Source organism: Pleurodeles waltl, chromosome 2_2 (assembly GCF_031143425.1).
Source record: "Pleurodeles waltl isolate 20211129_DDA chromosome 2_2, aPleWal1.hap1.20221129, whole genome shotgun sequence".
Taxonomy (NCBI): domain Eukaryota; kingdom Metazoa; phylum Chordata; class Amphibia; order Caudata; family Salamandridae; genus Pleurodeles; species Pleurodeles waltl.
The window spans coordinates 63054025-64207457 of record NC_090439.1 but is presented as its reverse complement, the minus strand read 5'-3'; the positions used below and the strand labels follow the sequence as shown (position 1 = coordinate 64207457).

At 45.2% G+C, this 1153433-nt stretch overlaps 1 protein-coding gene and 1 long non-coding RNA gene across 4 annotated transcripts; both read left to right on the top strand.

Annotated features, from left to right (window-relative positions):
• The first annotated feature begins 463547 nt into the window (after positions 1–463547).
• Positions 463548–488394, top strand: LOC138272971 (uncharacterized). Its single transcript, XR_011200271.1, has 3 exons — positions 463548–463606; positions 466723–466795; positions 488332–488394. It is a non-coding gene; the product is annotated as an uncharacterized lncRNA (long non-coding RNA).
• Positions 488395–621624: 133230 nt separating this feature from the next.
• Positions 621625–1132537, top strand: LPCAT1 (lysophosphatidylcholine acyltransferase 1). Of its 3 annotated transcripts, none has more exons than XM_069219452.1 (14): positions 621625–622444; positions 816218–816360; positions 853748–853962; positions 911655–911767; positions 957187–957247; positions 1035178–1035236; positions 1044814–1044848; positions 1078682–1078736; positions 1085157–1085239; positions 1092198–1092323; positions 1093665–1093818; positions 1101531–1101629; positions 1106022–1106163; positions 1130069–1132537. In XM_069219452.1, exons 1-14 carry the CDS (start codon positions 622319–622321, stop codon positions 1130245–1130247), a joined length of 1590 nt encoding a protein of 529 aa, XP_069075553.1. In that variant the 5' UTR covers positions 621625–622318; the 3' UTR covers positions 1130248–1132537. The 3 variants fall into 3 exon arrangements, with proteins under 3 accessions (XP_069075553.1, XP_069075554.1, XP_069075555.1); XM_069219453.1 differs by lacking the exon at positions 621625–622444 and adding an exon at positions 732305–732393; XM_069219454.1 differs by lacking the exon at positions 621625–622444 and adding an exon at positions 782786–782868.
• The last annotated feature ends 20896 nt before the right edge of the window (positions 1132538–1153433 follow it).

Below are 1153433 nucleotides of genomic sequence, written 5' to 3'. Positions count from 1 at the left end.
TGCTAAACCATGGCAGTTGTTACCCATCTTGTACGGTCGGGATGTGCTATGTGTGATACGACCTTCGTAGGCTGGCCTGCCATGTACTTCCTCGGGGACATTCAATGATCTGTATGATGATATGAGCTGTTACAAGTACAGTAGATTTTTGAAAACTAGAGACCTAGGGGAATCCAAGATGGCGTGACTTGTGGGGCTCTGACCAGGTTCTGTTACCCAGAATCCTTCTCAAACCTCAAAATTTGGCTAAAAGAAAACACATTTTCCTCACATTTCGGTGACAGAAAGTTCTAGGATCTGAGAGGAGCCACAAATTTCCTTCCACCCAGCGTTCCCCCAAGTCTCCCGATACAAATGATACCTCAGTTGTGTGGGTAGTCCTAGCGCCCGCGTCAGGATATGGCCCAAAACACAAAGTGGGCACATCCCATTTTTTGACAGAAAACAGAGCTGTTTTTTGCAAAGTGCCTAGCTGTAGATTTTGGCCTCTAGCTCAGCCGGCACCTAGGGAAACCTACCAAACCTGTGCATTTTTGAAAACTAGAGACCTAGAGGAATCCAAGATGGGGTGACTTGTGGGGCTCTGACCAGGTCCTGTTACCCAAAATCATTTGCAAACCTCTAACTGGCTAAAAAAACATATTTTCCTCACATTTCGGTGACAGAAAGTTCTGGAATCTGAGAGGAGCCACCAATTTCCTTCCACCCAGCATTCCCCCAAGTCTCCCGATAAAAATGGTACCTCACTTGTGTGGGTAGGCCTAGCGCCCGCGACAGGATATGCCCCAAAACACAACGGGGACACATCACAGAAAACAGAGCTATTTTTTGCAAAGTGCCTAGCTGTAGATTTTGGCCTCTAGCTCAGCCGGCACCTAGGGAAACCTACCAAACCTGTGCATTTTTGAAAACTAGAGACCTAGGGGAATCCAAGATGGGGTGATTTGTGGGGCTCTGACCAGGTCCTGTTACCCAAAATCATTTGCAAACCTCTAACTGGCTAAAAAAACATATTTTCCTCACATTTCGGTGACAGAAAGTTCTGGAATCTGAGAGGAGCCACAAATGTCCTTCCACCCAGCGTTCCCCCAAGTCTCCCGATAAAAATGGTACCACACTTGTGTGGGTAGGCCTAATGCCCGCGACAGGATATACCCCAAAACACAACGTGGACACATCACAGAAAACAGAGCTGTTTTTTGCAAAGTGCCTACCTGTAGATTTTGGCCACTAGCTCAGCCGGCACCTAGGGAAACCTACCAAACCTGTGCATTTTTGAAAACTAGAGACCTAGAGGAATCCAAGATGGGGTGACTTGTGGGGCTCTGACCAGGTTCTGTTACCCAGAATCCTTTGCAAACCTCAAAATTTGGCTAAAAAAACACATTTTCCTCACATTTCTGTGACAGAAATATCTGGAATCTGAGAGGAGCCACAAATGTCCTTCCACCCAGCGTTCCCCCAAGTCTCCCGATAAAAATGGCACCTCACTTGTGTGGGTAGGCCTAGCGCCTGCGACAGGATATTCCCCAAAACACAACGTGGACACATCATAGAAAACAGAACTGTTTTTTGCAAAGTGCCTACCTGTAGATTTTGGCCTCTAGCTCAGCAGGCACCTAGGGAAACCTACCAAACCTGTGTATTTTTGAAAACTAGAGACCTAGGGGAATCCAAGATGGGGTGACTTGTGGGGCTCTGACCAGGTCCTGTTACCCAAAATCATTTGCAAACCTCTAACTGGCTAAAAAAACATATTTTCCTCACATTTCGGTGACAGAAAGTTCTGGAATCTGAGAGGAGCCACCAATTTCCTTCCACCCAGCATTCCCCCAAGTCTCCCGATAAAAATGGTACCTCACTTGTGTGGGTAGGCCTAGCGCCCGCGACAGGATATGCCCCAAAACACAACGGGGACACATCACAGAAAACAGAGCTGTTTTTTGCAAAGTGCCTAGCTGTAGATTTTGGCCTCTAGCTCAGCCGGCACCTACGGAAACCTACCAAACCTGTGCATTTTTTAAAACTAGAGACCTAGGGGAATCCAAGATGGGGTGACTTGTGGGGCTCTGACCAGGTTCTGTTACCCAGAATCCTTTGCAAACCTCAAAATTTGGCTAGAAAAACATATTTTCCTCAAATATCAGTGACAGAAAGTTCTGGAATCTGAGAGGAGCCACAAATTTCCTTCCACCCAGCGTTCCCCCAAGTCTCCCGATAAAAATGGTACCCCACTTGTGTGGGTAGGCCTAATGCCCGCGACAGGATATACCCCAAAACACAACGTGGACACATCACAGAAAACAGCTGTTTTTTGCAAAGTGCCTACCTGTAGATTTTGGCCTCTAGCTCAGCCGGCACCTAGGGAAACCTACCAAACCTGTGCATTTTTGAAAACTAGAGACCTAGAGGAATCCAAGATGGGGTGACTTGTGGGGCTCTGACCAGGTTCTGTTACCCAGAATCCTTTGCAAACCTCAAAATTTGGCTAAAAAAACACATTTTCCTCACATTTCTGTGACAGAAATATCTGGAATCTGAGAGGAGCCACAAATTTCCTTCCACCCAGCGTTCCCCCAAGTCTCCCGATAAAAATGGCACCTCACTTGTGTGGGTAGGCCTAGCGCCTGCGACAGGATATGCCCCAAAACACAACGTGGACACATCATAGAAAACAGAACTGTTTTTTGCAAAGTGCCTACCTGTAGATTTTGGCCTCTAGCTCAGCAGGCACCTAGGGAAACCTACCAAATCTGTGTATTTTTGAAAACTAGAGACCTAGGGGAATCCAAGATGGGGTGACTTGTGGGGCTCTGACCAGGTCCTGTTACCCAAAATCATTTGCAAACCTCTAACTGGCTAAAAAAAACATATTTTCCTCACATTTCGGTGACAGAAAGTTCTGGAATCTGAGAGGAGCCACCAATTTCCTTCCACCCAGCATTCCCCCAAGTCTCCCAATAAAAATGGTACCTCACTTGTGTGGGTAGGCCTAGCGCCCGCGACAGGATATGCCCCAAAACACAACGGGGACACATCACAGAAAACAGAGCTGTTTTTTGCAAAGTGCCTAGCTGTAGATTTTGGCCTGTAGCTCAGCCGGCACCTTGGGAAACCTACCAAACCTGTGCATTTTTGAAAACTAGAGTCCTAGGGGAATCCAAGATGGGGTGACTTGTGGGGCTCTGACCAGGTTCTGTTACCCAGAATCCTTTGCAAACCTCAAAATTTGGCTAGAAAAACATATTTTCCTCAAATATCAGTGACAGAAAGTTCTGGAATCTGAGAGGAGCCACAAATTTCCTTCCACCCAGCGTTCCCCCAAGTCTCCCGATAAAAATGGTACCTCACTTGTGTGGGTAGGCCTAATGCCCGCGACAGGATATACCCCAAAACACAACGTGGACACATCACAGAAAACAGAGCTGTTTTTTGCAAAGTGCCTACCTGTAGATTTTGGCCTCTAGCTCAGCCGGCACCTAGGGAAACCTACCAAACCTGTGCATTTTTGAAAACTAGAGACCTAGAGGAATCCAAGATGGTGTGACTTGTGGGGCTCTGACCAGGTTCTGTTACCCAGAATCCTTTGCAAACCTCAAAATTTGGCTAAAAAAACACATTTTCCTCACATTTCTGTGACAGAAAGATCTGGAATCTGAGAGGAGCCACAAATTTCCTACCACCCAGCGTTCCCCCAAGTCTCCCGATAAAAATGGCACCTCACTTGTGTGGGTAGGCCTAGCGCCTGCGACAGGATATGCCCCAAAACACAACGTGGACACATCATAGAAAACAGAACTGTTTTTTGCAAAGTGCCTACCTGTAGATTTTGGCCTCTAGCTCAGCAGGCACCTAGGGAAACCTACCAAACCTGTGTATTTTTGAAAACTAGAGACCTAGGGGAATCCAAGATGGGGTGACTTGTGGGGCTCTGACCAGGTCCTGTTACCCAGAATCATTTGCAAACCTCTAACTGGCTAAAAAAACATATTTTCCTCACATTTCGGTGACAGAAAGTTCTGGAATCTGAGAGGAGCCACCAATTTTCTTCCACCCAGCATTCCCCCAAGTCTCCCGATAAAAATGGTACCTCACTTGTGTGGGTAGGCCTAGGGCCCGCGACAGGATATGCCCCAAAACACAACGGGGACACATCACAGAAAACAGAGCTGTTTTTTGCAAAGTGCCTACCTGTAGATTTTGGCCTCTAGCTGAGCCGGCACCTAGGGAAACATACCAAACCTGTGCATTTTTGAAAACTAGAGACCTAGGGGAATCCAAGATGGGGTGACTTGTGGGGCTCTGATCAGGTTCTGTTACCCAGAATCCTTTGCAAACCTCAAAATTTGGCTAAAAAAACAAATTTTCCTCACATTTCGGTGACAGAACGTTCTGGAATCTGAGAGGAGCCACAAATTTCCTTCCACCCAGCGCTCCCCCAAGTCTCCCGATAAAAATGATACCTCACTTGTGTGGGAAGGCCTAGCGACCGTGACAGGAAATGGCCCAAAACACAACGTGGACACATCACAGAAAACAGAGCTGTTTTTTGCAAAGTGCCTACCTGTAGATTTTGGCCTCTAGCTCAGCCGGCACCTAGGGAAACCTACCAAACCTGTGCATTTTTGAAAACTGGAGACCTAGGGGAATCCAAGATGGGGTGACTTGTGGGGCTCTGACCAGGTTCTGTTACCCAGAATCCTTTGCAAACCTCAAACTTTGGCTAAAAAAACATATTTTCCTCACATTTCGGTGACAGAAAGTTCTGGAATCTGAGAGGAGCCACAAATTTCCTTCCACCCAGCGTTCCCCCAAGTCTCCCGATAAAAATGGTACCTCACTTGTGTGGGTAGGCCTAGCGCCCGCGACAGGATATGCCCCAAAACACAATGTGGACACATCACAGAAAACAGAGCTGTTTTTTGCAAAGTGCCTACCTGTAGATTTTAGCCTCTAGCTCAGCCGGCACCTAGGGGAAACCTACCAAACCTGTGCATTTTTTAAAACTAGAGACCTAGGGGAATCCAAGATGGCGTGACTTGTGGGGCTCTGACCAGGTTCTGTTACCCAGAATCCTTTGCAAACCTCAAAATTTGGCTAAAAAAACATATTTTCCTCACATTTCGGTGACAGAAAGTTCTGGAATCTGAGAGGAGCCACAAATTTCCTTCCACCCAGTGTTCCCCCAAGTCTCCCGATAAAAATGATACCTCACTTGTGTGGGTAGGCCTAGCGACCGTGACAGGAAATGGCCCAAAACACAACGTGGACACATCACATTTTTTCATAGAAAACAATGCCTGCCTGTGGATTTTGGCCTCTAGCTCAGCCGGCACCTGGGGAAACCTAGCAAACCAGCACATTTTTTAAAACTAGAAACCCAGGGGAATCCAAGATGGGGTGACTTGTGGGGCTCTGTCCAGGTTCTGTTACCCAGAATCCTTTGCAAACCTCAAAATTTGGCTAGAAAAACACGTTTTCCTCACATTTTGGTGACAGAAAGTTCTGGAATCTGAGAGGAGCCACAAATTTCCTTCGACCCAGCGTTCCCCCAAGTCTCCTGATAAAAATGATACCTCACTTGTGTGGTTAGGCCTAGCGCCCGCGACAGGAAATGGCCCAAAACACAACGTGGACACATCACATTTTTTCATAGAAAACAGTGCCTACCTGTGGATTTTGGCCTCTATCTCAGCCGGCCCAAAGGGGGATAGAAATGGTCTGAATACAATTTGCCTCCCAGGGGAGCGACCCTTGCCTAATGGGTCGCTCCCCATCTCTAAAATAAAAAAATAAAAAAAAAAAAAAACACAAAAAATCAATTTGCCCTGGCGCCTAGAGGTTTCTGCCCCCCCGGGGGCAGATCGGCCTAATAACAATAGACCGATCTGCCCCCGGGGAGGCAGAAATGGCCTAAAATAAATTCCCCCCACCCCCCAACCCCCCTCCACCCTCCCAACCCGCCCCAGGAGCGACCCTTGCCTACGGGGTCACTCCCCCTGCGTGACATTGCCGCCCCAAAAAAATCCCCGGTGCCTAGTGGTTTCTGCCCCCTTGGGGGCAGATTGACCTAAAATTGGCTAATCGGCCCCCAAGGGGGGCAGAAATGGTCTAAATACAATTTGCCCCCCAGGGGAGCGAACCTTGCCTAATGGGTCGCTCCCCATCTCTAAAAAAAAAAAAAAAAAAACCACAAAATAAAATTCGCCCTGGCACCGAGAGGTTTCTGCCCCCCCTGGGGGCAGATCGGCCTAAAATAAATTTGACCCCCCTGGGGAGCGACCCTTGCCTACAAGGTCGCTCCCCTTGCGTGACGGCGCAAAAAAAAGATCCCTGGTGCCTAGAGGTTTCTGCCCCCCTTGGGGGCACATTGACCTTAAATCGGCCGATCTGCTCCCAAAGCGGACAGAAATGGCCTAAATACAATTTGCCCCTCCAGGGGAGCAACCCTTACCTAAGGGGTCGCTCCCCATCTCTAAAAAAACAAACAAACAAACAAAAAAAACAATTGCCCTGGTGCCTAGAGGTTTCTGCCCCCCCTGGGGGCAGGTCGGCCTAATAACAATAGGCCGATCTGCCCCTAGGGGGGGCAGAAATGGCCTAAAATATATTTGCCCCCCCACCCCCTCTGGGGAGCGACCCTTGCCTACAAGGTCGCTCCCCTTGAGTGACGGCGCAAAAAAAAGATCTCTGGTGCCTAGTGGTTTCTGCCCACCCTGGGGAGCGACCCTTGTCCAAGGGGTCGCTCCCCATCTGTAAAACAAAAAAAACAAAAAATCCCTGGTGCCTAGTGGTATCTCCCCCCCTTGGGGGCAGATCAGCCTAATCAAAATAGGCTGAACTACCCCCCAGGGGGGCAGAAATGGCCTAAAATAATTTCCCCCCCCCCAGGGAGCGACCCTTGCCTAAGGGTTCGCTCCCCTTGCGTGAAATTCACGCAAAACAAAAACATCCCTGGTGTCTAGTGGTTTCTGCCCCCCTTGGGGGCAGATTGGCCTCATCAAAATAGGCCAATCTGCCCCAAGGGGGGCAGAAATGGCCTAAATATAATTTGTCCCCTAGGGGAGCGACCCTTGCCTAAGGGTTTGCTCCCCACCTAAAAAAAAAAGAAAACATAACAAAAAGAAAAGAAAAAAAATGATTCCTGGTGCCTAGAGGTTTCTGCCCCCGGGGGGGGCAGAAAAGGCCTTCGCAAAAAAATGTCCCCCCCTGGGAGCGACCCTTGCCCAAGGGGTCGCTCCCTTTTGTCAGTTTCTGAAAGAAAAAAAAAATCCCTGGTGTCTAGTGGGGTTTCAAAAGCCGGATTGCAAGCAATCCGGCTTTTGAAACCCTGGGAGAGACTTCAAAGGGAAGGAAATACATTTCCTTCCCTTTGAAGCCTCTCCGGGCCTCCCCCATGGGATTGAAAGAGAAATGCAAAGCATTTCTCTTTCAATCGCGCTGAAAGCAGAGCTTCCAGCGCGAAGGGGGAGACCCTGTGACTAATCAGTGCGCGCTCGCGCGCTGACGTCACGGGGGGTTTGGGGGGGTCGGGGGTGGAAGGGCTTCCCCTTCCATCCCTGACTTTGAGGGGGGTGGGGGGAAGCACACAGAGGGAGCGAGAGCGCTCCCTCTGGGCTCTGTGACCAGGACGTAATGGTTACGTCCTGGGCACAGCAGCACTGCGCCTCAGGACGTAACCATTACGTCCTGGGCACAGAACGGGTTAATGTAAGTTGGAGCCACCTTTGTGTCAAGCAGGAACACAAATCAGGAGCCAATTATGTATATATAGGTCACATTTGCCTGTGAGGTATAGATTTTCAAAATCATTACCGACCTTTGTTGACGCAACAGCTAGACTGACTTTCGAAACACTACATGATGCAGAAAATTAGTGCAGGCTTCACGTCAATTGATGATAGCAATGTGGCCCAAACATATGTCTCATGTGTGTCTTATGAGTGTGTAAGGAAAGCGATCACGGAAGTTCTATAAATGTTAGGGATTATTGTGGTCCTTCATCATTTCGGATACATGTCAGATCTGCATTTGGAGACATAAGGAAAAAGTGCAAGGTGCCCTCAGCTAACATCTTACACTGGTATTTGGTGTTTGTTGTTCCACCTTTCGTTTAGGGATGGCTGGACAAAGGTATGCACATGGGTTCATATCTCTATGGTTGGTGCAACTCATCATAGCTGGGCCACATCAAATGAAGAAACTGTAACAACATGAGGGCTTACAACTGTCCCTGCCCCTCTGTGCATTGTACCTATGTGTCATAACTTTGTCATGGCCACAATGGCTGGTTGAATGGTGATGCAATCCTCAAGGAAACTGGCTTGGAATGTCTCTCTTGGATACACATGATGAGACAAATACACTCCATTATTATGTCTGCTCACTAATGAAGGAGCATGTTTGCCACCACATGATAGTTAGGGCCACTGCATGTGTGAAGATATGTGTGTAAAGCTCACTGGAGACCCATGGTATGTACATGTTAGCCGTGCTATATCAGATGCAGTATCATCATGTCTGAGTGGATTTACTTACTTATGTAATCTTACACATAGTATTTGTCTTTGGAATTGTTGGTCAGTGCACAGAATTTGAGCAAATTTCTCCCTTCCATGCCTTACAGGTGGACCCGCACCCTACACTGTGGGCGAGGTGGCTTCATTCGAGGACCCCGACAACTCCAGTAAGTGTTGATATGTCTGTTATGTGTTGTGTTTGCTGGTGACGTGTGATGGACTCCTGTGTGTTGAATAAATAGCAAGGTGTGATGCACTGGCCCATCATTTGTCTTGTTCCATGAGTGGGATTTCATTTTCTCACCATTTTAGAGTTGGCCAATGCTTATCCTATTGTCTTATTTAGGGATTCTAGGTCAGTCCTGTAGGCCCCGCAATGTGAATGGGGATGAGTCATGTGGATTACACTTGTATCAGAAAGAGTCGCACTGGACCTAATCTGTGATTTAGTCAGTCTGTCAGCCCCACATTCTCCCAGAATGGGGCTGCAAAATGCTTACAAACAGACTTCTGCTTCCCTATTCACTAATGTACCAATGAGGCTGTCGGTTGAACTTCCTAGCAGCATGTAGCTCCACATGTAGTGCTACGAGGATGTGGCACTTGAGTGCAATGACCTAGGTGTGCATGCAAATCATGTCCAGGGGTGTTCTTGCATCTCTGTGTTAGTTGTAAGTCATGGCTTACTGGAAGTATATGATGTGAACAAAGGTCTGCATTACCAGACATGTGTGGCGCTGGGATTGGTCAAGGGTTTGCTGTCTCCTATTTGTAGTTACACCTTACCTGTGGCAGAACTCTGATGCTAAACCATGGCAGTTGTTACCCATCTTGTAGGGTCGGGATGTGCTATGTGTGATACGACCTTCGTAGGCTGGCCTGCCATGTACTTCCTCGGGGACATTCAATGATCTGTATGATGATATGAGCTGTTACAAGTACAGTAGATGTAATTTCTGATTTACTTCTTGTGCCATTTCACACAATGCAGTTCCTAATGTAATTTTTTTCATTTGTCTTCACAGCTGCTAATATGACACCCATCCAGGTGCGTGAATTCCAGAGGCGGGCAATGCGGTACTAGCATATACTGCAGGTAGAGTTGGGGTACCGAAGAATTGCCCGCAGATACAGGAACGAACGGGCCTCCGGAGCCTGGAGAGCTTTCCCACAGGGTGGCCCTTCTTTGCCCACCACAGCCACCACCAGCACCACCGCCACTACCACCCAGGTGGCACCACCGTTGTGGCAACAACATCAGGAAGTGCTCCAGGCCGTAGCACTGGACCACCTGCCGGGCAGCCCACAAACATTGACCATACACGGCCCCACACTTCCTCAGCTGGCACACAGACCACCCCAGCTGCAACTATTGACCCTGCTGCTTTTGTGGACATGCAGCGCAAAATGGACCGTGTCCTCAGAAAAATGAGTAGCCTGCGGCAGGATGTTCGCCATATCAACCGGCGGGTACGGTCCATTAAGCAGACCCTCCGGAGGGCCAACCTCTAGACATTTTTGATGGACATGATTACCTCCCCTCCCTCCTCTTTCCTTATTCTTATACTTTGTGAGTTTAGGGGGCTTAGTGTTAGGTTAGTATAGGCTGTTAGTTTAGTTAGTGTTAGTGGGTGGGGGTTCCACATTATTTCAAATGTTTCTTTTTGAGTGTGTGTCTAAGTTGGGGTTCTTGTGTGTTCTGAAAAAAAAAATGTACAAAAAAAATATATTTGTTTAGTATAGGATAGTATTTGTTTAGGTTAGTATTTGTTGTCCTCCATGTGTCCCGTCTCATAAGGAGGGGGGGCTTGATGTTTAGAACATTTAGTTACATGTGATAAGTAAGTTTAGCTTAGGTTAGTTAGGGACAGTTGTGGATAATGAGTGGTTAGGGTAGATTAGGGTAGGTAAGCCTTTTCCCCGAGTTTTCTCTTCTGTTTTTACCGTTTAATAAATATGTAGTAAACCCTTTACAGTATGTGTGAAATGCTTGTAGATCAAGGCCTTGGCATAAGTGTACATGATTTCTTTGGTATTACATTTGTGTCCTATGCTACAAATAAATCCCAACTGAGCTGTAACATTGGCAGCTACCCCAAAGCTACCTTGCAAAGATTTCACCATTCATTACAACCACCAATCACAGTTACTATGGATCCCAATGTGTTTTTTTAAATAAGTATGTTTTCAATGTCACATACTGTTCTTCCATACTTGGTATTGGGGACACTGTGTTATGTCTGACTGCAGTGTGATGTTCAAGGAAACCCTTATTAGCTGAGTGGTATTAAGCACTCTTGTAGTATCGTGTTCATGACTCACATAGATCATTTGTGACACTGTTCAGCCTGATTACTTATTTGGATGTACACTCAGACACCTTCATTCATGCAGTTTGTTGACTGTTTTCTTAGATTTGTGGGCAATGTTATATGTGTTAGTATTGAATGGTGGCAACATTTTGCTGCACTATTTAATGGCTTAGATATCCCTTGAGGAAGCATTATGCTGTCCAACACAGCATAATGGTGTATGGTTTCTCTTTTCATCAGATATTACCCTCAGGAAGGACAGAGTATGGTGCAATCCAGGCCACTGTGCATAGTTAGCAGACTACATTATTTCAGGACAGTTGTATTGACAAGCTATGTAATTTGACAGGAGGCAAAATTCAGTGATCTACTGCACGGTTGATGTGTCACATTACACAGAGACAAAGTGGTTGTGGAAATGTGATTTATTGAAAAGTGCTTTAGTGCTATATGTACATTGTCCATAATTGTGAGTCCATTATAGTTACATCTTCCATTGTGATCCTACACAAGTGCTAAAGGAAAATGCATTTGACATGCTGGGGTGATGTGTCAGACACTACAGAGGGACAGGATTTGCCACTGAGTAAGTGAGAGACAATCACTGGGCAGGCTGACAAGATATACAGTGGTTTGCAGAACAGTCATTGAGTACAGTTGTTGCAAGACTGGCATGTTACAAAGCGCAGGACCTTGGAAATAGGTGGCCATGTGGCAGGGAATAGTGCTTCCGGGTACTACTACGTACTTTTTTACGTACTTTTTTGTGAAGGTGATCTGTTCCATGTCTTCTTCTTCTGATGTGTGTGTTGCCTCCTCTGTCTTTGGTGGTGGTGTTTGTGAAGGGGCAACACACACCTCAGTGTTTGAAGACGTGGAGTCAGACATTCCCATCGCTGCTACCTGTGAAGGTCTTAAGGGCAGTATTGCTGCAAGGAGGATCTGCTGGTTCTTGAGAATAGCAGCCAAATCACGATGGTAGGCATCCAGGTTGGCCCTGAGGGGGTCATGATTGCATACGTGCATGCAGTGGAAGGTTTGGGGTGCGAGGTGTTGTGGCAACTCCCTTACTGCAGTGGTGAATTCCTTTTCAGTTTGTTGTAGTCCTTGCAGGATGGATGTTAGCGCCTGCATGGCTGCTGCCTGATCTGCAGATGACATCATGCACGAACGCACCCCCTCTAGGCTGGCTGCTATAGTTTGCATCCCTACCCGTACCTCCTTGGCCAGCTTCCGCTCTACTCCGACTACAGTTCTCTCAAAGCTGGTGCCTGTGTCATCTGAGTCCTCAGCTGTATTGGAGCTGGCAGGTCTTACAATTGGGGTTGTGGGTGGGTCCTCTGTGATGGCTGCTTGGTCTGTGCTCCTCCTTGTGACTGAAGGTGGGGTCTGGAGGGTTCCAAGGACATCTTGGAGGGTCTGGTGGCTGATGTTTGTCAGCTCATCATCCATGTCATCAGGGTAGTCCTGGACAGGCATATCCACAGGAGATCCATCGTCCTCTGCAATGAAATAGGGTACAATTAGTGTGTCTCTGTGTTGTGGCATTGGTGACGTGACATGCCTGCCTTGTGATGATTTTCACATTGTGATCTTGTTTCCTGTTCATTGCTCCAGTCTTTCAGATGGGCATTCTCCCAGGCCTATGCCCCACCTGCCCGTCACATGTATTGTGGTAAGTTATTAGACTTGTCGGCATCATCTCCTCTAGGTGTTGGTTTAGGCCAAATAGTGATTTTCCACCTTCTTGTCCTACTCAACCCTCTGTCTACATCCATTCTCATGGTGAGACCTTTCACTGGCTGTGGGTGCTCTGATGGCACTAGCAGCACACTTAACAATCTGGACCTGCCCCAGTCTCTGATCTTTCACATCCTCTTATATGTAGTTGAAATGTAGCGTATTCTATACATAGCATTGTTAAGGCACGATATGGATGTTAGCATTGGTAATGTGTACAGCTGATGTTGGGGAATGTGTGGACATTGGATTGCCCTGATAGTTGTAGCAGTGTCCTATTTCCTCCTCTGACTGTGCAGGTGTATTTCAGTGACCAGTTAAATGTGTCCTCCCCCTCAATGCTGTTGCCTGAGCAGTATGACATTTGGGATGTTGCATTGTGACCCAGGCACAGGATGGACCCTGGCATATGCTGCATGGGTGTGACCTTAGTGCTGTGTAGCTCCCACTGTTGATGACATTGGCTGATGTTTGCAGGAACTATGGGCATTCACAATTGACAGGACTGGAACATTTGTCTTGTTTCAGGGGATTGTTAAAGTTGTTATCCTCAACCCACTAATTTAGGTGTGTATGATCCATGGGGACGTTACTGCCATTGGCTACTTGACTAGCACACACAGCGGAGGTGGTAGTGGCAACTGTTGTCACTGTTACATTCCAGTTGTCGGTATGGCTAGAGGTTGTTAATTGGGCCCTAGTTAATGTAGGGGGTATAGTGGCTGACGTGTGACGGGATATCAGTTTGATGTTGTGCCCTTCCCTCCTGGCGTGGCTTTACCTTTGCTACATCATTGGCATGGCAGCATACCCCCATGGAACTGTTGTTGGTGTTGTGTTATGGTGTGCCCCAGCTTTTCTCTGTACATGCCCTGCCCCCATGCCACTCCATGTATATGATGACTTCCATGCATTTTGTGGTCGGTATCCTACCCCCCCGGTTGTAGATGACATTAGTGCATTTTAATTCCCAGTGCGACTTACCCTGCATGTGTGTTGTCTCCTGGTAGTCTGCGCTGTTCTGTCCTTGAATCCCTGTGACAATCTCCTCAGGGATGACGGCTGTGACCATCTCCTCCATGTGGTCCAGGGTCCTGCGCTTGCAGTCATGCCAGCGTTTCTTGCACTTGATGACTGTTCTGTGTACTTCTGCCACACTGTTAATCTTTGAGGTGACAAACAGTGGGTGCTGGTGTTCTGTCACCTCTTTAACCTGGATTTCCTGCTCCTCTCCACTGAAGCGACACTTTCTTTTCTTCTTCAAACTGTCCTGGGTCTTGTGTGGGTCCTCATGGCTGGTTCCTGGTCTGTTGTCATCTTCCTGGGGTCTGTACAGGCATCTGGGATCCATTTTGGCTCTCCTCTGCTGAAATGGCTGTGTTTGCGGGGAATTTTTACGCTATTGCGTCGAAAAACGCTGCATATCTGGTTTGTGGTGTCGTAAATCGACCCACAGTCATTTCCGCCGCATTAACGTAGTTTTGCTTTACGACTTGATGCTGTGGTGTGTGTAAAAAAAACGACTTACACCTGTGGTTTGCGCCGCCAGGCATCAAAGTATACATTTGATGCCTGCACTGTGGACCGGAATGGCGTTAGCCGGCGGTTATATTTTTTATGCAAAACTGCGCCGGTGCAGTTTTGTGTCAAAAAGTATAAATATGGGCCTTAGCACTTAACTGCTTTCACCACCACAGTGGGTATTTTTTAATTTAACAGAATGCTGATTGGATTTTTCTCTGCAACAAGTATTTTTCAGAGACTCATATCCAATGTGTTGTCTGGGGTGAGCAATGTGGCTTTCCTTCAGGATAACATATACATTTTTTGGGACAGTATTGCTACTCATAATGTTACTTTACGAGAAGTAGTGTCTTGATAATCGGAGGCTGGTCTCATCCTGCGGAAAGAGAAATGTAGATTTTTAGTATGAGAGGTTAAATATTTGGGGTGTCTCATTTCTGAGGAGGGTGTGAGGGCCAAAATGAAGCTTGTGAGTGCCATAGTGAATGCTGAGACTCCTGATGATGAGGACACATTGTGTTCCTTCATGAGACTTGTGGCACATTACTCAAAGTTTGTGGGGATCTTTGCTGGTAAATCAGGTCCATTGAGAGAACTATTGAAGAAGGGGAGAAAATCTGAGTGGGGAGTTGTTAAAAAATAGCTTTTGAGCAAATCAAGCATGATACTTCAATTGCTGACATTTTGGTTCCATTTCAATGCAAATTGAAAACTTTACTTACTGTTGATGCCAGTGTTGTCAGCAGTGGGGCTGTTCTTTCCTGGATGTATGGGAAGGTAGAAAGGACCATAGCTTTTGGATCTCCCTCATTGACAGAGACCGAAAGGAAATACTCTGTCATTGTGTGGGAGGCATTGGCTGCAGCATTGATAACCAATCACTTTTGCACCTTCATTTGGGGAATGAAGATAACACTCAGGGCAGATCATAAATCATTGCTTAGGGTGTTGGGCCCTAATGGACAAAGAACTAGGCTGAGAGTCAAAATGCAAGCTTGTGACTGTAGCATTGATTTTCTTCCTGGTTGGAAGAACAAAGTGACAGACTGGTTGTCGAGGTTGCTTGATAAAGTTGCTGATGAAGGTGACCTGGACATGGAGGAGATTGTAGTGGATGTGGAAGATGTGGTGGAAGACATGCATCGAACTGTTTCAATAGAAGAGTGATTGGAAATGATGAATGAGGACGAGGAATTTAAGTCAGTGACAACAATGATTAAAGATGGAGTATAAAGGGAGAGGACTCATTCAGGTGCTATCAAACATATTGTAAGGTGTTTTAGGAATTGTCTTTGAGTTGTGAGGGGTGAAAGGCTTGTACCTCTGGGTGCAGTAAGGAACAAATTGATGTGGTTAGTGCATGAAGGTCACACAGGGCAGACTGCTACCCTTAAGAGATTGAAGGAGAATTGTTGGTGGTCCATGATGAACAGTGATGTCAAGCAATGGATAGAAAGGTGTATAGAGTACAATAATTCTGTGAAAACATTGAAAGTAGGAATGGGCGTCATTGGAGGTCAACAGCATTTGTCAGAAGCAGTTTTTTTGTGGAAAAAGATTAGCCTAGATTTTATAGGGTCTTTTGCATTTTTGCCTGTACAGGAAAGCTTTGCTGCTGTTCTAGTAGATACCAAATTGAGATGGTTAACAAGGTGTTTGTGAAGAATGTGAAGACAAAGTCCACCATTATGGCATTCAGCTCAATTCCTACGAGATGAGGACATTTCTCGAAAGTGTTGATGTGAAGCATTTCTGCACCTCATTATATAACCCTCAAGTAAATTGTCAAGTGGAACTGGCAAACCACTTGATTAAAGGAACTATGGAATAAGCTAGCAAGTCAGAGTACAGTGTGCAGAGTGTGGTAAAGGACATGTTGCAGGCGTATTGTACCACGCCCAATGCTGCCACTGGGAAAATTCCTCATGAGATGATGAGGGGTAGGATATCAGGGACCAAGTTGTTTACTTTATGGTTGCCAGAAGGAAATACTGAAAAGGTGGTAAGAATTGTGGATTCTAGTCAAAATGAAGGCATGATTGGTGTGGGAGATTGGGTGAAGGTCAAGTCTGGAGTAGTGAGTTGGGAAGTGTCGAAGTTTTGTGGTCCTTACAAAGTGAAGGTTGTTGGATGAAACTGGGTGAAGTTGAACAATAATCATACGTGGAGCCTGAGAAGATTAGCTCTGTTCCAGAAATGAGGTGCAAGTCAATAAGAGCCGGACAAAGTATCTGGGTCCTGTTCAGGGTGGATGGTGATGGATGATGGTGACTTTCAAAACAATACAGTTAGCGGGAGAGAGGTTGTCAGGGAAGATCATTTTTCCAGGAGTGGCTGTGATATGGATGATAATTAGTTGGTGGCAAGAGAGAGAAGGTATCATAGTCCACCAGGTTGGGTAGGGGATTTTGTGTGTGGTTAGTGAGGTGTTATTATCATTGTTTGTATTGTGGTGCATTGTTTCCCGTGTGGTTCCTGTGGCTGTTGCATGTGTCTGTAATTGATCCATATGTGTCTGTTCCACGTGTATGAAAGGAAGGGGATGTCTTAAAATTGTGTTACATGGAGTTTAGCCTTGTGTGCACATGCTAACAGCATCTTTCAAGTGGATGGAATGTTACTATGTAAGAGAAGATCCTTGTGATATGGGAATGGTTCTGAGGTGTTTGTAAGGACTGTGAAAGAAGCTGTTGGTGTCTGACTTGTCAGGGACACAATTTTATTTGTAAAAAAACTTGAAGTGTGTTTACTACTGAAGCCTCTAGTCATATTTTGAAGACGTTACACAGCACCTACCTCCTGAATCAGTAAGGTTGGCAAGTATGTGGCTTGCTTCCTTGGCTTCTTGCCTTACTCTAATAAGACTGGGGAGACAGTTCACAGGTTATCCGAGAGGCAGGGTGCAAGGATTCCTCACTTTCATCTCTAGGGTTCCTTAAGACCACCAGTCATACCTTTCATATGCTAATCATGCCTTTCAGGACCTGTTTTAACTTCTCAACAAGACTGCTTGTCATGTGGTAAAAGGAGGTGGAGTTCTAACACCCACCGACATAATTTATATGTAAGGTAAAATATAGAGTTGATAATCCTCTCACTACAGTTTATTAGGAAATCCCACAAGTATCTACATGCTATCTAGTTGTCTTTGAACCACTGGCACAGTTATGCTCCTCAGAAGCACTCTTTTTGAACACTCTGTTGCATAGTCTACATTCACCTGGATGAACCTTCTTCCTGAGATTGTCATGGGGTGCAGTGATCGGATAATGTCAGTCCAACCCCACAAAATAATTCCCTTCCAATGGCAGATGTTCTTTAAAGACTAAGGGGCAGATTTAAAACCCAGTGCAGCACCACTTTCCTTGCGCCCCTTAGCACCCCCTACTGCCACCATGTGTGCGCTGTATTTAAAATACGGCGCACCATGGCATTGGGTAAGGGGCAATAGCATCAGAATTTTTTACGCTACTGATATACTGTTCAGGGTTACCACCAAAATGTTGACGCTAACCCTGAATAGTACATAGGAACCCATTGTAACCAATGGGGTGCCCCTTTTAATGCCTGCTCTGAGCAGGTGTTAAAAATGCTGAAAAAATGGTTAACACCATTTTTTCAGCCCCCCTAATGGGAGAATGCCCCCTTGCATACATTATGCCTGGCGCAGGCATAATGTGGTGCAAGGCATTACAAAGTGGCACAATGCATGCATTGCGCCACTTTGTAAATCTGGCACAGTGATTTTGGCCTCATTAGGTCACATTAGAGTAAAACAAATGAAGCTAATGTGGCGCAAGGAGACACTAGGCCCTCCTAAATCTGGGCCTCAGTCCTTTGTCTAGTCTTGTATACTAAAATCATGTCAGGGAGTGGGACTGAATGTGCACTAGGAAACAATACGCCAAATGCATATGCGCTGTGTTTTTTCCAAAGAAGGAAAGGCTGTCCGTTATCGTAGGATGTTAACACTGCCTGGAGCGAGGCTCTGCATGTGCAACAAACATGCTAGGTGGCAGCTGCTGATTGTGAACTAGCAGGTCATGAACTCTTGTGTATTCTGTAAATCTTCCACAGAGTACGTAGTGATGAAGCTTGAGGTAGGTATTCAAGTTACAAGGAGAATTGTCAACGAATATTTATAAGAAGTACTCATTCTTTGTGTGGTTAGTTTTCAGAAATTGCAAGTGTCACAGCCAAGTATTGATAGTTGGCTATCCATATTGAGAAGATATAGCCATTCACTATTGCATCTAGGCATAGAACCTGCTCTGGCAGTTACTTAGGATATCACTTTGACTTGTAGATATCCACTACATCCTGTAGACATCCATGATCAACTGGAGAGACAAGCCGAAGTGGTGGAGTCTGATGTCCCTATTTTATTACCTTAGGCATGGACGTCATTTAGGCCTCGCAGTTGCGACCTCTGGCTTGGCCCTTGCGACCCTTGGGCTCCGGACAGACTGGCTATGGCTTACATTCAGCACCCGCCCAGGGCTCTTCTTAAAAATATACAGAAAAGCAAGGCCTGCACTTGAAGGGGTTAACTTATTTCAGAATGCATGTGAAGTGTCCTGTGCGAGCAGAAGGAATCAAAGAACAGGGGTCGTGGAGGGTTCATGCACCTTAGTAAAGATCCTTGGCTGTGTCTCTCGCCTCTATTTAGGTAAAGCTTTGGCTGCATTATTTAATATAAATTGATATTTATCTGATTGTGATAATTCCCAGCCGATTCCGCACACCAACTAGGAGTAATTAACAGTCCATCCTCTCTGAAACACCCTGATTTCCCTTGCAGAACACACAGGGCTGCCTTCAATATCGGGCCCTTGCCTGCTGCTTTTCAGAAGAGGCCTTCTTAGACTTCCTCCTGCTACCTCAGTTACAGTAGGGCCCTGCTTTGCTTTCTTTTCAGTTATATGTCCCGATTGTCCCTTTTAAAAAACTCATGTTAGAGCCTCAATAGAACGCAGCCAAAACAGCTGCTAAAGACAAGGGGCACACATTTACATGGCAGACCTAAACCCATGGAGAGCTCAGGTAAAGGGAAGAGTGGGGCTCTGGGTGACCTTAGCTGACAGGGAAAGAAGAGGGACTATATAAATGTACAAACCTCAACTACATAAAAAGCTGCTAGAAGAGTCTCTTTCTTTGTCTTAAGCCAGCTCAGTTGAGAAATGCTCTTGCTGAAGAGAACTGCTTTTTGGTAAATTGTTAAAATAGAAACATTAGTAATTTATCTATATTGTTTACTCCTCATTAGCAGGCACTGAGAAGGTGTTATTGTACACCAAGGAAACACTTCTGGCACTGACAATAATACGGATTATGATTCTTGCCATATTGTGAAAATCCATGCCAGGGAAATATGGTGCCCACACCTGGTTTATTACTACTGACTCGGGTATCACAGTGGCAATGGTTGTAAAACATGGAAAATGGTACTTCTTTTTTGCCAATGCAGAAATGCTGGCATGTGTGCCCCCTGTTCATGGATGTGGGCTACACATATGACTCTGCTTGTTTGCCCGTCCTTTCTTTGAGGTGTCCTGAATTTTGGAATGTGCAATTGTGTATGCTGCCTAAAACCTGTGCTTACAAGTATAGTTAATTACCTATTATAGAATACATTCTGGTATCAAAGCATTGCTGACAATTCACAAAGAAGTATAACAATTCTGTTAAGATGTTCATGTACTTTGCAATATAGCATAGTTGCTAACAAGTGTAGAAACTGTCCTGCTAAATACACTGCCAAAAAGGACTCTTGCTGCCCTTTTAAATAATACCAGCAATGGCATTTGTAGATAGTGACCAATCAAAGTTGCAGGAACATTGTAAGACAAGTCAAGTCTGGGGTATGTCTGTAGAAAATGTAGCATCACTGTAGACAGATGCAAATACTACCCCTTTAGATATCAGCATTGTTGACAGGTGCAGGCAAAGGCCATTGCCTAGAAGCTAGGATACCACATGTTCATTTAAAGCACAGGCTTTAGGAAGCATACCCAACTGTAAGCCCTCAGAAAAGTAAAGCACATAGAAGGCCATATTTACAAGGCCCTAGCACCTTGTGCCACACTAGCGTAATTTGTTTTTACACTAATGTGTCTCATGAAGGCAATTTTCACTGCCCAATATTTACAAAGTGGTTCAATGTATGCATTGTTCCACTTTCTGACCCCTTGCGCCACATTGTGCACCTGTAAGGGGGCGTTCCCACATTAGGAGGCCCACAAAAATGGTGCAGTAAAATCTACAAGATTTCACTGTGCCATTTTTGGCGTAACTTTTGATGCCTACTCAAAGCGAGCGTTAAAGTGAGGCACCCATTTTAATCAATGGGCCTCCCTGCTGTTTGCTACACTAAAGTAATTTTTTATACGCTAGTGAAGCAAAGTGCCACAATAGCATAAAAAATGTTGCTGCTGTTGGCCTAACATGCGCCATGGTGTTGTTAGGTGGGGCAGGGGTGACTCAAGAAAATTGGTGCATCAGCACTGATACACCACTTTATTGTTAATATGCCCGAGTCTGCTAAATCTATATAAACAGCAATTTCTTTAGTCTACTTTTTTAAAATTTTTATTTCATTATAAAGAATTTTATTGATTTTGCAGAAAACAATACATACAATCAACACAATGCCAACGGGCATTGAAAAATGGTCTAACCCCCTCGTCCCCAACACCACAGTTTAAATGACAGTTGTACGCATTTTAGAAGCCTGCTGCGGCTTCCCATTTCCCCCAAATCTTATTGTATTTATTCGGGCATCCTCTAGACTCATATACAAGTTTTTCACGCTGCGCGCACCAGTCCACTCCCCGTCTCCATTTAGTCAGTTTCGGGGCCTCCTTGGCCTTCCAGTCCGCCACTATATCCCTTTTTGCCACCAGACACGCCACCCCCAGGAAAGTTCGATCTGCTCTCCGCAGCCCAGTGTCTCCCATGACTCCCAGGAGGAGGGGCAAAGGCACCCTTTCTATATTCTCCAGTAGGACTCCGGAGACTTCGTGTAAGACGACTTCCCAATAAGTCACCATGGATGGGCAGGCCCATACCATGTGGAAGAAGTCAGCTAGAGGATTCCTACATCGGGGGCATTCCGCTGTGGGGCGGAGGCCCGCTCTGTGTAGCTTGGTGGGTGTGAGAAAGGCTGTATGAAGATAGTAAGTTTGTATTAATCGGAAGCGAGTGGACATTGTAAGGGCTCGAGGGGCCATCAGAGCCTCTGCCCAATCCGTTCCCTCCATGGGTCCTACCCATCCCTCCCATCTTTGGCGGAGCCCCTCCAGGGAGTCAGCGGTGTTGGTAATTAGGGTGCGGTATATCTGGGACACACCCCCCCGCCCAGGTCGCCCATCAATGCCTTTGCTTCCATTGGGCTGTATTCGGGTATGGCATCTCCAGTCTGGACATGCACTTGTAGGGCATGGCGGAGCTGGAGATATCGGTGGAACTGTGTCTTGTGTAATGAAAAGTGTGTCTGAAGGTCTTCAAAGGACCGAATGTGTGACCCACTCCAGACGTCACCCAGCGTGGAAATGCCCATATTATCCCAATTCTGAAAACCCTCCAGGCCCGCCACCTCCACCAAATGCCTCCCGTGCTACAGCGGGGTCTGCTGGGTAAGACGTCCCCACGCCCCCCTTAATCTCTGAGCTGTTCGCCATCCCTGGAAAACTACTTTGGTCACGTATGGGACCTCTCGGGAGATCGGGCTTCCATATAGGGTATCAAAGATTCGTGAGTAGCCCATCGTCTGTAGTTCCAATCGGTATGCGGGGTCTGACCACCCCCCTCCCACCCAGTCATTAATCGCCAGTAAGTGCATCGCTAGGTGGTAGTATTGAATATTGGACATGCCGAAGCCACCTTCGTGTATATCTCTCTGGCAGGTTTTGAGCGCCAGCCGCGAACGGGCGCCGCTCCATAGAAATTGGCGGGCTAAAGAGTCCATCTCTCTGAACCATTTCTTGGGATTGGAAAAGGAAAATTTTGTAATAGATAGAGGAGCCTGGGGAGGATCATCATCTTATAAAGCGCTATTCTACCAAGCAAGTTCAGTGGGAGAGTCTTCCATCGCAGATCAGCCCTAATCCTCCTAGTTAGTGGCGTAATGTTGAGTTCCCATGTCAACTCAGGTAGAAGTGAGATATGTATCCCTAGATATTTAAAGCTGTTTCTTCGTACAGGGATGTTTCGTTGCCAGTCTATGCAGTCTCTGGAGCGATGTAATGGGACCAGCAGAGACTTGGTAGGATTTAGAGTCAGTCCCGAGGCCTCTGCAAAGAGGCCCAGGATTTCTAAAACTCGGGGCCGCTTTTGGCCAGATTGGAAATATATAAGAGGACATAATCCGCGTATAGCGCAACTCGGTCCTCCGAGCTGGAAGGCCAGGACCAGCCCTCGATTAGTGGGTCGCCTCTCAGCAGTATTGCCAAGGGTTCTATTATTAATGCAAAGAGCAGGGGGGATAGTGGGCATGCCTGTCGTGTTCTGAAAGACACATCAAACTAGGAAGGGTCACATAGGAGATAAGCGCTCACAGGAAACTCCACAGAATCAAATGACACACATTGTAGGCACGGTGCTCATGGCAAGAGGATCTTCCTATCTCCTCTGGTGTTTCCTGGGAAACTAATAATATTAAGAACAAAATGTCACGGCACTCGTGTATCGCTTCTCAATATTCAAGTAAGTATTTCATAGTCCATGTAAAGTATTTGATGCCAAAGTAGTATGATGAATTTTTCTGACGGACAGGAATTCGTGAATGAATAGAACACAATTTATTCTTTCAGAAGAGCAGATCATAACAAAATTGAAACGTTCATTGATTCAATATTCATGAATCAACACCAGCCAAACGCCAACACGTGTTTCGTCCAATAAGATAAAATCTCAAAGACTTCATCAGGGCTGAAATAAATGAAACAATAACTGTAACTGTAGTATACACAATCCAATTTCCTATTGATTAACAGACAAATGAGATGACAATTAATTAACAAAAAACGATCTAAGCCCTTCAGCCCGTGACATTTGTGTAAATAAACCCATATACGGTTATTGAATCGAAAGTCAGAACATCAAACAATTATAAATGAAATAGGATAGGAGGTCTCCATGATAAATATATATTAGTTATGCAGGAAAAATCCACTTAAAAGATGCAGTATTATTTCCTCTCCTATACAGAATGTTGTGAAGGCACAAAGGCGCATGTCCACCAAGCCATTAAGCCCATATATCCTAATACGTGCAAACACCCCTAAATAACAGAAACAGGAAGTGCAGAACACCAAACTTAAGCCAATCCAAGACCCACTAGTGAGGTGAGAGAATCAAAGAATTAAAAAACCCTAAACCCATGCAAAAAGAAACAGATCGAAATGCCTACCTTAAACAAAGTAATTATAAAGCTGGTAAGTCCAATCTTTAAGTTATATAGAGAGTCTATAAATAATAACAAAACCCAATAAGTCACCAGCTATCCTTACAAATAATCAGAAAACATAAGCTCATTAAGTGGACCAATAAAAATGGGTGCTAGATGCCCAAACTGACCTCGTTGTATCCAGATGTCATATTTTAACGTATAATGAAGTATTGCACAAGTGACCTGAATAGAAGATAAACACAATGTGCTGTCAAATATAGAAAGAAATCGACACCATATATCAAATGAGAAATGTAGCCCCCAGAGAGATCATCACTATCCGACTATATATAAGCATGCCCATAAGTGCTTCCAGCAACTCACCTATTAGTTAGGGAATAATGAAAACGTAACCCGCGTTCAGATTCTCACACGGAGTTACGTGGTATCAGCAAGTAAGATTAGAAGCCGAGTAACTCGAGGCCGCCATATTTAAAGCGTTGTCCCGACGTACTTGCAATAACAATAGAAAACGGACCCGCCCGTGATGCGGGCGCTATCTTTAAATGGTGAAAGTATGAAGTTACCGAACGATGGAAAAAAAGTGATTATTTCAAACTAACGGCAGCACATAATGGAGAAAATCCAATCGATTGGGATCACTGACTAATTTAGAACATGGCAAATCACTGCCCCGCTCAATCAAACTACTGTTATAGAGACATATGGGCTAGCAAAAAGAGAGAAGAATAAATAAAACGGTGAATGGGTAATCTTATCGATAAAAGAAGGAGGGGGGGCCCAAGCAATTAATTATGGATGTCGGCAGCATCTAATAGAATGTAATTAGTAACCAGTGAAGGTCTATAGCTAAAGTAGAACATGGCACATCTATGCCTTACACAACAATCCGACTATTTACAGAGAACACAAAATGACAAAGGGAGAGAGGAGTATCTTAACAATGTTCTCAATTGTTGAATGACATGTGAAATTTGAATTAGGATCAGAAATAAGCAAATAACAAAACCAAGGTATCGTGAAAATAGAAACATACAAACACATATTTAAATGCGAGTACATAGTATATATTGGAGAATACAGTAATATTGCAGACTAGAAATGTACAAGAAAAATAAACATAACGTGAACAACTAAAACTCTCATGATAAACATAGATGTATAAAACCATAAGTTGACATTGTCACAAGGTTAGCAATGTACACAAATCTAACATCTACGTAGGTCTTCTACCTAACTCCCAAATAATATTCCATCTCAAAGTTAGTATTAAGACCCTCCTCCACCGCTCTAAGTTTCAGAATCCAATAGCATTCCTTTTTTCTAAGGGCCAACTCTCTGTTACCCCCTCTGGGGTCTTTACCTATATGGTCAAATCCAAAAAATTCGAAACCACAAACATGATCTTGTTTAGGACATTGCCTCATGTGACTCACTATAGGGTATCTAATATCCTCCTGTCTTAGTGCTCTAAAGTGTTCACTCACTCTCACCTTAAGTGGCCCGATAGTACTGCCTACATAATATAGGCCACATTTGCAAGTGATCATATAGATAACAAAATTGATATCACATGTAATGTTATGGTTGATGTTAAAGTGTGCTCCGGTAGAGCTCTTAAAAGTAGAAATTCCTGATTTGGCCCATCTACACATACCGCAGTGTCCACATTTAAAGAAACCCTTATTACGAACAGTAAGCCAATTATCCTGGGTCAATTTAGTGCGATAACTGGGGCATAGTATATTCTTGAGGGTTCTGCCCCTTCTAAAGGTAAATATTGGGGTATTCGAAATCATCTTTTTGAGAGTAGAGTCTGCTGTTAATACATGCCAATGTCTCTTCATGCATTTTCACAATAAGATAGCTGTTTTCGTGTAATTAGCTATACAACGAATATTGCTATTACCTTGCCTAGATTTCTGACTGAGTGTGTCTGATCTTTTCAAATGCATAATCCTTTTACGTGCTTTGTTAATCACCTGGGGAGGATACCCCCGTGAGCTGAATCTATTACTCATATCCTCAATACATTTCACAAAATCGTCCTCTAGACTGCAGTTCCTCCTTGCTCGTACCATTTCCCCATATGGTATAGCTTCAATTTGATGTTTAGGATGTGCACTCTGTGCATGTAGAATAGAGTTACATGAAGTACTTTTCCTATATAAACGACTCTCTATTCTGTTGTCCTGAATAAAAAGCTCTACATCAAGGAAGGCAATGTTAGTAGTACTGTATTCAGAGGTGAACTGAATATTGAAGTTATTAGTTTTCAAGTAACAGATGAATTCGCTCAGTTTTTGTAAGTCACCCGTCCAGATCAATAGACAATCATCTATGTAACGGCCCCAAAAAAGTATATCTGAGACCCACGTACCACCCTCTTTGCTCCAAATCTTGTTTTGCTCAAAATACCCCATAAACAGGTTGGCATAGGATGGCGAGAATTTAGACCCCATTGCCACACCTTGTTTTTGGCGGTACCAGTCATTCTTAAATAGGAAAACATTGTTGTTTAAGATCAAGTACACCATTTTCAGTAACATGTTAGTGTGATCGTATAAGTTCGCTGGTTTTCTATGAAGAAAGTAGCGCAAAGCATCCATTCCCTGTTCGTGATTGATGCTAGTGTACAGGGAAGTGACATCCAATGTTACTAGGATCATCCCTGGTTCCCAAGTGATATCAGTCAATATACTTAGAATATGTTTGGTGTCTTTGATATAGGAAGGTAAGTTTCCCACAAAGGGCTGCAAAAACATTTCTTCAAACTCCGAGAGTCTCTCTGTAGGGCCATCGATGCCTGAGACAATCGGTCTGCCCGGCGGGTTTGTGGGGTTTTTGTGTATTTTATGTAATGCATATATACATGGATTCCTAGATCTAAGAACACGCAGATACATATATTCATCTTCTTTAAGAAGTGAGCGGTCTAAGCATTCTTGTAGAAATCTATTGATCTTATTGGCAAGTGCAGGAATGGGATCTACAGGGACCTTCTCATAACAGGTGACATCTCCAAGCTGTCTATAAATTTCACGATCATAATCTGCTGCATCCATAATAACGATGTTACCACCCTTATCCGCCTCCCTGACAACAATGTCCGTCCTAGTGCATAGTTTTCTCAAATTGATCCTCTCCTCATGGCTTAGATTATGGTGCCACGTGTGTAGTTGGGTACTTCTGGTCAATTCTAATCTATTTAAGTCTCGCCAGACTAATTTGAAAAAAGTGTCTTTACAATTACCACTTATCAGAGTTGGTGTCCACTTCGATTTTGTCTTTTAACCACTATAAAGTGTATCTGATGGAATGTCAAGATCCAATAGAATATGTGAAATAGTAGTAGGATCTTGTTCACAGTCCGTGATGGACAGTAAGGTGGTCATGTCCTGAATATCCTTAATGGACAATGGTTGATTATCATTATGACTGTCAGAGAGGATGCTATTGTCCCTATTGTCAATACAATTAGCGAAATGTTTCTTGAGTTTCAAGCGTCTAATGAACTTAAAAAAGTCAATTTTAGTCATCTGAAAGTCCCCAAAGGCTCCAGGACAGAATCCTAGACCTCTACTGAGTAGTGTCAAATCATGAGTTGTGAGTTCCAGATCAGAAAGATTAATCACATTAATGGAACTATTGTTAGGTAGATCTATTTTTTCTTGTTCCATGATCTGGTTTCCATTCCCTTCCTTGCCTCTGTGTTTACCTCCTCTCCTACCGCGTCTTGTTTTCCTGGGTCTACCTTGCGTCGACTTGTCTCCCATTGCCCTTGTCTTATCCTCTGAACCTCCGCTAAAAAAGAGGGAGCACTTTGTTGAATTGTAACGTCCTGTCCAGAAATGTTCGAAACTGTACTTATATCACTGTTACTAGTGGAGACACTAGTCAATGAGGACGAGGAACCCACATCCTGATTCTGGGTATGTTCTACCCTTTTGATCAAATGGTCATATTTACGTGAGAATGTAAAAATTCTGCCATTCTTATAGTCTAATTCGTCACGTCTGAGCTTACGTGTTTTCCTTAATGTGACGTCATTTTGATATTGCTCCATAATCTCACTCAAGATTTTATAGTTCTTTGCAGTTGGTTCCTCTAAATTCATGTCTTTAATCTCTGTTTCTAGTTCAGATATTTGTACCATTAGGCGATTCACCTTTCTCTCCGAATTTTCTATTAGTATATCCATTAGTCTAAAAGAACTCGAAACTAATTCCTGCTCCCAACTATCTAGTAGGTCTGGATCTAGATCATCAAAGGTGGGAAAGATGTGCGATCTTAATCCTCTAGGTATCCTTTTCAATTTTACATATTGTTTTAAAGTGGCTCCATCCCACCACTTGGAAACCTCCTGTTTCTTTAATTTCTCCAGTTTAATAAATTTGTCTCGTAAACCCATTTTGGCATGCTGAGTGCCAGTTATTAAGGATTTTGGTACAGATCCTGTCCGTTCTAAATTGCTAAATAAATCTGCTGCTAATTTCTCCCGGTCCATGTTACACAATGAAATTAGAAAAAAAACGGGAAAAGAAGAAAAGAAAAGAAATATATATCCTGTGAGAGATATAGGGTCTGGAGCAGCCCTCCTATACGCTATACATTATGAAAGACACATCAAACTAGGAAGGGTCACATAGGAGATAAGCACTCACAGGAAACTCCACAGAATCAAATGACACACATTGTAGGCACGGTGCTCATGGCAAGAGGATCTTCCTATCTCCTCTGGTGTTTCCTGGGAAACTAATAATATTAAGAACAAAATGTCACGGCACTCGTGTATCGGTTCTCAATATTCAAGTAAGTATTTCATAGTCCATGTAAAGTATTTGATGCCAAAGTAGTATGATGAATTTTTCTGACGGACAGGAATTCGTGAATGAATAGAACACAATTTATTCTTTCAGAAGAGCAGATCATGACAAAATTGAAACGTTCATTGATTCAATATTCATGAATCAACACCAGCCAAACGCCAACACGTGTTTCGTCCAATAAGATAATAATCTCAAAGACTTCATCAGGGCTGAAATAAATGAAACAATAACTGTAACTGTAGTATACACAATCCAATTTCCTATTGATTAACAGACAAATGAGATGACAATTAATTAACAAAAAACGATCTAAGCCCTTCAGCCCGTGACATTTGTGTAAATAAACCCATATACGGTTATTGAATCGAAAGTCAGAACATCAAACAATTATAAATGAAATAGGATAGGAGGTCTCCATGATAAATATCAATTAGTTATGCAGGAAAAATCCACTTAAAAGATGCAGTATTATTTCCTCTCCTATACAGAATGTTGTGAAGGCACAAAGGCGCATGTCCACCAAGCCATTAAGCCCATATATCCTAATACAAGACTTAAATAGATTAGAATTGACCAGAAGTACCCAACTCACACGTGGCACCATAATCTAAGCCATGAGGAGAGGATCAATTTGAGAAAACTATGCACTAGGACGGACATTGTTGTCAGGGAGGCGGATAAGGGTGGTAACATCGTTATTATGGATGCAGCAGATTATGATCGTGAAATTTATAGACAGCTTGGAGATGTCACCTGTTATGAGAAGGTCCCTGTAGATCCCATTCCTGCACTTGCCAATAAGATCAATAGATTTCTACAAGAATGCTTAGACCGCTCACTTCTTAAAGAAGATGAATATATGTATCTGCGTGTTCTTAGACCTAGGAATCCATGTATATATGCATTACCTAAAATACACAAAAACCCCACAAACCCGCCGGGCAGACCGATTGTCTCAGGCATCGATGGCCCTACAGAGAGACTGTCGGAGTTTGTAGACATTTTTTTGCAGCCCTTTGTGGGAAACTTACCTTCCTATATCAAAGACACCAAACATACCTTTTGGTACCAATTAATTGTCATCTCATCCCTGTCGTGTTCCTCAGGCAATGTGGAACGGATCGGAGACCACACCGTTCACTTGGACTCTGGCAGTCGAGTTGGAATATAGAAGCTTCACTAGACCTTGAAATTTGGGCCCGAGTCCATTCTTTTGCAGAACCTGCTCGAGGTAGGACCAGTCCACCGTGTCAAAAGCTTTCTCAAAGTCGAGTAGGAGAAGCGCCAAAGGTGTGTGTAACAGACTACCGTGGTGCGCCAGGGCCAGGTGTAATCGTCTGATGCAGTGCCTAGTACTACGAGTGGGCATAAAACCACATTGGTCAGGGTGTACCAGCGTGGGCATTACCTCCCTCAATCTAGAAGCAAGGATTGAGGCGAGCACCTTGAGCTCAATATTTAGCAATGAGATGGGCCGGTACGCTGAGCAGTGCCGCGATGGGGGTTGAGTTTTGGGGATCACTACGATTGTCGCCTGGTCGATTTCAGCGGGGAAATGGCCCAGTCTTTCAGCCTCCCCGTACATGTTAAGCAGGTGGGGACCTAGGATATCACTGCATTTGCTATACAGGTCTGCTGGATATCCATCAGGGCCTGGGGTTTTACCCGATGTCAGATTGGATAACGCATCGGTGACCTCTGCAAGGCTAATGGCTTCTTCCAGCCGGTCCCTTACCACTGGAGAAACCCTGGGGAGGGTAATGTCATTCAGGAGGGGGGTCTCTCTCTCGGCAGCGGGCGGGGGTGCATCGCATACAGACAAGAGTAGTAGGAAGCGAAGCTTTGCGCGATTTCTACCGGTGTTTTGGCGAGGGAGCCCGAGTCCTCTAGAATCTCGGGTATAATCCTATTGGCCAGAGGGCGGGTGGCCAACCAATGCAAAAGTTTCCCATTTTTATCCCCCCAGCCATATATTCGGGCTGCTGAAGCTCTCCACATGTGTTTTGCCAAGTCCAGCATTATGTGTCTAATCTCCTCTCTAACTCTAGCCAGTTGCCTCAGGGTAGAGGCCGAAGTAGAGTTCATTTGGTGGCGTTCCAATCCTAAAGCCCTGGTCTCCAACTCGGAGACCCGGGAGTCACGGTCTCTTTCGCGGGAGCGAAGAAGGTGTTTGGCGTGTCCTCTGAGAGTAGCTTTACAGGCGGCCCATATTGTTCCTGGGGACCGCACCGATCCTATATTTAATTCAAAGTATTGAGTGAGGTGGCTTCTCACCTTGTGGGTATATTCTTTATCTTGCAAGTGCCATGCATTCAGGCGCCACACCGGGCGTCTGGCGGGGTCAGACCCACCCAAACGGACACGCACTGGTGCGTGATCAGAGACTCCTCGAGGGAGTATTTCTGCCCCCGTGACGCTCGAGAGGTCCAAGGCGGGCATAAACACTAAGGGGGTCATTCTGACCCCGGCGGTCATGGACCGCCGGGGCCAGGGTTGGAGGGAGCACCGCCAACAGGCTGGCGGTGCTCCACAGGGTATTCTGACCGCGGCGGTTCAGCGTCCTCGTGGGAAGGCTCTTTTGCACTGGGCTGGCGGGCGGCCTTTTGGCGGCCGCCCGCCAGCCCAGTGCAAAAGCCAGAATACCCTCCGCGGTCTCACGACCGCGGAGCGGTATTTTGGAGGGGGGAACTCTGGCGGGCGGCCTCCGCCGCCCGCCAGGGTGAGAATCACCCCCTAAGTCTATTCTGGATTGTGTCTGGTGGGCGGCGTATTTGTGTGTGTATTGGCGTTCCCTGGGGTGCCAGGTGCGCCACACCTCACAGAGACCGAGGCTCTTCGCTCAGTTGCCAAGGGTCGAGGCCCGGTTGGATCTGATGGCAGTAACCCCGCCCGACACGTCCAGTATGGTGTCGAGACAGCATAACAGCATTGAAGTCTCCTCCCAGTAGGGTGGCCCCCTGGGGAAGTCCCGTTACCACTCGGCAGAGCGAGAGTATGAAAGCATCAAGTCCCGACGGAGGAGCATAGGCACACACCAGATTTATCGGTGCCCCATGGAGAATCCCCGTGACTATTACAAATCTACCCTGCAGGTCGGACTGCGTGGTTGTGATCACAATGGGTAGGGACCGGTGAAGTAGGATGGCCACCCCCCTAGAACCCCTGGAAAATCCCGAGTGGTATACTCTGTCATATCCTCCCCGCGCCAGCATTGGGCATCTAGATCCGAGGAGGTGGGTTTCTTGCAAAAGGACCACTGAGGGGGAATATCTACGGAGGGTGCTAAATACTGCTGACCTCTTGATCTTATCTAACAGGCCATTTACATTCCAGGAAAGAACCAGTGTCAGTGAGGGCCAGGCGTGCGTTGTGTAGACACAGTGCATCGTTGAGTGTGTGGTTGCGGATCTAGGGACGACCATTTCAAACATATCAATGAACTATTAAACCAACAAACGAGGTTAACTAACTCGTTGCCTCTTAAAACTGTTACAAACTCCCCCCCCCTCGAACAGCCCCCTCCCCATACTCCCACCCCAGAAGCATCTGTCGCCCATGAACCCAACCAGAACCAGACAGCCAGTAGGTCTGTCTTTGGGGTGGAGTGGTGGACCCCTCCTTTCGTTCGGATCAGCTGCAATTAACGGTCACAACAAGAGCTCTAGGAGCCCTGCGATAGAGCTGCTTGATGTCACCAGCGGTGACCCCTCCCGGGCTCAAGTGTGTAAGTCGGACAGTTTGTGTTCCTCTTGTCTCTCTCGTTGGGCAATGCATTTTGTGTCAAGGAAGCACCGGGGACTGGCTCAGGCGATTGTCTTCCATCGCCTGAGCCGAGGTCCGAGTCCCGAGAGGATCAGTGGAGAATTTCTCTGCTAGCGAGCCGGAATCCCGGGCCGTCCCACTATCCACAGGGGTGTCAGGGTCTTTTTGCCTACCCCTCCGGGACCTGGTACGCCTCCGGCTCCTCCGGGGCCTTCCCGGGGGGGAGGGCCCGGGACGTGGAGTGTCCCCTGCAGGACCCGGGGGACCTCTCCGGGCTCCGACACCCTCTTCTGTTAGCCAGTCCCACGCCTCCTCCGGTGTTTCAAAAAAATACGTTTTCCCGGCCATAATGACTTTAAGCCATGCTGGAAAGAGGAGCATGTATGAAAGTTGCATTGCTCTAAGTTTTTGTTTGACATGTTCGTACGACCGGCGGCGGGACTGGACCTCACGGGTGTAGTCCGGAAAAATTTGAAGTTTATGATTTTCCCATCGAAGGTCTTCCAATCGTCTAGCTTCCTTAAGGATATTGTCTCTGTCTTTGAAGTTAAGAAGGCGTGCAATCATTGGGCGTTTCGGGCCCCCCGGGGGAGGGCGCGGAGCAAGCGCTCTGTGGGCCCGTTGAACCGCAAACCAGGGCAAGAGAGACTGGTCCGGCATCCAGGTTTTGATCCATTTTTCTATAAACTCGGAGGCCCTGTTCTCCTCCACGCCCTCCGGGAATCCGATAAGGCGTAGGTTGTTACGCCTTGACCGGTTTTCAGCATCCTCCGCGCGGCGATGGAGCTCGCTGGTCCGGGTCTGGAGCTGGGCCACCCTGGTTCTGAGGTCAGATATGTCATTTTCATTCTGGGAGACTCGGGATTCGACCTCGGTGATTCGGTTCACTGCATTCCTGAGGTCTTGCCTAATAAGGCCCATGTCCTCCCGCACTTCTCCGATTTTGGTCTCTACAGCCGACTGAGATGATTGAATGGCTTGGAGGATGGCACTCACCCCATCTGGTGCAGGACCCCCACCAGCCGCGTCCTCTCCCCCCCCCCCCTCTCTGGCTCGCCGGCGTCGTGAACTGGTCGATCTTCTGCTGGGAGGGTGGGGGTTGTTTGTTCGCCTTGTCTCTCCCCATCTTAGCCCAGGTGGTGGGGTCCGGACACGTTATTCCCTCTGCGCTTTAGTTCAGACCTAGTTTTCCAGCACACTTTTGTCTATAGTGATTCCAAGGAGGGTACATATCAGTGGAAGTCGCTGCGGCAAGCTAGTCCGGGAGGTCTTGATGCTCTGTTTTAGAAATACACAAAATCAGGGGAAGGCGCCCCTCCACCGGTTTCCCAAGGGGCCCTCCTGCTGGTCTCCCCCCGACAGTCCTCCCCCTACGTTCCTCTCACGGGGAGGAGGAGGCGAGAAGGAGGGAGCGCGCTCCAGTCTGGGGCCCAGCCCCCCTTACCCTCTGGGTCCAGCAGGCTCACGACAGGGCCAGCCCCACCTCAGGCAGATCGCTGATTTCCGCAAGGCGTGGGTTGACAATTACATGGCGACTTCGGGGGATGCTCTCCGGCCGTTGTTGTGTGGTGACTCCTCTCAGGACAGGGCCCGAAGGGGGCGGCGCCAAGCCGTCAGCTCTCTCTTCCTCCGATTAAATATTTTTAGAGTGTTTTCTATTATTTCAAAGAAAAAAGGGGGGGAGGAAGGGGAGCTCCGTCTCCCTTCTCTCCTTCACCCCTCTCCATGGGTTGCCTCTGTGCCCTCTGCGGGGCCGCGTCCGCCCTTCGGACCAGCCCCGGTCCACCGCGCGCCTCCAGCACGCTCTCGGCATCCAACGGGGGCCTCGAGGGGGAAGAAACAAGCGCCCAACTCTCTAGCTCCGTCTGAGGACTTCAGACCCGCCGGGTGGGCCCGTGCCGCAGATCAGGTGGGCACCGCGGCCACCCGGGCCGGCATGCGGCAGCGGACCCGCTGGTTCGGAACTCTTCTCACGGGCTCGGACCAGTCGGGACCCCGGTCACCTCCTCCGCTCGGAGCCACCGCATTTTCAGTCCCAGTCCCAGAGCCGCGGCCGCCATTTTGTCCCTCGGAGCGATCGGGATGGAACGGGGGTACAGGGGCCGGGGATTTTTAGTCTCACCCCGAGGCGGGTTCCGCAAGCATCCAAAGGTCACCAGGATGTTTTGCACAGCTTCCTAGGCTCAGTAGAACCGCAAAAGTTACAGGCGGATGACGGAGGGGTCCAGAGCACTCTCAAAGTGCGACTGCCATCTTGACGCCCGAAGCCACACCCCCTTCTTTAGTCTACTTTTATCCCTTGCCTCAACATTTTCTGCATTTTAACCCACACATAATGCCTGCTGGCATTCATGGTTTCAAGTTGTAAATAAAATGTGTATATAAAAAAAAATATATATAAAAAAATAAAGGGCAGCACTATGATGCCCAAAAGGGCTAGTCACATCTGTGTTCTTGGTACTGAATGTTCTACCTCTAAGGCCAGTCAAGGCTGGAATGGGATCCAAAGGCAGCTCTGGCAAATTATGTCATGCCTGCCCCCATACTGAGCTGAGTGAGCACAGTGGCCTATCCCAACAAGTAGAAGGGGAGCTTAGGAAAAGTTCTCACCAAAGAAACTTGTGAAACAATGCGGAACATGGTGCATTAAAACACACCTGCTACATCATATACTATTATACCCATCTCCTTTTCCAATCTTCCTTCTTTTGCTCTCTCATCCACTTTCTGAATCCTTGCCTCCTTTCCGTAACCACAACACCTCTTTAGTGTCTTCTGTCAATCATTCTTTCTTCTTCTGTCTTCTTCTTGCTATCACGCTCTTGTTTTTACCTCCAACTTCTTTCTTCATTGCTCCCATCACTTTATGTCCTCATTCCTTATGATTTTTAATCCTTTTACCATCATTCCTTCTCTGTCTTGCACACAGCTGCTCTTTGCTATAATTTGCATGAGAGTAATTGTATGGGAAAATGCAAGGGTAAATCTGGAGACAACATAAAATTGATGAGTAAATAATGGCAATCAATAGAGAGGTGACCCATAACACCTGTTGCATTTTATTCTATGGCCTGCAAGCAGAAAAATATAAAACAAGTTCTGCTTTCTAAATGTAAGCAACAACTTGAAACCATAAATGCCAGCAGGCATCATGTGTGGGTTAAAATGCAGAAAATGTTGAGGCAAGGGATAAAAGTAGACTAAAGGAACTGCTGTTTATATAGATTTAGCAGACTCAGGAGCATATTAACAATTAAGTGGTGTATCAGTGCTGATGCACCAGTTTTCTTGAGTCACCCCTGCACCAACTAACAACACCATGGGTGCGCCATTGCGCATGTTAGGCCAACAGCGGCAACATTTTTTATGCTATTGTGGCACTTTGCTGCACTAGCGTAAAAAAATTACTCTAGTGTAGCAAAGTGCAAGGAGGCCCATTGATTAAAATGGGTGCCTCACTTTAACACCCGCTTTGAGTAGGCATTAAAAGTTACGCCAAAAATGGCACAGTGAAATCTTGTAGATTTTGCATCACCATTTTTGCGGGCCTCCTAATGCCGGAACGCCCCCTTACACGGGCCTAATATGGCGCAAGGGGTCAGAAAGTGGCACAATGCATACATTGAACCACTTTGTAAATATGGGGCAGTGAAAATTGCCTTCATGAGACACTTTAGTGTAAAAACAAATTACTCTAGCGTGGCACAAGGCGCTAGGGCCTTGTAAATATGGCCTTCTATGTGCTTTACTTTTCTGAGGGCTTACAGTTGGGTATGCTTCCTAAAGCCTGTGCTTTAAATGAACATGTGGTATCCTAGCTTCTAGGCAATGGCCTTTGCCTGCACCTGTCAACAATGCTGATATCTAAAGGGGTAGTATTTGCATTTGCCTACAGTGATGCTACATTTTCTACAGACATACCTCATACTTGACTTGTCTTACAATGTTCCTGCAACTTTGATTGGTCACTATCTACAAATGCCATTGCTGGTATTATTTAAAAGGGCAGCAAAAATCTCTTTTGGCAGTCTATTTATCAGTAAAGTTTCTACACTTGTTAGCAACTATGGAGTAGTATTCTGCCGGAAAGCCATCGGGGCCCAAGGTTTTCCCGGAGCGAAGATTTGCAATGGCCTCCCCTATTCTTCCAAGGTTATGGGGTCATCAAGGCCTCTGCTAACTGAGGCCGAGTTGGCATGCTTATCTCATTCATTAGCGGCATCTGCTGTTCGACAAGAGTTCTAGGCGCCGCCTTGTATAGTGCAGGATAATAGTGGGCGAAGGTCTCCGCTATGTCCTGCGGAGTCGTGCGTATGTGCCCGGACTCATCCAATATCTCGGGGATCAATCGCCCCTTTAGGGGGACGGTGGCCAACCAATATAGGACCCTACTGTTTTTATCCCCCCAGCCATAGGCTCGGCCTTGTGTCACCCGCCAGATCTGTTTTGCCTCCTCCAGGGAGTGAGCTCAAATTTCTTGACTCACCAGCTCCAGGGCCCACCATCGATCCTCCTCCCTGGGATCCAATGCCTTGCGCTCCAGACAGAGTGCACGAGCTTCGAGGGATGCGATATGGGCTTGTGTCTCTTTCTCCTCACGTCGTAGGAGACTTTTTGCATAACCACGGACTGTGGCCTCACCCGCTACCCAATGAGTGATACAGGATTGGACCGAGCCAGCATTTTCGCTAAAGTAGAGATTAATCTCTTTATGGAGGTCTGTGGAGTAAGTCTCGTCCTGGAGAAACCAGGCATTAAGGCGCCACACAGGTCTCCGGTGTTGCTCCGGATGGCCAATAACCATCAAGATCGGTGCGTGGTCAGAGAGGCCACGCGCATGTATCTGGACCTGGGTGACTGGGGAAAGGTCATTGGCCCTCGTGAGGATCATATCTATACGGGCCTGGGTATGGTGCGCCGTTGAAGTGTGTCTGTACTGTCGGTGTTGAGGGTGCCACATCTGCCGGGTATTTGCCAGTCCCGTGTTCGGCATCCATTGGGTCTGAGCTCGCAAGCGTCTATGATGGACATCAGACAAGGGGCCCATAATGTCCATCGTCGGGTCCCTTACCGCATTCATGTCCCCACCCACGGCTGTGAATCCCATAGGCATTTGTGCGAGGAGAGCGGTAAGAGTGTCAAAGAACCCCTCAAGCCCAGCAGGGGGGCATATATGCTAATTAGGTTGATATTGCGTCCGTCCAGTCTTTCCGTCAGGGCCACCTACCTCCCCTGTGGGTCCTCCCAGTTCCATTGATCAGCCAAGGGGCAGCCCCGGTGGAATAGTATCGCACTCCCGAGCCCCCTGCATGTACCCAGAGTGGTAAGCCCAATCAAAGCCATAGCAGGTCAAGAACGGGCATGTGGACCCCAATAAGTGTGTCTCCTGTAGGAGGAGAACGGAGGGTCGGAGGCGCTGCGCATAGCGCAGCACTGCCGTTCGTTTAACCTTATCTAGGAGACCATTAACGTTCCAGGACAATTCTGTCCTGTGTGCCATGTGATGTTTTGAGACGGGCATCCTCCACTGTCTTTTGGACCACTGAAGGGTCAAAACCCAGAGCCAGGTACTGCGCAGCAGGCAGTGAGTACTGCAGTCGCCCGGTGCCTGTGTGTTCTGTGTGCGTCCCTCATATGCGGCCTCTAAGAGCTGAAAACTAGAAACAAACAACAACACAATAGTACATTCATACAATGATAAGTACCTCCAAACTCCCCCCTCCCCACTCCCTATGCTTCCCCTCCCCAACTGAAGAAGCATCTGTCACTCCAGAAGACCCCAGCACATCAACGAAAAGGTAAGATAACTCCTATAGTGGTGTGGAGTGGTGGACCCCTCCATTGCGTCAGATTTCAGTTACACTCCATTAGTCAGCCATGTCGAGCCAATCATCGCCCCAGGGGCCTCAAATGAGTGGGGTCTGGCTCAGCCTTTCCCCCTCCTCTGGAGCAAGGTGCCCTGGCGTTGTCGATTCCTGGGAGTTCTCTCTTCCCTGAGGCGGTGACAGCGAGGGGGTATCCATGCCACCCATCCGGGAGGCCCTCCGGAAACCTACACCTCCGCCGACAGGAACCAGTCCGCAGGTGCCCCGAGCGGCCAGGACCCCCAGAGACTCCACCAGGCATCGCCTCTCGCACCCCTCAGGATGAGAGGGGGGCCCTCCTGCGTCCCGCTGAAGCAGTCCCTCCTCTGTCACCCACTCCCAGGCCGCATCCAGTGTGTCGAAGAAATGTGCCCTGCCGGCATGTAGAACTTTGAGGCGGGCCGGGAAGAGGAGCATGTACTTCAGATTGAGCACTCGCAGTTTCTGTTGAACCTGTTCATAGGTACGCCGCTTCGCCTGGACCTCTTGGGAGTAGTCTAGGAAGATCAGGATCCTCGCGTTTTGATAGCGCACGCCCTATTGAGCACGTGCCTCTCGGAGCACAGCTTCTCGATCTCTAAAGTTAAGGATGAGGGCGATCTTATTGGTGTCCCCCTCGATCTGGTCAGCCAGGGCAGGAGACCCCGCTTTCACCCGTCCCGGCGAGGTGGTGAACTTGTCAATGCGGGGTTGGGAAGAGGAGGGTTTGGCCTGTCTGTCTTTCCCCATAGCTCCACAGGTCAGACTCACAGACGTGAGACGTTTACTGCACACCAGGAGAGCCCAGGGCCCGTCTGCTCCATCCCTATGAAGTCCAGCCACAAGGTTCAGCGGTCTCCCCGAGTCGGCACCGGTGGCCTGCAATCTAGCCTCTCCGTATTCCCAGGCCAAGAGCCAGCCCGGCCAGATCGGCCCCCTTCAGCATAGGTCGTTCTCTCCTCTGCAGGTCTGGGTATAGCCCCAGGGGTCTCAAAGCCACGGCCGTCCCCAGGCCCCACTGGGTGGCGGTCCTTCAGATTCAGGGCACCCACAGAAGGTGGCAGGCACAGGGGAGGGGGTCTGGCACAATCTCTCCTGTAGCCGGGCAGCCGTGGGGTCTCCAGCGCCGGACCCGCTGCCAGCACGAGCCGCTCACCAGCCCATGGCCCGGCCAGCTCCCAGGGCTGCCGCAGTCAGGGCCCCAGGAGCACCACTGTCCCGGGCGCCGATCCGTGGCCCACCATTATCCCTACAAACAGCCGCTACCAACCAGGCCAGCGCGGGTCCTCTCTCCGGCATGTTTCAGCTTCCCGCATTGGCCACTATCCGGCCACCGGCCCTAAGGCACCCCCGTCCTGCCCCCCGGGACTAGTCTACACTGGGGTCTGCCAAAGCTTCACGTAGTAGCCATGGCCAGCTGGCGCCCCAGCCCCGGGCCACACTGCGGCCCCGGCCTCAGTGGTGAGCCAGCCGCCACGTCAATCGTGTCGAGCACCCGTCTCCTGGGTGCCCCTCTCAGCTGCCTGGGGCTGTTGCAGGGAGGCAGGGGCGCTTCCAGGCCCTCGGTGCACGGCGGCTCTGCACTCGGCATCGGCCAGCCAACGCATCAAGCCCGACTCCGTTCAGCTTAGCGGGTGCCTGCCATCTTGGGCGCTCGTTAACAGGATCCTGGAGGTCCGGAGCCCCGGGTGCCGGCGGTCCGGCAGTCCAGTCTGAATTCCTGGGCTCTCCCCAGCCTTCGCCAGGGACCCAGGGAGACAACTCCGATATGGCGTGGATGGCGGCGGATGACGGAGGGGTCCAGAGCACTCTTAAGGTGCCGCCGACATCTTGTCGCCCCAGGCCACACCCCATTTTGTTTTTATTAAATAAAAATGTAGATTGTGCATGTACTTGTGAGTAAGAGTGTGGCTGTAAGAGCTAAAGCTTGGGTATGTGTGGGCATTTGTGTATGTGTGTGTCATCATGTGTATGTGTGAGCGAGACGCACTGGCAGTGAGTGAGCATGACTGAGATTGAGTGTTAGTAATTGAGTCAGACTAAGAGTAAGAGTGACTGCACGTCAGTGAGAGTGGATGAGTGATAATGTATTAGCAAGAATACATGGGAGGGAGTGCTGCAGATTGTGAGTGAGAATTAGTGAGTGACAGTGAGTGAGTGTAACCACAAGTGAGAATGAGTGAATCCATGAGAGAGAATAAGTGAGAGTGTGTTAGAATGAGGGATTGAGAGTAAATTAGTTTGAGTGTGAGTGTGAATGAATCAGAGTAAGGATGGGTGAGAATGCGTGCAAATGAATGAAAGAGAATGCAAGAAAATGTGAATTAATGAGTTTAAATGGGAGAGAGCAAGTGTCAATGAGGGAGAATTTGAATAAGTGAATGAGAGAGACTGGGAATGTAGTGTTATGCTTTTGTGTCTTGGATTTGCCCAGGCAAACTCAAGTAATCTTTGGCTTAGAGAGGCACCCATGGCAAATACATGTGCTGGTGTACTGAAAACAATTCTCATCGCAGGGAGGAAGTCCCAGGAAAAAAAAGCGGCAAAAGAAGGGGAACGTTAAAAACAAGGGGAAAACGCTAAGGGGAACAAAATAAGGCAGATTCTAAAAGATCTAAGGCCCGTATTTATACTCCGTTTGCGCCGAATTAGCGTCGTTTTTTTCGACGCAAATTCGGCGCAAAACTAACGCCATATTTATACTTTGGCGTTAGACGCGTCTAGCGCCAAAGTTCCCGGAATGTGCGTCATTTTTTAGCGTGAACCCCTTCCTTGCGTTAATGATATGCAAGGGAGCCGTTCCCGTCTTAAAAAATGACTCCCAGGCCTTTACGTGGTATTTATACTCCCGGGCAAAAATGATGCCCGGGAGTGGGCGTGGCCAAAAACGGCGCATTTGCGCCGCTTTTTAACGCCTGGGTCAGGGATGGCGTTAAGGGACAAGTGGGCTCAAAATGAGCCCAGAGTGCCCTCCCCTGCCCCCAGGGACCCCCCCTGCCACCCTTGCCCACCCCAGGAGGACACCCAAGGACGGAGGGACCCATCCCATGGACATTAAGGTAAGTTCAGGTAAGTATTTTTTTTTTTTTTTTTTGTGGCATAGGGGGGCCTGATTTGTGCCCCCCTACATGCCACTATGCCCAATGACCATGCCCAGGGGACAGAAGTCCCCTGGGCATGGCCATTGGGCAAGGGGGCATGACTCCTATCTTTACAATGATAGGAGTCATGTTGATGGGGGATGGGCGTCGAAAATAAATGGCGCAAGTCGGGTTACGATGATTTTTTCGACGCAACCTGACTTGCCCCATTTTAAGACGCCCATGCGCCATTTTCCCCCTACGCCGGCGCTGCCTGGTGTACGTGGTTTTTCTCGCGCACACCAGGCAGCGCCGGTCTGCTTGCGCCGGCTAACGCCATTCAATAAATACGGCGCCCGCATGGCGCTTCAGAATGGCGTTAGCCGGCGCTAATTTTTTTGACGCAAAACTGCGTTAGCGCAGTTTTGCGTCAAAAAGTATAAATACGGCCCTAAATTCTTTGACTGGGCAGACAAAAATTTGCTATCAAAGATCCATGCAACTCTGAAATAAAAATGTTGCCTGTCAAGAGAACGAGGAGCATAGTATACAGATAGAATCCCCAGGAGCAACACCTGACAAGAATGGTGAATTCCTGAACAAAAATCCTGGTTTACTATGTGACAAAGGCTGCACCCTTCACTCCCACATTAACCATGTTCCTACTTGATACAAGAGCAGCCCAGAATCTAAACCTGAGATTTCAACAAGGAAGAGGATGGAATTTGGCCTGCCTATGAATTCAGTGGCTAGTAGGGTAAGTGAGGAACTGTCAAACGGAAAAGGGAATGCAAAACAGAAATTAGAGATGCCAAATCAAACACTATGCTACCCAAGACCTATATCTCTCGAAGATGTGACCAACACTAAAATAGATCATCTAGCCCATGTACACGTTGCCTGCGAAAGGGGGAAGGGCAGCAAATTGAAACAGCAAAAAGTGCTTCCCAGCTTAGAGTGCACATCGCTCTTTAACACTAAAATTAAATTGAGAGAACCAAAATACATTGAATCCGTGGACAGAGAGCCAAGTGCAAAAACAACCTCTTATGGGGGCAATGACGATTCTACATCCATGCCTGCTGCCATAAAAAATGACCACATTGAGGACTTGTTCGATGAACATACCAGCCAGACGGACACAACAACTGACTTGGCCCCAGCCCTACCGGCCTGTCTCCAGACTCAAAGAACCTGCACAGCGACGCATCCGACAGGGACCAGCGACCTCTGAGGACTCTAAGGACTGCCCTGAACCGAAAGACCAAGAAACTCAGAGAACAGCGGCACTGTTCACCTATCGCGTCATTTTTGCAACTTTGAAGCAACTTTTAAAGAATTCACTCTTCCCACCGAAAGTGTGAGACTTCATCCTCTGCACCCGATGCCCCCGGCTCGAGCTCCAGCGAACCAACACTGCAGAGAGGACTCCCAGGTGACTGCGACCTCGTGAGTAACCTGAGACAACCCCCCTGCACCTCCACAGCGACGCCTGCCGAGAGGATCCAGAGGTTCCCCCTGACCTCGACTGCCTGGAAAAAAGAAACCGATGCCTAGATCAAGCACTGCACCCGCAGCCCCTAGGCCCGAAAAGAACCAACCTCCAGTGCAGGAGTGACCATCAGGCGGCCCTCTACCTAGCCCAGTTGGTGGCTGGCCCGAGAAGCCCTGCTGTGCCCTGCCTGCAACGCCTAAGTGACCCCTGGGTCCCTGCATTGCTTTGAATAGCAAACCGGATGCCAACTATGCACACTGCACCCGGTTGCCCCTGTGCCGCTGAGGGTGTGTTTTGTGTGCCTGTTTGTGTCCCCCCAGTGCTCTACAAAACTCCCCTGGTCTGCTCCCTGAGGACGCGGGTACTTACCTGCTAGCAGACCGGAACCGGATCACCCCTGTTCTCTATAGGCTCCCATGTGTTTTGGTCCCTCCTTTGACCTCTGCACCTGACCGTCCCTGTGTTGCTGGTGCGGTGACTTTGGGGTTACCTTGAACCCCCAACGGTGCGCTGCCTATGCCTAGGAAACTGAACTTGTAAGTGCTTTACTTACCTAATAAACTTAACCATACTTACCTCCCCCAGGAACTGTTGATTTTTGCTGTGTCCACTTTTGAAATAGCTTATTGCCATTTTAACCTATACTGTGTGTACCACTGCTTTAATTCAAAGTTCCTTTCTTACCTGTGTGGAGTACCTTGCATTTTATGTATTTACTTCCAATCTTGAATCTTTTGGTTCTAAAATAAATTAAGAAAATATATTTTTCTATATAAAAACTATTGGCCTGGAGTTAAGTCTTTGAGCGTGTGTTCCTCATTTATTGCCTGTGTGTGTACAACAAATGCTTAACACTACCCTCTGATAAGCGTACTGCTCGACCACACTACCACAGAATAGAGCATTAGTATTATCTAATTTTGCCACTATCAGCCTCTAAGGGGAACCCTTGGACTCTGTGCACACTATCTCTCACTTTGAGATAGTATATTCAGAGCTAACTTCCTACAAGATTATAAGTCATTCCATCATGATGAAGACATGGAGAATAACAATATATATCCCACAAAATGAAACATATCCCTCTATATTCCTCAAAAGAACACAAACACAAAACTTGCACTGCAACTACGAAACCAAGGAACCACTTGGTTCAGTACTGCCGGGGGGCAATTAGCTCTATTTGACATCTCCCCCTAAGGCCTGATTTGAGTAAGATGAGGTTTTGTCTACAAGCAACTATGCCAAGAAAGAATTCTCGCCAAACAGCTGAGTCGCAAGTCCAAAATTCACTGGCAGAACAACAGCAGCGTAGTGGGTAGCAAATAATGGACCACATGAAAATGAAAAAAAACACTGTGCTGCTTTACTCTTCAGAATATCAAAACTATGCACTTCAGGATATTTTAAGGCACAATGTAAAGCAATCACTCTCAAACACCTTTGTAAGTAGAATAATCAAGTTTATTTAAGGGGCAAGTTCTCAGCTAGCAAAACTAAACCACACTAATATATATATATATACATCGGGAGAATAACATGAGAATAATGATAAAGATATAAGCACTCTGTGAATAATTGCAAGAGTAAGTGCATATAATACAAGCACACACAATATACCTCAATGCTCAATAGCATGAAAATGACTGCAAGAATAAGTGCATATTACGCGCGCACACACAATATACTTCAATGCTCAATAGCATGAAAATGACTGCAAGAATAAGTACATATTACGCGCGCACACACAATACACTTAATAAATTGAAAAGCTTCACCGAAAAGAGCGTCTGCATCCCTCCGCCGTACACAAAGCTGAGGAACCCAAATCAGCTGGCACAGGGAGCCTCTGTTCGGGACAATCAGTCCTCCTGGCGTTGCGTCCAACCCAGAAGAGAGTTCCTAAACCAGCCCATCCAGGCCCCCAACTTTTATAGTATTTACTAACGCCCAGGAGTCTTTTCTAGAAAAAGACCCCCTCCTTTACAAATTGTGCAATCGACGGTACCTTGTTCACCCTTCGAGACGTCTCCTCAGAACGGGCCAAGTTCCCAGGAGAGGACTCCAAGGTGAAGCTTGCATTCCTCCTTGTGTACAGGCGCATCCCCCTGTTGTTCTAACTGATAGCTCGTGGAATGTAAATAGCGCCCTTCGTACCAGGCAGATGGAGCGAAGTTGAGCAGAAAAACACCCCACCCTTCAGCTTGCCGAAGCTTGTGGAAAAACACAGAACAGTGCCTTACGCACCGAACCAGACTCGACAAAATGGAGTCGTGAACCAAAATGGAAGCGAAGGCCAATGAAAGCAGAGGCCAATGGTCCACACCCTGCACCACTGTTTACCTTGCACGTAGTGCTGCCACATGCACGTAGTGCATGTAGCAATACATTTCCACCCTTGGACCATTTGGCCAACTTATAACTAAGTATATCCTATAAGCTGAAATGGTAATGCTCTTGGGCGAAACTGAGATAGAAGGTTAGGCACACACTGAATACAACAACATAATGAAATTAAAATAACTGTTATGATAATGATTACACCAAAGATATAACGCAGTTGGCCTAAATTAGGCAGCCATCCAAAAGCCCAATCTCACCACCCCTTGTCAACATCCTGCTGCACCCCCTTCACCAACTTATGCAGGGCCTCTATGTGGGAGTTGATTGATATGGAGTGGTCGGATAAATTGAAGCAACATAATCCTTCAAAATCACTGCAGCCATGGTTGTGTTTAAGCAGTAAATAATCAATAGCAGCGCGATTCTGCAAAGCAGCTCTTCTAATTCCCTGTACATCTAATAACAGCTCAGCTAAGGCAGCTGATGTATAGTTAATATTCTTGACTACTAAACATGCAAGTTTATTAATAACTCTGGTATTATATACTGCAAGTCCTGGCACCCCTACGATGGAACCAGCTAAACTAACATATTCTGTTTTGGACAGCAATGAAATTTCAGAATCACAGTCCGTAGGTAATTGAATAGTGTCTCTGGTATAGCGAGGGTGTAGAGCAGTATCCATAGGAAACATGAGAAAGCCTAAGCGTGACCAGGCACAAGGCCCTCCGGTTAGATTGGCTGGAATATAAGTAAAAGAAAGATTACCACAAGAAAAGAGCTAACCTTTAGGCAACTTAACATTTTGAATGTGGCTGGCAGCAGGCACCACATGTTGGCAAAACATCGAATTATTTACATTCAAACAGGTTAGGTCAGTCCGTGAGTGGCACAACGTCCGTTGTGCAGCAGTTAAGTTTTTGTCTCTTTTCTCCAATTTGAGCTGAGCACATTTACCTATTTTCATAGGATCACAGGTCAATGAATAGCACACATCCCCACTTGAGATGTTAAACGTGAGTATAGATGTCATGTTCCTCCACAACCGCCTGCCCACCTCCGGGCAATGACGGCAGTACTCATAGAGTGACAGATGGGAGCGAACGTCACTCACATCCACCATTCCATCCTGGTTTGTATTGTTAAAGATGTGTAATAATACAGCAGCAGGAGTGGGCACTGCCACTAGACAAGTGGTAATCAAATCTTGAACGCTTTGCATGTTACTCATACAGAAGTGAGATATATTCAGCACTTCCTGCGCTAGATGAATCCAAACATTGTTCGGTTGATGCAGCAGCGTTGGCATCTGCGGCTGACGGTTGAATTTTTGGGCTATGAGCCCCTCCCGCTCCCCGGTGGAGTCTCCCGAACGGGCTCCATACACCACACTCATGGCACAGGCACTCCACAGGATGATCTGAAAAGAACAAAGGACAAAACACGTATTATCATTCTCGCAGATAGCATTTGTCAGCGGGAACATGTTCCCATTTGTCTTGACCAGGTCGCATAACTACCAGGACATTGTCTGGTCCAGTGGCGATGACATCAGCGGGTTGAGGAGGGTTATTTGGGGATTCAATCCACACCTTGGCCCCTGGGTTCTTGTCAGTAGATCCGAACCCTCCTTTGCCTCTCACAGTGAGAAGAGCTGGGGCGCTCCCCTTCTTAACAACACCTCCATAAACCGGCATGATGACAATTTGGGCAACGCGATCATCAGGTTGCACCACTAGGTCTGTGTCACCACTGTTCAAGAGAATGACTTTCAACTCGCCTTGGTAGTCTGCATCTATCACGCCTCCTAAAACTTGGATGCCCCTCAAGGCAAGCCCAGATCGAGGGGCGATCAGACCGTAATGCTCAGGGGGAATCTGAATTCCCACCCCAGTTTCAATCAGAGTGTTGTCTCTAGGTTTCAATCGATGCATGTGTAAATCATGTAAGTCAAGTCCTGCAGATTCTGGTGTAGCTCGATATGGGGCCAAAGCTCCTGGAGCTGTTTCCCAATACACAATGGTATTGCTCGTTGTAAACGGATTAATCTGTAAAGCAGGTGTCAGCATTCTCATGAGAGGTGTCTCGGCATTTGTTAGGGGTCGGTTGTTCAAAATTTGCAAAGCATCATACAAATTATCCCTCCACCCCTTCAGTGTCCCATCATTCAGTTTACGCAATTGTTCTTTTAGCAACCCATTCATTCTCTCAATCAGTCCCGCTGCTTGTGGGTAGTAAGGTATGTGAAAAATCCACTCAATATTGCGTTGTGCACAATAGTCCTGCACTAGTCTGCCCTTGAAGTGGCTGGCGTTATCACTTTGAATCTGGAGTGGCACCCCATAGTACAGAATCAACAGATCTAGTGTTTTCAGGGTGCTCTGCTGAGTTGCGCGCTTGCAGGGAAAGGCTATGAGATAACCAGAGTAAGTGTCTACCACAGTGCAGGCATACTGACACCCTCTGCTCACTGGCATTGGTCCAATGTAATCAATCTGCCAAATCTGTCCTGGCAATTTACCTCTACCTAGCTGGCCTCTCACCACCTGTGGGACCGGTCTGTGCTGTGCATGCTGACAAATGGGACATTCAATGATCGCTGTTTTAATCAAATCTAGGGGAAGATGCATCCCTCTAATCTCAGCCCACCTGTGAGTAGCCTTTTCTCCAAGATGTCCGCATTTCTGGTGTGCCCATTTAGCCATTCCCACCAAATCAGAACTCTGCGCCTCCACTTCAGCCTCTTGAATCTTGGCTCGATCGTCTGCAAGACAATTGAACCATCGGTCTAATGAATCAGTTGGACAGTGAGCGTCCACATGATAGACAGTCACGGTGCTTTGAGGTAACATTTCCCAGATCTCCTGCCATAACTCCTTCCCCCATACCTCTTTGTTATGGATTTTGTACTGATGTGCATGCCACGTGGGAAGCCAAGTAGCTAACCCATTGGCGGTAGACCAGGAATCTGTATAAATGTGACATTTTCCGGGTAGCTCCTGTTTTAAAGCCTGATACACGGCATAAAGCTCTGCATACTGGCTACTTTTTCCCTGTCCTGTAGTTGTCAAAAGCTTCTTGGTAACAGGATTATAGGACACTGCCTTCCAGTGCCTTTTCGTCCCAACATATTTTGCTGAACCATCTGTGAACCACACATGTTTTTTGTCATCTGCAGACAAGTCTGCGAACGGCTGGCCCCACCCTACTGGGGATTCACACACTGAAGGTACATCATGCAACATTTCGGAATTCTCCACTGGAGCCTGCGCTACCTGCTCATGCAAAACGGCGGTCCCTTTTGGACCCGCTCGTGCCCTGTACTGGACATACCATTTCCATTTTATAATGCTGGCTTCTTGCGCATGTCCAATTCTATGAGTTTTTGGGGAACTCATCACCCACTGCATGATGGGAATTTCAGGCCTTAAAATCACATTGTGTCCCAGTGTAATTTGCTCAGTATCAACCAGGGCCCAATAGCAGGCCAGCAGCTGCTTCTCAAAGGGAGTATACCGCTCTCCTGCCTCAGGTAACTTCTTTGTCCAAAATCCCAGGGGCACCCTCTTTCTTCCTTGTTTTTGCCATAAACTCCAATTGGCATACTGCCCCTGGACTGTCACATTCAACTCAATGTCTCCCTCTCGAATCGGCCACAAATCCAAAGCATGCTGAATGGCGTCTTTCGCCAATTCAAACGCGCGCTGCTCCTGCTCTCCCCATTCAAACGCATTTTTCTTTCGTGTAACTTTGTACAATGGGGCCAAAATCTGAGACAAATGGGGTATATGTTGTCTCCAATACCCGAATAGTCCAATAAAACTCTGGGCTTCCTTCCGATTTCGCGGTACTGCGAATTCCTTAATCTTTTGTTTCACTTTTGGCAACACTTCTCTGTGTCCCTGATTCCACTGAATGCCCAAAAATTTCACGCTCTGAGACGGTCCCTGCACTTTCTCGGGGTTAATCTCCCACCCTTGATTCTGCAAATGTTCCACCACCCTGTCTAGCTGAATTTGCACCTGTTCTTGCGTCTCTCCCTGCATCATCACGTCATCTATATAGTGAGAAATTTGCACTCCAGGAACCACTGGTACTTCATCCAAATGCTCTGCCACCAGCCGGTGGCAGATAGTGGGGCTATGTAAATACCCCATGGGTAATCTACAGAAGGTGTACTGACGCCCCGCCCACTGGAATGCCAGCTGAGGCTGGCTCTCAGTAGCTATTGGTATCGTAAAGAAGGCATTAGCAATGTCAATGGTCGCATACCAAGTCCCACTGTGTTTCTGTATGTTCTCAATCAAGGTAATGGTGTCTGGGACCGCTGCAGTCAGAGGAGGTGTATGTTTATTCAATTGGCGATAATCAATGCAAATCCTCCAACTGTTATCACTTTTACGAACAGGCCAGAGGGCATTATTCCACGCAGTGGTGATGGGAACTATTACCCCGGCCTCTAGTAAATCATGTATAGTCTGGCTAATCTCCTCATGTCCTCCCGGTATTCTGTACTGTTTCATTTGAATCACCTTAGTAGCTTGGGGAAGTGTTACCGGAGGAATCTTCAACAGCCCCACCCTTGCGGCGGCTATTGATATAAATCTTTTGGAACCAAATTGATAACATCCATCTTCCAAATGTAGGGTCATCCCTTTCAAAATGTCAATTCCAATAATGTATTCGGGAATGGGCACAATCAGGACAGTGTATTCTCTCTTTGGAAGTGCCCCTATTTTCATGGGAACCACTATCTGCACTGCCGGGGTTTCTTTTCCGCCCAATCCCGTAATGGTGAAGTACTGTCCCCTGAATTTTCTTGGATTGCCATGAATCAAAGTGGCCTCCGCTCCGGTGTCAACGAGGGCTCGAACTTTTTGAACATTTCCACGTTTCCAATAAATTTCTACTTTGACATGAGGTCTGTTATCTTTGCGAGCCCATCCCTGCACCGGAGTTTGGCCTGTTTCCTAATCTATTTTCACTCTGCGTACATCAGAGTCTGCCCAAGTCAAATCTGGATACAGTTTGCGGTAATTCTCAGGGAACTACTGTGGGGTTTTCTCCCTCTCTCTCCCTTTTCACCCTCACGCTCCTCCCCTCCTGCCTTTCTCTGGTTCACCACTTTGTTATCCTTCTAGTTCCCTTTCCTGCTCCCCTCCTTTTTATCCAAACCGCGTTTGCGGTACATTTCCCACATGTCCTTGGTGCTTATCCCATCAATTTCATTCCTGGTCACCCCATCTCGCAGCAAGGCCTGAAACATGTCTCGCCTTGTCACCCTGTTGTTATCAGTACGATTCTCAGACCGTGAATTCCTCTCTGGCTTAGCCCATTCTCCTAAATCACTTAACTCACGCACCGCTTCTACCACCTGAGACAATGGGTTACCCGTCTGATTAATTAACAAAGTCATGATGACATGCTTATATGCAGAAGGAGCGGCCCTAATCAGCCGGTTTCGCACAGACACACTTAAAATTCCATTCATCAAATCATGGGCATTACCCATAAAGATAGCTGTTTTCATCCCTTCTTCCTTCAATCTCTGTACTGCATCTCTCAAAGTATACCAAGGTTTATCATTAGGCGGCCAGTCTGACTCTGTCGGATACTTCTGAGCACACCCTTGCGCAGCTAGCTCTAACAAATTGGTCATGGGACCATTCCCTGGATAGGTTCTAAACTCATTTTGAATAACCGGGTCTGTACTTAACATACAAAGCCTCGGGGCGTCGCCGTGATCCAATTGGACCCCCTGGCCCCCCATATCGTGCACCCGCACCAACCACGTAAGCAATGTTTCCCCAGACCTCTGTCGAAATCTGTCTATCACATCACTTAGTTCTTGCTGTGTATAATCCTCCAGGGCATCCAACATCACCCCTCCAGGATTAGCTGGGCTATGCTGTAACTTTCGCCGATATATGGGATGCGCACGGACAACATTCCTGCGCTCTGTCTTCTCCTGTCTAACATCTTGGCAGTCATCGCCCCCGGACCCATCTGAAAAATCAGATGTATCCCAGATGTTTCCATCCCAAAATTCAGGGTCAAAGGCTAATCCTGCCTGAGAGATAGCTAAATGCACCTTCTTTTTATTAACTTTCCCTCTTCGTTTCTTGTGTTTATATTTAGCTACGCTAACAGCCGTTCTCTCTGCAACCAGTTGGTACATTTCCAACTTATCACTTAATAATTTATTTTGACAAGCTAGCATGGTAGAGGAATTTCGGGCTTCTACTAACTCCTTCTCCAGCTGCTCGTGGTCTTTTTGTAACTGTAAACATTTTTCATACAACTTTCGGTACGCAGAAAGCAAGATCCAGCCTCGCCTCCCCAACGCACAAATCTCCCTTCCCTTGTCAATTGAAACTTTCCGTAAACATATAAGAAGATCTTCAGGTTCCACATTCAACATACACGCATTCCAATTTTCACACAAACCAGCACAACGTGACCATTCCTGAGCTAAAAGTTTATACGGGGCAGTTTCCCATCCCGGTATTTCTATGTCTGGATTTGCTACCTGAGAACCTGCTTTTGAGCTCGCTTTGATCTTATTAAGCATTTTCCCTTTTTTTTTTTTCGAATCCTGCAAACGACTATGCCAATTTGTGCTGCTTTACTCTTCAGAATATCAAAACTATGCACTTCAGGATATTTTAAGGCACAATGTAAAGCAATCACTCTCAAACACCTTCGTAAGTAGAATAATCAAGTTTATTTAAGGGGCAACTAAACCACACTAATATATATATATATACATCGGGAGAATAACATGAGAATAATGATAAAGATATAAGCACTCTGTGAATAATTGCAAGAGTAAGTGCATATAATACAAGCACACACAATATACCTCAATGCTCAATAGCATGAAAATGACTGCAAGAATAAGTGCATATTACGCGCGCACACACAATATACTTCAATGCTCAATAGCATGAAAATGACTGCAAGAATAAGTACATATTACGCGCGCACACACAATACACTTAATAAATTGAAAAGCTTCACCGAAAAGAGCGTCTGCATCCCTCCGCCGTACACAAAGCTGGGGAACCCAAATCAGCTGGCACAGGGAGCCTCTGTTCGGGACAATCAGTCCTCCTGGCGTTGCGTCCAACCCAGAAGAGAGTTCCTAAACCAGCCCATCCAGGCCCCCAACTTTTATAGTATTTACTAACGCCCAGGAGTCTTTTCTAGAAAAAGACCCCCTCCTTTACAAATTGTGCAATCGACGGTACCTTGTTCACCCTTCGAGACGTCTCCTCAGAACGGGCCAAGTTCCCAGGAGAGGACTCCAAGGTGAAGCTTGCATTACTCCTTGTGTACAGGCGCATCCCCCTGTTGTTCTAACTGATAGCTCGTGGAATGTAAATAGCGCCCTTCGTACCAGGCAGATGGAGCGAAGTTGAGCAGAAAAACACCCCACCCTTCAGCTTGCCGAAGCTTGTGGAAAAACACAGAACAGTGCCTTACGCACCGAACCAGACTCGACAAAATGGAGTCGTGAACCAAAATGGAAGCGAAGGCCAATGAAAGCAGAGGCCAATGGTCCACACCCTGCACCACTGTTTACCTTGCACGTAGTGCTGCCACATGCACGTAGTGCATGTAGCAATACAAACACAAGACACCCTTTAAAAATGTTGCTTTGGAATATGGTGGGTTTAAAATCTAAGATAGAGGACAAGGATTGGACAGAATTTATTAAACTGCACAACATTAGTTGTTTCCAGGAAACATGGTCTGTAAATGTCATTGACTTAGACGGTTATTGCTCTTACCACACACTGGCTTTGAAACAATATAAAGACAGGCCAGTAGGGGGCCTGACAATTTGGGCTAGAACATCATTACTTGAAAATTTCATAGTAACTCATACCATTTTAAGCAACAACATGCATGTACTATCAATGGAAAAGGAGACATCGTCACTTGAACTTGTGAATGTTTACTTTCCTCCCTCCAGCTGGGCCCAAGTTAAGCCAGAAGTGAAACTATTAAAAGATTATGGCCCTCATTACAACCCTGGCGGTCGGTGTTAAAGCGGCAGTAAGACCGCCAACAGGCCGGCGGTAAAAAAAATGGAATCACGACCATGGCAGAAACCGCCAACATAGACAGCCACTTTAACACTCCGACCGCCACGGCGGTAGCAACAAACACCCCGGCGGTCACCACCAACAGACAGGCGGAAGACAATGTACTGCCCACCCTATCACAACCTGGCAATCCGCCACCTTTTCCGGGGCGGAACCAATGCGAACAAAAACACGGCGGAAACAGGACTTGGAAGGGAAAACACTCACCTCTCCACACCCCACGAGGAACCAGGATGCCATGGAGCCAGAACTCCAGATACTCCCTGCGATGGTCTTCCTGCTCCTCCATCAGGAGCACCAAAGATGGCGGCGACGACCACGGTGAGTACTGCACCTACAACACAGGGGAGGGAGGAGGGAAAAGAGAGTGACACCCACATGCAACATGCAACACCCCCACCCTCACCCACAACAACATACACACAAATACATGCAGCAACATTACATATACACCCCCTCATCCCCTGGAAGAACGCAAGGACAAAAGGAAATGATTGTAACAATTGTAATCAATAAAAATCAGATAGTGCAATTTCAAAAATCAGTATATACAAATATGTACACCAACTACACAAGTCCAGATATTACTCAAAAATCGTCCATGGATCAGTGTCCCAAAATGCATGGGTGAGGCCCACACATGACACCAGACTTCAAACAGAGAGAGCACTGCAGGGGCATCAGATTGAAATGAAACAGGCACCTCAGGGGGAGGGGGGCACCTCAGTCTGATAAATGCACGACGCCACTGCTCCAAGAGGGGGCTCCATGCCCACTGCTGTATCCTGGGGAGTGCAAAGCCACAGTCTCTTATCCTGGGGAGTGCAAAGCCACAGTCTCTCAAGTCTCTCCAGTGGGTGGTTTGCCCACTGCTTTATCCTGAGGAGTGCAAAGCCACAGTCTCTCAAGTCTCTCCAGTGGGTGGGTTGCCTACTGCTTTATCATGGGGAGTGCAAAGCCACAGTCTCTCAAGTCTCTCCAGTGGGTGGGTTGCCCACTGCTTTATTCTGGGGAGTGCAAAGCCACAGTCTCTTAAGTCTCTCCAGTGGGTGGTTTGCCCACTGCTTTATCCTGGGGAGTGCAAATCCACAGTCTCTCCAGTGGGTGGTTTGCCCACTGCTTTATCCTGGGGAGTGCAAAGCCACAGTCTCTCAACTGGATAACAGTCTCCACTGGTTCTGGAGGGGGCTTTGTGCCCAGAGTGCTTCATCCTGCCAAGGACTGAGGTAGTGGATGTGATACACTGGTTCTGGAGGGGGCTTGGTGCCCAGAGTGCTTCATCCTGCCAAGGACTGAGGTAGTGCATGTGATACTCCACTGGTTCTGGAGGGGGCTTTGTGCCCAGAGTGCTTCATCCTGCCAAGGACTGAGGTAGTGCATGTGATACACCACTGGTTCTGGAGGGGGCTTGGTGCCCAGAGTGCTTCATCCTGCCAAGGACTGAGGTAGTGGATGTGATACTCCACTGGTTCTGGAGGGGGCTTTGTGCCCATAGTGCTTCATCCTGCCAAGGACTGAGGTAGTGGATGCCTTTCTCCACTGGCTCTGGAGGGGGCTTTGTGCCCAGAGTGCTTCATCCTGCCAAGGACTGAAGTAGTGCATGTGATACTCCACTGGTGCCCAAAGTGCTTCATCCTGCCAAGGACTGAGGTAGTGGATGCCTTTCTCCACTGAAGTCGTGCATCATGGAAGCTGCCCAGGCTCCTGGAACTGACCAAAAGCCTTGAACGACTGACCACTGGGGATGGCAGCAATATCTGCGGTGGTGCCACTGGCTCAGGATGTCGCGGGGCCACTGGTGGTGCTTAGGGCGGGGTCAGTCGTGGCGGTGCTGGCGGCGGGCTCTGTGGCAGCCGTGCTTGCAGCGGGCTCTGTGGCGGCGGTACTGGTGGTGGGCTCTGTGACTGCAGTGCTGGTGGCGGCCTCAATGACAGCGGTGCCGGTGTCGGTGCAGGTGGCGGTCTTCTCCGCCGTACAGGTTGGCGTCGACGTGAACAGAAGGTGTGACACTGGTCCAATTGTCGGTGCCTACATGCCCTCTCCTGACCTGCCCTTTATTTTCTGGCCCATCCTCCCCTTGGATGGTGGCGCAGCTGTCTTGCCACATCCCCTTTCGTTTTCCCTGAGCCCTTGGTGACAGGTGTTTTCTGCTTCTCCCTCCGGGATGTGGGCAACTTTTTAACTTTTGGAGGTGGTGGAATGTCCTTGCCCTCGCTCCGTGGCACACTGGCAGCCCTGTTGGTTGGCGTACTCCAATAGCCCATAGTTGCTGGCACCACTGTGCCTGGTGATGTGGTGGCTGAGGTGCTGGGTTGGGACCTGGAAAGCCTGGCCCCAGAAGACGGACGGGGGGGTGTAGGGAAGAGGTCAATATTAGGCAGGAAAAGTTTTTTAGACACACTGGGACGGGCAAATGGAGGGGGTTTGGGAGTGGAGGAAGAAGTAGTGATTGTAGGAGGTGTACGTTTGCTGACTTTGGGTGAAGGTGCATGGGCTGGAGGCTGTTGTGAGGTGGATGGCTGTTGGGTGGGTGTGTGCCTGCGTTTGTGTACTTTGGGAGAAGGGCTCACAGACACACTGGGAGAGGACACAGGGGATGTGTGAATGGTAGTAGGGGTGGTGAGTGCTGGTGATGGGCGTGCTGGTGATGGGCGTGCTGGTGATGGAGGTAGTGGCTGAAGATGTGGTGCATGCAGGTGTGAGTGGAGATGAGACTGGGAGGGAGGAGGAGGACGTGGAGGAGGGGGACACAGTGGAGGCAGTGGATGTTGGTATGTCTGCATGGGTATGATGCTTTTGTGAGTGCCTGTGGGATGTGTGGTGCTTATGTTTGCATGAGCCACCCTTGTGTGTTGAGGTGTGTGCATGCTGGTCTGATGGTGTGATTGGGATAGGCTGAGGTACAGGGGATTGGGTCTGGGTGGAGGAAGTTGGAGGGGGGAGGCTGGACACAGGGACAATGGCTGCCTTCAGTGCTGAGGCCAGAGCCTGAAATGCTCTCTGTTGGGCTGCCTGGCCAGAATGAATGCCCTCCAGGTATGCATTTGTTTGTAGCAAATGCCTCTCGACACCCTAGATGGCATTCACAATGGTAGATTGCCCAACAGTGAGGGATCTCAGAAGGTCAATAGCCTCCTCACTGAGGGCTGCAGGGCTGACTGGGACAGGGCCTGAGGTGCCTGGGGCAAAGGAGATGCCCACCTGGGTGAGCGGCAACGGGACACATGCTGAGGGGCTGCTAGGAGGGCAGTGCTGGTAGGGGGGGTGGCAGCTGTACCTGTTGATGTGGGGGGCACAGAGGGGCCCACCACCGCAAGGGAGCTCCCATCAGAGGAGGAGCCGCTGTCGCTGCTGTTACCTCCTGTCCCCGCCGTGGTGCTCCCCTCGCCCTCCGTCCCACTGGTGGCTTCAGACTCCGTTGTCTCACCCTCCAGGGCCAATTGGGATGCAGCTCCCTCCTGCTCCGGTGCCACTGCTCCTCCACCTGATGATGCTGTTGCACACAAGAACAGGGAGACCACAAAAAGGGGGGGGGGACAGAAGAATGACATGTTCAGTGCATGCAATACCATTACCGTTGGCGGACACTACAGACACAGCAGCCCTCTGCACTAAGCCATGCACTTATAGTTCCTAGTTAATTCACAGGGCCATGGGTTACATGGGGGGTTGCTGCACACATGGAAGTCACAGGAGACTGACTAGGTGTAGATGGCTCTTACCACAGGTGGGGTTGGGGTGCCACATAGCCTGCCTCACAAAGGGACCTTGCCTACAAAGCTCGCCCTGGCCTAGGGTAATCCACCCCCCCACCCAGACACCTCGTAATGCACGCAGAGTCAGATGGATGTGAATATACTCACCCCATTGTGGCTGCTGTGATGCCCTCAAGCACCCATCCAACTCCGGATAGGCCACCGCCAGGATCTGGAACATCAAGGGGGTCATGGTGTGACGGGCACCCCTCCCACGTTGGGAGGCCATCCCCAGCTGGGCCTCCGCCGTCTTCTTGCTCCAGCGGCGAATGTCCTCCCATCTTTTCCGGCAGTGGGTTCTCCGTCTGTGGTGGACCCCCAGGGTCCGGACGTCCTTGGCGATGGCACGCCAAATATGCTTCTTTGGTGGGCGCTGACCTACAGTAAAAGTATAGGGGAAAATGAAAAACTTTAACCGTCCGGACCATCACAGTCATTGGCCCACGTTCCCACTCTTGCCCTTACGCACATACATTCACCGTCCACTCATGCAGGCCTCAGCCCCCCCCCCCATGTATCTTCCATCCACACCACTCCAAACAGGCATTGCCCATGCAGCATGCTCACAGTGTACTCAGCTGTTTGTCTGGAGGACCGTAGAGTAGCTTCTACTGGGGGAGGACCCCATCCACTAACTTCTCCAACTCCTCCAAAGTGAAAGCAGGGGCCCTTTCCCCAGACACATGAGCCATTTTTGCTTCCAGGCTGAGGTCACAGCAGCACTTGCAGTGTAGGTCCTCTCCTGTTGAAGCTCAGGTATCAAGTGAGTGTACAGATAGAAAATGGCGGTCACGTCCGCGGCGGTGCATACCGTCACTGCCGGTGTACATCGTCATTGGCTCCTTGGACCCATAGGGTCCAATGTTAACCAATGCAGGATTGCCCGCGGTCTTCAACCGCCTACCGCGACGTTGTAAAATGCCAGCGCAGTTACCTCATATCCCCTTGTCCCACATTACAGGTCAGGCAGCCGCCATTTCAGGGGGCCACATAGCATTAATTATAACTGTGTCACACCTATCTAGGCCTTGCATACACACAGTAATAGGCACATTGCGGATTAACAAATGTGTGCAAATGGCATTTTGTAATACCTCAGAGTTGGTTGACTCTCTGCTCGCTGTTCTCGTCCATAGGGCACGTCCGCTGGGGCAGGTGATGAGATGGCGGCATCCTCCGGTGTACAGACCGCTGGTGGACCTGTCGACAATGGAAGAGAGACACGTAATGGTCACCACCAACTCGATTGTGCAACAATCCATTAACTGTGTGCCCACTTGGAGCCAGACCTGATGTCAGCAATCCACCATCCCACAGGGATACCCCCTCTAGTGCAGGTCCTGTCAGTTCTCTATTTCCTGGCAAGTGGGTCTTTTCAAACTACAATGGCCATTGCATCAGGGATGTCCCAGCCAATGTTCTCAAACGTGTTGTCCAGAGTGTTGTCTGCCCTGCTGAAACACATGCGCAGCTACATCGTTTTCCCTCAGGTGGAGGATTTGCCTACAGTGAAAGGTGACTTCTATGCCCTGGGACATATCCCCAACATCATAGGTGTCATTGATGGGACACATGTGGCCTTGGTACCCCCCGCAGGAGTGAACAGGTGTACAGAAACTGGAAGAGCTACCATTCGATGAATGTGCAGATGGTGTGTTTGGCAGACCAGTACATCTCCCATGTGAATGCCAAGTTTCCTGGCTCAGTGCATGATGCTTACATTCTGAGGAATAGCAGCATCCCTTATGTGATGGGGCAACTCCAGAGGCACCGTGTGTGGCTAATAGGTGAGGACAAGGACCCTGTACCCTGTGAATAGTTGTTGCAGAATCTTCAGCTTCTTCCATCTGGAGGCTGCCATTTTGCATCTTCATCCGGGGTTTAGTGGGCTCCTGCCCCCCCCCCCGGACACTTTCACGACTCTTGGACTTGGTCCCCTTCCTTTGCAGGTCCTCAGGTCCAGGAATCCGTCTTCAGTGCTTTGCAGTCTGGTGTGGTCTTTGCAGAATCCTCTATCACAAGTTTAATGTGTTTCTGGGGAAGTAGTAGCACTTTACTCCTACTTTTCAGGGTCTTGGGGTGGGGTATCTTGGACACCCTTAGCATTTTCTTACACTCCCAGCGACCCTCTACACACTACACTAGCCTAGGGATCCATTTGTGGTTCGCATTCCACTTTCTTAGTATATGGTTTGTGTTGCCCCTAGGCCTATTGCATCCTATTGTATTCTACAGTGCTTGCACTACTTTCTGACAGTTTTACTTACCTGATTTTGGTGTGTGTGTATATTTTGTGTATTTTTCTTACCTCCTAAGGGAGTATATCCTCTGAGATATTTAGGGCACATTGTCACTAAAATAAAGTACCTTTATTTTTAGTAACCCTGAGTATTGTGTTTCTTATGATACAGTACCTATATGATATAGGTGGTATAGTAGGGGCATTGCATGTCTCCTAGTTCAGCCTAAGTTGCTCTGCTATAGCTACCTCTATCAGCCTAAGCTGATAGAACACTACTAATCTACTAATAAGGGATAACTGGACCTGGCACAAGGTGTAAGTACCATCAGGTACCCACTATAAGCCAGGCCAGCCTCCTACAAGGGGTTGTCGGGTAAGCCAGAGTGGATGGAGTTCATGATGTTGAGGGTTTCTTCATCGAAGATGTTGGACCAACAGAGTAGATTGCCGGGGTTCGGAGAGGCTTCAGTGGTGGGGATAACGGTGGCGGGCATGGGGTGGTCCTGAGCCGGTAAGCTGTCCTAGATGTCTGAGATCTTGCGGTGGAAGTAGGTGGAGAGGTTCTTGCAGAATTCTTGGGAGGGAGGATGTCCATGGAGTTCGCGCCAGGGTTGGTCATTTCGCTGATGATCGCGAAGAGCTCTTTGCAGTTGTGTGTGTTGTTATTGATGAGTTCCTGGAAGGCGTTCCTCTTGGTGGTCCTGATGAGTTGGTGGTGGGTGCTTATGGCTTTCTTGAAGGCTTTGTGGTTGGTGGGGGTCCTGTGCCATAACAGTGAAACTAGCACTATGCAATTTCAAAATGACCATGGACAACACTTGTGTGTTAACCTGACCCACATGTACTATGGGTGTGTCTTGGTGCAAAATGGTGTCACAAGGGTATTTACTACCCAGTGCACAAGTTGCTTTGCATTGTATAGATGCCCTTTTCTCAGTGCAAAAACGTATTTGTGCTACTGTGTTACCCTGCGTTAAGGGGGCACAGGGGTGGTTTAGCACAAACACCCATAGTTTTGATACAAATCACAATCTATAAAATAGACTATGGTTTGCGTCAAAAACTAACACCCTCTTGAAGCGGGCATCAACAAAGGAAAATATGTATATTTTTTAAACAAAAAACACACATTTCATGTAGTGCGACATACAGCACACATCTAGGGCCTCATTTACAAGGCCCGTGATGCAGGGTGGTGCAGTAGGTATCTTGCTGCACAGCCCTGTGCCACCAGAAAAGGGCAGAAGTGTGCCATATCCACAAGATACAGTGCATTTCTGTCATCTCCCCCTGCGCTGGGGCACAAATTGCTGTTTAGCGCCAATTCAGGCACTCTTGCACCATAGTGCAAGGGTGGCTGTGTTGTGGGGATGATTGTTGTTGTCACAGGAGGTGTTTTCCTCGGAGTGAAATAAAGATATTTCTCCCCGTTGCGTCATTCTTGCGCCACCCCTGAGGTGGTGTAGGAATCTGATGCATTCCCAGACTTGTAAATCTGGGAATGTGTCAGATTCCTTTTGGCTCCATGAGTGTTGCGTGAGAACATCCCAAGCAACACCCATGGAACGCCCCTTTCACGCTGTGTTATGCATGAAACGGGGTCCATATTTAAAAGGGGATGAAAAGCCACACAAGGTGGCTTTGCGTTGCCTTGTGAATAAGGGCTGGCACACTGCGCCACCGGAGCATCAAAGAAAACATGACCCTCTGGTGGAGCAGTGTGCTGCTGTTGCCTTGTAAATAAGGCTGCTAGTGCGTGGGATTCTGTTATGTTTGTCTGTCCTAGGCTGGATAGTGCATACTGATCTCTGCACCATGTTGTGAGGCTGTGGGTCAGACAGGGCAGCCTGTTTGTGTACCATCACAGAGGATGGCACCAGCAGCAGGTCACTCTTAGTAGATATGACTCTACGCTTTGCCCCTTTGTGCAATGCAACACGGCAAATGTTGATGCTGCCCTCCATTGCATGAAAAATTAGAATATCTGGCCGTCTGTGTACTTAAGCAGAATGGGGATGCTGAAGAAGTTGTGTATGACAGGCAAGGCAAATGAGATTAAATCTCACAAAGGAAGTAACATCAAAGCATATCATTTGTGTTCATAAACAAGGAGGAAACTGGTTGCCCAAATGTTCTCTTTGGCTTATATGCCACTATTATAAGTATGTGCATGTTTGTAATTGTACTGGGCTAAGGGCACAAGTATGTATTTTGCAAGAAACTGGTGTAATGATCAAAACAGACTCTTTGTTTAATTGTTGGGCATTTTCGAGCTGATATTGACAAAAATGAAGTAGATAAACAGGTGAAATTCATCTATAAGTCATAGCTATATATATGTTTTATTTTGACAATATTTTCAAGTGCAACCCAATCCAGGTGAATGAATTCCTATGGAATCTTGCCCATGAGCAAGCTGCCCATGCATATGTTGTCAACAACCTGCACATATTCACTGATTTGCAAACATTTCTGTGAATAACTTGAATGTGTATTTTGAGCAAGAAAATATATGTGAATTAGTAAAAATGTCATGCTGTGCAGAGGCAGAACATTGTGCTTGGCTTATCTTGGCCATGGCAGGTTGACTTTGATGCTTGGAGCTCACTGACAGCCAGTTCTTAATCTGAATCGGTAATGGCAGGTGCTTGGAACCAACACTTAGGGCCTGATTTTAACCGCGGCGGGCGGCGGTCGCCGCCCGCCATGCGGTTACCACCAAATGACCGCACCGCGGTCACAAGACCGCGGCGGCCATTCTGGCTTTCCCGCTGTGCTGGCGGGCGACCGCCAAAAGGCCGCCCGCCAGCACAGCGGGAAAGACCCAGCAACGATGAAGCCGGCTCCGAATGGAGATGACGGAGTTGCTGGAGTGCGACGGGTGCAGTAGCACCCGTCGCGAATTTCAGTGTCTGCTAGGCAGACACTGAAATTCTTTTTGGGGCCCTCTTATGGGGGCCCCTGCAGTGCCCATGCCATTGGCATGGGCACTGCAGGGGCCCCCAGGGGCCCCGCGGCACCCCCTACCGCCATCCTGTTCCTGGCGAGAGACCCGCCAGGAACAGGATGGCGGTAGGGGGTGTCAGAATCCCCATGGCGGCGGAGCGCGCTCCGCCGCCATGGGGGATTCTGCAGGGCAGCGGGAAACCAGCGGGAGAACCGCCGCGGTCAGAATGCCCAGCGGTGCACCGCCAGCCTGTTGGCGGTGCTACCGCGGTCATTCACCCTGGCGGTTTTTACCACCAGGGTTAGAATGACCACCTTAATTCTCAATAACGGCACTTACGAAGGTTTACCGTAGGGTGTCGCGGTTTGTCAGTTTTTAATAATTCAACATACATTACAAATAAAAAATTAATAATACCTGCCACCCAGGCCAATCTTATAATTTTGGGTGGCATGGAGTAGTCTGCATAGTCACAAGTGTAGGAGTGTGATTGTTAGTATTTGTGATGGTACTGGCATTGACAGCATTGGCAGGGGAAACAGGTGGTGCAAGCTGCAGTGTCCTCCTGAGAATTATCCTGGCACCTATGGCCAGATTTATACGTTTTGACGCAAACCTGCGTTAGCGCAGGTTTGCGTAAAAAAGAATAGCACTGGCTAGCACCGATTCAGGACGCCAGCCGGAAACCATATTTAAGCAATGGTGCAAGCCGGAGCTAAGGCCTGGTTATTGTCAAAATACATGACGCTAACCTAGTAGGGGAGGCGTAGGGAGAACTGGAGGTTGTGCGGAAAATAATGGCGCTAGTCAGGTTAGAGTAAAATAAAAGTCTCTAACCTGACTAGAGTAATTTTGTGACGCACAACCCCCCTGGACATGACTCCTGTCATAGTAAAGACAGGAGTCAGCCCCCCCCATGGCACTTTTAAAAATATTTTTTAAATACCTACCTGGACTTACCTGGGATGGGTCCCCCCATTCCTTAGGTGTCCTCCAGGTGTGGGTGGGGCTGTCCCTGGGGGAAGGAAAGGACACCTATGGGCTGTTTCCATGGTCTCTGACCATGGAAATGAGCCCACAAGTCGCATACCACCTGCCCTGACTCAGGCGTTAAATAATGGCGCTAAGCAGGCTTAGGGCCATTATTTAATGCCCTCCTCCTTAAATAAGGAGGATAAATAAGGCACTAGGGCCTTTGAGTCATTTTTTGCCCGGGAACACCTACCTTGCATCTCATTGATGCAAGGTAGTTTTCCGCTGGCAAAAAATTACGTTAACTCAAAAATGTTGGCGCCAGACATGTCTAGCGTCAAAATATAAATATGGAGTTAAGTTTGCGCTGGATTTGCGTAAAAAAAAGACACAAACCCGGCACAAACAGAGTATAAATATGGGTCTTCATTTTTTACATATTAAATACTGCTGACAACATCCTGGGGCGGGCAGGAAAGGACACAAACCACCAATATTGACATGAATGCAAGCACATGTAAGTTATTTTAGGAAGTCTGTCATTTCTACTTCCCAAAATATAATATTTAATCTGCACACAGCAGAAAACAAGCCTACCTGCACACACTATTTCTAATGAAAGATATGCCTCACTCGCTGAGCTTATTCATTTGACGTTATAAAACTTGACTTTAGTTTCTTGTTGCCTTGGAATGCCCCTGGAATCAATGAGAGTTTGCAAGCAGTCCCCTAAAAGTAATTAATTTTGGGATCAGCGCTAAGGACGTGTACACTTCAAGGGGCATATTTATAAACCGTTTGCATAGAATGTGCGTCAAACATTTTGACGCACATTCGGCGCAAACTGTGCACCATATTTAAACTTTGATGCCCGAGCCTGCGGACGTCAAAATCCTACCGTGTGTGTCATTTTCTGGTTGTGGGAAACCACCTTGCGTTAATGGCATGCAAGGTAGGCGTTCCCATCCAAAAAATGACTCAAGCACCCGAGCGACTTATTTATGCTACTGCGCTAAAATCCCGCACACCCGGGAAGCAGAGTCGGATAATTACGCACATCCGATTTGCGTCAAAAATTAACGTCTGGGTCAGGTCAGGCGTTAAAATGGGGCAAACGCACCTGTATTTAATGAAAACACACAGAAGCAACAGCAGAGCTCCAAAAGGAAGACAAAGCAAAAGGTGCTTCAAATCCAGCGTGCACGCAGACGCAGAGCACAGGACCAGCAACAGCAGCTTCCACAACACCAGCAGGGACCCGAAAGGCAACACAGAAGGCAGGAGAGGATATTCAGGACCAGGACAACCCTTCATGGCCTCAGGGAACATGACATCATCCAGAGGTACAGGTGGAACTGGCAAGCCATTCAACAGCTGCTGCGCAACAATGAGCCACAGTTGGCACCCAGCTTGCAGACACCCCGCACCATCCCACCAGAAACCAAGCTGCTAGCTGTACTACACATGTTGGCAAGTGGCTCCTTTCAAACCACTGTCACCCTGGTTGCTGGGATCTCACAGCCATCATTCTCCGCCTTCCTGCCCAAGGTACTGGATGCCATCATCACACTCACACCCCGCCACATCTGCTTCCCCAACACACAGCAGAAGCAGCAGGAGACAAAACAGGGGTTTTACCTCATTAATGGATTCCCACACGTCCTTGGTGCCATTGACTGCACACATGTACGCCTTGTGCCACCTGCTGCAACTGAACATCTATACCGCAACAGGAAGCACACACACTCCATCAATATGCAGGCCATTGTTGATCACCAGGGATTGATCACCAACATCATGGCAAAGTATCCTGGGAGTGTACATGATTCATTCATCTTCCTTCACTGCACCATCAATCAACACTTCCACGATGGACGATATGGAAATGGACTACTTGTTGGTAAGTACAGAAACCTATTTAAATACACACTGCACAGCAACACTCTAGGACAAACAACATATACACCACGACATCGACATGTGGACAGGGACACACTGAGGTTGTGACACCGCTAGGCATGTTTGATATCCTCACCCAATGGGAGACACACCTAGGGACAAAGTACCATTCCAGATAAAAATTGATGCCACTCCACAGACAGAAGGGGAAAATGTAAAACAACACAATGACAAACACATGGCCCAAACTGGCAGTACATCTGCGAAGATTAAACTTCAATAACACATCAATAACACCCAATCAAACACCCTTCAAATCAATACGTACTGTGTAAGGGGTGTGGAATGTTATTTGCTGGAGGTCAAACACCATGACACACATAGCATTATGATGACTACAGTAAAGGTCACATGCAATCATTGAGGCCGTTCCAATATCTCACATCACTCCTGCTCTCACATTGCCCACTACCAAGAGGCAAGTGGACTGTGCGAAGAACACATCTTGATGGGACAATATGGAAGGTGCACATTCCTACACATACACATTGTGACAAATTAACACACACACAAAAGATGTACTGCTTCTGACCTTCTGAAAGTCAAAACGACAACCTCACAATCAAGTTAGCCAGCTGAACTAGACCATGTGCAGTAGTCTAGGTAGACGTTACAACCTGAGTCAACTTGCCAAGGGCAGAGAAATAGGTCTGCAGTGAACTTGTCACATATGTGAAATTAGTGTACAGTCAAATGTTAAGGCGTCAGTGATCACAACTTACAGGGAAGTTTGGCTAATTGTCACCTTGCTAAATGTAAGCGTCTCACTGATGGTTAAATTAATCCATTGCATATGTCAAAATGTATGGGATGTCCAGGGTACATAGATGCAAACATGTTACCACCACTGTTGATTTGATTCTGTGTATGGAACTATCATCTCACCGAAGACACAGGGACACCTGTATCACAAGTCACAATGTAAGGGAGTACACACTGTACTGCAACTCTCAAAATATACTGCTGACATCCGGTCATCAGCCAAACACTCATTCAGCCAAGGAAACAACCAAATACTGATGGTACATCCTAGAAGCCTAGAAATCTACACGATAACGTAAACACAAATGAGTCACAGACAACACAAGAGAACTACTGCCATGCAAGGTGATATTAATGGGGCAAGTTACATCAACATTATCTCAATCATTTTCTCTTTCAGCTGATCAGGGGTATGGGATCCAGCCATGGATTATGACCCCATTTGCCAACCCAAGCACTGCAGCAGAGGGTGTCTATAATGAGGCACATAGGAGGACAAGCACCATAGTCGAGAGGACCTTTGGCATCCTGAAGTCAAGATTTAGGTGCCTCAACATCACTGGAGGCATCCTCCTATACTCACCAGAAATGGTCTGCAAGATAATTTTAACCTGTGCCATCCTGCACAACATTTGCGTATGAAGGAACATTCCCCTGTTAGAACCAGAGCCACAAATGCCTGAAGAGGAGGAAGAGGAGGATGCTGGCCATCAACATGAGGGGGACCAACCAAACACAGCTGCAGGATTGCGTAGGCGCCAACATATTGTCAACAATTTCTTTTGACTCAACTCACCATCACCACTGTTTTAACATATGTAAATAAACACCTATAATAATCACCATATCATGGTCTGGGTAATCATTTTTGCTTACCTTTATCTCTAACTATCAGAATAAGAGTGTAGCCTCATGGAGCATTGCTGATATACCGATCAGGACACAGAAATTTCCAAAGCAATTGTGATGCGTATGAATCAACAGTCACATTGACACACACTGTAAATTACATATATCCTGTACATTTCACCTTTGAAGGGCAATAGCAGAGGACCACACCTTTTTCACACATACATGTTGGCAACATGGTTCATTGCAGCATTTGGCACACAACTAAGACACCATCAGTCAATAATGGAACAAAAAGCATCATACATGAGGCAGTGGATGTGCAATTGCATTAGTAACAGGAATGTATGACCAGACCCTTGACAGCAGTAACTGTTACATCACCTATCTTTGCAAGGACTTTGTGTGACTAGAATTCCATATAAGGAGAAAATAGATAGCACAGTGCCACAGCTATGACAAGCATTGCGCACATGACATTCTATGTACATGTCAGCCCATGTCCTAAGTCCTGACACACCCATGTTCCCGGTCTCACCCCACCCGTCTTAAGAGGTCCCTGGAATGGTAATATGTATACCCAGATAATCCCTCCTCTACACACACCCAGACTCACAATGTTATTCCAGTGTGCTTCACCCTTTAGTATGGTATGCCATAGTCATTGTACTTCTGTCTGCATGGATGTCAGGTTAAATAATGCACTGGCTTGTAGTCTCTAAGCCCTTTTATCATCTGTAGATTGCTTCCCATGTGAAAGGTACTGTTGGCCATTTGAACTTGAATCTCACTTACAGGACTTGTGCGAGACTAATGCAGCACACACCTTGGGTATGGTGTCTCCAGCGGAACCAGCAAGGTCAGACAATGTGCATGAAAAGTCCATACATGTTAGGACCCTGACAGTCCACACACTGATTCACATTGCTCACACCATATTGATGGGCCGTGCATGGTGAATAGCTGCGAGAATAATCAGCACAGAGGCTAAGATGTTCCCAGATGCAGTGGGAATTTTAGAGGCCAACCTATGTACAAATGTTGTGATGACACCTGCCGGTACAAGAATCCTGAGATATTATCTTACTCAGCACACCAAGGTTGCCCTGTTGACAGTCTCATAACACGTCTGCAGTGACAGGGTAGGACCATCCCCATGTGGGTTCTCAAATCCTCATTGGCTTTACTTCCATTGATCTCCGAAGGATACTTAGTAGATACAGGAGTAGCCGCCACAGACTCATGACTAGACCTGGACGTAACTGTGACAACATAGAGCCCCTAAAAATATACAGGCTAAACATTGGCCCACACACATGAACCAGACACCTCTGTACATTTGATCACTGGAAATATGTGGCCACGTGCTGCTTGGTCTGCTGGTCCTCCACTGCCACAGGAGAGTTGTGGCTCAGTTATATGACCTCAACTGTGGCGTGACATTACCAATGTGGTTTATCTTTGGCTCTCCGTGTCACAAACACGGTACCCACTTAGTATGTACATGTGCCTGACTCATGGTGGGTTCACCAACAAGTGCTTTGGAAGCAGTATCCAAATTTCCAGGACATATGATGGCCAAGTTTTGGACCATTGACATGAACAACGTTCTGCTATCTATCCAGTGCATGCTTTGTCATTTGTGGTGTTTATATTACCCAAAAAATAGAAAGTGCACACAGCAGTTGTTGCTACATGTATGACTTACACATGTCCTTTCTCATTTCCCCACTGACTTGCACCTGAGGGTTGGACACATTGACTCCACATGCATACAAGCATATTTTCTATAATGCATCTTGTGATGGTCACACAGTGGGTCAACAACAGTATTAGTAGCCAAAGCACACACATTGACCCATAGGCATTGAGTTATTGTACTTATTTGTGTCACCTTGCTATCCTCTCCTGATGCCAAACATGCCCAATTTGTGTAATACATATATGTAGGCCACACGTTTGGCCATCTATTGCGTCAGTCAAGAGTGAAAATCCTGTACATGAAGTAGCGGATCATGGTCTGCAGTAGTATGATGTGTCACATGTGCCAATACACCTTCATGCCCAAAGTGGGTGCAATCAGCCTATCTCAGTATTGCCACAACTGTAATGTACCATTAAAATGGTAAAATGACCCAAACCCAGTTAATGCCTGAAATTTTGCGGCATATGTGTCAAAAAATGACGCACATGCGTCTAAAAATGGCACTTAGGACCGAACAATGACGCATAATGCCCTGAAAGAACCATTGGCCCTGACGGTATCTTCCACACTGTACCTCCGAAAATTGGTTAAGTTTGAAACAATTTTGAACCATATGGACCCAGGGTTAAATCTACTCCTGTGCGTCAATAAAAAATGCCGCGCAGACTGTATGCATCATAATATTTTGACGCATGACAATAAAAACACACCGCATTTTAGGCAGGAAGTGATGTAATAGGATATCCTGTTTACAGAATAGGTACAATGGGTGTACTTTCACTTTCACTTTGCAGTCTGTGATATTTCCTGACTGTGTGGCTGTGTCTCAATTTGTCTCTTTGCCTTTAGTGAATGTGTCTCCAGTGTGGTCTTTTAATTGTCTTTTTGTGATAAAAAACTGTCTGTGGTATCCTGTCTGAGTGTTTTTATGGTCATTTGTGTTGTAAACAATTGTCTTTGTTTTGTTGGAAGTCTGTTGTGGGTAGTGTTAGTTTGGGTATAGTTGGGCTGTGTTAGTAGATTTTTGAATTTGTCGTGTCCTACTTTCCCCCTATTCTCCTTTGTTCTCCCTTATGCCCTATTTCTATTGTTGTACCATTATGTTGGGTAGGCCTCTTCTTGGCAGGATGGGAGAGGAGGAGCTGGGTGGGTTAATTTGGCTGGTGTGCCATTTCCTACCCCTGATGATTGAGGCAGGTGGGCGTGTGATCCAGGGGTATCACACTGAGGCACGAAGGGTCCGGTGGGCAAAGGTGTTGCATCATCTGTAGAGGATATACAACACACCAAGAAACGACCACCAGCTGAAGCACCGCTGGGCTGACTTTGTCTCCAGGGAGCAAGATCTGCTGGACCACCTGGGGATTGTGATTGGTGGCCCTGTTGGGGAGTACAAATCGTGTTAATGTGCACATTTAAATGCTCTGTAGTGACATTAGCTGATTTTTACAATATCTGCCGGCAATATTGTTGAGCGTGTGGAATGCTAGTGAAACATACAGGGCCATATTTCTACTTTGTTAAGAACCACAATTGCGAGCTGTTTGGAAGCAAGAGCTCCACAGACTTACTGAATACATTTGTATATAGTATGTTAGCGCCGCCTTTGTGTCAAACAGCAACACAAATCAGGTGCAAAATATGTATAGATATAGGCCACAGTTGCCTGTGAGGTATAGAATTTTCCGACACATTACTGTCATTTGTTGACGCAACAGCTAGACTAACTTTATAAACACAACAGGGGCCTGAAAATTAGTGCAGGCTTCACGTCAATTGATGATAGCAATGTGGCACAAACATATGTCTCATGTGTGTTCAGTGAGTGTGTAAGGAAAACGATCATGGAAATCCCAAAAATATTAGGAATTATTGTGCCCCTCCATCATTTCGGATACATGTCTGAGCTGGATTTGGACACATAGGTGACAAGTTCTAGCTGCGCTCAGCTAACATCTTAGACTGGTATTTGGAGTTTCTAGTGCCACATTTACATTAGAGATGGCTTGCAAAAGGTATGCACATGGGTTCATATCTCTATGGTTGGTGCAACTCATCATAGCTGTGCCACATCAAATGAATAAACTGTAACAAATTGAGGGCTAACAACTGTCTCTGGCCCTCTGTACATTGTACCTGTGTGACATAAATTGGTCATTCTCACAATGGCTGGTTGACTGGTAATGAAGTCCTCACGGAAAGTGGCTTTGGATGTCTCTCATGGATACACATGATGAGACAAATACACTCCATGATTTTGTCTGCTCACTAATGAAGGAGCATGTTTGCCACCACATGATAGTTAGGGCCACTGCATGTGTCTCTGGCCCTCTGTACATTGTACCTGTGTGACATAAATTGGTCATTGTCACAATGGCTGGTTGACTGGTAATGCAGTCCTCACGGAAAGTGGCTTTGGATGTCTCTCATGGATACACATGATGAGACAAATACACTCCATGATTTTGTCTGCTCACTAATGAAGGAGCATGTTTGCCACCACATGATAGTTAGGGCCACTGCATGTGTGCAGATATGTGTGTATCACTCACTGAAGTCCCTGGGTCTGTACATGTTTGCTGTGGTATGTAGGAGGCAGTATCATCATGTTTGAGAGGCTTTCCTTTCTGATTTAATCTTACACATAGTATTTGTCTTTGGAATTGTTGTACAGTGCACAGAGATTGAGCACATTTCTCCCTTCCATGCCTTACAGGTGGACCGGCACCCTACACTGTTGGCGAGGTGGCTCGATTTGAGGACCCAGACATCTCCAGTAAGTGTTGATATTTCTGTTATGTGTTGTGTTTGTTGTTGATGTGTGATGGGCTCCTGTGTGTTGGACACATAGCAAGGTGTGATGTGCTGGTCAATCATTTGTTTTGTTCCATGAGTGGAATATGATTTTATCACCATCTTTGAGTTGGCCAATCCTTATCGTATTGTCATATTTTGATATTCTAGGCCAGTCCTCTAGGCACGGCAATGTGAATAGGGATGAGTCATGTGAATAAAACTTGATTCAGAAAAAGTCGCAGTGGACCATATTAGTGAATTAGTCAGCCAGTCAGACCCGAATTCTCCCAGAATAGGGATGCCAAAGTCTTACCCACAGACCTCTGCTTCCCTATTCACTAATGAACATGTTGAACTGTATGTTAAACTTCCTAGCAGCATGTAGCTCCACATGTAGTGCTACAAGTATGTGGCACTTGAGTACAATGACTTAGGTGTGCATGCAACTCATGGCCAGAGGTGTTCTTGCATCTCTCTGTTTGTTGTAAGCCATGGCTTACTGGTAATAAATGATGTGGACAAAGGTCTGCATTTCCAAACATGAGTGTTGATGGGATTGTCCAAGGGTTAGCTGTCTCCTATTTGGAGATCCTCCTTACCTGTGGTGTGTGTACTGGGCCAAACCCATGTCCAGCTTTCCTAAGCTCCCTGGGTGTCCTTGTTGTTAGAAATTATTAGTTGATTGTCCACCCCCCACCTCAGACACAGGAGTAGGGTTGTGAATAGTGTACCTAGGACTGATGATACAAGTTTGGTACACAGACATGTAAATCAGTGAATCACGTGTCTGACCCTTGTATACCCACTCATGATTAGCACATGCGTTCTATACTGGCAAGTCCATTTAAAACTCGCAGATCTTGTGACCCTAGATTGCCATCCCGTACAATGAAAGTTTTTTGCCCTGGCAGTGGTGGAGGATGTGCAGTATGATTTTTAGCTGACAACTGGCAGAACTCTGATGGCAAAATCATGCCAGTTGTTGCCCATCTTGTAGGGTTTGGATATGCTATGTGTGATAGGACCTTTGTAGGCTGGCTTGCCATGTACTTCCTCAGGGACAATCAATGATCTCTATGATGATATGTGCTGTTACAAGTACATTAGATGTATTGTCTGATTTACTTCTTGTGCCATTTCACACAATGCAGTACCTAATGTTTGATTTTCTATTTGTCTTAACAGCTGCAAATATGACTCCCATCCAGGTCAGGGAGTTTCAACGGCAGGCAATGAGATACAGCCACATACTTGATGTCGAGTCTGGGTACCGCAACATGGCCGGAAGATATCGCCATGAACGAGCCTCAGGAGCTTGGAGGGCATTTGCACAAGGCGGCCCTTCTGTGTCTACCACAGCCACCACCAGCAGCACCACCACTACCACTCAGGTGGCACCAACAGCAGCTGGGACCTTTGCGGGACCATCTATGGCAACTGCTCCAGGACCAAGCACAGCACCACCTGCAGGGCAGCGTACAGCCATTGCCACAACACAGGCCCATACTTCCTCGGCTGGCACCCAGACCACCCCTGCTGAAGCCATTGACCCTGCTGCGTTTGCTCAGATGCAAAGGAAATTAGAACCGTGTCCTAAGAAAGATGACCAGACTGCAGCAGGAGGTGGCACAGGTCAACCGGCGGGTGCGTTCCATCAAGAAGACCCTGAGGAGGGCCAACCTGTAGACATCTAGACGGACATGATTTCCTCCCCTCCCGCCTCTTTCCTGGTTCTTATACTTTGTGGGTTTAGGGGGCTTAGTGTTAGGTTAGTATAGGCTATTAGTTTAGTTAGTGTTAGTGGGTGAGGGGTGGGGGGTTTCTGAATATTTCTACTGTTTAGTTTTGTGTGTGTCGGTAATGTTGGGGTTCTTGTGTTTTTAAAAAAGAAATAAAAAAAATTACAAAAAAATATATATATATATATAAATATTTGTTTAGTATAGGATAGTATGTGTTTAGGTTAGTATCTGTGGTCCTCCATGTGTCCCGTCTCATAAGGGGGATGGGGGGTTGATGTTTAGATCGTTTAGTTAAATGTGATAAGTAAGTTTAGCTTAGGTTAGTTAGGGACAGTTGTGGGTAATGAGTAGTTAGAGTAGATTAGGTTAGGTAAGGTCTTTCCCCGAGTTTTCACTTCTGTTTTTACTGTTTCATAAATATCTAGGTAACCCTTTAAAGTATGTGTCAAATGTTTGTAGATCAGGGCCTTGGCATGAGTGAACAGTGTCTCTTTTGTATTAGGTTTTGTGTCCTATGCTTCAAACAAATCCCAACTGAGCTGTAACATTGGCAGCTACCCCAAAGCTACTTAGCTAAAATTAGGCCATTCATTGCAACCACCAATCACGGGTACTAAGGATCCCAAAGTGTGGTTATTTCATGATGTATGTTTTCAATGTCACATACTGTGCTTCCAGATTTAGTATTGGGGACACTGTGTTAAGTCTGACTGCAGTCTGATGTCCAAGGAAATCCTTATAAGGTGAGTGGTATTAAGCTCTCTTGTAGTAAAGTGTACATAAGTCACATAGATAATTTGTTACACTGTTCAGCATGGTTACTTATTTGGATGTAAACTCATACACCTCCATTCATGCAGTTTGGTGTGTGTTAGCTTAAATTTGTGGGAAATGTCACATACGTTAGTTTTGCACTGAAGCAACAATTTGAAGGCACTATTTTCTGGCTTTGACATCCCTTGAGGAAGCGTTATTCTGTCCAACACAGCATTATGGTGTATAGTTTCTATTTTCCTCAGAAGTAACCCTCAGGAAGGGCCGAGTATGGTACAATCCAGGCCACTGTGCGTAGTTATCAGCCCACATTCTTTCAGGACAGTTGTATTGACAATCTATAATAATTGACAGGAGGCAAACTTTATTGATCTACTGCACGGTTGATGTGTCACATTACAGAGAGACAAAGTGGTTGTGTAAGTGCTATTTATTGAAAAGTGCTGTAGTGCTATATGTACATTGTCCATGATTGTGAGTCCATTATAGTGACATCTTCCATTGTGATCCTACACAAGTGCAAAAGGACATGTCATTGGACATGCTGGGGTGAAGTGTCAGACAGTGCAGAGGGAGAGGACTTGCCAATGAGTTAGTGAGAGACAATCACAGGGCAGGATGACAAGATAATCAGTGGGTTGCAGAACAGTGCTTGAGTACAGTTGTTACAAGACTGGCATGTTACAAAGCGCAGGACCTTGGTAATAGGTGGCCATGTGGCAGGGACTAGTGCTACCGGGTACTCTTATGTGTGAAGGTGATCTATTCCTGGTCTTCATTTTCTGATGTGTGTGTTGCCTCCTCTGCCCTTGGTGGTGGTGGTTGTAAAAGGGCAACACACACCTCAGTGTGTGTAGACGTGGAGTCAGACATCCCGATAGCTGCTACCTGTGGGAGTCTTAAGGGTAGTACTGCTGCAAGGAGGATCTGGTGGTTCTTAAGAATAGCAGCCACATCACGGTGGTAGGCAGCCAGGTCGGCCCTGAGGGGTTCAATGTTGCATTCGTGCACGCGTTGACAGGATTGCTGTTGTAGGTGTTGGGTCAACTGTATTACAGCTGTGCTGATTTCCTTCAGCCTTTTTTCTACTTCCTGCAAGATAGTTGTTCGCCCTTGCATAGCTGCTGCCTGTTCTTTATTTGACATCATGCACAAACGCACCCCCTCTAGGCTGGCTGCCATAGTTTGCATCCCAACCCGCACCTCCTTTGCCAGCTCCCGCTGTACTCCGACTACAGTTCTCTCAAAGCTGGTGCCAGTGTCGTCATAGTCCTCAGCTGGGTTAGAGCTGGCAGGTCGTACAATTGAGGTGGTGGGTGGGTCCTCTGTGATGGCCGCTGTATCTGTGCTCCTCCTTGTGACTGAAGGTGGGGTCTGGAGGGTTCCAAGGACCTCTTGGAGGGTCTGCTGGCTGATGTTTGTCAGCTTGTCATCCATGTCATCAGGGTAGCCCTGGACAGGCATATCCGCAGGAGATCCATCGTCCTCTGCAATGAAATACCGTACAATTAGTGTGTTTGTGTTGTGGGCTTTGTAATGTGACATGCCTGCCTTGTGATTATTTTCACATTGTGATCTTGGTTCCTGTTCATTGCTCCTGTCTTTCAGATGGGCATTCTCCCAGGCCTATGCCCCACCTGCATGTCACATGTATTGTGGCCAGTTTGTGGACTTGTCAGCATCATCTCCTCTAGGTGTTTGTTCTGGCCAAATAGTGATTTGCCACCTTCTTGTCCTACTCAACCCTCCGTCTACTTCAAATCTCATGGTGAGGCCTTTCACTGGCTGTGGGTGCTCTGATGGCACTAACACCTCACTTAAAAATCTGGACCTGCCCCAGTCTCTGATCTTTCACATCCACCTATATGTAGTTGAAATGTAGCATATACTATGTATAGCATTGTTATGGCACAATATGGATGTCAGCATTGGTAATGTGTATTGCTGATGTTGGGGAATGTGTGGTACATTGGATTGCCCTGATAGTTGTAGCAGTGCACTATTTCCTCCTCTGAGTGTGCAGGTGTATTTCTGTGACCAGTTACATGTGTCCTCCCCCTCAATGCTGTTGTCTGAGCAGTATGACATTTGGGATGTTGCATTGTGACCCAGGCACAGGATGGACCCTGACATATGCAGCATGGGTATGACATTAGTGCTGTGTACCTCCTGATGTGGATGACATTGGTTGATGTTTGCGACAACTATGGACATTCACATTGGACAGGACTGGAACATTTGTCTTGTTTCAGGGGATTGTTAACGTTGTCATCCTAAACCCTCTAATTTGGGTGTTTTAGATCCATGGGGATGTTACTGCCATTAGCTACTTGACCAGCACACACAGCGGAGGTGGTAGTGGCAACTGTTGTCAATGTTACATTCCAGTTGTCGGTATGGCTAGAGGTTGTTAATTGGGCCCTAGTTAATGTAGGGAGTATAGTGGCTGACGTGTGACGGGATGCCAGTTTGAAGTTGTGCCCTTTCCTCCTGGCCTGGCTTTACCTTTGCAACATCCTTGCCATGGCAGCATACATCCATGGAAAAGTTGTTGGTGTTGTTTGGTGGTGTGCCCCAGGTTTTCTCTGAGCTGGCCATGTCCCGGTGCCGTGCCCCTTTACCCATGCCACTCCCTGAATGTCATGACTTACATGCATTGTGTAGTAGGTATTCCCCCCTCGCTGGCAGTTAACATTTGTGCATTTTAATTCCCCATGCAACTTACCCTGCATGTGCGTTGTCTCCTGGTAGTCTGTGCTGTCCTGTCCTTGAATCACTATAACGATCTCCTCAGTGATGACGGCTGCGACCATCTCCTCCATGTGGTCCAGGGTCTCCTGGTGTGCTGGACTCCCACCTCCAGTCTGCAGTGCTGCCTTCCTGTTCCTGGCCATCTTTTCCTTGGTCCTGCGCTTGCAGTCATGCCAGCGTTTCTTGCACTCGATGACTATTCTGCGTACCTTTGCCACACTGTTAATCTTGTCAACAATTCGTTGCCATATTGCCTCTGTCCTACTGATTGGCAACTTTGAGGTGACAAACAGTTGGTGCTGGTGTTCCGTCACCTCTTCAACCAGAATTTCCTGCTCCTCTGCACTGAAGCGACACTTTCTCTTCTTCTTCTCCCTTTCTTGGGTCGTGTGTGGGTCCTCCTGGCTGGTTCCTGGTCTGTTGTCATCTTCCTGGGGTCTGTGCAAGCATCTGGGATCCATTTTTGCTCACCTCTGCACAAATTGCTGTGTTTGCGGCAAGTTTTGATGCAATTGCGTAAAAAAACGCTGCATATCCGGTTTGTGGTGTCGTAAATCGTCTCACAGTCATTTACGCCACGTTAACATTGTTTTCCTTTACGACATGACGCTGTGGTGTGCGTCAGAGAAAATGACTCACACCTGTGGTTTGCAACGCCATGCGTGTAGGAGGCTGGCCTGGCTTGTAGTGGGTACCAGAGGTACTTTCACCTTGTGCCAGGTCCAGTTATCCCTTATTAGTGTAGAAGAGGTGTTTCTAGCAGCTTAGGCTGATAGAAGGTAGCTATGGCAAAGCAGCTTAGGCTGAACTAGGAGACATGTAAAGCTCCTACTATACCACTGGTGTCATATGCACAATATCAGAAGAAAACACAATGCACAGAAGTACTAAAAATAAAGGTACTTTATTTTTATGACAATATGCCAAAAGTATCTCAGTGAGTACCCTCAGTATGAGGATAAGTTATATACACAAGATATATGTACACAAACCAAAATTATGCAGGTAATGGCAAGAAAAGTAATGCAATCAGTGTAAAGTTACAGTAGATTGCAATAAGAGCACATATATATAGGGGCAACACAAACCATATACTCCAAAAGTGGAATGCGAACCACGAATGGACCCCAAACCTATGTGAGCTTGTAGAGGGTCGCTGGGACTGTAAGAAAACAGTGAGGGTTAGAAAAATAGCCACCCCAAGACCCTGAAAGGTAGGTGTAAAGTGCACCTACTACCCCCAGAGAGCACAGAAGTCGTGATAGGGGGATTCTGCAGGAAGAACAAACACCAGCAATGCAACAACAGTGGATTTCTGGACCTGTAAGACAAGGGGACCAAGTCCAATAGTCGCGATAGTGTCGAGAGTGGGCAGGAGCCCAGGAAATGCCAGCTGAGGGTGCAAGGAAGCTGCCACCAGATGGAAGAAGCTTGGAGTTCTGCAAGAAAGAAGAAGACTAGGAACTTCTCCTTTGGAAGACAGATGTCCCTCGTCGCGATGAAGCTTGCAGAGGTGTTCCCACGCAGAAAGACCGCAAACAAGCCTTGCTAGCTGCAAGGATTGCGGTAGAGGTTTTTGGGTGCTGCTGTGGCCCAGGAGGGACCAGGATGTCGCCACTTGCAGGAGGAGACAGAGGGGGCACCCGGCAAGTCAGGGGGCCCTCACAGAAGCAGGCAGCAACCACAGAAGTACCTGAACAGGCACTTGGAAGAAGAGTGAACCGGAGTCCAAGCGAAGTCACAAAAGGGAGTCCCACGACGCCGAGGACAACTCAGAAGGTTGTGCACTGCAGGTTAGAGTGTCGGGGACCCAGGCTTGGCTGTGCACGAAGGAAATCCTGGAAGAGTGCACAGGAGCCGGAGCAGCTGCAAATCACATTCTACCCAGCAATACAGTCTAGCGTGGGGAGGCAAGCACTTGGACTGAAGAGTCACTAGACTGTGGGAGTCACTTGGACAGAGTGGCTGAGTTCCAGGAACCACGCTCTTTGTGCTGAGAGGGGACCCAGGGGACCAGTGATGCAGTCTTTTGGTGCCTGCGGTTGCAGGGGGAAGATTCCGTCGACCCACAGGAGATTTCTTCAGAGCTCCTGGTGCAGAGAGGAGGCAGGCTACCCACAGAGCATGCACCACCTGGAAAGAGTCGAGAAAGCCGGCAGGATGAAGTGATACAAGGTTGCTAATAGTCATCTTGCTACTTTGTTACGGTTTTGCAGGCGTCCTGAGCAGTCAGCGGTCGATCCTTTGGCAAAAGGTGAAGTGGGAGATGCAGAGGAACTCTGATGAGCTCTTGCATTCGTTATCTGGTGAGATCCCCAAAGCAGAGACCCTAAATAGCCAGAAAAGGAGGTTTGGCTACCTAGGAAGGAGGATTGGCTACAAAGAGAGGTAAGAGCCTATCAGAAGGAGCCTCAGACGTCACCTGCTGGCACTGGCCACTCAGAGCAGTCCAATGTGCCACAGACACCTCTGTTTCCAAGATGGCAGAGGTCTGGGACACACTGGAGGAGCTCTGGGCACCTCCCCTGGGAAGTGCAGGTCAGGGGAGTGGTCACTCCCCTTTCCTTTGTCCAGTTTCACGCCAGAGCAGGGCTGGGGGATCCCTGAACCGGTGTAGACTAGCTTATGCAGAGATGGGCACCATCTGTGCCCATCAAAGCATTTCCAGAGGCTGGGGGAGGATACTCCTCCCCAGCCTTCACACCTATTTCCAAAGGGAGAGGGTGTTACACCCTCTCTCAGAGAAAATCATTTGTTCTGCCTTCCTGGGCCAGGGCTGCCTGGACCCTAGGAGGGCAGAAACCTGTCTGGGGGGTTGGCAGCAGCAGCAGCTGCAGTGGAGACCCCGCAAAGGCAGTTTGGTAGTACCCGGATACTATGCTAGAGACCCGGGGGATCATGGAATTGCCAGAATGGCATTGGGGTGACAATTCCATGATCTTAGATAGGTTACATGGGCATGTTCGGAGTTACCATTGTGACCCTGTACATAGGTAAAGACCTATGTACAGTGCACGTGTGTAATGGTGTCCCCGCACTCACAAAGTCTGGGGAATTTGCCCTGACTGATGTGGGGGCACCTTGGCTAGTGCCAGGGTGCCCACACACTAAGTAACTTTGCACCTAACCATCACCAGGTGAAGGTTAGACATATAGGTTACTTATAAGTTACTTAAGTGCAGTGGTAAATGGCTGTGAAATAACGTGGACGTTATTTCACTCAGGCTGCAATGGCAGGCCTGTGTAAGAATTGTCAGAGCTCCCTATGGGTGGCAAAAGAAATGCTGCACCCCATAGGGATCTCCTGGAACCCCAATACCCTGGGTACCTCAGTACCATATACTAGGGAATTATATGGGTGTACCAGTATGCCAATGTGAATTGCTAAATTTAGTCACTAGCCTGTTAGTGACAAATTTGGAACACTGAGGTTCTGGTTAGCAGAGCCTCAGTGAGACAGTTAGGCATCACACAGGGAACACATACAGGGCACATACTTATGAGCACTGGGGCTCTGCCTGGCAGGGTCCCAGTGACACATAGACTAAAACAACATATATACAGTGAAATGTGGGGGTAACATGCCAGGCAAGATGGTACTTTCCTACACAACCCCCCCCCCCCCAAACGAAGGACAATAAGACTAGCCATGACCTGATGAGTCTTCGGGGCATATTTATACTCCGTTTGCGCCAAATTTGCGTCGTTTTTTTCGACGCAAATTCGGCGCACAACTAACGCCATATTTATACTTTGGCGTTAGACGCGTCTAGCGCCAAAGTAGGAGTAAAGAGCGTCATTTTTTGGCGCGAACGCCTTCCTTGCGTTAATGAGATGCAAGGTAGGCGTTCCCGTCCAAAAAAATGACTGCGACGCAAATGCGTCGTATTTATACTCCCGGGCAAAAATCACGCCCGGGAGTGGGCGGGTCAAAAAAACCCGCATTTGCGCCGCTTTTTAACACCTGGGTCAGGGCAGGCGTTAAGGGACCTGTGGGCTCAAAATGAGCCCACAGCTGCCCTCCCATGCCCCCAGGGACCCCCCCTGCCACCCTTGCCCACCCCAGGAGGACACCCAAGGATGGAGGGACCCACCCCAGGGACATTCAGGTAAGTTCAGGTAAGTATAAATTTTGTATTTTTTATATTTTTTTTTTGGCATAGGGGGGCCTGATTTGTGTCCCCCTACATGCCACAATGCCCAATGACCATGCCCAGGGGACAGAAGTCCCCTGGGCATGGCCATTGGGCAAGGGGGCACGACTCCTGTCTTTACTAAGACAGGAGTCATGTAAATGGCGTCTGGGCGTCGTTAAAAATGGCGCAAATCGGGTGGAGGCGATTTTTTTGCGTCAACCTGACTTGCACCATTTTTAAGACGCCCTAACGCCATTTTTCCCTACGCCGGCGCTGCCTGGTGTACGTGGTTTTTTTCCACGCACACCAGGCAGCGCCGGTCTGCTTGCGCCGGCTAACGCCATTCGATAAATACGGCGCCCGCATGGCGCTTCAGAATGGCGTTAGCCGGCGCAAAATTTTTTGCCGCTAAACTGCGTTAGCGCAGTTTAGCGTCAAAAAGTATAAATACGGGCCCCCATTGTCTAAGTGGAAATATCTGGAGAGTCCTTCTGCATTGGAGAGGGTACTCCCAGGTCTATGTTCCACTGTATAGTCCATTCCCTGTAGAGATATGGACCACCTCAACAATTTAGGGTTTTCACCTTTCATTTGTTTTATCCAAAGTAGAGGTTTGTGGTCTGTCTGAACAATAAAGTGAGTGCCAAACAGGTATGGCCTCAACTTCTTCAGTTCCCAGACCACAGCAAAGGCCTCCCTCTCAATGGCAGACCAACGCTTTTCTCTAGTGGTCAACCTTCTGCTGATATAAGCAACTGGTTGATCCTGGCCCTCAGAATTCAGTTGTGATAAGACTGCCCATACCCCTAATTCAGATGCATCAGTTTGAACAATGAATTTCTTGGAGTAACATGGGCTTTTTAGGACAGGTGCAGAGCAGATGGCCTGTTTGAGCTCCTCAAAAGCTTTCTGACAGCTAGCTGTCCACAATACCTTTTTAGGCATCTTCTTACTAGTGAGATCATTAAGTGGGGCTGCCATGGAGCCATAGTTTTTAATGAATATCCTGGAATACCCAGTGAGGCCTAAGAAGGCTCTCACCTGGGTCTGTGTTGTAGGGGGAACCCAATTCATGATTGTCTGGATTTTCCCCTGCAGTGGTGCAATCTGTTCTCCACCTACCAGGTGTCCCAGATAAACCACCTTTCCCTGCCCTATCTGGCACTTTGAGGTCTTGATAGTGAGGCCTGCCTTTTGCAGGGCCTCCAAAACTTTCCAAAGGTGGACCAGGTGCTCATCCCAGGTGGAGCTAAAGACAGCTATATCATCTAGATATGCTCCACTAAAAGCCTCTAACCCTTGCAGGACTGTGTTCACCAACCTCTGAAAAGTGGCAGATGCATTCTTCAAACCAAAGGGCATCACTGTAAATTGGTAGTGCCCTCCTATAGTTGAAAATGCAGTTTTAGGTTTAGCATCCTCAGCCAATTTGATCTGCCAATACCCTGCAGTCAAATCAAAGGTGTTTAGATACTTGGCAGATGCCAGTGTATTTATGAGCTCATCTGCCCTGGGTATAGGGTGAGCATCAGTTTTTGTTACCTGATTGAGACCTCTGTAGGCTACACAAAACCTCATCTCCCTTTTTCCATCTTTTGAGTGAGGCTTTGGTACAAGCACCACAGGACTCGCCCATGGGCTTTCAGAAGGTTCAACCACTCCTAGATCAAGCATTTTCTGAACCTCTTGTTTTATGCAGTCCCTGACATGGTCAGGCTGCCTATAGATTTTACTTTTGACAGGCATGCTGTGTCCAGTATCAATTATGTGTTCACACCAAGATGTGGTACCTGGCACAGTTGAAAAGAGTTCAGAAAATTGTCCAAGGAGATTTATGAAGTTGTCTTTCTGTTCTGCAGTCAGACAGTCTGCCAAAACTACTCCCTCCATTAAAGCATCCTCTTCAGTGGAGAAGAGATCAGGGAGAGGGTCACTCTCTTCTTCCTGTCCTTCATCTGTTGCCATGAGCAGGGTGAGATCAGCCCTGTCATAGTAGGGTTTTAGGCAGTTGACATGAATCACCCTAAGGGGACTCCTGGCAGTGCCCAGGTCTACCAGATAGGTAACCTCACCCTTTTTCTCAACAATTAGATGGGGTCCACTCCATTTGTCCTTGAGTGCTCTTGGGGCCACAGGCTCCAATACCCACACCTTGTCTTGGTTGGTACTGGATCAGAACAGCCGTCTGGTCAGGCCATTGCTTTTGGAGCTCCTGGCTGGCCTGAAGGTTTTTACTGGCCTTTTTCATGTACTCTGCCATTCTGGATCTTAGGCCAAGTACACAGTCCACTATGTCCATTTTGGGAGCTTTTAAAGGTTGTTCCCAACCCTCCTTCACAAGTGTCAGTGGACCTCTTACAGGGTGTCCAAAGAGGAGTTCAAAGGGGCTGAAGCCCACTCCTTTCTGGGGTATCTCCCTGTAAGCAAAAAGGAGGCAAGGTAACAGGACATCCCATCTCCTCCTGAGTTTTTCAGGGAGTCCCATTATCATACCTTTAAGAGTTTTATTAAACCTCTCTACCAGTCCATTAGTCTGTGGATGATAAGGAGTGGTGAATTTGTATGTTACACCACATTCCTTCCAAATAGCTTTCAAGTATGCAGACATAAAGTTGCTACCCCTGTCTGATACAACCTCTTTTGGGAAACCCACCCTGGAAAATATTCCCAGGAGGGCCTTTGCCACTGCAGGAGCTGTAGTGGTCCTTAGAGGAATTGCTTCAGGATATCTTGTGGCATGGTCCACAACCACCAAGATAAACCTATTGCCTGAAGCAGTAGGAGGGTCAAGGGGGCCAACTATGTCAACTCCTACCCTTTCAAATTGGACCCCAACCACAGGTAGTGGAATAAGGGGAGCCTTTGGTGTGCCACCAGTCTTGCCACTGGCTTGGCAGGTCACACAAGACTTGCAAAAATCTTTAGTGTCCTCGGACATCCTAGGCCAATGAAACAGGGGGACAAGCCTTTCCCATGTTTTGATCTGGCCCAAATGCCCAGCCAAAGGAATGTCATGTGCAAGAGTTAGGAGGAACTCTCTGTACTGCAGGGGAATGACCAATCTCCTGGCTGCTCCAGGTTTTGGGTCCCTTGCCCTGTATACAAGAGGTTGTCCTCCCAGTAAACTCTATGTGAGTCACTGACATCCCCATTTTGCTGCTTGATAGCTTGCTGTCTGAGACCCTCTAATGTGGGACAGGTTTGCTGTGCCACACTCAGCTCTTCCCTGGCAGCCCCCCCCCCACCCAAAAGCTCAGCAGTGTCTGCTGCCAGCTCATCTGGTGAAGGTTCTGCACAGGGAGGAAATTCTTCTTCCTCAGAAGGAGAATCATCTGTAGAGGGAAGGATATTGGGTAGGGATTTACCCTTGCTACCCCTAGCTTTAGGGAGCACTTGGTCCATTGTTCCAGGATCCGAGTTACCCTGTCCTTTTTGCTTTTTGGCCTGAGCCCTTGTCAAAGCAAAAATATGCCCAGGAATGCCCAGCATTGCTGCATGAGCCTCCAACTCCACTTCTGCCCAAGCTGATGTCTCTAAATAGTTCCCTAGTAGACAGTCTACAGGTAAATCTGAGGCAACCACAACTTTCTTTGGACCAGTAACCCCCCCCCCCAGTTGAGATTCACAACAGCCATGGGGTGGCTAAGAGTGTTGTTATGAGCATCTGTCACTTGGTACTGCTGACCAAGTAGGTATTGTTCAGGGTGCACCAGTTTCTCTATCACCATGGTAACACTGGCACCTGTGTCCCTGTAGGCCTGAATCTCAACACCATTTATTAGGGTTCCTATGTACAGTGCACGCGTGTAATAGTGTCCCCGCACTCACAAAGTCCGGGGAATTTGCCCTGAACGGTGTGGGGGCACCTCGGCTAGTGCCAGGGTGCCCACACACTGAGGGCCATATTTATACTTTTCGACGCACAACTGCGCCAACGCAGTTGTGCGTCAAAAAAGTTAACGCCGGCTAACGCCATTCTGAAGCGCCACGCGGGCGCCGTATTTATTCAATGACGTTAGCCGGCGTTAGCCGGCGGAGCTGCCTGGTGTGCGTGAAAAAAAATGACTTACACCAGGCAGCGCCGGCGTAGGGGAAAATGGAGCTTCGGGGTCAAAAAATAGGGCAAGTCAGGCTGAGGCAAAATTTTCGCCTCAACCCGATTTGCGCCATTTTTTTTTACTCCCAACCCCCATTGAAATGACAATTAGCAAAGAAAGGAGTCATGCCCCCTTGCCCAATGGCCATGCCCAGGGGACTTATGTCCCCTGGGCATGGTCATTGGGCATAGTGGCATGTAGGGGGGCACAAATCAGGCCCCCCTATGCCACAAAAAAAAATATATATATACTTACCAGCACTTACCTTAATGTCCCAGGGGTGGGTTCCTCCATCCTTGGGCGTCCTCCTGGGGTGGGCAAGGGTGGCAGGGGGTGTCCCTGGGGGCATGGGAGGGCACCTCTGGGCTCCTTCCGAGCCCACAGGTCCCTTAACGCCTGCCCTGACCAGGCGCTAAAAAAACACGGAAAAGCAGCTGGATGTCATTTTTTGTTGACCCGCCCACTCCCGGGCGTCATTTTTGCCCGGGAGTATAAATTCGGCGCACATGCCTCGGAGTCATTTTTTAGACGGGAACGCCTACCTTGCATATCATTAACGCAAGGAAGGTGTCCACGCTAAAAAATGACGCAAACTCCATGAACTTTGGCGCTAGATGCGTCTAACGCCAAAGTATAAATATGGAGTTAGCTTTGCGTCGAATTTGCGTAAAAAAAAAACGACGCAAATCCGGCGCTAAGTAACTTTGCACCTAACCTTCACTAGGTGAAGGTTAGACACATAGGTGACTTATAAGTTACTTAAGTGCAGTGGTAAATGGCTGTGAAATAATGTGGACGTTATTTCACTCAGGCTGCAGTGGCAGGCTTGTGTAAGAATTGTCAGAGCTCCCTATGGGTGGCAAAAGAAATGCTGCAGCCCATAGGGATCTCCTGGAACCCCAATACCCTGGGGACCTCAGTACCATATGCTAGGGGAATTATATGGGTGTACCAGTATGCCAATGTGAATTGTTAAATTTAGTCACTAGCCTGTTAGTGACAAATTTGGAAAGCAGAGAGAGCATAACCACTGAGGTCCTGGTTAGCAGAGCCTCAGTGAGACAGTTAGGCATCACACAGGGAACACATACAGGGCACCTACTTATGAGCACTGGGGCCCTGCCTGGCAGGGTCCCAGTGGCACATTGAATAAAACAACATATATACAGTGAAATGTGGGGTTAACATGCCAGGCAAGATGGTACTTTCCTACAGTGCGTCAAAGTATAAATTTGACACCTGCACGGTGCAAAGAAATGGCGTTAGCTGGCGGTAATATTTTTGACGCAAAACTGCGTCAGCGCAGTTTTGCCTCAAAAAGTATAAATATGGGCCCAAGTCTAGTGGAATGGAAACTGAAGAAGAAGAAGGGAGGACCGATCACCTCTTGATTAGTCGAGAGAAACAGGCAATGTAGTGAAGAGGAGCTACTCTTACAGATATAAGCAGATCAAGTTCCTGAAACTACCATGATTAATAAATGACTACTCCCCAGAACTACATTACCCGCAATACACCTGCACAGCTGGAACTCCAGATGTCTCACATTGGAAAGTCAACAAACAGGTAAGCTGATACTTTCGTTCAACCAAAATAAAGGAGTAGATTCAGAACGAGTACACACCGGTGCCAGATGCCAAAGCCGAAATGACAACAATATACAATGGGTTCAATGATTTGCCGACATTTAACAATGGGTCATACACCAAGAGACTCCTGATGCCGATGTCTGTCAATTGGTGATTGCTATTTTTTTTCGTACAGGGTGAACCCCTCTGTGTCCCTGTTCTCCTCCCATCCTTTCCCACGGGAATTTCGTCACCTCTAACAACAGTGCTATTTTATTAGGAGCTGCAATGCACACGGTACAATGTGCTTCGGCAAAATGAACCCGGCAGAATGTTCACATTCTTGGATCAACAATGAGAACAGATGAGAAGTATCCCCAGTTAGACTTCCCCAGAGTAGGCGAGGAGAATGCCAACCAGTGTCCAGAACAAACTCTTGAAAAGGCACACGCCAAAGGTAGTGTCTTTTGTGGATGACTCCCTGTTGCTCCTGGGCAGAGCGTACCCTACTCACTGCATATGCCTAATGTGTCCCGGGAAAGTCAGGTGGGGATGCGAAGGGCAGGCTACTGGGAGCCTGTTTGTTTAATGCTTTTTTTGTTCTGTTCCTCATATTGTGGGCTGCTGCCCTGGTGGAACTAGTAAATTGGAGCGAAGGGGCTTCTTGCACGAAACAAGAGCAACACACCACTCCACCAGTGAGCACCCGAGAGGCCTGGCCTGTGGTTGGTGGTCAACCCACTCTTTAGGTCAAGGACCATTGCATTATCTCTCCTTTTAGGGCATTTAATACCTAGTGAAATTGTGGGAGCCCTCCATTTCATGGGATGATGGGCTTGAAAGACACCCAGCAGTTTAAGGAGCATTGACCAAATCATCAGAAAACCATGATCTATCGTCAGGATCGTATCCTTTCCAGTCTAAAAGATATTCAACCCACTTTCCTCTCTTACGAGAATCCACTACATATTGTACTTCATACTCAGGGCCTTCCAGGTTAGTCAGCAAAGGTTGGTTAGGAACATTAGATTTTTGGGTTGCCCTGGCGAGCTTCACAAGTGACCTGTGAAACACAGTGCACATACAATTTCTTTCAGGCAATCTTAATTTTATAGCAATTGGATTTCTGACCTGTTTAATGACAAAGAGTCTTAAATATCAAGGTTTTAGTTCAGCATGCATGACCTGCTTCGGAATATGTTTGATAGATAGTCAGACCTTCTCAATAACTTTGTAGCTTGGACCATCAATGTTTTTGTCGGTATGGGTTTTGTGATGTTGGTTGCCAATCATTAGATAGTCTCATACTTTTTTTTTTATGTGGCTGAGGTTACTAGCCATTTCAGTAGCTGTGTGGTTTTCAATAACATGTCTTCTACAATTACTAAAAAAATCATGGAGTTGGGCTGACAAGGGCTTGGCATTAACGTTGGTGAATTCTTATAATGTAAAAAGAAGACCCTATCATTTCGTCTGCCACTCGTGTAACAACATAAACACTGTTGCAGGGTTTTGCTTGGTGAATTTAATTTGCCATCTACCTGGGTTTGGAATGCAGTGTAGAATATGCCTTGCATATGTAACAACTCGTTCATGCTTTTACGAAATAATGCAGTGAACTGGGGCCCTCTCTCAGCGTTCATAGCTTCTTGTGAGCCATATATTTTGTAGATGTGATGGATGAACAAAATTGCTAGTGAAGAGGTGGAATGTAGTTTTGGAAGTGAAATTAAATTGTAAGTTTTTCTACAGTAACTCAAAGAACAGTTTTCTTTTCAGGCATAGGTAAGTTCATAATAAAAAGCCATAGCGAGAACTTGCCAAGGTTGTACTGGTTTCTCTAATAGCTGCAATCATCCAAACGATGCATATTTTAACATTTGTCTCAACATCTTTTCCCATAGTTGGCCAATAGAACTATCTTTGTAAGCATTAACCTTTGTAATAGTACAAACACTACTCTTTAATTTCTGAAATGCAGCAGCTGCTCCGGTTGACTAACTAAATGATGCTTTTTTCAAAGTGAGATATTCTAAAGGCATGTTAAGATTCGAATACTGTGTTACGATTCATCAGTACTAATTAGCAAAACTAAGAAACGTCTGAAATTCTTTGTGGTGGGGGCCACTCCAGCACTTCTTGGACCTTTTTTAAATTCATGGCTATGTTGTTTAGTGAAAAATGTATCCCAAAAGCTCTACTTGTTTTACATGGAGGAAGCATTCAGGGGCATATTTATACTCTGTTTGCGCCGAATGTGCGTCAAAATTTTTGACGCACAATCGGCGCAAACCCTGCCCCATATTTATACTTTGACGTCCGACCCCACGGGCGTCAAAGTTCCACCATGTGCGTTATTTTTCGGAAGGGGGAACCAGCCTTGCGTTAATTATATGCAAGGTAGGCGTTCCCTTCCAAAAAATGACTTTAAGGCCTGTGCCCCATATTTATACTCTGACGTCATTTTGACGCACAGGAGGGGGCAGGCCTTAAAAAACAGCGCCCAGCCTGATGGGTGCCGTTTTTTAACGCCTGGGTCAGGGCAGGCGTTAAGGGACCTGTGGGCTCAGAAGGAGCCCAGAGGTGCCCTCCCATGCCCCCAGGGACACCCCCTGCCACCCTTGCCCATCCCAGGAGGACACCCAAGGATGGAGGGACCCATCCCAGGGAAGGTGAGGTAAGTCGGGGTAAGTATTTTTTGGCGCAAATCGGGTTGAGGCCTGAATTTTGCCTCAGACCTGACTTGCCCCATTTTTTGACGCCCAACCTCCATTTTCCCCTACGCCGGCGCTGCCTGGTGTGAGTCATTTTTTTTTACGCACACCAGTCCGCAGCGCCGGCTAAATAAATAAGGCGCCCGCATGGCGCTTTTGAATGGCGTTAGCCGGCGGTAAAATTTTTGACGCACAACTGCGTTGGTGCAGTTGTGCGTCAAAAAGTATAAATATGGGCCTCAGTTTCCTTAGCCTAGGAATGTTTAGCACGTGTTGAATATTTTGATCCAAATTTTGAGAACAGATCAATAGGTCATCCAAACAGGCAACCAGAAACTCCAATAATGTATTTGAATATATATATAACTTATTCAGATTTGAAAAGCAGCAGGAGATCACATAGCCCCAGTTCCGTGACAGCGCATTCACAATGACATTTCCTTTAAACAGCATTTTCCATTTATCACCTTTTTGTATTCTGATCAGGTAATCCACAACCTGAGATCTAGCTTGGTCAACATACTGCCATCATGTACTTGGCCTATAAGGCCAGACAGTGATATCATTTATCTTGCAATAGTCATTGCATGGGTGTAGATCACTGGTCTTTTTCTTTATGAAAAACAAAGGAAATCCTGTTGGTCGTACTGATATATGTATGAGTCCTTTGCGGAAGCTGTGTTCAATATAGTCTTTGGGGGCTAGCTTTTCTATAAGGGACATAGAATACATTGTTCCATGAGATATCAGATGACCAGGAACTTGGTCAATGAAGCAGTCATGTGACAATGGGTTGGGTGTGATTCTACCACTACACGACAATATCATCTTGAAAGTCTTGTATTGATTGAAGAATAGACTTTGTTAGATTGTCTGATGCCAAAGTCGTTGATATTTTAGTGATGGAAGATACCAGACCAGAATTTTGAAATTTGGGAGTTCGAGAGTTCTAGCTTGCCAATCAATAGTGGGGTGGTGGAAAGATAATTAGGAAAAGTCCTATTGCGACCCTAGATGCTTTGATGACATCAAAGCATAGAAACTCTTTCTGTTTCTCCATCCACATGCATAGAGCAATTGTTTCCTCACTGATGCTTCCAGATATTAATGAAGACTCATCAGCATAACAGATGATTTCTGGTTTCGAAAGCATAGGTATGGACAGTTACTGCTCGAAGTGTTGATCAATGAAATTACCATTCTGTTTGGATTCAATTAAGGCTTCCACTACTAAGGCTCCAGAGGAGCCTAATAAGGAACATACATTTGTAAAAAATGTTGTACCAATGTAAGAATGTGCAGTGAAATGCATTGATGTCTGGTACGACGTCTGGAAGAGCTCTCCATACATCTGGGCTTCTTTGTTTCCCAATCAGGGTAATGGACATTGTCCCACAATATGTCTTTGTTTCTCGCAATGAAAGCACAATTTGTCCTGGTGATGTTGAATATGTTCTTCACTAGATAATGACCTATGAATACCTCGAAGTTGCATTGGACCTCAGGGGAGATGAAGGATGATCTTGAGACATAAATTGGGTACGCATACTAATTTTGGATTCATTTCTTCCAAAAAACGTCACTGTTTCAGCAGCTGAAATCAAGGCCCTGATTTAAACTTTTTGGTGCAAAACTGCACTAATGCAGTTTTGCACCAAAAGTGTAGTACCGGCTTGCATCATTTCTGTGCACCAGCCGGGCACCATATCAATGGAATGGTGCAAGCCGGTGCAAAGGGAAGGCTAGTGTAAAAAAAAAGAAAATGACGTTAGTCGGGTACGGCTGGCGGTATGGAAGAAGGGGATTTTGCACCAAAAAATGACGTTAGGCAGGTTAGAGTAAAACAATGACTCTAACCTGCCTAGAGTAATTTTCTAGAAAAGACAGAGTGATGCCCATCACCCCAATGGCCAGCACAGGGGACCAGGGTCCCCTGGGCATAACCATTGCACCCTGTGCCATTTATGGGGGTCCATTTCAGGGCCCCCTATGGCACTTAAAAAAATAAAATAAAATACTTCCCTTTACTTACTTGGGATGGGGTCCCACATCCTCCGCAGTCCCTCTCATGCAGGGGGGGGGGGTGTCCCTGGGGCGGGCACCTGTGGGCTTATTCCATGGTGTTCCACCATGGAAATAGTCCCACAGGTCCTCTAATGCCTGCCCTGAACCAAGCATAAAAAAATGGGGCAAAGCAAGCTTTGCCCCATTTTTTGACCCCTTCTCCCTCTCGTGTACCATTTTTGTCCAGGAGTATAAATATGACGTTAAGGCCATAGAGTCACTTTTTGCACAGAAACGCCTACCTTGCATCTCATTAAGGCAAGGTAGGTTTCCACTTCCAAAAATGACTTTAACTCCTTTTGCACCGAATTAGAGTTAAAGAAAAATGACGCCAATTCAGTGCAAACAGAGTATAAATATGCCCCCAAGGCCCTGATTTATACTTTTTGGTGCAAAACTGCACTAACGCAGTTTTTAACCAAAAGGTTTGGCACCGGCTTGCACCATTTCTGTGCACCAGCCGGGCACCATATTTATGGAATGGTGCAAGCTGGTGCAGAGGGTAGGCTAGTGTATAAAACAATAATGTTGGTTGGGTGGGGCTGGTGGTATGGAAGAAGGGGGTTTACACCAAAAAATAATGTTAGGCAAGTTAGAGTAAATAAAAATGACTCTAACCTGCCTAGAGTCATTTTCTGATGCAAAACCATCCATACCACATGACTCCTGTCTTAGGAAAGACAGGAGTCATGCCCACCACCCCATTGGTCAGCACAGGGGACCAGGGTCCCCTGGGCATGGCCATTGCACCCTGTGCCATGTATGGGGGCCCATTTCAGGGCTCCCTATGGCACTATAAAAAATACAATAAAATACTTACCTGTACTTACCTGTACTTACCTGGGATGGGGTCCCCCATCCTCCGCTGTCCCTGTGGTGTGGGTAGGGGGGGGGCGTGGGGCCTTGGGAGGGCACCTTTGGGCTTATTCCATGGTGTTCCTCCACAGAAATAGGTCCACAGGTCCCCTAATGCCTGCCCTGACCCAGGCATTAATAAAATGGGGCAAAGCAAGCTTTGCACCATTTTTTGACCCCTCCTCCCTCCTGTGCAACATTTTTGCACAGGAGTATAAATATGGCGTTAAGGCCATAGAGTCATTTTTGCACAGGTCGCCTACCTTGCATCTCATTAAGGCAAGGTAGGTTTCCACATCCAAAAAAATACTTTAATTCCATAAATTTGGCGCTAGACGGGTCTAGTGCCAAAGAATAAATATGGAGTTAGTTTTGCACCGAATTAGAGTAAAAAAATGATGCTAATTCGGTACTAACAGAGTATAAAAATGCCCCCAATTGTGCTAACAATCTTGTTGATCATCTCTTAGACCACATTCAAATACAGTGATTTGTGTTTTGTTAAAACAGGCACCTAAAATAGTGAAATGGCGAATGCATGATACGTGGTCACACATTCTGTATTTTTAAATGAAGTATTTGCACTTGTTTTGCTTGTTTAGCATACAAAATTAAACATATTTTCCATAACTCAATGTTATTGCTTTTTTAAACAAACGTGGAAACCAGTAAGGTAAACAATTTCCTCACCTTTTGTGCATCAACAACCTGTTCCATCCAACCCCACCAAACAATGATGAATCAGCTGGTATATTTGGCTACAAAGTCCATAGTATTCCCACCACTTTCTCCACACTTCCCATGTTTGTGTGCGTATCCTCTAGCCAGGTATATCATATCTCCTACTTCTGCGCACCATGCTGAGAGCTAACTAAGTGGGGCAGGTGATGTCTCTTTTTGCTAAGATTGTAGCCTGCCCCCCCACTATACGGACAGCTCTTATTACCACCAGGCCGCCCAGGATCCTCAGTAGAGCTATTTTGGGAGTTGGTGTAGGTGATGCGATCAGGAACTGGGAGAGTGTTCTCTATGTGGCCCTCCAGTGTTCACTAATTTTGGGGCATACACATACCATATGGAAGAAGCCTGCGTCCTGGTGAGAACACCAGAAGAAGGCCCAGGTAGTCACCAGACTGGCATGTCATAGTGAGCAGCGGGTGAGGTACTTATTTTATCTAGATAAGGTGTAGATGTGGTGAAATTGCCCCAATATGAGACACTTTACAAGCGTCCCTCCAATCTGCATTATCTAGGGTGTCTATCCATGCCTGCCACCTCTGCCAAAGGGCCTGAATTGTATCTAGAGCGTGGATGATTAAGGATCAGGAGAGTTGGGAGAGCCCTTCTTTTTGAGGCCATCCCATAAACAGTTTATTTCCAGAGGGTTATATTAGGGGACATACCATGTTGTTTGATGGTTCCCTGGCACATTTGGTAATGTGCGGGAATTTATGGAATTGGCTTTTGAAGAGTCTAAAATGAAACAGGAGATCCTGGAATGATCTCATAATTGGCCCTGCCAGACATCTTCTAGATATGTAACCCCAATTCTGTCCCCTTTGTTTAATCCTTCCAGTTGTGCAGTATGCCTCAAAAATGTCCCCTCCCATACCTGAGTTTGCAGTTTGGGATTTGGGTAGTAGCCCATCCCAAAATATGCAGTGATGAGCACCAGATATGGGACACTGTCTTGGTGTGTTCTAGAAGATGTGAGGGGAGTTCCATACAAATGGCCCATTATTCGATAAATAACTATAAGGGATAACTCTGTGCGGTGCTTTGGCTCATTCTATCTACTGCATAACCAGTAATTTAATCCCAGGAGTTGTAATGCCCGCTAATAAAGATGGAGAATTGCCCCAATTGCCTGTGGACATTGCAACACTTTTCTAAGGCCATGCAAGATTAGTCAGCCAGCCCAGAGGAACAAGTGGATCTGAGTGTTTAGCTCATGATACTATGTAGCTGGGATCGCCAGTGGGAAATTTTGGAAGGTGTATAGAAATCATGGTGGATCATCATGTTGAACAAGGCTATTCTGCTGAAGAAATGGAGAGGGAGTTGTGACCAGCGTTGAAGGTCTCACTTTGTTTGTGTTAGGAGAGGGTGATATTAAGGCTCCAGGTCGGGCCTGGTTCCATGGAGATATAAATGTCTCGGTATTAAAAACTGAGCAGTTTTTATTAGGCTAGGCACTTTTTAAGAGATGTTGTTCAAGGGCATAAATTCAACAAAATGCCAGGAGTAGCGGAAGGGACATCACACGCCATTTGACTGTTACTTTGGGTCAAACATACACACACACTCACACACTCTCTCTCACGTAAACACACTCTCACCTTCAGATGCGCATGCAACATAAATTTAATAGCATTTTTACTCACCTTAGCTCCCAGATTCGGTCATATTCCAGCTAATTTTATTCCATTTTTTCTTACACAAATAGTGAATAATGTTATTCATTATTTGTGTGATAAAAACTTTTGCAGAAAATCAGGAAAGTGTTTACAAAGGCAGTGCCAGGGCTCGCAAGCTAGAGGTCGCAGGTGTGACCCCAGGTGACCACTAAATGACGTCTGTGATGTTGTTCTCTCCTTTAAGTGGGATGATAGGGATTTAGAGCAATTAGTTCGGAGTCCAGAAGACTCTTCATGCAAATCAAGGATCCAAAGGATTTGTGGGCTAGATTGTAGGGGATGAAAGAGAAGTAATAGGAGATCTTCAACATAGAGTGCTTTTCTGTCTTCTGCCTCTCCCTCCCAGCACCAGCCACTTAACTGAGCATCACATTGTATCAATCATGCTAGGGGTTCTATGGCTAGGGGAAAGAGCAAGTAAGGTAGGCAACATCCTTGTGTCGTGCCATGCAGTATCAGAAAGGGTTCTGACAGAACTCCCCTTGATTCAGACAAGGGGTGACAGGTAAGGGTAAACAGGTTTGATAACTTTTCCAAATGTAGTTTATGGAATCTAAAGCCTTTTCAAAGTTGATTATCAGAAATGCACCCAGATCTGGGATATAGGGCAGGTGGGCTAAGGCCACCAGCAGTCGGAGGATGCAGTGTCAGGTGATGCGGCCTGGCATAAAGCCACACTGGTCTTGGTGGATCAAGGTAGGCAGAACATGCAGCCTGTATGCCAGGGCTTTCACAAAATGTTGATTTTGGAGTTAATCAATGAAATCGGTTTGTAAGATGAGCGTTGGTCGAAAGGCCGTCCATCTGTTTTTGGATAACCACTATGATGGAAAGGATATTCAGCATATTTGTATGTTCTTGACCTAAATGTATTACCTAAAGGACGATTCTAATATAAGTAACGGTTGGTCACACTAAAGCAACGCTGTTAGACCTGACAGCCTTAGGGTGATCATCTCCCAACTTTTTGTCTGCCTTCCTCCACTTTTCTGACAGTGTTTTTTCTGGTTTTAGGACTCTGCGCACTTTACCACTGCTAACCAGTGCTAAAGTACACATGCTCTCTCCCTTAAACATGGTAACATTGGTCCATCCCCAATTAACATATTTAATTTACTTATAAGTCTCTAGTAAAGTGCACCACGTGTGCCCAGGGCCTGTAAATTAAATGCTACTGGTGGGCCTGCAGCACTGATTGAGCCACCCACATAAGTAGCCTGTCAACCATGTCTCAGGCTTGCCATTGCAAGCCCTGATTGTGCAGTTTCACTGCCACTTCAACTTGGCATTTAAAAGCCTTAAACTCCTCCCTTTCTACATATATTACCCCTGAGAAAGGCTCTAGGAAGCCCATAGGGAAGGGTGCTATTGTAGGACATGTAGAACATGTACATGTGTGTTTTATATGCCCTGGTAGTGAAAAACTCCTAAATTGGTTTTCCCCTACAGTGAGGCCTGCTCCTTTCATAGGCTAGCATTAAGGCTGCCCTCATATACGTTTTGAGTGCTATATTCTGATCTGAAAGGGGAAACCAGGTCATACTTAGGATGGCCAAAATGGTAATAGAAAATCCTGCTTATTGGGGAGGTTGGATTTTATATTACTATTGTAGGAATGCCACTTTAAGAAAGTGAGAATTTCTCTTCACTTACAAAATATCTGTGCCTTACAGCCTGTCTCCAATCAACGTCTGGGCTGGTTGACAGCTCCTTTCTGCATTTCATCCAGACAACCACAAACACAGGACACTTGGTCACATCTGCATGGGCTGGAAAGGTGGAGGGCCTGACACTTACATTTCAAAGGTTAGTGGCCTGCCCTCACATGATGGACTGCCAAACCCCCTACTGGGGCCCTGGCAGACAGGACTGCACTGAAAGGGGGACTTGTGCACTTCAAAACCACTCTTTGAAGTCTCCCGCACTTCAAAGGCATTTTGGGGTATATAAACTGGGTCTCTGACCCCACCAACTCAGATACCGTTGGACCTGCACCTGAACTCTGTCAGAAGACCTACCTGGCTGCCCAAAGGACTCTCTGGACTGCTTTGCTGCAAAGGACTGCTGCCCTGCTATTGCCCTGCTGCACTGCTGGCCTCTAGCTGTGCTGGAAGGACTCTGCCTTCCCCTCAAAGAGCTCTCCAGGGGCTTGGATTGCACTTCCCTCCTGTTCTGGGGTCTCAGGGACAGCAAAGACCTCTTCTGCTAGCTTTTTGCAAGAACACCAACTTCAGCGACTTCGGAACGACTTCAGCGATGCCAGCGATGCCAGCGACGCCGCAACCTGCTCCCGCTCCATGGACCTCCCTGCATGACTCTGGCCTGCAATGCAAGCCTGACGTCGCTGTGCCTCTGCTGACGTCACCCATGGTCATTGCGACGCTGCAAAGTCAACACATCACGCCCTGACAAACCGGAACCAGCAACCCCGCCGGGTCACAAGGAATCTACGCATCCCGGATGACACCCAATAATTTTCCCCTGCAATCAGACAGACCTGATGCCGCACCTCCACCTGCTTCACAGCACGGAACCGACGCCTCTCTCCTCGGATGCCATAAGGGACTCATACTGCACCGACTCCAGGGATGCCTCTTTCCGACTCCGTGTGACATTCTTGTTCTTCGTTTTCCAAAGGTACTGTACCCGGGGGTCCATGTGACTCTGTAACCGGCACTGATGGTGTTGTAGTGCTGGGAACAACTCCGTCTATGACACAGTGATAGCCCCAGTTGGACCCATTGTGTTTTTAGGCGCTTTATTTGGAATTAATCTTTAAAAATTCATAACTTCTGGTTTTGAACATTGGATTTTCATAGTTTCAACAGTATTTTATTCAGATAAATATTCTCTAATTTTCTAAAACTGTGTGGTGTCTTTTTGTGGTGTTTTCACTCTGTTACTGTATGATTTATTGCACAATACACATTGCCTTCTCAGTTAAGCCTGGCTGTTCAGTGCCAAGCTACCAGAGAGTGGGCACAGGATAATTTGGATTGTGTGTGACTTACCCTGACTAGGATTGTGGTCCCTACTTGGGCAAGGATGTATACCTTTGCCAACTAGAGTCCCCATTACTAACAATCACATACCAAATTGACAATTAATAATACCACTTTGGATCGGTCAGCAGTAAAATCAGCAGGTTTTTGTTAAAAATGAAGGTGGTAAGTGGCATTAGATTTAAAAAATTGCAAATGTAGGGAAATCCCCCAAAAATCGTTCAAGGAGTGGAATATTGAGTAAAGCATTACAGAAATGAGATGCTGTATTAGGGCATTTTCCTGACTTTTAGCAGTGAATTTTGCTTATACCTCAGTCAAACTCTGGCACAAATGTTCAATTGAATCCATTGGTTAGGGTGTCAAATGACGTTCTCACACTAACAGGCACAAACCTAGAACTTGACGCATGAACCGATGAGGGAATGCAACCAGCGACAACATATGGTCCCCTTAAAGTAATTAACTCTGGGTTCAGCACCCAGTGCTGCAATTCTTGCTGAATGGAAGTTTAAAGAGAAGACAAAGGGAGGGCGGATCACCCCTTGATCAGGCGAGAGAAGTAGGCATTGAAATGCAAAGGGGGTCCAGCAACAGAAGCATGTGGAACAAGTTGCAGAAACCTGTATGATTAATAAATGACTGTTCCCCAGAACTGCATTACACACAATGCATTTCTACAGCAGAGACTCTGGGTGTCACACATCAGGAAGTCAACAAACATGAAATTTCCTACAGTACCAGTTATGTTAGAAATGGCCCTTTTTGCAGGGTCATCCCCAGTATTTTTGCCTCCTTCCTCCTATTTTTTCTGACCTGTTTTTGTTGGCTTTAGGAGTCTGGGCACTTTACTACTGCTAACCAGTGCTAAAGTGCATATGCTCTCTGTGTAAAGTGTACTGTTGATTGGTGTATCCATGAGTGGCTTATTTGATTTACTGGAAAGTCCCTAATAAAGTGCACTAGAGGTGCCCAGGGCTTGCAAATCAAATGCTACTAGTGGGCCTGCAACACTGGTTGTGCCACCCTCATTAGTAGCCCTATAAATATGTCTCAGACCTGCCACTGCAGTGTCTGTGTGTGCAGTTTTAAACTGCCAGTTCAACTTGGCAAGTGTACCCACTTGCCAGGCCTAAACCTTCCCTTCTACTAAATGTCAGGTACCCCTAAGGTAGGCCCTAGGTAGCCCCAGGGCCAGGGTGCAGTGTATGTTTAAGGTAGGACATATATTAGTGTGTTTTATATGTCCTAACAGTGAAATACTGCCAAATTCGCTTTTCACTGTGCAAGGCCTCCCCCTCTCATAGGTTAACATGGGGACTGCCTTTAAATATCCTTAAAGCGCAGATTCTGTTTGAGAGCGGATACAAATGTGGAGTTTAGGGTCTCTGACCTCACAATTTAAAAATACATCTTTTAGTGAAGTTGGTTTTTAAATTGTCTGTTAGAGACTTTTAGAAAGTAGGCATTTTCTTGCTTAAACCGGTATGTGACTCTGCCTCTTTGTGGATTGTCTGTCTGGGTCAGTTTGACAGTTTTGCACCTCTCTAGACAGTGACACAAAAGGGGGCAGGGGTGTAGCCTGCATATCCTGATGAGCCACCTGAGCTAGAGGGGAGGGATGAGTGGTCGTTCACACATGAAAGGACTGTGCCTGCCTTCACACAATACAGTCTCCGATCCGCTGGTGTGTCTGGGGCCTGGCCTGGACAAGGAAGGATCTTGCTAGCACTTGAGGCTTTGCATTGGAGTTTGCCAACTTCAAAAGGCTGAACTGGGTATAAGAAGAAGACCCAAAACCCCAGACTTTTAGAATATTTCTGGAACCAAGAGGAACCTCTGCCCAGGAGAAGAGCTGAAGAACTGAAGGAGGAGTACTGTCCCTTTGATGTATTGCTTTGCCTGACTGGCCTGCAGTTGCTGCTTCTGCCTGAAAAGAGTGCAAAGGGTGAACTTTGCTGTGTGTCCTGCTTGAGAAAATTCTCCAAGTGCCTGAAGTAGAGCTTGCCTCCTGTTGGAAGTCTCAGGGACACCAAAGACTTCAGTTTCCTCATCCTGCCGCACCAGGAACTGTGTGTTTTGTGCTGTTTAAGTGGATAAACTACTGTGCTGCCGACAACAACGCCGCTGGCCTGCACCGTGACCTTTCGACGCCACATGGAGTCACATTGCCCAGTTTCGCACTGCGACCCTGTACTCCCCGACACCGTCATCGGACAACTTCACCGAGCTGCTGCTCGCACCACAACCTGTGGGCCCCGCACTCCGGCATCGCTTCCTCACACCGCAGCCTGGGCATCCCCGATGACACCGCTCCTGCTGACATCGGCGCTGCTGCCTGCAATGTGGCTTGTGGACACCACTCGTGAGGTACACAGAGCACAGTCCCATCCTGTCCCGCACCGCAGCCCCGGTCCACCGACGTGAGAACCATTGAATCCTGTATTGTCACCAGGCCCCTGCCTGCACCGTGGCCTGTGGACACCGCTCGTGAGGGTCACGAAGCACCGTCCTGTCCCGCACCGCTGGCTTGGGCCTACCGATGACAGTGCTTCAGCAATTACGACGACGCTGCCTGCACCATGACCTGTGGACAACGCACGTCGCACCACCCCACTTCACACCGCAGCTCTGGTCTCACCGACGCCGCTGGAAGCCATCACCGAGCTGCTGCCTGCACCGTGACCTGTGGGCACCACATGTCGCATTGTCCCGCTTTGCACTGCAGCCCGATACCATCCACGCCGGCGCACCTGACTTCATCAGCCGGGAGTTCGATTCGCAACGCTTGTGAACTCAAGGGCCTGACGACTCCTGCACCGACTCCGGGAACCAACACCGCGACATCAGCGACACCGCTCTCTGGAGCTCACCGCAAGGATCACGACGCCCTGCAAATCCAAGGTACTGTTTGCGAGTCTTCCCGTCACCATAGCCGGTCCGCAATGCCGCAGCCGGCCTGAACGGTTGGTTTTTCTGATCACGTCGCTGTGATATCCCCAGGTGGAGCTATCGACTTCAAGGAACTGCATTTTTTAGTACATCTTGCAGAATTCATATTTTTATTTCTGTATGTTGGATTTTTATCATATTTGGTCTTGTTTTATTTAGATAATTATTGGCTATTTTTCTAAAACTGGTGTGGTGTCCTTTTGTAGTATTTTCACTTATTACTGTGTGTTATGTGCACATGCTTTACACATTGCTTCTGAGATAAGCCTGACTGCTCGTGCCAAGCTACCAAGGGGGTGAGCAAGGGTTATCTGAGCGGGTATCTCCCTTATCCTGACTAGAGTGAGGGTCCCTACCTGGACAGGGTGCAAACCGACTGCCAACTAGAGACCCCATTCCTAACAAGTTCTAATTCAAAAGAAAGGGTTTTCCAGTTATAGCAGTTCAACCGCAAACAAGTATTTGCAATGCAAAGGGTCTCGCCTTTGCTTGAGTTAGAGCTGCTGGCATTGTAAATTCATAACTGGACTTTTCTTGCCACATAAATTGGTCAACCCTGCCTCATTATTTGTTTTTTTCCTGCCACATAATTCCAGTGGCCCTGCATATAACTAAATAACCCCCATTTACTTTCTTCCTCTATCTGCATCCAAAAATTAAAATGTTCCAATTTGGTATCCTAATTTAAATCTGCCATGCTAATTCCAATAGAATACCACTTTCACTACTCCACCATCAGAGACTGGCTGGCTATCACAATTCCTAAAAAACACAGATACAAGACAGCCACAGAGTAACAAGAGAAATAAACTAGAAGGGTCACCCAAATATATCAAGAGGGTTCAAAAAGTCATAGTATAATTAGGATGGTAAATTGGCCCCAATCATGGTCATAATGGCAATAAGGAGAGATTAATGAAACATATACAATTGTCATATAAACTCAATAAAAACCTTTAGCAGAAATAAACCTTTGTGCTCACAACAGCTCCTAGAGAACACCACAATGAAAATATAATTTATAAGAGACATGGTAATGTAACCATATAGTTAACCCCGATAGAACGCAACCGCATGAAAACAGAATGACCAAAAGTAATGCAGTATAACCATATATTTATCCCCTAAAGGACATAGGGGGTTATTCTAACTTTGGAGGAGTGTTAATCCGTCCCAAAAGTGACGGTAAAGTGACGGATATACCACCAGCCGTATTACGAGTTCCATAGGATATAATGGACTCGTAATACGGCTGGTGGTAAATCCGTCACTTTTCCGTCACTTTTGGGACGGATTAACACCTCCTCCAAAGTTAGAATAACCCCCATAGTGCATTACACATTTTAAGAACTAGTAGGTCTAGTGCAATGCTAATACAAAGAAAACCCTTAAAACACAAATTACTCTCAGCTGTAAAACAAATGTTATAGCCATGAAAACAGTTGAAAAGATGCTGAATGGTGGGAGGGGTTATTATTGTGGGGTCCCCGCTAACCTAGTGTGGGGACCTAAGGGTGATTTAGACAGAAAGAGCAGGTTGTGGTGAACATTTTGAAGGTGGCCCCATTGTCCTAGGATCACCACAGGCTGCGTTATGAGCAAAAAATGTTTTTGTAAAAGAATGCCCTGCAAAGCATTATAGGACAACCAAGTGCTGCAAATATTGTAGTATGTTGACTATAATGCTCAGAACAGCCTCTAAAAAACACCTCAATAAAAATATAATTTATAAAAAAACATGGTGAAGTAACTATATTGTTAGTCCCTAGAGAACATAACAATGTGAAAGCAAAATAACAGAAAATAATGCATAAATGTATCCCATAGAGAGCATAGTGCGTGATATATTTTCAGGCCTACTGTAATACTAAGCACCTTAGAACACAAACTATTCCAAGCTGTAAAACAAAACTTCCAGCTGTAAGACAACTTAATAAGGAACTTAATGGTGGAAGGGGTTAATATTTTGGGGTCCCCACTGACCTAGTGTGGGGAACAAGAGACAACCTCAACAGAAAGAGTGTGTCACACTGAACGTTTTGGTGGTGGTCCTATTTTTCTACGACCACCACAGGCTGAGTTAGGAGCAAATATGTTGTGAAGAAGAATGCTTACAAAGCATTATGGGTTGAGTTTTCCCGAGTGCAGTGAATATTGTAGTATCGACTCTCCAGTTGTGCTGGGAGAGCCTTTGGCTTTGAGGATTTCTGTTTTACATAAAGCATTTACCAATTTCAAGTGTAATAAGGGGAAAGCCACAAGAAATGACTCTGATTAGGTAAATGAACAATGTGACCATCGCTCCAGTAGCACCGATCAAGTTCACCCTGTTGTGCCTGTTCGTACTGTGAGTGCCATGGAAGCATGAAGGGGAGAGACAAAAGAAAAAAATATTTTGCCCATGCTGAAGTATATCAACAATCGTGCAATAATCTATGTAACAGTAGCAGTCTACAAGGTGTGACAAAAACAGCTTAAAAGCATGACAAACGTAAAGCATTTACCAATTACATCAAGTGATTTTTGAAAGGTAATCCCAGGAACAAATGAAAGTCATGGGCGTGAGGTGGGCATGGTTAAAAGTCCACAATACTTACATCAGGTCAAAGCACTTGCGTGCTCGACCTAAAAAGCAAGAGTTTCATAGACCTGGACACACCAGTACTGGTTGTCAGAATTCACAAAACACCAACAGCCAATTGATAAAAAAATGAGGAACAGACAAGAAATGTCTCTAGTGAAAGTTCCCCTAGAATATTAAGGGGCATATTTATACTCTGTTTGCGCCGAATTTGTGTCGTTTTTTTCGACGCAAATTCGGCGCAAAACTAACGCCATATTTATACTTTGGCGTTAGACGCGTCTAGCGCCAAAGTATGAGGAAAGAGCGTCATTTTTTTGCGTGAACGCCTTCCTTGCGTTAATGAGATGCAAGGTAGGCGTTCCCGTCTAAAAAAATTACTGCGACGCAAATGCGTCGTATTTATACTCCCGGGCAAAAATCACGCCCGGGAGTGGGCGGGGCAAAAAAACCTGCATTTGCGCCGGATTTTAGTGCCTGGGTCAGGGCAGGCGTTAAGGGACCTGTGGGCTCAAAATGAGCCCACAGCTGCCCTCCCATGCCCCCAGGGACCCCCCCTGCCACCCTTGCCCACCCCAGGAGGACACCCAAGGATGGAGGGACCCATCCCAGGGACATTCAGGTAAGTTCAGGTAAGTATAAATATTTTTATTTTTTATTTTATTTTTTGGCATAGGGGGGCCTGATTTGTGCCCCCCTACATGCCTCAATGCCCAATGACCATGCCCAGGGGACATAAGTCCCCTGGGCATGGCCATTGGGCAAGGGGGCATGACTCCTGTCTTTACTAAGACAGGAGTCATGTAAATGGCGTCTGGGCGTCGTAAAAAATGGCGCAAATCGGGTGGAGGCGATTTTTTTGTGTCAACCTGACTTGCACCATTTTTAAGACGCCCTAACGCCATTTTTCCCTACGCCGGCGCTGCCTGGTGTACGTGGTTTTTTTCCACGCACACCAGGCAGCGCCGGTCTGCTAGCGCCGGCTAACGCCATTCAATAAATACGGCGCCCGCATGGCGCTTCAGAATGGTGTTAGCCGGCGCAAAACTTTTTGACGCTAAACTGCGTTAGCGCAGTTTAGCGTCAAAAAGTATAAATACGGGCCTAAGTACCTCCGTTAACCAACTAGAAAGCAAAAGGACTGAATCCACAAAAAGTAGCAAAGTTCTTTGGCGTTAACTCTTCTTTACAAAAAAACGTCAATTGGTGGTCAGAGTAACCTTTTGAAAAGATATTCACTAAAAGGCAGAGCGCTATTTGCAGATGGTTTCAAATCACACTTTTCACTGTGCACGTTCAATGTGTTCCTAGGAAGTAAGGTAACAGGTAAATTGTTCAACACTGTTCTTTGTTTGATGCCTTAACAGCTGCCAAGCATTTTGCTTATGTGTGACATTTCCATATTTTCAAGCTATTTATATATGGTTCTCCAATGCATTATGTGTAATGCTTTGAGTGACACTTTGAGTAACATGCTCACTTAATGACATAAATATTAGAAATTACACCTTTGCCTGTTTTTCTAAGGCAGTTTCAAGATGGCTATAATGTTTCTGAATTGCTTATGTCAGATCACTAACATTCCTTTTTTTTAACATACTCAAGGCACCTGACAACTTCAGGACCAAAATGTTCTGTGTACTGTATACTTCTGACCCTGCTTTAATGAATTATTTCAGACTGGACTGCTAATAACACTCACAGACTGTTCAAACTAAACATACATATCCTCAGCGAATGAATGTGCACCAATCCGCATAGACTTTACAATGACCCGGAGTGTCTGTGTATGGAAATCATTGGTACTGCCACCAGTATGCAAGATATCAGTGACTACATACACTAGAGACCCTCGCCATCACAGTGCAATAAATTAAGGCACAGTCGGGGATTATGTGCTGCAATACAGCACTGCATAGAATGTAGAGCATTAGTAACTTGAGCAGCAACATTTACCAAAATTCTGCACCACACTTAACACATTGATGGGTATGGTTGGAGCAGTCTGGCGCCACATACTTTCATGAGACATTCCATTCATTCCTAGGTGGGTGGGTGCTATATTGGGCTTCCGTGGCATACAGTACATGTTGACATCCAGCCTGCTTGGAACTGAATAAGTCTATCGATGCAAATGAAAGAGGTGAAGGGACCAGCCAAAACCGCAGCCTCACGAGTTCAACAAGTCTTTGGAGGTATCCAAGGGAACTACACCTCTCATGGGCCCTGGTTCTGCTCGTGCCAGTATTAAATATACACTACTCTGAAAGCCTCGAGTTGACTAATCAACTCCAGTGCAAAGATGCGGGAACAAGCACTTAAGTGCGTTAGTTTAACCCCTGATTTGTGGCACTTGGCAGGGCTAGTCCCTTGCAATATGGACTGCCACCCTGTTAGACCTACTCCACAGGAGGGTGGTGACTTCTTGTAGGAAATAAGAAGCACAACACGCCGGCTGGACTAGGAGCACCCAGGGGCATATTTATACTCTGTTTGCGCCGGATTTGCGTCGTTTTTTTTTACGCAAATCCGACGCAAAGCTAACTCCATATTTATACTTTGGCGTTAGACCTGTTTAGCGCCAAAGATCTTGGAGTTTGCGTCATTTTTTAGCGTGGACACCTACCTTGCGTTAATGATATGCAAGGTAGGCGTTCCCTTCTAAAAAATGACTCTAAGGCATGTGTGCCTTATTTAAACTCCCGTGCAAAAATGACGCACGGGAGTGGCCGGGCCTTAACAAATGACGTCCAGCCGCTTTTGCGTCATTTTTTAACGCCTGGTCAGGGCAGGCTTTAAGGGACCTGTGGGCTCTGAAGGAGCCCAGAGGTGCCCTCCCATGTCCCCAGGGACACCCCCTGCCACCCTTGCCCACCCCAGGAGGACGCCCAAGGATGGAGGGACCCATCCCAGGGAACTTAAGGTAAGTTCAGGTAAGTATTTTTTTTTTTGTGGCATAGGGGGGCCTGATTTGTGCCCCCCTACATGCCACTATGCCCAATGACCATGCCCAGGGGACATAAGTCCCCTGGGCATGGCCATTTGGCAAGGGGGCATGACTCCTGTCTGTGCTAAGACAGGAGTCATTTCAATGGGGGTTGGGCGTCAAAAAAAATGGCGCAAATCGGGTTGAGGCCAAAATTTTGCCTCAGACCTGACTTGCCCCATTTTTTGACGCCCAAGCTCCATTTTCCCCTACGCCGGCGCTGCCTGGTGTGAGTCATTTTTTTTACGCACACCAGTCAGCTGCGCCGGCTAACGTCATTCAATAAATAAGGCGCCCGCATGGTGCTTTGGAATGGCGTTAGCCGGCGTTAAAATGTTTGACGCACAACTGCGTTGGCGCAGTTGTGCGTCAAAAAGTATAAATAGGGCCCCCAGTGCTTAATTTGTGCTTGTTGTTTCCGGTGCAGAGCATCGGCCCTTATTTTTTAGGACCGGCGCTTATTTTTCTGCCTCAAGCATTTACTGCGAGCAAAAGACACATATTGGAAGGGCGGAGGAAGAGAAAAACGAAAAAGCGTCACGATGGGAGAAAGTAGAAAGCTGCAAGAGTGAGCTGAAGGAGCAGGGAGTGGCTTCAAATGGATTGAAGAGGCCCGAGATGGCTTCAGAATTACGCTGCCTCAATATTCCGTGTTCGCGCACTGAACTGAAGCAGCCGCGTGTTTAAGAGGAGGGCTTTGAGCACTGGCACCTTTTTATTTACAAATTAAGCACTGGCACCACCCGAGGGGCCAGGGATGAGGATAGGGGTTAACTTGGTTCAATGATACAAGGACTATGACGATTACACCATAGCCATGAGGTTTTACATTTTAACCAGCGGAATAAGGTTACCACAGAAATATATTTGTACACCAACATCTGCAGTTTGGTTTTTTGTGTGATTCCAAGCACGTTTCTCTGGCTAAATTGTGCTTCCTTTCTGGAAGAACATGGAGAAAATGTGAAGGCTATACAGTAACGTCGTCATTCCGTCATGGAATTACTCCCTGGATTTTGAGTGGGACTTTAAACCCTGTCCATTACAGTATATGCGAAACAATGGCATAAAAACTGTGAAAATGCAAAATGATACCAGAAATTCTAGGGTTTGAGCAGGTTTATTGAGTAATTCGTCTGTGTGTGGATCTTGCTATTGTTTGGATTTCGAACAGAAGTAAATAAACACAAAACGCTTGCTTATGTGGTTGGCTCCTTTCTTTTTAAAGCTTTCAGAATGCATCAATTTTTAACGTATGTTCTTTTCTATTAGGAGAAAGCTGCAAATAACAACATTGATTGATTGCACTTACCAGCATATTAATGTTTCTTTCAGCTGCTCTTTCCAACCCGACAAGGCTCAACAAATCAGGTAGCGAATCGTGTTTTCTGCTCCCCTGTCAATCTACTTAATAGCCCTGTAGACAGCTACATCACTGTTTATCATGCTGCATACAGCAGCTCCAGAAGATTGTCAAAATATCATGTTATCCTACTGTGTATTGTAGCCTCGCAATAAGTATTGTGTATTTTATACTTGGTAACACATGTATTGTATTTACTATTTTCAAATGTGCAGAAATCAACCCAGTCTTGCCAATTGGCTTTAACCATGGAATGTATTTATTTTAATTTCATTTTTAGATTTTATTTTATTTATTCACTTTTTATACAGCGCATAAACAGGCCCATCAAAGGGACATCAGTGCCCGGTAAAATTTGGAAAAAAAATAGGGCCTCAACTACAAGGGGGAATATTTACAAGAAAGTGGCACATCAGCTATGATGCACCACTTTTCTTGCACCACCTCCTAAAGTCATCATGGCAGCGCCGTATTTATAATATGGCGCACTATGGCGCATGTTAGCACAATAGCGTCAAAATTGTTGACGTTATGGTGGCTCTTTGGTCGACAAGCTCCAAAAATGACCGAATGATCCAAGTGCAAATTATTACATTTGCTGGATCACGCATGCCCGTCGCTATCCCTTTGGGGCCCATCCTTGAGTTTGAGGAGGGTTCCTGTTTCACTTAACCAATTTAGTTTATTGTAATAGTGAGGATTAGGTAAGATCTTTTTTGGTCCTGATGAATCGCATTTAAATCTTTGCAGACTAACTTAGCGAGAAACATGTTGACTTTCCATTTGAGGCAGCATGGGAATTCCCAACCCTGCTCTCCACATACTATGTCCCTGAATGATATGTTTTTTAAACATAAGACATTACATATGAGTAGGGAAAATAGACATTACTCTTACTTTCCCTCTACCTTTCTTTGTTTTTAATATTGACAGGGGCCAATACCCTTAATAAATATTCCATTACATGGTCCCTCTAGTCAATTTTAACAGTTTACCTCACCAATCCCACATTACTGCATTAACCACCGGCAAGTAAATGATAAGATCTCAGATAAAGAGCCCCCTCGAGGGGCCGTCAGACATTGCAGTGCTGGCCTGACGAGGAGCAAAGCCCGATGATGAAGCATGTCATAGAAAGGTGAGTGAGGGCTCTTGTTCCTGAGTTTGAATACTCCCTGGGACCGGTTGATTTCCCCTAAATTGGGTTGAAATCAATCGCCTTCATTGTGGAACTGTGTATCATTTCTTTTGTGATGTATATGTTGAATGACAGTCCTCACTTCTCCTTAGATCCCAGGGTAGAAATGGATTCTATGGAGAGATCCATCCTTGTTGTGGTTGTGAGGTTCACATGCTTGACTGGTCAGACTTCGTGTGCAAGGAATGGCAGAGTATGGATAATTGTTTGGATTGGTCCTGGTGTAGATGCTACAGTGCCAATTCTTGGACGTTATGTGCTATATGATTGATCACCTGTAATTAGATGCTGCAATATAAGTTGGACTGTTGTTAGCTTTGAGATCTGCGTTGATAATGCTGTTTTATATTTATCTGTTTGTGCCTATTTGGAAGAAGTGTTTTATTGGTTATGTATTTTTTCACTTCAGTGTTTGAGTATTGCAGCTGGAGTTTGTGATATGCTCCTGTCTGACTTGTGAGTTGCTCAGAATAGTCTGGCAGTGAGCTTTATTGGGCCCTGGAATTGCTGGCAGTTTGTTCTCTGGGTAGCAATGACTGGTGTTCACATCCTTCCTTGTTGTATTGAAAGTCACAGCCTCTCACCCCTGCGTTTGGTGGATGTGCTTTGGCTCCCGTTGCTGGATGCATGGTTAGTTGGCAGACCTGCCACTGCAGTGTCTGTGTGTGCAGTCTTGCACTGCCTTTTCGATTGCCAGGCCCAAACCTTCCATTTTAGTACATGTGAGGTACCCATAAGGTAGGCCCTAGGTAGCCCCAAGGGCAGGGTGCAGTGTATGTTAAAGGTGGGACATGTACTGATGTGTTTTACATGTCCTGATAGTGAAATACTGCCAAGTTCGGTTTTCACTATTGTAAGGCCTATCCCTCTCATAGGTTAACATGGGGACTGCCTTTAAATATCTCTTAAAGTGCAGATTCCCTTTGAGAGCAGATAGAGATAAGGAGTTTTGGGTATCTGAACTCACAATTGAAAAATACAACTTGTGGTAAAGTTGTTTTTTGGATTGTCAGTTTGAAAATGCCACATTTAGAAAGTGGGTATTTTCTTGCTTAAACCATTCTGTGCCTCTACCTGCTTGTGTATTCCAAATCTGGGTCAGACTGACAGTTGGGCTGTTGTGAATTCCCTCTAGAATGTGACACAAAGGGAGCTGGGGTGCAGCCTGCATATCCTGATGGGCCATCTGGGCAAGAGTGGAGGGAGGAGTGGTCTCTTACACATGAAAGGGCTGTGCCTGCCCTCACACAATGCAGTCTCTGACCCCCTGGAGTGTTTCTGGGGCCAGGCCTGTGCACGGCAGCATATTGTGAACAACAGAGACTTTCCTTTGAAGTATGCCTACTTCAAAGGCAGAAAGGGGTATAAGTAGTGGACCCAAAACCCCAGACTTTTAGATTCTTTCTGGATCAAGAGGAACCTCTGCCAAGGAGAAGTGCTGAAGTGCTGGAGGAGGAGTATTGTCCCTTTGCTGTGTGTACTTTGCTGGTTTGGCCTGCAGTTGCTGCTTCTGCCTTAAAAGAGAGCAAGAGGTGAACGTTGCTGTGTATCCCGCTTGAGAGAGTTCTCCAAGGGCTTGGAGTAGAGCTTGTCTCCTGTTGGAAGTCTCAGGGAAATCAAAGACTTCAGTTTCATCTGCCTACAGCACTGGGAACTGTATGTTTTGTGCTGTTCAATAAGAAAAACCATTGCGATGCCGCCAATGACGCTGCTGGCCTGCACCATGACCTGCAGACGGCGCACGGAGACGCACCACCCTACGTCACACCACAACCCTGGTCTCACCAACGCCGCCATCTACGCCGCCACTGAGCCCCTGCTTGCACCGTGACTTGTGGGCCCCGCACTCTGTCATTGCCTTGCTCACACCGCAGTCTGGGTATCCCTGACGCCGCTGCTCCTGCTGACACCGGCGCCACTGCCAGCACCGTGGTCTGTGGACACCACTTGTGAGGTACACGAAGCACCATCCCATCCCCCACAGTAGCCCCGGTCCACCGACGCGAGCACCATCAACTCCAGTGATGTCACCAGGTGTCCCAGTTTGAACCATGACCCATGGACGCCGGCTTGGGCCTACATCGTCAGCGCTTCATCAACGACAATGCCGCTGCCTGCACCTTGACCTGGTGACACCTCATGTCGCACCTCCCCACTTCACACCACAGCCCTGGTCTCACCGACGCCGCTGGACCCTGTCACCGAGCCGCTGTTTGCACCACGACCTGCGGGCACTGCACATCGCATTGGCCTGTTTCGCTTCGCACTGCAAACCCGACGCCATCCACGCCAGCGCTCCTGACTTCATCAGCCTGCAGTTCAATCTGCAATGCATGTGACTTCAAGGGCTGACGACCCCCACACCGACCTCCGGAACCGACACTGCAACACCAGCGACGCCACTCTCTGGATCTCATCGCGAGGATCACGACGCCCTGCAATTTCAAAGGTACTGTTTGCAGATCTTCCCGACTCCGTAGCCGGCCTGCGACACCGTGGCTGGCCTGAACTGTTGGTTTTGTTGATCACGACGCCGTGATAGCCCCAGGTGGAGCTACTGACTTCAAGAAACTGTCTTTTTAAGTAATTCCTGCAAAAATTTTATATTATTTATTGTATGTTGGATTTTTATCGTATTTGCTCTTGTTTTATATAGATAAATATTGGCTATTTTTCTAAATCCGATGTGGTGTCCTTTTGTAGTGTTTTCACTTATTACTGTGGGTTATGTGCAAATGCTTTACACATTGCTTCTTACATAAGCCTGACTGCTTGTGCCCAGCTACCAATGGGGTGAGCAGGGGTTAGCTGAGCGGTTATCTCCCTTATCCTGACTAGAGTGAGGGTCCCTACTTGGACAGGGTGCAAACCGACTGCCAACTAGAGACCCCATTTCTAACAGTGTCATTGTATGCAGAAAACCTACTCTTGTACTTGTAAGAACCAGATATGTCATAGACAATTGACCAATTGGTTATTATTTGGGACAAGTTGAAGGCTAGGCCATTTTGATGCCTGATAGGACCATGATAGGCAATCTTAATTTTTAATTGCACTTTTAATAGGGCTGTGAATATCAGGGATATATACAGAGACAAATACTATAATCTGACCTATAATCTGTATAATATTCTAGATGCATTTAAAGCCAAGTTAGAAAAATGGATTAGAGTCTTCATATCATTGGTGGCTAGGATTTCTCTAGGTAAAATGGTTATTCTCCCCCATGTATCTTTAACTTTAGGTCTGTTTTCCAAATTTGCAAGGTATTCTATCAAGAAACCTCTCTGCAAGCTGCAGGACCTCGACAGGGTCACTTATCTGAGCAATCAAATTCCACAGAATATAACTCTTCTGGAACTGTGTAAATACTTCATTGCCTCACAAATGAAATATGTAGATTCTTGGTTTGATTAAGTGAACTCCAAACCAAACATTTTATTGGACTAGGTGTGGGTTCCACTAGCCGGTGCATTGAGGTCCTTTGAGATCATATCTATCTTTTTATGCGCTGAGTTCTCTGCCCCGACTGCTGAATCTCTGCAGTCATAAACCTACTATTAACTCTGTGTTTCAGAATACCAAAACAAATGTAAACTTACACAAAAGTATAAGATTACCTTTGTGAATCAGGCCCTAGTGACAAGCTAGAAAAACTATTGTTAGTAATTATTAAAAACCCAATTCAGTGGTCAAGTTGGATTTTTAATAAATATTGAGGGAAAGTATTTTTTAACAAGTCACCTTTTCCCTGCGAGACGTTCCTGGAAGCTAATTTGCATTAGGCCTCCATCTTCTCCCAGCCTGTGCTCAGCCTTGAATAGGTGTGAACGAGGTGTGAAAAACTTCCCAGAAGTAAACAACAGGCTGACCTGAATGGGTTGAGATGACTCCTCTGAACTCCACAGAATATTCTGAGTGGTGGCTGTGGGCATCCTGTTACACCACACTGTCAAATCCTACTTGGCGAGTCTGCACAATATGTTTCCGTAAAGGGATAGGTATTGTAGAACAATGCCTGAGTGCGTCCCTTTTGATGAATAAATATCTAATGGCCAAAAAAATTATATATATTTAGCTTTCATGGACCTTACATGTGCAAATGACTACGTCAGCCATGCCAAGGTGTGGGTTATAGTGAAGGAAATGGGAGTACAGAAGCCGCTGATCACAATTTTTAAGGCAGTTGTGCACAAATGCAAAGGCAAGAGTACAGCTTGGGAAAAATGGAGAGTATGCAGATTAATTTGAAATACATAGGGTGTAAGACATGGGCGTGTATTAGCACCTTTTCTGTTTACTTTATGCACAATATTCAGAAATCACTTGTCTAAAAAAAAGGAGATTATGTGTAGGTAGGCTTGCGTCCCCTGTCAATCTTGTTCTATACTGATGATTCAGTTCTGATGGCAAGAATAGGAAATGGTCTGCAGTGCCTCTTGGATAATTTTGGGACCTTCATAGACCTTAGACTTAAGTGTTATTTGCAGTAAAGCCTATATTATGATTTTAGGCACAGCCAAAAAGAAAGAGCATTACTGTTTTTAAGGGTCACAAAATAGCAACAACTGACACTTTTTCTTATCTGGGCCCACCTTTCGATTGTTGGAATAATTGGTCCCCCTTGAAGAACACTAGGTTGGTGTATTTGGAGGAAAGTATTGTGGCCATGAAGGGGTTTGCTGCAAAATTGGGGATTAAACCTGTATAAGAGATGATAGATATTTATTTGTCAAAATGTGTATCTGTTTGCCTGCTATACGGTGGGAGTTTGGGGTCACGTAAATATAAGACTTTTACAAATGGTGAAGAATCAATGCCCTAAAAGTTTTCTAGCTGTTCCAGGAAGTTGTTCCTCCACTATCTGCTATCAGGTGTTAGGTGTGTCTTTTTCAGAAGATTGCTTGCCAATAGTGTAGGAGGCTGGCCTGGCTTATAGTGGGTACCTTGTGGTACTTACAACTTGTGCCAGGTCCAGTTATCCTTGATTAGTAAAATAGAGGTGTTTCTAGCAGCTTAGGCTGATAGAGGTAGCTATGGCAAAACAGCTTAGGCTGAACTAGGAGACATGCAAAGCTTCTACTATACCACTTATATCATATAGCACAATATCATAAGAAAACACAATACTCAGAGTTACTAAAAATAAAGGTACTTTATTTTAGTGACAATATGCCAAAAGTATCTCAGAGGATACCCTCACTTAGGAGGTAAGTAATTAACACAAATTATATGTACACAAACCCAAAACAGGTAAGTAACAGTAAGAAAAGTAGTGCAAACAATGTAGAATCACAATAGAATGCAATAGGTAGGCATAGGTTTAGGGGCAACACAAACCATATACTCCAAAAGTGGAATGCAAATCACGAATGGACCCCAGACATATGGGAGGTTGTAGAGGGTCGCTGGGACTGCGAGAAAACAGTAAGGGTGTCCAAGATACCCCACCCCAAGACCCTGAAAAGTAGGAGTAAAGTTACCCTACTACCCCAGAAAGACAGAATAGTAATGATAGGGGATTCTGCAAGAACCACAAGCACCAGCAAAACACTGAAGACGGATTCCTGGACCTGAGGACCTGTAAAGGAAGGGCACCAAGTCCAAGAGTCACGCAAGTGTCCAGGGGGGGAAGTAGCCAACAAAACCCTGGATGAAGGTAAAAAAGGGCTGCCTCTGGGTGGAAGAAGCCAAAGATTCTGCAACAACGGAAGATGCCAGGAACTTCTCCTTAGGTCAGAAGGTGTCTCACGGCGTGCTAGAGGTTACAGAAGTATTTCCATGCAGAAATTTCACAAACAAGCCTTGCTAGCTGCAAGAGTTGCAGTTGAGGATTTTGGGTGCTGCTGGGGACCAGGAAGGACCAGGATGTCGCCCATTGGAGGAGGAGACAGAAGGGGTGCTCAGCAACTAACAGAGCCCCTGCAGAAGCAGACAGCACCTGCAGAAGTACCAGAACAGGTACTTAGAAGATTTGAGGACAGCAGTCAACTCAGAGTCACAAAGGAGGGTCCCACGACATCAGAGTACAACTCAGCAAGTTGGGCAATGCAGGACGGAGTGCTGGGGACCCAGACTAGGCTGTGAACAAAGGAATCCTTGGAAAAGTGCACAGAAGCCAGAGCAGCTGCAGATCACGCAGTACACAGGATTACTGTCTGGCATGGGGAGGCAAGGACTTACCTCCACCAAATTTGGACAGAAGGGCCACTGGACTGCATGAGACACTTGGACCCAGCTCCTGTGTTCCAGGGACCAAGCTCGTCAGGATGAGAGGGGACCCAGAGGTCCGGTGATGCAGAAGTTTGGTGCCTGCGTTGGCAGGGGGAAGATTCCGTCGACCCACAGGAGATTTCTTCTTGGCTTCCAGTGCAGGGTGAAGGCAGACAGCCCTCAGAGCATGCACCACCAGGAAACAGACGAGAAAGCCGGTATGATGAGGCGCTACAATGTTGCTGGTAGTCGTCTTGCTACTTTGTTGCGGTTTTGCAGGCGTCCTGGAGCAGTCAGCGGTCGATCCTTGGCAGAAGTCGAAGAGGGAAGTGCAGAGGAACTCTGGTGAGCTCTTGCATTCATTATCTGAGGAATAGCCCAGAGGAGAGACCCTAAATAGCCAGAAAAGGAGGTTTGGCTACTAAGAAAGGAGGCTTGGCTACTGAAAGAGGTAAGCACCTATCAGGAGGAGTCTCTGACGTCACCTGCTGGCACTGGCCACTCAGAGCAGTCCATTGTGCCCCACCACCTCTGAATCCATGAAGACAGAGGTCTGGGACACACTGGAGGAGCTCTGGGCACCTCCCCTGGGAGGTACATGTCAAGGGAGTGGTCCCTCCCCTTTCCTTTGTCCAGTTTCGCATCAGAGCAGGGCTGGGGGATCCCAGAACCGGTGTAGACTGGCTTATGCAGAGATGGGCACCATATGTGCCCATCAAAGCATTTCAAGAGGCTGGGGGAGGCTACTCCTCCCCAGCCCTTCACACCTATTTCCAAAGGGAGAGGATGTAACGCCCTCTCTCAGAGGAAATCCTATGTTCTGCCTTCCTGGGACTGGGCTGCCCAGACCCTTGTCTGAGGGGTTGGCAGCAGCTGCAGTGGAGTCCCCGGAAAGGCAGTTTGTCAGTACCCGGGTTCTATGCTAGAGACCCTGGGATGCACAGAATTGTCCCCCCAATACCAGAATGGTATTGGGGGTACAATTCCATGATCCTAGACATGTTACATGGCCATGTTCGGAGTTACTATTGTGATGCTACACATAGGTAGTGACCTATGTGTAGTGCACGCGTGTAATGGTGTTCCCGCACTCACAAAGTCCGGGGAATTTGCCCTGAACAATGTGGGGGCACCTTGGCTAGTGCCAGGGTGCCCACACACTAAGTAACTTGGCACCTAACCTTCACCAAGTGAGGGTCAGACATATAGGTGTCTTATAAGTTACTTATGTGCAGTGAAAAATGGCTGTGAAATAATGTTGATGTTATTTCACTCAGGCTGCAGTGGCAGTCCTGTGTAAGAATTGTCTAAGCTCCCTATGGGTGGCAAAAGAAATGCTGCAGCCCATAGGGATCTCCTGGAACCCCAATACCTTGGGCACCTAGGTACCATATACAAGGGAATTATAAGGGTGTTCCAGTGTGCCAATGAGAATTGGTGAAAATAGTCATTAGCCTGCAGTGACAATCGTGAAAAGCAGAGAGAACATAAACACTGAGGTTCTGGTTAGCAGAGCCTCAGTGATACAGTTAGGCACCACACAGGGAACACATACAGGGCATACATTATGAGCACTGGGGTCCTGCCTGGCAGGATCGCAGTGCCACATGGGCAAAAACAAACATACATATAGTGAAAATGGGGGTAACATGCCAGGCAAGATGGTATTTTCCTACAAATATCACCCATAATATTATGGCACTCGATATGGACAAATCCGGCTGCAGGTTTAAAAAGAAACATATCCAACGGCTGATTGAGTCTGGTGATATCCCGTGGTTAGTGTACATCAGCAATACCTGTGAGGAGATGGGAGAGGCTATGTAATTTTACAGCCCAGAAACTATTGCCAGATGGAGTGTAGGAGAAGCAAAGGGGGTGATTATCAGAAATGCTTCCCTACTACCACAGAAAGGCATATATCCATGTATTACCATGGTCACTAACCTGCAGCACAGATTTATCTTAACTAGATTCCGCCTATATACAGTACATTATTTAGTTGTTTTTCCCCTTGAATCTAGCATGAGGGATATCTTACAGCATGTCCTTGTGAGAATCGATCTAAACAATGCACTTTAATTTTATTATTTTTCAATGGCTTTTATGGCACCCCAAGGAAAAAATTGATTATCCTGTTGTTAAAACAGTTGTCTGGTACCCATTGTTTGCCCACCTTGCAGTACCTGCAACAACAGCACAATCATTTTATATGTTTTTCTATAGTAACATTTTTATGACAAGTCAGAAAGATTAGAAGTACTGTCTAAATAACAATGTGTGCTAGAGTTAATTATAAATTATGAAAGTGGGTGGATTTTTATTAATGTTTTGAGTGTGTAGCTGGGTAGACTAGATAAATATTCATGATCATAACTTATTATAACTAACTGGTGAAATTGTATCCTGTGCGATACCATTGCACAAATCGCAGGACACCTTCCTACACAGAAACAATCCTTGGTGGCGTTTTCCTCTTTCTATGTATTCTGCAGAATGCAGCATACATGGAAAGAGGAAAAAACTAAGAGAAATAAAGATACTTCTCCTTGTTACACCTGCCTTGGGGAGGCGTAAGATTTTGGCGCATATCCAGGTTTAGAAGTCCTTGTAAATCTGGGAATGCATCAAAACGCATGGGTGTTGTGTAGGAAAACCTACCGCAATGCCCATCGAACACCCTCCTGATGAAGAGTAAGGCAACACAGCGACTTGAATTCTAATTAAATGTGGGTGTACTTCATTGGGAGAACAGAAGGCGCTCTGGGTAATCAGGTAAGTGGTTATGAAAAGTAATGTCTTTAAATGGTGCACCCTTGAAAGACCCCACCCCTGGGTCATAATAAGTGTTAAACACTCGTAAAGGCAGTTAATGAATTTCAATCTTTTCTTTTCTTCTACAGTAATGTATAAATTTACTCATGATTGAATGATTACGTGTGTATGAGCACTGTTTCATTTGAACCTATAACTATTGTATAAGTACGGAAGATTGTTTTATGTGTGCCTCTTGTAATTAACCAACACAGCGACTTGTGCTGCTTTGCTATACTCCATATAATTATGCGCCATGAAAAGCCACACAAAGTGGCTTTGCGTGACCTTATAGATATGGTTGAGAGACTTTAGCCGCCAGAGTTTCAGAAAAAGTGACGCTCCAGCAGTGTAAGCATCTCATAAATATGTCCTTAATAACTGGTCTATCTACCTTTTCAAAATCAGAAACCTGAGTGACTTTGATAAGTGAAGAGCTCTTAAGCAATTCTGATTCTTAGTAATAGCAGTGCTCTAAGTGAGTCTGCGTTTGTTAAGAAACGAGGTTTCAATGTCTTAGGGTCACAGATATACTATTATTCACTAGTGCAGTGCGGTTCAAAAAGAGTTGTACGAATGTGGAAAAATAGTTCATCACTTTGTTTAGAAAATTTTGTGTGCCAAAAAAGTCAGTGGTTTTAACGTGATGCAAAACATTACACCAGGGCTCACAGAGCAGCCAGTGCTACCTTGAACGAGATCTGTCCTTACGGTACATCCTCCAGTGTAAATTTCAATGCCAGGACCACGGTCCAATTTTAAGGTGCATATAATACATACATGTAGAGATATCACTTGATGCTCTTCTTGCCCTCTTTAGGGTCCAGCGCGCAAGCGCTCTAGCCTGTTGTAATCTCTCTTTGGGCTTTTAACCACACCCACTCTTGCTATTCATTCTTAGTTGAGCTTGTCTTAAATGCTTCATTTTTAGTGGTGCATTTTGTGAAATGTCCCTCCTTTGTGTGCTGAGTCCCCTCCCGAAGCGATTTAACTAAGTGAACATTTCTGTTGGCCATCACACTACATCACTCTTCCTTCTGTTACAGCGTGTGATGGCCCCTCCTCCGGTTTCGATTTGCCTTTTATCCCAGCTGCGATCCCTCCTAGACATTCACGCAGGGAGCCAATAACTCTTGCACTCACGCTCATGGTTGCTTTGAATTGGCTTGCTTCTGTCAATTGTTTTACTTTTCATTTTCAATTTGTGTGGCAAGAAAAGTCCAGTTAGGGATTTACAATGCTAATAGCTCTTACTCCAGCAAACGCGAGACCCATTGCACTGCAAATGCTTGTTTTGCTCCTATTTTCAGTTGGTGCTGGGATTTCAAGCGAATGCGGGTGGAGCTACTTTTATAGATATGACTATGTGTGCAAACCTATAGGTGACAGTCCTGTTCCCATCTTCTTACTCACCTTTGCACAGATAATGGAGCGAGTTTGGCTGTCTGCAATGCAAAGCAATTTTATGCTGCTCTCATGACAACTTTTCAGCACAAGATTTAGGGGCATATTTATACTCCGTTTGCGCCGGAATTGCGTAGTATTTTTTTACGCAATTTCGACGCAAAACTAACTCCATATTTATACTTTGGCGTTAGACACGTCTAGCGCCAAAGTCCATGGAGTTAGCGTCATTTTTTAGCGTGGACACCTACTTTGCGTTAATTATATGCAAGGTAGGCGTTCCCGTCTAAAAAATCGACTCCGAGGCATGTGTGTCGGATTTATACTCCCGGGCAAAATTCACGCCCGGGAGCGGGCGGGTAAAAAAAATGACGTACGGACGCTTTTGCGCCGTTTTTTAGCGCCTGCAAAAGGAAGGCGTTAAGGGACCTGTGGGCTCTGAAGGAGCCCAGAGGTGCCCTCCCATGCCCCCAGGGACACCCCCTGTCACCCTTGCCCACCCCAGGAGGACACCCAAGGCTGGAGGGACCCATCCCAGGGACATTAAGGTAAGTTCAGGTAAGTGTTTTTTTTTTTTTTTGTGGCATAGGGGTGCCTGATTTGTGCCCCCCTACATGCCACTATGCCCAATGACCATGCCCAGGGGACAGAAGTCCCCTGGGCATGGCCATTGGGCAAGGGGGCATGACTCCTGTCTTTGCTAAGACAGGAGTCATTTCTATGGGGGTTGGGAGTGAAACAAAATGGCGCAAATCGGGTTGAGGCGAAAAAATTGCCTCAACCTGACTTGCCCCATTTCTTGACGCCCAAGCCCCATATCCCCCTACGCCGGCGCTGCCTGGTGTACGTCGTTTTTTTTAACGCACACCAGACGGCGCCGGCGGCTAACGCCGGCTAACGTCATTCAATAAATACGGCACCCGCATGGCGCTTCAGAATGGCGTTAGCCGGCGCTAATTTTTTTGACGCAAAACTGCGTTAGCGCAGTTTTGCGTCAAAAAGTATAAATATGGGCCTTAATTTGTACCAGAAAGTTGATTGACCTCGCATCTCAGCATTATTTAATAACAGTAACCCTGGGTCTGTGACTCTGTGTGTGTGTCTGTACCAGAGCTCTTTGTGGCACGAGTTTCGGAAATATCTAATGTAAACCTCTAAGCGATTCTTGGTTTTATCAATCACAAATCTCCGATGAACTTGCGGTAATTTCAATAACATAGTTGGAGTGAGTGTGTATTTCCTAGATAAAAGCTATGAATGAGGAACTCTTGTTAAAAGAATAAAGCATAGTTATGGTATTACAGCAGAAAGGGAGAATAACATATGCTCATAGTGTTGAACTGTACTCTTGTTGACTTTTCCTCTCTGATGACACATACATAAAATGAACATGCAGAAACTAAACATAACTATTTCTATTAAATCAACAAAAAAGGGATATGGAACTTCAATATTATTTCTATTGAGCACTCTTCAGAAATTCTGTAATTCCGATGACAATAATATTTGTGGGAAAGTGCACATCAGAGTTGTCATGCCTCAGGAACTCCTGGAGAATGTAGGTAGAAGTGAATTCATAAGGTCCTTATCACTTCTGTCTTCAAAACTGACCACCTTGAAATACTTGGTTACTCTAAACTGAGATTGAGTGGTTCTTTCTATTCATTTTTGTTAACAGCAGAAAGACAGACCCTCATTCACAAAATGTTGGCAACTAAACATCCTGTAAATATATATGGATGTCCCTACCACCTGTGCTTGGCTCAGTCACCTCATTTAGGTAATGAGGAAACAAAGGGCCAGATTTAATAGGCCCTAGTGCCACTGAAGCATCACTTTATGTGATGCTCCGGTGGCGCTGTGCAGTGCGCCACATTTACAAGGTGGCCACCTTGTAAATATGGGCCCCTTCAATGCAGTTTTCTGCATCAGAGGGGCGAGCAATGGGTGTTGCTGTGGGGGTTCACTGCAACACTCATTGCTTGTGACGCTGCCCCAGATTTACAAGAAGGCATAAATCTGTGGCAGTGCCCAAAACTAACGCCACACTACAGGTGGCATTAGCAAGGCACAACAAGGAGGAATACTTTTATTCCTCCTTGTTTCTGCTTTTTCAATGTGAGCTGCATTCTGCAGCACACATAGAAAGACCAGAAGGTCATGAATGAGGGGCTCATTACGACTTTGGCGGGCGGCCTCCGCCGCCCGGCAAAGTCCCGGTCGAGATGACCTCCTATGCAGCCGTCCCTCAGCGGCCTCTATTACGAGTTTCCCACTGGGCATTCGATTATAAGCCAGCGGCAATGTTGCAGTGCGTTGGGTGCAACAGCACCCATTGTGCTTTTCACTGCCAGTTATTTGGGCAGTGGAAAGCGAGACGGGGCTGTCCATGGGGGTCCCTGCACTGCCCATGTCAAGTTCCTGGGCAGTGCAGGGGCCCCCATTGGTCCTCCAATGCCCCCTTTCTGCCAGCCTTTGCATGGCGGTCCGACCGCCATGCAAAGGCTGGCGGAAAGGGGATTTGTAATCCGGCAAGCAGCGGTGCCCTGGTGGATTAAGACTGTCGATTGGCGGCAACCTGGCCATAATATGGCGGTCGGATTGCTGCTTTTGTGCTGCTTTTGCCCAGGACCGCCAGACTCATAATGAGGCCCTGAATGTTTATGTGCAGGAAGGTGTCTCTTCCTGCAAATAAACAATCATTCAAAAATGACGCCTTGCTACTTCTGTGTGTGCTGCATTCTCCCTCAACGCAGACACCCTTGCACTATGATGCCGGGGGAAACACAGGGGTGCATCGTATTTTAGTAAATACAGCGAATCACTGTGTTTCTAAACTGACGCAGTGTGGCGCTGCTAATTTTGGCGCAGCACCGCGCTGCACCACTTTTTAGTAATTGTGGCACAAAATGTTTTACCTATCTGTCGGAAAAACTGACACTGACAGGCATACACTAGTGTCAGAGACACCGGACTAATTAGGACAGCTATTCAGGTGTCACTCTGATCACTGTTCCTTCTGTCTACTATTGTGTCAAAATTGCGTTTCCAGACAGAAAATGTCCTGAATTGTCCCCGAATCTTGGGGTCGGAATTTCCACCACTTGCGTATATTATTTATGTAATATCTGAAAAAGAAGCTCCATTTTCTAGTCTGTCCCTGTAAATTACATACGTGGCAGTAAATCCACCATGGTGCCTCAGCTTGTTATACCGGGTTTTTTTTTCACCTAAAGTTGCACCCGCTGTGACAGCCCTTTTGGGTGAAAAGTGCCTCTAGGCGGATTGGGAACTGAAAATTTCGCAGGTCACCAAACGGCTGTCCTGGCGGCACTGCAACAAAGCACAGTTTACTTCCGCATTCTATGAATAGTTGCAGAAAATTACTGGCTTCGTAATCCATACTAATATGAGGATGGTAACCACAAGTTCCATCCATCACACACATGCAACCACAAATTTCTTGTTAAAGGTGATGATGCACTCACATGATCTGTAATACCGGATTTTTTCAAAATCTCTAAAACTGATGAGGGGACGCCATTGGCCTGCACACCTGCTCTGTAAAACGGCTGCCAATCCCTGGTCTGTTTGCTCACTGTTTCGGGTATGGACTTTTAGTTGAAAGTACGTTTTGCCCCAGTGTTATTTGAGCATTTTAACATATACCTATATGTCATTGTGTTGTGCTTTTGGACAATACGTGGAAGGGCTTGAAAGAAAAGCGGCCACAAGAACAAGTGCGCCACTCATGCTTAGGATGCCACAGTTGGCGGGGCTTCCAGCAATATTTCCTTGAGAACAGAACCAGCTAAATAAACTTGAAAAGCTACACCTCTTGTGGCTGACAGACATTCCAATGATCTGGTATGTCAGAGCACCTTCATGTCACAGCAACATCCTAGTGCCTAATTGCCAACAAGGGACCTAATTTTACAGACATGCCGCTCCACATCGGGGAAGGGTGTGCTTGTGGTGCGCCTATGAAGAACACAGACGAGCTAAGCATTCCTCTGAGAAATGCTGGTCAGCAGCACAGTAATTCCCACAGGGAGTTGTTTTCGATCTCTTTCAAATTCGTACTGACTTCTTTCAGACGTTTAGGCCGTTACAATATTGTCAGTGTTTCATTTTGGTAATATTGCGTCATATGTCGTCTAGTATTGTATTGTTATTGTACATCCAAATTGGTGGTTCGGGCATGAAAAACTTAGAAAGCTACGCTTTCGGAAGCATTATTTAGATACTAACTGCATGTTCAGGGCTGACATCGATTTGTACGAACACATTTTTCTGTAGGCAAAAAATGAGAAAAACCTTTTGATAGATCATGGCTTAAATTCCGAGCCATGTGCAAACAGGAGTATGGAATTTCAAGGTATGTGAAAACTATCGCACCATTGCAGTTTTTCTCTGATCCCAGCAGGTCAAAGCGACCAAAATGTATTGAGGGAAAAGGTCCTGAAAAAGGCTAAACAATCGGAATATTGTACGCTATTCCACACACCTTGTAGTGAGGGCCTTAGTGTTCATTTTAAAAGCAGTCACCACACTGCAGCGCTCTGCTCACTGTCCTCCGCTCTTCATGTGCACATCAGTTGTGCCTGGATGGGTTTAATCTAAAGAGTCCCATAGACAGGTCCTGACCAGGCATATCTCCGCGGGCTGGAGCCATTGGAGCCTGGTTATTAGGGAAGGGAGCCACATCTGGCGCTTCTGTCGTTTCTGCACCTTCCCTATGAAATTAGCGTTGACAAGTGGGCTTGAGGAAAGAGAGAGAAACAGAAAGAGCGATGTTAGAGAGTGGGGATGAACGGAACATGGTTCGTTTGAACATTTTTGTCAGGGCTGTTTTTCATTCTCACTCCTGCCCTGCTTGTAAACACTATCGCGATGGCTGCAGGCTTTATTAAAAAAAAAACACTGGCCACACTCCGATGTGCCAAATGGCTTTCATAAATGAAATGTCAGTGCTGCATATCTTATTTGCAGTTGGAGAGCACACAGATGCCTGGAACCTTCTCCTTTTCCTTCTGTGGGGGACCAGAGACACCCTTCTTGTGGTCCCCCCAGTATCTCATTGGACACTCTGGTGCTGAGCCAGAGGTCAACATCTCTATCAAGCTTCCTAGGAATAGTGAGCTTAGAGTCTATCAGGTGTTGGAGTAACTCTGTAAAGCAATTACTCAAGACATGTTCCCTCATAATCAAATAATACAGCCCATCATAGTCGTTTTCTTCACTGCCCTTCACACAACCATCCAGTGCGTTACTGGAAAAGTCCACAAAGTCCTTCCAAGACTGGTGTGAATGTTCCTAGACATCACTGAAGTTCAAGCAATACTATTTCGGGGTCAAACCAAGTTTGTGAGTGGGGGCCTCTTTCATGAGGACATATCTAGTCAGCTGTATCTAGGGTGTCCCTCCCACCAATGAGTATGTGCTTCCACTGGCCAATCCCCCCTCTTCTGGGACTCTGAGCATACACAAGATCACATCATAAGCTGCAAACCACTTACAAGTGTCATCCCCCACCACATAACTAATCACCAGGTCTTTGGTGATGTGGACCATATAACTGTCTCCCCTAGCCACGTCTGAATAGAGGCCAGCCATCCTCTCTGGACTCTGATCCTTGCTGACACTGAAGCAACATGGCCTTCCACTCCTTTATGACCATGTTTTTCTCCTCCAGCACACGAGCTACAGCTGCCTTACTATCCTCAGCTGTCAAAACTGCACTATTCTCCTCCAGGGCAAGACATGCCAATTTCAACTTAAGGGCCCTTTAAGCCTGAGTGGCCACCATTTCCAAATAGTGAGTTCCCAGCTCTGAGAAGGTCAGGCTGCAAAATGACACACGTCTTGCCCCAGACGGCACAGGTGGTGGTCCTGGGAAGTCAGTTTCTTCCTGCGCTGGGGTGATATCCTCACACTCCTCTGAGCCAATCTGTGCTTGTGAACTTTCCTGTGCTCCCACTTCCTGGCACTCGGGCTTGCCTTGAGGGTCCCCGCCTTGCAGAGGGCCTTCATCTCGGCCACAGTACAATAAACAATAAAAAATCCTACTCTAATTAAAAAAAACAGAGTACAATGCAATAAACAGAATGACACCAAAACTTTAAAAAATCTAGTAAATGGAAATGCAGATATGACTTTTTTTAGGGTTTAAGTGAAAATAGCACCAACATGTGCTAAGTGCCAAAGATAGTCTACGGTTGCTGTAGACTGAGACCTAGGTGAACTTTGAGGATCACCACAATGGACCCTGAGGTCCTATATACCAAGCAGGATGGCCTAGTCAAGTGTTTTAGCTTCACACATAGCCTGCAAAATGGATTAAGAAGTCTTCCAGTGGAGAAAGGCAGCAGGATATGCCTGGCAAAATCGGTGTGAGGTTCAGTAGCTGTTGGGTGAATTTCCTGTCTGACAATTTGAATTCCTGCCTGCCAGGGTCCAACCGTCATCTGGATACTTTGCTCACTTTTGACTGGTCAAGAGTTTCTCATTTGGACATAATCTATAACTTGGAAGTCCTTTCTGCAAGCAGGATGAACCTGTTTCTTCTTTCAACTGAAGTTGTACCTTTGCACGATTGTCTTTGTTAGTTGGTGCTGATCTTATGGTGGATTGTGATCAGAATTTTTAAAATTTCCAAAACTTTGCCAGGGTAAGTCCCTTTTAAGTCAGTTTTTCACCTAAGGGTTCAAGACTTCAGGGGAGACTCTTAGAATTTTTAACTGGATCCAGCAAGGTCTTGAGCAGGGTCTGGAGCAGGCCCAGTTGTGACTGGGCACCTGGGAATTCAGGAATAAAATGTTTTTTGCAGCTTTTTGGCTCCCTGTAGCCACTTGTTTGTCCTGGTACTAGACCCAGCACTTGATGGATTCTCTCATGTTGCATCAAGTAAAGTTTAATCCTCTTCTGATCTTCCACAGGTCCAGGAAGCGTTCTGAGGAGGGTTCCTGGAGGTGACCCTTTTATGGTTTGCAATAGTCATTGGGTGGGGTGACTCCTGGCACCTCCCAACCAATAAGGCAAATGTTCCAAGTGGTGACCCTATCTAATTTTTCAGCAGTTCCTGCTTGCCCTACTGAAAACATTTCCACTGTGAACCTTACTCCTAAAATCCAAGATGGGAGGACCATTTCCTTTCTTGTGCAGAGCCTTTGGATCCACACAGATGTGTTGCCAGGAAAATGAGCAATCCTTTTGCCTGGGTCCACTCCAAACTGGTTTTGAAGGCAGCTTCTCAACCACTGGGCTTGGAGCCAGCCTGGCCAGTATGGGCCCAGGAAACAAAGGTTTGCCTTAATCTAGGTCTCACTTTACATTTGCTTCTGAAAGGACATGCTTTATCTTGGTCCCTTTCAAGTTAGTGAAGTCCCTAGGCCCATCACAGCTGTTCTTCCTGCAAGAGGAAGGAGAACACCACCCTACACCCCAGCTATTGTCTCTGCTCTGGGAGAAGTTTTCACACCTCCTTGTCAGGGAGACACTTCATGAACTCTGACAAGGACTGGTGGCAGGATAGACAAAATAACCAGAATATTGGGTAAAGAGCTGCCCAAGATCACATAGATAGTCAGAGGAGAAAGCGGTAGCCCTACACAAGGAAACAAGAAAGTCAAGGCTCAGAAAGAACAGACACACAAGTGGCAGTTTGGTATTTAGAAGAGATCTGCAAGGCATATATATATATATATATATATATATATATATATATATATATATATATATATTAGCTACCGATAGCCAGTAGGTAGTTATAGTTAGGACCAACATTTCCCTAGCTCTGCTTGGAAAGTTCTGGGGTGATTCATCAAGCAGGGGCAGAGAAAAGGGGGGTGGGTTCCAAAAAACGTTTTTCCCATTCTGTGTCCGTGGACATTTTTCATTCTTTAGACACTGTACAGACCGAACCGCTGAACGGAATTACATCACATTTGGCAGATCTTGATCTGCAGATTTTGCCTTTTGTGGTTTGGTGTAAATCCATTCAGTAGATTCAGAGTTATTAAAGGCTAAAAAATATAGATATACAGGGACACATCCTCTGATGTATCAGTTGATCCAGGCGAGAAAAGCATGGCCTTGATTGGCTGCCCGCAGCCTGACAGAAAAGTTGCGCCTGCCATTTTGTTTGTTGCATCGGCTGGAGGGTGGGAAAAGAAAAAGAAGAGTGAAAAAACACATAATGGGTCAGGATACAAGCATCCTGACCTCATAGAAGAAGTAGAGGTGTCCCTTGGGGACCCCTCAGGGTAAAAAAAGTGCCAAATTGTTCCTTCATCTGATCAGTGGATCCTCCGCAGGTCTTAATGTGGCGCCACCCTGTGTGAATTCATGGTGGATTCGTGGATCGAGAGAAATTGAAAACAAAATAAAAAACACCCACTGTCTCCAACCCCATGGGGCACTCAGTCGAAGGCACATGCATGTGTGCTAAAAAAACATAACAATTCACAGAAAAAACAAGGGTTACAGGGACGTTATAGTTAGGTTCTGAATTTACCCGCACAAAACCATAGAAATGCAGGAGTTATCATTATGGTTAACTCCAGTAACTACAACTCGTGCCCTAAGGTAATTATAACTTGCACCCTCACCATGCACAGTTAACTACCCCACATACTACATCATTGATTATACCTTCTATGGCTTAATTGATATTATCACTACAACATTTGTAATAAAATCATTGATGAGAAATATGTGCATGGGGGGGGCACGAATTACCTTAGGGCACAGCCCTAGGGACCACCACCTCCCCGGGGAACTTTTCAAATATATTGCAGGGGCTGTGCGGCCCTGGGGCTAATGACTTACACAATTCGGGGAGTGCGCTCGGCCCCCTGCAGCCCCAGGGACCGCCACCTTCTGGGGCTTTAAAGTAATTTGATGGAAGGGCCACATGGCTTCCCCTCAGCCCCAGGGACTACCTCCTCTCGAGCACTAAAGACTTAAACCATGAGGGGGCTGCAGGACTCCCCACCGCTCCAGGGACCACCACCTCCTCGGGGCAAACAAACAAAAGTGAAGGGGGTCTGTTGCAGACCCCCGAGCGCTGGGAACCACCACCTCCCTGGGTTATTTTAGTTCACGGGGACACACGGCCCCCCTCATGGAGCCTAGAATGACCCTGGGGACCGCCACCCCCCAGGGCTGGCTCCTGCTATGTGCTGGTGTGCCTACCCGCTGGACACAGCTGTTTGCTGTGGCTTGGCAGCAGCTTTGACTGCTGCTGCCAAGTCAGAGCAAACACGCTGCTCGCAGTGAGGGAGAGCTGTCAATCAGCTCTCCCTTGCTGTGAGCAGAGGTTTCCTCTGCCTCATGGCATGCAAAGAAGCAGGGAGGGAGACAGAGGAAACATTGCTCTCTGTGACAGCAATGACAGCTCTCACCAGAGGTGGGGGGACAGCGAAGGCCCTTAGGCTCCACCCTGTGGTCCCAAACATTGTCACTAGGTGCCCTGGGTGGCACTCAGGTCCCATGGCCGGGCCCCGGCGGATGATGTCCCAGGGCCAAGATTGGCTCTGGGGAGGATGGCCATGTGGCCCCTCTCCTAAAAAAAAAAACACATTAAGCTGGGACCCCGGGGTCAAGATTGTCTCTCAGGAGGGGATCCATGCGGCCCCTCTCCCCAAAACAAAATACAAAATTAGGCCAGGCCTTGGGTGATGGGGTTGCTAGGGCAGAGACTGGCTAGGTGTTTGGGAGGCCACGTGCCCCCCCCACCCACCCAAAAAAATTAAATGTTTAGGCCGGGAGTGGGGTCCCTGGAGTGAGATCGCATGGCCCCCCTTCCCACCCTAAAAATTGAATGTTTAGGCCAAGCCCTTGGGGGATGGGATCCCTGGGTCCGAGATTGGCATGGAGGGCACACAGCCCCCCCCGCTCTTCCATAAAAATTAAATATTTATGCTGGACCCAGGGGATGGGGTCCCAGCAGCCGATATCAGCCAGAGGAGGGGGGGCATGCGGGGTTGAGTGGTTATAGGGGTTGGCCTCAGGGACTGGCCGTGCACAGTGATGGTTTGATTAACGTATAGTAATGAAAATTACTATACATTAATAAAAACATAGACATTGACTGAAAAAAACAAAGGTTACAGGGACGTTATAGTTCGGACAAAGAATTTTAAAAAACGTAGAATTCGTTAAAAAAACAAAGATTACAGGGATGTTATAGTTAGGCTCCCATGTTAAACGTGCAAAACCATAGAAATTCACCTGTTATAGTTATAGTTATCTCAATTATCTATAATTCATGCCCTCGCCAGGCGCTGCAAATTACCCCACAAATTACAGCACTCATGACATCTTTGATAACATCACTGATAATATCAATTAAATAGTTACAGTAAAAAAAAAATATGAAAAAACTGTGCATGGCGAGGGATCGAGTATAGTTATCTAAGGGTACGTGTTATAGTTATTTGAGATACATCTAACTATAACAGGTGAATTTCAATGGTTTTGTACATTTAAAATGGGTTCCTAAATATAATGCCCCTGTAAACCTTTGTTTTTGTCAGTGGCATATATATATATATACACATAAATAATAAAGACAATGTGGGGTAAAGTGCTCAGGAGCCCAACACGGTAAGACTGACCATCAGTTAGTTCCTCACCCCCAATTGCTGTTACACATGTTTATTGACCATGTATAGTATATACATGCAAAGGGAGGGTCTGTGGAGATGGTACCTATGGTGAGTTTATAAAAGTAACTTAAAGACAATAATCACAGTGGACAAGAAACACCGCCTATGTTGTCTGCTCTGTGCACAAATCCTGGTGATCAAACAGGAACATGCAAGGTGGTAACAGCAAGGGTGTAAAACTAAAATACACAGTCACGATAGGCAAGGAGCTGGCAAAGAAGAGTGCTTAACAGAAAAGAAGAAAAACCAAAGGGCGCACTTGGCAGAAACCAAGTAACAAATAACTCAAGGAAAAAGAAGCTAAGATAATAGGAATAGGAAGGTAGAAAACTAGAAACTGGAACTAAGGTAAACGGGAAGAAGACAGATCCTGGGAAAAGGTAAATACAGAAGGAGTGAAAGATCAAGTCTGTCATAAATAGGCCTGCCTGAGAAATCAAGGAAGCACTGCAGGCAGTGCAAGTTGAAGGAACAAGGAATAACTGAATTTTAGGAACTGAGCAAACAAGGGCTCAGTCAAACAGGAACACTGCTGTGAGGATCAACACTGGATTGCAGGAAACTGGGGTTAAAAATTGTTACTGTAATCACATACTTTAGGTGTCAGCAGGCTAGCACCTTCCAGCCACAGGTGTGCTGAATTCCTCCACATATCCTTGGCCTGTAGGGGTGGAGATGAAGCTGTGCAGAGAATTCTAGGTATTGGGAATTTTAGCAAGACCAGACTGGCTTCCACATAACCTTGCATGGATTAGGAAGAACTGGAATTTTCGGATGGGATCCAAGAGCCTGGAAATCAGAGTATGAATACAATGGAAGATCCGGAAGCAAAGTAGAACACTGTAAAGACCCACAATTAGACCCCATGGTGGTGAGCATGAGAGTGTGGGGAGTGATTCATGACAGGCACTGACAGGCCAGCTGTTCCATGGTAATACTAAATAACCTAACCTGAGCTCAGACAGGAAGGGTGCTACTTTCTGAAAGCTACTTATCCAACATATTTAATCAAATTCTGACCTCACCAAGGAATTGTTTATTCTAATAAATATGAAAAATAGACTTTGAATGACTGTTACAGCTTGCTCTTGTCAAACGTTATGGATTAAAGTTCATAAACTTCTTTTTCCAAGAGCCATATACAGTCTTGCCAGTGAAAATAACGTTTGGGGGTATCCACTGGAGTAACATGCCAATTTTAATAGATTCTGCAGTCCACAGGCAGCATTAAACTTACAGGCTCTGGGTACATTTTCTACTCCATATACTATGGACTGATGTGCAAGATAAATATGTCAATCAGAGGTAAGCCAATTTAACCATGTTTAAAGAAGGTGTAAAGTGCACAACTGTTTATGTCCGATAAAACAGATAGAGCAAGAAATTGGGGTGAACTAATATTTTCTACACATATGATATGATTACAAGCCATATATTATTATATTTATTTATTATGGTGTACATTCATTTGTTATGTGCTTCCCGTTATATTCATATTTTATCTGTTATGTGATGTAGTCATATTTTATACAGTATAGTCATCAGTTATTTGTTAACTGTTATGTTTATATCTTATAATACTGTTATATAGCATTTTAATATGTTGTGTTGTATTTGTAATGTATAGGTTACATTCACGTACCATGTTTATATATTCATATGTTATACATTATAGTTAAATGTTTATAAATCTTATGTTATTTCTCACGTGTTATACTCATGGTATATGTTATAGTCATATGTTATTTGCTATAGCTTATATTCATATGTTATATATTATGTTCATACGTTCTACTTTATATTCATGGTATTTGTTATTTGTTGTATTCATATGTTGCAATTGTATGTTATGTGTGTATTCATATTTTGTATGTTATGTAATATGTTATATTCATATTGTAAAAAATCAGATTAGTAGTTGTGAAGGATTTGACTGCTTCATAAGTAATAAATATGCTATACTGTTTATTGGGAACCAACTCCCAAGATGTAGCATGTGGCATAATGGCTAGAACTGACGACTCCAAATCTGGATGAACCAGGTTTGAGTCTTAGTGTCAGCATCAGCTCAACATCCTGTGATTCTGGGCAAATCACTAAGGGCCTGATTTAATACTTGGCAGTGGGGAAAACTTTGTCACAAACATGCCGGATATCCCGTCCACCATATTATGATTCCTTTATAACCTGTGGGGAGCATAATACGGCGTTGAGTTCTAAATCAGGCCCTTAATCTCCCCGTGCCTACCATTCAGCATCTAGAGACCCTCACAGGTGATTTGCTGTGCTTTACAAATCCTGGATTTACTAACTCTCTCACAGTAGTGGTGCATAGAAGGCAATGGACTACTTGGCGGAGGGGGTATTAACTAGTATTCTAGTCCTTTGGCATGCAACTAACAACACTCAACAAAACATTACCCTGCCCCTGATTTTACTTTTTAAAAGGAAAAGTACTTTATTATGCACACACCACTCATTAATGTGCAGTACTTTTTAAATATATACAAATTAAAGATCTGAAATACCTGTGGTGATACCCTCTAAAGTTTCACACCCCAGCAAGCTCTTAACCCCAAACTTCTAATACTTCCACACATATATTGTATAGAAGATTAAGAAGCACAATCATTCAAAGTCTGTCCTATTGGTGAAGGTGTCAATTTAATTGTAAAAGAATAAATGTCATGATAATCCAATAGAAGATCAATAAAACCATTGACAATGATGTAACTTACAATGAAATATATTATTTCATGTAAGGATTCATTCTTGTTTTCAATAAAGCTTTTTAATAACATTCATTAATACATGTAAAGGTTCACCGTTCACTTTGTCAAGAAAGCATTTTAATATTAAATGAACGTTTTAAATGAGTCTTTTTTCTACTTTTATACATGCTGCAGAGCAGCCCTAATACCTACCAACTAGTGCCCTGCTTGCAAGAGCCTGTACTAAACCTCTCCAGGAGTCATCATTATAATCCCCTGGGGAGTTAGTGTGACTTTTAAAATTAGGAAATAAGCGCTCCTTTGGATGCTGCTGTGATCCTGCCAGCCTCCAAGGCAAAGGTGGAATTGCTGGTGGTGCCCCGTCTTCTCCTGGGACACCAGTCAGAGATATGAGCATTTTCTTAACCCCACCGCTGGGGCTTATTTTATGAGGTGAGCTTCCCGGTAGGCCAGAGGCTTATGGGCGATCCCCTGCCCTAAGACTATCTTTAGCACCCGTAGCATGGACCTTTAGTCATGGGATTGGTCTAGGTGCTTCTGTCCCTCCTACGGACACCTGAAACTTGCCTATTAGAGTGGTTGCACAGGAGCTCTAACCCCATTACCAAGCCACCTGCCCAACACTGACCTGTGGCCCCACTGATACCAGCAGTGTGTTTCTCTCCCGTGGCCAGTGTGGATGGGTTCCTTGTGTGCTGTGCCTCCTTACTCCCCCCAGACACAGGCACGGGCAGTAGAATGTGAAGCAGGCTGTTGCGGCCAATGATGTGGCCCGCCCTGGATGCATTCCTCTGGTGTGTGGTTATGCTTGTTCTTTCTTTGGTACCTGCGGAAATGAGGGCCCCTGGGGACATTTAGGGGGTCATTCTGACCTCGGAGGTGAAAGGCGCTTACCGCCGGTCAGAAGACCGCCATAACACCGCCGCGGCCGCCGTAAACCGCCACGGTCATTCTGACCCGCAACTGGCAAACCGCCAAAAACCCGACATCCACAAAAGTCCGCCACACCAAAGGTCAGTGAAAAAATGGCGATGACCAAACCTCCACCGTCACGCCAACAGAAATACGCCCATACCATTCCGACCCACAAATCCACGCAGCGGTCTTTCAAACGCGGTATTCCATTGGCGGTACACACCGCCGCGCTCAAAATACACACACGCATAGAAAACTCAGCCACATTGGTCAGTTTGAAATACACACACCTGATACACATACTAACACCACTCCCACACACCCAACACAATATAAAACACACACCCACATCATCCACAAGCCCCTACGACCCGAAATCATTGACGAAGGCTAGAGAGAGAGCACAGAATAGACAATCCCACAACACACAGGCACACAACACCATCACCCACACAGAATCCATGCACCAGACACCACACACCACCACAGGCACCACACTCATCACCACAAACGCCACCCCACACCTCAACCACACCACCCCATGGCACCCCAAAGACACCCCAGGTTCAGTGACGCAGAACTCAGGGTCATGGTGGAGGAAATAGTCCGTGTAGAGCCCCAGCTCTTCGGGGCACAGGTGCAGCACACCACAATTGCCAGGAAGATGGAGCTATGGCAAAGGATAGTGGACAGGGTTAGCGCGGTGGGACAGCATCCACGCAATCGGGAGGACATCAGGAAGAGATGGAACGACCTACGGGGGAAGGTGCGTTCCATGGTATCAAGGCACAACATTGTGGTGCAGAAGACTGGCGGCGGACCCCCACCTACTCCCCCCGAATTTACCGCGTGGGAGGAGGAAGTCTTGCACATCCTGCATCCTGAGGGCCTCGCAGGAGTAGGCGGAGGAATGGACTCTGGTAAGGCAAATCTTCACTACTGCTTCCCACCCCCACCCCCACCCCACCTGCATGCCAAATCATACCCCCACCCTCACCCCCTCCCCCATCACACCAACACCTAGCAAAAGGCTCACCATCACAACCCACCCATCCCAACACCAAGCCCTGCATGCGACCACAAAGCATGGACACCCATCACCAAAGCATGCCCACTGCACACACACATCACCCCCACAAGCCACCCTCACAAAAGCCCCCACAAGGAAATGCCTGCACATGGGTACACGGACACCCACCCATCACACGAAATGCCACACACAGAAGCAATAACCATACCTTTATACCCCTGCAGGACCCGAACGCCACCACACCGCCACGGAGGGTCCAGAGATGTCCATCCCACCCCCAGAAGAGGCCCCCAGCGATGACAGCAGCTCTGTCTCCCTGGAGCCAGATGACCAGCCCAGCCCATCGGGGACCTCTGGACAGTCGGTTACCCACAAACAGCCACAGGCTACACCAGACCCAACCCCCTCTGGGAACACCAGCACAGCTCCCACCCAGCGGGCCCATGCCTCTGTCTCCAGGACACGTAAATCAGCGGTGTGTCCACCACTACAGGGCACCCAGGTTGACCCACCACCCCAACAACAACAGGGACCTGGGGGCAGTGGTAGTGGGCACACCGTCCAGGGGACAGAGGCCCAGGAACACAGGGGAACTGGGAGGGCTGCTGTGCGACAGGGGGGGGACAGGCCCGGGGAACCGACTCTCCAAGAGGCCCTCTCCTCCATCATGGGAGCATACCACCGCTCCCAGGAGACAATGGCGACGGTACTGGCCCGGTTCCAGGAGATCCAGGAACTGCAGGAGGAACGGTACATGGGGTTCAGGGAGGAACTGAGGAACATCGGTTCCGCAATGGGGACCATCGTCGTGGCCCTTACCCAGATCGTCACCACATTGCGGGACCATGTGGCACCCCAAAGGGCCCCTGTCACTAGCCCAGGCCAGGAACAGCCTACCCCCTCCGCCGGCGCTAGTGGACAGGAGGCCCCCACACAACGACAGGCCACCAGAACCCCACCTCCTGCAGAAGAAGAACCACCCCGCAAGCGGAACCTGAGATCTCACAAGAAGACAGAGTAGGATTGCAAGACCCCCGCCAGCCTAAGATACCCCCTGATGTCATCCCACTGTCCCACATTGTCACCCTGTCCAACCTTGAACTGCCCCTGCTCCATCCTTCCCCAGGCATATGGACAATGCACCTGTGCGACTGAGAACTGGACTCTGCCATGGACATTACTCCACCCCCACCCATGACCGTTTCCCAATCATGTACCTATATGTAGCACTTAAAATAAATCACTTATTCCACTTAAAAAAACAGGAGTCTGCTCGTATTCTTAACAAATGTATTACACATAACGGTGCAATAATGTCCAGTTACTTTGTGATGACAACATACCAATTTCAATAAGCTTTAGTCCATGGGCAAACAAAGCTGAAGTCAGGCAGTGGGTCATACAGCTCTGAAAAGGGAAGGGAAAGTCACAAATCAGTTAATAGGAACTGGGCGGAAACACAGACAGTGGAGACGCATGAGGCCTTAAGTAAATGTAAAATGGGGTGGCTGATTCTTACCTGTGTGCTACTGAAAATATTGTTGTATGACTGTATCCCTGTTGTCCGTGTCGTCCCCGTCGTCTTCCTCCTCTTCACTCTCCACAGGCTCCACAGCTGCTACAACACCACCATCTGGACCATCCTCCTGCAGAAAAGGCACCTGGCGTCGCAATGCAAGATTGTGAAGCATACAGCAGGCCACGATGATCTGGCACACCTTCTTTGGTGAATACATGAGGGATCCCCCTGTCATATGCAGGCACCTAAACCTGGCCTTCAGGACCCCGAAGGTCCTTTCTATGATCCTCCTAGTTCGCCCATGGGCCTCATTGTACCGTTCCTCTGCCCTGGTCCGGGGATTCCTCACTGGGGTCAGTAGCCACGACAGGTTGAGGTAACCAGAGTCACCAATTAGCCACACACGGTGTCTCTGTAGCTGTTCCATCACATAAGGGATGCTGCTATTTCGCATGACATACGCGTCATGCACTGACCCAGGGAACTTGGCATTTACATGGGAGATGTACTGGTCAGCCAAACAGACCACCTGGACATTCATCGAATGATAACTTTTTCTGTTTCTGTACACCTGCTCACTTTCTTTGGGGGGAACCAAAGCCACATGGGTCCCATCAACGGCACCAATGATGTTGGGGATATGTCCAAGGGCATAGAAATCACCCTTCACTGTAGCCAATTCGCCCACCTCAGGGAAAATAATGTAGCTCCGCATGTATTTCATCAGGGCAGACAACACTCTGGACAAAACCTTAGAAAACATAGGCTGAGACATCCCAGATGATATGGCCACTGTTGTCTGAAAAGACCCACTTGCCAAAAAATGGAGTACTGACAGAACCTGCACCAGAGGGGGAATCCCTGTGGGTTGGCGGATGGGGGACATCAGGTCTGGCTCCAGCTGGGCACATAGTTCATGTATAGTTGCTCTGTCAAGCCTGTATGTAAGTATGATATGTCGTTCTTCCATTGTCGACAGGTCCACCAGCGGTCGGTACACGGGAGGATTCATCCTTCTCCTCGCAAGTCCCAGCGGACGGTGCCTAGGAAGGACAACATGGAGCACAGAGTCAAGCAACCCACAGGTTCGTTCACACAGCTTGCACAGTACACGAATCGCTATGCATTGAACGGCTTGTATGAGTGGCAATGCAAGGCCTAGGCCTGTGTGACGCAGTAGAAATCATGCCATGTGGGCCCTTGAAATGGCGGCTGCCTGACCTGTGAAGTGTGACAGTGGGATGTGAGGTCACTGCGCTGGCGTGGCACACCGTGGCGGTAGGCGGTCGAAGACCGCAGCGCAAAGCAGCATTGGTTAACATTGAACCCTATGGGTCTCAGAAGCCAATGACGATGTGCGCCGGCGGTCGCGGTACGCACCGCTGCGGGCGTGACCGCCATTTTCTATCTGATTAATCACTCAAGACCTGATCATCCACAGGAGAGGACCTATACTGCAAGTGCTGCTGTGACCTCGGTCTGGGAGATACAATGGCTGCTGCGACTGGGGAAAGGGCCCCTGCCTTCACTTCCGAAGAATTGGAGAGACTTGTTGATGGGGTCCTCCCCCAGTATGCGCTACTCTACGGTCCTCCAGACCAACAGGTTAGTACAAAGGGTGCACGTTGATTGGGCTATGCCTGTGTTGAGTGGGGTGTATGTAAGATGGTGGGGAGGGGAGCGAATGAGGAGTGCAACGCACGAAAGATGAGAGCATGTGCCACATGGCAAGGTTGGGGAGGGGGGGGCACTCACATTGACCAGGCAGAAAACTGATGCGATTTCCTTTACCAACCTGTACATGTCACATAGGTCAGTGCCCATCAGAAGATCGACATTTGGCGTGCCATCGCCAAGGACGTCCGGGCCCTGGGGGTCCACAACAGACGGGGCACCCACTGCCGAAAGAGGTGGGAGGACATCCGCCGCGGGACCAGATAGACCGCCGAGTCTCTGCTGGGGATGGACTCCCAACGTAGGAGGGGTGCCAGCCACCAATTGACCCCCCTGATGTCCCGGATCCTGGCGGTGGCCTACCCCGATTTAGATGGGCGCGTGAGGACATCACAGCAGACACAAGGGGGTGAGTATCAGCACATTCTGCTATCTTTGCGCGCAGTGAAGGTGTCTGGGTGGGGGAGGAGGGCTGTGGCTATCTCCAGGCCAGGGCGCATTCTGTAGGCTAGGCCCCTCCGTTAGACACAGCCCTGTGCCCCCGCCCCCCACCTCTGTAGGGTGCAAAGTACAGCTATCCATGGTCCGGCCTCACCCATGTGTGCATTTGTCGTCCATAGACCTGTAGGCCTAGTCACAATAACTGAGTAGTGTACCCCCATTGCGCGGCCTAGTTCAGGGGGCTTCTGTGTCTGTCCTCTCCGACAACGGTGTTGCCAATGCATGCACTCAACCTGTCTTAATTTCTCCCGCCCCCCCCCATTTTCTTTGTCTTCCTGTTCATGTGTGCATTGGCATCATCAGGCGGAGGAGAAGTGGCATCGGCGCACGAGGGAGCTGCATCTCACATGGCCCCGGAGGGCCATACAACAGACTCCGAGTACACCAGTGAGACGGAGGGCGAGTGGAGCTCCACAACGGGGACCCGTGGAGACGTCAGCGACACCGACATGTCCTCGGAAGGGAGCTCCCTAGCGGTGGCGGCAACATCCGTGCCCACCGCCACAACAGGTACAGCCGCCACCCAGCGCACCAGCCCCGCCCTCCCAGCAGCCCCTCAGCCTTCGCTCCGTGCCCGCTCGCCCAGGAAGGCGGGCATCTCCTTCGCCCAAGGCACCTCAGGCCCTGCCCCAGTTACCCCTGCTGCCCTCAGTGAGGAGGTCATTGACCTCCTCAGGACACTCATTGTTGGGCAGTCTACCCTTTTGAATGCCATCCAGGGTGTAGAAAGGGAGGTGCGTCGGAGCAATGCATACCTGGATTGCATTCATTCGGGTCAGGCTGCCCATCACCGATCGTTCAACGCTCTGGCCTCAGCACTGACGGCAGCCATTGTCCCTGTCTCCAGCCTCCCTCTTCTGACTCCCTCCACCCAGTCCCAGTCTCCTGTTCCTCTGCCTATCCCATCCACACCATCAGACCAGCCTGCACACACCTCTACACCCAAGGGCAGCTCATCCAGACATAAGCACCACAGATCCCACAAGCATTCACCCAAGCAACATCCAGATGCAGACATGCCAACAGTCACTACCACCTCTGTGTCCCCCACCTCCTCATCTCCCTCCTCCGTTCCTGTGACGTCTCCACTCACACCTGCATGCACACCACCATCAGCCAGTACTTCCATCACCAGCACACCCTCCATTACAGTCCACACACGTGCAGTCACCACCCCCACTGCCATTTACACGTCCCCTGTGTCCTCTCCCAGTGTGTCTGTCACCCCCTCTTCCAAAGCACACAGACGCAGGCAGCCATCCACCCAACAGCCATCCACCTCACGACAGCCTCCGTCACAAGCACCTGCACCCAAAGACAGCACACTTGACTCTCCTACAACCACATCCTCTTCCTCCACTCCCAAACCCACTACACCTACCCGTCCCTGTCCTTCCAAAGTCCTTTTCCTTTCCAACCTTGAGCTCGTTCCAATCACTGACCCACCCCCTCCATCTGGTAAGAGTAAAAAAAGCACCTCAGCCACCACCAGGCCTGCATCTACTGTGACCATAGTGCCGGGCTATTGGAGTCCACCAGATCCTAGGGCAGGAACATCGGCCAGCAGCAAGGGGACAGCCAGCACACCCCCTGGGAAGAGGACAAAAAAGAAAAAGGCCCGGCGCGACAAGACTGAGACGGCTGCCACCAAGGACAGTAGCCTTGCCCCGTCACCTGCCACATCATCCAAGGGAGGCAAGGGCCACAGAGCTTCAGCGAAGGAGGGCAAGGGCAGCAGGGCGGAGAAGTCAGGCAGCAGGCGAGCTGCCCAGGAGGGCCCCACCAGCCCCATTCCGGGTGTGACGGACGACACCCACGGGCCCAGGACTCCATCACAGGAGGGCGCAGCGACCGCAAGTTCGGATGGCGAATGAGCGGGAAGTCTTGCCCAGGTCTGGCTCCCTAGACACACAGGACAAGCACCGCTGAACAGGGCCCCGCCGGGAGGAGCACCGCAGAACAGGGCCCCGCCGGGAGGAGCACCGCTGAACAGGGCCCCGCCGGGAGGAGCACCGTTGAACAGGGCCCTGCCGGGAGGAGCACCGCTGAACAGGGCCCCCCCGGGAGGAGCACCGCTGAACAGGGCCCCGCCGGGACAAGAACCGCTAAACAGGGCCCCGCCGGGAGTAGCACTGCTGAACAGGGCCCCGCCGGGACAAGAACTGCTGAACAGGGCCCCGCCGGGACAAGAACCGCTGAACAGGGGCCCGCCGGGACAAGAACTGCTGAACAGGGGCCCGCCGGGACAAGAACCGCTGAACAGGGCCCCGCCGGGACAAGCACCGCTGAACAGGGGCCCGCAGTCTCAAGCACCGATCCGCTGGGCCCTTCATCTCAAGCACCGCTCCGCTGGGCCCTTCATCTCAAGCACCGCTCCGCTGGGCCCCGCCGTCTCAAGCACCGCTCCGCTGGGACCTTAATCTCAAGCACCGCTCCGCTGGGCCCTTCATCTCAAGCACCGCTCCGCTGGGCCCCGCCGTCTCAAGCACCGCTCCGCTGGGCCCCGCCGTCTCAAGCACCGCTCCGCTGGGCCCTTCCTGTCAAGCACCGCTCCGCTGGGCCCCGCCGTCTCAAGCACCGCTCCGCTGGGCCCTTCATCTCAAGCACCGCTCCGCTGGGCCCTTCCTGTCAAGCACCGCTGGCCCATTGACAGTGCCGGTTCTGTGTCGAGCAGGGCTTCAGGAAGCACTCTGGGCACCATGCCTCCTCCATTAACAGTGGAGTCGGTAATCCATCTAATGGACTGTGGCTTGGCACTTCCCAGGATGGTCCAGTGGGCAACCCACCCACTGTAGAGACTTGAGAGACTGTGGCTTTGCACTCCCCAGGATGGTACAGTGGGCAACCCACCCACTGTAGGGACTTGTGAGACTGTGGCTTTGCACTCCCCAGGATGGGACAGTGGGCAAGCCACCCACTGTAGGGACTTGTGAGACTGTGGCTTTGCACTCCCCAGGATGGGACAGTGGGCATGGAGGCCCCTCGTGGATCTGGCGTCGTGGACTCATGTGGCTGAGGTGCCCCCCCTTCCCTTCCCCCTGAGGTGCCTGTAGTTTTATCATCTGATGCCCCTGCAGTGTTCTCTCCAATGGTCTCTGGTCTCCTGTGTGGGCTTTGCCCATGTGTTTGTGCACATTGGCCCACGGACTATGGAACTTTGACGGAATGTGCAGGACTTTTTGCCTATGTATATATTGTTGACTATGTTCATTCCTTATTTTTGTATCTTTTATATAGCATATTTCCCATACCTTCAATGGAGCTATTTATACATATATTTTATAGATCATTTTAATTGTGTCTTTGCATTATTCCGGGGGGTTTGGGTGGTGTCACTCTGACTTGTTGCTCGGCATTGGGGTGTAGGTATTTGTGGTGGGGGGGTGGGTGTATGGCGCATGTGTGTGCCCGTAAGCTTTCCTCCTCCCCCCTCGCCTGTGTCGTAGGTGCAGTACTCACCGTTGTCGTCTGCGCCGGCGTTCGTACTCCTGGTAGATGAGCAGGTGGACAATAGCTGGTAGGATGTGTAATTCGGGTTCCATGCTGTCCTCCTTCCTCGTGGAGTGTGTAGAGGTGAGCGTTTTCCCGTTCGTAGTCTGTTTCCGTCATGTTTTTATTGGCGGGGCTCCCGCCCCGGAAAAGGTGGCGGATTGGTGAGTTGTGATATGGTGGGCGGTACATTGTCTGCCGCCTGCCTGTTGGCGGTGACCGCCGCGCTGTTTGTCTGTCCCGCCGTGGCGGTCGGATTGTTAAAGTAGCGGGCTGTGTTGGCGGTTCCCGCCAGGGTCAGAATTCCTTTTTTTTGACCGCCTGCCTGTTGGCGGGTTGGCCGCCGCTTTATCACCGACCGCCAGGGTCAGAATGACCCCCTTAGTCTCAGATAAAGAAGAATGCCATGAACACCACTGGATACTTTTATTTCTTGCCTCACCCACATCAGGCTTGCTATCTCATTGTTTCCCAAGCAAATGGGTACCATCTGAAGATTTGTAAGTAAGATAATGGGGGACGCCATGCTCCAGGATTCACACATGGACTCAAGGACTCAGGGCCATATTTATACTTTTTGACGCAAAACTGCGCTAACGCAGTTTTGCGTAAAAAAAATTAGCGCCGGCTAACGCCATTCTGAAGCGCCATGCGGGCGCCATATTTAATCAATGACGTTAGCCGGCGTTAGCCGCCGGCGCTGCCTGGTGTGCGTGGAAAAAAACGACGTACACCAGGCAGCGCCGGCGTAGGGGGATATGGAGCTTGGGTGCCAAAAAATGGGGCAAGTCATGTTGAGGCAAATGTTTCGCCTCAACCCGATTTGCGCCATTTTTTTCGACTCCCAACCCCCATAGAAATGACTCCTGTCTTAGCAAAGACAGGAGTCATGCCCCCTTGCCCAATGGCCATGCCCAGGGGACTTCTGTCCCCTGGACATGGTCATTGGGCATAGTGGCATGTAGGGGGGCACAAATCAGGCCCCCATATGCCACACAAAAAAAAAAAAAAAATGACTTACCTAAACTTACCTTAATGTCCCTGGGATGGGTCCCTCCAGCCTTGGGTGTCCTCCTGGGGTGGGCAAGGGTGACAGGGGGTGTCCCTGGGGGCATGGGAGGGCACCTCTGGGCTCCTTCCGAGCCCACAGGTCCCTTAACGCCTGCCTTTTCCAGGTGCTAAAAAACGGCGCAAAAGCGGCTGTACGTCATTTTTTTTGACCCGCCCACTCCCGGGCGTGAGTTTTGCCCGGGAGTGTAAATACGGCGCACATGCCTCGGAGTCAATTTTTTAGACGGGAACGCCTACCTTGCATATCATTAACGCAAAGTAGGTGTCCACGCAAAAAAATGACGCAAACTCCATGGACTTTGGCGCTAGGCGCGTCTAACGCCAAAGTATAAATATGGAGTTAGTTTTGCGTCGGAATTGCGTAAAAAAAAACGACGCAATTCCGGCGCAAACGGAGTATAAATATGCCCCTCAATGTCTTCGAACTCGTGCTGGCACCTAGGGACTGAAACTGCTCTCCAGGGGTCAAGTGTTTGACCTGTTTTCCGGCTTCATAGACATAAAAAGCAGAATGATTCCTGATCCCAACAAAGTCCAGCTGACCACTGAGGACTGGGTCCTACATGAGACCTGGTTGAAGAGAAAACTGGTGCCTAGACGTCTGACATGAGAAGCTGGTGGCAGCAGAAGTGATGAGGAGGTACTTTCCCAGAACCTTGAAAAAGTTGGTAATTTTTATTTGACTTTCGAATGACAGGAAACAAATGTTTAAGTGTGCTTGGGTATTTCTCACTCACGGTGGGCGAGAAGTCCAGGTGCATTATACTCAGTGTTTTTCTATGCGTAACTCTGGTTCAGCAGGACCTCACAACAACGGTATTCAGAACCCTGGCTGCCGACAACTTCTAGCCTTCCCTCACTGGAAGACGTTTTCTTCCAAAAAAGAGACTAAGGGCCTAATTTACATTTTTGATGAATGGGTTACTCCGTCACAAACGTGACGAATATCTCATCTGCCATATTACGATTTCATAGGATATTATGGAATCTTAATACGGCAGATGGAATATCCGTAATATCCATCCGTTTGGAGGATGGAGTAACCCCATCCTCCAAACTCTAAATCAGACCCCAAGTCTGAAGGTAAAACTTTCGATCAGTGTGAGGCAGCAAATATATCTGACCCATGAAATGACTTTACCAGGTATACAATCTGATTTTTGATTGGTGCGTTGCTTTTCCGTGGCAGATTTTGCCTTAATACTTTCAAAATGCATGTCCTTGGTACCCCTTGACCGATTTTGATGATCTTGGTGTCTTTTCGTTTAATAAATTTTCCTTTATTGTCTTAAATTTGTTTTGGAATTTTATTGTGTTATGTTCTTTAATTAAAAATTGTTGATCTTATCACACACTTATCTTGGGACTGCCTGCTGCTTGTGCCACAGCTACATGGGATTGAAACAAGATTCCCTCCTAACTATGTTTTGAGTGGGGTTACTGAGTTGATAACAGTACCCTTTCCCAAATTAATAACCATATTTTTGACACATGTGTGTCAAGAGCCTCCTTCGATGTTGTAGATTTTCTTCAATATAAAATCTGTAGCAAGAGGATCTTGTTTTTGTGAAGTACTCCTATGTGCAAGAATGTTGTTCAAACCATAAAGTAATACAGCAGTAAAATGTTATGATATGAATACAGTGGTATTTGTGCACTAGCAGTAATCTTACTGTTTCCTTTATTTGCAGACACTTGTGTTAGCTCATAGACTGCTGCATGAAGGTGGAAAGCAGATGTTAGTTTATCTGTAGTGACTTCTGTCATTACTGTATGAGATTAAAGTCAACAAGAATTTTACACAATGCTCAGCACACTCAAGGATGACCATAGCACACAAGTTGATAGTACAGCAAATGCATCAGAGCCAGAAGGTGAATCCTGCTTTTAGTAATAACTTATGGGGTAATTTAGAGTTTGACAGATTAGATAAACCACCATAATTTGGTAGGTCACCCACCCTTCCAAACATGTAGTTCTATCACCCATTTAGGAGCAAAGGAACCGGGCTTGGCCAAGGAGGAGACCTGGCACGATGTGTCTTCCTGAGCTCCTCATGTGCGGCCCTTACCCACCTGTAATGGCTCGTTTTGGCGGGGGTGTTGTTCTCCCATGATCTCTCGCCCTGTTCCACAGACAAGATGCCAGGTGGGAGACCAGGCATATTCCACCTCAGCTGGAGAGTGCCCTGGAATCGCCGGCCTGGGCGACCAGAGAAGCCACAGCGGACATCTTAGAGCTGTGCCCGACATGCCACAAAGGCTTCGGCTTCCAGCTCAGAGTCAGGAAACAGCCAAAGGCCGCCGTGGCTCCCCAACAGCTGCGTAATGCTCCTGGCAACTGGGCATGCATTTACCAACCTGACACCCCATACTGTAACAGCTGAGGTGGTATGGTGGCTGGATCAGGCCTAGGCCAGGAGCATGACGAAGACCGAGGTGACGGCAGGGGGTGGCCTGAACGAATGGTGGCCCATTGGATGTTTTCACCCTCCCCCCCACCTGGCCAATTATTGACTGCCTGGATTTGGCCTGACACCTGGAGGGACAGGCAGAGGCTGTGAGGTGGTGATTCCCTGAGGACCGTGCCAGGAAGCAGGTTCAGGCCTATGCATTGCTCAGAAACATTGTGAAACCCATAGAAGGCCAGAGGTTAGGCCTGAGGGGTAGGGGATATATTGAGGTACGACAACCTTCTGCATGTCCCGCCCCCACTTCTCCCCTTGAAGAATCCCTGATACCTCAATTGCCCAGAACCCCCCTACTGAAGGTGGTGAGATGGGTGTCAGGATAATACAGTAGCAGTGCCTGGGAGGGGTAGGGCCCTCCGGGAGTGTGATGGCCCCCTCTGCCCTAAATCGCCTGTAGATCCCTCAACAGCGAGACATCCTTGCCAACTCTGACACTTATAACCTAGGCAGCAATTGAGGTGCTGCAGCCCAATGGGGGCCCCACAGATGTATCAGCACCGAAGCCACCAATGAACAAGACAAGTCCACAAATGTTAAAACAGCACGTTTGGGTCCCACTCTACAGATGCTACCCTGTGGACTCTTCCCAGACCGTGCGGATTTGAGTGTGGAGGCCATTAAATGCTTGAGAGTGTGAGGGAGGCAAGTACTGGCAAATCTGGTGTACCTACAGACTGAGAAGCCTTTCTGTGCCAGCCCCTTGGCCCCAAGAACATGGTGACAGTCATCCACCTGGGATATAGCCCGGAAGCGGAGATGCAACTACTTCTTTTCTTCTTTTAGGACAACCTTGCATGCTGGCACACTCACTTTCCTCATTGGCAGCAGTCATTCTCACTTCTGGATGTGCACCGGCCTTCAGTGGCATTCTTTGACCCCTGAAAGGAAAAATATTTGGGCTGGACTGGGGCAGCTCATCGTCATGCTCCCACCTTTGGAGGCGCAAGACTGGCAGTTGGTTGTTGGCAGGACTGTTGAATCTATTTGCTGCACGCCAAGTGTGGTTCGGATTCCCTCTGCAGCTGAACTGCAATGGTAGCAAATAAAACAAAGGTCTCACTCTTTCTCGATCCCCACCGTATTCCACAAGCCTGACCCCCACCATTTAATGGAGAGGGATTCACAGCCTCAGCTTCCCCCCAGATCGTGGGTTCCGGCCAATGCTCCCTCTAATTTATTTCTACTGTGTGCGGCAGTGTAAGGTCTCTGTGCACTGCAGCCAAGGATATGTGAGTCAAAAAATTTACCATTCACGCGAGCGCAGTGCATAACTACCAAGATCTTTGGCATTTGCCTCTCCATAGCTTTGTTTTACCACTAAAGCAAAAAAGGGATATTTTCATAAACACTGATCCATGTAATAAGGCATTAAGGCAGTTTTGTGATCTGGTGGCACACCCCAAGGACATGACCTTTTAAGTACCACCTACACCCCAGTTAGAGAAAACAGAAATCAGGAGACTTAACCATTATGAAACTTTAATGAATACTCTCAGAGGGCCATGCACATCAAATAGAGCAAGTTGTACAATTAGTTAACATTTACAATTTGATGAACACACTACTGATAAATGCCATGATGCCCCTGCCAAGAGACAGGCTGGGAAATGTTCTTACCCAACCCAAAAATGGACTGTAGGTGGAGCTGCATCAGAGTTTAGACAAGTCAGGGTCCAACATTAGATGTGAGACATGTTTGTTTCTCTCGCCTGTCCTTGCCATTCTTCCAATGCTGATAAACTTTGTTCTAAGTCAACTTTCCCATTTGAGAGGTAGGCCTTTGTCCTCATCAGCATATCTAGGTGTCTCTCCTCGAGTCTGTTTCTTAATTTAGACTTGATTGAGTTCATGAGGCTGAATCCTCATTCGCAGTCTGCATTTGAAGCCTGAAAAGTTGCACAGCCATCAACAAGCTGACATACAATATTATACTGTGCAGCATTCCGGTGAGTCAAATTGACCATGTCTTGAAAGGTCCTAAAAAATCAGCTTTTTATATGTTCTGACACATTATCAGGGGTGTCACAATCACCGAGGACCAAGACTTCTTATACTTTTCAACAAGTCTTTGTACATTCTCAGTCCCAAAATCAAAATGTTATTGTATTGTTGAAATCAAAGCTTGTCCATTCCTTCAATTCATCTTCTGGGAACCTTCTTTCCATGTGCTCACAAAGAAGTTTAATGAAGATAAATGAGATGTTATACTCTCAGTCTTCTCAGTACAAATCCATCTGATTTCCTATTGTGTTTCTCCAAAAGACATTGTCACCCAACTACTGTTCCTTGATTTGGCCAATTTTTGCTCTTGTATACTGTACAGCTTCTACAGTGGTCAAAGAGCTTTTCTGAAACAACTTGCATAAAGATGCAAGTTGACTAAGAATGTCATGCAGTGCTGCAAGTGAAATATGGCAGTTTGAATCAGATCGTTTCTTGTAGCAGTACTTAGCAATTGGGTCACTCTCCTCAACCTTTACATGCTCATAGTATTTAAGCACAACCTCATAATTATGCAAGAGTGCCCCAACTGCACAATGCCTGGAAAGCCACCGCACTTCATTCAGTGGCCGAAAGGCAACCGCTTCACATTCGGTGAAGCAATTTCGTCCAGCTTGGAACACAGTGTAGACAGTCCTCAGTAACATCTCCATTTCCCGGATCATCTGCACTTTTTTCCAGACATCATCAACTCCCAAATCTTCTTGGTGAGTAACACAGTGCTGCTCAACTAGTTGGGGAATGGATATTGGCATGTATGCTCCATTCAGCCGTAACTAAGATGCAGGGTTGAAGGTTCAGTGTCAATGCTGAGCCTCAAGACCGGGCAAGCTTTAATGGGGCAGAACAGATTATGGTACTAACTGCCACATCTGCATAAGAGCACACCATTTGATGTATATTCCAGCAAAGGTTAAAATGTTACTCATTCTGCCTTTCAAACATGTCTTTCAATAAGTTGCCTTGGTTTCCATAGTACAAGTGTCTTGCGCTGAAAACAAATGTTGACAGTTTACCGAAGAGCCCAAAAACAAAAATGTGTTTTTCAAATCTCTTAAATGCAGGACACAAGTCCTAAAAAAAAAAAAAAGAGGTGGGGGCACTAACAAAGTGGGGCAGTATACAAGTGACATCATGGTGAATGACATCACAGATTGTTGTTTCTGGTGCTAAAAGGGGTTTTATCACACATTTGTGTTAGCACTGCACTTAGCAAGTGCCAATACATAAGATTAAGGGCATGTTCACCAATAATACATTATGGGGGTCATTACGACCCCGGCGGTCGGTGCAATAGTGGAGCTATTACCACCAACAGGCTGGCAGTACCTACCTCCACTATTATGACATTGGCGGTTTGGCCAAAGCCAAACTGCAAAGTTAAAACACCGACCGCCATGGTGGTCACAACAGTCACACACACCCACACACACGCACACAACACCCCCTCCCATTTCCCCTGTCGGGGATCCCGACTTAACTGCTTGCAGGGGGTCCTCCGGCAGGGGACTGGACACGGCGCTGCTGCCAGCAGCAGCGTCCGCCAGCAAAACACCGCCAGGCAGTGTTTTGCTGGTGCGGCGCTGCTGCTGGCAGCAGCGCCACCTTACTGCCGTCTGCCGCCATGACCGCCGCAGGAATTCCGCCAGCCTTCTGGCAGAATTCGGGCTACGGTCATAATGGCATGGACGGTCGGGAGCCACGGCAACAGTATGTTGGCGGCCGTCACTGTGGTGGTAGGCGGCTTTTGCCGCCAATGTCAAAATGAGGGCCTATGTCTTTTTTCGTGTGCTATTGTGGACTTGTAATTCAAATAAGATACATAACACTGAGAAATAATCTGTCGCAAAGTAAAATGACTGTGCCATTGTTCACTTAAAGCTTTAAAAGGTTAAAGGCCAGAAGTAGTATTGTATTAGTTGCAAGAATTGGCCAAAAATTATACATCAACTTTTTGCGACCAGTATCTGATTTTTTTAACTAACCCCTAACCCCTATTTGTTTAAATTGCAAAAGCACAATTTGCACAGTAGAAGAGCTGCCTAATGCATACTAAGAAGACATGTTGCAATTCGTCATCCTCAGGGACAGCTGGCCACCATCCTGATGTTTGCACTTTCAAATGCATTCCCATAAAGAAAATGGTACTGATTTAAAGAGAAATATTTTACTTGTTGTTTCCCGTACAGAGCACCGACACTTATTTTTGAGGGCCAGTGCTTATTTTTCTTACTCAAGCATTTACTGTGAGTAAAAGACACATAAGGGAAAGACTGAGGAAGAGAAAAACATAAAAGCGTCACAATGGGAGAAAACAGAAAGCTGCAAGAGTGAGCTGAAGGGACAGGGACTGGCTTCAAATGGATTGAAGAGGTCCGAGATGGCTTCAGGATTATGCTGCCTTAGTATTCCGTGTTTGCACTTTTAATTGCAGCAGCCACATGTTTAAGAGGAGGGTTTTGGGCATGGCACTTTTTTTATTTACAAATAGTGTACTGAAGAGAACACAATGCCCTCACCGACAAAATAAACATTTTATCTAGCAAGCGATCACCCCAGCTGTATAAGCCAGCCAGCCCGCTGATAGGCATGATTTATTGCCCTGAATACTGCACGGTGCCCTCCAGCCAGACAAAGCTAAACTCCGTGACCTGCTGTAAATCTGAAGCCCTGAAAAACCACAAACCTTATTCACATGTGTTCTCCTCTGGATGGGCTGCTGCTGCTTGTCCTGCGCTGCTGCAAAGTGAGCATGTTTTTGCGCCACTTGCTTTTTAAATGCAGCACTAATGAACGATTTCACGCTCTCGCGTGATGCAGCCAGTGATCTAGTAGGAAAGTGCACGCTTTGTAAACGTGCCTGCGCGGTGGAAAAAGGCATCATGCACGCATGCACCTTAATTGGTTCAGACTCCCATACCCCCATGACCAAATAGGATAGTCAGCTCCTCCTCACTGAATTTCAGAAAGACCTCACATCACTCTACCAGGATTTTACCAGGGCTATAACCGACCTCAACCAGTTATTACACTAGACTGATGCCCGCCTTGCCATGGTAGATGAAGGTGGCAGACCATGCCCTTGACAAGGTCGACCAGACAGCCCATATTGAGAAGCTGGAGAAGGGGCAACCTGCACTCCACGACAAGATTGACGATCTAGAAAATCGCTCAAGGAGAAATAAAATTACTTTCACTTTACACCTTGAGACAAGAGGATTGTCACCCGCTCCCCTCAGGAAGCCTCAAAGGCGCTCGGTCTAACCCCAGCCACCTAATAAGTTGAGAGACATTGCATTAGTAGATGGAGGGGGCAGCTAGCTGTTCCAAACCTCACAACAGGCAAAGAAAAAGGGATGGAAGCAATAACGACAGGCCGATAAGGCATGCGGATCTGCTTCTTCAGATGACGACACACCACTTTGGCCTTCCCTTCACCATCAGCAGGACTTTGGCCCATATTTATACTTTTTTAGCCCCGCATTTGCACCGCTTTTTGACGCAAAAACGTCGCAAACTTGCAAAATCCAATTGTACTTTGCAAGTTGGCGCAGTTTTTGCGTCAAAAAGGGGCACAAATGCGGCGCTAAAAAAGTATAAATATGGGCCTTTATTGAGTTCTTCCCTTGCTATTTGACTGATTGTGTGGGGAGGGGGGAATTCTCTCTCTCATGCCGATAATTGACTTCTCTTCCTCAACCGAATTGTGAGTATATCAGGTAGGGGGACTCATTGGCTTACCCACTAGCTTGCCCCTTCCTTATTGAGTTACGCTATTGCCTTTAAGAGTATATGTTTCTTCTTTTCTTACTTTTGGCCTTTTTGATTGTTCAAGTACATGGTTTACCTGTTTTTCATGATGGCTGGTGGCCCAACAGCTTTCTAGCTGCCTGGCCCTCTGCCTTTACCATTGATGGTTCTGTTCTTTGTTGATCTTTCATTGTTATTGACACACAAGTGCATTGCATGCTATAACAATGGGTGGGAGCCAACCCCACATCGTTCTGCTCTGGATGTCTTGTGAACCTACACATATACCTACACATAACCACTCCTCACATTGTTTCCTTCAACATACAGGGACTGAAAACCGTGCTCATACGTAGAGCATTAACAAAGTGGTTGCGCCACAAAGAGGTCAAAGTGGCACTCCTACAGGAGACTCATCTCCTCTGAGCGGACACCAAGCACCTCCACTCTTATTGGTACCCCACACAGTTCCACTCTTGCTACACTCACAAGTCCTGGGGAGTAGCTATTCTGCTCCGCCGAGATCTTTCCTGTACCCGAGACAGTACTTATAGGGACCACAAAGGATGACAAATAGGCATACGAGGCATGTTGGGCTACACTCATCTGTCCATAGCCTTGATCTATGGCTCCAATGGAGATAGGGAGGTGTTTTATACCAACCTCTTCCCGATAATTTCCCATTTCCACCGAGGGGCATTGGTTCTAGGTGGTCATTTAATATCCCCCTAGACTTTCGACTTGCCCACTCCAATCCTCGACAAGACAAACCTCACACACCCGCAGCAGTAACCCAGGAAATTTTGGACTTTGCCTTTGTGAACGCCTGACCGTAATACCACCCCCAAGAGTGGGACTATACCTTTTGTTCCAATGTCCATAAGACACATGGCCGATTCAACTACTTCTTGGTCTCCCAGTCTTTGCTGCCCAACCTCATTGATACCAAAATCCACATTAGATCCCTCTGGAATCATGACCCAGTCTGGCTGACATTAAGTCAAGTAGCCCCACAGCACTCATTCCCCAGGTCATGGGTCCTTAACAAAGTAGTGCTTAGAGACCTGGTCCTATGCGACTGCATTAGGGAGCCCATAGAAGGTTACTTCCCTGAAAAGTATACTGAGGAGGTGATTCCAGTGACCCTGTGGGATGCTGAAAAAGCAGTCTTGCGGGGAGAACATATCTCCTACACAGCAACATTCAAAAGAGTGAACAGACTTTGTCAGCAGGAACTGGAGACTCAGACATGGCAGTCAGAAGCACGAACTTCAGAGACTCAAGCCTACTCAGAGGTGGGCTTGAGCATCTCCTAAAGAAAATAGCAACCAAGAAGCTGCTCTATATTAACCAAACATACTACAATAAAGGAGCCAAGGCAGATAGGCTCCTAGCACATAAACTATACATCTGCTCCAGGCACAATCAGATTAGGGAAATAACTGATGACGACGGCTGCCTCCGTCGAGAGATGGACAAAATACTTGAGGTCTTTCAAGACTAATATTCTACCCCATACCGGGCCCAACAACTCAATGCACAGCGTCAAAATGACTACCTGAGAACCTATAATCCTCTGGATAGAACTAAGGAGTTGCACCTCCTTGAGGACAATATCACTCAAATGAACTCCTTCTTGACCTCCGGAGTGGTTGCGGATACCATGCTGGAGTCTCATATCACCCTCCTCCTCATACCAGGCAAATTCTCTTCACAGTGCCCCTGCTAGAGGCCCATAGCACTGCCAAATCGCAATGTGAGGCAATTCTCTTCTATCTTGGTTGCCCCCCTACACCAAGTCTGGCCATCCGTCCCATTCTGGCTTGATTCGCAACCGGCAGGCGAACAACAACACCCAGCTAGCAGGCTCTTATGGAGGGGGCTGAAAGGTGAAAACAACCAATGGCCCTTCTCTCCCTTGATGCCAAGAAGGTATTCAATGGAGTTGAGTGGAGCTTTCTGTCTAGGGTCCTCAATATAATCCATTTAGCCCCAAAATGAAAGCCTTTATTATTGCCAATTTAAGAAACCCACTAATAATCACAAAATTAATAGTTCCTTTTCCTCACCAATTCTGTTCACACTGGCCTCCCAACAGGGATGGTCCTTGTCCCCCTTAGCATTTTCCATTGTGATGGAACCATTGGTATCTAAAATCTAGTCTAACCCATCAAATAAGGTGTAATGGTTGATGGCAGAGAACACAAGTTGACACTATTTGCCTATGCCATCCTCTGTTTAATAACAAACCCTGATACCACAATCCTGGCACTGATGGTGGAGATGCATTCCTTCTCCCAGGTATCAGGTTTTAAAATCAACTTCTCCAAGTCGCTGGGTGTGAGTGTTTCAGACCCCCAGCATAGTCAGGGATCTCACTTGGAGTAGTGGATTTCAATGGGAGCAATCAGCCGTTTCCTACCTGGGGATTCATCTGCCGCCCCACACGAAAGATACATAGGCTCTCATTACAACCCTGGCGGTTGGTGTAAAAGTGGCAGTAATACCGCCAATAGACTGGCGGTAATTACTGCCAAATTATGACTATGGCGGTGAGAACTCAGATAGACAGCCACTTTACCACACCGACCGCCAGGGTGGAAACAACAGCCACCACGACGGTAGCTCCTACAGCCAGGCGGAATTCAATGTCCCGCCCACCATATTACAACCAAGCAATCCGCCACCTTTTCCGGGGCGGTACCAACGATATCAAAAGCCTGGCAGAAACACTGCACAGAAGGAAAAGGACTCACTATTGGAGACACAGGGAACAACCACGCCGCCATGGAGCTCGAGCTGCATGTCTTTCCCATGCTCTTCTACATCCTGCTCCACCACGATGGCGAAGACGACGACGTGAGTACAGCCGCCTAGCACACAGGGGACGGGGGAAGAAAAAGAGAGTGACACACACACTCACCACACACATCCCCACCCCAACACCATAGTAGGTAAAACATTTTTACCCCGTACCTCGGATGAATAATACAAGGACAACAGGAATTTACTAAAGTGAGTGTAATAAGATCAACACAGTATAAATAATAAATAATAAATATGCAATGTAACAGATAAATGCAATTGTACAGTTCAAGGGGCACTGCCCAGTCTTCAGTGATAGTGGGCCACAGGGCCACAGGCAAAAGTCCAAGGCCCCACTTGTCACCTGCATCAACACAGAGAAAACACTGGAGGGACATCAGCTGGAAAATAGGCAGGCACCTCAGGGGGATTGGGATGGAACAAGGCCACTGGTTCTGGAGGGGGCAACATGCCCTGTCCTTGGACCTGGGGAGTGCAAGGGCACAGTCTCTCAAGTGGGTGATTTGCTGTAGGAAAGTACCATCTTGCCTGGCATGTTACCCCCATATTTCACTGTATAAATGTTGTTTTAGTCTATGTGTCACTGGGACCCTGCCAGGCAGGGCCCCAGTGCTCATAAGTATGTGCCCTGTAGGTGTTCCCTGTGTGATGCCTAACTGTCTCACTGAGGCTCTGCTAACCAGAACCTCAGTGGTTATGCTCTCTCTGCTTTCCAAATGTGTCACTAACAGGCTAGTGACTAAATTTACCAATTCACATTGGCATACTGGTGCACCCATATAATTCCCTAGTATATGGTACTGAGGTACCCAGGGTATTGGGGTTCCAGGAGAACCCTATGGGCTGTAGCATTTCTTTTGCCACCCATGGGGAGCTCTGACAATTCTTACACAGGCCTGCCAGTGCAGCCTGAGTGAAATAACGTCCACGTTATTTCACAGCCATTTACCACTGCACTTAAGTAACTTATAAGTCACCTATATGTCTAACCTTCACCTGGTGAAGGTTGGGTGCAAAGTTACTTAGTGTGAGGGCACCCTGGCACTAGCCAAGGTTCCCCCACATCGTTCAGGGCAAATTCCCCACACTTTGTGAGTGCGGGGACACCATTACACACGTGCACTGTACATAGGTCACTACCTATGTACAGCGTCACAATGGTAACTCCGAACATGGCCATGTAACATGTCTAAGATCATGGAATTGTCACCCCAATGCCATTTTGGCATTGGGGGGACAATTCCATGATCCCCCGGGTCTCTAGCACAGAACCCGGGTACTGCCAAACTGCCTTTCCACGGTCTCCACTGCAGCTGCTGCCAACCCCTCAGACAGGTTTCTGCCCTCCTGGGGTCCAGGCAGCCCTGGCCCAGGAATGCAGAACAAAGGACTTCCTCTGAGAGAGGGTGTAACACCCTCTCCCTTTGGAAATAGGTGTGAAGGCTGGGGAGGAGTAGCCTCCCCCAGCCTCTGGAAATGCTTTGATGGGCACAGATGGTGCCCATCTCTGCATAAGTCAGTCTACACCGGTTCAGGGATCCCCCAGCCCTGCTCTGGCGCAAAACTGGACAAAGGAAAGGGGAGTGACCAGTGTGTCCCAGACCTCTGCCATCTGGAAAACAGAGGTTTTTGTGGCACACTGGACTGCTCTGAGTGGCCAGTGCCAGCAGGTGACGTCAGAGGCTCCTTCTGATAGGCTCTTACCTCTCTTGGTAGCCAATCCTCCTTTTTTGGTAGCCAAACCTCCTTTTCTGGCTATTTAGGGTCTCTGCTTTGGGGATCTCAACAGATAATGAATGCAAAAGCTCACCAGAGTTCCTCTGCATCTCTCTCTTCACCTTCTGCCAAAGGATCGACCGCTGACTGCTCAGGACGCCTGCAAAACCGCAACAAAGTAGCAGGACGACTACTAGCAACCTTGTATCGCTTCATCCTGACGGCTTTCTCGACTGTTTCCAGGTGGTGCATGCTCTGGGGGTAGCCTGCCTCCTCTCTGCACCAGGAGCTCTGAAGAAATCTCCTGTGGGTCGAGGTAATTTTCCCCCTGCAACCGCAGGCAACAAAAGACTGCATCACCGGTCCTCTGGGTCCCCTCTCAGCATGACGAGCGTGGTCCCTGGAACTCAGCAACTCTGTCCAAGTGACTCCCACAGTGCAGTGACTCTTCAGTCTAAGTTTGGTAGAGGTAAGTCCTTGCCTCCCCATGCTAGACTGCATTGCTGGGTACCATGTGATTTGCAGATGCTCTGGCTCCTGTGCACTCTTCCAGGAATTCCTTTGTGCACAGCCAAGCCTGGGTCCCCGACACTCTAACCTGCAGTGCACAACCTTCTGAGTTGTCCTCCGGCGTCCTGGGACTCCCTCTTGTGACTTCAGGTGGACTCCGGTTCACTTTTCTTCCAAGTGCCTGTTCATGTACTTCTGCAAGTGCTGCCTGCTTCTGTGAGGGCTCCCTGACTTGCTGGGTGCCCCCTCTGTCTACTCATCCAAGTGGCGACATCCTGGTCCCTCCTGGGCCACAGCAGCATCCAAAAACCCTAACCGTAACCCTTGCAGCTAGCAAGGCTTGTTTGCGGTCTTTCTGCGTGGGAACACCTCTGCAAGCTTCTTCACGACATAGGACATCCGTCATTCAAAGGGGAAGTTCCTAGTCCTCTTCATTCTTGCAGATTGCCAAGCTTCTTCCAACAGGTGGCAGCTTCCTTGCACCCTCAGCTGGCATTTCTTGGGCTCCTGCCCACTCTCTACATTGTCGCGACTCTTGGACTTGGTCCTCATGTCTTACAGGTACTCAGGTCAGGAAATCCACTGTTGTTGGATTGCTGGTGTTTGTTCTTCCTGCAGAATGCCCCTATCACGACTTCTGTGCTCTCTTGGGGTAGTAGGTGCACTTTACACCTACCTTTCAGGGTCTTGGGGTGGGCTATTTTTCTAACCCTCACTGTTTTCTTACAGTCCCAGCGACCCTCTACAAGCTCACATAGGTTTGAGGTCCATTCGTGGTTCGCATTCCACTTTTGGAGTATATGGTTTGTGTTACCCCTATACCTATGTGCTCCTATTGCAATCTACTGTAACTTTACATTGCTTGCATTACTTCCTTTTGCTATTATCTGCATAATTTTGGTTTGTGTACATATTTCTTTTGTATATTTCTAATCCCCATACTGAGGGTACTCACTGAGAAACTTTTGGCATATTGTCATAAAAATAAAGTACCTTTATTTTTAATATATCTGTGTATTGTGTTTTCTTATGATATTGTGGATATGACACCAGTGTTATAGTAGGAGCTTTACATGTCTCCTAGTTCAGCCTAAGCTGCTTTGCCATAGCTACCTTCTATCAGGCTAAGCTGCTAGAAACACCTCTTCTACACTAATAAGGGATAACTGGACCTGGCACAAGGTGTAAGTACCTCTGGTACCCACTACAAGCCAGGCCAACCTCCTACACTTGCCCACATGCTCTGGAGGGGGCAACATGCCCTGTGCTTGGTCCTGGGGAGTGCAAGGCCACATTCTCCCAAGTGGGTGACTTGCCCACACGTTCTGGAGGGGGCAACATGCCCTGTGCTTGGTCCTGGGGAGTGCAAGGCCACAGTCCCCCAAGTGGGTGACTTGCCCATGTGCTCTGGAGGGGACAACATGCCCCTGTGCTTGGTCCTGGGGATGCTAGGTTTGGTGGGTGTCTTACCCACTGGTTCTGGAGGGGGCATCGTGCCCTGTGCTCTTGATCCTGATGAGTGCAAGGTCACAGTCTCTCAGGTGGGTGTCATACCCATTGGATTTGCAGGGGGGGGGCCCTCACACCCATTGGATTTGCAGGGGTCAGGCCACACAGCAGCCCATGGAGGCAGGACTACATACCGTCCGCAGGCGGTGACAGCTGCTCAGTGGTGGTTGTGGTGCTGCTGCTGGTAGGGGGAAGCTCCAGCCCATCCCCTGCAGCCTCGAACGGCTGCCCACTGGTGGTGGTTGTGCTGCTGCTGATGGTGGGGGGAGGCTCCAGCCCATCCCCCACAGCCTTGGATGGCTGCACGACCATGGTTGGTGATGGGGGCTCCGTCATAGTCCCTGCCCAAGGCTCCTTGCCCTTCCTGGCAGCAGCTGGTACTGCCTCCTTGCTCTTCCTGTCAGCAGCTGGTGCTGGCTCCTTGCTCTTCCTGCCAGCAGCTGGGGCAGGCTTCTTGCCCTTCCTGGCAGCAGCTGATTCTGGCTCGTTGCTCTTCCTGCCAGCAGCTGGGGCAGTCTCCTTGCCCTTCCTGGCAGCCGTTTGGGCAGTCTCCTTGGTCTTCTGGGCAGCAGCTAGGGCAGGCTCCTTCACCCTCAGGACATGTGCCCTGGATCCTTTCCTACCAAGTGGGTGTGGTGACTACTGGGCCCGTGGAGTGGGTGGCTCAGGTGCTTGCCTGGGTTTTGCCACCCTGGCCAGATGTGAAGTACGGTGGGAGGGGTAGAGAAGAGGTGAATGGTGGATAGGAAATGTTTTTAGGGACATTGGGGTGGGAAGAGGGAAAAGGTTTGGGAGTGGAGAAAGAGGGAGTGGTTGTAGGAGGTGTCTGTCTGCTGATTTTGGGTGCAGGTGCATGGGCTGGATGCTGTTGGGAGGTGGATGGCTGTTGGATGTCTGAGTGCTTGCATTTGTGTACTTTCGGAGGGGGGACAGACACAGTGGGAGAGGACACGGGAAGTGTGCATGGCTGTTGTAGAGGTGTCTGCCAGAGAGGTGTGTGTTCTGCTTGGTGTGGTGGTGATGCTGGTAGTGGATGAGGATGTAGTGCATGCAGGTGTGAGTGTAGATGGAACTGGGAGGGAGGTGGAGGAGGAGGAGGAGGGGAGACAGTGGAAATTGTGGATGTTGGTATGTCTGCATCTGAATGGTGTTTGTGTGAGTGCCTGTGGGATGATGTGTGGTGCTTGTGTTTGCGTGTGCCACTCTTGTGTGTTGTCTTGTGTGCATGCTCATCTGCCTGTGTGCTTGGGATAGGTTGTGGTTGAGGGGAATGGGATTGGGAAGAGGAAGTTGGAGGGGGAGGGTGGAAACAGGGACAATGGCTGCCATCAGAGTGGAGGCCAGAACCTGGATCGATCTCTGTTGGGCCACCAAGCCAGTGTGAATTCCCTCCAGAAATGCATTTGTCTGTTGCATCTGAGCTGCCAGCCCCTGGTTGGCATTCACAATGGTTGAATGCCTTACAGAGATGGATCTCAGGAGGTCAGTAGCATCCTCACTCAGGGCAGCAGGGCTAACTGGGGCAGGGCATGAGGTGCCTGGAGCGAAGGAGATGCCCACCCTCCTGGGTGAGCGGGCATGGGCAACTCGTTGAGGGGCTGCTGGGAGGGTGGTGCTGGTACAGGGTGGCAGCTGTGGCAGGGCCTGAGGTGCCTGGAGAGAAGGAGATGCCCACCCTCCTGGGTGAGCGGGCATGGGGAACTCGTTGAGGGGCTGCTAGGAGGGTGGTGCTGGTACGGGGTGGCAGCTGTGGCAGGGCCTAAGGTGCCTGGAGCGAAGGAGATGCCCACCCTCCTGGGTGAGCGGGCATGGGCAACTCGCTGAGGGGCTGCTGGGAGGGTGGTGCTGGTACGGGGGTGGCAGCTGTACCTGTAGCTGGGGTGGTCAGCCACCACCAGGGAGCATCCATCGGAGGAGGTATCTGTGTCTAAGCTGTCCCCTCCAGTCTCCACCTTGGTTCTCTCCTCGCCCTCTGTCCCACTGGTCCCCTCACTGTCAGTGGACTCTGCCTCCTGGGTCCTGTGGGATGCAGCTCCCTCCATCGCCGGTGCCTCGGCTCCTTCGCTCTTACGCCAGATGATGCTAATCAACATAAGGACAGGGTGATAAAACAAAAAGGGGGGAAAGAGACAAAAGATACACTTGGTCAATGGCTGCACCAATACCACTGTTGGCGTACACACCACCCTCACACACAGGGAACAACCCTAAACACTATGTAGTGCACTACCAGTTATATTGCTAGCCACCAAGGCATGGGGAGGGGCACACACCGCCAAATGCAGCACACCTGGGAACCATGCAGCCCTGACTAGTTGTGGATGCCTACGAGCTAGGTAGCAGGATTATCCCTTCAGGACCCTTGCCACCAGGGGACCTTCTCTGCAAAGTCAGGCCTGGCCTAGGGGCACCCACTGACACACGTCCCCTACCCGGATACCACCTTACCATGTATAAGTTGTAATGATGGGAACTGTACGCACCCCCTTGTGGCTGCTGTGATGCTCTCAGGCACCCATCAAGCTCAGGATAGGCCACCCCAGTATGCGGGCCATCAGAGGGGGTAAGGATTCGACGGGCACCCCTTCCTTGTTGTGAGGCCATCTCAGCTGGGCCTCCGCTGTCTTCCGTGCCCAGCGTTTCAGGTCTTTCCACCATTTCCAACAGTGGGTGCTCCGCCTGCCGTAGACCCCCAGGGTCCGCACGTCCTTGACAATGGCACGCCATATTCCCTTCTTTTGATGGGTGCTGACCTGCAGAGGAAATACACACAGGAAAATAGTATCAGTCAGATGGTTACACTTTGGCCCACCATACCCCTTCACATCACCATTTACACACACATGGCCCAGCACACAACCAATACACCGCCCAGAGGACATCCACCAACCCCCTACACGAGGCCTTCACACACACCACTCCATGCATTCATGCCACATGCATCATGCCCACAGTGTACTCACCTGTTGGTCTGGAGGCCCATAAAGCAATCCATACTGGGGTAGGATCCCATCCACCAGTCGCTCCAACTCCACTGAGGTGAAGGCAGGGGCCCTTTCCCCAGTCACAGGGGCCATGGTAGGTTCCAGACACAGGTCACAGGAGCACATGCAGGGTAGGTCCTCTCCTGTTGAAGGTCAGGTAGCAAGTGAGTGATCAGATAGAAAATGGCGGTCACATCCGTGGCGGTGCATACCGTCACTGGTGGAGTACATCACCATTGGCCACTGTACCCCATAGGGCCTAATGTTAACCAATGAGGAGTTGCACAGCGGTTCCCGACTACCCCCCGCAACGGTACACAACATTAGCACAATTACCTCACTTCCACCTGTCCCTCCACACAGTACAGGCAGGTGCCATTTTAGGGGGGGCAGGCTCTGGATAACAACTACTTCACTGTTAAAATTTGGACATACAGGACAATTCCTATTGACCCATTACAAATTGATAGCATGCATTGTACTGTTGTAGCCCCATTGTTCAGTGTGTGACCGGCTTCTCACTCTGTTGTCCCTTAGATTGCTACCGCTGCAGATGAATAGGAGATGGAGACATAGCCCCGTGTACAGACCCCTGGTAGACTTGGCAACAATGGAGGACAGGCACATTATCCTCACCTATAGACTTGACAGGGCCACAAGCACAGAGCTGTGTGCCCAATTGGAGCCTGACTTGATATCTGCTATCCGTCACCTGACTGGGATCCCCCCTCTTGTGCAAGTTCTATCAATGCTCTATTTCCTAGCAACAGGTTCTTTCCAAGTGACAGTGGGCTTGGCAGCAGGAATGTCACAGCCAATGTTCTCAATAGTGCTGACCAGAGTGTTGTCTGCCCCGATTAAACACATGTGCAGCTACATTGTTTCCCCAGGTGGAGGATTTGGCCATAGTGAAGGCTGACTTCTATGCAATGGGACATATCCCCAACATAATGGGGGCAATTGATGGAACACATATTGCTTTTGTCCTTCCCCGTCAAAATGAACAGGTGTTCAGAAATCATAAGAGTTTCCACTCCATGAATGTACAGCTGGTGTGCTTGGTGGACCAGTACATCTCCCATGTCAATGCTAAGTATCCTGGGTTGGTGCATGATGCCTTTATCCTGAGAAATAGCAGCATCCCAATTGTGATGGCCCAACTACAGAGGCACAGGGTGTGGCTAATAGGTGAGCCCTGGTCTCCATCCAGTATATGTTGGTGTATGGGTATGGTGTGGGCCATATGGGATAGTGTGTGGCTAAATGTTGTCCCTCGATATTTGCAGGTGACTCTGGTTACCCCAACCTATCATGGCTACTGACCACTGTGAGGAATGCAAGGACAAGGGCAGAAGAACATTACAATGAGGCACATGGGCAAACCAGAAGGATAATAGAAAGAACCTTTGGCCTACTGAAGGCCAGCTTTCGGTGCCCTCCATCTAACAGGTGGATCCCTGTGCTACTCACCCAAGAAGGTCTGCCAGATAATAGTGGCATGATGCATGTTGCACAACTTTGCCCTGAGACGCCATGTGCCTTTTCTGCAGGAGGAGGAAGAGGCTGGAGATGCTCGTGTGGCAGCAGTGGACCCTGTGGACAGTGAGGATGAGGAGACAGAGGATGAGGATAACAGAACAGCAGTGATACGACAATACTTCCAATGACACGCAGGTAACACAGTGTTACTTCACATTTCATTGTCATTATTTTGAATTCTTTGGCACTGGCATGCTGTTATTTCCCACTTCTATGCCCACTTACTGTACCCTTTGGCAATTCATTTTACAGATGTTGATGCCCCACTATAGCTCCTGGTGTGATCACTGCAGCCAACTACAGGTCTTTCCTATGTGCTCATTTACTGTACAGTTGAAGCGCAATGTTTGTACCTGGTAAAATGCATACATTCTTGAAAAATGTGATATACTCCATACTTGTATTTTTTTTTCAAGGGTGTTTATTGAAGTGCTAAGAAAAAGAGGAGCAAGTGCAATGTGATGGGGTGATGATGGAGGAAAGTTCATGGTATTGTTTCAGTCTATTTGTAGAACAGATGCATTGTCCAAGGGGACATAGGAAGGGGAGCAATGGCAGTTCAAGGTGGACAGGGTGACAGACTGGGACACAAGGGTGACAATAAGGAGAGTCTCATTTCCTGGCGGGGGACTTGGCAATAGTCTCTGGCTTCTGTCTGGATTGCAGGGAACGTTTGCAGGGTGGTTCTCCTTCTGCAGGGGGAGGGGCACTGGTTGCCTGTGAGTCCTGTGGCGGGGCCTCCTGACCACTAGCAGCAGTGGAGGTGGAAAGCAGTTCAGATGTCTGGCTAGTGGCTGGGGCCCGCTGTTGTGAGACTGCCTCCCTCATAATGTTGGCCATGTCTGCCCGCACCCCTGTTATGGAGACTAGGATGGTGTTGATGGCCTGCAAGTCCTCCATGAACCCCTGGTACTGTCCCTCCTGCAGCCGCCTGTTCTCCTGCACATTGTCCAGCATCTGGCCCATCGTGTCCTGGGAATGTTGGTAGGCTCCCAGGATCTCAGTGAGTGCCTCCTGGAGAGTCTGTTCCCTGGGCCTGTCCTCCCTCTGGCGCACAGCAGTCCTCCCAGTTTCCCTGTCGTCCTGTGCCTCTTTCCACTGAACCGTGTGCCCACTGCCACTGACCCCAGGTCCCTGATTGTCTTGGGTATGAGGTGTGCCCTGGGGTCCCTGTAGAGATGGACACACTGCTGATTGACGTGTTCTGGGGACAGAGGTATGGGTACGCTGGGTGGGTGCTGTAGTGGTGTTTCCAGATGGGGCAGGCTCTGTGGTGGTTTGTGACTGGGCTTGGGTAACCGACTGTCCAGAGGTCCCTGATGGGCCATGTTGGTCATCCAGATCCAGGTGACCAGAGTTGCTGTCATCACTGTGGGCCTCCTCAGTTGGGGGACTAGATATTGCTGGCACCTCCTCTCCAGTGACATTGGCTGGGATACCTGTGGGGATGTAAATGATGTGTTATTGTTTCTGTGTGTGACATATTATGCATCAGTGGATTGCCCTATTTGGTTGTATATGCCCTGGCAACTTTCACTTGTGTAAGTTAATATGTGGTGGGCTAGCTGTTTCTTTTTAGTGTGCATGCCTTGTTGATAGGTGTCCATGCAGGGCTGTGAGTGATGTCCATGTATTGGTAGTGCATGCAGGGCTTGGAATTGGAATGAGTGGGATGTGATGGTGGGGTGTGTGGGAGGTGGTGGAGTGATGGGAGTGAGGGTGAGAGTGGGGGTATGTGATTGCATGCAGGTAGGAGGGTGATAGTAGTATAGAGTTGACTTAACAGAGTCCAGTCCTCTCCTACTCCGGCCAGGCCCTCAGGATGCATGATTGCCAAGACTTGCTCCTCCCATGTTGTTAGTTGTGGGGGAGAAGGTGGGGGTCCACCGCCAGTCCTCTGTACAGCGAGTTGGTGCCTTGCTGCAATGGAACGCACCTCCCCCATAGGTTATTCCACTTCTTCCTGATATCATCCCTTGTTCTTGGATGCTGTCCCACGGCGTTGACCCTGTCCACAATCCTCCGCCATAGCTCCATCTTCCTAACTATCGATATCTGCTGCACCTTTGCTCCAAATAGCTGTGGCTCTACCCTGATGATTTCCTCCACCATGACCCTTAGCTCCTCCTTTGAGAATCGAGGGTGTCTTTGTGGTGCCATGGGTGTTGTGTGAAGTGTGTAGGTGAGGGTGTGTAGGGTAATGTGTTGGGGTGTGTGATGTGGGGTGCGTGAGTGGTGTATAGGTGTGAGTGGTGTGTGGGTCTGGTTGTGTCAGTGGTCTTGCTGTCTCTCTCTGGTGGCAATTATTTGTAATCGTAAAGGGTTGTGGGTAATGTGGGTGTGTGTTTTATAGTGGTGTGAGTGGGTGGGTGTGGTGTGTGTATGGGTGCCAGGTGTGTGTAGTTTGAATTGCCCAATGTGGTGTTGTTTTGTATGTGTGTGTGTATTTTGAGCGTGGCTGTATGTACCGCCAATGGTTTACTGCTGTTGAATGTCCGCTGTTGTGATTCATGGGTCATAATGTGATGGGCGTTGTTCTGTTGGCGTAATGGTGTGGGTTTTGATACTGCCAGTTTATCACTGACCTTTGGTGTGGCGGAATTGTGTATGTGGCTGAATAGTGATGGATTGGTATGTGTGTGTCATAATATGGTGAACAGATATCCACTGCGGCAGCGCTATGTTGGTGGTAGTCAGCATGGCCGTAAACGGGATTTACTGCCAATGTCATAATGAGGGCCATACTCCTGTAACATTCCCCAGCTCCTTACTTCCCGTTTGAATGACCTCTATCACTTGGGGAAGCTAGAGATTTCATGGTTGGGCATACTCAATAGTTTGATAATTAATTTAATAGTTGGCCCTTATATGAATTTCATACCCTCTCAGTGGCCATCGCTCCCTCAATTTGCATACATATCTGCACCAAAATACCTGCTTTCGTGTGATATGGGCAAGTCCCTGAGAGTGTTGAGAGTGACTCTCAGTAGACCAGTAGAGGTGGCCTAGGGTTACCGGCATCATGACTTATATTTTAGCTACACAGCTTCGCCCCTCCCTCAACTGGAACCATGACCCAGACAGGAAACCTGGGTTCAAGTGGAGCAAGAATTTTCCCCTCCACTCTGTTGGGGCTGCCGAGGCTTCCACCTTCATCTGAGGCAGGAGCTCCTCAATTACTGGCCTAGCATCAACACTAACAGCCTCCTGGAAGGAGGTGCGACAACACAGAACATTCATGACCTACCCCTTTTGACTTAGCCCCTTAACACATAACCCTGACTTTCCCCTAGGCAAGACCAATCCTGACTCCTTCAACTGAGTGCAGGGCTGTTCCCCTAGCCTGGATGATTCTACAATGATGGAGACTTTCAACCACAGAGAGACCTAGGCCCGTATTTATACTTTTTGACGCTAAACTGCGCTAACGCAGTTTAGCGTCAAAAAATTTTGCGCCGGCTAACGCCATTCTGAAGCACCATGCGGGCGCCGTATTTATTGAATGGCGTTAGCCGGCGCAAGCAGACCGGCGCTGCCTGGTGTGCGTGGAAAAAAAACACGTACACCAGGCAGCGCTGGCGTTGGGAAAAATGGCGCTAGGGCGTCTTAAAAATGGTGCAAGTCAGGTTGACGCAAAAAATCACCTCCACCCGATTTGCGCCATTTTTAACGACGCCATTTACATGACTCCTGTCTTAGTAAAGACAGGAGTCATGCCCCCTTGCCCAATGGCCATGCCCAGGGGACTTCTGTCCCCTGGGCATGGTCATTGGGCATTGAGGCATGTAGGGGGGCACAAATCAGGCCCCCCTATGCCAAAAAAATATATAAAAAAAATAAAAATGTATACTTACCTGAACTTACCTGAATGTCCCTGGGATGGGTCCCTCCAGCCTTGGGTGTCCTCCTGGGGTGGGCAAGGGTGGCAGGGGGGGTCCCTGGGGGCATGGGAGGGCAGCTGTGGGCTCATTTTGAGCCCACAGGTCCCTTAACGCCTGCCCTGACCCAGGCGCTAAAATCCGGCGCAAATGCGGGGTTTTTTGGTCCACCCGCTCCCGGGCGTGATTTTTGCCCGGGAGTATAAATACGACGCATTTGCGTCGCAGTCAGTTTTTTGGACGGGAACGCCTACCTTGCATCTCATTAACGCAAGGAAGGCGTTCACGCAAAAAAATGACGCTCTTTACTCATAGTTTGGCGCTAGACGCGTCTAACGCCAAAGTATAAATATGGCGTTAGTTTTGCGCCGAATTTGCGTCGAAAAAAACGACGCAAATTTGGCGCAAACGGAGTATAAATATGCCCCCTAGTTACTAAATTTGCCCTCACTCGATGAGATACTTATAGGTTGAGTCAGGCGATTCACTGGGCAGGCAGACGCTCTGTGCACTTGGCCCTCCAGTGTGACGATAGGCCCATTGAGTCCCTCTATCTCAACAACGATCGCCGCAAGGGATTGTGGATATATCAATACCCCCTACAGCTGACCTCCCTAAGAAACAAACCTATATATTACTCTGCGAAAGACGAACTGGCTATTAAGATTTCTGATGACACATGAGGGGCTATATGGCAGAGAGCATTTAAATCCTCTCTGCATCCACTACAAGGAGAATGCATAGAAAATATTGACCAGCTGGTACCTCACACAGTTAGACTTGCCAAAATGTTTTTGGGTTCAGGTTTGTGCTGGAAGGGGTGTGGTGAGCGAGGCACTATTTTACACACATGGTGGTCTTGCCTACGGATTCAGACATTTTGGGTAGTGATCCAGTGCACAATGCGGACCATCACAAATGTTCTACTGCCAATGGATCCACTTACGATCCTCTTGGGTGACCAAGTGGCGAAAATAATGTTTCCCATAATGACCCCCCGAAGCAGCTTATTCTCCCATCTGCTCCTAGCTGCATGAATGTGTATGGCCCAAATGTAGAAACAACTGCTACCTCCTTCTTTAAATATGTGGTGGGGAAAGGGTTGATCCCTCTACACTATGGAAAAATTGATTGCTAACATTTGCAGTTGATTGGCTAGATTTGACGTCATATGGCACCCCTTTACCGCCCATATAAAGTGACTACAACAGGCAGAAGAGCTCCATAAGACAATGTCCAAAGCACTACATACATCCAACATCCACGTCATGTCCTCCTCTGACCCTGAGTAGGGATCTGCAGGAACAGAACTTTCACTTTGACAATCATGTCAGCTGCTACTGCTTTTCTTTCCTCATTTCGCTTCTCTCTTTTCTCCCCCCATTTTCTCCTTTCGGGATTGTTCAAGGTGATACGGAGGGTTTTTTCTTATCCAGTGTCCTATATGGGTGTGGTCATGCTTCAATGGACTTATTATAACCATAAGTATGTGAGCTGCGCCTCCCATTTTCTATGAGTCATACTTATTGCTTCCAGAGGAACTGTACTGTGTGTCATTTTCATTTGCCTTTTGTTGAAAATGCAAACAAAACCTGTTAAAAAAACAGAAAGTAGTAACAGAACCTGAGAGTTTGCACTGGTAGAGCTTCAGCTGACACTTGACCTAGTGGCCTGTCTGTTACCAGGCTGCCAGGTCACAGCAACAGTCATTGAGCCCTATTAAGAGTAGAATGACCATCACTAAGTTTCCCGTAATTGGGCCACCTCATGAGACAAGGTAGCCATGACCAGGGAAATCAAATAATGAGCCATTGTTTTTTTTTGTTTTAAAAAACAAAATAGTTTTTTATTCTGTCATTGTTCTTTAAAGGAAAATGTTCAGTGGGGGAAATTGAGACAGGCTTGCAGAAGGAAGCCTGACATGGGGCCCTTTCACTGGCTGGTTTATGTACGGCCTAGTGTTCTTATGCACTTACTGTATGCATCAAAGGCTGCTTTACTAGGAGACGACTGTGGGAGCAGGTCTCGATTTCAAGTCGTATCAGAATCTACAATATATGTATGCAATATGGAAGACTGTCCTTTCTCTGGTTTTTCATATTTTTACTCAGCCTCTACTTAACATTATTCACAGATATAGCCAAACCTTTTATGACTCGACACTGATTATATGCAGACAACGCTGAGACTAAAAAGTCCAAAACGTGCATCAGCAGATAGGCTTCAGTGGTGACTAGTGGATGTAGATTGTTGGATGGCAACCAAATACCTTAAACTTAAACCTCTAACAATGAGGTTTATTGTTTGTGGTCAAAATGATTGTCCAATGGATCATGTTAGGTTGTGGAGTTACTGGTCTGTTTCCTTAGAAAAACTGCTAAAAACCGGTCTCCTGGAGGTAAGAGCTACAGGGATGGGGGAGTAGAGAGTAGCCGTAGGAGGGTTCAGGTCGAGGGACTGGAAATCAGAAAGGTGAAGGTGGTAGAGGACAAGGACAGCAGAAACAAGTCTGGGGACTAATAGCCGCAAGTGGGGGACCAAGAACAAGGAACTGCCTCCAAGTTGCAGTAGTCAATACCTGGCCTGCGCAACCGTTTGCCAAACTAGCTCTCTTTTTTACCCTTGCAAGTCTTTTTAAGTCTGAGCACTGTATCAACTTTCTGTACATTCTAATAGGAGAAACTGAAATCGGTTGAATTTGCTACTTTCAATTTCCCCATTGGCTGGGTATCATCAGTTATACTATTAAACACTCATGCTGAATTAACCGATGAGCTTCAACAGAGGAAGAATGTAAATACTGAAAGGGGGTGACAAATGGGATCATTCCTGTAGCACTCTGCACTCAGAATTTCCAACAGAGCAGCAAAAAAGAGGCACGATTCCTGCATGCTCCCAATCCGACAGGAAGGTTTCCAGCCAACGAATCTACACCCTGGAAGCAATTTGAGTGACATTTCTGACCAAAATCCTATGGTTAGTGGGGCCAATGGCACCTGATACATCTAATAGTACCAATGCACTGACGTGGCACAATCAGGCACCTACAAGGAGTAATCCATAATGGTTATCACCACAGTTTCCATCCCACTTACAGAGTGGAAGGAGCCAGATATACTTCGATTCAGCTAAATTCTGTATCTGTGTGTAAGCGTTTATATACCTAAGGAAAATATATCTGACTGCAGTTTACCAAATGCTCCATGTGTGTGTGTCTGCATTTGTGTAACAGTGGTGTAAACAGGGATTTTTAAATTCGACAGAGACCATCCCATCCCTCAATGAGGCAGTTATAATTAGTCTGAGAGCCTCAGCTATGGTTGGATGGAAGACTAGCTGGCAAAGTATGGTGGCTTAGGATAGGTCCACGGGAAATAGGATCTAATGAAAACAAAGCTGGAGCAATGCAGTTTGGGCTGACTTTACTAAGCCAGGAAAATTCTTATTGCAATAAACTATTTTTTTCATCATAAACTGTTTCATTTTCCTCACTTAAAAACTCTTGTAACGTGTTAAACAGTGTTCGGTCAGGGTGTATGATGTTTGCAGTAACAAGGAAATTTCAATTACTTCAAAACTGAGGATAGGGTTGTATTCTGAAGGGTGAAAGAGTTTAATACTTAAAATAACAAGAGGAAAATTTTGAGACATTGCAGATGGGTCTCTAGCCTGCCAGATCAGTGGAGGTTAGGGCCCCCACTCGTCAGGCGGAGGGAGGGCTGTCCACACTATTGAGAGATCCTCAACTGCCTGGTGATGATCTAATTGCCTTCACAACAAGTGCCTCTGATAAACGCAGAAAAGTCTGCTGAGCGGGCGTGATGTTGTTTTGGCCAGCTTTGCAAACATTTTTGTTTTTCAAATACAAAACTCCCAAAATAGTTTAAAAAAATACAGCACTGACACACAGGCAGTTTTCTCCCAGTACCTTAGTGGCATTGTTTAATGTTCCATCCATGACAGCCTAGCCAGGACAGTAACATGTTTTATCAGTGCACCCACATTCCTTGATTTCCCTGTTTTTTTAAAATATCTGTGCAGATATACTGTCTTTAATATCTCAGATCTTAATATACATAGATAACAGTATGTCAAAATTGTCTGACCACTAGTTGAAATAGGACTGTGTGTTGCAGTGCTTCACATAGATTACTTTATCCAGTAAGTACAGAGGTAGGAGTGTCACACTAGGAACAGAAGATGTTGCCTCACTGTCAAATGCCACTGCAAGAAAATTCTGCTTTGCAGAGTATGAAGGCCAGATTTAGGGTTTGGCAGATGGGTACTTTGCCAAAAATATGACAGATATCTTGTCTATTTTAATACAAGTGCACTATCCCACAATGCACTTGTAATAAGGCAGACAGAATATCATCATGTTTGTGGTCTGACTGAATGAAAAAATAATCTTTACAAAAATATTGGAACATAAGAATATTGTGTCAAAAATATCAATAAAACTATTGAGTTTACCTACTTTATTTGTAAATTACCAACATAATAAAAAAAATATTCTGGAACAAATTATCAGCACAAAAAGCTATGTATATTGAAATATACATATATTGCATTTAGACAATCCTTCTAGCTGTCATTTTTCACCACAGAACACAGCTGCACCACATATGCCACACATCTCATCCATTAATGAATCATAATAAATCTGTAAACTCTTTTTATTTACTCATAAACACCATAAAACAACAGGAAGCCTATTCCTTTTAGCAAACTCCATTAGATGGGCCAACCCATTCACTTTCAGCATTGTGTCTTATACAGTCCACTTCCCACTGCAAATGCCAAACCAACTATACCTCTACCACAAAACTTCAATGTCATTCCATCTGCTCCATGAAAGTTGATATTGTTTTCAGATACAGCATTATATGTCATTTATTTAAAATATGAATCTACCAAACAATAATATAATTTAAAATAAATACTTTTAATGAATAATGTCAATTAAACATATATATATATATGTAAAAATATATTTTTTAAATCAAATAGTATATTGAGAGTATTACCAATAGCTAAAAACTAAAATGAACAAGCATATATCTAAAACAAAAGTACATATCAAACTTAATAAAATCATACAAAACCAACAAAAGTAAAGTTTGAATAAACATATTATTTTAAAATACTTAAAATTAAAAAACATCTTAAAATTGTTTAAAAAGCAACAGTAAAGAAAGTGTTGGACTTTGAAGGACTCAGATTTACTATTGTGACCCCAACAAGAGAAAAAGCAGGGAAAGTGTTGGACTTCATAAGTGTTAGGGTTTACTTTTCCCACTCCATTGTCAACTGTAAACAACAGTAGGGAAAGTGTTGGATGTTATAGGGTTAGGATTTAATATTCTCACTCCAGTGTAAGCAAAAGGGGACAAAGTACTGGACTTTGGAGCAGTTATATTTACAATGCCACTTCAATCTAAGCAACAGTAAGGAAAGTGTTAGACTTTGGAGTGGATATATTTGTTATTCCCATGCCAACATATGGAACAGCAGGGAAAATGTTGCACTTTGTATGGGTTATAGTCACTATTCCCACTCCAATGTAACAGAAGGGAAAGTATTGTACATTGGAGGGGTAAAATGTGCCATTCCAATTCCTAAACCATAAAAAATTGTAAAAAAATAACAAAATAATATTTTTTTAATATATTGAAATACATATATTAATTATGGATAAATACAATTAAATGTAGTTGAAAGACATATTTTATATTACGAAATGAACTGAAAAAAAGCAAAATAATAATATTTAAAATAAAATACCCTTTCCACTCTATTACCAAATATGTTACCAACAAATACTTTATAAATACAACAACATTGTAAGTTAAACATTATTAATATTAATCTACATATTCAATAAAACACTTAAAATTAAAACCAAGAACAAATATAAAACTCTTTTTAAAAATGTTATTATTAAATACACTGATCAACAAATTAATTTATCAATTAAATAAAAGATCAACAAATAATTAAAATAACAATTATTCAAATAAATAATTTACATAATAATTCTCAATTGATATTTTAACATAAACAAATTATAATTTTTTTTTAAAAAACAATACTTTAAAATTCAAATAACTTTCCACTCTAATACACTACAAACACAAAACAGCCCCTTACCAAATTACTAATTGAATTGAAAAAAACTATGAATTACATATTGAAAATTACAGACTATACTAAAAGAAATATTATTGTTAGAAAGGGGGGCTCTAGTTGGCAGTGGTTTTCACCCTATCCAAGTAGGGACCCTCACTCTAGTTAGGGTAAGGGAGTAACACAGCTAAAATAACCCAACTCATCCTCTAAGTAGTTTGGCTCAAGCAGTTAGGCGTATCTCAAAGGCAATGTGTAAAGTATTTGTAAACATACACACAGTTACACGGTGAAATTACCACAAAAGTACTCCACACCAGTTGAGACCAATAGCCAATATTTATCTGAATAAAATAAGACCAAAACAACAAAAATCCAACAGACAAAAGTAAAGATATGAATTTTTGAAGAGCAAATGTAGTATAGTGCTTAGAAAGACAATGGCTCCAACTGGGCCTATTAAAAAGGCTTGATGGAGTCGCTTCCAACAGTCCTGAGCCACCGGCAAGGGAGTGCGGTCGGCCACGGAGTTGTGCAGACCCCGGCTACAGTACTTTGGAAAATGATGAGGAGACAAAGATGTTGCACGGAGTTGGAGAAGTCAGGTGTTGCTGGAGCCGGTGAAGCGCTGGTTCCTTACACCAAGGAGGTGAGGTGCTGGTTCTTTACTGCTAGGCAGTGGAGGTGAGCTGTTGGTTCCTCATGGTTGTGGAGGAGGTGAAGCGGTATACTAACACCTAATAATAATAATAATAATAATAATAATAATAATAATATAACTAACATATTAAATAAATTAAAACAATATATTTAATACAATTATATTAAAATAAACAATATTATATGCAATAATAATTAAAAACTCAATATTATTTGCAAAAAAAACAAATTTCCTACTTTTTATTTTCTTCCCTGTTATATTTTTAGTTGGCAATATTTTTGACACAATATTCTGGTAACACAATATTTTTATTCCATATTTTGGCTGAATACCTTATGACAAAATGCCCAGCAGCCAAAATCTAAATTAGGCTGTAAGGCTGTACAGACAGGATAGGAGCACATGAACAACAAGATGTCACACATATTTCTTAATTGTAGTAAAATACAACAGTACCATGTTAGAAGAGAGCCAACGAAAACACAACCTATTCTCACTAGATCCAGAAACCTATCCCTAGCTAAGACATTGTGATTTGGGTCTACACAATGTTTAATATTAACTGAAAGTACAACATTTATACAGAAAGCATACTCTATATCATTGATGATGTCATTTAACATTTCACAAGTGATGTAATATGTAAGGTTATCAGCAGTGCAAGGCGGGGTGCAAGTTATATTTAGCTCAGTAAGCTGTAACTGGTAAATGTCAGTGTTCTTTGCTTTTTAAACATTAGTATTTATCTTAATTGTACAAATAACTATAATGTCACTCTAACATTTGTTTTTTGCAGTGAATGTCTAGTGTTTTTTTAACGTAAGTTAAGATCTTAATACCATACCTAGTAATAATGTCACTTTTACTATTGTTTTTTTAAATAAGTTACTGGGGTTCTTTGATCATATTCAGCACATTCATAACCCACTGTCCACAGCCTTTGACTGTGCGCAATGGTGGTTGGCTGCTGTCTGGCCTTTGGCCGATGCCTTTCACTGGACATTGCCACAGCCAGTCAAAGCCCCATGATCTATCAACCCCATTAGTCACCAACACCCCACTACGTATAACTTTGGCCCTGCGCAGCTGGATTTGGTGGTGTTTGGTTGCTGGGCCTAGCCTGCACCCAGGTCATGTACCCAACCTGCCCTGCAGGCCAACCCCTCACAGGTGGCTAATCCTCTCGCTGCGTATAGCCTATGGCTGTACACATCACATTTGGAGGCCAAGCTCTGCCATTGTCTGGCAACACCCATGGGCACCTAACCCCAACTTAGCCAGCCAACCCTCCACTGGGGATGGTGCAGGGCCTGACATCCAGCCATGCGTAGTGCCCATCCCCCAACAGATGCTCATCCCCCCAACAGACACCCACGTCACATTTTGTTTTTTATGTTTTACTGACACCACAGTCCTCTTAGAGTACCACTGCTCAGGCTTCACCCCCATAGTTCTGTGGTATCATGCAAGCATCCCCTAGTGATGAATGCAGAGTACCGCATTATTACTGAAGCAAAGAATAAATCCAGGCTCTGCAGTATTTTACAGAAGGGCTGTGATGGTTCTGCAACGTTTCCACAGTACCCATTGAATACATTTTTTAAAACACCTTAGCCCCTATTGGGTCCATCTATATCCTTCTCTCCACAACATAAGTGCCAGGTTGTCAAGATGTCCATACCCTGTAATTTTTAAAGCATTTTCAGGACATGGGGACCAAGTCCTGAGTCCTATAATAGTAGCTGCAAAACTTTCTTCTAATTTGCAGCCAGCCAAACAGATTGCTTAGTCACAGTATTGAAATGCAGACAGGAGAAAAATCTCCCTTGGCTAATCAGAGAGACCTATTTTTTAAATGTTTTGGAATTGCAGAATCCCCACAGGTCCAATCAGTCAGATAAAGCTAACTTTTTAACCCCTTCAAGCCCAACCGAGAACATCTTTAAACATGAATTCCTGAAGTACAGTAGAATGGATTTAAACCAAATTACAAAAACACACTTTGTAAGTAAACCTCTAACTTATTGGAAAATGTGGGGTAACTCCATTTGGCCAATTCTTCTGTATCAGACAGCAAAGTTTCCTATGGAATTTAACATGAGAAATTTCACTTTTGGGACAGATTGTCTCAAACGTTTCTACGAAGGAGCTAAAGTGGCCGGACATTTTTTGGAATCTTTTTTTCCAGATACATAGATAGATATGTCGTTCAGAATAGTAATTCTATTCTTACTAACCTTCATGATATTTTGGTAGTCGATATTCTGTCTACAATACTTATGTAGTATGATAGAATTATATTTTGTGCTTAATATTCTAATATACTATTACATTACAATATCTCATTGGATCTTAGCTCATGCAGGTATCCCAGATAGTGTGATCCCTGCATTTAATGCAAGGCACAATGTAACATGAACGCACCACCTGTACATCTACAGCGTAAAAAAACTCTGGTTATAGCAGTTCAATCAGATTTTATGATTTGTGAGAAGAGAAATGCATTTTGTTGTCACTAGATTTAGCTTTCACTTTGGAATACAGAACACTTAAAGCCTGTTGTGAGAAAGTAGCCTCTTTCTAGCCTTGTTACCCCCACTTTTGGCCTGTTTGTGAGTATATGTCAGGTGTTTTCACTGTCTCACTGGGATCCTGCTAGCCAGGGCCCAGTGCTCATAGTGAAAACCCTATGTTTTCAGTATGTTTGTTATGTGTCACTGGGACCCTGCTAGCCAGGACCCCAGTGCTCATAAGTTTGTGACCTATATGTATGTGTTCCCTGTGTGATGCCTAACTGTCTCACTGAGGCTCTGCTAACCAGAACCTCAGTGGTTATGCTCTCTCATTTCTTTCCAAATTGTCACTAACAGGCTAGTGACCAATTTCACCAATTTAAATTGGCATACTGGAACACCCTTATAATTCCCTAGTATATGGTACTGAGGTACCCAGGGTATTGGGGTTCCAGGAGATCCCTATGGGCTGCAGCATTTCTTGTGCCACCCATAGGGAGATCTGACAATTCTTACACAGGCCTGCCAGTGCAGCCTGAGTGAAATAACGTCCACGTTATTTCACAGTCATTTACCACTGCACTTAAGTAACTTATAAGTCACCTATATGTCTAACCTTTACCTGGTAAAGGTTGGGTGCTAAGTTACTTAGTGTGTGGGCACCCTGGCATGAGCCAAGGTGCTCCCACATTGTTCAGGGCAAATTCCCCGGACTTTGTGAGTGCGGGGACACCATTACATGCGTGCACTATACATATGTCACGACATATGTATAGCCTCACAATGGTAACTCCGAACATGGCCATGTAACATGTCTAAGATCATGGAATTGTCACCCCAGTGCCATTCTGGCATTGGGGAGACAATTCCATGATGCCCCGAGTCTCTAGCTCAGACCCGGGTACTGCCAAACTACCTTTCCCGGGGTTTCACTGCAGCTGCTGCTGCTGCCAACCCCTCAGACAGGTTTCTGCCCTCCTGGGGTCCAGCCAGGCTTGGCCCAGGAAGGCAGAACAAAGGACTTCCTCAGAGAGAGGGTGTTACACCCTCTTCCTTTGGAAAAAGGTGTTAAGGCAGGGGAGGAGTAGCTTCCCCCAGCCTCTGGAAATGCTTTCATGGGCACACATGGTGCCCATTTCTGCATAAGTCAGTCTACACCGGTTCAGGGATCCCCCAGCCCTGCTCTGGCGCGAAACTGGACAAAGGAAAGGGGAGTGACCACTCCCCTGACCTGCACCTCCCCTGGGAGGTGCCCAGAGCTCCTCCAGTGTGCTCCAGACCTCTGCCATCTTGGAAACAGAGGTGCTGCTGGCACACTGGACTGCTCTGAGTGGCCAGGGCCAGCAGGTGACGTCAGAGACTCCTTCTGATAGGCTCTTACCTGTGTTGCTAGCCTATCCTCCTTCCTAGGTAGCCAAACCTCCTTTTCTGGCTATTTAGGGTCTCTGCTTTGGGGAATTCTTTAGATAACGAATGCAAGAGCTCATCAGAGTTCCTCTGCATCTCTCTCTTCACCTTCTGCCAAGGAATCGACTGCTGACCGCGCTGGAAGCCTGCAAAACTGCAACAAAGTAGCAAAGACGACTACTGCGACCTTGTAACGCTGATCCTGCCGCCTTCTCAACTGTTTTCCTGGTGGTGCATGCTGTGGGGGTAGTCTGCCTCCTCTCTGCACTAGAAGCTCCGAAGAAATCTCCTGTGGGTCGACGGAATCTTCCCCCTGCAACCGCAGGCACCAAAGAACTGCATCACCGGTCCTCTGGGTCTCCTCTCAGCACGACGAGTGAGGTCCCTTGAACTCAGCAACTCTGTCCAAGTGACTCCCACAGTCCAGTGACTCTTCAGTCCAAGTTTGGTGGAGGTAAGTCCTTGCCTCCCCACGCTAGACTGCATTGCTGGGAACCACGTGTTTTGCAGCTATTCCGGCTCCTGTGCACTCTTCGAGGATTTCCTTTGTGCACAGCCAAGCCTGGGTCCCCGGTACTCTAACCTGCATTGCACGACCTCCTGAGTTGTCCTCCGGCTTCGTGGGACCCTCTTGTGCAACTTCGGGTGAGCTCCGGTTCACTCCACTTCGTAGTGCCTGTTCCGGCACTTCTGCAGGTGTTGCTTGCTTCTGAGTGGGCTCTTTGTCTTGCTGGACGCCCCCTCTGTCTCCTCACACAATTGGCGACATCCTGGTCCCTCCTGGGCCACAGCAGCATCCAAAAACCCTAACCACGACCTTTGCAGCTAGCAAGGCTTGCTGGCGGTCTTTCTGTACGGAAACACTTCTGCACGACTCTTCACGACGTGGGACATCCATCCTCCAAAGGGGAAGTTTCTAGCCCTTGTCGTTCTTGCAGAATCCACAGCTTCTACCATCCGGTGGCAGCTTCTTTGCACCCACAGCTGGCATTTCCTGGGCATCTGCCCACTCCCGACTTGATCGTGACTCTTGGACTTGGTCCCCTTGTTCCACAGGTACTCTCGTCAGGAAATCCATTGTTGTTGCATTGCTGGTGTTGTTGTTTCTTGCAGAATTCCCCTATCACGACTTCTGTGCTCTCTGGGGAACTTAGGTGCACTTTGCACCCACTTTTCAGGGTCTTGGGGTGGGCTATTTTTCTAACCCTCACTGTTTTCTTACAGTCCCAGCGACCCTCTACGAGCTCACATAGGTTTGGGGTCCATTCATGGTTTGCATTCCACTTCTAGAGTATATGGTTTGTGTTGCCCCTATCCCTATGTGCTCCCATTGCATTCTATTGTGACTATTCATTGTTTGCACTGTTTTCTATTGCTATTACTGCATATTTTGGTATTGTATACATATATCTTGTGTATATTTGCTATCCTCACACTGAGATACTTTGGCATATTGTCATAAAAATAAAGTACCTTTATTTTTAGTATATCTGTGTATTGTGTTTTCTTATGATATTGTGCATGTGACACCAGTGGTATAGTAGGAGCTTCACACGTCTCCTAGTTCAGCCTAAGCTGCTCTGCTAAGCTACCTTTTCTATCAGCCTAAGCTGCTAGACACCCCTCTACACTAATAAGGGATACCTGGGCCTGGTGCAAGGTGTAAGTACCCCTTGGTACTCACTACAAGCCAGTCCAGCCTCCTACACCTGTTAAATGTGGCATAAAGATATGGTGACAAAAGTGATCATGACTGTGTTTAGTGCGGAATATATCATGACCAATAGCTAATTGTTGTGGAGGTGTAGTTAGAGGCCGGTGGAGTAGGTCAAGGACTACCTTGTTCCCAGCCCATCCAGGGCCATCCATCTGTGAAATCCCCCAAATTCGCCTCTGAGCACTAAGGGCGTGAAACGCCATCCTTTCTTCTACCCCAGCAGTGCCATTATTGCAGAGACGCAGATTGCACTACCCTAATGGATGACCGGAGCAGCCGGAAGGTGGCCTAAGATGGCAGCATGCCCAGAACATATCAGCGGTGAATAGCCCAGCAGCGCTGGGCGGATGCCCGGACATTCGAGAGAAAGTGTGCTGGCTGAGGAGTGCTTTCACACAAGACCTCTTGAGCGCACAAGGCCACGACAGTGAGTGACAGCGCTGTTGGGAGAAGCGCTGCAGGTGGGGATCGCCCAGTGGCCGCCAGACCTGTGTGGACCATGCAAAGGAGCACCCACCTGCATATGAAAGTGGAGCAGCGGCAAAAATATTGGGGGCCCCCGATCAGATTGACATGCCCCAGAGGTGACTTTAGGGACCCGGAGGGTGGTATACAGGAACATGGACCCACTCAGTGAAAAACGAGAGAGCAAAGTGAGCAAAGGACTCACTGGAGCCAGCGGGACCTTGAGCGGGAGCCAACAACAACTTTCCAGACCCAATTCTAATACCTGCCTACTCCAGCACTGTATCTTTGTAGCAGCATTTCAGGACTAGTAGCCCATCACTGAGTATACAAACAAAGAGATACTCACATTCCCCCTTCTAATTCCTGATGTCAGCAGCTGCCCCGGAGTGATGGTGTCACCTTCTGTGCTCGTGCGAGGGTGGAAAAGCTCCTTGTGCTCAAAGACTGTTCCTCCCTCTTTAAACTGGAAGTGCATGGTGGCCCCTGCAGCCCTTCATGGGTCTCGCCATGCATGATACAAGGAGCAGCATACAGTGATTTAAAGGCACAGAGCCTATATTGAAACACGTACTGCAATGCTAGGGGGTGCACGCCAGCCAAGAATGTTGGAGCAAATTGGAGGTGAGATTGCGTAGTGCCTTGTGTGTGGTAACTGGCTGGGTTTACTTTTTGTCATCCGTGTGATCCATACCTATGACCTACCACTGGAGAGCCAGTTTGGGGGGATCTCAGATGCTGCAGTAACCACTGGGCCTGGGAGGGACTGCAGGAACCTGGTGCTTGAGGGGGTGACTGACAGCACCCACCTCCCTTCCCCCGTGCTAATTGAGCACAACAGGGCAGCACTGCAGGTAAAGCTACTTGGCAACTATTCCTCATGACACTTACCTCTTTGTAGCTATGCACCCCACACTGAAAATGCCCTACTGTGGCACTCCCAAGGCTAAATAAGTGACTAACAATGGGCAAAAACTCAAAAAACAGGGGGACCATGGACACTGGCTCCTCTCTGAACATGCTTGATGCTATAATGGATGACGCTGCTACAGAGCAAATTCTCAACCCATGGGTCAATTGGTAGCCAACCTGGACACCATCTTGCAAGCCATAGCTGCCCGAAGAGAGGCATGTGAACTGAAAATAGGCACATGACTGTAGATATTGGATTATTGCAGGACAACTACTGTCGGTTGGCCAAAAGGTTCACGCCCACTGGGCATACACTTCTGGGTCGCGGCCACCGGGTAGGTTTCTAGGCATGGACATGAGTTGCAGAAATTCTGCAGCTGTCCAATGGTCCGTGTTTCCAGCAGGGACCATTTCCTCATTGTAGGAGGGTCTACCTTGAAATAGGGTTTTCAGACTTAGATATAAGTTTACTTATTTCCTTTTTTCACATTACAGACACATTTAGGGTCTCCATAGTGAGGACTAGGATATTGTTATTGGTCCTGATAAAACACCACCTGATCTGTAGAGACGTTTTTAGGCGTGAAACATGTTGACCTACACACAGGGATAGAATTAATTTTTTCTTCCCTTGACCATCTCATAGTGAGTGAGAGAGCATTATCTGTGGCAACTCTCTGACCCCTATTTTTAACCTTGACATAGCCTCTGTATATTAATAAACTCATAGGGTAGTGTGGTCTATAGTCAATTTTAACCCGTTCTCCAGTTCCTCATTTCTTCCTTCAACCAAAGGGTTTATACACCCTTGCACTTGACTTTACCACAGTGCACAGAAGATCTCCTTCAAAGAGCCCCATTGTGGGGCCGTCGGACATTGCAGAGCTGGTCTGCTGAGGAGCAGGCCCAAGGATGAAGCATGTCACCCAATTGGGTGTGTGAGGGCCCTTGCTTCTACTGACAGAAGTGCTTAGCTAGACCTGAATCCTATCTACGGGCGCTAATTCAATCTCCACCTTTGGAACTGTGTACCTTCATTTGTTACGTATATATTGAGGGAATGTACACTGGACCAAATCAATCCCCCACCCCTCCTTTTTGCGACACACACTGGAGGAGGCCACACCTGAAACGGAGTCAATTATAGAATGGATAGTACACGTGGAGGACAGAGTCAAAACACTGGAAAACAGAGCTGAAGATACTGAAAACAGGACTCGGATGAATAACATTTGCACTACTGGACTGCCCAAGCACATTGAAGGCTCACCAGGTAATATGGTTAACTTCCTGGAGCAATGGCTTTGAAAAAAGGTGCCCCCTGAAGACGGTCCCTATATTATGCACTAGTGCACGCCCATTGAGTCCATGCATGGCCACCGCTACTGGGGGCAGTGCCAAGACCTGTATTAGCCAAATTACTACATTATAGGGATTGCAACCATTTCCTGGGATAGGCCAGAAAAAGAGGAGACATATTGGTGGAAAACTAAAAAGTAATGTTCTTTCCAGACTTCACCAAAGAGGTCCAGAAACAGAAAGCATAATTTCTGGACACCAAGAAATGTCATTGGGAGTTGGGCATAACTTATGTAGTGCAGTTCCCCGCATGATTGCGAGTAGCCTTTGAGAATAGCTACACTTTTTCACCTTTCCTGAGCATCTCTGTGACTGGACTGACCGCTGGGGGGAATTCACCAACTGGAACCCAGAAGGCATCCCACAGACCACCTAGAAATAAAATGAGGAAGAGTATTATAATTGTACCACCCCGCTCCCATGATCTTCAGGAACAAAGAAAAGTTATGGAAGTGGTCGCAGCCATCAGTGGTGATGGTTAGGACCCCTCATCCTTGCTGGGGCAGGATGAACCTGAAGATACAGTTTTTGACCAGGCATTGATTTCCATGAACAGCTCCAGAGACTCGTTACCATTGATTACATCTAGCACTTCAGATGAGATTGTTTGATTATTTCGGGATGGTGGCTGCTACTGGAAGTAGTGAGATTATGGTGAAATACCTGTAAAGTGTGTCTGCACTCTCTCCTTTTGTTGGCTAGCAAATTGTGGTCACAATTGTTCTGTTTATTTCCTGGATGGTGTGATGTGACACCAGGTGGAGACGTGGCTGGCGTACCCTCCGTCTATCTAAACGTATAAGAGATGTTTTCACGCAAGTTGACTGTGCATTTTATAGTTTAGATGGGGAGTCGTTCTCTTTTTATTCTGGGTGCGGGGTGTTGGGTTTATGTTGTACAACTTTTGGGATTCATGTGTCAGCATGCCTCCACCCACCTACTTAACCAAACTTTGTTGCAATCTTGGCCCCCTGAAAACCTTGGAACTTTAGGGTTTTATCCCAACAGATTACTGAGCAACTGCACCATTCCCTCTTACAACTTCATTAGCTGGAATGTCAGGGGCATCAAACACATGGCCAAAAGACACAAGGTACATACACATTTAAAAAGGTGGGGTACATATAGCTCTCCTACAGAAGACTCACCTCACCTCTCCTGAGAGGGAGCCACTACGTTAGAAAGATGGAGGGGTCAGTTGTATACAACATCCTACTGGGCATTTGCTGGAGGGATTCTAATTTGGATGTCTTGGAGTGCCATTCCAATTGTCCTCCAGAGTGGTCGACCCTGATGAAAGATACGTGGTGGTAACAGAACGCTTGGTGTGTCAGGACTTGACAATAGTGGGAGTTTATGCTCCACTTAGACCAAGGGGGATTTCCAGATGATCTATCATGGATTTTGGCCCCATATGCAACACACAATATACTGATGGGAAGAGACTACAACTATGTTGCGGACCCGATTCTTGACAGATCACACTCACCATTGAGGGATTCCCTGGCTTATCAACTAGTACGAGCACTCAAGGAGTGGCAATAAAATTGGGGTTTGCTGGATTCCTGGAGAGGATTGTACTCTGGGGTCAGAGATTACTCCTTCTACTTGGGGATACAAGACCTGCACATACACCTAGATACTTTTCTGTGCACCCCAAGGGTTTATAGGAATGCCCGGCATTTGAATATCTATGTCGTACAATCTCAGATCATAACCTAGCATTGCTTTCTCTCGTTTGGCACAGGGAGTGGCCGTGTATACCTGACTAGCACTTACGGGACGTCAGAGAAGCGACATCAGAGAAGCGACAAACAATTACTTTGTAGATAATGTAGCCACTACTACCTCTTCCTTCATTGAGTGAGGTGCATATAAAGCCTTTATCAGGGGAAGATGTATAGCTGAAGTGGTGAGAGTGCAGCGAACACTGGTGAGAGAGGTAGAAACACATGAGAGGACACTACATGAACTGGAACTCTCTCAACCCTGGCATCCTGAATTGAAACAACAACTTCTAGATGCCAAAGAGCAACTGGCAGTTCACACAGAAAAACTGTGTTGCTTTGACCACCACAAGTATATGGTAAGGGCTCAAGCTGAACTGGACAAGGCAGGGACTCTGCTGGTGTGGTTGACTAACCCTGTATCTAGGGGATCCTTGATTCTTGACATAGAATCAGGGGAACGCCTATATACCCAAGAAGGTATCAATAGCAGATTTGCCAGGTGCTAGGTGGCCCTATATGCTCCTCCATGGGCACAACTTCCCCATTTGATGGGAGACTACATAGACTCAGCGGCCCTCGTGAAACTGACTCGAGAGGAAGCTGAAGGCTTAGAGGGTGCCACCACAATCCAGGAAATACAAGGGGCTATTAAAGTCATGGCATGTGGGAAAATCCCGGGGACCGACAAACTTCCGATTAAATTTCACGTTGCCTACGATGATGAGCTAGCGCCTCGATTGGTAACCCTTTACGAGAAGGCCAGGGATCTGGGACACCTCCCTGCCACTACGAATAAAGAACTGGTAGTTATCTTTTTTTGAAACTGGGATGCCCACACCATGATGTTCAGGCATACTACCCATTATCCATGCTAAACATGGACTATAAAATTCTCAGCCGAATCCTGGCAACCCGTCTCTTTCCCCTTATGCCTCAACTAATAAATGAGGACCAAGCAGAATTTATCCCTAAATGTAGTACAGCAACTAACATTGGTAGACGTCTCTCAATCATTTAGGCAGATATCTGTGACTAGCACAAGGCAGTAGTGATGGCTGTAGACATTGAAAAGCTTTTGATAGTCGTCGGTGGGACTTCTTGTCTCATACAGTGCTAAGAATGGGCATTGGTACAAGGGTGTGTGCAATGGACCAAACTACTATATTCAGCACCCACTGCTTGGGTCAGAACTGACAAATGCATTTCTGAGTCGTATGTTGTGGGAGGGGCAACAGGCAGGGTTGCCCTCTATCCTCGCTGCTATTTGCCATTGCTATTGTGCCGTTTGCCAGCAGGGCCACAACGGGTACTTCCTTTTGGGGGGTTTAAATGAAGGGCAAATTACACCACCTAGCCCTTTACGCTGATGACATGCTACTGTATTTGCGTGAAATAAACAAAGACCTGCTAGAGGCAATAATGCTCTTAAAGTGGGAGAGTATCAGGCCTCTGTATCAATTGGCAAAAATCTCACTTCTACCCATTATGTAAGGAAATACCCTACCCACCAGATCTCCATGGCCTCACCTGGGAAGAGTCGGCTTGAAATACCTAGGGGTCCAAATTTACCATGATCCCAACGCTGTGCTAGAGGGCAATATTGGCGCAGCCATCAGAGGTCTCCACACCAATGTAGACTTCTGAAAAACATTACCATTATCTGAAGCTGGTAGGATATCGATGACTAAGATGGTGGCACTCCCAAGACTGTTATTTTTTTTCCACTTTACCCACTGTTATCACCCAACGGGGTATTCTGGGACTTGAACTCCCTGCTAACTGACTTTTTATGGGGATTGGGTGGGTGCAGAGTAGCACTGACTAAAGTGCAATGATCGACGGTGGACGGGGGCCTTGCAGCACCAAGCTTTGAGGTGTAATATTTTTCAGCACAAGTGCAATGGTTCAACCAGTGGATTGCTTCCAGACTAAGACAGGAGGAGGGAGAGCTGGTCAAAGGAACTCTAAACATGGAGATGTTGCTCCAGATCCTCTTATACCTAAATCAACCTCTTTGGGAAAGCACTTTGGCCATTGCTGGTGGAGCTTTCTTCAATGCACTAGAACCAAAAGACCCTAGTCACCTGATATTCCAGTAAGAGGGCTAGCACTCCTCACAACAGTTCCTGCACTTCGAGGCATATCAGATTGGTCACAATATGGGGTCACACGGTTGGACGACTTCTATCATGAAATGGAACTGTTACCGTCATTTCACAATTTCTCTAAAATATTTGAGATCCCTAGCAGCTAATTTCTGCATAGGGCATACCTCACCCCTGGTAAAAATTATTCACATCTTTTGATTAGCTACTGTAAGATGTCCTAGATATGAAGCGTAGGAAGCTGAACTACTTCACATGTTATGGGATTGTCCAGAATTGACTGATTTCTGGGAAGAAGTGGTTGAATGTGTCAACATGGTTACCCAAAAGTCCATCCTGCACACTTCATTGGCATACCTACTAGGGGGATTCTCGCACTCACACACCTGTTAAAATCACCACCAGATTTGCAGATCTTGCTCAGTGCGAGATAACCGTCCCTTGGAAGGCACCAAGAGGCCCAAGTGTAACCAAATGGAGAAACATCCTCATTAAGTGGGAGGGCAACAAGAGTATGGTTCTATTTCAGGAGGCAAGAAGGGGGAGGGGATAAATGGAGCGGGCCAAGGCATGGAATAATCTGGTGGACTGCCTAAAGGAGCATGACTCAGATACCCTGGGACAATCTCCCCTAACCATAGGTGAACCAGAAACAGAGTAACACAAACCTTTGACTATTACCTTTTGTGCCAATATGCCTGGATGACTGCATACTTAGGGTTTCTGCAGAAGAACAGTTCTCAGGGCAATATCACACAGGGGATCACATGGATGGATGGGGTGGGAGGTATGTGGGCACATGGGGAGGGATGAGTTTGTGTTGAATGTATAAGTCTGTTGCGACCTTCATGTTACATACATAGCTTTGACACTCATTTATAGGCGTGTTGTTGTTACATGATTACTGAAGCATGGAATACGAGTGAAAACTACTGAATATACACATCAGGCGGAGCAAAAGTTGATTGTACTGTTGGAAAATCATTTAAAAAATTGTTTAAAAAAAAGGAGATTCTCTTGACAGGGATATGAGGACAGCAAGTGCTGTGGCTTGCAGGCAGCAGGGCATCAAACCAGGCACACAACCGTGCAACAGTTGTTGAAAATGTGGTGATATGAGAGCAACATCCTGAGGCAATGCCATTTCTGAAGCAAGGCAATTCTAGGAAGCTGTCTAGGGCACCACCAGGAAACAGGGTATAGGGTGATATATTTCACCTAAAGGAACCACATATGGTGTCATTGGGTATACAGTGCTACTTCGCATTGAATACCAGAAATTCCTTTGGTGGCTTGATTAAGAAGCTCCATGACAGACAAATTCATGGCTCTGAATTGACAACCATGCTGGCTACCATATAGGTGATGTGTGCCATGATACACCTTTTGATTTCATATAAAACCATACTGGCTATGCATCCTTTTGCTAGAATTGTCTACATTTAGCATTTACTGCACTATTGTTTATTTTTAGAGCCCTGTACTTTGAAAAACCCATATATATATATATATATATATTTATATATATATATTTATGTGTATATATATATATATATATATATTTTTTAAATAAGCCCATAGCATGGAGACGGCGCCTGCCATAGTATATTCTATATAGTATTTCCCCGGGTGCATCAGGGTAGCCTCTCAGTCTATGTCAAGCAGTTCACCCATCTCACACTCCCATTTCTCCCACAGTCTGCCTAAGGTGTCTGGCATGTTGTTGATTAGAGTTTTTTATGTCAGGGAAATCACGCCCTTACCGAGCCCTACAATCAGCAGCCGACCCTCAAGCGTGCCGGATACCAGGATGCCTTCCCCTGGGGGTCTATCTGCATGCCATGCATTTCGCACCCACATGTATTTTAAGAAATTATTGGTATGTATTTCATAGTTTTGCTGAAGCGACGGGGATGACAATGTCTCCAGCTTCAAAGGGATCCCGTATCTTGGATATGCCCAGTAAATTCCAAGCCTCAAATACCCACAGCTTGCGCATTTCAGGGAGCCATTTTCCTTCCCACAGGGGCGTTTCCCTGGTCGTCTTTCCATACTATCTGATAACTTTCATTACCTTTTCCCAGATGGTCAGCGTGACCTGCGTGGCCGAAACGAGATGGCTGTGCCCTTCCAACCCCATATAGGATGTGTAGACAGGATCTCTTACACCATTTAGCCAATTCTGGCCTGAAGGTAGAGTGGTCTAAGGGGGCAAACAAACAATCGTTGATGGTGATAAGGTGCACGTCCTAATAGTAGGTCTGCCCATCTGGTAGAGCTAGTCCACCATTGCATGGGTTGCGTTTCAGTGTCTTTAAAGCAACTCTAGGATACTCACCCTTCCACAACAGTGACTGCATGTTGCTATCCATCCTTTGGAAAGTCTCGGGAGGGACGGTGTAATAGGTATTTTGTAAGACATATAGGGCCTCATTCTCACCCTGGCGGTAATTACCGCCAGGGCGGAGGCCGGCGGTAGCACCGCCAACAGGCTGGCGGTGCTCCGCCGGGCATTCTGACCGCGGCGGTACAGCCGCGGCCAGAAGCGGAAAGCCGGCGGGCTACCGCCGACTTTCCGCTGCCCGTCTGAATCCTCCATGGCGGCGGAGCACGCTCCGCCGCCATGGGGATTCAGACACCCCCTACCGCCATCCTGTTCATGGCGGCTCTCCCGCCATGAACAGGATGGCGGTAGGGGGTGCTGCGGGGCCCCTGGGGGCCCCTGCCGTGCCCATGCCAATGGCATGGGCACGGCAGGGGCCCCCGTAAGAGGGCCCCAAAAAGTATTTCAGTGTCTGCCCAGCAGACACTGAAATACGTGACGGGTGCAACTGCACCCGTCGCACCTTCCCACTCCGCCGGCTCAATTCTGAGCCGGCATCCTAGTGGGAAGGTTGATTTGCCCTGGGCTGGCGGGCGGCCTTTTGGCGGCCGCCCGCCAGCCCAGGGCAAATGTCAGAATCACCGCCGCGGTCTTTCGACCGCGGTGCGGTGTTCTGACGGCGGTACCTTGGCGGACGGCGGAAGAATGACCGCCATAGTAGTTTAGGTAGATATATCATTTTAAACATTAATGCCCTTCCCGAAAGTGTGACGAGAAACCCCTCCCATATCTCCATCTCCTTGCAACAATGTTTAATCAACCTCCCCAGGTTGCATGTGTGGCAGGTTTCCCGCTCTGCTGTCATGAAAATGCCCAGGTATTTGATCCCAAGAGTGGTGTGCATCAACCGGCGAGGCAATCATTTCAAGTTCCTCCCATGGGAGGAATAAAACAAATTTGTCCCAGTTTATCCAGTAACCGGAGTGACTCCCTTATTCCTCAAATAACTGGAAGGCTGTCGGGAGTGACAAGGAAGGGTGGTTAGATAAAGGAGGATATCATCTGCATATAACAAAATGTCCTCCTCCTTAGCACCGTCTCCGGAGATCTGATAGCCATGGATTCTGGGATGGCCTCAGACTGCACATTCTAGAGTTTCTAAGGTTACGGCGAAGAGGAGAGGGGACAGAGGGTACCCCTGCCTCATGCCTCTGCCAACGGGAACTACAGTGGACCTTATTCCATTTACCCAGACCACTGCTTTTGGAGCTTGATACAATAGCTTGACCCATCCTTTATTGGAGGGCCCAAATCCAAATCTAACCATGGTGCACTACATGAAGGGCCAATGGACCATGTTGAATGCCTTCTCGGCATCGAGTTACAGGAAGTTGTGGGGGGGCTGAGCACTCCCTCACCTCATTCAGCCAGTTATGCGCCCTATGGAGATTTTAGCAGGTAAATCTACCAGGCAAAAATATGGACTGGTCCCTGCAGACTAGCGGTGTGATGACTTGCAACAACCAGGAGGCAAGTATTGTAGCCAGGATCTTGACCTCTATGTTGAGCAAGGCGATTGGGCGGTATAAGCCGCAGCTCTCCCTGGGTCTGCCTTCCTTGGGATGACCACTATGCTCACTTATATTAAAGCCAGGGGGAGAACGCCTTGCTCATCTGCTTCGAGGAGCATGTTGAATTTAAGCTTGGTAATTGCAACTTGAACTTCTACCAGGGTAATCTCAGCATCTAGTGCCTCTCTCGCCTTTGCATCCAGCACTGGTGTGTTTATGGACTGTAGGTACTGATCCATGAGGGGCTGAGGCTGGAGTGGCCATGACCTATACAGATCATTGTAGTAGCTTGCAAAAGCCTTTGCTATAGCTTTGTTAGATACCACTCACACATCCCTGGGGCGCACTAATCCACACACACATCTGAACTCTGCCTCCTTTCTCCCCAGCCAGGCAAGAAGTCTTCCTGCTTTTTCCCCAGCATCATTTAAACAGTGCAAGGATGTCAGCATTTGTTTCTTGATGCCCTCTTGTGCCATCATTTTATATTCCTCCCGTAGAAGGTGTAATTGTTGTAGGGTAACGGGGTCTGGATCCAAGCCTAAATTTTCTTCTACCTCCAACAGTTTGGCCTGTAGCTCTACCAAGGTTCTCTCCGACTTCCTCTTCTTTCAGGCTATAAGATTGAGTGCTGTCCCTAAGGACTGTTTTGTAGGCCTCACACAGTGTTATTTTAGGGGTGAGTGAGTTTTCATTTTATTGAAAGTACAGTTGAAGTCCACCCTCAGACTGACAGCCATTTCCTGGTCTCTCAGCTCCCTTGCATTGAGTTTCCAGTCTATCCTGTCCCTACATTTTTATTTCACCTGCAATAACAAAGGAGAGTGATCGGACAGGTCCCTGGCATATATTCTGCCTGGTTATGGTGCCAGTGTCTCCTGCCAGGCAAAGATATAGTCTAGGTGGGAAAACACTTTGTGTGGCCCTGAGAAGTTAGAGTACTTTTGCTCAGAGGGATGGGTGTGTCGCCATAAGTCAGGGAAGCCCAGGGACGCCGCAAAAAGGGAGAGTGGGGTGAGGTGTGGACCTACGCCCTAGAAGCTTGATCCGTCCATCTCAGGAGTCATTATATTATTAAAGTCACCACCCATAACATACAGAAGCAAATCAGCTTCAATCAATCAATCAATCAGTAATTTCTAAAGCGCGGCTAATCACCCATAGGGTTTCAAGCATGAGCAATGTCTGGGAGGGACACCCTTCATGTAAGGTCCGTCTGGTCCAAGGGTGTCTAACCTTTGTACAATGGTCCATTTGGAGCTGCTGTGTCGGTGATATTATGTCCTCAACGAAAACTAGCAAAATATTCTGAATCTGTACCTGCCCCACCCCCATCCTCACCCCCATGGATCTCTGCAAGTGAATAAACCCATGAGCCAACAACAACAACTACTCAGCAGGGTGAATGAGAGGTCTGTAGCACCCCTCCACCCCATGGGTTCAGTCCGCCTTCTAGTTCCCACTCAATTAAGGCCAACCACACTAAGAGGTGATGACCGCGGGTTTACCATTAAACAACAAATGCGTCTTATGGACGCGGAGTCTCCCACTATTGACAATGATGCAGCCTGTGCCAGGGCCCAGAGTTACATGCCAATGACTAATGCGCTACTGTCAGATCTGAGTCAGTAATGTTTGAGGGAGGCATTCCAGGCTCCTGTTCCAATCGTGCTATGGCCACCACCAGAGGGTGAGGGGTCTTGGAGTCAGAGCCACGATTATCACCAGTGGAGCCAGATCTACCATCTTGCTCTTTTTGAGAATGCCCGTGCCTCCACATTCGGAGTTTGAGGAGACCATCATATTGTGTTCAGGATCCCTGCGCCTTCAGGGTGTGGAGTCCATCTTTCTTTGGGAGGGGCGTGTCTTCCTCTGGGCCCGAGGCTTATCTCTCTGTTGAGCCTTGTTGCTTCTGATGACAGTCTGGTCAGGGCTTCTTTCCCTAGCCTTCTGCAGCCTATGTCCTTCCCCCAGCCACTTCCATGCTTTCTCAGGGCTCTGACAGAACAGTGATTTCCCCTGGTAGATAAACTTTAGTTTGGCAGGAAACAGCAGCATATATTGCAACTGGAGGGTCCACAACTTAGCTTTCGCAGAGTCAAATGTGTGCCGTTGCTGCTGGACCGTATAGTCTGGGACGGTCATAATTTTAGAATTTCCGTAGTGCACCTCCCTCTCCTTGTGCACCTTAACAGGAATCATGTCTCTATCCTGGAAGTTCAAAGAATGGGCAATCACCGGTCTGGGTGAGGCTCTGGCCGGCGGCGGCCTGCAACCCAGGGCCCAGTGCCCCCTTTCAATAATGAAACAGGGAGACAGCTTATCCTGTGGGAGGATGCTGCACAACCATTGATCCAGAAAGTGCTGCATATTGGTGCCCTCGACTCCTTCTCGGAACCATACGGGCCTTAGATTGTTTTTACGGGCCTGATTTTTCACATCATCCAGCCACCACACCCCCTCTTTATTGGCAGCACAGGCTTCCGTCAAGTCTTGTTAGAGAGCTTTGGCTGTATCTTCAAGCTCTGAAATTCTTGTCTGTGCAGTGGTGACTCTTTCTTCTACATTGTGGATATCCTGGCACAGGAGGGAAACCTCTGAGCGTAACTCACCACCTCTCCCCTCCAGAGCCTTTCTGGGCAATTGAAAGGCCAGGAGGGCTGCATTGTCATGTTCTACAGGCGGGCAGCCTCAGTCGCCAAGGTAATTACTTTGGCATATCAGTCCATCTTTCTCTGTCTGGGGGGTTTGGGGACTTTCTCACAGGCCGTGATCTTGGTACTAATACAGCACGTCCTGACCTCTATCCCCGCAGGATCACACCAGGCCCACAGGCAGGAACAAGACAGCTTATGGCCAGAGGAGGTGGTTAAGGGGGAGTCTCGCCCCAGGGCCAGCACCTCTGGGTCAGATAGGTGAGCTTACCTGGCACGTGACTCAGCCAAAATGAGCAGTGTCATGCAAGTTCAGGAGACAGTATAAGGGTATTGTTCAATTTTTCCCAAGCTCCAGTGATAACTGTTCAGGACCATCAGCAGCTCTCCTCGAGTCACCAACACACCTCCAAAGTCATGAAAGTGCTGTCTGGTGTCACCCCCGCCCCACTACCAGGGCTCCTGGGTGAGGGAGCCTGACCACATTTGCCGTCACTAAAGAACCTCGCTATCCCCAAGGCCACTGCTGTTGTGAATACTCTCCTTCCAGCACGGCGGGACACAGGCCCTTTTCCCTGGTTGGTGGTCACACATGGCAGTCTCAAGGTAACTGTGGCTCCACACAGGGAAAGGGTCCAGGGGGCCCCGGCGTGATTCCCACTGGTGAGACTCCTTTGAGCCTCCTCCATGGACCTAGAAGCCCCCCAGACATCTCCCCCATCCAGGTACAATAAGGTGAAAGAGGAGCAGCACGCCAAGCCCCACAAGGACCCAACATCGGAATCGCAGTTCCTCTGCTGCCTTGCCACCTGCCTCTCACTGTATCCGCCTCCCTTTGCTTTCTAGGCTGCAAAGGCCCCGACCAGCCCCCTTACTTCATTATCCAGGGATTTGGAGGGCTCCGGTTGTATGGAAAGGGGGGCACTGGAGCAGTCCCACACTGAGTGAGGGGCTCCTCCGGCCCCCTCCGAATCACATCTCCACTCCGACTTCGGTGCGCCCCCTCTGGCACAGCTGCACTCTGGGGGGAGCCTGTACAGCTCACAGGTATTCTGTTAGTCCGGGCACCCAGCCACTCGGGAGGATCACAGGCTCCAAGCCACCTCGTTTACTTCCGTCAGGGGGTAGGGGAGGAAAGAGAAGTCCGCGCTTAGGACACAGTGTCAGTGCAGGAGCGGCAACTCCCCGTCAGGCTGTGGACCTGCAGGTTCCTTTTGAAAAGCTGCAGGCCTTGGGAGTCAGCTCGATGTCCCTCTCGTTCCAGGTGCTGGGCACAAGCCTGGTGTCTCAGAGGCCGGTGGGGGAGGACTATTCTCCAGTATTTGCAGCCGTCATGGGCAGTGGCAGGATTTTCCCTTGGATTTATGGTGGGTCCAGTGCAGAGCGAGACTAAAGTGCGTTCAACACCAAGGCCATCTTGGCCTCGCTCCCCTCAATAAATATTTTCAAACTAAAAAATCTATTGATCGTAAATGCCCATGTATAGTCCTTTCTTTCTCATTGCCATCATTTACCTCTTTGCTAGATTAAAGAAACATGTGACATGATGTTCTTTCTGTGAAAGGTAAAAGGAATCTGCTTCCCCATTTCTTCATACAAGTTGCAAGTGTATTTAATTACAAACAAAATAAGCTATCAGTGAGAAGATTAAATATTCATATTATGCGCACCTTTTAACAAGAATTTCTTGTAAAGAAATGTGAATGATTCACTTATAGCTTGTGAAAAAAGAGATACTTTGCTTCATAATGACCATTTCTAAATGTGGAGCAAATTCTTCAATTTTTAGGAATTAATATGGAATCTCAGAAGTCCTCTAGTAAAGCTATGACAACAGAGACCTGCCGGGAAGAGTACTGCCCCTCGCATCCAGAGCACATGAAGAGGCCCTGGCAACTGGTAGTATGTCTCCCAGGTCCTCTACACTGAATGCATTGTGGGACTTGTGGGACTTGCAGGCAGAGTGGAGACTGGGAAGTACAAGCACTAGCTCTATCCCAATACCTCATCCATCCCCTCCGCTATATGCCACCCCTAATGCTTAACACAAATCTCTACACTAATGACAATCTATAAACACAAGTATGCTCTCTAACAAATCAATACATTCTCTGTGTCTTCATTTACTCACTCTAGCACATAGGTACTCGCAAACATTTTGCAGGGGCCAAAAAGTTTGGTCTGTGATGTGACCGAGGGCCGCATTGATGCCAGCAGTGGCAGTTGGGGGCGCAAGGAAGAGGTTGGGGGGTAGTTAGGAGTAATGTGGGTGTGGGGCGTATACATCTAGTGGCAGAATTGCACAATGAGATACCATAAAACCTGGTATTAATCCCGGCTTCCCCACTCTACCAAATTGTTTGATCCTAGGCAATTGTTTTGTTTTACTTTCCTTCCTTTTTCTTCATTATTATACATAGGAGCACATCAATAAACACAACTTCAGGATGTACACTGTATGAAACCTTTTCCTGTCTTTGATTTAATAAAGTATAATGTTCTTCATGTATAGTAAAAACCCAGGCCACAGAGAAAGTGCACATAACTGACTTGCCCCTCATTTCTCTACTGTCATTGTTGTTGGGGTGAGGTGGGGGGATTAATATTTCTAAATTCATGTTTGAATACTGTCATTTGAACAAAATTAATTCTCAATGCACTGATATAATTTGATGTACTAAAGTGAAATGGTCCTGTATGTTAATGAAATACACTTTTTGAATTGTGAAGAAGCTTTATCATATTTTTACACTTTAGCTGCAGGATGTCTTGAAAGTGTTCCTAAACTTAAGTGGCATAGGTCTCCCTAGTTACTATGCTTTTTTAACATCAATGAACCTTTAAAAAAATACTTGCCTGTTTATTGATTTTTTTTAAGGTTTAGTGTTGAGTCTAGTAAGGAGCGAATCAGTGCTGCGGTGGACTAGGGGCTGCATATAAAGGTCAGACGGGCCATACTTTGAGTATCAGTGCTCTAGCACAACGCTCTCGTTAACACAGCTCGTATAGGAAACACAATCAAACAGGTATGACCTTGCATTTGGATAACAAATCACACCACCATGTAACAACATCTACCAGGTTATTCATAACAACATAAGCTCTACCCACTCCTATCAAATTCACATAACTCATACTCTCTCTCTTGATCTACTGGAACAGATGAATCCATGTCACAGTACAAAAAAGTTGGAATTATGGGGGTCATTCTGACCCCGGCGGGCGACGGTTGCCGCCCACCTGGAGGGAACCGCCATTTGGCCGCCCCGCGGTCAAAAGACCGCTGGGGCCATTCCAACTTTCCTGCTGGGCCGGCGGGCGCTACCTAAGGTAGCGCCCGCCGGCCCAGCTGGAAAGGGGCCTGCAACACTGAAGCCGGCTCCGAATGGAGCCGGCGGTGTTGCAGGTGTGCGACGGGTGCAGTTGCACCCGTCGCGCTTTTCACTGTCTGCTAGGCAGACAGTGAAAAGCATGCTGGGGCCCTGTTAGGGGGCACCTGCACTGCCCATGCCATTGGCATGGGCAGTGCAGGGGCCCCCAGGGGCCCCAGGACACCCGTTCCCGCCATCCTGTTCCTGGCGGTAAAAACCGCCAGAAACAGGCTGGCGTAAGGGGGTCAGAATGGCGGATTCGCCCAGCCAGGGGAAATCCGGCGGGAAACCGCTGGACCTGGTTTTCTGACCGCGGCTTTACCGCCGCGGTCAGAATGGGCAAGGAAGCACCGCCAGCCTGTTGGCGGTGCTTCCGTCACCCGCGGCCCTGGCGGTCTATGACCGCCAGGGTCGGAATGAGGGCCTATGTGTTTTGAACTTAGCTATCACAGCATTCTCCGAGTTGATTTATATTCTTTTACTTGAACAAACAAACATGATTAAAATGATAAATAAAAGCCAAGGAATGGAGAAGTGAAGTCATTGTGAAGTTGAACCATTTTGTAAATTGAGCAAAACACTTGTTTTGACACACATTATCCTCATACCTAAGATTGTTTATGTTGAGCTGTAAAAAGTACGTGGACTGCTCATTTGTATTCTAAAAACAGAAACACATCCATTGGCTAATGTACATTGAAGTGGAAATAGATTGATGTGTAAAAATAAGACACACAAAAGCACTACAAGGTGACCTGCATCTGCTGACCAAAGGGGATCAGTGGTTTCACTCCGTTGTGGCACAACAAACCTCTGCTAGCAACAGATTGTCAGATGAAAGGACAATATTGCCAGCTGATGCTTAGATATTGTTTGTCAGACTGTAGGAAAAATATTGTCATAGACAGTATATACAAACTGCGGGATAGTGCTGCATGTGGACTGTGTATCTAGCCAATAGACCCAACTCTACAAAAGGGGGTTGCATGAGTTACAGGGAATCAGAAAACCTAGATATCTTTGAATCAAATCTGCTTATTGCTCATCAGACGTTTTGTTGATTTCTTGATTTAGAAATATTACAGTAATGTACTTTCTCATTTAAAAAGCAAAAGGAATGATTGTTAAGCTACATATTTAAATGCATTCTAGCTTGTGTGATGTTATGAGTGTGTAGTATGTTCACACTAACCGCCCTAAGAAGTCTAGGATTTTTCAACAGTACTAATATTGACAGTATTTGAGGAATCCAACTATGCAGTGTTGCCAGCATTGCAAAGGATAATACAATGGATTATAGGACAGTAGAAACAAAACTCCCTAGATTCCATGGCTCACACACAGTAGGTCAGCCCTGCGAACCCCAAACAACTTCACTTCATACTGTCTCAACCTTTCTTACAATAATTATTTGTTATATGATGTAAAGTTCGAATTTGCCCCTCAATTCTATTAGTAGGTTGAAAAAATATATTGATGAGCAGTTTGGCATTATAAACATCAATAAAGGGCACCCATTTAGTGGCAAAAAATATAACATTACTGTTAGACTTTTCAGTCTTAGAGTGGTCTTCCCCCAAACATTTTGCCTGTTTGCTTCACATTTTTGTTGTATCCTTTTGTTGGTCTTAGGACTCTGAGCACTTTACCATTGCTGACCAGTGCTAAATTGCATGTGCCTCTCCCCTAAACATGTTAACATTGGTGTATACACAATTGGCCTATTTAATTTACCTATAAGTTCCTTGTAAGGTTGAATACCATATACCCAAGGCCTCTAAATGAAATGCTACTAGTGGGCCTGCAGCACTGATTGTGCCACCCACTTCAGTAGCCCCTAAACATGTCTCAGGCCTGCCATTGTAGAGCCTGTGTGTGTAGTTTCACTGCCACTTCAACTTCACATTTGAAACCCATTGCCAAACCTTAAACTCCCCTTTTATTACATATAAGGCCATATGTGGTAGGCCCCAGGTAGCCCATATGGAAAGGTGCTATGTAAGTAAAAGGTAGGACATGTACTTTTAAGTTTCACATCTCCTGGTAGTGAAAAATTCCCAAAGTCATTTTTCACTACTAGGAGGCCCACTCCTCTCATAGGCCAGCATTGGGAAGTTCTTAATACACTTTTAAGCGGTACTTCCTGTAAAGAGAAGCTTTGTCATGTTTCATATCTTTGGAATTGTAATGATAAATCCTCTTTAGTGGTAATGTTGGATTTAACATTACTATTTTAGAAATGCCACTTTTAGAAAGTGGGCATTTCTCTACTGCTACTGCTCTGTGCGCATTGCAGCCTGTCTCCAATACATGTCTGAGGTAGGTGGCAGCTACACTTTGTGCATTCTCTCTAGACAGCCACAAACACAGGAAGGATCGTGTGACAGAGAACTCATCTGCAATTATCTGCATTCTGATAGCTCTTCCTGGGCAGAAGAGGGAGCGGGAGCTGACACACTTCAATAGGTAGTGTCCTCTGTTCCACACAAAGGGCTGATTACCCACTACTGGTAGTCCGGAGACAGCGCTTGGATGAAAGGGGGACCTGCCCACTTCAAGGAGCTGTCTTGAAGTCACTCCCACTTCAAAGACACATTTGGGTATAAGTACTGGGGCTCTAACCCTACCAAGACAGATCACTACTGGACCTCTCAAGAACTCTGCCAGGGATAAGGACTGGTGTTCTACAGGGATTGCCATCTGCTTGACTGACTTTTCTGAAGGAACTGCTTTACAGTTTTGCTGAGCTGTCCATGCTGCCTGCACATCACTGCCCTGCTGTGGGTAAGGACTGAACCATCTCACCTGAACCCCAAGTGACTCCAAGGGCTTGCTGGCTTGCCTCCTGTTTCTGAAGTCTCAGGGCCATCAAAGACTGCCACCTGTGAATCCTACCCTTGCTTGAGGTGCCAATCCAGCCTCTGCCTCAGAACTGGGTTCTAAACTGCTCTTCTCCTGGAACCAACGCATCTAGGCCGTTGCCCTGCTCGGGACCGATGCAGTGCTCTTTAACATCAGCACATTGCTGATTCGACAACCATGCGGGACCCGACTGTGAGGTTCGATGATGATGCAGCACCGATCCGAATACATTGCTGTGTGGCTTTATAATGACGCATCTACACGACTGCGTAGATCGGAACCACTGCATCGAGTCTTCAACCCCAATGCTTGCTCCATCCAAGGTACTCTTTCGGAGGACTCTACGTGAGTCCTGTAGCTGGCCTGCTTTCCATCATGGTGAGCCTGAACTCTGGATTTACCCAGGTCTAGCGGGACCTCAAGTGATCTTTTAGCACTATTGACTTCTAAGCACTATTTTTGGTTTATTCTTTAAAAATTAATATCAAGGCTTCTACTCGTTGGATTTTTGTCGTTTTGGTCTGGTTTTACTCAAAGAAATATTCTCTAGTTTTCTAAACCTATGTGCAGTCATTTTGTGGTGTTTTCATTGTGATGCTGTGTGTGTGCGTTGCACAAATACTTTAAATGTTGCCTCTTTAGATAAGACTGACTGCTCTGTGCCAAGCTACCAGAGGGTGAGCACAGGTTATCTCTAAGTGTGTATCTAGCTTACCCTGACTAGAGTGGTGGTTACTACCTGAACAGGCTGTACACTGTGACAACTAGAATTCACATTTCTAACAATGACTTATTAACAAGTATTGTTTTAATTAAAACCATAGGGGCATGTTTACAATGAATTGTCATAGAGCAGTGCCACAAGTCTTTTGTCTGCGCTGCCCTACACCAATTCAAAAGTGCAGGAATGCACTGTATTTACGAGATACAGTGCATTCCTGTTCTTTCAGCCAGCGCTGGTGCACAATTTGGTGCCTAACGCCATGGTGCAAGAGTGTCTGCGTTGTTGGCAGGATAGTTTTTGTGCAGGAAGGGTACAGTGCAGTATGCAGCACACATAGAATCAGGAGAAAGCGAGGAGAAATAAATATATTTCTCCTTGTTACACCCCCCCCCCCCCCCCCGGGGAGGTGTAGTTTCGATGCATTTCCAGGATTACGGATTCTTGTAAATCTGTGAATGTGTCAAAACTCATGGGTGTTGTGTAGTAAAACCCACTGCAATGCCTATGGACTGCCCCTGATGCGGTTTAAGGCAACGCAGTGACTTGCACTGTATGGCCTTGCCTGTGTTGCCTTGCATGCCTTGCCTGTGTTGCCTCGTATTCCATTTCCCAGGCCCATGCTCCAGCTTCTGCACGACCATCACAGACTTCATTGCTCCCGTATCCTTAGACTCCAAGGACTACATCTGCCTCAGCAACCTAAATTTCCACATCGACAACCCCAACGACAACAACACTGCACACCTCCTTGACAGTATGCGCAGTCTCTGAGTGCCTCAGATCACCCACAACCCTAGACTTACCACAGGACACACTGGATCCTATTTTCACCTCCAGCAACTGTGTCAAATACAGCCATGTCACATAACTCACATGAACCAATCATTCCATTGTCCACTTCAGCATCTCCAGCCCCCGCATCTCCACCACCAAGATGACCAGCGCTTGCCACCAGAAGTGGGAAAGAATCTCAGAGACCAGCTGGGTGGGTGCCCTTAACACTTCCAACACCACTGCCGCCACCAACCTCGAACAGGGAGTGAAAAACGTAAACCCTGGATCATCAATTGTGCAGAAAGCATCATCCCCATCAAAAGAAACATCCATAGAAAATCCTCCAAAAAGGCCAGCTGGTACATCCAGGAACTCAGAACAGCAAAATGAGACAGCAAGCAGCTGGAGAAGAGATGGTATGCCAGCAAGGATACCTCCAATAGAGCAGCCTTTAAAGCCTTCCTCAACCTCTATCACCTTCAGCTGAAGGCAACGAAGAATACAACCCTTGACCCATGCATCAAAACCAGCACCAGCAACAACAAGGAACTTTTCAACATTGTTAAGGAATTCTCCAACCCAGATGCCAGCGAAAACAACAACACACCCTCACAGGAGTTGTGCGACAACCTTGCCCCCTTCTTCCATGACAAGATCGCAACCATTTACTGAAACTTCGAACCCCAACCCATCCCTACGGACTTCCTCAACAGATAGTCTGCCACCATAACTGACATCAACCACACACTAACCACCTGGAACATCCTCTCCATCCAGTATGTCACCTCCACCATGAAATCCATCCACTTGGGAGCTCATAGACCCATGCCCACACCACATCTTCAAACTTGGAATCCAAAGGATCGGTAGGAACTAACCACCCTGTTCAACACCTCTATCACTACCGCAACATTTCCTGATGCCTGGAAACATGCTGAATTCAGACTACTACTCAATAAACCCTCCGCCAGCCCCAGCAAACCAAAAAACTAGTAGCCAATCTTCCAGCTCACATTCCCGGTGAAAGTACTGGAAAAGATCATCAACAAGCAACTTATGGTATACCTGGAGCCGAACCAGCTACTCGGAGCCTCCCAATCTGGCTTCCGCAGCAATCACAGCAACGAAACTGCCCTTATCATAGCCACCAATGACAACCAAACCCTGCTCGCCCAAGGAGAAACAGCAGCTTTAATCCTCATCGACCTCTCGACACTGTTTGACACATATCCCACCACATGCTAATCAAAAGACTCCACCACATCTGCATCTAAGGGGACCCACTCAGATGGATTACCTCCTTCTTCACCGGAAGAAACTGGAGGATCCACCTCCCATCTTTCACCTCCGAACCCAAGGAGATCACCTGTGAATCAACTTCCACATATGCGTGACAAGTCTCGCTGACTGGATGAAGAACAACTTCCTGCAGCTAAACACAAACAAGACGGAAGTGCTGATCTTGGCAACAGCAGCAACGCATGGAATGACTCCTGGTGGCCATCAGACCTAGGACCCACACCCACTCTCTCCAACCATGCCAGAAACCTTGGAATCGTCATTGGCAACAAGCTTACCATAAAATCACAGATCAACACCATCTCCTCAGCCTGCTTCCTCACTTTGCACATGCTGTATAAGATCTTCAAGTGGCTACCCCTACACATGAGACGCACCATGACACGGGTCCTCGTCACCAGACAACTCGACTACGGCAATGCCCTCTATGTAGGAATCACCACACACCTCCTACAGAGACTTTAGGCCATACAGAACATCACAGCCAGACTCATCCTCGGCCTTCCATGACGAACCCACATTACACCCCATCTCAGGCATCTCCACTGCCTCCCCGTATAGAAGAAATAGCAATTCAAGCTGCTGACCCATGCACACATGGCTCTACACAACCAAGGACCCACATACATTAACCACTGCATGAACTTCCACCAGCCATTGAGAAGACTACCCTCTGCCTCCCTTTCGCCTGTCCATACTCCCTGCAACTACCAAAGCAGAAGTGGAGGACGCTCCTTTTCTCACATCGCAGCAAAAACCTGATAGAGCGTCCTCACACACCTCCTGGCCATCACCTTACTTCCAGAATTCCAAATGGCCCTCAAGACCTTGCTGTTCAAATGAGCCTCCAGGACCTGCAAGATCCTGGATACCCTATCAGGTAATTAACCATGCTTTATAAATCCTGATTAATTGACTTAAACTATATCTACAAGGCCAAGAAAACCCACACAAAGTGACTTTGTGTGGCCTCATAGATATGGGTCTGCACTCTGCACTTCCGGAACATCATAAAAAGTGACACACCAGCAGTGCAAGGGGCTTGTAAATAAGCTCCGTAGTTTGTTTTTTAATGTGACACAACAAGATTGTATTAATAAATCTCAGTTGTGTTGGCCACTCTGCCTGAGGTAGGATGATCACAAGCCTTCAGTGGTGGCAGCACTCCTACTGATGAGGACGATTTTGAAGACCAGTCTAGCCAATCAGATTTGTGTGGTCAGAACCCTAGGCCCACCTCTCCCTGAAGTCACAAGATCAACAACATCCAGCAGTCTCTTGTCTACATTATCTACGTCAGTGCCCATGTAAGCCCCCTGTGACCTCACCCCACCAAACAACTGAGGCCACCTCTGCCCTGGTTCCTGTGACCATTGCAGCCAGGACACACTATATCTATGGGTATCCAGTGAAGGTTTCAAGGCAGTTTGGGATGTGCTGGGGTTGTGCCTACTGTGGCGAGGATTGTCAGGGCAGTCACCAATGTCAACACCATGTGTAGAGACCTGATAGGTGCAGTTATGCAGCAGAAACATCAGCTGGGCTACATTATTGCACTCCTAAGGGCCCCAAATGATCTCATGAGGCCCAAAATGATACTAAGATAGCCCAGAATGATATCCAATTGGCCCAAAATTAACTCATGGAGCAGCAGCAGAGTATCCTCATTTTACATTCTGGGGTGGTACGGGATGGCTTCAAAACATTAGCTGCAGCAATGCCTGATTTAGCTGCTGCTTTATGTGGTCAAGCATAACCTGCTGTCTGCTCGGTCCCAGAAATGTTGACAGCTGAAACCTCTGTGAAAAGCAGGACACTGTTGACCACGGAGCCACCTTTTACCAGCCCCTGTGTTGACACTCAGACCACTTCAGTGTCGTAAAGGAGTGGATGCTCATCTAGCCTAGTTGAGACCACACCGAAAAGTTGCAAAAAGTGATGTCCTATTATAGGAGTAACAGATATTCTCCTTAAAACTACTTGTCCAAACATTTTCCATCCGCTCATGGACTGTTTGGAAAATGATATTGAGCAATTGTTGGCTCATAGTTAATTTCCCATGCAAAATACAAAATAATTTGTTGTCAGTGAATTTTAAGGTGTGTCAAATTATGTGTACATTGTTTTGCATTATAAATAAATAAAGGATGAAATAAAAATATTAAAAAAAGAAAAACTTAAAATTAGAATTGTTATCAAACCATACATACTTCGCTAACATTTTAATATATTTGCTACTTATCTAGTTTATACAGATAATACACATTTCATCAAAAACAAAATGAGAAGTAATTAAAGTTCAGTATGTACAAAAGCCCAGCAAGGGAGGGCATATCCACAATGAGTACAAATACTTTTTTGAAAATGTCTTTATATCAATCAACTAGAACAATTGTTTAGAAGCTGCATAACCTGTTGTGCTAAAAATGTAATTGCATAGCAGTGCGAACAGTTAAATTTGCCTCTCTCTAATTCACTCGTCCACCCGAGTATAAGAGACATTTTTACAGCATAATAACACAGCAAAAGCCTCCACCCATCATTGGACAATATGATTCGATAAACCTTGGCAGATCATTACATAAGTGCAGGACTGTTAGAACCGGCATCCTTGGCGTGGTTTCCCCTGTCTTCTTGCTTCTTCTTCCAGTATTTTTGACTGTGTGCTGTACTTTACTCTTTCTGGTTTTGGTACTCTGGGCACTTTACCACTGCTGACCAGTGATAAAGTGCAAGTGCTTTCTGTGTAAATTGTAACTCTAATTGGCTTTTCCATGATTGGCATATTTGATTTACTAGTAAGTCCCTCGTAAGGTGCACTGGCAGTGCCCAGGACCTATAAAGCAAATGCTACTATTGGGCCTGTGTAGGAGGCTGACCTGGCTTGTAGTGGGTACCAGAGGTACTTACACCTTGTGCCAGGTCCAGTTATCCCTTATTAGTATAGAAGAGGTGTTTCTAGCAGCTTAGACTGATAGAAGGTAGCTATGGCAAAGCAGCTTAGGCTGAACTAGGAGACATGTAAAGCTCCTACTATACCACTGGTGTCATATGCACAATATCATAAGAAAACACAATACACAGAGTTACTAAAAATAAAGGTACTTTATTTTTATGACAATATGCCAAATGTATCTCAATGAGTACCCTCAGTATGAGGATAACTTATATAGACAAGATATATGTACACAAACCAAACTTAGGTAAGTAATAGCAAAAAAAGTAATGCAAACAGTGTAGAATTACAATAGATTGCAATAGGAGCACATAGGTATAGGGGCAACACAAACCATATACTCCAAAAGTGGAATGCGAATCACGAATGGACCCCAAACCTATGTGAGCTTGTAGAGGGTCACTGGGACTGTAAGAAAACAGTGAGGGTTAGAAAAATAGCCGACCCCAAGACCCTGAAAGGTAGGTGTAAAGTGCACCTACTACCCCAAGAGAGCACAGAAGTCGTGATAGGGGGATTCTGCAGGAAGAACAAACACCAGCAATGCAACAACAGTGGATTTTTGGACCTGAGTACCTGAAAGACAAGGGGACCAAGTCCAATAGTCTCAACAGTGTCGAGAGTGGGCAGGAGCCCAGGAAATGCCAGCTGAGGGTGCAAGGAAGCTGCCACCGGTTGGAAGATGCTTGGAGTTCTGCAAGAAAGAAGAGGACTAGGAACTTTCCCTTTGGAGGATGGATGTCCCATGTCCGGATGAAGCTTGCAGAGGTGTTCCCAAGCAGAAAGACCACAAACAAGCCTTGCTAGCTGCAAGGGTTGTGGTAGAGGTTTTTGGGTGCTGCTGTGGCCCAGAAGGGACCAGGATGTCGCCGCTTGGAGGAGGAGACAGAGGGGGGCACCGAGCAACTCAGGGAGCCCTCACAGAAGCAGGCAGCACACGCAAAAGTACCTGAACAGGCACTTGGAAGGAAAGTGAACTGGAGTCCATGCGAAGTCACAAAAGGGAGTCCCACGACGCCGGAGGACAACTCAGCAGGTTGTGCACTGCAGGATAGAGTGTCAGGGGCCCAGGCTTGGCTGTGCACGAAGGAAATCCTGGAAGAGTGCACAGGAACCGGTGCAGCTGCAAATCACGCGGTACCCAGCAATGCAGTCTAGTGTGGGGAGGCAAGGACTTACCTCCACCAAACTTGGACTGAAGAGTCACTGGACTGTGGGAGTCACTTGGACCAAATTGCTGAGTTCCAGGTACCACGCTCGTCAGGATGAGAGGGGACACAGAGGACCAGTGATGCAGTCTTTTGGTGCCTGCGTTAGCAGGAGGAAGATTCCGTCTACCCACAGGAGATTTCTTCAGAGCTCCTGGTGCAGGGAGGAGGCAGGCTACCCCCAGAGCATGCACCACCTAGAAACAGTCCAGAAAGCCGGCAGGATGAAGCGATACAAGGTTGCTAGTAGTAGTCTTGCTACTTTGTTGCGGTTTTGCTGGCATCCTGAGCAGTCAGCGGTCGATCCTTTGGCAGAAGGTGAAGAGGGAGATGCAGAGGAACTCTGCTGAGCTCTTGCATTCGTTATCTGAAAATAGCCAGAAAAGGAGGTTTGGCTACCTAGGAAGGAGGATTGGCTACCAAGAGAGGTAAGAGCCTATCAGAAGGAGCCTCTGACATCACCTGCTGGCACTGGCCACTCAGAGCAGTCCAGTGTGCCCCCAGCACCTCTAAATCCAAGATGGCAGAGGTCTGGGACACACTGGAGGAGCTCTGGGCACCTCCCCTGAGAGGTGCAGGTGAGGGGAGTGGTCACTCCCCTTTCCTTTGTCCAGTTTCGCGCCAGAGCAGGGCTGGGGATCCTTGAACCGGTGTAGACTGGCTTATGCAGAGATGGGCACCATCTGTGCCCATCAAAGCATTTCCAGAGGCTGGGGGAGGCTACTCCTCCCCAGCCTTCACACCTATTTCCAAAGGGAGAGGGTGTAACACCCTCTCTCAGAGGAAATCCTTTGTTCTGCCTTCCTGGACCCCAGGAGTGCAGAAACCTTTCTGGGGGGTTGGCAGCAGCAGCAGCTGCAGTGGAGACCCCGGAAAGGCAGTTTGGCAGTACCCGGGTACTGTGCTAGAGACCCGGGGGATCATGGAATTGTCCCCCCAATACCAGAACGGTATTGGGGGACAATTCCATGATCTTAGACATGTTACATGGCCATGTTTGGAGTTACCATTGTGACACTACACATAGGTAGTGACCTATGTGTAGTGCACGCGTGTAATGGTGTCCCCGCACTCACAAAGTCCGGGGAATTTGATCTGAACGATGTGGGGGCACCTTGGCTAGTGCCAGGGTGCCCACACACTAAGTAACTTTTCTTCCAACCTTCACCATATAGGTGACTTATAAGTTACTTAAGTGCAGTGGTAAATGGCTGTGAAATAACGTGGACGTTATTTCACTCAGGCTGCACTGGCAGGCCTGTGTAAGAATTGTCAGAGCTCCCTATGGGTGGCAAAAAAAATGCTGCAGCCCATAGGGATCTCCTGGACCCCCAATACCCTGGGTACCTCAGTACCATATTCTAGGGAATTATATGGGTGTACCAGTATGCCAATGTGAATTGGTAAATTTAGTCACTAGCCTGTTAGTGACAAATTTGGAAAGCAGAGAGAGCATAACCACTGAGGTTCTGGTTAGCAGAGCCTCAGTGAGACAGTTAGGCATCACACAGGGAACACATATAGGCCACAAACTTATGAGCACTGGGGTCCTGGCTAGCAGGGTCCCAGTGATACATAACAAACATACTGACAACATAGGGTTTTCACTATGAGCACTGGGCCCTGGCTAGCAGGATCCCAGTGAGATAGTGAAAACATCCTGACATGTACTCACAAACAGGCCAAAAGTGGGGGTAACAAGGCTAGAAAGAGGCTACTTTCTCACAGCCTGCAGCACTGATTGTGCCACCCCATGAGTAGACCCGTAAACATGGCTCAGACCTGCCACTGCAGTGTCTGTGGATGCAGTTTTTAAACTGCCATTTCGACCTGGCAAGTGTACCCACTTGCCAGGCCCAAACCTTCCCTTTTACTACACATAAGGCACCCATACGTTACGCCCTAGGTAGCCCCATCGGCAGGGTGCAGTATATTAAAAAGGTAGGGCTTGTACTGGTGTGTCTTACATGTCCTGGTAGTGAAATATTGCCAAATTGAATTTTTACTATTGCAAGGCCTATCTCTCCCTTAGGTTAACATGGAGACTGCCTTTAAATATATTTTAAGTGCAGTTTCCCATTGGGAGCAGATAGAAATGTGGAGTTTATTGTCTCTGACCTCACAATTTAAAAAGACATCTTTTGGTAAAGTTGTTTTTTAGATTGTCAGTTTGAAAATGCCCCTTTTAGAAAGGGGGCATTTTCTTGCTTAACCATTCTGTGCCTCTGCCTGCTTGTGGAATCCACGTCTGGGTCAGACTGACAGTTGGGCTGTTTGTGAATACCCTCTAGGCAGTGACACAAAGGGTGCTGAGGAGTGGCCTGCATATCCTGATGAGTCTCCTGGGAGGGAGAAGCTTGCACCTGCACCTGAAAGAGCTGTGCCTGTCCTCATACAAGGCAGTCTCCAAACCCCTGGAGTGTGTCTGGGGCTAGGTCTGGGCAAAGTAGGATCTTGTCGACAACAGAGACTTTCCTTTCAAGTTTGCCTACTTCAAAGGCAGAAATGGGTATAAGTAGTAGACCCCAAACTCCAGACTTTTTAGATTACTTCTGGATCAAGAGGAACCTCTGCCATGGAGAAGTGCTGCCCCTTTGCCCGTGAGTGTACTTTGTGGGTTGCCCTGCAGTTGCTGCTTCTACCTTAGAAAGGACAAAGACTGGACTTTGCTGTGTTTTCCTGCTTGTGAAGTGTCTCCAAGAGCTTGGACTGAGCTTGTCCCCTGTTCTGATGTCTCAGGGCCATCAAAGACTTCCTCTGCCAGCACCTGGACTCTCTTGCTGAGACTCCTACCCTTCCAAGTGTGCCCTATACAGTCCCTGGGCCCGTGAAAGGAGAAGCTTGAGGAACCAAGGCTGAAATCAACGCAGCACCTGCCTTGCAGCTGAAAAATTGACGTGCCACCTGCATCGTGGCTGACAATTCAACACAACAGCAGCCGCTTGCAGCTGCTAAAATCAATGCATCCCCCATACAACGCGGCTCTTGGCCATTGTGTGTGAGGATTTTGCATGCTTCATTGCTGGGTATCAAAACCACAGTGAACCTGCACGAACCTGAGACTGCCCATCCAGAAATCACTCTTCTGAGGTAGAGAGAAACAGTGCATCACCTACCCGAAAGGAGAAGAATCGACGCACAGCCTCACTTGTGAGTCAGGAATCGACAAATTGCTTACTTTTCTGACACACTCTCACCTGTGCAGCTTTATTTTTGACGCATACCAGATACTTTGTGTAAAAACAACACATCCATTGATTTCCATGGATTAAGACTCTGTTTAACTTTAAAAACTTTAAAAAAAAATATCTTTGCTTGTGTATGTTGGATTTCTGTTGCTTTGGTCTTGTTTGATTTAGATAAATATTGGCTATTTTTCTAAACTGGTGTTGTGTCCTGTTTGTAGTGTTTTCACTGTATTACTCTGCATGCTGGTACAAATACTTTAGACATTGCCTTTGAGATAAGCCTGGCTGCTTGTGCCAGGCTACCAAAGGGGTAAGCAGGTGTTATCCTAGGTGTGTATCTCTCTTACTTGACTAGAGTGAAGGTCCCTGCTTGGACAGTGTGCAAACTGACCGCCAAGCAGGGACCGCATTTCTAACATTGGTGGCAGCAGTGGGATAGGACTTGTATTTGTACTTGACATACAGTGATTGGTGTACACTACTGTTTCAAAGCAGACCATTTTGTGACCACATACTACTTTTTCTCTCTGAGGATTATTTTTGTTCTTCCTTTTTGTTCTTTTTTCCCTTGGGATCTCACTGCCTTTTTGGAACTCTTGCATCTCTTCTGAACCTCACCCACAAGCATGTCTCAATCTGAAGATGCACCAGCTATTTCTACAAACGTTGTGTTTGAGTTGGAGAAACTGGAGGAGTATATAGTGGCTCAGCTTAAACAAGTTTGCAAAGAACTTTCCTGCCCAATCAAAAGCTCCGCTAGGAAGAAGCAGCAGCAAACTGTGCTGAGGGACTGGTTGGCTGCTAAGGAGACGGGGGCACACAGAGGAGGAGAATGTGGATGAGGAGGTGCATAGCATACATGATGTTGTGTTGAGTAACCCTGACCTGCATGGGGAGAGGGCCTCCAGGGCAGACAGTATTGTTTCTTCCAAAGGTATGTCCCACCTGATGAGCTGCAAGACAGACATTCAGAGAGAATGCACCAATTCATGTAAGAGAAGCTTAAAATGGAAATGAAAGAGAAACAAATAGCCATAGAAGAGAAAAAGATGCTTTTGGCTCATGAGTTAAGTTTAGAGAGCTGTACCAAAGGAGCCAGTCCAGCGGAGATGATGGCAGCAATACCACACTGCAGCCTCAAAGGAGGGTACAAATCCTAAAGGATTTAGTGATTACATATACCTGTGATTTAAGGGGTACAAGCCAGCTCTCCACATGAACATGGTCCCTGAGGTACACTGGGGGCGGGTCTATGGAAGCACTTTGAGGTAGAGGAGAGGGACACCATGACATCCTTAGAGGATCCTTAGGGACTCACCTATTCTATCATGAAGGACACCCTACTCACTAGGTCTGGTCTCACCCCTGAGCAGTGCAAAGAAAAGTTTAGATCCCATAAGAAAAAGGAAGCCCAAACTGAGTTGGAATGTGTGGATTCTTTCTACAGGTCGCTGGCTGGATGAAGGGCAGTAAGGTAACAACTTATGAGAGGCTGTACAATTTGATTGCATGGGAGCACTTGTATAGACTTTGTTTTCCAGAGCTGCGCCAGCACCTAAGGGACAGCAAGCTGACTGACTCCAGGAAGATTGCCCAGGAAGTAGACTGGTGGGAGAGCACCAGGGTCTAAAGAAGGTATGGGGGAGACTCTGACAAGGGTAGGCAGGGCCCCCATCAGAAGAAGTTGGGGGTAAGGGTAAACAGAGGGAGTTCTCTAAAGGGCCCCAACCTAGTTCCCAGGGTAAGGATTCCCAGCCTCCAGGTGAGAAGAAACCATGGGTCTCTACAGGAAAACCTGCAGTGAAGGGTCCCCGTAAGTGTTTTGCATGTGATCAGGTGGGTCACATGAGGGGGGACCCCAAATGTCCCAAGTGGACACCGGCACCCACTGGTGCTCAGTCACAGGGCTTGGCCAGTGTAGTGCTTGGGAAGGAGTAGGTTCCAGGAGAAGGGTGGGAGCCAGCTGAGATGAACCTTGTCTTGCTAGGGGACAGTGAGATGGTCCAGAGTACCATTGTTCTTGAGGACACTAAGAAGTACAGGCAGTGGGTGACCATCAATTGACAGAGAGTAGAGGCTCTGAGAGACACAGGACCCAGTGTGACTACTCTGAGGTGTCATCTGGTGTCTGAAGAGCAAGTAGTTCCCCATGTACTTCACCAAGTAGTTGCAGTAGACAACTCAGAGTGCCCGTATAAGGTGGCGCAGGTTCCCTTTGAGTGGGGGGGGGGGGGTTGTGGTTTGCATGAGATCACTTTGCTGGAAAGCAGTGACAATCACTTTGAGGTCACAGAATTCCAGGCAGTGTCAAGCTTCTGGGGGAGATTTAAATGTGGTTGGTTATGACTGGTTTGCTGCCTGGGAAGGTTGTTTATACATGCTATGAACCTAATAAAGGTTTATGAAGAACTGTTGAAGTGAAAAGTGTATTCTTAACTCTAGTGATGAGGGAGAAACTGCAGCAAAACTCCTAAATGAATCAAACCCCCGCGACCCATATTAAGCATCTTTTGAAGTGATATTGTGTACACCTAAGTGAGAGGGGAGCCACCAAGAGAAAGTGGAACCGCTGTGTATGTTTTTGCTGACCCAAAGTGTGGGTGGAACTTTGGTGACTGGTTGAAGGCAGTGAACCAAGCGGAGGTGTGAGTGGAACCTTGGTGCGTGTGTGACTGGTTAAAGGCACTGAATCGGGAGAGAGGTGTGCTCTTGTTGCTGTCTGCGAGCAAAATGATGACGTCGTGAGCATGTGACGTTCCATCCAATGTGATTGGATAAAGCTGGGGAACGTGAGTACTGGAGAGCAAGCAGTTTTGTTGCAACCACGTTTCTTCTTACGTGTAAGGGAAAACTTGAATGTAAATGCCTATACCCATTTTTTATGAATCCTTCTCACGCGGGTCAATCGGCAACAAGCGGTGATCCACACGCCATTAATATTTAATTATTTATTGACACGTGGATTACTCTGCAACAAGCTGTGATCCGCACACCTTTGAGATTAATCATTGATCTACACACTGTTGATATTAATTAATTGCTGACAATAAATGAGATAGAATTCCATTTTATATATCTCTCTCTCTCTCTATATATATATATATATATATATATATATATATATATATATATATATATGTGTTATTTGCTGGTCTTTGTTTCAGTGATCAGCATACTGTAGTCCTTTTGAACAATGGAAAAGTAGGTTTTTAGCCCAAAGTACTTCTAGTGTTACTAACAATTCAAATATTCAGACATTATGGCAGGTGCTAATATGTCTGAACCGCCTTATTTTCTTTCAGATAAGGGCAATCCTATTTTGCGTGGGAAATATGGAAGCAGATATTTGATTCATACTTACTTGTGATTGATGAAGAAACATTTTCGGCAGTTCACAAACAACCTGTATTATTACATAATTTAGGAATTTGGTGGAAATCATCATTGGTCATAGGGAGGGTGAACCAGACAATGTTTTTGACATGTCTGTAATGATGTTGGCAAACCATTTTGGTGCACAGATTAATGTGGTACTGGAAAGGCACAATTTTTTCACAAGAGTGCTGGGGAAACTGGAGAAAATTGGCACATATGTTGCAGCCTTTAAAACGTTAGCTCGTACATGCGAATTTGAAAAACTGACTGATTCTCTTGTCAGAAACCAGATGGTCAGGTGCACAAACAATGTAAAAGTACAAGAAAAATTATTAGCAAAAAATCCTACTTTGAAAGAGACGATAGCTATAGCTGAAGTTCTGGCGAATACTAGTATGTGGGTGCGTGAAATGCGTGATGAAAAAGAAAAAGGCGACATGCTTGTGCATGAGTCAGTGAATGAAGTAAAGGGAGTTGGTAGAAATGCAGAGAAGGAAGTAGACAAACATTAGAGAATGAATAGCAAGGGGCGACATAAGAAGTTTGAGAAGAAATGTTCTCAAAATGAAACTCTAATTTCAATAAAAAGTGGAGGTGTGAGATGTTTAGATGTGGGAATGAAGGACATCTTTCCAATAGTCTTGGATGTTTCGCAAGGTTAGCAATCTGCAAGAGATGTGGTAAGAAAGGGCACTATGCCAGGTTGTATAGATGGAAGAAACAACAGTTATATTGAAGGAGAAGAAAAATTTGAAGAATAATGTATTTTCAATATAAAGGATGATGGATGTGCGGACACAGCTCCAATAGAAATGCCAGAATGTGAAATTGTGGTGGGAGGAAAAAAACGTTGTTGTACTTGCTGATTTGGGATCACCATACACAATGATTGGTGACAAGAATTGGAACTCAATATTTGTAGAATGGAGAAATTGAATTACTACCACCAGATATAAATCTTGTTGGGTGCGGAGGCAAGAAAATTGATGTTTTGGGTGATTCAGTGATGAGAATTTGATTTGATGAGTGTGAAGCAAATGGGAAAGTGTATGTAGTGAAAAGGACTTTTATGTTGAAGACATCGAAGGGACATTGGGATGAAATTAAATCCAAATTCCAACCAGAAAGTGTGAATAATAATGAATGGTGGGTTCTCCGATGAGATAGTTTCTATGTTTCGTAAAGTATTTGGAGATGATTTAGGGTTACTAAATAATTTTAAAAATAGAATTGTTTCTATTGGTGCAACACCATGATTGTCTAAAGTAAGGAAATTTCCTCATATGATGTTAGCACCACTCGAACAAGAATAAAAAAAGAAAGAGGAGTAATTGAAGAAATTGAGTGCTCAGAGTGGTTGGCCACCATAGTTCATAGACAGAAGTTAATTAACTTGGCTCATGAAGGACATTTAGGGAGAAATTTGACCAAGGCTCGTTGGTGTGAATGGTACTGGTGGCCAAAAATGGATTAAGAGGTTGAAGGGGTGGTAAAGGATTGTTGGCATTGTGCGAACAATGACAAAAAAAAGACAACTCACACAGTACCTCTGTCACCCGTTGAGGTTCCAGTGGAGCAATGGATTAAACTGGGTCTAGATATAGCAGGACCATTTGATCTTCTAGCCAGTGATGAACAAAATGTTGGGCTGCTGGTAGACTATACTGCTAAATGGGTGGTCACAAAGTATGTGGCTACGGTAAACACTAAAATAGTAATCACGTTTTTAAAAGAAGAATTTTCTAGGGAGGATGTTCCGAAAACTCTTATAACTGATAATGGGATACAGTTTGTACCCCAGGAAATGAAAAATGCTCTTAAAAAATTCTCAATAACTAATTTCAAGACAGCCCTCTCTTCACCTCAAGCCAATAGTTTAGCAGAGATTATGAATAAGACAATACAAAAATTGTGCACAGCGTGCGCTCTTGAATAAAACATCCTTAAAAGAAATGTTGAGACAAACCTTGTGGGCACACCATGTCGCTCCAAATAGTGTAACATATATATCTCCATTTGGTCCACTTAAAGGTTGGAAACCATATTGTAAGCTAAATCCCGTGTGGCTAAAAATAGGTGGGGAATAAAATGTGGACTTTCCAAATGGTGAGCTTGTTCTGCATAGGAGGGAACATCAAAATAAATATAAAACTCACTATGATGCTAAGAATTGTGCACAGAAATCAAAATTTCAGGTCGGTGTCAGAGCTTTAGTGAAAAGACCTAGTACAATAAGAAAGGTGCGTTCAAAATTCAAGGGGCCTTTTGTAATAACTTCTCTTGAAAAAAAAGGTTGCAATTTTGGACTCAGGATGTCTGGAGTATATCTAGATTAACAAAAGTAAATGAGGTTGGTTTAGGAACTATGCTAAAAGAGAGCCATGGGGTGGAGGATTTGAATGATGATAAAGAGTTTTTGTTAAGAAGAGAGAGATATAAACCTACTTGGCACAGGGACTATGTAATGGGCAAAGTTACAAACTACAGACTTAATTAAATCATGAATGGAAGAATTTTTATTAAATAAGGGAACCTTCCACTGTCATACATAAAGTGAATGCATGCATATACATATAATATGTTTCATTTTCTTTTTGTACACATATAATTTCCATTATGTAATTTGTTTCATTCTAAGCTTATTATTTTAATATTGGCTTTTAACTTTTGTATTCTGATATGATTTTATAAGCGAGGGGGATGTATTCTGGTTTGCACTAGCTCAATCAATCAAATCAATCAGTATTTGTAAAGCGCAGCCTCTCACCTGTGAGGATCTCAAGGCATTGGGGGGAGGGGAAGGGCCTCACCTGAAGAGCCACATCTTGTGGTTCTTCCTGAAGATGGTGAGCGATGAGATTTGTCTGAGGTGCAGGGGGAGGTTGTTCCAGCTCTTCGCTGCAGTGTAGGTGAAGGATCGTCCTCCAGGGGTGGTTTTGCGGACACGAGGGATTGTGGCCAGGGCCATCTGGGTGGAGCAGAGGGATCTGGTGGGGGGGTGGAAGGAGACACGGTGGTTCAAGTAGGCTGGATCTGCATTGTGTGTGGCCTTGTATGTGTGGGTGAGATACTTGATGGTGATTTGCTTCTCAACGGGTACCCAGTGGAGGGTCCTCGGGTGTTGGGAGATGTGTTCTCTGCGAGGAAGTTTCAGAATGAGTCTGCCAGGGGCATTCTGGATGAGTTGTTGTTTTTTGATGTTCCTGGTTGAGGTGCCAGCATAGAGGGCGTTGCAGTAGTCAAGCTTGCTAGTGACTAAGGTGTAGGTGACTGTCCTGCGACAGTCTGCTGAGATTCATCTGAAGATCTTCTGAAGTATGCAGAGTGTGCGACAGAGTTTACCTGACGGGTCGTGGATAGGGAGGAGTCGAGGATGATTCATAAGTTGCAGGCGTGCTCAATTGGTGTGGGGGGGCTGGGGGATGAGGGCCACCAGAAGCCATCCCAAGCTGAGGTGGCATTTCCGAAGATGATGAGCTCAGTCTTGTCGGAGCTGAGCTTGAGGCAGCTTTCTCTCATCCAGGTGCAACGGCTTCCATTCCAGAATGGAAGATCCTTTTGACCGTGTCCGTGTCTTCGGTGAGGGAAATTATGAGTTGCGTGTCATCGTCACATGACATGATGTATATACAGGGGCTTCTGACGATGGCAGCAAAAGGGGCCATGTATACGTTGAGCAGTGTGGGACTCAGAAAGGATCATTGGAGACTCTGCAGTTGCCTCCTGTGGGTCTGGAAGTGTAGGGTGGGAGTTTGACCCTCTGCATCCTCCCGGAGAGGGAGGATGGATCCATTCCAGAGCCCTTCCACGGATTTCTATGTCGTGAAGTCTGGTGCACAGAGTGCTGTGGGAGACTGTGTCGAATGCTGCTGAGAGGTCGAGGAGTATGAATGATGCGGTGTGGCCACGGCCTAGGAGCAATCTGATTTTGTTGGTGGCTGCCAGGAGGGCTGTCTCCATGCTGTGGTTGCTGCAGAAGCTGGACAGGGAGCTGTCCAGGGAGTTTTGGGCCATAATGAAATTCCGTATTTGTTCGTTGCTGCTTTCTCCAGTATTTTGGGGGGTAGGGTAGCAACGAAATAGGCTGGAAATTCTTTAATTCTGATGGCCGACCGAAGGTTTCTTCAGGAGAGGGTGTATTTCGGCGTGTTTCCGGTCCTTGGGGAAGGTGCCTGTGTTGATACAGCAGTTGCTTGTGTTCCGGAGTTCGGGGACGATGGATACGCTGGCTCTGATGTATATTGGTGAGAGCAGGGGTCTGAGGAGGCTCCGGAGTGGGTGCTGTTCATAAAGTTGACTGTTTCCTCTGTGGGGAGCGTGTCCCACTGTGGATGGCCTAGGTGGGTCCTGGGGGAGTGGGTCGGCCACAGGTTCCGGTGCCATGATTTTCCAGGAGGAAACTGTTGTAGATGTCCTGGATCTTGTGGTGGAAAACGGAGGCAAGTTTGTCGCAGAGGTCCGGTGACGGGAGGATGCTGGTGGCTTCAGAGGGGGCATCTGTGAACTCATTGATGACTGAGAAGAGTTTCTTAGAGTTGTGTGCGGAGGAGTTGATGCGCTGCCAGAGTTTGTCCTTCCAAGCCTTCTTGATTTTTCATCTGTGGGCGGCGGTTGCAGCTCTGAATGAGGCAAGGCCTTCACTCATTTGGCTGTTCCTCCATTTTTTCTCTAAACGTCTGCGTGTATGCTTTGATTCTTGGAGTTTGTGGCGTGCGGCGCCCCACTTGCGGACTGTGGTCAGATCGTCGGTCCATGTCCTGGATGGCCGTTTCTGCCACAGGTCGCGTTTTGAGACGCATTTCGGGGCGCTGCCTATTTTTCGGTCCACAGCACAACCGGTATATCTTTCTTGGGGCGCTGCTTCGCGCTGCACCCACCTTTTGCTCTTCTAAACTCTCTTACCTATTTTTTCTGTCTTTTTTCTTTTTTCTTGTTTTCTCTTTCTTCGTAGTTTCCCTCTTAGCCATCTTTTCTTCTTCCCAGGAGTCTGTGTTTCCTTCCCTGCATTCTTTGCTTCCTCTTTTACACCATGGCATTTTTTCCATTTACTCTAATGTGGCTTTTCCCAATTCAAGATGGTGTCTTCGGAACTTCCTGTGTGTCACTTCCTGTTTGCCAGTATATAAGCTCAGTTGGTCTTCTTTTCCTTGCGTTGCAAACACTTCCGTTCTGGTGGTGTTCTTCGCTCCTGAATCCGGTGATTTTTTAGACTTCTCCTGTTTTTCTTGTCTGCAGTTTTTGTTGTTTCCAGTTTATATTACGCTTCTCTTTTTTCTTACCTCTCTTTTAGGAGTTCCATGCTTCTGAGCTTTTTCCAAGGATTGTGTTTTTTCCTCGGGGACTTCTTCTGTAGGTCAGCGCCTGCCTGGTGTTACTCTATTAGCAGCGCTGTGGCTACTGGAAAGGGTCACCCTTTCCTTGGTTAGTCCAGAACCAGGTGGTGCCTCGAGATTGACCGATAACCGTGGTAAAAAGCATTCCGATCGTGACAGTTTTGTGGTGAACCAGCTGGATTTCTTAGGTACATTTTTGGCCAATGTTAGACGGAGAGGGGCTAGAGTGTCGGCGCATTCAGTGATCCATATGTTGAGACTGCGTGCTGCTGTGTTGGTGTAGGAGGAGGGAGGGATTTGGCGAGCGATGAGGTGAGTTGCTCGTTGGTAATTTCATTCCATTTCCTAGGGGGGGGTCCGGGTGCAGCTGCTGGGTGCAGTGATTGTGAAGAGTATGCAGCGGTGGTCGGTCCAGTCTGGGGTGGAGATGGTCACAATGGTTATCTGGTTGCTTGAGGTGAACGTGGGGTCCAGTATGTGTCCTGTGATGTGTGTGGATGCGGAGACCAGCTGTCTCAGACCGAGGGTGGCAAGGTCGTCATGCAGAGTGTTGGTGATTGGGTCGGTGCCGACCTTGAGGTGGAAATTCAGGTTGCTGAGGAGGAGGTAGTCGACTGATGCCAGGGCCTGGGGGTCTATGACGTCTCCTATGAAAGCTGGGTGGAGGCCAGGTGGCCTGTGCACAGGGTGCCGCAAATGGAGGAGTAGTGGCTGGAGAAGACCAGGAAGTGAAGGTGTACCATGGTGGTGCAGTGCTTCTCTGGGATGCCTTGACACATAGGCTCTCATTACAACACTGGCAGTTTGTGTAAAAGTGCCGGTAATGCTGTTAACAGGCTAGCGGTATTACCACACTGCAGCCAGGGTGGAAACAACAGTCACCACAGCGGTAGCCGCTTACAGTCAGGTGGAAGTCAATGTCTAGCCCACCATATTACAACATCACAATACGCCACCTTTTCCGGGGCGGTACCAACGGCATCAAAAGCCTGGCGGAAACACTGCACAGAAGGGAAAGGACTCACCAATGGAGACACAGGGAACAACCATGCCGCCATGGAGCCTGAGCTGCATGTCTTCCCCGTGTTGCTCCACCACGAACACCAACGACGGCGAAGGCAACAACGGTGAGTACAGCCGCCTAGCACACAGGGGAGGGGGGAGGAAAAAGAGACTGACACACACATGCACCACCCCCACCCCCAACACCATTCACACAATCAGCTGCAGTACTAAAACATATTTACCCCGTACGTCGGATGAATAATGCAAGGACAACAGGAATTTACTAAAGTGAGCGTAATAAGATGAACACAGTATAAATAAGAAACATGCAATGTAACAGATATATACAATTGTACAGTTCAAGGGATACTGCCCAGTCCTCAGTGTGAGTGGGCCACAGGGCCAAAGGCCGTAGGTCAAAGTCCAAGGCCCCACTTGTCACCTGCATCTACACGGAGAGAACACTGCAGGGGCCTCAGTTGGAAAATATCCAGGCACCTCAGGGGGACAGGAGCACCTCAGCTGGGAGATTAAACAAGACCACTGGTTCTGGAGGGGGCAACATGCCCTGTGCTTGGTCCTGGGGAGTGAGAGGCCACAGTTTCTCAAGAGGGTGACTTTCCCACAAGCTCTGGAGGAGGCAACATTCCGATTGCTCGGTCCTGGGGAGTGCAAGGCCACAGTCTCTCAAGTGGGTGACTTGCCCACTGGTTCAGGAGGGGGCAGCATGCCCTGTGCTTGGTCCTGGGGAGGCTGGGGTTGGTGGGTGCCTTACCCACTGGTTCTGGATGGGGCTTTGTGCCCTTTGCTTGATCCTGGAGAGGCTGGGGTTGGTGGGTGTCTTACCCACTGGTTCTCGAGGCAGCATCGTGCCCTGTGCTTTAACTTCAGGAGTAAAAGGTCACAGTCTCTCAGGTCGGTGTCATACCCACTCGATTTGCAATGGACAGGATGCACAACAGTCCATTGACGCAGGATCACTTACCGTCCGCCTGCGGTGATGGCTGCTCAGTGGTGGTAGTGGTGCTGCTGCTGCTGGTGGGGGGAGGGTCCAGCCCATCCTCTGCAGCCTCGGATGGCTGCCCACTGGTGGTGGTTGTGCTGCTGGTGGGGGGAGGCTCCAGCCCAATCCCTGCAGCCTCGGACGGCTGCCCACTGAGGGTGGAGGGGGAAGGCTCCAGCCCATCCCCTGCAGTCTTGGATGGCTAAACAACCATGGTTGGTGGTGGGGGCTCCATCAGAGTCCCTACCCAGGCCCCTTGCCCTTTCTGCCTGATGGTACTGGCTCCTTGTTCTTCCTGCCAGCAGCTGGGGCAGGCTCCTTGCCCTTCCTGGCAGCAGCTGGAGCAGGCTCCTTGCCCTTCCTGGCAGCAGCTGGGGCAGGCTGCTTGTTCTTCCTGGCAGCAGCTGGGGCAGGCTCCTTGCCCTTTCTGGCACCAGCTGGGGCAGGCTCCTTGCCATTCCTAGAAGCAGCTGGGGCAGCCTCCTTGCTCTTCCAGGCAGCAGCTGGGGCAGGCTCCTTACCCTTGAGGCTGCGTGGTGTAGGCTCCTTCACCCTCAGAACATGTGCCCTGGATCCTTTCCCACCACGAGTGGGTGTGGTGACTACTGGGCCCGAGGACTGGGTGGCTGAGGTGCTTGCCTGGGTTTTTGCCACCCTGGCCAGACGTGAAGGGCGGGGGGAAGAGGTAGGGAAGAGGTCAATGGTGAATAGGAAAAGCTTTTTAGGGACATTGGAGCGGGAAGAGTGAAAAGGTTTGGGAGTGGAGGAAGAGGGAGTGGTTGTAGGAGGTGTATGTCTGCTGATTTTGGGTGCAGGTGTATGGGCTGGATGCTGTTGTGAGGTGGATGGCTGTTGAGTGTCTGAGTGCTTGTGTTTGTGTACTTTAGGAGGGGGGACAGACAAAGTGGGAGAGGACACTGGGGACGTGTGCATGGCTGCTGTGGAGGTGTCTGCCAGTGGGGTGTGTTCTACTAGGTGTGGTGGTGATGCTGGTAGTGGATGAGGATGTAGTGCATGCAGGTGTGAGTGTAGATGGAACTGGGAGGGAGGTGAAGGAGGAGGGGTCACTGTAGAAACAGTGGATGTTGGTATGTCTGTATCTGGATGGTGTTTGTGTGAGTGCCTGTGGGATGATGTGTGGTGCTTGTGTTTGCCTGTGACACTCTTGTGTGTTGTCTTGTGTGCATGCTCGTCTGCCTTTGTGCTTGGGATAGGTTGGGGTTGAGGGAATGGGATTGGCAAGAGGAACTTGGAGGGGGGGTGGAAACAGGGACAATGGCTGCCATCAGAGAGGAGGCCAGAGCCTGGATCAATCTCTGTTGGGCCGCCAAGCCAGTGTGAATGCCCTCCAGGAATGCATTAGTCTTATGCATCTGGGCTGCCAGCCCCTGGATGACATTCACAATGGTTGACTGCCTTACAGAGATGGATCTCAGGAGGTCAATAGCCTCCTCGCTCAGGGCAGCAGGGCTCACTGGGGCAGGGCCTGAGGTGCCTGCAGCGAAGGAGATGCCCACCCTCCTTGGTGAGCGGGCACGGGCAACTTGCTGAGTGGCTGCTGGGAGGGCAGTGCTGGTAAGGGGGTGGCGGCTGTACCTGTAGCTGGGGTGGTCAAAGAGGTGTCCACCACCACCATCGGAGGAGGTATCTGTGTCAGAACTGTCCCCACCAGTCTCGGCCGTGGTTCTCCCCTCACCCTCCGTCCCACTGGTGCCCTCAGCATCGCTGGACTCTGCCTCCTGGGTCCTGTGGGATGCAGCTCCCTTTGTCGCCGGTGCCTCTGCTCCTCTGCCAGATGATGCTAATGTACATAAGGACAGAATGACAAAACAAAAAGGGGGGGATAGAGACAAATGATACAGTTGGTCAATGGCTGCACCAACACCACCGTTGGTGTACACAGCACCGTCACACACAGGGAACAGCCCTACGCACTATGCATTGCACTACCAATGATATTGCTAGCCTCCAAGGCATGGGGAGGGCACACACCGCCAAATGCAGCACACCTGGGACCCACGCAGCCCTGGCCAGTATTAGATGCCTACGAGCTAGGTACCAGGATTATCTCTTCAGGACCCTTGCCACCAGGGGACCTACTCTGCAATGTCAGGCCTGGCCTAGGGGCACCCACTAACACACATCCCCCACCCGGATACCACTCTACCATGCGTAAGTTTTAATGATGGGCACTGTACTCACCCCCTTGTGGCTGCTGTGATGCCCTCATGCTCCCATCCAGCTCAGGATAGGCCACCGCCAGTATGCGGGCAATCAGGGGGGTCAGGGTTCAATGGGCACCTCTTCCTCGTTCGGAGGCTATCCCCAGCTGGGCCTGCTCCATCTTCCGTGCCCAGCGTCTCAGGTCCTCCTACTGTTTCCGACAGATGGTGCTCCCCCTGCCATAGACCCCCAGGGTCCGCACGTCCATGGCGATGGCACGCCATATAACCTTCTTTTGATGGGCGCTGACCTGCAGAGGAAATACACACAAGAAAATAGTATCAGTCAGACATTCCTGCCTGTTACACTTTTGGCCCACCATACCCCTTCACATAACCATTTACACACACATGGCCCAGCACACAACCAATACGCTGCCCAGAGGACATCCACCCACCCTCCTACACGAGGCCTTCACACACACCACTCCATGCATTCATGCCACATGCATCGTGCCCACAGTGTACTCACCTGTTGGTCTGGAGGTCTATACAGCTCTCTGTACAGGGGGTAGGACCCCATCCACCAGTATCTCCAACCCCGCCGAGGTGAAGGCAGGGGCCCTTCCCCCAGTCACACGGACCATGGTAGGTTCCAGACACAGGTCACAGCAGCACATGCAGTGTAGGTCTTCTCCTGTTGAAGGTCAGGTAGCAAGTGAGTGATCAGATAGAAAATGGCGGTCACATCTGCGGTGGTGCATACCGTCACCGCCGGCGTACGTCACTATTGGCCACTGTACCCCATAGGGCCCAATGTTAACAAATTAGGAGTTGCACGGCGGTTCCCGACCACCTCCCGCAACAGCCCACAACTTCAGCGGAATTACCTCACTTCCACCTGTCCCTCCACACAGAACAGGAAGACGCCATTTCGGGGGGGAGGCGAGGCCCTGGAAAATAAATGCATCACTGTTAAAATTTGGACATACAGGACAATTCTCACTGACCCATCACAAATTGACAGCATGCATTGTACTGTTGTAGCCCCATTGTTCAGTTCGGCTTCTCACTCTTTTGTCCCTTAGATTGCTTCCACTGCTGATGAATAGGAGATGGAGACATACCCCCGTGTACAGACCCCTGGTGGACTTGGCAACAATGGAGGACAGGCACATCATCCTCACCTATAGACTTGATAGGGCCACAATCACAGAACTATGTGCCCAATTGGAGCCTGACCTGATATCTGCTATCCGATCCCCCCTCTTGTGCAAGTTCTATCAGTGCTCCATTTCCTGGCAACCGGTTCTTTCCAAGTGACAGTGGGCTTGGCAGCAGGAATGTCACATCCAATGTTCTCAATAGTGCTGACAAGAGTGCTGTCTGCCCAGATTAAACACATGTGCAGCTACATTGTTTTCCCCCAGGTGGAGGATTTGTCCACAGTGAAGGCTGACTTCTATGCAATGGGACATATCCCCAACATAATTGGGGCGATTGATGGAATACATATTGCATTTGTCCTGTCCCCCCGTCAGGTGTTCAGAAATCGTAATAGTTTCCACTCAATGAATGTATAGATGGTGTGCTTGGCGGACCAGTACATCTCCCATGTCAATGCTAAGTATCCTGGGTCAGTGCATGATGACTTTATCCCGAGGAATAGCAGCATCCCAAATGTGATGGCCCAACTACAGAGGCACAGGGTGTAGCTAATAGGTGAGCCCTGGTCCCCACCCAGTATATGTTGGTGTATGGGTATGGTGTGGGCCATATGGGATAGTGTGTGGCTAAATGCTGTCCCTCAATATTTGCAGGTGACTCTAGTTACCCCAACCTATCATGGCTACTGACCCCTGTGAGGAATGCCAGAACAAGGGCAGAAGAACGTTATAATGAGGCACATGGGCGAACCAGAAGGATAATAGAAAGAACCTTTGGTCTCCTGAAGGCCAGGTTTCCGTGCCTCCATCTAACAGGTGGATCCCTGTGCTACTCACCTAAGAAGGTCTGCCAGATAATAGTGGCATGCTGCATGTTGCACAACCTTGCCCTCAGACGCCATGTACCTTTTCTGCAGGAGGAGGAGGCTGGAGATGCCCATGTGGCAGCAGTGGACCCTGTGGACAGTGAGGACGAGGAGGCAGAGGATGAGGACAACAGAACAGCAGTGATACGAACGTATTTCCAATGACACATAGGTAAGACAGTGTTACTTCACATTTCATTGTCATTATTTTGAAATACTTTGGCACTGACATGCTGTTATTTCCCACTTCTATGTCCACTTACTGTACCCTTTGGCAGTTTATTTTACAGATGTTGGTGCCCCACTATTGTTCCTGGTGTGATCACTGCAGCCAACTACAGTTCTTTCTTATGTGCTCATTTACTGTACATTTGAATTGCAATGTGTGTACCTGGTTAAACGTATAGATATGTTAAAAATGTGACAAACTCCATACTTGTATTTTTTACAAGGGTTTTGATTGAAGTGCTAAGAAAAAGAGGGGCAAGTGGAATGGGTTGGGGTGATGATGGAGGAAAGTCCAGGGTATTGTTCCAGTCTATTTGTAGCACAGATGCATTGTCCAAGGGGACATTGGAAGGGGAGCAATGGCAGTTCAAGGTGGACAGGGTGACAGAGTGGGACACAAGGGTGACAATAAGGAGAGTCTAATTTCCTGGCAGGGGTCTTGGCAATAGTCTCTGGCTTCTGCCTGGATCGCAGGGAACGTTTGCGGGGTGGTTCTCCTTCTGCAGGGGGAGGGGTGCTGGTGGCTTGTGAGTCCTGTGGCGGGGCCTCCTGTCCACTAGCCGCAGTGGAAGTGGAAGGCAGTTCAGATGTCTGGCTAGTGGCAGAGGCCTGCTGTTGGGAGACTGCCTCCCTCATAATGTTGGCCATGTCTGCCAGCCCCCCTAGCATGGTGTTGATGGCCTGCAAGTCCTCACTGATCCCCTGGTACTGTCCCTCCTGCAGCCACCTGTTCTCCTGCACATTGTCCAGGATCTGGCCCATTGTGTCCTGGGAATGTTGGTATGCTCCCAGGATCTCTGCTAGTTCCTCCTGGAGAGTCGGTTCCCTGGGCCTGTCCTCCCCCAGTGCACAGCAGTCCTCTCAGTTTCCCTGTTGTCCGAAATATTGTTAGAATATGCAGGGCTTGGCATTGGAATGAGTGAGATGTGATGTTGGGGGTGTGTGGGAGGTGGTGGAGTGATGGGAGTGAGGGTGGGGGTATGTTCTGGCATGCAGGCAGGGGGGTGATAGCAGTGTAGAGTTGAATTACCAGAATTCAGTTCTCCCCCTACTCCGGCCAGGCCCTCAGGATGCATGATTGCCAAGACTTGCACCTCCCATGCTATTAGTTGTGGGAGAGGAGGTGGGGGTCTACTGCCAGTCCTCTGTACAACGAGTTGGTGTCTTGCTGCAATGGAATGCACCTTCCCCCGTAGGTCGTTCCACCTCTTCCTGATGCCATCCCTTGTTCTTGGGTGCTGTCCCACGGCGTTGACCCTGTCCACGATCCTCCGCCATGGCTCCATCTTCCTAGTTATCGATATCTGCTACACCTGTGCTCCAAATACCTGTGGCTCTACCCTGATGATTTCCTCCACCATGACCCTTAGCTCCTCCTCTGGGAATCAGGGGTGTCTTTGTTGTGCTTTGGTTGTTGTGTGAGGTGTGTAGGTGAGAGTGTATAGGGTAATGTGCTGGGGTGTGTGATGTGGGGTGCGTGAGTTGTGTATAGGTGTGAGTAGTGTGTGGCTCTGGTTGTGTCTGTGGTCTTGCTGTCTCTCTCTGGTTGCAATTGTTTGAAATGGTAAAGGGTTGTGGGTAATGTGGGAGTGTGTTTTATAGTTGTGTGGGTGTGGTGTATGTATGGGTGTCAGGTGTGTGTAGTCAGAATCTTCCAATGTGGTGTTGTTTTGTATGTGTGTGTGTGTATTTTGAGCGCAGCGGTATGTACCGCCAATGGTTTACCACCGTTTAATGTCCGCTGTGGTGATTCGTGGGTGATAATGTGGTGGGAGTTGTTCTGTTGGCCTAACAGTGTGGGTTTTGATACCACCAGTATATACCTGACCTTTGGTGTGGCGGAATTGTGTATGTGGCTGAATAGTGACAGATTGGTGTGTCTGTGTCATAATATGGTGAACGGATATCCACCACGGTGGTGGTATGTTGGCGGCAGTCAACATGGCGGAAAGTGGGATTTACCGCCAATGTCATAATGAGGGCTATAGTGAGGACTTGTGCACGATGGCGAGTCCTCCGCCCGGACAGGATAGCTGATCCCTCCTTAGGATGCTTTAACCGTCAGGATTGGTAATGGCAATGTCTGGTCCCGAGTTATGGTTGGTCCAGGACTCGTTAAGGAAGGCGATGTCCATTCAGGCGTTGTCAAATCCCAGATTTATGTGTCATGTTTGTGGAGGGAGTGGATGTAGAAGAGCAGGCAGTTGATGGGGTTGTGGAGGTTGTTGGTATCTTTGTGTGCAGAGAGTACCTTCAGCTTGTTGACACTGGAGCTGAAATTGCAGTTCTTTCAGGTAAAAGGTCCTTGGGTGTCCTTGGGGGACATGGTGCAGCAGTTGCTGAGACATTCAGTCTTGAGGCAGAGGAGAGTCTTGGAGTTGTAATGGAGGCAGTCCAGGGAGTAGTTTGACAGAGATCCAGGGTTCCTGGCGCTGGCTGCAGTTCAGGCACAGACAGGCGCAGACGGGCTTGCAGAAGGCACACCAGCCATGCGGCTGCGGCTGGAATGCGGTGACAATCACTTTGAGGTCACAGCATTCCAGAGTGTCAAGCTTCTGGGCGAGATTTGAATGTGGTCAGTTATGATTGGTACGCTGCATGAGGAGGTTGGTTATACATGCTACAAATCTAATGAAGGTTTATGAAGAACTTTTGAAGTGAAAAGCGTGTTCTTAACAGGGGGTCTCAGGTTCCTTGAGGGTAGCTGTGAGTCCAACCATGCCTGTTATTTGTCTGCTAGGCAATGACCTGCAGGATACCTCTTGGAGTGATGTGGAACGCCGGTCACACTTGGAGATGTTGGATCTGCCTGGGTGGGTATGTGTGACCACCCGGTCTATGGCAGCCAGTCAGGGTGACCAGGGGGCCCTGGAGCCTGAAAGAGTGGTCTGGGTGCCTACCAGGAAGAGGAAGGGCAAGGGGCATGGGAAACCCACCCAAAGGGTTCCCATGGTCCAGGAGGAGGCTGAACCTGAAGGGGACACCCCGGAGCCTACAAGGGAACAAGTAGCTGAACTGGGGGAGGTTCCCGTGCTGACCCATTGGCAGCAGGAAGGGGGTCCCACCAGGGAAGAATTCTGTGATTCAGAGAAGTCATGCCCAACTCTTGAGAGTCTGCGGCAACAGGCTGCAGACCAGGCATCTGGCAAGCAGTCTGGATCTCCTGAGAGAATGGCCTCCTGTATAGTGAGCCTAAGGTTACTGAGCCTGGGGCAGCACATGTGCTGGTGGTACCCCAGTGCTTCAGAGCCTTCCTACTGAGTCTGGCACATGATGTGCCTTTAGCAGGATATTTGGGGCAGGACAAGACCTTTGAGAGGCTTGTCACCCAGTTTTACTGGCATCAAATGCCCAGGCACTTTGACGCAGATAACAGGTCTTGCCGAATTTGTCAGGCAAGTGACAAGAGTGGGGGACAGTGCAAGGCCTACATCCAACCTTTTCCTGTTGTAAGCACCCCTTTCGAGCGGGTGGGCATTGACATTATGGGGCTCTGGATCCCAAGACAGTCATGGGCAACAGTTTTAACCTGGTCTTCGTGGACCATGTCACCTGGTATCCAGAGGCCATTCCTTTGAAGTCAATGGCAGCCCCTGTGGTTGGCGGGGCATTGATGGGACTTTTTACCCTCATGGAGTTCCCCAAGGAGGTGATGTCTGACAGGGGTACCAGCTTCATATCTACCTATATGAGGTCTCTGTGGAAGAAGTGTAGGGTAACCTACAAGTTCACCACTCCTTACCAACCCCAAGGAAATGGATTGGTTGAAAGGTTCAACCACGCCCTGAAGGGCATGATTATGGGTCTGTCAGGACAACCTGAGGCTTAAGTGGGATGTCCTCTTGTCATGCCTTCTCTTTGCTTACAGAGAGGTACCGCAGAAGGGACATTGTTTTAGCCCCTTTGAGCTGCTGTATGGCCACCCTGTGAGGGGATCTCTGAGTCTGGTAAAGGAGGGCTTGGAAAAAATCTCCAGTAATCCCCCCCAGGATGTGTTTAGCTATGTACTGGCCTTTAGAAACCAGACTGCATGCTTCAGAAATCATGCTCAGGCGAACCTAGAACACAGCCAGGAGGATATGAAACGGAGGTACAACCAGAATGCCACTCTGGTCGAGTTTGAGCCTGGCCAGAAAGTGTGGGTCATGGCCACAGTGGAGTCTCATGCTCTCCAAGACAAGTGGACTGGGCTTTTTGAGGTGTTAGAGTGCAAGAGCGATGTCACCTATTTGGTAAACTTGCATACTCCCAGGAACCCTTTGAGGGTCCTGCATGTGAACCGCCAGAAACCTCACTTTTAGAAATCTGAACTGACTAAGCTCTTGGCCACATATGATGGGGTGGAAGAGAAGAGTGATCCTCTTCCTGCCCTCATGTCTGCCCAGGAGAAAGATGGGTCTGTGGAGGGTGTGAACCTTTCGCCAACAATGACCCCAGAGGGACTGTCACCAGTTACTGGGACCGTTTGCCTCCTTGTTTTCTTTGATCCCAGGGGTCACTCATCTGTCTACCTATGATGTGGACACCAGGGACAGTCTATGTGTGAAACGTAAGATTTTCAGGGTGACTGACAAGGTCAGAGCCAGCATCAAGGATGAGGTTTCCAAGAAGCTAGTGTGAGGGGTAATTGAGTTCTCCAGCAGTCCTTCAGCCAGTCCAGTGGTCTTGGTCGTAAAGGCTACTATCCCCAGTGACACCCCAGAACTCAGGTTCTGTGTGGACTACTGCTGACTCAATGCCATCAAGCACCCTATCCCCAGAGCTGATGAGCTCATAGATCAGCTAGGAGCTGCCAAGTTCCTCAGCACGTTTGACTTAACGTCTGGGTACTGGCAGTGGGAGTTCTCACAAAATGGGGCAAAGGAGATGTCAGCATTTCCCACCCCAGAGGAGCATTACCAGTTCCAGGTTATGCCCTTTGGGATGAAAAATGCCCATGCCACCTTTCAGTGGTTGGTTAATCAGGTTTTGGCTGGATTGGAGGATTTCAGCGCAGCCTAACTAGATGATATTGAGGGTTCAGCTCCAGCTGGGAGAAACACCTGCACCACCTCTGTGATCTGTTGAAGGCCCTGCAGAAGGCAAGCCTCACTATTAAGTCCAGTAATTGCCAAATAGGGCAGGGATCTGTAGTTTACCTGGGACACCAGGTGGGGAGTGGGTAGGTGGCACCCCTGCAACCAAACACTGACACTATTCTAGCTTGGGAACCCCCCCAATACCCAGACAGAGGTGAGAACCTTCTTAGGTCTCACCTGTTACTACAGGAGATTTGTCAGGGGGTATGGCACCATTGTTGCCCCCTTATCAAAGCTGACCTCCAAAAAGCAGCCCAAGAAAATGAATTGGCTGAGGCACCCATGCTGAAGGCACCCGACTTCTCCAAGGAATTTGTTGTGCAGACTGACACTTTAGAGCATGGGGTGGGGGCAGTTCTAGCACAGCTAAATGGAGAGGGCCTAGACCAGCCTGTAGCCTTCGTTAGTAGGAGGTTACTTCCCCGGGAACAGAGATGGAGCACAATTGATAGAGAAGCTTTTGCTGTGGTCTGGGCACTAAAGAAGCTAAGACCCTACCTGTTTGGGATTCACTTCTGGGTTCAGATAGACCGCAGGCCCCTCAGATGGTTAATGCAGATAAGGGGTGAGAACCCAAAACTGTTGAGGTAGTCCATCTCCCTATAGGGAATGGACTTCATAGTGGAACACCGCCATGGTACAGACCACGCCAATGCTGATGGTCAGTCCAGATTCTTCTGCCTTAGTGATGAGAACTCACAGGAGGTTGGGTAGTTCGCCCCACTTTCAGCTGGGGGTGACACGTGTTAGACCTGGCGTTCTTGGTGTGGTTTTCCATGCCTTTATGCTTCTGCTTACTGTATTTTTGACTGTGTGCTGGACTTTGTTTTTGCTGGTTTTGGTACTCTGGGCACTTTTGCCACTGCTGACCAGTGCTAAAGTGCAAGTTCTCTCTGTGTAAATTGATTGTAACTCTAATGGGCCTTTCCATAATTGGCATATTTGATTTTCTAGTAAGTCCATAGTAAGGTGCACTGGAGGTGCCCACAGCCTGTTAATCAAATGCTACTTTTGGGCCTGCAGCACTGATTGTGCCACCCACATGAGAAGACCTGTGAATATGGCAGATAGAGATATAGGGGGTCATTCCAACCCTGGCGGTCGGTGTTAAAGCGGCGGTCAAACCGCCAACAGGCTGGCGGTAAAAAAAATGCTATTCCGACCCTGGCAGAAACCGCCAACAGAGACCGCCACTTTAACACACCGCCAGCCATGGCGGGACAAACAAACAGCGCGGCGGTCACCGCCAACAGACAGGCGGGAGACAATGTACCGCCCACCCTATCACAACCCAACAATCCGCCACCTTTTCCGGGGCGGTAACCCCGCCGATAAAAACACGGCGGAAACAGACATTTCAAACGGAAAACGCTCACCTCCATACACCCCACGAGGAATCTGGACAGCATGGAACCCGAACTACACATCCTACCAGCCATTGTCTTCCTGCTCCTCTACCAGGAGCACGAACGCCGGTGCAGAAGACAACGGTGAGTACTGCACCTTCGACACAGGGGAGGCAAAAAATTACGGGGACACACATATGCGACACACCCAACCTCACCCACTACAACACACACATCAATGCATAGCAACACATCACAGTTACACCCCCAAACCCCCAGGAAGAATGCAAAGGCAAAAGGAAATTATTATAAATATAGAATTATATTGTAAGACTGAGTATAAAATATATCACACATCTATAACTTAATATACATAAATTGTCCAGTCCGATATGTCCATCAGCCATTGTTCGTGGGCCACTGGGCCAAAAGACATGGGCAAAGCCCACACAGGATACCTGCCTCCTACGGAGAGAACACTGCAGGGGCATCAGATAGGAAAACTACAGGCACCTCAGGGGGAAGGGAAGGGGGGGCACCTCAGCCAGATGAGTCCACGACGCCAGATCCACGAGGGGCCTCCATGGCCACTGTGCCATCCTGGGGAGTGCAAAGCCACAGTCTCTCAAGTCTCTACAGTGGGTGGGGTGCCCACTGTGCCATCCTGGGGCGTGCAAAGCCACAGTCTCTCAAGTCTCTACAGTGGTTGGGGTGCCCACTGTGCCATCCTGGGGAGTGCAAAGCCACAGTCTCTCAAGTCTCTACAGTGGGTGGGGTGCCCACTGTGCCATCCTGGGGAGTGCAAAGCCACAGTCTCTCAAGTGGATAACAGTCTCCACTGGTACTGGAGGGGGACTAGTGCCCAGAGTGCTTTGTGCAGCCCGGCCCGACACAGATGCGGGCCTGCCCCTTCCGCCAATGGGCCAGCGGTGCTTGAGATGAAGGGCCCTGTCCAGCGGTGCTTGAGACGGCGGTGCCCTGTTCAGCGGTGCTTGAGACGGCGGTGCCCTGTTCAGCGGTGCTTGAGATGAAGGGCCCAGTTCAGCGGTTCCTGAGACGGCGGTGCCCAGCGGAGCGGTGCTTGAGATGAAGGGCCCAGTTCAGCGGTTCCTGAGACGGCGGTGCCCAGCGGAGCAGTGCTTGAGATGAAGGGCCCAGCGGAGTGGTGCTTGAGATGAAGGGCCCAGTTCAGCGGTTCCTGAGACGGCGGTGCCCAGCGGAGCGGTGCTTGAGATGAAGGGCCCAGCGCAGCGGTGCTTGAGATGAAGGGCCCAGTTCAGCGGTTCCTGAGACGGCGGTGCCCAGCGGAGCGGTGCTTGAGATGAAGGTCCCAGTTCAGCGGTTCCTGAGACGGCGGTGCCCAGCGGAGCGGTGCTTGAGATGAAGGGCCCAGTTCAGCGGTTCCTGAGACAGCGGTGCCCAGCGGAGCGGTGCTTGAGATGAAGGGCCCAGCAGAGCGGTGCTTGAGATGAAGGGCCCAGTTCAGCAGTTCCCGAGATGGCGGTGCCCAGCGGAGCGGTGCTTGAGATGAAGGGCCCAGCGGAGCGGTGCTTGAGATGAAGGGCCCAGTTCAGCGGTTCCTGAGACGGCGGTGCCCAGCGGAGCGGTGCTTGAGATGAAGGGCCCAGGTCAGTGGTTCCTGAGACGGCGGTGCCCAGCGGAGCGGTGCTTGAGATGAAGGGCCCAGCGGAGCGGTGCTTGAGATGAAGGGCCCAGTTCAGCGGTTCCTGAGACGGCAGTGCCCAGCGGAGCGGTCCTTGAGATGAAGGGCCCAGCAGAGCAGTGCTTGAGATGAAGGGCCCAGTTCAGCGGTGCTTGAGACGGCGGTGCCAGCGGAGCGGTGCTTGAGATGAAGGGCCCAGTTCAGCGGTTCCTGAGACGGCGGTGCCCAGCGGAGCGGTGCTTAAGATGAAGGGCCCAGCGGAGCGGTGCTTGAGATGAAGGGCCCAGTTCAGCGGTGCTTGAGATGTGGTGCCCAGCGGAGCGGTGCTTGAGATGAAGGGCCCAGCAGAGCCGTGCTTGAGATGAAGGGCCCAGTTCAGCGGTGCTTGAGACGGCGCTGCCCAGCGGAGCGGTGCTTGAGATGAAGGGCCCAGTTCAGCGGTTCCTGAGACGGCGGTGCCCAGCGGAGCGGTGCTTGAGATGAAGGGCCCAGCGGAGCGGTGCTTGAGATGAAGGGCCCAGCGGAGCAGTGCTTGAGATGAAGGGCCCAGCGGAGCGGTGCTTGAGATGAAGGGCCCAGCGGAGCGGTGCTTGAGATGAAGGGCCCAGTTCAGCGGTTCCTGAGACGGTGGTGCCCAGCGGAGCGGTGCTTGAGATGAAGGGCCCAGGTCAGCGGTTCCTGAGACGGCGGTGCCCAGCGGAGCGGTGCTTGAGATGAAGGGCCCAATTCAGCGGTTCCTGAGACGGCGGTGCCCAGCGGAGCGGTGCTTGAGATGAAGGGCCCAGCGGAGCGGTGCTTGAGATGAAGGGCCCAGTTCAGCGGTTCCTGAGATGGCGGTGCCCAGCGGAGCGGTGCTTGAGATGAAGGGCCCAGCGGAGCGGTGCTTGAGATGAAGGGCCCAGTTCAGCGGTTCCTGAGACTGCGGTGCCCAGCGGAGCGGTGCTTGAGATGAAGGGCCCAGCGGAGCGGTGCTTGAGATGAAGGGCCCAGTTCAGCGGTGCTTGAGATGAAGGGCCCAGTTCAGCGGTGCTTGAGACGGCGGTGCCCTGTTCAGCGGTGCTTGAGACGGCGGTGCCCTGTTCAGCAGTGCTTGAGACGGCGGTGCCCTGTTCAGCGGTGCTTGAGACGGCGGTGCCCTGTTCAGTGGTGCTTGAGACGGCGGTGCCCTGTTCAGCAGTGCTTGAGACGGCGGTGCCCTGTTCAGCGGTGCTTGAGACGGTGGTGCCCTGTTCAGCGGTACTTGAGATGAGTGTCCTGGTCAGCGGATCCGGCCCAGGCATGGATGTCACTGTCCACCTGACATGTGGCTGGTGGGGCCTTCCTGCCCATCTGTCTGGTGGCTTGCGGGGCCCTCCTGGGCTGCAGTACCGGGCCTGTGTGTGTCCTCCTGCACACCTGGGATGGGGCTGGTGGGGCCCTCCTGGCCAGCTGGCCTGCTGCCGGACTTGTCGGGCGTGCTGCCCTTCCCACCCTTCCCTGCACGCTTGTGGCCCTTTCCCACCTTTGGCGGTGTGCCAGGTGGCACCTGACTTCGTGCCGGAGCCAATGTAGGGATTTTTGTCCCTGGGGTCTTTGGTCGCTCGCGCCGGGCACTGGCAATCTTAGGATGCTTTTCCGGTGGTGGGCTGGACGTGCCTTGGCTCCTAGCTGAACTGGATGCCCTTGAGGGTGGGGGACTCCACAGTCCATGGACAACAGTCTTCACTGGTCCCGGTTTTGTGGTGGCTGAGGTGCTGATTGGAGTCTTATGAGATGGACGGGGTGGGGGAGTTGTAGGAAAGAGGTCAAGTTTGGAAAGGAAAAGCAATTTGGAAAGAGAGGGACGGGTAGGTGTAGTGCGTATGGGAGTGGAGGAAGAAGATGTGGTTGTAGGAGTGTGAAGTCTAGTGTCTTTGGGTGCAGGTGCTTGGGCAGAGGCTGTCGTGAGGTGGATGGCTGTTCGGTGGGTGGCTGCCTGTGTTTGTTTAGTTTGGAGGAGGGGGTGACAGACACACTTGGAGAGGACACAGGGGACGTGTAATTGGTAGTGGGGGTGGTGATTGCACGTGTGCGGAGTGTTCTGGTGGGTGTGCTGGTGATGGACGTAGTGGCTGAAGATGTTGTGCATGCAAGTGTGAGTGGAGACGTCACAGGGAGGGAGGAGGGAGACGAGGAGGAGGGGGACACAGTGGAGGCAGTGGCTGTTGGTATGTCTGCATGTGGATGTTGCTTGTGTGAATGCTTGTGTGATGTGTGGTGCTTATGTCTGGATGAGCTTCCCTTGGGTGTTGAGGTGTGTGCAGGCTGGTCTGTAGGTGTGTCTGGGATAGGCAGAGGTACAGGGGATTGGGTCTGGGTGGAGGAAGTTGGAGGGGGGAGGCTAGAGACAGGGACAATTGCTGCCGTCAGTGCTGAGGCCAGAGCGTTGAACGATCGCTGATGGGCAGCCTGACCCGAATGAATGCCCTCCAGGTATGCATTACTCTGGTGCACCTCTCTTTGTACACCCTGGATGGCATTCAAAAGGGTAGACTGCCCAACAATGATGGTCCTTAGGAGGTCAATGACCTCCTCACTGAGGGCAGCAGGGGCAACAGGGGCAGGGCCTGAGGTGCCTGGGGCGAAGGAGATGCCCACCTTCCTGGGTGAGCGGGCACGGGGCAAACGCTGAGGGGCTGCTGGGAGGGTGGTGCTGGTGCGCTGGGTGGCGGCTGTACCTGTTGTTGCGGGGGGCACGGATGTTGCCGCCACCACAAGGGAGCTCCCTTCAGAGGACGAGTCGCTGTCCCTGACATCAGCACGAGTCCCCGCTGTGGAGCTCCCCTCGCCCTCCGTCTCACTGGTGAAATCCGATTCTGTTGCATGGCCCGCCATGGCCATGTGAGATGCAGCTCCCTCGTGCTCTGATGCCACTTCTCCTCCGCCTGATGATGCTAATGCACACATGAACAGGAAGACCACAAAAAAGGGGGGGAGGAGAAATAAAGACATGTTGAGTGCATGAATTACCGATACCGTTGGCGGACAAGACAGACACAGAAGCCCCCTGCACTACGCCGCGCACTTGGGGTCCACTACGCAATCCGTGGGACATGGCCTACAAGCCTATGGACGACAACTGCACACATAGATGACACAGGGACATGAATATCTGTACTTGGCACCCTACAGAGGTGGGGGGCGGGGGCACAGGGCCATGCCTTACGGAGGGGCCTAGCCTACAGAAATCGCCATGGCCTAGGGATACCCACAGCCCTCCTCCCCCACCCAGACACCTCCACTGCGCGCAAAGTCAGCAGAATGTATTTGTACTCACCCCCTTGTGTCTGCTGTGATGTCCTCACGCGCCCATCCAAATCGGGGTAGGCCACCGCCAGGATCCGGGACATCAGGGGGGTCAAATGACGACTGGCACCCCTCCTACGTTGGGAGGCCATCCCCAGCTGAGCCTCCGCCGTCTTCCTGCTCCAGCGTCGGATGTCCTCCCACCTCTTCTGGCAGTGGGTGCCCCGTCTGTTGTGGACCCCCAGGGTCCAGACGTCCTTGGCGATGGCACGCCAAATCGCGACTTTCTGGTGAGCGCTGACCTATGTGATATGTACAGGGAGAGAAAAATTGTCATCACCTTCCGCATGCTCGATGTGAGTGGCCCCCCATCCCCACCCTTGCCATGTGGCACATGCTCTCATCTGTCGTTTGATGCATGCCTCAATCGCTCCCCTCCCCACCATCTTTCATCCACCCCACTCAACCCAGGCATTGCCCACTAAGCATGGTCCCAGTGTACTTACCTGTTGGTCTGGAGGACCGTAGAGTAGCGCATACTGGGGGAGGACCCCATCCACAAGTTTCTCCAACTCCTCCTCAGTGAAGGCAGGGGCCCTTTCCCCAGTCGCATGAGCCATTGTCTCTTCCAGACCGAGGTCACAGCAGCACCTCCAGTGTAGGTCCTCTCCTGTTGAAGATCAGGTATCGAGTGATTAAGCAGATAGAAAATTGCGGTCACGCCCGCGACCGCCGGCGCACATCATCATTGGCTCCTGAAACCCATAGGGTTCAATGTTAACCAATGCAGCTTAGCGTCGCGGTCTTCGACCGCCTACCGCTGCGGTGTGCCACGCCAGCGCATTGACCTCACATCCCACTGTCGCACTTCACAGGTCAGGCAGCCGCCATTTCAAGGGCCCACATGGCGTAATTGCCAACTGCGTCACACATACCTAGGCCATGCACCAACACTCATACAAGCCATTCAATGCATTGGGAATCGTGTTATGTGCAAGCTGTGGTTACGTACCTGTGGGTTGCTTGACTCTGTGCTCGCTGTTGTCCTTCATAGGCACCGTCCGCTGGGACATGCGAGGAGATGGAGGAATCTTCCCGTGTACAGACCGCTGGTGGACCTGTCGACAATGGAGGAACGACATGTCATACTGACATACAGGCTTGACCGAGCCACTATACAGGAACTGTGTGCCCAGCTGGAGCCAGACCTGATGTTACCCATCCGCCAACCCACAGGGATCCCCCCTCTAGTGCAGGTGCTTTCAGTACTCGATTTCTTAGCTAGTGGGTCATTTCAAACAACAGTGGCCATATCATCAGGGATGTCACAGCCTATGTTTTCCAAGGTGTTGTCCAGAGTGTTGTCTGCCCTGCTGAAACACATGCAGAGCTACATCGTTTTCCCTGAGGTGGGGGATTTGCCTACAGTGAAGGGTGATTTCTATGCCCCTGGACATATCCCCAACATCATAGGTGCCATTGATGGGACACATGTTGCTTTGGTCCCCCCCAGCAGGAGTGAACAGGTGTACAGGAACCGGAAGAGTTATCATTCCATGAATGTACAGATGGTGTGTTTGGCTGACCAGTACATCTCCCATGTTAATGCCAAGTTCCCTGGGTCAGTGCATGACGCCTACATCCTGCGGAATAGCAGCATCCTGTATGTGATGGGTCAACTCCAGAGGCACCGGGTGTGGCTATTAGGGGACTCTGGTTACCCCAACCTGTCATGGCTACTGACCCCAGTGAGGAATCCCAGGACAAGGGCAGAGGAACGGTACAATGAGGCCCATGGGCGGACTAGGAGGGTGATCGAGCGAACCTTTGGCCTCCTGAAGGCCAGGTTCCGGTGCCTCCATATGGCAGGTGGATCCCTAATGTACTCACCAAAGAAGGTGTGCCAGATCATCGTGGCCTGCTGTATGCTTCACAACCTGGCTTTGCGCCGCCAGGTGCCTTTTCTGCAGGAGGATGGTCCAGATGGTGGTGTTGTAGCAGCTGAGGAGCCTGTGGAGAGTGAAGAGGAGGAAGCCGAAGAGGACGACATAGAGAACAGGAACACAGTAATACAGCAGTATTTTCAGTGACACACAGGTAAGAGTAGACACCGGCATATTACATTTACTTAATGACTCCTACCTCTCTACTGTCTGACTTTTTCCCCCAGTGTATGGTAACTGTGTTGTGACTTTCCCTTCCGTTTTCAGAGATGTGGGCCCCACTGCGTGACATCTGCTTTGTTTCCCCATGGACTACAGCTGTGTGACAGCGGTTTGTTGGCATCACAATGTGAATGAACATTTTGGCACGGTCATGTCTAATACATTTGTTCTAAATCACAGCCAGACTCCAGATTGTTTTGTGCAATAAGTGTTTTTATTCAAGTGCTCTAAATTGGATGGGTGGTTGCAAATCGGTGAGGGGTGATGGTGGAGGATTGTCCATGGCAGAGTCCAGACTATCAGTTTCACAGGTGCATTGTCCAAATGCCTGTGGGAAGTGGAGCAGGGGCAGTTTAAGGTTGGACAGGGTGACAATGTGGGACAGTGGGATGACAATCAGGGCGGTATCCTTTGCTGGCGGGGGTCTTGACATCTTACTCTGTCTTCTTCCTGGATCTCAGGGACCGCTTGCGGGGTGGTTCTCCTTCTGCAGGGGGTGGGGTTCTGGTGGCCTGTTGGTCTTGTGTCGGGGCCTCCTGTCCACTAGCGCCGGCGGAGGTGGTAGGCAGTTCTTGGTGCATGCTAGTGTCAGGGGCCCTTTGAGGTGCCACAGTGTCCCGCAATGTCGTGACTACCTCATTCAGGGCCACTACGATGGTACCCATGGCGGAACTGATGTTTCTTAGTTCCTCCCTGAACCCCATATACTGTTGCTCCTGCAGAAGCTGGATCTCCTGAAACCTGGCCAGGACCGTCATCATCATCTCCTGGGAGCGGTGGTATGCTCCCATGATGGAGGAGAGGGCCTCGTGGAGAGTGGATTCCCTGGGCCTGTCCCCCCCCCTGTCGCACAGCAGCCCTCCCAGTTCCCCTGTTTCCCTGGGCCTCTGTCCCCTGGACCGTGTGCCCACTACCACTGCACCCAGGTCCCTGTTGTTGTTGGGGTGGTGGGTTAGCCTGGGTTCCCTGTAGTGGTGGACACACCGCTGATTGACGGGTCCTGGGGAAAGAGGTATGGGCCCGCTGGGTGGGTGCTGTGCTGGTGTTCCCAGAAGGGGGAAGGTCTACTGTGGCCTGTGGCTGTGTGAGGGAAACCGACTGTCCCGAGGTCCCCGATGGACCGGGCTGGTCATCTAGATCCAGGGAGACAGAGCTGCTGTCATCACTGTGGGCCTCTTCTGGGGGTGGAGTGGACATTTGTGGACCCTCCTGCGCGGTGACGTGGCGTTCGGGTCCTGCAGGGGTATAAAAGTATGGTTATTGCTTCTGTGTGTGTCATAGCATGCAATGGGTGGGTGCCCGTGTACCCCAGCGCTGGCATTCCTTTGTGGGGGCTGTTATGACGGTGGTTGGGGGGGGGTTGTATGTGTATGTGCAGTGGGCATGCTTAGGTGATGGGTGTCCATGCTTTGTGGACACATGCAGGGCTAGGTGTTGGGATGGGTGGGTTGTGATGGTGAGACAGTTGCAAGGAGTAGGTGTGATGGGGGTGAGTGTAAGGGTGGGGGTATGAGTTGGCATGCAGGTGGGGTGGGGGGAAGAAGTAGTTAAGATTTGCCTTACCAGAGTGCATTCCTCCGCCTACTCCTGCGAGGCCCTCAGGATGCAGGATGTTCAAGACTTGCTCCTCCCATGTTGTAAATTCTGGGGGAGGAGGTGGGGGTCCTCCGCCAGTCTTCTGCACCGCGATGTTGTGCCTGGATACCATGGAACGCACCTTCCCCCGTAGGTCGTTCCACCTCTTCCTGATGTCGTCCCGATTTCTTGGGTGCTGTCCCACAGCGTTGACCCTGTCCACTATTCTGCTCCATAGCTCCATCTTCCTGGCAATGGTGGTGTGCTGCACCTGTGCCCCGAACAGCTGTGGCTCTACTCGTACAATTTCCTCCACCATGACCCTGAGTTCATCATCAGAGAACCTGGGGTGTCTTTGCGGTGCCATGGGGTGGTGTGAGTGATGTAGAGGGTGGATTGTGTGGTGCTAAGTGTGGTGATGTGTATTGTTGTGTTGCGTGAAGTGCGTGCAAATATTTCTGGGTGACAGTGAATTGGGCGTCTGGGTGCTCGGATGTCTTTTCTCAGTGCGTGTTCACGAATCTCTAGGAGTGGAGGTTTGTGGGTGATGTGGGTGTGTATTTTATATTGTAATGGGTGTGCGGGAGTGGTGTGTGTATGTGTCTCAGGTGTGTGTATTTTGAATTGTCCAATGTGGTTGTATTTTGTAAGTGTGTGTGTATTTTGAGCGCAGCGGTGTGTACCGCCAATGGAATACCGCGGTTGAAAGACCGCCGCGTGGATTCGTGTGTCGTGATAGTGTGGGCGTATTTCTGTTGGCGTGACGGTGGAGGTTTGGTCATCGCCAGTTTCTCGCTGCCCTTTGGTGTGGCGGACTTTTGTGGATGTCTGTATTTTAGGCGGTTTGCCTGTTGTGGGTCAGAATGACCGTGGCGGTTTACCGCGGCCGCGGCAGTGTTATGGCGGTCTTCTGAACGGCGGTAAGCGCCTTTTACCGCCGAGGTTGGAATGACCACCATAATGTTTGGGGTCTCTGAACTCACAATATAAAAATACATCTTTTGGTAAAGTTGTTTTTTAGATTGTCAGTTTGAAAATGCGACTTTTAGAAAGTGGGCATTTTCTTGCTTGTACATTCTGTGCCTCTGCCTGCTTGTGGAATCCACATCTGCGTCAGACCGACTGTTGGGCTGTTTGTGAATTTCCTCTAGACAGTGACACAAAGGGGACAGAGGAGTGGCCTGCATATGCTCATGAGTTTCCTAGACTAGTGTGGGGAGGGAGGAGCTGACACCTGCACCTGAAAGCGTTGTGCCTGTCCTCACACAATGGAGTCTCCAACCCCCTGGTGTGTGTCTATGGCTGGCCTGGGCAAGGCAAGATGTTGTCAACAACAGAGACTTTCTTTTGAGGTTTGCCTACTGCAAAGGCAGGAATGGGTGCTAGTAGTGGATCCAAAACCCCAAACTTTTAAATTACTTCTGGAACAAGAGGAACCTCTGCCAAGGAGAAGAGCTAAAGAGCTGAGAAGGAGTACTGCCCCTTTGCCTGTGAGTGCACTTTGCTGGGTTGGCCTGCAGTTGCTGCTCCTACTTGGGTTTTGTTTTCATGCTTTGAAGTGTCTCCAATGGCTTATACTGAGCTTGCGCCTTGTTTTGAAGTTTCAGATCCATCAAAGACTTCCTCTGCCACCACCTGAACTTTCTTGCTGAGACTCCTGCCCTGCCAAGTGGTGCCCTATCCAGTCTCTGGGCCCTTGAAAGGAGAAGCTGGTGGAACCAAGGCTGAAATTGACGCAGCACCTGCCTTGCGGCTGAAAAATCGATACACCACCTGCATAGCAGGTGGAAAATCAAAGCAACACCAGCTTGCGGCTGCTGAAATTGACGCTTCCCCCGCGCACTGCGGCCCTTGCCATCGTGCATCAGGATTTTGCATGCTTCATCACTTGGTGTCAAAACCACAGTGAATATGCACAGATCCAAGACTGCACCTCTGGAAATTGACGCATCGCTCTTCTGTGGGAGAGAGAATCAACGCATCGCCTATCCAACCGGAGAAGAATCAATGCACGGCCTCTCTTGCGAGTCAGGAATCGACCCATGGCTTATTTTTCCAATGCACGCTCATCCGTGTGGCTTTATTATTTTCGCATACCAAGGGGCATATTTATACTCTGTTTGCGCCGGAATTGCGTCGTTTTTTTTTACGCAATTCAGACGCAAAACTAACTCCATATTTATACTTTGGCGTTAGACGCGTCTAGCGCCAAAGTCCATGGAGTTTGCGTCATTTTTTAGCGTGGACATCTACTTTGCGTTAATGATATGCAAGGTAGGCGTTCCCGTGTAAAAAATTGACTCCGGGGCATGTGCGCCGTATTTACACTCCCGGGCAAAATTCACACCCGGGAGTGGGCGGGTCAAAAAAAATGACGTACGGCCGCTTTTGCACCGTTTTTTAGCGCCTGGTCAGGGCAGGCGTTAAGGGACCTGTGGGCTCGGAAGGAGCCCAGAGGTGCCCTCCCATGCCCCCAGGGACCCCCCCTGTCACCCTTGCCCACCCCAGGAGGATGCCTAAGGATGGAGGGACCCATCCCAGGGACATTAAGGTAAGTTCAGGTAAGTGTTTTTTTTGTTTTTTTTGTGGCATAGGGGGGCCTGATTTGTGCCCCCCTACATGCCACTATGCCCAATGACCATGCCCAGGGGACATAAGTCCCTTGGGCATGGCCATTGGGCAAGGGGGCATGACTCCTGTCTTTGCTAAGACAGGAGTCATTTGTATGGGGATTGGGAGTCGAAAAAAATGGCGCAAATCGGATTGAGGCGAAAAATTTGCCTCAGCCTGACTTGCCCCATTTTTTGGCGCCCAAGCTCCATATCCCCCTACGCCGGCGCTGCCTGGTGTACGTCGTTTTTTTTCACACACACCAGGCAGCGCCAGCGGCTAACGCCGGCTAACGTCATTGAATAAATACGGCGCCCGCATGGCGCTTCAGAATGGCGTTAGCCGGTGCTAATTTTTTTGACGCAAAACTGCGTTAGCGCTGTTTTGCGTCAAAAAGTATAAATATGGCCCCAAGTGCTTTATGTAAAAACAACGCAGCCATTGCTTTCCATTGATTAAGACTCTTTTTAACTTTTAAAATTCACATCTTTCCTTGTGTATGTTGGATTTTTGTCGTTTTGGTCTTGTTTGATTTAGATAAATATTGGCTATTTTTCTAGACTGGTGTTGTATCCCGTTTGTAGTGTTTTCACTGTATTACTGTGTGTGTTGGTACAAATACTTTAAACATTGCCTTTGAGATAAGCCTGGCTGTTTGTGCCAGCTACCAAGGGGGTGAGCAGGAGTTACCCTAGGTGTGTATCTTCCTTACCCTGATTAGAGTGAGGGTCCCTACTTGGACAGAGTGCAAACTGACTGCCAACCAGAGACCCCATTTCTAACAAGGACCATTACATGGGTTCAGTTCAATTCATTCGATATCTGGAGTATGTATGAGATTTTGAGAAAGTAAAAAAGGCAACAGAAGGGGCTGAATGACAGTCGTTATCGGGCATTAGCTCAATCTCAATCAGCTAATTCTGCCTCAGCTTGTTCATCTGATCATGCAGCAGCAGATAATTACACAGCGGTCCCAAATACCTTGAAGCCTAGAGCAAGGAAGCTACAACTGAGCGTATATGGATAATTGTTCATTGCAGTAGATTAGGTCAGACAGCCAGACCTTACATTTCAGCACTCTTCCACGCCCCCAGCAACAGGCGACCCTACACCTAGCCAATAGTAGCTACAGGGCCACATATTTCTGGAAACCCACTTTGATCTCCCTTGTGTGCCCCAAAAGTGCCAAGAAAGGAGTAAGTGTCAAGTGCAGAGTGCCACAGAGACCTCACCCCAGAAAACCTGAATTGGCCCACACACCCATGCAAGAAGGAAAAAATCTGCTCCAGCGATTCCACATTTGGAACATCTTTCATCTGGGCGGAGATGATAGCGATGAATTCTAGTGGGAGTAAAGTAGATTATGTGAAGAAACTTATCATTAATAATATAGACGTGACTACTAGGGGCAATCCTCCCAGTTTGTGCACAGCAGTAGTGCCATTCAGTCATCAGTACTAGTAACCCCTATATCGACTTCCCACTGTGTATGCGCAAGTCCTCAAATACAAGGACCTTCAGTTTGTGCCTTGTGATACTGGAGAGATACTAGGTGACGTGGTGTCTCCATCTGAAGCAAAGTATGTAGGGTATGAAAGGTAGCAGGCTCTTTAGTAAACTCAAAGGTGGCTGACTTAACATTGTAACACAGTCTAATATACAGAAAAATGTCTAATGGAGACATCAGCTCATCATTGAAAAAATCAGTCTGGGATATAAAGGAGCCCTCCCAATATAAATCCCTACACTATTTAAATAGCATTTCTGAAATAATTGTCTGCATCCGCTCTCATGAGTGACTGGTAACAGCAGTTGATAGAGAAGTGGTAGAAGCGGAGAGTACACCAACTCTTTGCATTCCCTATGTGCTAACTGGTGCCAAGCATTTGAGATGCATGTAGGCGTATAAACGGCCACATTGGCCGTTGTAGAAGAGGATCCCAAAAAACAAAGATGCAGGTATAGGGTCCATATATCCCTGCTCCACTGCCAAATGTGGGAGGAATGGTGTGGGTCTATACCAATATATGGCATGATGAGCCCAAGCACACAAATAGTGCAACTCCGTATCCAGTGTTTCAAACCCTCCCTTCGAGAATAGCTTTGTGAGAATGTCCCATTGGATACCGGGTTGCTTGCCTGCCCATGCCTACTTTATCATCTAAGTTTTTAGAGCTTGGAAAAGGATCACTCTAGTGGAGGAGGTATGTTAAGGAATAAGTATAAAAATGTAGGCAATATTACCATTTTCATTAATGCAATGCTGCCCACCAAAGATAGCGGGCATGAGTTCCAGCGACAAATACAATAAGTAAGTGTGGAAAATGCCATGCCATAGTTAGCTGTAATTATCACCTCTCTATCTCTCAAGATCACAACCCCCAGATGCGTAAGCTTGGACTGACACCACTGTAGAGGGAAGGGGGAACATTTTTTTCAGTTAATCTCTACCCCAATAGACCACCAAAGTGGATCAACTCACAGAGAACATTGTTGAGACTAATTTGAGGATCACATAAAAATAATGTTATGCCATCTGCACACAGTGAGATCAATAGATGCCTAGAAGGGTACCAAAGTGCATAGTCTTGATGACATTGGTGTGATTTTGCAGCTTGCGGCTCTAACGCTAGAGCAAAAAGTAATGGTGAGAGCATTCATGTTGCGTGCCTCTGGTGATTGTCATACGGGAGGAGACAGACCTATTAATCCTATCTCTGGTGACCGGTTGTGAATTAAAGAGGGACACCTAGGCTAAAAATTAATTTTGAAGTCCCATCTGGTACAAGACTGTCATTAGAAAATCCCATTCAATTGAGTCAAAGGCTTTGGTGACGTATAAGAAGACTGCCACCGCAGCCAAGTATGGGTCAATGTCCTGAAGTACTGCAAAAAATGTCAGCAGATTATGGGATGTGGAGCATTCGGGGATAAAGCCTGATTGGCCAGGGAGTACTAAAGCATCAAAACAATTGAGAGACAGTTGGGAAGTACTTTAGCCAGAATATTACTATCACAATTAATTAGAGATAACTGTCTATAAAACTTGCAGCAATCAGGCGATTTACCTGGTTTGGGCAAAGCAATGATCATGGTCTCCCACATAGAGTGGGGAATGATACCCTCTTTCTTTGCCTCTTGAAAGACAGAGCTTATCACCGGCAACAGCAGGTCCACATAAGCCTTATAAAAGTTGGATGGCAAGCCATCCGGCCCCAGGGATTCACCAGCCTGTAACTGCATGATCTCCTCCCTGATCTCGCCACCAGTAATATCTTGGGCTAGGACATTCCATTGGGCATCATTCAACCATCCCAGATCTATATCTTCCAAACAGAAATCCACATCAACGGTTGTTGGCCTAAGAGAGTATAGAGAGACCCACAGAAGAAGGAGAAAGTGTGAAGTATATCATGGGTGTGTTTATGGATGTGCCCCAGATAATTTCTCACCTCCAAAATATCTTTGGCAGAGGGTGGTTTTTGAGTCATGGTAGCAAGTGTGTGTCCCAGGCATTTACCCTCCCCATATGCCCGAACCTTTCATTATTTACGTCTGTAGAGGCATTATCTTTGGGCTGTTACCTGAAAGTCAGATAAGGCTGTCCTAATTTGTTGAGTCACATGGGGGTTTTCTACTTCTCCTAACTGTGCCTCATGTTGAGTTCCCCTCAAGTTTTTACAAACTGTTTTGCAGTGTTCACAACATTCCCCCACATTTGGCCAGTTAGACTCTATGGATTGTAATCTTAAATGCCTCACAAACAGTGCTAACCATTGGCACTGAAAAAGAAATCTGAAATCTCTTGTCTTAGCTCTACACGAAATAAAGCATCCAGTAGCAAGCCTGGGAACAGCCTCCAAGTCACACCAGTCGGAGTCCCAGTGGGGAGGTGTGTAAGTAAGACAGGGGCATGATCTGAATATGTTTGTGCAAGGTGGTAGACCTTGTGTACACAAGAACCCAGTCCTTTGGAAAGAAGTCAATAATCCAAGCGTGACCAGCTGTTATGCACTTCAAATAAAAAGATCTTTCTTTTTCGAAGTTTGGAGAGTCCTCCAAGCATCAAGTGAATTGTGCTCCTCCATGATATCCCTGAGATGATGAGCAGCTACACTGCGATAAGTGTATTTGGTATGAGAACGGTCAAATGTTGCATTTAGGTTTATATTAAAATGACCCCCCCACCACCCCAAAACACACACACACACAAAACTAGGGATGGGCTGATATCTGCAACCTGGCCCCAAAGACAGTCAAAGAAACCAGGGTCATCTATATTTGGGTCATAGCAATTAACTATTGTGGCAGCATGAGCGTTTAGTCTACCCCACATAATCGAGTAGAGACTTTGGGGGTCATTCTGAGCTTGGCGGGCGGCGGGAGCCGCCCGCCAAGCGGGAACCGCCAGAATACCGCTGCGCGGTCAAAAGACCGCCACGGTTATTCGGAGTTTCCCGCTGGGCTGGCGGGCGACCGCCAGAAGGCCGCCCGCCAGCCCAGCGGGAAACCCCCTTCCATGAGGATGCCGGCTCCGAATGGAGCCGGCGGAGTGGAAGGGGTGCGACGGATGCAGTTGCACCCGTCACGATTTTCAGTGTCTGCTTGGAAGACACTGAAAATCTTGGTGGGGCCCTGTTAGGGCAGGGGCCCTGTTAGGGGGCCCCTGCAGTGCCCATGCCAGGGGCCCCGCGACACCCGTTACCGCCAGCCAGGTTCTGGCGGTCAAAACTGCCAGAGCCAGGCTGGCGGTAAGGGGGTCGGAATCCCCATGGCGGCGCTGCCTGCAGCGCCGCCATGGAGGATTCCCCAAGGCAGCGGCAAAACTGGCGGGACACCGCCGGTTTTCCGTTTCTGACCGCGGCTGTACCGCCGCGGTCAGAATGCCCATGGATGCACCGCCAGCCTGTTGGCGGTGCATCCGCGGTCGTTGGCCCTGTTGGTAGTCTACCGCCAGGGTCAAAATGACCCCCTTTGTGTGTCATTTAGAAAGCTCTGTGGAATATATGACACTCTCCTGTGAATAAGTGTTACAGTCCCTCTCGCATAAAAGGAGTATGTGGAAAATTGTCTCTGAGAAGCCCACCTGGCCACAAATGTCCTGCCTGTCAAATCAGCCAAATGGGTTTCTTGTAACAGGGCTATGTGAATGCCATGTCGATCAAGAGAGAATAAAACATGTCTACACTTTTGCAGATTCTCAAGGCCTCAGATATTCCAAGTGATGCAATTATATACTATGTTAGTGGAGGTATCATTTTCAATAGGCATACTGGACATATTATGGCGGGTGTGGGAGGACAACACAGTAAGAATTAGTGGGGGATCTGGTAAGTGCAAGATGACAGTACTGTGGTATCATCACCATCATATGACAAAACATAAAATAGTTACAATCCCATCCCCCTCGCACACACACTTACAGCCCATTCCCTTCTGGAATGAATCCCTCATCCATTCAATCCCTCTAGAAAGTGCAAAATTCGAAGCAATCATGGACTACCATATAGCAATAGTTACTCTGAATAAATCTTTGTCAAAAGAGATAGAAACTTAAGGTTAATAATCTTAATCAGGGGTAACCAGTAGAGGCGATCTAGAGAGTCAGCAGCGGTCATCCTTGTTAGAAATGGGGTCTCTAGTTGGCAGTGGTTTGCACACTGTCCAAGTTTACTTTACTCAGGGTAAGGGAGTCACACAGCTAAGATAACCCCTGCTCACTCCCTTGGTAGTTTTGCTTAAGCCGTCAGACTTATCTCAGAGGCAATGTGTAAAGTATTTCTACACACACACAAAGTAACACAGTGAAGACACCACAAAAGTACTCCACACCAGTTTAGAAAAATATTTATCAGAGTAAAACAAGATCAAAACAATAAAAGTCCAACATACACAAGTAAAGGTACTCATTTTTAAAGATTAAGGCCCTCATTACAACCCTGGCGGTTGGTGTTAAAGCAGCGGTAATACCGCCAACAGGCCGGCGGTAAAAAAAATGGAATCACGACCATGGCAGAAACTGCCAACATCGACAGCCACTTTAACACTCCGACCGCCACGGCGGTAGAAACAAACACCGCGGTGGTAACCGCCAACAGACAGGCGGAACACAATGTATCGCCCACTGTATTGCAACAGGCCTATTCCGGGATGGTACCAACGCCATCACAAGCACGGCGGAAACAGGACTTGGAACGGAAACCACTCACCTTTCAACACCCAACGAGGAACCAGGACGCCATGGAGCCCAAGTTACAGGTCCTGCCCATGTTGGTTTATCTCCTCTTGTATCATGACGAGCAAAGACTCCGGCGATGACAACGGTGAGTACTGCACCTAGCACACAGGGGAGGGGAGGAGGGAAAAGAGAGTGACACACACACGTAACACACAACACCCCCACCAACACCATACACACAAATACATGCAGCAACATTACATATACACCCCGTCACCCCCTGGAAGAACGCAAGGACAAAATTAAATGATTTTAACGATTGTAATCATTGAAAAATCTGATAGGCCAAAATTAAAATATCAGTATATACAAATATGTACACCAACTACACAAGTCTGGCTAGTAATGAAATCATTGTCCATGGACCAGTGGTCCCAAAATGCATGGGCGAAGCCCACACATGATACCTGACTCAAAACGGAGAGAACACTGCTGGGGCATCAGATGGAAAATAAACAGGCACCTCAGGGTGAGGGGGAGGCGGGGCACCTCAGCCGGATGAACGGACGATGCCACTGCTCCACGAGGGGGGCTCCATGCCCACTGTTTTATCCTGGGGAGTGCAAAGCCACAGTCTCTCAAGTCTTTCCAGTGGGTGGTTTGCCCACTGCTTTATCCTGGGGAGTGCAAAGCCACAGTCTCTCAAGTCTCTCCAGTGGGTGGTTTACCCGCTGTTTTATCCTGGGGAGGGCAAAGCCACAGTCTCTCAAGTCTCTCCAGTGGGTGGTTTGCCCACTGTTTTATCCTGGGGAGTGCAAAGCCACAGTCTCTCAAGTCTCTCCAGTGGGTGGTTTGTCCACTGCTTTATCCTGGGGAGTGCAAAGCCACAGTCTCTCAAGTGGATAACAGTCTCCACTGGTTCTGGAGGGAGATTTGTGCCCACAGTGCTTCATCCTGCCAAGGACTGGGGTAGTGGATGCTTTTCACCACTGGTTCTGGAGGGGCATTGTGCCCAGAGTGCTTCATCCTGCTAAGGACTGGGGTAGTGGATGCTCTTCTCCACTGGTTCTGGAGGGGGCATTGTGCCCAGAGTGCTTCATCCTGCCAAGGACTGGGGTAGTGGATGCTTTTCTCCATTGGTTCTGGAGGGGGCTTTGTGCCCAGAGTGCTTCACATGCAGTGTGGCAGGTCCCATTTCCTCACCTGGGTGTGTGTGCCAAGAGATTGCCTGGGAACAGGTAGCATGATACTCCACAGAGGCAGAGACACACTCCACCCTGCGGCGACTTCGCCTGCCACCTGCAGGTACAAATAGTGCTGGGTGTCATGCCTCATGCACGCTGTGCAGGTTCCTGGACGTCTCCTGCAGCCTCGGACGGCTGGCCATTGGGGATGATAGCCATGTCAGCTGCGGTGGCACTGTCTGAGCACGTCACGGGGCTGGTGGCGGTGGTTTCGGCGGTGTCTGTGGCGGAGATGCTGGAGGTGGTGAATGTGTCAGCACCTGTGGAGGGACACAGCAGGACGTCTCCTGCAGCCTCGGACGGCTGCCCACTGGGGATGATCCTGGGGACTGTTGCTGAGGCAGCAGACGTGCAGGTGCGGTGCAGGTGGCGGTGTCCACCGCCGTACAGGTTGCTGTTCTGGTTGCCAGAAGGGGTGACTCTGGTCCCTCAGCCGGAGGCTCTGTGCCCTGTCTTGACTTGCCCTTCGCCTTGTGTCCCTTCCCAACCTTTGATATTGCTGCTGGTCCCTTGGCATGGTCCCTTTTTGGCTTGGAGAAGCCCTTGCTGGGTGGTTGGTGCGGCTTCTCCCTCTGGCATGTGGGCACCTTCTTCACTTTGCCAGGTGGCGGAATGAGCTGATCCTTGGCCTCGCTAGTTGGCCCACTGGCAGCCCTAATGGGTGCCGCCCACGACGTGACAAGACTTGCTGAGACCACAGTGCTGGAGGATTTGGTGGCTGAGGTGCTGGGCTAGGACCTGGACAGCTTGGCCCTAAGGGAAGGACGGGGGGAGGTGTAGGGAAGAGGTCAATGTTAGCCAGGAAGAGTTTCTTAGACACACTGGGACGGGAAGATGGAGGGGGTTTGGGAGTGGAGGAAGAGGTAGTGGTTGTAGGAGGTGTACGTCTGCTGAATTTGGGTGAAGGTGCATGGGCCGGAGGCTGTTGTGAGGTGGATGGCTGTTGGGTGGGTGTGTGTTTGCGCTTGTGTAGTTTGGGAGGAGGGCTCACAGACACACTGGGAGAGGACAGAGGGGATGTGTGAATGGTAGTGGGGGTGGTGATTGCACATGAGCAGTGTGTGGTGATGGGTGTGCTGGTGATGGAGGTAGTGGATGAAGATGTAGTGCATGCAGGTGGAGACGAGACAGAGAGGGAGGAGGAGGAAGTGGAGGAGAGGGACACAGTGGAGGCAGTGGATGTTGGTGTGTCTGCATGGGGATGGTGCTTGTGTGAGTGCCTGTGCGATGTGTGGTGCTTATGTTTGCCATGTCCACTCTTGTGTGTTGATAGGTGTGCATGCTGGTCTGATGGTGTGCTTGGGATAGGCTGAGGTACAGGGGATTGGGTATGGGTAGAGGAAGTTGGAGTTGGGAGGCTGGACACAGGGACAATGGCTGCCATCAGTGCTGAGGCCAGAGCCTGAAATGCTCTCTGTTGGGCCGCCACACCAGAATGAATGCCCTCCAGGTGTGCATTTGTTTGCTGCAAATGCCTCTCAACACCCTGGATGGCATTCAAAATGGTTGATTGCCCAACAGTGAGGAATCACAGGAGGTCAATAGCCTCCTCACTGAGGGCAGCAGGGCTGACTGGGGCAGGTCCTGAGGTGCCTGGGGTGAAGGAGATGCCCACCTTCCTGGGTGAGCAGACACGGGAAACTCGATGAGGGGCTGCTGGGAGGGCGGTGCTGGGAGGGGTTGGTGGCTGTACCTGTTGTTGGGGTGGGCACAGAGGTGCCCGCCACCGCAAGGGAGCTCCCATCAGAGGAGGAGTCGCTGTCGCTGGTGTCTGCTCCTGTCCCCGTCGTGGAGCTCCCCTCGCCTTCGGTCCCACTAGTGCCTTCTGACTCTGTTAATTCACCCTCCAGGGCCATGTTGGTTGCAGCTCCCCCCTGCTCCGTTGCCAATGCTCCTCCGCCAGATGATGCTAATGCACACAAGGACAGGGTGACAAAACAAAAAGGGGGGGAAAGACAGAGGAGACACATGGTCAATGCCTGCAACACCACTACCGTTGGCGGACACAACAAACAGGGAGCAGCCCTATGCACTAAGCCATGCACTAACAGTGCAGGGGAAAAGCACATGCCCATGGGGGACTCTGGCCCTCATTCCAAACCAGGCGGGAACCGGCATTTGGCCGCCATGCGGCCAAAATACCGCTTCCCTCATTCCGACATTCCCGCTGGGCCGGCAGGCGCTAACCAAGTTAGCGCCGGACGGCCCAGCGGGAATGGGGGCCGCAACACAGGAGCTGGCTCCGAATGGAGCCGGCGGTGTTGCAGCGGTGCGACGGGTGCAGTTGCACCCGTCGCGCTTTTCACTGTCTGCTAGGCAGACAGTGAAAAGCTTCATGGGGCCCTGTTAGGGGGCCCCTGCACTGCCCATGCCAGTGGCATGGGCAGTACAGGGGCCCCCAGGGGCCCCAGGACACCCCTTACCGCCAGCCTCTTCCTGGCGGTGAAAACCGCCAGAAACAGGCTTGCGGTAAGGGGGTCAGAATCCCCAGGGCAGCGCTGCTTGCAGCGCTGCCCTGGCGGATTCGCCCAGCCGGGGCAAAAACGGCAGGAAACCGCTGGCCCTGGTTTTCTGACCGCGGCTTTACCGCCGCGGTCAGAATGGGCTTGGAAGCACCGCCAGCCTGTTGGCGGTGCTTCCGTCATTCGTGGCCCTGGCGGTCTTGGACCGCCAGGGTCAGAATGACCCCCTCTGTCTAGACCCATTTCATGCACAGCTGGAACCCATAGGAGCCTGACTAGGTGTAGAGGGCAAATACCACCTTTGGGGTTGGAGTGGGACTGAGCCTGCAAATCAATGGATCAACCTTTGCGCGTCTGCCCTGGCCTAGAGGAGCCCACAACCCACCTCCCGCACCCAGACACCTCGTCAATGCCACAGAGTCAGCTGAATGAGAGTGTCCTCACCCCCTTGTGGCTGCTGTGATGCCCTCAAGTGCCCATCCAACTCAGGATATGCCACCGCCAGGATCCAGTACATCAGGGGGGTCATGGTGCACCGGCACCCCTTCCATGTTGGGAGGCCATCCCCAGCTCGCCCTATGCCGTCTTCTTGCTCCAGCGGCGCAGGCCCTCCCATCTTTTCCGGCAGTGGGTGTTCCGTCTATGATAGACCCCCGGGTCCGCACTCCCTTGGCGATGGCACGCCAAATACCCTTCTTCTGGTGGGCGCTGACCCAGAGGAATAGTGAAGTAAAAAAGGATGTTACTCTCCCATACAGTTATTCTCACACATTGGTCACAAACCTCCCACCCTGGCCCAGAAAAACATACACTCACCATCCTCACATGCTGGCCTGTCCCCCCGTCTCTTCCATCTACCACACTCCATACAATCATGGCCCTTATGTGATGGGGCAACTCCAGAGGCACAGTGTGTGGCTAACAGGTGAGCCCAAGGTCCCTACACAGTTTAAATAGGTGTCTGGGTATGGGAGATTCCCTAATGTATGGAGGATGTCTAACAGTTGTCCCTCGATATCTGCAGGTGACTCTGGTTACCCCAACCTGCCATGGCTACTGACCTCAGTGAGGAATCCCAGGCCAAAGGCAGAGGAACGCTACAATGAGGCACATGGGCGAACTAGGAGGCTAATAGAGCGCACCTTCGGCCTCCTGAAGGCCAGATTCTGGTGCCTCCATCTGACAGGTGGATCCCTGTACTACTCACGAAGAAGGTGTGCCAGATCATCGTGGCATGCTGTATGTTGCACAACCTGGCTTGGCGACGCCAGGTGCCTTTTTTGCAGGAGGATGGGCCTGATGCTGGTATTGTGGCAGCTGTGGAGCCTGTGGACAGTGAAGAAGAGGAGGCAGAAAAAGAAGATATAGATAATCGAAACAACATAATCATGCAATACTTACAGTGAGACACGGTTAAGAGGATGGCACTGCTTCACACATCTCATACTACTGTAGGACATAGCATAAATCTGCCTTTTTACATCTGTGTATGAACCCTGACATGTCACTTTGCCTTTCCATTTCACAGATCTGGGTCCCACTTAGTGCCTAGTTTACTGCTGCTCAACAGCTGTGTACCATTGGTATGTGAACATGAACATTGACATTGCTATATTTCTGAGAGGTTGCAATTACACATTTTTAAAAGTACAGACTGACTCCAGATTGATTTGTGATTCAAGGGTGTTTATTTCTGTGCCAATAAATAAAGGCGGGTGTGCAATGGGCTGGTGTGATGGTGGAGGAATGTCCATGGTAGAGTTCAGTCTTTTGGTCCACAGGTGCAATGTCCATGGGGGTGCCTCCTGTCCACTAGGGACGGCGGAAGTGGAGGGCTGTTCATCGTCCAGGCTAGTGTCAGGGGCCCGTTTGTGTGCCACTGTGTCCCTCATGGTGTTGACCAGGTCTGCCAGCACCCCTGCAATGGTGACCAGGGTGATGTTAATGCCCTTCAAGTCCTCCCTGATCCCAAGGTAGTGTTCCTCCTGCAGCTGTTGGGTCTCCTGAAACTTGACCAGTACCGTGCCCATGGTCTCCTGGGAATGGTGATATGCTCCCATGATGTTGGAGAGTGCCTCATGGAGATTGGGTTCCCTGGGCCTGCCCTCCTCCCATCGCACAGCAGTCCTCCCAGCTTCCCTGTTGTTCTGTGCCTCTGTCCCCTGAACAATGTGCCCACTGTCACTGACCCCAGGTCCCTGATTGTCTTGGGTTGGTGGGTTTGCCTGGGGTCGCTGTATTGGTGGACACACTGCTAATTGACTTGTCCAGGGGACAGAGGGATAGGCCCGCTGGGTGGGTACTGTGGTGGTGTTTCCTGAGGGGGGAGGTTTCAGTGGGGATTTGTGACTGTGGCAGGGGAACCGACTGTCCACAGGCCCCTGATGGGCCGGGCTGGTCATCTTGATCCAGGCGTGCAGAGTGCTGTTGTCACTGTGGGCCTCTTCTGTGGGGGGACTGGATATGTCTGCCACCTCCTATCCGGTGACGTTTGGTCCTGTTGGGGTGTAAATACAGAGTTTTAGTATCTGTGTGTGCCATCTAGTGCATTGGGTGAGTTACCCTCTACTCCTGTGCTTGAATTATTGTGTTTGCCCTTGTGTGATTAGTGTTTCAGGGTCTGGGAGGGTATCTGTACTGGACATGCTTTGGTGATGGGGGTCCATGCTTTAGTGTTACATGCAAGGCTTGGTATTGGGATGGCTGGGTTGTGATAGTGGGGCATATGTGGGGTGTTGGAGTGATGGGGGTGAGGGTGGGGGTATGTACTGGCATGCAGGTGGGGGGATATGGTAATTAAGATATGACTTCCCAGGGTCCAGTCCTCTTGTTACTCCTGCGAGGCCCTGAGGATGCAGTATTGCCAAGACTAGCTTCTCCCATGTTGTTAGTTGTGGGGGAGGAGGTGGGGGTCCACCGCCAGTCCTCTGTACAGCAATCTAGTGTCTGGATACCACTGAACTCATCTTCCCCGTAGGTCGTTCCACTTCTTCCTGATGTCATCCTGTGTTCTTGGATGCTGTCTCACTGCGTTGACCCTGTCGACGATTCTCCGCCATAGCTCGATCTTCCTAGCAATGGAAGTGTGCTGCACCTGTGATCCGAATAGCTGTGGCTCTATCCGGATGATTTCATCCACCATGACCCTGAGCTCCTACTCAGAAAACCTGGGGTGTCTTTGAGGTGCCATATTGTGGTGTGGGTGATGTGTTGTGTTAGTGTGTGTTGTTTGAGGTGCGTGGATGTTGTATGAGTGAGGCTGGTGTTGTGTTTGCTATTCTCTCTCTCTCAACTTAATTTTTTTTTGTTGTTCTAAGGGTTTGTAGGTAATGTGGGTGGGTGTTTTATAGTGTTGTAAGTGTGTGGGTGTGGTGTGTGTATGTGTATCAGGTGTGTGCTTTTTGAATTGTCCAATGTAGTTGTGTTTTGTAAGTGTGAGTGTATTTTGAGCGCAGCGGTGTGTACCGCCAATGGATTTCCACGGTTGAAAGACTGCCGCGTTGATTCGTGGGTCGCAATTGTGTGGGCGTATTCTTTATGGCATGAGGGTGTAGGTTTTGGTTTCGCCAGTTTATCACTGACCTTTGGTGTGGCGGACTTGTGTGGGTGTCTGTATTGTGCCGGATTCCGAGATGAGGGTCGTAATATCTGGCGCGGATTTCTGCCGCCGCCGCCACGGTATGTTGGCGGCCTTCAGCACGGCGGTAAGCAGGATTTACTGCCAGGGTTGTAATGAGGGCCTAAATCTTGGTAAAGTGCTTAGAAGCACAATAGCTACAACTGGGGCTATCACAACATCTTGACGGTGTAGTTCCGAACAGTCCGACGCCACTCGCGAGGGAGTGCGGGCCTGTCACAGAGTCTCACGGACCCCAAGTACAGTACCTTGGGAAACGATGAGGAAACAAAGACGTTGCACAGAGTCAGGGAGGTGTGGCGTCGCTGGAGCAGGTGCTGTGTCAGTTCCTTATTGCTACCTGGGATGTGAGGCTTCGGTTCCTTACTGCTAGGCAGGGGAGGTGAGGTGCAGGGGGGGTCATGCTGCATCATTGGCGGGCATTGGTTCCTTATGAAATGGCAGGTTCGATGAATCCAGCAGGTGAAGATGCGAGATGTCGAATTTGAGGTGTCACGATCACGCCACAGGTGCTATGGCGAAGTCAGAGTCTGGTGTCGCGGACATCAGTGACATGGCATTCAGGACTCCTGCTGTGGCAGGACTTCCGAGGCACTGCAGCAATGTCAGGCCTGTGTTGCAGGTCACAGTTATTGCAGTCAGAATGGACCATGACTCTGATGCAGGTGGCGTGGAGTCGGAGAGCAGCGCCGGTTCCAAAGTCGCTTCGTAGTGGATGCACTTGTTTTTACTTTTCTAAACTAGAACTGAACTCAATCCTAAGGGCCCAGGAACTGGCTTTGGTACCACTTGGCAAGGCAGGACTCTCAGCAAGAGAGCCAGGCGCTGGTAGGTGAAGTGTTTGATGTCCCTGAGACTTCCTAACTGGAGGCAAGCTCAGTCCAAGCCCTTGGAGAACCTTGGAAAGCAGGATGTAGTTGCGAAGTCCAGTCCTTTCACTCCCAGGACAGAAGCAGCAAGCAGCAGACCAGCACAAGAAAGCAGCAGACAGAGGGGGTCATTCTGACCCCGGCGTCGGCGGGAGCACCGCCGACAGACCGGCGGTGCCCCACAGGGCATTCTGACCACGGCGGTTCGGACGCGGTCAGATGCGGGAAACCGGCGGTCTCCCGCCGGTTTCCCGCTGCCCTGCAGAATCCTCCATGGCGGCGGAGCGCGCTCCGCCGCCATGGGGATTCTGACACCCCCTACCGTCATCCTGTTCCTGGCGGGTCTCCCGCCAGGAACAGGATGGCGGTAGGGGGTGCTGCGGGGCCCCCGTAAGAGGGCCCCACAAAGTATTTCAGTGTCTGCTATGCAGACACTGAAATACGCGACGGGTGCCACTGCACCCGTCGCACCTTCCCACTACGCCGGCTCAATTCTGAGCCGGCGTCCTCGTGGGAAGGTTGATTTGCCCTGGGCTGGCGGGCGGCCTTTTGGCGGCCGCCCGCCAGCCCAGGGCAAATCCCAAAATACCCTCAGCGGTCTTTCGACCGCGGAGCTGTATTTTGGTGGGGGAACTTTGGCGGGGGGCCTCCGCCGCCCGCCGAAGTTAGAATCACCCCCAGAGTGTCAGTTCCTCCTACAGCATCCCGCTCTTCTGCCTGGAAGTGTTCTAACTTTGTGGTGTTAGAGTTCCAGTACTTATACCTATGTCTGTCTTTGAAGTAGGCAAACATCAAAGAGAGGTCTTTGTAGTGCACAAAACCATAGCTTTCCCTGTCCTGTCCCCAGACACATCCCAGGGTTTTGGAGGCTACTTTGGGTAAGCACAGGCACAGCACTATTCAGGTGCAAGTGTCAGCTCCTTCACCACTCTAACTCAGGAAGGCCCATCAGGATATGCAGGGTACACCTCAGCTCCATTTGTGTGACTGTCTAGAGTGAATGCGCAAACAGCCTAACTGTCGTCCTGACTCAGATGTGTATTCAACAGATAGGCAGAGGCAAAGAATGGTTAAACAAGAAAATGCCCACTTTCTAAAAGTGGCATTTTCAAGCTCACAGTTCATAAACCAACTTCACCAAAATATGTATTTTTAAATTGTGAGTTCAGAGAGGCCAAACTCCAAATCTCTATTTGCTCCCAATAGGAAATTACACTTAAAAGATATTTCAAGGCAATCCCCATGTTACCCTATAAAAGAGATAGGCCTTGCAATAGTGAAAACTGAAATTATCAGTATTTCACTATCAGGACATATAAAAACATACATGTCCTACCTTCTAAATACCCTGTACCCTCCCCGTGGGGCTAACTTGGGGCTTCCTTAGGGGTGACTTACAGTTAATAAGAGGGGAGGTTTGGACCTGGCAAGTGGATGCATTTGCTAGGTTGACATGGTAGTTTAAAACTGCACACAGGCACTGCAATGGCCTGGGGCATGTTTGCAGGGCTTCTCATGTGGGTGACACAATCAGTGCCACAGGCCCACTACTAGCATTTGATTTACATGCCCTAGGCACATATAGTGCACTTTACTATGTACTCACTAGTAAATCAAATATGCCAGTCATGAATAGACCAATCACCAATGCAGTTTAGACAGGGAGCACTTGCACTATAGCACTATACAGCATTGGTAAAGTGCCCAGAGTCCTAAAGCCAGCAAAAACTAAATTAAGCACGGGATCAAAACCAGGTGTTCAGAAGCCAAAAGACAGGGGAAACCACACCAAGAGCTGACAGGTCTAACAATGGCATTAAAATGGGAGTGTGTGTGACTACATTCAACTTTAATATTCTTGTGTTAAAATATAGGCATACATTCAGATATTGGGATTCACATTTAGTCCATGTCATACATTATGTATGCCTACACCTAGGTTAAGTATTGAAAGAAGAGTGGCCAGGGCACACCAATAGCATGAATCCTGATCCTGATAATGTTCAAGAATAAGTAGAAAGTTCGTTCTTGGAAGATGATGTTTAGATATTTATTATAAGTGCAAGTAGAAAGTAGAAATCTTAATCAAAAGACTGCAGCCGAAACAAGTTTGAAGGTGTTCAGTACAGAATTAATTTTATCATTGGCATTACTGTTTCTCCCGGCTGCTACCTCGAATCCCAGGCCCCTTATGTTAAAGTCACCTGTCAGAAGGACCTCCTGTGAGGTATGTTCCAAGAGGAGAGATTCAAAACTGTTGCAGAGGGCTTCAGTCGCATGTTGTTTTGATATTTTCATTATTGTATGCTAGCAGTTGATCAGGAGCACAGGCCTTTTCCTGTGGCCGATGGTCAACCATGTTACTGTTGCCGCTTGCATGGCCAAGGAGCTGGATGCGAGAGGCACAACTTTAATCCAGCCAGATAGGCTTAGTTTTCTTGCTGGTTTAAAGATCTCATAGTAGTCATATCACGTTATTGGGGCTGATGCCCACGTTTCCTAGAGGCAGATGATATCACTTCCTTGCAGGAATGCCACTGCCTATTTGCTATTCAGCACAGTTTTGAGACCTGCCACATTCCATGAGGTTATTATAAACTTAGATATTTCCAGAGGCTTCCAAATTTGTTTGTGAACTGTAATGTGTTAGCTAGGAATGCATCTTGTGAGTTCTCCTGTAGGGGAAACTCTGCTCTTATACAAGTTACCATTCCTTGATTATGAGCAAATTGAACCTCCAAGGAATTTGAGGCTTTTGTAGCACTGGGCAGCCAATCGTGGATGGCACCCCAAGCCCCTTTTAAACATGATGTCTGGGGGCTCGGTTCCACTTGTGGGAGTAGGACATGGGTATATTTGGGTGGCCGGAGCTTTAAAAGTTCAATCCCCCAGTCCTTGAAGGTCCATTCAGTCCAGGGGGGCTGTTCTGGGAGGTGATGGAGCTCCTGGCCGATTAATTCAGGGGCAGATAAGCTTGGCAGGCCATTGATTTCCCAGTTCGGGTGATGGAAATTCCTTGTCTGAGCAGAGGGCCCTTTTAGAGCCACTGGGGTTTGACTGCACTGATGAGGCAGAGTATTGATGCCCATGTCGGCTGTTGGTGCCCTTTGTCCACTTGTACCTAATGGCATGGTCATATACCATTGGTCCGATGGAACCAGAGTCTAGGCCTTGCTAATACCCACTGCAGTGGCTGTGGATGGGGCTGGTTGGACACCTATGTGATGAGCGTTGTCTCGTTCCCATGATCCAACTTGCATCTTTTCAAGGGGTGGTTCACATAAGGTAGTGCCTTCCTGGTGAGCTTATGTTTTCATGCCACAGGTTGAAGCTGCCTTCTGGGAAGCTGTTAGTCCTTCCGTCCAATATAGGGGGTCGTCCTGAGCTCGTTTTCTTATTTGGGATCCCTTGCATTTTAAAGATGGCCTCCAGACTGGAATGTTTGCTGAGTCCCATTGCCTCTTGGTCTATAGGTTCTGGTCCGGTTCTAGAAGCGGGAGCTAATGGTGTCATCCTTGTACATTCCATAGGCCCCTTAGTTGTTTTACTTGATTTGGTAGCAGCGCTAAATATGGGGAAGAGCTTTGAAGGGCCTGCCCCTTCATTTAGAAGTGCAGCAGTCCTGGGGCCTAAGACTATGGACCTCAGTGAGGTGAGATGCTGCTTTTTTGTGTGTTCTCTCGGTCTCTTTTTTGCTCTTCTAGTCAGTTTGGGTGGATTTGATTTATTGGGTGATTCTGTTGAGCCCGATATGTTGATGGTAGTGTCCACGTTCCTTATCCGGAAGGAGTCAGTGTCTCGTTGGTCAGGAGGCATACAAGTGGTCTATTGATGCTATCAGTGGGCCATGCCATCCAATTATTGTGGATCCTGTCTGGGCTGACAAACTTGGTGTGGGTTTTTGGGAGTGTACATTGTATTTATTGTCTGAGCTCTATCAGTACTTGATCTGTCGAGGTCAGCTCTCTGATGCCTATGTACGTTTTTAATACTCTTGAAGAGGGACCATAATATCTCAGACAAAGTGCTTAATTTATCAATCAGAGGCGAGCATGCAGAGGGCTGATTCACCTTGGCCCACCCGGACGCTCTTTTCAGAAAGCTCAGTCTGTTGCGTAGGCTATATTCATAACCTTCAATTGATAACCGGGAAACAAAGAAGTCCGAATATATACATTTTGTGTTGGTCAACAACATTTGTTTATCCCTAGTTGGAGTTATCTTAAAATAATATGATTCAGCATTTTTTTGATGATGCCCAGAAAAATACGTACATTTTTCAAAAAAAGTTATTGAACTCCCTTGAGGGGGAGTTGGGCAGTGTTCCCATTACGTATAATCAAATATCGTTGTTGGACTGCTCGCTTTATGTATGAAGTGGTGCTCATAATAATTATAGCAAAACATGTCACCATAATTGTCCTTAAACTGGTAAACATCCTCATTTTCATAGAAGTATAATATTGCACTTCTGTCATCATTGAGTCAACTGTTTTCGCATCCCAATCATCAGATACAATGCCTGAATGGTATGACTATATCATTCATGGATAACTTTAGCACATACTGTATTTGAATTATTTCAGTGGGACCTTATATATCAAACATTACTTTATCCCACACAATCCCATCTGGAATTGGCACTGCAGAAATTTTCACAAAGGACAAGTCTCTTCGAACCTTATGTGATGAAAAATGTGGTTTCAATACCTCCTCCACCTGTTCAACCGCTGATCTCTCGGGAAGAAAATGCCCATGTATTAACAGAAAAAAGGTAATAACAAACCCAATCCAAAGGGAAAATGCTAGGACAGTCAATACATGCCACAGAAAGTTTCATGGAAAAATAAAATATGTATCTTTAAGCCAATGTATCAGCTTACGTGGACCTGACAGGTCAGCAGTCGAAGAGGCAAACGAGTCCGATAGACCATCGTTGTTGTCGGCAAAGGAACCAGAGGCAGTTTGTGCAAAAGGCGTTGCCATAGCCAATGGTGGAGTTGGTGTTTTCCGTGGTGGTACACTGTAGTCAGCACCATCCGTCACGTTTGTAGTCATGGTGACTTGATCAAATGTTTCTAAGTTGCTCGTTGTTAGTGGAACTAATGCGAGATCATCATCCACCCTCCCCAAGCTCGGAGAGGTAACGGTGTTGGTATAGACAACTTGAAGCGAAACTTCTTCTCCAGTAGTGAGAGGGATTCGGGAACTACTGGACGTTCCTCTTGGTCGGCTGTGTAGAATCGGCCACATGTTGTAACTTGACATTGTCAATGGAAACAAAGCATTTTCTTTGGTACCTGGCAACGGGGGTAGAATAACAGTTCTGGTTCTGTGTATCCCCAACACAGGGACTGGTGCACAATAAGAAGGGCCAAATTCTTTTTTCACTGCAACCTTTTCACGCACAAGATCCCCAACCCTGGCAATCCAGCCGGTAGGTGTTACTGGCACCTCTTTAATTCCTGTGGAGGCAGCACTTTTAGAAGAGTTATGTTCACAAAACTGCTGTAATTCCTGTAAAACAGTGACACAATCATTTATGTCAAAAGGTGTTTCCGCCGCCTCCACACCAGGACCATCAAGATCCAGAACAAACATTTGTGTTCCGAACAGGCACTCATATGAAGTATGACACCCCAGGGACCTTCTAGTCAGGTTATTTAGTGCTCTCTGAACTCCATACAGGTGGGTTAGCCAACTACGACCCGTACCTAAGACTCTGGCTGTTAAGGATTGCTTTAAATCGCAGTTTAATCGCTCCACAACAGAATTTTCCTCGGGATGAAATGGAGACGAGTACTAGAGCTGGACCCCAAATGAAGCTATGGTGTCCCTAAATGCCCTTGAGGCAAAAGCAGGGCCCTGGTCTGAATGGAACACCGCAACTGCATATGTACTGACAAAGACTCACAAATCTTTACTAACAGTCTGAGCGTCACCCGAGCGTTGTGGCCACACCCACACAAATCTGGAGCAAGAATCAACAGCGACTAGTATATATTTGTATGCACTATCCGGTGTTAATGGACCGCAATGATCCAGGTACACACATTGTAATGGTCTGTTTGAGATTAAGAGGGGCGTCTGCGGCGGGCGCTTAGCTGTGGAAACTTTAATTTGTTGACAGATGTCACAACAAAGGACATACTGCTTAGTCTCTTTATAGAGACCAGGCCACCAATAACGGGCCTGCAAGAGTGAAATTGTAGCAGCCACGCCAGAAAGTGCAGATGCCACCCCCTCATGTGCTGCTTTAATCAATTGTGGTCTTGCATCTTTATTGGGGATGTTGCATACGCCTACGCCTGGAATTTTAACTTTAGCGTTCAGCATACTTCCGATCAAGTATTGATATTTATTAGGAAATCCTTTAGGATAAGGCGAACCATCAACCATAGCTTTTATGGCAGCCATAATGTCTGTGTCTGGTTTGGAACTCGAACGAGTCACTGCAGCTACACCGGTGCCCTTGCTTCATGTTTTATGGGATACTGCAGTTGTGGCTGCGGTTCACCCTTAATGGGAATGACATGGTATGGAGAATCCCTGTCCCGCCCTACGTGATTTCTATATAACGCAGGTGCCTGTGCGAGAGCCCATTCAATAGAATAGGACTCTACGAGTTCCTCAGGAACAAGGGGTGAAAAGGAAGGTTTAATAACCTCCTCCCCAGCAGGGCAGGTGCGGACAAAATCAGGCGGCCAATCTTGTTCGGCCAGCAAAATGTCACATATCTTAACTACACGATCCCAGAAGATTGCGTGTATGGTACGTTCAATGTCTCCTTCCAATTGTAGATTTACTCTATACACCCTATCACGTTCGGAGACACGCATGTCTGCTGTTTTTACTTGTATGAAGTCATCAGTTGCTTTCACCTCCAGATGCTCTAGAAGATTCCGGCGAACTATTGTGACCTCTGCCGCGCTGTCTAGCAGTGCTAGAGCCCAGTTCTTGTTCTTCAAGAGAACCCTCTTCCTGAGTGGCATGTCTAACTGAGACTGCTGCCACTTTTTTCTTTTTAAACTATTGTTTTTGTTGTACTGGTTTCCATTCCTTCTTAACAGAAACCTCCGAAGAGCGTTGTGATTCCTGTCTTGGTTTCTGTACTCTGTTCTCCGCTCTGATCGCCCACCTCTCTCATTTCTCTTTTCCGATGAGTCCTGAAAGGAACGAGATTGGCGTGTATCAGTATATTGATATCTATCAGGCGTTTTTATATTCTCTCTATTTCTGAAATTATACCTATTCTGTGGAGTCTCCGTGCGTGGAGATTCTCTCCTTTCTTTTTTAGGTGTTTGTTGTTTTTTCTCCCAGCGCTTCTTATTACCCTCAGGTTGTTGCTTCATATTCTCTTTATTAATTTTACCCTGAAATGTAGGTTTTTGTTGTCTAGCCCCAAGGCTATCTCGACCGATACTGGAATATGTTTCTGCTATTATTTTAGGCAGTTCCCGCTCCTGATCTTGTTGCGGAACGTCATGAAGACACATGCGCACTGCAAGTGCAACTGCTTCCCCTTTAAGATTACTTAGGATAATTGAAGAAACCGTGTCAAAGTTGCCCATCAGTTGCATTCCTAAATCTTAGGCCGGGGCAGCCCCGTATTCATCTTGAATTTGTTTAAGCACTTCCGGTAGGTTGGCTAGTGTCCGTGTACCGTTTGCCGTTGCATAGAGCGCGGCAAATACCGTGCCCCATGTATTACAATGTTCAACTGTAGGAACCATCCCAAAGGGCAAGCACATAGTTAATATTCTATGTTTATCCTGAGGTCCCGTATGGGGAAATACCACCTCCAGCATATTTTTTTTTTTGTGCCAGCCAAAACGGAGTCTCCTCTCATTTTGCTGGGACCTTACCCATAATAGAGTGTACAGTCACCAGATTTATACCTGGTGTTACTGCATGTGGTTGTGCTAGAGCAGCACGCGCTGGGTTTGTATTTAGTGTCTGCATCACAAACTGTACTAATCGTCTATATATTGCTGTTAATTCAGTATATAAGCGTCGAACCTCAGCCACCGCCATGTTCGCAACCGAAGGATGAGGTGTATATGTGGCCAATAAAGGCCAGGTAGGACCTTAATTACTTAGTGGACCTAATCTTACTGGTAATAATGTATGGGGTAGGGCGCCATCAAGCCAATTATTATGTTCTTGATAAGATAGAGGTATCTCTAAGTATGCGTACACCCTGTACTGCCCAGGCGCGTTCGCAACTGTATATGTATGGAATGTATTTGTGTTTCCATCAACTGATGGAACTGTGACCCAAGAATAGAACAGTTCCGTTCTATAAGCTGCGTGAGCGTCCACCACAAATGTGACTGGACCTCCCTGTGCTGTAAGTCCATGTGCTAATAAATGTGTTGTAAGTGGTTGTCTCATATTGAGAGCTATTTGTAGAGCCTGGGGATTAGCCATTATAAAAGCACTAAGGGGGTCATTCCGACCCCGGTGGGCGGCGGGCGCCGCCCGCCGGGCGGAAACCGTCCAAACACCGCCCGCGGTCAAATGACTGCAGGGACCATTCTAACATTCCCACTGGGCCGGCGGGCGATCTTCAAAAGATCGCCCGCCGGCCCAGCGGGAAAGCCCCAGCAAAGATGAAGCCGGCTCCGAATGGAGCCGGCGGATTTGCTGGGGTGCGACGGGTGCAGTTGCACCCGTCGCGATTTTCAGTGTCTGCCAAGCAGACACTGAAAATCTTAATGGGGCCCTGTTAGGGGGCCCATGCACTGCCCATGCCAGTGGAATGGGCAGTGCAGGGGCCCCCAGGGGCCCCACGACACCCGTTCCCGCCAGCCTCTTCCTGGCGGTGTAAACCACCAGGAACAGGCTGGCGGGAAGGGGGTCGGAATCCCCATGGCGGCGCTGCATGCAGCGCCGCCATGGAGGATTCCCCCAGCCGGGGGAAATCCGGCGGGAAACCGCCGGACCCGGCTGGGCGACCGCGGCTTCACAACCGCGGTCGGAATACCTGATGTAGCACCGCCAGCCTGTTGGCAGTGCTACCTCCGGCCTCGCCAGGGTCGTAATGAGGCCCTAAAGGTTCAGAGAAGGCACACCAAGACAGGATCTTTTTTCCTCTTAAGGTTCAAGCTTGAACAGCTACCCGCTGTAAAACAGGGTTACCTATACGGCGGTGGTGGAAATCCTCAGTACCACGGACGTCTCCGTATACGGAACTGAGGGGTCATTATATTATATGAGACCGAGATATACCGGTGGACCTGAAAATTAGAGCCTGACCAAACGTTGGCGGCACCATGTCGCGTAGGCTCTCATTAGCCTAATGAGACTACTGGATTTTGAGCGGCAAGATCGTTCACAGTGTGGGGGACTAAGTCTGACCCACAGTGAAGGACCCTTGTCACTCTAAATCCGGGTTTTGCTCTGGCTAACTAGCAGTGCTTCATCTCTCCCAAAGGAAAGAGACAATTGGGCAGCCGAGCGCATTACATCTTAGCACTTTCCAGGGAAGTCGTGGACACTCAGGTCACAACCGGTTCTCTCATACACAGCACGGTCTCACATAGAAATGACAAAGGCAGTTTAAGTTTTAAAGATTGATTTAATAAAACAACTGCATTTTAGATAGCAAAGCGTGAGCTGCAATAACCAGAACTACACAACACAGTAGGATTAAAATAGTAACAATGAGAGTGAAGCACAAGAATAAAGCTATCATGGTGCCGTTAGATTATGTTCTCTCTAAGTTATATTTCGAGCACAGCATGTGAAGCTCTAAGCCTGCCTTTCAGGTTCCCCCGGGAGGACATCAACCCTCATACCTGAGCAAAGGCCTGTAATCTGCATCAGCATCTGCAACGGGGCAGTCAGCATCTAGGTGTAGGTTCCTGGCCAGAATCTTCCTCTAACGTGTACTAGGACTAGAAAGTGTTTTTATAACTAACACGAAGATGTTCTAAGAAAATGTACCTACGTAAGGATGTGTATTTTCTACGAATACTGGAGAATAAACTTCTACCACGTTTACCGGCAATGTACCAGACTGTAGCCTTGACTGAAGCAGAGGGCGATCAAGAATGCATTATTTGAGAACACAGTGCTGAACTAAGCTAAACAGTGTGATAGAAGGAAATTAAAACAAGACGTAAAACTGGTTATTTGTAAAATAACAGTGCGAAGCTGAATAAAATGTATCTCGGGCAAAGTGCACAGCGGCCTAGTATGTTAAACTAACGTGCATGAAGCTATATTAAAAATGGCTACACTACAAGTCTATGGCCAAGGTCAGCCAGAGTTGGAGCAATGGATTGAATTAGATCGATCTGAAGCTCCACGTTGTATGCTTGCCAAATAAGTGCACTTGCTATTGTGTTTTGCTTTGTACTGATGGAGCCAAGAAAAGCTAGCGAAGCCTGAAAGGAACTTGAAGGTCCGGTTGGGGGGAAATTCATACTCACCTATATGTGCCGAGCTGATAAATCCTCAATTCTGGTCATGCTCAGGGGCAGGGGTGGGTGCCATAGAGGCCTCAAGTTTAGCTTTGATCTGAGTTTCCAGCAATGCTTGATTGAGCAATGTGCTAGGTAGCTGGATCAAGAGCTGATATGCCTTCCCTCCTGGTCCTTATTGTTGGTCTTGGTGAGTGAGCGCAAGCTTGGGACAGACCCCTCCCATCTCTTTGTCTGCTCGCTCTGTTGGTAATCTCCCTTGGGGTGGGAGCTGACATTATGACATGAATTTGTGCCTTTACCTCCAGAGTACGTGCCCACGAAATACTTGAGAGAGTTGCTAATTCTTGGCTCTGGTTGTGAGATGTCTGCTGCTCCCTGGGGGGTTCTGCCTTCAGTACTTTCGTTAACTGGAATATAACCTGTGAATCTGGAGGCAAGTCGGCTGGAGGGTGTAGGAGGCTGGACTGGCTTGTAGTGAATACCAAGGGGTACTGACACCTTACACCAGGCCCAGGTATCCCTTATTAGTGTATAGGGTGTCTAGCAGCTTAGGCTGATAGATATTGGTAGCTTAGCAGAGCAGCTTAGGCTGAACTAGGAGACGAGTGAAGCTCCTACAGTACCACTACTGTCATATGCACAATATCATAAGAAAACACAATACACAGATATACTAAAAATAAAGGTACTTTATTTTTATGACAATATGCCAAAGTATCTCAGTGAGTACCCTCAGTATGAGGATAGCAAATTTACACAAGATATATGTACACAATACCAAAAATATGCAGTATAGTATTAGAAAACAGTGCAAACAATGTATAGTTACAATAGGATGCAATGGGGACACATAGGGATAGGGGCAACACAAACCATATACTCCAAAAGTGGAATGCGAACCACGAATGGACCCCAAACCTATGTGACCTTGTAGAGGGTAGCTGGGACTGTAAGAAAACAGTGAGGGTTAGAAAAATAGCCCACCCCAAGACCCTGAAAAGTGAGTGCAAAGTGCACTAAAGTTCCCCAAAGAGCACAGAAGTCGTGATAGGGGAATTCTGCAGGAAAGACCAAAACCAGCAATGCAACAACAATGGATTTCCAGACGAGGGTACCTGTGGAACAAGGGGACCAAGTCCAAAAGTCACGACCAAGTCGAGAGTGGGCAGATGCCCAGGAAATGCCAGCTGTGGGTGCAAAGAAGCTGCTACTAGGCAGTAGGAGCTGAGGATTCTGCAGGAACGACAAGGGCTAGAAACTTCCCCTTTGGAAGATGGATGTCCCACGCCGTGGAGAGTCGTGCAGAAGTATTTTCCTGAAGAAAGACCGCAAACCAGCCTTGCTAGCTGCAAGTCATGCAGTTAGGGTTTTTGGATGCTGCTGTGGCTCATGAGGGACCAGGATCTCGCCAATTGCGTCAGGGGACAGAAGGCGCGTCCAGCAAGACAAGAAGCCCTCTCAGAAGCAGGCAGCACCCGTAGAAGTGCCAGAAAAGGCACTACAAAGTGGAGTGACATGGTGCTCACCCGAAGTTGCACAAGGGAGTCCCACGCCGCCGGAGGACAACTCAGGAGGTCGTGCAATGCAGGTTAGAGTGCCGTGGACCCAGGCTTGGCTGTGCACAAAGGATTCCCTCGGAAAGTGCACAGGAGCCGGAGTAGCTGCAAAAGACGCAGTTCCCAGCAATGCAGTCTGGCGTGGGGAGGCAAGGACTTACCTCCACCAAACTTGGACTGAAGAGTCACTGGACTGTGGGAGTCACTTGGACAGAGTTGCTGGATTCAAGGGACCTCACTCGTCGTGCTGAGAGGAGACCCAGGGGACCGGTGATGCAGTTCTTTGGTGCCTGCGGTTGCAGGGGGACGATTCCGTCGACCCACAGGAGATTTCTTCGGAGCTTCTAGTGCAGAGAGGAGGCAGACTACCCCCACAGCATGCACCACCAGGAAAGCAGTCGAGAAGGCGGCAGGATCAGCGTTACAGAGTTGCAGTAGTCGTCTTCGCTACTTTGTTGCAGTTTTGCAGGCTTCCAGCGCGGTCAGCAGTCGATTCCTTGGCAGAAGGTGAAGAGAGAGATGCAGAGGAACTCGGATGAGCTCTTGCATTTGTTATCTAAGGAAATCCCCAAAGCAGAGACCCTAAATAGCCAGAAAAGAGGGTTTGGCTACTTAGGAGAGAAGATAGGCTAGCAACACCTGAAGGAGCCTATCAGAAGGAGTCTCTGACGTCACCTGCTGGCCCTGGCCACTCAGAGCAGTCCAGTGTGCCAGCAGCACCTCTGTTTCCAAGATGGCAGAGGTCTGGAGCACACTGGAGGAGCTCTGGGCACCTCCCAGGGGAGGTGCAGGTCAGGGGAGTGGTCACTCCCCTTTCCTTTGTCCAGTTTCGTGCCAGAGCAGGGCTGAGGGGTCCCTGAACCGATGTAGACTGGCTTATGCAGAAATGGGCACCATGTGTGCCATGAAAGCATTTCCAGAGGCTGGGGGAGGCTACTCCTCCCCTGCCTTAACACCATTTTCCAAAGGGAGATGGTGTAACACCCTCTCTCTGAGGAACTCCTTTGTTCTGCCTTCCTGGGCCAAGCCTGGCTGGACCCCAGGAGGGCAGAAACCTGTCTGAGGGGTTGGCAGCAGCTGCAGTGAAACCCCGGGAAAGGCAGTTTGGCAGTACCCGGGTCTGTGCTAGAGACCCGTGGGATCATGGGATTGTGCCAACAATGCCAGGATGGCATAGAGGAGGCAATTCCATGATAATAGACATGTTACATGGCCATATTCGGGGTTACCATTGTGAAGCTACACATAGATAGTGACCTATATGTAGTGCACGCGTGTAATGGTGTCCCCGCACTCACAAAGTCCGGGGAATTGGCCCTGAACAATGTGGGGGCACCTTGGCTAGTGCCAGGGTGCCCACACACTAAGTAACTTAGCACCCAACCTTTACCAGGTAAAGGTTAGACATATAGGTGACTTATAAGTTACTTAAGTGCAGTGTAAAATGGCTGTGAAATAACGTGGACGTTATTTCACTCAGGCTGCAGTGGCAGGCCTGTGTAAGAATTGTCAGAGCTCCCTATGGGTGGCAAAAGAAATGCTGCAGCCCATAGGGATCTCCTGGAACCCCAATACCCTGGGTACCTCAGTACCATATACTAGGGAATTATAAGGGTGTTCCAGTATGCCAATGTAAATTGGTAAAATTGGTCACTAGCCTGTTAGTGACAATTTGAAAGAAATGAGAGAGCATAACCACTGAGGTTCTGATTAGCAGAGCCTCAGTGAGACAGTTAGTCATAACACAGGTCACACATACAGGGCACACTTATGAGCACTGGGGCCCTGGCTGGCAGGGTCCCAGTGACACATACAACTAAAACAACATATATACAGTGAAATATGGGGGTAACATGCCAGGCAAGATGGTACTTTCCTACACAACCCCCCCCCAAACGAAGGACAATAAGACTAGCCATGACCTGATGAGTCTTCATTGTCTAAGTGGAAATATCTGGAGAGTCCATCTGCATTGGAGTGGGTACTCCCAGGTCTATGTTCCACTGTATAGTCCATTCCCTGTAGGGATATAGACCACCTCAACAATTTAGGATTTTCACCTTTCATTTGTTTTAGCCAAAGTAGAGGTTTGTGGTCTGTCTGAAACAATGAAGTGAGTGCCAAACAGGTATGGCCTCAACTTCTTCAGTGCCCAGACCACAGCAAAGGCCTCCCTCTCTATGGCAGACCAACGCTTTTCTCTAGGGGTCAACCTCCTGCTGATCAAAGCAACAGGTTGATCCTGGCCCTCCGAATTAAGTTGTGAAAGGACTGCCCCTACCCCTAATTCAGATGCATCAGTTTGGACAATTAATTTTTTGGAGTAACAGGGGCTTTTCAGGACAGGTGCAGAGCACATGGCCTGCTTCAGCTCCTCAAAAGCTTTCTGACAGCTAGCTGTCCATAATACCTTTTTAGGCATTTTCTTGGAGGTGAGGTCATTTATTAAGAGGGGCTGCAATGGAGCCATAGTTCTTTATGAACCTCCTGTAATACCCAGTGAGGCCTAAGAAGGCTCTCACCTGGGTTTGAGTTGTAGGGGGAACCCAATCTATAATAGTTTGGATTTTCCCCTGAAGTGGTGCAATCTGTTCTCCACCTACCAGGTGTCCCAGATAAACCACCTTCCCCTGCCCTATCTGGCACTTTGAAGCCTTGATAGTGAGGCCTGCCTTTTGCAGGGCCTCCAAAACTTTCCATAGGTGGACCAGGTGATTAGCCCAGCTGGAGCTAAAGACAGCTATATCATCTAGATATGCTGCACTAAAAGCTTCCAGCACTTGCAGGACTGTATTCACCAACCTTTGAAAAGTGGCAGGTGCATTTTTCAATCCAAAAGGCATTACTGTGAATTGGTAATGGCCTCCAATGGTTGAAAATGCAGTTTTTGCTTTTGCATCTTCTGATAATTTGATCTGCCAATACCCTGCAGTCAAGTCAAAAGTGCTTAGATACTTGGCAGATGCCAGTGTATCTATTAGCTCATCTGCCCTGGGTATAGGGTGAGCATCAGTTTTGGTTACTTGGTTGAGACCTCTATAGTCTACACAAAACCGCATTTCCTTCTTTCCATCTTTGGAATGAGGTTTTGGTACAAGCACCACAGGAGAGGCCCATGGACTTTCAGAATGCTCAACCACTCCTAGTTCAAGCATTTTCTGCACTTCTTGTTTTATGCAGTCTCTGACATGGTCAGGCTGCCTATAGATCTTACTTTTGACAGGCAAGCTGTCTCCAGTATCTATAGTGTGCTCACACCAAGAAGTGGTGCCTGGCACAGTAGAGAAGAGTTCAGAAAACTGACCCCGGAGATTTATGCAGTGGTCTTTCTGCTCAGCAGTAAGACAATCTGCCAGTACTACACCTTCCACCAGAGCATCTTGTTCTGTGGAAGAGAAGAGATCAGGGAGAGGGTCACTCTCTTCTTCCTGCCCTCATCTGTTGCCATGAGCAGGGTGAGATCAGCCCTGTCGTAGTAGGGTTTCAGGCGATTGACATGGAGCACCCTAAGGGGACTCCTGGCAGTGCCTAAGTCAACTAAGTAGGTGACTTCACCCTTTTTCTCAACAATTGTGTGGGGTCCACTCCATTTATCTTGGAGTGCTCTTGGGGCCACAGGCTCCAAGACCCACACTTTCTGCCCTGGTTGGTACTGAACCAAAACAGCCTTCTGGTCATGCCATTGCTTTTGGAGCTCTTGGCTGGCCTGAAGGTTTTTACTGGCCTTTTTCATGTACTCAGCCATCCTTGATCTGAGGCCAAGTACATAGTCCACAATGTCTTGCTTTGGAGCTTTTAAAGGTTGTTCCCAACCCTCCTTAACAAGTGTTAGAGGACCTCTCACAGGGTGTCCAAATAGGAGTTCAAAGGGGCTGAAGCCCACTCCTTTTTGGGGTACCTCCCTGTAAACAAAAAGGAGGCAAGGTAAGAGGATATCCCATCTCCTGCGGAGTTTTTCTGGGAGTCCCATAATCAAGCCTTTGAGAGTTTTGTTAAATCTTTCCACCAGTCCATTTGTTTGTGGATGATAGGGTGTGGTGAACTTGTATGTAACACCACACTCCTTCCACATGGTCTTTAAGTAAGCAGACATGAAATTGCTTCCTCTGTCTGATACCACCTCTTTTGAGAAGCCCACCCTGGAAAAGATTCCTAGGAGGGCCTTTGCCACTGCAGGAGCTGTAGTGGTCCTTAGTGGAATTGCTTCAGGATATCTGGTGGCATGGTCCACTACCACCAAGATAAACCTATTGCCTGAAGCAGTAGGGGGGTCAAGGGAGCCAACTATGTCAACCCCTACCCTTTCAAAGGGAACCCCAACCACAGGCAGTGGGATAAGGGGTGCCTTTGGAGTGCCACCTGTCTTGCCACTGGCTTGACAGGTTTCACAGGACTTACAAAATTCCTTTGTGTCCTCTGACATTCTAGGCCAATGAAACAAGGGAACAAGCCTGTCCCAAGTTTTCATTTGCCCTAAATGTCCAGCTAAGGGAATGTCGTGGGCTAGAGTTAGGAGGAACTTTCTGTACTCCTGAGGAATCACCAATCTCCTGGCAGCTCCAGGTTTTGGATCCCTTGCTTCAGTGTACAAGAGGTTGTCCTCCCAGTAAACTCTGTGAGAGTCACTGACATCCCCATTTGCTTGTTTGACAGCTTGCTGCCTTAGACCCGCTAATGTGGGACAGGTTTGCTGTACCACACTCAGCTCCTCCTTAGCAGGCCCCCCTTCACCCAAAAGCTCAGCAGTGTCTGCTTCCAGCTCCTCTGGTGTAGGTTCTGCACAGGGTGGAAATTCTTCTTCCTCAGAAGAAGAATCCACTGTAGAGGGAGTGATAGTAGGTAGTGCTTTACTTCTACTAGCCCTAGCTTTAGGGAGCACTTGGTCCATTCTTCCAGGATCCAAGTCACCCTGTCCTTTTTGCTTTTTGGCCTGAGCCCTTGTCAAAGCAAAAATATGCCCTGGAATGCCCAGCATTGCTGCATGGGCCTCCAACTCCACATCTGACCAAGCTGATGTCTCTAAATCATTTCCAAGTAGACAGTCTACAGGTAAATCTGAGGCAACCACAACTTTCTTTGGACCAGTAACTCCCCCCAGTTGAGATTTACAACAACCATGGGGTGGCTAAGTGTGTTGTTGTGAGCATCGGTTACTTGGTACTGGTGACCAAGTAGGTGTTGTTCAGGGTGGACCAGTTTCTCTATTACCATTGTAACACTGGCACCTGTGGCCCTGTAGGCCTGAACCTCAACACCATTTATTAGGGGTAGTTGCTTGTACTTATCCATGTTAAGGGGACAAGCAACTAAGGTGGCTAAATCAATAGCCCCCTCAGAGACTAACACAGCCTCTGTGGTCTCCCTAACAAGACCAACCCCATCTAAGTTACCAAAAGTGAGCCCAGCTACTCCCTTGGATTGGCTAGTAGTAGGTTTGCTCCCACTGCCACTGCTATTAGTAGGGACACTAGGTGTAGCAGTAGGGGTTGTAGTGGTAGGAGGCTTGGTGCTTTTCTTTGGACAACTGGGATCTGTTGTCCAATGGCCTTTTATTTTACATAAATAGCACCATGGTTTCTTTTCTTTGTTTTGATTTGAAGAGGATTTGGACCCACCACCCCCACCAGAGTGTTTTTGTGGGCCTGATGAAGACTCATTTTTAGATTTTACCCCACCCTTGTCAGAAGACTTACCATCCTTCTTCTTGCCATCTTTGTCACCCCCTGTATGAACTTTTCTGTTCACCCTTGTTCTGACCCATTTGTCTGCCTTCTTTCCCAATTCTTGGGGGGAGGTCATATCAGAGTCAACCAGGCACTGGTGCAACAAATCAGACACACAGTTATTAAGTACCTGCTCTCTCAGGATTAAGTTATACAGGCTTTCATAATCAGTAACTTTACTGCCATGTAACCACCCCTCCAAGGCCTTCACTGAATGGTCAACAAAGTCTACCCAGTCTTGTGAAGACTCCTTTTTGGTTTCTCTGAACTTCATCCTGTACTGTTCAGTGGTTAAGCCATAACCATCTAGGAGTGCATTCTTAAGAACTGCAAAATTATTGGCATCACTTTCTTTCACAGTAAGGAGCCTATCCCTACCCTTTCCACTAAATGATAGCCATAGGATAGCAGCCCACTGCCTTTGAGGGACATCCTGTACAACACAGGCCCTCTCAACTGCAGCAAACCACTTGTTAATGTCATCCCCCTCCTTATAAGGGGGAACTATCTTGTGCAGATTCCTAGAATCATGCTCTTTTGCAGGATGACTATGGGGAATACTGCTGCTGCCACCATGGGTTTCTAAACCCAATTTCTGTCTTTCTCTTTCCACTTCTAAGGACTGTCTATCCAAATCCAGCTGTTGCTTCTTGAGCTTCAGTCTGGTTTGTTCCACTCTCAATCTATTGAGCTCCCTTTCTAACACTCTGTCATCAGGGTGGGTGGGTGGGACATTCCTTGAAACAGAAGTATGGTGAGAATGAACAGAAGGAGACCTGTCCCTAACAGATGGCACCATAACAGCTTGGCTAACAGAAACATCACTTCTACTATGATGAGAAATAATACTCTTACTGTGATGTGAGACAACACTATCAGTATGGTGTGACTCTACATCAGTACCAGCTATGCTAGGTTGTCTGATAATGGGCAGGCTAGGAAGTTTCTTCTCTAAATTTTTTGCTAGGGGTGCCCCAGGGTCAGATTGGGAACCATCAGCTAATTTCTCAACAGAAGTGGCACCTTTGGCCTTGTCCTGTTCAATAAGCATGTTAACCAACAGTTCTCTAGAGGGATTCTTCCTTACACTTAAACCTCTTTCTATGCAGAGACTCCTTGCTCCTTTCCAGCTAAGGTGATCATAAGCAAGTTTGGACAGATCAACAGTTTGGCCTGTGCCATACATTTTAGAAAGTGTTTAAGGGATAGAAAAAGTGAGAAAAAGTTTTTCAGAACTTTTGGAAAGACAGAAAAAAACTTGTAAAACTTTTAAAGAACTTTTTAGAAAGTTTAGAGGTACTTTTCAGCACTTTAGAAAAGAAGTGAGAAAAGAAATGCAAAACTTTTTGGTTAGGTGTACATACACTGAACTTGTTTTGTATATTTTTCTCTTATGAAAAGTACAATGACAAAAGTGGTAAGTAGTTACAAAGTACTTATCCCACCGCTGCACAACCAATGTAGGAGGCTGGACTGGCTTGTAGTGAATACCAAGGGGTACTTACACCTTGCACCAGGCCCAGGTATCCCTTATTAGTGTATAGGGTGTCTAGCAGCTTAGGCTGATAGATAATGGTAGCTTAGCAGAGCAGCTTAGGCTGAACTAGGAGACGAGTGAAGCTCCTACAGTACCACTAGTGTCATATGCACAATATCATAAGAAAACACAATACACAGATATACTAAAAATAAAGGTACTTTATTTTTATGACAATATGCCAAAGTATCTCAGTGAGTACCCTCAGTATGAGGATAGCAAATATACACAAGATATATGTACACAATACCAAAAATATGCAGTATAGTATTAGAAAACAGTGCAAACAATGTATAGTTACAATAGGATGCAATGGGGACACATAGGGATAGGGGCAACACAAACCATATACTCCAAAAGTGGAATGCGAACCACGAATGGACCCCAAACCTATGTGACCTTGTAGAGGGTCGCTGGGACTGTAAGAAAACAGTGAGGGTTAGAAAAATAGCCCACCCCAAGACCCTGAAAAGTGAGTGCAAAGTGCACTAAAGTTCCCCAAAGAGCACAGAAGTCGTGATAGGGGAATTCTGCAGGAAAGACCAAAACCAGCAATGCAACAACGATGGATTTCCAGACGAGGGTACCTGTGGAACAAGGGGACCAAGTCTAAAAGTTACGACCAAGTTGAGAGTGGGCAGATGCCCAGGAAATGCCAGCTGTGGGTGCAAAGAAGCTGCTACTAGGCAGTAGAAGCTGAGAATTTTGCAGGAACGACAAGGGCTAGAAACTTCCCCTTTGGAGGATGGATGTCCCACGCCGTCGAGAGTCGTGCAGAAGTATTTTCCTGAAGAAAGACCGCAAACAAGCCTTGCTAGCTGCAAGTCGTGCAGTTAGGGTTTTTGGATGCTGCTGTGGCCCAGGAGGGACCAGGATGTCGCCAATTGCATCAGGGGACAGAGGGGGCGTCCAGCAAGACAAGGAGCCCTCTCAGAAGCAGGCAGCACCTGTAGAAGTGCCGGAACAGGCACCACGAAGTGCAGTGAAATGGTGCTCACCCGAAGTTGCACAAAGGAGTCCCACGCCGCCGGAGGACAACTCAGGAGGTCGTGCAATGCAGGTTAGAGTGCCGTGGACCCAGGCTTGGCTGTGCACAAAGGATTCCCTCGGGAAGTGCACAGGAGCCGGAGTAGCTGCAAAAGACGCAGTTCCCAGCAATGCAGTCTGGCGTGGGGAGGCAAGGACTTACCTCCACCAAACTTGGACTGAAGAATCACTGGACTGTGGGAGTCACTTGGACAGAGTTGCTGGATTCAAGGGACCTCGCTCGTCGTGCTGAGAGGAGACCCAGGGGACCGGTGATGCAGTTCTTTGGTGCCTGCGGTTGCAGGGGGACGATTCCGTCGACCCACAGGAGATTTCTTCGGAGCTTCTAGTGCAGAGAGGAGGCAGACTACCCCCACAGCATGCACCACCAGGAAAGCAGTCGAGAAGGCGGCAGGATCAGCGTTACAGAGTTGCAGTAGTCGTCTTCGCTACTTTGTTGCAGTTTTGCAGGCTTCCAGCACGGTCAGCAGTCGATTCCTTGGCAGAAGGTGAAGAGAGAGATGCAGAGGAACTCGGATGAGCTCTTGCATTCGTTATCTAAGGAAATTCCCAAAGCAGAGACCCTAAATAGCCAGAAAAGAGGGTTTGGCTACTTAGGAGAGAAGATAGGCTAGCAACACCTGAAGGAGCCTATCAGAAGGAGTCTCTGACGTCACCTGCTGGCCCTGGCCACTCAGAGCAGTCCAGTGTGCCAGCAGCACCTCTGTTTCCAAGATGGCAGAGGTCTGGAGCACACTGGAGGAGCTCTGGGCACCTCCCAGGGGAGGTGCAGGTCAGGGGAGTGGTCACTCCCCTTTCCTTTGTCCAGTTTCGCGCCAGAGCAGGGCTGAGGGGTCCCTGAACCGGTGTAGACTGGCTTATGCAGAAATGGGCACCATGTGTGCCCATGAAAGCATTTCCAGAGGCTGGGGGAGGCTACTCCTCCCCTGCCTTAACACCATTTTCCAAAGGGAGAGGGTGTAACACCCTCTCTCTGAGGAAGTCCTTTGTTCTGCCTTCCTGGGCCAAGCCTGGCTGGACCCCAGGAGGGCAGAAACCTGTCTGAGGGGTTGGCAGCAGCAGCAGCTGCAGTGAAACCCCGGGAAAGGCAGTTTGGCAGTACCCGGGTCTGTGCTAGAGACCTGTGGGATCATGGGATTGTGCCAACAATGCCAGGATGGCATAGAGGGGGCAATTCCATGATCATAGACATGTTACATGGCCATATTCGGGGTTACCATTGTGAAGCTACACATAGGTAGTGACCTATATGTAGTGCACGCGTGTAATGGTGTCCCCCCACTCACAAAGTCCGGGGAATTGGCCCTGAACAATGTGGGGGCACCTTGGCTAGTGCCAGGGTGCCCACACAATAAGTAACTTAGCACCTAACCTTTACCAGGTAAAGGTTAGACATATAGGTGACTTATAAGTTACTTAAGTGCAGTGTAAAATGGCTGTGAAATAATGTGGACATTATTTCACTCAGGCTGCAGTGGCAGGCCTGTGTAAGAATTGTCAGAGCTCCCTATGGGTGGCAAAAGAAATGCTGCAGCCCATAGGGATCTCCTGGAACCCCAATACCCTGGGTACCTCAGTACCATATACTAGGGAATTATAAGGGTGTTCCAGTATGCCAATGTAAATTGGTAAAATTGGTCACTAGCCTGTTAGTGACAATTTGAAAGAAATGAGAGAGCATAACCACTGAGGTTCTGATTAGCAGAGCCTCAGTGAGACAGTTAGTCATAACACAGGTAACACATACAGGGCACACTTATGAGCACTGGGGCCCTGGCTGGCAGGGTCCCAGTGACACATACAACTAAAACAACATATATACAGTGAAATATGGGGGTACCATGCCAGGCAAGATGGTACTTTCCTACAGAGGGGCATCCCCTCAATACTGGTTCTCCCCCAGGGGATGCAAGGGGGGAGTCTGGACTACAAGATTCTGATACCCCAGCCAGATGTTTATTAACTAGACTCATGGTAACCGTGATTTGCTCCTTCGCCTGCCGGGCACCCTTTATATTTGTCAAATGGAACCCATTGACTTGGTTTTTTTGAGGTACCCAAAGATCAGCCCTTGTAACTGATTTGGGCTTAAAGCTCATTGAACCTGTGAGCTGCTTTGCGGGAGTCAGTAATAGCGCAGTCAGATCTAAGCTGCCAGGAGAGCTGCAAGAACCCCCTATTTCAAGATCCTCTGGAGCGGTTGACCCAATGCATGGGGTGGAGTTTCACATTTTTGAATCGTACTCCTGCTCAGATTCTATATCTTGAGCCTTCGTTAGGGCTGGTGATTCCGCAGGTGGCTCCGCAGATTAATCCGCTGCATTATTATTGTCATTCTTCCTAGTGCTAACCTTTCTTTTCGGCATTATCCTGGGTTGTCTTAAACTCCTAATTGGTGGCAGGATTGACCGTTGATGCTGGTGTTTTGTGGTAAACTTGCGGGTGAAGTTGCAGGGTTTATAGATTGGTCGAAAACTGCAGAATTATTACAAACCTAAGAGCCACCTAACCCCACCCAGACCCCTTTACCCCTCGGCCCCTTCTTGAGGCCCTCTAGTCAAAACCTGTCGGGGTTGGTGAAGATGCGCAAGCATGTTGGTATACGTCTGATATCCTGCTTTACTGGAGTGGCGCAGAAGGGGTGCTAAACTGTGTGGATTTAAATGACAGCTGGAAATTGCTGCGGGCAGTAGATTGGACTGACTCTGCAAGAGCACGGGTCGCTTTTATGGTTGAGAATTTACATTTCCTCAGCTGCCCCTTTATTCTGTGGCCTACTTTGATTCTTTGATATTCTGGTCTCATTGAATACTTCATTCTCTTCTTTTGCCTTATTGATGGTAGCTGCCAGGTATTGCTGGATGTTACTGGATATTGATAATGATGTTAGTGATGTCCTTGCTGGGGTGGGGAGCAGGGGCAAGGGAGAGCGCCGTTGTAGGCACTAGCCAGACCAGCCGAATGCTGGCTGCCTCCACATACTGCCTGGCAGCTGCCACAGCCTACAGCTGTCTGCTTCCCCGCAATCTCCCCACGGTCTCCCCATGGTCCCCCCACAGTCTCAGTTGTCTCCACCAGAGGGGGCGAGATGTAGGCACGGCTATGAAGGTGATTGCGGTACCTGCACCATCACCAGTGAGGAGGCGGAGAGGGGAAGCAAATGAGGTGAAGGATGGCAAGCAAGGTGAGCAGTAGTGGGAGCAAGCCAGTGGCGGAAGCACCTCACCTCACTGTCTTCTGCATCCTTAATCTTCTGCGTCCAACTGACGGACACGGAGGAGCTGAGCTAGATGAACACGCTGTCCTGCTCGCAGCCGACAAAACCTTAAAACACGTGTCAGTGTTTTATGTTATAGAGCCGCACGTAAGTGACACTCAAGAACCCTTACCAGCGACCCTACACTGGCGACGAGGATTCCAGAACCGGCCTGCCTCTCCGCTGCCGCAGACGTCCACCCGCTCCCCTGCATGAGTGCCGACTGCTGTCTTCCACCCGGAAGCAGTTTCAGTGGGCGTGGCCTGTAATTTCACTGCCCCGATGGCAGCTACTGCCGGTAAGCGCCCTGACACGCTCCCTCTGCCTGGGTTTTAGTTTGTTTTTGGTGTCCCTCATGGATGAGTGGAGCCCTGCTGCCAGTGAGGAGACCCATAGACTGCTGACTGCAACCTGCACCCCCCCGGCACCATCACAGACTGGCCAAAGAACTAATATGCAACCCTAGTTGCCCTCATCTCCAGAAAGTGCCTGTCTCATAAGGTCCTACCCTCCCCTGCAACAGTACTACAAGAGGCTCTTACAAACTAAGCCCTCAAGGCAGTGCAGTCATGAAAGACATATCGATCCACTGGTTTTGGCCCCTGCACACCTGCAACCGGACATCCCTTCTAGACCTCGCCTCTCGCACTTATACTCTACAACATGGCCACCATACCAGCAATCGAGCCATTCATCATCGAGGGCACACCATCCGCCCAGGCTTCCACGTGGAAGGACTGGGTAGAAAGAGTCCTCCTTTTCTTTGAGGCCACCAAAGTAGACAACGCCCAGAAAAGGGCAATGCTGCTCCATCTTGGTGGGAAAGACATCCACAGAATTTTGAAAACCATTGAGGAAGCCGCCCGAAGACACCACTCACGCTTATTGCCACCCCAAATGTCCACTTTGAGCCAAAGCTAAACACAGACTATGAGCATTTTATATTTTGCCAGGCCCGACAAATGGCGGATGAAACTTAAGACTCATTCCATATGCGTCTGAATGAACTAGCCAACACCTGGCAATTTGTGATTGAAAGAGAGGAAATCCGAGGGTAAATAATACAAGGATGCATGTCCACAAAGCTAAGAGAGCGAATCCTAGAAGAGTCTGGACGATCGCTATCTGACATACTCACTTTGGGGAGAACAAAAGAACTCTCCAAGACTAGAGCATTGCATATGGAAGCAGCTCTACAAGGCCACATGAAAGAAGAATCAGTAAACGCAATCACAACGACCCCAAACAAGCCAAAACATAGACAACGCTACATGCCACATAAGACATGCGGATTCGGCGAAGGACCCTCTCACCGCCCTTAAGACTGCCCGGCCAGAGGGAAGACATGCACAGGATGCAGGAAACTCAATCACTTCCTGAAGGTGTGCAGGTCAATGAAAGGAAAGACATCGAACCCTACGACCAACGCCATTTTCCATCCACAAAGTCAAACTAGCGACATGGACGATGATGACAATGAGGAACATGCTGTTCATTCCATCTTCACGACAGGCTCAGCGTATGGCACGACACAACAACTACCCAGGTGCAGCATACAAGTTGGAGGACACACGACCCCAGCAGTGGTAGACACGGGTGCCTCAATTAACATCATGCCATCCGACAAGTATGAGGAGATAAATCCACCCCGTGTCTGACCCCAACAACCATCAGAGTATTTGCTTATGGTCAGTCCTTCCCACTTGCCATGAGAGGAAAATTCTAAACGACACTAGCCTACGGACCTCATTCAATCGAACGATAACTATATGTGGCAAAAGACGGCCACGGTATGCTGCTAGGATGTAGCGTCGCCTAAGCTCTAGGCATAGTGTCTTTTACTTTTGGAATATACTAGAGTCCATTGCAGACATGTTGAAAGACATTCCCGGCATCTTCGAGGGCATTGGCTGTTTGAAAAGCAAGGAAATCAAGCTCCATATTGACAAGACCATCCAACCAGTAGCCCTTCGCCATCGCTGCATCGCTTTTCACCTACAACCCCAGGTCAAAAAAGAACTAGACAACCTTGAAGCAGCCGGCATAATTGAAAGGGTCACCGGTCCAAGCGATGGATATCCTCGTTCGTGGTTGCCAGGAAGTCCAAGCAGCCTGGGGAGGTGAGGATCTCTGTCGAAATGAGGCTACCCAATGCAGCCATCAAGAGAGAACAACACCTCACCCCAAACATAGATGATCTGATTGGCAAAATCAGCGGAGCCTGTTGGTTCACAAAGCTAGACTTGAGATCTGGATACCACCAACTAGTTCTCACCGAGGAATCCTGCTACATAACAACGTTTTCACCACATGTGGGGCTCCAACGCTATCGACGGCTCAATTTTTGAATCTCTAGTGCTGCTGAGGTATTCTAAAACACCATCCAAGAACTGCTTGCCGACCTCCCTGGGGTTCTCAATGTCAGTGACGACATCCTCGTGCAAGGTCGCACCCTGCCAGAACACCAGAATAGCCTAAGGAAGGTGCTCCAGAGGATCCAGGAATCAGGTTTTACACTCCATCGCAATAAATGTGAGTTCCTCAAGAGAAAATTGAATTTCTTTGGCTATGTTTTTTCGTCTGAAGGCGTTGCTCCTGATCCAGCCAAGGTCTAAGACATCATAGATACACCTCCCCCAATGACAGTGACGGAAATTTGCAGTTTCCTAGGCATGGTAAACTACTGTGGGCGCTTCATAAAAGGACTCACTCTTCTAACGCAACCGCTACGAGGCCTCACCAAATCAGCAACCCCATGGGGGTGGGGACCCATCCAAGATGCGGCATTTCAAAACACCAAGGATGCGCTGTCTGCAGACACCATACTAAGGTACTTCAACCCGTCCAAGCACACCTCCATAGCTGTATATGCGGGCCCAAAAGGAGAAGGTGGAGTGCTCCTGCAAAAAACAAATCAAGAGGACTGGTCTCCAGTGGCCTTCACCAGTCCTGACTGAGCAGAGGTACTCACAAATAGAAAAGGAAGCCATTGCAGTACATTGGGGATGTAGGCACTTCCACCTGTACGTGTACTGACATCCATTCACAGTGCTAACAGACCACAAGCCTTTGCTCCCCCTTTTTCATGGAACAGCATCTAACCCACCTCCGCGAATTGAGAAGTGGTTTCTCCAACTCCAGGAGTTCAACTGTCAAATAGAATTTCGGCAAGGATCCAACCATCCAGTAGATGACCTCTCGCACCACCCCCGATCAGCCACTGAAGAAGAAGAGAGAGAGGTGCATGAAGAAGACGAGTACGTGGCAGAACGATCTCACCCTCGACCTATATCGAATGAAGAGCTCTGTCAAGCTACAGAACAAGACGAGTGCCTCCAGAAGGCGCTGGCCGCAGTCCGGAGTAGCCAGTGGCATGTTCTCAAACAACAGTGGTCCCAACTCACGATGCAGTCTAGGCACATCACGGAGAGCTTACAAAATGTTCGAGAAGAACTTACCGCAGGCCCTGATGGATGCCTCCTCTGTGGCCACCGTCTTGTCGTCCATTCCAGCCTCGTAGATCATGCTGTTCAGTTAGCCCATGAGGGTCAGCAAGGCATGGTAACAACAAAAATCAGATTGAGGGCTAAAGTGTGGTTTCCCATGATGGATGAGAATGTGGAGACCATGATCCGGTTGTGCGATTGGTGCCAAGCAGCAGGGAGTCCCAGTCCTCCAGTCCCCATCACCACGGAATGGGGACCAAGTCGACCGTGGGAGGTAGTGAGTCTTGATTTTGGTAGTTTGCCAGATGGCCGGCACATGTTAGTCTCTATGGGTGACTACTCGAAATATCCCGAGGTGGAGATTCTCCCGTCCTTGACAGCTACTGAGGTAATCCCCAAGATAGAAAAGAATCTAGCCACCCATGGCCTCATCAAGGAAGAGCAAAACAACAATGGACCACCATTCCATGGGAATCGTCCACAAGAAGATAACACCTTGCTGGCCACAAGCCAGCGGCGATGTGGAGATGTTTATGAGAACCCTCAACAAGGTTGTCAGAATTGCCAGGGCGTCTCATCAGTCACCTGAAATGGCTATCTACACGTTCCTTTGAAACTATCGTCTGACACCCCATGCAACAACAAAATGCGTCCCTGCTCATATGTCTATGGAGCGAGTAGTGCAAGATTCCATGCCACACCACCCAGACTGGACACCCAATTCCATCAATGATGACCATACCTTTGAAAGGTGAAGGATCACGAATGATTGAGCGAGCTGTCACCGTGATGACAAAGTGGCAAATCTCCAGGTGGGGGACAGGGTGCTCATGAAGGACAGGAACCCGGGCAGCAAGTTCAGGCTGCCATTTGACCCTCATCCTTGGACAATTGTGCGGCACCAAGGAACCCTAGTGGTCACTCGCAGAGGATCTAAGGAACTCACTCGAAATGTTCAAACAGTTTCATCCCTCAGCTTCGTCGTCTAGGCCAAAGTCAACATTCATCTCACCAGCGGACAGAACCTCAAATTCCTCCACTGATGACAGTATACCCAACACGGCTGGGGATATCAGGGACCAAGTACTTACTCCTCCATCACCCTGCCAGGTCTCTGACCGCCTGATTCCCGAGCTCAAGCCACCAGAGCCCAGAATCCCAGATCGATCATCCATATGAGGTATGGTCTAAGGCGCAGCTCTCTGCCGTCTGTCAAGCTCCAGGACTTTGTAGCTTAATCCATGGGAAGTCAACATCGAGTAAGGAATCGACTGTGGGTGAGACCGAACTGAATATATCCTAAGTTATGTGTTGTTTGATTTTTTGGAGGAATGTAATGTCGCGCCCACTGACGTGAACACCCATTACCAAAGAGATCTGCCAGAGAGGGGTTTCTGTCCTCCTGGCCTGGTCTTCCCTCGTCCCACCGAGGGTAGTGGTTATAACCCTAGGTGACGTAGCGAGGGGGGATAAATAAAGTGGCGCGAGCAGGCAGGGCCAGACACGGAAGCGATGGGCTAGATGAACACGCTGTTATGCTTGCAGCCGACAAAACCTTAAAACATGTGTCCGTGTTTAATGTTATAGCGCTGCGCATAAGCGACACTCGAGAACCCTTACCAGCGACTACACCAGGGGTTCCGGGTGCATCTAAAAACATCCTGCATCTATTAGGAGAGGTGCTATGCCCGACTCCTCACACTGCACCGAGCTGTGCACTGGGCCTCGCCTGGGCGTCCTGGGCATCTTGAATCGGTGCAACACTGATATGGTACTGTGACTCCACGTCAGCCCCTTTGCAAGCCTCCTCGGCTTCCTCACGGGCCTCCTCTAAGGCCTCCTTGCCGGCTGACAGACTGACCTTCTCGCCTCCTCTTCTCTCCGCGTCCTCGTCTGCCTCCCCCTTCCTGCCTCCATCTACCAGCATTGCAGTATGCAAAAAAACACATACCTCTGAGCATGTGGATGTTTTGCTGCTTTTGAAGGCTCTTCTACTAAAAAAAAACAGAGTCCCACATAAAAAACTTTACTTAACAATGCAGGAATTCCACTATACTGCCTGAAACTTGCATAAGTGAAGCCTGCTTTGCATTTTAGGTTGACAAATTGCCTGTTTAATTTCATGTCACACAAGTTAAGATCCCTAGGCACTGTCCTTTGTTTTCCCTGAAGCCCACTCTAGGCGCCCCAACACCCAGAGGGCAAAATATTCACTATGCTTGAAATGACCTATGTATATTTGTGTGTGCAACTGGGACTTGGCTTCTGCTACTACCCCGCTCACTAAGGAAAGTCATATCTATTACCATGCGGTGCATTGTTGTAAGAGCCATAAAGAAATTGCAAAAGTGTTTATTGTGATTTTAAAGTATATGCTAATTGAATCCCTGCCCTGACCTGCCTCACAATACCATAACAGTTTGCTGTTTTCCCCCATTCCCATAAGCAACAGCTAATTTGTCCCTCCTCCTCCAGCCTCTCCATTTTCTTTCTGGTGACTAATTCTCACCAGATGTATTTGACCTGTACTCCGAGGGTATCCAGCTTTGGCCTCCAGTTAAAGGGCAGAGTGGTTAAGGCCATCATCTTCTGAAGTCTTCCATGTTAAGGACATGTAGGCCAGGCACAGCCTTGGGTTAGACCCTCTTCTCTTTTCCCCCTCACATTCTCTCCTTAGATTTCTCCATCCTACTTCCCACTCGCACCTTTTCACAATTTTAAATACAATCATTGTGTAGGTTTGTGGATATCAGTTACACAAGTGGGTTGTTCCCCATCACATTTGATTGGCTCCATAGACCCTCTACCAAAGTGCCTGAAAATGAATGTGAGTGCCATACTTAGCCTGCACTTATTCGCCACACCTGCAACTTAAGCTGTTGCAGTGCTGTCTGAGTTGCCCCTCTCTCTAGTGGGAAAACCTGCATGGTTATGCTCTAGAAACAGAGCCTGCCACCTGTGTGGTGCAACCAAGGAGAACCTCTTAAACCTTACTTGTAGCTGTCCTGAGGTGGCCTTGGAGAGGAGACGACTCCTCAAGCCTCTGTTCAAGAGTAAAACTATCTGCACACGCAGACAGGCTGTTATATCTTGTCTAGAGCCAGACTAAACATTAAAGTTTATAAATACATTTGAACAAAAAGTGCCCAAACGAGCAAATGAGTGCATTGAGGCCCAGTGAAATTGACTATCAAATGGTTGCTGGTCACAGTTTCTAAAATGTGGATCTTTCAGGCAGCCTCCTATTCCTCTGGTGAAAACCGTCTTTTAACATCAAATCTTCCAGGCAATCAGGGCCCCCAAGTGTCTCTGGATACCGAATAACAAAAGTATGATATCTTTTTGGGACAAGCTGCTAACCGGAAACCAAACTTTTACCCTGTGCTATCCTGGCCCTGACATATTGTACTTTTATGCCAATGCTGCTCACCGGTTGATAAAAGCAGTGTGTTGCTCAACCTACTTGAAACAGTCCATTACTATTTTCTTTTGTACATTTATTCTGTATTTTTTAAACCTCGTCCCAGATGGGGATCGTTAGTCAAGTTATGAGCTTGGCTATCATCAGATAACACCTATGCACTTTATACAGCAGCTGCACGTGTGCCCTCTAACTAACATTTTGCCCTCTTTAGTCACCCCTCAACAAGCGGTTACAAGTGGGGTACGGTGTTAGCCGGGTCACCATTGTCAACTATTATCATATCTTTCAGCCATGTGCACCGCATACTAGGCCCCGGGTTGGGGGTTCACCGGACTAGTCATCTTGCAACTATCTGGTAGCAGGTATGCACTTCAGTTGGCAAGCCTGCAATTTTAAGTCATCTTTGGTCATAAACGAAGTAGGGATTAACTGGGGTACAGCTACTAATTATGAACACCAAGGGCTTTGCTGGTAAAAGACACTTGTGCCTCTGTTTTTATTTATTTTATGGTACTGGGTGTTGAAGTTTTTCTTTTAGCTGCTTACCAGCATGCTAAACCAGGTTTAGGGGAAGCCCTTAGGCAAGCCAAGTATCAGCCAATTTTTAGACAGTAAAGTTGTTTTTTGTGTCTTAAGCTAATGTCATAAATGCTCGATGTTTTAGATTATCACTCTTTTATGATTTGTATGGATTTTAAGCATTGTTCATCCTTTGCACAATTTTAATTAATTGAATGTAAACAAGGATTGATTTGATTTAAGTTTCCTGGCAATTCAACCCTCATCACTCCTTTTGAGGCCCCAATATATTCCCCCCGTTAGTGATACGATTTAGAGTCACAGACTGGGGCCCTAATCTTTGCAAAGAGCTGTTTACGTAAACCGGAAAGATGCCGGATATAACCACAATGTCGGCAATGCTAAAATGTTGGCAGGGGCTGCCAGAATGTGATGTGTACTGGGTGAACTAGTATTTTATTCTTGACTGTATCCGATACAAACTCCTGGGGAGGGAAAGTGCATTGCCATTTTTAGTTTTGAGTGGGATTTTCAAATTAGATTGTTCTTATTTTCCTTGGAGGATCAGAACTTTCACTTTATCTGTGCTTGCGGCTGCCATTCGGCTCTCTATGACTGTCAGCCATCTTATTGTAGGCCCCCTTCATGCAAACCTGTTTCTGCTCCTACTCACCTTTGCCTTACCTACAGCTCCCTTCATAGACTACAAGCTGTTTCCCATACTTTTGCACCAACATGGTACCTTCCGGAGTGGGGATTGGCATAGAGTGTGAAGTAAGCGAGGGAGAGCGTGGTCGTAATTAAATATGTTTGTTTATTTTGTAAATCAAGGAACCACGGTCTCCAAATGCGTCCGGGCGTGGCTGCCGACTCTCAACCGTCCAAGCCACGCTCTCTAACCCCTACGCGTCTCCGCCTGGCAACCCTCGAAGCCTGCTCACGAGGCAGCACGCTGAACGCTACTCGCGAACACTAAGTACTACATTGAGTTTTTTTTTTTTTTTTACAGTACCATCACAACCCCCCCAACAAAAAATAGAAAAACAAAATATCTACCAATACCAACATCCACATTTGAAAACTACAAATAACCATTAACATTGACAGTGTTTTCATAGAAGTTACACATTGTCTTATTGACACAGTTTCCAGGGCAATTTTCGTACTCTATTACTCCTGCGCACGACCGGACCCTCACCACCACCGTCATGCAAGTCCGACTGTTTCACCAAACCAGCACCACATTCGTTCGGGTCAGATTGCTGTACCAAATCACACTTGCTCACATCCTGAGGATCCCATCTCCCTTTCAGTTTGACCACCTTGGATTTGTTCCACCACTTATTGCACTGAACCCGTACAGCATTACCCAAAACCAGTTTGACCCTAACCGGTTCAGAAAATTTGGGATTGCCTTTCTTAACAAAAGTAGGCAGTTTTACAGCTACCCAATCACCTTCTGCAATAGGCAACTCTTTAGCCCCTTTCTTGCTGTCAAAGTATCTCTTTTGTGTAAACTGCTTGTTTTCCACATTAGCCTTGATAAAATCAGTACAATCTCCGACCAGCATTTGTTCGAAAAACTCGGACATCCACCCAGGTTTGATTTGCGTATTAGGCTTTCTCCCTTTCAAAGCTTCAAAAGGAGATACCCCCGTGGTGGAATGAGGAGTTGTTCTGTAAAACCAAAGCATTGCTTGAACAGACGCATGCACATCACACCCACTCTTCAACGCCCACCTGATACAATCCCCCAACACACGGTTGAATCTCTCTACCAAACCATTCATTTGGGGTTGATGAAGGGAACATCTCAAATGTTTAACTGCACCTTGCTTCAAAAATGTTTTTAGCTCTTCAGACACAAATTGAACACCATTGTCCGAAATGACTTCCTCCGGAAACCCCTCATTCATAAACACTTCACTCAAGAAAATCACAAGAGTCTTAGCATTCGGCTCCTGAACAAATTTTACATAAGGCCATTTTGAGAAATAGTCAACCACGACGTACGCATATGGAAGCTTGCAATTGGGCGAGTGAAAAGGTCCCACCATATCAACACCCAATTTGCGCCAGGGACCACCAGGACACATAATAGGCATAAGGGGTGGTGTCACCTGTTTCAAACTCTTGTCAGAGTTGGAAAACACAACACAATTCCTTACTAACTGTTCGATTTCATTGTCCATGCGAGGCCACCAAAAGCTGTCTCTTACTCATCTTTTGGTCATAGTGGCTCCCAAATGACCTTCATACGCCTTCTTCAGTAATGAACACCTCAACCCCTCCGGAGGAACGAGTTTATCATTCCTCAAGAGAATGCCATCCTCAATTGTTAACCCATCAGAAACTTTCCAAAATGGGTGAACCGCCATAGTCAAGTCCCTCTCATACGGCCAGCCCTCAACTATAAACCTCATAACTGCGCACAGGTCATTGTCATCAGCTAACTTCTTCTTCCACTCTGATTCAGAACACACACACACCTGTTCAACCTCAACAGCTGCAATCAAACAACATTCATAATCCATAATTTCATCAGACGTCGGGCTACTCTGACTGGGAAATCTCGACAGATAATCAGCTCTTACATTCCTCCCCCTGGGTATATGCATGACATTAAAATCATACTGCATTAACGTTGCTACTAATCTAGCAATTCTGGGTGTTCCTGTTTTGTCGTTAGTCCCCTTCAAGATTGAAACTAACAGCTTATGATCTGTTTTCAACACAAAGTGCCTCCCCCACACGTAACTCCTGAATTTTTCAATGGCCCAAACACAGGAGAGCAGCTCCTTTTCGATGACAGAATAATGCACTTCTGGTGTTCTCAATACTCTAGACGCAAAGTCAACACTGCTCCCAGTCCAATATTGCTGGCATCAACCGTTAGACAGCATTGGAATCTTTGATCATACAGTTTCAGCACTTTGGCTTGCGTCAACTGGATTTTAATATCCTCAAACGCTTTTTCACATTCAGATCCCCACTCAAAACTGGTCTTATCTTTCAATAAATTGGACAAAACTCTCACCCGACTAGCATACTCCGGTACAAACCGAGAGTAAAACTCACACATACCTAAAAACGCTTTAATACCAGCCTTATCTGTGGGCGGAGGAGCTGCTGTGATAGCATCAATCAAACCGGGTTTTGGGCTAACACCCTCCTGACTTATTACATGACCCAAGTACTCAACCGACGACTTCATGAAGTGACACTTTTCTCTTCTAAGAACAATGCCATGAGCCATGAATTTCTGCAACATTTGTCTTAGAATCTTATTATGCACCTGCTGGTCAGGTGCGTGAATTAGTACGTCATCCTGGAAAACCACCACATTGGAAATCCCCTTTAACAATGTACACATGATTCTTTGAAACACCGAGGCTGCAGATGCCAACCCAAACAGCATGCAGCAGAACTGGAAAACACCAAAAGGTGACAAAAAGGCTGTTAAGTACCTGGAATCCAGATCAAGTTCCACCTGATGATACGCTCTAGCCAAATCTAACTTCGGAAAGATCTTTGCACCTTTAATGGTGGACAACATTTCGTTGATATTAGGGAGGGGATGTGAGTCCACCCATATTTCTCTGTTGAGTGCTCTCAAGTCCACGCTAATTCTCAATTCCCCATTCTTTTTTTAGCTACTACTAACGGAGAAAGCCACAAAGAGGATTCAATTGGTTCTATAATCCCTTTGTTCTGTACATTTTCCAGTTCCTTTTCTAAATCTTCTCTCACGCTAAAGGGCACAGACCTAATTTTATGTTTGACAGGAATGGCATTGGCTTTCACTTTTATTTTATGTTTAAACCCATTCAACTTCCCCAATTCACCTGAAAAGACTTTAGGGAAATCATTGAGAAGGCCTTCAATCTCCTCCGTTTCTCTTAGTACTGCAACCTGCTCAGTCGCAACACCATTCAAAACAAGCCCTGATGGAACCAGCCTAAAATGTTCAACCCGCTTGCCGCTACATAGATCTTCCAAAGTATGCGTCTCCCCCTAAACTTGAGAATGTCCTAAAAAAAACCTTGAAGTTCAATCTTCCTCCCTTCATAGGACACTGGAGCCCTGTCTGGTAGCTCAAGGGCACGCTCACCCCAATTCAACTTGAACAAGTCCAGGGTAATCATGGTAATCCTAGCCCCTGAGTCTATCAGCAAACACAATGACTTGTCTCCCACTCTTATGCATACATAGGGAACCACACAATTATTCGGATCACCAGACTTAACCACTCCCTCAACTACAATTAAAACCATGTCTTGAACCTCTCCCATAAGGTGCTCCACCTCTTCATCATTCTCTTCCATCACCGTCATGACAGACTCTCGTTTTCCACCTTTGCAGACTTTGGCAAAATGCCCCACCCTGCCACAGCTCCTACATTGGACATTCAACGCTGGGCAACTCCTAAATCCTTTTTGATGCATCATATTACCACATCTAAAACAAACATTTATCTGTTTGAAAAAAACATTGGAATTGGCAAGCTTATTGTTTTTCTGACCAACTGATTTGACCCCAGTCCTTTTGTCATCCTTGTTGATGACAGCGTTGACTCTGCTAGTTGTCGCCAATTCTATTGCCTTGGAAGACTTGATAGAAGATTCAATGCTCTTTGCAATTCTTATCATCTCCACCAACGTTGGATTGTCCAGCGATAACAACTTCTGTTTGATAGACTTATCTGTCCCTTGACAAATAAATTGGTCTCTGATGAGTTGATCACCCAGCGCTCCAAACTGACATTCCGCAGCTAGAAGGCGCAACGCCGAAATATAAGTGTCCACATCTTCGCCGGAGCGTTGTTCTCTTTTAAAGAACTTGTGCCTAGCCACCACCAAGCTGGGAGGTGCATCAAACCTGTTGCTCATTTTCTTCACCGCAGACTCATACTCATCCATTTCATCATCATCCAATTGTACTTCTGGTAGGTGCTTGAAAATCGCTCTACCTTCAAAGCCGATAGAATGGAGAAGAAGACATTTTTTCCGTTCTGGCCTGTACCGTGATGCTCCTTTCGCCCCTAAATACGTTTCGAAGGCATCATACCATTGTTTACAACATATAGGTGATTCGCCAGGGCTGTCTAAAAATGGCGGTGGGGGCAGAACCGATTGCATGGTGCAACCTCTGTTTATTTTGTAGCTATCAATCTCCTTAGCTTGCGTTGAGGTGATTTTTACAGCTGGTGGGAGTAACTCCGGAGAACAAAACTACTCTTGTGATGGTCTTTTCCCAATGCGCCTGTAAACGTCTGTGGTGGTTTGAGGAGGACGATGTAAGCATTGATTCTGCCTCCAACGAAGTAGACTCTGCAGGGGGTAATCGTATGCAGCCACACCTGTACAGCTGCGTGGGCTCGCTGCATTTGGAGACCACGACATTCGTCACCAAGTGAAGTAAGCGAGGGAAAGCGTGGTCGTAATTAAATATGTTTGTTTATTTTGTAAATCAAGTAACCACGGTCTCCAAATAGACTACAAGCTGTTTCCCATACGTTTGCACCAACATGATACCTTCCACAGTGCGGATTGGCATAGAGTGGCTTGTGATGTGATCCATCCTTTTAGTCATTTGTTGCCTTGCCCTATAGAACCCCTAGTTCCAGGGCATCTAAGTAGAGGAAAGAGGTCCCTGTTTAGGCATGGAAAGGGCCAGGGCCAAGAACGCCCACCCCTGAAAACCACCAATAATCTCTTCCTTTTCCCCCTAATCTACATACATTCCCTCCACATGTCCTTTAAATTCCACTCATACCAGCAGTTGTGTCTCTTCTGCTTCAGGGGAACATATAAAACTCACCAAAGTACTTACATCAACACATACATCTACTACTAGGGTGTCTGCAAAAATTACTTTGGGTTGCAATTCTCTGCTTCTGCATAGGGTTTAGACCCCAAGGACCACTGCTGTGGTTTGTATTTCAGTATTAACTAACCAAAGAAGAGAGTGACTCAACTATGAAGGGGATAGGGTTTCAACAGCTGATCTCCAAACAAATCTCTCCTTTGATAAACACTAATATGACTTCATGTCTCTTACAAGTACCTATTTATTAGTGTATTATCATTATACACACTGCATACCACGAGAAACAATCCTGTAATCTTTCATTAAAACAAAACTTACACTTGTGAGTAATTTACATGTGTAATTTATAGTTACAGTTTTGAGTAACTTTATTACTTAAACAATAAAGAAAAAAAAGCTTATCTCTTAGGAAGACGCATTTGTCTCTCCTCCGTCCTTGTCCTCTTCCTGTTCCCAGGCTCCCAACCAATCACGATGCTTCTGTCACGAGCAACAGCAGTGTTGTGATTGGTCTGAGCGGCCTGCTTCGCCCCTCAGACTCGGAGTGGGAGCCTGGGCATGTACTCCACTTAGCTGTGCAACACAACCAGGTAGAAAAATGAAAAGTGAGCATGTCTGTGTGGCCAGCCCAACATGGCCAGTCAAACAGACATACTCACTTTATAGGGCACATAACCCTCCTCTGGCCCCTTCCCTCCCTCCAGCCCAGACCCACCCCTTCTCCAAGGAAAAATAAAATGATAATAACATAGTGTTATTATCATTTTATTTTTACTTTCCCCACAATCCAGTGGGGCTACGCTCTTCTGCATTAGCGGAAGAGCCACCCCTGTCAAAAGCCAGTGTACCGTTTCTATGTATGTACTATGAGAAACAGCTTTCTCACAGTTCTCTACCTTCCTTGAACATAACAAACAACTCTCAGACAGTGAAACAGGACTCAGAAAGAATGACTGTGTGCTCATTCTTCTTGACATTATCATCATACTTTGACACCTTTGATCATAAACCATTGGCACGAAAACTGAATCATACAGGTGTCCACAATACGGATCTAAACTGGATTTAATCCTAATGGGCCAGCGCTAAGGATAGGTGTCACTTGCTAGGCGTGGGAACACCAAGGCCCTCATTACAACCCTGGTAGTCAGTGGTAAAGTGGCAGTAACACCACCAACAGGCCGGCGGTAAAAGAAATTGAATCATGACCACGGCGGAAACCGCCAACACAGACAGACGGAAGACAATGTACTGCCCACTGCATTACAACACGCCCATCTGCCAGCTTTTCCGGGGCAGTACCAATGCCATCAAAAGTACGGCTGAAACAGAACACAGAAGGAAAACCACTCACCTCTCGACACTCAAGGAAGAACCAGGATGCCATGGAGCCCGAACTGCAGATGTTCCCCATGCTGGGCTATCTTCTCATATACCAGGAACATGAACGCCGGTGATGATGACCATGGTGAATACTGCACCTAGCACACAAGGCAGGGGGGAGGCAAAAGAGAGTGACACACACACGCAACACGTGACACCCCCACCCCCAACACCATACAAACAAACACATGCAACAACATTACATATACACCCCGTAACCCTCTATAACGCAAGGACAAAAGGAATGGAGTAAAATGAGTGTAATATTAGTAATACGTAGAAATACGTTCATAAAGATAAAACAGTATGTACAATATATACAATATATACAAAAGGTGGGACTATGCCTACTCAAAAATTGTCCGTGGCCCACTGGGCCAAACCACATAGTCCAAGGCCACAGTTGGCTCCTGCCTCAATACGGAGAGAACACTGCAGGGGCATCAGGTCGAAAACACACAGACACCTCAGGGGGACGGGGACTAGGGGGCACCTCAGGAGGAAGATGGTATAACGCCACTGCTCCTGGAGGGGTCTCCATACCCATTGCTTGGTCCTGCGGAGTGCAAAGCCACAGTCTCTCAAGTCTCCCAAGTGGGTGGTTTGCCCACTGCTTGGTCTTGGGGAGTGAAAGGCCACAGTCTCTCAATTCTCTAAAGTGGGTGGTTTGCCCACTGCTTGGTCCTTGGGAGTGCAAAGCCACAGTCTGTCAAGTCTCTCAAGTGGGCGGTTTGCCCACTGCTTAGTCCTGGGAGTGGAAGGCCACAGTCTGTCAAGTCTCTCAAGTGGGCGGTTTGCCCACTGCTTAGTCCTGGGGAGTGCAAGGCCACAGTCTCTCAAGTCTCTCAAGTGGGTGGTTTGCCCACTGCTTGGTCCTGGGGAGTGCAAGGCCACAGTCTCTCAAGTGGATGCCTTCTTCCACTGGTTCTGGAGGGGTCCGTGTGCCCAGTGTGCTTCATCCTGGCAAGGATGCAGTGAGTGGATGCCTTCTTCCACTAGTTCTGGAGGGGACCTTGTGCCCAGTGTGCTTCATCCTGACAAGGAGGGGCTGAGTGGATGCCTTCTTCCACTGGGTCTGGAGGGGGCATTGCGCCCTGTGATGCAGATGTTTTGGAGTGCAAGGTCATAGTCTCTCAGCTGGGTGTCACAACAACAGCTTCTGCACGGGCCAGGATGCACTACAGCCCATGTAGTCACCACTACACACTGCTCTCCAGCGGTGACGGGTGCTCAGGGCATGCCAGTTGCGCTGCAGGTGGCGGTGCTGGCAGTTGTGGTGGTAGACTCCAGGCCTTCACATGCAGCCTCGGACGGCTGCCCACTGGGGCTGCTGCTGCTGGCAGTGGTGCTGCTTGCGGCAGGGCAGGGCAGGTGGCAGTGCAGGCCACGGTGCAGGTGGCGGTGCTGGGTGCGGTGCAGGTGGCGGTGTTGGGCGCGGTGCATGTGGCGGTGCTGGCAGTTGCGGTGGTATCCTCCACGCCTTCACCTGCAGCCTCGGTCTGCTGAAGTGCCATGGCTGGTGTTCTGTGCCCCTTCCTACCCTTGGCAGATGGTGGTGCCTCCATGCTTCCGCCAGTGGGAGACTTTGACTTGGGCTTGCTGGCTGGTTGTGCCTCCTTCCCCTTGCTGGCTGCTGTCCCCTTCTTGCCCGTGCCAGGTGGCGGACCCTTCTTAGCCTTGGCAGATGTTGGTGGCACACTGGCTGGGCTGAAGGGTGCCTCCTTGGAGCCTCTCACAGCTGCAGAAACCACAGTGGCTGTGGACTGGGTGGCTAAGGTGCTGGGCTGGGTTCCGAGGTGAAGGACGGGGGAGAGGGAGGGAATAGGTCAATGGTGGCGAGGAAAGGCTTCTTAGGGACACTGGGGTGGGAAGAGGGTAAAGGTTTGGGAGTGGAGGAAGAGGGAGTGGTTGTAGGAGGTGTCAGTCTGCTGTGTTTGGGTGCAGGTGCATGGGTTGGATGCTGTTGTGAGGTGGATGGATGTTGGGTGTCTGAGTGCTTGCGTTTGTGTACTTTGGGAGGAGGGGTCACAGACACAGTGGGAGAGGACACAGGGGACGTGTGCATGTATGTGGGGGTGGTGACTGTCAGTGAGGGGTGTATAGTGATAGGCGTGCTGGTGATGGAGGTAGTGGATGAGGATGTAGTACATGCAGGTATGAGTGGAGATGCTAATGGGAGGGAGGTAGACGAGGAGGAGGAGGGGGACACAGTGGATGCCGTGGATGCCGGTGTTTCTGCATGTGGATGGTGCTTGTGTGGGTGCCTGTGAGATGAAGTGTGGTGCTTGTGTTTGCCTGAGCCACTTCTGAGGGTTGCTTTGGGTGATTGCTGGTCTGAAGGTGTGCTTGGGATAGGCCGGGGTTGAGGGCATTGGGACTGGGTAGAGGAAGTTGGAGGGGGGAGGCTGGAGGCAGGGAAAATGGCTGCCATAATTGCGGCGTCCAGAGCCTGGAATGCTCTCTGTTGGGCCACCACGCCAGAGTGAATGCCCTCCAGGTATGCATTTGTTTGTTGCAAATGCCCTGCTACTCCCTGGATGGCATTCAGTATGGTTGACTGCCCAACTTCGAGGGATCTCAGGAGGTCAATAGCCTCCTCACTGAGGACAGCAGGGCTGACTGGGGCAGGGCCTGAGGTGCCTGGGGCAAAGGAGATGCCTACCCTCCTGGGTGAGCGGGCACTGGAAACAACCTGAGGGGCTGCTGGGAGGGCGGTGCTGGTACAGGGGGTGGCGGCTGTACCTATTGTTGCGGTGGGCACAGAGGTGTCCGCCAGGGAGCTTCCATCGGAGGAGGAGTCGCTGTCGGTAATTTCCCCTCCTGTGTCTGTTGTGGTGCTCCCCTCGCCCTCCCTCCCACTGGTGCCCTCACCATCGGTGGATTCGGCTTCCAGGACTATGTGGGTATGTGGGATGCAGCTCCCTCCGTCGCCAGTGCCTCTGCTCCTCCACCAGATGATGCTAATGCACACAAGGACAGGGTGACAAAACAAAAAGGAGAGACAGAGGATATACTTGGTCAATGCCAGCAACAACACTACCGTTGGCGTACACAACACACAGGGAACAGCCCTATGCACTAAGCCATGCACTACCAGTTACAATGCTAGTCACCAGCCCATATGGTACAATGCCTAACGCCATTAGCTGCACACCTGAAACCCACAGGACCCTGCCCAGTTGTAGATGCCCACTAACACTATTGGTGTTGGAGTGCTTCAGAGCCTGCCCAACATGGGACCAACCCTGCCATGTTCACCCTGGCCTAAGGGCACCAACATCCCCCACCCAGGTAAAACCTTAACGCGCACAAAGTTATGATTCAGAATCTGTACTCACCCCCTTGTGGATGCTGTGATGCCTTCAAGTGCCCATCCAACTCCGGATAGGCCACCGCCAGGATGCGGAACATCATGGGGGTCAGGGTACGACGGGCACCCCTTCCTCGTTGGGAGGCCAGCTCCAGCTGGGCCTCCGCCGTCTTCCTTGACCAGCGGCGCAGGTCCTCCCACCGTTTGCGGCAGTGTGTGCTCCCCCTGTCAAAGACCCCCAGGTTCTGCACCTCCTTGGCGATGGAACACCAAATACCCTCTTTCTGATGGGCACTGACCTGCAGGAAAATATGCATAGAAAAAGGTATGAGTCATACTGTTCGGCCTGTTACACTCATGGCCCACCATATACCTCCCATCCCCTTACTCACAGACATTGACTACCAGACATGCAGCACTCTGCCCAGGACCCCCCAGCCACCCCACCACACGAGGCTTACACACACTAACCCCTACATTCATGGCCCATGCATCATGCTCACAGTGTACTCACCTGTTTGTCTGGAGGACCATAGAGTAAAGTGTACTGGGGCAGGACCCCAACCACCAGTCTCTCCAACTCCTCTGAAGTGAAGGCGGGGGCCCTTTCCCCAGACACTTGAGCCATTGTCACAGCAGCACTTGCAGTGTAGGTCCTCTCTTGTTGAAGGTCAGGTAGCAAGTGAGTGAACAGCTAGAAAATGGCGGTCACGTCCGTGGCGGTGTGTACTGTCACTGCCAGCGTACATCGCTATTGGCTCCTGGAACCCATAGGGCCTAATGATAACCAATGCAAAGTTGCGCATCGGTCGTCGACCGCTGACCACAGCAGCGCACTACGCCAGTGGAATTACCTCATTTCCACTTGTCTCTCCTTACAGGTCAGGCAGCCGCCATTTCAGGGGGGCACAGGCCATGGCACCTAACTGCGTCACAATAGACATTGGCACATCAACTGACTCTCAAGTTCACATACTGTTTCTATAAAGGAAGAAATGCATATATATTTTAAAATATGTGATAATATGACCCTCTGCTCACCGTTTGTCACCCAGAGTTCAACCGCTGAGGTTGAATAGGAGATGGAGACATCCCCCCTTGTACAGACCCCTGGTGGACCTGGCGACAATGGAAGACAGGCACATTATCCTGACCTACAGACTTGAAAGGGCCACAATCCAAAAGCTGTGTGCCCAATTGGAGCCAGACCTGATTTCAGCTATCTGCCACCCCACAGGTATCCACCCTCTAGTACAGGTCCTCTCAGTGCTCCATTTCCTGGCAAGTGGTGCCTTTCAAGCGACAGTGGCCAAGGCATCAGGGATGTTTCAGCCAATGTTCTCAAACGTGCTGACCAGAGTGTTGTCTGCCCTGCTGAAACACATGCGCAGCTACATCGTATTCCCCCAGGTGGAGGATTTGGCCACAGTGAATGCTGACTGTTATGCTCTGGGACATATCCCTAACATCATTGGTGCCATTGATGGTACACATATTGCATTTGTGCCCCCCGGAGAATTGAACAAGAGTTCAGGAAAAGAAAAAGCTTTCACACTCTGAATTTACAGATGGTGTGTTTGGCAGACCAGTACATCTCCCATGTCAATGCCAAGTATCCTGGCTCTGTGCATGATGTCTTTATCTTGAGGAATAGCAGCATCCCATATGTGATGGCTCAACTCCAGAGGCACCGGGTGTGGCTGATAGGTGAGCCCATGGTTCCCACCCAGTTGATGTAGGTATATGGGTGAGGGTTTGGCCCTAAGGGTGAGTGTGTGGCTAACAGGTATCCCTCGGTATTTACAGGTGACTCTGGTTACCCCAACCTCTCATGGCTACTGACCCCAGTGAGGAATGCCAGGACAAGGGCAGAGGAACGTCACAATGAGACACATGGGCAAACAAGGAGGATCATTGAGAGAATGTTTGGTCTCCTGAAGGCCAGATTCCGGTGCCTCCATCTGACAGGTGGATCCCTGTACTACTCAACCAAGAAGGTGTGCCAGATCATCGTTGCATATTGCATGTTGCACAACATGGCCTTGAGACGCCAGGTGCCTTTTCTGCAGGAGGATGAGCCTGGATATGGTCATGTGGCAGCGGTGGAGCCTGTGGACAGTGATGAAGAGGAGGCAGAGGAAGAAGATGTGGACAAACGAAGTACACTCATTCAACAGTACTTCCAGTGACACACAGGTAAGACCCTGTAACTTCACCTTCCATTGCAGTATTGTGTTTGACATTGAAAATGGCAGCCTGATTTCCCTATTCCTATGGCCACTTACTGTACCCTTTGGCATCTCTATTTTCAGATCTCTGTGCCCCACTCTGGCTCCTGGTGTGTTTACTGCTGTCCACAACAGGTCATACCTATGTAAATATTATGGTGCATTTGAATTGCACTGTTTATAGTTTGTTGGAATAATACATATTTAAAATAATTGACAAACTCCATACTTGTAATAGTTCCAAGGGTGTTTATTTCAGTGATGAAAAGTAAATGGGGATGTGCAATGGGCTGGGTTGATGATGGAGGAAAGTCCAGGATAGAGTTCAGTCTATTTGTATCATAGGTGCATTGTCCAAGGGGCCATAGGAAGTGGAGCAATGGCAGGTCAAGGTGGACAGGGTGACAGAGTGGGACATATGGGTGACAATCAGAAGAGTCTTATTTCCTGGTGGGGGCCTTGGCACTGTTCTCTGGCTTCTGCCTCGATCAAAGGGACTGTTTGAGGAGTGGTTCTCCTTCTGCAGGGGGTGGGATGCTGGTGGCCTGTTGTTCCTGTGGGGGGCCTCCTATCCACTAGCACCGGGGGAGGTAGAGGGCTGTTCATCAATGTGGCTAATGTCAGGGGCCCGTTGGTGTGCCACTGCCTCCCTCATGGTGTTGGCCATGTCTGCCAGCACCCCTGCAATGGTGACCAGGGTGGTGTGGATGTCTTTCAGGTCCTCCCTGATCCCCAGGTACTGTCCCTACTACAGCCACTGGGTCTCCTGCAACTTGTACAGTATGTGGCCCATGGTCTCCTGGTAATGGTGGTATGCTCCCAGGATCCCTGCAAATGCCTTGTGGAGAGTGGGTTCCGTGGGCCTGTCCTCCCCCTGTCAAACAGCAGTCCTCCCAGCTTTCCTGTTGTCCTGTGCCTCTGTCCCCTGAACTGTGTGCCCACTGCCACTGACCCCAGGTCCCTGATCGTGCTGTGTTTGTGGGGTTGCCTGGGGTCCCTGTAGTAGTGGGCATACTGCTTGTTAACGTGTCCTGGGGACAGAGATATGGGCCTGCTGGGTGGGTGCTGTGCTGGTGTTTTCTGAGGGGGAGGCTCTGTGCTGCGTTAGAACTGTGGCTAGGTAACCGACTGTCCAGAGGTCCCTGATGGGCCAGGTTGGTCATCGTGATCCAGGCGTGCAGAGCTGCTGTCATCACTGTGGGCCTCTTCTGGGGGGGAACTGGATGTTGCTGGCACCTCCTCACCGGTGACGTGGAGTGGGGGGTCCTGTGGGGACGTAAATGCAGTGTTATTTTATCTGCGTGTGCCATCTTGTGCATGAGTATGTTTCCCCCTATGGTTGTTATTAGGAAGGCAGCTTTGGCTTGTGTGAGTTGTGCTTGGTTTGGCTAACTGATTGTCACTAGTTTGCATGCTGTGGTGATGGGTGTCCATGCAGGTCTGTGATGGGTGTCCATGCATTGGTGTTGCATGCAGGGTTTGCTATTGGGATGGGTGGGTTGTGATGGTGGCGTATATGTGAGATGGTGAAGTGATGGGGGTGAGGGTAGGAGTAGGAGTTTGTGAGGGAATGCAGGAGGGGGGGAGTAGTAAAGATGTGACTTACCAGGGTCCAGTCCTCCTGCTACTCCTGCGAGGCCCTCAGGATGCATGATCGCCAATACTTGCTCCTCCCATGTCGTTAGTTGTGAGGGTCCACCGCCAGTCCTCTGTACAGCTACCTGGTGTCCTGCAACCACGGAACGCACCTTCCCCGTAGGTCGTTCCACCTCTTCCTGATGTCATCCCTTGTTCTTGGGTGCTGTCCCACAGTGTTCCCCCTGTCCACGACTCTCCGCCATAGCTCCATCTTCCTAGCAATGGAAGTCTGCTGCACCTGTGCTCCGAATAGCTGTGGCTCTACCCAGATGATTTCTTCCACCATGGCCCTTAGCTCCTCCTCTGAGACCCTGGGGTGTCTTTGTGGTGCAGTGGGTGTAGTGTGAGTGGTATGTGTGAGAGTGTGTGGGGTGATGTGTTGGGGTGTGTGCTGTGAGGGGCATGGATGATGTATGGGTGATGGTGTTATGTGGCTCAGATTCAGTGGGTGCTCCTGGCTTGTCTCTCTCTCAGTTGGCAATTTTTGTTGTTGTTGTAAGGGGTCGTGGGTATTGTGGGTGTGTGTTTTATATTGGATTGGGTGTGTGGGTGTGGTGTGTGTATGCGTGTCAGGTGTGCGTAGTTTGAATTGTCCAATGTGGTGTAGTTTTGTTAGTGTGTGTGTATTTTGAGCGTGGCGGTGTGTACCGCCAATGGTTTACCGCGGATGAATGATCACCTCGGTGATTCGTGGGTCATGATGCTGTGGGCGTAGTTCTGTTGGTGTAACGGTGTGGGTTTTGGTACTGCCAGTTTATCACTGACCTTTGGGCTGACGGTCTTGTGTGGGTGTCTGTATAGTGGCGGATTTCTCTGTGTGGGTCATAATACCAATAGCGGTATACCGCCAAAGTCATGGTATGTTGGCAGCCGTCAGCACAGCGGAAAGCGGCATTTACCGCCAATGTTGTAATGCGGGCCCAAGGGAGGAACCGTCAATGAGAAGAGAGGTGGCTGCTGTGGGTGAGTCCTGCTCCTCATGGCTCCTTTCCTTTTCCCTTTCGTCTGCATGTGTTCCCATTCATAGTCACCACTGCCAGCTCCAGCGACACTAATGCCCATGGATTCCTGCAGCCCCTAGCCTGGCATTTAATGCTGCCATTCTCGTGGGTGGTTTTCTGCCAGTTCAGGACAATCCAGTGATGAGAAACTGTGGTGGATGGAGCGCAGTAGGACCCCGGGGTCACAGTGCCTCATTTTAGAAGTGAGTCGAGGGTTGAGAGGTGTGGAGTCTGCTTACCTGCTTGTTAGGCAGCTTTAGTAGCCAAAGTAAGTAGCCAAGCAGTCAAGTCTATCTAGTGGCCAAACTCTTCATATAGATGTATGCATCTGCACTTGCGGGTACTGACGCCACTGGAAGTAATAGGAGCTGACTCATCCCACAACACCTGAAATAGTCTAACCTTGTAATCCTTTTTCACCCTACTAACTTCTGCCTTCCCAGCTCTAATCAGTCTTCTGTGCTGCTGGGTATCACTCATCAAAGTAATGGGAAAGTCTCTGCTACATGCTAATATGACAAGTTTCATGTCTGACACAACACTTAAACACACCACTCATAGGCCGCAACTGCAAGTGTCATTTTCCATTGCTGCGTACTCTACCAACCAGAAAGCGCAGTCAAATTTCGTACTCTGTAGGAAAGCACCATTAAAAAAAGTTAAAATGCTAGCAACGCACAAAAGGTCAGTGAATTGGAATGATGGTGTCAATGATGACAATCGTAATGGCTGCCAGCAAAGCAGCAATGGCTGGTGTTAATACTACACTTCCGGGTGAGAAGAAACCGAGTTGCCCTTAACGAGATACTCCTGTTGTAACGGGATTGTGGCCAGCCACTCCACAAATGTAAAAAGACCTAAGGTGATGGAAACATATGGTACAGCAGATATTTATATAAACTAGTAGAGAAAAATGTACGTGGCATGAATTTTTACATCTTAAAATAAAAAGAGAAAGGAAACAGTGACGAATGACAGCTCCACAGACACAGGCTGCTAGTGGCGCTCTTTTTATAGCTAGTGATTAATTAGCTTACTTGAACAGAAGCCTTCTATTTATAGATACCTATGCATACATCTTTCACCTCTTAAACTAATAGCAGAAAAGAAATATGCATTCGGCGCACTATGGTTCCTGAATTTTCTCGGTGTAGTGTAAAATGTTGCTTTTACCTTTTTTTGATTTTGGTTGAATCATGATGTCACTTTACTACCAGAAAGCGTAGTTGCTATAGGGACTAAATTAAATGTGTTAACACGTACTGCATTCATTAAAACTAAAACGTGCTGAAATATTCTGCGTGTTTCACCATTCCCGATCTTTAAACTAAATTCATCCATTTGGTATCCCAGATTTTAAAACTGCATTTTCAACATAGTGAATCATCTAAAGTATTTAGCCATCATGTAAGGTGGTGCCACAGAAGATACTTTTATATTTTCTGGAGAGCAAAGTTACACACAATGTTTGCCCTTAAAACATCTAGTTATTAAGAAGAAGGAACAGGAGTGCAAATCATTCGTTTTTGGACCTAACATCTGACCATAGAAAGAATAATATGAAGCCAGACTTTTGTAGATTTAAGCTAACACTGCTATTGTACGAAAAGAGTCCAAGTGGAAACCAAAATCAGCCCTGACAAAAAACAGGTTCAACCCAGCCCGTCATTGCAAGAGGCCGTTACTACAGTGGGGCCATAGGGACTTTCACAGCAGACAACGCAGTTTTAACGCAGCTCCCTAGCCTGCAAGCCAATGGGAAAACGCCGGAGTGGCAGAATGGCCAGTCAGTTCCTCTGTGTCATCTAGGCCCATATTTATACTTTTTTAGGGCTGCATTTGTTTCATTTTTTGACGCAAAAGCGGCGCAAACTTACAAAATACAACTGTATTTTGTAAGTTTGCGCCGCTTTTGCGCCAAAAAGCGCTGCAAATGCGGCGCTAAAAAAGTATAAATATGGGCCCTAGTGAGCATGCATGTTGCCTTACCGAGGTAGAACCTTTCTGGTAAGCTTTCTCAGAAGTTGTGCCTAATTTGAGCCGGTGGTTGCCGGTGGGGGGCACTGGTACTTATTTCTGGGGACCTGTGCTTATTTCTCCTCATAAGACATTTCCCAAGAAAAACCAAGCGAAAAACAAACTAAACCGAAAGAGTGAGGGAGAGAAATACACAAAATAAGAGGCCAAGGGAGAAAGCATAAACTGTAAGAGTCAGATAACTGGGCAGGGAGTAGTTGACAGCAAATTAAAGAGCTAACAGGAGTATAAGCCTATAATTTGTGGATTACACAGGTTTTCTGTATGCACCAAACTCATTGACCTATATCTAGCTTCACCTAACTGTGAGAATGTTTTTTTTGATTGATGGAGCAAAATTCCTTCTCAACCAACAACCACAGTCCCTGCAAAGTTGAACCACAAAAGTCATCAAATTAGTCATGCTTTACCCTCTGGTAGTTTGGCATGAAAGCAATCAAGCTTAATTTAGAGGCAATGTGTAAAGTATTTATGCATCACACAAACAATAATAAAATGAAAACGTAACATTAGAAAAATCTCACACACACTTAGAAAAATAGAGTAAATTGTAATAAGTACAATGATTCTACAACAACAAAAATCTAATTAGTAGAAGTGGAGCTATGCAATTTCAAAGGTTTAAAGGAGATATAGCACCTAAAAGCACTTGTGGTCATCTGGTAGTGCTTAATGGGGAAAAGAGTCAAGTTCAGGCTGACCGCAATGGAGTATGGGCCAGATAGAGGGACAAGGTTAGCCCCGCTGAAAAAGTTACCTTCTCAAATTCCGGTACAAAGAGTCCAGCTCACCGTGGAGAAGGCTGTGAGGAGCAGGGAGAGCGTCGTAGATGGTCACCACTGTAGAGCGAAAAGCAGGCTGGGCATCGTGGACAGTCATCACTGTAGCACGAAGATACGGACGGGCGTCGAGGATGGTTGTTGCTGGAGCTGTACACCTGCAGTCACCATGGGCTGTTGTTGCTGTGGCGCAAAGTGCAGCTCTCGTATTGCCAGTTGTCACTGGCAGTCATTGTAGTGCCAAGAGTCAGATTCACTGGAGTTTCACATTGCCTGTTATCAAGAGTAGTAGGTCACATTGAGCCCAAAACTTCAGGTTGTCACCTTTCTTTACAGAGAAGTGCACTCTGATGCCAGCCAAGGTTCCAGGACTGGGAAGGCACCTCTTGGTGATCAGGGACTCATCCTAGCAGAGGTCAGCAGAACTCAGGCAGGTCCAGTACAGGTCTGGTGAGCAGAGCAGATGCAGAACAAGTCTCTGGAGATTCTTATGTCCTTATAACTCATACCAGAGGCCAGCCAATAAATCCTTTTACTCTGGTGAAGGCTTCCTTTCTCAGGTAGAAGGGCAACGGGGCAGTCCTTCAAGCAGCAGGATGGCAGGGCAATCTTTCCAGCAGCAAGGCAGCAGGGCAGTCCTTCAAGCAGCAGGGCAGCCCTTCTTCTGAGTCTTCCACAGCTCAAGAAGTGATCTGATCAATCATTCAAGAGGCTTTATATGTATACCTGGTGTCGGCATTTGAAGTTGGGGGACTCCCTATACTACCCAACCTCTGGTTCTGGAAAGCTCTTCTCTTCCCCTGTCAAGATTCCAAGTTGTCTTGGGTGACGCAAGATTGATGTCAAGTTATTTTGTGTGTGAGCTGGAGGCAGCTCTTTGAAATGGAAGTGGGGCAGGGTGAAGCTCCATCCCAACCACCCTGCCAACACCTAATCCCTGTTTGTCTCACTGTCTGGGAGGAATACATAAAGGCCAATTGCCAAGCTATTGACAGTCATGTGACCCAGCACACAAACAACAGGCACCAAATGGTTAGGATAAGACAATAACAACTTTCTAAATGTGGTATTTTCAGAATTGTGACTTAAAATCCAACCTTACTATTAAAGAGGATTTTATATTACAATTCATTTGGCTGTAAACACCACTTTCCTATCTGCTCCCAAACTTACATTATCACTTATAAAATATAATAGGGTAACCTAATGTAATCCACTGAGAGATACGCCTTACAATAGTGAAAAACAAATGTAGGAGTTTCACTTCCACTTAAAAACACATGTCCTATTTTTTTAATGTAATGCACCCTGCCCTATGGGCTACTCAGGTCCTAACATAAGGGCAATATATGTATTAAAAAGGAAGGTTTAGGCACAACGAGTGCTGCAGGCGGATTAGTATACAGGCCCTGGGTACAAAGAGTACTATTTACTAGGGACCTACAAGTAAATTAAATTTGTCAATTAGATGTAGGCCAATTGCACAATGATTAATGGAGAAAGCACAAACACTTTAGCATTGGTTATCCGTGGTAAAGTGCACAGCGTTCTAAAACCAACAAATCCGAATTCAGCAAAAGAGGAGGGTTGAAGACAAAATGTCTGGGGGATTATCATCCATGGTTGTCAGGTTTAACACTATCACTTTCCATGTGACACTCAGAGAGCATATACACAACATGTATACTGCTTTTTAACCACTGGTTCAACAAAGGGCTTGGGGTACATGGATGATGTAGTCAGCATTTGCAAAGTACATTATAAATGAATTCTTCCAGTTAAATAATTATGTGCCATTAATACTATACTATATGCAAAGATACTTATTTTATTGACAGTACAAAGATGAAATACTAAATGGTTCCTCTTGGATTTGAAACTGTAGACCTGCAGGTTTCATAGATGTCAAGTTTCCCATGTCCATGTTTCCCAATCTAGGTTTTTTCTTTTAATTCTGGGACTGCAGTCTATTTTATATTGGACCAAATAAGACTACAAGTCTCAGAATTCAAAGAAAAACATATGCTGGAGGAGTACACCATGCATCACCCGTAGACCTGGAAAACCTGACAAGGATGATGTTGAGGTTCGGTACCATGGATCCTTCTCTGGATCTGCAGAACCGAAATGGCAGACAAGAGTGTAAGTTTTCACAGTCAATCAGAAGCAACTTTTTTCATTTTTTTAAGTTTTGGTGTTCCTGCAGTATCCAAAGGTCCACATACCTCTGACTTTTTCAGAGAATTGACTCCTTTATCACCAAACTGACCTGCTCTTAAATGATATATATTTTTTTTAAAACAGCAAAACCGCATATGCCAAATATCAAAAGCACACTTTATGAGTAAAGTTCTACGTTTGTGCCAAATTTGGTGCAATTAGGTTCAGCTGTTTTTTTTTAATAGGCCATACAAGTCCTTTGAGATGTCATCAGTGATGTTATTAATTATGTCATTTAACATTTCATGAGCAATACGCGAGGTCATATGTAGCGCATGGCAGGGACACAACCTAGTTCACTAAACAGTAGGTTCTGTATTTTAGTTTGTTAAAAGTTTTATTTGTTAGTACACCTATCTATAATGTCATTTTAACCATTGTTTCTTTTTTTTTTTTTTTTCTCTGAATGTATGTTTTTTTGTTTGATATAAGTTAAGATTGTATTACCATACCTAATAATAATGTCACCTCAATCTTTGATTTCTTCAATGAATTTCTGTTTTTCTTTAATTACATTCATAGTTGAGCACACGCCCAACCCCCTCAGGCAAGTTGTGTTGAATGCCCCTAAATGTGGCTGAGGGGTTAGTCGCAGGACCTGGACTTTCAACTTCCCCATGGCGGCCCAGTCCCTGCAAAACATAACCGAAGGCTGTGAGCACCCAAGCCCCAATGGGCGAAAATCCGCCTCACAGCTGCTCAGCCCTCTCTACTCTGCATGGCCTTTCGCTGTGTGCAGTGGGGAGTTGGCCGCAGGATCTGTCTTCTGCTTAGGCCTTGTGTACAACTGTCTGTGGGTGACTAACCCCCTATGCACATGGCCAAATACCATGTGCAGCAGGGGTGTGCCCACATGGCCTGCCTTCTGACTAGGCCCTGCACCCTACTCACTTAGGGCACCTAACTGCCCTTCTGCACATGGCATTGGTCTTGCGCAGGGGGTATGGGACCTAACCTCCCCCATGTCCCAATTGCCCACACATGCCCAACCCCACCTTCCAGGCACTCCCCCCATTGCCCACAGCCTATAGCAGTGTTTGGCAGCAGGTTGGCCATGCACACAGTCCACTAATGATGGCCCACCCCACTTTTTATGACTTTTGAATTTTAAACAAATTACCCTGGTCCTACTATTGCAGCACCACAGGTGTGTCCTCGCTGGGTCCCGCAGAGCTGGGTGCTGGCATTGAGGAACCAGCGACCCCAAGTAATGTATATGTTTTTTAATTGAACTTAAGGAAGGGTCCCTTTGGGACCTTCATTCATGTCCCTGGGGTTCAGGGCATGCCCACCTTGCCCCGTTATCTGGCATTTCAAAATATTGTTAGGATTTGGAGACCAAGTCTCAGAATCCTGTAATGCTGGCCACAACATTGTCTTCGGTTGTGCGGCCATTCAACCACCTCATTGCTGGTACTGCCGTCCCAAAATGACCAATTAAAGAAAAAGCTTCTTCAGCCAATCAGAATGGTTATTTGTTTTGATACATCTGTAGTACAGATGTACCTTTTCTGAGGATTAACCCTTTCATGCCTAGCCCATACCCTTTCATAAAGACTAATTTCATGGCCATGGCAACAGCTGAACAGATTTACACCAAATCACAAAAAGCATGCTTTCTGAGTATAACTATAACTTTTTGCAAAAATTGGGTGTAATTCTTTTATGCTTATTTTGTGTATTAAACAAAAAAGTTTCCTACTTGAATTAACATGGGAAATTGCACTTTTCGGGTCCAGTCTTTTCCTTAGCCCCCACTTGATGTTTTGGCACAAAACTTTCAATTAAGGATCCAAAGTGGATGATCTTTATTTTTTTAATATTTCATGCAGATTTGCCGAATGGTGCAAAAGTTATCGTCAAAACAAAAAATGGCTCTTCTAAGGAAACCATGACTTAGTGGTTGCCATTTTGTAGTTATAGTCAGCGCGGGGAAACTTGTCGCCATTGTAGTGATATAAAAAATACAGAGTAACTTCAACATGGAAGAGAGATGCTTTGTTAACCACTGCCAGCCAAAAGCACCAAGGACTAACTGAACTGGAATGTCAAGGCAATGCATTAAATATTACATATGGGACCTTGGGCCACCACATAAGAGACGATATACACATTTATAGCTACATTACAATAACATACACCTCTTCTAGAAACAACAAGAAAATGTCAAAATAACGGTTTAAAACAAATAAATAATGTGAAAAATACATCAGTTGCCAAAAAAACAAGAACTACAGCAGTGGTTCTGCTAGAGCGCCTGGTCCTTAGTAAGTAAACTTACAAGGGGACGCGTACAGGCCGATGAACCTTTTGGATCGCATGGATTACCCTAGCCATGTTGTGACTAGTGTTATTAATATGCACTATAAGCAATCAATAATCACTAAGAGAAACATTAGTCATTAGACAATTAGATCAACATTCCATGAATGACCCCAAATCAATATACGTTTAACAATTTTTTTATTTCCCTATTAGTTACAATTCTTATGAATCAGTTAATTCAAACTTTTTAAAATCAGTTTAGAATTAATTCATTAGCGACCACCAATAACATAATCTAATCAGAATTTGAGAAAACATATGCTCCAATGCTTCAGCATAAGCTAATGCTGATGAAGAATAGGACAACATCAATAGCAGAATTCAACAATCAGTTCGTCAATCATTTGTCACTGTCAAGTCATCCATAGGAACCCTACCTAACCCAGATTAGCATCAGCATGTGGGTCTTAAACAATTTAGAAACGTGAATTTGGAAAACATCTAGATAGAAGAAAAACTATAGAAACAGCACAGTTGGTACCTAGAAGAAAAGGCATAAAGTTAATCGGTCACATCGTCATAGCTACCTACCCACGAAATGGATCAGCAACAAAGTTAGTGTTCGTCTTCAGGTCATAAATCAATCAGCAACGCATCAGGCTGTCAAGCGCATAAGCCCAATGACAGAATCTCGAATCGCGTCTCCTGACGTCATCAATTCTCCCCTCACATCTGAAGTTTTAGCCCTTTGTCATGACTTTTTATTGGAGTTTATCAGTCCATCCCCCTAATTCCTAATTGGTCAATTAATCACCAGTTATGACTCTATCCAATAATATTAATTTAGCAAATCTATGAATTCTAATATTACGCCGTTCTCAGTTCATTGAATGGTTCACTGTACAATGTCCTCATAATCTGGCTCATCAGGTATCAAAAATGTTGCATCTTCTTCTCCAGTCAGTGTCTCTATTGTCCGAGACCTGGGAAAGTACATCGAGCCTGTCTTACACCAAAATTGTTACATATTTAGTTCCATCATCGCCTGTCCGTCGGTACATTGCAGAAAATTCTAGCTAAGCAGATTTTAGTAACACAAGTGGTCAAGGTTAGTTCAACACGTTTGCTTTTCTCCAGTGCGCTAATAATTCAGCTTCTGCATGAGACCTGGCAACTAGGCCACAACTTCGGCTACGTTAACTCTACAATATAATGCAAAACATAGGTTATATATCTCAATATGGCATATTACTACATTATTATTACATATTTTCATTATTTCATGCATTTTTAATAAATTTTGTAAATTTCGCATAACTGTCCGTGGGCACATTTCAAACAGGCACATTCATTTCTCTACAATAAATTTTCTATGAACTTCCACATAAACATTCAATAATAATTTCAAAATACCGTATCTGCTTCAACAGTTCTTGACCTGTGGTTCATGGATCCTCGAGGGTCCGCAATGCCTACTTGGGGGTCTACGTCCATTAAATGAAATAAAGATTAATAACCTATATATAAAAAAACAAAATGTGCAATTTAACATTTTAAACATTCTGTAAATTTGAGGGAATTTTAATTTGGGGCAAAAAAATAAGTTGATATCCTTACCTTGATTCGTAGAGGCGCGAACAGACATTCGGAGGAGGTGGGGCTGCCCAGGAGCCCTTTAAATTTATTTCTCGCGCTCCTGCTCTACGGGAGGCGCGAACAGACATTCGGAGGAGGTGGGGCTGCCCAGGAGCCCTTTAAATTCATTTCTCGCGCTCCCGCTCTACGGGAGGCGGGAACAGACATTCGGAGGAGGTGGGGCAGCCCAGGAGTCCTTTAAATTAATTTATCGCGCTCCCGATCTACGGGAGGCGCGAACAGACATTCGGAGGAGGTGGGGCTGCCCAGGAGCCCTTTAAATTAATTTCTCGCGCTCGCGCTTGCGGGACGCGCCCGGGCGAAGGGCGGGCCCGTCCTTGCTTGTCATTGCCAGGAAAAGGCAGGGCAGGGCCCCCCCCCGACATCTCTCCTAAGGCCTTTGGATTTTGGTGACATACAGGCACGTGGCCGTCAGGAGGTACTCTCTTGGTGCTTTCTTTTTTCTTTTTTATTGTCTTGCTGCTTACATGACTGAGCCTAACTTTTAGACTATGTAAAGTAAATTAAAAGAGCAGCATTTAGTTACTGTCATTGGGGCAGGCCCAAATCCTTATATACTTGATGTTCTGCTTACATTACAAACGCTGGTTTTTGCTTGCAATTGTTGGAGGTGGGACTAAGTCCCTACAAATTTTATTTTGAGTATCTGAAAGATTGGATTCCGCCCGTGGGTGTTGGGGGTGGGATTTACCTCCCATAAACTCCTTTTGTGCCCCCTTGGCTTTTTCCTCACGCTATCTAACCTGAGGGACTCCAACAACCCATTGGGATGGGGAAAAGGAAAGACAGTGGTAACCCCACTGGGCTGGGAGGGGCGAAAAAAGTACCTCGACATGCTGCTGAAAACTGTACATTGACCCAAATTGATGATCTAATAGAGGAAGTAGAAAGTTTGCTAGCTACTAATCCTTCTAAGCCCCTTAAGAAAGGGATTACTGCTGTCACCAACAACATAAAATCCTTTTTCACCCCTGTGAACAGAGAATTGCCGTTACCTTCACCACAAGGATCTAACTTAGAACTTATTACGCCAGAAGCTTCGACCAATTTAATAGAGAGCCTCAAACTGAGCTTGCCTAGTCAGCAGGGTAGTGTGTTACCCCTTATAAATTGCGCTAATCGTTTTTTACCTCTTGCCTCCTTGGCGCCCTCTGACTTAGAGAGGAGTGTGCCAAGGGAAATTGAGGAGCCACTAATGCACTTAGCTACTCAGGGGGAACACCCTGTCGAGGCACAGTTAGTACAAATAAGAGCTTAAATTCTGAGTCTCAGAAAGTATCTTACATCTTTCAGCCACATGGTATATGAAGAGTTGGACGGCATATCTGCTGTAATTGGGGGTATAAGGAAATCTTGGTCTAAACTTGAGCCTAACTCCTTACCTAGGCAAATCCAACAAGTTGAGACATTCACAGCAGGAACACACAGGGGAAAGAGGGCTGGAGTGGCAACACAAAATTCCCATGGGGAAGAAATTGTCCTTCCTGTTGTGGTCGGCTTAAATAAATGTGACACAAACCTGAACAAAGGGGCTAATCAGGAGGCTCATAGAAATGAATTTTTAGATAAAAGTCTTATAGGTCCTCCACGAAGTGGCCCAATAAGCCAGACCAAGTACAGCCAGTATGATGTATATATGACAAACGTCCCCAAGCTAAACTATGGTCTAAAAGAACAAGGGGATTCCCTTAAGAACAAAGTAACCCACTGGATAAGGGGGGTAAAGAAGTGTAGGTCTATTATAAGGGATGACATAGTTACTGTCCAGAGATATTCAAGAGAATGCTCAGGAACAGACCTTATAGGGCTGAAACTGAGCAGCCAGAGCCTAGTAAAGGGTCTCTTGGCACTCGATCAAAGAGCGAGACCTGGTACTTCATCCCAAGTGTCACTTGTCCAAACAATCCCCCAATCACTTGCTAATCTGTTTTTTAAAGAGAGATATAACATCCCAATGCCCCCCAGCACATGTACTTCAAGAAGGGATCATAGGAGCAGCCCAATTTCAACCATAGATTGACATGAAGCCCCCATAGTGAAGGATGGGAGAGACGGCATACCCAGTAAAATGGCTTTGGACCCCTGTATACTAAGCAATCAGACATTGGGTACGCTGGGGGTAGAGCCAAGAGTACATTGTAGTGACCAAGCAGAGGAGATGGACTGCGGAGTAACGCCTTACTTAAGTGAGAACAGATGGAAGCTGCAAGATATGGGGGATGGAACTGATTCACTAATTAAGCTCCTATCTTGGAATGTGGCTGGTCTGTCTCAAAAAATAGCTAACCCTGATTGGTGCAGCCTCATAGACCAACACCATATTATTTTATTGCAGGAGACATGGGCCTCTTCTGCGATTAATAGAGTAGGTTATTGGACCTTTCAGAAGGCCGCGCTCCCATCACCATCTGGCAGGGCATCAGGGGGTTTGATAACCTGGCTAAAACATGATCTGTTCCCAAAGGTGAAGGAGCTAACAACCCCCACTAGGGACATACTAGCTGTCGAGGTCGAACTTAGCAGTCCAAGGGGGCCCTGTTCGTATAGTATTTGTAAACATATATGTTAGACCTGGCCCCCAAAGGTCTCAGACCGCTTTGATAAGTGCGCTTTTTTTTATGCTAACAGACCTCCTGAACTGTTTACCAGGGGGGCAGGGCTTAATTGTTGCAGGAGATTATAATATGCAACTGAATTATAGAGACGACTACCAGCAAAAAGGAACCCAGTTTGCAGATCCATGGGATAGATCTGGGCCGGTCCAGGCCACAACTAAGAAAGCAGGGGGAGCATTAGATCTATTAGAGGATCTAATAAAAGCAAAGGGGTTAAGAATAGCAAATGGGAACACGAAGTCAGACACCCCGGCGTTGCCTACATACAGGAGAGGTCCATATTCGAGCCATCTAGATTATGACTTAGTAGACGACGCGCTCTGGCAATCCCTTATCGATATGGTCATTCTTCCACGTAATGATAGTGACCACCAAGCTCTAAGTACCCCCTTTTCTACTACCTTATTTAGTTGTAAAACATTGACAAAGTGGGTCAAGGGCAATGCCCTAATTATGACAAATGATTATAAAAATGTGAAATGGGAACTGGTGGAAGATGATGCAAATTTTCAGTTATTAATTTATAAAATAGTCACATCAACGCTTTTACCCTTGAAATATACTGATTTCGTACTGGTGGACCTGATCAATTTGCACAGTATTTTGACCAATCGGCTAAAACCATATTTCCAGGTAGTAAGGAGGGGGGCAGAAATTGGGGCCAGAACATTGAGGTGGTTTTCTAACTCCTGCTGTCAGGCCAAAACACAGTTATTGGGAGCACTGAAGGCAGGGAACTGCCGAGATATAAGAGTATCCAGGGTCGCGTACAAAGCAGTACTAAAAAATGCTAAAGAAAGAGTGGGAAACCAAATATTGGAATGGGTTGGTAGATGCACTTCATGAGAAGGATCTTAAACTGTTTTGGAAATTAGTGACAGGTAAAGGTAGCTCCCAAACTGTGAAGAACTACCCCGTAATCCAGCCAGAAACTTGGTTGTCACATTTTAAAAATGTATATAGAGTGGCTCCAATTAGTAGCATTACTGTCCCTTTATTAAAACCCAATGGGCCCTTTATTTCCTATACACCAACTGTTGTGATAGTTACACTACCTAAATTTGACTTGGATCTCTTTTCTCTAAAAGAAACAACTTTGGCTCTCCAATCAGTACGTAAAGGGAAGGCCCCCGGGCTAGATGGTATCCCAGGTGATTTATACCTGTCTTGACCGACAACTTGGTCTCTATATTTAAATGCGCTCAGTAATGAGATATTGAGGGGTGGAAGACCTCCCCCCACGTGGCAAGGAGCAATTATAGTCCCTATTTTCAAGAAAGGGCCAAGGGAAGAACCAACTAATTATAGGCCAATAAGTCTAATTGATGTCAGCCAAAAAATATTCTGCAAGCAGGTACTGAACAGACTACAGCCATGGATAGAGGATTCTCATATCCTTTCCGACTTCTAGGCAGGATTTAGGAAAGGAGTGAGCACCATAGATCAGGCGTTCAGGTTTAATCTTCTTTGCTGGAAATACCCGTCACTCAACAAGAGCCACTTGTATGTGGCTTTTATCGATCTAAAAGCTGCCTTTGATATGGTTCCACGGGAATTATTGTGGAATGTTCTGGAGAGCTACCAACTTGACAAAGAATTACTAAGATTGATTAGGTACCTACACGAGGGGACTTATGTTCAGGTACGTTGGTCTCAAAGTGGTGATCTAACAGAAGCTATACCTGTTGATAGGGGGGTCAGGCAGGGGTGCGTCCTGGCCCCCACATTGTTCAATCTTTTTATCAATGGTGCGGTGGACCAGCTGTTACACTGTAACCATGATGCTCCAAAGTTAGAAGGAGCCTTTGTCCCCACTTTAATGTTCGCTGATGATACTTTATTAATTTCAAGAACTCCAATGGGCCTACAAAATGAACTGGATGTTTTTTACAATTTTTGCTCCAGTAGAGGACTTGAAAGAAATCCAACCAAATCAAAGTTCATGGCTTTTAATCCACATAAATCATTCAGGGGGACAATGACTATAGCAGGCCATCCGGTAGAGAGAGTTAGTCAATTCGACTATCTGGGGCTTAGGTTAGCAGATGATCAACAGTGGTTGGCGCAGATTGGGAAGAGTTTGTCAGTTCTTAGACAGAGGTCAGCAGTGATAGGGAGGGAAATTGCTAATATTTCAGAAGGGGAGATCTCACCTGCTATTACAGTCTACAAAGTAGCGGCAGTGGCAGCTTCAACTTATGGTGCCGAGCATTGGGGGCACTCTAATTCTAGGTGTTTGACGATGGTAGAAAACCGCTTTATACGTAATTTTTTGCGGCTGCCAATGAGTACCCCCTTATACCTCTTAGATTTGATTTAGCCTTAAACGAGGTTCATAATGAAATTGCTCTAAGACCTCTTATGTATTGGGTCCATCTCTGGACTTCTGAGTATTTGTCCACCTTCCAAACAGCAACAGATGAGTTTCTTGTGGGTGACTGTGCATTAAAAATCCCCTGATTTAGATATATCAGAGACATGTGTAAACTCCTTAAAATGGAGGATGTGTGGAGAGATCCTCATACCTTGACCAAGGAAGTAAAAGTGCGCATAAATAGGTGCTACTGGGAGAATATTCTGGTGCAAATTTGGTCTAAAAAAACTCAAGGTAGCCGGACCCTACAGTTTTTGGACCATAAATGTAGCCCTAAGTTTGAGGCCTATAAGGATAATGTAAATCCTACTTACACCAAAACCCTCTTTATTAAATTCAGATTAGGGATTCTCCCGCTCAAGACATTTACTGCGAGATGGAGCGTGGAGGATTGCAATCTGACCTTCTGTCATTATTGTCAAGAGAAACCAGAGTCACTCCACACTTTATGTTTTTTTGTCCTAGATATCTGGCCCCCAGGAAGAAGTGGATTATCCTGTTATGTAGGTCAATGGGGATAAGAGAATGCAATACATCATTACGTATTTTGACATCTGATACAACTGACAAGGTAGTCTTTTCAGTTGCAAGATACCTGCAAAACGCATGGGCTATAGGAACCAGAGAATTGTTATAATTGTGTATTTTAACAAATTGATTTTAGATTAGAATTATTTAATGTAGCAGCTGATAATTGATTGGAGTTAAGATATAGTGGCCCATTGTATTTAATATCTTAATATTTTAATATTTTAGGATTTTAAGATTTTAAGATCAATGTCTGTTTCGCCTTAATCCACGATTATTACTGGAATTCTGGAGTAGGAAGCAGGGGGTATACTACAGTAAGTGCCCCGTGGGCGCAGCTGGCATTGACGCCCACTTGTACATCCTGGGACATTGGTATTATCAAAATGGTTGCATATGCTAGTGCAGCTCCTTTTATAATACAAAACGGACTGCCGTACATTTTGTGCCACGCGTTCACAAGGGGGCATTCCTTCATTCGTTTCGGGACATGGCTCTATGCAAATTGAGGAAACACTTTACCTTGTGCCTGTACTGTTTTACATACGTGAGTGGAAAAGGTAACAAGCATTTGCAATGCACTAGGGTCTTACATTTGTCGGAGTTACAGCTATTCACAGTTGTAAACTCCCAACTGGATTTTTCTTGCACTAAAAGAAAAAAACAGTGCGATCGCGCTGCTACAGTTCACACGTAATAATACCTATCGGCAAAAGTGCAATTGTTAACGCAACTGGCAAAAGTGCAATTAACTGTGTTAAAAGGTCGATAGTATGCGAAGCGCTCGAATTTTGCCCAGTGAGATCGCACTGCGAAAATAGAGAAAAAGTAGTCCACAACCCCAGCGAGACTCGCATGTTTTCTGTACTTGGTCGCTGCGCTCGAGGAGGGCTAACCACCGGAAAAGGCATGACGTATGCGTGCCTTCCACTAATCAAAGGAAGCGGAGTCTAACAAGCAAGCCAACTTGCCAATGAAAGACACTGACGAGACGTCAACGGGGCTCCGAGACCTTTTCTAATACCTAAAGCGTCTCGCTTAGAAAAACGCATGCGCAAGCGCATGCAACACAGGCTCGACCCTAAAAAGAGCTATCAGGAGGCGCACTGTTATATAAACACAAAAATACAGTGTTTCCTTTGGGTTCACTCTAGATTAAAAAAATATATGTGAATAGGAAAATGAAAGCATAATGCCCAAAGAGAATATGTCAGTAATATGCAAGTCTTAAAACATTGTATTAAAAAAACAGAATGATATAAAATTGGAGAATCAGAACAAGTCAGTTATCACTGCATACACATATTATTCGACTTCATATGGAGAAACAAATTTAACGTGCTACAAAATCATATCACCACAGTAGCTCATGTTTGCCAATATGTGCAATAAACAAAGAAACAAAATAGGCACCTTTATGTGGGGCACGGTCACAAAGGGGCATCATGACACAAGGGTGGCTGCGATGGCTCTAGGCAGCCAAAAGTGCACCTGTGCTACGAAAGGACAGGAATGCTCTATATAATTTTAAATAAAAACAGTGCATTCCTTCCTGTTCCCTTTTCGCGCAGCAAGGGGGCTTGCTGCATTGCCCTGCTTAAAAAAATGATAAATATGAGCCTAAGCGGCTGCGTGTCCACGTCACCCTTCACTCAATTTTGATTCATCACTTGTGTCCACGTATGGCATATTATTATAAATACAAAACACGAATGATTGTTACGTATTTCTTTTGAGTACTGTAAAATAATCATCATACGAAAAACTGAGAAGAGTGAGTCGTCAAAGAAAACTTTATGTGAGCAACTGTCACCAAGTAAAAGTGCCATGTCACCACATCACTTTGTCAGAAACAAAAAAAACCCATAAATAATGTGCTTCATAAAGAACTTCTGCCTTTTTTATATGCTGTAAATAACAGATGTTACTACTGCACAAAGAATGGCGCTTAAGTTACTAACCTTAGAAGAATAAAAGCTTGAGCCTGTCTTGTTGGAGTTCGAACTGCTGACCTTCCGATCACTGCATTTTTTCAGCAGTGAGCATTCAAGTCACTGACCATCCAGCCTTACCTTTGCCTCACAACCCTTTGAGCTAAGCTCTACCTTTGACCATGCACTTCTGAAGTTAAATCTTGTTGAGCTGGCATAACTTTAGTAAGTCAACTACAACGGCCTGTAAAATATCAAATCAAATCAAATCATTAGCATTTATAAAGCGTGCTACTCACCCGTGCGGGTCTCAAGGCGCTAGGGACAAAGGGGGTGGTTATCGCTGCTCGAACAGCCAGGTCTTTAGGAGTCTCCGGGAAAGCGGAGTGGTCCTGGGTGGTCCTGAGGCTGGTGGGGAGGGAGTTCCAGGTCTTGGCCGCCAGGAAGGAGAAAGATCTCCCACCCGCTGTGGAGCATCGGATGCGAGGGACGGCGGCGAGTGCGAGGCCAGAGGAGCGGAGGGGGCGGGTGGGGACGTAGAAGTTGAGGCGTCTGTTGAGGTATTCCGGTCCCTTGTCGTGGAGGGCTTTGTGTGCGTGGGTGAGAAGTCGGAAGGTGATCCTTTTGCTGACTGGGAGCCAATGCAGGTGTCTCAGGTGTGCAGAGATGTGGCTGTTGCGGGGTACGTCGAGGATGAGGCGGGCTGAGGCGTTTTGAATGCGTTGCAGGCGATTTTGGAGTTTGGCGGTGGTCCCAGCGTAGAGGGTGTTGCCGTAGTCCAGGCGGCTCGTGACGAGGGCGTGGGTCACGGTTTTTCTGGTGTCGGCGGGGATCCAGCGGAAGATCTTGCGGAGCATGCGGAGGGTGAGGAAGCAGGCGGAGGACACGGCGTTGACTTGCTTGGTCATGGTGAGAAGGGGGTCCAAGATGAAGCCGAGGTTGCGGGCGTGGTCTGCGGGGGTCGGTGCGGTACCGAGGGCCGTGGGCCACCAGGAGTCGTCCCAGGCGGACGGGGTGTTGCCGAGGATGAGGACTTCAGTTTTTTCAGAGTTCAGCTTTAGGCGGCTGAGCCTCATCCAATCTGCGACGTCCTTCATACCCTCTTGTAGGTTGGTCTTGGCGCTGGCGGGGTCCTTGGTGAGGGAGAGTATAAGTTGGGTGTCGTCGGCGTAGGAGGTGATGATGATGTCGTGCTTGCGTACGATGTTAGCGAGGGGGCTCATGTAGACATTGAAGAGTGTCGGGCTGAGTGATGAGCCTTGAGGTACGCCGCAGATGATCTCAGTGGGTTCTGAGCGAAACGGAGGGAGGTAGACTCTTTGGGAGCGGTTTACGAGGAAGGAGGCGTTCCAGTCCAGGGCCTGGTCTTGGATCCCGGTGGAGCGGAGGCGGGTGATTAGGGTGCGGTGACAGACGGTGTCAAAGGCAGCCGAGAGGTCGAGAAGAATGAGGGCGACTGTTTCACCGTTGTCCATCAGGGTTCTGATGTCGTCTGTGACTGAGATGAGGGCGGTTTCAGTGCTGTGGTTGGTTCGGAATCCGGTCTGTGAGGGGTCGAGCAGGTTGTTGTCTTCCAGGAAGGTGGTCAGCTGTTTGTTGACGGTCTTCTCTATTACTTTGGCTGGGAAAGGCAGAAGGGAGATGGGGCGGAAGTTTTTCAGGTCGCTCGGGTCAGCCGTAGGTTTCTTTAGTAGTGCGTTGACTTCGGCGTGTTTCCAGCATTCGGGGAAGGTAGCAGAAGAAAAAGAAGAGATGATGATGGTCTGGAGGTGCGGGGCGATGATGTTGTCGGCTTTGTTAAAGATGAAGTGCGGGCAGGGGTCCGAAGGGGCGCCGGAGTGGATAGAGTTCATGATGGATTTGGTTTCTTCCGTGCTGATGTGGGTCCAGTTGTTGAGGGTGATGGTCGGGGATGTGGGTTCGGTGGTGTTAGGTTGGGTCTGGTGTCCGAAGCTGTCGTGGAGGTCGCTGATCTTGCGATGGAAGAAAGTGGCGAGGGATTCGCATAGATCCTGTGAGGGCGTGACGGCGTTGGCGCTGGGGTTGGAGAACTCCTTGACGATGCTGAAGAGTTCTCTGCTGTTGTGGCTGTTTTTGTCCAGTCTGTCGGTGAAAAAATTCCTTTTGGCAGTGCGGATCAGGTGGTGGTGTTTGCGGGTAGCGTTCTTGAGGGCGGTCATGTTGTCAGCGGTGCGGTCCTTGCGCCAGGCTTTCTCAAGTGCGCGACAAGTTTTCTTTGATTCTTTGAGGGTGTCAGAGAACCAGAGGGGTTTCTTGGTGTTGTTCTATCGCTGCGAGCGTTTGAGGGGAGCAAGGTTGTCTGCGCAGTTGGAGATCCAGTTTGTGAGGTTGAGGGCTGCGACGTTGGGGTCGGTGGTGAGGGTGGGTTGGTTGGCGGCGAGTGCGGCGAAGAGTTGCTCTTCAGGGATCTTGTTCCACTGTCGGCGAGAGATGGGTTGAGTGCGGAGGTGGCGGGTCTCGCGTCGGAATGTGAAGTGGACGCAGTTGTGGTCGGTCCAATGAAGGGCGGAGGCGTGGCTGAAGAAGACGTGTTTGCTGGCGGAGAAGATAGGGTCGAGTGTGTGTCCGGCGATGTGGGTGGCAGTGTTCACCAGTTGTTTGAGGCCGAGGTTGGCGAGGTTGTCGAGCAGGGTGGTGGTGTTGGGGTCGTTGTTTTGTTCCAGATGGAAGTTGAGGTCGCCTAGGAGGATGTAGTCCGGTGAGGCGAGGGCGTGCGGGGAGATGAAGTCGGCGATGGTGTCGCTGAAAGGGGCGCGAGGTCCGGGAGGACGGTAGACGAGGGATCCTCTGAGGGTGGTCCTCGGGTCGGTGCGAATCTGAAAATGCAGGTGTTCAGCGGCAAGAGGGGAGTCTTCAGTGGAGGTGGTGACGCTGATGGAGTCTTTGAAGACAATGGCGATACCTCCTCCCACTTGGTTGGTGCGGTCTTTCCTGGAGATCTTGTAGCCTTCGGGGATGGCGGTGGCAATGTCTGGAGCAGAGGAGGCGTTCATCCAGGTCTCCGTGATGAAGGCGACGTCCGGTGCTGTGGAGTCTAGGAGGTCCCAGAGTTCAACGGCGTGTTTGTGAACGGAGCGAGCGTTGACTAGGATGCACTTGAGGTGGTTGATGGCGCGTGGGCATGTGGTCGTAGTTGTTGCATGGTGGAAGATGCGTTTGCAGGAGTTGCAGGCGAAGGGTCCATGGGTGCGTTTGGGGTGAGCTTGGAAGCAGGTGTTGGAGCGTCCTGGGTTGAGGGCATGGAGGGTGGTGGGGTAATAGCGGATCATCGGGGCTTGGTAGCGCTGGGGACCAGGGGTCATGGCGCTGGGCGCGGGCCAGGCGCGGACGGGCACAGACGGGCTTGCCTCTGGCGCGCCTCTGGCGCGCCAGCGGCGTAGTCGCGCAGCGGCCGCCATATGAGGTAGGAGGGGGGGAGGGGTCAGCTGGGGGCGAATGGGAGCTGGGGGGCGGGGGCGTGCAGGAGGTCGCGGCGGGAAAGCGCGAGGGAGGGGGGGGGACAGAGAGTGAGAAGAGCTGGGGGAGGGGGGTTTAAGGGTGGAGGGGGGAGAGTGTTAGGAGGTTTAGGAGATTAGGGAGAAAGATAGGTGTAGGGTTGTGAAGATAGGGGAGGGGGGGTTGTAGAGGTGGGTGAGGGTGAGAGGTAGAGTGAGGGGATAGGAAGATAGGTAATAGAGGGGGTGGCGGGAGGGGGGGAGAGATAGAGAAATAGGTAGAGAGAAAAGGTAGATAGAGAAATCGATAGATAGGGAAAAAGATAGAGAGATAGGAAGATAGGTGGAGAGTGAGGGAGTTGGAAAGTGGGATAGAGAGATGGAGAGATAGGTAGATAGGAGGAGTGAGGGAGGTAGAAAGTGAACGGGTTAGATAGGGGAGATAGAGGGGGGGATGCGAGTGGGGGAGGGGGATGAGGCAGGAGCAGGAGGGCAGGCGCGGGGAGAAGAGGACGGAGGAGGCAGAAGAGCCGAAGGCAGAAGACAAGAAGACAAGAAGAAAAGAAGAACAGAAGAAAAGAAGAACAGAAGAGCAGAAGACCGGAAGGACTGAAGACCGGAAGAGCAGAAGAGCAGAAGACCGGAAGACACACAGAAGAACACAGAAGAACACAGAAGAACAGAGAGGAGTACAGAAGAACAGAGAAGAATACAGAAGAACACAGAGGAAGACAGAAGAAGACAGAGGAAGACAGAAGAACAGAGAAGAATACAGAAGAACACAGAGGGAGACAGAAGAACACCGAGGAAGACAGAAAAACACAGAGGAAGACAGAAAAATACAGAGGAAGACAGAGGAAGACAGAAGAAGACAGAAGAAGACAGAAGAACACAGAAGAATACAGAAGAACACAGAGGGAGACAGAAGAACACTGAGGAAGACAGAAAAACACAGAAGAAGACAGAAGAAGACAGAAGAAGACAGAGGAAGACAGAAGAAGACAGAGGAACACAGAAGAACACAGAAGAACACGGAGGGAGATACAAAAAACGAAGAAACAGAGTGCAGAATACCACAGCAGAAGATGAGGAAGAAGAGAAGAGGAGAGAAGACGGGGAGAAGAGGAGTACAGAAGAAGAATACAGACGAGGAGCGAGGAGGAAGAACAGAGAAGAAGGAAAGAGGAAAAGAAGCAGGAGCAGGAGAGAGGGTGAGTAGCGCGGGGCAGAACGAGGGGCTGGGAGGTGGGGGGTACTTACTGTGGGGTGGGTCTCAGGAACTCAGGAACCTGGAGGAGCTGCAGCGGCAGGGGGAGCGACCTACCCTTGGGTCAAGGGTATGTATAGCCAAATATGGCTTGAAGCCAAATATGGCTTCAAGCTTCCATGTGTAACCTGACTGCAGCAGTGAACATCCTGATGTCAGACTTGTCAAAATAGCGATTTCTCAGAGGCGGGAAATCCCTACTGTTAAACATTCTTAAGACACCACTAATCAGGGCCGGCTTAACACTGGAGGCACAAGAATCCACAGTCTTTGTTGGCACACCCATAGACTTCCTTTCTCAAAGGATTTCCCTCACTACCGCCCTCCAACAGTGGCACTCATCTCTCCATAACCCCTGTTTTATAGGTATTTCATTTGTCTCATAGTGTTAACCATACCAGTGTAGGGTGTCACAGCACTATACATCACACTCATTTTACAGAGACAATGAATGATAAATGTGTAAATCAGTGTATAGGAGATGTTATGTAGGAAAATGTGGACTTCAAGGTGTAGGAGTCACCTGCCACCCATACTGATAGGCAGTATATTTTAGGTGTGCTTTGTCGGGGGAAGCATGAACTCAGGATTTTTAATTTAACACAGTGGTTGAGATCGGCTTTACTAATAAGGATGTATTTTAACCCAAACAAACGCTTTTTGGCAACATTATGATAATGAAAGACTGGTGAAAACCACACACTGTTTTAACCTATACATTGCAGCTTGCCTGCAGCTCTATGATGACAGTTCATAGCTCATTGTGTTATATTAGGATTGTAACATATGACCTGAAAGCAATTGAAGGATCTCTCTGACAAAAGGAGTAACCCAATGAGCTATCTACAAACAATATAAGTCTGTGTTTTGCATGGTACATGTCCCTTGAAGGATGCATTTTAACCCTCTGCATTACCTTATGATGAATCAAAACTGCCACTATACAAAACTGGGATCACTCTCCAGCAGGTACATTAATCAAAACTGGGATCACTCTCCAGCAGGTACATTAATCATCAGAGTTATCTTGACATTTTTATGTTTCCCTTAAAATTGCTGGACACACAAGGAACTCTGCAACAGGTGCTTTTAAACCCATAAAATATTTCAAAACACAGCATCCCCCGAGCGCAGCACCCAGTGCGGTAGCACCTGTTGCACCACCTTACAGCTGGTCCTGCTACTAATTGTACCTTGTGGCCCACAAAGCAGGTTGCCTGATATTTTTAAAGTAGAACATGTGTGAATTTAAAGTTGCCATGTTCCTCTAGTGTCTAACCCCCAAAAGCTATTTCCACTGACAGGGCTGTGGCTGGATCCTGGTAAATGGCAAAGTAAATTTTATAAATGTTAATTTGTATTTTTTCACAGCAAATGGCTAGAATAACCATTCAAAGTCTATTCTTTTACTTGAATAAAAACCCAAACAATTGCCCCAGTTAGGCTAATTAGCATTAGCCTGCAACAGCTGTCCTTGATATTCCGCCCTGAAAGTAAGGTGTGAAAACTGCCCCAACAGCAAAGACAGTAGCGTTGATGTGAGATAGTGTTATACTTCCCGTTCCACAAAGATCTTTTGGGGTGGATCAAGGGACTTAATTAGCTTGAAAGCAACCAAAGTGAGGACCGCCCTTTCACAAGCAGATATCAAGTGAAACCTGGAGGAGGGCAGACCTTTATTCCTCACTCTTACATTAGCCAGGCCTGCTCCTTTACCAATTGGAGGGAAACTGCCCCCAAAATATATTTGTAGTGGACATAGGGGATGGGACTGATCATTTACCTGGCCACACACCTGGGTGGACACAAGGGTGGTCATTACAACCCTGACGGTCAGTGTTAAAGTGGCGGTAAAACCACCAACAGGCTGGGGGTAAAAAAAATGGAATTACGACCGTGGCGCAAACCGCCAACATAGACAGCCACTTTAACACTCTGACCGCCACAGCGGTTCAAACAAACACCGCGGCGGTAACCGCCAACAGACAGGCGAAAGACAATGTACTGCCCACAGAATTACAAGCCACCAATCCGCCACCTTTTCCGGGGCGGATTCACCGCGAACAAAAACATGGCGGAAACAGGACTTCGAAGGGAAAACGCTCACCTCTGCACACCCCATGAGGAACCAGGACGCCATGGAACCGGAACTTCAGATACTCCCAGCCTTTATCTTCCTGCTCCTCTACCAGGAGCACGAACACCGGCGGCGAAAACCACAGTGAGTAGTGCACCTATGACACAGGGCAGGGAGAGGGAAAAATAGCGACACACAGACGCAATACGCAACACCCCCACCCTCACCCACGACAACACACACACCAATACATATTGATACATCACAGTTACACCCACCAATCCCCCTGGAAGAATGCAAGGGCAAAATTAAATGAGTCGAATGATTGTAATATATATTAAAATACAGTAATCAAAAATATTTATGTATATACACATTTACACTATGAACAATTATGTACACCAAGAACACAAGTCCAAAGGATTCCACCATCATAGTCCGTGGACCACTGGGCCCAAAAGGCATGGGCGAGGCCCACACTCAATACCCAAACAAGACGGAGAGAACACTGCAGGGGCATCAGATAGAAATAAAACAGGTACCTCAGGGGGAAGGGAGGGAGGGGCATCTCAGCCGGATGAGTGCACGACCCCAGCTCCACGAGGGGGCTCCATGCCCATTGATGTCTCCTGGGGAGTGCAAAGCTACAGTCTCTCAAGTCTCTACACGGGGTGGGTTGCCCACTGTTCAATCCTGGGGAGTGCAAAGCCACAGTCTCTCAAGTCGATAACAGTGGGTGGGTTGTCCACTGTTTAATCCTGGGGAGTGCAAAGCCACAGTCTCTCAAGTCGCTACAGTGGGTGGGTTGCCCACTGTTCAATCCTGGGGAGTGCAAAGCCACAGTCTCTCAAGTCTCTATCCTGGGGAGTGCAAAGCCACAGTCTCTCAAGTCTCTACAGTGGGTGGGTTGCCCACTGTTCAATCCTGGGGAGTGCAAAGCCGCAGTCTCTCAAGTGGATAACAGTCTCCACTGGTTCTGGAGGGGGCTTGGTGCCCAGAGTGCTTCATCCTGCCAAGGACAGAGGTAGTGGATGTAACTCTCCACTGGTTCTGGAGGGGCTTGGTGCCCAGAGTGCTTCATCCTGCCAAGGACAGAGGTAGTGGATGTAACTCTCTACTGGTTCTGGAGGTGGCTTGGTGCCCAGAGTGCTTCATCCTGCCCGTGGCAGCCTCAGTAGCGTAGTAAACATTGGCGCTCACTGTCCTGCGGTGGTGCTGGCGGTCTTGTCCTGGGCAGCGGGGCTGCTGCTGGCGGTCCTGTCTTGGGCAGCGGGGCTGCTGCTGGTGGTCCTGTCTTGGGCAGTGGGGCTGCTGGCGGTCTTGTCCTGGGCAGCGGACCTGCTGGTGGCGGTCCTGTCTTGGGCAGCGGGGCTGCTGGCGGGCTTGTCCTGGGCAGCAGGGCTGCTGCTGGTGGTCCTGTCTTGGGCAGCGGGGCTGCTGGCTGTCTTGTCCTGGGCAGCGGGGCTGCCTCTGACGGTCTTGTCTTGGGCAGCGGGGCTGCTGCTGGCGGTCTTGTCCACTGTGCTGATCTTCCCAGACTTGCCGGTTTTCATGTGCCCCTTCCCCAGCTTGGATGGTGTCGCAGCTGTCTCCACACTCCCAACTGTACCCCTGGGAGCGGCTTTGGTGGCTGATTTCTTTACCCTCTCCCACCGGGCACTGGCCAACTTTTTATGCTTGACAGGTGGGGGACTGTCCGTACTCTGGCTCCTTGCCACACTGGCTGCCCTGCTGCCTGGTGCATTCCATAATCCGGTGGCTACTGGCACCACTGGTCCTGCTGATGTTGTGGCTGAGGTGCTAGGTTGTGACCTGGAGAGTCGGGCCCTAGGAGACTGAAGGGGTGGGGGAGGTGAGGGAGAGAGGTCAAGGTTGGCCAGGAAAAGTTTCTTCGGAACACTGGGACGGGTAGCTGGAGGGGGTTTGGGAGTGGAGGAAGAGGTAGTGGTTGTAGGAGGTGCACGTTTGCTGACTTTGGGTGAAGGTGCATGGGCTGGAGGCTGTCGTGAGGTGGATGGCAGGTGGGTGTGTGGCTGCGTTTCTGTACCTTGGGAGGTGGCCTCACAGACACACTGGGAGAGGACAGAGGGGACGTGTGAATAGTAATAGGGGTGGTGACTGCACGTGAGCGGGTGTGGTGGTGGGTGTGCTGGTGATGGACCTAGTGGCTGAGGATGTAGTGCATGCAGATGTGAGTGGAGACGAGACAGGGAGAAATGAGGGAGACGAGGAGGAGGGAGACACAGTGGAGGCAGTGGATGTTGGTGTGTCTCCATGTGTGTGATGCTTGCGTGAGTGCCTGTGGGATGTGTGGTGCTTATGTTTGCCTGAGCTTCCCTTGTGTGTTGAGGTGTGTGCATGCTGGTCTGATGGTGTGCTTGGGATAGGCTGAGGTACAGGGGTGTGGGTCTGGGTGGAGGAAGTTGGAGGGGAGAGGCTAGAGACAGGGACAATGGCTGCCATCAGTGCTGAGGCCAGAGTCTGAAATGCTCGCTGAAGGGCTGCTTGACCAGAGTGAATGCCCTCCAGGTATGCATTGGTTTGTTGCAACTGCCTCTCTACACCCTGGATGGCATTCAAAATGGTAGACTGCCCAACAGTGAGGGACCTGAGGAGGTCAATGGCCTCCTCACTGAGGGCAGCAGGGGTGACTGGAGCAGGGCCTGAGGTGCCTGGGGCGAAGGTGATGCCCACTCTCCTGGGTGAGCGGGCACGGGGCAAAAGCTGAGGGGCTGCTGGGAGGGCGGTGCTGGTAGGGGCGGTGGCGGCTGTACCTGTAGATGCAGGGGGCACAGATGGGCCTGCCACAGCAAGGGAGCTCCCATCAGAGGAGTAGTCCGTTCTCGCTGGTGTCAGCTCCTGTCCCCGCCGTGGAGCTCCCCTTGCCCTCTGTCCCACTGGTGAATTCAGACTCTGTAGTTTTGCCCTCCAGGGCCATGTGGGTGCAGCTCCCTCCTGCTCCGGTGCCACTGCTCCTCCGCCTGATGATGCTAATGCACACAAGATCAGGGAGACCACAAAAAGGGGGGGGGGGACAGAAGAAAGACATGTTGAGTGCATGCAATACCGCTACCGTTGACGGACACAACAGACACAGAAGCCCCCTGCACTACGCCGCGCACTTGGAGTCCACTATTCAATCCCAGGGACATGGGTTACAAGGCTATGGCTGATTTCTGCACACATGGATGTCACAGGAGCCTGACTTGGTGTAGTTGGCACTGTACACAGGTGGGATGGGGTGCCACAGGGCCTGCCTTAAGTAGGGTCCTTGCCTACTTAAGTCACCCTGGCCTAGGGGAATCCACAGCCCACCTCCCCCACCCAGACACCTACAATGCTCGCTGAATCAGCAGAATGAGAGTGTACTCACCCCCTTGTTGCTGCTGTGATGCCCGCAAGCGCCCATCCAACTCCGGGTACGCCACTGCCATGATCCTGAACATCAGAGGGGGGTAATGGTGCGACGGGCACCTCTCCCACGTTGGGAGGCCATCCCCAGCTGGGCCTCCGCCGTCTTCTTGCTCCAGCGGCAAATGTCCTGCCATCTTTTCCGGCAGTGGGTGCTCCATCTGTGGTAGACCCCAGGGTCTGGGCTTCCTTGGCGATGAGACGCCAAATGTCCTTCTTCTGGTGGGTGCTGACCTACAGGAATAGTACAGGGGAAAAGGAGAAGATATTACCGCCCGCACCGTCACAGTCATTGGCCCCAATCCCTACCCTTGCCATGACGCACATGCACTCACCGTCTTTTCATGTACGCCTCATTCTCACCCCCACTATCTTTCATCCACCCCACTCCACACAGGCATTGCCCATACAGCATGCTCACAGTGTACTTACCTGTTTGTCTGGAGGACCGTAGAGTAGCGTGTACTGGGGGAGGACCCTATCCATGAGTTTCTTCAACTCCTCCGTGCTGAAGGCAGGGGCCCTTTCCCCAGACATTGTCTCTTCCAGACTGAGGTCACAGCAGCACTTGCATTGAAGGTCCTCTCCTGTCGAAGATCAGGTATCAAGTGATTAAACAGAGAGAAAATGGCGGTCACGTCCCCGGCGGTGCGTACTGTCACCGCCGGCGTACATCGTCATTGGCTCCTGGGACCCATAGGGTCCAATGTTAACCAATGCAGGATTGCACCACGGTCTTCGACAGCCTACCGCAGCGGTGTACAACACCAGCGCAGTTACCTCATGTCCCCTTGTCCAACTTTACAGGTCAGGCAGCCACCATTTCATGCGCCCACATGGCATTTTTTTTGACTGCGTCACACATATGTAGGCCTTGCTTAAACACTCATACAGGCTAATTTCGACTTGCTAATATTTTCAGAGTAAGCTGTGTTTACGTACCTCAGATTTGGTTGACTCTCTCCTGGCTGTTCTCCATAGGCACCGTCCGCTGGGGCATGTGAGGAGATGGCGGCATCCTCCGGTGTACAGACCGCTGGAGGACCTTTCGACAATGGAGGAGCGACATGTGATCATCACCTACAGGCTTGATCGTGCCACAATCCATGAACTGTGTGCCCAGTTGGAGTCAGACCTGATGTCAGCTATCCGCCATCCCACAGGAATCCCCCCTCAAGTGCAGGTGCTGTCAGTACTCCATTTCCTAGCAAGTGGGTCTTTTCAAACTACAGTGGCCATAGCATCAGGGATGTCCCAGCCTATGTTTTCCAAAGTGTTGTCCAGAGTGTTGTCTGCCCTACTGAAACACATGCGGAGCTACATTGTTTTCCCTCAGGTGGAGGATTTGCCTACAGTGAAAGGTGATTTCTATTCCCTGGTACATATCCCCAACATCATAGATGCCATTAATGGGACACATGTGGCCTTGGTACCCCCCCGCAGGAGTGAACAGGTGTACAGAAACCGGAAGAGTTACCATTCCATGAATGTGCAGATGGTGTGTTTGGCAGACCAGTAATCTCCCATGTTAATGCCAAATTCCCTGGCTCAGTGCATGACACTTACATCCTGCGGAATAGCAGCCTCCCTTATGTGATGGGGCAACTCCAGAGGCACTGGGTGTGGCTATTAGGTGAGCACATGGACCCAATACAGTGGGAATAGTTGTCTGGGTCTGTGGATGTCCCTATGAGTTTGTGTGTGTCTAACAGTTGTCCCTCGCCATTTGCAGGTGACTCTGGTTACCCCAACCTGTCATGGCTACTGACCCCAGTGAGGAATTCCAGGACAAGGGCAGAGGAACACTACAATGAGGCACATGGGCGTACTAGGAGGATTATAGAGCGGACCTTCGGCCTCCTGAAGGCCAGGTTCCGGTGCCTCCATATGACAGGTGGTTCCCTATTCTACTCACCAAAGAAGGTATGCTAGATCATCGTGGCCTGCTGTATGCTTCACAATTTGGCTTTGCGACAACAGGTGCCTTTTCTGCAGGAGGATGGTCCTGATGGAGGTCTTGTGGCAGCTGTGGACCCTGTGGACAGTGAAGACGAGGGAGCAGAAAAATAGGACATCGACAACAGGAACACGGTGATCCTGCAATACTTCCAGTGAGACACAGGTAAGAAGACAACACTGCCTACTACATCTGATTTAAATGTACTACCTCTCTACTGTCTGTCATTTTCACCACTGTCTGTGTATGGTCACTGAGTTGTCACTTTCTCTTACGATTTCACAGATGTGGGTCCCACTGTGTGACATCTGCTTTGTTTCCTCATGGACTATAGTTGTGTGACATAGGTATGTTGACATTACATTTGAATGAGCATTTTGCCACTGTAATTGCTAATACACTATTTCGAAATCACAGACAGACTCCTGATTGTTTTGTGCTTTAAGGGTGTTTATTTAAGTGCTCAATATTGGAGGGGGTTGTAAAATGGTGAGGGGTGATGGTGGAGGAATGTCCATGGCAGAGTCCAGTCTATTAGTCTCACAGGTGCATTGTCCAAAGGGGCATAGGAAGTGGAGCTGGGGCACTTTAAGGATGGACAGGGTGACAAGGTGGGACAAAAGGATGACAATCAGGGTGGTCTCATTTCTTAGCAGGGGTCTTGGCATCGTTCTCTGTCTTTGTCCTGGATCTCAGGGACCGTTTGTGGGGTGGTTCTCCCTCTGCAGGGGGTGGGGTGCTGGTGTGGTGGGCCTTTGGTGGTGCCTCCTGTCCACTAGCGCCGGCAGAGGTGGTGGGCAGATCATCGTCCAGGCTAGTGCACGGGGCCCCTTGTAGTGCCACAGTGTCCCTCCTGGTGTTGACGAGTTCCTTCAGCACCCCCACAATGGTGCCCAGGGTGGAATTGATGGATTTGAGTTCCTCCCTGAAGCCCAAATACTGTTCCTCCTGCAGCCGCTGGGTCTCCTGAAATATGGCCAGTACCGTTGCCATCGTCTCCTGGGAATGTTGGTAGGCTCCCATGATGTTTGAGAGGGCCTCGTGGAGAGTGGGTTCCCTTGGCCTGTCCTCCCCCTGTTGCACAGCAGCCCTCCCAGTTCCCCTGTGTTCCTGAGCCTCTGTCCCCTGAACTGTGTGCCCACTGCCACTGCCCCCAGGTCCCTGGTGTTGTTGGGGTGGTGGGTTAGCCTGGGTTCCCTGTAGTGGTGGACACACTGCTGCTTAACGTGTCCTGGGGACAGAGGTATGGGCCCGCTGGGTGGGTGCTGTGCTGGTGTTTCCAGAGGGGGGAAGGTCTGTAGTGGCTTGTGCCAGTGTGAGGGGAACCGACTGTCCCGAGGACCCAGATGGGCCGGGCTGGTCATCTAGATCCAGTTGGACAGAGCTGCTGTCATCACTGTGGGCCTCTTCTGTGGGTGGAGTGGACATATCTGGACCCTCCTGTCCGGTGACGTTGGGTAGGGGTCCTGCAGGGGTGTAAAAGCATGATTATTGCATCTGTGTGTGCCATGGTGTGCAATGGGTGGATGACCGTGTGCCCCAGTGCTGGCATTCCTGTGTAGGACCTTGTGTGATAATGGTTTAGGTGGGTGTATGGGTATGTGTAGTGGCCATGCTTTGGTGATGGGTGTCCATGCTTTGGTGTTGCATGCAGGGCTTGGGTTTGGGATGGGTGGTTTGTGATATTGGGACATGTGTGAGGAGTTGGAGTGATGGGGGTGAGTGCGAGGGAGGGGGTATGTGATGCCATGCAGGTAGGGTGGGGGATGAAGTAGTAAAGATTTGTCTTACCAGAGTCCATTCCTCCAACTACTCCTGCGAGACCCTCAGGATGCAGTATAGCCAAGACCTGCTTCTCCCATGTTGCTAGTTGTGGGGGAGGAGGTGGGGGTCAACCGCCAGTCCTCTGTACCGCGATGTGGTGTCTTGAGACCACGGAACGCACCTTCCCCCGTAGGTCGTTCCACCTCTTCCTGATGTCATTTCTAGTTCTTGGGTGCTGTCCCACTGCGTTGACCCTGTCCACGATTCTTCGCCATAGCTCCATCTTCTTAGCTATGGAGGTGTGCTGCACCTGAGATCCGAATAGCTGTGGCTCTACCCGGATGATTTCCTCCACCATGACCCTGAGCTCCTCCTCAGGGAACCTGGGGTGTCTTTGCGGTGCCATGGGGTGGTGTGGGTGATGTGTGGGGTGGTGTGTGTTGTGATGTGTGGGGTGATATTTAGAGGTGTGTTGTGTGAGGTGCGTGGATGTTATGTGGGTGATGGTGTAGAGTGCCTGTGGTTGCAAGTTTGTCGATGGTGGTGTCTCTCTCTGGCCTTCTGTCGCAATTGTGGTCGTAGGGGACTGTGGGTGATGTGGGTGTGTGTTTTATATTGTATTGGGTTTGTGGGAGTGGTGTGTGTATGTGTATCAGGTGTGTGTATTCCGAATTGCCAATGTGGTAGTTTTTTGTAAGTGTGTGTGTATGTTGAGCACGGCGGTGTGTACCGCCAATGAATTACCGCGGTTGAAAGACCGCTGCGTGGATTTGTGGGTCTTGATAGAGTGGGCATATTCCTGTTGGCGTGGCAGTGGAGGTTTTGTTTTCACCAGTTTATCACTGACCTTTGGTGTGGCGGACTTGTGTGGGTGTCTAGATTTTGGCGGATTCCGGGCTTTGGGTCATAATGACCATGGCAGAATTCCGTGTCCGCGGCGGTGTGTTGGCGGTCTTCTGCACGGCGGTAAGCAGCTTTTACCGCCAATGTTGTAATGATGCCCAAAGTCTCTGCACAAGACTAGAAGGCTTCCCTCAGCCTACTTTAAGGAGTAGGGTACACTGTGGAATGGTTCACAGTAGGGAAAACAGAAACTGCTTAAAAAGTGTGAAAGGTTACCCTGGGAACGTTTATCCCATTGGTCAAGGAGGAGTCAAGAGTCACCCCTCCCACTGGCTAGTGCAGCCCATAAATGGGGCACCTCAAGGAACCATCCTCAGAATACTTTCTGGCCCAGTGGAAGATCAGAAGAGTAGTGGACCCTGTTTGCGGGAACCTTAGAGAAGCACTGATGGGCTTGACCTGCTCCATCTTGTAGCCAGGGCAAAGAGGTGGACTCCGAGTCTCAGTGGGCAGACCTCTAGTGTGGCTACTAGGATACAAAAACCTGAAGAACATCTTTTTCCTGGATTCCCAGTCGAGTTGCCCACTCCCAACTTGACCTACAGTGGACCCTTCTTAACTCTGTTGCTGAATCATGCTCTAAAGGCCTAACAGCCTCCCCTAAGGTCTGGGAGGAGTTGAAAGCTGAGAAAAGGACTTACTCCTGTGCAGTTGTGGGACTTGCTGGACCTGGCCCTTCTTTCAGGTTCACCCCCAAAATTATTGCCTCCTACCTCTTATTTTTCCTGACCAGTTTTTGTTGGCTTTAGGACTGTGGGCACTTTACCACTGCTAACCAGTGCTAAAGTGCATATGCTCTTTGTGTAGATTGTATGTGTAATTGGCTTTTACATGATTGGCAGACTTGATTTACTATAAAGTCCCTTGTAAAGTGCACTAGAGGTGCCCAGGGCCTGTAAATCAAAAGGTACTAGTGAGTCTGCAGCACTGGTTGTGCCACCCACATTAGTAGCCCTGTAAACATGCTCTGCCCTGCTACTGCAGTGTCTGCATTTCTAACCTGCCAATTCGACCTGGCAAGTGTACAGGCCAAAACCTTCCTCTTTTATACATGTAATGTACCCCTAAGGTAGGCCCTAGGTAGCCCCATGGGCAGTGTGCAGTGTATGTCAAAGGTGAGACATGTACTGATGTGGTTTACATGTCCTAACAGTGAAATACTGCCAAATTTGTTTTTCATTGTTGCAAGGCCTATCTCTCTCATAGGTTAACATGGGGCTGCCTTTAAATATGTTTTAAGTGCAGTTTCCCTTTGGGAGCAGATGGAAATGTGGAATTTGGGGTCTCTGAACTCACAATTTAAAAATACATCTTTTGGTAAAGTTGTTTTTTAAATTGTCTGACTTTTATGAAGTCGGCATTTTCATGCCTTAACCATTCTGTGACTCTGCCTGCTTGTGTATTCCCTGTCTTGGTTAGACTGACAGTCGGGCTGTTTGTGAATCTCCACTAGACAGTGACACAAAGGGAGCACGGGTGTAGCCAGCATATACTGATGGACCATCTGGGCTAGAGTGGAGGGAGGAGTGGTCACTTACACATGAACGGGCTGTGCCTGCTCTCACACAATGCAGTCTCCAACCCCTTGGTGTGTGTCTGGGGCCAGGTCTGGGCAATGGAGGATCTTGTGAACAACAGAGATTTTCCTTTGAAGTCTGCTACTTCAAATGCAGAAAGAGGTATAAGTAGAGGACCCAAAACCCCAGATTTTCAGATTACTTCTGGAACCAAGAGCAGCCTCTGCCAAGGAGAAGAGCTGGAGGAGGAGTACTGCCCCTTTGCCTGTGACTGTGCTTTGCTGGGCTGGCCTGCAGTTACTGCTTCTGCCTGAAATAGGACAAAGACTGGACTTGTGGTATATTCCTGCTTGTGAAGTGTCTCCAAGGGCTTGGACTGAGCGTGCCTCCTGTTTTGAAGTCTCAGGGCCATCAAAGACTTCCTCTGCCAGCACCTGGACTCTTTGCTGAGACTCCTACCCTGCCAGGTAGTGCCCTATCCAGTCCCTGGGCCCTTGAAAGGTTAAGCTGGTGGAACCAAGGAGAAAATCCACTCACAGGAGCCGTGCGGGGAAAAAGTTTGACGCACCACCTGCAAAGCAGCTGTAAAAACGACATGCCACCCGCCTTGCAGCTGAAATCGACCCACCTTCTGCATCGCAGCTGGGAAATCAATGCATCACCTGCTGCATGGCTGGAGAAATGACGTAGCACCCGCTCGTGGCTGCTGAAGATGATGCAAACCACAGGAAGCGCGGTTTTCCATCACAATGCGGACGGATTTTGCATGCATCATCGCTGGGTGTCAAAATCAACATGAACCTTTGCGGACCCGAGGTGCCCCATCCAGAAATTGATGGATAGCTCCCTTGCAGGAGAGAAAAACAACGCATCGCTGCCTTTTTTGATGCACGCTCGCCCGTGCAGCTTTATTTTTTATGCAAACCAGGTACTTTGTGTGACAACAACGTTTTCATTGTTTTCTATGGAGAAAGAATCTATTATTTTAAAAATCCATAACTTTACTTGTGTATGTTGCATTTTTGTACTTCTGGTCTTGTTTGATTTAGATAAATATTGCCTATTTTTCTAACCTGTGTGGTGTCCATTTTGTAGTGTTTTCACTGTATTACTGTGTGTGTTGGAACAAATACTTTACACATTGCCTTGAAGATAAGCCGGACTGCTTGTGTCAAGCTACCAAGGGGGTGGGCAGGGGTTGTCTTAGGATTGCAACCCTCTGACCCTGACTAGAGTGAGGGTCCCTGCTTAAAACAAACTTCTGACTTCTTGGTTCCGGAAAACCAGGACCAACCATAAGAGCCAAAACAGCAAAGGCACTACTTTGTCAGGGTGAAGAAACAGGTTTGTCTATCTTAGAGTGTCTCTGCAGCAGCAAATCCACCTCAGTCGACCTTCAGGGAGAAAGTAAACGACCTTGTGGAGCCCTCGTCTGATAGAGCATGCTGCCTTGCTCCGCTGGAAGAAAAATTCCCTTCATTTCATAGACTCAAATTCAAATGAGAAAATCTTTACCAGTTGGTGGTGCAAAAAATGTCCAGGCAATGGTTGGACATAGACAGGTAGGAAATTTAAAGTTCTCTCACTCTGAGCTTTTCCAGCCTAACCCCCTGGATACAATGGACCTTGTCCAATGGCTATCCTACTTTACATCGACTTTGCCAGATACAGCCTGCTAACTTGCCAGGTGGAAGAAGTTGCCCTCCATTTTGTAGATGAAGTCAGAAGGTAAAATCCTTCACTGTGCCATCCCACTTGGTATATTCAACCTCAGGATCCATCGGGCCAGCCTAAAAGTGTACATAGGCCGCAGTCTACCCCAACCATAGATCATCATTGGTGCTTAATGCCTTTTGGCGCTAGCTTTACTTAAAATAAAATAAAAAAATTAAAAAAAATCTCTAGCTCCTCTTGCTAGATTTTTATTGTTTTGGGGTCATTTTGTTTATTAAAATGTACTCAATTTCTGTAACTTGGAGTGGACTTTTTATTGTTTGGTGTTTTGACTTTATTACTGTTTTAGTACTGCATAAATAGTTTGCTCATTGTCCTAAGTTAAGCCTGTCTGCTTTATGCCAAAGCTACCAATAAGTTTGAGCTCAGAATAATTTAGTGGCTTTTAGAGTTCACCTAAACAAGATAGGTGGGTGACGGCCTACCCAAAACAAAATTATATTCCACTTTCGTACTCCCCCAATGTGGATCATGACATATGTAAGTTATATTGGGCCTCTTTAAGAGCTTGGTGGCACATGTTCATGAGCAACTGAATATCTGCAGATGTATACCTTTATAGGCACCTGCTTGGAACACCACACACTTTGCATTAGCATCTCTATTCAGGACTTGCTGCGTGATGGCCTATGAAATATTTTTATGGTACACAAGAGTAATTACAACTGGGCTGTTTGCAACATTGAGCATATCTTCGATGTACTCACTAATTGAGGGAAAGACTGTCCAGCATTATGTTCCATTGAATTCACCAGTGCTTGAATATCTTACCATCAAGGTTCAATTTAGGGTGTTGTCTCAGCCTCTACTCGGATTTCACATAGATGTGATGCTAAGCGTCATAAATATATAATAATTTTATATATTCTTATATTAACAATATAATGATATTTAATTGATATTAAACAGTTGAAAGTTTGGCAGGACAATATTTAAAAAATGGATGCAGTGGTAAAGTACCCAGTTAGCCTATTAATGGTAATTTAACATGAAGTATAATGGGAAAATATCACAATAATTTGCTTCTTTTTTTTGTTTTTTTTTAATTTAATTTTTAATTGCAATCACTACTGTATGTGAACTCACATTAAGTAGCAAAGGTAGGAGGACCAAAATAAATGATAATGCACCTTATCCATTTAAAGCCAAAGAAAGAGCAAGATCAACTCTAAGAACACTTTTCAGCCTGTGAGCTACTAAAATGACCAAGAGAGGCTATGAAATGGAAAACACTGAGACAAGCATTAAAGCTTAAAGGTACTCAAAATGACAAAACATCACAAACCTCAAGCCTCACCGATACTACAAGATCAAACCACAGTGGATTCAGATGCGAAATCAAGCAACTGATGATGGCCACCTGCTGCCATATGGTGTGGGTCACATGAGCCAACTTCAGCTCTAGTCTTTTTGACCCCCTCCCGAAATTACTTATCAGGTTCTTGCATGAATAGCAACACATTTCAGTTCCCCCCATTTCAGTAAGGCCCCAAGCAACCTGTCCTCAGCCACCTTAAAAACTAAGATGACACTGCCTTCCCACACACAGGAACTTGGCAACTAACATGAAAACTGTATCTATAGACACTGTTCCAGGGCGCTCAATAGGTCATTGAGTAGAGCAGCCACTATCTCTGCACGGCCATCCGTTCCATGCTGTGAGCCAAAGCCACAAACGCAGGTCAGGGAACCCCTGCGCACATTCTCATTATTTTCTAGCTGCATCTCAATGTTGATCGTGGTAGAGATTTTGTGTTCATGGAACTAATTCAAGTGTCCACTAACGGACACATAATGGTGCAAGAGTGTAAGAAAGTGGGTTATTAGTTTAGAAGGGTGTGGTGTACTTCTCAAGTAACAAGCCTGCAGCCTTCGGTCTATAGGAATCTAAGAATCCTGTCGTATAGCACTTGACTCTCTCAGTGAGCAAGACAGAGAATTACAAGGCCTACTCAGGGAGGTGTTTAGGCAAGTACCATTGGCACACAAAAAATAACACCCAATAAATCATTGTCCAATCATTGCTTTTACTTGCAAAAAGTAATTTTTTATACTCACGCTTCTAAATACTATACATACATTTACAAATATTCATATGATGGAAGGTGGAAAATCATAAAGTGACGTCCTTATAATAGTTCACACCCATTGCGAGCCTTGAACCATTATAACTAATACCCCACATATTCTGGACACTATATAATGGCGCGTAGTTATCAAGATGCAGGCCAATTGCCTTGTCAGAGTGTTCTAATATTAATAAAATCTCAGATATGTCATAAGAAACCAATGCAGCAAAATAAACATCACTAAGGAAAGTATAGACTGGTTTTAGTGAAGTGCGTCGTGCATGAAGGAGAACCAGGCAAACCCATATGAGATGCTCCAGGGTTTCCTTCCTTTCGATGCATAGTCTGCACTGTCCCAGCCCCGAGGATAGTTTCCAGCTTCTGTGTAACTCTTTGATCGGGACGGCCATAAGTCTTGCTATAAAATGTGCTTTAGTGTTGTCTTCCTCAGTGCACCCTTCAAGTAAGGCTGAATGGACTTTTCTCTGTATGAATATAAGATTGCATTAATACTTGATTTGGACTCCTCTATGCTTTTATATCTTATTGCCTGGAGAGGAGCATAGCCTGCTTCTTCAGTACAGTTTTCATTACTGACGGATGGACTGGGCTGATTTCCCAGCTCTCCCAGGCCAGGTTTAGTTTTTCACGGATGGCTGATAGATAGTCTGAATACCTCTTTCAAGTTCTCTTTCATTTTATCAGCAGTAGAGGCACAGACTTTATGGTGGTACCGAACAAAGGCCGCAATGTTCTTCAGAGATTGTTTACATAGGCCGTACTCTAAGCGTACAAGTGAGTTTCAAAGATTTAAGGGTATTCCAAAAATACACTTATGTGCTCAACACTGTGCCCTTCCCATTATTAGTGTTAAGGCCTGAGAAAGGGAAATTGGCAGCAACTAATGGTAGGAAGGATTTTGGCTCGTATTACTCTCTGTATTGCTTCCATGCAAGGCTATGGATATTGAAATAAAGTTTACATGAAGCATAAGTCACTGCCTTTCCTTTCTCTTACATTCACATGGAGTGCGGTTTTGTTTTTCCATTGCTGGAGAACCATACACCTAGGTAATTATAATTTGTGTCACCTTGTATGCTTAAATTGCTTAATGACCACTGAAACTTGTTCTTATTTTGGTATCGCCCAAAAGTCATAACCTTTGTTTTGTACTGTTTGCCAACAGTTTGTTTTTGATGTTATATTTGTTGAGGGCATCCAAGGCTTTTTGCCTATTCCATTTGGTATGGCCCATTAGGACCATGTCAACTGCATCAAAAATAAGCAGGTCTTACCAATTTTGAGTGTTTTGGGTGCACACAATTTAGACGTTTTTAGTGCCTGCCCAAGATCTGATGTATACAGATGACAAAGAATTGGGTTCTAGAACGCACCCTTTCTTTAAACCTATACCAGTATGGACTTTAGGGGTTGCTATGTTGTGTGTTAACCTAATTCTTACCCATGTATGAGAATAAAAGGAGATTATTGCATCCAGCAATTTTTGGGGAATTCCCCAGCTAGACAATTTGTTCCACAGGATTTTCCGATTCATCCCATCAAAAGCAGCAGTATAATCAATGAAGCATTCAACAAGGTTTGTATTTCTTGGTTGGTTTGCCTGATCCTCCAGGAATGCCAGTACCATGAAATTACCAACAGCGAATGTCCCCTCCCTAAAGCCCAACTGCTGGCCTTGCAAAATACCCTCTTCTCTGACCCAGCTTTCAAGGTGCTGCAATACTGCACTGGCGAAGACCTTTGCCTTGATGTCTAACAAGCCAATCGTTCTGTAATTAGGTTGATCTGTGTTGCTGCCTTTTTTGTGGCCATGCTGTAAAATTGATCCGCGTCTGGACTCCGAGATTGTAGCTGTTGTAAAACAATGCAGAAGGGGGCGTGGCCAAGATGGCTACCGGAGAGGACGCCTAAGACTGCGGCTCTGCTCACGGCCTGCCAAGCGCCAAATATCCTGTTCCCTGCCGTGGCCTGAGACGATCGCTGCCGCGCGGGAGGGTTTCTCCCCCGAGTGGCCATACCCGCAAGAAAACCAGCACGCTTGAAGCCCGTTACCTGGAGGGGTTGCCGTGGACGCGGAGACAGCGGAGCGGCCGGAGCCAACGGCTGCTGGATTTAACCGCCTGGCTCGGGGGTCGCGAGGCTCCCGGGCGTCGCCTGCTTGGGCGCCCCGGTCCCTGTCGCAAACCTGTTGACCGGCGCCAGAGGGTGCCCGTGCCTCACTGCGTGGCCGTTGGGGGCTCCCCCGCCGGGCGGGGTGCCTCGTGTGTGCCGCGCCCCGACCTGTCCGCGCCTCGGCTGCTGTGCCCCGGCCGCGGGGCGTGAGCGGAGACGCCGGAGGGCCAAAATCGCAGAGCGGCACCTTGGGCACCCTGGGGGGGCGGCTCCCTTGCTGGGTGTGGTTCGCCTCAACCGGCGCGCTCGGGTTCCGGCCTCCATTACTCGATTGGAGGTTCTGGGCGGAGCCGGCCGAGACTGGTGCCGCGGCTGAGGTGAGGACTCCACGGGCCCTCAAAAGAAGCAGCCACAATAACGAGTAGGAGCACCACAAACAAGAAATAAAAACAGCGGTAAATAAAGAAAAGGAAAAGAGGGAGAAAAAAATAATAAAAATAATCATAATAATAATAATCATAATTTTTTATTTTTTTTAAAGCAGAAAATAAGAAGAAGGCACCAAAAGAAAGAAGACAGGCGGAAAGCAGAAAAAAAGAACAATATAAAGTGTAAAAAGAGGAGTTATGCCGTAAGCAACAACAAAAGGCACTGATTAATTTAAATAATAGACCAAGAGAAACGTGTGCTTGAGGCAGCAGTCCGGCGCAGGCCCCAACCGGAATACAGGCGGAAGTGACTAGAAAAGAGTTTATACACTCAAAATTATATAAAGATCCTGATAAGCTGCACAAGGCCAACAAGTAATAAGGTGAGCCGGGCGAGGTGAGCTGTCGTGTACTGGAGGGGCCATGGGAAAAGTGCCCCAGGAGTGAGATTCCAGCACAGTACGGCTTACGCTGCATCACTCAGCAGAACAAGACCTCCCTCTGTTTATCTTTCTAGTAACTCGTCTGCCCCCTGTCGCCTCTTTGTTGCCCGCCGCCCGGATCCGGGTCCCTCGACCACCCTGTCTGCGACCGTAGCCAACCTAAACCAAGCTAATTCCGGAGCGCTGCCCAGAAGGGAAGACAACTGCGCTACATCATGGTCAAGCCGCAACACCCTAAGCCGGGGACTTATGTGGACGGTACCAGCTCCTCCCCCGCGGGTAACCCAGAATCCCAAGCAACAGCACTTCTTCAACTGAGCAAAACACTGCGCACACACTCATTACAGTTCGACAAAATCATGCAAGCAATAATGGACACCAAATCCTCACTAGACCGCAAACTCACAGACAGAGTACACAACAGTGAATCGACACTGAAAACTGTCGAACCCGAAGTAGCAAGCATGAAGACCAAAATCCTACAAATGGAAACGGAACTGGCGCAATTACAACGCAGAACCGAGGAAGCGGAGGGTCGAGCAAGACGTAACAACATAAGATTCCTCGGTATCCCCGAACGCACAGAATCTCCTAAAGTCGAGGAATTCCTAGAGAACTGGCTGAAGGATATAATGAAAACGCAAGACACCACCAACGCTCTAGTGATAGAGAGAGCCCACAGAATCCCAGGCAGATCCCCCCGCCCTGGGGCTCCACCTCACCCTCTGATAGCGCGGTTCCTAAACTATAGAGACAGAGACGCAGTCCTCCAACACTTCAGAACCTCGGATCCAATCAACATGGACAACAGCAATATAACAGCCTATCCAGATTATACAATGAGGTGCAACGCAAGAGAGCGTCATATTATAAGGTCAAACAACTATTGCATGAACATAATATCACTTACTCCCTCATGTTCCCAGCCCGCCTCCGTATAATACACGACGAAAAAACTCTATTTTTTTTAACACCCGAGGACGCATGGACATGGATACATGCCAAAGGCCTAATTGATTCAACTAATGCAGACGCAACTAGCGAAGAATGGATCACCCCCAGCTCTAGAAAGAAGAAAAAATCAAAAACAACGACACGCCCAACCAAATCACAAATTTCAGCGGACCAAGCACAAACTCTAAAAATGACTAGCTCATTCACTAGATCATCAACAGACACCAAGATCGGTGCGGACCCAGTGGACGCCAGCTCGCCGGGAAGCGTGACCACCCCTCCTACCTCACCCCTTCTGCTGGGCCCCGAGCTCACCCCACGCCTGGCGGACGATCTTTGAGCATCCGGAGCGGAGGCCCCTCTCGAATTCCCGATGGCTACCGCACAGGGGGCAGGGTTCCCTCCCCCCAATGACTGCACCCCCCAGACCTGAAATGCTTGATGACGTGGCTCGCTCAACTGTAACTCCAGAGGTCTTCAGCTCTATGTGGATGAATAGCACGTTTGATCACAGGATCACACAGGGAGTAGAGTCATCCTGTTGGCGGGCCGAGTGGTGGCCACGCCTCAATCTATCCACGCCCCCCTCTACCGGAACGGTACCCGCATGGAACTGATCGAACTGGACTTCACTTTAGGCACTGGTTGTGCCACCCTGTTTAACTCTTTGAACTGCTATTTAGGCACCGGTTGTGCCACCTTGTTTTACAGCGGGCTCTACCCGACATATCCTTTTTTCTTTGTGGTATTGTGTTCTTTTTCTCCCTTTCTATCCCCCTCTTTACACTATCCCCCCACCTCGTGGCTGCGGTGGCTGGGGTGGGGGCGGGCGGGGGATGTGTCGTGGGAGCGAGGGGCAGGTGGTTGGGGATCTGGGGACGTTGTGGGGGCTGGGTTCCCGGGCTCACAGCACTGGCGCGATACAATTTAATACAACATGACGCACAAGGAACCAATATATAATATAATGACCTGGAACGTAAAAGGCATGGCGGGAGCAAAAAAAAGCAATAGAATACACGCTCACTTAAAAAGACACTGTATCCACATAGCCATTCTTCAAGAAACACATATCCCCCTCAGAGGAGATTCCTCGACTAACAAGGAGCTGGGCGGGACAAGTCTACGGCTCTGGTATATCAACTTTCGCTAGGGGGGTCTTGATATGGATAGCCCCGGGGGTCCCATATGTGGTACAACGCAGCATAACCGACAGAGATGGAAGGTACATACAACTGGTGGGTCACTTGGACGGGGAGACATTAGTGATTAATGGTCTATGGCCCGTATTTATACTCCATTTGCGCCGAATTAGCGTCGTTTTTTTCGACGCAAATTCGGCGCAAAACTAACGCCATATTTATACTTTGGCGTTAGACGCGTCTAGCGCCAAAGTATGGGCAAATAGCGTCATTTTTTTGCGTGAACGCCTTCCTTGCGTTAATGAGATGCAAGGAAGGCGTTCCCGTCTAAAAAAATGACGGCGACGCAAATGCGTCGTATTTATACTCCCGGGCAAAAATCACGCCCGGGAGTGGGCGGGGCAAAAAACCCCGCATTTGCACCACTTTTTAACGCCTGGGTCAGGGTAGGCGTTAAGGGGCCTGTGGGCTCAAAATGAGCCCACAGGTGCCCTCCCCTGCCCCCAGGGATCCCCCCTGCCACCCTTGCCCACCCCAGGAGGACACCCAAGGATGGAGGGACCCATCCCAGGGACATTCAGGTAAGTTCAGGTAAGTATAATTTTTTATTTTTTTTAATTTTTTTTGGTGGCATAGGGGGGCCTTATTTGTGCCCCCCTACATGCCACTATGCCCAATGACCATGCCCAGGGGACATAAGTCCCCTGGGCATGGCCATTGGGCAAGGGGGCATGACTCCTGTCTTTACTAAGACAGGAGTCATTTAAATGGCGTCTGGGCGTCGAAAAAAATGGCGCAAATCGGGTTGAGGCGATTTTTTTGCCTCAACCTGACTTGCCCCATTTTAAGACGCCCTAACGCCATTTTCCCCCTACGCCGGCGCTGCCTGGTCTACGTGGTTTTTTTCCACGCACACCAGGCAGCGCCGGTCTGCTAGCGCCGGCTAACGCCATTCCATAAATACGGCACCCGCATGGCGCTTCAGAATGGCGTTAGACGGCGCTAAATTTTTTGACGCTAAACTGCGTTAGCGCAGTTTAGCGTCAAAAAGTATAAATATGGGCCTATATGTCCTGAATGTTGGGCAGGGTGATTTTTTACAAAGAAAGATCTCTCACATGTCAAAAGACTTACCATCAACATGCATCTGGTGCGGGGACATGAACTGTGTACCACAAATCGACTTGGACAGATCACACCCCCCCATGGCTTCCACCCCAGTTACCAAACACTCCCAGATGTTGCAACAATGGATGTCAGACCGCCGACTGACAGACTCTTGGAGACACCTGCATCCACAGGACCGGGAATACTCCTATTACTCTCTGGTACATCTGCTTCATACTCGTATAGATCTTATCCTCACTACACAGGACCTGACACATAGAATCATGAGCGTTGAATACACTACTAGGGTTATCTCTGATCATTCCCCACTTATAGCCCATATCAGATGGGGTAGACCACGTGCATGCATTCCTACCTGGCGCCTGCAAACTCAGTTACTACAGGATCCGCCATTCAGAAAAGAACTAGCCGCACACATCTCCTCTTATTTCACCCAAAATGATGGGTCCTCGAGCTCCAGAGCAAGCGAATGGGATGCACACAAGGCAGTTATAAGGGGAGCATGCATAGCAACAACGGTGGGAGTGCGTCAAACACTAGTGCGCGAGCTTCGCAACCTAGAGAAGGAAGTCCATTCTTCCGAAAATAAATTAGCTGATGGCTCAATCACCCAGGCTGAGCTCACTGGAACACGTGCACAGTGGTACGACACAGACAAGCCACTAAGGCTGTTTGACTACCGTCACCACATGGCCCGGGCGCACGCAGAGGGGGATAGGTTAGGCAAACTGCTGTCATGGCTCACACGTTCCGAACCCCGGAACTCCCCTATAGGTGCCATCCGCCTGGACACAGGTCTAATAGTAAATACCCAAGCAGACATCAACATAGCCTTCAGAGAGTATTATAGCACACTATACAAAGCTCACCCGCCACCCCCCACAGCGTTAATGAACTAGTTTTTCAATGATATCACATTAAACTGCCTGACTACCACGCAAGCAGCGGAGCTGGACAGGCCGATAAATATCGCAGAAATACAGCGGGCTCTACAACAATTATCACAAGGCAAGGCACCCGTCAGTGATGGGCTGCCCTTGGAATACTATAGCACGTTCCCAACTCAAATATTAAAACCATATATCGCGATGCTATCCGAAGCTTTAAAATGTGGTCAACTACCAGACACTTGCCGTGAGGCATTGATAGCGGTACTGCCTAAATCGGGCCGTGATCCATTAGACGTACGATCATACAGACCACTCTCGTTATTAAATACAGATTGTAAATTACTTGGTAAACTATTAGCTAATCGGTTACTCCCATACATGACCGACTTGGTACACCAAGACCAGTCAGGCTTCATACCGGGTCGTAGCACCTTCAATAACATCTGGAACTTGCTGCGCTTGATGGCAAGCTCCCCGGAAAGCGACTACCCCCGGGTAGCTGTGTCTTTAGACATAGAGAAAGCATTTGACACCCTAGGGTTGCCTTTTCTGATGGAAACACTGCACTGAATGGGCTTCGGACGGGCATACATCGAGTGGGTGAAGGTGCTTTACACCAACCCAACCGCGAGGGTAAAAACTGGTGATACGATTTCCCAATCATTCAACATAGAAAGAGGCACTAGACAAGGATGCCCACTGTCCCCTCTTTTGTTCGCTCTCGCCATCGAGCCATTGGCAGCCCGTCTGCATGCGGTCGCCCCTTTATGGGGCATCCGCGACGATCATACGCATCGCATAGTCTCCTTATACGCAGATGACGCTTTAATATTTCTCTGTAATCATAATGAATCTCTGCCTGATTTATTGAAACTACTCAGGGAATTTGGCTCATTGGCTGGATTAAAGGTAAACTGGGCAAAATCTTGTATATTTCCCATGCGCCCTGTCCCTGAGGCGCATAGGAAACTCTCCAACCCGGGCGACCTGAAGTGGTGTTAGACCACTTTTAAATATTTGGGCATAAACATATACCACGACACATGCGATCTAAGAGACGGTAACCTAGGGCAGGCGATCAGATACATCAGAGGATCCCTGCCCTTTTGGTGCTCACTCCCTCTCTTACCCCTGGGCAGAGTGGCCATAGCAAAAAGGATAATTCTTCCTCGTCTGTTATATTTTTTCATGGCCCTTCCATTGACCTTGCCGGCTTGCTTCTTTGGACCACTTAACAGCCTCTTAATAGCTCTAATATGGGCCAACGGTCGCCGGCGCGTTGCACTGGCTAAAATATACCAACCACTAAACATGGGGGGCTAGGTGCTCCCAGATTCGAACTATATTACGCAGCCACCCAAATCCATTGGATAGCTACCTGGCTAGGGTGCCCCGACAATGCGGAATCAAAATTGATCCTGTCAACCCTGAGAAACGGGGAAGTACTACACTACCTTATGAACCGCGAGCACCCCAAGCACCCACGAAACATACTAATGAAAGTCGCGCACTGTATATGGGGCCGATATGTCCTATCCGGAGACCAAAAGAGACAGTACTCCCCCAGGATTCCACTCCTGGCCAACTCAAAACTTGCCAACATTGCTCCCAAAGTGGGACTGGTTGGGTGGTACGATAAGGGCATACGCACAATCGGCGATATATACAATGAAGGTCACCTCATTACATTTGACGCTCTTTCCGACAAACATAACTTGGGGCAAGGTGGCTTCATAGCGTACGGAGCTGTGCGTCAGGTAATACGCTCTTGCTGGAATAGTGGCAACTTAGAACCCAACATTTCACCTACTCTGCACAACATACTAGGTAACATTACAGCCCCACTAAATGTATCTAGCACATACGCGATCCTTACTTCCCACCTTGAACATAGTCAAGAGCAAGCTAAAAACAAATGGGATAGCGTGTTGGCAGCACCCCTGTCACAGCAAACATGGACTCAGGCCATGACTATGACCAAATCAGTGTCACGAAACCCGCGTTTCCGCTTCACCCACTTTAATTATTTGCATCAAACATATCTCTCACCTTACCGCATCACGCGCATGTTCCCTCAATCGCTACAGGCGTGCTCAAGATGCTCAATCCCCGATGCCAACTTTTTCCACATGATCTGGGACTGCCCCCCAATCTGAGCGATATGGAACGACATAATAACACTGCTGACGGAATAGACCGCCATCGCGCTCCCCACTACACCGGAAATGTGCCTACTGGGTATAGGCCCCTGTCCCAAAAACCAGAAGCACACATTCAGATGCATAGCATTGTCACTGGTCATGTACAGACGCCTCATAGCAATGCACTGGAAAGTCCCGGCCCCCCGGGATTGACCTGTGGCGCGCTGAGCTGTTGCGGTGGGCCAAAGCAGAGGCGCAGACACTGCAGCTCCTGATAGACGAGGGGATCCCAGCTAAGGGTTTAACCACTGGGAACTCCTTTGTGAAAACCATAGAAAGCAAAGACGACGCGCGACCACCATGAATATCTCACGTAATGTTAGCCCCCCTGAGCGTAGCTGATAGCAATTGAGTGAACATAGCTAAACACCATTACAAGAACTACAAGGACGCACCCCGACAGACGGGCTCCACCCTTTGGCTCCCTGCTGGCCCGAGCCGACTTGTCGTGCGGAGCGCCCACTGTCCCCGGGGTCGTCCGCTGGGGAGATGACTGGGTCGGATGGCCTGCTTCCCTCCGTACTCCCCCCTGCTTGCCCCTCCCGCTACCCACCTACGCACACTATTTGGGTCCCCGCTCCTCCTTCCCTAGCCCTGGGCCCTCCTAACCCCCCCCTGTTCGTGGATTCTCACTCCTTCAAGGCTGATTAGACTAATTTCCCCCCCCCCGGTCCCTGGCCCTCTGGCTCGGCGTGAGCCCGTGGGAATGCTGCCGCAGTTACACGGGTGGGCAACAGCGACTGTGCCAGCTCGAGGATGTTGGGGTTGACGGGCGGGGGCCGAGCAGAATTTGCCTTTATTCGCATTGTAGTATGATCACCTGTATTTTTTCTTTACGTTTATTTGATGTGCAAGTTAACAATAAAAACATATTTAAAAAAAATGTAAAACAGTGCAGAAATAGTGGAGACAGCAATGATGCCCAAAATCCACAATCTTTTTAAATAGAGATCTTGTAAGCCCATTCGGTCTGGAGCAGCATCTTGTCTAACTCTTTTCAATATTCTGGGGACCCAGTTGTGAGCCACCAGGGTCGAGGATGAGCTATGGCTACTCTTTTGCAGATCACTGACCTTGTGGGATGAATGGATCCAGGATTTCCAGTTGTGCTGCCCAAGCACAAACGTTTGCACTGGGCGAAGGTGTATAGTACAACTTCTTTCTATGATTCACCCAAGAAGCGGCTGATAAATCATTGTGTTTGTCCAAAGAGAGTCCCTTTAAGTTATTGATATACTTCCAGAACTGGCTAATCTCCACCCATGTCTGACCCATAAAGATCCCTTTCTACATCTAAACTTCACCCTTCCTGAATCCTTAAAACACCCACCACCCAAACCCTACCTATCCCTGAACCCTAACACCTCTTACTATGCCTGACCTCTACCATTCTGACCCCTTAAAGCACCCCTCACCCACCCATAAACCAAAAAACCTGTTACTACCCCTAAAATCCATCCACGTTTAAGATATTTTTTTATTTTCCCTCAAAAACATTTTTCCTTAAAATGTTTCCTTTAATTTTCGATGTATTTGTATTTCAATAAAATTGTTTCTCATTAAAATAGGTTTTCAATTAATTGGTTTCCTCCAATGTGATTCCTCAGGTTTTGTTTTTCCATTAATTCACATATATCAGGTAGTTCTACGTTCTGATCGAGAAAAAGCTCCAAATTTACTCTTGAGTACTTTCCATCAGGATGGAATGGAAGCATTTGATGCTACCAATAGAGGCCCCAAGTAGTGTAGTCAATTAATCCAAGACTATGGCATGATCCACACTATTAAAGTCCTGTGAAGAGGTCCAGCATAAGGAGACATGGGGGCCCCCTCATTAATGAATCGCAGCCTGTCATCCCATGAGAAAGATTAAACCTGGACTGAAGAGGAGCAATCATTTTTATCAAGGTATGGCTGCTTAATGAGAAGAGTTAACAGTCCTTCTTTTAGTGACCAGGGAACTAAACAAGCCTTAATGTATAAATGAAAAGAGTGTTGAAGGACTGGAACAAGAGCTTGGGAAAATACTTGGAAAGCCATGCAGGTGAAAGGTGCAAAGTCATGTTTTAAATATGTACGTTTCAAGTTAGTTAGAAAGTTTGAAGTCTCTTCTGAACTAATTGTATTCAGCAGGAAAATGTTGAAGTTAGGTAGCTGGGCAGCTCCAATCTTTGTCTTGAAGATGCCTTAGACTTTTTGTCAGTTGCATGCAGAAAATGAATAAGGTAGTTGTAAAGCATACTGTCACTCAAGTCAGAGCATCCTGGCACTATCTCAGGAACATAATCACTCACCATCAGTGTCACCGCTTTTTAAGAAAGCACAAGGACCTTGGGCAATGGAGGATTAAATCCAACAGCTACACAACTCATCAGGTGCAGAAAAACGCCAGATATTCAAACTTTCTTGAAAGCTTCATTATCCAAAAGTCTCAAAGAGCAGGGGAGCTGATTCCAGTCCTTACATCCTAATGAGGTAAAAGATTTTCCGCCTCTGGTTGTAAGCCTAAAATTAGGACTTCATAACAAGTTGGTTTTAGAAGATCTGAGAATTCTTTGAGCCCTCTAATTGTGAAATGATCTGAAAGGTATTTCGGGCCTGTTAAGTGGAAAGCTCTAAAGACCAGAATCAGAGATTTTGAATGAACCTGATTTAAAAAGTACCTGCTTATGGATGCGGAGACAGTGCAACCACCTGAGCCCCTGGGAGAAAGAGCTTTTGTAAGGAAGCTTAAGAACTAATCTTACGGCCACATTTTGCACCACTTGAAGCTTGTAGAGTAACTGCTTGGTAGTGCCTAAAAAAAAGTCTGTTACAGTAGTCCAGCACTGAGGAAATGAAAGCAAAAGCTAATGTTTTCCTCTCTGCTATTGGGAGAAATTCAAAAACCTTTTTGAGAGATTAAATCATGAAAAAGTATATGCCAGATACTGCTGGAACTTGAAGTAAAAAAGAGAGGGCACCACCAAATGTGACTAATAAATTCGTGACCACCTCCACTGGAGGAGGAAAGTGAGTCAGGTTACTAGACCACTGATACCGCAGAGAAGACAAAATATGTTTCTTGAAACAATTCTTATAATTTTGTTCCAAGCCAAAAGTTATTGTCAAAAGACATCATCGTCAATGTTCTTCCAAGATAATGGGGTTGGGTAGGGAGAGTAAAGAAACAAATGATCTGACCGAATGGACTAATGACAGTAATCAATATCTCAGTATTTTTTTATTGGATGAATTATATTGCCTTTAGAGTGTGTATTGCACTGGATGCTTATAGCTAGTCTCAGATTTGATTGACCCATGATTATTAAATCTGAAAGTGGATCTTTAGGAATGTCCACCCTTGCAGTTTTGGCATGATTGTCCCTGTTGAGGTGTGACCAAGACAAATTTGCAGTCCATTTCTGTAGTGGCACAATGAGCAAAAAATAGAATTGAATTCAATGGAGAGAAAGTACCAATAGCTGAGATTAATTGAAGTATTGAATCTGTTAATCTTCTGTTTCTGTCAATGATAAGATGGCTGACACTTGTTTATATTTCTATTGAGCATGCCCATAAGTATACTGAAAAAGATGGAGCATGCTCAGCAGCCTGGAGCAGTGTACTGTGATGGTTGCCTATTTTGAGCTCTGTGAAAATGGAATGCCTAGCCAATTACAATTGTCTTGTAACATGAAGGCTTTCTTTGCAAATCTAGTACCTCATCGATTCTTGGCACTTGGCACTGTTCAGCTGTTCATAGATGCAACTCTTGTCTTTGGGAGATTCATTTGGAGAAAAAAAGCAAACAGTCAAGAGACATCATAGGCACGTTCATGTGAAATTTCTTTGACGTGCAGCTGTCAAACATCCAAAACTCTCTAATAAAGCTTTGCAGAACATATAGAGCTTCTTGATACAATATTATTACTCTTTGTTCTTATTATTATATCACAAAATGGGGCTTAGAGTGAAATAAAGGAAAGAAGGGCAATAATTATTGCAACCCATAAATACTGAGCCACTCTGTTGGTTTGTATTTTATGCAATAGATATTACATCCAGTACTGGCCAACTAGTAATGAGGGCCTAAGTTTGGTAACTTACTGTCCACTTGTTAATACGCCCCCAATGTCATTAAAAAAAGATCACCCTTCAAAATGATCTAGCATGAAGGCTATGACCAGTAAATAATCTGGTTTATGAGCGGTGTATGCTCTTCAAAAATACAAAAACTTCTGGGTGTTGCCACCATGAGCCTGTTGGATAGTAGTTCCAACAGGCTTTGCTTTTCATTACTGGAGCGCCACCTATATTTGCAGGGAATCAAACTCCCTCTACATTAGAAGAATGGGGAGAGAATCTAAAGTGTATTTTTAAGCATCACTCTGCTTCCTAACGTGACAGGCCCTTTTAAAATAAGGTGGTAAACCACACTCACTCTTTCCCTGGACCCCTTAAGTAAAAATGCGTACAGTGAACTGCTATGCATTTTAATAATCCAAAAACTGGCGCATAATTAAAAACATATTACATGTTCTGCCCAATTATCAAGAATGGCCAACACGTATTATTGCCACAGAAATTCCTGCAATTTCATTAGAAGCAGGGTGCTAGATTCTAAATCACTGTTTTTTCAAGGATAGATGTTAGACCTGACAGCTTTGAGGTGGTCTAACAGCCAACATTTTGCCTACCTCTGAAACTTTTCCGACCTTGTTTTTGCTGGTTTAGGACTCTGTTCACTTTGCCACCAAAGTGCTAAAGGGCTTATGCGCTCTTCCTTAAACTGATAACATTGGCTTATCCCCAATTGGCATATTTGATTTACTTATGAGTCTCTAGTAAAGTGCACTACATTTATCAAATAAATGCTACTTGCGGGACCTCAGCACTGATTGTGCCACCCACTTAAGTACCCCTTTAACCATGTCTCAGACCTGCCATTGCAGAGCCTGTTTGTGCAGTTTTAAACTGCCATGTCCATCTCTTACCAGGCCCAAACCTTCCTTTTATATTCATATGTCACCCATAAAGTAGGTCTGGGACAACCCAGATGGCATGGTGAAATGTACTCAAAAGTCAGGCCATGTACTTTTAAGTTTTATCCGTCCTGTAAAAAACTTCCACAGTCATTTTTCACTACAGCACAGTCTATCGCTCCCATAAATTAACATTGGGATTACCTTATTATCTCTTATAAGTGTAATCACAATCTGGAAGAGATAAACTTTTCAAGTATGGTGTCTCCAGAATCAAAATTTTAAATCACAACTTATGGTGAAATTGGATTTTAAATTGTAATTCTGAAGCTTTTAGAAAGTTGGCATTCTTACTTTAGCCATTTGGTGCTTACAGCCTTTCTCTGATCATTTGTCTGAGATGGGTGATAAATGCCTCACCGCTGTTGCATGGAACAGAACCAGCACATCGCCTTCAGAACTGACACTGCAACACTTTTTCTGGGGCAAGGTCCTTGCATCACTGTCAACAGCAGCCTTGATGACGAATCTCCGCATCGCAGCTCCTGCGCTTATCAAAACCAAACCATTGCCTCAGCTACAACATGCATCCTCACCCCTGGACTTCGCATCACAAGCCCCAGCACCTGGAACCTCAGTGCAACAACTCGCACCCTAACTCTGCCCCATTTTCGATCCACTGAATTGCCGCTGCCGTGTGAAGAAAATCAATGCATCACCTCTACTGCATGGAAAAAATCAGTGCATCACTTCAACTGCATGGTTCGGAGCCGATTCAACGCTTCTACAACCAGGATTTAATGTATTTTGGTTCAGCGGGCCTAAATGGGTCCCTGTAGCCAGCCTGTGCTCCATCGTAGTCACACTGAAATGTTTACTTTTCCTGGTCTGGCGCAACCACATATGCCTAAGAGCTATTTCACAGTTTGTTCTTTAAAAATTAAAAACTCAAGTTCTACTGTGAGAAAGTAGCCTCTTTCTAGCATGGTTACCCCCACTTTTGGCATGTTTGTGAGTGTGTGTCAGTGTGTTTTTACTGTCTCACTGGGATCCTGCTAGCCAGGAACCAATTGCTCATAGTTAAGACCCTATTTATCAGTTTGTTTTGCCTGTCTCACTGGGATCCTGCTAGCCAGGACCCCAGTGCTCATAGTTTGTGGCCTATGTGTGTGTTGTCAGTAGCGCTTAACTGTGTCACCGAAGTTCTGCTAACCAGAACTCCAGTGCTTATGCTTTCTCCACTTCCAAATTAGTCACTAGAGTTTAGTGTCTCCATATTCCAATTCCAATTGGCACATTGGACCCCCTTATAATTCCCTAGTATATGGTACCCAAGGCATTAGGGTTCCAGGAGATCCTTATGGGCTGCAGCATTTCTTTTGCCACCCATGAGGAGCTCAGACAAACCTTTCTTCAGGACTGCCATTGCAGCCTGAGTGAAATAGTGCCCACACTATTTCACAGCCATTTTCACTGCACTTAAGTAACTTATAAGTCACCTATATGTCTAACCTTCATTTACTGAAGGCTAGGTGCAAAGTTACTAAGTGTGAGGGCACCCTCACACTAGCAAAGGTGCCCCACGCTGACCAGGGCCAATTCCCCGGACTTCGTGAGTGCAGGGATACCATTACACGTGTGCACTACAAATAGGCCAATACCTATATGTAGCTTCACAATGGTAACTCTGAATATGGCCATGTGAGGCATCTAAGATCATGGGATTGTGCCCCCATTCCAAACCTGGTATTGGGGGGCCAATCCCATGCACTCTGGGGGCTCCACCATGGACCCTCAGTACTGCCAAACCAGCTCTCTGAGGCTTGCACCGTAGCTACAGCTACAGCTGCTGCCACCTCACAGACAGGTTTCTGCCCTCCTGGGGTCTGAACAGCTCAGTCCTGGGAAGGCAGAACAATGTGTTTCCTTTGGGAGGAGGGTGTTACACCCTCTACCTTTGGAAAAGGTGTTATGGGCTTGGGAGGGTAGCCTCTCAGAGCCTCTGGAAATGCTTTGAAGGGCACAGATGGTGCCCTCCTTGCATAAGCCAGTCTACACTGGTTCAGGCACCCCCAGTCCCTGCTCTGGTGCAAAACTGGAAAAAGGAAAGGGGAGTGACCACTCCCCTGTCCATCACCACCCCAGGGGTGGTGCCCAGAGCTCCTCTACTGTGCCCCTGGCATTAGCCATCTTGTTTTCAAGATATGGGGACACTGGAGATCTCTGAGTGGCCAGTGCCAGCAGGTGAAGTCAGAGACCCCTCCTGATAGGTGCGTACCTGGGTAGGTAGCCAATCCTCCTCTCAGGGCTATTTAGGGTCTCTCCTGTGGGTTCCTCTTCAGATTCAGCTTGCAAGACGCCTCCAGGAATCCTCTGCATCCTAGGATTCAGCTTCTGACCATCGGATCAACCACAGACTGCTCCAGGAATCGCTGAAACTGAAAAAAAGTATCCAGGACAACTCTTGCGACCAGCAACTTCAGCTCCAGCCAGCATTTGCAACAGTTTCCAAGGTGTGCACGCTCTGAGGACTCCCTGTCTTCACCTTGCACCAGAAGAACCGAAGGAATCTCCTGTGGAGGCGCCTTCCAAGATGACGCCCGGTTCTCTGGGACTCCTCTCCTAACGACGAGCGTGCTCCCTGGAACACAGGTGGTGAACCAACACGACCCAGACTGTCCTAAGGTCCAGCTGTCCACGTTTGGTGGAGGTAAGAGCTTTCCTTCCCGGTTTGTGACAGTACCCCTGTGCACTGCATCATCTCCAGCTCCTTGGGCTTCTGTGCACTTCTTCCAAGAATCCTTCGTGCACAGTGTAGCCCAGGTCCCCAGCACTCCATCCTGCGACGCACAACTTGCTGAGTTGTTCTCTGGATGCGTAGGACCTTCTTTTGTTGTGCTGCATCAACTGCATTTTGCATCTTCTTTCTCCCTGTGTCCTTGGACTCCAGTGGGTGCTCCCTGGTCATCTGTGGGCTCTCTCCAGTGTGGGGAGCCCCCTCTGCCTCCTCAGTCAGGTCCAGGCAGCACCATTTTGACACAAACCACAACCTTGCCTGAACCAAGGCTTGTTGGACGAATACAGCGACGTAAACAGCCTGCCTCCAACATGTCGACGTGGGACATCCACCATTTGTTGCATGCAGTCTTGCTTGATTCTTGCAATAACTCTTATCACAACGTAGTGGGTCCTGAGGAAACTTGCAGTACTTTACTCCTACTTTCCTGGGCTCTGGGGTGGGGTATTTTACTTACCTTTGGTGTTTTCTTACACTCCCTTCTACACACTACACTTGCCTAGGGGGGAATTTGTGATTCTCATTCCATTTTCTTAGTATATGGTTTGTGTTGCCCCTAGGCCTATTGCATTCTATAGAATTTTCCACTGTTTGCACTAATCTATGGATATTTACTTACCTGATTTTGGTCTCTTGTGTATATATTGTGTATAATACTTTCCTCCAGAAGGAGTATTGCCTCTAAGATATTTTTGGCTTTGTGTCACTAAAATAAAGTACCTTTATTTTTGGTAACACTGAGTATTGTCTTTTATTGTGTACCAGTACTGTGTATCTATAGTGGTATTGCAGGAGCTTTGCATGTCTCCTAGTTCAGCCTAAGCTGCTCTGCTACAGATACCTCTTGACAGCCTAAGCTGCTAGAACACTGCCTAAATTTCACTAATAAGGGATAACTGGACCTGGTATAAGGTGTAAGTACCTTAGGTACCCACTACAAACCAGGCCAGCCTTCTAAATTGGTGGTGCAGCAGTGGGATAAGTACTTGCAAATGCTTTACCACTTTGTTACCTGTGCTTTTCACAAGAAAAGTGTACTCCAGTACTTCAAGCTATACAGAATTGTACCTAAAAGTCATTTTTCACTTTCTAAAATGTTCTTTAAAACTTTCTAAAAGTTTCAAAAGTTTCTGAAACGTTTTTCTTTTCTATAACAAGTTAGGCCAAATAGGTTGCTAACTTTTTCCCTAACCTCTTTCTTTCACTATGTCTGTTGTAGAGGTTGCCCCCAGAGTTGTAAAGACAACTTATGAAAGTTTGAATTTCAAACGTTTGAGGGGTCTCTGCTTAGAAAGAAGTTTAGGGATTTGGAAGAACCCCAACAAGGAATTTCTCTTAAATCTCCTCCTGCAGGATGACCAGGGACATACCACTGGTCAGGTACAGTCAGAGGGGGAGGTATAGGGAGATTCCACTCAGGTAGATTCAGAAGATCATTCTGAAGATCCATGGGAGGGCCCTCCTACAGATCTTTCCAAGAACAAACCTCCTAGTGTAGCTGGTAGTGGGAAGGGGTCACACACAAGTAGGGCACCTGGAGGTCAGGTAACTCCAGTTAGGGAAAGAACTTCCTCTGCCAACTCTAATGTCACTTCTGTCTCAGATGTGTCACACACATCCAACCCTGAGGACCAGTCCCTAGATAGGGAACTCAGAAAGCTGAGGTTGGAAGAGGCCAGACTGAGGCTACAGCAGCAACAGTTGGCCTTAGACAGGGAATCCCTGGCTATGGAAAGGGAAAGGCAGGGGTTGGGGTTAGTTCCCCATGGTGGCAGCAGCAGTAGTTTCAGGAACTCCAGTGTTAGAGAACATACATTTGATTCCAGAAATCTGCATAAGGTTGTTCCTCCTTACAAGGATGGGGGTAACATTTATAAGTGGTTTGCTGCACTTAAGAGGGCCTGTAAAGTTCACAGGGTCCCTCAAGCACAGTGGGCTGCTATCCAAACCGGCCTCCTACATCTACTTATTGGATTTTTGTCATTTTAGTCTTGTTTTATTTATTATGCAATCGTAATGGGGCTGACGGCATATCCATTACGTCTGTGACAATGTAACCCCATCTGCCAAACTCTAAATCAGGCCCTTGGTGTTGTATCTTATGTGTGTTGTTTTCACTGTGTTACTGTTTAAAGTGTTACACAAATACTTTATATATTGCCTCTAAGTTAGGCCTGCCAAGCTATCATAGGGTTTGCCTGACACTTACCCTGACTGGGATTGTGGTTGCTGCTTGACTAAGGCATACTTTCCAGTCAACCAGCAATCCAATTTCTAACAATAGGCTTGTGCAAGTCTGGTCTCAATGGACCACTATCATACTGGTGCCACAAGACCTGCCTCATGAGACATTGTGCCTGGAGAGAAGACTCTGTGCCAGTTTATTAAAGCCCTACCAGCTTCATCAGAGAGTGGGTACTTTGAGAAGAACTCTTCCACGGTATAGGAGCCTGGCCTGGCTTATAGTGGGTACCTTGTGGTACTTAAACCTTGTGCCAGGTCCAGGTATCACTTATTAGTAGAATAGAGGTGTTCTAGCAGCTTAGGCTGATAGAGGTAGCTATAGCAGAGCAGCTTAGGTTGAACTAGGAGACATGCAAAGCTCCTACTATACCACTTATATCATATAGCACTATACCACAAGAAAACACAATACTCAGAGTTACTAAAAATAAAGGTACTTTATTTTAGTGACAATATGCCAAAAGTATCTCAGAGGATATACTTCCTTAGGAGGTAAGTAATATACACAAATTATATACACACAAACCAAAATCAGGTAACAGTTAGAAACGTAGTGCAAACAATGTAGAATCACAATAGGATGCAATAGGGAGAAATAGGCCTAGGGGCAACACAAACCATATACTTCAAAAGTGGAATGCGAACCACGAATGGACCCCAGACCTAGTGTAGTGTGTAGAGGGTCTCTGGGACTGTTAGAAAACACTAAAGGTGTCCAAGATACCCCACCCCAAGACCCTGAAAAGTAGGAGTAAAGTTACCCTACTACCCCAGAAAGAAAGTAAAGTCGCATTAGGGGATTCTGCAAGGACAACAACTGACTGCAAAACACTGAAGACGGATTCCTGGATCTGAAGACCTGTAAAGGAAGGGGACCAAGTCCAAGAGTCACGCAAGTGTCCGTGGGGGGGCAGGAGCCCACTAAACCCCGGATGAAGGTGCAAAAGGGCTGCCTCTGGGTGGAAGAAGCCAAAGATTCTGCAACAACGGAAGGTGCCAGGAACTTCTCCTCTGGTCAGAAGATGTCCCATGGCGTGCTGTAGGATGCAGAGTTGTTTCCATGCAGAATGACCGCAAACAAGCCTTGCTAGCTGCAAGAGTCACGGTTGAGGATTTTGGGTGCTGCCCCGGGCCCAGGAAGGACTAGGAGGTCGCCCTTGGAGGAGGAGACAGAGGGGGCGCTCAGCAACACAGAGAGCCCACCCAGAAGCAGGCAGCACCCACAGAAGTACCTGAACAGGCACATAGAAGATCTTAGGACAGCACTCGACTCAGAGTCACAAAAGAGGGTCCCACGACATCGGAGTCCAACTCAGCAAGTTCAGCAATGTAGGACGGAGTGCTGGGGACCTGGGCTAGGAAGTGCACAAAGAAAGCCTTGCAAAAGTGCACAGAAGCCCGAGCAGCTGCAGTTTATGCAGTACACAGGATTACTGTCTGGCGTGGGGAGGCAAGGACTTACCTCCACCAAATTTGGATAGAAGGGCCACTGGACTGTCAAAGACACTTGGGCCCATCTCCTGTGTTCCATGGACCACGCTCGTCAGGATGAGAGGGGACCCAGAGGACCGCTGATGCAGAAGTTTGGTGCCTGCATTGGCAGGGGGAAGATTCCGTCGACCCACAGGAGATTTCTTCTTGGCTTCCAGTGCAGGGTGAAGGCAGACAGCCCTCAGAGCATGCACCACCAGGAAACAGACGAGAAAGCCAGCAGGATGAGGCGCTACAATGTTGATGGTAGTCTTCTTGCTACTTTGTTGCGGTTATGCAGGCGTCCTGGAGCAGTCAGCGGTCGATCCTTGGCAGAAGTCGAAGTGGGAAGTGCATAGGAACTCCGGTGAGCTCTTGCATTCGTTACCTGGTGAGATGCCCATAGGAGAGACCCTAAATAGCCCACAGAGGAGGATTGGCTGCTGAGAAAGGTAAGCACCTATCAGGAAGGGTCTCTGACGTCACCTGCTGGCACTGGCCACTCAGAGCTGTCCATTGTGCCCTCACACCTCTTCATCCAAGATGGCAGAGGTCTGGGACACACTGGAGGATCTCTGGGCAACTCCCCTGGGAGGTGCTGGTCAGGGGAGTGGTCACTCCCCTTTCCTTTATCCAGTTTTGTGCCTTAGCAGGGCTGGGGGGATCCCTGAACCGGTGTAGACTGGCTTATGCAGAGAGGCCACCATCTGTGCCCTTCAAAGCATTTCCAGAGGCCAGAAGAGGCTACTCCTCCCAGGCCCTTCACACCTATTTCCAAAAGGAGAGGGTGTAACACCCTCTCTCAGAGGAAATCCTTTGTTCTGCCTTCCTGGGACCAGGGTGCCCAGGCCACAGGGGGGCAGAAACCTGTCTGAGGGGTTGGCACCAGCAGTAGCTGCAGTGAAGACCCCGGAAAGTTAGTTTGGCAGTACCCAGGCTCTATGCTGGAGACCAGGGGATGCATGGAATTGTCCCCCCAATACCAGAATAGTATTGGGGTGACAATTCCATGATCCTAGACATGTTACATGGCCTTGTTCGGAGTTACCATTGTGACGCTACATATAAGTATTGACCTATATGTAGTGCACAAGTGTAATGGTGTCCCCACACTCACAAAGTTTGGGGAATTTGCCCTGAACAATGTGGGGGCACCTTGGCAAGTGCCAGGGTGCCCACATGCTAAGTAACTTTGCACCTAACCTTCACCAAGTGAGGGTTAGACATATAGGTGACTTATAAGTTACTTATGTGCAGTGTAAAATGGCTGTGAAATAACGTGGATGTTATTTCACTCAGGCTGCAGTGGCAGTCCTGTGTAAGAATTGTCTGAGCTCCCTATGGGTCGCAAAAGAAATGCTGCAGCCCATAGGGGTCTCCTGGAACCCCAACACCCTGGGTACCTAGGCACCATATACAAGGGAATTATAAGGGTGTTCCAGTGTGCCAATGAGATTTGGTAAAGTTAGTCAGTAGCCTGCAGTGACAATTTTAAAAGCAGAGAGAGCATAAACACTGAGGCTCTGGTTAGCAGAGCCTCAGTGATACAGTTAGGCACCACACAGGGAACACATATAGGCCACAAACTTATGAGCACTGGGGTCCTGGCTAGCAGGATCCCTGTGACACATATCAAACATTCAGACGACATAGGGTTTTCACTGTGAGCACTGGGGTCCTGGCTAGCAGGATCCCGGTGAGACAGTAAAAACACCCTGACATATACTCAGAAACAGGCCAAAAGTGGGGGTAACAAGGCTAGAAAGAGGCTACCTTCCTACACACTGCTACTACCAACAATATTTTAACAGAAGTTGTAAGAGAACCCTACTCTTTTATTTATAACATATGCTGTGGCTTCTGAAATATCTAAACCCTGCCTTGAGGTGCCAACAGAACCCCCTTTACCCTGCCTTGAAAGTATGTATTGGCCCCTTGCTCCTCCTTCATGCACACTAACATATCCTCTATTCGTTACAGTTGTGCACCCAGCCCAGTAGTCAAGGAATTAGTGCCACATTAGTTTCCACTCTGATTGCGCATTCATCATATCCCTTTGTCCCTCAGCCTGATCTCTCACTGGTATTTCTCCACCATCATCCCATCAGTACCATAAACCGTAAGATCCTCTCTGAATTGCCCTTAAATAGTATCCAAGCAAGCCCCACCTGAGGTGTAGGATAGTTATTTTCACCAGCCACTCAGGAAATTACAGTGAAACCTCTGTTAAAGCCTTTGAGAAGGGGGTACTTTAAGCACAGGGAGAAAAGGTTATTACCTGCAGAATACAAATACCACCAGCATAGCTGCCGGAAATGAGAAAATAAGGGTCCCTTCAACAGTATTTTAACCACTGGCTTTTGTAGCCTGTAGCGATATTCACCAATGGTGGTAATTCACTACCAGACTACTGTATGTAATACAGACAGCAAAGCCACTGAAATACTTACCCCCTGGATTGCTATGATATTAATCTGAGAATTAATAAATTATCCCACTTGGTGTGAATTAATAATTTACCCTAATTGGCATAAATTCTGAAAAAACATCGCAATTCTGCAAAATGCAACATTTCCTGTACCAAATGAACTTCGAAATTGATGCCTTACAGCTTTGCATATTTACATTTCAATGTTTGGGCACTGTAGATGTCTTTCTCACCGACATCCTGTTTATTTATCAAATACATGATTTTAAGACACAATGTTAAAACATAGCCTAGGTTCCCACGACCGCCAGCTACTTTCTGGCAGTTAGAGCGTTTTAATCAGTGGGCTTCTAGAATTGAGCTCTTTAACATCTGAGTTTGGCTTGATTTCAGGTCTCCAGAAGCTCAGGAAATGATTAGAAAGGGGAATATTTGAACAGGCTTGTATGCACGAAATCCCACCCTTCCTTGCACAGGAAATATCATTACAACTTAGATTTTAAGAGATAGTGTGTAAGTGTTCCAAGAAATTGACTAGTTGAGAGACATCAACATCAAGCATGCATGCCAATTTCTAATTCTTGACTAAATGCCCATTGCACTTCACTGTCTTCTTGATGCCTAGAATACCATATGGAGATTAACTGTTTCCCGCCTACCTCTTCAAAACCAAGCCTTAAGCCTTTTGAAGAGGTAAATCAGTGAATCCCAGGGTAGAAACTGACACCTGCTTCAATTCAGGAATAGTCATTTATCAGACTCAGATCTGGCCATCGTATGCGGACTTGATAGCTGCCATTCAAAAGAAGTGAACACTGAATATGTTTAATGAACAGTTTTGAGGAGGCCCTATGAGTACCTAAAGGGAGGGTGTGCTTCTTCGATGTAGAAGTCTAGCTCTATGGCTGATTGGAGGATCTTCATGAAATAAATTTGCAAACTGTGAATGTAAATCGAACTAATTAAGTAGCTAGGGTTATCCTGAAAATGTGGCATTCATTCTGCCTCCTGGAGCTACCATGGACACCCCTGGACTAATGAGAATTTATTGTTGAAATATTGTTATGTTCTTGTCTTCGCACAGTTGGCATTCTGTTATCAATGTTATGAGTATTAGGTGCTGATGTTATTAACTGTATTGTTTGGGTCCCCTGTTCTAGCTCAGAAATGCCACTCAACTAATCCATTCTAAGCCTGGCATTTGGTTTGTGGGCCACAATCAAACTTGCAGAGGACGCTGGCATTTTTTGAGATGGGCCTTGGGAATGTGACTGCAGGTTGTTGGCATCCTTGGGGTAGAAGGAAAGGGGGATGTCTACTTTTTGGGTCTCAGCTATACACAGCTTCAGCTTTCTTTTGGCAGAAATATTGTTTCCAATTCCTAATATATAATTTGGATCTTTGGATTATTCTTTTGTTTAAGAGTGATTGACTTTGTTGTCTTTCTCAGTTTCCTGTTCCTGATTACCTTTTCTTGTTTTGCCCTGCCCAGGAGCATTTCAGTCTCAGTATTCCAAATGGATGAGCTTTATCATTCCACTTCATGTTTGAGAGAACACTTTTTCAACATTCCGTGGGAGTCCGGTTTCTCCTTGCTAACTCTCCCCAGGTGCTTTATTTTATTCCGTAATCTTTTGCCTCTCCTGCTCCCTGACGCTACCTACTGGATCCCCATCCCACTCTCTGTTTTATTATTAGTTTTAATTTACGAGGGCCCAGCAGTCTGCTGTGGGTTAACATCCTTGGTTCTCTGTAGTCAACATTGGTCAACTGATGGACCCTGTGTACTCCTTAGAGAGTACTTATGGCTCGAGGTTAGATGTGAGTGCTGGCTGTAAGAACAGCCTGAGCCTCTTGGAGAAACAGGGGCAGTACCACTCAACAAGGAGGCATTGCCTACAGTAAGTTGGAAGTCCCTGAATGTAACAAGGAAATGTGACCCTTTATGGGCTGATATCATGACTGAGCCTTCAGCTCTATAGGCCTAGGCAAAACACTGCCGACCAACCTTACTGCCCCCTCCCTAATCCCAAAGGGAGCTCCTGCACACCTCTCACCTCTGTCCCATCCTACGCTAGAGGTATGCATCTGACCCGGTCTGGGTCTCTGCATGTGCTGCATGTAGTCAGGGATGACATGGGCCACCTGCCAGGGCCCCTTTTGCCAACAACATTGAATGTGGCACACCTCTTAAGTTGAGCCCAAGTAATATGCCAGCCAAAGCAGCAATGAGGCAACCTTGTGCATGCAGAAGTAGCCCAAATCTTTGATTTATTTCCTGACATGCAGCCTTGCACCCCAGGTTCTTCTCAGCAAAAAGCCTGGCTCATACGCAGATATCACCAGGAGCCCTCCTGCGCACAGAGACACCACCAACAGCAGCTCTAAAAATTCATATTAGAGGCTCTCTTCTGGAGTCCAAGTTTAAAAAGGATATGCGGAAAAATGCAATAACCAGATCTTGAAGGTAAATACACTACTTTTACAAGTGTTGTGTGATTGCTGTAGGGTTTATCTCAGATGCTTGGCATGTTGGAGCTATTTGAGTAAAATAGTAAATACCCCTGCCATCTGATCATCCACTCCTCAGGTGTGGCCCTTCCTTAAGGGCAGAGGGGCCCTGCCCCACCCCCCACATATTTGCCATCAAGAAGAGTGCTTGTCAGACAGAGCAACGTTCAGATACTCTTCACATTCAGGTCAGGCACCAGGTGCTGTACATGTGCCAAATACACTGGCACCTGGCTGCCTGAGCTGAACTATGCCAGGCGGAGGATTTCGCAGCCCTGTGGGAATGACCTCTTCAGCCTGGCAAAGCACTTGCAGGTCCACTCCCTCATGACGAGGATGTGGGTCATTAATACACTCAGACCTTGGCGCTTCAGTTTTAAGCCCTGAATTGCACAGGGCTGAGTTTCATCAGGGATGCTCATCACAGAGGGAGGTGTGGTCAGCAACTGTCCCTGACCCCATTCCACTCTGGGGTGAGACAGAGACTGCTGCCTCCTCTCATTGGCTGACCGAATCCTCTCATCATTTGACTGTAGGTCAGCCAGTGAGAGGAGGCAGCAGTCCCAACTCCGCAGGACCCTTGGAGGCTTTCCTTCCACCACCAAAGATCACCACTGCAGTCGGTAAGTTTTAGGCTTTTTTTAATGCTTGGTGTTTGCATGAGTGCATGTAAGAATGTATCTGTATTAGTGTGTGCGAGCTGCTTATGGTTGTGTGTTTGTGCTTGTGAATAGAGAGTGTATGCGTGCGTGCTTGTGAATGTATAGTTGTGAGTGAGTGTGCATGCAGTTGGGTGAGTGTGAGTATGTATGTGTGTGCATGTGTGGCGCGCCATCCAACTTGCCTGCTCAAATTCCTGACCGCCTCTGCCATTCTCTTAAAACTATACAGAATCAGACCTTGGTGCATCTCATAATTCCCCGTTTGTTGTAGCTTAATTCTGTTTTGTTACTGTTAGTTGCCATGATTTGCTCGGATTTGCCTGACGTCTCCTTACACATCCCAGTGTATACTGCCTTTTTGATACTTTCTATTTCAGTTACATTTGTTATATAGCCTGCTTCCTCTTCCTGGTACCATCAACAGGCACCTGAGGATTTACTTACTGCAATGTTGTCCTACATTCTTTCAATGCAATACTTTCGTGAGACTGTTACATTGCCTATGGTGCTGTTCGTTCATTGCCTTAATCCTCTAGAAAGTATTTTTGACGATCAGTGTAGTGACACATATTGCAAACGCTCCAACCTGTCTTTGAAACTTATGTATGGTCTACCTCTGCAGCTTAGCTAGGCAAAGGCTTCACTTTTCTAACACGATTTGCTTATAAGTGCAACACACAACACACATTTTTAGGACACTGTTACAGACAGCTTTAGTATTTTTCCGATGCACAAAATATTTACTTATAATGGGCGTTAAGGTAACCCCTTGTTCATGACTCGGTGGCCTTTATGTTTACCTCATTTGTCTTCTCCTGAATTCCTCAGTTCTTCTGACTGGATGAGTTGAATCCTTCCACTATATACTTGAGCGGACTCTATCTTATTTTAAGTTCAGCACTCCAGGGGAGTTTCCTTGTTCTCTTTCCTCTACGCACTTTCCTGCAAGGCACAAAATAGGAAGTTGATTCAGCCATCATCACTTACTGTAGTTGCAACTCTGATCGTATCCATATAAACAATTTACATCATGTTGAAAAAAGAACAGTTATGTTACTTTCTAAGGGAAACTGATAGAAAGGTAAAGGATTCCTGTCCTGAATGACAGAATCTCTGCTAGTGTTGTAGGTTGTAGCCTTCATTGTAATCAAATCATAGCACAGGTGAAATTAATTCTGTCCACATTGAACTGGTTCTAGAGTTTGCACGGGCGGTATAATTACTAGTTAATCTAGTTATAGCTTCTATACAGACAGCTCCCACGATGTATACCATAATAATTTGATTAGCTGTTAGACTGATTTTAGTTGTATACCCTAAAGTGATTAGGCAGTCATAGGGGCATATTTACAAAATAAAGGTGGAGACCGGTGCTGCAAGCCATCTTGCAGCGTCAAGCTGCAAAATTAGGAAAGAGCAGGGATGCGTTGTATTTACAGCAATACAATGCATCCCTGTACTTCGAGCAGACCAGGTGACACGACACAGTCAGCCTAGTGAGGATTCCGGCTCTGTCCGCAGAAACAACGTTGATTCTCTTAAAAACTTTCAAATCTGGATCCCCTCTAGACCCTGCTCGTCCTTCGATCTTATTCCAGGGAGCATCTGCCATTGTTCCCATACTGACAGATTTATTAAATCTATCATTGACTTGTAGCTCCCTGCCACCTCAGTGGAAGCATGCAGTTGTAAAGCCGCTGCTCAAAAAGCCCAATTTGGACTCAGCGGTACTGAACAACGATAGGCCGATTTCCATGCTACCTACTGTCGCAAAAATTCTGGAAAAGCATATGAATACCCATCTTTCTAAGTTCCTGGAAGATGACCAGATTCTTCCCCCCTGTCAGATGGGCTTTAGGCCCTCCCACAGTACTGAGTCAGCTCTGTTGGGGATGACAGAAGTCAGGAAACTAATGGATCAGGGTAAGGCCTCCACAGTGGTGCTGCTCGATTTGAGCGCTGCCTTTGATACAGTTGACCATGTTATTTTACTTCACAGATTGAAGGAGATTGGAATCACCGGAAATGCCCTGAAATGGTTTACAGATTTTTTGGATGGAAGATCCTTTCAGGTTCTCGATCGTACTTTTCTTCTAAGACATCTTTAAGAGCCTTTGGGGAGTCCTGCAGGGCTCATCATTGAGCCCCACGCTTTTCAATGTCTATATGAGTCCACTGGCAAGAATAGTAGAACCCTTTGGTCTCTCGTTGGCCTCATATGCTGACGATGCCCAGCTCGTAGTCTCCTTTTTGTCCTTTCACAAGTCTTTTAAATCGCAGCTTGCCCCATGCCTACGAGTGGTCTCAAACTGGATGGCGGAGTGCAAGCTCAAACTTAATGGAGATAAAACAGAGGCCCTGATCATGGGTCATCATTCCCTACCGTCTCAAGTAACACCCATTCTGGACTCACTAGGTGACCTTCCACCCCCTAAGGATCAGGTTAAGAGCCTTGGTGTATGGTTAGACCCTTGGCTCACAATGGACTATCAGGCTAAGAAAATATCTTCCATTGTGTCAGGATTCTCAGACTTCTTAGAAAACTCTTTAAAGCCCTCCCATTTATTGCTAAGAGGATTATTGTACAAGCATTAATTACCTCACAGCTGGACTAAGGCAATGCCCTGTTCCTGGGCTCACCAGTCTATACTAAGAAGAAGCTGCAGGTAATTCAGAACACAGTGGCGCGCCTCCTCTTCAATTTGCCTAGAGATCAGTTGGCTAAACCAGCCCTCATGGCTCTTCACTGGCTTCCCATGGAGCAAAGACTAAAATTCAAGACTCTCTGTTATTTCCACAGAGCTCTTTATGCTAAGGGTCCCCCACTATTACACTCCTTAGCCACTTTTTATGAGCACACTAGATGCCTGAGGTCTTCCTCAGCAGCATTAGCAGTGATACTGACAATAAAGAAAGTTAGATGGGGCGGAAGATCCATGTCTTTTCTTGGTTCTAAGCTTTGGAACTCTCTGCCTCTTTCTCTTCGGCAGATGAGTCATGAATTATCATTCCGTCGTCTACTAAGACTCTCTGCGCCCGATAGGGGGGTCCTTGTCCATCCACAGAATTCCCCCTCTGTGGCATCACCAGCCCAACAGATACTCCCAGAGTTCAGCTGCCCAGCAATGTCCAGCAAGCACGGAGCTAATCTGATATCTGCACCAGGGTGTCCTTCCCTCTCTGCTCCATAGTCTGCTCTCCCCACTGGCGCTGCACAGACAAGGGGCCCCAAAAAAACATTCTGCCACTGGACCCCAAGTGTCCGTTCCACCCTTGCCAGGTGGACCAACTGCACTGCTGTTCCTGTCCTCAAGGCTTCCCCAGGCCCGCGGATCCGCGAACCCTCCATAGGTGAACCAACTCACTGAGAATCTGGGCCCCTCCGTTCCCGACTCTTTCCTAGGGACCTCTCTCACAGCCCACCAGACCCAGGTTGTCCTTCCTCTCTTTGCTCTGCAACCGGCCCACCAACACACCCCTCTTTCCCTCATCTGACAGGGACGTCCCGTGCCTCGTCCTTCCAGGCCCCCTCCTTCACCACTTGATGTAGGCCTCGCGTGCGGCAACCAATGCCTGCTGCCCCAGCCTTCCGTGGCCCGCAGGATAGTACGCTTATCTGGTCAAGTCGCGGAAGGAGGGTTTTCAAGCCCATCTCCTCTGATTCTGAACTGCCGCAGTCACCCGCAGCTTACCACCTTCGCTCGGTGCGCCTCAAGCCCTCCATCCCCATGAATCAGTTGACTATAATCTGCTAATGTACATTGAGTCTAACTAGTTAGTTCTGTCAGATATAAGCCTTTGTGATTACACTGTAACATTAGAGTGGGATCAACAATTATATTACGTGGTTTTTGCTAACTACATAATTCTCAGTTGGCTAGAGTACCTGAGTACTGAGATAAACTGTGTACTTTGCCTTGGGATATCCTTCTTATAATTTCCATAGGTCCTACGTTTCCCACTAAGCATTATTTTTAACTTCATAAGGTGTAAGTGAAACATGTAGCATTGAGCTGCCTCTGTGACTATCATTGTAGCGCGTTTGGGTATATTCATACTGGGTCTGTTGCTCCTTGGGGATCAGCTGTTTCAGGGATCGGGGAGTACACGTCTGCCGGTGGCACAGACTCAGTGGCGGGTGTCACAGGTGTAGTGTCTGTGGGGTCAAGTGCTGTGGTTTGAAAGTTGGAGACTATAACCTCCAAGGCGTTAGCTATGGGGTATTTAGGGAGTCCCAAGATCAGAACATTTTACGCAGATTGCCATTCTCCAAACCTCTGGCAAATTGGTTACACCCCATTTATGTATCATTTAACACGTGAGGATCCTGAAGTAAATAACCCTTTGACACATTGGTTGTCATATTCAGTTTTGTGAAGCCTCATGGCTTTCGAATGACATATTAAAAAGCATTGGCAAAGCCAATATAGCTCTCCTATACAAGAGCTTTTGACTTTGGCAATGTGTTTTTGCCATGTTGTATACTAGTGTCAAAGACTGGAGTTGGTGGAGTAGAGTGTCAGAGAGTGGAGTAGGGGGAGTAGAGTGTCACAGAGTTGAGTGAGGGGGAGTAGAGCTCAGTGGTTCAGCAGCAGAGAGTGTCTTAGAGTGGAGTGTCTTAGAGTGGAAATAGGGTGGAGGGGTGTAGTAGGGTGGAGTGTATTTAGGTAGTGGGGTGTATTGGAGTAAATTGGGGAGGGTTGGATTGAGTGGAGTAGGGTAGATTGGAGTGGGTGAACCGAATGGAGTGGACTGGAATGGGGTGGATTGAATGGAGTGAGAGGGATTGCAGTGGATTTGAGTGGGGTGGATTGGATTGGAGTGATACAATTGTGGTGGGTGGATTGGATTGGGTGGGGTAGATTGGATTAGAGTAGGGTGATTTAGAGTGGGGCAAATTAGAGTCGATTAGGGTGAATTAGACTAGACTGGTGGGGGTGAATTGCACTAGACTGCAAAGGGGTGGTTTGGAGGGGGTGAACTGGAGTAAGGTGGACTGGAACGGAGTGGAGTGTGGTGGACTCGACTGAAGTGGGGTTGATTGGATTGGAGTGGGGTAGACTGGATTGGAGTGGGGTGGGGCGGGTGGAGTGGGGTGGGTGGATTGGAGTAAGGTAGACTGAATGGAGTGAAGTTAATTGAAGTGGGGTGGATTGAAAAGGTGGTGGGGTTGTGTGATTGTTTTGGATTGGAGTGGGGCTGATTGGAGTAGGGAGGATTAGAGTGGGACAGAGTGGAGTGTGGCAGATTGTTTTGGATTGAAGTGGGGCAGATTATTTTGGATTGGAGTGGAGCAAATTGTTTTGAGCTGGAGTGTGGCAGATTGTTTTGGATTAGAATGGGACAGATGGTTGCAGTGGGGCAGACTTGATTGGGATGGATTGGAGTGGGGTAGATTATTGTGGATTGGAGTGTGGCAGACTGAAGTGGGGCGGACTGGAGTGGGCAGATTGTTTTGGATTGGAGTGGGGCAGATTGTTTTGGATTGGAGTGGGCAGAATGTTTTCATTGGAGTGGAGCAGATTGATATGGATTGGAGTGGGGCAGATTGGAGTGGTCCAGATTGTTTTGGATTGGAGTGGGGCAGATTGTTTTGGATCGGAGTGTGGCAAATTGTTTTGGATTGGAGTGGGGCAAATTGTTTTGGGCGGCAGTGAGGCAAATCGGTTTGGACTGGACTGGGGCAGACTGGAATGGGGCAGGTTGTTTTGGATTGGAGTGAACCATACTGGTGTGGGACAGATTGTTTTGGATAGCAGTGGGGCAGATTGTTTAGTATAGGAGTGGGGCAGATTGTTTTGGATTGGAATGTGGTAGATTATTTTGGATTGGAGTGGAGCAAATTGTTTTGAGCTGGAGTGGAGCAGATTGTTTTGGATTAGAATGGGACAGATGGTTTTGGAGTAGGGCAGTTTGTTTTAGATCGGAATGAGGCAGATCGTTTTGGAGTAAGGCAGATTGGTTTGGATTGGAGTGTGGCAGATTGTTTTGGATTGTAGTGGGGTGAACTGGAGTGGTACAGGTTGGAGTTGGGAGGATTGGAGTTTGGTGGATTGGAGAGGGTAGGATTGGAGTGGGGTGGACTGAATTGAATCGGGTGGATTGGTGTGGGGTGAGGTGAGATGGATTGGACAGGGGTGGATTGGGGTGTACTGCACAATTATGTGTTAAAGCATAATTTCGTAAATTATACATATAAGAAAGAAGTAATGGGCCAGATGTATCAAGCTCCCGGTTTGCATTTCTTCAGAAATCGCAATTTAAGAAATGTAAAATAGGATGTATGAAAATTGCGAGTCGGTAATAGCGATTTATTAAAGTTCGCAAACCCAATTTGCGAGTTGCAAATACCGAATCGCAAAAAATAGCGAATCGTATATGTAAATCGCAAATTGTGAAAACGGCAACCTGGAAACCCCTGATGACATCACAACCAGGAAGTGAGTCAGTGCATGCTGTTTCCAGAAGACCCACCCACAGGAGCAGGCAGAAAGACCCAGCCAAGCACCAGGGAGGCAGTCTTGAGAGCCAGCCAGGACCAAACAGGATAATGGCTACTGATGGGAATGTGAAAGAGAAAGGAGATAGGAAGGGCAAACTCAAATTCAGTGAGTAGGAATTGGAGGTGCTCACCGAGTAGGTGGTCAGGAACCACGACAAACTATTTGGAAAACACTCACTACAGGTACCTGAAAGTGAGAAGAGAAAACTGTGGTCAGACATCCAGACCAAGATTTGCGCAGTGGGTGTTGCGCAGCGCTCCGTTGATGAGATACTCAAGCGATGGTACGACTTACGTTCAAGTGCCAAAGAGAGGATAGCAAGCAGGCTGAAGGAGGAAAGGAGCACTGGAGGAGGACCACCCACCCGGACACCATCTACATCAATGGAAGACATGGTGGAGTCCACACTTCTTCCTGAAGCTGTCAGTGGTGTCACTGACATTGACACCTCAGGCACACTAAGCACCAGCAAAGGTAAGGGCAGTAATGATGTCTTTCCCCATATGTGCATGTACAAATCGCCCTTAGAAAATAGCTATGGCACTATGCAGTGTGATAAGTAGTCCTTGCCACATCATACATACAACACAACAATGCATTATCGGAGTGGCAGTTAACACCCCAAAAGTGCAACTACCACATAAATAGCAAGATAGTGTAAAACCAAACACATACACAACACAAAAGACTCTCAGAGATACTATGCCAGGGTAAATTTAATCTTATTACACAACTGTGTGAGTACATATCCAAGAATTATATGCTGCACATTGTTGTTGCAGATGTTCCTGACCATGACGCAGCAGAAGGTGGAAATGTGGGGGATAGTGAAAGTCAGCCACAGTCCGACTCAAACACCAATTTGTCCTTCATACAAGCACCAACTAGACACAGGGCAAGAGTGCTACCCCTCCTTGAGTATAACCTGGACTCTGATGAAATGCCGGATGAAGTACCCACACCAGCCCCAGAGGCTAGAAGCATCGACAGACAGTATTCCCGGCCCCAGCATCAGTCCACTCCCCTCAGGAGGCATCGCAAAGAAGGCAGGCAGTGCACAGAGGAAGGTGCGGGCCCATCACTGTTTGGTGGCCTTGACGCTTCCATGCTGAAAGTGTAACACCTTCAATGTAAACACATGAGGTCAATGCACAGGCAGTTGGTGTCAATCGATCATTACATAGGAGCAATGCACAGGTAGTTTGAGTCTCACAATGACAACATGGGATCAATGCTCAAGCAGTTGAAGTCTCTCAATGAAAACATAGGATCAATACACAAGCAGTTGGAGTCTCTCAATGAAAACATGTGCAAGCTGCATGAGGGACAGCAAACAGCAGCAGAACACGCAAAGGAGGTGACAAATGTCATTAGGGAACTCTGCACTGTGATGCAGCAGAAGCATGTAAGCCACCGTAGGCGCCATCACCAACTGATGGGCAGGTTTCATGGGTTCTGCAGATCTGTCAATCGGCTCACTACCACAACTGCTTTGGTATCATGACGTGCTGTGGGCATGCAAGTGGAGTTGGCACATTGCAGTCCGGAAGTTGCACAAGGATTGGTGCGAATCACCAATGTGTTGGAGACAATGCAGACAGCACGGAGTGCTACAAACAGTGAATTGGGTGGTGGGGATAGAGAGGAGATCTCTAGCCTCAGCAGTCTCACAGCCCCTGTGATGGATCCTAGGCATCACAGTACCAGACACAGTACTGTCTTTGAACCCGCAACAAGAAGTGCCACCGAGATCACTGAGCACTCAAGTGGAGTGCGTGGATGTAGGAAGTAATGCTGAGAGGTACAGGGGACTTGCATATCATGTAGCAATGCAGTGACACTATGATGCTAATAGTGTGACACTGTAACTAGCACCTGTTTGTGTATAGTGCTTACCTATGTCCTAATCACACATATGTTACCTGAAGTCAGGGCAATAAAGATACTACCTACAGCAATACATAAATGTTGACGTGGTGTTGTCATTACTTGCATCAAAAATAGTTGTGCATGATCTCAGCATGTCTTTGCCCTCTGCTGCACTTCTTCTGTCTGCTGGCTGAAGGGGTGGCAAGGGATTGTCATCCTCATCTGAGTCAAGCTCTGTGGGTTCTACTGGTATGCCCCTTGTTGTTGAGATGCTGTGCAACATAGCACATGTAGCCACGATTTTGCAGGTGTTTTCGGTGCTGTATTGCAGTGCACCACCACTCTTGTGCAGGCATCTGAAACAGCTCTTTAGCAGGCCGATGGTCCTCTCTACAATGCTGTGTGTTTTCCTGTGTGCTGCATTATACCTCCTTTCACTTTGCGTGGCAGGGTTCAGATAGGGTGTAAGTATGAACGAACGCACTGCATATGCACTGTCTCCTAGAATGACATGAGAGTAAAATAAGTATTTGTTATTTGTGACATCACATATAAATCAAAGCGTCATTGTCAACTATTACATTACCAAGTAGGTATCCGTCGCCAAACTCCCCAGCAAGTACTCTTGTGTGTATTCCACTGTGCCTGAAGATGTAGGAGTCATGTGTGCTCTCTGGGTATCTGGCCACAAGATCCGTAATAACATTGGAGGCATTGCTTATGACTTGTATGTTCATGGAATGTGTACTCTTTCTGTTCCCAATGAACATACTCTGTGGCCAATGGTGGACAAATAGCTACATGTGTCCCATGGATATAGCCAATGACATGTGGGAATTGGGCAATCTGGTAGAAGTTGTGTTTGGTTTGTAGCAATTCCTGTGTGGTGTTGGGGAATCTTATGTGCTGATGGATTTTGCTAAGCATGCATTGAGGATTGCATTGAAGAAGCGTGAAAGCGCACTCTGTGAGACACCTCTAGATGCTGCTATGACCCCTTGATAACTCCCTGAGGCTATTAGGTGCAGGGAGCATAATACCTGCACATGGGTGGTTATGCTATTGGTCCTGTGTCTGTTTCACTGCAGTAGCGGTTGTAGATCAGCTGTCAGGTCAAGTATCATAGCTGAGTTTAACATGAACTTATCATATATCTCCTCCTCTGTCTGGTCAAAAAGGATAATCTGCACTCTGAAAATGCTCTCCTGTCTCCTTCTCCCTCTCCTCAAACCTGCCAGGATCCTCATCCTCCTCGTCATGAGGTAGAGTGTAGCCATTGTGGAAAAGAGGCTGAGTCATTCTGGGCCTCTTTATTCTTTATATAGGTTGAACCTGTTTACCACCTGATTTAAATTTGTGGTAAATTGCACGTGCAAAAAGGCATTCTGCGAATATTTGCAATTTGCCATTTGTTGATGCATTGCATTGCGATATGGAATTTTCGATTCATATTCTGCGATTTGCAAATTCATGTCGCTATTTGTGAATCGCAGAATGGGAACCGCAAATTCACGTCACAGTTAAAAGGAATCGCTATTTTACCCGCGAATGCCTTTCAAACATCGTGAAAGGCGATTTTGCATTCGCAAACGGTGGAATTTACTGATTCGCACCATTTGCAAATGCAAAATTCTTTGATACATCTGTCCCAATGTCAGTTGCAATATTTAGAACAAGATAATCCTAACCTTTTGAGAATAGCACCCACAGGCAAAAACAAAAGAAAACATGAGGCGAAAGTGAGAAAAGAAGACTTGGCCAAATAAAAGAAAGTTAACTATAGAAAATAAATGTTTACAATTTTGTTTGTCCTGCTGGGCACGTTTGTTTTTAGTTACACGCCTTCTGTTTGCATGCCACTAAAAGTAAAAAAAGCATAATAGTACCTTAATCCCGTAGGGAGCAGCAGACGGGCACTGATTAACTTGAATCAATCAGTGCTTGGACTCTGCTCCACAAAGTGGAACGTAAATGATGCTAGGCCCGCAGTGGCGCGTTACGAGGCTGTAAAGAATAGTGCCAAGCAAGCCAACAACAACAGGCGGTCTCCAAGCCCTTATTGTTAACAACAGTGTCTCACAAGGAACACTCATGCACTAGCGCATGCTCTCACAGGCTCAATATTATACTAAAAGGTACACCTAAAACTAAGGGGCATATTTATACTCTGTTTGCACTGAATTAGCGTCATTTTTTTACTCTAATTAGGTGAAAAACTAACTCCATATTTATACTTTGGAGCTAAAGTCATTTTTTGGAATTGGAAACCTACCTTGCCTTAATGAGATGCAAGGTACGCGTTCCTGTGCAAAAAATAACTCTATGGCCTTAACGCCATATTTATACTCCTGTGCAAAAATGGTGCACGGGAGAGAGGAGGGGTCAAAAAATGGTGCAAAGCTTGCTTTGCCCCATTTTTTAACGCCTGGCCAGGGCAGGCATTAGGGGGCCCGTGGGCCTATTTCCATGGTGGAACACCATGGAATAAGCCCACATGTGCCCTCCCCAGGCCCCAGGGACAGCCCTCCCACACCAGAGGGACTGCGGAGGATGGGGGACCCCATCCCAGGTAAGTACAGGTTAGTATTGCGTTTTATTTTTTTAAGTGCCATAGGGGGCCCAGAAATGGGTCCCCATACATGGCACTGGGTGCAATGGCCATGCCCAGGGGACCCTGGTCCCCTGTGCTGGCCATTGGGCAGGTGGGCATGACTCCTGTCTTTTGTAAGACAGGAGTCATGTGGTATGGATGGTTTTGCATCTGAAAACGACTATAGGCAGATTAGAGTCATTTTATTTTACTCTAACCTGTCTAACGTAATTTTTTGGTGCAAAACCCCATTTTTCCATACCGCCAGTCCCACCCGACTAGCGTCATTTTGTATTACACTAGCCTACCCTTTGCACCGGCTTGCACCATTCCTTGAATATATGGTGCCCTGCTAGTGCACAGGATTGGTGCAAGCCGGTGCTAAACTTTTTGGTGCAAAACTGCGTTAGTGCACTTTTGCCCCAAAAAGTATAAATCAGGGCCTAAATCACTAAACTGGTTAACATGCATCAACATCAACACTGCTGAATTGAATTCAGAGGCAGTGCAGATCAAAACAAGGGGCACTGTTTATTGTAAAAAATATATAATAAAGTAAGAACAGTTTTATTAACTGGGTTGGGAGCTTGCGAATCCTAAAGTAACAACTTCAGTATGTTTGTTTTCAGCACAAATGCACAAACTAGTGTAAACAAGATTGCATTGCATTACAAATCTTCCCTTCACAGCTCCAACACCGTTATCATATGACCAGATATAATATGTGACTCCATCTACCAATCTTGGCATTTTAACCAGTAACATATTGCTGTAGGACACTTGCAGATTCGCTTTTAACACTGGTGGCTATTGGCTCAAAAATCCTAAAATGCATAGTTCTTAGCAAAAAAAATAGGAAGAGTGTGATGGACTGGCTGTTACTTTCAAACACAAAACATCTTTATGCACTTATCTTATTAAACAGTTTATACAAACAGAACCATCACGGTGTGTATTATAAAATGTCACCTCAAAATGCCAACAAGCAGGAGAACACTGTATATGGCCATTCAACTCACTTGAGGCTAGTTTGCCCTCTACAAGACAAACAAAAATAACCGGCAAGAGAAATTGCAGCTTCAAGCTATCCGTATCAAATTCCACAGACCTTCAGTTCCATATTTCTACATAATTTAAACTGACTTCCAGCCAAAGAAGAGACAGAGCAGCTAGTAATGGTGGTGCATGATGAAAGAGCTATAAACGGCGGCCGGTGTTTCAGACATTGGGCCTGATTACGACCCTAGCGGTAAAAACCGCCAGGGCCGTGGTCCGCGGGAGCACCGCCAACAGGCTGGCGGTGCTCCCGCCGCGGCCAGAAACGGAAAGTCGGCGGTGTACCGCCGGCTTTCCGCTGCCCAGGGGAATCCTCGCCATGGGGATTCCGACCCCCATACCGCCATCCTGTTCCTGGCGGTTTCGGCCGCCAGGAACAGGATGGCGGTATGGGGTGTCGTGGGGCCTTGGGGGCCCCTGCAGTGCCCATGCCAATGGCATGGGCACTGCAGGGGCCCCCGTAAGAGGGCCCCACTTAGAATTTCAGTGTCTGCTTAGCAGACACTGAAATTCACGACAGGTGCTACTGCACCCGTCGCACCCCTTCCACTCCGCCGGCTCCATTCGGAGCCGGCTTCCTCGTGGAAGGGTGTTTCCCGCTAGGCTGGCGGGTGGCCTTTTGGCGGTCGCCCGCCAGCCCAGTGGGAAACCCAGAATGACCGCCGCGGTCTTTTGACCGCGGTACGGTCTTCTGGCGGTTCCCGCTTGGCGGGCGGCTCCTGCCGCCCGCCAAGCTTGGAATCACCCCCATTGACCCGTAAGACAATAAGGGGCACATTTATACTCTGTTTGCACCGAATTAGCGTCATTTTTTTCACTCTAATTCGGTGAAAAACGAACTCCATATTTACACTTTGGTGCTAGACCCATCTAGCGCCAAATTTATGTACTTCAAGTCATTTTTTGGAAGTGTAAACCTACCTTGCTTTAATGAGATGCAAGGTGGGAGTTCCTGTGCAAAAAATGACTCTATGGCCTTAACGCCATATTTATACTCCTGTGCAAAAATGGTGCACAGGAGAGAGGAGGGGTCAAAAAATGGGGCAAAGCTTGCTTTGCCCCATTTTTTAATGCCTGGGTCAGGGCAGGCATTAGGGGACCTGTGGGCATATTTCCATGGTGGAACACCATGGAATAAGCCCACAGGTGCCCTCCCCAAGCCCCAAGGACAACCCCACCCACAACAGAGGGACTGCGGAGGATGGGGGATCCCATCCCAGGTAAATACAAGTAAGTATTTTATTTTATTTTTTAAAGTGCCATTGGTGGTCCTGAAATGGCTCGCCTACATGGCACTGGGTGCATTGGGCATGCCCAGGGGACCCTGGTCCCATGTGCTGGCCATTGGGGTGGTGGGCAAAACTGAGTTGGTGCAGTTTTGCATCAAAAAGTATGAATCAGGGCCTAACTGTGCTGCTGATATACACATTTAATACTTTTTTCTTAAAAGCACCACAATATGTTTTCTAAAAAGTGAACTGAAGAAAGTGACTTTAACATTTTACTGTTTTTGCTTGACGTTCCAATTCTTTATTATATGCCATAAAGTTGCATGTTTCTGTGTTTCTTCGTCCCTCCTCCTTGCATGTATTGTTTATGCTCCATCTTCAAGAAAATATTCTCTGCCCCATGACGAACAAGGAGCTCAGCGCCACCATGGCTAATTCTCGGGCACCAGTTACCTTCAGATTGACTTTTGTTTGCCCACAAAAAAAAACAGGCAACACCTCATGATAGTGGGAGAGGTATGAGGCGAGCAGCCACGTGGACACAAGAGGGAACAAGTGACAGCGAGAGGAGGGTGACTGGGTGTGGGACAAGCAAGAGTATGGTGTGGGGGAGAGCTATGGATGGAGCAGTAGGGTGGGAGAGTGGGATCAAGAGTTAGTACTTTAATCACATCAGGAGCAGCGGACAGGTGCAGATTAACTTGAATTAATCTGTGCTTGGTTCCTGCTCGACAGAAAGCATCTGTAGTGAAGTTTTGGCTGCACTTAAACCAATTACGGAGCCAGTAAAGAAGAGTGACATGAAGACAACAAATGGTGAGCAGTGGGTGGGCTCCAAGCCTTTTTCTGTAAACAACAGTGTCTTGCTAGTGTGAAGCATACACTAGCACACGCATGCACTAGCGCATGCACTTGTAGGCTTGACCATAAAAATGTCTATCAATGGGACTAGTGACGATAGAGTTAGGGAGTTACAGTACCAGTTACAGCACCAGATTTATCACGGTTTTGCTTCGCCCTTGGGCCACACAAGGAGGTACAAGGGCAACACAAAACCTAAGTAAGAGCTATCAAGCCACGCAAGGCCACCTTGTGTGGCTCTCCATGGCTTGGTAAATCTAGAGTAACTCAAGGCAGCATAAATCGCTGCCTTGTGGTACTCTGTCCCAGGGAGGTGTGCCATGGGTGGAGCGTGGGTGTTCCCCATGAATTTTGGTGCATTCTTAGATTTACTATTAGTGGTAGACCTGGGAATGCATCAAAATGCTACCCCTCCTCAGGTGAGGTGTAACAAGGAGAAATATCCTTATTTCACCTTGTTGTTTCCTCTTTCTATGTGCACTGCATTCTGTAGCACACATAGAAAGTGGAAAACGCGTCTCAGGATTGCCTTTTTGCAGGAAGGTGTCCCTGTACAAACCTAACCTACAACACAGACACTCTTGCACCATGACACAAGGGTGCTTGCATTCGCGCTAGGCAGCCAAAGTGAACAAGCGCTAGGAAGGGACAGGAATATGCGGTATAATGTTAAATACACCACATTCCTGCCCTTTTTCTTTCACACAGTGAAGCACGGCAAGATGGCTTGCAACGTTGCGCTGTATGAAAAAAGGATCAATAGGGGCCTCAGTATATAGGGTAGTGGATTCTTCACCAATTGGTTCAGGTGAGGATTTGCACACAATAGGACACGAAAGAACTCAAGAAAATGATTGGTCATGCTCCTGGTGAATACTTGTGCACCCCAAAGTAAATTCTGAGGCTAACATTTCCTATACTCATGCCAGGAGCATTACACAAATGTTTATTGGCAGCATTGAGTCATATGATCACATAAATCTGAAAGTATCATCTTCACTGGCATGGGATTCTAATCAATGTTCACTAGTACACCAATTGTGATGGCGATTATTTGGGTATGGTAGCAGAATATTGTAAGTACACAAAAGGAGAGCACTGGGAGTGTTGCTAACCCACACCGCCTCCCAAAAGAAATCTATATAATCACAAAAGGTGTGGGGTAGTAGGAACTGAGGGTAGGACTAGGTCAGTCTTCATTCATTGCCCGGTATTAGTTAGGTCGCTTTAAATCCTAGGGCGGAAAATCATGGTTGGAAAATGTCCAAACAAGGGGGTGCTGTGTTGTCCTACAGGGGGAGGGGGGATTTCCCTTACGGACTAGGTTGTCTCACACACATAATAGTGTCTTGCTTCATCATTTGACCACCTAGCCCCACCCAAGTAAGATGATACTACTTGGGCGGACTCAACCTCTTGGTTAAAAGAACCAGAGGGAGTGCTGAAATTAAACTGACTGGATAGTTACATAGACCCAGAAGGGGTGAATAATAAAATTAAAATTACCAAACATGTCACCAGTAGCTACTGCTAATTTTAATGATGGTGCATGCTGGTAAGACTAAGAACAAGGGGGAGAGGCTTGTTAGAGAATAATGGGCCAGATGCAGGAAACACTTTGCGAGTCGCAAACGGCAAAATCTGCCGTTTGCGACTCGCAAATGCGTGTTTCCAATGCAGAAATGCATTTTGCGAGTCGGGACCGACTCGCAATATGCATTTCAGAATCGCAAATAGGAAGGGGTGTTCCCTTCCTATTTGCGATTCGTAGTGGTATGCAATACCATTTGCGACCGCATATGCGGTCGCAAATGGTGTCGCAGTTACCATCCACTTGAAGTGGATGGTAACCCACTCGCAAATTGGAAGGGGTCCCCATGGGACCCCTTCCCCTTTGTGAATGGACCCAAAACTATTTTTTCAGGGCAGGTAGTGGTCCAAGGGACCGCTACCTGCCCTGAAAAAATACCGAAACTAAAGGTTTCGGTTTGTTTTTTAAGTGCAGCTCGTTTTCCTTTAAGGACAACGGGCTACACTTAAAAAAAAAAAACTGCTTTATTTAAAAGCAGTCACGAACATGAAGGTCTGCTGACTACAGCAGGCCTCCATGTTTGCGAGTGCCTATAGTCGCAATGGGGCCGCAATTTGCGACCCACCTCATTAATATTAATGAGGTGGGTCTCGGCGACCCCATACCGACTCGCAGACGGTGTCTGAGACACCGTTCTGCATTGCAAATTGCGACTTGCAATTTGCGAGTCGGAAGGACTCGCAAATTGCAAGTCGCAATTTGCAATTTTCCTACATCTGGCCCAATGTCTCTTGGAGTCTAAAAAGAAATACGTATGACCAACATGTCTCTGCCCTCACTAGGTGCTGGTAGGTCAGGGGCATTCGTCAGGGTCGGAGCACACCCAGTAAGTGGGGTGCTCACAGTGAATAATGTATGGCCTACCTGAACAAGTAGTTCACGGTGGGGTAGGTCCCGGGGTTGGGGGCGATTTGCCTCTGGTCTGGCTAGTGCCGGGGTGGGGTTTTCCCTTGTAGTCACACTAACTCCAAAGGGAATACCATGGGGGGTACCTACATGCCAGAGCCAGGCATTGTAGTCAAAATATCATCTGAAAGAATACTGGGGGTCATTACGACCCCGGCGGTCGGTGGTAATATGGCAGTAAGTACTGCCAACAGGCTGGCGGTACTTACCGCCATATTATGATATTGCCGGGTTGGCTGCAGCCAACCTGCCAATGTACCATTCTGACCGCAATGGAGGTAACAGCCACCAGCCCGGCGGCCGTCACTGTTCTGCGTGCACGACTAGGACCCCACCTACCGCCATGGTTTTCAAGGCTTTCTTAACGCCACGAAAACCATGGTGGTAGGCACTATTAGTGACAGGGAATTCCTTCCCTGTCACTGATAGGGCTTTCCCCCCTCTCCAGTTAGCCCCCCCACCCCGTCTACCTCTCCAAAGCCCCCCCTACATTCATGTTCCCCTTTCACACACACACAGGCATACACACACCCATTCCCACATGCATCCACGCATGCATAGATCCATTCACACACACATCTGCACACACTTTCAAACATACATGCAGACAGGCATTCACATAACACAACATACAGACACTCACACCTCCATACATGCACACACGCATTCAACACCAACACGCCTGCATCCACGCACACACAAACATTCACACATCCCCCCCACACACACAACACCCCCACCCGCCTCCCCTGTCGGAGACCCAAATTACCTGTGTTCAGGGGGTCCTCTGGCAGGAGACGGGACAGGGTGCTGCTTCCACCAGCAGCGTCCGCCAGCAGAACACTGCTGGGCTGTATTATGGGTCATAATACGGCTGGCAGCTGTCTACTGGCATGGCACTGCTGGTGGTAGCAGCCGGCACCTTACCCCCACCCGCCGGCATGGCCACAGCCGGGTTTCCCCCATTCTTCTGGCAGAAATCCAGCAGTGGTCATAATATGGCGGACGGCTGGTAGCCGCGACGATGGTCTTTTGGTGGCCATCGCCGCGGCAGTAGGTGTTTTTTACTGCCAATCTCCAAATGAGGGCCATTGTGTCTTAAATATTATTTACAAGCATATGGCCCTATTTAACTTAGTATTAGAAAATTTACACCGAATGCAACAATACATTTGTAAACGATATTTAGGACACAGTGTTTATGCCACATGAGATTTTTATCAATGATATTCCAACTTTCAACCAAACTCCTCAAACAGTATTTCAATATGGAGTCATATCTGCCAGACATGTTTTATGATGAGCTTTTCTGCTGGACCGCAGTTAATCAAGTCTTGTCAGCACACCTGGTGTGCCTACTCGAAGCATAAATGTATTTGCTTCTGCAGTGCAATAATGCTCCTGAATACTTTGACAGACCTTGCAGAATTGGATTATCGCAAGACACCCCATTTGAAATTGAAATGGTATTGCTTATAAACCAATGTATTTGGAGAAAAGTATTCTAAAGTGAATACACACCTTTGGCATTATTTTGTTGCAAAATGTCTTGGGAAGACGTTTCCACAACTCCACCTAATGGTAAGGATTTGTTTGCTGTTCATGATTTGTTTGCAGTGTGACTCAAGGGCTGTTGCTGCCCAAATGACTTGGAGGACATTACTCCAGTGAGTCTAGTTAGTATTTCTCCTAGACCCATACCTCAATGCATAATTACAAGAATTTTGGACTGACCTGCCCATGAATGTGGCATCTTGGAAGAGGGTAGTGTGGTATTGTGTTGCAGTGTATGATTGTCGTGCAGTAGTCTTTATGGCATCTTCCTCTTACTGCACTTAAGATTCTGTCCTTCTGGTTCTGAAACGTATATATGCTTCATATCTGGCAGTTGCCGATTGGTGTTCTTGGATATGAAATCAACTTCAGTTGGCTAGAATTAATCTTTACTTGAATTTACCTGGAGTGTCCTGAGTAATCTATATCTAGACAAGGACTTCACAGGCAGATTACTTAGTTGTGCTTCCTCCCCCTATGTGCTAATGGACCATGCTGCTATGATACAACAGAGTGTCTTCTTGCCCACTGCTTGCAAAAGTCCTGCTGGAAACGAGGCATGGGTAGGGCCTGCAAGCACCTTAAATTGTGTAGCACACAGAAAACAAAGACATTTTTTGTAGGGATTTTCAGTGCCCACTAAAAGACCAAGTCACTGGTTTTCCATTGTCTTTTATGAATTGGCCTACGTTAGGGACTGAACCAAAATTCTTCAAAGACACAATGTGTCAGCACAAGAAGGACACCACATGCATGGTATGGAACAAAGAAGTGCTGATAACGACATTTAGCCTTGTCAACTTTGCGGTTTGAAATGTATCATAAATCGGAAAAAGATTTATAATTAACTCAAGATAAGACACCGATTTTGGTTTTTGCTCAGTGAGGATTCACTGCCCCTTTAACTGGCTCAGATACGAGCCCCTGTTTCCCACTATATTTAATCCTGACCTCAAGACATAAATGCCTCGCTGGCAGCATTGACTGTGAAACACTGCAGTAATTCCATAAGTGGGCCCAGAAGAGGGTTGATGTGGGTTTAGCTCACTCCTAAACTTACAAGTTGTGTGTTTTAAAGTCTTTCTGATCCAAGTCAAATATCTTTTCAATCCCAAATTATAGGAGGCGATTCAAGTGTTAAGTACTTCTACACGTTTCACTGAGTAAATAAACTATTTGTTCAAAATGTTATTGACTTCTTTAGCTTTCTGTTTCAATAACCTTGCAAGTAGTCAGAAAATTTAAATATTCCTCTCTTCAGAAGCAGCAAACCCGATCCTCCTTAGGCAAATTCCATTGCCCTTGCATCCTCATTCCATTCATCTATCCACCTGTCTTTCACTTGTCTCTCTAGTCACTATTTTTTCTGTTCATCTTTGCTTTTCCATCCACACAACCCTGCTTTGATGCCTATCATGTATAAATTCATCTTGTAACCCATCCACTCACCAACATGTCCATGTATTCACCTATCCATTCATTCAACTATTGGACATTTCACTTTTCTCCCTATGTCCATTCTTCTTCCCTTCAAATCAGACACGCTTTCTCATAATGAACCTTTTTATTTTTTTCTTTCCTTTCACACTTCCGTCTATCCATCCGTTCACTCTTCCATCTATTCATTCTTTCAAACCTACCATTAGGTTGTTCTACTTTCTTTTATTTCACATTCACATCCCTCATTCCTCTTCTTATTTTATTGCCTGTCATCCATACTTTTTCCTTCTTACCTTTTCTCTCATGTTGACTTTTGTATATGTGCCTCTCTGTGTGTTTTACCTTATTACATAATTTCCTCACTTCTCTTTCCTTGTTTCCGCTGTATCCATATCAGCCCACCTCCCACATCCCTCTGTTATGGTCTCCAGTAACAGTTTTGCGAGTATTTTGTCGGCAGAGTTGCAGACAAAAGAGACCAATAAAAACGAATTCACGTTTTAGTGGAACCCATTTGAGCAGCTGATGGAGCCCGAGCTTAAACTGCGCAAGTGGACGGGTTCACTACGCAGCTAGAAAAGCCATCTTCATCCTCTTGAACGATTCGAGATGAGGGTGTGATGACGCCAGTTTTTTGCCAGGCACATGAGCGCACAGGTAAATAGTTCTCAGACTCAAGGCTCGTACTGGTACGATCTCGAAACTCTAGCCAAAGATTTTGGCCCAGTGTTGAAAATATACTAAGGCCCGTATTTATACTTTTTGACGCTAAACTGCGCTAATGCAGTTTAGCGTCAAAAATGTTTGCGCCGGCTAACGCCATTCTGAAGCACCATGCGGGCGCCGTATTTATTGAATGGCGTTAGCCGGCGCAAGCAGACCGGCGCTGCCTGGTGTGCGTGGAAAAAAACCACGTACACCAGGCAGCGCCGGCGTTGGGAAAAATGGCGCTAGGGCGTCTTAAAAATGGTGCAAGTCAGGTTGACGCAAAAAATCGCCTCCACCCGATTTGCGCCATTTTTAACGACGCCCAGACGCCATTTACATAAGACAGGAGTCATGCCCCCTGGCCCAATGGCCATGCCCAGGGGACTTATGTCCCCTGGGCATGGTCATTGGGCATTGAGGCATGTAGGGGGGCACAAATCAAGCCCCCCTATGCCAAAAAAAAATATTTTAAAAAAATATATATATACTTACCTGAACTTACCTGAATGTCCCTGGGGTGGGTCCCTCCAGCCTTGGGTGTCCTCCTGGGGTGGGCAAGGGTGGCAGGGGTGGTCCCTGAGGGCATGGGAGGGCAGCTGTGGGCTCATTTTGAGCCCACAGGTCCCTTAACGCCTGCCCTGACCCAGGCGCTAAAATCCGGCGCAAATGCGGGGTTTTTTGCCCCGCCCACTCCCGGGCGTCATTTTTGCCCGGGAGTATAAATACGACGCATTTGCGGCGCAGTCATTTTTTTAGACGGGAACGCCTACCTTGCATCTCATTAACGCAAGGAAGGCGTTCACGCAAAAAAATGACGCTCTTTACTCATACTTTGGCGCTAGATGCGTCTAACGCCAAAGTATAAATATGGCGTTAGTTTTGCGACGAATTTGCGTCGAAAAAAACGACGCAAATTTGGCGCAAACGGAGTATAAATATGCCCCTAAATTGTTTCTCACAGAGCAGCATGCTTGCACCATTGGACACACAAATGTTTAGGCCCAACTGCGTGTTTAGCCAAGTACTTCGGGCCCCATTCTTAAAAAACAATACCCTAGACATAAGTCTGTTTCCTAAACTAACATGATTATCAGGATACACAAAATCTCAAAGCGTACATTTTGGAAATATAGCAAATCTAAGAGTTCCATGCCCTTTTTCCGTTTTTACGCACACTCCTGAGATAAGCTCGTGTTTAGGGATATGGGGAATCTCATAATGGGACTTTATTTCCTCATTGTTTGTTGGTCATTGAAATTATTTATCAGGTGGAGAAATCTAACCAGCCTCCCCTCACCCTCCTATTCCACGAAAAAAGTAAACATTTGAAACACTTTTTTTTACCCCATCAAAAAGGAAGATGTAGAAAGCTTAAAAGAATAAGCTTCCGTTTAGGTCAACAGTAGTGAAGCTGCAGAAGCAGCGAAGAAACTACGAGGCTGACAGATCTTGATTACACCAACTGCCAGTCTATTCCACGAACTTACTGTTTCACATTCTACAACTACCTAATAGCGGGTGCACGCATACTCTCGCGTGTTAAACATCACACGGTAAAACAAGAATATGACAAACTTCTTTCTTAAAATTCCAATACACATCACCATTCAATGATCGAGGCGCAAATACTCTAAACACAGTGAGGACCAGGAAAGAAAAGGAAAAGTGTAGACAGACAACAATCTAATCAAAATAATCTTCGTATCTCATAACAAAGTCTTTAAATCATTGAACGGCGCCAACTTGGTTGAGGAAACAAAAAATGCCATTCCAATGGAAATTCTGACTTAACTATAACTAGTCTGAGGCTGTCCATCACCTGGCACTTCGTTTTTTTTTTTTCAAATAAGGCACGGGCTAACATAAAAGTATGGTGATGCGTAATAATGCCCACAATGACTGTTGTTGTCTACTGACATGAAAACGACTGTAGAAATACTGATGCAGTCTCATTTGTATTGCTTCTTCGACGCACCTCTCAGTTAAATTTGACCCAAGACCACTTCCTGAAGATTTAGCTGCAGGACTGAAGTGTAACTGTGATGCTGGTCTGGTACCACCCAATGCTGACAATTATATAAATGACACGGATTCCGGAATGGCCCTATGACGTTCCTGATCCTTGCCACTGACTTTGGAATGGCAAACATTATGATCCAAGAAAGCGTGAAAGAGGAAGCACTACTTTTATTCAGAAGTAATAAAATACAGGAGCTGTGAGGAAAAACTATGGTTAGTAGGTTTGGCTTACACCAACTGCCAGTCCAATACATACGTTCACCATTCGACAACCGGATAACAACATATGCACACATTCACACGCATGCTGAATTTCACTCAGGCGAACTAGAACACCACCTCTTTAACACTCTAAATGATCACTTGCTCCAACTTTTTTATTGGAGTAAGTTCAGGCATGCATTTGTGGCGGAAAATCCCATTTACAAAACTATGAAAGTGCAAAATATTATGACATTTTAGGTATTTCCAACATTTTTAATAGCAGTTCACCTCACCCTCCCCATACGGACAACTGAGGAAAATGTGGACATCTGGTGAATTTTTCACATGAGCTCCATCTGCGTGTGTAAATTTGTTCATATCTTGATTTTGTGCTTCAGGGCTTTCTGGGGGTGGTTCAGATGACACTTTTGGGTGGTTTAAATTGTTTAAATGTCACTTACTATACGTTTTTTAAAGTTGGGATTCTCTTTTCGTACATTAAAATTAGGAAGAGATAGGTCTGTGAACATGAAGGGGCATATTTATACTCCGTTTGCGCAGAATTTGCGTCTTTTTTTTCGACGCAAATTCGGCGCAAAACTAACGCCAGATTTATACTTTGGCATTAGACGCGTCTAGCGCCAAAGTATGAGGAATGAGCGTCATTTTTTTGCGTGAACGCCTTCCTTGCGTTAATGAGATGCAAGGTAGGCGTTCCCGTCTAAAAAAATGACTGCGACGCAAATGCGTCGTATTTATACTCCCGGGCAAAAATCACGCCCGGGAGTGGGCGGGGCAAAAAACCCCGCATTTGCGCCTCTTTTTAACGCCTGGGTCAGGGCAGGCGTTAAGGGACCTGTGGGCTCAAAATGAGCCCACAGCTGCCCTCCCATGCCCCCAGGGACCCCCCCTGCCACCCTTGCCCACCCCAGGAGGACACCCAAGGATGGAGGGACCCATCCCAGGGACATTCAGGTAAGTTCAGGTAAGTATAATTTTGTTTTTTTTAAATATTTGTTTTTGGCATAGGGGGGCCTGATTTGTGCCCCCCTACATGCCACAATGCCCAATGACCATGCCCAGGGGACATAAGTCCCCTGGGCATGGCCATTGGGCAAGGGGGCATGACTCCTGTCTTTACTAAGACAGGAGTCATGTAAATGGCGTCTGGGCGTCGTTAAAAATGGCGCAAATCGGGTGGAGGCGATTTTTTTGCCTCAACCTGACTTGCCCCATTTTAAGACGCCTTAACGCCATTTTCCCCAACGCCGGCGCTGCCTGGTGTACGTGGTTTTTTTCCACGCACACCAGGCAGCGCCGGTCTGCTAGCGCCGGCTAACGCCATTCAATAAATACGGCGCCCGCATGGCGCTTCAGAATGGCGTTAGCCGGCGCTAAACTTTTTGACGCTAAACTGCGTTAGCGCAGTTTAGCGTCAAAAAGTATAAATACGGGCTGAAGTTCCTATTGCCCCCCCAGTCTGCAGTTACTCTGAAGGTGTTAACGCGTTAGACCTTATTAAGTAAACTTACAAGGAAGTCGCAAATAGGCCGATGGACCTTTTGACTGCGCTTCGAGCTATTTCCCACCATGAATCCTATACCAATACAAACCAATAGCAGTAACAATCAATGACATCAATAATCAATAGGACTCAGTAATTTCAACACACCAGGACCTTGCGGCCATGAATGACCACACCTTTGTGTAAAAGTTAGTATGTTTATTTCCCTATATTAACAATGCTAATGTCACGTGACTTAGTCTCAAAATCAAATGATAAACATACAAAAACAACACTGTCTGGCCAAAGCGGCAAAAGAATTGCAATCTAATCAAAGCTTGAGCCACTACACATTCTAAGGTTACAGTAGAAATGAATAGCAAGAATAACTGCGCAAACGTAATAATATACATTTCGATTCAGCAAAAAAAGAAAATTGACTGTTATTTCAGGTAGCAAGCATAATCAGGGAGAACCCTAGCTATCATCAGATAAGAATAGCATGTTGGGACTTCATGCAAAACAATTTAGTCAACACAAATTTGCAAAACATGTAACTATGGCTCTATCAAAAGTAGCGGTTGGTCCCTAGAAACAACAGCAAATAGACATCACAATCAGTAACATAGTCTTATACCTGTCTTCAATATGGTTCAGCAAGCTGTGACAGTCTTCGTCAATAGGACATCAGTACGGTCAGCAAGGCATCAGGATTCAGCATCAAAGCTCAGAAAAAGCAGTCTCTTTAAGCAATAAAGTTAAGCACATCTCTTCTCAGGAAAAATGGGCAAAAATTGTGATTTCCTCTCAGTGCAGTCCAGCTAAGTTAGATTTCCTAAAACGACTTCCTGTGTACCTATTGGTTAAAGAATCTCATGTTTGCATTTAGTCCAATTAAACTAAAACCCAAAATCTACACTTCTACTACCTTATGGTTCACATGTCTATGATTGGCTCCTCTTCTTCTGTTCCCATCATTTGGCTTGTCAGGGATCAATATTGTTGCAGCTTATACTCCAGTCAGTGCATCCATTTTCTTCTCCTGGGAAGGTCAGTCTTACACACATTACAGTATACAAAGTATCCTCGCTAGTACAGCAAGCAGTTCTCATGAGAAAGACTTTTAGCTATGAGAACTTGGTCAGCACAGTGGAAATCACAATTTAATTCTCTAAGCAGACATTTTATAAGTCGATTAAGAAATGCAGCTTGACATGAGGTTGTGCAACTAGGCCAAGACTTCGCTAAGTTAAGGCCTATGATTAATAAAGCCAATACATAATACATAACCTTTAATATGACATCTTACTACATTAATCAAACATAACGTCCACATTTTACATTAATAAGCTATTAATAAGTACACTTAACAAATCCAACACTCAGAATACATGAATAATCACTAATAAATTCAGCATTAACAATCCCTCCTCTGATGACTATGTGTGTCACCGCACTAAATCTACCCACACAAATTTTCTGCTTCAGCTTAAAATTCTGTCATTTCTACCTCTTCAAATTTTTGTTCCTTTTTCAAATTTTGCCTAAACAAATTTTCCCTTTCTATTTCTTCCCTCCTCTGGTTATGTTTTGTTTTCTTCAATTTGATCCTCCTACACAATTTACATACTCCCCATACTCCAATTATGGAAATCACAATAACTAATATCCCCTGTATTATTATCAATAATATCTCTTTCCCAATGTTGCTGAGCCAATGTCCCACTGAAACACATCCTTTGCCAACTTTCTTGCAAACACCTGGTTCTTTCAATTCTTTCAAATCAGCACTTTTATTAGTCAAGTTAGCAAGTAAGCTTCTAATTTCTTTACTATTATCAGGAGGTAATGAGCAGTAATGCCTAGAATTAAACATTTTACAAACTCCGCCATCTTTTGCTGAAAGAATGTCTAATGCAGGCCGGTTTTGAAGAGTCATAGCTCTTTCCACAGCTAATTCTGTATCTACCAGGATCATGGCTCCTGGAAAATTTGTCAGCAGGATATCCACAATAGTAGACACCTTTCGATTCTTTATAGAATTCAGAACAACTCCTACTGAATAAATTATTGCTCCAAATATATCCCCCACTATATTAGAAGGAGACTCTCTCTTTTCTCTAATGTGATGCAATTCTGTCACTTTCAGAAACATTTTCAGGTCATCAAGTTGAAATATCTTTGGGAAAACTATCCCCAAATAGCATGTACGATAACATCCTCTTGGAAGACGGTAATAAGCATTAGGTCCACAAATGTAATATATACCGGGAATCGCTGGATCCTGTTCATTCAACATAAATGTCCATTTACTCTGAAACAAAAACACATCTACATTCACTCATTCCCACAAATAAAGTGTTGAGATTTAGGTCTATATACACAAAGCTTCTCTACGTGTTGCGCATCTAAAGCAAATTTTCTTTGTGTTTTTAAAAGCATAATCATTTCTAAAAGTCCTTTTCTCCAAATTCTTTTCTAGCTTCAATTCAATACCTTTCTCCTGTCATCTGTGTGATCTAAAAAGCTATTTTCTAATGGTGTAAGAAAGCATGTCAAGTTGTTCCTGTGCGCGTAAGCTGTGCCAAAAGTTAATGTAGGCTCATAGAAACCTCTCACTAACACTATGTCATTGTCTTTAGCTACTCTACTCAGGTATCTAATTGAGGGGACAAACGAAAACACCACATCGTGGTTTGAATAGAAATACTGAAATACTCCTGGTTATAGAATCTTGTTAGTAACAGACTACAACTCATCCCATAAGTAAGGAGCAAGCTAAGACAGGTAACTCCTTCTTCGACTGATGAAGGTGTAGTGTAGCTATTTTCAGTATAGCTTCATGCACGTTAGTTTTACATACTAGGCCGCTGTGCACTTTGCCCTAGATATATTTTAATCAGCTTCGCACTGTTATTTTACAATAACCAGTTTTTACGGTCTTGTTTTAATTTTTTCTATCACACTGTTTTAGCTTAGTTCAGCACTGTGTTCTCAAACAATGCATTCTTGATCGCTCTGTGCTTCAGTCAAGGCTACAGTCTGGTACATTGCCGGTAAACGTGGCAGAAGTTTAGTCTGCAGCCTTCGTAGAAAATACACATCCTTACGTAGGGACATTTTCTTAGAACATCTGCGTGTTAGTTATAAAAACACTTTCTAGTCCTAGTACACGTCAAGAGGGAGATTCCAGCCAGGGACCCACAACTGTATACTGAATGCCCTGTTGCAGATCCTGATGCAGATTACAGGCTTTTGCTCATGTATGAGGGTCGATGTCCTCCCGGGGGAACCTGAAAGGCAGGCTTAGAGCTTAAGATGCTGTGCTCGAAAATATAACTTAGAGAGAGAATAATCTAGTGGCACTATGATAGCTTTATTCTTGTGCTTCACTCTCATCGTTACTATTTTAATAATACTGTGTTGTGTAGTTTTGGTTATTGCAGCTCACGGTTTGCTATCTAAAATGCAGTTGTTTTATTAAACCAATCTTTAAAACTTATACTGCTTCTATTGTCATTTATATATGAGACCGCACTGTGTATGAGAGAACCGGTTGTGTCCTGAGTGACCACGACTTCCCGGAGAAGTATTATTATGTCATGCGCTCGGCTGCCCAATTGTCTCTACCATTTGGGAGAGATGAGGCACTGCTAGTTAGCCGGAGCAAAACCCGTATTTAGAGTGACAAGTGTCATCCACCGTGGGTCAGACTTAGTCCCCCACACTGTGAACGATCTTGCTGCTCAAAATCCAGTAGTCTCAATAGGATAATGAGAGCCTACGCGACAAAGGAATCTGCGTACACACAACAATTCTTCGCATCCATCATTTCAACATATTCACTCAATAAGCGATATAAGACATTAGAAGAAAGTTCCCCTTGTGTATTACCTAAGTGCAGATACTTTTCAGCTAACCTAAATGTCTCTATTGCTGTTAATGCAGTAGTTGTCTTGAAAGCTGAAGTATGGTTGGCTTTACTCTTGTCAAGAACAGTCATACCCACAATCAATATCACGCACAATTGCCAAACTAATACTCATGTATTTACAGCGCCTGTTCTCCCTACTCTGCTGGCTAATGTTACTCATGGTCTGTAAAGAATCAGAAAGTAGAAGAGAAAACATTTAGAAACTATGCAGCAAAAATCAAAAACAAAATCTTCTTCCAACAGTTATTTAAAGCTTTCAGTCTCACTTCCAGGATCCTTTCTCAAAAATCGGTTTAGCTGCTTGTCAAAATCAGATTGTCTTGTCAAATTAGGCTTCAAAAGTCTTTTCCGGTTACTTTCAACAGTCTCTTTTCTTTGTACTTTTTCTCAAATTTGTCACAACAGTTCAGTTTATTGATTTCCTTCAAATACCAAAATATTGACCTGGAATGTCTTGATCAAAGACAAAAATTCTCTTTGCCATTCATTTGTTGTTGCATACACCCATTCAGGACTTGCGTACCTTTAACTTGCTATTCTCTTTCTCTTCAACTTTCGATCTCCATTCAGTTCTCCTTCACTCAGATCTTCTCTCCTTGTATCTACTTCTTCTATGATTGTTGTCACAACAACTGCTTCCTTTCTCTTTGCTTGTGACTCTGGCCACTTATCTCCTTTCAGTGGACCTTTGGTCAATGCTCTTTTCAGGGTTGAACTCGAAACTTCTTCTTGCTCTGCAGGATTTTCTCTTGATGGACCTGCAACTGGTTCAGGATGAGTCAGATCACCTTGGCTTTGATCCGCCTCAACTCCTTCCCCCTCAGGGTCTGGCATTTTCTCTATCTGTCTCTCAAAATCGTCTACTTCTGGGAGGGTCCTCCTCTGACTAGACGCTCCTGCTGCCTCAATTGAGATTGGCTCACTCTCAACCTCCTGGAGGTCTTCTCCTTCGTCTCTCACAGGAGTGACTGAACCGTCCTCAACTTGCTCAGATCTGGTCTCAATTCCTCTTTCTTCTCTTTCCAGCTCTGAGGCTTCTCTGGTTGTTGTTGGTACTCTCAACAACTCCTCTTCATTATCCAAAGGACATGCTCTTTTTTCAAGTGGCTGGCGTGTATCCAGCTCAGAACTCCAGCGCCCTTCACAGCTGTGGTAGTGATCAGAACTTCCTGGTACGGGCCTTTCCACTGAGGCTCCAAACACATCTTCCTCACATGTTTCCGGACCACCACCCAGTCAGCCGCTCTCAGGGTGTGTCATTGATCTTGGATCGGTGGCAGTGTGGTGACTTCCACTTGCTGAGAGAAAGAGCTAACCACATCAGCCAGACCTTTGGAGTAGTCCAACACCATATCATCTGTAACGTTCATAAGAGCAATTGCAGGGACCACTGGCAAGCTTATTGCTCTGCCCATGAGGATTTTGTGCCGTGACAATCCTGTCTTCCTGTCAGGTGTGTTTCTCATTGTCATAAAAACTAAAGATAATGCGTCCAGCCATTTCAGATTCGTGGACGCACACATTTTCACCATTCTTGATTTCAAGGTACCATTCATCTATTCCATTAGTCCTGATGCTTCAGGGTGGTAACTACAATGCAACTTCTCCTCAATGTTTAAGGCTGCACATAGTAATTTAATTACTTTATTGCTAAAGTGACTTCCCCAATCTGATTCTAAAGAGATTGGAAAGCCAGAACGTGGGCTCAGGTCCCTAAGCAGTAGTTTTGCCTTCTCTTCCAGTGTGGCTCAATTAATCACTGTCCCTTTTCCGACGTTCATTTGCTGACAAATGACGCAACAATGGTAAACTGCCTCCGCAACTTGTCTAAACCTTGGGTTTAACCAATTGTGCTTGAAAAGACGAATCGTAGCATCCCTCCCAACATGTGCTTGACCATGACAAAACCTAGCCATTTAAGACAACAAACTGTTCGGCAAAACCAATTGACCGGGTTAAGCACTGTACATCTTTTCAATGACACATTAGGTGACACTAATATACTTGTCTCAGAACAGGTCAATCTTGCCAGGTACTGGGTTTTCATTTTTGTAAGTAGGATCTCAATGGCGTGAGGGACCATGATAACCAAAGGATGTCCCATCACAATGCCTTCACACTGTGTGAGGCTCTGTCCAACTTCTGCAACTGCACACAGAGAGCCTGGTAAAGCTGCTGCAATAGGGTCCAAAGTAGCTGAAAAATATGCTACTGGGCGGTTTACACCTCCATGGACCTGCGTTAAGACAGACAAAGAACATGCATCATGCTCATGACAAAACAACATGAAAGACTTTGTGTAGACAGGCATACCCAAAGCCGGAGCTTTGCACGGACTCTCTCTCAAATCAGAAAACGCTTTCATGCAAACCTGGTCTAAAAATAGAGGATGGGTGACCTCCTTGTGTGTCAGCTTCTCCATGGGTTTGGAAATGACTGAAAAATTGGGAATCCATTGGCGACAGTAGCCTACCATCCCTAAAAACATCCTGACATCTCTTTGTGTGGCTGGGGGACTCATCTGCAATATGGCTGTGACCCTTTCTCTGGATATTTTCTTGGATCCCTTCTCAATCTGGTATTTCACTTCCTTCTGACAGAATTGTAATTTAAGTGGTGACACCTTATGACCATTCTTTCCCAAATGGTTCAGTAAGGCAATCGTGTCATACTTGCTCTCTTCCTTCATTTTGGATGCAATCAATAAATCGTCAATGTTTTGTACCAGTGTCGATTGGAAAGGTAATTCAACGACTCCAGAAGCTTTTTCAAGATTTGATTGAATATGAAAGGTGACTCTGAAAGCCCTTGAGGAATTCTATACCAACAATAAACTTGATCTAAAAACAAAAACAAAAGAGAAATTGACTATCCTCATGAAGAGGCACAGAAAAGAAGGCAGTGAACCATTCACATCACATGGAAACATTATGTCAGCTGGATTTGGCACCATGGGCAACATTTGATCACAATGTCATTTATTTTTCTCAAGTCCTGGACAATTCGAACTTTCCCGCAGGGCTTTTTAAATCCCATTATCGGTGAATTACATGGGCTGCTCAACACTTCTTTCAAGGCCCCTTGGTTTACAAACTCTGCAATTATATGAGCAACCTTTATAAGGATAAACTGTGGCATGTGATACTGGGGAATCTGGGGAAAAATTGCATTCGGTTTCACAGGAACTTTATCTGGCTCAACTCCCTTTATCAGACCAATCTCTTCTCCTGTAAAATCCTATACTTTTTCTTCAACTGTTCCCTGTAAATCAGGACGAAGCTCCTTCACTGCGAATACTGGAAATAAATTAATCAGGTGGCACTCCTCATTCATTGTCTCATGCTCTGTCTCTGGAGTCGGGTCATCCTCATCAACCCTATTCATTTGTATCTCAATTCCGTCATTTGAACAAGTAATCGAGCACCTGGCTTTACACAGCAAGTCTCTTCCCAGTAGGGATACCGGACTTAAATCACAGACTATGAATTTGTGCAATCCTTGTAGTTGGCAACTTTAACCTGGACTGGTTCTATAATTGGGTTGGTCAAATACTGATTCACTACTCCTACAATCTGGACTGTGTTTCCTAAAAGGGGCAAATTTGGAACCTCTGCAATTCTTACTGCAGAGCGTGTAGCTCCTGTGTCAACCAAGAATGAAACTCTGTGACTCATGACTTTTCCCTTCACATATGGGCCTTTCTGATCTACTTCTAAGGAAGCTGCAGGCACACATTCCTCTTCATCCGAACTCTCACTCGCCTAATCGTTGTTTATTCCAATCTCACTGTGTAACGGGAATTGGTGTACTGTGTTATTACTTTGGTTAAACTTCTGATCTGTGACCTGCTGAGGAAGCATCACCTGCAGCTGTTCTGTTGGGGCTTGAGGTATTTGAATTTGCTGTCTAGGTACCATTGGAACCTGCTGTTTCATTGGCTGCAACTGTGGCATCTGTACATGTGGCATTTGCACCTGCTGCATAGGTTGAAAGTTTGGCGTTTGATTCACATTGTTATGGAAATTTGGATTATGGCTTCTCATTCTCGGTCCTCTCATGTTTTGGAACGAGTTGATGTTACATGTTTGCTGAACAACACCTTCCTACACCATAATTGGACACTCCTGCTTCCAATGTCCGACCACTCCACAAGCGTGACAAGGCAACAATCTCTTCATTCCCTGCACATCATTCTAAACCACTACACTACCCAAAATGGGACTACGGTTTACATTACCTCTGAGACCTCTGCCTCTCATCTGATTCTGAAATACCACATTTCCCTCCTGTTGCTTTTGCTGTGAAAAATTTCCCTGCATCCCTGTTTGTGCCGCTTCAATCTGCAACATCACTGCCTTCTCTTTCAGCTTTCTCTGCATCAACTCAGTCTCATCACTACAGTACTTTGCATACTACAACACCTCATCAATCGTCTTTGCTTGCCAGCAAATCAAATGACTCTTAATCATCTGGCTAATTTCACGTCTCAATCCTTCCACAAATCTGAACACAAAATGAATCATGTCTTCCGGCTCAATTGTCTCTGTACCAGTGTAATGCTTAAACACCTGCAACAATCTCTCATAGTACACATGTATTGATTCCTTTGCTTCCTGAGCTGTCCTGTCTATTCTCTGCCAGTCAATGTTTATGGGCAAAATTCTCATTTTCCGAAAATCAATCACTTTGTAATAATATTTAATTACCTCAGGAGATGGCGCACCTGTAGTCTGATCTCTCTCTGGTTCTTTTGTCGGCACAATCTATGCTCCGCTTGCACTCCATCCACAAATCAGTTGGAACTACCATCTCTAATAGAGTGTTCAAGTCCTCCCATAGGCATTTTGCAAGTTTCATAAACCTGTCTATCTGCTGGTACCATTCTACTGGTTTCTCTCTCAACCTCGGATAATCATTCGTGAAGGGCAGAATGTCACTTCTGCTCCAAGGGACATGAACAAAATTCCTTCCTGGAATCTCTCTCATTGGTAAAAGTTTCGCTGGATCCTTACTCTGGGGCACATTTGCAGTAAGCTCTGTAGAGTCCCTTTTCCTTTTATCTCTCTTCTTTACTCATCTGCCTTCCCACTTGTCTAATGTTTCCAATGTCTGGACACTTTGGAGTACCTCCCTAAGGTGTGCCTTCATTCCTGCAGATCTCATGTGCTCAATTCTCTAGTGTCAAAATCTAACCTAGAACTCCTTTTCAAATGTTTTGTTTTCTCTATTTCTATGCCGTACTTCTCTGCCAGGTCTGCTAGCCTTTAAAGCACATTGCTCACTTCCCTCATAATTTGCGGGCACAGATATTTCAACTCTGCTTCTGTGTAGGACTCTAATCTGTTCACACCCATAGTTCCTTCAATGAGCTCACCCATTCTATTCCTAGTCTCCTGTAGTTCAAGTAATCCTCTCCTCTAGGAGCACTCTGCAGGGTATTCAGCTTGTCTAGACATTCAGTAAATTTCTGGGCAGTTAAACTTTGCAGTGAAATATTGGTGGCCTGGGCATGTGGTGTCTGTTGCACAACTGTATTTGGAGACTGTGGTATCAGTAACTTCAGGCTCTGACTAACATTCAACCCTATGACAATATCTGGAGGAAATCCAAATGGACTAAGGTATAGTAATGATCTCAATCGTCAAAAGTCTGTCCCATAGGAGAGACTACTCGAGTATTTTCATTAAGTCCTCACCTCATTGCATTCTGACTCAGGACTCCCTGTCCACTTGCACTGTTATTCTCTTGTGCAAACAAAGGTACAATTGGACTAATGGTGACAGGAAGAGATCCAGCATCTGGGCTTGGTCTAACACTCAAGTTCTGTGGATGCATAATTCCCGTATTCTGGCTCGTCAGTGCAGGCATATCTGACTGTGTCCCTATTATCGGAGTGTACTTTGACATTGCTTGTGACTGCACTTGAGGCAGTAAAAGTGGAGTTGGTTCTGTCTGAACCAATATCGGTTTCGGGAAGACTTGTACTGTTGGCACTATGAGGTTTGTGGAAGTTTCCACAATAGGTACATCAGGGTAAATTCTCAGGATATTTGGCTGTGGCACCTGATTTTATGGTACTGGAGTAGTAGGTGCATTAAGACTGCTCTGCACTGGGTTCTGTGTCAGGATAGGATTAACCTGCACTGGACTTGTTGTCATGTTAACCTGTGTCAGAACTGAAGGATTTACACTAGTGCTCGTACCATTCTCTTGTGCTGCATATGGTGGGGGATGATTTCTCAACAACTACAAAATAAACTCATCATTGTTTGACTCTTCCTCCAGTGTCAAAGATCGCCTAGCATCCCCACTCTCGGAAGGGCTTCTGTTTGTTTTTCTAGTAGATTTCCTTCCTTCTCTCTCGCTGTCCTGTGTAATCATTGGAAACAACTTAGGGCCAGATGTAGCAAAGGGTTTTATCCATTCTATGCCTATGGGAAAATGTGTTTGTACATATGGCCCTTAATCCCCTGTAAAGCCTTGGTTCTCCAAAATCTTTGATCACTGTCCCATCTAGCCTCAGCTAGCATCTTTTCTGCCTTTCTCATTCGCCTCTCAAATTTCTGTAGCTGTTGCTGTCTGGCTCCTAACTCCCAGATTGCTAATGCCTCGAACTGTGCTGGTCTCGGAGGGGGTTTCAGATCATACAGCACCTTCCTCAGATTCTCTAAGCTCCTTAAATTAAATGTTCTGTGAGCATGAAACGCTAAACGCCCATCTTTCTCTGTCACTTTGCACCATTGCTTTAGCCAAAGACATGGTGCAGTGCCCTTTTCTTCGATTATAATGTAAGCTAGTGTACATTCTGGTGGTGCAATATCACCTATACTCATTGTAATGTACGTATCGCCCCTCAAAACACTTCAAAGCACTCTTTAAAGATTTGAAAAATTTCATTTTTGCATCCTTTATTTTATTCTAAATCAAATCAGGAACTGACTTTTAATCCCAGAATTCTCTTCACCCACCTTCTCAACCAATTGTGCTTCAGGGTCAGCTTCCAATCCGTGTGTGACCCTTCTCACTAACCAACTTACACTCACACGTACTGTGGCTGACAAAGTTTTGTGGCTTTTCCTCCTAAACTCAGATTCATACAAAACTAATGCAATTTATTGCGAACACTAAACAAAATCAAAACCCAATTTGTCCATTTACTACAGGTGAGGTAACACAATCGCTTCAGAAACTTTACAGATTTTTCACTGACAGCATTTTGCTCTAACAGCTACTCCTTCTTTCTCAGTTTCCTTGATTCGCAAGCAAAATTTTACCTGCAAATTTCCCTCTCAACTGATCAGTAGGTCTGTCATGGTGCACATAGGACTCCCCAGATCTCAGTCTAAAAATTATTTCGCTCACTTTGACTCACACTCTGACCTGTTGACCACCCCGATCAATCTATTAAACCAGGCATATTACAACAATATACTCCAGAGTCTTAGACCACAAAGGGTCCGTATGCCAAAAACCACGTGAACAATTTTTTAGCACAAAGCGCCACACACGTGAAGTTCGACGACTTCCCTACTCTCACACTTCGGAGTACGCACACTCCTTCTACAACTTCATTTGGAGTACCCAAACTCCCTAAGCCCTCACAAACATCACAATTCACCTGGGATTTGCATAAGCTGTGCAACCGCCAAACCTACTTTATTCACACCGTCACTAGAACGCCGAGAACATCCTCAAGCCACCATTGGCAAGCTCCAAGATTCTGGTAAAGTCATTTTAAGTACTTAGGGGCACATTTTCTTTCCACTTTGCATCATTGAATCTGACAAAATCCAAAATGTCACCAATTTCACCCAATCTACAAATTACTTTTCTCTTTGCAGGAGATTAACCCTTATCCCACTACCATCTCTGGGAACACCTGTTATTCCTCGCTTACTGGCTCTGGGACCAGATACTCTACTACCTCTCTCCGGACTGTATGATGGGCTCTTAAGGAGACAAACCATGTACCGGGCCTGCATGATAAGCTCTTAAGGAGACTAACCATATACCGGGCCTTTATGATGGGCTCGTAAGGAGACACACCTTCAATCTCTACTACCATCTCTGTTAGCGTGTCTGACCTTATTAAGTAAACTTAGAAGGGAGACACGAATAGGCCGATGAACCTTTTGACTGCGCTTAATTTTTTTCCCACCATGAACCCCGTACCAATACAAACCAATAGCAGTAACAATCAATGATATCAATAATCAATAGGAGTCAGTAATTTAAAACACACACCATGACCATGTGGCCATGAATGACCACACCTTTATGTAAAAGTCAGAATGTTTATTTCCCTACATTAACAATGCTAATGTCACATAACTTAGTGTAGGAGGCTGGCCTGGTTTGTACTGGGTACCTAAGGTACTTACACCTTATACCAGGTCCAGTTATCCCTTATTAGTGAAATATAGGCTGTGTCTAGCGGCTTAGGCTGTCTACGGGATAGCTGTAACAGAAAAGCCAAGGCTAAACTAGGAGACATGCAAAGCTCTTGCAATACCACTATGGTCACACAGTACTTATACACAATAAAATACAATACTCAGTGTTACCAAAAATAAAGGTACTTTATTTTAGTAACACAAGGCAAAAACTATCTCAGAGTCAATACACCTACTGGAGGTAAGTATTATACACAATATATATACACTAGTAACCAAAATCAGGTGAGTAAACAGTCATATAATAGTGCAAACAGTGAAAAATACAATAGATTGCAATGGGCCTAGGGGCAACACAAACCATATACTAAAATAGTAAAATGCAAATGTCGGATTCCCCCCCTAGGCAAGTGTAGTGTGGAGAGGGGCGCTGGGAGTGTAACAAAACACCAAAGGTAATTAAAGTACCCAACCCCAGAGCCCTGGAAAACAGGACTAAAGTACAGCAAGTTTCCTCAGAACACACTAGAAGTCGTGGTGAAGGATTATGCAAGAACCAAGCAAGACTGCAAGAAACCAACAATGGATTCCTGGACCTGAAGACCTGTGGAGAGAGGAGACCAATTCCAGAAGTTACAGAGGCCAGGAAGAGCAGGAGCCCCGCACACATGGAAGAAGGTGTAAAAGTGGATTCTTTGGTTGGAAGAAAAGTACAGAAATGCACCAAAGAAGATAGCTGCAGGCTCCTGCTTGGTGCAAGAGATGTCCCACCTCGAGTCATTGGATGCAGGCTGGATTCCGCCAATAAGCCTTGGTTCACACAAGAACATGTTTTGCATCAAAGAGGAGCTGCCCGGATCCAGGAGGGACCTGGGGGTCTCAGCTCAGACTGAGGAGACAGAGGGGGCACTCAGCACTTCATAGAGCCCTCAGAAGACCAGGCAGCACCCACAGGAGTCCCATGACATGGGGACAAATGAGTTGCAAACTGCGGTCGTCGCAGCACTACACAGTGGGATCCAACCCGCAGTAGAACAACTCAGGAAGCTGAGCATCGCACAATAGGGTGCTGGGGACCTAGGCTATGCTGTGCATGAAGAACTTTTGGAAGAAGTGCACAGAAGCCCAAGGAGCTGCAGAGGATATGATGCATAGGGGTACTGTCTGGCACAGGGAGGCAAGCCCTTACCTCCCCCAAATTTGGACAGCTGGACCTTTGAACAGTCAGGATCACTTCAGTCCATCACCTGTGTTCCAGGGATCACGCTCGTCGACAGGAGAGGAGTCCCAAAGTACCGGTCGCCATTGCAGAGAGGGGCCTGCTGAAGCAGGGAAGTGACTCCATCACTCCACGGGTGATTCCTTTGGTTCTCCTGGTGCAGGATGAAGACAGGCAGTCCTCAGAGCGTGCACAACCTGGAAACGGTTCCATTTGCTGGCTGGAGATAAAGGTGCAGGTCACAGTAGCCTGCCTGGATACTTTGTTGCAGTTACAATGGTTCCTGGAGCAGTCTGCGGTTGATCCGACGGTCAGAAGCTGAAACAGATGATGCTGAGGAGTCCTGGTGAAGTCTTGCAAACCGAATCTTAAGAAACACCCAAAGCAAAGAGCCTAAATACCCCTGAGATGGGGATTGGCTACTTACCCAGGTATGCACCCATCCACCTATCAGGAGATGTCTCTGAGGTCACCTGCTGGCACTGGCCACTCCGATGCTCCCAGAGGGTCCCCACACCTTGAAATCCAAGATGGCTAATGCCAGGGACACTCTGGAGGAGCTCTGGGCACCACCCCTCGGGTGGTGATGGACAGGGGAGTGGTCACTCCCCTTTCCTTGCTCCAGTTTTGCACCAGAGCAGGGACTGGTTGTCCCTGAACCAATGTAGACTGGATTATGCAAGGAGGGCACTGTTTGTGCCCTTCAAAGCATTTCCATAGACTCTGGGAGGATACCCCTCCCATGCCCCGTAAAACCTATTTCCAATGGTAGAGGGTGTAACACCCCTCTCCTAAAGGAAATGCATTGTTCTGCACTCCTGGGATTGATGCTCAATCCCCAGGAGGGCAGAAACCTGTCTGTGAGGTGGCAGCAGCTGGGGCTGCAGTGGAAACCTCAGAGAGCTGGTTTGGCAGTACTGGAGGTTCTTGGTGGAGACCCCAGGGTGCATGGAATTGGCCCCCCAATACCAGATTTGGATTGGGGGCTCAATTTCACAATCTTAGACACCTCACATGGCCATATTCAGAGTTACCATTGTGTAGCTACATTTATGTATTGACATGCATGTAGTGCACGCTTATAATGGTGTCCCAGCACTCACGAAGTCCGGGAATTTCAGCCTGGACAATGTGGGGGCACCTTTGCTAGTGTAGGTACCATATACTAGGGTCTCATAAGGGGGGCCCAGTGTGCCAATCAGAATTGGAATATGGAGTCACTAAACTATAGTGACAAATTTGGTAAACAGAGAGAGCATAAGCACTGGAGTTCTGGTAGCAGAACTCCAGTGACACAGTCAAGCATACTGACAATATATATAGGCCACAAACTATGAGCACTGGCGCCCTGACTAGCGGTATCCCAGTGAGACAGTAAAAACACACTGACAAACAGGCAGACATTGGGGGCAACTTGCCAAGAAAGATAGTACGTTCCTACACAACTCCTCCAAACAAGGGACAATAAGGCTAACCTTGCCCAGATGAGTCTCCATTGTCTAAGTGAAAATACCTGGAGAGTTCATCTGCATTGGAGTGGTCTATGTTCCACTGTAAAGTCCACCCCTGTAAGGAAATGGACCACCTCAACAATTTAGGGTTTTCTCCTTTCATCTGTTTTAACCATAAGAGAGGTTTGTGGTCTGTCTGAACTATAAAGTGAGTCCCACATAAGTATGGTCTCAACTTCTTCATGACCCAGACCACAGCAAAGGCCTCCCTCTCTATGGCTGACCAACGGTTTTCTCTAGGGTCAACCTCCTAGTGATAAAAGCAACAAGTTGAGCCTGGCCCTCTGAGTTTAGTTGTGAAAGCACTGCCCCAACCCCTAGTTCAGATGCATCTGTCTGGACAATGAATTTTTTAGAGTAATTTGGGCTTTTAGGACAGGTGCAGTACACACAGCTTGCTTAAGCTCCTCAAAAGCTGGCTGTCCATAATACCTTTGTAGGCATCTTTTTAGAGGTTAAGTCATTAAGAGGGACAACAATGGAGCCATAGTTAATGAACCTCCTGCAATACCCAGTGAGACCAAGAAAGGCTCTGACCTGGGTCTGATTAGTAGGGGGAGCCCAGTCTAAAATAGTCTGTATCTTCCCCTGTAGTGGTTCAATCTGTTCTCTACCCACCAGGTGGCCCAGATAAACCACTTTCCCCTGCCCTATCTGGCATTTTGAAGCTTTGATAGCAAGGCCTGCCTTCTACAGGACTTCCAATACTTTCCACAGGTGGACCAGGTGGTCATCCCAGGTAGAGCTAAATACAGCAATATAATCTAGATATGCTGCACTGAATGCTTCCAGACCCTGGAGGACTCTGTTCACCAGCCTCTGGAAAATGGCAGGTGCATTCTTCAGACCAAAGGGCATAAATGTGAATTGATAATGCCCTCCAATAGTTGAAAATGCAGTTTTTGGTTTAGCATCCTCTGATAATTTGATCTGCCCATACCATGCAGTCAAATCAAATGTGCTTAGATACTTGGCAGATGCCAGTGAATCTATGAGCTCGCCTGCCTTAAGTATAGGGTGAGCATCTGTTTTTGTAACTGTATTGAGCCCTCTGTAGTCTACACAAAACCTAATTTCTTTCTTTCCATCTTTACTATGAGGTTTGGGGACAAGCACCGCTGGGCTGAACCAGGGGCTGTCTGAGTGGTCAATAACACATAGGTCCAACATTTTCTGAACCTCAGATTTAATACAGTCTCTGACATGGTCAGGTTGCCCATAAATCTTACTTTTGACAGGCAAACTGTCTCTAGTATCAAGGATATGTTCACACCAAGTATTCTGACCAGGTGTGAGTGAAAAGAGTTCACCCTGCAAAATATTCCCAGGAGGGCCTTTGCCATTGCAGGAGCTGTAGTGGTCCTTAAGGGGATTGCTTCTGGGTATCTTGTGGCATAGTCCACTACCACTAAGATGAGTCTGTTACCAGAAGCAGTTCGAGGGTCAAGGGGGCCAACAATGTCAACCCCAACCCTTCCAAAGGACACCCCAACCAGAGGCAGTGGGATTAAGGGGGCCTTTGGGTTGACACCAGTTTTGACACTGGCTTGGCAAGTAACACAAGAGCGACAGAACTATTTTGTGTCCTCTGGCTTGTGAGACCAGTAAAAGTGAAGGACAAGTCTGTCCCAGGTTTTACTTTGCCCCAGATGTCCATCCAGGGGAATATCATATGTAAGAGTTAGGAGGAATTCCCTATACTGCAAGGGAATGACCAGTCTCCTGGTAGCACCTGGTTTTGGGTCCCTTGCCTCAGTAAAAAGGATATTGTTCTCCCAATAAAGTCTGTGTGAGTCATTGACATCCCCAGCTTGTTGCTTGACAGCTTGCTGTCTTAGACCCTCTAGTGTGGGGCTGGTTTGCTGTGCCACACTCAGTTCCTCCCTGGCAGCCCCCCCTGCACCCAGGAGCTCAAATGGGTCAGCCTGAAGCTCCTCTGGCTTTAGGTTCTGCACATGGAGTTGACGCCTCCTCATCAAAAGGGGAATCTTCTGGAGAGAAAGAGATAGTGGACAAGGGTTTGCCCTTTCTACGTCTAGTTTTGGGGAGCACTTGGTCCATTGTTCCAGGATCCAAGACTCCCTGTCCCCTTTGCTTCTTGGCCTGAGCCCTGGTAAGAGCAAAGATGTGCCCTGGAATGCCCAGCATGGTTGTATGGGCCTCCAACTCCACCTTAGCCTAAGCTGAAGTTTCCCAATCATTGCCCAATAGACACTCTACAGTTAAGTCAGTAGATACCACAACCTTTTTAGGGCCAGTATCTCCCCCCAGTTGAGATTCTCAACAGCCATGGGGTGGCTAACAGTGTTGTTATGGGCGTCAGTAACTTGGTACTGATGACCAAGTAGGTGTTGCTCAAGGGCAACCAGTTTCTCCATCACCATAGTGACACTGGCACCTGTGTCCCTGTAGGCCTCAACCTGAACACCATTTATTAGGGGTAGTTGCTTGTACTGATCCATATTAAGGGGACAAGCAACTAAGGTGGCAAGGTCAATGCCACCATCAGAGACTAAAACAGCGTCAGTGGTCTCCCTAAATAGACCAACCCCCACTATATTACCAAAAGTGAGCCCAGCCCCATCCTTTGTTTTGCTATTTGTAGAGTTTTTCCCACCACCACTGCTATTACTAGGGGCACTAGTGGAAGCAATGGGGGTTGTGGTGGTAGGAGGCTTGGTGTTTCTCTTGGGACAAGTGGGATCACTTGCCCCCAATGGCCTTTGTGATTACATTAATAACACCAAGGCTTCTTCTGATGGTTAGAAGAGGATTTGGGCCAACCACCTCGGAGGATTTTTGTGGGCCCGATAAAGACCTGACTTTTTATCTTTGTCCCCACCCTTGTCATGTGACTTACCATCCTTCTTCTTGCTGTCCTTGTCACCCCCTGTATGAGCTTTTCTTTTTTTAAATTATTTTTATTAAACGACAAAACAGCCATTGCATCATGTAACATACGACCATTGAGAACTCATCATTTGTCAACAACTCGGAGTGGGAGTACAAAACAATGCAATATCAAATTAACATCATAGGCAGACATCCCCCATTTAGTACACAGCAGTTCGTAGAACACCATCTGCACACCTCCTGCCAGTACAGAGCAAGCAGAAGGATCAATCCCTTCCCCTGTAGGCCCCTCACTCATCCAAAATGTTCTTCCATTTCCCCAGGCACCCCCTGCTGTCATAGATTACTTTTTCCGGACTGCGGCACCATTTGAGGTCTGACCTCCACTCCTGAAGACTAGGCGGGGACTCCGTGCCCCACATCCGCGCTATATTACGCTTAGCGACTACAGCTGCTATTGCCAACCATGTTGCCTGCTGCTTCGTCCAGTGTTCCTCTCACACTATATTCAAGAGCAACAGCCAGGGATCTAGCAGGACCACCCTTCCAAGGATCCGAGCCGCCTCCCCTGCCACCCCTTTCCAATAAGTCTGCAGCCTGGGGCATGTCCATAAAATATGATAGAAGGTGCCCTCCAACCCGCATTGCCGCAAGCACTGCACACTCTGAGTCTGACCCATCCTATACATCACTACACTGGAATACTATGCCCTATGAAGAATCCGAAGCTGGATCAGTCTGAACTGTGCCTTGATCACCCCCACCCTGGGATCCTGTCTCGCCTCTCCCCAGTGCTCGTTGGAGAGTGTACCCAAATCCGACTCCCATTTTGCCCGTAGGGCAGTCATCGGATCTGGTGAGTTATTCAGTAGTTTCTTGTAAAGCAAGGATATGGTCTTCAACTCTATGGGCTCCATCAGGAGTCGGTCCTCCAGAGGAGTTGCCTCTGGCAACTGCTTGTGTTTCAGAATATATTGACTCAAAGCATGCCGCAGCTGCAGGTACCTGAACCACTCTGTTCCCGCCATTGCGTATTCCTGCTGCAGGACCTCGTAAGTCACGAGTGCCTGACCCCTCCAGACATCTCCCAGGTGATCAATCCCCACCAGTGACCATTTGCGGGATCCACCCAGGGTTCTCAAATCCTTCAACAAATCACTACACCAGAGGGAGGTCCGCGCTGTCAGGGGGGAGCCCCAGCCCAGATAATGGGTGGTATCATGCCAGGCCTTCACCACCATCGCAGTGTGAGCCGGAAGCAACCGTGAACTCCCACGGGAATAGAGGGTGGGCTCATATCCTCCCCTTAGCATCTGTCTGTCTACCCAAAAGGCCGGGTCCTCCCGTTCCCTGAATGCCCAATCATTAATATTAACCAGCTAAGTTGCCAAATAATATCGAAGGGATCTGGAATGGCCAACCCACCCTCAAAAATGCCAAGCTTCAATTTCAACAGTGCCACACGAGAGCAGCTGCCGTCTCATAATAGTAGCCTCATCTCTCAGTCTAGACTCCAGAACACCTCCGCCAGTATCTCATATGGAGTGTTCTGGAAAACATACAGGAGGAGTGGCAGTGTCATCATTTTGAACAGCGCAGCCCTGCGCATCAGTGAAAGGGGCAATGTCCTCCAGTGGGCCACAGCCCTGTGAAATCTATCAAACTAGGGTTGAAGATTTTTCCTCAAAAAGCACTCCCGATTCCTAGTGACATCAATCCCCAGGTACTTGAAGCCTGCCACACAGATTGGAACACCACAACTCTGGGGCAGGGCGGACAGGGCCTCAGCCAACAGAAAGATCAGTGACTTCTCCCAGTTAATCTGGTAACTGGAGTAGTCCCCAAAGATACCAAAGACTTGCATTATTCTGTCAATGGACCACCTGGGCTGCGTGACATATAGCTGGACATCGTCTGCGTATAGGGAGATACGTTCCTCCCACATTGCACCGAGTCTATGCCCCAGATCAGCGGATCCTGCCGGATCCATGCTGCCAGTGGCTCGAGTGCCAGGCAAACAGGATGGAAGAAAGCGGGCACCCCTGTCGGGTGCCCAGGTGGAGGGAAAAGGGCCTCCACAACACAGCATTGCCAACCCCAAATCTTTTGAGCAAAGCGAAGATATAGGGCCATTCCACACTGTCAAAGGCCATCCAGGCATCTAGGGACAGAAGAGCCGCCTGCTCCCTATTCTGACTTTCCGTCATGTGTAAGACACCGTACAGTCTCCGCAAGTTCAGACGCGTAGACCTGGATGGCATGAAGCCTGATTGGTCTGGATGCACCAGTTTAGTAATGATTACGCTCAGCCTAGTCGCCAAGACTCTTGCCAGGACCTTAACCTCCGTATTTAATAGGGAGATGGGCCTGTAGGAGGAGCATCTCTCTGGGGGTCTACCTTTCTTTGGGACTACCACAACCGATGCAGTTCTCTGATCCAGCAACAGCCGTCCCATGTCCCGCGCCTCCCGGAACATGGCCAACATATGCTTTGTTACTTTACTGCTCATGCACTTAAACAATTCTACTGGGAGTCCGTTGGGCCCCGCTGCCTTGTCCGATTGAAGCCCCCGCAGCGCACCCGCAACCTCCTCCTCTGTAAGCTCAGCTTCAAGGTCCCCTTTCTCCGACTCTGAGAGCACCGGCAACTGGATATCCTGCAGGAGGTCCGAGCAGTCTTCCTCTGTCATCCGAGACACTGAGGCGTAAACCTCCTCGTAATAGGCAGCAAATGCCTCTGCCATGGATTCACTAGATTCACACGTGGCTCCTTCCTCAGTCAGTATCTCCCTGACCTAATAGCGATCCAGGTCGTGCTTATCTAGCCACACCAATAGTCTGTTGGCTTTGTCCCCCACATCATACAGCCGGCGCTGAGACGCCAAAGCATAGGCCCTTCCAGGTTGCTCAGCCAGAGCATGCAGCTCATATCGTTTGAGTCGCAACTGGGGCGAGAGCCCCTCCTCCTCCCCTCCCTGCGCCTGACAGCGGGTTTCTAGGGCTATGATTTCTTGCTCCAATTCTATGACCTACAGATGTTGTTCCTTTCTCTTTTCCCCAATCCTGGTCTGTACCTTACCCCTCAGGACCGTTTTAAAGGCTTCCCACAAAATGGCTGCAGAGTCTACCGAACCCAAATTCTCCTCAAAGTATTGGGCTGCCCCCTCCCTTACCCTGTCAGCAAAGGATTTATCTCTCAGATACCAGGGATCCAGCCGGGGTGGCTGTGAGTATGCCCGTGAGGAGCCCAGCACTGTGACCCCAACAGGGGAATGGTCGGATATCCCTCTCGGATAGTGCATAGCCTCCCAGAACCTATCCACAGGGCCCAGGCCGTGAATAAATGATCCAGCCTCATCGAGTCACCATGGGGGGCCGAGTAGAAGGTGAACTGCCTCTGTCCTGGATTATGTTCCCTCCGCACATCCACCAGACCAAAGGAGTCCAGAAAGGACTTCAGCGTAGTGGAAACATCAGGCGTCCATGCATGTGTGTTTCTATCGAGCCCTGGATCAACCACCAGGTTCATATCCCCTCCCAGAACCAGGAGGCCCATCGGGAAGTCAAGTAACAGCGCAACTAGGTCCGCCAGGGTAGACCCCTGAAGCCGTGGTTGAGCGTAGACGGAGCAAATGTTAAGAGTGTGCCCCTCCCAAACCCCCAAGACTGCAACGTATTATCCCAGCGCATCCCACCAGGTGCATGTTCGGATGAATGGTATTGATTTTTTGGAAGAATACCCAAACCACGGGATCCCACTGTGTAACCCGCATGAGCAATCAATTGGTACTCAAACCTGTAGAACGTCCTGTAGTAATTTCCATTTAGGTGTGTTTCCTGCAATAAAGCAAGATCAGGGCTATGTCTGCGCAGAAACTGGAGGACTATGGTCCGTTTAATGTGACTCCCAAGCCCATTAACATTCCATATCATGGCCCTAATGGAACTTGCTCTCGAACATGACTTTAAGTGTACCTCGATTCTGCAGTCCCGCGTGTGTCCCTTCCACCCCAAACAATGTCCCATAGATTTGCGGTATCATGCAATGGCTTAAGAACAAGGTGCAACCATGAACTGCAAAATAACATTCCCCTAAGAAAACTCCCCCCACCCTGCAGCCCTGCATAGAAGGCTCTAAACTGCCCACCCCCCAACCAGCCTGTGGCCGAAAACATGAAAAACTCTTGTGTGGGTGGACCAGCGCCACCAAGCATGACCTCCACCATACGGTATATAAACAGTCAATTCAAAGCAATCCCCTATCGCACCATACTATGCATCATCTGTTGTGTCTCCTGTCAAATCACGGCAGGCACCAGCCATGTCACCAACCCTTCCATCACTATGGTGCAGGCACGTCTGTCTGTCCCGGTCCCAACTCCTGTGGCCCCATCTGCGAGGCCGTCTTCCTCCTTCCACTGGGCCCTCCTCTCTCTGTCCGAAGATCCGTGTGGCCCGCAGCTTTCGACCCCTCAAGCCACTCCCAGGCCTCCTTTGGCACGCAGAGTGCCAGGTCTTACCATCCACAATGACCCTCAGCCGCACCGGGAAGAGCATCATATACCTAAGTTCACGGTCCCGTAGAGCTTTTTTGACTTCCAAAAAACTTTGGCGCTGCCGTTGGACCTGTAGTGTAAAGTCTGGGAAGAAGCGAACAGCGGCATCCTCATATTGTAGGTCCCCCCTGGAGTGGGCAGCCTGGAGGATAGCATCACTATCCCTAAAATTAAAGATGCATTCAATGATGGTCCTTGGGGGGGACATGGTCGCTGAGGAGGGACTGGGGCCCTGTGCGCCTGCTCAATCGTGAAGAACGAGGCTAGTCTCTTGGGACATAGGTGGTCAGTAATCAAGGTTTCCACAAAAAGCTCAACACTCGGGTCCTCAGCTCCCTCCGGTACCCCTACGACCCTGATATTGTTTCTCCGGGCCCGACCCTCCTGGTCCTCCAGGCGCGCCGCCATGCGCCCAGGTTCTGCCGTGAAAAAACGCACTTGCTCCTCCAGTGTCTTGGATGTAGAATGCAGATGGGCTATGTCTGTTTCCACTGTTGAGACCTTTACGGAGATTTTTTTAAAGTCGGCCAAAAGAAGGCCCACGACCACCGCCACTGCGTCCAGCCGGGGCTCTGGAGATCCCTTCAGGTCATTGATCAATGCCATAATCTCGCTCAGTGAGGGCTCACGCGGGGGGTGTTCCTGCTCCGTCCCCCACCCCCACACCCCGTCGCCTCACGCGACCCCAGGATCTCCCAGCCGGCTTGGCATCGCGTAGTTGTCCATCTTTTTTGTCTGCTGCAGAAGCCGGCCTTTGGTCCTCTCCATACTAGATGTGCCCCCTCCAGCAGGCCGCCCGGGCCCCACCAGGCCACGGGTCCAGCGCGAATCACAGTACAGGCATGGGGCAGCGGGTCACCCCACCCCCACCAAGTGGTCTCTCCGCCGGCACAGTGGGCCACCTCAGACCTGTCCTCCTCCTCCCCTCGGGAGGGGGGACAACCACGCCACAAGACCCCTGTCTCAGGAAGCGGTCCTCCTGCCAGCAGTCTGTCCCATTACACTCGCCGCCACTCGCCTGGCTGGCACCAGCTGCAGGCCCCCGCAGCCACTGCTCGATCCAATAACTGGGGGTCCCGTTCTTTCGGGGGCCAGCAAATCACTGCCACGGCCTCTCCCGGTCCCCGTGGCTGACCAGGCTGACTTCCAGGGGCCCGACCAGCTCCCCCGATCAGCGCCGGGCCTCCCTCGGCCGTGCGCCGCCTCATGGCCTCTGGGTTCTCACAGGCGCACGTTTGAGCGTGCCGCTCACAGCACCACTCGTCCCCTGAAATCGCCTCTTCTCCGTCTCCAGAGCCATCAGGCATCCATTCCGCACAGAGGATTTGGATTAATGGCAGAATATTTTGGGGATTTAGCTCGCTTGGGTGCGGAGCTCTGCTAGATGTCAGCCATCTTAGCCAGGGCTTGGCCACGCCCCCCGTATGAGCTTTTCTGCTCACACTTGCTCTGACCCATTTGTTTGCCTTCTTTCCCAATTCTTGGGGAGAGGTCAGATCTGAGTCCACAAGATACTGGTGTAACAAATCAGACACACAATTATTAAATATATGCTCTCTCAAGATTAGATTATATAAGCTTTCATAGTCAGACACCTTGCTGCCATGCAACCAACCTTCTAAGGCCTTCACTGAACAGTCCACAAAGTCTGTCCAATCTTGTGAAGACTCTTTTCTGGTTTCTCTGAACTTAACCCTATATTGTTCAGTGGTTAAGCCAAATGCATCCAAGAGTGCAGTCTTCAGAACATTGTAATTATCTGAATCATCTTCTCCGACAGTAAGGAGTCTATCTCTCCCCTTGCCAGAGAAGGACAACCACAGAATAGCAGCCCACTGTATCTGAGTACTGAACTTAACAGGCTGTCTCCAGTGCAGCAAACCACTTGTAAATGTCATCCCACTCCTTGTAAATGGGGACAATCTCAAGCAGGTTTCTAGAATCAAATGTGTGCTCTTCAACATTGGAATTTCTAAAACTGCTGCTGCCACCACGCTCGTCGACAGGAGAGGAGTCCCAGAGTACCGGACGTCGTTGCAGAGAGGTGCCTGCTGAAGCAGGGAAGTGACTCCGTCACTCCACAGTAGAGTCCTTCGATTCTTCTGGTGCAGGAGGATGACAGGCAGTCCTCGGATTGTGCATAACCTGGAAACTTGCAGTTGCTGTCTGGAGCCGAAATTGCAGGTTACAGTAGCCTGCCTGGATACTTTGTTGCAGTTACAGTGGTTCCTGGAGCAGTCCGTGGTTCATCTGACGGTCAGAAGCTATAGCAGAGGATGCAGAGGAGTCCTGGTGGAGTCTTGCAAACCGAATCTGAAGAAACACCCAGAGGAGAGACCCTAAATAGCCCTAAGAGGGAGATTGGCTACCTACCCAGGTATGCACCTATCAGGAGGGGTCTCTGACGTCACCTGCTGGCACTGGCCACTCAGATGCTCCCAGAGGGTCCCCACACCTTGGACTCCAAGATGGCTAACGCCAGGGACACTCTAGAGGAGCTCTGAGCACCACCCCTGGGTTGGTGATAGACAGGGGAGTGGTCACTCCACTTTCCTTTGTCCAGTTTCATGCCAGAGCAGGGACTGGAGGTCCCTGAACCAGTGTATACTGGATTATGCAAGGAGGGCACCGTTTGTGCCCTTCAAAGCATTTCCAGAGGCTCTGGGAGGATACACTTTCCATGCCTGTAACACCAATTTCCAATGGGAGAGGGTGTATCACCCCTCTCCTAAAGGAAATGCATTGTTCTGCCTTCCTGGGATTGAGCTGCTCAATCCTCAGGAGGGCAGAAACCTGTCTGTGAGGTGGCAGCAGCTGGGGCTGCAGTTGAAACCTCAGAGAGCTGGTTTGGCAGTACTCGGGGTCCATGGTGGAGCCCATAAGGTGCATGGAATTGGCCCGCCAAAACCAGATTTGGATTGGTGGTTCAATTTCACAATCTTAGACACCTCACATGGCCACATTCGTACTTACCATTGTGAAGCTACAGTTATGTATTAACATATATGCCGTGCACGCTTGTTATGGTGTCTCCGCACTCACGAAGTCTGGGAATTTTGGCCTGGACAACGTGCGGGCAGCTTTGCTAGTGCAAGGGTGCCCTCACACACAGTAACTTTGCACCTAGCCTTCAGTAACTGAAGGTTAGACATATAGGTGACTTATAAGTTACCTGGTGCAGTGAAAATGGCTGTGAAATAGTGTGTGAACTATTTCACTCAGGCTGCAGTGGCAGTCTTGAAGGAGTGTTTGTATGAGCTCCTTATGGGTGGCAAAAGACATGTTGCAGCCCATAAGAATCTCCTGGAACCCCAATGCCCAGGGCACCATATACTAGGGACTTATAAGGGGGGTCCAGTGTGCCCATAAGAATTGGGATATGGAGTCACTAAACTATAGTGACAAATTTGGTAAACAGAGAGAGCATAAGCACTGGAGTTCTGGTTAGCAGAACTCCAGTAACACAGTCAAGCATACTGACAACACATATAGGCCACAAACTATGAGCACTGGGGTCCTGGCTAACTGAATCCCAGTGACACCGTAAAAACACACTGACAAGCAGGCAGAAAGCGGGGGAAACATGCCAAGATAGATGATACTTTCCTACACTTAGGCGGTCATTACAACCCTGGCGGACGGTGTTAAAGCGGCGGTAAGACCGCCAAGAGGCTTGCGGTAAAAAAATTGGAATTACGACCATGGAGGAAACCGCCAACAAAGACAGCCACTTTAACACTCCGACCTCCACGGCGGTACAAACAAACAGCGCGGCGGTCACCGCCAACAGACAGGCGGGAGACAAAGTACCGCCCACTGTATCACAACCTACCATTCCGCCACCTTTTCCGTGGCAGATTCACCGTGGACAAAAACACGGCGGAAACAGGAGTTCGAAGGGAAAATGCTCACCTCTACACACCCCACGAGGAACTCAGACACCATGGAACCAGAGCTGCAGATCCTGCCAGCCTTTATCTTCTTGCTCCTCTACCAGGAGCACGAACGCCGGTGGCGAGGGCAACGGTGAGTACTGCACCTATGACACAGGGGAGGGAAAAAACAGGGACACGCAACACGCAACACCCCCACCCTCGCCCACTACAACACACACACCAATACAGCATGATACATTACAGTTACACCCCCCAACCCCTCGGAAGAATGCAAAGACAAAAGGAAATGAATGTAAACATTGTAATATATTAAAATCAAGTACGCAAATATATATATATATATACACTATAAACAACATATACACCAAGCTTAGTAGTCCAGGCAGTGCTCCAATGAAGTCCGTGGAACACTGGGCCCACACGGTATGGGCGAGGCCAACACAAGATCCCCGACCATGACGGAGAGAACACTGCAGGGGCATCAGAGAGCAAGAAAACAGGCACCTCAGGGGGAGGAAAAGGGGGGGCTCCTCAGCCGGTTGAGTGCACGACGCCAAATCCACGAGAGGGCCACATGCCCACTGTTCCATCCTGGGGAGTGCAAAGCCACAGTCTCTCAAGTCTCTACAGTGGGTGGGTTGCCCACTGTTCCATCCTGGGGAGTTGAAAGCCACAGTATCTCAGTGGATAACAGTCTCCACTGGTTCTGGAGGGGGCATTGTGCCCAGAGTGCTACATCCTGCTAAGGACAGAGGTAATGGATGACAGTCTCCACTGCTTCTGGAGGGGGTATGGTGCCCAGAGTGCTTCATCCTGCTCGTGACGGACTCAGTTGCGTCATTGCCCTTGGCGCTCATGGGCCAGCGGTGCTTGTAGCGGCAGTGCCCTGTTCAGCAGTGCTTGAGGCGGCGTGCCCTGTTCAGCGGTGCTTCTAGTGGCAGTGCCCTGTTCAGCGGTGCTTGTAGCGGCGGTGCCCTGTTCAGCGGTGCTTGTAGCGGCGGGGCCCTGTTCAGCGGTGCTTGAGGCGGCGGTGCCCTTCTTCAGCGGTGCTTGAGGCAGCGGTGCCCTGTTCAGCGGTGCTTGTAGCGGTGGGGCCCTGTTCAGCGGTGCTTGAGGCGGCAGTGTCCTTGGCAGTGGTGCTTGAGGCGGCGGTGCCCTGTTAAGCGGTGCTTGAGGCGGCAGTGCCCTGTTCAGCGGTGCTTGTAGCGGCGGCGCCCTGTTCAGCAGTGCTTGCAGTGGCGGGGCCCTGTTCAACGGTGCTTGAGGTGGCGGTGCCCTTGGCAGTGGTGCTTGAGGTGGCGGTGTCCTTGGCAGCGGTGCTTGAAGCGGCGGTGCCCTGTTCAGCGGTGCTTGTGGCGGCGGGCTACTTTGCAGAGACTCAGCTGCTGGCGGTCCTCTCTAGCCCTGCGGGGCTTGTGCTGCCGGTCCTCTCTAGCCTAGCGGGGCTTGTGCTGGCGGTCCTCTCTAGCCCAGCGGGGCTTGTGTGCTGGCGGTGGCCTCCTGGGCAGCAGGGCAGGGGCTGGCGGTGGCCTCTTGGGCAGCAGGGCAGGTGCTGGCTGTGGCCTCTTGGGCAGCAGGGCAGGTGCTGGCGGTGGCCTCCTGTGCAGGGAGGAAGATGGCGGTCTTCTCCGCCGTGCTGCTCTTCCCAGACTTGCCGGGTTTCTTGTGGCCCTTCCCCACCTTGGAAGGTGTTTCAGCTAAATCCCCCTCCCACCGGGACCCCTGGGAGCGGATTTGGTGGCTTGAGTCTTCCCCCTCTCCCGCCGGGCACTGGCCAACTTTTGATGTTTGACAGGTGGGGGACTGTCTGTGCTGTGGCTCCATGCCACACTGGTTGCCATGGTGGCCGGTGCACTCCAGATTCCGGTGACTACAGGCACCACTGGTCCCGGAGATGTTGTGGCTGAGGTGCTAGGTTGGGACCCAGGAAGTCGGGCCCTAGGAGACGGACGGGGTGGGGGAGGTGTGGGAAAGAGGTCAAGGTTGGACAGGAAAAGTTTTTGGGAGACACTGGGACGGGTAGCTGGAGAGGGTTTGGGAGTGGAGGAAGAGGTTGTGGTTGTAGGAGGTGTTCGTTTGGTGACTTTGGGTGAAGGTGCATGCGCTGGAGGCTGTCGTGAGGTGGATGGCTGTTGGGTGGGTGTGTGCCTGTGTTTGTGTATCTTGGGAGGTGGCGTCACAGACACACTGTGAGAGGACACAGGGGACGTGTGAATGGTAGTGGGGGTGGTAACTGCACGTGAGCGGGGTGTGGTGGTGTGTGTGCTGGTGATGGCAGTAGTGGCTGTAGATGTAGTGCACGCAGGTGTGAGTGGAGACGAGACTGGGAGGGAGGAGGGAGACATGGAGGAGGGGGACAAAGTGAAGGCAGTGGATGTTGGTGTGTCTGCATGTGTGTGATGCTTGCGTGAGTGCCTGTGGGATGTGTGGTGCTTATATTTTCCAGAGCTTCCCTTGTGTGTTGAGGTGTGTGCATGCTGGTCTGATGGTGTGCTTGGGATAGGCTGGGGTACAGGGGATTGGGTCTGGGTGGAGGAAGTTGGAGGGGGGAGGCTAGAGACGGGGACAATGGCTGCCATCAGTGCTGAGGCCATAGTCTGAAAAGCTCGCTGAAGGGCCGCCTGACCAGAATGAATGCCCTCCAGGAATGAATTCGTTTGTTGCAACTGCCTTTCTACACCCTGGATGGCATTCCAAATGGTAGACTGCCCAACAGTGAGGGACCTGAGGAGGTCAATGGCCTCCTCACTGAGGGCAGCAGGGGTGACTGGGGCAGGGGCTGAGGTGCCTGGGGCGAAGGTGATGCCCACCCTCCTGGGTGAGCGGGCACGGGGCAAAGGCTGAGGGGCTGCTGGGAGGGCGGTGCTGGTAGGGGGGGGTGGCGGCTGTACCTGTAGATGCGGGGGGCACCGATGTTGCCGCCAACACAAGGGAGCTTCCATCAGAGAACGAGTCCGTGTCACTGGTCTCAGCTCCTGTCCCCGCCGTGGGGCTAACCCTCGCCCTCCATGAGGAGACGGCAGCATCTTCCGGTGTACAGACCGCTGGTGGACCTGTCGACAATGGAGGAAACAATAACGAAAAGTACACTGTTCCTAACTCTAGGGTGAACAGTTAAAGTTTAGGAGCTAAAACCCTCACACACCCGAAAGGGTGTCATGCTTCATCATCGGGAAGCTCCTCGTCAGACCGGCTGGTGCAATGTCTGACGGGCTCCCCTTTCGGGGGCTCTTTGCCGGAGATCTTTTTGATATGGGGTGGCTGCCGTTGAATTATGAAGGTCAGACACTCTGAATGGCAGGAGAGTGATAAAATTAAGATTGATTAGAAACCCCTGAACATGTTTTAATTTAATATCTATCCAGAGGGGTTACGATCAAGATTAAAAACATAATTAAGTGGGAAATGAGAATGATGCTCAACCACTTTAGAAAGCCTGGAGTACTGGGAAATTGTCACCTGCCCCCTAGGGTCTGGTCAACATGTTTCGCGTAATATTGGTCGTGAAAGATCCTCTAACGCTTCATCAGGACCTATAACAAACTAGACTTCTCCTGGCTGTATACACAAGAAAACACTATCTAATTACATGTATGAGAGGTAAATTGCAGTCACTTACAGCATTTACGTGAACTGTCTCGTCAATAGTCTGAAACAAAAAAAGTTGCCCCGCCCTCTGCGTTTGGGGGGCCCCTTAGGGAGTAGCACGATCCAGCCTATAGCTTTTTTCTATAGGCGTCCTCAATTCGAGACACCTACCCACGGTCGTGCTCGCCCTGTAGATTGTTTGGTCTACAGGGCGAGCACGACCGTGGGTAGGTGTCTCGAATTGAGGACGCCTATAGAAAAAAGCTATAGGCTGGATCGTGCTACTCCCTAAGGGGCCCCCCAAACGCAGAGGGCGGGGCGACCTTTTTTTGTTTCAGACTATTGACGAGACAGTTCACGTAAATGCTGTAAGTGACTGCAATTTACCTCTCATACATGTAATTAGATAGTGTTTTCTTGTGTATACAGCCAGGAGAAGTCTAGTTTGTTATAGGTCCTGATGAAGCGTTAGAGGATCTTTCACGACCAATATTACGCGAAACATGTTGACCAGACCCTAGGGGGCAGGTGACAATTTCCCAGTACTCCAGGCTTTCTAAAGTGGTTGAGCATCATTCTCATTTCCCACTTAATTATGTTTTTAATCTTGATCGTAACCCCTCTGGATAGATATTAAATTAAAACATGTTCAGGGGTTTCTAATCAATCTTAATTTTATCACTCTCCTGCCATTCAGAGTGTCTGACCTTCATAATTCAACGGCAGCCACCCCATATCAAAAAGATCTCCGGCAAAGAGCCCCCGAAAGGGGAGCCCGTCAGACATTGCACCAGCCGGTCTGACGAGGACCTTCCCGATGATGAAGCATGACACCCTTTCGGTGTGTGAGGGTTTTAGCTCCTAAACTTTAACTGTTCACCCTAGAGTTAGGAACAGTGTACTTTTCGTTATTGATTACACGTATTGGGAGTATGTACACTGGACCTTTAATCCTCCCGATCCCTCTTTTTGTTGAGACAATGGAGGATAGACATGTGATCATCACCTACAGGCTTGACCGTGCCACAATCCATGAACTGTGTACCCAGCTGGAGCCAGACCTGATGTCAGCTATCCGCCATCCCACAGGAATCCCCCTCAAGTGCAGGTGCTGTCAGTACTCAATTTCCTGGCAAGCGGGTCATTTCAAACAACAGTGACCATAGCATCAGGGATGTCCCAGCCTATGTTTTCCAACGTGTTGTCCAGAGTGTTGTCTGCCCTGCTGAAACACATGCGGAGCTACATCGTTTTCCCTCAGGTAGAGGATTTGACTACAGTGAAAGGTGACTTCTATGCCCTAGGACATATCCCCAACATCATAGGTGCCATTGATGGGACACATGTGGCTTTGGTCCCCCCCGCAGGAGTGAACAGGTGTACAGAAACCGGAAGAGTTATCATTCCATGAATGAGCAGATGGTATGTTTGGCCGACCAGTACATCTCCCATGTGAATGACAAGTTTCCTGGCTCAGTGCATGACGCCTACATCCTGCGGAATAGCAGCATCCCTTATGTGATGGGTCTACTCCAGAGGCACCGTGTGTGGCTATTAGGTGAGCACCTGGAAGCAAGACAGTGGGAATGGTTGTCTGGGTCTGGGGATATCCCTACAGGTTAGTGTATGTCTAACAGTTGTCCCTCGCCATTTGCAGGTGACTCTGGTTACCCCAACCTGTCATGGCTACTGACCCCAGTGAGGAATCCCAGGAGAAGGGCACATGATCGCTACAATGAGTCCCATGGGCGAACTCGGCGGATTATAGAACGGACCTTCTGCCTCCTGAAGGCCAGGTTCAGGTGCCTCCATATGACAGGTGGATCCCTATTCTACTCACCAAAGAAGATGTGCCAGATCATCGTGGCCTGCTGTATGCTTCACAACTTGGCTTTGCGACGACAGGTGCCTATTCTGCAGGAGGATGGTCCAGATGGCGGTGTTGTTGCAGCTGTGGAACCTGTGGACAGTGAAGACAAGGAAGCAGAAGAAGAGAACATGGACAACAGGAACTCAGTGATCCTGCAATATTTCCAGTGAGACACAGGTAAGAGTACAGACCTGCCTACTACATGTACTTTAACACTACTACCTCTCTACTGTCTATCGTTTTCACCCAGTGTATGGTCACTGAGTTGTCCCTTTCCCTTACGATTTCACAGATGTGGGTCCCACTGTGTGACATCTGCTTTGTTTCCTCAAGGACTAGAGCTGTGTGACATAGGTATGTTGACATTACAATTGAAAGAGAATTTTGTCACTGTAATTGCTAATACACCACTTCAAAATCACAGACTGACTCCAGATTGTTTTGTGGTTCAAGGGTGTTTATTTAGGTGCTCAATATTGGAGGGAGTTGTGAAATGGTGAGGGGTGATGGTGGAGGAATGTCCATGGCAGAGTCCAGTCTATTAGTCACACAGGTGCATTGCCCAAATGGGCATAGGAAGTAGAGCTGGGGCAGTTTGAGGATGGACAGGGTGACAAAGTGGGACAGAAAGATGACATTCAAGGTGGTCTCATTTCTTGGCGGGGGTCTTGGATACGTTCTCTGTCTTTGTCCTGGATCTCAGGGGCCGTTTGCAGGGGGGTTCTTCCTCTGCAGGGGCTGGGGTGCTGGTGTGGTGGTCCTGTGGTGGGGCGTCCTGTCCACTAGCGCCGGCGGAGGTGGTGGACAGTTCATCATCCATGCTAGTGTCAGGGGCCCCTTGTTGTGCCACAGTGTCCCTCCTGGTGTTGAGTACTTCCTTCAGCACCCCTACGATGGCGCCCAGGGTGGAATTGATGGTTCTGAGTTCCACCCAGAATCCCAAATACTGTTCCTCCTGCAGGCGCTGGGTCACCTGAAACTTGGCCAGTACTGTTGCCATCGTCTCCTGGGAGTGGTGGTAGGCTCCCATGATGGAGGTGAGGGCCTCGTGGAGAGTGGGTTCCCTTGGCCTGTCCTCCCCCTGTTGCACAGCAGCCCCCCCAGGTCCCCTGTGTTCCTGGGCCTCCGTCCCCTGGACCGTGTGCCCACTACCACTGCCCCCAGGTCCCTGTTGTTGTTGGGGTGGTGGGTTAGCCTGGATTCCTTGTAGTGGTGGACACACTGCTGCTTGACGTGTCCTGGGGACAGAGGTATGGGCCCGCTGGTTGGGTGCTGTGCTGGTGTTTCCAGAGGGAGGAAGCTATGTATTGGCCTGTGACTGGGTGAGGGGAACCGACTGTCCAGAGGTCCCCGATGGGCCGGGCTGGTCATCTAGATCCAGTTGGACAGAGCAGCTGTCATCACTGTGGGCCTCTTCTGTTGGTGGTGTGGACATGTGTGGACCCTCCTGTCCGGTGACGTTAGGTAGGGGTCCTGCAGGGGTATAAAAGGATGTTTATTACATCTGTGTGTGGCATGGTGTGCAATGGGTGGGTAACCGTGTACCCCAGTGCTTGCATTCCTGTGTGGGACCTTGTGTTATGATGGTTTAGGGGGGTGTATGGGTATGTGCAGTGGGCATGCTTTGGTGATGGGTGTCCATGCTTTTTTGTTGCATGCAGGGCTTGGTGTTGGGATGGGTGGTTTGTGATATTGGGATATTTGTGAGGAGTAGGAGTGATGGGGTTGAGGGTGGGGGTATGTGATGGCATGCAGGTAGGGTGGGGGATGTGATAGTGAAGCTTAGACTTACCAGAGTCCATTCCTCCATCTACTCCAGCGAGGCCCTCAGGATGCAGAATCGCCAAGACCTGCTCCTCCCATGTTGTTAGTTGTGGGGGAGGAGGTGGGATCCGCCACCAGTCCTCTGTACCGCAAGGTGGTTTCTTGAGACCACGGAACGCACCTTCCCCCGTAGGTCGTTCCACCTCTTCCTGATGTCATCCCTATTTCTTGGATGCTGTCCCACTGCGTTGACCCTGTCCACTATTCTTCGCCATAGCTCCATCTTCCTAGCTATGGAAGTGTGCTGCACCTGTGATCCGAATAGCTGTGGCTCTACCCGGATGATTTCCTCCACCATGACCCTGAGCTCCTCCTCCGAGAACCTGGGGTGTCTTTGCCGTGCCATGGGGTGGTGTGGGTGATGTGTGGGGGGGGGTGTGTGGTGATAAGTGTGCTGATATGTAGTGGTGTGTTGTGTGAGGTGCATGGAAGTTCTGTTGGTGATGGTATTTTGTGCCTGTGGATGCTTGGCAGTAGTTTGTGGTGTCTCTCTCTGGCCTTCTCTCGGTAATTGTGGTCGTAGGGGTTTGTGGGTGATGCGGGTGTGTGTTTTATAATGCAGTGGGTGTGTGGGAGTGGTGTGTGTATGTGTATCAGGTGTTTGTATTTGTAATTGTCCAATGTGGATGTGTTTTGTAAGAGTGTGTGTATTTTGAGCGCAGCGGTGTGTAGCGCCAATGACGTGGAGTCGTGTGTCGTGATAGTGTGGGCATATTTCTGTTGGCGTGACGGTTGAGGTTTTGTTTTCACCAGTTTATCACTGACCTTTGGTGTTGCGGACTTCTGTGGATGTCTGAATTTTGGCAGATTCCGTGCTGTGGGTCATAATAGCTGTGGTGGAATTCCGCGGCCGCGGCGGTGTGTTGGCGGTCTTCTGCACGGCGGTAAGCGGCTTTTACCGCCAATGTTGTAATGAGGGCCATAGACTCTTATTTCAGGTAGCAAGCATAATCAGGGAGAACCTTAACTAGCATCAGATTACAATAGCATGTTGTGACTTCATGCAAAACAATTTAGTCAACACAAGTTTGTAAAACATCTAATTATGGCTCTATCAAAAGTAGCATTTGGTACCTAGAAACTAAAGCAAATAGACATTACAATCAGTAACATAGTCCTACTAGCTGTCCTCAATATGGCTCAGCAAGCTGTGACAGTCTTCTTCAATAGGACATCAGTTCAGTCAGCAAGGCATCAGGATTCAGCATCAAAGTTCAGAAAAAGCAAAAGCTCTTTAAGCAGAAAAGTTAAGCACGTATCTTCTCAGGAAAAATGGGCAAAAATTGTGATTTCCCCACAGTGCAGTCCAGCTAAGTTAGATTTCCTAAAACTACTTCCCATGTCCCTATTGGTTAACAAATTGCATGTTTGCATTTAGTTCAATGAAACTAAAACTCCAAATATACACTTCTACTAGCAAATGGTTCACATGTCTACGATTGGCTTCTCTCTCCTGTTCTTATAGTTTGGCTTGTCAGGTATCAATATTATTACAACTTATACTCCAGTCAGTGCATCCATTGTCTTCTCCTGGTAAGGTCAGTTTTACACACATTACAATATACAAAGTATCCTAGCTAGTACATCATCTTCTAGCAAGCAGTTCTTATGAGAAAGACTTTTAGCTACAAACACTTGGTCAGCACAGTGGAAAATCACAATTTGATTCTCTAAGCAGACATTTTATAAGTCAATTAAGGAATGCAGCTTGACATGAGGCAGTGCAACTAGTCTAAGACCTCACTAAGTTAAGGCCTATGATTAATAAACTAATACATAACTTTTAGTATGACATATTACTACATTAATCAAACATAAGCTCAACATTTTACATTATTAAGCTATTAATAAGTACACTTCGTGAACATTGGTGGACACTCAGGTGGACGCACCTTCAAATGAGGGAATTATTTCTCTCTACGTTAATTCATCTTTTATGCAAATCCGCCACTCAGAATACATGAATAATCATTAATAAATTCAGCGTTAACAAAGGTCAGTGGCTGGGCTGTACAGGGGAAAGGTTCAAAGCAAGCCTGATTTGCTACCAAAAGTGTCTCTCTTTGCAGCAGCAAAACACTAACCAAATCTATCCAAGAACAACATCCAGCTATGATTTCAATACATTATTCAAGACACAATTATGTAAGAGATGCAGGAGACTCATTTAAAGAGAATGTATTCCAGTGGAAATAATTTACATATTTTGGTGGTCACTGTGAAAATAGATCTGATCTTCACTGGGAGGAGTGGCTTAACATGCAAGCATGGCTGCGCATCCTAAGTACGCTCCCGGTGGCAAAAATTATTTCCTGTATTATCCTTCGCCACACTGCATTTCTACCATGCGCTAAGTACCCCCCACAGAGCTGCCTCACCTCTGGAGTCCTATGGGAGCTATTTCCAGCTGCCGAGGGGACACTAGGCCGGAGCCTGGGGCGGGCCACCTGGTGCTCCGCTGGACCGCCTGCATAACCAAGTGGTGTGCCTGCCGTTGCTGACCGGGGCCCGAGCAGATCTGCTGAGGAGGTGCTGGGGTCTTGCCGGCCACTTGAGGTACTGGAGGAGCAGTGAGGGGCCACCGCGGCTTGGTTCCATACCCGGTGTTCACCTCGGCCGGGGCTGGCTAGCGGGGGGCACGGCCTGCTGTGGGTCTAATTTTGTTAATGTGGCCAAGTGCAGGCTTATCTGCAGCCTTGCTCGCCATGCTGCAGTAGTGAGGCGTCTTGCCGGATTCACCCTGCCGGAGAGTGGGCCTCCCTGGTCTGGGGCCCTCTAACAGGTTTGGAGGACACTGTCCCTGGACTGGATGTGGGCTGAGGTTGAACTGGGAGAATTCGGGCACTGCAGGCCTCTCTGTCGCCACCCCTACTCAGGAGGTACGGCGTCGCACGCGTGCTGTGAGCCACGTCCCTAGAGGAACGAGCTAGACCCTTGGGCTGGTCTGGGGCCTGGGACTGATCTGAGGCTTAAAGACTACACTGGTTAGCATCCAGGTGGGGCGGGGCATTGATATTGTGTGACCCGGCCTGGGGACCTGCCTCTGGCTTAGTGGTTACTGGTTCTGGCAGGGACCGTGGGTGCTGGATTGGTTCCCTGCTGCCAGGTGCATACCGCCCGGGGTCATAGAGGAGTTCCTCCACCTAGGCCCTGTGCTCCCCTGTGTTAGGATCAGCTAGTGCCCCTGAGGTGGGCTGGAGGAGTTGCATCATTCAAATTGGTCCTGGATAATGCTGGGCCCTGCATGATCCGCTTGGCCCTCGTGTGATTGCTCATGCTGGTCTGGCAGGTCAACTGTGTCATTGTTGGGGCCACCAGTTTGGAACCTCTCATCCTGCCTCCAGCCATCATGTCTAAGGATAAAGTACCCACTGCGGCCAAGCAGAGCACCCTAGATAAATTCACCAAACAGGAAGGCAATGCCTCACAGCCCGCACCAGATAACCCAACAGGGGAGGCGCTGGACAACGCAGCACTCCACGCTGACATCACCCATTTCCAAGATATGCTTGACACCAAGATTGGCACAGTCGGATCGGACATCACTCTACTCCAACGGGATCTCCGGCGAGCGGTTGAGAGGATCAAGAAGACTGAAACCACAATTTCGGGGGAGGAAGATTCTGTCACAGCCTTACAGCAAAAGGTCCCCCATCTGATGGCGGCATCCAAGCAGCTGGTGGCGCGAGTGGAGGATGCCGGAGGCTGCGCATGTCGAAATAACCTGAGATTCAGTAGGTTACTAGAGTGGTGTGAGGGCTCTTGCATGGAAGTATTCTCATCTCAGTGGCTCAAGTAGCTTCTGCGCTCGGCCACTCTTTCAACCCGCTTTGTTGTGGAGTGTGCCAGTGGGGCACTTGTGAGGAACCCCCCCTCGGTATGTGGCCCAGACCAGTGTTTAAAACAAATTCTAAATTACATGGATAGAGACATTCTCCTTAGGTTCGCCAGATCCCAGGATAAACTCTTGTCTTAATCGCACCACATAATGATTTTCCCCCACTATACGTGACTGGTCCAGCAGCAGCGCCAATCCTTTGCGGCAGGTAAACAGTGCCTGAGAGAGCTCAAGCTTCTATATATGCTCCTTTTTCTTGCTCAGCTCCAAGTGGTATTCAACTCCTAAACTAATTTCTTCGACTCCCCTGAGGAAGTGTTTTGCTTGACTGATGAAAAAGTTTCACTCAAACCTCATGCCCCACCTTGACTCTAACTCATCCCAAGGGGAGACATGAGAGTGCCATACTAAGACACCATCAAAGTGAAAACATAGATCAATATCCTCGGAGAGGTCCTCCCGGAAGGATGGGGTGTCTTGAGTTTGGCTGCTGATGGGCCAGTTGCTGGGTCATCCTGACGGCCCCCCTGTTGTTTTTGTTCTTCATCTGTGGGGTGGGGCATATAGATTTGTTCTGTATAGTTATTTGCATAATGTGGTGAGGTCACATAGTATTGCTACGACCTGCCACAGAGTCTATTGGTTTACATTCTGTAGTACCATTTAAATGTTGGGAAGGGTGGCTGTTGGGTGCAGCTTTTGGGGGTCCATGTTCTGAGGTCCTCGACTAGCGCTTACTACAATAGATGCATCATGTTCTTAGAAGTATGGGGTGGGGGAAGTTCCTCGGCTTGTTTGTTCCCAGGTTGCACATGGGCCTATCTTTCACCCACACCAGCCCCAGTCCTAGAGGGTTTCCTTTTTCCCCTGGTATATACCTTAGATTCATGATATGAGACCTGAATCCTTTCTAGATCTTCTCTGTGTTGTATCCTGGAATTTCCGGGGCCTACTTGATAAGATTAAAAGGGGGACCATCCTGAGGCAGGCAAAGAGGGTGGAGCAGATGTGCTGCTACTTCAGGAGACACACCTTCTGGGTACTAAATCACCTACCTGGCTAGATATGGCTATGATCAAGTGTACCAGGGGCTCCATCGGCACATGTATCCTACTGCAGAGGGAGATCCTCTTCAGGCATACCAGAACCTGGGGCGATAGTCTAGGGCGCTAAATGATAGTCTCCGGCTCCCTCTGTAGGGAATCTTCCATCTGCTGCTTTTATGCCCCCCACCGCTGAGTGTGTCATTTGTTTCTCTGGTGTTACATTTATGGGGAGATCTCCCACAGGGCCCTTTTATATTTGGGGGTGACTGGAAGGCCGTTATGGACCCCCAGGTGGATCGGTGGTACAGCACAGATAGGGTCCTAGACTCAGGGAAGTCCAAGCTGTACCCCTTCACAACAGCCCTCGGCCTTACAGATGTGTGGAGAGCCCATCACCCTTCGGAGACTGCATACACAGTTCTGACAGACTCATGGTTCTTTTTCATGCCTGGATTATCTTTTTGTTCACAACTTGTTTGCTCATAGAATGACAAAGGCAGATATCCTAACACTGGGCCTGCCCGAGCACTCCCCTATCGCCCTTCATATTCGAGTAGGCCCCCAGAGGCTGCAAATTCGATGACGCCTTTCCCCATGACACATACAGAATCCAACATAAAGACTGCATATCTCTCGGTCCATAGAAGAGTATTTTACTTTGAATTCGGCCACAGCTTCCTCGGCCACCACTTTCTGAGAGGCCTTTAAAGCCACTCTATGTGGAGTGGATATTAGCTTCTGTGCCGGGGAGCGCCACAGGCGAGAGCATGCCCTTAAGGATTTTGTGCTCCAGATAGGATCCTTGGAGTAGCAGGGTGGGACTCACAAGGGTCACACAGCGGGTGACAACTGGTGTTTGCCCAACAACAATACCAGCACATACTTCTTGATGCAGCCAAACTAACTTGCTGAGTGGCCCAAAGCTACCTATATCAATGGGTGGATAGGTCCAGCAAAATGCTAGACAGACTTTCTTAATCCACCTGTGTGCCCTCCTTAATGCCGGGGATTGAAGATGAGCATGGTCAATGAGGGTATTGAGGGAAATAGGTATAAGCGTGCTCTCCTGTTTCTAGCCCTCACTCTTGCCAAACGCAATATCTCCTAACAATGAAGGCTGCTGCACTGCTCCTGCTCACTGCTTGGAAAAGGGGTTTGGACCTTGAATGAGGCTGGAGGTGGCTGTCTATCAACATTCCAAAATCTGGCAAAGGTTGGCAAATTATCGAGGTATTGTGTTGGAACCAATGCACCCTCTTGACGCGAGGGCTGGGGAAGGTATCTGGAGTCATGGCCAATTAAATGGAGATGGATGCCTGACTACAGATATATAGACACTGGCTGATGTGGGGACATTTTGGGGGGCTGGGTGGGGGTATTTTGGCCTGTGCAAGTTGTTTGTTTTTACTGTTATTTACATACCAATCTTACTATTCACATACATGGTATTATAAATCCACATTGCCCATCATCTCTTTTGGCCTTTTGGCCTTCTAGTTCGTGTATGTGTACTAAATTCAATAAAATGTGTTCTGAAAAAAACTGATCTTGATTTTAATATTCTAATAAGTTGGCAAGCACAAACCTATTTCGCACATCGTGTCACATGAGTGTGCCAACACTGTTGCGGATCTAGCACATTAAGATATTGAAAGGTCTTTTTGATGCACTCTCACAAACCACCCACACTGCCCCTGTTTTCTGATTCACAAATACCCTACAAGCCTGATTGTCGGATCCTTTTTTAAAGTCTTTCGTCACATAAGTACTTGTACACTACCCTCGCGTCTTGTTTACATGATGCACTGTTAATTAATAAAATCAGGGAGCCAGCTCTACTGCAAGACGGAGAAGAGCATGATGCGACCTAATAATGCATAGCTCATTGGTCAGATACGTTTAGAGCTGTCTTCGTACACTTAGAAGCTTTAGAAGTGTTTTTCCACGAGCCGTTTATCATTTTAGGGATATTGAAATAGCATGGCGACACCCAGGAGTGGGTGGCAAAACAAATCAAGGCACATGGAAAATATTTTTTGCTAGCAGTTTATCTCAGAAGTTTTATTGCTGTACATTCTAAATGAATATGAATTGTGCTATCATGAATGCATGATGTGTTAGAGATCATTTGTGGTATGAGGATTTTGTGGTGTACATATTCGCGAAGTGGTTTGTGCGTGGTTACATTCTTTGTATTCAGATACATATTTGCAAAAAAGGGGTTTCGCGAATGCTTGTTTAGGGGGAGCAGAATTGAATCTCATTCTATTAATGAGAACAATGATCGGAATCTGTCTCTATTCTGGCAATCATTATCGAAATAATTAACAAAAGTATTACGATTGAAACATTGAATGTTGTCAAAAGAGGTAGGTTTGTACTCTGGTTGTCAAGACAGCTCTAATCCGCCCCAATGTATGACGGTAAATTTAGACGGAGTCTTTACTCACAGTATGGAAGAGGCCATTTGCTTGTTGAAAATTGTTTGTTCGATGATGTCGAATACATCTTTTGCATTTATATTCTAGACTGACTGGGACGCAAGGGGCATATTTGCCAACATTTAAAAAAAAGATAGGAGAGAGATTTACAATTGGTTGAGTTTCATATCCCCATTGATTTGCATTGAAGTGGAGGACTTTTTTGGGTGAAAGAAATCTAAATTCATTTTTTGGGGTAGAACACAGTCTCCCTCTTAAATTAGTACTGTTGGCATGTATGGTCTAAGGGTATATACTTTTAGGAAATTATATTAGTTTGAAATTTATAAAGGCGAGTAGAGTAGTTCTCTCACAATAGGTTTGTCTTGAGGGGATTCTTTGTTTTTGTGGCTAATTTGGCAGCGGCGTTGGGCTAGGGAGTATTAAACCTCTCAGGCACCATGGTCATATTGTCACTATTAGATTATGATGCAATGGACTGAGGATAGATGGAGAAGAACAAAGGGTCACAATTTATTAGTATGCTGAGTGAAACATTTTCAGTTTTTTGGGGGAAAATCACTCATAAAGTATTTTTGCGAGGTGTAAAGACAGAGAGAGTTTGAACTACAGAATGGTGACCAGAGCACAAAACCCATGGCTGCCTTAACCTTGTCTTGAGAAGCAAAAGGTGTTATGTCTCCTTGGTGCCTAAAATACAAATGGTTTATCAGAAAATACAGGACAAGCTTATCTTTCAAAAACTGAGTGAAGTGCCGTACACTGTGAGATGACAACACAAAGGATCCTAATTTGCACTGCCTGAGTCAGAGGGAGTCAGTGCAGTGTAGGGACAGGACGCAGAAGCATGGGAGTGGCAGGGCACATTTTTGATCCATCACCTAAGTGACAACGCTCTTAAGCAACTGTAGTCTTCTTAGCAAGAACTTTGGTAAGCTTAAACACAGGTCCACGTGGCAGCAATGAATTGTTGTGATTAATAGATGGTGGTATCTCAGAGCATAATGAAGAAAAATGCTTTAAAGTCTGTCACCCTTATGATCTGTCTTGACAGAAAGAGTCTTCTACATTGACAGCCCATTCCCCTCCCTTGCACCTTTATTCGTCAGAACTGTTATCTTCAACAGGTTGGGAGGTAACTTAGGGCCAGATGTAGCAAAAAAACATTTTGTGACTTGCAAAGTGCGAGTCATAGCGACTCGCAAATTGCAACTCCCAAAATGTTATGCAAAAAGGTGTCTCAGACACCTTCTGCGACTCGCTATGGGGTCGCAAAGACCCACCTCATGAATATTAATGAGGTGGGTCGCAGTTTGCGACCCCATAGCGAGTCCATGCACTCACAGGGATGGTGGCCTGCTGGAGACAGCGGACCTCCATGTCTGTGACTGCTTTTTTAATAAAGCAGTTTTTTTTTCTTTTTGCAGCCCGTTTTCCTTAAAGGAAAACAGGTTGCAAAAAGAAAAACTTCCGAAACCATTTGGTTTCAGTTTTTTCAGAGTAGGCAGTGGTCCATAGGACCACTGCCTGCTCTGCAAAAACATTTTTTTCGGCATTCACAAAGGGGAAGGGGTCCCATGGGGACCCCTTCCCTTTTGCGAATGAGTTACCACCCACTTCAAGTGGGTGGTAACTGCTAGTTAGTTTGCGACCACATTCGCGGTCACAAAGCAACTCAGCATGGCGATGCGGTCACAAATAGGAAGGGAACACCCCTTCCTATTTGCGAGTCGCAGCCTCAAATTGCGAGTTGGTACCGATTCGCAATTTGAGGTTGTGCATCACGTTAGGCCTTTTGCACCCCGCAAACTGCGTTTTTCGCAGTTTGCGACGTGCAAAAGGCTTCCTACATCTGGATCTTAGTGAGGAAGCTTCTGCCTCTTCTGTGCCTTTGCTTAGACTTCCCCTCACAGGGATCTCCCAGCCACAACACTACTTCCTGCTACCACTAGAAGACCAAGACAGACTCTGACTGGACTAGTCTTGAAGAGTTAGAAATTGGGTCTCTAGTTGGCAGAGGTATACACCCTTCTACAAGTAGGGTCCACAATCCTAGTGAGGGTAAGGCACAACACAATCCCAATTATCCTGTGCTCACCCTCTGGTAGCTTGGCACAGAGCAGGCAGGCTTAACGTAGAAGGCAATGGGTAAAGTATTTGTGCAATACCTCAAACAGTAACACAATGAAAACATCACAAAAAGTACTCCACACCAGTTTAGAAAAATAGATAATATTTATCTGAATAAAACAAGGTCAAAACAACAAAAATCCAATATGCACAAGTCAAGATATCACTTTTTAAAGGCTTAAAAGAGTCTCAATCCTTAAGAATTATTAGTTGTAGCCTTTTAATACACAGTACCTGGGATGCGTAAAAAATAATGGAGAGGAGGAGATGTGTTGAAAAATAAAGTGGTGTGTCAAATTTTCCAGTGCGGCAGAGACAATGCATTGTTTCTTTCCATGCGGCAAGGTGATGTGTCAATTTCCACGAGCACAGCCTTGGTTCCTCACTGCAATGCAAGGATATTTTGATGCCCAGGTAGGATGCATTGAAAATCCTTGGCAAGCTGGTGAGAAAGAGCTGGCGTTTGTGTTGATCTGGTAGGCGATGCAGCATTTTTTCAGCCACAAGGCAGGCGCTGCGTCAATTTCCACAGTCGTTGCGTCAATATTCCGATGCACAGAGATTTTCTTCTCTTTGGTGAAGTCTTTGTGGCCCTGAGACTTCAGAATAGGAGGCAAGCTCAATCCTAGCCCATGGAAAGCCCTTGTGAGGAAGACCGTGTCCTTCAGTAGAGCAAGGGGCCAGCAGGCAGCAAGGCAACAAGAAGGGCAGCAGTCCTCCTCAGCAAAGATTCCAGATGAGTCCTTTGGGCAGCAAGTCAGTCCCTCTGACAGAGCCCAGTTTGCAGGTCCAGAAGTGTTTGATTTTGTGAGGTCAGAGATCCAGTATATATACCAAAAATGCCTTTGAAGTGGGGGAAATTTCAAAGATTGTTTTTTAAGTGCACAGGTTCCCCTTCCAACCCAGTCCTGTCTGCCAAGATCCCTGTGGAGGTGTATTAGTCCTTTGAGTGAGGGCAGTCCACTGGCCTTTGAAGTGTAAGAGAGAGCCTCACTGACCTTTCTGCCCAGGAAAACCCATTCAGTATGCAGATGAATGCAGATGTGACTGAGTGTCCTGTGTTTATGGCTGTCTGGGTGGAATGCCCAAGGGGAGCTGTCAATCAGCACAAACCAGACATGGATTGGAGACAGGCTGTAAGGTACAGATAGCAGTAACTGCAGAGAAATGTCCACTTTTTAAAAGTGGCATTTCTAAAATAGTAATATTAAATCCAACTTCACCAGTAAGCAGGATGTTCTATTACTATTCTGGCCATACTAAACGTGACATAGCTACTCCTTTCAGATCAGAACCACCACTTAAAAGTATATAATGGCAGTAATAATGCTGGCCTATGAGAGGAGCAGGCCTCACAGTAGTGAGAAACAAACTTGTGAGTTTTTCAGTACCAGGACATGTAAAACACATAGGTACATGTCCTGCCTTTTACTTACTTTGCACCCTGCCCTATGGGTTACCTAGGGCCTACCTTAGGGGTGATGTATACGTATAAAAGGGGACGTTAAATTCTTGGCAAGTGGTTTTAAATGCCAAGTCGAAGTGGCAGTGAACTGCACACACAGGCCGTGCAATGGCAGGCCTGAGACATGGTTAAGGGGCTACTTATGTGGGTGGCACAATCAGTGGTGCAGGTCTACTAGTAGCATTTAACTTACAGACCCTGGGCACCTGTAGTGCACTTTACTAGGGACTTACAAGTAAATTAAATATGCCAATTTGGTATGACCTGATGTCACCATGGTTGTACCAAGAGAGCACATGCACTTTCGCACTGGTTAGCAGTGGTAAAGTGTCCAGAGTCCTAAAGCCAGGAAAAATTAGGTCAGAAAAAACAATAGGTAGAAGGCAAAAAGTTTGGGTTGATCCTTCAGAGAGTCCATTTTCCAACAATGATGGTGGTATACCTCGCCCCTCCCTATAACCCTGACACCAATTGATTTCACTCCTCCAATATCTCCCTTTGCTCACCAACCTTGATAGAACATTCATTATCCTGAGGCTGTGTTACCTACATGACAAATGACACTGACTCAAATCAAAAAGAAGGGCATGAATATCTTATTACTGAAAGTCAATAGCATGCCCAAATTTTTTACATGGAATAAAGTCCTTCATTACCTCCATACCAAGCACACAGACATCGTACTCATTCAAGAAACTTACCCATCAATAAATACATCAGAGAAATTAAAACATGATAGGGTAGGTATAATGATAAGTAGTAGCCACACCTAAGATGGAACACACACTGTTCCTCCCACCCAACTGCTGTTTGTAGAAATATGGAGCAGCAATACTTTACTGAAAGACATAACCCTGCAGAATAATAAAAACTTGAAATGATCCTGATGGGACATGTGTATTTGTACATTTGAAAACCCTTGCTAGGCCAATCATAGTTGGAAGCATCTATTCTCCTAATGATAGCAAACTCAAATTCTCTCTCTTCTGTCCAGGTTGTTTACAGAATTTGGTGAACTACAGATTATGGTGGGATGAGACTGGAAAATAGCACTTGGCCTTCTTTGGACCCAGGGCCGGCTTTAGTGTTGATGACGCTCAGTATGACAATCTTAGTTGATGCTTCTAGGTGACCTCCTTTTCCACAGATTCCCTCACTACCACTATCCCTCATCTCTCCATAGCTCCTTGCTAATATTTATGAATTTCTTTTATAACAATACTCATCCCAATGTAGGGTGTCAGTGTGCTTTATATAACACATCCAAATTATCCAGAGACAATGAACCATATGAGTGTGAATTAATGCATAGTAAATGTTACATGATACAACGAAGATAAGAAGGTGCAGGAGTCTCATGTCATCCATACTGGTAGGCATTATATGTTAAGATTGTTAGGTCTGGAGAATCACAAATCCGGATGGTACTAATTAGACGTTATTATTTACCAAAAGTACTCTCTTTAGCTACCTTAGAGTAAAGAAAGTTTTGGAGAGAAACAACCTATGCCTTGCAACTGGCATGGAGTTCTTATATGTGGCATGGGAGAGTAGGAGCTTTGATCTCTTCTATTTTGGAAGCCATGCCTTTCCACCCTCAGCCTATGCCCCTCCACCCTCAGCCCATGTCCCTCCACACAAAGCCTGTGCCCCTCCACCCTAGGCCTAAGTCCCTCCACCCTCAGCCTATGCCTCTCCACCGTCAGCCCATGCCCCTCCATCCTCATCCAATGCCCCTCCACCCTCAGCTTATGCCACCTTCAGCCTCAGCCTATGCCCCACTGACCAAGCTGACCTTCATCCTCTGTGCCCCAGTTGTCTCCTGGGCTGTGAGCTGACTGTTTCCTCACATAAATTGGTCCATCTTTTTATATTACTCGTATATTAATTACTACAATGTTTTGGTTCTGTAGCATCATCTGGTACTCCTTGTCCCCGTTTAATTCCGCAAGAACGTGCCAAGTTAGTACCATTCTGGAAGAAACACAACTTTATATTTAGCACACCTGTCCATATGTTATTTTACAATATTATCAAAATAGCAAATATCTTTATTGGCACTGAGGAACAGCAACATGGCAGACATGTAGATAAGGCAGGTAGAATTCACAAGTTATTTGTAGGGTGGGGCGATGTCCATTTTCAGCTCTGTTGCGTGGGACAATGTTTTATATAAACACTGTCTGAAATTTAAAATACAATGTAGGTATCAAATTATGAATTTGTCGTGGTTGCAGAAGCTACATAGAAACATCAGTTCTTGTAGAATATCGATGGTCCAAGAAATTCCCTTCCTGTGGAATGCCCAATTAAAGAAAGTGATTCCGTGGGAACTCAAGGTCTAAGGGGTATGGACCATAACCCCTTTTGTAAAGTAATCCAACACAAGTAAAGAGATAAGAACCCACTTTCACCAATTGAGTCAAAATCGTCTTGAATTCGAACTTCATAAAGTACAGGAAGTAAGCCAAGTGACAAAATTGTAGTAAGGTAAATCCAATGAAATCCAAGAGTGTAGAGCAAATTGTATCAGCCGACACGTGTTTCGCCCCTTACGGTAATTCCACATGGGGCTTTTTCAAGGCTGAAAATGAATTCAAAGTAGGTACAGTGAGGTCACTAATAGACCCATGAACTCTAGTTTATTCAGATAATTCGAATCTCAGCATGCAAAATATCATGCAAGTCTGTGACCATTCCAAAATTCCTGTGTGCTCTAATCCAAGGGAAAAGAAAGCAGAAGAAGGTGAAAATTTATGGTGATGAAAAGAGGGGGTATAAAGGGGGCCATTACCCCGATGTATATAAGAGAAAAAGTGTGTTTATTTCTGAAGAAAGGAAGAGTATAATAAAGCCAAACCAGTCCAAAGTGATTGTGACTATTAAGTCCTTCTGTTAAAGAGATTGTTCAATAAGAACATCCATGAGAGGAATACAGTTCTCGAATTCCAGTGATTGTTAGCAGATTACAAGTGCTGAAAAAATTCAGTAGTTACTATATTTAGGGAGTTATACCCAAGATTTAATATAAGTGAGCATATCATAAAGACCACCAAGAAAAAAAACAGATTCATGCCAATGTAGTATTCATGGTCATACATCACTTCAACATAATTATTGGTCTAAATTAGAGTAGAAAACATTTGAAAGCTTGAGAGAAAATATAGCTTAAGAAAATAACTTGTGAAAAGATTCTCCCCAAACTTCAAGATGAAAAATTACATTTGTACAGAATCTTGATAACAATGTAAAAACGCAGTATAAATAGGTCATCAGTACTGCAAATGTTCTAACAATAATAATACTTGTTCTATACACAACAAACTGATAGAATAACAGATGGTCTTTACCATACAGGTTTTTTCTACCTCAGAAGGATGAGAGGTTGAGTTGTTGATGCCGGGATATGAACATATGACCCATTGGTGTGACGGTGGCTCTTTGCTGAAGCATCTGTGTGGACTGGGAAGGTTGCATGCACATGTTCAAACCCAGGACGAGGACTTTAAATGAGCGCCAGTCAAATGTAAAAGCAGTCACTGCTAGTGAAAAAGTATTTTCACTTGTAAATGAGTGCAACATTAAGCCACACAGCTGACACATCAAGTGCTGTACATGGATATAGCATTATTTTTTCTGTAAAATGTATCTAAAGTGACAGTGATATTGGAGGGGCCCGCGGAGAGAGAGACTCGCTCTAGTCTCTCCGCCGGTACTTTCAGGAGAGGGGAAGTGACGGCAGAAGGATGGATTGGTGGCTTGTAGGTGGGGGTGGGACTTGGGGAGGGGGGATAAAAGGGTTGTGGGGGGAAGGACAGGCCTCTTTCCGCCCGCTCATCGCGCGGTTCGGAATTTGGTCAGTCCCTCGGGAGGCATAGGTTTTTTCTAGTGTGCGGAGGCAAGTTTATTTTATCCTAGGCTGTCGGGCATCGGCTTTGTCTTTGCCGAGCGCTCTTACAGTATTTTCTGCCGTCTGCGTCAGCACCATGGTAACGAGCCACAACGCTGAGGCAGTGAGGGCCACGCTTCGCGTCTTAGGTGAAGCCGGCCGAGCTGATCTACTCAGGCCTGGTGTACTCGACGCACAGCGCATTGGGCCGGGTAGTGGCAGTTGTAGCCACATGTGTTTCACCTGAGAGGGCCAACAATCCCCAAAAATTGGCGGGCGCGAGACGCGTCCACCCCCACAAGTCAATTTGAGGAAGGGGAAACTGGTCTGGGGGAGGGAGAGCCAGTTGAAGAAGGGGGGTGGGGGAACAGACAGAGGGTGACCTTGAGGGCATCCACATGCAGCTAGTTGCTGCTAGGCCAGTGCTGATTGACCAAGGGGCCCAGGAGCTACCGGGCCCAGTATAGATGTGGCACCTCTAGATCTTTCCCTACCTAAAGACGACTCTGCCACTGAGAAGACTGCTGTGCCATCATTGAAAAAGAAGGGCAAGAGTGCCACTAAGATGGGGGGTGGCCCAGGCAAGGCCAAGGCAGGTAATGGGCAGGCAAGGAAGGCTGGGGGGGGCTGGGGTGGTACCAGTTGGGTCTGGACTTGGGGGGTCCAGGCAAGGCAGGTTGGATCTGGGTGAGGCATGGGACCTGGAGGCCAGTATACAAGAGCAACACCGTATAGTGGCGGAGACTGAAGAGAGGTGGGCCCAGCTATGCAGGGACAGGGAGGGGGTGGTGGCAAGAGGCAGGCAGCTAAAGAGGGCAGCTGATGATTTGGAGTGTATGGGACCCCCGTCTCAGGCAATAGGTCTAGGTAGTTGGGTTTGGGTACCCCAGGTAGAGAGGGGTAGGAGCCAGGAGGCTTGTGCAGCAGGAGGTTTGGGCGGAGCGATGAGCACCAGTGGCGCAAACGGCCATGATGGGCGTGGATGGGCAATGCCAGTGTTTGAGACTGGCAGAAAGAATGCGATGCCAACGGGGTGCAACACGGCCTCTGCACGTTGGGCTGAAGTACTAGAGGGGTCTTCAGCTGCCTTCTCTACACCGCAGGATCGGGGTCAGCGCAGAGATGGCGTGCGCCATGGGGGCCCAGAGGAAGATTCGTCGAATTATATGCTGATGAGTGGTGATGTTGACAGCAGGTTGGAGATGGATGATGAGGATGTGGTGGAGCTCGATTATGATGAGGAGATGGATGAGTTGGAGGATGGGGACATTTGGGAGGCAGAGGTGAGCAGCAGGAAAGGGAGGAGGAGAGGGCGCAGGAGCGGCGCAACTCCTTCTTCTGCTTCTATTTTACAGGAACGTGTGTCTGGTGGCGAACCACAAGAGGTGCGGCAAGGTAGGTCTGGCACGTGGTAGCGGGTCACAGAAGGTTTCACGACCTTTGGGGGCACAAGGCAGAGGTGAGGGGCAATGGTGGCTTCCATACATGGGTCTGGCCATGCCCTTGGGTTCGCATGTAGCGGATAAAACGAAGGCTAGAATATGGAAGCATGAATATGTAGACGTTTTTAAGCTCTTACATAGGGACATACAAGCTAAGGAGGGCTCAAAGGAAGAGGAGTGGGAGTTAGCTCGTAGACCGAGAGTTCCAATTACAATGGACAATGGGACATCAGCATTTTTGATTTTTGCAAGTATATACTATGAGAAGTTCTCAGACAGGGCTATAATGCTATTTAAATACATTGACATTATAAGGAAAGCCCCGATGCACTTCAGGGGCTTTGCCTGGCTGAGTTATGACGAGGAGTTCAGGGCCAGGGTAAGTGTCAATCCTGATAAGCCATGGGGGGACGTTGATCCGTAAATATGGATGCAGTGGATGGCATTGTCGCAGTCAACGGCATCTACACACACCGCAAGTGGCCTGCCAATGGTTTACAAGCCTTTTCAGGCCTGTCCCACCCAAGGAGGGGTGGGTGTGGGTCAACAAACCTCGGTACCCACAACAGGAGCCTGTTGGAACTTTAATAAAGGTTTCTGTTCCAGACAGCCCTGAAAGTTTAAGCATGACTGCTCCAAGTGCGGGGGCCGACACCCAGTTACAATGTTTTTCCCTCTCCAGCCCAGCTGAGCAATGGAGAGCGTCCAAAGTAAGAGGCATGCAGGGCACTCCTGCGCCAAAGGGCTCCTACGCCAATTAGGCTGGAGGCTCTTCTGCCCTGGCTCCATAACTACCTACATAAGGCCACGGCCTGTAAGTTAGCATGGGGTTTTTGAGAGGGTTTTCGGGTCAGTTACCAGGGTCCACGAATGAGGCGGTGGGCAGACAATTTGCGGTCTGCCAAGGAAATGCCACAAGTGGTAAAGGACAAAGTGGCTAAAGAAGTGGCTAAAGTGGCTAATTCTGGGCAGAATTACAGGGGCTTTCTATGAATGGCCAAGTAAAGATCTTATGATCTCCCCTTTGGGAGTAGTGCGGAAAAAGGCACCAGGTGAATTTTGCCTAATTCATCATTTGTCATGGCCGGAGGGTTTCTCTGTTAATGATTTCATTGCACCAGGAGATACTAGAGTGGTTTATGCATCTGTGGACGATGCCATCAAGTTGGTCAGGGGGTGTGGCAAGGGAGCGGAGTTGGCAAAATGCGACATCCAATCAGCATTCAGGCTGCTGCCCATACACCCGGAAGATTTTGATTTGTTGGGTATGCTATTTGATGGGGCAATTTATGTCGACAAGGTTCTCCCAATGGGTTGCACCATTTCTTGTGCGCATTTTGAAGCATTCAGGCCCATATTTATACTTTTTGACGAAAATCTGCGCCAACGCAGTTTTGCGTAAAAAAAATTAGCGCCGGCTAACGCCATTCTGAAGCGCCATGCGGGCGCCGTATTTTTTGAATGACGTTAGCCGGCGTTAGCCGCCGGCGCTGTTTGGTGTGCGTTAAAAAAAACGACGTACACCAGGCAGCGCCGGCGTAGGGGGAAAATGGCGTATGGGCGTCCAGAAATGGTTCAAGTCAGGCTGAGGCAAAAAAATCGCCCCAACCCGATTTGCGCCATTTTAATACGACACCCATCCCCCATTGAAATGACTCCTGTCTTAGCAAAGACAGGAGTCATGCCCCCTTGCCCAATGGCCATGCCCAGGGGACTTCTGTCCCCTGGGCATGGTCATTGGGCATAGTGGCATGTAGGGGGGCACAAATCAGGCCCCCCTATGCCACAAAAAAATTTAAAAAAAATACTTACCTGGACTTACCTTAATGTCCCTGGGGTGGGTCCCTCCATCCTTGGGTGTCCTCCTGGGGTGGGCAAGGGTGGCAGGGGATGTCCCTGGGGGCAGGGGAGGGCACCTCTGGGCTCATTCTGAGCCCACAGGTCCCTTAACGCCTGCCCTGACCCAGGTGCTAAAATCCCGCGCAAATGCGGGTTTTTTAGTCCCGCCCACTCCCGGGCGTCATTTTTGCCCGGGAGTATAAATACGACGCATATGCATCGCAGTCATTTTTTAAGACGGGAACGCCTACCTTGCATATCATTAACGCAAGGAAGGTGTTCACGGAAAAAAATGACGCTAACTCCATGAACTTTGGCGCTAGACGCGTCTAACGCCAAAGTATAAATATGGAGTTAGTTTTGCGTCTAATTTGCGTCGAAAAAAACGACGCAAATTCAGCGCAAACGGAGTATAAATATGCCCCTCAGTACTTTTCTACAATGGGTTTTTGTCAAAAGGAGTGGGCATCGTACGGTGACTCACTATTTGGATGATTTTCTTTTTGTAGCTAGTTCTAGGGCTAGTGGGAAGGCTCTGTTTGCTTTTCAGGAGCTATCACAACACGTGGGGGTGCCTTTGGCTCCCGAGAAGACAGAGGGGCCACAGTCTGTGTTGACCTTTTTGGGCATTGAATTGGATTCGAATGCCAGATTACCAGCGCCTAAGGTTGGAGAAATGCTGGAATTTTTGGGTAGTGTGCAGGTCTTGCGCAAAATTGATCTGCGCACAGCACAGAAGCTGCTGGGTTACCTTAACTTCGCTTGCAGGGTGGTCCACGGGGGGGTAGGACATTCTATAGGCATTTGGGCTTAGCCATGTCTGGAGCGGTACTACCACACCACAGATTACGTGTGTCGGTAGGTCTGAGAGAAGATGTCAGGGTGTGGGAAACCTTTTTGACACATTTTAATGGAGTCTCCATGTTTTTCTGTGAAGAGGAGACAGTTTGGCAGGTACAGATTTTTTCAGATGCAGCAGGAGCCACAGGTTTTGGGCTTTTTTGGGAGGGTAGGTGGTGCACAAAAGCATGGCCCAAACAATGGTTGCAGCAGGGGAGGAGCATTGCTTTTCTAGAATTCTTTCCACTCCTGGTGGCATTGGCCGTATGGGGGGAATGAGCTAGCTAACAGGACTGTGGTTTTTCGGGCTGCAACATGACATTGGTTGATTTAGTCAAAAGACAGAGAGCGAGGAATCTCAGGGTGTTGCGCTTGTTGCGCCAGTTCATGCTTCGATGCTTGTCTTTAAATGTTATTTTTAAAGCTGCTCACATACTTGGGATATACAACGAGATTGCAGATTCCCTGTCTCTTTCACAGTGACAACGTTTTCGCAGCCTGGCACTAGGAGCAGAGCAGAACAATTCTGCGGTCCCGGCAGACATTTGGGAGTGGGGGGCATGATGATCACTGGGCTGGTGGAGATGTCCTTAGCGGAATCCACTCGCTGAGTTACCGGCTGGCATGGTTGGATTTTCAATCCTTCAAGTTGTTTTTGGGCAACTTTTGATTGCAGAATTTTAAAGAGCTTGAGTTACCCGCTTTGCGTTTTGTGCTTTTCATGATACGGAAAGGTCTGTCACCCGCTATCATTGGTGGCAAATTGGCAGGGGTTTCCTTTTACTGGAAGTTGTTTTTTGGTTATGATCCAGCTAGGGATGATTTGTTGGGGAAGATGCTGAAAGGTTGGGGTAGGGTCAGATCAGTTTCAGGTAGGGTGGCAAGAGAGCCCATTACTTTTGACTTGTTGCTGGAGCTATTGCACGTTTTGCCTGTGTGTTGCAGAGATGATTACGAGTTGGCGCTTTTCCGTTTATGCATGGTGTGGATGTTTTTTGGTGCCTTTCAAGTGTCAGAACTGTTGGGGGTACGGAGACAGGTAGGTGTGCAGGTCAGGGAGATTTGTCCGCATGAGGATCATTTGGGAATTTAGCTCAGGCACCAGGTTCAGGATCAGTTAGGAAAAGGCAAATGGGTATGGCTGGAAAAATGTGGTAATGTCATGGCCTGTCCGGTTTTGGAGTGGCTGAGTTTCAGAAGTGTGCAGGGTGTTTCGAGAGAGACTGGAGTGTTTGTGCATAGGTCTGGTGCTAAGCTTACAAGTTTCCAGTTTCTGCAAGTTTTGAGGACGGCTTTAAGGTGGACAGGTCACCAAGCTCTTGAATTTTGCACACATTCGTTTCAGATTGGGGCGGCTACTGCGGCGGCACACTTGGGTTGGGACTGGGCAAAGATCAGGGCTATAGGAAGATGAAAGTCTAGATGCTGCGAACGTTATGTGAGGCCTTAGAGGGGTTTGTTTGCTTTTGCAACTGTTTAGGTTTGTCAGGGACGTAATTGGGGTTTGTTGAGGTCAGATCAATTTTGAATCCATTATTACAGTTCCTTTTCTTTACAGGAAGTGTGTCCGGTCCACGCAGGGATAAGATGGTCACATAGTTGGTCGGCCATTCCTTTATCCATTGGGCAGCAAAGTTTGCGGAGAAGCAAATTTATGGATGCGCGTAGGGACTCCCCAGTAACCAACACAAAGTTTTTTGGTGGGGCTAAAGCGGCATGAGGTGGGGAAATCTGCTTCCTTTCATAACTTCTAGCTTGCCGAACTGGGGTTGTCCTGATTTGGTACTGATTCATCTGGGTGAAAATGATCTGGTGAAACTGTCAGGGCTCACACTACTGCAACACATGCAGAGAGACTTGGAGCTACTCAAGCAGAGGTTGCACGGAAGTTGGACTGAGTTTGTGCCACGAAGAGCGTGGAGAGGGGCCATAAAACACAGAGCCATGGAGCGGTCTCGCATCAAGCTTAACAGAGCTATGAGGGTTTTCTGTTTGGCCCAAGATATAAACATTTTAAAGCATGAGGACACCACAGAGCAGGGTGAGGCACTTTTCAGGGCAGATGGCGTGCACCTGTCTGATTTGGGGAGCGCATATTACCTGAGGGATCTTAGGTTATTGGTTGAGGATTTGTGGGGGAGAAGATGTGGCTCAGGTTGCAGTAGTGTTTTTTTCTTTGGTGGGGCAGCAAAACGCCAAGTGGGTCCGGCTGGATGGCAGTAGATGGGGGAGGGTGGAGAGTCAGATGCGGGCTTGGCCACCCTTCCAGGGGGAAAAAAAAAGCAGGTGAAGAATCAGTGTGGGGGATGCATGAAGCAAGTACGGCATGAAAGGGAAAGGGGAGTGAGTGGGGAAATGGAAGCGAAAAATGTGGGGTTTGAGTAAAAGGATGAGTGAGGAAATGTTAAAGGCTGGGGTTTATTAAGGTTGTTTTTTTCAGTTGAAAGTTATGGTTATGCATTATTGTTGCAATCCTGTCCTAAATAAATGACCTTTTACACTGAATGGTTGAGTCACTGAAATATGTCCCGACACTAAAAACAAAAAGAAGTAAGACATATTTTCTAAAGCAGTTATTGTTCATACCAAAAGAGGAAAAGAATAACAGGATGGTAGGTACCTTAATTTTTAGGTCGAGTTCTCAAGCGCTTTGATGTGTTACAATCTATCTGTGGCTTTTAACTACGCCCACCGCACGCCCCTCACTTTCACTTGTTCGTGGGCTTGCCTTTCAAAAATCCTTTATTATCATCAGTAAATGCTTTATGTTTGTCCCTCTTGGGGGCGGTTTGGTTATGCCTTGGCCATCAACCCTGTTTCATGGACGATTGCACGACGGCCAATACATTTGACATCGAGCAAACTTTTTTTTCCTTGGTGTCTCTCCTTCGCATTCACGCTCATGGCGGCCATGGCGCTTTGCATCAGCTCAGTTACGTCAGCTGTTTTACTTTTAATTTTCAATTTATATGGCAAGAAAAGTCCAGTTAGGAATTTACAACGCTAAGAGCTCTAACTCGAACAAACGCGAGACCCATTGCACTGAAATGATTGCTTGGTCCACATCAAGAATCCAAGGTATGTTGAATTTCATGTGTGTGTAGTCTCACAAAACTAATAAGCAACCCTTGGATTACTTTACGTGTGTCCAACAGTGTGCATTTATAGTGCTGTGAATACTCAATGGTGGTGCTGTATTTTGTGTCCATCCAACTGGTTCTGTGGGGGGGATGGGGGAGGAGGGTCATTATCAGGGACGAGCTGGCCTATAGGGGAATCATGCAGTGTCTGACAGGCCTGTCTGACAGGACAGTGTATGGTGTTTTTTCAGCTTTGTGGGTCAGCTTTATGGCCTAGTAGGCCGGTTTCTATTGCACAAATGCATACAGTCTTCCATACCTTGAAAAACACCTATACAGCATGTTTTTACAAATTCGAAAGTGACAAGAATAGTAAACGTAGGCATCGTTTTTAGCTATTTGATTCACTAGCGGGGGCCTCTTTTAATCTGGTGCACAAGTCTATTTTCATCCAGCCTGACCCTGACTCAGTGCTGTGGGCTAGCTGTGGGCAGTGTTAGGTCTGTGCAGGGGCAGCTTCACTCTTTCGCCTCCCAATAAGAAGGAGAAGGGCATTGTGTTCCCACAATGCAGTGACCTGAACCCAATGCAGGCCAGGGACATTATAGTTTTCACCGTTACCAGCCATTATCATTCCATACCGCAATCAGCTAAAGGCGCAACCCTCGGAGCTATCTGTCTTCCATTAACATCACCTGCTGCCTGTGGAGACGGACTCCAGGCTGTGTTATGTATGTGTGCTAAAGCACATGCTATGTGCTTGAAGTCTACAAATGTCTCGCCAACCAGCAGGCCACTTACAAATTGTTCTTGTATTTTCCCGTTAGGGCTGCTGGACCCAGAACCATCAGGGTTTAAATCATTTACATGTTTAGTTCCAAAATACCAAACAGAGTTATGGGGAATCAGGGGTATTAATATTTTAAAAAACATGAATCAGAAACCCGCTGAAAGAACTATGGTGGCCCTGCAATGAAAAATTCAGACATGTATGGGGACGTGGGAATGTGCATGACATTATATGAGGTTAATTGTTCTCTGTTACTTAATATCATCCCCGGCGCTGAGGTAAATTATAATGGCCAGGCTGTGGCCCCCGTTGTGGGGGATCGGGAGCACACACTAACGCTAGTCTTTCATACATATAAGAATTAGGGACATCACTTTGATATACTGCTAATTTTCCGAAGTCAAGGCAAGTAGCATGTTGACTAATACAAAATCAAGAACCCTGTGAGATCCTCCGGTATTTTCGACTGAAGCGTGCTGAATCGGTGAAAGCAGGGCCGCCTGATAATGCTGGACGCACGACTTATTTATGAGTACCAACCCTCCTCTTCCTGCAGAGGACTTCTAAGGCTTGTTTTCTTGATAACTGCTGAGAGGGGGTCCAGTTGGGATTCTGTGTTAACATAAATAGGCAAATGACAAAAGTGTTTATTTCGGTCACACTACAAATAGCGCCCCTTGACACTTGGCACAGGGTGCGGAGGCACAGGGAGCACTGCCCAAAAAGCCAGCAATTGGGAAAAGCCAAACCACTTTAGAGGGAAAACCTAGAGTGTAAATTACATCAATGCCTGTAACTGCTGGTATTATGCCCACCACCAGCTGCGGGCACTGCAACTGTGAGAGTTGAGAGTTGTTCCTTGGCACTACACCTATAGAGCCTCCATAAGTTGCTGTTTTTTTCCTCAGGGATACAATATTTACCTACCCATGAAATCCCACCATAATTTCCACAATGTATGGCTGGTCAAGCAACCCAACGAGAGTGGTAAAACGATTGCGATGTCCTGCGCAGTTAACTCCAAATCCTGGCAGAGCTGTTGGTGGAACCATAGGAGTTTCCCCATGAAGTTTGTCCACCATTTGTGGAATTGTAAATACTGATGATGTACCATGAGACAGATGTAGACAGAAAATGCACCGTTTTGAGTAGATTCTCCATCCCCACCCTCCTTTAAATCAGGATGAATATCTTTAACTTCTGTTTTAGATATCATAAAAAAGTCCCATCACACGTCATTTTACAGATATTGCTTTTAACCCATTGAAAGGATGTTGATTGTTTTAGTCCACTATAGCATTTCAACTTTTTTTTTAAACATGGAGAATTGAACACAATATTGTCCCAACGCGTAAGTCAATTGTGAGTAGCAATGGCTACCCATCATAGAGGGACAAAATACAAAGACCACAAGCATATTAACCTGGCTCCCTAATAAGAAAATGAAGAATTACCAGGAGTCTCCGGAATTACTATTCTCCTTGTAATCCCTCATTGTCCTACATCGTTTCACCAAGACATTGTGAGTGTTTTCAGCAGTCAGAGTCTGCAGGTGAAACTTAAAAACATGTAATTTCACTTGGGCCGGTAACTACTGTTACCTTCCCATTGGTAACTCAAATAGGAACTTTATTCGGAATACGTTAGATGCTGATTTAAAAAAAAATCTTCCCACAATATGCAAATTCTGATATTGCTGGTCACCTTGACAGTTCCCTTTTTTTAGTGAAACTGTTTTTATTGACATTTATCATTTAAGAAACATTGAAAATGATACATCCTATCTCACAGATTCTCCGGCAGGATGCCAAATGTGCTCGGCCCCACCTCGCGAAAGGGGAAAGCTTCTCCATACAGATGGGGAACCAAATTACAATGCAATTAAAGCTTTCAAATCCCCCCCGGAGTATACCCCACAACACTAACTGCTGAAGGTACCTTTCAGAAAAAGAGAATATAGATTAGCCAAAACTAAAAGGAAAAAATTGAAACAGCAATAACATAAAACTAACAACAAAACTCTATGTCCAATATTCCTACCATGAATGTTATACAAGCGGGGGTTGGGGTTCAAAAGATAAGGTGTGCAGTGGCCCCAGGGCACATCTCCCCCACTCTTCCCCTGAATTTACCAACCCGGACTGAGCCTTATACATGGAAAAGGTGCAGCGCCCTAAGACGTGGACTACAGGCAGTAAGCAGCACGCACCTAGACAGAAACCTCACTAGGGGATCCCAAGTATATTCAAAGCTCCTTCTAGAGTTATCCAGTTTGTCAGCTAAATGCTCCATAGCAAGCCCACGCCAGAGTCTGGCATACCACAGCGTCATTGGGGGTGGATCTTTTTTCTTCCAGTATGATGCTAGGACAGCCTTAGCTGCCCCCAATGCCAGCCAAAGGATAGAGCGATCACCCTGTGTTTGATGTTGCAATTCAGTAGTGCGCAGACCCAAAAGGACATGTGCCGGTGATGTCGGATTAGGGTTGCCCAGAATCTCTTTTAGATGTGACAGAAATTCATTCCAGTAATGCCTAATAACGGGGCAGTCCCACCAGATGTGCCCAAAATCTCCCAACATCCCAGATCCACGCCAGCACCTATCCGATGTCTGAGGAAAGAGTTTTTTAAGCTTCTCCGGGTAAAGATACCAGTTATAAAGAAGTTTATAATGAGTTGCCGTAGTCCCCATGGAATGGTTGTATTTGACTATATCCTGTATTAGCCGGGACAAAAGTCCCTCCTCCACCGGGCCATCCAATGTCCGTTCCCAAAACTCCAAATGACAAGGAGTATACTGACGTTGTGCTGATAACAATAATTTATATAGCGTGGCAATGCTGCCCGTGCCAGTCCCCCCTGCTGAACAAATCTCTCAATAGGAAGAAGCTCCCTGATGGGCGCCGCTCTCACATGAGGTTGAGTAACCTATTGGAGTAAATGATTATAGTGGAAGCGCTCGGAGCTGGGGCGATGGAAATCCCTACAGCAATTTTCAAAGGTGCACACCTGATCCCCATGGAAAAGATCAGCAATCATTAGACATCCCCCCTCTCTCCACTTATCAAGGGGGCCTGGTGTGGCACCAGGAGTGAAGTCCCTGTTATAATGAATTGGGGTATGTGGAGAGGGGAAGGTCGTGAGTCAGAGGGTAATTGTCACTGTGTCCCACACCTTAAGAGTAGTAGCCGTGGTGGTGCGAAGATATGCATTTTTCGGGCCGTCACCCCTAGGTTTCCACAACACATCCCACAAAGTTCTGCCCATCACTGCCCTATCCATATGCAGCCACAGCTTATCTGATTCTCGGAGAGACCACCCTGCAATAACCCAGAGCTGTGCCACTCTATAATGTAGAAGAAAGTCCTGGAGAGCAAGCCTGCCCTTATCTCTGGGGCGTGTTAGCAATTTATTAGAGAGTCGAGCTCTCGTGTTCTGCCAGATAAACTGAGTACACAACCTGCACAGTTCAGTAAAATAATCTTGGGGATTGTCAATGGGCAGACTTTGGAACAAATATAACAACCACGGGAGAACCGTCATCTTAATGGTATTAATGCCGCCTAGCCAAGAGTGCCAAAGGATGTACCATCTCTTAAAATCAGTTCGCAATGTCTTAAGGAGGGGCGGAAAATTTGCCTCAAAGAGGTCTGTCACCCTAGGAGTGATCTGAACTCCCAGGCATAAGATTTCTTTTTTAGCCAGGGCAAATGGAGAAGCGGAGGCCACCACACTAATTTCTGCAGCAGGAACCGTTAGATTGAGAATATAGGATTTCCCTTTAATCACTTTAAAGCCTGCTGCCTGCTCAAAGAGACTCAACTCCTCCAACACAGACCGAAGAGGTTGGCGTGGATTAGTGATAAAAAGTAGAATATCATCAGCAAAAAGAGGAATCTTGTGCTGATCGGAGCCAAATTGATACCCTGAACACTCGGATCTGCCCTTATCCGGGCCGCTAAAGGTTCCACGCTTAGCGCCAAAAGCAACGGAGAAAGCGGGCATCCCTGCCTGGTTCCCCTAGACAAGTCAAAAAGTTCTGATATCACTCCATTTACACATATCCGTGACTGGGGGCCCGAATAGTTGCTCATACCATAGCTATGAACTGGTCCTCAAACCCAAAGCGCCGAAAAGGGTTGCCACTAAATAGGACCATTCCACCCAGTCGAAAGCTTTCTCCGCATCTAGTGCTAATAACATCGTTGAGACCTACTTCTTCCCCACCTTTTCCATCAGATGGATAACCCTTCTGACATTATCATGGGCTTGCCTACCTTTTTATAAAACCAGACTGGTCCGGATGTACCAAATCCGGCAACACCCTTCCAATCGCCTTGCCAATATTTCAGTGTACAGCTTAGCGTCAAGATTGAGTAGGGCAATGGGCCGATAGGATGCACAAAACAGGAGATCCTTCCACTCTTTGGGAATACGTGGGATCAGGGCTTCCCAGATAGTAGGGGAGAGTGTGTGCTCAGATCATATGAAATTAAACAACGCAGTTAAGTGTGGGACAATCTCAGCCCCAAAGGTCCCGTAGAAATAACTGTGAAACCAACAGGACCCGGCGCCTTATGCAGAGGGAGGGAGTTAATGGCCTTCCATACTTTGTCTAGGGTGAATGGGGCCTCTAAGAGTTTATTAGTGTCCCTGGAGACTTGCGGAAGTTGAACGTGTCGTAAATAGCTCTCCTGGGTGGCAACACTCAGGTTGTCCAAGGTATACAGTACAATCAGATATAAGCTCCTGAACGCCCGCGCTTTCTCCTCTTACGAATGGTACTCCCCTGTGTCATCCCGTACTTGCGCAATATAACCTTTGGATTGCTTAACCTGCAATTGCCTAGCCAATTGGGAACCAATTTTGTTACCCCATCATAATGAGACCTCTGGAGCCTTAGTAGTGCATCTCTGCCCTATTCGTATAATGGACTGCAGTTTACTCTTTATGGAGGTTACCTTCCTCTGATTCTGCCAAGTGGGGGAGAGCTTATGTACCCCCTCAGCTTCCCGCAATGCCTCCTCCAAACCCAATCGCTCTTCAGCCTTTAACCGATACAATGACGTCGCTAAGGAGATACAAGTGCCCCGAATGACAGCTTTGAATGTGCCCCAAGCGGTAGGAAGAGGGGTATCCCCCGGGTAATTATTCTGAAAAAACTCCCTAATAGCTCACCGCAGCACATCACGAGTCGCAGAGTCTCTAGTTAGGACATGTGGGAAATACCAGTGCCCCCTCCTAGCATGAGGAAGAGTCCACTCCAAACTCACCTCCACCGGTGCATGGTCGGAGATGACTATCGCGTGCGTAGTGGCCGCCCGAAGGAGCTGCAGCAGAGGTAAACTTATGAAAATATAATCGATGCGGGAATAGGACCCCGAGAGTCGGAGAAAAAAGTATAATCCTTTGCAGTGAGGTGGTACGCATGCCAAGCTTCAAGAAGCCCCAATCAATGAAATGCCATTTTAACGGATTTGGTAAAGCCACTAGCAGGCAGTCTCTGAGGGTGTGTTGTGTCCTGAGTGGCATCCCAAATCAGATTGAAGTCTCCCATGAGCACTATCTCACCCTCTGTGAAACCCCAGCGCACATCCAAAAAGTGCAAAATAAACTGTGATTGGCCACTATTAGGTGCATAAGGTGTAGCTATCATACAAACCCGTCCACCCAAGGATCCTTTAGCCAACAAATACCTGCCCTCCTAATCTAAATGCGACCCAAGAGTTGAAAATGCATGGATCTATGGAACAGCAAGGCTACCCCACAGTGTTTTGTTATCACGGACGCCGTAAAAATCTGCGGGTAGTATTTATGCTGCAGCCCTATGGCCATCACCTTTCTTGAGATGTATTTCCTGCAATGCCACTGTATCGTACTGGTGATCATCAAAGAATTTCCATAATTGTGATCACTTATTGGGCGAGTTCAACCCCTTAACATTCCAGGTTAAAAGTTGTACCATTATACCAAAGTAGCTTGGAGGTGCCTGCCTATGTGTACTTCTGACCGATCACGTCTTCTTCAAACCCAAGTACCCCCTCTCCCTCCCTCACCCCTCCCTCTCCTCCCTCCCTCCCCCAACCGTTCTGCCAAAAGGAATAGGGACAAAAAACAACAAGCAAACAACAAACTGAAGAACCCAAAACATAACATCAGAAAGACTATAAATCTCTCACATGGCAACAGAAAACTCTGCAAAGTCTTCATGATCTGGAGGGGGTATCCATCCATCTCCCCCCCTACAGTCCCCTGACAGAAGCTCACATAGTGTCTGGTATAAAGATTCCCTTCATCGTCCTAAAAGGAGCAATAAGAGAACTATCTCAAAAATCTTCGGATCGCCAGCCTATCTAGTACCACCACGGTCCCCCTCGGGAGAATAGTCCAAGACGGCCCATCACAAATAGCAGATAACGTCTTCCCCCCGAGCCCCCTGCAAGCGGTTAAGAGGTTCACAAACTACTCCTTAGAAGTCTTCCTCCTCCTTCACGTCAGTCTCCAACCTTCTCCTCCCGGAGACATGACGGATTCTTCCCAACAGCGCGCCTCCTCCTGCCTCGCAATACTATTATCTCCACCTTTCTCTTGGACAACCAATACGACGGCCGCCTCTCCGCATTCCACAAAATGATACTACTTGTTGTTAAGTTCCAAAGCAATACCAAATGGGAATGTCCATCTGTGCCGAATGTTCCGCCTATTCAACTCATCTGTAATCAAATGGAAGCGCTGTTGTCGTAGCAGAGTGGCTGGCGCAATGTCCTGAAACAACCTACATTTTCACCAAAATATCCAGGGGTCTTTTATTCTCAATGGTGGGACGGTTCCCCACCCTATGCACCTTTTCGATATGCACTTCGGGATGATCAGCACCCAAAAGCTGCGAGAAGAGACCCACCACAAACGCCTCCAAGTCTGGGCCCTCACTGCCCTCCTCCAGCCCCCGCACACTAATGTTGTCTCGTCGAGAACGGTTTTCCAAGTCCTCACATTTAAGAATCGAGAGCTGGAGTTGCGATTTAAGCTGTGAAACCTCCTTCTCCAATGGGCTTACTTGCTGTTTTATCTCTTGGAGCTGGGTTTCAAGGTCTAACATGCAGGTCCCCACTGAGTCCACGTCTGCTTGAAGAGAAGTCATGCAGCTAGTAACGTCGGATTGAAGCGCCTCCAGCTCTGACTTTAAATCCACTGTGAGCTCCTCTCATAATTTTGCCTTAAAGGTGCAGAGGGAGGCCAAAAGATCATCCTTAGAGCGCCATGTTGCCAGGTCTCTGCGTCACAGGAGTCTCCACTTTGGCTGGCGTGAAAATATCAGAGACCCTAGTAGATTGTAGTTTCTTCCGAGGCATAAGCGCCCCACAGATCTCACTCCATGTGGTGCTCTTTGTGCCTTCAATAATTACTGGTCCTTCTGTTAGCTCCTAGTTGCTACTCGCTTCGACATATCTCTCACCATAAAAAAAAGCCGGTTGTAAGGAAATGCCTCCTTGGCATGGTTACCCCCTGACTTTTTGCCTTTGCTGATGCTATGTTTTGATTTGAAAGTGTGCTGAGGCCTGCTAACCAGGCCCCAGCACCAGTGTTCTTTCCCTAACCTGTACTTTTGTTTTCACAATTGGCACACCCTGGCATCCAGGTAAGTCCCTTGTAACTGGTACCCCTGGTACCAAGGGCCCTGATGCCAGGGAAGGTCTCTAAGGGCTGCAGCATATCTTATGCCACCCTGGGGACCCCTCACTCAGCACAGACACACTGCTTGCCAGCTTGTGTGTGCTAGTGAGGACAAAACGAGTAAGTCGACATGGCACTCCCCTCAGGGTGCCATGCCAACCTCACACTGCCTATGCAGTATAGATAAGTCACCCCTCTAGCAGACCTTACAGCCCTAAGGCAGGGTGCACTATACCATAGGTGAGGGCACCAGTGCATGAGCACTGTGCCCCTACAGTGTCTAAGCAAAACCTTAGACATTGTAAGTGCAGGGTAGCCATAAGAGTATATGGTCTGGGAGTCTGTCAAACACGAACTCCACAGCACCATAATGGCTACACTGAAAACTGGGAAGTTTGGTATCAAACTTCTCAGCACAATAAATGCACACTGATGCCAGTGTACATTTTATTGTAACATACACCCCAGAGGGCACCTTAGAGGTGCCCCCTGAAACCTTAACCAACTACCCGTGTAAGCTGACTGGTTTTAGCAGCCTGCCACACTCGAGACATGTTGCTGGCCACATGGGGAGAGTGCCTTTGTCACTCTGTGGCTAGTAACAAAGCCTGTACTGGTGGAGATGCTTATCACCTCCCCCTTGCAGGAGCTGTAACACCTGGCGGTGAGCCTCAAAGGCTCACCCCCTTTGTTACAGCACCACAGGGCATTCCAGCTAGTGGAGTTGCCCGCCCCCTCCGGCCACGGCCCCACTTTTTGCGGCAAGGCCGGAGGAGATAATGAGAAAAACAAGGAGTCGTCACTGGGCAGTCAGGACAGCCCCTAAGGCAACCTGAGCTGAAGTGACTATGACTTTTAGGAATCCTCCATCTTGCAGATGGAGGATCCCCCCAATAGGGATAGGAATGTGATCCCCTCCCCTTGGGAGGAGGCACAAAGAGGGTGTAGCCACCCTCAGGGCTAGTAGCCATTGGCTACTGCCCTCCCTGACCTAAACACACCCCTAAATTCTGTATTTAGGGGCTCCCCTGAACCTAGGAACTCAGATTCCTGCAACCTAAGAAGAAGAGGACTGCTGAGCTGAAAAACCCTGCAGAGAAGACGGAGACACCAACTGCTTTGGCCCCAGCTCTACCGGCCTGTCTCCCCACCCTCTGAAGAAACTGCTCCAGCGATGCTTTCCCCAGGACCAGCGACCTCTGAATCCTCAGAGGACTGCCCTGCTCTAGAAGGACCAAGAAACTCCCGAGAACAGCGGCCCTGTTCACCCAAGACTGCAACTTTGTTTCCAAAGGAGCAACTTTAAAACTACTGCGTTTCCCGCCAGAAGCGTGAGACTTGCTACTCTGCACCCGACGCCCCCGGCTCGACTGGTGGAGAAACAACACTTCAGGGAGGACTCCCCGGTGACTCCGAGACTGTGAGTAACCAGAGTTGCCCCACCTGAGCCCCCACAGCGACGCCTGCAGAGGGAATCCCGAGGCTCCCCCTGACCGCGAGTGCCTGACTCCCAGATCCCGACGCCTGGAAAAGACCCTGCACCCGCAGCCCCCAGGACCTGAAGGATCAGAACTCCAGTGCAGGAGTGACCCCCAGGAGGCCCTCTCCCTTGCCCAAGTGGTGGCTACCCCGAGGAGCCCCCCCCTTGCCTGCCTGCATCGCTGAAGAGACCCCTTGGTCTCCCATTGATTCCAATTGAAAACCCGACGTGTGTTTGCACACTGCACCCGGCCGCCCCCGTGCTGCTGAGGGTGTACTTTCTGTGCTAACTTGTGTCCCCCCGGTGCCCTACAAAACCCCCCTGGTCTGCCCTCCGAAGACGCGGGTACTTACCTGCTGGCAGACTGGAACCGGGGCACCCCCTTCTCCATTGAAGCCTATGCCTTTTGGGCACCCCTTTGAACTCTGCACCTGACCGGCCCTGAGCTGCTGGTGTGGTAACTTTGGGGTGGCTCTGAACCCCCAACGGTGGGCTACCTTGGACCCAAACTTGAACCCCGTAGGTGGTTTACTTAACTGCAAGAACTAACAATTACTTACCTCCCCTAGGAACTGTGAAAATTGCACTGTCTAGTTTTAAAATAGCTATATGTGTTTTATTTGAAAAGTATATATGCTATTGTGATTAATCAAAGTTCCTAAAGTACTTACCTGCAATACCTTTCATTCAAAGTATTACATGTAAAATTTGAACCTGTGGTTCTTAAAATAAACTAAGAAAATATATTTTTCTATACAAAAACCTATTGGCCTGGAATTGTCTCTGAGTGTGTGTTCCTCATTTATTGCCTGTGTGTATACAACAAATGCTTAACACTACTCCTTTGATAAGCCTACTGCTCGACCACACTACCACAAAATAGAGCATTAGTATTATCTCTTTTTGCCACTATCTTACCTCTAAGGGGAACCCTTGGACTCTGTGCATACTATTCCTTACTTTGAAATAGTGCATACAGAGTCAACTTCCTACACCGGTGGACATACAAAACCAAAAACCAAATCCCTATGCAGAGACAGGTGAATCCGTCCTCCTACACGTGCTCACGGCTGGCCTGCTTCAGGAAAGTTCCATATAGATTGGCACCAGGTGCCATTTTAGGGTCAGGCATCTAGGACAAGCAGGCCCCAAGAAGAACAAACTTGCCCCAAAAGACGATCTGCAGGGGGCCTACCGCCTCCTCCCCGCCGGGGGTCCATATTTTTCAGCCAGCCCAACAAAGGCCATCTTCGCGGCTCCCGGCCGATGCACTGCACCGGGGCCGCCCAAAGTGCTCCTCAATGGGAATGCGGCCATGTCTCTCCACTCTCACGGCCACTCACATGTGACAAGGGGGCCCCTCCCACCAAGACTCCGCCGTCTCCCGCAGTCACAACACACTTGGGGGGGGGCCCTCACCTCATCCGGGGACTCCCCCGGTACGCGGCCACCAGGTCTTCCGCCCGTGGCTGAGGCTCGATCAAGGGCCGCCAGCGGCAGCAACCGATGTCCAGGGCGCTGTGGTGAGCCCGACCGACTCCCGGGCCTCACAGCATCTTTGGGGAGCCCGTATGGCCTGCGGCTCCCCCCAGACCGCAAAGAAAGGGGGTCTGTAGGTGTGGGTGGTCGCGGACCCTCCGGGCTTCACGACCGGTCGGCCATGTTGGCTGGCCCCGCCTCAACAGTTCCCTTTTTAAGATGGGAGAAGCCATTTTGTTATGCTGCCACCCATAAAGTCCAACAAATGCACTTATTTCCTTTGGAAAACCTGTTATTAACGAATCGTACACAAAGCGCACTATTGGGAACGCACAATTCATTTTTTTCATCACATCCCAGGGTACATACTCCTCTTCTTCTACCTCACCACACGGTACCACATTCGTTTCCATATCTGCATCTGCTTCCCTGGTTACAACCTCTGGCTCTCCTCCTTCCATGACACCTTCCCTGTATATCGTGGTTGATCCTCTCCCATAGCAATTATTCCCCTTTCACAACTACTTTCTCACACATCACCATTTACTTCTATTCTACACCGTGCTTCTATCCATATACATCTTCCTCCTCCTTACACACAGGTGTTTGATGGCTGCCTTTAAAAGAGCCCTGTCAAATACTTTCCCAACCATGATCAAACTCTCTGGCAACACAATTTAGGTGCCATGCCCTACCACCACTCAACTCTCCTGCATTTTGCATTTCCTCCACCACTTCCATTGGATCATAGAAATGGCTCTCGCCCTTTGGAACTGAGCCATATTTTTTCACTCTCATCCATTGCCCAACCTGTATGTTGACCGCCCTAGCAGTATTAAGTGTATCATAGTATAGATTACTTTTGTCATAAGTCTCCTGTATCCTATTACGGACATCCTCCATACTCCATTGTTCCACATCTGCCTTGAATAACCACCCAGGAGTGTACTTAGTTCTCGATCCCTTGCCTTCATAATCACCAAGGGAGACAGTCCTGTGGCTTTGTTACTGGTGACTGCATAAGCCCATACTGATCTAGCCAATTAATTGTAAAGGATATAGTGAGGGGTAAATTGACATACTGAGATTTAGATGGTTGAAGTGCAAGATTAGGAACACGCAAACTCCCAGAAGCTGTAATGGCAAGGATGGGGGCTTTGGTCCTGAGATATCATGAACAAAAGAATTTGCATATACAATTGAACCCAGATAGCAAGTATCAGGTCTTGGTAGTGGATGAAGGATTGACAGTTGGGAACACAAAGTGATGGCGCCCCCAGAAGATTGTTGTAAGGGGTCCATGGTGTCTACCTCATTGATATGCATATATCTTATATTGAATGGGGCACTCTCTTATGGGTTGGGGCCCATCTGCTCTGTGGGCGTTGCGGTGTCTGCATTACGCCCCTGCCTTTTGTAAAGTCTATTGGGCCAGGAACTAGGACAGACATGGAAACTTTTATTGAGCCTGATAGTGGTAATCAGTGTGATATGTTTTATGGACCACACCCTATAGACAATTCAAATAACTGTTCCCTCTGGACAAGGCATCTTGGAACACCATAGGCTTACTAGTAGAAAAAGTAACAGTTCTGTTTGAGAGCGGGAAGCAGAGGACAGTCAAGTGTTCATGGCCATGTCCAGGCCAATCTGACACGCTAGTCTGAAGACAGTGAAGAAAAGTGGTCTGAAAAGAGGGTCACTAGGCTTTGGCCACAGGGAGCAAAATGTCTGTGTAAGGTCAACTGTTAGAAATAGGTATGGTCATAAGGCCATGAGGTAACAGCACTAAGCCAAAAAAGGGGAAAATGTCTAGCTTAGAGTGGGGGATTGATGGTGATGGTAAAAGGAATCAAGCCGTGATTGTGCACTGTCCAGAAAGATACAAGGGCAGACCGGAGAAAACTCCTGGGAAACAGTGAACACCTAAAATGTGAGCCTACAACTTTTGGCCTTCCCCAGTTTAGTTGATGTTGCAGGGAGGCCTAAGTGGGAGCAGCAGCCTCTTTGAATAGATTGTGAATGGTCTTTAGCTTGTTTTGTGTTGTTTTAGTGGATCTGCAGATGTGCTTTGATGAGACAGGTCTGTTTACCATTTTCCTGTCTGTTGCCTAATATGGGGCAAGTCTGAGACCTATCATGACAGCATGGAGAGGTGTTGATGGGGGCAGGGTAGCTATGGTGCCATTGAACCAGCTGGGGGTTATGTGTCTGTGCAAGGGACATTTTGGTGGCAGTAAAGGATGGAAGAAATTGGAAAGACTGAGGGCCAGATTTACAAGAAAGTGATGCATCAGCTGTGATGTGCCACTTTTCTTGAGCCATCCCGTACTGGCACTATTAGAGCTGGCAGCATTTTGGCATGTTTCCCCTGTATTTTTGCCTCCTGGCCTCCTGTTTTTATTGTTTACTGGACTATGTTTCTGCTGGTTTATTGTCTCTGTGCACTTTACCGCTGCTGATCAGTGCTAAAGTGCAAGTGCTCCCTACATAAATTGTACTGTTGATTTATTTATCCATGGTTGGCATATTTGATTTATTGGTAAGTCCTAGTAAAGTGCACTAAAGGTGCCCAGGGCCTATAAATCAAATGCTACTAGTGGGCCTGCAGCACTGATTGTGCCACCCACATAAGTAGCCCTGTAAACAGGTCTAAGACCTGCCACTGCATGGTCTGTGCGTGCAGTTTGAAACTGCCAGTTTGACCTGGCAAGTGTAGCCACTTTCCAGGCCCAAACCTTCCCTTGTACTACATGTAAGGCACCCCTAAGTTAGGCTCTAGGTAGCCCTAAGGGCAGGGGGCAGTGTATGTTAAAGGTGGGACAAGTACTGATGTGTGTTACATGTCCTAAAAGTGAAATACTGCCAAATCCAGTTTTCGCTGTTGGAAGGCCTATCTCTCTCATAGGTTAACATGGGGGTTGCCTTTAAATAACTTTAAAGTGCGGATTCTCTTTGAGAGCAGATAGAAATGTGGGGTTTGGGGTCTCTGAACTCACAATTTAAAAATACATAATTTAGTGAAGTTGGTTTTTAGATTGTTAGTTTGAAAATGCCACTTTTAGAAAACAGGCATTTTCTTGCTTAAACCATTCTGTGACTGTGCCTGTTTGTGGATTACCTGTCTGGGTCAGTTTGACAGTTGGGCTGTTTGCACCTCTCCTCTAGACAGGGACTCAAAGGGAGCTAGGGTGTAACCTGAATATCCTGATGAGCCATCTGAGCTAGAGTGGAGGGGGGAGTGGTCACTGACACCTGAAAGGGTTGGGCCTGCTGTGGCAGGCTTTGGCAGTACAAAAAAGGGCTGAGACTAAATAATTGGGTAGGTAAACCAATGTTTTTAATTTCCTTTCCAATTGTAAATACAGTCCAGTATCCGTTCTATGCTTCTTGTAGTTCTTGGGGTTGTGTTTCAGTCCTTCGTTAAGTGTTGTCCTTTCTTGTTTCCTTTCTCTCTTCTAGGGCGGTTACTTGTCAGGTTCTGGATGCTCCAGCGCGTTTTACCGAAAAAATAAACAGAAAACGCGAAGGTAAGTTGGTGGGTGGTTCTGGGGTTCTCTTAGGTTAATAGGTGGGGAATGATCTCCAAGAGGGAGAGAGTGAGGGTATCCCACTGTGAGTGTGAGGAAAAAGGGGTTTGTGGTGGTCTTTCCATTAGTGCCTGTAATATTTCTTAGTGCTTCCCAATTAGAGGGTGAGAAGTGCTCTTGCTAGTGGGGGATTGCCGCACTCCTTTTCCCCTCTCCCACCTCCCCTGTTCCCTTCCCCTGTGCCCCTTTAGCTGTGGCCTCCCTCGTCCCCAGGAGGGACCGTACCTTGGAAAGCCACGACCCTCCGGGGTCGTGGCAGGTTCCTCGGGTGTTCTGTTCCGGCGTGTCGCTGGAATGGTTGCTGGTCTTCTCGGCTCCTGAGAAGAGTCCTCGCTCGTCCTGTTCTTCCATGTTCGGGTCTTCTTCTTCCGTCCCCTGCTCCGTGGCGTCCTCTCCTCCCTCCTGGGAGTACGTCTTCATTTCAATGCCCCGTAGCTGGAAGTCCGTTTCCGATGCGTCCCATAGCGTTCCCATGCTACCATGGGAACGCGGAACTGACGCAACGGGGTCGGCTGAAGGGTTCCGGTTCACGGAAGGAGGAGACGCGATCTCGGAGACCCGTCTACACACCCCATCCCATGAACGGTCCTGGTCGAGGACCGAAGAGGAGGAGGAGAACCGAGACAGGTAATCGGCGGGGCCCTGCTGAGAACCCGGGACATGGCGCACCTGGAAGGTAAAAGGTTGGAGTTCAAGGAACCACCGTAACACTCTGGAATTGGAGTCCTTGTGGGATGCAAGCCAAGTAAGAGGAGCGTGGTCAGTATACAGTACAAAAGGCCTGCCGAGAAGGTAATATTGCAAGTTCTCTACAGCCCATTTAATGGCCAAACACTCTCTCTCAATGGTGGGGTAATGGCATTCTCGTGGAAGAAGTTTCCTACTGATAAAGACAACCGGGTGGTCAAGTCCTTCCTTATCAGGTTGAGTGAGCACAGCCCCGAGACCGATGTTAGAAGCGTCAGTATAAAGATGGAATGGTCTAGAGAAATCAGGACATTGTAATACTGGGTCTGTGGTAAGGGACGTCCTTAACTGTTCAAAACTACTCCTCTGAGAGTCTGAAAACTGGACTAACGTGTTGGGGCGGTGTTTGGCCAGTAGATCAGTAAGAGGGGCAGCGATAGTGGAGTATCTCGGTATGAATCTACGGTAATAGCCCACCAGTCCTAAAAAGGATCGTAATTCTTTCTTGGTTTTTGGGGGTTGGACTTGCATTATGGCCTCAATTTTATTTTTTTGTGGTTGGAGGGTCCCATTGCCTATCATATAGCCTAGATAGGAGATTTTTGTATTCCCTAATACGCATTTTTTTGGATTAGCCGTCAGCCCGGCTTCCGCAAGGGTAGTGAACACCTGGTTGAGATGCCGGAGGTGATCCTGCCAGGTATCACTATAAATGACAACGTCATCTAAATAGGCAGCTGAGAAGGTTTGAAAGGGTTTTAACTACCTGTCCATCAACCGTTGGAAGGTAGCAGGGGCTTCGTGGAGACCAAAGGGTAGAACTGTGAACTGATATAGGCCGGATTGTGTGGAGAATGCCGTTTTCTCTTTGTCTTCAGGAGCAAGTGGAATCTGCCAGTACCCCTTAGTTAGATCCAATGTGGACAGGTATTTAGCTTTCCCTAATTTTTCTAAGACGTCATCGACACGAGGGATAGGATATGTGTCAATTAGTGATATGTCATTGAGTTTGCGGAAATCAATACAAAACCGGACAGACCCGTCGGGTTTTGGAACCAGAACTACTGGAGAACTCCAAGGACTAACAGAGGGTTCAATTACTCCTAGGGCTATAATTTTCTCTATTTCTTCCTCAATGACATGTTTCCTGGCCTTGGGAATGCGATAAGGTCGAAGCCGGATAGTCTGTCCTGAGGGTGTTTTTATTTTGTGATGGATCAAGGAGGTTCTTCCAGGTATGTCAGAAAAGAAATGTGAGTGTTGTTTTAACAGAGCGGACAGTTGTCCCTTCTCAGTTTCGGTTAGAGAACTATTAATACAGGGATTACTCTCCGGCTGTTGTCTTTCCAAAGGGAAAAGTTCTAGATCTATATCTTTGCATGGTGAGATAAAGCATCCGTTCCCTGTTTGAGTATCTAACCTATCTACGGGTTCCCATTTTTTTAGGAGGTTTACGTGGTAGATTTGGGTTCTTTTGGGGTGGGCACTTAGCTCTATAAGGTACGTGACGGGAGAGACTGCTCTAAGAACTCTATAGGGTCCCTGCCATCGAGCTAATAGTTTTTGCTCAGACGTTGGCCTCATTATAAGGACTTGATCATTCGGGAGAAATGTTCGTAACTTACTTCCCTTGTCGTAATAGACTTTTTGATTGTCTTGGGCCTTCTTGAGATGTCGCCGTACATCTTCCCATAGGTTTTGTAAGTGGGTTTTTAGCTTATGGACATATTCTAGCAATGGTTTCCCCTCCTCTTCCTCCTCTTCCCAGGTTTCAGCTGCCATGTCCAGAAGACAACGTGGTTGTCTTCCAAAGACCAATTCGAATGGGCTATGACCCGTAGAGGACTGTTCGTGTGTTCGGATGGCATAAAGAACTAAGGGTAACTTTTGATCCCAATCCCTTCCAGAGTCGTCTACTATTTTCCTCAACAGTGTCTTTATGGTACAGTTATAGCGTTCCACTAGACCATCCGTTTGGGGGTGATAGACCGACGTTTTTATTTGGGTAATTCCCAATAACCGACATATCTGTTTCATAAGGTTTGACATGAACGGTGTGCCTTCATCAGTATGGATCTCTTGGGGGAAACCTGTCCTAGTGAAGACTGTTATCATGGCTTGTGCCACCGTTTTGGTAGTCATACTTGATAAGGGAAGGGCTTCAGGGTATCTCGTCGCATAGTCTACTATGACCAGAATGTAGGTGTGTCCCCTAGATGATGGAAGTAGTGGGCCGATTAAATCCATACCCACCCTGCTAAAGGGAATGTCAATGATGGGTAGAGGCTGTAAGGGTGCTTTTCTCGGTATTCCTGGCTCTGTGAGTTGACACCTGGGCCATTGTAAGCAGTACCTCCTAATGTGGGAGTAGACCCCCGGCCAATAAAACCTCCGTAGGAGGTATTCCTCAGTTTTTTCCCTACCGAAATGGCCCCCTCCTGGCTGATTATGTGCTAGGAAGAGTACTTGGTTCCTATATAATTCTGGAACCACTAATTGTTGTTTGATTCCTCCTGTGGTAGATGTGGTGATTCTATAAAGAAGGTTTTTCTGAACTAGGAAATAAGGACCCACCTCATTCGTGGCTTCAGTTTTAGCAGTTCTCCAAGCATGAGTGAGTGTGGGGTCTTCTCCCTGGCAGGTTCGAAAGGATACCGGAGCGTTACTAGTCTCTGCTACCACCCTGTTTGGTTTTGTTTCCTCTCGGGCTTCCTGAAATTTCACTTTCTCTTGTCGTTTATCACTTCTGGTGAGCTTTCTGCGGCTTGGGGGGCACTCAATAAAGCTATCGGAAAACGGGGCTTCAGTCCACCACTCTGGGTTCTCTTTCTGGGTTCGGGTTCAGTCTAGTAGATGATGGAACCGGATATAATCAGTCCCGATAATACAGTCTTCAATCAATTGGTCCGTAACTCCTACCGGGAGGAAGTCGTGATATTCACCCCATTCCAGCTCGACTATTGCAAGGGGATACTGTTCTTTATCGCCATGTATACAACAAATAGTGACCCATTGGCTTGAGGTCAAGTCTATGGGGTCTATTAAATTTTTTCGGATTACGGATTGACTACAACCCAAATCAATGAGGGCAGAGAGGAAGCGTCTGTGTATTTTTATGACTTGTTTGAATTTTGAATTCCCCTCTCCCGTACATAATACCCTGCGTCGGGTAACCCCTATTTCCATGGGTTCAGCCCCATCTGATCTTCGGGGACATACCCTTGCTATATGACCCCATTCCCCACAACTAAAACACTGTGGTAAATGCATTGGATGACCCTCCCCCTGTTTATGCGTCCCAGCGTCTTCCAGTGGGTACCTCGGGCGGGTTTTGGTGGTGGTGGTATGGGTTTTATGGCTGGTCTGGGCTGTAGGAGTTTCACGTCTGTAGACCGGTGGTAAGCACAAGCCAGGTCTATAGCAAGCTCCGTATCTACCTTGGGATGTTGCCTTATCCAATTTTTAGTACTGTTGGGTAATGAATCCAAATACTGTTCAAGGATAATTGTTTTTATGACATCTTCCCTGGTGGTTCCTAACGGGCCCAACCATTTTAGTGCTAAATCTTTAACCCGGAAGTAAAAGGTACGCGAATCCTCATTCTGTCCCCATTTCACCTTCCGGAACTTTAATCTATAATACTCTACATCATGACCAACCCTTTCCAATATACTCCTTTTTATGTCCTTGTATGGGGTGGTACCTCCCGGATTAGCAGCTTGGTAGGCCGTCTGTAAAATTCCCGTGAGTAATGGTGCGATGTACTGTCCCCATCGTTCCTCCGGCCATTGAGCGGAGGAAGCCACCCGTTCAAAGTTGGTAAAGAAGGAGTCCGGATCTTCTCCTTCCTGGAATTTTTGTAAAACGGAGCTCGGGACATTGGGGTGTACTTTGCTGGCTGCTATGGTGTCTGTTAATTTCTGCAGCGCAGTCTCATGTACAAGCTGGTTGTTTGCCAAGATAGTGGCTTGGCTTTTTAGGGCCGATTGTAGGGCCTCCCTGTCTTCCCTAGCCTCTCGTTGGTGTGCCTCCCATACTAGTTGTAAATGACGCTGGCCTTCCGCCAGTTGTTTAATCATGTCCTCTAGGGTGGGTTTGTCACTCATTGTATATACCGCCAAATAGTCTTCGGGAAATATGATCCCACTTCTGACACCACTGTGGCAGGCTTTGGCGGTACAAAAAAGGGCGGAGACTAAATAATTGGGTAGGTAAACCAATGTTTTTAATTTCCTTTCCAATTGTAAATACAGTCCAGTATCCGTTCTATGCTTCTTGTAGTTCTTGGGGTTGTGTTTCAGTCCTTCGTTAAGTGTTGTCCTTTCTTGTTTCCTTTCTCTCTTCTAGGGCTGCTACTTGTCAGGTTCTGGATGCTCCAGCGCGTTTTACCGAAAAAATAAACAGAAAATGCGAAGGTAAGTTGGTGGGTGGTTCTGGGGTTCTCTTAGGTTAATAGGTGGGGAAGGATCTCCAAGAGGGAGAGAGTGAGGGTATCCCACTGTGAGTGTGAGGAAAAAGGGGTTTGTGGTGGTCTTTCTATTAGTGCCTGTAATATTTCTTAGTGCTTCCCAATTAGAGGGTGAGAAGTGCTCTTGCTAGTGGGGGGTTGCCGAACTCCTTTTCCCCTCTCCCTCCTCCCCTGGTCCCTTCCCCTGTGCCCCTTTAGCTGTGGCCTCCCTCGTCCCCAGGAGGGACCGTACCTTGGAAAGCCAAGACCCTCCGGGGTCGTGACGGATTCCTCAGGTGTTCTGTTCCGGCGTGTCGCTGGAATGGTTGCTGGTCTTCTCGGCTCCTGAGAAGAGTCCTCGCTCGTCCTGTTCTTCCTTGTTCAGGTCTCCTTCTTCCGTCCTCTGCTCCGTGGCGTCGTCTCCTCCCTCCTGGGAGTCCGCCTTCATTTCAATGCCCCGTAGCCGGAAGTCCGTTTCCGATGCGACGGGGTCGGCTGAAGGGTTCCGGTTTATGGAAGGAGGAGACGCGGTCTTGGAGACCCGTCTACACCTGCCCTCACACAATGCAGTCTCCAACCCGCTGTGTCTGGGGCCTGGCCTGGACAAGGAAGGATCTCACAAACACTTGAGACTTTGCTTTGAAGTTTGCCAACTTCAAAGGCAGAAAGGGGTATAAGTATTGGACCCAAAACCTCACACTTTTAGAACCTTTCTGGAATCAGGAGGAACCTCTGCCAAGGAGAAGAGCTGAAGAGCTGGAGGAGGAGTACTGTCCCTTTGCTGTGTTACTTTGCTGGATGGGCCTGCAGTTGCTGCTTCTGTCTTAAAAGAGAGAAAAGGGTGAACTTTGCTGTGTATCCTGCTTGAGAAAGTTAACCAAGAGCTTGGAATATAGCTTGCCTCCTGTTGGAAGTCTCAGGGACACCAAAGACTTCAGTTCCCTTGACCTGAAGCTCTGGGAACTGTGTGTTTTATGCTGTAAAAGAAGAAAAACTACTGCGACGCCAATCAAAAGGCCGCTGGCCTGCACTGTGACCTGCCGACTCCACACGGAGCCGCACTGCCCCGCTTCGCACTGCGACCCTGGCTCACCGATGCCATCATCGGACCACTTCACTGTGCCGCTGCTCGCACTGCGACCTGTGGGCCCACACTCCGGCCTCGTCTGCTCACACTGCAGCCTGGGCATCCCCGACGACGACGCTCATGCTGACACCAGCTCCGCTGCCTGCACCGTGGCCTTTGGACACCACTTGTGAGGAGCACAAAGCACCTTCCCATCCCGCACCACAGCTCCGTTCCACCTACGCCAGCACCATCGACTCCAGTGTTGTCAACAGGCGTCCCTGTCTGCACCGCAACCCGTAGATGCTGCCCAGAGCCGTCCCACACCACACTGTCGACTTGGGCCTACCAACATCAGCGCTTCAGCGACGATGACGCCTCTGCCTGCACCTTGACCTGGTGACACCGCACATCGCACCTCCCCGCTTCACAGCACAGCTCTGGTCTCACCGACGCCACTGGATGCTGTCACTGAGCCACTGCCTGCACCGTGTCCTGTGGGCACCGCACGTTGCATCGTCCTGCTTCACACCACAGCCCCGACGCCATCCACGTCAATGCTCCTGTCTTCATCAGCTCTGGGCAACACAGTGACTTCAAGGGCCCAACGACTCCCACCCCGACTCCAGAACCGACTCCGCGACACCAGCGACGCCACTCTCTGGAGCTCACCACGAGGATGACAACGGCTTACAAAGCCAAAGGTACTGTTTGCGGGTCTCCCTGACACCGTAGCTGGCCCTCAACGCCACGGCCAGCCTGAAGTGTTGGTTTTGATCGTCATGACGCCATGATAGCCCCAGGTGGAGCTATCAACTTCAAGGAACTGTATTTTCAAGATAATTCTTGCAAAAATCATGTCTTTATTACTGTATGTTGGATTTTTCTTGTTTTGGTCTTGTCTTACACAGATAAATATTGGCTATTTTTCTAAAACTGGTGTGGTGTCCTTTTGCAGTGTTTTCACTTATTACTGTGTGCTATGTGCAAATGCTTTAGACATTGCTTCTGAGATAAGCATGACTGCTAGTTCCAAGCTACCATGGGGGAGAGCAGGGGTTATCTGTGCGGGTATCTCTCTTATCCTGACTAGATTGAGGGTCCCTACTTGGACAGGGTGCAAACCGACTGCCAACTACAGACCCCATTTCTAACAGGCACCTACAGACACCATGGCACAGCGCTGTATTTACCATACGGCGCACCATGAAGCACATTAGGACAATAGCGTCATAATGTATGATGCTATAGTGGTACTTTGCAGGATTAGTGGCAAGGTAAAGGGAGGCTCATTGAAAGTAATGGGTGTGTCATTTTAACGCCTGCTCTCAGCAGGTGTTAAAAATGATGCTAAAAATGGCGCAGTGAAATGTTGTAAATTTCACTGTGACATTTTTATGGGCCTCCCACCGCTGGAACGCCCCCCTTGCATACATTATGCCTGGCGCAGGTGTAATGTGACACAGGGGTTCGCAAAGTGGCATAATGCAAGCATTGCTCCACTTTGTAAATATGGCAAAGGAGAAAGGCCTCTTTAAAGCCACACTAGCGTAAAAAATTACACTAGTGTGGAACTAAGAGGCACTAGGGCCTTGTAAATCTGGCCCTAAATGAGTAAGAGAGGGGAAAAGCTGAAAAAAAGGACTTTCGAGAGATGAGGATGGGAGTGGGAAAGAGTACGTGGACTAAGGCTGAGAAATTAAATATTGGAACTCGTGGTGGAGGATTACAGGTGGCAGGTGATTAATACATGTATTGTATAAGTGAGACTAGGTCATTGTAAGTTGTACAGCGCGTTGCCTGGTGCTGGTAGCTCCAGACCCGTCTTATTGAAGTGGTCTTCTGCACATGAAGAAGTATCCGTCGTGCTTGGCGTCGTTCCGCCAGGTAGATACATTTGCATGAATTACTGTAACTCATCTTAGTTTTTGCCAGAAGGGACAAAGATCCGACATGCATGTTTTAATACGTCAGTCCTTTATGGTTACTGTTTCTTGCGTTAAATGTCTCTTTTTTAGTTGAGCAAGAGGTCTATCAACATATGCTGTGCACGTCAAGGAAAAACTCAGACAATGCCCTCGCTGAGCTAAGGTAAAGGCCAGTAAAAGTACGTTGACTTTTATTTGTGAAGGGTGACAGCTGCTATAGAACACCAAAAGGGGATTTAACACTGACATAATATTTCTGGTTGAATTGCCTGGGGTGTGATAAGGGCGCGGTTCACTGGGCGAGCCGTTCAAACCTTCCAGGAAGTGTTTGAATATTACAGGGACTGCGTGACTACTGCGAGCAGGCTAATTCTTAGAATAAATGAGTGCACCTATTTTGCCTCCTCTCGTTCATATGACTACACAGAAGGAGCTGTTATTTATCTGTGTGCAGAGGTCTCGTGCTAGATGAAACTCCACCACTCAACCAAGCCACCAAACCCAAGGGCGTAACACCGGCCCTTGCAACCCCTGAGGTGCAGAATTGCCCCTACCCTCCTCCAACCTTTTGCGCACTCACACACACACACACACACACCCCTCACTCTCACTCACACTCTTTCCTCGGTGCCCCCATTTATTTCAAACTAAAACCTACGTCTGTCTCAGGGATACTGAAATATTGGGACCACTCATTACATTCTGCTGGGGAGAGGGGCAACAACTTGTGTTACACAACTGAAATCTATCTTGCATGTGAAAGTGGAGGTCACATACATAAAATTATGAAATACGCATTTACATTAGTTTATTGCAAAAATATAAAGCTAATTTGTAATGTTTAGGGCGCCGCGGCGCACATAAAATGTCAACTGCATTCCCAAATGCAAGATATGGATTTTTATAGGCCGGGATGGCACTTGTGAGTAAAAAAACAACAAAGTGGGCTCATTTCCAGGCTGTTGTATGCTTGTTTTAGGTGTGGGAACAATCCGTTCCGTACCCAGTACGAATATTAGGAAAACCTAAGAAGAGTATTATTTGTAAGGCATTTCTGAACCTAACCGTGCACATGAACTAGCACCCATCACCTAAAAAAAGGCAGATATATGTAATAGTAAATAAATGTATTTATATAGTTCTTACTAACACTGATGAGGCGTAATATACATTGTTACTGAGAGTGGTAGACTTGTAAGCCTGTTAGTTGGACGAATAGGATAAAGGATGGATAAAGAAGGAAAGAGTTTAGAAAAGGTTATTTGTAAGTTCATAGTAGAGTCAGAGAGTGGAGGTAGGGGATATTTTGTAAGAAAAATAGGATGAGTCATATAGTAGAGGTTTGGGGAGATCAGTTATTTTAGTTTTTTTCCTCTGCAGTGGGAGGAAAATATATAAATATTTAGATACATACCCACACATAAAATATATACTTACATACAGATTTTAACAAAACACACATGCAAGATAATTGAGATATATAAAATTGTACTAGATAAAGTCCCATATGTCCATGAATGGATACATATTTACAAACTCAGGCTTTTGCCATTTTTATTGTAAATTAATGTGTTTTTATGTTATTTTGGTTTATAAAAAAAATTCGTTTTTGATATATTTATTTTCCAATATTTCCATAGTGAAGCTCTTCTAGGTACAATTGCTATAATTATATTTACAGATTGTGACAGATGTGTTTTATAGGAAAATAAACCCATAAGCATACACCCATCGCCTTATATGTTATTGATGTGTATATACATAACATATATATATATATATATATATATATATATATATAATGGCACTTGCCAGTAGGTAGTTTTAGATAGGACCGAGTTTCCATAAAAAAAAGGTGTATCTTGACTTGGCTATATCTTTGGCGCTGTTTGACAAGTTTTCACAAAATGTTCAAAAAAAAGTGTGCCCAGGGGTCCCGTTGTGCATGGAAAGTTTCAGGGTTATCCATCAAGCAGGGGCCAAGAAAAAGGAGGGGGGCAAAAAAAGTATTTCCCCTGTTAAATTCCATACCTCCCTGTAGTCCAAACAACTGGAAGGAATTACACCAAGTTTGGCAGAAGGGTGGCTTTTTGTCAGAGTCACCAGATCCTTGGGGTCTGTGCACGTTCCCAACAAGTCCACCACAAGACAGCTCCAATACTCTGATTAGAATGTCACAGAGTCTAAGAGAGTCCAAGTGGGGAAAAGGGGATTAAGTAGGGAACAGCTGGGAAGGAGACCTGTAGGAAGCAAAATGTTAAAACACACAATATCAAGATTATACCATATTAATCATTACTAGGCTATGACTCCAAGCATTGTCATATTGGAAACATGGATAACCTTAAGCATGAACTTAAATAACTAGGCCTCAAGATGTTTGGATACCTGTGAGGGAATCAAGAAAGATTAGTACCATTTTCTAATGAACCACTCAATGAAATGTTACACATGGATTAGAAACATCAGAACCTTCTAGCATTACACTTTCAAATTCAAGAATAGTCTTTGCATGAGGACCAGGAAATAATCTGAAAGGTTTCTATGACATTATATGAATTGTACTAGATGGACTTATTATGCACATACAATATAACATCTAGAATTCTACCACTTTAGTTTTCTTAAATGCACGAACATGAATTGCACACATTGCAGATTTCCACAAAGGTTTATAAATGCCATGAAATGCTTGTGCACAATGAATAACATGAGTTAGGCACGAGAAATGAATTGCGCGTCTTGCTGATTCAAAGGTCACCAAGTAAATGCCATGAAATGGTAGCACACACTGAATATCATGAATTAAGCAGAGGAAATGAATTGCGTGTCTTGCCGATTCGAATACCACCATGTGAATGACATGAAATGGTAACGCACAATGAATATCATGAATTAGACACAAGAAATTAATTGCGCTTCTTGCTGATTCGAAGGCCACCATATGAATGTCAAGAAATGGTAGCTCGCACTGAATATCATGAACTAAACACAAGAAATGAATTGTGCGTCTTGCCTATTCGAAAGCCACCATGTGAATGCCAAGAAATGGTAGCGTACAATGAATAACATGAATTAAGCACAGGAAATGAATGGTGCGTCTTGCCGATTCGAATACCACCATATGAATGCCAAGAAATAGTAGCGTACAATGAATAACATGAATTAAGCACAGGAAACGAATCGCGCGTCTTGCCGATTCGAATACCACCATATGAATGCCAAGAAATGGTAGCGTACAATGAATAACATGAATTAAGCACAGGAAATGAATCGCTCGTCTTGCCGATTCAAATTCAACCTTGTAAATGCCATAAAATGGTTGCGCACAATGAATATCAAGATTTGTATACAAAGAATAGCGAATCTAGCCGATTCAAATGCCAGCATGTAAATATCAATAAACATCAAGGGCACTTTCACACGCACAAGAGCAAAATAGATTTATCATGCTAATTAGGCCCAAGAACTCAAAATCCTTCTAGAACGGGATCTGGGGCCCAGCCCGACCTCCATCTTACCGCCCTGATCAAGAATCACCCAGCAAAGTGAAAGGGCGAGGCCTGGAAGATCAAAGTAGGCCTCCGGAACAGGAGCTCAGGAAGTTGCTGCTACTCTGCACCGGGACCTCTAATTAGTGAGCACGTGGAGCTGGGCTGGCTCCCTTATATAGAGTCTTGGCCCAGCCCACAAACCACACCCAGGCATGCTGCAGGGAAAGCTTCTAGAAGGCCCTGGAAAGGGGACCACACCCTGACACACTCTGAAAGTCTGCAGCAGTACATTGCAAATGAACAGTATTTATATGCACCTTGAACATAAGTCTTCAGGATTAAACTCTGCAATGCAAAAGGTTACACAACAGCATATCATGACAATGCAAGTTTGAAGTTCGATACAAGTTCGAAGCTCTCCATTCGCCTTCGGAATAAAAAACACAGGAGAAGCTGCAGGAGACTTAGAAGGGCGAATGAAACCATTCTCCAAGAATTGATCTAGATACTTTTGTAAATGTTGATTGTCATGTTCTGACAGGGCATATACACAACAGTTGGGGAGTATCGCACCTGGAACTAGATCAATTTGACAGTCATAAGATCTATGAGGAGGTAAGTTTTCTGCTTCTTTCTCATCGAATACATCTTCATAGCATGAATACTGCTTGGGCAATTTAACTTATTTCTCTGCTGCAGTGGCTATGTAAGAGTTGCAAACTTTTGGTACTTGAGACTTTTGGAGGCATTGTTCTTTACGTAGCGCAGATGAGAACACAACCTTTCGTTCAGTCCAATTGATCTTAGGATTGTGATGAGTTAACCAGGGCAAGCCAAGGATAATTCCATACTGGGGAGCATGGATCACGTCAAGGATGAGTTTTTCTTTATGTTTCTTTCCTCGGTTCTTATCCTCACAGATTACCAACAAGGGAACAGTCTGAAGAGTTACTGGACCTCCAGTCAAGAGTTTTCCATTTACTGCCTGGATGATTTCTGGGGTCTTTTTCTCAATACATGGGATCCCCCATGCACGAACCAATTGGGCGTCAACAAAGTTCCCGGTAGCCCCAGAGTCTACTAGGGCCTTCTTGAAATAGGTCTTTTTCTTTACTTGAACATTTATGCCCAGCTTGAGATGTCTAGATTGTGAAGGGTCCACAGTGACACCCAAGAGCAACCCTTCTTTACATCTTGGGTGTTTTAGTTTTCTGACTCGACTTGTGCATTGGCTGCAACTTTCTGGACAGGACCTCGTTTGCTCCTTGGTTTGATTGGACATTCTTTGGCAAAATGACCCTTGCGCCCAAAATAAAGACATTGTCCATTTTTTCTACGTAGGTCCTTTTCGTCTTTGGTCAATGGTCTCCTGATTGTTCCAATTTCCATTGGTTCTGGCGTCCTTTCTTTCTGAGTTCTTGAGTCTCTATTATCGTGAACACACCAGGAATATTTTTCAGTCTTTTTGTGTGTTCCCCTTCATTCTGTTAAACGATGATCCAGTCTCAAAACTAGGTTTATTAGGTCTTGACAGTCTGTAGGCTGCGGATCTATTTGAGCTATAATATCTTTTAGCTCCTCTTTGAGTCCCTTGTAGAACAAGGCAGCTTGCTTTTCTTCAGGCCAGGATGTCTCGGCTACCAGCCGGTTACAGTTGGCTAAATATGATACTAAATCTTGATTACCTTGTCGTAAATCTAATAATTCATGATCTGCCGACAATGTTACAGTTCTACGATCAAATACTTGCTCAAATTCACGAACATATTTTCTCCAGTTGTAAAGCAGGGGACTGTCTTTACGCACAAGAGGTATAGCCCAAGTAGCTGCATCTCCAGTCAGATATGATAACAAGAAAGCTACTTTGGACTGGGCATCAGGGAAAGTATGTGGTCGGCAGGTGAAATGTAATTCCACTTGAACCAGGAAAGATTGCGCTTTCAAGGGATCGCCTGAGAAACGTTCTGGAGGAGCTAAAGGAATGGCCGAAGGAACATTGAGGGAAAGATTTGTGGGATTACCTCCAGAGGTCAGAGAGGAAGGACCTGGCCAAGACACACCTGTAGGATTTTTTTCCTTCTTCTCTACCTTATCCTGTAACTGACTCACTCTCTCAGCTAGACTAGCTGTTAAATCTTTTGATGACACCACTTCTGCCTGGAGCTGTGTGATAGCCTTAACTAGCTTGTCCAGTGTGGCCATGCTGAGAATTTACACAAACCAGGAGGATTATTAATTTGTGGGCTCAATATTCTGTCAGAGTCACTAGATCCTCGGGGTCTGTACACGTTCCCAACAAGGCCACCACAAGACAACTTTAATACTCTGATTAGAATGTCACAGAGTCTAAGAGAGTCCAAGTGGGGAAAAGGGGATTAGGTAGGGAACAGCTGGGAAGAAGACCTGTAGGAAGCAAAAGGTTAAAACACACAATATCAAGATTATACCATATTAATCATTACTAGGCTATGACTCCAAGCATTGTCACATTGGAAACATGGATAACTTAAGCATGAACTTAAATAACTAGGCTTCAAGATGTCTGGATACCTGTGAGGGAATCCAGAAAGATTAGTTCCATTTTCTAATGAACCACTCAATGAAATGTTACACATGGATTAGAAACATCATAACCTTCTAGCATTACACTCTCAAATTCAAGAATAGTCTTTGCATGAGGACCAGGAAATAATCTGAAAGGTTTCTATAACATTATATGAATTGTACTAGATGGACTTATTATGCACATACAATATAACATCTAGAATTCTAACACTTTAGTTTTCTTAAATGCAGAAACATGAATTGCGCACATTGCAGATTTCCACAAAGGTTTATAAATGCCATGAAATGATTGTGCACAATGAATAACATGAGTTAGGCACGAGAAATGAATCATGCGTCTTGCCGATTCGAAGGTCACCAAGCAAATGCCATGAAGTGGTAACAAACAATGAATATCATGAATTAAACGCAAGAGATGAATCGCGCGTCTTGCCGATTCGAAGGCCACCAAGTGAATACCAAGAAATGGTAGCACACATTGAATATCATGAATTTAACACAAGGAATTAATTGCGCGTCTTGCTGATTCGTAGGCCAGTATGTGAATGCCAAGAAATGGTAGCACACACTGAATATCATGAATTAAGCAGAGGAAATGAATCGCGCATCTTGCCGATTCGAATACTACCATGTGAATGCCATGAAATGGTAACGCACGATGAATATCATGAATTAGACACAAGAAATGAATCGCGCTTCTTGCCGATTCGAAGGCCACCATGTGAATGCCAAGAAATGGTAGCTCGCACTGAATATCATGAACTAAACACAAGAAATGAATCGCGCATCTTGCCGATTCGAAAGCCACCATGTGAATGCCAAGAAATGGTAGTGTACAATGAATAACATGAATTAAGCACAGGAAATGAATAGTGCATCTTGCCGATTCGAATACCACCATATGAATGCCAAGAAATGGTAGCGTACAATGAATAACATGAATTAAGCACAGGAAATGAATCGCTTGTCTTGCCGATTCGAATACCACCATATGAATGCCAAGAAATGGTAGCGTACAATGAATAACATGAATTAAGCACAGGAAATGAATCACGCGTCTTGCCGATTCGAATGCAACCTTGTAAATGCCATAAAATGGATGCGCACAATGAATATCAAGATTTGTATACGAAGAATAGCGCATCTAGCCGATTCAAATGCCAGCATGTAAATGTCATTAAACATCAAGCGCACTTTCACACTCACAAGAGCAAAATAGTTTTATCATGCTAATTAGGCCCAAGAACTTGAAATCCTTTGAGAACAGGATCGGGGGCCCAGCCCGACCTCCATCTTACCGCCCTGATCAAGAACCACCCAGCAAAGTGAAAGGGCGAGGCCTGGAAGATCAAAGTAGGCCTCCGGAACAGGAGCTCAGGAAGTTGCTGCTACTCTGCACCGGGACCTCTGAATAGTGAGCACGTGGAGCTGGGCTGGCTCCCTTATATAGAGTCTTGGCCCAGCCCACAAACCACGCCCAGGCATGCTGCAGGGAAAGCTTCTAGAAGGCCCTGGAAAGGGGACCACACCCTGACACACTCTGAAAGCCTGCAGCAGTACATTGCAAATGAACAGTATTTATATGCACCTTGAACATAAGTCTTCAGGATTAAACTCTGCAATGCAAAAGGTTAAACAACAGCATATCAGCACAATACATAAATTACGTTATCTTGAGAGTGCTGGATTTTTGCATTCTAGTCGCCTGTAGAGTGCGCACTGCCCTGATGTTGACACTTGTGGACCGCAGATTACCCTTTTTCTTATTTGGTATAAATCCGTTCAGTAGTTTTTGAGATTTTAAAGGCAATCCAAATTTGTATATCTGGGCGGAGCTTAGGCACAGATCTCATGTTGAGATTTGACTGGCTGTCAGCACTTCAACCAGAAAGTGATGGCAGCCATATACCTCATAGCACCACATTGAAATACATAGTAGTGAATGACAGGTTTTGAGGGGCACAATAAGGAGAATGTATAAAGGGAAATGACACATTTTAGTTACAATTTAAATCGTTTGTTGATGGTAGCATACTCATTTTAGGAATTGTGGTGTGTTCTAAGGTGATTTCACCCTGCTGGGATTTCATGAATCAGGTTTAAGTGAAAACTGTTTTCTCATGATGTTTCCCTAGATGTTATGGAAGGTGCTCCAGAATATAAAATGATAGCTTATTTTCTGTAAATTCACACTATATGTTTCAGCCATACGAGAATAAAGTCTGGCATTCTCAGCCAAACATGAACTTCCAACAGGAACAGTCTATCAGTTGATTCCCTTGTTCTCTACTGCAGCGTCCCAGAGTGTTCTAAAGAGCTACTAGAGTGCTAACAGTCTCACTTATGACAAACTTGTGCCACACCTGAAGCCATCTTAATTAAATCAAACTGGTAAAACTTAAAAATATGTAATTTAGAAACAACAAATACCTTCCTCTTCTATTTCATTAAAACATTCTGACATGTAGACTGAAACATACATTTTCAACACAAGCAGCAGACTGCCAGTTAACTCCCAGCTGATCAGCAGTTTACAGCGTTTTAATAAGCATCTAGAGTGCAAACATTTGTTGAAGTATACAGTTTAGTATTGCTTTTAGTGCACCAGAACTCAGCACATGTTTCATGTTTAAAAACCTAAATTAGGAAGCTGCACTGACACGTATTTTAAAAGTGTTCATGTTTATATGTTGTGGCAAACATTGTGCCTCACATGACAGACCCTGTGCCTAATAGAACTGCCAAAGTGCTAACATGATTAAACAATGTTGAAATGTATTTTAATCATAAGAATGAATAATTATTAGTAGAGAAGAAGATGATTTTTAATGATTTATGATTAACTAGCTTAAAGTTATATGTGTGTAGAAAAATAAATGCACATTTCTGTTATACTTAATGTGAAGCTTTAACAAAGATTGCCATTAATATTAAATTGCTTTTGCATATTTTAATGATATATTATTAATACTGAATTCATAAGTTTGCATATTATGTGTGTTTTATTATTGACAATATTAATGCAGTACATTTTTTTGTGTTAGAATAACTAGGCCTGAAATGTTCATATCTGCTGCAGCATAAAATGTTGTCATTTCTTTATCTCTAACGTGAATCTTTCCATTATGTTGTTTCACATAATTAGTAGAGTCCTATTGTATTGTGTGCACGTTTTGCATCACATTGACCTTGGTTGTTGCAACATAGGAACTTGATGACTGTAAGGAGAGCAATACCATTGTTTAAGTGACTTCTTCCTGTGAGAAAGGAGAAAATCATCTTGTGCCACGGAAAAGAACATGGATTGCAACAAGTAATGTACAAATTGTTAAATGTACTGGAGTCACAAAGAAACAGGAGATGAGACCTGACCAAACGCGTGAAGCTGCTGTGATGTTGCAAACTTGATTTTTGTCAAGGGACTGATTGGATATTGCCCCTTTCGTGTAATGTGGCCTCATCGAACTGACCAATAGAACTATTTTGAGTATTCCCAGGTAGGGACGGACTTTCTACGTTTGTGCCAGTACCCTTTTGAATCTTGTTCTGCTTGGACCAGGGGTGTGCAATTTCATAAAATATCTACTTGTCCGTGGGACATATTGCTTCGTAATTCTACTTGTCCTGTAAAAAAATCAACTTGTCCCTTTGGTGCCATAGAGTGGGTGTAGGAAACTACCCTCTTTTTGGCATGGTTACCCCCACTTTTTGCTTGGACTGTTTTCACTGTGATCCTGCTAACCAGGATCCCAGTGATTGTGCTCTCTCCCTCTAAATGTGGTTGCTTAGGACTTTGCACATCCCGCAATTGGCATACTGGTGCCCACATATTACTCCTTAGTATATGGAACTTAGGTACCCAGGACATTGGGGCACCAGGGGATCCCTAAGTGCTACAGCAAGTATTGTACCACCCATGGGAGCCCATGTAAAATGTGTCTGTGGGCCAACCCTCTCACCACAGGTCACTGAACCAGGTCACTGTAATTCACCCCTATGGTAGGCCCTCCTAACCCAGATGGTAGGGTGCAGGTCCCTGTGTTTGAGGGCACCCCTGCATGAGCCGCGGTGCCCCTATGAACTCCAGCTCCATTGCTCTGGACTTCATTAAGTGCAAGAAAGCCATTTTAACCCGTGTACTGGACACAGGTCACTACCTCTGTCCAGCTACATAATGGTAACTCCAAACCTGGACATGCTTGGTATCACACATGTCAGAATCGTATCCCATTATTGTTGCTAGTATTGGTTGTATGATTCCATGCACTCTGGGGGCTCCTATGAGGACCCCTAGCATTTCTTATACCAACCTTCTGGCTTTCCCCTTGCAGCCCGTGCTGCTGCCACACCTCAGACAGGCTTCTGCCCTCTTGCTGCTTGGCCAGCTCAGGCAGAGGAATGCAGAACAAAGGATTTCCTGTGGGAGAGGGAGGTAACCACCTCTCCCTTGGAAATAGGAGTTACAAGGCTTGGGAGAGGTAGCCTCCCCAAGTCACCAGTTTGTTTTGAAGGGCACATTTGGTGCCCTCCTTGCATAAACTGGTTTGCACCAGCCCAAGGGCCCCCGGTCCCTGCTCTGGCACGAAACTGGACAAAAGAAAGGGGAGTGACCACTCCCCTGTCCATCACCACCCCAGGGGTGGTGGCCAGAGCTCCTCCAGGTGGCTGCTCGATTCTGTGATCTTGAAACCAATGTGTGAAGAGGCCCCTTGGAGCATCTGAGTGGCCAGGTCAGGTAGGTGACATCACAGCCCCCTCTTGATAGGTGGTCACCCTGCTAGATGACCAAAACCCCTTCCTGGGCTATTTAGGGTCTCCCTCCTGGGTGGGTCCTCAGATTCGGTGTGCAAGATTCCACCAGGACTCCTTTGCACTGTTTACTTCATCTTCTGGCCACTGGAACCACAAATGGGCTCTTCAGGAACCGACAATCTACAACTTCAGTGACAACTCCGCTTTGCAACAATGTTTCCCCGGCTCCTTCCAGCAACTGCAACATTTCTCTGGCTGTGCATCCTCCGAGGTCAGTGAGACTTCAGCCTGTACAAAGAATAAAGAAGGAATCTCCCTTGGAGTGAAGGAGTCACTCTCCTGCATCTGGAGGCACTAACTGCAAAGACGTCTGGCTGCTTGGATCTGCTCTCCTGTGGAACTGCGTGGATCCTGCATCACAGAGGTTGGTCTGGAGTATTCCCCTTACTCCTCTCTGGCCATTGTTCAACTTGGGAGACAGTAAGCCCTTGTCTTTCCTTGCAGGACAGTACCCCTGTGCATTGCGACTCTTGCAGCTACCAAGGCTTGTTTACTCCTGCTCCAAGGGATCTTCAGACTCTATGTAGCCTCAGCCCCCAGCACATCTTCCTGCCAAGCACAGTCTCCTCTCTGCTGCTCCAGTGACGAGGGACTCCTCTTCAGGTGTCCTGACTGGGTCTCACTGCAACTTGCTGTGCCTGCTGCCAGGAGTTTGAAATGGGGGCTACAACTGCTTCTCTGGGCCTTCTCAACTACTAAGGGTCACGTTGGACTCCCCTTCTTGGGTCAAGTCCCCTGGGCCTTGCTTTTCCTCTTCAGCCTGGCATGTCTTTATTTGCACCTTTTGCATTTGCCAAGGCTTGTTGATGGTTCTCCTGTACCACTAACCATCTGTGACCCGACAACTGATGTGGGAGACCTCTGTACTGCTTCAGGGACTCCTCTTCAGATCCTGCTCTGCACAAGTGGTCTTCTTCTTCCACCTTCGACCTGGTCCTGCATCCAAAGAAGGGTGGGTAGTGGCTTCTACCACAACCGGACACTCCATCATGAACTGAACTTGGTCATCTTCCTTTGCAGGTTCTCTTCTACTGGAATCCATCTTTGGGTTCTTCCTGTCTTGTCCTGATCTTGTACTATCCTTTTTCTAAGTCCTCCTGTTAGCTCTTGGGACAACCAGGTACTTACCCCTGCCCTCCTGGTCGCTGAGGGGCCACTCTGGTACTCACCTCTTGGGGTTCCTAGTTCCTCCAGCTCCCCTCTAACACCTCTACATCCTTGGGGGGGGCTGAATCTCGCATTCCACTTTCTTAGTATATGGTTTGACCCTCCCTTAGGGCCCTCACTATTTTCTAATACTTTTTCTAATGCTTGTTGTTTTTATGCTCCTTACTGATTGCTAATGTGTATATAATAAGTGTGTTTACTTCCCTCCAGTTGGGGGGACTGCCTATTAGTATTCTAGTATTTGTGTTACCATAATAAAGTACCTTTATTTTTGTAACACTGTGTGGTTCCTTCATGTGTGACAGTGCTGTGTGAATATAGTGGCATTGCATAAGCTTTGCATGTCTCCTAGATAAGTCTTGGCTGCTCATCCACAGCTACCTCTAGAGAGCCCTGGCTTCCTAGACACTGCCTTCACTTCACTAATAGGGGATACCTGGACCTTGTATAGATGACAACACCACAGGTGTCCACCACACACCAGGCCAGCTTCCTACATTGGTGTTGCAGCAGTAGGATAAGACACTTGCAATTGCCTTACCACTATGTCACTAATAACATTCCACAAGAAAGCCCACTACTAGTTGTTACGAACACCCTGCACTTAGTGATCAGGATTACTAGTCTGCTAGTTTGGGTACGTTGGGGGTCAGGGAGCCAACTGTTAGAGTAGTCAGGTGCATCCACACCACTCTAGTAAGATGCCTTCAGGGCAAAACACAACTCAAGTCCCATACTCTCAATATAAGAGCTGTACCTTCCAAGAATTGAGGGAGATGTGTGCTTCCAGGAAGCTGAAGACAGGGAGAAATACAAATAAAAGTCTACTTCAGGGGTTCTGGCTCCTGGCTGACCAGGACAATACAGGTAGCCAGTGGGAGGAAGAAGTAGCGGATGACATCCCATCTCAGACAGGGTAGATTTAGACTACACTAGGGATGGTCAGGGAGAATCTGGGGTACACCACAGCCCTGCTAGGAGCACTGCAGGTAGTGAAAAGGGGGGTCACTCAAGTAGGACCACTTTTAGACCTAGAGGGTTGGTTCAGAGAGTCCCCAGAAGGAGGGGTAGGTCCTCCTCTTCTCTCAACACCCATGTCTCTTCAGTATCTGAAGGGACCTACTGCGCAACGTAGGGGATGATTCCCTGGATATGGAACTTAAGAAACTAAGATTGGAGGAGGCCAAGCTGAGACTAAAGCCGCAGCAGTTAGTCCTACATAGGGAGGCCTTAGCAGTCGAGAAGGAGAGACAGGATTTGGGGCTAGCTCTCCATGGTGGCATCAATACTAACTTTAGGGACACAAGGGTCAGGGAGGACTCCTATGGTTCTAGGAACCTGAGTAAGACAGTCCCAACTTACAAGGTGGGAGGTGACATTCGCAAATGGTTCACTGCCTTGGAGAAGGCCTGTAAAGTACAAAGGGTCCCTTAAAGACAGTGGACAGCAATTGTGTGGCTCTCCTTCTCTTAGAAAGGTAGCTATGCGTTCCTTACTGTCAGAGAAGAAGATGCAGATGATTATTCAGCACTCAAGAATGCACTCTTAGAAGGATTTGGGCTAACCACTGAACAATATAGGATCAAGTTCAGGGAGACAAAAAGTTCCAGAAGGCTGGTTGCATTGGAGCAAGGTAAGTACCAGGGCCTGTACAACCTGATTCTGAGAGAGCACATTCTTAATAACCGCATTTCTGATCAGCTGCCTCAATAGCTGTAGGACTCTGATCTGACCTCTCCCGAGAATTGAGAAAGAAGGCAGTCAAATGGGTCCGCAGCAGGGTGAGTAGAAAACCTCACAATGGGTTGACCACAAGAAGAAGGAAACAGGTAAGCATCTCAAGAAAGTTGGGGGCAAACCAATGGAAAAAGAGGTCTTCATCAGGCCCACAAAACTCTTCAGAGGGTGGGTCCAAATCCTCTTCCTCTTCCTTTAGGAAATCTTGGTGCTACATCTATAAAAAATAAGACCATAGGGCAGGTGACAGCACCTGTCCTAAAAAGAGCAGCAATCCCACGACTACTACCTCTCTTACCCCTAGTGCCCCTAGCAGTAGCAGCAAAAGTGGTAGTAATAGTAGTCAGTCCAAAAGTGTAGCTGAGCTCACCTTGGGGACTGCAGTGGGCTCTGGGGTAGTCAGGGAGACCACTGTGGCTGTGTTGGTCTCCGATGGTGGCATTGACCTTGCAACCCAAGCTGCCTGTCCCCTTAATATGGTTAAGTACAGGCAACATCCCTTAATAATGGTGTTGAGGCTGAGGTCTACAGGGACACAGGTGGCAAGAAAAAATAGTGTCACCTGTACAACACCTACTTAGTCAGACGTACCAATTGACTGCTCAACACAATAACACTGTGTGCCACCCCATGGCGGTTATTGACCTTAGCTGGTGGGTGGGGGGGTTACTGGCCCTAAAATGATTGTAGTGTCCTCTGATCTACCTGTAGAATGTCTGCTGGGTAATGACTTGGAGACTTCAGCTTGGGCTCAAGTGGAATTAGAGGCCCATGCAGCAACGCTGGCCATCCCTGGGTGTATATTTGCCTGACCAGACACAGGACAAAAAGAAAAAGGAACAGGAAGCCCTGGAGCCTGGAACAGTGGCCCAAGAGGCTCCTAAAAAAGAAAGGCAGGAAGGGTAAAACTTTGTCCAATGCCCAAGCTTCCAGTGAAGATTCTACTCTGTGGGGAGAGGAATCTACTCCTTGGGTGGAAACTACACCAGAGGAGCTTAAAGCTGATACAGCTGAGCTGTTGGGTGCAGGGAGGTGCAACAGGAAGGAACTCAGCCTGGAATAGCAATCCTGTCCCACACTGGAAAGCTTAAGACAGCAAGCTGCAGCACAAGAAGCAAGGGATGTCAATGGTATCCATAGGGTATGCTGGGATAACAGCTTTATTTACTCAGAAGCAAGGGACCATAAAACTGGTGCCACCAGGAGACTGGTCATCCCTCAGAAATTTAGGGCATTCCTGTTAATCATTGCAAATGACATGCCCCCTGAAGGCCACTTGGGGCAAAGCAAAACTTGGGACAGGCTTGTCCCTCACTTTCACTGGCCCCACATGTCTAAAGATACAAAGGAGTTTTGTCATTCCTGTGTCACCTGTCAAGCTAGTGGCAAGGCAGGTGGTGCCCCAAAGGCCCCCTTAATCCCACTACCAATGGTTGAGGTACCCTTTGAGAGGGTTGAGGTGGATCTTGTTGGCCCCCCTGGACTCTCCCACAGCCTCTGGAAACAGATTCATACTGGTGGTGGGCCATGCCACCAGGTATCCAGAGGCATTCCTCTTAGGACCACTACAGCCCCTGCAGTGGCTAAGGCCCTCCTCAGAATCTTCTCCAGGGTGGGATTTCCTAATGAGGTTGTATCAGACAGAGATGCAAACCTCATGTCTGCTTACATTAAAGCCATGTGGGAGGAGTGTGGTGTCCCTTATAAATTCACCCCTCCTTACCATCCTCAAACAAATGGGTTAGTTGAAAGTACAAAACCCTCAAAGGCATGATAATGGGACTCTCTGAGAAACTCAGAAGGAGGTGGGATGTCCTGTTACCTTGCCTCCTCTTTGCCTACAGGGAGGTTTCTCAAAAGGGAGGGGGCTACAGCTCCTTTCAAATGTTGTTTGTATACCCTGTGAGAGGTCCCCATGCTCTTGTGAAAGAAGGCTGGGAGCAACCTCTCGAGCCTCCAAAACAAGACATTACGGACTATGTATTGAGCTTGAGATCTAGAATGGCTGAATACTCGAAGATGGCTTCCAAAAATCTTCAGGCCAGCCAAGAACTGCAGAAGCAGTGGCATGACCAGAAGGTTGTGCTGACTGTTTACCAGCCAGGACAGAAGGTGTAGGTCCTGGAGCCTGTGGCTCCCAGGGCACTCCAAGACAAGTAGAGTGGCTCACACTCTATTGTAGAGAGAAAAGGGGAGGTCACCTATCTAGTTGTTCCAGGCACTCCTAGAAGCCCCCAAAGGGTGCCTCATGTGAACCACCTGGAACTCTATTATGACAGATCTGACTTGACTCTGCTCATGGCAAATGATGACCGTTAGGAAGAAGAGAGTGACCCTCTCCCTTACCTCTTCTCTCACAATATTGTGGATGGCTCAGTAGATGGGTTGTACTTACAGACGGCCTCTCTGAGCAGCAACAGGACGATTGCAGAAATCTCCTAGGCCAGTTCTCTGAACTGTTTTCTCTGCCTCCTGGTCAAATAACATGGTGTGAACACAGGATTGACACAGCCTGTCTGTCAAAAGTAAAATATACAGGCAGCATGCACATGTCAGAGAGTGATTCAAAACTGATGTGCAAAAGAGGCTAGACCTGGGAGTTAATGAGCCTTCAGACAGTTCCTGGCATAGTCCTGTGGTACTTGTCCCGAAGCCCCACTCTCAAAATGGCAAAAGAGAGATGAGGTTTTGAGGAGACTACAGAAGCTCAATACTGAAACAAAAAAGATGTCCATCCTATCCCTAGGGCAGATTAGCTCATAGATCCACTGGTTTCTGCCAACTATCTAAGCACCTTTTATCTGACTGCTGGCTACTGGCAGATCAAGTTATCAGAGGATGCCAAACTAAAAACAGCATTCTCCACTCCGAGTGGGCATTATCACTTTAAAGTGATGCCCTTGGGGCTAAAGAATGTCCCGACAACATTCCAAAAGCTGGTAAATAAAGGCCCCCAAGGCCTGGAAAGCTTCAGTGCAGCTTATCTTGACGATATAGCTGTCTTTAGCTCCACCTGGGAGGATCCCCTGGTCCACCTTGGGAGTGTACTGAAGGCTCTGCAAAAGAGCAAGCCTCACTATCAAGGCATCCAAGTGCCACCTAGGGCAGGGAAAGGTGGTTTATCTGGGTCACCTGGTAGGTGGAGGCCAGATTCAACCATTCCAGGACAAAATACAAACCATCCTGGATTGGGCAGCCCCTACCACTCTGACCCAAGTCCTGACAGGGAACTATAGGAGGTTCATTAAGAACTAAGGCCCTCATTCCAACCTTGGCGGGCAAGGTTGGAACGCCGGGTGGCTGCCAATGCCGATTTCCGCCCGCCAGTCCAGCAGGGATCTCGCCGCAACACAGGAGCCGGCTCCAAATGGAGCAGACGGTGTTGCGGCCGTGCGATGGGTGCAGTTGCACCCGTCACGCTTTTCACTGTCTGCATAGCATAGCAGACAGTGAAAAGCTGCACAGGCCCGAGGCAGGGGGCCCCACGACTCCCCTTACCGCCAGCCTTGTCATGGCGGTTCAAAGACCTGGGAGTAACCACTCCAATGCAGATGGACTCTCCAGATATTTGCTCTTAGGGAATGAAGCCTCAACTAGGCTGGGTTAGTCTAATTTGTCCTTCATTTGGCGGGTGGGGGTCGTGTAGAAACGTACCCTCTTTTTGGCACGGTTACCCCCACTTTGTGCCTGCTATCAGTATGCTTTGATTCTTTTCACTGGGAGCCTGCTAACCAGGAACCCAGTGATTGTGCTCTTTCCCTCTAAATTTTGTTGCCTAGGATTTTGCACATCCCACAATTGGCATACTGGTGTCCTCTTATATGTCCCTAGTATGTGGTACTTAGTTACCCAGGTCATTGGGACACCAGGGGATCCCCATGGGTTGAAGCATGTATTGTATCACCCATGGGGCCCATACAAAATGTGTCTGCGGGGCTGCCATTGCAGCCTACATAAAAAGGTACATACACCATTTCACAACAGGTCACTGCACCAGATAACTGTAAGTCATCCATATGGTAGGCCCTCCTAGCCCAGAGGGTAGGGTGCAGGTCCATGTGTGTGAGGGCACCCCTGCATGAGCAGAGGTGCCTCTACAAACTCAAACTCCATTGCACTGGACTTCATTAAGTGCGGGAAAGCCATTTTACCCTGTGTACTGGACACAGGTCACTACCTCTGTCCAGCTACATAATGTTAACTGCAAACCTGGGCATGTTTGGTATCAAACATGTTGGAATCATACCCCAATGCTGTTGCCATTATTGGTTGTATGATTTCATGCACTGTGGGGGCTCCTTAGAGGACTCCTAGCATTGCTTACATCAGCCTTCTGGGGTTTTCCAGTTAGCCTGCGCCACTGCTACACCTCAGCCAAGTTTCTGCCCTCCTCCTCCTAGACCAGCTCAGGCAGAGGAAGGCAGAACAAAGGTTTTCCTGTGGGAGAGGGAGGTAACACCCTCTCAATTGGAAATAGGTGTAACAAGGCTTGGGAGGGGTAACCTCGCCAAGTCACCTGTTTGCTTTGAAGGGCACATTTGTGCCCGACTTGCATGAACTGTTTTGCACCAACCCAGGGACCCCATCCATGCTCTGGCACAAAACTGGACAAAGGAAAGGGGAGTGACCACTCCCCTGTCCATCACCACCCCTGGGGCAGTGCCCAGAGCTCCTTCAGGTGGCCGCTGGAATCTGTCATCTTGAAACCAAGATGTGCAGAAGCCTCTGGTAGTATCTGAGTGGCCAGGTCAGGGAGGTCACATTGCAGCTCCCTCCTGATAGGAGGTCACCCTGTTAAGTGACCAAACCCCCATACACAGCTATGTAGGGTCTCCCTCTTGGGTGGGTCCTCAAATTAATGGTGCAAGATTCCACCAGTACATCTCTGCATCGTTTACTTCATCTTCTGGCCTCAGGAACTGCAACTGGACTCTTCAGGAAATGACAGTCTGCAACTTCAACAACTACTCCGCTTTGCAACATTATCTCGCTGGCTCCTTTCAGCAACTGTAACATTTCAAGACTTTAACTTGCACCAAGAAGCAAGAAGGAATCTCCCTTGGAGTGAAGGAGTCACTCCCCTGCATCTGCAGGCACCACCTGCAATGACAACCGGCTGCGTGGATCTGCTCTCCTCTGGTACGGCGTGGATCCTGCATCACAGGTGGTGGTCTGGAGTGGTCCTCTCTGCCCACTGTCAAACTTGGGAGACAGTAAGCCCTTATCCCTCTTTGAGGACAGTACCCCTGTGACTTAACTTTTGCAGCTACCAAGGCTTGTTTACTCCTGCTCCAAGGGCTCTTCAGACTCCGTGTAGCCCCGGCCCTCAGCACTTCTTCCTGCCAAGCAGTATCTTCTCTGCTGGTCCAGCAATTTGGGATGCCTCTTCAGGTGTGCTGACTGGGCCTCAATGTGACTTGCTGTGCCTGCTGGCAGCAGGCTGCCTGTGGGTGCTACGACTGCTTCTGTGGGCCCTCTCTAATGCTGAGGGTCACCTAGGACTCCCCTTCTTGGATCGAGTCTCCTGGGCTTTGCTGGTCTCGTAAGCATGGCATTTCTTCATTTGCACCCTTTGCATTTGCCAAGGCCTGTTAATGGTCCTTCTGTACCACCGATGACTGCGACCTGACAACCGATGTGGTAGACCATCTGCACTGCTTCAGGGACTCCTCTTCGGCTCCTGATCGGTACAGCTGGTCTTCTTCATCCACTGTCGACCTGGTCCTGCATCCACAGAAGGGTAGGTAGTGGCTCCTGCCACAACTGGGCACGTGATCACAAACTTGACTTGTTCCCCTTCCTTTGCAGGTCCTCTTCTACCGGAATTCATAGTTGTCTTCTTCCTGTCTGGTCCTGATCTCGTACTATCCTTTTTCTAAGTCCTCCTGTTAGCTCTTCGGACAGACAGGTTTTTACCTCTGCTCTGCTGGTCACTGGAGGTCACTCTGGTACTCACCTCTTGGGGTTACAAGTCCTTTTAGTGCCCCTCTAACTACTCCACATCCTTGGGTGGGGGACTGTATCACACATTTTGCTTACTTAGTATATAGTTTGGCCCTCCCCATGGTTCCTCACTATTTTCTATTACTTTTGCCAATGCTTGCTGTTTTTATCCTCCTTACTGATTGCTAATGTGTATATAATTGGTGTGTTTACTTACCTCCATTTGGGGGACTGTCTATTAGTATTCTAGTGTTTGTGTTAGCACTATAAAGTACCTTTATTTTTGTAACACTGTGTGGTTCTTTTTTGTGTGACAGTGCTGTGTGACTATAGTGGTATTGCATAAGCTTTGCATGTCTCCTATATAAGTCTTGGCTGCTCCTCAATAGCTACCTCTAGAGAGCCTCGGCTTCCTAGACACTGCCAATACTTCACTAATAGGGGATACCTGACCTGGTATAGGGTGACAACACCATAAGTGTCCACCACACACCAGGCCAGCTTCCTACCGTGGGTTGACAAATTATGGCAGCAATCTCATTTTGTAAGAGCTCTGATAATAACCTCTCTGATTATGCCAGGGCTAATACTATAGTAGGGGTTTAATTCTAGCAATTTCAAGCCCTACTATCGCAATTTCCTTATTTTGCCATCTTTATCAGATCTACATAAGGGAGCTAGAGAAAGCAGTAAGCAATAGTTACAGGGCTGAAATGGCGTTGAGTCTGTGCAAGCCTACTAACATGCATGTTTTAAGGATTTTCACCAGGTCTTTTCTAATCTTTTCCATGCTGAGCAAGGTTGGAAATTAAGTCCTGACAAGGGCAGAAGTAGATGTTCTTCCAGGGTTGGGAAGACAGTAGTTGGATGCAAAGTGAACTTGTAAATGTGCGACAGATTTTCACATGAGCAAATCTACACATACATATTTGCTTGTGCTGAAATACAGCTCACAAATATGTTCTAGGAGTATGATTTCCTGGTCTACTAATGTAAATTCTTTTGAATTCATGAAAGCCACAAATTCAAAGACACATACCATGGGTATACTTAGGTGACTTTCTTTAAGAAATGGGCCCCTAATTAGGGCTGGCATTAACCAAGACACAAGAAGCATATTGCCACATAAAGTAGTTGTGTTCAGTGGCAGGAACTACTGTGGCAATGTGTATTTTTTTAGACCATTTTTATTTCTTTTTTACTTTTTGCCAATGTTTGTTACAATGGTGAGAGCCTGGTAGCTTCCACAACAATAAGTGTTACAAAAGCCATGTCAAAACAAGGCATGCATTGACAAAACCAAAAGACTGAAAACCGATGTTAGATCAGTTGGCTTTGCCAGTGCTTGTTTATTTTAATGTTTCCCATAATCTCGTTGAAAATGATTTCAGTGATTTGTTTGGGAAATACTAGCGTGCCTCAACACATTTTACTAAATGATGCTTCAAAGAAATAGTACCTAAACTTTCACAGTAAATTAGCAAAACGTTTTTTTCTGATCGTTTTATTTTGAAAGCAAAGAATCATCAATCTTTCTTACAAGCTTCTGTAAACATTTATATTTAATCAGAGAGCATTCTGGGAGCATTATATGTAGCCTCATATTGTAAAATGTTTCAAATGTGTGCACTTTTTTTTTTTACTGGAACCACTGTCAGTAGTGCAGGGTGACCTATTTAGAGCGCTCACCCTAATAATGAAGGATTTGCATTAATGAACCACAAATACAAGTTTGAACGTCATTGACTTATGGACACAAATATTACTTCAACTGCAGACAGTTCCCTTCCATGTAAACTAGGAGCTAAAGGGTTTGTGCTACAGAGGGTTGAGCCTATTTGTCCTAAGGACAAAATGAACATGAACACATGTACTTGACCCAAACAAAACATCCTTGCTGTTGGGCTATAGGAATTCCACACCCCTGCTTGGACGTTACCTGATTTCAATGTGCAGCCTGTGTTTTGCATTTTTCCCCCAGATGGTGCTTCTAACAGACTTTGCTGATGATCTACATGTTTTGCTGACGAGACTGAATTGAATGCTGAAACTAAGAAAGGTATATTCTAATATAAATGTCATTTTGCCCTACCCTGCTTTTCTGAGGAGAATTAGCATGCTGACACCTATCTTTTATTTTTCTTAGTTAGTTTAACTTAGCCCAAGATAGATGTGTTGCAGATTATTTATGTCTTTTCTTTTTGACTTTTGCCCGCATGTGTAGCCCGCACCTACACATGTTCCTATGTGCCAATTCTGAATTTGTGCATTTTGCCTTGACTAATGAATTCCCTGTCTGAACTGAAACAAGTTGTTTCACCAGTAATTGCTTTACTATTATGCATTATTCTTCTTGAATGTCTAACAGTGTTGATGTTGAGTAGATTAAATTTGTTTTGTAGATTTGGTCAGCCTATGGTGTTCATGTACCTTTATAATTTGATTTTGTGCACAATTTATGTGACTATGGCTTTGTAGTTATAAAATAAAGCTTTGAAACTTTTTTGATTGGAGTATTCTTCTGTGGTCACATGGGTCATAGTGTTTAACCTGTTGATTGGGTTGATGTGTTTGTAAATGGTTACCAAACTCTTCACAGAAGTGAGTATTTCATTAAAAGGATGACTCCGGATCGATGCAGCTCTGAAGAATGTTTAAAGGGGCCCAGGAGTTTGAGTTTAATATGTGTACTTACATTTAAAAACTGTGAGTGTACTACGAGTCCCATAATACCTCTGTATGGATAACAAGAGGAAATAATTATAATAACAACTGTTCCACTTTGAAAAAGACAGCTTAGTCGAAACGCTTCAGTGATTATTAACAGATTGCAATATGTGACTGAGTAAATAAGAGATCTAAAACACCTGGGAGTGCAGCAATATTGCTTTGTCATGTGATACAAGATGGGTAAAGTGGCCTGCCCATACGCTAGCACCAGCAGTTGAGCGCACTGCCTTGACCACATTTGCTTGCTGCTATATATATATATATATATATATATATATATATATATATATATATATATATATATATATGTATATATATCTTTCATATTTGCCCGCATTCCCCGGCTACTTCCACTCTAGTGGGGTCTGTGCGACGGAAGCCGGCCACTGCTCTATGGAAAGAAAAAAGGAATCCAGGTACTACCATCACCGGTACCTAAAAAATGCACTCCACAGGCTTGTGAAATATGATTAAGAAATTTAATGGCAACACGTTTCGATCTCCCAGAGATCTTCCTCACAGCCAATGGCGACGGTGGTACCTGGATTCCTTATATATCTATATCTATCTATCTATCTATCTATCTATCTATCTATCTATCTATCTATCTATCTATCTATCTATCTATCTATCTATCTATCTATCTATCTATCTATCTATATATAGATATATATAGATATATATAGATATATCTTCCCAAGTTGCTGGCAATGCCCAAAAGGAACGTCTTCTGCTCCACTCCTGTAATTTAAAATTTTACCACACTACTCTTTCAAATAAATGGCGAACCGGTGCTCAAAGTATGTTCCATGTGGATTATTCCGGCAGCATTAGTAGCATGATACGTTTCGACTGGAAACCAATCTTTGTCACAATGCAAATCACCATCTTGCACATAATGGCCTCGCACACTACATTAAGAGGAAGAAGGTACTATCTTACATTGCCTTACAATCCTCCTACATTGCCGGATTACAGGAAACACACATTTCAGTCCCATAATCAAGCAAATTGAAAAGGGTTTGGCAGATCTTGTTGTTAGTAGTAATTGCCCACCACCCTTTCTGATACTTTGACATCTTTGAAAAGATGTTGCCATCTTGTTCCACAAATCTCTACCGGCCACTCTCCTGAATATGCAGACAGACCCATTAGGCCATTATGTTTTCATAAAATTTAAAACTATGGATCCGATTTTGACACAATCAGTGTATGACCCCAACCATGAATGGGACATTTTTTTCTCAGCATCATCTAGACCGGTGTCTGACCGGGTGGACAGAGCTAATGCAAGGGAAAGAGCATTCTTGCACGATTTGCTAAACGATCATGACTTGAAAGATCCATGGCATTTAACATACCCAAGAGATAGGGAGTATATATTTAGGGGGCTAGCCTGGTTTGTAGTGGGTACCAAGGGGTACTTACACTCTGTACCAGGTCCAGTTATCCCTTATTAGTGTAGAAGAGGTGTTTCTAGCAGCTTAGGCTGATAGAAGGTAGCTATAGCAGAGCAGCTTAGGCTGAACTAGGAGACATGCAAAGCTCCTACTATACCACTGGTGTCATCTGCACAATATCATAAGAAAACACAATACACAGATATACTAAAAATAAAGGTACTTTATTTTTATGACTATATGCCAAAGGTATCTCAGTGAGTACCCTCAGTATGAGTATGCCAAATATACACAAGATATATGTACACAATACCAAAAATATGCAGTAATAGCAAAAGGAAGTAATGCAAGCAGTGTAAAGTTACAATAGATTGCAATAGGAGCACATAGGTATAGGGGCAACACAAACCATATACTCCAAAAGTGGAATGCGAACCACGAATGGACCCCAAACCTATGTGAGTTTGTAGAGGGTCGCTGGGATTGTAAAAAAACAGTGAGGGTTCGAAAAATAGCCTACTCTAAGACCCTGAAAAGTAGGTGTAAGTGCATCTATATTCCCCAGAGAGCACAGAAGTGGTGATAGGGGAATTCTGCAAGGAAGAGCAACACCAGCAATGCAACCAAAGTGGATTTCCGGACCTGAGTACCTGTGGAACAAGGGGACCAAGTCCAAGAGTCGCGACAATGTTGAGAGTGGGCAGATGCCCAGGAAATGCCAGCTGAGGGTGCAAAGAAGCTGCCACCGGATGGTAGAAGCTGTGGATTCAGCAAGAACGAAGAGGACTAGGAACTTCCCCTTTGGAGGGCGGATGTCCCACGTCGTGATGAAGCTTGCAGAGGTGTTCCCACGCAGAAAGACCGCAAACAAGCCTTGCTAGCTGCAAGGGTCGTGGTTAGGGTTTTTGGATGCTGCTGTGGCCCAGGAAGGACCAGGATGTCGCCACTCAGATGAGGAGACAGAGGGGCGCCCAGCAAGTCAGGGAGCCCTCACAGAAGCAGGCAGTACCCGCAGAAGTACCTGAACAGGCACTTGGAAGAGGAGTGAACTGGAGTCTACCCGAAGTCAGAAAAGGGAGTCCCACGACGCCGGAGGACAACTCAGAAGGTTGTGCACTGCAGGTTAGAGTGTCGGGGACCCAGGCTTGGCTGTGCACAAAGGAAATCCTGGAAGAGTGCACAGGAGCTGGAGCAGCTGCAAATCACGCGGTACCCAGCAATGCAGTCTAGCGTGGGGAGGCAAGGACTTACCTCCACCAAACTTGGACTGAAGAGTCACTGGACTGTGGGAGTCACTTGGACAGAGTTGCTGAGTTCCAGGGGCCACGCTCGTCATGCTGAGAGGGGACCCAGAGGACCGGTGATGCAGTCTTTTGTTGCCTGCGGTTGCAGGGGGAAGATTCCGTCGACCAACAGGAGATTTCTTCAGAGCTCCTGGTGCAAGAAGGAGGCAGGCTACCCCAGAGCATGCACCACCAGGAAACAGGCGAGAAAGCCTGCAGGATGAAGCGATACAAGGTTGCAGTAGTCGTCTTTGCTACTTTGTTGCGGTTTTGCAGGCGTCCTGAGCAGTCAGCGGTCGATCCTTTGGCAGAAGGTGAAGAGAGAAGTGCAGAGGAACTCTGGTGAGCTCTTGCATTCGGTATCTGAAGAATTCCCCAAAGCAGAGACCCTAAATAGCCAGAAAAGGAGGTTTGGCTTCCTAGGAAGGAGGAAAGGCTAGCAACACAGGTAAGAGCCTATCAGAAAGAGTCTCTGACGTCACCTGCTGGCACTGGCCACTCAGAGCAGTCCAGTGTGCCAGCAACTCCTCTGTTTCCAAGATGGCAGAGGTCTGGAGCACACTCCTTTGTCCAGTTTCGTGCCAGAGCAGGGCTGGGGGATCCCTGAACCGGTGTAGACTGGCTTATGCAGAGATGGGCACCATCTGTGCCCATCAAAGCATTTCCACCAGAGGCTGGGGGAGGCTACTCCTCCCCAGCCCTGACACCTTTTTCCAAAGGGAGAGGGTGTAACACCCTCTCTCTGAGGAAGTCCTTTGTTCTGCCTTCCTGGGCCAAGCCTGGCTGGACCCCAGGAGGGCAGAAACCTGTCTGAGGGGTTGGCAGCAGCAGCAGCTGTAGTGAAACCCCGGGGAAGGTAGTTTGGCAGTCCCCGGGTCTGTGCTAGAGACTCGGGGGATCATGGAATTGTCTCCCAATTCCATGATCTTAGACATGTTACATGGCCATGTTCGGAGTTACTATTGTGACGCTATACATAGGTAGTGACCTATGTATAGTGCACACGTGAAATGGTGTCCCCGCACTCACAAAGTCCGGGGAATTTGCCCTGAACGATGTGGGGGCACCTTGGCTAGTGCCAGGGTGCCCACAAACTAAGGGGGTCATTCTGACCCTGGCGGTCATGGACCGCCAGGGTCACGAATGACGGAAGCACCGCCAACAGGCTGGTGGTGCTTCAATCGTCATTCTGACCGCGGCGGTACAGCCGCGGTCGCCCAGCCGGGTCCGGCGGTTCTCCGCCGGTTTTGCCCCGGCTGGGAGAATCCGCCATGGCAGCGCTGCAAGCAGCACTGCCATGGGGATTCTGACCCCCTTACCGCCAGCCTGTTTCTGGCGGTTTTCACCGCCAGGAAGAGGCTGGCGGTAACGGGTGTCTTGGGGCCCCTGGGGGCCCCAGTACCGCCCATGCCACTGGCATGGGCAGTGCAGGGGTCCCCTAACAGGGCCCCGGCCAGCTTTTCACTGTCTGCCTAGCAGACAGTGAAAAGCGCGACGGGTGCAACTGCACCCGTCGCACGGCCGCAACACCGCCGGCTCCATTCGGAGCCGGCTCCTGTGTTGCAGCCCTCATTCCCGCTGGGCCGGCGGGAATGTCGGAATGGGGGCAGCGCTATTTTGCCCGCGTGGCGGCCAAATGGCGGTACCCGCCAGACTTGGAATGACCCCCTAAGTAACTTAGCACCCAACCTTTACCAGGTAAAGGTTAGACATATAGGTGACTTATAAGTTACTTAAGTGCGGTGGTAAATGGCTGTGAAATAACGTGGATGTTATTTCACCCAGGCTGCAGTGGCAGGCCTGTGTAAGAATTGCCAGAGCTCCCTATGGGTGGCAAAAGAAATGCTGCAGCCCATAGGGATCTCCTGGAACCCCAGTACCCTGGGTACCTCAGTACCATACACTAGGGAATTATAAGGGTGTTCCAGTATGCCAATGTGAAGTGGTAAAATTGGTCACTAGCCTGTTAGTGACAATTTTGGTATACAGAGAGAGCATAACCACTGAGGTTCTGGTTAGCAGAGCCTCAGTGAGACAGTTAGGCATCACACAGGGAACACATACATAAAGGCCACAAACTTATGAGCACTGGGGTCCTGGCTAGTAGGGTCCCAGTGACACATAACAAACATACTGAAAACATAGGGTTTTCACTATGAGCACTGGGCCCTGGCTAGCAGGATCCCAGTGAGACAGTGAAAACACCCTGACATATACTCACAAACAGGCCAAAAGTGGGGGTAACCGGGCTAGAAAGAGGCTACTTTCTCACACAACCCCCCCACCCCCAAACGAAGGACAATAAGGCTAACCTTGGCCAGTTGAGACTTTATTGTCTAAGTGGTGATAAGTGAAGAGTAGCTCTGCAATAGACTGGTTACTCCCTTTATCATCCACTATATGGTTACTTCCCTGTGGCTATGTAAACCACCCTGTTTGAGGTTGTTTAGCTAAGCAACAATGTGAAGATATATTTTCAGAGTTTCTATCAGTAAGTTTTAGTTTAGAGCAGTGGGAATTGTCCACTGGACCTATTTCTAGTGATGAGAATGCCAGACAGGGATGCTGTCTCAGTAAAGCCATAGCTGGGCAAAAACTTTGTCCATATGGCTGGAAGAGAGAACAGGGATGCTGTTTCTCTTGAGTTGGAGCAGGGCAGGGATGCTGTCCTATGAGCTCCACCCTAGGGTAGGGCTGCTGTCCTAAGTGTTGTGAGGCAGTGAAGGGTTTCTGCACTAAAAGTTCTCTGGGAGGGTTCTAGGGATGCTCCATGTTAACTAAAATGGTGCTCTTTTTCTCACCAATATTAGTTATCCCACAGAGAGGTACTTCTACCTCAGGCAGTACAGCTATGCCAGCTGATGATTACCTTGGAACAGGTGCCACCCCAGGAGAGGTTTCTCCCACCACAGGAATGGTATCCTGAATGGCAGGGTGGCTAGGGGATACAGAGATACCCTTTTTAACCTTTTGTTGGAGAGGGATCCTGAGTGTTCAGGCCTTTTTCTCTCCTTTGCTTTTTCATTTCAGTAGAAATTAGAGGGAACAATTCCTCAGGGATACCCAGCATGGCTGCATGGGTATAAAACTCTACCTCAGCCCAACCTGAGGTCTCTAGGTCATTACCTAAGAGACAGTCTACAGGTAAGCTAGGTGACACTACCACCTGCTTAGGGCCAGTAACTCCACCCCAACTAAGCTGAACTATAGCTAAAGGAAGAAACTTAGTGGAGTTATGGACATCAATAATGTTATACTGTTGTCCAATGATGTGTTGTTCAGGAGCCACTAGGTTTTCAGTCACCAAAGTGATACTGGCACCTGTGTCCCTATAGGCCTGGGCCTCAACACCATTTATGGAAACTGTCTGCCTGTACTTATCCATTGTAAGGGGACAAGCAGCCAGTGTGGCAAGGCCAGTGCCACTAGGTGTGACAGAAACTGTCTTGGGACTGACTACCCCAGTTTCTATGATGGACCCATAAGTGAACCCAGGTACACCCTTAGCTTGACTGTTGCCAGCAGTCCTGCCACTACTACCACTACTGCTAGGGGCACTAGAGTTTGATGTATTAGTGGTGGTAGGCTCAGGGGGTTTACCTGGACAGGACTAGTGCCAGGGTGCCCACACACTAAGTAACTTAGCACCCAACCTTTACCAGGTAAAGGTTAGACATATAGGTGACTTATAAGTTACTTAAGTGCATTGGTAAATGGCTGTGAAATAACGTGGACGTTATTTCACCCAGGCTGCAGTGGCAGGCCTGTGTAAGAATTGTCAGAGCTCCCTATGGGTGGCTAAAGAAATGCTGCAGCCCATAGGGATCTCCTGGAACCCCAATACCCTGGGTACCTCAGTACCATACACTAGGGAATTATAAGGGTGTTCCAGTATGCCAATGTGAATTGGTGAAATTGGTCACTAGCCTGTTAGTGACAATTTTGGTATATAGAGAGAGCATAACCACTGAGGTTCTGGTTAGCAGAGCCTCAGTGAGACAGTTAGGCGTCACACAGGTAACACATACATATAGGCCACAAACTTATGAGCAATGGGGTCCTGGCTAGCAGGGTCCCAGTGACACATAACAAACATACTGAAAACATATGGTTTTCACTATGAGCACTGGGCCCTGGCTAGCAGGATCCCAGTGAGACAGTGAAAACACCCTGACATATACTCACAAACAGGCCAAAGTGGGGGTAACCAGGCTAGAAAGAGGCTACTTTCTCACATTATACAATTACTTCCTATGTTCATGGGACTTGCTCCCTGATAGACTTCTTTTTAATGTCTCATGCCTCACTTGTCTACCTAAGCGATTGTACTTTTGAGCCTGAGGGAATCTCTGATCATGCCCTGACAGTACTGGAATTGGATCTAGGGGATGTGTCTCCAGTATCCAAATGCTGGCCGCTGATCTCTCACATGATCGTATTCCGGAGAGCAAACAGAAACGTATTGGTCATTTTCGTCAATTCTTATTAGATAATGAGTCCTCTAAAACATCTGCACAGTTGCTGTGGGAAGCAGGAAAGTCCACCTTAAGAGGTATGTTCATGCATGATTCAGTGATTCACAATCAGGAAATATGTGATACGTAAACCCGATTGGAAGGGTGATATGTGATCTCCCTGAGTCTTATGTACAGCATCCTACAGCGCCTTCCTTGCATCAGTTAGAGCAAGTAAAATATGATCTTAATACACATCTTACAACGCAAGCAGATTATGCTTCACCTGAAATAGCACCATTATGAACAATGTGGTGGTTGACGTTGTGTAGCCATTTTAGCGAACTAGGCCTGTCGCTGTGCACTTTAACCTAGATATATTTTATTCAGGTTTGTTTATTATTTTAACAATAGCCACATTTGCGGTCTTGTTTTTTTCTCTCTATCTAGCTGTTCTATGCCTAGGCCAGCACTGCGTTCTTAAAGAAGACATTTCTTTCACTCTGTGCTTTTCTCAAGGCTGCAGTAAGATAGGTAGCCGGCAGACGGCGTAACGCTTTGTCTCTAGTGTTCATAGAAACATACATACTCTTACGTAGGGATCCATTCTTGGAACATCAGCTGTTTTATTGTAAAAACACTACTTTGACCCATGTATGCTAGAGGGAAATTCCAGCAAGATGACCACAACTGTATGCTGACTGCTGATTGCTTTGCTGCAGCTGCTTAAGTAGACTACATGCCTCTGGCTCAGGTATGAGGGATGATGGATGATGTCTTCCCACCGGAACCTGAAGGGCAGAACTAGAGCTTAACATGCTGTGCTCTAACATAGCCTAGGTAGGAATCATTTGAATGATTTGAGTGACAATATGGTAGCGTTATTTTTATGCTTCACTTTCCTTGTCACAATTTTAATCCTGTCATGCAAGTTATTGCAGTACATGCTTTATTATCTAAGATGCAGTTACTTCAATAAAACCTTATTGAAATATATTCTGCCTCTGACTGTCCTTGTATATGTGAGACTAATGTAACTGAGAGAAATGGATGAGATCTGAGTGACCACGATTTCCCTGAGGAGTCAATTGTGTCATGCGCTCGGCTCCCCAATCACCCCTGCTCTTGGGTGGAGATGAGGATCTGCTTGTTAGCCGGAGCAAAACCCGGATTAGGCCGACAGGTGTCACCTGTAGTGGGTTCAGTCTCAGTCTGCCGCTCAAATCCAGTAGTCTCATTAGTCTAATGAGAGCCTATGAGGCATGGCACTGCCAACATTTGGTCAGGCTCTAATTTTCGGGTACTCCTGAGTATCTCTGTCTCACTACATACAAAGACACCTCAGTGCTGTATACGGAGACGTCTGTGGTATTGAGGATTTTCCTCCTCATCTAAGTAGGGAATACCTAACTAACGCTGTAGGTTGTTCAAGCTTGTACTCTAAAAGGATAATCCCCATTTAGTGTGCTTATCTCTGAACAAAAATGTACCATTCATTATGGCAAACCTGCCACAGGTAGCAATTGCAGTCAATATGCGACTACCCCGTACTGCACATTTATTGGCACATGGGGGGTCCTGTTACATTTGTTGTTGAGGCTCATCCAGCCTATAGAACAGAATTTTTTAATTCTTTTAATTCTCGGGTCACATTTCCAGCAGCTGATGGGAACACAAATACATTACACCACTATACACCTGCTAACACACCTGCACAATATAGAGCATATGCATATCTAGAAATACCTCGCTTGATGGCGCCCTACCCGTACAATTCTACATATTAGGTTAGGTCCCCTAAGTAATGATGGTCCTATCTGGCCTTTATTGGTCACATATACATCTCACCCTGCTGCAGCAAACTTAACAGCAGCTGAAGTCCATCGCTTATATGCTGAGCTGATGGCAATATACAGACAATTGGTACAGTTTGTAATGCAAACATTAAATACAAACCCAGCACGTGCTGCTCGGCACAATCACATGCTGTAACGCCAGGCATTAATCCAGCAACTATACATTCGATCATGGGTAAAGTACCCGCCAAACGAGAAGAGATTCAGTTTTGGCTAGCTCAAAAGGTTTATGCACTGGAAGCAGTCTTTACCCATACGGGACCTCAGGACAAGCATAGAATATTAACTATGTGCTTGCCATTTGGGATGGTTCCCACAGTAGATAACTGCAATACTTGGGGCACGGTATTTGCCACGCTCTATACTACGGCACACAGTACTCTGACACTTAACAATTTACCGGAAGTGTTGAAACAAATTCAAGATGAATACAAGGCTGCCCCAGGCCTGGGCTTAGGGATTCAACTAATGGGCAATTTTTCCACGGTATTCTCAATTATATTAGGTAACCTTAAAGGAGAGTCAGTAGCACTAGCAGTGCGCATGCGGCTCCCGGATGTTCCTCCACATGATCAAGAACGTGAGCTGCCAAAGAATATTGCAGAGACCTACTCTAGGATTGGTGTAGATAGTCTGGGGGCCAGACCTTCAAAATCACAATTCCAGGGTAAATCTAATAAAGATTCTACCAAGCAAGCTCCTGAGGGTACTAAGAAACGCTGGGATAAAAAACAACAAACACCTAAAAAAGAAAGGGAAGAATCTCCACATACGGAGACCCCACAAAATAGATATAATCTCAGAAATAGGGATAATCTAAAAATGCCTGATAGATATCAATATACTGATACATGCCAATCTCATTCTTTTCAGGACTCACCGGAAAAACGCAGTGAGAGAAGTAAGCGGTCAGAGCAAAGAACTGAGTATGTGAAACCGAGACAGGAATCACAACGCTCTACATAAGTTTCAGTTAAAGAAGAGAAACTTCCCCAACAAAAACACCAATTTAAAAAGAAAAAAGTGGCAGCAGTTGCAGTTCGTCATGCCACTCAAGAAGAGGGCTCTATTGAAGAACAAGAAGTGGGCATTAGCGTTATTAGACAGCCCGGCAAAGATCAGAATAGTTCACCGGAATCTTCAAGAGCATCTGGAGGTGAAAGCAACTGATTACTTCTTACAAATTAAAACTGCGGACATGCGTGTCTGTATGCCTGATAGAGTGTACAAAGTAATGATGCAGTAAGAAGGAGATATTGAATGCACAATCTACGCAATCTTTTGAGGCCGCGTCGTAAATATATATGATATTCTACTGGCCGAAAGGGATTGGCCACCTGAATTTGTCCATACTTGCCCATATGGGGGAGAAGTTATGAAACCTTTCTCGCCCCTTTTTCCCGATGAGCTCGCAGAATCCTACGCCATCGTTTGGGCATTGGCGCAGGCACCCCCGTTATATCGCAACCATGTAGGGTAGGATAAAGATTCCCCCTATCATGTAATTTCTATTAAAAATCAACCCCAACCTCAACCACAGTATCCAATAAAACATGATGCAAAAGCACCCGTGAGGGAAATCCTCACACAACTGGAGTACCAGAGCCTAATCGAACCCTGTGTCTCACCAATGAATAATCCCTTATTCCCGGTAGCTAAACCGGACCATTCATACAGAATAGTCTTAGACTACAGACATTTAAACATGCACATATGCTATACAAAACTCACATAGCAAGGCATCATGAACAACATAGTCTGCAAAAAATACAAAACAACATTGGATATTTCCAATGGTTTCTTCTGCCAAAATATAGTGCCTGAGAGCAGAGACGTAACAAGTTTCAGCGCACTAGGCTCCCAGAAAAAAATCTGTTGTTTACCACAAGGGTACAAGAACAGTCCAGGGCTGTACGCGGCTGGTGTGACTTCAATATTGCACGACATTGACCCTGAAGCATTGTCCTATGTAGATGATATCTATCTCATGGATGATGAAATACTGCAACATCAAAGACGGGTAGCCCACATTGTTGTAGGATTTGCCAAATTTGGCTATAAATTCAATTTTAAAAAACAAAAATAGTCTTCCTTAGCGTCCTGTTTTTGAGATATGAGCTATCAAGTAAAGGAAAGAGCCTAGCGCCACAATTCTTGTGAAAATGCGCACAGTTACAACCTCCAAATACAATAAAAAACACCAATCCCTATTGGGTTCCCTAAATTTTGGCAGAACTTACATTCCAGATTATGCATCATGCATAAAACCTTTATATGACTTAATACGTCCTGATTTTTCCAGTAAATTCTGGACAGTCAAACACACGTATCCTCAGAGCTTTGCAAACAGATATGCTTGCAGCACAACACCTACACACAAGGGACAATGAAAAACATCTGGTCATCAGAGTAAGTGCTGGTGCCATTGGTTTCACCTATGTAAGTTTCAATGAAGGTGAGACAGTCCCGATTGCATACAAATGACATTTGTATTTAGCAGCAGAACAACGCTTTGCTCCCACTGAGAAAATTCTCACTTCTGTTCAAATGGCTGTCATTAAAGAAAGACCACTGTCCCAGGGGAAACACATTATTGCCCTATCTCCAATTCCAGTCCTTGAGTCTGTTATCAAAGCCAGAGTTCCAAATGCTAAAGCATTACATCCATGTTGGATTCAATGGGCAACGTCTTTGACAGCCACTGATGTTGACTATATTTTTGACGCAAAATTACACACTCAAGAATTTTTGCAATATGAACTAGACTATCCAGTTCCGGCAAATACACTGCCCATTGATCAATATCAAAGAGTACACCGATGGCTTACCACAACCAGCAATAGGCACAAAGCATCAATATTCCACTGCTTGCGCAGTCATAAGTGGCTATATGGGGGCTAATAAATATTGTCCCCCACATACATACAAACAAACCCTAGGGGATTGCACAGCACAACTAGGAGAGCTAAAGGCTCTGGTGATGGCACTGGAACATATGGACCCTGCACAGCTAACACTGCCTGTGATTCGTACTATTGTGTCCAGTCCTTCAATAAATACCTGCATTACTGGCGCCAGAATGAGTTCAGAGATTCTAAAGCCAACACCATTAAACACAGACTTCTGTGGGGGAAAGTAGCGGATTTGAAGGAAACGCTACCAAATGTCCATATGGTACATACACTTGGATACCAGCACGTTGGAATACACATTGCTGGAAATACACTGGCTGATGAAGCAGCCAAATCAGCAGTAGCTAAGGCTTCTGTTGCTGCAGTAACTCGTTCTGGAACGAAACCGGACGATGACATATGGGCTGCCATGAAAGCTACGGCTGAAGACACACCCTATCCAAAAGTATTTCCTGCTAAATATTCCTACCAAATGGGAGGCTTTCTTGATGCAGAAGTAAAAATATCAGGTGTGGGAGTTTGAGTAATTCCCCATAAAGACATAAGACCAGAGTTGATTAAAGCAGTGCGTGAGAGGGTTGTATCTACCCATGCTGGTGTGGCGGCTACAATATCATTATTGCAAGCACGTTATTAGTGGCCAGGTCTATATAAACAGACCAAGCAGTATGTACTTTCTTGTGACATCTGCCAACAAATTAAGGGCTCCACCTTCAAACGCCCACTGCAGACACCCCTCCTAATTTCCAACAAACCTTTACAATGTGTGTACTTGGACCATTGAGGTCCCCTAACACCAGACAATGCATACAAATACATTTTAGCTGCAGTTGGCTCTTGCTCCAGATTTCTATGGGTGTGGCCACAATGTGCGGCTGACACTCGGACTGTTATTAAGGATTTGCAAGTGTTTATCGGCATATATGCAGTTGCGGCTTTCCACTTGGACCAGGCTCCTGCTTTTGCCTCAAGGGCATTCAGGGACGCCATGGCTTCATTAGGGATCCAACTCCATTACTTGTCTCCATTTCATCCGAAGGGAACTAGTGTTGTGCAGCGACGAAACTGTGATTTAAAGCAGTCCTTAACAACCAGGGATTAGGTATGGGCCGTAGTTGGCTAAATCACCTGTATGGTGTCCAGAGAGCACTTAACAATCTGCCTAGAAGGTCAGTGGGGGGGCTTACTTCATATGAGTGCCTGTTTGGAACTCAAATGTATGTTTCAGATCTTGATGGTTCTGGCGTGGAGGCGGCAGAAAAACCTTTTGACATAAAAGTCACTGTCTTACAGAAATTACAACAGTTCTGTAATGACAACGCTTCTGCCAGTGCTGCCTCCACAGGAATTAAGGATGTACCAATAACATCCACCAGCTGGATTGCAAAAGTTGGGGATCCAGTATGTGAAAACGTTGCTGTGAAAAAGGAGTTCAGTCCTTCTTATCGTGCACCGGTCCCAGTCTTGGGAACACGCGGTACCAGAACTTTCATTCTACCACCGTTGGCTGGTGCTAAAGAAAACCACTTTGTATCTATCAACAATGTCAAGTTACACCATGTGGCCGATCCTGCACAGCAGACCAAGAGGAGCAGACAGTAGTCCCCGAATCCCTCTCACTACTGGTCAAGACATCCCTCTACAAGTTTTGTGCAGCAATGCTGACACCTCTCCGAGCTTGGGAGGGTGGAAAATGATCTTGCATTAGTTCCACTAACATCTGTTACAACATACAATATAGAAATTACTGATTGATTTGACACAACTTCAGCACAGATGGATGGCATCATTTATGTGAACCACCGCGGGATACTCCTACCAGTTCTTCTCCTACAAATACGGGTCCAGCTTTTGCAAGAACTGCTTCTGGATACTCTGCCGACATCAACAACACTTTTTTGGACTCAATTGCCTCTTCTACATCTGAACTGCCAAAAACATGTAAGCTGATAAACTGGCTTAAAACAAATTACTTTATTTTCCCATGGAACTATCTGTGGCTTTCCTTTACTATGTTAGCTTTCCTCCTTTGGATTGGCTTTGTCATAACATTCTTTCTATTAATACATGGTAATTTTCTTTCTGAAAGATCAACAGTTGAACTGGTGGATGAGGTCCTAAAACCCAATTTTTCTTCTCACAGGGTTCGCAGAGACTTGTCTTTCATGAATATTTCCGCTATACCAATTCCTGATGGGAGTGTTTGGGAAAAAGTCACATTTGATATATACGGTCCCACAGAGGTCATTCAAATACCACACATGTCTAAACTTTCTATGAACGATGTAATAATAGGGCTTCTGATGACTGGGATATAAAAACAGTTCATTCCATGATGACTGAATTGCAGTATTTTATTGTATTTGAACATGAGGATGTTTATCAATCTAAAGAGAATTATGGTGATATGTACTGCCATAATTATTATGGACACCATTTCATTCACAGAGTGAGTAGCCCAAAGACTATTTTTAATTACACACAATGGGAACATTGTCCAACTCCACCACAAGGGAGTTTTAAGACATAGGGGGTCATTACAACATTGGCGGTAAAAGCTGCTTACCGCCGTGCAGAAGACCGCCAACACACCGCCGTGGCGGCGGAATTCCGCCACAGCCATTATGACCCATAGCTCGGAATCCGCTAAAATCTAGACACCCACACAAGTCCGCCACACCAAAGGTCAGTGATAAACTGGCGATAACAAAACCTCCACCGTCACGCCAACAGGAATATGCCCACACCATCACGACCCACAAATCCACGCGGCGGTCTTTCAACCGCAGTATTCATATGGTGGTACACACCGCTGCGCTCAAAATACACACCCTGATACACATACACACACTACTCCCACAAACCCAATACAATATAAAACACACACCCACATCACCCACAAACCCCCACGACAACAATTGCGACAGAAGGCCAGAGGAAGACACCACCAGAAAGAGCACTAGCATCCACAGGCACTCAACACCATAACTCACAAAACATCTACGCACCTCACACAACACACCTCTAAATATCACCCCACACATCACAACACACACCACCCCACACATCACCCACACCACCCCATAGCACCGCAAAGACACCCCAGGTTTTCTGAGGAGGAGCTCAGGGTCATGGTGGAGGAAATCATCCGGGTAGAGCCACAGCTATTCGGATCACAGGTGCAGCACACCACCATAGCTAGGAAGATGGAGCTATGGCGAAGAATCGTGGACAGGGTCAACGCAGTGAGACAGCACCCAAGAACTAGGGATGACACCAGGAAGAGGTGGAAAGACCTAGGGGGGAAGGTGCGTTTAGTGGTCTCAAGACACCAGATTGCGGTTCAGAGGACTGGCGGCAGACCCCCACCTCCTCCCCCAGAACTTACAACATGGGAGGAGCAGGTCTTGGCTATACTGCATCCTGAGGGCCTCGCAGGAGTAGCTGGAGGAATGGACTCTGGTAAGTCAAACCTTAAACTACCATATCCCCCACCCTACCTGCATGCTATCACCTAACCCCACCCTCGCCCTCACCCCCATCACTCCAACTCCTAACACATGTCCCACTATCACAAACCACACATCCCAAACCCAAGCCCTGCATGCAACACCAAAGCATGGACACCCTTCACCAAAGCATGTCCACTGCATATACCCATACACCCCCTAAACCATTATCACACAAGGTCCCACACAAGAATGGAAGCACTGGGGTACAAGGTGACCCACCCATTGCACACCATGGCACATACAGATGCAATAATCATGCCTTTATACCCCTGCAGGACCCCTACCCAACGTCACCGGACAGGAGGGTCCAGACATGTCCACTCCACCAACAGAAGAGGCCCACAGTGATGACAGCAGCTCTGTTCAACTGGATCAAGATGACCAGCCTGGCCCATCTGGGACCTCGGGACAGTTGATTCCCCTCACACTGGCACAGGCCACTACAGAGCTTACCCCCTCTGGAAACACCAGCACAGCACCCACCTAGCGGGCCCATACCTCTGTCCATAGGACACATCAAGCAGCAGTGTGTCCACCACTACAGGGAACCCAGGCTAACCCACCACCCCAACAACACCAGGGACCTGGGGGCAGTGGTAGTGGGCACACGGTTCAGGGGACAGAGGCCCAGGAACACAGGGGAACTGGGAGGGCTGCTGTGCGACAGGGGGAGGACAGGCCCAGGGAAACCACTCTCCACGAGGCCCTCTCCAACATCTTGGGAGCCTACCACCATTCCCAGGAGACAATGGCAACGGTACTGGCCAAGTTTCACGAGACCCAGCGGCTGCAGGAGGAACAGTAATTGGGCTTCAGGGAGGAACTCAAATCCATCAATTTTACCCTGGGCACCATTGTAGGGGTGCAGAAGGAACTCGTCAACACTAGGAGGGACACTGTGGCACAACAAGGGGCCCCTGACACTAGCCTGGACGATGAACTGCCCACCACCTCCACCAGCGCTAGTGGACAGGAGGCACTGCCACAGGACCACGACACCAGCACCACACCCCCTGCAGATGGAGAACCACCCCGCAAGTGGTCCCTGAGATCCAGGACAAAGACAGAGAACAATGCCAAGACCCCTGCCAAGAAATGAGACCACCCTGATTGTCATCCTTCTGTCCCACTTTGTCACCCTGTCCATACTTAAACTGCCCTAGCTCCACTTCCTATGCCCCTTTGGACAATGCACCTGTGAGACTAATAGACTGGACTCTGCCATGGACATTCCTCCACCATCACCCCTGACCATTTTACAACCCCCTCCACTATTTGGCACTTAAATAAACACCCTTAAATCACAAAACAATCTGGAGTCAGTCCGTGCTTTCGAAAAGGTGTATTTGCAATAACTGTGGAAAAATGCTATATCCAATGTAATGTCAACATACCTATGTCACACAGCTCTAGTCCATGCGGAAACAAAGCAGAGGTCACACAGTGGGACCCATATCTGTGAAATCGAAAGGGAAAGTGACAACTCAGTGTCCATACACTGGGTGAAAATGACAGACAGATGAGAGGTAGAAGAATTAAATCAGATGTAGCAGGCACTGTTGTCTTCTTACCTGTGTCTCACTGGAAGTATTATTGGATCAGCGTGTTCCTGTTGCCTATGTCCTCTTCTTCTGATTCCTCGTCTTCACTGTCCACAGGCTCCACAGCTGCCACAACACCTCCATCTGGACCATCCTCCTGCAGAAAAGGCACCTGTCGTTGCAAAGCCAAGTTGTGAAGCATACAGCAGGCCACGATGATCTGGCACACCTTCTTTGGTGAGTAGAATAGGGAACCACCTGTCATATGGAGGCACCGGAACCTGGCCTTCAGGAGGCCGAAAGTCCTCTCTATAATCCTCCTAGTTCGCCCTTGGGCCTCATTGTAGCATTCTTCTGCCCTTGTCCTGGGATTCCTCACTGGGGTCAGTAGCCATGACAGCTTGGGGTAACCAGAGTCACCTGCAAATGTCGAGGGACAACTGTTAGACACACACTAACTCTTAGGGACATACCCAGACACCTAGTCACACTGTATTGGGTCCATGTCCTCACCAAATAGCCACACACGGTGCCTCTGGAGTTGCCCCATCACATAAGGGATGCTGCTATTCCGCAGAATGTAAGCGTCATGCACTGAGCCAGGAAACCTGGCATTTACATGGGAGATGTACTGGTTGGCCAAACACACCATCTGCACCAGAATGGTAACTCTTCCGGTTTCTGTACACCTGCTCACTCCTGCGTGGGGGGACCAAGGCCACATGTGTCCCAACATTGGCACCTATGCTGTTGGGGATATGTCCCAGGGCATAGAATTCACCTTTCACTGTAGGCAAATCCTCCACCTGAGGGAAAACGATGTAGCTGCGCATGTGTTTCAGCAGGGCAGACAAAACTCTGGACAACACGTTGGAGAACATAGGCTGGGACATCCCTGATGCAATGGCCACTGTTGTTTGAAAAGACCCACTTGCTAGGAAATGGAGTACTGACAGCACCTGCACTAGAGGGGGGATTCCTGTGGGATGGCGGATAGCTGACATCAGGTCTGTCTCCAACTGGGCACACAGTTCCAGGATTGTGGTAAGATCAAGTCTGTAGGTGACAATTACATGTCGCTCCTCCATTGTCGACAGGTCCACCAGCGGTCTGTACACCGGAGGATGCCATCATCTCCTCACCTGCCCCAGCGGACGTGCTCTATGGAGGAGAACAGCGAGCAGAGAGTCAAACAACACTGAGGTACGTAAACACAACTTTATAGGAAAATGTTTGAAAATCGGCATATGGCTGTAGTAGTGTTTAAGCAAGTGACGCAGTGTGACGCAGTCAAAATTAATGCCATGTGGCCTCCTGAAATGGCAGCTGCCTGACCTGTAATGTGGGACAAGGGGACTTGAGATAACTGCACTGGCGTTGTACACCGGCGCGGTAGGCGGTCGAAGACTGCGGCGCAATCCTGCATTGGTTAACATTGGGTCCCAGGAGCCAATGACGATGTACGCCGGCGGTGACGGTACGCACCACCGCGGACCTCACCGCCATTTTCTGTCTGTTCAATCACTTGATACCTGATCTTCAACAGGAGTTGCAAGTGCTGCTGTGACCTCAGTCTGGAAGATACAATGGCTCATGTGTCTGAGAAAAGGGCCCCTGCCTTCAGCACGGAGGAGTTGGGGAAACTAGTGGATGGGGTCATCCCCCAGTACACGCTACTCTACGGTCCTCCAGACAACCAGGTGAGTACACTGTGAGCATGCTGTATGGGCAATGCCTGTTTGGAGTAGTGTTGATGAAAGATAGGGGGGAGAATGAGGCGTGCATGATACGACGGTGAGTGCATCTTCATCATGGCACGGGTAGGGATGCGGGTCAATGACTGTGACGGTGCGGACGGTTATATCTTCTCCTTTTCCCCTGTACTATTCCTGTAGGTCAGCGCCCACCAGAAGAAGGATATTTGGCGTGCCATCACCAAGGAAGCCCGGACCCTGGGGTCCACCACAGACGGAGCACCCACTGCCGTAAAAGATGGGAGGACATTCGCCGCTGGAGCAAGAAGACGGCAGAGGCCCAGCTGGGGATGGCCTCCCAATGTGGGAGGTGTGCCCATCGCACCATGACCCCCCTGATGTTCCGGTTCCTGGCGGTGGTGTATCTGGAGTTGGATGGGCGCTTGAGGGCATCACAGCAGCCACAAGGGGGTGAGTACACTCTCATTCTGCTGATTCAGCGTGCATTGTAGGTGTCTGGGTGGGGGAGGTGGGCTGTGGGTTCCCCTAGTCCAGGGCGAGTTTAGTAGGCAAGGTCCCTTCTTAAGGCAGGCCCTGTGGCACCCCACCCCACCTGTGTTCAGAGCCAACTACACCTAGTGACCTGTGACTTCCATGTGTGCAGCAATCGGGCATAGGCCTTGTAACCCATGTCCCTGTGATTAATTAGGGAACTCTAAGTGCACGGCGTAGTGCAGGGGGCTTCTGTCTCTGTAGTGTCCGCCAACGGTATCGGTATTGGATGCACTCAACATTTCTTTCTTCTGTCTTCCCCCCTTTTTGTGGTCTCCCTGTTCTTGTGTGCATTAGCATTATCAGGCGGAGGAGCAGTGCCACCGGAGCAGGAGGGAGCTGCATCCCACGTGGCCCTGGAGGGCGACACAACGGAGTCTGAAGCCACCAGTGGGACGGAGGGCGAGGGGAGCTCCACAGCGGGGACAGGATCTGAGACCAGCGACACGGACTCCTCCTTTGATGGGAGCTCCCTTGCGGTGGCGGGCCCCTCTGTGCCTCCTGCATCTACAGGTACAGCGGCCACCCCCCTACCAGCACCGACCTCCCAGCAGCCCCTCAGCGTGTGCCCCGTGGCCGCTCACCCAGGAGGGTGGGCATCTCCTTCGCCCCAGGCACCTCAGCCCCTGACCCAGTCATACCTGCTGCCCTCAGTGAGGAGGCCTTTGACCTCCTCAGGTCCCTCACTGTTGGGCAGTCTACCATTTTGAATGCCATCCAGGGTGTAGAGAGGCAGTTGCAACAGACCAATGCGTACCTGGAGGGCATTCATTCTGGTAAGGCAGCCCAACAGCGAGATTTTCAGACTCTGGCCTCAGCACTGATGGCAGCCATTGTCCCTGTCTCTAGCCTCCCCCCTCCAACTTCCTCCACCCAGACCCAAACCCCTGTACCTCAGCCTATCCCAAGCACACCATCCGACCAGCATGCACACACCTCAACACACAAGGGAAGCTCAGGCAAACATAAGCACTACATATCCCACAGGCACTCACGCAAGCATCATGCACATGCAGACATACCAACAGCCACTGCCTCCACTGTGTCCCCCTCCTCCTCATCTCCCTCCTCCCTCCCAGTCTCGTCTCCACTCACACCTGCATGCACTACATCTTTAGCCACTACCTCCATCACCAGTACACCCACCACCACACCCCGCTCACATGCAGTCACCACCCCCACTACCATTCACACATCCCCTGTGTCCTCTCCCAGTGTGTCTCTGAGCCCACCTCCCAAGGTACACAAATGCAGCCACACACCCACCCAACAGCCATCCACCTCATGACAGCCTCCAGCCCATGCACCTTCACCCAAAGTCAGCAAACGTACACCTCCTACAACCACTACCTCTTCCTCCACTCCCAAACCCCTTCCATCAACCTGTCCCAGTGTGTCCCAAAAACTTTTCCTGTCCAACCTTGACCTCTTCCCCTCACCTCCCCCACCCCTTCAGTCTCCTAGGGCCTGCCTTTCCAGGTCCCAACCCAGCACCTCAGCCACAACATCTGTGGGAACAGTGCTGCCAGTAGTAACCGGCTTCTGGAGTGCGCCAGGCAGCAGGGCAGCCAGTGTGCCAAGGAGCCAGACCACGGACAGTCCTCCACCTCAAAAGAACAAAAAGTTGGCCAGTGCCTGGCGGGAGAGAGGCAAAACATCCACCACCAAAGCCTCTCCCAGGGGTATAGTTGGGAGTGTGAAGACAGCTGCGCCACCAATCTAAGGTGGGGAAGGGGCTCAGAAAAACAGGCAAGTCTGCGAAAACCTGCCCGGTGGACAAACCCGCCACCAGCACCGCTGAATAGGACACCGCCGCCACAAGCACCGCTGCCAAGGACTCCGCCGCCACCAGCACTGCTGAACAGGACACTACCGCCACAAGCACCGCTGCCAAGGACACCACCGCCACCAGCACTGCTGAACAGGACACCACCGCCACAAGCACCGCTGAACAGGACACCGCCGCCACAAGCACCGCTGAACAGGACGCCGCCACCACAAGCACCGCAAGCCAATGAGCGCCAAAGCTTCCGACGCTACTGAGGCCGCCACAAGCAGGATGAATCAGTCTGGGCACAAGGCCCCCTCCAGAACCAGTGGAGTAAAGCATCAACTACCTCTGTCCATGGCAGGGTAAAGCACTCTGGGCACAAAGCCCCCTCCAGAACCAGTGGAGATTTACATCCACTACCTCTGTCCTTGGCAGGATGAAGCACTCTGGGCACAAAGCCCCCTTCAGAACCAGTGGAGACTGTTACCATTTGAGAGACTGTGGCTTTGCACTCCCCAGGATGCAGCAGTGGGCAATCCACCCACTGTAAAGACTTGTGAGACTGTGGCTTTGCACTCCCCAGGATGCAGCAGTGGGCAACCCACCCACTGGAGAGACTTGTGAGACTGTGAGACTTGTGAGACTGTGGCTTTGCACTCCCCTGGATGCAGCAGTGGGCATGGAGACCCCTTGTGGATCTGGTGTCGTGCACTCATCCGACTGAGGTGCCCCCCCTTCCCTTCCCCCTGAGGTGCCAGTTGTATTTCTATCTGATGCCCCAGCAGTGTTCTCTCCGTTTTGATTTGGCTATTGGGTGTGGGCCTTGCCCATGCATTTTGGGCCCAGTGGTCCACGGACTATGATGGTGGAATACCTTGGACTTGTATTCTTTGTGTATATATTTGTTTATAGTGTAAATATATATTGTTTTTATTTTTATTTTTTTATTACTGTATTTGAATAGATTACAAACATTCAACTCATTTCCTTTTGTCCTTGCATTCTTCCAGGTGGGGTTGGGGGTTGTTAATGTAATGTATCAACATGTACTTGTGTGTGTGTTGTAGTGGGTGAGGGTGGGAGTGTTGCGTGTTGCGTGTGTGTATTACTCTTTTTTCCCTCCCCCCCTCCCCTGTGTCGTAGGTGCAGTACTCACCGTGGTCTTTGCCGCCGGGTTTCTTGTTCCTGGTAGAGAAGCAGAAAGATAAAGGCTTGGAGTATCTGGAGCTCGGGTTCCATGGCGTCCTGGTTCCTCATGGGGTGTGTAGAGGTGAGCGTTTTCCCTTCCAAGTCCTGTTTCCGCCGTGTTTTTGTTTGCGGTGAATCCACCCCGGAAAAGGTGGCGGATTGGACTGTTGTAATACAGTGGGTGGAACGTTGTCTTCCGCCTGTCTGTTGGCGGTTACCACCGCGGTGTTTGTTTGTACCGCTGTGGCAGTCTGACTGTTAAAGTGGCTGTCTATGTTGCCGGTTTCCGCCACGGTCGTGATTCCATTTTTTTTACCGCCGGCCTATTGGCCGCTGTTGGTCGCTTTAATACCGACCGTCAGGGTTGTAATGACCACCATATTCTGAAAAATGTGCATATTTTTCTGGGCACACTGTTAAGAATGCTGAGTCATATTATTTCAAATTGCCATTGATGGAATATGTACATATATTATCGACAGATACAAAATTAATTTATTCTGATTGCTTTGTTTCCCGGTTGGATATACGTAGAAGGCCATGAATATTGGTTAAAGTCAATTGACTTAAAAAGTGTTTGGGGAACAAAAAAGTTGCAAATAAGGGGGAAGAAAGCTTTATTCAGATCATGCCTGATACCTGTTCAAATGATATTTTTAAATGAAACTGTACAACAGACAAGTTGTTTAGGCTTAGCAAAGATTAAGGAATTGAATGTGCCCAGTATTCCTGCCCTTGCAAAATTTTATAAATGGCAAAAGTATATCAATTTAATTGAAGATCAGCTTGATGAATGTGTCCCGAATGGTACGTTTAATGATTCACTGTCACGTCCTGGTGGGTAGTAATTGTGGCCAATAGATACCAATGGGTGTCGTAAACTTCACGGGGTTTAGAACAAGTAGACCAGACTATCGCTATGTGTCATCTGAACATGCAGGCATAATAACAACATACAGTGTAGGGAAAGTATGCCAGCAATGTTTAAGGAGTTCCTCACTAGATGCTGTTATAGAACACCTCAGCCTTCTGTCTATTAACACTGATTTACAGGATTTCCTGTTAAGCTCCAGAAAACAACGCAGAAAGTGCTTCTTATATGCAGTCTACAATGAAATTTGGAAGCTTTCTCAACAAGAAGCCGCTGCCCGATGAAGGCAAATAGAGCAGGAAAACTTTCAGAAGGCATTAGCGCTTGTAGATAACAGGATTAATACCCTGTCCAACTGGATATACACCTTAAGTAACATAGTTTCTTCTGCAATAGACATAATACAAAGTGACATGTCTTCTTTACACCATGGACAGAATCAACTAAGGTCCATTATGCAGTTCGGTTGGACACTACAAACACTGAAGTCAGGTCATGTTCCCTGGTAACACATTAGCGCAAGGGACATATTTTCCACATTTAATTTAATGCAACAACAATAACTAATGTCTAAGAAAGAAGCAACTTATATCATGTTAAATATTGAAAAATTAGAAGAGTTGCCTTTCACTGTGGCTGAAATACCATCTACTGAGTGGTTAATACACGGGTTATTAATTTGCCAATTTCAGCAATTCACGTCCTGCTTAAAACACTTTCCAGTAGGCAGATATGAAAGGCTACGAGATAGTTATATCCATGAGGTGTGGGAGCTGCCCTTCTCGTACAAATGTCTCAGTGGGATGAAAGAGGTCTTTCTTAGCAGTAGTGAATGCAAGACTTCTGTCAGCCATTCCATGGTTTGTAAACAGCTGTCCTTGCACGGGGCGTGGAACTCTTCAGCAGTGAACTTGGCTTGTTATCTGAAGGGAGTTCCAGTCCCCTTGAATGGACATGTGTTCCAGGTGCTCTCAAATGGCAGCTAAGTCCTCCTCAATAGTGAAAACTGTTGTGGGATGCGAGCCGGAATACTCTATGTTGTTTCGGTCTCTAAGATTGTTACATGCTGCGGGAGTGTACTTTTTCCTCCTACACGACAGAGGGAAGTAGCTGAGATTTGGCCCTATGTCGCTACTTCAAATGTGAATTTTGACAAGTTGAGCAGACTCAAGGCTTTATTGTTTCAAAAACATGTGGCGCTCACATCTGCATGTGAGATCTTTGCGCTTCAGGTGGCAAGGTCATCAGCAGAGATACAGTCCCTTTTAAGTACTAACTTTCCAAGACACTTTGGTGAGCACTTGGGATGAATATTTAATGCGTCAAGTACTACTGGAATCGCAAATTTCTTTAAGGCTGTTGGTTCTGGTTTCATTCACACCTTCTCCTCTATATTTGGTTTAATACCATCAGCCATCCACTCAATATTTTCCTGTATTTTCGGGGGATTTCCAATAACTTTGGCTATAATAGGTGGCATCTTGCTATTGCTACTTTTTCTTCACAATGGTTGTCCTGCCGCAAGAAGGAGGACTGAAAGCGCTCCCACCAGTGCAGCTGTGTCATGAATGCATGATGCAGTACTTTGGAGCAACACTCCTTGAGCAATTGGAGTGTAACTGGTCTCTGTCATTCAGACCATTTTTGCATTGTGTGTAGCCTGTGTTTCGGTGCCCAGGTACTCGTTTGAACATGCACTGCAAGTTTGTCTTTCTATGCAGCGCTTGCTTTCATTGGAAGCTGATCTGTTGATGTTCTCGCTGAGGGCTCATTACCAGACATGCGCGTTGAGGGTGTGTTTGCTACGGGAAGCTGCTTTTGAGTTGCCCTTTGTGGATGAAGCAGCTCTAAACATATTGTTGGGCACACCACGGAATGCTGCTGCCCTGGCTGGAGCTCAGGCTTTGGAACTCAAATGTAATGTAAATTCGTACTTGTAAAGCGCACTCCGACCCTAAGGTATCAAGGCGCTGAACGCATACCGCTGTGGAACCCCTCCTGGCTTTTCCCTGTGAGGTGCCCAATCCTGGGCAACCCCCAAGGTGAAGCCAGGCATCCCAGTGCTGTTGGGGCCACTGTGGAGATTAAGCAAGCTATTGCCCAGAGTTGCAGAGTGAGACCCATAAATTAGATTAGGCACCGAGGCGAGAAATATCCTGTCCAGGGAAATTGAGCCCCAGAACCGCTGAGGCGGGAATTGAACCCTGGTCCCGGGCTAGATCTCTGCATCAGAGGTCTGCCTCTCTAACCATTGTGCCACACTTCTCCACTTGTTTTTCCTTGCCGATGAACATCCTACTTTACCACCTGCCGAAGTGGAAGATTTCCTGTCTTCAATCATCCCGGAATTGATTGGCAATTCCAAAATGACGAATCCAGCCTTTTTTATGACACACTTACCATTTTAAATTGTCCTTTTTACATATGCTCAAGTGTCTTTTTTACTTATTATTATTGACATACCTATATATATGTCTTAGGCTGAGTTTTAGTAGCTTTTATATATAATTAGGTTTTGAACCACCTTTGAACCGGCAAGGGGAGGGTGTTGTGTGGTCATTTTAGTTATAGCTTCATACACGTTATTTTAGAGAACTAGGCCTGCCGCTGTGCACTTTAACCTAGATATATTTTATTCAGCTTTGTTCATTATTTTAACAATTTAACACGTTTGCGGTCTTGTTTTATTTCTCTCTATCTAGCTGTTCTTTGCCTAGGCCAGCACTGCGTTCTTAAACAAGACATTTCTTTCACTCTGTGCTTTTCTCAAGGCTGCAGTAAGATAGGTTGATGGCAAACGTGGTAATGTTTTGTTTCTAGAAACATACACACTCTGAAGAAGGGATCCTTTCTTGGAACATCAGCTGTTTTATTATAAAAAGACTACTTTGACCCATGTACGTTAGGGGGAGATTACACCCAGATGACCACAACAGTATGCTGATTGCTGAGTGCTTCACTGCAGCTGCTTAAGTAGACTACAGGCCTCTTGCTCAGGTATGAGGGATGATGTCTTCCCAGGGGAACCTGAATGGCAGAACTAGAGCTTAACATGCTCTAGCATAGCCTAGGTAGGAATTATTTTCATGATTCCAGTGACAATATGGTATTGTTATTTTTTTGCTTCACTCGCCATGTCACAATTATAATCCTGTCATGCTTCATCGTCCTATTTCTTGCAGTACATGCTTTATTATCTAAGATGCAGTTGCTTCAATAAAACCTTATTAAAATATATTCTGCCTCTGATTGTCCTTGTATATGTGAGACTAATATAACTGAGAGAAACGGATGAGAACTGAGTGACCATGATTTCCCTGAGGAGTCAATTGTTTTATGCGCTCTGCTGCCCAATTATCCCTGCTCTTGGGTGGAGATGAGGCTCTGCTAGTAGCCAGAGCAAAACCTGCATTAGTCCGACAAGTGTCACCTGTAGTGAGTTCAGACACAGTCTCACCCAGAGCAGGTGATTCTGCCACTCAAATCCAGTAGTCTCATAAGGGTAATGAGAGCCTATGCGACAATAATACCTAGCCACTGATGAATAGAATAAAACAGATCTTCATGTGATGGTCTGCCCTCTTTTTTGGGTAGCGTACAGATCACTAAGATGGTGACAGCTCCCAGATTTAACTATGTTCTTGGTATGCTACTCTTGATCAATCCTGTGCGTACACTTCATAACACAAATTGGAATATAAAAATGTTTATCTGGGCTGGCAGGAAACCGTATCTTAAATAAACAAAGTTGCATGTGGATATCAGGTTGGGTGTTCTCCGGCTTTCTGACATGTGGCTTTACTATCTGCTTCAACATTTATCACAACTGGCATATCTATTGGTTCCTGTAGCTGATCAACCTCATTGGGTATCATGAGAGTGAAATATTGTACAGGCTCCAGTGGATTTAGGTATCTTATACAATACTCACATTTTGACAGCACAGTTCTGTCTTTCCTTCTTAGGGGCTATGTGGGTCACATGGAAAGATGCACACAAAGCTTGAGAGTTGACAGAACAGTTCAGAAAGATGCACCACTTTGGCACAATTAGAGGATCACTGTTGACCACCAGCTTGATAAAATGGGCTTGCTGAGAATAGCCGGAAATTAAAACAATTGGAGACCTTCTCAATGGAGGTTCATTTAGTTACTTTGAGATGTTGAAATCAACATTTTTGCTTTCCCAGTCACAGCTGTGGAGGTACTGCCAAGTGCAGCATTGCTTAAGCGATAAGCTCAGGCGAGATCTGATTAATCTCTCAGCTTCACCATTTCTGAACTACCTCAAGTTGTGGGGCTTTTCCGAGGGAGCGGTGCTGAATATACCAAATACTCATTGACACTCTCTACTCAAATGATACTTGCTTTGACACTAAATTGTGTTGGCAGGAACGGCTGGGAGTAGAGTACTCAGATGGTGACTGGAAAGAAATTCTAGAGTATCATAATTGCTTGCTCAGAGAAGGGCGCTTAAAGAACACCTATTTCAAAATCCTCCATAACTGGAATTGGTCTCCTTTCAAAATATATAAGACTCAGCTGGTTCCCTGTGCGGTATGTTGGAGGTGTTCAGACGCATGTGATTTGTATCACATCCTTTGTTCATGCCCAGTATTGTATATATATATATATATATATATATGAGAGAGCGTAGCTTAATTATTATATATGCTAACGTGAAATGCTTAACAATGCTGCACCTAGAAAATGACAATAGTTATTTGCTTAATGTGCATTTGAATTATGACTATGATGAACTGAACTAATGACAATAATGAGTGAACTTGTTTATGATATGATTAACTAAACTTATATTAGTATTTGCGATAATATATTGAGAAATCTATAGGCCTTAAGTTAGCGTGAGTTGAAATTTTAGCCGTGTAGCTCTCATATTAAAGCACATTTTCTGTTTTCCAGTGTGCTGACTCGTAAAGGGCCATGACCCAGCATTTGTTCTTTTCCTTCGTCTTATGTATCCAATCTCATCCTGTTCTCATCCGCATACTAGCTGCCTTAGTATAAGTTTTATACGTTTTGCAACAAATGTAGAAAGTTTCAAGGACATTTAACCATGGAAAAGAGAACTCTTGAGCTGAAGAACGTGTCAAGGAATGAAGTAACCCCGGATGTGCCACCTACGAAGACGTCAATTGTGAAGACCAATCAAAGCGTTATAAATTATCGCGGGGTGACAATTTGAATTACCTAATGTATAATTTGATAGTTTGAAGATAGTGGGTATAGTGAATATCCAATAGAATTTTGGGGGAAGGTATTGGGAAAAAGAGATAAAAACTCATGACACAGAAGGGTCGTTAGAATTAGGTAGGGAATGATATTGATTGCATCCAGAAACTCTGTCACTCTGTTTGGTGATTTGAGACTTAGACAAAACCATCCTCATCCATAGATTGCCCCTTTACACTTCTCCTCCTTATGAGGGAAGTGTCCCCCGTCCCTTAGATAAAATAAACTGTTGGCGATCCAACTGATGTCCTGAAGACGAAGACTGATCCTGTATGCTGACCTATTCCGAGGAGGGTAATTATGACAATACTATTGTAACTTGTCTGCTTGCTTTTCCTTTCTAGGTACCAACTGCTGTATTTTTGGATAGAGACCTTAGTCAGATGTTTTCCAAATTTGTGTTCAAAATTATTTTGCATGAAGCCCAACATGCTGATGCTAATTAGTGGTTAGGTTAGGCAATCACTTGACTGACGCAAATAGACGTGACTGACATTGTGCTATGCTGAACTGAGACGTTATGATATTCTTTGCACTTCGATCTATGCATATCTTATGTTGGCACTCTTATGTTTGTGATCTTTGCACTACTGAGGTCATATCACAACAGTCATATTGTGGCTTTGCTCTTATGTTTCTTGGTTTTGTGATTAACACTTCTATTATTAGATTGTAATCAATAGGGAATAAAATTCACAAAACTCCAATAAAAGGTGTGGTTATTCATGGCTGAAAGGTCATGGTTGCGCCGACAGTTTAATAAATGTCTTTATCCAAAGTAAAGTATATTGTGGTGATATATGTTGATAAGGTTATTGATATATTGCTTGACATATTGATCAGTTATCTCGTTCTACGGTGTCTCACCACTGGGTCAAAAGATTCATCGGCCTAAAACGAGTCCTAAGTGTATAAAATAGACATAAAGGGACGCGTTAACATATATATATATTGGTGGTATATATGGAAGATGCTATACTTAACTGGTTTTATTCCTTTTAAAGAGTCAAACAAGCTGGCCCTGTTACTTGATTTTGTTGCTTCAGATAGTGCCACTCCTCATTGGTGAAGATGGATGTCGATGGCTCTTATGGTGGCTAAGGTCTGCATATTATGGCATTGGTGTACAGCACAGGAGCCTATGCATCAAGAATGGCTAGCTGAACTTTACTGGTTAGCTACGTGTGATTGACAGATTTATAAGGTTCAAGATCAAATCCAAGTATTTGATGAGATTTGGGGTCCATTTTTGAGATTATGTGAATTTTAACTATCTTCCACTTGTGTGTGGTATACTTCTTTTATCCGCTCAACTATGATGGTGATTGGCATGCTTCCATCTATGATATGATACTGAGATAAAATGTTTGAGGTTGGTGGCTTATTCCATTTGTTTGTTGGGTGTATTATATGTGTGGGGATAGGCATTGTTTAAACTGTATTTGTCAAGTGAGATGGCTCTTTGGTTCCTTATTGGATTTGTTTTATTTTTCTTTAATTCTTACCAAAGTTCTTTTGTGTTCCTTTTTTGGGTCTTACTTAGTATAGTATTTATGTAGGAGTGGAATTCGTTGTGGAGCACTTTGTTGTTTCATTATGGTTGTTTTTCATGTAAAATAAACATTTCAATAAAGAAATTACAAAAAAACTAATTATGTACGAACTTCCAGAGCGCACTTCCACCACCATTAAAGTGCACTAGGTGAACATTTACTCTAAAATTCAATTCCTGCTGCAGAAATAGCGCCCAACTGAGCAAAATCAACTGTTGCCATTGATAAATCGAAAATAATTTAACTGTCCAAATCATAATACATCATCAATTACAAGGAACAAAATATAATATAAGCCTACAAACATTATTGTGATTCTGAAAAGTAACTGATCATATACTAATTGCAAAATGTCACCACTATTGCAAGTAAACAGAAAACGTATCGACTGAAATACTCAGACCAGTGCCTCAATACCTCTCGCTTAGATTGTATTTACTCTTGAAGTATATCAAACCCCAAAGATAGCCCAAGTGGGCAAGCAATCAGATATATTATCTCCTTCACTTCCACAAAGATTTTCATAACTTTAGAGATAACATTTAAAAAATCAAAACAGAACAGAACATCAAAACTTTACAAAACAGCTCACTCCTGACAGCTCAACAGCAGACTGCTAAACCCTATTGTCAGTAGTATAAAAAGAATGCAAATTTTACAAGAACACGTATTTCAGGTACAATCAAGTTTATAGATTGACATACATTTCTTCATTGCAATTCAGAACCTGTGGTTCTTTGCTGTCAAAGGCTAAAATGTACCTGGACTCAAGGATCCTAAGTTTACTCTCTCTGTTCCCACCCCTCACTTCTTTCAGAATCCTGTCTATAAAACTATGGGGCAGATTTAGTTTAAGAAAAGTGGTGCTGCACCCAGTGCAGCGCCACTTTTCTTGCACCCCTTAGCACCCCCCCACCACCTCCATGTGTGCACTGTATTTAAAATACAGCACACAATGTCGCAGGGTAGGGGGTACCAGCGCCAACATTTTTTACGCTATTGATGTAGTGTTCAGAGAGTTAGCGCCAACATTTTGGCGCTAACTCTGAACAGTACAAAGGGGCCCATTATAAATAATGGCGTGCCCCCTTTTAATGCCTGCTCTAAGCAGGTGTTAAAAATGCCGCAAAAAATGGCACATAGAAATCTTTTAGATTTCTTGGCACCATTTTGGGGCCCACCTTCATGAGGGAACGACTCCCTTGCAAACATTATGCCTGGCACAGGCATAATGTGGCGCAAAGGGTTACAAAGTGGCGCAATTCATGCATTGTGCCAGTTTGTAAATCCGGTGCTGCGATTTGGTCCTCATTGGGCCACATTAGCGTCCAAACAAATTATGCTAATGTGGCACAAGGAGGCACTAGGCCCTCATAAATCTGGGCTGATATGTCAACTCGCTCTCTTCTCCTTTATGCACTTGGAGAATATGTTTTGCTACCAGGTAGGATGAATCTCAATTTTTTGATTGCTGTCAAATGTTGGAGAATCCTTTTATGTATTTGCAACATGGTGCTTCCTCAATATATTTTTGGACAAGTACACTTCAAAATGTATACTATAAGATCACTTTTGCAAGTATAATGCCCACATATCTTTTTGATGTTCTTGCTTTGAGTTACGATTTCAATCATATTTTCTCAATTTTTACAAGACTCGTATTTTCCTCATTTCACAAAGCCATTACTAAGTTTCAGCCAGGCTTGCTTCTCTGTTCTCACATCACTCCTGGCTAAGTTATCACACATAGACCTAGCCCTCCTGAAAGTAACAAGAGGTCCCCTTGACAGTTCATTTCCAATTACTGGGGCCCTCCTCCATAGGTGCCAATGTTGATTAAGGGCTGCTCTTACACCCTGATGAACCTACACTGATTCTCCTTCCTCAGTTGTTTTTGGACCTTCTGAATAATATATTCGCTGTACTGGCTTTGGATACTATGGCCCTCATTATGACATTGGTGGTAAATCCCACTTACTGCCACGCTGACGTCCACCAACATACCGCGGCAGCGGCGGATATCTGTTCACCATATTATGACACAACACATACCAATCTGATAGAATTCTGCCACACACACAAATCTGCAAGCCCCAAAGGTCAGTGATAAACTGACGGTATCAAAACCCACACCATCACGCCAACAGAATAACGTCCACCACATTATGATACACGAATCACCATGGCGGATATTCAACATCAGTAAACCATTGGCGGTACCTACCGCCGCACTCACAATGGACGCCCACATACAAAACAACACTACATTGACCAATACCAAAAACACACACCAGACACTCATACACACATCACACTCACCCACAGCACTATAAAACACACACCCACATTACCCACAACCCTTTATGACTACCAAGCATTGGCATGAGACTGACACCAGGACCACTGACACAACTAGAGCCACACACTACTTACACCTACACACCACTCACACACTCCACATCACACACCCCAACACATTACCCAACACACCCTCACCAACACACCTCACATAACACCCCTGGCACCACAAACACACCCCTGTTTTACAGAGGAGAAACTAGGGGTCAAGGTGGAGGAAATTGTCAGGGTAGAGCCACAGCTATTTGGAGCACAGGTGCAGAAGATATCAATAACCAGGAAGATGGAGCTATGGCAGAGAATCGTGGACAGGGTCAACGTCATGGGACAGCACCCCAGAACTAGGGATGACATCAGGAAGAGGTGGAACAACCCATGGGGGAAGGTACGTTCCATAGCAGCAAGACCCCAGCTCGCTATAAAGAGGACTGGCGGTGGACCCCCACCTCCTCCCCCACAACTCACAGTATGGGAGGAGCAAGTCTTGGAAATACTGCATCCTGAGGGCCTAGCTGGAGTTGGAGGAGCAATGGACTCTGGTAAGTTAACTCTCTACTACTAACACCCCCTACCTGCATGCCATCACATACCCTCACTCCCATCACTCCACTATATCCCACACACTCCACCATCACATCACACTAATACGAATGCCAAGCCCTGCATGCTGTACCAATGCATGGACACCCCTCACAGCCCTGCATGGACACTCATCACTAAAGCATGCACACCATAGGAAATCTAACAATCCCACCATATACTAACATACACATGTGAAAGCTGGCAGGGCAGATCCAACCATACAGGGGATGCCACGGCAGCACAATATGTCAGACACATAAACAATGACACATCACTTACATCCCCACAGGTACCCCAGCCAATGTCAGAGGAGAGGAGGTGCCAGCACTATCCAGTCCCCCATTAGAAGATGCCCACAGTGATGACAGCAACTCTGGTCTTCAGGATTTGGACAACCTACCTGGCCCATCAGGGACCACTAGACAGCCGGTTCCCCAGGGTCAGTCACACACCACCACAGAGCCTCCCCATCTGGAAACACCACCACAGCACCCACCCAGCGTACCCACACCTCTGTCCACAGGACACGTCAATCAGCCGGGTGTCCACCTCTACAGGGACCCCAGGCCACACCTCGCCCCCAAGACAATCACAGGACCTGGGGGTCAGTGGTAGTGGGCACACGGTTCAGGAGACAGAGGTACAGGCCAACAGTGACACTGGGAGGACTGCTGTGCGCCAGGGGGAGGACAAGCCCAGGGAACCGACTCTCCAGGAGGCACTCTCCGAGGTCCTGGGAGCCTATCAACATTCCCAGGACACGATGGACCAGATCCTGGACAACGTGCAGGAGAACAGGTGGCTGCAGAATGCACAGTACCAGGGAATCAGGGAGGACTTGTAGGCTATCAACGCCACCCTGATCTCCATAGAAGGGGTGCTGGCAGACATAGCCTCCATTACGAGGGAGGCAGTCTCACACCAGCAGGCCCCTGCCACTAGCCAGACATCTGAACAGCCTTCCACTTCCACTGCTGCTAGTAGCCAGGAGGACCCACCACAGGACTCATAGGCCACCAGCACCCCTCCCCTGCAGAAGGTGAACCACCCCGAAAACGTTCCCTGCGATCCAGACAGAAGCCAGAGGCACTTGCCAAGACCACTGCCAGGAAATGAGACTCTCCTGACTGTCACTCTTGTGTCCCACTCAGTCACCCTGTCCACCTTGAACTGCCATTGCTCCCCTTCCTATGTCTCCTCTTGGACAATGTACCTGTGCTATGAACAGACTGGAACACTACTCGGGGCTTTCTTCCATCATCACCACATCCCATTGCACTTCCCCCCTGTATGTTCAATAAAGACCCTTTGGAAAAAATCCATTTGGAGTATGTCATGTATACCAAATATGTATTGATTGAAATAGGTACAAACATTGCAAATTAACTGTACGTAGAATGAGCATAGCTTAATGACCTACAGCTGGCTGTAGTGATCACACCAGGACCATATGGCAAGTCACCAACATCTGCAAAATGAATTGCTTTAGGGAACAGTAAGTGGTCATAGAAGTGGTAAATATCAGCATGCCATTGCCACGCAGATTACAACCAAAGTCATTGAAATGTAAAGTTACACTGTCCCACCTGCTTGTCATTGGAAGTATTGTTGAATAACTGATGTTCTGTTGTCCTCATCCTCTGCCTCCTCATCCTCACTGTCCACAGGGTCTACTGCTGCCACACAGGCATCTCCAGTCTCCTCCTCCTGCAGAAAAGGGACATGTTGTCTGAGGGCCAGGTTGTGCAACATGCAGCATGCCACTACTATCTGGCAGGCCTTCCTGGGTGAGTAGCACAGGGATCCACTTGTTAGATGGAGGCACCGGAACCTGGACTTCAGGAGGCCGAAGGTCCTTTTAATTATCCTTCTGGTTCACCAATTTCCCTCATTATAACATTCTTCTGCCCTTGTCCTGGCATTCCTCACAGGGGTCAGCAGCCATGATAGGTTTGGGTAACCAGAGTCACCTGCAAATATTGAGGGACAACATTTAGCCACACACTATCCTATATGGCCCACACCATACACATACACCAACATATACTGGGTGGGAACCAGGGCTCACCTATTAGCCACACCCTGTGCCTCTTTAGTTGGGCCATCACATTTGGGATGCTGCTATTCCTCAGGACAAAGGCATCATGCACCGACCCAGGATACTTAGCATTGATGTGGGAGATGTACTGGTCCGCCAAGCACACCATCTGCACATTCATGGAGTGGAAACTCGTACGATTCCTGAACACCTGTTCACTCGGCGAGAGGGGTGGGGGGGGGTCAAATATGTGTTCCATCAATCCCCCCAATTATATTGGGGATCTGTCCCATTGCATAAAACTCAGCCTTCACAGTGGCCAAATCCTCAACCTGGGTGAAAACAATGTAGCTGCACATGTGTTTAATCAGGGCAGACAACACTCTTGTCAGCACTACTGAGAACATTTGCTGTGATATTCCTGCTTCCAAGCCCACTGTCACTTGGAAAGAACCAGTTGTCAAGAAATGGAGTGCAGATAGCACTTGCACAAGAGGGGGGAATCCCAGTGGTGTGACGGATAGCAGATATAAGGTCAGGATCCAATTGGGTACACAGCTCTGGGATCGTGGCCCTGTCAAGTGTATAGTTGAGGATAATGTGCCTGTCCTCCAGTGTTGCCAAATCCACCTGGGGTCTGTACACTGGGGTATGTCTCCATCTCCTATTCAGGAGAGGCTGTCACAAACTGAACATTGGAGCCACAACAGGAGTTAGCAGTCTGTAAACTTGTAATGGGTCAGTGTGATGTGTCCAGTATGTGCCTATTTATCCTGTGATGCAGCATGAATCCATAAGGCTGCCTCCCCCTGAAATGGCGTCTGCGTGTTCTGTGTGGAGGGACATATTCCGCTGACGTTGTGCACCGTGGCGGGAGGCGGCCGGGAACCGCAGGGCAACTCCTTATTGGTTAAAATTGTGCCCTTTGGGTTACAGTGGCCAATGGTGATCTACGCCGTCAGTGACAGTATGCACCGCCGCAGACGTGACTGCCATTTTCTATCATATTCCTCACTTGTTACCTAACCTTACATAGGAGAGGACCTACACTGCATGTGCTGCTGTGAACTGTGTCTGGAACCTACCATGGCCCGTGTGACCAGGGAAAAGGCCCCAGCCTTCACTTCGGAGGAGTTTGAGAGACTGTGGATAGGGTCCTACCCCAGTATGGACTGCTACATGGGCCTCCAGAACAACAGGTGAGTACACTGTGGGCACAATGTCTGTGGCATGAATGCTGGAGTTGTGTGTGTGAAGGCCTCATGTAAGGGGGCTGGGTGGATGTCCTCTTTGCGGCGTACAGCTCGTGTGCTGCGCTATGTGTGAGCCAATGGTGATGGAAACGGGTATGGAGGGCCATATGTGTAACAGGCTGGACTCTTTGTCTGGTGGTATTCTCCTGTGTTTATTGCCTCTACAGGTCAGCGCCCATCAAAAGAAGGGTATATGGTGTGCCATTGCCAAGGAGGTGCGGGCCCTGGGGGTCTATCGCAGGTGGAGCACCCACTGTCGCAAACGGTGGGAGCACTTGAGATGCTGGGCACGGAAGACGGCGGAGGCCCAGCTGGGGATGCCCTTCCAACAAGGAAGGAGTGCCTGTCGAACCCTGACCCCACTGGCAGCCCAGATGCAACAATCTAATGAATTCCTGGAGGGCATTCACAGTGGATTGGTGGGCCAACAGAGATCGATCCAGGCTCTGGCCTCCTCTCTGATGGCAGCCATTGTCCCTGTTTCTACCATCCCTCTCTAACTACCACTTCCCAGTCCCATTCTCCTCAACCCCAACCCATCCCAAGCACACATACAGACGAGCATACACACAAAACAACACCCAAGAGTGTCACAGGCAAACACAAGCACCACAATACATCCCACAAGCACTCATGCAAACACCAAACAGTTGCATACACTGCAACATCCACTGCCTCCACTGTCTCCCCCTCCACTACCTCCCTTCCAGTTACGTCCACACTCACACCTGCATGCACATCATCATCCACTACCAGCATCATCACCACACCAAGCAGAACACACACTTCACAGACACCTCCACAACATCCATGCACACGTCCCCTGTGTCCTCTCCCACTGTGTCTGTCCCCATCCTAAAGTACACAAACGCAAGCACTCAGACACCCAACAGCCATCCACCTCACAACAGCATACAGCCCAGGCACCTGCACCCAAATCCAGCAGACAGACACCTCCAACAACCACTCCCTCATCCTCCATTCCCATTCCTTCTCCCTCTTCCCACCCCAATGTCCCTAAGAAACTTTTCCTATCCACCATTGACTTCTTCCCTACCCCTTCCCCTCGTCCTGCACGTATGGCCAGGATATCACGAACCCAGCCAAGCACCTCAGCCGCGCAGTCCACAGGGCCGGTCCATCTGCACCTACTCGTGGTGGAAAGGGATCCAGGCCACATATACTGAAGTGGAAGGAGCCTGCTCCAGCCAGCCTAAAGGGGAAGGAGCCTGCACCAGCAGGCAAGAAGGGCAAGGAGCCTGCACCAGCAGCTGTCACAGAGCCCCCACCACCAGCTATGGCTGTGCATCTATCCGAGGGTGCAGGAGATGTGCAGGAGCCTCCCAACACCACCAGCACCACCACAGTGCATCCAGCCGAGGGTGCAGCGGATGTGCAGGAGCCTCCCGCCACCACCACCAACACAGTGCAGCCATCACCACCGGCAGACGCAATATAATCCTACCTTCATGGGCTGCTGTGCGGCCTGTCCACTCCAGAACCAGTGGGTAAGTCACCTATTCGAGAGACTGTGGCCTATTAATGCTCTGGACCAAGCACAGAGCATGTTGCCCCCTCCAGAACCAGTGGGGAAGACACCCACTCCAGAGACTGTGGCCTTGCACTCCCCAGGACCAAGAACAGGGCATGTTTCCCCCTCCAGAACCAATGGGGAAGACACCCACTCCAGAGACTGTGGCCTTGCACTCCCCTGGAGAAAGCAATGGGCATGTTGCTCCCTCCAGAACCAGTGGTCTTGTTTCCGCTCCCGGCTGAAGTGCCCCCCTACCCCTGAGGTGCCTGCCTATTTGCCAACTGATGCCCCTGCAGTGTTCTCTCCGTGTTGATGCAGGTGAAAAGTGGGGCCTTGGCCTGTGACCATGTGGCCCACGCGAACAGAGGACTGGGCAGTGTCCCTTGTTCTGTAACATTTGTAAAAATCTGTAAGATTGGCTAAACTATTATTTATACTGTGTTGATATTATTACACTCACTTTAGTAAATTTGTTTTGTCCTTGTTTTCTTGTGCATCTGGCTGTGTGTATGGTATGTGTGTTGTGCGTGCGTGTGTCACTGTCGTTCCCCCCCCACCTTGTGTGCTAGGCAGCAGTACTCACCGTCGTCTTCGCCGGCGTTGGTGTTCGTGGTGGAGCAGAACGTAGAAAATCATCGGAAATACATGCAGTTCAGGTTCTATGGAGGCTTGGTTCTTCCCTGTGTCTCCAATGGTGAGTCCTTTCACTTCTGAGGTCTGTTTCTGCCAGGCTTTTGATGTTGTTGGTACCGCCCCGGAAAAGGTTGCGGATTGTGTTGTAATATGGTGGGTGGAATTTTGACTTCCGCATGGCTGCAGGCGGCTACCGCCGTAGTAGCTGTTGTTTCCGCAATGTTGGTAGGTGTGGTACATTGGCTGTCTTTCGGAGATGGTCGCCATGGTCATAATTTGACGTTAATTACCGCCCGCCTGTTGGCGGTATTATCGCCACTTTAGCACTGACTGCCAGGGTCGTAATGAGGGCCAATATTTTTAGCAATCTCCAGTGTTCTTTTCTTGTAAACTCTGTTCTCAAACCTATTCATCATTTCCTCTATTGCAGGAGCTGCATTATGGTATAACGTGGTTCGGTTCGAAAGTCATGGAAGAAAGTCTGCTAAGCATGTGAAAGCTGGCAGAGAGGGGGGTTGTAATACCCAGGATGGCGTTGCATGCAGTGCTACCCTGGCCGATTAGGACCGCCAGCACCATCAGTCCCTCCAGTGGAGGGAATCTAGCGTTGCTGGCAGTCCAACCGTGACCAAACCGCCACAGTCATAGTGTGGCAGTCTGACCGCCGCGCCAAAGTGGTTGGACCACCGCATTAGCAGCAGTCAGACCACCACCGCAAATCTGGCGGTCCTAGGACCACCAGACTTATAATGAGGGCCAGTGTGTAGCAATGTTCCTGGTTCCCCACAATATCTCTATTTTTCACATTTCTCAGAGCCTGGCTCCTATAAAATAGGCCAGCTGAAGTATATTTATTTTCTATTATACCAAACAGAACCCTGCCTTAATAGCCACCTCCCTATGGTATCTACACACATCAATCAGTCCTCATCCCCAAATTCCCCCAAGTCATATGTCCATCAAGATCTTAATATCTCTAGTGGTGGTTTATGACAATTGTGGACAAGTGTCTTGTAAATGTGTGAGATTGAATGTCTGTACAAAGGTGCCACAAGCACCTTATTCTCAAATGAAGCCTCTTTCTTCACCTCCGTACCCCCCGAGAACTGAGAGATATCTAAAAAACTGGCCGACCACCAATTCGTATCATTTCTGCAATTCTGTGAAGGATAACAGTTCAACTTCTTCCTATTGAACCCCCACTTCCGAATAGGTTAAACTTTTCCCGACCCTCCAAAATGCTCAGTTGTGCTCTGCGATTAGCCTCTCACAAATGTGCTTATAATGTTAACTTTGCTCCCATCTCATCTTTTGTGTGAGAACGTTTTCGAGGATTTAATGGCTATGGCAGTCTAGGGTGGGAGGTCTATTGAGTACCCCTTGGAATATAGTCTCACCACATAGCTTCTGACACCCATTGCATGACTGTCCGCCATCAATGATGATCCCACTGGGAGGGAAATACCCATTCGTTATTCACCAACAGTTGAGTTGTCCAGTACTAGAACAACAAATTGGGAGGGGTGATCCCACCGTCACATAGGCCTCTAATCAGTGTTTGTAAGGTAATCCTAGTTGTCTCCCCATCTCTAGAAAGCAATCTCGTGGCACTGTCCCCAGCCTTGAAAACCCATACTGACCATATTCTTAGGTTTTTCAAATGTTATTGAACTAAGACAGAATGTACTGTAATCGGAATGTACTGAAATTTTAAAATCTCAGTAATTGGTTGAAGGACAACCTACATGTGTTTGTATGCTGTCCTTTTTGCTAAGTAATAACAAATGCAACAATAAGGAATGTATGCAAATTATTAGCATCCTGACTAAAACCTGCAGACACTGACTGTGGCAATTGGAGTTACACAAGAACACCTCTGATGCAATGTTACACTGAAAAGTCACGCATGTCAAATGTACGTGTTGAGTCACCTGAGTGTAATTAAGATGTCATCTATGCCCACAAACAACAGAATCAGAACCTACAAAAATGGCATTTACTACTTGAGGTGGCCGGATATTCCGCAGCTATAGGTGTTGGTTGTAGTCAGGAAAATATGTATTCAGATAAGAGTGTCCATGAGAAATGTAGTGAATACCCATAAGTTTGACTTGGTTGGTATTCATAATAGTTTTCCATTCTAACTACACATTTAACCCCTTAAAAGCTGGGCCACCCTCCCCACACACACACTTCTGGCAGAAAAATGGTAGTTGGTCAGTAAGATAGGGCACCAGAGACACCACAAGGCGCAGGAGGGAGCTCTATGAGTCATGAAGGCGGTGCATGGTGTATTAACCCCTTAGCTGTTGAGCCTACCCCCCCCCCCCGTGCAGAGCCCTTTTTTGGCTATTTGGGGTAGTTTGTGCTTTTGCCTTCATATTTTTGTGTCCACATAAGCTATCCACGCCATTTGCATCCTTTTTTTCCAACATCCTAGGGATTCTAAAGGTACCCAGAGTTTGTGGGTTGCCTGGAGGAGACCAAGAAATTAGCCAAAATACGGCTAATATTTTGTTTTTTTCTGAAAAATTGGGAAAAAGGGCTGCAGAAGAAAGCATGTGTTTTTTTTCCCTGAAAACAGCATCAACAAAGGGTATGCGGTGCTAAAACCACCCTCTTCCCAGCTTTCAGAAACAGGCAGACTTGAATCAGAACACCACATTTTTAAACACAATTTTTGAATTTTACTGGGACATACCCCATTTTTACTATTTTTTGTGCTTTCAGCCTCCTTCCAGATAGTGACAGAAATGGGTGTGGAACTAATGCTGCATCCCGGACAGCTAAACATTTCTGAAAAGTAGACAAAATTCTGAATTCAGCAAAGGGTTATTTGTGTAGATTCTACAAAGTATTCCTACAGAAAATAACAGCTGAAATAAAAAGAATATTGAAATTGAGGTGAAAAAACAGCCGTTTCCGTCCATGTTTTCTTCTATAACTTTTTCCACCTGTGGCAGATTTTTTGAAGCAATATATCGTTACGTCTGCTGGACTTTTCTGGCTGCGGGAATGAGCAAAACCTTGCACTGGGTTTTCATGGTATAACAGGTATACAGCAATTCATTTGTTGAAATATAAAGAGTCAAAAATAGGTATCAAGGAAATTTGTATTTCCAAAATGGGCACAAGTTAGGTGTTGAGAAGCAGTAGTTATTTGTACATCTCTGAATTCCGGGGTCCCCATACTAGCATGTAAATTACAGGGCATTTCTCAAATTCCAAATAAAAGACATAGGCCCTCATTACAAACCTGGCGGTCAAAGACCGACAGGGCTGTTTCGATGGAAGCACCGCCAAAAAGTTGGCGGTGCTTCCCATGGGATTACGACTGCGGCGGAAGCGCGCGGTCGCACCGCCGGGACCGGCGGTTTCCCGCCACATTGGTCCCGGTGGTTGTAATCCCCCAGCGCTGCCCAGGGGATTACGAGTCCCAATCCCGCCCGCCTTTTCATGGCGGTAGGAACTGCCATGAAAAGGCTGGCGGAAAGGGGAGTTGCGGGGCCCCCTGCCACGGCACCATGGAGCTTTTCACTCTCTGCATAGCAGACAGTGAAAAGTGCGACAGGTGCAACTGCACCTGTCGCACAGCTGCAACACCGCCTGCTCCATTTGGAGCCGGCTTCCATGTTGTGGCCGTCAAACTTGGTTCCTGCCCGCCGGCCCAGCGGGATGTCCAAATGGCCACTGTGGGAGTGCAGCCGCATTGGCAGCCGCACAGCAGTTACAACTTGGCAGGCGGAGGTTGCCGCCCACCAAAGTTGTAATGAGGGCCATAATGTCTTTCATTTGGAAAAAAAAATATAGAGAAAAACAAGGGGCAATACCACTGGTTCTTCTATTCTGTGTTCCCTCAAGTCTCCAGATAAAAATGGTACCTCACTTGTGTGGGTAGGCCTAGTGCCCCCAAAAGGAAACGCAACATGGACACATCACATTTTTACATTGAAATCTGAAATGTTTTTTGAAGAGTGCCTATCTGTGGATTTTTGCTTCTAGCTCAGCCAGCACATAGGGAAAGCTATCAAGCAAGTATATTTTTTTAAACTAGACATCTAGGGGAATCCAGGATGGGGTGACTTGTGGGGGTCTCACCAGGTTCTCTTACCCAGAATTCTTTGCAAACTTCAAAATTTGGCACAATAAACACTTTTTCCCTCAGATTTCGGTGCTGTGAAGGTCCGGAATCTGAGAGGAGCCACAAACTTCCTTCCACCCAGCATTCCCCCAAGTTTCCCAATAACAATGGTACCTCACTTGTGTGGATAGACCTAGGGCCCGCAACAGGAAATGCCCTAAAACACAGCGTGTTTTTGCAAAGTGCCTAGCTGTGGATTTTGGCCTCTTTCCAAATAGGAAAACCTAGCAAACCTGGACATTTCTGAAAACTAGACACCTAGGGGAATTCACAATGGGTTGACTTGTGGGGCTCTCACCAGGTTATGTTACCCAGAATCCTTTGCAAACCTCAAAATTTGGCAAAAAAAACACCTTTTCCTCACATTTCGGTGGCAGAAAGTTCTGGAATCTGAGAGAAGCCACACATTTCCTTCCAACTAGCATTCCCCAAGTCTCTTGATAAAAATGGTACCTCACTTGTGTTGGTAGGCCTAGTGCCCGCAGCAGGTAATGCCCCAAAATGCAACATGGACACATCACATTTCTACATTGAAAACTGACGTGTTTTTGGGAAAGTGTCTAGCTGTGGATTTTGGTCTCTAGCTTAGCCGGTACCTAGGAAAATCTACCAAACCTGTGCATTTGTTTAAACTAGAGACAAAGCGGAATCCAGGATGGGGTGACTTGTGGGACTCACACCAGTTTCTGTTACCCAGAATCTTTGCAAACCTCACAATTTAGCAAAAAACACTTTCCCTCAGATTTCGGTGCTGCAAAGTTCTGGAATCTGAGAGGAGTCACGAAATTCCTTACACTCAGCATTACCCCAAGTCTCCCAATAAGAATGGTACCTCACTTGTGTGGTTATCAACCGGAAATGCCCCTAAACACAATGTGGACACATCACATTTCCTGAAAGAAAACTGTCCTGTTTTTTGCAAAGTGCCTAGCTGTGGATTTTGGCCTCTAGCTCAGCCGGCACCTAGGAAAAACTAGCAAACCTGGACATTTCTGAAAACTAGACACCTAGGGGAATTCAGAATGGGGTGACTTGTGGGGCTCTCACCAGGTTCTGTTACCCAGAACCCTTTGCAAACCTCAAAATTTGGCAAAAAATACTTTCTCCTCACATTTCAGTGACAGAAAGTTCTGGAATCTGAGAGGAGCCAAAACTTTCCTTCCACCCAGCATTCCCCCAAGTCTCCCGATAAAAATGGTACCTCACTTGTGTCGGTAGGCCTAGTGCCCGTGTCAGGAATGGATCATACAATGGTCAATGTTAGTCCTTACATGAGGGCAACTGTTGACCTTAGGGTGATCCATTCCTGATGCAGGCACTAGGTACAGGCACTCAAGTGGGGTAGTATTTTTATCAGGATAGGTGGGGAAACACTGGGTGGTAGGAATTTTGTGGATCCCATCATATTCCAGTAGTTTGTGTGACGGAAATTCACAAACAAATAGAGTTTGTATTCAACATTTCACATTCGCAGAGTATTCTGGGTAAGAAAACTTTGGGTAATCCACACAAGTCACACCTCTGTGCACTCCCCAGGGTGTCTAGTTTCTAGAAATGTCTGGGTTTGGTAGGTTTCCCTATATGGCCGCCGAGCCCGGGAAAAAAACACAGGTGCCTGCCTTACAAAACCAGGTTGTTTTGTGATAGATAATTTTGATGTCTCCACAATACAATTTTGGGCGGTGGCATTTGGGGCTGAACTAAAATGGGGAGCTCCCAAGAGAGTACTCTCTCTGTGCTTGCTGCCACATGCTCCTGACGTCTGGGTTAGGCTAACCCACTATTGTTCAGCTGAAGACTGTGCTTGCGAAGGGACAGCAGGACTGTCCTCATCACCTCCCTCAGAATCTCTGAAAGAGTTGTCGGAAAAATCACTCCCAGAGTCTGCGACCTTGTCTTATCCCTTAGATACTGTCTCAGTATCTGCTGTCTCAAGTCTCTGATTCTACGTCAGAGCTGTTGTCTATAACCCGAGTTAGGGCTTGAGCAGCAGTCATCCAATGAGACGCCATCTATGTTACTGGCTAAACTGTTGCTCTAAAACACTAGCCCACGTAGACAGTCACAAAATTGCTGGTTGGTGCGTGTGAGATGCGTGCAACAGTAAAGGTCAGTTACCTTACCTTTGCTTCTTCCCTCAATCAGCACGTTCTCTCAAGATACTCAAAAAAACAAAAAAGACACACTATTACTTCACTTTGTTACATACCATTTGTCACAGTCTTTAGCGCCTCTGGTGCCCAGTCCAACAATCATTATTGGTGCTCCCACTCCCATGACCTCCTCCTCGGAATCCCTCACTGCCACCTAGCAAAAGTGCCCTTCATCTCTCCATAGCCCCCCTCGCACATACATTTCATTTGTTTTATAGCGGAGGTAATGGCTGGCTTTACTAATCCACTCAGCTATTTACATAAAATACTGATTTGATCTTTGCAGTAGGCATATAAACCTTCTGCGCTACTTTATAACATGAAAACTGCCACTAGATAAAAGTCAGATCCTTTTGTAGCAGAAATATAATCACAAGAGTTACTTGACTTTTTTATTGCTATCTAAAAGCTACAGTTGAAACGCATCAGTTGAAGTAGGTGCATTGCTGTGAAGACGCAAGCTGCAACTGCAAGATAACTGGTGGTGAATATATATGTATCTAATAATATTATACTATGTCCCCTTTCAAACGAGGCCTTCCCAAATGGTGGGGTGGCCTGTTTGGGCCCGTTTTCCCCACCGGAGCGGGAAGCGGCCTTACCTGTTGCTTCCTGCTCCGCTGGGGAAAACAAGTGTGAGGCACTTTGACGTCACAAAGGGGCAGGTGGGGGGCAGGGGGGGACACAGAAGCTCCTTTGTGTCTTCAAGGCTTTAAAAAAAAAAATGTAAACCCCCTCCCTGGTGTCGGCCACGGTCGTGACCTGCACCAGGGAGGTAGTGTGGCCGACGCCAGCACCAATGGGGTTAACATACACCTAAAAAGTAGACACAAGAAGCACAGTTAGGGTAGCAAGGACCACTCCCATATTTTGTGTGAGTATAGGGGAAGGGCCTTCCTCAAATGAAAAATCTTTTCCAGGTCGAGGAAAAGGGGGAAATATGCGAATGCGCTTTTCTGACCCCCGGTGGTCTCTGGGCAAACAGCAGCCGTAGGGTTAGGGCAGGCAGCCAGGCATATGCAAGGGAAAATTCAACTTCATAGTTTTACCTGAAGCATGTCTGTGGACGTCAAGGTTCAGGTGAAACCAGTAATTCTGCTCAAGTCATATGCATATTCCTAGGATTGACACAACTTTTTTATGGATCTATCCCTCACTGAATAGTGAGAGGTACATGGATAAGAACCACATTAGAAGTTATGAAGCAACTATACTTGATCTCTGAAGCAAGGGAACTGGTTGTGACTTGACTGATATGTCATGCCTGGGCCTCTGTGTAACACGGAGATCAAAGTGGGAGCTGCTGACAACTTCATCCACCTTGGAGTTGTGAAGAGTACCACACTTCAAGCTAAGAACCAATAGCCAAAAATGTCAGTGCTCTCCTTAGGACACGCACGTGTTATGCAGCGAGACAAGAGGCCAGTGTTGTAGGAACAGGATGCTGCACTTAGCTGAATGTTATGTCCTTCAATTGTGGTGGTTTGCACCAGAATACCACTGCTAATATTGATTACACTCGTGAGGCCAGACAACACTTCCCACAGCAATTATGAAAATCTTTAGCTGCTCTAAAGGTCTTGAAGATTAGATGTTTTCCTTCTTAGACCTAATTGCTTTGAGAAAGAATTGAGGTAGCATGATTCATAGACAAGCAGACTCTAATGATAAACAGAATTTAAGTCCACTTTAGAAACTAATGTATCCAAGCGACCAGGTCCTCAACGTTAGTGTGATGTGTTGTTCTCTTTGAACGGTGATGTTCCCATGGGCTCATGTCTTCAGACACCCACACTTCCCCAGCTTGCTTAGGTGTTCTTGCCATGACAATGGGAGAAATTCCCAGTATCGAATCGTTGACCCATCCCATGAGCATTTTCCAGCTTGTCCAGTTCATCCTCCAACTTTTCTCGCACATTCAAGGCTACTTTCCTGCACCTTAGGGCAATAGTGCAGAGTCTTGTTGAATTGCAGGCAGACCATTTTCCCTTTTGAGTTGTCGATGTTCTTGAAACGTATGCCAAAGTTGTTGAACAGGACGTTCAACTTGCACGCCAAGTCACTGGCTGCGACCTGGAAATCCTGCAGAGGTACAGCAAGTCAACAGAGGATGAGGGTACTGGAGACAGTCTTTGTGATAGATATTTTAGATATGATTGCTGACATCCGGGGAGATTTCAGCCAATAGCTCACTAGACAGTGGCGGTTGGATGAACTGTTTCAAATGAATAGGTAGACAGTGGCCGTATGCAGAATCTTCTGTATTGAAAAATGAACAAATTATAGTTTTGTTGTTATGTTTATGAATGCATCATTGTCTATGAGTGTGCTGTTAGGGTGTTTATTTGTGTTCTTTTGTATGCAGTGTACAGATCATTAGCATTAACAACATAGAAGGTGTCTTTGTTAACTTCCTCATCTTTATCAAGTTTTCATCCAGGACATCCGCATAGGCTACTGATTAGATGTGGAACTTGGCAGTAGTGATAGTGGTATGAAGAGGCTGGTCGTTCTCGAGTCACACATTTTTAAAAAACTGTTCTCGTTTTATAAAGTCTTCGCTTTCTTAAGGCAGCCATCTCATTCAGGGAAACTGTAATATCTGCATGTGTATTTCTTGCATTGCTGGTATTTGCGCAGGAGAACAGGTGGTTGCTTTCACTACAAGGTGAGTAGTGTGGAAACTGATGGTTTCACCAGCTAACGCTGAGTTGATTTGCCAGTGAAATTGTTAGAGTTCATGTGAAAGGCCCAGTGTTACCATTTTAGGAAGTGGTATGCCTGGTTGCATGAAAATGAGGAAGTACAACGTTTCCAATGAGCATCCCTAGGTTACTTTGGCCCATATCTTTCCACCTTCCTCCTGAAAAGTGCAAGAGCTAGCCGTTTTTTGGCAGGTATAGAACTTGTTGATTGGGCAGGTGGTGCCATACTTGGTCTAACACAACAGCCGTCACTCATTTTCAGGGTTGAAGACTTTCAGCAGCTGGAGTCTTTTGGTGAGAGACATCATAACTGCAAAGTTATCTTGGGTCTTCTAATACCAGTGAGTCAGCAAACTAGTTAAAGGCTGCACTGATATTACAGGGGCACTTGTTATGGGGCTCTTAGAGTTAGAACTGCAGGTGAGGAACAAATTACCTTTAACAATGACTATTGTAAAATAAGCCCCAGGACTGGACAGCTGCCTATAATCTCTTCATAAAGCTTCAAAGGAACTCATGCCAGTCATTGACCATACTCTTGAATTCATTCATACAAATGGACAATAGTACTCCACTCAGTGATGGAATTAACTACTAAATTAAAAGCAAAACCAGTCAAAGAAATAGAAATGCACATTCATTGCACGCTTGAACACTGATGTTGAATGCATGATAAAGAGGTGTGGGCAAGATGGTGGCTGAAAAGCTCAAACGCTGTCCCCTTCTGGCACGTAGAGACAATTTGTGTGACATTTGTTAGCTTTTAACTGACCTGCATGAGGTCAACGGTAATGGGGCACTATGGGGAATCAGCCTAAGAGTGTGGTACCTTCAATGCAGTGTAGAGAATGCTTCAGAATCTGGGGTCAGATCTATTATTAGAGTGAGAGCCTGTCAGCTGACATGCAGAAGACTCGAGCAGAACCCCACTGGGACTTCTTGTGGTACTGGTAGCACTCTTAATTCAAGACGAGACCGTGCAGCTCTTGTGGTTTTGTGGATAGTAGAAAGCATACAGAGAGTGAGCTGATGCCCTTCACAAAAATACTCTGATCAGAGGAGGACAGGAAGATGTCCTAGGTGTGGAGGCATTGGCACGAAGGGTAGAGTGGACACAGCCACATTAGAATGGGCCTAAGAGCGCTAAGTGTGAAGAGGGACTTCATGTGTAAACATCATGCCATCTTTGAGGGAACACACTGATGCTACCAGCTGAAGTCATCAAAGCTGAGTTCCAATGAGAGTAAGGCTGACCTTACAGTCATCACTGTCCTGAAGGATAAAGATATAAAAGCATCTGCTGGGCACAGTGGTAGGATGCAATGTGGGAATAAGTGACATGCCTCTTGCCTGACACTTGTGGTGCCTCAGGAAAGAGGAGAAAGGAGTAAGAACAACTGAGGAAAGACTGTCGAGCATCGGAAACACAGGCAAACCTACTCCTTCCTGCAAGAATTATCATAGTTATCCATTGTAAAAGGTGTATATTTGGAATGGTAGAAAGCACGAGGGCATCCATGAGTTCATATAGGCAGACACCCAACACCCTGCATGAACGTGGACCCCATTCACTCGAGGATCACCAGAAGATACCAAAGCAAAGACCAGTGTCCTGGCCACCTATGAGAAAGTAGCCTCTTTCTAGCATGGTTACCACCACTTTTGGCCTGTTTGTGAGTGTGTGTTTTTACTGTGTCACTGGGATCCTGCTAGCCAGGACCCCAGTGCTCAAAGATAAAAACCTATATGTCAGTGTGTTTTGCCTGTCTCACTGGGATCCTGCTAGCCAGGACCCCAGTGCTCATAGTTTGTGGCCTAATGTTTATGCCTGTGTATTGCCTAACTGTGTCACTGAGGCTCTGCTAATCAGAACCTCAGTGCTTATGCTCTCTCTGCTTTTAAATTTGTCTCTGTAGGCCAGTGACTTCACTTACCAATTTCAATTGGCATACTGGACCCTTCTTATAAGTCCCTAGTATATGGTACCTAGGTACCCAGGGCACTGGGGTTCCAGGAGATCCATATGGGCTGCAGCATTTCTTTTGCCACCCATAAGGAGCTCAGACAAATCCTTACACAGGACTGCCATTGCAGCCTGCGTGAAACAGTGCACACACTATTTCACAGCCATTTTCACTGCACTTGAGTTACTTACAAGTCACCTATATGTCTAACCTTCATTTGTGAAGGTTAGGTGCAAAGTTACTAAGTGTGAGGGCACCCTTGCACTAGCAAAGGTACCCCCATATAGTTCAGGGCCATGTCCCCGGATTTGTGAGTGGGGGATGCCATTACACGCATGCACTACATATAGGTTAATACCTATATGTAGCTTCACAATGGTATCTATGAATATGGCCATGTAACATGTCTAAGATCATGGAATTGTCCACCATTCCAAATCTGGTATTTGGGAGCCAATTCCATGCACTCTGAGGGCTCCACCATGGACCCCCAGTACTGCCAAACCAGCTCTCTCAGACTTGCACTGCAGCCACAGCTGGTGCCACCTCACAGGCAGGGTTCTGCCCTCCTGGGGTCTGGGCAGCCCAGTCCGGGGAAGGCAGAACAAAGCATTTCCTCTGAGAGCAGGGTGTTACACCCTCTCCCTTTGGAAATAGGTGTTACAGACTGGGGTGAGGTAGCCTCCCCCAGCCTCTGGAAATGCTTTGAAGGGCACAGATGGTGCCCTCCCTGCATAAACCAGTCTACACCAGTTCAGGAACCCCTTCCCCCCTGCTCTGGTGGGAAACTGGACAAAGGAAAGGGGAGTGACTACTCCCCTGTCAATCACCACCCGAGAGGTGTTGCCCAGAGCTCTTCCAGTGTGTCCCAAACTTCAGCCATCTTGCTTTGCAAGGTGTTGGGGCACTCTGGAGGGCTCTGAGTGGCCAGTGCCAGCAGGTGACGTCATAGACCCCTACTGATTGCTCCATACCTGATAAGGTAGCCAATCCCCCTCTCGGGGCTATTTAGGGTCACTCCTGTGGGTTCACTTCAGATTCTGCATGCACGTTTCCTTCAGAAATCCTCTGCAACAACTTCACACTCTTCTGACCTCAGATCAACCGCTCCAATAAATGCTGTAACTGCAACAAAGTTTCTCCAAGAGACACTTTTCTTCAGCAACCTCAGCTCCAAGTCAGCAACTGCAACAGTTTCCATGGTGTGCACACTCTGAGGACTCCCTGTCTTCAGCCTGCACAAGAAGAACCAAAGAAATCTCCAGTGGAGTGACAGAGTCACTACCCTGCTCTAAGCAGGCACCTCCCAAGACAACAACCAGTGCCCTGGGACTCCTCTCACAATGACGAGCGTGCTCCTAAGGACACAGAGGGTGGACATCATCGACATAGACTGTCCTGAGGTCCTGCTGACACAATTTGGAGGAGGTAAGACCTTGCCTTCCCTGAAAACCACGGTACCCCTGTGTACTGTGTCTTCTTCACCTCCTGAGGCCTCTGTGCACTCTTTGCAAAATTCCTTTGTGCACAACCTGGCTCAGGTCCCCAGCACTCCACCCTGTGACGCTCAACTTTGCGGAGTTATTCTCCGGCAGCGTGGGACCTTCTTTTGTTGTGCTGCATCAACTGCATTTTGCACCTCATTTGAATCCGGATCCTGCGGCTTCTGGGGGTGCTGGCTGGCATCCTGAGGGTTCTCTAAAGTGCTGAGAGCCCCCTCTTCCTCCTTAGTCCATTCAGCACCATTTTGATGAAAAATGCACTTTTGTTGTAGCCAAGGCTTGTTGGCACCTTCCAACACGAAATCTCATCTGCAATGATCTTCACGCTGTGGGACATCTTTTGCATCATGCAGGAACCTGCTGGCATCTTCCTAAGGTGCATTTCTGCAGTCTTCAACTAACCAGGGACTCTTCTTTTGCATCCTCTTCTGGGTTGGCAGGGGCTCCTGTCCTTTGTGGAACTTCTTTCGACTTCTGGACTTGGTTCCCTTCCTTTGCAGGTCTTCAGGTCCAATAATCCAGCAGTTGTTCTTTGCAGACTTGGTTGGCTGCTGCAAAATCCCCAAAACGAGGTGTAGTGTGTCCTAAGGAAACTTGCAGTACTTTACTCCTGCTTTTCTGGGCTCTGGGGTGGGTTAATTTACTTACCTTTACTGTATTCTTACTCTCCCAGCGATTCTGCACACACTACTCTTGTCTAGGGGGGAATTTGTGATTCACATTCCACTTTTTAGTATATGGTTTGTGTTGCCCCTAGACCTATTTTCTCCCATTGCATTCTATAGGAATTCCTACTGTTTGCATTGTTCTATGACTATTTACTTGTCTAATTTTGGCTTCTAGTGTATATGTTGTGTATAATACTTACCTCCAGAAGGAGTATTGTCTCTAAGATATTTGTGGTACTGTGCCACCCAAATAAATACCTTTATTTTTGGTAACGCTGAGTATTGTCTTTTACTTGTGTATAAGTACTGCGCAACTATAAGTGGTATTGCATGAGCTTTGCATGTCTCCTAGTTCCGTCTAAGCTGCTCTGCTATAGCTACCTCTATCAGCCTAAGCTGCTAGAACACTACTACTTCACTAATCAGGGATAACTGGACCTGGTATAAGGTGTAAGTACCCAAGGTACCCACTACAAACCAGGCCAGCCTCCTACACCAACAAATAGGAGTACTTTGGTGAGGGATGTAATAGATCAAGAGTTGGAAATTAACTGAAATAGGTGAAATAGGTAGAAATGATGTAAGCTTATTTTCTCTTTTAGATTTAATTTATGGAAATCACGGCGTGCAAACCCACTGACAAAGGGTTTTCCTAAACTGCATAAAGGTATTGTATGCGTTTTCACAAACCACACAAAACTTGAAATTCAAGGGAGGAAATTGTATATGAATTGATGGGTATGAGAAACAGATTAAAACAAGAAGGCAAAGCAAAAGATTGAGTTGCAGATACATGAATGAATAGTGTTTTGTTGAACATTTTGGATGATAAATTAGAGAAAACTGAAGTCATAATTTACCGTAGCAGCGCACTGTGAGACATTTTACATAATTGTAATAGTATAAAATGTGGTTTCAGCCATACCATGCAGATGCATTTTGAATAATTTCCAGGAGTCTTAGAAAGGAATCAAACTCCTCAGGGTTACCTCTTTTCCTCTCAGATATGTGTACTGTCAAAGGAACCATTAGCACAGAACACCAGACAAAATCTCAATATCAAGGGTGTAGAGACTGATGAAACACCTCCCAGGGGCACTAATTGGCAATGGAACATTACTTTTGGAATAATACCTTTAAACAGATTATCTAATGCGTCCTGCTACTCTTATGCCTTAAAGTATGCCACTTACAGTCAGGTACCACACATAGACTTTGACCTCCCACACTTCCTTAGGCATCCCAGAAGAAGGAAGAAGGCATGTTTGCTGTAAGGGGGTTTTGCACATCAAAGATGTGCTATTTAAGGTTGGTCACCCACAATTATCCACTCTATTCCATCCCTGACTGAAACTGAAAATAAGACGTGTCTCCAATCCTCTTGTCTTTCCTAAACCAAGAAGGAACCATCATTATGATCCTATTCTCATAGTCACAGCAAATTCAGTATAGCTCCTTTTCATTTCCTGGTTTCTCTAAGAAGCTGTGTTATAAAAGGAAGTGCATTCATCAGCTTCTGTGTGTCTGAGTAACCCTTGTTCCTGCTCCAATGTTTGTTGCACTGAATGTTGTTTCCTGGTTCTAGAACTGCTATTGATGTTCCTGCAATTTTATTGTATTCCTGCATGTTCCTATACCTTTTGTTTGGTTCGGTCATACAGATGTTTATTTTCTGGGCACTAACCAGCTTTTCCTCTGATGGAATTACTTTAGAGTCCAGTTTCTCTACCCTACACTAATATGCCAATGTCAGGACTCAGAGCTCTGATATCCTTCCCTTGACAAGTACAGACACAAAACAGAATCATCTTCTATCTCCGAGAAGGATCAATATCATTAAAGTTTGATTGCCATAATTGCTTTGAGTTAAAAAGTACACATAATGACTGATGAAAACACAGACTTGCTTTTAGCAAATTCTACCTTGTGCTCATACATTAACAACATAGGGAATCTGCTATCATCATGAACCTGAGATACTTATTGGATTCCTTTAAGCATGATTGGTTCCTCTTATCTTTAAACCTTAGTTTTTTGCCACTTCAAGAGCTAAGTTTGGATTTCTCATTAGTCTTCAGTAAGATTATGCTTTTTAAATCTGCTTTCAGCCTCCTTTTTGGTAATAATGATGGCTTTGTGAGGGAATTAAAGAACATGTTTTTTTGCAAGATCAATGATATGCAGTTCACAAGGAGTTAATGCAATGCCACCTAGGGAAGTTAGATGTGCACATATACATCAACAGGTTTAAAGCCACAGCTGTTGATATCAGAGGGCTTGACATTACTGTTTTCACTTTATTCTAGGAAAGGTTGCGTGACGAATTGAAGGATGACTTGGCAGGAGTAGTAAGACCATTTTTCCAAGTTATGCTTATTATACAAATGGATGCTCGCTTGAAAAACAATAATAAAGTATCACAAATGTGATTGTTTGTTGGTCTATCTGTCCCTCAACCAGCCTGCACCCAGTTTACCAGAATCTGAAAAAACCCAAAGCATTTGAGAGTTATAAGGACCTCACAAATTGATGTAGAAGATCTTCCCAGATGCTTACTAGACCTCTGTTTTATGGGTGAGACAAAAGATACTTGCTGAAAGCTTGCGCGTGTCACCAGATTTTACAAATGAAGCAGACATTGAGTGATCCTGAACTTAGATTATTTCTGCCCCTATAATAGACAAGGGGTAGAAAATTCCTCTTCAGTTTTCATAGTCACAAAATTATTCTGGCGTTACAGCTATTGCCTCCTTTAAGCTCCCTCATTGGTTGACTCAGGTGCTTCAAAACTATTTGTAGATCAGCACTGGGCTCTTCATCATTCTATATCTCTTCTTAGAAATCTTCAAACCCAAGTGGTTGAAGCTGTTGTTGTTGTGAGTTTTGGTCTTGTAAGGGAACAAAGTGTTGCCTTGCACACACAGTTCTTTGGTCATCATGAGATGCTTACACTATAATAGTCAATCATTTTCTGTTGAAATTGGGAATGTCTTCGCTTTCTCGTAACAATCTTTACATTAATTGTAGGATTACTCTTGAAGATAGGCAATTTTATAAATTTACCAACACAGGCAAAACTGAGATACCTATAATGATCTTCATGGATTGGGAAAGCTGGAGATTTGATGTAGAGAAAAAATTAATTATATGAAACCTAATCTTCTAACCAGATGGCTGTACGTATCACAATTATTACTGGTGAAATAACTGACACACATGATTCACTATTTGGTGGTGTGTCTGTTTTCATTTATTTGGGCCTATGAAGTGCCTAGTGTTTGAAGGAAACCATTATGGCATGCACCCCAAAATGGACCCATAAGCTCAAGACATCCTGTAATACTGAGATGACTGCATTTCTGCCACTGTACAGACTTGTTGATTAGCTCGGTTATACGAAGAGTTTTTGCAGATTTTGAAACCCTGGTTACATTTATACTGTAGAGCTCCAGACCCCGGTACAGTGATCTCCATTCTTCTGTATACAAACAAGTGGAGGATGGAACGAGGAATCTGGGGGAATCAGTACATGTTTACCAACATGTCTGAGCGTTCAGCCTGGGCAGTGTGCAACGATCTATTGCTTCAGATAACCACAGGCACTACCTTAGAGTATCTTATGAGTGATTGCAATAGTCTTAAACTGAATTCTTATTTTTTGTATTTTTTATTAGAATTTTTAACACATATGATACAACAAAGTACATCAAACAGGAGTCTGCCCCTCTTGCCTCAGGCATCATATTATATCAATTGTTCAAAACATAATAGTCCATCTATCATCTGTGTGAATGGGGCACGAAGAGGAAAAGAAGGACAGAGGGAAAGACCCAGGACTGTCACAGTGTGGAGGGCTTCCAAAAGATGCAAGAGAGAGAAATGATAGAGAACTCGTGGAAAATATGCAAGAACACAACATATCAACATCGGGCATCATCAAGAGCATCTAGGTGTTAACTCACAAAGTCTGTATGCACAGGCAAAAAAGGCATTGAGAGGTTGGAAAATAGCTCAGCAGGACTGGTCCGCCTTGTATTCACACTCTGTATGGGGCTTTGATAGTGAGGATCAGAAACATGTTGTGGGGATTACAGATCAGGGAAAGGTTGTAAGGCCCTGACTCGGGGAGGGTTGAAACACAAAAAGTCATTGCGAGTGAGGTATTGTATGAGTGAACCCCAGGTTGTCTGAAACTTTTTAACAGTCTCCTCCAGGAAGTGTGCGAGTAGCTCCTTGGTGAGCACATGCCACAGTTGATTGAACCTTTGTGCTATGCTGGTTGCCTCAGGGCTTTTCCATGTCAGTGCTCTCAGTTGTCTAGCGGCATGTAGCTTGTTAAGATCCACTCGGCCAATGTCATCACTTTGGGTGTTGTGAGGCGCATTCCCAAAATTACCACATGCTAAGTGTCGAGCAAGGGCTCAGAACCTCTTTCCAGATGGTGGTGATTGGGACGCAGGTCCTCCATATGTGACAGAAATTCCTTCGGTCCTTCTGGTATCTCCAGCATGTGTCAGGGTGGAACTTACAGATAGTGGCTAAGCAAGTTGGTGTGAGATACCATTGAAGCATTAGTTTATAAGCAGTCTCCCTAAGCACCATCGAGTAATATGTCTGGGTATGTCACACCACAAGGTGTCACATTGCTTCAGTGTCAGCTCGAAAGTGTTGCCCTGTGTCCACTTTGTTTAAAAAGGGTGCGTGGGTAATGGGTCAGAGTGGGTAATGGGTTGGAGTGCATCATATGTTCTAGAGATAAGGCCCCTCGAGCCATCGCAGGAGCATACCAGTTGCTTGAAATGTGTGAGAGGGCGTACAGCTGCGGGGTATACAGTGGGGTGTAGTGCCCAATGCCTTAGCTGCAGATATTGCAGATATTGCAGCCGTTTACTATCTGTTAGCTGGTATTCCATCCAGCATTGGTTAAAGGTTTTTAGGTTCACACCTGAAAGGCTGTCTCTAAGAGTCCAGCAGTCCCTATCCCTCCAGGCAATATAAGCTTCTGGGGTCACAGCTGGGGTAAATTTAGGGTTGCAGGCGATCAGGGTGTTGGGAGATGGGTATGTTGTTAGCCCTCTCTTAATGGCTAGTCCCAGATGTCCAGCGCTGTCCTGGTGGGGGTGGCCAGGTAGGCACTGCAAGGTCATCTGTGGCTGGGTACCCACAAAGGATCCCATAACGTTCTGCATGCCACTGCCCTGTCTATGTGCAGCCAGTGGGTCTCGCTCTCCCACGTCGTCCAGGCCAAAATATCTCACAGGTGGACAGCCCAAAAATTGTCTGGAAGATTTGGGCATGCAAGTCCACCTCTGTCTAGGGGTTGCGTCAATAGTGAGTTAGGTATTCAAGGGAGCCTCCCATTCCAGATGTACCCATTTATGTTGCGATGTAGTCAGGTTATTTTATCTTGCGAAGCTGGGGTAGGGAGAGTTTGGAATAGGTACGGGGCACTATGAAAGAGATTCATCTTGACCAGATTTACCCTTCCCAACCAGGAGACAGGCTCATGCCACCATCTCCTGATGTTCTCGCAGATATCAGGTCGTAGCTGGGGCCAGTTCGCTTTCATCCATGTGTTGAGCGTCGGAGTAAGGTTGAGATCCAGATATCTGAGCTTGTCGGCCTCCATTGGAAGGACGCCAGTGAATGTAGTTGGGGACTATTTCCGGTGAGACTGTGAGATTAGGAAGATTAGACTTTGCCAAGTTCACCTTGAAGCCGGATAGCGTTTAAAAGTCTCTGAGGATGTCAACTACCTCCAGTAGGGAGTTGTCGGACGAGTCAAGGTGAGGAGAAGGTCATCTGCAAATAGATTTATTTTATGTGTGATTCCTCCAAATGGTATACCTGCAACCTAATCAGTGTCCCTCGTGGCTATTGCTAGTGGCTCTACCACCAGGGTGAATAGGAGGGGTGACAAGGGGCAGCCCTGTCTCGTGCCCCTCTGAATGAAGATCAGAGTATTGGTTTGCCCATTTACTCAGATAGTCACTGTCGGATGGACATAGGAAGCCAGTATCCTGGAGGTCATTGCAGGACCCTGGCATATTAGGAAGTCCCAGTTAACACAGTCACATTTTTCCTCAGCGTCTAGTGAGAAAAGGCATGCCGGGATGTTGAGGCGCTGAACTTTTTCCACCACACATTGTCGGCCCCTGTCTGTCACGTATAAATCCCACTTGGTTTGGCTCTATGAAGAGAGGAAGATAGCAGTCGATTTGAAGGGCTAGGATCTTAGTGAAGATTTTAGTGTGAGTATTTAAAAGAGCAATGAGTCAGTACGAGGAACAAAAAGTCGGGTCTTTGCCCGGTATGGGAATAAAGGATATTTCTTCTTCCAACATCGAGGGGGTGAGGCCTGTATCATACATAAACGTGTTAAATGGACCCAACATATGTGCTCCAAGCTCTGTTAGGTATAATCTGTAGAAACTGATTGGGAGGCCATCGGCCCAGAGGATCTCCTGAGTGGTAATTTTTTGAGGGCCTGGCTCAGTTCTTCCATTGTGATTTCTTAAACTGAATTCTAGACTCTTTAGGTAGCCGCTTGTGGTGAGGGGAGGAATGCGCAAACCTACGGACATCATGTACTTCCCATGGAGATGATTTTTTAAGAACTTGCATCTTAATTATATTGGCCTTATACATCCATACTAACAAGGCATTACTATGTTCAGTTTGAAGTCAACGACTTGTCTCCTTGAGATATTAAGAGGCGTTCCTTTATCAGAATTTTCAAATGGAAAATACAGGACCAAAGAGAAGCTCTCTCTTTTGGCTTCTAAGGTATGTTTTGTAGTTCTTCTTCATGGTCTTAAGTTCGTCTTCATTAACATCAGTGTGATTCAACTACTATACACATTCTATCCTTTTGGTTTACGTTCTAAGAGTATTAGCTTGTTGGTGTACTCTACTTAAGATTTCACGTGCCATTAATGGGTAGTTAAATTCATCAACAAAAGTTGCTATTGTGTTGTTGTACTAATTTGATGGCAATTCCTTCTGGACGGCCATGTTCCTTGCTCCTTACCATTCTGTTGTTGCATTTCATCCAAAGAAAGAGCTTTAAAATTAAGATACATGAGTGGCTTATGCTTTATTCAGTTTTTTATCTTAATGGGCAAGAACGACCAACTCAAATTAGATAAAATGATGGTCCGGCAGTAGCCCTAGTAATGAATAAAGGTTTGTATGTCTTGGCGAGGAACTAACTTCAAGCTGATTGAGTACTCATTATATGTCTTGCTGTCATTATGTTTACTTATGTCTCGCAAATATTCTGATGTACACTTTAATTCATTTTAGAACACAAGTATTTAAAAAAAAATTAATGATCACCTTGACTAAAGCATCTTAACCATTCATCCTATTGAACTCAAAACAACACTTTTCTAAGATATGTGCTGTCTGGCACTTCTAGGTGACACAAGATGTTAGCTGAGGTCACTTGTCACTGGTGCCCTGAGGTCCATCCCACTATGGCTCTGTAAACTGGGCCAAACACACTACGTCTGCACTTGACTCTCACAGAAGTGAGGGAAAACTATCCAAGGCATCTCAGTTATGCAGTGTGGTGAAACAGGGACTCTGAAATCAAACATCAGCCACAACTATTCATTATACAGCCTAGTGTTAATCTTAGCAAAAGGTAGCACACAACAAAATTAAACACAATACAGTCTGATGGTGGCTTCAGCTAGAAAATTTTATGATCATACTTACGAGTTCTAGTTAATTGGCAATCAATCTATTGGTACCTATCCCAAATCTATGGTGCCGCCGACATCTATAGTGACTTTGTCAGGCATTAGGTCAGAGACAAAGATTAGGAACAAATGAGAGATCACTAAGAAATTACCACACCAAACTGTTCACAATGGCAAAGGTTAACTTCCTAACAGAATGTTTATTGCTGTGCGCTCAAGTCACAGCCCCTCAGTGTTTCAATCTCAGGCCCTGTGTTACCTGCTCAGAGGAGAAGCAGCTTAGGGTAGTGATGGATGATGTACTCATTTGGAGCACATCGGTTGTGTCTTCTTTGGCGATGTGGGAGTGTGACAAGCCTGATTGGTGACTGCTTGTCTTCGGCAGTTGGAGCCTCCAGGGCACAGAACAAGTCCTCTGCTGTGGTAGCAATGATAGCTCTGGCAGGAAACCCACAAGGAGGGCAGTAGCAACACAAGTCCATTAGTCACCCTGCAGGGTTGCTAGATGGCACGCTGTTGCTCTAGCTTGTTGTGTCTTCATGCAATTTACTACATATTCTGAGAGATAGACCGACTGACCGCCTACGATTTGGGTTGGCACTGGCTTCAATCCCGATATCAGTCAACGTCTTCTAGTTGCTTCACGTGCCGGGAACACAGCTGAGCTTCTCCTCTTGGACAGTCTCTCCCCTGCAGAGACAGGCACTGTCCTTTTCTCTCTGAGCAGGCAGGCAGACTTCTAGGTACTAGTAAGACCCTCCGCTTCTCCAGCAAGTTGCACAGACTTCAGGTAATATCCTCTCACCGCAGGAGACTAGCTGTCATGCAGCCACCAGCATTGGTCTCACAGCAGGTCTTCAAATACTATCTTATACATTCACATCATTGGTCAATCAGAACTTGGAACAAAGTGGGATGATATGTATCTTTCATTTATACTCATTTTCCAGAGATGGGATGCTGATCCACTGTCTAACGTCTTGCAACTGGTTTGGGGTGGTTCACTTTCAAATGCCATTTTCTTCCTGTAGGGCGAACACAGCCTTTGTGCAAGTTAATGGACCTTACAGAAAGTAATGATGATATTGGCTGCAAGCAGGAGTTTTCCAAGCATGTGCAAGATGAAGTGTGAAGTCTCTGCTCCTAGCTATGATCATCCTTATTAAAGTTGAAACCTGGGAAAGACAAAAGGGTATGCACTGCCTAGAAATTTCCTCACCTTGACCAACAGAAACTGCAGTGCTCAGGAGGAACTAATCAGAAGATTTTTGGAAATAAGGTCCTTATTCAATTTCGATAATTCTCCAATCTTCCTTGTTTCAGTACCTGGGTCTTCACCCTCCAGTCAAAGCAATGTAGGCAATACACTTCCTCTGTATGGAGAAGGTGTATCCATCCTCCATCTTGTGACATCCCATGGAGCAATCGAAAATGGATCTCACTCATCCCAGCAAAAACACTTTCATAACACACGGACTCTTGATGCCATACCTGTACCACACATCTTTCATGCATACATACACTTAACATACATGGCCCCATTAACAAAGGGAAATCTCCATGTGTAGATTTACTATTAATAGATTTACTCTAACACTTTTAAGGAACTTCACTACTTTTGGCTATTGATTGTTTAGAGGTGTAAAGTTACTCAAAAGTGAAATAAGGGTGGAATGGTCAGCTAAAAACATCAAATGCAACCACAATGTTACTACTAGTAGTAACCTTACGACCATATTTGTTGTTCAGCACACTTGGCAGAGACATCTGCAACTGGGGTGACGATCTCTCTATGCTAAAGTGTAAAGAAATGTTTAAAGGCTTAATAAACATTCAAAACAATTTAAAAAAATTGTATTTAAAGATTATTTGTATTTTAAATATAGAACAATGTGAAACATTACCACATCCATAACTGTATTTTAATATAAAATTAGAATTTGTTTTAAAGGTTCACATAAAATTATTTTTTTAAGTTTAAATGAAGAGAATTCCCACCTAAATGTAAGCAATATTTTATTATGTATCAACAAATATTAAAAGTATTGTAGGGAATTAGTAAAATGTAATGCAGTTGTTTATATATATCAATGTTACATTCATATTTTAATTTTAAAAGGTTAAGAAAATATTCCAAAATAAAATATTAATTAGGTTTATGTAAATACTTTTTAGCATTAAGTAAAAGATATTTATATTTTTAAACAGTTTAAATTGTTCAATTATTTTACCATTACTTTCTATGGACTTTCAGTTTAAGTCCCTGACTCCATTATTTTCTATGAAGGGGTATCGCAGTGGCAGTAGTTGGCCTTGTGTGGACTGAACTTACTCCAGTTCTGAGGCTGAGTACGCTTACAACTGGTTTGGGTCCTTTTGGGCCGTAATAATTATGGATGGGCATTTGTTAAGAGCAATGACCTTACTCTATTGTGGATGTGTGTTTGCTGCTCTGTAAACCTTTCTTTAACCCTCCGTAAATCTGCTCACACTGCTCTCTTATCCCCATCTCTTAAGTAGTAGGCATTACCTATTTTGCAGTCACTTCCCTATGTCCGTTTCACATCTACTACCAAAATGTATACTTACATCTACGGAGATCTCCGCAGTTGGGGAGGGGATGTATGCACGGAAACAATAGGAGACCTCCGTACATTGGTATGTGAATAGCATTTTGTAGTACATTAGTAGTACTTTTGAAGCACTATTATTCATGCTCCAAAATGCAGTTTATGGATAGATCCCAATGTTATCAGCATAAGAGTCTGGGTGAAACGTTACATGAGTAGTACCTTAGGTTACACTCCTTCCTGGAACATTAACAAATGACCTTCGCTGGACTAGTAAGCAACAAGAATTGGTATGCTGCCACCACTACTTCATGTAAAAAGCCCAGTATTTGGATAGCAATCTCAGGGCACACTTGATGCATCCCTCTAGGGAACAGGATCTGGACCTTGTATTTACCGCAGGCACTCCTAGGTCTTAGTGCGCACACACGATTAGTGTGTTAGCTGGGCCAACAAAAGGTCAGGATACCAGGTTTCACATGCAGATGCATCACTCAGGGCAGTGGTCCATATCTGTTTACTATGCAGGGGACATTGCCATCCCCACATGCACATTATTTGTCTCTAATATCTTTGCAGTAGATCTATTTCCAACTGTTAGTTAGACTTGGCATCCTTGGCGTGGTTCTTCCTTCACTTTTTGCCCTGAGACCTCCTGTTTTTGCTGATTTCATTTTGCTGGACTTAGGACTTTGCACACTTTACCACTACTAACCAGTGCTAAAGTGCTTGTGCTGTTTTTCTAAAACATGGTAAGATTGGCCTACACCCAATTGGCATATTTAATTTACTTGTAAGTCCCTAGACATGCCCAGTGGCTGTAAAATAAATGCTACTAGTGGGCCTGCAGCACTGATTGGGCCATCCACTTAATTAGCCCTTTAAAGATGCCTCAGGCCTGCCATTGCAGAACCTGTGTGTGCAGTTTAAACATTTAAACTGCCATGTGGACCTGGCAAAATAAACCTTTTGCTAGGCACAAACCTTCCTTTTCAACATATACATAACTCACCCCTAAAGTAGTCCTGGGACAACCCAGAGGGCAGGGTGAAGTGTATTTAAAAGATAGGACATGTACTTTTAGGTTTTACATGCCCTGGTAGTGAAAAACTGTTAAATTTATTTTTCACTACTGCAAGGCCTATCTCTCCCATAGGATAACCTTGAAGATTCTTTATCACAGTTTAGAAGTGTAATTTCCAAATGAGAAAAGAAAACTTTTTCATGATTGGTGTATCTGGAATTCTAATTTAAAATCCTAACTTATGGTGAAGTCGGCTTTTAAATTACAATTCTGAAAAATGCCACTTGGCATTTTCTTGCCTTAGCTATTTTGTACATGAGTCTATCTCTGATCCCATGACTGGTTGTAGTTGGCAGTTGGGCTTTTGTATTCCTCCTAGACAGCTGCACACAACTGGAGCTTAGGTGTGACTAGATGGGCGCACACTTGCAGGGCAGAAGGGAGAAGCTGTGCTCATCCTCATTTACACGTGAAAAGGCTGTGTGCTATCTCTGCACAAATAGCTGCATACCCCCTGCAGTTGATCTGGAGCCAGAGAAGGCAGGGCATCTGCATGCTTCTAGAAGCTTCTACCCACTTCAAAGGTGCAACTTTGTATAAAAGAAGGACCTCAGACACTACTGCTTTAGTACACTTCTGGACCTGTGGATACTCTGATAGAAAGAAAGACTGCTGTCCTGCTGCAAGGACTGACACTCGGCTGGAGTGCTGCTCTAAAGGAACCACTGCCCTGCTGCGTCAACCTGCTGCCCTCTTGGCTGGGGAAGTAGTGGACATCCAATTTCATCTTGAACCCAGAACCTCAGAAGGACTCAAAGGAGTAGTCTGCTGGCCTCCTGATCGAAGCTTCAGAAACATAAAAGGCTCCTCAACAGCTCCTGGACCCATCATCAGCAAGTTCCTGACCCCCAAATTGTGACCCTCAGGTCCTGGGTCCTTGGCGTGGCTCTTGAAATCAGTCTTTTGGGCTCTTCACAACCAAGTACATGCCAGTTTGAACTGGAAGCATGCCACTTGTTTGAAAATCAACTCCAGTCACCACCATCCCATCTCTTCGCATAGCAATGTCGACAACCTACATGGGACTGCCAACGTGAAGCTCTGGCCTGCCTGTCCGTGATGCCTGGCCTGCTCTTCTCATCACGCCAACCACCATATGTGATGCTCGCCTTGCTCCCGGTGATCATCTCCAATGCGAACGTGACTCTTAGCACAAAACTTGAGAAGGTAAACCTTCAGCAGGACTAATCTGGACTGTATCTCAGCCGCGCTCCATCACGGTCAGCCTGAACTTTTGACTTTGATCTGGTCCAGCACGAACACATAGCTGTGGTTGGCGCTTTACGCTTTTAGGCACTATATTGCAGTTTATTTTTTTTAAATTCATAACTCCGGTTCTACTGATTGGATTTTTGTCCTTTTGGTCTTGTTTCATTTATTAAAATAAGTTCGATTTTGCTAACATGGAGTGAGATCTTTTTGTGTGATGCTTTCACTGTTTTACTGTTTGAAGTGTTGCACAAATACTTAACACATTGCCTCTAAGTTAAGCCTAACTGCTCTGTGCCAGCTATCAGAGGGTTAATTTGGGGTTTGCCTGTGCCTTACCCTGACTAGTATTGTGGTTGCTGATTGACAAGGTATCACACCCCAGTCAACCAGTAGCTGAATTTCTAACAAGTGTCAAATACTACAAAATATTTCACATGTCATTTAGTTTTGACATTAAGGGGTGGGATGCCTCCATTCTTTTGACAATAATATGCATGCATGAGAATGTCTAATCCCAACATGAGATATCTGTTTACAGTCGGGCTCTTTTATGTAAAAACAATAAACCAAAAATATGAACCATCAGACCTTTGTGGGTGCTGAGCGGTGTATAGTATTTTTAAACAGTCACACCTTTATGCTGTAGACTATTTCTTCTCCAGGAGGGAGCGTTGGAACTCTGGTTTGTGAGGGCTGTTTACAAGAGGTGTTTTAGTGTGGTTATAATCCAAAGGATATATCCTAACTCCATTATAATAATCAGATCATTAGAGAGAGGTTTCCAATTATATTTCAGGTTTTATGTTCTCTGCCCTTCACTCTGGTTCTCCCTCGGATGACACTAAGACTTCACCTCAAAGATATGCTAGAGGGTACCTTCATACTCTTATTTTTTTCTTCCATATTAAGCACTACGCTTTCACTACTGTCCCATTTGCTCACTTCTCTTTTACTCATTTGCAGGTGAGATGGTGTCCCTCAGCCATTCATTTCTTTTCATTTGCCCTTTTTGCTAACACAATTGCTAAGTGCACACATCTGCTATCAGTATTTGTTCCAATTAGAACAGGGAAAAAAAGCACAATCATTTTTTCTAAGTGATCCATGATCTTCTTCCACAACTGATTAATTATTGGACATTCCTAAGAAGTGTGGAAATGTCTGTATCTGGGCGTGTGCATCTGGATTGGGATTCCACCCACTGTGAGTAATAATCACAATCCTTGGCAGGGTGAACCACTAAAGTAATTAAATAAACCTGTGCTCAAACAACACCCCAGTAGATATGGCACAAAGCATGCAGGCTTAAGTTAGAGTTAATGTGTAATTTTTTTATGCATTAACAAAACAGTAATTAAATCAAGACACAACACAAAAAAAAATCCTTCATCAATTTAGAAAAATACAGTCAATTTCAATAAATACAATGACACCAAAACAAGAAAACTCCAATAAGGGTAACCGGAGATATGAATTTTTAAAGTTTTAAATAAAAATACCACAAAAAGCATTAGGCACCAACCATGGTCAACTGGTCACAGTAGTCCAGGACCTAGGCTCGATTTAAGGCCGACCACAATGCACCATGAGTCAGCTACAGAAATCAGGTTTGTACAAGTCTGAAGTTGTACCTTCTCAATTAGGGCTGAGGGCCTGAGTTAAATATTGGCAGATGGATTATTCTGTCAAAAGGGTGACAGATATCCCATCCGCCTAAAGGAAATAATGGGATTTAGATTTCAGTGGATGGGATATACATCAACTTTGTGACAGAATAATCCATCCGCCAATATCTAAATCAGGCCCTTAGTCTTTGAAATGAAAGTTCAGAATCTTCAGCAGGGCAAGGCAGCAGGCTGTAACCAAGAAGGGCTCCACAAGGTTGGATAGCTGTCAAACGAGGACCCGGTGAAGTCACTGACTTTTGGCAGGAAAGTTCTTAGCAGAAGATATTCAAATTTCACACCTAAGGAAGGGACCTTGCTGGCCGAATACTTTTGGTGCATCGCCAAGTGGAGATTTATATGTTTGCACTTAGTCACTTTTTTTGGAGCCCTGATTCCTCTAGAGTGGAAGGCTGCAGGCTGTAGCTGAAGAGGGCTCCACAAAACCGGATACCTTTTCAGTGAGCTCCAACTAAATCAAATTTGGTGCTAAAGTAAAGCTCCAAGCTGGGGAAATCTGAATCTTCAGCCCTGCAGCAATGCAGCTTGGTCGGATCAGCTTGGTAGGGTTGTCCCAGTCCTCCAAAGGTCTTTAGAGCCAAAAGGTTTCAAAGTCCCAGGTTTCTCAGGATGTTAGGTGGAGTACACTTTGACAAAGCTCAGCTTTCAAGGACCTCAGGAACAGCACATGGAGCTCAAGACTCACTTCTGCAGAAGCAACCAAGTAACGAGCAGTGACCAGGGCAGATCCAGTTGGAACTGGTCAGCTAGGTTGTTGTGTCTTTGTAGTTAAACAGAAGGTCAACCTATGGCCCTTGGAGTCCACTTCTTTTTACTGGGTACAAAAGGTAGAGGAGGTCCAGTCCTTCAGGGATCTTCTCAGGTCTCATACAGCAGGTTCAGTTGAGTTCTGATCTTTTACAAGTCCAGTAGTGATTTGAGGAGGCTTCTCGGGATGCCATATATATATGCTTGGCACCAGCTTGAGGGTAGTGGTGCCTCCTGGCCCCTCCCTAAACACGGTTAAGCCACACTCCGGGGGTTCATCACTTAAAAGGTGGTCGTTTCCTATACCTTGTATGTGTGTTAAATGTTTTTGCCGCTCCTCATCATTGAGTTTTCTGTTCAGGCCAGTCTCTCATGCTACCCTTAGATCATTCGGATTGAGTTTGTTCATCATAAGTAGGGATTTAGAGAACTCCGATACTATTTGATGGACATTCCCTATTGTAAATAGAAGTTGTAGCACTTTGTTTGTTTGATGTTTGATTTCAACCATCCCCAACTTCGCTCTATGCTGTTAATTACAGTCCATGTGTCAAGAATTTATTGGTCAGGAACCCATTACCTCTTGTCATGGCCATCTGTTTTTTTTAGTTTGCCTGCTTCATAGCAACCTCCCACCATTTATTTTCCCACGTTTGTCCAAGCTGCTAATTTTTTTATGCTAAACTATACTAAAGTGTTTGGGAGACCAAAAAGGGCAATGCCTTGGCAAAAAACTGGATGTGCGCTGAAAAATATAATTTAAAATGTATTACTTGTTTTCTTTTAGGGCTTAGGAGTTCATTCATGATTCTGATTAATACGTTTCTTCTCATCCCTATACCTTCTCTTCTAGATTCGTCCCCATCCCACCAGGAGACTCTGCATAGTTGGCAAAAAGCAGGTAACTATAAATTAAATATATAGTTGTTTTATATATGTTCCTAATAGTTCCCTTGTTAACTTATTCTTCTCTCTTAATTTTGCTAAATCTTCTACTTTTTTACCCTCTCAGCCTTAGTCAAGGAATTCTTCCTTTCTTCTTAATTAAAATGACAAGGGTGTTGTAATGTTATACACCAGAGCATAAACACATCGATTTTAAGGCAAATGAGTTTCTTGAGAATCCTTATTTTGAGGGAGTCAATTGTAAGGATGTGATTTCTATATAATTGTTCATGTCTATTTTCTTCGATTCTCCGTTCGTATACCCTTTTTAGGTTGATCGCACAAGGGCTTTGACCTGTTGTAAGTGTTGTGGGCTTTTAACCACGCTCACATCCATCATTTTCATTCGTTCGTAGGCTTGCCTTTCAAAAATCACTTGATGTCATTAGTAAATGCTTTACGTTTGATACCGCCTTGAGGCTGTTTTTGTCACGCTTTGCAGACTGTCCCAGTTAGATGAATTATTGCACGATTGCTGATATACTTCAGTGGGGCAAACTATGTGTTTCTCTTTTGTCTCTCCCCTTCCTGCTGCATGCCAGACATGGCGCTCACAGTGCGAACAGGCACAACAGTGTGAACTCGATCAGCGGTATTAAAGTACTGGTCACAGTGTTCACAGTTACCTAATCAGAGTAATTTCTTGTGGCAATCCCCTGAAAACACTTGAAATTGGTAAATGCTTTATATAAAACAGAAATCCTCAAAGCGAAAGCAGCTGTCCTGGCACCTTAGGAAAGCCGATAGTACAATATTCACTGCACTCAGGAAATTTGCCCCATAATGCTTTGCAGGGCATTACTTTGACAAAACATTTTTGCTCATAAATCAGCCTGTGGTGGGACCACCAACAAAATGTTCAGAAAGATGTGCACTTTCACTCTACATCATCTCTGGGTCCCCACACTAGGTAGTGGGGACCCCAAAATAATAACCCCTCCCACCATTGAGTGTCTTTTTAAGTGTTTTCATGGCTGGAACATTTGTTTTACAGCTGAGAGTAATTTATGTTTTAGGGGTTTTGTTTGTAATATCATTGTTATAGGCCTGCTATACACAAAAATATATAAATCACTATGTCCTCTAAGAGCTAAATATATGGTCACACTACATTACTTCCATCTATTTTTTAATGGTGTTATGCAAATTAGGGACTAACAATATGGTTAGATGACCATGTTTCTTACACATATTTTGTTTTGGTGGTTTGAGCACTGCAGTCTAATGCCAAAAGTTTCTTTCTGATAAAGGTTTATATGATAATGGTATATTTTTTAATAATCCCTCCTTATTACAATTGTTAGAAATGGGGTCTTTGGTTGGCAGTCAGGTTACCCCCTGTCCAAGCAAGGACCCTCACTCTAGTCAGAGTAAAGGAGAATCACCTTCAGTTAACCACCGCTGACCCCCTTGGTAGCTTGGTACGAGCAGGCAGACCTAACTTCAGAAGCAACACAAAAACATTACAAAATGAACACCACATCAGTTTAGAAAAATAGGTAATATTTATCTAAATCAGACAAGACCAGAATGACAATAATCCAACATACACAAGTCAATATACGAATTTTCAAAAAGAATAAGAGTATTAATCCTTAGAAAATAGCGAGAATGCTGTTGTGACACAAAATACCTGGGTAGCGTTAAAAATAAAGACGCACGATTTCTCACTCACAATCAAGACCGTGAGTTGTTCCTTCTCCGGTCAGGTCAGCGTGTGTTGTTTTTTGTCTCCCCCAAGATGCGTTGATTCCCAGATGGGCACGTCGGGTCCGGGCAGGCTTTGCGTTGATTTTTCACACCCAGTGATGTTGCGTTGAAATCCAGGTGCACAGTGTCAGAAAACTGCGCTGCTTGGGTTTGCGTCGTTATCAGCAGCCGCTAGCGGTTGTTGCGCGTCAATTCTCCAGCCGTGATGCGTCGACCTTCCAGACACGAAGCAGGCAAAGCATCTATTTCAGCTGTGAGGCCAGCAGCTCGTCATTTATTAGGCGCTTTGAGGATGGTGCGTTGAAAATTTCCCCACACAGTGGTCTTTGCGTGGATTTCAGTCCTTTTCCACCAGCTTCAACTTACAAGGGCCCAGAGCCTGGTTAGGGCACCACTTGGCCGGGCAGGAGTCTCAGCCAAGAGTCGAGGTGGTGGCAGAGAGAAGTCTTTGATGTTCCTATGTTCCTGGCACTTCAACAACAGGAGGGAAGCTCAGTTCAAGCCCTTGGAGATTCTTCACCAGTGGGAAGACATACAAAAGTCAGTCTTTGTCATCTTTCAGGTAGAAGCAGCTACTGCAGACCAACCCAGCAAGCACAGTCACAGGCAAAGGGCCATGTACTTCTCCTCCAGCTCTTCTCCTTGGCAGAGGTTCCTCTTTATTCCAGAAGTAATCTGTTTTCAGGGGTTTTGGGTCTAATACTTAAACCCCTTTCTGCCTTTGAAGTAGGCCTACTTCAAAGAAAAGTCTCTGTTGTTTATAAGATCCTGACTTGCCCAGGCCAGGCCCCAGACACACACCCACCAGGGGCTTAGAAACTGCATTGTGTGAGGGCAGGCACAACCCATTCAGGTGTAAGTGACCGTTCCTCCTCTGCCCTCCAGCCCAGATGGCTCATCAGGATATGCAGGATACCCCAGCTCCTTTTGTGTCACTGTCTAGAGGAGATTCACAAACAGCCCCTCTGTCAAACTGACAAACAGGCAGAGTCACAGAACGGTTTAAGCAAGAAAATGCCTACTTTCTAAAAGTGCATTTTCAAACTAACAATCGAAAAACCATCTTCACTAAAAGATGTATTTTTAAATTGTGAGTTCAGAGACCCTAAACTCCGAATTTCCATCTGCTCCCAAAGGGAATCTGCACTTTAATAATATTTAAAGGTAGCCCCCATGTTAACATATGAGAGAGATAGGCCTTGCAACTGTGAAAACTGAATTTAGCAGTATTTCACTGTTAGGACATGTAAAAAACATCAGTATATGTCCCACCTTTACCATACAGTGCACCCTGTCCATGGGGGTACCTAGGACCTATCTTAGGGGTGCCTTACATGTAGGAAAAGGGAAGGTTTAGGCCTGGCAAGTGGGTACACTTTGCAGGTTGAATTGGCAGTTTAAAACTGCACACCCAGACACTGCAGTGGCAGGTCTGAGCCATGTTCACAGGGCTACTAATGTGGGTGGCACAACCAGTGCTACAGGCCCACTATTAGCATTTGATTCACAGGCCCTGGGCATCTCAAGTACACTTTACCAGGGACTTACTAGTAAATCAAATATGCCAATCATTGGACAAGCCACTTTACACATATAATGTATACAGGGAACACTTACACTTTACGACTGGTTAGCAGTGGTCACGTGTCGAGAGCAAACAAAACAGCAAAAACAGTGTCCAGCACACAGAAACAATCTGGGAAGCAAAGGCAAAAAGTTAGAGAGAGCATGCCAAGGATGCCAAGTCTAGCAACAATTATGACCATGATTCAGGCCAGCTTAACATCGTTATTACACTATGACTGTTTGAACACTCTTGATATGTTTGGGTGACCCTTTTAGTTTATTTCTCCTCTGTGGCTGACTTGTGCCTTTTTTGAGGGAATTTTGTTAGCCAGTCAGCAACTCTGATGGTGAGGTGGTGAAAGTGGCATTCTATTGGAATTAGTATGGCAGCTTTAAATTGGGATGCTAAATAACAACATTTTTATTTTTTGCTGCAGGTAGAGGAATAAGGTAAATGGAAGTGCTTTAATAATATGCAGGGCCACTGGAATTATACAGCAGGAAAAGACAAACTTATGAGGCAGGGTTGACCAATTTATGTGGCAAGAAAAGCCAGTTATGAATTTACAAAGACAATAGCTCTAACTCAAGAAAATGTCAAACCTATTATATTGCAAATGCTTGTTGTTGTTGATTTTCAGACCCCCCTAGCTCTGCGTAATTCCACACTTCTCAGGACTACCGCAATGCATTTGATGGGAAAGTACTGGCCTTTCTGAGGAGCAAACAAGTACTCTTGATAGTGAGTATCTGCTCTTCCGTACTTCCATTTAAAGCATGGACCAGCACAAACCTCTGTAGAGGGGTTTAAAAAGAACAAAATATCTTGCTACTCCCTGCTTCTTTTTCCCACCCTAATTTCCTTCACGCTCCTTCCCTGTCCACTACTTGTCATCAGGTTGTGATGTCATTAAGGGATTTCTACTGCTGCATCTGGGAATACCACCAGTCTCCTTTTAACTCTTCATCATCCAAGCTGTTTCTGTTGCGTAAGTCGTCCTCCCAGCCAATAACGTATCCCTGTGTCTGGCCTTCTATTTGTCAGCACGGTTTTTCCCCTTCTTTCATCAAACCTTTACTAAAGTGGTCACTTTGGTGTATCCCTTTCCACCCGATGCTGTCTTCCTCTATTCTGCACATTCTCCTTTCCTTCCCTCGCCCACCTCCTTTTCATCTTTTAGTCCCTTTTTTTGTCTATGTCCTGTCTTGTTATTCGGTTACCAACTTCTCTTCTAGATTTGTGTCCTTCATTCTTCAGGTCCTGCTCCACGGTTCCTGCTGTCTCAGACTGTGCTGCGGTTAGCTCCATATTTTCTTCTGCATTCTCCTAAGGAAAATAGAGCAAGTTTTCAACCCTTCCACACTCTTTTACACCTTTCATTTTTTTCAATAAAGCAGTCTGCACAGACATATTAACTATGCATGACAGTCTATCCCAGGGTTGTCTAAACCTGGTCCAGAATTGCCAGATCCATGGCAGATTTTCAGAAGTACTACTAAGTAAATGAGTTCCATTTAGATTCACTCTATGTGCATTTATCTTAGATGAGTACGCTGAAAATCTAGCATTCATCCAGCACTGCTTGATCTGCAGTGGAGATCCCTGCTCTAGCTATTTCACCATACCTACTGACATGCAGTTATACATACCATGCCTTTCCTGGCACAAGCCTGCCTTGTCCATTTTCAATTCCCAAAAATGTAAGACATATTCTACATAGGGAAACCTCCAGGACTGACATTTGACACTTTCTAACAAATATGCATACAATCTCTGGTGTGTGTATAATTTAACCCCTTACTTAGCTGCTGGGCTTCCCCCCCCCCCATCCCCCCAGTGCTGAGCCCTTTTTGGCTACTTGGGGTAGTTCATGCTTAGATTCTATAACTTTTTGTCCACATAAGGTATCCATGCCAAATTTGTGTTTTCTCTTTCCAACATCCTGGGGTTTCTATAAAATATCCAGGGTTTTCAAATTCCGCTGCAGGGAAACTAAAGCAACATTTAGAGATTTTTGAAAAAAATAAGGAAAAGTGCTCCACATAAACTTGTCCTTTTACCTGAAAATGGCACCTATGAACGGTTTGCTATACTAAAGCCCCCATCTTCCCAGCTTTCAGGAACATGCAGAGCTGAATCAGGAAACCTAATTTTGTATCACAGTTTTGGCATTTTTCAAAGAGGTAGCCTATTTTTCCTATTTTTGTGCTCTCAACCTACTTCCAGTTTGTGGTGGATGCCAGTGTGAAACCCATGGGTGATCAAGAAAAGGTATACATTTCTAAAAAGTAGAAAACCTTTTGGGTTCAGCAAGGGGTCATAAGTGTAGATCCCTCAAGGTTTTTCCAAGGAAAATAACTTTTGAAATGAACCAATATATCATTACATACACTAGACACATCTGGTTGTTGGGATATATAGGGTTTGTAGGTTCTCCAAGTACCTAAGGTACCCAGAGCCAACAACTGAGCTGAACCATAGAATGGTTTTTCACTGAGTACTGCGAATGGACCAATTCATATAGGAAAATAGGCAGAATGAAAAATGGGTATCAAGGAAATCTATGTATTTCTGAAATGAGCACAAGTTTAGAAGCAGTGTTTTTACATCTCTGAATGTGTGTGTACCCGTACTAGCATATAATTCAGAGGGTATTTTTTAAAACGTCTTCTTTCTGATATTGGCTTACATTTGGACGGCACAAATGCAGTGAAATCCAATTGGTAATAACAAATGTTCTACTATTCTATGCTCCCACAAGACTTCTGAAAACATGGTACCTCGCTTGCATGGGTAGGCCTAGTGCCTGTGACAGGAAATGGGCTCAAACACAACATGGACGCATCACATTTTTCCACTGAAAACTGACCCTTTTTTTCCCAATGTGGGTAGCTGCGAATTTTAGACCCTAGGTCAGCCAGCACCCGGGGAAACCTAGTAAACCTGAATATTTTTGAAAACTAGGTACCTTTGGGTATCCAAGGTGGGGTGACTTGCGTGGCACTCACCATGGATTTTTTTTACCCAGAATCCCTTGCAAACCTCAAACTTTGATTGAAAAAAAAAGATGTCCTTACATTTCTGTGGTGCAAAGTTTTGGAATCTGTGGGGAGCCACAAATGTCCTGCCACCTAGCATCCCCCAAGTCTCTCAATAAAAATGGCACCTCCCTTGTGTGGCTAGGTCTAGTGTCCACAACAGGAAACAACCCAAAAGGCAACATGGATTCATGAGATCTTTCCACTGAAAACTAACCCTCATGTTCCAATGTGGGTAGCTGTGGAATTGGACCTTAGTCCAGCCGGAACCTAGGGAAACTTAGCAAACCTGTACATTTTTGGAAACTAGACACCTAGGTGTATGCATGTCTCTCACTAGGTTCTTTCCCCCAAAATCCCTTACATATCTCAAACTTTGACTAAAAAAACATATTATCCTTGCATATCTGTGACAGAAAGTTCTGGAATCTGTGGGGGCCGCAAACATTATTGCACCCACCTGTAACTGGGTTACGTGTTCCCCGGCTACAGAGGCTGACCTCAACCCTATCTGCCAGTGCCCCAGGGGCACTGATGAGCGCAGCGACCCACAGGAGCCCAACTCGACCCCAGATATCCGGGAGTGAAATTCCTCAAAAGTGGAGTTTATGCTGTGCGCGGTGTGGAATGAATACAATACTTCCGAACCCGGAGGAAGGAAAAGAAGACGTCAGAGCCCAAACGCCGGCAACGCGGACCTTGCCGCAACTGACGGGTGCACTTTCCAGCCATGTCCCTCCAGGTACGTTCCTGCCTTTGCGTCCACTGTAACACTCTACTGGGCAGAGGTGGGGGAAGAGCGGGTGCAGTAGGGAATGGAGCATGTGGAATTGGCGACAAAAGGCACCTGATCTAAAAGGGCCCTAGCAGGAGGACTTGAGAGAGTTGCTGAATTACTGTCTATACACTTGTGCATGCAACTCTGGTTATCACACTAACCCTCACAAATAGGGACTGTGAAGGTAACAGCCCTACAGAGTGCACTTATAAGGTTCTCTTAAGGAGGAACTTAGAAACCCCTACATGAGTTGGTGATAGCTTGGGAGATAAAACAACAGGAACCCCTGTTTCCTCACCCACCACGCTATACCACCCTACTAATCCTACCCCACAGGTCCCAGAACCCCAACTTACCTTCTCTTTTCTTTCCTTTTTTTGCGCTTCGCAACGTCCAAAACTGCTGTCTCCTCTGGTCCTACTCGAGCTACGGGACACTTACCACTGGACAGAAGACACCTAAAGAAAAGGACAGAATAAGAAGTTATAAGAATAGCGAAGAACAACAGAGCGGAAATAAGAACACTTACAGAACATCCAAAGGACAGAGATAAAAGAGACTATAAAAGAGAATGAAATCCAGGGATGGGACAAGGGACTAAATCACGTAAAGAAAAATAAAATAACATAGTTTAAGCACCACAACTGTGTCTTGGAGCAATTCAATTATTGACCCCTACCAGGCGCTATAACCCCACCTCCTACACCACCATTGCCTCAAGTCTCCTGATAAAAATGGTACATCAATTGTGTGGTTAGTCCTAGTGCCTTTGACAGGGAAGGGTCCAAATCTTAACATAAATGCCTCACAGTTTCCATTGAAAACGTACACTTTTTTCCAATGTGGGTAGCTGCAAATTTTGGACCCTAGCTCAGTCAGCACCTGAGGAAATTTAGCAAACAGGTACATTTTTGAAAACTAGACACCTAGGGGTATCTAAGGTAGTGTGATTGGTATTGCTCTCACCAGATTTTTCTATCCAGAATCCCTTGCAAACTCCAAACTTGACTAAAAAATAAATTTTCCTCATATTTCTGTGATGAAAAGCTCTGAAATCTGTGGGGAGCCACAAACATCCTTTCACCTGGCATTACCTCAAGACTCCTGATAAAAATGATATCTCACTTGTTTGGCTGGGTCTGGTGCCCGCCACGGAAATAGATCAAACCAAGGTCAATGAAAGTCCCTTTGTGAGGACTCCCATTGACATTAGTATGATCCGTTTCTGTCTCAGGCACTTGGCCCAAGCACACAAGTGGGGCATCATTTTTATTGGCATAAGTGGGGGAATGCTGGGTGGTAGGGATTTTGTGGATTTCTTTTGAATCTGGAAGAATAGGTCGCAGGAATGCACGAAAAAAGTGTGATTTCTGACAAATTGTGAGGTTTGCAGGGCATTGTGGGTAATAAAACTTTGTGGGATCCACAAGAAGTACACCATGCTGTACCTCTCTGGGATTCTAGTTTTCAGAAATGCCATGGGTTGGTAGGTTTTCCTGAGTGGCAGCCAAGCTCAGGGCCAAAAACTGCAACTACCCCTTTTGTTGATGTTGCCACATTGCGTCTTGGATCCTTCCCTTTTGCGGGCGTTAGGCCTACCAACTCAGGAGAAGTACCATTTTTGCCAGAAGGCATGTGGGAACCCTTGGTGGCAGGAAATGTGTTACTCATCATAGATTTCAGTACTTTGAGTCACAGAAATATGAGTTAAATATGCGTTTTTTGTCCTGTGTTTGAGTATTGCAAGGGTTTCTGTGTAAGAAAACCTTGTGGGATACATGCAAGACACACCACCCTGGAATTTCTTTGGTGTCTAGCTTGAGAAAATATCTCATCAATGGCTGTATTTTCTTTTTCAGGAGTATAAATCTCTGGAAACCTGTCAGACACTGTAGGAAGCTGGTTCTCTATATACTATCACAAAATTAGATATAGTGTGCATAGAGTCCAGGGGCTCCCCAGAGGTCTAACAGGGGCTAAAGTATATAATACTAATGCTCTCTTTTGTGGTAGTGTGGTCGAGCAGTTAGGCTTATCAGAGGGTAGTGCAAAGCCTTTTTTGTACACACACAGACAATAGCAGAAGCACACACTCAATGACTTAACGACTGAACTCCAGACCAATGGTTTTTATATAGCAAAAATATATGTTCTTAATTTATTTATAGAACCACAGATTCAAGTTTCAGGTAAGTACTTCAATAGATTCATATTTCACACGTGTATCAATAGTACTTCGTTTGAAATCAATAAGTTATACAGTTTTTTAAATATTGGCAATTTTCTGTTTTGAAAGTTGAAACAGTTCAATTTTCAGAAACACTTCCTGTGGAGGAAGAAAAGTTAGAACGTTTTACAGGTAAGTACTTGACTTGCAGTTACAGTCTCGGGGGTTAGGAATTCCACTACTGGGGGTTCAAGTTAACCCCAAACACCCAACACCAGCAACACGGGGCCGGCGGGGTGCAGAGGTCAAAAGTGAAGCAAATTTAGCATGGGCTCCGAAGGAAACAGGGGGCACTCGGAATCAGATCTGCAGGCAGGTAAGTACCTGCGTCTTCGGACTAGGCACCAAACACGCACCCTCAGCGGCACTGGGGCGGCCGGGTGCAGGGTGCAAACAAGACAATGATTCTCTATGAGAGGGCTCCGGGGGTCACTCAGACGCTGCAGGCGATGTCCAGGAGGTTGGCTTGGGCAAACCACGTGCTGGGCAGGGAGGAGGGCTGCCTGCTGAACGTGGCTGTACCAGAGGTTGGGTTCTCCTAAGCCAGAGACTGCGGGTGCAGTTGCCTTTTAGGCGTCCCTTATCGTTATCCGGAGTTTTCGCGGTCAGGTAGGTCCTCGGTATTCCCTCTGCAGGTGTCGTCGTGGAGGGGTGATGAGGTCCACCCAGGGTGGGCACTTGCTCGCAATCACCTGGCAATCCTCTCTAGCTGGTTGGGCCACTTAGACACGGGCCATGGGCGTCGGGTGCAGAGTGGTCAGGACTCACGTATTCAGAGTGGAGTGCTGGAGTCCCTGGGTGTTTTTTCTTTGTGGACAGAGCCACTGTCCTCTGAAGTTCTTGGTCGTCTGTGGTGCAAGGCAGTCCTCTGGAGCTTGGTAGAGGTTGCTGGTCCCGCTCCGCGTTGCTTTCTTTGTGCAAATTCTCTGAAGCAGGACATGGCCGGTAGAGCTAGGGCCAAGTCTGTTTGTGTCATCCTTCTCCTCTGCGAGGGTTTCAGCTATACAGTTCTTCTTTTTCTTGCGAGTTCGCCAGGAATCTGATGACTTGGGTTCAGGGGAGCCCTTAAATCCTGGATTTAGGGGTGTTACAGGGGTCAGAGGGCAGTAGCCAATGGCCACTGTCCCCTGAGGGTGGCTACACCCTTTCTCTGCCCACTCCCTTTGGGGAGGGGGACATATTCTTAACCCTATTGGCCCCTGTCTTCCAAACCTAGATGGAGGATTCTGCAGGGAGGGGGTCACTTCAGCTCTGGGCACCTTAGGGGTTGTCACAGCTGAAGTGGTCACTCCTCTTTGTTTTTCCTAAGTTTCCTGCCGAACCTGCTGTCAAAAGTGGGGCTTTGTCTGGGGGTGGGCATCTCCACTAGCTGGAGTGCCCTGGGGCACTGTAACATGAGGCCTGAGCCTTTGAGGCTCACTGCAACGTTTTACAGTTCCTGCAGGGGGGAGGTGTGGAGCACCTCCACCCAAGAGCAGGCTTTGTTTCTGGCCTTAGAGAGTATAAAGACCCTCACCCCATGGGGCCAGAAACGTGTCTGCTAGTGGCAGGCTGGCACAAACCAGTCAGTCCTACACTAGAGGATTAGATAAAATACAGGGGGCATCTCTAAGGTGTGCTATGTGTGCTTTTTAGAATAAATCCAACACTGGCATCAGTGTGAGTTTATTGTGCTGAGAAGTTTGCTACTAAACTTCCCAATATTGGGTGAAGCCATTATGGAGCTGTGGAGTTCGTAATGACAAACATCCAGACTGTTAGGCCTGACAGCCTTAGGGTGGTCACCCCCCCCCCCCATTTCTAACACTGTTTTTACTGGTTTTAGGACTCTGCGCACTTTTCCACTGCTAACCAGTGCTAAAGTGTATATGGTCTCTCCCTTAAATATGGTAACATTGGTTCATACCCAATTGGCATATTTGATTTACTTGTAAGTCCCTAGTAAGGTGCACTACATGTGCGCAGGGCCTGTAGATTGAATGCTACTAGTGGGCCTGCAGAACTGGATGTGCCATCCACATACGTAGCCCCTTAACCTTGGCTCAGGCTTGCCATTGCAATGCCTGTGTGGGTGCAATTTCACTTCCACTTCGACTTGCCATTTAAAAGTACTTGCCAAGCCTTAATCCCCCCTTTTTCTATATATAAGTCATCCCTATGGTAGGCCCTATGTAACCCATATGGCAGGGTGCTATGTAGATAAAAGGCAGAACATGTATACGTGTGTTTTATATGTCCTGAAACCTGTTCCTTTCATAGACTAGCATTAGGGCTACCCCCATATACTGTTTGAGTGGTAGATTCTGATCAGAAAGGGGTAACCAGGTCATATTTAGTATGGCCAGAATGGTAATACAAAATCCTGCTTATTGGTGAAGTTGGATTTTATATTACTGTTTTAGAAATGCCACTTTTAGGAAGTGAGAATTTCTCGGCACGTAAAATCCATCTGTGCCTTACAGCCTGTCTCCGATCCACGTCTGGCTGGGCTGTTTGACAGCTCCCTTGTGCATTTCACCCGGACACCCACAAACCCAGGATACTCAGTCACACCTGCACTCATCTGCATACTGAATGGGTCTTCCTGGGCTGGGAGGGTGGAGGGCCTGACACTCACATTTCAAAGGCTAGGGGCCTGCCCTCACACAATGGACTGCCTAACCCCCTACTGTGACCCTGGCAGACAGATCTTTACTGAAAGGTGACCTTGTACACTTCAAAACCATTCTTTGAAGTCTCCTCCACTTCAAAGGCATCTTTGGGTATATAAACTGGGTCTCTGACCTGACCAATTCAGACACTTCTGGACCTGAACCTGCAATCTGTCAAGAGGAACTGCCTGGCTGCCCAAAGGACTCATCTGGACTGCTTTGCTGTGAAGGACTCCTGCCCTGCTGTTGCCTTGCTGCCCTCTGACTTTGCTGAGAAGTGCTCTTCAAGGCTTGGATTGAGCTGGCCTCCTGTTTTCTAAAGTCTCAGAGACAAAAAGACTTTGGGCCATATGTATGGAAACAGTGGCTTGCGAATCGCAAATAGCGTTTTTTAAGAACTTTCCGAGTCGCAATTGGCCATGTAACAATATTGCGATTCAGAAATAGCGATTTCTCCATGGAAGAGATCAAGAAGAGGTGGTATGACCTTCGGTCCCGTGCGAAGGAGAGGGTGGCAAGGAGACTTGCGGAGGCCAGGGGCACAGGAGGCCGTCCACCCACAGAGGCACCATCCACACCATTGGAGAACCTAGTCGAGTCCACACTCCTCCCTGAAGCTGTGACTAGGGTCACAGAGATCGACACCTCCGGCACACCAAGTACCAGCCAAGGTAAGTGCAATATTGATTTGTAACCCCATATGTGTATGCACAAAAGCTCCTTAGGAATTAGCAAGTAATTTTATACAGTGTGAGAAGTGGTCCAGTCTACATCTTAGAAGCAGCACAACAATGCATTATGGGAGTGGCAGTCCACAACCCAGAACTGAAAGTAGCACATACAATGTATTTAAGTAGCGTGACACCCAGAGGAACACAACACACACAACACAGTGTAGAGAAGTACCTGTACCTTTATTACCATTGTCTGACCGTAAATGTAACATACATAACTGACATGCTGCATATTGTTGTTGCAGGTGGGCCAGGCCCGTCAGCCACAGCATCAGCACGGGTAGACGAGACAGACACCCATCTGGTCTCTGATTCTAACACCAGTGGGTCCCTCAACATTGCGACTGTCCGACGCAGGCCCAGGGCACTGCCACTGCCAGAGCTCAGCAACGACTCAGATGAGCAGCAGGAAGGGTCAAGTACCCCATCAGCAACAGGCAGGCGCAGCCAGATGCAGGAAGTCAGGTGTCATCAGACCACAGCACCACGCAGGATGGCGACAGATTCTGGGGCACAGCAGCATGAGGCAGGTGAGGGTCCCTCCTTATTTGGTGGCCTGGAAGCTGCTATGTTGCAGCAGCAGCGCCTACAAAATAAGAGGATCCTCGGATTAGAAAAGAACTTGTGCAAACATAACCGCAACATGGTGGGCCTGCATCACCAACTTGACTCCCTCAATAACAACATTGTACAGCTGCGTGAGGGACAGGTGAAGGCATCACAGGACACCAGGGATCTCACAATTGCTGTCTGTGAACTCTGCCAGGAGCTGCGCCATGAGAGGGTGATCCAGCGCAGACTGGAGCGCAGATTTCGGAACATGTTTGGCAGCTTCTGTCGTTCGTCTAACAGGGTGGCAAATTCAACAGCACTGATTGCCCGTCGTGCAGTGGCTGCGCAAGTGGAGGCAGCACACAGCAGCAGGGACGTTGTGAATGGACTTGTGCAGATCACCAATGTGATCGAACACATTATGGGACCAAGGTCAGCCACTCCGAGTGAGCTTGCACTGGGGGACACTGAGGACAGTTCCAGTCTCAGCAGCGTTGCTGTACCAGCATCGGACACCAGACGGCGCAGTGCCAGGCACAGCACTGCCACTGAGGGTGACAATAGAGGTGCCAGTGATGTAACTGGGCACCCGAGTGTTGTGCGTGGGCGCAAAAAATGACTCTAGCTGCCAGTGGACTTCTGTTTACACTATGAAGTAATAGTGCATTACTCTGGTCCTTCATTGTTTTGAGTTTCTCACATAACCTTTTTTTGTTATTACTCACACGAACATTACCTGACTTAAGGTAATACATTTATTTCACTACAGGTACAGTTATCAGAGGATTTATGTCATTTATTCTCACGTCTGAAATGGTTGTGTGTGATGTCGGCACGCCTTTGTCTTCCCTCTGCTGCACTGGTCCTGTCTGCTGGATGTAGGGGTGGTATGGGATCATCATCCTCATCAGATTCAGTATCACATATTTCTACTAGTATGCCCCTGGTGGTAGCTATTCTACATGTCGTCTCTGGGCTGTACTGTAGTGCCCCTCCACTTTTGTGGAGGCACCGGAAGCGATTCTTCAGCAGTCCAAATGTGCGCTCCAACACATTGCGGGTTGCCCTGTGTGCTGCATTGTATCTCCGTTCAGCTGGTGTTGCAGGATTGAGGTAGGGCGTCATCATGTAGGTGCGCACTGCATAAGCACTGTCTCCTGGAAGGGACAGAGGGTATGATGAGTAACTGAGCCATCTGACATCGGCATGCCATCAATGCGCCAGTGTACAGAGGGACAATACCCAGTAGATATCCTTCACCAAACTCCCCAGCTAGCAGTCGTGTGTGAATCCCGCTGCAGCGAAAGATGTACAAATCATGTGTGCTCCCTGGGTACCTAGCCACGAGATCAGTATCACCTGTATATTCATGGAATGTTGGTATTTCCTGTTGCGGTACACATGCTCTGTGGCTGATGGTGGACAGATTGCCACATGTGTCCCATCTATGGCACCTAGGACGTGGGGGAACTGTGCTATCTGATAAAATTCTATTTTTGTCTGCTGTAATTCCTGTGGGGTGTGGGGGAATCTGATTTACTGTTGTAGTTTGCTCAGCATGGCATTGATAAATGCATTGAAAAATCTGGAGAGGGTACTCTGTGTGACCCCTCCAGCTGCTGCTATTACCCCTTGATAGCTCCCTGAGGCGAGTAGGTGGAGGGAGCATAATACATGCACATGGGTGGGTATGCTGTGTGTCCTTAGTGTTCTGCGCTGCAGTATGGGTTGTAGCTCAACTATCAGATCAAGTATCATGGCTGAGTTCAACCTATACCTCTCATATATTTCCTCCTCTGTCAGGTTAAAAAGTGTAATGCGCACTCTGAAAATGCGCTCCTGTCTCGTCCTCCCTCTCCTCAAACCTGCTAAGATCCTCATCCTCCTCGCCATGACGTAGAGTGCAGCCATTGTTGAAAAGAGTCTGAGGCATTCTGGGCCTCTTTATATAGGTTGCACCTCGTTTCAGTTCATGGTATTTTGCTTGTGCAAAATGCCATTCTGCGAAAAATTGTAATTTGCAATTTTTGGATGCATCTCTTTGCGACTTGGAATTTGCGAGTCGCAATTTGCGCCTCGCAATTTCCTACTGGAAATACCGAATCGCAAATTGTGACTCAAAAAAACAGGATGCAACGCAAAAAATTGAAATTTTTGCGATTTTTCCTTTTTGGTCTGCGAATGCCTTTCATGCATCGCAGACAACTTTTTTGCACTCACAAACGACTGAATTTTGCGATTAGCACCGTTTGCGAGTGCAAAAAAGTTTCATACATCTGGCCCTTTATCTCTTCAAGGAAACTCTTTGTGCGCAGAAAATCAACGCACAGCCTGACGGTAATGACACAGAGCCTGCCTTGCGATGAGACAATAGCTGAACAGCTGACCCGGAAAGACTCAGCATGACTTCTGAGAGAAGAATCGACGCAGCGCCTGCCTTGCGGTCGGAAATTTGATGCACCGCCGAACCAGAATGACGCAGCCTGACTTCGTGAGTGAAGAATCGATGCAGCGCCTGCAGTGCAACAGGTAGTTTGACGCATCACCTACCGGATCAACGCAATGCCTGTGACTTCGTCCTCCACGCCCAGGATTTCCACCCATCGCCCCTGGGCGTCTAAAAGTTCCCTGCATCACAGTGAGGAACCAAGCCTTTGTGACTTAAACAAACACAAAGCCCCTTGCAGCATGGAAAGAAACAACGCATCGTCTATGTCGCACCTGAAAATCTGACGCACACCCTATTTTTCCACGCATCTCCTCCTCTGCGGTCTATATAAACCAGGTACTTTGTGCTAACAAAAGACAACTGTTGATTTCTAAGATTGAAGGCTCTTTTTAATATTGCAAAAGTGATATCTCAACTTGTGCTTATTGAATCTTTATTGTTTTTACCTTAATTTAACCAGATAAATATCATATATTTTTCTAAACCTGTGTGGTGTATTTTTGTGGTGTTCTCACTGTGTTACTGTGTGATTTATTGCACAAATACTTTACACATTGCCTTCTAAGTTAAGCCTGACGGCTCAGTGCCAAGCTACCAGAGAGTGGGAACAGGATAATTTGGATTGTGTGTGACTTACCCTGACTAGGATTGTGGTCCCTATTTAAACAAGGGTGTATACCTCTGCCAACTAGAGACCCGATTTCTAACACAGACCATATACTTAATATGGCTACACTGCACTTACAATGTCTAAGAATGGACTTAGGCACTGTAGGGGCATATTGCTCATGCAGCTATGCCCTCACCTGTGGTATAGTGCACCCTGCCTTAGGGCTGTAAGGCCTGCTACAGGGGTGACTTACCTATGCCACATGCAGTGTTTGGAGGGCATGGCACCCTGAGGGGGATGCCATGTTGACTTTGCCTCTTTCTTTCCACCAACACACACAATCTGCCATGGCAGTGTGCATGTGTTTGGTGAGGTGTCCCTTAGGGTGGCACAACATTTGCTGCAACCCTTAGGGACCCTCCCTGACCACAGGGCTCTTGGTACCACTGGTACTTTTATACAAGGGACTTATCAGTGTGCCAGAGGTGTGCCAATTGTGGAAACAATGGTACAGTTTTAGGGAAAGAACACTGTTGCTGTTGCCTGGTTAGCAGTATCCCAGCACACTCTCAGTCAATTCAGCATCAACATCAGGCAAAAGGGGGGGGGGGTAACTTCAACAAGGGCCAGTTTTCTACAGACACATTTGCCACAACAGCCCAAATTTTGAACAACCTGCTGTGGTCTGGATGGTCCCGGTACAATGCAGCAGAATTCTCATTCAAATGCAGCATACTCTGCAATAGCAAAAAAGATCTCTGCTCATATACGGTGCAAAAATCAGTGTTACCCAAACCGTTCAAGTAGACCAGTAGGACTGCAAGGTTAGTTTCTACACTAACCCCATTTTGAGCATAAGGACCAAAGTTAGCTTCAACTTCTCAAGCAAAGTGGGAATCCACTGGTGTGCCCTAGAATGAGGCCCTAGATTGCCACATTCTGCTCAGGAATTGTTCTGCACACAAATTTGTTTGCTGCACAGTTTGCTTATGGAAATCAACATCCAAAAGGAGATGGACGTAGGCAATTGGCAATAAATCAGCAGTATCGACTTTACATCCAGTGTTGCCAGCAAAAGGCAGAATTTGGGGCTGAACTAAATTGGGGGCCTGCCAAGACAGCACTCCTTCTCTGCTTGCCGCCGCATGTGTCTGCTCTGTGGGTTAGTCTAACCTGCTAAGGTCGTCCCCCTGCATAGACTGTGCTTACAAAGGGACAACATGACTGCCAACATCGTGTCCCTCAGAATCACTGGAAGATGAGTCATCAGATGGAACTCCACCAACTGTAAAATCACTTCCTGATTCCGCTCCATTTTCCTCTCCCTCAGATCCTGCCTCAGAATTGTACTCCATAACCCAAGTTAGGGCCTGGGCAGCAGCCATCCACTGAGACGTCATCTCTGCTACTGCCTAAACCATCCTTCTAAAACACTGTTCTACGTAGAAGGCAGATTTGTTGTTCTAAAACAATCGGTGGTGTGTGTTCATAAGATGTGTGCAACAATAAAAAAGACAACTTACCTTATATTCTTTCCTGAATCTGCAGGTTATCCAAAGACTCTACAAAAGACAAAAAAGACACAATATCACTTCTCCTTGTCACATACCCAATATCACAGCATATTTTTTATGGGGCTTACACAAAACTTTATTGTTGGGGGAGCTGCTGGGCCTTTACCAGTATAAAAAGTAATTTCCCAAAGCTATAAATCTACCTTTCCTTTCAAGAAGCACACAATCACATAGTACCCCCTGCAACTTTATGTACAGGCGTGCTCCTTGTGAAACTCACAGTGCTACCACTAAGCTCAATGGAATTAATCAACACAATGGCACTGAGAGAAAATCTTTTATAAAAATAAACACATATTATTAACCTGTACAGAAGGATTTTGTGGGCCTTAACTAAACACTGCATTTAGACATGGGTTTTGCACTTGAGGCCTCCATGAAGACATATACTTGGCTGAACCACTAAGAAGGACAAATTCCTATTTCTTATGTGTGAAACTCATAGAGTTTCATTTAGTGATTCACAGTGGGACGCAAATCAACCTACCTCATTTATATTAATGAGGTGGGTTGCAATTTGCGACCCTTTAGGAAGCGCAAAAATCACAGGTATGGTGGCCTGCTGGGGTCAGCAGACCACCATGTCCGTGATTGCTTTTAAATAAAGCAGTCTTTCTTTTAAATGCAGCCCATTTTCCGGTCGATTAGATGCATTTAAAAAATAAAACGTTTTCATTATATTTTTTAAGAGTAGGCAGTGATCCGTGGAACCACTGCCTGCTCTTAAAAAATATATTTAAAAACATTCACAATGCGGAAGAGGTCCCTTGGGGACCCCTTCCCATTTACGAATAGGTTGCCACCTACTTGAAGTAAGTGGTAAAATTGAATGTTTTCTGACCACCTTTTGGTCGCAAAACATTGTCACATACTGCTGCGATGCGGTATTAGGAAGGGACACCCTAAACATGCCCCTTCCTACTACCGAATTGGTATGTATTTGCAATTCCAAACTGCGATTTGGTAACATGTTACCAAATCGCAATTTGGAATTCATGCATATCAAAATGCATTTTTGCGGTCACGCACGGGACGATTCTCTGAATTAGGTTATTTGCGACTGCAAAAATGCTTGATACATCCAGCCCTAGATCTTTATGGACACGCTACATGCATTGTTCCGTAACTTGTATTGATATTAATTGATGTACTAATAATTATATTTTTGAACTAATGCTTTAATACAATTTTAAAAATAGAATCCAAAACTCTCATCATTTACTCTTAAAAAGAAAATGTCATTAATGAATTGAGAATATTTGATATTTTTGATTTGCAGCTCTTCACCTTCTCACTTGCATCAAAGGTTTATTGCCTTGGGCTACAGTAGGGATCTTAAATGAGAAAGAATAACAAATTATTTATTCCAAGTCTCCACTTCAACAGCACCAAATTATGCAATATGGTTGACTAACTTATGCAGCATGGAAAAGCAAATTATGCAGCATAATGCAGCACTTTTTATAGTATAACTTCATTATTTTATGATTTGCAATCATGATAATACTTTCAGGGGACAAACGTCACCTCATTAGTACCAGTTTATCAGTCAATGCAAAAATAAGCAACTGAAAGAACTAATAAGACTGTGTGCAGGCCCTTCCAATACATGCAAGCATATAGCCACATCTTAGTATATACTGTATATGCCACATAAATCCACCATCTACCACATTATCTGTAGGTGGTATACATGTGGCATATGAAGTATCTATCTATCTATCTATCTATCTATCTATCTTTCCACATAAAAAAACTAAGGTTACGGGGACGTTATAGTTAGGCTCACATTTTAAATGTACAAAACTATAGAAATTCAGCAGTTGCAGTTAGAGTTATTTCAAGTAACTATAACTCATGCCCTAAGGTAACTATAACTCACACCACTGCCATGCACAGTTTTTTCCTCAAATATTTCACTGCAAATATTACAGTGATATCATTGACGTTGTGAAAGATGTCAATTAAAGATGTCATGAGTGTTGCAATATGTGGGGCAATTAGCAGTGCATGACGAGGGCATGATTTATAGTTACCTTAGGGCACGAGCTATAGTTACTTGGTATAACTGCTGAATTTATATGGTTTGTATGTTTAAAATGTGAGCATAACTATAACGTCCCTGTAACCTTTGCATTCTTAAGTGAATTTCTATGTTGTTTTCTAATTCTGTTTTCTAACTAGGATATCCCTGTAACCTCTGGTTTTTACAGTGAATTTTGATGTTTTTTTTTAACATAAGTAATTTTAATTACTCTACATTAATTTAACCACCGCCACGCACTGCCTTCAGCCGTGCACAGCGGGGGTTGGCAGCAGAGCCTGGCCTGTGGCCTGGTCCTGCGGCCAACCCCCTTATGCCCCCAACACTGCTGCTTTGAATGAGAAATGTTCTCACAAATTGAAAAAATGTATTTGACAAGTACAAAGAGTGAGACCACCTTTCTGTATGTACCTTAAATATTTGAAATTGAAAAGATTTTAAATCTGAGAAATAAGAGATGAGCTGACACACCTAGACTGGAACCCTCAACCTTCTGTGTAAGGGTCTGAGACTTTAACCACTAGGACACAGATGACTCCTTAGTATGCACTCTCCAAACCTCTCTGTGGCATTCACTCCAAAGATGGTGATGGTAAAAGACATAAATGTTCCATCACAAGGAATGTTTAACATTCAAAACACCAGTAAATAAACAGCCACAAGGCCATGAGATCAGGAATGTTTAACATTCAAAACACGAGTAAATAAACAGACACACTTCCATGTGACACCAAAATTTGAATCTTCAACCTATTGAATGACAGTCCATGGGATTTACCAGCAGGCCAGAGGTGACTCTGCTCTGCTGTGCATCGAAAGGTAACTATAACATTCCAACCACACATCTTGCTTGTGTGCCACTTTGAAGCCATTGTATGAAGAGAATATTGAAATAACAATCTCTCTCTCTCTTTTCCATCGCTTTATGGGACAGAAGAGTGAGAAAGAGAGAAAGTGACAGGACCGCAGGGGAGCCTCTCAAGGCCCCTGCAGTCCTAGCCACCTATCAGCGTCCTACGAGAGCCGGCATTGCTCCAGTATGCAGGAAGCTGCTGCCAATAGCAGCTTCATGCATGCAGGAGCAATGTTTTAATCTCTTTCCCTGCACACATGTTAGTGGGCAGGGAAAGAGATGAAAACTCCACTTTCAGCAAGCGGACTGATGTTTGCTTTTGCTTGGCAGGAGCTGACAGCTCCCACCAAGCAAAAGCAAACATCTCCTTTCCAAGGATGGGCACCTTGGAAGGTAGCAGTAGCCGACCCTTGGGGATGGCTTTCCCCTCTGCCATGTATGGCTCCAAGAGTGGGGCCGCACGTCCACCCTCCATCATTTAAAATTTGACCCGGGGAGGTAGTGGTCCCTGGGGCCGGGTGTCTGCGCGGACCCCCTTCTCATTTGTTATTGTAGCCCCGGGAGATGGCAGTCTCCAAGACTTGGAGGGTTAACCTCTTTCAGAGTATTATGCAAGGCTATATACGGCTGACAAAGATCCCTCCGATAGGCAACTAAAGGATTTTTTTTAAGCTAGGTGTTTATGAGGCCTTAGATAGTAGGGAGACTGAAGTATTAGACTCAGCGATAACAATGGAGAAGCTATAGAATGCTTTCAAGGCGTTGGCTCCTGGGAAAGCTGCAGGCCAGGATCAAATTCCTTTAGAATTTTTTTTTTTTTTTAATCCCTGAACTAGCTAAGGACCTCTGGGAGCTGCTTCGTGGGGTTCAACAGGAGGGGATTACACCACGTTATTGGCTGGGAACTAATATTATAGTTTTGGAAAAAAAGAGAAGACTCCTGAAAAGCTTGGGTCATACAGACCAATATCTTTGATTAACTCAGACCCTAAGGTGTACTCAAGGATTTCTGCACCCTATCTGGAGAGGATCAGAGACCGGCTAGTCTCATCCTGGCAGCACGGGTTATCCCGGGCAGGGGTACAGTGGATCACTTGAGGCCTGCTATCACTCTATTTGATATTGCTATGACTATGGGGGCCCCCTTGGCTATGATCCTTCTTGACGCCAAGCAGGCATTCGATCGAGAGGCCTGGGGATACCTCTGGTGGGTTTTTGTGTGTAAGAGGTTTGGGCTGGGTATACTGAAGGCCTTGAAGGCATTAAATTACTGTCCCTATGCCCAACTTCAAATTATGGTTCAAGAATCAGCAAAGATTTGGATTTCATGGGCTACTCGGCAGGGCATCCATTGTTCTCCCACTTTGTTTGCCCTGTATATCGATAACTTAATTAATAAGACAGACGGTAAATGACCAGCGGATACAGCCAGTTAATGTCAGTGGCTTTGAAACCAAAGTATTAGCATATGCAGATGATATAGCGTTGCTTACTCCAGATCCTTAGACAACTCTTTCACAGATGGAAAGATTGGCAGAGGAATTTGGAGCACTATCAGGATACCATCTTAATAAGGAGAAAACACAGGTGATCCACATGGATAATATTGATATGACAGATGTGTTCCAGATAGTGCCATGTATCTGGGAATAATGTTTACGGCAAAGGTAGATACCATTTATAAACTGAATTTAGAGCCACTGCTTGGCAGGGCTAGCCAGAATCTTAGAAGAAATAATGGTCTGTATCTTACTTTCAATGGCAGGTGTAACGTCCTGAAGTTGGTTTTCCTGCCTAAGGTGCCATATTTATTTAGAACCATACCCTTGGAGTTGGAAGGGCAGTGGTTCAAAAGGTTAGCAGCTGCAATATTGAGGGGCTCGACGAGCTTTAAAGTATATGGTTCTGCCAAAGTCCCAGGGGGGTGGGCAGTGCCCAATTTTTTGATATATTACTGGGCTGCATTTTTGCAGCACATGGATGTTTTGTTTGCTTCTGAAATGTGAACTAAGCCATCTGGATTATTATTGGGACAACCCCAAGTATTTACGAGCTAGCCTTAGGAAGGGAAGCAGAGGGGTGTTTTTAAGACAAATAGAGCCAAGTTACTACAAAAAAGCTAAGTTTAAGGTATTTGGCGCAGCGGTAAGGATTTGGAGCAAGGTTAAAAAAGTGATTGGAATTACCAAGTACAGCCGCCACACCTCTTTATGGCATTCTCCCTTATTTCCAGCGGTGTTTCATGATGGGCTATGGAGGACCTGCGAAAAGGTGGTAATCACCAGGGTGGGAGATCTGTACTCTCAAGAACAATTGTGCACTTTCAAGCAGGATTTTGGATTAGAGGGAGAATCTTTTTATACATTTTTGCAGATTAGTATTTTTTTAACGAAATTGTTGAGCAATCAGTTCTTGTTTGGAAAAATCCCCCTGTTGGATATGCAGCTATGCCCTGGTACTAAAATCGGACAGATGTATACACTGCTGAATAATTTGGCGGTAGATGATCTTGACCTTCGAGAAGCTAAGTGAGCAGGGAAATTGGGGATTCAAGGTGTGGATATTCGAACTATTATAGAGGTTGGGAGGAAAGTGCTCTTGACAGCAAGCCTCAAAATCCAGCACTATAAAATGATAATTAGGCTATAATATGCCAAGCTATTAAAATGGGGTTAAAGGGTGGATTATAAATGCCTTCGGTGTAAGAGTGACCCTGCTGACATGGACCACATGTTTTATGACTGTGTGAAGCTAATCCATCTCAGAGAGGGTATTAAGGACTACTGAAGCTAATCCATCTCAGAGAGGGTATCTTATGTTTCTTTCCACAGCTGTGGGACATCTTCTAATTACACCTGCATGGAATGATAGTGAGCCACCCACAATTCAACAATGGTTCTCTGCTTTTTAACATGGAGAAAATGTTGTATAACTGCAAGGGGAAAAGTGCTAGAAAACAGAGGAGGTGCAGATCTGGTCTCCTTTGACAAGATGGATTGAGGAGCGTGTTGGGTATGGGGACTGGCTGAATGCTGAGTCTGCGAACTTCAGTTATAGGAGTTTGAGCCTTCTCCCTAAACAGATGCTACTTGCAAAATTGATAGTACTTCTTACAAGTGTGTATTATACAGTGCTTAATTTGTGCTTGTTGTTTCTGGTGTGGGTCACCGACACTTAGATTTGAGGGACAGCACAGGGTTAATTCGCCTGCTACAAAGAACAGACGTTTATTTTTATGGTTAGCTGAGTGGATGACTAAACCCAGACTTTACCAGTGCTTTTAAAACAAATGAAATGTATGTGAAAGAGGGGCTATGGAGAGATTAGGGGCACTTTTGCCAGGTGCTAGTGAGGGAATCCGAAGAGAAGGTAATGGGAATGGGGGGACTGAATGAAGCGGAAAAAGAATTGTTGTACCAAACACCACCAGTTGCTTTACTTTTTTTTTTTTTTATGTGTGGTTCCCCTGGGGGCCGATCCTTTTTTTTTTTAATCCCCTGTGGGGAAATCACCTTTTTAATTTAAAAATATGTCTGCCCCTGGGGTGGGGACCAGCTGATGGAAAGAGACTAGTGGGGTTTCTGGTGTGGCCATGATCCACAGCCAGGCAACTGTTTCAAGAAAGCCTTGTTTCAAAGGGAAAGCTGCAGGCCAGGATCAAATTCCTTTAGAATTGTTTTTTTTTTTAAATCCCTGAACTAGCTAAGGACCTCTGGGAGCTGCTTCGTGGGGTTCAACAGGAGGGGATTACACCACGTTATTGGCTGGGAACTAATATTATAGTTTTTGAAAAAAAAGAGAAGACTCCTGAAAAGCTTGGGTCATACAGACCAATATCTTTGATTAACTCAGACCCTAAGGTGTACTCAAGGATTTCTGCACCCTATCTGGAGAGGATCAGAGACCGGCTAGTCTCAACCTGGCAGCACGGGTTATCCCGGGCAGGGGTACAGTGGATCACTTGAGGCCTGCTATCACTCTATTTGATATTGCTATGACTATGGGGGCCCCCTTGGCTATGATCCTTCTTGACGCCAAGCAGGCATTCGATCGAGAGGCCTGGGGGTACCTCTGGTGGGTTTTTGTGTGTAAGAGGTTTGGGCTGGGTATACTGAAGGCCTTGAAGGCATTAAATTACTGTCCCTATGCCCAACTTCAAATTATGGTTCAAGAATCAGCAAAGATTTGGATTTCATGGGCTACTCGGCAGGGCATCCATTGTTCTCCCACTTTGTTTGCCCTGTATATCGATAACTTAATTAATAAGACAGACGGTAAATGACCAGCGGATACAGCCAGTTAATGTCAGTGGCTTTGAAACCAAAGTATTAGCATATGCAGATGATATAGCGTTGCTTACTCCAGATCCTTAGACAACTCTTTCACAGATGGAAAGATTGGCAGAGGAATTTGGAGCACTATCAGGATACCATCTTAATAAGGAGAAAACACAGGTGATCCACATGGATAATATTGATATGACAGATGTGTACCAGATAGTGCCATGTATCTGGGAATAATGTTTACGGCAAAGGTAGATACCATTTATAAACTGAATTTAGAGCCACTGCTTGGCAGGGCTAGCCAGAATCTTAGAAGAAATAATGGTCTGTATCTTACTTTCAATGGCAGGTGTAACGTCCTGAAGTTGGTTTTCCTGCCTAAGGTGCCATATTTATTTAGAACCATACCCTTGGAGTTGGAAGGGCAGTGGTTCAAAAGGTTAGCAGCTGCAATATTGAGGGGCTCGACGAGCTTTAAAGTATATGGTTCTGCCAAAGTCCCAGGGGGGTGGGCACTGCCCAATTTTTTGATATATTACTGGGCTGCATTTTTGCAGCACATGGATGTTTTGTTTGCTTCTGAAATGTGAACTAAGCCATCTGGATTATTATTGGGACAACCCCAAGTATTTACGAGCTAGCCTTAGGAAGGGAAGCAGAGGGGTGTTTTTAAGACAAATAGAGCCAAGTTACTACAAAAAAGCTAAGTTTAAGGTATTTGGCGCAGCGGTAAGGATTTGGAGCAAGGTTAAAAAAGTGATTGGAATTACCAAGTACAGCCGCCACACCTCTTTATGGCATTCTCCCTTATTTCCAGCGGTGTTTCATGATGGGCTATGGAGGACCTGCGAAAAGGTGGTAATCACCAGGGTGGGAGATCTGTACTCTCAAGAACAATTGTGCACTTTCAAGCAGGATTTTGGATTAGAGGGAGAATCTTTTTATACATTTTTGCAGATTAGTATTTTTTTAACGAAATTGTTGAGCAATCAGTTCTTGTTTGGAAAAATCCCCCTGTTGGATATGCAGCTATGCCCTGGTACTAAAATCGGACAGATGTATACACTGCTGAATAATTTGGCGGTAGATGATCTTGACCTTCGAGAAGCTAAGTGAGCAGGGAAATTGGGGATTCAAGGTGTGGATATTCGAACTATTATAGAGGTTGGGAGGAAAGTGCTCTTGACAGCAAGCCTCAAAATCCAGCACTATAAAATGATAATTAGGCTATAATATGCCAAGCTATTAAAATGGGGTTAAAGGGTGGATTATAAATGCCTTCGGTGTAAGAGTGACCCTGCTGACATGGACCACATGTTTTATGACTGTGTGAAGCTAATCCATCTCAGAGAGGGTATTAAGGACTACTGAAGCTAATCCATCTCAGAGAGGGTATTAAGGACTACTGAAATAGGATTTTCCAAAAGACAGGATGCTTAAACTCATTTTTGATGTTATGGGGGTTGACACTTCTCCTAAGGAGGATCTGGGGCAGCATTATCTTATGTTTCTTTCCACAGCTGTGGGACATCTTCTAATTACACCTGCATGGAATGATAGTGAGCCACCCACAATTCAACAATGGTTCTCTGCTTTTTAACATGGAGAAAATGTTGTATAACTGCAAGGGGAAAAGTGCTAGAAAACAGAGGAGGTGCAGATCTGGTCTCCTTTGACAAGATGGATTGAGGAGCGTGTTGGGTATGGGGACTGGCTGAATGCTGAGTCTGCGAACTTCAGTTATAGGAGTTTGAGCCTTCCCCCTAAACGGATGCTACTTGCAAAATTGATAGTACTTCTTACAAGTGTGTATTATACAGTGCTTAATTTGTGCTTGTTGTTTCTGGTGTGGGTCACCGACACTTAGATTTGAGGGACAGCACAGGGTTAATTCGCCTGCTACAAAGAACAGATGTGTATTTTTATGGTTAGCTGAGTGGATGACTAAACCCAGACTTTACCAGTGCTTTAAAACAAATGAAATGTATGTGAAAGAGGGGCTATGGAGAGATTAGGGGCACTTTTGCCAGGTGCTAGTGAGGGAATCCGAAGAGAAGGTAATGGGAATGGGGGGACTGAATGAAGCGGAAAAAGAATTGTTGTACCAAACACCACCAGTTGCTTTACTTTTTATTTTTTTATGTGTGGTTCCCCTGGGGGCCGATCCTTTTTTTTTTTAATCCCCTGTGGGGAAATCACCTTTTTAATTTAAAAATATGTATGCCCCTGGGGTGGGGACCAGCTGATGGAAAGAGACTAGTGGGGTTTCTGGTGTGGCCATGATCCACAGCCAGGCAACTGTTTCAAGAAAGCCTTGTTTCAAAGGGGAGACTCTACCCTTTCAAATGAGACCTCCCTGAAAGCTGTGGAGGCGAGGAAAACTGGGTCACAGGTGGGGAGGAGGTGGAGCCGGGAGAGACTCTGAAGCAATTCCCGACCTTAAAAAAAAAAAATCCTCCAGTGCAAAACAATGGAGGATCCCTTTCAGCCCTCTCCAGTGGCACCCAATAGCCAACAGATGCACCGGGGAGGGAGTGTGTTTGTCGACCATTGTCTGACAGGCACCAAAAGGATTAAGGGATATTTCTACTTTGGTTAAATTAATGTTAGTTGCTTACAGACTCCATGCGTTCTGTTAGGAGTATTCTAAAATGGTTGGGAGCAAGGAGGAATCAGCTGGTGTGGTGCCTGCGGGGGATGACATGGATCATCTTGGACCGGAAATTCCATCCAGAAGGAGGCACTGAATCAGTCCTAATCTCTATCTAGTGTGACCTTAAAAACACAATATACCAGAACAGAATTGCTGCCTTTCTTCTCTTTCAGTGGCTTTTGACACAGTGGATCTTTATAAGCTAATTCAAAGAATTAAGGAAGCTGTAAAAGGGGCCACAGCTGTTCTTTGGATCACATCCTACCTACACAACAGAACAAATATTAGACATAGTCCCCATTCTCTTCGACAACATACAACATAAAAGCAGGAGTCCCTCAAGGCTCACTTATCTCACCCATGCTTTTCAACATCTACATGAAGTCATTACCAGACCTGATGATTGAGTTTAACATCACCCACTATAACTACACTGATGATACACAGATATTTCTGAAATTGGAAAGTCCAAAGGACATTAAAACATTAAAAACTCTACAATTGCCTCCGGGCCATTGACCAATAGATTACATGGAGCCACCTCAAACTGAATGCCTCCAAAAACTGATATACTCACCTGTGGTGTCTGGAAAACCTACGCCCCACTCTGTGCCTGGCCTGACTATCTAGGACCTCCTCCAAAAATATCTAAGGAGGTAAACAACTGCGGAATTACCATGGACGTCAAATTGTTGATAAGGTAGCAAAATAAAGCTTTCTCACAACAAAAACACTGCAACACATCTTCCTTCACCTAGGATTTCCAAACAAGGTTCAACCTATCATCTCTCTTGCCCTATTAAAACTGGACTACGCTATTGGTCTGTATCATAGCTCAACTTTGTCAACTATGAGAAGAATACAAAGAATTCAAAACGCTGCTTCTGGACTGCTCCTACATGTAGAGCCCCAATCACAGATCTCTCCTGCTTTGAGGGTGATACACTGGATATCAGTTACAAGAAGATCCCCCTTCAAGCTGATTTATATCTTACACAAAGCAATACATGCAAAGCACCACTCTTCATCAGGCAGAAAATAAACAAATATATCCAACAAAGGAACCTATGCTCAAGAATGTGTTTCACCCTCATAATTCCTACATATAAGAAAAAAGCCTTAGATAGGACATCTTTCTCTGCTCAAGCACCTAAATTAACGAACTACCTTCCTTCAAACATAAAATCCACAGACAGCCATATCAACTTCAGAAGATTAGTCAAGAGCTGGATCTTCCCATCATGGCGACTATACTCAGAGCTCCAGATTATACCACAACAATATTCTCAGACATGACAAATTATACTTCTTACAGTATGGAAAAGAGCTGTTATTATACTAATAGACATCATTGTACTTTGATCTATGCCTACTGCTATAAGGAGATACATTTATATAAGATGAAAGCTATATACTACACCACAGGGTTCCTGCGTATATCAACCCAGGTCAAAATTGCTGCTTCTATGTACATATAGGTGCATATATAGAGGATTACGCCTGATGCTAATAACTACAGTAAGTGGCATGTGTAAACATATGTTTATATGTTAATTACAGTTATTTGAAACCATAAACAAATTACCACAAGATGTATATTGGCATTGACAGCAAAATATGTAAATAATGCTGCTTCAATATACATATGGGCATGTACAGTATACAGAGAAGTTTATTCAAGCAAGCATAACTTTATCAAGTATGGTAGCTACGTGCCATCCCTACAGAGCTGTCAACAAGCAACAGTCACTCTCTTACAAGCGACAGGCAGGTGTTCATATTTTACTGTGTTAGCTTGTAAATATTTTGCTCTGTTAGCAAGCTAGATTTAATTTTGAAGTACTTTGGCCAGGACGCACGCTAGTTTCAGTTAAGAGGAAACGTGCTATGGAAGGAGTGTCTGCGCGAGAGGCAAGAAGCATTGATCTGAGCCGCAAGACATTCATATGATGTTAGTAAGACTGAGCATCAGCTGAAGTCGAATGTGTGAGTCACATATTAGCTGAGACGCAGGCAGCTAAATGCTTTAATAGTTTAATTTAGACTCCTACCATGTGCGTCTGAGGTGGTTATAGCTGTTGGATCCTTGGTTTCCTGAATTGCGAGTGCAGTTTGCACTGTTAAGACTTTCTGGGAGAAGCCACTCTTTAAATGAGAAGTTCACATTAACAATAAAAAACAGGACTTTGGGGGTCATTACAACTTTGGAGGAGGTGTTAATCCATCCCAAAAGTGACGGTAAAGTGACAGATATACCACCAGCCGTATTACGAGTCCATTATATCCTATGGAACTCGTAATACGGCTGGTGGTATATACGTCACTTTACCGTCACTTTTGGGACGGATTAACACCTCCTCCAAAGTTGTAATAACCCCCTTTGTGACGAGGGGGAAAATGGACAAAGGACTTCACGAATGCTGTATGGGAGAACCCCAAAGAAAGTTATAGAGCATAAGTCGGCCACTTTCTGCATAAACCAGAGAATCAGTAGAGTGAAAATCACATCTGACTATATATTTTTTCTCATAACATAATACTGACTACTTTATTCATGTTGGTATGTTTTTTTGTATTTACAAAAAAACAAACCAAAATCTTGTTTTCCTTGCAACATGTCTTTGTAAGCTATATTAGCACCTCCCATATCTTGGCAAAAACATGAGATTCCAATTATGCAGTGGGAGGATGGAAGGAGTACTTTGAGACTTACCTGGAGACGATGGGGGGAGCAAGCTCGCTACTAAGAGAAAACTTGCCATGCTAAAATGTAAGAAAGTTCTTAAAACATTGCCTCTACCTTTTGGAGAAAATAGCCTGGAGGATTGAGAGTCAGAGCTGATGAAGGACTGGAGGATAAGTATTTAAGTGCCATGAGAGCTTTACAGGATAGTTTTTGTTTTTAAAAAGTAAGCATTGTTGTGTAAAGACATCAATTTTTCTCCCAGGTCCAGTGACATGTAGAATCAATTGACCATTATGTAGCAGTATTACGAACCTTGCCAATTTCTTGGAGGGTTAAGGATCTTCAAGAGGAAATAATTAGGGATCAAATGATGAACAGGACAAACAACATGGAGAGCCTAGAGAGGCTAATGGGATTAAAAGATCCTTCTTTAGAGAAAACAATGAGTATTACGAGATGTATGGAAACTACTCTCTGATATGTTAAAGAACTTAGTAATTGTCAGACCATGGGGAGGTCCAAACAAGGTAATAACAAAGATTTGAATGCTTTGCACAGTCCATTGCATAAAGAGGTTAAAGCAGTAGCAAGTAAGAGTTTAACAGAAATGCCAAATGTTGCAAACAAATTACATTGTTACAGATGTCAGAGGATGAAGCATTCAGCACAATCCAACGCATGTCCTGCTGTCAAAGGTAGATTTTATAAATGTAACAAGTTAGGCCATTTCTCCCTAGCAAGTAAATTAGTGGGAAATGGATATAGAAAATGTAGGATGTACTGGGTTAAACAGCAAGAGTCTGTGGGAACGGACGACTGTGGAGCCAGATGAAATTGAAGTAGAAGATTTCATGTTGAGTGGAGTTAAGAATCAACATTCTGAAGTAAATGTTCTATGTAAAATGTATTGTCCACTCAAGTGCTTACTTAAGGTGAATGGAGAAGAAGCTCTCAAATGGGCAGGTCATTGTTCATGTTACACGTTGGTGGACAGGTCCATATGGGAAAGGTTGAGTGACAGTGACTTAATTCTCACAGATATGGAAGCAAAAGGTTATTGCGGTAGCAGCTTGTCAGTTACAGGGTATTTCAAAGCTATGTTAGAATAGAAAAGCATTAAAGTGTATGTTGTGGAGAAAGGCAAGGCCTTATTAGGATGGAGAGAACAATGAGCATTGGGAATTGTGTTAGACTCATATCATCCTGATCAAGTGTTACTCACTACACCAAATGAAATGGAAAAGTGAAGTTCTAAATTTTCCGCATTATTTGCTCAAAAAATAGGATGTCTGAAAAAAATGTAACCTTGAATAATTTTCAATAAAGGAGCACATGCAAAGGTGCATTAAGTGCATAATGTCTACTTGGCTCTACGGAGTCAATTAAAGGATGTACTAGAATGTTTGTGTGAGTCTAGAGTAGTAGAACCCATATAATCTTCTGGGTAGCTCAGACTGATTGTTTTGGCTAAAAAAGCCAAAGGGAAGGTGTGCAAGTGTGTTAACCTTAGAGATTTGAATTACAGCATATAGGTTGATTGGTATCTTCTTCCACACATTAATGAAATGTTGATGAATGTGAGAGATGCTAAATGTTTTACAACTTTAGACTTATCTGGCACTCACCATCAAGGGTTCAACTTTTAAAATGTTGCCATTGGGTTTATCTTTAGCATCTGTCGTTTTTCAAACGGTAATGCAAGAAGTGTTAAGTAGAATGTCTAATGTGTTGTTTTTTCAAGATGACATACTAGTATTGGGTACTAATAAGAAACAACATGATGTTCCTTTGAAATGAGTGTTGGATAGATTACAAAGTGCTGGACTGACCATAGGTGTAGAAAAGTGTAATTTTGGGGTGGATGAAGTAGAGTATCTGGGACATACCTTGTCTTGGCAATGCTTAAATCCGAGATAGAAATTGGTGGAAGCTATTCACATACGTATAAGGAGCAGTTACAATCTTTTTCAGGGTTAGCACAGTATTACTCCAAATTTGTGCAGCACTTTTCTAATGAAACAAGGTGTGGAGTATGAATTGCCTACTTACTGCTTATCAACACACATTTGAAATAGTGAAAAAAACACATTTTTGAAGCTGTGGTGTTAAATCCGTTTGATCCGCATGACAGAACTATTGCTGTGACTGATGTAAGTACGTATGGGTTGGGTGCTGTGCTTATGCAGGAATTTGGAGGATTTGATAAAGTGTTAGCGTTTTTATCACACATGTTGAAAGAAGCAGAATGTAAATACTCTGCCGTTGAAAAAGAGATACTAACATTCTGGTGAGGAGTGCAGCATTTTCAAACATGTGTGTGGGGTAGTTATATTGAGTTATGCACAGACTAGATGTTTTCACCACAGAAAGTGCCAGTAAAGTGACACCACCCCTAGCCCAGTGGCTATATAGTTTACAGGAATGTATGTTCGCCATCTAGTATCCACCAGGGATAAAGAACATAAATGCAGATTGCTTATCACTTTTGCCTTTCAAATTGATTCATACCTAGACGATGATGAATGGATGGTGGCAGAGGGGAAGGGGTCTTGCATGGTAGCTATATGGGAAAATAAATGGAGAGATGCATTATTGGAGGAAACCACTTTAAAATTGTTGATGGATAAATTTCCTAATGGGTTGGTCCTGGATGATGAGGTGAACGTAATTGTAACTGAGTTGATACCAGTTTGGAAGAAATTGTCAGTTGTAAGTGGTATTGTCAGAAGATTTGATAGGTTTGTAGTTCCTATCAGTTTGTGTCAACCTTTGTTGGTTCTATTACATAAAGGGCATGGTAGAATGTCTGCCATGAAAAGAAAACCAAACATTTATTTTTGTTGGTCTGGTATTGGCAAAGAAATTGTGATTGTGTACCTTATATGTGCAGTGACAAATCTCACTTGTTATTGGAAACACCTCTTATGCCTGTAATGTTTCCAAAAAGAGCATGAGAGAAAGTATCTATTGACATGTCATGTTTAGTTGACTGTTTGGGTCAAAATAGTAGGTTTGCCATTGTGTTAATGATTTTTTTTTTTAATGAAGTAGCTTTTCTGAGTGGGAAGTTAAAATGAACAATGAAATCTCTTTTTGCAACAGCATTTTCAGAAGAGAAGGGTGCCTACAAGTTATGGTGTCTAATAACAGGCCACAATTAGTGTCTACAGCATTTGAAAGCTTTCTCAACAAAGAAGGAATTAGGCATCACAAAACTGCTTGTGATTATGGTTTGGTTGACAGGTTTAACTGTGTGTTGGGTGACAGTATCTAACTGGCAGTGAGAGGAGATTTGAATTGGAAGCATGAGGTAAAAAATATTTCATAGACTTATGGGATCAGACCACATTCTATCACTGGAGTAACATTATTCTTCTTATTAAGGTGAAGTGTAACATGGGTTAATGATGCTCCTTCTTGGGTGGAAAGAACCTCTTGGGCAGGAGTAGATAGCCAAGTGTTGCATAACAACGTAAAGAAATATCAAGATCAGTATGCAGGGAAGCACAAAGATAAAATAAAGAGTCAAAGGAAGTTTGGGAAAGGGGATTGGGTGAGAGTAGGTGTTGGGGGTAATCACAAAAAAGGTTGATTCTATGAGGTCAAGTCCTAAGGAGGTGTGTAAGGCTAAAGGTTAAGAACATTTGGAGGATGGGAAATGGTGGAACGTGTGAAAGGTCACAAAGTGTCATAAATCATATTCTAGGATGTGGGGAAGAGCTGCATCCAAGCTTTTCATAATTCTTGATGAAAAGAGGTCCATTAATCTTGATAAAGGCAAAGTAGTCAAAACCATGTCTTGTGTCAGGAGAAGGCCCAAAATGTTGAATGATTATATGTGTACATAGTTTTCGTTACTTCTATGTTAAAGCAAATACCAATGTTTGTGTTAGGACACGACCGAAGATGTTGGACGATTTTTTCTGCATAGGTTTTTTTTCTTATTACATGTTTAAGCAATTCCATTTTTTATTGTGGTGGCTACTATTATCATACCTGTGATGCAATCAAAGCTAAAGGGGGGTGTTGTGTATTTACTTTAAGGGATATTAGTGTTTTAGTTAAGTAAATGTTAGGTGGTTAGACATTACTTGTGTTCTGTTGGGAGGATTCTAGAATGGGTGGGGGCAGGGAGAGATCACTTGGTGTGGGGCTGGCAAGGAATGTCACCTATCATCTTGGACTGGAAATAAACATCTGTTTATACTTGCCACGGTATGTTTCTTCACAAAAATCTACATTCCACTAACCACTTTGTTTGACAACGTATACACAGTTCTATGACACAGATTTTTGCAATGTACACATTTGCCCCTATATGCCATCGACACAAAGCATTCCATAAATGGCAGTAATATAGCACACATATTAAAAAATGAAATGTCTTAAACTTTACCATCCAAAAATCAACTATACATGTACATGTTCATGCATGCACACACACACACATGCGCACATGTACGCAAAAGAACGCTTTGGATCACATACGAATGCATAAATGGTTATGCAATCGCACACCTTTCCGCATGAAAAATGAATATGTTATTTAAACAAAGAACCATGGCAAACATTTCCACAGACAATGCCATTTGCACACACACAAACATCCTCGCAGCCTCACACAAGCATATGCAAGCACACATCCATACACACTTGCACACAGACAAACTACGAAACATAGATATACAAGCACATGCTTAAACAACAAAAATATACACACATAGAAAACCACCACTTATTTGCAACATCCAAGCCCTCATTACGAGTTGGCGGTCCTAGGACCGGCAGACTCTCGGTGGTGGTTGGACCGCTGCCAATGTGGCAGTCTGGCCACAACATTACGACTGTGGTGAAAGCACCACGGTCCGACCGCCGGCACCGTCACATTGGCCAGGGGAAAACTCATAATAGGGCCAGGGGGCAGAATACCAAACTGGCGGTCTTCCAGACATGCAGTTTGCCGGGCAACCTCTGCCAAACTCAAAATGAGGCCCCTAGTCTTGAAAAAGTTCCATATTCAACCATTCCTTGAGCCTCAGAAACATAGAAGGCCTCTCTCATACTCCTCCTTGTGCGGTATAACACCTAAAAGATTAACTGATTGGACGTTTTGTAAAGCGCAAACTGATGCCTCTACGGGGTGTTCTGGTGCTTTGCTTAACTCACTGAGAGACTGTGAAAGTGGAAGATTATAGTGCAAAAAGATAAGATTTCAGTTGCTCCCGGAAATCCAAATAAGTTTACATGTATCCAAGGGAAGTGGGCAGCTTATTCCAGAGTGGAGGTGAGAAACTAAAAAGATCTTCCTCTGTGAACACATTGGTGTTTTGCTTGTGATGTAGTTTAAAGCACCAGGAACTGTAAACCAGGTGCATCTCGAGCAGATGGTTGTTGTTTTCAAGACAAGACCTGCCAATTGTTCAGCAGCGTTCGAGCTCAAAGGCATGAATCTTGCAAATATACATGGCAACATACTTTCATCAAACCCTTAGTGTGCACACACGCACGTGCACTGAAGATACACAAAATAATTCTAAGAGAAAATGTATAGCATATTCCAAAAAGTTAGAAGATGTCAAAATGGTCTCTCTTTCAGTGGAATTTCAATTGAAAAGCTGCCTTGTGTCTGGAAAGTGCATTAAAATGAAGGAAATAATGTGAATGTTGACAGCAGTGTGAAGATTAGGAGGCGCACACCTGTGGCTACTGAAAGTAACTTTGTCTCTCTTAGAGAGGATATTCAGTCTCCACAGGGAGATTGTACAAATGACCATCTTTCCGTGGTGTACCCTCAGATGTGTGCCTTTACTATTTTTAGTGCCTGTGCACATTACTCCTGCTACGCAATGATAAAATGCCTCTGCTCCTCCCTCCTTTCAACATGATAAAATTGGCATTCTCCTAATCGGTATGTTTAATTTACGAATAAGCCCCTTATATATGGTTGTAGGAAAGTACCATCTTGCCTGGCATGTTACCCCCATATTTCACTGTATATATGTTGTTTTAGTCTATGTGTCACTGGGACCCTGCCAGGCAGGGCCACAGTGCTCATAAGTATGTGCCCTGTATGTGTTCCCTGTGTGATGCCTAACTGTCTCACTGAGGCTCTGCTAACCAGAACCTCAGTGGTTATGCTCTCTCTGCTTTCCAAATTTGTCACTAACAGGCTAGTGACTAAATTTACCAATTCACATTGGCATACTGGTACACCCATATAATTCCCTAGTATATGGTACTGAGGTACCCAGGGTATTGGGGTTCCAGGAGATCCCTATGGGCTGCAGCATTTCTTTTGCCACCCATAGGGAGCTCTGACAATTCTTACACAGGCCTGCAAGTGTAGCCTGAGTGAAATAACATCTACGTTATTTCACAGCCATTTACCACTGCACTTAAGTAACTTATAAGTCACCTATATGTCTAACCTTCACCTGGTGAAGGTTGGGTGCAAAGTTACCTAGTGTGTGGGCACCCTGGCACTAGCCAAGGTGCCCCCACATCGTTCAGGGAAATTCTCCAGACTTTGTGAGTGCAGGGACACCATTACACGCGTGCACTGTACATAGGCCACTACCTATGTACAGCGTCACAATGGTAACTCCGAACATGGCCATGTAACATGTCTAAGATCATGGAATTGTCCCCCCAATGCCATTCTGGCATTGGGGGGACAATTCCATGATCCCCGGGTCTCTAGCACAGAACCCGGGTACTGCCAAACTGCCTTTCCGGCGTCTCTACTGCAGCTGCTGCTGCCAACCCCTCAGACAGGTTTCTGCTCTCCTGGGGTCCAGGCAGCCCTGGCCCAGGAAGGCAGCACAAAGGATTTCCTCTGAGAGACGGTGCAACACCCTCTCCCTTTGGAAATAGGTGTGAAGGCTGGGGAGGAGTAGCCTCCCCCAGCCTCTGGAAATGCTTTGATGGGCAGAGAAGGTGCCCATCTCTGCAGAAGCCACTCTACACCGGTTTAGGGATCCCCCAGCCCTGCTCTGGAGCAAAACTGGACAAAGTAAAGGGGAGTGACCACTCCCCTGCACCTCCCAGGGGAGGTGCCCAGAGCTCCTCCAGTGTGTCCCAGACCTCTGCCATCTTGGAAACAGAGGTGGCTGTGGCACACTGGACTGCTCTGAATGGCCAGTGCCAGCAGGTGACGTCATAGGCTTCTTCTGATAGGCTCTTACTTCTCTTGGTAGCCAATCCTCCTTCCTAGGTAGCCAAACCTCCTTTTCTGGCTATTTAGGGTCTCTGCTTTGGGAAATTCCTCAGATAACGAATGCAAGAGCTCACCAGAGTTCCTCTGCATCTCCCTCTTCACCTTCTGCCAAAGGATCGACCGCTGACTGCTCAGGACGCCTGCAAAACCGCAACAAAGTAGCAAGACGACTACTAGCAACCTTGTATCGCTTCATCCTGCCGGCTTTCTCGACTGTTTCCAGGTGGTGCATGCTCTGGGGGTAGCCTGCCTCCTCTCTGCACCAGGAGCACTGAAGAAATCTCCCGTGGGTCAATGGAATCTTCCCCCTGCAACCGCAGGCACCAAAAGACTGCATCACTGGTCCTCTGGGTCCCCTCTCAGCATGACGAGCCTGGTCCCTGGCACTCTGCAACTCTGTCCAAGTGACTCCCACAGTCCAGTGACTCTTCAGTCCAAGTTTGGTGGAGGTAAGTCCTTGCCTCCCCACGCTAGACTGCATTGCTGGGTAATGCATGATTTGCAGCTGCTCCGGCTCCTGTGCAATCTTCCAGGATTTCCTTTGTGCACAGCCAAGCCTGGGTCCCCAACACTCCTTCCTGCAGTGCACAAAGTTCTGAGTTGTCCTCCGGCATCGTGGGACTCCCTTTTGTGACTTCAGGTGGACTTCTGTTCACTTTTCTTCTAAGTGCCTGTTCAGGTACTTCTATGGGTGCTGCCTGCTTTTGTGAGGGCTCCCTATGTTGCTGGGCACCCCCTCTGTCTCCTCTTCCAAGTGGCGACATCCTGGTCCCTCCTGGGCCACAGCAGCACCCAAAAACCTCTACTGCAACCCTTGCAGTTAGCAAAGCTCGTTTTTGGTCTTTCTGCGTGGGAAGATCTCTGCAAGCTTCATCGCGACGTTGGACATCCATCCTCCAAAGGAGAAGTTCCTAGTCCTCTTCTTTCTTGCAGAACTTCAAGCTTCTTCCAACAGGTGGCAGCTTCCTTGCACCCTCAGCTGGCATTTCCTGGGCTCCTGCCCCCCCTCGACACTGTCGCGACTATTGGACTTGGTCCCCTTGTCTTACAGGTACTCAGGTCCGGAAATCCACTGTTGTTGCATTCCTGGTGTTTGTTCTTCCTGCAGAATCTCCCTATCATGACTTCTGTGCTATCTGGGGGTAGCAGGTGCACTTTACACCTACCTTTCAGGGTCTTGGGGTGGGCTATTTTTCTAACCCTCACTGTTTTCTTACAGTCCCAGCAACCCTCTACAAGCTCACATAGGTTTAGGGTCCATTTGTGGTTCGCATTCCACTTTTGGAGTATATGGTTTGTGTTGCCCCTATACCTATGTGCTCCTATTTCAATCTACTGTAATTTTACACTGCTTGCATTACTTTTCTTGCTATTACCTGCATAATTTTGGTTTGTGTACATATATCTTGTGTATATAAGCTATCCTCATACTGAGGGTACTCACTGAGATACTTTTGGCATATTGTCATGAAAATAAAGTGCCTTTATTTTGAGTACTTCTGTGTATTGTGTTTTCTTATGATATTGTGCATATGACACCAGTGGTATAGTAGGAGCTTTACACGTCTCCTAGTTCAGCCTAAGCTGCTTTGCCATAGCTACCTTCTATCAGCCTAAGCTGCTAGAAACACCTCTTCTACACTAATAAGGGATAACTGGACCTGGCACAAGGTGTAAGTACCTCTGGTACCCACTACAAGCCAGGCCAGCCTTCTACAATGGTACAAAAAGTATCCATGGCTTGTAAGTTAAATGTCACTAGTGGGACGCAGTACCTACTGTGCCATCCACTACAATGATAGTGTAAAACATGACATCAGGCCTACCATTGTAGTCTGACTCTGGCAGTTTAAACACTGCAGTTTAAACTGACAAAATAAACCCTTTTCACAGGTCAATACCTTTCTTTTAAAACATAATGTCACCCCTATGTAGGTATTGCAGTCTACAAAGAAGGTTGCATGGTACTTAAAACAAGGGCATGTATAAATGTAATGTTAACATTATTACAGTGATTAGCACCCAGAACCTGTATTTCACTGTGGTAGATCTAGTTGTCCTATGTAGAAAAACAGAGTACAGATTTAAAATCCTATTACTGCATCACAGGAATGGAACTAGCTATAAAAATAATTAAACAATTCTTTTGATTAGTTATTAAAAATCCAATTCAATAGTGAAGCTAGATTTGTAACAAATATTAAGGAAATGTAACATTTAGAAAGTTACTTTTTCCCCTGCCTCAAGATCCTGGGGGTTAGGATGCTGCTGAACCCTGCCTCTGCCTTTCTGTCTCTGGGTTTTACATCTAACACTGTGGCATACTTGAAAGCAAGAGAAACAGGATCCCAAAACAGTTACTGTGTATACACAGGGTGCAGGAAAACCCTACTTTTGTTCTACCAGACTTCTGTCTCTTGGTCTATTGTGAGTATAGTGGCTGCCTCAAACTATGCTAGATTTTAGTGTTAGATGTGAGAGGACACTTTGATTACCATGGTATAGTCCCCACACACACCAGAGTCCTCACAGCCCAGGTTTAGTGTGGCCAAAGATTTTTACCATCTTGAAAATGCCCAGAGTGGGAAAGGTTGGTCCTTGGAACCTTTACCCCATTGGCTAGGGCATGCCCATGAGTCATTCCTCCCACTAGTTTGTGCCAAACATAAATGTGACATCTCTAGACACACAAATAAAATCAAAATAGGCTTTATTCAGATTTTTTACATCACATAAAAGAAGTGAACAATAAAATACTGTATAAGTTAAAATACTCATACACAGCAATACATTTCATCGCAACGATGTGTGCAAACAGGAATTTTAGTTAAAGTTTGATTCTCTTTCGATTTTATAAGTGCCATTAGATCATAAGGTGAGCTTCTATACCATTTACAGATAAGCTGTTGTATAATATATTGAAGTCCTAAGCAACACACAAATACATTACCAAAGATCACCATATAATAGAGTATATATCATCACAATAAAAACAAATCAAAATAGCAATTTCAAGTTAGTACCATCATTAAATCCTTAAATAAAGTCACAAGATACATACAGGAATATTTACAGTCAATCTCATTGAAAACCCAAAATGTGGCTCCGTCCTCATAACACTTTTTCTTATACCAAACAATCATACAATGTTAGTGTTTCCCTCTGGGTGATGGCACACCTATAAAAGAGGAAATAGCATGACAGATAAATTCTGTCTCAAGCTTGCACACAAACTTATAAGCTTAATAGAAATCTCTCTGATAAAATAAAGGGCATAAAAAGTGTTTTCTTATAGCACTATAAAATTTACAAAACATAATTAAGTGCATAGTAGATTGTGTGGATTTCCCATCACAAGGGAAGTATTTTTAACTGCGCCTCTCTTTTCGGAATCGCCACCGTGTGATGTAAAATACTTAGGTGCAGTCCTGTAAGGTAAAACCATTTTTTGCAAATCTGTTACCATCTCAAGATAACCCTGTAATCCCTGCTGGATAGGCCCTTCCAAATATGTAATTACTGTTGATTTGTCCATTTCCTTATTTTCTTTCTCTATAGATCGTTTATTAGTGAACTTTTCTTTGACTTCTTCCTTACTATATGTTGAATACTAACTAGGGTCTTGGTGGAAATATCATTAACAATCTCCTTAATTAGCTTATTCACATGAGCCAAGGCTATTACATCTCTAGTGAATTTCGTCCTGATTTGCTCCAAATGCTGTACCAACCATTTATAGCGCTCCTATGAACTGTATGTTCGGGGTAGGGCATATTCAGTTCTCTATTAGTGATAAAGTTTGGCATGGTATGGGGAACAATGAGGCCTACAAAAGAAGGATTTTAGATTGCCCAATATTCTGCCCCACCTGACCCCAGAGAGATGCCCCATATGTTACCTGTGAATTGCATTCGCACCTGTACAATTTTAACATATCCCTTATAGGTTAATTACCAATTTTGTTTGCAAACCTGAACAGGGTCTCAATACACCTGATGAACTTAAACTTTGCCAGGTCTACATGGGGTTTCCATGAACCATTCTGTGAAAATGGTACCCTTAGGTAGGAAAAAGTCTGTACTTCCTCCAGTTTGTGATCCCTCACAAACTTGGCTTTTTTCTTCAATCTCCCCCTCTTACAGACCGCTATAAAGGTCTTCGGCACATTTAAGATCTTTTTACTCCATTTAAGCAACAAAACCGTTGGTCCATTTTTGTAGGCCATTTGCGGTTCTAGACAATAGAACTGCGTTGTCAACACTGGAGCACTGGGGTGGGATCCTACTCGTGGTGCGTCAGTGTCTAGTTCTTGGAGCTTCTTGTCAACCCCATTTAAGTAGTGGAAAAAGAGGGGAGAGGCTAAGATGCACACTTGCCTTATACCTCTATTGATCCCAAAGCTTGGGGTACACTCATCCTCTAACTCATATCTCACACAAGATGTCAATGAGCCATACAGCTGGGACAGATGTGAAACTATATCTACAGAGACACCCATTTCCATCAAGATTTGTCATTAGTGTGATTTATCTGGTCCAAAGCGCTGCTCAAGGCAGCAACACAAAGGTGGACATGTCCCTACTTAGCTACAGTATTCTTACTAGTCCTAAGCTAGAGATTAAATCATTGCTCCATGGTCCCTATATCCCTTCTGAAACCATACTGGGAATCAGTTAACACATGGTTTTCTACCACCCAGGTATCTAATCTCTGCAAAAGAATTCTCCCCATTATCCTTGTGGAGGACTCTAGGAGGGGACTGGACAATAACATTTTGCCCCACCTTCGGTTTTTTAAATACAGGGACAATAAGTCAGACCACGTATGATCCATTGACCCACAGCGTTAAAAACCTGCGTCAGTATTGGTGCCCACAATTCTGTGGAGTATTTAAATGCATTCACTGTCACCCCATCAGGGCTAGGGGCTTTCATAGCATTTGATTTTACAATAGCCATTGCCGCCTACTCTAGACTGGCAGCTTGTAAGTGCACTGGCATCATATTATTACTGCTCAGTTGTTCAGACTCTGAATTTAGGATACTTTTGTAGCGGTTTATCCAATCTGTTGGGGAGAAGAGCCCCTCAACTCTTGGATCCACGTTATCTTTCAGGAACAGAGAGCAGTGGCGTAGCGTGGGTTGTCAGCACCCGGGGCAAGGCAAGTAATTTGCGCCCCCTAACCCAAGGCAAGGCAAGTAATTTGCGCCCCCTAACCCGTGGATTTAGTCTCTTCCAAGATGTTGCGCCCGGTGCGGCCGGCCCCCCCTGTACCCTCCACGCTACGCCACTGACAGAGAGTCTATAATTTTCCAGAAGAGTACACTATCTTTTGCTTGCACTGCTTCTTCCAATCTGGTCCATGCCTGCAGTCTCAGTTCACTCGTGTGTTGACATACAGCCTGGTTGTCATTTAACCTGAGAAGTTTAACTCCCTCTCTGTCCCATTGGGGATTGTTAAAGGTCCTTTCTTTTGGGGAATTTGCTTGTGAACAGTGACGATCAAACCAACCTACACTCACTTTCTTTGAACTTGGGTCAGACTTTTTTAGATTGGCTGAAATGGCAGAAATGAGCCTACAGAAGGCTGACACAGCTTCATCTGGGGAGGCCTCTAATTCCGCACATGGTATGAAACCCTCTTAAATGGTTTTCACCACTTTCTCAAAAAGAGCTGTCGCATAAATTCTTGTCCATTTCAGACTAACCCCGTTTTCTTTGCAATATAAATATTAACAGCCATCTGAGGTGGTTCCTAGACTGAACTGGTAATAACAGGTTAAGCGTGAGTGGGAGGTGATCACTAAAGCAAATGGCACCTGCGACTAAAAGCTAAACAGGTTTTGCTCTGTTTGCTGGGGCAAAATATGGCCAATGTGTGAGCTACTCCTGTTTCCGTGAAAGGTAGACAATGCGGCGATCTCACTTTGGGTCAGTAAAGCTAAGTTGTATTTATAGAGTAATTCATGTATTCTCTCACCGTAACTGTTATGAGGAAAGCGTGCATGGTTATTGCCTAAGATATCAATAAAACCACATATACCTGTTACTGAGTGGGTACAGGGGCCAATGTTAAAATCTCCTACCAAAATAATTACGCACTCCCCCAATATTGTCTTTTGTAGATTTTCCTAATTCTTTATTGAGCGCCCACACAGCCTCATATTGTTTACCATTAAAGATGTTATGGTAAAAATGTATTAATACAATAGATAATCTCATGTCAGTCTGTAGGAGCACCAGTTGGTAAAAAGGAGAATTAGTGAAAGTCTTTTTTATGTTTACAGGGGCAATGGCTGAACCCAATAGAGCTAGACCACCCTTAGCTCGCCCTTGAGCCGAGGGGGGGTCACTGGAGTAATAATTGCAACGTAGCCATTAATTGTTCCACGTTTCTTGGAAGCACAACAGTTTTGCCGTGCAGTTGTAATTTAACAAGTCGCTGTTACCCAATTTCATTTTTACTCCCACAATGTTCCAGGATCTGAGTGTTAGCATCCGTGTGGTACACAGGGATCTTACTATAGGCTTCTGAGCCCCCTATCCATTTCTAGCACCAGTGTCCTGTCTACCTTCACCCCTCTCTTTGTTATTCGCCTGGCATCAGTCTTGAACTTCGAGACTTGAGAGGGGGGCAAACCTGTTGGTAGATGGCAATAATTCATTTATCCTAGGTTTGCTCTGATCATGTGTTGCCACCCATCCCTGTGAGCTTATGGTATGGCCTGGGCGCCTATAGAAGTAGGCGAGAGGTACAGCAACAATGCTTCCCTCCTACTGCATTGATGTTGCTGGAGATGTTGCAGAATAGAAAGTAATTTACTATTGCACAGTCGTCATTGCTGATTTTCCGGCCATAGCCAACCCAGTTGATCCTCTTTATCATAACAATTTCTTTATGCATATAATTTATGTTGTATTTTTTGTTTGCCATTCAATGGACCACCTTATTTTTTAGGCTGCCCCAAGTTTTCTTTGTCTCAGGCTCGAATTTAGGGACACACTTTAGGATGATGTTATAATGGGCAGCACTGGGGGCAAATGCAGCGTGCCTGGGTCAGGTGGACATAATTCAGCCCGTTCTTTGCTATTTTGTGGAATCTCCTCCCCTGCCCTCACTAGGGCAGATGCAGTGGTGGTGCCTTCTCTATTAGTAGGGCCAGCACTTTGTTGGCGGCAGTACTTTCCGCACATGCGGCAGGAGCTGTGGGCTCAGTGTGGCCAGGAATAGTCGGCTTAAGGACTGTAACTTTTTCCACTAATATTCTTGGTGTTGCATTACTAGTTCTCTCTACTGTGGTGACCCTCTTTTTAATCTGGTTAAGTTCCTGCACACTCACTCTAGATGCCGTTGGGGGTGGTTTGGAGGCAGCAACCGGGCTGAACATGTTCTCTTGCTCTTTTTGGATGGTCGGGGGTCCGGGGTAACTGAGAGTTCTGAGATTTCAAATCATTGATTCGAAACACAAGGAGTGTGGATTGATTTTCCTCGATTTGATTTACATCGGCGATTGTAGGCCTGTCAATAGTTGGAATTATACCATTCAGTGTTTCCACAGTTGGACTGCCGAATACAGCAGATGCTTGCTTAGTCACTAGCTTTTCCTCTACATTAGTTATTTCATTCTCAATCAGCTCCACGCCATCTGTTAATTGGTTATAGCATTTACTGACTTCAAGCCCAAAGTACATTTTCTTCCTAAACCTTGCCTAAGTTTCCTTTTAACCATAATGATGTAGAAATGGGGGACCCCGATTGCTTACTGAAACAAACAGCATGCTTCCTACCTTAATGCAGCACAATATAATAACGCCAAGAAGGTAAATTTCTGATAGCTCTTGGCCACTTAAAATCATTTGAGAATGAATCTCTGCAGAAGGGATGTGGAAGGGCACTTTCAAGCGTGCGGCACAGGGGGAACAGTTCAGCACCTCCTCCTTGGCTCAGGAGGATACTGGGACACTGAGTCCCACAGCAGCAGCTACACAGTTCTCATTTGCCTGTATGTCCCACGCCACAGGAGGTGAAAGGGCGCTTTAAAGCAAATGGTGCAGGGGTACCAGGTCAGCCCCTCCTCTTTGGGTCAGCAGGATACAGAGACACCGCGTCCCTCAGTACCAGCTACACAGTTCTCCTTTGCATGTACACCCTGCACTGCGGGAGGTGGAAGGGCGCTTTCAAGCATGAGGCGGGGGGAAACAGATCAGTCCCTTCTCCTTGGCTCAGCAGGATACAGAGACACTGAATCCCACAGCAGCAGCTACACAGTTCTCCTTTGCCTGTACATCCCGCGCCGTGGGAGATGGAAGGGCGCTTGCAAGCACATGTCGCAGGGGAAACACGTCAGCCCCTCCTTCTTGTATGAGTAGGATATTGTGGCACAGAGTCCCTCAGCAGCATCTACACAGTTCTCCTTTGCCTGTTTGTCCTGCGCTATAGGAGATGGAAGGGAGCTTTCAAGTGCACCGGGGAGGAAATAGACAAGCCCCTCCTCCTTGGCTCAGCAGAACACTGGGACACCGAGTCCCACAGCAGCAGCTACACAGTTGTCCTTTGTCTGTACGTCCATGCTCTCACTTCAGAACACTACAGACCTGAGAAACATTGGAAGAGGACTGCTCCTGAGATGATCTGAATGAAAGGACCTTCTTCTTCCTGTAACCAGGACCAAGAAGTGGACTTCAAGGCTCTTGTTCAAGCTACTGGTATAAAACCAGAGACCTTTTTCCTAGAAATACCCTGCTGACCAGTGGCAAATGGACCTGGATTGGACCTTGCTGTTGGCCTGATACCCTTTTAGTCTCTATGTGCCTCCCCACAGTTCCAGGGGGCTTTAGAAGTGCACTCTTATGAGGGACTGGAAGTTACAATACATTAGATTTAAGTAAATTGCACTAGTCATAAATACAGGGGTGGTAGAGGATATTATTTAGGTCATTCTTGGGCACATCTGCATTCAGGGTGTGAAGACAATAAGGGAACATAAATGTATTTCCTATTTTTAAGTCTTGTTGGGGGTGGGCCCACTAGGTACAGGAGTTCAGGTGACCTAGTTGTGGGCCATGTAAACGCCAAATGTAACAGTTGGCCTCTGCCTGACACCCTGTCAGTCTCTAGCTGCCTCTCTTGAGGTGCTTTGTGGTTTTAGAAGTGTACTCCTTGTGATGGATTGGGGATTAAAGGACTAAGGTCCTGATTTAGAGTTTAGCAGGGAGGGTACTCCATTCCAATGGCAACAGCGTACCCACTCTGCCAAACTGAAGGTCAGCACAACTAATTTAGATTAAGGACCATCAGAGGTTTTAACATTTGCCCGCCTCTCCTATTTAATGTGGGTGAACAAATGGCAAGTTTAAGTCTCCATCACTGCCAGTGAAAACTGCGAAATGCCCCCATGCCATGGGAGATTAGTCTATGGCAAGGCGGTCATTGCTTTTATTTTTTTTATTTTTTCAAAAACAAAATCCTCTTTGGGATTTTATTTTTGAAAATAAAACAATTTTTGAAAGTTAGATACAGCTCCCCTCAAACTTTCAAACAAACACAAAAGCATGAGCAGCAGGATTAAGTATTAAATACTACACTTTCTTCTACAAACACCTACAAATGTATTTGGACGTACTAACCAAACTGGGTCGAGTTATTTTAAAAATCATTGCGCAAATCTCAAACTCAGCACTCATAATCTTTGCATTCAGTTTTACATGTATTTATGTTCACAATTCTTGAAGTTGTGGTACTGCGCAAATACTCCAAACATTGCACTAAGCTGAGCCTGTCTGCGCAAATACTCCAAACATTGCACTAAGCTAAGCCTGTCTATCCTGTGCCATAGCTAACAGGAGGTTGAGTACAGTTTAATTTAGTCACCCTGACACGGGGTGTGATTATTCCTTCAGTTGTGTAATCACCCTCCCTAAGAAATCCAAGTTGTTACATAAATATTTGCTGGGTTCAGGCTATATCTGTTGCCCCATCAGTGGTATCCTCATAACAGATGCCTAATCATGCCTCAGACCCAGCCTGTGTATCTTTGTGTGTCTTTAAATGAACCCTTTTACATGCAGACACTAGAAATAAACCATGACTAATGTGTTAAGTGGGTCCCTTGAAAAGGCACAGTGAAAGAATGGAAAAAAGGTGGTGTCTTATGTCGGCCCTGATAAACTTTTTTACTTTCTCCGTTGTTCCGGGTAAGTTCTGAGATATGGCAGCCTCCTTTCTAAGAAAACCAAATTAAAATAGCAACAATCGAGTGGGTGTTCTGGCCGTAAAAAAATGCTGAGCACTCCCCTGTAATTATGATTTTCGGAGACTTTCAAACTGGAATTGCTATAATGACTCGAAATGTGCTCAGGGGAAGTGCATCATCACTTATCTGTAGCACTGGATTTGAAGGATTTCAGAACCTAAGTCTGCAGATTTCCCCACAGTCAATTGAACCAGTAACTTTTATATATCTGTACTATGTTTTTATGAAATACAACCTCACAGATAAGTAAGGCTGGGCCGATATTTTCACATAGGATATCCAGCACAGCTGATTTTTACAATATGTCCTGTTGATCTTTGAGGATGACATGCCCCTAACTTGAATTTCAGGTCGCCGACAACTTTCAGGTTTAGTTCAAATTGAGACTTGTGGGCACACGAGCAGGAGCGTAGCTTGCTCAGTAAGACTGGGGGCTGTGGGGTGAGCTGCAGATTTTATAACAATCACTGGCATATAATGTCAAAATATATTATTCAACAGCAGGGCACATGAGAAGGGCTAAAGGAGCAGTGGAAAGGGAGACGAATGTGGATTCGTAGGGGTACTTAGTGAGAGAAGACAGCACTTTATTAAACAACTAACATTTTTAAAGACTGAAATCAGAGAGGGAGAGTGTGTATGTGTGTGCGTTTTTGTATGTGTTTATGTACAAATCCCTTGTGAAATCTGACAGACACCTCACAATACCCAACTGAAAGCACCTGTACACAACTATTTTCCAGAAAATACATTCATTAAGTATGTGTAAAACCTCAAACACCCCGCAACCCCTGAAGCTACACCCCTGCACAAGAGCCATTTATGGTTTTGGGCTGGTGTTTCTAGATTTATGCACAATGGCAGCTCTGTGCGGAACCAAACCACAAATGGGTTGCTGTGAGTCAATTTTCTGCCACAAAATGGCCATTCATAGCAAGTGCATACCATTAGTGCATGAGGGTGGTTTTCATGCTAACAGTGCCGCACGGGGAAATTTGTGGCGTGGACTTCATGTTAATGTGGTGGCACAAAGGTTCTTTCAGTAGGGTACCAATATAGTGACAGAAATGACAGAGGAGCCTGTTGTGCACTGGGGAGAAGACAGGGAAAGATGAAGCCTTAAACTCTTGTAGGTGCTTTTGCATTACAAGGCAGACTGAGGAAGGGAGCAATCGTGGATGAGTGACGTAGCTTCCTTGCTTGTTCTCCTGCCTAGTTTCCTACTCTGTCTTCACACTAAAATGATCAACATAAATTAGAGGAAAGACTATAAGCAGATGAGGAAATCCCACTAACAGTTCATAGGAGGGAGGGGAAGAGAACGCAAGACCTTCCTCCAGTCCATGCAAAATATTGCAATGTTGTATAGAGCAGGACACCAACATACGTACGCATGCTTCAACCAAATGATGTAACTCTTTTAGAATTCAATATGAGTGGTCCGGTTAATTGTGATATGTGTGATATGTGTAATTGTGATAGCTGTTGCTGCACATTTCACAATTATGAATTCTGAGATAAATATCAGCAGGTCAAACCCTCCTTTTAGGGTGCCTAGCCCAAGTGTGCAGGTAAAGAGTGGATAGGTTAAGGGGTTCTTCCTGTGGTGTGGTGTTACTAATCTAATTAGATCTTTCTACAGGACTAGTGATCATCCTGCCTTCACCTTGGCCTTAGAATTATTCACTCCTGTGGATTTTCCCAACTCACTCCTGGGTGGCCCTCTACCATGATTAGGTTAGTGCCCATTGGTATGGGTTGCTCCTTTGTCTTTCCTGGGTTGATTCCTCGGACCGGATACTATGGTGTGTTGGTTAGCATCCATTTCAAAGGGTTTGCTGCATACTGCACATTTCTTAGGGCTTGCTCCGCTGCTGCAATATGGTGGGCTCATTCCGCTTACTGTTGGAAATTACCATCTTTTGTGTGTTATTCCCCCAGCTTTTTCTTTCTGTTGCTGACACCATTTTTGTTGGTCCTAGGACTCAGTGAAATGTATGCCTGTGTTGTAATTTAATAGTGATTAGATTAAGCATTAGCAGAAGACATCTTGTATTTAGCAACTATTGTGAACATTTGGCGGAATCCAATTTGTATTCATGGCAGCCATTTTCTCTGCCATGTGCTCGCCATGTGCTCTGTCCTACCTTTCTGTTAACTACTCTTGAAAATCTGTCTAGTGACAAGTTATATTTAGCATCTCCCACTTTCGCACATGCCCAGTAAGATCTGCAGCTGTTAGTAATCAGTAACAGACAGTAATGTGTCAACTAGTCCTTGAAACTGTTAGCCCCTCCTACCTGTCGGCTGTGCATTTCCATATGACCTTACATGTATGTAAGTATTGCTTCTATAATTGTACAACCTTCTTTTAGACCCTACATGGGTATAAAAGGAGCATGCTCTCTTAGTTCAGTGTGCTACTTCAAACATTACCAAAGGGTGCTGTTTGAACTGTAGTACCACCTCATGAGGTTTAATAAACTTTGTCTTTTATTTCAGTTTCTGTGCCAACTTCTTCCTATATGGTCTGATGACTTTGTGCAGAGAAAGACGAACCCCTTGCACTAGTAGGCCTTGCTGAGGCTTACTTCAACACCTGCTAACCAGTGGAACAAATGCTTGTATCCTCACTTTTAAACATGTCACAATTGGTATACACCTGATTGACAAATGTAATTTGCTTGTAAGCCCCTAGTATATGGTATCAACCCTACCCAGGACCTGCAAACAAATGCTACTGTTGGGCTGAAACAGTCATTTTGCCTCCCAATAAAGTAGCGCTGTAAACTTTGCCACCAGGCTGGCCACTGGAGCCTAGGTGTGCAGTTTTATACTGCCATTTTGACCTGGCAAAATTAACTTTTTGCCAGGCCTAAACTGTCTTTTTTATACATATAAGTCACTCCTAAGGTGCCCTTAAGAGGCCATAGGGCAGGGTGCTTTATATTTAAAAGTAGGTCATGTTTAATTAATGTTTTACATATCCTGGCAGTGAAAAACCTCCAAAGTTGTTTTTCATAGAGGCAAGGATGGCTCTCCTATTGGTTAACAATGGTTTACACAATTACATTTAAGAAGTGCTAAATTCAATTTGGGCATAGCTAGAAAAATATTTCAAAGACTCATTTTAATAGTAAAATAAATTCCAACTTAATGGTCAGGTCAGATGTTATATTTCTATTTTGGAAATTATGCTTTTAGAATGTTGTCATTTTCGTTGTTTAAAACAAAAAGACTTTCCTGCCAGTGTCTAAACGTGACCTGACCTCTGATGGCTCCCATGTGGTGAGATGCGTATTGATCCCAGGCTGTGGAAAAGGCACTGGGTGGGAGGATGGGTCTCTTTCCTTGACAGGATGGCATAACCCATCCTCTTCCTGAGTTTCAGAAGATTCCTGTTCTGCCAGAGGCAGGTGAAGTTCACACTTAGACCTGCTTTCCTTTTGTCTCTCTAACCAGCCTAGGTCCACATCCAATGGGAGGGGGGGATAAGCAGAACTGCTTTAGGGGTTGGACAAAGGGTTGCCCTCCTCCCACAGGCTGGTACTGGGCATAAATGTGAACCTCACAGACCTCTCCTCTGAAGAATCAGAAACCCTACCGTACTGTCTGAAGGACCCAAAGCAAGAGTGGGCCTGCATACCTTGAGCCTAGAACTCCAGAAGTGACACCAAGGGTCATTTGACCAACCTCTTGTTTGAGCTACAGGCTTCCACAGTTCTTTCTCCCTCCAACTGCCCAGCTGACCAGTTCCAACTGGACTTGCCCTGGCCTCTGTTCAAGTGAATTCCACACCTCAAGTGGTGAAGTGGTGTCCCCAAGTCCCTTGAAAGGTGTCAGAATGTACTCCTCCTACCCTCAAACTGAAAGAAGTGTGACTTGGAAACTTTTTGCCAACTTTCTGCCTGGAGAACCAACAGAGGCCGGACTCACCATCAAATCTGCAACTTTGATTGTCGAATTGTTGGTCGGCTTTGACTTGCACGGTTGCCCTGCTGAAGGACAACCAACTTCCATAAATGTTTCTAAGTCTGAACGTTGAGGGCTTTACTGGGACCAATGCAGAGCAACATCTAATCAACCTCAAGTCTTTCCTGGGCATGGACTTCAGATTTAACCTACTTTGACCATTACCGGCTTCGTTGATGACCACAGCTGGACCCCTCTCTGCAGCAGCCCACCACCACTGAGCCTCACTTTGGGTCCAGCTTGCAGTTTGCCTACTGACAAACTTGTTGACAAGCACTTTTTCTTCATAAACATTTCTAAGTCAGGAGGTAAACTTTCCACTGGGACAAACCTAATCCCTCTATCCAACCAGTGATCCATTGTGGTCGACCTTAACTTTTGATTTTGACCTGATCTAGTGTGACTAGATAAGCGAGGTTAGCTTTTTGTGGTTTTTGGAGGTATTTTTAATTCACACTTTCACATTGATAGCTCTAGTTCTACTTTTTGGATGTTCGTTGTTTTGGTGGTATGATTTTGCTTATTAAAATATCCTCTATTTCTCTAAATTATTTAGGTATTTTTCTTGTATTGTGTTTTTACTTTATTACTATTTAGCGTGTGGCATAAATACTTTACACATTGACTCTAAGTTAAACCTGACTGCTTTGTGCCAAGCTACAAGAGGGTTAAGCACAGTTTTATTTAATGTCTTCAGTGGTTTGCTCTGACACACATTGTGATTATTGTTTGAAGTGGGTTCTCACCTCCTTCAATTAATACTCCAATTTCTTACACCTACACTATGAAAAGTTGGATAATGAGTGTTCATCTGACACTCCTTGGTGCACCCTTCAGACCATATATCATGGTGGATTGTATATGCCTATTACTTTGGACTGGTTGAATAATGCTTATTGTTATGGGTTGCTCCTCTGCCACTCCTTGCTTCACTCTTGAGGCCATGTACAATGGTGACTACTGCTCCTAGGCAGCCTGCTCAGGCTTACAATATGGTTGATTGTACATCAGTTGCTCTCCTTTTGTCATTGGCTGGTCATTCGCCACCTCCTCAGACTTAAATGGTAACTTTTTGTATAATGCTCATTCCAGTAATCCATGATGTCCATTCTCAGGGGCTGATATATGATGTCCTTCTCTGTTGGTTCCTCCTCTGTGGCTTTTGGGTGGAGACTTGGAGACTTCAGGGTACTTATTACAACAGATTGTATAATGGTCATTCATATGCATTGCTTCTCTAAAACCTCTGTATGTCCTTCTCAGGCTTACACTATGGCTAGTTGTAAAATGATGGCTTCTCTGTCCCCGGGTGAACTACTCAGACCATACACCATGGCAGGTTGTTTAATGCTTATTCCTATCGGTTGCTCTTCAGTCACCCTGGTATGAATCTTTCTGAGCATATTCTGTAGCTGGGTATTTAGCGCCCATTCCTACACGTTTCTACCTGTTACAACTGTACAGACTCCCAGAGCACATACAATGGCAGGCAGTATAATTTCTCATTCTTATAGGTTGCTCCCTGTTACTGTGAGGACTCCCTGAGCATATGGTATTGATTATAATTAATTGCCATTCTTATGGGCTGTTGCTGGCTCCTATAGTGGTTGCTCTTCTATCATTATGTGATGGACTCTGCAGAGTATATACCATGTCTGGTTCAATTTGGCTGTTCCTACAGTTTACTCCTGTGTAGACTCCAAACATTATACTATTGTTGATGAAAGACACCACCCCCTCAAGCTTAGCACCATTCCTCTCTCAACATTTTCCTATATTTTGTATGCTATGAGGTTTAAACTGTATGACACAGACCACGCCATAGGAGGTATATCTTCATTTGTGAGTGTGTTTATACTCATGTTTCTTACACCCATGCATATACAAAGCTACATGTTTAGTGTCACACAGTATGGGTAGTCTCTTCCACAGATGGATGATGCCAAAAAACTTTACGCTTCCCGCAGAGGTCACCTCTCCCTCACACAATTTCTATTCGTCCATCCACTAACATCTATGAGTTGAGTTTTATTGCCGACCTATTTTTGCTTCAGTTCATGCCGATACACAGTAACAAACCACGATGACAGCACAATTCCTGTTTTCACATACATTGAAATACTATCCATTTAGGCCACATGATCAACAATGATCAACATTTACTTCATTCCAAAGCAATTCAACAAAGCAGTGTCCTCCATATTCACAGATGTGCTCCGATGCCTTATCGAGTTTATAATTACAATACACAATAGTAAATGGGTCCAGTGGGTGTCCTGACTACCAGAACATCTTTACTGCAGCCTGATGCTTTACGATATGGGCCCCTAAAGTTTGTTACTTCCAGGGGCCATCTTTGTTGGTGCTGGTCTATTATAACATCTGCCCCATCAAATAAATGTAGACAATTTTTGGACCATAAATGGTGTTGAAATAGACTGGGTCACACAGTTGGGGGCTGCTAGGTAGTGTGAGAGTGTGAATTTTCTAACATGTTTATTAAAGATTTTGGTATACTAAATGTATAATGAATTAACATGTAAAACGGGTGACTTTTGAAAATGGCTGCCACAGTTCATTTTCTGTTCCTAACTGAGCAAAATTCATATTCCATGAGGCAGATTGCAGATCGAAGTCGTTAGATTTCCTGCTGATGGTTCGAGTCATAGTAGCAGTGTGGGTTTAGCTGGTGTTAGGCCCGATTCTTCTGAGGACATATGTGAAGGTTTGCCCTTGTAGACTGCTTGTTGCTATCAATTTGGTAATGTATGACATGGTAATCTTATATGTGTCTCTTTTGCTTTCCAGGTACCAGCTGCAACTTATAACTTGATTGCTGCATATTAATAAAAATAGTTTATAATAACTTGAGTTAAAGAGTTTTTCTAAATGTGTGTTTCTAAATTCTTTTTACATGAAGCCCAAACATGTTAATGCTAATTTGTGGTTAGTGAGGGTATTAACGTAGAATGCTCATGATTTACATTTACATCTTTTGAGTGATTTACTTTTGTATACTTTGCCATTATTACCAGTTCTGTTATTATTAATAAGTGTAATTCTTTTGGAGATGATTTGTCTGGTTGGTTTGATTAAACTTAGATATATAAGACGTTCTAATCAACCACTATTGATCCTATATGCTTACCATTTGTGTTTGAGAGTTATTTTCGTGACATTAGCATTGTTAATCCAGGGAAATAAATCTTATAAATTCTTCTTAATAAACTGGTGTGGGTATTGTTTGAGGTTTAATATCTTTGATTATGCTGATTATTGTTGATACTTACATTTCACATTGATGACATCCCCTCAATCCTATGTTGCTTCGAACCATTGACCTCTAGCGCAGAATCCACTATATGGTATAAATGACAGCTAGGATTCTGTGCCGCTGCAGTAGTAGCCATGTAGGCCTCATGACTCAAGGCAGCTTAAAAACATTTAATTGACTCAAATAAAGAAGCACTGTTGTTCTTTTGGTGGAGGAGTTTTGGATGAAACTTACTTTTCTTATTGTTTGTGAAAGCCCTGGAGTTGGGGCTTTCAGTCCATCGAGTTGTCCAGGGCTGTACACAAAGCTAGTGATCATTCATGCAGACAGAAAAGTTGTTACATTGTATTTTTGCGTTTCATCTAAGTCTCAGTGGCTGGACTTTCTTAATAAATATTATAGTAAACTCTACAGTCCTGAAGGCTTTAGAGTTCACTCAAGTGTTACCCCATAGAATAACATTGATGCTATAAAATGTTTGGAGATATATCTCAGCTCCAGAAGATCCTATCACTTTCTTGTTTTTACTGAGCATCATATTTTTACTCTTCCTTTTCCTTACCTTTAAATAGAATCCCTATTGTTTCTTGAAGATATAATAGTTAAGGGAAATTGAGTTTACTGAGTATTTTTTACTGCCTCTGCTGTTCCTAGGTTTCGAACTTCTACAACCTTCTAGAGTATGCCTTGACTTTGTGACATCCCTGTCATTAGACAGTCAAGTACCCACAGAAAGTGACTTAGTTATACATTTGGAGTACATGATATTGGTGGCCTTAGGCCACAATGGCTAAGTGACAATAAACACTTTGGATGCTGCAAAGTTTCCAAAACACTGACCCAGCACTCCAAGAAAAGGTCCCATATATAGCATGGCTGTTGCCATCAAAGAAAAAGCTTAAAACCTTTGGTGTAGTGCAAGCTTCAGTCTTTCTGCAGGCTGTCAAACGTGTGCTTCCCTGTTGCTGTACTTATCCGAGTATGTCCTGCCCCTGCTAAAACCAGAGTTACACAATTATGACTGCTGAAACACACACATGGATGCAAGAAGGTTGGATCTCTCACTGGTCTATCCTTTTGCCCTTCTTGTTGTACCTGTGGACATTCCAAAGATATCCAGGATGCAGGCATGTACATGTACTTTATTAAATAACAAGTTACAAATGGGAGAACCCCACCAGGAGCTAGGATGTAACTAGCGCAGCCTCCAGCTGTAGACTGAAACCCCACCTAACAGGGACAGAACGCTCACACTAATGACATCACACAATTCAGATATCTCACAAAGTTTCACACCAGGCTAGAACTGAAAACACACAAAACTAGAACAGAAGGAAGGATACCACACTTTCCTCCTTACAAAGAACAGCAGCACAACAGTGTACAAGAACATAAAAGAACACAAAAAACAGAACACATGATTGCTTAACTAAAAGAACACGACTTGTTTGACTTGTATTACACTAACAAAACGTAAAATGAAAGTAAAATAAAACTATATGAATCATGTGCAAGCTTACATGAAATAAGCTCAAAACTAAAAACCACTGTACACAGCTTCACAGAGGGAAAATAACAATGCGCACAAGCTCAAACACTCCTGCACACAGGAAACTCAACTGCACAAACATACAGGGCCCACACAACCAAAGATAAACTCAACACTATTAATCTGCATGGGCACAACACCAAGTAAAGTATGAACGTTCTTGCCAAACAGCACACAAAATAACAACCCAGAGAAGTACACACACTTTACACGAAGATAAAATGGGTATTCAACTCAGTGGGCTATGCACTGTTCAAGCAAACCTCAACCAGGCATTCATTCCAATGGAGTACACACGCGGCACAAAAACAACACACATGTTCAACTCAGTGGACTACAAACTCTCCATGCAAACTACAAATGGGCATTCATCCTAGAGGAGTACTAACCCTCAACGTAAACAGCACATAGGCTAAGTGGAGTATGTACTAACCCCACAAACAGCACATTGCCCCAGTCAAGTAAGCATCCTCATGCTGGTCTCCCTTAAACACTTTTAGTTTTCACTCATCCCCAGTGTTGCCAGTGTTGCATTTCAAACTTGCAAACTGGTAAGCAGTTCCAGGAACAGGTACTTTATTAATGAATGTAGGAAAGTACCATCTTGCCTGGCATGTTACCCCCATATTTCACTGTATATATGTTGTTTTAGTCCATGTGTCACTGGGACCCTGCCAGCCAGGCCCCAGTGCTCATACGTATGTGCCCTGTATGTGTTCCCTGTGTGATGACTAACTGTCTCACTGAGGCTCTGCTAACCAGAACCTCAGTGGTTATGCTCTCTCACTACTTTCCAAATTGTCACTAACAGGCTAGTGACCAATTTCACCAATTCACATTGGCATACTGGAACAAACGTATAATTCCCTAGTATATGGTACTGAGGTACCCAGGGTATTGGGGTACCAGGAGATCCCTATGGGCTGCAGCATTTCTTTTGCCACCCATAGGGAGCTCTGACAATTCTTACACAGGCCTGCCAGTGCAGCCTGAGTGAAATAACGTCCACGTTATTTCACAGCCATTTACCACTGCACTTAAGTAACTTATAAGTCACCTATATGTCTAACCTTCACCTGGTGATGGTTGGGTGCAAAGTTACTTAGTGTGAGGGCACCCTGGCACTAGCCAAGGTGCCCCCACATCGTTCAGGGCAAATTCCCCGGACTTTGTGAGTGTGGGGACACTATTACACGTGTGCCCTGTACATAGGTCACTACCTATGTACAGTGTCACAATGGTAACTCCGAACATGGCCATGTAACATGCCTAAGATCATGGAACTGTCCCCCCAATGCCATTCTGGCATTGGGGGGACAATTCTATGATCCCCCGGGTCTCTAGCACAGAACCTGGGTACTGCCAAACTGCCTTTTCAGGGTTTGCACTGCAGCTGCTGCTGCTGCCAACCCCTCAGACAGGTTTCTGCCCCCCTGGGGTCCAGGCAGCCCTGGCCCAGGAAGGCAGAACAAAGGACTTCCTCTGAGAGAGGGTGTAACACCCTCTCCCTTTGGAAATAGGTGTGAGGGCTGGGGAGGAGTAGCCTCCCCCAGCCTCTGGGAATGCTTTGATGGGCACAGATGGTGCCCATCTCTGCATAAGCCAGTCTACACCGGTTCAGGGATCCCCCAGCCCTGCTCTGGCGCGAAACTGGACAAAGGAAAGGGGAGTGACCACTCCCCTGACCTGCACCTCCCCGGGGAGGAGCCCAGAGCTCCTCCAGTGTGTCCCAGACCTCTGCCATCTTGGAAACAGAGGTGTTTGTGGCACACTGGACTGCTCTGAGTGGCCAGTGCCAGCAGGTGACGTCAGAGGCTCCTTCTGATAGGCTCTTACCTCTCTTGGTAGCCAATCCTCCTTCCTTGGTAACCAAACCTCCTTTTCTGGATATTTAGGGTCTCTGCTTTGGGGATCTCACCAGATGACGAATGCAAGAGCTCACCAGAGTTCCTCTGCATCTCCCTCTTCACCTTCTGCCAAAGGATCGACCGCTGATTGCTCAGGACGCCTGCAAAACCACAACAAAGTAGCAAGATGACTACTAGCAACCTTGTATCGCTTCATACTGCCGGCTTTCTCGACTGTTTCCAGGTGGTGCATGCTCTGTGGGTAGCCTGCCTCCTTTCTGCACCAGGAGCTCTGAAGAAATCTCCTGTGGGTCGACGGAATCTTCCCCCTGCAACCGCAGAGAACAAAAGACTGCATCACCGGTCCTCTGGGTTCCCTCTCAGCACGACGAGCGTGGTCCCTGGAACTTAGCAACTCTGTCCTAGTGACTCCCACAGTCCAGTGACTCTTCAGCCAAGTTTAGTGGAGGTAACTCCTTGCCTCCCCACGCTAGACTGCATTGCTGGGTACCGCGTGATTTGCAGCTGCTCCGGCTCCTGTGCACTCTTCCAGGAGTGCACAGCCTTCTGCGTTGTCCTCCGGCGTCGTGGGACTCCCTTTTGTGACTTCGGTTGGTCTCCGGTTCACTTTTCTTCTTAGTGCCTGTTCAGGTACTTCTGCGGGTGCTGCCTGCTTCTGTGAGGGCTCACTGACTTGCTGGGCGCCCCTTCTGTCTCCTCATCCAAGTGGCGACATCCTGGTCCCTCCTGGGCCACAGCAGCATCCAAAAACCCTAACCGCGACCCTTGCATCTAGCAAGTCTTGTTTGCGGTCTTTCTGCGTGGGAACACCTCTGCAAGCTTCTTCACGACGTGGGACATCCATCCTCCAAAAGAGAAGTTCCTAGTCCTCTTCGTTCCTGCAGAACACCAAGCTTCTTCCACCCAGTGGCTGCTTCTTGCACCCTCAGCTGGCATTTCCTGGGCTCCTGCCTACTCTCGACAGTGTCGCGACTCTTGGACTTGGTCCCTTTGTCTTACAGGTACTCAGGTCCGGAAATCCACTGTTGTTGCATTGCTGGTGTTTGTTCTCCTTGCAGAATCCCCCTATCACGACTTCTATGCTCTCTGGGGGTAGTAGGGGCACTTTACCCCTACCTTTCAGGGTCTTTGGGTGGGCTATTTTTCTAACCCTCACTGTTTTCTTACAGTCCCTGCGACCCTCTACAAGCTCACATAGGTTTGGGGTCCATTCGTGATTTGCATTCCACTTTTGGAGTATATGGTTTGTGTTGCCCCTATACCTATGTGCTCCTATTGGAATCTACTGTAACTTTACATTGCTTGCATTACTTCCTTTTGCGATTATCTGCATAATTTTGGTTTGTGTACACATATCTTGTGTATATTTCTCATCCTCATACTGAGGGTACTCACTGAGATACTTTTGGCATATTGTCATAAAAATAAAGTACCTTTATTTTTAGTATATCTGTGTATTGTGTTTTCTTATGATATTGTGCATATGACACCAGTGGTATAGTAGGAGCTTTACATGTCTCCTAGTTCAGCCTCAGCTGCTTTGCTATAGCTACCTTCTATGAGCCTAAGCTGCTAGAAACACCTCTTCTACACTAATAAGGGATAACTGGACCTGGCACAAGGTGTAAGTACCTCTGGTACCCACTACAAGCCAGGCCAGCCTCCTACAATGAACAAGTTAAACAAGTTACCAAGTAAAGGAACCAAACAAGGAGCCAGGATGTAACCAGCTCAGCCTCCAGTTGTAGACTGAAACTCCAACTGACAATGATAGAGTACTCACACTAATGACATCACAAATTCCACATGACTGGCAATATTCCACACCAGGCTAGTACAGAAGACACAGCAGACCAGCAGAAGACAGGACACCACACCTCGTCTAGCACTTGCAGTGGAAGCTTCCAGCATCCACCAGAATGACCACCTGGTTTCCACCTCAGCTGAATCTGTTGCCCTGCTGCATGGGTGTTTATTCACCCACAGGAAAGCTTGAAATTATATACCCTTGCAAAATATTCAGAAACACACAGACTGGCCTACTTACATTAGTAGTATGAACATCCAGGAGTTCCTGTCTTATATTACTCTAAGTTAAACACTCAGGTGTGAATTCTCATTTACTAACAAGAGGCATGTTGCACCCCTAACTGGCTCCTGATGACAATCTTACGATGTGTGATCAATAGCATTTTAATGAACTTTTGAACCCTTGGGTAAGTATGGGTCTTATTATTTTACAAACGTATTAGCACTTGCTTGACAAATATATGATGAACTGTATCTGTGTTAGCAAGTATGCTTCACTATACATGTGTAAACCTTGACTGATCGCAATCACTTCCCTGAGAATCAGTGTCAAAAGGCAAGGTTTTGGCATTTCAATGAGCAGCACTGAACCCAGAACCAATTCATGGCCAAGAGAGAAGGCTGTACTTGTCACAACCATGGATTTAACCTATCCTTGATACTGCATGTTAACAATGTCACAAAGAATGCCTTTTACACAATAAAAACTATATTGCATCTTCGCCTGCCTTGCATACCAACATAAACTGCAAGCTCTCCTCACACTCATAATCTCCAAGCTTGACTATGTGAACAGCCTATAACTTGGCACACCGGCATTCATAATACAAATTACAGTTCATCCAAAATGCTGCTCAAAGTGAACGCATGACTCCAATCCTGCAGTCGTTCTGATGCCTACTTATAGCTAGACTGGCACTGTTCAAGTCAATACAAAAACACACTCTGCTCCAGGCTTGCCCACTTATCATTGTACCACCTTACCATAAGAAATCTGCAACACAAGCCACAATCTCAGCACAAGCCACCAAGTTCTGGAACTCAATACCAGACAATATATGAAACACCAAAGGAGAATACACACTTCAGAAGACAGCTCAAAACATGGCTATTTCCTAGATCCGTTCACATCCCAGCAACAGAACCCCAAAAACTGTTGCACCTTCAAGCGTAATCCTCGGCTTACAACCCATGAATTGGAAACAACTCAACCAGCAAACTGCTTTCAATATGCAGATAAGCTAAGAAGGGCTGACCTAAGGTTCACCATGGTATTATATCATTAGGTACCTGCTTCATAACAGTTATGGTCCACGATGAAAAAAAGACCATAATATGCAGCAGTAGCAGCAAATTGTAACTTATACCTATTAAGTTCACATACGACACATCGCCATGAGGGCTGTGCATCACCAGCATGATGCAACCAAATAACCAAACCACCAAAAAACAGACATGGGATAAGTGGAAAGATCTGTCGCGCACTGCTAAACAATTCAGAGGACTTTAATATAGTTCACCACTACAGGTCCCAAAAATATACACAATCTGACTGCTTCTTTACATTCCACAAAGACACTTAGATATGGGACGATTAAAAATGTCCATCCCAACTGATTTCTCCATTTCTCTCTTCCTCCAACCATGCCAGCTCAGGGCCACAACTATACACAAAATCTCAGATTGGACAACCCAATGCAGGAACCAGCTAAGCAGACTATAAAGGGACCTGCAGAGCTGTTCAAAGTTACCAGCACAATGAAAACCATAAAACTGTGTGTCTTGTCTCTCACACTTTATCATCCACTTTACTGTTACATGCTGAGTTCCATAACAGGATAACTGCAACTCAGTGGTCATCAAACACAACATGGAAACATTTCCCACGTAGGATCAAAACAAAGGCAACATTCTTCCAACTACATACCCTACACAGTATAGCATGCTGCTCATATAGGCAAGCACTTCAGCGTCCCACACAGGAAGCACTATGTAAATGCTACAATACAAGAATTGTCTTGTGCATCTGAGTCCCGAGTACTACCAGAGACTTAGGGCCTCATTACGACTTCAGCAGTCTTTTCCCAAGACAGCCGAAGTCACTGCAGCCAACAGACTGCCAGTGCTGGCGGTCTGCTGACCTCCATATTAGGAGTTGTGCTTGGACATCTGCCCATTTATGGGCGAAAGTATAATTCCGTCGGCTAGAGAAAAGGCAGTTGCATCACATGCACTGCCACGCCAACAAGACTCCATCTGCTGTATTATGAGCCGTAATATGGCTTGGCGAGTCTTGCTGGTGTGGTGGTGCTGGCAGTGCAAACCACCAGGACTCATCCCCTTCCGGATGACCAGCACGCCAGAAAAGGTAAGTTGATCGTCTGAAAGGGAGGGGTGGGGAGTGTTGGGTGCATGTGTGTGGTATGTGCGTGTATGTGTGCGAATGGGGGTGTCTAGGTGCGCGTATGTGTGTGAATGGGGGTGTCTGAATGCATGTATGTGTGCGAATGGGGGTGTTTGAGTGCTTGTTTGTGAGCGAGTGAATGGGGGTGTCTAGATGTATGCATGCACTTGGGTGGCTGTGTCTGCATGTATGCAGAGGGGAGGAGGGTGTCAGGTGCGAGTGAGCAGGTGTGTGTATTGGGATGCATGTGAGTGGGGCATGCATGTGTGCAAGTCTGCAAGTGAGTGGAGGTGCATGTGTGCAAGTCTGTGAGTGTGATGTGTATGTGAATGTATGCGGAGGGGTCTAAGAAAAGTAGCACCCAGGGCACTCCAAAAACATGAGTCCAAGAATGGAAAGCTTTGTGTGAAACGTTTTAATCCTTGGTGATCGGTAGTAAATCGTAGTTATAAGATGTTCAAGTCCACATATAAAAAAGTATATACGAGTTACAGAAACAGTCTGAATCCTCAGAATGAACAGGTATATAAGAGAAACAAAACAGCCAACACGTGTTTCGTCCTCACGGACTTTTTCAAGGCAAAAATTTGATTAAATATTGAGAAGTCCAATATGGTAAAAGGCGCGTTCCATGGACTCATGTTTTTGGAGTGCCCTGGGTGCTACTTTTCTTAGATTCTGTAATGTACAGCGCATGACATAGGTGTTTTTTACATCCACCCCTGTTTGTGTGCACCCCGAAACCCGTGGTGGTTGGGTTTCTTGCACCAGGCTGGCACCCGCCACAGGATTTATTAATGACATACTACCTTTGTTGTTATTAGTTACAGATGTGCGTCGCTAGGCATCAACCACCTCTCTTTAGTATCGTATGCGGAGGGGTGTGTATGTGAATGTATGCATTTATGAAGGGGGTCAGGTGTGAATGTTTGCGCAGGGGGTGCGTACGTGTGAGTAGGGGTGTGTGTATGTTAGTGTGCGAGCGGGTTAGGGTGTTAGAATCGATGTATACAGTTGGGGGGGTGTTTGTAAGTGTCTGGACAGGTGGGGGGGCTTTGTACGTTTGTGGACCAGTGGGTGGTGTCCTCATGTGTGTGGACATGTGGGGTTACGTGTGTCACGACAGGAATGAGGATTCCTGTCACCGAGTATGTTACCGCCAGGGTTTTCATGGCGGGGTGACCGCCACGGAAAGCATGGCGGCCTGCAGCTTTGTAATCCGGCCGGCAGGCAGAGGCCTGCTGCCGGGCTGGAGGAGCTCCCCGCTGGCCGCATCAGTGCAACTGCACTGGCAGACCAGGCGGTGTTGTGGCGTTCTCCCACACACCACAACCTGTAATGCAGCAGTCTTTACAGCCGGATCTGCGCAGTAAGACCGCCACAGCGAGGCTAGAGGTCTGATGACCGCCAGTCTCGTAATGAGGGCCTTAGTCTGGCAGCTGTTCTACCGAGGCAGAAGCGGTGGCATTAAAATAATGAGAACCAGAGCTGGATTGGTCTTTTATTCCACTAGGCATTTCCTCTGCGGGCGGAGCCATTGGAGGCCGGATTTGAAAGCACAAGGCCACTGCTAGTACCTTTGCCACTTTCCCCAACTTGCAGCGGGTAAAGCTGGAGATGAGGGAGAGCGGGAAGCACAGGGATTAGAGATGGGAGAGAGATAGAGAGAAGAGAAAGGATGGAAGGAAAGAGAAAGCGATAGGTAGTGCGAGGGGAGGAAGGGAATCGGCACGGTTCGAACTCTTTACCAGGGATGAGTCTAATTCACAGTCTTGTCGTGGTATAAATATCCAAACAACCTGCAGTGCATTCTAAATTCTGATTAGTTCGCCTCTCCTAGGACGAGCATTTAAGGAACAAATGCAGGAGACTTATGATCCGGCACACGTTTTTCTGTTTGAAGCAGTGCTTGAAATGGAAAAATTGAAGTGCAGGTACTCTCAACCAGAGTACCTGCTAGTTTCTGAGAAGTGCCGGTACTCTCCAATTAATAGTATTACGTTTTTATTGAGAAGTGCCGGTACCCGCCTTCTTAAAATATCTCGGTACCGGACAGTAGCGGTCCATTTAAAGCACTGGTGTGAAGTTATACAACTATCATTTGCTAATTGGTTTCCATTTTGGTAACTAAATGTCGACTTCACAACACAAATGTGTATCCATTTTTTAATGTTGGGATGTCTCTATTAAATTTCCAAAACGGATTGACAATGCACACAACTCATAATGCCCACAATAACTTAGCCGCTGCAAATCTTCTGCTCGGCTCACTGACTGAAATCCAAGGAGCGCTCTCGTGTATCGTAGAACACACAGTCTACGGAGTAGAAAAAATGTAAGACAAAAAGCACCCGGCAGCCTGGACTCAACACGAGCTCCCGCTGCCTAGGACGGCGCGTGCAGGGAAGGACGCCCCTGTTTCCCCTCCGCCCCCTTAAGCCGGAACGGGAGCGTCAGCCTGTTGCGCCTGCGCTCCTCCTCCTGACGCGGGGTCCTCCCCTCCCTCTTCTCACGCTCCCTCTCCTTCTTGAAGCCCTGGCGGCGGCAGCTTCACAGGAAGCAACAACACAACGGAAAGCAGAAGCTGGGGGAGGAGAGAGGGAGTCATTAATCCTAGGGCTTTGCAGCCCGGCTCAACCTCGGATCGTGCTGCTGGGGAGGGGCCTGGTGGCTTTTCCAATGAGCCGCGGGCGAGTCCATCCCGCTGCTCCTCCCCCCTGCCGGGGGCCGTCTCTGCCCCCGAGAAAAGCGACACTATCCCAGGCTCGGCGCGCCACTGTTATTTTTTGTAATCATCACTGAAGGGATCCTTGCTCGGGAACGCCCCCAGCTCCAGAAGAAACCTCTTCTTTCCTGCGCGATTGTCGCTTTTGGCTGCTGTGGTCCATTATATTTTTTTCTCTCCTCTCCCATTTCACCCTGATTCTCATTTTGGGAGCAGCTGCTCTGTCAACAGGAGCATCCTACCCCGACGAAGCAACCCTTTATCTGTTACGACTCCTTTAATTTTTTTTATCACGTAGTAGAAAGATAGACCACCCTGCGCTCCTCTTTTTGCCTTGCAGTTTTGGTTTCATTTTGCCCCCATTTTGCTTTCACTGTCTCTTCCTTTTTTACACATATATTGAACATTCTGTTTGAGGAATCGCCTCGCCTTCGTCTGTCATGAGGCTGAGCCGGACCCGGAGGTGCTCGTCGGGCCTGGGGGGTCGCATTGACCAGGAGCTGGCGCCTCCCGTCAGGAACCCCTTTGTGCATGAGCTTCGCTTCACCCCATTGCAGAAAGCCAAAGTAGGTCGTCTTTATGTGTGTGGTTGTGCTTGTATGTGCGCATCTCTGCAAATAAACGTGTACCATCTCTTCACTCAGCCTGTAGCCTCCACATTCAGCGAGGCTTTCTATCGGACGCGCACGTCACATTCCATTCAGAGATACTCCCGCACCTTTGATATCTGCATACAGCCCCTGCTCTACTGCACTCCGGTATTTTACATGACGCAGGGCAGAGCTCCTTATCCGTGGTTAATCCACAACTGCCTGTACACATCATACTTGTTGCGATGACGGCTCGTCTCTGCCTTTACGTCCAGGGCTAGGCGAGATGCTCGTTGGGTTTCGCTGCGTAATGTAGACTAGCCGGCCTGAAATGCAGGCGCCCATGCTTAATGAACATGCCCGCCCCTCGGATGCCCAGCGACCACCTGTGTGTACAGGGGGCCCCGTGGAAGGGAGCACACCAGTGCGTGTGCCTGGCGTCCGTGAATCCAAGGGCCTCCTCTTGAAGAGACTGCCCTCCCTACCCAAGAATGGAGAACAGCAGCCAAGTGTGCCTGTGACTTGCTGCCTCTAGAGTTGGCTTCACTGCTGCTACATTGTCAGGTTGGACGCTCCTTGGGCACAAATTGGACTCGTTGTGTATGCCTCCATTAGACAGTCCCTGTCCAGACCTCCAACTAGAATATCAAAAGTGATTAAAATAATTGACGGGAGTTCAGAGGGATTTTATTAAAATATAACACAACATATTCCCTTGTTTCACAGTATGTTTTCAGTATAATATGACGTGCACATACAGCTGTCCTGCAACAGTATACCACAAGTGAGGTGAATGGGTCGGTTAAAAAGAAGCCCGCCAAGCCTTATTTATACAAATGACAGATGCTGAGAGGTGTGTCCACAGTTTCTTTAAATGTGGGCAGTTGGGTGGCTGGTGTGTTGTCATGTGATAAGCATGCTGGAAAAAAAATCCATCTGGCACAGGCGCACAAGTTAGCATCTGTGAGTGTTCCTGACCCATTGAACAAATGTTCCTTAACCTCTGACCTTGACCACAAACCAAAAATTGTTTGGAATCATCTTTTCCCTCTTTTTTCATTTTAGTATAAATAACTGCAGACAGTTTCTCATCACATTGAGAAAGCTGTCACGTTACAGATAAGACTCGGGAAACGGTATCAAGCAGCTACACATGTAGTGCAGCGGTGCATTCCTGTATTAGTTAAACATTGTAATATTTATTCTGTTTATTGCTATATAAATGTATTCAGTGGCACGTACTGTGAGAATGTTTACCAATAATGAACGCATATCATTGAATATCTGTCTATAGTGCTTTTTAAAGTATCTGTGTTTGATTGATGTTTTGCCATTACCAGTTTCCCTTTTCTCATATTGTTGGGCAGCCTTTAATCAGCCCTATTGATTGCTTCTCTGGTGAACCCTGACTACCACACCCCTCGTTATGGAAGTCCCCTCTGTTGGAGACCCAGCACACCGATCAATACTATGTTGTGCATCATACAGGCCAAGAACTGAGCGCTCCTTGGGGCTGGTTCCAGCTCTTCCATTATTTAGTAGCAACTGTGGAAACAGTCATATATGCAATGTGAAGTTTAGTTTTCTCCGGCGTGTTACAAATTGGCATCTTGTGGTGGCTAATTAGTCTCCTGAAAGTAAGGCATTTTTACAAGGCCAGAAAAAGGTAGTTTTAGACCTGTGTCACACTATAATAGGTATTGGAAAATAGTAGGCCGGGCGTTGGCTGGTAGCCTTTTGTCTTTGTCTATGCTTGTTTTGTAAAACTGTATTTTTGGGGGAGCTGCTGGAACTGTCTTCAATATAAAAAACGTACATTGTCATAGCAATCACTGGCACTGAAGAAAACTTTGTGCACGTGCAAATTGTGAAATAGAAGAATTAATACATTCATGTTATCCACGTGCTGTGGTCTTGCAAACATGTAAAAATACATTTGTGGAAAATGTCACCCCAGTGAAGCAGCCAATTGTGTTTTTGTAGCAGCGAGTATTGCCCTCATTAGAGATTAGGGATTAATTTCCACAGCAGATTCTCCCGGTTTGAACCTCGCCCACAGTCACCCATCGGGGCTTTTTGATCTACCTGGGTGTGAGGTTCTTGTTAAGCCAGGCGGTGGTTATTATTTAAGTGCTTTTCTAAATAATGCCAGTTTTATTAACATCTGGTTGACCCTTATGACGTATTTGAAACAAGTTATGAACGTCTTCTATGGAAGTTCTAGTATTTTCAAACTATGGAAATATTTAGCGAAATCAGCACCTCCGATTTAGAAATCATTTTTTTCCTTAGTATTTCGGATTACAGTTCGTGTATCCTTACTGTTTACTTTTCACGCGGCCCGTGTTGAAGAACCACTTGTGAATTTTCACGCGGCCCGTGTTGAAGAACCACTTGTGAAGGGTCTCGGGGTTGTGTTGTATGTGCGAATGAAATTCATGCTGTTCCTCAAGCAATCAGAAAAAAACGAGGCGGTATTCGCAGAATGCAGGTTCTAGTAGGTTTCCAGATGTGTAGCCACTTATTACTGTACCCAGAGGTCGATTCACCATTACAAAAAAAACATTTATTCATCCTTATTTCCTTTGCAAATTTACTCCGAAGACATGGGCCAGCATTGATTGTTTTTGGCTGTGTGCTTCAGCGAGAACTTAATTCTGAAAATCACCATTCAGTCAGGCATGTGGCTTTTAGGTGATGATTTTTTTTTACTTAATTCATCTAAATTGATACTTCTGAAGGTCTAGTTGCTGGTGTGGTGTACTGTGATGGCAAACAACGGTTTGCCTACAACTAAGAAATGGCAGGGCTGCACAAAGACACGCACAGAAAATGCACCGTCACATAAACTTTTATACATTTCGCATTTGAAATGTCAGAATTTGCCTCAATTACTGGCGCTGTAAGCACCAGCTCCCAGTCACTGGCCTACTTGTTAGGCGCACGTGGCTTCTTGACATTCGTTGTTGCATGCCAGCGACATGCAAGGAAGCATTGATCAATGTCTGCGGGTGTGAACATATGCATCTGCCCTCGTCCCCGCCCCCCCCTCTTTTAAACTAACCCATCTGTTCCCCCAACACATCACTGATTAGAAGAGGGACTGGCCTCATTGTCCTGTGGAGGAAGGGAAATAATGAACCTAGCCAGAAATGGCTCTCAACCCTAACGAGGCCTATGCGCCTTCAAGACCGACCTGGCACAAGAAGAGAAACCCAGAAACGTTGTTAAATGATAACTGTAGTTGCATTTATGCAGCTCTTTATACTCCAAAATGAGGCACATTTGAGAATGTGAAACATGCCTTCCTGTGCATCTGCATGGATGGAAGAGAGTGTGGGTCTATGGTGTGGTCTGTGTAGGAAGCGTTTCAGTGTCGTTGATGAAGACACGTGTTGTACTCTTATCGTGGATTTCTCTCTTCTCCTAGGTGGGTATTAAAGCAAAAAGACTGAGGCCTTCGAGGCTTAAAAAATTCGTAAGTGTGTAAGGAGATGTGTCAAGGCATTGTGGCCTATGTGCCAAGTGTCATGTTAAAGCTACTTGTATACCGTGAAACCGCCACAGTTTTCTTGGCACTATACCCCCATGAGCGCATAGAGGAGTTTAGATGGGACTCGAAGCTTGATGAATCGGTCAGGTTTTGTGGGAACCTCTAGAGTAGTAGAATATGTCCTTGACTCTTTCTGCTGCGTAATTTTTTTGGAGTACAGCACTGGATAATGGTTTTGGTAATGTGCCTGCCTTTTCACCCACTGTCACAATCCTGCTGTCGACTGGCTTCCACTGAACTTGGCATTCCTCTGTAGTAGTTAAAGGTGGCTTTGTGGTGAAGTTCATCAGGAAGCATGTTCCATAGTTTGGCTGAACTCACCGAAAAGCTCCAGCCGCTTTATTCTTCTGGCCCATATTGTGTTGCCACAGAGTAAAGCGAATGGTGATGACGGCTACACCTGAAAATATGCTTTCCACCCTTGTGTAATTTGTTTCAGTTTCTATTGGATATGAGACCGAGTTTTGTTCTTCCCACTTAGTGAGGCGAAGCAATGGCATCAGTGATGGTCATTCACAGAAGTCCATGACAGATAAATATACACCCTGGTTAAAGATGCCCTTCAACGTCCTTTTTTAATAGTATCTGACCCTCATCACTGCTATGTGATTTGAATGGGGCCCTATCTTAATGGTTGTCATATCTTTTTGTTGTGGTGTGAGATGTTAAAAAGTATATGTATGTAACCAGTGATTGTTACCTTTGTTGTGGTACTATATGCTGAAAAACATGAATAAGGAAATAGGAATGCCTGTCAATGGTGGCACAGGACAGTGACACTTGACACCTGAGCGTATAAGTGGAGATTGGGGCTAGTCCTTCTATAAGGCTGGTAGTGTGGCATATGTGGGCCTGTGTTTGGGGGTGTCAGAGTATGGCTTGATTGGTTGTTAGATCGAAATATGGACTACATGCATGGTGGCTCACAGCTGGAGTAAGGCTTAGGGTTGGGTGTCGTTGCCAACCAGAAGCATTCTGCGGCACCAATGTTACTTCAGGCAAATAACACTGCAGCTGTCAGGTGCTGCGTCAGCTTCTGATCTTTTTGAGATTCTGGTAGTTGATCTTCATTTTCAGAAAGCTTAGTAGAGAACAAGAGTTAAGTTGTAAGGACCCAACATTTGTATCTCCAGCACCAGTGACCTAATGTTACTGTACGGCACAATCCATGACCATGGCAACAGCTAGGCATTGTACCAGGTAAGTGAGAGCAGTCCTACAGGTTTGGATGTTATGACCAAATACAGAACACACAACTTACCAGAAAAAGTGGTAAAGTCGGGTGGCGACTAAGCCAGACTAACTGTCCAAGTCAGAAATAAAAGCTTCCTGTGAAAAAAAAGCAGACCATTGAAATTTATTTTACTGTAATGGTCTATGTAACCGTCCCAGCAGCTAGTCCGAGTGCAAAGATGACCATGCAGAAGGGTCCACACAACACTGAATGTAAAGATCCTCCTTCGTAGGAGGAAACCCAAACCCAGCCTTTGTTCTGCACATTATCCTACTCTTACCTATGTTTTTAGTATTTTGTTTTTCATAGCCTTGTAGAGACATATTAATCACCTTTAATTAGTTATAAGTACGATGCAGTTAAGGGCTTCTCGGCACCATTGTGGCTTTGGATAAATTATATTTTTATGACCTATGATGTCACATGCGTTGCTCCTTTTCATCTTTCAGTTCATGTCATGGAAGCAGTGTCCTCTGTTCCCATGTTTCTAAAGGCATATTGTCTTAAATTTCAATGTACCTACATTAATACTAAATAAAGAAATATCAGACAAGCACTGCCTTTTGCCCCTTTGGTTATCCCACTGGTGTGTTGGATTGATTGAGATACTGTCTCCCATCATTCGAGCTGTATGTAGTCTGCTGGCCTTGACAGCTGAGCTTACAAGAAACGCTGTGGTTTGAGGCCAAGAAGAACTAGTTTTGTGGCTAAGAAAATTAAGAGCAGTTTGGCTCTGCGTTACCTGTGGAAGTGACCGTGGACTACACGGCCACAGTGAGAAGGACATAGAAGCGGAAGGTAAAGGAGATTTCTGTAGGGGCACATTGACTGCAGCACTACCCACTGAGAGCCTTTTGGAAACTTATTTGGTTAATTAATGACACCTTTTCTAGGATGGGTATTTTGACCTTCGGGAGGGGTTAACTCCAGTGTACAACAATAGAACGTTAGATCACACACCATTTGAAATCCTCCCCCCCCCCCCCCCCCGGCTTTATTTTGTACAGCAAAAAGAAGGGTGGATTCACCCATCATAAGATACAGCTTTCTACTAAGGCAAAAAGGCTTACTTTTAATACTGTGAACTCATTGACAAAGAAGACACATGGGCAAATGCCATGTGGCAGCTGTTTATGGCAGATTGGAAGAAGGGTTTGTAAAAGTCTGCTCCTGAAACCCTGGGAAATTTACCAGATTTATGTAGCAAAGATTGAACGTACTAGTGTGTAGTTGCACACTACTCTATTTTATATAACCCTCAGCTGCTGCCACATTCCATGATGCAGGCAGTGATCACATTAATCCGCAGGCCAATTAAGGACACCCAGCTATTTGGTAATTAACACGTCTGCCTCTCTTTATTTACTAAGACTGATTAACAAACCACACATCATAATTCATCATTAAGTACAAATAACAGTTCAGACCAGATTATCTGCATTGCAGATTGCCTCTTCACAGCTGACCTGCGACTCAAACTGCATATGATATGAGCCTCTACTTTGTTTGGTATGAGGAAAGTCTCTTCAGAGAAGCTTTATGCTTCCAAACCTGTGGGAACAAGTTATTTTCAATTCCTTACTGTTCACCATATTTAGTGCACTCTCAATTAAATTTGGATGGAGATCGTGGAAAAAAAAACTGTGCCATAAGCAGGATCAGAAACAGTGGGGTCGATGAGCTGGGTTTTCCCAAAGTTTTAACTAGTGGACATTGAATCTTGCTCAGCTCTTCAACCTAGGATTGAAGGTGCTGTAAAGTATCCTCATTGGATAATAAAGAGGAAAACCTGCTACAGTGAGCCATTGAATTAGATGATGCCTCAAAGTCGCGTACGTTGTGAAATCTTAATGCATTTCACATCGGTAATGCCCCAGTTTGCCTTATCCTAAGTAGACACTTTACTGTGGGACCTACCTGGTGGAAGCTGTAGTAAAAAAAAGTGATTTGAAGAAGAGAGAGCATTTTGGCACCCACATCTTAGATGTCAAGAGATAGTATTCCCTGGATGCTAGCGATTTCAAGAAATCGCTTCTATCCGGAGACTGTCTTTTTATAATCAGAATAAAACGGGCAGATTAATACATTTACGTTTTACAAAGATTCAGAGCTCTTTTACATGTCTTTACTTCAAGGGCACAGTTCGCCCTTACTAGAAACCAATTTCTGCGAAACCAGAGACTCAAAACAAAAGAGCCAGGCCAGAGAAAGGATAGAAAATTTAATTGGTGAGAAAAAGAAAGAGATCTAGAGGCTAGAAACCTAAACCTTACCTATATAGCAACTTTATTATTGTGTAGAATGAAGTTCGAAGCTGGAGAAATCGTTCAAACAGATCTTGCAAAAGCAAACACTTTGTGGTGGGCTTGTTCCATCACATCTAAAAAGCAGAGGAGGTGTAGGCTCTCTGGAAGATTACTTTAAATCTAGAGTCGTAAGTCTACTTGGACGGTACTCTGGAATTCAGTTTTGAGACTCTTGTGAGCTTCAAAATAACTAGGTCAGTTAAATGAGACTTGCAGCCATTGGTAATCATCTATAAAAACAGAAGCTCCATGGGCCTCAATGATGTCAATAACCTTATCTGAGATTTCTTTTCAAGCGCTTCTGTTTGTGCCAGTATGTTATACAGAAGACGTTCAACCTGGTATTGGAACCAGTAAGGAATATTTTGGGCATAGATCCTCCCTCTCACATGCATAGTTAATCCACATGGCAAACAAGGCTGAAATTTGTGTATTTGACATACTTGTGGGCCATGTGGAATAACAGAATTTATTAGACATGGCCAACTGTTAAGTAGGTTCAATCAGGGTATTTATTTTGGGGTGCCAAGAGCGTTGTAATTTTAGTAGGTTAATGTGGGTTTGTGTGTACGATCAGATAACTGGGTGAGTTCCTTGGAAGGGTCGTATGGTAGGAGGGCAGTGGATTGTAATTAAATGGAGAAGAACTAATTTTTGAGATTCAATATTATGTAATAAAGCAAAATGAAACGAAATATATTTGTATTTTTATCCTTATTTAGTATGTTGTGACTTATATTGCGACTTGAGCATGACTTGAAGTATAGTAAACATAAGATTGGGAACAAAATCTTTCAAGCTTTTTTCGGATGCATCCTGTGCCATCCCTGTATTATAAATCCAGAGTCAAGTTACTAGGTCGCCCAACTATAGTAATTAAAAATGTTCATAGACTGGTTGATAGGGGATTTAAACTCATTAGTTATTTCTTTTTCAGTGATCCCAACCCACTGTAGTAGTGGTATGCTTCCTCATCGGGTGCACCCCAGCTCCTAGAGGCCATGGTGGGCGTAACCTGCTGACGGGAGCACTTAAACCACGTTGTGATGAGCGGTCTTAATTGTGACTGGTGACTAGGTCCTGGGTTACTTATTTATTGTTTTTGGTTATTGAATTGGGAGGGTGTATTCTTGGGTGGGGGGTGGAAACAATTCTGCCACCCACCACTACACCCCACCCAAAAAACGATCATTCTAGCCACATTGGGCTTGAGAACTGAGTGTTGGTGGTTTCTCAATGCTCTGCGTATAAGATTTAAACTCGGACCCACCTTGAACAATCTATGTATTTGGCTTGTTATGTCACAACAATGCATAAGTTATCATCCTTTGTTGTGATGTTTTTGAGCTGTAGCTTCCAAAACTCATTGTAGTAACATTGATGGTACTGTGAAGAATTGCTTATGCTCATTGAAATGCTGACTGTTAAAAAAAAAAGTATTATTGAAAAGATTAAGGATAAAGCTTCAGGTTTTACTTTTGAATCTGCTTTCAAATGCATTTTTTTAGTTTTACTATACAGTTTAATTGCATGCTAGCAAAGTGATTAGTAGATGTTCTTCTGCAGTGTGTTCACGGATCATGGAGCCTGCTACAGTGAGTGCGAGCATGAATGTAGGAGCAGAGTCATCCTCCCTTTTCTCCCATCAGCATGACAGGAAGCCATGTCAGGTCTCATTTTTCTTCTTCCTTTGTAGACATTATCTACAGAGACAATATTCTTTTAGCTCCCTGTTGTCAAAAGACCTATTTTTGCAGTACCAGTGGATGGAGTTGGATTTGGTTCAGCCCTTTGCATTCCTTTGTTTTCTAGTCAAAATAATTTGCTTTCCTCTTAGTTGATGGCTTTCCTTTCAGTTCTTGTGCTTGTTGCTCCCTGGAAGCAAAGACTCTATTATCCTTTTTGATTGGCTGACTTGTACACTTCCACTGCTCCCATTTAGGGAACTATTTTTCCTTTTTCATTAAGCACTCATATGTTTTCAGGATCTCCTTCTGTTGCTACCCTCCTCCCCCCCAATCCTTGGATTCCTCCTCCCCGCACTTGCTTTCTCCTTCATGTATTTTTAGCCCCACAGTGTCTCCCTCACCCCACAGACTCCTTGCTGCCCCCACCCTAACCCATCCATTGCTTCTTCTGCCTGGCTTTTAATTATTTATAATTTGTTTTATACATTTCTTTATTCCAATTTTACATGTCAGCATTCATAATGATGTAATTGTGGCAGTCAAGTCGCATACAGTACCATAATACTTAAACAATGGACCAATATCCCCCACTGCTCTCCTGTGAGGTCTTAACTCGACTATCTACTCACCGCAGGATCTGAACTGGTGACCCATTGCATCCAGCACTGTGAGTTATCGGCAGTGGGGGTCCACTATCTTCTAAAATATCTTCCCCCTCCCCCCACCCATGTGGCAATGGCCTCTGCCGCACGCTCATCCCTGCGGGTTCGCTTAATGTGCTGCTCATCCACCACAGCTTTTAATTATTATTACCTCTCAGTTGCTTCCCTCCCACCTGATCTTCAGTAACTCCCCCATGCCTGCGGTTAGTAAAATAAAAATAATATAGTCTTGCTCACAACTAGAGGTGCCATTTTGGAATGTCATCTTAATATCCTTTACCAATGGTGTCATATATAAGCCATTCAGCTCCCATTTACTGATCGGCTGCTCTTATGAAAAAAAAGAGCTTGTCACGGGCAAAGATTATTATTTTTTGTTCAATGCTCCAGTTGGCATCTTCCATTCCTTGCCCATTCTTAGCTACGGACAGCCTTGTACCCAGTAGAACATCTGAAAGTAAAGTGACCACGAGCATTGCTTTGTGTAACAGTAAATCATGGCATCTCCCTGCACTTAAAGGCATACGTTGCAAATGCATGTGTTTTAAATGGCTGATATATCATCTTGAAACGGCTTTGCTTTCCCTATGTTTATTTTGGTTAATTTGACCTTTGGGCGAGAGACCAGCTGCTAATAAGATGCACCTACCATTTCTGGAATGCAATCCGGAGAAGCCGGTTTGCATTTATTGTTTCCTGACCAGCACGTGCCATTTGATTTGTAGCACGTTTGGTGCTAACACAGTCCGCCTTTTAGCCTTGCTGCAGCTTTTGAAATCTCTACCTGCGCTCTCAGGGGCATTATATGAAAAAGAAAGGAAATATTTATGAAGTTACAGTTTCGTAAAAGGCATCCAGCTGACAACAGAAAGTCAACTTCTATACTAACGACATCTGACCAGTTAGTGGCCAGTCAGTTACTGGGATAGGAACGCATTACGTGGCAAACCTGCTGAGCTTCTTTTACTGAAAAGATTTGAAAAAGGGTTGGGTCTTGACTACTGAAATCTGGCACAGTTGAAGGGGTTGTGTCTCACTGTTTAGTTTCTGTGCTTATTCGCCAGGCCAGTGAGTATGTGATTGAACTACTTTCCTGTCAGGGCAGTGTTCATGGGCATACGCTGTTGCCACCCAGTCATGCCATTACAGCTCTCGTCTCCTCCTATTTCTGGTCTATACATGCGAAGGGTACATTCCACCTATTTGCCCCGCGTTCCAGTGTGACGTCTGTGTGGTTCGAACCGCTTCTGGTCATCCCTGCTAAGACACGCTTCTTTCCGTCTGAAATTCACACTGGCTCATCGCAAAGAAAAATTGTTTTGAAGTTGGTTATTTTTGGTTGCTTGTTGAGAACAAACTGGTACAGGCTTGTGTCGGATTGCCAAAATCTGCACAGAGGAGGGAGACTAAAACTCAGGGTATAAAACGGGCAGAGAGGGAGAGTATTTGAAGACAACTATAGCTCTAACTAGAAATTACTTGTTTGGTCGTCGTCGTCACGGTTAGGTGAGGAGGTGCATAATAGGTGGAACCACGAGGTTATTGGGGTGTCCTGCCTTACTTTTGTATTGTTTATACTACAATGCAATATAGGAAAAAAGTAATATACATTTATTTTTTCTTTCTCAAATAAAAAGAAATAAAAATAAGCATTTAATTTATTTCCATTATATAAAACTTACAAACGGAGTATCATTTTGCATTTTTTATGAGTTGTGTTAGGCAAAGCTACCTTACTAGATGATTTTACCATAAACTATCATTTTGTGCTAGTTTCTGTAGATTAATCCTTAGCACTCAATGCAAGGGCAGACCCTGTTGTGCCAGTGCTCCTTGTGCTCCTTGTGGAGCAATGCAGCCTAGTTGCTTACAGTGTTGTGTAGCCATTTTAGCTATAGCTCAATGCATGTTACTTTAACACACTAGGCCAAGCCGCTGTGCACTTTAACCTAGATATATTTTATTCAGCTTTATTTTATTATTGTTCCAATAGCCACTTTTACGGTCTTGTTTTATTTTCTGTTTACCGAACTGTTTTTGCCTAGGCCAGCACTCTGTTCTCAAACAAGACATTCTTGCTCACTCTGTGCTTCTTCCAAGGCTACAGCACGGTACATTGTCGGTGAACATGGTAGAAGTTTAGTCTCCAACATTCGTAGAAAACACACATCCTTACTAGAGACATTTTCTCAGAACATCAGCTGTGTTGTTATAAAAACACTTCCTTGTCCCTTACACGTTAGAGGGAGATTCCAGCCAGAGAACCACAACTGTATGCTGATTGCTGAATGCTTCGCTACAGATGCCAACGAAGACCGCAGGCCTTTGCTCAGGTATCGGGGATGATGCCTTCCCATGGGAACCCGAAGTGCAGAATTAGAGCTTAACATGCTGTGCTCTATCATAGCCTAGGTAGGAGTTAGTCTATTGACCATAGTGACAATATGATAGCGTTGTGTTTATGCTTCACTGTCCTCGTCACAATTTTAATACTGTCATGCTGTGTCGTCCTGGTTATTGCAGCTCATGCTCTGCTAAGATGCAGTCGTTTTATTAAAGTCATTATTAAAACATATATTGCCTCTGTTTGTCATTTATATATGAGACTAAGGTAACTGAGAGAAACAGATGAGACCTGAGTGACCACGGCTTCCCTGAGAAACCAAGTATGTCATGCGCTCGGCTGCCCAGTTATCCCTATCCTTGGGGAGAGATGAGGCACTGCTAGTTAGCCGGAGCAAAACCTGGATTGGAGCAACAGGTGTCACCCGCAGTGGGTTAGATTTAGTCTCCCACTCCGCGGGCGATTCTGCCACTCAAAATCCAGTAGTCTCATTAGAATAATGAGAGCCTACGCGACAACAGGAAGATAAGCCGATGGAGAGTGTTGCGCATCCCATGGTGGCTTTCCTTCAACTATTGCTTAGGCATAAACTATGCAGAGCCATATCAGAAAATGGAAAACTGTCCATCGGCCGGGAGACTTGGGGCCTTATTATGACCTTGATGAAGAGGTTCCCTCCATCACAAATGTAATGGTTATCCCATCCTCCGTATTACGATCTCTATTTAATATAATGGGATCGTAATACGGCGGACGGAATATCCGCCACATTTGTGATGGAGGAAAACCCCTCTGTCAAGGTCGTAATAAGGCCATTATTTATTGGTACACGCTTCAGTGACTGCGTAACAGGGAACACCGGAGTACTGAGTGGCAAGTTTGATTCAGCAACCTCAGGTTAAGAGATCAATCTAATATTGATGAATTTTTATCTTAGCCTTGAGTACCGTCACTTATAAGTGCTACAGAAGTTGCAAATAAGCCCTTTTATTGGAGAGTAATTGTGTCTACTGATAGGGTATCTATATAGGTAGTGGATACAATGTATTTGTATACATTTTAAAAGTTTGAACAAAAGTTACGAAGCTATCATCTGGACTGCATCCTTGAGTTAATGGTTAATACCATCTGAACTTGATGCCCTTGTCTCTAGTGACAATACCCATAAAGTAGTTGAGTGCAACACACACACAGTGTACACTGAAACTGTGGATTCTGTGTCTGTATCACATGACTGGGCTATGTGTCATTAGATAATTACACAGAAATGTACTGTGTGTATGTTATTGATCTTATGTGTAAATAAATGTATTTTAGGTGTTTTTATAGGCCTGAGTAAGGTTAAAATGCACCACAATAGGACAGTAACAACAACCAGTGGTAGACATATTTAAAATAAATGTTGCTTTCCCCCATACACTGGAATAAACAAACCTCTCCAGGGAACTAATGGGAAACAATGAGACTTTCTAAAAAGGCTTTTGAACGGAGCAAGCCCCCTTTTTTTTTTTTTTTTAACTGGTCCATAAGTTTGTCATTAGCTATATGGAGTGTGGTGTGTGCTAGAGAAGAAAAAAATGATTTGTGTAAGATTTGTTTCTTACGTTATTTCATCATGCTCAGAGTGAAATGATTTATTACCGTAAATTAAGTGACCATGTCAAGAAAATGATTCATAAAGCAGCTGACATAAGCGACAAAAAAACTTTAATGTACTACCTCTCTTACATTACAGTCTCTTTTGACAGCGTTTCGTGTCCTAGTCGTGTCCCCCTTCATACCTTCCCTCTTTTAGTACCCCAAAAATCAAATTTTCTAATTTGAATGTGAGGTGTTTTTTTTTTTTAATTTCCCCACAATTTAAATTCTTGATTAATCCAAAAGTTCAGTGAACGAGTATCATTGTACAATATTAGTGAAAACAATTTAATCCAATTGAAGTACAGATTGCAGTTGAAATGTACAGTTAAATACAAAAAACGGAACTGAATCAGAAATAAAGGCGTTGCACTTAATTATATCACTTAATAATTTAAAGTTAAGGAGCTTGCAATGATTTCTATTTTTGATTCAGCAGGTGTAAGAGCAAAGATTGGTGAATGGTGACAGAGAATGGACAGTTGAAACTGGTGCTGCGCTTATTTGAAACGTGGTTCTTCATTTCAGCTTTTTTGCAGAGAGCTGTGCTATATCACACCATTTCATAGTCCAGATTTCCAGACTGGGAAATCTGGCATTTGACTTCCATTTTTTAAAACTATAAATAGACAAAACTTTAATTGGTTAACATTTGTTAGGTTGCCATTTTGGCCCTTTCCCCCTTCATCTTATGTTTGCATGGCATAATTGAAATCTAGGGGTGGGTGAAGCTGCAAAAAATGTTTAGAACATCCATGAAGGTCAATGGAGAACTTTGCAAAGTATTGAAATGCTTTTCGCTATGCCCATCAACACGGAAGTGTGCCTTTGTGACAATTTATGTCACATTTCTCCCTATTCAGCCCTACCAAAATGGTTCTGCTTAATATTCATAATTTGTGTAAAAAAACAAAACAAAAAAAATACAACTACATAAGATTATGCCATAATAATCCCACACGGGGGATGGGAAAAAGGATGTTCAAGGCATGGTTTACCTCGAGTGTTTGATTTTCCACAATGTCGCGAGTTTGTGAGGTTTACAAACTCCTTTTCTAATTCTGAGAATTATACAACTGTTCTTATTAGCTAAGTGCTTGGTTCTTCATAAACGTAAACAGTGGAGAGTTGTAGGTGTACAGCGTATGCAGTGGTTGACGTAACTGATCAGTAGTGCTGGAACACTTTTCAGAGTGAGGGTGCAGCCTTCCGTGTTACATGGAGTCGGAGGGATTGTGAAAAAAATCCAAGCGTCACGCAAAGAAAGAGTGTGGCAAATGAGTCACGCCCATTCAGCAGGAGAGCGGTAATGGTGTGTGTGGGAAGGTAGGTAAACACCAAAAACAAGCATAGTCGAAAAAAACTTTTGGTTAAACCCAAGTTTATTCACATGAACGCCTCATCCATCGTCAACCCGCTCTCCTCACAACCGTCGTCCCTTCGAATCCCTCGTTCGCGTCCCCATGGTTACCACAGAGATCGCGGTGTCCACATTATATCATGTAGCACATTTTGGAGCACATTGTCGCAAATATGACTACACCAGGGTGTGATAGCAAACTGCCATTTACAGAAAGCATATTTTCCATTGAAACGGCCTCTAAATTTCCATTAGGCGTTACGTTTTACTGACAACTCTAGAGCGTGCACAAATGATAAACTGTGTGAACCAGATTTCTGCAGATATTTATAATTTGTCAGATAAAGAAAAGAAAACATAATTTCATAATTTCCCTGTAGAAAGAATAAGAAGCAGATTAGGATTTTGCTTGACATTTGACATCTGTGGTTGAATTCTTGGTGAGCTCCAGTCACCCGGTGACCTTATTTATTCTCCTGTTTAGTAAGCAAGCTCAAGTGAATGGGCCCATGTGAACAATGAGAAAATTGAAATTACATGTCCCAGAACTCTAGTTACAGCCTGCTGAAAAACCAGGGCTCTCTGAAGGCCCATCTCAAGGCATGGGACTAAATTGGTTGCCTGCATGAATTATGTTTTACAGCCATGGTAATCACTCACTTTCCCCCAGTTTTTAACGGCACCCCTATTTTTAGCAAACTTCGCTGCAAGTGGTATTCAAGAATGTGGTGACCTAATACAAAAATCAGTATTGTGTCTCTACCGAAAGGAAATGATTGGCATCCACCTTCTAGTAAACAGTAAGAGATCTGTATACAAGAGGCAGGCTCAGACCACTGGAAAGGGAAATTTCATTTAGAATTACCTTCAAGCAGGAGTTGCAGGCCTCAGTCTGTTTTACTTTTTGTGTTTTATGTTCTCAGGAAAACTTGTGTTGAGTAGCATTCCTTTTACTGATAAGTGGCACTTGGTTGCATTAAGCCATGTACGTTGCTATAGCCATTTCTAATGAATAATTGACAATGGCTTGGTTGAAATCCTCCGCTGCGCTGCAGGTACTGCATCATTTATGGAAATATGCATACCAACCGCAAGGAAAGTGTCAGTTGAGCTCCTTCTCTGTCTTAAGAAGGGACTCTACTGGGCGCGATTTCTGCTTGAGCGGCTCTTTTTTACAGTGTCAATATTGTATGGTGGGAGTAGAAGGGAGCTGTAATACGGGAAAACTGTGTTAAGGTGTGTGCGTAAATGGGCTAGAGGAGAGAGACCTTAGGGGCTGGCTTACCTTGACTACCTGGGGAGGGGACAGTAGTATTTGTTATGATCTGTGACAATTTACACAGAATTGCTACTCAGCAGCATATTACATTTTGTTAAGTTGTGCTTCTTTTCTACTGGAGGCGAGAACTTCTGTTTACGTTAAAAGACAAAAATCAGATTTTCTGTTGTAACCTAAATCCCACCCTCATATGTGGTCACAGAAAGAAACTGATCAAAATGGAGCTCTGTGTGCAACTGAGCACAGACCAAAAAACAAGCATTTGCAATGCAATGGGTCTCATGTTTGCTCGACTTACAGCTATTAGCGTTGTGAAGTCCTAACCTGACTTTTATTGCCACATAAATTGAAAATGAAAAGTAATACAATTTTATATAAGCAAGCTGATTTAAAGCGCAACAGCATGAACATGAAGGAGCACACAAAAGGAAACCGAACTTCGCTCGCTGTCAAACGAATCAGCATTTATGCAATTTTCCATGTAACTGGGTCGATGTCCTGCAAAGCGCTCGACTACTGCCCAGCAAGATCGCATTGCATAGGAAATGAAAAGAAAAAGTAGTCCAGAAGCCATGTGGAAAACATGTTTTCATTAGTTGGCCGGTGCACTCGAGGAGGGCTAAACACCAGAAAAGACCTATACATGCCTTTCACAAATGAAATAAAGCAATTTTTTAAAAAGGCAAGCCCACAAACCAATGAAACTGATGGGTGTGCGTGTGCAGTATGCGTGGTCCAATGCCCAAAGAGAGAGAATAGCGGGCTAAAGCTCTTGCACTCAACCCTAAAAATAGCACCGCCCTAGGCAGTTTCGATGATCCTATTCTTGTCAGGAGAGCAGTGTGTGAACCAAAACTACATTTGAGCCTCTAAGAAAAATCACAAACCTTATTATGTCCCACGTTTGTAGATGTTGCATCAGGTTGCACAGCTGCTTGTCTCAGACAGTGAAATGCAGAGTGGGAGGAGATTTCAACCTTCTTGAAGTGAAATGGAGGAAGGATGAGAACCTCAGTACGCAGGAAACACCCGGAAGAACGAGTCCGGAACCACGAGGTTGTGAAAAACGAAAGTGAAACAACGCTTTCGTTTTCCACGACTCCGTGGTTTTGGTACATTAACCACGCAAGTCTGAACAACGTACATGCGTGGTTAAGGTACAGAAGGGAGTCGGAGTGGACGCGGTGAAGGAGGAGATAAGTTGGGCTGGGACTGGGGCTGTTTTTGGGGGAGGAGGGCTGGGGGTGATTAGGGTTTGGGGGGGCAGGGTTTAGGTTTTAGGGGTGGCGACTCAAGGTATTTTTAGTTTTTGGGGTGGGGAGGGGGGTGGGGGTGATTAGGGTTTTTGGGGGGCAGGGTTTAGGTTTGTGGGGTGGGGGGCAGGGTTGGAAGCATGCTGGGTTGTGTATGGTGATTGGTAATGCCTTTACCAGGAATGTGTTTACAACGGTAAAATCGTTGTAAACGCATTCGTGGTAAAGGCATTAGTGTTTAGAACGTTGAACCACGGGTGGTTTAGGCACCCGTGGTTCCGACATATACCCTTAGTACGCACATGAGGTCACCCAATAATGATGTCTGGCTGATTAACAAATTATTTAATCCCTATTTTTAGACTTTACATCTTGATTTACGTTTCGGGCAGCTTGTGAGAAGTTGAAAACAAGGGGCTACTTCACAAAACTTTTTGTGTGGGTAGTTGTGACTTCTGCTCTTAATTTGTAAATGCTATTGAACACCTGAACCTGGTTTACAAAGTATTTTCTGTCAGTAGTTCTCCCTTACGTTAGGCTTATCTTCTACTTGCTCATGTATTTTCAGGCTGAGAGAAGCTTAATAACATTGTTTTTTTAAACTAAAGCTTTTTTTTTTGTATGTCGTAGTGCTTGACTTTCAGGTAGTGGAAACTCACCTCTGCGCCTGGAGAGACACCTTCGTATAGAAGAAAGCTCTTTGAATAAGGCCTACGATTAAAAAAATGTCCAAGTTTGTCCAATATGGCTTAAAAGTGAGGGATACCAAAGCAGGGTGCAGATCTCAATTTTTCTTAACGTTTTGCACAGCAACGATCTACTGATTTGCATTTACACATATTTCTCGACTTTTCTGACCTGTAGCGTTGCTCACCTGGCAGGCTTCCCTTCTTCATTGGCATTATTTGCAGTAACGTTTGCTAACAATTTGCAGGTAACACTAATGTATTTTTATATGGGGCTTCATTCACTATTACCCACTATATGGCACTCACCTTAGCCAGCCTGCCTGGGCTCGAACTTGTGAGCTGTATCTCATCAGTTTATTCATGGCACTTATATTTACCTAATTTAGCTGTGGCTCAGGTAGGCATGTAGAGACCTTTTCAGCTGGAACAAATCACCCCAGTAACTGCCAGTATATGCAGAAATGTGAAGGACAAGGACTTGTTGGCTGTTCCTGAAATGGTTTATGCGCACTGTAGTATATGACCTGTTTTCCGTCGCTGAACCACTCTAATGTCTGACAGTGAAATATTTTTCAGCATAGTGTGGTCTTTATTTCCATCCACTCCTGACCTCATATCCTGGACATTCAACTCTCAAAGTAAGAAATTCATTATTTCTGCTTATATACGTGAGTCAGATGCTAAGAGCCTCCCTGGTCCGTTCCCAGGCATCCTCCCAACACCATGCACCCCTTTTTTGGAAAGAAAACCTTTTTTTCTATATGGTGTCCTCCCTCTCTTTAACTTTAATACCCCCAAACAAAGTGAATCCATTCTCCAAACCACACCCACTTGTGCTACCTCCTTAGTACATGAGAACAGAAGTAATCACATTATTTTCCTCAGGGTGGTGAAGAGGAAACCTCATCCTTTAGAGAGCTTAGTAATCAAATTATTCAGCAAGAATATAGTATCACTTTTATAATGTTATGTTATCAGCATTTGCGGAGTACACTTTATGCCATGTGTTAGTTTGTTGTTAAATCTGTTGATTCGCAGATACATAAACAAACTGGGGACGATTCACAAAGGCAAAAATACATGTTTATTTTTACTATTGTACATTTACTACCACACCTAGGTGTAACAATGCAGTTTTTTGCTGTTCAATTTCTAAGTGTAGATTTACACCTAGGCATAGACTTGCATGCCTCCACCCCCTCAAACCAGGTAGAGACCCCCCTACAATAGGATTTTCTAGTGTAATGTTACTACTAGTAACTTTGCACAAAAATATTTTAATGTATAAAATATAGATCAATGTAAACTATTAAACCAAAACTATTGAAATAACGTTTTAGCATATTAACTCATCAAAATGTATTAATAGCTAATTTAAATATATTTTATTTGTCCATTTTTCACCAATAATAGAACAATTCCCACCTTGATTAGTATTTAATATTTAATATGTTTTGGTAAAAGTTGTTGAAATACTTTAAATGTTTTTAAATAAAAAAATAAATATTAAATTACTGTTTTAAAAAGTAAGTTAATTCATTTCTAAAATTGCATAATTAAGAACGTTATACTTTTGTTAACACTAAAATACATAATGCAATGTTTAAATCATTTAATTTAACACTAGTTTGTTTATGGAGTTTTATTTTTTTCCCTGCCTCCGTTGTTTTCTATCGGTGTGTATTGCAGTACCTGTGAGTTGCGATGTGTGATGCTTGACTTAAAACAGGCACAAACAGCCTTGTCGTAACACCTTTAGGGCTGTAGTAATTTTAACGGTGTAACTTGTGATTAGGAACAGTCTTACTCTATTATGAGTGTGTTTTTTTTACAATGTATCTCTATAAACCTCTCTTTAAAATGTTCCCAACCCCTTTCATGTAGTAGTAAGTATTCCCATTTCCCAGCCACTCCCATGTGCCCATCCCTCATTTACAGATGAAACCTATACCTGTGTGTGTGGAGATCTCTGTCCATTGGCAGAGATCTCTCTCTGGTAAAGATAGGGGAGGCTGAGGTTTCTTGTTGCAGGTTTGTCAATAGTATTTTGTAGTATGGGAGCAGTCCTAGTATAGTACTACTTTGTATACTAAAAAATACAGTTTGGGAATCAGGCCAACAGTCAATAAGATAAATATAATGAAGTTGACGTAACAGTGTTGGCCATTTACCCAAAGAGAGGACACTGAAAGGACAGCTATGGCCAACAGACATAAAAATCAAGCAAACAGATCAACTGTGACCCATCTGCTCTGAATCCTAACTAGGATTTTCCCTACATTTTTCATAAATAAGTAAACTGAGCAACTCATTAATGAGCCCAAAAGTAGACTGGGACAGCAGGAAAAAAGGGTGTTCTTTTCTTTGTGTTCTGTTCTCAACGACACCAGATAATTCACTGAAGTTTGACTTAATTGTGCCTAGTTTTCTTACTTGATGCGCATCACCGTCTTCTCCTTTGCTAATGTGGCATGATTCAGGTCTATGTGTATCAACCTACAAACGTCGTCATTTTTGCACGGCTGCTCTCAGAATTATGCCCTTCCTTTCAACTGAATAAACCATTACCAAACCATCATACCTGTCCCGAGATGTTGCTGAAGTGTGGTGAGTGCAAATGCATGTGCTGCAAACTTTATTTTCGCTCCTCCAGAGTGTCCAAGAGCTACTTCAGACCGTCCATATAAGATCCCTGAACAGCATTCTGTGGATATCCAAAGTGCCCCCAACACTCGAAGTTGGGTGCACCTCATCGTTGTCTAGCACCTCAAGTTAGCCCTCCGTTTTCACTAGGGTGCTCACTGCTTTCAGTCTAAAGGCTACCAACTCCAGCACACATTCCGCTCCTAGTCAAATGCACCTTTCGCCTCTGGGTTGTTGTTGGAGTGAGATCCTAGAGCTTTTATCAACTGCAAGATCCTCCTGTGGTCCTTTCTCTCCTCCGTGGCTGAGGTTGTTCACTAGCACATGGAAGAAGCAAAGGAGTAAAAGACCAGAGCAGCAGTGGATCATGCTTATCTTGAACCCCAGTTGGTCCCACCCACCAAGGGCGAAGGTGAAAAATGTATGGTTTAACATGTGCAGACCACAGCTGTGTGCTGGACATATTGTTCAGTTCTGTAAAGCAATACAGTGGGCTTTGGCTACACCCTGAGGAGTATTACTCTCCCTCTTCATGCTGTTGGCTATTTGGTGTATTGTTTCGCTTTCTAGGAAGTGCTTCCATTGGCACGCATGAGGGTGTTTTTACATATGAAAATTACACACAACCATCACGTTGTTTGACATATTTTCTTATACACATTATATGGAGAAATCAGTAATCTTTGCTACTTGTATCTCATAAAGTGAGAAACCAAATGTGAGCATGCAGTGTTTGTAAACCACCTTTGTACTTGCACGCATTGGCACGTTAAAGCCAGGTGTATTGGTGTTGTCAATGCTTGTTTAAATCTATTTCACATTGTCTTACTTCTCTGCTTTGTAATCATACCACGCAGTTCTGCAGCATGTAATAAAAATAAAGCGGAGACAAGTAAAAGGAAATAAGGCACTAGGAATAACAAGGTGACAACAAGATAATAGTCCCCGGTTGTGAAAATGTGCAGTGCCTTTCTATTTTGTCCTGTCATGTCTTCATGTTCCAGTGACAGGCTTGCTGAAATGATGATAGAGTATACACAGTGCATTGAGACAGACATTTGGAAGTACGGGTAAGGATACAGAGATCTCAAATAAGTGGTTGGCTAGAACAAATGGTATCAACACTTAAGGGCCATTGTTACAAGTTATATTTGATTGTAACTACCATTAACATACAAGAATAATAATAGTAATAATATTAGTTGCAGAGGTAATAAAATAGTAGTAGTAATTAGTTTTCTAATGTAAAATGTGCATTACTTTATTATTTCCTCAGAATGTTTAAGAACTGTCTCCTAAACATTTGTGAAACAATCATAATGGGAATGATAAATTTAATTAACTACGTATCAGATTTTTGATTTATAGGATAGTAAATAACTGATGTTGCCATGAAATCATACATGTTTTAAACCTAATTTAAGAAAAGTCGCAGTCAGTGACTGGGAAAAAGTCAAATGTAATTTCTTTGTACAGAATCTGCTTTGGCATTTTTTCTACCAGTGCTAGCGCAAAAAGCTGCTGTCTGGAATTACACCAAATTTGCCAGGAAGCTAGATCATGGCCCAAAAGTAAGATTTTTGCGATTTGCTGTGAAATCCGTTCAGTAGCTTTTGAGAAGTTGGGGATCAACAATATTTGTGTATCTTGATGGTTGGGCTCGAGTGACTCTAGCGAGTGTTCTGATTGGCCTAAGGGTTTTTTTTTTCACCTTGGGTCAGCTCACTCCCACAGGCTATAACATGAGAGAAGAGGTTCCAGGCAGCCATTAAAGGACTCGGGACTTAATCCCCTGTCTTGAGTTCATTTATTTATTTTTCTTTAGAAGAAGATACAAGGGGGCAGGGTAAGGGTACACTGACCCCTTGCCCTCTTGGGAGGATTTTGGGGGGAGAGGGGCACCAGAAGTAGCCACCCCTATAGGCCCCAATTTTTTTTTTCTTTTTAAAAATTCCTAAGCTTGTGGCATTAAAACAAAACAAAAAACGCAGGCCGGTGTTCTTGTTTAATTTAAAATATTGGACCCCACTATGGGCTGAGACCTGGGGATAATTATTTTCTAATATTTGGGGAGGGGCATGAGTGGGGTCCCTTCCTTCTGAGCCACACTGGGGGATCCCATCCTCTAGGGCTGACATCACATTAAAGGGGAGGCGGGCATGCCACTTTTGGGCCTTGACAACCTCATCCCCGGAGGCCAATTTCTAAATAATTGGGAGGGGGTGCATGCAGCTTCCTCCCTAAGCCCCTTTTTGCCAATTTGGCCAAACACCTTAAATAAGGAGAGGGACCCACCCCCATGCTATTGTCTACCCCAAGGACCCCATCTTTGGGCTTCCCTTGTCCTCTTTTTGACAGCTAATGTGCCCTTTTGTCTACCCGTAAAAAATTGAATCCATCAAACAAACTTGTTCATCTTGTGAAACAGCTCCCATCTCCTTCCTTCTCCACCTCCTATATCTCTCAAAAATATGAGGTTGGCTTCGTTCCCATTCGAGTATCCTGTTTTTTGCAGATACAGTCTTAGCTTTTTGGAATTCCTAAAATTACGTTTGTGAGGATATAGCTCAGATTTTCAGCATTAAGAGCACATAATTGTCAGTATTACGTCCAAATCTGGCCTATAGCCCCAACTCCATGTTTAGTGTTGGTGGGCATGGGTTACAGGCATTTTGCTGCAAATATTTGTGACAGGATCTTGCAGCACTCCTGGCTTATTCCTGAATTTTAAGAGTAGGCCAAAAACAATCCTGCCTTACTCCTAGAATTCTTGATCAAACCAGGCATATTACAAGACAAAGGGCCTGATTACTATTGTGGTGGATGGGATACCCGTCACAAACATGACAGATGTCCCATCCGTCTTATTACAAGTTCGATAGAATATAATGGAACTTGTAATATGGCGGGTGGGATACTCCATCACATTTGTGACAGAGTATCCCATTCTCCAATATCGTAATCCGGCCTCAAATCACAACACTATTTTTGTGAATCTGGGTCAGTATGTTTTCGTAATTTAACTCCTGGAATGTAATTTCATGGTGAAAAAATTATTGCATCAGTGTTTCCCATGTTTGTGAGTCACAGACACAAATGGTTCACGGTTGTCGTGTTTTGTTTTCCAACGCATCTTACTCCGGCAATCTTGTCTGTGCTTAGAAAACCTGCTGTTTTTGTATACATTCTCCTCGCGTACGGAGACATGTCTCTTTGCTTTAGAAGCATTAAGTATTAACATGCAAATGTGTACTTTTTCCAGATTTCTCGAGGGTTGTTCGACTTCTTTGTAGTCGAGCAGCCTCTGTCCAAGTGCTCTGTTATTCTCGAAGGGGTTGCTAATGGTAGTTATCAGCCTCATTAGGATTACAGGTCCTGCGAGAACACTGCGGGTCTGGAGCTTTTCACTTGAACACTTCAGTTGATGAAGTCTTGTGAAGCGTTCTGGTAAAATGCCAGGCAAAAGCATCCAGTAATCTGTGCAGCAACATAGATTCCAGCATGTTTAAAAAGAATGTAACGGGAAGTAAAGGAATAATTATTTTCCTCACTGTCCCCTTGGGTGTTACTTAAGACCATGATATTGGTCATTCTGGAGGGGAGGGCCTATTTACTAGACCGCTCAGAATAGGCTCCTGATTGGAAATGGTGCCACCGTTTTCATCAGTTTCTTAGTGCTGTCTGAAGAGTCATTTGTTCTACTTCATGCACTTTCTTTTGATACTCTTGATGCTGTTTCAGTAATCCACGCCGATTCATTCAGTATGCATCAATATTTATAGGGTCACTCCTTCCAGTCACAACACCAGCTCTTGCTTTACTGTGAAGGTTCTGGACACACTTGAGGCCATACTTCGAGTTTGGTAGTTGGGATACTCCAAACCTGACAGACTTCCAATCGGTCTTATTACAAGTGACACTTGGCTATAATTCACTGCACTTGAACTATGGTGGATGGGACATCCATCACGTTTGTGCCAGAGCATCTTGTACTCAAACTCTAAATAAGGCCCTTGATTTTCTCTCTGGGAGGTAATGTCAAGTTATTATGATGGCTCTGCAATTTTTTGACCCTACAAATTGCTGCACCTTATGTGCAAAAGTTTATTTTATTAGTTCAGAAAAAACATAAAATGTTCCATCTCCATAAAATCACACAAAACATGATTAATACAATAAATAATGAAGGGCATATCAGTGCAATAGACACAATAACCACTCTTGAGCCAATTTACAAATATAAAACATGGTTAAAATCGTGATAAAGCACATAGTTACATGGTTCCCCCCCTTACATTAGTCATACCTATTATCCTACCATAAGGCTGTTTTCGAGCATATTGGAGGTAGTTAAAATCAAGGTAGAACATGGGTAAACTCCCCCAGCATTATTCGTACCTGCTATAATTATGAGGGGCGCCAAATCTTAGATCAAGTTTTTGTCAGAGTCCCTAAGTTCTTGGAGGGGCAGTAAGAGAGGTAAAAGGTTCCTGAAATTGGACCAGCCTAATGTTCAGTATTTCATTTCTTTGATTGAGTGCTTTGATTAGGGCTGGTCTACATGTTCTAATCCCCAAATCGTTAAATTCTTTCTTCAACATTTTTTTTCTTTGAGTGGCCAAAGCTGGGCAAATTCAGACCATGTGCCCTAGAGTTTCCACTGGGGGAGGCATAAGCGGCAATCCAGATTGGCTCTTTGTAACTCATTCTTCCATTTTGGCATGAGGTCTAACATTGGCCTATCACCTAGCCTTAGCCTTAGCAAGCGTTGTTAAATTTTCAAAGAATAAGGAGCGGCCATCAATGGTGATTCTTTATAACTTTTTTATGACTTAAGAACAAACCAACCATGAGATCTTCTAGCCAGCTATGTATTTTACTTAATGTATTCACTATTTTCTTAAATGCTGGACTAGACAGCGTATGGTCCCATAAATCAGCCAGATCCAAATGCTTTAAGCTTCTTTCCAGTTACCCTTTATAATTACTGTTGCCGTTTCCAAGGTTAATTTCCTGCCATACTAAGTTATCCAATGTCCCTTTTGGGGTGTGCCGCTTTTTATGACGGCATTTAATAAACGGTAGCCAGTCTAGCTAATGACTGATTTGCTAGCAAGAATTCCAGTCTAACCTGGGCATGTGATGCCGATCTAGGTAACTGGAAAATACGCTTGTAGGATTTTACCAAGAATTCCAGGAGAGCTTCCTTCATCCACCTCATGATTTCAGTTCCATAAGCAAGCGTTGATAGTAATTTTGCTCTCATTACTGCCGTTAGTGGTTTAAGAGTATGCCAGTGGATGGTCTTTTCTAGGAATCCACAGGCATGAATGAGAGCTTGTGCTTTGTTTTTTATCACTTCCCTATGACATGCATAATTGCCTCTTAAGTCTGTTGCGACCCCTACATACCTGTACGTTGTCACTTCCTATATTATCTTATCATTTAAATACCACTTGTGTTGGTTGAGGGGTCTATGGTTGAGGACAATCATTTTTGTTTTACTCTGGTTTATTTCCAAATCTTTTGTTTTTGTATACCCTCCTAGCTTATTCATCAGGTTTTTTTTGCATACCTATTCTGGTGTTGCTAAGCAACATCAGGTCATCCGCATGTAGCAGGTTGGAAAATTGATGACCCCCGAGGGTGGGTGGATGGGCAGACTGGCTATGTAGCACCTTACTTGATACTAAAGTCATCAGTTCAGTATTTCCAAAGGAAAAAAAAGTCCCACAAATTGCCATGAAATAGCTTTTACCCCCAAGGTTTCCTGAATTTCAGAAGCTTTTATGTAGTTTTCTTACACATCTTCTTGCAAGCTGTCACATTGCAATCACAAAGGTTTTCTGTCCTCCCTTGCATTAGTCCTTGTAATTCCCTTTTGAAGATGGGTAAAGATAGTAAATTGTTCATAAGACAATTGCTCACATGCAGTTGGATACCAACCTTATGTTGAGAAAACATAAAAAATGGAAGGAACCAGGATTCACTTTTTTTTTTTTTTTTACTGAAGACCAGCGCTTTAATATTACGAATTATGAAGCTTCCTTGTATCAGAGTGACACCTTTGCTCAGAATATCTTCTGTGAGCCCCATTATTTGCTGCAAGAAAATAAAGCCTTAAAATTGAATGAAGGCATTTGAAGGATTCGAGGCACATGCGTGTTTGAGGCACATGCATGATTGAAAAACAGAGCATCTCTTGAAGAACATGGCCTTGAAATGGACAGAAAGAGTTTGCTGGCATGAACTGTGTGATTGTCTTTAAAATGAGAAAAATGTGAAGCATTTTGATGTGACTCCCTTTGTCTGGATATGTTGGGGCCTCCGTGGGGGCTAACACCTGAGTTCAAAAATTGATGTGATGTGAAAACTGCAAGGCCCAGAACACACTGCGGTCTCTGGGGATGGGCGCCTGTCTACTACAAATACGAAAGTTGTCCTATCTGAGTCCATCCGAATCTTCTTTTCAAAGTTTGTTTGCTGGCTGTTTGGGTCTGAGGGTTTCCTGTCAATTCAATTAACCTTGAATTTTCAGTGAAGATATTTTATGGTGGTTGTTTGAAGCATTCAATGCAGAGTGTTTCTGAAGAGCTGAACTCGGCTAAAGCTGGGTAATCATCATTAAATGTAAAAAAAGAGATTGCATGCATTTTCCCAACCTTAAATTAGAAAAAGATGATAACATTGAGATGTTAAAAGCTGCAGTTGCCCGAATACAATGGGTTCTCATGAAGGCCCAGGGGTGTGGAATTTATTAAAATATCTACTTGTCCTGGGGACAGGTTGCTTCTCAAATCTACTTGTCCTGTAAAAAGATCTACTTGTCCCTTTGGTGCCATGTAGTGTGGTGACAAATTATGGCAGCAATTAATAGCCTCTCTGATTATGCCAGGGCTACTACCATAGTAGGGCTTGAATACTTGGAGTTTCAATCCCTACTGTAGAAATGTCCTTATTTTGCCACCTTTCTGCAGATCTGCATACTGGGGCTGGAGGAAGCAGTAAGCAATAGTTCCAGGGCTGGAATGCCTTTGAGTCTGCAAACCTACTAACCTGCATGTTTTAAAGATTTTTACCAGCTTCTCTCTAATATTTTCCCATAATAAGAAAGGTTGGACATTTACTCCTGACAATGGCAGAATTAGAACTTCTTCCAGGGTTGGGAAGAAAGTGGCTGGAGGGAAAATGAACTTGCAAATGCTCAATAGATTTTCACATGAGCAAATCTACACATCGTATTTACCCACGCTAAAATACAGTTCACAAATATTTTATAAGGGTACGACATATACCATGGGTGCACTTTTGTGACTTTCTTTAAGAATTTGGGGCCACAAGTAGGTAGGTTCAGATTTGTGACCTGCAAATTGCGAGTCGCAAATCCGAATGTAGGATGGTGTCCTTGACACCATCTGTGATTCGCAAGGGCTTCGCAAATGCCCACATCATGAATAATCATGAGGTGGGTCGCAATTTGCGACCCCCTCACGAATGGTGGCCTGCTGGAGACAGCAGACCACCATGTCTGTGACTGCTTTTCAATAAAGCAGTTTTTTTTGTAATGCAGCCCGTTTTCCTTAAAGGACAACGAGATGCATAACAAAAATGAAAAATGAAACGTTTTCGTTTCATTTTTTCAGAGCAGGCAGTGGTCCACAGGACCACTGCTTGCTCTGAAAATTTTTTTACAGTGACATTCACAATGGGAAAGGGGTCCCATGGGGATCCCTTCCCTTTTGCGAAAGTGTTAGCACCCATTTGAAATGGGTGCAAACTGCGATTGGTTTGCGCCCGCGTTCGCGGTCACAAAACAATCCTACATTGCACTGCGAGTTGCAATTAGGAAGGGAACACCCCTTACTAATTGCGAGTCGCAAACCCGTTTTGTGATTCGGTAACCAGGTTACTGAATCGCAAAACTGGGTTTGTGCATCGCAATGTGCTTTTTGCACGTCGCAAACAGCGAAAGTCGCTGTTTGCGACATGCAAAAAGCTACCTACATGTGGGTCTTGGTCCCTAATTAGGTCTGGTGTTAACAAAGACATTTTGTTTTTATTAAACTTCTATTTCTCTCTCTTTCGGCTGGCTTTAGTGTGAGTGATCGCATTCTGCTCTTCCACAAGGAGCATATTGCCACACAAAGTAGTTTTGTTCAGTGTCAGGAACTACAGTGGCAATCAGTGACGTAACGAAACTGGAGGGTGCCCCTTTGCAAAGAACATGGAGGAGCCCCCTCTCCAGACTCACTCAGGGCAGGTGCTGTGCTGACGGGGCCCCCTCGAGGGCGGCTGCGGGGCCTTTGTTATGCCGCTGGTGGCAACGTGTGCTTTAAGAGTTCAAAAACTTTTTGGGGGGTTTTGCCAATGTTTGTTACAATGTTGAGGGCCTGGTAGCTCCAACAACAATAAAGTGTTACAAAAGCCATGTCAAAACAAGACACGCATTGATGAAACTAAAAGACTTATAAAAATATGTCAGATCAGTTGGCTTTGTCAGTGTTTGTTTATTTTCATGCTTCCCATAATCGTGTTGAAAATGGTTACACTGATTTTCCATTAGAAATATTTTTTGGAAATACTAGCATGCATCAACACATTTTACTAAATGACACTTCATTTGCATATAATTAGAGAGCATTCTGGGAGCATTATACTTAGCCTCTTAGCCTAAACTTTTCAAACATGTGTGTACACGTTTTCTTTTTTTTGTACTGGAACCAACGTCAGTAGTGAAGTGTGACCTTAAAACATTTATTTACAGCACGCACCCTAATAGTGAACAGCATTATCCTTTGGAAACACATTACCTCAACTGCAGAGAGTTCAACTCTCTGTAAACAGGCAGCCAAAGGGTTTGTGCTGCAGGGGGTGGGGCCTACTTGTCCCAAGGACAAAGTAAACATAAAAACTTGTTGCCCTTGACCCCAAACAAGATGTCCCGTGCGTCGGGCGATAGGAATTCCACATCCCTGAGGCCCAACTCCAGAATTCTGATACTCGCAGTGGGCCTCGCTGTGTACCTACATATGATTGCTACAAATACTTAAGCTGGCTTGCTTAAGTGCAAATACATCTTTACTTCAAATATCCTGTGGGTAGGAGACCAATGGTTGAAGTTTTGTGGCATATCACTATTCTCTTCATTAGTATAGTAAGACCACCACTTGTTTTGATGCCATTGGTAAAGTATTTTGTATAGATTGCATTATTTTTGGTGGTAGTCCATTCTTCCTGTTGGTTCTGACTTATCTACATTTGGTCTCACATTAGTTCTGCATCCAAAGGCAGCTATAGAGAAAACCATACACCCCACCAGATACAGAAATACAACATTAAGCTGGTTACAACGTCTTATGTCTTTCCACTAATATTAAATCTTAGTCTTATTGTTGAGTGCTGCGACCACAGGGCATTATACCTGCATGTTTATTTGTATTGCTTCTTCTGCAGCATATTTGTATGTAGTTGTCTCTCTCCCAGGGACACCTACATTGAAAGAGACCACTTACGCAACTAGTGCTTCACCTAATAAAATGTTACAGCACTAACTCTCCCTTCCTCCTCCAGGCACCATTGTCTTTCCTGTGTTTGAGTGCTACTGCACATGGTGTTGTGATGGGTTGTTTCATTTTATTCCCGTGGTAATTGGAAAGATAGTCCATTGGGGTCAGTGACCAGCAGTCTGCATCACACACATTTATATCCCAGCTGGTCTGTTTCTGCCTTTCAACATTTCCTGCTCAGTGAAAATAGCACAATTGAAGTGGTTAAGAATAGCCTATATTGAATGAGCTCCTAGAGTCAGTTTTGGTGTGTGATTTAGTGTTGATAATATTGATGTTTCTCTTGCTTTTGGGACCGTCTTCTTGGAAACTAAAATTTGCGTTATGGCATTAATTGATATAAGGGCACATATTGTAATATGTGTATGTACAGTTCTTTTTTATAATATATTACGAAATTGAGATGTAGTTCTCAACATCTTTTCTCTTTTAAGGGTGACCTTTTCCAAAGCATTGAAAAATTGCTATCACAGAAGTCTCCAGTATAAATTGTGTTGGGTTGACTGGTAGTCAGATTATTAGGTTTATGGTGAACATATTGATGATTTGCCTTTCGGTCCATTGGAGACAAAGTTATCTTATTTTGATATCTTGAAAATCAGGAATTGAGCTAGCCCACCGGGCCCTACACTGGATGCCTGTGGTCTAGATCAGCCTCTCTTTTTCTGAGTTATTGCTGTCTAAGAGTTACAAGAGGAATGTTACTGTTCGAAGCACTCTGACATACCAACGGTCACACAGTAGTAAAACCTTAGCCGGTAAATATCCACTTCTGACCCTTAACTGTTTTTGTACATCTTGTTATGTAAGACAGTAAATTATGCTCAAGTACCTTATAACAGTTCTTTTGAGAGTAATTTCAATTACCTCTTAATCCAGATGTTGTGGCATTGCTAAAAGCAGATAACCTATTAATAATATCCAACTTTACTCAAGGTATTGCCCCTTGTATTGTACAAAGTGATGTCGGATAATGACCAGTAACATGTTGAGTTGTCGCATCTATGGTCCTTGCTGTGCAGGCCTTTAGTTTTGGAGGGCTGTCTGTTAGTTCAGTTTGATCCTCAGGTGTAAGATTATACCTTGGCTAAAAAACCCACCCCTTTTATTTTGTATAAGAAACCTTATTGTGTCTTTGCGTTTCTCAGGCCACCACTTTTCCGAATTGATGGTATATATATATATATATGTATATATATATATATATATTATTATTATTATTTTTTAATGGGCAACTATGGTTTTCAGGATTTTCCAAGTGGAGTAATCTCAATTTTTGATGTTTGCTAAGTAATTAATGACTGCTTTCTATTTTAACAGCAGCTTCAATGAAATATTCAGATTTGTTTCCTGGATATCTGCTCCTTAAAGGACTTACTGTATGACTGTGGGACACTGCAATTTGGGGAGTCTGTTAAATAAGTCTTTCACACCTATGTGTAATGAGAGGTTTCAATTTCAAATTAAATTGTGGATAAAAGGGTTTGGGAATCTATTTTGAGGGGAGACTTAGTGTTTGAAGAACAGTGATGGAACAAAACAGCATAGTTTTAAAACCTCTAATTTCTATTGATTCGTCTCCGGAAGGAAATATGCAACTAAAATATTCACGACTGTGGCTTCTTCAACTGAGCATACCCTTTGATCTGAAGAGTATTTCAAATGAGAGCGCTGTGTATGTTTTTCTTTGTTTTTTATTGTTGAAAATAATTTAAACATATTCCATATAAGTAAAGTTTTTTAATTTAATAAACCATGGCTTCTTACATTAGTCTGATCGTTATGTTTGGTTGTTGGGTAAGCAGTAGGCTGTTCAGTGGATGGTGCATTAATAGAACATAGCTCAGTGGTTCCCAACCTTTTGACTTCTGTGGACCCCCACTTTATCATTATTGGAGCCTGGGGACCCCCACTGACTCTTTATTGGAATCTGGGGACCCCCCCACTGAGCCATTACTGAAAGTTGGGGACCTAATCTATTAATATTATTTAACATTTTAAGCAGCCACAGACCCCCTGAAAAGGCTTTGCGGACCCCCAGGAGTCCCCGGACCACAGGTTGGGAACCACTGACATAGCTCATTGGAAGTGAAATTCCTTGTTAACCCCCATCCACAAGCAACAAGAGAAAGCTGCACAGACCTATGGCTGAAGGATCGCAAGATGGCAATGTCTTCACTGTCTTCTTGGAAGTACCAACTGCAGGCATAGCAATTGCATGTACCCAATGTATGCAAGATTGCTTGAACCGCTCATATGAAATGTGGATGATTAAGGCTTTCAGTAATCCCAATACAAGAGCTACTGGCAGTGTTTTTGCCCATGTTTTACACCAGTGTGGCTGCTGCTAAGCATGGCTAAAAGTTAGTAGTGCGAAGTGTCCAGAGTGGAGTGGGGGAATACAGCGCTATGGAGTGGATTTGTTGTAGTGTCGTATAGGGAATATAGTGTTGTAGAGTTGATTAAAAGGTGGTACAAGTCTGTGGTTCAGTGGCAGACAGTTTCAGAGAATGGAGAGGGGTTGAATAGGATGGAGTGGATTGAGGTAGTGGGATGGATTGGATTGTGGTGGTTTGAAATTAGGTGAGGTGGATTGGGGTGGGTGGTTTGGATTTGGAGTGATTGGAGTGGATTGCATTGGGTTGGGTGGACTGCATTGGGGTGGGGTGGCTTGGGTTGGGGTGTGATGGATTGGATTGAAGTGGGTGGATTGGATTGGATTTGGTTAGATTGGGGTGGATTGATTGAAGTAGGATGGATTGCATTGGAGTAGAGTGGATGGACTGGATTGGCATTGCGTGGACTGAACGGGGATAGGGTGGGTTGGATTGGGATAGAGTGGTGGATTGAAGTAGGTAGAGTTGATTGTATTGAGTGGGGCAGATTGTTTTGGATAAAAGTGGCTCGGATAGGAGTGGGGCAGATTGTTTTGGATTGGAGTGCGGCAGATTTCAGTGGAGCAGATTGTTTTGATTGAAACAGATTGGAGTGCGGCAGATTGTTTTGGATAGGAGTGGGGCGACCAGGAAAGGGGCAGATTAGATTGGGGTGGGTTGAGAGGATTGGGGTGGGTTAGAGTTGATTGGTTTGGGGTGACTGGTTTGGATTGGAGTGGGGTGGATTGTAGCTGGGTGGATTTGGGTGTACTGTATGATTGTGTTAAAGCATCTTTCGGAAATTACACATAATAAAAAAACAATGTTGCTTTGTAATATTTAGAACAAGAAAATCGTTGTCTTGTGAGAACAGCACCCACGAGCAAAAACAAAAGAAAACATGAGCGCAAAGTGAGAAAGATGACCTGGCAAATTAAAATAAAACTAGCTATAAAAAATAAAACTTTGCAATTTTGTTTGTCCTGCTGGGCAAGTTTTGCCAGTCAAAGGCCTTCTGTTTTCAGGGCACCAGAAGTTAAAAAGAACCAAATAGTACCTCAGTCACATTGGGAGCAGCGAACGGGCACTGATTAAGTTGAATCAATCAGTCCTTGGTCCCTGCTCCACACAGAGGAACGGAAATGATGCCAGGCCTACAGTGACAAATTAGGAGGCTGTAAAGAAGAGTATGACGCAAGCCAACAAATGATAAGCGATAGGCCCTTTACTGTACAAAACATGCACCTGCAGGCTTGACCCTAATAAGGTGATGTAAGGTTAAGTAGATGTCTCAAACACGCTTTCCTTTTTGTAATGCAGATTGTAGACCACCCTTGTTCATTCTGCACTTCGAAAGGCAGGTGTGCTCTTGTTGAGATGTGTAACTCAATGGTGCTTGCATCAGAGGGAGCAGAACGTCCCTTATTAGGTTGCAACCTACCAGACAGCACAGCTGCCGGTTTGCCCAATACATCTTGGGGACATTCAGAAAGCTGACATAGGAATGCATTCTGCCTGCTGCTTACCATTGGCTTACTAGTTTGTAACCTACTTTCTCTTGCTTTCCATTTGCTGGCTTTATTTGTTTTAGGCTGTCCAGCTTGAGTTTGTACCTTCCCTTGCCTAAACTTTAATCACAGTATCCTTCAGAGTGCTCCCTTTCTGTAAACCGGCTTGTAAACCTTGTTCTTATCTTGTCACATTTGCTGTGCAGTCATACATTGAGGTCAGAAGTCAGGTGCTGCCTCCTAAGGGCATTTGTTTACTTTTCTTTCTCAGTGGTAGGGAAGAGTTTTTATTTTTTTTCTAGCATACAACAACATTTAAATGAACTGTATTTCAAAATATGTCAGAATTATGAAAGCACAAATGAAACACATTTTTGTTATTTCTAAAGTGTGTTGGAAACAAATACTTAATATGATCAAAACTATTAAAAAAGTCATTAATATAGGTGATGGAATTTTGCAACATTTTGTCAGTGCATTGTAGGCCTGTGCAAATGTAATGGTTGTTACATTTAAAACATGTTGTCTGTAAGGACAGTGTGCTACCACACTATTAATACTCCACTTCACACCACTGTTCTGTACTCTGCTCAACTCCACTTTACACCACTCCATGCCACTGCACTCTGCACCACTCTACTCTACGCCACTTCATGCTATGCCTCAACTCTACCCTGTACCAATGCGCTCTTCAGTACCCTACACCAGTGCACTCTTAGCTACTGCTGTCTCCATCACTCCATTCTAGGCCACACCAATCTACTCTGCACAGCTCTACTCTATGCCACTGCAAGCCACACTACTGAACTCTATGCCAGTACACTGTACGTCAATGCATTTTACTCTCTAACACTCAACGCTTGGCCTCTGCACTCCATGTCAATCCAGTGAATGCTACTCTGATATACTACACATCTGCAGTCTGCCAAAGCACTCTGCACTACTTTTCACCATAACACTGCCACTTTATGCAACTGCACTCTACTCTGAAACAACCTACTCTACGCTTCTGCACTCTGAGTAACCCCACTGCACTCTACCCCACTCTTCTCTTAACCGACGCACTCTACGCCAATGAACTCTAGACACTGCACTCTATGCATCACTGCACTGTACATCACTGTAGTCTACTCTACACCACTGCACCCTGACACTACTCTGCAACACTGCACTTTCTGTCACTGAACTCTACGCCAATGTACTCTGCACTACTCCATTCTCCATCACTGCAATTTATGGCACTATACTTTACTTTGCTCCACTCTGCGCCACTCCACTTAACGCCTTTCCACTCTAGTATGCGCCACTCCAATCTACCACAATGCATTCTACAGCGCTGCAGTGTACGCCGCTGAATTCAATGCCACTGCCCTTTATGCTACTGTACTCTGCTACACTGTACTCCAGTGCACTGTACCCCAGACCAATCTGCGCCACTCCAGTGTGTTACTCTGCGCGACTCAACACTATCTCTCTAGTACATAAAACTCTATGCCACTCTACTTAATTCTTCGCCAAGCCACTCTACTCTACTCTTTGTCATTTCACTCTACAACACTCTACTCCACTCTTCGCTGTTCTACTCTACAACACTCCACATCACTCTTCGCCATTCCATTCTACAACACTCCTTGTTACTCTTCTCTATGCCCTTTAGCCATGCCGAACAGCAGCTACGCTGGTGGACAACATGGCTAAAACTCATTGGGAAAGCCAATAGCTCTGTATAGACGAGACCTTTTGGCTCTGCCAGTGCTTGTTCCTATTTTTTGTGGTTTCAGCCTACTTGCAGTTGTGGTGGGATACCCATGGGTGAACTGTGAAGGCTATACATTTCTGAAAACTAGACTAAATTCTAAATACAGCAAGGGGTTACACATGTCCCCCTCATTTCTTGACTGGAAATTTCCAGCAGCTGTGAGGATACACAAAATACCTGCCACCCAGTGTTCCCGCACTTCTCCTGATAAATGGTACCTGCCTTGTGTGACTGTGCCTAGGATCTGCAACAGGAACGGATCCAACCAGGGACCATGCCAAGCGGATATGGTCTTCACATGGTCCCTGGATTAACCACATTTTGTTGCGGTGCGAGGATGCTTAATTCATGGAGCACACCAGAAGTCACTGAAGCGCTTCAAAAAGTGTGCATATTTTTTTCTCTTGAGGTGCACCTACAAAGCTCAACATTTGTCATACCTAATGTTTGTGAGGCTGCCAGAAATATGACAGCCCTCACAGGAGTCCTCTCAAACATTTTCTCTATGTCACAGAAAGCTTCCTAGGAGAGCTATATTCAGGACCCCAGGAGGGGTTGTCTCATGCACCTACAGCATGCTAAAAGCAAAAGACTCCTTTTACTGAAATTGATAGCTTTATAGACAATGAAAAAGTTGATAATAAATGTTTATATGTTTTAACATAAATCTTGAAAAGGTTTTTGTTAGAAATTAGGTCTCTAGTGGGCAGTGGTTTACACCCTGTCCAAGTGAGGAGGTTATAAGGTTCAGGAACCTATATGGGTGTGAATTGTTAGAAGTGTGTCACCATATGTATTTCCACGTTTCATTATGTATACATTTATAAATGGGTGTGTGTCTGTTTTTAAAAAAAGTACTTTTCCTTTTTTATAAGTAAAAGCACTGGCTGGACAATGCTTTATTGGGTGATTGCCAGCCTGCAGGCTGGGGTGTTAACACACACCACCTCCCCTAACTAGACCTTGGACTGATCTATCTGACTACCTGGAGAGTGAGGTGCTACAGCTGGGTACTTGATTCCCAAGAGACTGAAAGTTGCAGACATAATTACTTGCGAAGGATTCATATCCTTCCTACTGGCCATTAAAGCTTCTTGGTCATCTTCATGGGTCGACAAATCCATATCAGAAGAGGGCTAGCAATGATTAACTGAAACTATGTATAATGCATAACATTAATTTAGAAGCCTTCCTTCGTGTGAATTTCTGAAAATGTCCATGAAACTATTCACTTTCACAACAAAATACCTGTTATTTTTCGCCAAAAATACTCTGTTTGTTCAAATACCTTGAATCTAACCAGATCCTTAAACTGTGCCCCCAATCTGTTTTGTGGGGATGTTGACCTTTCTGGTCACTGGGATGTGGGTACAAGAGGTATGGACCATTCACATGGTCTCCTATTGCATTGCCACCTTTTCCGCAGAAAGTTACTAACAATTTCTTTATGTTTAAAAGATACTGGTTGACTTAAAGTATGATACTAAAAGATGAAATTATATAAAAAAAGATCCATTGTATTCGTTTTCTAACTTGACCTTTCTTTCTCTATTTACTTTAATTATCAGCAAGGATTCATTTAAATACCCAAAATGTGTTTGAAAGTGATTCACTCTTGTATTTGCTGATTACATATGTACTGATAATGGAATGCAATGCCAGCTACAGGTGATGTCAACAATGTAATTGTCCACCTAGACATGTAATGTAATGGTCATTCCATCAAAAACTTAAAGTGCTAGGTGGCAACAATTGTCTTCTCTGATGGACTTCCGATGGGCCTAGTGTCTATTAAATGTGTTGTAGTTAATTGTGTAGCCTGTAGATAGTTTAATGTGCAGTCCTTATTATTTCAGCCTCTGATAAATTTTTGTGCTCCATGCACATTAAGGCCCCAATTAAGAGTGTGGCGGTCTCCAGACCACCAAACTCTCGGTGGCGGTCTAGCCCTCGCCAATGCAGTGGTCCGACCACCATATTTCAACCCTGGAGGTCGGGCCGCCAGGGAACCGCCAGCTCTGTCAGGATCTCAGATACCGGCGATCTGGAGGTTGGTGGTGGTACTAATCTGCAAGGGCAGCGCTGCAAGCAGAGCTGCCCTAGGTATTACGACCCCCTTCTCTGCCAGAGGTTTCATGGCGGTAGCACCACCATAAAAAAGGCTGGTGGAGAACAGGTGCAGGAGGGACCAGGGGGGCTCCTGTGCAGCCCATGTACTTGAAAGGGGCAGTGCGGGGGACCCCCTGGCCAGCACCCTCACAATGTTCTCTGTCTGCTTTGCAGACAGTGAACGTTGTGAGGGTGCGATTGCACCCTGCAGGCCGCAGCATTGCCGCCGGCTTGATTAAGAGCTGGAGGCAATGCTGTAGTATTTTTCCCTCTAGACCAGCGGGGGGGAAACGCAGGTTTCCGCCCGCTGACCTAGCAGGAAACTTCTAATATCACTGGCGGAGAGGTTGCCACGTAGGCGGCAGCCACCCTGTTAGCAGTTTGGCAGACTGGCTTTCCTGTCCACCAAACTCTTCATAGGGCCCTAAGTCTTGATAGTACAACCAGTTTATTATTTTGGAATTCTTCAAAGAACCTACATTTGAGTGAGAAGCCCACCAGCAAACCCCTTAACCTGATAGCGAGGTCACATTCGGAGCATAGTTGGACATGCACAACTTGGGCCCGATTCTCAAAAGATTTTGCTACAGCTTAATTTTGTAGTACTCCTCACTTACTCTTGAATTCCTGGAGTAGTCAAGGGTACTTTAATTCCAGAAGTAAACCAGGCTGAAAGTTATTTAATAATAAGGCATAGTAGAGTCATTTTAAAGCAGATGAAACATCGACCTATAAAAATATTGCATCCACAGTTTACACTACAACTACATTGTCAAGGTAAATAGACTTGGAGTAAAGAATAGTAAATGTGTACTTCACTGCTTGTACTCACTTTGACTAAATAATGGTAGTCCGTATTATGGAAGCAATGTTTTTGTTGATCTATATTTAGACTAATTTTGTGGCCTATAACTGTGAAGATTACTAAAAATTTAAGGGACACCCGCTCACAGCAAAATCTTCGTGAATAGGACCCTCTCTATATAAAAAAAAATAGAATTTCTCACCTATCTACGTGTCATTTTATAGACATGTAATGCATTTTTTTTCATGTCTGATACCGATGGAGCACGATCCTAGCCACCAGAGCATCAGATCATTTTATGCAGAAGATAACGCTTACAGTAGTTGTAAGGAAAGAGCAAAAGGCATTCAGTAGAAGTAACACAGTGGATTTGTAATGACAAGGTGGGGTGCAGTGGTGGGGTGACAAGGGAAGAGAAGCGTATCTTAATGTGGTACATAGCGCTTCACACCGCACTGCTGCCATTTCTGAGCATGTGAAATAATAGATGTGCTGGCATGGGTGGGGCACACGAGAACCCCTTCCAAGCCTCCTGCTGCTGCCATTCCGGTGAGTTTGTCTGACCATCTGCTGAGCTAGATGACTAGCCCTCACTTGCCTCATTCCTTGGCACCGGTATACTGAGAAGCACCAGTTGATGTATTGGCGAAAATATTCATTTGGAATCCATTTAGAAATCGAGGAAGATGCGAACGTAGATTATCGAGGAAATACAATACTTTAGCTGTAGTTCACACTTCTCGTTGACATAGCCGCCTTTCCTCTGCTGCGAGAAGCCCCTGCCAGGTGCCCGCATTCATCCTCCGCTGCTTCTACACTCTTAATGAATGTCTTTCTGCTGGACGCCTGGCGGGTGAGTTAACACAGGATCACTGGTAGCATCAGCCATCAGCGCCCCTGACAGGAGAGAGTCACAGTATATCAGTAGCGCTATCAGCTATTGCGGGCAGGCTCGGGTTACGAAGAAGACAAATCGGCATTTTGTAGTCTTTTTAATTTGCAACGTTTTAAAGTGTGTAACGTAACAGAGCGAAAACACTTAGTCATGTACAGGAGCCATATGGCTCCTCGCGTCTTCCTGTTGCTGCACAGCCTTCTGGGAGGATGAACTGGCAGGGGAGTTGGCATGAATGGACAGGAATGCGCTTATTTGCTGTCAAATTCAGTTTTGTTTAATGTGCACGGCTTTCAAGTACATTCTACCATGAGCATAAGAAATGAATGGCTTCTTCTGACTCACTGTTGTCCTTTCAGTTATATTTAGAAACGGCTTCTTACAGTGCTTAATTTGTAAATAAAGACGCGCCGGTGCTCAAAGCCCTCCACCTTAACACGCGGCTGCTGCAATTAAATGTGCTAACATAGAATACTGAGGCAGCTAATCCTGAAGTCATCTCGGGCCTCTTCAATACATTTAAAGCCACTCTCTGCCCTTCAGCTCACTCTTGCAGCTTTCTTCTGTCTCCCATTGTGAAGCTTTTTTGTTTTTCTCTTCCTCCGTCTTTCCCACTTGTCTTTTCCTCTCAGTAAATGCTTGAGGCAGAAAAATAAGCGCTGGCCCTCAAAAGCAAGTGCCGGTGCTCAGCACCGAAAATAACCAGCACAAATTAAGCACTGCTTCTTAAAATGTCTTACATCGTAACCCCTCTACTTCATCTAATTTTAACCGTGTGAGAAGCGGTATGTAATTGTTATTACATCTCTTGCACTGTGCCTCTCTTAGTGCACAATCAGCTTTTTACATGGGACAGTATTATCATACACAAATGCCATTGCATTGATTGACAGCCCATTTTAGCAATCGCAAACCATGAAAGACATTGATAACAAATGGGTGAAGTGGTTTGACTCTAAGTCCACCAACTCTTTATTTCTTATTGTATGCTTTTTTAAGAATTGACTGAACTTTACAAAAAAGTGATGGATGGAATGCTTGCACTAATCTCAGCCACTGGTACTTACTCAGGGCTGCCTCCCATCCCATAATTATATTGCCACCATACCACCTCAGTTTGGACCCAATCATATGCAAATCATTCTTGAAAATGCTCAAACATGAACTGCCCAGCCTGAACTGACAGGCAAGGTCCTCCCTCTACCTGAACACAAGCAACCCAAGGCCTGTATCATCCTTATTAGCTGTCATCAGTGGGGTATTGCTTGGTTCTGGTAGCATATTGTGCAAGGCACCCACGTCAAGCCATATTTGTACCAATTGAGAACAGGATGTCTCCTAACTCTTAATGCTGTTTGTAGCTACACCTAAACACTTGTGAAACAGTGGCACTTTACTGGTGGCATTGCATTTAGCTGACCATAAGTCTGACTTCTAAATGAGCAGCAAATTGGGTGGTTTTGTTTTTTTCTGTATCTTGTCATATTATTGTTCCTTCATTTGCCTACAACATGTTGATCTATAATATCAAAACAAAAATGCATTGGCTTCCACATGATGTTCTCCAACTCTGTCACACAACCAGGTGTACTTTAAAAGTAGGCAATTTTATGTTGTGCATTATGTCTACTTATTTTTATAGTGCCAGTTTGATGATATAGGAGTGGTGGCAAGCATGCATATAGGGTATACTTTACACTTTGGCTGCTCTCAAGTGCATTATGTTGGTACTTTTTATGTTGTATTTATATACCACTTTCCACACACCTAAAGTATTTTTCTGAGTGGTCCAGTTGTATTATTTCTACAGTACATAAAGTGATCTAACAAAGGCCCCTGTAGCCCCCGCAGTGCGAGGGCGGGGCTCAGAATTCCATGTGGCCCCATTAGCACAGTACCTGGGTCTGAGAGCTCCTGGGTGAGTCTAGAGGGGGGACCTCCATTTTCTTTGCATGGGGCCCCCTCAAGTTTTTACTATGCCACTGAGTACATATACCCCAGGTGATCAATGAACTGCCCCAATTTTCATCAGGTACTGTGTTTCCTTTTCAAGAGCATAGTTGAAGGATTGTTGTTTGACTGCCCTATGTGGTGTATGCTGTGGGAGGTTTGATGGCAATGCGGGCGCACAGCACATTCAGGGCAACCATGCATAAGTTGAGCGTTGTGGAGAAGTGTGAGAATAGGTGCAGTCAAGCGTGTAGGTACTTATCTGCTTTTGTGTGAGGGAACCTATTGAACATAGAAAAATCTTTTGGTGTGATTCATGAATATTAAGTAGAGCCTACTCAGAAGTAACATGTAAACATTCCAATGGAGGACATGTAAACTAAGCAGAGGAATAGCATATGGCCTACACCCAGAATTGAAAGGTGAGGGAAAAGATATGGGTCGTGGAGGGAAGCCCTAGGCCCTACCTTGCCCTTGTTAGCGCGTCAGACCTTAATAAGTATACTTACAAGAGGACGCAAATAGGTCGATGAACCTTTTGACTCGCAATTAAGAAGTTCTTACCATAGCTCCAGTACATAATCAATAATCAATATGCAATAATCAACAATCGTTAGCAGTCATAAAATCGATAATCAATGGAGTCAATAAATATCACGCCCCATGACCTTTCAGTCATGAAATAACTACACCTTTAGTAAAAGTTTTAGAGTGTTTATTTCCCTATATTAACAATGCTAAGGCCATGTATATTAGTCTCAATATCAAATGAAACACAGAAACAGCACTGGTTGTCCAAAACGGCAGAAAAAATGCAATCTAATCAAAGATTGAACTACAACAAATTCTAAAGTTACAGTGCAAATCAATAGCAGAGTCAGCTGCGTTAACGAGATATAATACATGTAGTTAAGCAGAGAAATCCATCAAGCATTAGTCTCTTTTGTCATAAGTCAGGATACTCAACTATCAACAGATTAGCATCAGCATATTGGACTTCATGCAAAACAATTTAGTAACACTAATTTGGAAAAACATCTAACTATGATTCTATCAAAACAGCGCAGTTGGTACCTAGGAAGAAATGGCAAATATCCATAATAATCTCAGTTTGCCGCATTATACCTATCCTCGGTAGGGGTCAGCAAGCAGAATCAGTCTTCGTCCTCAGGACATCAGTCGCACAGCAAGGCGTCAGGTCTCAGTCAGGAATGTAGGGCAAAGTCATTTAGTATTAAAGTTAGGCATGTCTCTAGTAAAGACGCATAGGAGAATAATAACCTTTTGGTGAGGAAGTATAAGGGCAATTGTCTGTCCTCTCTCAGAATGAGCGTCGTTATATTAAAGTCACTTAAACTATCCCCTAATTTTCTATTGGTCAGTTAATCGTATGTTCACACTTTGTCCAATAACACTACTATACCACATCTATGAATTCTAATATTTCTCCGTTCTCATACTGTTGATTGGTTTGTCTTACAATGTTCTCATCATCCAACTTGTCAGGTAACAATATTGTTGCAGCTTCCACTCTAGTGAGTATCTTCATTGTTCTTGTCCTGGGAAAGTCAGTCTCACACACATTACCTCCCGTCCCTCCCTCGCCTTCCTTTAAACCAATGAGGCTTCCTGCCTCCCACTAGACCCTCCCCTCCCCTTTTAAACCCCCCCACCCCAACCCCTCCTGTTCTTTTTGTCTAGCCCACGCTAGACTTTCCCTTTTCACTTACCTTCACGGCGGGGCCTGGAGGTAATCGTTGGATGCACTCCTCGGGATGCGGAGCTCCGCGAGGTGTGCTTCGGCCGGGCGCGTCTTTTCTGAGCAGGCGGGGCTGCTCGTAAGACGCGTCCTGGGAGTTGGCTGACGGGGTCAGCCGGCTCTTGGTGGCTGGGGCGTTAAGTTCCGGTTTTTCTTCGCCGCGGAGCCACGGAGGGATGCCGAAGAGTGTTTTTTGGTTTCTGGGCGGGTAAGACGGGCGTTCTGCCCGCATTTTGCCTGTAATTCTTGTTTTGTCCCTTATAGTGGATTGGTTCTGGGATTTGTTCCTGGGCCCTGTATATTTGGGTTTTTTGGGTTAGTGCCGGTGTGTTCTGTGGGTGAGATCGTGCCTACAGATTCAGTTAATGGCCGGAATCCAGGAGCTATAGCTCAGTGGCAAGGTCAAGTACCTTTGGTGCAGCAGGATACCTGTGTACGGTGGTACGAATCCCGCCTACGCCCTTAAAATATCTTATAAGGATTATTTCTTCTTCCTCCTCAAGGGAGGGAGGTGCTGATGGCATTTCCACTCCTGGGAGCCCCCAGATTCAGGGTGGTGGTGCTGCGCCCATCATGTCCAGGGAGGAGGTGCAGGAGATGTTCGAGGGGGCTGTTTCCAGAGCTCTTCATGCGGGGATGGCCTGGCCTAGTGGGGCTAGGGCTACCCGTTCTCCTGCAATTGCAGGGAAGTCCTCCTCTGAGAGTGAGGGAGGGGATGCTCCATCTTCGTCCTCTGGGGGTGTTTATGGCTCCAGGGAGGTGATGTGGGTTGTGATGGCGCATGTGCGGGACTATTTGGGGTTTCCTGTGTTTAGTCCTGCCAACTCTGGCTCTCACTTATTTCCACAATATCAGACGCTGTCTGAATTGTCCATGCCTTTTTGGGGACCTGTGAAGGTTATGGTGTTTTGGGAGTGGAGGATGTGGATTTGGCTCAGGTTCCACGGTTCATTCAGATACGTTCTTTACTTGAGGGTGAGGAGGTATGGCCTCCCTCGGTCCTCCAGGATTCACGTTTGGCTACCCTGATTGGCAGAACAGCTGTCAATCCGGAGGATTGTGTGCCTACTGAGGCCACGGCCCGAAGGGTGGACTCAGGGCTTCAGAGGGCTTTTGCGGCTGAGAATCTGGCTCTGAGGGCAGGTATTTCTTCTGCTTATGCGTCCCAGTCGTTGGGGCAGGACTTGGATGACCTGCCAGTGGCTGTTCAGGATGGGGCAGAGTGTTCGGAGCTCCTGGCTGGTATGGAACAGCAGGCCAGGTTGTTGGCTGATGCGTCTTCAGATTTGGTCCGTGCTTTGGCTCTGGCGTCTGGTGCTTTGATTGGGGCCCGGAGGTCCCTCTGGTTCCGTGCCTGTGAGGCCGTCCGGGGAGGGTAGTCTGCCTGGCTGAGACTACCTTTTGAGGGTCATAGCTTGTTTGGGGTTCATTTACCTTCCATGCTTTACAAAGCTTTTAAGGTACGGTAGCATGCTTTGCCTTATAGGCAAGGAGCAATAGCTCAGCGGCTGTGTCATCTGCCTCTGGTGCTGGAAGCTCCCCAGGACAAGGGTTCGTATCCCGCCACGTCTGGTCAATACACATGTTTGGAAGAAGCATTCCCGTTCTTCTCCTAGGCTAGAGGCCAGATCTTTTTCTTTTAGGATACAGCGTTTTCAGCCATGTTTTTCCCCTGAGTTGTCGGCGCCTTCGAACCGGGGTGCGTTCGAGGTGGGGTTCCTGACGATCACTGTGGTCCAGGCGTAGGGCTGGTTGGGGGACGGCTGTGCCCCTTTCTTTCGTCTTGGAAGGAGAGTGTCAGCGAGCGTTGGGTGCTGGACATTGTGGCCAATGGTTACGTCTTCGATTTTGTGGTGATGCCTCCGGTTCGGGGTACGTCCCACTCCTCTGCCGGCTGGAGGGTAGTGGAGAAAGGCGTGGTTGGACGGTATCCGGGACTTCCTGGTCAGGGGGCTGTTGCCCGCGCCCCGCTGGAAGTAAGGGGTCTAGGCACTTATTCGGTCTTTTCTCTAGTTCAGGAAGTATCTGGGGGGTTTCAACCTGTACTAGGTAGGAGGGGGGTGAATGCTTGGATCAGGATGGTGCGTTTCCGCATACTGTCTATTTTGACTGTTTTCCCTGGGTCAGTCACAGGGACTTTCTGGTGTCACTGGTTCTGCAGGATGCCTACCTGCACGTGCCTGTGGCAAGGTCTTCGCGGTGGTTCCTGAGGTTTGCTGTGGATCGGGTGCACTGTCAGTTTGTGTACTGCCGTTCGGCCTCACGTCGTCTCCTCAGATTTTTACGGCGGTGCTGGCCCCCCTGGTGGCTTTGCTACATTCAGAAGGGGTGTTTACTCATCCATATCTGGCCGGCGTTTGATCCATTCTACCTCGCAGGCCCTATTTCAGAGGCAGGTAGCCCGAGTTCTGGTGTTCGGCGGAACCACGGGTTTTTTAATCAACGGGGGGCTATCGGTTTAGTCCCATCCCTGGATCTGGTTTTTCTAGGGTCTCAGTTTCGGACTCTTCTTGGCTTGGTGGCAGTGTCAGTGAAGTAGTTTGTGGTGCTCCGGTCCATGGTGTGGATGGTTGTGGTACAGACTGCCCTCCGTGCTTTTCTATGGTTGCGGCTGCATGGTCGTTTGGTGGTTCTGCGGTGCTTGTTCGGACCACGTAGTGGCCTGGGCTTATGTCGTCCTTCAAGGGGGGGACCTGGTCTAAGGCTTTGTTCAGTCTGGCCAGGATGATTTTTGTGTGGGCTCAGGAGTGGGTTTCTGCTCTCAGGGCTGCATACATTCGGGCATTGTGCGGGCGGATCTGCGGTGAGGGGTGTTACTTTCTCTCAACTTTTCTCCCTCCTGAGTTCACTGTTTCTTCATCTGGTTCGGCTCTGGGGTCTTCCAGTGCTGGATGTGTTCGCGTCCGAGAAAACCGCGTAGCTCGGTCACTTCGGCTCCCGGTTTTCGATGTCCCCAAGCCTGGGAGGTGGACGGGATGTCGTGTCCTTGGACGAGGGGCCTTTTGTATGCGTTCCCGCCGTTTCAGCTACTCAGGCCTTTGCTGTTAAGGGTGCGGCTTATGGGGGACAGGGTTGTCCTGGTTGCTCCCCGTTGGCCTAGGGCGAATTGGTTCCCATTGCTGCGGCTGTGGGCATCCGGTCGGATGTGGCCTCTTCCTCTGTGTCCGTCACCCCTGGTGTTTCCCTGCCTCTCGTTGAGGTCTTGGGGGAGGTTACACTTGAGGCCCGCCGAGGTTTGACAGGTCTGGGGGTGCCTGTGGCTTTGAGTTCTACTTTACTGGGTTCCAGGCGGCGTTCCACTTTACTTTCTTAGGGTAGGCTGTGGAAGTTTTTTTTCTTCTTGATGCTTGAGGCATGTATTGGATCCTACCGGCACGTCTCTCTTTGATGTGATGCAGGTCTTGCAGGACGGTGCACAGTTAAGGTTGTCTGGGGCGTCTCTGCTGGTACAGTGGGTGGCTATTCAGGCTTTTAGAGGTCCGTGGCGCAGCCTTCCGGATAAGGGTTGTTTGTTGCCGGGATTTTTCGGGGGCTTCTTCATTTGTTTCCTCGCCCTGTACGTTCTTTTCCTTCAGGGGATCTTTCTTTGGTATTGGATGTTTTAACGGATTAACCTTTTGAACCTCTGGGGGACTTTGTTTACGTCTTCTTTTGAAGAACCGGGAAAGGCAGGCTCACCTCTCCCAGCGGTGGAGGGGACACCCTAGGCCTTCAGGGTCTCTTACCAGCAAAGAACACAACAGGCGGAGTCACGACTGATGAGGAAGAGAAAAGTTTTATTAGTAAAACAGATAATAGCTCGAGCTGAGCACAGTGTCCCAGGACAGTCTGAATGACTTTCCTACGGAGGCTGGCTGCTTCATTCTGCAGCGTACAATCTTATATAGTTAAGCTGCCCCCCTCCAACCAGGAAGCCACCCCTCCATATCTGGCGAACACAAAAGCTTCAAACAGTTCTCCTTTTAACCCGAGAGCATCCTGCTGACGTACATACATTTGATTAGTCTTTCCTGCTTGTACTCCCACTGTCTCGGGAGTATCCTGCTAATACACGGCAAAGTGACAGTTCATTTGTCAAATGTCAGTCTTATCACAGTTGGTTTGATAATTTACGAGGATATCCCTTGCAGGAGGCCCCTGGAATGCGGTGGGAAGAGGTACAGTTCTGTTCGTGCACAATGATAAGAAGGATACAGCTGTGGCTCGGTATCCTGAAAGTCAGCTTGGTTAGATAAGTGGAGAGGCCCAGAGAAGGAAATGGTTTTACACAAAAACTGAGTTCACAGGGAAGTCAACTTACACAGTTTAAATGAAGAGTCAGCTTTGTCGAGCACATGGCAATATTAATGGAATACGCAGAAATAAAGTCTGAGGCAAACACATCTCGGATTATTATTTAACAATCCCTCCTTTTGCCATTGCGAGGCAAATTTCTGTTCAGTTCACTTCTATCTTTAGAAGCTCATCAATTTGTTGTTGAAGCATTAGTCGCTCTGTATTCTCTTTGATATTGGTGGGTTTGGGTGTTAACATCGAAGCACAGACCCCACACAATGCAGGACCACATTGTACGCATAGACAGCATGTGAAGAATGTGGCAGCTATGATAGCCAGGAATATCAAAACCTTCCAACCCCCGGAGACCAACACCTGCCACAGACCTGAAGTCCAAGACCAAGGCGTACCGTTGTCCTCATGTATAACCGATGCTATTTTATGTAATCTTGAAATGGCTGCAAATACTGAGGGTGAATTATCTGGTATGTAAACGCAGCAGCTGGCCCCTATGATGCGACAAGCTCCACCCCTATCTGCTAGTATGACGTCAAGCACCATTCTGTTCTGAAGAGCTACCATCCTGGTAGCTTGGAGTTCTGCGGTGTTATTGGCAAGTGCTCCAGCTGTTTCATTTATCGTAGCCTCCAAGACTCGCATTAGTCGTCGTATTTGCAGACTGTTCACCGAGGGCCCCCAAAAGGGTAGCAGTCCTTTTGTTATATCCATGAACAGCTGTGCGGAAGTGTCTGTTTGGTCTACAGTATCTCTTCTTTGTCGATGATACGTAGGTGGCTTGTTGAACGTTGGTGGGAGAAGGAAGGCAATATAGCAAATGCCGCTCCAACCAGGTGGCAGCCAGGTGTAGGCCTTACTCCCACATACAAAGTATAGTCCTGTAGGTGCATTGAGGTAAGGGGTGGAGGTGTTGTACGTGATGGTCGCATTACAGACACTGACTCCGACAGGTATGCGTCCTTGTCCGCAGATACAGAGTGGGGCCTGCCGAGGTCTGATAGATATTGTTTTTGGTTTCATGGAGACCGGACCAAATGTATATTCCATGAGTGGATAGCGGGGCAAGGTCATGATCCTACGCATTGTTGGAGAATCCGTACAATTGCACGCGATGTGTATCTTGGCTTGAAACTGAAGGATAAAGTCTTCAAAGAGTGTGTTGTTCGTTATGATACCAGGTCGTCTCACAGGCCTAGAACCGGGTAGGGGGGTCTGTATTGAAACATTGGACATTAAGGAACAAGTGTAGGCAGCCGTTACAGGAAAGACTGGAAACTGAAATGCATGAGCAGCCGTATGAGGAAAATGACCACAAACCCAACAGTCTGTCAAGTTTGTAACAAGTTGATGTTGATGTAGCATCTGGATGAACGTATTATTGTCATATTCTTGTCTCCTGGCATGTATCTCAGGTGGTAGAGATACATGTGTATGCATGGGCGCAGACGTTGGTGTAGGAGGCTGTCTTTTCTCTGTAGCAGTGTGGATGGTCCAGCCAATGCACGCTAATATGACAAGAAGCACTACAATTATCGCCAGACACGTTGTACGTGGACCAAACAATTTTTTTAAATGTTTAATTTTTCTCAGTTTCTGTCTCTGTACGTTCTTCTCGTAATCTGAATACATAGTCCTTTTCCTTTCTCAAGTCTGCTCTTCTCACTGGCAGTGATCAATATCAAATTTAGTTATTCAGTACCTGCGTGCCACCCAGCCTCCCCTAGGTGCTGCCCGTGACTGGTGGTTGCTCCACCGGTGGGTGATTCCAGCAGTCCTATTGACACTCTCTGGTCCGCCACACCGGACAAAATCACGGCCCTGCAGCGAATGTTTGGCTGGATGCAACAGGTAAACGATGAATCATCTATTCAATGTTGGTGACGTTTGCAGAGGTCATATCTCGCAGAACCAGGCTCAGTCTGATCCGGAAACAAGGGAACAACTGGAACACCTTCAGGTGTTGCTCCCCGAAGGACCGAATCACTCTCTTCCTGGGTGGCTGTCCACTCTATCTGCGCGTCACTGAAAGGAACAAAAGTGGGTACTTTCTCGCATTCGTCGTCACCTTGACCCTCTTTCACCCACTGATCGTATGGTAAGGGCAAAGGTACCCTTTTGCAGTGTGAAGCGTGGATCCAATTCTTTGCTCCCTCGACTTTCACAGCAGTCCTGGTAGCAAGGAGTACTTGGCGAGGGCCTTTCCACCGGGGCTCGAGACTCTTTTTGCGCTGGAAATTCTTGGTGAGGACCCAGTCACCAGGCTCGATACAGTGGCCTGGAGTAAGAGGTAATGGTGGCAGAATATCCTTCACCTGCTGATGAATGAGACGTAAAGAGTTAGTGAGTTCATTGAGGTAATCCATCAATACAGGGTATGGTAAATCTGAGTATTTCTTTGGCCTTGGAACTCCCCACACATTAGCCGGTCTCCCCATGACCACTTCATATGGCGAGAGACCTGACTTGGAATGTGGTGTAGCCCGAAGTGACAACAGGGCCAGGGGGAGAGCATCAGGCCACGATATGCCTTTGTCAGCACATATTTTGGACAACTTCAATTTGAGTGAACCATTATATTTCTCAACTAGTCCTGCAGCTTGTGGATGGTTGGCAGCATGGAATTTCTGTCTAATTCCCAATCCTTCACACACCTTTTTCATCACCTGACCTGTAAAATGGCTGCCATTGTCTGACCATGCAATTCGAGGCATTCCAAACCGGGGAAAGAACTCTTTCAAGAGTACCTTAGCAGTTGTGAGGGCTGTGTTGTCCCTTGTAGGATAGGCTTCTACCCATTTGCTAAACATGCAGACGACCACCAATACATACTTCAAATTGTTACATCTTTCCATTTCGATGTAATCCATCTGTATACCTTCAAATGGATAATCAGGGGGCGCGAAATGGCCGGGAGGTACTTTAATGCCCTTGCCAGGATTGTGTTGCATGCAAATCATACAGTGTTTAACCAACTTCTCAGCTGCCTTTGGAATATTTTTGTTGTACCAGACAGGGGCAAGAAGTTTGCATATCCCTGCTGGACTGATGTGTGCTGGACCATGAGCCATTGTCACTACAGGAAGGACATACCCATCAGGAAGCATCCATCTCTGGGCTTCTGACAAGTCTGTCCAACACCCTGTTTCTTCATTAAACCTCTCGTGTGTCTCCTTCCATGATGCCAATTCAACTTCCGTCGCTTCTGCCTGTATGCTTTTCACACTCTCTACCGTGTCCTCAAACATCCCGTTATCTGGGACCCATCTGGCCGGTCCCGCTACATACATCTGGTTTTTCGTCTGACGTGCTGTTTCCTTCGCTACCTGATCTGCAAAGGCGTTCCCTTTCCCTACGTGATCAGTGATCTTTCTGTGTGCGCTGCATTTCACAATGGCCATGGTCCGTGGCAGGGCTAGAACGGAGAGCAGTCTGTGTATTAACCCCCCATGTTGTATGTGGGTGCCGTGTGATGTGTGAGAGCCTCTTTCCGCCCACAATCTGCCAAAATTGTGTGCCACTCCAAACGCGTATTGACTGTCAGTGTAGATATTGACATCTAAATCTGTGCTTATTTCACAGGCTCTAATCAGTGCCACTAACTCAGCCGCTTGTGCTGAATTATGTGGTATCCGACGTGCTTCAACTACTGCCGTTAGTGTTGTGATAGCATATGCAGCTGATGTGGTGCCATCAGGTAATTTGAGACATGAACCATCAATGTACAAGGTGCCTTGGGGGTTACTTAGAGGCGTGTCTTGCAGATCTACCCTTCCTTTCGTTTCCTCCTCTGTCCTGATAATGCAGTCATGTGTATCAGTATGTGTATCTTCAGAGCTTTCAGTCAGGGGTAATAACGTTGCGGGATTCAAGGTAGTGCATCTTTTGACGGTGATGTGACTGGCAAGAAGTGTTAACTCATAACTGGTCAGGCGGGCATTTGTAAGGTGTTGTGTCTTAGTTTTGTTAAGTAGGGCATCAACGGCATGTGGGACCAACAATAATAATGAAGTATCCATAACTATTCCAGCTGATTGGCGCACTGCTACTGCGGCTGCAGCTACAGCCCGTAGGCAGCTTGGAAGAGCCCTGGCAACAGGATCCAGAAGGGCTGAAAAATAAGCACATGGTCGCTGTTTGCCACCATGTTCTTGTGTCAGGACTGAGAGAGAGCAAGCGTTATGTTCACTTACAAACAATGTAAAGGGCTTATGATAGTCAGGCGTGCCTAACACAGGGGCTGAACAGAGAGCGTCCTTCAAATCTTCAAAGCTGGACTGGCATTCAGTATTCCAGACAACGGTGTCCGGGCAGTCTTTGTGGGTGAGTGCTAAGAAAGGCTTGATAAGGAGAGAAAAATTAGGTATCCATTGGCGGCAAAAAGATGTGATGCCAATGAATCCCCTGACCTCCCTCTGTGTTGTGGGGACAGGTATATTGCGTATGGCTTGTACCCGGGCCGGGGTAAGTGTACGTCCCTCCTTCGACAGCAGGTGACCAAGATAGGTAACCCGCTGTTGACAATACTGTAATTTAGTGAGGGATACTTTGTGATGGTGTTGGGATAGATAAGTGAGAAGTGCAACTGTGTCTTTTTTGCAATTTTCTTGGGAGTCAGAAGCAATAAGGAGATCATCAACATATTGTACCAGGGCGGAACCAGCGGGGAATTGAAAGGAATCCAGCTGTCCCTTGAGCACCTGGCTAAAAACACTGGGTGATTCCGTGTACCCCTGAGGTGCGCGACAGAACCGAAAACTGCGACCGCCCAGGGAGAATCCAAAAATGTGTCTGCTGTCCGGGTGAATGGGTATGCTAAAGAATGCATTCTTGAGATCAATTACAGAGAACCAGGTAGCAGTGGAGGGTATCATTGTTAGGAGGGTGGTAATGTCGGGTACAACAGGGAATTGAGGCTCCACTACTTTATTAACTGCTCGAAGGTCAAGTACAAAGCGTAGGCCGGGCTGATGGAAAGAATCAGCGGACTTTTTGAGTACTGGGAGTATGGGGCTGTTACATGTATTACCTCTGGTCTCTTCAACAACCCCTTTATCAATCAGCTGCAATATAATGTCCTTGAGGGCCTGTTCAGTGTGATGTGGTAACTTGTACTGTGGCAGACGGGGAAGTAGTGCATGCTCTTTTAACTTGATGGAGAACGGGGGAATATCAAGGCAGCCCACATCTTCATTGTTTGAAGCCCAAAGTGTAGCGGGGAGCATCTCTAGCTCAGGCGGGAGTGGTAACGCTATGAACTGGGTGGGTGTCACGTGAGGACCCATGGTGACGTACACGCCATCAGGGGAACAATATATAGTGGCGTGTAATCTTTTCAGTAAATCGAGACCTAGCAAATTTTCACTACAACCAGAGGTAAGTATTAGAGGAGAATCAACAGTGTAGGGACCAATTGTGAGTTCCAGTGGCTTGGATACGGGGTTAATCACTGGGACGCCTGAGAATCCTACAGACACGTTAGTATTGCTGGACAAAGGGACCCCAGGGACCGCATCCTTCATAACAGAACTCTTAGTGGCTCCAGTGTCAATTAAAAAATTCTTAGAAGTACCATCTAGTTGTACTTCTACATGTGGGCCATTCTGTTTAACTGGGATTGGGACGGGTCCTATCCTCCCTTGTCCTAAGCTGTCCTAGCAGGAATAGAAGCCCTGACCTTCTTCCGGATCATAATTATCATTATAATACTGGCGTTGGGCAGAACTATTGTCAAAGTAATTTTCAGCGGCTGCTATATTTTGCTGTTGATGGGCTCTATTAGGTCCCTGCTGTGGGGGACCTCCCCGTCCTCTACCTCGGGGTGCTCCACGGGGCGCTCCTCTACCTCTTGTCTGGGGCGCAAACCCGTTTTTATTTGGGCAATCATTTTTCCAATGACCTTCCTCTTTACAATAGGCACACTGATTGTAGCTCAGGGAATAGCGGGGCTGATAACTGTTGGGACCATTATTTTGGTACTGAGGTCCACGGGGAATTGACCTATTCTGGGGGTACGCCTGCTGTACTAGAATTTTAGTTTTTAACTCTTTTGTTTGTTTGTCTTTTCTGTCCTTCTCTTCATGAACCCTATTCTCGTAATATTGGGCCATATTAAGTATCTCAATGGGAGTGCTTGTCGACCAGGTACTCTCAGTCAACCGAATTTTTGAGGCCACCTCAGGTGATATGCAATTTACAAATTTATCTACAAACAGCCGCATACCACCTTCGGTAGAGGTGTCTTGTCCACTAAAGTCAGTGTATGCCCTTTCAAACCGAGAGAAAAAGTCAGCAATGTGTTCGTCTTTCTTTTGTTTACATGTATCTATTCTATCCCAGTCTACTAATCGCGGGGGCAAGGACTTCTGTATAAGCGTAAGAAGTCTGTCAGGGAGAGCTACTATTAGGGCTCCCGGCTTGTCACCAGGCTTCCTGTCTTTGTCCTCGTGGTCCAGTTGATCCCAGGTACCGCCTAGCTCAACAGGATAGTCTTTCTGTATGATAGTCTTCCAGATATCCTGTGGTACAAGGGTACCAAACAACATTTTAATGTCCATGAGAGTCAATATTTGTGGACTTATTATTTGGGAAAATTCTTTATAGAAGCCGGCAGGATTCTTGCGTGGGTCAGGCAAGTGGGCTTTTAGCGCTAGGACCTCTGTTCTATCCCATTGCTGGTACACAAATTGTTGTTTCCAGTGAGCGGGCACTACCGCGGCACCCTCTCCTGTGGCTGGAACGTAGCTGGGTGGGACTTCCCTTAAGGGGTGCTGTGTTGTGTGAGTGGAAGGAATACGTGAAGGACTGGGTGAACCTGTTTCTTTATCCCTCTTGTGGTGGTATTTCTTCCTATAACTTAACAGCTGACGGAGGTAGTCCTTAAGGTCCTTTCCCTGATGATAGCCTGTGGCTACCTCCTGTTTTATTCTGAGTACTTGCAAGGGGGGATTGCTATCTAAATTTTCGTCCCATTTTTCCATTAGTATCTCACACATACGTTGTATCATGTCTGCCTGTTGTACTGCTTGAAACTGAGCAAAATTCTGCCAAATAGTCTCCAGGCTTGGCTGTGTTAAGATATCTTTATGCAACATTGTGTTAATTTTCCTTTCTTCTGTCAGTTTATTGCGTCGTGGACGTCCTGGGGGAGGTGATATTGTGAGGCCATCATCGTCTGAGCTCTCGTCTTTTATTTGTAGCAAGGGGGCTGAAGCGCTTGGGGAGTCTGACCTGGGGGTCACTGGAGCTGATGCTGGGGGTCTCTGGTGTTCAGATTGTGGTGGTAGGGCAAATGTTACTGCATTCACTGGTGAACCTAATGGCTGGGGCATCTGAGCAATTGGGGGTAAAGCTGGATATATTGTTGGGGTATAAACAGGGGGGCAGTCTAGGACATCTTGCATGAGAGGATCCTTTTCAGGGTCTCTTTTCTTTTTTTCAGGTGTTTGTTGAACCACATATATCCTGTCTGTATCTAACTGGTGTCTTCTATCTATCTGGGCCCATCCCTGCTCTGCATTCTGCCGGTCATATTCTTGGGCTTTCTCAGCATCTGATTTTGCATTATGTCTCTTAGCATCCTTTGCTGCTTTAATTCGTTTTTGTCTACCCTCTTTCTGCCATAACCTGAGTGAATCAAACATACCAGGCCTACTTTTGGTTGCAAATAATCTTTCTTCTAAAAAATCAATTTTCAGTTCATCAAAAGTCCCATGCAGTGGCCACTGTAATTCAGCACTATGCCTAGTCTTTTTACGCCATATGTCAGTCCATATTATACTTCCCACCCCGTGTTTTACATACATTTCATGGCAAGGAGTTCCAATTGGAGGAGCCGGACAAGACTCCTCCAAGCGGGAGTCCGCTTGACAACAAAAACAGCACCATTTCCTTAATTTACTGAATGCCGGCATTATTTTAAACAGACAGTTGTAACTTAGTATCAGTGGATGGAAAACAGAAACAACGGAAGCAAATATGCAATCTATATATTATGACAGTTAATTATTTTACAAAACATCCACTGACTTCGGTCTTTGCAAAGATCGAATGACACCTACCAGACAGACACAGAAAAGACAGGGGTTAACCCTGTCCTTACCTTACTCTTGTCTTCCTCCTCAGTCAGGACTCCGAACTCAGGGCCAGCTATGTCAGGAACTCCAGTCAGGGCAGAGCCGCCGGCGCCCGTTGAGACAAAGAGGGGGGAGCACCGCTGGAGTACCGCAGGTCCACGAGGAAAAAGATACTTCCCAAATCAGTTGTGGGGCGCCCCCTTTGGTAGTCCTGCAGTGAACCTCCTCCTCCTTCCGAGCAGACGGCGGGTGCCACTGATGGAGTCCCTGTTCGGGCGCCAACTGAAGAACCGGAAAAGGCAGGCTCACCTCTCCCAGCGGTGGAGGGGACACCCTAGGCCTTCAGGGTCTCTTACCAGCAAAGAACACAACAGGCGGAGTCACGACTGATGAGGAAGAGAAAAGTTTTATTAGTAAAACAGATAATAGCTCGAGCTGAGCACAGTGTCCCAGGACAGTCTGAATGACTTTCCTACGGAGGCTGGCTGCTTCATTCTGCAGCGTACAATCTTATATAGTTAAGCTGCCCCCCTTCAACCAGGAAGCCACCCCTCCATATCTGGCGAACACAAAAGCTTCAAACAGTTCTCCTTTTAACCCGAGAGCATCCTGCTGACGTACATACATTTGATTAGTCTTTCCTGCTTGTACTCCCACTGTCTCGGGAGTATCCTGCTAATACACGGCAAAGTGACAGTTCATTTGTCAAATGTCAGTCTTATCACAGTTGGTTTGATAATTTACGAGGATATCCCTTGCAGGAGGCCCCTGGAATGCGGTGGGAAGAGGTACAGTTCTGTTCGTGCACAATGATAAGAAGGATACAGCTGTGGCTCGGTATCCTGAAAGTCAGCTTGGTTAGATAAGTGGAGAGGCCCAGAGAAGGAAATGGTTTTACACAAAAACTGAGTTCACAGGGAAGTCAACTTACACAGTTTAAATGAAGAGTCAGCTTTGTCGAGCACATGGCAATATTAATGGAATACGCAGAAATAAAGTCTGAGGCAAACACATCTCGGATTATTATTTAACACTTTCCTTAGCGACGTTCTTTTTGGTGGCCATTGCTTCGGCTCACCGTTTAGGAGAATTGGGGGCCTTGGCCTGTTCCTTTCCTTTTTGGGATGTTTTTCCGGATCGGGTGGTTCTGGTACCTTCTTTTATCCCGAAAGTCGATTCTTCTTTTCATGCTCGCCAGGAGGTCATCCTTACTTCCTTTTGTCCGAATCCCGCTTTGGTGGGGGTGGTTCGTTTGCATTTGTTGGATGTACGCGGGACTTTGTTGGAGTGCCTGAGGGTGGTGGCTCCTTTCCGTAAGGGTGTTTCGCTTTTTGTAAATTTTGGGCCGGCCCGTAGCGGCGATGCCTTCCACGGCTTCCTTGAGTCGGTGGGTGTGATCATTGATTCTGTTTGGTTTTTTCCTTGATGGGGGTTGTTCCTCATCAAGGAGTTCGGGGTCGTTCTACCAGGGGTATGGCGGCTTGGGTGGCAGAGTCTCAGGGGACTTCAGTGGTGGTAATTTGCAGGGCCGCCACTTGGGCCTCGCCTTTGGCGTTTGTTCGGCATTCTGGCCGGTCGGACTTGGGTAGTTTGGAGTCGGTATTGGTTCACCGTGCCTTGTCCTCTATGATGTCTTAGGGGTGGGGTTTTGGTGGCCTTTGTGCATGATATTGAACTTCTTGCAACTCAGTGTCCGTCTCCTGTGTGTTTCTTGCTATGTCTCATTGGTTTAAAGGAAGGCGAGGGAGGGACGGGAGGTAATGCGTCCATTTTCTTGCGATAATGGCATTACTCCTAGTCCTACTCCCTCGCCTTCCTTTCCGTTCCCTCCCGCCCTCCCGGTACGGACTGTCTGAGTTGCTGCTTGGGCTTGGTTTTTGTACAGGAGGGGGTAGGGGTGGGGGGGGGGGTTTAAAAGGGGAGGGGAGGGTCTAGTGGGAGGCAGGAAGCCTCATTGGTTTAAAGGAAGGCGAGGGAGTAGGACTAGGAGTAATGCCATTATCGCAAGAAAATGGACGCATTACACATAAGATGTGCTTTAGAAAGAGCATCATCTCCTAGGTGTCGGTTATCATGAAAAGCTTCCGTTAAGCACATTTAAACAATACAATAGACATTTCATAGTAAATTCACTTGTCAGCATTTTTATTAAACGCTAAGAATACAGCTTCTACATGAGGCCTGGCAAAAATAGGCCAAGTCACTCACTAAGTTAAGGCCTATAATTTATAAAGCTAAAGCATACGTCATAACCCTTAATACAACATATTACTGCATTAATTTAACATATATTTAATATTTCATAAGTATTAATCATTGTTTAGTCCATTTTGTTGTCATTGATGGCCATTCTTCGAGGTCACATTTTCAATTTTGTGCATTATTTTTTCTGCATAATTTCATTTTCTACATAAACTCATTATTCAAAATACATACACATTCATTAATAACTCTTATTAAAACACCTGCGCTAGCACCCTTACACGCCCAAACAGGAGGACCCCACATGAAAACGCGCTTAACCAGGATGACCTGAAGGAAGAAAGGAGGACGCCGCTAACCTGGGATGAATTATAAAGTAGGTTTAGAATGCCCGAAACTGCACCTGTGATGCAAGAATGGGCTGTCTAATTAAGACCTTTGCTGTCCATGAGGCCGGTGAGAAATAAAAAGGATAGCGATAGACTGATGAGGTCTAAGAAATCCTTCTTGGGGTGTTGGGGGTGGGGGGGTGGCAGGGAATGGAAAAAAAGAGAGAAAGTGAAACATTCTCTCTCCTTTCCATCAATAATGTTAGCCATCAGACATTGAGATAAAACGCCTAGTGGGTTTAACAATTCACTTTACAGTACCTATAATTTTATAGAGCACCTTCAAATACAGTGCAGTGCAGCATTTCATGATGGGGAGAGATGAAGACGTGTTGATTACAGGGTTACTGTTCTTGAAAGTTGTTTTCTAAGCAGATGGGGCAGCAGGCATTCGCCTTGGTGTTATTGGGCAATTATTCTCTGTAGCTATAATTCGCTATTTGAAGAGTTGAGTAGTTTGAAAAGGAATTCCAAACTCCGTTCAGTAGTAGGGCTTAAAGGAAGCAGCCCATGCCATGGAAATAGGTTTCTAGGCTACCTTAACAACAGTAGATTGTATCTAGCGTGTACTTGTCCTTAATGAGCATTTGAAACTGTTTGACGATGCGGAAAACCTGCTATGGTCGTAAAACAAAACAAACAGTGGTTGCATAAAAAAGCATGAATGTTTTCTTTCCAAGCATCCTTGGGCTTACCTGCATTTCTTAATTTGAAATCGAGAGCTCAGGCCAAAGAAGACGAGTACATGAAAGAGAAAACAAGGCCTCAGCATGTGACATGCCCTATGCCGGCTTTTTAGGTCTGTCAACAGATCCTTTGCTTATAATATACATGGAGTGGGCTTAAGGTCCCTTCCCTCCAACAGTTGTTTTTCTTCGACCAGCCTCTTTCAGCTCTTGGCTTGAGACTTAGTCAAGCACACGTTCCTCAGCCTAGTGGACTATTTGCCAGTCATGTAATGCTACTGGCTGCTTAAGTGCATCCATCCACCTCCATGCCAGTTGTCACATTCAACAGCATGATGGACTCCTTTTGAACAATTAACCTCGTAGTCCTCTCCTGCCACCTCCCGCATTTGTGCAACACCACAGCATATTAAACCAATACCTATTGGCCTTACCAGGGCTTGTTCTTCTCCCTATCTTGGTTTTTGAAAAGAGACCAGTAGTCCAGGCAATTTGTATTGATTTCCCCCTACCCTTCCTCTAAACGACATTTTACACTTGGAAAGCTAGAAGAAAGGTTCTTTGTGTATTTAGAGATATTCTGTTTCATAAAGAAGGTTGTCACTGAGCTGAGATCAGGACATAGCCAAGGGCATTCAGGCTGTTGTAGTGGCACTGCACGGAGAAACAACGGTGTGTGGAGGGAGACAGTGGGAACTTAAACTGCGGCTGTGTATACATTTTTTTGTCTGCCTGGGAGCAGCTTAGTCTTCTGAGGTATGTGCCTAAGGGTGTGTGGCTTGCCTCTGTCCATTCTTTGTATCTAGTCTATGTTTCAGGGATAGTTTTACATGTACTACATTTGCTGTGTGTGGTTCTGGACGGGAAGTTGCAGTGATGGTGCCTCTGCTGTACTTGTTCTGTGGTCAGGTGGGGAAAATTGCATTCCAGGAGCCCATTTTGTACTTTTGAGTAGCCCTTGGGGAACATGCGCTCTACAAGTTGCCTTGTACACACCACATCGTCCTTGAGTAATCTGCTGAGCAAGCTAGGTCCCATAACATATCAATAAGGGAGCTGACTGGGGAATCTTTATCCCATGTCTCTTTCATAGCAATAAGTGAAATGTCTGTATTTGCATCGCTTGAAGGGTTCATCATTTGGCATTAAGAACATCTAACGGTCAGACCCATACACTGCGGAAACACTCTTTGGCTTTGCCAACCTGGGTAACAAAGATCCCAGCACTGGTTTAGTTCTACCAACTAAGAATAAATAGTCTGCAGGAGAGAGGTGACCCTCCTCCGTCTTACAGTGAGAATTGAGCAACTAAAGTGGCTAATGCCATGGTGGAACTGGTAGTAGTATGGCCTCCCTATGATCCTGCCTAAGTCAGCTGCCACAAAAGGTTGTTTACAACTATTATTACACAAGCATCAAACATCTAGTCAAGTGGATTGGCTCAGTGTGTACAGTCGCAGCTCGCTCCTATTTAAAAAGGCAGGGCAGGTGTGGCGCGCGGGGAAGAGGGGGGAGTGGGACATTTAATAATATATATTTTTTTTAAACATACCTCCTCCTCTGCCGCCACTCCTCTGTCCCTTGTCGCTGGTGCTGCAGGCACAGGTTCTCAGCCTGCCCTGCGCCAATCCTGACACTGCTCAAAGCAGCAGCAGGATTGGCTGGGAGCGCCCAGCCAGGGCATTCCCAGGCAAACTAGGAGCCTGTGCAGGCTTTCTCTGGGCTGAAGAGAGCCAGGGGCACATGTGTGTTCGGCTGGCCCGGAAAAAGCCTACAGTGCATGCGCTCCTCCGCCCTTATGGTGGAGCCGCCCCTGAGTGTTTAGCCTTTTACAAAATGTTATGTAACATTGGTACTTTACTCAAAATGATGAAAACGAGCAAAGTTTGAGATCCATCTGATTGTCTTTCTCGCTATTAGAGGCCTTTGATATACACAAAATAGAAGAATACTAGAACAAGAGGTAGAAGAATACTAGAACAAGAGGGTAATCATGCTACGTTAAATAATTAAAGTACCCACCTTCATACTTTCCTTGCTGCTTGCCTCTCATGTTTCTAAGTGCATCCTCCAGTCACAGGTAGCCACCGACATCCTGAAAAAGGTGCAGTGTTTTTTTTTTTTTCCCTCTACAGATTTTCTAATTCTAGAACTCTAGCTTAAGAGGCTACTCCAGAATACAGTCTGTGCCAAATATCAGTTCAATCCATTTCAAATTTGTGAGCAAGTTGTTACAACCCGGATCTTTACCCTGCATGCTTTTAGTCTATGAGCATTACACGGTGTTGACCTGTACAATACATTATAATACCAGGCAGGGCTCTACAACGCATGTCTTTTGTTTTTATCCCATGTTGCAAAGTCTGATAGTAAGGGTGATTCCATAAACCCCTTTTTTTTGTTTTCAGGTGGGGGGTGACCCTCCAACCACCCATTTTTTGTTTTTCAATTAATGCTTCTTGCATCACCTTACCCAGGTCCTTAACTTTAAAATCACCCTTACCTCCTTTTACCTGTATTCGCCCCTTCATTCTAAAATCACCATTATATCTCTTTGCCTCTACCTACTTCCAATCCCTAAAATCACCCTTTAATCCCTTTACCTCCACTAACCTCTTAATTCTAAAATCACCCTTACCTTTACATTTAAAATGGTTGCCTACTTCGGAATAACTGGCGTAGAATGAATTTTTGGTTGAAAATGTAATGTGAAAGTATTAACTGTTTGGTGTTACATGGCAAATCATCAGCTTCAACAATAGTTAAAATTGGTGAATATACAATTGTAACATACATTTATTTATACAATAATTTATATGCAGAAAAAGTATGACTAATAGCACTTTATACTATAGTCTGAAATGGCATCCTGAAAGTTTAGTTTTCTCAGAGGTTTTGTTTGAATGTCCTATTTCTCTGTTATTGCGCCATCACTTTAAAAGTAATGAAATGCTGTCTACCTTCTGACCCGTTAACAAGGCGATTATTCTCTAAAATACATTGGGCTGCTACCAAATAAATCACCGAATCACACCACACAGTCAATCAATCAGTTTCTAAAAAGCACAACTACTCACCTGTGAAAGTGTTAAGGCGCTGGTAGTGGGTCTGGGCCTCATTCGAAGAGCCATGTCTTGAGGTTCTTCCTGAAGATGGTGAGTGATGGGCTTTGTCTGAGGTGCGTGGGCAGGTTGTTCCAGCTCTTAGCTGCGAGGAAGGCAAAAGATCTTCCTCCATTGGTGGTTTTTCAGATGCGTGGGATGGTGGCTAGCGCCTGCTAGGCGAAGTGGAGGGGTCTGGTGGGGTTATGGAATGAGATACAATGGTTCAGGTAGGCTGGTCCGATGTTGTGAAGGGCATTGTGCTTGCCCCCTGCTTCTTTTTCAAACCTGGTTAGAAAAGTAGAGCTTAATTTAATGACCAAAATGATGAATATTCAATAAGTAGAAGTGGAGATATGCATTTTTAAGGAATAAACTTAGTTTTAGTGCTTAAAAGCATAAAGCATCAGCAGGGACTATCTGGTCACACCAGACCAGTTAAAATATCAAAATTCAGGCTGACCACGATGCAGCATTGATTGGATACAGGGACCAGACGTGGCCTGCTGAAAATAGTACCTTGGTTTGGAGTTGTATCGACGTTGAAAACAAGAGGTGAGGAGCAAAGGAGGCGATGAGTTGGTTTTGATCCCAAAAAAGGTGGGTGATGTGTTGGCTCTGAGCTACCCAAAGACAGGGATGCATTGGGAATGGAGGTGATGCGTTGTGCAGTTGGCAGCGCAATGTTCCCGATCCTCGCAGCAGGGTCAATGGAGATGCGCCGGTTCCGAGCGGCGGAATGGCGTAGATACATAAATTTTGGACTGGAGCAGCACTTTATACCCACTTCCAAGGGCCCATGATTGGATTGGCACCGCTTGACAGGCAAGACTCTCAAATGTCAGTGTGCAGGTGCTCTAGGTGATGAGTTTGAAGACTTTTGTGTGCCGGACACCTTGCAAGCCAGCAAGTCCTTGGAATCACTTTGGTTCTGGGTTGGAGAGATTCAGGTCTCACTACCAGGCAAGGAGGGCAGCATGTCAGCACAGCAGAACAGGAGTTCAGATGGGTCCAGCAGATTGCCAGTCCTTTCAGCAGCACAGCAGCCCTTCTTACTGGCTGTCCACAGGTCCAGAAGTGTACTAAGTTGGTGGTGTCATGGGTCCTGTACTTATACCCAGTTGTGCCTTTGAAGTGAGGGAGACTTCAGAGAGAGTTCTTTGAAGTGTACACAGTCCCTGCCCTCCTGACCTGGCTCCAGACTCACTACAGGGGGCACTACAGAGGGGTATTCAGCCCTTTGTGTGGGGACAGGATATTGCCTATTCAGATGTAGGTAGCCCAGGATGGCCATCAGGCTGTGGATGGCCCTTCAGTCACACATAAGCTCCCTTTGTGTATGGCTGTCTAGAGGGAATGCACTAGCCCAGCTGTCACCCCACTGCAGATATGTATGTATGTATATGCTGCAGGCCACCAGTAGCATTTAATTTGCAGGCCCTGGGCACAGGCAGTGCACTGAACTAGGGACTTAAAAGTAAATTAAATATGCCAATTGTGTATAAGTCAATGTTACCATGTTTTAAGCAGAGAGCACATGCACTTTGGCACTAGTTAGCAGTGGTAAAGTGGCCAAAGTCCTAGAGCTATGAAAAATTAAGACAGCAAAACAGGAGGTCTGAAGCTAAAAAAGTTAGAAGAAAGCACACCAAGGATGCTAGGTCTAACACAGCATCTTTTCTTCAAGAATAAAATAAAAATTGATTGGTTATGTTAAGTAAAATATATACCCTTTCTCTATATATAATGAGGTGCATGCTTGAGCAATTTTCTGCTTAAATGTTTGGTGCATGGCAATATGCAGGGATTTGATTGTCCTCCCACTATTGACTTAGTTGCTCTATTCAATCACATTGCATCCCACTTACCTGCGGCCTGTCAGCGCTTCTTGCCATGTGTGTTCTAAACCAGATTTTCTCTGTACATAGCTTGGTAAATGACAAATCCTTTGCTGTGTCCCAATTGACACTGCTGGCTTGCTGTGTGTGCATGGAAGCCCTGCTCTACTCCGCAGACCTACAAAACATTCAAAAGCAAGATTAAAATCTGTTTTTGGGCGCAAGCTGGCAATAAAGTCCACACAGGCTCCAACAAGAAGTGGCAGAAATATTTATCGTGCTCCTCCAACCATGCATTGGCAGTCTTTTTTTTTCCTTTCTTTTTTTAATTATTTATTCAAGCTGTAAGGCTGCGGAAACCAAAGAGCCTATTTTGCAGGTGAGCACTTTGAATTCTCTCTTAAGAAGCATGAATGACTGTCTTATTACCTCAGAGCACTGTTTCTTGGCCTTGTGTGAAACCAGCATTAAAGGGAAAGACACTCCATCCACAAGGTTCCTTACACTTTACACCTCTTGTCCTCCTTTGGTCTTTCTTTTCTGTCTCTCCTATACCCGATTCCCCTAGGCGACCTTATGGTCACCAAACACACTATGCAAGTCACCAACATAACATAAAAAACACTATTGTATGAGGTTAAACACATGCATTCATCATGCATGCCTTTACCATGTAGATGCCCTTACCACACCAGGGATGTGGCACCTTGGACATATTGTTTGGGGTCAAAAGGGACAAGGTTTCATGTTTATTTTGTCATTGGGACAAGTAGGCCCAACCCCCTGCAGCACAAACCCTTTGGCTGCCAATTTTACAGAGAAGGGAACTGTCTGCAGTTGAAGTAATATGTGTCTATATGTTAATGCTGTTCAAACCTGTATTTATGGTTCATTAATTAAAAGCCTTCTTTATTATGGTGAGCGCTGTAAATAAACATTTTACGGTCACACTACACTACTGACAGTGATTCCAGTTTATTAAAAAAAAAAAAGTGTACACACTTTTGAAAGGTTTAACAATCTGTGGCTAAGCATAAGGCTCCCAGAATACTTTCTGATTAGATGCAAATGTTTGCAGAAGCTTGTAAGTAAGAGTGTTGTTTTTTTTTTTGCTTTCAAAATAAAATGTTCAGTAAAAAATACAAGTAGGGAAAAAAAAAAAGTTTTGCTACTATGATTTTAGGTGCTATTTCTTTGAAGTGTAATTTAATGAAATGTGTTGCTAGTATTTCCAAAAAATATTCCTAATGGGAAACATAGAAATAAACAAGCGCTGACAAAGCCAACTTACCTCACATTTTTTGTGAGTCTTTTGATTTCGCCATTGCCTGTCTTGTTTTGACATGGCTTTTGTAATACTTTATTTTTGTGGGAGCTGCCAGGCCCTCACCATTGTAACAAGCACTGGCATAAAGGAAAAAAAGGTTTTGGTCTCAAAAAGCACACATTGCCACCAATGGTGTAACAAAGGCCCCACAGCTGCCCTCCGGGGGGGGCCTCAGCACAGCACCTGCCCTGAGTGAGTCTGTAGGTGGGGCTCCATATTCTTTGTAGGGGGGGGCCCATCCAGTTTTGCTACGCCACTGATTGCCACAGTGGTTCCTGGCACTATAGTAGTAGCCCCTGCATGATCCGAGAGGCTATTATCAGAGCATAATGAGATTGCTGCTGTAATTTGTCGCCACGCTACATGACATGAAAGGAACAAGTAGATTTTTTACTGGACAAGTAGATTTAAAAAGCAACCTGTCCCATGGACAAGTAGATATTTTATTAAATTCCACACCCTTTACACATAGCAAGTATAAGAAGGTAAGTTAAACTCCTAAACACACAGACACATATATACATTTTTTTTTTGGGGGGGGGACCCAAGCCCCCCTTTTTTTTGTGTTTTTTTACTCCTAACCTGCCTTTACAATTACCTACCCCTAAATTTACTCTTTACCACTTCCCACCCTTAAACCGTAAAATTACCCTTACCTCTCTTTACCCCACCCACTCCTGAACCTAGAAAGTACCTCTTTATCACCCTTTACTAATGCCTACCCTTAACCCTAAAATTAACTTTACCACCACTCACCCCTCATCTCTAAATTTACCCTTACAACCCTTTAATACTACCCACACTAAATTTAGCTTTGTGCATACCCTAAATTTAGTAGCCTTGATCTATCTATCTATCGTTCACTTTATCTATCTATCGTTCGATTGATCTATCTATATATCTATATATCTATTGTTCTATTGATTTATCTATCTTAGTAGGTAGTTACAGTTAGGACCTACTTTCCATAGGATAAGCTTTTGTTTGTTTTCCCAATAACTTTGGCACCGTTTAATGAATCCTCACAATTTTTTCAAAACTAGTTTGCCACTCACTTTAGCTGCTGTCTTCAAAGTTTTAGGGTGCTTTGTCAAGCATAGACTGAGAAAAATATGGAGGGGTCCCAAAACGCTTTTTTTCTCATGCAATTTCCAAAGGGGATTTTTAGACAGGACTACGGCCTGAACCACTGGACGGAATTACACTAAATTTGGCATAAAACTAGATCTGGGTCCAGAAAACGTGCTTTTTGTAACTTGGCGTAAATCTCTTCAGTAGTTTCAGAGATATTAAAGGGAAAAGGTCCCAGGGTCAATATTTAATAAATAATTTGGGAAGGGAGGTGCATGTGCCCCCCCTCCCCATGGCCAATCTTGGCCCTAGGGACTGTCACCTCCCAGGGGCAGGCCAAAAGCATACATGGTGGAGTGGGGCCGCGTGGCTACCCTCCAGTGGGGGTTTACAGCCCCAGGGACCACCACCTCCTTGAGGCTGAGCCTTAAAATTAAGAGCGGGGTCGCTCAGACCCCCCAATATGTGCATATAGGGACTGCCCACCCCCCCTCCTGAGCCATTTGACCCTCGGGACCTCCACCTCATCCGGGCTCAGCCATATTTGTAAGTGGGAGTGAGGCTGCGCTGAACCCCTCCCATGTAGTTTTTGGCCCCGGGGATCACCACCTGCCTGTGGCGGGCTGATTTAAAAATAAAAAAATAAATAAAAAGGGAGCAGGCAGTGTGCCACCTTAACCCCCGGGGCCATCAATAGCCCTGTGGACTCCCACCCCCCAGGGCCGCCTTCCTATGTCCTGAGGTGCCCACCTTCGGGACATAGTTGTTTGCTATCACTTGATCTATTTTTCCTGTCCACTGCTAAGCCCAGGGAGGGGGGACCACACGGTCCCCTCCCCTTTCACAAGTTTGTTGGGCCCTGGGGAATGGGATCCCCAGGGCCAAGATTGGCCTGGGGGGAGCAAGCGATACCCCCATCCCCATAATAACAAATTGTCGGAGACCCAGATAATGGGGTCCCCGGGCCAAATTCGGTCTGGGGAGGGAGACCATGCCCCTCCCCCCCACCCCCGACAAAAAATCCAGGGTTGGGTGCCTATGGAAGGGTTGGATGCCTATAGGGAGTTGGCTGCAGGCCAGGCCCTGTGACCAATCCCTGGGTTCACAAAGGCCAAAGTCTGTGCGTGGTGTGGAGTTGGGTGCCTACAGGAGTAGGCCGCAAGCCAGGCCCTGTTGCCAATCCCAGCTGTGCACGGCCTAAGGACATGCGCTTCAAGAGTTGGATAAATGTAAGGTAATTTAATATTACTTAACGTTAGAAAAATCCTAGAGATTCCCTGTAAAACCAAAGGTACAGGGATGTTATAGTTAGATTTTACACACACAAAACCATAGCAATTTTTATCTCGAGACCTTATAACCTGTGCTCTAAGATAACTACAACTTGCGCCCTTGCTATGCACTGCTGCTTAACCCATATAACCCATATATTACATCAGTAATGGCATCTTCTTGGAAATGATGTATAATATAACTCCAACATTTTCAATAAAATTATTGATGAGAACCCTGTGCATGGCTGGGGTGCGAGTATAACCTAATTATAGCATCACTCTAACCTTTGGTTTTTAGTGGAAATATATAAATATATATTTATATCACAAAGATGGACACGTCCAAGGCCCCTGGCTTCTTGCATTGGCTCCTCATGTTATGGGTGACAACGCCCATTTGCAGTATTCAAACAAGACGATTCTTCTATAACAAAAGAAGCAGGGCACGAGCACTGTGTGGTGTAAATGGGTGATTTATTTGGTTGCAGCCAGACTACCCAACACATAATCAGAACTTGTTCAAATTATGGGTAATGATGACACCTTGTAGTATCGGGGATGGAGCAGTAAATTGATTTTAATCAGCCTAAATATACCGCTAGCTCTCAATCCAAATTCGATCCATTAGGGCTCACGGTGTTGAAATCAATTATATACTGTGACTCTAAGCATCTCAAATCAAGAATTCTGTTACTCCCTCTGATATTGTTATTGTATCGAATACAGTCATTTGCAGTTACCTTGTATCACTAGAGTAGAAATCCTTACAATTCACTGCAATGGGATATTGCTGATCTTGATTGACTATGGCTTTAAAACCCTTTTTTGCCTTGTGGATAGTACTTTCTATGTAGTACTTGTTATAGGTACTTTTTAAGCCATGTATACAAAAATCAGAATTGCAAGTAAAATGTTTTCGGATTTCAAATTCTTTTTTCACCATATGGAGTTTGAAGTTTATTGATGCTGCTCGGTTACTTCAAACCAATTCAAGATTAAAACACTTTAAATACAATTGAAAAGCAATTCAGTAGCAGTAATTCCATTTGCCCGTTACGAAAATTAAGAGTGAACCGTTGTAAATAAAATTGCTTAAGGATGCCATCTTTAATATAAAGAGCATTTCATAACCTAAAAGTGTGTAGTGACCGACCATGTAAGTTCAAATCAATAAAATACATACTAAATGGTCCTATGTATGCATATGAACCTTGGAGTGGAACTAAGCAGTCTTCGGCGCTTGGCTGTCCTTTACAGCTATAGGTCCACTAAGGAAATTAGGGTTTTCAGTTTGTTCATAAGCTCTCTCCCTCTTTTTGTCCCTCTTTTTATGCTAAATATTTAATAAAGTCATGGGGTCTCTAAGGGTATAAGAGTGCGGAGATGATTATTTCATTAAAATATAGTTTCCCAATAACAAGAGAAGTGCTTATAGTCAGGGCGGAAATCTTGTGCCCGCGCTGCTAGTGGTCAGGTTTTCCAGCTCTTCTTAATCCTATTACGGTCACGGTTTTTGTGATCATATTCTTACATAAGACACACAAAAAAAGGGGAGCACACTGCCTCACACTCCAGCATAAAATAGCCCCTATGCATCATGGTAAATGCAGTCATTTGATTTAAAGATAGAGAAATTTTTCAAAAAGTCTTTCACCTCAAGTAGGTGCCGCAAGTGCCGTATCTCTGGACATGTGTTTCTGGCTTTCGGCCGTCATCAGCAGAGAGAAAATATATCTGAAGTGGTTGCTTGAAGTGCCGCCGAACGTCTTCACAGGTTTTTGTACCACTCAGTAGGCGAACAGGTGCATCACCAGAGCTCGTCAGCTCGTAGGCTCACGGGAGCCGTCAATTAGACACACAAAAAAAGGGGAGCACACTGCCTCACACTCCAGCATAAAATAGCCCCTATGCATCATGGTAAATGCAGTCATTTGATTTAAAGATAGAGAAATTTTTCAAAAAGTCTTTCACCTTAAGTAGGTGCAGCAAGTGCCGTATCTCTGGACACGTGTTTCTGGCTTTCGGCCGTCATCAGCAGAGAGAAAATATATCTGAAGGGGTTGCTTGAAGTGCCGCTGAACGTCTTCACAGGTTTTTGTACCACTCAGTAGGCGAACAGGTGCATCACCAGAGCTCGTCAGATCGTAGGCTCACAGGAGCCGTCAATTAGACACACAAAAAAAGGGGAGCACACTGCCTCACACTCCAGCATAAAATATCCCCTATGCATCATGGTAAATGCAGTCATTTGATTTAAAGATAGAGACATTTTTCAAAAAGTCTTTCACCTTAAGTAGGTGTAGCAAGTGCCGTATCTCTGGACACGTGTTTCTGGCTTTCGGCCGTCATCAGCAGAGAGAAAATATATCTGAAGGGGTTGCTTGAAGTGCCGCCGAACGTCTTCACAGGTTTTTGTACCACTCAGTAGGCGAACAGGTGCATCACCAGAGCTCGTCAGCTCGTAGGCTCACGGGAGCCGTCATTTAGACACACAAAAAAAGGGGAGCACACTGCCTCACACTCCAGCATAAAATAGCCCCTATGCATCATGGTAAATGCAGTCATTTGATTTAAAGATAGAGAAATTTTTCAAAAAGTCTTTCACCTTAAGTAGGTGCAGCAAGTGCCGTATCTCTGGACACGTGTTTCTGGCTTTCGGCCGTCATTGCTGCACCTACTAAGGTGAAAGACTTTGATTACTTTTGATAATGTGAAATGAATCTGACTGCATTTACCAAGATGCATTGGGGCCAACTTTTCGCTGGAGTGTGAGGCAGTGTGCTCCCTTTTTTTTGCACTGTGTCGAATGACGGCTCCCTTGAGCTAACGGGCTGACGAGCCTTGGTGAGGCACCTGCGCACCAGAGTGGTACATAAACCTGAGAAGACGTTTGGTGGCATTTCAAGCAACCCCACAAAATATGCTGCTCTCTGCTGATGACGGGCGAAACCCAGAAACACGTGTCCAGAGATACACAGCACTTGCTGCACCTACTAAGGTGAAAGACTTTGATTACTTTTGATAATGTGAAATGAATCTGACTGCATTTACCAAGATGCATTGGGGCCAACTTTTTGCTGGAGTGTGAGGCAGTGTGCTCCTTTTTTTTTGCACTGTGTCGAATGACGGCTCCCTTGAGCTAACGGGCTGACGAGCCTTGGTGAGGCACCTGCGCACCAGAGTGGTACATAAACCTGAGAAGACGTTTGGTGGCATTTCAAGCAACCCCACAAAATATGCTGCTCTCTGCTGATGACGGGCGAAACCCAGAAACACGTGTCCAGAGATACACAGCACTTGCTGCACCTACTAAGGTGAAAGACTTTGATTACTTTTGATAATGTGAAATTAATCTGACTGCATTTACCAAGATGCATTGGGGCCAACTTTTTGTTGGAGTGTGAGGCAGTGTGCTCCCTTTTTTTTGCACTGTGTCGAATGACGGCTCCCTTGCGCTAACGGGCTGACGAGCCTTTGTGAGACACCTGCGCACCAGAGTGGTACATAAACCTGAGAAGACGTTTGGTGGCATTTCAAGCAACCCCACAAAATATGCTGCTCTCTGCTGATGACGCGTGAAACCCAGAAACACGTGTCCAGAGATACACAGCACTTGCTGCACCTACTAAGGTGAAAGACTTTGATTACTTTTGATAATGTGAAATGAATCTGACTGCATTTACCAAGATGCATTGGGGCCAACTTTTTGCTGGAGTGTGAGGCAGTGTGCTCCCTTTTTTGTGTGCATATTCTTACATAACGTCCCATAATGATTTACTTTTTCTAATCGTGAGTGTAGGATGATTACCAAGATATTTTGAAAGGATCTCATCTGTTTTTAAAACACGCCATTGTTTTCTATAGGTTTGACTTATTTATTGTGCTTTCTTGTAGGTAGTACTTAACCCTTGCTACTGTTGTCTGTATACTGTTAACTGGCGTCACCTCTCTTGAAACTGTGTGTGTGTGTATATGTTAAGTATATGTGGTAAATACACAAATCATTTCACCTGCGTGCTTAAGGCATTGTGTGGTAATGGGGTCGTGTGGCACCAACTTGCCCTGGTAACCGAAGCACGCTGATACCCTGTTTCTTTGTCTATGCCTGGCAACATGTAGTTTGCATGCATTTAAATTATATCCCCAGTGAGATTTAGCAGGCAACGACGTTGCAAAAGAACACTTGGCGAGCGCGCCCGTGACTTCTGAGCTAGAAGTTATTAGCTTCCTTATTCTTAACCTTTCCATGCTTGCGATGTTTTTCCTCCCCATTTTGGCCTCTGCACGTGACTTTTACTCATAAACGGAAAGCCCGGGTTTGTGCGCACCCAAGAAAACACGAAGTGAGAAACAGCAGAACTTCCTCCCCGAGGTCTGAACCAGTTGAGCCGGATGTCGTGCGCTTGGCCTGTTTACTCTGCAGTGAGGAAATGATGGTCCAACTCCAAGAAGGCTGTGATTTATTACATTTTGGGACAGTTTTGAAATTCGGCAAGTTGGCCGCCACTCTTTGAGAGTGCAACGAGGTGGGAAACATTAACAGCCAAACTGAAAATAGCTCAGTCTCCTTTCGCAGAACAGCACACAGGCAGCTTTTCTCTCACTATTGTTTCTCTTCCAAGCTGGGTCACTTTGTGCCTTGCGGGATAGGTTCTGTGAAGTAAATTTTCAAAGCCTGACCCCCAAACTGGCAATTTGCTGTCTTTGCATCGTTTGCCCAGTTATAGGTTCTCTAGCAAAACGGTTGACAGAACACACAAATCATTCTGCTGCTGTGCATTCGCAGTTAATGCACATTTAATGCAGCTATGAGGCAGAGAAAATGCTCTTAAGTAAGAAAATATTTGTTACCGTTTTTTCCAGCATTTCCATTGTAAACAAGATTTAAGCGACATAAAAATAAATAAAACAAACAAGGAAGCTTGTCAAGCAGATGGTACTTCCTGCCTGGCTAATTTGCAAAATAACTGAACTCAGGAATTACTCATTACACTTACCTATTTAATGTATTTATGTATTATTAATTTAATAAAGACTTTCATAGAGTGCCACTATCTGCCTCTTGTTTGCTTAACCCCTTCGCTGCCAGGCCTTTTCCCCCTCCTGTGCCGAGCCTTTTTTTGGCTATTTGGAGCAGTTCGCGCTTAGGCCCTCATAACTTTTTGTTCACATAAGCTACCCACGCCAAATTTGCGTCCTTTTTTTCCAACATCCTAGGGATTCTAGAGGTACCCAGACTTTGTGGGTTCCCCAGAAGGAGGCCAAGAAATTAGCCAAAAAACAGTGAAAATTTCGTTTTTTTTTAAAAAATGGGAAAAATGGGCTGCAGAAGAAGGCTTGTGGTTTTTTCCCTGAAAAGGGCATCAACAAAGGGTTTGCGGTGATAAAATCACCAGCTTCCCAGCTTTCAGGAACAGGCAGACTTGAATCAGAAAACCCAATTTTTCAACCCAATTTTGGCATTTTACTGGGACATACCCCATTTTTACGATTTTTTGTGCTTTCAGCCTCCTTCCAGTCAGTGACAGAAATGGGCATGAAACCAACGCTGGATCCCATAAACCGCAACATTTCTGAAAAGTAGACAAAATTCTGAATTCAGCAAGGGGTAATTTGTGTAGATCCTACAAGGGTTTCCTACAGAAAATAACAACTGAAAAAGAAAAATATTGAAATTGAGGTGAAAAAAACATCAATTTTTCTCTAAGTTTTACTCTGTAACTTTTTCCTGCAATGTCAGATTTTCGAAAGCAATATACCGTTACGTCTGCTGGACTCTTCTGGTTGCGGGGATATATAGGGCTTGTAGGTTCATCCAGAACTCTAGGTACCCAGAGCCAATAAATGACCTGCACCCTGCAGTGGGTTTTCATTCTATGCCGGGTATACAGCAATTCATTTGCTGAAATATAAAGAGTAAAAAATAGCTATCAAGAAAACCTTTGTATTTCCAAAATGGGCACAAGATAAGGTGTTGAGAAGCAGTGGTTATTTGCACATCTCTGAATTCCGGGGTGCCCATACTAGCATGTGAATTACAGGGCATTTCTCAAATAGACGTCTTTTTTACACACTGTCTTATATTTGGAAGGGAAAAATGTAGAGAAAGACAAGGGGCAATAACACTTGTTTTGCTATTCTATGTTCCCCCAAGTCTCCCGATAAAAATGATACCTCACTTGTGTGGGTAGGCCTAGCGCCCGCGACAGGATATGCCCCAAAACACGTGGACACATCACAGAAAACAAAGCTGTTTTTAGCAAAGTGCCTACCTGTAGATTTTGGCCTCTAGCTCAGCCGCCACCTAGGGAAACCTACCAAACCTGTGCATTTCTGAAAACTAGAGACCTAGGGGAATCCAAGATGGGGTGATTTGTGTGGCTCGGACCAGGTTCTGTTACCCAGAATCCTTTGCAAACCTCAAAATTTGGCTAAAAAAACACATGTTCCTCACATTTCTGTGGCAGAAAGTTCTGGAATCTGAGAGGAGCCACAAATTTCCTTCCACCCAGCGTTCCCCCACGTCTCCCGATAAAAATGATACCTCACTTGTGTGGGTAGGCCTAGCGCCCGCGACAGGAAACGCCCCAAAGCGCAACGTGGACACATCACAGAAAATAGACCTGTTTTTAGCAAAGTGCCTACCTGTAGATTTTGGCCTCTAGCTCAGCCGCCACCTAGGGAAACCTACCAAACCTGTGCATTTCTGAAAACTAGAGACCTAGGGGAATCCAAGATGGGGTGATTTGTGTGGCTCGGACCAGGTTCTGTTACCCAGAATCCTTTGCAAACCTCAAAATTTGGCTAAAAAAACACATGTTCCTCACATTTCTGTGGCAGAAAGTTCTGGAATCTGAGAGGAGCCACAAATTTCCTTCCACCCAGCGTTCCCCCACGTCTCCCGATAAAAATGATACCTCACTTGTGTGGGTAGGCCTAGCGCCCGCGACAGGAAACGCCCCAAAGCGCAACGTGGACACATCACAGAAAACAGACCTGTTTTTAGCAAAGTGCCTACCTGTAGATTTTGGCCTCTAGCTCAGCCGCCACCTAGGGAAACCTACCAAACCTGTGCATTTCTGAAAACTAGAGACCTAGGGGAATCCAAGGAGGGGTGACTGGCGGGGCTCGGACCAGGTTCTGTTACCCAGAATCCTTTGCAAAGCTCAAAAATTGGCTAAAAAAACACATGTTCCTCACATTTCTGTGGCAGAAAGTTCTGGAATCTGAGAGGAGCCACAAATTTCCTTCCACCCAGCGTTCCCCCACGTCTCCCGATAAAAATGATACCTCACTTGTGTGGGTAGGCCTAGCGCCCGCGACAGGAAACGCCCCAAAGCGCAACGTGGACACATCACAGAAAACAGACCTGTTTTTAGCAAAGTGCCTACCTGTAGATTTTGGCCTCTAGCTCAGCCGCCACCTAGGGAAACCTACCAAACCTGTGCATTTCTGAAAACTAGAGACCTAGGGGAATCCAAGGAGGGGTGACTGGCGGGGCTCGGACCAGGTTCTGTTACCCAGAATCCTTTGCAAAGCTCAAAAATTGGCTAAAAAAACACATGTTCCTCACATTTCTGTGGCAGAAAGTTCTGGAATCTGAGAGGAGCCACAAATTTCCTTCCACCCAGCGTTCCCCCACGTCTCCCGATAAAAATGATACCTCACTTGTGTGGGTAGGCCTAGCGCCCGCGACAGGAAACGCCCCAAAGCGCAACGTGGACACATCACAGAAAACAGACCTGTTTTTAGCAAAGTGCCTACCTGTAGATTTTGGCCTCTAGCTCAGCCGCCACCTAGGGAAACCTACCAAACCTGTGCATTTCTGAAAACTAGAGACCTAGGGGAATCCAAGGAGGGGTGACTGGCGGGGCTCGGACCAGGTTCTGTTACCCAGAATCCTTTGCAAAGCTCAAAAATTGGCTAAAAAAAACACATGTTCCTCACATTTCTGTGGCAGAAAGTGCTGGAATCTGGGAGGAGCCACAAATTTCCTTCCACCCAGCGTTCCCCCAAGTCTCCCGATAAAAATGATACCTCACTTGCGTGGGTAGGCCTAGCGCCCGCGACAGGAAACGCCCCAAAGCGCAACGTGGACACCACCAAAATTTTGGAAGAAAACAGAGGTGTTTTTTGCGAAGTGACTACCTGTAGATTTTGGCCTCTAGCTCAGCCGGCACCTAGGGAAACCTACCAAACCTGTACATTTCTGAAAACTAGAGACCTAGGGGAATCCAAGATGGGGTGATTTGTGTGGCTCGGACCAGGTTCTGTTACCCAGAATCCTTTGCAAAGCTCAAAAATTGGCTAAAAAAACACATGTTCCTCACATTTCTGTGGCAGAAAGTTCTGGAATCTGAGAGGAGCCACAAATTTCCTTCCACCCAGCGTTCCCCCACGTCTCCCGATAAAAATGATACCTCACTTGTGTGGGTAGGCCTAGCGCCCGCGACAGGAAATGCCCCAAAGCGCAACGTGGACACATCACAGAAAACAGACCTGTTTTTAGCAAAGTGCCTACCTGTAGATTTTGGCCTCTAGCTCAGCCGCCACCTAGGGAAACCTACCAAACCTGTGCATTTCTGAAAACTAGAGACCTAGGGGAATCCAAGGAGGGGTGACTGGCGGGGCTCGGACCAGGTTCTGTTACCCAGAATCCTTTGCAAAGCTCAAAAATTGGCTAAAAAAAACACATGTTCCTCACATTTCTGTGGCAGAAAGTTCTGGAATCTGGGAGGAGCCACAAATTTCCTTCCACCCAGCGTTCCCCCAAGTCTCCCGATAAAAATGATACCTCACTTGCGTGGGTAGGCCTAGTGCCCGCGACAGGAAACGCCCCAAAGCGCAACGTGGACACCACCAAAATTTTGGAAGAAAACAGAGGTGTTTTTTGCGAAGTGACTACCTGTAGATTTTGGCCTCTAGCTCAGCCGGCACCTAGGGAAACCTACCAAACCTGTACATTTCTGAAAACTAGAGACCTAGGGGAATCCAAGGAGGGGTGACTGGCGGGGCTCGGACCAGGTTCTGTTACCCAGAATCCTTTGCAAAGCTCAAAAATTGGCTAAAAAAACACATGTTCCTCACATTTCTGTGGCAGAAAGTTCTGGAATCTGAGAGGAGCCACAAATTTCCTTCCACCCAGCGTTCCCCCAAGTCTCCCGATAAAAATGATACCTCACTTGTGTGGGTAGGCCTAGCGCCCGCGACAGGAAACGCCCCAAAGCGCAACGTGGACACATCACAGAAAACAGACCTGTTTTTAGCAAAGTGCCTACCTGTAGATTTTGGCCTCTAGCTCAGCCGCCACCTAGGGAAACCTACCAAACCTGTGCATTTCTGAAAACTAGAGACCTAGGGGAATCCAAGGAGGGGTGACTGGCGGGGCTCGGACCAGGTTCTGTTACCCAGAATCCTTTGTAAAGCTCAAAAATTGGCTAAAAAAAACACATGTTCCTCACATTTCTGTGGCAGAAAGTGGTGGAATCTGGGAGGAGCCACAAATTTCCTTGCACCCAGCGTTCCCCCAAGTCTCCCGATAAAAATGATACCTCACTTGCGTGGGTAGGCCTAGCGCCCGCGACAGGAAACGCCCCAAAGCGCAACGTGGACACCACCAAAATTTTGGAAGAAAACGGAGGTGTTTTTTGCGAAGTGACTACCTGTAGATTTTGGCCTCTAGCTCAGCCGGCACCTAGGGAAACCTACCAAACCTGTACATTTCTGAAAACTAGAGACCTAGGGGAATCCAAGGAGGGGTGACTGGCGGGGCTCTGACCAGGTTCTGTTACCCAGAATCCTTTGCAAAGCTCAAAATTTGGCTAAAAAAACACATGTTCCTCACATTTCTGTGGCAGAAAGTTCTGGAATCTGAGAGGAGCCACAAATTTCCTTCCACCCAGCGTTCCCCCACGTCTCCCGATAAAAATGATACCTCACTTGTGTGGGTAGGCCTAGCGCCCGCGACAGGAAACGCCCCAAAGCGCAACGTGGACACATCACAGAAAATAGACCTGTTTTTAGCAAAGTGCCTACCTGTAGATTTTGGCCTCTAGCTCAGCCGCCACCTAGGGAAACCTACCAAACCTGTGCATTTCTGAAAACTAGAGACCTAGGGGAATCCAAGATGGGGTGATTTGTGTGGCTCGGACCAGGTTCTGTTACCCAGAATCCTTTGCAAAGCTCAAAATTTGGCTAAAAAAACACATGTTCCTCTCATTTCTGTGGCAGAAAGTTCTGGAATCTGAGAGGGGCCACAAATTTCCTTCCACCCAGCGTTCCCCCACGTCTCCCGATAAAAATGATACCTCACTTGTGTGGGTAGGCCTAGCGCCCGCGACAGGAAACGCCCCAAAGCGCAACGTGGACACCACCAAAATTTTGGAAGAAAACAGAGGTGTTTTTTGCGAAGTGACTACCTGTAGATTTTGGCCTCTATCTCAGCCGGCACCTAGGGAAACCTACCAAACCTGTACATTTCTGAAAACTAGAGACCTAGGGGAATCCAAGGAGGGGTGACTGGCGGGGCTCAGACCAGGTTCTGTTACCCAGAATCCTTTGCAAAGCTCAAAATTTGGCTAAAAAAACACATGTTCCTCACATTTCTGTGGCAGAAAGTTCTGGAATCTGAGAGGAGCCACAAATTTCCTTCCACCCAGCGTTCCCCCACGTCTCCCGATAAAAATGATACCTCACTTGTGTGGGTAGGCCTAGCGCCCGCGACAGGAAACGCCCCAAAGCGCAACGTGGACACATCACAGAAAATAGACCTGTTTTTAGCAAAGTGCCTACCTGTAGATTTTGGCCTCTAGCTCAGCCGCCACCTAGGGAAACCTACCAAACCTGTACATTTCTGAAAACTAGAGACCTAGGGGAATCCAAGATGGGGTGATTTGTGTGGCTCGGACCAGGTTCTGTTACCCAGAATCCTTTGCAAAGCTCACAATTTGGCTAAAAAAACACATGTTCCTCACATTTCTGTGGCAGAAAGTTCTGGAATCTGAGAGGGGCCACAAATTTCCTTCCACCCAGCGTTCCCCCACGTCTCCCGATACAAATGATACCTCACTTGTGTGGGTAGGCCTAGCGCCCGCGACAGGAAACGCCCCAAAGCGCAACGTGGACACATCACAGAAAATAGACCTGTTTTTAGCATAGTGCCTACCTGTAGATTTTGGCCTCTAGCTCAGCCGCCACCTAGGGAAACCTACCAAACCTGTGCATTTCTGAAAACTAGAGACCTAGGGGAATCCAAGATGGGGTGATTTGTGTGGCTCGGACCAGGTTCTGTTACCCAGAATCCTTTGCAAAGCTCAAAATTTGGCTAAAAAAACACATGTTCCTCACATTTCTGTGGCAGAAAGTTCTGGAATCTGAGGAGGGCCACAAATTTCCTTCCACCCAGCGTTCCCCCACGTCTCCCGATAAAAATGATACCTCACTTGTGTGGGTAGGCCTAGCGCCCGCGACAGGAAACGCCCCAAAGCGCAGCGTGGACACATCACATTTTTTCATTGAAAACAGTGCCTACCTGTAGTTTTTGGCCTGTAGCTCAGCCAGCACCTAGGGAAACCTACCAAACCTGTGCATTTCTGAAAACTAGAGACCTAGGGGAATCCAAGATGGGGTGACTTGAGGGGCTCTGACCAGGTTCTGTTACCCAGAATCCTTTCCAAACCTCAAATTTTGGCTAAAAAAACGCATTTTTCACACATTTCGGTGACAGAAAGTTCTGGAATCTGAGTGGAGCCACAAATTTCCTTCCACCCAGCGTTCCCCCAAGTCTCCCGATAAAAATGATACCTCACTTGTGTGGGTGGGCCAGGTGCCTCCAACAGAATAAGGCCCAAAACTTGTAGAGATACAGGGGATAGTACTGCGAGTTTATAAGGACATATTCTTTTATACATCTTTAGACTGACTCTGCTTTGGGGTCCCACATACGTGAGGTGTCATTTTATTTGGGAGACTGAGGGGAACACTGGGGAGTAGGAATTTTGTGCTGGAGTGGTGATCGTACGAAGAAAAGTCAGGAAAATATGCTTTTTTTAAGCACATTTTGAGGTTTACAGAGGAGTCTGGGTAAGAAAATGTTGGGGGATCCACGCAAGCCACTCCTCCCTGGACTCCTTGGGGTGTCTAGTTTTAAAAAATGTCTGGGTTTGGTAGGTTTCCCTAGATGAAGGCCGCACACAGGACCAAAAACATAGGTGCCCTCTCCCCCCCCAAACACAGGTAGTTTTGTAATATATCGTTTTGATGTGCCCACATACGTCCGTGATGTGCCAAACACTAAAATTTTGAAAAGAAACACACTTAGGTTATGTGAAAAAGACCCCTCACCCACCAACCAAGTTGGTGGCATGCTTCATCATCGTGGTCCCACCTGAGGCACCTAGCGTGTCATAGGTGTGCTGCGACGCCTGATTACAGCGGAGCAGGTTTGGTCATTTTTACCACACATACTGGTTGGATTTGGCACGAGGGGGAGTGATGGTTCAGTGGATCAAATTTTACTAACAAGAGCTTTCACAAAAATGAAAAGCATTGTTAGTAACTGAAAGGCAAAAAACTGAACCAATGACTCACAGCTCGTGAGCTGTAAAGCCGCGACAAGGCACCAACCGCTTTACAGTCCATTCACACAACTTTCATACATGACACACACAAGGCCATTCACACCGCCAGCCACGGGCCCAGCACATTACAACACTCACATCGACAGACAGCGCCACTCAAGGGCCCATCACTTACATACGCCCACATGCCTGATACAACAATCACACCAGCTGATGGGAGTGTGTGGACTGGTGTTTGGCTGGCAGTGTGTTGCAGTAGCCAACATCAAGTCAATATGTACAGTCTCAGCCAAGCCCCACTCCACACACAATGGCATCATATATATTTTTTTTTTTTAAACAGAGGAACCCCTAACTAAGTAGAAAGAATTACAAAACAACAAACACAAAAGCTCTAACTAAGAACATGACAGAAATGCTAACCATGAAACTAAACACATGAAAATACAAAACCGACATGAGTTTACACTCATGGTTGTTCCCAGAAATTCTTCTGGGTGTGGTAATTCTTAAAACAAGCACCGACACACAGCCCAGGCTTTGAAGGACAATCTGGGCAGTACATTCGAGACTCCCTCCGGATACCTCTTCGAAAACACACTCTACATTTCTTAGCTGGAAAGTCTTTTTTGGGTGTGGGAGGAATGTGCTCAGCAAAGTGGCGATCTTTCAATCTAGCCACATCCTCCACCACTGCTTCTCTAGGAACTCTGGCCTGTTCCACCACAATAAGGCTCTCTATCACTGACTCCTGAAATTTCACAAATGTCATCTTTGAGTCTGGAGACCTATCCCTAAACACAATAAAAGCATTGAAGGTTGCTAAGTGGAAGAGGTGAAGTGCTAACTTCTTATACCAAACATAAGACTTACGAATAGCAGTATAAGGTTCCAACCTCTGGTCAACTCTATCTACACCTCCCATGTGCTTATTATAATCTAAAATGCACACAGGTTTGCGCACTTCAGCAACCTGGCCCCAAACAGTCACAGGGGAAGTACTCTCATCATGGATGGTACTTAGCATGTAGACATCCCTCTTGTCTGAAAATTTCAAAGCTAGCAGCTCCTCGTTCCGCAAGGCACAGCACTGTCCCCTCTCAAGTTTTTTACAGACAAGCTCCCTTGGATAGCCTTTCCGGTTAGAACGGATTGTGCCACAAGCAACTGTGTCCACTCTAAACAATTCCTTGAACAACTGCACACCAGTGTAGAAGTTATCTACATACAAATGGTGACCTTTGTTGAACAGTCGTCTACCAAGATCCCACACTATTTTCTCAGTAACTCCAAAAGTGGGAGGACAACCAGGGGGGTCAATATTGGAATCCCTACCAGTGTACACACGGAAACTATACACATATCCTGTCCTACTTTCAGACAGCATATACAATTTTATTCCATATCGTGCCCTTTTGCTAGGAATGTACTGCCTAAAAACCAAACGACCCTTGAAGAGGACCAAAGACTCGTCCACACTTATCTCTTTGCCTGGAACATAGACCTCCGAAAACCGATCTACAAAATGATCAAGGACAGGCCTAATCTTAGAAAGACGGTCAGAATCTGGGTGATCTCGTGGCAAGGCTAATGCATTGTCAACAAAATGCAGCATCCTAAGAAGAAGCAAATACCGATTACGACTCATGGTAGCTGGAAATATAGCTGTTGCCATCAAGGGACTAGTAGACCAATAAGAAGCCAGTGACGGCTTCCTTATCAACCCCATCAAAAAAGTCAAACCCAAAAACTGTTTTATCTCCTCCAAATTTGTGGGAATCCACTGGGCAGCTCTAGAGTGTGGCCTAAGTCTAGCAGCGTTGTCCCTCAAATGCTGCTCCGCATACAAATTAGTCTGCTCAACAATCTCTTCCAAAAACACATCATCCATGAATAACTCAAAGAAATTGATAGGCATAAAGTTCTCTGTATTGGCGTTACACCCCGGGAGACCAGTAAAGGCAGGCAACTCTGGCTGCTCCATGTTTGGGGCAACCCAGACATCAGGTCTTCTAACGGGAAACCTTTCAGCCCCAGGTTGCTGCACTATTGGCACATCAATGTCCTCCTCTAAAACAGAACCTTCATCTGCACTGAGTGTGGCTTCATCATCAGAAGATTCCCCTCCAACAGAAACATCACTGCCAGAATCTCTGACTTCCTCCTCTGCCTCAGATGCAGAGTCCGTCTCATAGTCATGATCAGACTGTGACTCAAAAAGCATACCAACCACCTGCTGAGCGGTCATCCTACGGCTAGCCATGATCTCTCCTGCTAAAATTAACTGGACAAATTCACCACCAACAACCAGCACTGTGTAAGACAAGTAACAAAGTGTAGCTTTGTTAGTAAGAGTTACAAACTCAAAAACTATACCGCTCACTTGCCTGAAAAAGCTTGATTCACCAGCAACTACACAGCAATCACCAATGATATCCCACTAAAAAGAAAGAAAGAAAGGCAAATTAGAAATAAGACAAAACAAATATCATTGTGCACAAACCTAAGGACAATTTCACACACAATCCTGCATTTAGTACACCCCCTACAAACATGTCATTCATGCATGGCAACAATACTCCTTTGGAGTAAATTGTTTTTACTTACCTAAAACATGCAACTGTGCAAACTGCAGGTCAACCACCGCCAAAACCGCAAGGAGCCACAGCAAATAAAGCAAAAGCTTTGAACTAGAACAAAAAGGAGGAAAACATTTATTATCACAAATGCAAAGACTTCTTCAGTTGACAAACACCCCACCATCAAACATTTTAGAAATTGGTGCCTAAGTGGATTCTGCCATAGGGGCAGATGGGCCTACTAAAAAAATAGGCCTGTCTGCCCCAAGGAAGCCAAAAAATACCTTTAGTACTGTGTCCCCATGGAGAGCGACCCTTGCCAAAGGGGACAGCCCTCAAACAAAAAAAAACAAAAAAAACACACACAACACTATCCCTGGTGCCTAAGTGGCTTCTGCCCCCTTGGGGGCAGGTGGGCCTAAGAAAATAGGCCCATCTGCCCCCAGGGGGTGTAGAAATGGCCAACAGGTCAATGCCCCCCTTGGGGGGGCGCCCCGTGAGCAAGGGGACGCCCCCCCACAAAAATAAACAAATAAAAAAAAATCCCTGGCGTTCTAGTGGTTTCTGCCCCCCTTGGGGGCAGATCAGCCTAAAAATAATAGGCTGATCTGTCTCCAAGGGGTGCAGAAATGGCCTGGGTACATGTGCCCCCAAAGTGGGGGGCGACCCTTGCCCAAGCCCCCCCCATCCACTAACACACACACACACACACTATCCCTGGTGTCTACGTGGCTTCTGCCCCCCTTGGGGGCAGGTGCGTCTAGAAAAATAGGCCCATCTGCCCCCAGGGGGGGCAGAAATGGCCAACAGGTCAATGCCCCCCTTGGGGGGCACCCCGTGCCCAAGGGGACGCCCCCCCACAAAAATAAACACATTAAAAAAAAACCCTGGCGTTCTAGTGGTTTCTGCCCCCCTTGGGGGCAGATCAGCCTAAAAATAATAGGCTGATCTGTCTCCAAGGGGTGCAGAAATGGCCTGGGTACATGTGCCCCCAAAGTGGGGGGCGACCCTTGCCCAAGCCCCCCCCCATCCACTAACACACACACACACACACACACACTATCCCTGGTGTCTACGTGGCTTCTGCCCCCCTTGGGGGCAGGTGGGTCTAAAAAAATAGGCCCATCTGCCCCCAGGGGGGGCAGAAATGGCCAACAGGTCATTGCCCCCCTTGGGAGGGCGCCCCGTGCCCAAGGGGACGCCCCCCCACAAAAATAAACACATAAAAAAAAATCCCTGGCGTTCTAGTGGTTTCTGCCCCCCTTGGGGGCAGATCAGCCTAAAAATAATAGGCTGATCTGTCTCCAAGGGGTGCAGAAATGGCCTGGGTACATGTGCCCCCAAAGTGGGGGGCGACCCTTGCCCAAGCCCCCCCCCATCCACTAACACACACACACACACACACTATCCCTGGTGTCTACGTGGCTTCTGCCCCCCTTGGGGGCAGGTGGGTCTAGAAAAATAGGCCCATCTGCCCCCAGGGGGGGGCAGAAATGGCCAACAGGTCAATGCCCCCCTTGGGGGGGCGCCCCGTGCCCAAGGGGACGCCCCCCCACAAAAATAAACACATAAAAAAACATCCCTGGCGTTCTAGTGGTTTCTGCCCCCCTTGGGGGCAGATCAGCCTAAAAATAATAGGCTGATCTGCCCTCAAGGGGGGCAGAAATGGCCCTAAAAGACATGCCCCCCAAAGGGGAGCGACCCTTGCCCAAGGGGGCGCCCCCCCATTCACTACACACACAATCCCTGGTGCCTAAGTGGCTTCTGCCCCCCTTGGGGGCAGATGGACCTAAAAAAAATAGGCCGATCTGCCCCCAAGGGGGGCAGAAAAGGCCAACAGTTCTCTGCCCCCTTGGGGGGGGCGCCCCTTGCCCAAGGGGGCACCCCCCCCCAACATAAATGCACAGAAAATATAAATCCCTGGTGATCCAGTGGTTTCTGCCCCCCTTGGGGGCAGATCCGCCTAAAAAGTAGGCCAATCTGTCCCAAGGGGGGCAGAAATGGCCGTAACTAATTGCCCCCACAAGGGGAGCGACCCTTGCCCAAGGGGCCGCTCCCCGCAAACAAGAAAGGGTGAAGAACAACAAAAAAAAAAAATCCCTGGTGTCTAGTGGGCATTCCTGCTGCCCGATCGCAATGCGATCGGGCAGCAGGAATGCTCAAAGAGACACCGGGGGAAAGGAAAAGCCTTTCCTTTCCCCCGGTGCCTCTTTAGCCCAAACCCCCCACCCACCGGGAAGAGGAACTCACCTCTTCTCTCCACGCCGCACAGGAAGCAAATGGCTTCCTGTGCGGCGAAATCCCCATAATGAAGTCAGCGCGCGATCGCGCGCTGACGTCATTATGGGGGGGTCGGGGGGTCGGGGGTGGAAGGGGAAGGGCTTCCCCTTCCATCCCTGACTTTGGGGGGTGGGGGGAAGCACACAGAGGGAGCGAGAGCGCTCCCTCTGGGCTGTGTGCCGAGGACGTAGTGGTTACGTCCTCGGCACAGCAGCACTGTGCCGCAGGACGTAACCACTACGTCCGCGGCACAGAAGGGGTTAAAAACGTTTTAAATGTACTATCAGCGTGACCTTGATGTGCTGGGAAAGTTAGTCCAATAGGGGAAGGATTGCCCAGCTGGATATTTGCCATCCACTTCTGCAGTTGCAAGTAGTTTACTTGAAGACAAGCTGGAAAAGTTCTAATTCCAGGTCTACCCTGACTCATATGTGGCTGGCATTGTCATAAAGATTGGATTCCAATAGTTTCACAACTGGGATCCTGAATTCTCAATGTCTCGCCTCCTTGTTTGCTCTGATTAAATGCTAGTTCGGTAGTCACATGTGTTGATGCAGAATTCAGGGTTCTACCGGGAGAAAGCAGTGCTGAGCCCTTTATTGGCTATTTAGGGTAGTTCTCTCCTAGGCCTCCATAACATTTTGGTACATAAACTACCCGCACCAAATTTGTGTCCTTTTTTCCCCAACATCTTGGGAATTCAAAGGTGCCTAGTGTTTGTGGATTCCCCTGGTGGGGAATGAGATAATAGACAAAATATAGCAACATTTTTAGTTTTTTGAGAAAAGTGCTCCAAACAAGTGTCTTTTTTCCCCCCCTAAAAATGGCATCCACAAACGGTTTGCTGTACCAAGGGGGTCTATGAGTCTGGCAGTACAAGGATCGCTAGACCTGCGGTGACGGGTGGACAGCCTCAGTCAAGCGGTCGGACTGCCACCTTACGACCCCGGTTGTCGGACCACCAGGGCACCTAGATCACCGCTGGGAATATGGTTCCATATGGGCTGACGGTGGTCAGGGCTGTTCTCGGCCACTGCAGCGCTGAACTCAGTGCCACCTTGCTGATCACAACCCATCTTACCGCCAGTCTTTCCATGGTGGGGACCCTCCATGGAAAGACTGGAAATATGCCAGTGCTGTTGCCACAGGGGGGCCCCTGACGATTCCCATACCCTTCCAAAATGGTATTTCAGTTGTGTGAGTAGAACTAGTGCTTGTGACAGGAAACAACCCAAAACACAACATGGATGCAGTGCATTTTTCCACCGAAACCTGACCCTCTTTTTCCGATGTGGGTAGCTCTAGGTTTTGGACTATAGCTTTACCAGCACCTAGGGAAACCGAGCCGACATGGACATTTCTGAAAACTGGACACCTAGAGGTATCCAGGAAGGGCTGACTTTTGAGGCTCTCACAACATGTTTTTCCCAGAATCCCGTGGCAAACCTAAAAAATGGACGTAAAAAAGCATGTTTTCTCACATTTCTGTGATGGAACGTTCTGGAATCTGCAGGGAGCCACAAACGTCCTTCCTCTTGGCGTTTCTCCATGTCTCCTGATAAAAATGATACCTCACTTGTTTGAGTAGACCTAGTGCCCGCAACAGGAAACAACCCAAAACGCGTGACTTGCACGGATCCCAATAGGTTTTTTTTTACAGGCAGTGCTCAGCAAACAACCAAGTTGGCCTGAAATCACGCATTGTCCTTACATTTTTGTGATAGAAACGTCCGGAATCCGCAGGAATCCACAAACTTCCTACCACCCAGCACTGCTCCACCTGTGCCGATAAAACCTCTGCCCCAATTGTGTGGTTGGGCCTAGTGTCGTGTGAGGAATGGAGCAAACCAAGGGCAATGGGAGTCCTATTGACCTTGGTTGGATTCATTCCTGTCACTGGCACTAAGACCAGCTTCACAATTGGGGCAGAGTTTTTGACATAGGTGGGGCAGTGCTGGGTGGTGTGAATTTTGGGGATTCCTGTGGATTCCAGAAGTTTCCATTACGGAAATGTAGGTAAGATGTTTGACTTGAGGCAAAATTAAAGGATTGCAGGTCATTGTGGGCAAGAAAATGGTGTAAGGTGCATGTAAGGCACTCCATCCTGGACTCCCCCAGATGTCTAGTTTTCAAAAGGGTCTGGTAGGTTTTTCCAGATGGCAGCTTACACAAGCCCAAAAAGTGCAGCCGTTCACTATTGTAAGTGGGGCAATATTGGGAGTTAACCAAGCATTCCTGGCCCATATGTAAAATCAGTACTGAAAATAGTCAAATGACCTCTTGCTTGCCATTGGAATGAGATGCTTTAGTCTGCCGGAGGAGCAGAAAGACTGTGGCCTCCTTCAGTTGACGTGGGGGCATAACCATGCACATGGGATGGTGGGCAGCCCGAGCAACTTTTTGTTTTTGTTTTTAAATTCCCTGGTGTCTAGTGGGCTGTCTGTCCCCTAGGGAGTGGATTGGGGGTAATTACCCCAACTGTCCCTAAGGGGGCAGAAATACTCTGTCCCCATTTATTTGGGTTGTGGGCATGGCCATACTCCACCCTTCTCTCTTGAAAAACAATATCTTCCTCTGCTGTGTATTGGGCTTTCTACCCCCACCATCTGGCCCCCAGGTGCTATAAAGACTGCCCTTATGTATTTGGGGGCATTGGCATGCCTATTTTGGGCAGCCCCAACTCCTACATATGAAAAAAATCCCTGGTGTCTGACCTTCTAATCTACACAATATCATTCTACAGTTATTGCTTCAACATAAATAAGCATCCATTTCCATGCCATCTACTTGTAATGCTTCACATTACCATACAACATTCCTTTAAAACCATTGTCAATGCTAGTTTTAAATTGGCTTTTATATGCATTATGAAAAGGGCATTAATGTTGAGCATGGGATCTCTCTGTTGGCTTTTCTGCAAAGTTTGCTTAATGTGAACATAGCCTTGTTTTCCTTTAACACCTTGCCCCCCCCTTTTCACTTCTTGTCACACAGTGATGTTTCACTTTTTCTTTTCTAGAAACTATTCCCAGAGATTACTCCTTAATATCAATTCTCTCTACCACTTTTTAACCCTCTTGCATTCCTTCTCACTCCTCCTGACCCCTTCTCCCAGTGTTAGGTTTAGCATAAGATTTCAACCTGGTGTATACTGAAATATACTTATACTGTGGGATAAAGCGATCTCATTTGTTGGCTGCAGTGTCCTTTAAAGATTCTTGCTCTCTAGTGGTCAGTTCTGCCTTTTTCTCCCTCCTTTTTCTGTTTCAGAGCAGTAGCCACCTACTGTATTGTTCCACTTTAGTTTCTTTATCTGTTGTTGTGACAGACTATTTTTTTTTTTTACATGTCTTTGGTGGTCCCCTTTTACTTTTTATTGCAGCATTCCTTTCCTCCCACCTCCTACCATGTCGCTGACATATGTTTTGGCTTTATTCCAGTGCTATCCTTGTACCTGGCTCCTAAAATAAGCTTATGTCACTAAACAAACACCATAATCCCTCGCATCGTATCGCAGAGAGTCTCTCTCTCTCTATCTAGGGCCCCTCCCTGCCAGCACTCATGACATCACACACAGGGCACTGCTTATCTCCTTTATTGAGGCCATACATCTTCTCAGGCAGCTCTGCTAACTTCATTAGAGCTTTGTTGAAATGCAAGGCAAAAATGCTTGTCAGACCCATTCTCTTCAAATCATTCTCATTAGGTGAGCCAACCCAATTGTTTCAGTCAAAGCAACCTGTGACTACAGTTCCAATAATGCAGCAGCATATCAAATGAATGCCTAATTTTGGAAGTCGTAGTGATGACATTGAGCTAGGCGGACACCTTTTTGCCCACCCAGGCACTTCACAGGTGATTCACGTCTATTACTGTAAAAGAGAAAGGGGTCCTCAGGAAAGGAATCGAAGGAGTAGTTTCCGGGTGACACACTCCTTCCTTTAGGCACACAGTGCATTGCATGAACATGAAGTATAAAAGAAATGATCCACGTCTCGTCATTAGGGACAGTCCACATCTGTGGTGCAGATTGTTCTGCAAAAAATGCAGATTTGTTGGTTCCCCACAGATTTTGGGCATTTTGCAAATTTTCCAAAGGTTTTTTAAAATTACCCGGAAGTGTATAGAAATACTAGAAATAAGGGGGAATGGTCTTTGTCGTGCTGCTGGAGAGTATGCCTATCACCACTAAAAGGGCCGTCATCATCGAATCTTAAACAGCGTGCATATTAATGCCTCATATGGAAAAAGTGTGTCCCTTATCTTCGCGCCGCGAGTCGCTCTGGTTGTAATGCATTTCATTTTTAGCTCCACTAACCTAGAAGAATTTTTAGATAAATGAATTTATTTGAAGAATGCACGTGACGTTGACAACTGTGTGTTTCCAGTTGTATTGATTTTTAAGCCAGCACATGCCAAACTGATCCCTAACGCGAAAACAATGTGATCTAAATGACAATGATTATAATGCAGTTGGCGTGTGATAATGACTGAAAAGATAATGGTGTTTTACAATGTACAGGGCCCAATCGCAGTGAGTCGTTGCAGGAACCTAATAAACATGATCCCAATGTGGAAACACAAAGACCTAGTAAGAGATCACTTCTGGTGTACAAGTTGATTCCTGGATAGGGCCTGATGTCAAGGTTACATATTTCAAGACGAAGAGGAAGATTTAAGTGCCATTATCTTTATGCCGAATAATGACGAGGTGTTTGGGACACTCAATCTACAACCTAACATAGCAGGCGTAGTGCAAACTCTCAGGGGCTCTCTTGGCACCATTGACAAATAAAAAATCTTTATTGTTTCCCAACTCAATAATGCTCACTTAATTGACCCCAAGAAGAATGAATGACTAAGTGGGCCTTCCACCACTTTAAGGTGTGACGCAATCAAACAAAGACCCGTCATGTTGTTCCAGTTCTTTCCTTGTCCACCAGACCCTACATCTATATCAGTGTATTGGAAGCTCGAAATGTATCTTTTACTTCTGTTTTTATTGGTTTTAATTGTAACATCTTAGTCCATGGATAACTGCTGTACTTGCTTTTAATCACTCACTATTTGCAGTTTTGCAAAGTGATGTGAACAACTTGATGAATATATTAAACTTTATTGTATCTCAAAACATCATCCGGATAAATATTGTCTGCCATAACTAAAATATCGTCCCTCTGAGTATAAATGCTTTATTATAAACTCCTCAAGTGTGCGACATTTTTGTAAACAATATTTAGACACAATATTTGTCAGTTGATAGTCTGAGAACAATATTCTAGTACCATACCTTTAAATTTGTCTTAGACTTGCAAATACTCAGTGCCCCCCTTTAGTGTGATGCCTTTTCTCTGGATCCAGGTGATGTCAGAGGTGGCAAATACTATTTCACTACTGGGGCTGGTGCCTTTTTAGGTTGAGCGTAGCAGTGCGCAAGTGCTGCTTTTTGACGTGTTGGTATCTATGTAGGCTTTTAACCACGCCCATCACTTTCACTTGTTCGTGACAGTTTTTGTCCCACCTTTGGACGGTTTTGTTACCGCCTTGGGGACCCATTCTGTAACATGGATAATTGCACTTTTGCCGATACGTTTGACTGTGAGCAAATTTATTTTTCCTTTTGTGTCTCTCCTTTACGCTAATGCTCATGGCGGCCGTGATGCTTTGAATCGTCTTGCTTTGTCAACTGTTTACTTTTCATTTTCAATTTATGTGGCAAGAAAAATCCATTTGGGAAATTACAACATCTATATCTCTAACGCGAGACCCATTGCATTGCAAATATTTGTTTAGTATTACTTTTCCTCTGTTCTTCGTGCTTCTCCTGTTTTGGGTTTTATTTCTGTAGGGGTGCCCCCATATGTACCCTCATCCCGTGTCCTAGTCCCATCCGTACCATACCCTTTTTTGTTTTGTCTCCTTACCTCTTTCTTTGACGTTATTGAAGCCACTCTACCTTACTTATCCACATTATTTTCTTTTAAAATAATTTAGTTCATGAAAATGAATGTTAACAATTAGGGTTTGTTTTATTAATTTTGACCAAACGGTGCTCCATTCGTTTTTCCACTAAATGTTTTTTTTCGGTGATGCGTTGGTTGAGATGTGGCTTTTCGTTATCTAGTTTTGGTGTAATTATTTACATACTACAGATAAAGACATTTATGACTTAAGCACCATTTAAATTTGTGGTTAGCGCTTTCAGGTTTTTCATTATCATTCTTATTTTTTAAAGCCACCTGGCTTCTTTTCTCATACATTTTAAATTGATGGACATGCATAACTTCCACCTCTGCTTTTGAAGCTCTACATAAAGCGCCGGATTTTCAGAAAACAAATTCCGTGAGATCCTTTGTTAATCGAGCCTAAGGTAATGTGGCCTCATATTACTCTGTTGATTGCAGAGTTCATTAGGTATCGATCATAGGAAACCATCACACCCTTGACGCATGTTTCTCTCCCAACACCTCTTGGATTATCATTGAGATGCTTGAAGTTGGTGCTATCTTAATTTCATGAGATATCTGTTTACATTTGCCTGGTTTGTGAAACGAGATCCAGGTTGTAAGCAAACAAGCGTTTTTAGCCGATGTATGCTTACATGAAGGTCAGCATGCTTTATATAATTTGCTACATTTGTGTTGAAATTAAGCTGAGAAAGCAATGCTTGGTTCTGGTGGTTGCTTAATGCATGCATACCGTACGAGGATTTTTCTTACAGAGCATTGCCCATGCTTCTGCCTATTTTGATAAGCTCTTTTTGCCTTATTTGCATTTTGTATATTTTCATGAAACAAAGTATAATCGTGAAAGGCCTCCTTTAGCGCGCCCATTATTTTTTCTAATGGTATCCTTGCTGCTATTTTTTCTAATGGTATCATTGCTGCTATTGTATATCGTAATTGTAAGTTCCTTTTTTTAAGAAGACAGCTTTTTCTTAATGTACTAGAATGACTATAGATCTAATTTATTATTCGGTGTTCCCTCCTAAAGAGAGTGGCCCATATAATGCTGTTTCTCTGACATCAGGCTGGCACAATAGCTTAGGCTGGCACAATAGCTTTCCTGATGGTGGCAGGATGGAAGCCCTGTTATCTGGAAAATCACATTTCCTAGAGGGCTGCGGTCAGGACATATGTAAATTTACCTTCATGACCTCTCCCCTAAGTGTAGGTCTAAATGTTGTCTGCAGGCATGACTGAATTTCGTCTGTAATTCAAAATATCCTTAATTATTTATGAGGAAGTAATCAATATTTAATAATGCTCTACTTTGAAATGATGGTGACACTGAACAAACTCCTCTGTAATTTGCATAGGCGGTGGATGTGCAGTGGTTGCATGTCAGACGCTATATCAGATACTGGAAACAGAATGTGATACTTGGAGGGCCAGTGTTGCCATTGTCTTCCAAATATATCAAACAAAAATCTTTGCAGGTCTAACTTCCCAATGGGCTACAGAAGAGGACCCTTGATTTAAATAAAGTATGATGCTGAAATGTTGAGGCTGCCCTTAAACTTTTGGTCTTCCTGGGATGGTCTTGAGCAATCATTCCATAGATGACGGGACCTGCCTTCTGCCTGTGGACTTCCATGGTTATTGAAAGCGCAAGAGGCGTGATCTCCATACCGATTGTTAAAGATGGGCTACCCCATCTCTGACCTGCATAAGGAGACACAGTATTATTACTTGTAAATTGTTAATGTAATGTTTTTGGTCCTACTTGTTTAGGAAAATTAATATTTCACAAATTACCACAAGGATTAAATACACAAACCTTGAATTATTTTTGCTTCTCCTAACCACTCAGCTAACCGGCTCTAAGAGAATGTTACCACAGTCCAAGAGCCTCAGATGTAGGCCTCTCACGCAGCACAGCTCTCCACCCCACCACTAACATGGCACGACAATTTATGGCAGAGCCTTTGTGGTTAAATATCCCCTATTGCGAGTTAAAATGTGATCTGCCTCCTGGGCCCTCGGAAGTGGGCAGCTCACTTAATCTGGCGAATGGAGCTGGGGACCAGCAAGGCACCAGCCAATGGTCCTGAACCTAGGGATGAAGCAGGACAAAGTTGTGTAATGTACTCATTACATATGTCTAGCCTGAAACCAAGAGATTGCAGAAAGTGAGTTGCCGTGTTCCTTTGCACAGGGTCTTAGGAAGTCCAGGCTTGCGGAAACAAATAGGACAGACACCTTTGTTCTGAAAGAGCATTCTTTGGGTATCCATCTCTCAAAAAGAAATCTTTTACAGCTCAGACGTCCAGTACGTATCCATGGTAGATTTTCAGAGTAAGTGTTCACTGTATAAAACACCCACATTTAGATGTATTACATGTAAGTGATGTGTGCTGCAGTTGGGGTATGAATGCGACCCTCGTGAAGTTATGCTGCGCAGTCCTCCGTTGCAGTTTTGAAAGTATTCCTAGTCCAAATATCTAGATATATTATGGAATATTAGCAGTATTTGACGACATTTGGAAGTATTTGTACTGCTTAGAATAGATGAAAAGCTGCAGTTTCCAAAGGAATTTCAAGCCCTGTTGACTGGATTTGAGTGTTGACTACCAGATAATAGTTTAGTCTCGCCCTGCTGACCTTTTACTGATCCGCTTTCTGGTACGGTGATGATATCTGAATTATGTCACAGGTAAGGCCTTTGGGAACTGATTTACAGGCGAGGCTGTCAGTCATCTTATAAAAGAACTTCATGTGTGCCAGTATGCTATTTCGGTTATTGTACCCTGCCCCAGATTTTCCAAAGGCAATTTAAATTGCAAACGGACACATTGTTTATGTATTTTCTTTATTGTTTTTACCTGCTGCTTTCGCCATACCATGGCTGTATTAGACGCCCTGGATATTTTTATTGCCGATTGTAAAAATGAAGGTTGCTCTCATTGTTATTAGTGATTGATGTGAGTGGTGTGTTGAATAAAGTTCTCATCCTTTGAACAGAAGATGTTCCACCATAAGCAACTTTGTGTCTTCAGGATTCCCCTGACTAGCCCACTTTCACAGGATTTGCCCTATGAAGTGACTCTCGCTCTTGCCTACTGCGTCTTTGTGATTTTAATTATCTTACTATACAAGTCTACACATTTGCACTGCCTTTTACGTGTTGTCATATACTTAGTTAACTATCTTTCTTGTTGCTCTTAAGCTCTACGAAACTAGCGTGCACATGTTTAACATGTCAGCATAATTATGGACTATTACACAAGTTTCACTTTGATTCATTGCATGTAAATGTATTTAAGGTCCTAAAAACCCACTCAGCATGGGTTGGCCTAACTGGAAATATGTCGAATCCCCATAGAGACTGTCATCGCTCCTCCATGATGTGACTGGCAGCAAAGCCCCTAACCTCATGCAAAGTGTGTGGCAAATATGACTTAACAAATCAAAAATAATTGAATGGAATTTGTTAAAATTTCATGTCCACGAGTGTACTGTACGCCAAACAGGAAATTGCAAGTGATGTTGCTCGTGATTATTTGTCTATAGGAGTGTTAGTATGTCTCTAAACAGATGTATAGTGCCAGTGTCTTACCGAACTTGGCTCAGCCCTAGTACACACTTGAGTAATTATTCTCCGATTATTATGCTGGGCTGAACTCCTCAATTTCTGTTCTTTCACAGTTATTGTAGTTTACTGCTTGCTCTTGCCTCACAGCTTAGCTGTATTCATGCGCATCTCTAAATTCATGGACTTACTGCTGGGTTGCATTCATCCTGGGGGCATGCACAGCCACCAGCCTTATTTCCCTTGTCAGGCCTTGGTTAAACAGTTTCCTTTGACGCCTCCTTGTGTGATCCCGGTTGATTGTTCTGATTGTTTTCATTGTTTTGATCTCCTCGGAGCAAAGGCTTAAGGAACTGTTTCATCCAAGGCTCAAAATAAACATTGTTAGAAAAGTTTCCCTATCCCGAGATCGGAGCATGAGGTAATGGAAAATCCTGTACCTTGACAATTTTGATGAACTGAAGGATCTACCTTGAGGTAGCACACCCAACATCAGAAACATCTGGATGACCAGCAGTATGTTTGTGACATTTGACGTAAAGAAATAACCATTTTGTCACTGTTCCCCTAAAATAATAATTTTAGGAAACAGTAACTAAAAGGATGTGCTCCCCGCCTATGCAGTAGTTACAACTTTCCAAAACTATTTCTCCTAAACTTAGTTTTTATTGGTAAAAGACTTTTTGACGGATTGTTCCAGCGCTACACCGAACAAGCGAAATGTGACATCAGCAATATCATAGAGTGTTTTATACTTAATACGTCTAAGCTGTTTTTATGGAAGGCCGCATTTGTTAGTCTTGGAGAACCAAACATCTTTGCCAAAAAGATCACTTGTAAGAGAGGAAACATGCAAAGGGGAAGTTGGTTTTGGTGGTGGTGGGGTTGTCTGTGAGCGAGAGTATGAGTTGGGTGCTGTCTGCGCAGGAGATTATGTTGAGGCCATGGGATCTGACCATATTTGCTAGCTGGGTAGTAAATGTTAAGTGTAATTTCTGATGCTCCTACATCACTCAGTCAATCAAACAGGATTTGTAAAGCATGACTAATCACCCTTGAGGGTATCCAGGCCCTTGCATGTCTCAGCAGCTCATTCCAATATCCAGTTATTCAAGGCTCTGCTGCATTCTGGTTGAAAGGTGATGGTCCCGAGGTGTGCGGGGAGGCTGTTCCAGGTTTTTGCTGCTATGTGGGAAGAGATATGTGCCCCACTTCTTCAGTGGATGCGCGGAGTGTGGACAAGCGATAGGCAGGCGAGCGTAGTCTTCTTGACTGTTGGTGAAAATTCATGCTGTTGTCAAATGCACATATTTGCAGATACTTACAAATGCATTTACAAAGGAGTTTTTGACACGGAGAGCCGGAGTGAAAAATCAATGACCAAAGGTCTGTTTATTTTTGCTGCAGCAAAGAGGACAGGTTTACCACTGGCATCCCAGGCCCGAAGTAAAGTGTGCTCGCATAAAGCGTTTAACAGTGATATTTATACTCATACATCAAAGGATACATAAAATGTGTAAATAATGATATACGTCATACAGATATTTTAAGGAGTTAATCAGTTTCCACACACCGGTTCCATTCCCAGCTTTGTCCTTGCCTCCCCTCTGCAGCTGCCTGACTCCCCACATTCTTGAGACCCTTCAAAGGATTACGTGGTTCAAAGGTATAGATATCAGCCTTTCCCTCCCCAAAATACCACAGCCGAGGTCAGTTAGTTATTTTGAACACACAATTATAATGAGTACAGTGCCCCAGTTAGGGAAAGAAACCAGCTGCAAGCCCATGGCGTGGAACCAGGCTTATTTTACTTAAACAAATATACATAAGATAACATATGTGATAGACAGTGCGTTCAGAGACAACAAAAGCTCAAACTTACACGTGTAAAAGAAACGAAGCAATTCAAAATGAATTCTAACAATCGACCCTTTTTGAGTTTTTTTTCTTCTGAACATAATCAACGTTTGAATAGTTCTAAATTTCCTCATATATGTTGAATTTTACTCCTACTTCCTTGAAATTTGCATTCATGGGGACATAAACAACCGACGGGTATGAGCAACCAGTATCTGTAGTGAGGATAGTGGGGTCAATAGCCATTAGGGAATTTATCTCTTCTTTCTGCATCATAGCTCGATTTGTTTCTAGTATTTTCACTGGCGGAAGTTTACACAATTTTAAACAGGAACAGAGAGCAGGTAAGCACTGTACTAATAAACGACTTAATACAATAGCTATTATTATAAAAAGTATGTCTTTAAACAACCAGCCCCACCCCCCAAACCAAGACCATAACCATGATAAACTCAAATCGCCTCCTTCATATTGGCCCCCCTTTTCAAATACCTGTACTGCTTCTTTTATTTTCCCAATATCCAATTCTATCTCTGATGACTTGTTGACAAAATAACAGCACTTTTGCTGGTACTGATGTTGGATTAAAACACATACTCCTCCTTGTTGTACTGTAATCAAGTCCAGGGCAAGCCGATTTTGTATCGCCAATTGGGCTGCAGAGTTTATCTCTATCTGTACACTTCCTATGGCCTCCCTGGTGGCATTAAATGCAATGGCTAACTCAGCTGACATATTCATCATTGCCAGTTGTAAATCGAAAATTCCAAATCCTGGAATAAGAACATGTAACACTTGAAATACCCAGTTCTTTCGCTCCTCCAGTATGGGTGTCCCTCGTTTGTACCTATGTGCAAAACTCCCCATGTTAAGGGGCTGGGAAGATGATATATTTGATATCACAGTAATGTTGGGTGCCAAATATGCCAGTGAACATATCCCTTCCCAGTTTAGAGGTAGTACTTTATATGCAGTTCTTCCACATATGAAGTACATGCCTCCCTGGATTTGTGAATTTATAATGCTGTATTTTATTCGGGGCAATCCTACACCCTCTGGGGTGTCATGCTCAGAATTATTGCAATACTTGTAATCCTCCCAGATTGTATTTAGCAATGATACATTTGCCCAGGGTGCAACATATGAACATCTAGCCGTCCAGAGGGGGCCAAGGAAAACCCGGGATAATATTACAGGTGAATTTTTCCCATTTCTATCTTGTTCTCTGGAGGGATCATATAACAATCCTTCTGGATCTACCAGAATCTCATTTTCTCCCACAGTCAGGTTCCAATAATTTACAGTGTAATTTTGATGAGTCCCATTAATTAACGCTGTCCAATTTCTGTCTATTTTCTCCTCTCCTTCAAGATCCCAATTCCCTGTTTTTATATCAAATAACAAAGTATAAACACACTGTTCAGGAGGGATCTTTCCCATGTATTTTGCCTCTGGGTTTTGCCCATAAAAATAGGTACCAAAACATATGGGAAACATTTTAAGTGTGGCATTCTCTCCAGGCATCAGGGAGAGCTTGTATTCTGCCTGGGTATTAGGGAGCACCGCACACCTAGGGTACCATTGATATTCTTGTTGGTCACATCTCCAAGTGGTATTTGGTACAAGACACACTTCCCCTCTTTCATATTCGCTTGGTGATACTGGTACTTCATAAAGGCCTATAGGATCCTCAGGGTGTCTAGACAAGTGCCGGCAAATCCAGCAGTCAGTGAGACTTAATGTCTCCGCTAATTTTCCATGAACCTTTATCAATGGATGTAAGGTAGGATTTTGCAACAATGATGCAACACCACTGGACATTATACATATTAACATAAGGGTCACTAGGTACTTCATTGTTGTTTTGTAGAAATAGTTATAAGGCCACTCTTCCCTATTCTCTAGAGGGATATTTGTCCTGCCAAATGGATATATTTTCATAATTTTATTGTGCTCTCCTCCTTGGTCCTACAACCTTTCTATGATACCGTTTTACTCGTCTCAACCGCCTACGCGTGTTCAAAAATATACCCACACAATTACCAAATATGTAAATGCAAAATATTAATATCACTATACTAATAATCATATACGTATAGATACAGATAAGTAAATTTTCCTTCAATGTTCACACCCACTAGGGTTCATCACCGCCGTGCTTTCCACTCTAGCAGTTAGGCTGCACTGGTTGGTCCATGAACAAGTTTTTTTTTCAAATACAGGACAATAGAAGTTGGCTTGATCCTAGGTCCCTTATCTTCTCCTTTTCGAGTTTTAACTCCTGGTGAGTCTCAACTCCCAGTGAGTAAGTCGCGATACTTCAAAGTTCGTCTTCAGTATAGTTTGTCAGTTTCGTTCAGTGTCTCAGCAAAAATGAGGGCGGAGGCCAGCAATTTTCAACCAAATCAGTGATGTGCTTGAGTATTAAACAGAAAAGGGCACCTTTTTTTTTTACCGCTGGGACTACAAACCGCACCAACCCTAATGGCTGGCCGCTTCCGTAGAACTGGTACTTGGTTTTTTCTCGCCAGTCACAGAACTGTTAACTCCATTTACCCACTGCTTTTAACACAGATAATAGCGTTGCACAAGCTGCATCCCACTATGCTTGTGTTCTCGTTGAGACAATTGTTCTAACCAATGTTCTGGTGTCGTTGCACAGGCTAGTCACCCGTGTTCCTGTTCATGCTGAAAATTTAGTCATCACAGTCATTTACAACCTCGTCGCCCAAAGTGTGCGTAACAACAGTGAGGATAGCTCGTTTTAATACTGGTACATCAATGGCATCGGAAATGCCGGTGGCGGTGAAAGCGGGGAACTGTATTTCATGAAGGAAGGCGTGCCGTATTCTGCTGAGCAAAGGATTCCTTGGCCATTCAGAAAAGACCTCAGTTTGCAATTCCAAGCTAGGAGCTATCAGGGTGATGTAAATGTAGCTTTTCGTAGGGGTCACCACCTTACGCACCTTCAAAATTCTGTTCATTTAGATGGGCGAGGACGCAGGTTGTATCGATGAGTTTGTTGATCTTCAAACAGTAACTCTTCGTCACTGGGCTGCTGTGTCACCTCAGGAGCAGAAGTAGCACTTGAAACCGGTGGAGGTGTTTCCTGTCTCCCTACTTCTCTGTAATCAGGAGACAATGGTAATTCTGCTGTTAGAGTACTTTGTAGTGGAATTGGTGCACGCTTACAGTGGCTAGCATGTATCCAGTTTTTCCTTCCTTCCACTTTCACCGCTGTCTGTGTTGCAAGCAGTACCTGGGCTGGCCCCCGCCACCTGGGCTGAAGACTGTTGGTTCTTTGAAAATTCTTTGTCATAAGCCAATCCCCTGGCTTAAAAGGGTGACCAGGGCCTTCAAGAGGAGTCGGTAGGCTGGCCTTGACCTGTTGGTGGATCAAACGCAAATCTTTAGTCAATTGTTTACAGTAATCTACAAACAAAGGATATTGCACTTCAGAAAGCTTCTTTGGTCGTGGTACCCCCCAGATATTGGCTGGCCTCCCCATGACAACTTCATAGGGGGATAATCGTGACTTGCTACTGGCAGTCATCCTGATGGACATTAATGCTAGGGGCAAAGCATCTGGCCATTTTAAGTTGGTCTCAGCACAAATCTTAGCTATTTTGCTCTTCAAGGTGTAATTATACCTTTCTACAAGGCCCGCTGATTGTGGGTGATTTGCAGCATGAAATCGATGTTTGATGTTAAGGGCGGTACAGACCTTCTCCATTACCTCATTAGAAAAATGACTGCCATTGTCACTCCAGACTAATCGTGGCAATGCGTATCTAGGAAAATATTCTTTTAGTAATATTTTGGCGGTAGAGAGGGCACCATTGTCTTTTAACGGGTAGGCCTCTATCCATTTTGAAAACATGCATACTACCACTAACACGTATTTCAGTTTGTTACACGGTTCCATGTGGATAAAATCCATCTGTATAGCTTCAAAGGGGAGATCAGGAGGGGCAAAGTGGCCAGGGGGCGTAGGGGTCCCTTTTCCTGCATTGTGCACTGCACACACCATACAACTTTTAACCAGGTTATTAGCAGCTTTGGATATCAGAGGATTACTCCAAACATGGTCCAAAGTTGTCTTGATGCCTTGGGCACTGATGTGTGCAGGACTGTGGGCCATAGTAACCATAGCGTGTACATAACAATTAGGTAACATCCATCTTCTTCTGTCTGTGTCATCTGTGTAACAACCCTCACTGTCTAGTCTACCGTTCTTCTCCCACTGTTCCCTTTCCTCTGCTGTTGCTTCTGCTTGAATATCTCTCCCACACTGCATGGTATTTTCTAGTACTTCGTTCTGGGGCTCTCCCTTGATGCTACTCTCAACATATGCATTGTCAAATGGTGCTCGTGCTGTTGCTTTCGCTGTAGCATCTGCAAAAGCATTTCCTCGTCCTATATCATCAGTAATTTTTTTGTGGGCACTACACTTAATGATTGCGACCTGACGGGGCAGGCTGAGAGCAGTCAAAAGTGTCACAATCAAGTTGCCATGCTGAATGGTAGTGCCATGTGACGTGATAAAGCCTCTATTCGCCCAGAGTCGCCCAAAATTATGAGCTACTCCAAACGCATATTGGCTATCAGTGTAGATGTTAACACTAAGATGTTCACTTAATTCACAAGCTCTGGTGAGGGCAATTAATTCTGCAGCCTGTGCCGAATTTTGCAGGATTCTATGAGATTCAACCACTGTTTTGACTGTGGTGACGGCATAGGCTGCAGTGGTCGTACCATCTGGTAATTTGAAGCAAGACCCATCTACAAACAGCTCTCCCTGTGGGTCAGATAGGGGAGTGTCTGTTAAGTCTACCCGTCCCTTGGTTTCTTCCTCAGTGGCAAAAATGCAATTATGATCAAATTCCACATTGTCCTGAGGGAGGGGTAGTAACGTAGCTGGGTTCAAGACATTGCACCGCTTCAAAGTAATATTTGGACTGAACAATGTTAATTCGTAACCTGTTAGACGAGCACTGGTGAGGTGCTGCGTCTGTGTCTTGTTTAACAAAATATCAACGGCATGAGGAACCATCACAGTGAGCGGATTGCCACCAACAAACCCTTCACTTTGTTTCACCGCAGCTGCTGCAGAAGCCACTCCTCTAAGACAAGTAGGCAAAGCTTGCGCCACAGTGTCCAAGGTGGAAGAGAAGTATGCACAAGGGCGTTGTCTCCCACCTTGATCCTGTGTCAAAACAGACAATGTACAGCCATGCTTTTCATGCACAAATAAAACAAATGGTTTGCTGTAATCCGGATTACCCAATACAGGAGCAGAGCACATCGCCTTTTTTAAATTTTGAAAAGCCTCCTCACATTTGTCAGTCCAAGGTACAGGAGAGGGCACATCTGAAAGTGTCAGAGCAGTCAATGGTTTTGCTATAAGTGAAAAATTTGGAATCCACTGTCTGCAAAAGGATGTAAATCCCAAAAATGCTCGGACTTCAGAAGGGGTGCGTGGTGCAGTCATTGTATGAACCAGTTTAATTCTGTCTGGATGTAATCTCCTTCCCTCCTTAGAGAGGAGGTGTCATAGATAGGTGACCTCCTCTCTACAATACTGCAATTTTGGAAGGGACACCTTATGGCCCAGAGTTGCTAAATGATGTAATAATGCAACAGTATCAGTCTTACATTGTGTCATGGAATCTGAGGCAATTAAAATATCATCAATGTACTGCAACAATGCAGAGCCTGAAGGTGGATTGAATTGGTCTAATTGACGTTTAAGGCATTGACTATATATGCTCGGGGACTCAACAAATCCCTGAGGAATTCTTGTCATCGCGAATGATCTACCAAAAATCGCGAAGCTAAACAAATATTGAGATTTTTCGGCAATTGGAATGCTGAAGAAAAGATTCTTCAAATCGATTACGGTGAAAAAACACGCAGAGGGTGGAATCATGGTGAAAAGACTATTCATGTCTGGGACCACGGGAAACTGGGGAATTACTATTTTATTAATTTCTCGGAGATCAATAACTAATCGATATACTGTGTTATCAGTAACTGATTGCTCACCATCTAATCTATTAGCATCATTTTGTTTCTTTACAACAGGAAGGATTGGACTGTTACATGGGCTGCTCACTATTTCCTTTATGACACCTGCATGCACAAGATCAGATATGACTGCCTTGAGCCCTTTTTCGCTTGATTTAGGTAATTTGTATTGAGGAACACGAGGTAACCGGGCACCTGGTTTGATTTTTATTACAATAGGGTCGATATCCATAATGCCTACATCATTCTTGCCTTTGGCCCATAAGCGAGGGTCTATTTCCTTTAGCTCTGGGGGTAAGTCGTATTCCTGTGAGAACATGCACCGAGTTGGGGAAACACTATCCATAGTTACATAGACACCATCCATTGAACAGTGAATAACTGCATTTAATTTCTTTAACAAATCTAATGCAAACAAGTTTTCATTGCAACCTGATGTTAAAGAGAGTGGCGTGTGTACTGTAAATGGGCCTACAGTTACTCTCATAGGTGTTGAGATGGGGCTCACCACGGGGATCCCAGAAATCCCAATTGATGTGGTATGAAGCCCAGACAGGGGAGCCCCGGGGACTGCAGAATGTGCAATAGATGTTCTGGTGGCACCAGTATCTAGAAGAAACTTATGGCCCTCTCCTTCGATTTTTACATCAATGTAGGGACCATTCTGATCTACAGGAATACTTACTCGCCCCTGGCCCTGTCTGTGGCTGTCCTAATAATTGTAGGATTCAGAAAAGAAATCATCAGCATAATATTGTCGTTCAAATGCATTGTCAAAAATATTAGTGTTACGCGGGACCTGATTCTCATTCTGCGAATTCTGATCAGTTCTACCTCTTCCTCGTCCTCGTGCATTACCTGCCGCGTTCCCTCTATGAAGTGACATACTTTGTCTTCCTTCCAGTAATGGGCAAGTATCACGCCAATGTCCATCCTGCTTACAGTAGGCACATTGGTTGATATTTAATCGGCGGTCTTGGGGTGGTGCAGATGCACCTCGACCCCTTCCCCGTCCCCTTGGTGGGCCACCCCTTTGCTGAGGGGTTGTATCCCGCTGGGGGTATGCCTGCTGTAATAATACCTTTTTCTTCAATTCTTTTACTGACTTCTCATTCTTTTCTAATTCTTCCTTGTACCTGCTCTCATAGTATTGTGCCATCTGTAAAATCTCTGCCTGTCCCTTTGTCATCCACGAACTCTCTGTTGCTTTTAATTTTTGTGATATTTCAGGTAGAAGGCCATTAACAAAGCGTTCTACAAATAGTGTGACACCTGTTACGGTGGCGAGGTCTTGACCGCTAAAATCTATGAAAGCTTGTTCAATTCTAGTAAAATAATCTGGGACATCTTCACCTATTTTTTGTTTATAAGTGGCAAGTTTTCCCCAATCCACAGTCTGAAGAGGTATAACAGTTTCTAACTTAGTCAAAATCCGGTTAGGTAAATTTAAAATATCCTGATGCGGCAGGGTTCCTGGTGCCCTTTGTGCTTCCCGTGCTTCTAAACCCCCCCATGTATTTCCCAAAGTAGGTGCATCATCTACTCTTCTAATTTTATGCCAAACTTCAGGACCCAATAAAACACCAAAAAAATAGTCAATGTCTTTGAGTGTCATGGTTGTGGTGGAAATGGCAGTTCTAAGGTCCCGATAGAATCCAGCTGGATTCTTTCGAGGGTCTGGCAAGTCTTTCTTTATAGCCATTACCTCCTCCCTTTTCCATGGTATATGAACAAATTGGGCCACCGGCACGGGAGCTGGTCGTCCGGCGGCAGCTGCTGCTGCAACTGCAGCTGCAGTGGGCATATCAGGGTGCACTTCCCTCATTGGGTACCCCTTGTCATATATATTGAGAACATCTTCCCTGGCTATGACACAAATGCGTACTCCCTCATTTATGCTGTTACTATCAAGAATACAAGCCACACTGTCCCGCCATAATTGGTATAATTCTTGTTCATAAGGGAGAGGGGTAGAATCTGTAATACAAGACTTCCAATCCCTCTCCAATTTTTCAATCATATACTGTAGTGCTAATTGCTGTCCAAAATGTGACATCTGTTGTATTGTGTCCATAATATCGGTGTGGGTGTAAATAGGATGTGACATCCAGTTCTCTGACTGATTCTTGATAACCCGTTTTTCCCCATCCCCAATAGTGGAGCGGGTACTAGGGGGCGAAATCGACTTAATAGGTGTGCTCCATATGGGTGAAAGTGAGTGTGTGGCTGTGCACCGTCGGCGTTGTCCATTTGGGGTATTAGGGGCAGGGGACATTATTGGTAACCTTGCAGTGCTGGCTGGTAGTGGTGGGGCAGGTGGCGGAGGGATTAGGACTTGGGCTATTGGGGTAGCTTGGGCTAGAGGCTGTGGTGGTTGTGGCACATGCTGCTGTAGTGGTGCACCTGGATTTCCCAAATTGTGCCCTTGCCCTTGCTGCTGTTGCTGTGCCCCCATGATAGGTTGGGCTACTGCAGGGGGTGTGTAAGGTGGAGGTGCAGTAGGGCTATTATCTAATAGCTGTAGCATTACCTCATCTTCCTCTAATGCATGTTTGGTTTCTGTTGGCTTTGATACATAACTTCCCTCCACCTGGGCCCTATGGACTCTATCTTCAGATTCAATCCCTTTCTGGGTTTGGGACTGGTGATAAAGGGCGGCCTTCTGCATGATGGTTCTCCTGTTTTCCCTCTCTATCAGTTTATCTGATTTAATTTTTCTTTTATTGGCCTCCATTTCCCATTTTCTGTATACCTCAAACATATGTTGTCTAGCCTTTTTATGAAACAAACATTCCTGTAGGTAGGTTAGTTTCTTTAAATCAAAAGACCCATCCTCTGGCCACTGGAGGTCAGGACAATGTCTAGTATACCTGCGCCATATACTATTATACAAATTATTCTCTAAACCATAATCCTTTAACATGTCCCACCCTGGTGTTCCCTCTTTTGGGATCGGTTGCTTTTTATCTAAACGTGGCACATGATTTCGGCGAAAACAAAGACATAACCCTTGCCAACATTTCTTATTTCCCATATCTAACCTTGTAAATTTTCAAAAGACAACACACATCAAATTTCAAAATGTAACATGCACCAAAGAAACCCTTTTTCAAATGTGCACCAAAGAAAACCTTTTTCAAATGTGCACCAAAGAAGAAAAAAAACCCTTTTTCAAATATTTACCAACTTACAAATTGCTCCAGGCCTGGGCAAATTACTCAAACAAGAAAAACACGTGTAATACAAATTGTCAAATGGTACCTTGTACAAATGCAAATTTACCAAGAACTAATCATTCCCAAAAATGATAAGTTATCCAAAAACAATTATTCTCTCAAATGCAAGTTAAAGCAGACAAGTAGCCAGCGAGGAACAGTCTTACCTGACTATCTGCTTTTTCCTGGATTTCTCTCCGGCCGCCCGTGTCAGACTAATCAGTCAAGATAAAAACCGATGTTTTCAGGGACTTCGCTGGGACATCACGAGAAAGCGGGGAGAGGCCTGCCCGGTGGATAAGATGCAGCTGCTTTTGAAACTAAGTCTTTGTGCAGGGGCCCCTGAAATCTACACCTCCGGAATGGCGTCCCCCCACTGGCAGCACGTCTCTTGACAGAGCTACTGAAGATATCCACTGGAAGGTCCCTGTTCGGGCGCCAAATTGTCAAATGCACATATTTGCAGATACTTACAAATGCATTTACAAAGGAGTTTTTGACACGGAGAGCCGGAGTGAAAAATCAATGACCAAAGGTCTGTTTATTTTTGCTGCAGCAAAGAGGACAGGTTTACCACTGGCATCCCAGGCCCGAAGTAAAGTGTGCTCGCATAAAGCGTTTAACAGTGATATTTATACTCATACATCAAAGGATACATAAAATGTGTAAATAATGATATACGTCATACAGATATTTTAAGGAGTTAATCAGTTTCCACACACCGGTTCCATTCCCAGCTTTGTCCTTGCCTCCCCTCTGCAGCTGCCTGACTCCCCACATTCTTGAGACCCTTCAAAGGATTACGTGGTTCAAAGGTATAGATATCAGCCTTTCCCTCCCCAAAATACCACAGCCGAGGTCAGTTAGTTATTTTGAACACACAATTATAAAGAGTACAGTGCCCCAGTTAGGGAAAGAAACCAGCTGCAAGCCCATGGCATGGAACCAGGCTTATTTTACTTAAACAAATATACATAAGATAACATATGTGATAGACAGTGCGTTCAGAGACAACAAAAGCTCAAACTTACACGTGTAAAAGAAACGAAGCAATTCAAAATGAATTCTAACACTGTGGTTAATGTAGGTGCTCTTGGTTGTGTAGAACTTTGTGTTTGTCGGTCAGCAGCTTGAATGCACACTTCTTCTGCAAGGGGAGCCATTGAAGTTATCTGCGGTGTGGTGTGATGTGTGCTACTCGGAGAATGCTGAGGATGAGTCTGGCTGTGGCATTCTGTATGGTCTGATGTCTTTGTAGGGTTTGCGAAGTGATTCCTGTATAGAGAGCGTGACCGTAGTCTAGTAGACTGGTGATGAGGACCTGTGTCCCAGTGCATCTTGTGTGCGGGGGTAGCCGTAGCCACTTGAAGATCTAGCGTAGCATGCACAGAGTGAGGACGCAGGTGGAGGAGACTGTGTTAATCTGTGATTCTATGGTGAGCCTTTTGTCATTGATGATTCAGAAGTTTCTGGCATGTTCGGAGGGAGTGGGTGTGGGTCTTAGCTCTGAAGGCCACCAGGAGTCATTCCATGTGTTGCTGCTCTTGCTGAAGATCAGCACTCCAGTAGTGTGTATGTTTAGATGTTGGTAATTTTCTTTCATCTAGTCAGCTACTCTTGTCATGCATCTCTGGAAGTTGGTTTTGGTGGTGGTGGGGTTGTCTGTGAGCGAGAGGATGAGTTGGGTGTTGTCTACGCAGGAGATTATGTTGAGGCCATGGGATCTGACCATATTTGCTAGCTGGGTAAAAAATGCATTGAAAAATGTGGGGCTGAGGAATGGTCCTCGGGAACCCCAGAGGTGATGTTTTTTAGTTCAGAGTTAAAAGGAGGTAGGTGAATTCTCTGTGTTCTTCAGGTGAGGAAGGAAGTGATCCATCTGAGTGCATCCCCTTGGATGTTGATGTGGTGGAATCTTTTGATCAGCGTGTGGTGGGATACGGTTTCGAAGGCTGCTGAGAGATGGAGGAGGATCAGGGCCACTGTTTCTCCTCAATCGAGGAGGGTAGAGATGTCAGTGGCTGCGATCAGGACAGTATTGGAGCTGTGATTGCTGCGGTAGCCAGATTGGGTGGCGTAGAGTAGCTGGTTCTTGATTCAGGTAGGTCATGAGTCTGCTTCCTTTCATGCTGCCTCACCTCATACCGGCATTGATTTTAGAAGAAAATTCTGTCTGGATGGCACTTGGTGAACCTTCCTATTTTGTGTATTTGTCCAACTGTAATCTCTAATAGAAGGAACCACCTCCTCTCTATTGTTTCCCCTGCATATAAATGTCATAGGCTGAAGATGGTCCTGGGATTCACTGTGCAGAATTTCAGTGATTTGCTTAGTAGCTATTATTTTTGTCTATTGCATAGAGTGCATTTTCTTTAATATTAGAAGGCAGAGTGCTATGTTGACCCATCCAGGGGGTCAGTATTTATTAATCGTGAAGCACAAAGCGGATAGCTCTATACCCCCGACAGCTGAACTATTCTCCTGCATTGTTTTCCTTTTTTTATGAGGAAAAAAATCCTAAAGTGACAATACCAAAATAGCCCCGTTCGGTTTAAATGCAGTCACCTCTCCTCTTCCACCTACTTACTATCCCTACCTCTACTCCCACCTATGAAATCAAGGTTGTAGTGCACCACTTCTGTCACCTCCTCCTGTACCCCTTTGGGTTATGTTTCAGTAGCGTATGACACTCCTTACACAGTAGCCACATTCTTTCTCTTCGCATGGGTCTGCTTTTTATCACAGCAAAATATGTTCACTATGTAAAGTTCATAAGTTTTGGCTTTGTCAATTGGTTCCCAAATCCGCTCGCCTAATTACAACAGGACAGTTGTAAACTCGCAAGAACATAAGGTGGGTCCATTTCACAAACCTTTTCGAGGAAAAGTCAGAAATCTAATAAACAGGTTTCCGGCTGCATTTTATCGAGAATTAATAGATTTTGGGGATTCTGAACAATTCTAGTGAAACTTGCAAAAGTTATAGCATTCCAGGAATATTTCTCCTCTATACCTAAGCTGCTTTTCCCACTAAGCTTGTCTCCTGAGTATGCAGAGCGGAAGGGTGAATCCGCATGTTTCCCTTTTTTGTTGTTCCCTTTGGAGAAACCTCTACCTTTACACCACCTCTTTTCCTCCACGATATTTGGAAATTTTCCCTTCCTAGCCCTGATGAGAAAGCAACGACTCTAACCTTGGTTTGAGAGTAACTGGGCCTGGACTGTCCATGCAAAGTCTTGCTATAACGCCCTAACATTTGAATTTGCAAGTTTTTCTTGCCCTCTGCATAGCCCCTCCCCGACTTTTTTTTCCTGCTCCTAACTATAAACTAACAGCTGTGTTAAATCTGCATTAATGTACGTTTTTTACAGCTGTTTTATTGAACCTATATTTAACCCGATTCACTGGATCAGGGTGTGGAATTTAAAACAGTAAAAGCATCTTTTTTAACACACCAACATTGTGTATGGTGTGCACAACACTAAAATCCAAAATCGGCAAATTTGAACTGGAGTGAGCGAAGTGAGCATCACAAGTTTAAAAGTGAAATGAGAAGGTGTGACTGTGACAGGAAATCATGTGTTAACAACGATGTCGTGGAGTGCTGTCATTGTAAAACCTGGGACCACATTTGTACATTATAGTCCTCCTATGTCTGTGGCCGGTTCCAATATTTCATTAACAGAACACACCCACCTTTTACATACGTATATCACTGAAAGATAAAACTGTTTTCAGAACACCATCCGAGTATTTGTCTGTCGGCTATAACTACTTTACTGACTGCTGCCGATGGAAGACTAACCATGGCATTTAACCACTGTAAACATTTAAGTCTGGTATTGAATCAAACTGCGGGGAAAGGTTTATCAAGGTATAGTAATATCACACCCCCTGTGTTTGTCCACATTCAACAAAATCGACTGCCCTTATCTTCCTTATGGGTTCTGTTTTAAACAGAGCATTAGTCCAACACGTGTGTTTGCAAACATTTCCAGCCCTGCTGAGTTTCCTAGGGCCATGCCTGAAGTGCTGCTTCAGTCCAGGTTTTTACTCTGAATTCTGGGACATGTAGTTTTGTTGATCACATTGTAAAACAGGGCTACAAATCCCAGCATTCATAGCAAAGAATGTGGCCTGGAGCGGCACATCAAGCGTGGACCTGTCAAACATGGCAGCCGTGTATTTGTTCTGGAACGCTCGCCGTTTACATCCAGAATCTCTCTCACAGGTGACTACTAAACGAACGTGAGGTAAAAATGCTGGTGAGACTTGCTGCTGAAAACGGCAAGCTTCTTGTGTCATCGTTTCACCGTTCACATCTCCTGGCGTCGGCCGTAGATTGGTCTCCAGTGTTTTTGATTGTCTTTGCATATTGCAGAATGTTCAGCCACATTTGTCTATCCCTTTGCATCGTTGCATTTTGTTTTATCTGAAAGTGAGAGTATATTGAATATATGTGCAGTTTGAAATTTGCAGCATCAGATTTAAGTTTGTCTTTCCTTGATGTGCTCATTTTGGATTCCGTTAACTTTTACTGGGTTTTGGAAATAGTCACGCTTGTTGCGCCGGTCTGTTTTGGGATCCCTTTCCACATGACCTCCTTCTCCAATAATTCCCTCACTTCCACACTCCAACAGTACACCCCATCTCCCCATAGCCTCTGTTTGGCATACGTTTATTTATTTATTTTTTATAGCGCTACTCATAGTTCACTCACACTGAGTTTCTGTGATCTACGTGGTACGTGTTCTTTGCAGCAGGCACATTACCCCCCCCCCCCCCCCCCCCCCTCCAGGCTACTTTATAATGGGTCAAAACTGCCACTAGACAAAATTCCGATCTCTTGCCAGTCGGAACATTAGTCACCAGAGTCATCTTGGCGTTTTGTTTGTTGCCTAAATACCGCTGGATGCACAAGGAAGTTCACATTCTTTTAAACTAATAGTTATTTTTAAACACAGCGCTCCCACCAAAGTCAGCCCCTTGCGGCTGCACCAGTCACACTGCCGCAAAGCTGACCCTGGTTGCTGTGATACTCCAGTATCAGTAAGGCTGCCACCTTTCCCAGGGGGTAGAGCAACTAGCCATGTGTTTGTTTTAAGATTCTGCGATTTTCTGCTTTTGTTTACCTTAACTATCAGTCATGGATAATTAATACATTTAAAGTGTTTTCTTCTTATGTTTGCTGTTTTAGTATGCACCAATAAGAGGAGTAAATACCAGCTTTAGGCGATTTTTCTTAATTTTTGTAGTGGCCCAGACTTTTTAAAATAGTGGTCAAGCCAGCAAAAACCCAGCCAGGTCACAACTCGGATATCAGGAAGGATGTTCCACGAAACTGCAGGTCTGAATGAATTGTAGACCAGTTTCCCAAGAAAGAGCAGAATGTGTCCTCTGAAAAGCTATTTGCAAATCTTATAATTCATTACAATCCCTTATGCTGTGTCCCCATCAGGGTTAACTCATAATATGAGTCCCCTTTCAATCCCATGATTTGCATCAAATAAGTTGAGCCTCTTACAGTACTAGTTGACACCATTTGTAGAAGCAATAAGTATCTAAGTGGCATTCATTTGGTTTAGCACTTCCTTTTAGTTGTCACCAGCATCATTCCACATCGCTTTTCTGACTTGAACTCCTTGCAGAAGATTTTCATATCCCGGGCAGTGCTTAAATTGAGCTGGTGGTTTCTGGTGCTCAGCACCGGCAATTAATTGTCAACAGTTGTTTATTAATTCAATATACATAAAAAAAACTAATACCTGCCACCCAAGCTAGTCTTACAGCTTTGGGGGCCTCGGACAGTATAAATTGTCACACTTGTAGCGGTGTGATGGTTAGTAGTTGTGTACGTACTGTCATTGGCAGTGCTAACAGCTTCAGTATGTGGTGCACGCAGCAGTGACCTCCTGACTAGGGCCCTACACTTAATTTTTTATTTTTTACAAACTAAGCACTGCCCCCTGGGTTTGTGTCAGGACCAAGTAGATCATGCTTACCTGTTCTCTTGTTGAGGTGTGCTTCTGTTCTGATTCTGACCTTTATCTAGCCTGATTCTTGCCTCTGCCCTCCGGTTAGTGCCTGGGTGAGGAAGGACACTGCCTCTCAAACTGTTGCTAACCTTCATTTATTACTGAAGTGTCGTCACTCTAGAACTCTGCCTCTCTGCCTTGCTTTGTTGCCTATCAGACGTTGGCCATACAATTTACAGCAGTGCTAGTTGAAAATAATGTTCTGCTGCTCCTACATCTTGAGGTTGCTGGTAGTCTTCTTCATTCTACTATTTTCTGTGAGTCTTCTAGCGAGAGGCAACTTCTGTGGTGTCTGACAGCCTGCTGGGCAGATTTCCAGACTACGGTCACTGGGTAACACTAGTGCTTCCCGCTAGAACTAGTGAACAACTTATCCCTTTATTATTGGTCATTAGAGTTTATAGGCATTATTGGCCAGCATGTGAAAAAACAGCTTTTGTTTTGTTTGTAGCTGTCGCCTGCAAGATTGCATTTACTAGTGAGTGCTCTCTTGCAAGAGGTATTGTGTTGTTTAAGGAGTCTGAAACCCGCCCGTTGCTTGCTATTCATTGGCTTAAGTGTCACTCTTCATTGAGTGCTCTTAGTTGGCCAGTGCTTGCGATGCCACTTCCCCCCTCTTTCAAGTGTCAACGTGGCCCAACTACGGAATAATTCAGTCTGATTAGGGTCCTTACGCTATCCATTCACTGCTCGCGCTGTGATTCAGGTACTATTTTCTTCCAAGTTCACTAGTACTCAAAGTTCGTGGGCAATTTCCCCCTCCCTTTTGCCAATGCTTGTTGCATCTGCTCCATGTCTAAATTCAGTGTTTTATATGGTGTGTAATGGACCCGAAGGTACTGGAGCACTTAACATGACTGCCAGTTGCATTACACAAGTGGATTATTTTTTTTTTACACAGGAGATTGTGATTTGAGTTGGATCACTTGATGCTGAGCAGATGCCGTTACTCAAAACCTGTTCCCCGGTTCCAGAGGCGGTAGCTCTGGCTGTTACGCCACACGCTGTCCCCTTTTGGTACCTTTGTCTCTGGTTTATTATTGCAGCAACAGAACACCGCTTCCTCTTTAACAAATTGCTTTGGGACTCAACTTTTGTGGGCAATTTCCCCTTCAGTCCCCCTCTTTGCCAATGCTTGCTGCATCTTTCTCTACCTGCCCACTCCTTCCTGTATGTGACACAATCAATTTTTTTTTTTTTTTAATTAATTGCAGTTCGTCTGGCTTGTAGCTTGTTATGAGGGTCACGGGTGCAAACAGGCCAATATTATTTGAGGATGAATTTGCAGAAGGATTATCAGAATGCGAGAGTCCACTGTTAACTGTGAAACATTCACAGCAGGCTTATACTGCAGACACTTACTGGTACAACTTAATTGCCTCTAGTAGATATGATTACACTTTTACCCTTCGCCGGCTAAATTCCGCCTCTCCGCTGTTGATGTAACAAGCATTGGCAAAGCCAGTAGCTCTTGCCATGTTGAACAGCAGCGTGGCTACTGTGAGCATTGACAAGTTAGATGAAAAAACACAGTGACATGCCTCGTCATAGCACGTTTTTCCAAAACTTAGCACTGGTGCACAGCAGCAGTGCTGGTATTCAACACGCCTAAAAACATTGACAAAGCCAGTAGCTCTCAAAGAGCTTTCGTAGGCGAGAGCCAACGGCTTTGTCAGTGCTTGTTATTTAAACATTCATACTTTTTATCCGAGAAAAATGGTGCAAATAAAAGCAAATGTTTTAGAGACTTGGCAGAAGGAAAAAAAAAAAGAATGAGAATTGTCACATCGAAAAAATGGGTTTATGGCGAGTCAAGCCCATGTGGAATTTATTATACCTTGTTCGTGGTTGTGCCTTTCATTAAGTCTTGAAGTTGCAATTGCACAGCAGAAGCTCTTAGATGGGGGCAGTTTCGTACTTGTTATCAGTATTCTGCAGGTTTGGTTGCGTTAGACCATGGCACTTATTTCACCAATGATAAGTTTCTGTTGCTTGCAGCTTCGTGTGACAAATAAAACATCTTGAAGCTTTGCATGGGACAGATGTCATTTGTGGAAGTATGCAGTGCTTGACAAAAGAAGATCTGCTTTCAAGGTTGGAGTTGCAGAGGTTCCCCCACCACATCAGGCCTTAAATATGCCTCCCTGTTCCCAAGCACACTAGACCGTCCCCCAGATCTTGCATAGCCAGAGGAAAACTAGGAGCATTGGCGCCAGCTTCTAGGAAGCAGAGTGGATTGCAGAGGCTGCAGAGTGGAATTATTGTCAGGTGATTCGGTGGCAGTACTAGGATGCCACTGACAAACAGTAAATCCAGAAGGTGTCTAGACAGGCCACAGCCTGGAGAACCGTGGTGCTAGGCATAGCATTTTCTTGAAGCTTCAGTCGTGGTGCCAGGCACACACTCTTCTTGAAGCTTTAGCCTTAGGGCTGGGCAAACCATTCTTCAGAAGTGTGAGCTTTGGGGCTTGGCAAACAGTTCTCCTGAAGCTTGACCCGTAGGCTTGTCACACCGACCTCTTGAAGCTTGAGCCGTGGGGCTAGTCACACTGCCTTCTTTAAGTCTGAGCCAAGGGCTGGACACACTGTTCTCTTAAGGCTTGAGCCATGGGACCAGTACACCGTCCTCTTGAAGCCTGAGACATGGGGATGGGCACACCATCCTCTCTAAGCTCCAGCCCTGATGCAAAGTACACCTTACTTTCAAGGCTTAAGTCGTGGGACCAGCACATGGTCCTCTTCAAGTTTGAGGCCAGGGGTTAGGCACAATGTCCTCTTAAAGCTCGAGCTGTGGGGCCAGTGCAGCACACCTTCCTGTTGAAGCCTGAGCTGTAGGGATGAGCCCACCATCCTCCTGAAGCTTGAGCTGTGGGGATGGGCCCACCATCCTCCTGAAGCTTGAGCTGTGGGGATGAGCCCACCATCCTCCTGAAGCTTGAGCTGTGGGGATGGGCCCACCATCCTCCTGAAGCTTGAGCTGTGGGGATGGGCACACTGTCTTCTGAGGCTTGAGCGGTGGCACCAGCACGCCGCCCCCCTGAAGCGTGAGCAGTAGGGGTGGGCAAACCTTCCTCTTGAAGCTTGGGCTGTGAAGCAGCGTACACCTTCAAACGTGAGCAGTGTGGGCGGTCACACTGCCCTCTTGAAATTGAATCTTGCAGAGTGTTTTCTTACAACTTCCAAACTGCTAAAAGCATGCCAGGCCCATGTGAGGTTTTGAAACTTTAACGATGAATCCCATCTTCCAATAAAGTTAATAGGGTTTGGAAGGATGCCAAAGATGAATCCTCGGGCATGCATTGCTTTAGGATAAATTCTTGCAGCCTGCTATATTACCTGTTGGCCGTGCCTGCTTTGTGCGTGCCTTAGGTTCACACCCATGCCTGAAAGAGGTACTGCATCTCTCTACTCATGCATCATTTTAGCGCTTATTTACAGTGCTTGGATACTGCAGAAGCATCCTAGTAAGTCCAGCGTAACATTTTCTTATATTGAGATCGTTGCTGATAGTGCTAGTCCTAGTATGGCAAACGTGTGTAATTTGTTTTTTTGTGTTGCTTGCTTTTGTTGGCTTTGTAACCCGTATGGAAAGAAAATGAGAGGAAGTGGAATAAATAGTTGCCGCTAGCTAGCCCGATAAGTGGAATTTCAGTTGGCAATTCATATTTTTCAATGGAATTGCTTTCAGCAGCTTACTGGCGCTGTGCCGTTTCTCACTGATCAGCAGTGAGTCAATTAGGCCATCTGTTTCTGTGGTTTTCATTAAGATAAAAGGAAGCTATTGGCTGACTCAGAAAATGCTTTCTATATTAAGGTATTTCAGATATAAAATGCAACAAGTGCTCTGGTAATGTTGTCGGTCCGGCGGCTTTGCATTTCCAAGGTCCGCTAAGGTTACTAAAAGGTAGATGGACGAAGCTACATAACATAGACTGAGTGCGAGATAGCAGCTAACAGTGCTGATGGGACTGGCTTTCTCCATTTGTAGCACGTGTTGCTTTATGTGCACATTTTAACCATTGCACTCTTGATACATTTTATATGGGCCACACTAAGTATGCACCACCAAGTTAAGAAGTCTTGCAGTAACACCAGGCAGATGTTAGGTTACTTATCACTTTTCTTACACTCAACAGCCACTAGTGTGATATCGTGGCACTTTGTCCATCGTGAACGCAGATAGATCTGTGTGGTTGTAGAAGTGTGTGGATGAAGAACCATCAATGTGAGGGTGAGTTAGACGATGAGCCTAATTTTCAGACACAGGGTCTAGTCTAGCAGCGAACATGATGCTGCTTTATTTTTAACATGAGCAAGATGGATGAGCTTCATGCAGCTTTGAATGATTAAACTTCCTCAGCTTTATCCTTACATTCTGATCCCACCAAACCTTTCAGTTGTTGCCAAATGTACAACAAAAATATGGAACGTTTTGGACAACACAAAGATAAAAGAAAATCCCCTAGGTTGAAACTTTTGTGACTGGACACTTTTCTAACTTCTGTGATGCAGCATAGTGGTAGACGGAAGAAAGAGATCCTGCAGGTATATAGGGGGAAACAGAAGCAGTCCAGCAATTGTGAGCTGTCAAAAGGTGCTTCCGTTGCAGTGCATCGAATGCATTGTTTTCAGCAGATGAAAGAAGCTCTTTGGTGATTGAAGAATACCTCTTGAAAAGGGCTAATAAACACTTTTGCTTTATGGCCAAATGTTTACTTTAAGTATGGAAATGTCCCATAATATTTTTTTTTGTGCAAAAACCTATACAAAATAAATTTTTTAAACATAACCACCCGGCAAATTACTAAAGCAGTTACATATTTTCCCCTTGTAGTTCTTATTTTAGTGGTGGTACTGCATTGCCGGCATCTTTAGAACAACCCTAAGAGTCAGCCTTTAGTTCATGAAGACACATAGGCTCAGGCCTTTCTTTGTGTAAATTCTCGACGTTCATCATTTCATGCTGAGGGAGCGGCGTTGAAAGAATGACAACCATTCATTTAAATTACACCATCAGAGGCACTTTGAAGTGAAGACACACATTTGTGAACATAATGTTTTTAGTTGTGCTTGACAAATATTGTTGAAACACAAAATTAAGGGCCTGATTTAGAATTTGACAGATGAAATACTCTGCCACTGCGTAATGGGTATCCCTTTTGCCTTATTACAAGTAACATCATAATGCTCTTTTATGGTAGACGGTATACCCATCACGGTTTTTCATAGACTGTCCCTTCCGTCAAACTCTACATCAGGCTACAAGTTTAGCTTTGCTCTTCTTTATAAAGATAAAAAATAGCGGCGAAAGGAAACTTTATAAGAGAAAATAAACAATTAGTTGCATAGTATCTATTAGTCATGTATATTCCAAATACACTCAATTCTTTTCTCATTGCATGTTATGTTGCGTATTTGGATTGATTTAAGTCCATGAACATAGTTATATTTGTACAGACAAAGCTGCATGGATGTGCTGTTGCACCTAGTAACATTGGAAATGATGCAATTATGTGCATTGAATTACATAAATTGTTCCTTTTGTGTATTTATTTGCACATGTATTTGCTTGAGCAAATCTAAGCCACTGTCCTCTGACCTGTTCGTCCCTGTCTTGTCAAAATAATCCTAGATTGTTCTTATATCTGGCCCACATATCGAGATTCAGCCATCTGAATGCATTTGAAGTGCAAGATCCTGTCCCATAACTGCAGACTGTGTTGTTTATACAGCTTGGAGTACTGAACATAATGCAGTATGCATGCAGGTAAAGGAACACACTGATGTTGCTTATTCAAATTGTTATAGCGAAAACTCCTTTCTGCCAAAAATCAAAGTGAATAGTCATGGCCTTGACAGTACAATTGTGGCATCGTTATGCCTTAATTTCAAAATTTATGTGAGGCGCAGTATAACTCACAACCAAAAAGGGTTTTCTGTAAATTATTAATAGATAATACATACTGAAATTGATATATTAAAATAAACAATCTGGTGTTACATTGTGTTGAAACCCAATCGCCTTTCCAAGCAAGCAGCACACTTCAAGTACAAAGTAAAATGGCAGAATTTATTAGGTTTTCAAAACACAAACGACTTCTAAGTTAATATAAAATGGGAGACACTGATGGATCACAAGAAAACCCCCTTGGCATATTGTGCATATCAAATTTGGGGTCCCCCTCAGGGTCCTGGCAAAGTGTTTATAAGCGCTCAGGCAGGGAATCTGTCAGGAGCAGATGGCAGCATGTCAATGACCAGTTAATGGTAAAGATTCATATACTGTTCTTAGTGTTTCCTTTAGATGGATTGAGTGGATTCTCCTAAAGATAGAAAGCAATGTTTTGTGTGGATATATGTGGTAACTAATGAGTTCCAAGGAACAAGATTAGCGTCTAAAACCATGGGAGTGAATTATGAGCTTTTCAAAGACCTGTGAAGGTTGTCTCCAACTCTTCCCCCCCACCCCCCAATTCGAAACATAACGCTCTGACTACCATCTGCAGGAGGAACCTCATAATCCATCTAAAGCAGGCTACATACCTGCTCACTATGGCAGTTTTTACCAGGTATTTCTAGGACCTACTGCCATTGCTGGTGAGTTCACAAAGAACAGGTGTTCTGTTCAGTCAGAGAGTGAAGGAGCAATAAAGACCACTTTAAATCTTGTTCTTATCCTGTGACATTTGCTCTGTGTTCAGAGACAGAGGTCAAAAGCCAGTTTGTCTTCCTGCAATAAATTTCCCTTCTGGCTGCAGAGTTCCAGGATTTTGTAAGGTGAACTGTCTGACTTGCTGCACAAAGAGCAAAATGAAAGGCTGTTGTGTGTCAGGTTTGTTCTAACACATAACATTTAAAGAACCAAGTCAATTATACAGACATTTTAAACTATATTTCAGTAGTTGTGAAAGCCCATTTTTTGTAGTTCTGTATGATGAAAAAAGTATTTTAATAGGAAGAAAATAAATCAGAACACTTTGCTGGGCGATGAGCAAAGGATAAATGAAACCCAATTTTCACAGATTATTGTTGATACACTATATAGTTTTATCAGTAAAACTGCAAGTTAATTGTAAGGTTTTCGGCCATTGCTTGAAAATGTATTGTCTGTAAATGACAGTATGCTACCACATCACACTTTAGTAATATATTTATTAAAAGTGAGTGTTTAAACATAATCTGCAAAACACTCCTGCTCTGGTGGCAATGCTGTTAGTAAACTAAGAGGCAAGTCATGGATTGTGTGTCCCTTATAGCTGGGATAGATTCTTTTTATACATGGAGCAAACATTTAGTCCATTTAATGGAGCAACAGAGGTATGTTTGCACAGCAGAAATCCTGAGCTCACACATCTTAAGGTGTATTTATATGTGAAAATAAAGAAAAAGGCAACTGTAAACTAAAATATTTTCCTAGGATCACATAATTTGAGACCCCTTTTACGATTCAGGTACATTACAGTTAGGTTGAGTAGATTATTCAATTTATTCGACTTGCAGGTCTAGTAATATTTTAATTATTTTTTTGAGGCCTGTAAAGGAAACACTGAGAACAGTGTATCTCAACAATTAATAGCCATTTGGCATCGTCAGATCCCCTACCTGGACTCTTGTAAATACTTCCCCTGCACCCTGAAGAATCCCTAAATATGCTACGTAAGATCTCCCATGGGGTTTCACGCTTCACCACTGGGGTCCATTTTTTCACCAAGTTGGCTGTAGTTTGAAAACCTTTTCTCTCTACACATACTTTGTGGAGGCCTGATCTCTATCCATTGCTGATGTGGAGTAGATTGCTTATTTGAGTGTGAAATCCTGATGGGAAGAAAGGTTCTTCAGGAAGAATTTCCAGTTGGGTGGTTATTGAAGCTGCAGCTCTTGCAACACGGAGGCGGTCATTCTGACCCTGGCGGTAAAAACCGCTAGGGCCGTGGTCCGCGGGAGCACCGCCAACAGGCTGGCGGTGCTCCGCCGGGCATTCTGACGCCAGAAGTGGAAAGTCGGCGGTGTACCGCCGACTTTCCGCTGCCCATGGGAATCCGCCATCCGCCCGCCAGGAACAGGATGGCGGTGAGGGGTGTCGTGGGGCCCCTGGGGGCCCCTGCAGTGCCCATGCCCATGGCATGGGCACTGCAGGGGCCCCCGTAAGAGGGCCCCACTTAGAATTTCAGTGTCTGCTAAGCAGACACTGAAATTCGCGACGGGTGCTACTGCACCCGTCGCACATCCTCCACTCCGCCGGCTCCATTCGGAGCCGGCATCCTCATGGAGGGGTGTTTCCCACTGGGCTGATGGGCGGCCTTTTGGTGGTCGCCCGACAGCCCAGTGGGAAACCCAGAATACCCGCGGCGGTCTTTTGACCGCGCAGCGGTATTCTGGCAGTTCCCTCCAGGCGGGCGGCTCCCGCCGCCCGCCGGGGTCAGAATGACGCCCAGAGTTCCTTACCTTCCGGATACAGTGACTGTGATAAACCGTACTGTTACCCATATGCTCTGAGATACAATGGCATCTGGCGATTTCTATGCCAGCTTCTGTGTTTTAACATCCTACTTCAGTGTCTGAAAAAGGGGTGTTTGGTTTTGGTCAATGGAGGTAAAGTTCATGCCAAATGTTCAGCAGAATCACTGATTATGTGCATTAGTGCTGTTTAGATTTGATATATGTAAATTAAGTTCAGGTGAATAACCTTAAAACCCTACATGGTCCTGCTCTGGTAAGCCAACGTTAGGCAATGAAATCTATTTATGCATGTATGATTTATCAAGCATTTTATCATGCAAAGGCATCTTAGCACAGCAGAGTAAAATCATAAAGAACTAGGTTAAATAAGTTCTAGCCATGCTGGATTCACATATATAGATGTTATTTGTTCCAGCAGGATGCACCTGAACTGAAAACAACCTCCAAGTAAATTCCGCAAGAAGCTCAAGGCTTGGCTTTTCGAGAAATCCCACTAGGCCCTAGGTTTGGCTTGTCTCACAAATCTGCATAACATAACATAGGCAAAATAAACCACATCCTTTCTCACCTTCCTAGCAAGAAAGCTAGCTCCAAACACTCCTAATGTTCTTAAATGCTACAGAAATCATAAACATGGGTTAAATATTGACATTGTTATTCTTTTGAAGGTGTTTGCAAACCCAAATTCTAGATTTTGCAGCATAATATTAATCTTTATTAGAGAATTGCATATCTCAGCAGTAGAATCAAATCTCAGTCCCACAAAAATACAGTTGCAAGGGAATACAACAAGTTGGTTCTGATATGCAGAGATTTGGCTTCAGTAATTAGTGTTGGAATGTTAGTAGTGTTTTGGTGCAACTGCCATGAAATCCTCCTGAACCCTCATAGTAGCCCATGGACCCCACCAAAGTAACAAAGTTAAACAGCAATGATCTCCCACAGAGGTACAGGGGCGGTGCTCTGGGTCTACTTTATTGTGTTGGGGCACAGTTTACTCCAGTCCTACTAATCCAGTCCCCTTTGGGCTAATTGTTTGGTTGAATAGCTGCTGTAGGTGCTAGTATTAGATACCTTTTGAGAATGACACAAACGTTTGGGAGAGTCTTTATATTGAAACCTACTGGTCACAGTCCACAAATTTTGATCATTGGATTCCACAGGGGCGGTGGCTCCCACCACTGGGAACAGATTATAGAAGGGCACAGCTGGAATGCAAGCCTTGGGGTAGCAGTTGGAAGTTTAAATGACAAGTAAGAGTATGTGCTTCAAACAAATTTCAGAAGTGCCAGATCACAGCAACCTCCTTCAGCCACATTGCTGAATCGGCAGGTCAGGGGTGATATTGGTATTGAAGTACTTTGTAGGTTCCGCGTAGATAAGTAAAGGATGCTCACAGACTCTCTGCTGCATAGCAGTTGGAGGCAAGGAAGAAAGTCTCACCTTTATAACAAGTGCCCTGATGGTGATGTGCTGGGAATACTGAGCAGCTGGTTTGGGCCATCGCTTTTGTTTTTGGGCAGGTGTAGTCCAACAGCTATCTCCCACAGGTTCACTCAATCAGCTGGGCTCTATACTTGTCTGGCATTTGGTGACTTGTTCAGAGAAATCGCATCAAGCTTCTTCCTCTTCTCGTTTTCAGTCACAACTGTGGTTTCTTCAAGTTTTGGCCAATATTTAGGCTTAATTTGGAAGAGGAATGTGTACTGAGGCCCTCTTGGACCTAAACCGGTTCCCTATTTTACCTTATTGTTTTAGCTGCGATGTTATTTAGCAGTGACATTTTACATTCTTTGCTTGCTTGCTATTCTTGTAATATACTGTGCGGGTTGCTTGTTTTAGTTAGCCTTTTCACAACATATAGTCAGTATATTCTGTTCCAGGTTAAGAACACAGTACACCATAACCTGGTGCTCACGTTGCCCGTTCGGGGGACCGCTTCTAACCCTTGGATATATATGAATGCTGTGTTCAACATGCAGCTTTGCTGGCGTTAACCTACCAGCTTCTCAAAAGTATTGCTATTCATACAACATGCAGATTCCTGAGGTTGTTCTCCAGGTATGGGGGCTCAGGCTAACCTCTCAGATCGGGCAGAGGGTACACCCACTATGCTCTCAATATAGACTTAAGAATAGGTAGGAAGATCTAGAAATAATTTATCACAGTTTAGTTTTTTAATTCTCTTTACCATTTTTGTAATGCAGGTTATCTGCCTAAATATAGCAGTTCATTCTCTCCAGTATTGAAAACTTATCTGGTATCTCTCTTGTGTTTCACCTGGTAATACAACAGAGGGGTGAGCTCTGTTTCCACGACCTCCATGGGAGTCAGTGTTGTGGGTTCACCTTAGTGTTTTACCTGGGCACGCTTATTTTAGCTCCAGGCCTGCGGCGTGTGCCCTTCTACCCAGTTACACATTTTCGTTCATTTATTCACTTTAGTATATTTCAGCATGGCTTGATTTTAGCAGGGATATTTTGATTTTCCAATCAACTGCTTTTCTGTGAAAACATTTTGGTAGGTTCTTTTGCACAACATTTCATCCCGTGCCTCTGCTCAAGGCTGTACATGGTAGTTTACCTAGTATTGCTGGCCCAAGAGTACAGAGCCAAACTTCTAAAACCTGGACATCAGGCCTGTTCTCATGAAAACAGCACACAAGCCAAAGGAGGATAGAGGGGATTCCAGCCAGAGCCATCTTGCTGACAGGTACACCAGCTCTGGTTTTCTTTTCCAGCTAATTGGGAGGATTGCCAGCAGAATAACAGACAGACTCCTCTGCACTCCAGCTCTGGAGTCAGGACTCCTCTCCTCCTTTAGACTGGGACTAGCAGTAGAGCTACACAACAACATATTCTCAGATTTAGAGATCAGGGCATAGGTAGAAGTCACTAGATTTATGCTTATTTAAGGATGTTGGGACTTTTCATATTTTTCACACTAACAGTCTCAATCCTCTCTGTGCTACGTTTCATGCTGCTAATAATCGCAGCTCATGTTTTATATACGAGGATGCAGCCGCTTCAATAAAATGTATTGAAACTTTCCCTACATTTCCTTATCACCTTCACATGTATGAGACCTTGTGGATGTGAGAAAAAGGGGTGTGATCTGTCAACCACGACTTCCCTGAGGAGTCTGAGTGTTACGTCTCTGTGCTGCCAGAAAACGTCTGTACTTCCTAGGTGTGGATGAGGTGCTGCTAGCTAGCAGACTTAGGCCGCCAGCTTTCAGTCAGTGTGGTACTGTCTCAGTCACACACACACAGTGGTCCTGCTGTCCGGAACTCAGTAGTCCTACCCCCATGGTAAGAGTCCTACAACATCAGAGTGTCATTGCTAGGTTGCCACAATCACCTTCCACTCTGTAAGGTTAAGGGTGTATATGAGGCACTGTGAGCTAGGCAGGAATTGGGTCGACAGCTCCTGATGGTAGGAAAGGACTTAGTTCCCCACGTTTTGAAGTCCTGTCAGTCCAATTATCTTAGGAATTGTATAACAGTGGCAGTGAGCAAGTTCATATCCATGGATCAAAGGTCTTCTTTGTTGCACCCGAGTGCAGCGCCTCATTGGATGCCAGGAGAAATGTTGAACCTGGTTCTGGTCCTGGGACAGAGTACTTATTTCCTGATCTCCCATATCAGATCTTTTTTTAATCATGGAGGCCCCTCCTGTCCTAGAAGGGCATGAATACAGCTTGATCAGTGCATGCAAGGGTCATGTCTTATTGAAATTTCTCCTGAGCCAGTTTAAGTTGGTCTGACACAAATGTGTGGCTATGTCTTCTGACAAATAGCTGCTTATGTTTTTAACATGGAGATAGGTGTTTACAAACTCCTTTAGCTTTGCATTCAGAGAAAGATAAGGAAAGTGAATTATGTACAAATCTTGTTGGGATGTAGGGTGTGTGAAAGGAAAGGGTGTAGGATGTCATTTTTTTGTGACACACAACAGAATGTAAGTATCTGTAAATTAACTGTACACGTTCAACGGTTAAGAAAAAAAAACATTAAGCTAATTTTGTTTGTAATTCTAAAGTGTGATGGAAACAAAGATTTTAATAGGATCACGTCAAAACACTTGGTGATGCACAAATAATAAATATTCACTGAAATCTGATTTTCACACTATCATTTGTGTGCAGTATAGTTTTATCAGGAAAACTGTATGGCTGTGCAAATGTAGTGGCCATTTAAATGGAAAATGTGGTATCTGTAAATAACAGTGTACTACTGCACAATGCTTCAGTAGCAGTAAAATAAATCACCTGCCTCATTTCCATTAAAGTGAGGTGGGTTGGGAAAGTTTCCCACTGTAAAAAGTGGGTTGTGGCTCTAAAAAGTTTGGGAAGGACTGCTCTAAATTATAATGAACTTTCTATGCCCTTTGACCTCCGAAGCCAGCATGGTTCTCTTACTTGTAAAAACAGTAAATCCTCAGTGAGCTCTCTTGGTTGTTGTGCTCCAAGGGTGAAAGTCATGACAGCTCTTTAGATCCCTGCAGGGGGTTTTTAGTCTCAACATGTGCTGTATTTTTGGCTGGACATCAGTCAGAGCTTGCCATTATTATGCTCTTTAGATACCTGGGGCTAGATGTAAGTAGATTCTAAATTGCGACCCGCAAATTGCGAGTCAGAGCGACTCGCAATTTGCGAGTCACAATTCAGAATGTAGTATGGTGTACCTGACACCATCTGCGACTCTCAAGGGGGTCGCAAAGGCCCATCTCATTAATATTAATGAGGTGGGTTGCAATTTGCGACCCCCTTGAGACTCGCGGCACTCACAGGGATGGTGGCCTGCTGGAGACAGCAGACCACCATGTCTGTGACTGCTTTTAAATAAAGCAGTTTTTTTTGTTGTTTTAATGCAGCCCGTTTTGCTTAAAGGAAAACGAGATGCATTACAAAACTAAAAAATGAAACGTTTTCGTCCATAGGACCACTGCCTGCTCTGGAAAAATGTTTTTAATGCCATTGCCTTTTGCAAATGGGTTAGCACCCACTTCACATGGGTGCTAACTGCGATTGCTTTGCGACCGCGTTCGCGGTCTCAAAGCAATCTGGCATTGCACTGCGACTCGCAATTAGGAAGGGGACTCCCCTTCCTAATTGCGACTCGCAAACCCGTTTTGCGATTCAGTAACCAGGTTTTTGACTCAGTTGTGTAGCATTCCATCACATTTCATCTTAAATCGTTTTTTCCAATGTTTGCCAGACAACCATATTTATATACTCCTATAACTGCTCGTCATAAAGCGACTCATTTTAAAAGGGCAAATGTTTGATGGCATTAGAAGCAAAACAGTTATTGGATTGACTGAGGGTCAAACACACTTTTAGTTTGTACCGGTAATCTCTTCTTTGCGATAAACCATTTGAGTTGGAAGTGCGGTGTCTTCGATCTTAGGTGGCAGAGTTGTTGATCTGTAGATCCACTTTCATTTATTTTTGTGTAGGCTGGAACAAGTGTATAAATATTTAAATGTATAAATTTACCTTTGTTTTTAACCAACGGTGTTGGGAGACGTAGGAGCCGATTTGAACATTACAAGTGGGGTAAAAAGGAAATGTGTTGTGTTCTTTCTTGTTCCTGCTCCTACTTATGAACTGATGGTTGTGGACCTATTAATGAAACCTTATGCACACATTACCATGCCATTTATGTGCTTAAATGTTGTTTTTGTAGTTAGAGATTGACAATGTACAGACAATGTTTTGAATCTTAACTGGTAATTTCTACTGCCCACGATTCTTAAATATCCCTTTGAAGTCGTAAATCTACATATCGTAGGTTTCATTCCATGATTTGTGCTAATTTATGAGGATTTACAAATATTCCAAGGGATATACAAAAATATCAGTGACAATCGTAGATTCCCAAGCACACTCCCTTTCCCAGTACTTAAACTCATGTTAAAAACTAAAAATTGTGTGGATTGCTGCTCCGTCCTGTGAAAACCGAAACACAGATATACATTTCTTGGTGTTCCTCTCTCCTTTTCCTCCCAGAAAAACTCTTATATTTAACTCTTTCAGGAGTGCGTGTGTCTGTAGTTTCAGGGTGCAGTTGGCCTGTCAAAAGCGTTCTGGTTTAGTCTGTGTTACAAGCATTTTGCATGACCATATGTCCTTACTATTCCTTCCTCCCCATTCCCCTAAACTTGAGAAGACCTGTGCGATAAGTTAGTATATATCTTAAGTTAGTATTTATCCGATGACATTAGTAATGTAGAGATGAGCCATATCCAGCATTCCAGGAGTAGAATGTTGTGATGTCACGGACTGGAAACGGTTGAAGGAGGTGAGAGAGGAGACCAGGAGTTAGATGGATGGGGTCTCTTGCATTTAATAAACTACTCATCGTCATCTACACTTACTGTCTCAAGTTGTATTACCTGTGGATCACCGTCTCAAAACCTGCTATTCTTGAACATTTTCGCCCAGTCACAAGTGGAATTTGTAGTCAGAAATAAAATCCATATCCAATTTTTTGGAATTCAATATTTCGAATTTGATTTCAATATTCAGAATATGATGTTAGCATGAACCATACATCTCGTGTAGGTGTGATATTTGACTCAGGCTTACGTTTTTATGCATTCAAACTGAATCCAAGTGTCTGTGCCACGGCTAGACCTGTGTCATACGGTTTGACAGTGAAGATGTGTCCGGCGTTGGTGCATTTCTGTTTTGATTATAGGAACAGGGGGAGGGATATATCTGTGAATCTCCATTCTCTTTGGCCACCTTCTCTTTCATTTTGTGCATGCTTTTGGGATGCGCCTACAATTCTCCCCTATACACGTTAGCGCGTTGGTCCTTAATAAGTAAACTTACAAGGTAATGCATATAGGTCGATGAACCTTTTGATTCGTTTAAGTTGTTCTTACCATAGTACCAGTATAGAAACAATAATCAACAAACAATAATCAAATCAGTAATAAATGGAGTCAGTAATTTTAACACACCATGACTTTACAGCCATGAATAACCGCACCTTTAGTAAAAGTTTTGTAGGGTTCCCTTACATTAACAAAACTAAGTCATGAGTCTTAATCACCAACTCAAATCAAGCAAAATTAAAAATACTTATTAATCAACAAGTCGCAAGAAACATGATTTAATCAAAGCTTGAATCAAAAGGCATTCCAAAGCATCAGCACAAATCCTTAGTAAAACCAATTTCAGCAAGGCTATAATATCCATAAAGTTCAGCAAAATAGTCCGTCAACCATTTGTCTCTGCAATCTGCCAGTCGTCATATGATTAACCTCAACTAACCCAGATTAGCATCAGCATGTGTGGCTTTGTACAAAACAATTTGGAACACAAATTTGAAAAACATCTACATTAAGAAAGTATTAAGACAGTGCAGTTGGTACCTAGAAAAAAAAAAGGCATAAAAATGCAATACAGTCATTGTCATATCTACGTATCCATGGTATGGGTCAGCAAGCAGAATCAGTCTTCATCATCAGGTCATCCGTTGATCAGCAAAGCATCAGGCTCTCAGTCGGAGAGTATGACCCAATGACAGAATCTCGAATCTCTTCTTCTCCCACCATCACTCTAGATCTCTAGCCTTGCAATCTGTCTAAGTTCCCTCTGTCACGTTTTTATATCAAAGTTCCCCAAACTATCCCCTAATTTCCAATTGGTCAATTAATCGTACGTTATTACTCTGTCCAAAGATGTCCATATCCCAAATCTATGAATTCTAATATTTCACCCTTCACACGTTGATTGGTCTCCTTTACGATGTTCTCATTATCCGGCTCGTCCGGTATCGAATTTGTTGCATCTTTGTCTCCAGTCAGTGTCTTCCTTGTTCGTGTCTTGGGAAAGAACCCTTTGCACATATTACTCATGATTTGTTACTTTGCGAGAGACCTAATCTCCTGTCCGTCGGTTCCCATTGAAAGGTTCTGCTAAGCATTTTATTAAAACAATGTGCATTCCACAGTTAGTTCACTGTGTCAGCATTTTTCATTAAATGCTAAGAAATCTTCTGCATGAGGCCTGGCAAAGTAGGCCAAGACACTCGCTAGGTTAAGACCTACAATTATTAAGCAAGAACATAATTCATAACACTTAATATGACATATTACTACATTAATCTAATACATTTTCAATATTTTATATGAATTAATTATTTCAGAACATTTCATGAATACTGGTGGCCATTCTTTGAGGTCACATTTTCAGACGTGCACATTATTTTTCTACATTATTCAATTTTCTACATAAGTCATTATTCAAAATACGTGTTAACATTCATTAATAATTTCTTATTAATACATCTGCTTCAGCATGCATAATCTACCAGTCACGTTGACGCGAGACGCTTCTCACCTAGACCCTTCTGTGGTCTTTTGTCTCCCTCACAATGCCCGGCTGACCCCTGCCACAGTGCCTATCTCGCTCTCAACCCACCATGGTGTGACCATATCTGCGCCTTTTTTAGGGAAGATACACATGGCTGAGCACTGTTTAGATAAACAGAATATCGGCTAATTGGAGCCCTTACGTTTGAAGTAGGTTGATAGTAGGTTATGGGGTCTCAATCCCTTAGGATGTAATCGGTGCAGGATGTGCAAGAAGGGATTTTTTTAATACTACATGTTCACCCCCCGGGGTTTTATAAAAACAGGATAAATACAGTTGCTCTCTTTCTTACAGTATACTTCATGCTTGCTAGTAAAATCTGCTCACCACTTCGTATTCGCGTTCTTTATAGCTGTTTGGGCAACTTGCAGTAAATGTAATCAGTTTTTCAGTCAGCCTTAATTTTATTATTGATGCCTTTTAACTTTGCTTTGTCGTTGTCACTCCAACTCGTACACCAGCCACCCTGACCCTCTCCTCCAACAGTCCCTTATCTATCACCATCTGCTTCTACCTTTTTTTTTTTTTAAGATGTTTTTATTGGCTTTTCAGAGAGTAGGCCACACAGTCAGTATTTACGCTGAAGTTGAAAGAATATGGTCATTTAAAAAACACAACCGCAGCAATCCGAACCATGGTAACAGTACGAGTCTACAAAGGCTCTGTTTAATAGTAATTATTCTTTGATGTTCCCATTGTATTTTATTTGTATTTATTTCTGCTTATTGCATCCGTATTTTTCCACAGTTCTTTTGTATTTTGGGAAACGTTAAGTTGCCATTAGTATAGCTCCACTTTTGATTTCCCAATAAATGCACACTCCTGCTTGGGTGACTGGTGGATTTTACTGCTAGGAGTAGCCATATGCAGTGGCGTAGCGTGGGTTGTCAGCACCCGAGGCAAGGCAAGTAATTTGCGCCCCCTAACCCGTGGATTTAGTCTCTTCCAAGATGTTGCGCCCGGTGCGGCCGGCCCCCCCTGCACCCCCCACGCTACGCCACTGGCCATATGTAGTAACTTCAGCACGTTTTTATGAATTCTTTAACATTGCAGTAAAAGCATGCAAGCAACGGCATCTGTTTGCTTCATGTGAAAACTGACCCTTTTTTCTAACTCCCCTACCATCTGCCAATTTGCACAGCATACGGCCTGAAGACATTGTAGACAGCACTGAGAAATACTCAAAAGAAGTCTTGTTTCCTTTTTTCCATGTGGAAAAAAAATGACGATAAACAAAAAAATATGGACAATAGTTATCTATGAAAAATCAGTAAAACCGTGAAATAAGAGCCTTGGATGTGAGTTTCCGATTGCACAATACAAATTAAATCACAGTAGAGATGCATGTTGCAAGATGTTGCAACTGTGGTCACAGGTAAGGGAGGAGAGTTCAGGTAAAAATAGGTGTAGGTTGTAGTATGAAGGGAACAAAAGACTGAGCACAGGCAATGCTTATATGGTAGACTACCAATAATCATCAGGTGGTTGGATTGCACGTACCAAAGAATTAAAAGAGGAGTATGATCCTAGCCGCAAAATATTGCAATAAGTACTGGTAAAAAAAAAAATGTAACCATCTCCGCCCTTCTTCAGTATTCTGCATTTACGCTTCAAAGAAATAAAACGAGCAAACGAAAAGCCTTTTAAAAGCCATGAAGGCCTTTTGACTTCGCTAATGGTAATTGCCAGTTTCGCTCTGCAGCGTCAAAAAGAAAATAAGCATTGGCAAAGCCAGTAGATTTCGCCTGTGGTCACTTAGGAACTAAGGTATCATTAAGGCCACTGGAATTATGCAGTTGGAGAGGGCCACATTATGCGGCAGGATTCAGTAAATTATGGGGAGTAAAAGGCAAATTATGCAGCATAATGAGACACATTTTATACTAGAATTACTCCATTATTTCATCATTTTTAGGGGCGAGCGCAAAGCGCTCCGTCCCTCTTCTAATCTCCCTTTAGGGAGATTTTACCCACGCCCATGTTACGTCAGTCACTTACATTGGTTGGTGGGCTTGCCTTTTAAAATCCGCTTGTTTTCATTCGTGAAAGGCATACATACGTCATGCCTTTTCCAGTGTTTAGCCCTCCTCGAGAGCACCGGTAAACTACAAGAAACCTACGAGGATCTAAGTTTTCCGTATGATTTCTGGACTACTTTTTCTCTGCACTCCGCAGCCCGATCACGCTGTGTTTTACACAGCACTATCACTCTTGTTTTTTTTGTTTTTAATTTAATGTGGCAAGAAAAGTCCGATTATGCGTTTACAACGCTAATAGCTCTAACTCGATGTAACTCGAGACCCAGTGCATTGCAAATGCTTGTTAAACTTGGTAACTCTGGGCATTGGTTGCACTTCAGGAGTTCATAGTATCAACAACTCATGCTAAATTCTACTTTCCCATCGTGGACATGATATTATTAATTCATTGACTTTTGTCTTAAAACATATGCTAAATTCTGCTTTATTTTAATGGACATTGTATAGTATTTTATTCAAAAGACAGACGTTTAGATTTGTTAAAGAGTAAAAAAATTCACTTTTGTTTGTGCTTACCAAGGTTGGAATAACTGTGTTTATTTTGGTCCTTTTTAGATATACTTTGGATAGGGCCATTAGAAGACTACGTTTCGGGGCTAGAGCACCTTTTAACATTTCCACACTCTAGAGCTGTGCAACTGACCTAAAGTGTCCCTCCAATGTACGTTATCTTTCTCTTACTTCTACAAGAATCATCCCAACACGAGAGGCGACTAACCTTGGATTCCCAAGTAGTGTCCTACCCCCATAAAGCACATCAACACTTTGTCAGGGGTAGTAAGCGCTATGTAAATTCAATTACAATACTTTTCATGTACAAAATAAATCCGTGAGGCCACGGAGTGATCTTCTCCAATGTAATATATAAAGACTGTGTATAATGTTAACAACATTTGGGTGCACAACCTTTCGTGGTGCCATATTTTATGTGCTCTTGGATGCACATGTTTACAGATCCATGAGCCAGCAAACTGTATAAGGGTTAGAAATACATAACTATTGACATTTGATTTGCTCAGCATGTTACGAGTTCATCATATATAACTTAATTTCGGCTATAAGCCATAAAAGTAAACAATACAAGACATAACATGATTAAGAAGCATAGCACTTTAAAAATTTTAAGAATGTATAGACAACGTTATTTTTAAACATTTTTTGTTTTTACGAAATCTCAAAGACATATAAAAGTATTAGGTTGTTAAAATTTAACTTCAATTAATTAAAATTTTATCAAACTAATTAAATATAATCTAAAATCAGGACATTAGAAGCACATGATTATCGGAATTCTAGTTCGTGTCACCTGTGTATTTTTACAAGAACCTTGCCGCTGAGTGACCAATTTTAACATTTGTCTCTGTTATCCGAGATAAAAGAAGAAAATTGCATAATTTACTTTTTTTTTTTTTTTTTTTAGAACCCTAAATAAATAGTGAGGTCATATATTTATAAAACATACAAATCGTCATTATTCTTTAAACTAAAATCCAGACCGTTTAGGTTTTAGGTTCATCCGGTTAAAAACTGATGTATTAAGTGAATATAGTCTAGAACCAATGTATTAAAATTACACATTTATAATCGTTCTTTTGTTCTTAGTAACCATGCACTTCGCAGATATCCCACCACAGAAAAAACTATTTTATCATTTGTATCAGTTGTTAGGAGTCGTAATGCCGTATTCCATTCCCTTATCCCAATAGCCCTACATAGTGGAGCAATCCACTTTTTCCTAGGTACCAAATATCTAGGGCAGAAAAACATAAAGTGCGCGAGTGACTCTTTTGTCTTTTGACAATGATGGCAGTATATTGAGTTGCAGTCCTCTGGTCTCCATTGCGCTGTAAATGACTTAAGCGGAAGAGTCCCTAGTCTAAATTTAATAAATAGTGTTTTGGTATATGGAGGATTTACATTATCCATATAGGCCTCGAACTTGGGACTACATTTATGGTCTAAGAACTGCAAAGTCAGACTACCATGATTTTTTAACCAAATTTGGGTCAGAATGCTCTCCCAGTAACACCTTTTTACACGTTCCTTTGTTCCCTTTGCCAAATTGTGGGGAGCACTCCACACCTCCTCCATTTAAAGAAATTTACACGTATCTCTGATGTATCTGAACCAAGGGATCTTTAATACGCTGTCATTTGCAAGAAATTCATCTAGTGCTTTATGGAGAATGGACCGGTCCTCTGAGGACCAAAGATTAATCCAATACATTAGGGGTCTTAATGCAATTTCATTGTGTATTTCATTTAGGGCTAAATCAAATCTTAGTGGAGTGAGAGGGGTGCTCATCGGCAACTTTAGGAAATTTCGAATAAACCGGTTTTCTACAGTGGTCAGACACCTAGAGTTGGTATGACCCCAAAGCTCGGCACCATAAATTGAGGCCGCTACTGCCACTGATTTGTAAACGGTGATGGCAGGTGTTATCTCCCCTTCACAAGTATTAGCTATTTTCTTAGCTATCACTATAGACCTTTGCCTAAGTGTTGTCAGACTCTTCTTAATCTGTGCCGACCAACGTTGGTCGTCACTTAACCTAATCCCCAAATAATCAAATTGTCTGACTCTCTCCACTGGTTGGCCTGCTATCATCATTTTCCCCCTAAATAGTTTGTGTGGGTTATAGGCCATAAACTTAGATTTTGTTGAATTAATTTCAAGTCCTCTGTTAGAGCAAAAATTATAAAAAGTGTCCAATTCATTTTGCAAGCCCATAGGTGTTCTTGAAATTAGTAAGGTGTCATCGGCGAACATTAAAATAGGGACTGGGGTTCCAGCTAATCTAGGGGCATCATGATTACAGTGTAGCAATTGGTCCACAGCACCGTTTATGTAGAGGTTAAATAGTGTTGGTGCCAAGATGCAGCCCTGCCTAACCCCTCTATTGACGGGTATGGCTTCCGTTAGGTCGCCACTATCTGACCAACGTACATGAGCGTAAGTCCCTTCATGGAGATATCTAATCAGTCTTAGTAGTTCGCTATTGGGCTGATAACTCTCCATAACTTCCCATAATGTATCCCGAGGTACCATGTCAAAAGCAGCTTTTAAGTCGATAAAAGCTACATACAGTTGACTTTTGTTGAATGACAGGTATTTCCAGCAGAGGAGGTTAAACCTAAATACCTGGTCTATTTTACTCACTCCTCTTCTGAAGCCTCCCTGGGATTCTGAGAGAATTTGGGCATCATCTATCCATGTCTGTAATCTGTTCAGCACTTGCTTAGCGAAGATTTTTTGGCTAACATCAATAAGACTGATAGGTCTATAGTTGTTAGGTTGTTCCCTTGGCCCTTTCTTATAAATAGGGACTATAACTGCTCCTTGCCATGTAGTAGGGAGTCCTCCCCCCTCAGTATTTCATTACTAAGTGCGTTTAGATACAATGACCACGTTGTCAGACGAGAAAGATATAAATCTCCTGGGATACCATCAAGACCAGGGGCCTTTCCCTTGCGTGTGGATTGGAGAGCCTCTGTTGTTTCTTTTATGGAGAATAAGTCCAGGTCAAATTTGGGTGGTGTTGTACTCCCCCACGTTAGGGTATTGCCAACAGGATCATTAGGTTTTAGTAGGGGTGTAATAGTGCTATTGGTATGTGGTTTTCTGTATATATTTGAAAAGTGCGTCATCCAAATTTCTGGCTGGATGACAGGGTAACTTTCCATTTCTTGAGGGCTACTCTTATCTGACACTAGTTTCCAGAATAGGTTAAGATCTTTCTCCTGGAGCGCCACAACCATCTTGTTCCAATTCCTATTCGCCCATTCTTTTTTTTGCATTTTTAAGTACATCTTTGTATACAGTCCTGCTCTTCCTTATCTCTCTTAAATTCCCTTCCTTAAGTGCTCCCAGTAAGTGTATCTTAGCTTGACGGCAGGAGTTGGAGAACCACCTAGAGGTTTTAATCACAGTCTCTGTCCGCCTCCTTACCGTCTGAAAGTGTGGTTTTAGTCGGATGGCCAAGGTATTATGAAGATAGACCAAATCAACCAATTTGATATTTGTATGTTTCAGGGGGGAAAGTGTTGTTGCAACTGTTCTATAGATCGCTAGCTGGAAATTTACATCACTTTCAACCCGATCCCATTTCACATTTTTACGGTCATTGGTCCTAATGAGGGCACTATTTGAAGTCCACGTTGATAGTGTCTTGGAACTAAATAAGATAGTGGAAAAGGAGGTACTTAAGGCTAGATGGTCACTATTAATGCGAGGGAGAACTATCATGTCAGTTAGGGATTTCCAGAGGGCGTCATTTACTAAGACATACTCCAGGTGGCTAGTATATACACCTCTCCTATATGTAGGTGACGCCGGATTGTCTGATCTGGTATTCCCATTTACTATTCTTAATCCCTTTATTTTTATTAGGTCTTCCAGTAGGTCTAAGGCTTCTCCTTCTTTCTTAGATGTAATTTGCACCGGCCCTGATCTATCCCATGAGTCTGTGAACTGGGATCCCTCTTGCTGATTGCCATCTCCGCGGTTCAATTGCATATTGAAGTCGCCCTCAACCATTATACCCCGCCCAATAGGTAAACAGTTAAGAAATTCTACTATTGAACTCATCTGGATGGTCTGGGTCCTTTGGGTGCCAGGTCTAATATATAAATTTACAATTATTATGTTAACAAGACCTTTAACAGTACTAATTTCAACTGCAACGGCTAATAAATCCCTCAAAGGGGATACCATCTCTTTAACTTTTGAGAACAAGTCGTGTTTTAACCAAATTATCAGGCCGCCTGAAGCCCTACCTGATGGTGATGGTAATGCAGCCTTCTGGAAGGTCCAATAGCCTTCTCTATTTACTACAGATGGCGCCCAGGTCTCCTGTAATAAAATGATGTGGTGTTGATCTATAAGTCTGCACCAGTCAGGATTAGCTATTTTCTGAGTCAGGCCTGCCACATTCCAGGATAGAATCTTAATCGGTGGGTCATGGTCATGCCCATTTTCTGGTAGATTTTCCCTAGTCTCATATGTACAAAATATTTCTTGCTGGGACTTTCCCTTTGGCGAGCCACTACAATAAGTTTTAGGCTCTGCTCCCAGGATATTAGGTAAGTCATTTTTTGTAGTATAAGAGTCGGGATTGGGTATGCCATTGCTCCCAACTTCAACGGCAGGAACTTCAACGGCAGAGACTTCGCGTCAATCTATGTCTGAAGTATGGGTTTGCTTTCGATCCCTTCTCTGCGGGCAAGAATATTGGGCCATTATAGTACTATTTATCTCTTGTGGAGACCGGTTTGTCAATGATTGCGGAAGTTTGTGAACAAGTGTCATTTGGGAGGAGGTGCCCGGTCTCATTCTTTCCTCAAGTGCCAAAAGGCCCTTAACTAGATTCTGACTGGTCAATTTTATCCCTATGAGATCTGATGTTGAACCTATTTTTATAAGTCTCTGTGCAATGACTATATCGTCCCTTATAATGGATCTACACTTCTTTGTCCTTCTTATCCAATGTATAACTTTATTTTTAAGGGAATCCCCTTGCTCAAATTGATCTTTACTTAGCTTCGGGACGTTTGTTATGTAAATATCATAGACGTTATGTCTAGTCTGACATTGGAGGTTATTTCCCAAGGGGCATTTGGAGCTTGTATCTAGGTGTCTTTCTCTGTGCACCTTCCAATTATTCCCTGTGTCCAAGGGTGGATTGTAGTTATTACGAACACACGCTGCAGGAGGTGCGCTATTGCCCCCCTGAGTAGTCTGTGTTACCATTTCGACCCTTTGACGCCTACGCCTCTGTGGGATGGGTGTTTCCGGTATTTCAACTGACTTTGGTAAGGAATTAAGGTCTAATTTTTGTGGTATCTTCTTTATATCCCCAATTACTGCAGATATGCCGTCCAGCTTCTCATATATCATATGAGTAAAAGATGTAAGACGCTCTCTAAGGCTTAAAATTTCATCTCTTATCTGTACTAGCTGGAAGACAGCTAGATGTTCATCTTGAGTGGCTATGACTGGGACTGGTTTCTCAATTTCCCTTGAGATGGTTCTCTCTAATTCAGCTGGCGATGGTAGGACAAGGGGTAAGAAACGGTTATTGCAGTTTGGCAGGGGGGATACACCATCTTGCTGGTTAGGCAAATTTAAGTTAGGGCTCTCTGTTGGATTCTTTAAAATTTCTAACTTCCTAAGTTCTGTGCTGGTGCCTTGGGGTATAGATATCTGCGAATCTCTGTGTACAGGAGCGAAGAAAGATTTTATGACATTAGAGGAGGAAGAAGCATCTTTCCTACGAGATTTTGAGGGTTTCGTGGCTAGCAAACTCTCCACTTCCTCTATAAGATCGTCAATTTGGGTGAGCGTACAATTTTCGGCCGCGTGTCGAGGTGCTCTTTTTGCCCTTCCCTGCTCAGTAGGATTACTGGTAGCTTTCCTTTTCCCCATCTTGGTAAGCTATTTGCCTCAAAGACGTTTATAACTAGTGCGCGAAGGGGGAGTTATGAATACCTTGGGTAATAAATTCCAGAAGCCGATAGGCCCTAATTGGGAGGTAGTGCGATATGGGTAAGATTGTTTGTACTTAAATAGACCCAGGTGCACTGCTTTTAAGGGGCATCACATTTGAGCCTACCTCGTTCAAATTATTAGGGGGGTGGCCCTGCCCTGGCTCTTCCTGGCAATGACGGGCAAGGACGGGCCCGCCCTTGGCCCGGGCTTCGCCCGGGCGCCGCCCGCGCGCGTCCCGGGCAGCGGGAGCGCGACAATGTTTTTAAAGGGCTCCTTGCCCTGACGTGTGGCGGCTGGCCCCTCCTCCTGCTCACAAGTGCGCTACCCGCGGCAGCGGGAGCGCGACAATGTTTTTAAAGGGCTCCTTGCCCTGACGTGTGGCGGCTGGCCCCTCCTCCTGCTCACAAGTGCGCTACCCGCGGCAGCGGGAGCGCGACAATGTTTTTAAAGGGCTCCTTGCCCTGACGTGTGGCGGCTGGCCCCTCCTCCTGCTCACAAGTGCGCTACCCTTTACGAGTTCAATCCTGCATTAACCCTTAGGTGATCTTCAAGTACCATTCCCTGTGACTTACTGTTTTATCGAGTACAATGCATTTAACTAAAACACACGTTTCAGTCATGAAGATCTACGTAATTAACTCGCGCAGACATGCATTATACCACTACATACAAGAAACAACAAAGGCCACAATGCAACGGATTACACACAAGGATCCTCCATCTCTGAAACCGTCGGGTGTACATTGTACTAGCAATTTTTTAACAAACAATACCAATGGGGGATTAATACAAGGTAGACACAAAGTTAAGTGTGTCCGGTTATTACCTTACCGTCACAAAGCGGGTATCTTTGGCATACTGCCTGGAACACTGGCGGCACATATTCAAACCATACTTGCGAATGAGTCCGTGCTTGTTGGAGCACACGCGACTACAAAAGAAAAGCAGACATTACTATGAGTTACCGTAGTATTATGTTTATCTGAGGTCTGATTGATTGCAGTGCATGCTGCCTTCAAGTCATTGCCAGAAGTGACAGGCAAAATCATCCACACATCTATTTAAACTCTTCAAAATAAAACCTAAAGAGGCTTTATTACTATGTTACTATGCTGTGCAATAAATGAACACTAAACTGAATTTCTCTGTATAAAAATATTGGAAGGATTACCTCTATGAGTGGCATTCATCTCCTTGTCTCTGGACATCACTGCAGCTTTCACAAACCAAAGGCCAACTTTACATCGCAACCATGAATAAACAGTTGCCTTTTATTTGTCAGCCCATTTCGTTTTTTGTACACTGGAAGCCAGTAAATGTACTTTGAATAAATAAATGTAGCTATGACTAGGATACATATAATGGATGGAAAGAATGCTATATAGAGTACTATACGAGGTTATGAAATGGTGCAGTAGTTGGGATGAGAGGATGAAGCAGCAGTAGAGCAAGTAGTCTAGACCCAAACTGCCTATTCTTTCACTGTGTTGTCGAATGCGCGGTACTGGAGAAAGTCCGCTTCAGCCTCACTGGCAGGGCAGTACGCTGCCATTAACAAGCCACATGTGGGTGAATACTACCACTCGCTCCGTAGCAATTCCGGGACACTGTTGAGCCCTTAACCATTGGCTACACAGCATGATGCAGCCACAATTTTTATATTGAAATATTTTACATCGAAAGTTTATTGCCCCTTCCTTGGAACAGTAAATAAAATAAAAAATAGTGAATTAAGTGTTCGAAGGCATGCATCTAGAAAGGAGCAGCCATGCAACAGTTTGAGTTATCTGACCTTTCACAATAAAATATGCCCAAAAAAGCAGAAGTGTGACCGGGAGAGGTAAGCGAGCACTAAAGGTCTAGGTGTGCAAGAGAGTACAGGGGAGATAGTCAATACTTCCAAGTGGCCTGAGCTGCTTAGGGTGTGGAGGAGCAACAGAGGATTTGGGGTAGAGTTAACAAAATAAAAAAAATAAAAAAGTGGTGGGGAGGAGCAATGTGATAGAGACAGACTGTCTTCAACAACAGACAGCTGTAGGCAACAGCTACAAAAACTACTGAAAACAAACATTATTAAAGCCATTCATTCTCACCTACGCAAGATCCCTTGGCTTTGTCAGCTTGTTTTAGCCATGTTGTACACCATGTTTTTCTAAAAGTTAGTGCAGTAGAAGAGAGTGTCGGGGAGGAGAGTGTCATGGAGGAGGGGGTTGTGGCATAGAATGGTTTAGAATGTTGTGGAGTAGAGTGGAATAGAGTGAAGTGGCATAGATTGAGTAGAATATCGTAGAGTTGAATAAAGTAGAGTAGTGTGTAGTGAAGTAGCATAGACTGGATTAGGTTGTCGTATGGTGGAGTAGTGTTGGGGAGTGTCGTAGTGTATTGTAGTGTGGAATGTTGTGAAGTAGAATACAGTGGCATGGAGTAAGTAGTGTGTTGTAGAGTAGTGTGGTATACAGTGCCGTGGAGTAGTATAGAGTGTTGTAGAGTGAAGTGGCATGGAGTGGAGTATCACAGAGTGGCAGCACATAGACTAGACTAGAGTAGGGTAGAGTGGAGTAGACTGGAGTAGAGTGTTGCAGAGTGGAATGGCATAGAGTGGGAGCACCATGGGGTGTCAAAAAGTGAAGTTGAGTGGCATAGAATGTGGTGAAGTGGAATAGAATGTCATAGATTGGAATAGAGTATCGTGGAGCAAACTGGAGTGGAGTAAAATGAAGTTGCATATATTGTAGTAGAGTGTTGTAGGTTGGAATGGCATTGGAATGTTGTAGAGTGGAGTGATGTAGAGTAGAGATGGAGTGGTGTAGAGTAGAGTGCCCTAGAGTGGAATATCATTGAGTGGAGTAGTGGGCTGGGTAATTGTTGTAGAGAGGAGTATAGTATGGTAAAGTGGAGTAGGATGGAGTGCATGGCATAGGGTGAGTTGCGTAGAGTGGAATAAAGTGCCGGAGAGAGTAGGGTCGTAGAGTGGCATAGACTGGAGTGGTGTAGAGTAGTGAGGTAAGGTGGAGTGGCATAGAGTAGAGTCAAGTAACATGGAGTATAGTGTCATAGCTTGGAGTGTTGTAGAGCGCAGTATGCATGGTGTGGTAGCCCAAAAACATATTTATTTGAAATTACCACTACAATTGCACAGATGTACATTTTTGATGATAAAACTATACAGTGCACAAATGATAATGTGTGGAAATAGACATCAACTAGTGTACTGAGTTGTACAAAATATTTGTTTCCAACGCCACTTCAGAATTACAAAAAATGTGGTTCATTTGAAGCTTCTTAATTCTGATATATTCTGAATTGTTTGTACAGTTCATTTACTGGCATTTAAATGTTGTTGTGTTCGAGGAAAAAAAAGTCCTACACCCTTTCCCACCCCCAGTTCCCAGCAAGATTGCCACATAAAAACTCTCACTTTGCAGTCACCGGAAAAAAAATAACCACCACCTTCCCTCAAGACCGATCCTGACATTTGACTTCTTTCTTTGGATGCACAGTAAATATGTCAAGATAAAAACAAAATTTAAAGGCCAGTTTATTTCTCATTCACTTCTGAACTCTAGCGTAGTTATTTTGGGAGTACTTCACCCCACGTCTCCCAGACTTCCCTACTTCCAGCACCTGCTCATGGGTGTGAAATTGAGGAAGATGATTAAAGCTATTAATCAGCTATGAGTTAAGCTATTAGTAAAGAGCACTGACCAAAGTAACAATCTTGTAGACTGAACATTGTTCCTCACAAGCATACAAGATTGATGAAATGGTAGTGGCAAAAAGATCAGTAGAATCAATGAAGTAGAAAGATAGGAGACAGGAAACTTATTCCAAGAAATGCATGTTTTTTGCTTCCTGAACTATCTTTCAAGGGAGACAATTTAAAATGCATGTTCTCTCCTGGAGTGCCTCACAAAAAGAAAAAGGGTTCCCAGAAATCCAGCACTCGTGAAGAATGCAAGGAGCGAGTCAGAGAGGTGGTAAATAGGTTATTCTCCAAGGGAGGGACAAAGACATGCTGGACAGCCTATAACAAATAAAGCCAGCAACTAGAAAGCAAACGCATGTTAGTTACAAAACATAAAGCAAATAGTAAGCAATGGGCGGAATGTATTCCCAAGTCTTTTGCAAACAGACAACTGTGCTGTCTGATAAACTTCGAAGAGTGAAAAACAAAATCCTAACAGCTAGTTTTCCAACTGAATTTCAACTGGATTACATCTATCAGTGGAAAGAAAACCTTTGCTCTGGCATCACAAGCAAGGTGTCTCAAAATAGAAGTAACACCCTACCCGCCTTGTTCTGTTGACCACCCCCTCCTCACATTTTTTACCCGCCCTTTAATCTTTGCAGCCATCTCACTTTCGTAAGACTTCTCTTGTGGGTTTCTAAAACTTTCTTTTCTATAATTTAAAGTTTTCAGTCTTGCGTTTATTAGAATGGATTACTGATCCCTTTTTTTCCTCACCTGTTACTTCATTTTGGTCTCCTTTCAAACGTGAAGGGACATAGGGGGGGACTTTCATATCTTTTTTTAACCGCTCCCATGTGTTAAATGGCTGGGAACTGTCTGTTGCTACAGTGCTCATGTGCGTTGGAGCCTCTTGGCCTGGCACCAGAAAGATTTCTTTTAAAAAGAAACAGCCTCTGGAGATGGGGGTGAGCTTCCTCATCTCTTGAGGCTGCTTCAGTGAAATGACGATCAGATTTTGGTCATATTAAGTCTTGGGGGCAGCAGCCCCTGACCTGCACCCCACCTATGCCCACTGAGGGGGAAGAAACCCACTAGAAACCAGGGAATTAGCTTTTCCATACATCCAGATGGGGGGAATAGCCTCCAGTCTGCCCACCGCCCCCCCGCCCCCCGGGATTGGGGGTGGGGAAGAAAGCCCACTAGGTGCCAGGGATTTGTTTTATTCATCTAGAGGTGGGGGCTGCCCAGTATAGGCATTGCAGTGCCCCCTTCCCCCAAATAAATGGGTACAGTCTTTATGCCCTCCTGGGGGCAGATCCGGATTATTATTCCAGTCTGTCCACCAGAGCAGGCAGAAGGCTCACTAGACACCAGAGAAGCATTTTTTTTCAATAATGGGGTGGGGGCTGGCCACCACCATCAGCATGGAAAATTATGTAATCTGCAGAAATACACTTAATTCCTACCACCCATCTCTACTGATAAAAACCCACTTGTGTGGGTGCCTAAAGCGGAGTCAGCCTAAAAACATATGACAATAAAATGCTCTTTTGAACCCGCTTTGAATCCCTTCCCTTTTACAGGCACTTGGTCCACCAACACAAGTAAGGTATAATTTTTTCCAGGAGACCGAGGGAAACACTGGGTGGTAGGAAATGTGTGGCTCCCCTCAGATTCTAGAACTTTACATCTTAGAATGTGAGGAAAGTTTATTTTTGTAGACAAATTTTGAGATTTGCAAGGGATTCTGGGTAACAGAACCTAGTGAGAGCCAAACAAGTCACCCCCATCTTGGATTCCCCTGGGTGTCTAGTTTTAAAAAATAAATAGGTATTGCTTGGTTTTGCCAGGTGCGAGCTGAGGTAGGATCTAAAAACCACAGTTTCCCACTTTGCAAAAAAACAGGTCAGGTTTACGTAGAAAAACTTGATGTGTCCATGTTGCGTTTTGGGCCATTTCGTGTTGGGGGCACTAGGCCTTCCCACACAAGTGATGTGCCGTTTTTATCAGGAGACTTGGAGGAACAGAAAATAGTAGAATGAATAAGTGTTACTCCCAATTGCCTTTCTCTGCATTTGCACCTTCCATATGTAAGACAGTTTGTAGGAAAGACGTTATTTCGAGAAATGCCCTTTAATTCACATGCTAGTATGGGTAACCCCAAATTCAGAGATGTGCAAATACCCACGGCTTCTAAACTCCATATCTTGTGCCCATTTTGGAAAAACATATGTTTTCTTAACCCCTATGTTTCACTCTTTATAATTTCCTAAATTAATTACTGTATATCCAGCACAGAATGAAAAACCATTGCAAGATGCATTTGTTATTGGCTCTAGGTACCCAGGGCTCTTGGTGAACCTACAAGCCCGATATATCCCCAGGGGACGTAACAGTATATTACATTCGAAAATCTGCCATATTTAGAAGATACAGATGAAAACGTAGACACAATTCTGTTGTTTTCAACCCAATTTCAGTTTTTTATTATTTTTACTTTAACTGTTACTTTCTTTGGGATAACCTTAAAGGAGCTACACAAATGACCTCTTGCTGAATTCAGAATGTTGTTTACTTCTTGAAAATGTATAGTTTTCCGGTATCCATCATTGGTTTCTCACCCATTTTTACCACTAACTGGAAGGAGATTGAAAGCACAAGAAATAGGAAAAATGGGCTGTGTCCCAGTAAAATGCCAAAACTGTGCTGAAAATTTTTGTTTTCTGATTCAAGTCTGCCTGCTCCTGAAAGTTGGAAACGTAGTAAGTGTAGCACTACAAACCCTTTATTGATGCCATGATAACCTTTAGAATCTCCAGGATGCTGGAAAAAAGGGCGCAAATTTGCCATGGATAGCCTATGTGGACAAAAAGATATGGGGGGCCTAAGCACAAACTACCCCAAAAAGCCCAAAAACAGCTTAGCGCCGGGGCTTAGCAGCAAAAGGGTTAATGTAAAAAAATGTTTTACATTTATAAATACCAAGGACAGTATGCTTCCTCTGCTTTATTTCATTGCAAATTTTGGAGGAGATGACTTGTATGGAAATGAGATTTCTATATTGCGTCACAATTCAAATGCTATTATCCAACAATGGCATCTAACAATTCTCATCTCATAAAACTAAAATATTTATTATGACGCTTTAGCCAATCACGTACAAATATGTGAAATTAGCACTCATAGCACTGCTTTCAATAAATGCTGAGTGCAGCAGTGTAGCACTGAGTAAGTTATCGACGTACAAAGCCGGAGTATGGCTATGTGAAGTCATTTAGTTAATTAAAACTGACATAGTTAATCTTCTGTCATTTAATGACAAGCAGCAACGTTACAGCAGTGCTGAAATTAAAATTAGCATAGATAATGATGGGCTGATTAAATGGATTAAATTGCTTGTGTGGAACCTTTTTTTCAGTGTATTTACAGTGTTGGCTAAGAGTCACAGGCCTAGAGGCGTGATGCAAAATGAAGGGCTCCCCTTACAGAATGTGATAAAGCTCCTCTTTGTCTCCCATATCTCACAGGTATTCTTTAGCCTTGAGCTGAATGGCGGCTACCTTAAGGGTTGGGTATCCCCCGCACCGCAGGGCTGCAGGAGTCTGTGTTACACCCATGCCCAGTTTCATTTAAATTAGGCTACAACGACATATGCCTAATAGCAAAGAAAAGCAACCATACTAGTGGCAATAGCTGTCAGAGGATTGGGGGCAGCAGGTAAGCCTCATAGTTCTGTGTCATGATGGAATAGCTACAAGTCTACCTCCTAAGTATCGCACTTTATAGTTGTATTCTTGGTTTTTAACTTACAGAAATGGTTACCCTGTGTCTTTTTCTGCATAATAAATTCAGTGGCCATATTGCAACAATTTTGTTGTGAGGAGGTATGACGTACTCTTGTAGTTCTGGATTTCTCCTGAATGTCTTGAGGGATCCAAGCTTATTTCTGTAGCTCAGCAAATTCTTTGTGAATCAGGCCTAATGTGTCAAATGAGTTTTAATTCTGCATTAAAACCATTTCTTTCTAAACTGGCTTATCCGATTTTTCACATTATCTTCGGGAGGCTTTATACTGAAAGTAGGACTGTGGCTACAGGGGCGTAGGAGACAATATATTTCTGGGGAGGACAGCGACAGCCTTGGGGACTTCTCAATTGACCCTACACAAATCAGCCATTGTTTGCGAAAAGCAGACTCCGATAAATGTACACAGTCGTATAGTTTCGACGTGAAATAGGGAGAAAAGAAGGCATGTTGTCTGTTTGAAATTATGTTTTATTGTTATTTACATTCACAAAGTATTTAGACCAAATGTGAAAAAACATGTTGATTAACCTTGCATCTTCATGCACCAAGCAAATAAAGGTAGGGGGTAGAAAAATGAAGAACGTATCTTGTGCTGCACCGATCATGCCTCTCACCTCATGCAAATTAAAACCTCACTAGAAATATCAAAAGTAATCAGGTACAATAATTGTAAACTGTGCTCTGAAACCATAGTACTAATATAGCCTTAGAACCCGCCGTAGCGGCTCTACCGGCTATTAAAGGCCTGTGCCCGCGTAAAAATGCCCGAGCTGAAGGCGAGGGCATTTAACAAGGGAAAGGGCCTTTAATAGCCGGTAGAGCCCGCTACGGCAGGTTCTAAGGCTATTAGAACATTCTGCCACTCAGGGCAGAATGTTCTATTAAAAAAAAAAATTGCTCACGGAGCCCAAGGGGATTAAATATCCCCTCGGGCTCCGTGAAAAGCGAACATTGGAATGTTGGCGCTGCGGGCTTTTACCGGCCAGTAAAAACCCGCAGCACTCCATTGTTTTCAATGGAGCTGCCAACGTTCGAATGTTCTAATAACACTTCTGCTCCTCTGTGCGATCTTGGGCAGGTCAGCTCCACGTCAGTCAAAACTGTGAGCATTTACACTGAAGAAGCTCTTGGAGTTACAGACTATTTAATACATGGGATTCTGTGATTCCTGTATAAACAGCAGTCATTAATTTCTATATAATCGGCAACTTCTGATGCATCAAGTCACTGATTATAAAGAAAAGACGTCAGAACTCAACTATTATAAGGTTATTACAGTCCAGTTTTGACTTGCCTTCTGCCAGAGCCAGCAGCCTAGGTGAAAGGAAGGTTAGGACATGGAACATAATTAAAGCAGCAGTTTAAAGCAACAAATAGTACGTTGCTTTTCTTTTTTCCGCTCTATTTTAATACCTTAAAATTACAGAAACTACGCACTAAGGCAATGATTCCCAACCTTTTGAGTCCTGAGTACCTCTACTGAATCACTACTTAAAGCTTGGGACCCCCAAGCAGTTTGTATAATTTAAATTTCAAACATTAAAATAGTAATTCGCAAATAAACCACAAGCAAGTTCACATCAAACAAGTACTCGAATTACTAAAGATCGAATTATTTTATATTGAAAAAATATTCAAGAATCGAAAATTTTTAATGGGAAGGTTGGCGCTTCATCTCAGGTGACTACATTTTCAATGTTTTGTCTTATTTAGGAAAGCTGAATCCTCAGGTCCAATTCTACATTTCTGAAGTGATTTTTGTTTTTATTTTTTAGGTACGTATGATCTGAAAAGGCTTTTTCACATAAATATGTGGTGGGGAAAGGAAGTAAACCGTAAGGGCTCACATCTCCCCATAGCCTCTCTGTCACATATAATCCATTTGTTTAATAGCACCTCTCATACCAGTGTAAGGTGTTGGAGCACTTTACAGGAGACTACAATATGTAGGATTCACATCATCCACACTGGTAGGCATTTTCTAAGAGTGCTTGGTGTGGAGAAGCACAAACTTGGGATTCAGAACATAACACAATGTTTATCTTTGCCTTTAATAATAAGAATATATTTCTACACAAGCAAACCTTTATTAGCAGCATAAGAAAAATGAAAGACTGAGAAAACAAAATATAACTTTCTAATTTGAGAAAATGCAGTTTGCATGCAGCTCTTTGATGGCAGTTCATAGCTCAAAGTGCTAGATTACGATTGTAATAACGTGCACAGCAAAAAATCTCTGACAAAAGTAGTAACCCACAGTGCTAGGCACATGAAATACTGTTCTTTGCACAATACACATTCTTTGCAGCAGGCATATTAACCATCTGTGTTACCTTAAATGAGTCAAAACTGTCACTAGACAAAACCCCTACCTCTCTTCCACAGGTACATTAATCAGCAGAGTTATCTTGATGCTTTTATTTTTGCCAGAAAGCCTCTGGTGACTGCTAAGAAACGGGGTGACGAGGCAGGGGGATGACATTTTTAAAAAAGAACACTTAATCTGTGTTTGGCTGTCGTCTATCTGCCGTCCTCTTCTCTTCCCGAGTCCCAGCAGCACGGAAGCAAGCAGGCTCCCAGACTCCCCTAAACCAATCAAAATGTTGCTGTCACCAGCATGACAGCAGTGTCGTGATTGGTCTGAGCAGCCTGGTTCAGCACTCAGACAGGGAGTGGGAGCCTGTTCATGTTCTCCACCTGACTATGCAATACATCCGGATGGGGAAACACTAAGTGCGCATTTCTGTTTGGCCGGCCCAAGACGGACGGTTAAAGCCTCATGGGCACTTATGGTGCACATTTCACTCCTCCTCCATGTGACACAGCCCAGCCCACCCCGTCCTAACTTGGTTCTGCACTGAAACATAAAATGATAATAACATTGTGTTGTTATCATTTTATTTTTCATTTTATTCACTGCTCGGAGCAGTAGGGCAACGCGCCTTCCCCTTAGCGGAGGAGCTGCTGCTGTTGGATGTACAAGGGACTTTGCAGTGCTTTTAAAACTGCTGCACAAAGGAAGAAATAAGTATAAAAACACATGTTTGTAGATGTCCCAGCTGGAGAAGTGTCTTTCTGCTGGGCCAGGTCTGCGGATTCCTTTAGAATGTGTCATGGGCCCTTGGGGTCCTCAGACCACAGGTTGGGAACTGCTGCACTAAGGTTTTAGGTGGCTTCTGGGTACATTGATCGTGTGACTATGTATTATATGGGCTATTGTACCCCTTGGCATAGAAGATAAGGATACAGCAAGTCATCTTGGAGTTCCATACTTTATAAACAAGCATTGGCAAAGCCAATAGGTCTCTCCTATGTAGAGCTATTGGCTTTGCTAGTATGTTTTTACCATGTTGTAAACTAGCATTGCTGCTATTCAGCGTGGCTACAGGTTAATGGCATAAAGGAGAATGACATATAAAGTGTTGTCGATTGGTGTGGCATAGAGTGTCAAGGAGTGAGTAGAGTGGAGCAGTGTCAGAGTGGAGTAAAGTGGAGAGGCATAAAAAAGAGTGGAGTGGCATAGAGTGGAGTATAGTAATGTGGAGTGCCATAGAGAGTGTTAAATAGGGTGTTGTTGAGCATAGTACATTGTGGTATGGTGCAGTGGCATGGAGTGTCATAGAGTGGAGTAGAGTATTGTATATTGAAATGGAATAGAATGTCATGGAGTGGAGTAGTATGCCATAGAACAGAGTGGAGTAAAGTGGCATGGAGTGGTGTAGAGGCAATTGTGTAGATGGTCAGAGAGTGGAGTAAAGTGTTGTATAGTGGCACAGAGTGGAGTAAAGTTTAATGGAGTAGAGTGTCTGAACGGAGTACTATGGAGTTTAATGCCGTAGAGTAGTCTAGAGTGAAGTGGTGCAAAGTACAGTGGTGCAGAGTAGATTGGCATAGAGTGCATTGGTTTTTAGTAAAGTGGTGTAGAGTGCATTGGTGTAGAGTGAACTGGTTTAGAGTAGATTGCACTACTCTAGTGGTGAAGAGTACAGCCGCATAGTGGAGTGGTACAGCATAGATTACAGTGGTACAGAGTTCTGTGACGTAGGGTGGTGTGGTGCATGGCAGAGTGGAGTGCAGTGATGCAGCATAGAGGAGTGTAGAGTGTAGTGGCAAAGAGTTGAGCGGTGGCGAGTAGAGTGCAGTGGTGCAGAGTACAGTGGTGTAGAGTTCAGTGGCAAATTGTGCACTGTTGCAGAGTAGAGTGCCATAAAGGGCAGTAGTGTAGAGTAGAGTGGCATAGAGTGCGTTGACGTAGAGTGCAGTCGCATAGAGTGGCATACAGTACAGTGGTGCAAAGTAGAATAGAGTGGCGTAATGTGCAGTGGTGTAGAGTGATTTAGCGAGCAGTGGTGTTGAGTGCAGCGGTGCAGAGTAGAATAGAGTGTCAGAGTAAAGTGCTGCAGTAAAGTATAGTGGTGTAGAGTGCTTTGACGTAGAGCAGAGTGGTACAGAGTTGAGTAGAGAGGTGCAGAATGGAGTGGTGCAGAGTAGATTGCAGTGGCATGGCGTGATGTGGAGTGGAGTGACATAAAATGGAGTATGCATAGTGTGGTAGCACACTGCATTACAGGCAACACTTTTTCAACAGAAATGACTGTTACATTTGCAAAGACATACAGTTTTACTGATAAAAACATAGAGCACACAAATGTTAATGTGTGGAAATGTCATTACCTAGTGTATTGATTTGTTTTGATCATCTTAAAATAATTATTTCCACTATACTTAGGTTCTTAAGTATCTGCACATTTAATTCACAAATATTTGAAGTTTGTTGTGTGGTAGATTAAAATAGAACCCTAAAGCATTCCTCCACCACACCCCCAGTAGCTAGCATGATTGTCATATAAGTTCTCTCACTTTGAAGTCAGAGAAAGAAAGATAAATGCCAAGCTCCATGGGAAGACAGAGCCTGTAATTTGGCCTTGGTCTTTGAATGCACAGCAAGTGAGACAAGATAAGAACAATATTTAAAGGCCTGTTCACAAACATCGAACACTGGTGGAAGGATACAGTATGCAAGAGATGCTCTACTGGAGGGACAAACTCAAGTTGGACAGCCTAAATCAAATACATCTAGCAAATAAAAACCAAGCAAATGTAAGTTGCAAAGCCAAAGGTAAGCAATGGGTGGAATACATTCCCAGGGAAGCTTTCCAAATGTCCTCTAAGTGACTTTAGCAAACCAGACAGCTTTGATCTAATGAACTCCGCGTTCAGCCTAGTCTATATATTTATTTCAATGAAACTCCTCTGTGACTGCGACAGTCAAACTGTATCTTGCTATTTAGGGCCTTTTACACACACTCTATAGGCCAGGGCTGCTGTATTGTCCTGTAACATTATGAAATGTGTGCAGATGTTTTCAAATGCATTGATATGTACACTTCTTTTCTGATGGCTGGGTTGATTATCACCAGGGCCACTGGAATTATGCGATTGTGCGAAGTAGTGTTTTTCGCATAGTTATGGATTTGCCACAAAATCTAACATCTGCTGTATAATCTGCATATTTCAACAGCAATGGTTCCAAAGGTACTAAAAGCGCAGCAACACGTGTTGGTGCACAGTGGAAGGATCCTTTGCAAACGTTGACTGATAACCTTTTTTGCTTGTTGCTATATTTAGGTGTTAAGCTGTTACTAATGAGGTGAAACTAAGCCAAGAGATTGTTAACAAGTGTAAAAATGGCAACATATTGAAATACTATCACATTATGTCGCATAATTTGCCTCTTCTGTATGAATAACTCAGTCAACCCTGCCACATAATTTGGCCCTCCCCTGCTGCATAATTCTAGTGGCCCTATCACCAATGTATCCTGATGTAACTGTTATACTTTATTTTAAAAAAATTCTGCCTCTACTCATTAAAATTGAAAATTAAATTAAAAAATTATAATCCAAGCCAAAATAGACTGGTAAATACAGAAAAGATAATATACTTCAATATGCTTAAGTATGTGAAAATAACAACAATATAACTAATAGCGCTAGGCAAACTGCCTAAAATGAAACGTGGCTTCTCGCCACGCTGTAATCACCCATTATTACTTAGATAAAAAACATTTGGCCAGATTCACAAAGTAAATTTAGACTTTTGGTCTAAATTTAGACCAATCGTCTAATTTTGAGATTTTTGGGAATTCACTAAGGATATTTACAAGTAGTATCTTTATGTCTGCACTTGGGGCGGATCTCTATTACGTGTAAATGTTAGAAAGAGATACCCTTCTAGTAGCTAAATTGTATAGTGTGAAAAGATAAAATCTCGCCTTCCCTGTTTCACTGAATGGTGTGATCCTAGGCAATTCCAAATACTCACATAAAATAGAAAGAAGTGGGGGGACTAACCAAGCTAGGCAGTATGCAAGTGACATCACAATGCATGACATCATGGCGTGTGACATTGCATTTGGCATCTGCAAATCATAGCAGTGAGAGGGAACATGTTTTTGTCCCCTCGTCCCCCCCCTTCAAAAATCTGTTGGGGGGGTGCATCCCCTGCGTCCCCCACACTTCCTGCGCCCATGTATGTCTATAGAAAGTGGTCATAATGCTGCAGCCTCCCCTGCTGGTTGGTGCCATCATCTGAGCCTTCTTGTTCTTGAAAACTGTTACTTTATTTCATCTGTTTCTAGGAAAGGTGAAGCGTGAGTGCCCCTTCGACTATATTTGACTACATTTGAGCTAATTAAGTAAAACCAAGCACGCTTCAGATTTTTGGGAGGTAAACAAGCATTGGCAAATCCAAAATGGCTAGCTTTAACGTGCTAATGCATGTCAACAGTAACCGAAAAGGAGATGAGACCAAGTCTAACTCTTCATCTGTATAAAGGGACTTCGGCTTTGTGGGTTCTTTTGCAAGATAATTCCCTGGAAAAACGTGCACTTCCCCCATTCGTGTTATTGTTGCACAAAGCTATGCCTCTCCATGGCTTGGCTGCCTTATCACTGAGAAGTCCCATTCACACCAAAGCTTTCTTTTATTGTGTCTGTGCGTGGAATCGTAATCTTGATTCGAGGTCTGTAAAGGGTGATTCCAGTTAATAGTTTCGGGATCTGTACCCGCTGCTTTGCATTTGAGTTTTGTGGGTCAAAAAAACACCGAAAACCCTGTTCGGCTTAGGTGTGTGCGTGTGTGGGTTTTTGTAGGAGGGCAGCTAAAGGGGATTGTATTAGGTCTGCTTTAAATGTCTTAAAAACACTTCTGTAAATGAAGTGGATGGATGTGGAACGATGACTAGAAAAGTAAATCCGATCTTCAATCCGGATTGTTTTATTCCATATCATTCTTCGAGTGTGGTATTTTACAACCTTTTTCTTCTGAAGCTGATCAGTGTCATTCTTTTCTTATACCATATTAGCATCCCTTTATTAGCTTTACAGTGCCTTTAGTTAGGGCCTCATTATATGAGATTCTGTCTGGATTTTCGTGCGGGGCCATTTCAAATGTTAAAGCTTTGTGTTGGTATTTCACCTTCGGATGTTGTAACGTGATCCTATATAACTATCACTTGTTAAGGCCCTTTATGTTCTCTGTGACCTCAGAGGCTTGCCTTAAGATGCGGGCTGTTGTACCTTTCACAGTGGGTTGGATGCCATCTTTATGGATGTTAAATTGCCACGGGCTTGAAGAAGGTTAAGCCTTGAATTAAAGGCAGTGGTACTGGCCTTCATTAAACTCTGTCAGCTGCTGAGCGCAGGAGGAGGCTCTTGGCTGTGGTCGTCAACCACGAAAGTTGATCATCTTGTACAAGTCAGATTCCCAGTCATGATGGATACATGCAGTGGGAGATGCTCAGGCTGCAAGATATTATACCAGACACTACCCTGCAAAGAAACAAAAGAACAAATCATGCACTATGTAGCGTGTGCCCTCTCTGGTACCTGAAGAAGTAGCATGGACAAATGCGGCACAGACACTAATGTACACCCACTTTGGATAGGATTTGAACGTGACTGGAACAGGGGATTGGACTTCACTGGGCCTTGGAAGAACCATGATGGAACAATTTTGACAAGAGCAAGCCACACTGCCACAGTCTAGCTTAACCCACTGCTAGAAAGACGTAAAGACATAAAGTTCTTTCTCCTTTGAACTTTAAAGATGGCTATGGCTAACATCACTGCTATGCATTTGTAAATTCTGAGAGTCACATAACCGTATATAAGGTCCTTAAACGTCTCTCGGTGTAATAATTAATCCGACGTTTGCTGTAGATTTCAAAAGAAGGTTTCTTCTTTATTTGGCAAATTACAAATGTTTACAGTCCATGCATTTCACGGCTTCTTCCAGTTTATCAAGGCTGTAACAGAAAAAACGAAAGGGACCAACCTCAAAACCATATGGTATTTTGCTAACGTTCTGACCTGTAGCAAAGTGCTGTATGGCTTTGAGGTTGGTCACTTTTGTATTTTATGTTACAGCTCTCATGAACCGACTGAAACTGTGAAACTCGTGTTGGCTGTAAACATTTGTAATTTCACAAAGAAAGAAAACTTTTGTTGAAGCCTACAAAGAATGTGGGGTTAATTATTTGAGGACATTATTGAGAGACGTTTATGGACCTTATGTATGGATATGACTCATATGAGACTCTGAGATTACGTATGTTCTATGGCTTTGGCTGGTATCCAGAGAATGAGAGTGTGCTGGGCGTGAAACCTTATTACCACTTTGCATCATAGCATCCTCTCTAGGCAGCCTTTCCTCCAAGAGACGGTTTGTTCCACCATCTATGATTTCTGTGCCACTTTCTCTCTCCCATACACACGAATCATTTACATTGGTCAGTTCTTAAGCACAACAGCATCTCAGTGTATCTCCCGGGAAATGACCTCTCTCTCTACCTCTTGAACACCCATGGGCTGTTTTGTAACATGGATCTGCTATTCTCTATAATCTTAACAGACCTGCAGTGCTTTCGCTTACCAGCCAGGTGTTCTGATCGAGTGGGAAACGGGCACCTTCAATAGATTACGAAACTCCACCACAGTAGCTGTGAGATTTCAAAACCTATTTGTTTAGCGAGGAATGGGTAAGGATCATGCAAATGCTAGTACGAACATGAACGGTGTCTGCGTATTTGAAAGACAAGCATCATTACAGGGAAAGAAGATGTGTCCCAGAGTTAATAATATTGGGTTAACTCAAGAGTTATTGTCCGAGCTTCCACGGGCACACCACGCCACATTTTGTTTGCTTCGTGGAGAGCTCTCACCTGTGAATAGAGAGCGTGATCGGTATCTAACTCTGACATGAGACGCTGGACCAGTTCCTGCACATTCCAACACATGGGTGTGTCCTGAAGCGGCCTCGTGATGCTCTCTGCTTCTTGTGATTGCCTTGGGACCTGAATGTTTCCTTCCTTCACCACCTGTGCGTGACTTGAGCGCTTGTGACTCCCAGAGTGCCTGCATAGCACCACTGTTCAAATGCTTTCAGTGACAGCTAACGTCGATTCTACGCTTTGAGCAATTCTAAAGCACTCGAGGAATGCGTGGCTGTCTCATGCGTGCTCCTTCTCAGGAAATAAAATGGCACATCCGCACTCCCGTTCTAAACACTTTAAGGGCACCCACGTTAATACCTTGCGAAAGTACAGACTTCAAGGTCATGTTGACGAGTTCAGCTTTATTACGGAGTTATTTTGTACCATGTCAAATTGGAGAAAAACTCCTCATGCTGAGGAATGTCAGGATCGCTCCCCGTGAAAGCTGCTGCTACCAGCGTTGTGTTGCGCTCGTGAGCCGCTGTTCCTAACCTGTGGTCTGGGGAGCCGTAAATTGAAAATTGAGCAGTATTAGCAGATTAATAAATTATATACGCATGAAAAGCAGAATTGGAAACAGAAAGTTTTAAAACCTTTTGTGAAAAGCAGACTTGAACATAGAACGTTTTAAAACGTTTTGCAAATATGAAGAAATTTGAAATTGGAGGCTTAAAATTAGGTTGGTAGACTTTCATTTCTCTCCCTAGCAGGAACATTAATCACAAGACGTATCTTGACATTTTAATTGCTTAATGAAGGCTGGACGCACAAGGAACTTTTCTGCAGGTACTTTTAAAGGGCATGTTTCTAAGTTATTGCTAAACACTGCCCTCTCCCCCATCGCTGGCTTTTCTAGCAATAAAGAGAGGAATCTGATGCAATGAAAATACTATCAGAAATTGAGATTTTCTGAACATTGTTTGCACCAGGATTGCATTTTAAATGATCTATTATGTAAACGTTTAAAATGATATATGCTAATTATTTAACTGTTACAAATGCAATAAATATGTAATATAGATACTGATTCACATAATGTCATAGGCCATTGATGACCTTTTTTGAGTGTGGGAAGCGGATAGAACTCACAAGAGGTGAAGCATCGAGAGGATCATGACCATCATCTCCTCCCTCAGTGGTAATAAGTAATGTGTTACAAGGTGTGTTTCTCATAATGTTTTATGCCATGGCGTTTTTTCAAATGCATTTTACTGAAGAAAAAGATGTTTACCAAATTTCAGGATTCAAAGGGTAAAATGTGTGCAGTGAGTTAAAATCACATTACAAATGCTTCCTTGACAGTGCACTTACAGTAACGTGTGATTGTGCACCTCTTAGTACATGTGCTCCTAAGAGGTTTTTTGGCCTTTCCGATCTGGTGACAAAGTGACAGATTTCTAGATTATTCTCACTGAGTGCCCGGACAAGTAGCTATTAGCCACTTACCCGGGTTTGGGGTTGGGATGGAAGTAATGTCCACTCAACTGTTTGAGTATGCCAATAGAGCATGTCAAACAAAGCTTGTTAGATATCAATATTGGACATGCGACAACAGGGCTGTGCAATTCTGGGAAGTAATGGTCAACATTACTCCTCTCGTTGATTGGACACCATTACGATGATGATGTTTCCCAGTTGTCTTTCTGTATTATGATCTTAGACTCATGGAGCTTCTTCAGCAAGCTTGACAATATAATGTCAACTATAGTCGCAATAGAAACACACTCAAAAGTCAAATTAGCAACATTAAAATCCCTACGATCAAGGGGGCTAGCTCTCCCTGATGTGGAACCTTAAACTTAGATTATCACATAAAGTACCTGGTCAATTGCTAGGAAGATTGATCAGACATTGAAGCATGTCTTACTGGCAAGCACACATGGGATTAATAATTAGGATGTCTACTCTTCTCACATGGTAGGTTGACACTGCAGGTGCAGTATCAAAAGCTTTATTTGAATAATGTTGATGTCATAGGTACCAGAACTGTACAAAAGAAGAGCGGGTGGGAGACCTGCATTTTATCTGGAGGCACCATGTGTGTCTTCTGCTTTTCTTTATCCCAGTGAATGAAAGGGCAGTCCTTAAGTAGATTATCAGGTGTAAACGGCGCAATGGAACATTTGTTTGAGGGATGCCTGCTTTTATTTTTTGTTTGCTTTTTACTTTGATGTATTTAGTGCCTATATGAGGTCAACTGTGAAGATAGTCAGCTTTAGAACGCTTTAAATACAGCATGGTACTGGTGAATCCTGCTAATCAATTTCTACTCCAGTTCAGGAAATGTAGGGACTAATCCAAAGGACAGACAGAGACAGTCCTTCCAGCTAGTGAAGCTGCAAACAACCCAATCCTTTTAGGAACCGCAGGTGTGGAACGAGCAGACAACATACAGGCCAGCCGGGGCATTAGACCTCCAACTCTTCTGTTGTTACAGCGGCTTCCAAGCCACTTTAATTTGCCCTTAGTGGCACAAACCCTCCTAGGGAGAGGCAGGATCCTGTACTTCCTCTAAGGTTGGGTATCCATCATGCCCGACAGGTAAGTCTTACAAATAATACAAGCAGTTTGCACCTTTTTCTTTTCTCTCCTATCCACCCAGTATTTCATCCACACTGGAATGAATCTCAGAAACAAATCTGTTGATCCTGAAACATTAAGAGTCTTGTTGTTTGCTAAGAGTGCCATAGAGAGGGTAGCCGACTTGGAGGGTGGTTGAGGTTTTTATTCTTTCTATTTCCTTATGCCAAAATGGGATGCGGGCCTATCTTAAACCTCTGACTCCTTGAACGCCTTCTTCCGGAATGACAAATTTAAAATACTCACATTGACTGAGATCCTATATGATTTGGGCCCAGGAGTGTGAATGGGTGACCTTGGACTAGCATGACTCGTATTTTCATGTATACTTCCTGTGGATCTACAGGCGTTATCTGAGGGTCAAAGTAGACCAGGAGCATATTTAGTTTGCTGTGTTCCTCTATGACCTCATCAGTGCCTCTTAGGTGTTAACAAATGTGATGGTCCTTGACAATCTTTTGAGGTCAGGAGTTCGAAGTATTCTGTACCTTGAGAAATGGTTGCTGCAATCAGTTGTGAACCACCTTCAGACGAGGGTGAAACTTTTGACCTGTTGGGTTTCACCATAAACGAGTCCCACCTGATTCCGTTACAGAGGCCTCAGTTCAGTGGTGGTGAAATGCCGGGGCTTTCCTCCACCCCAATGAGTCCAGGACATTTGGTCTATGATTCAAATGTTTCAAGCTTGTTCCTGGATCTAGGTGAGGATAACTGAGGCTTCTTGGTCTTTTAGATTCATGCATCCTGCTTGTCAACCGTGCCGAGTGGCACCAACGAGCCCTGCAGTGGTATCTGCGTCAGGATCATCTTTCTATCACCATCCAGGTCTTGGAGGAAACTGCTCAAGATCTGCAGTGGTGACTGACTGATCGCACATTGTCCTGCGACAAGCCACTGTCCCTCCTACACAGAATTGACAGTGGTGATTGATGCATCGCTTGCGGGTTGGGGTCACCTAGAGGAGGTAGAGCTCAGAGGACTTTAGACTGCAGTGGAGGGTCAGGTCCACATCAGCCTACTGAAGCTTTAGGCCTTTCTTCTGGCCATGGAGGCCTTCCTGCTGTCCATCAAAGGGGGGCTGGTGCAGTGCAGGTTCTCAAGGATAGCACCACCGACATGTGGTACTACAAGAAAAAGAGCAGAGTGGTGTTTTTTGTCCTGTGCCAGGAGACTTTGTGCTTCTGGAGGTAGCTAGTGTGCCAGAATCTTTCTGATTCCTAACCACCTTGCGGGGGTCCCTGAATTCGAGAGCAGAGGAATTGAGCAGGTATAGTTTGGCAGAACTCTAGTGGTGTCTGCAGCCCAAAGTAGAGCACAATGTCTTCTACGAGTGGGGAAAGCCTTGACTAGATCTTTTTGCCACTGTCAAATATGCAGTGTCAATTATTTTGCTTGTTGGAGCTTCCATAAGAACCCTAATTAGGTGACGCATTCTGGCTGTAGTGGAAAAAGAAACGAATATACGCCTTCCACAAGGAGACCAAGGACAATTGGCCCAAGTCTTCCTGGTGACTCTGGATTGGGACAGGAGTGTGTGGTACCTGGAACTCTTGAGTAAACATCTGTACTCCGCTGTGTGCTTCCATAAAAAAAGTGCATGCCCTCAACACAACTGTGATTATTTTATGTATTTATGCAGCTTCCTGAGCTTGAACCTTCAGGGGCATTCACATGCCTTTGTAAAGTGTCTTGATAACAGCATATTTTATGGTGTTTATCTCTAGAATTAACAAAGTTGTAATCCACAGAAGCTTACCCTTTGAAAATGTTGTTTGTTACACTATGCCAGGTAGAATTCTAAGCGAAAATTGAGGTGCCCAGTCTCTTCCAAGCAAGATTGTTGACCTTACTCAGTCAGCATCGCACTGTGTGGTCGTGAATTACCTTCGGTGAAATCACAGGTTTAGTTTCTGTTGTACTTATCAAGGTGCTGCTGCAAAGTTTCTACAGATAATGGTTCCTCACAGATGCTTCTGCTAAACCCCGACACTAGTGAGGGATGTTGTGCATGCCAGTAAAAGTAATATTCCTCTCTTATATCGATAAACCACTTTCTAAAAGTGCTAATGCTTAGCACAGGGTCAGAAATGAATAGACTGCTCTGATCCACGCTCTCAGTGCTCTTTGTTCTGCTTCCCATAGGCTTTGAATTTAGGAAGGGTTGGCAGTTTTCTAGGTCTGTATTTCTCCTGTGAGACCTACTGGACAGGACTTATTAGCTTTTTTGGAGTAGGCTGCAGGAATGGGTCTATAGTTCCAAATCGGGGAAGCTTGCTTTTTTGCAATTTACCCATGAGTCAGTGTAGTTTCGGAGTGATTTATGAGGCCTAGACCTGCTCCTTGTGCAGTGGGAACACCTGAGGGTAACTCTGATTTGTGGTCGCAATCCAGTTTGACCTAGAGGTCTAGACGAGTGACTCGGAGCGAGATATTGCTATAATGAGGCATAACTAGAAACCTATGGGTTATCTAAAAAAGTGACCTCTCGTGGAGTTATGGAATACCCTGTAAGTTTGCTTCTACATCTGCAGCTCTGAAAGCCTGTCATCCATACTACGTGGCCCCTGCTCAGGAAGTAGATTAAGAAGAGGCACAAAGTTCCTCACTCTCAATAGCCGTTGGATCATAAGAAGAAAGTAGAATCCCAGTCCTAGCACCGAAACGGTTGGGTGCACCTTTACCACTCCTAATCATTCATCACATGTTGCCGATGCCGAGACTTGCGCACCTGGGATACAGCAGCCATTAACATTGTTGTCTTACCCAGGAGATAATCAGGTGAATTTTGAGAATTCCAACTGAGGAGCTTCTCCCGCAGAAATAAAATGCATACATGCACAGAAAATGAAGCAGTTGCAAAGAAAGATTAATACCGACATAAAATGTTTTCTCGATGGCCCTCTGATGATTACGTTGCATAACGCCTTGTTTTCCATTGCCCCTGTTGATATTGGCGATGAACACCTTGACTCAAAAAATGGTGGCCTTGCCAAGTTTGTCAGGCCTTAATGCTACACTTCATTTGCTTTATTAGTTTATTTTTCATCTTTTCACTTTTACAATTATTGTTATATTTATTGTTGAGTACAGAAACGTATCTACGCAGCAGAAAATAATAAATGTTATCTTGACAAGGGTAGGTAGTTTTGCCACTGCGAGTTTAGGGTAATAGCGATGCAACGTTTTCCAAAATAAGAGTCTGTTTTTGTTAGTTTCCCTTACGTGACTTAATTTCTGTTCAGTGTGGAGTTCAAGCCTATTTCTGTAACGTGCCCGCGATTTAGCTGTCATTTTCTTTGTGGTTACTAGATAATTCCTATTAAGTTGTTTGATGATCCAGGTCCCCTCTAATTTCTGAGCGAAACTAAACGTTTTTGAAATAAGATGGGAAGCTGGGTCCGACTTTGAGGCATTAGAAAAAAAATGATGCTTAGAGATTATATTCTATAAAGAGTTAGATAGAAAAATATAGGATTCGGATCCCCTATACCCTATGGGAACTGCTGTTAGTTAGTGCCTAAAAATGATCTTTTGAGGCTGCTCCAGAGAATTTGGTAGCCATTATTTAAAAAATAAATATATGGAGCTTTTACTACAACTTCATAGATGCTGCACAAAATTTTAAGTGTCATTCATATTACCGATAGATATAGCAGGAAGAATATTAAATGAAAGAATTCACGAGATTTGACATTATTTTTATGGGGAGTGGGTGACCTTAGTTGATAATGAGGGAGTGTCACACATTGACAGTTTGTGTTTTATGTATTTTTTTATTGTTGAATTAGTAAACATCAAAAGTTATGGAATTTGGGATGAGCATTAGAGGGTTGTTTCGTGCCATAAATGTATCTGTGTTATCGTAGTTCCCCTTTTAGATCTCACCTACCAGACTGAACAAGCTGCCTGGTTGTGAAATGCCTGTTGTGGGTTTACTAAAACTTAGAGTAAGTATAAAGCCCCCTCACGCTTACCATTGGTTGGTCGCTCTCTTTTGCTTGTTTGCTTATTTGATGGCTTCCCTTGTCCATCATGTGTTTGTCCGTTACCTGGAGCATACCCTCTTTACCATCCCTTTGCTTGCCTGACTTGTATTCTTCTATTTCTCACTTTTAGGGAACTACTTTTTAGGTCCGGCTTTAGCCAATACCTTTTGAGTTTACTAGAATAATATGTATAATATACTGACTTCAGCCGTTGGGTTAATGTCACTTTGCGTGACCACGTTTTGCTTTTTCACAACGAGCACATGAGTAAGCAAGGCAGTTTAGTTCCCTTTAGTGACACTGTTACTTGATGGGATAGTAGGACACATTTGGCTTTTATCATGTTTCATTTACAGCACACTTGTAACAGGTTTATTTAAACATAAAGGGGGGTTTAATTTGTGTTTTTAGTATGCAATATTTTATACAATGAATCCTCTTTCCTTTTTTCTTTCCTTTATTTCATTTTGCCTTTTTATATTTTCCTTCTTTCTTTTTCTTTTCCTTTTTCTTTTCTTTTTCTTTTCTTGTTTCTTTCCTTCCTTCTTTCTTGCCTTCCTTTTCTTTCCTCATGTCTTTCTTTTTCTGTTTTTAATTCCTTCCTTTTCTTTTACCTTCTATGCTTCTCTCTTTTTTGCCTTCTTTCCTCTTTCCTTCCTCTTCCTGCCTTCTTTTTTCCTTTTTTCTTTCACTCTTTTTTCCTTCTGCTGTGCCTTATTTTAGTCTTAATTTCAGTTTGTTCTTTTTTTTGCAAACTTTCCTTTTTTCTTCCTTACTTTTATTCTGTCTCGTTTTCCTTCTTGCCTTTTCTTCTTTCCTTGCTTTAATTTTTGCCTTTCCTTTTTCTTTCTTTTTATCTGAGTTTTTTTGCGTCTTTTTTCTTGCCTTTATCTTTTTCCTCTTTCCTTCTTAGTCTTTTTTGCCTCCTTCCCTTGCTTTCTATTTGCTTTGTTTCCCTCCTTCCTTCTTTCTTTTTTTGACTTTATTTCTTTCCTTCTGTCTGTTTTGCCTTCTTTCTTTCATTGTTCTTTATTTTTCAATTTTCTTAACTTCTTTTTTCATTTCTTTCATTTTGCCTTTGCTAGCGCACCTGGTCCTTAGTAAGTAAACTTACAAGGTCATAGCTAACTATCCTCTGTCATGACCTTTTATTAGAGTTTTTCAGTCCATCCCCCTAATTCCTAATTGGTCAGTCAAACACCAGTTATTACCCTAACCAATAACTTTAATTTTACAAATCAATGAATTCTAAAATTTCACTGTTGTCAGTTCGTTGACTGGTTCACTGTACGATGTCCTCATCATCCGGCTCATCAGGTATCCAAAATGTTGCATCTTCTTCTCCAGTCAGTGCTTCTATTGTTTGAGTCCTTGGAAAATACATCAAGTCTGTCTTACACCAAAATTGTTACATACTCTAGTCCTTCATCTCCTATTCGTCGGTACATTGCGGAAAATAGTAGCTAAGCAGATTTCATTAACATACGCAGTTCATGGACAATTCAATGCACCAGATTCTCTGCAGTGCGCTAGAAATTCAGCTTCTGCATGAGGCCTGGCAACTAAGCCACAACTTAGGCTAAGTTAACTCTACAATATAATGCAAATCACACCTTATACATCTCAATCTGACATGTTACTACATTATTATTACACATTTTCATTATTTCACGCATTTTCAAACGTGCACATTAATTTCTCTACGCTTAATTTTTCTATCAACTTCTTGTAAATCAAAACACATAATCATTCATTTTTAATTAGCATATCTGCTTCAACACCTTCATTCTTTTTCTCCTTCTTTTTTGCAGTTTTTCTTTTTTTTCCTTCTTTTTTTGCCCTCTTTCCTTCCTTGCCTTTTCTTTTTTCTCTCTAGACTTCTTTCTTCCTTTCGTGCCTGCTTTCCTTCTTGTTCATTTTTTCTTCCTTCATTACGCCTTTTTCCCCTTCCATCCTTCTTTGCCTGCCTTCTTTCCCTTCCTGATCTCTTTCCTTTTTGCCTTTCTTCCTTCCTTTATAACCCTTCTTTACTCCTTTTTTCATCATTCCTTCCTTCCCTTTTTTTCTTGCCATCTTTCTCAAAGGTGAGGGTAGCCGCTAATGCCAGACTTACAGCTTTTTTGTAATTTTTTTTATTTTTTAAGGTCTGCGTTAGTCAAGACCTTTTGATTTTACTAAAAGTATCGATAACATGGTTGCTTATTGGGGGTTTAAGCCAGACTTCATCAATTTGTTTGCCATCAACTCACTTACCTATGAGTTATGGTATGCTGCTCTTTCACAAGGAACACACCCACAAGGTAGTTTACTTCACTAATGAGTGTATCAGAAGAACAACTTTGCCATTAGCAAGTCTTTTAAAAAAATTTTTTTTAGATTTAATGAAGCGCCAACAGCTTCCAAAGCAATATGTCTTGTGAGAACTATGACAAAACAAAAAAAAAAAATGCAAAAACGATGGGGGCCAGTGCCTGGCCTATTGGCTTTGTCGATGCTGGTTTCTTATTCTTTCAGCACTCTTGGAGATTGCATGCGTTTTCTTGCTCTCTCCTTTGTGTGCTGCTTCCCTCATCCACCCCTCTGGGCACTCCGTCTCGTATCTCTTTTGAGTAGCCATCCCCAGTGTCATCTTAAGACTTTGGAGGACCTCGGGAAGACACTTTGGGGGCTCCTGTAAGAAATACATTTTGACGTTGATTATCCATTTGCTTCCAATTACAGAACCGCATGGTGCCAAGCATTAATCATATGCAAACGTATAAGAGGGTCACCCAAAATAGTTAACATATGTCTTACACGGTTTCGAGGGACAGGGTCCAAGGTAGAGAAAGCAGTGAGGTTTAGCTAGATAAACAGAAGAGGCAGAGGTCAGAGAAACACAGTTCCCTTTCCCAGGGAACCTTTGGAAGGTGTGGGCCATGCGGAATTGCCAGCTTTGCCCATACCTTCAAATGTCTCTCTCGTTCTCTCTCTCTCTCTCTCTCTCTCTTCTCTCTCTCCCCCCCCCCTTTTTTTTGCTGCTGCAGCACTCACAGGCATTTTACATGTTATTTTTCATTTTTTGGAGGTCCTGTTATCTGCTATTTGCTGCTGAGTGTTCCGCTAGAAATATAAGTTCTTTCGTGCAGTTAACATTTCTGTTTCTATTTTTCAATCTGAGTGGCGTCAGTCGTCACAGATCAGTCAATAAAAACAAGAAGAATTTGGCGCCTGTCCAATTCTGTTGGCCCTCACAAGCGTGGTGACCCCTGTGCATGTCTACCGAATGACGTGACCGGTAACAGCTGCCGCATCATTGCGACTTTGTTTTTATTTTAATTGTTTTGCTGATGCTGCACAGCAAAAGCAAAGACATTTTGCTTTTTGCCAATTCTATGACAATGGATCCAAAAGGCTTTGCCAATGCTCGTTAATAGTGTGTGCTGGTTGCGATTAGTGCATCAGGGTATTATGTTTGTTTGGTTTAGTAATTCCTGGCATTTTGCCTTCTGATGTAAGTATTGCTAAACCTTTGCTTATGTTTGGCACTGAATGCAATTTGTTAGAGGAAAGGGGGACAGTAGTGATTTTGATCTTTGTGATATAATAATGAGCCTATATTCTGCACTGCGTGCAGTATTTATTTCAGTCCAAATGATGATGTGTGAGAATGAGCGTCAAACTTTTTTGGTTTAAAGAAAAGATGGTCCCCGGGGGATTAGATCACAATTTTATCAGTATAAAACGGGCTCCTATCTGAAGTGAGCACAGAACCTATTCATCCACAAAGAGTCAAAATTTATAGTTGGTTCTGCTGTTAAACCTGTTATCAGTCGACTTAATGCTCATGGAATGCCGTGTTTCTTCTAGTCCACAAAGTCCCTGTTACTGACATTTTAATAATGTTTTTCAGTAGTCTACCCTAGACTTAAAAACACAAGTACCTCTTATATTCACAAACTCATCCCTGGGACTTATTCCTATATTGACAACTTTTCAAATTCATGAAAATGCAAACCACTGGTTGTGTCCGTGCATTTCCCTCTAAATTAGCAATTTGCATTGTTATGGTTAGACGATGTGTGAATATGCACAACCGTATTTGGGACACTTTCCCATCCTGAATTTACATCTACTATAATCGTCTGTGGAGTAACTTGTGGTCTACAGTTTGCATGAAATAGTACATGCAAAATTCTCCTAATACCCTTGATTTTTTTACCTGTATTTCCGTGCATTGACAGTGCCGCTCATTGTCCCAGCCTGATATTCCGCATTTGTAAATTGAATTTATGTCAGGAGATTTCTGCAAGTGCAAACTTTTCAATCCATGAAGTTGGACCTGTAGATTTAAATGCGTTGTTTCTCGATATTTTGCCTTGCTGGGGTTGTAAAATGTTTTTAAAATAAATTCTTAATTCCTAATTAAGTGTTGCCAGGGTTTGTCGAAACAAGGTCTAAAGAGTTAAAACTTGTGGACCAAAAGGCACATGATTTATATCGCTATTGTTCTGGGCATCATTGCGATATGATCCCATGTTACATATTTATTCCACTGTTGCCACCGTCCCTCTAGGTCACGCATGGAAGAAACCAAAGCGTTTTTAGCTGGAAGCCTACCAGACAGCGCACCTGTCTAGTGTTCCAAAGACGTCCTGGGGGCATTTTGAAAGCTTCTGTGGGAACGGGTTCCGCCCATTGCTTAATATTGTCTTTGTGTGTTAAAACTCTGGGCATCATTTACTAGGAAATGATGCAGCGTGGCACTACAAGCCAGCTTTCTGCGCCGCTCTGTATCATTTTGAAAGTGCAGGGATGTGTCTTATTTACAGAAATCCACGCATTCCTGTACTTTACTCTGGGTTGGCGCACAAACTGCTGCCTAGTGCCAACAGAGGCACCCATGCGCCATGGTGCAAGGGTACCTGTGTTGCAGGGATGATTGTTTGTATGGAGGAAGGGACACCTTCCTGCACATAAACAATCATTAATGGTGGTCTCCTCTTTTATATGTGCTGCTGACTGCAGCACACATTGAAAGTCGAAAAAAGAAGGAGAAATAATGTTAATTCTTCCCATTGTGCCACTTTAACACCACCCCTGAGGTTAGCCTTTTAAATCTGTGAATGCATCAGATTCCATTAGGTTCTATGGGTGTTGTGTGGGAACACCCACAGCAACGCCCATGTAACACCCTTTTCACGCAGAATTGTGCGTGAAAGGGGCCCATATTTTCAAGGCCATGAAAGGCCACGCAATATGGTTTTGCGTCACCTTGTAAATATGAGCTGGTTCACTGTGTCACCGAAGCGTAAAAAAATGACGCTCCAGCGAGGCAGTGTGCTCCTAATACCTTGTAAATGAGACCCTCAGTTTCTTGTTTTCTATTTGCTGGCTTTATTTGTTTAACCCCTTCGCTGCCAGGCCTTTTCCCCCTCCTGTGCTGAGCCTTTTTTTGGCTATTTGGAGCAGTTCGCGCTTAGGCCCTCATAACTTTTTGTTCACATAAGCTACCCACGCCAAATTTGCGTCCTTTTTTTCCAACATCCTAGGAATTCTAGAGGTACCCAGACTTTGTGGGTTCCCCAGAAGGAGGCCAAGAAATTAGCCAAAAAACAGTGAAAATTTTGTTATTTTTCAAAAAAATTGGAAATATGGGCTGCAGAAGAAGGCTTGTGGTTTTTTCCCTGAAAAGGGCATCAACAAAGGGTTTGCGGTAATAAAATCACCAGCTTCCCAGCTTTCAGGAACAGGCAGACTTGAATCAGAAAACCCAATTTTTCAACACAATTCTGGCATTTTACTGGGACACACCCCATTTTTTTTTTGTGCTTTCAGCCTCCTTCCAGTCAGTAACAGAAATGGGTATGAAACCAACGCTGGATCCCAGAAACCGCAACATTTCTGAAAAGTAGACAAAATTCTGAATTCAGCAAGGGATAATTTGTGTAGATCCTACAAGGGTTTCGTACAGAAAATAACAACTGAAAAAGAAAAATATTGAAATTGAGGTGAAAAAAACATAAATTTTTCTCTACGTTTTACTCTAACTTTTTCCAGCAATGTCAGATTTTCGAAAGCAATATACCGTTACGTCTGCTGGACTCTTCTGGTTGCGGGGATATATAGGGCTTATAGGTTCATCAAGAACTCTAGGTACCCAGAGCCAGTAAATGACCTGCACCCTGCAGTGGGTTTTCAATCTATGCCGGGTATACAGCAATTCATTTGCTGAAATATAAAGAGTAAAAAATAGCTATCAAGAAAACCTTTGTATTTCCAAAATGGGCACAAGATAAGGTGTTGAGAAGCAGTGGTTATTTGCACATCTCTGAATTCCGGGGTGCCCATACTAGCATGTGAATTACAGGGCATTTCTCAAATAGATGTCTTTTTTACACACTGTCTTACATTTGGAAGGGAAAAATGTAGAGAAAGACAAGGGGCAATAACACTTGTTTTGCTATTCTATGTTCCCCCAAGTCTCCCGATAAAAATGATACCTCACTTGTGTGGGTAGGCCTAGCGCCCGCGACAGGATATGCCCCAAAACACGTGGACACATCACAGAAAACAAAGCTGTTTTTAGCAAAGTGCCTACCTGTAGATTTTGGCCTCTAGCTCAGCCGCCACCTAGGGAAACCTACCAAACCTGTGCATTTCTGAAAACTAGAGACCTAGAGGAATCCAAGATGGGGTGACTTGTGTGGCTCGGACCAGGTTCTGTTACCCAGAATCCTTTGCAAACCTCAAAATTTGGCTAAAAAAACACATGTTCCTCATATTTCTGTGGCAGAAAGTTCTGTAATCTGAGAGGAGCCACAAATTTCCTTCCACCCAGCGTTCCCCCACGTCTCCCGATAAAAATGATACCTCACTTGTGTGGGTAGGCCTAGCGCCCGCGACAGGAAACGCCCCAAAGCGCAACGTGGACACAGCCAAATCTTTGAAGGAAAACAGAGGTGTTTTTTGCAAAGTGCCTACCTGTAGATTTTGGCCTGTAGCTCAGCCGCCACCTAGGGAAACCTACTAAACCTGTGCATTTCTGAAAACTAGAGACCTAGGGGAATCCAAGATGGGGTGACTTGTGTGGATCGGACCAGGTTCTGTTACCCAGAATCCTTTGCAAACCTCAAAATGTGGCTAAAAAAACACATGTTCCTCACATTTCTGTGGCAGAAAGTTCTGGAATCTGAGTGGAGCCACAAATTTCCTTCCACCCAGCGTTCCCCCAAGTCTCCCGATAAAAATGATACCTCACTTGTGTGGGTGGGCCAGGTGCCTGCAACAGAATAAGGCCCAAAACTTGTAGAGATAGAGGGGATAGCACAGCGAGTTTATAAGGACATATTCTTTTATACATCTTTAGACTGACTCTGCTTTGGGGACCCACATAAGTGAGGTGTCATTTTACTTGGGAGACTGAGGGGAACACTGGGGAGTAGGAATTTTGTGCTGGAGTGGTGATCCTACGAAGAAAAGTCAGGAAAATATGCTTTTTTAAAGCACATTTTGAGGTTTACAGAGGAGTCTGAGTAAGAAAATGTTGGTGGATCCACGCAAGCCACACCTCCCTGGACTCCTTGGGGTGTCTAGTTTTAAAAAATGTCTGGGTTTGGTAGGTTTCCCTAGATGAAGGCCTCACACAGGACCAAAAACATAGGTGCCCTCTCCCCCCCAAACACAGGTAGTTTTGTAATATATCGTTTTGATGTGCCCACATACGTCCGTGATGTGCCAAACACTAAAATTTTGAAAAGAAACACACTTAGGTTATGTGAAAAAGACCCCTCACCCACCAACCAAGTTGGTGGGATGCTTCATCATCGGGGTCCCACCTGAGGCACCTAGCGTGTCACAGGTGTGCTGCGACGCCTGATTACAGCGGAGCAGGTTTTGTCATTTTTACCACACATACTGGTTGGATTTGGCACGAGGATGAGTGATGGTTCAGTGGATCAAATTTTACTAACAAGAGCTTTCACAAAAATGAAATGCACTGTTAGTAACTGAAAGGCAAAAAACTGAACCAATGACTCACAGCTCGTGAGCTGTAAAGCCGCGACAAGGCACCAACCGCTTTACAGTCCATTCACACAACTTTCATACATGACACACACAAGGCCATTCACACCGCCAGCCACGGGCCCAGCACATTACAACACTCACATCGACAGACAGCGCCACTCAAGGGCCCATCACTTACATACGCCCACATGCCTGATACAACAATCACACCAGCTGATGGGAGTGTGTGGACTGGTGTTTGGCTGGCAGTGTGTTGCAGTAGCCAACAGCAAGTCAATATGTACACTCTCAGCCAAGCCCCACTCCACACACAATGGCAACATTTTTTTTTTTTTTTTAAACAGAGGACCCCCTAACTAAGTAGAAAGAATTACAAAACTACAAACACAAAAGCTCTAACTAAGAACATGACAGAAATGCTAACCATGAAACTAAACACATGAAAATACAAAACAGACATGAGTTTACACTCATGGTTGTTCCCAGAAATTCTTCTGGGTGTGGTAATTCTTAAAACAAGCACCGACACACAGCCCAGGCTTTGAAGGACAATCTGGGCAGTACATTTGAGTCTCCCTCCGGATACCTCTTCGAAAACACACTCTACATTTCTTAGCTGGAAAGTCTTTTTTGGGTGTGGGAGGAATGTGCTCAGCAAAGTGGCGATCTTTCAATCTAGCCACATCCTCCACCACTGCTTCTCTAGGAACTCTGGCCTGTTCCACCACAATAAGGCTCTCTATCACTGACTCCTGAAATTTCACAAATGTCATCTTTGACTCTGGAGACCTATCCCTAAACACAATAAAAGCATTGAAGGTTGCTAAGTGGAAGAGGTGAAGTGCTAACTTCTTATACCAAACGTAAGACTTACGAATAGCAGTATAAGGTTCCAACCTCTGGTCAACTCTATCTACACCTCCCATGTGCTTATTATAATCTAAAATGCACACAGGTTTGCGCACTTCAGCAACCTGGCCCCAAACAGTCACAGGGGAAGTACTTTCATCATGGATGGTACTTAGCATGTAGACATCCCTCTTGTCTGAAAATTTCAAAGCTAGCAGCTCCTCGTTCCGCAAGGCACAGCACTGTCCCCTCTCAAGTTTTTTACAGACAAGCTCCCTTGGATAGCCTTTCCGGTTAGAACGGATTGTGCCACAAGCAACTGTGTCCACTCTAAACAATTCCTTGAACAATTGCACACCAGTGTAGAAGTTATCTACATACAAATGGTGACCCCACACAATTTTCTCAGTAACTCCAAAAGTGGGAGGACAACCAGGGGGGTCAATATTGGAATCCCTACCACTGTACACGCGGAAACTATACACATATCCTGTCCTACTTTCAGACAGCATATACAATTTAATTCCATATCGTGCCCTTTTGCTAGGAATGTACTGCCTAAAAACCAAACGACCCTTGAAGAGGACCAAAGACTCGTCCACACTTAACCCTTTGCCTGGAACATAGACCTCCGAAAACCGATCTACAAAATGATCAAGGACAGGCCTAATCTTAAAAAAACGGTCAGAATCCGGGTGATCTCGTGGCAAGGCTAAAGCATTGTCAACAAAATGCAGCATCCTAAGAAGAAGCAAATACCGATTACGACTCATGGTCGCTGGAAATATAGCTGTTGCCATCAAGGGACTAGTAGACCAATAAGAAGTCAGTGACGGCTTCCTTATCAACCCCATCAAAAAAGTCAAACCCAAAAACTTTTTTATCTCCTCCAAATTTGTGGGAATCCACTGGGCAGCTCTAGAGTGTGGCCTAAGTCTAGCAGCGTTGTCCCTCAAATGCTGCTCCGCATACAAATTAGTCTGCTCAACAATCTCTTCCAAAAACATATCATCCATGAATAACTCAAAGAAATTGATAGGCATAAAGTTCTCTGTATTGGCTTTACACCCCGGGAGACCAGTAAAGGCAGGCAACTCTGGCTGCTCCATGTTTGGGGCAACCCAGACATCAGGTCTTATAACGGGAAACCTTTCAGCCCCAGGTTGCTGCACTATTGGCACATCAATGTCCTCCTCTAAAACAGGCCCTTCATCTGCACTGAGTGTGGCTTCATCATCAGAAGATTCCCCTCCAACAGAAACATCACTGCCAGAATCTCTGACTTCCTCCTCTGCCTCAGATGCAGAGTCCGTCTCATAGTCATGATCAGACTGTGACTCAAAAAGCATACCAACCACCTGCTGAGTGGTCATCCTGCGGCTAGCCATGATCTCTCCTGCTAAAATTAACTGGACAAATTCACCACCAACAACCAGCACTGTGTAAGACAAGTAACAAAGTGTAGCTTTGTTAGTAAGAGTTATAAACTCAAAAACTATACCGCTCACTTGCCTGAAAAAGCTTGATTCACCAGCAACTACACAGCAATCACCAATGATATCCCACTAAAAATAAAGAAAGAAAGGCAAATTAGAAATAAGACAAAACAAATATCATTGTGCACAAACCTAAGGACAATTTCACAAACAATCCTGCATTTAGTACACCCCCTACAAACCTGTCATTCATGCATGGCAACAATACTCCTTTGGAGTAAATTGTTTTTACTTACCTAAAACATGCAACTGTGCAAACTGCAGGTCAACCACCGCCAAAACCGCAAGGAGGCACAGCAAATAAAGCAAAAGCTTTGAACTAGAACAAAAAGGAGGAAAACATTTTTTATCACAAATGCAAAGACTTCTTCAGTTGACAAACACCCCACCATCAAACATTTAGAAATTGGTGCCTAAGTGGATTCTGCGATAGGGGCAGATGGGCCTACTAAAAAAATAGGCCTGTCTGCCCCAAGGAAGCCAGAAAATACCTTTAGTAGTGTGTCCCCATGGAGAGCGACCCTTGCCCAAGGCCCCCCAAACCACTAACACACACACACACACACACACACACACACACACAGGTCAATGCCCCCCTTGGGGGGGGCGCCCCGTGACCAAGGGGACGCCCCCCCACAAAAATAACCAAATAAAAATAATCCCTGGCGTTCTAGTAGTTTCTGCCCCCCTTGGGGGCAGATCAGCCTAAAAAGAATAGGCTGATCTGTCTCCAAGGGGTGCAGAAATGGCCTGGGTACATGTGCCCCCAAAGTGGGGGGCGACCCTTGCCCAAGGCCCCCCCCAACCACTAACACACACACACACACACTATCCCTGGCGTCTAAGTGGCTTCTGCCCCCCTTGGGGGCAGGTGGGCCTAAAAAAATAGGCCCATCTGCCCCCAGGGGGTGCAGAAATGGCCAACAGGTCAATGCCCCCCTTGGGGAGTCGCCCCGTGACCAAGGGGACGCCCCCCCACAAAAATAAACAAATAAAAATAATCCCTGACGTTCTAGTGGTTTCTGCCCCCCTTGGGGGCAGATCAGCCTAAAAATAATAGGCTGATCTGCCCTCAAGGGGGGCAGAAATGGCCCTAAAAGACATGCCCCCCAAAGGGGAGTGACCCTTGCCCAAGGGGGCTCCCCCCCAAAAATAAATACACATAAAAATAAAAAACCCTGGTGATCTAGTGTTTTCTGCCCCCCTTGGGGGCAGATCTGGCTAAAAAGTAGCCAATCTGCCCTCAAGGGGGGCAGAAATGGCCCTAAAAGACATGCCCCCCAAAGGGGAGCGACCCTTGCCCAAGGGGGTGCCCCCCCATCCACGACACACACAATCCCTGGTGCCTAAGTGGCTTCTGCCCCCCTTGGGGGCAGATGGACCTAAAAATAATAGGCCGATCTGCCCCCAAGGGGGGCAGAAAAGGCCAACAGTTCTCTGCCCCCTTGGGGGGGCGCCCCTTGCCCAAGGGGGCACCCCCCCACATAAATACACATAAAAATAAAAAACCCTGGTGATCTAGTGTTTTCTGCCCCCCTTGGGGGCAGATCTGGCTAAAAAGTAGCCAATCTGCCCCCAAGGGGGGCAGAAATGACCGTAAATGATTGCCCCCCAAAGGGGAGCGACCCTTGCTCAAGGGGCCGCTACCCGCGTGCCAGAAACAGTTTACAAATACATAAAAATAAAATCCCTGGTGTCTAGTGGGCATTCCTGCTGCCCGATCGCAGTGCGATCGGGCAGCAGGAATGCTCAAAGAGTCACCGGGGGAAAGGAAAAGCCTTTCCTTTCCCCCAGTGCCTCTTTAGCCCAAACCCCCCACCCACCGGGAAGAGGAACTCACCTCTTCACTCCATGCCGCACAGGAAGCAAATGGCTTCCTGTGCGGCGATATCCCCATAATGAAGTCAGCGCGCGCGCTGACGTCATTATGGGGGGATGGGGGGGTCGGGGGTGGAAGGGGAAGGGCTTCCCCTTCCATCCCTGACTTTGGGGGGTGGGGGGAAGCACACAGAGGGAGCGAGAGCGCTCCCTCTGGGCTGTGTGCCGAGGACGTAGTGGTTACGTCCTCGGCAAATCAGCACTGTGCCGAAGGACGTAACCACTACGTCCTCGGCACAGAAGGGGTTAAGGCTGTCCAGCGTGTCTTTGCCCCACCCCAGGAGTATTACATGTTTACTAACTTCTCTCAAGAGTGCTTGCTTTCTGTAAACAGGCCTGTAAATTTTGTTCCTACCTTGTCACATTTGCTGTGTATTTAAAGACAAAGGTGAGATGTCGGTCTCTGTCTTCCGAGGGAGCTTGGTGTTTACTTTTCTTTCTCTGACTCCCGAGTGAAAAGATATACCCGACAATCTGGAAGTGGGAAATACTTTTTTCTAGCACACACCAAAATTTAAATGTCTGTAAATTAACTATGCAAATATTTCAGAATATATCAGAATTAGGAAAGCACAAATGAAGCATTGTTTAATTGTTTATATTAATACGATCAGAACAAAGTTATGCACTAGGTGATGCCATTTTTACTGACTGTGTGCTGTACAGTTTTCAGCTGAAAGTGTTGTCTGTAATGGCACTGCACTACCACACCATGCATTCTCCACTTTACGACACTCTACTCTATGTAACTCTACTCCCTTCCAGTCTGACCTTCTCCGTTACGACACTCCATGCTGTGACATTCCACTCTACTCCACACTACTATACTCCAATCTACGACACTCCAATCTGAAATGCTACTCCCCTTCACTGACACTCTTCTCCTCTCTGATACTTCACTCTACACTGCACCACTACACTGTACTCCACTACACTCTAGTCCACACCACACCTCTCCATACCACACAACTCAACACAATGCACCACTCTATGCCACTCCACCACATTTCACTTTGACCCTTCACTCTGACAGTCACCTCTACGTCACTCCAGTCTGACACTCTACACCACTTCACTCTGTGCTACCACATTCTATGATACTCCACGCTACGGCACTCTGTACCATTGCACAGTACTTTAGGACACTGTGTCATTCCATAACACTGTGCCACTCCACTGCCACTCTACTCTTACACTACTGTAGGATACTATGCCATTCCACGCTACTTCGATCCACTCCGTGGCACTTTGCTTCATGATACACTATGCAAATTTATCTCATTTTGTGACCCTCCCGCTTTGCGCCCCTCCATAACATTCTATGGTAATCTACTGTATGCTACTATACTCTGTGCTACTCTACTCTGCCCTACTCCACTTTGCATCATTCCATGCCTCTCCTTGCTACGACACACTACTCTCTTATCTACGACACTGTGTGACACCTCTCTAATCCAGTCTGACACTCTACAACATTCTACTTCACTCTGTGATTTCATTCTGCCCCTCTACAACACTACTCCACTCTACGTCACTCTAGGGTGCCCTACTCCACTCTCTCTGACAATCCACTCCACTCGACTTAACTCTACTATGACACTACACTTTGACAGTCACCGCTAGGTGTCTCTATTGTACTTCACTCTCACACTCTACACCCCTCTATGCCACTCCACTCTACGTCACTCCACTCTGACACTCTACACCAATCAATCAATCAATCATTCGCTTTTATAAAGCGCGCTACTCACCCATTAAGGGTCTCAAGGCGCTGGGGGGGGGTCAGTGCTCAAAGAGCCAGGTCTTGAGCTGCCTTCTGAAGGAGAGGTGATCAGGTATGGCGCGAAGGTGGCTGGGCAGAGAGTTCCAGGTCTTTGCTGCCTAGAAAGAGAAGGATCTTCCTCCGGCGGTTGCTTTGCGGATGCGGGGGACGGCTGCCAGGGCTTGTCCGGTCGAGCGTAGCGTGCGCAGAGGAGTGTAGAAGGAGACGCGGTTGTTGATGAGTTTGGGTCCGAGGTTGTGCAATGCTTTGTGTGCGTGGGTGAGGAGTCTGAAGGTGATCCTCTTGTTGACTGGGAGCCAGTGGAGTTTCTTCAGGTGTCCGGAGATGTGGTGGTGGCGGGGTATGTCCAGGATGAGTCGTGCGGCCGCGTTCTGGATCCGTTGAAGTTACTTCTGCAGCTTGATGGTGATGCCGGCGTACAGAGTGTTCCCGTAGTCCAAGCGGCTGGTGACGAGGGCGTGGGTGACGGTCTTCCTGGTGTCGATGGGGATCCAGCGGAAGATCTTGCGGAGCATGCGGAGGGTGTTGAAGCATGCTGAGGTCACTGAGTTGACCTGTCTGGTCATGGAGAGGGATGAGTCCAGGATGAAGCCGAGGTTGCGTGCGTGGTTGGTGGGCTGGGGAGTGATGCATAGGGCGGGAGGCCACCAGGATTCGTCCCAGGCGGTGGGAGTAGGGCCGAGGATGAGGACCTCCGTTTTCTCTGTGTTCAGTTTCAGCCGGCTGTCTGTCATCCAGTTTGCTACTTCCTTCATACCGTCGTGTAGTCTGGTCCTTGCTGAGGTGGGGTTGTTGGTGAGGGATAAGATGAGCTGGGTGTCGTCGGCATAGGATATGAGGTCGAGTCCGTGTTTGCATGCGATGTTCGCTAGGGGGGTCATGTAGACGTTGAAGAGAGTGGGGCTGAGGGAGGATCCTTGGGGTACGCCGCAGATGATCTCCGTGGCTGTAGATCTGAAGGGGGGGAGGCGGACTCTCTGGGTTCTTCCGGAGAGGAAGGAGATGATCCATTCCAGGGCCTTGCCTCTGATGCTGGCGTTGCTGAGGTGGCATATTAGGGTACGGTGGCAGACAGTGTCGAAGGCCGCAGAGAGGTCCAGGAGTATGAGGGCCACGGTTTCTCCCTTGTCGGTCAAGGATCTGATGTCATCCGTGGCTGCGATGAGGGCGGTTTTGGTGCTGTGGTTAGCTCTGAAGCTGAACTGTGTCGGGTCGAGGGAGTCGTTGGCTTCCAGGGCGGTGGTGAGTTGGGCGTTGACGATTTTCTCAATCACTTTGGCGGGGAACGGCAGGAGAGAGATTGGCCGGAAGTTTTTGAGTTCGGTGGGGTCTGCTGTAGGTTTCTTTAAGAGGGCGTTGAGCTCTGCGTGTTTCCAGCTCTCTGGGAAGGTGGCGGAGGTGAGAGATGCGTTGATGACATCCCGGAGGTGGGGGGCGATGATGTTGTCGGCTTTGTTGTAGATGTGGTGTGGGCAGGGGTCGGATGGAGATCCAGAGTGGATCGAGTTCATGACGCGGGTGGTTTCCTCTGTGGTGGTTGGGGTCCAGGTGAGGATGGTGGTGTGGTTGGTGGTGGGTTCCGGTGGAGGGTTCGTGTTGTTTGTGGTGAAGCTGTTGTAGATGTCTGTGATCTTGTGGTGGAAGAAGGCTGCGAGGGAGTCGCAGAGGTCTTGTGAGGGAGGGATGGAGTTGTTTTCTGCGTCGGGGTTGGAGAGCTCTTTGACGATTCCAAATAGTTCTTTGCTGTTGTGGGCGTTGTTGTCGAGTCTGTTCTGGTAGGCTGTTTTTTGTGTGGCACGGAGGCGTTGGTGGTGTTGGCGGGTGGCGTCCTTAAGGGCTGACATGTTCTCTTCGTTCTGGTTGAGGCGCCATGTCTTCTCGCGGGTGCGGCATTCTTTCTTGGAGGCCTTGAGGTCGGGGTGAACCAGGAGTTTTTTTTGTGGTTATTGGTGTTAGCTTGGGTCTTCAGGGGGGCCAGGTGGGTGGCGCAGTCGGAGATCCAGCTCGTGAGGTTGTTGGCGGCTTCGTTGGGGTCTGTGGTGCTGGTGGGTTGTTTCTGAGCGAGGGTCGATGTGAGTTGTTCCGTGGTGGTTCGATTCCATTGTCTTCTTGGTGGTTGCTGGGTGTGGTGGTGCACGGTGGTCTTCTTGAAGTTGAAGTGGACACAGCTGTGGTCCGACCAGGTGAGTCCGGTGGTGTGGCTGAAGGAGATGTGTTTGCTGGAGGAGAAGATGGGGTCGAGCGTATGTCCGGCGTGGTGGGTGGGGGTGTTGACTAGCTGTTTCAGTCCCAGGTTGGCGAGGTTGTCCAGTAAGGCCGTGGTGTTGTTGTCGGTGTGGTTCTCCAGGTGAAAGTTGAGGTCCCCTAGGAGGATGTAGTCGGTGGATGATAGTGCGTGAGGGTTGACAAAGTCTGCGATGTCTTCGCTGAACTTGGTCCGTGGTCCCGGTGGTCTGTACATGAGGGTGCCTCTGAGGGTGGTCTTGGGGTCGCTGTGGATCGCGAAGTGGAGGTGTTCGGCGTCGGGGAGTGAGTTGTCGGTGTATGTCGAGATACGGATGGAGCTTTTGTGTGCGATGGCGATGCCTCCTCCGGTGCGGTTGGTGTGGTCTTTCCGGATGGCTATGGCAATGTCGGGTGCCGAGGAGGGGTTCATCCATGTCTCGGTGAGGAAGGCGATGTCCGGGTTCTCTACACCACTCTATTGTATGCCACTCTGCTGTACAACACTCCAAATTACTCCACATTTATGCCCCAATATGGTAGGCCACTTTACTCTGCTCTATGTCCCTCACGCTATGCCCCTATGCTCTACAACTCTGCGCCCCCTCCACTCTGCCCCACTCTTCCCCACTCTACGCTATAGTACACTACTGCACTCCTCTCCACAACATTCCTCTAATCCACTCTGACAATCTAGGCCACTTTATTCCACTCTATGCCATGCCACTCTGCGTTGCTCTAGGCAACTTTGCTCCACTCTGCGACACTCCACTCGGACACTCTACTATATGACATTCCATTCTACTCCACTCCACACCACTCTGTGACACTCTTCCACTCCACTCTGCCATTCTACGACACTATAAGCCACTCCACTCTACAGCACTCCATTCTATGACACTGCGCCACTCCACAACACTCCACTTTTCTACACTCCATGGCTCTTTACTCCACTCTGTCCCTCCACTCTATGGCACTCCACTCTAACACTCTCCTCCACTCTACCACCGCTCTACTCGTTTCTGTGCTGCTCTACTCGATTCTGTGCCACTCTACTCGACTCTACACCACTCTAGGTGATGCTTTACTGAACTCTGCGCTGCTCTACTCGATCCTAACTCTTTACTCTGTCTTGCCCCTCTGCTCTACGACACTCTATGCCACACCACTTGACTTCACTCTATGCTCCTCCATGACCCTAGACATTCCTCCACTCTGTAACACTGTACACACCTCTACTGTGTGCCACTCTATGCCCCTGCACTCTGTGACAGTCTATTCCCCTGCACGCTATGCCCCTCTGTGTTCACCCCAGTATGACCCTCTACACCCCTCCACTCTGTACTCCTCTACTACGACACTCTATGCTACTCCACTCTGTGGCACACTCTGCCACTCCACTCTGTGGCACACTCTGTCTCTCAACTCTGCAGCACTCAGTGCCACTCCACTCTGTGCCATTCCACTTTACGGTGCCTACAGCACTCTATGCCGCTCCAATCTACTGCACTCTGTGCCACTCCACGCTGTGCTGCTCTACTCTAACTCTTCTCTCCTCTGAAACTCCACTTTATGACCCTCCTCAACTCTCTGCTCTACTTCCCTCTGACACTCTGCACCCCTCCACTCTGGCATTCTACACCCCTCCGACACTCTACACCACTCCACTCTGTGACATTCTATGACACTCCACTCTATGCCATTCTGTGGCACTGTACTCTAATCCACTCCATGCCATTCAAAGGCGCTCCACTCTATGGTACTTTACTCTGATATTCTACTCCCCTCAATGAATCTACTCCCCTCTATGACTCTAATCCACTCTGACACTCCACATCACTCCATTCTCTGCACTGTTTAACTCTATGCTACTTTACTCTGACACTTCACTCTGCTACACTCCACTCTATAACACTCCGCGACAGTACGTTTTTCCACGCTACCCCACTCCATCCTATCCCACCGTTCTGCTAGTGTCATGCATGGCATATAGAGTTTAGCTGTTGCTCTGTGCTAATCGGGAATCTGCTGTTTTCATTTGCGTGTCAATTTGAAAAAGAGGTACTATTTTTAAAGAAACCATTTGAGGACCATACTTCTACTGTAACATCCTTTGTATATATCATTGTTTTGCCTCTCTGAAACAAGTCATCAGTTTCAAAGTGGTATAGTAAGTTTTCTTTTTATTCTTTCCTGTTGCATCAATTTATTGCACAGGACCCGTCTTATCTGTAAGAAACTGTTAAGAATGATTAATGGGAAATTGCATCATACGCCCATGCAGTGCAGCCTCTCTGGCCCAAATATTGTCCTATTGTTTATTACTTCTCATGAAGAAGCATATTACGGCCAGGGCACTTGCATGCATGGACATGGAAAAGGAAGAAGTAGAAGAGAGAACATAGATGCAAATGTGAGCTGGGATCTGTCCACTCATTTTGTCACAACTCTGGAATTCTAATTGTAGAGACTACAAGTAAATAGGAAGGACTCCACTAAGAATGTATCACAAAGAAAGGATGACAACTTCACCCATGTCATTGAGAAGTAGCTTACCCAGTCCACATTTGCCCTTACATTCAAACATTCCGATTCCTGGTTTGTAATGGGTGAATACCACAATTGCATGAAAGGAAAAATATATTCTAGTGCACACAGTCCTGTGTGACAAAACTGACCATGACTCAGTACTCCCAGTGCAGAACACTGAGTGATCCCTGAGGCACATCACGCATTGCTCATATAAGGCATGACATGTATGCAGGGTTGCCTTTCTCATGTTCACCATGGTCTGGTTATTTCAATTTCTCACTTTAAATTCACCACTATGTCACTAGCAGCGAAAGTAGTATCAAGTATGTTGGGGTACCCTTTAATCCTAAAAGAAGATAGAGAACCGCTGTCTCTTCAGAGAAAAAATATAGATATATAGTTCGAAGAATTTCAGCCATGCTACACAGCAGCCATGCTCCTGTACAGCATAGCTAAAAATCATTACTACCTCTAATAGGTCTCATAGGTGAGACATATGGCTTTGGAAATGCTTTGTCTTTTCACTGTATTACAGTCCAGTGTCGCTGGGTAGCCTCTTTCATTCAGTTTCTTATTTAAGATTGACCTCTGAGAAAAAATATCCTTTCTTCTTATAGTTTCTATGGATGTGCAAGAATAGTCCCCTTAGAATTTTTTCTTTGGCTAAGAACTTGAAAAATGTAATATTGTATTGTGATCAATTGGTTTCGTGCATAAAGTTTAGCATCTTCATATTTTTTCATTCCTAAAAAAAAAGTTGTTTGTTTCTCTTAGTGTGTATTGTGAATTTTAGATCCTTAGTTCTGATGTTCAGTCACTCGTGAAATGCTAATAGTTCCTCTTCTGGACCTTAAATATATAATTGATATATCTCATCTATTTATGTATGCCATCTATTAATTGATTTTAACTCATATACATCTATTTCTCTTCTAAAAGACATCTACAGGTTAGCCATCTTAAGTGGGAGAGGGCAGTCCATGGCTAAGCATTTGACCAAGTGGCAAAACTATTTTGGTTAATGACCAAGTACTTTTTTAATGCCCTTTTAGGCAAATTAATTATGAAATAAGTCAGAACTGTGTCGGCATGTTTTTTTGTTGTTTAAGATAATCACTTCTATATCTCTATCCTGGAAAATATTTTTATGTAGTGCTTCAATAGTGAAGCTTACCAAGATGTCATTATTTTGATCACATGTGTTTTTTTCTAGTATGTTAATGAAATGATTGGAATCTCTGCTATAACTTTAATGTTGATTACTAAGTTTGGATTAAAAATCACTTTACTGAGACAGAGGCGGCAGAATGGATCCACATTGGAAAACCATCAGTCTACCAGTTGGCTTTTCCAAGTATGTATAGATGTTTTGTTATATATATATATATATATATATATATATATATATATATATATATATATATATATATATATATATTGCAAAGGTGTACAACATCCTTGTTAGGTCTGTCATGTGAAGCAGCTTTAACTTTATCGCCAGACTATTGTTTTTTTTTTAAATCACACTTAATACACATACACACACAGAGTTCTTGTGCAGCAGGCTTCATCCATTGGTCTGCTATATTGTCATTCAGGTTTTGATTCTATCCACAAAGCGCACAGTTTGGGGCAGTGGGTCAGCCAACTTTTCCGATTCGCTCTCTTTACTTGTTTGGCGGCAGAAAGCCAGTGTACATTGTTCCTTGAAAAAAATGGAACATCTTTTGGGAAGATGTGAACAAAGGTGTTTAAACCCACATGCCAGGAAGTTTAAAGTCCGACTAGTAACACAGTAAAAGAGCAAAGGCAATTGTAGTTTCAACTGACCAGGGCTCTTGCTAGGACATTTTTTTAAATGACACCCATTTATACATAGGTTTTCTCTTAATACACGTTGTTAGACCTTGAATCCTTGGTGAGGTTTCCCCTTACTTGTTGCCTTCTGACCTCCTGTTTACTGACTTTGTTTTGTTGACTTTAGAACTCGAGGGACTTTACTACTGCTAACCAGTGCTAAAGTGGGTGTGCTCTTTCCCTAAAACATGTTACCATGGACTTAGCCACAATTTGCATATTTAATTTACTTATAAGTCCCTAATAAAATGTACTACCTGTGCCCCGGGACTGTACATTAAATGCTACTAGTGGACCTGTCCCACTGATTGTGCCACCCACTTAAGTAGCCCTTTAAACATTACTCGGGCCTGCTATTGCAGAGCCCTTGTGTGCAGCTTTTAACTGCTATGTCTTTCAGGCAAGGTAGCCCTCTTGCTAGGCCCAAACCTTCTTTTCACTACATATTAGTCACCCCTATGGGAGGCCCTGGAAAGCCCAAGAGCAGGGTGCAGTGTACTTAAAGATTGGATATGTACTAAGTTTTACATGTCCTGCTAGTAAAAAAACCTCTCAAATTTGTTTTTCACTACTGCAGGGCCTATCTCTCCCATAGGTTAATTTTGGGATTGTCTTATTACATTTGTGTAATAATTTCCAATTGGGAAGAGATGGGACCCCAGGTTTGGTGTTTCTGGAATCACAATTTAAAATCACAACTAATGGTGAAGTTGGTTTTTAAATTGTAATTCTGAAAATGCCACTTTTAGAACGTCAGCATTTTCTTACTTTAACTCATCTAGTGCCTTCTGCCTGTCTCTGAATTCACGTCTGGGTGGGTGACAGCTGGGTTCTTGTGCATTCCCTCCAGACAGCCACACACAAAGGGAGCTTAGGTGTGACTGAATGGCCATCTGCATTTTGATGGTCCATCGTGGGCAGAATGGGAGTAAGAAGCTGACACACCTGAATGGGCTGGGTCCTGAGCCCTCAGGAAGGGCTGCATAACCCCCTGTAGTGTGTCTGGAACCAGGGCAGGAAGAGCAGGGACTTTGTGCATTTCACATGCCTCTCTTTGAAGTCTCCCCCACTTCAAAAGCACCTCGAAGTATAAGAGCTGGACATCTGACCCTACCAAATCAGTACACGTCTGGACTTGAGTAAATCCTGCCAGGAAGAAGGACTGTTCTGCTGCTGAAGGGACTGTCTGCTGGAACTTTACTGAACTCCTGCTCTGCTGTGTCTTGCCTGCTGCCCTCCTTGCCTGGAAGTGAGAAGGGCTGGACCTGCATCTCTACATCCCGAGAACCAAAGTGACTCCAAAGGCATGAAGGCTTGCCGCCTGTTCTGATCTAAGGTCTCGGGGACATCAGAGTCTTCACCCAACTCTGCTACAGCTTCTAGACTCTGCCACTATGAGTCCTACCCTGCCAAGTGTTGTCAATCCAGTCCTGAGTCCTTGGAAGTGGGTTCTATAGCTGTCCCTGCAGAAATCTATGCATCGCCGTCACTGTGCCAATAGCAACTGCTGCATCCCTCTTTGATGCTGATGCATCGCTGTTATGAAAAAGACATTGCAGCACCAACTGCGCGGCTTGGAACTGGCATATCGCCCTCAGTCCGGACGCATCTTCTTTGCAACGCCGGCTGTGCAGCTCGACAACGATGCATCGTGTTCATCTCAAAGGGTTCAGTGCCACACCATTGCTCAAGGACATCGCATTGATGACTGCGCGGCTCAACGATAACCCATCCCTGACTGCACAGATTGAAACAGACGCATCACCTTTGCATCATCCCCTCTGCTCCTTGCATCGGATCTTCGATGTTGATGCAGCCCTCCATACAAGATACTCTTTAAGCGAGACAAGGCTGGTCCCTGTAGCTGGCCTGACTCCCTTGTGGTCGGCTTGAACTTTTGTATTTACCCTGGTCTAGCGCGACCAGAAAGCTCCACTTTGTGCTTTAAGTGTCTAAGCACAATATTTGCAGTTAATCTCTAAAAATTCATATCTTGGCGTCTACCTATTGAATTTTTGTTGTTTTGGTGGTCTTCTGTTCATTAACTTAAGCTCTATTTTTTTAACCTGCCATGGATTATTTTTGTTTGGTGCTTTCACAGTTTTACTGTTGCACAAATACTTTACACATTGCCTCTTACGTTAAGCCTACCTGCTCTGTGCCAAGTTACCAGAGGGTGAGCACAGGTTAATTTATCGTGTGTATCTGACTTACCTGGATTCGGATTGTTGTCCTGCTTGGACAGAGTGCATACCCCTGTCAACCAGAAGCACAATTTCTGATATGTCAATGAAGAATAATCATGCGACAGAAACTTGTTACTCTCAATTAAACCTTATCTAATGTGCAGGTGGCAGAGTCCCACCCTCAAGAATGCACAAAAGGACCTTGAGGAGAAAATATAATTCATGTACTTATTAAAGGCTTAATTATTCTCACAAGATAATGCTTCTCATCGTTGCCATGTTTGAAAGCGAGATTATGCCGGTAGAAAATGGGAAGGTACACAACCCTGAGCCCTGTGGCTTCCAGGCCTATTAGAGCCATAAAGGTTTGCAAACCTATTCTGTGTCATACAAAGCTTCAAGCTAATATAAAATTACATCCCTATTTGATTAAATGGTTGATGCATTCAGGATTGGTATGTGGATACTAACAAAACATTACACATGGGTAAATAAACATGATACAGACAGACTTTGTTTTCACAGGTCTGCCTTTTAATTGTATTTTTTATAATAAATTCAAATACCAGCTATTTGTTCTGTCTTCAGTTTGAATGCCCAGTTAGGTTGTGGTTTATTTTCTGTCTTTTTTTTAAAGTAGTAGTTGTTCGTTTTTAAGTGACATTGAGTTGCCTGAGATTTGAATCCTTGGTTAGGTTGTGATTTATGGTTGTCTCCTTCAAATATAATTATAATAACATGCATGATAGAACTGAAGCCTTGCTATTTAAAAACATCACTAGTAAATCATTCATTTTATTTTTATTAGAAGCACATAGCAGTCACTTAGCAGGTAGCATGTTTTCATTTTTCTTTTTGTGGCATGTTAGTCACAAAAACATAACCATTACACCTGCTTGCCAAGGCCAGACCTATGGGCTTTATAAATGTATGTGTAATTAAGAACTGGCATTTTGAGTCAAACCTTCTTGAATGTCTTCCTTGTAGCTTTTGGTGGTTGTTTTTATTCGCTCTCTACGTGGATCTATACTCCGTTTTCTAGAGTATGACACATTAAAAGGTTGTAGTTGAATTTCACTATGATAATTGTATCATTAGAAACAATGCCTTTATGGCTTTGCTTTTATGTTTTTATTATTTGTCAGTGAAGCAGTGCCTTTACGTTGCTACTTGGGTAAGTTGTATCTAGTATGTTGTTTCTTATCAGACAATTTCTCACTGTCTTGTGTTCTCAGATATGTCTAATTCCATTTCAGATTATCTGTTGCATCTGTAACGCTTCTGGTTAGTGTTAGTATAAAGGATAAACTGTTGCATAGGACTGACATTTAAATGTCTGTTAGTTGGCAAGGGGAAAAGACCTAAATTGGTGTTATGCTCTGTAAGTTTGGGCTGTCCACTGGTAAGTCTGTCTGCATATTCCATTTGCTCAGGAATTGTATTTCTGGTTGCCTTTTCCTCCACTTTTCTTTAATCCTTTGTCTAAAGAAAAAGGTGGGGGTTGCCCATTGATTTGATGGACCCGGTCTTCCTTGTGATGGCTTTGACAATATTTCTAAAAATGTAAAATGTTGTGTTGTAGACATCATTTATATTGTTTGCTCAACTGATTTTCTAGATGAATATAACTTATCTTAAGTATGGACAGGTGACAATGTTATTGTAATTTCTGAAATCCTTTTCTAATTTGGCTGTCTTCTAGTTGTAAGAGAATATTTTAAATAAAGCAACTTCTTTGTCATCTTTCGCAAACAGGGTGTTTACACCATAATGCTGACATTGCTTAATATTTCTCTTTCTAAATCCTCAATTTCTTGTAGTTGTTTCAGCTCCCCACCAGCCTCTAATATACTGTTGAGGAACTAGTGGTAAACTTGAGTAGTGAAAACTACATGAAGTAAGCAGGATCTTCGAGCCCTTTCTTCTTTTTAGGTCAAACCCTACTACACAATGTGTCTGTCTGCTTTGCTTAATACTACTTGGGGACAATCTGCAAGCTTCCCTGGCATTGCATCCATTGCTTACTATTGGCTTTGTAACTCACAGTTGCTTGCTTTGTATTTGCTGGCTTTATTTTATTTTGCTTGATCAGCTTATGTTTGTCCCTCCCATGGAGCATAGCCTGTTTACTGTATTGTTCCACAGGTGCTCACTTTCTGTAAACAGGCATATACATTTTGTTCTTATCTGGTCACATTTGCTGTGCATTCAGAAACAGAGGTTAAATGTTGGGCTCTGCCTTCCAAGGTGGCTTGGTGTTTACTCTCCCCACCCCCAGATTTCAAAGTTAGAGGATTTATCTGACAATCTCAGAGTATGAAACTATAGGATTTTGACTAGCACAGAACAAAATTTAAATGTCTGCGAACAAACTTTGCATATATTTCAGAATATGTCAGAATTAGGAAATAACAAATAAAAAACTTTGTAGTTCTTAAGTGTGTTGGTAACAGATATTTTCATACAATCAAAACAATTCAATATGCTAGGTGATGCCATTTCCACACATTATCATTTATGGATTGTATAGTTTTATCGTTTATGCACTGTATGGTTTTATCAGTGAAACTTCAGTCTGTACAAATGTAATGGTCATTTCAATTGAAAATGTGTTGTCTGGAATGGCAGTGCACTATCACACCACGCATACTCCACTCTACGCCACTCCTCTCTGACACTCTAATCTATGCTACACCCCTCTAGTCAATGCAACTCCACTCTGACAGAATACTTTACTGCAGTTCACTCTGTGACACTTTACTCCACTCTATGCCACTACACTCTAGGCCAATCTACAATACTCTCCTCCACAGCACTCCACTGCAGCACCCGAAATCACTCCTTTCCACTCTACGTTACTTTACTCCACTGTATGCCCCTCTACTCCCCTCCACACTACTCCACTCTATGCTGCTTCACTCTACGACACTACAGTCTCATCTACTCCTCTCTGTGACACTCCACTCTATCCCACTGTACGCCCTTTTGCTGTACATACCTCTGCTATATGTGTAAGCACCTAACTACGACACCACCCTCTGCCATTCTATTCTGCAGTACTCTACAATACACTCTACGCTTTTGCACTCTACACCACTTCCCTAAGCCACTGCAGTCTACGCCACTGCACCCACTTTTAGCATTATAGAACAGCAGCCATGCTGGTATACATCATGGCTAATACCTCTTACAAGACCTTTCAGCTTCTCCAATGCTTGTTGTGCCTGCCGCAAATTTCAAGGCTTGGAAGCCTATCGGAGCAAGGGCAGTGCCGAGGGCACTAAAGGGGAAGACGCGGGAGTATGGACTGCTGCCCTAATTGCTAGTCCGCCTCTGCAGGTCTGGGCGTTTAGCTCCCTGGGCCTTCGCACATCTTCAAGCGGTAAGCCTTTCATTCTGGAATCTCCGGATGTCGGACTGAAAGTGGAACCGCGGTTTGTTTTATCAGCTCTTGCATGACTACACCCGAGTTATGTCTGATACTAATCATTTGCAGGCCTTGCTCTGGAATGGCAGCTTTCCCCTCTTCCCGACACAACCACTAATAAGCTGTGGTATGTATTCGAAACTGCTGAAATAGTTCCTGCATAAACCACAGCTCACACATCTTGAACATACCCTGCATGTTAAAATCATGTTCATGTCTTCTCTTCCTGTTTTAGTGTTTGTATATGTTAAGTTAAAAGTTGTATCTTCATAAAGACTTTATTCAGTGAGAGAAAGCCAGAATGGAGTGGAAAAAATAGTCACAGTCTGATGTATTTGTGTGACATTGTACAGAAATAAAAAAAAAAGAAAAGCCCATTACAAGATTTGGAAAGCGCAACAGAATGTGTTCAATGTACCTTCTTTATAGAGTTTTGTCTCTGTCCAAACACCATGTGAAATTTTGCATGAACTGGATTATTCAGTCTAGCAAGCACATCAAATCTACAAAGCACAAAAGGGATGAGAGCTGCATGAACAAACGCTCACTCAGCTCTCTGGCACTACCCCATTGCCTGGCTTCCTCTGCTGGCTGGAAGGATGCAGAGCCTACCTGTGGCATAAAAAACAAGCATTGGCAAAACCACTATGTTTCACCTATGTGAGGGCTATTTATTGGCTTTGTTAATGTCTTTTAGCCATGTTATACAGTGGAGTAGCATGGCATGGCATAGCGTGGAGTGGCAGAGTGCAGTGGTGTAGAGTGAAGTGGACCAGAGTGGCGTGGAGTGACATAGAGTCCACAGTATACAGGGTCCTGGAGCAGGTTAGGGCAGGCATTACAGGCGTTGTACAGAGTAGAATGGTTTGGAGTGGCGTAGAGTACAGTGGCATTGTAGAGAGGGGTAGAGTGGCACAGTGGAGTTGTGTAGAGTGTAGTGTCATAGTAGAGCGTAGTGGCATAGATGGCATTGTGTGGAATAAAGAGAAGAGAGCTGTAGAGTGCAGTAGTGTAGAGTGCAGTGGAGTGATGCAGAGTAGAGAAGCATAGAGTAGAGTGGGGTCGAGCGCAGTAGCCTTGGTGTGCAGTGGCACAGAGTAGAGTGGTGCAGAGTATAGTAGAGTACAGGGGCAGAGAATAGTGCAGTGGAATAGAGTAGAGTGCAGACTCCTGGAGGAAAACAGTCAAAGGCCTATTTAAGAGCCTCATTTCAAGATCTACAGGGTCGTTAATCTAAGATGAAAAGCCACTCTTAAGGGTTTCGGCAGTGCTTCACAGAGGAACTGCACTGGTGAGCACTATATTTTGGACAAAGTAAAAGAATGCAGCGAAAACAATGTTTTGCTCAGTAAATTATATTTGGGGACAAGAAGTAATGTTGCGGCATTCTTTATTTGGAAGGCACGCAGAATCACATTGCTGTCATAGGTGAGCTGATTTGCTTACATTGCTGGGCCAGAGGGAAAAGAAGCAACATAGAAAGGAAGGGGGCAGATGGGAGGGAATAGAAGCTACATGGATGGGGATATGTGAGACGGACTGAAAACACAAGCACTCTTATGGAGTGCTTGAACTAAAAAAAAGTAGCTCCAAAAACTGGAGAAGTGTAAAGACACATAGTTGATCCGGGGGAGGGCCAAACACATGAAGAGGACACGACCCATGCATGTCATCACAAACTGGAGCAAAGAAAATGAGAGCAATGCTGAAGATAACCAATGGTAAACTGTGAGTGGGCTGTAAGCCCACTGTATGTGCACAAAACGTTCTGCAGAAACAGCGCATATACTGTCTAGGCAGAACCTAAATATGCTGGGCCCCACATGCAGATTTTGGTGAGGGGACTGCTAATATTTTTCTTAGACCGGTCCCAGGGTTATATGGGGTTCTACTTAGGGCAACCCAACGTGCTATGTTGTGCTTGTCTAATGTTGCACTGAGTTTGGCCTATGACTATGGTCTACTTCTTTGATTTTCCTCACAAGTTTCCCACATCTCCTCTGCGTGTTTTTCTGTCTTCTTCAAAATAAAACTGAGTCAGATCCCTGGTGCTTTCCAAAAGTCTGAGCTTTGCTTGTTGAAGCCACTTATGGATAACTTTTTCCATGTTGTGGTTGCATCTGGAAGTTGTATCTTTCCTAAACTTTTGCAATTGCATTTAAAACGTCTTGGAACAGCATTATTGGTATAGTGGTGCTCACTGGTAATCTGTAGTAATACGAAAATTGGCATAAATCATGTTCTCAGTCTTCATACATACGTCCCCTGCCGTGTATTCAGTCCTATAAAACCTCCCAGGAAAAGGCTTTCTTACATTCAACTCTCCTGTGCAGATTATTTTTCCTCCCTGCTTTCTCCCTTCGGCAAAGGTTTGCTATATTTTCCTCCTTCTTTCTCCCTTCTCTCTTTCTTTTGCTTCAGGACAAATTAAGTCCCATGTTCCAAAATGACTACTGATGCCGGCAAACTACAACCACCCACCCAAACTAAGCACATAATCCCCTCTGACCCATTAGGCCGATCTGTCCATGCTTCTGGTTAGATTTGAAACTACAGAAGCCCTTTTGGTGCCAAGCCGACATGTGCCGCAAGACCTACTTACATTTTGTTAACAGGGCTATAAAAGTAGCTTATATACCAGAGGACACTTTGCTTCTGCTCAAACAGTGTTAGCTTTTTTATTTTCTTGACAGTAATCGTTCTCCATTGAATCCATGGAATGTTTCAAGGAAGGCCTATTAGCCGGATGCGACTGCAGTTCTGTTCAAATGTAGGGCTCTTCACAAGTTTCTGATGTGGCTACTAACGGAAGTTACAGGCCTCACTGGAGGATTTTGGGTTTCACCCAGTGACCCCAGCTGCTGAAAATCCAGTGGTGTATCGGGAACTACTAAAGGAACTGGGCATGGTATGCCCGGTTCACCCAGTAATCCACATTTGTTAGTGAAACCTCAAGGTCCCTTTTATAATTCCTGGTCACTCTACATCCTGGGAGTTACCGGTATCCAGGTATAAGAAACTTCCAGTGGGTGGGCACCTGGGGAACGGTTGAAGTTATCGGAGACAAATGCGCCATTCCCTATTGGGCCCTTTGGTGGAAAGGTAGTAAGTGTAGACAGTCAACATTTTAGAGTTTGTTTAGGTCTCTTTCACCAAGTTTGCAATAAAGCTCTCTTTTTGGCAAGATATTCTTGACGTCACATGCACAGAGTGCCAGGAGAAGAGGTGTCAGCTGATCTAGGATTATAGTTGTGGAGTCAGTCTATTCCCCTCTTAATTCACTGATGATGGAAGTAGTCAACAATGAGTAATGACATTAATACACTGTGTGAGCTTGTTTAGAAAGATGTAAATATTTTCTGTTGCTGTCACAAATCTTATCCATGTCACTTATTTAAAAATGAAATATCTCCACATTAGTTAGTTTCTTTCGCTATCTATTTACAATGTACCATTGAAGCGATTTCTGTATGTTTCGTTCCTAGGTGAGCTGTTGAATTAACTTGTTATTGTTGATGGATATTAGTTCAAAGGACCCCCTACGTGTAGTGTCTTTATAGTTTTTTTCGCAGTTTTGAAAGCCTTTTCATTCTCTTATTTACAAGCTGGTCTTATATCAACATTGAACTAGAAATCAGGAATCCCAAATTTAGTCACAATATTTTTTAAGTGACCTCAGATTTCTACAATACTAATAGCTGCAATAGAAATAGTGGAAAGCTGGAGTTTCCAGAGCTAGGTACACAGCTGAGCTAGGCTTGAGGTAGTAGAGATCCCCAAAATGACAAAATGTAACATCCTTTAGTTTGTGTTTTGTGTGTTTAGAGGTAAGATTCGGTTTGTCTTTTTTGAATAATTGAGACAATCCGTTTATGCAGCAGGTACTGCTTCGTTGGTACACGAAACTGAGAGTTCTGCAAATGTATCCATTGGATATTTCTGCATTAGTGACGATTAGCTCTAGGGCTTTATCAAAGCTAGGAGTATACAGAAGTAACACACACATTGCTTTATACATAATCCTGATGTGTTGGTAAATCTGCTTTGAGGCACTGCACTCTAGAAGAACATATATGTCACCACTAATGTATCACCACTATACTCACTATAAACTGGGATAATAATTTCTAGAGCTGCCTGAAAGTGTTGATAATGCAACGTAGCTACTTATGTATGTAAGCTGTGAAAGAAGATGCTTGTAAGCATGTCTGATTTACAATGCATATATATTTTTAGTTACAATACAGATTACTCAACTTCTTCCACAGAATTATTAAGGATCCCTAGGGTACTATGATGCTTCACAGAAATAGCACCTAAAATTTCATAATAATGAAACGTTTCTTTTACTATTTGCATTTTTTCCAGAACATTTTATTTTGAAAGAATCATCACTCTTGCTTACAAGCTTCTGCAAACACTTGTATCTAATCAGAGAGCATTCTGGGAGCATTATACTTAGCCTCTAATTGTTAAACTTATCAAATGTGTGTACACTTTTTTTGTTCTTTTTTTTTTTTTTTACTGGAACCGCTGTATGTAGTGCAGTGTGACCTTAAAACGTTTATTTACAGCGCTCACCCTAATGATAAAGGCTTTTCATTAATGAACCACAAATACAAGTTTGAACAGTATTAACATATGGATACACATATTACCTCAACTGCAGACAGTTCCCTTCTATGTAAACTGGCTGTCAAAGGGTTTGTGCTGCAGGGGGTTGAGCATACTTGTCCCAAGGACAAAATAAACATGAAAACTTGTTGCCCTTGGCCCCAAGCAATATGTCCCGGGCATCGGGTGATAGGGACTACCATGGTACATATCTGTGAGGCACTAACTCACAGAGATAAAGGGGACAATAATCGATCAGCGCTTAAACGCCTCTGGGTCTGATGAAGCCTTGTATCCTAGGCCGAGACACTAGGGTCTGGAGTGTTCACTGAGGCTGCATGTCATGTGATACAGCTTAGTGAATGTCAGCCAAAAACCTTGGGGAGTGAAAGAAAACACAGCAGACTGGGGAGCGGCCGACCCTGAGTAGCAGAGGACCGAGTGATCCCACCTTGTTGGAACTGCAGTTGCACAGACTGAATGAATGTTATTTTTGTCCCCTGCCTGACCATGCTCATTAACTTATATTGATGCAATTTCAGTGTGCCACTGCTAGAACATCTGTAGTACTCCATGGAGAACTGGTGGGGTGCCACTGGAACCAGCTGAAGTTGAGAGTTTTGTGTCCTGATGTGTAGTGATTCCCCCAACAGTGCACCCTGCAAAACAAGCCGCAGGTGGCGAACCAAAGAAGTAGCTGCAAAAAACCATGGGCAGAAGCCAAATCAGGGGGATCTGTGTAGCTGGGCAGAGGTGTTGGGGTATTATGATCAGCATCACTTCATGAGGCAACAGCAATGCAGGCGAATGGGCTTGGCTCCGCTGACCTGAGCCGAAGGTGGGAGGGAGCACATGATGGGCTTGTGCCAGAGAGCAACAAACTGCCATACAGTAGGACGTTGTGGACTGAGAAAGGGCCCTGTATTTTGCCAGCCCCATACTGAAAAGGAGAAACTGGTGCGGCTAGCCTGAATGAGGGGTAGGGGGCTGTTGCTCGAAGGCCAGAAACTGCAAATGTTCCAAGACCTGGCTAGCCGAACCTTGACGAGGAAAAATACTTCAAACCAATAGCTGAGAATTACTGCTTGCTGAACACAGTGTGATAGTGGGTACACACATTCTGCATAATATTGACATTGAATGGAGGAAAAAAGATCTCAAGAAATACCACAGACCATGGGGAAACAAGGGAGTTAAAATCGATATGGCAGATTGTGAACGTGAATCGGAGCTAGAGGAAGTTTTCACCTAGAGATATAGCGGAGCTTTGCCTGAGGCTCGGGAGGCTCTGGTAAGCTTCTCAAGTCATTGGAGAACACCCTTGAGTAGTCCCCTAAAAAGTCTTGGAGAAAGATTTCACAAATAGAACCCAAGGTGATATGCAAGAATGGGAGAGGTACCTCTTCTGACCTCAGCCCAATACTGATGATAATAGGTATTTCGGGGTGGTGGTAATTCCTTTACCAACATGGTTGCGGAGTGTTTTTAGCGAGATGTCTTATGTCCTTGGTATCTCAATGTTTTCATACTTCAGTTATTCCACAGGAACGTACCAAGTTGGAAAGAGAAATATGGAAGAGTGGGTTATAGCTGGTACAAAATGTCAGACAGACTTTTCTTAGCTCAAACAAAATTAGAACATGCATGTGTCTCATTAGAGGCACTATTTTATTGGTAAGTTGGGGAAACTGCTTGTTTATTTGATTTTGTTAGGTATACACTTGTTGGTTTTGACATATATTCCTACTCGCTGACTATTGGTTGTATGTGAGTGTATGTGTAAATTCTTAAATATCGACAAAAAAGTTTGATAGAAAAATAGCTCATTACATGAGCCCCAGGTTAGGGAGAGAGAGAAAGTCAAATCTGAGTTAGTTCTAACCTCCTTTCCTAACATCTTGCTGTTTTTTTCATTTATCTGTTAAGCACTATAAATTAATCAAAAGAAGCATCCCTCTACAGAGAATTCCATAATAATTAAATAAGTAGGAGTGCTCGGGGTTTGTTGAAGAAGATGCCTCTTTCTGTTAGCCCTTCCTTCTAATCTGTGTTCATTTAGCGATGTTATTGATTAATTTAATTTACATAGGACCGACCAGTACATGTGTGAAGTAGTAAAGATCAATATAAATTAATTTTGTGGTAAAGGTGCAAATCCTGGCCCCAGGTCTTTTCTTGCACTACTTTTGGCTCAAAATGCCAACATTTCTGTTGTGAACTAAAAGCTTTTAAATGTAGAACATTAGCGTTTGGCCTATTTCCTAAGAAGCATATTCACCTTAAACTGCTAAACTTCTGGTAAGAATTATTTAATGACAAATTTTTATGTAGAATCGGGGAATTATGCATATTTAGATCTACAGAAAAGTCGACATTAATTGATTGTAACAATTGCAATGTGAATTCTATCATATTATGACGAATATGCCATCCATTGAAACTTTTTTTTATTTTGCAGCTTGCCATCATGAGCGTAACTCTTTTCCCCATAAGACTGTTCTTTGCTGCTTCCATGATGCTACTTGCCTGGCCTTTTGCATTTGTGGCCGCGATGGGACGCACTGAGGAGGATCTCGAGAAACCTCTCTCTTGGTGGAGAAAGTGAGTTTCTGTAATCATAAATTTCATTGTATACCCACAGGCACATGAAGTTCTCTTTTAAAGCATTTCCACTACCCAGGTACATCAATCTGAAGCAAACTAAAGTCTTTAGCAATGGTTACTGTTATCTACCTACTAGGTTTGCAAAATGGAGGCCTTTGTATTGCTATGGGGCATCCCTGTGGGCTGGACCCCACCAAAAGTTCAAGATAACCCCTCAACTATGTGAATGAGTTCTACTGTGACTTAGTTAGAAGTAAAATTATCTCATGTGGATGTACTAAGAAAGTGGTGCAGGTTTGGCCTTCCTGGAACAACACAAGACGTCTGTTCTGAATATGACCTTTAATCCCAGTGTGTTTCTAGCTCAATGTTAGGCAAATGTTCTATTAGTATTCTGATTACTTTATATCTTTTCACTTTGCAAGTAGGGATTAGATACGACAAAGAAATCAAGGACAGCAATAGGAAATTTGGCAAAAAATAATAGAATGCCTCAATCTATACCTCTTGCTTCCCCACCTCATTTAGATGCTGGGATGACGGTTTTTGCAAGGAAAGAGTTACTGATGGATCAGCCATCATGTAAAACGCTGTGGACTCGGCAAATACCAGTGAACATGGCAGAGGAAGGACTACCCTAATTAGGGCAGGCATTCAGCACCAGATCTGGTGTCTTTTTTTTTTTTTTCTTTTCTTTTATTCTTTTCCTGGCTGGATTCACCATTCACACCATGGGGAGTCCTCTGCATGCTTGGAATCAGGGACATTGATTTTTGTATGTTAAGAAGACAGACATAATTGTTTTGGGGGGTCTGTATTCGAATAATAAACGTATTGTCAACAGGTTCTCCATGCCACTGTGGCATGGTGGATCTGCTGTCATATTTTGTTTAGTGCAGTAGCTTTAGCCATGGTCGAGAGGTTTGGTACCAGAAAGCCACAGACTTGGCAGTAAATTCAAATTATGGTGGGCCAGCCAAAGATATTCAGATTCTAAATAAGGCCCAAAATCTGTAGTCCCTATCTTTACACTGCAATTGTGAGGGCAAAGGAAGGGTGCGTTTTTCTTATGTAGGCGAGAACCTAAACTTTACCTTAACAAATATCTTTTTTATTTTAGAGTGTTGAATTTTATAAAACTATGGGTGCATGTTTTGCTAAAGACACTGATAGTCCTTTTATATCAGAACTTCCCACCTTACACCCCTGAGGACTGAATCTGTGCCAGCTTTTCAGAGGAGCCACCTACAGCAAATCTTAATGGAGCTCATGTACAGAGTCAGTGGTCATCCTGAAAATCTGGCATGCATGCTGCCTTCCTGGACATACATTAAACACTTTAGTCCTAAGTGATTCCTTATCAAGTAGAGTAGGTTTTAATTTAGCCCTAGCATAACCTATTAAAAAACGAACTGCAAATTGAGGACCATAAATAGAATCCACCATACTGGGATGATTTTATATGATGAGAGTTCATATGTGAGTGTGAGTGACCTAGAAAACCAAATACTAAGCTGAATGTGTTCATTGTTAGATGAAATTATTAGGGTTCTACATGCATTCTTGGCTTTTGCTTGGCCACCAACTCTATTCTTCTGCACACTTTTTTTATTTAATTCAACCTTACTGCCTAGTCTAAGGTCATCACCCAGTTTCTAGCACTGTCAGACACATGGAATCTTCCAAGAAACTAGTGTTTGATGTCCGGCTTACCCAATCTCAGTCAGGTTTTGCAAGAGTATGAAGTATGTGTAAAATAGTTTCTTCCTGCTGTTTTGTAGAGGAGTTTCCTTGATGGTATGTCAACATCCACTCCCACTAAATGCCTACCAACTCTGCACTGAAAAAGTTGGACGTTCCTTACCATTATATTAGGTGAGAGTTGTGTAAGGTGCGGCATGATCCTCTGCTTTTGCTTCCGGGTGTTAGGCGTTGAAATCTGTGGAGATTCAGATTGTGATGGCAGTTATGCTCATTGCAACCTGTCTGCCACACTGTGCTCTGCCAGACGGTTAGCAGACATAAGTCATTGAGGCTGTCCACCAAAATCCATACAAAGGATATGCTCAATTGGCACGAATTTCTGCTATAGGTTTGTGTGAAGTCAGCTGGGTAAGTGATGGGAACTAGTCCATTCGGAAAAAGGTGTGGGATGAGACGCAAAGTGGACCAGATAGGGGCCCATGATGAACGTCTCCTGAGGGCAGGCCGTTAGGAAGGTGAAGGCTCGGATCCCACGAAAAGACGAAGAGTAATTGGTCAGCATGGTTTGAACCTGTCAATGAGGAACGTCGCAAGAGCGGGGAGAGGAGGTCAGAAGGAGGTGAAGTGTCATCCGAAAGCAAGGTAGATCTCTTCATTTTGAAGGTGACCTTGTTGGATCAAGATTCATCGGGTGGCGTTCTGGAAGTGGTATCGCAACGAATCCCTGCTGGATTGCCCGCTTCTTTGGAACAGCTGAGGACTTCACCCGGGGCAAGTTCGGGTGAAGAAAAGAAGAGTGTGGGAAGCATTTTTTTTCCCCCAACACAGCAACACTCCCCCACTTCCACCTCCCCTTCTGACGTGGAGATAGTGCAACCGAGCAACAGAGGTGAGGAACCAACCTGTATGCCCTGCAGGAGTGTCATGATTCACAACTTTGGCTGCAGTCTTACAACAGTAACAGCGAGCGTGGGCAGCTTATGAGGCTGAACCGTCTGGGACTCTGTGGTTCGCCGGGTCTTGGGCATCGCATGCAGGGGTGTGATAGACCTTGTTGGAGTGGCAGTTGAACCATCCACGACAACATGAAAAGATTACAAGCTAGCACCAGAGCTGGCAAAGAGGAGAGCCCTCCCACAAACTACTTTGGTTCGGGCACATTGATAAAGAAAGGAAAGCGCCAAGCAGACTGCAGGGCACACAGATTCAGTGGTGAGGGGCACACGGGGGCATAATGGAGAGTGAGCGCCAAGCCATGCAGACAAGAGAAAAGAAGAAACCCGCCACTTCAGGGACATGGTGAAGGCAGGCGGGGCTATGAAACGCCAACCGGGGCGGCTTGTGGCAGCAAGCAGCACTGACCCCGACCTGGATGAGGACCTACAGTAGATGCTTCAGAAAGCAAGGCAGCTCATGGCATGACGGGTGAAAAACTGGGTAAACAAACAGGTGCTGGAGGCGGTGGAAGCAGAGGCACTGTGGACACACAAAGGAGCCCAGGATGTGCAAATTATGGCTAAGGAGGCAGCACCAAGGAGGCCTGTACCTTTTCCCCAAGACCCAGTAGCATGGGGCTTGCAGCCAGAACGGCACCTTCTGCGGGAACAGTGCGAGCTCTGGGGCAGGGTGGAGACTGGCGCTCAAAAAATGCAGGACCAACAAAAAAAGTGCTTGCGCTGCAGCAGGGTCAAAGAAAATAGGGTCCCCACACCCCCATCAGAAGAAGGAGGAGATTACTCTGAGGACAGCGAAGGAGGCTGTGAGGAGGAGCAGCACGCCATGCCTGGAGCCTGTATGGCGGCAACTGTGGGAGCTGGTCCAGAGACAGCGGTACACCCGAAGGACTTGGACAGTGAGCATCAAGCAAATTGCAATGGGGGAAGGTACAGCAGAGGCTGCCCGTGCTGCGCAACAGCACAAGGGGGGAACCAATGTGGGCAAGCCAATTATGGTATTCAGGTTGGGGTGTTAAACTCCAGTCAGCAAGGCAAGTTGGGTATGTGAGGTGGCAGGATCAAGCTCATGCTAACTGGGTGGGAGCATGGCAAGGGGGAGCTGGGGCATGGCCCCAGCACGCGCAGGCCCTCACCACCATTTATGGCTTCTCCTTGGTGGCTTTGGTCAGGTTCAGGGTCCCACCTCCCATCTAGTGACCTGATGTTATACTGGCTGGGCATGAACCCTTGGCAGGGTCAGGCATTTGCGGGGACAACCACAGGGCAGCCACTGAATGGTGAGAATGCACAGGTCGCAGTGGGACCGGCGGGGACAGCCCCAAACCCAAGTACGGAGGATGCCTCCCCTCAAGCACAGAGCAATCTAGCAAGTGGGCAAAGAAGAGCAAGGAAGGGCCAGCGAACCTGAACAAGTAGACCAAATAGCTGAGCCACGCAAAAAGAGACCAACCCCACTAAGGCATGGATGGGTGGGGCAGGAGGGGGCAAATCAGCAAGTGAATATATTCGACCCTCCCCTGGGAACAACCCCCCACCCTCAAACAAATCCCCCTGACAATTCGAGGGACAGGATTGGCCAGCCCTATCCCACAGCGAGCAGGTTTAGACCTGAATGCGCATGACAAGAAAGAGGAAGAAAGGACGGACAGGCGAAGACCCAGAGTGGAGAGATTCATAGAGAAATGGCTGCTGGTATTTAGAACCCTGGTATGCGTTTTTGTAGAAAAATTCCCTTTAAGCGCAGCAGCAATTCCTACACGAACAAAAGGTGCATGAAGTTGAAGGTTCATCTAAAATACCAAGGGGATGCTTGGCTACGCTACCATGTAGGATTCAGTGAAAAAATGCAAACATGGCCAGTTATCTACTGGGATCACCTAGATGTAGAAGTGTTCACCAACCATATGGTAGCGGCAAGGGAAGGGGGTGAGCACAAGGGAACATAGTTTTCACATGATTGGAGGAAGAAGGAACTTTGAAGGCTTTTCCCATGAGGGGACAAGCAAAGAACCCAGAAAGGATGGAAATTGGGAAAAAACTGCAACACAGTGTTTTGGAAATACGAGAAGGATAAGTGTAAATGGGGGCAGGCCTGTAGATTCCGACACATCTGCAGCAATTGTGGGGGAGCCAACTCCTCAGTGGAATGCAAAAAGGCAGGAGGGCTAGGCGAAGCCAGGGCTAGTGGCAGCAAAAAGTAGTGAAGGCAAAAAGGGGCACTGGGGTGGAGGAGGGGGTCCTGGGAACCAATGGCAACTCTCCCAACCACAATACATACAGTTTTGCTTACAGGGTTACTGAACATACACCCCAAACAAAAAGGAGAGATGTTAGCAGAGGGATTTAACTCTGGCTTCCTCATCCCTTATCAGGGCAGTCTGACCTCTCGCAATTTCCAGAACCTGAAGTCGGCTAGGGATATCCCTTCAGTGGCCCACCAGAAAGTGGCAGAAGAAGTTGGCCTGGTTAGGATAGCTGAGCCCTTTCTCAAACTGCCCCTTGACAACTTCATTGTTTCCACTCTTGAGTGGTACCAAAGAAGGAGCCTGGAAAGTACAGGCACATTCATCACCTGTCCTACCCTCCTGGGGAGTTTGTGAATAATGGGGTGGACTGGAATAATAGTTTAGTTTCCTATGCAACAGTTGATGATGAAATTAACTTGATTAAGGTGGCGGGAAAGGGGGCACTATTGGCAAAACCACACATTGATTCCGCTTTCCACCTCCTTCCAGTCCACCCAAACAGCTACCATCTACTGGGATTCCAGTTAGGGGATGCCTATTACTATGACAAATTCCTGCCCATGGGCTGTGCCATTTGGTGCACCTATTTTGAGGCACTCAGCAGCTTCTTAGAGTGGGAACTGTGAATGCGGTGTAGGGCGGGGTTGCACTCACTACCTGGATGGCTTCTTGTTTGTTGGCAAAGCAGACACCACAGAAGGCAAGGAACCACTACAGGCCTTTACGGACCTGGCTGAAGAGCTGGGGGTGGCACTGGCCTGCAATAAAACTGAAGGACCAGCCACATGCCTTTCCTTCCTGGGTATTGAGGTGGACACAGTAGAAGGTGTGTGCAGGCTCCCCGAATCCAAGATAGTTGAACTGAAACAGAGCATAGGCTTGCTGCTAACAAGGAAGATGGCCACACTAGGTGAACTGAAGCAGCTCTTAGGCAGGCTCAGTTTCGCTAACAGGGTGATCCCAGTTGCCAGGCCCTTCGCCAGGTGTCTAGCATGGCTGACGAAGGGCCTGACAAAGAAGCATCATAGGGTTATGTTGACTGAAGGGGTGCGAAAAGGCTTGGAGCAGTGATTGGGTTTCCTCAGCAACTTCAATGGGACAATGATGTGGACGGAACCATGGATGATGGCAAAACAGCTGGAACTGTTCACGGATGCTGCAGGAGGAGAGGGCTTTGGTGCAGTAATGGGGTCAGCATGGGCAGTGGCACTCTGACCCGAAACCTGGCACAGTAAAGGTTTAACCAATAAAAGTGCTGGAGCTATTCTCAATCCTACTTGCCTTCACCATCTGGGTGTACAGATTAGCCAATAGACCTATTTTGCTGTGGTCAGAAAACCACGCGGTGGTGCAGGCCTTAAACTTGGGGCCAGCAAGATGCCTGGTGCTGTTGCATCACCTAGTGTTACCAGCTAAAGACTAACATAGCAATTGGGGCCAGGCACATATCATGCTGTGACAATTCAATAGCTGGTACACTTTCTCGCGTACAATGGCAGAGGTTCAGAGAACTGGTGCTGCACGCAGGCCAACACAAGACACTGATGCCTCAGCACCTCTGGGGAATTACGGACCCGACCTGAAGGTACTGGTGGACAATGCATCAGCCTCCAAAATGGCAGCAAAGTACCGTAAGTGCTGGAATGTCTTTCAAAGTGTGATCGGTGCTGCAGGAGAGGACAGAGTGACAAATGAGGACTTACAGGGCTTCGTCCATTGGGCATTCATGGGTGAACAAAGCAAATCCTGGGCACAGGCACACCTTAGCTCAGTATCCAACTACGCAGAATTAACTACGGGAAGGGATCCAGCCAATTCATTTTATTGTAGGACAGCCGTAAAAGAGTGGGGATGGTTACAGGCTAAAAGCAGGGACAGGAGGCGTCCCGTTGATTTCTCAGTGTTAAGACCAGACCATGAAGTAGTGATGCTTAAAGCAGCTTTCGTGCTGGCATTTTTTGGAGCATACCGCATTAGTGAGCTTGTTGCCCCCTCCAGAACGATCCCAGGAATAGCATGCTTCGGCGGGTGGGGCGGCAGGGGGGGGGGGGGGAGGAAGGTAACATATACTTAGAGGACATCTATATGATAATTCACCTCAGGAGGTCGAAGACCGAAAAGGGAAGTACTCTTGCTCACTGTACAATATGCATGAATACTGTAAGCAGGGATACAAGAAGGACAATCACTCTTCAGACATGCGGACAGGTCTTACCTGAGCCACTTCCAATTTATCACATTGCTTAGTTGACTATAGCTAAAGCAGGCCCCCCCCCCCCCCCCCCCCCACCCCCAAATCAACTTGGTTTCCACTCATTTAGAATAGAAGCGGCCATAACTGTGGCACCAGCAGGTTGAGTGAGGAAGGGATAAAGAGACTGGGCAGATGGGTTTCTGGCGCTTTCAAGGGATACTTATGGCCTGTGGTCCTCTGAGTCTTGACAAGCCCCCCAGGTGACAAGGGCAGAGTATGGATTCTAGGCCACTCATATATCGCACGGGTACAGTGGTATACAGCATTGAGGAAGGACTACAAAGGGATCTGTTTGTGTGACACAGCAGTGAAATGACTGGGGCAACCAGGAATGAGATGGGCCCAGCTACTGCTCTCCAACCAGAGTGCGTTACTTTGGGAGGAGAAACCACGTGCTGTGCTAATTTGCCTATGGGGCAATGACTTAGCTTGTCTGTGAAGGAAGGACATGCTAGGGACAATAGTGTCTGGGCTCACAGTAGTGGTGAGGCTGCTGTGCCCAGCAGATGTTTTGTGGTCTGAGGTCCTAATGAGGCCAGTCTGGAGAAGGGCAAGGGACCACGGAGTGGTAGAGAGGTCTAGGAGAAAATTGGACATCTTCATGACAAAAGTATGTGGGGCCAGTGCATGCGGCTTCATGAGTGTAGGAGGCTGGACTGGCTTGTAGTGAGTACCAAGGGGTACTTACACCTTGCACTAGGCCCAGGTATCCCTTATTAGTGTATAGGGTGTCTAGCAGCTTAGGCTGATAGATAATGGTAGCTTAGCAGAGCAGCTTAGGCTGAACTAGGAGACGAGTGAAGCTCCTACAGTACCACTAGTGTCATATGCACAATATCTTAAGAAAACACAATACAAAGATATACTAAAAATAAAGGTACTTTATTTTTATGACAATATGCCAAAGTATCTCAGTGAGTACCCTCAGTATGAGGATAGCAAATATACACAAGATATATGTACATAATACCAAAAATATGCAGTATAGTATTAGAAAACAGTGCATACAATGTATAGTTACAATAGGATGCAATGGGGGCACATAGGGATAGGGGCAACACAAACCATATACTCCAAAAGTGGAATGCGAACCACGAATGGACCCCAAACCTATGTGACCTTGTAGAGGGTCGCTGGGACTGTAAGAAAACAGTGAGGGTTAGAAAAATAGCCCACCTCAAGACCCTGAAAAGTGAGTGCGAAGTGCACTAAAGTTCCCCAAAGAGCACAGAAGTCGTGATGGGGGAATTCTGCAGGAAAGACCAAAACCAGCAATGCAACAACGATGGATTTCCAGACGAGAGTACCTATGGAACAAGGGGACCAAGTCCAAAAGTCACGATCAAGTCGAGAGTGGGCAGATGCCCAGGAAATGCCAGCTGTGGGTGCAAAGAAGCTGCTACTGGACAGTAGAAGCTGAGGATTCTGCAAGAACGACAAGGGCTAGAAACTTCCCCTTTGGAGGATAGATGTCCCACGCCGTGGAGAGTCGTGCAGAAGTGTTTTCCTGCGGAAAGACCGTAAACAAAACCTTGCTAGCTGCAAAGTTCGCGGTTAGGGTTTTTGGGTGCCGCTGTGGCCCAGGAGGGACCAGGATGTCGCCAATTGCGTCAGGGGACAGAGGGGGCGCCCAGCAAGACAAGGAGCCCTCTCAGAAGCAGGCAGCACCCACAGAAGTGCCGGAACAGGCACTACGAAGTGGAGTGAAACGGTGCTCACCCGAAGTTGCACAAGAGAGTCCCACGCCGCCGGAGGACAACTCAGGAGGTCGTGCAATGCAGGTTAGAGTGCCGTGGACCCAGGCTTGGCTGTGCAGAAAGGATTCCCTCGGAAAGTGCACAGGAGCCGGAGTAGCTGCAAAACACGTGGTTCCCAGCAATGCAGTCTGACGTGGGGAGGCAAGGACTTACCTCCACCAAACTTGGACTGAAGAGTCAATGGACTGTGGGAGTCACTTGGACAGAGTTTTTGAGTTCAAGAGACCTCGCTCGTCGTGCTGATAGGAGACCCAGAGGACCGGTGATGCAGTTCTTTGGTGCCTGCGGTTGCAGGGGGGAGATTCTGTCGACCCACGGGAGATTTCTTCAGAGCTTCTAGTGCAGAGAGGAGGCAGACTACCCCCACAGCATGCACAACCAGGAAAACAGTAGAGAAGGCGGCTGGATCAGCGTTACAGTGTCGCAGTAGTCGTCGTTGCTACTTTGTTGCAGTTTTGCAGGCTTCAAGCGCGGTCAGCAGTCGATTCCTTGGCAGAAGGTGAAGAGAGAGATGCAGAGGAACTCTGATGAGCTCTTGCATTCGTTATCTAAAGAATTCCCCAGAGCAGAGACCCTAAATAGCCAGAAAAGAGGGTTTGGCTACCTAGGAGAGAGGATAGGCTAGCAACACCTGAAGGAGCCTATCAGAAGGAGTCTCTGACGTCACCTGCTGGCCCTGGCCACTCAGAGCAGTCCAGTGTGCCAGCAGCACCTCTGTTTCCAAGATGGCAGAGGTCTGGAGCACACTGGAGGAGCTCTGGGCACCTCCCAAGGGAGGTGTAGTTCAGGGGAGTGGTCACTCCCCTTTCCTTTGTCCAGTTTCGCGCCAGAGCAGGGCTTAGGGGTCCCTGAACCGGTGTAGACTGGCTTATGCAGAAATGGGCACCATCTGTGCCCATGAAAGCATTTCCAGAGGCTGGGGGAGGCTACTCCTCCCCTGCCTTAACACCTTTTTCCAAAGGGAGAGGGTGGAACACCCTCTCTATGAGGAAGTCCTTTGTTCTACCTTCCTGGGCCAAGCCTGGCTGGACCCCAGGAGGGCAGAAACCTGTCTGAGGGTTTGGCAGCAGCAGCAGCTGCAGTGAAACCCCTGAAAAGGCAGTTTGGCAGTACCCGGGTCTGTGCTTAGAGACCCGTGGGATCATGGGATTGTGCCAACAATGCCAGGATGGCATAGAGGGGGCAATTCCATGATCATAGACATGTTACATGGCCATGTTCGGAGTTACCATTGTGACGCTATACATATGTCGTGATATATGTATAGTGCACGCGTGTAATGGTGTCCCCGCACTTACAAAGTCCGGGGAATTTGCCCTGAACCATGTGGGGGCACCTTGGCTAGTGCCAGGGTGCCCACACACTAAGTAACTTAGCACCCAACCTTTACCAGGTAAAGGTTAGACATATAGGTGACTTATAAGTTACTTAAGTGCAGTGGTAAATGGCTGTGAAATAACGTGGACGTTATTTCACTCAGGCTGCAGTGGCAGGCCTGTGTAAGAAATGTCAGAGCTCCCTATGGGTGGCAAAAGAAATGCTGCAGCCCATAGGGATCTCCTGGAACCCCAATACCCTGGGTACCTCAGTACCATATACTAGGGAATTATAAGGGTGTTCCAGTATGCCAATGTAAATTGGTAAAATTGGTCACTAGCCTGTTAGTGACAATTTGTACAGAGAGAGCATAACCACTGAGGTTCTGGTTAGCAGAGCCTCAGTGAGACAGTTAGGCATCACACAGGGAACACATACATATAGGTCACAACCTTATGAGCACTGGGGTCCTGGCTAGCAGGATCCCAGTGAGACGGTGAAAACACCCTGACATACACTCACATACAGGCCAAAAGTGGGGGTAACAAGGCTTGAAAGAGGCTACTTTCTCACAATGAGGCACGGGTTCATCAACCTTAAGACTCCAGGATACTATGGAGCTGATGGTGTCCACTTGACTGGAGTGGGATCGATATGTTCTTACTCAAAATAGTGAGCGCACTACAACAAATAGATTTCTCTTAAAGGTAAGAGAGGGGGTGCTGTCCGCGGTCAGAAAACCGCCGGTAGCTTGGCAAAGCAAAACAGAGAAGCCAGAAAGAAAGTAAACAGTCTGAGAAGGAGAGCTGCTCAGACAGTGTCCTAGGGATGCCTCCAGGTAGGGGCACGGGTTACCGGCAGTACCCAAAAATGGGTCAGCATCAGGCAGGCATGGCACTTGCAACCCAGGCAAGGTCCTGAGGGCCCCCTTCATAGAGGTTGGTAGCAAGAGTAGCCTAGCTGGCGTCACAAGCTAGACGCCTGCAGCAGGGGCTATCGATCAATGACTGAACAGGAATACTGACGACAATCAGGCAAGATAAATATAGATAAAGGGATGGTTGCATAATGGATCGTATGTATGATCGCAAGCTGTGATACTTAATGAACCATGTATGTCAACTCTAATAAACTCCTGCCATGTTAACTTCCAGCATTGCTTCCCATGGTGAATTGGGGGGAAAATGAGGGGGGAAAAGGGTAAGGAGGTGGTAATGGCCAAGAAAACCCTGATGGCATTCACACATCTGTGAAGGGGTTACACCGGGGGCGGCTCCTGTCACAAGCATCCTACATGCAAGAGAGTAATTGCAGTTGTAACAGGCCTTTGAATTACATGTACAACATCTGAAGGTAAATATTTCCAAAACTGTGGTAATCCCTGCCAGTTATATGCTGTAGCCTAGCATGTATATTATAAAGATGGAAAAATTAACCATCACAACTAACCAGCAGTCTGTCCGGGTGTACAGCAGGCAGTGTTCTAAGAGTCCTTCCGCAGATCCAGTAGTAAACTGGGGAGTGGGTCTGGGAGCCCTATTTCATACCCTGGTGCCCTGTCTGGTGTGAATTCACAACATCCCAACTGTCAGTTACATCCAGCCATGTGACGACCTAAGCAGGCTGCAAGCACAGAAGGCTAAGGGCAGGAAATGCCAACTTTCTAAAAGTGGCATTTTCAAACTTGTAATGATAAATCTGACTTTACCAATAAACAGGGTTTATCATTACAAGTTCATAGATACCAAACATGATATATCTACCACCTCTAGTTTAAGAATTACAACTTATTAATTTTAATAAGGACTCCCCAAGTTAGTTTGTGGGTGGGGGGGGGATAGACCTCTCAGTAGTGAGAAAACACATTTGGGAGTTTTTCACTACTAGGGCATGTAAAACTAAAACGTACATGTCCTACCTTTAAATTACTCAGCACCCTTCCCTATAGGCTACCCAGGGCCTACCTTAGGGGTGACTTATATGTGATAAAAGAGGAGTTTAATGCGTGGCATCGAGTTTTAAATACTAAGTCGATATGCCACTGGGACACTGCCTTCAGACTGCAATGTAGGCATAGGACAAGGTGATACTTAAGTAGGTGGCACAATAGGTGCTGCAGACCCACTGGGAGCATTTAATTTACAGGCCCTGGGTATATGGTATGCCACTCTACAAGGTACTTGCATGTAAATGAAATATGCCAATCAGGTTTAGGCCAGTCAAATCATGTTTTGGGGAGAGATCACAAGCACTTTCACTGCTTAGCAGTAGTAGTGTGCACAGAGTCCTAAGGCCAACAAATCAAAATCCAGTAAAAAGTATGAGGAGGAAGGCAAAATGTTTGGGGTTGACCCTGTAGAAAGGGCCATTTCCAGCATCCTATTTAGTAGTGCTCAATCTTTCTCATTTGTCGACATGTTTCTGGAGTATTTTTTGCCTGTGCCTCATTTCATCAGAAAAATGGCAATATTTCAGTTTAATGTTCCATTGCAGTACTCTTTGCTTCTCCCTGGCTGGTGGTGCTGTATAGTTGTTTCCTCATCTAGCCTTATGTCTAAGAGCCCTGGGCAAAGGTGGCTTAGTCAGGGGTGTGGAATTCCTGTAGTCGGACAGCCAGGACATATTGTTTGAGGTCAAGGACAACAAGATTTCATATTTACTGTGTCCTTGGGAAAATGCTCCCAGAATGCTCTCTGATTAAATGCAAATATATACAGAAGCTTGAAAGCAAGATTGATGATTCTTTGCTTTCAAAATAAAAGATTCACAGAAAAATCCAACTAGGAACAACATATTTTGCAGAGCTACTGTGAAATTGTAGGTACCATTTCTTTAAAGCATCATTTAGTAAAATGTATTGATGCGTGCTATATTCCCCAAAAAATTTCATAATGGAATTTCAGTGTAACTAGTGTCAACAAGATTATGGGAAGCATGAAAATAAACAAGCGTTGGCAAAGCCAATAGGTCCAACATTAGCAGTTAGTCATTTGGTTTTGTCAATGTGTGTTTTGTTTTGACATGGCTTTTGTTTAACTTTATTGTTGTGGGAGCTCTTTAGCCCTTACCAATGTAACAAACAATGGCAAGAAGCAAAAATAGTGTTTGGTCTCAAAAAGCACACAATAAAACAGTAATTCCTGGTACTGAAGAAAATGACTTTGTGTGCTATCACTCACAGTGAAGGCAGCCGATGGAGTCAGAGAGAGAGAGGGAGAGAGGGAGAGAGAGAGAAAAAATGAATTGTAATAAAAACAAAAGATCTTGGTTAATGACAGACCTAATTAGAGGCCCAATTCTTAAAGAAAGTCACAAAAGAGCACCCATGGGATATATCTTTGCATTAGGGCAGATTAGTATGTATGATGAGCTCACAAGAATTTATAGACGTAGACCAGGAAATTGTACTCCTAGAAAGTATTTGTAAACTGTATTTTAGCACTAGCAAAAATGCATGTGTAGATTTACTGTTGAGCGTTTACAAGTTCATTTTCCCTCTAACCACTTTTTTCCCAACCACGGAAGAAGCTTTACTTCTGCCCTTGTCAGGAATAAATTTCCAAACATGCAAGTTAGTAGGTTTGCACAGATTCAAAAGGCCATTCCAACCCTGGAATTATTGATTACTATTACTTTCCGCCCCTGTATGTAGATCTGCAGAAAGGAGGTAAAATTAGGAAATTGCTAGTATTAAAGCTATACTATAGTATTAGCCCTGGCATAATCAGCGTGGTCATTATCAGAAGTCTTGTATAATGAAATTGCTGCCATATTTTGTCGCCGCACTACATGTCACCAAAAGGACTAGTTAAGACAAAAAGATTTATGAAGCAACCTATCATATGGATAAGTAGATATTTTATTAATTTCCACTCCCCTGCTTGGTGTATAATTACTATGCTCCTTTGCAAGGATTAACCATTGATAGTGTAAATGCTATAGGTGGCCGTAGTTTAAGAAGCGGGGAAAGAATAGTTGTTTTCACTTTATGTGGAGATAACGTGTATATTTAAAGAACCATGTGTTGCCACTTTTACATCAATCTACCATTGGATGTGTTTTATTACCTCTCGAAGCCTGATATAAGGCCTCATTGCCAGTGGAGTGATAGGGTGGGGGCAGCATAAAATTTGTTTCGCATAGGGTGCCAAAAATTGTTACCTGCTTGACCTGTTAGACCAAGAGTGCCCAACATAGTTCCTGACACTCTGGACCCTTGCCACATTTTCAGGAGTACCACTGGATGCTTTAAAAAGTTCCATTGGGATGCCCTGCATGTCAGTGTATCTTTTGTAGTTAACCTTAAACGTAGTCTGGATGCACCCTCTTGAACCTGCGCTTGACTCCCCTGTATTATACAACCAAGCAGCCTGACACTATCCGTTGGCTGGCTCCTGCCTTATAAGGGTCAAGCTAAAAAGGATCTGAAATGAAGTGGGCCATGAAAGAAATATTTCATTATGCAACTAAATTACCATTTTCCCTCTGACATTTAGCAAGACAGTAGTTCCGAATGTAGCATTGATAATGTAATTGGGTTAGCGCCTAAAACACTGTGACCTGTGTAGGAAAACGAGACAATCCGCTTTCTGAAACTTGACGAGGCTACTGTGCCTCCGGGGTTCTCTTTTCACGCACACCCATATCTCAACTCGCAACGTTTCAATGTGCCTGTTGTTATGTAGGAGATAACCTGATCAGGCGCTTAGGTGAAATGCAGACGTCTAGCCTTGCATGCCAGGAAGGTTGAGCGCACTTCTTGGAAGGAGTTAATTGTCAGTCGATTAGCAGCCTCTTGTTTGGGCGGGCTTCGCCAGTGCCACGTCACAGAGAAGGGTGGGCGGAAGAGAGTCGGCTGAGAGATCGCGAGCGCAGGGTGGACAGTGGGGCGGGGGTGGGGGGAATGGGGGGGATTCACCGAGTAAGTGACTGCTTGTGAGTCAAATGCCATTTGCAGTTATGTGCTCAGCCGCAGTGCACCGGTGCCGTTTTTTTCTGTTGAAGTATGTGTGCCATTTCCACGTCTGCAGTGTGCTTAAGTGTGACATTATTTTCCTTGTGTGTGACACTCTGGCTCCTTATCGTGAGCAGGAGAGAATATTTAAATCTGTTGAGCAGTTCATTTTAGAAATGATTTCCTTTTCTGTAAAATAATGGCCTAAAAGGGAACTTAAAACAGCAGTGTAAAAGACTGCCTGTTATTGTGAGTGACCCTGGGCAGAAAGAATTATACTCATTACAAGAGGCCATAGCAGAGCTCTTTCACTGACCGGCTCAGCTCACTGCACCCAATGCTAGCTCTCAGTGGAAACAGCCAGACATTTCCTTCATTTTGACAGTTCTCTGCACATAGAAGTATCCATGCAGAAGATACAGGCAGCGACTACCCCTTCCAGGTACAGTGGCATGTTCCTGCACATGGCAGCTTCCTGCAGTTACTGCAAAAGACAACCCATTGCTCATTGTGTGGTCCCTACCGAGAAGGGCAGCTGTAGAATTCTGCTAAATGAGATTGTATGATTTTACCTTCAGCCTTGAACAAATCCTTTATCTGTGTTGAAGGTTGGTCAGTTTCAATGTCCCCATTATTAGTGAAGTAACTACTAGAGGTACGAGAACCAAGCTCTTGATTGTGTCTGATTAGCTTTAAAGTCAGCTGCTCGTGCAGACGCTACATTGACTGACCACCGAGAGAGTAGTCTGAAAGCCTATAATTCCGCAGATCACAGAGCGAGCTGGTCAGTTGGCCATGTCACCCACAGCTAGTGACACCAGTGCCCGGTAACCTCTTTCACCATGAGCAGATGCATACTGCCGAAGGCCTGAGTGCCCTGCTGGATGCATTCACATGCTGCCTGGTGGGCCCCATTTAACAGAGTCAACAAACAATTGTGGCTCTTTATTTCTACTACTCCAGTTGCTTTGCGTCAATTAGAGGCCCAGCACAAAGTAAGAGAACTGGGGCTATTACCCACACTTTTGCAGTTCCCGCTGGTGCTTATTAATGCTTAGACAAGTAGGATTGGTGCAGCCCGACATAAGGTGGGGTACAGTGAGCCCCGAGCAACATAGATCCAGACAGAATCCGAAAAAATGTTAATAACTCCATTACTGCTAGGTGGCACCTCAGCCCCTCGTCTTCTCTAGTCCCTCCTTGGTTGGATCATCGCTGAGCCGTCTGTGGCACCACCCTGGTGCTCAGACATCAGTTCCTTATTTTCCTCGTCCTTCGGATCCAGAGTAGGTGTCCGCTTAAGAATGATTCTGTGTGCTTTTCTGTTTAGCAGTGCTTCGAGACAATGCTGCAATATAAGAGGTCAGTTTGTCATTGGTGCTGTTTCTGCTATTCCTGGCTCTATTTTTTTGGGTGCTCATGACGTCTGTCTGTGGAGTGTGAACTCTATGAGCCTTGGGTGATGTACCTGACTGTACGTACTTGTTTTTGGCTTCTGTAGAAAGCAAGACCGGCTGTTCTTGCATGTTTGGAGATGGCAACAAGTGTCACCGCCCGCATCTCTGCATGTCCATTTTTGTTAGAAATGCAGGGACATGGCCATTCTTGAAAGGACGTCGTGTTGCTCAAAGTTTAGGCCTCACTTAATGGAGGATTCCACGTAATTGAGACATTGATCTTACTCAGGGGACAGGTCTCTGGGTAGTGGATTTGTTCAGTGATTTTGACTGCATCTTTAAAGCAGCACTTTAATGTGGTGAACATGACCCCAGTGCCTGGCACTTTTCCTGCTCCACACTTGACAATGCTTACCCCTCTGTCAGCTCTTCAAGCTTCTGGTGCTGACCATGTTTATTTTGCAGCTTTCCCCTGGCTCGGGTTGTCCTCCACCCTCTTCTGGCTTTCTCTGGTGCACCTTTAAGTCTAAGGGCTCCAGCAGCTATTTCAAACCTGCTTATTCTGGCAGCTTCTTCCACGATGCTGGTCCCCTCCACCCATGAGTCTGACTCCACTTTGGTGGGTTTTCTTTGGACTTTGAAGGCCTCGCTGCTTACTTTGACCTCAGGGTGGAGACCGTACAAATTCTTTCTCAGGGCATGAGGTGTGCTCTTCTTTTGAAACTTGTGTGGTACTTGCCTCTACCAAAGTTCAGTTTTACGGCTCCAAATGTAGAGACAGATGTGAATTCACTCTGGTTTTAATTAGACTCTGAAGAGGTTTCCCGGTGTCTAACCCATAGTCTGAAGAGCTTTCCATTTTTGTGCCCAGAACCTATATTATCTTGGCATTTATGGTGCTGTTTCTCCTGATTGCCACCTGACAGCCCCTTCTGATGACTTAGTTTGCTTCAGAGGAGTTGAGGGCACTGTTGAGGTCTTTGAATTGCCTCCATCCTCGGCAGAGATTGAAACTAACATTTTGACTGATATCTTGCAGACGTTTTATGTTTGAACTCGTTACCTTTTAATGAGATGTTACAGTTGGCGGAGTTGGATCTTTCCTCTCGATGCCAGCTGATAGGGGGTGTTTATGGATGGATTTGATAAGGAAAAAATGTTTTCCTTGGGGAGCCTGGCTCTTTGCTCCTGTAACGCTATGTGCATTTGGGAAAGTTATTCCCACATAGCAACACCAAAAAATAAAATGATGGATGGTGTGTTGAAACTTTTCAACAACTCACATATCTGTTTTTAATCCATTGTCATTTTGCTCACCGCATCACCCCAGTTTGGACCCAGCCATATGCAAATCAGTCTTGACCCTGCTCCCCATGGGAGCAGTCCAGCCTGAACTGCCAAGCCAGGTACTCCCTGTACTGGCAACAAGCATTCTGCAACCAGGTTTGGGGTATCACCCCTCATCAGCCAGGATAGCTTGAATCCAATGGCACAGCGAGCAAGGGACCCCTGTCTCACACACCAACAGCTCAGGCCAAGGAATTCCATCACATGTACCAGGAAAAAAACTTTGCTTCCAATTCTCCCGTTCGTCAAACCAGTGCAACACATGTTGTAATTGAGCTGCCACGTAGTAAAAATCCAGACAAGGTAATTCAAGCCCCCTTTCACCAGGGACGCTTGAAAGTCGCTAAGCTAACCCTTTTCCTCCCTGAGGACCATAGTAGTTCAACCACCAGTTTATCAAGATCTACAAATTACTTACAAGGGATCACATACATGGCCCCCTGGAAAACATGTGAAAAGTTTTTACTAAGGACTTTGACATCCACATTTAGCATTGACAGGGTGCGATAGTACGTCACCTCTTTAACATCCTTGTCTGGCTTTGGCAGCATAACAATGAGCAACTCCCACATAGAGTTGGATTTACAGGCCTTTCTTGTAGGCCTCATTATCGACCTTTAACAGATTATCCACCAGAGAACCAGCTCATCGCTGGTGCAGCTTAGCTAGGAGGCCATTGCCTCCCAGGGACTTTGCAGTCTTCAGTGCTGAATCGTCACTACGACCTCTCCCTTGGTTATAAGTGCGTCCAGTCTATCCCGAGCTGCACCCTTGAGAGAGGCCATTTGTAAGTCAGTAAGATGTACTTTTCCTGGCTAATGGTGGGGAGCCAATCGGTGCTGCATATAACTTTTAAAGATGCACTGCAAAGACCTCTGTGATACCCTGCTGAGTCAATATCTCTGTCCCCTGTCCATTGCAAACTCCTAACATGGGCGGATAATGCGTTTCGCTGTGGAGAAGCGAGTCAAGTAGCCTGCTAGCTTTATCCCCTTCCATGTGGAACGTTGTCTATAGCTAGTGCTGACAGACTTATCTAAGCGCTCCCACATTTCCATCAACTCTGGACTACAGTCCTTACACTCAGCGAGCGCTGCGGTTCTGCAACTATACCCTTCTCCAAAACCCCAAGTTTCATTTCCAGGCCATCTAGCGACCTAGATAACTGCTGTTGCTCGCCATACGCCACCTTCATATGTTCTCCAGAGCACCACCTTCATAGCGTCCCATTCTGTGACCCTGGCACTCGTACTACCCCAGTTCTCTTCAAAATATTGATCCAGTACCTCAGCCAGCTCATATGCAAAAACCATATCTGCCAAAGCCTCAACCTTCATCCTCCACAGAGGGGCCTGTGGGGGCCATTCTACACATCTGAAACAAGATTAGCAGGGGGAATAATCAGACAAGTAGTGTGCCATATAGGAAACATTCTGGACCAAGTTGCTAGACACAAGGCAACAATCCAATAGGCTGTGTGTACCCGTTGCTAGGACAAAGCAGGCGTAAACCTGCCTCCTAGGGAAAGGAACCCTGTGTATGTATGTATGTATGTGTATATATATATATGTATATGTTCGATGGTATGTGTAGCTGCAGATACACATGCTGTGCATTATCCTGCCATCTAGTGTTGGGCTCGGAGTGTTACAAGTTGTTTTATTTCGAAGAAGTCTTTTCGAGTCACGAGATCGAGGGACTCCTCCCCTTTTCGGCTCCATTGTGCATGGGCGTCGACTCCATCTTAGATTGTTTTCTTTCCGCCATCGGGTTCTGACGTGTTCATCTTCGCTCCGTGTTTCGGTTCCGAAAAGTTAGTTAACTGTCAGAAAATTCATCGGTATTGTTTGCGCTCAGTATCGGTTTAGTAAGAGCACATCGACACCAAAGAAAAGAAGAGCTCTGGTAGCCCTTCGTGGCTTCCATTCCCCGGCGGGGCCTGGTCGCCCCGACCGCGTGCATCTTCAAGGCTCATGGAACGGACCCCATTCCGCTTCTGCCCCGAATGCCACGCAAAGTATCCTTATACAGACCAGCATTTGGTCTGTAATTTGTGTTTGTCCCCCGAACACAAAGAGGATACCTGCTAGGCCTGTCGGTCATTTCGGTAGAAGAAAACGCTACGGGACCGGAGAGCTCGAAGGCTTCAAATGGCGTTGACGCCGGCTGGACGCCCCGACGTCGAGGAGGAGACATTCTCCATTCCTGATTCGGACTCGGATGAGCTCGAGAGTGAGCAGCCAGCGAGGCAACAAAAAGTGAGTAAAACAGCCCCGGCCAAAACTCACACAAACATAATAAAAGCCCAGGGGACGCCACCGCCGACTTGCCATGGCTTAACCCATAAGCACGGTGACCAAGTATCGGCACCGAAAAAGGGCACACACATGCCGAAGACATCTGACTCCGGTTGAGATACTGGCACAGAGTATACATGGCACCGAGATACCGGCTCCAACCAAACTCGGCACCGAGATATCGGCACCCCGAAACCGAAAAAGGTGGCTTCGGAGCCGAAAAAGAATGCTGAAAAGGTTTCGGTGCCGAAACATCCAGCCTCGGAGCCGAAACAAAGCTCCTATACCGAAGAACAAGGCCTTTCATCACAACTACAAGGCCATAAGTTTGGACAAGAACTAGAAATGGGAGAGCCAGACTATACACAGGGAAGGCTCCATATACAGAAGGACACAGGGAAAATAAGAACTCTTCCGCCAATTAAAATGAAACGGAAACTCGCTTCCAGGAAACTGAAAAACAGCCAAAAGCAAAGGTGGCTAAAGAAAAAACTCCACCACGTTTTTCGCCACAGCCATCGCCACAGCACTCACCGCAACTGTCCCCCATTGCAACACCCCCAATGATGCAATCACCAACGCACACAGGGATGAGCCAAGATGACCCAGATGCGTGGGATCTATACGATGCACCAGTATCTGATAATAGTCCGGATTGCTACCCGGCAAGACCATCACCACCAGAAGACAGTACTGCTTACATGCAGGTGGTTTCCAGAGCAGCTACTTTTCACAACGTAGCACTGCATTCTGAACCTATAGAGGATGACTTCTTATTCAATACCCTGTCATCAACACATAGCCAATACCAAAGTCTGCCTATGTTACCAGGCATGTTAAAACACGCGAAACAGGTGTTCCAAGACCCAGTCAAAGGCAGAGCCATCACACCTAGGGTGAAAAAGAAGTACAAACCTTCCCCTACGGACCCTGTGTACATCACGCAACAACTAACACCTGACTCGGTGGTAGTAGGCGCAGCCCGGAAAAGGGCAAACTCACAGACTTCTGGGGATGCACCGCCACCCGACAAAGTCGAAAGTTCGATGCAGCAAGGAAAAGGGTTGCAGCACAAGCAGCCAATCAATGGCGCATTGACAATTCACAGGCTTTATTGGCAAGATATGATAGAGCTCATTGGGATGAAATGCAACATTTCATTGAACATCTTCCCAAAGAGTTTCAGATGCGTGCACAACAGGTGGTGGAGGAGGGCCAAAGTATCTCCAACAACCAAATAAGATCGGCTATGGACGCAGCGGACACAGCCGCCAGAACAGTAAACATGGCGGTCACCATTCGGAGGCACGCATGGCTACGCACCTCCGGATTTAAGCCAGAGATCCAGCAGGCTGTGCTGAATATGCCTTTTAATGGACAACAGTTGTTTGGGGACGGAGGTGGATATAGCTATAGAAAAGCTAAAGAAAGACACGGACACGGCCAAAGCCATGGGCGCGCTCTACTCCCCACAGAGCAGAGGCACCTTTAGGAAGCCACACTTTAGAGGGGGGTTTCGGGCCCAAAGCACAGAACCTTCAACCTCACAGGCCAGACCCACATACCAGGGCCAGTACCAAAGAGGAGGCTTTCGGGGACAATATAAGGGTGGACAGTTCCCTAAAACAAGAGGGAAATTCCAAAGCCCAAAAACCCCACAAACTACACAGTGACTCCAATGTCACAAATCCCCAACACATAACACCAGTGCGGTGGAGACACACAGAATATTACAAAAATTGGGAGGACATCACTACGGACTCATGGGTCCTAGCCATTATCCAACATGGTTATTGCATAGAATTCCTACAATTACCACCAAATGTGCCTCCAGAAACACACAACATGTCCAAACAGCACTTGGATCTATTACAACTAGAAGTCCAAGCGTTGTTACAAAAAGAAGCAATAGAACTAGTACCCAACCATCAGAAAGGAACAGGTGTTTACTCCCTGTATTTTCTAATACCAAAAAAGGACAAAACACTGAGACCCATCTTAGATCTCAGAACACTAAGGGGGTGATTCTGATTCTGGCGGGCGGCGGAGGCCGCCCGCCAGAATTCCGCCCCCATTATATGACCGCGGAGGGTATTATGAGTTTTTCCCTGGGCTGGCGGGCGGTCTCCAAAAGACCGCCCGCCAGCCCAGGGAAAAACTCCCTTCCCACGAGGATGCCAGCTCGTAATCGAGCCGGCGGAGTGGGGAGGTGCGACGGGTGCAGTGGCACCCGTCGCGTATTTCAGTGTCTGCAAGGCAGACACTGAAATACTTTGCGGGGCCCTCTTACGGGGGCCCCTGCCGTGCCCATGCCATTGGCATGGGCACGGCAGGGGCCCCCAGGGGCCCCGCGACCCCCCCCTACCGCCATCCTGTTCATGGCGGCTTTCCCGCCATGAACAGGATGGCGGTAGGGGGGGTCAGAATCCTCATGGCTGCGGAGCGCGCTCCGCAGCCATGGAGGATTCAAACGAGCAGCGGAAAGTCAGCGGGAGACCGCTGACTTTCCGCTTCTGACCGCGTCTGAACCGCCGCGGTCAGAATGCTCGTTGGAGCACCGCCAGCCTGTTGGCGGTGCTCCCGTGGTCGGTGGCCCTGGCGGCCACTGGCCGCCAGGGTCAGAATGACCCCCTAAATCTTTACATCAAATCAGATCACTTTCACATGGTGACACTTCAAGACGTGATTCCATTGCTCAAACAACAAGAGTACTTGTCAACATTAGACCTCAAGGATGCTTACTTCCATATATCCTTCCCACAGGAAATACTTAAGGTTTGTAATCCAAGGAGTACATTACCAATTCAAAGTGTTACCATTCGGGATAACAACAGCACTAAGAGTATTTACAAAATGCCTTGCGGTAGTAGCTGCACATATCAGAAGACAGCACATACACGTATTCCCGTACCTAGACGATTGGTTAATAAAAACCAGCACTCAGAAACAATGTCTTCAACACACAAAATACGTCAAAGAAACCCTACACAAGCTAGGGTTCTCAATAAACTACCTAAAATCACACTTACAACCGTGTCAAATACAACAATACTTAGGAGCAACAATCAACACACAAAAAGGGATTGCCACTCCAAGTCCACAAAGGGTACAAGCATTCCAAAACGTAATACTAAACATGCACCCAAACCAACAGTATCAAGTAAGGTTTGTGATGAAACTTCTAGGCATGATGTCTTCATGCATAGCCATTGTCCCAAACGCAAGATTACACATGCGGCCCTTACAACAGTGTCTAGCAACACAATGGACACAAGCACAGGGTCAACTTCAAGATCTAGTGTTGATAGACCGCCAAACACACTCCTCGCTTCAATGGTGGAATCCTATAAATTTAAACCAAGGGCGGCCATTCCAAGACCCAGTGCCTCAATACGTGATCACAACAGATGCTTCCATGGTAGGGTGGGGAGCACACCTCAACCAGCACAGCATCCAGGGACAATGGAACACTCAACAAAGCCAGCTTCATATAAATCAACTAGAACTACTAGCAGTGTTTCTAGCATTGAAAGCATTTCAACCGTTAATAGCCCACAAACACATTCTTGTCAATACAGACAACATGACAACAATGTATTACCTAAACAAACAGGGAGGGACACACTCATCACAGCTGTGTCTCTTAGCATAGAAGATTTGGCATTGGGCGAATCACAATCACATTCGCCTAATAGCACAGTACATCCCAGGAATTCAAAACCAGTTGGCAGACAATCTCAGTCGAGATCACCAACAGATCCATGAATGGGAAATTCATCCCCACATACTGCAAAGTTACTTTAAAAAATGGGGAACACCGCAAATAGACCTATTCGCAACAAAAGCAAACCCAAAATGCCAAAACTTCGCGTCCAGGTACCCACACCCTCACTCCAAGGGCAATGCGTTATGGATGAGTTGGTCAGGGATATTTGCTTACGCTTTTCCCCCTCTCCCACTTCTTCTGTATCTAGTAAACAAATTGAGTCAAAACAAACTCAAACTAATACTGGTAGCACCAACTTGGGCTCGCCAACCATGGTACACAACACTACTAGATCTGTCAGTAGTACCTCATATCAAACTACCAAACAGACCAGATCTGTTAACTCAACACAAACAACAGATCAGACACCCGAATCCAGCATCGCTCAATCTAGCAATCTGGCTCCTGAAGTCTTAGAATTCGGACATTTAGACCTTACACAAGAATGTATGGAGGTCAATAAACAAGCTAGGAAACCTACTACAAGACATTGCTATGCAAATAAATGGAAAAGATTTATTTATTACTGTCATAATAATCAAATTCAAGCACTACATGCGTCCACAAAAAACATTGTAAGCTACTTATTACACTTAAAAAAATCTAAGCTAGCTTTTTCGTCCATTAAAATACATCTCCCAGCAATTTCTGCCTATCTGCAAATTGCACATTCAACATCACTCTTTAGAATCCCAGTCATAAAAGCATTTATGGAGGGTCTAAAGAGAATCATACCCCCAAGAACACCACCAGTTCCCTCATGGAACCTCAATATTGTATTAACACGACTCATGGGGTCCACCATTTGAACCCATGCACTCTTGTGAGATGCAATACTTAACATGGAAAGTAGCCTTCCTATTAGCTAACACATCTCTTAGAAGAGTAAGTGAAATACAAGCATTTACCATACAAGAACCCTTTATACAAATACACAAACATAAAGTGGTTCTACGCACAAATCCAAAATTTCTACCAAAAGTTATATCACCGACCCACCTAAATCAAACTGTGTAACTCCCAGTATTTTTTCCACAACCAGACTCTGTAGCTGAAAGGGCATTACATACATTAGACATCAAAAGAGCACTAATGTATTACATTGATAGAACCAAACAATTTCACAAAACAAAACAATTGTTTGTAGCTTTTCAAAAACCTCATGCAGGAAATCCAATATCCAAACAAGGCATTGCCAGATGGATAGATAAGTGTATTCAAACCTGCTATGTAAAAGCAAAGAGAGACCTGCCTATTACACCGAAGGCACACTCCACTAGAAAGAAAGGCGCCACAATGGCCTTTCTAGGAAATATACCCATGACAGAAATCTGTAAGGCAGCCACATGGTCTACACCTCATACATTCACAAAACATTACTGTGTGGATGTGTTAACAACACAACAAGCCACAGTAGGACAGGCAGTATTACGGACATTATTTCAAACAACTTCAACTCCTACAGGCTAAACCACCGCTTTTGGGGAGATAACTGCTTACTAGTCTATGCACAGCATGTGTATCTGCAGCTACACATGCCATTGAACGGAAAATGTCACTTACCCAGTGTACATCTGTTCGTGGCATGAGACGCTGCTGATTCACATGCGCCCTCCCGCCTCCCCGGAAGCCTGTAGCCATTATAAGTTGAGTAGAATTATTTATATATATATATATATATATATATATATATATATATATATATATATATATATATATATATATATATATATATATATATATATATATGTTGATAAAACTTGTACATTTGTAAATATATATCACTTTTTGACACATTATGTACATACATACTTACTCCATTGCATGGGCACTATTACTGTATACACAACTCCTACCTCACCCTCTGCGGGGAAAACAATCTAAGATGGAGTCGACGCCCATGCGCAATGGAGCCGAAAAGGGGAGGAGTCCCTCGATCTCGTGACTCGAAAAGACTTCTTCGAAGAAAAACAACTTGTAACACTCCGAACCCAACACTAGATGGCAGGATAATGCACAGCATGTGAATCTGCAGCGTCTCATGCCACGAACAGATGTACACTGGGTAAGTGACATTTTCCATATATATATATATATATATATATATATATATATATATATATATATATATATATATATATGCAAAAACATTTCCTGACAAGAAAAGGTCAGGACACTTCCAGCCAGTTGCAAAAAGTTTACTGTCACACAGAACGTTCCTCCCAACGCGTTTCAGCTGTAGCATAATTTGCTCAAACAACAGAATCAAAAGTTAAAAATTCCTTCAGTATCAAGGTTCATCAACATCATGCAATTATATTTGTAATATCAATATGCATAAATAGCAATATTATTGTATTCCTTAAATTTACGCATAATAGCTAAGAGATACCCTGCACCTATTATTAGGGTTACCAGAGATCCCTTATTGTTTGCACTCAGTTAGGCATACTAATCATAACTATATACCACTGCCGGAGAGTCTATGTTTAAATGTGCCCATTATCACCCCACTCCCCATGTTAAAAAAAACCCTATCAAAAATACAAATATTTACAATCTAAAATTATCATTAATATCATCACCCGAAATATATACCTACCCGTAAACCCACCTTACGCCCAGAATTAATTTCCTAAATTAATGCTCATTTGCCTCACTGGAATTAAGTCCCCCAGGGGAAAGGGTCATGAATCTAATGATGTATTTAATTCCAATACTCGTAATGTTTGTTGTCTGTCACCACCACACACATCAGATCTAATTTGATCACAAACCAAATAGCTGAGAAATTTCTCATTACCCCGATGTTCTTCTTGAAAATGTCTTGCCACAGACTAATTACGGTCATTATTACGAATAGCTCTCATATGTTCCAGGATTCTCTTTGCTTTATGTATAGTGCTTCCCACATATATTTTATCACATGGGCATTTCAGACAATATACACAAAATTCTGTATTACAATTATAATGTCCCTGAATCTTGTACCTATTCTGTCCATTGCCCCAAATGACATCCAGGCAATTAGCACTATATTTACAAGCCTTACACTGTTGACAGCAATAGAACCCTGAAACACTTGATCTATCCTGAATCCTATTATTTGAACTGACCACCAAATTATGGCTCAGGCTATCCTGTATGGATCTCCCTCTCCGGAAGGTGTTGGATGGCATGTCACAGACAAAATTAATCAAATGGGGATCTGTCTGCAGAATATGCCAACTCTTATTCAAAATCTGTCTCATACTTAAAGCTTGACTTGAAAAAAGTTGTGATAAATCTCATTTGTTGTTCATTAAAGTTGATTTTATGTGATGGATAAAGTAAGTCTGTTCTAGACCGATACACTACCTTCTTCATAGCTGTATTGATAATTTGCTTGCTCTGACTACTCTCTGCAAATCTTTTGCACGTTACCATGCATTCTTGTTGGTAATTATCCCTGGTACTGCAAGTACGTTTAGCACGCAATAGTTTGCCATATGGAATGCTCCTAATCTAATTGGGGGGGGGGGGATGAGCACTCTTAGCATCTAACAGACTATTGCCAGCTGTTGCTTTTCTATACTGTTTTGTCTTCACACAGTCATTTTCAATGCTAACTTCCACATCTAAGAACTGAACTGATGTCTTACTATGTTGTTCACTAAGTTTTAAATTGTACTTGTTTACTTTTAAGGCCGCTACAAACTTCATTGCTGAATTTTCATCGCATTTCCATATTACAAAGATGTAAATATATCGACACCACAGCACAACCTTATCCTCATAATCAGTTATATTAATGGATATCTGCTCCTCCCACCAGCCCATGAAAAGATTTGCAAAGCTAGGAGCGAAACATGTACCCATAGCTGTCCCTTGTAGCTGTTTGTTCTCTTGATTATCAAAGAGAAAAAAATTATTAGTAAGACATTACCAAATCATATCACAGATCATTTCTGTATGCATAAGGGATGAGATGGATCTGGCTCTCATATAGTGTCTGACTGCCATTAGACCTAAATCATGTTGAATGCAAGTATATAAACTTGTGACATCCATAGTTAAGAGCAAAAAATCATCTTCCCAACTCAAACCATCCATTAGTTTTAAAAACTGAGTGGTATCCTTCACATAAGAGGGTAAACTCTCCACAAATGGTCTTAGAAAGTAATCAATGTATCTTGAGGTATTTTCAAGTAAGGAGCCAGCCCATTGCTGACACAATTGGTCTGCCTGGGGGATTCTGGCTATCCTTGTGAAGCTTTGGTAAAAGACACACAATTGGTGTCCTAGGGTGGTCACATATGAGAAATTGATATTCTTCCCACTCAATTAGACCCCTCTCCCTCCATTAACATCTCATGGTACTTCGTACTGGATAACTTCAAGTCTGACTACTCAGCTACAGAATAACATTCTGACACTTTGAGCTGTCGTTCACCCTCTTGTAAATATTGGTTTATGTCTAAAACAACAACATTGCCACCTTTTATCTGATTCAAGGATTACAATACTAGAATCTTTGGCTAATTTATACAACGCCAATCTTTGCAAGGGTGAAAGAATGTCAAATTTACTTCTCCCTGTGCCAAACCTTATTTTCTTAAGGTGTTTGATCACATCCCTCAAACACCTCTATGGCATCACTCTGTATAGCTGGTAAAAAAGTTGATTTAGGTTTAAATGGACTAGGACATGCAATATCTGTTTCCAAACCCAAAACCTCCAAATTCATAATTGGATCACCATGTGCCTGTGTATCCTAATCCAAAATGGATAAAGTATGTAACATGTTAATATCCGAGGTTCGTAGCCTGCTTGTTTGGGCCTTTACCAAAGCATCTGATTGCATTGCTACCTTGGTTTGAAACCATTTCTTTAACTTCAATTTTCTCTTAAAATGAAAAAGGTCTATTCTTGTCTTGACATAATCTAAACCCTTAATAGGACAAAAAGATAGGCCCAAAGCTAGAAGGCTGTTCTCCTCAGCCGACAATGTTCTACTAGAGTGATTAACTACAGTTCTTATGTTGTTTTCCGTGCCCTTGTTGTCATTCCTATTAGTGTGGGACCGTCTCTTCCTTCTTTGTATCGTCACTGCAGGGTTCCTCTTCCTCTGCGTCTCGGTCCGCGACCCCTGCCCCTTGATTGAAATGAATCTTTCTTTTGGTCTGTCCTTCCTTGGTTGAGCAGACAGAATTGTTAAACATTTTTAGCTCTTGGTATTTTTATCAGACCCCTTTTTTTGCAAGGGAGGTATCTGAGATATCCGACAGGCTGCTGTCCGAGACATCACTCTTCAGATTCACGCAAGTCAGCACCAGAATTACACCCTGCAGCCAAAGGTGTTGTTTCCTTATATTCCTCGGAGTACATATAGTCAGATTTCCGATGAAAGGTCAAAATTCTTCCCAATTGGTAGTCCTTAAAGTTCCGTATACATTTTCTCTGTTTTTTTGGAGGTAATGTCTTCTTCAAATTTAGAAAGTTTTTTAATCAAAATTTTCTTTTACCTCATCAAAGGTAGCTTGTATTACCATCGTCAAAATTTCCATGGTTGCCTTATCTATCTCCTCAAGAATCTTGGCCTATCCTTAGAGGCATATTTGATCAATATCTTCATCATATTGAGAGAGCTTAGTTTTGCATTTTCAGCCCACTCCTCCAATAACTCTGGATCCGGATCCTCATAAGTCGGAATTGTATAGATGCGTAAACCCCTAGGAACACGCTGAACATCAATGTACTGTTGAAGAGACTCAATCTCCCACCATTTGGAAAGTTCTCTTCTTAGTAACTTTTCCAATTTGTCTTAGAGTAGTTGTAGTTTCAATGCAGATCCTGCAGAGGGTATCCCCTGTCGTTCACCTGAATCATCCTGGGTAAAGAAGAGTTTACTAGATTTCTCTTTCCTGTGAGCTTCTAACGAGGAAGCCATCTCTGTGTGAAAACAGTTTCTTTCAATCAAACAAGAAATCTGAAAGTGGGCATTCAAAATGTTCCAACTTAGATCTATTGCAGTCCACTCCATACCACAAGTTGCTGAGGTTGGCGTCTGGAAGGTAGTTGCTGTGATGTTTAGGTATTTTTGTTGTTTTAATGTACACCAAGAGAAGCACTATACAACTGAATTTAAGTCAGCACACGTCTATAACTATCGCCATTAAAGAGTCCGTGTACATCAACACGGCGGAATGTCAAACCCCTCGAATCCGTAATGGCACACCCCACAATGGAACTCACTTCAGACTTCTAGAGTACTGATACGCGTAATCGCGCATTCCGTATTTTTTGGGGCGTAAGTTGCATCAATAGACAATTAGAAACAGACACGGAACAGCGAGCCACACGGTATCGGATTCACCACACACCGCTTACCGTCAGACCTTCAAACCACCGAAGTTCAATCCGTTCTTGACACCTTGACACTTGTCTGTTTTTACTCAAGGTGCTGTGCCAACAGGAGCGGTCCGACTGCATTTTTTCTTGGAGTGCAGGCACTGACTGTGAGCCCAGGATTCCAGCAGTGTGTCCTCTCTGGTTCCAAGTCTCATGGTGAAAACTATTTAGAAGTCTACAAAAATTAGCCCTGGTTCCCACCTCTGAGACAAATTATACACTTCCAGACTGAGAGTGAGAGCCCTGAAGAAGTCCGTTAGGATGAAACGTGTTGGCTATGGATTGTGTATTTTTATTCTGGATCAATAAAAAACAGTGATTCTATGAGATTGGATTGTGGAACTGTGTGATTTCAGATGCAACATAAAGAAATCGGACAATAAGTTCTTGGATACTAAAAAACACTTTGATATGCGGGATATATATATATATATATATATATATATATATATATATATATATATACACATATCAATATAAAACCGTCCTCATTGCAGCGCGCATTCCATGCTGGTGCAAATGTGAGGAATGGACCTTTCCTCCTTAATTTTTTCGAACAAACAATTGAAAACAATTGTGACGTTGCACTCCAGGAGAGTTCATATGCTTTAATTCAATTGTGTACTCCACCAAACATTACCACCTTCGCGTTTCGACCACCGGGACTTGCTTGATATCTATATTTCTATCTTGAAACCCCATGCCCCCATCCCATGACCTCTCCTAATGCACTGTCATTAAAGGTTGGATGTTAGTTCTTGGAGGAAGGCGGTCCAAATTGATGTCCAACTCAAAATTCAGATCTCCAGATAGCGCCACCACAAGGCCATTAGGTTCAGCAGCTGCCCTCAAGGCAGTCATTCACTAAGCAGATATCCCTAGCATTAGCACTACTGAGACTATCACATAACATCCCTTTAATTCCAGTTTTCCCCCTTGTTCACAAAGGGGATATCAGATTCCTCCCAAATCAACACCCCTCTGCTATAGCTAGAATAGGACTTTGCCACATATTTGGCTTCACCATCTCCGTTGCAACTGAGGAGTACAATCTCCCCATGTGTCCCTCTGGAGGATGAGGGTTGAGGCTTTGGCAGATCTGTTTTTTGCGCATGATGTGGCTGAAATACTGGATCAATTATTTAAAAAGAAACACATGGATAGACCATAGTGCCTCAGACAGGAGTATATTCTGTGTCTTGTGGTGGGTTGCCCCAAACCCCACGCAATTCAGGATATTAACTTCCAGTTAGTGACCATCTCATCAAAGAAACGTATAGGTTTACGTCCTACAGCGCACCGCAATTGCACCCTGCCCCCACACCTCCACTAAAATATCATATCATTCGCCTTCACTGATCATCAGAGAACAGACACAATCCCAAAACTATAGCAACATCCCACAACGTCAACTCCCAAAGAACCCACCCACCCTCAGGCAGTGAGTCCAAACAACTTGGGTCCCAAACAACCAGGACAAGAAAGAGCACCCACTGCCCCCAACCCCCGTCTCCTCTCCCCCGAGAGGCAGAAGCCTCAACATCCTCATCTGCAACAAGCTAAGGGTCTAGCATCCCACCGGGGCAGCAAGGCTGAAGGCACTCAAACCACTGCAGTGGGACTGTAACCCTCCATGGCCTCCCCACTAGCTTATGAACAGGGGTCTACAAAAGGAAACATAGTACATACCAAATCATTGATCAACAACCACATTCCCCCTGCCCCTAAAGTAACATCAGAAGGGTGAGCCTAAGAGCTTGGCCCCTGCAGTGCCATCTGTAGTGCTAGTACATGAGCTAGAAAGAAAGATACACTTTAAAATATATAGAAAACAGAAGGTGTGGAGAGCATCATATCCAACATTTACAATATGCATGTTAGCCCAGATCGGTATGGTCACTCAAGTAATCATCGTCAGATGGCCAGCACCACTGCCCTTCGGTCAGCGGTTTAGAGGTGGCTTCCGTTTTGCACTACCCAGTGTATCAAGCCAGTCATTGGCCTCCTCCAGGCTGGCAAAGTAAAATACCTTGTCCTCATATTGCCCTCTTAGTTTCACAGGAAATATAATGCTGTAGCAGTGCTCATGTTCCCTCAGACGCTTTTTTATAGGCAAGGTCCTTATGAGTGTATTCTGGTAAGAACATGATGTTTCTACAGTCAAAGTGAGGGGCCCCATTGACTCGAACATGCTGCAAGAGTACGTCATAATCTCTAAAACTGAATAGCCAGGGTATGATGGCATGTGGTAGCATCACCAGTAGGGGCACAGGAGCCAAAGCGAAGTGGGCATGCTCTATGGTGAAGAATTTAGAGTGCCTCTGTCATTTGAGTGCAGTCGTGATCCAGTCGTCCAAGAACAGCTCCACAGACTGTCCCTCTGATTGATCGGGAATGCCCACAAAACAAAGGTTATTCCTCCTACATGAAGCCCACAAAACAAAGGTTATTTCTCCTAGTGCGCCCTTCCACACCCTCAATTCTGTCCTCCATGCGTGTGGAGAGCGAGCAGAGCACAGCTACAGTCTTTTTTTAGTGCAGCCACCTCCTGTTGGAGCTCTGTAATGTATTCTTCAGCTTTGGAGACCCTTTCCGAAATATTGCAAAAGTCTGCCCACCACAGGCCCACTGCTACAGCTAGCGTGTCTATTTTGACAAGCATGGCCTCACATGAGCCCTTTATTTCAGACAGAAGATCATACCAACGTAGGGGCTCCCGGCTCCACAGTGTGGACCTGCTTGACCTTTTCTCACCCCACTCCCTCCGATTGCAACAGGAGGTGGTAGTTATCCACTTTGTTGGCCTCAACAGTCTTGGAAAGTTCACCTTTTGCCCTAGTTGCACCTCAATGGAGGTGCTCCAAGAGGGCCTCGCCCAGACCTAGTCACACAACATAAGCAAGGGGGTCCACTCTGGAACAGCATGTGCGCAATTTGGACCCCAGGTGCCAGAGAGACAGGGCCACTAGGCCGAGACCAAAGAATTAGGTGAGGGTCCTGAAAGCTGTACTGCCTGTCAGGCATACACCTTCCACCTGCAAATGCCCTTAGCAAGCCTAGCATGCTAGGGGGATCCCGTTTTCCATATAGACAGTGAGGGGACTTGAAATGCCGTAGCAACCACCTTCCGCCAACCAGTATAAAGTTCAAAGTCACTATGGGCTGCTTGCTCCCAGCCAACGCCTATTAATGGAAGAAGTACCCAGGGCCTCCAGGACGACCCAAGGCTCCAGGCAGATAGCAGCAAATGCACTTACTTTCAGGGGAAGGATCTAGAGAGCAGTTTCAGTGTGGGCTCCTGCCGCCACAAGCAGCAGGTCAGATCAGGGTCACTGGTGAGTAGGTAAGTGGCGCCTTCCAAAACAATTGTGCGCTTGTCACTGCCAAGGTCTTCCGCTGAGGACCAGAATGCCTCAATGTACACAGGTTGACCAGAACTGGCTTCCCAGCCCACTGAGACTCCAAGCAATAACCAATCCACCCACCCCTGCCCGAAGGGCGCCATTATTCCTCAAATCTGTCCAAGAGGCACCAGTGTCACAGGGTCTCCCAGTCCAGGAGCACTCTGTCCCTTCAGCCTGTGCAAAAACCATGCTGGAGGCATGGCAGTCCATCTCTCCAGGGCAGTCCAGTGGCTGCCACAGTGACCCATCCCCCACCCCACCCACAGCTCCAGCTCCAACCAGATAGGAGCACTGTGCAAGAGGGGAGAGCTCCCACCGTCCTCAGTGCTCCCCTTGCCCAAACTCCGCTATGCTGCGCATGCCACGAGGCCCCGCTCCCGGCCTGGGGCTCTGTCTGCTCCCTGTTCAGTTCTCTGGCTTCAGGGGCTCTGGCCCATATATAAAGGTCCCCCCACTCTTACCAGATAGGAGTGCTTCTTGGACAGATTTGAGGAGTGGGGGCACCCTTTGGGAAACGAGGATTGGTTATTGCCTTGAGTCTAAGCGGGCCAGGAAGCCAGTTCTGACCATGCCATGGACGCCGAGGCATTCAGATCCTCTGTGGCGAATCTCGGCAGTGACAAACACACAATTGTTTTGGGATGCGCTACTTACCTACTTACTGGTGACCCTGATCTGACCTGTTTAAAAGCCTGTCATGCATAATCCTTTTTGCAAGAATCTGTGATATCAGAGCCAGAAATAGGTTTAGCTTGAAAACTGTAAGGGAAAGCGTTTCCTCGCGGCTGCCATCCTAAGGCAATGAAGGCTTCCAGGCAGGGGCAATGGAAGCAGTCCCTGCTGCACTGTTGCCTATATCTCAACTACTAATGTACTCCGTTATTGGGAAAATAGCAAAACTAAGAGTTTAACCTTGCAAACTATCTGCCCCCTTGAATGAAAAGGCGGGAAATTGGAACTACTGTACAGGTGAAAAACAAAACAAAAAAACCTCTGCATATGATTGAACACGAGATATGTCAATGATGTGCCATTGTCCAGTTAGTCTGGATGGGATATATTTTGAGAGCGCCCCTTAACCGAAATCTTTTGTAGATTGCAGCTGCAGCAGCGATACATTAGAAGCAAGTTATGTTGGGAGAATTGGAGGTATGCTCAGATTGACACTGCAGATAGTTCTTGTTGAAATGTGAGAAGAGGGTGTAGAAACTAGTAAGTGCGAGGCTAAGTATGGATGACAGTGAGTGAAGGGCATGGGGATGGAACAGCTGCATCATACGTGGATGATACAATGGTTGGTGGTTCCTTTGGTGACTGTCTTCTTGTAATTTGGCCCCTAAATAGGAGCTGCACTGGGAGTCCTACAGGTGTCCCAACTAGTTCTCACGATGTAATCATGGTCTTGGTGGCTGAGATAGTGCTGTAGTTCTTGCCCATTTGCTTCCCATAATAGAAGGATACTGATTTATGGGCGGCGGGATGATGATTGAGGATAGCACAGGTGTGGAAAAGCTCTCTCCCAGCCCTAAGTCATTGATGGTAGTGTTGACAAAAAATATGCCAATTAAGGTTGTACTCATAAGCCTTGATTCTCTTGTGTTCTAATTGTTGGCATCCTTCCAACTACACCTATAGATAGAATATGAGTTATTGTGACACAATAATAAACCAAACATACATAGTGGTGGCAGGAATGCCTGCAAAAAGTCTAAACCCACAGGCAGTAACTTTGGGAAGCATTCCCACAGATTATTCTTGGCCCACTGTAGCACTCTAGCCAGATGACCTGTCTAGTTACGCCTCATCAGTGAGATATTCTGTGGATTCAGTGACACAGAGCAGTAGACCCACTTCTTGGTGTTCCCTCTGTCACATTGAGTGTTCCATGAAATTTGCAAAACATTGATGGGAGGAATACTTGCTCCAGGTGTAGTCACTTTGAGTAGTATCTCAGCCTGTCTTGTCTATCCATTGGGTCATGACATGACTGGTGTGATGTTCCAAATTGAGGTAAAGTGATCCGCTGGGCCATAGCTTAGCCAGTGAGATTCAGAGGGGAGGGGTGGTAATCTTAAATTTTCTTTACTAAAAAAGCAATGGGCTGCAGTTTGGAGGTGTGGGATAGCCAATGTTTGAGATGAACTATTTCATGAGGACCAGGGTCAGTATTGATTTGCATTATGTGGGCCTCTGTCTAGAGTGGGACAGTGGGTGGAAAAGTAAGGGTTGGAATTCTACAGTGAGTAATTGATGCTAGTTAAACTGTTCTCAAGCATTCAACCGATCACCTTTTGGGTGTTTGCCAGTAGTATTCTTGTGAGCCTGAGACTGGCACAGCTTTCCAAGCCTACTACAGTCAATGTTTATGAATTCCAAAAAGTGGTAAATTTGCACCCATTCAAGGATTACTCCTCTGGGTGTAAATGTACTACTTTCTTGGTAAACGGATCATTACATATATATTGTAGATCTCAATCTAAAAAAAAATCCACAAGTTAAAACCTCTTTCTGACATGAGGATGAGAAAAATTGATACAAACATAGCAGAGCCGACTCCGGGCCCCAGATCGATTCAACAAACCAAAGAATGCACTTAAGGGGTATTGCGGTCCAAACACCTGCTGAAGCTACACCTCTGACTACCCCACATGGGCCTGGTAGTTTTCCCAGGGAACTTTTGATTACAGTCACGCACAACATAACAGCATAGAGTCTCTGCCCTGGGATCACTTATTTTAAATTTATTTTCATTGCACACATATTTATCTGTCTTTGTTACAAGAAGCCTGTGGTAGAGTTGTCAAGTCTGTGCCTGTGGGAAGGGCTTCATGTTTCTATTCCTCGATTTTTACAAATCATTTTACGAAGTGACTGTGCTAAGCCTGACTCACAAATAGATGAGGGGGTGCAGGCAAATTAATAGGGTGAGCTGAGCCATGAGTCTGGATTGGCATTTAGAATCCTTGCACAAACTGAGCCATGAAAACATTTGGCATGCATATTGTGCAACAACGTAATGTAAAAATATGATGTAATCTTTTCAAAATTGTACTTCTTTCAAAAGCACAAGTGTTTCACCTCAGTAAATCAGATATATGAATACTGCAGTTTGTTGTTGCTCCTTCGCTTGTTTGTTGAGACTTGGGAGCTATGAAGTTCTGTAAGAAGTCATTTGTACCTTTGTCCTTGGAAGCTTGCACCCATATGTTAAAAACACCTATTAGGTTTTTATTGGGCCAGAAGTTGCACACTGGTACTAGGAGGCGTGTGCATAGATTTCGTCTCAAAGCGTCGCTGTTACACCACCATTCACATCTTTGCTTGAGTGCAGAGTTAATCATTTTCCTCAAATACTTCCAGATCCGAACTTCTGTTGTCTGTAGAAAATTTTGGAGTGCTTGTGATTTCTAGTGGCACTAGGTTCCTTACATCAAAATATTAGTTTAATCGTTTGTTGTCTTGACACTGCATGCATGGTTTCTTGAATGTAGAGCTTACATGTGAGTATTATGTTGGTCTAAGATGGACAAATGTGCAATATAATCCTATACACATAAATGCCTTGTTTTACATTGCTCTTTGTAAATGATTGCAGGTTATTGGACATCACGCTAAAAGTGATCATGAGAGTAATGTGGTTTGCTGGTGGATTCCACTGGGTGACTGTAAAAGGCAAAATCGCCCTACCTGCCGAGGCTCCAATTCTGACTTTGGCTCCACATTCCTCGTACTTTGATGCAATCCCAGTAACCATGACCATGGCATCCATTGTGATGAAGGCTGAAAGCAAGAATATTCCTGTGTGGGGAAGTAAGTGACCTGCTATCTTGGAGTTCTACTTGAGTTGGATGCACACTATGAAGCCATAAGTGGAAAGTAACAGACATGCCAGCTGTTTTAATTCCATGGGCTGTACTAAAGGTAGCTTAGACTGGGGGGGGGGGGAGACTGAGTGAAAACCTACATATTTAATTTATGATTAGATTCAAAGTCCAAGGTACGCTTTCACATATTTAGCTAGTAATATGAAAACTGTGGTAAACATCAATGATGTAAGCATGCTTAAAGCATTTATATTTTATTTGTGTTTCGTAAAATACTAGCATGTGATGGAGCTGCTTCATAGCGCCATTGAATGGTGGGCCTGGATCTTGATTAACCCTATGTTTCTGCAGCCGTGGAGATTCATGTTTGAAGGACAGGGGGGAATCAAATGATGGTTTTCAATTCAAAATCACAAAATATCAACAGACAATAATTGTTCTCTCTTATCTCCAGTTAAACAGTTATTGAGCCAGTCGTTTGCCACATCTAATGTGAGATTGAACAGGGAATATAACTTATCACACAATTCTAAATTTGCCATACTGAACCAGAAGTGTCTGTAAGCGGCAGTCCTACAATGTATGTAGCGAGTTAGTTCCTCAAGCTCACTCAGACTTCGAGTCAGGAAGCACTGTAGTTGAGTAGTTATGTCCACTGGTATGAGTCATCTTTGTGAGTTGATAAATTTAATTTGGTGGTGGCATTCATACCGATAGTAACAAGTAATCTGGGCAATTTGTGATTTTGTTTATTGCTATGTTCTCAGTGGCTATGTCAGCACCAACACCTACTCTGCCCTGTATGGACGTCTGTAGTTTTGAGGTAGGTAAAGAACAATTACAGTTGCAAACAACATTAAAACATTTGCCTCTTTTTTTCAGTATCATTTTTTGATGAATACAATTTTTGCAAAAGATTCTTTTTGTGTAATGAAAATGATTATGTTCCATTTGTCCTACTATAAAGTACATCACTTATATCTACTGTATACATGTCTTCAAATGAATTCTTAAGGAGCTAAAAATCTACTCTTCATTGTTACTCTTGACTCGTATGTCGTGCCTGATCCCTCTGTTGCTGCTGTAACCCTTTTGTGGCCAAGAGTGCAGGGGGGCATACTCCAGCCCATAGAGAGAGAATATATATATATATATATATATATATATATATATATATATATATATATATATATATATATATATTCTATGTGAAGACTAAATGCTCCATCCGCCATAGACGTAATGCGTTAAGTTCATAAACAGTGAAAAAACATTTCAAAGCCGGCCATAGCAAGTCATAAGTGCAATATTAATAAAATAAAATGATTGAATGTAAGTAATTGTGTATATGTCATAAAGCGATATATGACCAAATATTGACTCTCATAGTTTCCTAAACCATTTCCGAAAAAACAAAAAAGCCATCCATTTCGTATCCTATTTCGGATCATCAACATAGAAACATCGGCAGTCATGCGATTCAGAGGAAGACCCACATGAACTAATAAGATACACTGCGCCACTTATAACAAATAATAAAATTAAGGATTCTAATACCGTGAATTTGTAAGCATATTATCAAGGGTGATTGTAATGTACATTTTGTTATAAGGTTGTTTCCCACAAATAATTCATAAACATAGAAGAAATCAGTACTGCACTGACATTCACATAGAGGTCTTATTTAATTGATGATTTAAGGGAGGCATAACAATAGCGATTCCACCTTATACAGTCATTTTTATGCTTTAAAGTCAAAGATGCAAGTGACAGGCAACGTTTTACTTTGATGGCTTAATGCAGACAATGCAAAAAAAGAAAATGCTATACTTGTATTAAACTCAAAAATGGCCAAGCAAAATAGTAATCTTTTTCATATATAATCCATCAAAAAATGCAAATGGTGTAGTAGTCTTATGTCACAGTGCTGGTGCAGTAAAGTAAATCAAAATCCCTACAATAACCCCGCATAAACATGAACAAGAAAAATGAAAGAGAAAATAAAGATAGACGCACACTACAAATTTTTCAAAATATTTTCCTGGGGATGAAACAAATGCATTTGTTCCATGCAGACCAAGGTGAAAAATACCTCCCCACCTAGTTAGAGCTAGTTAATGCAATCAATCAATGTATCAGTCAACATGATGATGGGGATCCGTATATATATATATATATATATATATATATATATATATATATCTATCATGCCTAATCTTGTAACCCATCATTCCATACACTAAGAACCTCCTACAAGTAGTGTAATCCACCCCAATGGCTTAGCCATGTATTAGATATGTACAATTAAACAGGCAATCATTTCCCAAGTCAATACCTGTTAGACTTTGCATCCTTGGCATAGTCTCCCCTAACCTTTTGCCTCTGTTTCCCAGGTTGTTGATGTGTGCTGGACTCTGTTTTTGTTACTGTGGGCACTTTACCACTGCTATCCAGTACCAAAGTGCAAGTGCTCCTCTGTAAAATGTATGTGTATTTGGATTTCCATGATTGGCATATTTGATTTACTGGTACGTCCCCTAGTACAGTGCACTAGAGGTGCCCAGAGCCTGCAAATCAAATGCTACTAGTGGGCCTGCAGCACTGGGCGTGCCACCCACATTAGTAGCCCTGTAAACATGGCTCAGACCTGCCACTGCAGTGTCTGTGTGTGCAGTTTTAAACTGCCAATTCGACTTGGCAAGTGTACCCACTTGCCAGGCCTAAACCTTCCCTTTTCTTACATGTATGACACCCCTAGGGTAGGCCGTAGCTAACCCCATGGGCAGGGTGCAGTGTATGTTTAAGGTAGGACATGTACTAATATGTTTTGACAGTGCAATACTGCCAAATTCGGTTTTCTGTGTTGCAAGGCCTATCTCTCTCATAGGTTACCATGGGGGCTACCTTTAAATATGATTAAAGTGTAGATTCCCTTTGAGAGCAGATGGACATGTGGAGTTTGGGGTCTCTGAACACACAGTTTAAAAATACACCTTTAAGTAAAGTTGGTTTTGAGATTGTGTGTTTGAAAATGATACTTTTAGAAAGGAGGCATTTTCTTGCTTAAACCATTCTGTGACTCTGCCTGTTTGTGGATTCCCTGTCGGGGTTAGATTGACAGCTGGGCTGTTTTTCACCTCTCTTAAGACAGTGACACAAAGGGAGCTGGGGTGTAGCCTGCATATCCTGATGAGCCATCTGTGCTAGGAGGGAGGGGAGGAGTGGTCACTTACACCTGAAAGGGCTGTGCATGCCCTCATGCAGTGCAGTCTCCGACCCCCTGGTGTATCTGGGGCCTTCCCTGGGCAAGGCAGGAGTTCACAAACAAGAGAGACTTTCCTTTGAAGTACGCCCACTTCAGAGGCAAAAATGAGTATAAGAATAGCACCCAAACCCCTGAAAATTAGATCACTTCTGGACATCAAGAGGAACCTCTGGCTGGAAAAGAGCTGAAGAGCTGAGGAGAGGTGCTGCTCTGCCTGTGTCTGTGCTTTGTGGAGCTATCCTGAAGTTGCTGCTTCTGCCTGTGCAAGGGGACAAAGGCTGGACTTTGTTGTACATTCCTGCTTGTGAAGAAATCTCCAAAGGGCTTGTCTTGAGCTTACCTACTGTTGTTGAAGTCTCAGGGCCATCAAAGACTTTCCCTGCCAGGACCCTCTGCTGAGTGCCAAGTGGTGCTCTATCCAGTTCCTGGGGCCTTGAAAGGTGACGCTGGCAGACCAAGACTGAAAATCCACGCACACACTGCCGTGCGGGGAAATTTGCGACGCACCTTCCGGGACGCGGCTCAGAAATATGCGCCGCCGGCCTCGCGGCTGAAATCAACGCTCTACCTGCATCGCGATTGGAAGATCGATGCACGCGGCTGGAGAAACGACGTGCAACACCCACTGACGGAGGCTGATAACGTTGCAACCCACATAGCACGTTTTTTCTGATACCGCGCGGGTGGATTTTTGACGCAAACCTCACTGGGTGCAGAAATACTATGCAAAACCTAGCCGGACCCGAGGTGCTTGTTTGAATCGACGCATCGATCTACTTTGGAGAGGGAAAACAACGCACGCCGACTGGAGGAGGAACGGCGCGTAGTCTTGCTTGCGACTGAAAAATCGACGCATCACTGGCCTTTTCTGATGCACACTCCCCCGTGCGGTGTTATTTTGAGGCAACCCTGGTACTTTTTCATGCTAACAGCGTTAGAGTGTTTTCTAGGATTTAAGACTCTTTCTTGCTTTTTAATTCATGACTTGTGTATGGTGGATTTTTGTCGTTTTGGTCTTGTTCTGTTTAGATAAATATTACCTATTTTTCTAAACCTGTGTTGTCATTTTTTAGTGTTTTCACTGAGTTACTGTGTGTGTTGGTACAAATATTTTACAGCTAGACTCTGAAGTTAAGCCTGCCTGCTTGTGTCAAGCTACCAAGGGGGTGAGCGGGGGTTAACTGAGGGTCTTTCTCCTTTACCCTGACTAAAGTGAGGGTCATTGCTTGGACAGGGGGTAACCTGACTGCCAACCAAGGACCACATTTCTAACAATACCTGACCAAGTGAGGTGTTCCACATTCAATAAAAAGCAGTGATGTGAGGACAGTGGTACGGTGATAGATAGACATGAGGAGTAACCTTTACAGGAACCAACAGGGGAAGGTGGTCAAAAATGGTCAGTGGAACAGAGTACATGAACGTTTTTATCAAATCCTGCCAATATCCACAAAGGGAAAAATATAACAAACCTATTAATCACAGATATGCACCACTAGAGGATCGTCACTGTTCAAACCGTATGGGGAGTTGGTATGAAGTTGAATGATATAACAAGACTCCAAGCATTTCAACTACTTCCTCAGCCTCGTCACTCTGATGTTTTTGGGCATCCTATTAATGCCATAGTATTTGAGAAGTGTCATTCCCTTGATGTTTGACATGAAAATGTCTAACCACGGATGATTGGAATCATTATTCTTGATTGCTTGTAAGTGTTCCCAAGTGCGTTTTTTGACCTGCACTGCAATTTGGTGCTGCCTATGTATTGGAGGCTGCATGGACATTGCAAAATGTGTACCATGAAATCAGACGTGTATGCAATGAGTTTAGAGATCTTTTTCACTTTCCCTAATGGCAGCTGTAGCAATCCTTATTGGAGCTAAATTTACATGACTTACATGATTTTTTGTTATATGCAATTATGAATATGACTGACTCTTCAGTTTTCATTTCAGAATATAAATCCTGTCTGATGAATTTGTCTGTTTTCTTAGGAGGTCTGCTGCCTCTTCATTCCCCAGAGAGGACATAATCTCTTTTTAGATTGATGACTGTTGGTTAATGCGTTGGACAAGACCTTCGGGGGATACCCTCTGGCTTTAAATCTTTGAAAGATATTTGATGTTTCATGATCAAAGTCACTATCCTTACTATAATTACGGCATGCCCCATGGAGCTCCCCATAGGGAATGGTCCACTTTAGGATCGTTGGATGGAAACTCTTGGCATGCAACACACTGTTTTTGCCCGCCGTTTCTTTGTGGTGCAGTGATATAGAGACCTGGTGGTCCATCTATCCTGGTAGTGATGTCAAGGTATTCACGACGGACCTTACTCATCTGAAATGTAAAGGCCAAATTAAGGTCATTTTTCCCTAACAAATTGATGAAATATAGGGCCAGGAATGTATCTCTATCCCATATCAGGAATAAGTTGTCATTGTATCTAATCCATTTGAATATATGCTGAGTGTATACTTCATTTTTATCCACCCAGACCACCTGCTCCTCCCAGCGGGCAAGGAATACATTTGCAAAGCTGGAGGTGAAGCAGGTACCATAGCTGTACCTGAACACTGACAATATAGGGTATTTTAAAAAAAGATGATGATATTCTTTAAGCAAAACAGCATCATTTCCTTCAACATCTCAGTATGTAAGAGTAATAAAGTGGGTCTACTGCGTACATAGATCTATGCAGGTATCTAAGGAACAGATATCAAGTGTAATCATAGCGTACGATTCCTGCCATGTGATGTCATGTATCCTATGTTGGAAGCCTATACTGTCTTGGCAATAAGATTGAATACCGGTAACATATGGATGAAGGTAGTGATCTAGGAATATGGCTGTTTTCTCTAGCAGCCCACCCTTTGACAACACGTTTGGCCTACTTGATTCTTGTGATGTTAGTGGATCTTGGGTAGTAAGTGTAGACATGGTACCCTGGGGTGACTGACTTTGAGAAACTGATATTCATTCAGATCCTTAACCATCTGGATAACTTGCCATGGTTGATAAGTATTGATTGCTTGTAGGTTTCCCAGGTGGTGAGCTCATAAGACTGTCAATCATTAAACTGTCATAGTGCCTTTGCCCTACAATCAACTAAATCCACGATAACAATGTTGCCACCTTTTGTCAGGTTGTCAGGTGGTTTTATGACAATGGAGGGATCACCCATTAAATTGTGTAATGCCTGCCTGTGATTTTGTAATGTTGTCTGGTAGGTATGCATCATTGTCATACTGTAATCTTAATAATTCATATGTCAGCACATTATGAAACACCTCAATGTTATCATAGGCAGTGTTAGGATTATGTTTGGATTTGGGTTGTAATCCATTGCTAAGAGCAGTATCCACAGTGAAAGCCACCCTCTAGAGCGTGACACATACATCAGTGCATCAATCTTCCTCTTTAGGACAATCCAGACTGTGCATGACAAGAATAGCCCCAATGTCATGTAAATTAAAGTTAAACATCTGAGTATTAGGCCCAACAACTACTTTCCTGGACTTGCTATCCATATTCATTTAAAATAACTTTTTAAACTTGAGTGTTCTAATGGACAGAAACAAATCATTCCTAGAGGTGGGAAAATCAAAGTCTGCAGTAGGGCAAAAAGATAGACCTAAGCGAAGTAAGGATTCCTCTTCCGAGTTGAGTGATCTGCGAGATGATTTGTTCTCATCCTCATTGGTATTTAATGGTCTTATTTGTTTGTTCCTTCCACCCCTCCCTGCGGACCTCTTCTTCCAGTGCCCTCTGCCCTTTACTCTTTCCCTCTGCCTGTTTCTTTGGGGAATACCCTTTTTGTTTTTTAGTAATTGAAATTCTTGGTAGAAAGTTAACAGACTGTTATAATCTTGAAAGCAGTAGAGACCAACTGATTTAATAGTCAGTTTATTAGCAGACTTCTTGCATAGCACCTTCACTTCTCACTCATCTGACCACCAATCTTCACTTAATCAACATTCTAAGGTGCACTCCAGGTTGTACCATTATCCAACATTCCAGAGGACGGAATGGAGTGCACCATTTCACTACTAAGAACATTACAATTGGGAGTTATATGGAAATGGTAATGGGAAAATGATTTAAGAGAATAATAACAGTAGTAAAATATAATTAGGACAAGATACAATAATAATTATGTTTGAGTTACTCCAACTATGATATTACAACACTTCCCCTTCCCCACCAATGCAAAAAATGGAGAAGGAACAATACACAATCACACTTTACAGTAGGACATTTTGTTTATCACATATCCGTGAAGTCCTCCACCTGCACGATAAACTTGCGTCCTATTAGGAACGTTGTCGCTCCTCTCCAGACCTTTGTTCTGACCAACTGGAGTCGTCCTGGGTGGCAGTTAAACGGTCCATACTCCATACACGACCATCTTCCAAAGTTACCACATTCTTATGTACCTTAGTAATTCTTAATGGTTTAGAGAACCGGCTTCCCTCCTTCCGAGTAGATCCTGGTAGTTTTATTCTGACCCATTGGCCCACCCTCCATTGTTTACTTTTAGTGCCCATTTTGATGTTATACCAATCCTGGTAATTCCTCTGATTCTCTCTTATCCTTGTCAATACATCCTTACGATGAACATTAACGGGCTCCCCTCCTCCCAACCAATTCGGGTTTAACTTAGTTCCTGGTTGTCTACCTTTAAGGGATATAAAAGGGGATACTCCCGTGACCAAATTGGGTGTGGTGTGGTATGACCACAACATACTCTCAATTGCATCTTCTCCTGAAACTCGAGATACACTGGCTAACTGCAAACACTCCTTGATCATCCTGTTGACTCTTTCTACCAGACCATTTGCCTTTGGGTTGTATAAAGCTGTCCGGTAATGTCTGATCCCACTAACTGTCAAAAACTCAACCATGGCATTTGAAGTGAACTGTACCCCATTATCTGTCACAATAGTGCTTGGAATACCTTCACTGGTAAAGGTTTCTTTAAGGAATCGTACTACATCATGGGTGGTTACATTATGTACAGCCTTGGTCATCACCCAGTGTGTGTGGTAATCCACTAATACAAGAATGAACCTGGCTCTTGATCCTGGGCATGTGAGAGGCCCTAAAATATCTAACCCAAGCTTGTCCCATGGTTTGGTGGGGACCTCAACTGGAGATAAAGGAGCCTTGCGCATACTTCTGGTTTTATCACTCAATGAGCAATGGGTACAATCACGAACAGCATCCTCGACTAACCTGTCCATTGTGGGGAACCAGTAGGAGGCTCGCAACCTGTTTTTAGTCAACGTTCTTCCTAGATGTCCCTCATGTGCCAATCCTATCAGTTTTTCCCAGAGTGCTTTGGGGGGAACTATTCTCTCACCTCTCATTACTAGGTCTTTGGTTAAGTGGAGTTCAGAACGTACCTCCCAATACCCCTTTACTTCCTCATCAAGCTGCCGGCAACTATTAGGCCAACCCCTCAAAATCATATCTTTCAAAGTTTGCATAATCCTATCCAAAGTTGTAGCTGTGATCCATTCTTCTTTGGTAATACCTGACAGTTCTACATGAAGCACTGGATCTAGGCTCTCATTAGATTCCTCCTTCCCACCTTTCCTGGGTAGTCTCGAGAGACAGTCAGCCACCAAATTTCTTTTGCCAGGGACATATTGCATGTCGAAATTAAAGCCTTCCAACCCCATAATCCACTTTGCAATACGAGGGGTAGCTTGGTCTTTGCCTTTAACAGTAAATAATGACATAAGGGGTTTGTGGTCTGTTCTAACCACAAACGGCAATCCCCACAAGAAGAATTTGAAATGATTGATGGCCCAAAAACAGGCTAAAGCCTCCCTCTCTATCGTGGAATAATTTAGTTCTGCCTCCTTTAATGATTTGGATGCAAACGCCACGATCCTCTCTTGCCCATTTACACATTGGGATAAGGTGGCACCTAAACCTTTTCGACTCGCATACGTGGTGAGCCATGTTTTCCTGGTGGTGTCAAAATTTCCTAACATAGGGCAATGGACAATGGCTTCTTTGACTTCTTCAAATGCACTCTGACTCTCTTCATTCCACACAAAGGGTATGTCTTTCTTTAATAATGCTCTCATAGGAGCAGTGACTGCTGCAAAATTGTGAACAAACTTTGACATATACTCCGCTAAACCCCAAAATAATCTTAATTCATCTTTATTGGTAGGAGCTGGAGCTTCCTTCACAGCCACTACTAGATCACATTTGGGTTCAACACCATCTTTGCTTATTTTGTGTCCTAAGTATTCCACAGATTCAACCCCCAGTTGACACTTTTCCTTCCTGATGGTCATGCCGGCTCTATCTAAAGCTTGGAAAACTTCTCTTAAGGTTGCATTGTGCTCACTTTCTGTACTCCCATAGACTAGTATGTCATCCTGAAAGCACATAACTTGCTTGATTTCCTGCCGGATCTTCTGCATGATTCTTTGGAATACCGCAGCAGCTGATGCGAGACCGAATGGCATCCTGCTCTAAATGCCCCAAATGGAGTAATAAAGGACGTGAGCGAGCGTGATGTAGGGTGTAACTCTACCTGGTGGTATGCAGAAGATAGGTCGATTACACTAAAATGTTTAGCGGACCCCAACATACTTACCATTTCATTTATTTTTGGTAAGGGAAATCTATCTACCCATATATTCGCGTTCAAATCCCTCAAGTCCACACACAGACGAATACCTCTTCCATTGGGTTTCTTTGTGACCACAATTGGCGCCAACCATAACGAACTCTCAATAGGTTCTACAACTCCTAATTTGACCAATTTGTCCAATTCATCCTTCAAAGGTTCCCTCATTAGATACGGGACCGATCTCACTTTATGTACCACAGGTGTAGCACCCTCCTTAAGTTTAATTTTGTGCTGGAAGTTTTTCAACAACCCTAATCTATCATCAAACAGCCTTGGACATTCCTCACAAACTCTTTCACAAACTCTCTGCAAATTTACTAGTAACACTTGTTCCTCTCCATTGGGATCCAGTTTGATTCCGAGCTCCCTCTGGTGCCGCCATCCCAGTAAATTGGATCCCTTCTCAGTAATGTACACCTCTCCCTTTGTGTGTCTGCCCTTGAACATAATGTCTAGTTCTAGCATTCCCTTAAGAGGTATTGGGTCGCTGTTGTACCCACCCGGTTTAATGTTGGCAGAGTGCAATTTGTAACCCCGCACTTGGAACTTATCAACAAAAGTTTGATAGTTCAAGAATGTATAAGGTGAACAAGAATCGGCATAGACCTTCACCGCAATATCATCAAGTTTAATGTCACACACCGGATAATTGTTGTTGAGGGATTCCGTCCCCTGCTTACCCTTAACTTGCAGAATAAACTTAGTACCTAAATCAGTAAATTCTTCTACCCTATTCATTTTTTTCTTGGTGTTCTTATCATTTTTGCACACCCTCGCATAGTGCCCTTTTGCACCACACTTCCTGCACAAGCAACCCCGCACCGGGCACATTTGCTAGATGTTTGGGGTTCCCACATCTGAAACATCTTCCTTTAGATATGTCCTCATTAAAATTCCTCCTTACTGTAGTGGCCAACACTACTGACTCTTCATCCTTATTGTCCACCATCTCATCCTTTGTATTGCCACTTTTTATTTCTTTCACACTATCTACCTCAGGTGTGCTTTTAATCTCTCTCATACATTCTACTGTATGCTCAATACTCCTTGCCATATCCACAGCTTCTTTCAGAGTAGGCTTGTGAGTAAGGAGCTTCTCTTGCACCCTTGGGCTATTCGTACACCTAACTAACTGATCACGGATCAATGAGTCTTCTAGGTCCCCAAAAGCACATGTCTGAGCAAGCCCTCGCAAAGAAGCTATGTAGGTTCCTACCTTTTCATCTTTGGCCTGTACTCTGCTGAAGAATCTATGTCGTTCTAATACAACATTAACTTTGTGCCCAAAATGGCTCTCCAGCCTGTACAACGTTTGTTGGAAAACATCAAAATTTTCTCCATCCTCCTCTCCTTCTTCCTCATTGACTGTCAGACTCTCATACACTTTTCTACCATGTATTCCTATGTTGTGTAATAGTATATGTTGCTTCCTTAATGCTGTAAACATTTCTCCCCCTATAGCAATTAAGTAAGACTCAACCAATTTAGACCATTCCTTCCAAGGTAATAACGGTTCACCTATTTCATTTAAGAACGGGGGAGGTTGGGACATTCCCGATGCAGCCATTTCGTTCTCACTTATTTTATAGTAAATTAGTTAATAATCAAGTGATTTCTGCCTCCTGCCCAGTTCTTTTTAAGTACACTCTCTTGGTAACCTGTTGTACAGTGATGTGCATTAACAACTCAACTCCATACACTGCATTACAAAATAAGCTAGCAATACGAATATACAACACATTCTGGAATATATCAATTGTAATGTATTCACAGTCTTATAAAGTCTGCACTTAAAAAGGTTGCACTCATGGATAATATGAGTTGCACACTACAAACTCTTGTTTTGAAATAGTCTAAACTCAATGAAGGCTTTTATTTTGAAGAGCGTTCATCTATAGGAAAGCTTGCTTCAGCCTCGGAAATCCTCACTTCACCTGTCCGATTTCCCCGAGGATATGAATTTTCAAAGCTTTGCCGGTAAGCTCCCGATGTTTGAAAATTTGGAATGCTTGTACTCCGTTCTCGGTTTTATAGGCGAGGGCTTTTAATATTGAAATTCCCTTAGCGCTTCTCCAATTGACGCCGTGGCAGATTTTCCATTAGCGTCGTACAGAGACGGCCACACGCCGCGCCTCAGGCCGCTCTGAAACGCTCACACGCCGCGCCTCAGAGATGGCCACCCACCGCACCTCAGTGCCGCTCTGAGACGCCCTGTGCTGTTCAGATACGCTCACACGCCGCGCCTTGGTGCCGTTCTGAGGCACACCCACAATGCGCCGATGAAATGATTCGGCCGCGTTGTATTATCACAGCTGGTGTGAGGCTGTGTATTTTTACACGACCAGTGCGATTAACAGGTAACTTGAATGTGTTAACGGCAGTTATCTTCAGCGCTGGCAATTGCTCTAGGTAAATGTCAAGTTAAACGTCAAATCCTCACTGAATTAACAAAATAACACTCACGATCTGTCCACTTTACTATTCGCACGGCGTATTCCCTGATGGCGTGCTGAAGTGATAGACAGCCATCTCACTGCAGTTTACAACTTGAGAAGATCAACGTCCTCAGATGCTCTCTGCCCGCCTAAAACACACAGGCGCCACTTGGCTGTACCTTCTTGGTTCCAAAACAGGAATCAGATAATTCACTGTGGTGCTGAACAATTCAGGGGCAAGAAGTCTTCACCGCCCCTGCGCAGTATCCCATCCTCGTCGCCAAAGTTCCTCTGTTATAATCTTGAAAGCAGTAGAGACCAACTGATTTAATAGTCAGTTTATTAGCAGACTTCTTGCATAGCACCTTCACTTCTCACTCATCTGACCACCAATCTTCACTTCATCAACATTCTAAGGTGCACTCCAGGTTGTACCATTATCCAACATTCCAGAGGACGGAATGGAGTGCACCATTTTACTACTAAGAACATTACAATTGGGAGTTATATGGAAATGGTAATGGGAAAATGATTTAAGAGAATAATAACAGTAGTAAAATATAATTAGGACAAGATACAATAATAATTATGTTTGAGTTACTCTGATATTACAACACAGACAAACTCCTAAATGAACAGCATGTGTTGCATCATCAGGATTGCAACTCGCATCGGAACTTGAGCCAGTTGAATGTAACTCCTGTTGGCGCTAATGATGGGTTACTTTTAAATCACTTTGGAGTCCATCAAAGAGTTTTAAAAATGTCAAGATTATGCCCTCATTGTAATCTTTTATCTCTCTCTAGGTTTTTTTGCTGTTTCTTAGCTTTTCGCCTTCATATACATTTAGACTTTCTTCCAACGATTTAAAAAAATCTATAACCATTTTCTCATTTTTATGCTGCTGGGGTATTCCAGAAAGTTTTGTTATTTCTTGTTTCCTTTAGATCAATTCTAGCATACTTGACCGGCATTTCCATCATCTCCCTTGACGTTTTGGCCATAAAAGCACCCCATTCTTTTAGTAAATCTGGATTTGGGTTCTCAGAGGTGGGAACAATAGAAACTCTTAAACCTCTTTGAACACGACCCACCCACCTCGATGTAGTTGGTTTGCAATGTAAATTCCCACCATGTATTCAGTTCTCTCTTTTAATTTCTCAAAAGATGCCAAGTTTTGTTTCAATGATGACTCTGATGGAGTGTGTATATTTTATCAATGGTATGTGTAGCTGCAGATACACATGCTGTGCGTACGTCTGCCATCTAGTGTTGGATTCGGAGTTTACAAGTTGTTTTTGTTCGAAGAAGTGTTTTCGAGTCACAGGATCGAGTGAATCCTCCTCTACGGCTCCATTGCGCATGGGCATCGACTCCATGTTAGATTGTTTTCTTTCCGCCATCGGGCTCGGACGTGTTTCCTTTCGCTCCTATAGTTCCATTTGGAAAAGCTTGAAAACTCTATTTCTCGTTGGTATTGTTTTGATCGTGTTACACCTTCTATCGACACTTCAGTACTGTTGGATCAAACATCTTTACTCGCCATTCGGGGTGCCCGCGCCCAACTCTGGCCTCGTCGGACCGAGCGCAGGGTAGCCTCATGGACCGGACTCCATTCCGATTCTGTCCTCGGTGCCACGCTAAATTCCCTTATACGGACCAACATCTTGTCTGTAATCTCTGCCTTTCCCCAGACCATCGGGAAGAAAATTGCAAGGCCTGCAGATTCTTCCGATCCAAGTAGACACTTCAAGACAGAAGAGCACGGAGACTCGAGATGGCATCCAAAAGCACCGAACATCTCGACAAGGAAGAGTTCATGCAGACCGCTGTTTCGTTCGAGGATCTAACTCCGAGCAGGAATCCGAGGAGGACAGACCGGTCATGGCAGGACAGCACGTGAGTACGCCTGCCCCTGTCCCAGCCAACCCGAAACATAAGGCCTTGGGGACGCCATGGCCTGAAGGCCATGGCTTGACCCCAAAAAAGACCTTTGGTGACCAACCCTCAAGTACGGCAGCGAAAAAGGCCTCTCCTCCGAAGCCATCCAACTCAAGCCGAAGCTCCGTCACCGAACCGAGCAAACACCGCTCTTTCGAGTCAAAATCAAAAAAAATATTTTTAGAGCAGAGGCCATCCTCAATCCCAACTTTTTGGATACCGAAAAAGCCAGCTTCGGAGTCGAAAAAGCCGATTTATACTGAAGAGCATGGACTTTCACAAGCACTTAAATGCAACATATCAGTCGCTTCCTATGCTCCCCGGCTTGCTAAAACCTGCTGACCAGATATTTAAGGAGCCAGTAAAAGCAAGGATAATTACTCCTAGGGTGGAGGAAAAAATATAAGCCACCTCCTTCCGATCCTGTCTATATTAACCAACAGTTACCTCCAGACTCAGTAGTTATAAGCGCTGCCAGGAAGAGAGCAAGTTCGCAATCGTCAGGTGAAGCACCCCCACCAGACAAAGAGAGTAGGAAGTTTGATGCTGCGGGGAAAAGGGTGGCTTCTCAGGCAGCCAGCCAGTGGAGAATAGCCAAGTCTCAGGCATTGTTGGCTAGATATGACAGGACCCACTGGGTCGAGATGAAAGACATAATCCAACATCTCCCCAAGGAACAGCAAAAAAGGGCACAACAGGTAGTAGAGGAAGGGCAAGCATTACTAATAATCAGATCAGGTCAGCCCTAGAGTCTGCAGATACAGCAGCCAGAACCATCAACACTGCTGTGACCATAAGGAGACATGCATGGCTTAGGTCTTTGGGATTCAAGCCTGAAATCCAACAGGCAGTGCTCAATATGCTGTTCAACCAAAAACAACTTTTCGGCCCAGAGGTTGACACTGCAATTGAAAAGATGAAAAAGGATTCAGACACTTCAAAAGCCATGGGTGTACTGTGTACCACACAATACAGGGGATTCTTTCGTAAACCCCAATTTAGAGGTGGATTTAGAGCCCAAACTGCTGAGGCATCCACCTCACAGCCAAAGTCGGCCTACCAACCTCAATACCAACAAGGTGGTTTCAAAAGCACTTATAGAGGCCAGTACCCCAGAGGCAGGGGAAAATAGGAACCTTAAGGCCAATATTAGATCTCAGAATCCTCAATCTTTACATCCTGTCAGAATACTTTCCCATGGTGACACTACAGGATGTTATCCCACTACTTCAGCAACACGATTACATGGCAACATTAGACCTCAAAGATGCGTATTTTTACATACCCATCCATCCAGCGCACAGAAAATATCTCAGGTTTGTCATTCAAGGAAAGCATTATCAGTTCAAAGTATTACGCTTCGGAATATAAACAGCTCCCAGGGTATTCACAAAATGCCTGGCAGTAGTCGCAGCCTACCTAAGAAGACAACACATTCATGTCTTTCCATATCTAGACTATTGGCTAATAAAATCAAACAATCATACACAGTATCAAAACCATGCGCATTATGTAATACAAACCCTGCACACCCTAGGGTTCTCCATAAACTACCAAAAGTATCAACTACAACCTGTGCAAATTCAACAGTATTTAGAGGCAATACTAAATACGCAAAAAGCGCTTGCAAGCCCAAATCTGCAAAGAATACAAGCATTTCACAATACAGGGAGTGCAGAATTATTAGGCAAATGAGTGTTTTGACCACATCATCCTCTTTATGCATGTTGTCTTACTCCAAGCTGTATAGGCTCGAAAGCCTACTACCAATTAAGCATATTAGGTGATGTGCATCTCTGTAATGAGAAGGGGTGTGGTCTAATGACATCAACACCCTATATCAGGTGTGCATAATTATTAGGCAACTTCCTTTCCTTTGGCAAAATGGGTCAAAAGAAGGACTTGACAGGCTCAGAAAAGTCAAAAATAGTGAGATATCTTGCAGAGGGATGCAGCACTCTTAAAATTGCAAAGCTTCTGAAGCGTGATCATCGAACAATCAAGCGTTTCATTCAAAATAGTCAACAGGGTCGCAAGAAGCGTGTGGCAAAACCAAGGCGCAAAATAACTGCCCATGAACTGAGAAAAGTCAAGCGTGCAGCTGCCACAATGCCACTTGCCACCAGTTTGGCCATATTTCAGAGCTGCAACATCACTGGAGTGCCCAAAAGCACAAGGTGTGCAATACTCAGAGACATGGCCAAGGTAAGAAAGGCTGAAAGACGACCACCACTGAACAAGACACACAAGCTGAAACGTCAAGACTGGGCCAATAAATATCTCAAGACTGATTTTTCTAAGGTTTTATGGACTGATGAAATGAGAGTGAGTCTTGATGGGCCAGATGGATGGGCCCGTGGCTGGATTGGTAAAGGGCAGAGAGCTCCAGTCCGACTCAGACGCCAGCAAGGTGGAGGTGGAGTACTGGTTTGGGCTGGTATCATCAAAGATGAGCTTGTGGGGCCTTTTCAGGTTGAGGATGGAGTCAAGCTCAACTCCCAGTCCTACTGCCAGTTCCTGGAAGACACCTTCTTCAAGCAGTGGTACAGGAAGAAGTCTGCATCCTTCAAGAAAAACATGATTTTCATGCAGGACAATGCTCCATCACACGCGTCCAAGTACTCCACAGCGTGGCTGGCAAGAAAGGGTATAAAAGAAGGAAATCTAATGACATGGCCTCCTTGTTCACCTGATCTGAACCCCATTGAGAACCTGTGGTCCATCATCAAATGTGAGATTTACAAGGAGGGAAAACAGTACACCTCTCTGAACAGTGTCTGGGAGGCTGTGGTTGCTGCTGCACGCAATGTTGATGGTGAACAGATCAAAACACTGACAGAATCCATGGATGGCAGGCTTTTGAGTGTCCTTGCAAAGAAAGGTGGCTATATTGGTCACTGATTTGTTTTTGTTTTGTTTTTGAATGTTAGAAATGCATATTTGTGAATGTTGAGATGTTATATTGGTTTCACTGGTAATAATAAATAATTGAAATGGGTATATATATTTTTTTTGTTAAGTTGCCTAATAATTATGCACAGTAATAGTCACCTGCACACACAGATATCCCCCTAACATAGCTAAAACTAAAAACAAACTAAAAACTACTTCCAAAAATATTCAGCTTTGATATTAATGAGTTTTTTGGGTTCATTGAGAACATGGTTGTTGTTCAATAATAAAATGAATCCTCAAAAATACAACTTGCCTAATAATTCTGCACTCCCTGTATATTGGCACAAATACAGACAGGGCAACAGTACACTGTCAAATTTGTGATGAAAGTATAGGCATGATGGCATCCTGTATTGCAATTGTTCCACATGCAAGACTAAACATGCGGCCCTTGCAACAGTGCCTTGCACAACAATGGCCACAAGCACAGGGTCAGCTTCAAGATCTAGTGTTCATAGACCGCCAAACATACATGTCCCTTCAGTGGTGGAATTCCACAAACCTAAACAAAGGGTGGCCATTTCAAGACCCTGTGCATCAGACCACCTAAACAATCTCAACATTCAAGGACAATGGGATGCCCAACACAAACAGCTACATATAAATCACTCCGAGATGTTAGCTGTCTGCCTAGTACTCAAAGCTTTTCAGCCTCTCCTTATTCACAAAAATGTCTTGATCAAAACAGACAACATGACAACCATGTATTATCTAATCAAACAAGGAGGGACACATTTGTCCCAACTCTCCCTCCTACCTCAAAAAAATTGGAAATGGGCAATACACAACAAAAGTCACCTGGTAGCACAGTATATTCCAGGGATACACAACCAGTTAGCAGATGTTCTCAGCAGAAATCATCAACAAACACATGAGTGGGAGATTCACCCTCAAGTACTTCAAAAATACTTTCATCAATGGGGAGCACCAGACATAGATCTGTTTGCCACCAGCAAGAACTCAAAATGCCAAAACTTCGCATCGAGATAGCCACATCCCCTATCCAAGGGGAATGCTCTATGGATCAATTGGTCAGGGATATTTGCTTACCCTTTTCCCCCTCTCCCACTCATTCCATTTCTAGTCAACAAACTGCGTCAAAACACGCTCAATCTGATACTCATAGCACCAACTTGCGCATGTCAGCCGTGGTACACAACACTATTAGACCTGTCGATAGTACCACACTACAAACTCCCAAACAGACCAGATCTGTTGACACAAAACAAAGGGCAGATCAGGCATCCAAATCCCAACACACTCAATCTAGCGATTTGGCTCCTGAGGTCATAGAATTTGGGTAGCTACAACTACCAACTGAATTATGGAAGTAATTAAGCAAGCAAGAAAACCCACTACCAGGCAGTGCTATGCCAACAAATGGAAAAGATTTGTATATTACTGTCAATCTAAACAAATTGCCCCTCTTTCAGCATCAATACAAGATATTGTATGTTATTTACTTCATTTGCAAAAATCAAATTTAGCTTTTTCTTCCATAAAAATACATCTCACTGCAATTTCCGCATATTTGCGAAATATACAGCACAGCTCTTTATTTAGATTCCTGTTATCATAGCCTTCATGGAAGGTTTAAAATGCATCATCCCACCTAGAACACCTCCAGTGCCTTTGTGGAATCTAAACATAGTGCTTACGCGACTTATGGGCCCACCATTTGAACCTGTGCACTCTTGTCAAATGCAATTCTTAACATGGAAAGTTGCCTTCCTAGTCGCAATTACATCATTGCGAAGAGTTAGTGAAATTCAAGCTTTCACAATAGAAGAACCGTTCATACAAGTACATAAACATAAAATCGTACTACAAACTAACCCTAAATTTCTTCCTAAAGTAGTATCACCCTTTCATACCAAACAGTGGAACTACCAGTCTTCTTCCCTCAGCCAGATTCTGTGGCAGAGAGAGCCCTGCATACATTAGATATTAAAAGAGTAATGTACTACAAAGATAGAACAAAACCATTCAGGAAAACTAAACAGCTATTCGTAGCTTTTCAAAAACTTCATACTGGTAACCCCATTTCAAAACAAGGTTTAGCAAGATGGATTGTAAAATGCATCCAAACATGTTACCTTAAAGCTAAAAGACAACTCTTAGTTGCACCTAAAGCACATTCCACAAGGAAAAAGGGGCTACAATGGCCTTATTAGGAAATATACCAATGGCTGAAATATGTAAAGCAGCTACTTGGTCAACACCACATACATTTACTAAACATTATTGTGTAGATGTTTTAGCAGCACAGCAAGCCACAGCAGGTCAAGCTGTATTAAGAACATTATTTCAAACAACTTCAACTCCTACAGGCTAACCACGGTTTTCATGGGAGGAATAACTGCTTTCCATTCTATGCACAGCATGTGTATCTGCAGCTACACATGCAATTGAACGGAAAATGTCTCTTACCCAGTGTACATCTGTTCGTGGCATGTCCCGCTGCAGATTCACATGCACCCTTCCACCTCCCCGGAAGCCTGTAACCGTTTACGTTAAACAAACACTTGTACATATATATGTTTTTTATACATATATATATTACATTTGCATGGACATCTCTTTTCTTCATACTCAATCACTCCTACCTTACCCTCTGCGGGAAAACAGTCTAACATGGAGTCGATGCCCATGCACAATGGAGCCAAAGAGGAGTCACCACTCGATCCCGTGGCTTGAAAACACTTCTTTGAACAAAAACAACTTGTAACACTCCGAGCCCAACACTAGATGGCAGACGTATGCACAGCATGTGAATCTGCAGCGGAACATGCCACGAACAGATGTATACTGGGTAAGTCACATTTTCCGTATATATATATATATATATATATATATATATATATATGTGTGAGAGGAGCCAAGTACAGGAGGTGGAGACCATGGTCCCCATGCCTCAACCACGACATGGATTCTGAGAGAAACTGATACTTGGACCCACTTGCGTCCTGGACTGAGCAAGGAGGAGGTACCTTCGGGGGACTGACCAAAAAAAATACACTGAGGAGCCTGCTAGTGACCGCCTCACACTGCACAACAGCAGGCCTGCATTTAACCATGACTGAGATCTGGCATGCTTATAGGTACTCCAAGGGAGCAAGAGCCATTCAAAGACTTTGGAAACCCTTTAACATGGTGACCCTCACTGATCCAATCACAGGACCATTCTCTGTGATATCACAGCCACAGGCTACAGCCATGAGTGAACAGCTGTTATTCTACAATGAAACTATAACCTTTTACTACAACGTCAATTGGAACTACTTAACGACCGAATGGAATACAGTAGGAAAACCTGTGATGGGACTGGGAAATACTGACTGTATCTTAACCATGTTAGTGAACTTTCTTGTCATGGTAGTGATTTACTTCAACCACCCTTACTGTTTCCATTTCCCATTTTATTACCTTATGTCTAATTTCGCAGTCACAGACTTCTAATGTGGTCTGGCCGATTTTTTTTCCTGTTCTTAACCTTGGTGTATCTTGCCTTCTCTTGGTAGAAGTGCAAACTGCTTCTCGACGTAGTTAAACCTCAGAGCACTTTGCAGACAACAAAGCAACAAAGTATATTGTAAACCCTTCTTCCCTTTTTATTGGGGTGAATTGGTGCAAGATTACTTTTTTAAAGGATCAATGTAGCCTGGCACCTGCCTCTTTTGTCCTCAGCAAGTGTGTACCTTTTTTGTTTTTTTTCCATTTGTGGCTTAACCCCCTCAGGTGCCAGGCCTTTTTTGATTATTTGGTTTAGTTCACGCTTGGCCACTCATAACGTTTTGTCCCCATAAGCCAGCTGCCCACGCCAAATTTGCGTCCTTTTTTTTTCAACATCCTAGGGATTCTAGCGGTACCTAGAGTTTGTGGGTTCCCCTGGAGGAGACCAAGAAATTGGCAAAAATACAGCGAACATTTCGTTTTTTTTTTTTTTAAATGGGAAAAAGGGCTGCAGAAGAAGGCTTGTGTTTTTTTTCCCTGAAAATGGCATCAACAAAGGGTTTGCGGTGCTAAAATAATCATCTTCCCAGCTTTCAGGAAAAGGCAGACTTGAATCAGAAAACCACATTTTTCAACACAATTTTGGCATTTTACTGGGACATACCCAATTTGTACTATTTTTGTGCTTTTAGCCTCCTCCCACTTAGTGACAGAAATGGGTGAGAAACCAATGTTGGATCCCAGAAAGCTAAACATTTCTGAAACGTAGACAAAATCCCGAATTCACTAAGGGGTCATTTCTGTAGATCCTACAAGGTTTTCTTATAGGAAATAACAGCTGAAATAAAAAAGAAAAAAAAGAAATTGAGGTGAAAAAACATCAGTTTTTCTCCATAATTTACTCTGTAACTTATTCCTGCAATGTCAGATTTTCAAAAGCAATATACCTTTACATCTGCTGGACTGTAATGGTTGGAGAGATACATAGAGCTCTTAGGTTAATCAAGAACCCTAGGTACCTAGAGCCAATAAATGAGCTGCACCTTCCAATGGGTTTTCATTCTTTACCGGGTATACAGAAATTCATTTGCTGAAATATAAAGATTGAGAAATAGGTATCAATGAAACCATTGTATTTCCAAAATGAGCACAAGATACGGTGTTGAGAAGCAGTGGTTATTTGCACATCTCTTTAATTCCGGGGTCCCATATTACAGTGCATTTCTCAAATAGACGCCTTTTTTTACACACTGTCTTGTCTTACATTTGGAAGGAAAAAATGTAGAGAAAACCAACGGGCAATAACACTTGTTATTCTATTCTGCGTTTCCTCCAAGTCTCCCGATAAAAATGGTACCTCACTTATGTGGGTAGGCCAAGTGCCTGCGACAGGAAACTCAACATGGACACATCACATTTTTACATTGAAATCTGACGTGTTTTTTGGAAAGTGCCTAGCTATGGATTTTGGCCTCCAGCTCATCCGGCATCTAGGGAAACCTACCAAACCTGTGCATTTTTTTTTTAACACTAGACACCTAGAGGAATCTAGGATGGGGTTATTTGTGGGGCTCTGACCAGGTTCTGTTACCCAGAATCCTTTGCAAACCTCAAAATGTGGCCAAAAAAACTATTTTTCCTCGCATTTCGGTTACAGGATGTTCTGGAATCTGAGAAGAGCCACAAATTTCCTTCCACCCCGCGTTCCCCCACGTCTCCCGATAAAAATGGTACCTCACTTGTGTGGGTAGGCCTAGTGCCTGTGACAGGAAATGCCCCAAAACACAAGGTGGATACATTACATTTTCCCAAAGAAAACAGCTGTTTTTTGCAAAGTGTCTAGCTGTGGATTTTGGCCTCTAGCTCAGCTGGCACCTAAGGAAACCTACCGAACCTGTGCATTTTTTTTAAAACTAGACACCTAGGGGAATCCAAGATGGTGTGACTTGTGGGACTCTCACCACGTTCTGTTACCCAGAATCCTTTGCAAACCTCAATCTGGCAGAAAAACACTTTTTTCTTTCATTTCGGTGACAGAAAGTACTGGAATCTGAGTCTGGAATCTGAGAGGAGCCACAAATTTCCTTCCACCCAGCGTTCCCCTAATTCTCCCGATAAAAATGGTACCTCACTTGTGTGGGTAAACCTAGCCAGTGCCCCAAAACACAATGTGGACACATCACATTTTCCGAAAGAAAACAGAGCTGTTTTTTGCAAAGTGCTGAGCTGTGGCCTTTGACCTCTAGCTCAGCTGGTACCTTGGGAAACCTGCTAAACCTGTGCATTTTTAAAAACTAGACACCTAGGGGAATCCAAGATTGGGTGACTTGTGGGGCTCTCACCAGGATTTATTTCCCAGAATCCTTTGCAAACCTAAAAATTTGGCCCAAAAAAAAACACTTTTACCTCACATTTCGGTGATAGAAAGTTCTGGAATCTAAGAGGAGCCACACATTTCCTTCCACCCAGCATTCTCACAAATCTCTGGATAAAAATTGTACCACACTTGTGTTGGTAGGCTTAGTGCCCGCGAAAGGAAATGCCCCAAAACACTATGTGGACACATCAAAATTATCAAATGCAAAACTACCTATTTTTACGGCGGGAAGGGCACCTGGGTTTTTGATCCTGGGCTCAGCAGCTGTATAGAGAAACCTACCAAACCCAAACATTTCCAGTAAAAATGATACCTCACTTGTGTAGGTGGGCCCAAAACATGTCAAAATTGAGGGGGAACCAAAGTGGGTCCAGAAGGGCAGTTTGAAAAGAAACATTTTTAGGCTGACAAGTGGGGCAGAATTTTTATCGGCATAGATGAGACAATGCTGGGTGGTAGGAATTTTGTGGATTTCTGCAGATTCCGGAAGGTTCCATCGCAAAAATGTGGGAAGTCTGACGAGGAGCGTAGCTGATGATGAAGCATGACACCCAGTTTGGTGTGTGAGGACTCTTGCTCCTAAAATTAGGACTTCCCTGTGTCTACTCTCTCCGTCACGTTTCTCTGGATCAGTGTATCATTACCTTTGTCGTATAGTACTTGTGGATTTTTCTACATGGCAGCGCCCCAATGTCCAAAAAGTGCAGCCCTCACCACTCCAAGTGGAGCGATTTGAAGTTAGACAAGCTCTCATGGCCCAAATGTAAAACCAAAACCCAAAATAGTCCTCTTGCTTGCAGTGGGATAAGATGTTTTAGTGTGTGGGGGGAGCTGAAAGCCAGTTACCTCGTTCAGTTGGGGTGGGGGCATAACCATGCCCATACTGGTTGGTAGCCACCACAGCACTTTTTAATTTTTTTTTATTTATTCCCTGGCATCTAGTAGGCTTTCTGCCCCCCCGGGAGTGGATCGCGGGTAATTGCCCCATTTGCCCCTACAGTGGGCGGAACAACTTTGGCCCCATTTATTTGGGGTGGGGGTATGGTCATACCCCCACCCTCTTTTAAAAAAAATATATATATTCCCTGGTCTCTGGTGGGCTTTCTGCCCCCCTTGGGGACAGATGAGCCTTCCAAAAATAGGCCGGTATGCCCCCAAGGTGGGGGGGGGGGGCAGATATTGCCAACAGTAATGTGCCCCCATGGGTAGCAACTCTTGCCCAAGGGGCTGCCCCTTCAAACAAAACACACACATACACACACTCCAATCCCTGTTGCTGAAGTGGTTTCTGCCCCCCGAGGGCAGATTGTCCTAATAGAAATAGGCCGATCAGCCCCCAAGGGGGCCAGAAATGGCCTAAAATAAATTTGCCCCCCCCAGGGGAGCGACCCTCGCCTAAGGGGTCGCTCCCCACATCTAAAAAAATAAAATGAAATAATAAATACATTTTAAAAAAATGATGCCTAGATGCAATCGGGCAGCAGCAATGCAGACAGAGACATCAAAGAAAAGGAAAGACCTTTCCTTTCCTTTGGTGCCTCTCTCGCACCCTCCACGTGATCAGAGGAGAAATGCATTTCTCCTCTGATCCGGTCGGCGCACGATTGCGCGCTGATGTCATCAGACGCCATGGGGTGGGGTGGAAGTAAAAGCGATTCCCCTTCCATCCCTGCCCAGGGGAGGGGGAGGAGGTGTCATGCCTTCTGGAGAGCCCCAGCGCTCCCCCGAGGGCCCATAGCAGGACGAGCTGGTCTCATCTTCGGCACATGGTGACCGTGGCCGAGGGCGAGACCAGCTCATCCAGGGCACCCGAGGAGTTAAGCAGTCTGTGCTGCAGTTCCTTTTATATAGTACCACCACCAGATCTGCATACTTTCTGTGTCCCGGATGGGAAACATTAACTAATTTGCTCTATGTTCATAATTGTCACTAATCATAGATGTAGCTATTCTTAAAACTGCAAGTGGTAAATTATCTGGGTTTTTTGCCTTAAAACAGATATTGTATCAACATGCCACAATACAATAAAACCTTAAAGCAAGAAGCAGAGTAGAATGATTTTCAAATATTACTATGTATACAGAAGGGTTAAAACATTATAAAAATTGCATACCATATGCAGAATGTTAATTTATCTCCTACTAGTGAAACCCAAAACATATTTTACATATTCGACGTTGTAAGTGTACGGAACTGAATGTCAAGGTGAAAAAATGGGTGGGGCAACTCTCAATGTGGAAAGCTTGGTTTCTGGAGCTTGCCCTGTTTCTGGGATGCATGGCATCATAATGTGGCATCTTTCTAAGTTTAAACTAGAACGTGACTTTTGCCATGATTCTGGTGATTTGCATGATGGCCTCATTAGGCATTTGCCATTTTAGTAGTGACCTCATAAAACTCACTCACTCTCTCCCGTCATGGTCTCCCTTGCTCCTTGCAAGTTTAGTGGATAGCCATTTGGTACATGCCTGTACCGTGTGTGTGACCACTGGAATGGCAGCTCTAAAGAACCATCTGGTGTGCCTGCATAACATTACGAATTGAGTAAGTTGATTACATTTTTAAGAAGTCAAACCAGGAAGTAAGTATGGTGGATCAGATGGTGATATGGCACAAGCACCTCTTGTGTCACAGAGGAAGATAAGACCAGGAGCGCCTCATGGTAAAAACAAGGGGCGGGGCACACACAGGTGTGGGGTAATTAGTAATAAAAAAAAACTTGTCTGAATCGTTGCTGTTGCCGCCGTTACTGCGCTGCTCATCTCTTCTCCAGAAAGACTGCAGACACAGGTTCCCAGCCTGCCCTGTGGCCAGTCCTGACGTGCTCATAGCAGTGTCAAGATTGGCTGTGAGCACCAAGCCAGAGTGCTCCCAGGCAGACTAGGAGCCTGTGCAGGCTCTCTCCAGGCCAGCAACTGGAGCCTTGCCTGCGTAAGACACCATATCTGACTACATCAACTTTCCTATGTGGTGGTCTCACTCATTGGCCAAACACAATGGAAGCTCATAGCACTGCGAGCGTGACTTGGGTATTTTGCTGTAATTCTCTATTTTCTTTTTCGTTTAGCCTTTAATCGTCTAGTATTTTAACCTCTGTGCGACCTTCTCATCAGCCTCAAGCTGCTTGTGCAGTGTCTTTAAACTGAAAATCTTTTTTTGTGTTTAAATTGGCATGACTGATACTTTAATTAATATGTCAGTAATACAATGTGCATAGAAATTTGGCTTAGCTGATCAAAGTTCAGATTTCCTGTTTAAGCTTGCAGGATATGTTTTCTCCTCTTACATCTAGAAAAAAGGTTGCTTATCAGCACATGTTAATACAACGGACTGTATGCCTTTAATAGTAAGTGACAACTTTCTTGAATTAAATTGGCATATTTAAATAGTTGGTAAGTATAAAAACATCACAGCCTTTTTTTTCCCTTAAAAACATTTTATACCTTTTATCCGCATCCATATCAAAATGGTGAAGATTGTAAGTAGCAATCCTTAAGATGTGAGAATTGTACACTATATTGGCGTTTGAAGTAGTTTTCAAGATACCCTATGCTAAGCACAATGCTACCCACACAAGACGAGTATGCATGCTGCAACTACGGGATTCTGAGATACCGGTAGGTCACTCCTCCCAATGCTAGTTGAAGAAATATCTGTAGGCATTTCAGCAGTCCCAGTAATTGACATGGTAATCAACAACACGTGGGCTGCATACTCCTTCTAACAGTGCTGTTTCTGGCCTACACGTTTTAATGTATGAATCTCCGGTTCCTGTTCAAACTTCAGCATAAAAAATCACTTAGATGAGGAGATCCATTTTGCAATGAGAGCTGGAGAATAAGAGTTTGAGTGCCATTTGATAAACTGTCCATTGTTTTGGGAAACTCAATAACTTTGGCTACATGGGCACATACTCACCACACTGTGGGGCGCACCATAGCTATTTATGTCAAACGTACTGTGTTTTGTGTGAAAGCCTATTAACTTTTTTATTAGTTTTGTAACACTTGTAAGATATTTTACTTATATTTTGAAAATCAATACAATTATCTATTAAAAAAAACATCTTTTGCCTCTGATGAATGGAAAGCTCTCCCCTTCCTCCTTTCCATCTCAGCTTTCAAAGGGCTGACTCCTAAGGTACGCACAAGTGGACCTTCTTATATTGAACTCTTGAAGGATGTCCGAAAAGAGTCCTCTCACTCACCAAGCTAGAGGACAAGTCTGAATGAGTAATCAACAAGCCAGTTGAGTTTGTAGAAAGAAATGAGTACATTGTGTAAAGCATCACCACCACAACTGATTAAAAGTAAAAAAATGCTCCTACAGGAATGGAGCATAGTGAAAGGCTTCATGCTATACACCACACCAACAGTTCATGCAGACCACACGTATGCATCAAAAAAAGGTAAATACTGCTTGTTAGACCATTTACAAGCATTCCTCAAGGAATAAATAAAGAAGCTAGCTCCTGGAATTTACAGGATTCAGATAGAGTTAAAAATATGTATGGGGTTGGGGAAAATACTCAGGTCACTAATTCTGTGCAGGAAGCCGAGCAACTCCTAATAAAACTGAGCAAACCTCATATACCCAGTTTAACATTCTGTGGAGAAATTCACTGCCTTTCTACGACTTTGTTTTCAACCATTGATCTTCAGCTTAGTAATTAAGGCCATCATTACAAATGTGGCAGTCCGAGGACCGCCGCAGTCATGGTGACTTTTGGACCAGTGCACTCCAGGCGGTCCGACCACCAAATTATAACCTTGGCAGGTGGACCCGCCTTAAGACCACCCTCCCTGCTAAGAACGTGGTTCCCGATGTGGTGACTGCAGCCTGAATTGTATTCAGCCAGGGTGGCCCTGAACTCTGCACTGCCTGGCTGATTAGAACTCAGCTTTCCACCAGCCTTTCCATGCCGGGGAACACCCCAATATATGAGTGCTGGTGGAAAGCCAGTGCCAGGGGCCACAGGGGGGCCCCTGACCAGCACCGTCAAAATGTGCACTATCTGCTTTGGAGACGGTGCACATTCCGAGGATGCGGGTGGCTACAATAATGGCCTCCCAAGACCAATACTGTAGTACTGTTCCCGCCAGGCAACTCGGCCGGAACAGCGTACTACAAAGTTCTTGACAGTCAGCCTGGCGGGAACATTGTAATATGCTCGGGGGAGGACACCGCCATGCTGGTGGTGTCCTCCCCACAAGTTTGGCGGTCCAGCAGTTTGGCGGTCCAGCAGCTGGGGTCTGCCCCTTCGACTCGCATCACCTTCAAAGGTTGAGGATGTCCATATAATGGAAAGGACTCCCTTTTGGTTCTGCCCTTCTTGCCATGCCAAATATCACAGGACAGACTTGCACAAAGTTTGTAACCTGTGCCTCTCTCTAGATCACTGAGGAATCTAGTGTGGCATGTCTTGCGTTGTCTAATAAGACCCATCAGAACTGTTGGGAGTGTTGCATTGCCTCCGTTTTCAATGGCGCAGCACAGACAAGAGGATGACACTCCGGACATCTTTGGCAAAGGCAAGGAGGAAGCTATGCAGCAACTGGGCATCAAAGAGGCATTCTTGTTAGAGGACGCTCCCTCAGAGTCAAACGCTGATTCCAAAGAGTCCCCACGAGCCCAATGCCCGTTGCAGCGGACTGCAGAGAGTACCACTACCACCCGTCCTTGTGAGGCACCAGCATCAAGCTATCATGCTTCTTCAGATGGCTCCGAGCTGCCACTGGCTCATGGCCATAGTCTGTACCGAATTACCGAGCCGGATACAATGCCCTCAGCACTAAAGTCCCCCTTGAAGGCTTGCCCCTTGATGTTGACCGCCGGTTTGGCACTAGATCTGAAGATGCCAGAACCTACCTCTGGGCATTCTGGACACCAACCCTCTTCGTCCATTACTTACACCCACTTGAGCCTTTGAAGTGGTGGGGACCTCAAAGAGAGGCCTTTGAAGTGCACATGGTCCCTGTCCTTCATTCCTCGGCTCCGGACACTCAACAGGGGGTCATGCAGCTCTTTGTGTGGGGACAGGCACAGCCCTATTCAGGTGTGTCAGCTTCTCCCTCCCATCTAGCCCAGGAAGGCCCATCACCCCAGATTCCTTTGTGTGACTGTCTAGAGGGACTGCACAAAACACGGATATCACCCACCCCAGACATGTATTCAGAGACAGGCTGAGACATAGAATGGTTACAGTAAGAAAATGCCAACTTTATAAAAGTGTCATTTTCAGACTTACAATTTAAAATCGGACTCCGCATAAAGACACCAAACTCCAAATTTCTATCTTGTTGCAATTGAAAGTTACACTTAAAGGCTGCTTCAAGGTATCCCCAATGTTAACATGTGAGAGAGATAGGTCTTGCATTAGTGAAAAACAAATTTGTTAAACTTCAAAGTACATGTCCAACTTTTTAATTACACTGCACCCTGACCTTGAGGCTAAATAGGGCCTACCTTAGGGGTGTCATATGTTTAATAAAAAGGAATGTTTGGGCCTGGTACGTAGGTGCACTTGCCAGGATGAAATGGTAGTTTACAACTTCGAACACAGGCTCTGCAGTTTCAGGCCTGAGACATGTTTAAAGGGCTACATCAGTGAGTGGCACAATCAGTGCTGAAGGCCCACTAGTAGCATTTAATTTGCAGGCTCTGGGCACATATAGTGCACTTTACAAGGGATTTAGAAGTAAATTAAATATGCCAATTGTGGATAAGCCAATATCACCATGTTTTAGAGTACAGAGCACCTGCACTTTAGCACTCGTTAGCAGTGGTAAAGTGCATAGAATTCTGAAGCCAGCAAAAATGAAGTCAGAAAAACAGAAGGTCAGAAGGCAAAAAAGTCAGTGGAACAACACCAAGGATGCCAGGTCTAACAGGAATACCCTATTGATTTTGATCCTTTAATTGTGGGTTCCTCTGATAGGATTAAAAATCTTGCATGTGGTCTCTGGGCTTTATCTAACACCCTACTATCCCCCAAGTAGATGTTGCCTACATGTTTCGGCTAAACAACGTGGGCCACTAAGGTTGGATGGCCTTCATCAGTACATTGAGATCTCCATTTCTAAGTCACTGTAAAGGTTAGTGTCAGTCTTGTCAGTGAACAGCAAGGAGTTGAATATTGTACCATGCAAGCACCTTACTTATTGTATGGGTGTTTTGATGAAAGGAGTGTTTCTCTGCAAATCAGAAAACCCTCCTTTTTAATTTTTAAAAACATATTTTTATTGAATTTTTTTAAGACATACAATATTGGTGTTCAGACTCACACCGATCAACCCAATGATCCGAAGGGAGAAATGCATTTGTATTAGGTTTACAGAAGCACAGTACATATTCAGATCAGTTTCTGTGAACACAAAATCTTTACATTACGTTGTAGGATGACGCACAGAACATTCCAAATATTATTTGGGTAGAGTAGAAGGGGGGTTGTCTTCTCCATTTGTCAAGTCTATACAATAGTAGCTCATCCAGGGACCCCTTATTTTACATTACGTTTTCGGGCATCCTCTAAGTTTATAGACAGTCTTTTCTGCTTCCATGTAAAGGTCCATCCCCCTTTTCCATTCCTGCAGCATTGGCACTTCCGGGGCCCCCAAAACTTGGCTCTGTCTCTTTTGACCACTATCAACCTGGGTTGCTAAACAAAAGCTTGGCTCTGGGTATGTCTGTCTGTCAGTATGCCCAATAAGACTTATTGGGGGGCTGCTGGGAATTTACTCAGTTCACCTAGTATATCAATCCAGTAGTCTCAAATTTTAGCGCAGTCCCATAAGGTATGGAAGAAAGTTCCCCGTTCCGAGCTGCATCTGGAAGATTCTACCGTGCGTATGCAGTGCAGCCAAGCCCTATCATAGAATTCCCTGTGTAGAATTTTGAATTGATTCATTCTCAGTCATGTCTTGAGCACTGCCTCTCTATGGTGCATCAAGACTGCCGTTCCGTCTGTCTCGTTCAGCTCCTCTAGTTAAATTTTTGTCTAGCTCTTATTTTTGTCTGGTGCGTTGTTTCTGATTTGTTTTTTAGATCCTTGAAACCGCTTTGCTTCTATTTATCACTGGAGTAGTCTCCCCTCCAGTGATCATATTCAGGGATAGCGTAATATGTAATATCTCCCCCTCCATGCATGTTTAAGTTGTAGGTATTTGAAGTATTGCAACTTGTTTAAGAGATATTCTTTCTTCAGGGCTTCAAACTAAATCTGGGACCCCTCTGCTACAAGATTGCCCAGTATGGAGGTTCTAATCATATTCCAGGCTGTGAATCCCCTGAGTTTTACTATTTCTTTCAGATATGCCCCCATCCATAGGGGTGTCTATCAGGTAATGTTCTTCTACCATCCTGTATATCTCTCTGCTCCCATCCTGCTGTCTATTGTTGCCTGTGTTGCTGGTAGTAGTTATCTAAGCCCTTTCCCTCAACACATGTAGTGTAAATGGGGTTATTCTGAAACTGCAGTCATTCAAGCGCATAGGCTGGGTGGTCCCCTGGTAGGTGACACCAGTCATTTATCACTATGAAGTGTGCTACCCAATAGTAAGCCCTTGTATCTGGTAAGGCTATGCCCCCTTAATGTTGATTTCACTGCAGTGTCTTTAGTACCACTCTCGGGTGGCCCCTACTCCATATTAGGCGGTGAACCTCTTGATTTTAAGAAAGGCCTCCTCTGGGACCATGTGATAGGTGTTTTGCAGGATGTAAAGGAGTTTTGGCAGGGTTCTCATTGCAGCTTTTCCTAATGGTGTGAGGGGTAGGGTCTTCCATCTTTCCACATCTCTGCTATATGTACGCATCTGATGTTACGGTCCAGTCTCCTTTCCCTATCCATGGTCACATATATTCCCAGGTATTGTTTATATGGAGGCCATTTGGGAGGTCTGGGTCATCTAAATATCTTCCCATCGGGTAGAGGCAGGAATTATCCCAGTTTATTCTTCATCCTACATGTATTCTGTAGTGTTAAAAAAACATTAGTTACTGTTGGGTAGGGTCTCTCTCTGGCATGTGGCATAAGGAGAATATCATCTGCGTGAAGGGAGATCTGCTCAGCCTCCTTCCTTTCTGCGAAATCCCGTAATGTCTGGGTGGGCTCGAACTATACATAGGGGAGATTGGGGGCATCTTTGCCTCGTACCCCTCCCTATCGGGAATTTAGCCAATGTCTCCCCATTCACCTTAACTGTAGCTACTGGGGTTTTATAGAGCAGTTCTATCCAGGTCAGAAAATTGAGTCCAAACCGAAACGTCTTCGGGGCCCATGTCAGGAAGTGCCAGTAGACAGCATCAAATGCCTTCTCCGCATCCAATGGTAGGAGGATGTGTGGGTCTTCTCTGTCTCTTATGGTTTCCATCCTGTTATTCAGTCTACGGAGATTATATCTGGTTGATCTCTTGGGCATGAAGCCCGACTGGTCTTTATGAATCAAGTGCGTTATCACGGCCACCAGCCACATGGCTAGTATTGTTGAGAGTACCTTCGCGTTTCAATGCTCATAAGTGATATTGGGTAATAGCTGCATTTTGTAGCAGGTCTCCCAGATTTATGGCTACCTACTATAGTAGTACGACAGAGGTCAGGCTGGAGGGTTCCCTCTTTTTTTCACCTCTATATAAATTTTAAGCAAGTGAGGGCTTAGGAGGCCAGCATTTTTCTTAAAGAACTCTGCCTGTATCCCATTAGGACCAGGGGTTTTCCCCATTTTTAGTCTGCCTATTGCATCGAGGACTAGTGTTATGTATTTCTCTAAGTCGTCTCTGTCTCCCGGGGTTATCATTGGGACCAACACCTTACCCAGGAATACTCGTATTTGAGTTTTGTCCGCTAATGGGCAGCCTTATAAAAGTCATTATCGTATTATGTGAAATCTTGGGCTATCGCTAGGGCTGTGTCGTGTGTTTCTTCTTCCTCTCCTTGTATTGCATGTCCCTATCTGGCCTCCACTTCATTTTTGCCCTACAATGCCAGCAGTTTCCCTGCTTTATCCCCGGTATCATATAGACAGTACTGGATGGCCATAATCTCAACCTTTGCTTCATTATGTGCAAGTGTTTGGAACTCCTTTCTAAGAATGGCTATTGTGCATAAGGTGAGGGAGTCTGTCCCTTCGCCAGATTGGCTTTCCAAACCTAAGGGACATCTTTCCAGGGATTCCATGTCCCTCACTTCCTTTTCCCGTTTGTGCGCTATTATGTTTTGTGTCCTGTCTGTCAGGACTGTCTTATAAGCTTCCCATAGGGTAACTGCTGATTCTACTGAGTCTTAATTTATGTTAAAGTATAACTCAGTATCTATTCTAAGCTCACAGGAGACAGACTCGTCCCTTAGTTCCCATGCATTCATTCTCCAGTTTGCCCTTGTCTTATGGCATTTCATGGCGAAAGTGATCTGGAGTGATGAGTGGTCGGAGAGGCCTCTCACCAGGTATTCGGCTGTTTCTATCTTGCCGCCTCCTCCCGCTGGGGGAAAGAAATAGTCCAATCTGGAAAACACTTTATGGGCTTCCGAAAAGTAAGAATATTGTCTGTTGTTAGGGTGACTGCAGCACCAAAGATCTGATAGAGCTATGGGCTGTACAAATCGCGCCAGCGGTGTGTCCCTCGACTGTGTCTGAGAAGAACCCAAGCAATATAGGTCCTGGCTAAGGACATTGTTGAAATCTCCAACTATAGGGAAAGGGGAATCTGTTTCGAGTAATATCTCAGCTACTTTCCCCTTGTTTTTTTGTTGTATTCGCCAGGAGCATAGAGGTTAATTAGTGTAAAGCTTTTCCGTCCCCACGTCCCTGTCACTGCGGTGTATCTCCTACATATGTCTATCCAGGACTTTTCTGTTTGAAAAGGGAGTGTTTTGCTGATCAAAATGGCTACCCCTTGGGAGTCTGTGGTAAAACCTGCTTGTGCCAGTGCTACATAGGCTCCTCTTCCCAGAAATCTACAGTGTGAACCCCTTAGGTGCATCTCCTTGAGGAATGCCATATCTGGTTTTAGTCTCCCTATGTAGGCAGCTACCAGACCGCAAACTCTGTCGAAGGTCATGCCTTAGAGGTCTGTTTTCCCCGTCTAGAGTTCGAACAGCCAACCTAATAAGCAATACCCACCAACTAACTGGTAAACAAAAACACTGTTATCTGTGTCTGAGGTTTTGGTGAAAGAACAAGTAAGGAAAGAAAAAAGAAGAAATGCAAAGTTAAAACTTGTGTTCTCTCGACTGCTCAGTGTTCATTTGTGTGTAGCCTGGACGGCTGGTGAATTTCCACTCCTCCAGCCTCTGGCTTATTGTTGCCTTCTGAAGGGCATTGTCTTTCTGAGTCCAGAACATGGGTCTGCAGTTGTGACTCCTGACTACTGTTGTCTTTTTCCAGGATTGCGATTGGATGCAGACCCTCCGTGTCTGAGGAGAGTTTGTCCTCTACCGTTCTCGATGGGGATGCATGCAGCAGATCAGATTTCCTCACTATTCCTAGAGATGGTTTAAGATCTTCATCCATATCGGATGATGATCCTTTTTCTGCAATCTGGCCCCTTTGCTGGTTATGGAATTTCTCTGTTGCAGTGTCTCATCATGTGTCTCCTCTTCTCCTTTCATCACTAGCTCTCTTTGGTTTGGGACCTTGTATCTCAGGCTTCTGGTCTTCCGGATCCCTAGTCTGCTAGTGATGAGAGTCGGGGTCTTTCATCCAGCAATTCCCAGGCTTTTTTCAGGTGTTTGGAGAAAGATGGTTTTACCCTGATACAGGATCTTCAGTTTTGCAGGAAATGGCAACATTTGTTGTTGAAGGGCTCTTAATTTCGTCTTCACCGAGTCCAATGTGTGGTGTTGGCGTTGCAGCTCATGGGTGTAATCAGGGATCACCATGATCTTGGAGTTTTCGTGGGGCATCTCTCCTTTGCACCAAGTTTCTTGGAGGATCATATCTCAATCTAGGAAATTGAGGAATTTCGCAATTATGGGTTGAGGTGGTGCTCTTGGCAGCGGCCTGCCACTCAAGGTCCTATGTGCCTGTTCTGTTACAAAGCAGGTGGAGAATTGATCTGGGGAGAGACTGTATTTCACCCAGGTCTTCAAAAATACCTTGGTGTAAGTACCCTTCTGGAAATCCGAAAAAGCAGAGATTATTTCTCCAGGCGCGGTGTTCTGCATCTTCCATGTGCCACATAACATCTCTATTTGTTGTTTTGAGTTCCCCCATTCCCTTCTTAAGGTCCTACATCACACCTTCAACCTCTGAAATCCTGGTTTCTGCTTCTGTCACTCCATCCAATACTTTGAGTAAATCCTGGCACAGCAAAGTGACCGCTGAACCAAACTCCCTGATCTTCCCTTAGAGCACCTCTCCTGTAGATTGGAGCACCTGTAGGATGGTGGAGTTATTCAGCATAGGTTGAAGATCTTCTTCTTGGTCTGTTGTGGGAGGCCCCCACCCAAGTATATCGGTCCATCTTGCAGTGGCTTTGGTGTCTAATTTCTTTGTCTTTTGCCATGATTGCATTTTGGCTGTGGGTTTAGCAATGATATGGGATGTCCAGTATTCTTCCTTTGATAGTGTCTCAGATGCTGCATGGTGAGAGCTAGTGGGCTCAGACCCTTTCTTCCCTACTGGAATGTCTGTGCGTCAGATAATCTTCACCCTCAACATATCCTCAGAGGACACGAAGAGGTATGTGCAAGGGGACCAGGTTCAGCCATCACTTGGGCCTCCCTGGTGCACTGAGCCATCCTGCTGAACCTTCTTCCTGTGACTGTGCTTTTCAAGCCCTCTGATGTATCACTAAATATTCAGGACCCAGGAGGGTTCTCTTGCAGCACTGGGTCTGGTCCAGGCCTCTGCATCTGAGCAAACCCAACTGTATGATATGCGGTACAATCAGAGACACTTAGTTACCTTTTTCTGACTCCCACTTGGCAGACCCCTCATCAGTGTGGGCCATGCAGAGAGGCAGATATTACTATTCAGTCCTTAGCGCAGGAGCTCGAGAGTGGGCCCCTTCAATCACCTCACAGTTGTCTTTGGGGATGTGACTTCAGGTCTACCGGGGCTGCATAGTGAGCCGGCCTCTGTATAGCTGTTTGCAGAAGTAGCAAGGTTAGCTGAGGGCTTGCTGGCTACCCGGCAGCGATGTCGGGTTAGCTCTCTCTGCCACAGCCCTTCCAATAGCCAGTTATGCCTGCCTCTCCTTACACGGGCTGGGCGCTCCCCCTTTTCTGTCGGCACCGTCCTTGTGCTGCGCTCTTGACTTTCTTGCATCTTCAGTGCTCCAAGGCGTTGCAATTTCAGGTGGTTGGGCAAGGGGGTAGGTATGGTTTGCCCCGTGTCACGGTAGATTCCACGGGTGTGCCTTCCCGGTGCAGGTCTTAGTCATTTGTCTCGTTCGAGTTTCGTCTGTGCTGAGTCTGGATCAGGTATATCTCTCTGCAGGGTCTCCTTCACCCAGAGGACCTGCACGGCAGCTGCAAGTCTTTCTGAACAGCTGCCAATTCACATTGGGGTATATCTATGGATGAGCACACACTGCCGCTGGGTTACTGTTCTCAGGCATTCTCCCAGGTCTCTCAGTTGCCGTAGCGCTCCGCTTCCTCTGCCATTGTTTTTCTTCTCAATCGGCTCGGGACGCGGTTTTCTTATGGAGTCCAGCTGCAGTATCGTCAGTGAGAGTCTTCAGTTAGCGGCTCAGAGCTAGTCCTTTTTTAGTTTAGTCTGGATTTCTTCGTGTAAGGACTTCTTTGAAGGTAGGGTTACTGTCAGATTAGCTTTGTGTAGCTGGAGCTCACGGAGAATGCGGTTAGTCCACCGTGTCAGTGGCACGCCCCCCCCCCCCCAGAAAACCATTCTTATAAATCACACACCAAAAATGGTAGATATCCAAGTCACACGCAGAAGAATGTGCCCGGCGATACATTTTTTTTCAAAATTACACTCGATTAACATTCCATGCAGAGCATTCGTGAGTAAAACGTGAGGTACTGCGAACAGTAATGCACTGCACACATAAACGTGAAGCACTCGGTGGAGACCTACATGGCATCTAAACATGATGTCTAGGGTTGTCTTAACCAAACGTCTGGTTAGTATCGCCTAACCAGGGGTGGGAGCGGGAGTGTTGCCCTGTAGTCACAGACTGTGTACATAATGCGTAAAAGTTGGTGGATGCTTCATGTATCATTCTTATTGAGTTTTGTAATCTGAAAAGATTGCTTATTTACCCTGTTCGAGGTTACTTATTACATGCTTCTGTACATAGCGATGTTGCCTCCAGAAATCGACCAGTTAGTAAATGTCTCTTACATTTTGTTTTGTCAGTTTCCCCTCTACTGGTGTTATGGTAGTCAGAAAAGGAGACCAAGTGCTGTCAAAAATATATTCACCCCCACCACTTATTACTTCAAGAGCCTGTTGCTGCTTCAAAAACCGCTCCATACGCTTCGTTGATAGCTATAGTCTTTGTAGTGGGGATTTTAGTTTGGTCTGCGCAGGCCATGTCATGGCAGATGATTTTATGACGTTGGGTGAACAGGCAGCTAGACCACTAGTCATACTTCTTAATTGCTTATCATGATGTCTGGTGAATAGGCAACTAGATTGTAAACCCTATCTCCTATTTGCGTGGATGTTCACAATGACACAAGACCTATCTCTTTGAGAAACCATATATATTCATTCCACTATCTTTCATAACTAGTTGGTGTTTAAAGGGGACAGGTCAAGTTATGTTTGTTTCTAATACTAGTGAAGAATGTGATTCATTCCTCCCTGTAGTATAGAGCCCAATCTATATTAGTCTACAAAACAATGGGTGATGTGTTTCATTTTCCCATGTAATGGAGGTTGCTATCATATTGCTACTTGGTGTCTTTGTATAATAAACTATAAGGTGATCATCTCAATATAGTATTTCCTAAACCCTTATAAGTTATTTAAGTGATGCCGTGGGATATTGTCGTTCAGTCCCCTTATTCTGGCTACCAAGCCTAAATAATCAATGCTGTTCACGCTTCAACAGGAAACCTTGAGCATCCCTGACATTAGGTAGTATTTCAGGTTTGTTTAAGTTAGGTTGTTAGTTGAATAGTTGTGTTCTAGAATGTGTGGTCAATTTTGTTAATGTTTTCTTGCACTTGATATTGCTTCTGTGTTCCATTATCCATATTTCTACCTTTCAAGTATCATACATAGTGTACCTATGTATAATATGTTCCAGAGATACCTAATCAGGTAGACTACATTCTCTGAATTACAAGTCATGTGTTTGGTCAAAACCCAAGGAAATTTCAGTCCGAAATCAATTGATTTGTTAGTTTTTGTGAGGAGGCAAATATTACATCAGCCACATGCACTGTGTTCAACTATTGGAGGTAAATTCCATATTCTGGACTCCGGTGCTGGCTTCTTGTTATGCATTCTTTTATTCACTAGCTTATCCTTGGTGCTAGCACTCCTCTTGAATGAGAACATAGGCTTTTATAACCCCAAGTTATTGGAATTTTCATTTATGACTTTTTTTAATGGTGTTTGAGGTTGTACAGAAGGTGGTCACACATATAAGCCTATCCTTTTTGGGTGTACTCACTGTTTCTGACAATGCCTCCCTGTTATTCCTTATTCTGTTGAGTGCACGATGTACCACCTGATCCAGATATAGTGTATGATGTAATTTCACGCTCAATTTACAGCTTCCTGGTTGAAATAATCAATACATATCACTGCTTGCTCAAAGGTTGTGATCGCCTGGGGTAACTGGGTGTGTGCTGACACAAACGTGTATTTAGGAAGCAAATCTGCATCCCCCTTATTCGTGCTTTCCAGGGTCTCATTAGAAAATAATATTTTCAGTTGAATTTTACTGAAGAACTCTGCCGATTTTTATTTTAGATTACATGTATCAATTTTATTATTAATAGATACAAACCCTAATCTTTTATTCAGAACAATTTCCTTTTGGGGTGTTAGTTCTGTGTCTTTGAGGTTTATCACCAGGCTCCCTCTTTGTTTGTCCTTGGCATGGGATCACTTGTTATGTTCTGTGTTACTCTTTGGTTGGGGTCCTCCCTCTGGACCTTCTGACCCTTTTTTTTTTCTCCCCTTTTTCCACAACCTCTTGATAAAAAAAAAGGGTGGGGATTTGGATAGACTTGTAAGGGGTGTACAGACGGATATACAGAGGGCCAGCCAAATCCTGGTCCTGCTGCCGGAAGACGGTATATTTATGAAAGCCCTTGAGAAGATGTCCATCTTCTCCCTCTTTGTCTTGAGCCATCCTCACTGCTATCACAGCCTAAACTAGATGTCCCGCTTGGTTTTCTCCCCTGTAAGAGTGTCTTCTTATTAGTTGAATATTTTTGAGGTACGTAGTCATCTGTGATGTAGGGGTAAACTTTTTTTTTTCTCCCGGAAGTTTTTTCAGATTGCAGTTAGCTTATCCTTGACTGGACTAGGGACCCTGTATATTCTGTCACCTCATTGTTTACCTCTTCTAGCTTCTTTTTAAAGGCACTGTGCTTGGTTTGAATTTTCAACAGATTCTCACTTGTCTGTTTCTGGATAACAAGGGCATCTGATATTTTTTTTTAGCTGTGTTTTATAATTAGGATGAGCCATTGTCTGGTGCATTTCCTTGCTATCAGCGACCCATTCCTTCAAAAAGAGGCATCATCCAGAAAAATATGTGACTCAGTAACTATTAGATCTCTCTGGGCTGCATTTACTCTCAAGTATTCTATTAAAATGGTCCAGTGTAGTATTGTCTTTACTTGCATTTTTTGTCTTTTCAACTAGTGTTCCCCAACCCTCCACCTGTATGAGTGCCTGAGTGATGTAGACATTCGTAGGGCTTCTTCACAAGCTGGGCTTCATGCTGAATATAGCCAAATGTCAACTTCAGCCCCTCCAAGTCCAACCCTTCCTCGAGGCTACTCAAGAGTGAGGACTTAAGGGTGGGGAAGGCATATTCAAGTCTAACCAGGGTCAACACTTTCCAAAAATTGCAACCTCTTTTTCATCTTTATCGGGTAACTGTCAGAACAGTAATTTGTTAGTTAGACATGATGGCGTCCTGCATTGCAATAGTTCCTCATGCAAGGTTACCGATGCGTCCCGTGCAGCAGTGTCTAGTAGCACAGTGGTCCCAGGCAGAAGGTCTGTGGAAGAATCTAGTGTTGATTTTGATTTTGGGCTGTAGACATCACTCTGCAGTGGTGGAATGCCAACAACCTATTGCAGGGACATCTCTTTATAGACCCAGTTCCTCAAGAGACCATAATCACGGACGCCTTGCTCACCGGATGGGGAACACATCTGCAGCATCACTCAATAGAGGGCTTGTGGGCACCCATGCACCAGGGCCTATTCATCAACCACCTAGAACTGCTGGCTATTCAGCTCGATCTTCAAGCATTCCTTTCACCTCATTCACAACAAGGTTGTTTTCGTCGCACGAACAACACCACAGCCATATTTTACCTACAAAAGCAAGGGGGCAAGCACTCACCCCTGCTGTCTGCTTTAGCCCAGAGCATCTGAAGGTGGGCAATAAATCACAAAGTGCAGATGTTCATACAGTCAATTCCCGTCCTCGACAATGACTTGGCCTGACCTACTCAGCAGGGAAGCATCAACAAGTCCATGAGTGAGAACTCCACCCCAAGACCTCACTTCACTTCCGGCGGTGGGGGTTTCCTCACATAGACTTGTGTGCCACCTCTGAAAACACAAAATGCCCTAACATCGCTGTAAGGTTACCACACTTCAGTCCATGGCCAATGGACTATGGATAAACTGGTCTGGAATATTTGCCTATGCTTTTCTGCCTCTTTCTTCTGGGCAAGCCAGCCTTGGCACTCCACTCTGCTGGAAGTCTCTCTAGCTCCCCACAAGAAGCTTCCCAACAGGCTGAACCTTCTCACGCAAAACCATGGAACTCTCAGCTACCCTAATTCTCAGCAGCCCAGTTTTGTGTTCTGGCTCCTGAGGTCGTAGAGTTTAGTTATCTCAAACTATCAGATGAATATATGTCCTTTCTTTGCAACACATGAAGGACTACTACCAAGGCCTTTTACGTGGACAAATGGAAGCGTTTTGTACACTATTCTCTACCACAATAGGTCAATCCTCTCTCACTGTCTGTACAAAACGTTGTCTATTACTTGTTCACCCTCAGGAGTCTGACCTTGCCTACACCTCTATTCGGTTACATTTGGCTGCTTTTTGCTTCTTACCTGCAGAATAGGAAGCACGCTTCACTCTTCATTCAAACAATCGAGTTGCCAGTTTTCTTTCCACATCCAGAGTTGGTTGCAGAACATGCCTTGCATACCCCACATTTCAAAATAACATTACTGTATTATGTGGGTAGAACAGTAATGTGTTATGTGGATAGAACAAAACCCTTTCGTAAGACACAACAACTCTTCGTATACTCGTCCAGGCCACACAAGGGTCTTGCCATATCCAAAGCAGGGATTGCGTATTGGCTTGCCATGTGTATTCAAAATTGTTATGCTAAAGCTAAAATGGCCCTACCTGTCCTTACTAGACCCCATTCCATTTGCAAGAAAGGAGCTTCTACGGCTTTCTTAGAGAATATACCACAAGCTGACATCTGTAAAGCAGCTACTTGGTCCACTTTTTACCCTTTTACTAAATATTACTGTGTGGAAGTCCTGACTAGACAACAAGCTAGAGTTGGCTAGGTTGTATTAAGCACACTGTTTCAACCTTCTGCATCATTTTAAGGCTAAGCAATCGCTTTTGGGGAGGACTGCTTCACAGTCTATGTACAGAATGTGTATCTGCAGCTACACATGCCACGACTGAAAATGTTACTACCCTGTAAGCTTGTACCATGTAGTGCTGTAGATTCACATGCACCCACCACCCTACCCGGCTGTGTGGGTCTGTTGCAGATTCTCTTACTTTAATTCTTTACTTCGCATGGTCATCTTTTCTGTATCTTTGTGCTCCATCTATAGCTTTGTCGTCCGTGTGGGAAAAACATGCCCCTGCACATTTCTCAAAATAGGTAGAATCCCCATACCTCAAGACTGGAAAAGACGTCTTTGAACAAAAACAAGCTGCACATGTCCGAGCCCAATATTAGATGGCAGGAGTTTGCACAGCATGTGAATCTATAGTAATATATGCCACGAACAGATGCTTACAGGGTAACATTTTTCTTATATAGCTCTTACAATCCCTGACAAGGCTTTAAAGCGCTTTCCAGCGAGTAACATTCTACTCCAGAACCCAAAGGTGGATTAGTGAATGGGAAATATACATTGTTTCTGGGAGTTGTGGGTCCGGTAGACATGCAAGTCTGTTATTTGGATAAATAGGATAAAAGCTGAATAGAGAAAGAATGGATTAGAAATTATTATTTGGGAGTTCACAGTATTAAAAGAGGTTTGGAATGAGTCAGAGAGTCTTTTTGGTGGATGAACAGGATAAAAGATAGGTAATGAAGGGAAGAGTTTGGAAAGGGTTATTTATGAGTTCATAGTAGTAATAGAGGTTTGGGATGAGTCAAAGTGGGCAAGTAGGGGATATCGTGGAAAAGGAAAAGGATGAATCATAGAGAGGTTGTTTGGTGATGTTACATTACCACACATAAGAGGTATACATACATCTCTTAACATAATACTCATCTGGAAACTAATAAGCTATAAAACTGTACTGGATAAAGCCCCATTGGTACATGCATGGATACATATTCACAAATTTGGGCTTTCCATTTTTGCTGTAAAATTTATTTTTAATTTTTTTTTTTTTCTCTTTTTCTTAATTATATTAATAATTTGTATTTGTCCCCCAATATTTCAGTAGTGAGGTACTGATCAATACAGTTGTTATAATCACATTTACACATTGTGACAAATATGAGTTATTACAGAAAAATAAACCCATAAGCGTGCACATCACCTTATTTAAGTGATGTATTAATATACTTCTATATGGATATAATGATAAAGTGATTTTTATATATATATATATATATATATATGTGTGTGTGTGTATACTATTTTTTATCTTTGTTTTTCATCAAATTTATTTCCGCATTTTTATTTTTAATTCACCTAGTGACAATAAAAATATATGTATAGAGATACATACCTATATTAATTTTGGTTTTCTTCATTAATTATTTGTTTTTATTTATTTGTTTTTGATTTATGTATTTATTTTGTTAAGTAGGAAGTGTATTAAATAGTTGACATTTACACATACTTCTGTAGAATCATGTTTATTTGTTGTAATAGTGATCATAAGAGACCCATAAGCATTTAGTCGAATACTTCGATTATTTATGTAATGACCTATATAAATTTTGAGCTTAAATATAAGGATGCATATATTTTAAACCATGACCAACAAAAGCAGGAGTTGCAAAACCAGATTATATATCCCTGTCAGAATTTTATGTTTTTTTTTTTTTTTTAAATATCCAAAGGACCTAGGATTGTATCTAGGTGACTAGCGGGTGACATCCCTTGACGAATGTGTGACACAGGGGTCACCTTTCTGGGACTTCAATGAAGCAATTTAAATAGAGGGTACAAATTCTCAAGTGGAGCAGGTCCTACATAAGGAGGGATCAGTAAGTAATATGTATAAGATATTGATGCACCAGTCTAGTGAGCTGATGTAGTATTAGGTCCTGAAGAAAGCCAATTTCGACCCCTCTGCTGTGCAGTAGTTGATGGCTGGAATATGCTGTGTTCTAGATGTCGGGGTACATAATTACTGCAATAACATCAAATTGTTTTTAATCTGGTCAGAGAGCACCAATAAAGAGGTAAAGAGATTTGTCTAAGGGCACCTTCTAGACAATTTCAGATACCCCTTCTTCTATTTTGTACATTTCAGAATCCAGGTGTACTGAAACCTTGAATCTGCTCCGCTGTAATCAGGCAAAGAAGCTCACCCGGAGGCGCTACTCACCCGGGGTGGGACCCCGATGATGAAGCATGCCGCCAACTAGGTCGGTGGGTGAAGGGTCTTTTAAAAAGAACATAAGATTCTGGCAGGGATATAAAATCATGTTTTTGATCTCCTGCTATTATTGGTCTTGGTTTATGACATAGGAAGGTAAGCAGGTCTGGTTCCTTCTCACTCTCTCATGTGTTGTTTTGTTGTATATATTGTAACCATAAATAATATATACATTTTGAACATTTATTAAGCATAAATATATGAAAGTATGTGTATGTATTCATAACTAATGTATATTTGTACAATGAAATGCACATATCTGAATACAGAAACAAAGTATACCTGTTTACAAACACACGTATATGCACCATTGGTGTCTTGTGCATTATATTGCTGTATATTTGTATTTTGAATATGGTGGTCATGCTCTTGAGTGATTAGTCTGAAGATAAGATGGTTGTCTGTGGATCTTGTGTTTGGAGGTAATAAATTCCATAGTTTGGATGCTTGAATAGAGAAAGATGTTCTACCCTTGTTTTCTTTCCTTGTATGCTGGGATTTTGAGGCAGGCGCCAATCTGGAGCAGAGGTTACTTTGTTGTACACATTTTGTGAATTTCTTCCTGATGCAAAGTAGTCCTATTACATGTATTGCTTTGTGGGTGATGCAAAGCAAATTGAAAATAGATCTTCTGGCAACCAGTAAAGAATGTAGGGCCCTTAAGGCAGGTGAGATGTGTGTTTGTAGCTTTATATGTAGGAGTAGTCTGGCAGCAGTGTTTTGCATTCTTTGTAGTCTTTTCATGGCTGATAGAGGTGATCCATGGGAGTGGCCATTGGCATATTCAAGTTTAAACAATGCAAAAGAAATTGCTTGGTCCTTCTGTGGAAATCCTAAAAGAGTTTTCACATTAAGGAAGCTTTATCTTGCTAACATATCCACTTGGGCACACTGTTATAGCTTAGAGTCCATGAAATTCCTGAGATTACTTTCTTCCTTGGATACTTCAGGGTGGCCCCAGACCATCAGGTCAGGCGGAGATTGGATCATTATTTTTCCAGTCGTCACAGGTGAGTATTTTAGTTTCAGACACATTCAATTTCAGATGGCTAAATGTTAACCACTGATGAATTGCTTGAAGGCAGCTGAAGATTTTTCAGTTTCCAAGGTCTTTGGGGCTTTCCAGTTTAAGAAGTAAGTGTGCTATCTGCATAGTTCTAGCAAGTGAGCTGAAATTCATTGCTCATTGCTCATAATGACTTCATGTAGATGTTGAAAAGCATGGGCGATATGATAGTCTTGAGAGGCCTATTCTTTTATGGTGTAGCATTTGGATGAGAAAAGAGGAGTATGGATTTGTTCTGTTTTTGAGATAGGATGTGATCCAATCACGAGAAATCCCCTTTGCTGGCTTTGCAGAGTCTTTGGATTAGAGTGTCACAATCAACTGTACTGAAGGCAGCTGAAATATCCAAGAGAAGTAGTGCAGTAACCCTGCCATGGTCTACTGTGTTTTTAAGGTTATCCCAGATGGCAGTTAGGGCAGATTCTGTGCCACTTACTGAATGGAATCCTGGTTGGACATTGGAATGCAGCAAGTTATCTTCAATGAATGGCGAGATCTGGGTAAATGTTGATCTTTCTATTAGTTTCCTGAGGAGTGGTCCATTTGCAGTAAGTCTGTAATTGTCTGGGTCTTGAGGGTTCACACTTATTTTCGTTAATAAGGTAGGTATGTATGTCTTGTCTAAGTCTTAGGAAAAAAATGTTGTAAATAAATTATTGATGGTTGGTCTGACTGAGGTGGTAGCAGAGGTTGTTAAAAGGATGTTATTGAAGATTTGTGATAGACAAGGGTCAGAGAGGCAGCTTGCTGGCCTGCTTGTTTTGACAAGAACCATAAATTCAGTTTCTGATAGTTTGAAGAAATGGAGAGGCTGGAATAAGCTACTTTTTGGGAAGAGGGGTTGCTGGTGCTTTTTTTTGTTTGTTTAAATAGGAATCCAACATATCTGCTTTGATTGTTTAATGATTTGACAGTCAGTAAATTCTTGGAAAATGGGATGGTTTCCTTCTGTGCGTTTAGGTTCATGAAATCTGCTGAGAGTTTTATAAAATTCTTTATTTGCACATTTTGTATTCTGAATTATGTGTGAGTATTAGCTGTTGTGTTTGCTTAGGCAAAGTTTTTCTTCAGTGTCGAGGAGTCAGGTACATCGCTGCTTTGCAATTTGTTTAATCTTTTTAAGATCTGCATTAAACAAAGGTGCTTGTTTTCATTTGGCATGTTTTGTTGTTTTTAGTGGAATTCGGATGTCAGAGCCTTCTAGGAGCCAATCGTGGAGTTTTGTAACAGAATTTATTGTGTCCAGTTCTGTGTTTGAAATCAGTTGTATTTCTAGTCCTCATAATTCAGTTTGTTTCAAGGTCAACATGTGCTTGTTGGTAAGGTGTGCTTAGGTGTGGAGGGTTGTAGTGTCTTGTGTTGGAAAGCTACCAGAAGGTAATGGTGGTCTGATCATGTGACTTGAGTAAGGCTTTGGAAAGTTACTAATTCTGGATTGACAAAAAATTACTTCTAGGACGTGCCCAGCGATGTGAGTGGTTTGGTGACTGATGTACTTTCAGTGGGTCTGGGTTAGTGATGATCGTTCTGGGATGCGGCATGTTATGGTTTGATAAACCTATGTTTAGGTCACCAAGGATACATAGGTTGGAGTGTAGTGTCATAAGGTTTGCAACTGTCTAGAATTGGTTTTGGAAATGTTCCACTGCTAGGTTGTGTTCTGTAAAAAAAAAAAAAAAAAGGAGGAAGTTAAAAGAGAAAGTTGGTGTAAGGTTGCACCTAGTGAAGGCTTCACAACCTTATATGGTGAGATTGAATGGAAGATGACAAAGAAGAATTTCAGCGGAATGTTTTAGCAGTCCCCTTAGAAAATCGGACTGGCGCACATTTGTTCCATTTCAAAAACTCCAGCCATTTAATCTTTCACAAAGAAAACAGTTCCTCCATTTGTATCCAAGCAGATGAACCCCCAGGACTGTCAGTATGTCTCTGGCCCATAGGTTTCCCCATAGTTTCTGTGGTGGACACTAATTTAGATGTGCGGGTCCATTGGTATGTGCTTGGCCTCATCTTGCTGACAAGCATCCCCCCCCCCAAAAAAAAAAAAACCTACAGTAGGCCTCCACCACTGATATCAGTTACTCAGTTCAGAGACCCAGTTGTATCCATTCCTAAGATTTATTTTCCATCGCCATGGGTCTGCCTTGAACGACATTTTTCGGATAGTGTTTTGATTTTCTGTGATTTGAAGGGTACTAGTTTTAAACTGCAGAAACGTCAGCACTTGACTCTACTGAAAAGTTTTAGTATTTCCTAAAGGATTTGATGCTGCATGTTATGGGGTCTACGTTCTCACATTAGTCAAATGGTTTTTAATGTGTATGCAGATTAACCACTAGCAGTATATTTTTCTGCCTACGTTTTTTTTTCTAGTCTTTGTTTGTGTCGTCTTCTTTCTTAACCTGACTTTCTCTGGTTTAATTCTCTTTCCTCTTCCTTTTTCCTCGACTGTCTTTCTAGAGATACATGCATTCGTCGTCCCACAGTCTGTGCTGTTTGCTGTTTCCGCACTGAGGGCCATTTTCCTGAGCAATCAAATGTGCCTTGTCAAAAAAGACACACTGTAAATTACGGATGTTAAACTCAATCAGGTGAAATTTAACTCGGGATCTCCCACCTCGCACCCCTTTTTGTTATGGGCGAGCACAAAGTGCTCCGTCCATTCTGTAATCTCTCTTTGGGCTTGAAACTACGCCCATGCCACATCAGCCACTTACATTGGTTTATGGGCTTGCCTTTTAAAATCCTCTTGCTTTCATTTGTGAAAGGCATGCGTAGTCATGCCTTTTCTGGTGTTTAGCCCACCTACACAGCACCGGTAAAGTACCAAAAACATACGAGGCTCGATGTTTTCAGCCTGGAGTCCGGAATACTTTATCTGTTTATTTTCCACGCAGCGCGATCGAGCTGCTTTGTACATAGTGCGATCGCGCCTTTTTTTTTTTTTTTGTGCTTTACAACGCTAATAGCTCTATCTTGAACAAATGCAAGACCCGTTGCATTGAAAATGCTTGCTTTCTTAAGGCATCAGTATCCCACAGCTCACCACCAAACTGCTCGTAACACGTCTGGACTTAGTAAAAAATGGGCACAGTTGGCAGTATTTTTGTGCTTGCCATCACAGCCTTTTATACTTTTAAGTGCAAAAAAGATGCTTAACAGTACAGCAAGTTTTGTTTTCTAGTTATCTAAATGAGTTTAGTATTTGCTTCATTTTTGAGCCATTGCCCTGCTGATAGATATAGTAATGTGAATGAGCGGAGAAAGAAATCTGTTTAGCTTTCTTTCATAAAGCTATTGCACAGCACAGAGATCCTTATCACGTCTGTAGAGGGCAAATGGAAATTAAATAAAATTACCTGTCTGTAGAGACAGTAATTCTGTGTCCACCTCCTTTATTGAATATCAGCAGCTGGTTAGATCTCTACATTGGGTACCAGTGGCTAGAAGGAGGATATCCTTTTAAAGAATTGACATTGCATATCGAGCGATCTATAGGATGAGACCAACACGTTTGGAGAGTGCAGTTTGGCTGCTCAACTACTGATGATCCTGGCCTTGTCAAGAAACTTGCTTTGGTGGAAGCTCCTTCTGCGTACAGACATGCAGGCTGTGCAATGTACGCGCTAAAAGGATAATGACCATCAACAACCATTTAGAATTCAGAAGACCACTAAAGCCACCAGAATATGAGCCCACTTGGCTCTGATGGCTTTAGGTTACAGCTACTTGCGTAAGATACATATATATGCCAAGTTTCCTTGAAACACATCAAATAAAAAAACTTAATATAAATGAATGACACTTTGGACAACACCCACCCCCATTTATGCACTGCAGCTATACTAATTAATTACCTGACCACCTGGACAGTGCATTTGGGCCTCCACCAGAGGTAGGGAGGCAGTATAGAAATGTTACAATACCAAATGTTTAAGTCTTCCATTTCCACAGTGACATCACAACTTAATTGAGACCTCCTCCTTGTTATCAGTAGGCATCTGATGCAGATATAGCCAGGTAGGGCTGGATCAATGTAACAGTCGTAGTGGGTGCAATGGAGAACAGAAATGGTGGCTGTGTGAAAACCTATTACCCTTTTCCCATTTCATGTCCCTTATTTTGGATTTCAACACATTAAAGGGTGGTATAAGGGCACAGCAGTTTTTCATTTGATTTGTTTTCCTTGATCATTATCTTGGTTGCTTGTTGCGATCTGATCTGTTCTCAGTTGGAAAGAGACAACTAACAGGCACAATCTCCACCTGGGTGCCATTTCATAATGAGGCACTTGAGGTAATCGTCACTTCTATACGGAGCTCCTGTTTTGGATAGTACTGGTCACTAGAGTGTTACGTGGTCAATCAAGTGCCAGTATCCAGTACTGGAATGTCAGGATTATCAGGCAAGCGCAAAAAACCTCCAAAATTAAGAGAGGCAGTACACTCCATTGATATCGGTTTAGTGGGCTTTGATAAATAAGCTTGCTATTTTAAGGTGGTTACATAGTTAATCTTTCACCAACAAAAAAACCCAAAAAGAATTGGATTATGTATACAAGGAGATAGGTGGTTGTGTGTGATGACGCAAAAAGTATCTTCTGAAAACTACAGTGAATGTACTTATGTACTTTAGTGTATACAAACATGTCTTATCACAGCCACTTGGAAGTGCTGTTGCAGTCCTATACCAGTGTTCAATAGAGCAGATGTTTATTTTTTGTAGTCTGTCACGAAGAACGTAGAGTTGTGTGATTAGGATATCATTGTCCCTGGAAGCACTTCACTGGAGAAGGATGCTGTTGCAAAGCCCCCATATGTAATCTGCTATAGTGGCCAACAGTATGTTGTGCTGAAAGGGTTTCTGGTGAGCCTCACTGCCAGTTTGAGTGATCTGAAAATTATGCCTCATCCTTTGATTTACTTTAATCTAGACTCGATAATTGGGGCAAGACACATGTAGTTCATATAATATTAAAATAATCTTCTATAAATCCATTACGAGGCGGAAGCCATAATGTACTGATCAATTCCATTAATATTCTTCAAATGTGGCAACTCAACCCAGACGACGCATTTCGTCCCAGATGGACTTCATCAGGGTTTCTTACAAATCTTAATCAACATATGTCAAGGCACTCGTGAATTAGTAAAAGATCAGTAGTCCATGTACGTATACAGTAAAGTCCTCTTCCAAACAATCAGGTACAATGTAGACCGTGAAAAGTTAGCATGAATCCAATTTATTATTGAGGCGTGATATTCATAAACTGGTAAAACAGAAAACAGCCAACACGTGTTTTGTGTTAAGAGAAAATAATCTCAATGACTTCCTCAGGGCTGTAAAAGATACAATTATAACCAGAATTACACACATACAATCTGTGTCAAGTCTTAAGAAATATATACAACAGATTGGCACCTCATCAGTAGAATTCCAACACCAATTCCCAAGTGACTTTGTGAAAACTGGCAATTTAAATACCACCAAAGTTACTGAATGTGGCAATTGTAGTATCAAACAGACATGAAGCCACCCATAAATGTACTGATTAAATATATGAGACAATATGAGAATTAATAAAGCATTCCTTTCAAGGCAATGAATAACCATGAAAGTCATGACACCTGCGTGAGAACTAAACGTCTAGGAGAAGTCACAAAGAGCCCCATAGTCAAAAACCAAAGATTTCTTACAAATCTTATACTTTTTTTATTAGTACTCATCAAATACCCGAAGAATTGGTCAAATGCCAATTTCAGTGTCTTTGAAAAATGGGTCATGTTTCAATAAAGCCGTCCTAACATGCCATCCTGGTTGCACAGAGGTTAGTTGTCTGTGCAATCCTGTGTACTGTCTGGCCCTGATTCACAATCCTCTATTGTATTCACTAACATACCGGCCCTGATTCACAATCCTCTATTGTATTCACTAACATACCACCCACTTTTAGATCGGAACAAGGTATCCCTTTGTTTGTTTTTCAACTGAGTCCCCCTCATTTAAACCTAAGGCAACACTGTCACCAAATGTATCTTCCTTCCACATGCCGTCATGCATTTAACTTTTTAGGTTGAGCTCGGAAGTGCTTGAACCTGTTGTAAGTATTGTGGGTTTTTAACCACGCCCATCTCATGCACATCACTTTCATTCATTCTTGGGCTTGCCTTTCAGAAGTCACTTGATGTCATTGGTAAATGCTTTGTTTGTCCCGCATGGAGGCTGTTTTTGTCACCCCTTGCAGACTGCCCCTGTTACATGTATTACTGCACGATTGCAGATATACTTCAGCCTGGGGAAACAATTTATTTCCTTTTTTTCTCTTCCCTTCGTGCTGCATGGTGGCCATTGTGCTCACAGCGTGAACAGGCACAACAGCATGAACTTGATCGGCTACATTGGAGTGCTGGTCACATTGTTCACAGTTACCGAATCCGAGTCAGTTCTTGTGGCACTCAAGAAAATCGCCCCATAATGGTTTGCATGACGTCACTTTTAAATAAATATTTTTGCTCATAACTTGTACTAGGACAATTCACCACCAAAACGTTCAGCATGACACACTCTGTCTAAGTCATCTCTGGGTCCCCACACTATGTTACTGGGGACCCCAAATAACCCCTCCCACAAGTCAGTGTCTTTTTAAGCTCTCAGGGCTGGAACTTTTGTTTTACAGCTGAGAGTATTAAATGTTTTAAGGGCCTTGTTTGTAATATTGTTGCAGTATGCTTGCCAGCCCTGAAAATGTGTACGGCACTATGCCCAAAAGGGGCTAAATATATGGTTACAGTGCATTATATTCTGCCATTTTCTTAGTGTGGTTATGCTCTCCATTGCTGTGTCCTCTAGGGGCTGTTCTAAGCATTAGACATATTAACATACTAAATATTTGTATCACAGAAACTTGCCCCATAATGCTTTGCAGGGCATTACTTTTACAAAGCAGTTTTGCTCATAACTCAGCCTGTGGTGGTCCTGGGGCAATGGGACCACCTTCAAAACATTGTCCAGAGTGTGCTCTTTCTGTCTACATCATCTCTGAGCCACCACACTGTTAGTGGGGACTCCAAAATAATAACCCTTACCAACATTTATTATCTTAAGCTTTCTCATGGCTGAAGCTTTTGTTTTAATGCTGGAAGAAGCTATGTTTTATGGGCCTTGTCTTAAATATCATTGTAATAGGCCTGCTAGCCTTGCAAATGTGTACATAATGCTCTATGCCCTATAGGGGCTACATATATAGTTACATTAAAATACTTTCTCCCATTTTTTGTTCATGTGGTTATGCTCTCTAAGGGCTGACTGTATGGTTACATGACCATGTTTTTTCCTAATGCTATTTTTACCGTGGTGTCCTGTAGGGGCCTGTTCTGAGCATTGCAGGCAACATGCTACAATATTTGTGGTGCAAAAACGCGCTCCATATTGCTTTGCAGGGCTTTACTTTTATTACACATTTTTGCTCATAACGCAGCCTGTGGTGGTTCTAAGACTATGGGACCATCTTCAAAATGCTTTTTCTGTCTGTCACCTCTGGGTCCCCACACTGCGTTTGTGGGGACCCGAAAATAATAACCCCTCCCACCATTCCGTGTCTTTTTTAAGCATTCTCATGGCTGGAACATTTGTTTTATAGCTGGGAGAAGTTTTGTTTTAAAGGCCTTGTTTATAATATCATTGCAGTAGGCCTGCTACCCCCTAAAACACCCACTAGAGGCTACAAATATGATTACACTGCGTTACTTTATCCTCTTATTTTCATGGGGTTATGCCCTCTAGGGGCTAACAATATGGTTACATGACCATGTTTCTTAGAAATTATCTTCTTTTATGGTGCTGGTTGGGTGCTTTTTTGAGCAGTACAGTCCAATGCCAAAAGTTTATTTCTGATAAAGGTTTATATGATAATTGTATATGTTTTAATCATCTCTCCTTATTACAGTTATGTTCATGATTCAGTCCAAATTAACATCCTTATTACACAATGACTGTTTGAACACTATTGAAATGTTTGGGTGACCCTTCTAGTTTATTTCTCCTCTGTGTGTTGTCTTGTGTCTTTTTTTGGGGGATTTGTGTTAGCCAGACAGCAACTTTGATGTTGGGGTGGTGAAAATGATTTTCTATTGGAATTATCATGGCAGATTTAAATTAGGGTTCTAAATGACAACATTTTTTTTTTTTGCTGCAGAAAGAGGAAGAAGGTAAATGGAAGGGCTTTAGTTAAATGCAGGGCCAGTGGAATTATATGGCAGAAAAAGACAAACTTATGAGGCAGGGTTGACAACTTTATGTGGCAAGAAAAGTCCAGTTATGAGTTTAAAATGCCAGTAGCTCTAACTCAAGCAAATGCGAGGCCTATTTCATTGCAAATGTTTGTTTTCTTTTATCGTGTCAAAATGTACCTTCCTTTGGCAGCAGTTGCATTATTTATCATTAGCTGTACAGTTCTTTGCTTCATTCAGATGACCTACCACATCGGTAACCCATGTTCTCCTTTCTGAAACCCACATTTCCCCCTACATTGCTGTTTAAGATTGTAAAACCTTCACTAGTCATTCCCTAGGGTACTTGATCTTTTCATAATTAAGGAAAGCTGCAGCAAGTCCCATTAACCAGTCCTTTCATAGAGGGCAGGTTCGAGGACACAAAAAGGGCCATGGCCAGGCTCTAATTCTCAAGGACATCTCGCTTTATCCAAGCAGTGACAATCTCTACCCCCAGCATCCATTAATCATTTTACACCAACAGGGTAAGGTTTAGAGATTATCCTCAATAATGAAGGATAGTAACAAACAAACAAAGAGGAGGTGTTGATAAGCAGAACGACTACTCAACTGCGTTCATTTACATCCCACTAAATATACCTCACCAAAAGCATATCATAAACAAATACCATATACCACTTCTACTCCAGGAGATTTACTCCCTCTTAAGCTAGGGAGTGATAGAGAAAGGACCAATACATCACAGGGATCAAAGAGTCACCTCTGTTTATTTCCTAATAAGAAAATATGATTGACCAGTGTGTGCTGTACTGGAGTAGGTGGTTGAAGATGGAACAGCGTCTGACCAGGAAGTCATCCAGGTCACACACCCTGCTTTTGCCTCTATTGTCATTCCAACATAAGGAAACAATTGAGATTTCCATGACAAAATAAGCAAACACCTGGTCCTTTAAAGCAACATGTGTGTCTGATGAAACATGCTAAACCTGACGATTTACATAGGTTATATAAATACTGTTACGAGGATGTCCCCCACACTGCTTTCTGCCTGGTAGTCATGCAAAGGGTCGCCGATAGAGTTCACGCTGCATGAAACTTAAAATCGCTATGGCCACCATGGAGCGCGAAGGGAAAAGACAAAAGAAAAAAATAGTTCACCCACACTAAAGTATATGGCAAATGGTGCAATAATCCATGTAACGGGGTCAGTCTGCAAGGCGTAACAAAACAGCTTCAATGCAGGGCAAACTTAAGCATTTACCAGTGACATTAAGGGCTTTTTGAAGGGCAAGCCCAGAGATGAATGAAAGTGATGGACGTGGTTAAAGCCCACAGAATAGATTACATCATGTCAAAGAGCAGCGCTTGCGCACTGCTATGCTTGACCTAAAAACGAAAGCAAGTGCTACCTCCAAAAACAACTAATGCAATGTGTCTCAAATAAAACCATGCATGATAAAAATGTGCTCTGTAACAAAAATGTGACTGTTAATACAAAAAGTTCTCCCATGGAAACTCTTTCAATTATGCAAACTAGCCGACAGCGCCTCATTGCCCACCCTGCTAAATGAGACCAACTACATCCTAAACCCTTAAATACCCTGAAGCTAATTAGTGACTCAAGACCCAAAGGCTCACATGTAAACACTCAAAACCAAAAACCTCAATCTGAACGTGAGAAAGAAAAAGGAAACGTATACTGTACAAAATACTTGCCCGCAGGTAGTGAATAAAGCTGACCACAACATCAAAAGCCGATAGTAAAATATGCTCGTAGATGTATCAACCCAGATGATGGTTCACCTTTAAATACGTGTTATACTGATACACGCGTTGATTTTACAATAAATGCACATGTGTTTTAAACATACAGAAAACAGCATGAATAAACATATGTAAATTATAATGAAACGGTCGCTAGCGCAAATGCTGTGTGACCTGCAGACTGAAACCTGAGATTATTTTGAGATCTGGCATTCAGATTTGAATATCAAACAATCAACTCATTATGCTAAAATAGTGCCATTTATATATTTTATGTCTTGGGTGCATGCTATCAGCAGGATAGAATATTCATAGTTTATTGTGCATAATAAAAAGCAGGATGTGCATTTTCTCATATATATTGTCAAGGTCGGAAATTAACTAACATGAATTGAAAGAACCAAACGCCTGTTAACAAAATTAACCAGCACGAATTGAAAGAACTGATCGTGACCTCATTCCATTTGTATACCTCGTTAAGGGATTAGAGTGGACCATCCAGTGTGTGCTTGAAGGACTTTCAGGGTCACCAGGGCACTAGAGGGTGGTCATAAACTCGAGGATGATATCTTCTGGTCCTAGTGAATGGAGGTCAGCTGTCACGCGATGGGACGTGCAAGCACACTGAAGAGCAAGAACCCTGCTAGCTGTTATCACTTTGGAATTGTAATAAAAGTGGATTTTGAACACAGTGAAGGGTCAAAAGGCCATTATTGCGCTTAGAGTACGGCTTGTTATTCGGGCAAGCATGCGGTTACCTGCTCTTAATTTTGATTCCTGAAATACCAGCAGCTATTCCTGGCCAGGATGGGATTTGTTTTTACCTTTAAGAATAGGCCCCAGTGTGTGAGGAGCTGTGCACCACAGTGCAGCTGGTGGTAACATTCCCTCACCCAAGCAGAGGCGGTATGGGGGTTCCCTCACAAGCATTGCCTTGTTCCCTCAGAACATGGGTTCAACATGTGCAATGGCCGAGAAAGCTACTTAAGGGTACAGCACAGGACTGGGAGCGCCTCAAGACGCCAGGAACAAAAGGATGACAACAGGGTGAAAACTAGAGTGGCCTGTTTGCAAGACTTGATCTATTTCACTGAGACTCCATGGAGAGAGGGAGTGAGGGAAAGGGAGAAATATGTAGAGCGGGAAACAAGAAGGGCGAAAGAGAGACAGAAGTGGTTGAGTTCAAGAAACACAAGGAAAAAAGAGAGAAAGGCGACATGATGAGATCGTGTGAGAAAATAAATCAGCTCTTCTCTTATATCAGATGCGGGGAGGGGAATTAGGGGCACCCGCTTTACTTCTCCAAATATCTAGGAATGGAGAGAGGGAGCAGAAAGTACAGGGGGAGCGGATGTGGCACAAGAGTCAGAGCTGCTGACTTAGGAGCTGGTGAACCAGGCTCAAGTTCCAGTATCGGCTCATCAACCTGTGATTCTAGCAAATGTGTCCTTGTGTAATGTAGCTGGTACTCATGTAAAGCACTGCAATACCTTCGGGTCGACTTCGAGTTATATAAAACTGCAAAAGAAAATGCTAAGGAGGGTGCAGCAGAGGGGGAAGAAATAGTAACCCAATCACATCGAGAGCGGTGAACAGGCACTAATTAAGTTACTTTAATCAGTGCTTGGTCAGTGTCCCAGACAGGATCGGAAATGATGTCAGGCCTGAAGTGGACGAATTAAGAAGCTGCAAAGAAAAGGGCCATGCAAGCCGACAAATGGTAAGCGACAGGTGAGCTCCAAGCCCTTTTCTAATGACAACAGTATCTCGCAAGTGATAGGCACACACTAGAGCATGCTATCGCAGGCTCGACCCTAAAAAGGGACCACACTGGTACATTTTCCCACTTTATGATCTTTGAAAGGCAACAACATACTCTTTTGCTGATATATGTACAAAGCATTGCTATGTTGACATTTGTGCCAGAAAGGAAGCACAACTTGGTTAAACAGTTTTAAAAACCTTAATAGAGCTTCTTCTGCTTTCAGTCCAACCGAACCCTAAGGGGATGGGGTACCGTTTTTAAATCAGTGCATGGCAAATGATTGACGTGCTGCAAATGGAAAATGTTACTTTCCTGTAGCCAACTGTTTTTTAGATTGCTGCATCATAGATTTACTTGTGCCATCCTAACACCCTCTCCCCCTTGTGGATGAAATTAAAGGGCTGCTGCTCTGATGTTGCTATGTATTTAATCTTTAATTACCTTCATAAGCAGACACATCTATTCCATTGTAGAAAGTTACAGTAATTCATGGGAGGCTGTCTGATGATGCATTGTGTTCTGGCAGGATAGTGCATAGCATTCAAATCTGTAACACGACAAGCTGCAAGCAGTTGGGTACAGGTAAGTACCATTTTCCTTAATACCATAACTGTGGTGGAGGTATGCTGTTCAATTAAAAGAATTCAGGCTCCATCAGCCCTTACTGACATAAGTAATCCAACCGTCTTAATGACATATTGCTTTTGTTCACTTGAGTTTTTAAATACATCTGTTGGGTCTGTATTCCAGCTTCTTATTTGTTTCCCCATCAGCTCTAATCAACTACATTCGACCTGTATTTGTTTCTCGGTCAGACCAGGACTCTCGTAAAAAAACAGTCGAAGAAATAAGGAGACGTGCTCATTCCAATGGAAAGTGGCCACAGGTAATTATTAGACCCACTGTGTTGATTGTATTTTGTCAAGCATTGGCTTTGATGTGCAAATGCTAACTGATTTACACACCACTACCTCTTCAGTTTTTTTAGAATTGCTTTAAATTTGGACTCTTGGCAAACCCTCTTGAAAATCAAATAAAGCTAATATTTCAGCCTAACCTTTCAAACTTCAAAGTCCTTTTTGGTTTGGCCTTGCTTCTTTAAATATAGACCCGGAATCAATATGCCACACCTTCTGTTTCCATACCCTGGAGACTACCGGATATGTTTTTTGATGACGTGGCCGACTAGATCTGGAACTGCTCTTTGCAAGAGAAATCTTTGCTCCATCTCCATGGATGCACAGCACTCTGAAAAGAGGGTGTGGCTTACCCTTTGCTGTCTGCGTAGTTTGTTTTCCAAGTCACCCTCACACCAACAGAAAGCATGTGCTCACTTCTTGCTGTTTACATGGTCACAAAGGTCCTTCCAAAGATTGCGTGTAATGTACTGGGAAAGCTTCACAGTGCTGAGCCAAAGTCACATGGCCATAATGGTGCCACACCCCATTTGCTTCACTCAGTTGGAATCAATAGTTGGAGCGGCTTCAAGAGGTGTAAGAATGGGTCATGGGAAACGCATATGGTTGTGTGCCTTCTAGGTGGAATCTCCTTTTGTTAGAAGGCAAACTACTATATTAGTGCTTGGTGAGGTCTTGGCTGATATATTGACCACAGTTAATACAGCACGCACATGAAGATTAATGGTGCAAGGCTGCCAGAGAAAAACGTCCTACTGCTATTGACCTATCGGGCATGTTCTTTATTTGGAAGGTGGGGAAAAAAAATATATATATATGTATATATATCCCTAACAGACTGAATCTTGTGCAGTTTCCAATTTAAACACTTCATCTTGAGAACCCCAAGTTTTGTCAAGAAAGGAAAGTGTACTTTTGAGGTTTGCATATCCATGTGTTGTTGAATATCTGGAATGAGCCGGAGAAGGTGTTTGTGTCTCTTTACTGAACCTCCTCTTGGTACTATAAAACCAACAGGAGAGATTGACTGCATCAATTTCAGGGGAACATGGATCTATTTCACAAATTAGTTAGAAGGCGCATTTACTTGGATTTGGGTTACATTGCCAGAAGGTAAGCCAATGTAATGATAGCCTATGGTTAGAATTCTAGTGATATGCATAAAAAAAAGTGCCTGAAGAAATACTGAAGAACACAGAGAAACGGGGGTGGGGGTGTAAGCGGTGCACATTGGAATGATAACATTGTTGTAGAATGCTGAAGGCCGTCCTGTCACTGCATTGCAAATGTTATTCCCAAGATATACAATATTTAAGTTTATCTACACATTTCTTTACTACTTTTAAGAGATTAATTATGGGGGACTGAAACTTAAATGCCTTGGGTGTGTAGGATACCTGTATCACAGAAAGATTAATAAGACATGAAAAGAAACCTGCTCTGTGGTTTCTATGGAAAATGCAGGATATGAAGTCCCCTCTCCAGCGAGGTCGTGATCTCAAGGATAAAAACGGAACAAAGGATTTTTGGACCTGGGCGCTTTGCTTGTTAAGAAGTTTCTGTCCAGGATATTATCTGAAGTATCTTAATATTTAGCAGTGATCAGATTAGATTAGAACCACAGAACGGCAGTTACTGGTTTCAGAGCGCGATCATGTAGCTGCAGCAGGACAGAACCGTGTGAAACCAATAACTCCAGTTCTGTGGTTCTAATCTACTGCCAAGTCTGATAATGGAACCACTCTAGTACTCAAGGCAATAAGGGTTTGATGTTCTTACAGGTGGTATGTACTCAGTTGCACCAGAAGATGATGGATGGAATGCTGAACATTGTCAAACATTCACTCCCAGTCACAGGTCTGGGTTTAGTCCATCGTTATTTTGCTCCCCACGCCATTACAGTTTGGACCCAACCATATGCAAATCAGTCTTGACTCTGCTCCCCGCAGTGATGTCTGTACCTTTAAGGGAACCACAGTCACTGCAGGTCCTCAGATGGTCTTAAAAGTTTGGTAGGTGGCCAGTACCCGTTTTGACAGCCATACACCAAAGTTTTTGTTTTCCAAAAGGCAAACACCCAAATAAATAATGACAGCCACTCCTCAGTAGTCTTTCAGTAGGTGTTTCTTTTCTCTTTGTCTCTGTTAGGTTATCCCTGGCATTGACAGACAGGAAAAAAAAGGATATCAGACCATCATCTCTAAATATGGCAGGAGTTGTGATGACTTTACTCTGACGGCCAGCACTCTGTCAGACATGTCAGTCAGTTTCTACCAATAGAGCTGATAGAAGCATTGCTGATGGAAAGCTGAAAGTCCGCCCGACTCTAAATAGGGAGGACAAATGGAAGGTTTTGCGCATAGGGTACTCCATCATGTTTGTTATCTGTCAGACTGTAAATCTGGCAGTAAGTTACAAGAGCTAAAAAGCTGGATATTTTGAACAGCTGTTGTTTTGTTGTTAGTAGTGCAGCATGCCCCCACCCAAGATATTTCTTTGTACACGCAAAAAATGTAATGACGAATGAAAACTGCTTGGTATGAGGATGTTATGGACTCACTGAATGGTTAATAAAAAGTGATAAAAGCAACTTTTTAATGGTTGTGTTTCTAGACTTTAAGAATACACAATTGAGTAACAGTAGGGATCAAACAAACAAAGGAAAGAAGAAATGGCTGGAGTAAAGAAAAATTAGACACTGCTGCAAAAGGTTGTTCACCATACATCAAACAAGCATAAACCAAGCCAACAGGTCTGGCTTTTGTCAACTGAAAACGCTTTACAAAGCATCTCTAATACAAAACACACACATCTCCATCATGGGCAGCAGCAATGCGGATCTCTTCACACAAGCAGGGAATGTATCATAAGTGCAAGGGTCCCCCTCATACAGCTGAAATAACCACAATACACACCAACAATGCAGGCCTTCTCCTCAAATACATTTAGAACAGCACAGGCTGCAGCAGTGCAAACCCTTCTTCCCCTAACTGCCATAATGTTCAGTCCCACCACCACATCAATGCAGGTGCAGCAGTACAACCACCACCATACTATTACTAGCACTATTACACGTGCAGCAACTCAAGCACCTCCACACACAGTAAGATTGTTGTCTTTCCTATTGTAGAATGCCAAGGTCCAGCCATGTATTTAGATCATAAATCAACACAGACAGTGGCGAGAATACTGCTTATGAGTTTCCACCTCTATTAGACCTTATTGCGATGCTTCACAATGATACGTGTCTGAACTCTTTATTAAAGCACACCCCTGGCACCCTTTGTAAAATACGGATTTCCTATACAATTTAATATGTCTTCTTAGGAAAAACATATTTCACTCCTGTTGTGCATAAATACAAGCACATAGCATGAATTCAACCATTTGGTAGTTTTTAGAAACGTCAATAGAAATTCCTCTTGCACCTTCAGTGGAAAACTTTGTAATGTGCCTGTTCCAAGATAGATACTGCCCTGAGCCTCTCCTTTGCGCAGAGTGTTCCTTCTATGTTTACACTTGCCCTTGATGCGGACTGACTACTGGAACAAGCTTTGCTAAGTCTGCCTGTCCAGTTCAGAGAGAGTGGTAGAATCAAGATCGAGAGATGTGGGCAGGTGATGCCTACCAAGGGTGGGAGGCTGTTAGCTAATGGTGGCTAGTGCTCGAAGGAGACCACAGTGGTGATGGGAAGGACCAGCACTCACGTGATTCTCTTGGAGTTCTCCGTTTAATTGAGGACTACACTCCATACAGATCCTACCGTAGTCACATCCACTTACACTACAGCCCGTGCTAATGTAATTACTTGTGACTAAGAACAAGTACAGAACGCAGTCACAGAGACAAGAAAGAGACATACATGGGAAGTGGATAGACACATGAGTTCTGGATCTTTACGTTTTGAGTAAGCAAGCTGAAAAACGTGAAAGAAGCCCACCCTACCAAATATAACTGGAGTCTATGCACATCAAATCTTACATAATAATGACTTGCATATGGCAAACAGAACTTGTATTAGTTTAGTAGTCATTGTCCTGAAGACCACTCACTTAACAGAATAGTTCTGCCTACTCTTTAAGCTTTATTTGCATCGGGCACATGCCCTATCCTGTGCCTGGTAAGGCTTTCTTTTTAGTTCAAACCTACACCACCTGATGTAGTGATGGACCCAGACATTCAGAAACACTTGAGGACTAACTTAAGGGGTGGAGTAATTTATGAGGTCTCTGATTTCTCACTCTTCCCTCGATTGCACCTGAGAACAGGCATGATAAACACCACACTAGGTTTCTTTATGAGAGACTGCTTTGAATTTGCTTTGTTTGCTTAGCATTTTCCTATTTTGTGCATGACACTCTGTGTGACACTCTACCAAACCAGAGAAAAGGGCTGTGTACATTGGCAATTGCAGAAGTGACACCATTTTGCTATGTTTAGCATAGTGGCAAGCAAGTGCCAGTGGGATCACGTATTGCATATAGCGATACACTTGGGCTGGTGGAAGCTGGATCCATGATGTTGGCAGGTACTGTAAGCAGGACAAATGTATCCAATATAAAAGTTGCGGTTGCTTTGGAAGAAGATTTACAGCTATAGTGGTTCAGTAGTTGATGCAGTAAATGACAGAGGAGTGGCATGAAAGTCTTGCCAGCTTGTTTTGCTTCCAAAAGCCTGCTGCTTTTACACAGTTCCACACAAGCGTACGATGACCTTGTACCACTGCTTGAAAGACCTTGTGAGCCACCCGCGGAACGCAGGAGCATTTGCCATGGTTACGTTCGTACTCTAGGAGGCAGTGTGAAAGGGAAGGAAGGTCACACACTTGTGGTTGATCTAGCCTGCATCTGCTCCTTCTGCTCATTTTGCATGCCTCCTCGAGCCCACCCATCATTTTGATGGTCTCCCACTTTGCTTCTCTAAAAATGCATGTCTCTGAAGAGTGCATGGGATGAAGCATAATGCTGGAAAATGAGGTCTTCTTGTCTCCCATCCTGGCCCTCATGTCTACAAAATCCTGCGCCTTGAGAACATCTGTACTTACCTTATTCTGGCCCCATGTTGCCTCCTTCTTTAGCACAGTGGTTATAAACCTCTGCCTTTGAGACTTTCTTTGGAACTTCTAATTCGGAGAAATAATAGTAAATATTGATAATTTTCAATGGTTTTTTTTGCATAGGTTGTGTCTTTTCTTCACCATTTTATGAAGCACATCCATGCCTATCCTTTATGAAGAAGTACAGGACATGAGTTTTTCCTGCTCTGTGACCTTCTATTGCACGTTGAAGTTTCTGTGAACAGCGTGCCACTCACTGCAGTATCATGTACCTTCTCCTACACCCCAAGTGCCCTGCAGTACTCTCCTACACTCTGCAACCTTTCTCTAACTTGAGACTCGGCTGACGCCCACACTACCTCCCTGGTGCAGGTTATGACCAGTGGCTGACATTAGGGAGGGAGTTAAAAAAATCCTCTGCGCATTGCACCGTAGGATTTATTTTTTTACCCATCAGGAGACACAGAAGAGCTTCCATGTCTCCCCCCCACCTGCCCCTTTGTGACACTGACGTCACAATCTGTTTTCGGAGGTAAGGCCGGTTCCTGCTCCAGTGGGGAAAACTGGCCCAAACTGGCCTCCCCACCATTCGAGAAGACCTCATTGGAAAGGAGAGATTCTCTAGTGTTTTAGAGCGAGAGTTCTGCCAGTAGCAGAGATGGCGTCTCGTTGGATGACTGCTGCTTAAGGTGTAACTCAGGTTACAGAGGACAGCTCTGAAGTAGGATCAGAGTCTGAGACAGCAGATACTGAGGCAGCATCTGAGGGATAGGACAATGGCACAGACTCTGAGTGATTTTTCCGACAACTCCTTTTCTGTTGATTCTGAGGGAGGTGATGAGGACAGTTCTGCTGTCCTTTTGCAAGCACAGTCGGTGCGGCGGGACATTAGCGGGTTAGCCCTACCCAGAGAGCAGGTGCATGTGGTGGCAAGCACAGAGAGAGTGCTCTCTTGGGAGCTCTCCAATTTAGTTCAGCCCCATATTCCACCGCCCAAATCGTATTGTGAAGACATCAAAATTATCACAGAACAACCTGGTTTTGTAAGGCAGGCACCTGCGTTTTTGGTCCTGGGCTTGGTGGCCATATAGGGAAACTTACTAAACCTAGACATTTATGGAAACAAGACACCCTAGGGAGTCCACTGAGGTGTGATTTGTGTGGATTCCCCCAAATTTTCCTACCCAAAATACCCTGCAAAGGTGAAATGTTGAATAAAAACTCTATTTGTTCTTGCATTTCTGTCACACAAACTACAGGAATATGCTGGGATCCATAAATTCCCACCTGTCCTGATAAAACGCTACTCCACTTGAGTGCCTGTACCTAGTGCCTGCGTCAGGAATGAATCACCCCAGGGTCAACAGTTGCCCTCATGTAAGGATTAACATTGACTGTTGTGTGATCCATTCCTGACACGGGCACTAGGCCTACCCACACAAGTGAGGTACCATTTTTATCCAGAGACTTGGGGGAATGCTGGGTGGAAGGAAGTCTGAGGCTCCTCTCAGATTCCAGAACTTTGCAGCACCGAAATCTGAGGTCCTTTTTTTTTTCTTTGCCTAATTTTGAGGTTTGCAAAGGACTCTGGGTAACAGAACCTGACAAGAGCCCCCCAAGTCATCCCATTCTGGATTCCCCTGGGTGTCTAGTTTTAAAAAATGCACAGGTTTGGTAGGTTTCCCTTGGCGCTGGCTGAGCTAGAGGCCAAAATCCACAGCTAAGCACTTTACAAAAAATACATCAGATTTCAATGTAAAAATGTGATGTGTCCATGTTGCATTTCCTGTTGCGGGCGGTAGGCCTACTCACACAAGTGAGGTGCCATTTTTATTGGGAGACTTGGGTGAACACAGAATAGAAGAACAAGTGTTATTGTTCCTTGTCTTTCTCTACATTTTTTCCTTCCAAATGTAAGACAGTGTGTAAAAAAGAAGTCTAGTTGAGAAATGCCCTGTAATTCACATGCTAGTACGGGGACCCCGGAATTCAGAGATGTGCAAATAACCACTGCTTCACAACACCTTATCTTGTGCTCATTGTGGGAATACAAAGGTTTCCTTGATACCTATTTTTGACTCTTTATATTTCACCAAATGAATTGCTGTACACCCGGTATACAATAAAAACCCATTGCAAGGTGCAGCTTGTTTATTGGCTCTGGGCTTTTGATGAACCTGCAAGCCCTATATATCCCTGCAACCAGAAGAGTTCAACAGACTTAACAATATATTGCTTACAAAAATCTGTCATAGCTGGAAAAAGTTATAGAAGAAAATGTGGACAGAAATGTCTCTTTTTCACCTCAATTTCAATATTCTTTTATTTTAGCTGTTACTTTCTGTAGGAAAACCTTGAAGGATATACACAAATGACCCCTTGCTGAATTTAGAATTTTGTCTGCTTTTCAGACATGTTTAGCTGTCCAGGATGCAGCATTGGTTCCACCCCCATTTCTGTCACTAGCAGGAAGGAGGCTGAACGCACAAAGAATAGTAAAAATTTGATATGTCCCAGTAAAATGCCAAAGTTGTGTTGAAAAATAAGGTTTCTGATTCAAATCTGCCTGTTCCTGAAAGCTGGGAAGATGGTGATTTTAGCACCGCAAACCCTTTGTTGATGCCATGTTCAGGGAAAAAAACACATGTTTTCTTCTGCAGCCCTTTTTTCCCATTTTTCTGAAAAACACCCAAAATTTTAGCTGTATTTTGGCTAATTTCTTGGTCTCCTTCAGGGCAGCTCACAGACTCTGGGTACCTTTAGAATCCCTGGGATGTTGGGAAAAAAAGGACGCATATGGCATGGATAGCTTATGTGGACAAAAAGTTATTAAGACATAAGTGCAAACTACCCTAAATAGCCAAAAAAGAGCTCAGCACTGGGTGGGGGGGAAGGGGGGAGTGGGGGTGGTGTTGGGGGGTGGTGGAGGCTCAGCAGCTAAGGGGTTAATACAGCTTGCATCGCCTTCATGATTCATAAGGCTCCCTACTGCGCCTTGTGGTGTCTCCGGTGCCCTTTTTTTACTGACCAACCACCATTTTTCTGCCGGACGTTGTCTTTCAACACAATCCCCCTGCCTACCTACAGTCAACGAGAAGTGAGAGTGGAAACCCAGCAGGATAAGGGCAATGGAGGTAGCCGGGTACCAGTCCATACACTGATGCAGCTGTCATGCAGAAGATGTGAGCTGTATGCTGTGAGTCCTCTTCCTGCACTCCACTGCAAATTTTGTACTCTGCGTCCGTATACCTCTGATGTCTTCTAGTACTGTGTGGCTACCTTTTGCACCCAACAGCTCCCTGTGCCCAAACCACCCTAAGGCTCAGTTGAGTAAGCTTTTTTTGCTCCTTTGTAATGTCTCTGGCACTGTCTGGCACCATCCTGCTCCCTCCTGCACCACAAACACCCTAATCTCCACCTACACCAAGAACATCACTGTGGTTTGAGCCCGACAGTTCCTTTTTGGGCTCTCACCATTCTGTAGTTCCTTCTTGCACCCCCAAACAGCCTGAAACACTGTTCTGTCTCCAGAGCACCCTTGTGGTTTCCTTCATAAATTAAGCATGGTATATTTTTCTTCTACATCCACCATGATGAGAATGAGCTGTGTCATATGCAGGAGAGGTTATGGGGGAGTTGATGCCTGCTGTGTCCGTTGGGAACGGCCTTGTGCTGGTTCCAGCTTTTCAAGTTGGCTGTTTATCAGAGGTACGTTGTTAGATATGCTACTCGTGTTACACTTGTTCTTACTGAGGTGAGGAGGGGCATTGTGCTTTTGCTGCCCGTGCTGTTCTTGCCCTGGCGAGTACCCTTGCAAGTACCCTTGCAATGCCAGTGATGATCTTGTTCGCTTGGCTTGGAGAAGTGAGAGGGGAATGCTGTGGTGTGTGTTGGGTGCTGGAACCCCTCGGATGTCAGCATGATGCCGTTGGTAGCTGCTCAGTGTGTGGGTACTGTGTACACATGGGAAAACAGACCTTCTGATACCCCTGCTTCTCCTGTTCAATGTGCTAGGCGATTGAAATTCCGCTAGTGATTTCCATGCTTTTACGTTTGATATGTATTTTCTTTAGAATTTGTTCAACAAAATTCCACTTCGGCACAAAGCTGGCGTGTGCCGTTTATGCTATGTGGGGTCTCACGTATAATTACGGAAAAACAGATGCACACATGCAAAGCAATTCAAGTGTAGCTTGCTATTGAAACCGTGAGACTCCATTTCTGGAATACAAAATTGAACGTTGCACCGAATTGGAATTTTGTAGAACAAATTCTAAAGAAAATACGAGTGTTGCATTCTTTTGGCTAAGATGTTCTTATGAACAGGAATACACTTTGAGGAAGTCCTGTAATGTGTAACGTGTCAGCTGAAGTCTACATTCATTGACTGCGAATTTGAAAGATTGAACAGCTGGAAATCTACAATTACTGTTGATGGAAATTATATGTGAACTATTAGTTTGTTCCTAATTGTTTCTAATTATGTAAGTTTATGAGATCATATAAAACATTAATGTGAATATTTATGAGTATTTTTGTCAATGGAATTAGTAAAGAAATAGAACAAAACGATATACACCCAGTCGTCTATTTATTGATTTATATCTCTCACCAATCCCTTTATGTAATCTGTGTACCTAATGTAATTATTCATGTGGCCATACTAAATACCATTCTAACAACCTGATGCATAACAAATGAGTATTAGTGTGCTCCACTATTATCTTGTTCTGTTTCTTTAAACCCATGGTGAAATTTTGTCATTGATTTTAAACCACTCAGAAATATTCCAGCAGTGTACATCATTCGGAGTCAGGCATTGGCTCCAAATCCGGCATTTGAGGGTTCTGTGCAGAATTTTAGCCTTTGAGTTGATGAAGGAAATTGGATGGTAAAAATCACAATTTTCATGGAGCGCAACTGTTACTGGACCATCACAATGGTAGCCAATTCCCTTCCTTGAATAACTCCTTAAAGGCTTCCCACAGTGTCCTTGTGGAAGAGATTTTATTAACATTCAGTTTAAAATAGAATTCCGTCTCTTCTCTAGGGTACTGGGTACAGTTGCCATCGGACAGCCACCAGGCAGTTTCCTATCCGGATACCATGGGGCATTACCCTTCCCAGTCTCAAGTAAAGTTCACTGGTGCATGGTGTCACAGGCCTCTGGGACAGAGGCTGCCACCGATTACTCAAGTCACATCTGGGGCAGGTTCGCAAAGTAATCAGTGCGGCACACAATCTTTCAACCAAGTGCAGTAGAGTCTTGAGACTTGTAAATAAAAAGTCATGCTCAGGAATTATTGCTCTTGTCCTTACAAGTTCATCCTTTACTACAAAATTACCTTTGTTAGTAATGTTTTACCTCCGATCAATTTACGAAAATACAGGGTTCCTCCTCTTTAAGGTTTGAGGAATGCAAATGCCTTGTTTTCTTTTTATGTATGTATTTGACACTTATGCTGTTCCCGACATCCTATGGTAATGGCATAGTGGTGCTGTATTATTAAATACTTAAAGTGCTAATGTTGACAATCTAACCCAAGTTCAAGTTTATAGTTTCAGTTAATCTAAGACATAACAATTTCAGAATAAAATATTACAATTTATAACCTAAAATATGCCTATTGTTTGTTAATACACAATCTCGTGAGAACCAGGTTTATTGTTTAAAATAGTGTAATATTTGTGCCATCTTTGTGCAAATAGGCAATAACAGTGCAAAATCATGATTATCCTGCAGTTCATCTCAAACCCACTAGACATAAATTTAGGATCTAGGCTGGTTTGCGCAAAACCAAAGCAATACTAATGCAAACGTACAATACCGAATGTAAGCTTGTGACAATCTAAACCAACTCACAATAAAGAGGGTCAATTTGCAGGAAAGGGAGAATCCAGTGCTCAAATACTCTGCAAAGACAATTAAAACTGTGCACAACTCAGTTTCTCCAGTTCTCAATTTTACTGATTTATTTAAATATTGCATTTACCATTACAGAAAGCAAACATTAATCATAATGCGGGAATTATCATAAATCAAATTATAGTAATATATCCTAAATGGATAGGACAATATGTAACTAACCCTCTACGTAAAAATAAACAGCAGTTCTCTCTTCTGAACGTAGTTAGCAGAGGAGAATAATAATGTGAGCAATGCCCCTCTAAAGTAAAACAAGTATTTGAAATGCAATGGGTCTCGCGTTTGCTCCATTTAGATTTATTAGAATTGTAAATTCCTAACTGGACTTTTCTTGCCACATAAATTGAAAATGTTGACATAAGCAAGTCAGTTCGAAGCGCCACGGCCGCCATGAGCATGAAGGAGAGACACAAAAGGTAAAAGAAGTTCGCTCGCAGTCAACTACACGGGCAAATGTACAATTATCCAGTGCGGTAACAAAACTGCCCCAAGTAGGGACAAATATAAAGTATTTACCAAAGATAAAGGATTTTTGAAGGGCAAGCCCACGAACGAGTGAAAGTGATGGGTGTGGTTAAAAGCCCACATAGATACCAACATGTCAGAAAAGCAGCGCTTGCGCACTGTAATGCTCAACCTAAAAAGAAACTGCACTTGTAGTGTTAAATGTAAACATGTCTAAGGCTGAATGTCTGAAGCAAAAACCCTAAATGCCTAATGACTTAAGGTTTGCAGATCTTTTATAATATGTTAGACAAAGACATCACACAGTTCCATGGAATGCCATTAACCTTCAAATTGTTTCAAATGCATCGCCTCAGTAAACAAAGCTAGCATGATACACTTGCATATACAGAGACCAGGATGCCGTGGTTGCAGCTGAATTTCGATGATTTATTGGAAAGCAAATAAGAGGAACAGCTTGTGGGCAGCATGTAAACATGCACATTAAGCAATGCAGCCGAGTGCGGCCTGGTTATGCTAACTAAAGCCAACCTATATTAAGCCTTAATTTTGTACTGGAAGAATAATTTCTCATGCTTGCTCTTGCTTCCGATCACTGTCTTGAGATTTAAAGGGAGTCGAAAAGCTTAGTGGAGAAAACCGGTGGTAATTGGGCGTGTAAGTCACTAGTCACACCCTATTTCAGACCACAGTTTTCCTTTTGCAGATCATTTTTTGGGTTTAGTCCAGGACGTTCCATTGAAATGAGGTTGTGCTACAAATCTAACTATGCTTTTGGTTCTGACAAATTTCCGAGCACTGCAATATGGTGTTGATTGGAACATGAGTGTTTGGTTAACCTTAATGGACTGGCTTCTGAGCACTCAACAAGCTGAGATGCGTCTCACGGTTGTCTGCTGGCAGACTGCCAGGTTATAAGATGTTCCCGATGCTGAGCAGGATGCTTCCCGGCTGGAAGCGCTCGAGATTGCTCGGTTTTATGTCTGGTTCAAGAATAGCTTTAGCTGTTTGCTAGAACTCCTGTAATCACCGAAAATAACTTTAAAACCTAAATCAGAAAGGGTATTTGGCTCCTTGTAATGTTGATGTTCTTTCCAGACATGATTAGTCCGTACTGTTATTTTCTGAGTACGATAGGTCCATTTTTCAGAACTGATGGCGATAGGGTTGACACAGATACCATGTCCAATAAAGCAGGGAGTGGCTTTGTATGTTTATTTTCTTCTCTGTAAACAGTTAATTGATCATCCATTGTGTCATTCTGCTCCTTTAAACGTTTAATAGTTCTGTTGCAACGCATGGACAATGAAGTGTACAAATAGTGCAAGGAAGTTGCCACTCCCTCAGTGAAGAGAGTTCTAAACTGTGTGGGACAGGAGCGGCGTAACTTGCTTGATGTAGTATGACTTGCTGGAAACTCGCTGCATTAAAGATGTTTGTGGCACTTAAGCATTACGAAATGGCAGTGCCATTGAGTTTCTTAGATTATGCATCTTCAAAAATATGAATGACAGGCGAAACCCATTGGCTTATAAAGGGAATGCCGTTGTTTAATTTGGCTACAACTTCGAAATAATCAGTCACTGACTATTTTAGGTGCGAGATTATTTTCACGGTCCAGGTTCGACAGACTGGCCAGGTGGATCCCTGACACCATGGACTCCTTTATGTTGTGAGGACCTCTAGAACCCATGTTGGTTACCCCTGTTTTAGCTTTGTTTTATAGTTGATATTTTATTCATTTTAGCAAGGGTGCTTTTTAGCGATGATTTGTACATATTTTTATCAGCTTGCTTTTATTCTAGGAAAACAAGAAACAATCTGCTTGTTTAGTTAGCCTTTGCACAACATATAATCAGTACTTTCTGTCCAAGGCCAAAGAACTTTGTACACTAAATGCTTTTCTTGTTTTGCCGGTTTAACATCAACGTCATTAGGGGTCGCAAGTGCAACCCCTAAGCCCTCTGTTGCGACCCCTGCTGCTTTGCTTGCCACCTCTAGTTCCCATTTAGTCTTTGTCAGTACACAGCATTTATACTTTTGGCACATAGTTAAAAAAAAATACGTTGTTTAGTTGGGACATATTTTCTCACAGTTTGTACTGTTGCAGGCCTGTGTCATCGATTCACAATGCCAGTAGCCTCAACGCGAACCTGCAGCATGCACTTGTCTTCTGCGCATGTACATGTACAGCGGGTCTCCATTGGGGAGGGAGCACTTTCTGCATGTGCTGTGCGCAGTCACTCCACTGAGGTGAGCGGGCGTTGGGCCCACTGAGGACAGTGCCCTTCACTGGCAAACTTGCAGCAAGAGCAGTGGAACTTGGAGCCTGGCACAGTGCAGCGTGTGTCTCAGTCTGGCTGTGCAGCGTTCCTTCATCAAGCCCCAGAGGTCCGCACGGCGCTGGTAATGCGCACCAAGGTAGACGCTGGCCGAGCGTGGGGTGGAACAGTGATCCGGCGGCGTCAAAGGTGATTTATTAGCTTAAAGCATGCAACGCAGTGTAGAATTATTCTTATTTCACTTTGTGAAGATTAATGGTTGTTTACAACCAAATAACTGTTTTCATTCTCGATCCAAATTGTTTTCGTTCTCCGAGCAGGTTAAGCAAAGAACTGTTTCTGTGCTCTGTACATCGAAAAGTGAAACTATTTCCAATCCTTTTCTACCATAATGTAAGACTAGCTTAAATTCTCTGCAAGAAATACTTGAAGGAGGCAAAAAATTATTTTTGTTGCCAAGCTTACATAAAAATCTTTGTTTGCAAAAGGACATAATACAGGTTGAAATGTTTTGAAGTACCAGTTTAAATGAGCGATGTAATCACAATGAGGTACTTTTGACTTTCCCGTTGAATAGCTAAATTACGCAGGAACAGTGGCTGGCACTCAGGGGAGTAGCTTCCACTGGTGCAGCAGGTGCAGTGGCACCCAGAGCGTGGAGGGGCACATTAAACCCTAATAATTGCTGTGTTTAGTACCTCACCAGTAGTCAAAAGGGCTTTTTCCTTTCTTGCACCTGGGCCCATGGCATACTTGCTACACTACTGGTGGCACCATCACAGACCACTTTAAATTGACTTCACAGTCTGCCTTGACACAACTATAATCAAATATGTTTTTTTTTTTTTTTTTTTTTTTTTAAAGACAGCTATCAAAATTTAATGATACCTCCAAAGGTACGAGACAATAATGCAGGCTACTTCAAGAAACAGAGGGTCTCGGGTCACTTTAATTTTTGAGGCCCCTGTCCATAATTTGAAGTCGAAGTGAAAGTGTGGGCTGAGTGGAAAGATTGCCTTTGAAATTCATAATCAATTAATCTTTCCAGAAATGGGCGATGTACCATTTGTTTTAATAAAAACCATTACAGAATGCATAACTGCCACTGGTTTTCATATAGCTTGTGGGTGTGCCATTTCAATTCTTATTGTGCTTCTGTGTGCAATTCTGGTACCTATTTTATGGAGAAACATAGCTTCCATTGGTGCAGCTGGTGCAGTGATGCCAGGGCCCAAGTGCCAGAGGGGGCCACTGAACCCTGATCATTGTTGTAATTTATAATTCAAACAGCAGTGGGGGGGGGGGGGGGGCGGCATTTTCTTTCTTGGGGCCCAAGACACACTAGTTACACCCCTGGAGAGGTGAAACCCATATACTGTATAGGGATAAATATCATAACGTATGCCCTTTTTAGAATCCATAAAGAAATGTTCTTAAAACAGCTGCAACGTCCCTCAAGTGTTTATGGAAGATCACACATCCACTTCTCCTTTCTTACATGATCTTACTGGAAACAACTTTGACATCAAGATATTAAACGGGCATTTCCAGCTGTTCTGAGGCTATTTTCTCATGGCGAGGACGCCAACATTTACCTACATTATTTACACTGAATTTAGTTTACTACCTTTTGATGGTATGCATGTTTAAGGAATGTTATATATGTTAACAATGCAGCAGCCCACTGTATGTTCTCCAGGTACTGGCCTTAGAATTGATCCCCTGTGTCATACATTTACACTCTCACATTTGTTGTGTTTATCACTCCTTTGCTAGGCAGGCAGCTGTGGTTGTGTTAAAGAAATGGCAAATATGAAATGCACATCAAACATAAATACTGTGCTGTAAATTATTCTCACTTAGGTTTGGGTGTTACCCTTTTCCTCTTGGACAAGGCTGCAGCTGCACAACTCACTGCAGGCTTATTACTGCACATCAAGAAGACACAACTATGATGGTGCTAGACTTTGCATTTATGTATCACTTTTTCAAGTATGATGGTTCAAATAGATGAACTGGCCTACGTCAGGACTGAATATCCCATCATGCACTGATGCATATCCCTATGCATGTATGAATGAGAGAAAACTGCGTGAAACAAGCCAGTGACAGTACTAAGATATTGAGATCACCAGCCAAGATGCGCATGTTACAGAGAGGTGATCGTGGAGAGTGGGGTGCCCTGCATTAGATTCTACAACCTGTAATAGATCTCCATCTGTGCCATAAAGAAAAGTAAACTTTTAGTCAACTATTACGTGCATGCTTGGGGCAGGAACAAAGCCAGGCCAGCAACCAGCAGGTAACACACAACCGATGTTCTGGCTCTTGTAGAGATGTCCTGGGTGACTGAGGCAGACATGTCCAAAAAGGGGAAAGACACAGGCGCATGTGCTCACTGAAGAATAAGGGCACACTTTGTCTCTTGCTACTTACAGTCTGACATGGTGCTCTTCTGTCTTGAATCCAGGTGGTGTTCTTAAATGTTGCCATCTAAGTTTCTTTTGTTACCCTAGCGTTTTCTGAGATTGATATTTATCAGCTGTCTGTCACTCTAAGGTGATTGTGATAAGCTACCCCACAGCAGGTATAACTTGGATATTGCAAGTCACATAAGAATATTATGACCTTCTCTGGGCAGAGACAGTAGTTTGTGTGCCTTTATACGAGCATGGTATTCTGAAGTGACTAGCTATATACCAATAACTACAAGTAATGAATACAACTGTGTAAAGCGGTCTACCATTTCTCTGGTGTTTCACATTGATAACAGATGGTTTCCCTCATCATGCACCCATAGTCATGTTGTCCAAATATACTGCACTAAGTTGGCCAGTGTGTTGAATATGCATTTGTGAAAAGGCTAATAGCTATTGTAAAATTACATGAAACGGTAGCCCTTGGACAAGGGTGCAACATGTTATTGCTGGTTACACAGTAACTTCCTTAAATCAGGATATTGCAATTGACGAGGCGTTCCGTGTGTACCTCTGAGGTGGCTAGCAATAGATTCAATGTGTACTTTGTCTCTTTACATAACGTTCTTCTGTACAGAATACTCATGCACTGCTAAGCAACTCCTTGCAGCTGAGGTAACAATTATAATTTTTGTTACAAACTCATTGTTTCTGATCTTATCAAACCCGGGAGGGTGTTAGACAGAGGGGAGTCACTAGAATTCAAACCCGTGACTGCAGATGGAACAGATTTCTGTTACAGGCTCCTAAACCTGATGAGCTATATTGTCAACAATGCATGGGTTTCAGGCCCTCGCCCCTCCCCCCCTAATTCATTTTGTAATGCAGACTGTGCCCCAAAATGGTATGATGGCTCCAAAAACCCTTTCTGTGATGAAACCTGCATATGTGCAACAAGTGTCATGCGCTTCCCCAAAATACTGGGTGCCATGTCTTCCAATCCCTAGTGTTCACTCCCACTATTTTATATCTTCACCCACATTTTGCGTTTCCTTGGTCCCATGGTCATTTTGGCTCAATTTCCATCTTTTTTATGGGAAAAAGATGTGCGTAAGGAATCTAAACCTCAAAGAATGAAAAGGAAGGCAAATGCTGTATCTCCCAATTCATTGATCAAGGACATGATTGCCAAAATAATTAATTCAAATCCACCCCAGTAAAACTTCAATCATATTTATGTATATTGCATTTAACTGTCTCTTCATGCTTATGTTTAAAACAGAGTGCAAATTCCACGAACCAAATTAAGAGTGATACAGTTTTCATAAAACATGCTGGTGATGCCTCACATTGAGTTGGTTACTTGATTGTACATGCATGAGGATGCTGGGTTGGTCAGCCTGAACATTAGAAAGTTGTGAGAAAATAGCCTCTTTCTAGCATGGTTACCCCCATTTTTGGCCTGTTTGTGAGTGTTTGTCATTGTGTTTTTACTGTCTCACTGTGATCCTGCTAACCAGGAACCCAAAGCTCATAGTTTAAAACCTATTTGTCAGTGTGTTTTTCCTGTCTCACTGGGATCCTGCTAACTAGAACTCCAGTGCTTATGCTCTCTATACTTACCAAATTTGTCACTACAGTTTAGTGACTCCACATTCCAATTCTGATTGCCACACTGGACCCCCTTATAAGTCCCTAGTATATGGTACCGAGGTACCCAGGGCATTGGCGTTCCTGGAGATCCTTATGGATTGCAGTAATTCTTTTGCCACCCATAAGGAGCTCATACAAACTTTTCTTCAGGACTGCCACTGCTGCCTGATTGAAATAGTGCACACACTATTTCACAGCCTTTTACACTGCACTAAGTAACTTATAAGTCACCAATATGTCTAACCTAACCCAACTACTGAAGGCTAGGTGCAGAGTTACTGTGTGTGGGGGCACCCTTGCACTAGCAAAGGTGCCCCCACATTGTCCAGGACCTTGTGAGTGCGGGGACAGTATTATAAGCGTGCACTACATATATGTCACTACATATATGTAGCTTCACAATGGTAACTTCGAATATGCCCATGTGAGGTGTCTAAGATCATGGAATTGACCCCCAAATCCAAATCTGGTATTGGGGGCCAACCCCTTGCACCCTGGGGGCTCCACCATGGACCCCCAGTACTGCCAAACCCGCTCTCGGAGGTTTCCACTGCAGCCCTAGCTGCTGCCACCTCACAGACCAGTTTCTGCCCTCCTGGGGATTAAGCAGCTCAATCCCAAGAAGGTAAAACGATGCATTTCCTTTAGGAGAGGGGTGTGACACCCTCTCCTATTGAAAAAAGGTGTTACATACATGGGAGGGGTAGCCTCCCAGAGCCTCTGGAAATGCTTTGAAGGGCACAAACGGTGCTCTCCTTGCATAATCTAGTCTACACCGGTTCAGGGACCCCTAGTCCCTGCTCTGACATGAAACTGGACAAAGGAAAGGGGAGTGACCTTCTGGAGACCTCTGAGTGGCCAGTGCCAGCAGGTGATGTCAGAGACCCCTCCTGATAGGTGCATACCTGGATAGGTAGTCAGTCCCCCTCTCAAGGCTATTTAGGGTCTCTCCTTTGGGTGTTTCCTCAGCTTCAGTTTTCAGGATTCCTCCTGGACTCCTATGCTTCAGCTTCTGACCGTCGGATCAACCGCAGACTGCTCCAGGGACTGCTGTAACTGCAACAATGTATCGAGGACGACTCCTGTGACCTGCAACTTCAGCTCCAGCCAGCATTTCCAAGGTGTGCAGGCTCTGAGGACTGCCTGTCTTCATCCTGCACCAGAAGAACTGAAGGAATCTCCTGTGGAGAGACGGAATCACTTCCCTGGTTCTGCAGGCACCCTTCTGCGACGACAACCAGTACTCTGGGACTCCTCTCCTGATGACGAGTGTGCTCCATGGAACACAGGTGGTGGACCGATGTGACCCAGACTGTCCAAAGGTCCAGTTGTCCAAATTTGGTTGTGGTAAGAGCTTGCCTACTCGTGCTGCGACAATACTCCTGTGTGCACTGCGTCTTTTACAGCTCCTTGGGCTTCTGTGCACTTCTTCCAAAAGTCCTTCATGCACAGCGTAGCCCAGGTCCCCAGCACTCCATCCTGCGACGCACAGGACTCTGGCGGCGTGGGACCCTCCAATGTAATGCTGTGACGACTGCACTTTGCATCTTCTTTGTCCCCGTGTTCTGGGACTCCCGTGGGTGCTGCCTGGTCTTCTGAGGGCTCTCAGAAGTGCTGAGAGCCCCCTCTGTCTCCTCAGTCCGAGTTGAGACCCCCAGGTCCCTCTAGGGTCCAGACAGCTCCTTTTTGAATCAAACTGCATACTTGTTTGAACCAAGGCTTGTTGGCGGAATCCAGTGATGCAAACAGCCTGCATCCAACAACTCGATGTGGGCCATCTCCTGCACCAAGCAGGAGCCCGCAGCCATCTACTTTTGTGCACTTCTGAACTTTTCTTCTGATCAGAGAATCCACTTTTGCACCTTCTAGGTTGGCAGGGGCTCCCGTCCTTCCTGGACTTTTATTCGACTTCTGGACTTTGTCTCCTCTCTCCACAGGTCTTCAGGTCTAGGAATCCATTGTTTGTTGCTTGCAGTCTTGCTTGGTTCTTGCATAATCCTTTATCACGACCTGTAGTGTGTCCTGAGGAAACTTGCTGTTTGTTACTCCTACTTTCCTGGGCTCTGGAGTTGGGGTACTTTACTTACCTTTAGTGTTTTCCTACACTCCCAGCGCCCCTCTACACACTACACTTGCCTAGGGGGGAATTCGACATTCACATTCCACTATTTTAGTATATGCTTTGTGTTGCCACAGGCCCATTGCAATCTATTGTATTTTCCACTGTTTGCACTATTCTATGACTGTTTACTTACCTGATTTCGGTTGGTAGTGTATATCTTGTGTATAATACTTACCTCCAGAAGGAGTATTGCCTCTAAGATATTTTTGGCCTTGAGTCACTAAAATAAAGTACCTTTATTTTTGGTAACACTGAGTATTGTATTTTATTGTGTATAAGTACTGTGTAACTATAGTGGTATTTGAAGGAGCTTTGCATGTCACCTAGTTCAGCCTAAGCTGCTCTGCTACAGCTACCTCTAGACAGCCTAAGCTGCTACAACACTGCCTACATTTCACTAATCAGGGATAACTGGACCTGGTATAAGGTGTAAATACCTTAGGTACCCACTACAAACCAGGCCAGCCTCCTGCAAATTTACTGTCTTGTCTTTCTATCTTGTCTTCCAACAAGCCAAATACCCATGGACGTCAGTTGAGGGTAGCCAGTGTTGCAACTCCTCATGTTCCCTTATTTCTTTCAAAACTTGTCTTATTATTTTTCTAACTCTTTCCCTCTGTTGCCCTTATTTTGATCTGCTATACAGTTTAAATCTTGCATCGGAGGCTCCTCTGCTCTTTTGATGTGTCCTGTGGTATTTTAAGAAATAGCTAAATGAGAGTAATCACTAGCTGTGCACTTTAATCTTACATAGTGTTCAGCATTAAATCCAATCTTGACCTTAGCTAAAATTTGTGGCATACATGATGACCAGGAATTGCTCAATTTGGCAGTGAAAATACAGAAACAATACATTTTCCTGTCAAGGTAAGGTAAGTTAAAAATTGTGGTGCACCTGACTGGAGTAACAATAACAGCACATGACTGATGATTAGAAATATACAGGTCACTGCTTATTCCTCCACCTATTAGTGATGGAGTTACTAAACATAATTATTTTTTGATCTCTTAGCATACATCTTTTTACATTCTGCAACCCCCTACTGCGCTAGCACATTTTCAAGTTCACTCAGCTGGTGGCTGGGGTAGGGCAAAGCTAAACAGAGGTGAGACAAAAGAGAATAGAGTAATGGATGGTCCTCTCAGTTCTCCCCAGTATGCTGTTGGTCATGCAGTATCTACTTCCTGCACCGCTGTGAGAATTACATACCTTTACTTTCCTCGTGATATTTAACTCTTGGATATCTGACCAGTTTTCACTCTAGCTGTGAGAATTAGGTCTCAATTAAGAACTGAAGCTGATGCTTCTTGGTCAACATGTTAAGAATCTTGAATGAAAACTTCAATTGCTTTCAGAAAATGCATTCCACAAAGAACTACTTCTTGTTCCTTCTTTCACTCGTCACTTCCACCATGCACTATGCTGTGACCCAGACCTCTCCCCAGACCTGCTTACTTTGAGTCTTTTGCAAGATTTTCTGAGGTTATCCCGATCCTCGTGAATTCAAGGTATTCTCTGGAAGTCGCTGGGTCACATTCCAGTTATCCAAGATAGTGTATGCAGACCTAGCGGAGTAAGAATTGTCTCAATTTAAAAACTGATAAGAGTGAAGTCATGAGAGATGTGATCTCATATTCTACCCATCCTATATGTGCAAATGCCAATGCAATGGACATCGATTAGGGGGTAGGAAGCTTGTTGTGACCCTTGCCATTTTGCCCGTGACCATTTGCTTCCAGGCATCTAGAAGCCAAGCATGACATAGGTTCAGGTTGGAATTGCCTTGGCTTAACAATAAATTAAATGGCTTTAAAAGATTGTGGTGGGGAGGCTGCCCTATGAAGTACACTTACATCTGGATTGGGAACAATACATAACAGCTTAACAATACCAGATCATACTTCGATGGATCCAGATTGTTACAACTGAGGAGGCAATGCCTGATGCCCAGCTACACCGCCTGATGCCCAGCTACACTTTCATTGCTCTCAGTGGTTTGCCTTTATTTTTTATATGGAAGCAAATTTGTTGCTAGGTCTAAGGCAGGCTCAATGAGTCTTTGAGAGATTTTTAAAATACTTTTCCCTTCTTGACAGGCAAAAAACTGCACAACTTACCAGATCAGAACCAGCTGCTATTCATGGCAGCAGATAGTATTTCCTCTCAGGAAATGCAAACCTTTGGCCTCTTTATATCCTACCAGTCAGGCAACTATTACTGCCTAGTCAGTGCCTTTTTTCAAGAAAGCCAAGCAGTGGCCTCTTAATGATAGACATGTTTGTCAGCCTATTAAATTCCAGCCATCAAAGTGCTACATAACACCCTCTAGTTTCTTCTCATCATTCATACAGTATCGGCATTAAAGCCAGTATCTTCGACCGTGTGAGTCACATCTGCCTTCTTTTTCTTGACACTCCAGATATGCCACTGGGGAACAAGCATACTGTTGATTAACACAAATGCTATACTGTTTATGCACATTTCTTTTTCTGTAGAGGAAATTAAGGATAGTAAACTTAGGAAGGTGCCTTGGCTCTATAGCTGGCGAAGCAATCGAACCATGTCTTGAAAAGGAAGGTTGCTGGGAAAACTTGTGCTAAATAGCTCCTTTCCTTACGTTCAAAGACTTATATTTATTTACATTATTTACATGGTATTCTTAGTTTCTAAAGCAAATGACAAAGTGAGCATGTGCTGAGTAACATAGGCCAGTCAACCTTCTTGTTATATAGGTTATTTGATATTGGCCGATTTCAACTTTGTCGGCATGCATTCCATTGTTGTACACTATTTATTAGGTCCTCAAACAATGATGCATTATTATAATCCTGTAACTGAAGATACTGATGGGACAATATGTGTAGGAGCATATTAATAGGATTTGAATAAAGTATGTTTGATTGTAGAGTAGTTCTTCTGTATCTGTAGAGAGATTCCAGTCTCTCTGTGTGATTTAACTAACTCAAGTCCAGCCACATAATTTCCTGTGATGACACCAAGCCAAAGGTCATGCAATGTATCTTCCTGTGATGTCAAGGGGGTCTAAAGTTCACATGTCACTTTCTCTGATATTAACAGGTCAAAGTTCATGTGATGTCGCTTCCTGTGATGTCATTTGGGGATTCAAAGGTCATGTGATGTCGCTTCTACTACCTATGGCATTTTGGTGAATTGACATCCATGAGTTTAGGAAACTGCTTTTAACAACTAAACATAGCATTACATCCAAGCTGTGCTTTTAATACAGTATGTTTTATTATATAAACGGTGCACAGGCTATTAGAGAACATTCCACCCACAACTATTCTGGGACGCATGCTGTGTAACATGCAGCTTGGCTGGTGCTTGTCTACCAGCCTTCTGAGAGGATTGCCTTCTGCATCACCAACTAATTCTTGACTCTGTTTCCCGGTATGGGGTTGTGGCTAATCCCTTGGACTGGGCCAGGCAGAAAGGTACACCTGCTATGGTCTCAGCATAGACATAGGGTTAGGTAGGAACCTCTAGAACATCTAGAACCACACATCATGGTTGGATTGTTTATCTTTATTACCATTTTTGTAATGATGATTGCCTTGCTTTGTTTCATCTGCCTGATTATCGCAGCTCACTCTCTATGCCAGATTGCTATTGTTTCAATAAATGTATTGAAAACTTATCTCACATCTTTCGTGTTTGGCTTGGCATCCACGAGTAATAATACAGAAGGGGTAAGATCTGTTCCACATCTTCCCTGGGGAGTCCTTGTCATGTTCTGGTTACCATAATCACCTTTTACCCCGGTAGGTTTGGTGCTAGTGTGAGGCACTGTGAGTTAGCTAGGAGCTAGGCCAACAGTTACTGCTGGTGTGGATGGACTCAGTCTTTCACACTCTGTAGTTCTGCCGTCCTAAACATGCAGTCCTGTTACCATAGTAGGAGCCACATAACACTTACACTACCTGCTACTCCAGCCACGTATCTGTTATGATGATAATCAAAATTCAAAAGTTGCCAGTACTGTGGGAATATGCTGTACATTCATGCCTGATTCAGTTTTGGACAATAATATCGATTTCACCTTTTTATGTGTTTCTTTGACTGGCTGAAAGACATTTTTCGATTAGAGCACTCCTTCTTGCACTTTCACTGTCTTGGACGGGATGAAATGCTCACTTTAAATAAAAATAAAAAATCCACTTCCTCCACTTCTTCCTTTTTTCCTTATATAGATCTTAGCAATGAACAGCTGTTCTGTTTCACATCAGAGTACCCCGGTTGGCCCTGCCATCTTTGAGTGTGACTCAAATGTTTGTCTCTGAAAGTAGGTCATACAAGTGATCTACAAAATCATGAGGCAGTGGTGCGTATGAAAATGGTACACACCGTTTATTCCGAGTGTGGGCAAATTTAAACATAGCAAAGGGACAAACAATTAAAGCAGACAAACTAATTAAAAAATAAGTACTTGGGCACCTTTAGCAACAAATGCAATCGCCTCATAATACACTTTTAACAGGTGGCATTGGCATATATTTATTGAAACTTTTTTACAGGTTTGATGTATCGTTTTTTCACTGTTAAGTGACTTATTGGTGTAACTATTATATAAGAATGGCTGAGCTGACTGCATGAATTTGAGTTCATAATATGCAGATCATACTCATTTGCATGTAGTAACACCTAAATTACCCAACACCCTTGTCATTTTATAGCACTCAATGACACTCTTTCTGCCCATATTAGAAGATTGACAATCAGGCTCGCCAACCATCAATAATGGGTTTCAATCTTTAACTTGCATGTTACACCTTGATCTGGGTAGCAACTCCAGGAGCAATCTTGCTGACATCATAAAAGTCACAGAGGCTTCACCTCTTTTATATCAATTTCCAGATATTTAAAATTCTAAGAGATGGATGTTGGTAGCTTGTAGGTTCACAGTTTTGTCATGTATTGGAACAAAGTGCACAAACCACACAGCAAATGCTCAGCGAACAACTGCTGGATATCTCTTCATCTCGAAGGGCCGCACTGCAACAACAGTAGAAATGTTTATCAATGCAACATAAAACCGCAGTGTAAACAATACGTTGTTTCATTTTTCAAAAACAAAATTGGTCTGCATCACCCTTGAAAAAGTGAAAGAGTACAGTATGAGATCAGTTCTGAAGGTTTCTCTGAATGCCAGCAGTGAGCTTTTAACTCGCAAAGCCACTTAAACTTCAAGAACGTCCTTGTCAAGTCTTATGGGTAACACTGACATTCAGAGAGTTAGGGTGCCACAGTGCAGAACAGATCAGTCAAGGGTCTCAGTATCTTGCACCACTTTCCTGCCACTCTTTGTAATGGTAACCCTAATGCCTTCCATTCTCTTGTGACTCACAAAGATGATATGAATTAGGTGAATAGGGAACACTACTTGACCCCCCCCCCCCCCCCCAAGACAAGTTGTATGAAGTCAGGGACAAAGTGGGGCGACTGCCAGCCTGGTGGAAAAGATGATGATGAGGCTAAGTGGGTGAGTGGAGGCATTAGTAAGGAAGGGTTGAAAGTATCCATGGATAAAGACGTACCACGGTTTTGCAGAGAATTCTGCTCAACAATGTATCAACCGGAGTGACAGGAGAAGTGGTTTAAATGACTGCCTTCTAGGGAGACCTGCCCTTCATCTGGTTGGAGACAGAAATTACGGTCACTCTAGTGGTTAACATTGAGATAGAAGAAATGCAGAAGTTATTCGACAAACAGAAAAGCCCAGACCGCAACATCTTCCCTGCATAGCTTTTCAAGAGACTGGCCTTCTGATTAAGCCCACACATTCACTGTGATGTGTAAAAAGGGTACATCCAAGACCAGCTGTTCATCATTCTGGCTAACCTCACTCCTTAATGTGGAGACGAAGGTCTAGCTAAAATACCAGCACTGCTGAAAATGATCACAACTCTGAGTTATCAGGAACCACAGGTTTTACAGCTGGCTATTTGTCATGAAGACCAGAAAGGAGCCACTGGTAATTATTTCTTTGAATACGGAGACGATGTCTGACTCCATTGAGTGGAAATGCTACAGTTGTTAGAACACTTTAGGGTGGCCCGAAGTATAGATCCAGGGTTATTAGCTTTTGTATGTAGCCCATAGCTGTGCTGAGTGAATGGAGCTGTTTTCTACTTGTAAATTGGGAGGGGCACCAGACAGGATTGCCCACTATCCTCATGCTTATTGCATTATCCATACAATAGCAGGACTGCTAGATTTGCAAAACAGATGAGATTTGTGGGTTTGAGAATGGAAACCGAGCTGAAGATAGAGCACAAGTTTGTCTGTGATTTTCTGTTGTATGAAGTGGACTAACCTGACTCAATACTGAAACTGCTGGCCATCTTCCAAGGATTTGAATTTGATACAAATTCTAGCTCCTGGATAAATTGGCCAAAGTACACAGTCCTGCTAATAAATGAATGTGATGTTTGAGGATGCTACACACTGAATAATCTTGTGACTAGGTGTGTCATGTTATGTACTTAAGAATAGATGTTATATGAGTCATGGGGCCTTTCTTTGACGTAGCCCTCTATAGCTTTAGGTGGATGTCAAGAGGTAACATAAGCTGCAAATCTCACTGATGGGCAGGGTTGGCATCTCTTAGAAGATAGCTCTTCCTAAATTCTTATATCGCCTGCAAAATACCTCATATGTGATCCTGGAATTACTTTTTTTTTCTTCAGAGATCCTTGTTATGGGATAACGGTCAAGCTATGAGGAATATCACTTATCTGCACTAATTATATGATTGCAGATGAAACCACAAGGTGCCTATTATAGGCAATAATGTAGGCCTTAGTTAAAGCTACTGCACTGCACAACTGGAAAGGGAAAATCACAAAAGACTACAATGTGGTTGGGCGCTTTATTAGGAGATGGAAATAAATTGAAAGGGTTCAAAATATGGGACTTCAAAGGCATTTCAAAACTAGATGATCTAGCAGAGCAGAACAGCATGAAAACAACCATTCAAATCAAGATCCTTCATAGAACCTACTAGTATGATTGACTTTTCCAGGTGGGTTTAATAGAAATCAACACTTGTTAGTATGTTCCTTCCCTATCCGCAACTTTCAATGTGGGGGATGTAGGGTCATTCAGGAATACTGTGGTAGAATAATCTTTGCACCCTCATTGAAAGTAGGGGCAGAAGTCCCTCTGACACCATAACATATACTGTTAGGCATATCCAACAAGGTATATCCGACCAGAGCTAGATTAACCCTCAGTCCCTCAGAAATCATGGTAGCCAAGAGAGACATTTCTTCTGACTGAGGAACTTCAATGTGCTCGACATGACGTACATGGTGCATGGAAACCGACAAATGAATAGAGGCAGACAAGGTTACATATGAATGCAAAGGATGTCTATGGAAGTTAAAGAAAATATGGGACCTGTAGATTAACTACTATGGGCTGGAAAGAATGATGGGCAGAGATGATACACAGTACGATCAAAGAGACAAGAGACTCTAGACTGTTGGAGTGTTATGAGAGGACAAGACCCTCAATACCTGTAGAAATGAAGGACTCAAAAATGTCTTTATTATAATATCAGCCTCTCAACATATAAATTAGTCCATAGGTTTGAAAAGAAACCCACTAGATCATACCTCACTAACACCCCATGATGTAATAAATGTAGAGCATCTGATCTGGTATTATTCACCTCACAACATCAGAGTGTATGTACAGATTCGAAATTATGTATCCTGAGCAATGCCTCACATTGTTGAAGTTGTAATGTTTTAAATATTTTCACTGGGGGGGACAAAAAGGAAAATTGAATAAACAGATAGTGCCTGGGATGCTCAAACTCCATTAACTGCTAGATTAAGAACATGGCGTATGCTTTCAAACTGGTTTGAGAGAAATGTTGAGGTTTTAGAGTCGATAAGCTTATATCAAGTGTCCTCGCTCCCATGAAGCATTGCAGGTGATTAGTAAACAATAAGTCATGATTCTGAATCCTGGAAAGTGGGTCGTTATGTTCAGTCAGTAGTGCTCCTCACAGGAAGCAGGGCTGACTCCACTCCCTGTATGGCCAGATGTCTTCCTGCGTTGTAGTCTCATTTACTCTCGTTTACAAAATAGGAGTGTTTGTGGCAGCAAAATAGTTGTTTTTCTTATGTACGAAACCCAATTTAGGAGTTAATAAACTTGTAATAAGTCCTTGAATGGGTTTCTAACTGGTTATTGATTTGCAATTTGGAAGCAGAATACTACGGCCTCCCTTCTAAATTACGAATCAGTGCCATATATATATAAATGGTTTGCAACTGAAATTCTGGTCGCGGTGGGCGTGGCTTCGGGCGTCAAGATGGCGGTCGCACTCTGAGAGTGCTCTGGACCCCTCCGTCATCCGCCCTTAACTACTGCTGTCCAAAGGAGCAAAAAAGCACTATTTCAGACTCCCCGGGGGCCCAGCGAGGAGTCAGCTGGGGCGAACTGGCGGAGAGCCTGCGTCCCGCATTCGTACGGCGGTCTGGCCGATCCCATGAAAGAGAGGTAAAGATGGGGGCCGCTGCGGGATGCACCCGGCGGGGCTGAGACTGGCTTGATGGCCCCGCCGGAGGCGAGTGCTGCAAATTGAAGTGGCAGCGGGACACCCGGAGAGACCTGGGTCGCGCCCCGGCGGTGGATCCCTGCCATCGAAGTGCTGGCGAGTCCCCTCAACGGGGAGGAAGACACCAGGTGAGCGGTGCCGTCCCGGCGTGCGGGTGCGACCCGGGGAGCTGAGAGACCCCCCCCCGCCCGCCCGACCGGCTTGCGGTACCGAGCGGAAGCCGCGGCAGGGCCCCCTTCCCCCCACGGTCCCCCCTGGCGAGAAACAAGGCCTGGAGCCGCGCGGAGGATCGAGACCCGACTGGAAGACCGGGTGGTGCCCCGGGGGGGGGGGGGGGGCAAAGACGCGATCCGGAGACCTGGAAGGGGTGGAGGGGGACGACAAAGGGTGGCGACCCCCCTCCCCCATTTCTGCAGTAGCAAGAGGAGGCCCGAGGGCCTGTTGGCCTAGTTCCGGCTTCCCTCGGGTCCTCGCCCGGACGGAGCGCGCGCTGGCTCGCGGCAGAAGCTGGGGGCGGACTGCAAGCTGAGCAGTGGAGGACAGCACCTTGGGGCAATCTGAAATCCTGGGTCCCAGGTCGTACATGGTTGGCCTTGATCGGAGCGGCTCGAGGGATTGGGGGCCCAGTCGAGACGGTGCGGGGCCTACGGATGGGGTGCAGGGCCCTGAAGGTGGAGAGGCCTGGGTTTAGATCTTGGACGGGTCCCCCCCACCTCGGTGGAGGGAGCAAGAAAGGGATCTGACAGAGAGGAGCCAACGGTACCAACGCAGGGCCCGGAAAAGAGTAAATGAGACTATAGACTGCCCCTGGGACAGTGAGCTCCTGCCGTCCTGGTACGGACAGACACAGCGAGCCCCCACGGTCCAGGGCACTTGACAACACACTGATTTCTCGGGCTTGAAACCGCACTAAAGAGAGTGTGACACACCTGACCCCCGCCTCAAGTGCCACGATGGGAAAAGATAAAACGAACAAACAACCTCCGCCCTCCCAACAAAAAATCGACCAGTTCACGACTACGACGGGCCAACCGGGAGGGGGAGAAGCGGCTGGTGGGGGCCCGGCTCCGGACGGGGTGAGCGCCATTCTCCAAGCTATTCAATCATCGCAGATGGCCGTAGAGACTAAAATTGGAGAGGTGCGAGTGGACATGGGCCTCATTAGATAAGACCTTAGAAACGCAGTGACCCGAATTACGGAGGTGGAAACCCGTGTTTCTCAAACCGAAAGTGATCTGTCGGACCTCAAAACCACAGTGGCCCAACTACAATCCCGAACCAGCGAGCTTCACCGCCGTGCAGAAGATGCGGAAAACCGGGCAAGACGCAATAACCTACGCTTCATAGGTTTCCCAGAGGGCATAGAGGATGACAAGGCCGCTGAATTCCTGGAGAAGTGGATCAAATCTTGGATGCCGGACCAATCCCTCTCGCCCTTGTTTGCAATTGAACGAACCCACAGGGCGCTCGCACCTCGCCCCCCTCCGGGAGGCCCGAAGTGCCCGATGATCGCACGATTCCTTAACTTTAAGGACAGAGACAACATCCTCAGGGAAGCGAGGCGGCTAGATGATATGCAATGGGAAAACCACAAAATCCTAATTTTCCCGGACTACACCAGAGAAGTCCAAACCCGCCGTAGGTCATACGAACATGTTAAACAAAAACAATGCAACTCTCGTACATGCTCCTTTTCCCCGCACGCCTCAAAGTCCTCATGGCGGGGAAAACCTACTTTTTTTTAATCACCTGAAGAGGCTTGGGACTGGCTGACGGAGGAGGGCATCGGAGCCCGAAGGGGTCCCCCTAAAACCACTGGAAGAATCCCACGTGTCGAACCCTCATCATCGGAGGGGCCCCAGAGGAGCCGGAGACGCACCAGATCCCGGAGAGGCAGACAGAAAGACTTGAACACCCCTGCAGAGGATGAAACGGCCCGGGACCCTAATCCTCATACCGAGACGAGCACTGAGGCTCTCCCGAGGCCCCGGACGCCGTCCCATTCTGCGGAAGATGGGCGCTTGAGTCAATCTCCGGTGCTCGGCTGACAGGATGTGTGAGGCCCCTGCGCGAGACGTGGAGGGATTCTTGCCGCGCTTGGTCTGCTCGAGCGGCTCCTGATGGGACTAACATTGACGGCCCCAGAGACTTCCTACAGTATTGTGTTGAATGCTTGATTTGTGACCGTTAACTGCAACTGATCCGAGTGAAAGGAGGGGTCCACCACTCCACCCCAATGACAGCTCTACTGGCTGTCTGGTTTTGGTTGGGTACATGGGCGACAGATGCTTCTGGGGTGGGAGTATGGGGAGGGGGGAGTTTAGGGGGGGGGAGTTTGAATTAGGTTTAAGAGGCGACAAGTTAGTTAGCCTGGTTTGTAATTTTAAAATTTCGCTGACACGTTTGAAATGGTCATCCCTGGGCTTGCACCCACACACCCAAACAGGTTCAACATCGGCACACCTCACGCTTGGCCCTCAGTAACCCAGGTCCTCTCCTGGAATGTAAACGGCCTATTAGACAAGATCAAAAGATCAGCAGTATTTAACACCCTCCGCAGATACTCCCCCTCAGTAGTTCTCCTGCAGGAGACCCATCTCCTCGGGTCCAGATGCCCTATGCTTGCGCGAGGACGATACGATAGGGTATACCATGCAGGGTTTTCCAGAGGCTCTAGAGGAGTGGCTATCCTGCTCAATCGATCTCTACCCATGGTGATGACAGCCACGCAGTCTGACTCACAAGGTAGATTCATAGTAGTCACAGGGACTCTTCAGGGGCAACCGCTAAACTTAGTGTGCGCCTATGCGCCCCCGGCAAATCTGGACACCTTCCTACTTACGCTCCACCAAGTGACCTCAGGACTACCCCAAGGAACCACCCTTCTGGGAGGCGACTTCAACTCAGTTCTTGACCCAAAGCTGGACATTTCTGGGGAAACTACTATGAATAGATCCAAGGCGGCCTCAGCCCTAAGTAACTGGGCGGAGAGCCTCGGCTTGTGTGAGGTGTGGCACACCTGGCACCCCATAGAGCGCCAATACACACATACTTCGGCAGCCCACCAGACGCAGTCCAGAATAGACATGGTGTTCATGCCCGCCCTAGACTTCTTAAAAGTCTCAGGGGAGGAGATTCTCCCACGGGGGTCTCCGACCACACACCAATACGAATCTGACTGGGCGGAGCAGATCCTACCAGACGGCCTATGTGGCGCATGAACGCGTGGCACTTGCAAGATAAAGAATACACCCAAGAGATCAGGATGCACCTCGGTCAATATTTCGAGTTAAACGAGGGCTCGGTTCGGTCCCCGGGAATACTATGGGCTGCCTGCAAAGCCACTATTAGAGGGCACGCCAAAAGCATTCTTCGGTCCCGTGAACGGGACCAAAACTCCCAAATCGCTGAACTGGAGAGCAAGGCCCTAAGACTCGAATGCCAACACGTAAACTTGGCATCGGCCTCGACTATGAGGCAACTGACCAGGGTAAGAGAAGATATCAAACACATAATGCTAGAGTCTGCCAAACACATGTGGAGAGCCTCAGCAGCCCGAATCTATGGATGGGGGGGTAAAAACGGGAAGCTGCTGCATTGGCTGGCCACCCGCCCCATGGCTAACAGAATTATACCTGAGATCTTAGAAGACTCTGGCACCCTTGTCAAAACATCAGTGGCAATCGCACATAGTTTCGCCTCCTACTACACCCGTCTATATGCCAGGCACCCACGCCCTGATATTGAGAGAGAGTCCCCCGTACTAAATGATATTACCCTTCCCGGGATATCCCCAGAGGCGAGAGACAGACTGGAGGAGGCCATTGGCCTCGTAGAGGTCTGCAGTGCAATATCTGGCCTGGCATCAGGCAAAACCCCCGGCCCTGACGGCTTTCCAGTGGAATTATATAGTAAATGCAGCGACATTCTGGGTCCCCACCTGCTTAGCATGTACGATGAAGCGGAGAATCAAGGCCGCTTTCCAGCTGAGATTGACCAAGCAACTATTGTGGTGATCCCCAAAACCCAACCCCCATCACGACACTGTTCAGCGTACCGGCCTATCTCGCTCCTAAATGTTGAAGTCAAGGTGCTCTCATCGATCCTTGCCTCCAGACTGAAGGAGGTAATGCCCACACTGGTACACCCTGACCAATGTGGTTTCATGCCTACTCGTAGCACAAGGCACTGCATCAGACGGTTACACCTTGCTTTGACACACCACAAAACGTTATCACACACGCACTTGACACTACTTTTACTCGATTTCGAAAAGGCCTTTGACACGGTAGATTGGTCCTACCTCGAACAGGTCCTATATAAGAACGGGCTCGGACCTAAATTCCGAGGTTTAGTGAAACTCCTATACTCAAACCCGACTGCCCGAATCCGGGTGAACGGAGTAGTCTCTGACCCAATCCCCATTGGCCGTGGGACTCGACAGGGATGCCCGCTATCCCCCCTGCTCTTTGCACTAGTAATAGAACCTCTGGCGATACTACTGAGAAATGATCCGCTGATCGAGGGCTGGCGCTGGCCCTCTGGCTCGGAAGACCGTGTGGCTTTATACGCAGACGACGTGCTCCTGTATATCTCCAACCCATCCAAAAGCGGCCTACGCGTAATAGAGATCCTGAGACTTTTCGCAGAAGCCTCAGGACTGACCTTGAACCCAGCCAAATCTTTATTGATTCCCCTACATCGCTCAAGCGACTGTATAGATTGGCAACGGAACATCCCAGTACGGAAAAACAGCTTCAAATACCTTGGGATACATATCTCACTTCTGCCCGAATTAGCGTGGGAACTTAATTTCACGCCGCTTACAAGGAAAATCAAATCCGACCTCCTGCGCTGGAAGGCCCTCCCCCTGAATCTACTTGGCAGAATAGCGCTGTACAAGATGATGATCCTCCCCAGGCTCTTATACCGCCTGCAGAACTTTCCACATCCCGTCCCCGCGAGATGGACTCTTTAGCACGCCAATTCATATGGAGCGGCTCCCGCACAAGATTGTCGCTAAAAACCTGTCAGAGGGATGTATATGAAGGTGGCTTGGGCATGTCGAAAATTCAATACTATTATCTAGCGATGCACACACTTGTAATCAATGACTGGGTGGGAGGTGGATGGACAGACCCCGCATACCAACTAGAATTACAGATAATGGGCTACCCACGGATCTTTGACACACTATACGGGAACCCGATCCCCCGAGAGACCCCAGATGTGACCAAAGTGGTGCTTCTGGGATGGCGTACAGCCCAGAAAGTGACGGGGTGGTGGGGACGTCTAACCCAACAAACCCCGCTATGGCATGGAAGGCAGCTGGTACAAGTGGCAGGTCTGGAGGGCTTTCAGAAATGGGACAACATAGGGATCTCCACACTGGGAGATATCTGGAGAGGGTCACACATACGGTCTTTTCAAGACCTCCAGAAACAATATTCCTTAAACAAGACACAGTTCCACCGATATCTCCAGTTACGCCATGCCCTACTAGTTCACTTACAGACAGGAGACACCATACCCGAGCATAGCCCCATGGAAGCTAAGGCACTGATGGGAGACCTGGGCAAGGGAGGGGTTTCTCAGATTTATCGCACCCTAATCACCGCCGCTGGGGATCCCCTGAGAGAGCTTTGCCAGAGGTGGGAAAGTTGGATGGGACCCATGGAGGAAACGGACTGGATAGAAGCACTAATGACCCCACGCTCCCTAACAATGACCACACACCTCCGGTTAATACAATCCTATTTCCTACATGCCGCATACCTCACACCCGCCATATTACATAAAGCGGGCCTCCGCCCCACAGCGGAATGTCCCCGCTGCAGGTGTCACACGGCTGATTTCTTCCACATGGTATGGGCATGCCCGACTATAGCGGCCTATTGGGAAACGGTGGTGGAAGAGATCTCCGGGGTCCTACAGGAGGAGGTAGAGAGGTTGCCACTGCCCCTCCTTCTGGGGGTCATGGGAGATACAGGGCTGCGAAGAGCAGATCGGTCCTTCTTGGGGGTGGCTTGTCTAGTGGCCAAAAGAGATATAATGGCAGATTGTTGCTCCGACACTGACTAAGTGGAGACGGGGGTGGATTGGTGTGCGCAGCGAGAGAGACTTGTGTATGAGGCCAGAGGTTGTTTACACAAACACAATAAGATATGGGGGAAGTGGAAGGGTGTAGCGGGCTTTTAAGCGTTTGATTGTGAGTAATATTTAGTAATAAAATGTGGCAGGGACCTAGGGTTTGACCATTATTGTTTGATGCCCGTTGGCATCATGTTGAACTGCATACATCACTGTTTTATGCTAAAATTAATAAAATCTCTTTATCAAAAAAAGAAATTCTGGTCGCAAAACACTTAAAGGTTATTGACTACTATGTTGGGCCTGTAATACATTAGGCTTTTGTGAATAGGGGGACCATAGCCACCTCTCGCAAACACTTTTTAGTAAGACTTTTTCCAAAAAGTAACTTTGATCCATTAAGGAAATCAAACAACTTTAAAAAATCCTTTATTATAAAACAGTCACTGACACTATGGTTTGTTCACAGTTGCAGGCCAGCATCCCTTTAGTTGTAGCCAGTCGTCGAGAGTTGCAAATTGTGACCTGCTTAACTAATCTTCTTCATGTACGCTAGTCTTAGACACATCACAATTCTGTATTTTGTGAACTGACCAATTATTATATAGGTTAGCTCACATAAAATAATACTGGTCGCAAAAAATCTAGTTCCAAACTGCGACAACTATCTTAGTACATCTGGCCCTAGCTTTGTTCCTAGAAATGTAATGACTAACACATTCCCATCCTTGAGGCATTTGTTATGCTCAGCTATTATGCAGTTCTTGATTACCCAACATCTCTTTATCTGAATGAGAGAGATCTCTAGTATCCTGAAAAATTGAGTTGTCAGGAGATCGCCCTCCAGGGAATTCTATTGTTGCATAGGCTCTCATTATTCTAATGAGATTACTGGATTTTGAGCGGCAGAATCACCTACAGTGTGGGAGACTGAGTCTTATCCACTACACGTGACACCTGTCGCCCTAATCCGGGTTTTGCTCCGGCTAACTAGCAGTGACTCATCTCTACCTAAGGGCAGGGATTATTGGGCAGCCGAGCGCATGACATAACTGATTTCTCAGGGAAACCATGGTCACTCAGGTCTCATCCGTTTCTCTCAGTTACATTAGTCTCACATGGACAGTGACACACACAGGCAGTATATGTTTCAATAAGATTTTAATGAAGCGACTGCATCTTAGATAGTGAAGCATGTGCTGCAATATCCAGGGTGATACAGCATGACAATATTAAAATTGTTAGAAGGAGAGTAAAGTATAGAAATAAGGCTACCATATTGTCACTAGAGTCAATAGACTAATTCCTACCTAGGTTATGATGGAGACAGCATATTAAGCTCTAATTCTGCCCTTCAGGTTCCCCTTGGAAGACATCATCCCCCATACCTGAGCAAAGGCATGAAGTCTGCATAGGCAGCTGTGACGAAGCGTTCAGCAATCCGCATGCAGTCGTGATTCTCTGGCTGGAATCTCCCTCTAACGTTTAAGGGACAGGGAATTGTTTATATAATAAAACAGCTGATATTCTGAGAAAACGTCCCTATGTAAGGATGTGTGTTTTTCTGGGAATGTCAGAGACAAAACTCGTACCACGTTCACCGGCAACCTATCTTCCTGCAGCCTTGAAAGAAGCACAGAGTGAACAAGAAAGTCTTGTTTAAGAACATAGTGCTGGACTAAGCAAAAACAACTAGATAGAAATAAATAAAACAAGACCACAAAAGTGGCTATTGTAAGAATAATAAAACAAAGCTGAAGAAAATATATCTAGGTTAAAGTGCACAGCGGAAGGCCTTGCATGCTAAAATAACGTCGATGGAGCTATAACTAAAACGGCTACACAACACCCTCCCTTTGTCGGTTGAAGGTGGTTCAATGCCTAAATATGTATAAAAGCTACTAAAACTTAACCTAAGATCTATATGTAAAAGGTGTCAATAATGACAAGTTAAGAGGACACATGAGCATATATTAAAGGACAATTTAAAATGTTAACATGTGGCGTAAAAAGGCCAAATTTCAAGAGTCAGAGTCATTTTGGACATTGCCATTTGAATCCGGGACAATTGAAGACAGAAGATTTTCCACTTCGGCAGGTGTTAAAGTTTGAAAGATATTGCTGAGAAGGACCAAGGAGCAGTCATGTTCCAGAGCCTCAGCCTCAGCCAAGGTAGCAGTATTCTGTGGTGTGCCCGGTAATGAGTTCAGAGCTGCATCCTCCAGGAAGGGCAGCTCAAAAGCAGCTTCCAGTAGCAAACGTACCCTCAACACGCATGTCCGGTAATGAACCCTCCGCAAGAACATCAACAGATCAGGGTCCAATGAGAGCAAGCGCTGCGTAGAAAGGCAAACTTTCAGTGCATGTTCGAACGAGCATCAGAGGCACTGAAACACGGGCTGCACACAATGCAAAACCGGTCTAAAAAGACAGAGACTAGTCACACTCCAATTCCTCCAGGAGTGTTGCTCCAAACTACTGCATCATGTGTTCACGACACTGCTGCGCTGATGGGAGCGCTTTCATTCCTCCTTGTTGCGGCAGGACAGTCATTGTACAGAAAAAGTAGCAATAGCAAAATGCCAACTATTATAGCCAAAGTTTTTAGAAATCCTTCAAAAATACTGGAGAATATTGAGTGGATGGCTGATGGTATTAAACCGAAAATGGAGGAGAAGGTGTGAACAAAACCAGAACCAACAGCCTTAAAGAAATTTGCGATTCCAGTAGTACTGGATGCATTAAATATTTGTCGGACGAGTTCACCAAAGTGTCTCGGAAGTTGATACTCAAAAGGGACTGTATCTCTGCTGACGACCTTGCCACCTAACGTGCGTAGGTGTCACGTGCAGACGTGAGAGACACATGTTTTTGGAACAGTAAAGCCTTGAGTCTGCTCAACTTGTCAAAATTCACATTTGAAGTAGCAATATGGGGCCAAATGTCAGCTACCTCTTTTATTCTAGTGGGAGGAAAAAGTACGTTCCCGCAGCATGTAACAATCTTGGAGAATAAAGCAACATAAACTATTCTGACTCGCATCCCACAACAGTCTTCACCATTGAGGAGAACTTAGCTCGTTTGAAAGCACGTGGAATGTAGGTCTAATCAAGGGGACTGGAACTCTGTTTAGATAACAAGCAAAGTTTGCTGCAGACACGTTACACACCCCATGCAAGGACAGCTGTTTACAAACCATCGAATGGCTGACAGAAGTCTTTCATGTTACTGGGACTTTGTACGAGAAGGGCAGCTCTGGGTATTATTATATTGTTCATTGAAAGTTTAAACACATATGGTATTTGAAGGACCTCTGTGGGGCCGTATATATATCAAATGTTACTTTATCCCAAACAATCCTATCAGGAATTGGTATAGCTGAAATGTTCACAAAAGACAAGTCTCTGAGGACCTTGTGAGAAGAAAAATGTGATTTTAGGACCTCATCCACCAGTTCAGCGGTTGATTTTTCAGGAAGAAAATTACCAGGTATTAATAAAAAAGAATGTTATAACAAATCCAATCCAAAGCAGGAAAGCCAGTACAGTCAAGAAAAGCCACATATAGTTCCATGGAAGAATAAAGAAAGTTGCTTTAAGCCAGTTTATCAGCTTACGTGTTTTTGACAGTTCAGGTGTCGAAGAGGCGAATGAGTCCGAAACGTTGTCGTTCATGTCGGCAAAGTATCCAGAAGCAGTTTGTGCTAAAGCTGGAGCTGTGTTTGTAGGTGGAATGGGTGTTTCACGTAGTGGCTCAGAATAAATGACACCATCTGTCTGTGTTGAAGTTGTGTCAAATCAATCAGTTATTTCTATATTGCTTGATGTCAGTGGAACCAAAGCAAGATCATTTTCCACCCTCCCCAAGCTCGGAGAGGTGTTAGTGTTGCTACTTACAAATTGTAGAGGAACTTCTTGACCAGTAGTGAAAGGGATTTGGGAACTACTGGCTAGTCCTTTTGGTCGGCTGCGCAGGATTGGCCACAAGGTGTAATTTGAAATTGTCAATAGATACAAAGCGGTTTTCTTTGGCACCTGCCAACGGTGGTAAAATGACAGTTCTGGTATTGTGTATTTCCAAGACCGGGACTGGTGCCCGATAAGAAGGACCAAATTCCTTTTTCACAGCAACCTTTTCACGTACTATATCCCCAACTTTAGGAATCCAGCCAGTAGGCGTTACAGGTATATCCTTAATTCCTATAGAGCCAGCACTTGCAGAAGCATTGTCGACACAGAACTGTTGCAATTCCTGTAAGACAGTGACACGTTCATTTATGTCAAAGGGTGTTTCTACTGCCTCCACACCAGGACGATCGAGATCTGGAACATACATTTGAATTCCGAACAGGCACTCTTATGAAGTACGACCCCACAGGGACCTTCTAGGCAGATTGTTAAGTGCTCTCTGGACTCCATACAGGTGGTTAAGCCAGCTACAACTCGTGCCTAAGACTCTGGCTGTTAAGGACTACTTTAAATCACGGTTTAGTCGCTCCACAAAACTATTTCCCTCTGGATGAAATGGAAACAAGTACTGGAGTTAGACCCCCAATTAAGCCATGGTGTCCCTGAATGCCCTTGAGGCGAAAGCAGGGCCCTGGTCTGAGTTGAAAGCTGCAACTGCATATGTACTGATGAAGACTCGCAAATCTTTAGTAACAGTCTGAGCATTAGCCAAGCGTTGTGGCCAAACCCATAGAAATCTGGAGCAGGAGTCAGCAGTTACTAAGATGTATTTGTATGCACAGTCCGGTGTTAGGGGACCACAATGATACATGTACACACATTTTAAAGGTTTGTTGGAAATTAGAAGGGGTGTCTGCAGTGGGCGCTTAGCAGTGGAAACTTTAATTTGTTGGCAGATGTCACAACAAAGGACATACTGCTTGGCCTCTTTGTATAGGCCTGGCCAGCAATAATGAGCTTGTAACAATAATAATGTAGCCGCCACACCAGCATGGGCAGATGCTGACCCTAATGCGCTGCTTTAATCAACTCTGGGCTTATATCGTTGTTGGGAATATCGAGAACCCCTACGCCTGGTATCTCAACCTCAGCGATTAGGCAGCCTCCCATTCGGTAGGAATATTTAGCAGGAAATGCTTTTGGATTGGGCATACCTTCAGCTGTAGCTTTCACAGCAGCCCATATGTCTTCATCCGGTTTCACACCTAAGCGGGTTACTGTAGCAACAGTGGCCGTAGCTACTGCTGACTTTGCAGCTTCTTCAGCCAGTGTGTTCCCAGCAACGTGTATTCCAACGCACTGGTGTCCAAGTGTATGTACAACATGGACATTTTGTAGCCTTTCCTTCAGATCTGTAACTTTCCACCACAGACGTCTGTGTTTAATGGTGTTGCCTTTAGAATCTCTGAACCCATTCTCGCGCCAGTAATGCAGGTATTCATTGAAGGACTGGACACAGTAGTACGAATCACAAACAATCAGTGTTAGCTGTGCAGGATCCCTGTGTTCCAATGCCATCACCAGATCCTTTAGCTCTGCTAGATGTGCTTTGCAATCCCCTAGGGTTTGCGTGTATGTATGTTGGGGACAATGTATTTTCCTCCATGTAACCACTTACGACTGCGCAGGCAGCCGAGTATTGATGCTTTGTGCCAATTGCATGTTGCGCTGAGCCATCGGTGTACATGATACTGATCAATAGGCAGTGTATTTGCAGGAACTGGGTACTCTAGTTCATATTGTAAAATGTCACACAGCCGCAAACAGTCCTGGACTGTTCTTGTACCCCAGAGGTAAATGACAGAACTGTTTCTGTGAGCATAGTGCACTGAAACATTTATTTCTCTACTCTCAGGCGCTAAATTTTGGCAGAAAATAACAATTGGAAATGTCCTGTGTTGTTTTGTATTTTTTGCGCACTATTTTGTTCATCAACGCTTTGCTATGTGAGTTTTGTATAGCATATGTGTGTGTATGACTGTTTAAGTGTCTGTAATCTAAGACTATTCTGTATGAATGGTCCGGTTTAGCTACTGGAAATAAAGGATTATTCATAGGTGAGACACAGGGTTCAATTACGCCCTGTTACTCCAGTTGTGTGAGGATTTCCCTCACGGGTGCTTTAGCATCATGTTTTATTGGATATTGTGTTTGAGGTTGGGGTTGATTTTTAATAGGAATTACATGGTTGAGTGTTGTGATTCCTGTCTCTGTTTCACGTACTCTGTTCTTCGCTCTGACCGCCCACCTCTCTCACTGCGTTTTTCTGATGAGTCCTGAAAGGAATGAGATTGGCGCGTATCAGTATATTGATATCTGTCAGGCGTTTTTATATTATCTCTATTGCTGAGATTATATCTATTCTGTGGGGTCTCCTTTCCTTTTTAGGATTTTGTTGTTTTTTATCCGAGCGTTTTTTTTATTACCCTCAGGAGCTTGCTTGGAAAAATCTTTATTAGATTTGCCCTGTAATTATGGTTTTGTTGATATGGCCCCCCAGACTATCTCGACCAATGCTAGAGTAGGTCTCCGCGATAATCTTTGTCAGCTCACGTTCTTGACATCCCGGAGCTGCATGTGCACCACTAATAAGACCGCTTCCCCTTTACGGTTACTCAAAATAATTGAGGATACTGTGGGAAAGTTTTCCCTTAATTGCATCCCCATATCATGGGCCGGGGCAGCCCCGTATTCATCTTGAATCTGTTTCAACACTTCCGGTAAGTGTCTGTGTACCGTGTGCGTTAGTATAGAGCGCTGCAAATACCGTGTCCCATGTATTACTGTTATCTATTGTGGGAACCATCCCAAATGGCAAGCACATTGTTAGTATTCTATCTTTATCCTGAGGTCCCATAGGGGGGAATACTGCTTCCAGTGCATTTATTTTTTGAGCCAACTAGAATGGAATTTCTTCTCGTTTGGCGGCTACTTTACACATAATCGATTGTACAGTCGCAGGATTAATACCTGCCGTAACTGCATGTGGTTGCTCTGGAGCAGCACGTACTGTGTTTGCATTTAATGTTTGCATTACAAACTGTACTAATCGTCTGTATATTGCCGTAAAATCACTATACAAGCAACGTACTTCAGCTACCATTAGGTTTGCTACAGCAGGGTGCGGTGTATAAGTGGCCAATAATGGCCAGGTAGGACCATCATTACTTTGAGGACCTAACCTAACAGGTAAAATCGTATGGGGTAGGGCGCCATCAAGCCAGTTTTTATGTTCTTGATAAGATAAAGGTATTTCTAAATATCCGTATGCTGTGTATTGTCCAGGTATTTTTGCAGGTGTATAGTGATGAAATGTGTCTATAGTCCCATCAACTGCTGGAAATGAGACCCAATATAAGAAGATTTCTGTTCTATAAGCTGCATGTGCGTCAACCACAAATGTGACTGGACTCCCCTGGGCTGTTAGGCCATTTGCCAATAAATGTACATTCAGAGGTTGTCTCATATTGACTGCAATTGCTACCTGTTGCGAATTTGCCATATTAAATGGTAAATTTGTTCAGAGATAAGCACACCAAATGGAGATTTTCCATTTAGAGTTCAAGCTTGAACAACCTCCAGCGTCATATAGGTGCTCCCTACTTAGCTGAGGAGAAAACCTCAATACCACGGACGTCGCCGGATATAGTACTGAGATGTCTTTGTTTATAGTGAGACTGAGATACTCAGGAGGACCCGAAAATTATAGCCTAACCCAACGTTGGCGCGCAATGTCGCATAGGCTCTCATTATTCTAATGAGACTACTGGATTTTGAGCGGCAGAATCGCCTGCGTTGTGGGAGACTAAGTCTTAACCACTGTAGGTGACACCTGTTGCCCTAATCTGGGTTTTGCTCTGGCTAACTAGCAGTGCCTCATCTCTACCCAAGGGCAGGGATGCTTGGGAAGCCGAGCGCATGACACAATTGATTTCTCAGGGAAACCGTGGTCACTCAGGTCTCATCCTTTTCTCTCAGTTACATTTGTCACAATGCCTAACAGAGGCAGTATATGTTTCAATAAGATTTTAAGGAAGCAACTGCATCTTAGATAGCGAAGCATGTGCTGCAATAACCAGGACGATACAGCATGACAAGATTCAAATTGTGAGAAGGAGAGTAAAGCATAGAAATAACGCTACCATATATGTCACTAGAGTTAATAGACTAATTCCTACCTAGGGTATGATGGAGCACAGCATGTTAAGCTCTAATTCTGCCCTTCAGGTTCCCCTGGGAAGACATCATCCCCCATACCTGAGCAAAGGCCTGAAATTTGCATAGGCAGCTGTAGCCAAGCGTTCAGCAGTCAGCATACAGTCGTGGTTCTCTGGCTGGAATCTCCCTCTAACGTGTAAGGGACAGGGAAGTGCTTATATAATAAAACAGCTGATGTTCTGAGAAAATGTCCCTATGTAAGGATGTGTGTTTTTCTAGGAATGTCAGAGACAAAACTAATACCACGTTCACCGGCAACCTATCTTCCTGCAGCCTTGAAAGAAGCACAGAGTGAACAGGACTGTCATATTTAAGAACACAGTGCTGGCCTAAGCAAAAACAGATAGATAGAAATATATAAAACAAGACCGCAAATGTGGCTATTTTAAGAATAATAAAACAAAGCTGAATAAAATATGTCTAGGTTAAAGTGCACAGCGGCAGGCCTTGCATGCTAAAATAACGTGCATGGAGCTATAACTAAAATGGCTACACAACACTGTTAAGTTCCAAAAGCTCATTAAACACAGACTGAACCCCAAAAAGAAAGTTTTTTTTAGCTCTGAAGTGAAAAAGGAGACACAATCAGATCATCAGCTGAGCATTCATGATATGCTTGACCAGGATTATCTGACTCCGATTTATCCCCTAGTTCATGCACAGCTTTTGAAGTCACTGCGGTAATAGGAACTCAAGCTTTTGAAGTAAAACCCATGCCTCAAGTAGAATTTGAATCCATTGAGTGCATGTGAAGGTGACCCATGCTCCTTATGCACTATAAAAGCTGGTGGCTGCTTCCTTTACCTGGCAATAGGTGCTGTTTTCAACAACTCCTTCACAGAAAACCACATAACAGGGATCCTAAAACAAATGTGATTATATTGCTGCATGCAAAGTATGTTGACCCTATGGCTGTGGCCACCTATCATCCTGTTGGTGAGGCCACACTTCTTGAAAATAATCTTTGAGAATGTGGTGAAGTCACAAGTAGCACAGCACCTTGAAGAACACCTTTTGCTGGCAGATAGGCCTTGCTGAGACACATAAACTGCACTCGGATGTCTCAAAACTGCTACGTTAATTGCCAAGTAACATGGTTCAGTAGCCTTACTGGTATTATTAGCCTTTTCTGCTGCATTTCGCGGCTTAAGCCATTGCTGGAGAGAGTGGCCAAAGCAGCAGAGGAAATGGACTTTATATTGGCTGGATTAAGTACTTTCAGCTGAAAAGAGTGACATCAATGCAGTTTAAAGAGTAGTTGGCCCCTTACTCCTTGCAGATCTGTGGTGACCTGCTGGGCTTTCCGCCGTGCTTTGCACTAGTTAACATCTATCTGAAGTCATTGCAAGGGCTGCCAGTGGTACTGGAAGGGGAAAGAATGTTACACATCTTCACTGACGAGATTCCACCTCTCTTTGCCATTAGGGGTAATGTTGAGAATACCTGTGAGATTACCTGGCAAGTAGAGATTCATAAGGTTTGGTTGAAAATTAGCTGCCCCTTAACACCTTAAAACACGAGTGGCGTTTAATGGGCTTGGGCCATGCTGTTAACACGCTAGGCACGGCCACAGCCGGCTCATAACTGGACAAGGCACACTTCCCTTACCTAGGAAAGTGAGCGCACAGGTGATTCTTCAAGGAAGTCCTAAAACCCTCCAGTTGCTATGTGTATTTGCATTCCACTTTCACCTGAGTAGCATGTGCAGGCCACTATTGCACACATATATCTATGCTGACTCCATATCAAGTCCAGGATAATGTTTAGAGGCCTGGAGCATATGCATAACATTTTGTACAGTTGACACTGGAGCACTGAACCAGTATTATTTACTGGCATATGGGTTTTGAGATCTGCTCAGGCAAGCCTCGCATGTGGCTGGCTGAAGGATAGTTATACTCTTGTAGGGACGCTTTCACAAAATGATTCACCCGTGTTAATAACATGGATTTCAAATGTGAAACTCTGTAGTAGCATGTACATTCTTCTATGCCCTGTTGTATAGCTCCTAGACTGGACCCTTGCGAATGAAGTTTTTTTTTTTAAGTGATCTAGATTTACATTGTCTCTTCATTCATGCATAAGTATTTTAGTACACATTAGGTGTACCGAGCAATGTGCATCCCATCCCAGTGCACTGTTTTACTAAGCGTCTCCTGCCAGATGGGTTTGCCTACCTATAAAAAATGTCAAACATTTACAGTCTGTGCTGTAAACTGTCTACTGAGGCAGCCAACGTTAAAACTGCTCTTGTGTCGCTAGAAGATGTGCATTCAAGGTTTTATTTTGACAATCCTCTTGTAAAGTTGTGAAACAGAAGAATGTGGTTTGAGGCTTGTGAATTATAACACGTCCTGTATAGGGCAGTCTTCGCTGAAGCTTACACAGGCTCGGCACAGTGTTGTGAACTGCATCATTGTGCAAGTTCCATGTTTTTTCTGCATCACTAAAGAGTTAGTATTGCTGTTGAAATGAAATTGTATCGATGTATGTAAATAACAAATCTATAGATATAACATTGCTTTACTTCATTTTGCTGTAAGGTACATTGACAGTACAACCATATCCTTCTAGTGAAAATACTTTGTTTTTCCTTTAAGGTAATGATATTTCCAGAGGGAACGTGTACCAACAGATCCTGCCTCATCACTTTCAAACCTGGTAGGAAATAATCTCTTTTGCAATATTTTTGAAACCCTGGTTTGCCTATGAAATTAAACGTTCCAAAATCTGTTTCGATACCTACAAGACAAATACATTGCTTATGTTAATGATTATAAGTTCTTGATCATCCAATGTCTCCTCATTTGTTTCAAAGTCATAATTGAATTTCGTCTCCTCAGGTTTACATAGTGCATTAAAAGGATGCTACGTCAAAGTTTCCACATCGTCCTGTGGTTTTCATAATCATCTTTTCCATTTTGAACAAAAATTAGTAATCAAGTCCCCTCATCTGCCAGCAGACCTTTCTCCCTTGTCATTACAGGCTTGGAAATTATGCCGTTTGTTTGGTTTGTCTTCTCCGGGCTGCAGAATGCACACCATGTTTCGAATACTGTAATCCCTAATTGTGTTACCCGTATTTCCTTTATATTTGTATCTAAGATGTGTTTCAGTTCTCCTGTGGAGTATTTTTAATCAGAAAAACTCTGTTTAAACTGCCCCGAAGCATCCTCCACTTCATAAATACTTCATTTCATATGAAAATAGTTGTTGGATCAATAATACCTTTTAAACTGCACAATAATTCTCATCTTCGACCACATTCTATTAAATTTCCTTGCATTGTTGAGGCATTTAGGGCCTCACAGTATATAAGGGGAGTGAGTAGACATAAACACGAAAAGAGACCCAATCCTAAGTAGGCAATGTAACTTCAAGGTAACCTTTATTCTTTAACAGGCACCATCCTACTAGATTATTGGCTGGGTGGAAACGTTCCTTTCACGATCAATGCACAACGCTACAAGGATTAATAACTGTTCCTATAAACTGTAGGTGACATCCCACAGGACCTTCAATGAGAGTACAGCAGATCATCCTCCTTTTTTTTTTTTTTAAATAATTAGTGTATCTCATACTTAGCAGGCAATATAATATCTGATGGCAAGCGATCAAAGAGTCACCTGTCACTGGGAGACCTTGTCTAGCTTATAGTAGTTTATTAGTTGTGTGCCCTTTTCTTTCCCTGAAGGTCACTCGTTACTCTTTCCCTGCCTTAACTATTATCCGTGGTGGGATGCCTTATATTGCAGAAATGCTTATTACTGTATTTGTCTTCTAGGTGAGGTGTATCTAAGAGTTCTACACCACTAGTTCAGAAAATAATAAAACACATAGCATAGTCATTTTTCTTATACGTGTGATAGAACAATAATAAAATCACTTTTGTAAATTTTTGTACCACTTTGTGAGAAAGTTGTCGACATGTTTCACTGCATAAAATAATTTTTGCAGCTTCATCAGGCTCAAAATAACTTATTAGGACCCAACTTCATTCATGTGTATAGTGCTCCAAAATTGATGGCAATACATTTTTTTGACTGTATATTAAAAAATGAACTGTGAATAAAAAGAAAACCACAAGTACAATGTGCATGGAATAATGTATATTATACCGCTTTGTTACAAAAAGATAAGATCCTAGCTTCCGTGAATGCTGTATAGTGATCAAGGATAGTCTGTAATATCTGTGAATATAAGACTAAATGTTCCACAGAAAGATGAATACAACAACAGTAAAATAATAGGTACAGCAAGTTCCCAAAAAGTGACTAATATAAACCACATCTGAGCTAGTAAAACAGGGCCATCAGGTATGGTGATACACAAAAATTCCAGAGCCCCACACTTTATGATGGGAAAATATGATATGCAGATATAGACTAACAAAATAACAAGTGGAGTGGGGGCAGCCCATTTGTAAGGGAATAAACAAAAATGTCTCCATGTTTGTCACTAAAAGGAAAATGTAGAAAAGTGGAGAATTATGTGATGTGTAGGTGTTTGTTTTCACAGTGTAATACTCTCACAATACCCCAAAGATGGTCCTTGGATTCAGACTAGTAAATCCTTAGCTCAGGCCTGGTATTGTAGCAAAGAGCAGTCGAGCTTTACTTAGAGGAACATGTGATACGTTTTTCAGAGTACAAACGGGGTCAATAAGTAATCGACAAGACATGAAAGCTATCGGATACCAATTATTAAAATAGAGCTTATTTTAATATAAATTTAAACACCAAAGCAAACAGAATAGGATAAGTCTAACTTGAGTTATAGACAGCAGAAGTGGCATTTAAATATTGCATTGACATCTATGGGAGGAATGTCACTAGTTGCAAAACCATACTTAGAAAGCGAGTTGTGAGGAACCCTCTTAGGGTTAAAGTTGTGCATTCCCTCGGAGCAGATCACAACAGTCAGTGCAGTTTTACCTGGCTGTGGCGTCCGGGTGCAGAGTTGTCCTTGCTGTCCATAGTGCTGAACGGGACTCATGTTGAAGTCAATTGCAGGGAGCCACTGGTGTAAATGGACCCCTGGGGTTCGTGCTATGGGGAACCCTTGCAGGGTTAAGGTTGTGCGGGTTCTGGGACTAAGACACAGCAGTCAGTTCACTTCCCCTGGTCCATGGAGTCTGGGTGCAGGGTTGTTCTGGCTATCCGTAGTGCTGAATGGGACTCACGCTGATGCTGAATTTACTGCTTATTCAACGCCCCTAACAAAGGGATGCAAAATCTCAGCTGGGACTGGGTTGCAGATCTCAGCTGCAGGTACCACAGTGTGTCCTGCACCTGCGGTGTCGAGTGTGGGGGTTAGTTACTGGACTGGCAACCAACAAGCTTTGTCAGCGGTAAAGGTGAATGGTTCCTTTGAGAACTTTCCGGTGACAAGGGAACTGTGTAGCAGCCTGTAACTTAGAGGCAGGCTGAACGGCCACCTGGGTTTTGACAATCCCATGGCGGGCCCTGATGGCCAGTGAAGATTCAGAATCTGCAGGTGCTTTTACCTGCAGTTTGCAGGGGACTATTGCCACTAGTCAAAGGGAGCCTGAAAGTGCTTTTGGCTTCCACCGATGCCCTTCTGGTCGGGAATGATGAATTTCAGCCAAGGACGAAGGTTGATTACTCAGTTCCCAGTCTGTTGCCTCAGGGACAGAGTTTCTCTCCTATGCTTTAGAGCAGTGGGCAGAGTTCGTTTGTTGGTGATGCAGAGCTTCTCTTGGCCCTTCTTTGAAGTTGGTCTATCAGATGTGAGGTTGGTGTTAGGGGTGTTCCTTAAATCCTGGATTTAGGGGAGTTACGGGCGTGGGGACTAGTGGTCAATGGGCAACTAGCTCTACAGCTAAAGCTGAGGTGACCCCAGCCGGTGGGATGGGTCACCTTTAGCTACCCCTAACCCTCTATTCTGCCACTCCTAAAAAGACAGAAATCAAAATGTAGTGCACAGACTGGGCTGCTTACCCTAGCGGTATGGTCAGCCTGCTGGGGGCTCTGCACAATCATGCATAACTAATTTCCTGCCTGTCCATGAAAAAATGTGCCTGAAAGCAGGTCTGTTTCCCCGCTGGAGGACAGCGCTGATGGCTATCAGGGGTGGTGAAGCCTTTGAAGCTTACTGCCCTGATGGTTCTATTCACTAGCCCAGCCGAGGGGCGGGTGGTGTGACCTCCTCCCTGCCCTAGCCTTTGGTTTCTGACCTGTGGGAGCGCCCAGGCTGCCTAGCTGGGGGTCAGAAACATGTCTCGGCGACAGCAAGCAAGAGAAAAAGTGCGGGCTGTTTGTCCAGAGCACCCTGGAGGGTGGCAAAAAGGTGGGCAACCTGTAGTATGCCACCTGGGTGCATGCCAACTGTTCCTTGACATGAGTCATTTTGGGGTGGAGACCGCAAGTTGTTTGACACCAAACTCAACATATTTAGGCTGTACCGTAATGGAGCCAGCAACCCTGGCCAATGGAGGCGTAAGTCCCATGTTATCCTATCGACCGGCCTGCACTTAGTGTACCTTAATGGAAAGGACACTATAGGGATATAGAAGCTTGTGCTTATGTGTCTGCACCCTAATGCAGCCTGCCGCCTGAGCTACAGAGGCCTTCCTTAGGGGTGTCCTACATATATGTAAGGCAGTGCATGGGACTGTGCCACTCTTGGTGAGGGCACAATCGAACTCGACCGGCTTGCACCGTTCTAGCAGTTTGCAATGGCAAGCCTGTCTCCAGTAGTCCGCCTGGGTCACCTAGGGAGGCACAAACTCATGCTGCAGCCCTGGAGACCCCTTTACCACTTGTGCCTTGGGTAGGATAAACTATGGGCTGACAAGGGGTTAAAGCTTTGCCAATCAGGAATTTACCATGTTGGCAATTAATTTAGGGAAAGAACACATATACTGGAGCTTAGTTAATAGGTCCCAGTGCACTATCAGAGACACAAATAAACAGCATTTAGAGGTCAAAATGGCAGTAGAATTGTGTGTTGAGGGGGCATCTGAACAGACCCCAGTTTTCTTACAGGAAACATAATTTTAATCTAGTTAAACAGGAGAAAAAAACAGACATATTGGGTTGATTTAGAACAGGACTAATAGTTTCATTCACCAATTCTTTTAAAAAAATCACCCTGCCTTGCAGTTAGAACCACAAGCCCAAAAGAATCAATTGCTTAAAGTTACTGGGACATGAATGATGGAAGGATATGACGTAAAATAGTCTCAAAAGAATGAACAGTTATTACACACCAAATCCAGATCCTCTGTCCACAAGTTGGCTTAGTTATGTCAAGGTTTTAGCAAGCGGCTTTGCTTGTGATGTGTGTCTATACACAAACTTTCATGGCGATCACCCCATAGCTGAGCTTCCTACTTTGTGGGCACTGAAATTAGGCCAGATTCCACATATTTGCCTCATAAAAAAGAGCACAACAGTTGTGTGGTAAGTTGTACATGCAAGTGGAAATGTAGGTGGCACCCGAAAAGGCTGAATAAAGGCTGAAAAGTTCACTCCCCCAACTGTAGCAAACCGTGGTTGCTACCTTGGAAATTCAAGCATTAGCAAAGCCAATAGAGCTCAAGTTTAGAATTTGTTGGCTTAGCCAGTGGTTTTTGCCAGTTCTGTACAGCAAAGGAAAGAGGCACAATGACATGGCTGTTGTGGCTACATAATAGTGCAGACACCTTTTGAAAAAAAATCATCTACTGATCTGAGATGGATCAGTTAATTGAAAATTAAAAAGTGCAAAAGTGTTTTTTATTTTTTTTAAATCTTTGAACAGGGAACTACAATCCCAGGGCAAAGGGAGGCGCATATTGACAAATGAGATCTACACAGAGAGTGGGGAGAAGAGATGCACTGAGGCACTGTAGAGCAGTACAAGTGAGGAGAAGCACCCCAGTGAGTGAGAGGGGCAATGTGGAGCATAGTGAGAGAGAAGCACACAGTTAAGAGAGAGCAGCACAGACTGGGGGCAGAGAAGCACACCAGTGAGAGAGAGGAGCACAAGCAGCATGCAGGTGAGAAAGAGTAACATGGAGAATAGGGGGGAGAGAAGCACCTAGGCGAGGGAGCGCAATACAGAGGGTGGGTGAGGGAGAAGCATATGAGTGAGGAGAGGCAGCTGGAAAATGCATGCACTCACATGGAGTGATTAGCTAAAAGGAAATAAAATGTTTGCTAAACTTCAGCAGTGGAAGGATAACTGCCAGTCAGAGATGGTAAAGAGGCTATGCTCCGGTGAGAGCCGAACACAAGACTGACAAGCTGCAACATGAAATGCCATAGAATAAGAAGCATGCAATCGAAAGTGTTAATAAAGCCAACCAGGACAACACACATGGGTGTGTTACAAGACCAGGTAAGCTGTTGGTAACCCTACAATAGGTATTTTGCAACCAACAGCTGCACCAGCGCAAAATTAATCAGTATATTATTGTGTATCACAAATGCACTTTGTCCATTTTCTATATATTAAAAAGTGATTTTTGTTTTTCAGGAACAGTTAGTTGATTGTAGTGCAAAATGATAGGGTAGAATCATGTGGAGTCAAGTGGGTAAACTAATACAAGTAAACCTCCTTATAAGTAGTATATCCTTGTTACAATTTAAAATGGAAGAAAGCACCAGATTGAATGCTCAGTATGATGCATAACTTGTTCTAAGAGGTTCTACACAAATGTCAGTCATTTTACATAACATAGGGATAGCCAAGAATCTACTACTTTTGTTTTACCTAGGGCCTCATTTAGTTTTCGTCTGAGTGTTACTTCATCACAACAGTAACTGATATCCCAACTGCCGAAATCTAAATCCCATAGGAAACACTGTCACCATTGTGACAGAATAAACCCTCTGCCGAAATCTAAATCAGGCCCATAGTTCTTTTGATAGTATGTTATGCTCTGTTTTGTACGCTTTGTATCTAGTGTCTGTCATCTGAGTCAGTGGTGCTTGTGAGATAATGTAGAATCATGGTATGATATGTTTTTGCAAATCAGTTGGAAGAGCTTAGAAGGTCTAGCACTGACCTGTTAACAACATTCTTCTTTGGGGAGGGGGGGGGTCTTAATACTACATGTTAATTCAGTAAGTCTTCATCTGTGTGTACATTGGCAATGAGGTGGCTGGAAACTGAGCCCTACAGTGTGCAATAAGCAGGAACGTATACCTACATGAAGCAAACTTATTAACAAGCATTTGTAATGTGCAGGTCTCCCGTTTTCTTGAGTTAGAGCTATTGGCATTGTAAATTCCTAACAAGGTTTTTCCTGCCGCATAAATTGGTCAGCCGTGCCTCATAATTTAGCCTTTTCCTGCCATATAGTTCCAGTGGCCCTGCATATAACTAATGCACTTCAATTTACCTTCTTCCTCTTTCTGCAGCAAAATATGAAAATGTTGCTATTTAACATCCTAATTTAAATCTGCCATGTTAATTTCAGTAGAATACCACTTTCACCACCCCACCATCAGAGTTGCTGGCTGGCTAACAGAGTTTCCCAAAAAAGACACAAGACAGCCACAGCAGGAGAAATAAACTAAAAGGGTCACCCAAACATATCAAGAGTGTTCAAACAATCATAGTGTAATAAGAATGTTAAGTTGGCCTGAATCATGGTCATAATTGTAATAAGGAGAGATTATTAAACCATATGCAATTATAATATAAACCTTTATCAGAAATAAGTCTTTGGTGTTAGACTGTACTGCTCAAAACACCATAAAAATAACATTTGCAAGAAACAGTCATGCAACTATATTTGTAGCCCCTAATGGGCATATAACCCCATGAAAAAACAGGTGAAAGTAATGTAGTGTAACCATATATTTAGCTGCTAGAGGACATAATGCATTACACCTTTACATAGCTAGCAGATCTATTGCAAAGGTATTACAAACAAGGCCCCTAAAACACAACTTCTCTCTGTTGTAAAACAAAAGTTCCATCCTTGAGAAAACTTAAAAAGATAATGAATAGTGGTAGAGATTATTATTTTGGAGTCCCCGCTAACCGAGTGATGATGTAGACAGAAAGAGCTTGTCTTGCTGAACGTTTTGATGGTGGTCCCATTGTCCTAGGATCACCACAGGCTTGAGTTATGAGCAAAACTGTTTTGTAAAAGTAATTCCCTGCAAAGCATTATGGGGCAAGTCTCTGTGTGCCACAAATATTTTAGTATGTTGATATGACTGTAATGCTTAGAACAGCCCCTAGAAGACACCACAATGAAAATAGCATTTGTAAGAAACATGGTCATGTAACTATATAGTTAACCCCTATATACCATAACCACACAGAAAGACAATGACATTGATTTTACTGTAACCATATATTTATACCCTAGAGGAAATAGTGAATTAAGCATTTTTAGGAGTAGCAAGCCTATAACAGTGATTTTACAAACAAGGACCTTAAATCACAAACTAATCTCAGCTGTAAAACAAACGTTTCAGCCATGATAGCACTTTAAAAAGACAATGAATGGTGTAGGGAGTAATTATTTTGGGGTCCCCACTAACCTAGTGTGGGGACCCAGAGATGATGTAGACAGAAAGAGCATGCCCTCCGTGTGCCACGAGTATTTTAGTATGTTGATATGACGTTAATGCTTAGAACAGCCCCTAGTGGACACCACAATGAAAATAGCATTTGTAAGAAACATGGTCATGTGACTATATAGTTAACCCTGAGAGGGCATAACAACACAATAAGAAAGTGACATTAAATAATGTAGTGTAACCATGCATTTAGCTCCTAGAGGGTATAGTGCATTGCACATTTTCAAAAGTAACGGGTGTATAGTAATTATATTGCAAACCAGGCCCTTGAAACACAAACTACTACTAGCTGTTAAACAAATGTTCCAACCATGAGAGCATTTAAAAAGACAATGGTGTGGAGGGTTATTATTTTGGGGTCCCCATTAATCTAATGCGGGGACCCAGAGACCTAAACAGAAAGGGTGCGCCGTGCTGAACGTTTTGGTGGTGGCCCCATTGTCCTAGGGCCACCAAAGGCTGAGTTATGGGCAAAAATGTTTTGTCAAATAATGCCCTGCAAAGCATTATGGGTTGACTTTTGCTGAGTGCAGTGAATATTGTAGCACAGCGGGAGAACCGCTTTCACTTTGAGGATTTCTGTTTTACTAATGCCTTTACCAATTTTAAGTATTTAAAGGGAGAAACACAAGAAATGACTGATTAGGTAACTAAGAACAATGTGACCAGCGCTCCAATACGGCCAATCGAGTTTGCGCTATTGTGCCTGTTCACACTGGGAGCGCCATGGCTGCCATGTAGCACAAAGGGGAGAGACAAAAGAAATAAATAGTTCACCCAAGCTGAAGTATACCGGCAGTCGTGCAATAATCCACGTAACAGGGGCAGTCTGTAAGGTGGAAACAATCCACCCCAAGGCGGCACAAACGTAAAACATTTACCAATGATGTTAAGTGATTTTTGAAAGGCAAGCCCACAAAGAATGAACATGATGGGTGTGAGGTGGGCATGGTTAAAAGCCCACAATACTTACAGCAGGTCAAAGCGCTTACGAGCGCGACCTAAAAAGGAAAACCGCGGAATCTACTCTGCATGACATCACACCTCAGTAAGGTCATGCACAACCCAGCTGCCTAACTTGATTGAGATATGTCTGTGCAGTTATTGAACTCTGGAATCATTGTTCACTTGCCTTCATCTATTTTTGCGCTTTATGGGGAAACAGGCTGCCGGACACTTCACTGAAGTTTAGCCACCTCCCGTCAAGCTTTTTAATCCTTTTAGATATTCCACAGTTTCTGAGCAAAGCTGAGGAAACCGAGGAGTGTTTCTCGAGGAAGCCCCATCTCTTTGTCAACAATGCCTTCCATTTATGCTTAAAACGCTTAAAACTTTGGCGTACAGGAGATGTTAGAGAAGGGTACAGACATTGATTTAGCTATGTAGTTTAATACGCACCGTGGGTGAACATGGGGTCTCATTTCCGTGCCTGCCTCAGGGTACACGATAGCCAGGCTATGACACGGTTGGAAGATCAGTGGAATGCTGGCTCGCACGCCCAGCCTGCAGCTCTTAAACTCTCAGCTAAAAGTGTGCCGGGGGAGCAGTGGAAATGAGAATAACATCCCGAAGACTGCTCACATTGTTACTAACTTAATCAGTCTGAGAGGAACACATAGAATGTATCTAGTCCTACTGGTGTAAAGAAGAGCTTAAAGAACGTATGGTGGCCCTGTTGCTACCGACTCCCTGGACCCTTCTCACCCTCTCGCAGTCAATGGAGCCCAATTCAGCATAGCCTAGGGTCGGTGAGGCTCAAGGGGATTCAAGGAGGAGTACCATAAAAGTGCTGATTGACTTGACAACTCTGTGCCTATCACGTGCTTGTGGAAGAAATTGGAAAATAAATTTATATTTCAACTTTAAAAATGGCGCGGGTCGGATGTTCCTGCTCTGGAAACACTTTCTCATACCAACAGTATATCCTACCCCTAATCTAAAAAGTTGATAAAATATTGCAGTCAGGTTATTCTCATGCAATCATCGATCAGAAAAAATAAATAAAGCCAAGTGTAGAGAGGTAAAATCTGACAGAAATCCAATCCATAACTATGGGAACAAGTTCAGACACCATCAAACTTCCAAGTGGCTCCAGAAACACAGCCCAGTTGGAAGAAGTATTGCAGCGCCGCTTCATGGTTCAGCCACCCCGCACTCCATGAGTATCCCACATCATGCACTTGTCAGTCTGAAATCGGAAAAGGGCAAGGGATAATGCAGGAGTTATGGACTGAAAGATGCATGAAATACTAAACAAAAAGATTAATATTAGTATCACCAAAGTTTCCAAAATTAAGGTTTATGAACCGTGGGGAGCATATGCAATACATCCCTGACCACACTAAAAGAAAAGTTAGGGCTGGGAGAAGAACGACTGCGATTCGAAGTGTTTGAAGCGGTTCTGTCCAAGTATTATATCATTGTACTAGGTGGTCCAGAAAACATTCAGAATGTCTCCAATGCAATAAAGAGCTTGAAACATACTAAATTCTCTCACATTAATGGAGTACAAAAGGCATATAAGTACACTGCGTGTAAGCTTACAAGACAGGTACGTAGCATAAATAAAAATTATGGGGCTGATCCAGGATTGGGCAGTAAACCTACGTTGCCAGAGGGAAGACCGCCCACTTTATTTAGACATCCCTGTCTGCCTGGGATGCTGAAGGGTGAACGGGTTCCATGTTTTTTTGGCCTGCTTGGCATTCTTTTTTATTTTTCACAAGCAAATGGCCGCCATGCAGCAGGAAGGGGGCGAGGCAAAAGAAAAAGTAGTTTGCCCACCCTGAAGTATATTGGCAATCGTGTGATAATCCATGTAACAGGGGCAGTCGGCAAGGTTGTAACAAAACTGCCCCAAGGCTGGACAAAAGTAAATCATTTAACAATGACATCAAGAATTTTTTTTAAGGCAAGCCCACACACGAGTGGGTGTGGTTAAAAGCCAACAACACTTGCAACAGGTCAAAGTGCTTGCGTGCCTGACCTAAAAAAGCATATGTGTTTAAGAGAAAGGAATACGTTGAAAGAAAAAGGCACCTCACTTGTGTCAAATGTCATCCCATGAGAGCAGCCTAGGAAGAAGCTTAGCTTTCATTTTTCTCTTTACAAATATGCACCATGCGCACTTGTAAAGAGAAGAATGAAAGCATTTGTGCCCTGTCTACTGCCAGTGGACTGCTCCCTAAACCAGCCTATGGTCCTATTTTATAGCGCTTTACTGCCACCATGTTTTAGGGGAAGACCAAGTTAAGGTGAGCAAAGGAGACATTGGTAGCTCAGTTTTGCTCACTGTCCCATGGACTTTTGCTGGTGAGACAGATGGAAATAAATTGTGTACTTCAACAATGCATCTTCATTTGAACGTAAATGTCTTAATTTTTGGCTGAATTGGTTGTTGTGAGGCTTGTAATGTTACAGTTGCATCATTTTTTTTATATTAGACGTTTTATTGGTTTTATTGAAAAACAAATAGCACAGGTCCGGTGATTTACCCAACCCCCTTTCCTACTTATATCTTCCATGATGTCAATATTAGAAGGGCAATGACAACACTAGTTATACAAGATTCCTACTTATCAATAATATCACACTTTGTTAACCATAATTCTATCGTCCTCCACATGTGAATATTCACACAATTTTCTCCATTAAAAAAAAAAACAAAATGATGGTAACCAAGGGAGTAGTGAACCACTTGCTATACCAGCTTAAGTGGGGTGCTACTGTAGCAGATTAGTTTTATGGACCTTCTTTACTTTAATCACTGGTTTGAAGGTCATGGCAGGTCAGAGGAAGAAACTAAGAAAAATTCGCAAGAATAAAGTACAATACATAGCATAGATGTGGGAGAAGGACCAAAAACCCTAAAAGCGTCCTAAAACGGTTTAAGAGAAAGAAACATTATTAAAATTGCAAAGAAAAATAAGTTAGAGGCAAATGAACTGAAATAGCGCAAAGGAAAGAAAGTAAAATGAAAATAATTAAAGAAGGCAGGAAAAAGGGAGCATGAAGAAAAGAGGATACAAGCGAACACTGGGAAAAATTGTAAAAGAAAAAAGGAAGTGAGGAATAAAAATATTAGAGTAAAAAGAAAAAAGGAAAAAAGAAATAAAAAAGAAAAACGGAAGGAAATGTGGAGAGAACGCAGAAAAATATAATGAAACAAAGAATTGTGAGATAAATGGATGGGCGACTTAGGGAAAGAAGTGAAAATTTGAATGGAAGCAATACAAAAAGAAGAGATGCAAAGACATGTCGAAGGAATGACAGAAGCATGATTGTAACAAAAGGCTATGAAGAAAGATAGAAAGCCAGAAAAAAAGACAGATGGAATCAGGGAAGAATAGACAGAAGGATAGGAAGATGGAAAGAAAGAATAAAGTACACATACAAACAAAAGAAAGATGATCGAAAGAATGAAGGAAAGAACCATAAACAGAATGAAAGAAGATGGAAGGAATGAATGAGAGAATTACGTCTATTCTGGTGAATGTGTAGCTTTGTGCCAAGTTCCTTTAAAACCATGACGTTAAATCTGTCGTTTTGCACGATTCTCTGCACATTTTTGCCAGGGGCACAATGGTCACAGCACTTCTTAGAAAGGGTGGCTTAATTTACTTGCACACTTATTGCCGTAAATGGGTCAAAAAGTGAGAAAGAAAGAGAGAGAATTTTTTTTTTTTTTTATCTGGGTACTCCCTTGAAGGCAACCTCATGCTTTGTACACCGTTTCTTCTGTTTATGATACAAAAGCTCTTGCCCCTCGTCCATTCCCCTAGTGTGGAAGCAATCCCCGAGCACCAATTCTTAGCAATGTCTTATTTGATTATCAAAAAGTCCATGCCAACCAGGGTGCTAATGCAGCACATGCTCCCCATACATGTACAAGTCATTGTATCTTCATTTTGGGGACTAGGTTTAGTCCACTATGCCTCAGTACACGTGTATTGAGTTATAGCAGGACATTCCCAAATCACATGAATGTAAGTGTCCCTGGATTCTTTGTATTTTAAGCATTTAGGGCAGAGGTCTTCAAAATGCGGGGCGGGCTCCCCTGGGGGGCCTTAATTGATTCGGAGCGGAAACGCTAGGCTCTGACTCAGAGAAGCATCATGCTGTTAAAAGTGTTGAAAACATAAGCATCAGTAAATCACTTTGTAATGGGCCATCACTAACATCTTTTGTAATTTTTATACTGGCTGGCAGTAGGTTTCAAAAGGGAAGGGGCTCCAAATATTCCTCCAACCTTACTCCCCACAATTACTGATAACGACACTGTGGATACATATAAAATTTAGTAAGGCCTGGGAGACCAGAAGAGTATGTTAGACCATCAGGTATTTGATTACATTTTGAAAAGGGGTAACAGGACTTGACTGTAATATTTAAATATGTTTAGACCTATTTAAACATTGCCGAATTAATAAAATAATTGTGAAAAATTCGGGGGGAGGGGATGATTTCTTTTTTTTTCTTTGCTTGGGAGGCGTGGCTTCAAAAACGTGGAAGACCACTGATTTAGGTCTTGTGCATGCCCTATTATCTGTTGCCTGTTACAAATCGTAGAACAGCAGGTATGCTGCCGGCTACATTCGTAACTTGTCATGACAACGTGTGGGGTATGGAGGAGCATGTACCACTGCACGTGATTGCCTTTACACTTTGTTGGGCTCTGTAGAGCATGTAACATTGTTCTTGGACTGCTGCAAAGGGAAGTAAAGAGCATGATTTCCTGCTATTGTGCAGAGGACTGAGCATAGTTGCGCAGTGTGGTCTGTAGAATCATTCTGTTTTGAAGTGAGTACTGTGTCACCCGCTGGCCAGGCATAACTGTTGGTGTGTCGAGCATTTAATACAGAGTTGCTCTTTTGTTGACTCTAACGATGAAGTGTCATGCTTTGCTATCTCGGGGACTGATGAGAGGTCGAAAAATAACCACTGAAGTAGTACTCATTTGCTGGGGATCCCACTGGCAGTTCGGTCTGGACTGTTCCCATGAGGAACAGGGTCAAGACTGATTTGCATATGGCTGGGTCCAAACTGGGGTGGCATGGTGAGCAAAAGAACGATGGATTAAACCCAGATCTATGACTGGGGGTGAGTGTTTGACAATGTTCAGCATTCCGTCCATCACTTGTTGTTTTTGCTGAGCCTGTTTATTGCTCATCCAGTTTCAGAAAGAAGACTTTTCCCTGCTGTCCTTTCAGAATATGGAAATAGAGAAAGGACTGGCCGTGTCTGTAGTCAGTCATCTACTCGGGTAATTTGTGTGCTGCTTTTCTTCTGCAGTTTTTCGGGCATCATTTCAAATGTCATTTTTGGATCTGATGAGAAATGCCTTCACTTTATAACGTTTTCCTTTTATTTTCATTGTAAGTTAAAAACTTCACCTGAAATAGTTTTAAAAATGTTTTGATGAAGTTTGTCCTTAATTAAAAGTTTTATTTAAATGTGTTTCATGTATTTTAATTTAAAGGTTGAGATGCAGATTTAGGGCCTGATTTAAAAGTTGGTGGAGGTGAATACTCCATCACAAACGTGACGGATATCCCGTCTGCCGTATTACAATCCCATTATATGCTGGGGAGATCATAATACAGCGAACGGGATATCCGTCACATTTGTGACAGAATATTTCCCTCCACCAACTTTTAAATCAGGCCCTTAGTTAGTCTTCAGTTTGTATTTAGGTTATTAGTTTGGATGTGTAGATTTCAAGCGAGTCTGCTTATGCTTGCAGCTTTTTCCTCTGTGTTACTGAGCTTTGTGGACATTTTTCAATTTAGTGTCTTTTCGTTGTGTACATTTTGTAGATATCAGTACACTTTGCACAGATGGGAAGGAGTGCATGGTTTTGTTGTGCTTCAGTGTGTAATAGTTGATTGAAATTTGAGTTATCCATTTGAATATGAGTGTTCTGTGTTTTTGCTCTTCACTATGATGAAGTGTGTGAATGCTCTGCTGTGTGTTGCAAGCTTTAAGTATGTGTGTTGCTGTAGTAAATAGAGTGGATGTGGGGGGCAAGAATTTCCAATATTGTAGGTTTGTTTGCTGCAGTCATTTAGTAACCTGCATACATGTTGGGAAAGTGCATGGTTGTAGAAAACAGGCTTTTTGCAGGTTTACTACAACTTCTTGCCCCATTTTTTTTTTTACTATTAGCTGCTGTTTTTTTAATCTGAGAGTGCACTGAAGCCTGCTGCCCAGACCCCAGTGACTGTGTTCTTTCCCCTTTTCATATGGTGTATGTAATTGGCTATCTCAACTTGGCATTTGCTGACTTACTTATAAGTTCCTAGTATATGGTACTCAGGTACCAAGGGCATGTGTGTCTGTCTGTCCACACAAGAGCTGCAGCACTGGTTGTGCCACTCTGTGTGTGACAAAGTGAAAACACGACTTTCAGCTGCCATTGCAGACTGAAGAGGCTGTGCATGCAATGCCCACCCGACCACAAAGTTCCTTAAGTCCCTCAACTATTTATGTAAGTCTCCTCTAAGGCAAGTCTATGTATTCTCATGGCAAGGAGCTGGATATTGTAAGATAGACATATATTTTTGATGTGTCTATACAGGAAAACCCTAAAGTGTTGGTGTTTGCTGAGGACAGTTAAGTAGCCTTATAAGGTAAATGCAGAGTTCACGGTTGACACTCCAATGCGTCTAACTTGTGATAGAGACTACCTAATTGTGTCATGTAGTATCAAATTAAAGAGGACATAAAATGTGACTCAATGATGCAGTCAGTATCTATGTCCAATTTAATGCTGCCCACTTTTGTGCAAGTTGCCCTACTTTGACCCAGCTAGTCCAGCGACTTCACAGGGACTCAGACATATTTCTTCCCTCCTGGGGAGACATGTGAATGTCTCCCAGGCCGAAAGCAAAGGCTGTTGATACACTGAAGGTGCGACGCACACAATCAGAATGGGCTGCAAAGGGTTTTAACCCAAAAGGCAATCATCAAAGTGTGATGCTGCCTTTGAAAGGCCACTGTGACAACACTCCAGTGCAGGAAAGCTTTTATTTCCCTTAGACAGAGTAGAGCCAGGCCAAAGAAAGGAAAACCAGTTTTAGAACTAGTTTTCCTTAGGTGTGCTGCCCATTGTAGCCACACCCTTTGTGGAAAACTCAGCCATGTTGGTTGTGGCGTGCTAGATGCACTCTAGGGTAACTAGATGCCACACATTACCGGAACTGTGTCACCAGATAGGAAGAAACCCACCGGTCCACTGGCTATTGACCGCTTTGCACCCTCATGGCACTTTACTGAGATCTAATGGGCACCCCTGGCACTGAGAAGTTAGTACTTGCTGGATTGAGAACAAGGACAAGAAGACCACTCGGCACTCGTTGGAAGCACACAAAGAGAGGCTGTGACACTGGAGCAACTACAACTGCTGCACTTTGGGATAGTAGAGTTTGGACCTTATTCTGCATGCCTGGCTCTGGGGAAAGTTGATTCTCGGCCCCAATCCAAAGCAGTGACTCCGAAGGTCAGTGTAGATGACCTCCCAGAACAGCACCGGGGACATTAAAGCCGGAAGAGACCAAACTGCATCTCTGGTAGCCACTGCTCGTGTTTTGCCAGTAGTAGATGCAGGGCATTTCAACTGACAATTTGGGAATAGTCAGAAGTTGCTTCCGAGTCTGCTGGACCCGTGGGTATTGGTTGTGTCCTGATTCGTCCAGCCCAAAGGACACTAGCCCCCACGAAATGTTTCCACCAGAACCGCTGTGTTGCAAGAACAAAATGTCTACATCGGCAGTCCTTTGACTCTTGCATAGAGGACTTGGAGGGACTCTGAGATCTGTGGCCAGAGTTGTCCCCACTCACCTGTGGACTAAGAACACAACAAGACTTCACCCCAGTGGACCGCACAGCATCAGGAGCATCCTTTGAGCATCTTTAAGCCTGTATCCCTCAGCATCAGGACCACTCCATAGAAGTCAATGACAGTAAAGTTTGGAACTCGACTTAAAAAGGTTCTGATGCCTAGGTAACTGTCCAAAGTTTACTTTCTAGACTCCTAGACCTCTATCCTGGCGGATTTGGTCACCCAACCCTGGTCAAAGTCACCAAACTTAGTGTTACAAACTTTTACGAAGTTTTGAAATGTTTGCAAAGTTTTGACTTGCCAATGCTTGTTTGGGCTTGTCATCAAGGGCTCTAAAATTCCTAAAATACACTTTATTTGTATAAATTGGTGAATTGGTGTTATCTCTTTCTTGTTTGGTGACTTTCTTGTTTTGTTGTTTGGAGCTCTTAAATGCTTTACACATTGTTCCTTTGCTAAGCCTTGCTGCCCTGGGCCATATCTACCAAAGGATTAAGCTGGCGGTTGAGTAAATAGCTCTGACTAGACCCAAACAGACAAATGCAAGTGTACTGCACGATAAGGCCCCAAACGTACAGTATAGTACACCCATTTTCTAACAGTGGTTGTTCTGCTGCTGGTGTTGTATGTGGATAATATGCATGTTGAAGAAGTGCATGATATCTACTGGTTTGAGTAAGTGAGTACTGGCTAACATTTATAGTTTCAAAACACATGTTCAGTCATATGTTCACATGTTACTTCAGTCCTGGAAAGGATGGTTGTTTTGTAATTGGTTTAATGTCAAAGAATGAGTAGGATGTGTGCAGACTTTGTAGTCACATGTCATTGTTGGTGTATAGGTCATTGACAAGCTGAGTCCCATATGTCAATTTTGGGGCATATTTAAGCCATGGTTGCAGTCTGGGCGAAATATATTGCATCAACTTTGGTGATAAGAAGTGAACAGGCTATAGGCAAGCATCTTTAGTTTTGGTTGTGTGTGATTTATGAGCGGGCAATTAGCCACTTTCATGACTTCATATGTGTGTGTAATTTGTGGATAAGCTATATTGTCTTAATGTGTATTGGGAAGTGCATGTGTCCTGAGTTTTGTTTTCCAAGACATGTTTAATTTGTTGTCAGACTGTGTAGCTGCATGCTTTCTACTGTTTGTGTGTGACTGTAGTGGATACAGGAAAAGGGAGACCTGTTTAAGTCCTGTCTTGTATGGTGTGTTTCTAGTGTCTGTGTTTCTAGTGTCTGTGTCTATGGTATGTGTGAGTTATTGTCGAATCCTGGTGTGCCGTTGATTCAGCGAGTCAACTGGAAGAGCAAAGAAATGGGGCTCAGACTGAGTTGGTATCAACGTGCTCCGAGTTAGGTGCTATTACTCAGTAAATCTACTTGTGTGTGTGGACCTCAGTTCCTCTTAGCAGTTTTCTCAAAGATTGTTTTACAATAAAGCAAAGAGTGAGAGGGAGATGTGTGTGAGGAAAACAGACTGTTGGAAAAAGCATTTTGGAAGTTACTTTGTGTCAAAAAATATTGTTTTTTAACCTGTAACTGTATGTGGTATAAGTGTTCCTACATCATTACTTTTACTTTTCTCCAAGTCATGCCAAAGTAGTGTAAGGCTTGCTAGGCAATATGTCTTGTAATGTGCCACAATTTGTGTGTCTTATCTATTCCCATGTAAGAGTGATCCTCGAATGGCTACCCTTGCAGTGTTCGGTCTGGGCAAGTTGCATTGTTCACAAGGGCAGTGACCCACCACTGAGGGAGGATTCCAAAGGTTACATTTTTGTATGTGTTCTCTTTTTGAGGGTCTGGTAAGTGGTGCCAATCTCTTCTTGAGGTTTGTTCACCTCTTAAATGCTGGAAGTGGGCCAACTAGTACAAGAATGTACCAGTGTTTCCTCATAATCCTCCGTAGATGATAGGTAAAGATGTCATGATACTACTGTGATTGTTTCTTTATTACTTCTAGCATTTGCCTCTAATCATGTTCAGGGTTGTTCTATGGGTATTCAGTGCTCATTTATATGCATTCTTTACAACCCATCGTGGATATTGTCTTCTGATCAGTATATTTTGTATTATTTTTTAATAGATGACAAAGTGAGATGTCTCACTACAATTGAGATAATACTGTAAAAAGTGACTAACTGGGAGGTTAACCCAGAGAGCGTGAGTGCTGTAGTTATGCAGTTTTGTTAGTGGCCTTGAAATAAACAGTTGATTTTAGTATGCCTTCTAGTACTTCAATATGTAAATCCAAAAGGTAAACATTACAGGGTTATTTGCCCTTGTAAAAAACAAATCACTATCCTGGGTTAAAAACCACGAAAAAGTTCAACAAGGGAGGGATGGTGGATGTACCTTGCCAAATACAAATAGCATTTTCAATATAGCAGCACCACATGACATTGTTAGACTTTTATGTGTTGTGGTCATGCTGAACCAACCTTCATGTTGGACAGATTAGACGCTGCTGTCACCAAATCTGCCAATATATGTTATCCTAATACTTACAGTACTTCCTGGTTACGTTTAATTCAGTGGATTGCAAAATAAAGGTAGGAGCCATACCATAGAACCATTCACCATTTTGTAATGCTATTTCCACCACTTTAAGAGTCAACATCTGGGGAATAGTTCTGTACATGGATTATATGTCCAGGGCTACCAAAATAGTTTTCCTCACCTCAAAAGCCATGTCTTTTGAATTTTTTTAAAAAATATATTTTATTGGTTTTCCATTACAGATACATATGGCATGCTTTTATCATGTCTTTGACAGGATTACGTTTATCTGATTAGGTTACATTCAAACAACTAAACACCCATAATTACACACAAATTAGATCCGCTTGTAACTTTCAATATTGTTTCCTGCTGTAGTGGCTAGGTTCCTGAGCGAGTTTTGTGGCGCTGAGGAGCCCCTCACGTGCTTACTGGGATGGTCTGTCTTTTTCTGAGCCTAGCCTTTGTAGTGACTAGGAGATCCCTTTTGTGGGTTCAATAGTGGGGTGTGGTGGAAATGCTTGAGTATTTGACTATTTTGTCTGGCTCTCATGAGCTAGTAGGCGAGCAAACAGGTGTCGCGAGGGGTGAGGGTGCTTACTCCTTGTCAATAAATTACGCATCAGGGTGTTGCCCAATTGTTCTATGTGCAGGCAGGTATCGACTGATTGCATTTTATTTAATGTATTCCCTACTTCATGGAGGCTTCTCATCATTTTTGGCCTCAAGTCTGGTTACCAATGTTTCCCAAGCGTCGCACCCTGTATGTTGTTGACCATCTCGTGCTAGTTTCTTTAGTACCTGATATTCTGTGCGGGCCCAGCGCAATGTGAGGGTGTGCCAGGATTTCTGATCAGGTGCTTTGGGCGCTTTCCAGTGCATTGCTATCAGTCTTTTATACATCACGCAGGCTAGATCCCCAAATTTGTGTAGATGTCTGTGTTTTTTTACTCTTGTCCTCAGCCCCAATAGGCAGGACTTAGGACCTACTGCTAACTCGAGTCCTGTCAATTCCGTGATTTCTTTTACCACCTCGTTCCACACTATTTGTATTCGGGGGCACTCCCAGACCATATGGTAAAAGTGTGCCAATGGCGCTTTACATCTAGGGCATGCCTGCTCCGTCTCGGGGAACATTCGCTTTATCCTAGCTGGGGATAAGTACGTTTGATGTGTTAAGTTAAACTGAGTGTAACGAAATCTAGGATTCCTTGACACCCCCCGGGCGTGATATAGAACTTTCGGCCAATCTTCTTGGGGGATCGGGACAGGAAGGACAGTGTTTCACCTCTCCCTTGCCCTCTCTAAGTCAGGCTCAGGGGGCTTACTAAGGATCATATATAGGCTCGATACTACTTTTGCTTGGGCATCATATTGTAATATATGGTATATTACAGGAGAGGTCTCTGGTTTTAGGGCTCCTGCCCCCCACGTTTTTTTTATTGCATGACATATGGCATGGTAGGCCAAGAATTGTCCGGGGTTCACGGCGATGAGAGCCTGTATGGCTTCAAATGTCATTAGCTTACCGTCTTCAAAGCAGTCGCCCACCACCTGTATGCCCGCCTCTGACCACACAGATGGTGGGTGCGTCGCGGCCTCAGTCCACCCTGGGAGGCGGTCCAATGGGAGAAGCGGGGTGTAGGGGAGCATCCTACGCCCCTTCTGAACATATTTCCCCCAGCATGCATGTGCCACTGCCAGCAGTGGGTTAACAGGTTCACTTTTAGGGTGTTTGTTTGTTAGCCATGTTAGCAGTGGAGTCCCTTGCAGCCGGGCCTCCAACTATACAGACTCAGCTGCCGCGGGCCTGTGGATCCAGTTCAGGATCCACTGCAGCTGTGCAGCTGCATAATAAAGTTCAAAATTGGGAGCTCCTAGTCCGCCAGCACCCATTGGGCGTTGCAGTGTAGTGAGTGCCACTCGCGCTCTGCCCCCACCCCATATGAGTTGTAGCAGCGTTGCATTCAGATTGCGGAAGAAACTTTTGGGGATGTTAATTGGCAAGGCCGTGAAGTAATATAACAGCCTAGGCAATACCAGCATATTCGCAACTGCCACCCTACCGGGTGGCGATAACTGCAATTTATTCCAGAAGTGTAACGAGCCCTTTATGGAGGCCAGCGCTCTACCCAGATTACCGTCTCTGAGGTCCTTGGTATTGTGATATATGTGTACCCTGAGGTATTTGAATATTTCGAAGCACCATTTCAGACGCCCCATCGGGGAATTCTCCTGTCTTTCCGGTGGCCACCTGATTAATGGGAACACACACGACTTTTCCCCGTTTACCACTAAGCCGGATATCCCTCCATACTCAGCCAGTAGTGATATTACCAAGGGTATCCCCTCATTACCTTTCTGGATGTATATTAAGGCATCATCAGCATATAGCGAGATTGTGTGGTGTATCCCGTTCCTGACTATTCCCCATCTGTTTTCCATGGAGCGTATTCTTGACGCTAGTGGTTCCCTTGCTGTGGTGAACAACAATGGGGAGAGGGCAGCCCTGTTTTGTGCCCCTGGAGATCGGGTAGCTGTCGGACATAACTCCACCCATCTTCACTCTGGCTTGTGGACTGGAGTATAATGTCTGTACCCAAAGCGTATAATTGGGGCCTATTCCCATTCGCCGCATAGTGGCTAGGAGGAAGTCCCACTCTAGCGTATCAAATGCCTTCTCAATATCCAGTGAGAGTACCATTTCGTCATGTGCATCCGAGGGAGTGTCTCCCATTATGCTCAATAATCTGCGAATATTTAAGAAGCTGTTACGCTTCGGGATGAATCAGTTTTGGTCATCATGTATCAGGGTGTGCATGATAGGAGCTAGTCTATTTGCCAGTATTTTACCCAATATTTTACAGTCTAAGTTTAAAAGCGAGAGTGGTCTATAAGATTTGACATCTGTGGTGTCACGGCCTTGTTTGGGGAGTACCAATATCATTGCTTCTCTCTGGGACGGGGGCAGTAGTTTGTTGGCCCACGCCTCTTCAAACACCTTCAACAGATGGGGCTTCAAGCGTGATGAGTAGGTAGTGTAGTACTCTATCGGGAGGCATCTATGCCCAGCGCTTCATTCCTAGGCATCTGTGCTAAAGCTAAGTCTATTTCCCCTGATGTCACAGGAGCTTTGAGTGTCTCCCTGTCTGCTTGAGATAGCTGTGGCAGGGGTGAGCCCCCAAGGAAGGACTCGAGTTGTAGAGACGTACACGAGGTGCGTTTGGTATATAAATTTGCGTAATAATCTTTGAACGTCTCGTTTATCTCATCTTGCGTAGTAACCGTGGTATGTGCGCCAACCCGTATAGCCCCGATGGTGGATTGCTGTCGGTCCTCCCGTAGCAGCCATGCCAGCAGTCTTCCCGATCTGTCACCCTCCGTTTGCAGTTGCATTAAGTGATACTTATAATCGTGACGACGGAGTCTAATATCGACCGCATTGTATTTTATGCGTACTTCTTTTAGCGCTGTGTAGGGAATTTCCTTGCGTGCCACTGCTATTTCTGCTGTTCTAAGCTCCTTTTCTAATTTACCAATTTCTGCATGCAAGGTGCGTCTTACTCCCCATGTGGTGGAGATACATTGTCCTCTTACCATCGCCTTATGGGCATCCCATTCTACAGCTTGTGAGTTTGCGGTTGAATCATTTGTGTCCCAGTACTGCCTCAATGTGGTGTTCAGTATTTCTACAAATGCCTGGTTTTGAAGAGCGTCCACCTGCAGTCTCCACGTGGGAATCCCCTGTCGTCTCTTGCTCCAATTCAGTGTTATTCTCAGTGGGGAGTGATCTGATAAAGTCTTCGCTAAGTATTCTGTCCCATTGACCAGTGCGCCTATTTCCTGGGTTCCCCTTATTATATCTATTCTAGTGTGTGTTTTGTGTGGGACTGAGTAAAATGAGTATTCCCTCTGTTGCGGATGTCTCATGCACCATATATCATGGAGTCTCATATCACCTGCCCATGTCTGCAGTGGACTCGTGGCGTTTCTCTTTGCTATCGAGCGCTCTTGGGCGTTGGACCTGTCTAGTGTTGCAGTCGGTGTGCTATTAAAATCCCCCCACCAGATGGCCGGGGCCGTAGGGTTTGTCAGTAGTGTCGGCGTGAGCGTGCCCAGGAATCCCGCTATCCCGCTGTTTGGGGCATATATGCCAACTGCAGACAGCTGTCTGCCATCTAGCTGGCCTTCCACCACCACGAATCTGCCCCCGTGATCTATTCTGTGTGCCGTTTGGAGAAATGGGACGCCTCCTGCTATCCATATCAATACTCCTCTTGCGAAAGCTGAATATGTTGTGCCTATCACCTGTCCTCCCCACATCGCACGCAGCTCCTGCAAGTCTGGCTCCAGCAAATGTGTCTCTTGTAGAATACCAATATGTATGCCCTGTCGCCTAAGGCGTGCATATGCTCAGGATCTTTTACTCGGCGCTCCCATGCCCCTCACATTCCATGTCACTATATCATATTGATGTGTGTTGCATTTCGCGTTTGGTGCCATGTGACTATATAGATTATGACTAATCGTGGATTTCTCCCATTCACCAAATCCTTCCAGGCTGCAGCCCCTCCAGCAGTGCTATTTATTAAAGTTACCATTATCAGCAGTGTTCCCTGCATTTTGAACGGATCTGCGGTGTGTATTTTAACTGGTTTACTCCCCCCTCCCACCCCAACTGGTTCCCCAACCCAACTATTAACTTGTGTGAAACTACTCAACCTGTGAGTGTGTAAAAAAACCTGTATCTGTCTGGATACCCGTGGTGGTGCTATCATGTCAACCAGATGTGGCTCTTTTGCGGGGCTCACATCTTTCCGCAGACTTAGCCTGCCAATGCAGTTGGGTGCCCCCAGAGTGTATAATCCCCCCTCCTCTCCCCAGCCCCCCACCCCATCGGCCCCCAAAGTGCACTTCAACAGTCAGATGTGGGTTTGTACAAAAGATACTCGTTGTTGGGGGTCCGCGACCTCCGGCGTCCTCTGCTGCCCTGGAGCTACCTGTGCCGTCCAGCCGTGTCAACTGTGAGTGCCGGTGAGGAGGCGGCACGGCTGTGTGTAGTTAGAGTTCGTCTGCAGTTCTGGAGGTAAATTTCGATCCTTTCAGTTCTCCTGTTATTGTAGAGTCAGAACTGGCCGCTTCGGAGTCCATGCTGATCTCGGGGGTCGTCCGGATTGCCTCAAAATTAATTTGCGTTAATAGGGGAGTCTCTTTCAACACTTTTGCTCTTTCTTCTGCTACTTGTTGGTCAGTAGGTTGTCCCCTAGGACACCTCCAAGATCGCCTCCTTGAGGTGGAGACTAGCCATTCCTGATCTCCTTCCGTGCCCCCTCTGGGGCGCGCAAGCCCCTTGGCGTGTAGCCATGTCCAGGCGCCCTCAGGGGAAGTAAATATGTGAATGCGATCCTCCGTTGCCACTCTTAATTTAGCAGGGAACAATAGAGCATATTTAATATTGTGTTCACGTAAGCGCTGCTTGATTTTAACATAGGAGTTGCGTTGTCTTTGCACCTCTTGTGTGAAGTCTGGATAGGCATTGATGACTGAGTCCTCATAGCTAAATGGGCCTTTGTTGCGGAACTGTTGTAGTATTGCGTCTTGATCCCTGTAATTTAAAAATCTGGCAATCAATGGTCTGGGTGGCTGTCCTGGGGCCGGAGGTCTGGCCGGAATTCTGTGCGCCCTTTCCACGGAGAAGAACTTCGATGGAGCACCATTTAGTACTTCTTTAATTAACCATTGTTCTAGGAATATTTCTGTGCTTAGTTCCTGCGTTTTTTCGGGGAACCCCAGAAAGCGAACGTTGTTGTGGCTCGACCTACTCTGCCTCCTTTGCCAGTCTCCAAAGCACCTTCATCTCCGCATCCAGACGCTGAATTTGTTTTTGATTGTCCTTGGCCATAGGGGTTAATTCGGACATCCCCTCTTCTGCCGATTTCACTCTTTCCGACAGTTTACGATGATCCACGCGAAGTAGATTCAGGTCTTGTGAAACTGCATCTATTCTGTTTTCCAGAGAGGATTTAGTGTCCATAATCGCCTGCAATACTTTCTTGAATTGTGCGGAGTGTGTCATGAGTGTGCTTTCTAATGTTTGTAGGGTTGGATTTGTCTGTTGGCGTCGGTCCATGGATATTTTGGTCTTGATTCTTGGTTGATTTGGGCCTACCAGCCATTGTGCTAGTCCGAGGGGTGCCTTGTAGGGTGCAGCGGATTACGTCCTGGCGCTGTCCTCTCAGCGAAGTGCACTTTTACCATACGTTGTTGACTCAGTGCATACTCCCCTGCACTTTGGGTTTCACTTAGGCAGGTGGAGCTTAGGCGGTGTTCGTTTCTAACTTTAGCTATCCTGCTCGTACTCCTGTTTATCGGTCTAATGCGGGGGCTACCGTCCAGCCGGGCGACCTCAGCGATGAGTTGCCTTAAAAATGTGTGATGTACCCCTTGTAGTATCAGATTTGTGTGTCTCCTGTGCTAATATGCCATCTGCCACGAAGACATCGGTGAGAGCGGGCGGCAGTTGCTCGACGGGGGGAGCGGCAAGGGATAGAGCGAGGGAATCAAAAGCAGATCAGAAGGGAAGCAGAGATCCGCCCCCCCATCCGGGCTCTCATCCACCCTCACGTTCGTTTGGCAGAGTTCCGAGGTCTCCCGGGTCGGGGAGGGGATCAGCTGGCTGTAACAGCCCGGTGGCAGCAAGCTCAGTTCTTAAGTGTGTCCTCCCCGCACACGGCCCGGGCCCAATCCTTCACTAGTTGGCCTCCTGGGCTGGTGCCCGCAAGTCTCCAATGCACCGCACAGTGGATAATGCGCTCCAAGCGCAGGGGCAGAACTTCGTGCGTGGTGCACTGTAATCTGTGTTCCCAGGTGTCGGTACCTCGATGGAGGGGAGGGTGTGGGAGGGGAAGCCCCAGCCGCGCCGCTCCTCCCGCAGCCGGCACCTGTACTCCCCAGCCGTGCCTCTATTGTGTGCGGATGCTGCCTCCGTACGCAGCATTCAACGCTTCGGGCGGGGAGCCGCGGTCCCAGCTCCCGAGCGCCTGCTCCACAGCCGGGCAGGCCCGCTCCGGCGCTGTGCTTCAGCCAGTCACCCCGGCCTGCTCCAGCACAGGCTTTCTTCTCTGGGGCCCCGGTGGCCGATTAACTTTCTGATAGGTTGTCACTGTTTTTCGGTGCCCCATCCGGGGGCCGCCTCCGCGCCGAGTGAAGGCACCGCACCGCCCCGCAAGGGCGCCGGGAGCCGCCCCGGCCCTTCGTGCAGCGCAGAGGAGTTCCGGCGGGGGGTGAGAAAAAGGCCTCCCCCCCCCCCCCACCCAAGTCTACCGTCCCAGCCGATTGCTCACCGATGTGAGCACCTTCCCAGCGGCACTCCGCCCGAACGCTCCGGGGACACACGATCGGGTCCACCGAGCGCGGCCCGCATCGCGTCGAGCGCCGCTGGCTCAATCGCCTCGTGTGCCGTCTCTCGGCCACGAAGCAGGCTCCGCCACCGCGGCACCAATTCCGCGGACACAAAGATCCTCCGGTCCGCGTTAGTCCGCAGGGGGCAGATCACGCTCCCCCAAGCGCCGATGAGACTCCGGGGGCGCCCTACAGGATGTTTGCAGCGAGTCCGGGACGGAGCTCACAGATTAGGCGTCCTTTCCGGACGCCATTTTGGCTCCTCCCCGCCATGTCTTATGAATGATTAAGAATATCTGTACTATCCCCGGCATAGGATTTTTGACATGGTAACGAGAGTTTTTGTACTGTCAGGTGACCCACTACAGATTAGATTTGAGGCTGAGAAAGAGTTAAGGAGTCGGATTCAGAGACACAAAAGGACACATAAGTAGGAACCTACCATAGGTTAGGGAGGATTTCCCAGTGACCTGTGTCTGTACAATCAATTGCCATCAATTCTTATATTGCCTACTATGTATGAGATACACCAGTGATGAGAAACCTAGGAGTCTCATCTTCTTGGTGCTGTGAGGTGGCCCCTACAATCTTTAAGAACACTTCATTCCCTGCTGTGCTGGGTGTAGAAGATGAAAGGAAAGTTATCACCCCTCCAATAATCCAATAGAATACTACTTGATAAATTTGTAATTAATATAGTGTAGCTTAATATATTATAGTCTACTTTAGTTGGGTGTCGTTTCTAGTTTGATCTTTGAGTGACCATCGCTTTTTCCCTCATACACATTAGAAGTTGAGATGAGCAGGCGTCATACAATGTTTTCAGCCATGTTCTTCTAGTTGAAAAAAGCGACCAAAAAACGGTTGTATCTGATATTTAAAACCATAATATAGTCCCAGACAACTTCTCACTAGTGTGACCAAAATGATCACAACCTAAGCTAGATGTCATGGGCTATGAAATGTTTCTTTTGATCTTCTAGTACTTCAGTAAGTCTGTTCTCCCCTTTATGTACCTTGAGATGTCACAAACCTCGCTCTGATTTTGTGTTTTCTCCCAACATCTCTGTATGATTTCTGCCTCTGGTTCTCATAAACAGAAAGGAGCTTTTAGGCATTTTATGTCAGCTATTGGCTGTTGAATGTCATTTTGCAGATGGTTACATTTTCATCACGAAGCAGTGATTGAACAATATTTTTCCACAGTGTAGGTGTTTGTCTTTTGTAGAATATTATATTTTACATTTTGTATTCGTTGTGTGTTGTCTGCTTTGGCAGCAAGATATGTTTTTGAAGGCAATAGTATTTTCAATATCTGTCAAAGCGCATATTCCAAGTCCTCACACAGCATGTCCAAGCGTGCATTTGTTTATGCTTGTTTTTGCATGAGTGAGTACTTAAAAAGCTGACCTCTTAGCATTGCAAATGAGTTTTTTCTGTATTCCTTCCTTTGTACATTTTTTCCTGACGATTGGTCATGGAGATTTTGTTATATCTCTCATGATATTAGGCTTTCCAGCACGTCGGGTGTTTTATGAATCCTGTTTTTTTTTTTTTTAGCCATTTTGTATTTCGTGAAGATGTTATTTTAGCCCTAACTCTGAACCAAGGTGTATGTAACATATCTAACATATTATTCACTTCAGTGCTGTGCTATGCTGATAATCTTAAGCAATTTAGGCATTGCAAGGGTTATGAAAAGTGTTATGTAAATATCCATACAGTACATTAATCTCAGATTATGTTTGGTCTTCACGAATTTAGGACAGTTTTACAAATTACTTCAGTTAATTAAAAGACTTTGTCTAAATTATTTTTTTCAGCTTTGTTTGTTACGAACAAAATGTTTAGACAAAACTGACCAGTTAAGTAGTTCCCTGTGGGTATTAAATAAGGCGCGTCAGAAGGCGGGCCTTCTACTGAGATCCTATGTGAGAAACCCCCTTTTCTGTGAATTGCTTTTGCTCTGATGCGAAACCCCCTTTTCTGTGAATTGCTTTTGCTCTGCTTGTGTTTTATTTAGTCCAGTTGACTCTACCTAGCTAAACAACTGTGTTGTTTATTTCACAGTAAATTCTGATATATGGTAGAAAGTGGTATCCCTCCTCGGTCAATTAGTCAATGGTATGATTGTTTTGTCGTGGTACCTAAGCAAGTTGAAATGGAGGGCTAACCCTTTCATAACAAATGCTGTTATGTGGTTCTCTGTCCTGGCCCACAGTCCTCCCAGTTTAAGTGTATTTAGGTTCTGAAACAATTTTTCAATCTTCTGACCTTGTCCTGGCATAAAAAACAATAGTTTGTGTCAATCACCTTGGATTTCACACTTTAGGAACACCCACCCTCACACTAGAGTAAACTATGAAACAATATGGTATGGTTGTAAACTTTTCAATGCATTGCACACATCTTATAAACTGTGCATTACTGAATGCTCACAAGACTATAACAGCCTGCCTACTTTATTTGCCCCATTTCCTCTAGTCATTTCTGAAATCATTAAAGATCTACACTGCAACCGTTCAGGCAGAGGACCCACTGAAAGCCTGATTCCTCACTGTAAATTGAAACTTAAGGTTATTGCCTTTATCGTAAGATTACTCTTGATTTAAGATCTCACTGCCGATGAGTTCCTGTGCCCCAGATACTTTTGTTCTAATGCCTCTACTGCTCTAAATTAAAAGTGATTCCGGGATGAGTTAGGGTAGTGCTGCTAGCGTACAGGCTTTTGCTGGAAAATGCAATGTTTTCATGGGTAGTTAAAAGAAAATACGTTATATAGTAAACCCATCATGTATTCTACCACAGTGCTTAAGCTATCCACCCGTGCTTCTCTATTCCTGTTTATGTTTTTCATTGTTTTTTAAAGTTTGCGCTATTTTCCTAATAGCGATACCCTTGTGCTTAAAAAAAGGTGATTGACCCTAGACACAAAGGTGAGAATATGTGCAGAGATGTGCCTGGGTGGAGATGATCTGGGTGCAATTCACCATTACTGTGTGGAGGTCTCGGCCTCGATTTCAATGTAACGGTCTCCAACACCTCAGCTGAGAGGCGATGAAGATTCCTACCACACATTTACAATGCCACTGTTTGTAACTTTCTGGCAGTTTGTCGGCTCTCACCCACCGGAGTGGAAAGCTCTGTATAAAAACTAACTGGGAAAATTAAATAAAGTTAAGTAGAAATATTTGAGAAATATTCTATATTGAATTAAAACATTTAAAAACACCTTTCCCGTATTCCTCCTCACCTATGATTGCCTTGGTAACAAAAGACAGCATCTCCAAAAAGTAACATCCCATTTAATTATATAGTGAATTATTATTTTGTATTAAACTGCATTTTAATAAATTATATTAATTATAATGTTAATTCCTCCCTTTACAGTATCAGTTGTGAATATCTTTCAAGCTTGGTTGAGAATTGTGTTTTATGTTAAATTACTTTTACTTTGTTAGCAGTTATATGAAATTAAGATGTAATTGTTGTTAGTTGTCGGCATTTTTTTTTTTAAGGCAGGTCTGTCCGTAGTACTATTGTATTTGTTGCAGGAGTCAACTATGTGAATTGTAATTGTCATACTCCTTTGCGGGTTTTTGTATTGGCCTGTCGCTCCCAAAACCCCTCCTTTAAAGTCTCTAAACTCCAACCCATTTATTAGCAATTATTTCCCATTTCCCTACCCTTTCCCTTGTCCTCCCACATTAACTATTAAAACATTGTGCAGAGAGCTCTGCACTCGTGGCAGAGATCTCCATATTGAACAATAGGCGAGGAAGAAGTGGATATCAGCAGCCAGAGGTTTGCCAGCTGCATTTGTTAGTACATAATTAGGGCTACTATATGTATTTCAAAATGGCTTTTGTGAACAGAGACCTGTATATTAAAAGTCACATTTTAAGAACCTAAACACAGCGTCTGTGATACGTTGACCTATCAGAATGTTAGAATCCCATTATTTAAATCTTAAGCTGTTCCAATATATATTGCTAGCTCTGATATTCAGAACGTAGGTGACTTCAAAGCCTGCCCTTAGTTGTGTCCTAGGGACCGTAGTTTTTTTGCTGTTTGCTGTTTCGATCTGACTACAGACAACGTCGGAACGCTTTAGTAGACTCTGTCATCGATTCTTCAAACAAGCATTTCAATGCTATAGGTCTCACATTTTTTTGCGTTAGAGGTATTGGCATTGTAAATTCGAATGTTTTTTTATCTATGTGTTTTGTTTTGGAGAGTACTGGATGTATGTGGCGTGGAGTGAAATGGTGTGGGTTGTGTTGGAATTTTGGAATTGTTCGTTGTGGAATTGTATGGTGTGGAATTGTGTGTTGTGGAGTGTCTTTGTGTAGTGGGACTATGTGGCATTGTGAATAGATGGTGAGAGCTGCACAGAACAGATAGAAATGGAGAATGAGAGAGATCGGTAGTGTGTGTAGGAAGTGGTTATTGAACCTGAGACATAGCAGCAGAAATAGTATGTGAGAAAGATAGAAAGAAGGGGAGAGCTTCCCAAAGATGCACAAAGCTGGAGGTTTGTGTACGACTGAAGACACCCTAAGAAGAGGAGGGGAGCATGGGTTTGAGGGAAAGAGACTTTGAAAACTCATGCAATAGAAACTGTACTTGGAAATCTGAAGTTAACCACATGAGAGAGGTGGGAATAGTGCGTGAGAGAGCGAGACAGACGGCTGAGAGAGAGTATGAGAGAGAATTAGAGTCTAATGGAAGGGGCACCTCGGGGTGGGGAAGAGAGGTTCCTGTGCTCAGCATGAGGAGGTACAGGAAGGTAGCATACGGGAGTAGGCAGTATAGAGAGGAGACGAGGAGCGTGAGGGAAGGATGAAAGGTGGCAGTGGTATTGCGAGATGAGTGGATAGTGGCCATGTGAGAGAGCGATGGGAGGGGCAGTGGGTGTGTGGGGGAGAGATAACAGTGTTGGTAGAAGTGAAACACACCCCAAATTACACATTAAATAAAAAGCCACGTTACTAAAGCAATATATCCCCCCATGACAGACAAACCGAAAGATATTGTCGAACGCAAATACACCAATAAAGGAAAGCTGCGAATTATTTTGCACAAAAGTACTAGGAAGGAGTTTCTTAAGGAATTTATTCACCCTAATGTTTGGGCCCTTTACCTCACAGCCAGAATGCTTTTATTTCTATCTCATTTGCAAAATAACAGCAGCTCCTTTGTCCTTGTTGGTGATTGCGGCTGAATGAATATAAGCAGGGTTAGTTTTACCAGCGGGATGATGAGAAGAACATCCTAATTTGGTGCATTCAGTTAAAGCTAACAGACAGCAAAATAAGGGATGAATAAAAGCAGTGCGCGCACACCCGACCTCACTTACTGTTAACGGAAGTATTTCTGCGTTTTTGAGATTGCCTTTTTACGTGTGGTATTCTGCACCTGTGGGAGTGATAGCTCCTTTTATGAAAACATACTAAGCACACACATGTAAACACACATGCAGAGATTATTTTGCCGATTTTGTAATAAAAACAAAGAAACGAGTATAGCTCTTAAAAGACCTGAAGATGAATGCAGGCAAATAATACACTGATGTAATGAAAAATAACCATATTTCAAATATTTGATGAATGTTATTTCTTCCCCTTTCAAGCAGAATATCGCATTGCCACGCAGTTTACAGAGCAATGAATTCAAGATCCTTTTTTAGTGTTTTTATTTTTTATGCTGCAAAACCAAGTAGCTCTAGAGATGGGTGTGAACTGCCACAGACGAACACAAATGTGTACATGTGCATCTCGATCTCACTCTTTGTAGTTTGTATGATTGTGTGTGTGAGAGGGTGAATAGGAAGTTATTTTATGCCTATTTGTGTGTGCATTTGATTTTGTGCGCGCATATACACCTGTAAAATGGATGTGTTTCATTGTGAATGTAAGAGACTGCATGTGTAGAGTTTCAGTGCAATTTTGTATTTGGATGGTGTGCATTTGTGCTTTTGAATGTCCGTCTTTACTTTGTGCTTTTGTATGTGTGAGAGAGGATATGTGTGGTAAATGTGGCGTTGCCTTTGTATGTGCCGCTGAGAGACTATTCATGAATGTATGTATGCGCGTCAACACCGACAATAGAACACAAAAAAATACTCCACGTGCTCCACACAAAACATTAAAGACCCAGGTGGCTGCAATCATCTGCTCCATGAACGTACGAACTCCAGAGGTTGAACACACCCGGAAAACTTTGAGAAATAGTTTGTTTTGCACTAAATAAAGGACAGACACAAAATAAAATATCTAGAACCCCCGAAAAGTTTGCAGAGCGAGTGGAGGAGAAAAGCACACGGACGAGCAAGCTCAGTATGTCCTTGGTAGTCTTCAGTTCTTATGGCCAACACAACCCCCACCAACTCTGCAGGTAGGACACATTTATTTTTCAAAGCGCAAGGAAAATAAGTGTTTGCTCAGAATCACAGGATGTTGAGCTGACGCTAAGACTCAAACCTGATTCACAAGCTCGAAGTTCGGCAGCTGTAATTACCCCACCACTTCTTCACTACTGGTACGTAAATATAGTTTTTAAATGTTCCCGAATTGTCGGCCAAAAACATAATAAATAAATATGAGGCAGAATAGTACTATTTACACCAACCCTTCTGTCCTTTGATATAATGATTGGGCCACAGTTACAACAGTTAGTTTCAAACAACCGCTCTGTTCTGGCAGGTAACTGAGAATGAGTCAATACAACAGTGTTAGTTACACGGGGGACTTTTGGAGAACCAGGGATCCGGGCAAGCTAGTGGAGTCACATGGGGTGCAAACTAAAGACATTGGAAGTGAAGCTAAGTTTGTGTGGAGAATAGATCAAATGACTGAAAAGTTGCTAAGTAGGGCGAACGAGGAACAGTCAGGGTCAAGAAATAACACTGGGACGGCCAGGAGAAACTAAGCAGAATCAAAGGTTAAAAGGGTCCCGCTTAGGGTAGCAAGCAAAATTTATCGCAGCAGATGTATTCTACAGGGTGTAGTTGAGTAATGTAGAGAGGCTATTTGTTGTAGGAAAGTACCCTCTTTTTGGCATGTTACCCCCAATTTCTGCCTGATGTCAGTGTGTTTAACTGTGCCACTGAGATTTTGCTAACCTATCCAGGACCCCAGTGCTTATGCACTCTCTCCTCTCAGTTTTGTCACTGCATACTGGTAACCCAGTATTTCATCCCAAATTGGCATACTGGTCACTCCTTATAAGTCCCTAGAATATGGTACTTGGGTACCCAGGGCATTGGGGTTCCATGAGACCCCTAAGGACTGCAGCATTCATTTTGCCACCCATAGGGAGCCCATGCAAAGGCTTGCCATTGCAGCCTCTGTGAAATGGTGCATGCACCCTTTCACAGCCATTTACACTGCACCAGGTGACGTATAAGTCACCCATATATCAGGCGTTCCAACCCTGAAGGCTGGGTGCAGAGTACTTGTGTGTGAGGGGACCCCTGCAGTAGCCGAGGTGCCCCCACATCGTCCAGGACCATTTTCCCAGACTTCATGAGTGCGGGGACACCATTTTATGCGTGCACTGGGCATAGGACAATACCTATGTCCAGCTTCACAATGATAACTCCGAAAATGGCTGTGTAAGGGGTCTAAAATCTTGGAATTATACCCCAATGCTGATTCACATTTGTTGTACATTTCCATGCACACTGGGGCCTCCACGGTGGACCCTCAGTACTGCCATAGCAGCCTTTTGAGGTTTTCCAGGCAGCCCCAGCTGCTGCCACCTCACAGACAGGTTTATGCCCTCCTGATGCTCAAGCAGCTTGAGCCCAGGAAGGCAGAACAAAGCATTTCCTTTGGGAGAGGGGTGTTACACCCTTTCCCTTTGGAAATAGGTGTTACAGGCATGGGAGGGGTAGCCTCCCAGAGCCTATGGAAATGCTTTGAAGGGCACAGATGGTGCCCTCCATGCATAATCCAGTCTACACTGGTTCATGGACCCCCAGTCTCTGCTCTAGCGTGAAACTGGATAAAGGAAAGGAAAGGGGAGTGACCACTCCCCTGTCCATCTCCACCCCAGGAGTGGTGCCCAGAGCTCTTCCAGTGTCCCTGGGTTTTGCCATCTTGGATTCCAAGGTGGTGCGGCACTCTGGGAGCATCTTATTGGCCAGTGCCACCAGATGACATCAGAGCCCTCCCCTGATAGGTGCTTACCTGTGTAGCTGACCAATCCCCCTTTCAGGGCTATTTAGGGTCGGATTTCAAGACTCCAGCAGGAATCTGCTGCATCCTTTACTTCACCTTCTACCGACGAAACTGCATCTGGACTCTCCAGGAACTGTACAAACAGCAACAAAGAAGCAAATATGACTTCTGCAACATTGTAAGTTCAGCTCCTGCCAGCAACTGTTTCTTGGTCGTGCATCCTTCGAGGACTGCCTTTCTTCAGCTTGCAGCAGAAGAATGAAGGAATCTCCCTTGAAGTGAAGGAGTCACTTTCCTGCTTCAGCAGGCACCCCTCTGCATCGACGACTGGTGGCTTGGGTCCCCTCTCCTGACAAAGTGCGTGGATCCAGCATCACAAATGGTGGACTGAAGTGGTCCAGATGGTCCCGAAGTCCAGCTCTCCAACTTTGGTAGACGTAAAAGCTTTCCTCCGAATGCAAGACAGTACCCCGTGCACCATGTGGTTTGCAGTTGCCAAAGCGTGTTGGCATCCTTCCACGAAGTTCTTTGTGCACCGTGCAGCTCTGGCCCCCAGCACTCCTTCCTGCAACGTACAGCCTCCTGCGTGGTTCTCCGGTGGCGTGGGAATCTTTTGTGTAGTGCAGCGGGGCCTCATTTTGCACCTTCTTTGTCCCCGTGCTGTGGGACTCCTGTGCCTGCTGCCTGGTCTTCTGAGAGCTCTCTGAGTTGTTGAGAGCCCCCTCTGCCTCCCCCTCCTGGGTAGAGGCTTCTAGTTCCTTCCTGGACCCAGGCAGCACCATTTTCTTCTAACTGGGAGCTTTGCGTGTGCCAAGGCTTGTTGACAAAATCCAGCAATGCAAACTAGACTGCAGTCTTCCATCTGGCGTAGGACATCATCTGCACCAACCAGGAACCACATCCGTCTTCTTGGGTGCAGTGCTGACTCTTCTTCTCCACTGGTGGTGGTTCTTTTGCATCTTTATCCGGGTTAGCAGGGGCTCCTGTTCTCCATGGACTCTTCAGTGCTTCTTGGACTTGGTCCCCTACGTCCGCAGGTCTTGAGGTCCAGGAATCCATTGTTGGTGTCTTGCAGTCTTTTCTGGTTATTGCTAAATCTTCTATCATGTGTTCTTGTGTGTTATAGGAAACTTACTGTGATTTACTCCTGTTTTCCTGGGCTCTGGTGTGGGTTCTATTACTTACCTTTGTTGTTTTCTTACACTCCCAGCACCCCTCTACACACTACACCTGCCTAGGTGGGAAACCGAGTTTCGCATTTCACTATTTTAATATATGGTTGGTGTTCTCCCTAGGCCCATTTCTAACTATTGTGATTTTCACTATTTGCACTGTTTTCTTACTGTTGTTACAGCTATTATTGCATTCTAGTGTGTGTACTGTGTATATTACTTACCTCCTAAGGGAGTATAGTCTCTAAGGTATTTTTGGCATTTGTGTCACCAAAATAAAGTACCTTTATTTTTGTAACACTGAGTATTTTCTTTCATGTGTGTAAGTACTGTGTAACTACAGTTTTATTGAATGGGCTTTGCGTGTCTTCTAGATAAGCCTTGGCTGCTCAGCTACAGCTAGCCCTAGACAGCCAGACTTCTAGACACTGCCTACATTTAACTAATAAGGGATAACGGGACCTGGTACAAGGCGGAAGTACCTTTGGTGCGCACTACAAACAGACCAGCTTCCTACATTTGTGGCACTAGTATTTATCTTTTGGATTCTTCCTCTTTACTGACAGCAATGTGCTCAGTTTATAGCACAAATCTTCTCTGCAAAGCCCCTTACACCCTCTAGCTCCTCAGTGCCGATAGTGGAGCTAGATAATAATATATAATAATCTTCCTAACTTGCTTCTTCAACAATACTCTATGCAACAAGCGTAGTACGCCCCTCCGATTCAAGGCGGTACCAGTAACAGGATTGTCAAGAAGTTGATCCAGAACCCACTCAGCTGCAAGATCCCCAACGCTTCATTGGCTGGGTGCACGCCTAGACGGAGTAGCCTGCATGGCTTTCGTAAATGGAGTCCAAAGCAGAGGGATGAATGCAAAAATTGTCAGCAACATGAGAGGAGGTGGGAGGGATGAATGCTGCAAAAAAATTCAAGTAGCTATGACCTGAAGTACCCACAGTGAAACAGGAGCAACAAAGAAATGATGAAGTAGTGTGTCAAATCAACAGATAACTAACCAAAGTGAAATTATACAGTAGTTAGTCCCTGCTCCGAAAGAGAAAAAGGAGGGACGAAGAGGCAGGACTGGCCACTAGCAAGCAAGAATTTTTAAATGGGACTGAAAACAATAAAATAAATTGCCTTAAGCCCACAAAAAGTATACTAAAGTATACAAGAGGTCGTACGCTTGCGCTCAACCTAAAAAGTATATTAAAAAGTACAGAGAAAGAGTGAACTTTGGGTCAGCATCCCTCTGTCACTGGCATACATGTTGTTCTTTATTTGCTTTTGCTTGCATGGACTGCACATCATGATCATGGCATTATCCCATTTGTGTTACAATTAGAGTTTGATAAAATTACATCAAGTAGTCCTTTTGTTAGGCTAGAGGCATTGTGTGCTATTTGATTTATTTTCTTTGCTGACACTTTAATTGCTAGTTTCTAGCTCTTTAGAAAATGCATGCTATTTGGATGCATTACCCTGGCATAAAGACGCCCTGCCATTCATTAATCTACCTTGCATGTTCATAGGGTTTCCTTTCCTTTCATGATTACATGTTGTTGGGTACACCTGTTCACAGAGCAAAGACACAGGTGTCTTAAAGGTTTCAAAAACATCTAATATTTTTGCTGTTTATGGCTTTTGTGTACACCACTTACAATACAAAGTTCTCTTTCAGACTACTTTTTGAACACTCTTTTTTTTAGGATACAGCTTGAATCTCCTAATGCAGTTATTAACAGATGCCCTAAATGTGATATTGAACACGTTGACTTTAAAATTATGGTTTGTGCGTGTATAGGGTTGGAGTGGTTTTGTCTGTGACAGGTACACCCAATTTATTCAAAACCAGAGACCTGCTCAGGAGCATTACGTTTGAACCTAAAAAGTCATGAGCAGACTATAGGTTTTTTAGATCTAATTCTGTTACTTCCTAAAGTAAGATTGCCATTGTCTGGAAATTTGTTACAGAGCTTAGTGAGATTTGGCCTCACCGCTGTTACACCACAAAGGATCCTCCACCTTTTCATGTGCACCCCTTTATTCCCCATGGCATTGTTAACACACGCACAAGGGAGTTGCTAAGAGCTATTGATTGCTTATGAAGGCAAAATGAGCCTGATCAGATAATTCAACAAACATGTTAAAATGCTTTCAATGCGTTCTGATCTGCAAAGTGGTTATACACCCAGATTCTATTTTGTTGTAACCCGGGATTTTGTTTCACTGTGGGATTTGATTTTGTTCCAAGGAGAGTTAGAAGAAGAACCGTAATCACCCAACTATTACCTAGGCATTACACTTACAAAACCCAGGCCTATTGGCTTTGTCAATGCTTGCTTCAAATTAGTTCAGAAAGTGAGCTCAAGTAGAGAAGCCAAGAAGATTGTACATTTGCCCACTAAGAAAGCCCTGAATTTTACACGAGGGCAAGCTCAACCTCTCATCTATCTGAGAGCATGTATTGAATGTTTTTGATAATTTACTAATACCAACTATTATGTCAGCAGCTTGTGCAAACTGTGCAATATATATTAAAAAAGAGATAAATGTAAGCCACTCGGTCTGCACTGTGTGCCATATGCTTAATATTGCAGCCTAATGTTATGGGCACAGGCTATTTTTTTTTACCATCTTTCTCCTTGTAAGAAAGGGGGCTTAACTGTGGCTTGATAGAAGAGATGCTGATGCACATCCACAATGATCAGAGACCTTTGGGCCCTTCAGATGACATTTAGGATGTGCGAATATCAGACAGTATCTTTCAATAATCGGGCACTAGGCACTACATCATCGGTGAGTAAAGGAATGGTGCTGTTGGTAAGTGGGAGTAGGTTTTGTCTTTAGCTTATATATACATTTAAACAGCTTCAGCGTTTTATAGCTAGTGGGAAAATACCAGAAGAAACGTAAACCAAAGTGAGTGAACATGATGCAGCCTATGACTTGTCTTTAAATATGTCAAAATAAACAGTTCATCTACTCTTAGAAATGTAGAATTTATGGTGAACATCATCTAAAACATTATTTAAAAAATGCAATTCTAAACTCTGTTCTGTGCATTTATATAAAACGCATATACATATTCACTGCGTGGAACTAAGGGGCAATAAAAAAATATTAAACCAAATGATTACATTCTGAAACAGAATCAAGGTTTCCATCACATGAGATTCATTGTTCATCTCAAAATATGTAAGCTCAAGCAGAATAAGAAGTACTGGAGAAAGTCTAGATAATGATCACAGACAGGACACAGCTGCGTGAAGTTGTAACTTTGCAAGATGTGCAGAGATGGACAAGTAAAAAAACATAAAAGGTCTGATTAGAGTGGACAAACTAGGTAGAGGTAGTACGGCATAATAGGTGTGTGGCTCGTTTGGAGAAGATTGTCAGTGAATGATGTAAGTAGGTGCACTAAGGCTGAGAGGTCTGGCGGGAAGACTGGATGAAAGAAGTATGCACGGGTCATGATGAAGAGAGCAGAGCAGTGGTTGATGGAGTAGACTGGCAGAAAGAGTCGTCAGCGGACGTACCTTGGCAATGAAGAAATAAGGAAACTTGAAGAGCAGCAAAAGTATGAGACTGTGAACCTATACAGGGTTCAGTAAATATGAAGGCCCCTTAACACTCATCACAGCTATCAAACAAGTCAACACAACTAATGAGTAATAAACTATTTCACCAGAAACAAATTAATTAATTTATTTTGAACTTATAGTAGAAGTTAAGAAATAAGCAACTTTGAGACATCCCTTTTCGAAGCTTCCTGTTTACACCGGTTTAAATGTCTTTTTTTTATAAATGTGTTTTTTATCAAGCATTATACCCTGTTTTTATTTATACTTTCAAAAATGTGAACCCAGTCAGAAATTCTTTTAGAAAATTGTGAGGGGTAAAATATGCAAAAAAATGCTTAGTCGATAAAACAAGAGAAAATACATTCATATATACTTTCATAAACGAATTCCTCTTTCATTATTCAAATATGTTCAAATCACAACTTGATCGCCTTAATTCTGTGCACTCAGAATCTCACATTTATTCTTCTCTCTAGTTAAAATTTACAGTTCCTGGAGAAAAACAAGTTAGCCCTCCAAACAGGGTCCATTTTTCTCTTCTTTGTTTTCTAGTACACCCTTGGTCTCTATTCAATGAAGGTACAATTAATGGAGGGTCAACACATGTTTATGTGGTTTTCTTAAAGTTATGGACACTTTTTTTCAGACCAATTCCAAATTACTCGCTTAAACATAAGGGGAATTTTCAGGTCGTTTCCATCTTTTCAGAGGAAAATGTACATTATTGTTCTGGATAGCTAAGGGGTGGGGCTCCTCTTTATGGATTTCGTAGCACAAAATGCACACATTTACCAAGAGGAAATACAAAGAATGGCACAATCATTTTACATTGGGTGGTGTATTTCATATAGTGCCCACTCGGATTTCTCTAATTTTTTAAAAGATTTTATTGATTTACCATGCACTTTTACAACATTGATGCAACAGAGTGGTGACACCATATGACACAAATAAGAAAACGAAAACAGCAATGTCAAAATATCCGTATGACAAAGGAGAGATGAGCAACTTCAATGATAGAGGAAAGATCAAGGGAGTGCAACTTTATGGATAATCTGTGGACTCTCAACCCCTTCCGACCAGAGTATCTAAATTCACCCCAGCCCTCATTTGTCTTAAATGTTCAGTTGCAGGATCCATGTTAACAAAGGACAGCTGTAGACCATAAATACCCAAGAACTGTTTAAACCAGTTAATAGCCAATGGAGGGTTTGGGCCACGCCAAAAATGCGCAGTTGGAATCCTTGCCATCAGAATCCTAAAGAAAACAATATCGTTCAACTTCAAGAGGACTTCACGCAGAGTACCAAAGACGATCAGCTGAGCGGATGGGTAAATACGACTTAGAATAACCCTGGAAATCTTGTCACAGACCCCTGCCAATACTGATGCAATGCACCACACATGTAGAAAATATGACCTGTCTGCTTCCACCTTACCACACCGAAAATGTTCCAAACTAGCCCGGCATCCCCAGTTGAATAATTGGTTCGGAGTGTAGTATGTGTCTTGAAGAATCTTAAAATGATGTATTTTCGGACTGGATACGTTCACGAATTGATTACCCAACTGGATAAACACCATAACAGCATCGGCAGCAACTTGTAGTGATATGTTAACAAGTCCATTTGGAGGCTAAGGTGGATATAGTATCGGATTATTTCAAATATAGTAATTTATAAAATTGACTAAGTGTTTCTCTTCCATGTGCCCTGTGCAGCAGTTCAATACATCATCCAACTGCCCTGAATCTTCAACTTGTTTGTTAAAAACAAATGTAATCTGCATATACCTATGAAAGCCTGTACTCGTAATGCAAATTGTGTAACTAAATTCGAAAAGGATAAAACCTGATGTCCTGTGAACAGCTGACCTGCCGATTGCAGGCACGACCTAGACCAGTGTACCTCATGCAGATCATTAGAGAAAGAGGGAAAGTCTCATTTAAACCATAAAGACGTATAACGAGTGAGAGGGGCAATTCAAAATTTAGTCTGTAAACTTCGCCATACTTGGTAAAACACCGGGAGGGTCTTAAGCTGAGCATACTTAAAATAAGAAGGATCATGAAACCGTACCCTTGGGCCAACTTCAAAATACAGAGACCGCAAGTACTAGGCCTCATGATGTATCATTACTCCAAGATGGCAAACCAATAATTTGGCAGACCAATAATAGTACTTTAAACTAGGAAGCAACTACCTAGGTTTATCGTTTGGTTGTATATTCCGCATTGTGCAGGAAGGTTGTTTATATTGCCAAAGGAACTGGCCCCAAGACCTTTCAATCCGAGAAAGGAAATCCACTGTTAAATATAAAGGAATGGCTCTAGATAAATATATACATTTTTTGGAGGATCACCATTTTTGATCAGGTTACAACGTCCCATAAGACCTACTGGTAACCTGTTCCATTGCTTAAATTGGCACCTAGATTTATCCGAAACAGGTTTGCAGTTCAACGGCACAGTATCCTTGACCATCGTAGTTCAACAGCACAATATCCTTGACCACCGGAGATAGCCAAACTCCTAGATATTGTGCTGTTGCCACATATCGCTTATCTTCTGGGCGCTAGGCTTGTTGAAAAGAATTTGCGTCTTTAATCCATTGAGCTTATATGCAGAGGGATGCCCCATATGAGCTTCACGCTCAGTTGCTACCATGTATACAAATGCATCCGGTGTGAACGCTGCCACGTCATCTGCAGACGCAGCTACGCTGTACATTGAAGCGTTAATCCTCCGGGAAGCCAATTGCCCTGACTAGCCTAGATGGTGCATATGTGTTACAAGATACAGAGCGAATAATAATGCGGACTAAGGACATTTCTGGTGTGTTCCCCTCTTTATTTCTAAAATCCCAGAGGTAGGGCTACCACTGACCACCCATGTTGACAGGTTGTGATACAAAGCCTGAATTCTATCCAGCATCTGGGAACCAAAGCCCATTTCTACCAGTGTTGACTATAAGAAAGGCCAGGCTACCTGATCAAACTGTTTTTCTGCGTAAAGCAAAATCATTCTGGCTGGTATAGCTAATGTCCCTGCCACATTGAAAATAGCAACTGCAAGATTAGTGTGAGCTGTAGTATCTTGTGTGGGACAAACCTATGCTGCATACTGTCCACGTAACTAGTAATTCTGGGAGCAATATGGTTCTCCAGAATTTTGGCATAGATTTTAACATCACAGTATATCAATGACATTGGCCGGAATGAGGAACAGTTCAGTGGATCTTTCCCTTTCTTCATAAAAACTGCTGGGTCTCACTCCAAGACCTAGGGACATCCCAGGTCCCCTCAATGTACTTGACCAGCACCTAAAAAAATTGAAGGAGGATACTCAAAATAGAAAAAACTCTGAGGGTATGGCATCTGGCCCAGCTTCTTTCACAGCCAGGAGTTGTTTAACAGCTGCTAAAATCTCTGCCCCCGAAGTAGTTGAGTCAAGAATTGTTTGGTCACTATCAGAAGCTAGCTCTGATACTGTAGAAGTAACATATTGATTGATATCGTCCAGGGATGCCGCAAACGTTTCCCCATACGGTGTTTGGAAGACACTCAAAACCTTATCAGGGCCCGTTGGATTATATTATTCACATCCTGTATAGAGTCATTAGCGTTCTTATAAGCCCTCTCCCTTTCTTGAGGTGCTGGCATGCTCCCCATTTCCTCACTATGTTCAAATGTATTTCACCCAGAGGCATACGATGCTTTGACTACTTTCCCCCACACTATCATCTGAATCTTAGTTTTGGTACTCAAAAGTCTCTGATAGACCTCTTCACTTCCACCTCCGACCTCTTAAATCTTAAAGCCTCTGCCTTTGCATATTCCAGTTGAAGATGCTCCTGCTGTAGGGATTCCTCCTGCACGCGCATAACCTTGTTCTAGTGAGAGACAAAACTGACCGTGGCCACCCGTAACACTTCCTTCATGGTATCCCAGACCGCTGCTCGGGTAGTGGATCCTTGATTTTCTTTAAAGAAATTAGTCAAGGTTTCCATCAAATGCTCACAGTAGCCAATGTCAGCAGTGAGCAATCATGCATCCACCTTTTAGCCCTCTCCTGCAATCATCGTCTCTTGAGTTAACTAACATAGCTAGTAGTGGGTTATGAAATGAAAGTATGCGTTGAAACAGATGGGTTAATCTATTCCTGACCACTTCCTGCAGTAAATATCATATCCAACCTGGAAAAATGCAGATGAGGGGACTGGTAGTGTGTGTACCCTGGTATTGTCACATAAATGTAAAACCAGCTGTCGACTAGCCCATATGTAGGCAGCATGTAATTCAAGACAGCATGTATACGTACCTTCCTGGGTGCACAGTTGCTATGTGAACTATCTAAATAGGGGAACATAGTCACATGAAAGTCTCTGCATATAATTATGGGATTTTCCCACACGGCTAGCTCTACCAGAAGCTGCTGAACAGGTGTAGGGCCATCCTTGTTAGCACCATAAATATTCCATATAGTTAGTTGCACCTTGCCTGATCTTAGATAGGCAATGACCTAGCGTCCTACCCTATCTCCTTTTAGCTTTATGCATGTCCATGAAACACTTCTTACTAATATTGCTACCCCTATTGTGAGCTTGTCATGACCGGATGTCCCCATTGCCTGTTAACCTAAGCCCTCCAGTCCCCGCTATTCAGCCTGCATCAGGTGAGTTACCAGAAGATATGCCAATGATGGACTCATCAGATGTAACTCTTGCTTGAACCTTTGAATTTTAGGGGAAGATAACAGGTTACTAACATTCCAGCTTAATACACTAACCTCATCCACAGATATTGTTTTAATTACGTTTTTCATTTAAAGCTTTTTAGCAGCTGCATCAGCCACTTTGATCATCATAAATTGAATATAGTACGAAATTTCGATAGCACCCAGTCCCACAACCTCCCCTCAGCCCCCCTATTCACTCCTGCTGCCCACACCCCTTTCATCAACCTCGACTTTGAGACAGCTCTCTGCCCTAAAGCCCAGCCTGTGGCTTACTGATAAAGCATACTGTGTAAGTACCCTTACCCCCACTTTCCTTTCCCTCCGGAGGCAAATGACTTCAACCAGTGGAGTGCTGCGTGACCGCCCCAATGCTCACACCCACCATGCAGTGTTTCCAGTAAGTGCCCTTTATCAAATAAATAACCACAGATCAAATAAAAAAAACAGATAGCCCAAATCATGTATTGCCTTAAACAAAGTATCCTTCTAATCCTTATTTGTAGCAACACTTCGGTCTTCCATTTGAGACCACAGTTCAATGAGGCCCTTAGCCCTGTGTTCTAAGTTGGAGAAGAAAACCTGCTGCTTGTAAATGATCTTAAGCTTAGCTGGCTCCTTCAGAAAGACCTGAACCCCACAGACTGGAAACAAGGAATCAAACTCTGGAGCAGCCAGCGCTGAGTTACTCTTGCTGAGCAATGATCAGATCGAATGAAGAACCTAATATTTCCAACTTCAGCCGGTTTACTAGGATTACATTATAGGGAAGCTGGCACAAAATAAAGTTCCCCACATATATTAAAATTGCCCTAGGCTTGTTGATGGTGTTAGCATGTTGGGGTCGAAGGAATGGAAATCGGTGGGCTCTTGGGAGTTGAAAAAAATGTTGCAGTCAGACAAGCTGGGAAAGGCCTGTCGGAACAACCGAACAATAAATCTACGGGGATCGTCTCCTCCTACATTCTGAGGAACGCCATGGACCCTAAGATTGTTCCATTGCATTCTATTACACAAGTTCTCAGCCTTCCATGGCTGATCCTTTGTGATATTCTCATAGTCTTTCAAATGCTCCTCCACCCCCTTAGCCTTATCTTCGAGCTCCGAGATCCTTTGTTCGGCTTCCGTTATGCTTGCATTCATTGTACTCATCTATTTAGAGTAGTGCTGTAGTGAAGCTTGTATGTTAAAATGAGATACTTTTAGCGCACCTGAATCCTCTTTGTATTCCTTCCTATGAGTGCTCAAGAGATTGTAGATAGGCCCCAGTGAGGTTGGGGTCATGCAGAGGCAATTAGTCCTGCTGACCCTCTCCTGTGTCCTGAATAGTGGTCAATTCCTCCTGACAGTGAAGAACGGCATCTTCCACTAACTCGTTAGCTGACATATCCCAGTGCAGCTGACCTTCAGGCTTGTCGCCTCCGCTCTCTCAGCCCGGCTCTTAGCGGCCTGTGCCCACTTAAATGCCGGTTCCTGTGGCTCAGCCAATGCGGTCACCATGCGGTCTTGATCTTGTACCTCTTTGGGCCTGCCCTTGTACATATCCCTCTCGAGGTTTGATAAGTCATCATCCGAGTAGTGAAGAGTGAGAAGAAAGCCTTGGGGTTATCCTGAATTGCTGCATCTTGATCACTCCCCCCACCCCCCTCTGCTACTGCACCTGGCCCCTCCAACCGGGTGATGCCTTCCATTGATACCACATTTGAGTCAGTCACTGCTTCCACCATCAGCTTTCTCATACGGTGTGTCAAATAGCACCCAGCTGTAGTTGGTCTTGAAGCCTACAGTCTTACTGTGGCTAAATCAGCCATATCTCTATCAGCATGAAAACAGAACAAGTTTTTGTAAGACTGTACTCATATCTGAAGTTGATTGGATTCATATGTGTTTAATACCCACATTAACAGGTGCTGGGCTACAGCAAGGCCGTTTACAGCACTGGCAGACTTCCTGAGCAAAGGAGATTCTGTGCCTCTGTAGAATTTCTGACAAGATGTCAAAGATGAATATGCACTTGGATGATCATCACCCATTGCGGGGAAAAATTTAATGAATCATGAAAATATTTAGAGGTATGAGGGGAAGAAATTAGAAAAACAGAATATCATAACTCACAACTTTGTCATAATCACATAGTTCTGGAGAGGAACTGCCTTGCAGGTGGAGATCTGACTGTTTTCCTTCTTCCACTGAGGTGATACTCACTGTTAATTTGTGAAAACAGATGTGCAGGAACGCAACATTTTCATTAGGAACCAGATGTCGCTGCTGCCAAATTTTGGGGTTGTCAAGTGCCAATGCTCCCTGATCTGGAGACCACTTCCTGTCTCTCCCATGCCCGATATTTCTTCTCTTTAGCTCACTTTTCCAGATGTTTATCCCTGCTTTCTTCTTTTTTCGCTGTTTTATCATCTTTACTTTCCTACTTCTTTTCTGGCTTTCTTCCTCTTGCTCTAGGCCGAAGTGTAGTACCTAAAAATAAATCCCAGTCCCCCAAAATTAATGCTGATACAAAGGCCTGCAGCAGAAGGCAACATTACAAACTGGTGACTTTGCAATAATGCCTTCTAAACATGGCTTTTAATCTTTGGGATACGTTTGTCTCCTGACAAGTGCATTGTAATTTAAGCTTACGACGCTAGCTTGTCGACACAGTATTTTTCAGTGGCAAATGCTTCTGTGACATTTGCCTTGGCACGCTTTCATCAGCCTATTGCTGCTGTTTTACGCCAAAGTAAACATGTGTAGCTCTGTTATCTTTATTGACCTATTCATTATTAAAAACAGTCTGTGTTTTTAAAGTGAATGCTTCTGGTTCTAAATTCCTATTTCACCTTGGCAATGAAAATGTTTCCTAGTAAATTCCAAAGTAAATGTTTAACTTCCTTAAGTCATTGTTTTACTGTCTTTTGCAAGTCTGATTTTTCTTAAGCTTCTTGCCATTCCAAGTCCTACTTGAGCAATGTAAATATAATGTCCTTCTTTGAGCGAGGTCGAGAAAAGGGCCCTCATTGAAGAAGAATCCCAGATTATTTTACTGTGAAAGAGCAAGACACGTCTTCCATACTGGAGCACTTTTTGTTCTTTTGTGGAATATTTCCGCAAGAAATGTGTTCGCTATACTGTAACCGTTCTTTTTTGCATTAGGATTCGTTTGCATTTAGGTTTAAGTTCTGGTTTCCGTTTGATTTTGGTCCATTGTTTTTACTTCTTATGGAGGAATAAAAAAAAGGCAAGGTTTTAGGAAGAGATGCGGTGTCTCATTTCTGAATTTGTTTTTAGAAGACTGTATATTAAAAACGAACAATTGTTTTGTAACATTTTACACAACTATAGCAAGCATTTTGCATATTTCTTTCTTCTGCTTGCATTTTAACTCTTTAGTTTATCCTCTCATGTTCCTAAATGTTTTTTAAAATAATATTTGGTGTTCCTTCCCCTGCTTTATAGGGCAAGCTAAATAGTTTCACTCTTTAGGTCTGCTTGCATACTTATATCAATATCATAGTTATCATGCAATACTAGTCCTTGAAATTTCAGCCAACCTGTGTTTGGTCTGTTGGGTCAATTATCCTGGGTCTTCCTTAGTGCTAAAAGGAACATTCATAGTTTATCAATCAAGAGAATTATTTATAAAAGTAAATCCTGTGCCCACCAGAAGTACTGTGCTTAAAGCCATTTTTTCTTTATTTAAAAACAAATGCCAAACATTGTACACTTAGTGTCTGCTTATCTTATATTCTAATAATGAATGTGTGAACAATCGAACGTATAAAAGTACCTCAGGCACTAATCTATAATCCCACCGTTTTTATGTTACTGAGTTGCGTGTATCTCTTTATCAATAACTATCATAAGATGTTGCAGAGCATTACCTATATCAGTGGACTTGTAATTCAGATGAAAATTGCATTTGTTTGCTTAGAGTGCATCTTAAAATTGGAAAGTTACGTCCTGTTAGTAGCAGATTGATATGCTCAATATTAAACCAAAAAAATGCTAGGTGCATCCTAATCCTTTAACACCTCAAAAGTATCTACTTACTTCATGGTATAGGTTACTAGTCACAAATTGTAATATTGTCTCGTTTTTCCTTATTCTCTTACTCTAAACTTCAAGGCTCCATATTCATTGTGGGCCTTAGGAGTGTATAAAAATAGAACGGTTAAGCTTGAAAATTGTAACACTATATTACATACCTTAAGGAATGTTATTGCCAGTACATGGTTCCAGTTCAGCTCACATGTTCAAGTGATGTTCAACATTACTGCCACCGTACCCTTTTCATAGTGAATTTATAGGATGGACAATCTGTAGTTCATTAGCCTTTTGTTTGCACCTTTTTGAAATAGTGAATTACTTCTCTCTTTCCTGTGTATAGCACAATTCTAATCAACAGGCATTGGCAAAGCCAATAGGTCTTGCCTATATTAGAGCTATTGGCTTTGCAAATATGTTTTAGCCATGTTGCACTACAGTGTGACTGCTGTTTAGCATGGCTAAAAATTAGTGGGGTAGAGGACAGTGGCGTGGAGTGTTGTAAAGTGGAGTGTTATGGCGAGTAGAAGGGCATAGAGTTGAGTGGCTTAGAGTGTTGTGGAGTGGTGTAGAGCAGAGTGAAGTGGCTTGGAGAGTTGTGTAGAGCGAAGTAGAGTGTTGTAGAGTAGAGTGGCGTAAAGGAAAGTAGATTGCCGTAGAGTGGAGTGGAGTGGAGTGGCGTGGAGTAGCATAGGAGAGTGGAATGGCATAGAGGGGAGTCAAGTGTTGTGGAGTGAACTGGCATGGCATATAGTGGAGTGGCATAGAGTAAATTAGTGTTGAGTTATGTAGAAGGTTATTGGTATAAAACACAGTGGCGTGGGGTAGAATGGAGTGGCGTAGAGTGTAGTAGAATAGAGTGGAGTAAGGTGACATGGATAGACATAGAAGGATTTGCGTAGAGCATCGTTGAATGGCATAGTGTAGTGGTGGAGTGTTGTAGAGTAGTGTTTCATAGAGTGGAGTAGAGTGTCAAAGTGCAGTATCATGGAGTGTAGGGTTGGAGAGTGTTGTAAAGTGGCCTGGAGTGAAGTGACGTAAAATCTAGTGGTGCAGAGCAGTTTGGCATAGAGTGCATTGGTTTTAAGTAAGTGGTATAGAGCGCATCGAAGTAGAGTGCTGTTGCCTAGGGTACATTTTTCAGAGTAGAGTGAAGTGGTGTAGAGTGGATTGGTGCAGGGCAGAGTAGTGGTGTAGAGTGGCATAGAGTGCAGCAGCGTGGAGCGCAGTGGTGTAAAATAGAGTGATGTAAAATGAAGCATATGTAGTGTCATTGAGTACAGTAGAGTGGCATAGAGTTGTGGTGCAGAGTAGAGTACAGTGGCATAGACTTGAGTGGTGCAGAGAGCAGTGGCGTAGAGTAGAATAGAGAGGCGTAGAGTGCAATGCTGTAGAAGGCAGTGATGCAGAGTAGAGTGGTGTTAAGTTCAGTGGTGGAGAGTGCAGTTGTGAAGAGTAGAGTGTCAGAATGCAGTGGCACAGTGTAGAGTGCCACAAAATAGAGTGGCACTGCGTACAATAGTGCAGAGTAGAACAGAGTAGCGTAGAGTTTAGTGACATAGAGTGCAGTGGTGTAGAGTGGTGTGGAGTTCAGTGGCCGAGAGTGCAGTTTTGCAGAGTAGATTACTGTGGTGTGGAGCAGAGTGGAATAGAGTGGCTTAGAGGGCATTGGTTTTGAGTAAATTGGTGTTGAGTGTATTGGCGCAGAGTCCAGTGGTTTAGCATAGCGTGGCATAGAGGGCAGTGGCATAGAGTGGAGTTGTGCAGAGGAGAGTGGCACAGCGTACATTGCAGTGGTGCAGACTGGAGTAGTGTGGCATAAGAGTGCACTGGCGTAGGGTAGATGGATTTTCAGAAAAGAGTGAAGTGGCGTGGAGTGGTGCAGGGTAGAGTGGAGGTTGTGCAAGGTAGAGTGCAAGTGCATCAAGTATAGACCGGTGCATAGTGCAATGGCAAAAAGTGCAGTGGCGATTGAAGAGTGAGGTAGAGTGCATTTGAATAGAATAGAGTGCGTAGAGTGATGTAAAGAGGAATAGAGTGAAGTGGTGTGGAGTGTCGTACCAGATGCCAGCAGTGCCATAGCCGACCCTGGATGTAGGTAGTTGTTTCAGTGGAACATGTTCACCTGTTTCATTGTTAAGAACACACGCATCCAGCAAATAGTATAAAAACTATGTTTTGACATAGGCAGAATGTTTAAGGCTGCAGTGTAAATAATGAAGTTGTTTCCGGGCTCCTGTTTGTAGTTTTCTGGAAAGCAGTAATCTGTGTTGTCTAGGTTTTAATGGCATGGTGTTAGTGCATGTGTTGCACATACTGAGGCTATTGCTCATAAGTGTAGTTGCGTAGGCTGCACCTTTTGACTTGCCAATGCGTGTTATTATTAAAAGAGTTTGGTACTCTGACTGTAAACATAAAGATGATTAGACATTCATTATAGGGTCACAATAGTTCAAAGCCAACAGTGCTTTGATAGAAGAACCATGACATGAATGTTTGTTGCCACAGAGTGTGTGTACACCTTATCCCTGCAGGCCTCTTTTAAGAATTATGCTAAAGCTCATAATCTGGATTCCTCTTGCTTTCCTATAGACGCTCTCACTTTGAAGTAACTGAAAGAAAAATAAACACCACTGTCCCTCGGAAGAAGAAACCTGACATCTGATCTTTGTGTTTAAATGCACAGCAAATTTGACAAGCTAACAAGATTTAAAGGCCTATTTACAGAAAGTGATATCTCGGAAGTATACAGCAAACAAGGTTTGGGCAATGGCAGAGACGAACTCAAGCTGGTTTGCCTAAAAAAATTGAGCCAGCAAATAGAAAGCAAGGAAATGTGAGTTACTAACCACAAAGCCAGTGCTAAGCATGAGGAGAATGCATTCCCAGGGAAGCTTTCTGAATGTCCCCAAGATGTCTTCAGCAAACCAGACAGCTGTGCTATCTGGTAGGTTTCGACCTAAAAACCATTGCTGGACTGCCGTAAAAGTAGATGCATGCATTTGATACTTTGAGAGAATGGTATCATAAACGTTTTTCTATATTTCCTTTTGGATGTGCAAGTTTGGGATCATTATCGCCATCATTACCCCCCACCTTCGTAATAAACATACAAGTTCTACAAAATTTGAGCTCATTTGTTCATGCCATTTTGGATTCATTAGTTTTCTCATCTGTTCCAGTCCACATGCATGCTTGTATTACATACCACACCATCATTCCTCTCCGATTCCATACACATATTCAGATGACACCTTGCTGTCCGTAAGTGTACTGTAAGTGCTATCTTGCTTTGGTTTTTGGTCACTAAGTTGCTGATTCCTTAGTTATGTTCACATGTTCAAGCAAAATTATATTTACCATTATAAAACTAGACCACAGAGGCATACCTATAAATACCATTGTGAAATGGTGTTATTCGTGTTAGTATTCACTATGATTTGTCAGTTGCCTTATCTGACTTCTTCCAGCTCCATATGTATGGGTGATGTTACACACCACCTCAGGCCCTCCTCTTACATAATGCAAAAATAGTAGCGTGAAATCATGTTGCTCATACATTTGCCATGACCACCTCTTGCCATTGTCTCCAGTCACTAAATGCTGATTCCTCAGTTGTTATTACCTAAGTTACATTTTCGAGTAATAACACATTATATGTTATAGAACTGGACCACCACAACATAACTATAAATGCCATTGCGTGAGGATAATGATATTGTAAGGTATTACTCACATTGAACAATATTTAAAAAAACAATATTAAATGATCTCCAGAGCTTCATAATAGAATGCTTCTGGCATAAGAGGTTGCCAACTTCTATATAGGCTAGTCAGAACATATGTAAACAAAGGATGAATCCAGTAATGAGTATGTTATTTATCTACTGCACAAAGGTAGCAATACCATCAGTTCCATAATCCCTGTTGTGTGATCACCTAAATAACCAAATGTAAGAACCTAACTATAGATATTCATTCACGGCACTCCATATTCCTATATCACTAATCAGGTATTTAAAACATAGTGTGCTTGTAAAAATGTGAGCATCCTCAAGATATAATGTATATACATCAAAATCTTGCATCTTGATTCGACCCTAGAGTTCTTATGGTTCCAGTTATTATGTTGTACATTAAACACATAGTCTCCCTCCCTACTACCCTCCCTCCCCTATTTAGGGCAGACTTTCCATAGGAAGAGTGTTTTTTCTTTTGCTAATAACTTTGGCACCATTTGATAAATCTTTGTGAAACTTTCCAAAAATAAATAAATAAATCTTCCACTTCCTCCTGGGAAGTTTTGGGGTGAACCATTAGGCGGGGGTGGGGGGTTCCCAGGATGTGTTTACACATTCCAATTTCCCACAGTAATTTTAGACAAAGCTACAGCAAAAACGACTCTATAGAATTACACCAAATTTTGAAGAAAGGTAGATCTTTACCCAGACACGTGTTTTTGTCATTTGGTGAATACATGTTGAGCTATTTTTTAGAAATTAAGGTTAAAATGATAGATATCTAGTGCTGAGGGACTCCCTTGGGACCTGTAGGTCAAAAGATAAGAACTGATTGACTGCTGTCCCCGTGTCTTGGGGAAAAAAGATAATATATGGGTGGGCAAGGTAGAGGTATCTTGACCCTCTAGGCCAAAATGTGAAAAATAAATTGTTACTGCAATAGTACCGCTATACTATGGTGGCAAAAAAGGGGTCTGGGCCACCCTTCTGCATTATAATTTCACGGCGGGGTGGGGATGAGACGTGTGGGGCCCCCTCCACAAACAGCAAGATGCCCTCCAGGGCCCTCGTCTCCCAAGGGCCAGTGCATTAGGTATTTATGGTGAGGGGGCGTGCATGTGGTCCCCTTCCAAAATTATTTGAATCTGCTGGGGTCCCCAACTCCCTGTGGGCCGACACGTGTTTGGTGGCGTCCTGGGTCCTGAAGAGGAGGAGGATTGGAGAGTGATGGTATGTCATTCTCCTTGCCCGTGCCCCGGGGATGCAGGGCACACAGTGCAGCTAGACACCCTAACCCTTATAGAATGGACAGGGCAAAGGAAGCTGCTAGCTCCTGTGCCAAACTGAGCCGTCTCAACAGCACAAGAGTGGGCAGCCTATTCTGCCATTGTAATAAAAGCAAAAACAATGCTGTGGGTGACCCAGGTGAGACCAAGCACCCAAAACAAACTTTAAAAAACGGCTCAAGGTCCCAAAACTGCCTAGCTGGTGCAAACGTGGTCTCCTCACACTGCCTTTGAATTTAAAAACAATAAAAAGGAAAGAAGGTTGTGGGTGCTCTGGACGGGTCTTGGGCATCTGCATTATAAAAAAATGACTGGCAGCCTCACTGTTTCAGAATAGGAAGCAGCAAGGCTGCTCATTAAATATCCACTGCACTCCAATGACATTCCCCATAATGCCATGTATAGGCTTTGTGTTAACTATTTTAGCTCTTATGGTGCCCCAAGGGGGAACGGGGATACCACCAACCTTTAAGTATTGTGGGGGGTTGCAGGGAGCCAAGAAGCCCCAAAAAATATTTTATAAAAACATATTGCTAGGTCTACTGGGTCATTGAATTTATGACTCAAGGAGAGATATGGCATTATATTAAATCCCTTCTAGACCTGGAACCTTTGCTTTTGGGCTCTGGATTAGGAGTTGTTGTTAGTTCCATGGCTACATTATGTGACTTGTATAGTGTAAGAAAAGACACATGTTTATTCTTTTGATTAAAATGCTCTATCGACGAGTTCATTGACAATTATCTAAATGTTTATATTGATAATGAATGTATTTCAAAAGGATCACTGACTTTATGGGTTTTAATGATAGATCCTAACTTTGTGGGTACGTGACACCTTGACAAAGCCATTAGCCATACCTTATATGGAATCATACCCTTTATTTTGTGATCTGATATAGGTGGGGGTATAGGGATTATGGGGTTCAGGACTCTCTAGGGGTCAAATGTGACTTGAGGGTGTCACCAAAGGTATGAATAGTTACCCAAAAACATTTTTAGTAATGAAATGTTGTAATTTCATTCTTTCAGTAGGTGGCAAAGTCAGTTGTTTGGTCTGTGCTGGATGCACTGAATAACACAATGTTTAGAGTTAATCATGATAGTGCACCTCCATGAACTGGCAGGTGCAGAAGTGGCTGCACACTGCAGGCTACTTCTCAGCAGGAATCGCAGTTGCTCCAAGCAAACTTCTTCTTTATGGTATTTTATGCCTGGGATAGCCAGAATGAGTTTATGAATGCCAATAATGTATCAGTGAGTCTCTGTCGATAGAAATCACTGAGCCTTGTATATCAAGGGATCTTAGATTATTTTTAGACCTATGTTATCTCACTAGATAAAATGAAAGAGAGAGTGCCTTCTGCACGCTATAGCCTGCCAATCATGTCCATGCAACTCATTTATTATTGTTTACCTCTTTAGTTTTACACCTGAATAATAGTGATGGTGATTCTCTAGGACCCTGATCAGATGTGGCTGTTTCCTTCACTCACTTTCAAGTGGGTACTGCCCTTAAAAAGTGTTGGACTGTGGGGACCCTGACTCTAATAGATTACCTACAGCCATGTGTAAAGTAGATACCAGCTAGAGGTTGTCTTGGCTCTTCCAACAGTTTACTCAAAGCTTTTTTATTTTCAATTATTCCTATTTCTCGGAAGGAATTGATTTGCCATCCATTTTGTTTTAAAGGGTGCTTATTCAGATTGGGCTAACTGCCGCCTGATCGCTCTTTTGTAAGTGTAGGCAGTGGCAGAATTTTATAAACAAAATTAATAGCTTGGGAATAGGATAATCATCTAACCCCTTGTTTTTAGACTAGTTTTCAACCAACTTGTCGCAATTTCCATTGTGGTCCATCAGTACAGGAACCAGTTACAAAATGCTATTTGGGGTCCTCACCGACACGGTAAGTGCTATGCATGTGGTACATGCTAACTCCTGGGTGAAGCTAACACTGGGTAAATTGGGTAATGGTTTTTATTTTTTTAATTTTATTTTTTCTGTTCAAATAATTTTATTATTTTCAAGCAGCCATAACCATACAGAAAAACACTGATATTGAAGTCATGAAGGTAAGTACATTGTGCTTGTGCTGGTGAAACCATTACTGTGAAATTCAAGTATTCGTAACAAAAAGTGAAAATTAATAATTATAGAAGAGAATAGAAGGGAAAAGTCTAAATAACTGAGAATTATGAGTAAAGGTTTGTGAGGGGAGAATAGAGAGATCAAATTTTGCTTTTTATTCACTTAAGTTGATGTTCAATGGTATCACTAGGACACTTTAGAGGGGGAGACCATCTAATTGTTTACTTCCTAAAGAAGACAATGTGTAGCTTCTCCAGATGGTTTACTAGTAGCAAAGTAGTTATCTAAGGGGACCCATACAGGGTTTGTTTGTGACTTCCATGGTGAATTCTGTAATGCAATATTATCGGCTCCTCTGATATGGATGTGAAAGCAGTTTTATATGTAGACTTCCAGTTAGCAGTAATCGATTTGATTGTGGCTGTCAGTAGGAGATCAAGAAGGAGGTGGTCTGAGTGGTTCTTGATATTTGGGTCCAGAAAGCCTTTGATTAAGTATGAGAATTCTTTCTCGGGTTGGTTGTGAAAGAGTTTGGAGATAAAAGAACACTTTATCCCAGGAAGATTTTACAGATTTGCAATGAAACATTAGATGAGCAAGATTGCTGTTTTCTTCTCTACAGTTCCAACAGGTAGGGTTGTATAGGATTCTCAAAGTGTGTAGAAGGGAGTCCAGTAGATTTTGTGTAATAGCCAATATTTAGTTTGGGAAAGTATAGGTGACACTTAGTGTGACGTGACTGATTTCTAAATTTCAATCCATTTGAATTCAGAGATATGGGAATAGGAGTGGGTGTTTTGTTGATGAGGAGGATTGTAGAACATGATAGAAATTCCATACTTGGTGGGACGTTTTGTTGAATTTCGAGATAAGGGAAGGAAGGAACAGTTTATTGTGGTGAGACTTAGATGTAGTTAATGCTGCTTTAATTTTGAGAAAAATGATAGCATACTTTGGCCTCAATATGGAAATTCAGCTGTAGATTTGCAAAGGTTACGGGGTTAAATTTGGTACCTAGTTGTTTGGGATAGTATATCATCTTGCTTATCCATGAATTCCAGTATGTAGTCTGACCTTTGTATTTGATGTTCGGGTTGTGCCAGAGAGAGGCTAGATTAGAGGACTTCATTTTAGATGGCATTTTACTGTCAATACGCAGCAGAGCATTTTTGTTGTTCTTAAATATGTATTTAGAATTAGGGAGGTGTCTATTGGTGGTAGTAAGAAGGGTGACTAGGTTTAGGTTTTCTAATATGGATTTCTCTACTTCCAGCCGCAGCGGAGTATAGTTCTCTGGGGTACAGAAACCAGTATGAGACTTGTTTGGCCAGAAAGGCCGTTTGGTAGTGTCTAAAGGCAGTTAGGTTAAGGCCTTCTAATTTATTAGGTAGTCTTAGTTTATGTAATGCTATTTTAGGTTTTTTGTCTTGCCAAATGAAGTTGTTAATCAGTTTGTTGATATTCCACAGTGAAAATTGCATGCTAGTATTAGGGGTAGCATACTAATTAAGTAGTTAATAATTGGGCTTGCCATTTCAATGCGACCCCACCAGGTGATGAATTTTGGTGACCAACCGTCTAGTAGTTGTTTGACTTTTTGAAGAGTTAGGTGTTCATTGTGGTTTAGAGTGTTGATTATGTCAGAGCCAAATTTGATACCTAAATATTTGATATTATGGGGTTGCCAAGTTAGGCCTGAATTTCCTAAGAGGCTTTCCCTTCCTAACAAGTTCGGGGTTTTAACTTTTGACTTATCTCTGTTTAATTTGTAGACTGAGGCCCATATTTATACTTTTTGACGCACAACTGCGCCAACGCAGTTGTGCGTCAACATTTTTACAGCCGGCTAACGCCATTCCAATGCGCCATGCGGGCGCCTTATTTATGGAATGACGTTAGCCGGCGCTGCGGACTGGTGTGTGTCCAAAAAAATGACTCACACCAGGCAGCGCCGGCGTATGGGGAAATGGGGGTTGTGCATAAAAAAAATGGGGCAAGTCAGGTCTGAGGCAAAATTCAGGCCTCAAACCGGATTTGCGCCATTTTTTTTTACGCCCAACCTCCATTGAATGACTCCTGTCTTAGCAAAGACAGGAGTCATGCCCCCTAGCCCAATGGCCATGCCCAGGGGACTGATGTCCCCTGGGCATGGTCATTGGGCATAGTGGCATGTAGGGGGGCCCAAATCAGGCCCCCATATGACACAAAACAAATCGGAAAAAATACTTACCCGAACTTACCTTTACTTCCCTGGGATGGGTCCCTCCATCCTTGGGTGTCCTCCTGGGGTGGGCAAGGGTGGCGGGGGAGCACCTCTGGGCTCCTTCCGAGCCCACAGGTCCCTTAACGCCTGCCCTGACCCAGGCGTTAGAAAACGGCGCCCATCAGGCTGTGCGTCGTTTTTTTAAGGCCCACCCCCTCCTGTGCGTCAAAATGACGTCAGGGTATAAATATGGGGCACAGGCCTTAGTCATTTTTTGGAAGGGAACGCCTACCTTGCATATAATTAACGCAAGGCTGGTTCCCCCCTTCCAAAAAATGACACACATGGCGGAATTTTTGCGCCCGCGGGGTTGGATGTCAAAGTATAAATATGGGGCGGGGTTTGCGCCGATTGTGCGTCAAAATTTTTGACGCACATTCGGCGCAAACAGAGTATAAATATGCCCCTGAGACTTCTGAGTATTGTTCAATTTTTTCCATGAGAGCTTGGATGGAAGAGTGGGGGTTATCTGTGAGGATCAAGATGCATCTACGTAGGCAGATAGTTGTATTACTTTCCCATGAAAGTCGATTCCTGTTAGGTTAGAATTGTTTTTAGTATCTAGGAGTAGAGGCTCGAAAGCTAACAGGAAAAGTGAGGGAGAAAGAGGGCATCCTTGTTTAGTTCCTTTTTCTAGTTTACATGGAAGAGACAAGAGGCCGTTCGTCGAGATGTTGTTTTTAGGGTTACTGTATAGGACCATGTCCATCTTTATATATCTTTCACAAACATTGACGACTGTAAGTGAAGGTTCTAAAAAAAAAGTCCAGGAGACTCTGTTGAATGCTTTTTAAGCATCCAGTGCTATTGTGCAGAAGAAAATTAAGAGTTTTTCGCCCTCTCTAAAACATGACATAAGAGATGAGTGTTGTCGTTAGACATCCTGTTTTTTAGAAACCCTACCTGAGAGTTACTGATTAGTTTTATGAGAAAAATGTTCAAGCATTTGGCAAGTATTTTCGCATATAATTTACAGTCTAAATTGATTAGTGAAATAGGCCCCGGTTGGGGTCACAAGTGGTCAGTTTTAGGCCATATTGCTCTGCGCTGTGAGGAGAGATGGAGTCAGGCACCCATGTGCTTTTCTGTCCAAGCCACGCCCCAACTGCCCCCAGCCCCCTGTAATGTTTTTTTTCAATATCTGAATGCCTTTATACCAATAAACGTCTTAACAAAGTGCTGCGTTATAGTGCCCTTCGGTTCCAGCTTTACACTACTAACTTAGACATGGCATTGACAAAGGCTAAATATGTTCCACTAAAAATTGGTAGTCATCCTACATTTTTTTCCACTACACTGATGAGATTGATTGTAATAATAGACTGCTCACTTATTGATCTGTTAAGCTTGTCTTTTACAGCAACAAAAGAAAAGGCAAGAATAAATGGGGCCATAGGTTGGTGGGTGCTGCTTACATTTCACAATCTCTAACCAACAATAATGTTGGTGTTTGGATGACTGAGACTTCTTATCTGTATTTTGATCGAGCAACCATAAGAATTATTGGGTTGTCATTGTCTTACACGCCAATCTATGATAAGTGATACACTTCGAAGTCTGAGCTAATCTTGTGAATTGAGAGAGACAACCTTTTGCCTTCTTTATCATAGGGCCAGTTACCTTTTACGAATAGATGTGGTTCTACACTTGACCGTAGTCAATGTAATGCCTATCGAAGACTGTTCAGGTTACCAAAGAGCACCTCTCAGCCACAGATCAGGACTGAATTTTGCCCACGGAAGCTGCATTTTTAAGGTTTTGTCATAGCGTTATGAATGAGGAGGAAGGTTCTCTAAAAAGTATAATCTGGGGAGCCATTGTAGGACATAAGGATTCTCTTTCTGCATCTGGGGTTGAGTTGCTGGCAGTTCAGTAGTGCAGTGTGGAAGATGCACCTACTGTCTGTTTCAGTGAGGTGATTACACGACATACTAAAGTGGTCTACAAAGCCTGGGATTCACAAGCAGTGTTCGCATATAAACAGTGTATCTACATTATCAGCTCCCATTTTGATATTCTAAATCAGACCTAGCTAGTTAACCCACTTCAGCCGATAAGATTTAAGTATTGTTTAAACCCATGCAAATTTCCATTTCAGAAGCTTCTGCAGGCGGTGCTCCTAAAAAAGCAAATTAATTTTGCACATATCGTGCACTTGCATAGTTCTTATACCAGCTGTAAGATATTGGCTGTGTCAGATAATGTTAGCATGGATTTAACTGGTTGAAGAGAGGCTGATTACCCCTATGTTTTTTGTAAAATAATTGCATTTTTGGGTGTGACAACTAAGAAGTTGGCTGTTGATTGCTATAAGCTTTGCTTTTGCATTATTTTATATAATTTCATTGAATGTATTATTTAATCTGTTAACTTTGATTTATTGTATTTTTAACTAACAAATGCCATAATGTGTTACCATTAATTCATCCAGAACGGGCTACTAGGTGATAAATGATATGTTGGCATAATTACCCACAAAATGTCAAGTAAGGTCCACTGAGCCAGAGACTGCCGGAATGCCACTCTGAATACCGAAAATATGGCACGAGTGGGCACTATAAGCCAATGTCCCAAGAATGCCTGAAATATGGCTGAAGCGGTCACTGTTATAAAGGCAACAAGAAAGTCATGCAAAATGTACACAGTATGTCATAGATGGGCCCCGTTATGCAAGAATGTAACCAAGAATGGCTATGTCTCAGATTGGCCCTCTTGGTTTAGGGGTAGGCAGAATATTGCCAAGATTGGCTCGCAAGTAAGCAGATATGAAAACTTAGTTCCGAGTGAACCCCCTCCCCACGCTCTGACCATACCCCTTTAGGCCCTGAACAGATGCACACATGCACTTAACACTATTGGACAATGCTTGCTTCTGTCTGTATGAGGCAACGCTGTGAGTTTTACCTTCCGTGCCTAATGCTATGGCTCTGCCTCTCTCAATTGCTTGCTGTGCGCATGCGTAAAGGAGCTATTAGCTAAGCTCTCAGCCTGAATGCAGACCCTCAGCTTTGATAGTGACTCCTATGATAGAGCGGTGCCTTCCCTGCCCACCACACAGTAATGGACCAGCTGTCACTAGTACTTCTCAAGGTAATTGTGCCTTAAAAACTGCTGCTAAAACCCTTGAGGAGAAAATACACAAAAGGAAAGGAACTCTCTGCGACTGGTAATAAAGAAGGTACAGTATGCCCCAGAGAAACCTGGCCCCCAGCCGATGGCAGCGACCACAAGGCATTTCCTGATGTCTGAATGGTCGTTGCACTTGGAGTCCTCCCTGGATAAAGAGCTTGATTACCACGGTGAAGCGATCCATCTCAACGTCCGTGTTCCCAACAACTCCACGTCAAGAAGATGAAAATCTCAGTACGGCAGTATGCAGATATCTGCTTCTTTAGCACAGCTCAGTATAAGTGCCCTGTCGCCCAGTTTGACAAAAATGACCAGGTCTCTGACAGCTCCACCTTTTGTAAAGTCTACACACTGCCGCCCCTTCTGACCAACAATTGTGAGAAATGGGGCCTAGCTCTGAATGGAAAACTAAAGCACGAGGACACAAACCTGGCATCCAGCACCATAGTTAAAGAAGGAGCAAATAAGGTGGTGTTGGGAATCTTGGTGTCCTACAGAGTTAAAGTGAAGCTGGTGGTGTCTCGTGGCGGGGATGTGTCAGTAGAACTGCTGTTTTGTTTTTGATGATGCATCCATTGTGGTGAACGACATGAACAGGATGGGTGTGCAAGAGACAAGATTTTACTTTATCTTGGGCAGCAAACATCCTTGCACTTAACATGGCCAGTGCCTTTTCTCAGGGATGTTAGTTCGTTACAGAGATGCTTTTGGCTCTGGTGAGCTTTGCGTCAAGGTATAGCTAGGTATAGCTAGTTTACTACTGACTTAGTACTAGTACAGCGAGTTGTGTAAAATCGCACAGTGCACAAGTGAGGAATCACTAGACAGCTCCAATCAGTTGTTCTTACGCAGCTGACGATCCTTGTGTGTTTTGTTGCTATTGTCAGTGAGAAATTCCACAGAAGGCAACCTTAATCTTTTGAGAACAGTATCTAAAGTTTCAGTATATCATACCATCAGAACAACAGAGTAAGAAATGCCTAGTGAAATTCTGCAATCACTTAGAGATCATTCTAGAATTATGAACTGTTCATAGGTTTGTTTTTTAATTTGTTTGATATGGCGGAAAACTGGGATTCTCTGGCTAGAATTCCTCCTCCTGTCGTTCCTCTTTTGTCCTTTTTCTTCAGCTTAGAAGTGCTGGAAACTTCCTTGACTCATCAAGAACTTTTGCTTGGATAGTTGTAGAATCGAAAAAAATGAGTTGTTTTATGCTTCTCCGCACACAAACTGCTGATTCGGTGTCGGGCCCTTCTCTCATCAAGTATTATTTCTCTTTGTACCTTGAATTTCCAACACCGTATTGCAACTCCACTTAAGTCTGTCCAAAACTCATCTGTCTGTCTTCTCCTTTCTCTTGAGTCTATTTTTCCCTACTGGTCTCCGCTTTGGTGGCTATCACTTATATCTCAGTTCAGATGCCATTATTTATGCATATTTTAAGTGCCCCAATCTCTTTCCCGATCTTACCTATGTTCTTTGATCTATCTATACATCCAACTTAGTTCTCTTTGCTTTCGCTCCAATTTCTTTTCTTCTCTTTTTTTTTATTTTTTTTTACCACCTTCGTGTACCTCTTCATACTTTTGTTCTTTCAGTCTCTTTGCTCCTTATCCCTCGTACATTCCATCCATTCAGCTCTCTCTCAGGAGACTAGTACAAATATTTGTTGGCTACCGGAGACTGAACATAACCTTGTAACTACCAAATTTTTCTTTTTCTGTGCCTTTTACTCTTCGTTGTTTCTTACTATGCAAAGTGATTTCTATACATGTGCTACAACAAAATCTTCAAATAAAAAAGATTGTTTCGATGCAGTTTTTGAATGTACAATATTACTGTAAAGAACGTGTGTGTGTATTTAAATATACAGACATATTGGTTATGATAAATTAGAGGACCTGCATGGTACCACTTGGCTAACACAGTATTTAATTTTGACTTATTGGCAGTTGCTCCATTTTTGGCAAATTATTGCACATAATTTAGAACAGCGAGTCTTAACCTTTCGACTTATGCGAACTCTCAATGAATCAATACTGGAATAGGGAACCTCCTCTGAGTCATTACTAGAAGCCGGGGACCCTGCCTAAGCAGTTTCTATGAATTGAACCTCCAAACTCTACTCAAAAATATAGAATCGGTGTACATCAAACAAATACACAAATCATGAAATATTGTGTTAAGTTACAAACATTTATAAATATCTAAATTGGGTTTTTAATTGGAAAAGTGAAGTATTATTAATTCCGCTGGCTCCATGGACCACACGTTAAAAAACTCTGGGGTTGGTATATAGATATGTTTGAGAACGATAGATCTGCTAACATCATGTTCAGAAATGGAATTTGGCACTCTTACGTGCTAATACACAATTGTGAAGGTTCCATTGGTACTCGGAGCACTTTTATGCCTATATTGTTTTTGTGGCAGTGGGTTGTCATTATATATGTGTGCGGAGGACTTAATTTAAGTTTGGTAACTCCTCATTTTCGAAGACCTCTGTGTTGCACCCTTCCAAAGATCACAGTGATTCATTGCATCGAAGTAATTGTCAACAAGGAAAATATACCTCTGCAGGTAGCCTAGTACATAAACCAATCGCAGATTTGTGTAGCAGATCTTATGTTTATTGCTCAAGGTCAAAACGATTAATTTGTGTGAAAGCCTTTCCTTCATTAACACCGAAGACATATATAGCACAATGAAATAACAAGTCATTTTGCATATCAGTTTCTTGTATTTTTCATCTTGGAAAATGTCAAGACCTATTTAATTTTAAAGGAATTTTGCTTCAATTAACAAATGACTTTGATAACAATGATTTTTAAGGAGTAAGTTCAGGAGTGCGTGCACTCAAGCCCGTCATTGAGGCCACTTGCCCTTGTGGGAAGTGCCTTCATTCACAGTTGATTCACGCAAACTTAACATTACAAGCTTATTTATGGAACTTTCCACGTCCCTCTGTCGTCTTTGAATTGGTGGGAAATATACTCCCGTGGATAGCAGTAGTAAATGTATTTGCATGAACGTAAATGGTAAATAAATACTTTTCCAGAATACTTATGGAAAACTTGGACTAACCTTATTTCCAGAAACACTGTTGCAAACCTTAAGAAGTTCAGATATTTGAAACACCACATACAAACTAACGTACATGTAAAATTACGACTGCAGATTTGTAATTTCTTTCACAGTCAACCCTCTTCAGTGTTGATGGCCAACCTACATGGGTCATATTTTGGCACTAATGAAATGAAGGCCCTGCTTTGAGTGCTACATATGTATGATTTATAATAAAGAGGCCTAGGAAGAAATGGTCATTCAGAACGTTCTGCATTTTTACGATTGGTGAATATTCTAAAGAGGGAACGATTTGCTAGGCATGGAGACTTAACTGTTCCATCATCCAGTACATTTTTTTTTAATTGTCTCAAAAAATTGAATTTCCCAGCAAAGGCTCTAATGATTAAGTGGCCATGAAACCTTTATCCATACATCTTCTTCCTGTCCATTTGTCCCCTGTCCCTCTGTGTGTTGCATGACTGCCTCTGTGTTGTATGGGACTGGATTTGTGCCTGTGTATTTGTTGTTTGTGTGTATTGGTTTGTTGACTTAGGGATTTGGCTCTCCTTGTGTGTCCTGCCATATCTTTACCCAGTCCCAAGTCTTTGCCAGTCCCCAAATCCTAACACTGCTTTTACACCTCTTGATCTGATAGCCATTTAGTTGCAGATTCCTTACCTTAGAATTTCCCCAAGCGTCATTCTGGATCTGGGGATTTTTATCAAGCAGTACCCCTGTGTGACTTTAGGTGGCATTGATCGGCTACACATCTGTTGTCTGCGTCACCCACACCGGATATGATATTGCGGGTCCTATATAAGCCCTGCCCCGGCACATGTATGTCAGTTCTTCTCTTTCCGTGCCAGCCAGCACTGTTCCGAAGAAAGAGCTACCCCTCAGTCATTATTTTCACTGGTCTTTTTCCATTTTTTTGCCGAAGATTTTTGAGTGTCCACACTCTTGGTGCATCCAGGATATCTTTTCATAAGACCAGGTTCAAGCCCTGTGGATCCTGTCATTGGGCGATGTCCCTAACAGATCCACACCAAGTCTCCCTTTGGGGTCCGGAGCGCGACCACAACCTGAAGTCATGCTCCAAGTGCCAGGCCATGAATTCAAAAGCTTTGAAGGAGCGGTCCCTAAATCTCCTGGCGGCCTGGCGCTCGGCTCCACGCAAGTCCCGATCTCGCTTGAGAGGAATGTCCCAGGATCGGTCACTGAGTCCTCCCTCGTCGTTGTCCCACTCAAAGTCCTCAGCAGGATCTGCTAAGTTGAGGCACATGAAGAAGTCGAAGAAGAACAAACATTCTTTGACTTCACCCCGTCTGTCGGCTGATGAGTTGTGGGAAAAGGAGCATTGTTGCTCCAGGCCTTCGTCTGGGAGCCGGAGAGACCTCTGCACAACTCGGAGAGCCTTATGAGGCCATGCGCCTTATTTTTGGGCAGTGTGAATCCACTAGAGCACCTTCGAGTCTCTCATGGTGAGAAATGGCTCCCTCGGTTTCTGCGCTGGCTGCTTTGGCCTTGGCGCTGGGGGGCACCCATGGATCAGATCCTGGATCTGCATTGGTATTGGTCGTACCACCATGATCTTCCCTGATGCCGGTTCTGGTGCTGATGCTCCCGGCGCTGGCCATGCCCCCCGGGCATGTCGACCCAATCCTCTTTGCCGACTCCGACACGGAGCCGGATCAACATCACGTGACACCAACTCCGGTGCCGACAGGGGCTTTGCACCCTATGTCAGACTCTGACCCTTTTTCTTATCGGTTGGGATATGGGGAGAAATGGGAAGGGTTTGCTGGACCCTTTGGAATACCAGCTCCAAGACACTATGAAGTGACAAATGGACCTGGGGTGAAGCCAGTGGTCTGGATACTTCCCCAGACACTGGCATGCTTTCTCCCCCTACCGTCACTACGGAGAAGGGGTTGTCCTACTTAGTGATGGTTGGAAGAGCGGCTGAGGTCTTGTGCCTTTGGTGGTAGTCAGAACTAATGTCCTGACAGAGGTGCTTCAGCCCAGGGCTTCATCTTCTGAACCCTTCCTGCCGTTTAATTAGCCCTTACTGAGGTCCTGCTTGGTACCTGGGCCAAACCCATAACAGGGGCTTTTGTGAACAAATACTGTTGGCATCACCCTGCAGTGGGTGACCCAGGTTTCCTAACGCAACACCCCACCCCTGAGAGCTTGGTCATCCAAGTCTCACTTATAAGGGTGTGTTCCCTTCTTTACCTACCAATAGAGAATCCAAGAGGATGGACACACTTGGGAAGAAAATGTTTTCTTCTTCCAGCCTGGCATTGAGGTCTGTGAACACTGCATACCTTTTGAGCTGTTATTTCCACATTGTGTGGGATATCGTTGCTCAGGTACTACCACAGGTCCTGGAGGAGGCTGGGGCTGTACTCTCCCAAGCAGTTGCTGATGGGAGACATGCAGCAAAGTTCACAATCAGCTGTGGACTGGACGTGGCCGACCCACTGGACAGAGTGGTTTAATTGACAGTGGCCCTTAGGCACCAAGCCTCGTTGAGGACTTCTGGCTTTTCTGGGGATGTCCAAGCCAATTTTATGGTCATGCCCTTTAATCACCAGTCTCCTCGGAGAGAAAGCAGACTTCTCTGGACCGCTTCAAAGATTCTTGGCCTATGGCCAGGTCTTTGGGCCTCGCAGCAGCCTCTCATTCCCCTCTGTCTGCTTTTTGCGCCTTTTGTGGCTTCGGAAGGGGTGCTCAGCCATGTCCGTTTCTCTCCAGCCATCATGCTGCGCATGCTGCCCATCCTCACCTTGGCAGGGGACATGAGATCTACTTCTTTCGTGGATCAGAGAGCCAGCGGTCTGGCCAGTCCACCCCAAACTCCCACCCTCCCCAGGCCACTGATTTCTAACGTTCACAGTCTGACAAGTCCCCCACCAGGGACCAGTTTAAGGCAGGACTGTCCATCGCCTGCTCCGCTGGCAGTCAATCATGTCCGACAGGTGGGTTTTGCAGATGGTCCGAAGGGGCTTCTTCCTCCCCTCCATCCATTCCACCATCCTACGATTGGAGGACAGAGGATCACTTGACACTTCTTCGCAAGGATGTTACAGCTGTCTTGGCCAAGGGAGCCATAGAGAGGGTCCCTGTGCCAGAAGTAGGTCATGGTTGTTATTCCCGCTACTTTCTGGTGCCCAAATAGTACAAGGGCCTCCACCCTATCCTAGACCTTTGGTCCATCAATCTCTTCCTCAAAATGGGGAAGTTCAAAATGCTCACTCTTGTTTAGGTTTTATCTGCCCGGGACCCCGGAGACTGGATGTTAGAGAAGCACTTACAGGGTGCTTACTTCCATATTCCCTTTCTGCCCACAGACATTACTTGCAGATCACAATAAGTCACAAACACTTTTAGTTCACTGTGCTCCCCTTTGGCCTTGCAAGCGCCCCTTGGGTGTTCACCAAGGTGGTGGAGGTGGTTGCAGCTTATCTGCCCAGGTCAGGGTTTTCAGTCTTCCCCCATCTCGACGACTGGCTGTTGAAAGCGGGCTCACCCCAGGCTGTCATCTCCTACCTCCAGACTACAGGGGACCACCTGTGTTCGCTGGGGTTCACTATAAAGGTGCTGAAGTCACACCAAACTCCCTACCTTTTATCTGCACTGTTCTGGGCAGAATGCAGTTTTGGGCTTAACCTCACGATCGGCAATTCCAGGATATTCAGGCTATAATACTAATGTTTCAGCCTCTATCTGGGATTTCTGTGAGAGTGAAACTGAGGCTGCTGGGCCTCATGGCCTCCTGCATCCTGGTAGTGACATTTGCCAGATGGCGTATGCGGGCTCTGCAGTGGGACCTGAAATTCCAGTGGATGCAGCATCAGGGGAATCTCTCCAAAATGGTCCAGATCTTGGAGAGAACTGCGTGAGATCTGCAGTGGTGGCCAACGAACCGTGATTGGGTCAGAGGCAGATCCCTCTCCCTTCTCCAACCAGAGCTGACAGTAGCGACAGATGCTTCACTACTGGGCTGGGGATCCCATCTCGGAGAAGTGGAGATCAGAGGCATCTGGGCTGCAGTGGAGTCCGGACTCAAAATTAACCTGTTGGAGCTCTGTGCAATCAGACTAGCATTGAAAGCATTTCTTCCCTCTCTCAAGGGGGAGGTAGTGCAGGTGTTCACGTATGACACCACTTGTAGGAGGATGGTCTGGCTTGTAGTGGGTACCAGAGGTACTTACACCTTGTGCCAGGTCCAGTTATCCCTTATTAGTGTAGAAGAGGTGTTTCTAGCAGCTTAGGCTGATAGAAGGTAGCTATAGCAGAGCAGCTTAGGCTGAACTAGGAGACATGCAAAGCTCCTACTATACCACTGGTGTCATATGCACAATATCATAAGAAAACACAATACACAGATATACTAAAAATAAAGGTACTTTATTTTTATGACAATTTGCCAAAAGTATCTCAGTGAGAACCCTCAGTATGAGGATGAGAAATATACACAGGATATATGTACACAATACCAAAAATATGCAGTAATAGCAAAAGGAAGTAATGCAAGCAGTGTAAAATTACAATAGATTGCAATAGGAACACATAGGTATAGGGGCAACACAAACCATATACTCCAAAAGTGAAATGCAAACCACGAATGGACCCAAACCTATGTGAGCTTGTAGAGGGTCGCTGGGACTGTAAGAAAACAGTGAGGGTTAGAAAAATAGCCCACCCCAAGACCCTGTAAGGTAGGTGTAAAGTGAACCTACAACCCCCAGAGAGCACAGAAGTCGTGATAGGGGGATTCTGCAAGGAAAACCAACACCAGCAATGCAACAACAGTGGATTTCCAGACCTGAGTACCTGTAAGACAAGGGGACCAAGTCCAAGAGTCGCGACAGTGTTGAGAGTGGGCAGTAGCCCAGGAAATGCCAGCTGAGGGTGCAAGGAAGCTGTCACCGGATGGAAGAAGCTTGGTGTTTTGCAAGAACGAAGAGGACTAGGAACTTCCCCTTTGGAGGATGGATGTCCCACGTCGTGAAGAAGCTTGCAGAGGTGTTCCCACGCAGAAAGACCACAAACAAACCTTGCTAGCTGCAAGGGTCGCGGTTAGGGTTTTTGGACGCTGCTGTGGCCCAGGAGGGACCAGGATGTTGCCACTTGGATGAGGAGACGGAGGGGGCGCCCAGCAAGTTAAGGAGCCCTCACAGAAGCAGGCAGCACCCGCAAAAGTACCGGATCAGGCATTTAGAAGAGGAGTGAACCGGAGTCCACCCGAAGTCAGAAAAGAGGACAACTCAGGAGGTTGTGCACTGCAGGTTAGAGTGTCGGGGACCCAGGCTTGGCTGTGCACGAAGGAAATCCTGAAAGAGTGCACAGGAGCCGGAGCAGCTGCAAATCACGTGGTACCCAGCACTGCAGTCTAGCGTGGGGAGGCAAGGACTTACCTCTACCAAACTTGGACTGAAGAGTCACTGGACTGTGGGAGTCACTTGGACAGAGTTGCTGAGTTCCAGGGACCACGCTCGTCGTGCTGAGAGGGGACCCAGAGGACCGGTGATGCAGTCTTTTGTTGCCTGCGGTTGCAGGGGGGAGATTCCATCGACCCATGGGAGATTTCTTCAGAGCTCCTGATGCAAGAAGGAGGCAGGCTACCCCCAGAGCATGCACCACTAGGAAACAGGCGAGAAAGCCGGCAGGATGAAGCAATATAAGGTTGCAGTAGTCGTCTTTTCTACTTTGTTGCGGTTTTGCAGGCGTCCTGAGCAGTCAGCGGTCGATCCTTTGGCAGAAGGTGAAGAGGGAGATGCAGAGGAACTCTGGTGAGCTCTTGCATTCGGTATCTGAAGAATTCCCCAAAGCAGAGGCCCTAAATAGCCAGAAAAGGAGGCTTGGCTACCTAGGAAGGAGGATAGGCTAGTAAGAAAGGTAAGAGCCTATCAGAAGGAGTCTCTGACGTCGCCTGATGGCACTGGCCACTCAGAGCAGTCCAGTGTGCCAGCAACAAGTCTTTTTCCAAGATGGCAGAGGTCTTGGGCACACTGGAGGAGCTCTGGGCACCTCCCCTGGGAGGTGCAGGTCAGGGGAGTGGTCACTCCCCTTTCCTTTGTCCAGTTTTGCGCCAGAGCAGGGCTGGGGGCTCCCTAAACCGGTGCAGACTGGCTTATGCAGAGATGGGCAGCATCTGTGCCCATCAAAGCATTTCCAGAGGCTGGGGGAGGCTACTCCTCCCCAGCCTTCACACCTATTTCCAAAGGGAGAGGGTGTTACACCCTCTCTCAGAGGAAATCCTTTATTCTGCCTTCCTGGGCCAGGGCTGCCTGGACCTCAGGAGGGCAGAAACCTGTCTGAGAGGTTGGCACCAGCAGCAGCTGCAGTGGAGACCCCGGAAAGGCAGTTTTGCAGTACCCGGGTTCTGTGCTAGAGACCCAGGGGATCATGGAATTCTGGCATTGGGGTAACAATTCCATGATCTTAGACATGTTACATGGCCATGTTCGGAGTTACCATTGTGACGCTATACATAGGTAGTGACCTATGTATAGTGCACGCGTGAAATGGTGTCCCCACACTCACAAAGTCTGGGGAATTTGCCCTGAACAATGTGGGGGCACCTTGGCTAGTTGCAGGGTGCCCATACACTAAGTAACTTTGCACCCAACCTTCACCAGGTGAAGGTTAGACATATAGGTGACTTATAAGTTACTTAAGAGCAGTGGTAAATGGCTGTGAAATAACGTGGACATTATTTCACTCAGGCTGCACTGGCAGGCCTGTGTAAGAATAGTCAGATCTCCCTATGGGTGGCAAAAGAAATGCTGCAGCCCATAGGGATCTCCTGGAACCCCAATACCCTGGGTACCTCAGTACCATATACTAGGGAATTATAAGGGTGTTCCAGTATGCCAATGTGAATTGGTGAAATTGGTCCCTAGCCTGTTACTGACAATTTGGAAAGCAGAGAGAGCATAACCACTGAGGTTCTGGTTAGCAGAGCCTCAGTGAGACAGTTAGTCATCACACAGGGAACACATACAGGGCACACACTTATGAGCACTGGGGCCCTGCCTGGCAGGGTCCCAGTGACACATAGACTAAAACAACATATATACAGTGAAATATGGGGGTAACATGCCAGGCAAGATGGTACTTTCCTACACCACTGCCATGCGGTACTGCAACAAGCAGGGTCTGGTGGGCTCATGTACCGTTTGTCAGGAAACTCTGCGCCTCTGGATGTGGTTGGAGGTGGTGCAAGGTCTCTTTTATCTCTTCGCCTCCGCAGAGAACACGCAATGGCAGCAGTATTACAAGTTGGAGTTTCCAAGCCAGCAATCGATCTGTGCCACTTTTCATCTCGATTGGAACACAGGCCTCCTGTACGCCTTTCCGCCCATACTACTTCTGCCCAAAGTTCTCAAGAAGATCCAGAACAACTGGGTCCAAGTAATACTTGTGACTCCGGACTTGGCACGAAGGACCTGGTATCCCGAACTATTGAGCATGGCCATCAATCCTCCAATCAGACTGCCCCTTCGGGAGCATCTTCTTTTGTAGCAGCAGGAGAGGGTTCTCTACCCAAACCTGTGCAATTTTCGTCTTCTTGAGTGGAGATTTAGCGGCAACAGTTGACAGATTTCGCCTTCCACCGTAAGTCTATAATGCTATCTTGGTAGCCAGGCGTCCTTCCACCAAAACGCTATACGCCTGTCGTTGAAAGAAATTTGTGGCATGGTGCACAGACAAGTCTGTTGACCCTCTTTATGCCTCTTTATATGAGGTTCTCTTGTTTATACTTCTGTTAGCCCAGCAGGGCTCTGCTATGGGCACTCTCAAATGTTATTTGTCTGCAATCTCCTATTGTAAATAGTTTCCCAAAAGGCCCGACACATGTTTCCTCCATCCCCATTCTTAATGCTCCAGTGGGACTTCAATTGGGTTTTGGCTTTTCTGATGTGTGCTCCTTTCGAGCCTTTCCACAATTGTCCTCTCTGGCTCCTCACTTTGAAAATAGCCTCTCTTGTGGCCATCACATCTGCCCGCATAGTAAGTGAGCTGCAGGCATTGTCATCTAAGCCACCCTACCTTTCCATCTATCTTGACAAAGTGACGCTTCGTACTTGGGCCTCGTTTCTGTTCAAAAGTGGTCAAACCCCTCCATGTAGGCCAATCCAGCACCTTCCCTACTTTCTTCTCACCCCCACATCCTTCTAAGGAAGTGGAGAGACTCCACCGCATGGGCCCAAAAAGTCTGTTGCCGTTGTATCTTGATCGCACCTAAGATTTCAAGTGGATGATCAACTCTTTGTTGGTTATGTGGGTGCAAAGAAAGATCCGGTACTGCAGAAGAGAACCATCTCCAGGCAGGTCGTACTCTTTATTAAAATGTGCTGTGCACTGGCTTAGAAGCAACCCCCGGAGGTTTTGCGTGCTCATTCTACCAGAGCTAAAGCTGCAACCACTGTGTTAGCACGTGGAGTTCAAGTCCTGTATGTCTGTCAGTCCGCGATGTGGGCCGCTCTGCACACCTTTACCAAACACTACTGCCTGGACAGTCTTGTCTGTAGGGACACTCACTTTGCCTGCTTTGTCCGGCATGACTTTCTGGTGTGAACTTAGTTCGCAGACCCACTACCGGGGATGGTATTGCTTGGGTATCTATTCTAAGGTAAGGAATCTGCAACTAGATGTTTCTATCAAATGGGCAAGTTACTTACCTTTGGTAATTCCTTATCTGATGGAGACAATTTCTAGTTTCCATCCTCCCCACTCTGCCAACTGATTTCTAGGGTCAGGGACTCCCTTTTCAGTACCCTAGAATTTAAGGCACAAGTGGTCAGTGTACTTCATGGCTATGCGCTTCTGGCGTGGAAAGTCGTGAAAAGAAACTGATGTCTGAGTGCCAGGGTAGCGCCTATATAGGACCCCCGACGTCATATCCGGTGCGGACGCAAAGCCGATCAACGCCACCTAACAGCGTACAAGCCTACTGCTCGAGAAAAATCTCCTTATCCAGACTGATGCCTGAGGAAATTCTAAGATAAGTAATCTGCAACTACATATTGTCTCTACCAGATAAAGCATTACTGAAGGTAAATAACTTGTCCATTTATACCTTAAATTCTCCCCTCTACCCTGTTACCCTGTTCTTTCTTCCTACTGCCAACCAGGTGCCTATGATTGGCAACTGACCATTGGATCCTTTTGAGGAAGAGCCTCTTTTTCACAAGTCCCCTTCCCCATTCCTTTAATATGGTTCCCTTATTTCAACTGTGCTGTCACATCTAATAATTTGTGACAACCTTGTAACAGGATAAGAGTATATACAAGCAACTAACAATGGATTCTCAGTTTGTGTATGGGTGACTGCATTTAGGTCATTTATTTGCCCTTGCATGTGTGGCTGTATTTATGTTCTGTGTGTGCATTAATTTCGATAGGCATGTTGCCCTGTCTTTATGTGGAATTGTGTGTGCCATATATTTCTGTGTTTCATGGATGTTGTGGGTATGTGTACATGCTCCTCTCAAAATTCCAGTCTTGCGATATTTTGATTGGATGACATGTATCCTTCCACAGCTGTCACCAGATCTTGTATTGTAGTGTGTGTGAATTACTATTTCCCCACCCTCTCTGCTCTACCCTTCTCCACCCCCACTCCCTTATTTTATATTAACAATCATCGGCAAAGCCAGGATGTTTCTCCTCTGCAAACCATTGTTTTTGTCAATGCTTTTTAGATATGTTACACAGCAGCGCTAGCTGCTATGCAGCATGTCTAAAAGTAAAAAATAAAAAATAAAAACATTTTGATACGGTCTACGCATAGACATGCTGCAGAGCAGTGCTAGCTGCTGTACAACATGGTTTAAAGTTTTTTTTTAAAAGCTGTGACGTGGACAGCGTTGCTTTTGTATCTATAAAACATAATGCATAGCAGCTAGCCCTGCTACGCATTGTCTAAAAAACCAATAGATTTTGCAGAGGTGAAACCTATTGACTTTGCCAGCGCTTGTTTTTTTTGCAGTTTCTTGAAGCCCAAATACCATCCAGTGGTTCAGGGGTGCTTTACATGAGCACCTGTTACATTATTCAAGGTCACATTTATTTATTGTTATAGACATAAGAAGTGCCTTACAAACATTTAAGGAGCTGGGTTTTAAGGCCAGTAAGCACTTGGTGAACAAATTGGACTAACTTTCGCTGCCTCTGATGGACAACATGTAAAAAGGCCAAGTGGGGGAGGGTTGTGAGTCTGGACGGATGAAGAAGGATGTGGTAAGGAGCAAGAATGAGAAAGAAAATGGATTAGTGCAAAGTGTCACTAAGAGCTTGTAAAGCCTGTGCGAGGAGAGGGCAGGAGGCTCACCTCACCAGCTGCTGATTTCACAGCAGCTTGCTGTTCCAGCCCTGTTCCTGTCTAATGTGCACAGGTCTGAGAAATGTTTTTTAACAGAAGCCTACACCCTGCTTTAGCATGGCTCTGGGCAGCCACATGTGACGCAGCGTGATGTATGACCATGTAAATAACTAAATCCATTTAGCCTTCTTTTTTTTGTATTTGCTCCCTGGCCAGGCTGGACCTTCAAGCTGCAGGAGAGACGTGCCTATATGAATGAATATCCCTGATAAATACTGAGCTTAAACGCACACGCTTGTGCAAAAAAGATAGTATGAGATGCATTAATAGGATGTTACTGTAACCTTGTGATCACGCTCATTCAAAGGGTACCCCTCATTTACGCATGCTAGTGTGGGGCAATTGGTGACCAATAAGTAGGCACAGAGACACAGTACCTCAGTGGACATGCTTAGTGTATGTTTAGTACATATGACCTGCTCAGTTGAAAAAAAATAATATATATATATATATAATATAATATAGTATGCTATATGCAGATAAATGGTTGTGAACATCCACCCCTTTACTAAGTAGGAAGACCCAACGTTTTACTATATTGCATTTTGAAAAGGTGTGGGCGTTTACTTCACTTTTCATGCTGTCTTCACACACGTCTATATAAACCGGAAAACTGTACACAATAAAAGCACATAAGTGCAGGGTCTGTAAATGAAGTTTCAGGACATTACATTTTTTTATTATATCGCATTTTGAAAAGGGGAGGATGTTTTCTTTAATTCACACTCTGCCTCTGCAGTTGTATACATACATCAGAAATCATTATTCGGGTAGCTGCAATGTCAGTGTTCTGCTTTCATCGGTATTGCCATTTAATGCACCATGATTGTGTTTTTATAACCAGGGATAAAGGGCTCAGACACAGTCTGTGTAGAAGCAAATGCTTCCATGTTTCTGTGTCTTAGTTTGCAGATGCACATTAAAGGCCCTCTGCCCTGCTACACTATATACTTTTCATACACACTAAACTGACAAAAATTACTAAGTAATTACTAAGATTGGTAGATCAAATGGGAGAAAAGACGGCCTGCAGATTCAGTTGTAAGGAGTGCTCATTCAGAAATGCCAAGACTAGTAACTTCACGGTGAAGTAGCCAGTGGAAGGACACTAGCCAGTACCCACTGGCCAGTGACTGGAAATTGTACTTGCTCTAGGCTCCACATGATGGCATGGATGGCAAAGCAGGAGGATGTTAAAGCAGACAACATACTTGTCAAGTCAGAAGCATGTTAATCAGAGCAATGTTGGAATAATCCAGTGGTACATTCAGGCAAGCAAGGGGCAGATTCCAAGCCCCTTATAAGTTTTTTGTTTATTTCACAAAAGACTTCAAAAGCACAGTTCAAGCTCTGTGCATGTGAAACCTAAAAAATAACCCTTGCAGCACCCACTTGCCTCTCAATCCTCCTCTTTCTTTCTCTCTCTCTCGCTCTCTCTCTCTCTGAGCACCACTCGATGCTGTATTAGCACGTGGTTGTCTTAAAATATTTTTTTTAACCATTCCAAGATGGTTGTCAGTGTGTGCACATACGTGCAGCCACATTTCAGTGAGTTTCCTTACGATTTCAGAAAATCCATTGAAAGATAGCTACCATGGATGCAGGCACATTCCACTACTGCCCTCATTAACTGGATTGTGTTAAAACATGAGGAAACTAAATCAAAATTGGCTATTAAATGGGCACATAGTCGCCATCTAGGAACACGGACATAAGCACTGGGAAATCTATAGTCTTCACAGGCATGGACTGTACTAATTGTTTAACATTTTTGTGAAGCCCTGTGCTCTGATCATGCACATTAAGAGAAATTATATATCCTTTAAACAAGAGCTTCTTGTGACAGTCAGCCATGCTTTTTTAATAAGATCTTTGTGCTCCTAAGCCTGCCACAGCTTGTATTGCAACAGGATTACAATTTCCTGTAAGGTATTGCTATATGTCGTACTCAGATGGGACTTGAATTGTTTTTTATTGAGTATTCTCATACTCTTTTGCTTCTACAGCTGTGACAAGGTACTTTTGAAACTAAGGTCAATACATATTTTTTGAAAATAAGATTGGTTTGAAAGCAGATATACAGTTTTTTTTTTAAGAAGACCAATAAATTAACTCTTTTCTCTTGATTTGCAAATTTCTGTCGCTGATGTGTGTGAATAAAATCTGTGGTGCATTTGAAAGCAATTTAATACTTACACCTTAAAACTATCATTCATACGAAGGCAGAAGACTGTAGTAGATTTTGAATTGGAGTAGCTGTTTCGCATAAATTTGAAATTTTGGATTAGAATACCAGAACAAAAATGAACCCATAATATTTATTAGAGATAATCTCCTCATAATGATTTTGGTGTGGTATAACTGACAGTTGTTTAGAAATCAATAAGTTGTAAACACATCTTACAGAAGACTTTGCACTTATAAATGGCCTTTCGCTGACGTAAGCTTTCCCCCCAAATGGGGAGGCAAGTGGTGACATGAAATGGCTCCTGCCAAAAGGGAAAGCCATCTTGTGGGAGCCTACAATAGCGGTTATGCGTGGTCTTGCTATATTTGCCTTTGGGCATACCCCGCACTACCTGTCTCAACCCACATTCAACATGTGATGCATAACATGGCAGTGAAGGCCTTGGCCAGCACCCCCTGCAGTTAGTTAGACCAATCCTTTTCTGATCTAAGGGAGGGAAATGTCTGCAGGATGGAATAGCCGGTCACCCAGAGGTTTTCTGTGGTGTGGGAAGTTTGTGGTTGAGGCCATCCTTATTCGAGAGGCACACAAATGGTTCCCCCAACACAGGATACCACATCTCCCCTCTAACCCCAGTGGAAACGTTTCTTCTCAGCGTAGTAGTAGATGACTGGGTGTGACTGACCAGGTAGATTGGAAACAAGATTGGAAATTCCTTTATCTCTCAGCCAAGCAGAGAAGGGCTTCATGTAAACCCTCTCCTCATTGACTCGTCTGCTCACTTTACCCTCTATTTAAGCATATGCGATGAGGGGCACGGCATCACATACCGACAGGAAGCAAAATTCAAAGAAAATGCCTTCCACGCTCTGGGGCATAGTTAACTGCAGCATTTTTTTTCGAACTTGGAGGCACCTGTTGACTGCTTCAAAAAGAAAATACCCATACTCCGAGTTCTGCTAATAAGGTTAACATTTGCAGTTTCCGGTACATTGTTATGTAGTACTTATTTTGTAAAAGGACGAGTGCCGGTGCCCAAAGTTCTGCTTTGAAGCCAGCCGATGCTATTAAATATCGGTGCTCCCAATGCGTAGCCTCGATTCCACCTCCATGCTACTTTAATATACTGTCACACATTACCGGCCCCTTTATCTTGCTCCTGCTTTCTCCCTCTGGTGTTTTTCTCCCGTCTTTGTCTTCCTCTTTGGTTCCCCTGTGTTTTTCCACTTTCTTACTCCCTGTCAAATCTGATGAGAAGAGAAAAAAATTAAAATAAGTGCCAGTCCCCAAAAAGGGTGCTAGTGAGCCCCACCGGCTCAAATTAAGGACTGTTATGTACTTTGACAGCTTGCTAATTTACTATGAATAACGTAGGTTTTATCAAACATAACTGCATTTATTATGAAATGTAACATATATATATTTTTTTCTAGGAGCCTTTATTCCTGGAGTTCCAGTTCAGCCAGTTGTTTTACGCTACCCAAATAAAATGGTACGTGCACGACTTTGATCTACCAACTGTAAATACGTCGGGCCTCGATTTTTTTCTGAACTCTCTGAAACAAGGCTAATTGTACCACAAAGGCGCGCAGTCGATATCAGTATTGCATACTTCAAAAATGTTAAGACACCAACTGTATAACGTCATAAAATGCTAAATCATTACCCTTTTTCCAAACAGTATGATTAATCTTAATTTGTATTAAGTCTCGAACTACAGTAGTAAACTTAAAACAAACCAGGTTATCATTGAAGGATTGTTTACTTTTATTTTTAATTTTAAATTGGTAAACCTTATTATGGGACCTAGTCATTGCGACTTTTGGATCCTGCTGTATAAAGCATTTTTGAGTTTGCAAATGGCTCGATTGACATAATTGGGACATCTGCGACTGCACAAATGCTGTTTGTCATATACAAATACCGAACTGCAACTGTGCAAAATCGCAATTTGGGTTTTAAGATTCAGTATTTGGGAGTGGCGTTTAGGGTATCACATTCAAATACCGAATCACGGCGGTATGCGACCGAATTCTGTCCACAAAACTTTTTTTAACATGAAATGAGCCATTCGCAAACAGGAAGGGGTTCCACAAGGAGGGACCAATTCCCCTCTGTGAATAATGACAAGAACATGTTTTAAGAGTAGTCAGTAGTACTCTCAAAAAATTAAACTTGGACTTTTTTTTTTTTTTTTTAAACCATCTCGTTTTCCTTCAAGGAAAATGGGTTGCATTTAACAAAAAAAACACACACACACAAGATTGCTTTATTTAAAAGCAATTACAGGCCTGGTGGTTTACTGACCCCGGCATGCCTCCATCCCTGTGATGGCAAATGTATTCTTAATGGTTGGTAGAACAAATCAATTTATGATACGGTTGTCCCAGCATGTGCATGATCACGGGACACATGCTCAGTTGGGCTTGCAGAGCAGGAGGTTTTTGCTCAGATATTCAGGTGGTTTTGCCACAACCGCATGTGCATATAAGGAGAAGAGTTGCGAATGCTAGTACGCAGAATTACTTCTGAATTAATTCTAAGTGTTAGATGATACAGTATTCGTTTCCTTGACTTCCTCTGTCCTCAGGAGGCCTTTTAATTATGTTGGCCTAAACTGGTTGACTGTTCTTGTGGGAAGAAGTTCAATGAAGCAAAATATATTTTTTAGATGAGCATAGCCGTAGGAGTAATCATATGGGTTTTCAGTCCATGACAACTTGGTTGATAAGACTACCTCTAAGTGAATTCAGTGTCAGAGAAGTTTGGACAACCATCTTTGCTTTCTAAAAAGCATGAAGAAGCAACAAGGAAAGGACTAAGACCGATTACATGAAGGCTTGTGTTCAAATGGCATGATTTTACTCTTGCTATATACGTGTTGTTTTAAATGCTTGATGTTTGTTTTGGTCACTGACCTGTATGTAGGTTCATGTTGTAATGGAAATGGACATTTGCACACTGTTCAAATATATTCAGTTACTTTGATTAAGTTATTACCGAGTCTAAATTCTCTATTGTTTCAAAGAGGTACATAATAATTGTGGAATTCTTTCTCCTTGGTTATGTCAGATATGTTCTTATGATGTTCCTGATGTGTCCCAAACTGTGACCTACCTCATTAATTTTCATGGGGTAGGTCGATTTGCGAGTCACAAGGAATTACCAAATACATTTTTAAAAAAATCATACATTACAAATTGCAATTTCCAAATTGTGATTCAGTAAAAATCACAATTTGAAAATCTCAGTTCCCAGTGTTAATACATCAGGCTCTTGAATCGTTACCATTTCTATTTATGTACAAGCTGACTTTCTGTCAAACTGACATTACATCTTTGCAGTTTATCAAATAGCAGGATCTTAAAATTAAAAAATAACTTCACTCAACTACTGATAGTTTAATGTTATTTATATATTTAAATAGTGCTTACTGCCCTTGGCGAGATGTTGAAATCACTGTGTCAATCGAAAAAAGAGTCATGGCTTATTAAAAAATGTAAAGAAAATCTTTAGAACAACATAGTTGTGCTCCATGTGCACTCACAAAGAACTGACTCAGGCCTTGGCTCTATGTGCACCCACAGAGCAGTGACTCAAGGCCCGGCTCCCTGGATCCATGTGCACTCACAGAGCACGGACTCAAGCCCCCCTTCCCACTGCCAGATCCATGTGCACTCACAGAGCACGGACTCAAGGCCCTGGCCGCCCCAGAGCACTGACTCAAGGCCCGACCTCCCTAGGTCCATGTGCCATGTTTTAGGGCCACCAGTGCAAGTCATCAGGCATATATAAGTAGTCAAGCGCCTCTGATAATCTCTCAATCATTCAAGGAGCTTCATCCTGTAAATGGTTGGAATTTCACTGCAGGGTTTATGATACAATTAACAGTTATCCCGTAATCCACTACTCGGAATTTGCCAGGGATGATGATGGTTTAATTATGTCCTATACCAAGGAATCCTGCCTCGTGCCAGCCCCAGGTCCTGGCTCCACACTGGGGCGCGCACTGGATGCAATTGTACCAACATATGGACTTCAGTTGCCAACAGCAGATGGTTTCTCCTACGTGAGGTACAGGAGACAGTGAATAAGGTGCAGTAGACCAGTTGTTTGTAGTGCCAGGAAGCTCCAAGACTGCCTGAATGCACTACTTAGCACACAGGGTTGTTCTTATCAGTGCTAGTAATAGTTATTTTTATTACCCCCAGGTCCCTCCAGTCCTTGTCCCAGTCATTAATAGTGGAGATAAACCTGTCCCCATGAGAAGTCCCTCACTCGGACCACTGCAGGGGGAATGGAGGTGAGAACACAACAAAGGTATCTTCAGAGCAGCCACACAGCATAAGTCCACCCACACTGCCCCACCCCCCACCTCACTGGAAGTCAAACAACTTCAAAGTGTTCATGGAACAGTCCGCGTGGCCCTCTCTCACCAGGTCAGAGGTCACAAGGTGGTCAGGAAGTGCTCCAATGAGAAGTATCTGCCCAGGTGCTGCTGGCCCCTCCCACACTGATGTGTTAATAGAGGAATCACTGTGCCAGGCTGACAGTGATGCACCACAGGTGGAGCACTGATGGATACATGGGGGGTGCGGATGGATACATGATGCTGGGGGCGTGGATGGATACACAGGGAAGTGTGGATGGATACATGATGTCCTTCCTTCTTGTGGTCTTTTCTCTAAACTACGTTGCAATAAATAAGCCCCCCATGCAGTGGCAGTATCACAGAGGGCATCATGTAAAAATATAGGTACTTTTACTAATACTTTCTCATTTTAAAAGAGCTGCAGGAAAAGATGCCACATGACCCTGAAATCTACACCCCACACCCCTCTCTCAGAGCTGTGTAGGGGTATTTTATTTTTCTGTCTCTCAGTGCCAACGAGTCCCTGTAGAGAGAGAATGTTTCCTTTACAATATACTTATCCACACAATGTGTATGCTACTATCTCTCTTGTACTATTCAAATTGGATTATGCCAATGACCTCTACCATGCATCATCTCTATCTATTGTGAAAAAAACTACAATGTATTCAGAACTTGGCTACCAGGTTACTATTACATGTAAAGCCAAAAGCCCACATCTCCCCTGCCTTGAAAGTACTACACTGGTTACCCGTTGCCAGAAGAACCACCTTCAAACTGCTTTGTATCACCCACAATGCTTTACATGGAACAGGACCGCTTTTCATCAGAAACAAAATAACCAAATACATTCAACAAAGATCCTACGCTCAAGATTGGCACCCTGCCTTAAAACACCACCATACAAGAAATAGACAATAGGTGGTACATCCTTCTCTGTTCAAGCAGCCAAACTATGGAATTCATTACCCCCAAATATAAGATCCACAGATAACTATCTTAGCTTCAGAACACTACTCAAGAGTAGGCTCTTTCCTTCATAACCACCATATCCAAACAGCAATGTACTGCATATGCCTGTGTTGATAAATATTTATAATCTGATTATGTGTATATTCTAGATATGTATAGTTCTTTAAGAAATATGTATAGTTACTATTTCATAATAATAAAGTATACACATACTCTTTAAGCCTGTTTTACAAATGTATATTTACTTGCTGATAAATATATATATATGTGTGTGTGTGCATATGTCTGTGTGTATATATACATATATATATATATATATATGTGTATATGTGTATATTATTCTATGCTTAACATGTTCATAGGTCATTGCATAGCGCCTAGATAAATTGTTAAATTAGATACAAAAATAATCCCTGCTTTCTTTTTTTATATCACAATGACTAAATGTTAATTCAACTATTCAACAGAAGCATTTCGCTACTGGAAAAATTAAGGAAAGATAAATGAATGTTAGAAAATTACACTTATCAATTAACGTCAAATATTACAAATCTTGAAAGTCTGTGTTTATACTAAACTACTTTACTTCTCATATTATTATACCCATTATAATATTCCTTGCACATATATTCCCTTACTATATATTTAGATATCTATTACTCTAGTCCTACTGTACTAGAGAAAAATAAATAAAATTAAATCAATAAATAAATTCAAAATATCAATAATTAAATAAAAATACAAATATATATATATATAAAATAAATAATAATATCAATTTTACTCTCTTGTAAGCTTTACTCTGTCTCCCCATCACCCTGTATCTCTATCAATCTATCCTCCATCCACACTCTGACTCATCCCAAACCCATTCTACTACTTTCATCTCCAAAATAACCCTGCCTAAACTCTTCCCTCCTCTACCTCATCTAGCTCACCCAAAACCTCACTTTACTATGATCTCCCAAACAACCCTACTAAATTCTCCTTCATTTATCTCACCTTTGACTCATCCAAAACCCCTCCTGCTACTATGATCTAAACCCTTTCAACAAACTCTTCCCTCCTCCATCTCTCCTTTACTCATCCTAAGCCTCATCCTACTTCTATAAACTCCTGAGTAACACTCCTGGATTCTTCCCTCCTCTATCCCTCCATTACTCTAGTGAGTCCAACTAAGAAACTCACATATCCTCCACTCAAATTAACTCATACTAATACTAATACTGTACTCATATTTTCCTATACTAATCCACCACTAATTCCCTTTGGGTTCCAGAGTAGTGTGCTACTCACCGAAAAGCCCTTTGACGCCTCGTCAGGGGTATTAAGCGCTATATAAATATAATTACAGTTACTTCTAAAGCATACAGTTAAATAATGAAGCAGAAAAGAAACCTGATCTTAATCATGCCATGCTGTTTTTTTTTCAGGTTAACACTTATTTGTGGTTGATAGTTTACAGGACTACAGAGATCCTTTCAAGGAACCCACTGGCTTTCCAGTCCCAGCGAACACCAATATTGCATTTTTTTTTTTTAACAGAAACTGTCCTTATCATCTGAGAGGTTAAGTGTCTGCCTAAAATGTGTCCTTTTCCCCTTCCAAAATAGTCTGAATGTTTTGGTTCAGCGTAAAATAAAGAGCTTGCTCGTGTCCGAGCCTACACTAAATTTCAAATGTATGGGTACTGTACCATAGGGCTGCGGAAGGAGGACTTCTGTATAACTAGACTGTTTGGATCAAAAGATTATTTTTATCTATTCATATCAAACACATACACCATATGAGTTTATACATGTAGTGCTATGGTTACTTTTTTGTATCAGATACCTATATGGTAATTTCATTTTTCTTGTCTACTTTCTCTACACCAAGAGTATTGAGACCTCATTGGTTCCAAGCTTTGTGTTTTTTGGGTTTTCTCAGTGTCACTTTCCATCTCCCTTCATCCTGCTTTCACAGTTGTACTTTATATTCTCTCATGTCCCTTTCCCTCCGCGTATGACCCATCCACAAAGAAATTGGTAACTTCACAAGTTTTATTTGTAAAGTTTCTACTTTTTAGGGATTTTTGTAAATCCTCAGGTATACACCTGGTAGATTTCAGTGAGTATGCACAACACTAAACCAATTAATGTTAAGTTATTTGAAAATCCTCAGGTTTACAAACAAGATGCAAATACACCTCAAACATGTCTTATGGCTTTCAACTCTCTGGGCATCCCAAGCATTGTCTCCCTCAACTCCAATTCAATTCGCTATATCATTAACACTCAACAGTAGCTGTCTTTCTTTCTGCCAAAATTACTCTCCACTAATTAGTATTCATAAACCGAAGTTCCTCCCACCCACTTCATGCCATAGCAAGTGTTCTTAGTAGGTCATACCAATGCATAGAGACAACTATGTTAATCACTTTTAGACCAGGATTAGATCAAAATATTTTAGGCTCTTCTGCAATGTACAAACTGTTATCTGAAGCCAGCCCTTAGTCATGGGAAATGGTGGCTATAGTTTTTGTGTTTTATCTTTCAAGATGAAGGACCAGAATATCAAAACCTCGATTCTATTAAATATGTGCAACCCTGTTTAAAAAGGCAGGCACTCTGGCTTGAACAAATGTATCTAAAAGCATTTGCAGTCATTCCTCCTGATTATTTTAGTGCAGAGTTGATGTTCAGAAATCTGCTATATCCGATAGAGACATCTAGTGTCAGTCTGGAACAGAAGACTTTTCTTGAGCAGTCCCCCCTGTGCGCTGTTGTGGCGTTGATTGGCTTCCCGTCTATTGTCTGTTATGATGTTGCGGGTCCTCTATAGGCGCGACCCTGGCATGCTGACGTCAGTTCTTTTCTTTCCGCGCCAGCCAACGCTGATGTGAAGAAAGAGCTACCCTTCAGTCATTTTTTGACTGATCTTCTTCAAATTTTGTTGAGGTTTTTTGAGTTGTTTAACTCTTAATGCATCGAGGGATGTCTTCCAAGAAGACCGGCTTCAAGCCTTGCAGTTCCTGTCATCAGATGATGTCTGTGACGGATCCGAACCTCATGTGCCTTTGGTGCCTTGAGCGTGACCACAACCCATAGTCGTGCTCCGGGTGTCAGGCCATGCATCCGAAGGCTATGAGGGAGCGGTCCCTGAAGCTGATGGCAGCCCAACGCTCGACTCCGTGCTAGTTGAGGTCCCCGTCGAGAGGAAGATCCCTGGAGCGTTCACGGAGTCCTCCACCATCATCGTCCCACTGTAAGTCTTTGGGATGATCAGGTAAGTCGAGAGATAAGAAGAAGTTGAAGAAGACAGAACGTTCTTCACGTTCACCTCGTCTGTCGGTCAACAAGGCAAGAGAGCGGCATCGCTCTAGGCTCCACCTGCAGAGCCTGCGTCTGGGCCGACTATGCTCCTCCCTGAGTTTCCTTGAGCCTGAGCGACCCCTGGCCGACCTAAACAAATTCTTAAAGGCCATGCACCATATTTTTTAGCAGTTCCACACCGCTGACGCGCATTCAGACCTTGCGTAGTTGTTAGGGCTCCCAGGGATCCATGCTTGGATCTGGACCTGCGTTGGTCACACCACCTCGACCTTCCTTGATGCCGGTCCTCATCCTTATTGGCAACGCTGATATGAAGCTGGATAGACGTTGCACAATACCAACTCAGGCGCCGACTGGGGCTTTGCCCCCCCATGTCAGATCTTGAGCTTTATTCGTATGGGCTAGGGTATGGCGAGGAGTGGGAGGGGTCACTGGACCCTTTGGGATACCAGCTTGGGATATCAGCTCCCAGTATATGTGGACTGGTGGAGAGATGTGGATGATGCCATTGGTGTAAATACCTCCCCAGATACTGGCATACTTTCTCCTCCTGCCATGGCTACGGGGGAGGGTGCTTCATATTCTGCGGTGGTGCGAAGAGCAGCTGATGTTCTTGACCTTGAGTTCCCTTCTGTGGCAGTCAGGGCTAACCTTCTGACAGGGGTGCTTCATTCTCGAGCTTCATCTCCCGAACCCCTGCTCCCTTTCAATGAAGCCCTTACAGATATCCTACTGGGGACCTGGTCTAAATCCAACACAGGGGCTCCTGTGAACTGGACTATTGCACGCCCCATCTCCCTGTTCTGTGCAAACCAAGTTTCCTTACACAACACCCTACCTCTGAGAGCTTGGTATTCCATGCATCTACCTTCCATGGTGCATTCCCTTCCACACCCACAGATAGGGAATCCAAGAGGCTGGACACACTTGGGAAGTTGTTGCTTTCTTCCTCCAGCCTGGCATTGTGGCTTGTGCACACTGCATGCTTTTTGGGCCATTATACCCACACGCTGCGGGATACGGTTGTGCAAGTGCTGCCTCCTCAAGGAGGCCTGGACTGTACTTTCCCAAGCAGTGCCATCATGGATCAGGGACGCCATTATTCTAAGGTAAGTAATCTGCAACAAGATGTCTCTTATCAGATGGACAAGTTACTTACCTTTCGCAATGCCTTATCTGGTAGAGACAGTATCTATTTACAGATTCCTTACAGACCCACTCATCCTGCCCGCTCTGCAAACTGATTTCTAGGGTGAGGGACTCCCATTTCAGGGCCCTAGGTTTGATGCACCAGTGGTCAGTGTTCTTCATGGCTCTGTGCTTCTGGCATGGAAAGTAATGAAAAGAAACTGATGTCAGTGCACCGGGGTGACACCTCTATATAGGACCCACCACATCATGTCCAGCATGGATCCCGCTGCCGGATGTAGAACCGATCGACTCCACCTAACGGTGCGCAGGCGTACTACTTGAGAAAAATCTCTATATCCAGAATGACAGCTGGGGAAATTCTAAGGTAAGGAACCTGTAGCTAGATATTGTCTCTGCCAGATAAGGCGTTACCGAAAGTAAGTTACTCGTCCTTCTAAATGTCTTTGTCTTAGTGTGATATTGTTGATGTTCCTAGTTTCGACCAGAAATATAGGTTTAGGGTGCTGAATGTATGATAGGAGACCACTTTTTCATGTAGAGACCTACTAAAAGTCCTGCTCAAGAAAAGTATTACTTCAAGAGATAACGTAGAAAGCAGGCACATCCACTGTAGGTTCAGAAGAGCTGGATCCACCCACAGAAAACACATTTATATATGATAAATCTAAGTAGCGCTCATTTCAAATGTCAGGCTTCTTTTTTTTTTTTTTTTTAAAGACTTGGCATATATCCGGGATCTATGTTCAACATCTTCGGACTAAAGAATATTGTGGATTTCTGATGAACAATAGGAGCTTAAGTCCAACGCAGCCAAGCCTGCAGTGTTTGAGACCTGGACTGCTTTCCAAATAATGTAAAACTTTCTTTAATGTCACGATGAAATGCAGAACTGTCATGGTAGGTGTGAGCTCGAAAACACTGCACAGGAAGTTTAGTAGAATCCTTTTTTCTTTTATGAAGAAAATGGTCACACAACAGCTCTAAATCACCCAATGCTGGCTCTCTTAAATCAGTGCTCCGCTGCCCTGCTGTTGACGGCACTGTTTTGATTTGATTTCTATTTACAGCGTGAAATGTGTTGGCAGGGAAAACGAACTAAAGCCCTTCAGAAATGATTTGCTCTTGGAAAGTGACAGATTGAAAAAATGTGTAATTGTGATGGCGAGCTTTATGTTGAAGACGTAGGGAATGAACAAAACGCAATGGGATTTGCTCATGGGCAGAATTGTTAACACTGCTTTCTGTTGCTTTGCTTATAGGACACAATCACGTGGACGTGGCAGGGGCCAGGCGCGTAAGTACAGATGTGATTACTGATTTATGGTTCATTTATTTCAAGTCATAGGATAGTGGGCACTGTTTTAAATTCCCAGAATCAATGTCCCTTGGGATCCCCCACGCCGGTATGGACTTGGGTAATATATGGTGGTGCCCGATCCCATCCTGCCTGAAGTAGAACACTTAAGTGTATTTCAGGGGCATGTGTTACTGCAGCATTCATTAAGTAACGTAGTTCCAATTTGGTGGTTGCGGCTGGCGATGAGGAGCGAGACCATGTTTAAACTGGGCATGCCCCATGCATATGCTTTCCTTGCCAGACTGGCATTGTCAGCTGGGAAGACATGCTCTCACAAAACATTAGCTGTTCTGAGCCTTCTGTACAGAGCATGGCTACCTCTCTTGAGTTACCACTTCTCACATCCAGCTTTATGACTTCCTGAACCAGTTGTATACCTAGGTGAAAGGCAGAGTTCTATTTTGCAAAGGTGGTGGTGAACGATGTATGAATCTTGTGGTGGGGCATACATCTCCACCATCTTAACCTCTGCTTCTCCATTTTGAACACCAACTAGCTAGTTGGCTTGCAAAGGACTGCCTTCCCTTCAGACTCTGAATTGCAGATACTGATTGCATCCGCTGTTTTAACATTCTGGTAGCACCCAGAGTGGTCTACCACGTGGCAGTACATGCCACAGAAGGAACTGTAGAAGATCTACATGGAGGTCTGACACCAGTTTTCCACTTTGAATGTCAGCACGACTTCAAAGCATTTCATTTAGGAGTCCTGTGACTCTCCAGGACTGTTGAAAAACAGTGTTTGTGCGCCATGGAGGTTTGAATGTCTGTCATTCATGTTCGGAGCAAGTGCTGGATTAATAACCAACTTTAGTAGTGCAGGTAAATGATTATATGTAGCGATTTACTCCTTACCCATTCCTGCGATGCAGCTCTGAGGCATCTGCCACTCAGTTGAGTCTGAGCCGAGTACATATGTACCATCTATTAAGGTTGCTGCATTATTGTTTTGTCCTGCTGTTGACCTGCTTCACGCTTGCTTCAGGACAGAAACGTAATTGACTGACATAGATGAAACTGTAATTTGACTTCATGTTTCCGCCCATAGTGTGAATTAACTGCAGAGTGCTGGTAATAGTTTGTTATTTTTTGTTAATAAGTATTGCGTCGGGATTTAGAGATATTCTGTTTAGGTGTGACATAGTTTACTTTATTGTTTTGGTATTCCCTTTAGTTGTTTGCCTTCATGTCCATTAGCCACACAAATAAACATTAAGACAATACATTGGTTGCATCACCACAAACTCACATCTTAGATTTCCGTAAGTAACATAATTAATGTAAATCGCATAACTGACCATCCTTGGGAGTCTATTTTGTCCGACAAAATTGATTGGAAATAGTCACCATATTTAGGCCACTTTTTAATTCAGTTTTTATTGACCATATTTTGATGTTACTTTGAAATGGCTAATCTCTCTCAATATGCCAGTGAACAATCCCCTCTATGATCTTTGCAAGGAGTGCCAGATAAGCGATTGTCATTCTGGGGTCACTGTGTGCTTCATTATGGGCTTTTAGGGCACTCCTAGCATCAGAGGGAGGTTACAAGGTTGTGCATTTTTTAAGATTTTAAGCCTCCTGCACTAGATAGAGGAATGTAAACAAAGTTGCACAAACTGGCGGTTTTCTGAGCTAAATATTTTGGTGTATCATTATTTTAAAGTTAGTTTATTTTGAATGGGCACTCATATAACATACATACAGATTAAATGTGAAATTTGAAAGCTCTTTGAAAAATAATAATAATAAAACAGGAGCAGACAATAAATATAAAATAACAATACATGCCTTCTCATTCATTATTAAAAATTCATAAACCCGACTAATTCATAAGAAGTATTTATATCCCAAGCAGCAAATAAAAGGTCTGTCATTAAACAAAAGATGAGTGTAGGTTACAATAATCTATTATGAGAAAATAATCCTACTGGCAGTCACAAAGCAACATCATAATGGACACTCAGGATGTCAGTCTCGGGTATCCATCCCTAATCTTCCAAGCAAATAGCAGATACCAAGAGGTGACATAGACCAAGTATTCCAAGTGTCTGATTTACAAACTCTGACTTCAGCTAGGTAGTCTAAAAAACTCTAAATAACTCAGAAGCTACAACAACCATCTCTTACGCATTTTCCTGTAAAAAGAGCAGAAAACATTAAATGAGGCCCAGATTCTCAAGAATATAAACAATAAGAACTATTTTGGCCTGACAAATGAAAGACCTCCATGATGATTTGAGCATGGCTAGAGGTGGGATACTAAGCGGAATTCAGTGTACATTCGCTAAGCCAAAAGGGGTTTAATATGATCAAAATAGATTTCAAACTCAGGGACTCCTTTGAACACTAAAAAGGTCTCATTCAGTTTACCAGCACATGACCTAATAATTGTCAGTGCACGTGACCATGCTTAATGGACTGATGCCTGAAAATCCAACAGCTCCAAAAGAGTTAGACATATCTAAACTAATCAAGACGTCTGACACATGTCATAAATATAACGTCTTGTAGGCCAGCCTATATGGAATGAGATCTCCCATATTCCAAATGCGACCCCACAAAGAATCCATAGAGCACTTTCAACATCACTGTGGTTTTAAAAACAGAACACTTTCAACAATACTCTAGTGACTGCTTTGTGTGCCTTGTTCATCAATTGATGCTGAAAGTGAAGGTCGAGACTAGCTCTTTTATCCGTAGGAAAGGGTCAGGTTATCCATTCAGAATGAGAAGGATGGCTATTTCCCTTTGCACATCAAATAAGGTGTCGTGTCGGGATGTAGGCCAACACTGGAATGCAGCTAAGCGAGAAAGAGCCAGGCTGGCTATCAATGTTGCTCATCCACATGGCCTAGTTGAAGCCAATTGACCCAAGCTATCCACTGCAGAAGAGAAGGAGACTGGCTGTAATCTACGTCATGAGACTGCGGAAGCCTACGAGGCTTCTGAACCTAGCAGGGGATCAGGTCACCCGGATTTGAGGTCCCCATCTTCGGTGCTTCATTCTAAAGGTACCAGAGACAAGTTCTCATAAGGAAACATCAGCCGAATCTTTGGCCAAGGGGTAGGGCATGACTCCAATCATGGGCATACAGTGGTAGCAAATGACAAATTATCACAATTGGACTCCCCCCCCCCCCCTACCAGGAGGCTCAGGATGATGATACTGTAGAACCAGACAGGTATACCCAACCTAGTCATTTGGAGGGTTAAGTGGGATGTGTCCACTCTGGGACCAAGAGTTACCAATCTTCACCAGTACCCACCCCTTAATAGAAGGGAGATCTAAACACAGGGACAGTGAGGGTGAAAGGTATACAAGGAGCCTCCATCAGTCCAAAGAAGTCGCATTAGTATCAGAAGTACAAGAGACCTGACCCCCAGCTAGCACTGGGTCCCCAATAATGCACCAGTTCAGATCACCCAGGCTCAGATCACCCTTTGCTAAGTCAAATACCTCCAGCCAATAAAAAACTTAGCATCAGATCCTATAGAATCGTCTGGCTTTGCAATTACTATTACTAGACATCACTAGAGTGGTGTTTTCAACAGCCCTGGTTATTCAGATGCAGGGGTTGGAGAAAAAGCTTGATCAAGTACTTGAACTCCATCAAACAGTTTCCAACTGTAAACTCTCTCAAAACACCTTTTCCTAATAAGCCTCCCTCTTCTTGAAGGAGATTGTGTCATTAAAACCAAGTATTTGCAATGCAATGGGTCTTGCGTTTGCTCGAGTTACAGCTATTAGCATTTTAAACTCCTAACTGGACTTTTCTTGCCACATAAACTGAAAAGTAAAACAGTTTCACATAGGCAAGCTAACGGCGGCCATGAGCGCGAAGCAGACACACAAAAGGAAACAGAAGTTCGCTCACAGTGAAACTATTGGCAAAAGTGCAATTATCGATGTAACTGGCAAAATTCCAGTTATCCATGTTACAGGCAAAAGTGCAATTATCCATGTAACAGGGTGGATGGCAAGCAAAAAGGCTCGATTACTGCCTGTGAACATGGTGGTTGAGCATCTGATAGCTACCCATGTGCTTCCCGAGATCAAGGATGACTTCACAATAATGAGGGCACATAAAGTCCGGTTTACAGCTAAACCAACTAGTTCATGACCCCGAACATTATTGGTGAACTTTGGTGATTTCAGACTATAAGAGGAAACTGACAACTGCCATCAAACATAAAGTATACAGAACTCCAAAAGGGTTTAGTTTTTAGATCTTTTCGAATATGCCAGGTAAAGGATGCTTAAGCAAATGATTTCAGACTTAAGATTCCTAGGTGCTCAGGTTATCAACCCACTAATTTAAAAGTACTTGCAAAGGGGGCATTCTGCATCTTTTTGGACATAGACTCTACACAGTGGCTTCTCAGTAATATTCAAAAGGGCCAAAGGGAGTTGGAGGTGGGGCTTTGGGGTTGACGCTATTGTTTAATCAATGATAAGTGAACTAATCTATTGTTATTGGGCCTTGATGGAAATGGTTGGGAAACTCGGACTACCCCTTTCGAAATTATGACTGGGTGAATTTATGAATTTGACTTCTCTTATGGAGTTCTAATATGCTTGTATTTATCTCTCTGGTATTTGTTCATGGTGATGATGGATATTAATGTGAAAAACATAGTTCTGTTTGCAGGTGTTAGAGCACCAGAAACAGTTTCTAATTTTGCGGATGCTTTCACCTTCATGAGAACCTTTTTTCTGGGCTTCTTGTTTCATAACTCAATAAGTGTGAGCAGTGGTTGCCTCTCCTTTTCGCAGCCTATCAGTCAACACAGCACCTGCAGGTTGGAAGAGTGATTGGTGAGGGGTAGGTGGACTTTCACTATGAGGGTGGGAGGGGAGCTAAGGATCGAGGTTTGGGTCTTAGGGTCATGTTGAGGTAGGTGTAAGGATGGGCAGGTAGATGGGAGGAAGGGTGGGAAGAGGGTTATTGAGGCTTTGGGGAGTCAGTAAAAAAAAAAGTTAAAAAACGCAGGTGACAAATGTTGTAAAGAGGTTATGCAATGGTTCTTCCAATTTGAGCTTGTCGCACTACTTTTGCTCTAGATGTATCAGCTTAAAGTTACTAAGCTAAATAATAATGGGCTTAATATGAAAGAGCAATACTGTCCAGGGCAGCTAATAACAATATGTCCCGTTGGCTGCTGCAAGAGACTTATTTTAAATACTCCATCAAAGTGAGGTCCCACTTATGGGCTGCCTTCAAAATGCTGGCAGCATCTTCGGTGTCTGCCACACATCAGGGGTTGCAGTTTTAGATTCTAATAGCTTTTCAGAGACCATTAATAAAAACCTCCATGATGGAACTGGTAAATAGGTGGCTGTCAGAGTAAAAGTGCAATCACTTGGTTTTACATTTGTCTCCTGTTATGGTCCAATTCCAATCAAAGATCGCCCGAACCACTTTATCAGTTGAGGTTGGCTTTGTTGGACTTCTGTAGTCCAGCTATTATTGGTGGTGACTTTAATCTTTTTCAGTCAAACTCCTGGACACTCCTTTTAAAGGGGGTGGGGGGTTCGGGTTCGGGAATTGACCAATAAGAAAAATACCCTGGGTCGGCTCAAGCTGTTCAGCCCTTGAAACATGACCTAGGTCTGACCGACTTGTGGAGATCAGCAAACCTTTCAGTTCAGTTATATACTCATTTTTCCTAAAAGCTTTCAGTCAGCCTCAGGGATTGATTATTTTTTTGGGTGGGGTTGATATCTGAATTAGGAGTAAACGGGCATTGAAGTTTTTTACCAAATTGCCTGGAGCTCATACGACCCTTAGTCTTGATCTATCCTGACAACCATGAGCTGGTTAGCATCAAATCAGTAGGGAAAACACTCAGTCCAGAAAGGGCGCATAGGGAGGTGGTATTGATATTACAGGCACAAAATCTAGAGCCATGGTCACTCAGATGACTAAGGTTTCGGACTCCCAGACCTTAAGCTTGAGCCAGGACCCAAAACGAATTGGGAAGCTCTTTCAGAAACAATGTGAGGATGCTTATACTGAATTGTCAGAACCAATAGGTCCTGCCATCTTTGAATATTTACAGAAAGGGTCCCCCCCCCCCCCCCCCTCTTTCAGATTGTTAGCGGAGGAAGCGGCCAGCCTGGTTAGCCAAGTTAATCAAGAGGTTTTAGGGTGGAGTCATTAAGAGTTTACCTAGAGAAAAGGCGCCTGGAGATGATGGGTTCCACTCTGAATGGTACCAGACCTTTGTAGAGCAGTTAAAGGCCCTGGTGACACAACTCTCCAACTATATTTTATCAGGGGGTAGTTTTCCTCCGTCTTTTTTGAGAGGGAATATTTCTTGTTTGTGTAATTGAACTGAATGATTTTGCCAATGTGAACTCTTTTTGGACTGTAACACTTCTCAATACTGATTACAAAATCCTGGCCAAATATTTTGCTGCAAGGTTGGCTGTGCTATTACACGTAGGGATCAAAATTACTTTATGCTCGGATGACAGCTGTATGCCAATACCCCCCTTTTGATTGAAGCCATCGATAATGTTTAACCAAATAAAGTCCCAGCTGCTTTAATTTTTATTGGTGCGGAAAAAGCTTTTGATGTGGTCCGCTGTTTTATTTTTCATTTGCAGTATTAGAAAAGTTAATAAATACTTTGAGAAATCTCTGCAAAAGTGTCAATGCCTCACTCATAATCAGTGGGAAAAGCATGGGAGATATTGCAAATTTCCAGGGGTGCTAGATACGGGTGCCCATTGTCAACCCTACCTTTTTGTTCGGGGCGGGCGGGAAGCACACTCACACTTTCACACACACGCATGCACATCCATTAACACTCATCAACATCCAAACATGCACTCACGCACCAAACACTCATTTAAAAAGATCACACACACTTACCTTCAGCCTCGGAGGTCCCAGGAGGGTTCAGACTGCTGCCTTCCCTCACTGGCTGACCTCAGTCAATGAGGGAAGGCAGCAGTCTCCGCTTCGTCACAGAGTGGGAAGGGGTCAGTGAGACTGCTGACCCCACCCCACCCCACTCTGTGACAAGGTGTCACTGATTGACACTCGCCCTGCGCGCTTCAGGGCTTATACCTGAAGCGCCCAGGTTGAAGTCAATGGGTGACGCTTCGCTCGTCACCCAGGGGATGACCTTGAGGCACCTTTGCTGAGCCGAGGAGGTCACGCTCACAGGAGCTGTGACCTCTTCATCCCAGCAAAGTTCAGCTCAGGCAGCCAGGAGCGTGCGCAAATCGCGCATGTCTGCTCCTGGCTGCCTGACCTGAACATGAAGAGTGGCTGTCAGGCTGACCTTTGTTCAGCCTGACAGGCTCTTTTCATGAGGGGCAAAAGGTGGGGGGGCATGGCCCCTCTGCCCTAAAGGATGGGGCCGCGCCTGTGTATTTTGTTTTCTATCTATGCACAGCATGCACAAACACCAGTAGATGCTGTACTTCTAGGAACGTCAGCGTTGGAGGGCTGTAGGACTTGCAAACAAGGCTTCTGGGTTAGCAACAGTGAATTTGTTACAAGAGAATCCCTGCAGCAGAAAATAGAAGGGCAGGTAGAGTGGTAGCAGTTTGCACTCAATCGGGTGCTTAGTGCCTTAAAGAATATAGAGAAGCAGAAATTGAAAAGATCCAAAGTAATGGTCGAGCATATCTTTAGACAAAGTCCCTTTGCGCTCAAAGTTAGCTGTTGGGTCTCTTCTTCGCACAAAAATGACTCCAGAAACTATCGTTCATGACTCAATATTATGAAAGTGGCAAAGGGAAACTGCCCCCCAGGTTAGTCCTCATGATTGGGAGGAGGATAGCCAGTTAAATGCTACTGCATTGCAAGAAGCCAGTTTTAAGTGCATGCAATTATTGGCTCAGTGGCAGGTTTACTGCAAACTGGTGTTCAAAATAGAAGAAACCCAAATATCCCATCCACTTGCCCAAGGCGAGGGGAGGGATGCACGTGGCTGCACATGATCTGGACATGTAAAGTACGGCTAGCCTATTGGTAAAGGGTGTTGGCAGCTATATTCAGTCGCCTGCCAGAGTTAAATCTACCAGATGCATTAGCAGTTTTAATGGGAAGCTCAAGCCATTTAGGGCTACCCTCAAAGTGGGCAAGAGGGCTTGTTTTTTTTGCCATTCTTAGGGCAAGGTCCATTATTATAACCTATTGGAAATCGGCTATACCCCGACTTTTAATCAATGGAAAAATAAACGAGGGTTGTCTACAAAAAAGAGATCATCTATATTCAACAGGTCGGTGCGCTTAACAGATTTGATAAGATATGGGCTTTTCTTGTTAAAGCGGTGGTGGATGAGACAGCCTTGTGCTCGTGATTCGAAAGCACATCGAAAGTCACTAGTATGCATGTTTTCTGTCTGCGCTGCTTAAGAACGGGGGCGGGGGGTGCTGGTTTCTCCTTTTAGATTTACTCAGTGAAAACTCTTACATTTTATTCAGGCTACTTACGTTTTTTTTTGCTCTTAATGTTATAACGTAAGACGAAACATTTGCATTTTGTGATTCTGAACCCGCTCATAAAAAAAAAAAAACACGTGCCATCCGGAGGACATTGGTGTGTGTTACACATTGTTATTAGTTACACAGAGGTACATGGCGAATCTGCTATCAAAACATACATCATATGATTATCTAGTCTGCACTGCCACCTTGTGGGCAGAGTTGTTCTCATGTATTACATACTTAAAGTGTTCCGGGCCCATAATGTATGGCATCCCATACTCTGAGAAGAGTGTGGGAATAAATCTGGATTAACACTCATTAAGCTACGTTTTTTTGCCAGAGTATATTTGTGTATATTCATCTGATTATATGGTGGCTAATCAGTTGACATTCTGACTCCTAGCTTCAATATAAATTTGTCTCAGGCTTCTCGAGTTGCCGGTTTATTATTATTTCTTTGTATGATGTCTTCAGTCTTCACCCATTTTAGTAATTTGCTCAGTCAGTGGGTAAGTCTTAGGGGCATTGATGAATCCCGTTTCTTTGCAAATAAGTGTTTAGCTAACAACAATGCGACACCAATGAAATTGCATTCTGATTTCATTTACTTGTGTCTGGTCGTTAGACCAATACACATCTCTTCTCGGTTTTCTTTGTTAATTCGGTTATAATTGTACTGATTGAAACCAAGTGCTCTCCGATAATTGGGCGTCTCTAGACTATATGTATGAAGTCTGTATCTTCAGCTCTATCTCTTGGACACAGTTTCAGGTGTCCAGATTTGTATTAACTGTTTGCAGGGTGTTCGGGTGTATATTAACTATTTTTTTGGGGGTTAATTTGTGTTTTATGTAGGTAGTTTTAGGTGTAACAGCTTGAATCTTGTATTTGTGAGACCCTTGAAGGGAATATGATGACTGAGTTCCACTCAAATGCCTAGAAATTCCCTATTTCAATTTCCTATTTCAGTTTTTATCTATTTACTTCTAAAGGCCCATTAAATCACTTTTAGATTTGTTGATCACTGCTCGGTATAGCAGTGTTATCCGTCTTTTCCCATTCCAGATCATCACGTTTTGCAGCACTTCGTGGGCGGGAGGATCCTCTGATTAACTCTCTTAAGCTAAGTATATAGCTCTTGCTTTGGCAGAGGTACACTCTTATGGCAACCCTGAACGTTCCGATATATATACCATAATAAAAGCGCGTTGCTTGATGAAACTGAGATCTGTGGCCAGGTCACATTCCGGAAAAACGGTACTGTTTCCAAAATGGTTATGCTCCTGCGTCTATTGTACCAGTTTGCTAATCTTACTCTGTCTGCCGTTACAGATTTCCGCACGCTAGTCTCTTTATGGGGGGGTGGGGGGAGGACTGACTTGGCATTATGTTTGCCTATGGATAGGAAAGAGGTAGGAGCTCCTAATAATGATCTCTCTTATTTAGCGGTGCATCTGCAGTGGGTCAGTCATTGGTTTCCTTTGCCCTGCCATGCCAATACCGACCCTATTCAACACCTCCCAGCCCCCCAACAAGTGCCTCAAACGTCTCCTCTGTCTTTTCTACCTGGAGCAGACTGCTGCCGCCCCCTTCCTCTGCTTGCTCCATAGAAGCCGGTGCATCACAGCACCAACCCTCACTTATTCCCCCTTGTCGGGTTTCCCACAGACCGGAGGCTATTTATCATCTATTAGTTGCAAAACTGGCACGAAATGGGCTTACGATGTTCGGAGATCTATTCCAGGATGGCACTCTAATGCCTTTGCTGATCTAGTAGACCAGCATAGTGTCCACAGAGGGCACCTTCTGACATATCATACGCTGACTTGTATTCTGAGAACCTGCTGGGACAGTACATCGGCTGAGCTGCCACTTCATGCTGTGATGCAACACCTCCACATTATGGACAATGGGTGGTGGCTGAATACCTGGCTGGTTAAAGCTACTGAAGAGCACCTAGATCTCGCTCACTCGCCTCAGTGTCAAGTGGGAGATTGAGTTTGAACGGGCTTTTGCGGATATAGGTTGTGATTTCATGCTGGCTTACCCTAACATACTCCTTTGGAACACGAAGTTTAACCTCATCAATACTTTGTGTTATACAGGGTGTATCTATCTTTTGTGAGGATCAACAGGTTTTTTTTTTCCTGGTACACGCGTTTGCTACCCCTGCTGTTGCCTTACCGACGCAGACTTAAGTTGCATGTTGTGGCCTTTGCCCTTGTTGCCCCACTGCTGGTCAGCACTCATTGCATGTCTCACACACATACAACAAAAACAAATGTTCTAGCTAGCTGTAACCTATGTGCCTCGTGGTCGTTCCCCGCATACCAAAACAAAAACTATATCTTGGTTTATTGATTTATCGTCGATTTTGCTAAACTTGCGGTGATAAGCTGCTGGAAGGCCACTCTCCCTCTCACAGCATGGCAACAATCGCCAGTTGCATGGGCTACAGTGGAGAGTACCATCCTGAGAAATGAGGAGGCTGGAGGCCCCTAGAAGCATCCTGTCTTTATGTACTGGGATGCTCTGGTATTCAGTTTCCAAGCGGCGATCAACAGTGACTTTCCAACCCTAAGTGAGATACCACCTTTTTTACATTTGAGTCCACCCATCGTCATCTCAAGTTGGCATTGGACCTCTTGCAGTACCTTGTTTGGCATCCTCCTTTGTTTCTTTGGTGAGGCATTGTATCTCTTGCCCCCCTAACTAACATCAACTTTGTGGCTTCTTTTCTCTATGCTTATACCTTCATACGTGTTAGTGGTGGAGCACGTTGTTAGGTTACATTTGGTCCCCCATAGTATTTGATGTTGTGGCAATTCTTTAGCCCCTCCATTAACCTCTTAAATGCGGGCGTCGGCCACTGGCCGACGCCCACACACCCTCCCTGGTGCGGGTCACGACCAGTGGCCGACACCAGGAAGGGCATTAATAAATCCTCGGGTGCGTCGCACCCGAGGATTTATTTTTTATTTTTTCCCCCCCCCCGGGAGACACGGAAGCTACCGTGTCTCCCCCCGCCCCCCACCCGCCCCTTTGTGACGTCAGCACGCCGCGAGGCGCGCTGACGTTGCAAAGGTGTTTTCCCCATGAAAGCAGGAAGCAGCCTTGCGGCCGCTTCCTGCTTTCATGGGGAAAACGGCCTTTTTCACGTTCGGGAAGGCCTCGTAAGAAAGGGGAGAGTCTCCCCTTTCTTACGAGGCCTTCCTGAAAGTGTTTCCTGGCCCCCGGTCGCAGCTGTGCTGCGATCGGGGGCCAGGAAACACTTTCAGGTTTCCTGGCTCCCCCGATCGCAGCACAGCTGCGATCGGGGGGGTCAGGAAACATTTTGAAAAGGCCTCGTAAGAAAGGGGAGACTCTCCCCTTTCTTACGAGGCCTTCTGAAACTGTTTCTGGCCCCCGATCGCAGCTGTGCTGCGATCGGGGGCCAGAAACAGTTTCAGAAGGCCTCGTAAGAAAGGGGAGAGTCTCCCCTTTCTTATGAGGCCTTCTGAAACGGTTTCCTGGCCCCCGATCGCAGCACAGCTGCGATCGGGGGCCAGGAAACCCCACTAGACACCAGGGATTTCACTTTTGGGGGGCAGCCCCCCCCCCGGAAAACGGGCCGCCCCCCCCCCGGCATAATTTTCCTAAAAAAATAAAAAGGTAGGTGCCCCCTGGGGAGGGGGGGGGGGGGCGCGATCGCCCCCCCACCCCCCCAGGGGATTTTTTTTTTTTTTCAAAAAAAAAAAAAAAATGAAATGACAGGGGGTCGCCCGTGGGCAGGGTGACCCCCTGTGGGGGCAATTTTTTTTTTAGATGTTGTAGGGTTTCCCTGGGGGCCATTTTGGCCCCCAAGGAAACCATACAACAACTAAAAAAAAAATATATGTATATATCTATATATATATATCTATGTAGATAGATATATCTAGGTACATGGATATATCTATAGATATATCTATGTAGATATATATTTATATATATATATATAGGTAGATCTGTATCAAAGAGATTTATAAAGCGCGCTACTCACCTGTGAGGGTCTCAAGGCGCTGGGGGGGGACCGGGGGGAGGGAAAGGGGCTAGGAGGTTCACTGTTCAAAAAGCCAGGTTTTGAGGCCCTTCCTGAAAAGAAGTAGGTTTTGGGTCTTGCGAATGTGAGTTGTGAGTGCGTTCCATGTTTTGGGTGCAATGTAGGAGAAGGATCTGCCCCCGGTGGTGGTGTGTTTGATGCGGGGGTCAGAGGCGAGAGAGAGGTCAGCTGAACAGACGTTTCGTGTGGGGGTGTGGAAGGTGACTCTCGTTGAGGTAGGCAGGGCCTGTGTTGTGGAGTGATTTGTGTGTGAGGATGAGGATCTTGAAGGTGATCCTTTTGTCAATGGGGAGCCAGTGGAGGGATTTGAGGTGTGGAGAGATGTGTTCGTGTCGGTGGAGGTCGAGGATGAGTCGTGCTGCTGAGTTCTGGATGCGTGTAGTTTGCACTTGAGTTTTAGAGTGGTGCCGGCGTAGAGGGCGTTTCTGTAATCAAGCCTGCTGCTGATGAGTGCGTGAGTGACAGTTTTTCTGGTCTCTGTGGGGATCCATTTTAATGTTTTTCAGTATACGGAGTTTGTTGAAGCATGAGGAGGTAAGAGCGTTGATTTGTTGGGTCATAGAGAGGGAGGAGTCTAGGATGATGCTGAGGTTGCGTGCGTAGTTGGCGGGGGTGGGTGCAGGGCCTAGCGTGGTGGGCCACCATGGGGGTCCCAGGTTTTTTTGGTGAGGGCCAAAGAGGATTATTTCGGTTTTGCTTGAGTTGAGTTTCAGGTGGTTGGCTGTCATATATACATCACTTTTGTCAATATGTGTGTGGTTTCCCTGGGGGGAAAAGGGTCCGACTTGTCTAGTGGCAGTTTTAGTGCCATAAAGAAGCGCAGAAGGTTTATATGCCTACTGCAAAGAGCACATCTGTATTTTATGTAAATAGCTGAGTACATTAGTAAAGTCTATGGAGAGATGAAGGGCACTTTTGCTGGGTGGTAATGAGGGAATCCGAGGAGGAGGGAGTGGGAGCACCAATAATGATTGTTGGACTGGGCGCAGGAGGTGCTAAAGACTGTGACGAATGGTATGTGACAAGGTGTTTTTTGAGTGTCTTGAAAGTACGTGCTGATTGAGGGAAGAAGCGCAGGTAAGGTGGCCTCTACTGTTGCACGTATCTCACACACACCATCGATTTTGTGACTGTCTACGTAGGCTAGTGTTTTAGAGCAACAGTTTAGCCAATAGCAGAGATGGCATCTTGATGGATGACTGCTGCCTGCACTCGGGTTATAGAGGACCGCTCTGACATAGGATCAGAGACTGAGATATCAGATACTGAGACAGCATCTGAGGGATAGGACAATGGCGCAGACTCTGGGAGTGATTTTTCAGTCAGAGGAGTCCCATTCGAAAACTCCTCTTCCAGTACATTATGAGGGAGGTGATGAGGACAGTCCTGCTGTCCCTTCGCAAGCTGTTCGTGCAACTGGGTAATAGTGGGTTAGGCCAACCCAGAGAGCAGGTGAATGCGGCGGCAAGCAGAGAGAGAGTGCTCTCTTGGGAGCTCACCAATTTAGTTCAGCCCCAAATTCCACCACCCAAATCATATTGTGGAGACATCAAAATTGTCTATGGCAAAACAAACTGGTTTTGTAAGGCAGGCACCTGTGTTTTTGGTCCTGGATTCGGCGGCCATATAGAGAAACACACTAAACCCAAACATTTCTGGAAACTAGACATTCGGGGGAGTCCACAGAGGTGTGACTTGTGTGGATTCCCCAAAGTTTTCTTACCCAGAATACCCTGCAAAGCTGAAATGTTGAGAAAAAACTCTATTTTTCTCGCATTTCTGTCACACAAACTACAGGAATATGATGGGATCCACAACATTCCTACCACCCAGTGACTCCTCACCTGTCCTGATAAAAACACTACCCCACTTGAGTGCCTACACCTAGTGCCTGTGTCAGGAATGGATCACCCCAGGGTCAACAGCTGCCTCACGTAAGGACCAACATTGACCGTTGTGTGATCTATTCCTGTCGCAGGCACCAGGCCTAACCACACAAGTGAGGTATCATATTTATCGGGAGACTTGGGGGAACGCTGGGTGGAAGGAAATTTGTGGCTCCCCTCAGATTCCAGAACTTTCTGTCACCGAAATGTGTGGAAAACGTGGTATTTTAGCCACATTTTGAGGTTTGCAAAGGATTCTGGGTAACAGAACCTGGTCCGAGCCCCACAAGTCACCTCATCTTGGATTCCCCTGGGTTTCTAGTTTACAAAAATGTGCTGGTTTGCTAGGTTTCCCCAGGTGCCGGCTGAGCTAGAGGCCAAAATCCACAGGTAGGCACTGTTTTCTATGAAAAAATGTGATGTGTCCACGTTCTGTTTTGGGGCATTTCCTGTCGCGGGCGCTAGGCCTACCCACACAAGTGAGGTATCATTTTTATCGGGAGACTTAGGGGAACGCCGGGTGGAAGGAAATTTGTGGCTCCTCTCAGATTCCAGAACTTTCTGTCACCGAAATGTGAGGAAAACTTGTTTTTTTGGCCACTTTTTGAGGTTTGCAAAGGATTCTGGGTAACAGAACCTGGTCCGAGCCCCGCGAGTCACCCCTCCTTGGATTGCCCTAGGTCTCTAGTTTTCAGAAATGCACAGGTTTGGTAGGTTTCCCTAGGTGCCGGCTGAGCTAGAGGCCAAAATCTACAGGTAGGCACTTCTCAAAAAACACCTCTGTTTTCTTCCAAAAATTTTGATGTGTCCACGTTGCGCTTTGGGGCGTTTCCTGTCGCGGGCGCTAGGCCTACCCACACAAGTGAGGTATCATTTTTATCGGGAGACTTGGGGGAACGCCGGGTGGAAGGAAATTTGTGGCTCCTCTCAGATTCCAGAACTTTCTGTCACCGAAATCTGAGGAAAACTTGTTTTTTTAGCCACTTTTTGAGGTTTGCAAAGGATTCTGGGTAACAGAACCTGGTCCTAGCCCCGCGAGTCACCCCTCCTTGGATTGCCCTAGGTCTCTAGTTTTCAGAAATGCACAGGTTTGGTAGGTTTCCCTAGGTGCCGGCTGAGCTAGAGGCCAAAATCTACAGGTAGGCACTTCTCAAAAAACACCTCTGTTTTCTTCCAAAAATTTTGATGTGTCCACGTTGCGCTTTGGGGCGTTTCCTGTCGCGGGCGCTAGGCCTACCCACACAAGTGAGGTATCATTTTTATCGGGAGACTTGGGGGAACGCCGGGTGGAAGGAAATTTGTGGCTCCTCTCAGATTCCAGAACTTTCTGTCACCGAAATCTGAGGAAAACTTGTTTTTTTAGCCACTTTTTGAGGTTTGCAAAGGATTCTGGGTAACAGAACCTGGTCCTAGCCCCGCGAGTCACCCCTCCTTGGATTGCCCTAGGTCTCTAGTTTTCAGAAATGCACAGGTTTGGTAGGTTTCCCTAGGTGCCGGCTGAGCTAGAGGCCAAAATCTACAGGTAGGCACTTCTCAAAAAACACCTCTGTTTTCTTCCAAAAATTTTGATGTGTCCACGTTGCGCTTTGGGGCGTTTCCTGTCGCGGGCGCTAGGCCTACCCACACAAGTGAGGTATCATTTTTATCGGGAGACTTGGGGGAACGCCGGGTGGAAGGAAATTTGTGGCTCCTCTCAGATTCCAGAACTTTCTGTCACCGAAATGTGAGGAAAACTTGTTTTTTTAGCCACTTTTTGAGGTTTGCAAAGGATTCTGGGTAACAGAACCTGGTCCGAGCCCCGCAAGTCACCCCTCCTTGGATTCCCCTAGGTCTCTAGTTTTCAGAAATGCACAGGTTTGGTAGGTTTCCCTATGTGCCGGCTGAGCTAGAGGCCAAAATCTACAGGTAGGCACTTTGGAAAAAACAGCTGTGTTTTCTATAAAAAAAATAGGATGTGTCCATGTTGTGTTTTGGGGCATTTCCTGTCGCGGGCACTAGGCCTACCCACACAAGTGAGGTATCATTTTTATCGGGAGACTTGGGGGAACACAGAATAGCAAAACAAGTGTTATTGCCCCTTATCTTTCTCTACATTTTTTCCTTCCAAATATAAGAGAGTGTGTAAAAAAGACGTCTATTTGAGAAATGCCCTGCAATTCACATGCTAGTATGGGCACCTCGGAATTCAGCGATGTGCAAATAACCACTGCTCCTCAAAACCTTATCTTGATCCCATTTTGGAAATGCAAAGGTTTTCTTGATACCTCTTTTTCACTCTTCATATTTCAGCAAATGAATTGCTGTATACCCAGTATAGAATGAAAACCAACTGCAGGGTGCAGCTTATTTATTGGCTCTGGGTACCTAGGGTTCTTGATGAACCTACAAGCCCTTTATATCCCCGCAACCAGAAGAGTCCAGCAGACAAAACGGTATATTGCTTTCAGAAATCTGACATCGCAGGAAAAAGTTACAGAGTAAAACATAAAGAAAAATGGCTGTTGTTTTCAGCTCAATTTCAATATTTTTTTATTTCAGCTGTTATTTTCTGTAGGAAAACCTTGTAGGATCTACACAAATGACCCCTTGCTGAATTCAGAATTTTGTCTAGTTTTCAGAAATGTTTAGCATTCCGGGATCCAGCATTGGTTTCACACCCATTCCTGTCACTAACTGGAAGGAGGCTGAAAGCACCAAATATAGTAGAAATGGGGTATGTCCCAGTAAAATGCCAAATTTGTGTTGAAAAATTCGGTTTTCTGATTCAAGTCTGCCCGTTCCTGAAAGGTGGGAAGATAGTGATTTCAGCACCAGAAACCCTTGGTTGATGGCATTTTCAGGGAAAAAACCACAAGCCTTCTTCGGCAGCCCTTTTTTCCCATTTTTTTGGAAAAAACAAAATTTTCACTGTATTTTGGCTATTTTCTTGGTCTCCTCCAGGGGAAACCACCAACTCTGGGTACCATTAGAATCCCTAGGATGTTGGAAAAAAAGGACGCAAATTTGGCGTGGTTAGCTTATGTGGACAAAAAGTTATGAAGCCCTAAGCGCGAACTACCCCAAATAGCCAAAAAAGGGCTCAGCACTGGGGGGGGGAAAGGCCCAGCAGCTAAGGGGTTAAGTACTTAGTGGATGTTATCACTTGTGTAGCCTTCTGTTCACCTTTTATTATTGTTGTTTCCTTGTTACTTTTCTTCATTAGTGATGAATTCCACTGAGGCATTGATACCACCCAGCAGATGATATTGTTGTGTTGTATCAGTTACATGCCTCCTCTATTTCTCTGTGTAACTGTCGGTACCCACAATTGCTTTGTTTAATTTGTCATTCGTTAGTGTAAAACGTTGTGTTGTGAAGTCAGTACGTGTATGTCAAAAAACGAAATAAAGAAATTTTGTTTTCAAAAAAGTGTGTTGTTCTTGTTGTAGAACCTTAGAATGAAAATTGTTGAGCTGGTAAATTTATACACAGCTTGTAGGTCATTAGTGGCCCTCATGTTGATGTTTATGAATAAATCGCTCACCCTTAGTTTCCTAGACTAAGCCTACATGTCTGATGCCTTCCTTCAGGGTTCCATACAGGTTTAATAGGCAGGGAAACCAATTCCCTAAGTAAAATGGCTGTCAGTATGATGGGTACATTCAGAAAATGATGAGAGTACTCTTGGTGATACCACCATCCTTGGCAATGCAATTCTGTGTGCCTCTTGTTAGCTCTACCTGACATCAGCTTGCGTTGTACTTGCACACTTAAGTATCAGAATGTGACTGCTTCCCATTGCATGACTGTGGGGACCAACCTGAAGATCCAAGTATGACATTATTGAGAAAAGGAAGGATCCGTTCACATTTCTCCAAATATCACTATCTTCATTGGGGGCTTCATCCAGTAGCGACACCATCCACATATAGATGCACATAATTTACATACTTTGGCATCAGGATCCTCTCCTCAGCTACTTCTGTATTTGTAGCAATATTGTAGTCCCTCATATTTCTTCCCAGTGGCTCTAAGGTTAGAAAGATAGGGGCCATTTACATTTGTCTTTGATTTGTTTCGTACATCTGTATTATTCTTGTATATTGCTATTTGTGGCGTCACTGCTTTCTCAACCAGTTTTCCTGTGTAATAATTTCTTTTATGGGTCCCGGTGTGCCTGTTGTTGAAGAATAATCTTTGGTGGTTGTTTATATACTCTTTTTGCTCTTCATTTGGCATGTATTTCTGCCGAAGCATAAACTTGGTTGACCTGGTAAGCATATGCTCTGTGTCTTAGTTTCCGTATGTCATTACTTTCCTTTGATATTGATAAAGATTTGGTTCCTGTAGTAATTAGTCTATCTTGTAAAGAACACAGTCCAAACTTGTAAGGTAAAATTAAGGTATCTTTAATCCTTATCATCACAGTACTCCCTCTTCCAAGTCTTGCCCAAGCTCTAATGGCATAACTCACTGTTTCCCCATCCTACACTGAATTTCAGAATTTTATGTAATGAATGTTCCAAAACACTAACATTACTAAATTACCTAATCCTAAAGTATTTTAACATATATCATATTTCTCTCCTTTCAAACAAACAACTAAAACAATAAAACAAATAAAAACTATACAGTATTAGACAAAGTCTCCCAGTTTAGTTGTCAAACATCTTGCACGAGCACTAGAATTCACCAGTTACGCTATGGAGTCACCTTCTTTTGTTATATGACAATCATTACTTGTTACCCTTGCCATTTCTTCCTCGCACAGAAGGTTATTCTCTAACGTAGTCTCATTTTGATTGAAATTCTCTCTTTGTTCAAATGATTGCAGAACCATCACACTCAGTTCCTGTTTTCACCTCTGAACTTCCACTTCCTTCATTACGAGATAGCTCATACCCCGCAGTGCACTTCGCCAACCTCCTCACATTCCACATTTTTCCATCTTGTGTGACCACACTCTTGTTATACACTTTTATTGCTTTCGTGGCTTTGCCAAGCTTGGATGTTCTTTTCCTCACAAACCCCAGCTTGCATATTCTAACCCAGTCACCCACTACAATTGAGAGTTCTTTCACTTTCCACTTGATATCATACTCCTCCTTAAACTTTTCTTGTTTTCTCCTCACCCTTTCCTTAACCTCCTCGATACACATCTTCTCCCAAACCTTTCCTTGCTTTTTAGTGAACCACCACAGACACAATTTGGACACTGGATGTCTTCCTTTTAACAACTTGAAAGGAATAACCTCTGTAGTGCTCTGGGGAGTGATACGATAATACCATAATTTCTCTCTCAGCTTTTGTTTCCTCTGTCCTCCAATTCCACGTGCCCAGATAATGCTTTCCTTAAGAACACGGTTGAATCTCTCAACTTGCCCATTTCCTTGTGGAGTAGTGACTTGTCTAATATTGCTATATTTTAAAAAACTCTGCATTTCTTTTGCCATTAATTGAACACTATTGTTAATATTAATACTTCAGGATACCCTTCTCTGGCAAACACCTCCTTGAAAAATTCAATAATGGTACCGGAAGTAACTTGAGAAACCAACTTCACTTTAGGCTACTTATAGTGATAATCTATTAGGACTAAAGCATAGCGAGCCTCAGTAGGCAGTGAGTAATATGGACCAGTTATATCAAATCCTAACTTCTGCCAGGGCGAATTCAGCCAAGGCACTGGCAGAAGAGGAGCTGGCACTGTCTTCAACATCTTCTCAGCATTAACACACACTCCATACTCTCTCACCACTCTGTCTGCTATTTTATCTAGTCCTGGCCACCAAAAACATATGCGTATTAAACTTTTCATAGAACACACACCAGGATGACTCTCATGCACCAGCTTTAAGATAGTTTCTTGCATAACTTTTTGTGGAATACTTTTCCCTTTTCAAACACACGTTCATTCTCTACCTTTAATTCATCCATTACTTTGTAAAATGGTGTCATCTCTGCCAATATCCTTTTCCTATTAGGCCATCCACACCTCAGGTATATTTTAACCCCTTGCAGAGCCAAATCTTCTTCGGCACATTTCATCCATTCTTCCTCTTCTATACCTGTAAATTTGCTAATCATATACCCAGATACAACAGACACAACATCTGTTCCCAACTCATTTCGATGCACATCAACCTCTTTTGCTCCATCTTGAGGAAGCGTCCATAAACAATCTGCCACTGCATTACTCTTCCCCGGCACATATTCAACCAGAAAACAGTACTCTTGCATCCTAGTTACTAATTTTGCAAACCGAGCAGTAGCATTCCATCCACCACCTGGAGAAAGGATCCCCACCAATGGCTTGTGATCAGTCTTAAGAATGAAACGTGATCCCCCCCCCCCATCCCCAATGTAATTCTGGAAGTGTTCAACGGCCCTAGTGAATGCTAATAGTTCCTTTTTTATAACAGCATACCTCCTTTCAGCGTCTGTTAATGTACGAGAAGCAAATGTACCATTCCATGTATCTCTACCACACTTTTGAAATAACACTCCTCCTATGCCATACATGCTGCCATCGACTGTCAGTATACATTGTGCTTCCTCACTGAAAGGTTTAAGAGTAAGGGCCTTTAACAATTTATTTCTTAATCATTTCAAAAGCATTTTTCTGTTCACACATACTTGACCCCTTGCCGCGTAAGCTCTCTGTGGTTTCATTTTAGTGGCAAACTTTGCAATGGATTTGCTATAATCCAAAGACCTGCAAATGACAACAATTTCTCCCGATTGTCAAGATGCGGAGCATTAATAATAGCATCAACTAATGATTGTTTAGGTATTAGTCCTCCTCATAAAGTATGTCCCAAGTATTCAACTGATTTATAGACAAATTTACATTTCTTTTTTTAAAGTCAAACCGTTCTTTTTTTAACACTTCGCAGACATGCTCCTTGTGTTCCTTTTCATTCTTTAAAAACATCAATTCATCATCTTGAAAGCACTTCATATATTTATCCATGTCCTTAAATAATTGGAACATTGCTCTTTGAAATACCGACACCGCAGAGGCTAACACAAAAGGCATTCTTTTAATCTGGAACAACCCCTGCGGCGTGATAAATGCTCTGAGATGTCTAGAGTCTTCCATCAACTCAATTTGATGGTACACTGACCTCAGATCCAAGGTGGAAAACATGTTTGCACCTTCCAACATGCTGATTACCTCATTTATGTTAGGCAAAGAATGGCAATTCACAATACTATTTGCATTCACAGCTTGTAGGTCCACACACAACCTCTAAGATTTGTCTGCTTTCTGGTCCAAAACTATTGGAGATACCCATTCAGATGACTCTATTTTCTCTATTACGTCTTCATTAATCATTTCCAGTAAAATGTGTTTCAGTTCTTCTCTCACACTAATAGATATATTCCTAAGTTTCTGCACTACCGGTTTGGCATTCGCCTTAACCCTAATCTTATGGCTGTATCTCTTCAGTTTTCCCAACTCATCAGTGAAAATCTCAGGAAACCTGGATATGATCCACCCCTTCCCTTCACAACTTTCTATTACAATGCAGGCTCACAATTTTGTGGATTCAATATGACTCACAGTTTACCTTGGCCTTTCCATCCAAGAACATTAACTCCTTTTAACACAACTTTATAATAGCAGATCTTCCCTTTAATACTATCTCAGTTTCAACATAACCAATAACATAACTACTGTTCCATCAAAACTTTCAGCTATAATAGCAGGTGCCTTTAAATCAGTTACTTTCCAAACATCATCAAATTTTCTAACAAAATATTCTTGTCCAGGGTGACTCTTAATCAGCCATAAACTCCAATTCTATCCCCATTACTTTCACTTTACATTTAGGTTGACTTATGACTGCACAATCATTCACATTTTCATCACTATTTTTTTTTGTGATAAAACCATACCTTTTTCATCTTCCTCCTTCAAGTCACACTTTTGCCAACATTCATCATTTTTTCCATTGCTCATGCTGGCTACTTTTCCTTTCATGCTATTATTACTTTTTCCTGAATCCCAACACACCTAAGCAAAATGCCCAATCCTTCCACATTTCTTACATTCTTTCAAAACAGAAGGACACTGAGGTGAAGATGCAATGTGATTCATGTTACCGTAACGATAGCATGATAACCGTTCCGTTTTATCAAGTCTGTCCCATGTCTTACTGAACATATTATTCTGTGTGTTAGGATTACTACTAGATCTACTGCCGCCATAGCACCTACTACTTCACAATCCACACTTTTAACTTTCTGATTCCTGTACAGATTTCATCCACTTCTCCTACTGTTCTAATGCTTTCTCTGTGGTAATTACATCTTGTAATTTAGGATCTCCCATCACCCACAGTTGTTCTTGAATTCTTTTGCTTCTAACATGCACTATAATCTGATCACAAATCATCTCATCTGTAACTGTTACTAAATTTCAGTGCATGGATAATCCTCATGATGCTGTGAGAAGTCCATCAAACGTTTCCTCCAGCTGTTGTGTTCTAGTATACAATTCTAACCTATTTAAGGCTATGCTTGCTGTAGCTTTAAATCTGTTCTCCAAACTCAATAATGCCTCCTTGAATATAACCATTTCTTCTTCCTGTTGCCCTTGTATAACTACTTGTGGTATAGTTCGGAATATCTGACCTTCTGATCCTCGACAGTTTAGTAAAATATTTGTTTTCTTTTGTGGCATTTCATCATCATCAATTCCTCTCATATAAATTAGAAATTCCTCTTTCAACCTAATCCAGGTTATAGGTGGGTCACCGTTGTTTTTCAAAAACTTAATAGGAGTTTCAAACTGTAGTAACAATTTGGATTATTAACAGACCAGGCAACACAAATGCTGTTAAAATGATTATAACAAAAGAATTGACAATCTGCACCAAAAGTTCCAAGTGTGCAAATCACTGTAATTTGCACCCACCAAAATGTTCTTGTATAAAGCATGTAAATCGCTGGATGACTGTCAATTTACAGAAAAACCATTGTTAAATAAACCATATAATGCCGAATACTCTTTCTTCTTCTTTCTTTTGTCTTTTTTCTCTTTCTACTGAACGTGAAAAAAACAGGATGTAACTCCGATTGATGAACAACTTCCGGATGAATTCAGCCCCTCACAGTAGTAATAAGACGCTGGGTGGGATCAGTGTGTTTCTTCGTTACACAATTTTTCCACTTTAAGTGCAGCACAATCAGGTGTAAATGTGTTTGCACGATAAATATAGTGCGGTGAATGGACTCGCTCTATGTACACTTGATCCATGGAAGTACCCAGCAGTGCGTCCTTTAAAATGTAGTGACGCGATGATGTTTAATAACTTTATGCATGTCAGTAGGTGAGCGTCAATAGGGAATAATGATTGTTTTAATAGCTCGTGGTTATTTAAAACCTGAAGCTTGGGGTAGCATTTCAATAACTTTTAGCTCGCACTCGCCAGCAATATTATTAATATTTAATTTGCTGATGCAATGAAGGAAAAAATACATTATCACCATAGCACAGTTCACAATATATTTTTTCTGTCCATACTGTTGTTGATGACCTTGTTGAACCTTTCACAAATTAAAGTGGGTTCCAAGGAGGTAACACTGCTCCTCTGCTGCATTAATTCCCCCATAAAGAATCCAGTCCAAACTTGTAAGGTAAAATTACGGTATCTTTAATCCTTATCAGCAAAGTACTCCCTCTTCCAAGTCTTGCCCAGTCTCTAATGACATAACTCACTGTCTCCCCATTCTACACTCCATCTCAGAATTTTATGTAATGAATGGTCCAAACTACTAACATTACTAAATGACCTAATCCTAAAGTGTATTAACATATAACATACTCCTCTTGTGGCATTTGTGTTGCTAGTTCTTCCTGTAATTTCCTAATGGCAATGCTTAAAATCTGACTGATCAAATTGTTTTTTTCTTGATTAATTTAATAAATGTGCGTATCATTAATATGCACTATTATCATCATTATTATTTTTATCAACCTTATGCATTAATTATTAGTATATACTTTTGTGTGCATAAGGACTGGTTTCGTGAAATCCTATGCCTTTGGATTTTTGTTAATTGGGGTGTATTCTACTATTGCATGCATTTTTTTGTCTTAATTTCCTGTATAATAAGTAATTCAACCAATGTATAGATTGTATTGATTTGTTTAATTTGTTTTAAGGTTATGTTGTCTAAGTATCTTGTTGTCTTTCCCAGTGCTCTTTTCATCTTTTGTTCTAACCATTTTTTATTGAGTTGTGTTCATAAAACACAGTACAGCCAAACCTATCTTGTTATAAAGTACTCCCCCATGCCCATACATAATACTATCAACCATATAACCCCAAACTATGAAAGTTCTACCATTTGCCCCAAATCTTACCATTTTTCTGTGGCCAAGTAAATGGGCCAATAAAATAGGCCTGCCCTGCAAGGTGCACCAGCTTGTTTCATCTTTTACACTTAAGATAACAGTGTTTCTTATTGTACCATTTTTTTTAACATATCCTTTTCCGACATTTATGATTTTTTGGTGTTTTGGCAATTCTGAGGGGAAAAGTCAACTAAGAACGTCCAGCACTCCTGTATTTCAGTCTCTTTTTACATCTAATTTCTGTGCAGTTTCTGTAATCTTCTCTTCAAGGGTTTATTATGTCATATATATCAATTTATAGATATTGGGCGCTTCCTCCAACAGTTCTTCACACCTTTACAATAACAGATCTGGATAAAAGCTAAGCTATGCTACCAAAGCCTTCTTGAGATGACAAAATCTGTGACCACTGGGCACTGGGGTGAAGGGTTTTCTGGCTGCAGTGCATGACTGAAGGCTATGTATAGTACACAATAGACATTTAGAGCAGGGTGTGACTAAGTACCACCTACTATGTCACTGAAACAGCCAGAGGTGGGTCAAGTGGCTACTGTGGGTGAGGACAGTGCATAAAGCATATGCACTTAGGACTCACTGGGCACTGCAAAATCAGTGGCCAACATGTTCTGTGGGATTGCTATTTCATGCAGGGCATGGCGTGCAATAACGAAATACTGCTGTTCAAGGTTCATACCCAGTCAGTACTGCAGGTAGGAATGTCGGTAGAGCATGCCCGAAGACCATGCACTTACAACAGAGTCCACTAGGAACTGGAAATTGGAAAACTGGTTGCAGAGGATGGAAGAAAGGCATGCTCTTCTCCTAGTTCCTCTTGAAGGGATGTGCTCAGTAGGTTGCAGCACAGGATATTGGGTGCAGGGTTTGCATGCGAAGGCCACTTCCTCTTCCTCCTGGACAGAGCCAGAGGCAGTGCCCAGTGAGCATTGTGGTTGGGCCACTAGATTTATGCTCTTTGCAGAGTCTTCCTCCTGCACAAAATACTGTTAAGATGTGTGTTGTGGTGGCAAGGTATTAGTTGCAGCGCCTGACAGAAAGCCATGTATTGTGGACGTGGGTACTTGGCTTCCAGCATTATATTACTACAGAACACAAACAGTTATCTGAACCAGTGTATGTGATTGCTACACTCAACAGACTTAAAATACTTTTTGCCTCCAATGGATCTTGATTCTTATATCCTTTTATTGAAACAATTCAAGATAGGTGGCCCAAAAGGGTCTAGGGTAAATCTCGGAATGTATACTGATCTCTCCCACCAACTGACTGAAATACAATTAGAACTTTCACTTCAATGAATATAATGACACTGATAATGTGGCACTGTGACCATGTTTGTCAACCAAGCGTGATATACCACCCCAGTTCAAAGTTTGATGTCACATTGTAAATATAGTATATTCTAAAAATCTTGAAGCCGGCAGTGCGTGTTAACTTTGTAACTCAGCCCAAACATTTCGAAGTAATTTGGAACTAATCTTGTCTGATTGCTTTGTGCCACCACATATGGAGCTCTTCTTCGGGATGAAGATATACAAAGCCAGATATTTCAATCGGTCATTAACTCAATCCATGATTTTAAGCATAAGTACTGTTTGATCATGATGTGTCTTGGGCTAAGTGTCCTCTGTGACTTCAATGTCTTGTTCCATAGGAACAACTATGTAGTACACCGAGTATCCACTACGCTTGTACAGATAATTGAAGAATAAATAATTGATGTCAGTCAAAATAGTGAACCACTGAGTGAATAATCTTTGATGTGCAGTTATATTACCGACTCAGTACCCGACGTACCCCGCAACAGCCACATCTCCGCACACCTGAGACACCTGCATTGGCTCCCAGTCAGCAAAAGGATCACCTTCCGTCTTCTCACCCACGCACACAAAGCCCTCCACAACAAGGGACCGGAATACCTCAACAGACGCCTCAGCTTCTACGTCCCCACCCGCCCCCTCCGCTCCGCTGGCCTCGCACTTGCTGCCGTCCCTCGCACCCGCCGCTCCACGGCGGGTGGGAGATCTTTCTCCTTCCTGGCGGCCAAGACCTGGAACTCCCTCCCCACCAGCCTCAGGACCACCCAGGACCACTCCGCTTTCCGGAGACTCCTAAAGACTTGGCTGTTCGAGCAGCGATAACCCCCCCTTTCCCCCCTAGCGCCTTGAGACCCGCACGGGTGAGTAGCGCGCTTTACAAATGCTAATGATTTGATTTGATTTGATTCAGGGATCACGTATACTAACTTCCTATGGGGGTGTCCATTCATTGAAGCAGTTGTGCAGCCGAATTAACCTGTCAGCCTTAAGCACGTTCATCCGGAATACCGCTGCTTCATCTGATGTACACAGTATATACCATGCCATTGTGATAGAGGAAAGGCCTTTTGTTACCTATAAGGCCTACAAAGATGTCTAATAAAAAACAGTGAGTGATCCTGCAGTCAAGCTTCTCCGTCTGAAACAGCAGCAGAGCATCTTCTAATAGTAATTGTTACTACTGCGTTGTTTCTCTGTATAGTAGCAATCAAGAAGTACTTAATCTTTTAGCTTATACTTGTTTTAAAAACATTTGTTAATTTTAGATTCAATGGCCGTCTTGGGTGAGCTCCTAGTAATGGGTAGTGTTATTGCAGCCTTTTAATCTACATCATATTTTTGAAAAACTTTTTGTTTGAGTTTCAAGGTTTTAAGTCTTTATAATAAATCTGGTGAAGGTGACATCATACATTATGCCACCAGTGATATCCACGTTTAATTCATTTGTGATGGTATGTTTGAGGTCGTGAACACTGCATGCAGTGGAGATTGGGGGAAAAGGGGGTTGTGATTTGTAATCTAAGCATAAATTCCTACTCACTGAAGTTTTTGTTGTCAGTCTGCAAAATTGAATGTGATCAGCTTCTCTGAACATTTCAAACAGCAGAGGTTCAGGATTGTTGTGGTTCTTCCCAGCAATGGTTTACTTACAATAAAATGAATTTAATGTAAGTTAAATATGGAATTTAGCTTGCTACATGCAAATGGCCATGCTCATATTTTTCTGGGATATTTGATGTTTGCTGTAATGAGATACAAAAGATGGATGTGTTCAGTTATATTCATATCAAATGTATACAAGTTTTACATTTTGTCTCACAATCATTTTCAAAGGATTTCCGGGGTAGATGCTAGTTTTCCAACTGAGTTGCACAATTAGTGGGGTAAATTTGTATCTGTCAGCTCAAGAATTCCACCCACAGCCTGTCACGTTACAATCTCACCTTACTTCAGTGACACAGCACAGCTCCTGCGGCTTTATAAATGATTGTTGAAAACAACTGGATCCACTCCACAATGTTCCCCCATGGTCTGTACAGCTTCCCTATTGCACCCACCACTCCTGCACGCATTTCCTTTCCATGGAAAGGTGATATGATGTGTGGTGTAAAACAGAGAACGAATTAAATATACGTATTGACAAAATGATCGCGCACCTTATCTAAACAGCAACTGTTTGGCAAGATGGTAAAGGGTCTTTACTGCATGGTAGGAGGAGCATAAAGTAAAGGAGGGATAGTTAGAGATCAGCTGATGTACGGCATCCTCCAAGAATTGACGGATGTCCCGTCTGCCCCGTTTAAATGGTAACATGTCATTAGGGTGAACAGGACATTTGCTTATTTTTTGGAAAATGTTCTGTATCTAACTAGCTGTAAGAAACCCTTCAGGTTTTTGAAAAGTGGGGTATCTAGTCTATATTTTTAATGATCATGCGCAGAGGCATAGATAGGACAAGAAACATGGTCAGAATTGATTTGGCAGAACTCTCTCCAAATAGTTGTCAGTGATCATGTTGTCCAACAGATCGGTATTAAAGTCCTCCTTGGGCTGCTTTTTTTCTCCATTATGGTGTAATGTAGTCCATTACGTTTGAAACAGTGGTGTATATATTGTTTACTTTGCTGAAAAGTCTCAGCTGTTTGTTGAACCTTTTAAATGTTCACACTTAAAAAATAACAGAAAACCACCGGCCCCCTCGGGAAGACGATATTGATCTGTGTTGCAATCTGATGCACGGTCACCATTGGACCGAAAGCAACGTGAACACTTAACTGATGCCCTGCTGTGCCTTGTTTTTTTATTTTGCTTCATTTTCTTCCTCTCTCTTGCTCTGCGTCGTTGTATGATGACAGAAAGAAGTCACAGTCTCCAAAACAATGGAGTGAATGAGTGGCGTGCCTGTCTTCTTCGTGCCGTTGGGTTCCTGGAAATGACAGTTAAGAGTATAGGAAGGCTGACAGAATACTTGGGTTGCCTTAGCACTTTGTATCCAGTAATACAACACCGCCCTCTAGTGACTACTTGTGTTTGTGTCGTTATGTGGCTGTACTAAAGTAAAACAAGATAAGCAATTTAACTACAAAAGCTCTGGCAAGGGCTTTCAAGTAGTTTCTGGTGGCAGATGTCCAACCACAGTAGGCCTACATTCCTATTGCCTACCTTTTATTCAATAAAAACATCAAGAGGAGATGATTCGTATTAACAGCGCATTCCTGTAATCCCTCTGCCTTAACAAATCGACCCGACTATGGAATCATATTGGTTCTCTCGCAGTGTTTTCTGGACCAGCCTCTTTTTGAGTAGGTGACTCTATCTCGGAGGGGTGTGGGGTCGAGGGTTATCTTTGAGCATTTTATTCAAAATAATGCTTACCCAATGGCAAGAAGCTGTACATCTATCTATCTATCTATCTATCTCTCAAATACAGTGGTTCCACTAGAATTTTTTAAAACAGGGATACTTGAAAGTGCCATTTTATTATCTCAATATACATCATTCAATAGTTTTAAGAAAACAATTAGCGACGTCTGTGCAAGATAACTTTCACGTTTATTTTGAAAAACAAATTATTTTATTGAGTAGATCAGAATAAAGTGTATTAACGTCACAAATCAGTAAATGGTGCAGTGCTTCAAAAATGCATATGCAAACTTTATAAACAAGAAGATCCTATATGTACCTATTCTCAAGTAATATGAAGAGTATGCAAAAGGGATCAACACAGTGCTTAATTTGTGCTTGTTGTTTCCGGTGCTGAGCACCGGCACTTATTTTTGAGGGCCTGGGCTTATTCTTCTGGCTAAAGCATTTGCTGCGAGCAAAAGACACACATGGGAAAGACATAGGAAGGGAAAAATGAAAAAGTTTCACAAAGGAAGAAAGTAGTAGACTGCAAGAGTGAGCTGAAGGGGCAGCAAGTGGCTTTATATGGATTGAAGAGGTCCGAGATGGCTTCAGGATTACGCCGCCTCAATATTCCGTGTTCCCACATTTAATTACAGCCGCCCGTGTGTTTAAAAGCAGGGCTTTGGGAACCGGCACGTTTTTATTTACAAATTAAGCACTGGATCAACATTTAAATGAGAATGATGGGAAAAATGCACTGTTCCTTTTACAAAAAAAGTCCTCTTGTTTTACCGTAGATTTTCCATCCAGCTGGACTAATCAGTGGGTCAGGATGCAAATGTATACATATAGGAGCAAAACTCAATGCAGCAACCATAATAATTAAACGAGTCATGATTCGGAGTTCGATAGATTTTGCCAGCTTCTCCGCGGGCGAGCATGTCTGTGTAATTATGGAAAATCCCAAACTGATTACACCGTAAGAGCGCAGGCATCAGCGGGGGCGAAATGCACCACAGCCGCTGAAGGCTGTGACTGTGTTATATTTTGTTTTTCCCGGTTGACTCCTGTCTAGGAGCTACAGTTCACTGGAGCTTCTTTTCACATGTTTGCGGGGATGGTGTCCTTGTCTGTGGATTGTACCAGTTGCCACTGGGACCATTTCATACCTGTCCTGACCAGGCAGGTGCTTCGCCCAGCAGATGGATGCAAGTGCAATAAGGCCTCCACAGTGACTGTTCTTCGGGCATAATTACACCAGATTCCATTACTTGAGCACATTCTCCCATGATGGGATCAGTTGTCTCACCAATACATCAGCAGAATTCCTTTGTGGAGAGAAAAAAGAAAGCACTGACACTCCGCCATTACTGGCCATGTCACTGTGCTTATATTTTTTGTAACTTTCTTTACTCTCGATATGTTTACATTTCTGGCAAAACATTTTGTAATCAAGTAAAATGCAATTAAAATTACACGAACCTAATGGTGATGCTCGCTAGCCCAATTCAGTGTTGTAGATTGGCTTGCGATGGTCTCAAAGACTACAAATACATAAAATATCGTATGAGCCGCAACCCTATTGCCACCCCTCCCTCTCCAACATGAGATGCAGTGTACCAGATTATCAAAAGTGGATTTGCAAGAAATCTTTGTCTCGGACACTTGCGCTGCTCTATAACTAAAACGCAAGATGAGCAAAGGCCAGTGATTGAAGCTGGGAGCTGATGCGTGGCAGAAAGAAGACCAGGTGCTCAGAAAACACTGGAGCCACGGAGGCATGTGTGGACCTTTACTGCTTCTCCGAATTACCTGTGGTGGTGACCGCAAAAGGCAGAGTTACCTTGAGGTCATGCTGAACAGATGTGCCTCGGTGGTGATGGTATGACCGTGCCTGGGAATGATCCGGGAGTCTGCGAGTGAGCAGGAAGCTGTAGAACCTCTGGAAGGTTGGTACAGCGGGTACAGGCCTTGTGGGAGAATAGCGTGGGCCAGGGACCAAAATTGGGGGGAAAAGTACCGGCAGGAGCCTGCAGCCAATGGAAGGCCACAGACAGTAAGCTGTACTTGGTTCATGATCTATGGCAGAGAGAGTGCTAAAGCTCTGGTTGAAGCAGGAAGGAGCAGAAACCACTGAGCAATCAGAAAAAAAGGAACAAGAGTGAAGCGAAGCCAACCAGTGGTAAGGAATGGGGGCTCTGAGCCGGTTTTAAGATTTTTTTTCCTTTTAATTTTTGGTTTACAATTTACAGGAGATTGTGTAAGCATAACACAATGAACTGCAAGTGAAACCTAAAAATGTAACCAAGGAGCTGGGGCGTGTGATGACGAAAAAAGGATTAGAGTAATCAATTTGCCCGTATGTTATTTAGACATAAACTGCAGTCAAACATTGGAACACATCGCATAATCCGTCGCCCAGGGTAGCAATAAAAAATATATCACTTTGCGGTGTTTTTTTTATTTTTCTAAGCAATATTACTGTATTTCGAATATCTCTAGAGGCACTTATGCCACCTGCTTGTCCTTGACGTGCTACTTCAAATAATGCTAATGTCCTTTTTAGAATGTGAGCAGGAACCTGTTTCTGCCTTTTCCCAATGAATATCAAGGTTGTAATTTTTTTTAAAGATGTGACAGCTGACTGCCTCAGAGCTTTGTGCATTTTTGAAACATCAATTAAATTAAAGAAGCTACATTACAAATAGACTGGGGCAGACGCTTCAGTTCCAAGTCACACCGGTGTGAAGACCCCGAGAGTCTTGCAGTCTGTAGTTTGACAGACCAACTGATCAGTTTTTGATTTTTCGACTGCCTGACCTGGGTCTTTGCTTGCTCTTCAAAGGAGATGGAGGGGGCTGTGTGGTCCATAGTGCTGCAGAGGAAAGGATGAGTCTGAACCGGAGTAGTGCGAAACACACAGGGCAGATGTCTGTTGGGAAACTGAAACAACTTGAGAGGCGCAGATAAATTATTTGGGCGAAGTTGAGGTGGAGTAAAAAAAAAAAAAATGAAGTGGACTCAAGCAGAAGAGCTGCAAAACAATAGAGGCGAGCACAAGAGACTAACACCGGGAGGAAGGTGACAGAAGAGAAGAAAACAAAGGGAGGCAATAGATGACAAAAAGATAGAATGAAATAAAAGAGGAATGTGGCGGAACTGAAGTAAAGGGAGGAGGTGAATCAACAAGGGGAGACGGTGGATATGAAGAAAAAGAATAACGAGAAGTGGGGGGAGGAGCTAGAGAAGAGGATAATGAGATGAGAAAGTAGGAAAAGAACATGGGGTAGGGAAGCGTTAGAGGTGAGAGAAAATAGGAAAATGGTAAAGAGGGCTAGAACATGTTGAAGGAGATGCAAGAGTATGAAGGAAAGCTAAGGCGGGGAATAAAAAGTGAAAGAGGCTATGAAGGAACAGTACAGAAACAGAGAGACGGGAGACGAGAGAAGATAGGAAGGGCAGATAATGGAAGAAAAGGTGCGTGAGAGGAATGGAGAGAAGATATGAGGGAGGGAAATAATGAAATAGGAGCTAGGGACGAGGGAGAGGCATCGGAAGGAGATGTGGAGGAGGAAAAGGGCACCTTTAGTGTTGAGAAGAGGAAAAATGAAGAGGGCAAAGAGAGAATGGGCGAGCTATAGAGATAAGAGTCAAGAGGAGAGGATAATCGAGAACTGGAAAATAGAGTGTAAAGGCAGAGAAAGATGAGAGGTCGCAAAGATATGTTAACAGGTAGAGAAGGGAGACAGAGCAAAGAATAAGCGTTTGAAAAGAGAGAAATATGAGAACCAGCCAGAGGGGATTGAGCGGAGATAGGGGACGGAAATAAGAATGTTGGGAAGAAGAGGAGAAAGGGTGGAGAATGAGAAAGACAAGAAGATTCAGATCTGAACATGAAAGGAGTGCAGAGTATAAATAGGGCAGGGGATTAAATGGAGGTTGAGGAGAGAGTTGGGGTGGGCTCAAAAGAGATGAGACGAGCGCCTATTTTCCTTGCATTCATCAGGGACCACGACCCTTCCTAAGCCGCTGTTTCTAGCAGCTGAATTTTGAATTTGGTTTTGTGACTAAACCGTGTGGGATTCTTGGTGGCCGAGACTCTCTTCTCTCTGGTCAAACTCTCTGGTCAAACCTATGCTCTTTAGTTAGACAAGGTGCTGCGAGATCTGACACAAAAATGAGACCATCTGATCAGCCTTCTTTGCAACATGTACAATAATTTTCACATGAGCTGTATTCATATATTACAACTTTGATGTATTACGCTTGCAATACAACCAGACCATTTGTACTAAAATATTTCTTATATTTTTCTGTCTTTCAGTCTAGATATTCTATGGCTTACTCTGTGCCAGTTCCACAATTATGTGGAAATCGAGGTAAGTAAATGACAAACTTCTTTAAAACATTTTTGATGATTACAATATGGTGGAAAAAATATAAGCTGTGCTTAAGTTTACATAGACTCAGGGGAGATACATGGAGTAACATAGATATCATGTTGTAGGTTCTTTGTCGTATTTCAGATCTCAAACAAATAAATATTGAAAGAGCCAATATAAGCAACGCCTAGTGAAAGTGTGAATTAAATAGCCAGGCCAGTGCTATGCCAGGTCCTTTGCAGGTAGCTGCCTTCCTGAGCCACCACACATGGCCACAAGAGAGTCTCACATTGTAACAAATGTTCTATAATAGCCTTGTTTCAAGGGGAACACGTTCTCCGAAACACACCAGGTCGAATAAGCAATGAATGCAGTCTAGGTGATAGATACCATAGCAGAACAATCTGTGTGTGTGTTTTGTCAGAATTTGCACAGAATTTGGAATACAATACGCTGTGATATCTGCAAGAGTGAGACCTGCAATTTCTGAACACAGCAACTTTAGTTCATAACTGAGCTGCTGAGTGCATCTAAGGGCACTCTTATCAAGTCCGCCAATAAAGAAAACACTAGAATGGATTTATGGATAGGTTTAGTCCCTTTTTTAAAGTTTACACCCAATATCAAACAGCACTACTACAACCTCCCCACAGCCCAGCACATATCACTCTTGTTTTTAGGTTACAGACGTTTCATAGTTGCACATATTTTGTCATCTGCTGCCACCTTGTGAGTTGATATGGAATAGCCTACCAGATTATTTGTGGCATCGACACACAGGATTAATGCAATCAGGCCTGATTTAAATAATAACAACATTTTTGTCTTCAGCTCTTTATTTGGATTTATTTGCCCATCGTCTCTTCAGAAATCACCAAAATGGACAAACTTATTTTGTTTCTTTGGTATCTTCAAATAAACCACATTACTCCACAATAAGCAGCCCTCATCTCTCCTCAGAACCCAGCTGCTCAGTACAGCATCCATTTTAGGACATCCTCATTCCTTACTCCTCATCCCTACTTCTCATCCCTGTTCTCATCCATCATCCCTACTTCTCATCAATCATGCATCCTCCCTGCTTCTCTTCCATCATCCCTGCTTCTCATCCATCATCATTACTTCTCTTCCATCATCCCTACTTCTCTTCCCTGCGTCTCACCCCTGCTTCTCATCCATCATCCCTACTTCTCATCCATCATATATCATCCCTGCTTCTCATCCATCATCCCTGCTTCTCATCCATCATCCCTACTTCTCTTCTATCATCCCTGCTTCTCATCCATCATACATCATCCCTATTTATCATCCAACATCCCTGCTTCTCTTCCATCATCCTTACTTCTCATCCCTCATCTCTGCTTCTCATCCCTCATCCCTGCTTCTCATCCATCATCCCTACTTCTCACCCCAGCTTCTCATCCATCATACATCATCCTTTCTTCTCACCATCATCCCTACTTCTCTTCCATCATCCCTACTTCTGATCCCTCATTCCTGCTTCTCATCCCTACTTCTTTTCCATCATCCCAATTTCTCTTCCATCATCCTAACTTCTCTTCCATCATTCCTACTTCTCATTCCTGCTTCTCATCCATCTTCCATCATTCCTACTTCTCATGTCTCAGTCATCATCTCTACTCCTCATTCCTCATCCCTCAGTCATACCAACACATTTTCAGGTTTGTGAAACACAACTTTACACTGATTGGCTGGCAATAGCCAATCAGAGTTATGAGAGAGGCCTGCATTGTATTTCACTGAAAAACAGCCTTCTCATTGCATGTGCTGGGTGAAGACAGCAGAGAGGAAATGCAACTGTGTTTGTTTCCAATGAATTCAAGGATGTACAACATTTCATTTTATTTAACTAAGTGTTTTTCTGTTTACACAGGCCTCTGCAGAAAGCTCTGCTGGTTCGGAAAATACAAGGAGCCCACAGCTTGGACCATAAGTCAGCTCTTGGAAAAAGGGTTATACAGTTCATTGAAAATCTTTCTGGTTTCAGAAAAGGAAAAAACAGCTCTCAGAGATAAAAGCAGCCTCATCATTAAAAATGTCATTTGTTACAAATAAAAAGGAGGCTCAGACTTAAACATTTTATTTGTTACAAATAAAAATGAAACCAGAAAAATGTTTGGATGAATTGGATTGCACTGTCACCAGAGTTTAAAAAAAAAAACATTTTCTTTCTACATACCAAACTGAAACCAGAAAGCTTTTCAGTTGAACTGTGAATGACCTGTACAACCTTTTCTACAAGAGTTGATTTATGGTCCAAGCTGTGGTCTCCTTGTATTTCACAAACCAGCAGAACTTTCTGCAGAAGCCTGTGCAAACAGAAAAACAGTTTAATAAAATGAAATATTGTGCAGCCTTGAATTCACTGGAAACAAACACACAGTTGCATTTCCTGTCCTCTTTCTTCACCCAGGTTGTTTTTCAGTGAAATAGAATGCAGCTCTCTCTCATAACTCTGACTGGCTGTTTCCAATCAATCAGAGTGAAGGTGTGTTTCACACAACTGAAAATGTGTTGGTATGACCGAGGGATCAGGAATTGGGAGTAGGGATGATGGATGAGGAGTAGGGATGATGGCTGAGGCATGAGAAGTAGAAATGATGGAAGATGGATGAGAAGCAGGGATGAGGGATGAGAAGTAGGGATGATCAAAGAGAAGTGGGGATGATGGAAGAGAAGTAGGGTTGATGGATGAGAAGTAAGGATGATGTATGATGGATGAGAAGTAGGGTTAAAGGATGAGAAGTAGGGATGAGAAGCAGGAATTATGGAAGAGAAGCAGGGATGATGGATGAGAATTAGGGATGATGTATGATGGATGAGAAGTATGGATGATGGATGAGAAGCAGGGATGAGAAGGAGGGATGAGGAGTGAGGAATGAGGATGTCCTAAAATGGATGCTGTACCTCAGACTAGATTTCCTCTCTGGTTTGATCTCTGCCTTTGGCCCTGTGCAGTGCTCTTCTGCCTCTTAGCTAGGTTAGTGGTGTACAACTACCTCATATATACATGCATCAGTGCAGGACCAAGCATCTTGGCTTTCTGCCTTGCAGATCTGTGTCACATTCGATATTCACCATAGTCTGTCCAGCGCAACGCAGAGAGGTCAAGCAAATCTCAGAACTCCTCCTCGAGGAGTCCTGCAAGGTGCCCAAGACCTTCCTGGATTGTTGGAGTTTATTGATTTCTGTTAACGGTAGACTTCGACTTTGTGAGCTCAGCAGTTAGTGTATTCAATTTAGGTTTTGCTTTATTATTATTATTATTTTTTTTTTCAAAGATGGTCACTCCTGATGGGCTTGATGCATGCACTAACGGGCGTCACCCTAAAATTCGGTCAAATGTGTAAAACTTGCCATCCTTTGAACGGCCTGTCATCGAAGGATCCTGTCAGGCAGGCCATATAATGTCAGGGTTTTAGGAAGAGCATAAAGCACCCACCTCTTCTGGGAACAGGGTAAGGCAGAGGTGCTTCTTTGGAAACACCTGCCTTCTCACCAGCCCCATTCTTAATGGAAGTCTAGCCGTGTCAGCAGCATCTTTAATGTGTAGTTTCTTCATCCGGGGCCCAGTCATCACCAAGGCGTAAACCCACTCATTAGTCTAGATCACTGTTTCTGAAAGTGAAGCATCAGCCTGGTACCACTGCCCCCAAAATGCAGATTGGTTCAGTCTAAGCCTTCAGCCTCAAAGTCACTTCATGTGGCATGGTTGTCACCTTTCTGTTTGATGCCAGCACACAGGTCATCTTTCCATGCACTATGAAGATTTTTGCAATAGGAAATGTGCTCTTCATTGACGTCTCAGCTGGCTTTGATGCATGTGTTTAGCTAATGACGCATCCTTCATTGCTTGAAGAATTATGATTCACAGATTCAGCAAAGGAAGCTGTAGGGGAACGCTTTTATTGGGTGAGAGCATGGAAGGCATCAGTCCTGTTAGTGCCTCAAAAGACTATGAATGCATTTTTATAGGGCGCTAAAGTTACAATCCTCATACATGGCAATCCTGAAATTTGAAAAGAAAATGTTTCCCCCATTCCTTTCTGCGTAATGAGACTAATCCTTTTACCAACATTTAGTACATCAAGGTGCCCTAAAACAGAACATCCCACTAGAACTGGGATTGACAAACACACCTTTCTTGTTAGAAATGTTTAAATCCTCATCAACATCTTGGCTGTGTCCATCCTACTATATGTGGGATTAAGATATTTGTCAAACTTCACAAGTGTCTCTTTTTCTATTTAAATTATTTCCCTCTTACAGTCGGGTGGGTAGCTCTATGCACTTGTCCAGGCTGTCGGCCTCATGGTTAATTCCGTTGTGATTGTAGAAGTGCAGAGACTGCAACAGACATAATTCGAACATGTTTGAAAATCTACATAGTTAAATATCTATCTGGGATCACTTCCGTTACATTGAGCAGGTGCAAAGAAATGTCCCTTGTGCCTCTTGTAGGTAACACTTTAAAATGCAGAAAAACATGAAGGCATTGCCAAAGTATGCGTGCGTAACTGATACCTCTATATGCAAGTCTTGCTATAAGCTCTCCTGCCAGGTTTGCATGCAGAGTTTGTGACTTTTTCCCATGTGTTAGTTTGACCTGTTACCTACGGCCTTTAAACTGAGCGATGGATGTTTCTGGAATTATTTGTCAGAGTGTTGCTGACCAGCCACAAGGTGGCCGTAGTGTACAAAATGTAAATCTGCGACAAGCACCAAATTAAAATACCAGTGTTGAAGCAAAGCAACAGTGTCTGCAAATAAAGAACATCAGATTAAATGATGTAATTCATGCAGTGGTGACGGTCATTGCAGTATAAAACTACAGTACAGTGTCAAGAAATATATAACTGTGTGAAGCAGTGGCCAACTAGTTACTACTTGCTTGTGTGGATTTAACCTGATATTGTGCACAGAACACTATTAGCAAGCTTGTGAGCATCTACCAGAACATTTTCTTAGAATGCGCCATTTAAGATGTGTACATATAGAGGGACAGTAGTGGCATTTACATATGGTTAAAAATTTCAAGGGTGGCGCAAGTTGCACATAGCTTTGGTCCCCAAATGGTTGGTGCGTGTCCGTCCAGTATGAGGTTTGTAAAGTAAAATTGAGTTGGTGGGGTAACATGTTTTTGAGCTTGGGCTAACTTTAAAGCAAACTTTATATTTGGCAGCCTTTTACACGCTGAGCACAGGTCTGTTTTTAAAAGTATCTCTGTGATGTCAGTGTCTTGGGTGTTACTTTGATGTTCCCCTAGTAAGTTATTTACTTATACATAAGTTCAGAAGTTCAGTCGGAGCACTAGCAATCCTACCAAGACTGAGGGATTTTGAGAGGGAGTACATGAATTAGTCAATCAAGAACTCCAGCTCATAGTTTTTGATTGACTAATGTCATAGATCCTATAATAATAACCAGGGATCAGACTGGAGGTCAAGGTCTGAATGCTGAAGTTAAGTCAGTATAACCTGCCACAATATTCATCAACACCTGAGGCCCTCATTACGACTTCAGCAGTCTTTTTAGAAGACCGCCAGAGCCGCTGCAGCAGGCATACTGCCAGTGCTGGCGGTATGCTGCCCGCCCTATTAGGAGTTTTCTGCTGGGCCAGCGGGCGTACCCAGTGTTTCCGCCCGCTGCCCATCGGAAAACTCACCACAACATTGCCGCCGGCTCATAATTGAGCTGGCGGCAATGTTGTGGTGCATTGGGTGCGACAGCACCCGCCGCTCATTTCACTCACCATAATTCGGGCAGTGAAATGCACTACAGGGCTGTCCTTGGGGTCCCCTGCACTGTCCATGCCAAGTGCATGGGCAGTGTAGGGGCCTCCATGGGGCCCTAGATGCCCCCTTTCCGCCAGCCTTTGCATGGTGGTGAGACCGCCATGCAAAGGCTGGTGGAAAGGTGACTCGTAATCCCCAGGGCAGCGCAGCCCTGGCAGATTGCGACCGCCGAGACCGGCAGGCTGTCGACAGGCGGAGACCTGGCGGTGCCGGCAGTCGGAGCATGGCCCATCTGCCACGGTCATAATAGGACGATCGGACCACCCTGTCTGCAGCGGTCCGACCGCCATTGCGAGTGTGGGGGTCCTAAGACCGCCACACTCATAATGAGGGACTGAGTTTTTAAAAGGACAGGTTGAGCTAGAAAGTGGGTCAGATTCTGCTTCCTTCTCACAAAGCATTGAGCATAATGGCCTCTAAAGCAGAACAAAGAAAAAAAAAGCACAACATGGATAATTCTTTATCTCAATTTTCATTCTAAAGATTGTGATTGCGGGTTTTAGGAGCACTGCAGGCCAAAAGAAAATTATTCAGAAAAGCAGGTCATGTTAATGTACAGCACCGTGAAATCTTTGCTATAATGAAGTTTTTTTGTGCACAGTTTCTTCCAATCTACACACCTTCCGAAGAGGAAAAGAAAAACCCAGCTCTGTATGCGATTAATGTGAGACGTATAATGGCAGAGTAAGTATGCTGTCATGTTGTGTGTTGGCTTAAAACTCTTCATTGTCTCCTATAAGGAAGTGAGAGTAATGCTTGGAATGAAGTTGCTGGCCCTGATGTTCATTTTTCAATGACGTTTGTTGTCCAGGTGTTCATCTATGATTAAGCTATTTTTACCCTACTATCAATTAAAAAAAAAATCCCACTTCAGTTTATCGTTAACAAGCAGTTACACAAAGGCGAGCAAGTGTTAGTGTTTGGAGGTAAAAATGTTTCAATCTTGGAATTTTGATGTAATATCCTTCAAAGAAAGGTTGAATTTGCAATTGTTTGCACTAATTAGTGATAGTGGGAGAGTAGGAAAATGCAAGCAATTCTGAACCTGCATTCTTGATTGTTGCATTTTAGAGCAACAAAATCAGTAAAATTGTTTTAATTTTTTTTGTAAACTTAATAATGTAGAAAAATTGATCACTTAATAATGCATCGTTTGGTTAAATCAATAATACTGTTCTCAATTTTCTTAGAAAGAGTTATGATAAAGAAAAATAGACTGACTAACAATAAATGTGTTGCTAATCCTGTTACTGAATAAAAACTTGCTGCGCATATATGCTCTAAATTAGAAAACTGGCAAGGTTTCACATTTAGCTCAATTCTAAATTGAGGTTGCTTATTGATACCACAGAGTGGGAAATTTATAACTTTGAAATATGCTTTTTTAGTAAAAGCTAATTTGATGGAAACTGCTCCTGGTACTGGTTGCAAATGCCAGGAAAAGACAGATGTGTACCCAAATTCTATACCAATCTTCACCATAAACATAGTCTTCAAGATTTAAACACGTCTTTTCAAGCTAGTATCAAATCATTTGTAAATGAGTTCATTCATAAGAATAAGTATTTTTTTTTAATACAAACTTTATTGCCATTTTGGTAAAACCTACTTTTTTTGTCATACAGTTGAACCCTCTAGTGTACATATGACAGTTTCCATGGGTGTTAGCGTTTCCTGTAATTTATGCACACAATAAAGCTAATGATATTTTTGGAAAGAAAATATCTTCTTTCTTTTTTTTGGATGGTGACCAATGGCAGGTGGCGATATGGTGCAGCTGGTCCGATGAGCAGATTTCATCGTTTTACAAGATATATATATATATATTCCACCATTTATGAAACGCTGAATTCCAGCCTCTTAATGGCGGCAAGTCCACGGCAGGGTAATGAGCCCTTCCATATCTCAAAGAAAAGTCCTGAAGCGTTTCGGAGCCTCCGCTCCTTGCTCACAGGTCAGGACTTTTCTTTGCTATACTTTAAATAAACACGCTGGTAAGATAAGAGTCACGGTACATTGCTTTTGTAACGCCGAGGTTGCTCATGTGTTTTTGGCAACACATTGTTGGGATATATATATTATATATATATATAATAATGATTTGCCTTTATTATATTATATATATATATATATATATATATATATATATATATATATATATATATATATATATATATATATATATATATATATATATATATAATATAATAAAGGCAAATCATTATTCTTACAGCCCATCCATGCTGTGGTGTGTAGAACCACCCCAGTCCCTCCCTCAAAACAAACTTCTGTTTATCTTAATGGTAGCCGATCAATGTGTGGGTTGTTATTCATAGGAAAAAGTAACACTTGGAAGTTTTAATATTAAAGCTTTATTGGGTCTCGAGTACAAGCAATGAATCTTCATACACTGCATTATTTCTAAGGAACATTAGCACGTGAACTACAGAAAGGTGTGCTCATTCCCCATTCAATATTGATGTTTCACAACAGCCATTATTTAAAAGGGTTCAAGACAGTAACTTAGTTAAGGGCATTCCATATAACTTTCTTGAGTATTGTGAAGACCTCAAAACGGCAGATCCTTGTATAATGATGATTTACGAACTCCCCTTCTATATACAGATTGTGCCATTTACAGGTTTAAACTAAGGACACACAGAAAACATAAAAATGTAGGACATCTGCTGTTCGATCATAGCACAAAGCAGACCTTCTAAAATAGGGAAGACATTGGTTAAAGTACGGCACCCAGTATTGAGGGTTAAAAATAACAGCAAAACTCTGAGACCTCCTGTGTTGTTGTACTAAACATTTAAGTGGCTAAAGAGGAATGTAATGGATACTTGATCTGAAAAAGTTATGAAAGCCATATATAAACTTTCTTACTCGTTCCTCTTCTGTAAAGGTAAATGCGTAAGATGATTTTGAAAAAGAGGATAGCAAAGAAAACCGGTTTCTATTTCCAGATGCATTGCTAAACAAAAATCAGACAATCGAGAAATGATGTAAATTTTCTTATGTAATCTTCTCACATAGCATTTGGATGCGAATGTAGCTCAATGCATTGAGGCCGGGAGTCATTAAAATAAGATTAAAGTTACTAAACCAACAGCAAAAGAAAAGTAAATCACGTTTTTAAGGGTGGCTAGACAGGAAGAATGTTCTGAAAACCAAGGGTCAAAGTCGTACCTTACGTTTAGAAATCACTTAATGTAACATTTTGTTTGGACAATCAGAAAGAGAACAATCTTTGGAAGTCATTCATTGATACTGCTATTATTTTGATGGAATGGCCCAATGATAAATTTCGAAATTGTGAAGTTTAAATACAGTCTAAGTAAGAGAATGTGCAAATGAAGAGAGGTGAGTCATTGAGGTTAATTATTCTTGAAAACACCTTTCATTGCCTAGATGAGAGATCCAGTCGACCAGTTCAGCTAACTGTACCAACTTGTATACAGCATGTCTAGCTAGCTGGACTTCCAAACACAGAAATCCGATTTTTCTGATCGGTATTCTTCATGAAAACATTGTTCGTACAGTCTCCTGATGTCCAACTAAAATGTTAATTTTGGGTCCTCTAGTGACTGTACTCGCAAAGGCAAGGAACCCTGCACATGATGTGGTCTTGTAGCAGCGTAACAGTTTTGATGACGCCTTTGAAAGAATATGCCTGCTCCTTAATAGAGACACATACTATTGGGGAATACAGAAAGTATTACATGGGCCATCTTACATGCAAATATAGTTTTAGTCTGACTTTAGAAAAACAGGACTGTACTGGCTAGTTTGGCTGAGTAATTTAGCCTCCCTTGAAAGAAATGCACAGATGTTTGAATAAATATGAATGACGTCTATTCATTTACACAATTTATAATTCATATACGATTTACTACCGTGTTGTTGGATAATTAACCTCCCACTTTGTATGTCTTAACAATGTTACTCATTCCTTTCCAATGTTTCACTCAGTACATGGGCATGTTAGTCATTGGGATTTATACTGTACAGGAACCCTCTTTACGGGCAAACAAAGTTAAATGTTATGGTAATCTAGTGCAACACTGCCACCATATGGATTCTTTATGAATCGCAAAGCTTGACCATTCCTCACCGACTTTGCATTTCATTTTAAATCACTCACTGAAAATTGTCATGGCCTATAGACTTGTAACTTTTATTTATTTATGTATTTATTTATTTCTATATATATATATATATGCAGAACCACCAAAAGAATCAAAATCCACCCTCATTAAAAAGCTCATTGTTTTACTCAGGTTGTGTGAATAGTGCGTGAATTGCTTTCACATTGTGCAAAGTTTCGGGAAAAATGTGTGAAATTATTTGTAAGTACACATAATGTAAATCTGCCATTTAGCAAAAAATTGTAGCGTGGATACGCCATCGTGCCGATTTTGATGTGAGGACACATTGCGCCCTGAAATAAAAGTGCGAAGAACAATTACTAAAAACAGCCCCCGTGTTCTGGTTGTTCCCGCGCTCCCAGTGCTATATTTTACAGTGAAGAGTAGCCTAATTATTTGACTGGCATAATGACATAATTTTAGTAATTCTGTGCAACCAGTATACTGGGACACTCCGCAAATTACTCTGCCACAAGTTAAATGTTGCCAGATCTAGTTTTGAACCATCAGAAATATAATGCATGCATACGCATACCTTCTAGAGGTTGGGTGCCCTTTAGTTCTAAGATCCCACCGAAGGCATAAACTCTTTCCGGCACTCCCTTTCCCGCAAGGTGCTATTAGGACATCATTGAAATACATAGCTGGGGATATCTACCATTCCTGCGGGTGTCTCGTCTCCTCTGGGTCCTAATGACTTCATGCTCAATATTGTGTTGGTGATCAGCTTACTTATGCGAAAACCACAACCATGAGGGGTTAAACAATGGGCTGGAATCAGTGCTTTAAGTGGGCCGGTACTGAGTACCTACACTTTTTTTTTTATTTTGAGAGGGAGAGTCCTTACACTTCCAAAGAAAAACGTAATACTTTTAATTGGAGAGTACCGACACTTTAAAGAAACAAGCAGGTACTCTGGTGCAAAGTACAAGCACTTCTATTTTTCCATTTCAAGCACTGGCTGGAATACAGGTCAGAGTAATTTGGCTGTGAGTAATTCAGGGTTCTATTTATCTGTTTTTTGTTTTTCTCATACAATTGACATGCTCTTTTAAGCACGTTTAATAATATATGTTATGTGATTGTATATACTTCCCTACAATATTCAGGGAGTGCAGAATTATTAGGCAAATGAGTATTTTGACCACGTCATCCTCTTTATGCATGTTGTCTTACTCCAAGCTGTATAGGCTCGAAAGCCTACTACCAATTAAGCATATTAGGTGATGTGCATCTCTGTAATGAGAAGGGGTGTGGTCTAATGACATCAACACCCTATATCAGGTGTGCATAATTATTAGGCAACTTCCTTTCCTTTGGCAAAATGGGTCAAAAGAAGGACTTGACAGGCTCAGAAAAGTCAAAAATAGTGAGATATCTTGCAGAGGGATGCAGCACTCTTAAAATTGCAAAGCTTCTGAAGCGTGATCATCGAACAATCAAGCGTTTCATTCAAAATAGTCAACAAGGTCGCAAGAAGCGTGTGGAAAAACCAAGGCGCAAAATAACTGCCCATGAACTGAGAAAAGTCAAGCGTGCAGCTGCCACTTGCCACCAGTTTGGCCATATTTCAGAGCTGCAACATCACTGGAGTGCCCAAAAGCACAAGGTGTGCAATACTCAGAGACATGGCCAAGGTAAGAAAGGCTGAAAGACGACCACCACTGAACAAGACACACAAGCTGAAACGTCAAGACTGGGCCAATAAATATCTCAAGACTGATTTTTCTAAGGTTTTATGGACTGATGAAATGAGAGTGAGTCTTGATGGGCCAGATGGATGGGCCCGTGGCTGGATTGGTAAAGGGCAGAGAGCTCCAGTCCGACTCAGACGCCAGCAAGGTGGAGGTGGAGTACTGGTTTGGGCTGGTATCATCAAAGATGAGCTTGTGGGGCCTTTTCGGGTTGAGGATGGAGTCAAGCTCAACTCCCAGTCCTACTGCCAGTTCCTGGAAGACACCTTCTTCAAGCAGTGGTACAGGAAGAAGTCTGCATCCTTCAAGAAAAACATGATTTTCATGCAGGCCAATGCTCCATCACACGCGTCCAAGTACTCCACAGCGTGGCTGGCAAGAAAGGGTATAAAAGAAGGAAATCTAATGACATGGCCTCCTTGTTCACCTGATCTGAACCCCATTGAGAACCTGTGGTCCATCATCAAATGTGAGATTTACAAGGAGGGAAAGCAGTACACCTCTCTGAACAGTGTCTGGGAGGCTGTGGTTGCTGCTGCACGCAATGTTGATGGTGAACAGATCAAAACACTGACAGAATCCATGGATGGCAGGCTTTTGAGTGTCCTTGCAAAGAAAGGTGGCTATATTGGTCACTGATTTGTTTTTGTTTTGTTTTTGAATGTCAGAAATGTATATTTGTGAATGTTGAGATGTTATATTGGTTTCACTGGTAATAATAAATAATTGAAATGGGTATATATTTTTGTTGTTGTTAAGTTGCCTAATAATTATGCACAGTAATAGTCACCTGCACACACAGATATCCCCCTAACATAGCTAAAACTAAAAACAAACTAAAAACTACTTCCAAAAATATTCAGCTTTGATATTAATGAGTTTTTTGGGTTCATTGAGAACATGGTTGTTGTTCAATAATAAAATTAATCCTCAAAAATACAACTTGCCTAATAATTCTGCACTCCCTCTATAGGTAGCAGAGTAGGACAAAACAATTATTTGGCAATGCCTGATGTAGGCTGGCGATCCCATTAAGTAATCACAAAAGGTGTGGGGTAGTAGGAACAGGGGGTAAGACTGGGTTAGTCTTTAAAGGAAAATCCCCCGCTACTCCTGTAGGGCAACACAGCACCCCCTATCAAGCAACCTAATGCAACCAGGCACTGGTTAAAGACTAACCCAGTCTTACCCCCTGTTCCTACTACCCCACACCTTTTGTGATTACATAGTTTCTTTTGGGAGGCGGTGTGGGTTAGCCTTGCTTCCCTTGCTCTCTTTCTGTGTATTTGTGGCGATCCCATTAAAACACTTGATCATAAATGTAATCTTTGGGCAGACGTGGGTCCGTGTAGAATTGTTTGAACGTCTAGTACAATTGAGTAACTGTAACGCTCAGAACATGTTATTTAAAACATGTGTATAGTCTGCTTTTTGATAAGAGACTGTTGTCTATGTAGACTCTAGTTCTCATACAACTGATTTGTGGTGCGTCGAATTGATTTGATCTGTTAATTGCCTTTGTACATTAAAGAGATGAAAGTGATAAAATCCCTGCACTTAAAATAATAATAAATACATAATGAAAGAATATTGGTCCCAGGACCAAGAGATACCTTGTTCATGTACCTCTGCTCATTTATATCTTGTTTGCACTTAATATAAGTGTTGCACATTATGCACTTTTGGGATACATATTTCAACGCAACCTTTCATTTCGATTTTTTGGGCGCAGAAACTTAAAAACGTGTGTGTACTTCATTTTAAGGACGTGATTCATCCAGTCTTCTTTCTTTGAAGGGCCCTGGGATTGTCTGTCACAGACTACACGTTTGAGGATTGCCAGCTGGCATTGGCTGACGGGCAGCTGCGTCTTCCTTCCAACACTTCCCTTCTAGAGTTTGCAAAGCTAGTGAGAAGCCTTGGGTGAGCCTACCTAGTTTCTATCTCCATTAATAGCATGCTTTGTTCTGTGCGCAAACCGCCTGTATTGCATTAGGGGTACGAACTGAGCTATCTGCCTCATTAAATTAGCTGAGCTTGCTTTTCGAACGGTAGGACATTGTGTGAGCGTGCTCCCAGGTTTGTGTGTGTTCTTCATTCAACAGCTACTTATTCAGTTAGAGCCTCCCAGTGTTGGTCACATTAATGCCAATCTCTTTCCCTGCCATCCACAACAAGCAAATTTGGTGCCTCATTCCGAAAAGCGTTTCCAGTCCGATATATGATTATAAAATGTGGATTTAAGGTCTCGGGTCCCCGTTCACAGTATTGGATTTTGATGATTTCCTGACCTTAAAATCACACTTCTTTGGAAAATGTATCAGTGTACATTGCTAACACCTCAGGACCCACCCCCCGTCTGCACTTCTGTTGGTAACTTTTGATGATTCCCTTGCTGGACTTTCTGCTGTTTTCCACTTTGCCAATATATAATGCCCCTTTTGCCACCCTCCCTTTCCTGTTCAGCATGTAAGTGGACCAACGGTGCTTAACATAGGCGTTGGGATTTGTATAGTAGAAAACGTGTTGAATAGCAACAGAGCGCTGTACATTAATTAACATTAATATTAATATTTACACATTTGAAATTCATAATGACGTTGAATTTCACATAGTTCCACTTGCATTATTTTTCACTCATATTTACAGTTTAGGTACAGGGAGAGTAATTGTTTGTTTCCTAAAATCATATGATTTATAGTCAAGCGTTGGAGCCGAGATTCGAACCCCGGTTTCAGAGTCAGCTGCTTAGACACTAATCACGCCTCCTTGCTACTTGTTAGCCAGGCAGAAAGTACTGTTGGTTATCTGATATGGCTCTCTAACTGGCAAGCTGAGCTGAAGGGAAGGAGCAGTAAGTACAAGTAGTGGAAGTAGAGGAGGCTAAACCAGTGGAAAAACGAGACCAGGCGTGGTAGTTGGTTCTATTTGCAGTGTATTTCAACGGTGTCCGGATGTGCCAAATTAAATTCAGTATTTCTCTGTAGTGATTTTGGTAATTTACCAGTTTAGTTGACTTAGAGTTCTAATTGTATCTGAATCTCATTGCATACTGACAGAGGACTATGCAAGAACATTGATAACTGTATTAAAAACGAAAATTGGCGCTTCAGTCACTTTATTTTGGCTCTGTAGTTATGTTAGTATTGTACAATTCCCACCTCCTTTACCGTGTTTTAGTGTGCTTTCTTGCATTTTGGATAAAGGCATGCATTACTGTTGCTGTATTTTTATATCAGTCCTGATATGTTTGACTTTAAATAGGCTAAAGCCAGAGAAACTGGAACACGAACTTGATAAATATTCTGCGAGTGCCAGGAAAAGGAAAGGTGAACGAATAAGTCTGAAAGAGTTTGCTGCATACCTAGAAGTTCCGGTGTCAGAAGTATTACAAGATTTGTTTGCTCTTTTTGACGAGGTAAGGTGCTTATGTGTAATTTTTACATCCATTTTGCTTACCTTCATTGCATCTTCATTGTTAATTTAGCAAAACAAAAAATGAAAACCTCTTAGACTTGTTCAAAAGGCCAGGGCACTCGTATGAAATAAGATAAGAGTCTGTACAGTTAGGTTCTTGGTCTTCGGAAAATCAATATATAATCCAAACATAGTTAAAGTTCAGTGTCTTTATTCTTGTGCAAGGTTTTCATACATGTTCATCATATCAGAAAGATTCCATATGTGGTCATCACAACAACATCCAACAGCCAACGTGTGCTTCGTCTCCGAGAAATTAATCTCATTGACTTCCTCAGGGCAAAATATAAGTAAGGTGTTAACATGAATAGATGGCTTATCCTAATCAAGTAAAACTATTCAAGATAATGTACGATCAATAGAGAAAGAGTAGTGGGAATCACGTGACGGGGGCAAAACACTATTATCCCCGAGTCTTCGTGAGGGAGTAGTCTTATGTCCGCACGTATGGATCCAAAATCTTTTACGGTGCGATCTATAAACAAAACAGTTCTTTTGGGTAAATTCTTGTGTTGGGGGCACTGTGTCTTCCTCCCCGATAATTAAGCTGGCGTGTATGTAGAGAAAAAGGACGTGTAAGCCCCCTGTCTCATGTAGAGGTATAAGGTATAGAAGAGACACAGAATAAGGTCTCAGGAGTGTGTGAAACTCCTCGGCATGACGGCCCTGGCCTTTTCAATCAGTTTGTTTTTTCCTATTGGAGAAACACTGGGGGTGCTGGGAGGACCCTCCATTCGGGAGCACCGTATTTACTATCTATTGTTAAAGAAATGTTTTGGTGATATTCTGTTAGCGCCTATCCCTATAATTTCCCCCCCTTTTCTTCACCTCTTAGACTTGGTAATTTTTAAAAATACTTTGTTATTAATATGTAAGCACAACTTTAAACTCCGCCTATGTATGAATATCCGTTTAAGTATCTAAGATGCAAAATATGATGTCAAGTATGTGCAAATTGGCTTAAATTTATAAGCCATGCTTGAACCACTAAGCGGCCAACTCTGAGGTGGCCAGAAACTTGAAAAGGGAGGGTACTGAATTGGAGGTACGACTTCTTGGTGGCATCTTCACCCCAGTTACAAGTCACAACAAATGTATGAGCTCAGGAAATTAGAATAAAATGCGGGACCCAGAATTACTGAGTTCATTATTGCATAAGATTTCAAATTCTAGGCCGTTTTCTGTGCGTGATTTACCATTGTTTTCAGCAGGATGAAAAGTGTGTGGAAAAGGATTGTTTTACTGGCTGCGTGTCTGCACATGGTCAAACTTGGAATCGTGTGGAGTGGAATCTTCTGCAGAGATATCCCTCCACACTACTCTAAATCGTCCCCTTATTTTTATTTGAAATTGTAGAATATACTAACTTATGCATGTTATGGCGGTGCATCCCAAGGCATGCGTCAAATGCTCCCTGATGGATCCGAAGGCCATCAAGGAAGTAGGAAGTCAAACTTTACTTCCCTTCCAATCCTAGCTTCGATGTTCAGTTGAGACCCAGCTGTGATTCTGGTGCCAATACACCCCAAGTTCCCTGGACTGTTCACAAATGCACTACAGACTGTGACCCTTTTAATGGTTCTAGATCCCTCTTGTGCACCATCATGTCCCACGGATCTGTTGTGGCCTTCAGTTGGTCTTCCTGACCATGGTGCATTCCTCACTGCCAACTAATCCCATTTGGCACCAGCCCATTGCTGGGCCAAACCCTGACCCATTTGTCGCAGCATTCACTGGCTATTCCAGTTGGGCCACCCGCTTCAGTAGCTCCAGTTCTGGATTCTGTTTCAACTCTTTTGACAGGCCAATGGCCAACAACTGCTATAAGATTACCAGGGCATAACCTCAGGTAGGTAGTGTCTTTCCTGCTGTCTCCTTGCCTCAAAGGCAGTATTTCAAAAGGATGGAGGCCCCCTTTGGTCTGAATGCAATGCTGTCCAAAGGTAGACAGCTTGCTCTGCCTCAATAGACTGATGCTGACTTATACTTTGACGTTCCAAATGCCAGTGGCCTGGGCACATCATTAGAAACAATATTGGATTTGCAGGTATGGGCCCCAATTGAAGTAAGTACCTCATCTACGGTGGTAGTATGCAGCGTTGCAAAGGTGTTGGGTCCATAGTTGCCCACTGTGAAGATTAAGGCTAACCTATGGCACAACTTCTTGCAGTCTTGACCTTCCAATTTAGAGCCATTGCTACATTTAATGAAGCCTTCATTGAGTCACGAACTGATCCAGAGCTTGCTTGGCCCCGCCAATAAAAGACTGTTTAGCCTGGGCTATGGACACCAGTGTTGTGATCCTTGGAAGTTCACCACCAGGACTTCCAAAGTTGCCGAAGGTTTTCTTGTGGACATACACATTTAATGGGAGTCAAACTGTTTGATGAAAAGGCTGGTTTATTTCTTAGTGTGTCAAAGACAGCAGAGCTGCAACATGTTCTCTGAGACTACTTCCCTCGCTGGCCAGTTGTACCAGCAATATTGCAGCCTGACCAAAAGCTGGATCAGTCATGTAGTGGCTCCAAGGGCGGCAGTTGTGAAAGGGGGCAAGGCCACAATCAGGTGCAGCAGTCCTCTTGTTTCCCGCCACTGTCAATTTGCTTCAGTTCCCCCTGCAGCTGCCATCTGAGGTTGGTAGGCAGCAGGATTTAAAATTGCCTTTCCTTCAAATAGTTCAGTTTGGTTACATCCTCCTTTTCTTGGGTATTTCACCCTATATTCCCCCAGTGTTAGCCCAAACGTGGGTGGTCCATGCTATTATCTCCAGAGAAATGCAAATATTGCTTACCGAGGGCACAATTGATGTGGTGACTGAGGTAGAAAGGGGTATTGGGTGATATTCTTGATACCGCTTGCTCCCCAAGGCAGGAGACTGAGCACGATCGAAGACCTTAAGTTCTAGAGTGCCTTTCTCAGAACGAGTTGTTCAAAATGATAATGCTGTCTCAACCTGTATTAGCTTCAAACTGTAAATACTAGATAGTGTCCTTAGACTTGCGGGACAGGTACTTTCATGTTCTGTGTCTGCACTTCTTATAAAATACCTCACAGGACCTCTCTGACTATCAGTCACCTGGCAGGTTCCTTCAGCATCAGGGCAGACACACTCACCAATCATGAATGCCATCTTAATCCAGATGTAGCATAGAGCATCTTGGCTCGTTAGATCTGTGCTCGGTTTCCAAGAACAGTCAACAGCCAGCCTTTTGCACACTGGTGTTTCCTTCTTCCTGGGAGACGTTTTTCCTACTTTGATGGTACTTGGGACTTCGTCATGCATTTCTGTCTCTGCTGCTTACTCCCCGGGTCCTGAAGAATATCGAGAGGTACCAGGCTCAGCTTATTCTGTTAGACTTGGGCTGGGCACTGCAAACACGCCTGGTCCTTAATAAGTAAACTTACAAGGGGACGCGTATAGGCTGATGAACCTTTTGGATCGCATGGAGTATCCTAGTCATGTAATGACCAGTGACATCAGTAATCAATGTAATCAATAACCACTAAGAGAATCATTAGTCAATAGACAATTCTAACCAACATTTCATGAAGAACCACAACTTAAAGCGTGTAACAATTTTTATTTCCCTATTAATTACAATTCTAATGCATTTGGTTAACTCAAACTTTATTTAATCAGCTCAGAATTAGTTTATTAGTGACCACCAGTAACACAATCTAATCAGAACTTGAGAAAACATGTTCTCAAAAGCCTTAGAGTAAGCCAACAAAGATGAATATATTAACATTAATAGCAGAGTTCAGCAATCAGTTTGTCAATAATTGTCACTGTCAACGTCACCCAGAAAGAAACCTACATAACCCAGATTAGTATCATTTCATGCAAAAACAATTTATAAAACATGAATTTGGAAAACATCTAGCTAGAAGAAAACTGTAAAACAGCGCAGTTGGTACCTAGAAGGAAAGGCCAAAGTTAATCAGTTGCATTTTCATAGCTACCTATCCACTGAATGGATCAGCAACAAAGTCAGGCTTTGTCTTCAGGTCATCAGTAGATCAACAACGCATCAGGCTCTCAAGAGCATGAGCCCAATGACAGAATCTCGAACACCGTCTCCTGACGTCATCAATTCTCCCCTTGCATCCGAAGTTTTAGTCCCTTGTTATGACTTTTTATTAGAGTTTTTCAGTCCATCCCCCTAATTCCTAATTGGTCAATCAGCTCTCCATATATGACGTTACCCAATACTTTTTATTCTACATATCTATGAGTTCAAATTTTTCGTCTTTCTCAGTTCATGGATTGGTCCACTGTACGATGTCTTCATCATCCGGCTCTTCAGGTATCGAAAATGTTGCATGTTCCTCTTCAGTCAGTGCTCTCATTGTTCAAGTCCTGGGAAAGTACATTCAGGCTACTCTACACATAATTGTATCAATTTGACTTCATCATCTCCTGTCCATCGGTACATTGCAGAAAATACTAGCAAAGAAAACATTAACATTCGGTGGGTCAGGGTGAGGTTAGCATTGTAGCGTTCCTCCAGCATGTTCTAATAATTCAGCTTCTGCATGAGGCCTGGAAAAAACTAGGCTACAACTCGGATAAGTTATTTCTACAAATTAATGCAAAACATAAGTTATACATCTCAATATGGCACATTACTACATTATTATTACACATTTTCATTATTTCACACATTTGTTAGTTATTTTAGTACAACCTTCGTATAAGTGGCTGGCATTTTCCGTGGGCACATTTTCAAACATGCACATTGTTTTGTCTACGATTAATTTCTCTATGAACTTTTCATTAATCAAAACACATAAACATTCAATAATAACTTCTAATTAGCATATCTGCGTCAACAGCACAGATTGACTGTTATTCTGAGCTCCGGAGTCTCAGCATATGTCCTTTGATTTGACTGCCTTTTCTGTCGACCCACATTCTCATCAACTGGGCAGGTCCCTGAATCAGAACCTACACAAGCTCACTCGAAATTGTGCAGGATAACCAGGAGTTGGGCAGGAGCAATGCCAAACTGCAAATGACCACTTTATTGTTGATTGGCAGCAGTTTACATGCTGCCTTACACTGTGTTGTGTTCAGTGCTAATACTGAAATTTAGGTCGGTCTCCCAGAGCATGCAGAACTCTACATGCGCACAGAGAGAACCCGCACAGTGTGAAAAATAGTCACTACTGTCACATTTTCTGTATGTCAGTTAAATACTATATATAGTAGTATGCTGTAAGTTAGGGAAATCTGCTTAAAATGCTCATGCTTTGATTTCGGGTACACTTTTGTATCTTGTACTGTTGCATGCTGGTCCCTCACCAAATTGTTGTTTATTTTTCAATAAGCAGTGGAAAAAACGTGAGACTATAGCACTATTTTGTCACCAGCACATAGGATGGGTCTGGTGATTCCTTTCTGTTTTAAGATTCTATATTTCTTTGTCCTTGGTTGAACCTTTGTTTAGTAGTGACTGGCAAACACCTGCTGAATAATCTTCAAAACTTTCACAAGCAGTTGTGTTTTTCACTCATCTGTAATTTATAGATTTGCAGACTGGAGTGTGGCCACAAAGGACACAACCATTTTATCTGCGTTTCCAAGAGCTGTGGGGTGGCAGAATGAGATATACAAATGTGATACCCTACCTTGTCACTTACAAACAGATGAGAAAGTGGGTCACTTGTACATTCATTTTGTTTAGCTCAGTAGTTCATCAGGATGATGCTTCTGTGTGATCCAGGTGTGTGAACTCACAAATCATTAAAATAGGTTGAAGTGTTTAGGAGGATTACCTCAATCATGCATGCAGGGGGCACTGGGTTTTCCACAGGCACTAGTAAAGGATATTGTCTTTTCTTAAGACAAACGCCAGATGCGATCCCTTGTTCCTCACCACTCAGACCAAGACCTAGCACACCTCACTTCCCTAAGCAATAACAAAATACAGATTGTCTGGATAGCAGGATAGTCACTCCGATTTTACTTCTTATAAGGAACTGGCTTTCTTGTAGCCCAAGGGATCCTAATTTTCAGTGCTTGCTGTAGCCATCAAGAAAACAGTAATACAGTTGGACTGGCACCATGCAATAGACTTAGCCACTTGTTCACCCTCTAAACATACTCCAGTTGAGCTACAGTTGATAGCATAATTAGAGATGACTTCCAGTGCTGCTTCCTAGGAGATATAAATACCACTAGTAATGATATTTGTTACAAGAAGACAAATTCATAGTGGCTTATTCCCCTGTCCCAAAAGCTTAGTTCTCCTTGTTCTCGTCACAAATCAGCTCGCCTAGGGAAAACAAAGTTGGGGGATGGGGGGGGTGGTGTATCGGCAAATCTTTTTTTAAACAGGAACCTAATTCCCACGCTCCTCACAAACCATGGAATGTACAGGGCTAGAGCCCATGTGGAGGGGTTGTAATCTCTTGACCATATTGCTGTTCTTGAAACCTTGAGCCCTAACTTAAATTTCACCGCTCGGTGAAGAGTAATGTTATTCCTGGAAAGTAGCTTCATCGCTCTTTGCATCAAATTGTCAATCTGTTTAATGTAAAAATAAATGTGTAATGCAGAAACAACTGCCCGTTGGGCCACCTCGTACAACCCAAATTAAACGTATTCTCCACCTTTGCCGACGCAACCCAGTTTCTGAAAGCTGTCCAAAAGAACTCCGCCTTCTCAGTGCTGTAGTACTGAAGCACCTTATGTTTAAAAGGCTCCAACTACTACTAGCATGTTCTCTGTCAAACGAGGCTGCTTCTCTCAGCTGAGCCTGTTCTTAAAAAATATTAGGAAGGCATGTATAACCTAGGTTATTCTGGGTAACCGAATACCAAAACCCCTGTAAAACCTATCTACGGTGTGAACAGACAGAATGTTATAACCACTTGTTCTTTCAGAGACCCTGATAAAAAGCCTACCTTGCTAGCAACGTTTTCATTATTATCCCAAATGAGAGTTTTGGTAAAGTAAGAAATGTTGTTTTTGGAGCGGAAGTCTCTGACCTTGCGAAAAGACAATCTTCTTTGCAAATCTAGGCTAAGCGGGGTGCACTGGACTGCTGCATGTTTCTAAAAGTAGACATAGAGCTTAATCTCGGGGTGCTGGAACGCATTATATCACAAGAAGGATTTGAATCGTGCCATGTAACACTGCATGTTTGAGGAGTAGGCCTGCGTAACATTATAATAATGCCAGCAGAATTCCAGAATTTACCTTCATATGATTTTTTTTTTTTTTTTTTTAAATATAAACCTTTGCATTGCAGAAGGGGGCATACTTTTTGCTCCTAGGTATTTTGAACAGTACAGTTTTACGAATATAAAAAATTTGTTAAAGCGTTTTGCAGGAAAAAGAAACTTATTTTTTTTGCCCGAAAAAAATCAGAGCTGTTTGCATATATTGTCTGAAATCGAGTACAAGTGAACCAAACATCCTAAATTGCCTTTAAATCACGATCTTAAGTTGCAACTGCAGTGCAACGTTTGGGCTGTTTATCTTTGCTTTTGGGGGTACGTCTAATGGACAAATGTGTGCTGCCCGTTTCATGTTGATCATTTTCTCAAATGGACTTTTGTGTGCTTTTTTTGACAGATGTTACTCAGTTGGAAATGTTAGAAAGACACACTGGAAATGCTTCTAAGACAATTTCTTGTTTCTTATAGCTTGAAGAGGGTGCCATTGATCTCAGAGAATACGTGATCGCTCTGTCAGTTGTATGTCGTCCTTCGAAGACGTTAAAAACTATTGAGCTGGCGTTTAAGGCAAGTGAGGTCTCAAACATTAGGATTAAATGTGTTTTCTGACATTAACTATGAAAGCCAAGATGTTCTTCATTGTAAACCCAAGGGTGCCAGCCCTCACCGATGAGGGAACATTACATTGTTTGCATTTACCATAAACTCCAATGTTGCATGAATCCCCAGAACCCCAGAATAGCTAGTAAATGAATGCCTACATTCACAAAAAATGCTATTTTTGATGTGTTAATATATGAATGTGCTTTACAGAGAATTGCATATTAACAGCAGAGTCCTCTGTGCAGTTATCTGAACCTTTGTTTGAACTGCAACTTACTTGAACAAGCCTGAATTCTTTCTTATTTCCCACTGTTAAATCACCGGCCAGATGAACTTGTTGTTTTACTGTAAATGTCCTGCTAAACGCAAGAGTCTTATTAAGCCAAAACACCTCTGTAGCAGAGCCCATGCCATCATCCATGATAGGACTCCCATTGAACAATGTGTTTTTAATATTTATCTTTTTATTGACGTTTCCAATAAAGAGAACAATAATAATTGAGTAAAGATAGAATCAAAGGCATCACATTCCTGAAAACTTGAAAGCCCCCTAGCTGCCCTCTCCACCCCACATGTCGGTTTCTCCTGATCCCAGGGTGGTCCAAGACATTTTTGTGTGACCCCGCATTGGCACACTATTCAGTAACAACCACTGTGTCTGTGGCACCACAGATGTTACCTCTGTATTCATTCCAGCATCTCCAAAGCCCCCCCCCCCAATTTTCGAGGGAAACCCCACCCTTCATAGATGACCTTTTCAGTTAACATGCACCAGTCCATCCTGTGTCTGACCCTCTAGAAGGGGCACCTGTGCCGGCTTCCCACATGCCTGAAATGTTCTTTTTTTGCCATGGTCAGCCCCAACGTTAGCCATATACAGTCCGTATGGAGAAGGTTTGTTTCCTCCCAGATGTTCAAAATACATAATTTCACTGTTAGGGTGAGGGAGACCCCATTGGACAGTGTTCCTCAATATTGCTCAAATGAATACATCAGTTTGTTTTCAAACCATTCCTATGTCCCCTAAAGCACTTCTCTTCAAAAGTAGGTCTTTCTTGATTCCTGGGAGTCTAGCATATTATGCCACATTAAAGCTATTGTCTTTCTATACAAGACATTAATAAAATACATGTACACTCTGCTAGTGAGATCTTGACAAACCTGTAATGCAGATCCAGACCAGGTTTGAGGATAGAAACGTTCATGTTGCATACCATGCATTTATTTTCAGCATAACTAACAATGATTAATGTACTATTTTCTCATCAACAATGATTACAACATTGCTTCTTATTGATTAAAGGTTCGCGTCAAAATGATTATTAAAATGATACTGGATAATTTTGGTAAATGTCTAGAATTTATATTGCCAGGTCTGAAAGTTTGGAAATATCTTGGTAATTTTCAGTGTTAATTAAAGGTTTGATTAATGTCAAGTTATGGTTAAGGTTGTTGACGTAGTGATGCATTTGCCAAAGTCTGTTTATTTATCCTACTTAACGTGTTGGCAGCGTTTTGCCCCAATTGACCATGAAATCCTCGCCAGCACGCTAAAAACACATACCAACAGTGTGCTTAGTCTTACTAATCTTTTTCTGAGCAGGCTAAAATGTAGGTGTCTTTCTCCTTAGCTGTTCTAACATCTTTGTTTTGGAGGCATTTGAGAAGAGGTCTTCTTGATGGTGCCCTCTGGTTGTGGAATTCTCTAAGGATTCTCTGAAGTTCCATAATAGGACATTTGGAGCTGTAGACCCTTTAGGAATAGTGCACTATTTTTGCCTAGGTGATAGATTTGTGGATCCTTTTGCATCGGTAAAAGTATAAGTTGTGATTTTGGTTGTTACATTACTACTTTTGATGTGGATGTACAGGGATTTCTATCTGTCCTTAATCCCATGGCTCAAACAAAAGATTAAGAAGATAGACTGCATTGGTATACGGTTCCTACTAAGATAATAGGACTGTGTGTTTAGGATGGCAGAACTTCAAAACGTGGGGAACTGACTACTTCCTCACCATCAGAAACTGTCTGCCCAATTTCTGGCTAATTCACAGTGCCTCACCTACACCGCGAACCCTGCCAGGGAGAAAGGTATTTATGACAACCACAGCATGACACTCTGACTCCCCAGGGAAGTCGGGAAACAGATCTCACCCTTCCTAGTATTACTCATGCATACCCATGCGAAGAACAAGTGAGATGCAAGATAGGTTTTCAATACATTTATTTAAACAAGTGTAATCTTGCTTAGAGAGAATGAGCTGTGATAATTAAGCAGTTGAAACAAATCAAAGTTAACAACACAATGAACATGATAAAGATAATGAACAATCCAACCATGGTAAATGAGTTCTAGAGGTTCCTAACTAACTCTAAGACTATCCTGAGAGCTCAGCTGGTGTACACTTGTGCCTGATCTATAGGTTTAGCCTTAGCCTCATACCTGGAAATGGTGTCAGGAATCTGCCTGTAGTGTAGATGGCAATCCTTTCGGGAAGCTGGTAAGATAGCGCCAGCAAAGCTGCATGTTGAATGCAGCGTTCGTCCCAGTATGGTTGTGGCTGGAATGCCCCTCTGCCCCTTACCGATCAGTGTGTCAGTTATATAATAAACCTGCACTGTTAGAAGCACAGTTCTGATGCAGTGCTTTGTCTAGATCTTGGAAGCGGTCTCCTGAGCGGGCAACGCAAGCACTAGGATATTGTGTGCAGTGTTGGTAGCCTTGGACAGAACGTACTGATTACATGTCGAGGAAAGGCTAACTTAAACAAGAAGCTCGTACTGTGTATTCCTAGAATAATATCATGCAAGCAATGTGTGTAAAATGTCATTGTTTAAAGCAATACAGCTAAAACATGTAAAATATGAAATCTAAAATACAGCTAAGAAATGGGGTGCCAGCTTGGGTCCAAGAGTTCCTCACAACAACATGACCATTTTAAATGGAATTAAGCCAGTTAAGCCTTTGCAACTTCAGTTGTATAGCTGATCCTCTTCTGTTATTTGATTGGGAGGCGAGATGACCTTGAGAGGAATAATTGCCATGAGGTAACCCATGTTCCTCTGTAGCTGGTCTTGTGGATCACTAGTGATGTAACAATTGTTCTTCTGGAAAGGTTGCCATAGTAGGAGATGGGGATTGCTTCAGATGGTAGAAGATTTTATCCAAAGTGTCTAACTATATGCGTAGGTAGAGACCGATTGGAAGATGTTAAGAGTCCTGAGGTTTGTCCTAAGGGATATTAGTTGGGGAAGGTTTGGTAGATTTAACCTGATGTTCAGGGTTCTCACAGTGCAAAGGTTATCATAGTTTAAGTTGATGTAAAAAATGACATCTAGGAGAGCATCTTTGATTGCACTTTAGTTTATGGAGATCTGTATGCCAGTGGTAGTGGGTATGGTGAGGGACAGGCTACTCTTTCTCACACTCGTTCATGGTGAAGAGTTGAAAGCTCATGGTTTGTGAATAGTCCATGAAGATGATTGGAAGATCTCCTCTGGTCTTTTGAGGGCAGTTAAAAGGAGCGGATTCAATATAAAGGGATGTTTTCCCTGTGAGGAGTGAGTTAATAGGTTATGGGACAAGGAACACAGTGCATAGAAAGGTGTAGGAGAGAAGTGTTCGAAAGGAGGTGAGGATAAAGAAAAGTGCAGTTAGTGTGAGTGGAATGCTAGAAATTTGTGGCTGAGAGGGCATAGGAGTGAAAGAGGGTTACAGGAGTGAGCAGACAAAGAAACGTTACTAGATACGTCTGTCAAGGTAGGACGGCATGCGGGTAGCGTTTCATGTTGAATGTTGTTCTCTTTTGGATACCATTAAAGCTATTATATCTACAGATTGTAAAGGCAGTTCCGAGAAACATAGTAAGGGGTTCAACCTGAAAGAAGTGAAGTAAATGGAAAAGCTGTTCTTTCATTCACATTTTATATGGTTATCATGCTTGTTTAAAGGCTAAGATTTTTCCAAATAAATTGATAAACTTCCTTATAAATTGTAATCTTTTTGATCGAACCATGTTTGTTTGACTTGAGTATTGTTTGGGCTGTTGTGTTACCTCTAGCCTGTATTAAATTGTGCACTGCTCATAGGTCACTAATTCACATTATTTTAAGGGGTTTCCAATAACACACGGAACCTCTCTCATCACCTTATACTTTCCTGTGTAGGCAGCTGTACGCAAAGTGTTCAATCCCGACCCTATACACCCCTTCTTTTGTGTAACCCTAATAGTTTTGCCACAGCTATTCATCACATAATGAATCAAAGCTTTTGGATGTGTTGGGAATTGTAGCTGTTCATTAGAGGTCCCTGACCACGGGCCTCTGACTGAAATATTTTTATTTTATTTTTGTAGCTGTACCACTCTGAAGAAGATGAAACGATATCTGAAGAGGACTTGAGTTGCATTCTGAAAACTGCGTTGGGGGTGTCGGAACTTAATGTAACACACCTTTTTAAAGTGATAGACGATGAGGAAAAAGGGAAAATTACATTCGGTAAGATCTGTGTACAAAATATCTAAAATGAAATGTATTCTAGGAATTTGTATTGGGTGCTGTCAGCATTCCAAAATTGTTATGGACAAGGTGTCATCAAGCTACAAAATATATCATCTTGTAAAAGAAATATAGAAATGCAAGCCTTTACATTATTAATAAGGTGAGAAATTAATAAAGTCGCAAAGCAAACGTAATGCCTTGTTGCTGGGGAAATTAGGGAAGCCCAGCGCAAACACCTATCACTTATTTGATGACATGAGGCAACTTATTCATCTGCATCTTTAAAAATTAAAATTATTTTTTTACTGAAACATAAAAGGGCCTAATATGTTGGCGAATATATGCATGGACTAAGTACTAATCTTTCCAAAAGTTTGTTAGGTTCACTTTTGTTTAATAGCTGTACTTGTAAGGGTAATGAGTTCCTTTTTCCAATATGTTTTTACAGCCTCTATTGCTGTGTTGCTAATGTTTGGTTTTAGCTTGCTATTTTTGCTTTGTGCCACTGTTTCTTGTTTAATAAATGAACATAGAAAGTGTGAGACTCTGAGTTATTGGTTTGGGTGGAGGGACTGAAACCCTACTGAAGCCGGAACCACAATACTTGTCAGAGGGAGGCATAAGCAAACCCCATGTTAATATGTGCTCCACCTCCCTGGTAGCTTGGCACAGAGCAGCCTGTCTTAACGTTGAGGTGTGTACAGCATTTATGCAGCACTTCAAACAGCAGTAAAATGAAAACACACCACAAGAACAATTCCAATCCATGTTAGAAAAATAGAGCACAATTAACTAAATCAGTACAAAAATTACACAGATTCATTCAGTAGAACCAGAATATGCAATTTTAAAGAATTAAATGTAAAATAGTGCCAAAAAGCCCAAAGTACCACTCACAGCTTTCTGCTCGTGCAAGACTGGGAGAAAGTCACCAGTTTAGGCTGAATACAATGGAGCATGGGTCTGATTCAGGGATCAGGTTAGTCCTGCTGAAAAGTTACCTTCTCAGTCCAGTGCAGAGAGTCCCGTTAACAGTGAAGGAGGCTGCAAGGAGAAAAAGTGTTGCAGACGGTCCTCAGTGTAGTGTGAGGCGCAGGCCTGGTGCCATGGATGGGCGTTGCTGTAGCACGAATATCCTGTTATCACAAACGGTCAGGCTGGACATTTGTGGTGGCATTCCCTGTGAGCGGTCAATACTGTAGCGTGCGGGTCGAGTTGATTAAACTTCACTTTGGTGGGCAGTGTGGGTGACAAGGTTTTGTCTCCAACAAGACCGTTCACAGTCGCGAAGAGACCAAAAACTCAAATTCAGCTCCACCGAGGCCACACCAAGGGTCTAGGACCTGAGGTGCACCTTGTGGATCAGGGGTGTTTTCCAGCTGGATTTAAGTGTGGAGACGGAACACAGGCTATTCAAGTGGAAGTAGGGCTGCGCCCAGCTCCGCCCTCCCATCCTGCCAGTAATGGTCCACACAGGCACACCTAAACCCACTATTGGGTGTGGATGTCTAGGAGGAATCCACAAACCCTGCTATCAACTATCACGTGACCCAGATACAGGCTGCAGATACTAAATGGCTAAGACAGGTAAATGGCAACTTTCTGAAAGTGGCATTTTCAAAATTGTAATTCAGAATCCTTTATAATAAGAGGATATTTCATTGCAATTAAAAAGACACCCATCGTGAACTGGTAACCTGTTCCCATTTGGAAGATACAGCTTATTAAATGTAGTAAAGCAACTCCAGTGTTATCCTATGGTACAGATAGACCTTGCAGTAGTGAAAAATGAATTTAAGAGTGTTTTACTACCTGGACGTGTAAAACATAAAAATACATGTCCAGCTTTTTACATTTTAAATACACTGCACCCTGTTCTCCAGGCTGACCAGGGCCTACCCTAGGGGTGAATTATATGTATTAAAAAAGATGATGTGGGCCTGCCAAAAGGTTTCTTTTGCAAGGTTCAAACTGCAATTTGAAACTGCACACACAGACTGCAATGGCAGACTTGGCAACTGTTTAAAGGGCTACTAAAGTGAGTGGCACAATCAGCGCTGCAGGCCTACTAGTAGCATTTAATTTACAGGCTCTGGGCGCAGGTTGTGCTACTTCACTTGGGGCTTACAAGTAAATTAATATGCCGATTGAGTTTGTCAGTCTTACTATATCATAAGGAGACAACATAAGCGCTTTAGCACTGGTTAGGAATGGTTAGTGGTAAAGTGCGCAGAGTCCTAAAGCCAGCAAAAACAAAGTCGGCAAAACAGGAGGTTTGAAAGCAAAAAGTTATAGGGAATTCACACCAAGAATGCCAGGTCCAACAGAAAGCTATACTGCAATATTAGCAATCTAATATCTTTATTTACCCACCAGTTTGGGCTTCCTGGGCCCTATTTTCAGATCTTATAGTAGTCTTGAAGTTTTTAATTCACACAGGGTTTTCCACATTTTTGATTGTCTTCCAACTTTGTTGTTTTGCTTTTGTCTAGTTATGGGAGTATCTGGAACCTGATTTAAATGATGCCCCAGTTACACAGAGGCCTCCTTGTTAGCCAGCACAAATAGGAACTCTGTGACTGGTTGGTATTCCAAGCACTTGTAGGTCCGTTGCTGCGTCTAGGAAGACATTTGTGCCTATCACACAAAGAAGGTAAACTGACTGGTAGAGTTGGGCTTGCTACCATCAGAGGGAGCTGAGCATGGGTACTGGTCTTGAATATTTAATCTCATGATGGCCTGTGCCAAGAACGAAGTGTGGGGCTGTCTTCCATGGTATCTGAATTCTGACCTTCAAGGTCACAGATCCCTTTTATTTATGGGCGGTCCCTGAAGTTGTGATAATACCCATATTTGGTACCCAAGTTCCAAAACCATTACATACAGGACAGCTCCTGTAAAGTTGTTAGTGCAGACTGCATGTCTGTGACATATGCTGGGGTAGCTATATCTGCTGTTTCCCTATTCCTCTTATACCACTTGCAGTTCTGCTGTTTTTTTTTTTTTTTTTTTTTACATGAGAACATTTCCAACAGAAATGTCACAACTAAGGAAATTAGCAGTATATAGCTTGAAAGGCAGTATGGAGTAACGTAAACCAGTGTGGGTGATTAATGCTGGGTACATAGTCCTGTTTCATTAGACTCCTAGTTACAGTTTTCCTATAGCATACATCCTTTTTCATTCTTATGTGTTGTTTGCATGAGATGGCAGCTCATGGTAGTTTTGAAGCGAGGAGCAAATTCCGAGCTTGGGAGGCAGTGAGTTCCAGTAGTTGAGACCTAGAAGGTGTAGAGATCTGAGTCTTTATACTGCTCATTGCGATTCGAGCATGACAAGAAAGTTCTGGTTGATGGATTCTTTATTACTAGTGGGTTTGTAGCCCACCAGCATAGTCTGGGTAAATGTCATTGGCTACTACGAATGCAATTTACAGCATATGCAGGTGTATGTAAACATGTATAATCTGATTAGATGTATGTATTTATTTAGATATGTGCATTTTTTGTACAAATATATATATTACTTTTGGTTTAACAATATACAGATATTCTCATATTCTTACAGGTCTGCTTAACAAATGTATATACTACTTATAGTAAACACATATATATAAATATATATATATATATATGTATGTTCAATGGCATGTGTAGCTGCAGATACACATGCTTTGCATAAGTTTGCCATCTAGTGTTGGGCTCGGAGTGTTACAAGTTGTTTTTCTTCGAAGAAGCTTTTTGGAGTCACTATATCAAGTGACTCCTCCTCTCGGTGATAGTGCGCATGGGCGTTGAGTCCTTCGTTAGATTGTTTTCTTTCCGCTGTCAGATTCAGACGTGTTTTCTCTTGATCCAGTGAATCTCGTTTCGGAAATTCTAAACTTATTCTACTCTTCTGTAATATCGTCAGTATTGTTTTTGATGGTGTTACCATCTATACTCGAACTGATTTAGACTGTCGGGGTCGTTTTGTTTTTTCTCGCCCCTTTAAGGGTGTGCTTCCATGTGAGTCTGATGGAATGAACTCCGTTTCGATTCTGTCCTCTGTGTCACGCTAAATTTCCTTAAACCAATCAGCACTCTGGTGCAATATTTGTCTATCTCCAGACCATCAAGGAGACAATTGCGATGCCTGTAATCTTTTTGATCTAAGAAGACTCTTTGAGACCGTAGACCTCATTGAAACCAACAGAAGACACACTGGACATCGTCGTTGAAGAACATGCCCAAGAAGAATTTCGACATGGGGCAATCTTTTCCATCCAAGACTCCGTCTCTGAAGAATATTCAGACGACGACAGCCACTACATGCCTGCGGCGCAGTACGTGAGTACAACTGGCTCATCACACCTCACAAAAATTACTTAAAAAGACTCCAGCACTAGTCAGCTATCCTCCACTGCCGTCAGGCAATGGTCGGATTCGAAAACAAAGTCCAGATGACGGACATTCGTGTTCGGCACCGAAATCTACGACTAAGGTGCACTAGGCTGCGACCAAACAGATTCCCACAAAAGTCTTTGAGTTGAGAAGAAAATCCAAAACACCAACTTAAGAGCCAAAAAGATCAGCATCATCTTTGGAGCCAAAAAGGATTACACAACCTTCAGAGCCGACACAAAAGATTTCGGAGTTGAAAGCTATGGGTAGTGAAGAAACGACTTCTACCCAGGAGTCCCTAGAGATTCAACCTATTTTGGACATGATGGACTCCAAACAAAGAAAAATACTTATTCAGAAGGACACAGGAAGAATAATTGCCTCCCCTTCAATGTTCTTTAAAATGAAACTGACTTTTAGAGACACTTCAAAAGATGCACCTCCATCAAAGAAGGTCTTCAAGCACAAACAGGGAGAGGCTTCAATGCAGAAACATCCTTCACCACCACATTTTCCTGTTCCTCCTCCACACCACCTCCTACATCACCCACATATGAGGCACAATTATCACCACATACATCCTCATTTTCACCACATGGGGATAATTTTAGTGATGATCAACAGGGCACAGATCCATGGGACACATATGACTCTAATCCCATTTTACCAAATGACCCACAGTTATATCCTGCCAGACCCTCAGCAGCAGAGGACACAGCAGCATATAATCAAGAAGTGGCTAGAGCTGCAGCATACCATAATGTGCAAATGCACACTGACCACATAGAGCAGGATTTTCTGTTTGACACATTAGCATCAACACATAAGCAATATGAATATCTTCCTATTCTCCCAGGCATGCTCAGTCATGCTTCTGATATCTTTAAAGAGCCTGTTAAAGCTAGGTTTGTCACTCCTAGAGTGGACAAGAAATATAAACCAGCACCCTCAGACCCAGTGTTTATAAGAGCTCAACTACCTCCTGATTCCGTTGTAGCTGGTGCAGCAAGAAAAAGGGCCAACAGTCAGTCCACAGGAGATGCCCCTAATCCTGATAAGGAAAGCAGAAAAATAGATGCAGCTGGGAAAAGGGTTGCCTCACAAGGTGCAAATCACAACCTCTTTTGGCTAGATATGGCAGAGCTCACTGGAACAAAATGGAAGAGCTATTACAGTACCTCCCTCCAGAACACCAAAAAAGAGGACAGCAAATAGTTAACGAAGGGCAAGCAATATCTAACAATGCTATTAGATCTGCTATGGATGCAGCTGATTCAGCAGCCAGATCAGTTAAAAGCCAGTGTGCTTATTAGGAGACATGCCTGGTTGATATGTTCAGGTTCCAAACCTGAGATACAACAGGCAGTTTTAAAAATGTCATATGATAAGCAGCATTTATTTAGCCCTGAAGTCGACACAGTAATAGACAAACTTAAAAAAGATTCAGAAACAACTAAGGCATTGGAGGCTTTGTATACCACACCCACCAGGGTTACTTTTCGTAGACTACAATTTAGAGAGGATTTCGAACCACCGGCTACAGAAACAGCAAACACCCATTAAAAGCAATCCTCACAATTCTACACTAGAGGATCATTGAGAAGCTCCTATAGACGATCTAACATTAGAGGAAGAGGTAAACCTGCCACATCTAGAGGTTTCTTACAATCAAGCTAACAGAGACTTTCTCACCATCCCCACAGAGCACACATCTCCTGTGTGGGAGGGGGGGAGGAAGACTGGTAAATGTCTATCCACAGTGGCACAACATCACTACAGATCAGTGGGTTCTGTCAATTATCCAACATGATTACTGTCTAGAACTCACTTCCACTCTACCAAACATTCCACCTCGTTCACACAAACTAAACCAGGAGCATCTAATTCTATTAAAACAAGAAGTACAATCACTTCTACTCAAAGGTGCAATAGAAGGGGTATCTATAGCTCCTCACGGTAAAGGAGTATATTCTCTAACAATTCTAGATCTCATACCTCTCAATGAGTACATCCTCTCAGAGCATTTCCACATGGTCACTCTTCAGGATGTCATTCCTGTAGTACAAAAACAGGACTACATGACAGCATTAGATCTAAAAGATGCTTACTTCCACATTCCCATACATACAGCACATCGGAAATACCTAAGATTTGTGATAGCACAGAAGCATTACCAGTTCAAAGTGCTACCCTTTGGAGTAACAATAATGCCAAAGGTATTAACCAAATGCCTCACAGTGGTTGCAGCATACCTCAGAAGGCAACATATACATGTCTTTCCCTATCTGGACGATTGGCTCATAAAAGCCAGCACCATTCAAACCTGTCAACAGCACACACAATACACAATCGATACCCTACACAGTCTAGGGTTAATAATCAATTACCAAAATTCCATCTCCAACCTTTGCCAATACAACAGTATCTGGAAGCAATTCTGGACAGTCAGTCATGATTAGCATACCCAAACCCACAGAGAATTCAAGCTTTCCACAATCTCATACCACAGCTACAGTACAATCAAACTTACACAGTAAGGTTTATCATGAAACTATTGGGAATGATGGCAACGTGCATAGCAATAATACCCAATGCACGTCTAAACATAAGACCCCTACAACAGTGTCTCCCTCAACAATGGTCTCAGGCACTGGGTCAAATTCACGATCTAGTGTTGTTGGACCGCCAAACTTACAACTCTCTGGAATGGTGGAATCACATCAACTTATCAGAAGGGCGGCCATTTCAGGACCCTGTGCCACAGACCATAATTAACACAGATGCATCAATGATAGGTTGGGGAGCCCATCTCAACAATCTTACTATACAGGGAGAAGGGGACTCAGTCCAGCAGACTTACCACATAAACCACTTGGAATTGCTAGAAGTGTTCCTAGCACTCAAAGCATTCCAGACACAGATCATGCATACAACAGTGTTAAGAAGAACAGACAACAATGTATTATCTGCAAAAACAGAAGGGGGGGGGGCACACACATCCCAATTGTCCCTTTTAGCACAGACAATTTGGAAATGGGCAATTACAAGCAGAGTACATCCCAGGGCAACACAACCAACTAGCAGACCTCCTTAGCAGGACACAGCAACAAATACATGAATGGGAGATTCACCCACAAGTAATTCAACAGTACTTTCATATGTGGGGAACACCAAACACGGACCTTTTTGCATCAAGCAAAAACGCAAAATGCCTAAACTTTGCATCCAGGTACCCACACCCTCGATCCAAGGGAAATGCTCTATGGATCAATTGGTCAGGGATGTTTGCTTACTCTTTTCACCTTCCTACTAATTCCATTTCTGGTCAACAAAATACGCCACACCTCCCTCACTATGATACTCACAGCTCCCACATTGGCACATCAACACTGGTACACAACACTATTGGATCTATCTATAGTACCACATCACAAGCTCCCAAACAGACCAGACCTATTGACTCATAACAAAGGTCAGATCAGGCATCCCAATCCCACTATACTCAACCTAGCGATTGGGCTCCTGAAGTCATGGAGTTTGGATAACTACAGCTTCCATCAAAATGTATTGATATTCTAAAGGAAGCACATAAACCTACAACCAGGCAGTGCTATGCAGCTAAATGGAAACATTTTGTATATATGACTGTCAACCCAAAAATATTGATCCACTTAAAGCATCCATTCAAGATATTGTATGTTATTTGCTTTACTTAGAAAAGGAAATCTTGCATATTCATTATTAAAATTCAATTATCAGCAATATCAGCATACCTCCAAAATACACAGCATACCTCTTTGTTTAGAGTTCCTGTCATAAAAGCTTTTATGGAAGGACTTGAAAGAGTTATTCTACCTAGAGCTCCACCAGCTCCTGCCTGGAATATTAATGTTGTGCTCACAAGGCTTTTGGGTCCACCATTTGAACCTATGCAGTCTTGTGCTCTTCAATTTCTCTCATGGAAAGTTGCTTTCCTGGTAGCTATTACTTCCTTGAGGAGAGTTAGTGAAATTCAAGCATTCACTTTAAAAGAACCTTTCTTCCAAATTCACAAACACAAAATAGTACTTAGGACAAACCCAAAATCTCTACCCAAAGTGGTTTCACCATTTCACATCAATCATTCAGTGGAATGCAAGTCTTATTTCCACAGCCAGATTCAGTTGCTGGAAGAGCTCTACATACTCCTGACCTTAGAAGAGCTCTCATGTATTATAGAGACAGAACAAAAGATTTTAGAAAATCTAAACCACTTTTTGTAGCTTTGCAACAGCCTCATAAGGGTAATCCTATTTCAAAACAAGGATTGGCCAGATGGATAGTAAAGTGTATTCAAAATTGCTAACTTAAAGTTAAAAGGCAACTATTAGTAACTCCTAAAGCACATTCTACTAAAAAGAAAGGAGCTTCAATGGCATTCTTAGGAAATATACCCATAGCAGACATATGCAAAGCTGCCACATGGTCCACACCACACACATTTACTAAACACTACTGTGTGGATGTACTATCTCGCCAACAAGCAAATGATTTGATGGGCATTGTAGGGTTAAAAATTGCTCCAAGATTTATTCATGAGGAGAAAAAAGTCAGGGGGAAGAATAGAAGTGGACGGAGGGATGAGTGCAGAAGAGGAGGGTACATAGTGGATCTCAGTTTTTGTAGAGTTCCTGGAGACCAGACCTCATCATTAGGAGCAAATCAGAATAAAAAGCAGTAAACTAAGGTGCAGGAGATATCCTTGTTTAAAGCTAGGTTCCCCTGGGAATTGAGCTTGGTATTGAGTATTGTCCAACTTCTGGCTTTCAGGTAAAACCCTTGGGGTCAGCACAATTTTAGAATGTATATTCCTGGGGCATGTGTGGGGCCCCCTTCCTGGATTATTTTTGGCCTCGGGACCCCACCCCCTGAGGTATGGTGCAAAGCAGAATGTTCTGGGGATCCCATCCCTACCCTGACATCACTAGTTTTGGGTGTGTTGCCCATGCCTGTGTTTGGAGGTGGGACATTGGACACCGGGTCACAGCTTCTCCCCGCCCACATGGACTGCCAGCATGTGAGAGAAAGAATGACAGCCCCCACACCGGCGCAGGCAAGCGTCAGCCTGGTGGAGAGCTGTTAGGACAGGACGAGAGTGGCTGCCCCAACTAAAAGACAGCACCCGGTGCCTGGTGGACATGGTCTCCTGGTGTTTGAAAAAGAGTTCTGTGGTGTGAAGACACTATACACATCACCAGGCATTTTCGGAAACTGGCAAAGCGCCAATACAATATTCTTTCCGGGGGTGATTGGGGTTTCTCACAAGTCGTTGCAAGGGCTCAAAAAACTACATATCGTGCTTCATGATGCCAAGGAAGGGACATCTATACCACCTGCATCACCCACTTCCATTCATGGAGCATGGGCACTTCTGCCAGCACCTTGATACATCTCTTTGGGCCACCACTAAGCCAAGGGCAATAAAAATAAATTGGGAGCGTGGAACATCTTCATTGCTTGGGATGCCCAATATAACCTACTTAAGGTCACGCAGGAGTGAGATATTCAAAATTACACTAAGCTGTCTTAGTTTCTTGGGCCAATACACTTGAATGCTGGAGCACATATATATTTCACCTTTATGTGTGACATCTGAGACTTAGGGTATCTGCCCTGGCCATGGTGTGTAATCTGTCTGTCAGAGTATACCCAGTACAGGATCTTAAACTGGATTAAGCGCAGTCAGGAGCTAATAGCCACACCCCTGGGGTGCATCAGTGCAGCTTTTCAATCAGTGTCCGCCATTTCTGCCACATCAAGCTCCCACCTCTACCTCAGTGCCACTACGTTATCAGGCATATTATTATTCACGGTTTTGTATGTGAAGGTAACCTCTCCTTTAGTTATCTTTTCTGTAGCACTCTCCCCTTGAGGGGATCATTCGCTGATATTTCGGTGTCGGTCAATCCCTCTGCCTGCCATGCATGTCTCAACTGCGCATATTTGAGGAAATTGGGACAAGGGTATGCTATAATCTCTGCAAAAAGTAGACAGGGGCTTGAGTTCTCCATGTTTCATGATATCACCAACTGTGGAGATACCAATCAAGTCCCATGCACCAAATCCACGAAGCTTGCCTATTTCTTTAAGCGAAGTACCCTTCCACAAAAGTGTTTCCTTTGTAATTCTGTGGTGCCAACCAGTTGTGTTTGTGGCTTTGTCCTGCACTTCTGTGGCTACTTGCTTTGCCGGAAGCAGCCTCTGTACCTCTTTACCTCCATAGAGGTAGTGCTAGTGCTAGTGCATGTGGGAGCGAAGCTCCAAATATGCCCTTTCTAGCCTATATATGGGGTGCTCCTGGGGTGCATGTATACAGTCATTGATGGGAATCAAGTGTTCTGCCCAGTAGTAGGCCTCGATGTCTGGGAGGGATGTCCCTCTGTTATAGGGGTTGTGCTGTAAAGTATTAAGTGCTATTCACAGGTGTCTCCCCTTCCACATCAGGGACCTTAAACTCCCCAAGAATTTTGGTGTATTTGGTTGGTGGTATTGGGTAATAGGTATTAATAGAAATTGGGTAGGGTAATCATTTTAAAAAGAGCTGCTCTTCCTAGCAGTAAAAGGTGGAGGTCTTTCAATCGTTCCGCATCTCTCTGGAAATTGGAGACAACCCTCCCTAGGTTCAGATCATGGCACAGCTCTCTGTGTGGGGTGTTAAAAAAATTCAGAGGTACTTAAAGCCCTCTGAGGTCACAGTTGATTATCTAGGCAAGGATGGGCAGGCTGTCAAGGGCAGCGGCGAGAATGACACAGATTTGTCCTAGTTGATTTTATATCCTGAGTGACTCCCATAGTCCTGAAGGAGTTGAAAAAGCACCGAGATGATTGTAGTGGGCTCTGTTACGTATAAGAGAATGTCGTATGCATAGAGGGAGGTTGTTTCCTCTTCAATATCCTTTTGGGATAGCTGGAATCCTTTGATATTTGGGTGACCCAAAATTTTGCGGGCTAGGGAACCAACGCAAGTAGAAAAAGTAGAGACGGCAGGGGGCAAAGCAGTCGTGTCCCTCTTCTAATCGGAAATTCAGAGGGCAGCAGTCCATTGACCCTCACGGGCACCACAGAGTTACAATATAAAACTGCCACTCAGTTTTGGAATATTGGTCCTAACCCAATTTTAATCAGTGTTTGTTCCAGCAAAAGGCCAATGCACCATGTCGAACGCCTTCTCTGCGTCCACGGATAAAAAACCTGGGGAGTCTCCTGATCCTTGACCACCTCCAGCCAGCTGTGTGTGCTGCGCAGATTGTGTCTGGTGGCATGGCCAGGCATAAATCCTGACTAGTCCTATGGATATGGGGTGTGATGACTTGTAATGTTCATGTTGCCAGTATCATTGCTAAAATTTTACTTTGCTGTTTAGCAGCGAGATTGCATGGTACGATTCTCAACTTTCCTGGGGTTTGGCTTCTTTAGGTAGTACAACAATTTTGAGATGTTTTTAGATTTGGGGGAAGCTGGCCCTCTTTACCCACTCCAGAGTAGTTCAGTAGGTCGAGACCCAAAAGATATACATATAATTTCTAAAATTCATCTGGAATATCTTTGGCCCCAGGGTTTACCTGACCTAAATTTAGAGAAATGGCCTCCTGCACTTCAGGATAAGATCTACCTCAAGAACTTCCCGGGACTCTGCCTCTAGCATGGCGGCAGGGACCTCTGCCAGGTATTGATCGTTCTCATTGGGGGAAAGGGGGTCTGTGAGGGGTTGTGCTTCATAAAATGACTGATAGTATTCAGCAAACGCCTGTACAATCTGTAAGTCATTGCTGTGTGTTACCTCCTAGAGATCTATGATAATCTGTACCCATCGGGTTTCCCTTTCCTTTCTAATGAGCTAAGCAAGGAGTTTCCATGCCTTGCCCTGCACCTCGTACAGTGGGTGTACCATCAATAACATCTACTTCTTAGCCCCTTGTGTCATGTCGCAGTATTCTGTCTACATTACCTCAAGCTGGGGTCGGGTGAAGCAACCAATAGCTGCTCCAGGAATAGGATTTGGCTGTCTAGAGTTTCAAATTGTGCTACCTCCCTTTTCTGCTTTTGGGCTACTAAATTTTAACCTCTATCCCTAAAGACAGTCATATAGGCCTCCCGCACAGTGTAATTGTGGAGGATATGATTCCCTTATTTTCAACCCTAAGGTCCCTGTCCACCTCTCTATCTTGAAGATTACAAGCATTCATTTTCCACCCTGTGGCCTTCTTTCTATTTTGTGGCCAGAGTCTAACAAGAAGTGGGGAGTGATCTGACAATCCCTGAGCTACATATTATGCGTTATTCCCCCCACACCACCTAACCCCCTCTCCCAACTTCCCTGGCAGGCACAATTATGTAGTCTAAATGAGAATTGTAGGAGTATTGACGCTCGGTGGGTATGCACATCGCCATATATCTGTCATCCCCAGGGGGGATGTGAATCAAACCAGTGGAGTGGACTGGGGGTAGCAGCAGACATACAAGACCTGTCAAGCATTGTTACCATTAAGTCTTTAAATCCCCACCTACTATGTGTAAAGGGGTGGAGGCTTCCAGGAGGAAATCTATAACCTTTGTCGGGGTAGGAGCTTGTAGTCACAGAGAGGCATAAACACTTATCAAGGTAATCTCTCTCTGTCTACAGGTGCCCTTCACACCCACGTATTTGCCCTGTGGGCCGTTCCATCTTTAGTCACCATGAAGAGGGGTGTTTCTTAATTAGGATTGCCACTTCCCATGAGCCAGAGGTATAGCCTGTGTGTGCCAGTGTCGTGTATGTCCCACTTCCTAGGAACCAGCAGTGTGTTCCCTGCAGGTGTTTCTCCAGTAACAGGACTACATCTGGTGTGCAACCACCTAAGGTATTGTGCCACCAACCCACGCTTGATCTTGTTCCCCTGGCCGTTGACATTCCAGGTTAGTACTGAGAGGCCAGTGCCATCTGAAGGGCTAGTTAGGACCATGTGCAAGAGTTATAAATTGTATGTGGGTGAAGCGTGGACCTTTGATGCTAGTAGGACAGGGTGCCTGTTTGTGTCCTCCAAGTGCTTCAGCAGCCAAAACAAAATTCCAAACAACTGAACTCCCCATCCCCCACCAACCCTCAGCTGTCTCTGTGCCACGCTTCACCACGTGTCTTCAGAACAATCGTGGACAAGGAGATGTGGAGAGGTCTGTTGCCCACCTCCCAATATCCCAACTTCAAACCATAACTAAAGAGGAAAGGTTACCTAAAAAGAGAAAGTAAAAAACAACTTTAGGAAAAGGCCTCTCAATGCAATCAGGAGCTCCCTGGTGGTCGTGACAAAGAGATATACTTCTGGCTCTCCAGTGCTCTGCTACAGTTGCAACCTCAAGGGCACTGGCCTCCTGTTTGGGGGTCCCTCAATCGCCTTGAGCCGTTGCACAAGTTTTACACATCGCTGCAACTGTGTAGTTTTGGGCCTGGCACCTTGATAATTGGGGTGGTTACAGTCCTGGCCATTCTCTCCCACCTTGCGAAAGGCAGGGACGCTCCTCTAGCCATGCCCTTCCCTCCTTTGTGTTTGAAAGAATATGGACAGAACCTTGTAAAGAACCTTCAATTTTGCTGGAAGCAGCAGCATGTATATGCAATTGTAGGGCCCTCAATTTTATCTTCACAGAGTCGAAGGTGCAATGTTGTTGTTGTACTTCCTGTGTATAATCAGGAAGTATCATGATCTTAGAGTTCTCATATTGTACCTCCCATTTGCAGTGAATCTCTCAAAGGATCATGAGGAATCTCACAATTATGGGCTGGGCTGCAGCCCCATGGGGTGGCCCGCACCCCAGGGCCCTATGTGCCCGCTTTATCACAAAGCATGCAAAGAAGTTGTCCGAGGGGAGGGTGTCTTTCAGCCAGTTGGTCAGGAACGTCTCCATATTGGCCCCTTCCACCCCCTCATGAAAGTTGATAAAGCAAAGGTTGTTCACAATCTTCATTGTCTTCAAGGCACCAAACTACATCTGTATTCATGGCGCGGAATTCCTCAGCCCCTTTCTTCAGGCCTTGGACTATGTCCTCCACCACCTAGAGTCTGTTTTCTGCCACTGTCAGAGACATTATGTAGGTCTTTGGGCAGGATGGAGACTTCTGAGCATACCTCTCCTGTCTTCCTGTCCAGCAGCTCATGAGATGACTGGCTCACATGCCGTATTGTTGCATTGTTGGGCAATGTGTGTGTCTCTGCACCTGACTCGGGGTGGGGGGGTCATGACCTTGGTTTACCTATCCATCTTTCCCTGTCTATGGTGCTTGGGGGCTTTATCCTTGGCCATCGCTAACGCTATGGTTGTGGGTTGAACTCACCCTGGAAAAGCAGAGATCCTCTAAAAGTCGGCAAATAGGAGCAAGTGGAGAGGGCCCAACATACAGGGGACCCCACTCAAGCAAGCCTGTCAGATCCCCCAGTAGGATGGGGGACGCGGGCCAGGAACATGATGGGGCGTAGTCCGCCAGTGATCCAGTATGTGGTTCGGCCCACGTTGGCTCTGCTTCTGAGACACGCAGCGGCACAAAGCCTCATGGAAAGTCAAAGCAGTTCTCGCTGGGATTCTTGTGGAGCTGGTACCTTGTCTCTGTTTTAGCACATAACTCGACAGAGGGTACAACTGGGCCATAGGTCCTCCCCTGTGTCCAAGGCTGCCTCCACCTGCAGGGTGGATTATCCCTCACCTCAGAACATTGCAGCTGTCCAAGTTGTCATTTGGGCAGCCCCAGTTCACACACTGGACAGTTTGCGTGAGGGAAGGGGAAGTCCAGTAGAAGCCAAGATAAACTCTTGATGCCAGGCAGGGGAGAGGAGAATCAGACTCCACCCCCCAACTTGCAGTCACCTCTTTCTTGAACCCTCTGCCACCAACGGTGCTCACCCGTTTCAGGGTGTCCCCAGAGGTTTAAGTGACTTGTTGGTGGGCCAGGCAGTCCCAGGTCTCAGGGCTTCATGGTACTGTCTCTTGCACTGGTGGCTGTAATGATGGAGCCGCCAAATACAGCAAGGAGTGCTCCATGACCATCAGCAGGAAGCCCCCGCACCAGGCCAAGCCTCTAGCCTGTGGGCCCTGTGCCTTGTCACAGCTGTGTGGCACACGCCATTTGCTCAGTTCTTCTTGGAGGGCAGTGGGGAGGAAGCAGTCTGGCGCCCGGCACAGAGACCCCAGCGGAAGAGTTCAGGGTGTCTCATCCAAATACTGATTCGTACTGGTATGTACAAATGTTTTGCGCTTGAAATGCTGTTGCAAAACATTAGCACTTTAATGCCAATTCAAAGTTGTTGGTAACCCATTTCCAAATAAGAAGTGGTCCCTTTAGGATTCCTTCCCCTTTGAAAATGGTTGAATAAATATTTTTAAAGAGCAGAGTGGTCGCACGGACCACTGCCTACTGTTAACAAAATTTGTTTTTAAACCTTTTCATTTTTATTTTTAAACACATCCTGTTTTCCTTTTAGGAAAATGGGATGCATTTATTAAAAAAAAAAAATGCGTTATTTATAAGCAATAACAGACCTGGTGGTCTGCTGACCGTAGCAGGCCACCACCTCTGTGATGGCAGCAAATCCTAGTGGGTTACAAATAGCAACCCACTAATGGGCAAGATATCACTTTTTTACATTGATAATAGGGATTACCAAATCCTGAATCACAAAAAATGCTTTTTGGTGAGACCAGTTACCAATCTTCATACTTTTAGCCCTCAGTCCTTCAAAGGGAAGATGCTGAATGACTCTTTTTTTTTTTTTTTTTTCAAACAAGTTTTATTGATTTTTCAAATGCTCCAAACACAACACACCTCTGGGGCAACCGACTGTGAGGACATTTGACCGGCAATCATACCCTTTCTCCCCATTGTCACAGATTGTTTTCTTGACATTGGACAATTGAACCATCTCCACTGAGTCTTTCTTGGCTGCTAGCTTAATCCCTCTTTTCCACTGTCCTCCTGAGGAATCTTCTCCGTTGTCTGTCTCGACAAGCCAAACCCCCGCCACCCCATGGATTCTCAGTCTGTCACCGACCTGGGCTTTACATGGCCCCTTATTTGTGTGAACTTGTTCGGACAGGTCTGAGCCTTATATATTAGTTCTTTGGCCCTCATGCAACAGTTCATGTTAACTTTCCAGTCCTCAACCCTCAGAACCATGGCACTGTTCCATTTCTTTAGAGTGCGTCTGGCCACCATTTATAGCTATGTTACAGAATAGATAGTATATTTGTCCAATGATTGTTCTCCCCAAATGTTAAGATTTATTAATTTGGTTGTGGGTTCTAGTTGGGGTGTCTAGGACCTTAGTTAATCTGGTTCTAATTCCCACCTGAAAGGGGCCCAGTGTGGAACACTCCCACAGTGTGTGCAGTGATGTGCCCCGTTGTTTGCAACCCCTCGAGCATCTATTCATAGTGAAAAGCTGCATTCTGGTGAAGTATGCCCTATGGAGTATTTTGAACTGGATTAACCTGAAGTTTGCCCTTATCACTATCTCCCCAGAGTAGTAGCAAGCCCCACCCCCAATCCTCCCCTCTGTTCATCATCTTACTTAATTGCTCTCCCATCTGTCTCTGGGATCTCTGAGCAGAGGGTGCTATTGGCTATTAGTGTATTAGATATGGGGGAGCTGGCATACCTGTGTAGTGAAGCACATATTTCCCTAAACTCTAGTACCCTATACTCTAGGGGGCGCTCCTCAAGTATCTCTTCAGTTGGGCCTATACAACCAGGTAGGAGATACCTGATTTGCACTTATTGCAGATATTGACTCTTTAGTTCATACTGTGCCTGGAGTTCTTCAAAGGATGTCAGGCTTCCTGTGATCCACACGCCCCCCAACTTCAATATCCCCAGGATGCCCCAGTTTTTCTGCTCCTCAACTCCTTGCAGTGGCACGAAAGCTTTGTCATCCCAGGATAAGGGTCCCTTGCCATCCAATGGGTTTTGTGGCTCCTCTCCAGGCCCTAATTACCATGGCAGTGGGGGATGGCAATGTTGTCAATTTCCCCTTGCCATGGAGCTGCCCATTATAGATCCCTGGTTCTGTTACTCTCCTATCTGGTGCCAGGAAGGGCTCCCTCTGTGTTTTGCTTTCACTAATGACCGAACTGACAAAAATCTCTGGAAGGCCCTTATTAGTTCAAAGAAGATATTTATTATTATTTCACCACAAGGTTCATAAAAAAGGAGGTTAGCATGTTAAAAGCACACGTTTAAATATAGTCACAGCAATGAAAGGAAAATATACCAAAATGATTCTCAACTGCAATGTACACAGCAAATATATGTAGTTATGATTATGCAAAGCAAAGAATGAAGTAAAAATTCATTACCGTAGGGCCTGTCAGATGCTTCATCTTTCTCATGCCAGCAAGAAGATGACCCCGTTCAACTGCAAGAAAGATCTCCAACCTCACGGGACAGGTGTCAGGCATTTGATGTCTAATCCTGACTGAGGTTTCAGAAATTTCACTGCTACTGAGCAGGGCCATCTTTTTATATCTTAAAGAACTGGAGAGGGGCTCTCTGGAAAGAAAAACTCCCATAAAAAAGAAATATTCAAACATGCTGGCTAGTTTAGGTCTGCTTTGAAAATAACACATTGGGATTTGGCCACAGTCCCAAGATGCTAAATCAAAACAAAGCCGTTCTCTGCTGTCTGGGCACATTCTTATCAACCAAAGCCCTTGGTGAGAAAGAACACGAAAACAAGCACAGTTTACTATGTGGAATAACACTGACCATGTCTAACGCTACGATAATGTCAATAGGCAGCTAAACTGAACACAAAATGTAATCTGCAACTGGTGGACACTGGACAACTAATCCAGGTGCAAAGTGGTGCAACACAAAGTCAATGGTCAAAAACACATATTTCACTACACTCTGTTCCGTAAACATCCAGTCATTGACAGCTACTAGTTGGGTCACCCAGTAGTACAATCTGAGGTCGGGCAGAGCGATACCCCTATCAGATACTTTCCTGGCCAGTACTGACATTGCTATCCTGTGGGCACTGCCACCCTATAGCAGTATCCTCGCCGTGGCCACCACTTGTTTGAAAAAAAAATCTTGGATCTTAAGTAGGGAATTTTTCAGAGTTTATAGAAATTTGGGCAAGTATATCCTTTTGTAGGGTGCTGCACGTCCATAAAGGATAAAATCGTGAGGGCTGCTCCAACCTGACTGTGGAGGTGGCGTGTCTTTACAGTGTGCGACCCAGTTACCCCTGTGTCTATACACATAAGGATACCTCCAACAAGTGCCTGCGCGCTTCTCCCACCCACTACCCCTACAAACTGTCCCCATAGATCCCTAAGCCACCCTGTTTCCTCATGCAGCACCTTTGCAACTAGCCACCTTCCCAAAGCCTGAGGTAACGGTTGTCAATTTCCCCACCCCAAAAATTTATACTTCACCCAACTAGGGTTACAATCCTGCGGCTCCACAAAGCATGCCTTGGTCTCTCAGCTCCCCTTTCTTCGTCCGCCCTGGCGTGTTGGGCTTCATTATCCTGGGTTCCAGCTGCCAGTCTCTCCAGGGTGAGTACCCCCTTGTTAGGACCCCTAGACCATTTCATCCCCCATGATGGGGGTGGTAACCACTGGCAGACCCAATTCCCCTCCCCGAGCCATCTCCAGATAATTAATCACTGTCTTCTTATTCATGGGAGTCAATCGACAGGGTTGACATTTGTTGTTCATTGACAATGGGTGCCCTTTCTGGGCTTTGAACCACTTTTAAATGAGTCATTCCGACTTAGTCTCTTGTCGGGGTTCCCTTACTACTCTGCTTAACTGAACGGTTAGGTCTCTGCTCCCACCACTCCAGGTGGTGAATCTGCTCAAACAATCCCAGGATTGGATAGCCCTTATGCTCCAACCAGTCCCAAGTCTCACCGGCACAAACAAAGAAAAACTTCCCCTGATATGGATATAAGTAGTTTTGCAGTTAAAAGCAGAGCATATTTTAATTTCAGTGCTTGCATGTGTTTTTTACTTTCTTGTTTCAGACAGCTGTGGTGTAGTTGGTATATATGTTGGGTTGATTGCCCTGTATCAACCTGGGGTTCTTTTTTTGTGCCTCTTGTAGAATGTGGTTTCGGTCCCTAAAGTTGAATAGTTGTGCAATTATCGACCCTGATGGTGCACCCGGTAGAGGCAGCTTCCCTGGGATTCTGTGGGCAAGCTCTGCCATAAACATAACGGAGGCTCAACCCCTGAGCACCATCTCCAGCAACCGTTTTTCCCCATAGAGTTCTGTGCTGGGTCCGTCCGCCTGCTCTGGGATCCCAAGTAGTCGCACATTGTTGCTCCTGGAACAGCGCTCTGCATTATCCGATCGGGCTGTCACCTTACTGATGTTAGATTGCATTTGTGGAATCTTTGTGGCATGATCTGTGCCTTGTGGTGTAATCTCATTTAAGGAACGTTCTGCATCCACTACCTTCACCACTAGTTTTTTATGATCTGCCCGCAGCCGGCCCACATCCAAGGACATGGTCCACATTTTCTGATATAGTGCTGCTTTCGTATCAAGGATTGCTGGCAGAATTCTGTCCGTGTGGACCTCTAGCATTGTTTCACCACCCAGCTGTGCACCCAGCACCCTGCACCATCTTATTCTGTTTGGGGACCACCAAATACTCTAGGCGGCCTCTGGAGTGTATGTCGTGTTCAAACACTGTGCAGTTGATGGAGGTCCTCTTCTCTGGCACAAAGCAATCCCGAGGCTGACCACTTATTGCTGATTATCTATGGTTCTGGCTTGTCGCAGCAGGGGGCTGGGATATTTTAGTTCCTTGACCACGCAGAAGTGGCTGGGTCGGAGCATGTGGGTTGTGAGCCAAATCTCGAGCTGTCACCCATACAAGCACTGGTGGGGAGGTGGGCAGCACCTCACCAACTGCAAACTGTCCTTCAGACATATCCAGTCTAGGCCTGGATCTCCCCTGCCCCTTGTGTGCCCCACCCTTCTTGTCTCGGGCTCTCTTGTGGTTTCCAGAGCGGCTTACTGTTGCTTTCAGGCCCCAGCGCTCCTTAGAAGCCCTGCCACTGCAGGGCAGCCACTCTTTACTGTCACTTCAGCCCCTCTCTTGCCCTGCGAGAATTATGGGACACAACACTTGGCCCTCATGGCCTCAGTCCTGGTCCACGTCCTGCTGTTCTGCTGGGCCTTCTCACCTTCTTGGCTAGCCGTACCCTCTCGGTGCAGCACACCAGGCAACCGCTGTCCCTGATCGCTGGGAGGGTGCAAAGAGGCAGAATTCCAGTAGTCATTGGTTCCCCCCACACCCCCTGAGGTGTTCTGCTAAGTTCTCGCCGATCGTACTGGTGTCAGAATTACTTAGGCTGTGGGGCCTGTAGGATTGGAGCTCAGCAGTTAGCAGCCGCCTCCTTTGCTGTCCATGCCGTGCCCCAAAAATGGCTCCTTTTTCAGGAATTTCGTTCTTCAAGAGGAACATGTCGAATGGCTCTGTTTTCAGAAGTCTAGTCCTTCGAGAGGAAAATGTTGGAGCAATCCTTCTTTTTTTATTTCAATTTTTTTTATTTTGTAAATAGAAGATTTCATCATAATAATAAAGAACAGTGCATTAGTAAGTACCATACAATATCCGATTAAGAGTACATCAAGATACTTAATAGGTAGAAACATTGAAATACTATGCTGTAATGATCATCTGTAAGTTCATTTATTACATTGAAGAGAAAGGATAGGCAGAAGAGGAGAAGGAAAAGAAAAAAAAAGTAGAAGTAAAGGGAAAAGTACGGAAATATTATGTTCAGTTATATAACACTGAATTTATCATATAGTATATTCAGGGAGGGTTCATTTTTGGCAAGTAAAGATCAAGTTTGGACCATAGTAGTTGAGATGACATGCTGTTATATGTAGTGTTATGTACTATATTATCTGTGCTTCTGTAGTCCGGGCAGTGGAGATACACACTTACGGTAGGCCCTGCTCACCCCCTTGGTAGCTTGGCACAAGCAGTCAGGCTCATCTCAAATGCAGTGTGGAAGGTAATTGTACCAACACATACAGTAATACAGTGAAAACACTACAAAATGGACAGCACACCAGTTTAGAAAAATCTAAATCAAACAAGACCAAAACTACAAAAATCCAACATAAACAAGTCAAGGTATGAATTGTCAAAAGAATAAGAGTCTTACTCCATAGAAAACATTGGAAACGTTGTTGTAAAACAAAGTACCAGGTTTGCGTCAAAAATAAAGCTGCACGGGTCAGTGTGCATCGGAAAAGTCAGCGATGTGCCGATTCCTTACTCTCAAGTGAGTCCGTGCGTCATTTCTTCTCCGGTCAGGTAGGTGTTGCGTTGTTTTTCTGTCCTGCAAGAGAGCGATGCGTCGATTTCCGGATGGGACACCTCAGACTTGCATCTGCTTGCGTTGTTTTTTGAGGCCCAGCTATGATGCGTGAGAAATCCGGCTGTATGGTGTTAGAAAACCATGCTGTGTGGGATTTGCGTCATTATCTGCAGCTGCAAAAGGGTGTTGCTTCGTTTCTACAGCCGCGATGCTGGTAGAGCTTTGATTTTAGCAGCGAAGCGGGTGGCGTGGCGTTTATCAGCCACGTTTCAGGTGGTGCGTCAAAATCTTCCCCTCACAGTGTTCTGTGCGTGGATTTCAGTCCTTTTCCTGCTAACTTCACCTCTCAAGGGCCCAGGGACTGGATAGGGCACCACTTGGCAGGGCAGGAGTCTCAGCAGAGAGTCCAGGTGCTGGCAGAGGAAGTCTTTGATGGCCTTGAGACTTCAAAACAGGAGGCAAGCTCAATCCAAGCCCTTGGAAATTCTTCACAAGCAGGAATATACCACAAAGTCCAGTCTTCTCCTTGGCAGAGGTTCCTTTTTGTTCCAGAAGTAATCTGAAAATCTGGGAGTTTGGGTCCACTACCTATACCCTTTTTGCCTTTGAAGTTGACAAACCTCAAAGGAAATTCTGTTGTTCACAAGATCCCGTCTTGCACAGGCCTGACTCCAGACTCACACCAGGGGGTTGGAGACCGCATTGTGCATGGGCAGGCACAACCCATTCAGGTGGAAGTGACCACTCCTCCCTCCACTCTAGCTCAGATGGCCCATCATGATATGCAGGCTACACCCCAGCTCTCTTTGTGTCACTGTCTAGAGGCGCTTCACAAACAGCCCAACTGTCAGTCTGACCCAAACATGGGATGCAAGCGGTCACAGAATGGTTTAAGCAAGAAAATGCCAACTTTCTAAAAGTGGCATTTTGAAACTGTCAATTTAAAAAACAACTTTATCAAAAGATGTGTTTTTAAATTGTAAGTTCAGAGACACCAAACTCCACATTTCCATCTGCTCCCAAAGGGACACTGTCATTAAAAGATTTAGAGGCAGCCCCCATGTCAACCTATGAGAGAGATAGGCCTTGCAACAGTGAAAAACGAATTTGGCAGTGTTTCACTGTTAGGTCATGTAAAACACACCAGTACATATCCCACCTTCAACATACACTGCACCCTTCCCATGGGATTACCTAGGGCCTAATTAGGGGTTGCTGTATATATATATAAAAAGGGATGGTTTGGGCCTGGCAAGTGGGTACTTTTACCAGGTTGAATTGGCAGGTTAAAACTGCACACAGAGACACTGCAGTGGCTGGTCTGAGCCATGTTTACAGGGCTACTCATGTGGGTGGCACAATCCGTGCTGCAGGCCCAGTAGTAGCATTTGATTTATGGGCCCTGGGCACCTCTAGTGCACTTTACTAGGGACTTACTAGTCAATCAAATGTGCCAATCATGGAAAAGCCAATTACAGGGTGCACTTGCACTTTAGCACTGGCTAGAAGTGGTAAATTGCCCAGAGTACCAAAAACAGAGTCCAACGCACAGTTAAGACATGGGAAGCACAAGCAAAAAAGTCAGGGGAGACCATGCCGAGGATGCCAAGTCTAACACCATCCAAAATTTGCATTGTGATAAGAGGTGAGGAACTTCATTTCGTAGCAAAGAGCTCCATATATTGTGCCATTTACTGGGAAGGATGGGTTTGATATTATATTTACAACATGACTTGTCCCATCTTTGTTGAACTTTATCAGTCTCTAGTTGTTGGACATCTTTTGTAGGTTTTTTTTTTTTATAATAATGAAGCCATATGGTTCTTGGAGACTAGATTATGAAGAAAGATTATTCAGCCTTATGTGGCTTTTTAAAGTACCTTAAATCTACTTTCAGTGTTAAAAAGTGGTAAAAATCCAGAGGGTTAGATGGAACCCTTCAGATAGCCTGGCAAAGGAAACAGGATTATTGGGTTGAATATTGTTAATAACATATAGGATTCCTGCAGAGGATTATTGTTTCCAGAAAGATAGGGATTGATCTAGTCTAATAGCTTTTTTTGCATGAACTTCACTCTTTTTTAGTGGCTGTATGACAATGTTAATATATATTTAAAAGCCGATTCCCTATATATTGTTAAAGTTATTTCCTTCTTTTCTAGATCAATTCTACACATTTGCAGAGGTGCACCCAGACTTTGCAGAGGAGTACATATACCCCGAACATACAGGATATGAAAGCTGCCTACACACCCCTTCAGCTCAGATGCCTAATGGTTTCTGTACTGACTTCAGCCCAGAGGAGGAAGAAAGAAACCCACTGATAAAGAAGCTGGACTGATCACAGAACCACTCCACTTACCTCTCCTGGTGAGAGGTGGAGTTCTTTTCTTAGGCTCTGAACTTAGTTGCTCAAAATATTGTATGTAACTTTTTGTGAGAGTATATTATCTTTTATCACTTCTGTAAATTGTTAATTTATCATTATTTTCATATTAGAGATTGGGATGTTATTTTCAGTTCCTGTTTTAATTGTCTTTTGAAAGCCAAGAATGTGAATGCTCTTCATATGTAGTCTTTGTACTTCAGAGGAAGCCCCACAGTTATTTATAATCCGCTCTTCAGTTTCCTGTACTGTACACGGTGTCTTACAGTGTGCACCTACAAGGGAATATACTATGACTACTGTGGTGTTTTGTGCACTTTGGTGATTAGTAGTTTATCTGTTCCCAACACTTTGCCTCGTTTATTGGTTTTGCTAATTAGTTTGAGGCAGTTTTGTAAGGCAGCCATTATTCTCAGGTTGATCTGTTTTTATTTGAAAGATTAGCAAATAACGTGGTGATTAAATCTGTCGCAGTGCAGCCCTGTACCAGTGACATCATTTGCGTACTAGATCGGTAAATTCCAGCAGTATTCCTTTTTCAGGAGCCCATACAAAGCCAGAATAATTAAAAAATAAAATTAAAAAAAACACACACGAAAGAGAAAGAAGACATTCAGGTTTGTGCATTGTATTCGCAGTATTACCAGCTGCGTGGCTGCAACATACATTGACACGCTTAGTGTACGGATTGAACCAACCAGATGGTTTATTTCAATGATTATTTAACTTTATCAACAAATTTGATTGGCTGATCCGGGTAATGTCCCATACACCTGCGCTGACTTGCTTCCTCAATTCAGAATGTTTGGGAGTGTAAATCACGCCGCGGACTGCAAACAGTTTTTTTCTCTGCTCTCTATTATGTTGACATTGATGTCTAAGATTGCAAATAGGCTTATAAATGTGAGTACTTTACTTTTTGGGCGTTTTATTACGTTTAAAAAATACTCGTGATTTCGTATCACTGTATCAGTAAGGTTAGTTGCACTGGCAGCCTTACTACGAAGTCTTACTCGACCAAACAGATGAGGGACTTTAACTCCATAATGTGGGAACAACTATCATGGGCTCCTGAATAGAATAGTTATTTTGCACATTTTGTATCTGCAGAACAGATCCACGTGTTACAATTTGTAAGGTGCAGTTTTGTGGAATGCAATAGAACCTAGCCTATATTTTTAATCTTGGTATTATATAGCATGTGCTAAAATTCCTACATTCCACAAATTTCGATTGTAAATTTAGGTATACTTTTTTGCAAGTTACTTTGATGTAGTTCCCTGTCATCTTTTTTAATTGAACGATTTGATTACGAGATGACTTGTTTCTCGAAACATATGCTGAACATTTCCTGGAAATTATTTTTTTTTGAAGTGACTTAACAGTAAACCCTTAGAATTCTAAACGTGTTAATAGTATATGCAATACACCATAGCAGTATCACACAAAAAGAAAGTAAATGCACAAAAAAACTTGAAGTAAATTTGGCAAGCATTGCTATTAGAGGGGTAAAGATACTTAATTAATCTGCTAGCAATTCAACTCCCTAATACCAAGCTGCTTTTCAGTTCCCTCATTATATTCCCATACCAGTATATCAATGCATGTAATAAAAAAAAAAAAAATTGTAACTAACACTGATTCCCCATTTCTATTAAAAAAAATGATTCTGTACTAGTTTGAAATCAGGAGTGCAGATGCTGTTACTAAAATAACTTCTTCTGAAATCCCCACAGAGAAAGATATCAATCTGTGAGAAAAACATTGTGGACAAACCTAAAGTTTGGTTATGTCATCGCCATGAAGTTGACTAAAATGCAACAAATAGGACAGACAGGAAATGAAATTCATCTAACTAGCTTTCAATCCAACTATCAGTGTTAAAATGAAGACAGTGATATTTTATGGCACCTAGATATTTTTATAACCTGACGAAAGTTTGCGAGCGAACTCCAAACACTTCATTTTAACAGCCACTGCTGGAGGTGCTATCTGATCTAGGAAAAGAGATCAACTCCTGATACATTTGTTATATGTCGAAATTGGAAGTCAAAAGTGTTGATGCACAGTACTGATTATCCAACGAATATTTTGAGAATACTTTGGTGGGGGAGATCAGATTTACTGCTTTAACTCCACATTGACTTACCTTGACGATATGTTGGTAGTTGATATTGTGCAGTCAATATAAGCTCAGGTCGATAAAAATCCTTGAGAGTTTTGTAAAAAAAAAAAAAAAAAAGAAATACACAGAGAACAAATTATAAGCATTTACTGTGCAGCCAGGTAAGATGTCTTAAGATATTGACTTACTTGTTGGCCTGTTTTCTGACGTTGGTGGTCAGAGTATTATTCTAAATTGAGTTAACATTAATACAAGTATTAGCACAGCAAATATGAAGGAGCATCAGTGTGTTGTTTGCAGGTGTCCATATTTTCCTCCTTCCAACCATATTTTATTGTACCGAGACCATGGGTGCATGTTGGTCTCTAGAGGGATGTCGCTATGCCTCTCACTCTTGTAGCTGGACTCCAAGGGCTGTATGCATATTGAAATTGAATGTTCTTGGCCATTGCTATTTTCCATGGTGTTATTTACTTTATCTGATGTGTTTTCAATCTGCACTAGAACTACTGTACATTCTCAACTTGTAATGGCATTTTTAAAGATACACAATGTGAAGATTCCAGTCCGTTAGGAGAAGTGACTTCCTCTGTGTGATGGGCTCAAGCCAAAGCCCTTTGAACCCCCCATGAGCCCTGTGCAGTTGTAAAGCCTATGTGAGTATGATGAGCTCTTCTGCCTAACTCCTTTGGGGAGGTGAGGGATCATTGCAACCCGGATTTGAGGAGTCATGTCTTAGAAAAGTCACTGAACAGGAAAGGGACCTTTACAGGAATTAGACCCAGGGTCCTGCTCAACAGAAAGTTTGCAGTGATGTAGGTCTGAAAAAAATAATTTTTACTTGAAGGGGGTTGCATTTTCTATGTTCTTAGATTTATTCATTCGTCCAAAGAGATCTATTTTTCCAAAGTAGAAACTACAATACTCTGATCCTTGAGGACAAAACAGGCTTGGCACATTGTAAGCAGTGGTTTTTAAAAACAAGGGCAGAATTTTGTCCTGTACAATTTTCCACCTGCCGTACAAAAGGTGTGCAGAAATAGTATGTCTGTGTCAAAGCTGTTACTTTAACCATGCTGTTAGGAGGCATGAAGGAAGCAAAAGCATGATAGCACATATACCCTTCTGGAACATAAGGGAAACACTTGAAATTTCATTGTACTATTATCCCCACTTCCAAGGTTTACTTGCTAGATGAACCATAGCCATTTTTCTTGCTTTTCAGAAAAGTAGTGGTTTAAAAAAAGGAAGTCCAAATCCTCAACAGAGGGTTCGTGGCTGATGTCCGCACTATGGGTCTAAATCAGCACCTACTCATTTCTCTGTTCCTCTCGTTACAGACTGGATACCGTGACTATTAGGACAATAGGGTATGCCCAGTTCAAAATCATTAGATGCCTTCTTTTAATGCATAAGGGGGAAGAATAACACCAATTTCATGCCTAGTTTATTATTCTCTAGCTCTGCAACATGACTTTTCACATGGCCTATGTTTAATTAGAACATGGCCTATTTTTTAATTTTTTTTAGAAACATTTTCTCTCCAAAGTTTTGGCACATTTGTTACTTTTTAATATGGTGGGTACCATTCATCTACTTTGGTAGTGACATTTGGACTTGACATTCCACAGTGTCATTTACAGTACTGTTTTAATGGACTTCAAATCATGAGCTTGAATGCTTCTAATACATGTTTTCTTTATCAGTGAAAGTGGAAATTATCAGTACTGGCCCAATATCCTACTAATCTCTGCAGACAAACTCATTAACATTGCCAAATGTTTAATTGCATAACTTGATTCGTCAAAAAGGAGTGGGCTTATCAAGTACTCTCATAATTAGAGCAGGTAGGGCAGCTTTTTGTACCTTTGTAAGTCCATAAAGCGAGCCACTGAGCAAATTGGATGATGCGATCTAGAGAAAGCCGTGAAGAATTGTAAACGTATATTGCTTATAAAAGTCTCCTAAATGTGTTTGAAAAAGCTGTCATTGGAACTTGGTGCAATGTTTTTATGTTGTGTCCTGGTGAAGATCAAACTACTTTCTTTTTATTGTTTTGGGGTAAGCTGTAAAGTATATTTATTACATGTTTCAGTCTGGTTCAGAGGAATTGTACACACCTTCTGTACTGCCAATTTTGTACTAATATAGAAAATATACACATACCTCAGTAGCAATTGTAGTAGTAATTGGGATAAGGAGAAATGTTTTTTATTTCTAGAATTCATTCTTTCCCCAACGTTGTGAAAAGTACTAGATGTCACAACTTAAAATTGAATGCTGCAAAATCCTATCTACTTTAAAACTACTATAGGAAATGGTCACCAATACCACAGGTATCTAAAAGATGGCTTAACACTGAAAGAAATACATCATTTTGTTGAGTTTTATATGATCCAGATATGCCAGTCATGCATTCAGAAAATGTTATGTTCATTGGATCACTCTGTTCTATTATGACATATGCAGATTTTATTTGAGGACTTCATGAAGTAAACACAAATTGAACCAATTAATTGTAACTTAATTTGTGCCCAGTCTACTGGGATTCCAAGCCTTATAGCTTCACCTGATGCCTTCACCCCGTGATTGCATCAATAGCCTTTGGGATTTAGAGATCCTCTCCAGACAAGTAGGGGTGTCTGTCATTAGATAAGGGATATTTATGCCAGGTATGGAACATCAGCAGAGGTCGCAAGAACTATTAGGGTTGTCTTCCAGAAGCTTACTGGACGTTAGATAGATTTTGTTGATGTTACTGAGTTTCTTAAACCACTGCCAGAACTTGCAGAGCCAGAAAGGTTGACCACTATACTGACTAGAGCCATGGCCTCACCCATGTGAGCAGTGTTGTCAGAGGTTCAACTTACACAATTGTTTGGTAGCCATTCATCCTAATTTCTACCAACATACTCACTGCCACGCAGATGTTGTGTTCAATAAATGGAGTTTCCCTTATTTAATAATGCCACTCATAGTTGCATGGCATTTCATTTTTTAACGTGCGCAGCCAGGTGGGAAAGTTGAGTAAGGATACTCTATCACAGAAACTATACTTTGTATTGAAAGTAAGAGCAATCTGAAAGGGTTTGAAGTATTTTAAGGGAATCATCACTAGTACCCATTAACATATGTACTCTTTCTTGGAATCATTGGTTATGTGGAGGAAACCACTCTGGCCTTGATCAAGCTCATTTCCAGAAAACCTTTCTGGTTTCTTAGCAGTCATTGAAAAGTAAACCTCAAGTGAAATACTTGCAATAAGTACTACTTGACCAGGTCTTTTAAACATTTTGCTTCGTTCCCTGAAATATAGAGTGTTTTGCCATTGTTAAGCAGTGTTGTACAAATGTTTTCTGACCTTTAGGGAAGGATATTTGTAGTTGTCAAAGGGTGAAATTTCATCTTCGATAAAGTGTTGCCTCATCTGCTGGTACTTACAAGTACACAAGACCATTTTGTTCTCTTTTTCTCCTTTTCAGTTTTTGTTAAAGATTTAAAAGCTAAATTGAGCTTCTAGTTTCCATAAGTACTGGATCGCTTATTTTGGCATCATCTACCTGCGCTGTAAATAAAACATGGAGCGCCCGCGGTGATACCACCTGGCAAAAGGAGTTCTGATGCCAGAACCCTGAAATAGCACTTGCGCTCCCACAAGAGGTGGTGAGGACTAACTCTTCAGACAAGGTGGCAGGTAACAGGCTAGATTAAAGCTAGATAAAAAAAAACAATCCAGGGCTCATGTGAAACATGAGCATGTATTCCTACAGCAAAATAAAATGATGATGTGCCAAAGCATCTTGTACTTTGGGAAATTACATTCAAGCAGCAGTTTTCTTCTTTAATATGTTACTAACATTTGTCAGAAACCAAAAATGAAAGGTAAATTTTATCAGGCATAATTTTACTTTAGAAGTTGAACAATGCACAAATACGATTTCTCTTGCCTTTCACAGAGAAGTGTCCTTTAAAAATTGCCCAAACCGTATTTCAAAATGTATTTTCAGCACACAATAGGATCATTGTTTCTTTTAACTTTTTAAAGCAACAGCACCACGCCCATACTTAGCCAATATTGATGCATCAAACAAAACTGAGAAACCAATGTGTTTGTTATCCCTCATTGAAACTATTCTGAAACTGCGTATCTCACTTTTTGTTTACGGGTATGATAACGTTTCTGTGGCTTGATTTTGAAAATTACAACAGTGATGGGCCAACTATATGTGTTGTCTGAGGATTGAGAAATTGATGTAACATTTGCATCTTTAAATTCAGCTCAAATAAATGTTCCTCTTTGGGCCCCACCAACATTTAACAGTCTGCAAAGGCATTAGCGTTAGAGTGATACGAATGCTAATGGATGTGGTGTGTAAAGTGTTGTTTTGTCTCAGCATGCATCACCACCAAGATACACAAAAACACTTCATTAAGATATATTGTTTTAAATTGGGAATTAAAGTATTTTATACAGTATTCAATGCAAAGTTGAAAAAAATGTATTTCCTTAATTTATGATTTTTTTCACAGGCAAGCATTACTATTCCAGTAACGTGTAATGCACATTTTTGTATCAAATGATCATTTATGGTTCAATTACTAAAAGGCTAAAGTGAAGTTTCAAAGAGAATTATGCGATCCTCACCCAGATCAAATTTGTATTTTTTCCTGGTAATTGTCAGTGAATTTACAGTGACTTGTTCAATATGTCCTGTGAAGTGCTGTCTCTTGCACTGAGCCAAACAACAATTAAGTTACAGAGACTTGTTCCATACGTCCTGTGAAGTGGTGTCTCTTGCACTGAGCCAAACAACAATCAAGTTAGGAGTGCCCGAATCATGCTATTTTATGAGTGATGCTAATTTCCTGGGTCACTGTGGTCAAAAGTGATAGTATATTATAACGATAAATCAGGTTTCGTATGAATTGTTTAATTTTGTAACACTAAATCCGCATTTACTCTCCACATTAGACTTTTCTTTCATGTGACTGATTTACAGCGACTTTTCATTGTAAAATTAAAATTCAAAAAAGCAGAGTTACTACGTGTCTGTGTATGACTTCTACTCTCTGCGTGTGGGTTGGGGACCGCCAGCAGTGGTAATTCATATAGTACATCTCAACAACATGGTTTGTTTCTAACTTAGTTACTCCTGTCTCCTGCATTTTTCATCACATTCCCACTCTCTGTCATAGGAAAATTGCAGTGAGGTATATCATATGTTATCGAAGTAAAGGAATTCTAATGCAGGGCCTAGAAGACTGGCTGTGGTTTGAGAAATGGAGATGCCATTTTGTTAGCACTTTGAATTGGGTGCCAGAGGTTTGTGAACTTCCACTCAGGATTCGTCCAACAAGGATGGTCTTTTTAGAAGCTTAGTTTTAAATAGAAGCATTTGGAAAATAAAATCCACTTTTGTGCCTTTTTATCTGTGATTCTTGGAGCTGTAATTTTCGCTAAGTTACTTTTTAATATGCTTGTTTTGGGTTATATGTCCGTTTAGTTTTTCAAACTGAATCTGGCCTAGACTGACGAGAGGGCTAGCCTCGTCTTTATTAACTTGTTGCTCGTACATTTGCCCCTGATGCCTTGCCTAAGTGATCGGTGACGGTGAGGCTGTTGTAGTATGCACGCGATGCCCTTCGGGTCCCAATGAAATAGATGTGCATGTGAAATAGATGTCCATGTGGTTAATTAAACAAGAAGCAATATCACACTGTTGATATTGCTTATTGTTTAGTTTCATTTCACTGTCGGATAATTTCTTGATCATGCTTGTTCCAACACCAGAGTAACAACGGCGCCATGTTCTTAAAAGAAAATATGCTGCTTCTCTGTTTGCTGCTACGCCCTTGTAGATTAGACTGCCATCGGAGTTTTCCCACTAATTTCATTATTGTCACTGCCTTTCTTTCAATTTGTTATACATTCAGAAAAGATGCTGAAAAGAGAGCTGTTTCTGCTATCCACAGGACTCCGAGGCCACAAGAGGTAAATGATTCATGGGAAGATTATTCGGTAGACCCACAAGACGGCCCAGATCTGGAGCCAAACCTTGGAAAGCTATCGCCACCACACAACACTACTGCACCTCAATCAGAAATTCAAAGGGCTGTAAAACACCACCATGTAAAACTGTATACAGTGGAGGATGAGGACAACTTTCTGGTCGAAACTATCCAAAACAGACCACATGGTACGTTAGATAGCTGTGGCTTAAGGGGATGTCAAAGTTGACTTGCAACAACTTAAAGAAGCCAGGGGTCCTATTATCTTTCAATTATGTTGCCACGGAGAGGTGTTGGTCCCTGTGGTGTGGGGGGTCTGCAGGACCTTCCCTATTATTTGTATATTATCTTGCCCAGGGTAGGTGGTGGTCCCTGGGGCCAGGAGTCCACAGTGGACCCCCTGCTAGTTTCGTTTAGTAGCCCCAGGGAGGTTGTAGTCCTGGCTGGGGGTGGGGTATTATCTTTAAATGATGTTGCCCTAGGGAAATCTTGTTCCTTGTAGTGCAATGGGGCCACAGGACCCTCCCTATTATTTATATATTATCTTGCCCCAGAGAAGTGGTGGTCCCCAGGGCATGGGGTGGCACACAGCCCCTCCCCCCCTTTGTACTTAGCCCCATGGAGGTTTTGGTTCCAGTGGCTTTTGAAAGCCCAAGGAGGGAGGCCCCAACTCCTTTTTTTGTCTCAAAATGCCACTGCTACTTGGTCCACCCCGGGGCAACAAAAGACAGAAATGTAGGAGAACTTTTTTTTATTTTTTTTAAATCATGCCGATATTCCTAGATGCAATGAAGTTAGGGTGAGTGTACCCTGCCTCCCCACCTCCCTTTTTGTAACTTATTTGGCTGAAGCAGAGTCTCAAAAATTGCCTCCAGGTTAGTGTTGTTCGCCAGTCAAATCTCTGTAGGAGATCTGGAGTTTTCACGAAACCTTCATGCCTCCAGATATACAAATTTGGTTTTCTTTTAATATTTCAGAAACTAATGAACAGATTTACACCTAATAACAAACAAACAAAACACTTCTGGGCCAAGAGCTACCTTCCTCCCTAATTTGGTGTAATTCCACCCAACAGTTCAGGCTGTAGTCATGTCTAAAATCTCTTTGGGAATTAAAACTAGGAAATGCTTTTTTAATCCCCTTTTTCTCTAGGGTGGTATGGGTTTTTGGGTGGTACAGGACTATCTAGGAATTAGGGTGGGTATGGTATTTGATGACATGGACATTTTTAGGTTTTGGGATGGGTATGGGTTTTAGGGTGGTAAGGGATTTTTTAGGGTGGGTATGAGTTTTTGGATAGAAAACACTTTTAGGCTTTAGAGTGGGTATGGTTTTTTAGGTGGTAAGGGAATTTTGATTTTGGGGTTGGAAGTTTTTTTTAAGGGTGTGGTAAAGGATCTGTTTTAGGGTTCAGGGAATGTGTAGCTGCAGATACACATGCTTTGTATAAGTCCGCCATCTAGTGTTGGGCTCGGAGTGTCACAAGTTGTTTTTCCTCAAATAAGCTTTTTTGAGTCACAAGATCGAGTGACTCCTCTCGGTGATAGTGCGCATGGGCATTGAGTCCTTTGATAGATTTTCTTTATGCTGTCGGGTTCAGATGTGTTCCCTCTCTCTCTGGTAGATCTTGGTTCAGTACTATTTGAACTTCTCTATCATTCCTTTAAACGTCGGTATCGTTTTCGAAAGTGTTTTCTGACTACACTCGATCCAACTGTATCGTTATTGATTAAACACTCTTTCGGGCCACCGCGCCCTTCTCCGGCCTTCTCAAGTCCACTGCGACACAGGCTCATGGATCGGACTCCGTTTCGATTCCGCCCTCGGTGCCACGCCAAGTTTCCCTACACCGACCAACACTTGGTGTGCAACCTCTGCCTCTCTCCCGATCACAAGGAAGAAACCTGTGGGGCGTGTCGGTCCTTCCACTCCAAGAAGACTCTGCGGGATCGAACAGCGTATTGGCTAGAGATGGCATCCAAGTCGACCGAACAAATGCCCAACATTTTCGGTGAGGAACAAGCGCAGACTGCGTTTTCCTTTGTGAATTCTGATTCCGACCGTGACTCCGATGGGGACAGCCAAGTGATTTCAGCGGCACAGTACTTGAGTAAGCCATCCCTTCCCATCACCAAAAACCATCCAAAAAATCATCACAACTGGTCTTGGGACCACCACTCCTTGATGGCCATGGTCAGACCCGAAAGTTACATCTCAATGACCGGCCCTTGGGTTCGGTGTCTTAAAAGACCAGAATGCATTTGATGTTGACCGAACAGACTGCCACGCCTGTTTCAGGATCGACTCAAAAAGTGGAGGCTTCCACTTCAAAACCAAAGCATTTGTCTTCCATCTCAGAGCCGAAACACCCAACGTCCTCCTGGGAGACAAAAAAACTTCTATCTGCTTCGTAGTCAACATTTTCACCCCGATTAAAACAGTCGCTCTCCAAGCTTTCAGAGCTCAAAACTGTGGGAAACAAATATGCTTCATCTGTAGAAGAATTGACAGACATTAGGCCCATACTTGAGGTGATGGACCATAGACAGCAAAAAATCCAAATCCATAAGGATACTGGAAAGATTATTGCCTCTCCTCCTTCTATAACTAAAAGGAAACTATCTTTCCAAGAGAATTTGGAAGCTAGGCCTTCACCTGCCAAAATCTTCAAACACAAGGAGTAAACACAGGCAGTACATCAGCCTTCAACACAGCATTCTCCTTTCCTTCCCACTTCCCCACCTGATACTCCACCCCTTCACCTACACAATTTTCTCCACAATCCCCTGTTTCCTCACATGGGAATGACCTGGGTGGGAATACTTATAGTGTAGATCAGTGGTTCCCAACCTGTGGTTCGGGGACCCCTGGGGGTCCGCAAAGCCTCTTCAGGGGGTCTGTGACTGCTGAAAAAATTAAATAATATTAAAAGATGAGGCCCCCAGCTTTCAGTAATGACTCAGTGGGGGTCCCCGGATTCCAATAATGGTTTAGTGGGGGTTCCCCGGGTTCCAGTATTGACAAAGTAGGGGTCCACAGAAGTCAAAAGGTTGAGAACCACTGGTGTAGATCCATGGGATTTGTATGACCCTGATCCTATACCATCTAACGATCCTGATGTATATCCCACTAGGCCATCTCCACCAGAAGACACTACGGCCTATTATCAGTTTACTGCTAGAGCGGCTGCATACCACAGTGGGCAGCTGCACTCAGATCCCATAAGCGTATGATTTTTTTTATTTAACACTCTATTCTCTACGCACAAAGAGTACCAATGCCTACCAATGCTTCCAGGCATGCTTAAAAATGCTGATGACATTTTTAAAGAGCCAGTAAAGGCTAGGGTACTGACACCAAGGGTGGATAAAAAATACAAAGCTGCACAATCAGATTCACTCTTCATTGCTCAACAATTGCCATCTGATTCTATTGTTGTTAGTGCAGCAAGAAAGAGGGCAAATAGTCAGTCCACCGGGGATGCTCCTCCCCTGATGAGGAAAGCTGGAAATTTGATGCAGCAGGCAAAAGAGTGGCAACACAAGCTGCAAATCATTGGAGAATTGCCAACTCCCAGGCTCTTTTAGCCTGGTACAATAGGGCCCATTGGGACGAGATGCAGGAGTTCCTGCAATATCTCCCACCGGAACACCAGAAAAGGGCACAGCAGGTAGTTGCAGAAGGACAGGCTATCTTTAACAACCAGATTAGATCCACCCTAGATGCAGCAGACACCGCAGCTAGGAGTATAAACACTAGCGTAATAATCAGGAGGCATGCTTGATTGCAATCTTCCTGGTTCAGACCTGAAATACAGCAAGCGGTCCTTATAATGGCTTTTCACAAACAGCCGTTATTTCGACCAGAGGTGGATACCACCATAGAAGAATTAAAAAAGGACTCTGATATAGCTAAGCCCATGGGTGCCTTTACGTAACACCTGTTTGGGGTACTTTTTGCAGGCCCCCCTTCAGAGGTAGTTTTAAACCCTCAACATCAGAAGCATCTACGTCCCAACAAAAGCAGGGACAACAATATTACTCTAGGGGGTCTTTCAAAGGATCCTACAGAGAAAATAACTTTAGAGGTGGGGGAAATCCACTGCCACGAGAGCTGCCTCTACCTCATCAAAACAGTGACTTTCTCAGCATCCCCATACAGTACACATCTCCTGTGGGAGGAAGACTGCTACCTTTCTCTCATCAACATTACATCTGATCAATGGGTGCTGTCAATTATCCACAATGGTTATTGCCTAGAACTCATATCCACTCCACCAAATATTCCCCCTTGCTCACACAGGCTTTCTCCAGAACACCCCATTTTGCTAAAACAAGAGGTACAATCACTTCTACTCAAAGGTGCAATAGAGATAGTACCTATAACTAATCAAGGGGCAGGAGTATATTCTCTATACTTCGTCATACCAAAGAAGGATGGCACTCTCAGTCCAATCCTCGATCTCAGACCCCTCCATCAATACATTCTCTCAGAGCATTTCCACATGGTCACTCATCAGGATGTCATTCCCTTACTACAAAAACAGGACTATGTGACAGCATTGTTCTAAAAGATGTTTACTTCCATATTCCCATACATCCAGCACATCACAAATACTTAAGGTTTGTGATAGGAGGCAAGCACTACCAATTCAAAGTGCTACCCTTTGAAGTAACAACAGCACCAAGGGTATTTACCAAATGCATAGCAGTGGTAGCAGCATACCTCAGAAGACACCATATACATGTCTTTCCCGATCTGGACGATAGGCTCATAAAAGCCAGCACCATTCAAACCGGTCAACAATACACAATCAATACCCTACACATTCTAAGGCTTACAATCAATTACCAGAAATCTCACCTTCAACCAGCGTAAATACAACCATATCTGGGAGCAATTCTGAACGCTGTCAGCATTAGCTTACCCAAACCCACAGAGAATTCAAACGTTTTACAATCTTGTATCTCAGCTACAATACAATCAAACTTACACAGTAAGGTTTATTAAGAAACTCTTAGGAATGCTGGCTTTATGTATAGCGATGGGTATCCAATGCACGTCTAAACATGAGACCCCCTACAACAGTGTCTTTCGCAACAATGGTCTCAGGCACAGGGTCAATCTCAAGATCTAGTGTTGTTAGACCGCCAGACTTGCAACTCTCTGCAATGGTGAAATCACACTAAATTAACAAAAGGGGCGGCCAATTCAGGACCCTGTGCCACAGACCATAATCACCACGGATGCATCAATGACAGGTTGGGGAGCCCATCTCAACAATCTTACTATACAGGGAGAATGGCACTCAGTCCAGCAAACGTACCACATAAACCACTTAGCACTCAAAGCATTCCAGCCACAGATCACACACAAGACAGTGTTAGTAAGGACAGATAGTATGACAACAATTTATTGTTTGCAAAAACAGGGATGACACACTCTTCCCAATTGTCCCTATTAGCTCAAACAATTTGGAAATGGGCAATTCACAATCATATTCCGCTACTAACAAAGTACTTCCAAGGGATACACAACCAACTAGCGGACCTCTTAAGCAGGACGCAGCAACAAATACACGAATGGGAGATTCACTCACAAGTAATTCAACAGTACTTTCACATGTGGGGAACACCAGACATAGACCTTTTCGCAAAACAAATGAATACGCGAAATGCCCAAACTTTGCATCCAGGTGCCCACATCCTCGATCCAAGGGCAATGCTCTATGGGTCAATTGGTCAGGGATATTTGCTTACGCTTTGCCCCACTAATTCCATTTCTGGTCAACAAGATGAGTCACACCTCCCTCACTATGATACTCATAGCTCCCACATGGGCACGTCAACACTGGGACACAACAATATTGGATCTATTTGTTGTACCACATCACAAGTTCCCAAACAGACCAAAGCTATTGACTCAAAACAAAGGTCAAATCAGGCAGCCTAATCCCAACCTGGCGATTTGGCTCCTGAGGTCACAGAGTTTGGATATCCGTAGCTTCCGTCAGACTGTATGGACATTCTAAAGGAAGCACGTAAACCTACAACCAGACAGGTGCTATGCAGCTAAATGGAAACATTTTGTATATTACTGTCAACCCAAAAACATTGATCCACTTAAAGCATCAGTACAGGATATTGCCTGTTATTTGCTTTACTTACAAAATGCAAATCTTGCATACTCTTCTATTAAAATTCATTTAACAGCAATATCAGCTTACCTTCAAAACAGACAGCATACTTCTCTGTTTAAAAAAGTTATTCCACCTTGAGTACCACTAGCTCCTGCCTGGAATGTTAACATTGTGCTCATAAGGCTTATGGGTCCACCATTTGAACCCATGCATTCTCGCGCTTTTCAATTTCTCGCATGGAAAGTTGTTTTCCTAGTAGCAATTACTTCCTTAAGAAGAGTTAGTGAAATTCAAGCATTCGTTTTAGAAGAACCTTTCTTTCAAATTCACAAACATAAAATAGTACTTAGGGCAAACCCAAAACTCCTACCCAAAGTGGTTCCACCATTTCACATCAGTCAGTAGAATTGCCATTCAGACAGAACAAAAAATTTCAGACAATCTAAACAACTTTTTGTAGCTTTCCAGCAACCTCATAAGGGTAATCCTATTTCAAAACAAGGGTTAGCTAGATGGGTAGTAAAGTGAGTGTATTCAAACTTGCTATCTTAAAGCTAAAAGACAGCTATTAGTAACTCCTAAACCACATTCTACTAAAAAGAAAGGAGCTTCCATGGTACTCTTAGGAAATATACCAATGGCATACATATGCAAGCAGCCACATACCATACACATTTACTAAGCACCACTGTGCGGATGTGTTATCTCACCAACAAGCAAACTATTTCAAGCTACTCCAACTCCTACAGGCTAGCCACTGCTTACTTTAGGAGGGGACTGCTTTTCCGTCTATGTAAAGCATGTGTATTTGCAGCTACACATGCCATCGAACGGAAAATGTGACTTCCCCAGTGGGCATCTGTTCGTGGCATGTAGTGCTGCAGATTCACATGCACCCTTGACAGAATTGTAACTAGAACTGCTGAATTTCTATGAATTTGTATGAGTAAAATCAGTTTCTAACCATAACGTCCCTGTAACCCTTGTTTTTTTTCAGTGAATTTCGACGGTTTTTTAATGCAAAGTAACTTTAATTACTATGTTATTCCAACCCCTGCCATGTGCTGCAGGGGTTGGTCGCAAGGCCTGGCCTGCAGCCAGGCCATGCAGCCAAGCCCAAATAAACACCCAACCCCGCGCCACGCACAGCCTTTGGCTGTGCGCAGTGCATGTTTGCATTAGGTGCATGAGTGTCTGAGTGGGAGTGTGTGAGTGGGTGCCTGAGTCTGAGTGCATGTGGGAGTGAATGAATTAGTGTATGAATGAGTCTCTGGTTTTTCTTTCAATTTTTTTTCAAATTCGCAAATATTTTGTGAATGATTTGCGAAAATTTGCAAACTTTCACGAATACCACGCATGGCAATGACACATTTTTCAAACCAATAATTTACCCCTAAAATACACCTCTATATCACATGCCTGGAGACCTCTTGCACCACTTTTAGTTTGAAATTTCACCCCAGGGGACCATGTCCCATGAAATAAATAGCGGCCATAACTTTCAAGTCGGGTTGCGGTCAGCCAATTACAGCACTTCTTTTCACACAGGTATTTGAGAAAATTCACAAATGTTCGTGAAATAATCATGAAGTCACTCCATCTAGAAATATATAACAATAATCACCTGCGCACTTTTTTTTTCTTTTTCTTTTAAAGTGCGTGAGGATTTATCAAATGGGGCCAAAGATATAGGCAAGTCAAGAACACTTTATCTATGAAAACATGGTCCTAACTATAAGTACACAGTGACAGTTATATATATATATATATATATATATATATATATATATATATATATATATATATATATATATTCTCCTTCATGTAGTCATCCCTCCCACAATAGTTTTTTTTTTTTATATAGTGACCACCCATATATTGAACAAAAGAGTGCAAATGTTTTTTATAGTAAATGTGAATGGCCAAATCGGCTGAACACCTTTCACCGGGCCTCTGCTCTCATGAGGGACACCATAAAAACATATTGTAGTCCTTCTACCATACCAGTGACCCCCATACACTAGAGCAGTGAACAACATACATAATTGGCACCTTTCATTCCCTATTGTTTGCACTGTCCACCTATTTCAATATTATTAGTTGAAGCATGAGCATTTCACCTCACGATATAAGTACCTCAATATGCGATCATCGGCATGCTGCACTGTATACACCACATTATTTTCATCACAATTGTGTTTATACCATCTCCATTTGCATACCATATGCTGTAGTCTATCAATAATTTCGGCACTGCCCCACAGCATTCATTTTAGATCATGCTATTTAATTTTAAAGTGACTTGTGGTGTACAAATTATACTGCATCATTAGCCCCACACACATTAGAGCGAGGATGTACAGTCATTTGTGGCACATTTCATTCCCCATTTTAATATGTTATTCACTAATTTCAATGTCGTACTTAAAGCACAAGGATTTCGCTCCACAGCAATGTGCAATCATCTGCATGATGCACCGTATATCTTACATTATTTTCCTCACAGTTACAGTTAGATTATTTCCATATCATAGGGTGGAGTCCATCAACAATTTCGACACTGCCTCACATCTATTTAAAATCAAGCTGATAGATGTCATGGGTCTTGTGCTGTGCAAGTTATACCGCATCGCTAGCCCCCACATACTAGCGCAAGGAACTACTTTTATTCATGGCACATTTCATTCCTCATTTTGATGAGTTATTCATCTATTCCAATCATGTTACTTGAAACACATGCCTTCTGCTCCATGGCATGAGTACTCCAATACGCATGGAATGGGGCAGTTCTCATGCCATTCAGCTTAATATACCATATGCCCTACATTATTTCCTTCCCAATTCCAAGTATACTACCTCAAAGTTCATGACATGAATCATAGTCCATCACAACATCTATTTCTGATCATACTGAATGATACAACTTAAACTGTAGACATTCTACCGTGACTTGATCTCAGTTGCACAGCTTTTAACCAAGATCTTCACAGCATGCACATGTACTGTAATAATTTGTAATAGATGGAAAACGAGAGAATGACGCACTGATGCGAAGCATGGAGTACATATATGTATCTTACTCACATATTCCGCCTGTCAAATATTGCAATCCTTGATTTCGTACTCGGAGATCTTCAATCATATAGATATTACAAGTGGCTAATGCAATATAAAAATTCAAAGTTCAAAGGCACATATTCATACTTCTAAGGACATAGTCATATAAAGTGCTAAAAGTGCTCATACTGAAAAAGGAATTAAAGTTGCTTATGCAATTCCTCAATAGATCAGATACAAATGGAGAAGGCAGCACACGTTTGTGCCTTAAGGGCATAAAAGAGTAGATGTTAAAGATACTCAGGTCATCTGGGGATGTTAAAGTGACTAACGCATTCCTCCAAGATTCTACAGATAAATGCTTTCAATGGGGCAATGATAATTTTCTTTCAAAAGTATATAAGGCTTAAAATGCTACAATCATCTCCTTCGGGGGTATTTTATGCTTAAAGTGCTTGGATAACTTAGGACCTCTAAAGATAAAAAGTGGTTAGTGCATATTCCCTGAACTTATAACATAAGGAACATATTTCAGTAATACATGGATTTTTACATATGGAGATATGTGCAGATTTAAAATGCCGGCCAGAAAAACAAATGGTCTTAAAGTGAAAGGTGCTTACATAAAATTCTTCAGAATGCAGCCAATCATGATCAGTCATAACCCAAACCCTGAAAAAATAAGAAGGCCTAAACATTGATGATCCTTGATTATCATTTTTTTCAGGGGCTACCCATTATTTTGAAATCCAACATTTCATTATTCATTTCAACCTACAAATGAACATGCAGCTCAGCATCAGTATTGTGCCACCATGGAGCCTCTGTGCCCAATATTATGATCAACTGTGATTGCTCCCTCCTCAGTACTCTCTCTCTATCTCCTCCACATGGGTGGGCTTTTAAATGCTTAATTCCAAAGTACTTAAAACTTTCCAATGACCGTTTGTGACATTGGTCAAAGTGACAGGTCATGGGGCGACTCCTATCACCAATTTTTAGTGGTTTGAATGTTCTGTAGAATCATTAATCTCAGTTTATTGATGGTACTACCTACATATAGCTTGTTGCACCCACACTTTAAAACATATACTGCATCATCTATATTGCAGGTTATTCTGTCCTGTATTGTGATACTGCCGCCCTCAAATGTTTGGCACACTTGCTAAATACTTACATTTTTATGGTAAAGGCATCTGTGATAAAGGCATATTAGTTGTAAAACATTTTGTTGTGAAAGTCTTTCGTTGTAAAGCATTCTTGTTATAGAGCTTGCGCTTGCGCTGTAAAGCCACTCGTTGTAATGGCAACTGTTATTCCAGCATACATTCTGTACAACCTATTGCCAACAAAGATATTTGTCGGAATTGAAAAAGAGAGAATCAAATGCAACCAACAGGAAACCTGGGACAGATGAGAAGAGACTGGGGTGCCACTAGGTGTCTAAAGGTAACAAGGCACTCTTGATGACTACTACAGTGGCATGCCCTCCTCTTTTTATGTTGCACGGAGGTTCTTAAAATAAGACCAAATGCAAAGAATTGAGGGCGAGTAGACTCACTGCTTTTTTAATATTGTTTGTTTGTCCAAATACAATAAGGAAATGAGAGAGAGTGATTACTTCACCAATACTATTCCCTGGGCTACTTTTTCTAGTCCTGATGAAAGCCTGTGGTCCACAGTGGCAGAAGAGGCTAATCTAGGGCCATTGTACCCCACATACACCCTACCTTTGTTTTTACTCTTACCACGGACACCCGATATTAAAGGGATAACTGGGCGTTCACTAGGTATTTTTAAGTTGCAATAGAGCCCGGCAAAAAACACAATATCCTAAAGTGCTCCCTGGAATATGGTTGAGCCCATCTTGGTTTTTAGGGACCAGAATAGAACCCGATGATGAAGCATGCCACTAACAGAGTAGATGAGTCCCTTTACAAACCAAAATAGGCTTCCCATGGGTTGCATTTCATTCTCTTTTTTTCAATTCCAAAATCTTTGTTACAGATAAGTTGTAGGGTGCCTTGTTGTAATGAGCGTTTGATTTGGGAGACTATGGGGGGTCATTACAACCCTGGCGGTCTTGGACCGCCAGGGCTGTTGTGGCGGATTTCACCACCAGCAAGCTGGCGGTGAAATCCACAGTATTACGACCGCGGCGAAAGCGCTGCGGTCGCACTGCCGGGACCGGCGGTTTCCCGCCACATTGGTCCTGGAGAAATTAATCCGCCAGGGCAGCGCTGCTGCCCAGGGGATTACGAGTCCCCCCTACCGCCAGCCTTTTCCTGGCGGTTTGAACCGCCAGGAAAAGGCTGGCGGTACGGGGAGTCGTGGGGCCCCTGCACTGCCCATGCGACTGGCATGGGCAGTGCAGGGGCCCCCTGACATGGCCCCATGCAGCTTTTCACTGTCTGCTATGCAGACAGTGAAAAGCGCGAAGGGTGCAACTGCACCCGTCGCACGGCCGCAACACCGCCGGCTCCATTTGGAGCCGGCTCCTGTGTTGCGGCCGAGATCCCCACCGGCCCAGCGGGTATCTCCTGATGGCCGCGGCGGGAGTGCAGCCGCATTGGCAGCCCCACAGCGGTCCGATCTTGGCGGGCGGCTAAAGCCGCCTGCCAAGGTCGTAATGAGGGCCCAAATCCTTTATCATAAAACTCTACCTTCCCCAGCCATACAACACTGTTTTCTTAAGTGGTAGTAAAGGTTTTGGAATAATTTTACAATACATTGTAAGGTCATACTGAAGAGTACCCCACTTTTGCACAGACATCGAAATTTGGCCTCAAATAGCCCTAAAGTTCTCTTGATAATGATCCTTATTTGTCTGTGGGAAGCATTGTACCTCTTTTGTCTAGAGGTTCTAGGCTGAAAGTAGGGAGTCATAATCCATGGCCTTAATGACCATTTTAGAAAAAAGCTAGTTTAGTTAAAAATGTGAAAAATAGCTGTGACCTACAATTACCTAACATCCAGCCAAACTCTCCTCTGGATGGCCGCTCATACAGTCAGCAGTGTCCAAGTATGTAGGAGTCATGAGGTCCCCTTGGGTATTGTGCAACTAGATTCATGATCAGTCATTTGCCATTACATACATGTATGTTTAAGGAATGTTGGCTGTTTCTGTTATGATGCACTGTTAGACTTTTCATCCTTGGCTTGGTCTCCCTTAACTTTTTGCCTCTGTTTCCCTGGTTGTTGATGTGTGCTGGACTCTGGTTTTACTGTGCAAGTGCTCCTTTACAAAATGTGTCTGTAATTGGCTTATCCATGATTGGCATATTTGATTTATTAGTAAGTCCCTAGTACAGTGCACTAGAGGTGCCTAGAGCATGTAAATCAAATGCTATTAGTGGGCCTGCAGCACTGGTTGTGCCACCCACATAAGTAGCTCTGTAATTATGCGTCAGACCTGCCAGTGCAGTGTCTGCGTTTACAGTTTTTACTGTAAATTCGACTTGGCAAGTGTACCCACTTGCCAGGCCTAAACCTTTCCTTTTCTTACATGTCAGACACCCTAAGGTAGGCCCTAGGTTGCCCCATGGGCAGGGTGCAGTGTATGGTTAAGGTAGGACATATAGTAATGTGTTTTATGTGTCCTGACAGTGAAATATTGCTAAATTCATTTTTCACTGTTGCAAGGCCTGTCCCTCTCATAGGTTAACATGTGGGCTACCTTTAAATCTGATTAAAGTGTAGATTCCCTTTGGGAGCGGATGGACATGTGGAGTAAAGTTGATTTTAAGATTGTGTGTTTGAAAATGACACTTTTAGAAAGTGGGCATTTTCTTGCTTATACCATTTCTGTGACTCTGCCTGTTTGTGGATTCCCTGTCTGGGTCAGTTTGACAGTTGGGCTGGTTGCACCTCACACTAGACAGTGACACAAAAGGAGCTGGGGTGTAGTCTGCATTTCCTGATGAGCCATCTGTGCTAGGAGGGAGGGGAGGAGTGGTCACTTACACCTGAAAGGGCTGTGCCTGTCCTCACACAATGCAGTCTCCGACCCCCTGGTGAGAGTCTGGAGCCTGGCCTGGGCAAGGCAGGATTTCACATTCCAAAGAGACTTTACTTTGAAGTAGGCCTACTTCAAAGGAGAAACTGGGTATAAGAAGGGCACCCAAAACCACAGACTTTAGAACACTTCTGGAAACAAGAGAAACCTCTGCCTGGAGAAGAGCTGAGGAGAAGTGCTACCCTGCCTGTGACTGTGCTTTGTGGAGCTATCCTGTGGTTGTTGCTTCTGCCAGAGTAAGAGGGCAAAGACTGGACTTTGTGTGCCTTCCATCTTGTGAAGAAATCTCTGAGGGCTTGATTTAGAGCTTGCCTCCTGTTGTTTGAAGTCTAAGGGACAGCAAAGACTTCTCTCTGCCAGCACTTGGGGTCTCTGGAGAGACTCCTGCTTTCACAAGTGGTGCCCTATCCAGTTCCTGGTGCCTTGGAAGGAAAGCTGGTGGAAATCCAAGGAAATCAACTTCGAACGACTTTGGACCGATGCCGCTGCCGAATCCGGTGACACCGCCTGCAACCGACTCCGAGAACTTCGCTGGAATGCGACGACCTTCGCAGGCCTGACGCCTCTGCAGCCCCGCTGAAGTCTGTGACACCGTGTTCGTCGCTGCACCACGTCGTGACCGACGACGCTCTAAGTGCGCGGATTAAACATTTTGCACTGAAGCCACGATCCCCGACTTCGCGCAGCGACTCATTTTCACTCTTCACCAAAGATACTGTACTTGTGGGTCTACGCGACTCCGTGTCCGGTGCCCCTGGTGTCGGCTTGTTAAGAACGACTCCGTCACGACACCGTGTTAACACCTCATCGAAGCATTTTGTGCTTCTAAGCGCTATTTTTGAGTTTAATCTTTAAAAATTCATAACTTGACTTGTGTATGTCGGATTTTTGTGGTTTTGTCGTCTTGTTTTGTTTAGATAAATATTTCCTATTTTTCTAAACTTGTGTTGTCATTTTGTAGTGTTTTCATTAAGTTACTGTATGAGTTGGTACAAATACTTTACACCTAGCACTCTGAAGTTAAGCCTACTGCTCTGCCAAGCTACCAAGGGGGTAAGCAGGGGTTAGCTGAGGGTGATTCTCTTTTACCCTGACTAGAGTGAGGGTCCTTGCTTGAACAGGGGGTAACCTGATTGTCAACCAAAGACCCCATTTCTAACATGCACATACTCTGTTTCAGAGTGAGGAATTTTTTTTAATGTGTTCCATCTATACATTCAAGACCTTGTGGGAAATGGGCTATTGCATATAATTAAATTTTTGTATTTTCCAACTCTGCAGGGGTACTTGGAAATGAAATGTGGGAACGTGTTCTATTCTCCAATACATCTAGACAATTTCTGAAAACCCTGCATAAAGCATCTAGGGATATCCCTTCTGCAGTAGCCACCGTTTGTTGGTAGCTACCAGAAGCTAACAAGTGTAAGGTACACAATACCTGAATATGTGTAGGTGCTGCTACACTGGCTTGAGTAGGCCTGCCAAATATAGAGTCCAAATCATTGAATAAACTAAGAACAACCTGTTTTGTAAACTTGTATCTGGCATGTCACTGTTTTACTGAATATTCATTTGTTGCCCTTCCTCCTATATTGAGCTCCAAGAATCTAGATCCTCCTCACCACAGCATAATAAGCAGTGATTGTGAAAGATGTTGAGACCCCTTTTATACTTTGCCCCTGATTACCACCTGTTTCAAGCCAATGGAATTGTGTACATGCAAAATGCCATTTTTCAACAAATTTCCCAATTGTGAGTGCTTTTTCCACTGAAATAGCAACTTGTTATTTGGAAAT

Coding starts and splice junctions, on each gene's coding strand:
- LPCAT1 (XM_069219452.1), top strand. CDS start 622,319: ATGAGGCTGAGCCGGACCCGGAGGTGCTCGTCGGGCCTGGGGGGTCGC. Junction 1,044,849..1,078,681: donor ACGTGGCAGGGGCCAGGCGC/GTAAGTACAGAT, acceptor TCTGTCTTTCAG/TCTAGATATTCTATGGCTTA. Junction 1,093,819..1,101,530: donor TGTTTGCTCTTTTTGACGAG/GTAAGGTGCTTA, acceptor TGTTTCTTATAG/CTTGAAGAGGGTGCCATTGA.